The sequence below is a fragment of the Ovis canadensis genome, chromosome 3 (genome assembly GCF_042477335.2).
Source record: "Ovis canadensis isolate MfBH-ARS-UI-01 breed Bighorn chromosome 3, ARS-UI_OviCan_v2, whole genome shotgun sequence".
Lineage (NCBI taxonomy): Eukaryota > Metazoa > Chordata > Mammalia > Artiodactyla > Bovidae > Ovis > Ovis canadensis.
In genome coordinates this window covers 147,857,013-148,865,232 of record NC_091247.1, presented here as the reverse complement: position 1 = coordinate 148,865,232, position 1,008,220 = coordinate 147,857,013, and the positions used below count along the sequence as shown (strand labels likewise).

Sequence of the window (1,008,220 nt, the reverse complement as noted above, 5' to 3'; positions counted from 1 at the left end):
AGCAAGATAAAGTAAACTACAGAGGGAAAATCTTATAGGCAGAGGATGCTACCAATGATGCTTAATGGCCAGGCCTCATTTGCAGGGCCCCTTGTGCACCCGAGGAGTTGTTGAGAGTTTCAGTATTAGAGTGGAAAGCAAAGGTGCAATCAACACACTTCTGGGGAGAATTTCTGACAATCACCTAAAGAAATTCAACAACGACAGAAAAGGATCGCAGTCTCTAAAGTTAGAGTAGTCATCATTTTTTTTTAATTTCAATATTCATTTTTTTGTACCTAATTTTGCATAAAGGGCCTCACCAAATTATGTAAATATTAGCCACCACAAAATTTGGATCTACTCCTGTCTATGGGCCATTGCTTTTATGAGACTTCCTGCGGCTACTTTCACAGTATTCATACGCCCTTTGTTTATAACACCCAAATAGCCCCATGTATTCACAGTTATCTTCCTCAGCATTTATTGTAGCTCTGAACCCAGTTGTGTCATCTTGTGGTTTGTTAAGCTGGATAAAGCTCAGGGGCAGCAAAAAGTGTCATCATTTCAGAACTCCTTTCTCATTACCCAAATCCACCTGTTTAATTTACAGGTTCCATATTGCTCCTCTCAATAACCAATATATTAAAAAAAAAAAAAAGGAAGAGGCAGTGGTCAGATATTCTCCAAATCCAACTAAGGGAGAGAAAAAGTATGAGTATAAAAAATAAAGGAATTAGATGAATAAATCTTCACAAACATAAAGAAATACACTCTCAATTTAGTCCCTGGCTGTCCTTTCTCCTCTGAGCTCTCAACAATGAAAATACTGTTCACTCTGAGTTGACCTCTCATAACAAGCCTCTGTTTCATGCCCTTAGTCCATCTGTTCATCACAAATGTGGAAGTCTTGTCCAAGGAAGATTTTCTTACTTTTGCCAAGGAAATTACCCAGCTTGATAATGGTAATTCTTCCACAATCCATCCCCTTCTCATCTACCCCTTGTTCACAAGTGTCATTTTTATTCATCACAGAATTACAGACTCCTCATGGTGTTTTTCTAAATTAATCCTACTGTTACTCTAAACAAAGCAAAAATGGACTTGACCCACAACTATTTGGTGGTTACCTTCAGTATACTGTAATTTAGAGTCATTCCAATTGCCCTGCAGCTCTGAATGCATCGTTACCTTAGGAGCCATGCCTGTGTGTGCATGCTAAATCACTTCAGTCATATGACTCTGTGCAACCCTATGGACTGTAGCCCACCAGGTTCCTCTGTCCATGGGATTCTCCAAGAAAGAATACTGGAGTGGATTGTCAGGCCCTCTGCCAGGGGTACTATCCAACCCTGGGATCAAACCTGCATCTCTTACATCTCCTGCATTGGCAGGCAGGTTCTTTACCACTAGTGCCACCTGGGAAGCCCAAGTGCCATGCCTACCTTCATACAAATAACAGAAAATAGAACTGCACCTGTTTAACTGACTATGACTGCCGACTGCAGGCAAAATAAATATTTCATTTTCATCACAGAATGTTTGTCATTCAAAGTAGTATTTGCAGTGGAGCATTTGATTTTTTTTTTTTTTTTGATCTGCTGTAACTTTTTGGAAACAATGTCCTAGGAACAGGACTGTTTTTTCTTGTTTTAAAGAAGCAGGAAGATGTATGGGATATGTATTTTATGTCATTATAATCTGCACAGTGTTTAGTAAAGAGCATTATTTCTTTCCTTTTATAAAAGATAAATGTTACACAGTATCTAAGTAACTGACTGGATTTCTAAAAACCCTGACACCAGAATTTTTTCATTATTCCAGACCAGAACTGTTGTGATGAATATCACAACATTTACTTATCTCTCTTTATTATCTTGCATTATCTCTCTTCCTTTTTCCTTCCCTACTGGTGAACATGTCATGAATAAACTAATCTATGCCACCTAAATCAAACATTTCTCCACATGGACAATTATAGCTACCACTTATGGAATTCCTTTGACATACCAAGCACTATACAAGGGACTTTAGAAAGGTTACTTTATTTATTTATGCATTTCCCCCCATGAGACTTAGAGAAATTTGGTAATTCAACCCAGATCACATATCAAATCTCTTTGGTTTCAAAATCCATACTTTTAAAGAGAAGACTATATTCTTCATACTAGCTCAAATCTCATGCAGCACAGTCATAACCAACAACAACTTGGAAAATAAAGCCATAATTATATCAAATGTATTGTTTGATTTATAATGCCAACAATTATTATTATAAGTACAAACTATGTTATGATATTGGCACAGTGTGGAAGAAGTAATTCCAATCTTTCAGAGCAAGGATATATGTGCACTATACTCAAGATAGACCTTGCTTTATCATCTGAATTCGACCACGACCAGCTGTGTAAAGTTCAAGAATGTATTCAAACTCTATAAGCCTACTCTTTATCAACTGTAAAATAGAGGCAATGATATTTATCTCAGGCGATTGTTAAGGTGACTAAGAGAGCTAACATATTTGGCATACTACTGAACAAAATATGTGCTTAATGTTTGTTCGTGCTGACTATGATTTTTATTGTGTTACAAGAGGAGGCTGAGCATTCATACCAAAAGGAACAACTAAGCGAATACAGACTGCTTTTCAAGTATTAGTAGGTAGGGTTTAGGTTTATCATTCTCCACTGTTTACCTAAAACTGGGGGGTTTTCTCAGATGCAAGATTTTCAATGTGAAAACGGGATGTGCTGAGCAAACTGGGATGAATGGTCACTCAGGTGCAAGGTTCTCAACTAAGGCACCATCGACTTTTTGGGCTGAGTGAGTCTTTGTTATAGAGTTGCTCCCCTGTACATTTTAGAATGTTTATCAATATCCTTGCCCTCTATGCATTCAATGCCAGGAGTACCTCACTCCTGTTGTGACAACCCCAAATATTTCTAGACATTGTCAAATGTGCCCCCAGGGAAACAAATTGGCCCCAGTTGAGAACCACTGACCTAACAGGGGGAAAGAGTTGGAAAATGGTAAATGCACAGAAAATGGGTTTGCCAAGAGACCCCCAGAGTTGCTGTTTAATTTTTAATTGTAAATGACCAATTGTTAAGTAGAAACTCTATATGTTGTAGCAGATCTGGAAATTTTTCATTATTATAGTTAAAATAGTACAAGCTGTGGCCATTGGATTAATAACTTTTAAACCATTGCTATTTGCAGTATTCATATACAGGTATACAGAAAAAAACCAAGCTCCACTTCCCAAGGATTTAATAACCTATGTTCTAATTGTCTATTTACTTTTCTGCAAACAAAACTAGATTATAAGCATCACGTGAAGAAGAACTATAAACAGAGTTTGAGGAAGTATCCTCCATCACCAAATGCTGTGTAAGTACCAAAATTTCTATAATCTAGGAGAACTAGGGAAAATTATCAGCCAATCTTACAAAAGACTGGTTCCAAATAGGGAAAGGAGGACATCAGGCTGTATATTGTCACCCTGCTTATTTAACTTATATGCAGAGTATATCATGAGAAACACTGGGCTGGATGAAGCACAAGCTGGAATCAAGATTGCTGGGAGAAATATCAATAACCTCAGATACACAGATGACACCACCCTTATGGCAGAACATGAATAAGAACTAAAGAGTCGCTTGATGAAAGTGAAAAAGGAGAGTGAAAAAGTTGGCTTAAAGCTCAATATTCAGAAAACTGAGATCATGGCATCTGGTCCTGTCACTTCATGGCAAATAGATGGGAAAACAGTGGACACAGTGACAGATTTATTTTGGGGGGCTCCAAAATCACTGCAGATGGTGACTGCAGCCATGAAATTAAAAGACACTTACTCCTTTGAAGAAGTTAGGACCAACCAAGACAGCATATTAAAAAGCTGAGACATTATTTTGCCAACAAAGCCCCATCTAGTCAAGACTATGGTTTGTCCAGTAGTCATGTATGGACGTGAGAGTTGGACTTATAAAGAAAGCTGAGGACTGAAAAATTGATGCTTTTGAAGGCTCTTGAGAGTCCCTTGGACTGCAAGGAGATCCAACAAATTCATCCTAAAGGAAATCAATCCTGAATATTCATTGAAAGGACTGATGCTGAAGCTGAAACCCCAGTACTTTGGCCACCTGATACAAAGATCTGACTCATTTGAAAAGACCCTGATGCTGGGAAAGATTGAAGGTGGGAGGAGAAGGGGATGACAGAGGATGAGATGGTTGGATGGCATCACCAACTCGATGGACATGAGTTTTAGTAAACTCTGGGAGTTGGTGATGGACGGGGAGGCCTGGCGTGCTGCAGTCCATGGGGCAACAAAGCGTCAGACACAACTAAGCAAGTGAACTGAACTGAATTGATCAGCCAATCTTATCATCTCTCTTTTAATTATGATATTTATGCCATTTATACTTAATATAATTATATATTTACATTGTGCTATTTGTTTCCTATTCTCTTCTCTTCTTTTTTTCTGGGAATAGTAGTCTCAGCTGAGGTTTATTTTTTTCTTTCTCTTTCATAATTTAAAGATTTTGATCTACTTTCTTCTTCCTTGAGTGTTTTGCCAATAAAGATATGTCATCCTTATCCTCTGTATATGGGGTATCTTTGTAATGACTGTTTTTATGATTTTTCTCTTTTGATCACTATTGTTGTGTGAATTGTTTATGGTGTACCCTGAGGTAATTTTTTTCATGTGTCTTCCTTTTGGAGTTCATTGAGTTTTGGGGACTGCAAGTTTATCATTTTCATCAAATGTGCTAACTTGGGAGCCATTATTTTTTCAAATGTATTTTTTTTCCTTCTTCTCCTTTAAGGGTTCTAATTATACATATATGAAGTTGAATGAGATTGTCTTACAGCTCTTTAAGGCTCAGTTCTTTAAATACTATTTCTTCCTTTCCGTGTTTCATTTGGTTTATTTATTTATTTATTTTTGCTGTCTTCAAATTCACTTGTCTTTTCTTCTGCAATGTCTAGTTTGACAGTAATCCTATTCAATGTATCTTTTGTCTCACAAGCTATACTTTAGAACTTTAGCTTGGGTCTTTTTAGTAGTTTACATGCCTCTACTCAACTTTTTGAACATATGAAATGCAGTTGCAGTCATCCTTTTGACGTCTGTTTTTAACATATGAAAAAAATTCTTAGTCAAGTTTTGACTAATTGATTTTTTCCCCTCAGTATTGGTCATACTTTCCTGCACCTTTGAGTGCTTGATAATTTTTGATGGATGTGAATATTACACTCGTGAATATTGTGAATATTACATTTTGGTGTGCTACATGTGTTTGTATTCCTATATATCTTCCTGAACTTTGTTCTGGGATGCAGTTAGATCCTTTCTGATTCTACTTTTAAAATGCATTCAACAACAGTGCATTTGGGCTTCCCAACGTAGGGCTAACACCCCAAAAAGATGTCCTGTCCATTATAGGGGACTGGAATGCAAAAGTAGGAAGTCAAGAAACACCTGGAGTAACAGGCAAATTTGGCCTTGGAATGCGGAATGAGCAGGGCAAAGACTAATAGAGTTTTGCCAAGAAAATGCACTGGTCATAGCAAACACCTTCTTCCAACAACACAAGAGAAGACTCTACACATGGACATCACCAGATGGTCAACACCGAAATCAGATTGATTATATTCTTTGCAGCCAAAGATGGAGAAGCTGTATACAGTCAACAAAAACAAGACCAGGAGCTGACTGTAGCTCACATCATGAACTCCTTATTGCCAAATTCAGATTTAAATTGAAGAAAGTAGGGAAAACCACTAGACTATTCAGGTATGACCTAAATCAAATCCCTTATGATTATACAGTGGAAGTGAGAAATAGATTTAAGGGCCTAGCTCTGATAGATAGAGTGCCTGATGAACTATGGAATGAGGTTCGTGACATTGTACAGGAGACAGGGATCAAGACCATCCCCATGGAAAAGAAATGCACAAAAGCAAAATGGCTGTCTGAGGAGGCCTTACAAATAGCTGTGAAAAGAAGAGAAGTGAAAAGCAAAGGAGAAAAGGAAAGATATAAGTATCTGAATGCAGAGTTACAAAGAATAGCAAGAAGAGACAAGAAAGCCTTCCTCAGTGATCAATGCAAAGAAATAGAGGAAAACAACAGAATGGGAGAGACTAGAGATCTGTTCAAGAAAATTAGATATACCAAGGGAACATTTAATGCAAAGATGGGCTCGATAAAGGACAGAAATGGTATGGACCTAACAGAAGCAGAAGATATTAAGAAGAGGTGGCAAGAATACACAGAAGAACTGTACAAAAAAGATCTTCATGACCCGGATAATCACAATGGTGTGATCACTCATCTAGAGCCAGACAGCCTGCAATGTTAAGTCAAGTGGGCCTTAGAAAGCATCACTAAGAACAAAGCTAGTGGAGGTGATGGCATTCCAGTTGAGCTATTTCAAATCCTGAAAGATGATGCTGTCAAAATGCTGCACTCAATATGCCAGCAAATCTGGAAAACTCAGCAGTGGCCACAGGACTGGAAAAGGTCAGTGTTCATTGCAATCTCAAAGAAAGGCAATGCCAAAGAATGCTCAAACTACCGCACAATTGCACTCATCTCACATGCTGGTAAAGTAATGCTCAAAATTCTCCAAGCCAGGCCTCAGCAATACATGAACCATGAACTTCCTGATGTTCAAGCTGGTTTTAGAAAAGGCAGAGGAACCAGAGATCAAATTACCAACATCCGCTGGATCATGGAAAAAGCAAGAGAGTTCCAGAAAAACATCTATTTCTGCTTTATTGACTATGCCAAAACCTTTGACTGTGTGGATCACAAGAAACTGTGGAAAATTCTGAAAGAGATGGGAATACCAGACCACCTGACCTGCCTCTTGAGAAATCTGTATGCAAGTCAGGAAGCAACAGTTAGAACTGGACATGGAACAACAGACTGGTTCCAAATAGGAAAAGGAGTACGTCAAGGCTGTATATTGTCACCCTGCTTATTTAACTTATATGTAGAGTACATCATGAGAAATGCTGGGCTGGTTGAAGCACAAGCTGGAATCAAGATTGCCGGGAGAAATATCAATCACCTCAGATATGCAGATGATACCACCCTTATGGCAGAAACTGAAGAGGAACTAAAAAGCCTCTTGATGGAAGTGAAAGAGGAGAGTGAAAAGTTGGCTTAAAGCTCAACATTCAGAAAACGAAGATCATGGCATCTGGTCCCATCACTCCATGGGAAATAGATGGGGAAACAGTGTCAGACTTTATATTTTGGGGCTCCAAAATCACTGCAGATGGTGATTGCAGCCATGAAATTAAAAGACACTTACTCCTTGGAAGAAAAGTTATGACCAACCTAGATAGCATATTCAAAAGCAGAGATGTCACTTTGCCGACTAAGGTCCATCTAGTCAAGGCTTTGGTTTTTCCAGTGGTCAGGTATGGATGTGAGAGTTGGACTGTGAAGAAGGCTGAGCGCCGAAGAATTGATGCTTTTGAACTGTGGTGTTGGAGAAGACTCTTGAGAGTCCCTTGGGCTGCAAGGAGATCCAACCAGTCCACTCTGAAGGAAATCAGCCCTGGGATTTCTTTGGAAGGAATGATGCTGAAGCTGAAACTCCAGTCCTTTGGCCACCTCATGCAAAGAGTTGACTCATTGGAAAAGACCCTGATTGGGGGCAGGAGGAGAAGGGGACGACAGAGGATGAGATGGCTGGGTGGCATCACTGACTCGATGGACATGAGTCTGAGTGAACTCCGGGAGTTGGTGATGGACAGGGAGGCCTGGTGTGCTGCGATTCATGGGGTTGCAAAGAGTCGAACACGACTGAGCGACTGAACATAGGGCTTCCCTGGTGGCTCAGATGTTAAAGTGTCTGCCTCCAGTTTGGGAAACCTGGGTTCAATCCCTGGGTTGGGAAGACCCCCTGGAGAAGGAAATGGCAACCCACTCCAGTATTCTTATCTGGAGAATCCCATGGACAGAGGAGCCTGATAGGCTACAGTCCATAGGGTCACAATGAGTCAGACATGGCTGAGCGACTTCACAAGCAACAGTGAAGCAGTGCTCAATATAGGGATTATTATTGCCCTTATGTATTATTATTAATAATAATTAATTAGAGGCAAGAGCTGTCTGTGTACATCAATGCTTATGAATGGAAAGGTTTTCCAGTCTGGTTTGGGAACAGACACTGTTTCTAATCCTATAAGAGCCAAGGGCACTATCACTTCTGATTCTTTTGGGTGGTTCTTTCCTTATTCGTGTAGAATGTCTCACATGCATATGCACTGTTTTTAAAGACTGGCATAGTTCATATTGTTCCATTATGATGGAAATGTCGACTTAAAAGATGAACGTTGCTGCATAGATTTGGATAGTTCGCCTTCTTCTGGAAATTTCTTTAAAAAAAATCAAAGGATAATGGTAACTCCAAGCTTATAGAACAGTTACTATAAACAAAGAAATAAAGAAAAGAAATAAAGAAAACATTCACAAAGGAGAAGGAAGGCTTGGCCAGCACAGATATTAAGTAATATGAGTGAAAATTACACTTTCTTAAGATGAATATTCATCCTTTTTTTTTGAAAATTATAGACCCTGTGTGACACATCAAAAGTTGAGTATGTGAGCAGGTTCATTAGCAGGAGTTCACCTAGATGATGTTTTGTCAAGAGAAGCAGAGGAAACAGGCTATGCAAACAATAAAATGAAGCCAGAGCTATAGGAAGCTTTGTGATAAGACAGAAAGAAAGTAGCTGGAAAGCTACTGCACCTCTCAACCCCAACAAGTAGCTGAGCTGGTCCAGAACAATTCAGTTAATTAAAAGACGGCTTTTCTTCCTTAAGGATTGCCCACAATAAATGCAAATATACTCTAAGAAGCAAGCTGGGAAAGAATATCAAAATTTACCTACCACTGGAAAAAAGAATGTCAGAGAAGTCTGGTTATGGAGCAGATAAAAATTGTGACCAAATATTTTAGAATTAATTATAAAACAATGAAGAGATTTCTTTTGAAATTAGACCTCAAATCAGAAATACAAGAAATGAGGGTCAGTATAGAAAGATAAAAGGAAGAAATAAAATATATTCTAGCAAAATTCAGAAAAGAAGTTGGGGGAACATCACAACTAAAACAAAATTGAAAACAGTTTAACAGAAAATTGAAAAATATTAAGAAATAAAGAATTTGGAAAAATGAGGAAAGTGACCATGTTGAAATGGAAATTACGGCAGGAAAGAAAAGAAGGAAAGGAGAATGGATAGATTAGAGAGGAAAAAATAAAAGATAAGTATTAGAAATCAACTGCATGAATTTTGAGTCATCCCTGAAAAAAAAAGAAAAACAGAAGAACAGAAAAAAAAAAATTGTTCAAGTCATGATTCAGGAGAGCTTTTGTTGAAATAGAACACCTGAATCAGTGTATCTAGAAAGACACACTGGCTACAAAAGAACTGACAAAAAAGGTCAACATGCAGACATTTCCTAATAAAGTTATTGGGCTTTAAAACAAATAGAAATGTTTTTACCCAATCAGATAAAATAAATATTGTTTATGAGAATAAAATAAATAAGTTATATTCATATTCTCCACAGTAATATTCAACATCTCAAGACAGTGGAATGATATCCTTAATATACATACTTGTGGAAAGAAAACATGAGACAAGGATTGTACCCACCCAAACTATCCTTTACGTACAGACAATAGACAAACAATTTTCAATATACAAGAACTCAGAGAATATTTTTCTGCCAGCCAAAATGCAAAGAGAGGATAGGTAAATGATGGCAAAATGAATGATAGTTTTGAATAATTTTAAGTTGAAGCTAAGATTGAAACAAATGTTGAGTAACAGAACAAAATGAAAATTATATCGAGTAAGATGGTTTTGAACTGTGGTATTGGAGAAGACTCCTGAGAGTCTCTTGGATTATAAGGAGATCAAACCAGTCAATCCTAAAGGAAATCAACACTGAATATTTATTGGAAGGACTGATGCTGAACCTGAAGCTCCAATACTTGGGCCACCTGATGCGAAGAGCCGACTCATTGGAAAAGACCCTGATGCTGCGAAAGATTGAGGGCAGGAGGAGAAGGGAATGACAGAGGATGAGATGGTTGGATGGCATCACCAACCCAATGGACATGAGTTTGAGCAAGCTTCGGGAGATAGTGAAGGACGGGAAGCCTGACGTGCTGCAGTCCATGGGGTCGCAAACAACTGGACATGACTAAGTGACTGAACAACAAAGATGAAAAATAAAATACAAATACATCACAGTTTTACATATAAAACCATATTGCAGCCGTTAAAAAGAATTCATTTGAATCAGTTCTGATGAGATGGATGAAACTGGAGCCAATTATACAGAGTGAAGTAAGCCAGAAAGAAAAACACCAATACAGTATACTAACACATATATATGGAATTTAGAAAGATGGCAATGACGACCCTGTATACAGGACAGCAAAGGAGACACAGATGTGTATAATGGACTTTTGGACTCAGAGGGAGAGGGAGAGGGTGGGATGATTTGGGAGAATGGCATTGTAACAGGTATACTATCATGTAAGAATCGAATTGCCAGTCTATGTCCGACGCAGGATACAGCATGTTTGGGGCTGGTGCACGGTGATGACCCAGAGAGATGTTATGGGGAGGGAGGTGGGAGGGGGGGTTCAAGTTTGGGAACGCATGTACACCTGTGGTGGATTCATGTCAATGTATGGCAAAACCAATACAGTATTGTAAAGTAAAATAAAGTAAAAATAAAAATTAGAAAAAAAAACCATATTGCATAGAAACAAACACCACATTGTAGAAATTGAATTAAAAAGAGATACAAGAAAGAACAGATTAATTGCAGGAGTTTTTAAAACACATCCATCAGTTTATGACATAGCAGAGGGCAAGAACATATGTGAGAATACAGAAGACCTAAATAACATAAGTAATAAATAGTTGTATCTTGAGATATGACTTTTGTATAAGCATGTAGCATACATAAGTTCCAATAAATAAAAATAGTTCTGACAGTAACAGCATTCTTTGATCACAGTCTAGTAAAATAAAAAAAATAACAAAAGCAGAAAAATTAAAGATGCTTCTAGAGAGAGTTTTAAATAATTCTTAGGTCAAGTAGAAAACATATACTAAAGATTTCTAAAAGATTGTTTTAGAATATCAGCAATAATAAAAAGGTGAACATAGGGGTAAATTAAAATAAGACTCAAAAGAAATTTATTTTATAATTTTAAAATTTCAGATAACTTTAAAAAATGAAGGAAAAATTAACAAGTAATTCAAATATTATTTAAAATTAAAGGAAAACAGAATAAAGAAATTAATAAATATGTAAGCAGAATAAAATACTAGAAAACAAACTATTAGGCTCTTAAATTATACTAAAGATAATGTGTCTAATGACTGGTGGAAGAAAATTGCCACAAACAAAGACAATTGCCACAAAAGGGAAACTCAAAAGTCTCCTTAAGAAGTTAGTCTGTAAATATGTGTAGCTTAAATATGTGTAGTTACATTATCCTAGTGGCAAACTTTTTTTGATTTGTTTTTTGTCATGGGTGATAAGGGAGAGGTTCCAAGGAGAAAAACCAGAAACAAAAAACTAGACATCTTATTTCTGGTTCATAAATGAGAGGAATAAAAAATAATAACTTTTACAACAGTATCACTATGTAATAAAACTAAGAAATGATAGCAAAAGAAGTATGTGGAAAGATACACATTAGTGTCAGTGATGGTATTCTTGGATGGTAGAGCATAATTAATATGTATTCTTAATTTTAGCTACAATGGGCATGTATCCCTTAAATAGTAATAATTAAAAGAGGATTCTCTATCTCAAATAGACCCAAAAATCTATTCCAGATTTACTGCATATTTAAATGTGAAAGATAAAGCAGTAGACTTTTAAAGAAAACAAAATATATATGTGACCTTGGGATCAGCAAAACTTTCTTTAAAAGGATTCCACATATATGTGTTAATATAGAATATTTGTTTTTCTCTTTCTGACTCACTTCACTTTGTATGACAGCCTCTAAGTCCATCCACATCTCTGCAAATGACCCAATTTTGTGTTACCTTTTATGGCTGAATAGTATTCCATTATATGCATATACCACATATTCTTCATTCCTCTCCTGATGAACATTTAGGTTGCTTCCATGTCCTGGTTACTATAGGTGGTGCTGCAAAGAACCCGGGGGTGTATGTGTCTTTCTGAATCATGGCTTTCCCAGGGTATATGCCCAGTAATGAGATTGTTGGGTCCTATGATAGTTTTATTTTTAGTTTTTTAAGGAACCTCCATACTGTCCTCCATAGTGATTGTATCAATTTACATTCCTACTAACAGTGCAGTTTAGTTCAGTTCACTTCAGTTGCTCAGTTGTGTCCGACTCTTTGCGACCCCATGAATCGCAGCACGCCAGGCCTCCCTGTCCATCACCAACTCCCGGAGTTCACTCAGACTCACATCCATCGAGTCGGTGATGCCATCCAGCCATCTCATCCTCTCTCGTCCCCTTCTCCTCCTGCCCTCAATCCCTCCAGCATCAGAGTCTTTTCCAATGAGTCAACTCTTTGCGTGAGGTGGCCAAAGGACTGGAGTTTCAGCTTCAGCATCATTCCTTCCAAAGAAATCCCAGGGCTGATCTCCTTCAAAATGGACTGGTTGGATCTCCTTGCAGCCCAAGGGACTCTCAAGAGTCTTCTCCAACACCACAGTTCAAATGCATCAATTCTTCAGCACTAAGCTTTCTTCACAGTCCAACTCTCACATCCATACATGACCACGGGAAAAACCATAGCCTTGACTAGACAGACTTCGTTGGCAAAGTAATGTCTCTGCTTTTCAACATGCTATCTAGGTTGGTCATAACTCTTCTTCCAAGGAGTAAGTGTCTTTTAATTTCATGGCTGCAATCACCATCTGCCGTGATTTTGGAGCCCCCCAAAATGAAGTCTGACACTGTTTCCACTGTTTCCCCATCTATTTCCCATGAAGTGCTGGGACCGGATGCCATGATCTTCGTTTTCTGAATATTGAGCTTTAAGCCAACTTTTCACTCTCCACTTTCACTTTCATCAAGAGGCTTTTTAGTTCCTCTTCAGTTTCTGCCATAAGGGTGGTGTCATCTGCATATCTGAGGTGATTGATATTTCTCCCGGCAATCTTGATTCCAGCTTGTGCTTCAACCAGCCCAGTGGTTCTCATGATGTACTCTGCATAGAAGTTAAATAAGCAGGGTGACAATATACAGCCTTGACAGACTCCTTTTCCTATTTGGAATGAGTCTGTTGTTCCATGTCCAGTTCTAACTGTTGCTTCCTGACCTGCATACAGGTTTCTCAAGAGGCAGGTCAGGTGGTCTGGTATTCCCATCTCTTTCAGAATTTTCCACAGTTTCTTGTGATCCACACAGTCAAAGGCTTTGGCATAGCCAATAAAGCAGAAATCGATGTTTTTCTGGAACTCTCTTGCTTTTTCCATGATCCAGTGGATGTTGGTAATTTGATCTCTGGTTCCTCTGCCTTTTTGAGAACCAGCCTGAACATCTGGAAGTTCACGGTTCATATATTGCTGAAGCCTGGCTTGGAGAATTTTGAACATTACTTTACTAGCGTGTGAGATGAGTGCAATTGTGCGGTAGTTTGAGCATTCTTTGGCATTGCCTTTCTTAGAGGTTGGAATAAAAACTGACCTTTTCCAGTCCTGTGGCCCCCGCTGCACCTAACAGTGCAGTAGGTGTCCCTTTTCTCCACATCCTCTCCAGCATTTATGGTTTGTAAATTTTTTGATGATGGCCATTCTGACTGTGGTGAGGTGATATCACATTAATTTTTATTTGTATTTCTCTAATAATTAGTGATATTGAACGTCTTTTCAAGTGCCTCTTGGCCATCTGTGTCTTCTCTGGAGAAATGTCTATATAGATCTTCAACCCATTTTTTGATTGTGTGGTTTGTTTTTCAATATTGAACTACATGAGCTGTTTGTATATTTTGGAGCTTAATCCCTTGTCAGTTGCTTCATTTGCAAATGGGCTTCCCTGGTGACTCAGAGGTTAAAGCATTCTCCTACAATGCAGGAGACCTGGGTTCAATCCCTGGGTTGGGAAGATTCCCTGGAGAAGGAAATGGCAACCCACTCCAGTATTCTTGCCTGGAAAATCCCACGGACAGAGGAGCCTGGTGGGTTATACCGCAGGGGGTAGCAAAGAGTCTGACATGACTGAACGACTCTCTTTCTTTTCTTTCTTTCTCATTTGCAAATACTTTCTCCCAGTCTGAGGGTTATCTTTTCATCTTGTTTATTGTTTCCTTTGGTGTGCTAAACCTTTTAAGTTTAATTAGGTCCCATTTGTTTATTTTTTGTTTTTATTTCCACTCTAGAAGGTGGGTCAAAAAATTTTTTGCTGTGATTTATGTCAAATAGTATTCTTCGCATGTGGAATCTAGAAAAATGGTACAGATGAACCTATTTGCAGGCAGGAATAGACATACAGACGTGGAGAACAGACCCGTGGGCCCGACAGAGGAGGTGGGGTGAATTGGGAGACTGGAGTCGACACATATACACTGCCATGTGTAAAATAGATAACTAGTGGGGAGCTGTTACATAGCACAGGGTACTCAGCTTAGTGCTCTGTGATGACCTAAAAGGGTGGGGTTGGGGTGGTGGGTGGGAAGTCCAAGAAGGAGGGGATAGTGGTAATGTTAGTCATTCAGTCATGTCTGACTCTTTGTGACCCCACGTAGTGTAACCCGCCTCTGTGGGCTACAGAATCTTCCATCAATGGCATTCTCCAGGCAAGAATACCAGAGTGGATTGCCACTACCTTCTCCAGGGGATCTTCCCAACCCAGGGACTGAACCCAGGTCTCCTACATTGCTAGCAGATTCTTTACTGTCTGAGCTACAGGGAAGATCCATACTTTGCAGAGTGATATCTAAATCATTTGGAAAGCTAATCTGATTTAAATGTCTCATTATCACCAGACAATTGTCCTGACTTTTGAGGAAAACACATGCTGCTTCCAAGAGTCTCCTCTGTTCTTTTCTTTCTTCATCCTAGTCTGTAGATCTTGTCAAGAAAGATTTACAGTAAGCAGAGTCTGTTGCATAAAACTGTATTGATAATAATAGTCATATTTCAGAAAATACTGTTTCTTTCACTTTGGTTGTTTAAAACTGAGACAGGTCTGAAAAGGTGGTTGAGGTATAGGACAAAGTCAACCTAGGTGTCCATAAGTTTCCCAACTGTTTTCTGAGAATAAGGAAGGGAGTGAAACAAGAAAGGAAGGTGATCATAAAAGAATCACTGAGAGGAAAATGAAGAGTGGGATATATATATATAGCTGATTCACTTTGATGTACAGCAGAAACTAACACAATATTGCAAAGCAACTATACCTCAACTTTTTTTTTTACAAAGGATACAAAAGTGTCAATCAAAACTGACTGTAGTAAAGTTAAGAACTTTCATTAATCAAAAGATACCATTAGAAAAATAAAGAAAGTGGAAGACACACTTTGCAAATCGTGTATGTGACAAAGGACTTGTTCTAAATTATATACAGGTAAAAGTTTTGCTTGGAATTACAATGAAATTAAGAACTTCTGTTGGAGACACTATTAAGAGAATGAAAAGTATGGAAGAAATTATTTATAGTACATTTTATCTGACAAAAATTTGTAACCAGAATATATTAGAAAAAACTTGAAATAAAAAAATAGACAACTAAATATAAAAATAATCAAAATATTTAAAATATATTTGGTTAAACAGTATATCAAAATAGCCAATAAATGTAGGAAAATGTGCTCAACATCATTAGTCAACAAGAAAATACAGATTAAAATAAAAAAACACACAATTTTAAAATTACACATTTTATTACATACCCACAGAATGGACAGATTTAAAAGATGAAAAGTACCAAATGGTGATGATGACTTGATATACTCAGACACTGCTGGGGGTGCAAAGCACTATGACCACTTTAGAAAGTGCTGAACATATGTGTAGTATATAACTCTTGAGTATATTCTCACAAGAAACGCATTAGTGAGTTCAAGAAGAGACATAAGAGACATGTACAAGAATGTTCACAACAGCACTATTTTTGCAATAGCCAAAAATGAGAAAATACCACAAAATCAATCAACAGTGAAATAGATCAACAGACTGTGATATCTGTACATAGTGGCATGCTAGACAGAATGAGGATGTATAATCTACAACTACATGCAACAATAGAAATGAATCTCACTGAAAAAATATTTAGAGAAAGACTTAGAGCCTCCTCCTCCCCAAAAATAGTGCATACAAAGTGATTCAATCTATGTGCAATATACAAAAGCAGGCAAACTAGTCAATTTTATTAGAAGTGGCTAATTTCCAGGATGGGGAGAGTAAAGATGGGTGAGCTTCCAAGATGCCGGTGCTTTTTTATTTCTTGATCTCTGTTCTCATTGTACAGGTAGTTTGTGAAATTTCATATATCTGAAATCTTGTGTATTTTCATATCATAATGATATGTATCATTTTTCTGTGTATATGTGATGCAATACATTCTATAATAGACATTTTTAGAGTAACATGTTACTATAAAGAAACTTCACTATTTTTTTTTTGCTATATGGAAAAAATTTGAAAGAATTTCAGGTAATTAAATATTAAAATAATCTTTTAAGATAAATATTTAATTCCACACACAATTTAATCCAAAACTAGAGTCATAACTAGAAATCTCACAAGCCGAAATTGTGGAAAATTCTGATAAAAATAACTTGTTGGTTGTATAAACATTATAGGATTATTTGATAGAAGTATTTTGGACACAATGGATTCACACTGAATACATCAACTGAGTTTCTATGGAGACAAATAATAATAGTCCATGAAAAATGAAATATAATTGGAAGCATCAACTGCTTAAAAAGGATGTTTTTCAAAACATTTACACAATTATTTCTGTTTAAATGGCCTTTATAATTGGAATTCTGCAAAGTATTATGAATTGATTTGTCTTGCTCCTGAAAGTTGGTCTTTTGGTCAAAAATTATTGAAAGCAAGTTCCTGATTGTTTATAGTATAAAGATACATATAAACAAAATGCTTCCTTCTGGACTTAATTCAGTAATATATGGTTCATTTCATTTTGCTAATAAGACAAAATTCTAGCAATCTATTAGGATAGAAAATGTCAGGAAAAATTATTTTCACTAAGCTTTATTTAAAATCCTACAGTAGAAAGCAAGGATATACTATATTTAGAAAAAGTCAAAATAGCTTTCCTCTAACCATGGGGTCGCTAAGAGTTGGACACGACTGAGCGACTTCACTTTCACTTTTCACTTCCATGCACTGGAGAAGGAAATGGCAATCCACTCCAGTGTTCTTGCCTGGAGAATCCCAGGGACGGGAGAGCCTGGTGGACTGCCGTCTATGGGGTCGCACAGAATCGGACACAACTGAAGTGACTTAATAGCAGCAACGAGGTGTTAAATTGGAAATGAGCACTGTGGCATACAACCAGTAGTTTTTCACCAGGGGGAAAAATGGCAGATCAGAAAACACAGGAGCCATTCTTGAAGTTTACCCCAGTGACATGATTGAATGCCAAATAAGCTGAAATGCCACCAGGATGGAGTGAAAATAAGGCAAGGAGCCTTCAGCAAACCAATGAAGGAAAGGATGTTATCTTCCCAAGGGCAGAAGAAAGAGTGCTCTTACCCAGCCCACCTTGAATTAGAAAACTCTGGAAGCAAAGGGGGAGCTAATAATACAACTCTGTTCTAACTGGGGAGGTGCCTGGAAACCCATGGCAGTAACAAGATTATGCCCGAGTGTTTAAATATAAGATTCTACCAGTGTGTTTGCAAAAAGCCAAGTACATGCCCGCACTCAGGAGAAAATGACACTGAGCAAAAATCCATCCATGCATTTCATTTCGACATACAATGTCACATTTTTCAAAAATTACAACCATTTATTTTATAAAAATGTGGACTAATTAGACAGATACTCTAGGACAATGTCACAAAAAAAGAGCAAACATGTCAAATCTCTTTACTTAGCCTTTTAAAGTCTCAGTGTGTTTTCTTATCAATAAATTATGAAGACAGGACTGGATAATTTTGGTGACCATTTACAAGCCTAACATTTTATGTCTCTGTAATTTTATGACTTGAAATAAAGTATAAAAAACACACAATCACCAGGGAGTGGAAGAGTTTATGGGCTGAAATAGGTCAATATGGATATTAGATCTTCATTTTAAAGGAGAGGTAGCAAAAATGGAGGAGAAGGCAATGGCACGCCACTCCAGTACTCTTGCCTGGAAAATCCCATGGATGGAGGAGCCTGGTAGGCTGCAGTCCATGGGGTCGCTAAGAGTCAGACATGACTGAGAGACTTCACTTTCACTTTGCACTTTCATGCATTGGAGAAGGAAATGGCACCCCACTCCAGTGTTCTTGCCTGGAGAATCCCAGGGACGGGAGGGCCTGGTGGGCTGCCATCTATGGGGTCGCACAGAGTCAGACACGACTGAAGTGACTTAGCAGCAGCAGCAGCAGCAAAAATGGGCAATGCATTTTGGGATATAATCCAGGAACTTGAAGAAATTCTTACTCCTTTATGAAACAAAATATGGTGGGAACCAAAAGCTAAAACCAATATTTTGTCATCCAGTGCAGGTCTGTGCAGCTCAGATGAATTACCTGTAGTCAACCAAGTTTCACAAACACACTGAAGTGAAAAGAATGTATTTCACAACCATTTTTGAGATGTTTTATAGAAATAAGATTTATGCACACTGATTTTTTTTAGTTCCATCCTTTTACACTGCCCACAAATATAAAAAGAACTCCTTTAACTATAAGGGTAATAAAAACTGAAATAGACTCAACAGAAATGTGGGGTCTCCTTTATTTCATGTACTCACCTGTGTAAACTGAGACAGAAAATGTATTTTACATAAAAGCATGATGTTTTTATGGAAAATTTAAGAAAGACATTATGAAGCAAGTATAATTCTATATTATTTTCTGGTTGTTTGCTTTTTCCTAATTTTGTCTGCAAATGCATGAAAAACGCTTGGAAAAGTGTAGGTTTCAGAGCCCAATTATGAGCCATATAAGAAAAATCATTTTACCTGTTTTATTGCTACATACCTTTTATTAACCCATTGTCCAAGTTACATATTTTACCAGACTTACTTTCAGTTGAATAGTGAATGTATTGGAAATTCAAATACATGTTAAGGCTTCCACTGGGGACACTAAAATTTCTTTTGTAGTGGCTCCCTCCAAGAAAAACTCTTTAAAAATTATTTCAGTCTGTTTTAAGAAACATTAATAGTCCCTATCGCCTAGTGCAGTAAAAGCAAATATGTTTTGTTTAATATTTTTAGAATATTTTTAGAACTGTGAGCATAACCTATCTATCTATCTACCACATAATCTGCTTGACCGAAATTATCCAATGTATATAATTAAAAGATAAAGCCATCTTTTGTCATCTACAGCTAAATTAAATGAACTCTTAGGAATTACTTTGAACATATATCTTCCTAAGCAATTCTTTATATAGCTTTTTTTCACCTATGTGGCTTTAGATAAATACAAATAGGTGCTATTGTAACTTCCCATTACCTTTGAGGTAATGCTGAGAACACACAAGGTTTGTAGTATCCAGAACTGAAATGCTGCTGAAACGCAAACCAGATATCATCTCTTACCGTCATTTTCTCCCTTCTTCCAGAAGTAAACAAGAATTCTAACATGCCTGCTGAGCTTGAGCCAAATGAGGTTGGAAATTTGGAAAATACCTAGATACCTGTTTATGAATACAAAGTAAGGAAGGGTAAGCTAAGTTACCTATTTTTGACAGTGGTTTTCCACAGTCTGGATCAGAGCTTAAAGCACTGATATATTTGTTAATTATTCTTGTTAGGGCTTTGTCTCATTTAATGTAAGCCAGAAAGAAGATAGGAAGAGCAGGGTGGTGAGCTCTGCCTATGTGTGAAATCACCATGGAAACCACATCTATGACTAATCAGTAAGAACAGGCAGGCATGATTTTGCACTTATTATTACAAAGCCCCACATGTGAACTTATTTAAATTCCCTCTCACTTTGTCTCTCTTTTGAGTTAAAACAATGCTCAGGGTTTTATTTTTTCCAGAGTAGTGCCTGAGTGCCATGTAACCAGAGATCCCCAGCAACCTCTTCTCTCAAAATCTGGCCCAACGTTTCTCAAAGCAATTGAAAACATCTATCACCTCTCACCCTCTCTCTCTTTTCCTCTCCCAATCTCTTTCTTTCAATCGCTCTGCTCTGCCATCATATCTTTTTTTTAATATGGTAACAAGCGTAAAGATATGCCCACATCTGCACATTTGGTTCATCACAGTTGGAATTGGAATAAAGAGCTGTTGGGATGGTTCAAAATGCTGTCTTAAAATATCAGGACAGAATGTTGAAATAGGATTCAAAATTAGATTGCTTAAGAACCAAAGTATTTCCAGAAGGACAGGTGTAGTCAAGTAAGGTCAAATAAAATGAGGAGTGATAAATATCTATTGGATTTCACAGAAAGGAAGTCATCTATGACCTTCATGGAGCCACTGAGGTAAAACTGGAGTAGGATTAATGCAGAGGAGGGGTGAGGAGGTGCAGACAGTGAGTTTAGAATGAAGTTCACGTAACTTCTTTGCGAAGAGAGAATGGCATCTGAGACATATGCTTGAAAAGGGCTTTGTTTTCTAAACATTTTAAAGGCAGAAGTGTCTTGAGTATGTTCAAACACTGACAGGGTGGAGCTAGTAGAGAGCAAACAGTTGAAGACTGAGGGAAGTCAGAGGCAGGAGGCGATAGTATCCTGGGAAGAAGCATGTGGACTGGCCATGGGCAGAAAGAGATACCCAGCTAGTAAAGGGTAGGTTATAACCCAAATTAACATCTCAGTGTGGCGGCAGGAAGTTAAGAGAATTCTACGTTCAGACTTAGACTTTCACCCTAAGGTAAGTAACCAAGTCACCTTCTGAAAAGGAAGGTCAGGAAGCAGATGAGAGGTGTCAGGTAAGTTGAGAAAGTCTGAAAGGTTTTGTTTCTGATGAGGGCAGAAGGAGATTCTGGGGGAAATATTTAAGGATGGCCAAGAAGCACTGAGAAGCCACCTAAGGCTGGAGAGGAGTCTGTGGTGGCACCAAAGCCATGTTTAGGCCACTTTCTTCAGCAGGACCAAGTCACCTAGTAGAAGAAAATAGTGGGTGGGTGCTAAGTCACTTCAGTCATGTCCAACTCTGTGCAACCCTATGGACTATAGCCCACCAGACTCCTCTCCATGGGATTCTCCAAGCAAGAATACTGGAGTGGGGTTGCCATGCCCTCCTCCAGGGAATCTTCCCAACCCAGGGATTGAACCTGTGTCTGTTATGTCTCTTGCATTGGCAGGTGGGTTCTTAACCACTAGAATCAATTGAGGGAAAATAAAATGGCCTAAAATATTCCTAAGATTATATCACCTATTGAAAATTATTTTTGCCAGCCTTAAAGACCTATTTAAATACATGCATACACAACCTTTTGGAAGGCACACCAAATTTGTCCTATTTCTAGGAATTAATCACTGTAAGTCTGAGGCCAGAGATATGCCTTTCTGACACTGTGCCCCAGGATCTAACAGGGCCAGGCACATAGCAGACAATAAATGTTGATAAATATTTATTTAAATCACTGCTATGGGTTTTGCTATGGAATGGGTTTCTTCAATATACTGTGAAAACAAAACATTGGTCATTTGTCTTCAAGACCAAAAGAAATCAGTATAGAGTATCAGTGTAAAAAGATCAGTATAAAATATCAGTGTAAAGTGGCTTCCCTGGTAGCTCAGACGGTAAAGAATCCACCTGCAATGTGGGAGACCTAGGTTTGATCCCTGGGTTGGGACAATCCCCTGGAGGAGGGCATAACAACCCACTCCAGTATTCTTGCATGGAGAATCCCATGGACAGAGGAGCCTGGCAGGCTACAGTCCATAGGGTTGCAAAGAGTCAGATGCAATTGAACAACTAGGCATGCACACATATCAGTATAAAGTATAAGGGTAGATTACTTACTGGCAAATTGCATGTGGAAAGACATACATGTACTTTTAGTTTATTACTAAAGAATATGATTTAAAAGAGATCCAGGTACACTTACTAAAAGGAGATCATCATGTTTAACTATTGTGTCAGGAGGAAGTAGGAGACAGTAGCCAAAAGACAGAGGGCTGACCTCAGGGAATGCAGTCAGTACAGATACAAATTTCACGTCGTCAGTTGATGATCCAAGGACTTAACCATGAAACCAGAAATAACAGTAGTTAGTCATTATCAAAATAACATTCTGGGGTATGTATTATGTGCCATGTTCTGGGCTCAGCACTTTAGATGAACTCTCTAATCTTTACAACAACCACGGGCGACAGGCACTATTAGCATCCTCTCTTTGTACAAAGGGGACTGTACTTAGAGAGATGAAATAACTTGCTAATGAGTACAGATCTGGTAAGTGTCAGGGTTCACATGGGTTTAGCTCCATCACCAGAGTCTACTCTCTTCCCCATGCTGTCTTCTTGTCTAGTGCAACCCTTCATTTGTCTAATGTGGAAACCAAGGCCTGGGGAGTAAAGTGAGTTGTCTGTATTCACACACTTTGTTAATCATAGACCCATGAATAGAACTCAGGTCTCTTCATCCCTAGCCCAGCAATCTCATATCCATTCTTGAAAGCTATAAACCCTGATACATTAATTCCATATTAATGTAATTTCATTAATTTAAAATACCATAATTTCAAATACCACCTAATTCCAATTCATTGACTCGATGAACAAAATTCACCCTTAGCTAAGTGACTGGATCCATTTTCGATCTTAACAATTTTGACCAAACTGAAATGGATCTATTGTAATTCATAACTTAGGAACATATTTTTAACTCGGATATTTGAGAGAAATTCTGTCATAATAATCTTTGCTATTATTCCATTATTGTAATGTGAGAACAGCAAGAAACAAAGACCACTATAAGAATTTGGGAGAATACCAAAAATAGAAAAAAGTAACAGCAGGTCCTATCACTTCATAGCAAATAGGAGGAAAAGTGGAAGCAGTGACAGATTTCATTTTCTTGGACTCCAAAATCACTGGAGTCTGCTGTCACAGTGCTGTAGCCATGATGCTTGCTCTTTGGAAGGAAAATTATGGCAGTGTATTAAAAAGCAGAGACATCACTTTGCTGACAAAGGTCTATATAGTCAAAGCTATGGCTTTTCCTATAGTCATGTACAGATATGAGTTGAATGATAAAGAAGGCTGAGTGCCAAAGAATTGATGCTATCAAACTGTAGTGCTGGAGAAGACTCTTGAGAGTCCCTTGGACTGCAAGGAGATCCAGCCAGTCCATCCTAAAGGAATTCAACCCTAAATATTCGTTGGAAGGACTGATGCTGAAGCTTAAATACTTTGGCCACTTGATGCAAAGAGCTGACTCATTGGTAAAGACACTTATGCTGGGAAAGATTATAGGCAAAAGGAGAAGGGGGTGGCAGAGAATGAGATGGTTAGATAGCATCACTGACTTCAATGGACATAAATTTGAGCAAACTCTGGGAGATAGTGAAGGACAGGGAAGCCTGGCACAGGCTTTGTGACCTTTATGAGGTCACAAAGAATGGTACACGACTTAGCAACTGAACAACAATAGTAGCTAATATTACTATGGTCAAGCAATAACCCTAAGCTCTTTAAATTTATTATTTATTTATTTATCACAGTATTGTCTCACAGAAGATGGGAAAAAATAGCACTCCATTTTTCAGTTCAAGGAAGTGAAATACTGGGTGTTTTCATCGCGTATCTAAGAAGCAGCACACTCTGAATATGGATCTTGCCTCTCTGGCTCCAGAGCCCACACTCCTACTGGAGAACCCTTCACTCATATTCACATTTAGGCCTGTGCTGATTGTGCTTGTCAGTTTAGTCGTGTCCAGCTCTATGTGACCTCACGGACTGTAGCCTGCCAGGCTCCTCTGTCCATGGGATTCTCTAGGCAAGTTTACTGGAGTGTGTTGCCATTTCCTTCTCCAAAATAATGTTCTTATTTTCATATAAACATAATTTAGGCATATATTTAGTCATATAAAAGAGTAGTAAATAGGACTTCTGTACCATTCTTGAGTCTTCAGTTGAGGTCCCAAATCTGAGGTCAATGGATGAAAAGTACTATGTCGCTGATCTAAAGGACTTACCATAACTATTCTAGAAGTCATCACTTCTAAAAATCTATAGATCAGGATAGAGTTTCATTAGATATTCCCTAGGGGTTTTAGCAAGATGAATTCCTAGTGATGGGAGCAAAGAACAATCTTTGGATAGACTGATGGAGGTGGCATCAGTTCAGTTCAGTCTCTCAGTCGTGTCTAACTCTTTGCAACCCTATGGACTGCAGCACGCCAGGCTTCCCTGTCCATCACCAACTCCTAGAGCTTACCCAACCTCATATTCATCAAGTTAGAAATTCCCTCCAACCATGTCATCCTTTGTCATCCCCTTCTCTTCCTGCCTTCAATGTTTCCCAGCATCAGGGTCTTTTCCAATGAGTCAGTTCTTCACATCAGGTGGCCAAAGCATTGGTGTTTCAGCTTCAACATCAATCCTTCTAATGAATATTCAGGACTGATTTCCTTTAGGATTGACTGGTTGGATCTTCTTGCAGTCCAAGGGATTCTCAAGAGTCTTCCAACACACAGTTCAAAAGCATCAATTCTTCGATTCTCACATCCATACGTGACTACTGGAAAAACCATAGCTTTGAGTAGACAGACCTTTGTTGGCAAAGTGATGTCTCTGCTTTTTAATAAGCTATCTAGGTTGGTCACAGCTTTTCTGCCTAGGAGGAAGTGTCTTTTAATTTCAAGGCTGCAGTCACCATCTGCAGTGATTTTGGAGCCCTAAAAAATAAAGTCTGACACTGTTTCCACTGTTTCTCCATCTATTTGCCATGAAGTGATTGGACCTGATGTCATGATCTTAGTTTTCTGAATGTTGAGTTTTAAACTAACTTTTTCACTCTCCTCTTTGACTTTCATCAAGAAGCTCTCTAGTTCTTCTTCGCTTTTTGCCATAAGGCTTGTGTCATCTGCATATCTGAGATTATTGATATTTCTCCCGACGGCCTTGATTCCAGCTTGTGCTTCATCCAGCCCAGCATTTCACCTGATGTACTCTGAATATAAGTTAAATAAGCAGGGTGACAATATACAGCCTTGACGTACTCCTTTCCCAATTTGGAAACAGTCCATTGTTCCATGTCCAGTTCTAACTGTTGCTTCTTGACCTGCTTACATATTTCTCAGGAGGCAGGTCAGGTGGTCTGGTATTCCCATCTCTTGAAGAATTTTCCACAGCTTGTTGTGAACCACACAGTCAAAGGCTTTGGCATAGTCGATAAAGCAGAAGTAGATGTTTTTTTCTGGAACTCTCTTGCTTTTTCGATGATTCAACCGATGTTGGCAATCTGATCTCTGGTTCCTATGCTTTTTCTAAATCCAGCTTGAACATCTGGATATTCATGATTCACATACTGTTGAAGCCTGGCTTAGAGAATTTTGAGCATTACTTTGCTAGCATGAGATGAATGCAACTGTGTGGTAGGTAGTTTGAGCATTCTTTGGAGGTAGCATACTCCAAAGGAAAGGTAAACAGACATCTCATTCTCCCATTGTATGCCCCTTTCTAAGTGGATAAACCCCTTGATTCATCTTGGTATAATACAAGAGTGAAGTAGAAGAGTCCTTGAGAGAACCTAGTGAATCCCTGGAATTCAGAGGGCAGAGAGCATAGGTATGAGATGCACCCCTGGAGCAGTGTGGCAGTGGTATCTGGCACAGTGGCCTTTGGCAGGTAGGTGAGTAGAGAGAGGAGGGTGGGGTAGTAGGAAAGACCAACTTGTGTTTCTAGAGTTTGGTAGAACCCGGATGCAGAGCCCAGCTCTGGTGGACCAAACAAATATCATTGAATTAAGCCAGATCCTAACCTAAGAGAGTTGTCTGGTTGGGAGGTGGGAATCCAGCAGAGAAAGACTATGATGGTTCTACCTCCAGGACAGAGCTTGAAAAGCTGAACATTGTCCTGAAAGATAAGCTGAAGAAAGTATCACCCATGACAGGGGATGTTACAATATGGAGGTCCTGAGACCATTGGAGGTGAGTCTCAGAGGAGCCACAAAAGAGCCTCCAACAGAGGAAAAGAAGCATTCAGGCATCTCCTACAGGAAGCCCAGGTCTTTTCCCCACTTTTTGATTGGGTTGTTTGTTTTTCTGGCATTGGGTTGTATGAGCTGCTTGTATATTTTGAAAGTCAATCCTTCATCAGGTGTTTCATTTGCTATTATTTTCTCCCATTCTGAGAATTGTCTTTTCATCTTGCTTATAGTTTCCTTTGCTGTGCAAAAGCTTTTAAGTTTAATCAGGTCTGACTTGTTTACTTTTGCTTTTATTTCTGCTACTCTAGGAGGTGGGTTGTAGAGGATCTCGCTTTGATTTATGTCATCAAGTGTTCTGCCTATGTTTTCCTCTAAGAGTTTTATAGTTTCTGGTCTTACATTTAGGTCTTTAATCCATTTTGAGTTTATCTTTGTATATGGTATTAAGAAGTGTTCTAATTCATTTTCTTACACGTAGCTGCCCAGTTTCCTAGCATCATTTATTGAAGAGGCTGTCTTTGCCCCATTGTATAATCTTGCCTGCTTTGTCAAAAATAAGATAACCATAGGTGCATGGGTTTATTTCTGTTCTTTCTGTCTTGTTCCATTGGTCTATAATTCTGTTTTTGTACCAGTCCCATACTGTCTTGATGACCGTAGCTTTGTAGTATAATCTGAAGTCAGGAAGGCTGATTCCTTTAGCTCCATTCTTCTTTCTCAAGACTGCTTTGGCTATTCAGGGTCTTTTGTGTTTCCATACGAATTGTTTAATTTTTTGTTCTAGTTCTGTGAAAAATGCCATTGGTAATTTGATAGGGGTCACACTGAATCTGTAGATTGCATTTGGTAGTATAGTCATTTTCACAATATTGATTCTTCCTACTCAGGAACATGGGATATCTCTCCATCTGTTTATGTTGCCTTTGATTTCTTTCATCAGTGTCTTATAATTTTCTGTGTACAGTTCTTTTGTCTCCTTAGGTAAGTTTATTCCTAGATATTTAATTCTTTTTGTTGCAATGGTAAATAAGATTGACTCCTTAATTTCTCTTTCTGATTTTTCATCTTTAGTACATAGAAATGCAAGTGATTTCTGTGTATTGACTTTGTATCCTGCAACTTTGCTGAATTCACTGATTGGCTCTAGTAATTTTCTGATACAATCTTTAGGGTTTTTTATGTACAGTATCATGTCATCTGCAAACAGTGAGAGCTTTACTTCTTCTTTTCCGATCGGGATTCCTATTGTTTGTCTTCTCAGATTGCTGTAACTAGAACTTCCAGAACTATGTTGAATAATAGTGGTGAAAGTGGACACCCTTGTCTTATTCCTGATCTGAGGGGGGAATGCTTTCAGATTTTCACCATTGAGAATAATGTTTGCTGTAGGCTTCTCATATATGGCCTTTACTATGTTGAGGTAGGTTTCTTCTACACCCATTATTTGAAGAGTTTTAATCATAAATGGGTGCTGAATTTTGTCAAAGGGTTTTTCTGCATATACTGAGATTACCAAATGGTGTTTATCTTTCAGTTTGTTAATATAGTATATTGCATTGATTTTGTGTATATTGAAGAATCCTTGCATTCCTGGAATAAACCCAACTTATGAGCTTTTTGATGTGTTGCTGAATTCTGTTTGCTAAAATTTTGTTGAAGATTTTTGCATCTATCTTCACTGGTGATATTGGCCTGTAGTTTTCTTTTTGTGTGTTGTCTTTGTCTGGTTTTGGTATCAGGGTGATGGTGGCCTCCCAGAATGAGTTTGGAAGTGTTCCTTCCTCTGCAATCTGTTTGAGAGAGTTTTAGAAGGATAGGCATTAGCTCTTCTCTAAATGTTTGATAGAATTCTGTGAAGCCATCTGGTCCTGGGCTTTTGTCTTTTGGGAGATTTTTTATCACAGCTTCAATTTCAGTGCTTATAATTGGGTTGTTCATAATTTATATTTCTTCCTGGTTCAGTCTTAGAAGATTGAACTTTTCTAAGAATCTGTCCATTTCTTCCGGGTTATCCATTTTATTGCCATATAGTTGTTCATAATAGTCTCTTACAATCCTTTGTGTTTTCGCATTGTCTGTTGTAACCTCTCCTTTTTCATTTCTAATTTTGTTGATTTGATTCTTCTCTCTTTTTTTTCTTGATGAGTCTGGCTAAAGACTTATCAATTTTGTTTATCTCCTCAAAGAAACAGCTTTTAGTTTTATTAATCTTTACTATTATTTCTTTCATTTCTTTTTCATTTATTTCTGCTCAGATCTTTATGATTTCTTTCCTTCTACTAATATTGGGGGGTTTTTGTTCTTTTTCCAGTTGTTTTAAGTGTAAAGTTATTTGGTCTGTTTGATTTTTTTTTAATTTCTTGAGATATGATTGTATTGCTATAAACTTCCCTCTTAGAACTGCTTTCTCTACACCCCATAGGTTTTGAGTTGTCATATTTTCATTGTCATTTGTTTCTAGAAATTTTTTTATTTCCCTTTTGATTTCTTCAGTAAACAGTTAATTAGAAACATGTTATTTAATCTCCATGTGTTTGTGTTTCTTGCAGATTTTTTCTTGTAATTGATATCTAGTCCCATAGCATTGTGGTCAGCAAAGATGCTTGATATGATTTCAGTTTTCTTAAATTTACTGAGGTTTGATTTGTGACCCAAGATGTGGTCTATCTTGGAGAATGTTCCACGTGCACTTAAAAAGAAGGTGTACTCTTCTGCATTTGGATGGAATGCCCTGAACATATCAATGGGATCCATCTCATTCTACTGTATCATTTAAGACTTGTGTTTCCATATTAATTTTTTGTTTTGATGGTCTGTCCGTTGGTGTGAATGGGGTGTTAAAGTCTCCTACTATTATTGTGTTATAGTCAATTTCTCCTTTTACGTCTGTTAATGTTTGCCTTATGTATTGAGGTGCTCCTATGTTGAACGCATAGATATTTACAATTGTTATGTCTTCCTCTTGGATTAATCTCTTAATCATTATGTAGTATCCTTCCTTATCTCTTGTTATCTTCTTTATTTTAAGGTCTATTTTGTCTGATATGAGAATTGCTACTCCAGCTTTCTTTTGCTTCCCATTTGCATGGAATATATTTTCTCATCCTCTCACTTTCAGTCTATATGTGTCTTGAGGTCTGAAGTGGGGTTCTTGTAGACCACATATATATGGGTCTTGTTTTTGTATCCATTCAGCCAGTCTGTGTCTTTTGGTTGGAGCATTTAATCCATTTACACTTAAAGTAATTATTGATATATATGTTCCTATTGCCATTTTCTTAATTGTTTGGGGTTGATTTTGTAGATCTTTTCTCTTGTATTTCTTGACCAAATAAGCCCCTTTCACATTTGTTGTAAAGCTGGTTTGGTGGTACTGAATTCTCTTAACTTTTGCTTGTTTGAAAGCTTTATATTTCTCCATCAATTTTGAATGAGATCCTTGTAGGGTACTATAATCTTGCTTGTAGATTTTTCCCTTTCAGTACTTTAAATATACCTTGCCATTCCCTTCTGGCCTGCAGAGTTTCTTTTGAAAGATCAGCTGTTAAGCATATGGGATTTCCCTTGTATGTTACTTGTTGCTTTTCCCTTGCTGTTTTTAGTATTCTTTCTTTGTGTTTAGTCTTTGTTAGTTTGATTAGTATGTGTCTTGATGTGTTTCTCCTTGGGTTTATCCTGTATGGGACTCTTTGTGCCTCTTAGACTTGATTGACTATTTCTTTTTCCATGTTGGGGAAATTTTCAACTATAATCTCTTAAAAAAGTTTCTCATACCCTTTCTTTTTCTCCTCTTCTTCTGGGACCCCTGTAACTTGAACGTTGGTGCATTTGGTATTGTCCCAGAGGTCTCTGAGACTATCATCAATTCTTTTCATTCTTTTTACTTTATTCTGCTCTTCAGAAGTTATTGCCACCATTTTATCTTCCAGCTCACTGATTTATTCTTCTGCTTCAGATATTCTGCTATTGATTCCTTCTAGACTATTTTTAATTTCAGTAATTGTGTTGTTTCTGTGTTTGTTTCTTAATTCTTCTAGGTCTTTGTTAATTGTCCCTTGCATTTTCTCCATTTTGTTTTCAAGGTTTTTGATCATCTTTACTGTTACTATTCTGAATTCTTTTTCAAGTACTTTGCCTATTTCCTCTCCATTTATTTGGACTTCTGTATTTCTAGTTTATTCCTTCATTTGTGTAGTATTTCTCTGCCTTTTCATTATTTTTTTTAACTTATTGTGTTTGAAGTCTCCTTTTCCCAGGCTTCAAGGTTGAATTCTTTCTTCTTTTTGGTTTCTGCCTTCCTAAGGTTGGTCCAGTGGTTTGTGTAAGCTTCATATAGGGTGAGATTTGTGCTGAGTTTTTGTTTGTTTGTTTTTCCTCTGATGGGTAAGGCCGAGTGAGGTGGTAATCCTGTTTGCTGATGATTGGGTTTGTATTTTTGTTTTGTTTGTTGTTTAGATGAGGCGTCCTGCACAGGATGCTACTGGTGGTTGGGTAATGCTGGGTCTTGTATTCAAGTGGTTTCTTTTGTGTGAGTTCTCACTATTTGATACTCCCTAGCATTGGTTCTCTGGTAGTCTAGGATCTTGGAGTCAGTGCTCCCACTCCAAAGGCTCAGGGCTTGATCTCTCTTCAAAGACCAGCTTAGGTCCAATCTACCAAGAGGAATTTCACCTCAAATGAGAGGGCCTTTACTTGAGTTCCAGAAGCCAGTGTACAAGAACACAACAGAGATCTTTGGCTCAGTGGAAACTCAGTATTGCCTGCCACATGGACAGGCCTCCTTGGATTGCAACAGATAACTAGAGGGTCTCCCCTGTAGTTTCTTAACTGGTCACCTTATCTTCAGTCTAGCAGTTCTTTATCCAACATTTACATTGCTTTCAATAATACTTTTCCAAAAGAAATATTACTTCCTTGCTCTGACCTTTTTTTAATGCTTGCTCCCTCCCAGTTAAGATTGAACTCTTTAGTATTCATGGAAGGGATTCAAAAAATCTATTTTCTTATTCATTTTCCAACATATAAGTGTTTTGACTTGTATTTGGACCCACTATGAAGAGGAAAATTTAAATAGATCTCTAAGAATACATTTTGGCCCCACGAAGTTCTGTGGATGTGGACTTTTATTTCCCCAAACTTACTATGAATGTCACAACTCTGTCTCTCAAGCTGAAATGCTTCCATAACCCCAATCAAAATCCAACCACCCTTCAAAGTTCAGCTCAAATATCACCTTTTCTTAAATGTTACCTGATTCCCCCAGTTGGAATCAGTTAGTCCCTGGTCTGTATTCTCCTGACCTTTTCTGTATTCTTTTCATTTTGATCTTGTTTCATTCTGTTTCATATTATAGTTAGCCATGTAGAAAGGGTGCAAGACAAAAGCCCCACATGTACATTCACTCCCAATTTTCAATTTATCAAGAAATAAAAAGATGGATTTATCAGATTCCAGGTACATGAAGATTCAAAGAGTCTGCCTGAACAAGCAGGGACTGAGACCTTTGAACAAGGCCAGGGTCAAGCAAATCTAGTTACCTATGAGGAATGTGGTCTTCAGATGAACCTGAGTGAACAGTGTGGAGATGGTAAGACTCAGTCTTGAGGTACCAGCAGACATGCACCAGGGACAAACCTGAGAGATCCATAATAAGTGGTACCAGTTCCCAACACCTGGATTTAGAAACCTCAGGAGAAGAATTTAAGAAATTGAACTTAAGAAAGGATTTTTATCTCTAAAGCATTGCAATGATGCTATTTGGGAGCCAGTTAAGAGTTTTTTCATAAGGTTTCCACAGTGGGAAGGATGGGGGAAGGGATAGTTAGGGAGTTTGGGATTGACACGTGCACACTTCTGTATTTAAAATGGATAACCAACATGGATCTACTGTAGAGGACATTGAACTCTGCTTAATGTTATGTGGTAGTCTGGATGGGAGGGAAGTTTGGGGGAGAATGAATACATGTATATGTATAGCTGAGGCCCTTTGCTGTCCATCTGAAACTATCACAATTGTTACTTGGCTATACTCCAACATAAAATAAAAAGGTTTTTAAAAATTATTTCATTGGAGGGAAGAAAGTTATTTCTTATGTCAGCTGAAGGTGAGAGTGATCAGGGATAAAAAGAAAGTATTGAAAAGCATGAGGATATGGGCATGATATCCGAGGGAAGATGACAAACCCTGAATTGTGATTTGGTCTGTCCATATGGGTGCTGTAAGAGGCTGAGCAGCAAGTGTGTGGGCTCAGTGTGTGAATAGGCACAGAGGAGAGGAAGTCAACAGCCCACATGTAACTGTGATACTAAGACATATCAGTAGCAGTGGCCTCTGACAAATTACAGAATTACTTTGGAATTAGAGAAACAACCTCTTATGGCTATAGGGGGACACCCTAACGTGCCAAGAAGCTTGAGTAAATCACTCCACCAGGGAAAGGGATTTGCATTTGAGTTTCACCTACTGCTCACTCCTATATTCCAAGACAGGAGAAACTGAATGTCAAGGGTTACAGTTGGAGACACTTAATAAATGTCCATTGAATAAATAATAAGGTTGTTGTCATGTTCTGTGGAAGATCTCATTATCAGTTCTTGCAAAACAGTGTGTCTGGCAATTCTCTCGTGAGTCAGATGGTAAAGAATCCACCCGCAATGCAGGAGACCTGGGTTTGATCCCTGAGTTAGGGAGATCCCCTGGAGAATGGAATGGCAACCCACTGCAGTATTCTTACCCGGAAAATTTCATGGACAGAGGAGCCTGGAGGGTTATAGTCCATGGGGTCGCAAAGAGTCGGGCTTGACTGAATGACTAACACTTTTAAAGACTTCCCTGGTGGTCCAGTGGTTAAGATTCCACGCGTCCACTGCAGGGGAGACAGGTTATATCCCTGGTTGGGGAACAAAGATCCCATATGCCTCATGGTGCAACAAAAAAGAAATTAAATTTGGTATTTTGGGTTTCCCTGGTGGCTCAAATGGTGAAGAATCTGCCTGTAATGTAGGAGACCTGGGTTCAATCCCTCCGTCGGGAAGATCCCCTGGAGAAGGGAATGGCTATCCACTCCAGTATTCTTGCCTGGAGAGTCCCATGGACAGAGGAGCCTGGTGGGCTACAGTCCATGGGGTCTCAAAGAATCAGATATGACTGAGCAACTAACACTTTCACTCTCACTTTCAGCCACCTGTATCTTTACCTGCTGAACATGCCCCTTTCCCCTTCCTCAAGTAAATGCAGCTCTTCTTTGATGGACCTGATCCTCCTTGGCTCTAACTTTTGATATTAAGTGAGGCTGCCAGTCGTGGGCACATGAATCAGGCTTGCCATTCAAATGGTTCAATTGTTTTAGCAACAGGGACTGGTAAGAAGGATTGACACAAGACTCAAACTTTGGTTAATCAGCATTTTTCCATAGAAATGTCATATGCAGAAACATATCTATCTTTCCTCACAGTAACAAACCTACCATGTTAACAACATTAGAGCTGCTGCTCCCAGCCATGTTCACAGTCATGTGGAGCAAAAGCCAGCATGGAGGAGAAGAGAATGAAGGCTAGCAAAGATAAGCTCAGAGGTGTGTGTGTATGTGTGTGTGTGTGTGTGTGTGTGTGTGTGTGTGTGTGTGTCTAAGAGAGAGAGGCAGAGAGAAAATTTTTATTAGGAAAATAGTAATTATGTTTTTCAGTGTACATTTTCTCCATTAAACATTTTCCTGCTGTTTAAACAAAAATTATTCTTTTAAGTCAGAAGAAAACACAAATGTATATAATAAAACACATATTGGGAGGACACATGTGAATGTTTATCATCCTTTAGCTGATCTAGCCTCTCCAGACTTGCCTGTTTTAGGCTGTTTATTTCCATCCTATCACCATGTGTGACAGTAATGAAGATTCTGGCTTCATAGTCCATATGCTAGAAGCTGCATTGTTTTCAGTAACACTCTGGGACCCCACTATAAATATTTAAAGCATGTCAAGCTTGTTATCTACAAAGGAGATTCTGGGTAAGAACTGAGCTCTAAAGCTCTCCTAGAACATTAGCATGGGGTGAGAGAGTCATTATAAATCCATAAAGCTTTGTAAAATTCAGGCTTTTCTTATTTTAGAAGTTGTCTTTGATTTTTCTCATATATCTTTCTTTGTATATCCTGTTTCTGACTCAATAGCCTTGTTTAATATTTCTAAAGGAGATCATCACACTGATTCTTAAAATCAAAGAACTTAAGGAAGAGGAATTTTAAAAAACCAACAACTAGGGGTGAAAACTAAGCAAAGAATAAAATGTTAAGGAAAAGTAAAATCAAAATTGTCATGAACCACCAACAGACTTGAAAGTTGAATTATTCAAAGCAGCACATTTTCTGGATTCCAGCTCAATGCTGCAAGAATTGGAAACAGAAAACAGGGGCATTGTTATATATTTTTCACTGCCAGCCTTCTGCTGCTGCCACAAAGCACCCCAGTTCCTGTCCTGACTGACAGTCAGCAAAACCTTGCATGGAAATTAACAAGCAGAGTCCCTCGTTTTGTTTTTAAGTGATACAGATTCACCTTTAGATTTCTTCGGAAACCCTACTCCATCTAAAATTTTACCCACCAAATTTTTCTAATAATCTATCAGGGAAGACTTGCTTTAATCATTTGCTTTAACATTGGGCACAATTGCAAATATAAAGACTGGATATATTAAGGCAGTTAATTTTCAAAAAGTGGATACAGTTTCTATCATTTCTCTCCAACTTGTGATCTTTAAATCGACATTGCCAGCATTTATCCTAAGATCATATAAGTAATAGACCATCTCCAACTTTATTACAAATATGTTGCCTCCCAACTCCATATATTTTTTGATAATTGAGACTTCAACAAAACACTGCAGTCATTCTTTTTCTTCTTCCCTTCTTTGAAAATAAACTTTAAAAAAAATTTTTTAACCTTCACTTCCATAGGGCTATTCATGGGATTTATTTCTTCATGAAAGGAGAGTAGTCTCTGTGTGGTTTGAAGAGCCTTGCCTACAATACTTTTTTTTTTTTTTCTCTTCTCTTCTCAGACTACTTTATGTTAAGTCCTGCATCTCTGGAAAGCCATGGTAAGGCTGTTGAACAATGCCTGAAAGGAAAAGAGGAAGAGAGAAAGCTGGAGTGGGTTAGTCACTGTCTTGGAAGGGCAGACTCAAAAAGGGAGTGTCATGGCAATGCCCAGCAAAGGAACACCTGAAAAGATGTAGCAAAGGAGAGGTGAATTTTGTTGCAGACTTAGGTGATGTTTTAAGTCAACTTTTTCTCTCTCCTCTTTCACTTTCATCAAGAGGCTCCTAGCTCTTCTTCGCTTTCTGCCATAAGGGTTGTGTCATCTGCATATCTGAGGTTATTGATATTTCTCCCAGCAATCTTGATTCCAGCTTGTGCTTCATCCATCCTGGTATTTCACAAGATGTACTCTGCACAGAAGTTAAATAAGCAGGGTGACAATATACAGTCTTGACGTATTCTTTTCCCAATTTGGAACCAGTCTGTTGTTCCATGTCCAGTTCTAACTTTTGCTTCTTGACCTGCATACAGATTTCTCAGGAAGCAGGTCAGGTGGTCTGGTATTTCCATCTCTTGAAGAATTTTTCATCATTTGTGGTGATCCACACAAAGACTTTGGCATAGTCAATAAAGCAGAAGTAGATTTTTTTGGAACTCTCTTGCTTTTTCAGTGATCCAATGGATGTTGGCAATTTGATCTCTGGTTCCTCTGCCTTTTCTAATCCATCTTGAACATCTGGAAGTTCATGGTTCACGTACTGTTGAAGCCTAGTTTGGAGAATTTTGAGCATTTCTTTGCTAGCGTGTGAGATGAGTGCAATTGTGCGTTAGTTTGAGCATTCTTTGGCATTGCCTTTCTTTGGGATTGAAATGAAAACTGACCTTTTCCAGTCCTGTGGCCACTACTAAGTTTTCCAAATTTGATGCTTTTGAACTGTGGTTTTGAAGAAGACTCTTGAGAGGCACTTGGACTGCAAGGAAATCCAACCAGTCCATCCTAAAGGAAATCAGTCCTGAATATTCATTGGAAGGACTGATGATGAAGCTGAGACTCCAATACTTTGGCTACCTGATGTGAAGAACTGACTCACTGGAAAAATCCCTGATGCTGGGAAAGAATGAAGGCAGTAGGAGAAGGGGATGACAGAGGATGAAATGGTTGGATGGCATCAACAACTCAATGGACATGAGCTTGAGTAAACTCTGGGGGTTGGTGATGGACAGGGAGGCCTGGTGTGCTGCAGCCCATTGGGTCACAAAGAGTCGGACACAACTGAGTGACTGAACTGAACTGAGCTGAAATAGGTGATATAGGGATTCCCTGGTAGTTCAACTGGTAAAGAAAGTAAAAGTCGCTCAGTGGTGTCTGACTCTTTGCAACCCCATGGACTATACAGTCCATTGAATTCTCCAGGCCAGAATACTGGAATGGGTAGCCTATCCCTTCTCCAGGTGATCTTCCCCACCCAGGAGTGGAACAGGGGTTCCTGCATTGCAGGCAGATTCTTTACCAACTGAGCTATGAGGGAAGCCGAAAACTGGTAAAGAATCTGTCTGCAGTGCAGGAGACCCCAGTTTGATTCCTAGGCTGGGAAGATCCCCCAGAGAAGAGCTACCCTCTCCAGTACTCTGGCCTGGAGAATTCCACAGACTGTGTAGTCCATGGGGTCGCAAAGAGTCGTACACGACTGAGCAACTTTCCCTTCACTAGGTGATTTAGCCTAGGAGAAAGCACTACTACACAGCTTGGCAGAAAGAGCTTTTGTATAGTGTCTCCTTTTCTGCCCTTCTTCCTGGTTGTCCATATAACAGAGAACTAGCCCAATGGGGGACATCGCCAGGACCCACCCCCCTCAAAAAGACTAAATGTCCATGTTTCCAGTTTCCAACAGATCAGGCATAAGCCAACTCAGTACTATGCTTGTCCTAAATAATGCATGTCTAATGAAATAAGTTTGGAAGGACTAAAAGTTCCCACTCTATCTCTCAGCTAAAATTGCATACAGATGCTGCTCTGTGCCTGTATTAACTTGTAACTGTGAACAAATTATAAGGTTTTAAGATCACAGAAAAGTTTTTGAAGTTGAAAATAACCACCATTACAGACAAAATAACCTGTCACTTCTTTTAGAGTTCAGGGAAATAAAATGTTGGTAAGAAAATAAAACATTCTGGCTCCATGCCAGAACATAACATTATACTCTCATGCACTTCTAAAGTGCTTAAGTGTCAGCAAGTGGTTGTTTGCTGAAATCCATATTCCTGAAGCATATTTAAGACCTTTTTGATTGACAATACTGAGTGCCTGTTACACATAAGATTATATGTTAACTTTGCTCTAAAGAAATAACATCCAAACCTTTATTTCATCGGATTCAAAGTTACATTTATTTAAAAACCATCCACAAATCAAGGAAAGACAAATATTTAGTATATTTCATGAAAGAAGTGATAACTGTGTTTTAACTCTGTAATGTCATTACCATTTCCTAGTTTTGATTATTTGAAACAAATAATACATACAGTTTAGAATTTGGCTAGGAAAACTTTACACTTCTGTCTGCAGATACTAAATCTAATAATAAGAATAAGGTTTTTAAGACATGTGTAACTTCATAAAAATGAGGCTTAATTATAATTTTATGCTGTGGTTTTGATGGTTTAATCATAATGGCTTAATCATAAAGAATAAATAACCAATATGAAATTTAAAGGGAAGTGGTTTTTACCAACACTCTGGTTAATCAGAAAATGTGCAATGTTAGGTCTCGAAAAGGAGAAAACCTCGTTCTCTCAAGACTTCTCTTCTGCAGCTGTAATATACAGAGGTCTAAAAATGACTGAGATGAATTGCCCCAAGGTTCAACCCAAGCTTTTTGTTTGAAGGGCACACTGAGGGTAAATTTTTGAGCCTAATTATTATGCCACTTCAAATACACTCCTCCAGTGGGATCAGTGGAACAGAGCCATCCACACACAGGTTGAGCATCTCAAACGTCTACCCTTCTGACCCTTTTTAGCTCCTCTTCCTGTAAGCCAAGTTATTCTGGCTTTTATTTTCTTTATTTATCTTTCCTACACTCAAAGAGAAAAAATGAATGTGAAAGAAACAGAGCCACAGTACCAAGTTCTTGGGCATACATACATAAGCAGGTAGATAAACTCTCTCATACTTAGATTTTTAAACTCTGTGCATAGCTTGTTTCAAATCAGGAAAATAATTTTTAATTTTCAGTAGCAATGGCACCCCACTCCAGTACTCTTGCCTACTAGGCTCCTCCGTCCATGGGATCACTAAGGGTCAGACACGACTTAGCGACTTCATTTTCACTTTGCACTTTCATGCATTGGAGAAGGAAATGGCAACCCACTCCAGTGTTCTTGTCTGGAGAATCCCAGGGACGGGGGAGCCTGGTGTGCTGCCGTCTATGGGGTCGCACAGAGTCGGACATGACTGAAGCGACTTAGCAGCAGCAGCAGCAATATAGGGCCTAGTATGACATGTCATACAGGCCAGGGAACTCAGCGTCTGAGAGCACCTTCTGAAGAGTAGAATTGATACATCAGACCAGTTAGCAAACATGTTATAATTTAATTCTGCCTTTATGTTCATAGGTCGAATGTTTTCGGCTAATTTGGTATTAACTGGTCTAAAGGTCAGGAATTCTAGATTCTGCCCTTCCTTTAGAACTCTTCGTTACCTTGAGTAATTCATGTAAATGATCTGTTCTAAATCATTTGTTCCCTCATCTGTGAGGTGAGGAAGTTGGATCAAGTCAGTTTCTAACCTGTGGGTCAAAAACTTGTTAAGGGCAATGAAGTTACTAAAAAGGTTCAGATAAATCAAATGTACAGCTGAATAAACCCTACTATCACACTAACACATGTATTACTAATGTTTCAAATGTATGCATATACTGTTGCTTTTAGTAGACTATAAATTCATTTAAAAGGCTTACTGAATTCAGAAAAGCATTTTGTTATTTTTCATTTTTATTAATCATCTAACAATAAAATTACAACTGAAATTATGTGAGAGGTCCTATTAAAGTATCTGGTGAAGTCTGAGATTATGCCAACTTTGAAATGTTAAAAAATCCTTGAAAAAAACGCCGAGCAAAATTCTTAGGCTGCTCTTTGGAAGGGCTAGGGCTATTGGGCACCTCTTTATCCTGTTTTCTACCTCACTATTAAGGTGACTTTTTCTGTGTCTATGGCTGTGGATTCTAAGCACAGTGCCTTCAGACTGCAGCTTAAACTAGGAATACCAAAGACCAGAAGCATGTCTATTTCTCTTTTTGCCAGGAAGATAATCTAGCCTCTAACAACTGCAACATTCTTCTTGGAACACAAAGCTTAGGCTGTGAAATTCCATATTAGAAAATAGTTTTGAGACTTGACATGAGAAAAATGAAATAATTCCTTCAGAATAAAAAAAGAGTGTTGGAGAGATAATATACTTCCATGAAATTAGTACCACAGAAATAGGAAAAACTGTATACTGTATTCATTGTAATGCTTTGGGCATAATATATGTATTATATAAACATAAGTTTTTTTTCCTTTTCTTTTGTTTTCTTTCATTAGTCTTATAATATATGTATCCAAAACTGAAAGTGAGCTAAAGTTCTCACTGGGGATACCAATTGATCAATTATCAATCAGAGTAAATCTTTCTTTCTTTAGTTGATTCTTCATCTCTGTTGCCCATATACCCTCACAATCCTTTCAATGGTATTTTCTGTTGTTCACATCTCACAAATATCAGAGCACTGGATTCCTCTCAGCATCACTCAGAATGCTGGTGCTTACTTACTATCTATACTCTGATTTTCCACAGGCAGAGTTCACTTTGTCCCAGTGAAACCACAAATTCCTACTCCTGATTGATTCCAGGTCACTTCCTACTCAAATCCATTCTACTCTGCCATCAAAATTGTTTTTCTGAAATAGATTTGCTTACGTTAACAGCTGCACCCAAGTTTTAAAACCCCATTATCATAAAGAGACATTCTGCCCTTCTTAATCTAGCCTACAAAGTTTCACAGCTTGGATGTAAACCTCCTTTTTAGCCACATCTCAAACCAGCTAAATCTTACTATTACACTATGATTTTTTGTAACTCATGGTATTTGCTACTGCTACTTAGTGGGTCTAAATTATTCTCTTTCTAAAGTCTCGCCAATCCTGTGTCCCTACCTGTCAACCTTGTATTCTTCAATATCCAGACTAAACATCCTCTTTTTTGCAGCTTTGTCTTACTCCTTTGTCCTTGGGAGAATGAACTGAACCCTTTGTGCAATAGTAACTAAACATCTATGTGTGATAGCATACTAGATACTTTGGGTACAAATGTTTGTAATGAGACAAATTCTTGCCTTCAGTGAGCTTTCAGACTAGTAAGGGATACAGTTCTGAAAGAAAGAAATGCCACTTAGTGCATCAGTTCTGTGACAAAAATCTGTACTCAGAGTGGTTGACCACAAAGAAGAAGGTGATCAGTTCTAGAAAAGGGCAAAGAGGGCAAGGAGGAATAGGTCCAAAAAAAATCATAGAGAAGATAGTTCCTGAGCTGAATCTTGAAAACATCAATAGGCATACAACGGGGGATAAATAAGAATCAAGAGAAACGAGAGTCTATATATGCAGTCATTCAGTTGTTCATTCAGCCATTTATTGGGTGACCATGATATGTCAAGCACTGCACTAAGGGTTGAGAACATAAAAATAAGTTAAAATACATTCTTATCTTGTAAAAGGCAAACAAGTAAAATAAGCAACTATATGATAACAGATACAGCAGACAGCCTCTAAAATAGCCTCATGGAACAAGGAGTCTGACTTCAGTTGCATTTTGCTCTTTGATTCCTGACACCTCTCATGCCCTATTCTCCCCCTTTCCATTCCACCCATATCAGAGCAAGACAGTGAGAAAGCCTTGGGGCTCCATCCACTGGTTCCGGTGGAAAAGTTTAAACTATCCAACCCCTTTCCCGTGGGAACCCTGACCAAGGCCCCACCTCCTCACTATAATAAAAACTAAAGCTACTGTCTTCTCCCTTCTCTCAAGAAATTCCAGACTGGCTTTTATGCCTGCCCTACTTTCTTCAGAAAGACCCCATTATGTGAGTAATAAACATTTTTGTACCATCTTGGTGCGTGTGTGGTGTCATCAGTCCGGACATGCAAACCAATTATGGGTGGGATTTATTGCTGCCACAGGACAATCACAGAACATTCTCAATGATGCCAGCCTGGGTGTTCCAGGTCTTGTATAATCCCCTCTATTTGAATGTGGGCTGAGCCTAGTGACTTGTTTCTAACAGGTGTATCCTATCACTTTAAAGAAGTTGTATGCCTCTGTGCTAAGCCATGTCTGACTCTCTGACTCTTTGTGACCCCAAGGACAATATCCCACCAGACTCCCCTGTTCATGGGATTTTCCAGGTAAGTTGCTATTTCCTCCTTCAGGGGATATTCCCAACCCGGGGACTGAACCCTCATCTCCTGCGTTGGCAGATGGATTCTTTATCACTGAGCCACTTGAGAAGTCCCTTTAAAGAAGTTAAAATAATCCTCTGTGATTAGAATGCAAAAGACTTGTTTTCCCCTGCTCATTCTCTCCTGCTGTCTTCCTCAGTCTAATGGAAACCAGTTACCAGGCTGTGAGTTACCTATGAAGGCCACATAACAGAGAACTGAAGGAGGCTGGTGTCAAAAGCCAATGAAGGACTGAGGCCCTCAGTCCCTCTGCCTATGTGGAACTGAACTGGCCAAAAGCAAGGTCAGTGAGCTTCAGAGTAGATCTTCCCCTAATTGCACCTTCATATGAGACCACTGCTCTGATTCGCACCTTGATCACAACCTTGTAAGAGACCCTGGATAAAGAACCCAGCCAAGCCACGACCAGATTCCTGACCCACAGAAATTATGGTACAGTAAGTCCTCTACATAGTAGCCTTCAAGTTGTGAACTTTTGAAGATGGAAGCACACTTTCCATCCAAGTCAGGTGTGAGTGAAATTGCAGTTTACCCTCTGTCTTCAATTGCTGACAGTTCTTCAGCCCTACCATCTCCCACCTCCTCTTCCTTCTCCAGTCAGTAACTTTTCTTGCCTTTTCATTTGATGCCAGGTCCTGTGTGCCAGCTGTCATACCATGCTACAGTCCTTTTTAAGGTACTGTGCTGGGAGATTAAAAATATTTTATTTTTTATGTATGTTTGTTTTTTATATATTGATGTTATTTGTGTGAAAAGTATTATAAACCTATTATAGTACAGTACTATATAGTCGATTGTGTTTGTTGGGTACTTAGCTAACTTAGTTGAACTTACAAATGAATTGGACTTAAGAATGCATTCTTGGAGTGGAACTCATTCATATGTAAGGGACTTACTGTATAATAAATATTCATTGTTTTAAGTCACTAGGTTTGGAGACGATTTACTAAACCTCAATAGATAACTAATACAAAAGACTATTACAGTGGTGAAAATACATAAAGAAAATATGCTACTTCTGAACATAACGGGTAAAGCATACCGACATGAGAAGCGTGGCAGATGTATGAAATGTGTTGCTTAAAGTAATTCAGCATCACTAGACTAGAGAGTCAGGGTAGGGTTTGTCTCCAGCTGAGCCCAGATAGATGTATTAAACCACAATAGGAGAGTGCATTGTGAGGTCATGGAAAGTGGAGAGAAAAGAGGCATTGAAGAATTCTAAACAGCAGGACAACATGATCATATTTATGTAACTTGAGCCTGTGCTGTTCTCTCCCTCAGATTCAGACGTGTCTGGACAGGTTTTTGAGGACTAAGTGGTGTAGACCCTCAGCAGTCCGTTTGCACGAGTGATCAAGAAACACCCTGGAGAATAAGTCAATCTGTAAGAAGCAAGAGTTCCTAGGACTCTTAAAGTCAGTGACAGAAGAGCAGTGCTTTAAGCTTAGCAACACAATGTCTGCAGCTCTGATTACCCTTAATTCCTGTCCCTGTAGATTGATGCCTGAGGCCCAAGAAGAAAGAACTGTAATGACAAGCGAGGAATCTACAAGACTATTTCAGAAACTTCCCTGGTGGTCCAGTGGTTAGGACTCCAGGCTTCTATTGCAGAAGGAATGGGTTCCAACCCAGCTTAGGGGGAAGATCCCACATGCTGTGTGGTGTAGGGAAAAAAAAAAACTACAATTAAAAATAAAATAAATGCACTTTACATTTTTTCAAAAAAATAAATAAATAAATAAACAAAAGGACTGTTTCACAAGATTCCCATGAGAATCTCAGATCCCAAGACAATATCATCAAATCAACAGCAGTGGAGTCAGTAGATTTGGCAGGATGAAAGGTACTGGCTGCTTTGCAAGGACATTGGAGCCTTAAACTTTGGACACCGTCATTGGCATCAGCGCCCTGGCGAGGACTCCAGATCTTTCAGCAGAAAACATTATTCTCTTTTTTCTTTAGGAGATAGAACAAGGGAGAAGGAAAATAATGGATGACCAAAAGACTACATACTTCAGAGTATACATGGAATGCCACCAGCCCCCCAGGCTCCCACGTTTGGAGAAGAATTTGAGAGATCTAGAGGTTTCTCAATAGGGAGGGGTCAGTGAAATATAAAGAGGAATACTATTTTTTATTAATAAACTTTATTCTTCATAACAGTCTAGATTTATAGAAAAATTGAGCAGATAATAGAGAGTTTTGACTGCTTTTCCCTATTATTAACATCTTACATCAATATGCTACCTATATTACAATTAACTAACCAATATTGATATATGATTATTAACAAAAACCCATAGTTTATTCAGATTTCCTTAGTAGTTACCGTATGTTCCTTTTTTGCTCCATGATCTTATCCAGGACACCATCTAGAATCACATTTAGTTGTCACATCTCCTTAGGCTCCTCTGAGCTGTGACATTTTGTCAGACTTTCCTTTTTCCAATGACTTTAACAGTTTTGAGGAGGACTAGCCAGGTGGATTGTAGGACTCTCCTCTATTGGAATTTTCCTGATTTTTTCGCATTATTAGACTGAATTTTGGGGAGGAGAAAAACTATTTTGATACTGATGTTGTGCATATACTTATCTCTATACTGCTTTGGCCTGGGAATATAAAATGTATTATGTTTGTATTTCGAAAAATCACTACTATAGAAGAAACATGGAGTAGGGTCAAGAAACTAAACAGTATGACCAATTTGAAGACTATTGCATGATTCAGATAAAATACAATAAGGATCTGGGCCAAGGAAACTTTGCATGAAAAGAGAAGGGAGAGATATGAGATGTGTACAGAATGTTGAAATGGCAAAATTCTCTAGCCAACTGCATATGAATAGGAGGATTCTGCAAAAGTGACTGAGAAGAAATGGTTGAAAATGGGACAAAGAACCAGAAAGAGCAGAGTGCAAAAGTCAAAGAAAGAAAGTTTCAGGAAAGATGTGGTAAGTCAAATTAAAGAGGGCCGAAGTGATCTTTGGACTTGAAAATTAATGGGGTTTTTGAAGTCAAGGTAGCAGCATGGTTGAAAGGGCTCAAAGTAAAACGAAACTGAAAGGGAAAGTCACTCAGTTGTGTCCGGCTCTTTGTGACCCCATGGACTATGGAATTCTCCAGGCCAGAATACCAGAGTGGTTCGCCTAGCGCTTCTCCAGGGGATCTTCCCGACCCAGAAATCAAACCAGGGTCTCCTGAATTGCAGGAGGATTCTTTACCAACTGAGCTATAAGGAAGCCCTGAATTGAATATAAGGAAATTTAAAAATAGTGTCAATATTCTAAGTATTCTGATCCTAAAGGAAAGGAGAATGACTAGTGTAGAAGCTCGAGAGATACATAGAATGGAGGACATTTATTGATAAAGAAGACCAGAGCATTTATTTGTAGACTGTATGGGGTAGAAGGAACAAATAAAAAAGATTGAAAATATAGCAAAATGAAAAACTGGTTGTATAGCAGATGACAAGATGGTGTCATCATGATAATAACAGTATACATACTGAGTGTTTACCTAACTATTCCAGGCACTAGGGTAGGGCTTCAAAGCATTGTTTGTGTTAACCTTAACAATACTCTTAAGAGGTAAATATTGTGATTATCCTCATCTTCTGGATGAAAAGACTTAAGCAGATAGCAGTGTGAGTCAAGATTTGAACTCAGGCAGATTAACTCTACCATGGGGTCACACAGAGTTGGACACGACTGAAGCCACTTAGCAGCAGCAGCAGCCTAATCACTGTTGTATACTGCATCCCCAAAGCCAAGGTGGTAGTCTGAAACAGCAGAAGAGGTATCTGTACCATGGAGGAAAGCAGCATATGTGGGTGGCATATGGTGGTTGCATAATAAATATTTGTAGAATGAATGGAAGAATAACAGAGTGCAAATATAAATACAGAGCTATTGGGGCAGGAAGTTGATGGGGGTCACATTTTACAATGCTGATTACATCAGCATTGATGAATTTGTAACACTTCATACATAAACAGTATAGCACTTGTTTCATTATATTACAAATCTGTATTTCACCTCTGTGTCCTCACTTACCTGAATCATACCTCCTCAGCAAGAGAGGGGGTGGGGCTGATCTATCCCTTGGATTCCCTAGGGCAGAACTGGAAAAGACTTCAGAAGATGTCAGAGGCAAGGCAGAAGCAGAGCACAATGAGAAATTGGAATCCAATGAGTTGAAAACCAGCGGTCTCCAAACAGATGGGAGAAGCAGAAGCAGGCTTGGAATCTAAAACTGTGTCACTAGGGATTTGAAATCCTCGGAGTCAAGAGCCAAAGCAGAGGCCTGGAAAAATGATTTCAAATGATGTGGCTTTCTGAGTCTTACTTTCAGCTCTCAATCACAGTAATGAATGCCCAAACTGTCTAGTTTAGAATGGGAAAGACTACAGATCTCTTCAAGAAAATTAGAGATACCAAGGGAACATTTCATGCAAAGATGGGCTCGATAAAGGACAGAAATGGTCTGGACCTAACAGAAGCAGAAGATATTAAGAAGAGGTGGCAAGAATACACAGAAGAACTGTACAAAAAAGATCTTCACACCCAGATAATCATGATGATGTGATCTAATCTAGAGCCAGACATCTTGGAATGTGAAATCAAGTGGGCCTTAGGAAGCATCACTATGAACAAAGCTAGTGGAGGTGATGGAAATCCAGTTGAGCTGTTTCAAATCCTGAAAGATGATGCTGTGAAAGTGCTGCACTCAATATGCCAGCAAATTTGGAAAACTCAGCAGTGGCCACAGGACTGGAAAAGGCCAGTGTTCATTCCAATCCCAAAGAAAGGCAATGCCAAAGAATGCTCAAACTACCGCACAATTGCACTTATCTCACATGCTAGTAAAGTAATGCTCAAAATTCTCCAAGCCAGGCTTCAGCAATACATGAACCGTGAACTCCCTGACGTTCAAGCTGGTTTTAGAAAAGGCAGAGGAACCAGAGATCAAATTGCCAACATCTGCTGGATCATGGAAAAAGTAAGAGAGTTCCAGAAAACATCTATTTCTGCTTTCTTGACTATGCCAAAGCCTTTGACTGTGTGGATCACAATAAACTGTGGAAAATTCTTCAAGAGATGGGACTACCAGACCACCTGACCTGCCTCTTGAGAAATCTGTATGCAGGTCAAGAAGCAACAGTTAGAACTGGACATGGCAAATAGACTGGTTCCAAATAGGAAAAGGAGTACATCAAGGCTGTCTATTGTCACCCTGCTTATTTAACTTCTATGCAGAGTACATCATGAGAAACGCTGGGCTGGAAGAAGCACAAGCTGGAATCAAGATTGCTGGGAGAAATCTCAGTAACCTCAGATATGCAGATGACACCACCCTTATAACAGAAAGTGAAGAGGAACTAAAAAGCCTCTTGATGAAAGTGAAAATGGAGAGCGAAAAAGTTGGCTTAAAGCTCAACATTCAGAAAACGAAGATCATGGCATCCGGTCCCATCACTTCATGGGAAATAGATGGGGAAACAGTGGAAACAGTGTCAGACTTCATTTTGGGGGGCTCCAAAATCACTGCAGATGGTGATTGCAGCCATGAAATTAAAAGATGCTTACCCCTTGGAAGGAAAGTTATGACCAACCTAGATAGCATATTCAAAAGCAGAGACATTACTTTGCCAACCAAGGTCCGTCTAGTCAAGGCTATGGTTTTTCCAGTAGTCACGTATGGATATGAGAGTTGTACTGTGAAGAAGTCTGAGCGCCGAAGAATTGATGCTTTTGAACTGTGGTGTTGGAGAAGACTTTTGAGAGTCCCTGGGACTACAAGGAGATCCAACCAGTCCATTCTTAAGGAGATCAACCCTGGGATTTCTTTGGAAGGCATGATGCTAAAGCTGAAACTCCAGTACTTTGGCCACCTCATGTGAAGAGTTGACTCACTGGAAAAGACCCTGATGCTGGGAGGGATTGGGGGCAGGAGGAGAAGGGGATGACCGAGGATGAGATGGTGGATGGCATAACAGACTCGATGGACATGAGTCTGAGTGAACTCCGGGAGATGGTGATGAACAGGGAGGCCTGGCGTGCTGCAGTTCATGGGTTCGCAAAGAGTCGGACAGGACTGAGTGACTGAACTGAACTGAACTGATGTCTTTGTTATCATAATTATGTCCCTTGCGTATGGTGCCTGGCATAGTGAATGTGGTTTGAAGCTGATAGGATATATGGAGGGACTGATCAAGAACTAGGAGAACTAGAACTTAATTGATAATTATTGTTGATGCGTGTCAGTATTTCTCAATCTCTTCCTACTTCTGGACATACAGAATGATTATCTCTTGAATGCAATCAAAGTTATCCGACCTGCTTTGATCAGTAAAATAGGAGTTGTAGCACAGAAAAAAAAAACAACTGAATGGGATGGAACACTAATCATCTGTAACTTTAAACTAAAAATTTTAGCAAAGTTCTTAGTGACTATTTAAATGAGCATATTTGAATTTGAACTTGATAATTATGCTGTAATGTCACTTGGATTTTCAGTATGTCCCTGGTTTATACTTGGACATTATTGACATATAATATATAGTCCTATTTAAGATGATAAATGATTACCCTTCAAAGGGAATGATAATAGAACTGTGATTCATAAGTGTATTAATCATTCTCTCTAATTGCAGGTATTCACAGTATTTCCAAACATTTTTATTGAGAACATATGCAATCCAGATGCCTCTCTCTAGTCTTCAGGTTTCCTCAAGTGTATCAGTTAGCATTTGATCGGGAAGTGAAAATGCTGTAACTGACATAGAGTAAGGGATTTTTAAAAAAATAGGGATTGGTCCTTATGAACTTGTGGGAGCTGACGAAGAATTTAATGGAAAATACTTGCACATCTGATGGTGGGTCTGAAGTGCCAGCAGGTCAACAGTGCCCACAGTCTTGTGTGAAATGGGAATCTGTGAGGGCAAAATGGTACTCCAAAGAACAAACTGGAAGCCACAAGTAAAAAGTAGACCCCACATCTGTCTCCCAATATCTCCAAACTTGGGATGTGGATGACCTGAAGAAAGGGCTCATCCCCTTCTCCATGGTGCTGCACACCCACCTGGCCCAGGAAGCTAAGAAGCTAAAGGAAGACTTGGGGGGGAGCTGCAGGGCTGCAGGCCAGTGGTGGCCCAACACCCACACACGAGGCCAGCAGATCAGCAACAATGCACAGCACTGGCGCTCCCCTCGACCTTCAGAGCATGGTCGCCGCTGCCTCATGTGGGCCTTCCAGACTCTCCCTGGCCAATCCTAACCTCAAAACATGCTGAAAAGCAATTCTTGGGAAGGTTATTTTATAGAAGGTGAGTGGATACAACAGAAACCACATTAAGCAATGCTAGTGTGTTCTGCAAATCTGTTTCCCCTCATATAGGACTTCCCTGCTCCAGAGCTTTGCAGGTCGCCTCCTTTTGCCTCCCAAGTATTCTGCCAGGTTGTTCTCTTAATATCCTGTTCCCACTCTCGAGTAGGCACGGCTAAGTCACTACTGAAATTATCGATACCCCAGAGTAATGGAAGTATGTGGGACCCAACACTAGAAGTGGCCGAGGCTACCATACTTCCTTTTATTTCCACCCAGCAATGGGAAACTAGATGTCAACATCACCTCTGGTTCCTAAATCAACCACCCAGAGTACTAGACAAAGGAAGAAGAGTTCAAATTCCAAACTCCATATGGCTCTCAACGCAGCTTCTGTTTCTGCCTCAGCTTCCCCCTCCCTCAAAGCTCCCATGGGAACATGACAGTGAGAACACACACTTCTTCAGGGAGAAAAGCCCCTTCTGCACTCACCAAGTGTGCTTGGGCCCCGTGGCCCGAAGAAGGAAACCACAGTGGGCACCCCAGCATGGTTCTCAAAGACAGCTAAATCAGCCTCAGAGAACACTGTGTGGGATACCAAAGTGAAGTCAAGTTAGTGTCAGGCTTTCCCTGCACAAAGAGGAAGAAATCCGGTCTGTGTTTTCTGCTACAGTCTAGTCTTATGGACCTTGTAACAGCAATGTTTAGGCAAAAACAAAATTCTCTCTCTCTGTCTCACACACACACAGACTCTCTCTCTCTCTCTCTCTCTCTCTCTCTCTCTCTCTCTCTCTCTCTCTCTCTCTCTCTCTCTCTCTCTCTCCGTCTCTCTTCCCCCAAGAATTATCAGTATTTTTAGGCATTTGGAAACTTAAAAGCAGATTTGGTGGGAGATTCTGTCTTCAGTGTGGAATGATCCTACTGAAAGTGTGAAGTGTTTAGTACTGAATAGAAAAAAGCCCTAACATCTCAGTGAATGCATTATCTTTCAAGTTCATGGTTGGGTTCACCATCTCTTCCAGGAACATTAGGGGATTTTTGTCTTACACTTGTGTAAGTTAAGCTTGGCTTCTGGTGGTTCCCATAACCTCCACCACCAAATCAAAATCTCTTCCACTGATGAATTGACAGCTCCACCTTCAGATGGACAAAATTGTGAACAGCTTGTAAAGGATTCTTTCCTAGTTAAAAAATTAGAAGTTCAGACATTCCATTGCCTTTTCAATGCACCTCCCAATGGAGGCAATCTCTGAGCCTCTATTTATGAAATACTTTTCTTGAAAGAGAATTATAAGAAATAAATGAGATGTTGTCTCTTGGCAAAACTTTCCATATAATAAGTACTCAAAGCTATTAGTATTACATATTACTCATAATACTCAATTCATATACATCTATGTGTACAAACATATATGTGTGTATATGAATACACATCCTTATATATCATTGCTTACAAAATCAGGAAGAAATAATTAGTTTCCATATTGAGCACATATGTGAAAAGGAAAGAAATTCATCTCTCCAGAGAGTGGGAAGGAGAATGGAAAAGACAAAGAAGTATTGAGTGAGGAAAATTTCAGTGAAATAAAACAGACACTCTATAAATTAACTGTAGCAAAATCTCATTTATATTCCAATTTTGGATCTACCAACAGACATCCTTGAATAGTCTATATTATCTCAAATAAACTATAATAAACATCCCTTGACTTTTATTCCTACTGTAAAAATTATTAAAACTTTTGAGGACAATGAGTTCTACCAATTTTTCAAGGTTTTTCATAAGAACAGATGGTTGTGTGCTAATTTTTCACCTTATTTTGAGCTGTTAAATCATAGCATGTGTTTATTATGCTTAAACGTGCAAAGTTGAAACAATGTTAATTTTTTCTTGGCATTTTATGTGCTTCAAATGTTTTTATTGTTTTCCTAAAGAAGACTATTTAAGTCATATGGAGGAATCTCTGTATTTACCAGGTTTTTCACATTTAGCAAATTAACACAGATAATAAATCATTTGTTTCATGTCACTAATGAATTCCTTCATGCACCCATGACTCAGTGATTAATTTTTGAGATCTTACCGAGTGCCAGGTACTGTTCTAGACCCTGAAGAAACAGAAACAAGTCTTAGTTTCTGATTCAAACAGATTTATTGAGTCTGTCACCAGCATAGACATTTTTTCAATCACTATACAACGTAATCAGAGGTAAATGTAAAATACTGTGTGGTAAGGAAGGAAGTAACAAATGTTCTGTGGAGAACAGAGAGATGGTAGAAAATAATGGTACGATAGAGGTGATATTTTAACTGGGTGTTAAAAGAGGGGTTTACACAGAAATAGTAGAAGATGGTTTTAAGTAGAGAATAAAACATGATAAGTGTCAGGGAGAGTGGGAAAATCACGTGACCTGCTGGGTTATGGCAAACAAGGCCCAGGGGAGACAATGAGCTGCAGAGGGAAAGCAACCCGGAGGTACCTTTGGAAAGGCATTCTGAAGAATTTTCACTTGGTCCTGTCAGCACAAGGCCCTTTAAGGACTGACATAGTTCAAAGATTCAAAAAGTGAAAATCAAAGAAAATGATATAGACCTGATATTTTCCTTGGTATTTCTTCTTGAATTTTAACCTGGACATCACATTATACTAGGTTTCCAACCAATTTGAAGAAGGTCTGTTAATGAAGTATATGATAAAGTTTCAAAGTCAAGAAAGTTTAACCAATGTGAATCTGGGAGAAAGCTCAGAATAGGATACTAATTCCAGGTGAAAATTCTCTATTTCTGTAGTTACAGTGTGGAAAGTCTTAGTCGTTACACTATAGAAAGATTTTGACCTGAAATATTCCCTTACCTCCTGGAATATTCAGGAGACTTCCTTCCAGCTTATCTATCATCAGTGATCATAAGCTATCTGTAAAAATATATATTTGCAATGACTCATCACTGTAAAAAATGTAAATTAATATTTTTAAAAGTATAAGAGCAATATATTTCTTTGGGGGATTGTATCTGCATGGGAAAGATAGAAGAAATAACAGACAGGATTTTAAGGAGACTAATTTATCAGAAGACATGAGAAGTTTTGTGTGTGGACATTTATATTATGATACAAAGTCTTTGAATAAATAACAAATAATTCCAAAAAATGTTTAAATCAATACCAGAAGCTAACACTATCTAAAAAGAAGCAAGAAGCAGAGTTTCTAAGAGCTAAAATAAGAATGGTCCTTTATTAACTTTAATTTTATAGAAAAAGTCAAATCTATTTCAGCTTATAACCATTTACATCCATTCAGTTCAGTCGCTCAGTCGTGTCCGACTCTTTGCGACCCCATGAATTGCAGCAAGCCAGGCCTTACATCCATTGGCTCTTATTAATTGGCATAGATATGGTGCACATAGTTGTTATTAGACAACAACTAATTGTTATTATTAGACAGTATACTCAAATTTGTATCTTCATTCACCAGTTCTTTGTATACATATATTCATACAAAGTAGTCTAATTACTATAATGTATTATAATTAGGATCTCTACTTGAACCAATTGGAGAAGTAATTTCTACCATTTCTATCTAAAAAGTCACCACCATTCATGATCAAGTTCAACTGCATTTGAAAGTACACTAGACCAGGAATTAAGAGACCATATTTTAGTACCCGCTGTACTATTGATCGGAGAAGGCAATGGCACCCCACTCCAGTACTCTTGCCTGGAAAATCCCATGGACAGAGGAGCCTGGTAGGCTGCAGTCTATGGGGTCGCTACTAGTCAGACACGACTGAGCGACTTCACTTTCACTTTTCACTTGCATGCATTGGAGAAGGAAATGGCAACCCACTCCAGTGTTCTTGCCTGGAGAATCCCAGGGACGGGGGAGCCTGGTGGGCTGCCGTCTATGGGGTCGCACAGAGTCGGACACGACTGAAGCAACTTAACAGCAGCTGCAGTAGCAGTACTATTGATAATCCCAAGTAGATTGCTACAAGCTATTTCATCTCCTTCAAACTCCATTTTTCCAACTATTAAATAAAACAGTTAGAAGGAAGACGTAGGTATCTTCTAGACCCCAGATGCAGATCCTGATATATAGCATTCATTCATTCATTTATTTATCCATTCAACTGATGTTTACTGGGTATCTTATCTGTGTCAGTGCTGGAGATACAGCACCTGGGATACAGCAATGGGAAAGACCATCAGAAGTCCCTGCTCTCCTGGAATTTACATACTCACGATAGGAGATAAATAATAAATCAACAAGTAAATGCAGTAATTTCAGATAGTTATAAATGCTGGTAATACGTTTAAGAATATCTGATGAGGAGCAAGGATTTGGTTTAGTACTGTGTACAAATTGATGTACAATGCATAATGTACCTTACCCCATATGCTTCATATTTGAATAATAATGTTTCTTGCAAATAAATTTTTGTACCCAGTGGTATAAATAGCAAAAATAGCTTATAGACGCCGCATATATTGTTCTTTATAGATTAGCTGCCGAATTTAGTTTTATCCTCAGTTATATTCAACTCTTTGTGATCCCATGGGTAGTAACCCACCAGGCTCCTCTGTCCATGGAATTCTCCAGGCAAGAATACTGGAATGGGTTGCTATTTCCTTTGATCCCTCTTGACACAGGGATCAAAACTGAGTTTCCTGCATCACAGGCAGATTCTTTACCTGCTGAGCCACCAAAAATCTCTTTTAAAATATGATTATAATCTGGAGCATTTAGACAGATATTAACATGGAAGTAAAAAGATGTTAAAGTGAAAAGGATATGAGAAGAAGGTCATTCAGTTGTTCATCCTTGGGGCCCCATGATAGATCAGAAGGTGGTTAATATTTGCCATGTCCAGAAGAGCAGCGCAAAGCTAGAATCAAGACAACTGTGACTATCAGGCTTATTGATATGATTTTGCTTGGATTATGCACACTTATGTTTCCATTTTTCTTTTATTAAATGACAAAAATATTTCCCTTTCTATTTTATATAGGAGACATAAAGACAAATTTATCATTTCCCTTCATTTGAAATGCTGATTGCTACCATGTGCATATTGAGTTCACAAAAAATATGTTCATCACTTAAAGGTATCAGTATGTGCAGTAACAGCCAAGTAGAGCTTTGTTAGGATGGGTTTTGAAAGCATTCATAATGTCACTATACAGTGATTGTTGTGGTGTTTTGTTTTTTTTTTTGAGTTCAAGTCTATGCTTTAGGTCATAAATAATCCTTAAAGTTGTTTTCCTCTTAGCTGATTTGGTGAATACATTCTGCATTTTCCAAACATGTCATCTATAAACTACTTCAAATAGTACTCTGCAAAATGGAACAGAATTGCAAAATAATGGACCAGTAGGTCAAACTATGGATAATGAAAGATACTGATATATTTGTTCACATAAGAGATTTGGAAAATAATGTTAAGTATGCCCCAGAATTCCATAGAGGAGTGGATGAGGATCTTCCCTTTATACAGACATCACATCCAATGTAAAAAAAATTAATAGGTCAAATTGTACCTCATTTAAAACAAAGATGGATAGGACTTAGAATGCTAATCACATCAATTTCTCAGCAGAATATTGCTGCCTCCAGGTGCTCTGGGTGGTGCAGTAAGATGGGTGGAGTAAGCTGCAATTGACCAAAGAACTATAGCAATGTAACTTCAGGAAAAAAAAAAAAAACCGCTTAGTTTCCAAAAGTGACAGAATACTTTGAGAAAGTACCTCAAAGTCAGAGCTGAAGATACTACCCCTACTTATTTAGACCTAAAATTTCTCTTTCACAGTATGAAAATAACATAGCCACATTTAAACCATTTTAGATTAGATTGATTTACTTGCGCAAAGAGTTTTTATCTCAGGATATGTATTTTTCAATCTGTTTGAAACTGTAAATAATGACCCACTTCAGTCCATGGGATCTCAAAGATTCAGACACGACTGAGCAACTGAACTGAACTGCACACAAAAGAAGACTATCAATCTTTGAAACAAATATTTGGTAATTATAAAAGCTATGAAAATAAAAGAAAATGTACTGTAAGGTAAAAGCTTCCAGTTATACTAGGTATCCCAAGATATAACAGGAAAACTTATTCCAACTTTAAAAATATATATATATGTGACACTCAGAAGTGTCACACTGGCTAAGTCATCAGAAACACATTGTTTCTAAGAGCATTGTTCCAGGTGCCATTGTCCACGTAGCCCTGTGACAGGTTTGGTGTAACTGTGTTGTGACCTCCCAGCTTTAAAACAAGACATTTGTGAGCAAGCATTTCTTTTCTTTCAGTCCTTTGCTCTTTGCTTGAGGTACACAAGCACAGCCGTCACAGCACAGACAAAGCTATAGACAAGAAAATGGCCGGGCTAACGTCAAGTGAGCCATGCTACGACCGAAGATGGGGAAGAGCTGTCCAGGCACAGATGCCTTGTGACTTGACTATGATCCTGTTCAGACTGATGCTGAAGCTGAAGCTCCAGTACTTTGGACACCTGATGCAAAGAACTGACTCATTAGAAAAGATTCTGATGCTGGGAAAGATTGAAGGCAGGAGGAGGAGGGGAGAACAGAGGATGAGAAGGTTGGATGGCATCATCGACTTGATGGACATAAGTTTAGCAAGCTCCAGGAAGCTGGTGATGGATAGGGGGGCCTGGCATGCTGCAGTTCATGGGGTCACATAGTCGGACATAACTGTGTGATCAACTGAACTGATGATCCTTTTCCCCCTTGGACCAAGAATCAATTTGTATCTTGTTTTTTAGATTAAGTATGAAGTATGAATTTATTCAGTGGACACACCACTTCTGCTTCCAATCTGAGAGAATACATTTTGCTCTAGTGGTCCTATGAGCCTTCACATTGATGTGAATGGCTATAATTCTGTGCATGGGAGTGATCCTCAGTATATGGCAATAAGAGGCTACAGTGTATTCTTCCCCAAATGTGGATGTAAAATAAACAAATTGTCTTTCTAATCTTAAAATAATATCCTGTTTCACTGGCATGCAATAGCAGGAGATTAGCAGAGACCTGACCTCTAACTACATTAAATCTACAGAGCAAACAGAAAACATAAAATATTTCTAAAATATGAGAGAAATAAAATATGTGTTAAGTCTCAGGGTATAGCCAAATAATACTTGATGGTTGACATAGTGCAACTTTACTTACTCTTTTTTCTTTTAATTTACTTCCACTGTCTTTTCCCTCTTATCTTTTTTAAAGCATTCTAAACAAACCGTTCACAGGGATCTGACAGTGATTCAGTTTATATGCTTCCTTAAACACAGCATAATTGCTTTTAACTCATAGCAACCCTTATTACTTTTAACTCTGTTGCTGCAGGTCAATGAATATCTTATAATTGCTACATGTCCTCGAAATATTTTTGTTAAGTGTTCAAAGACAGAGCACCAATAAAGAATGAAAGAAGGAAGAATGAAGCCATGCGCTTGGGTGAAGAATGCCAGCTGTGTGGAAGTCCAGAATCAGCTTGTCTGATGGCTGCTTTGACACCTGCTGTAGAGACATCACAAGCCTAATGAGATAAGAGCCCACATACATATGTCACCAATTTGGGGTAGGAGGCATATCCGATCCACTCCGTCTAGCCATTAGAGCTTTGACTTTGTTGTTTATGATGATGCTGCTGAATATACTTACAGGATTGGAGTCATTTGATACTTACTGAAATATATATTAGTTTTTAAAGAATCGAAGTATGGGGGACCAAACAGTGTATTGAGCTAATTATACAGTATAGCTACTATTTTGCTATTCAACAGTTAAAAATTTGTCACCATAGGTCTTGCTGATCGCTGAACCCAGGGTAGGCAAGGCTCGACTGGGGAAGCTGGAAAAAATCTGAGGAGCCATAGGAGTCGCAGACATGCTTTGTTCTCTAGTGGCTGCTACTGCTGCCACAGCAAGCGATTTTCAGGTGGTGCTTATAAAGGTGTACAGAACAAAGGGGGCGTGTGGCCAAGCGAGTACTTCATGGCATGGATGCACACTGCTCTGAATGATCTCAGCTGTTACATAACCATGCAAAGTCATTGTTTACAGAATGTGGGGGGACAGCGAGAGGACATGGGGAGAGAACCTGACCACCACCATCTTAGCTAGTTGTTATTCCTCTACATCACAGAAATCAACTGTGCATTTTTTTTCCTGAGGATCTCATTAATGTAGGTGTTCTCCCAATGTCAACCTTTAGTCCTCATTAATTCTCAACTTCATACTCTCCATAGGGAGTAGCTTCTGTTCTCATTGCTTCAGTTGTATCACTAAACTCACAGTCCCCAAATCTTCTATTCAACCCAGTTCTCTCACTTGGACTTCTGACCCATATATGAAACTACCTGCCAGATCTCCCACATTTGCCTTACTTTTTGTCTCCATATCCGAATGAGTTCTTCCTCTGTGCTCCTTTATTCACTGTATTTTGTCCATTGAATGTCATCATCATTCATCCAGTTATCAAGGTCTACACCGGAGACTCTGACTTCATCCCTGCTCCTTCCCTGATATATTACTCCCTGATATAATCAATCCTAGTAGTTCTGTTTCTTTAATATTATATCTATATGAGATGATGGATGTTACTAAACCTATTGTGATAATCCTTTCATAATGTATGTAAACCAAATCACTATACTGTATAACTTAAATAGTGCTGTATGTCAATTATATCTCAATAAAATATATATGTATATCAAAAATTTAAAAACACAAAATCAGCATAACCTACTTTTCCATTATTATACTGTGATTCCAGAAGCTATCACTCTGTTCATCATGGATGACATTTTATCTATACCACGCTGAAGTTTCAAGGACACTAAATTAGGAAATTTATACCTATGGCTGATTCATGTTGATGTCTGGCAGAAACCAACACACTTCTGTAAAGCAATTATCCTTCAATTAAAAATAAATAAGTTTAAAAAAAATTTTTAAGAAAAAAATTGCAAATAAATAGGACTTCCTGGCAGTCTAGTGTTTAAAAATCTACCTGCCAATGCAGGGGACATAGGTTCAATCCCTGGTCTGGGACAATTACATGCAGCAGGGAAACTAAGCCTGTGCAATACAGTTACTGAGCCCTCATGTTCTAGAGCCTGTGAGCTAAAATTTCTGAAGCCTGAGTGCCCCGGAGCCCGTGCTCTGCAACAAGATTAACCACTGCAGTGAGAAGTCCACACACTGCAACTATAGAAAGTAGCTCCCACTCCCCTCAACTAGAGAAAAATGAAGACCCAATATAACCAAAAACAATAAATAAATAAAAATTTTAAAACTACAAATAAATAAATAAAAGGAATTCATGTGTTCCACTCTGCCTATGCTAAAGCAGTAGAGTAACAAGGAAATCCTAAACCCACCTGTGACCAGAAGACACTGATGCACCAGATAGGGAAATGTCATGAGTTAAAGCTCATGAGTTCTCTATTCACTTTATTTGGTTATTATTATCTTAGAAAAACCCTAATTTCAATTTCTTTATTCTTATGGACTCAAGAAAAGCTCATTTAATAATCTAATGAGAATTCATTTTAATGCTGAGTTCCTTTGTTAGTCTGGACAAATTTTGTATGACCCTATCAACTCATATGGCTTTTGGCCATACCCAAGTTAGGAAAAACTCAAGCCAGTAACAGTTAATGGTATTCAGACTTTCTTTTTTCCCATCAGTTTTGTCTTATCTTTTTTCCTTTCTTCTTTCATTCCTTCCTATTTTCCTCTCAATTACTTCTAAACCATTAATACAGTATCTGTTTGTTTAGAACCACTGTGCAATCCACACAGTTAGGAAGTATAGTATCAGAAGTCCCCTTGCACATTCTTCAAGACTGGTGACCAATACCCCAAGAAAAGATGACTCTAATTTTCCTTGTATCTGATGAAATGAGTTGGGGCTAATGAATGTCAAAGGGTAAGGGTCAAGGGACAGAATATCCATTTGCCAGAATCACTGTAGGAGTTTTCAAAGGGCAAATCTTTGTGTTGGACCCAACATTCATTCATAAGAAACAGTAGACATCTTTTTTTGTTCCTGTTGATGATGATCTAATGGTGGAAATTCCCTGCATACTTGCCAGCAGTGAAGAAATGTTGCTTCAAGCAGGACTACTGATGCCTTTCCATTATAACACATAAGGCTGCCAATGTAAAAACTTAGCTCGAGTTTCCTCACCCCCCAAAAAGGAGAGATCATGTGTGTTGAGAGCAAGTAAGAAAAGACAGAAAGAGCATTAACTCCAAACTGGGGACTCAGAAAGCTAGTTCTGGGCTCTGCAACTAGCTTCACGCCCCAAACCCTCATTTCTTCAACTGTGGAGTGAAAATATTGGATGACATGATCCTTAAAGCCCCTTCTGAGGAGGGCATGACAACCCCCTCCAGTATTCTTGCCTGGAGAATCCCATTAACAGAGAAGCCTGCTGCTGCTGCCGCTGCTAAGTCGCTTCAGTCGTGTCCGACTTTTAGCGACCCCATGGACTGCAGCCCACCAGGCTCCTCCATCCATGGGATTTTCTAGGCAAGAGTACTGGAGTGGGATGCCATTGCCTTCTCCAACAGAGAAGCCTAGTGGGCTACAATCCGTGGGGTCACAAATAGTTGGACACTACTGAAGTGACTTAACAAACCCCTCACACCTCTAACACCCTTTGTTCCAGAGTTCATCATGAAAATGATTTCAAAGAAAAAATAACAGTGGAGTTTAAATAAAATAAATGAATAAAACAATGAGGAATATGAAGGATAGAGTGAAGAGCATGATGAAATAGTTCCAAACTCCTTGACTGAATAAATACAATCTTTTAAAAAATGAATAAATGAGATCAGTTTAACTGACAAATTCCTGCCACGCTTGTGATCTACGAATGTTCTAAGTAAGGAAGTATTTTCCCACTGCAGATCAGAACCTCCTCTGGTAATGAGGCTGAATTTCAGCAGTGAACTTGAGATTCCACAGAACATAAAGGATGTGTTTTAGGGAGATAATGTGGACTCCTAGGAGGACTTGCTAGAGAAGCAAATGTTCTCTGTTCTGTTTCACAGAAGCTGCCTGGCACCAAATCCACAGGCACTAAGCTCACTACTTGCTTTTCCTCATACTCTCTCCATAAATGAAGGGAGACAAAGAAATAAAATGTACCAGGGAGAGAGTTCTGTTACTCACCCCAAACTAGATGCTTACAGTTTGATAGAAAAATTTAGTTTTTAATTTTATAATCTCATTCCTTGAGTCTCAGAAAAATGAAAATGAATGGGGTATTTCTTCTCATTTTTTTCTTTCAGTGTAATCATTTTAGGAAAGTTATTTTGCAATGCCAATTTTAAAACTTTCCCAGTTAACTGTTCTTTCATTTCTGCAGTGCCTAAGCAACTCCCAAAGTTCAAAGATCACAGTTCTTTACAAGGCAGCTCAGTATAACGATTATGTTCACACAGAGCAATGAATTGCATGCAATATTTCACGCTCTTTCAGAGTGGTAACTGTTGGCAGGGCAAAACTATTGGTAATCCTTTCCACAGCTGCAAAATAGCCTCTGTGTATCATATCACTAGATCTAATGGCAATCAAAATGCACACTACCTTAACAAATAAATATTAAATTGTATTGAGACTCAAAAATTCAAGATGACCGAAATTTCACATCCTAACATCAAAAGATCTTTATTTATTTATAGTGGGTGTTAAATTTGTTTGCAACCTTGCATGAAATATGCATTAAATTTTACTAATTTCATCTGACAGTAGTTTATTTGGCTAGGATGCACAGTACGATGTATGTGCCAGGAAGATTGCTGTTTAATAAGCAGGAAAAAATGGAGCTCATAAATGTTTGTGGAGGACTGGAATGTTCTACATTAAGACTAAATTTCAGTGATGTATTATTTAAAAATTATAACAGCACTTTGGAATTTGAAGTGTCTGATGTACTGTGTAACATAAAACTGTGTACAAATACCCTCTGTTTTGAGACAAATCCATTCGCTTCAGCCTCTCCACTGCCACCCAGAGGAGTTAAAAATCAACAAACAACAGGGAACATTTCTCTGAGTCAGCGTTAGGAGGAAAAACTGAGTTTCTTTAGGAGTTTGTTTTTGGAGAGCATCAGCCAAAGGATAATAATAACAACAACAAAAATTTGGGTGAAGTTTTCAAGTGACCGAGAGATCATCAACTGGAATTCAAACTTAACAAATGTGCAGGGGCATAGGGTTTCAAGTGACAGCCCAACACAGGTTTGCCTGGTGTAGGGCAGAAAACAGAGCATCTCTAAGCATGGCCCATTACTTAAACGCATAAAAGCACTGACTGAAACAGCTGAGTGTTTTCAAAGCTTTTACCCTTCAGTTAGTCTGGATAAAGTAACTTGTTTTAAAGTTAATTGTAGGTTACTTTTAAATACAGTGTGAGGGGGTCTCCAATTTATGATTCTCCTTTTCATTTATTGCAAAGATAAAAGTGGAGTGTGTGTGTGTGTGTGTTTCAGTTGAAAGGCTTTTATAAATTTATGTCCTGAGAGTACCCTGATGGTCTTCTTAGCAGAGATATGTTTTTGTTTTATTGATATGTTTCTGGGTAATTTTCCATTCTTTTTTCATCTTAATATGTTTTATGCATTTTTGGTCTTTTTGACACTCTTCAGTAGATCTTAAATAGGAAAGGTGGGATAAACTGCCCCAACTCTTTTAGTCTAATAAAAGATGCTTTCATAAAAAGGCATTAAAATTCCATTACTGTCTCTGTTCCAGGTCAATGGAAGACAGATACACAAATGTTATGGTTAATTCTTACCTCCCATGAAGCTTATGATTTAATGTACACAATAAATATTAAATATGTATTAATGTATATACATGCTATATGTATCTAGTATACTTCCTTAAAATTAATATTTTAGCATCAAATTCTAGTTGGTTTTTTTTTTTTTAAGGGATAAACAAGGTTTGTTTTTGCTTGGTATAGAGCTACAAAGAGTGTCCACTGATACTGTTTCATTTTATAATTAAGATATATAAATGAGGTAAATCTTCATATATTTAAAGTCTATAGTTGATTCAGTTTTGGCATATATTGGTTCCATGGTAAAGAATCTGCCTGCCGCTGCAGGAGATGCAGGAGACGCGAGTTTGATCCCTGGGTTGGGAAGATGCCCTGGAGAAGGAAATGGCAACCCGCTCCAATATTCTTGCCTGGCGAATCCTGTGGAGAAAGGAGCCTGGTGGGCTACAGTCCATAGGATCACAAAGAGTCAGACACAACTGAGTGACTGAGCATACACACGGACACCTGTAAACACCACAGCCAAAGAAAAAAAAAAAAAAAAACACTTCCATCATCTCCAAAAGCTATCATGTGACCCTTGGTAATCCATCCCTCCTTCATGCAGTCTCCAAGCAATCATTGATCTTTCTGTCCCTATTAAGGGGTTTGCATTTTCTAGGGTATCATAAAAGTGGAATTATAGACCATGTGCTCTATTTTATCCAGATTTCCTTCACTCAGCATAACCATTTTGTGATTCACTAGAGTATTTATGTGTAGTGATGATATCTTCCCATTTTATAATTTTATTTATTTATTTTTGGTTGTGCTGGGTCTGTCTTTGCTGTGTGCAGGCTTTCTCTAGGTGCTGTGAGTGGGGGTTACTCTTCCTTGCGGTGCATGGACTTCTTGTTGCAGTGGCTTCTCTTGTTGCAGAGCATAGGCTCTAGGCACAAATAGTTGTGACACGGGGGCTCAGCAGTTGTGGTTCCCAGGCTCTAGAGCACAAGCATAGGCTCGGTAGTTGTGGCAGCATGAAGCACAACTTAGTTGCTTTGCAGCATGAGGGATCTTCTTGGACCGGGGACTGAACCAGTGTCCCCTGCATTGGCAGGCAGATTCTTTACCACTGAGCCACCGGGGAAGCCCAAAAATATCTTCCTTTTCACTGATGAATAGTATTCATTGTCTGACTCTACAAAAACTTCTGGATTTACTCTTTTGATGGGTATTTAGGTTGGTTCCAATTTGGGTGAGTTTTTCAAATCTTAGACATTATTTTGTGTGAGTTCTCATTGTGGTTTTAATTTGTATTTATTTCCCTGATGATTAACAACTTTGAGCATATTATCTTCCATTATGTTTGTCTATTGTTTACTTGAAACAGTTTTTTATATATTCTGGATACAGGTTAATGTTTTCATCTATATTTTCTTATAGAAATTTTATCATTTTAGATTAGATCATTTAGATTGTTTTTAAACTAATGTTTATGTATGGTGTATAGTAAGGGTTGATTTTTTTTCCTATTCAAATTCTTGTTTTGTTCTGCTTATGAATGTGTCTATTTTATCATCAATAGGAAACTAACTTTACAATAGGTCTTGAAATTTACTAGGGTAAATTCTCCAACTTTCTTCTTTTTTATGGCTTTGTTTATTCTAGCTCCTTTGCATTTCCATGAAAGTTCTATGAAAATGTTTTTCTATTAAAAAAAACCTGGAATTTTGATGGGGGTTACATCGATTTTATAAATCAGTTTGGGGATCTTAAGAATATTTGCCATCTGAGGATATTTTCTTGAAGATTTTTTGAAGTATTTATCAAAGATATTGGCCTGTCATTTGGGTTTTTTTTTTTTGGTAGTGTCTTTGTCTGGGTTTGGTATCAGGGTAATATGGCCTAATAAAATGAATTTGGGAGTGTTTCAATCTCTGCAATATTTTGGAATTGTTTGAGAAAGATAGGTATTAGTTCTTCTTTATATGTTTGGTAAAATTCCCCTGTGAAGATCCTCTTAACTTTCTCTGCCTCTATGAATTTAGGTGAAATAGTTGCCTATTTCAGTCCTTGAAGGGATGTCTTCCTGTGGGAGTGTTCATCTACAGACTGTGTGTGCTCAATGTCTTTGGTGGGAGGGCTGGATTTGATGTGAACACCACTTATGTCTTTACTCAGTTTGTGCAGGCAGCTACCACCTTGGTAGAGGGTGTGGCTGGGGTAGCGGGGCTAGTCTTGTGCTGGGTGTGAGGCCGGACTTCCTCTCTGCTTAGTGGCCACCACCACTCTGTCAAGGGTGGAGTCTGAAGCCAAGTTGTTGGAGCAGAAGCCCTGAGCATCAGGCTTAAGCTAGCTTTGTTCCCTTTAAGTTTGTGTTTTCCCTCTCCCCATACCAGGACCTTTGCCCCAGGGGAGGGGAGTGCTGAAGAGAGTGCTACCCACCCCTCACAGACAGAGGTCCAGTGTACTTCTTGAGTGGGCTTCTGGAGCTCCATTCACATGCAACCCTGGGTGTAAGCCTCTTTTGTCTCCCATAGGCACTGGTCACTGCCCCTGCCTCTGCCACCTCCACCCTTTTGTGAAAGGGCTGGCAGGGACCCGCGTGAAATCTCAGCATGTGTCAGGAGGTTAGCTGTGGTAGAATGGCTGCCATCAGAGATTTTGGTAGCTTCTGTGGTGCTGCGTAAGCACCAAAAATGGCTGCTGCTCTACCCCAACTGCACCCAGGGCTAGGTCACCTCTGCATCCCACAGTCAAGTCTTTTCCCTGGTTCTAACCCCAGATCTAGTGCCACACTGTGGCTTGGAGAGAGTGAGATTTGCTCAGCTCGAGCTAAGGTGTACAGAGTGGTAGTCACAGGAAACCCAGCAACTGCTGTGGAAGACTTCTCTCCTTATGAGCAGAGTCCAGCTTTCTCCAGCCTTTCTACTGACCCAGCAGCCGTTCAACCAGACAAGGGGACTTGTCCCTCTACACTGGACCCCAGGATTAGGATGCCCAGACTGTGGCTCAACTCAGCCATTTCCCATAATGGATGTCTGCTCATGTAGTCTCCATTTTCCTACCAGGGGCACAGGTCCCTACATGATTACTTTTCTTCCCTTCAGGCACAATTTTGTGAGTATCTTTCTTTCTTTCTTTCTTTTTAGTTTTTACTTATTTATTTATGGATGGCTGTGCTGGGTCTTCGTTGCTGATCGTGGGTTTGTCTAATTCAGGTGAGTGGGGGATACTCTTCATTGTGGTTCAGTGGCTTCTCTTGTTGAGAGCACAGAGAAGGGCTTCAGTAGTTGTAGCTCATGGGCTCTAGAGTGCTAGCTCAATAGTTGTGATGCACAGGTTTAGCAGCTCTGCAACATGTAGGATCCTCCTGGACCAGGGATGGAGCCCATGTCTTCTACATTGCCCAGTGGATTCTTTACCCCTGAGCCACCAGGGAAGCCCAGGTTTATCATTCTTACAGCCTTGGTTGTGTAAGAGTTCTTCTGCCAGTTTTGGGTTGGTTTTCAGTGAGGATTGTTCCACATGGAGATACATTTGTGATATGTTTGCATGGGAAGGTGAACTCTATGTCTTCTTATTCTGCCATCTTGATGTCCACTTTTACATATTTTTAATAACAGTATGTTTAAGCTGGTTTTAGTAAAGGCAGAGGAACCAAAGATCAAATTGCCAACATTCACTGGATGATAGAAAAAGCAAGAGAGTTCAAGAAAAACATCTATTTCTGCTTTATTGACTATGCCAAAGCCTTTGACTGTGTGGATCACAATAAACTGTGGAAAATTCTGAAAGAGATGGGAATACCAGATCACCTGACCTGCCTCTTGAGAAACCTATATGCAGATCAGGAAGCAAGAGTTAGAACTGGACATGGAACAACAGACTGGTTCCAAATAGGAAAAGGAGTACGTCAAGGCTGTATATTGTCACCCTGCTTATTTAACTTATATGCAAAGTACATCATGAGAAACGCTGGACTGGAAGAAGCACAATCTGGAAGCAAGATTGCCGGGAGAAATCTCAATAACCTCAGATATGCAGATGACACCACCCTTGTGGCAGAAAGTGAAGAGGAACTAAAAAGCTTCTTGACGAAAGTGAAAGAGGAGAGGGAAAAAGTTGGCTTAAAGCTCAACATTCAGAAAATGAAGATCATGGCATCTGGTCCCATCACTTCATGGGAAATAGATGGGGAAACAGTGGAAACAGTGTCAGACTTTATTTTGGGGGGCTCCAAAATCACTGCAGATGGTGACTGCAGCCATGAAATTAAAAGACACTTGGAAGAAAAGTTATGATTAACCTAGATAGCATATTCAAAACAGAGACATTACTTTGCCGACTAAGGTCCATCTAGTCAAGGCTATGGTTTTTCCAGTGGTCATGTATGGATGTGAGAGTTGGACTGTGAAGAAGGCTGAGAGCTGAAGAATTGATACTTTTGAACTGTGGTGTTGGAGAAGACTCTTGAGAGTCCCTTGGACTGCAAGGAGATCCAACCAGTCCATTCTTAAGGAGATCAGCCCTGGGATTTCTTTGGAGGGAATGATGCTACAGCTGAAACTCCAGTACTTCGGCCACCTCATGCGAAGAGTTGACTCATTGAAAAAGACTCTGATGCTGGGAGGGATTGGGGGCGGGAGAAGGGGACGACCGAGGATGAGATGGCTGGATGGCATCGCTGACTCGATGGACGTGAGTTTGAGTGAACTCCGGGAGTTGGTGATGGACGGGGAGGCCTGGCGTGTGTGCTGCGATTCATGGGGTCGCGAAGAGTCGGACACGACTGAGTGACTGAACTGAACTGAACTGAATAACAGTATTTTCTTTATCAGATGTTTCTTTTGCAAATAGTTTCTCTCAGTCCCTGGCCTGTCTTCGAATTGTCTTTATATCACTTTATGCAGAGCAGATTTTATTTTCAGTGAGTCCAGTTGATCAATTATTCTTTCATGAATTATGTCTTTGGTATTGTATCATAAAAGATCATCTAGATATTCTCCTATGTTATCTTCTAGAAGTTTTATAGTTTCGCATAGGATGATCCATTTTGAGCTAATTTTTATGAAGTGTGTAATGTTTGTATCTAGATTGACTTTTTGTACGTGGATGTTCAGAAGTTCCAGTCCCATTTGTTAAAAGACTGTTTTTGTTCCTTTTTTTTCAACCTTTGCTCCTTTGTCAGATCTCAGTTGACCGTATTTAAAGGAATCCGTTTCTGTGTTTTCAGTTTTCTTCCATAGATCTATTTGCTTATCCTTTTGCCAACACAATACTGTCCTGATTACTGTAACTTTACTGTAAGTTTTGAAGTTTCATAGTGGCAGATCTCTAACTTTCATCTGCTTCAAAACTGAGTTGACTATCCTGGGTTTTTGCCTCCTCATGGAGACTTACAGAATCAGTATGTAAATATCTACAAAATAACTCACTGGAATTTTGGCTGAGATAACATTGAATTTATAGCTCAACTTAGTAAGAACTGACATCTTGACAATAGTATGTTTTAGTATCCATGACCATGGTATATCTCTCCATTTATTTAAGTTTTTCTTTGATATATTTCATCAGCTTTATAGTCTTCCTCATAGATCTTGTACATATTTTGTTAGGTTTATACCTAAATTATCATTTTGGGGAAAGCTAATGTAAACAGTAATGTGTTTTAAATCCGAAATTCCACTTGTTCATCACTGATATATAGAAAACTGATTGACTTTTGTACATTAACCTTTTATCCACACCTTTGCTATAATCATTTATTTGTTCCAGCATTTGTTTTGCTTTGTTGTTTTTAATCATTTCTTTCGAATTTTCTACATAAACAATCATGTCATCTACAAAGACAGTTTTATTTCTTCCTTCCCATTCTGTATAGCCTTTGTGTTTTTTTTCTTTTTCTGTAACTTATTGCTTTTTTTTTTTTGCTCTTTATTTTTTATTATTATTATTTTTTTACTTTATGATAGGGAACACCCTTGCTTTCCTCTTAATCTTAGCAGGAAAGACTCACATTTCTGCCTATTAAATGTGATGTTAGCTACAGGGGAATTTGTATGTATTCTTTTTTTAATATAAATTTATTCATTTTAATTGGAGGTTAATTACTTTACAATATTGAGGTAAAAGTTTTCATCTATTCCTATTTTGTTGAAAGTTTTTTAATCGTAAATGGTTGTCAGATTTTACCAAAGGCTTTTCTGCATCTATTCCATATAATCAGGTGATTTTTCTATTTTAGTCAGTTATATGATGAATTTCTTTTCAAATGTCAAACTAAACTTGCATACCTGGGATAAATACCCCTTGTTTGTGATGTATAATCCTTGTAATATGTTAGATTAATCTGTTAATGTTCTTGAGGGCTTTGAACTACTATTGGGTTACTGTCAATTTCTTCCTTCATGTTCGTTAATATTTATTTTATGTATTTAGGTGTCTTTATGTTGGTTGCATATATGTTGTAGTCTTTGTTTTCAAGTCTATTTTATCTGATATTAGTAACACTACCTTTGCTTTGTTTTTATTTTCATCTGCATGGAATACCCTTTTTTATTCCTTCACTTTCAGTCTGTATCCATTCAGCTATCTTTTGATTGGAGCACTTAGTCCATTAACATTTAATATAGCTATTGATACATATTCACATATTTCCACTTTGTTAATTATTTGTGGGTTGTTTTTATAGTTCTTTTCTGGTTCATTTCTTCTGTTGCTCTCTTCTTGTGATTTGATGACTCTCTTTATGTTTGGATTGCTTTCTCTTCCTTGTGTGTATATCTGTTACAGATTTTTGGTTTGTGGTTACCATGAAGGGTGTGAGTGTGTGTGTGCATATGTCTTAAGTTTGAAAGTATTCCAACAACCCTCAGTTTTCCTCCCCTTCCATTTACTGTTTTTCACATCATATTTTGCATATTTTCATTTTGTACATTATGCATAGATATGATTTTATTCCTCTTGTTTTTTAACCTTCCTAGTAACTTTACTACTGGTTGATCTATGACTTTTACAATATGTTCACCATTACCAATGAGATTTTTCTTTTGTAATTTTAATATTCCTATGTCTGTGATCTTTTCTGTTTATACAAGTCCTTTCAACATTGTTAGAAAGCAGGTTCTGTGTTATTGAAGTCAGTTAGTTTTTGCTTGTCTGTAAAACTTTTGATCTCTTCTTCAAATCTGAATAGCATTACCAGGTAGAGTATTCTTGGTTGTGAGTTTTTCCCTTTCATTAATTTAAATGTATCATGCCACTACATTCTGACCTGCAGAGTTTCTGCTGAAATGTCAGCTGATAGCATTATGGGGGTGCCCTAGTATATAATTTGTTGTTTTCCCTTTCTATATTTAATCTTGTCATTTTAATTACAATATATCTTGATGTGATACTCTTTCAGTTGTTTCTGTTTGGGACTCTCTGTACTTCTTGAACCAGGATGTCTATTTTCTTCCCCAAGTTAGGGAATTTTTCAGCTATTATGTCTTAAAATATGTTCTCTGTTCCCTTTTCTCTATCTTCTCCTTCTGGGACCCATATAATGTAAATGTTAGTACTCTTGATGCTGTTCCTAAGGTTTCTTAAAGTATCTTCAATTTTTAAAATTCTTTTTTCTATTCAGATGCAGTGATTTCCACTACTCTGTCTTCCAGTTTGCTGATCTGTTCCTCTGTATCATCTAAATCTACTGCTGATTCCTTCTAGTGTATTTTTATTTCAGCTATTATATCTTCAGCTATTTGGTTCCTTATATTTTCTCTTTGTCAAACGTCTCCGTTTTTGTGAGTGGTGGCTCAAATCTTGGTTCAGTGCTAAAAACACATTCTATGTTTGTTTGAGCCTGTTACAGTAGAAAAAAAAAATGAGCCCAAGATATCTGCTAGTTTACACACAGAGTTAAAGTATCTCTTCTCTGGATCTCTCTGCTTTGAGACTATCTCTTCATCCTCCAGTCCCCAGAGCCTCTTTTGCTATTTTTCTGATTATAAGGATGGACTCTCTATTGAATATTTAGCCCCTCATGTATTCAGTCCACTATATGCTGCTCTGTGACCGGGATCTACCCTTGCAGCAAAGCATGAGGAAAAAAAAGTGGGAAACATACCTTGTGCCTTTAGTTTTTAATCCATGCTTCAAAAAATAAACTTTCAGAGTCCTTGGATAGGTTTTTTTTTGTCTGATATTTTAGTTGTAATTAGTAGAAAATATGGCTATAATTGGCTTACCTAACCATGCTGGACACAGAAATCCCATCCTTATTGTTTAAATCAGTGTTTCTCAAATTGTGGATCATGACCACTTGTCGGTCATATACTAAGTTTAGTGGTTGTTGATTCACATTCTAAAAATTAAGTGTGTTAGCAACTTGTCTAGATTATATCAGATTGCATCACATGTAGTAAAACTAAGTTATCTCATAAAATTTTTACTTGCTTTTTATTCAATAAAAATTTATTGAATGCTGGCTAAGTGTTGAAAACTGTTTTTGATCACGGGGAGTATAGTAGTGAACATAATGTACAAATAGGCATTTTAAAAAATTTTACTTATTAGTTTGGGCTGGGTCTTCATTGCTGTGCATTGGCTTTCTCCAGTTGTGGCGACAGGGGGCTGCTCTCTAATTGTGACGCATGGGTTTCTCTTTATGGTGGCTTCTCTTGGTGTGGAGCATGGGCTCTAGAGCATGTGGGCTTTCATAGCTGTGACTCCTGGGCTCAGTAGTTGGGGTGCATAGGCTTAGCTGCCCTGTGGCATGTGGAATCATCCCGAACCAGGGATCAAACCTGTGTCCCCTGCATTTGCAGGTGGATTCTTAGCCACTGAACCACCAGGGAAGTTCCAATGCATACTTATTTTTAAATGGATTTGAAGAAAAAATATTTCTTAAAAGTTAGTTCACTTTATAGTAGTTAGACAAATAAAAGAAAAAGTCCACCTTACCTGTCTAGTCTTGTGTGAAGGAATTCTTTGGGGAAAGTGGAAATTGTACCCTATCACAAGAAACAGAAATCTAAGCTTCCTAGGAAGTGATCTGCAATAATGTGGACCAAATAAGGTCTAAGAGCAATTTTACAATAGCTACAGTATAGGGTTTTATGGGTGTTTTTTTTTAACAGAGCTTACATAAACAAGCGTCTTTTCCTCCAAAATGTTTACACTGATTGTTTTACACTGTTTATGAAGATAAAGAGAGTTTACATGATGTTATAGAATGGAAAGCTAGAACCATTGTTGTTAAAAATTCTACTGCCCCAGAATCAGGAATCCCCTATTGACCACATTTAAGTTGCAGGCCCCCAACGTGGTGCCTGATCTCTCTCTGCTCTCCCATATTATCTTCTCTGCTACTCACCATAATCACATTCCTGCTTATTTCTTATACAGAATGGTGTCAATTTTCCTTTCTTTAACTTGTCTTCAACTTCTTGCCTCAGATCTGATAGTAGGTCAACCTCAGGACCCATTCTACAGCCTCTTTTCACTCTACCCTCCTTAAGCTAGAAAGGCTATTTTTCCTTTGCATTTGGAGTCTTGTTATAGTATTAGGAGTTTTATTTTGGATCTGTACTTGGGAATGGAGCAAAACAAGGACCTATTGTCCTCATATCCAAACAGTCCCCTCAGTGGAAGTAAGAGAATGAAAGTATGCCTTTCCCATTTCAAAAGCCTCTGATAACTTATTGGATAGTCTATATGTAGTCTATATGTTTATATATACATGAGAGTATATATCAATACATAGAGTCATACATACTTTATCCTATTCAAATTTTGTTTGTTACAGACATGTTTGTTTTTAGTAGAAATGTTCTTCATCTCTTTCTGATATGGCATTAATATTGGGATGGGAGGCATATCACCCTTTCCATACGTACAGCAGAGATCTCTAAGGAACAGTTCCCTATATCCTACATCCTTCATTCTTTATTTTTTTCTCAAAACAGCCCTAAGTCAGCCACTGCCAATCAAACCATATTGAAACAGGAGATAGATTATATAGTCCCTCTCTTCTTTTGTTGTTGTTCAGTTGTGTCCGACTCTTTGCAACCTCATGGACCACAGCATGCTGGGCTTCCCTGTCCTTTCCTATCTCCCAGAGTTTGCCTAAACTCATGGTCATAACAACAACAACAACAAAACTTTCCCAGAAAGTTGTGTTTTTCCCAGTTTTCACAAATAAATTTGCATTCCTATAAGGTAATTGCAGAAAGCAATGCCCATTCCAAGTCATTCAAGTTTCTCTAGGCACCATTTTCACCCAAAAGAAAATTAACTGAGCATACATAGCTAAAGAAAATGTACATTTAGACAAACACAGTGATTCTTTTTAAAGAACAAATATTTCTTTCTAGTCTGCTTCTTAAAATAAAAAAGTGCAGATCTGGAAGCAATTTGGTAAATTTACTGCATGTAAATTATAATTAGCTTTAGACAGAAATCATTTGTTTTCTTGAAAAGAGGTAGATAAACTCAAGGACAAGGAGATCAGATTCAAATCTTAATCCCAGAGTTAAGTGAGGCAGAAAGAGACCCAATGTGCAATGTCAACTATAAATATATGCTAGGCTCCTTGAATTACTATGTTACTGTCTACAGTGTTGCATTACTTTTTTGCTATAATGAAATCTTACATATTTATGGCTTTGACTACACAGAGACTTTGTGAATATGATTACTTTAGTTCAATATGCTTGCATATAAAATTGAGATGAACTAGAAGTTATATACCACAAGCACCACGCCTGAAAATGCAATATCAAAGTTGGTTAATATGAGTATTAGTGAATTTCAAAAGAACACTGTTCAAGGAGTAAAATAAATGAGTTGAAGCAGATATTTAAATTCTGCTTTACAAAAACGGTGCTGTGGAATGTCTGTTCTATCAGACTCTCCCCAGAAGGATCTTCTGTCTCACAGCTTTTACCAGGTAAACAATGGACCATATGCTTTTACCTCTTCACACCAAAGATAGCTAGATAGGTGTCAGCAAGTAACACTAAGGTAACCCAACACTAAGTCCACCAGAAGTCTATAACATGCTTTGGTATGAAAGACTACACAGGAAAAGTAGAGCTAAGTCAATCAAATTTACCATGTAAGGCTGAAAATAACAGATATGGAAGAGAATGCCAGTTGGTGGTGAGCTGCGAGGCTGGAAGGTTAAGTAGACTCAAGGTTAGAATGTGCATTTGGACAATGAAAATTAACCAAAGCTAAATTTTGAGAGGAGGAAAGAGAGGGGAAAAAAAAGAAAAGCATAGAGAAAAGCAGAAAATTGAACAACACCTAAAATAGAAAAACTAGTGTCCCTCTGCCCATTAAGGAGTCTGAGATATTGACTTTTCCTGGAGACATCCCTCAAGGATGAGGTTTTGAAAATTGTATCTGCATAAAAACACACCTAAGCTGGGCAGTGGATAAGGTTCAAAGAACTTGTCATCACTGGGGACTACAGTTGGCTATATCAGCCTGGGAGTTAAGTGCTCTGAGAGGTGATCACATTCATGTGATCCAATCATGGATCACATTCATGGAATCATCATCCTGCCCAAGACTTCCATTGTTTCCTTTTCTACCATATTTTCATATATTCACTTCATAAATAGAGCACTTTGCTTGGAGAAGGCCAAAAGTACCTCTTTCCTCCTATTCTGGGACCTACCCCCTCAAGTCCCCTTAGACGTTGCCTTATCAGATATGTATCTCTTCACACTTTTCACTCAGCCTAAATATCAATATATCACCAAATCTCTCTCATCTTAGTTCTGCATCAGCACTGCATCTTCATAAAGCTAAGACTTGTCTTTTCCCTTCCCTTCTCACATATGCATTTTGAAAGCCTACAGATGTATCTATGCTTCACACTTTTCATTAACCCCTTAGCCTACTGTAAGCTGGCTTCTCAAATTGCCAAATATAATAATCTCTTTTAAAACCTGAGAGGGATATTCTTTATCCCAGCAGATTTACTCTCCACTCTTTCCCATTTAGCTTGTTGCTCAAGGAATCTGACCTAGATGAACCGCCTTGACTGCTCTTCCTTTTTCTTCTGGCAACCCACTGAGTTTTGTCAGTGAGTCACTATAGGAGGCCAGAATATGTGCGGAAGGTATACGTCAGGAGGGTCTCTTCTACAGCACAGTCTCTCAATCTCTCTCTCACACACATACACACTTCTTAATTACCCCATTTGAAGGAGCAAGTTGTTTCCTGGTGAAACTGAGTGTTCAAGTCATTAAAGTCTTTATCAAAATTTTCCTACAATGGAATTTAGTACTCTTAAACATCTCTTTCTTCTAGATAATCTCCAATTTTTGAATTCTTAGTTTTTGACAGCTCATTCTCAACCCACTTTATCCATTTCTCTCTCCATGCTACTCTTTTTATATTGGTGTTTCCCAGAGCCCAAGTTATATTTATTTCATGTTTTCACTAGGATAACCCAATCCAGTCTCCTAGCTTTAATACTCACCAAAACACAGTGTTTGGTTTATAGTAGGCACCCAATATATACTTGCTATGTGAGTGAGTGAACATGTACACTGATGACTACCAGATCTTATCTCTACGCCTGATCTCTCCCTTAATCTTAATATGTATTATTAGTCTCTACCAAACGTCTCCATTTGGATGCCTCACAAACATCAAAAACTCAACATGTTCAAAACAGAATTAATTATCTTTACCTTCGAATCTTAGTTCTTGTGTCCCCTATCTTATTTAATGCAAACCTACCCACCCAATTGCTCAATTTATAGATCTAGGTGTTATCTAAATAACCACCTAATTCCACACTTTGCTCCTTAAATCGAGTCAGTTCCACCACATTAAGTCCTCTCTTCCTCATACTTGGTTCTCCATCCGCTACAGTCTTCATCAAGGACCTCATGGTCTCTCATCTGACTAGCGCAATGTTCTTTATTTCTGCTTTACTCCTTTCCAAATTGTTCTGGAAACAGCCTTCCAGGTGATACTTTTATGTTACTTCTCTACTTAGAATGACTCAGTGGTTCTCATTTGCATGACCTTCTTGGTCATGGCAGGCTTCCTACCTAATTTTCAAGCTTTTTGTCTTTTACTTCCAATATGTACTTTAAACAAGTTGACAATACTCAAAATAACTCTTACGGTTCTTTCGGTTAGAATTTTCTCCTCAATTTTATCTTCTATGCATCTTCATATCATCTAAAACCTCAAGTGATCTCCTCACTGATGCCTTTCTTCATTCTTCATTCTTTTTACCTCTCTCTTTTTCTTGTCTTAGCTAATTCTTTGAAAATTATTATTATAGCTCTGAATAAATGGTATTGTCATTACCTATCTGTCTCACCCAAGAGACTGTTAAGACCCTTGAAGATATATCTTTACTTTGTTTGATGTATTGAATATAAGGCCTTCTTAAATAAAAAAAAAAATGCAAAGAGATAAAGGAAAACAATAAAACTGGAAAGACTAGAGATCTTTTCAGAAAAATTGGAGATATCAAGGGAACATTTCATGCAAGGATGACATGATAAAGGACAGAAAAATCAAGGACCAAACAGAAGCAGAAGAGATTAACAAGAGGTGGCAATCACTTATTGGCCTTTTGGCTAAGATCATGTGAAGAAGAGGTGGCGAGAATACACAGAAGAACTACACAAGAAAGGTCTTAATGACCAGGATAACCATGATGGTGTGGTCACTCACCTCAAGCCAGACATCCTGGAGTGTGAAGTCAAGGGAGCCCTAAGAAACATTACTATGAACAAAACTAGTAGAGGTGTTAGAATTCCAGCTGAGCTATTTAAAATCCTAAATGATGATACACTCAATAAGTCAACCAATTTGGGAAACTCAGCAATGGCCACAGGACTGGAAAAGTCTTTTCTTCTAATTGCAAAGAAGAGTAATGTCAAAGAATGTTTAAACTAGTACAATTGCATGCTCATCTCACATGCTAGCAAGGTTATGCTTAAAATCCTTCAAGCTAGCCTTCAGCAGTACATGAACTGAGAACTTCAAGATGTACAAGCTGGGTTTCAAAGAGGCAGAAGAACCAGAGATCAAATTGCCAACACCCGTTGGATCATGGAGAAAGTAAAGGAGCTCCAGAAAAACATCTATTTCTGCTTCATTGACTATGCTAAAGCCTTAGACAGTGTGGATCACAGAAAACTGTGGAAAATATTTAAAGAGATAGGGGTACCAGTCCACCTTACCTGCCTCCTGTGAAACCTGTATACAGGTCAAGAAGCAACAGTTAGAATCATACATGGAACAATGGACAGGTTCAAAATTGGTAACGGAGTATGTCAAGGCTGTATATTGTCACCCTGATTATTTAACATATGCAGAGTATATCGTGGGAAATGGTAGGCTGGATGAATCACAAGCCAGAATCAAGATTGCTGGGAGAAATATTAACAACCTCAGACATGTAGATGATACCACTCTAATGGCAGAAAGTAAAGGGGAACTAAAGAGCCTCTTGATGAGGGTTAAAAAGGAAAATGGAAAAAGCTGGCTTGAACTCAGCATTCAAAACACTAAGATGATAACATCCGGTCCCATCATTCCATGGCAAATAGAAGGGGAAAAAGTGGAAGCAAAGACAGATTTTATTTTCCTAGGCTAAAAAATCACTGCAGATGGTGACTGAAGCTGTGAAATTAAAAGATGCTTTCTCCTTGGAAGGAAAGCGATGACAAAACTAGATAGCATATTAAAAAGCAAAGACATCACTTTGTTGACAAAGTTTCATATTGTCAAAGCTATGTTTTTCCAGTAGTCATGTACAGATGTGAGAGTTGGACCATAAAGAAGGCTGAGTGTTAAACAATTGATGCTTTTTTTAAAATATAAATTTATTTATTTTAATTGGAGGCTAATTACTTTACAATATTGTATTGGTTTTGCCATACGTCAACATGAATCTGCCACGGGTGTACACGCATTGCTAAAGAAAACTCTTGAGAGTTTCTTGGACAGCATGGAGATTAAACAAGTCAATCCTAAAGGAAATCAACCCTGAACATTCATTGGAAGGACTGATGCTGAAGCTGAAGCTCCAATAATTTGGCCTGATTTTAAGAGCCAGCTCATTGGAAAACACCTTGTTGCTGGGAAAGATTGAAGGCAAAAGGAGAAAAGGGTGGCAGATGATGAGAAGGTTAGATAGCATCAACTCAATGGACATGAATTAGAGCAAATTCCAGGAGATAGTGGAGGACAGAGGAGCCTGATGTGCTATAGTCCATGAGGTTGTAGAGGGTGGGACATGACTTAGCAACTGAACAGCAGCAACTGAATTCAGTAAGTAAGTGTTAAATGAATTTCTCTTTCAAATCCTGCTATTCTTATCCAAGATTTACATGGAAATTGTGTTATGGGTTAAATTGTTTCCCCATCAAAATACTGATGTTCTAATCCCCAGAACTTTAGAATGTGACCTTACTGGGAGACTGAGCCTTTACAAAAGTAATCAAGTTAAAACAAGTTTATTAGTATGGGCCCTAGTCCATAAGACTCAGCTCAGTCATGCAGTCATATCTGACTCTTTGTGACCCCATGGACTGCAGCACACCAGGCCTCCCTATCCATCACCAACACCCAGAGTCTACTCAAACTCATGCCCATTCAGTTGGTGATGCCACCCAGTCATCTCACCCTCTGTTGTCCCCTTCCGCTCCCACCTTCAATATTTCCCAGCATCAGGGGCTTTTCCAAAGAGTCAGCTCTTCGCATCAGGTGGCGAAAGTATTGGAGTTTCAGCTTCAGCATCAGTCCTTCCAGTGAATATTCAGGATTGATTTCCTTTAGGATGGACTAGTTGGATCTCCTTGCTGTCCAAGGAAAACTCAAGAGTCTTCTCCAACACCACAGTTCAAAGGCACCAATTCATCGGCGCTCAGCTTTCTTTATAGTCCAACTCTCACATCCATACATGACTACTGGAAAAACCATAGCTTTGACTAGATGGACCTTGAAAGACAAAGTCATGTCTCTGCTTTTTAATACACTGTCTAGGTTGGTCATAACTTTTCTTCCAAGGAGTGAGTGTCTGTTAATTTCATGGCTGCAGTCACCATCTGCAGTGATTTTGGAGCCCCCCAAAATAAAGTCTGCCACTGTTTCCACTTTTTCTCCATTTATTTGCCAAGAACTGATAGGACCGGATGCCATGATCTTAGTTTACTGAATGTTGAGCTTACAGCCAACTTTTCCACTCTCCTCTTTCACTTTCATCAAGAGGCTCTTTAGTTCTTCATCACTTTCTGACAAAAGCTTTACCATAGTCAATAAAGCAAAAGTAGACGTCTTTCTGGAACTCTCTTGCTTTTTCAATGATCCAATGGATATTGGCAATTTGATCTCTGGTTCCTCTGCCTTTTCTAAATCCAACTTGAACTTCACAGTTCACATACTGTTGAAGACTGGCTTGGAGAATTTTGAGCTTTGCTAGTGTGTGAGATGAGTGCAACTGTACACTAGTTTGAACATTCTTTGGCATTGCCTATCTTTGGGATTGGAATGAAAACTGACTTTTTCCAGTCCTGTGGCCTCTGCTGAGTTTTCCAGATTTGCTGGCATATTGAGTGCAGCACATTCACAGCATCATCTTTCAGGATTTGAAATAGCTCAACTGGAATTCCATCACCTCCACTAGCTTTGTTTGTAGTGATGCTTCTTAAGGCTCACTTGACTTTGCATTCCAGGGTGTCTGGCTCTAGGGGTTGTGAAGATCTTTTTTGTACAGTTCTGTGTATTCTTACCACCTCTTCTTAATATCTTCTGTTTCTGTCAGGTCCATACCATTTCTTTCCTTTATTGAGCTCATCTTTGCATGAAATGTTCCCTTGGTATTTCTAATTTTCTTGAAGAGATCTCTAGTCTTTCCCATTTTATTTCTTTCCTCTATTTCTTTGCATTGATTGCTGAGGAAGGCTTTCTTATCTCTCCTTGCTATTCTTTGGAACTCTGCATTCAAGTAAGTATATCTTTCTTTTTCTCCTTTGCCTTTATCTTCTCTTCTTTTCTCAGCTATTTGTAAGACCTCATCAGGCAATCATTTTGCCTTTTTGCATTTCTTTTTCTTGGGGATGCTCTTGATCCCTGCCTCCTGTACAATGTCATGAACCTCTGTCCATAGTTTTTCAGGCTCTCTCTCTATCAGATCTAATCCCTTGAATCTATTTGTCACTTCCACTGTATAGTCATAAGGGATATGATTTAGGTCATATCTGAATGGTCTGGTGGTTTTCCCTACTTTCTTCAATTTAAATCTGAACTTGCCAATAAGGAGTTCATGATCTGAGCCACAGTCAGCTCCTGGTCTTTCTTTTGCTGACTGTATAGAGCTTCTCCATCTTTGGCTGAAAAAAATATAATCAATCTGATTTTGGTATTGACCATCTGGTGATGTCCATGTGTAGAGTCTTCTCTTGTGTTGTTGGAAGAGGGTGTTTGCTATGACCAGTGCATTCTCTTGTCAAAACTCTGTTAGCATTTGACCTGTTTCATTTTGTACCCCAAAGCCAAATTTGCCAGTTACTCCAGGTAGCTATGACTTCCTGCTTTAGCATTCCAGTCCCATAGGGGACTGGAATAGGACATATTTTGGGGGTGTTAGTTCTAGCTAGAAGGTGTTGTAGGTCTTCACAGAACCGTTCAACTTCAGCTTCTTTTGCATTAGTGGTTGGGGCATAGACTTGTATTACTGTGGTATTGAATGGTTTGCCTTACAAACAGAGATCATTCTGTCGTTTTTGAGATTTCATCCAAGTACTGTATTTTGGACTCTTCTGTTGACTATGATGGCTGCTCCATTTCTTTGAAGGGATTCTTGCCCACAGTAGTAAATACAATGGTCATCTGAGTTAAATTTACCCATTCCAGGCCATTTTAGTTCACTGATTCTTAAAATATCAATGTTCACTCTTGCCGTCTCCTGTTTGACCACTTCCAACGTGCCTTGATTCATGGACCTAACCATTTCAGGTTCCTATGCAATATTGCTCTTTTTTTCAGACTTTACTTCCATCACCAGTCACATCCACAACTGTGTGTTGTTTTTTCTTTGGCTCCGTCTCTTCACTCTTTCTGGAATTATTTCTCCACTCTTCTCCAGTAGCATATTGGGCACCTACCAACTTGCAGAGTTCATCTTTCAGTGCCCTATCTTTTTGCCTTTCATACAGTTCATGGGGTTCTCAAGGCAAGAATACCAATAAAACTGTCATAAAAAGAGAAATTTTGGATACAGATACACAAATGGCCAAAAGATGAAGTGAAGAGAAGATGGCTAACTACAAGCCAAGAAGAGAGGCCTGGGCACATCCTTCTCTCACAGCCTTCAGAAGGAACCCACCCTGCCAACACCTAGATTTTGGACACAGTTGTGTGCAGTCTCTGTTGTCTAAGCCACCTAGCCTGTGGTTCTTTGTTATGACACCCATAGCAAACTAATACACATTGCAATTCACAGTTATTTCTATGCAAGTTTGTCTATATGTTTTTAATTTGCCACTTCTATTCAATCTTTAATACCATTCCTGGATGCTGAGCAATTTTCACTGGGCTTGGAGTTGGCAGTGTTTTCATTATTAAATGTGAATGGTGTTCAGTTAACTAAATATCTTTTTAACTTAGTGAGTTAAAATGCAACTACTAATGTACTCTTGTTATGTGGTGGTGGTTTAGTCACTAAGTCATGTCCAACTCTTATGACCCAATGGACTGTAGTTTGCCAGGCTCTTCTGTCCATGGAAGCATACCTCTTGTTATACTTCTCCTATAAAACTTCCAATGGATCTTGAAAATATTTCACTGTATTTAAATTCATAACTATGTTGCCTGAAATTTATTTTGCATTTCTCTGGCTCTACTAGTTTTTTTCACCATATAGTACTTTCCTTCTAGATGTTTCCCCTCAAATTAACCAGTCGATATATACCATATAACCTCCTCTCTCTGAAACCATATTATTGACTCATTTCTCAGACACTGAGTGAGAACTTAAAGGTTTCAACAAATTGTCCAAAGTACTGAAGGTGGTAGAAGAACAGGGCCATCACAAAGGGGGAGAGGAGGTGGGAGAGGGAAGGATTGAGAGTTTGGGGTTAGCAGATACAAACTATTGTATGTAGGATATATAGACAGACAATAAGGTCTTACTGTATAGGACAGAGAACTATGTTCAATATCCTGTGATAAACCATAATGGTAAAGAATATATATATACACACACACACACACACACACACACACATACACACACACACATCATACTACTACAAAATAAATTTTAAATAATAAATAAAATTTAGATAGTAAAACAGAAAAAGAAGAATAGAGCCATCAAATGAAGCCTTGACTACAAAAAGCATGCAAATTAGTATAAAGGACAAAATAAATATAGTAGATCTTGAAATTATTACACATGTGCCCAAAGACATTTGCAATCTCCAAATACCAGCATATAATTTCATTAGTGACTCCTACTAAAATTGATATAATAATATAAGCATTGCAGGGTTGTTTTGACAGTTAAATGAAATAAGATATCACAGACAGCGGTACTGTTACCCTGAAGTCCGCAGATTCTGTATGTCTGTCTAGACTTCCTTACCTGCTCTCTGTGACTCATGCTCACACATCAGCCTTGAAGCACTCACAATTCAAAATGATACCTCAGCAAATATATGCCACAGACTTCTATTTTCTTAAAAATGCTCAGATGCCAAAAGTTTTCCCTATTCAAGCAACAAGGAGGGATTCGGAGGAAGGAGAAATCACACCTGATTGCATTAGAAGATCCTGGGTTAAACAAAATAGCTATTCATACAGGAATTTCATAATTTTTAATGCATGAATGCTAACTATTAATACTTCAGAAGGGTTAAGTATTATAGAATTTTCCCAATGTATTTTATCACTAAAGAGTTGGACATGACTTAGCAACTAAGCAACAAACAACAAACAAAGACATAAAGACATTTTTCATAGAAGAAAATATGGGAAACTATTGCTCATAAAACTCCAGCCTGGCAATTTTGGCTTATAAAATAAATCTGAAATTCTTGAGCATAAAAATATTTTCAGTGTTCCTCAATTCTTTCTTTTTATTATTGTCTCAGTATCTTATTTTGATTATCTTCACTCTAGGTTTGTAATCCTCTCTGCATTTCCACAATTTTTTTTTTTTCCTACATTGTACAGCTCCTGGGATCTTTGTTCTCTGACTAGGGATCAAACCTGGGCCCATGGCAGTGAAAGCATTGAGTCTTGACTACTGGACTACCAAGGGATTCCCTCTATGCTTTATGTTCTTATTCATGAAGTTCAACCTGCCTTTCCTCCTCTCTGCACACCCTCAATCTTTAGAGCACATGAGAAAATATTTCTTATCAGTCAAGATAGGTCAAGATATTGAAAAGAAGTCATACTTCTTTTTTTCTCTGAAAACTTCCTACTTCCTGTACACTCAGGCAGAATTATTTTTGTTCTTTATGTTTTTGTTATTCAGTTGCTAAGTCATGTCCAACTCTGCAACCCCAGTGACTGCAGCGTGCCAGGCTCTCCTGTCCTTCACTGTCTCCTGGAGTTTGCTCAATTCATGTCCACTGAGTCCAGTGTTGCTATCTAACCATCTCATCTTCTGCCCCCCTTCTCCTTTTGCCTTCAATCTTTCCCGGCATCAGGTTCTTTTCAAATGAGTCGGCTCTTCGCATCAGGTGGCCAAAGTATTGGAGCTTTGGCTTCAGCATCAGTCCTTCCAATGAATATTCAGGGTTGATTTCCTGGTTTGATCTTGCAGTCCAAGGAGCTCTCAAGAGTCTTCTCTTGAGAAGACTACTCAACATGTTATGTACTACCACATAACTACTGGAAAAACCATAGCTTTGACTATTGAAATTTCCTACATTCCAGCATATTTCATGGGTATAAAATTATTTGTTTGTGACTATTTTCCTTATTAGGTTGCTACCTCCTTAGAGACAAGAGCTGAATTAAATTCCTCTTTCCATAGCTAGGACTCAGCACAGATGCTGGCCCATGTAGTATCTCCTCAATCCTTACAAATGAAACAATTAGATAATTGAAGCTAAATAATTCAAGTGCATACAAATCATCAGTCAAGTTTTGACTATCAATAATTACTACCCAGCCAGAGGAAACTGAAAAAAAGGAAAGTTAAGATCTGAATGGGAATTGTAGAGAAGTTGTAAAAGTCTGACTGAAATAGCTGATAGGAAGCAGTCTATAAAAAGAAAGATGGAATTAAAGAGATGATGAAATGAGAGAATTAAGCAAAGTCAAAGGATTCAAGAATCAATGGGTACTCAATGCAGGTTCAGTAGGTCCAAAAATTAGAAAGTTAAAGCACTTCAAGTCAGAAATGATATTTTTAGAGCTTAAGATTTAGAAATGAAGAAATGCAACCAAATGCCTGCCTCTTTACAGAATGTATAAAAGTTTGAAGACGCTGCAAAAGTTAGGATTGATCAGTGAAAATTATAGGAGAGGCAATTTCCAACTTCATTGGAAGTTGCCAGAGAAGAATTATTCAAGCAAGAATTATTCAAGCTTTGTGTAGCTAGATGGGGGAAATGGGATGGACGTGTAAAACACTGGAGATGGTGAGATTCCAATGTAATATATATAAAATGGAGATAAGTGCACTGTGATCTAACTACTTATGGAAGAAGAGAGGTTGTCCTAGAAGACAATAGATGGTGTTACTGACAATGTGAACGTGAAAGTGGCTCAGTCCAACTCTTAATGACTCTCATGGACTGTATAGTCCATGGAATTCTCCAGGGCAGAATACATGGAATTCTCCATGTCAGAATACATGGAATTCTCCAAGCCAGAATACTGGAATGGGTAACCTTTCCCTTCTTCAGGGGATCTTCCCACCCCAGGGATCGAAACGAGGTCTCCTGCATTGCGTGTGTGTTCTTTACCTGCTGAGCCATCAGAGAAGCCCAAAATACTGGAGTGGGTAGTCTATCCCTTCTCCAGGGCGTCTTCCCAACCCAGGAATCAAACTAGGGTCTCTTGCATCTCAGGCAGATTCTTTACCAGCTGAGCTACCAGGGAAGCCCATCTATATGAAGACAATAATAAAAGAAAATGGCATAAACCTCAAAAAAAGAGAAAGGTTGTTTATTGATAGTGGCAAAGAGGATGTAGTTTTCTTCCTCAGGCCTGATGAATTACATGGAAGAGGGAAAAAAATCAGTTCAAGGGTCAAGGGCGAAAGAAGCTTACAAACGAGGCTTCTCTGAGGAAGTGAGAACTGTCAGTGGAAAGAACATATGCAAATATACATGGCAAAATATTAGGTTTTTGGTGCATTGACAATGGCAGATTTACTTATGTAAAGCTGGAAATACTTAGTTATTCTATATTTAGACTGAAGAACTTGGAGGTGAATTTTTTGCCTGTAAATGTATAGTGCAGAATATCAGAAAAAGTATTCAAATACTTAATAGTAAACTTTAATAATTTTTATTTATAAGTTATCTTTTGGTGTCTTGTTTTAAAGTCAAAGTACTTAGATTACTTAAAATATCTAAGGTTATCCAAAAATCTATGATAAGAGCATTATCATAAATTTAGAAGGGACACTGACAAACTAGGAAGTGTTCCTGGTAAATGTGACTAGGTTGAAAGGCTCCAGGAATCAATGTTACATGAAAAATGATTTTGAAGTATGAATGCATAATCTAGAAAAGTCTGAAGCAGAGGCATAATATGTCCCTTCACATACTTAAAAAACCTTTCTTGGAGAGAGATTAGACATCTATATAGAAAAAATATGGATCTATGGTAATATCATTCCTATATGTAGATTGGAACTTGAAAAAGAAAACAAATCAATTAAAATTGTTTAAAAATTTTTTTAAAGAAAAACTAAAAAGTAGCCAACAACAAATTGGCTATCTTGTAGGGTAGCTGGCTTACCGAAGGGAGAATTGTCCAACAAAAAACCCAAAATATGAGGATTACATTATTATATGTTATTACATGGTTCTTGCATTGGAAGACAGATTAGGTGATGGTTGGAGGTTCAGGACATTTTACAGGAGACAGGAATCAAGACCATCCCCAAGAAAAAGAAATGCAAAAAAGTAACATGGCTGTCTAAGGAGGCCAGACAAATAGCTGTAAAAAGAAGAGAAGTAAAAAGCAAAGGAGAAAAGGAAAGATATACCCATTTGAATGCAGAGTTCCAAAGAAGAGCAAGGAGAGATAGGAAAGACTTCCTCAGTGATCAATGCAAAGAAATAGAGGAAAACAACAGGATGGGAAAGACTAGAGATCTCTTCAAAAAAAACTAGAGATACCGAGGGAACATTTCATGCAAAGATGGGCTCAATAGACAGAAATGGTATGGATCTAACAGAAGCAGAAGATATTAAGATATGGAAAGAATACACAGAAGAACTGTACAAAAAAGATCTTCACAATGAAGATAATCACCATGGTGTGGTCTCTCACACTCATCTAGAGCCAGACATCCTGGAATGTGAAGTCAAGTGGGCCTTAAGAAGCATCACTATGAACAAAGCTAGTGGAGTTGATGGAATTCCAGTTGAGCTATTTCAAATCCTGAAAGATAATGCTGTGAAAGTGCTGCACTCAATATGCCAGCAAATTTGGAAAACTCAGCAGTGGCCACAGGACTGGAAAAGGTCAGTTTTCATTCCAATAACAAAGAAAGCCAATGCCAAAGAATGCTAAAACTACTGCACAATTGCACTCATCTCACACGCTAGTAAAGTAATGCTCAAAATTCTCCAACCCAGGCTTCAGCAATACGTGAACCATGAACTTCAGGATGTTCCAGCTGGTTTTAGAAAAGACAGAGGAACCAGAGATCAAATTGTCAACATCCACTGGATCATTAAAAAAGCAAGAGAGTTCCAGAAAAACATCTGTTTCTGAGTTATTGTCTATGCCAAAGCCTTTGACTATGTGGATCACAATAAACTGTGGAAAATTCTGAAAGAGATGGGAATACCAGACCACCTGACCTGCCTCTTGAGAAACCTGTATGCAGGTCAGGAAGCAACAGTTAGAACTGGACATGGAACAACAGACTGGTTTCAAATAGGAAAAGGAGTGCATCAAGGCTGTATATTGTCACCCTTTGTTTAACTTATATGCAGAGTACATCATGAGAAATGCTGGGCTAGATGAAGCACAAGCTGGAATCAAGATTGCTGGGAGAAATATCAATAACCTCAGATATGCAGATGACATCACCCTTATGGCAGAAAGTAAAGAAGAACTAAAGAGCCTCTTGATGAAAGTGAAAGAGGAGAGTGGAAAAGTTAGGCTTTAAACTCAACATTCAGAAAACTAAGATCATGGCACCTTGTCCCATCACTTCATGGCAAATAGATGGGGAAATGGTGGCTGACTTTATCTTTTGGGGCTCCAAAATCACTGCAGATGGTGATTGTAGCCATGAAATTAAATGATGCTTACTCTTTGGAAGAAAAATTATGACCAACCTAGACAGCATATTAAAAAGCAGAGACATTACTTTGTCAACAAAGGTCCATCTAGTCAAGGCTAAGATTTCTCCAGTGGTCATGTATGGATGTGAGAGTTGGACTGTGAAGAAAGCTGAGTGCTGAAAAATTGATGCTTTTGAACTGTGGTGTTGGAGAAGACTCTTGAGAGTCCCTTGGACTGCAAGGAGATCCAACCAGTCCGTCCTAAAGATCAGTGCTGGGTGTTCATTGGAAGGATTGATGTTGAAGCTGAAACTCCAATACTTGGCCACCTGATGCAAAGAGTTGACTTATTTGAAAAGACCCTGATGCTGGGAAAGATTGAAGGGGGGAGGAGAAGGTGATGACAGAGGATGAGATGGTTGGATGGCATCACCAACTCAAAGGACATGGGTTTGTTTAGACTCTGGCAGTTGGTGATGGACAGGGAGGCCTGGTGTGTTGCTGTTCATGGGATCTCAAAGAGTCCTACACAACTGAGCAACTGAACTGAACTGAACTGAAAGTTCCTTTTAAACTCAATTTCCCAGGTTAATAGTACTATATGTTTAGAAATCTATTTTACGTTTTAATCAAAATTGAATTAAGTCAAGAGCCTTATGGAACCAAGTACATATTTTACAAGCTCCATTTTTCTTTACTGAAATGTTTAAGCAGGCTTAAACATAAATAAGCTTTTTTAAAACACACTTGGCTTTTAAAAGAATATTTATTCAACCATGACTGTTTCTTAAAAGAAGGAAAAATATTAGTGACTTATGTTTATTAAATGGATTTGAAGGACATTAACTCATGATTCACTTAAATGAATTCAAAGAGGTTGACTAATGGTTTTATACTTTCTGTCTAGACTAGAAGCTTAAAAAGCACACCTGTGACTCCCCAAGCCTCTGCTAAATTATGTCTGGTAAGACAGTTTTGTAAGAAGAAGAAAAACTCATCACCCACAATACCCACAAGTATGAATCTATAGATGGGAAGCCGAGAGTCATCATTGCATGTGACTGCAGCAGAGCTTCCCAAAAGCTTTTGGCCTTTGTGCAAATATGCAGAATGTATATTCCAGCAGAAGCTCAGGGAGGGCTGATCGTGGGACGGAAAAAAAAGTGTGAACCATCTGTTAGTTTCCACTCCATAAATTCTCACCACCCTTCTTCATAAATCAATTCCATGGGCCTTGAGTCTTTCTCTTCCCTGACACTCCCAACGTTTAAGGGTCTATCTTTCTCCCAGTTTAACATTTGAGAAAGACTGGTGTTCAAGCAGTAATGCTGAGTGTGTTCATTGTGTTTTAAGCTAAAATGCAGTAGATTTCTTTTATCTTATCTGATTGGATGACTACTGATTTATTAATTCATTGGAAACTATTCATTCCAAGATTGCCAAATTATAGAAATGAATAAAATAATCCTTTCAGTCATTAAAATATTGGTAGTAGTTTTTCAACTTTGGTCTTCAGAGGCTGAACAGTTATATCCAAGAAATTGTACTGGCTCTTCCCAATTACAACATAAAAGGGGTCTGAAGTCCAATTACACCACTTACCTTTAAATCACCCATTAGTTCCAGAGGCATCTCTGTGACTTAATAGATGAGGCAGACATGCAAATAACTAATACAATAGAAGACAATACAATAAAATCTATTGGGAGCATTTGAACAAATATCACAAAGAATTAGCATTTGCATTGTACATTAAAATCCAAACAGGGTTTTGACAGAAAATGTGAAAGGAAAAAGGGGCAAGAAGGTAAGTGAAGGAAAAGTTGAAAGAAAATTTCACAGAAGCTTAGAAGTAGAAGCATGTTTTAAGAACAAGTCCCAGAATGCAGACTCTTTGTTCTTGGTTTCCTACACGTTTTTTGTTTCTCCCTCCCTCAGGAATTGTTCAGCCAGGATGGACGCAGCATTGGAAAGAATAGGTCTGCAGGATCTAGAAAAGGCTTTTCCTCTGATATAAATACGCTTGTCATCCAAACGGGACCATGAGACAAGGGCATTAAATACCATTAATGTTAATATAGATATCTGAGCACTTACCACTTATTGCAAGAGTCATTCAGAGGTAGCAAGTGTCCTCAGTTTGATTTGCTCATTCTTCTTTTACCATTTCTACTCTCCTAGTCCCTAAAATTTTCTCAAATTGAAAAGTTCAGAGGGAACAAAAGATATAACCAGATCGCAATTCACTGGAGCTTTTTTTGCCTCTCAAATAAAATTAAGCAGTTGGCATAGAAGGTCATGAACATTCTTTCAGGTTGTAATGCTGTTGGATGCTACAAATACAAACGTAGTCAGCATTTAATCCATCTCTCATCTTTCCTCTCTCCTTTCCTCCTTCCTATTCTCTCTTTCTTTCTCAGTCATAGATATTTATTTTATACATAAAAATGACATACATTTTTGACAACAATGATTTTTAAAAACTACTTAATCTTTAGGCTAGTCTAACATTTTTATCCAGAGGCATTTTATCCCTAAGTGAAAATTCTTAGAGTATATTTACATATTTAGCCTACTAACCAATATAAAAATATATGTCATGTATATATGTGTATGTGTACCATGGTACACATATAAATCACTTGTGAAGAGAGTCTAATATAAAAAAGTGAAAATGAAACTCACTCAGTCATGTCCGACTCTTTGCAACCCCATGGACTATACAGTCCATGGAATTCTCCAGTCCAGAATACTCGAGTGGGTTCAGTTCAGTAGCTCAGTTGAATCTGACTCTTTGCAACCCCCATGAAGTGCAGCACGCCAAACCTCCCTGTCCATCACCAACTGCCAGAGTCCACCCAAACCCATGTCCATTGAGTCGGTGATGCCATCCAACTATCTCATCCTCTGTCATCCCCTTCTGCCCTCAATCTTTCCCAGCATCAGGGTCTTTTCAAATGAGTCAGCTCTTCCCATCAGGTGGCCAAGTATTGGAGTTTCAGCTTCAACATCAGTCCTTCCAATGAACACCCAGCACTGATCTCCTTTAGGATGGACTGGTTGGATCTCCTTGCAGTCCAAGGGACTGTCAAGAATTCTCCAACATCACAGTTCAAAAGCATCAATTCTTTGGCACTCAGCTTTCTTTATTGTCCAACTCTCACATCCATACATGACTACTGAAAAAACCTTAGCCTTGACTAGATGGACCTTTGTTAACAAAATAATGTCTCTTCCTTTCAATATGCTGTCTAGGTTGGTCATAATTTTTCTTCCAAGGAGTAAGCATCTTTTAATATCATGGCTGCAGTCACCATCTGCAGTGATTTTGGAGCCCAGAAAAATAAAGTCAGCCACTGTTTCCACTGTTTCCCCTTCTATTTGCCATGAAGTGATGGGACAAGATGCCATGATCTTAGTTTTCTGAATGTTGAGTTTTAAGCCAACTTTTCTGCTCTCCTCTTTCACTTTCATCAAGAGTCTCTTCTTCACTTTCTGCTGTAAGGGTGGTGTCATCTGCATATCTGAGGTTATTGATATTTCTCCCAGCAATCTTGATTCCAGCTTGTGCTTTTTCCAGCCCAGCATTTCTCATGATGTACTCTGCATATAAGTTAAATAAACAGGGTGACAATATACAGCCTTGACGTACTCCTTTTCCTATTTGAAACCAGTCTGTTGTTCCATGTCCAGTTCTAACTGTTGCTTCCTGACCTGCATACAGGTTTCTCAAGAAGAAGGTCAGGTGGTCTGGTATTCCCATCTCTTTCAGAATTTTCCACAGTTTATTGTGATCCACACAGTCAAAGGCTTTGGCATAGACAATAACTCAGAAATAGATGTTTTTTTATGGAACTCTCTTGCTTTTTTGATGATCCAGTGGATGTTGACAATTTGATCTCTGGTTCCTCTGTCTTTTCTAAAACCAGCTTGAACATCTGGAAGTTCACGGTTCATGTATTGCTGAAGCCTGGGTTGGAGAATTTTGAGCATTACTTTACTAGCGTGTGAGATGAGTGCAATTGTGCAGTAGTTTGAGCATTCTTTGACATTACCTTTCTTTGGGATTGGAATGAAAACTGACCATTTCCAGTCCTGTGGCCATTGCTGAGTTTTCCAAATTTGCTGGCATATTGAGTGCAGCACTTTGACAGCATCATCTTTCAGGATTTGAAATAGCTCAACTGGAATTCCATCACCTCCACTAGCTTTGTTTGTAGTGAGCAAAAACAAGACCAGGAGGTGACTATGGCTCAGATCATGAATTCCTTATTGCCAAATTCAAACTGAAATTGAAGAAAGTGGAGAAAACCGCTAGACCACTCAAGTGAAAGTGAAGTCGCTCAGTTGTGTCCGACTCTTTGCGACCCCATGGACTGTAGCTCACCAGGCTCCTCCGTCCATGGGATTCTCCAGGCAAGAATACTGAAGTGGATTGCCATTTTCTTCTCCAGGGAGATCATTCCGGTATGACCTAAATCATGACCTTATGACTATACTCAAATGGGTAGCCTTTCCTTTCTCCAGGGGATGTTCCCAACCCAGGGGTTGAACCCAGGTCTCCCGCATTGCATGTTGATTCTTTACCAGTTGAGCCACCAGTGAAGTCCCTAATACAAAATGGCTAATGTCAAATGTGATCAACATCCCTATTCAACCCAGAAAGAATATGAGAGTTTGCTCTGAGAAAGGAAAGTCCAATAGTTAGTCATTTCAGTAGCATTCCTAAGGCTCATCAGGACTCCTCTTGCCTCCAGGATTGTGATTCAGAGCAGTGGTTAGATCAAGTGTAGGGATTTTACTCTAATGGACACTGATCATTAGACTGACACTGACAGTTAGACTAACACTTTAACATTAACATAACACTTCCTCAGTCCTCATGGAAAAATTAAATAAATTTTTAGCACCCTTGAAGAAGTGGCAATCCTGAATCCAAAGTCGACAAGGGCCCCATGAAACTTTCAGAACTGCTTTCAGCGGGGTTGATAACATGTAAGTATAGTATAAACCCAGGCCCAGGCACTCTACTTCCACTTAGGAGTGCAAATACTCACTGGAAGATTGGTCTCCACACTCTCAAAAAAATTCTGATTTGTGCTGCTTCTTAAATGCTGAATGTGTAGAAGGAAGGTGAGAATTGAACTATGCAAAAGTGAATATGCTGATTTAGCCCATTAAGGAGAAACACCCTGGAAGGTTGGGAAAGCACAGGCAATAATCAGTTAAATGAGTCATACAAAATGAATCTCAAATAATTCTGTATGTCATACAAGTAAGGACATTTCTCTCAAACATATTAAATGTAACTAACTCATTAAACTATTTGGATAATATGGTGAGAATATTTGGATAATACAATGAGAATTAATAGCACTAGACTAGACGGTAACAAAATGAACCCTTATGAAAAGGTACAGGATAATCTGTTTATAGGAAATTTCATAAACTGCAAGAAAGATTTATTTAGTAATGTCTGTACCACTGTAGAAAAAATCATATAGATATCCTCATTCAGCAAATCTCACTAGTCCCAATACTTGTAGATACATTAAATTTTCTGACTCTGAGAGTGTCAACAAACTTTGCCTTACATTCTAGCATCTTGTATGTAGGTTAGTAATATATATTCCTGGGAGACATATTTAATTTCCACTGGAGCAAAGCAAAAAATTATTTTCTAATCAAACAAACCACACTATAAACATACGCTTGAAATTAAACTAAGCAAATTTTATAGACTTGTTGGATTAGACTAGCCTTTAATTATAACAGAACTATTACATCTCTGATGATTAAATTATGAGTTGTCAGCATTTCCTTACATTTAGTAATTAATGACTTGATCATGAAATTTTACTTTCAGCTAAGGCTTGATAAGGAAAGGCCATAATTTAATTATAACAGCAGTCACAACAACCTCATCGAAGATGCAACGAAAATTCCTAAAATTATCCAGGAATTCAGTTTTTATACCTTTTTCAATGTTATCCATTTCAGGTGCATATTGGTTAATTTTAGGTTGTTTGTACTTGATACAGGCTTCCCCAGTGCCTCTGTGGCACTAAAGAACCCAAATTCAACGTTTTAAATACAAGAGACTTCAGTCTGATCCCTAAGTCGAGAAGATTCCCTGGAGGGAGGGCATGGCAACCCATTCCAGTTATTTTTGCCTGGAGAATCCCATGGACAGAGGAGCTTGATGGGCTATAGTCCATAGGATCTCAAAGAGTCAGACACGACTGAGACAACTGAATGTGAGCACACAGAGCATGATATAAGCTGTGCTCGTATGTCACTCATATTAAAAATCAAGTTTAAAATAACTTCAAAAATAAGATTTTTATGTTTCCATTAACATTTTGTGCACAGAAATGGTTAATAGAGACAAAGTAAAACTAGTAAAACTGTATTATACATACAGTGATTTTAGAAAATAATAGATTATCAATTTGGTATTTCGAAGTCACAGCCAATGTACTGTTTCTATCTGCTGCATTGTTTATTTGACAAAACAATTGGCTTTGAAGCTTTTGTTTAAAAAAAAAAAGCATAATCAAATGAAGAAGTCAACATGATATTTGGAACACATTACTGTAATTTTTAAGGCAAGACTAATTTTAAACTTTACAAAATTCTTTCGAACTATTTGAATTTCTAGGAAATATATTTTTTAAATTGCTTGTGAGTACGTGATAAATTACATTTTCTCTCAGGAAGCAATTAAAGTATTAACTACATGTTTTAAACTAGTTTTCCTAAGGATCAGATTAAACATTGAATAAGAGAAGAAGGACTTCCCTGGTAGCTCAGACGATAAAGCATCTGCTACAATGTGGGAGACCTGGGTTCAATCCCTGGGTTGGGAAAGTCTCCTGGTGAAGGAAATGGCAACCCACTTCAGGATTCTTGCCTGGAAAATCCCATGGACAGGGAAGCCTGGTAGGCTACAGTCCATGGGGTTGCAAAGAGTCGGACACGACTGAGCAACTTCACTTTCACTTTCACTAGAAGAATGATACTATGTCCAAAGGTAAGGAAAGTTATTTTTCAACTTCTCTCCTTTAATACCATAGTGAAAGTGAGTGTCTTAAATATTATTAAGTACTGTCTTACAGAAATATCAACTGTCTCATAGTCATATTTATTCTGTCCCACAGTAACTTTAAGAGGGTTTTCCAGGCTGCTCAGTGGTAAAGAATCCACCGCCCAGTGCAGGAGCTGTAGGAGACACCAGTTCGATCCCTGAGTGGGGCTGATCCTCTGGAGGAGGAAGTGGCAACCCACTCCAGCATTCTTGCCTGGAGAATCCTGTGCACAGAGGAGCCTGCAGGGTACAGTCCATAGGGTTACAAAGTGTCGGACACAACTGAGCGACCGAGCACGCACAGATAATGTCTCTAAAATAGTGAATTAAATATCTAAATCTTAAAAGTTTGTGTTTAAATTTTAAATATGGTTGCCCTAAATTCTGAAACTATAGTTATTTCAGACAATTGAGTGAATTGCCCCAAATCAGTCGTTGAATGGTCCCATGTATATGGAAATGAGATACAAAGTTCATGCTCTCTTCCCAAAGTTTGCAAATGTTTCTTGATTACGTAATTCAATTACTTAGCAATTTGGAGGATTAAGATGGTAAAGAGAAAGCCCCAGGAAGATACTTAAAAATATCCCATGCTAAAAAGATTATGTGCTTTAGGCTTGACAAATGTGAAGTGACATCTGCCGACCCTTTTGTAGAAAAAGATAAAGGAACTGGTTCATCAAGGAAGAAAAAGAATTCTTACCAGGAACCAGTGAGAGGAATGACACATCATCAAAAAGAAGCAGGGCTAAGCAAGTGAATCACACGTACTGCGTCAGGAGATGAAAGGCAATGGCTTTTAATGGTTTTTAATTCATCTTATTAATATGTAGACCAAAGATAAAGAATCTTCTAGATCAAAGCCTAGAAGCATAATGGAAACTAGTTGAATACAACTAGATCTAAAAACATCTGTCAAGGGCTTAATGTGCAAAAATGAAATACTATGGTTCTACTAGATGATCTTTAAAAACTCTTTCAGCTCTATTGTCATATAATATTATATTATGAAACAAAACCCAAGAAGACATGTATCCTTTCATGCTAGTACTTTTTAATGTTGAAAAAAGGAAGTGTGCCTTGCCTAGCCATGAAAAACTGGGCTCTGGCAAATGGCTGTAGTATAAGAACTTTAAATCACACAAGATGTTTGGATGCTGTTTCATTTTCAGGCAAGACTGCCTAAGTTTTAACATTCAAATGTGATAATTATCAGAGAAAATGTTCACTACTTTAATATCAATTGAATCATTGAGTCTATTAAAATTTGTCAACTAAATTAAACTAACAGGCTCATATCTCTGTAATACTTTTTTCTCTGTGTTAAAATTGTTTTACATATATAGCAAAGAATCCTATTAGTGGTTGTTACCCACCACAGAATGAATAGGAAACTTTCTTTAGTGAAGACTCACTGAAGTGTGGGGGCCATGAGCCCCATTATTCTATCCAAAGGATAAGTTACTTGAAAGAGATAGATCTTCCTTATTCTGTGGAGAATCACTTACACCATCTCCCTTAGTTATGTAAACGTTTGCCTAGCAGTGCCATGGTCCTGTCAGAAATATATAATAAAAGCATTTTTGGTTCTGAGGCATTTTCTTAAAAGCATGAATGTGTACTAAGTCTCTTCAGTTATGTCCAACTCTTTGTGACTCTATCGACTGTAGCCTGCCCGGCTACTCTGTCCATGGAATTCTCCAGGCAAGAATACTGGAGTAGGTTGCTGTGCCCTCCCTCAGGGGATCTTCCCCACCCAGGGATTGAACCTTTGTCTTTTATATCTCCTGCATTGACAGGCAGGTTCTTTACCACTATTGCCACCTGGGAAAAACTGCCCCACTCACGTGGGAACAAGTTAGTTATTTGGGGAGATCTGGCCTTCAAGGAGGCCCCAGGATACTTCTAGAACCAGAAGACTCCAGAGCTATGCTAAGAAGGAACTGGAGCCTTGGAGAGGGAAAGATTGATCCTTTGCACTTCCTTCTTAAAGGAGTTGACATACTGCAGTCTGGGGACAGGCTGGAGAATGTTCTTTATAGCTCAGGAGGAGCAAGAGTATGTATGACAGGCTCGGAGCCCTAGGGATGCTAGATGTGTATATGACCCGAGTGATGAGCACTGCGCAGCCTACCTATGCAAGGGGGCAGCTGCTTATTTTTGCCAGAGGAAGCGTTTTTACTGAGAATTGTCAGCCTTTCTGATTTTTGTCAGAAAACCCAAGTACATTCATGTGAAAACTCTGTTTTCAAATGAAGCCAATGAATTTATGATTTTATTGAAACATTGTGAAGGGCCGTACAAAGCAAGTCTACAGGTGGATTCAACTCTGAGTAGGGGCATGGTGGGTCTCTAATGAAATCAAGTCAAAACAAGTAAGAACAGAGCCACTGAGACTGTGGCCTGAAAACAGCCACCTTTATGTGGAAAGCTTTAGCTTAAAAAATTTCCTCACCTGAGATCATTTCCACTTCCAAGGTCAGTCCACGTGATCTTAGCCACTGCTGCTGCTGCTAAGTCGCTTCAGTCGTGTCTGACTCTGTGCGACCCCATAGATGGCAACCCACTAGGCTCCTCTGTCTCCGGGATTCTCCAGGCAAGAACACTGGAGTGGGTTGCCAGTTCCTTCTCCGATGCATGAAAGTGAAAAGTGAAAGTGAAGTCACTCAGTCATGCCCGACTCTTAGCAACCCCATAGACTGCAGCCTACCAGGCTCCTCCGTCCATGGGATTTTCCAGGCAAGAGTACTGCAGTGGGGTGCCATTTCTTACTCCAGGGGGTCTTCCCAATCCAGGGATTGAACCTGTGTCTCTTGCATCTCTTCCATTAGTAGACAGATTTTTTTACCACTAGTGCCACTTGGGAAGCTCCATGGTCAGTTCACATCCAATGACTAATCTACAAAGAATATAAAAATCTAGCCTCCTTGTGCCAACTCTGGATAACCTGAAGGACCACTTCAGTTCCAGAGCCACTCCTGAGACTATCACTGGGGCCATAACATAGCTCCACTTGTTTCTCTGCCCACTTCTGTCACCTCCTTTTTTCCTAGAAGAATGCTCCTTAATACTTATCCCATATACTCTCTTTTGAGTTCCTGGGGAACCCATTCTGAGATGTAGATAGAAATAAGAATGATAAATTTTTGTGGATTTCATGGGTTCTTTTCTTTTACATTCCTGAGAAAATACTACTTAGGGAAAATTTTATAATACAAGTTAAGATGACAATTTTAGAATTTTGTTATAGAGTCTGAAGAATATTTGGTTTAGATTTAAATGATTCTAAAAGGAAGTTTGGAAGATGAAAACAATTATATTATTGTTTTCAATAATTCTAGATATAGAATAATGAGTTCGATTCCTGGAACAGGAAGATCTCCTGGAGAAGAGAATGGCTCCCCACTCCAGTATTCTTGTCTGGGTAATCCCAGGGACAGAGGAACCTGCTGGGCTACAGTCCATTGGGTCCCAAAGAATTGGACACAATTTGAGCAGCTACGCATGCACAAAGACATTGGTATAACAGTATAAGCTTGACTTTTCAAAGGATGCATTATAAATTTGAGGTTCTGTCATAGAGTAATTTTGTCTAATGTACCAAGGAAAGGAAGAAATTTCCCTAACCTTTTTATTTCCAATAATCTGTAATTTTACAAATAGACTTAATTGTATAAACTTATAATTGGACACACTTCTTGGATTTATGTTTAATTGGAGTTTTATAGGAAAAATTGATAATTAGACAATTTAAATATAATTTCCTGAAATACTTTAAGGTTGTTTTTGCATCCTGGCAGTTTGAATGACCTTTGGTCAGATGGTATTTTCCTCAGGAACTTCCCAGAAATACTTTCTTTGAAAGAAATTGAATCTATCTACTAATTGCCTCATTTAAATTTATTTCTTGATTTGTGGAAACAATTTTTGAAATTTTATGAAATGATACTCACTTCCATAGCTCCTAGAAATGTACACTTTTTTCTAAAATGTTAAGTTCTGTCTGCAATATACATTTTAAAATGCAAAAAAAAATCATGCCCCTAAAATCATGTCTGCATTATCAGTTAAATGTTGATTTTAATTGTAATGCCTAAATATGCATCCATTCTTCTAATTAAAATAATGATTAAAACATGTTCTGAAAAATATATCTTTATATTTTGGTTTAGAGCGGTAAAGGTATGACTTTCTTAAAATATGGTGATTGAACTCTTGTACCATTTATATATTTGTAACATTTAAGAATAATTAATTCAGATGAGATTGAATAATAAAATGAAATCCACAGTGGAGTTAAATTTTTATTACACCTTAGATATACCTTCCCTTAAAAGAGAGTGAGAATGCTAGTGTGTCATGAAGAACACATGGATTTCACTACTTAATAGCTTTCTGAATGTGGACAGTTTACTTCAATTCTAAATCTCAACTTCTTTACATAGAGATTGTAGCTCACAATGTGATGGTGAGATTAATTGGGATAATATTGATATAAGGAAAATGCTTAGCACATACAAAATACCTGTCCTATAGTCAGGATTTTAAAAATTATAACAATCATTAACATTTGCATCAGAACACCTGGATTCCTGTCTCTATCATTAGCAGCTGCTGCTGCTACTGCTGCTGCTAAATCGCTTCAGTCGTGTCCAACTCTGTGCAACCCCATAGATGGCACCCACCAGGCTACCCCATCCTTGGGATTCTCCAGGCAAGAACACTGGAGTGGGTTGCCATTTCCTTCTCCAATGCAGGAAAGTGAAAAGTCAAAGTGAAGTCGCTCAGTCGTGTCCAACTCTTCGCGACCCCATGGACTGCAGCCTGCCAGGCTCCTCTGTCCATGGGATTTTCCAAGCAAGAGTACTGGAGTGGGTCGCCGTTGCCGTCTCTGTATCATTAGCTATGGGTCCTAAATCCTCTAACTTGGATTTTTGTCATGAGGAATATGAGGAATTAATAATACCTGGCCTTCTGTACAAGGTTGTCTTAAGGATTAAATGAGATAGTAGATATGAGAGTGAAATGTTAATCACAATGATCCTAATTTTTCAGATGAGGAAACTAAAGGCTAATTATTGGAAGCAAACTGTCAAAGGCTGGATTGCTAGCAAGTAGTAGAGCCCAGATTTGAAACCAAACCTTCAGTCCCTGAACACAGGATTTGGTTCAGTTCATTTTATCACACAGCTGCTTCTCATAAAGTTTTTAAGCACTTTCTTCGCATAGGCCAAGATTATTCCCAGTGCCTGGGGTAGGATTAAGCCAAAAAAAGAAGTGAAAGAGCTCAGCTGCTGGGGTGAAAGGGCACAGGAGTGGAGAGTAGGGACAGCTAATATACTAACCATTCTGTTCCTAATAATAGTTCTCCCAGCATCCTGAATTCAAAGCTCTGAAGTCAATCTTTGACTTTCCCTTCATCACCCACAGTGTGTTTCCAATTCTGGCCATTTCTTCTTTTAAAATGATTCTATTATCCCTCTATTTATCCCCATTTCCACTGCTACCATTTCTACATATTGCTTTATGCCTAGATACAGCAAACAGCCAGATAACTTCCTCTGCCAAGTTGTCCTCAGCAATATTGCTAGACAACTCTTACAAAGACTTCACTTTTAAGAACTGTGAGGACTGGGATTATACAGGAGTGGGCTGGAGCTGGCATGTACCAGCTGGCAAGACTAGACTGTGCACATTTCAATTCTGAATTCAGTGTGAGTAGCTTGAAGCTGGCTGTGGTGTGGGTATTTATGCCACAGAAGTCAGTGAATATTACCAATCAGGGCCCATTTCCCCCCAGACAGCAGTTGTTAAGCATTTAGCAGCCCTGAGTACATCTCACATATTCACCCCTTATAGATCCTCTGCAGAGTACTAATAAATACATATACTAAAGAAATCAGGAGAAGGCGATGGCACCCCGAATCCCAGGCGTGGGGGAGCCTGGTGGGCTGCCGTCTACGGGGTCGCACAGAGTCGGACACGACTAAAGCGACTTAGCAAGCAAGCAAGCAAAGAAATTAAGGGCTTCCTTGGTGGCTCAGACGATAAAGAACCTGTCTGCAATGTGGGAGACGCAGGTTTGATCCCTGGGTCAGGAAGATCCCTTGAAGAAGGAAAAGGCTACTCACTCCAATATTTTTGCCTGGAGAAGCCCATGGACAGGGGAACCTGGTGGGCTACAGTCCATGGAGTCACAAAGAGTCAGACCTGACTGAACAACTAACACACACAAAGAAATTAAGTAAAATCACTCAGCTCCTCAAAAACATATACGTGTTCATTCATCACAGTCCATAGTCTAACTCTGCTGCCTAACTTTCTAGACCTGTTTAATTTGGTTCTTTCTTACATAGCTAACCTTATCTATTCTTCTGTAAGACCCATTCCACTTATACTGGTAAGCCCCCACTGGCGTTGGCGTGATCTATGATGAGCCCAACCGTTGTTACCTGTACTCATGCTCTGACTCCCACATAGAGAGATTTCTCTTTCTCCTACTTTTTCAACTTTCTATTATTCTCAAACCTTTTGATCTCTACAGAGTTTGTCCAATTATTTGGCATATATTTCTTTTCTATTCTTTCATTCCTGTAGCTATAGCACAAATGGTTTGCAAGCAGCATCTATGGGGTTGTTTGCATTTCCAGAATCAGGTAATTTGTAGTCAAACTCAAGAAGCTCAGCTAGCCCAGTGGTTTCCAAACACTTTTCTGTGATCTGATATTGTTGTTCTGGTTCAAAACGTTCTTCCAAGATTAATGCTGGGCTGCTCATTTTTGAAGCAGTTAGTGGCCCTATCACACTCACAGTCCTCATGTGGAGAGAACCAGTGAGCCCCATACCTGCAGCTCTCACTGGCCAGTCACCCTAGCTGTAACCAAAGGCATGGCTTGGACTGCCTCCTTTTTTCTAGAATATTCCTAATAAAATTGATTTTTTTTCCTATTTTTGGTCAGCATTCTCATGTAAATTAGTATTTTCTAAGTTTAACTGTGAAAAAAACTACATAATATAGGAAAAAGATTGGAAGAATAAGTTCTACTTCGTAATACGTAATAAAAAAAAGATTCCTAAATTGACAGCTGTTCAAAAAACAAATACATATAGGAATGCCTTAAATATGTTATTGTATTATATATTTATCCATTTTAATAATATTTACCCTTTGTGTGCCACATATACAATGTGAGTGACACCTCCTGGCTCAATTCAGGGCAATATGAGGTTTATAAGAAAGGACTAGTAATTCATCTGCAAATAAGACTCTATTTAGACTGTAAATGGTTGAGTGTTTACAGTGTGGTTTGCTAAAAATTCAAAGGATACAAAGATATTGGTTTGACCAAAAAGCTTGTTTGGGTTTTTCCATACCATCTTACAGAAAAACCCAAATGAACTTTTTGGCTAACCTAACAGATCAGATAATGTTCCTTTTCTCACATGTGTTACCATCTAATGAGGGAGACAGGCCAGGAGGCTATACACTAACTGTAAAGCGAATAAATCACTATAAGGTCAGATTCACCAAGCCATCATTTTTTTCACTTAAAATAATCAATAAACCCATCGTCATTTACTGAGTTGCAGCACAATTAGGCGGTTAGGAACACAGATGGAAGAGCTGGAATTTCAGCTCCGCTGCTAGAAAACTTTGCCGGTTTTCTCAGCCTCTCAAATACCTACATTTCCTCCTGTGGAAACTGTGGGGAATAATGACAGTATCTACCTCGTAGGGGTGTTTGTTGTTGCTATTTAGTCGTAGGAGTGTTAGGAGGTTCTAAATAAGTTACCACTTGGAAATGAACACAGGGTCTGGCACATGGAAAGTGCTAGATAAATGTTGATTAAGTACCTATTGTGGTGCTTAGAGATTTTTTTTTTTCTGTCCTGTTTGATTGATCATTCTTAACATATTTCATCTATTTAGAAGAGTTCAGTCAGTTTATGTTGTTTGGGTTCATTTGGGGATAGGATAAAGGAACATAGAGGAGGGAAAACCATCTATACTTGTGTCATTGCTTTTCTTCACCATCAGTAGAATGAAAGTGACCTCAGGATATAGAGTTTCTGGTGCTGGAAAAAGTGTAACAGACACTGGACGCCCTTCGCTTCCTAGAAACAACCACGTGCAAGCATTTTTTAATTGAAATGAAAATTAAACCATTTCAGTCATGAAATTAAAAACTCTTAACCAACAGGTGAGGAAATCAAAGCCAAATTTAAAGTTGGGTGGGAAAAAGCTTGAATTACGAACCAAATTCCATTTGCTTCTACTGGATTAGATGATTTACAACAAAATCTGGAAATTTCAGTGGCTCATAAACAACATAAAATCAAGGTTTCAGCGTATCTCATAATTATCTTCTGCAGTCCAAACACATTGACAGAATAGATAGGTACAAATACTTTTAGAAATTTTCCCAGGGTCTAATGGGAATATGTATTGGAACAATAACAAAAATAGACTTCAGTGTTTGCTGCATTGTCCTTATACTAAGAGAGAAAACAAGAACCAAGACACAAAATAATTATGTATCCACCTCTGATGTATTTAAAGGAGCAATTGACACTTTATATGTTGAGATAGCTACATGCACATTTTTCCATAATTATTTATTCAGGCATAACATAATAGTTATTTTGACTTCTTTTTTGTTTACTTTTTTATCCTATGGATTTGAGGCAGACTTTTCCTGTAAAAGGAATGCTAATCCTGAGTCACTAGCAACAATCAAGCAGTTATAATCTCCTCTCACTTTCAAGATTAAATCCACATATTTAACTTCTGCCACAATTCCCTACCTGTTGGAAATGATTCTTTTGAAATGTGATCCAAAAAATAACTTTCATTGATTTCATGTGAAGGTACTAGAAAATGCTGAACTATCTAAAATAACTTCTCAGAAACTCTGAGCAAAATAGACAGCTTTATTTTTACAAAAGCCATTTTAAAATGCAGGAAAAAGAAGAAGTGATTCCATGAAAGTACATGAGGTATAAAGTGAGTATATCCCTCATTCTTTTGCTTCTTACCTGCTGAGATTTTTTTTTTTTAAATGAAACAATAGCAATTACATGATTAACCCTAAAGAAAGAAGAAAGGGCTAATAATACACAGGAAAATAAATAAAAATATATTGAAGCTAAAGATACCAATAATTAACAATGCAAAAGAACTAAATACTGTAATTATAACTCAAGGATCACTAGAATGAATTAAATAACAACTAATGGTTCCAGAATTACTGTGGATGGTGACTGCAGCCACGAACTGAAAGATGCTTGCTCCTTGGAAGGAAAGCTATGGCAAACCTGACAATGTATTAGAAAGCAGAGACATCACTTTGCAGTGAACAACATATGCTTACAAGAGAAATATCAAAAAACACATAAACATCCAAAAAAATTTTTTAAGTAGATAATGTTATACCACACAGACATAAACTGTAAGAAGCAATATACTTGCATTGCTATACTTATGTAGCTGAATCAGACAGAATAAACTTTTAGGAAGAACCATTACTAGAAATAAAGACATTTCATTATGGTGGAAGTGTAAGTCCACCAAAAAAAAAAATGTAAAATTCAAATTTGTTATGCACATAGTAACATAGCCTCAAAGCATATACAGCAAAATTTGACAAAAATTAAAAGGACAAACAGACAAATATGTAATCATAAGGGTAGATTTTAATACACTTAGCAACTGATGCAATAAGGATATACACAGTGAAGTCATAGACAATTTGAATAAGACATTTATCAAATTGACCTAATTAGCATAACACCTCACCTCAAACTTCAAAATATACATTATTTTTAAGCATATATAAAACATTTACCAGAACTGACAATATGCTAAATAACAAAGCAAATCGCAACAAATTCAAAATAATTGAGTTCTATAGGACTAAGCTAGAAATCAATACCAAAAATACTATTTTTAAAACCCCAGATACTTTGCAGAATACTTTGGGAATTCACTTCTAACTAGCCCATGAGTTTAACCTGAAATATACAAATCTAAAAAATATTTGGAGCTGAATCATGATGAACATATGATATTTCAAATCTTGTGTTATGCAAGCAGCGCGTGAGTGCTCAGGCGCCCGACTCTGCCCCGCTATGGGCTGCCGCCCGCCAGGCTGCTCTGTCCGTGGGATACTCCAGGCAAGAATGTTGGAGTGGGTCGCCATGCCTTCCTCCAGGGCGTCTTCCCAGCCCAGGGATCAAACGCAGCTCTCTTAGGCCTCCTGCATTGACAGGCAGGTTCTTTACCACTACCTCCACCTGGGAAGCCCCGTTATGCAAGTAGAGCTGTGCTTCGAGGAAAGTTTGTCGTTAAGCACTTACATTAGAAAAAAGACTAAAACAGATTATATAAGTATCCATCTTAGGAACTTAGGAAAAAGAATAACAAATTAAACCCAAAGAAAGTAGAATAAAAGAAATGATAAAAATAAGAGCAGAAATCAGTGAAATATAATAAACAAAGCCAAAAATTTATTCTTTGAAAAGACTAATAAAATTTGTAAATCTCTGAGAAGATTGACCAAGGAAAAAGAGAAAAAAGGTACAAATTGCCAACAAAAGGAATGATTTATATTTCCTACCAATATTTGAAGGCAATAAAAGTCATCAAAATATTTATGTCAATTAACTTAAAATTTTAAATGAAATAGACAAATTTCTAGAAAAACACAACTTATCAACACTGAGAAAGAAGTAGAAACTTAGAGTCCCATATTTCTAAATATACGTATTTCTACATCATTACATGAACTGGATAATAATAAAAATCTTCTCACAAAGAAAAAGGAGGGAGAAGTGAATTGGTGAATTTTACTAAACATTTAAGAAATATTAAACTTATCCAAGGGCTTCCCTGGTGGCGCAGTTGGTAAAGAATCTACCTGCAATGTAGGAGACCCAGGTTCAATCTCTGGGTCGGGAAGATCCCCTGGAGAAGGAAATGGCAACCCACTCTACTATTCCTGCCTGGAAAACCCCATGGACAGAGGAACCTAGTGGGCTATAGTATCGGCGTCACAAGAGTCAGATACAACTTAGCGAATAAACCACCACCAACAAAAACTTTATCCAAACTCTTCTGCAAAATAGGAAATAGGAAACACTTTCCAACTAAGTGAAATTTGATAAGAAAATAGAATAATGAAAAGATTTTTTAAAATAACTTGGGAAAGTAGGCATCTTCAATAAACTTCAGATCTAAATACACTGTTATGATTTTTAGAAATTATTTTTCCTTGTCCTAATTTTGAATTTTAAACAGTTCAAAAAGAAACTGCTTCTTGGTGTAACTCCATTTGTATTAATGGAATAAAGGAATTCGGGTCTTCTAAGTATTTGTTTTTCATTTCAATACTTCAATAATATTTTTTATTATTTATCTCCTTTCTTTTTACCTTCCCCCCTGAAGGTGGGCTTTTTCCTCCTGTGTACAAAACACTCAGTTACCTTCATCCCTAAAATTCCCCCTCAGCCCTATAAATTCCTGGTTCCCTAGCCTGCCTTTAACCAACTAGACTTGAAAAATGAACCTAATCTTCCATCTCTAATTTTTCACATTCCATTTTGTCTTTCAGCCTCAGCAACCTGATTTCCAACTGCACCATTCCACTCAATTTGCTTTCAGAAAAGTCACCAATAAACTCCAAATTCCCAAATGAAATGTAATTCTTTCTGTCTTTATTTTTTTTCTGGATCTTTCTGCTTCATTAACTCTGCTCACTTCCACAGATTCTCCAGACTTTTCTTCTGTGACAATAACCTCTTCTGGCTCTCTAATCACTATATTTTTTTGGCACCTTCTTCCTCTGATAATGTATTTCTAAACAGATGCTCTGTTCCACTTTTTAACATATGCAATATTCTTATTTATCAAAATAATTTGCATATCCACAATTGCTGTGCTAAAGCTTTAAAGAAACATTGTATTTTTAAAATTGGTTTAATACTGCTTACTATTTTTACTGCAAACATTCTTATTACCAAAACTTTAAATAGTCTATAAAGTTAATGCATGTTAGTATGTTATCACAAATTCTAATTCAGTGAATTTACCTGAAAGTGAATTAATTAAAATTGCTGCCAACTCCACCTTTCATTAAGTTGAAACATTCTAAGTGATTTTGATGCATCTTAATTAGTTGTGTTTTGAAAGCAGAAATAGCTACAAATTTGATGCCTGTCTTGCTCATCTTTTAAAAATGTAGGATCACCTTTTTCCTTTCAAGATAAATCAGAATTTTCACATTTTAGAAAATGAGTGACAAGGCTAGTAAACTATCTGTTACTCTCTCTCAAACCCATGAAGAGAAACTTACTAATCACTACAGCTTCAACCTCATATACAACATAGAGACTGGGATAGATTCTTTCTAGAAAAAATTCACAATTAGCCCTTTCTACACCAATAAGAACATGATTGTAATCTTCGCCCAGTAGCCCAAAGCCTTTCCTTTGTAGTCACTTTGGTCTGAATTAAACAACATATGAATATACAAGTCAATAATTGGAGCTTGAATACAATGAGAGTCCTGAAAGATGGTAGAAAATTAGGGATTTTCTACAGGAAAGTGTTTAAATTAACTTGCCCCTTTGGGGCAAAAAGTTGAGGAGCAGTTTTTGCATTTGACAAACACTTGGCTTGGATTACAGTGAGCTACTCACCTCACTGTAAACTGTCAGTACATTTTAAAGTCCAAATGTGTCCTCAGATTAAGAAGAAAATGTAATATGCTAATTACCATGTGTTACCAAACCAAACTTGGGTCTACTTTGCTCAACCTGCAGCAAAGCCAGTTTACTGATCCTAGGTTGTAATGAAGGAAAGTACAACATTTATTGTGAATTCAAGCAAGGAGAACAGGCAGCTAATGCTCAGAATACTCGAACTCCTAGATGGCTTTCAGGGAAAGCTTTATAAAGGCAAGGTGACGAAGTGTATCACAGGGTACCTGATCGGTCATGGACATTCTTCTGATTGGTTGGTAGTGAGGTAACAGGGTGGTATTTTGGGAGTCAATTCTCAACTCCAGTCAGTCTGGTTTTATGTATTCATTGTCATCATGCAGTTAGCTTCTTCCACCTGGTATGATTTAAATATCTGCAAAACAATCCAAGGATCTGGCTCAGGACATTGCCTATAGCCCTTCTTGAGGAGGAACCAAAGATCCTTGATTTTGTTTTATGGCTGAACTATTATTGTTTTGTCTTCCTTGTCTGCTTTCCCTTGTTTCTTCATTTCTCACTTCTGTGATTAAATTTGCTCTTTGGAGCTTGGAGACAGCCTAGGAGTCTAAAGGCTTTCTACAAACAAGATACAGAGGACGCAAAGGTTTGCCCCCAAGAGGGTCCCTTAGAGTCTTGCTCTGGTAAATTCCCTGAAATCATTATTTACAATCACACTGTAGAAATTTATAAAATAGTAATACATATGTTGAATTCACCCAAATAAATCATTTCAATTACTATTTGTCTCTGTCTATGAATTATAATCCCACATAGGCATTCATTGACTCGTCCCATAATTTGCAGCCTACTGGTTAATGATCTAGTCCACAAAATCAGAGAACACCAACCATTAAAATGTAGAATACTTGTTTTAAATTATCAAATCTTTCTAAAAATAGTTTAAAGATGTTGTCTAATGAAAAATTATATTCTTTAATCTTTAGCTGAATTTATCTCTAATTCTTATATAATCTTATCATTCAGTGAATATAAATCATTAAGGAATGGAAATTTTCTAAGTAGGAAAGAACTTATGAATGAAAAGGAATTTGTGTGGAAAAGTTACTCTACTTGCAAAGGTATAGTTAAGCTTTTAAATAAAACTTCATGTTTGAAAGGGCTTGTTATTAAATTGAAATAGAATCTGTAATTCCTTCACTGCATTTCAATTTAGGTAAAATTTCTTCACCAAATATGAGGTCTTTTTATAAAGAATTCTCTCTCCCTATGTAAAATACCCAGCTGCCCCTTAAGCCCTTTAAGTCATTGTAAAAGATTGAATCTGTGAGTTCAAGTTCAATGCATGAAACAGGGCACTCAGAGCAGGTGCACTGGGACAACCCAGAGGGATGGGATGGGGAGGGAGGGGGGAGAGGGGCTCGGAGTGGGGAATCCATGTGCACCTGTGGCTGATTCATGTCCACGTATGGCAAAAAACTACCACAATGTTGTAAAGTATTTAGCCTTCAATTAAAATAAATAAAGTGATTTAAAGGAAAGAAAGGAAAAAACAAACAAAAAAGAATGGGTCTGTGAAAGGCAAATACGTGCAGTGGCGACATAACCAGATCCTAGGAAGGAACTCAGTAATTCCAATTCAGATAAGTCTTAGTAGAATAAAGCATGTTTTAAAAATGCTGTTGCCTTTTGAAAGGTCCACATCTCATAAGACAAAGATAGAATAAAGGATGCCATAACAGTGTTTACAATGCCCGCCTGAGGTAGATTTGAGCCTTTACAAGAGGTTTGCGGACTATCTGCCTCCCATTAGTGATAGAGCAAAGCACAAGAGGCGGCTCCTACCTCTGCCTCCCTCCCCACTTCAGTTCACCCCTGTCAATCTTCACCACAACACATTGCTCTCTTAACTGACATGAACAGGAGGGCTCCACTGTGAAACCTTATCTTTTGACAATGGCTTTCTGAAAATCAAGCAGAACCAGGATAAGATGAATGAGGCAGGAAAGAAAATTGAATCAGAGTATAATTTGGCTAACCCTGGCCTTGCCTTCCTTCCATCCCAGGTTTCTTGTTGGGCCCTGAGCACATAGGAGAAGGGGCTATATGTGTCTAGGGTTTCTTTTCATACCCTTTCAACTCCCACATTCTTCTGTCTCCCCATCTTACTAGTCACCACACCACAACTCCCTTCAAGGCAAATCCCTGTTTCCTATTAAAAAAGACTTTCTCAGGTTTTGACTACCAGCAAACTGAATTCTTCCAAAATGGCTAAATTGAAGTAATAACTGTAATAAATTAATCCATTCTAATGGAAATGGATAGAAAAGCCTGAAATCGCCTTCCTTCCTCTTCAAATAAACACATTTTAGTAATAATTTGGAATAGTAAAAGATACTTCCTGGCCAAATAAAAAAGGAAAAGATCAGGGAATTACACAGAACATAAATATCCTCTCCTCCTCTTTTCTCCTCTTATAACTTACATCTTTTCTGGTAAGGTAGGCATGCTGTTGTAGAGAAGCTAAATACTAGAATTTGAAACCCTCTCTGTAACTCACAAAGTATATTTCCTAGAACAAGTCCTTATTCTTAAAACTTAAGTTCATCAACTATAAATGGAGTTTAAAAATTATCTAATCATAGAATTGTGTGGATCAGGTTGGTTTTATGTAAATCTAACAAATACTATAAAAATAAAAACTTTTCTTTTGTAATTTAAACAGTCTTATCAGAAACCCCACTGGTGCCATTATCTGTGTCTGACTTATGGGACATTAGGATATTTTTGTCTAGCTTTAACCAGTAAGCAATAAGATTCTTCACTGCCACACTTTAAAATTTATTACAATTTTCACTCTTTACAACTGATAACATTTTCCTAATGACTACATGTGATACATGGTTTATAATAAATAACCAGGCAAGAATAACTAAAAGCAAAATCTTGGCATGTGGCCAAGCTGTCATCACTGAAACTGGGTTTAGCTTATGTGAAGAGAAATGGTTAAATTTCCAGACAGTCCAAGAGCAGAAATACATTGTCCATATGCCAGGCAGGCAGCAAAGAAATTAAAGCTTAGTAATAATATACCTGCAACCTCTGGTGCAACTGTGGGAAACATGGAAGAAATAGGGCAGATGCACTAATTTCAGGAAAGCTATTAGAAAAGAAGAGGTTAACACTAAATAAAATGTTGGAAAGTCATAATGTAGAAAGGTAAAATCATGAATAATTAGTGATCAGATCTCTTAGTAGTCATAGTAGTGGCCCATGGTTAACTTGACATGTAGCTATTTTGAAAGGAATACAGGCATAAGTTGACCAATACAGCAACGCTTACTAACAAAGTATAATTACCTATTTTATTTTAAAGTCTCTAGCAATCATTTCTTCTCACTGATTATTAATCTAAATAATTTCTTAGGCAATAAAAAAATACAATGGCTGGTTAGCTCAAGGGCACACAATCCTAAAAAAAAAAAAAAACTAAGAAACCATTTTTGATATTGCTAAAAGAGATAAGGATAATTGTATCCCCTTCAAACATCTTTCTTGTTTGGAACATGTTCTTCACATTAATTTAAACATCTGTAATCATGTTAGATGCTGCCCTCTGACTTAAAAAAAATCTATTATAGAAAAACATGATTTCATTCAAATGTTAAAATAGATGAATATTTATTTTTGAAATAGGATCTCCTTCACTATCCCTTATTTCCATGGTAAAATCACTTATCTTGAAGGGTCATGAACTCTTTTTATAAGAAAAAGAGTTCATGAGGATTCATGTCATCATCTGTGACCCATTATCTTTCCAAAAACATACTGACAACTTTGCTTTGACTATGAGAGATCATTTCAACTATTGTAAAAGGATAAAAACTATAAGGCTAGATTAATGAAAAATGTGTGTGTGAAAAAGTTTCTTATAGCCTTTTTATAAAAATCAGATTATGCTAAGATAATATAAATCTTACTTTTACATCTTATATCCAACGACTCCAATGTTAAAAATTATTGTGGTTTTTCTTTTTCTTCTTTTTTCTTCAGGTGGAACATGCTTTTACCTGAGGCCAAAGGATCTCTTCCATTCTTATTTCTGCTCTTTGAGCTATGAATACTGTCACACTTTTGTGGGAAATGGTCGTGTTCTTCTACTGTGAAATTTTAGTTTAATTACTTGAGTGCATTAAAAAACTAATGATTTACCAAAAATAGTGATTTTTTCCCAAAGGATAAGAAACATCTCTCTTCAAATCTTAAAAATATAAAATAAATTCGCAGATGTCTCAGGGAGAGAGAAAAGCTGGCCTGGTAGATTATAAGGCAGAACATCTATGAGATTTGGATATGATGACAGAGTTTAAAAAAATGGAATTAAGAATCAAGAAAATCAATGCATATCAAGTAAATATGCAATGTTAGAACAGTACAAATGTGGCCAAATAAAAAGCCAGTGGTCATAGCAAACACTCTCTTCCAACAACACAAGAGAGCACTCTACACATGGACATCACCAGATGGTCAATACCAAACTCAGATTGATTATATTCTTTGCAGTCAAAGAAGGAGAGGCTCTATACAGTCAGCAAAAACAAGAATGGAAGCTGACTGTGGCTCAGATCATGAACTTCTTATTGCCCAATTCAGATTTTAATTGAAGACCATCAAACCATTCGGGTATGACCTAAATCAAATCCCTTACGATTATACAGTGGAAGTGACAAACAGATTCAAGGGATTAGATCTGATACACAGAGAGCCTGAAGAACTATGGACGGAGGTTCATGACATTGCACAGGAGGCAGTGATCAAGAACATCCCCAAGAGAAAGAAAGGCAAAATGGTTGTCTGATGAGGCCTTACAAATAGCTGAGAGAAGAAGAGAAGCTAAAGGAAAAGGAGAAAAAGAAAGATATACCCATTTGAATGCAGAGTTCCAAAGAATAGCAAGGAGAAATAAGAAAGCCTTCCTCAGTGCTCAATGCAAAGAAATAGAGGAAAACAATAGAATGGGAAAGACTAGAGATCTCTTCAAGAAAATTAGAGGTACCAAGGGAATATTTCATGCAAAGATTGACTCAATAAAGGACAGAAATGGTATGGACCTAACAGAGCAGAAGATATTAAGAAGAGGTGGCAAGAATACATTGAAGAACCATAAAAAAAATATCTTCATGACCCAGATAACTACAATGGTGTGATCACTCACCTAGAGCCAGACACCCTGGAATGCGAAGTCAAGTGGGCCTTAGGAAGCATCACTAAGAACAAAGCTAGTGGAGGTGATGGAATTCCAATTGAGCTATTTTAAATCCTAAAAGATGATACCATGAAAGTGCTGTACTCAATATGCCAGAAAATCTGGAAAACTCAGCAGTGGCCACAAGACTGGAAAAGATCAGCTTTCATTCCAATCACAAAAAACGGCAATGCAAAAGAATGTTCAAACTACTTCACAACTGGATTCACACACTAGCAAAGAAATGCGCAAAATTCTCCAAGCCAGGCTTCAACAGTATGTGAACAGTGCACTTACAGTGTTCAAGCCTGATTTAGAAAAGGCAGAGGAACCAGAGATCAAATTGCCAACATTCGTTGAATTATTGAAAAGCAAGAGAGTTCCAGAAAAAACATCTACTTCTACTTTATTGACTATGCCAAAGTCTTTGACTGTGTGGATCACAATAAACTGTGGAAATTTCTGAAAGAGATGGGAATACCAGATCACCTTGACTGCCTCCTGAGAAATCTGTATGCAGGTCAAGATGCAACAGTTAGAACCGGACATGGAACAACAGACTGGTTCCAAATTGGGAAACGAATATGTTAAGGCTGTATATTGTCACCCTGCTTATTTAACTTATATGCAGAATACATCATGCAAAATCTGGGGCTGGATGAAGTTCAAGCTGGAATCAAGATTGCTGGGAGAAGTACCAATAACCTCGGATATGCAGATGACACCACCCTTATGACAGAAAGTGAAGAAGAACTAAAGAGCCTCTTCATGAAAGTGAAAGAGGAGAGTGAGAAAGTTGGTTTAAAACTCAACATTCAGAAAAATCAGATCATGGCATCTGGTCCCATTACTTCATAGCAAATAGATGGGGAAATAATGGAAACAGTGAGAGACTTAATTTGGGGGGGCTCCAAAATCACTGCAGATTGTGACTGCAGCCATGAAATTAAAAGATGCTTGCTCCTTGGAAGAAAAACTATGACCAACCTAGGCAGCATATTAAATAGCAGAGACATTACTTTACTAACAAAGATCTGTCTAGTCAAAGCTATGGTTTTTCCAGTAGTCATGTATGGATGTGACAGTTGGACTATAAAGAAAGCTGAGTGCCGAAGAATTGATGCTTTTAAACTGTGGTGTTAGAGAAGACTCTTGAGAGTCCCTTGGACTGCAAGGAGATCCAACCAGTCCATCCTAAAAGAAATCAGCCTTGAATATTCATTGAAAGGACTGATGCTGACGCTGAAACTCCAATACTTGGGCCACCTGATGTGAAGAGCCAACTCATTGGAAAAGCCCCTGATGCTGGGAAAGATTGAAGGAGGGAGGAGAAGGGGACAACAGAGGATGAGATGGTTGGATGGCATTACCGACGCGATGGACATGAGTTTGAGTAGGCTCCGGAAGTTGGTGCTGGATGGGAAGCCCTGGCATACTGCAGCCCATGGGGTTGCAAAGAGTCGGATAGGACTGAGCAATTGAACTGAACTGAACTGAGAATGTAGTAAACATTTTGTCTTTTTAGGAAGGTCAGATTAAAAATATATCTAAGGCCAAAAAAAAAAAATCACAAATTACAATTACACTCCACATTGTTAAGGAAGATTTAGCCTAATATGTCCTTACCTTTGTGACACTGATATAAAAAACTGTCAAGACTATGTGGCAGAGGAGATCTGACACAGAAATTTCTAAATGCATTTTAATGGAAGCTTTTATATCACAATTATGATATTAGAGGTAACTTGTTACAGGTTAATAGAACATTTTTTGGCAGTCAATAGATATATGAGTTTTAAATCTTAAAAGTCTGACAGATATTACAGTCAAGAAGTATGAAACATCCAAGATTTTACCCTACTTGAAGCTAATCAATGGGTCTGTCACAGTTTCCTGGATGCTTGTGGAAGACAAGAGTCTCTGGAGTAAAAGACGAGGTTTGCTGGTCACAGCAATACCAGCGGGCTATATATATCAGCATTTTTCCTGTGTCCCTGAGTCTCATCCACATAGGCTGATGTACAGAGCCCGTGATATCTGCACATGTGGTAGGTTGCATTACAGGACTGAAATCCTGAGCTTAGGGAATTCAAATCTTTCATAATGGGCAGTACGCCTGTGTGAACGTCTACCAAAGAATAACATATTTTTATATTGACAACAAAGAAACCTGCCTTTAATTTGAGGGCGATACTATTTCTATCTCCAAGGCTATTTGCTGTACTAGGTGTCAGCAAATTTTTTTGTAAAGAAAACAGGTAGTAAATATGTTAGGCGTTGCAGGCCATCTGGTCTCTGTTGCAATTACTCTACTGTTGTTATTGTAGTATGAAAGCAGAAATAGACAATATGTTAAGTAAATTGATGTGCTGAGTTATAATAAAACTTTACTTACAACAACAGATGACGAGCCAAATTGATCCATGGGCCACCTCTGGTGTAAAAGCATCCTTCAAAATTAAACAAAGGCCAATCAGTGTCTGCTCATAAGATATACAAAAATATGAAAGCCTCCCAACGTTATGAAGCAGTTCTCTCCTCTAGTTTAAGGCCAGATATTTTAACTATAGGAAGTCCCCTACATACAAACCTTCAAGTTGTGGACTATAAATGATGTGAACATGTATGCCAGCCCTTGCATGCCATGCTGTTGTACTGCACTACTATACTTTTCAAGTAACTGTACCACAAGATTTAAAATGTTTTCTTTATTGTTTGTGATTTCATGTACATATTATTTGTGTGTAACGCATTATAAACCTATTATGGTACCATTAGCTGATTGTGTTAGTTGAGTACCTAGGCTAACTTGTTGGACTTATGAACAAATTGGATTTACAAATGCATTCTCAGAATGGAACTCATTCGTAGGTAGGAGACTTATTGTATTTATATATCTAGTGATACACACACATACAAAGATAATAAGATATCAGAGAAAATATCACTGAAAATGACTGCATTGGCTGACCAGTCAGACAAATGTATTCAATAACCATATACTGAACCTCTACTGTGTGTCAGATTTTATTCTATGTGCTGAGATGCAAATGTGAACAAATCAATAGAATTTCTATTATAATGGCAGGAAAGAGGTTTTGAACAAGTGAGCAAGTTAAGTGTAAACAAGTGCTCTGGAGAAGGCACTTAATGTGTAGAATGACAATATAAAATTTATCTCACTATATAGAATAGACAAAATAAACAGACTTACACGTATAAAATAAACTGCTGCTACATGACAGAAGAAACAAATGGAGAAAATGTAGCAGAGTTAATATGCAGCATTTGAAAATTGGCAAACAAAATGGAAAATAAAACTAATTTTACTTTAATAATATATATGTCTAGATTAATAATCTGAAAAATGTAAGATATTTGAGAACAGGAAGTATATATGTCAGGTTGTAGGGAAAGCTCTTCTTTCATACATTTTCAGTAGTATATGTCCATACAGAAGGATATCTGTATGAGGATATTGTATATAGGAGCAAAAATCAAAAATAAGTTAAACATCCATAAATAATAGGATAGATGAAATGTGGTACATATTAAAGATGAAATGCTGTAATTTAACAAAATAGTGTTTTTAAAATTATGTCAATGTTACTTCATCCCCCAAAATTTTGAGTAAAAATAAGCCAGGTTGCAAAAATGACCAGAATAGCTTTTTAACATTTTGGGGCTTACACACAAAAACGTCCTACATTTTCTATGGATGTATATGTATAGAAAGGTAAAAGGTTCTTAAAAGGATAACAAGCTAAACATGGTTGACTTCTAAGGGAATGTAGAAAGGAATTGGGAGCAAACATCACATGGGATTTTAACTTTATCAGCAACATCCTAAATTTTAACTTAAATGGTAAATATGGGTCATAAACTGAACATGCCCCCCAACCAAAGATATCAGATTTTAATCCCAGAACCTAAAACATTCTCTTATATGAAAAGATTTTGAAGGTGTGAATTAACTAAAAATTTTGAGATGAAGAAATTATCTTGGATTATCTGGATGAGTTCTAAATGCAATCATAAGTGTGTTTACAGGAACTTTCCTGACAGTACAGTAGATAAGAATCCACCTGCCAATTCAGGAGACACAGGTTCAATCCCTGGTCCGGGAAGATTTCACAGCCACAGAACAGCTAAGCCCATGTGCCACAACTACTGAGCCCGCATGCTGCAAATACTGAAGCCTGTGTGCCTATAGCCCATGCTCCTCAGCAAAAGAAGCCATCACAGTTAGAAGTCCACACACCACAACTAGAGAGGAGCCCTCACTCTCCGCAAGCGGAGAAAGCCTGCAGGCAGCAATGACCCAGCACAACCATAAATAAAATTAATTAACTAAGTTTTAAGTGGCTAGACCATTTTATTTTAAAATAGAAAAGCATGTTTATGACAGAGAGGTAGAAGAGATGTGACACAGAGATGAAGGCGATAAGAAGATAGAACAGAGATTTGAAGATGCTGACTTTGAAGACTAGAGAGATACAGCCACAAGCCAAGCAGTAGCAGCCGCCACCAGAAACTAGAAGAGACGAGGAATGGATTGTCTCCAAGAACATCCGAAGGGAGCACAGACCTGAAACTATCTTGTGTTTTTGGCCTGGTGGAACACATTTCAGACATAGATTCTCAAGAACTAAGATAGAATAAATTTCTGTCATTTTAAGTCACCCAGTTTCTGCTGATTTATTACAGCAGCCATGGGAAACTAAACTAAAGAATATACAAAGGGAAAAGACCAAAAATAAATCCCTGAAAGCCAAAATGTTAACAGCTATTAGTTCTGGGTCATAGGTTAAGAGTAATTATTCATTTCTTCCTTCTCTGAATTTTTAAAACTAAAAAAAGACACTGATAAAACTGTCAGAGGATTAGAGCATTTAGAAAATTTTACTTTGGAGCCAGATTTCTCAATTAGGGTATTACCTGTAGACAATCAGTTTAAAGATTACAAAAATGAATTAATGTCACTCAATCTATGGCATAGCCTCTAAATTAATTTAGTTGGTTCACAATTTCAAAGCCTCTGGTATACCTTGAAGAAAATCTAGGTTCTGTGGAATACTCTCCAGGTCTCTTGGTTGTTTCTAGATACCTTCAAGTTAGCATTCTTCAGGCAACAAGCTCAGTCTAGCAGAGAGCCTGAGGCTTGAGCTCAGACAGCCTGAGGCTTGAGCTAAGCGTATAGCTGTGTATGCACTACTATGCTGGTGACTGCTGTCCCTCCTTGGCTCATAACAGAATCACTGCAATCTTCATAGATATTTTTTAAATGATCAGTTATAAAAGGACCCCACAATGTACCAAGACTCTACCTGAGAAACTGCCTTTCACAAAAAGGCAAGTTTTTTCTTGCCCATAGCCCCTTTCATGATAGCCATTTTCCTCTTTAGAAGAGAAAACATAATTCTCATCCATCCTGAATCTTATTATAGAATATTGTTTCAGGAAATACACTTAGCATGGATAATCATCTATGGATACACAAACTAATTAGTAGAGCTAGCAAAATTTCCATCTCATTAAAGAGATGCATTACCAATAAAAGTTTATTTTTGTATTTACCATTATCAAAATATATGTACTTTATCAGTTTTATATTCATAATAATCATAGTGAAAACTTAAGCTATTTTTACTTAAAAGTTGTATGGTCACAGGGCATAAAAATCTAAATTCCAATATAGAAGTATGCATATTTTTATGGCAAATAAGCATGAGAGGGGAGTCTTAGTTTGGGTCTACAAACCAGGAGCTTGAAGAAAGAGCTATGACTTTTATTGCTGTTGAGTCACTCAGTCATGTCCGACTCTTCATGACACCACGGACTGTAGCCCACTATGTCCGTGGAATTTTCCAGGCAAGATTACTGGAGTGGGTTGCCATTTCCTTCCCCAGGGGATCTTTCTGACTGAGGGCTCAAACCTGAGTTTCCATGTCTTCTGCATTTCAGGTGGATTGTTTAACACTGAGCTACTAGGGAAGCTCATAAAACTTGGCATTTATTTATAAAAATAAGTTGCATTCACAGAGAAAAATTCAAACTTTATAAGCTTGATGTAAAATGTTACTAGTTTTTCTTATTTGAGAAAAACAGATCAAATCAAAAAGGTCTCATTTTCATAATACCCCCGTATATAACAAATTATCAGACTCATCTGTACATATGGGTACACTATATTCTTAGAGTATTTTTGCAAATAACTTAAAATCTGATTTGGCAAATCATTCAACTGAAAAATATAGAAGAGCTATAACTCCATATGATTGTAACTATTCTTCATATATTCTAAATATTTACCCCTTCTCTTACATGCTGGTGATTTAGTCACTAAGTCATGTCTGACTCTTGTGACCCCATGGAATGTAACCTGCCAGGCTCCACTGTCCATGGGATTTCCCAGGCAAGAACACTGGAGTGAGTTGCCATTTCCTTCTCCAGGGGATCTTCCCAACCCAAGAATCGAACCTGGATCTCCTGCATTGCAGGCAGACTCCTGTGCCGCAGGCAGACTTTACCAACTGAGCTATAAGAGAAGCCCTTGTCTTACATAGGATTTACAAATATTTTCTATCATTCCATAGGTTGCCTTTCAATCTGTTGATTGTCATTTGATGAACACACATTTTAAAATATTGATGTATTCCCATTTGTCTATTTTTATCAAATAAAATCAGTCATCAGTGTTGAAAATGATTTTTTTTTTAATTTGGCACCAAAAGCAAAAACAACAAAAGTGAAAAAAAAACAAGAGGGACCATTCAAACTAAAAAGCAAAAGATTTTCATACCAAGGAAAATCATCAAACAATGAAAAATCAACCTAGAGAAATGTTTACAAATCTGTTTTCTGATATGGGCTTACTATCCAACATATATCAGCACCTCATGCAACTCAATAGCCAAAACACAAACAATCGGATTAAAAACTGGACAGTGGAACCAAACAGACACTTCCCCAAAGAACACAAATAGCCAACAGGAATATGAAAATGTGCTTTAACAAGGATTAAAAATCCAAATCATTGGGAGGAAAAATAAAGGAGAAAGAGGGAGAGAAGGAGAATGGCAAAGGTGCACAAGGGCTGGATTTGTTGTGCCCAATACCAAGAAGACACAGGATCAGTTCAGTTCAGTTCAATCGCTCAGTCATGTCTGACTCTCTGTGACCCCATAGACTGCAGCACGTCACCCCTCCATTTCCATCACCAACTCCTGGAGCTTGGTCAGACTCATGTCCACTGAGTCGGTGATGCTATCCAACCATCTCATCCTGTTGACCCCTTCTCCTTCTGTCTTCAATCTTTTCAAGCATCAGGGTCTTTTCTAAAGAGTCCGTTTTTTGCATCAGGTGGCCAAAGTTTTGGGGCTTCAGCTTCAATATCAGTCCTTCCAATGAATATTTAGAACTGCTTTTTTGAATTTCAGAACTGGTTTGATCTCCTTGCAGTCCAAGGGACTCTCAAGAGTCTTCTCCAACACCACAGTTCTAAAGCATCAGTTCTTTGGCACTCAGCTTCTTTATGGTACAACTCTCACATCCACACATGACTACTGGAAAAAACATAGCTTTAACTATATTGACCTTTGTCAGCTAAGCAATGTCTCTACATTTTTAATATGCTGTCTAGTTTGTCACAGCTTTTCTCCCAAGGAGTAAACATCTTTTAATTTCTTGGCTACAGTCACCATCTGCAGTGATTTTTGGATCCCCCAAAAGTAGAGTCTCTCACTGTTTCCATTGTTTTCCCTTCTATTTGCCATGAAGTGATGGGACCAGATGCCATGATCTTAGTTTTCTGAATGTTGAGTTTTAAGCCAACTTTTTCACTCTCTCTTTCACTTTCATGAAGAGGTTCTTTAGTTCTTCTTCACTTTCTGCCATAAGGGTGGTGTCATTTGCATATCTGAGGTTATTGATATTTCTCCTGGCAATCTTGATTCCAGCTTGTGCTTCATCCATCCTGGCATTTCGCAAGATGTACTCTGCATATAAGTTAAATAAGCAGGGTGACAATATACAGCCTTGACATACTCCTTTCCCAATTTGGAACCAGTCCTTTGTTCCATGTCCAGTTCTAACTGTTGCTTCTTGACCCACATACAGATTTCTCAGGAGGCAAGTCAGGTGGTCTGGTATTCCCGTCTCTTGAAGAACTTTCCACAGTTTCTTGTGATCCGCACAAAGGCTTTATTATAGTCAATGAAGCAAAAGTAGATGTTTTTCTGGAATTCATTTGCTTTTTCTATGATCCAACGAATGTTGGCTATTTGGTCTCTTTCTGGTTCCTCTGCCTTTTCTAAATCTAGTTTGAACATCTGGAAGTTCTTGGTTCACATACTGCTGAAGCCTGTCTTGGAGAATTTTGAGCATTACTTTGCTAGCGTGTGAGATGAGTAGTAATGTGCAGTAGTTTCAGCATTCTTTGGCATTGCCTTTCTTTGGGATGGGAATGAAAACTGATCTTCTCCAATCCTGTGGCTACTGCTGGTTTTCTAAATTTGCTGGCATATTAATCCAACAACCTTCACTATATGAAAGCAAAATTGTACATGTACTGGCAAAAGGGCTGAATTCTCCTAGCTTCAAGAGACCTGACCTTAGATTTTTTAGCTATTCTCTTCAATTTTCTATTGCTTAAGCACACAGATCTCTCTGTTTGCCTTTCTTATTTGATGTATTTGCTATTCTAAAAAAAGAAAAACTCAGAAAAAAATGTAGATCTAGTTTTAATGTTGCTCTTGAAAACCTGTTCATCCTCCAGACTTTATACTTTGATGCTCTAGTCAAACTTCTCTGTCTTTAGGAGAACAAACAAACCAAATTTATAGCCTTATAGATGTTTAAGGCTTTAGGAATACTGAGTGTTTCATTAATCCTAAACACTGCATTCAAGTATCCAAACATCTTGAATTATAAAAGGCATTTTTAACAGGAAGACAAATAATTACATTACCTTTAGTCTGGGCATTTGATCAAGAAGTTTCCTGTCACATTTAGGCAGGAATTTCTGTTTAGATTACTAGTCAGATAGATGCCCTATCATCTTTTTAATCAAGCTAACAACTCTTCAATCAAGATTACAATGAAATCAAAACACATATAGGAACACACATCTTATAAATAGGAAAAATGCAGGTCATGACACCGTACAATTAACTGTTTGCTCTTAGGGGAAACGTTCTCATTGTTTCTTTAATAAAATTTAAAAAGTAAATTAAAAACCACTATAATTCATTTCAGGTGTATCTTTCAGGCATACAGAAACATGGTACTAGTCTATAATTCACAATCTATACATATTTGATAATAAAGCTTCCTAAGTACTCTTGTGTGTTTTTTTAAATGATACTGTCTCATCTTTCTTTAGGTGCATGGGTTCTCTTTTTTTTCCCCAAAGTGCTCCATCTATGAAATTTTTTACTCAAAGTCACATTACGTAAATCATGTATTTCTAGCAGTAACTAGTCAGAATATAGCTAATCTTTTAGCTCTCCCGCTGCTAGACCATGGCAATAACTGATTTAAAAAATAATATAAAATAAAAGCCTTTCCTTCTTGAAGATTGTCCTTTGCTTCTCAGATGCTGAACTGGGGGTTTGAGGCAGAAGTGCTTGCAGGTGAATAGAAGAGTGAAATGATGCTAATTTTGGTGTTTCTCTAAATGTATCAACACTCTCGCATCAAGAGATAGCCCAGAGTGTGTTTCCCTACCTCTTAACCCTTAACTAATTCTTAGCGCCAAGGATCCTGTGGCCTGGTTTCTATTGAAAAGTTGTTTAAAAATCCAGAGAGATGAAGTGTTTTCTTTTCTGGATAAAATGTTTAAATTTTTATTTTAAAAAATATTATTATTCTCCAACTTAAATAAACATTCAGGTAAATCCTTAACTTTGAAAAGAAATTTAATTATCAAAGACAAAAGCTCCCTCTTTTTGTTGAAAAGCTGAACAAGTTTTCTACTGTTTCTTTTTAAGTGGAGGCCTCTCATAATGTTCTACCCTCAATAAAAAAACTCTGGGGTAGACCCATCAGCTCTGGGGACATCATTATTTTTCAGGATGATTGGTGATTAACAAATGCATTATATCATCAACTTGCATTTATTAAGTGCCCAAATGAACATAATGTTATGCTGCATGCTGTATGAGGCAAGTTAAATACACAGTCTCTACCATCTAGAAAGAAATTATTTATATTTATCAGATAGCAGCATGATGTAATCCGTGGGGCATTGAATGAGAGCAGATTTTATTCATGAGAGTATCACTAACTGAAATATATCCTTTAGCTACTCCTTAGGCAAAAAAATGAAGAACAGGAAGAATTACTCTTGTTTTCTGTCTAGGTGTTCTAATAATGACTCTAAATCTCTGCTTCATGTCACAAAGGGATAACCTAGCTACCTTAAAATAAAGTTTAGGAAAATTTCTATTTTATCCAGTAAATTAAGGTGAAGAGATTATAGAAGAGATTCCCCAAAAGTAGCAAACTTGTCATTGTCTAAAAATAATTTTTGGGAGTACAAAAAAAGAACATTTTAATAATAATAAATTTATAGTAATACATATTAGAAGTGATTTATATAAATGCTCCCTAAATCTTTGATATAAAATTTCCTTTAGATAAATTTATTCAAGTTTAAAAAGTGATTATATTTTTAAAATATATATTAAATACCATGCAGATATGACAAAAGTCATGAAGGCAGAAAGGAACATGATGAAGTTTGGGATACATTGGGTTAAAGTATGAACTTAGCATGTAAGTAGCAAAAGAACAATGCCAAAATAGTCTGGCTGGCCTTTCACATAAAATTTTCTTATTCGAAGTTGTAATGTCATTTTTTTTCATAGGAACATAACAGTTAAAATATCATGCAATACAAACCCATCAAAACTGTTCATCAAATAATTCACATCTAACACACTGAGAACACAGATACCATTCCAACTACAATATTACAAAAATTATAAAATACTTAGGATAAAAAATAACAAAGGAAAAGCAGGAGGTGTTCTGAAAACCAGAAAACACCACTGAGATATATTAAAGACCTAAAAAAATAGAAAGGTACCCATTGTTCATAGATTGGAAGATTGACATTGTCAAGATGCAATATGCCCCAAATTGATCTATAGATTCAATGTAATTTTGGGAAATTCCTCAGTTGGCTCAATGGAATAAGTAGACAAGCTAATTCTACATGGAATCAGAAATTAGAAAATTCACATGGAAATTCTAGAGACCTGGGATAGTCAAAACAATCTTGTAAAAGAAAAAACAAGTTGGAGAACTCACATTTCCTGACTTTAAACTTACGACAAATTTACAATGACCAAGACAATATGGTGCTGGCATAGCTAGATGTATACCATTGGAATAGAATTCAGAGTCCAGAAATAAACCCTTACATGGAAGGATTTTTGGCAAAGGTGCCATGAAAACTCAATGGCGAAAGAGTAGTCTTTTCAAAAAATTTTGCTGGGACAAATGCATATCCATATGTAAAAGAATGAAGTTAGACCCACCTAATGGTGGTGGAGGTGGTTTAGTCAGTAAGTCGTGTCCAACTCTTGCAACCCCACGGACTATAGCCTGCCAGGCTCCTCTGTCCATGGGATTCTCCAGGCAAGAATACTGGAGTAGATTGCCATTTTTGACCCACCTCATATCATATTCAAAAATTAACTCAAAATTCACCAAAGGAAAAAAATGTAAGCACTAAAACAATAAAACTCTTAGAAGAAAACATAAGCACAAATCATTGTGACCTTGATTTAGGCATTGACTTTTTAGATATGACGGGCTTCCCTGGTAGCTCAGCTGGTAAAGAACCCACCTGCAATGCAGGAGACTCCAGTTCAATTCCTGGGTTGGGAAGATCTGCTAGAGAAGTGATAGGCTACCCACTCCAGTATTCTTGGGCTTCCCTAGTGGCTCAGCTGGTAAAGAATCTGCCTGCAATGCGGGAGACCTGGTTTTGATCCCTGGGTTGGGAAAACCTCCTGGAGAAGGGAATGGCTACCCACTCCAATATCCTGGTCTGGAGCATTCCATGGACTATAGAGTCCATGGGGTCACAAAAAGTCAGATACAACTGCAATTTTTACTTTCATTTTTAGATATGACACCAAAAGCACAAGCAATGAAAGAAAAACAAAGCAATATTAGACTTCACAAAGTTAAACACTTCTATACAAAAAAAAAAATAGTTAAAAAATGACCCATATAATGAAAGAAAATATTTGTAAATCTTATATCTGATAAGAGATTTGTATCTAGAGTATAAAGAATACTTACATTTCAAAAATAAAAAGACAAACCACCCAATTAAAAAAAAATGGCTCAGTGATTTGAATAGACATTTCACTAAAGAAAATATATAAATGGCCAACAAGTAGATGGAATACTGGTCAATGTCATTAATCATGAGAGAAATACAAATTGGAACCACAATGAAATGCCACATCATACTATAGAATAGCTATCAAATTGAGAGATAATAAGTATTGGCAAAGATGCAGAGAAATCAAACCCTCATACATTGCTAGTGGAAATATGAAATGATGCAGCTACTTTGGAAAAGTTTGACATTTCTTCAAAAACCTAAATATCAATTTACCATATGCTCCAGCAACTCCAATCTCAAGTATACAACCAAGAGAAATGAAATAATATGTCCACATAAAAACTTACAAATGAATGTTATAGAACCTAATAACCAAATAGTATAACTAATCCAAGTGTTCGTCAGCTGATGAAGGAATAAACAAAATGTGGTATATATATACAATGAAATATTATTCAACCACAAAAAGAAGTGAATTATGAAAAACGGAAATACACTACAACATGTTTAAATACGTTGAAACCTTGAAAACATTATGCTAAGTGAAAGAAGCCAGAAACAAAAATACAAATATTGCTTGGCGCAATATATCAAATATTTGAAAAGGCAAATTCATACAGACAAAAAGTAGACCAGTGATTGCCAGGGGTTGGGATAAATTGATTGGGAGTGATGGCTAATGGGAATATGGTTTGTTTGGGCAAAGATGATGATGATAGCATTCTGGAATTTGATAGTGGTAATGGTTCCATAACTTTATCAATATACTTAACGAAGTATATTTTGTATATTATATTTTAAAAGGGTGAATTTTATGGTATATGAATTATCAGTTCAGTTCAGTTCATTTCAGTCGCTCAGTCATGTCCAACTCTTTGTGACCCCATGGACTGCAGCATGCCTCTTTAAACAGTATATATTATGAAATTAGCAGCATTAGTTCCCATTTTAAAAAATATGCATTAGCTTTGTTTCTTGTTTCCCTAGAACGTTGTTCAAAGAATAAAAATAAGCCAGATTCAAGTATTGTGAATATATAACTAGTACTTATTAGTTTCTTACAGCTGCTATAACAAATTACCAGAAACCCTATGGCTTAAGATAGCCAAAATTTATTCTCTCATAGTTCTGAAGCCTAGGATTTCTAAATGAACATTTCAGGGAGACCGTATTCCCGCAGGAGGCTCTAGGGGAGAATGCTTTCTTTTCCAGTAGCTGGTGACTGACTATGCTCCTTGACTTGCGGCCACATAATTCTAATCTTTGCCTCCAGGCTCACACTATTTTCTCTCTTCTATGTCTAAGTTTCTTCTGCCTCTCTCTTACCAGTCACTGGTGATGACATATAGAGCCTATCAAGATAAAACAGGATAACCTCCCTATCTCCCTTTTTCCATAGGAGGCAGCACTCACAGGTTCCAGGCATTAGCAAATGATATGTTTGGGAGAAATTATTCCACTCATCCTACCTCTAGTACATTGCAGCACTGATAAGTTTTAGTGACTCAGTGTCCATGAATTGAACCAAACTCCAGATGGTCAAGCCCAGGGAAGCCTGGTGTGCTTACATATGGTGCGTTATATAGAAAACCCTAAATATGCCACTAGAAAATTACTAGAGCTAATCAATTAATTTAGTAAATTTGCAGGATATAAAATTAATAATAGAATTATTATGTATTAATAATAATATTAATGGCATTCCTATATACTAACAATGAAAAATCAGAAAGAGAAATTAGGGAAACAATTTTCCTATTTGGAACCAGTCTGTTGTTCCATGTCCAGTTCTAACTGTTGCTTCCTGACCTGAATTTAGAGGGAGGTCAGGTGGTCTGGTATTCCCATCTCTTTCAGAATTTTCCACAGTTTATTGTGATCCACACAGTCAAAGGCTTTGGCATAGTCAAGAAAGCAGAAATAGATGTTTTGCTGGAACTCTCTTGCTTTTTCCATGATCCAGTGGATGTTGGCAATTTGATCTTTGGCTCCTCTGCCTTTTCTAAAACCAGCTTGAACATCTGGAAGTTCATGGTTCATGTATTGCTGAAGCCTAGCTTAGAGAATTTTGAGCATTACTTTACTAGCATGTGAGATGAGGGCAATTGTGCGGTAGTCTGAGCATTCTTGGGCATTGCCTTTCTTTGGAATTGGAATGAACACTGACCTTTTCCAGTCCTGTGGCCATTGCTGAGTTTTCCAAATTTGCTGGCATATTGAGTGCAGCACTTTGACAGCATCATCTTTCAGGATTTGAAATAGCTCAACTGGAATTCCATCACCTCCACTAGCTTTGTTTGTAGTGATGCTTTCTAAGGATCACTTGACTTCACATTCCAGGATGTCTGGCCCTAGGTGAGTGATCACAATCTCATGATTATCTTGGTCATGAAGATCTTTTTTGTACGGTTCTGTGTATTCTTGCCACCTCTTCTTAATATCTTCTGCTTCTGTTAAGTCCATACCATTTCTGTCTTTTATCGAGCCAATCTTTGCATGAAATATTCCCTTGGTATCTCTGATTTTCTTGAACAGATCTCTGGTCTTTCCCATTCTGTTGTTTTTCTCTATTTCTTTGCATTGATCACTGAGGAAGGCTTTCTTATCTCTCCTTGCTATTCTTTGGAACTCTGCATTCAGATGCTTATATCTTTCCTTTTCTCCTTTGCTTTTCACTTCTCTTCTTTCCACAGCTATTTGTAAGGCCTCCCTAGACAGCCATTTTGTTTTTTTGTATTTCTTTTCCATCGGGAAGGACTTGATCCCTGTCTCCTGTACAATGTCACGAAAATCAGTCTATAGATCATCAGGCACTCTATCAGATTTAGTGCCTTAAATCTATTTGTCACTTCCACTGTATAATCATAAGGGATTTGATTTAGGTCATACCTGAATGATCTAGCAGTTTTCCCTACTTTCTTCAGTTTAAGTCTGAATTTGGTAATAAGAGTTCGTGATCTGAGCCACAATCAGCTCCGGGTCTTGCTTTTGCTACCTGTATAGAGCTTCTCCATCTTTGGCCGCCAAGAATATAATCAATCTGATTTCGGTGTTGACCATCTGGTGATGCCCATGTGTAGAGTCTTCTCTTGTGTGGTTGGAAGAATGTGTTTGCTATGACTAGTGCGTTCTATGGCAAAACTCTATTAGCCTTTGCCCTGCTTCATTCTGCATTCCAAGGCCAAATTTGCCTGTTACTCCAGGTGTTTCTTGACTTCCTACTTTTGCATTCCAGTCCCCTATAATGAAAAGGACATCTTTTTTGGGTGTTAGTTCTAAAAGGTCTTGTAGGTCTTCATAGAACTGTTCAACTTCAGCTTCTTCAGCATTACTGGTTGGGACATAGACTTGGATTACTGTGATATTGAATGGTTTGCCTTGGAAATGAATAGAGATCATTCTGTCGTTTTTGAGATTGCATCCAAGTACTGCATTTTGGACTCTTTTGTTGACCATGATGGCTACTCCATTTCTTCTGAGGGATTCCTGCCCACAGTAGTAGATATAATGGTCATCTGAGTTAAATTCACCCATTCCAGTCCATCTTAGTTCGCTGATTCCTAGAATGTCGATGTTCACTCTTGCCATCTCCTGTTTGACCACTTCCAATTTGCCTTGATTCATGGAACTAACATTCCAGGTTCCTATGCAATATTGCTTTTTACAGCATCAGACCTTGCTTCTATCACCAGTCATATCCACGACTGGGTATTGTTTTTGCTTTGGCTCCATCCCTTCATTCTTTCTAGAGTTATTTCTCCACTGATCTCTAGTAGCATATTGGGCACCTACTGACCTGGGGAGTTCCTCTTTCAGTATCCTATCATTTTGCCTTTTCATACTGTTCATGGGGTTCTCAAGGCAAGAATACTGAAGTGGTTTGCCATTCCCTTCTCCAATGGACCACATTCTGTCGACCTCTCCACTGTGACCCACCCATCTTGGGTGAACCCACACGGCATGGCTTAGTTTCACTGAGTTAGACAAGGCTGTGGTCCATGTGATTAGACTGACTAGTTTTCTGTGAGTATGGTTTCAGTGTGTCTGCCCTCTGATGCCCTCTTGCAACCCCTACCATTTTACTTGGTTTCTCTTACCTTGGACATGGTGTATCTCTTCATGGCTGCTCCAGAGCAAAGTGCAGCCGCTGCTCCCTACTTTGGATGAGGGGTATCTCCTCACCGAGGCCCCTCTTGACCTTGAACGTGGAGTAGCTCCTCTCAGGACTCCTGCACTGGCGCAGCCACTGCCACTTCCCAAATGGCCATCTATATTTGTCCCTAAAATATTGAGTGCCAAGCATGTCCCTAGCTCTAGAAATAGTGTTCTAAGAATGCTGGATCATGGAAAAAGCAAGAAAGTACCAGAAAAACATCTACTTCTGCTTTATTGACTATGCCAAAGCCTTTGACTGTGTGGATCACAGATAGAGATGGAAATACCAGACCACCTGACCTGCCTCTTGAGAAATCTGTATGCAGGTCAGGAAGCAACAGTTAGAACTGGACATTTAACAACAGACTGGTTCCAAATAGGAAAAGGAGTACGTCAAGGCTGTATATTGTCACCCTGCTTATTTAACTGCTATGCAGAGTACATCATGAGAAATGCTGGACTGGAAGAAGTACAAGCTGGAATCATGATTGCCAGGAGAAATAACAATCACCTCAGATATGCAGATGACATCACCCTTATGGCAGAAAGTGAAGAGGAACTAAAAACAGTTGATGAAAGTGAAAGAAGAGAGTGAAAAAGTTGGCTTAAAGCTCAACATTCAGAAAACAAAGATCGTGGCAGCCGGTCCCATCACTTCATGGGAAATAGATGGGGAAACAGTGGAAACAGTGTCAGACTTTATTTTTGGGGGGCTCCAAAATCACTGCAGATGGTGACTGCAGCCATGAAATTAAAAGACACTTACTCCTTGGAAGAAAAGTTATGAGCAACCTAGATAGCATATTCAAAAGCAGAGACATTACTTTGCCGACTAAGGTCCATCTAGTCAAGGCTATGGTTTTTCCAGCAGTCATATATGTATGTGAGAGTTGGACTGTGAAGAAGGCTGAGTGCCAAAGAATTGATGCTTTTGAACTGTGGTGTTGGAGAAGACTTGAGAGTCCCTTGGACTGCAAGGAGATCCAACCAGTCCATTCTGAAGGAGATCAGCCCTGGGATTTCTTTGGAAGGAATGATGCTAAAGCTGAAACTCCAGTACTTTGGCCACCTCATGTGAAGAGTTGACTCAATGGAAAAGACTTTGATGTTGGGAGGGATTGGGGACAGGAGGAGAAGGGGACGACAGAGGATGAGATGGCTGGGTGGCATCACTGACTCGATGGACATGAATCTGAGTGAACTCCGGGAGTTGGTGATGGACAGGAGGCCTGGCGTGCTGCGATTCATGGGGTCACAAAGTGTCGGACATGACTGAGCGACTGAACTGAACTGAACAGAATGTTTTGGTTGCCTAGAAAAGGAGGCGCTCACCATCTAGGGTTTCAGGGAATCCCTCACTGAAAGGTGTTTAAATTAAGACCTTAGACAGTAAGGATTATGCAGGAAGATTGGAAATGATACAGTTGATAAAACAGGGGAAAAGTAGGAAATAATCGGATTTCCATTTTGTAGGAAATAAATGGACTTGAATATGACTATTGTGTATATAACAAATAAAGGTTAATATCTTTAATATGGGTAGAATTCTTACAAATAAATAAGCAAAGCTGACCATATCAGGGGCATAAGACAATTTACCAAAAAAGAAACTGAAATGTGAAATATTTTAAAAGTAATCAGTGAATAAAAATTGGAATTTAAAAAGTGAAAAAATCTAAAAAATTATTTTGCATGTTGTACTAGAAATGCTTTAAAATAACTAGCACTTATAATTGGAAAGAGGTACTGTGGGTAATTTGCAACCCACTCCAGTGTTCTTGGCTGGAGAATCTCATGGACAGAGGAGCCTGGCGGGCTACAGACCGCAGGGTCACAAAGGGTTAGACATGACTGAGTGACTGAGAACAGACACACGCACTCACTGTGGGTGATAATGCACGGTGCCTAGAAGCTTGGGTTGGGAGCCATATTGCCTGGGTTCAAAACTCACCTCTCACTTATCACCTGTATGATCTTTGGCAAGTTTAATCTCTCTTAGTTTCAACATCTATAAAATAGTTCCAGTACAAGCTCATAAGGTTATTGTGAGGTGAGGATTAAATATGAAATAATGTGTATCAAGTGATTAAAGCAGCGCCTGGTGCCCAGTAAACTGCTGTTATTATTTTGTGACCCTGCCCAGTGATTTTATGTGGTACTGAATCCAAATACTGAATCATAACAGATACCTGGGCTCATTTCCCATCGGCTTGTCTAGTCTTACACCACACAATAGCATTTAATTTCATAATGCATATTCACATAATACATGTTAATTGCTGAAGACTTATGTTAATATATTAAAATATATGTTAATGACAGGATACGTTCTCTGGTTATCATCCTAATTTTGAAAACTTTCCTGGCTATTTTTGCATGAATTTTTTTCCTAAATGCCCTTTAAAATCTTTTTAAAATTTTCAAATTCCGAAGTAAAATGCTCCAAAAAAAAAAGCATGGAATGCACTTAATTATAGATGAATGTGGAGAGAGAGTCCCCCTATCTATGTATGTGCTATTTTTCTTTGTTTTACCCTTCCATCTTCCCACATGAATACAACCACGATAGTATGATTTTATACATTTTTTCACATAGGTCAAAGAAACAAAACTCTATGTGCATGTATGTGTGTTTGTGCATATATATATTTATACACAAACATAATGTATTTATAAAACAAATTCTATAGGAAATTCCAAAACAAGTATTTCAATAATGTAGGAATAAGCATATCACTTCCAAAAATAACTCCATTAAAGGAGAAAAGTATTTATTTTGAAGATTCTATTTATCTAAAAATTAATCCTATTTCTTTATAATTAAACTGTATTTCAATAACCTATATATATATAAAGTGCTAAGAAATTCTGTTTTGGGGTGAAAACCTTTGCCAGTTAATCTGACAAAATTATCATATACATCCACACACGTCAACACACCCAACTTTGTATTTCTTAATCCAGCTGTGACTGTTCACATGTTGTACATGGTTATAGTCATTACATTTCATGGCATTTGGATTTTTATATGCTTGAAATATTCTGTTTAATCAGTACATACAAAATGAAGGAACACAATTTATCATGGTTCTTTACAATGGGAAAATTATCCATTAATCATTCTCCTTCCAAAAAATCAAAGTTAAAAACACCTTACAATCTCCTATTATAGAGAAAGCAGAAGGGCAGTTTCTAGATTCTAGTACATGGACCAAAACACGCTCTTCAGCAAGAGTCCTAAGCCTGGGCCAGACTGCCGAACTTCTATTCTGTGAAATAACAAATTCAACACTTAGCCCAAAAAGTTCATTAAGTCAAATAGAGGACCAGATGAGGTATAACACAAATCAGTGGCAAAAACAGCACAAAGTATAATACATACTATAAACAGCCCTGTGGACAAGCAGAGGCAAACTTACCACGAAGCTAAAGATACTTCAGGGTTTTGCGCTTGCACTGGACACCTCCAAGACCTCCAGAAGCTGCTGAATCAATGTGGTCATATGTTCACTTGTTTTATTTATATTTTTTACACTTTTTATTTTTATATTTTTAAACTTTAATTATTTAATTTTATTTTTGGCTGTGCTAGGTCTTTGTTGCTGCACATGTGGGCTTTTCTACAGTTGTGGTGTGCAGGCTTCTCATTGCAGTGGCTTCTCTTGTTGCAGAGCATGGGCTCTAGAGTGTGTGGGCATCAGCAGTTGTGGCATGCGGGCCCTAGAGCACGTGGCATGGGCTTAGTTGCCCTGTGGCATCGTGGAATCTTCCCAAAGCAGAAATCAAGCCCATGTGCCCTGCATCGGCAGGCAGATTCTTAACTACTGGACCACCAAGAAAATCCTATTCACTTGTTTTAAACTTATAAAGGTATTTTGCTTTCTGATTCTTAAAGCACCCCCCTTCTTCTCATATTGAATTTCCATTCTAGGGAATCCCCTAGTGGTCCAGTGATTAAGACTCTTTGTAACAACATGAAAACTCCAGTATTCTTGCCTGGAGAATTCAATGGCCAGAGGAGACTGGTGGGCTACAGTCCATGGGGTCGCAAATAGTTGGACATGACTAAGCAGCTAACAGCCTTAACTTAGGGAATTCCCTGGCAGTCCAGTGATTAGGACTCGGTACTTTTTCACTGAGGAGGGCCTGGGGAACTAAGATCCCACAAGTATATGTAAATATTCTTATATATATTCTTTTTATTTATTTATTTATTTTGGAGACTCTTCTTCCCTAAGTGTAGAGGGACTGCCCTCTCTTGGCTTTGTTAACACCTCATCACTCTAGGATACATGCATCCTGTCCCCTCCAACCCTGGTACCCAAACAAAAGGAGAAGGGATGGATAAATTACTTTTAACTCATTTAAACTTCTGCTTAAAAAGGAATAGTTTGGAGAGAAGTGAATTTTATTACACAAAATGTTAGTGACCAACAAATAAAACTTGTGTACTACAAAACACATATCGACTTTAAAAATTCCTAGCAACGGCAGAGGAAGAGACCAAGAAAGCCCTCTTTGTATTATCGTTCCCTTCTTGTTCTAAGACACGGATGCTTCCAGAGGCAGAGAAAGGAAAGGAATGCGCAGTAGATGCTTCAAACTGTCCGTAAAGTTTTATTTTGGTTACATTTTCATTGCAGGACAGATGAGAAAAATGTTAAGATTAATAAGGAAACATAACCATTTAATAAATGACATCTGTTGGAAAATAGCCTTTGAAAATTCAGCCCTTTCAAGTGAAAAAAACATTAAAAATCCTCTAAGCTTCCCTCCCCAAAATGAAATACAAATTGAGCAGAGCGTTTCTAGGGGGGAAAGGTGTAGCATATTTTTCATATTTTGCAACTGCAAGTGTAAAAGAAAAAGAAGACTGCAGAAAACAGAAGACACTAATAATAAAGAGATCACCAAAGTTGAAACAAATTTGAAACACATGGACATCACCAGATTGTCAACATGAAATCAGATTGATTATATTCTTTGCAGCCAAAGATGGAGAAGCTCTATACAGTTAGCAAAAACAAGACAGGGCACTGACTGTGGCTCAGACCATGAACTCATTATTGCCAAATTCAGACTTAAATTGAAGAAAGTAGGGAAAACCACTAGACCATTCAGGTATGACCTAAATCAAATCCCTTATGATTATAAAGTGGAAGTGAGAAATAGATTTAAGGGACTAGATCTGATAGATAGAGTGCCTGATGAACTATGGACGGAGGTTCGTGACATTGTACAGGAGACAGGGATCAAGACCATCCCCAAGAAAAAGAAATGCAGAAAAGCAAAATGGCTGTCTGAGGAGGCCTTACAAATAGCTGTGAAAGGAAGAGAAGTGAAAAGCAAAGGAGAAAAGGAAAGATATACCTATTTGAATGCAGAATTCCAAAGAATAGCAAGGAGAGATAAGAAAGCCTTCCTTATAGATCAATGCAAAGAAATGGAGGAATACCATAGAATGGGAAAGACTAGAGATCTCTTCAAGAAAATTAGAGATACCAAGGGAACATTTCATGCAAAGATTGGCTTGATAAAGGACAGAAATGGTATGGACCTAACAGAAGCAGAAGATATTAAGAGGTGGCAAGAACACACAGAAGAACTATACAAAAAAGATCTTCACGTACAAGATAATCATGATGGTGTGATCACTCACCCAGAGCCAGACATCCTGGAATGTGAAGTCAAGTGGGCCTTAGAAAGCATCACTACTATTACACAGTCTAGGCTTGTCACAGCTTTCCTTCCAAGGAGCAAGTGTCTTTTAATTTCACGGCTGCAGTCACTGTCTGCAGTGATTTTGGAGCCCAAGAAAAGATAATCTATCACTACTTCCACTTTTCCCGCTTCTATTTGCAATGAAGTGATAGAACTAGATTCCATGATCTTAGTTTTTTGAATGTTGAGTTTTATGCCAGCTTTTTCATGTTCCTCTTTCACCTTCATCAAGAAGCTCTTTAGCTCCTCTTCACTTTCTGCCATTAAACTGGTATCAACTGCTTATCTGAGGTTGTTAATATGGCTCATGTCCTGTTGAAGCCTAGCTTGAAGAATTTTGAGCATTACCTTGCTTCTTGTGAAATGAGAGCAATTGTGTGGTAGTTGGAACATTCTTTGGCATTGCCCTTCTTTGGGATTGGAATAAAAACTGACCTTTTCCTATGGCCACTGCTTAGTTTTCCAAATTTGCTTGGATATTGAGTGCAGCACTTTAACAGCATCATCTTTTAAGATTTGAAATAGCTCAGTTGGAATTCCATCATTTCCACTAGCCTACTTGACTTCACACTCCAGAATGTCTGGCTCTATGTGGGTGATCAACCATTGTGGTTATCTGGGTCATTAAGGCCTTTTTTTTTAAGCGATTCTCCTGTGTATTCTTGCCACTTCTTCTTAATCTCTTCTGCTTCTTTTAGGTTCTTGCTGTATCTGTCTTTTAATGTGCCCATCTTTGCATGAAAAATCTCTAATTTTCTTGAAGAGATCTCCAGTCTTTCCCATTCTATCGGTTTCCTCTATTTATTCACTTTGCTCACTTATGAATGCTTTCTTATCCCTCCTTGCTATTGTCTGGAAATCTGCATTCATCTGGGTATATCTTTCCCTTTCTCCCTTGCCTTTTACTTCTCTTCTTTCCTCACCTTTTTGTAAAGCCTCCTCAGACAACCGTTTTGCCTTCCTGCATTTCTTTTTCTTTGGGATGGTTTTGGTCATTGCCTCCTGTTCAATGTTTTGAACCTCCGTCCATAGTTCTTCAGGCACTCTACCTACTATATCTAATCCCTTGAATCTATTCATCACCTCCACTATATAATCATTAAGGATTTGATTTAGGTCATACCTGATTGGCTTAGTGGTTCTCTCTACTTTCTTCAATTTAAACCTGAGTTTTGCAGTTCAAAGCTCATGATCTGAACCACAGTCAGCTCCAGGTCTTGTCTTTGCAGTATATATAGAGCTTCTTCATCTTCGTCTGCAACGAATATAATCAATCTGATTTCAATATTGACCATCTGGTGATGTCCATGTGGAGAGTCATCTCTTATGTTTTTGGAAGAGGATGTTTGGTATGACCGGTGTGTTCTCTTGGCAAAATTCTGTTACCTTTTTCCCTGCTTCATTTTGTACGTCAAGGCCAAATTTTCCTGTTACTCCAGGTATCCTTTGACTTTCTATTTTTGCATCCCAGTCCCCTATGATGAAAAGACATCTTTTTTTGGTGTTGGTTCTAAAACATCTTATGGGTCTTCATAGAACTGTTCAACTTCAGCTTCCACAGCATTAGTCACTGGGGCATAGACTTGGATTACTGTGATATTGAATTGTTTGCCTTGGAAACAAACAGAGATCATTTTGTTGTATTTGAGATTGCACCCAAGTACTAAATTTTGGACTCTTGTTGACTGTGAGGGCTACTCCATTTCTCTGAGGGATTCTTGCCCACAGTAGTAGATATAATGGTCATCTGAATTAAATTCTCCCATTCTTGTCCATTTTAGTTCACTGATTCCAAAAATGTTGATGTTCACTCTTGCCATCTCCTGCTTTACCAGGTACAATTCACCTTGATTCACGAACCTAACATTTCAGGTTCCTATGCAATATTGTTCTTTACAGCATCAGACTTTACTTTCACCACTTTTACAGACACAAGCACAACTGAGCATCATTTCTCCTTTGGCTCAGCCTCTTCATTCTTTCTGGAGCTATTTCTCCACTATTCCCAAGTAGCATATTGGACATACTGACCTGGGGGCTCATCTTTGGTGTCATATCTTTTTGCCTCTTCATACTGTTCATGGAGTCTTCTCCTTCTCAAACAGCTTTTGACATTTTGGTTGGACTTACGGATGTCCAGAAGATGAACCATATTTCCTGGTCTCCTTAGTTGCTCAATGGGCAAGTGACTGAATTCTAGCTAATGACAGGTAAGTTTCTTTAAAAATATTAGGCCCATACCTTTTGATCCTCTCTTGGTCCTTTTTTTCCCTTTCTGCCTTGAAAACATTATAGCAACTAATTTGGATATAAGCAAACCTTGGAATGGAAATCTGTGTATTGCAAAGCGAGATAGAAGACATATGGTTCCCAAACACCTTGCAGGATAAATCTATTCTACAGCATTGCGCTGCCCATTTTAGAATTTTACTTGAGAAGTAAATTAATTACTCTCTTATTTAAACCATTGTTATCTGGGTTTTCTGTTACTGGCAAATGAACATTACTATATCTGACATTGGATATTGCACCAACTAATTTTCTTGGATATTAGTGTCAAGTACTGAGATCTCTCTCTACCATGTATGGGCTATTAAAAATATCAGTGCGAGGTGCTAAGTCATCTTGAGAGGGACAGCATTTTCTCCTCACACATAATGCGCAAGCTGTAGAATGACTAACTGGAGTACTTAGCCACAGTTTAGACAGAAATGAAAAAGGTGGAGTTCACAGAGACAGAAGTAGAAACACGGTCATAACAGTCATCAAGGCCATGACTAAAGAAGATCTAAGCAGGCAAAGATCCAGGTCAACAAAATTAGCAAAGGTAGACTGGAGTTGGCAAGTACTTGGACCCTGATTAGAAATCAGTAGATCAGGAATCTGGAAGTATTTGAAGACACCGTAGAAGAATGAGACCTAAGATTAGAGATTCTGGGCCATAGAAGATCAGAAACTCACGTCAAAGAGCTTAGCACAGAGCTTATTGTTTTTTAGTTGCTAAATCATGTCCAACTCTTTTGCAACCATATGGTCTGTAGCCTACCAGGCTTCTCTGTCCATGGGATTTCCCAGGCAAGAATGCTGGAGGGGGTTGCCATTTCCTTCTCCTTTAAAGGGTTAGGTTCCCACTAGAAGGCTTTAAGCAGTCATGGATAATCAACAGTAAAAATGAGGTCTATTACTGAGCTGAGGAGTCTGTAATTTTAGAGCTCCCCATATGTTTAACACAGGGCTGTTTCAACTGATCTGAAACTTCAGATACCTTTGGCTGGGAAGAAGGAGTAAAAGAATTAAAGAATAAAGAAATTCTTGATACAGGGATCCAAACTCCAAGTATGTTAGACTTTCTTGAGCTAATTTATGAGCATGATAGGATTTTATGAAATACAAGATCACAATAGTTGTCATGAAAATGTAGTCTTTCAGTCATGTCTGACTACTTGTGACACCAGGGTTTATAGCCTTCCAGGCTCCTCTGTCCATGGCACTCTCCAGGCAATACTGGAGTGGGTAGCCATTCTCTTCTCTAGGGGATCTTCCCGACCAATGTATGGAAGTCAGGTCTCCTACACTGCAGGCAGATTCTTTATCATCTGAGCCATCAGGGAATAGGATCCCTTAAAGTCAAGAGATAAACCAATTTAGTGAAGACCATGGTACGACACTCTCATTCTGGTAGAATTAAGTATTACTGACTAGTTTTGCATTTTCTCAAGCATAATGCATAAACTATATATATTCTACATGGAAGCCTGAAATAAGACAATTTGGTTTCATATGTAAGAATACGGAGAAGGCAATGGCACCCCACTCCAGTACTCTTGCCTGGAAAATCCCATGGATGGAGGAGCCTGGTAGGCTGCAGTCCATGGGGTCGCTAAGAGTCGGACACGACTGAGCGACTTCACTTTCACTTTCACTTTCATGCATTGGAGAAGAAAATGGCAACCCACTCCAGTGTTCTTGCCTGGAGAATCCCAGGGACGGGGAAGCCTGGTGGGCTGCCGTCTATGGGGTCTCACAGAGTTGGACATGACTGAAGTGACTTAGCAGCAGCAGCAGCAGCATGTAAGAATATGGAGTTTGTTTGTTTGTTTGTTTTCCTCTAGGAAAATTTTGCCTACTAGGCAATTTTGCCTCTAGGCCTGATAGCTAAACCCCAAAACTGGAATAATCTAAGAAAGAGGTTGAGGCAACTTGGATCATCACATCCACTGTGTTTTCAGGCTGCTATGAGGGAAAAAAGCAATCAACATACAGAGATAGGCAATATCCTGATTTTCCTATTAACAGAGATAAAGAGAGAGACAGAGATAGAGAGAGACCAACAAAGAAAGAGACAGAGGCTCAAATCTTTAACAGATACTGAGCACCACATTTATGCTAAAATCAGCCTATTTATTTTGATGTAATCTATCCAAGTCTTCACAGAAATTTCTACCTTACCCAAATTTTACCTACTCCTGAAATTCTATCATATTTAAAACAGAATAAAATCCTAGTTTTTAAACTTTAGATTGATAAAAAATAAAGAGGCAGAGATAGGTTTTTCTTTTCAGTCCATATAGTTACAGAGTGAATTCTAATTAACAATATGTGTGTGATTAACAGATAAATTTCAACTCATTCTACTATAGTGAGAAGAGAAAAATAGTAAAGTTTGAACAAACAGTAGATATAGAGATAATACTCTAAGAAAATCAATAGAATGAGATTCCTAAAGAGAAAAAAGAGAAAGAGAGAAGAAATCTAAAGTAAAGGGGTAAAATTACAAATGGGCTTTCAGACAAGCTGTAAGTACTCCAGGCAATGAAGGATGATTGAAGACTGGAATTAAAAACAGATTCAAACAACAAGAAACATATTTTGTACAGAGGGACATATGTAATGGCTCAAGGGGAAGAAAGGAAGTAAGCCATGGAGCAGTGAACATGAGAGAGTGATTCACTCTGCAGTCACAGCAAGGTGATCAAGAGATGAGGTTAGAAAGCACAAAATGACTTTTCAAGTTAAGCAGGAAATTTCAAATTAATTTCAGGGTCCGAGTAGACATACTGAAATGGTAGCTGATACAAAATTAATCCTCTCCTGTTCTTGAAAGTCTTGAAGTAGGAAGAGGGAAGTTTGTAGGGAAATGAATAGGGAGAAGTTCAAAGATATTCACAGTTGTTTACATGTAAGAAATGCCCAAGTAGGAAAAGATTTTCAGCAAAAGACAACTCATCAATCACCTAATTTAATACTATCAGTATGCAAAGTACTGTGGTCTAGATGAGTGCCCTAAGGTTCAAGGCTTGGTTCCACCTCTTACATTATCATCTTATGCAACATCCTTGTTTCTTTGACCAAAAGGATCTTTGTCTATAAAATGAGGATAATAATGTATATTTAAAAGAATATTATCAAGATTAAATCCAATAAATTGGGCTCAAATGCTATGTAAATAGTACATATTATTGAAAAATAGAAGTGGACATTTACTTTACAGTGGTTTTAAGCAGCAGAAGAAACAGCTTAGAGAAGCTGTCAGGGAAATAGAGTGCAGGGATTCACTTAAAGCACTGTAACTAAAACGTCTGTGATCCTAAAATACTTAGCTCTACTGCCTCAGTCCCTGATCTCAGGGACTCTGCAATTTAGTTGAAGGGGAAATATGTTAAATAATGAGACAACAGAAAAAAAAACTATCACAAAGAAACACATAATTCACATTAGATGAGTGTTAGAGATACAAAGGTTTATGCTGGAACATTCTTAAAACTTCCTGGAAGAGAAAAGACTTGAGGCATGCTTTTAGAATGATTGGAACTGACTAATCAAATGAGGAATAAGAAAAGAAGAAAATGGCAAAATAATAAGGCTAGAAATATAAAGCATAGATATTCAGATTACTTAGTCCATCTATGTTAGAGAAAGAGATAAAAAGTTTAAATGTAATAGAAATGTTAAATGTTGCTTACATGTCATTGAAACAGGAAAATAACTACAAATAATTAACTCCAATATATACAAATATGTTAGATATAGAACATATAGAGTAATATAAGATAATTTTCTATTTTGCTAATTGAGGGATAAATTAAAATAAATGTCTATGGGAGGAAAAGGGGATGACAGAGGATGAGATGGTTGGATGGCATCACTGACTCAATGGACATGAGTTTGAGTAAGCTCCGGGAGATGGTGAAGGACGGGGCAGCCTGGCATGTTGCAGTCCATGCGGTCGCAGAGTGGGACATGACTGAGCAACTGAACAACAACAATGGGATATACTAACCAGAAACCAAAACACAATAAAAGAAAATGTAAGCCAAAATGAACACAACCATGATCTTTATAAAGACTGTATTTATTTAGACAAAATTTATTTATTTAAGCAAAATAATACTATAACACTTAAAAAAAACCTTATTTTAAATAAGGTAACCTTATTTTAGTTATTCATTTAAAATAACCTTATTTTAAAATATTACTTCTGGATTTTAATGCTTATTTCAGATTTAAGGTTTAATAAAATTATATCCAGTTTCATAAATGCTTGTTATCATTGGCCTTAATAAAAGAGAAGTTAGAAAGAGAAAAATTGAATCTTAGGACTTTTTTATATACTATTAAAAAAAATTGATAAATCTTAACACAACATGGTCTTACAAACTATAAAAACTGCATTGTGTCATCTACTCATTTTGAAAGCACCAAGTCAAAACTCAAAAAGTAGAAACACAAGTATAACATACATAAGAGAGAAGGAAAATGTGCTTAAGTTACAAGGTACTTCTAGGAAACATGGAACTTAGAACAATTCCTGCTGTCTTCATCTCTCTTCATCCCTCTTCTTTGCCCTTTTGGCTTCTGCTGAAACTCTCACGGGGAATGCTGTTGCATTAGAAATGTGAGAAACACCATTCAAGTGGTCCCTGGGCAACTTTGGGGTAAGACCTTACCACATTGTTACCAAAATGTTTTTCCGCTAAAGCATTTCTTATGAAAATGCAAACAGTCTCTGGCAGGAGTAATAAATTCCAAAATTAAAACTGTGATGAGCATTTCATTATCAGCTTTTTATCTATTTTCCTAGTAGGACTTGTAGTCCTAGAGGATTTATTTGCTGGAATGGGAAGTGAGGAAGACCTTGGCATGGCTTGTGTATTATTTAGGATTCTTTTGTAACAAGCAACAGAAACCAAACCTGGCTAAATTAAGTCAAAAGAAAATAATGATATGAGTAGCATACATGCCCTTAGGGAAAGCTAAAGAACAAGGTTGGAAAAGTGGAACCAGACAACGCCAGAAGGCCTTCCCAATCCCATGTGACCATAAATGCTCAAATATAAACAAGTTTCTCTTATCTCTCATTATCTCACTCAAGTATTCTGTCCCTGGACAGCAACTGATTAGTCATATTGAGGTACTTACCTTACTCTTGACACTACTGGGGAGGGTTAGAGGAAGTGTTTGGCAGGAATAGCCAATGAACTTCTTTGTTTTCTGTAGGAACTAATCAAGCACTTGGGTTTCCATCATGGCAACACTTCACACAAAAAAAGGTGGCTAATTGAAAACAGCAAATCAGAGTGCCATTAGGAAAGGGTAGAGGAGTCTGGCAGCCAAAAAAAAAATCAAATACTGAATGGCTACACAGAAAATTTCTGTGGAGGTTTTTCAAGTGAAGCAACCCTGTAAAGCAAATGGTCTAGAAAGAAATAACAGCTTCAAATGCATGTTCACACAATACGTAGAAAATGTTATTAAAACAACTCGATAATTGCTATTTGAGTATTGACAAAAAAGACTGAATATAGAAAACACTTAGAAATCAAAACCCAGTAAAAAATGGAATGCCAAATAAAGAGAAAAGCTAACTAAAAAGAAGTTTAATGGATCAATTCAGTTCAGCCGCTCAGTCATGTCCGACTCTTTGTGACCACGTGAACCACAGCGCACCAGGCCTCCTGGCCATCACCAACTCCTGGAATCCACCCACACCCATGTCCATTGTGTTGGAGATGCCATCCAACCATCTCATCCTCTGTTGTCCCATTCTTCTCCTGCCCTCAATCTTTCCAGCATCAGAGTCTTTTAAATGAGACAGCTCTTTGTATCAGGTGGCCAAAGTATTGGAGTTTCAGCTTCAACATCACGTCCTTCAATGAACACCCAGGACTGATCTCTGATCTCCTTTAGAGAGTTTGACTGGTTGAATCTCCTTGCAGTCCAAGGGACTCTCAAGAGTCTTCTCCAACACCACAGTTCAAAAGCATCAATTCTACTGTACTCAGCCTTCTTTATAGTCCAACTCTCATATCCATACATGACCACTGGAAAAACCATAGCCTTGATTAGATGGACCTTTGTTGGCAAAGTGATGTCTCTACTTTTGAATATGCTATCTAGGTTGGTCATAACTTCCCTTCCAAGGAGCAAGCGTCTTTTAATTTCATGGCTGCAGTCATCATCTGCAGTGATTTTGAAGCCCCAAAAAATAATGTTTGACACTGTTTCCCCATCTATTTGCCATGAAGTGATGGGACCAGATGCCATGATCTTCGTTTTCTGAATGTTGCGCTTTAAGCCAACTCTTTCACTCTCCTCTTTCACTTTTAGTTCTTCTTCACTTTCTGCCATAAGGGTGGTGTCATCTGCATATCTGAGGTGATTGATATTTCTCCCAGCAATCTTGTTTCCAGCTTGTGCTTCCTCCAGCCCAGCGTTTCTCATGATGTACTCTGCATATAAGTTAAATTAACAGAGTGACAATATACAGCCTTGACATACTCCTTTTCCTATTTGGAACCAATCTGTTGTTCCATGTCCAGTTCTAACTGTTGCTTCCTGATCTGCGTATAGGTTTCTCAAGAGGCAGGTCAGGTGGTCTGGTATTCCCATCTCTTTCAGAATTTTCCACAGTTTATTGTGATCCACACAGTCAAAGGCTTTGGCATAGTCAATAAAGCAGAAATTGATGTTTTTCTGGAGCTGTCTTGCTTTTTCGATGATCCAGCAGATGTTGGCATTTGATTTGTGTTTCCTCTGCCTTTCCTAAAACCAGCTTGAACATCGGGAAGTTCACAGTTCATGTATTGCTGAAGCCTGGCTTGGAGAATTTTGAGCATTACTTTACTAGTGTGTTAGATGAGTGCAATTGTGTGGTAGTTTGAACATTCTTTGTCATTGCCTTTCTTTGGGATTGGAGTGAAGACTGACCTTTTCCAGTCCTGTGGCCATTGCTGAGTTTTCCAAATTTGCTGGCATATTGAGTGCAGCACTTTCAAAGCATCATTTTTTAGGATTTGAAATAGCTCAACTGGAATTCCATCACCTCCACTAGCTTTGTTTGTAGTGATGTTTTCTAAGGACCACTTGACTTCACATTCCAGGGTGTCCGGCTCTAGGTGAGTGTGAGTGATCACACCTTTGTGATTATCTGGGTCATGAAGATCTTTCTTGTACAGTTCTTCTGTGTATTCTTGCCACCTCTTCTTAATATCTTCTGCTTCTGTTAGGTCCATACCATTTCTGTCCTTTATTGAGCCAATCTTTGCATGAAATGTTCCCTTGGTATCTCTAATTTTCTTGAAGAGATCTGTAGTCTTTCCCATTCTATGGTATTCCTCCATTTCTTTGCATTTATCTCTGAGGAAGGCTTTCTAATCTCCCCTTGCTATTCTTTGGAATTCTGCATTCAAATAGGTATATCTTTCCTTTTCTCCTTTGCTTTTCACTTCTCTTCCTTTCACAGCTATTTGTAAGGCCTCCTCAGACAGCCATTTCTTTTCTGCATTTCTTTTTCTTGGGGATGGTCTTGCTCCCTGTCTCCTGTACAGTGTTGCAAACCTCCGTCCATAGTTCATCAGGCACTCTGTCCACCAGATCTAGTCCCTTAAATCTATTTCTCATGTCCACTGTATAATCATAAGGAATTTAATTTAGGTCATACCTGAATGGTCTAGTGGTTTTCCCTACTTTCTTCAATTTAAGTCTGAATTTGGCAAGAGGAGTTCATGATCTGAGCCACAGTCCACTCCCGGTCTTGTTTTTGCTGACTGTATAGAGCTTCTCCATCTTTGGCTGCAAAGGATATAATCGTTCTGATTTCAGTGTTGACCGTCTGGTGATGTCCATGTGTAGAGTTTAATACATACTCTATACTTAAAAAAAAATACTACCTCTAAAGATAAACTCTGGAACTAGCTTGATTTTATGACTCTAAAAGAGCTGCTGTATCTCAAATTTTGTATGCCACAAATTGTTTTGATCCCACAGACAAGTCAAAATTCTAGTGGCATATGTAACATTTACCAATTGCCATGTAGTCTTGGGGTACATGCATGTGGTCACTTCTATATTTTTCCAGTTAATTCCTTAGGCCCATATTTGCCTCTTGAGTAGGAAGTGCAGCATCTCTCTTTGGGATCCTCCTTTTCCCTGAACTCTCCAAAACACCCTGGCTTTACCCAGTAGAAAAGGGTATCTTCCACACTGAAGCAGAGAGTCAGTTTTGCTCTTGGTTTTTATGCTACCTGGTGCTACTGTTGAAATCTAGTGCAATAAACAGACTGCGTTCATATGATGTACACCCTTGTTCAGGTAGCCTTAGGTCAGGAAAAAAGTATGAGCTCTTTCACCCAGGGAAAACCCCACAAAGTTTGTCCACACTTGATTCCTGAGTCACACAGGGCTGTTTCCATTCTTTATCACATAAAGGACCAGAATCACTCTCCTTTTTCTTTTCCTTAAGATGTGGGGGTATTTTGCTTTTAAATTCTATAAACTCAAAAGCTCATCCTATTCCTGCTGACAAGAAGTTTTCTCAAAAATTGTCCAAGGAATGACATGCTCAGGTCTCCTGGGCATTTCCAGCCCTTCCCCTAACCCCAACCCCTTGCTTCCCCCCCCACCCCCACACACTTCTGAAAGAGACCACTTTTAATGTCTGCAAGGCAATTCATCAACCTAAGGGAAACTACCCAGCTGATTATAATCACTTTCAGCTTCTCTATTGAGTCTATGTTTTCTTTGAAATCAGGTTTAACCACAATTTCCTTACTTTATATTTGCTAAGAAATCTTCAACTGTGAATACCCATGCTAAGTTCGTTATATGAATTCCCATTAGCTGAGTTATCAATGCATGCAGAATAGATCCATGGTCTGTAGGGACTTATATGACCTGACTCATATCATCCTGAATCTTCAGTCATACCATGTAACCTACAGCCCCAGTAACATTAGTGTTTTCCCCCCTTGAATATGCTAAGCTCATTCATATCCTGCCCAATGCCTTCCACTCTGCCTTCCATATGAAGGTTTTCTTTTTCATGACTCTTCAGATGTCCTATCTAACTCCTACCTTCTTAATTTCAGTGTCACTGCCTCAGAGAGTCCTCTCCGGAATTTCCTCTGTTTACTAATTCCATCGCTTGATCATTTCTTCTGTCATACTAAAGCTATTAAAATTTGCTTTTTTACTTCTTTATTGTTTGCAACCTCCCACTAGAAGTGTCCTTCTCTGTCTTGTGTATTGCATTTCCAGGCCCTGGAAAAGTTCCTGAAATACAGTAAGCATTCAATAAATATTTTTTAAATAACATGAAGTAATTTATGTGAAACATAACTTTTTTATAACTGTTCCTTTATTTGTAAAATGGAGATGACATCTGTGCTTCAAGGATTGAATAAGAAAAGAGCTTATGAATGCTGATATAGCACTACTACAAATACATAATTATAGCGGTACATAAAACATTAGAAAGGGAATTGAGAATTTCTTAAGCAGTTACTTACCAGGTTGTGAGCTCCTCAAGGGCAGGAATTCTATCTATTCCTGCTATCACTGTATATTTCATGCTTCGTATAGTGTTTGCCAACTAAATAAATATTTGTTGAATGAAGAGATGACTCAATTAAGTGAGAACAGCGTCTCTCTGTTTCCAGAAAGACTTCCATCTAGAAGGAAGAAATTTAGCTGTAATCCTTCAGAAGGAATTATGCCAATATTACTGCACACTGTTCTTCATTTACTCATTCATAAGAATCATTGAGGACCTACTACGTGCCACACACTGTATGTAAGATATGAAGGATACAATGATACAAGTAAGACAACCAATCAACCAAAAAATTATGCTCCTGCCCTCATGGATGCCATTATATGATGAGACATTAATCAAATAATCACAGAAATAAATTTATAGTTTCAATGAGAAAAATGCCGGGAGTACACTTGAATTACTTTGGAAATAGGCATAGCTATTTCAAACAGATGTTATAAAAGTTTCTCAGACAGAATATATATTTTGGGTATTAAAGAAGATAACTTTGAAGAGAGAGCTGGATCCAAGAATATACAATATAAATTAAAATTTTGTCTTATCTACAAAGTTTACTAAATTAACTACTGAATGATTTGCATGTTCAAATATTTGTTTAGAAGGGAAATTTCAACCAACTCTCTTTATCCTTAAGTTTGTCGGTTGCCTTTAAAAGTTACCTGCATCCAGAATGTCTCCTCATGCTGTCAAAATGAAAATTTCTTCTTAATGTGTTTTGAATATTAACTTGATATTAAGACTTCTTAACTTGATATTAAGACTATGATTTCAATTTGATATTAAGATCACGACTTCTTTCTCTTGGCATTTGCCTTTGTTCATAACTTTATATTCAACCATTAAAAATATTTGTTTTGGGTGAACCTGTTGCATTTATTGTAAAAGCACAAAGAGTGATATCTTTCCAAAAAAAAGAAAAACTTTTCTGGGATTAAGCTGTTATAAATGTACTGATAAATGTTTTTGGCCTCATTTCTATCCCAGATTACTGTTTAATTGAAAGTTTGTGTCCAAAACCAAAATGGAGTTAGACATGCAAGAGATCACTAAGGATACTGTCTCTGAAAGGCAAGGTGCGAGGAAACAGAAGTAGAATGGAAAAGCTTTTGGACCAAGGTACCGGTCAGAAAATTGAGCAAAGAGAGGAGAAAGGAAGGACAGCTGGTTAGGAAAGAGCTTCAGGCTAACGCAGCTCCCTGAAAACATTATGACCAGGCCAGAGAAGGAGTCTACAGAGAGACTGCCCATCGAGGGGTCTCTACTATCCATGTCATCCAAGCTACTGGCTGCAGTAGCAGACAGAACATGTCAGCTCCAGTGCGTCAGCACTCTGAAGATGCTGCAGCTGGAGCTGATAGGCTAATAGCTTGCCACATGGCAGGGTCACTTTTGAAGGGATAGCTGAGTGAAAGAGTTCAGTGACTGCCATAGACATGCTATTTTACTCAAGTACCATCTACATATAGTGAAATGTACAAATCTTAAATGTATACAGCCTAACAAGTTTTAACAAATTTATAAATCCATTTACCGCATCCCAAATAAGATATAGAAGATTTCATTTACACAAAAATATTCTCTCCTGGCCTTAGATCCAAACTTCTTCCCTTTTGCCCCCCCCACACACACATACACACTGAAACACCAACTGTCCTGATTTTTATTACCACAGTTTATTTTGCACTCTTTGAACTTTATATACATGGAATCACAACACATGTTCTCTTTTGTTCCTGGCTTCCCTCATGCAGTACAATACTTTTGATATTCATTAATGCCTTTGCATGTATCTTAAAGTTTTCCTTTTATTGTCTGAATACACCACCATTTCTTTATCCGTTTTCCTTGTATACATGTTTGGGTTGTTTCCAATTGCTGACTATTACAAACAAAGTCACTGTGAACATTTTTTTACAACATTTTGTAAAATTTTGTGGATGTATATTTTCATTAATCTCTGATAAATACTTAGGAATTGGACTGCTGACTCATATGATATGTTTAAATATATGAAAAATTGCCATGTAGGACTCCAAATTATTTGTACAACTTTTTACACAGTTGGCTGTGTTTCGATTATTATTTCATTAAATGTACATACCAATTTTGGATGATCTGACATCTGAACAAAATTGAGTCTTCCACTCAATGAATATCATATCTATCTTCATTTTCTTAGTTTTTTTCCCTCTCAGAAATACTATCTTGTTAATGATACATAGGACATGGAAATCTTTGTTAAATATATTCCTAAATATTTCGTGTTTTCACGCTACTGTAAATAGTGTTGTTTCTAAAATACCACTGCTCAATTATTCATCACTATTATATGGAAAAAATCTTGACTTTTGTACACTGAGTTTGTGGCTTGTGAACTGGTTAAAATCATTTATTACTTTCAGCTATTTCTTTTGTTCTTGTAGATTCCTTTGTATTTTCTTACATAAAATCATATTGCCTTCCAAAGGTAAAAATTTAATTTTTCCTTTCCATACTTTATGCACTTCTTTTCCTTGCTTTATCCATTGGCTAGGATGTCTAGTATAACAAAAGTGATGAATGCAGATATATTACCTTTTTTTTCTGATCTTAACATAAACTATAACATTTCACTGCTAAGTTTATTCTTAAATATGGATCATATTTTCTGGCTTCATTGACTGTTTTATTTTTTAAAATTTCATCCCCAGTGTTAAGCATAAAGGATCATCAGTATTTTTTAGATTATTTCTCAAACAGTACAAGTTCCTTCCTAACTTGGCTCTTGGAAAGAAAGGCTATTTATTCTGAATCTTCCTGGGACTTGAGTTGTTCTGAGGATAGCCCACAGTTTAATTAGAGTGGGTTTACCTACCCTCAGATATGGAAATAACATGGCTCTCTACTAACTATTAAGAACTCATCTCACCCCAGTACTCAGTCCATCACACTTCCTGGCATACAGCACTCTTTTATAGTTTCCTAGAAAAGCTTGAGAAACCTATATGCAGGCAAAGAAGAAACACAGACCTGGACATGAAACAACAGACTGGTTCCAAATAGGAAAAGGAGTACGTCAAGGCTGTATATTGTCACCCTGCATATTTAACTTATATGCAGAGTACATCATGAGAAATGCTGGGCTGGAAGAAGCACAAGCTGGAATCAAGATTGCCGGGAGAAATATCAATAACTTCAGATATGCAGATGACACCACCCTTATGGCAGAAAGTGAAGAGGAACTAAAAAGCCTCTTGATGAAAGTGAAAGAGGAGAATAAAAATGTTGGCTTAAAGCTCAACATTCAGAAAATGAAGATCATGCCATCTGGTCCCATCACTTCATGGCAAATAGATGGGGAAACAGTGTGAGACTTTATTTTTGGGGGCTTCAAAATCACTGCAGATGGTGACTGCAGCCATGAAATTAAAAGACACTTACTCCTTGGAAGGAAAGTTATGACCAACCTAGATAGCATATTCAAAAGCAGAGATATTAATTTGCCAACCAAGGTCCATCTAGTGAAGGCTATGGTTTTCCCAGTAGTTATGTATGGATGTGAGAGTTGGACTGTGAAGAAAGCTGAGTGCTGAAGAACTGATGCTTTTGAACTGTGGTGTTGGAGAATTCTTGACAGTCCCTTGGACTGCAAGGAGATCCAACCAGTCCATTCTGAAGGAGATCAGCCCTGGGATTTCTTTGGAAGGAATGATGCTAAAGCTGAAACTCCAGTACTTTGGCCACCTCATGTGAAGAGTTGACTCATTGGAAAAGACCCTCATGCTGGGAGGGACTCGGGGCAGGAGGAGAAGGGGATGACAGAGGATGAGATAGCTGGATGGCATCATGGACTTGATGGACATGAGTTTGGGTAAGTTCCAGGAGCTGGTGATGGACAGGGAGGCCTGGTGTGCTGCAATTCATGGGGTCTCAAAGAGTCAGACACGACTGAGTGACTGAACTGAACTGAGAAAAGCATAATTTTTATCTCGTCCCAGATTTTCTTGTCATCACAAACACAAAGGTTTTGGGCATCTTAACCACAATATTTTGTCATTTCTGTGTGTATGTAAGTCTTCAAATATTTAGGAGAGTTCACTTTTGTTCTCCTTACCTTTTTGTCCCTTATATTTTCTACTTGTCTACTGTTTAGTGCTTGCTTCGATTTCATCTTCACTTCTCTGATGGTTTTGTTTTTGTCTTCTGCGCCTTTTTTGAAATCTGCTGTCTCAGGTTTCTTCTCATCCTCCATTTATCATGTATTATATTTCCTATGTTCTTTTCTTTCTTCTTCCATTTCTTTTAATTTTTTGGCCACACCACATGGCATGTGGAATCTTAAGCTTCCCAACTAGGGATTGAACCAGCACCCCCTGCATTGTAAGCATGAAGTCTTAACCACCAACAGGAAAGTGCCTTACGTCTCTTTTTTGTCTTCTTTCATAGAAGTGATTGCTTTACCAAAAAATAAAAGTATGTGTCACAATTTTTATCTTCTTTATGGTCACTCGTTTGCAGGCTGTTAGTAAATTTTGCTTCTCTTTTCCACACGTTTATCTCCCCCCACCCACATATTCATGTTTGTATTGAGACTGTGACAGTTTTCTCTGTTACTCAGTATTGAATGACTTGAATTCTCCTGGGCCAGTTATTTGCAGGAGGTTCTTGGTTAGGAGGGTAATGCCAGGATAATCTTTCATGATTTATGACTCAAAGATTCTCTCTTCTGCTTGCTACAAGTACTGATACAACGTCATTATTTGAGATGATTTTTTTTAGCCTCAAACCAGGTTTGGCAGTATTTTTGCCACCAGCCTACCTACTGAATTTTTCTCTTTAGGGTACACCCCTCATATTTAGAAAAAGCATTTCTTGCTGTTTTTGAGATCTGCTGTTACTGAACTCTCTTGTCACTTTTCCCCCCCACTTCCTACCATGCAAGTTTTTTCAGTAAAAACTGCTCTTGGCAGTATTTACGTGCACTTTCAATTTGCTTATCATATTGTTTGCTGATTTTAAAAAATGCTGTTTTCCTTATTGCATATTGCTATGATTTCCATTCAGGAGAAGGGTAAAAAAAGCCCAGTTACACAACCACATTCATATTACAAGTCACCTGAAGGTGTTTTGGCAGAGACCTAATGACTTATAAGACTTAATGTCTCTTGGATGACATTAAACCCAATTATAAAAACAGTAACTGAGGATTTAACTGTTAAGTTCTCTAATTTGTCTTATTAAACACACGTGAAATATTTCCTAATAGCTCCAACTAGGAGAAATTCTATTCCACGGCAATTACTAGAGCAATTAAGCTGACTGTCAAATTACTTTACTTGATTTGTCACCTAGAAAGTGACTGCATGATAAAAATAAACATTCTAACACTTCAGAAACAGGCAGAGAAAATTCTGAAATAGTCCCCAGCTTTCTTTAGAGCACTAAAACATGGAGAATACTTAGTAGAGTTAGATGAGTGACAAAGGGCTTATAAGTACTAGGATATATTTCACTGTGAAATTAGAGCAGGCATTGAAGTTGAAGGCTGTCTCCTACTGAGTTTTCTTCTGGGAATACTAAGAAACCATCAGTACAAAGGTCACAGAAGTATCTTATGAAGCTAACGACATGACTTTTTGTGGCTATGGAACTGATCAAGTCAGTTGTCAAATGTAGACTGAGAGCATGGGGGCATGAACCAAAGAGAAAGAAAAGTAAAAGGGAAACACAAGGAAATAACTATGAGTAGTCATATTTATATACATATATTTTCTAATACTTTTTGTTTTTAACATAGCCTTTAAAATGCACAATGATCATACGCTCCTCCACTCTCTCTGGCTCTATATAATATAGTGTTCCCAGTCTCTTCTTTCATATGTAGAAAATATTTGTATCACACTGAAGTAGGTTCAGAGAAGGCAATGGCACACCACTCCAGTACTCTTGCTTGGAAAATCCCATGGACGGAGGCTCCTGGAAGGCTGCAGTCCATGGGGTCACTGAGGGTCGGACACAACTGAAGAACTTCACTTTCACTTTTCACTTTCACGCATTGGAGAAGGAAATGGCAACCCATTCCAGTATTCTTGCCTGGAGAATCCCAGGGACGGAGGAGCCTGGTGGGCTGCCGTCTATAGGGTCGCACAGAGTTGGACACGACTGAAGTGACTTAGCAGTAGCAGCAAAGTAGGTTAGAAAGAATTCAAGAGTATGAATTAAGGAAAAAATATTCTCTTTATATAAATATAAGAAAAATAAAGTACACCTACTGTGGAAGACAGTAAGTATTGAAAATATATAAAGGTTAAAAATATTTTTTAAATTTTAATAAAGAATTTGAGCTTGCTTTTCTAATCATGGCTTAGTCATGGGTTTTGTGTGTGAAATAGCAACATCCACACACTTTCTGATTAAACTTATGATTAAGAGAATAATAAGTGATAGATTATAGAAAATAGTAAATACTGCATATATATATATATATACACACATACATACATACATTTTGTGGGAAAATTTTAAATATTTTTAAATCTTTTACAATCATTCAAAGTTTCAGTTCAGTTCAGTCGCTCAGTTGTGTCCAACTCTTTGCGACCCCATGGACTGCAGCATGCCAGGCTTCCTGGTTTATCACCAACTCCCAGAGCTTGCTCAAACTCATGTCCATCGAGTTGGTGATGCCATCCAACCGTCTCATCCTCTGTCATCCCCTTCTTCTCCCTCCTTCAATCTTTCCCAGCATCAGGGTCTTTTCCAATGATTCAGTTCTTCACATCAGGTGCCCAAAGTATTGGAGTTTCAGCTTTAGCATCATCCTTCCAAAGAAATCCCAGGGCTGATCTCCTTCAGAATGGACTTGTTGGATCTCCTTGTAGTCAAAGGGACTCTCAACACCGCAGTTCAAAAGAATCAATTCTTCAATGCTCAGCTTTCTGTATGGCCCAACTCTCACATCCATGCATGACAACTGGATAATCCATAGCTTTGACTAGATGGACCTTTGTCAGCAAAGTAATGTCTCTGCTTTTAAATATGCTGTCTAGGTTGGTCATAGCTTTCTTCCAAGGAGCAAGTGTCTTTTAATTTCATGGCTGCAATCACCATCTGCAGTGATTTTGGAGCCCAAGAAAATAAAATCTCTCGCTGTTTCCATTGTTTCCCCATCTATTTGCCATGAAGTGTTGGAGAAGACTCTTGAGAGTCCCTTGGACTGCAAGGAGATCCAACCAGTCCATTCTGAAGGAGACCAGCCCTGGAATTTCTTTGGAAGGAATGATACTAAAGCTGAAACTCCAATACTTTGGCCACCTCATGCGAAGACCTCACTCATTGGAAAAGACTCTGATGCTGGGAGGGATTGGGAGCAGGAGGAAAAGGGGACAACAGAGGATGAGATGGCATCACTGACTCGATAGATGTGAGTCTGAGTGAACTCTGGGAATTGGTGATGGACAGGAAGGCCTAGCGTGCTGCAGTTAATGGGGTTGCAAAAAGTCGGACATGATTGAGTGACTGAACTGAACTGAACTGAACTGAACTGAACTGATGGGACTGGATGCCATGATCTTAGTTTTCTGAATGTTGAGTTTTAAGCCAATTTTTCCACTCTCCTCTTTCATTTTCATCAAGAGGCTTTTTAGCTCCTCTTCACATTCTGCCATAAGGGTGGTGTCATCCGCATATCTGAGGTTATTGATATTTCTCCCGGCAATCTTGATTCCAGCTTGTGCTTCATCTAGTCCAGCATTTTGCATGATGTACTCTGATATAAGTTAAATAAGCAAGGTGACAATATACAGCCTTGATGTACTCCTTTCCCACTTTGGAACCAGTCCATTGTTCCATCATATATTCAAAGTTTAAAATGCTTTGAAATCATGGTTGAAGGAATTAACTCTTCCTATTTTTCTTGAAAAATTCAAAGTGAAAATTTTTCATGACAATGGAAATGATTCTTGTATCTAATCAAATGTCTCTCATCAACTAATCATACAGCTCTAATTTGAAGAGCACACATTGTTAGAGCAATCCTCCAGCACCTAGTTTGGATGTTATGACTGTTTTTATTCTTTTAGTGATCATCATAGACATTATACCACATCTTTCCAATTTAACAAAAATTAATCAATATATTTATCCATTTTTACAGATAAACTTATATTGTTAATACATTTTAGTTCCCTCCCAGGTGCTATGTTTTAATTTATCATCTATATTAACCTCAAAGGTATTATAGACATCAGCATTTTGTCAAGTCAATGCTTGGTTATATTTAACTACATATTTACTGCATTTTTTGTTCATCACTTGTTCTTCTACCTTAGGCTTTTGACTTGGGATCTTCTGTCTTCTGCTTGAGGATTATGTTTGTTTTAATTTCTTCTGGTGATAAGCTTTCTGAGTTATTTCAATATATTTCATCACTAGTCTGGAATTAGCTATCATACCCAGAGAATAATCTTTACCTGGATGTTTTTAGGCTTTTTAAAAATTATTGATATATTATATGTTAACTATTATATGTCTCAAAGTGGCTTTATTTTTATTTATACTATTTGGGATTGATTGGACTTCTTAAATCTGTATTTTACTGTCTTATTAGCTCCATACAATTCTCAGCCACTATCTGTTGAAGTGTTGTCTTTACCTTATTATTTTTTTTCAGATTCAATTCCTTCAGATTCCAATTAAATGCATTTTGAATTTTCTCACTGTAACCTTCATGTCTCATCTCTGCACTTTTTTGTTCTTGTTGTTAACCTCATTGTTCCATTCTGGATTTCTTTAGGCCTATATTTTAGTTTACTATTTTCTTATTTCACATCCTAAAGATGATGCTGTGAAAGTTGCACTCAATATGCCAGCAAATTTGGAAAACTCAGCAGTGGCTACAAGACTGGAAAAGGTCAGTTTTCATTCCAATCCCAAAGAAAGGCAATGCCAAAGAATGTTCAAACTACCACACATTACACTCATCTTACACGCTAGCAAAGTAATGCTCAAAGTTCTCCAAGTCAGGCTTCAACACTATGTGAACCATGAACTTCCAGATGTTCAAGCTGCATTTAGAAAAGGCAGAGGAATCAGAGATCAAATTGCCAACATCCGTAGGATCATGGAAAAAGAAAGGGAATTCCAGAAAAAAAAACAAACAAAAAACTACTTCTGCTTCATTGACTATGCTAAAGCCTTTGACTGTTGGCAATTTGATCATAACAAATTGTAGAAAATTCTTAGAGATGTGAATACCAGACCACCTTACCTGCCTCCTGAGAAATCTGTATGCGGGTCAAGAAGCAACAGTTAGAACCAGACACAAAACAACAGACTGGTTCCAAATTGGGAAAGGATTACATCAAGGCTGTATATTGTCATCCTGTTTATTTAACTTATGTGCAGAGTACATCTTGCAAAATGCTGGGCTGGATGAGGCACAAGCTGGAATCAAGATTGACGGGAGAAATATCAATAACCTCAGATACGCAGATGACACCACCCTTATGGCAGAAAGTGAAGAAGAACTAAAAAGCCTCTTGATGAAAGTGAAAGAGGAGAGTGAAAAAGTTGGCTTAAAGCTCAACATTCAGAAAACTAAGATCATGGCATCTGGTCCCATCACTTCATGGCAAATAGATGGGGAAACAATGGAAACAGTGACAGACTTTATTTTCTTGGGCTCCAAAATCACTGCAGATGGTGATTGGAGCCATGAGATTAAAAGACGCTTGCTCCTTGGAAGAAAAGCTATGACCAACCTAGAAAGCATATTAAAAAGCAGAGACATTACCTTGCCAACAAATGTTTGTCTAGTCAAAGATATGGTTTTTCCAGTAGTCATGTATGGATGTGAGAGTTGGACTATAAAGAAAGCTAAGCACTGAAGAATTAATGCTTTTAAACTGTGGTGTTGGAGAAGACTCTTGAGAGTCCCTTGGATTGCAAGGAGATCAAACCAGTCAATTCTAAAGGAAATCAGCCCTGAGGATTCATTGGAAGGACTGATGCTAAAGCTGAAACACCAATACTTTGGCCACCTGACATGAACTGACTCATTTGAAAAGACTCTGATGCTGGGAAAGATTGAAGGTGGGAGAAAGGGATAACAGAGGATGAGATAGTTGGATGGCATCACCAACTCGATGGACATGAGTTTGAGTTTGAGCAGCCTCCAGGAGTTGGTGGTGGAGAGGGAATCCTGGCATGCTGCAGTCCATGGGGTCACAAAGTGTTGGACATGACTGAATGAATGAACTGAATTGATTTTGCTTTCAATTTTGGGCACTGTTAATAAACTCATGAGTTATTAAACTCATTTTTATTATTACAATTTTCACTTCTGGAAAGTATATTAGTTCTTTTTCAAATATGCTAGATAGTATTTTAATTTTCTTGTTTCCTGCATATTTTCAAGCTTGTTTCTTACTTCTTTAAAAGTAGTCAACATGAAGCCCATGTCCAGAATTTTGAAGGTCTGTTTATACCATCTTTTGTTTCTGCTGACACTCATACATGATGTATTGCTTCTTCTACTTTTTTTTTTTTCCTGTGCTGCTTAGTGTCTGAACATAAATGGGAAACCTGGGATAAGTTTCCTCAAGAACATTTGTGCTAGCATCTATGACGTGGACTCACTACCACTTAAGTTCAAACCAAGTTCATGGCTTAAGAGTCTTTGGATTCTATAAGAAAAAGCATCTGGGCTTCAGCTTTGGCTCTATGTTTTACCCTTCTCAAGTTTTTTAATTGCACTCTATCTCTGTGCCTTCATCTATAAAATAAAAATAACAGTACTTAACCCACAGATGAATACTTAACTGGTAAGATGTAAAATGTTAAACACATAGTGCTCAATGATTAAAATCCCATTATCATTACGTTCCCCCAACTTGCCTTAATGTCATAAAGTATTAGAAATATGCATGCAAATTCAGAAATGGGAAGAAATTAATCACTAATTAATAAGCAAACTGCACTGCAACACTTTGCATTAGGAACCAGCAGAGCAAAGTATTTATCACCATGGGCTTGAAAACAAGGAGAGCTAGGGTAAATATTCTTTGAAAACTAGGGTAAGTTATTAACCTCTTCAAGCCCTAGAATCTTCACTTGTAAAATGAGAATAGTTACATTCCCTGAGAGCTGGTTCTGAGTTGTAAGTGAAATTCTGCAATGCATTTAATATTTAAATCAAAAGTAGTCATTTTATAGGTAGTGATGACAAAGATGAAGAGATTAAAATTATTTTGGCAATTCATGTAGAAGTAGAAAGGCATTATAAGGAGTTTCGATTCTAATACTCTAAATTTTCTGTGAGGATAAAAGACTATTTTAGAATTTTCCTGAGATACATATACTTACCAAGCAAATTTACCTAGGTGTAAATTATTAAGCCTGCTACATGTGAGGCATGGATGTGTACCTGAGGTATAAAAATGAATACCCTTGAATACTTAGTATAGATGACCAGATATTCACTCAAATAAGTATAACGTGATGTAGGGCTGTTATAAGGACACAGATTTTACAGATGAGACATTTAAGTCTAAACAGAGAGGAATGGAGAGGTTGAGAGAGAAAACATGAGAACACTTGCTATATTTGGAAAGGAACAAACAGAACTGAACAAAAGGTATGTTTTCACAGAACACGAGGCAGACGACACTTGAAAGATAATCTGAAGCCATACTGTGCAGGTCTACATGTGCTGTCTTTAGGAATTTGGATTTTCATTCCATTAATACTGGGAAGCCACAGAAATGTTATATGGTCTCAACACAATGACAGGATCAGATTTCTACTTTCAGGCGGGGCAGGAGGGTAACTGACATTAGTATACAAAGATAGACCAGTTAGAGTGAAGAATGGGGGCAGTCAGTTAGAAAATTATAACAACAATCAAAACGAGAGACAATATGTACATTAAAAACACAAATCATCAAATGCTTCATTTGAAATTAGTTTTCTCTTTCAATGCCTTGGAAGAATGCTCTTAGAATTCAGAATAACTGCATCTCAGTTTGTCCACCGGTTTCTAAATGTAAAACGTGCATTGTTATTATTTACATATCATAAAATCTATTAATTTCTCTTAAAATATTTCATGGAAAAACTAGTTTCCTTTTAAAATCATATGCAAAAAAACCCAGCACATTTTATCATAGCCTAAGGAAATTATAAAGGTTATGTTAATAGAAAGAGTCTAAACCTTCCCTTTTCAGAAACAAACACTAGTCCTTTATGACCAGGGGTGGGGGTGGAAACAATAATTAGCTAAGATTAAAACCCTATTGTAGTGAAAAATTCAGAATTCTGACTTAATGAGTCTAAGAAAATGCCAGTAAGGCTTACCAGAAAAGGGTGACTCGGAATCGAAGCAGAAAGAATTGAGTCCCTAACCCTCTCCACTCCCCACTCATCTTGTTGCTCAAACACCCTCAGCTGAGGAGTGACCAGCTGTTTGTTCTCTTCCCCCTAAAAACAACCAAATAGCTCTTGTTTTGACTTCATGATTAAATTTCCTCTTTGTAACAGAAAATATTAGTAATTGAGTTGAGTATGTAGACAGGAAACTGATAAAGGAAAGGCAATTTAATGTTTCTTATATTTTGCCCTATTTTCCAGTGTCTAAATATAACTAATTTCATGAGTATCGTGAAATTAGCTCCTGCTTCTCAGTTGCTGAAAAAATGAATTGCTTAAGAAGATTAGAGTCATTTTCTTTACTTAAAGGTATTCCTGACAGCCCACACTGAAATTACACAAGATTAACTCCATTAACACCATTTTCCATTCTTTAAACTAGTAGCTTTCTAGAAAGCAGCATCTAGACTGAATAGTTCAAAGCATATTTTAAGAGGAGATCTCACAATGCTTAGAAACACTAATATTAGCATCATTTAAGGATTCAGAATGAGGTGCTGCGTGGTCAAGAAGTCTATTATTGGTCCTATAGTGAGCCGGAAGTGAAATGAAGACACCACTTGTTTTTCTCTTCGCCATCTAGTGGTCTGCATACCCTTTTTGCAGATGGCATTTCAAATCAAATGATATTGTCAAGGATATCCCTCAAAGGCAGGGATATTACTGATTTGTCTTTCCCCATTGCATCGTACAGAGTGCTGTGAATTTAGGGGCATGTTTGGGGGCCTATCAAAAATAGGTAAAAGGAGAGGGGCTTAGGAAAATAAATTAAAACAGTACCATAAGACATCAAGCTATTCTTAAGAATCTTTCTGAGTCTGAAAGCAAAATCTATAGCACAGGTACTACATTTTAAACTATTTATATATGGCAGTTCAGTAGTTAGGATTTCACAGTCTCACTGCTGAGGGCCTGGGCTTGATCTCTGACCCAGGAACTAAGATCCCCCAAGCCATGTGGCATGGTCAAATAAATAATTAAATAGATAAATTAATTAATAAATTATTTGCATTAACCACAATTAGTATTGTGAAAATGTACAATGCATAAATTTTTGTCTCTCTAGTGATATGTTGGCATGAGCAACCAGACCATTCTGAAAAAATGCAATCATGATCCTTCAATTTCCTCACCTTATAGTTGTTAAAATTTCAGTATTCTTTAAGCATTCTTCAGTTTCAGAAGTAAATAAAGAAAAAATATGACAAGTCCTATTTTCCTTCCTCTCCATATCTCCCTCCAACCTCTTCTCCTATTCCAACATTAATGCAAGAAAGTTTTTCATTATTATATGCAGCTTCATTTCTTGTCTCTTAGGGGTAGTTCTCAGGTGGAAAATATTGAAAAACAGTGACCCAGATAGTTCTTAAAGATCTAAATTTGAATGAACTGCTGAATTCCCAGATTTAGAAATGTGTAATTCTACTTATAAAAAATAAATGTAAAAGTGTGTTGAATTATAATCATTTTATGCTAAGACAGAGTCAGATCAGATCTCAAGGGAAATTCATTAGCCATTCAATTATAAAACTTTCAACAGAGAGCCCAGTAATGTAATATTAACTAAAATAACACTAGTTACATTTATTAAGAATTTGCTAGTGCTACACACTAGCACTTTCATAAGATTTTCTAAAAGAAAATCCCTATCAGTACAATTTTAAGATATGACACGTGATCATTAGTACTTGTGCTTATAATATATTGAATTTGTGTACTTTTCATTATTTTGTTTGATGCTATACTGTCCTAGACTGGAAAATGATTACTAACATAACTTCACACTTGACATCACAACAGAGAAATTCAGTGGGTTACTAAAGTGAAAGTGAAGTCGCTCAGTCATGTCCGACTCTTTGCGACCCCGTGGACTGTAGCCCACCAGGCTTCTCTGTCCATGGGATTCTCTAGGCAAGAATACTGGAGTGGGTTACCATTTCCTTCTCCAGGGGATCTTCCCCACCCAGAGATTGAACTCGGGTCTCCCGCATTGCAGGCAGACGCTTTGACCTCTGAGCCACCAGGTACACACTAACACAGTGACAGGCTCTCTCTGAATTCAGGTACTCTCATTATTCCCCAAACTTCAATTGTTCATGTATTGCTGTTTTAATTACTGCTATATCTATACTAGTAGTTGCTTATTACCTTTACATTGATTTCCTCTTTTCAAAATTAAACTTATTTTTCAAAGAAACATCAAAAAAGTGGAAAACCAATATTATTGGCCATAAAAAAAATGTACCTAGAAAAATAAAGTCAATAAAACACAGCAGTATTATGAAATTCTCATTAGATATAATTGCCTGGTGGTACTCCTGAGCCTAGGGCCTCCACTAGCTCTGTTAAAACGGTAAGCCCAGCAAGTGATATGTAAATATGAAATAGTCAGCTTTCTCCTTAACAGAATGGTTCTGTTTCTCTTAAACAGAATGGTTGATGAAAAGGTTGGAAGAGTACTGGGAAAACAAAACAATTTTCTCACTGTACTTTTTCAATGAAACTTAATATTGTACCAGGTATCATCTAAAGAAACCTTCAATAGCCTATAATGGTGTTGCCTATCATTGAGATACAAGTCCCAAAATATTCTAGAAAACACCCCCAAATAATTTGGAAATTCCCTAAATGATCTCCTATTACTTTTATTTTGTTCTCAGAATCTCAAAAGTAATTTTCTTTCTCTCAAGACATGCCCCAATATGTCTATTAATCAATATCAAGAAATATTACGTTGGTAGAAATAGAAATTATTATTAACCAAAAACTTTTCAGAAGGCAAATATTAAGTGGATGAAAGCAATACTGATCTAGAAGCATAATAAAGTTCAATCAAATACCATCTTGCTTGAACTTGAACAGGTCAGTAAACCACTCAAATATTTTCCCATTTGCAAAAACATGGAAAACACTACCCACCTACAGGGTGGAAACATGGATTACAAGAGGAGTGGAAGTGCCTGTCACAACACTCAGCAATTGTTACCTGGATCAAAGTTGCATATGACTTTGTTTATGATAGCTTACAAAAAATCCAAGTGTTTTTATCTTAATAAGACCTAAATTTGTTTTACCTTAGTAACCCTGAGTCACTATTGCTCAGTTTCAAATATTACATTGAAAATTAAAGCTAATCCAAAGACTCTTCTGAGAGCCTAAAATGCTCTAGAAAAACTGCAAAACCCTAGGTGACTACTCGTTTGGTCCAAAGTCTATTCAAGTCCTTACTGGGGAAAAAAAATAGAAATTAACATAGCAAATAGTATTAGTATATTAAATAATTTTCCACATGAACCGTATCTGAATACATTTTATGGTAACGGGAAATAAGTTTAGTGATCCTTTCTTTACACAGGGCCAAAGTGCTAAATAAAGATAGCTAAAATTATAGTGCCACCTAGAGGCAAAGAAAATACTGTCAATGATGGCACACAATACTTCCATATTTTCTAATTGCTACCCAATGTTTAAAAGAAAACTGGGATTTAATTATTGAGTAATTCACTTTCAGATTATATTTACAAGATATAATTTATAATATAAAAGTTAAAACATTACTTTTAATTTTTTTTACTACTTAATACAGCATCATTTCATTTTCAATGACCATTAGGTAATAAAGGTAATTTTGAAAATCCACAGTACAACAATCTGCAATTTTGGTGTCCTGAATTTATTAATCATTAAAATATATAAAGACAAAACAGGAATCTTCTAGTATTAGAAAAATTCCAAACATTCTATGACATTAACAGAATGGCCTTTTCATTTCTTTCTGTTCCCTTCCAAACTTGGATTTGTGGATATTTATTTAACAGTAACTAAGTGCTAGGTACTTTTCTAAGCTGCTTTATATATATTAACTCAAAATCATCACAATAATCCTAAGAGGTATGTTTATTACTATCCCTGTTTTTATAGAAGTTGAAACTGAAACACACAAACTTCTAAGGCCACACTGCTGTAAATGGCAGAGCCAAGCTTCAAACTAGAGGAGTCTGTCTCCAGTATCCACGCTTTTAATCACTATTCTGAAGTGCCCCTCCTGTGTAAAAGCTGCATTTAGTATATACACTCCATTTATGTTTTACACATACTTTTGAGAGGCAATATTTTCTCACATACATAAAACTTTCATTGTTAATACCTACATGTTTTGCCATCAAATTGTTCCATCTCATTTCACTTTAGGTTAGCTAATGCTGGCCTTTCAAACTGATTCTTTCTACATATAAAAATGTTACACTAAGCAAATCTCACATTACATATAGTTTTTTTCTTCTGAATTTTATTTCCTTATGTTAATATATCCAAAATGGTTTGACTGACTTAAATATATAAAAGTACCACATTACTAACATAATACTCTCTACAGTATTTTAAATCATTATGTAATGCTACCAGCAATAAAAGAATGCTCAGATTTTTTCTAATCAGTATATTCCATTTGCTCCCAAATTCAACTGATATAAAGTGGTTAAAGAGATTGTGACATGGAATAGTTAACCTAACAAATATTTAGAATTGAAAAAGACACAAATACCCCAATGTTCATTGCAGCACTATTTACAATAGCTAGGACATGGACTCAACCTAGATGTCTATCAGCAGATGAATGGATAAGGAAGTTGTGGTACACACACATGGAGTATTACTCAGCTATAAAAAAAAGAATGCATTTGAGTCGGTTCTAATGAGGTGGATGAAACTAGAGCCTGTTATAGAGTGAGGTAAGTCAGAAAGAGAAACACAAATACAGTATATTCATGTATATATATGGAATTTAGAAAGATGGTAATGATGACCCTACATGCGAGACAGGGAAAGAGACACAGATGTAAAGAACAGACTTTTGGACTCTATGGGAGAAGGCAAGGGTGGGATGATCTGAGAGAACAGCACTAAAACACGTATATTACCATATGTAAAACAGATGACTAGTGCAAGTTCATTGCATGAAGCAGGGCACTCAAAGCCGGTGCTGTGGGACAACCCAGAGGGATGGAGTGAGGAGGGAGCGGGGAGGGGGTTCAGGATCGGGGGACACATGTACACCCATGGCTGATTTATGACAATGTATGCCAAAAACTATCACAATATTGCAAAGTAATTATCCTCCAATTAAAATAAATAAATAAATACATTTAAGACATATTTAAATGTCAGAATGGGTAAAATGTTTTCTTCCTCTAGAAACATTAAAAAGGTGGAGATAATTCTATTATTTGTTGTTTATGAGGTTGGTGCCACCTTGATTCCTTAAATGAGCCTCAAAAAGAATCAATAATAGTCACTAGTAAGTGTCAGAGCTAGAGTCTGAGCGCAGATCTGACTCTAAAAATTTATGTTCTAGATGACAGAATAAAAATTACAAAAAAGTGGAGGGTCAGTATACGTCAAAATAAAGAAATTGTATAAAAATTTATTTCAATGTTCATCAAAGATCATTTATTTCATAAAGGGGATATCATACTAATACTAACCTGGGATCAGTTCAGTTCAGTCGCTCAGTCGTGCCCGACTCTTTGCGACCCCATGAACCGCAGCACACCAGGCCTCCCTGTCCATCACCAACTCCCAGAGTCCACCCAAACCCATGTCCATTGAGTCGGTGATGCCATCCAACCATCTCATCCTCTGTCGTCCCCTTCTCCTGCTGCCCCCAGTCTTTCCCAGCATCAGGGTCTTTTCCAATGAGTCAGCTCTTCGCATCAGGTGGCCAAAGTATTGGAGTTTCAGCTTCAACATCAGTCCTTCCAATGCACACCCAGGACTGATCTCCTTCAGGATGGACTAGTTGGATCACCTTGCAGATCATGTTAATAGAGGGATAATATTTTCCTGAAGTACTGTTCTGATCAATAATTTCAAAAATAGAAAAGAATGGCACTAATTAACAAAATGCTTCATCTTCCCCTCCAACCATATGTTTTCATTACAACCTAGTTTAATCTACATTTTAAGCAAGGAGCCTGAGGATATAAACACTACTCCAAAAGTTTTTCTTTAATGTTACCTTCTTTAATGTTATCTTGCAGTATGTTCCTAATAGTCCAGAAAGACTTTAACTTTCATAGCACAGAATAAAGGTCATTGAGATATTAGTTAATAGAAAAAAACAAAGGCTTTGGAGTCTTAAGTTCAGATTTTGCCACTTGCTAACTGTACGTCCTCTTCAATGTGAGTATCAAATTCCTACTTCATTGCAATGGTGTGTAATTAAAGAAGATAACAATTACAAAGCTACTAGAACATGGTAGATACTGAAATTTTAGCTCCCTTTTCACTTTCCTTTAAAAAGTGGCACATACTGATTATATCAAGGGTATCAGTTTTAAAAGTCATGCTTCATTATTTCCCTCAGACAAACTGTAGCATAACATGAAGCGTCAAGATCAAAAGAGATCAAAAGGGATAAAGTTGCTTCATCGATGTGGGAACCTTCCTTCTTGACATCAATACCATGGTCTTCCATCAGTTGGTATGAGAGATTACAGGGATGTTTCAAAATCTTTCTATAGCATCCTGGAACATTCAGTTTCAGGGTAGGTATTTTAAATTTACATGTCTGTAGTCCATCTCTGCTGAGTACTTCCTGGTACCACTGCCCTACTTTGTTTTTAGGGTACTGAATATTGTATCCAAGCACTGGAAGAACCACCTATGCAAGGGAAAGGGAAAAAAAAGGTACATGAAACAGCCTTCAGAAAAATACGTGATCATTTCTCTTTTTTTTGGCCACCCTGCATAGCACATGGGATCTTACTTCCTTAACAAAGGACTGAATCCGCACCCCCTGCAGTGGAAGTATGGAGTCTTAATCATTGGCCTGCCAGGGAAGTCCATATGCAATCATATTTTAAATTTACTTTTATGACTGGGAGTTGAATATGTAAAAACACACTCAGAATACAAACACTGCAATCCCTCTAAAACATGCCACTGAATACTACACTATTTTGATTCTTTTTAATGCTGCCAGGCAAAAAGAAGAGCTAACTGAAATCAAGAAGGACTCTTAGTTAACAAGGTAACCAACTCAAGTCAGATATTATTTGACAAATTGCTGTTAACGTAGAAGAAATGGAACAAGAAGTTGAGGTACATCTAATTACCCAACAAACTTAATCTTTATTCAGTCATACAATGCTAAAAGCATATTCTTTCTGGAACAAAAAGAATAATCCCTACTGCTCAATCACAGAAAATTTGACAATTTTCCATTTTCCTTGCTTACTTATTAATAAAAACATGAAAGCACAGAAGAAGCTGCCAAATTAATTTCTATTTTCTCAGCTGCTCATGAGTAAACTACATTTTGTGGAGGTTTCCTCCTTTGCTGATGACTTCTAGATATTTTTCCTTTAACTGGAACCAAAATGTAGGCAGCAAAAGGCACCCGGTAAAAAACTCAAATACACACAACATGAAAATTTCAAATTCATTATGCTCACTGGAAGAAGCCAGACACAAAAAATCACATATACTATATGAATCCATTTCTATGGCATTCTTTCAAAGGCAAAACTGTAGGGCAGGAAGTAGCTGAGTTGGGGCAGGGGCAGGGGTGAGAGGTGACTGCAAAGGGGCACAGGAAGTTTGAGGGAGACGGGAAACTGTTCTTTATCTTGATTCTTGTGGTAGTCATGTGATTGTCTACATTTATCAAAACTCATAGAACTATAAACTAAGAAGTGAATTTTATTGTATATAAAGTATATCTGAATAAAAAGTGGTAGAAAAAAAGGAGGCAGGGAGGAGAAATGGTTAGCACACTGTCTTTTCAGCACAATGTCTATATTTAAGTCTAAATGATACTAATTTTTAAGCAAGTTTACCTGATGTATTGCATATGTGTTAGCTGATTCCTCTTCCTCAGTTACTAGATGAACCTATTTTTTAAAAACATGATGAAAATACAGATGATTCACAAATGTTCCAAATTCCCTCAACTTTTCCTAACTCTGTTACGTATAATACAACTTCTTAACTGAATATACTCATACTCAAATAAGATCTTTTCACAGCTTGTTTCTATAGGAGCAGACTACTTAAAAATTAGAATGATTCTTATTGCTTTAACCCGATAACTGCAGGGCAAACAGAGAATGGGGCAGCTTATCACTCTGAAGCAACACCTTCACCTCAGTTATCAATCATCTTTTTCTAAATAGCAAAGTATTTTTTTATTACACTGAATCAAAAATCTGTTTCCATGAAATCCCTCTCCAACCCCTGACCCCAACAGGTATCATAGTACTCTATGAGAAATAGTGCTTCTCAAAATGTGTTTCACAGACTAGGAAGAATTGTCACACGTACATGGGGAAAAAAAAGTGAGTGATAAGTTTGAGAAATGTTGCTCTAGGACACAGAATAAATAATTCTGATTTCTCTGAGACATGAAAGCTCAAAAGTATAAAGGTAGCTACCATCACTCCATGAGGATTAACACAGTCTCATTTTCCTAAAGCATTCACCATATAATGCCTAGATCGTCTCTAAACTTGCTTGCTTTCCCAATTCTCCCTACTCAGATCAATAATATCCCTCCTTTTTGGTTTTTCATTTTGGGTTTATTTGTTCGTTTACATGTTAATAACCCATTTTAACTGCTGCATTCAGAAATGGACATAATATTCTAGATGTGATCTGACCAAAATACATGGGGCTATGATCTCTCTTGCATCATCAATTCCAGCTCTTTGCCTTTCACAAATTCATAAGCATTCCTAAAATACAATTTAAGCAATCTGTGAAAATACGGAACAAACATTTTGAAGTACAGAACACCGTAGCTCTCTTTAGAGAAGTCCCTCCAAGCGGATATCATCAACTGATGAACTAACCATTCTTTGTCGTATGGCATCTCCACAAAGATGAATTCACGTGAATTTCTCTTTGTCTAATTCACATTTCTCCATCTTACTCACTAAAGAATTATGAAAATCTGCCAAGTCACCTGAAATTAAGCTACATCTGTAGGCCTAGTACTCTTGCCTGGAAAATCCCATGGACAGAGGAGCCTGGTAGGCTGCAGTCCACGGGGTCGCTAAGAGTTGAACACGACTGAGTAACTTCACTTCCACTTTTCACTTTCATGCATTGGAGAAGGAAATGGCAACCCACTCCAGTGCTCTTGCCTGGAGAATCCCAGGGATGGGGAAGCCTGGTGGGCTGCCATCTATGGGGTCGCACAGAGTCGGACACGACTGAAGCAACTTAGCAGCAGCAGCAGTAGGCCTAGTAATTCTATCGAAAAGGGACTCAGATTAGATTCCTATAGTTTCCTACAATTTTTAATGTAGATGCGCAACATGAAATATTCTACAAATATTGTTTTTTCCTTTTCCATATTTTCCATATTTTATGTCCTGAGCCTCCAATTCTTGCCTTTTCTTTTCTCAGTGCTAACTAATAAAGTATAAATAATAAATTTAAAAAATACAGATACTTTTCGCCGCTAATGAAAAGAAACTCTGCAAAATGTGAAAGAGAAAAGTTTTTCTTTTCTCCTATATCTCCTGAGAGAAAAGCAGACAAAATCTTGATCACAAAAATATCCTTGCAAATGTTACTTGGAACAAAGTCTTATGAGACACATGTATTTCAGAGATTATTGCTATATCTTGCCAAAGTGAACTTCTGAAAATTTGAATTAGAAACAGCTGACTTACTAAATAATGTATTGCCAAGAAATATTTAAAAGGACATGTTTTCTGAAAGGTATTAAAAAACTTAATGTTTTTCATTATTTATCAAAATGCAATCAACTGACATAGCCCTTCTTCCATTTATATGAGGTAAAATAAAATCTAAGATGCAGCTAGATTTCTTTTTACACAGTTTCAGAATCTGTGTCTCAGTTAAATGACCATTCTTAATGAAGCTCCTAGTGATCACTTTTTTTTCCCCTTAATGTTTCTTATATTTTATTGTTTGACTATGCCGGGTCTGACTTGCGGCGCGGCAAGATCTTCGATCTTGTTGCAGCTAGCAGGATCTTTACTGTGGCATGTGAACGTTAGTTGAAGCATGAGAACTCTTAGTTGTGGTATGTGGAGTCTAATTCCCTGACCAGGGATGGAACCCAGGCCCCCTGCCTTGGGGGCACAGATTCTTAGACACTGGATCACCAGGGAAGTCCCTCGCTTTCTTATCTAAATATTCACAAGTCATTCATTTAATAGAATAGTAAAGCAGACCTCTTTGTTGTGGCTCACTCATCACTCAGCCTTGACTCCTTTTCTGATAGTGTATCTGCAATTTCCTGGGAGCTTCCCTCCCAGTTCTTGAATGTGGTTTGGGTGGGATGGTTCCAGGAAAGAGTCCTTGGAACATAGGCTTTGCCAATCACATACTGCAGTCCACAGTAACTGGTCTGGGGACATGAACACAAACCAAGCCATTCTGAGACTCAACTCCATGGCTTTGACTGAAACTGTTAGGAAATAAAAGCCTTCTTTGCTGGAGAAGAAACTGAGAATGGATCTAACAGAGAGGAAAGCAGAGCTGAAAGATGAAGAAAATGAGACGGATGATTTAGGACACTGTCTAAGCCCCTTCATAACAGCTGTACCTGAATCAATCATGGACTTCAGTTATGAGGGCCAAGAAATTCTTGTCTGCTTTCCTTAAGTTAGTCTGAGGTGGGCTTCTATCACTTGAAACAAACAAACAAACAAAATCCTAACTTATACATCTAAAACTCTGCCGTTAATTTAGATAAATCATCATTTATGGTAAGGTCGGAGTCTGTTTTTTCTCCACTTTTGAAAAATAGGACCATGCCCTATCTCCGCATGCTGACACTTTTCTATACCCCATGATTTCTCTAGTCGAGACCAAGCTGGGCTAGGAATCAGACAACTAGGTCTTCTGAATTCTGCTACCTACATCACTTAACCTGTCTCCTCTCCAGCCTGGGTCTCAATTTTCATTTCTATGAAATGGGAATTAGAAAAGAAGTCTCTAAAATATTTTTATCCCCTAAAGTTCGATGATTTTATGATGTTATATACAAAAGCACTACTCAAATCCCTTCATTAATTTTTAAAATATAGTTTTGAGATTGAATTAAGATGATGATGAATAGTCTCTTTTTGCATTACAATGCTATGAAATGAATTTACGTGATTTATGGAATTCAATTTCATTATTTAGGTCAAATTCACGGAGATTAAAATACCATAAAAATACTAGCTGGAAATACCAATATCCAAAATATCCAAAATACCATGGAGGAAATGGAAGGATCAATTTTATAAGACAAATTATATTTCATTAATATAAATGTCTCTAAGATCTTGTTAAGAGAGAAAAAAACATGTTGTAAAACCACACTTATATCAAAGAAATGACATTTCATATCCTATAGCATTATTATAGAAATTTTATTCATTTTCCTTTTCATGGTTTGAGTTTCAAGTCTCAAATTTCTGTCTTTTTTTTTTTCTCATTGTTAACTAACAATAAAAATCCACTTTCTGTGGATATTTATGGGAAAGCATAGAAAATGGTCTAGAAGGAAATATGCCAAAAGAGACTGATTTTCTGATAGTGGCAGAGGAAATCACAATAGAGTGGTGGCAGGAATGACATCTCCATCTGTCCTGTTTTGGATTTTCAAGGAGCCTGTCTCATGCATTGGGTGTGTGCTCAGTTGCTCTGTCTTATCTGACTTTTTGCAATCCCACAGACTGCAGCCCACCAGGCTCCTCTCTCCATGGGATTCTCCAGGCAAGAATACTGGAGTGGGCTGCATTGCTTCCTCCAGGGGGTCTTCCCGACCTGGGGATGGAACTGCATCTACTGCATCTCTTGCATTGGCAGGCGGATGCTTTTACCGATGAGCCACTGGGGAAGCCCGATTCATGAACTGCTGTGGAATTTTCTAAAGAACGTGCTCTTTTAAGGAAGGCTTACTATCTTTGTAACTCTCACTTCATACCACTGACCATTTGTATACTTCTATTTAATGGCACGTTAAGTGTCAGCTGACAGCAGAGTAGAAGCAGATGAGCAAATACAAGTTTAAAAAAAAAAAAAGGATGTTTAGTTTTAATTTTTTTCTAAAATAAGAGTTCCTGAAAATAAGTGCTCCTGATACATAACTACTGTTGATGAAATGATACTTACTTTACTACTTGGTAATTGCTCATTGTCAGCATCTTCATCCAAACAGACCAAGTCACCCTCCACAACTCTTGAGCCATAAGTTGCAAGTCTGTAAGATACTGCCTCATTCCAGATTTTGCTGCTGTATGCATGAACGTAGAATATGCGCATAGAATGGGGGAAGGAGAACCACGCCTGGATGCAGCCCTCCTCTGTCATGCCAAAGCGATGCAGTGAGTCTAACAGCGCTCTCTCCCGAACTTTGAATTCGGGCATCAGGGAAAGTGTGCCTTTAGCATCCTCTGAAACAAAGAGATCAGTCAGTTCCTTTTATTCAAAGGCCAGTTATTAAGAGCTTTACCATGCTCTCTAAATGTACTGAGCTATCCTGGGAACCTGAATATGAAGATGAAGCTCAGCACCAACCATAAACCAGAGCTACATTTGAAGAGGTTTTTTGTTAAAAATCATTAATCATATGGTTCATTCACTTTCCCTGCTTTAAAAAGAGGACATTAGTAACTCCAATTTCAGGATGGAGCTTAACTAATTTGCAGTTATTTAGAACACTTTTTTTTTAAAGCATTATACAAGTCCCTGAGCTGAGATTTTAAAGAGCTATTATGGACATTTTAAAGAATTTTTTGAATAAGAAAGGGTTGACATCTGGATCCTTCATGTATACTATTCAATATTCTACTATTCAGCATGCTTTTTAAAATTAGATTACTGGACTCCATGGCAAAGCTGCTTATTCAGGTAGGGCCTTGGAGTAAGCATTTTAACAAATGCACCAGGTTTCTTGCACACACTAAAGTTTAACAGTCACTGCCATAAGGAAATTATTTTCTCAGGACCCTACAATAGATGTAATTTTGAACTGTGTTTAGTGTTACTTAGATTACTCATAACAATGTGAAATGCTCATATGGTTTATAGATTTGGGTGTGGCATAAAAATATTTTTCACCTATTAATCATTATATATGTAATATGTACCTAATTAAAAATAATGGAGATATTAGAAACTGATGTCCTTTATTTGTATGCAAGTGAAATTTAATATGCACATATATGTTGATCATATATTTAATGAATCTAAAATCTTATGGTTGCTGTTACTATTTAAATACATATAACATTTATTCAGTATTCAGAATAAGCCAGGCACTATTTTAAGAGCATTAAGTCTATTATTTCATTTAAATATTAACAGTCTTTTAGGTATCATTATTAGCTTCAATTTGAAGATGAAGAAACTAAAACAATGAGGCTAAATCACTTGCACAAGACCATATGCTGGGAAGTACTAAAGTTGTATTAAACCCATGTAGATGGCACCCCACTCCAGTACTCTTGCCTGGAAAATCCCATGGACGGAGGAGCCCGGTAGGCTGCAGTCCATAGGGTCGCGAAGAGTCGGACACGACTAAGCGACTTCACTTTCACTTTTCCCTTTCATGCATTGGAGAAGGAAATGGCAACCCACTCCAGTGTTCTTGCCTGGAGAATCTCAGGGACGGGGGAGCCTGGTGGGCTGCCGTCTATGGGGTGGCACAGAGTCGGACATGACTGAAGCGACTTAGCAGCAACAGCAGCAGCAGACTGACTCTAGAACCACACTCAACAATTTTTTTTTAGTGCTTCTCATTAAGTATTCTACATATATTTAGCTGAAGTTTTCAAAATTAGCAATCAGGGCTAAATGGAGACTAGATCAAAAACAATGCACAAAGTACCAGATATAACAAATGTACTTTTATTTAGTTTATTTTTCAGTCTCCTGATTGCAGATTATACTTATATCAATGTCAGTTTAGAACTGGGAACTCTTATCTTTTTTGAGGATTTAGGCCAGGAAAAACTCATAAAGCGTCTTTCCCCTCACCCAACCCCAAAGCAAGAGTTATACAAAAGTCCCATAAAAATGGAGTACCTAGGGCACATAATAAAAATGCTTAAATATATATTACAGTCTATTTCTTATCACATTTATGTAGAAATGAATGCTATCCTGATGACATAACACTTGTATATCTACCTAACTATATACGAGGTAAAGAAACTTTTAAAGTACCAGTCTGAAGAAAATATTTCTTTGCTCTGTTTACAGGATCATCCAAATCTTCTGGTGTAAAAAACAATTTTACAGCCTTCACCTTTAAAGACCAAACAAGCAAATGCATATTAGATGAAAATGACAAATTACTTACTTTAAAAAAAAGGTACATCTTGAAGGAATAGGCATTTAACATGATATTTGACATGGCAATTCTATCTTGAAGCATTCATAAGCTAAACAATTTAGAATTAACTTCCAGTGCAAAGCAACCTAATATACAGATTTAAAATCTTATGGACTGGAAAAGTGGTCAATACAACTTCCATACATCTTCTGTCATTTTTTGCCTCTATCATAGAAGTAAGAACACTGTATTAAGTGATGACAGAAAACTCAGGCTTTTCCAACACACACAACAAAAAAGGGGGAGAGAACAAGCATAGGCAAGTGGCAAGCCACTAATTTCATTTGTGTTCTCAAGTTTCAGAACTCTTTGTCTTTGGTCTTCAAGATAATTAAAAAAAAAAAAAGTAAATAAAAGTTTAAAAAATTCCCAACTTTAATATTTTCTTTTAAAACATAAACAGATTAAAAGATGCTCCTTTAAAAAAAAAAACATATCTACTAGTTCCTGTATTTTATCACTGTTTCCAGTACTATAACTTATTTCTAAGTATGCATCTTAGAGTAGGAAAGGATCTTAAAACAGGGCATTCAATCTAGCCTCCAACTCATTCTTCTTTTATACTATTCATTCATTCAAACAAATATTATTCAGCATCTGTTTTGCTGTAAAGTGATATCATGAATATAGTTGCTATTCAATAAACATGATGTACAGTACATATATTTGGGGGTATACATGCATTTATATGCTGGGTTAAGAAAGCAATGAGCTGGCTCATGTAGTAAGTACATCTGACAAAACAGGTAAGTTCATATCTTTTCAGAATCCATACCGTTTCACTCTTCAGCAAAGTCAATCCAATTTGGTCTGTGTGAACTTTCCTTCCCATCCCAAATCTCTGTGGTCCATAGTAATTCACAAACCCTTTATTCTGTAAACACACAAAAAAATCAGTTAATTAAAAATATATTACTATAGACTCATGTCTGTGTCCTCCCAAAAATCACATGTTGAAACCCTAACCTCCAGTGTGATGGTATCTGGAGATAAGGACTTGAAGAGATAATTAGATCATGAGCATATCGGCTTCATGAATAGGATAAGAACTCTTATAAGAAAAGGTGCTGGAGCTAGCTGACTCTCTTTCCACCCCATGTGAATACAATAAGAAGACCAGGCACGTATCCTGATCTCAGGCTTCTATCCTCCAGAACTATAAGTAATTTTCTCTTGTTTAAAAATCACCTTGCCTATGGTTCTTTGTTACAGTCTCAAACTAAGATAAATAATACAATTATTGTGTCAAAATATGTAACCAAGTCTTTCTCTTTGTCTTTATTGTAATAAAAGAATCCTGTAATTGGCAATACACACATGGATACCAAGTGGGCTGAGAAACACTATATGGTTAAAGAATACAAAGGAAAAGAATAAATGATTGAAAATCAGAAAATAAGTGAAAAAGCTTAAAAAATATGTGAGCTTTTCATTCCCATTATTGAGGAGTTTTCTGGCATGTGGGATTCTTGGTGCTAAAATCAAGAAAGCTCTGGGAAAACTGGGATGAACTGGTTACCTAGTACTGCATCTGCTCTGATCCCTGAAGCTCCTCCTGATTTCGAGGATTCGGCTGTCTGCAGATGCTTGAAATACGAAGCAGGTTTATTTTCAAACCCAGCAAGTCCTGGCTTTTTTGTATATAATGGTTGCTTTTTCGATTATCTCAGTTTCTGAAAGTCTGGGCCAAGACAATGGCATAGCATCACTTCAGTAGGAACAGAAAATTGATATTTACTATTGCAACCATTGAGGATACTGGTTGGTGGTTAAACATGTCCTCACAAAGCAAACAGCAGGCCCATATGATTTCCTGAAAAACAAAAGAGCTCTCTACACTTACTCTATGGGGGGAATATATTAATATATTCATTCAATGATGATTATCGAGCACCAATTCCAGGACTGTTCAATAACAGATGCAAATAAAAGATAATCTGTAATCAGCATGCTACACAAGGAACTGCATCCTGATCTCATGCCACAAAGATCAACTGCAGATAGAATAAGTACTCCCTGTATTAAGTCTCACAGTTAAATCTTTTAACTATTTCAAATTTGGAAAAATAACATTAGACAATATCCTAAACACACCAGGAGAGTTTTAAGTACCCCTGCCAAGTTATTCAGGGTTGATTACAATAAAATGTTTATAGCAATCTGAGTTATAACCCTTTAAAACAAAACTCCAAAGATTTCTTATTTTCAGGACTTCTCAGCTCGCTTCCCCTCATCATAAGAACTAAAGGAAAGTTGGCTAAATCTAAGATTATTCCTACAGAGATTTTAAAATGTATATAAATAGGTACCAAATGAAAGACAGGCAATAAATAACATCAGAGTTCAGAAAGCCCCACTCCCTTTTCTAAGAGATATCTTTGTAATAGTTTAACAGGGGGAAAAGAAAAAAAAAAAAAAAGAGTCTTAGGTAAGTCTAGAGAAAAGGAAAAAATAACCATATGAGGATTTTAAATATCTTTAGTGAAGATATTTTCCTGACTGTTAGGAATAATAGTGATTAAAATCTGGTTTCTGTTTGTTTTCCTGTTGGAGAGGCATAAAATTGTATGAAAAGGTCTTTGTGGTCAGAAACTTGCAGCAGTGTTTCTCAATGTTAGCTGTGGAGTAGAATCACTTAGGGAGATTTTTTAAAATGCTAATGCCTAAGCTACATCCCCAAATGTTCTTATTCAATCAGTCTGGGAGAAAAAACAGATTATTGAAATTTTTTTAAAACACCCTAGGTTGAGAATTTCTGGTCCAGATCAGGGGTTGGCAAGCTATTTAACTGGTCCACAAGTCAAATCTGGCCCTGTAACCACTGCTTTTGTATATAAAGTTTTATTGGAATACGGCCATGTTCATTCATTCATGTATGGTTCATGGATGCTCCCACACAAAAGCACTAGAGTAGCTGCAACAGAGACCATATGTCTACAAAACACGAACATTTCTTTCCCAGCCCTTCACAGAGAAAAGTTTGCTGACCCACAGTCTATATGATCAGATTGAAGGCTATGGCTATATGTACACATTTAGATGCCCAGCAAATATCATTTTAAAACTTACAGTAAGTAATTTTTTTACTGTAAGAATAATAAAATGTATATGATTTACCATTTGCATACATTGAAACAAGATTCAAAATTAGATTGAAAAGAAAAAACATTCTGAAAAGTAATATAAAAACTATTTACCAAAGATTTCTGAAAAGAAACGCTGAACAAAGTCTCCCCCCAAATTAATCTCTCTGCCTGTAATATTACTCTAAATGGCAGACGCTAAAAAAAAAAAAAAAAAAAACCTGTCCTTTTAAATAGATAGGTTTTACCCTTCCAACTGGGGGAGTCTACACAATTTTTTAAATTACACTAACATTGTGTTTTTTTCAATACAAAGATATATACCAAGAAGAAAAAATAAAAAATAAGTAAAATGGATCCAATTATCAGTTTTTAAAATAATTATACATGCACACAAAAAGAAAATGTACAAAAGAAAATATTTCCCTTCATATCTCAATGTAAATAAAGATTTTCCCAAAATACTCTACAGTGCAGTTTTCTTACCTTAACATTTTCTATTGCCTCCAAAATTCTCTCTCTCAGGTTTGCAGAATCATTTATTTGATTTTTTAAATTTCTGATGACAATATCAAAGTGATTTCCTTTGAGCTGACCAAGTCTAAGGGAATCCTCTACAGGTCGAATGTTAAACACATTCATTCTTTTCTTTTCAACTTCTTTTTCAATATTTTTCAACCTATAAATGATAAATCATTTATCATTTGGATTCAGTTAACTCTTACATTTAAAAAATAGTTTGTGTTTAAACTAATGTTAAAAATTATTAATATGTTTAAAATATTAAAAATGTCAAAAATTAATTTAAAATAAAGTTTAAATGACAGATGGCAGACAACCACTTATACTAGAATACTGAAAAACTGGAGGGATTATTTCAAAAACACATCTTTAATTTATTTCAACAGATGTGCACTAAAAACCCTTTATCATAGGATTATATTAACAGAGTTATTCTAAGAACTGGAACACATATTCCTAATGCTATCACTCTATGTAGCCTTCTGACTTCTCAGTTCAAGTGACAGAACCTCTTAACTGTTCTTCACTCTTCTGTCCTTAGACTTTGCTCCTTTCCTTCTCAGTTTTTCTCCAATGTTACCAAAAAGCCACTAGCGCCTGAGGACTTTCCTAAAATTCTGCTCTGAACACTTCTTTACTCAAATTTTCAGTTCTTCACCAATATTAGATCCCAATTGTCTTATCCTAACTTCTAAGCTCCTGTTAAGAACTGATGTAAACTTCTTTTTCTATATTTTCTGTAGACCTTAAAGGAACCATCTGCTTTATCAGGCAGACTGTTTTGCTTACAGGCCCTCCAAAATATCTTCAGATTTTCTGCATCTGCTAAAATCTTACTATTGGTTAAAGGGTAATTAAAATTCCATACACATAAGCCAAATCAAACTACTCTTTACTCCTAGAAACTAATAAAATATTTTGTCTTTGGTGGTTAAAAAACGGTTTTTAACATCTAAATACCTTTCAACATCTAAAGTCATTCCTTCTTAGCACAGTGCACTTTTTGACCACAAAGACAAAATCATAAGCATTTTTCTATCCCTCATATAAGAACTTAAAAATATTTAACAGAAAATAGTACTTAAATATCTGATGACTAAAGATTAATATATTTTTAATACATCAAGTTAGGCAGAATTTTAGTCCAATGATCCAACTTTTTTTAACTTTACCTTAAGGAAAGCATCCATAAGGCACAGATTTAAGTGTAATAAAGTTAATCACAGTAGTATTTACAGTGAAAAATTGGAACAAATTTCTATATCCCCAAACAAGGGAAAGTTAAACAAATTAGTCCATATAATAAACATGACTTTGAAATATTTCAGGACATAAATTTTCATTAAAAATACTATTTTACTTTTATTAAGTAAAATACAAATTACATATACAGTACGATTTTCACATATATAAAAAAGGCCTCTGTAGCATCTGCAAATATCTTAGTCTCTGAAAAATGTCTGAAACAGACCAAACTGTTTTTGTGGTTATTTCTGTGTAAGAGAAATTTTAGTGACATTTAATATTCTTTTATATTCTTCTAAATCTTCTACAATAAACATGTATTACTTTTACAATAATAAAAGTCTATTTAGAAGATAATTATACTATTAATGCAGAATATGCTGCTCAGTAAGCCTATAATTACTACTGATAGTGAGGTTAATATGCTCCCAGTATTATTCTCAGTTTTTAATCTAGTATTTATTTATTTGATGCAATAAGAAAATAAAGTTCTATCCTTTAAACATCTTATTACCTCTCTGGTGTCACTTTTCTAACCACCATCGCTTGATAAGTGATGGCTTTCTTGTCTTTAAGTCCTGCATAACTAAAATCCGAAGGAATCACACCAAGTTTGACAGCTAAAAAACCAACTGCTTCAAACATTTCTAGATTTTCTTTTCGTAGTGTAAAAGCTGAAACAAACAAAAAATCCTCAATTACAAAAAAAGGCAGCTAAATACATCATTTACATTCTTAGCAAACTGACAGATCATTATAGTGAATCAAATCATTAATTTAGACGAGTATTTTTAATCAAAATACAATCAGTAAAATACAAACCTCACAGATTTCAGCTCTCATTTTTAAAATGCTAGTTGGTTCACTAAAGGCTTACAGAAAAAAAAAAAATCCACATTCCCTGATTAGGCATTCATATTGGCCCTAATCCACCCCTCCAGTCTGCACTTGGGCTATCTTATATATCCTATAATTGTAACCCAGAGAACTTGTCACAATCCTTGGATGAACTAAAGCCTTTCACTGTTGTGGACTTGTGTGCATTGAGGTCCTTTGTCTAAAACACATGCTCTCTCCACTTATTATTTGCCACACTTTTTTTCATGCTTCAAGATCCAAGGGCCACAGCAGTTTTCCCTCAAGTTCCTTCCAGGTTCTCAAGGCTGAATGCTCCCAAAGTAGGGATCATGTTTGTTTCATTGACCATTATACCCTCAGACTAACACAGTAAGTATTCAAATATTTGTTGAATAGATGAAAAAACAAACGTTACAAGGAGTTGATTACTTAAACCTACATGTCTTTACAAGCTGTCATTATCTACATCATGACACTGAACACCATGCCATATTTTATCTCTTTAAGTTTGTGTGCCCTGTAGATCGGGAGTTCCAGGCCAGGAAATCAGTAAATAAAACAGAGCTTGTTGCCTCATGGTAGAGCCTTCAAATGTCTATTAGATGAGAAGGTGAGAATGAGATCACAAAAGTGGAAGGAGGAACAAGCCCAGTAACAATTACCACCAAGCACCACCCCCGACCCCTGCCAACCTGTTGGCCTATATAACCTACCAACATTGACAGTAAGAAAATATCTCAGTCCTCAGTTCACCATAAACAGATGACACTTCAAAGTACTGTCCTCTTCCCTCATATCATGAAAAGGAAATTCAAAGTATTCTGCAGAATAATTTCTGTTTTGTACAGCTCCTGTAACCATCATCAGGAGCTACAAGAGTCTCTCTGAAGAGCATTCGAAGAAAAATGAACATTTAACATAAGCTTGACTCAGGAAGCAGAAGGATGTGAAATCTATCTATCTCTGAATAAATGAAATAGCTAAACAAAAGCTTATAATATCTATTCTTTAGAAATCATGTTTAAAAGAAAAGAAAAGAAAGATCTGTATGTTCTTTGTATCTCTCTATAAAGAATCTCTAAAAACATGGAAACAGCAAGTTTCAAAAATATGCAGTGTGGATATTATTTATGAAAAGTTTTAAAAATTTGCAATAATGATTCGGTATTTGAACATATTGTACAATGACCACCACAATAAGTCAACATTTATCACCACACATAATTACAATTTTTTTCTTGTGATGACAGCTTTTAAGATCTATGTTCTTAGCAACTTTCAAATATATAATACAATATCGTTGACTATAGTCACCATGCTATACAGGCCTCCTGATGGCTCAGTGGTAAAGAATCCACAGGTTTGATCCCTGGGTCAGGAAGATCCCCTGGGGAAGGAAATGGCAATCCACTCCGGTATTCCTGCCTGGGAAATCCCATGGACAGAGGAGTCTGGCAGGCCATAGCCCATGGGGTCCCAAAGAGTCGGACACAACTTAGGCCACAGCCAGAGGGATGGCAAAGAGTTGGAAAAGACTTAGTGACAAAACAACAACAATCATGTTGTCTGTACACAATATTCCAAGACTTGTTTATTTTGTAACTGGGAATGTATACCTTTTGACCACCTCCATCGATAAACATAAATTCATATTCCTAAAAATTCATTTTAAATTGCCAGTAAGTTAAACATAATTACAACATAAGCAAAACCTGTTTTGAGATCCATAATAATTTACAAGAACTATCCTAGTCCTGGAGCCAAAACTTTGAGTATCAGTTAGTAATAGTGTGAAAAAAAAATAGTATTTTAAATATACCAAATCTATGGAACTGGACAGACATCACTAAAATATCTTAAAAGTATAGGAACAGCCTGGCTAGGAACTGCAAAGTGTGAAAAACAGACCAAGAAAGTGTATTACATAGAGTAAAAATCAGAATCTGATAACAGGGCTCAGAAATCTCTCTCAACAAGCCCTTTTGATGACTGTATGAAAGCAAAATTTCGAGAAACTCTTCTTTAAAAGATGGACAGTGTCAAACGAAGGAACTCCCTATAAGTCTGCAGGATTCTTTCCATAGGTGATGAAGTCCAGCTGTTCCAGATTACAAGTATTCTCTTCACTTCCCCAAGTACCGCAAACATATTTTACTTCTTTCCAAATACTTAAGATAATTTTCAAAATACGAAATCAAGATTCACCCCCGTGAGATTTATTAAACAAAGTAATTCTTTAACTTTATACATTTGTGACTACATTAACTAAAAACATGTGTTAATCACATTTCCATCAATAAGGTTAATATTTTACAACTAGTATATTTTGAAAGGCTTATCTTCTATTTAAAAAAGGACCCATATGTTGTTTTCAATATCCCTCTGGACATGTCAACTTAATTCATTTGAAATTACACAGATTTCACACAATTTTATCTAAGTGTACTTAAGAAAATGGTAATGATGTCTTTTTACCTGTGTATGTATCTTTTCTTCCCTGGCATTCAAGAAGAGACCTCTTCCAGTGCTTGTGTGCTTTGACCCGAAATCTTACAGTTATCACCACATTTGGGTTATCGGCACTGTCACTCAGTTCAGGAAAGGATTTGGTCTCCACAAGATTTCCAAACTTCTTGTTGACAAAATGGTGGACAGCTTTTCTGTGTTCTTTGTTCGTATCAGGTTTAAAGGTAAATTTGGAATTTTCTTTCTTTGCATCCAAATATTTAAAAAAGTCAAATGCTTCCTCTTCAGATACCAAGTGACAAAGTTCCTTATACTCAAGATTTGGCCTTACAACAATTTCACAGTTTTTTCCTACAGTTATTAAAAAAGGAAATTTCTGCCTAATAGCACTATGCAAGGTAGCCCTCTGGTTCTTATCAAGGATTCTGCCTAATGAGAATTCAGGAGATGGTCCAGTTAGCTCAGTTTTGGAGTCCCACTTCTCTTTTATATCACAGGCAAACTGATTCAGTAATTCATTAGTTTTTTCATCCAACAAGGAGCCTAATACGTCAACACTTTCTTCTTCACCTTTGTAAGTTCTATCTTTGATAGTATCTTCCTTTTCTGAACAAGGCACAAAATTGTGGTCATCACTGGAGCTACCAGCCAAAGTACTGACTTCTTGATTGCTTGTCTCTTCAAAAGATAAAATCTGAAGATCTACTTTTGCTTTTTTAGCCAAATTATTTGGCTCAGGTAGTACTTTAGTAACCTTGTAAACAGGTTTGTCACTGGCTTTATTAACTAACTCTCCCTGTTCATCAATCTCAATAACAACAAAGTCACTTGGTGAGCTTTTTATGGTGCCACGAAAACCAACATGATCAGTTATGAAACACAAAGAACTAAATCTGATTCTGAAATCTGTATCCTCTTCCATTCTTGAACAATGCCTACAAAAGAAACAGAGGTGCTCAATTACCAGGAAGAAAAAAAAAATCTGGATAACAAAAAAAGAAATAGGTTTGCAGGATTTATTTAATTCTGCTTCTCTCTCTCCCTTCCAATTCTGAGTCCCCTTAAATGACATTACTAATTTATTTCTATATATCATGTGTATTTTGACTCTCCTATACCAAGATGGCATGTCCGGTCATTTGCATCTTGACTCTTCACCCACTCCACGTTTTCATCTATTAAAATTCCAGGATTAAAATGGGTTAGTTTTAAGCTCACCTTTAAAATATCATTGGTAGATCAACAAAGAAGAGACTGGAACATATACTTTTTTTTACGATGAGTTGTCTGAATTCCATCCCTGAAACCTAAAATTTCTAGTTAATTTCAGAGAATCTGTGACTAGATACTAATATATGGAGGGATAGGGGTAGGGTAAAGGCTGAGGGGAAGACAGGAAAAAAACAGTCCACAATGACATATAATGAAGTACTAAAAACAATTTGCAGGATGTCCATGGTAGTCCAGTGGTTAAGACTCCAAGCTTCCAATGCAGGGGGTGCAGGCTTGAGCCCTGGTCAGGGCACTAAGATCTGCTGGGCATGATTCCAAGGCGCATGGCCAAAGAAATTAATTAAATAAAACCAACATGCAATGTGATTAGGCTTCAAGGAAGGCTTATGTTAACCTTGGACCTTAAACCTTCATGAAAGCTCAGATACAAACTTTTTCAGCTGACCCATAAGAAAAGTACAACCATCTCTCTCTGGCATCAGAGAGAAGACACATTTACAGAGCTTCTTGAAGCAACCTTCACTCACTCTTCACACAACCCATGGCTACCAAGTGGAGTTTTAGGAGAGATAAAATGCCCAAGGAACTGGTACTGCCCAAATCTTTGTGTTCATCATGCTCTCCAGGTAATACATCATCTGGACCTTCATCCCATTTCTACCGTGTATCTATTCATCTGAACCAATTTAGAAAACCACTTCCACTCCATCCTTTCTGTAATGTGGAACTCACAGAAATTTCCTAATATTCTACTGTCCTAGGAAATAAATAGGATATATTTATTTTTCCTCATTCCTTAATTTCCTGCACAGACTCCTCAGTTTCTTGCCTGAACTGAAACCTGGCTATTTCCCTTGGGCTGCTTCTTCTGTAGTCCTCCTATGTGACAGCTATTTTCCTTTCATACCCACCTGGGGACCTGGAGGTTGTAAATATTTTCCGTGTTTGCCACTGCTGCTTCCAAACCACTTCTTCTTCCTCTACCTCCTCAAATCCCATTTCCTTTGAAGTTCATGCCATCAGGCTGTACTATTTGCTGCCACCCTCTCTCTGGTCTCAGGACAATTCTTCTTCACTCACTAATGACTTTAATACCTAGCTTAAAATATACTATCCAGCCTGACCTCCACAACCATCCGTATGGATGATTCATTTAACATCACAGTCCTTCAGTTCCTTAATCTCAACCTCAAACCTTCTACTTTATCTTGGTCTTAGCTTTGATTTTCTCGTCACCAAAAGTTGCATCACCTTTAAGCATCTGGCTCTCTGATTATCCCTAACTTTCATCACCTCTATTTTAATACGTTCATTCCAGAAATTCTTATACACTATGAAGGCCTCTAATCTCTGCTTCTATTACTAATCCACCATAGTCAATTTTCCACATAGTAGCCAGAATGATGATTTAAAAAGGAAAATTAAATCATAGCACAACCCTATTTAAACCCTCTAATCACATTTATAATAAAATCCAAATTACCTACCCTGGCTTCCAAAGACTTCTAAGATTCTGAACTCTGTTCTCCAAATTTGTCCTGTACCCTTTCCCCATTATCCACTATACTTCAGCTACACTGGCCTTCTTCAGTTCCTTTATGCCAGCTGTTCCTGTTGATTAAATCAGCCTCTCTTCAATTATATCCTTAAAGAGATCTTCCTTGACCAATAATCGGAAGAAACCAGCAAGTCACTATTTTTCATAAAATCTTATTTAATTTTCTGCATATTTCTATTTAATCATTTTACTTCACTATTTACTAAATACCTATCTCAACTAGAATGTTTGCTCCATGAAAGAATCTGTCTGCCTTATTCATTGATTATCTCACAATTAGAATAGAATCAAGCACATAGTAGATGCACAATCAATACTGATTATTGAATAAATAAAATGACTAGTACAAAATAAGAGCAGTAAGAGTGAAGAGGAAGAAAGATGGGGGTCACTTTTGCCTAGAATAATCAGTCAAGCATAATGCAAGAAGTGGCCACATTTTCAAAACACTTCAGGAGACAGAAATGAGGCAAAGGCATAAACAAACTATGCAACGTGTTAAGAAAAAACTGAACAGCCCAGATACAGAGCAGTAGGAGAAAGTGTTTTCTAGCACAGTTCTGGAAAATATGGCCGGATTAGTGCCAAACTAGGTAAAACACTTAATGCCCTGTCAGGGGCTTAGAATCCATTGAGTGGTTAATCGATGGCCACTGGAGGTGTCTGAGCAGGAAAATAACACAATCCTAAAAGATGTTTTAGTAAGATGACTGATAGTACTAGGCAGGATGAATCTGTTGAACAGTTAGAGGAGATCAAAAGCAACAAGATGTGATCAAGAGCTCAGCTGTAGGAACAAGATAGGAAAACATTCTAAGCTAGTGGCATAGGAGAACAATTTGAGAATACAACGATGAGGGAATTACGGCCAAGCATCCTAGTAAGAGTGGAACCGTGCTGAAGGGCAGCCAAGGAACCCACACAGAGTCGACTTTCCATGCCACAGATGTGTCGATAAGCCTGTCGGGCGGACATGGAGAGGGCAGTTTGGCTGACCCAAGGCTTGGGAATTTGGATTGTGGCTAAGGGCAGAGTCTAGGAGGATGTTAAAAAAGGACAGTAGCTCCTCCTGTTCCTTCCACCGCCAACGCTCCACCTAATTCACTCTTACTTCCTACTTCTGCCACCAACCAGCAGGACTGACTCCTGCAGCTTAGACTTCAGGCGCTTTCCAAAGCACCCCCGACACAGCCATTGGCTCCACCGGCGTCTTCTCCACCCCCATCCCCGCCTAACTCAAGGCGTGATACTAGCTCACATCGCGCTCCTCTCGGGGACAGAGCGTCAGGGTCTCAATGCCAATACTGTCATCGCCCCCTGCACAAGCCCACGTGGCGCCAAGAAGCTCAGCCCAGTCTACCTCAAGTCCAGCTGAAGGGTTTCCTCCGCACCTCGCCGTGCGCATGCCCGGAAGCCATAAACTAGCTAGTCTCCGACAGAAGAGTATTTAAAGGGACAGGCTCCTACTTAAAGAAACGCCTCTCTGGAATTTTTGACTCAGTGAAGCGGCGAGGGGGAAGCACAAAGAGGAAGGGGGCGGAGAGGGGCGGGGGCGGGACCTGACGGATTGGGCACGCCCCGGCCCTTCGTAGTGCCTGGGTCCTGAGGTCGCTGGCTCAGCCCCACGGCGCCCCGTGCGCCCCTGCGCCCCGCGCCCGGGCAGGTAAGGGGTTCCGGACTTGCGCGCCACCTTCTCCGCGAAGTGTCCGAGGTCTGCGCCCTGGCCTCAGGGTTGTGGAGGGACTGCTCGGAAGGAAAATCCCTTCAGCGCACGTGAGAAAAGTTAGAGGGGAAGTAGGTTGCGTGGGCAGCGCCTGCTCCAGGGTAAAGATTTGGGTGGGTCCCTAGGGATTGGAAAATTGGTGGGTCCTCCACTGGAGGACCGTGGGGCGAAGAGAAGCGTCACTCGGTGGTCGGACCCCGCCTCGAGTTTCTCAACTCCCGAGCTATGTGTTCCGAGAACCCTGTTTACGAAATGAAATCTCTTTTCCTCAGAACCAGGAAGTAGGACCAGCACCCAACAAAGATGCTGACCGCGTGGAAAGCATTCTGAACCCCCCCCCCCCCCACCAAAATTCTAATTAGCTAGTTTCTCAGGCTTCCAGGAAATTAGAAAGTGGAGCGGCATTGTCAGTACGTTATCAGATGGGGAAAGGGTACCGACAGCCTGGAAACGAGAGGGAGCCAAGGGATGAAAAGCAACCTCAGAAAGCATTTTAGCCATTTAGGATGGGATGCTGGGGAAGATTGAAGGCAAAAGAAGGGGTGGCAGAGGAACAGATGATTGGATAGCATCACCGACTCACTGGACATGAATTTGAGCAAATTCCCAGAGATAGTGGAGGATAGAGGAGCCTGGGGGGCTATTTGGGGTCGCAAAGAGTAGGACGGGACTTAGCAACTGAACAAGTGCCTCAAAAACGTCTCTGCCTTAAGAGCTGAGAGCAGAGGATATTCAGATTTGCCTTTTCCCTTTCTGAGGGTAATCCTTGACGAGACCTGTCAGAAAGTTAAGATTTCTTTTTACTTTTGTTTGCGTGCTAAACGTTCATTTGACGTTTGCTTACCCCTGTGCAAACAGAAATCCTGAACTTCCAGGCTAAACATGCTCCTTTCACAGTCTTCTCCATCTTATTGTAAAGGTCAGGAAGGGGGCGGAGAGGGCCGGAACCACGGGCGTCTTCTCCACCCCCATCCCCGCCTAACTCAAGGCGCGATACTAGCTCACATCGCGCTCCTCTTGGGAACAGACGGTCAGGGCCCTTTCACAGTCTTCTCCATCTTATTGTAAAGGTCAGGAAGCTTGTTCAAGCCAGAAACCTTGGTGCCAACTTGTCACTCTTCATAGCAGCATACAGGATTCTGTGTGATTTCTGAGGTTTCTACCTCAGAAAATATCCATCATCTTAGGAATTCTACCTTCTTTACTACCACTCTGATGTAAGCCACAAGCACCTCCCACCTGGATTATTGATGTACTTAATTAATCTCTTCCTGCTTTTCTGCCCTCATTTTAATATACTTTATTCAACAATAATTTAAACAGAGATTAAACAACAATTATTTTCCACAGCAGTCCCCGATGTCCTTTTAAGTATAGAGCACATCTGTCCTCTTCTCAAAATCTCCCCTGTCTTCTCATCTCCCTCAGAAGATGAAAATGAAGTAGGACCTTAGGGGACCTGGCCCCGTTACTGCTCCCTTCTACTCTGCTTTCCTGCTCCCTCTTCTCCAGTCTTACTGTTTTCTTGTGGTTCCTCAGTGAGCCCATTCCAGACCCTTATATTCTCTATTCCTTTTGCCCGGAAACTTACCACAGATATCCCAGTGGCTAGCTTTCTCATTCCCTTAAACCTTTAATCCCATGGCACCTTATTGAGGCCAACTCTGAGTATTCTATTTAAAATTAAAACCCCTTCTCAGTTATTTTTTTTTCCTTTTCATTTGGCATCATATAAAGACTTCCCAGTGGTACGAGTGGTAAAGGACCCACCTGTTAAATGCAGGAGACATAAGAGACTCGGGTTCCGTCCCTGAGTTGGGAAGATCCCCTGGAGAAGGAAGTGGCAATCCACTCCAGTATCCTTGCCTGGAACATCCCATGGACAGAGGAGCCTGGTGGGCTACAGTCCATAGGGTCACAAAAGAGTCGGACATGACTGTAGCAACTTAACACAGCACAGTGTACTGTAGAGTAAATGCTTACTACCCATCTTCATCTGTTAGAATATAAGCACTCTTGCCTGGAAAATCCCATGGACAGAGGAGCATGATAGGCTCCTACAGTCCATGGGTCACAAAGAGTCGGACACAACTGAGTGACTTCACTCACTCCATGAATTCAGTTAATTTTTTTTTCTTATTTTCCTAATGCTTTATCTCCAGGGACCTGGATCAATATCCAGCACAAAATAGAGTCTCAGTAAATATTCATGAATGAATAATATTTTGGTTTTTAAAAAATATATCCAAAATGTTTCAAATTACTTACCATTAAGTTAAATTGATTTTTGAGGATGGTATTAATATATTGTGTTTAATTTATGGCATATTAGCAAACATCCCAGTTTGAGAAGGGCAGTCCTGTATAACCTATTAGGTCTAGAAGGTGTCACAGGCTTTTGTTCATAATGATGGTGTTGGGTTGCCCAAAAACGGACAACCACTTTTGATCTAGGTAAATGGTTATCTACAATACTTTACTGAAGAAAGCATGGGAGTGAATAATGTATTTTAGGAAGATTATAAGCATATTAAGGATACTATGCTTAGTAACATGACTGTCACCATGAAAAGCTTGGCTGTGTTCTCAGACCTCTTATTTCCACTTCCTCTCCTTCAGTTGCCTTTCACTGCTGTTTTGAAATTGAGCTTAAATAAAACTCTGCACATTTCTTTTTTTAAAATGTGACATAAGAATAACTTCTGCCTTGCAATAATCATCACTATATTTTCTCTGATCACTTATTATTGATAGAATTAGGCATCTTTTGATTTTTAATCTATACAGAAACTCTTAGATATGACCGTCTCCGGTTTTCAGATGAAGAAACCGAAGTCCAGAGAAATTGAGTTATTGATGCTAGTCACAGTTGGCTTGTGGAAGAGCTACATTAGAACCCAAAGTCTTCTTGGAAAATGTATTTCTACTATGCACTCATTGCTCCACCACAACTGTTCTTAAGTCACCCAAAGGCCTTTTGATTTCCAAATTGAGCACACCATCAGTATTTATCTGCTCTCTCAGGGACTTTTATAGCAGTCTATACCCCATTCTAGAAATCTCTGGTATGCTACTCTCCTGGTTTTCTTAGCTTCCATGACTTATCAATACTTTTTTTACAGTTTCTTTTTTTGTTTCCCCTTCATTCCTTCATTCCTCTTTATATTCCTAATAGGCAGGCCCATATTTCTTGTTGCCTCAGCCAACTGTTCATATAGGAATATGTGAGAAGGCTCATACTTGAGGATTCATTACCAAAACTTCTATCCTAATCTCCAGACTGTATATTTAACTACTTAGTGCCAGCTTCCCTGATGGTGCTAGAGGTAGATATTTCACATCTAACGTTGACCAAAACTGAACATGGGGCAACCCACTCCAGTATTCTTGCCAGAAAAATCCTGTTGCCAGAGGAGCCTGGCGGGCTATAGTCTGTAGAGCTGCAAACTTCTGAGCGAGCACGCGTGCAGAACTGAACACATTATTTCCTCTATCATCTACGTAATTACCCAAGCCCAAAAAGTTAGGAGTCAGCTTGTTTTCCAAAGTCTCCCATCCTTCTAATGTCTTGATTTTCCTCCCAAATCTTTGAAGCTGTTTCTTCTCCATTCCCTGACTGAATGCTTTCTTAAGACTTTGATTTACAGATTATTGTAAAGTTTTCAAACTGATCTCTTTCCTTAATACGGACGCCTTCACGTTTTATCCGGAGGAATCCAGTTAACCAAATAAGATCACTTACCACCTTTTCTTAAATTGTGCAGTGGCTCCCCTGTACCTTTTCATATGAAGTTTAAATCTCCCATTGTAGTATATGAGGGGCATGATGACTTGGCCCTGCCTACTTCTCCAACTTCCTATTTTACTGCTTAATGATGTGTATCCTAGGTCCAGCCATAGCGAACTCCTGGCCTTAGCCTAACCCGCCCTTTACCATGCTAATCCTGCTGCCTGGAATTCCCTTTGGGGTTTATCCTCATTCCTTACAACTACCCACCCACCCAAATCTGTCTTCAGACTTCAGACTCTTTAGACTTCCTTCCTTGATGCTTCTCCTCTGGGCCCCATTAACACTGCTAACACTTCTTATAACATTTATACTGAGTGTAAGTGGTTGTATCCCCCATTAGACTGAGAAGCTTGAAAACAAAGATTTTCTCTTCTCTGTAGCTCCCGTCACTTAGTGCAAAGCCTGACATATATCTTTATTAAGTGTATGAATGAATGAAAGGAAATGACTGGTCTTTCTAGAAAAAAGAATGACATGAACAATGAATTGAATTAGAGAAACAGGCATATATGACATGAATTTGGAGTCAGACATGGGTTCAAGAACTAACTTTCACTTACTACTTTCATGAAATAGAGATCCCAGCCCTGCCTTAGTCACTGTTATGATCAAGTGAAATATATAAGTCACCTAGCATGGGCAAGAAATTCATTCATTTGTAATACTGAATACCAATTTCTGGGGTATGCTAGTAATTAGTTATATATTAGTGAATAAAATGAACATTACCTCTGAATTCATGGAGCTTATAGTCTAATGACGGAGACCATTATAAACAGCTAAACAAATATATGATTACAAACACATTGTGCAATGATGAAAGATAATTAGGTTGAGAGAGGTGGACCTATCTAGATGTGATCAAAGAAGGCTGCAGAAAAGAAACTGCCAATATAGAGCCTAAGACACAGGAGGACTTCTTTCTTCTTACCGTTTTGTAGCATCTGAATTTCATACCACATGAATCTAGTCTTTACTCCCAAATTAATTGTATTGCCCTTTTAAAATAAAAGTATGTAAGGGAGCAGGAGAGTAATTGATAGAATATTTAAATCTACTTGTTTTGATTAATTAGAAGGAAAGGCTACTAGCCTGCTGAGAATGAGTGAGGTAGAAATCAGATAAATTATGGGGAGAGCTAAAGGTATGAAATAGTCACTCAGGGGGATGAGCAAAGGCAAGTGAAAGGATAAACAGCAGTGTTGAAGGCCCAGTGAAAAGGGGTCCCCTAAATTTGTATTCATACCAGTCTGCTCAGTTACTGGGTTCTCCACAGCTATATTCAGCAGTGCTGGTATATAAGAAAAATTGTGAGGTCCCTAGCTACAGCTCTCCAGGATGGAGTAACAGAAGAATAGGGGAGTGAGCAAATAAAGGTTCTGCCTAAAGAGTAGTTAGGTGGCAAACAACAGGCTTCACCTTAGTAGGGAATGAATTATCATCAGGCAAGTCTGATGGACTCAAAAATTGCGGCAGAATCAAGGAAGAACATGTTACATAAAAAGGTAGTGAATAGACCATCTTTGAATGCTATACAAATTATTTCAGGACATTTTTTTTTTACTTCTACCAAAGAATGTTGCATAAATATTTACTAGTAAAAAATACAGATTGAGAAAAATATTTTAAATTGAAAAATATTTTTCATAATACATTTGATTCCTGAATACGTTTACATGAGTTTTTATGAAAAGTACACTTTTTGCACCTTTTTGTAAATTTCACTTAGAAAATATTAATGTCAGAAAAAAATAATCCTGTAATTTTTAATTAATATTTAGAGGCGGAGAAAGACTAAAATGTCAATGTCTTGACCTTGGAGTTTTCCTTTATTACAGTGTAATAAGTTGCCAGCATTTCCTATGTTAGAGCAAAGTGTGATGTATAAGCTTATAGATGTCATCACTAAAGCTACTGTAAAATTTTAATGAGAATTTTCTGTATTTTAGGAATAAAAGATGAACAAACCCATAACAGCATCAACATACGTGCGCTGCCTCAGTCTTGGACTAATGAGAAAGCTGTCCGATTTTATTGATCCTCAAGAAGGATGGAAGAAGTTAGCAGTCGCTATTAAAAAACCATCTGGTGATGATAGATACAATCAGTTTCACATAAGGTAACATAAAAATCTTTCTCTTTTTAAATTCTTACATCACAATTTAGAATGATTAATAGGCACAAATACTGTCTAATGCTGCAGTTCAGAAAATAAATCTCTCTCTAGGGGAGGTATGGTAATAAATCCCTCTTCTTCTTTTTTTTTTTTTTTGGCGACTTTTGCTTCATTCTCCAATATATCAGCCAGGTCAATACTGTGATCTTGCAAATAAATTTTTATGGTTAAATTCACATATGAGTCTCTAATTCACTTAAGTGGTATAGTTGGGGAATTCTTCAAATTGATGTTGTAAAGTTGCTTGTACATGTATACATCTATAAATCGACTTCTTAGTTCTTACCCTGGATTTTTCAACACTGTCTTCAGAAAAATTCCATTCTATTTGTCTCTACTTGATTCAGTTTGAGATATAAGTACAAATTTTGTTTTTGTCAGTTATTTCAGCCAAAACTCATGTCAAAATATGTCTCTGGAAGCAAAGGGAAATAAATTTATCTGTGACTTTCAGCATTAACCTGAAAAAAATCTGAAACTTTAGTTTTCATATTAGTCCTTCCAGGAAGTGTTTTCTCATGTGAAGGATGAGCATCTTAAATTATTTGGAGGAAGCTTAAGTTTAAACCTCAAAAACCATTCTTATAGACAGTTTGTTGATATTCACTTGAAGACCTTGGGAGACGGGACTTCCGTGGTGGTCCAGTGGTTAAGAATCTGCCTTCCAAAGCAGGGGATGTGGGTTTGATCTCTGGTCGGGGAACTAAGATCACACATGCCAGGCACGGGGTAGTCAAGCACGTGTGCAGCAACTCCTGAGCTCATGTGCTCTAGAGCCTGTTTACTGCAGCTGGAGAAGCCTGAGCCCCGCGATACAGCACAGCCAAAAAACAAAAAAAAAAACGCAGAAAGCATAGTTTAGGGAATGAGGAGAAAAGACTCTTCTTTGCAGAATAATGGCAGCAAATATTGAAAGAATGAGAGAACTAAAAAATTACCGATTTACAACTACCAGTGAGTAATTGATTATGGAGGGCTCATCAGTGAGTGCTGAAACCCCAAGGCAAAAGGGTATTGATGAACAAGATACCCATACGATTTCAAAGTATATTCCACAGATGATTTATGAATTGCAAAGGGGAAAGGTGCTTTTGCAGAGAAAAAATCTGCAGTACACCTCCTTAACCAAGTAATCCAGCTGGTGTCATCAGTATTGGTACAGACTGCCAGTATGTGCCCCTGGATGTGATGCAGTGGAAAGGAGACATTGTCATCTATGTAATGCTCTTACCAGCAGTTTTTCATCTGAATTTAATCGTGAGAGATTCGTCAGACAAATCTAGACTGTGAGAGTTCTACTACACATCTGGTCTAAGTTCTGTAAAGTGAGCACACAGACACAGAGATGAAGAGGGAGACGGCGAAAGCATAAACATGGTTAAACATTACCTGGTCATTCGGTGAATCTAGATGGTTGCTCGTGGTATTTTCCTTTCAACTTTTCTGTAGGTTTGAAGTTTTTTGAAATAAATTTTCAGGAAAAAACAGGGAGAGCTAAGTTGTTTAGGTTTTTAAATATTGCTTTCAAAACTGTTGATAGTTTTTTTCTTTTTTATTTATTTTTTTAAATTTTTACAGTGTTGTATTGGTTTCTGCCATATAACACAAATCAGTCATAATTATACATATATCCCCTCCCTCTTGAGCCTCCCTCCCTTTCCCCCATCCCTCCTATCTAGGTCATCAACTGGGCTCCCTATGTTATACAGCAACTTCTCACCAACTATTTATAAAGAAATTTTTCATGAAAAACTAATCTGTTTTTCCCTCAGTTGAAATGGAATATAGTTAAGATCCAAGGAATAATTCTCCAAGTGTATGTATTTTCTATTTCTTTAAGCAGCCTGATTTATTAAAAATCACAAGGCTAACAGTGTTAATAAGTCATGAAGGGAACTAGAATAGCTTAGTATGTTGAGAGTACACCTGTGTGTTCAGTGAGATATCAGTTTGAATCTCAGTTTGTATACAAGTTTATTGGCTGTGTGACTGTGGACTGCTTACCTCTCACGCTTTCTCTTTAGTACATTAGCATGATATTCGCAGTGTCTTTGAGAATTATATGAGTTCATGTTTTGCATCCTGTAGCCCACTGTAAATACTCAGTGTCTGTCAACTAATCATCACCTTCAGCATCTTTTCTTCCTTCTGCCTGTCTTTCCTATTCTCTGTAATTCTTGCTGACTCTCTTTCTGCCCCTTTCTTTTTTTAATCATAGGAAGTGCTGTGGACAAGAAGGGAATTGAGGGGAATAATACCTACTTACTTGTTAACTCTGCTTACATACTAATCTTATTTCTCTGTTACTTGCTTTAAGGAGATTTGAAGCATTACTGCAAACTGGAAAAAGCCCCACGTGTGAATTACTGTTTGACTGGGGCACCACAAATTGCACAGTTGGTGATCTTGTGGATATTTTGGTCCAAAATGAGTTTTTTGCCCCTGCAAGTCTTTTGCTACCAGGTAAACTGAGCGTGTCTACGATATCAGTGACTAGGATGGAAAGACAAGCGACAGAAATAGGAATATTTCTTCTCTTACTTTTTTCTCAGAGTAGATTAACCTTACCTTTAAGATTCTTCATTCTTTCAACTCTCCCTAACTCTTTAACAAGCACCCCGGACGCTGCAGACTTGCTGCTGAGAAAATCCTGAAACTGGTAAGACTTCAGGATTCAGTCTGAACATGCAGTTAAAGTCAGGTAGCTTTATGCCAATAGGAAGTTTAGAATGATGACAAAAAGCTCTTGCTTTTTTTCATCCTCAACTTCCACCCTGATGGGACTCTGTGATTTCTTACATTGTGTTCCAGTGGGTTAGTGTCTGATTGCCTTCCTTCCCCATCAACTACTTTTTCCCTTTGACTCTATTTACACCAGCAGTTCTTACCCTTCAGAGGGCATAAGAATCACCTGGAGTTCTTGATTAACATGTAACTTCCCAGGCTTTACTCCAGACCTCATTATCAGAATTCTTGAATTAAGTTCAAGGTCAATGTGTTAAAACAGGTACTTCAGTGCTTCTGCTGCAGGTGACTTATAGGCCACTTTTTGGAAACACTGCCTTGCCCATCCTTATCCAAATTTACAAATTCTTACTAGGTAAATTCTCGTGAGTGCTGTGAAAATATGGGGCCAATGGGTAGAAACTGGAATGATGTTAAGTAAATTGAGTTCCTAATTTAACTTTTTCACAAACACTTTTTCTTATGTAACAACAACTTGTATCTTATTTCACTTGTTAGATGCTGTACCCAAAAATGTTAATACACTGCCTTCTAAAGTCACTGTAACAGTTCAGCAGAAACCGAAGCCCCTCTGTGGCAAAGACAGGACATCTGTGATATCTGATGAGAATCTTGAACAAAACTATGTGCTACCTGACTCCTCAAGTCCAGAAAATACAAGTTTAGAATTTAGTGATACGCGTAAGTAATATTTGCCTTGCTTTCTGCTAGTGAGTTTGTCATGAGACCATCACTGCTTTAAAATAAAGCTCTCCTTTTGTTTATTTTCTCTGGCAATAGCTCTTCTGTGGTCTTGTTTTCCTCCTGATTTATTAGGTGTCCTCTTCATTATTTTAGTGTTATAGGTGAGTAGATGTAATAGGACATGAACAACCACAGAAGCTGTGATAAAAAAAGAAGTAAATATTTACATAGTTTGAAAGGGTCATTTTATAAAGAAAATAAGTGACTAGAGTTTAAATATTTACATAGGTATGAAATATCCAAATTGAGAAAATACTGAAATTATGAAAACCAATTTCTTTTTTATTGAAGCACTCTTTTTCTTATTCTATTGACATTACAGGTTTTCACAGTTTTTCATTTTTTGAATTGAAGGATGTCACAAATAACTTTGATGAACGGCCCATTTCTGTCGGTGGTAACAAAATGGGAGAAGGAGGGTTTGGAGTTGTGTATAAAGGCTACGTGAACAACAGGACTGTAGCAGTGAAGAAGCTTGCAGCAGTAAGTTATATTTTCTGGAAGAGAAAAAATTACACTGTTTCCTAGTGTGCGTGAGTGAAAGTTGCTCAGTCGTGTCCGACTCCTTGCGACCCCATGGCCTGTATAGTCCATGGAATTCTCTAGGCCAGAATACTGGAGTGGATAGCCTTTCCCTTCTCCAGGGGATCTTCCCAACCCAGGGATTGAACCCAGGTCTCCCGCATTGCAGGCAAATTCTTTCCCAGTTGAGCCACAACGGAAGCCCAAGAAGACTGGAGTGGGTAGCCTATCCCTTCTCCAGCAGATCTTCCTGACCCAGGAATAGAACTGGGGTTTCCTGCATTACAGCCGGATTCTTTACCAACTGAGCTATTAGGGAATAATAAATATTAAATTAATCTTTAGGAAACATATTATTTCAGTGTGTATTTTCTCTCAGTAAACATCATTCTAAATTGGCAATTCTTAACCTTTAAACCTTTGTTGAAAGCTACAGACACTGTCTCTACAAGAATTTAGTTGTATTCACATACATACAATTATGCACATAATTTGGGGAGATTCATAAAATAGAGAAGCTGAATTCTACACAGTGCTCCATGTAGAATCAATATTAAAACATTAAGATGCTAAGAAAATTTTATAAAAATATCTTCCTTATTTACTTTTCTCATTTAAAAATAAAGTTTAGAAAATATTGCAATAAAAAATTTTAAAAATTCTCATTTGCACCCTTTGCATTTCTATTAGAATATCTTATATTTTAAATCTATTCTCATATTCTAAAATATCAATACAATGCATTTTTTATAATAAAGATCCCTTTGTCATATATGTTGCAAATACTTTTGCACATCTTGTTTTTCTTTTTGCCTTCAAAATTGCTTATGTTTCCTAACACACTGAATTTTTTTCAGAATGTTTACAGTAAAGTCTCTTATTATTTCATTTTGTTCCCACAATGAATCACTGAAGTATATGTAGTTATATGAGTTATATGGTTTTCTTCCTTCCATTTAACCAGCCATGAGACCTTGAGCAAATCACTATTTCTGGTTCTCAGTTGTTTATAAAATGGGGAGAATGATGACTTACATATATTTAAAAAAAAGCAGGATCTGCCAGATGATCTCTAGTACCCCTTCTAGCTTTAGGAGCCTCGGGGTTATTGTATGGTATTACATTGTATATTATTTTATATTTTTAGATGGTTGACATTAGTACTGAAGAACTGAAACAACAATTTGATCAAGAAATAAAAGTAATGGCAAAGTAAGTTAATTTGGCAGTATGGTACCATGGAAGAGAGTAGAACAAGAAAGGACCTATTTCTTACCCAGAGTATGCCAAGAACTGGTGATATTTTTAAATATAGGCTAAAATAGTTTAATGAACTTGACAGAACTTTAACTCTACAATTTTATGGCTACATATACTCACTCATATGTGTGTAGATTAAACAGCAGTCATTCTAAATCATGGCAAAATTATATGGAATTTCAACTATCTGGATAGTTGATAATGGAACTATGATTCCATTATCATGTTTTCTGTTCCCAAAATTTATGAGAGGTAAATTATAGTATATATATGCATGTGTGTATAAATATATATTTATATATTAATATATACATGGCAAATAGTCCATTTGATATGTTAACACCATAAACCAGGGAAGTGTTATATGCAAGAATGTTTAGAAGCCATTGACTCAGTATGTTTGAAAATTATCAGAAAGAGAAGGAAAAACAAATTGGGAAATTTATTCTAATAATTATAGTGATTGATACTTCACTATATGTTGTTGTTCAGTCGCCAAATAGTTTCTGACTCTTTGCCACCACATGAACTGTAGCATACCAGGCTTCCCTGTCCTTCACTATCTCCCTGAATTTGCTCAAACTCATGTACATTGCATCAGTGATGCCATCCAACCATCTCAACCTCTTGCCCTCTTCTCCTCTTGCCCCTGATCTTTCCTAGATCAGGGTCTTTTCCAGTGAGTCAGCTCTTCACATCAGTTGGCCAAATATTGGAGCTTCAGCTTCAGCATCAGTCCTTCCAATGAATATTCAGGGTTCATTTCCTTTAGGATGGACTGGCTTGATCTCCTTGCTTGATCTCCCTCAAGGGACTTTCAAGAGTCTTCTCCAGCACCACAGTTTGAAAGCATCAATTCTTCAGCACTCAGCCTTCTTTATAGTTCAACTCTCACATCCATACACGATTACTGGAAAAACCGTAGCTTTGACTATACAGACCTTTGTCGGCAAAGTGATGTCTCTGCTTTTTAATATGCTGTCTAGGTTTATCATAGCTTTCCTTCCAAGAAGCAAGCATCTTTTAATTTCATGGCTACAGTCACCATCCACATTGATTTTGGAGCCCAAGAAAATGAAGTCTGTTACTGTTTCCATTGTTTCCCCATCTATTTGCCATGAAGTGATGGGACCAGATGCCATAATCTTACATTTTTTAATGCTGAGTTTTAAGCCAGCTTTTTTACTTTCTTCTTTTTCACCTTCTATACCATAGATCAAAAACTGTAATGCATTAACCGATTGTTATAACCACAATTGTTGTAACCACCCCCAATACACACACTTTTTTTTTCCCGCTGAGATACAGAAACATTAAATAACTTTATCCAAGGTCACTTAAACATAAATATGTGGGTTTCAAATCCAGATCTGTCTGACTCCAGAACTTGCGATTTTGAAATAAATCCTAAATAGGATTTACCAATTTATTCTCATTAGACCCATTGCTAGAAATGACCAATTCTAGTTGCTTAATGTCAAGAAAGAAAGAATAGATTGGAATTAATTTTTTCAGTAAAAATAATGTACACTGAAAAAAATAAAAAGACTGTCCAGGATTTGTTCTTTCTACTTCTACTTCCACTCTCCAGTCCTAAAAGTAACTTGTTCAAAATAGATAATCTGGAAAATACAGGAAAATATTCATCCCTGGAATATATCACTCAGAGATAACCACTGCTAGTATTTTGATGTACTTGCTTCATGATGAGTGTGTGGCATTTTTTCCATGTTGAAACATTTAAAATTATTGCATAACATTCTAGCATATATACAAATTATGTTTTATTTAACCATTTCCCTTCCATATTTGTTTCTAATTTTCAGTATTACAAATTAAAGTACCTTTAAATCTCTTACATAAATATTTAAGTGCAAATATGCTTTTTTCATCAGGAGACAGTCCTGGAAGAATTACTGGTTCTGAATGCATGCACTTTTTAAAGACTTTCTGAATATTTGTCTAAATGACTTTGTAGTTGTTATAGTAATTTGGTGGCTCAGATGGTAAAGAATCAGCCTGCAACGCAGGAGACCCAGGTTTAGTCCCAGGGTCCAGAAGATCTCCTGGAGAAGGCCAAGGCAATCCACTCCAGTATTCTTGCCTGGAGAATGAATCCCCATAGACAGAGCAACCTGGCGGACTACAGTCCATGGGGTCACAAAGAGTCAGACATGACTGAGTGACTTTCACTTCACATACTTCTACCAGCAGTTTATTGCAATTTCACAACTGCTACCACAATACCATTAAATATTATTGCTGTTCTTAAAATAAATATCAACCTCTGGCCCTTATTAGCAGAATGACCTCAGCCAAGTTTCTTAATTGTCTGTTTTCTCATTTGTAAAATGGGATAATTATTTTAATAATGAAATGTTTCATTAAGTTATTTTAAGGGTTAATTAAACAAAGCAGGTAAATCAAGTACCACATGCCTTGTTAGTATAAACTCAGCAAATGTTATCTACTCATTTTTAAAGTGTGCCAATTTGGTGGAAAATGGAATACTTGCTGTTTTAATTTGCACGTCATAGAATATATTCTGGGCTCTCATATTTGTTGCTCTTTAGTCACTAAGTCCTGTCTGACTCTTTTGTGACCCCCATAGACTGTAGCCTACCAGGCTCCTTTGTCCATGGGATTCTCCAAGCAAAAATTACTGGAATGGGCTGACGTTTGCTAGTTCAGGGGATCTTCCCAGCCTAGGGATCGAACCTGCATCTCTTGCTTGGCAGGCTGGTTCTTTACCACTGAGCCACCAGAGAAGCCAGAGGGCTGTCATACGTATTTGCTCATTTAATTCTCACAGCATTTATGTTACATAATAGGCATTATTACGCACATTTACCAGGGAAAGTTGCTGAAGCTCAGTGAGGTTGTTAACTTGTGAAAGGTCACATTTCCAGGAGGTAGCAGAGCTGTACTTTTAAACTTAGGACTTTGAGCCCAGATTTCTTTGTACTTACTGTACCATAGATGCCTGCAGTTTTGTTATACTTCAGCTTTATTTAGTCTTATTACTCTCAAGTATATAAAGAAACTCAAGTTAGGTTATAAATAACCAGATACTGTTAAAGATCAAAAATGTATAAATTAGATGTAATTGAAAATCAGATATCTGTAAATCAGTGCTTTGAATGTGTTTGAGAATTCTTGAAAGGATTGTCATACACGTTTCAACACACTTCTTGAACTCTTGTTTACGCTATCATTAAAAATTATGTGAAACAATGGTAAACACCTACCTAGTTCTTAACCAAACTATTATATATGAATTATTGAGCTTTAATTTTAAAATCAAAATTATGTTGATTAATATTGACCAAAAGGGAACTGTTTATAGAACATTATAAACAGTTATACTAAACATATATAAAGATTTAGAAACATACGTATCACATTGCAATAATGTATAGCATATAATTATTTCTTTCTCTGTTTTCTTTTAAAGCTCTAAATTGAATAACGTAATCAGGGAAATATGTGTATATATGGTAATAATTTTGGATGGAAAATTATTTGCCACAGGTGTCAACATGAAAACTTAGTAGAGCTCCTTGGTTTCTCAAGTGATGGCGATGACCTCTGCTTAGTGTATGTTTACATGCCCAATGGTTCATTGCTGGACAGACTGGCTTGCTTGGTAAGATATTTTTTATTAGGTTGTTTGCTTTCCTGTTTCTGTGTTGGAATTCTAATATTTTCTCTATGACAGAATCTTTTAAACTATATTAATATCTTTCCTAGTTTGTAAAAACTATATAGTTGTTATTTAAACAATTGGAATTCCCTTTCTATCAGATGATAATCTAAAATGTAAAATTATCAGTCAAGGCTAGATTTTGAAGATGCTCTCATATATTTTTATTGTTTGATAAGAAACGCTAACTTCCATTTGATCTTATTTAGCTCTTTTTGTTTAACAACTTAAAAAGTGGTAGTTCTAAATTGTTAGCAATGTAATAATATGGTCAGTAGCTGCTTAGAAGAAATGTTCTGTTATATATTTTCTATAGATTTGTTTTATTCTCCTCTTTTATTTTTAATTGGTTTGTTTCTTACTTCGTAAGGATGGTACTCCCCCACTCTCTTGGTACATGAGATGCAAGATTGCCCAGGGTACAGCTAATGGCCTCAGTTATTTACATGAAAACCATCATATTCATAGAGATATTAAAAGGTAAATGCTGCCTTTAAAAAGCTTTTGGAGAATGGTCTTTAAAGAATAATTTTCTCTCACTCTTCCTATTCACTATTGACATGAACTTCTTAACTTGCCATGAAAGGTCGTCTCACTAAGGACGTCTATAATCTCCCTTATTTCAAACCCAGTGACCTATTTCTAGTACTCATCCTAAGTAACCTGTGTCTTTTTGTTTGTTTTTCACAGTATGTTACTCTGTTCTTCTTGTCAGAATTATTTTCTTATTTTCTGGATCATCACTCTTTTTTGAATCACTTTCATTCTTCATGAGTACATTTCAGTTATCTTCCTTGTTATCTATTTATTTAGTTAACAAATATTAATTGAGCATCCATTATACGACAGGTACTGTAGATGGTATAGTTAGCAAAAGTAGCATTTGTAGCATCTGTCAGCAATCAGATAATCACAAAATAATATTAGAACTTTAGTGTATAGTCTATAGGATTAGTATAAAAAAGAGTTCCCTGAGAAAATGAAACTTAAGCAGAGATCCAAAGAATGAACAGGACATGAGTGAGCACAATTTGAGGACAGCTGTAGAATATGGGGGAAAAGTATTCTGGGAATAAGGAAGCACATTTCTGAGACCAGTGTTCAGAGGGAACATGATGGATTACAGGAGGTAAAATAAATGACTGAAGTGCAGAAATTGAAGGAGTGATTGATAGGAAATAAGATAAAATTATAAGGTAGGAAGAGAGCTAAGCCCTGTGTAGGACCTAATAGACCAATATAAGAGCTTTAATTTTATCATAAGTATAATCAAATGCCACTGAATAATTATAAGGAGGAATGTGGCATCATAGTTGAGTTTTGAGAAGATCACTTTGGCTTGAGTATAGAGACTCATTTGTAAGAAAGGGGAGCTTGGAGCCTGTCATAGAAGATTTGGTGATAACAGTTTATATGAAGAAATGTGAACAGATTCTTGCTTACTCTTGCCTGCAGGGTGGGTGGGTAGCATTCAGGGAGAGGAACATGTCAGGAATGACAGGAGGATTTATGGCTTCCAGAACCGCATTCTGGAATGATTGTGGCATGATTCATTTACAGAGAAAGCACTGAAAGAGGACAAGGTTGGGATTGGAAAATGTGAGTTCTCTTTTGTACATGTTGTGTTAAAGGTTCCTTTAAGATACAGAAGTGAGTAGAGATGTTAATCAGCATGACGTACATGGTGGAGCTAAAAGAAGTCTGAGCTAAACATATCAATTTCTGTGTTACTATGTATGGGTTGAAGAGCTAGCATATAGTTACCTTAACTTTAAGAAAGATACAGATTAAGAAAAGGTTACAAGATTTAGCCCTGAGGAACTTTTTAAGACTTAATGGCCAAGTAGAACAAAATGAGTCTAAAAAGGAATCTAAGAAAGGATGCAATGAAGCTGAAAACCAGGAGAGTGTGGTATCCCTGAGAACAAGGAAAGACAGTTGGCTGAGAAGGATTAGTCAAAATTTTCAGTTGCTTTTTGGAAGTCAGAATGAAAACTGAAAAATGACCCATTTTAAAAAACATTTAAATGAAGCATTTGATTAGTGCCATGAAGGTCATTAGTGACTTTCAGGAAATCTATCTCCATGTAGAAATTGGGTCAGAATTCAGGTGGTAGTTTCATGAAAAGATGGGCTCAATAAAGGACAGAAATGGTGTAGACCTAACAGAAGCCGAAGATATTAAGAAGACGTGGCAAGAATACACAGAAGAACTGTACAAAAAAGAGCTTCACGACCCAGATAATCACGATGGTGTGATCACTCACCTAGAGCCAGACATCCTGGAATGTGAAGTCAAGTGGGCCTTAGAAAGCATCACTACGAACAAAGCTAGTGGAGGTGATGGATTCCAGTTGAGCTATTTCAAATCCTGAAAGATGATGCTGTCAAAGTGCTGCACTCAATATGCCAGCAAATTTGGAAAACTCAGCAGTGGCCACAGGCCTGGAAAAGGTCAGTTTTCATTCCAATCCCAAAGGAAGGAAATGTCAAAGAAGGCTCAAACTACCACACAATTGCACTCATCTCACACGCTAGTAAAGTAATGCTCAAAATTCTCCAAGCCAGGATTCAGCAATACATGAACCGTGAACTTCCTGATGTTCAAGCTGGTTTTAGAAAAGGCAGAGGAACCAGAGATCAAATTGCCAACATCTGCTGGATTACGGAAAAAGCAAGAGAGTTCCAGCAAAACATCTATTTCTGCTTTCTTGACTATGCCAAAGCCTTTGACTGTGTGGATCACAATAAACTGTGGAAAATGCTGAAAGAGATGGGAATATCAGACCACCTGACCTGCATCTTGAGAAACCTATATGCAGGTCAGAAAGCAACAGTTAGAACTGGACGTGAAACAACAGACTGGTTCCAAATAAGAAAAGGAGTACGTCAAGGCTGTATATCGTCACCCTGCTTATTTAACTTCTATGCAGAGTACATCATGAGAAACGCTGGGCTGGAAGAAGTACAAGCTAGAATCAAGATTGCCGGGAGAAATATCAATCACCTCAGATATGCAGATGACACCACTCTTATGGCAGACCGTGAAGAGGAACTAAAAAAAGCCTCTTGATGAAAGTGAAAGAGGAGAGTGAAAAGTTGGCTTAAAGCTCAACATTCAGAAAATGAAGATCATGGCATCTGGTCCCATCACTTCATGGGAAATAGATGGGGAAACAGTGCAAACAATGTCAGACTTTTATTTTTGGGGGCTCCAAAATGACTGCAGATGGTGACTGCAGCCATGAAATTAAAAGACGCTTACTCCTTGGAAGAAAAGTTATGACCAACCTAGATAGCATATTCAAAGGCAAAGACATTACTTTGCCAACAGAGGTCTGTCTAGTCCAGTCTATTCTAAAGGAGATCAACCCAGGGATTTCTTTGGAAGGAAAGAGGCTAAAGCTGAAACTCCAGTACTTTGGCCACCTCATGCGAAGAGTTGACTCATTGGAGAAGACTTTGATGCTGGGAGGGATTGGGGGCAGGAGGAGAAGGGGACGACCGAGGATGAGATGGCTAGATGGCATCACTGACTCGATGGATGCAAGTCTGAGTGAACTCCAGGAGTTGCTGATGGACAGGGAGGCCTGGCGTGCTGCGATTCATGGGGTTGCAAAGAATCAGACGTGACTGAGCGACTGAACTGAACTGAACTGAGTCAAGGCTATGGTTTTTCCAGTGGTCATGTGTGGATGTGAGAGTTGGACTGTGAAGAAAGCTGAGCACCGAAGAATTGATGCTTTTGAAGTGTGGTGTTGGAGAAGACATCTTGAGAGTCCCTTGGACTCCAAGGAGGTCCAACCAGTCCATCCTAAAGGAGATCAGTCCTGGGTGTTCATTGGAAGGACTGATGCTAAAGCTGAAACTCCAACACTTTGGCCACCTCATGCAAAGAGTTGATTCATTGGAAAAGATCCTGACACTGGGAGGGATTGAGGGCAGGAGGAGAAGGGGACGACAGAGGATGAGATGATTGGATGGCATCACCGACTCTATGGACATTAGTTTGAGTAGACTCCGGGAGTTGGTGATGGACAGGAAGGCCTGGTGTGCTGCGATTCATGGGGTCACAAAGATCAGCCATGATTGAACTGAACTGAACTGAGGAGAGAGTGAAATATGAGTATAAACAAATCTAATGAGACACTGTTATTTAGCCCATGAAGGGGGATAGCTGGAAATCAATGTGTCATTCAGCAAACTTTTTTTTTTAAGATGGCAGAGACCAAAGCATGCTTTTATGCCTGTGGGAAGAGGGATGTGATAGACAGAAGAGAGAAGTGAGGTAGTTTATAGAATAAGGTTCCTGAGAATGTAGAGAGGAGTCCTGTACAGGGATTAGCCTTAGAAAAGAGAAGAATCACCATCTCCCATCCCTTACTCGGTGTATTTTAATGGTCTGTATTCTAATTGATTGCTACCTCATTGTTTGTTCTGCTAATCCTGCGTATTCTTACTGAGGGATGTGTTGACTTCAACAGCTACCTCCATGTGGGTGAATCAAATCTATATCGTCAGCCTCCAGTCCTGTATTTTCAGTGTCTCCAGACCAAATCACCCTACCACAATGTTCCATAGCAGTTCCTAAGTCAACATGTTAGAAGTCAAATTCATTTCTGTTCCAACCCAAATTCTTCCCTCTGTGTTTTTTTCCTAATCAAGTGAAGTCAGTATTCATCCCATCTTCTAAGCTAAAGACTTCCTCATTCCCCATACCATATAAATTACAAGGTTCTATTGAGTGTACCTCAAAATTTGCACCTCCTTTTCTCCTCAGCCTTTATTTACACTTTCACTATCTCTTATTTGCTTTTTCACAAACTTTCTTGGTCATCCTTTAATTGGTCTGTGCCAGTTCTTATCTGTGCTCTAATATACTGCCAGGTTGTGGTTCTAAAAATCAAGTTTGATAACATCATTCCCCACTATGAAACATTCAGCTGGCATTCTGTTGCTTCCAGGATAAAGTTCAAGTTCTCCTCACATTCCATTGACACTAGTTACTTCAAATTGAGCGTATGTTTTTTGTTTTCATCACTGTGTCCATTCTGTTCCATTTGCCTCAAATGCCTTTCTTTCCCTCAGTAACCTCAACTTCTAATAATCCTTCAAGACTACACACACTTTTCACCTTCTGCTTGAAGTTTTCTGCAGTTCTTCTGCACACACAGTTGTTCTCTCAGCATCACCATTAGGAATTTTTAGAAATTATTTCTATGCCTTTGTCACAGACAAGATTCTAAGATTGTCCCCAGGCCCAGCACTGAGCTTAAATACTGTAACACGTTGTGGGTCTTCAATAAAGTTTTGTTGAATGAAAGTATGATTGTATGAGCAAATGCATAAAATAAATGAATTAAGATCTTTTAGCCATATTATTTCCTCTTCAAAAGATTTCAGAGAGAGTACCCCCTAAGAAATGATACAGTTGAGATACTCTGGTTGGAAGTTTGTTTTTAAATGAATTGAGAAATTTTAGGGGAGGAATTAAGAAGGGTGCTTTCACATACTTTGAGGGAAGTTGCCCTATAATAAATTATTTGTGAAATAATAAAAATATCACTAATGTGAAGAGTTTTACTTCACTTTTTTTTCAAATTTTCCTTATAGAAACAAAAAGGAAGACAGTTTTATGCTGCTTTAGCTATAATCCTTAATCCAGATTTATTTACATAAATTCAACCTTTTATGATGTGTATTATAAAATACTCTGTAAATACATACAGTGTTATACCTTCCTAAGGAACTATTTGATTTGTTTAAAAAGAAAAACTGTTTTTCAGTGCAAATATCTTACTAGATGAAGACTTTACAGCCAAAATATCTGACTTTGGGCTTGCACGGGCTTCTGAGAAGTTTGCCCAGACAGTCATGACTAGCAGAATTGTGGGAACAACAGCTTATATGGCACCTGAAGCTTTGCGAGGAGAAATTACACCCAAATCTGACATCTACAGCTTTGGTGTGGTAAGTTTCATATATGTGTATTTATGTATACATGTAATAGGCTTCCCAGGTGGTGCTAGTGGTAAAGAACCTGCCTACCAATGCAGGAGGTATGAGATACAGGTTTGATCCCTGGGTCAGGAGGATTCCCTGGAGAAGGGCATGGCAACCCACTCCAGTGTTCTAGCCTGGAGAATCCCATGGAGAGAGGAGCCTGGTGGGCTACAGTCCATGGGGTTGCAAAGAGTTGGACACGACTGAAACAACTTAGCATGCATGCACACATACTTGTAATATATTATATTTTACTATACATATAATTAGTAGCAATAATCATTCTGGCTGTACTTGTGAAATTGAAATAGAATATTTTGAATACACCTATGTTGCTTAGCTCTCATATGTAAGGATACAAATTGCTCACTTTAACCTCTAGTTAAATGAGAAAGTAATAAAAACTTCTCTGAATTTGTAAGGCTTTTAAATTGATTTCTGAAATTACTGTAAGAAATAATATTTTTGCCACATGAATTAGCATGAAACTTAGTATATAAATTGTGTCCTACAGTATGCATTTTAGTGTCATATTTTAAAGAGGAAATTTTTTGAAGGAAATATGTTGCGGCATTTTCTGATCTACCAGTTTGATAATAACCTTTTATGATGGTGTAAGGAGTGGGGCAGGAGTGGTTGGAGAATTGGAAAATCCTTTATCTTTTACACTCATATGTGTTTCTATTATGGATGTCTACTGTCATAACACTGTGAAGTTAAGGCACAAGTTTCTAGGATATGCCTGAGGTTTAGAAAATAGTATTCTCCTAAAAGCCAGAGAAAATTATTCTTGTGAAATATCTTCTGCAAGACAGGAAAAAGAGTATCTCCAGAACACATATTTAGGGGGCTGATTGTTTAGTGAGTTGCCAGTATTAAAGAATTGCGTATAGAGATGGATGAGTTCTGAGGTGTCAGGGAAGAAAGGGTGGTAAGAAATGACCACAGCTTGTGTTCTTTCCACTTTCATGCCTAAAAGGCATGCAGTGCGTGGAAATGGTTCATTCAATTTCATAATCAAGAGCCATGTTCCTTCCAGTTTTTATGTGTTGTCTTGAGTCTTATATTTACGGGTTTTACTTTCTTCTTAGGTTTTACTAGAAATAATAACCGGACTTCCAGCTGTGGATGAACACCGTGAACCTCAGTTATTGGTAATCGAAAGATTTCACTTTTCTAGCTCTTTTCTCTTTCATTTATAATCTAAATTTATGTGGGTAAATTTGACATCTGGAAATGTCATTTTCTACTGGCAATCTTTCTGTTGGCAATTACATAGTGGCATATGGAAAAAGCATCAATTATTTTTAATCTCAGCTCTGCCATGAAATATTTGTGAAGCTTAGAGAAGACACTGATATATTCTATGTTCTAGTTTCTTTGAAAATCACAGTGGAGCTGTATGATTTCTGAGATCTCCTCTAGTGTATTTTTATTTTGTTACTTTCATGGTGATTACTAATACCATTTTCAGAGGAGAAATAACATTCTTCCTTAGAAATTTGTGTCAGACTAGAATTGCTAATAAAATTCTTTCTCCATTTCTATTATGGAATATTTTTAATAAAGTTATAGAAAATTTTACCTGTGTATTATATAGGGATTCACTGACAATTATATAAATAGACTAACTGAACACTAAAACTACAGTAAAGTTATGCCAGGCCTTGTTTTCCTGTATACTAAATTTTAAGAACTTACAGGGTCCTATAAAATTAAAAACTTACATAAATACTACCACATATGTTTTTCATAAAATTATTCATATACCTCAGTTTAGCTCGGTTGCCCACTGTTTTCCAAATCCTTGCCATACCATGGACTGCAGCACTCCAGGCTTCCCTGTCAATCACCAACTCCCAGAGCCTACTCAAACTCATGTCCATCCCATCAGTGATGCCATCCAACCATCTCATCCTCTATCGTTCCACTTCTCCTCCTGCCTTCAACCTTTCCCAGCATCAGGTTCTTTTCCAGTGAGTCAGTTTTTCACATCAGGTGGCCAAAATATTGGAGGTAAAGCTTCAGCATCAGTCCTTCCAGTGAATATTCAGGACTGATTTCCTTTAGGATGGACTGGTTGGATCTCCTTGAAGTCCAAGGGACTCTCAAGAGTCTTCTCCAATACCACACTTCAAAAGCATCAATTCTTCGGCACTCAGCCTTCTTTCTAGTGCAACTCTCACATCCATACATGACTACTGGACAAACCATAGCTTTGACTAGATGGACCTTTCTTGGCAAAGCAATGTCTCTGCTTTATAATATGCTGTCTAGGTTGGCCATAGCTTTTCTTCCAAGGAGTAAGCATCTTTTAATTTCATGGCTGCAGTCAACATCTGCAGTGATTTTGGTGCCCAAGAAAATAAAGTCTGTCACTATTTCCACTGTTTCCCCATCTATTTGCTATGAAGTGATGGGACCAGATGCCATGATCTTCGTTTTCTGAATGTTGAGCTTTAAGCCAACTTTTTCACTCTTTTCTTTCACTTTCATCAAGAGGCTCTTTAGTTCTTTGTCACTTTGTGCCAAAAGCTTTCAGTTCAGTTCAGTTCAGTTCAGTCACTCAGTCGTGTCCGACTCTTTACGACCCCATGAATCGCAGCACGCCAGGCCTCCCTGTCCATCACCAACTCCCGAAGTTCACTCAGACTCACGTCCATCGAGTCAATGATGCCATCCAGCCATCTCATCCTCTGTCGTCCCCTTCTCCTCCTGCCCCCAATCCCTCCCAGCATCAGAGTCTTTTCCAATGAGTCAACTCTCCGCATGAGGTGGCCAAAGTAATGGAGTTTCAGCTTTAGCATCATTCCTTCCAAAGAAATCTCAGGGCTGATCTCCTTCAGAATGGACTGGGTGAATCTCCTTTCAGTCCAAGGGACTCTCAAGAGTCTTCTCCAACACCACAGTTCAAAAGCATCAATTCTTCGATGCTCAAAAGCTTTAGTGTAGTCAGTAATGCAAAAGTAGATGTCTTTCTGGAACTCTTGCTTTTTCTGTGATCCAGCGGATGTTGGCAATTTGATCTCTGGTTCCTCTGCCTTTTCTAAATCCAGCTTGAACATCTGGAAGTTCACGGTTCACGTTCTGTTGAAGCCTGGCTTAGAGAATTTTGCGCATTACTTTGCTAGTGTGTGAGATGAGTGCAGTTGTGCAGTATTTTGAACATTCTTTGGCATTGACTGTCTTTGGGATTGGAATGAAAACTGACCTTTTCCAGTCCTGTGGCAATGGCTGGGTTTTCCCGATTTTCTGGCATGTTGAGTGCAGCACTTTCACAGCATCATCTTTCAGGATTTGAAATAGCTCAACTGGAATTCCATCACCTCCACTAACTTTGTTCATAGTGATACTTCCTAAGGCCCACTTGACTTCACATTCCAAGATGTCTGGCTCTAGGTAAGTGATCACACCATCATGGTTATCTGGGTCGTGAAGATCTTTTTTGAATAGTTCTGTGTATTCTTGCCACCTCTTCTTAGTATCTTCTGCTTCTGGTAGCTCCATACCATTTTTGTCCTTTATCGAGCCCATCATTGCATGAAATGTTCCCTTGTTATCTCTGATTTTCTTGAAGAGATCTCTAGTCTTTCCCATTCTGTTGTTTTCCCCTATTTCTTTGCATTGATCGCTGAGGAAGGCTTTCTTATCTCTCCTTTCTATTCTTTGGAACTCTGCATTCAGATGCTTATATCTTTCCTTTTCTCCTTTGCCTTTAGCTTCTCTTCTTTTCTCAGCTATTTGTAAGGCCTACACTGATTTTATTCTAATTTCTGTGTTCTAATGGGACAAACCACTGTGAAAAATTCAGACATGTGTATACCAGATTATTTCCCTAGAACAAAGATTAGAAAGTCAAAAGGTATAATATATTTTCTCAAAGGCTCATGCAATATTTTTAAGAAAAACCGTAAATGTAATATCTCTATATTATAATGTTGCTACAGATGTCCCTTATATAAGTATAAATTATAAAGCTTGCCATGGGTTCTTGGATATGTACAATGAATATTGAAAAGTGAAAGTGAACGTTAGTCATGTCCAACTCTGCAACCCCATGAAGTATACGGTCCATGGAATTCTCTAGGCCAGAACAATGGAGTGGGCAGCCTTTCCTTTCTCCAGGGGATTGTCCCAACCTAGGGATCGAACCCAAGTCTCCCACATTGCAAGCAGATTCTTTACCAGTTGAGCCAAAGGGAAGCCTAAGAATACAGAAGTGGGTAGCCTGTCCCTTCTCCAGTGAATCTTCCCAATTGAAAGGCAATTGGCATTGCCTTTCTTTGGGATTGGAGGGGTCTCCTGCATTGCAGGTGGATTCTTTACCAATTGAATATTACATGGTATCTAATATTTTACAGTAAAGTATAAAGCCTCCAATTATTATGAAAAGTTAATATTTTCATAATATTTCATAATATTTTATACAGGGTGAGTACATGCTTAGTTATATCTAACTCTTTGCAACCCCATGGACTGTAACCCACCAGGCTTCTCTGTAGCACATAGTGAAATTTTGTCTTTATTAAAGAAATAAATCCTGTGTTCCATTGGTTATTGGAGGTCAGGAAAGAAGCCTGGGCTGGAGTTACAGTTTTTGAGCCATTCATGTACAGGCATACATAAAGCTTTGGATGTTGATTGTATTATACAGAGAAAGTGTATAGATTAAAAAATATAAGAGGGAAAAAGATTATTACCACAAAAATAGGACTTGCAGTGACAGAATTACTCTGTCATAGTTCTGGAAACCAGAAGTTGAAATCAAAGTTTTGTCCAGGCACCATTCCCTCTGGATACTTTAGGAGAGAGTCTTCCCTTGCCCCTTCCATCTTCCAGTGGCTGTTGACATTCCTTGACTGGTAGCCACATCCCTCCAGTGTCTGCCCCTGTGAGTGTCTTCCCCTCTGTGTGTATGTGGATGTGTTTCTTTCTTATACAGATGTCTATCATTGGATTTAAGGCCTACCTGGGTAATCCAGGATGATCTTATCTTAAATTGCTTAACATAATTACATGTGCAAACACCTTTTTCTCCAAATACAGTTACAGTCACATGTTCTGAGAATCAGGACTTGGACATTTCTGTTGGGGGACCACTGTTCAACCACTACAACATTCTCGTTCTCCACCTCTCTCTGTATTCGTTACCTTTCTATCATGGCCTTGCCCCCTTTTTTCCTCCTCCCTTTTTCTCTTGATTCAACAGTGTGAGTACCCACAGAGCAGTGTGCTTGTGCAGAGAGGAAGATCTGCATTCAGAGTTGAAGTTGCATCATTGGGGGCACAGCACAGGAGTAGACCTCACTGTGCTGGAAGCCTAGTAAGGGCTGCTAATGAGGACGTAAGAGCAATGGCTAAATGTTTCTAGGAAGGAGATATGTAAGTATGTATTAATATAAGTAAGTAAATAAATAGAGTTTGTCCTAGATGTCCTCAATTCTTAATAAGGTTACAACAGCAGATAGTAAATACGAGTAAATGTTATTATAATATAGATTAAATAATTTAAATTATTATTTTATAACATAGTAATATTAATTTAGTTATAATTTATATTTATTTATAAATACACTTATGAATTTAACTGCTTGTTTCTCTTTTATTTGAAACTTTTAAAGTTTTAACTTTTGCCTTAAAGCTAGATATTAAAGAAGAAATTGAAGATGAAGAAAAGACAATTGAAGATTATGTTGATAAGAAGATGAATGACATTGATCCCACTTCCATTGAAACTATGTACTCTGTTGCCAGTCAGTGTCTGCATGAAAAGAAAAATAAGAGACCAGACATTAAGAAGGTATTCATTTTTATATGTATTTAAAATGTGAAGGAGGTGGGATTTGTCATTTTTTCCCATGTGTACGTTTCCAATCAATTATTTAATGCGTTTGTTTTCTCTTTCTTTATAAAAGGTTCAACAGCTACTGGAAGAAATGACAGTTTCTTAAAACTTTATTGGAATAGACTCTTGGATTTTTCTATACAGCTATCTAAATCATTTTTTAAACTAAAGTGTTTGGTTTTTTTTTTGTAAGTATTTATCTTTTATAAGGCAGCACGGTGAAATGCAGTGGTTATTAAAGCTTATGTAGAACTCACAATATAGAGGATAAACAATAGTCGAACCGCTGTTGCAACACAACCCAACTTTCTTAGAGTCACTCTGAGTTCTTACAGTAATCCCTGAGATATTTCCTCGGAACCTCAGCAAACACAGTTTGAAAACTCAGAATTAGCTAAACAGATGACAGGACTATAGGGTGAAAAGACCCTGTGCTGAAGCCTGACTGTACTACTAATTTTCTGTAAGGATTTGGGAAATGTCTTAGCTGCTTTGAGCCTTGTTTTTTTCACCTGTAGTGTTGGATTAATATCTACTGTGCCTCTCTGACAGGTAGTCATGATGCAGAGTATGTACAAGCACTTTGTAACTTGTAAAGGGATATAAAATTTAATGTTTATATAAATAATTATAAAATCCTATTATAGTTTTCATTTCTTTATAGGGTCATGTTCACAGTGTGCTATTAGCAATCATTCACCATAAGCCAGTGATGCCTTGATGGTACTCCCATGATGATGTGGCCATTAGATTATGTTATTGGCAAATCTGAAGGTGTTTTGAGATGCAGTTAAGGTCCCTCATCTGCTGACTTTGAGTATCAATAATAAGATGCTGTTTTGGGGGCCTGACCTAATAAGGTAAGCTCTTACAAGAAGTCTGAGCGATCCTCCTATGGACCTTGAAGTAAGCTACCATGTTGTAGGAAGGCCACATTGGCTATAATTTACTGATAGCCTCTAGGAGATGAGAGCTACCTTCCAGCTATCAGTCAGCAAGAAAAATCTGGAACCTTGGTTGTGTAACACCAAGAAACTCAATTTTCCAAAAACCTGAATTAGCTTAGAAGAGTACTTCAAATTTCAGATAACACCATAGCCCCTGCTTACACCTAAATTTCAGCCTTGTGAGACCCTCAGTAGCAAACATGGATTTCTATGCCTGGACTTGTGACATAAAAAATTGTGAGATAATGAATGAGTTGCTATAAGCTACTAAGTCTGTGATATTTTTTTATGCAGCAATAGAAATGAATATAGATATTCCCATGGTTCTCCCATGGGAACATTCCGCCATGTTCATAGGTTATATCCACAATACCAGGTATCTGCAATTACTCATTCATTCAATAATCTTGATACCATTAGTTCTTTCATTAACCCCTCTCAAGAATGGGCAGAGTGAGCTATAGTAGAAGGTGATTGTCCTCTATATTATTTAGACTTTCCTAAATGTTTTCTTGGGAAACAAAGATAGTACACTTTTCAAATCACCTTTATAAACTAAGCATTTAAGCAAAAAGAAATGTTTGCTAGTAGAAAAGGAAAATAAGTAAAATCACTTGATAACAATCTCACTAGGAACCCACATAATCTGAGGTACGTTATGGCTTATAACTGAAAATGATGCTGTTTGAAAATATAATGAGAATTTAATTATTTCTTGAAATTAAATGGTAAACGAGGAGCCAGGCTTCAAATCCACTCTCATATGTAAGCCTATGCTCTTAACCCTTCAGCTTTCTCTTTCTCCTCACCCTTGCCTCACCTCTCAACTAACTTACCTCATGGTTATTGGGATCCCAATGGTGCAGTCAGTTTCCTACTAACTATACAGATGCTTTCTCACATTGATTTTTTTCATGATTACTTTTTTACACAATTGAGTCTGTTCTTAGCTGAGTAACTTGGTAACTTAAATTTTTGTTCCTGTCATCATACCAAGCTGGCTTGGCATCATTTTAGATAATATCTTCCCTAACATCAAGCTTCTATGCAACAGTCTCTTTTGGCCTTTGTCTAACCACTTCATCCACTCTTCAATGGATTTTCATCTGTGTTTTTGACAGTTTATGGATAAACAAAGATGTCAAGAGACAGGATATGTCTGAGTTTATTTATCCTGCCTTTGGCAAAGGAGTCTTTGTCTGCAAAATGAAAGTGGTTAGAAAGCAAAAATAGGATTAAAAAAAAAAAAGAGGATGCCCACAGTATAGATGTAGCAAGCTCTCGTGTTGTATGCAGTTGAGATTTCTTGCACCATTGGTACCTTAATGACTGTGAGATGGGTTGTTTGAGAGGTGGGGGAGGCGTGAGAGGGAAAGACAGAAAATGATGCTCTACCCTTCAATTTCACCCTAAAGAAATTGTCCATTAAACCTGGGATCTGGGTTGTTCGCTAACCACCTCTCCAAAGCATGCATTTGCTCAGGAAATGGGCTTTCAGAGAGAAGAGAAGGATGTGGGTTATTAGCTAAGACCCTATCTCTCCACAGGGGAAGAGCCAAAAGGTAGCAGAAGTGATGTTCTTAGTTCCGTAAGATTGCGCAATGTACCTAATCTGCTCCATCAGACTCAATTTCTGTTAAGTTGGCTTCCTCCACTGTGTTCTCTGAGAGCTCTCACGTGACAGGTTACCTTCCCTTTACCCTCTTTATCAGTCAGAAATAATTTCATAAGCATCTGTACTCAGCATTTCCTTTATATACAGGCCAGTTGTCTGATGTGGCTTGGCTGATGTTTCAGGAAGTTTTCTTTGTTGTTGAAACTGTGCTTAATGCTCTCCCTGGATTATCTGCTTCCATATCCAGAACAGTCTTGTAAGAAAGAGTCTATTAACTGTGATTTACAAAAGAAAAAGCAGGCAGAGAGAGGAGAAATGGCTTGTTAAAAACCACACAGCTAATCAAGGGGCAGAGTGTGGATGCTCACCCCACTTCCTCAAATTCTAAAGCCTATACATTTATGACTATCAAATAGCAGAAAAGTGAATAGGAACTCCTCCACCACTGTTCTTCTCATGAACAAAGTGGATTCTGTTGAGGAAACGTAAATAAGAAAATTGCTTGGTCAAATAAAAATGAATGTCATTACTTGGTTAAATAAAAACAAATGTTATTACTAATCAGGTGAGCAGTATCTCCAATGCGCTGGGGAAAAAAAAGTCAGGAAATCACTTATTTTCAGAAAAACACTAATTATACAGATATAAATTCTTCTGAGTAAAAATGCCAAGAACACTAGTGTCATCTTCAGTTTAAATAGGCCTTCTCTAGTTTGGCTGGCATTGAAATATTAGAATTTGATCTTTATTCCTCCAGGAAAAAAAAAAAGTGCATATGTATAAAATAGCATGTATATAGTTGTTATGGACTGTGTCCAAACTCTATTAAAAAAATTCTAAATGAGTAGCCCATTTCACTGATTATGAAAATTTCACAGTATATTTGGTAGATATTTCCATTCCATTAAATGGAATTGATATCAGACTTACCAAAATTAGATATGGCTTCTCTCTCAGGTTAAGACTCTGTCTTAACTATTTTGAAAGCAGCAGTATAGTAAATACAAGATTCCAGAGCAAGAGTCCGCACTGTTTCATGCCCGATGGTTATGTGCTGCATGGTGGGGCCTGAGTTTGTGTGACTCTTAGCTCTGGGAATGAATGACAGAGGGGTTTCCCTCAACTCGCAGCTGAACAGGACTAAAGTTCTGAGAAGAAAAATGTACAATGTACAAGCTTTTTTCACTGTTTCCTCAAGGCAGAATTTAATGGCCTGTAATGACATCTAGTTGAAGCATTTTCTTAACTGCCTTTGGAATATGCTTCCCCCTAATCTTTTATAGAAACAGAAAAAATCAGATTTTTGAAAAAACTGGTGGAGACTTTGATGTGAACTTTTCATGTTGCCTCCAACAACTGATTGTGCAAACCAATAAGTAATGAGAGCAGGGTTGAGAACCAGTGGCCTGCCCCATTACCAGAAAGACCAATTACTTTTTTTCCCTGTATTTTTGACCCATTGAATTTTGCCAACTAGCCAACTAAATTTTTAATTCTAAATTTTCCTAGGTTCTAAGAGGAACAGGCAGATAATAGAAAACAATAGTCAATGTTTTTCTTTACTTTTCCTGACATATAATTAAGACAGATTTAAGACATTCTAAAGTATTTATTGGGCTTCCCTGATGGTTCAGTTGGTAAAGATCTACATGCAATGTGGGAGACCTGGGTTCAGTCCCTGGGTTGGGAAGATCCTCTGGAGGAGGGTATGGCAACCCACACCATGCAGTATTCTTGCCTGGAGAATCCCCATGGACAGAGGAGCCTGGCAGACTAGTTCATTGGGTCCCAAAGAGTCAGACACGACTGAGTGACTAAGCAAACACAAAGCATTTGTTGCTCTGTTCACCTTTTGGTTCTATAGCTATACAAAATGACTATAGTCCCAGCTATCTATAATTCCTTTTTTCATTTTCAAAATAATCATCAGTTCAGTTCAGTCACTCAATCGTGTCTGACTCTTTGCAGCCCCACAGACTGCAGCACGCCAGGCTTCCCTGTCCATCACGAACTCCTGGAGCTTATTCAAACTCATGTCCATTGAGTCAGTGATGCCATCCAGCCATCTCATCCTCTGTCGTCCCCTTCTCCTCCTGCCCTCAATCTTTGCCAGTATCATGGCCTTTTCCAGTGAGTCAGTTCTTCACATCAGGTGGCCAAAGTATTGGAGTTTCAGCTTCAGCATCAGTCCTTCCAATGAATATTCAGGACTGATCTCACTTAGGATGGACTGGTTGGATCTCCTTGCAGTACAAGGGACTCTCAAGAGTCTGCTCCAACACCACAGTTCAAAAGCATCAATCTTCGGCACTCAGCTTTCTTTATAGTCCAACTCTCACATCCATACGTGACTACTGGAAAAATCATAGCCTTGACTAGATGGACCTTTGTTGGTACATTAATGTCTCTGCTTTTTAATATGCTGTCTAGGTTGGTCATAGCTTTTCTTCCAAGGAGCAAGCGTCTTTTAATTTCATGGCTGCAATCACCATCTGCAATGATTTTGAAGCCCAAGAAAATAAAGTCTTTCAATTTGTTTCCTCATCTATTTGCCATGAAGTGATGGGTCTGACGGCATGATCTTAGTTTTCTGAATGTTGAGTTTTATGCCAACTTAAGCAACAAAATAAGCATATATTCTGTTTTTTTGCAACTTTATGGACATATAGTTGAAAAAATTGTGTATACTTAAGGTATTCAGATGACACCACCCTTATGGCAGAAAGTGAAGAGAAACTAAAAAGCCTCTTGATGAAAGTGAAAGTGGAAAGTGAAAAAGTTGGCTTAAAGCTCAACATTCAGAAAACGAAGATCATGGCATCTGGTCCCATCACTTCATGGGAAATAGATGGGGAAACAGTAGAAACAGTGTCAGAGTTTATTTTGGGGGGCTCCAAAATCACTGCAGATGGTGACTGCAACCATGAAATTAAAAGATGCTTACTTCTTGGAAGGAAAGTTATGACCAACCTAGATAGCATATTGAAAAGCAGAGACATTACTTTGCCAACAAAGGTCCGTCTAGTCAAGGCTTTTCCAGTGGTCATGTATGGATGTGAGAGTTGGACTGTGAAGAAAGCTGAACACCAAAGAATTGATGCTTTTAAAGTGTGGTGTTAGAGAAGACTCTTGAGAGTCCCTTGTGCTGCAAGGAGATCCAACCAGTCCATTCTGAAGGAGATCAGCCCTGGGATTTCTTTGGAAGGAATGATGCTAAAGCTGAAACTCCAGTACTTTGGCCACCTCATGCAGAGTTGACTCACTGGAAAAGACTTTGATGCTGGGAGGGATTGGGGGCAGGAGGAGAAGGGGATGACAGAGGATGAGATGGCTGGATGGCATCACGGACTCGATGGACGTGAGTCTGAGTAAACTCTGGGAGTTGGTGATGGACAGGGAGGCCTGGCGTGCTGCAATTCATGGGGTCGCAAGGAGTCGAACACGACTGAGCGACTGAACTGAACTGAAGATGTTCATCATGATGCTTTGATATACAGCTCTCAGTATCCGCAAGGCATTGGTCCCATGGCCCCGTGGATACCAAAATCCATAGATTCCCAAGTCCTTTCTATAAAATGATGTAGTATTTGCATATAACCTATGTACATCCTCCTGTATATAAGTAATCCTGTAGATTACTTATAACATCTAGTACAATGTAAACATGATATAAATAGTTGTAAATACAATGTAAATAGGTAGGTAGTTGCCAATGTGGCAAATTCATTTTGCTTTTTTGACCCTTCTGGAATTTTTTTTTTCCAAAATATTTTCAATTCATAGATGCAGAACCCATGGGTAGAGGGACCCAACTGTTCATTGTGAAATGAATACCACAGTCAAGCTAATTAATACATCCACCACCTCATATGGTAACCTTTTTAGTTATCTTGGTGTGGTGCGAATACTTCAGATCTAATATTTTAGCAAATTTCAAGTATATAATGCAATGTTACTAACTTTGGTCACCATGCTGTACTTTAGAGCCTGCAGACTTACTTATTTTATAACCAAAACTTTAACCCTTTGACCAACCTCTCCCCATACTCCTTCTAAAGTTTGAACTGTCCCACTATAAGAATAGACACAGGTAGGATTGGCTTTTTAATCACTCACATTCTAGTCTCAAAAATAGTATGGAGGCAACCATAGTGAATCTCCAAAATTAATGCTCAGATGAAATAAGGAAAAAATATGAAATATTCTCACCTAAAACAAAAATCATTAAACTCAACAAGCTTTGATTGTTTTCTGTGGTACAGGCACTTAAAAAAGCAATGTATATATGCAAAGTCCTTGTTCTCAAGAGAAACTCTCTGTTCAGATAATGATAACATACAAGTAAATTTATAAAAACAGCATCAGGTAAGGAAAACTGTTAAGAAAACATTAACACTATGTGTTGTCATAGATTCCCTTCACATAGAACATTTAACAACATCCAATGGCACCCCACCTAGAAAATCCCGTGGACGGAGGAGCCTGGAAGGCTGCAGTCCACGGGGTCGCTGAGGGTCGGACACGACTGAGTGACTTCACTTTCATACATTGGAGAAGGAAATGGCAACCCACTCCAGTGTTCTTGCCTGGAGAATCCCAGCGACGGCAGAGCCTGGTGGGCTGCCGTCTATGGGGTCGCACAGAGTCAGACACAACTGAAGTGACTTAGCAGCAGCAAGCTCAAAAAAAAAAAAGAAAGAAAGGAGGCTACCAGTGTAAGTCTCAGAAGTTACTAGAATGTACTGTAACTTTAAAAAAGAAAATAACCTAAACTGAATCAGTTTTTTGTGTGTTACGCTGTGTTATCAGAGACCTCTGGGTCTCAGTGAGCCAAGAAGACTTCATTATAAAGTTTCTACTACTAATACTATCCTGGGAAAAGGAATACTGTTTTTCAGATTATGTCAGATGTTTTCCTCTATTGGCTATTTATGCATCACATAATTTGGAGAAGGTAGTAGTTAAGGTCATCTAATCTGATTGCCTTGCACTATGTGCTCAGTTGTTATGTCCAAGTCTTTGCAATCCCATGGTCTGTAGCCTGCCAGGCTCATCTGTCTATGGGATTTTCTCAGCAAGAAATACTGAGGTGGACTGTCGTTTCCTCCTCCAGGGGACCTTCTTGACCCAGGAATCAAACCCATGTTTCCTGCATCTCTTGCACTGGCAGGCAGATTCTTTACCATTGAGCCACCTGGGAATCCTTTGCTTTGCATTGACTGTGTGGATCACAATAAACTGTGGAAAATGCTGAAAGAGATGGGAATACCAGACCACCTGACCTGCCTCTTGAGAAATCTGTATGCAGGTCAGGAGGCAACAGTTAGAACTGGACATGGAACAACAGACTGGTTCCAAATAGGAAAATGAGTACATCAAGGCTGTATGTTGTCACCCTGCTTATTTAACTTGTATGCGGAGTACATCATGAGAAACACTGGGTGGGAAGAAGGACAAACTGGAATCAAGATTGCTGGGAGAAATATCAATAACCTCAGATATGCAGATGACACCACCCTTATGGCAGAATGTGAAGAGGAACTAAAAAGCCTCTTGATGAAAGTGAAAGAGGAGAGTGAAAAAGTTGGTTTAAAGCTCAACATTCAGAAAATGAAGATCATGGCATCTGGTCCCATCACTTCATGGGAAATAGATGGGGAAACAGTGTCAGAGTTTATTTTGGGGGGCTCCAAAATCACTGCAGATGTTAACTGCAACCATGAAATTAAAAGATGCTTACTTCTTGGAAGGAAAGTTATGACCAACCTAGATAGCATATTGAAAAGCAGAGACATTACTTTGCCAACAAAGGTCCATCTAGTCAAGGCTATGGTTTTTCCAGTGGTCGTGTATGAACGTGAGAGTTGGACTGTGAAGAAAGCTGAGTGCCGAAGAATTGATGCTTTTGAAGTGTGGTGTTGGAGAAGACTCTTGAGAGTCCCTTGGACTTCAAGGACAACCAGTCCGTTCTGGAGGAGATCAGCCCTGGGATTTCTTTGGAAGGAATGATGCTAAAGCTGAAACTCCAGTACTTTGGCCACCTCATATGAAGAGTTGACTCATTGGAAAAGACTCTGATGCTGGGAGGGATTGGGGGCAGGAGGAAAAGGGCACGACAGAGGATGAGATGGCTGAATGGCATCTTCAACTCGATGGGCATGAGTTTGCATGAACTCTGGGAGTTGGTAATGGACAGGGAGGCCTGGCATGCTGCAATTCATGGGGTTGCAAAGAGTCAGACATGACTGAGCGACTGAACTGAACTGAATGCCATGTTTATCTGGCAGTCTTTTTTTTAATTTTGATTTTTTGGTCTGGGTTCACCTTTTGGAAGATAATGTACAGTGACAAAGACTGTTGTAATCTACATATCAGTTTTTACCGTGGAATTTTTTAAAAAATTTCATTTATTTATTTATTTTGGTTGCACTGGGATTTGTTGCTGTGAGCGGCCTTTCTCTAGTTGCAGTGAGCGGGGGCTACTCTTTGTTTTGGTGCGCTGGCTTCTCAATGCGGTGGCCTGTCTTATTGCAGAGCACAGGCTCTAAGCACACGGGCTTCGGTAGTTGCAGCGTGTGGGTTCAAGCTGTAGAATACAGGCTTAGTTGCTCTGCAGCACGTGGAATCTTCCCAGAACTGGGATCAAACCCATGTCCCCTGCATTGACAAATGGATTCCTATCTACTGTGCCCCCAGGGATGTCCAGAATGTATTTTTATGATTAGGAAAAATCACATTCTTGTTTAGAGTGAAGTACCTTGAAAATTTAGGTAGTATGAATTAAATCTTCAGAGACTGATCATCTCAGGCTGTTCCATAATACTGATATCTAAACTCTAGGTTGTGACAGGCCCCTTCTTCTGCTACAGCCAATCTAACAGCCAGATAGTGTCTTTACCTCTTTTAAGAATTAGAAAGGAGCTAACAGTATGGTGATAATCTTTTTGCAATATGTAAGTGTAGCAAGTCACCATGTTATACACCTTAACCTTACACAGTGTTATATGTCAATTTTATCTCAATAAACCTGGAAAATAAAAGAATTGAAAAGTTAAATGGAGACTACATCCTTAGCCCATCCTCTCCTTTATAAAATGTGTAAATAATGATAGAACTTTTACTGTCAAGAAATCATATCCCATTATATATTTTAGACAAAGACTAGCATCCTTTATAACCATAACAGAGTTTGACTATTATAAGTTAATGAATATTGACCTTAAAAATATTGACATGCTGACCAATATCTGTTTAAAAATAATATCACTTCCATTGTTGGCATTCATTGGTCAAATATTCTTAAATCAATTCATAAGTTAGAAGGGAACATGCTATTATTTACTCTGTTAAACATATTAGGAAGCCCTGCCATACCAAGATTATTCTTTTGCCAAGAAAGATTAATAATAGTATCAGCCCTTGAATATTCAGGCCTAGAAAATGGCAAAGGAGCTTTAAAAATTCTTCTCTCCATTAAAAAAAAAAAAAGGCCGGCAATAATTGTCAGAATTGACTTTTTCAGAAGTGGAAATTAATCAAAAGCTTGCAGCAACCCCATGAGCATTTATTCAAGGAAAACAGCTCAATAAAGACAACAACAACAAAAAATAAAGACAACAAACTTTGTGGCATTTTAATTTACCCTACTCCCATCCCCTGCTTCCTAGCTCAGCAGTAACTTAAAAAAAAAAAAAAAAGCCCACATTTTTGGTACCAGACGGAACAGAACAGAACTGGAGTTCTTCACAGCCTGATTCTAAAAGAACTACAGTTATTTAACTTGTCTGGCGGTTCCCTGGAAGACTCTATTCAAAGGTTTATCTCTATTTGATGTGACTAAAGCTAATGTATCACTAAAAGCTTTTATGTAGAGTCATTGTCAAAACCATTTACTGGGAAATTTATATCTCAGTTTAGTATATTTTATTTATTATATTGGAATGTAATTGCTTTATAATGTTGTATTAGTTTCTGCTATACGAAATCGTGAATCAGCAATATCATATGCCCTGTCTGTTAAGCCTCTCTTCTGCCTTCCCATTCTACCCCTCTAAGTCATCACAGAGCATCAAACTGAGCTCCCTGTACTATACAGCAGTTACAGTGGAGGAAGCCGGTGGGGGATGAATGAGGGAGTAGCATTGAGATATATATATATACTGGTTTAGTTGTTAAATCGTGTCTGACTCTTGTGACCCTGTGGACTGTAGCCTGCCAGGCTCCTCTGTCTAAATCGGGTAGCTGGCAAATGTTTTAATCACAGCTGCCTAAAGTGATGAATAGTACAAACAATAGGTTAAAATCCTTGAAAGGAAAAACTGAGGGAGAAGACCTTCATTATGGCTTTGAAAGGTCTTCAATACATTCTTGGGGATGCAGAAAGCCATGCACATGTGTAAAGGCCATGTGCATGCTCAAAAAATCTGTGATGGCCTAAGCTCTAACCTCTGGCTGACCTTCAGGCTCTGGACAGCAGGAAGTGAAAACTAAAGGAGAGTCTAAACTGCCTGGCTGAGTGTGGATGATGTGTCTCACAGAGGTGCACACAGAGCCTGTGGCAAAAACTGGGGGATTTATTGGTGTCAAGCAATCTTTATTGATTCATTAGCTGATGACTAAGCTGAGTTGAGATTTCTGTGGCCACATATCATGAAGAATACAAACTTTGCAAAATTAGCTCATAAAGTCACTACATAAACAACAAATCAAACAATTAACAACAAAAACAAACCTTGAGGAGGAGGCAACCTGATGTCCAGAGTTTCCACATTATATTATATTAAATTCCCAGCTTTCAATAAAAATAGACATGCCAATAAACAGTAAAGTATGATTCATATCTGGGGAAAAAAATTTCACTCAAAACTGTACCTAAGGAAGCCTAGATGTTGTGCTTATGAGACAGACACTTTTAAATCAGTATTTTAAATATGTTCAAGAGCTAAAGGAAACTGTGTATAATGAATTAAAGGAGAACGTGAGAACAATGTCCTAACAAATACATGACATCAGTGAAGAGATATAAATTATGAAAAGAAGGCAAGGAGAAATCCCAAAGTTGCAAAGTACGATAGCTGGAATGACAAATCCATGAGAAGGCCTAACTAGATTTGAGCAGGCAAAAAACAAAGAATCATCAGTCTTGAAGAGAAATCAGTTGAGGAACAGAAAGAAAAAGAATGAAGAAAAATGAGCAGATCCTCAGAAATCTGTGGGGCAGCTTCAAGGTGACCAAAGTATGTATAGCGAGAGTTCCAGAAGGAGAGGTGTGAAAGTGCTAGAAAGAATATTGGAAGAAAGAATGGTTAAAAACTTACTAAACTTGATGAAAAATGTTAGGCCGCTCAACCGAGAAAGTAAACTGCAAGTAGGATCAACTCAAAGAGATCTTACTCCCAGATACATCATAATAAAGACAATCTTGAAAGCAGCCAAAGCAAGAGATTTAGCAGATATAAGGGATCCTCAAAAGGCTCATTATCTAATTCTTCAGCAGGAAACCCAGACATTCAAGGCCTGAAAGAAAGAGTGTCAACCAGTAATTCTAACAAAACAATTCTAAAACATTGAAGAAAATAAGACATCGATAGAGAAACAAATGTTGAGAGAATTTATCAGGAGAAAATCTGCCCTTTGAGAAAGGAAGAAATCCTTCAAGCTGAAATGAGAGAATACTAGAGACTAACTATAATCCACAGGAAATAAATAGAAATAAAAACACCAGGAAAGGTATTATACACATAAATGTAAGAGGCATCACAGATATCTTGTGTGTGTGATTAAACCAAGTGATTATAAATGTCATAAAGCAATAATTATAAATCTGTGTTGGCAGACACACAGTGTTTGTGCATAAAGATGTAATTTATATGACAATAATAGTTCAAAGAAGGGGGCTGGTACAGGTCTACACAGGAACAAAGTTTCTGTATATTATTGAAATCAGGTTTATATTACTTGAAACTAGATTTTTGTGTAAATTAAGATGTTAATTGTAATCCCCAGGATACCACTAAGAGAATAACTTAAAAAATATGCTAAAAGAAATGACAAGGAAATTTAATTATTATCCAGGATATACATAAATATGTGTGTATATGTATATATATAGTCCTTCAGTTCTTCCACTAATGCTTTTGTGTTCAATATATATTTATATATAGGATAATATATATTATATAGTAATGTTAATATTATATTGATATATAATCTTCACAATAAATATATATTATCCCTAATATTATAATACATAATAAGTATATGCTTTCCAGGTGGCTCAGTGGTAAACAATCTGCCTGTCAGTGCAGGAGACTTGGGTTCGATCTCTGGTTGGGAAGTTCCCCTGGAAAAGGAAATGGCAACCCACTCCAGTATCCTTGCCTGGAAAATCTCATGGACAGAGAAGCCTGGTGGGTTACAGTCCATGGGGTCACAAAGAGTCAGACACGACTGAGCAACTTCGCTTTCACTTGAGCAACTAGACAACAACAACAATCCTCATAACAATCCTATGAATTTGATAATACTATCCACATTTTATAAATGAGGGAATTGAAGAAAAGTAACTTGCCCAATATTACACAGCTAGTAAATTGCAGAGCTGGAATTTTAACTCAGACATCTGACATCGGTCTGTGCACTTTACTATGCTGCCTGTCATCATACTGATCATAATCATCTTCCCTGTCATTTGAGGAGAGCTAACTGTTGTGCCAAAATCTGTTGGATCATCAAAAAAGCCAGAGTTCCAGGAAAACATCCATTTCTGAATACCAGACTACCCGACCTGCCTTTTGAGAAATCTGTATTCAGGTCAGAAAGCAACAGTTAGAATTGGACATGGAATAACAGACTGGTTCCAAATAGAGAAAGGAGTATGTCAAAGCTGTATATTGTCACCCTGCTTATTTAACTTATATGCAGAGTACATCATGCTAAATGCTGGGCTGGATGAAGCACAAGCTGGAATCAAGATTGCCAGGAGAAATATCAATAACCTCAGATATGCAGATGATATTACCCTTATGGCAAAAAGTGAAGAACAACTAAAGAGCCTCTTGATGATAGTGAAAGAGGAGTGAAAAAGCTGGCATAAAACTCAACATTCAGAAAACTAAGATCATGGCATCTGGTCCCATCACTTCATGGTAAATAGATGGGGAGACAGTGACAGACTTTATTTCTGGAGGCTCCAAAATCACTGCAGATGGTGAGTGCAGCCATGAAATTAAGACACTTACTCCTGGAAGGAAAGTTATGACCAACCTAGACAGCATATTAAAAAGCAGAGACATTACTTTGGCAACAGACATCCATCTAGTCAAAGCTATGGTTTTTCCAGTAGTCATGTATAGATGTGAGAGTTGGACTATAAAGAAAGCTGAGCACCGAAGATGCTTTTGAATTGTGGTGTTGGAGCAGACTCTTGAGAGCCCCTTGGACTGCAATGAGATCCAGCCAGTCCATCCTAAAGGAAATCAGTCCTGAATATTCATTGGAAGGACTGATGCTGAAGCTGAAACTCCAACATTGTGGCCACCTGATGCGAAGAACTGACTCATTGGAAAAGACCCTTATGCTGGGAAAGATTGAGGGCAGGAGGAGAAGGGGGTGACAGAAGATGAGATCATTGGATGGCATCACCGACTCAATGGACATGAGTTTGAGTTACCTCCAGGAGTTGGTGATGGACAGGGAGGCCTGGCATGCTGCAGTCTATGGGGTTGCAAAGAGTTGGATATGACTGAGTGACTAAACTGAACTGAACTGTTATGCCAAGCGTTAAGTCTACAGCAGGATCACATTTAATAGCTCTGTAATGTAGGTCCTATTTTTTTTTTTTCTTATTGAGAAAATTGATGCCCCCAAGTTTAAGTAATTTCTCACTCATTTTCATTGTGTTAGACAGCAATTCTCCACTGTTCCCTAGACCCACGCCCTTTGCAATATACTTCTGTAATTCTTCCCATCAAGAGGTAAAGTTCATGTTTCTGGTCCTCGGATTCAGAATGGTCTTGTAACTTACTGTGGCCAATAGACTGTAGACAAAGTGATATATCAGTTCCAATCCTGGGTCTCCAGAGCCCCTGTGCACTACTTTTCTCTGTTCTGTCTCTTGAATCATTGTCCACTGCCATGAGAAGAAGCCAGGGCTAACAGGCTGCTGCTGAGACCGTACTGAGCAAAGACATCTCAGATGACATCATTCTAGACCAGCCAACCTGCCAGCAGACCACAGATGTGAGAGAGGTCAGCCAACCAGGAGACTTGTGGAAAATAATTGCTATTTTAAACCACTACATCTAGAGGTAGTTGTAGCTACCATTAGTATGGTAGCAATACATAACTGATGCAGTCATGTAGCCAGGATGTGACAGCATCTCTCTCTCACACAAATACACACACACACACACACACACACACACACAGACATGACCTGTGGGCTCTGATCCATGCAGCTTGATAACAGGAGACTAAGAAATTGATTTAACCCCACCTCCATTCATGAAGCCATGAACGTGGAGGGGGCACAGGAGACCCCTGCCCTAGCACCAGCATTGGTTGAGTAGCAGGGAAGAGGAGGGGAGGGGCCTCCAAGAACTTTCCAGCCTCTTCAAACTAAGAGACATCTCTGTTGCCCCATCTCTGTTCCTTTCTTAAGAGACCCACCCCTCAGCCTGTCCCTCCTTCCTTCCCCTCTCCCTCACCCAGACCTGGTGGATCCTTCAGACCTTTTCCTCTTTCACTCCCTTTGCTGGGGTGGGTGCTGTTTGTATGTGGAGAGTAGATCTTTGAAGTTCCTGTTCTTTTCTGGCCCAAGTCTCTAGAAGTGGAAAGGTGGAAGTGAACAGATTTTTTAAATATAAATAAAGGGTTTATGAGACACTACAGTCTAACTGAATTCTAGCAAACGCAGATGTAATGGATCAGCACTAGCTGTTGAGTAGAAATTTCTTTGGTCTTCGCAGAACAGTCCACTCGGGAATGGGTCAATACTGGAGTTTCCTGGGGTAGACACTATGGTCTTCTGAAGGCAAGAGGCTGGGCAAGTGCTAGTGACATTTGCCCTGCCCAGAAATACAGCAATGGAGGCCAGTGCCACTGTGCCGAACCTATCACTGCTTCAACGTGCTCCTTTCCCCACTGTCCAAGGAAAGGCAAAATCTCATTTTATTTATTCAACAAATGAAGTATCCACTATGCCCTAGACACTGTTGCAGGTGCTGAGGATGTATCAGTGTAAAAGACACCAAACTTGTATGGAGACAAGCAACACAGATACATATTTCTTAAGTGCTTTGAGGAAAAATAAAGCAAGATTAAGGTGTGAGGACAGGAAGTACAATCAGACTTGGGAGGTCAGGGAAGACCTTTCTACGCAGGTGACACTTGAGCAGAGGCTGCATTAAATGAGGACGTAAGGCATGTAGATACTGGGAGAGAGGGTGAGGAATAGCAGTTTTCCTGAGGCAGCAGCCGCGTGCTCGGTCCTTCAGCGGTCCTGCCAGCAGCTGAGCCGATTGGACTGATCAAGGGATGCGGAGAGAGCCATGGGCCAATTATCACCGTTAATCATAACCACTATAGACCAATAGGTAGGAATAGTTTGTGGACTGAATGGAGGGAAACATTCAATTTATATCATTTAAGGCAAACTGTATCCCGGTCATGTCTACCCATGAATCATTTGTGGAACTGTGATTCCTGGGCCCACCTACTCTTTATCAAAATCTCTGGAGATGAAGTCCTAGAATCAGGGATTTTTAAAAACAGAAAGAAAAACTCTCCAATGTTTCTAACGTATGATCATATATGCAAAGAGAACACACGAATAATGTATGTACCAAACTCCAGTATAGGAACCTCAGGCAGAAATGAGCAGAAATGCCTTAAAGAATTTAACTTTTTAAAATAGTTCTCAAAATTAGCCCTTTTAATGAAATTCTGTCTTGGTAAAACTGCTACCAAAGACATCCAGTTTGTAATATAGCCCTAATAAAAAGGATCAATCTGATCCTTTATTGCAAACCAGAATGCACTCAGTATTTGTTGGATGAATGTCTCTTAACAGCTTACTGTCAAGTCTGTTGGTCACCCTACTCTTCTGGGTTGCTGCTATCACAGCAGAAACCAATAATGCCATTTCCATTATTGCTGCAGTAGTGGGAAAGTTCTCATCTATTAAGCACTCTATTGATACAACCTGCTTAGGTTTCAAACTAGTTAAAATCCTTTTCGATGTAGATAGGTTAATTAACAAACAGATGAATGGATTTCTAACCCATCAACAAGTATCGCCTTATTTGAGTGAAAGTTGCTCAGTCATGTCCGACTCTTTGCAACTCCGTGGACTGTACAGTCCATGGAATTCTCCAGGCCAGAATACTGGAGTGGGTAGCCATTCCCTTCTCCAGGGGCTTTTCCCAACCCAGGGATCGAACTCAGGTCTCCCGCATCGCAGGTGTTTTCTTTACCACCTGAGCTACCAGGAAAGCCAATTGCATTATGTAGACTTATCCAAACATTAAAAAAGAAAGGTTATACTAGAAAACCAACTTAGGACACAATTTAAAGAGAAAAATTTTATTGCAATATAAAATGCACTTATAAAATGTCCACAGAAGGCATGTAGTTCTTCACTGCTATATAAATTTACTGGGAATACTTTATTCACTTTCTATTGTTATGACATCACCTAAAACATAAACGATGAGTTATACTCTATAACAAATGCATCATTGATTTTCAACAATCATTGGTTTAATAATTAAAGATTATATAATCACATCTATATTCTGGAATGTTCACTTTCATGTAGTGTAATAGAGTTTAAGAGTATAATTGCACATGGATGGTATAGAAAGAAAAACATTCACTACTAAATTATTTTATACCATTATGACAGGTTAACATTCTTCCTGACTGAAAATAAGAGCTTCAGCAGCTTGGTCTATAGTCAACACAGTTCCAGGAGTCTCAATGCAGTAGTGTGTATGTGTTTGTGTGTGTGTACCCACCGAAAAACGTAACTCTTTTGTAAAAAAGTGCAATATTACTGTAATTATATTGCATGTTTAAATATGCAAATATGATTATTTGTAAACAAACAAACCCCCACACAAATACTAATTCTAGAAAAAAAAAATCTGTCAACTCATAATTATTCTAACATGCTTTAGTTGAACACACATTGGATTTCTGAAAGGTGCATATATTACCTTAGATAATAAAGTGTAAAAATGACTTTCTCATTTCATACTATGAAATGTGCATGTCTGGTATTTGCTTTATGCATCATAAAGTTTAGATCAAGAAATTCTAAATCCTGGATCCCCACGATTCACTTAGAAAAGTCCTCAAAATTATGGCTCTTGCAGCAGGTTTATCAGATTACACACGATGAAGTGTTCTAGCTCCCTCTATTTCAAGTATTGACGAAAATGAGGCTCAAAATCTCTGGAGGTTTTAACTAAAAATGTAAAGCTTTAGAAAACAGTTAAATGTGTTTTGAAATATGATATAAACTGAAACATATTCTTAATCTGTGTTAGGCTGATGAGTACCAGGACTTTAAAATAATTTTATTAAATCTGAACATTCATTCAAAAGTGATAAAGAACAATTTGCCTATTAGTGTATGGTTTTAGACAAATCAATTGTGATGTTTAAAATGTTTTCAATATTGTTGACATCAATTTTGTTTTCTTTTGAATATTAACTTGATGTTCAATTAAACATAAATATTTTGCCTCACAGTACATATAATGAAATGACTTGTTTTTGAAATGGAAAAAATTTTATAGCACTAGAATGAGAATGTACTAAAGTTGTTTAAACATGTCTTTCAACATCATCAGAAGTCCTATAGTATAGAAAATATCTAGTACCTTTAAGATTTCAGAGTGAGCTGATCTTCTGCAATTTTAAAGCCATTTAAAAAACCACAAAGTCAAATAGAAAAGACTGCTGCAATAAAGCACTGTCTAAACATTGCAGATATGATCCCACAGTCTGAGTGAGCACTGCTCTTCAGAGCAAGCAACTTTCCACTTTTTCCTAGGCACATGAAGTTTTCAGCTTAGAAAATAACCTAACCTGGTCCTTAACATATTCATTAAGTGGAATGAATATTTTAAGGTCTTTCTCCCTTAAAAAAAAAAAAAGATGTATCACCAAACAGTAATAAGACTGGTATCTTACTTTTAGACATTAGCCTTTTCTGGAATTGGCCCAACTGTATAAAATTTTAAGAATTATATGAAAAGTGTGGAATAATCACTCTATGAAAACTGTGATGAAATTAAACATCATTATATTGAACTCTTTTCTAGATTTAACTCAGAAATCATAAGTCTTCTTTAACATTAATTTTATAAACAGACAGAAGTGAAAAGTGCTAATTTTCAAAAAGTACAATTTTTCCCTCTACTATATATTAACATGGAATGATTTCAGTTCTCCTGTACTAAAAGCTGGACTTTTAAAAAACTAGTATTATAATACTTTTATTCAGTAGTAGCTTCAGTTTCAGCTGGACCCCTAATTATTCTTCGAATTCCTCTTTTTCCTGAAGGGCCTTTTGGTTTTGCAAAACTTTGTTTATGTGCATGCTGCTTGGGGTGTACTTCTTCATAAAGGAAGTCTGCAGTCAACTCATCCCCATTGTCTATCTCGATCTATAAGAGGTGAAATTAGCAAAGTGTAATGCAGTATGAAAAAACACAACATTCAAAACCTAATACAAACAACGTTTGCAGGTATGAATGCTCACAGATAAATACATAATACCCATTCCAGCAAGAAAGAACCCAAGACCATATGAAAATAGTTCACTTGAATCTTTTTTGGGAGGAGGAGGTGGGAGCTAAATGGAGTTGCTTTAATATATAATCCACTATATTTATTTTCTGTTTGGTTCTTTCTTCTCCAGTTTAACTAATGTTTAAAGGTAGTATAGTAGGAATCATCACTATATTCTTAAGTTGTTCGGCTTTAGTACACTATATTTTCCAGAAACATTACTAATGGAGCCTTCATCACTTGGGTCACTTGAAATCACTCTGTTACACAGGCTGGCAAACTGTGGCCTGCAGGACAAATCTTGTTCAAGTTAAGAGTGTGTTCTACATTTCTAAAGGGTTGTAAAAAACAAAATAATAAAACAAGAATATGTGAAAAAGACCATATGTGGTCTGGCAAAGCCTAAAATACTATCTGGTCTTCTGGTAGAAAAAGTGAGCCTGCTATAGGTGATTCTTAAGAACTTCAAAAGCTCTTAAAATGCTCAGTACCTAAAACACTGGTAATTTGTAAGGACCTGTGTTTTAGGAGTTGAAGAGGTCAAGAATAAACCATATGTTTCCCCATGACTCACCTGCATTTAAGAGAACTTGTAACTTAGTTCCCCAAATTTATGTTATGCTCATACTCTTTCCCAACAACTGGAAAGATTCTCAACACCCCATGACTCAGTTATAAATGAAGACTGTGGTTTCTTACTAATAAAGTCTTGAGAAAATAAGAAATAAGCAGCGTTAGTAGCACTGTCCAACAGAACTTTCTGCAATGTGGACTTACCCTCAAAATTCTGCACCAAATACAGTGCCATTGGTCACATGTAGCTAAAATGAGCATCTGAAAGGTGGCTAGTGCTTTTAAGGAACTGAAATTTAAATTTCATTTAATTTTTATTTATATTTAAATAGCCACATGTACCTTGTGGCTAAACATTAGATCTACAGGGAGGCTGGGATCATAATAGATCATCCCCAAGCACTTAAGAGAATTTCCTAAGGATTCATGATGAGAACAAGGGGAAAAAAAAAACCTTTTCATTTACAAATTACAGTACATCATGAATTACATGAAAAATAAAAATGTAATAAAAATTGAAGAATTTTAAATAGGTATTAAATGTATTAATAAGATAAATTAGGTAAAATAAATTAGATAAACAATTAGGTAATTACCTTTCTAATGACATCCATTTGTAGTTGTCTTTCTACAATCTCTAGCAGAGGGCTCTTGCAGCTAGAATACAGCATTCGTTCTCTTATACTGCATGTGTATCCAGGCATTGAATAAATAAACACTGTAAATTAAAATAATAATAAATCCAATTAGCAGCATATCAATTAAAGCAAATACTAAATCTTGTAAAACTACAATTAAGCCCTCTGGTCAAGACATAAGCAAGAATATAGTGATGAAATGCCAATCAGCAAACAAAAAGCAACATGTTAAAAAAAAAAAAGTACCATATACCTATAGACTCCAAATAGTCTCCTTCATGAGAATGTTTATACAGAAAGAAATGATAACGTGCTGCATCTTTGGGAATCCTCTTTGGCAAATCTTTTAGTTCTGTATTTACTGTGTTGGCCAAAATTATAATTTCATTTTTTATATCTATTTCCTGTCAATAGAAACAAAAAAGTTATTAAAATAGATACACAGAAATTTAAAATTTATAATTAAAAAACAAAGAGATAAGGGGAAAGTTACATAATTTCACTTTTTCCAGTGAATATATTTGCTTTTGTAAGTTTAAAAACAATGAATAAAAAATAAACACTTAAAATCCATTAAAAACAAACCTTATATTAATATAAGCCAAAGGTCCCGAAGAGAGAAGCCACTTCATAAAAATCATATGTCTCTTACCAATTGCACATAGTTCAGCTGTCTGTTATTCAATTTTTCCAAAGCTTGAAAAGCTTCTTGAGAAATAGGAAATGCTACTCCTTGTAGTGTTTGATGCTTAGCGTCCACACTCACGTCAGTTTGTACCTAGTATGACAGATTCAATTTACTGATGAATTTTAGCATTAAGCAGTCTCAGATGGCAAAGAAAACCTAAACTCTACAGAGTGCCATTCCACCCTTTTAATATAATTAATTCTGCCCATTTAAATATAATTAAAAGTAACACTTAAAACACTATGAACTTAAAAGGCAAATTGTTCACATTTGTTTCAGGTTCTGCTAGCACTTTGTCAACATGCAGAGCGTATGCCACATTTTGATGAAAATGCCAAAAGTGAACATCTGAGTGAGTGTGCAACGTTAGCAGGACTTTGTTTATATGTTTGGTTTGGCACAACTGCCATGAGCTATACACAAGCTCTCTGAAGTATCTTCAGATTATACTTTTAATTATGATATTTTACTTGATAAAACTTATGAACACTGTGATATAAATACAATATGTATAGAACTTTGTTCCTCTAGACATAAAGTGCAACACAAACACCATGCAGAGTTGAAAGGAGTACAAACAATATACAAAGACAACATAGCTCGGCAAATTATACTACTGCAGAAGTTCCAGACTTAAGAGCTTTCATTCCTAAGAACACGGGTGTGCACGTTTTGGAAGAAGAGTACTTCAAGAAAGCTTTCAATGCACATATTTAAGACTTTCATACTCAATAAAAGATACTTTAGTATAGGGTCTCATTTGCAGTACTGCAACAAAGTCAAAATTGAAAGTTTACTTAAAAAAAATGAATGGAGATGCTACAGCATAAATGGCATTGGATAATGAAAACATTATAGAACATATGCAAATGCATACCCCAATAAGATCCTCTGGGTTCTGATTGCAAGGAATAAAACAAACTATCAAACTTGTTAAAAAAAAAAATCACGTAAAAATCCATACTCCAATAACTTGAGTTAAAATAATAACGATAGATCCTTGCTATCAGGTCAATATAAATAATATTCATTTTCCAGACTGATTCTTATTAGTCCGTTACTCAGAGAAGTGAACAGTAGTTTCTGCTACTTGTTCTTTTCTGTAAAATTCCAGTAGAAATACAGTACCTATTGCTGCAATGAATACATTAGAAATGATAAACTATAATATGGATGAAATTTATTGACTCATATGCTAAACAAGTACTCATATAACCATCTCCTATATATGTATATATATGTATGTGCACACACCCATCCAGGCAGTGCCCACAGACAACTTACAGAGCCTCTAGAAATCCTAAACACACTATAGCATATACGTTTTACTCTCTTTGCCATTAGTATTCTCTGAAATAACAAAACAAACCTTCCTCAGGTAACCTTATTAGATATCATATCCCTCACACTATGTAAGTAACATATACTTTTCCCATTTATTTAGAATTCAAAGTATAAAATTAAGAACAGCTGTACTTCTAACAGGAGGATTACTAATCTAACCCATATATTATAAAGACAGGAGAAAGCTATTTATGAAATTGACATGAAGTTTAATATTTACTTCCAAGTTTTTCCTAAAAACACATTGAACACGGTCTTGTCTCTAAATGGAACAGAATGTTAGCTATTCAACTTATTTATTCTCCAGTTACCTCTTCATCTATTAATTAAAAATTACAATACTTTTAAGCACTTAAAATCTTGCTCAAAATGGTAACATACCTCATTAATTTTAATTTGTCGTAATTCTTCCTCAGCTGCAGTCAGCGGGGCAGGAGAAGACTGTGACAGCAAATATTTTTTATACCCATGTAATGATACATCTTCCTGTAAGCACAGAAATTGACTTACTAGTTGTCAGGCTACTTTAGGAAAAACAAAATTATTAATTTAACAAAAAAAATATTTTAATTGAAAATAAATGGTAACAAGAATCTTACTACTTCCCTATTTTTAAAAATATTTTATTCTACAGTTTTCAAAAAGTTTTAAGGGGAGTAGCTATGCTTCATTTCCTAAAGCTTTAAAATTACTACTCTTTTGTATGAGGTGGTGGTGGTAATGCCAGACACATGATGAACCTGATCGTGCTTCAAGTCTACAGGACAATTACTACTAACCTTCTGGGGAAGCCTTCCCCACAATTATTTAATAATCAGCATCCTCAGATTATGAATTCTGTACTATAATTAGTTCTTATTTTATATAATTATTTATAGAAAATAATTATAGTTCTTATTTAAAAGAAAAATTACTTCAAATAAATTTACTTCTCATCAACATTTTGTGGTTTGGAAGACTGAAACTAGAATTGAGAAACCAGACCACTTCACAACTAATGTGAATAAGCAAAGCATTTCCATTCTTGTGCTCTACCCATCAGAATGTAATAGTCACTGAATCACAATAAAAGCTCTGAATACAAAACAAAAAATTTGTTCAAAAAATACACTGTAATTTTCTGAATGTGGGGGTATATGTACAAATACATGTATTTACCATACAAATTTTATAATGAAGTAAATTCTTAATCTTAACATACATATTAATCAACAATTACCCCAATCATCAATTTACCTTTCAGTATTCTAGTTTAAATAAAATAGTTATTGCTTCCATATTATGAGTATTAATGTTCAAAATACCTAAAAACCACTGTTTCTTTTAAGTAGTCTCTCATTTTCTGAGCCTATTAACTCATCCTTAAAATGAAAAGGTTGAACTAAATGAGGCGTTGAACTAAATTATCTCTAAGAGAGATTCTAGCATTTGAAGACTGAGATGTCAACATATTTTTAAAGGGTGAGTATTGTATGTTTCAGTTGATATGCATATCATATGAAATGTTTCCTCTTATTCTTATGTTTACAGATTTACCAATCAGAATTCACATTAATTACTCCATTACCTAGAAGTTCTTTAAGTGTTTTAACTGCAACACATAGACTCCATATATAATATAAGTTTTGTACCTTTACTGTTCCAAACACTTCATCTTTAATGTGGCCACCTCCAAACTCCTTTTTCAGAGTTGCTCTTGTTGCTGCATATAACATTTTTTGACGAACCTAGTAATTGTGAAAGTTTACTTGTAAGTTCACAGGTGAAGACTATCATTACAAAAAGAGCATTTAATGAATGTTTTAAAACCGTCAAGCACATTAAAAACAAACTATGACAAAGTCCATCAGGTGTAACATGCTAAAATGTGCATATACAGATAGGCATCATAACATTGGCATCTAAAACATCAATAGCTACTAAGGTAGATCTCAACTTATAAGTCATTTTTCAAAAAGTAGAAAAAGCTAAATTTTAAAAAATTCTTCATTTTTTCAAAGTATAAAATGAGTTCAAGAATTAAAAGAAGCTACTTAAAACACTACTTTAAAGTCATTGAAATAAAGTAATCTTGATAGTGACATTCTACTCAAAGCAAGTCTAGGTGAGATATTACTAATTAAAAATCAAATATTCATGGCATAACTATGGCATAAAACATTCTATGAGGGACAAAGATGAAAAGAATTATAAAATATACTATTATTAAGGAGTCTGATATTTATAGCATCTACGGGAAACTACTAAAGATAACTGCCAACCAGTAGAAATCATTTCATAATTTTGCACTGTCAAATCCAATATTTCTTTCAGACAAGATATATAGAGTTAAATAGGAGGGGATGACTTTTGAGAATGATATCTACAAAACTTTAAAAATTATTATTTTTCTATAAGAAGAAAGAATTAAGTCTTTAAAATATTGGACTGTATCCATATATTAATTTTTTTTGTTCTATCACTTAAGGGCTTCCCTCATAGCTCAGTTGGTAAAGAATCTGCCTGCAATGCAGGAGACCTAGGTTCGATCCCTGGGTCGGGAAGATACCCTGGAGAAGGGAATGGCAAACCACTCCAGTAGTCTTGCCTAGAGAATCCCCATAGACAGAGGAGCCTGGCTGGCTACAGTCAATGGGTCGCAAGAGTCCAAGAGTCGGACGTGACTTAGTGACTAAACCACCATCACTCAACTTTCCTAAAAGAAATACTTATCTGTATGTATGCTCATCACCTGAATGGTAGCTATTAAGAATATTTCATATAATGCTCAGTTCTGTAAAAATTATTTATTATGATCAGAGCAAAATAGTAACCTTTATTCTTCAGAGGTCCAGAAAGTCATTTATAATAGCCACAAATTTTTAAATTTAAAATCAATAATAATTATTCTGATTTCAATCAAGGTCAAGATTTCTGAATCTTGGTAAATTATCCTTGGTTCTACATTACCAATCCGAGGATATTTTTCTATCGTCATTCCCTTCTATGAAAAAGACTATTGCTTCCTAACTTTTGCTTGGCCTAGGAATATTTCAGAAAAAAATTTTTTAGCTTTTAATGTTAAAGTGAAAGTGGAAGTGAAGTCAGTCGTCTCCAACTCTTTGAGACCCCAAGGACTATAGCCGACCAGGCTTCTCAGTCCATGGGATTTTCTAAACAAGAATACTGGAGTGGGTTGCCATTTCCTTCTCCATTTAATGTTAAACAAGTTACCAAAAAATTACTTACATGAGAATGATCAGGAGACCACGCAATGAATATCCATTCATATCCCTGGGCATTCTGAGAATCTAACCTGAATAATACATAGCACGGTTGTTTGTCCTCCAACAGGGGTAAAACAAAAGAATCATAATCCTGATCCCAGGAATCTGAAGGCTTCCTACACGACCCAATCACAAGTTTCTCTGTGAAGAACAATTTTTAAGACACATAAATGGTTTGAAATGCCAAATGGTGGAATAATGAAGAATAGAAGAATAAATTAATATGTAATTATTAATTGCTCTATTCACATCAATATATGAAAAGGACCTTGGCTGTAACAATACAATATATAGGAATATATAATAAAATATTAGTATATACAAAAATATAATATAAAGTAGTATTAAAAAGTAAAAATTATGACCAGGACAGGTAAAATAATGTTATGAAAAACACAAGAAAGGAACATACAAAAATGATTATAAATAGCTGAGTTTGATGGTTGAAGAAACGGTAGTTATAGTCTATTTTCCAAATGTTTGTTATAAAGTATCAACAAAATGTATTTAAGCATCCAACCACTCAAAGGTGGAATTTCTGAAATTAACATTGAATTGCACGGTTAAGAAATACTAAATAAAAACAGGTTTAGCTCCTACTTGGCCATACTATTACAAATTTAAAAATCTGTCCACAAGCATAAATTGGTACAGTCACCTTGAGACATTATTGGGAGAATCAAGACTGTATTCTGCATAGAGAAACTCTTGCACATATATACAAAGGTATTCACTGCAGCACCATAAAATAACAGTGGAAACTGAAAATAGCCCACATGTTCATCAATAAGAGAAGGGACATAAAATACGTGGCAGTCATGATAAAATTCTATTCATATTTAAAAAGAATTAATGAGCCTCTATCAAAGGGGCTTCCCTGGTGGCTCAGAGGTTAAAGCGTCTGGGTTGGGAAGATCCCCTGGAGAAGGAAATGGCAATCCACTCCAGTATTCTTGCCTGGAGAATCCCATGGACGGAGAAGCCTAATACGTTACAGTCCATGGGATCGCAGAGAGTCGGACACGACTGAGCGACTTCACCTCACCTCAGCTCACCTCACCTCACCTCACCTCTATCAAAACTAATTATAAAAATATTTACAGAAAAAGGAATGGTGCAGAAAAAGACATCAGTTCATATGAACTTAAAAACTCAAAAACAGCACTACATGTTATTTAGGGATTGCACATGCAAAAAAAGTTCCTAATATAGTTTCCTCAGGAGAAGGTTGGAAAGTACAGTTGTTTAAACATCAAATTACAAAGGTTTGAAGCAAATTGAAAAAATGTTCGCAGTTATTAATTTAAGAAGGGATGGAAGTATTTGTCATTTATTCTTCATAATTTCCTTATTTAAAATTTTTTCTTAAAACAAAAAACAGGATAAGTGACAGACAAAATAGTGATTTTTCTGTTGTAGAGATGTGAGTTATACCAACTTTTCCCTTTTACTTACCTAAGTCAATTAGAAAGTGATAACACTTAAAATTTTAGTTCAATAGTTCTAAAACAGGCTACTTTACAGTATATGTTTATTCTCATTGAGTGTGTTAACATATGTAGAACTGCATATTTTTCAAATTATTTTAGTATTTTTAACATATAAGAGAAACTGGAAACCAAATTAGATTTACTTCCAGTTTATGAAAGAACAAGATATTTTTCCAAAGCAAAATATTTCAAGGTAATTAAGAAATTAGGCCAATGGGATGTTTTAACATATTCATTTGAGATTAAGTAATTATAATTTAATTATTCACACTCAAACCAGCCAAATTAAAAGACTCTCCCACCCAATTAATTTCCCTGCTTTCAGCTTTATTTTGAAAGGCTCAATTTACAGTTTATTATATTCTCAGAACTGTTTCCCATAACAAGAAAAGGGAATCATTTCTCAGCAAACATTACAATCAAGTTGAGAAAACAGGCAGTTTAAAACCCTTTCCTTCTACTTCAAACTAACTTTATTGAAAAATAATTCACAAATAACTGTTTATTTTTCAGATAATCGCCTGTTACTGATTTTCATTCCAGAGATGCAAGCACTGACATTAGATACAGATTGCATTACAGAAACTGAGACTCAAAAAAGTGAAAGAGAAAGATGTCACACCAAAACCAACATCTTTTTGTTTCCCTGATAGTCAACTACAGAATTCAGAAGGTAAGCAAGGGCCTTTAGGAAATGCCCAAAATATAGAGGATACAGGTTAACTAAAGGCAAGCTTTCAACCCGCTTCATATTTATTAACAGTCCAAATCACTGACAATGACTTAGCTTTACATAACACCCAGTAATTCAAGAACAAAAAATGTTTAACTAACCATTTTCAATAGATATCTTCAGAAGTCTGTATTTTCCATTTCTTGCTCTGGCAAAGATATCTTTAACGTCTTCACTTGCTGTGCAAAAAGATACAGAAAAGTAATATTTATGCATTAATACTTTCTAATGCTACAATAACAATGCAATTGAATAAGGAAAACATGAAATATAATACAAAGAAAAAATCTTGAGTATGCAATATTTTCTTATTAACAGTCATTTAAATTATAAAACTTAAAAGGTATACCAGACACTGAAAACGGCTTTTGCTGTTGTTGTTGTTCAGTTGCTAAGTCATGCATGTTCAACTCTTCTGTGATTCCCTGTACCGTAGCCCGCCAGGCACCATACCAGAGCGGGTTGCCATTCCCTTCTCCAGGGAATCTTTCCCAACCAGGGATCAAACCTGCATCTCCGGCACTGGCAGGTCGGTTCTTTACCACTGAGCCACCAGGGAAGCCCCATACACAGCTAAGAGACATAAGTATGTTTTAAAAGTATATTAATTCTAACCTGTCCTAGCTACATTAGAATTGGGAATGAATATATTAAAGTTTCTCAAACCCAATAATGAACAAATTACACATCTGAGAAATACCTTTACTGATTTTGAAAATGCTGAGAATCTGCTTTCATTCTCTTCTGGTCCAATTTCAAGTTTACGATAAATAAAAACACTCTCTTCATCAATTCATTTTATACATTTTCATATTTAAAGATGACAATAAACGTCAAATGCCCTATCCTGACTGAAGTCAATAAAATTCCTTCAAGTTTATACTTCTGGTCACACTTTTCTGACTAGTATTTCTCAAAAAGCTGGAGTAATCTCACTGAGCAAATGTATACTTAATAACCTACCCCTTGCGCTATGAAAACTTCAATTTCGTTCTGATTTTGTTCTTGGGGTGTATATTGACAGCAAGAACCACTTTTAATAGTGCTTGTTATTAGACTCAAGCATCAAAGTCAATAATTAGATATCCATGCATCAAAACTAACGCAAACAAACGAGTGCTTTCAGATTCGAGACTATTTTGCTTTTCTTTGTGTGTGCAGGAGGAGATATGGGGTGGTGTCAAAGACTTATGAACAAAACACAATTAGATGTTCATCTGGGGAAAAGATTCGTTGTCTATTAATAGGAAGATCTTGTGTTTATACTAGAACTCGTTAAGTGATCGCGAGTAACCCCGGGACATATTATTTGATTCTGATGAGGTGAGAGCTTTCAGACTGCCCATTCGCAAACCAGGAAATAACACAGGTCAATTAAAATTGCACATTCAACTGCCTGAATGGGATAATTATACGATGCCACACAGATCAGACTTTTCAGTTCCCCGAGGAGTACCTAAGAACGACCAAGACGCCTCCTACTTAGGATACATACAACGGTGCTGATGTTCCCATTTTGGAAGAAAGCGCGGAAGAGTTTGGGAAGCATTCTTAGTAGAAATGGAAAAGATTCCGCATCTTTCTTTTTATAATTCAAATAATATAACAACTCTTCTGGACCGTGAAAAAGAAAATTCGCCTGTCTCTTGACACTAAAAGGACCCCGATCGCCTTCACGTCTCCAAGTCTTCCCAACCGGTTAAAGTTGGGTTAAGGTCGGCTGCGGCTGCAGGCACGCCCCCTTCACCCCGGCCGCCGCCGGACCCACTTCCTTCGCTCCGGCGAATTTCGGGTCCGTCCGCAACGTGGCGGCGGCCGGGCCCGGGAAGGGAGGGAGGCAGGCCGAAAGCGCCCGGGACACGGGAGCGCAGAGAGACTCAGAGGCCCGGCTCGCCCCGACACACATTCCCAGTGCTTCGGGCCCGACTCCAGCCCCGCCCGGCCTGCCCGGGGCCTCCGGGGAGCCCCTTCCCCAAGGGCAGCGCCGGCGCGGTTACCTTGGATGCCGGTCTGGTGGGACATGGCGGCAGCCGCGAGCTCCCGGCTCCAGCGCTGAGTGCAGCGAGCGGCCCCGGCGGCTCCAGGAAGTGGCCGCTCCTCCGCCGGCCCCGGCGCGTCATCGGCCTGCGACCCACCGCCGCCCCGCCCCGCTAGGCCCCCGGCGTCCTCGCGCGCCCCCAGCGCTCCCGCCGCCTCCGGTCACCCGGACTGTCTCCCAGCTGCGGGACTGCAGGTCCACACCTTCGGCCCTCAACTCCAGCTACTCCAGCTTTCTGCCTAGGGTCACTGTCCCCGGTGTTTGCCGCCGCTTCTCCGGCTCCACCACCGTGAAGCACCACAGGGCTGGCAAGATAGCTTTCCCTTCTGGGGTCTGCCCTGCCAACGCCTTTCACTGGTTCAGCAAAAGGATGCTCAAAAACGGAAACGAACATTTTACTGAACACAAGTTTTCAGCTTTAAAAAGATGTGCAAGATATCCTTCTTGGTTTACTCTTCTGCTGTGTGTACAATTTAATGTAAAGGGTCCCGCTCCTCCCGATTTTTTAAAAAGGATAGGCAGTTTCCCATCAAAATTTGAAAGGCTTTTAAATTAATTTCAGACTTAAACCTTTTCTTTCTTTAGTTGGGCCCATTTAGAGACAAGGTTTTCCTTTCTCCTCATTCCAAAAAGAAACAGCCACTGAAAGTAAAATTAGCTGATTTGAGTACTCCTCTGTGGTCAGTTCCATCATTCCAAACTAACGCTGCTCTGCTTTCTATTGGTCCTTTAGTCTTCAATCAGGTAATTATTCAAGATTCATTTGTGAGGATAAAGTTGTAGCATATTATTAAAAACTATTTTCCATTCTGTGCTTTTATGAGCATGTGTTTCCATTTCTAAGGATAATTTATTTATTGTCTAAATTTCTGGCTGCACTGGGTCTTTGTTGCTGCCCATGGGCTTTCTCTAACTGTGTGTGTGTGTTGGGGGGGGACCCTACGCGTAGCTTAGTTGGGGTGCACAGCCTTCTCATTGTGGTGGCTTCTCTTGCTGCGAAGCACAGGCTTTAAGGCGCATGGGCTTCAGTAGTTGCAGCATGCGTGCTCTAGGGTGCTCAGGCTCCAGTAGTTGTGGCTCGTGGGCTCTAGAGTGTGAGCTCAGTAGATGTGCTGTGCAGGCTATAGTTGCCCACAGCATGCAGAACCTTCCTGGACAGGGATCGAACCCCTTTCACCAGCATTGGCAGGCAGGTTCTTCTCCATTGAACCACCAGGGAAATCCCTCTAAGGATAATCTTGGTAGTTATTTTTGTACTACTTTTCTAGAACTCCTGGATTATAATTTTCTAGGTAGAAAGCTTGGTGTTTTGTTTTTAGGGCCTTGAACTGACAAGTATAAAAATGTACAATCTGATTATCAACAAATACTTTGTACAGACCAATAATTTAAGGACAAGTTAACAAAAGCACTTTTGAAATGTGACATATTTTTAATTAGCAGGTAGGTAATTGCTTTTCTTAATGGGGTTCACAGCAAAAAAAAAAAAAGATTGCTGTTTTCTGTTCCTTGTTTTTTAGGCTCTATTTCTCAAACACATCTTCATATTTTGGAATAACCAAAATTTAATCTGAGCTTTATAACTTGTTTGGATTTAAGAGACGTAAGGAGGAGTTCCATTCTAACCAAATTCTTCCTGACACGACAGTTCACCCTGATTTACCAGTTTTCACAGCATTGTTGAGCACAGAGAGTGCCTCTGCAATTTGTTGACTGACTCATGTTCTGGTGAGTAGGGAAAATTGCTTAAGGAGGTTGACATTACTCAAATGTACAGATGAGAAAAATTAATTTTCCCATGTTGATCCTTAGAAAAGATCCCTGTATATTCAGCCCTGAAGAGGAGGAAAGTCCAGGTAGGTTGGATAAGACCACCACAGCATCTGCCAGATAATGCTTTTTTTTCTGCCAGTACAGTAGTTTGAGTTAAAACTGCAAGGGACTTGTCTGCATTGTTTATGAAACAACAAAATTCCTCTAGCAAAACAGGAAATCTGAGGAGGGAAGATGTTTGTTAAGATGTGAACAGCGTGGCCAAAATGTTTTGTTTTTTTAACTGTCCATCAGCATTTCTACATGTAGTCAGATAATTTCCTTAGCAAATGGATTCTTGATGCCTTCATTGGATGTTGTTTTATGAAAATGTTTCTGGTCAATATTGACAGTACACTTAAATTTCATAATTTGTTATGTCTGATGTTCATTTCAGGTTAGGTTATTGTACTAACTTTAGAAAAACGGTTTATTGAGTATGTAGAGTGCTAGTGGTTCTTGTATTTTACCTATTTAAGAGACTAGATTATGATAGAAATCTTGTTTGTTTGGTTAATCTCTCTTGCTTGCATCTTTAATGTGATACCAATTACATGACTTCTCACCTTATCTTTTTAAAAAAATCGTGATAAAATACACATAAAATTTACCATCTTAACGATTTTTAAATGTTCGATTCAGTCATGTTAAATACAATCGCCTGTTATGCAACCAATCACCAAAATTCTTTGCCTGTTGCAAAATTAAAACTTAATATCAACATTAAATAACTTTCCATTCCAACTCAACCTCTAGGCCCTGGCTAATATCATTCTATGTCTGTCTCTATGAGTTTGACTATTCTTAGTACCTCATATAATTGGACTCATACAGTAGCTGTCTTTTTGCGATTGGCTTATTTCACTTACCAAACTGTCCTCAAGTTTCATCCACGTGTAGCATGTAGAATTCCTTCCTTTTAAAGGCTAGACAATATTTTAGTGTGTGTATTATACTATGTTTTGTTTATCCATTCATCCATCATGTCTTCCTTCTTGTTAGCAAAACCAATCGTATTATTCTCAGATATTTTTATCAGTTTCCTATAGCTACTAATTAACAAATTAGCACAAAGTAGACAGACTTACACAACAGAAATTTATTCTGTCACAGTTTTAAAGGCCAGAAGTCCAAAATCATAGCTGCTATCCCTCTTGAGACTCTAAGGGAGAATCTTTCCTTACTTTGTCCAGCTTCTGGTGGCTGGTGGCATTTCTTGATTTGTGGCCCCATCACTCTAATCTCTGGAGTAGGAAATGGCAACCCACTCCAGTGTTCTTGCCTGGAGAATCCCGGGGATGGGGGAGCCTGGTGGGCTTCCGTCTATGGGGTCGGACACGACTGAAGCGGCTTAGCAGGAGCAGCAGCAGCACTCTAATATCTGCCTCTGTGGTCACATTGCTTTCCTCCTCCTCTGGGGTATCAAATCTTCCCCTGCTTTACTTTCATAAGGACACCTGCCATTGGATTTAAGACCCACTCAGATAATCCACGGAGAAGGCAATGGCACCCCACTCCAGTACTCTTGCCTGGAAAATCCCATGGATGGAGGAGCCTGGTGGGCTACAGTCCATGGGGTCACTAAGAGTCGGACACAACTGAGCGACTTCACTTTCAATTTCCACTTTCATGCATTGGAGAAGGAAATGGCAACCCACTCCAGTGTTCTTGCCTGGAGAATCCCACGGACAGGGGAGCCTGGTGGGCTGCCGTCTCGGGTCGCACAGAGTCGGACATGACTGAAGCTGCTTAGCAGCAGCAGCAGTAGCAGCAGATAATCCAGGATGATTTCTTCATTTCAGTAAACTTAATTGCATCTGCAAAGATCCCTTTTCCAAATAAAGTAACATTCACAGGTTCCAAAATTAGGATGTAGATATATATTTTGGAGTGTTGTAATTCAGCCATCAGTCCGCTATAGATGCCTGAGGCTTCTGGTACTCTTGATGATTGCTTCTTGATATACTCCTTTTTCTCTTCTTTGACACTGCACTTAACTGATCTTCTTAACTTGACTGGGCCACAGTATCCAGAGTATTATTGTCATACTTAGTCTGGATGTTACTGTGAGGATGTTGTAGGGATGAAATTAACATTTAAGAAGGTAGACTTTGATAAAGCTGATAGTCTTCCATAATGTGAATGGGCCTCATTCAATGAGTTGAAGACCTTATTAGAACAAATACTGAACTCTAGAACAAGAAGAAATTCTGCCAGTCTGATGCCTTTGGACTTATATGGAAACTTCCCCCTGAACCTCCAGTCTGTGGGATTATCTCATCAGAAATTTTTGTACTTGTCAAGTCTCCACCATTGCCTAAGCCATTGGCTTAAAATAAATATCTCCTTTCATGTATACATACATTCTGTTGATTCTGTTTCTCTGGAGAAGCCTAGTACCCTTTAACTCCTCTGTCGTCTTTACCTCATTTGTCAAAATTTGTGAAAAATGAATTAATTATATCTTCATCAAACTAGCCCTACTCTATAGACTTCAGTATTTCTCAGTGTGTTATCATCACTTAAAAGCAGGTCCTTCTAACCTGCCACACAGCTGCCTCCAGACCTAGGAGACCTTGCTTATAATAACCATGTCACAGGTATCACATACAAAATTAACATAGTTGTTATCTAGTGACTAAGTCATATCCAACTCTTGTGACCCCATGGACTGGAGCCTCCAGGCTCCTCTGCCAAGGAATTCCTCAGGCAAGCATACTGGAGTGGGTAACCATTTCCTGCTCCAGGGGATCTTCCTGACTCAGGGACTGAACCCAGGTCTCCTGCATTGTAGGCAGATTCTTTACCAACTGAACCATCAGGGAATCCCTCACTTATATATCTTTCCACTTGTCACATCCAATTATTTTCCAATTCTTACAGATTCAGCTGGTTTTGCTTCTGAAAGCAGAACCCGTTTTTAGGTTCCCTTTGTGTTTGGATTCCTTTTTTGTGTGTCTAGTTGCTCTACTCTTCTTACCTTGCTTTATTTTCTATATCGGCCCTACATGGACAAATCCACGCTCAGTTGTCAGGTTCATTCCCTAAAGTGCTTTTCTGACTGGTCAGTCTCCCACTTGCTGATTTTCATTGCCTCTCACTGCCTACAGAACATGGGCCAGACTCCTCATCTTGGCACCCAAGGCTCTCTGCAGTGTCTTTCCTAACAGTGGCCTATGGCCGTTACATGTTGTCTTCTGCTGTTTTACTAATCTGGAAGACAACCCCTCACTCTCTAGCTATATGCCCAGTTTCCACTGTCTCTACCTTTTAACAGTTAACCCACCCTTTGGAGTCCTATCAACTTCCAAGAAGCCGTTTTTCAATCTCTAATATGTAAGGAGTCTTGGGTCTTCAAATACCTTTAGCATTTCATGTGTCTGTTCTAGCACCTCTCTTACTCTTTCCTGTAGTCACAGATGTATGTGAACTGACCCGTCTTCCTATTAGACCATGTAGTCCAAGGACTTTATCTTGTTGCTTTTTGCATCTCACATTTATCTGTTACTCATTCATTCAATTGTCCTTTCATTCATTACATTGTTTCTGAAATTGGGGATATAATCATGATCACTGTGTTCTGTAAACATTTCTGGAATTTTAAAAAAAATCTTGATGATTTTCATTTTACATGTGGAAATGAATGTTGCTAAGTCACTGATCCTCAGTGGAACTGCAAAATACGAGTGCTGAGCAGTTTCTCAGGGATGTTCTTTTAAGTTATCAAACCGTGTGATTCTTTGGTAATTAAAATGATTGTATATCTACCCAGTAAAACAACTGTTTGGAGACAGTTCCATTTAGTTTATGCAATTTAATGAATTTTCTTTTGAAAAATCTGTATTGTAAGATTCTTCTTTTAAAAAACCTTTATTTTTATGGTAATTATGTTTTCAGCAGTGACTACTCAGACAGTTATAAAAATTGCATACTCTAATGCTACCTCTTTCTTTAGAAACTAACTGATATAAAACAGTGTCACCTTATTGTTGGCCCTGTCAAATTATGTATTCTTATTCTTATTATTTATATATATGAATCCTCTGCTCTAACCATGAATATTTTCCCACCTTTTCTCATCAATTACGTCTCCAGTTGTTTAACATTTATCAGAACTGTCATGATACTAGTCCCTTAGATTTGTATAATGGTTTAAAGTTTTAAGGGGCTTCCCTGGTGACTCAGACAGTAAAGAATCTTCATGCAATGCAGGAGACCCAGGTTCGATCCTGGGGTCGAGAAGGGATCCCTCCACCCCTGAAAAGGGAATGGCAACCCACTCCAGTATTCCTGCCTTAAGAATTCCATGAACAGAGGAGCTTGGTGGGTTACAGTCCATGGGGTTGCAAAGAGTCAGACACGACTGAGCGACTAATGCTTTGACACTTAAGTTTTGAAAGAAAACATATAGCCTTGTTTGAGCACTGAAATAATCCTCTCTGACAGGCTGAATGATGTATTCTCAGGTTTTATTTTTTAACTTTCAGATTGAAAATTGAAGCATAGAGAGAGGAAGTCAGTAGCTTTCAAGACTAGGGCAAATGTTTCTAAGAGACGGAAACCATTTAAGACAATGTATGCAAATAACAAGATTTATTATAAGAATACAGAGCCTGGCTTCATTTCTGCTTCTCTCTTTTTTGCTCTCTTTCCTAATGGGATCTCTCTGTGCACTCAATGATAGAGTATGGCCACCTTACCCTTCCCAATTGACAGTCACAGTTCTAGCCACATGCAGAGATTAAATAGTTGTTTCTAAGTTTCAGATTCCTAGGGGAGCATATGATTGAGCCTGCTTGGCTTAGGTATCAAATAGTCCTGGGCCAAGTTGGCTAGTTTAGCCAATACACACTGTTCTATGAATGAAGTGCAGTTACTATAAGAGGGCAGATGCATCTTGGATTTGACAATCTTAGAATTTCTGCTTTTTAAAATTTGGTGGAGCAGCTGCTTAGAACCTCATTTAGAAGTCACAAACTCATAGCATCCCAAGGACAGTTAAATAACATAAGTGAATAAAACTGACAGATGGAGGCTGCAGGACCCAGATGGAGCACAGGCTCCATCAAAAGGGAGCTACGACTACTCAGTTTCAACTGATTGATGCTCCATGGGAGTCTGGGCCCAGATAACCAATCTTCTGATTTTCAAATAAACTCAGAAATTGGGATTTTATATAAAGTTCCCATCTAAATTTTTTTTAATCCCAAATGAGTGAGAAAACAAAAGCAAACCAAAATCCATGACTGTCTGCCGGTAGTTTAGGACTTCTGACCTAGATCTGTCTGGTCAGTTGTCACAGAATGACATATAAGCTCTTACATCCTCCATGAAGTTTTTATACAATGAAAGAGAAAACAGTGTGTACATCATTAACGTGTGTAGTCCATGAATTTGTATATGCTGGGTATACAAATAAAGCATAAAGCATCATTCATCTACCTTGGCTCTGAATAAGAAACTTGATGAAAGCATATCTTCTTCACTTTGTGAGATAGTTTATTATAAAGAGCTGCACTATTTGCTTTGCTGCTGCTGCTGCTGCTAAGTCGCTTCAGTCGTGTCCGACTCTGTGTGACCCCATAGACGGCAGCCTACCAGGCTGCCCCATCCCTGGGATTCTCCAGGCAAGAACACTGGAGTGGGTTGCCATTTCCTTCTCTAATGCATGAAAGTGAAAAGTGAAAGTGAAGTCTCTCAGTTGTGTCCGACTCTTAGCGACCCCATGGACTGCAGCCTACCAGGCTCCTCTGTCCATGGGATTGTCCAGGCAAGAGTACTGGAATGGGGTGCCATTGCCTTCTCTGGCACCATTTGCTTTAGGCTTTCCTAAAAAAAAAAAAAAAAAGATGATGCTGTGAAAGTGCTGCACTCAATGGGCCAGCAAATTTGGAAAACAGCAATGGCCACAGGACTGGAAAAGGTCAGTTTTCATTCCAATCCCAAAGAAAGGCAATGACAAAGAATGCTCAGACTACCACACAATTGCACTCATCTCACATGTTAGTAAAGTAATGTTCAAAATTCTCCAAGCCAGGCTTCAACAGTATGTAAACTGTTAACTTCCTGATGTTCAAGCTGGTTTTAGAAAAGGCAGAAGAACCAGAGATCAAATTGCCAACATCCTCTGGATCATGGAAAAAGCAAGAGAGTTCCAGAAAAACATCTATTTCTGCTTTATTGACTATGCCAAAGCCTTTGACTGTGTGGATCACAACAAACTGTGGATAATTTTACAAGAGATGGGAATACGAGACCACCTGACCTGCCTCTTGAGAAACCTGTACGCAGGTCAGGAAGCAACAGTTAGAACTGGACATGGAACAACAGACTGGTTCCAAATCAGGAAAGGAGTATGTCAAGGCTGTATATTGTCACCCTGCTTATTTAACTAACATGCAGGATACATCATGAGAAATGCCGTGCTGGATGAAGTGTAAGCTAGAATCAAGATTGGCGGGAGAAATATCAATAACTGCAGATATGCAGATGACATCACCCTTATGGCAGAAAGCAAAGAAGAACTAAAGAGACTCTTGATGAAAATGAAAGAGAAGAGTGAAAAAGTTGGTTTAAAACTCAACATTCAGAAAACGAAGATCATGGCATCTGATCCCATCACTTCATGGCAAACAGATGGGGAAACAATGGAAACAGTGGCTGACTATTTTTTTGGGCTCCAAAATCACTGCAGATGGTGATTGCAGCCATGAAATTAAAAGACGCTTAGTTCTTGGAAGGAAAGTTATGACCAACCTAGACAGCATATTCAAAATCAGAGACATTACTTTGCCAGCCAAGGTACATCTAGTCAAGGCTATGGTTTTTCTAGTAGTCATGTATGGATATGAGAGTTGAACTATTAGGAAAGCTGAGCACCGAAGAATTGATGCTTTTGAAGTGTGTTGTTGGAGAAGATTCTTGAGAGACCCTTGGACTGCATGGAGATCCAACCAGTCCATCCTAAAGGAAATCAGTCCTGAATATTCCTTGGAAGGACTGACATTGAAGCCAAACTCCAGTGTATTGTCCACCTGATGTGAAGAACTGACTCATTGGAAAAGACCCTGATGCTGGGAAAGATTGAAGGTGGGAGGAGAAGGGGACAACAGAGGATGAGATGGTTGCCGGCCTCATCGACTCAATGGACATATGTTTGAATAAACTCTAGGCAATGGACATAAGTTTGAGTAAACTCCAGGTGCTGGTAATGTACAGGGAGGCCTGGCGTGCTGCAGTCCATGGGGTTGCAAAGAGTTGGACACGACTGAGCAACTGAACTGAACTGAACTTCCTAAAGAACAAACCTTGTTTTAGGAGAAAAAAAAGCCATGTAGAATCTATACGTCCCTGAACAAAATTTTTAACTTGAACCTCATTTTTCTCTTATGCCAATATCAATGTCTCATGATTGTCATGGACATATGATTTTATAAAGCTTTTGATGTATATTACGTGCTCAACATATGTTAGGCTTCATATCTGCTAGTTGGAATTAAGTTCAACACAGTACTATAGTTTTAGAGCATACAGTATGAAACATGCAGTATGTTTCAAAATAGTGTGATTAAAAACAGGGCAAGTAAAGTTATACTGAATTTTCAAACATCAAAAGTACTGACCCAGTGTTGGTTTCTTCTGAGTGCTGCTCAGTCATTTCAGTCATGTCTGACTTTTTGTATCCCTGGGGACTGTAGTCTGTCAGGCTTCTCCCACGGCATTCTCCAGGCAGGAATACTGGAGTGGGTTGCCGTGCCCTCCTCCTGGGGATCTCCCGAACACAAGGATTGAACCTGCGTCTCCTGTGTCTCCACATTGCAGGTGGTTTCTTTACCCACTGATCCACCTTGTTTTCTTATATGGGTCCATAAAACCACAGAATCACTAACTGCTTTGTCTTATTTACATTTCCTTAGAGTTATACAGCATCAAATAAGAAAAAGAAAAACTTTGGTCATAAAAAAATAAGGCTTAAGCATTAAACAACTTTTTTATGCATGTAATTATAACCCCCAACAATCTGTAATAAACACCTGGCAAGATTGCTAAAACTTTGAACACAGTAGAGTATATTACAGAAGATTCTTCCATTTCAGTGGGGCTCTGTGTTTGAATGAATCACCAAGGAAACAGAATAGTTTGGGTTAAAGATCAGTTCAAGCAAATAATATCTCTTTGTCAGTCTCCCTGAGTGAAATCTAGGCTGAAGTAATCTTACGCACTTTCTAATGAAAGAAACTGAACACTCAGGTTCAAAAGAGCTGTTTATAATGATAAGGATCCATATTGGAATCAAAGTGCAGGAAAACACAAAGCACCCAGCTTTTTAATGCATTATTTATAGTGGGATTTTCACCCCGGTTTGAAGAAGTGCCTTAGCAACGGGATCGTGAACCTCATTCTCATTATCTCTAATGTCTTTATGTGGGTAGGATGGTTTAAATGGCTAATGGGAATATTTGCAGACTCCTTTGGAAAGAAAGTATTCTCTCTTTCTTTCCCTGTTTCTCTGTCTTTTCTAGTGATTGTAATTAACCCCTAAAAGCTCATCTAACATTTTAGTGGCACACGTGAGAAAGCCTGTCTAATACTAATTCCAAGATGGGGGACAACCATCTATGTCCTTGTAAGTATTTTTGTAGTCATAACACAGGCAACTTCCACATTTCCGTATTAGAGGAATTTAGGGCTGAAATCTGCAGTCTGGCTGGAAAGCCGTGCAAGGGATTTTGAAGTTGAGCTTACCTAGCAGTCGGTTTTGTGCTTGTCTGTGTTTTTCTGTGTGTGAAATAAATTTGAGAAAACTTCATATCAAATAATTGGGAGACAGGTGGAGCTGGAGCTGAGCAAGATTGTGGGAGAATTAAGGCCTCTTCACCCACATCCTTAACTACCCTTTGGAGATGTGTGAAAACCATAGTTTCCTGGTTGGAATCCAAAATGGATTAACCTTTTATTAAGTATACTTCCATAACAAAGACTTTATACTAAAGCTTCAGTGCATCTATTCTGTTTTTTATTGGAAGACTAAGTCCATGTGGTGGCTTTATTTAGGGATGTTAGCGCATTAACTAACATTTTATATGTTAATGATGGGAACAGTCATACAATGAATTCCAGGAAAGGGATTGTTCTAAAGTCATTAATTATATTGGATCATATGTATTTGTAATGCATTAATAATATATTTTGGTGAGACTGATGGGTATTAGACAATATTCTTCCTTAACAAGAAAGTTCAGATTTTATTGACATGGCTAGGTACCCAGATAAAATTTGCATTTCCATCTCCCTTGCAGCTTGATGTGACTTTGTGATTAAATTCTGGCCAATGAGATAGAAAAGCTGTTGGGTGAGTCTTGACAGCCTTCTTAAACCAAAGCTAAATAGCTGGTGAGAACCCTTTTTAATTTCCCACTTCCTCCTGTTTCCTACTAGAATAAGGATATGATAACTGAAGCTTTAGCTGCTGTATTGGACTTGAGGTAACGTTGATTAAAAAAAAAAGCCACAGATTTGGAGAGTTGAAAAGAGAGGAGCCGGAGTTCCCGTTGACTGTGGCTTTCTAGTATCAGACCTAGAATGTCTACCTTCAGACTTCCTTTACATGTAAGAATAACATCTTCCTTCCTTTTTAAGCCACTGTTATCGCCAGTCTTCATTATTAGCAGCCAAATATATTTCATAAGTAAGACACTTCGTTTCACCAAAACTGTTTCGTTTAGTTCACCGAGACCCAGGATAGCAGGTTTGTAAAGTGAGAGGTGTTATCCAAATTCCTTTGGTTCCTGAATTTTGGATAACAGTTAGAATTTGGAAAGCAAGGAATACAGATAGTTTTAAAGTGATATTATCACTAGTTGGTATTCTATATGCTCTGTAACCACAAGATGAGTCTGTGTGTTAATCATTCAGCCTTGTCCAACTCTTGCGACCCCATGAACCAGGCTCCTCTGTCCATTGGACTCTACAGGCAAGAATACCAGAGTGAGTAGCCATTCCCTTCTCCAGCCAGGGGATCTTCCTGACCCAGGGATTGAACCTGGGTCTCCTGCATTGCAGGCAGAATTGAGTGGAATGGGACCAAGGACTCCTCAGAGACGTGAGGATTCATCCTTTTTCTTTCTCTTTACTCACTGCCATGCAGCACATTTTAATACAAGTCATGAGCACTTTGGATTTAATACAGTAAAAGGAAAGTGAAGGGTAGATTGGTATACCAGAGAAAGAAATGGAAAATTCTTACTTTTGTGCTTTGCTATTCAATCATTAGGTTGGCCAAGCTTTCACTGGTTAATGGATCCTTCCATGTACTTCTCATTCCTACCTGCCAGTCTGCCACTAGCCCTTTCACTTTTTTTTGTTTGTTTGTTTGTTTGGCTACACTGTGTGCAGCTTGTGGGATCTTAGTTCCCTGATCAGGGATTGCGCCCTTGGCAGTGAGACCGTGAAGTACTAACCTTTGGACCGCCAGGAGATACCCTGATCAATCTTATTTAAATTGGTTTACTTTGATCCTAGGGCTAGGCTGGTCTGTCGTTAAGAAGAAGCTGACTTTGCCACTTGGTTCCCAGGTCTGGTTTCATTCGGCTTCGTTATAGAACTGTTCTACTTGGAGTCACATGAGTGACTGGCTCAATGTCCATCCCTCTTGCCCTCACAATAATACTTTTACCAGCCTTCCCGATGATGCTGGGTTTCATTCAGGTTTTCTGAACTGGTTTTCCTTTTCACCTTTCATATCATGAACTCTCCTTTTTTTCCCCTGCCTTAGAAATAACATCCCAGCTTATTTCTTTATACTGTAGCCCTTTGCTGTGGCAGCTCACATGAGCCCACATCAGTCCATTTCTTCTGTCAGGGTTCATTAGGCTCCCTCTCATGGAAGCTCATTTCACAGCCCTTATTCACTAGCTGTTATTCTTCCTGAACCATTCTTTCGCAGATGACAGCACAGGTCCAGTTAAGTCACAGTTCACTTTCCCTGGCTCTAGACACAGTAACCTCCAACCCACTTTAACTTTGATCCTGTTCGTTTTAAAAAATTGTTTTTCCTCCCTCCTTCCAGCCTTTCATCCCATCTGCCTTCCTTCCCTTACTTCCTCCTACAGCCATTGTCAGTGCCCTGCTGTTTCCATGTCACTATCCTGGCTTGTTAACAGTGAAGAGAAATAGAGATTCCCCAGTGGATCCTCTAGTAAATTCTTATCATTGCGGCACATCTTAGATGTTTACTAGGGTGCTAGAATAAGCGTTGCACACTGCAAGCCCCGTACTTGCTCAGCCTCAAGACTGAAGGGCTAGACTCAGTGAAAAAGCCAAGTTTCATGAGTAGGGGGAGCTTACGTGTCAGAGGTGAGGTCCTGGAGTAGTATCTACCACAGATAGCAGGCAGGATATGGTGGCAGTCTTTGCTACCAGGGAGGGATGAAGTTATGCGGGAACTGATATCAAGTTGACTCTTCAGTTACCAGGAAAACCAGTAGAGGGGCAGGCCCCTCACCCCTGCCTTTGATAAGCTATCATGGTGGAGATGTTCTTATCTAAGGATTAGAAATACCTCTAGCTGGGGCCAAGAGCAAGTATGTCAGCATGTACTAATTAGGCTTTATGGCTAAAGAGGAAAGGTCATCTCTGTGAGTAGGGTGTAGGTGAGGTAAGGTCTGGTCAAACAGGAGTGTACAAAGAGCAAGAAAACAGCCACCTTGGGTAACCTGATTATATGGTGTTCAAGAGGATATAGATCTTTCTGTTCTACAGTTCAAGTCCAGAGGAGAAATATATTGAGATAATGATAATGAGCATGAGAAAAATACAGCTCAAAGTGAGATAAATTGCATTTTAAGAATTTAAAGTCTGAATGTGCATATGGGAGGCTGTATTATTTCCCAGAGGGGAAAGCTCTGGTTTTAAGCTCACATCCATGACTGCCTCCCTGTGTGATGGCAGTGAGACATTGAAGTTGTTCAAGACATTGAGAAAGTGAGACATTGAAGCAGGCAAGAAAGGGTGATTGCCCTGTAGTAGTCTTTGAGCTACAACAGAGCCCCGAGTTGTTTTGGTACTTTCTTAGTTTTGCTGGTTTTTTTTTTTCTTTCTGTTCTCCTCACTGCCATCCTGTAACATTGCAGTAATTTTGTTTTTGATTCTTCCCTGGTTTCTCTGGAGGGTGTCTCATGTGAGCTGACTGGTGCTGGGCCCTCTGCTCTGGACCGCACCGTTCCTTCGTCCTACCCAGCGAACTTGTCCAGGCTGTCACTTGTTCACAATACTTGCCAGGTAACCAGAAGCCAGTCCGGTAAACTAATTCACAGCAAGGTGCTCATTCACAGGTTCATTAAACATTTACAGAGCAGCCCTGCTCCTGTGCTCAGTGTGAATGACTCACCAGGGCTATTCAGCTGCATTATCAATGTATCCTGTGGCAGCCTTGGGCTTTGGATCAATCAGTCCTGGGTTTGAATCACATCCTGTCACTTGCTAGATATCATCCTGAAAAAATTTACTTAGCCCTTCTGGAAGTCTCACTTTTCTCATCTGTATAATGGATACAAGACAATGATAACTCCTTGCAGGAGTTTTGGGGTTTTAAGAACAACCGTATACATACAGTGGCTAGCTCAGAGTAGATTTTAAAGAAATAATGACTTTTATGATATTATTGGTTATCCTTTCCAGATATCATTTATGAGGACCTCTAACACTTTAAGTTTGGATGTAACTCACCAGTGCCTTAGCAATAATGAGAATTATAAGTCATATGACAGGTTGTGAGAGACATTTAGGGAGTCAGAAGTCTTTCCCTGCCTCCCACCCACACCAGTTGTCTCAGTTCTGACACTAGAATACCCAAGTATCAGCTGTCTGAGGAACTGAAGCAGAGTGGATTGCCGAAGACAGGTGAGGTGTTATAAGGATACACAGAGGTATGTTTTCTAATCAGGCAGCCTGGCTCTAAAATGCCAGGAAACAGCAACAGCAGATCATGAGTGAAGAAAAATAGGTCACTTGTTTGGAGTCAAGGTGTCAGGTAGCATGCAAGGTGAAGAGCCCAAAGCCATAAACAGTAACAGGCTGTGAAGACTGCTACCATAGCTGTAAACCAAATGGCTGCCTTCCCACATACACCCGATGGGTAGAACTGCTAGTCATGCAGTGTCTTTTTGCCACACTTGCACACATGCAAAACAACACCATCAGCCATCCGCAGCATCACTTTGAACAGAGGACAATGCTAAATCAAGAGACCAGACAGCTGGTTATGAAAAAGGGCAGGAGGGCAGTGCAAGAGAAAGTGGGAATAAAGCTCTCCATTTATTTGGTTTGCCACCTTAAAGTGTATTGTACTTTTTAACTGTTTATGGCTTCAAGCTATAGTGTGTCAAATTTCAGAATGCCTAAATGAAACATCTGCTTGTTTGCATATTCTTAATACATTGAGTAAGACCTCTACTATTGTAGGATGCTTCTGTGTTGTGAAAAAAATTTCTAAATACTTATTCTGTATGCTGGTTGTAAAGCATTTTAAACCCGAAGCCGGGGGCTACCACTTCAGATGGCCTTTGAGCAGTCATCTGGGATTGTCAGCTTTCGGGGAAGGGAGGAGGTAAACAAAATGCTGTTTGGATGGTGAGGGATAACAGCGGGCTGTGCGTTCTGCCCCATTACAGGCATTGTCATCCCACAGTTCTCTCTGCTACAGTACTCACCTCCTGCGCGTTACCCGTGACAGCCTAAAACTCTGGGGAGATGACTGAGATAAAAGAGTAGCTGAGGCAACAGCAATTTTGGTGAACCCTGGATTTAGAAGCTAGTTGCAAAGAAAGAAAAGACTTAGCTATCAAATGGCTAGTGTCTTACAAATTCTTCAGATTTCATAAGCTTCTAAAACTAGCTACATTATGATTATTGCTTTTTAAAAGTGACTTACCTATCATGAACTAAAGAGTTATTTAAAGTAACATATTAATATTGTTGAGCTTGTGCCTCAGCCGTGTCCCGACTCTTTGAGACATTTTGGACTGTAGCCCACCAGGCTCGTCTGTCCATGGATTTTTCAGGCAAGAATATTTGGAATATGTTGCCATTTCCTCCTCTAGGGTAATGTTGTTGAAATTACCGAAAATAAATTTTCTGAAACCCAAACTGTGATATGATGTTAGGATTATTTTCTCTGATGTCTGATATATATTTATATTAATTTTATTGCAAAAGGGTATAACTGAAATTTCACAAAACCTAAATTCATGAAGAGTTTAAAATAAATTGAAGTTATCTAGAAGCTAGGAGCTGTGAAAGGATACAGAAATATCCTAGTTTCCCTAACCCTTTCAGTTGTTAAGGAGCACACTGGATTCTGGAGCATTTGAGCAGATAAAGGGCCTTTGAAAAGTCAATAAGTAAATGAATATAAATATTGGTTCAAATATGCTCTTTAAAAATAATACTAATTGATTCAACTGAATACAAATTTATATAATTTTAAGTTGCTGGAAAGATCAGTTTGTGTAGACAGTGTAACTGTTAACCTACTCTCAGAAAGTAATTTTAATGGATCTCTATCAAAGGCATTGGCTTTACCTGAAAGGATAACAAGCTGATAAGGGAAATATATTCCTGTTGTAGTTATGCTTAAAAAGTAATTATTGAATAAAAATTCCTCTTGGAAGAAGAATCGAGAGTGGTTTAGGAGATACTCCTTTTGTTTTATGATAGAGAAGAATATTTATATTTGTTTATTTCCTTTTGAAGTCCTGACTTGACAAGAGCAAAATTTGAGTTTATGGCCTTAAAGGACTGGAATGGGCTTAGGATTTTCATGAATTTAGACAGCAACTAAGGAAGGCTTCCACTCCTCCTGAAAGCAATGGAAACTATTTAAATAATTTAGAGTCAGTGGACAAGGACTACACCATTCTTTTGAGCTTTTTTTAAAAGTTTTATTTTTCAGACTATAAATTATGTTAGTATATGAACACAATTGTCTTGGGGGATTTTGGATGGAACACTCATTAAATTGTTTGATTCCGCTTAGCACCAATGCAGAATTTATAAAAACACAGTTTTTCCTAAACTCAGGCTGAACACTGAATTGTTTATTTCCCATTAGCATAAAATTTACTTATATCAGCTATATTAATGCAAACATAAGAGTTTTATTCTTCAGAGAAGTTAGTTTTGTGATCTAAATTTAGAGCTGCTTCTCAGTTTATCTCATGAGTGATGATGTTATTTTAAAAAAAACATAGAAACAAATGGCCCCTTTGGCTTATCTTCTTAAAGATGTGTACTTAGAGAACAGGTATATGCTTGCATTTAATTAGCAGCTCAAAAATACAGAAGAAGGTCTTGCTTTTCAAAGATGCCTCTCTAATGAATTTGTAGAATCTGAAGTCCACCTTAAGAGTGTACTTAGGACTTAGATTTTTTTCCCTACTTGCATTTTAAAACTTGCAGATAAGGTTATACAAATAGATTCTCACTTCTACCCATTTATGCATGATTAGTTCTAGATATTTGAGTGAATCAACATTCCTATGGGGAACAGGAATTACATAAAAGTATGTGCTGACATTTTTCAACATTACATTTACTGAAAAATAAAATGAACTTTTAAACAAATGTTTTCTAATTTATAAGGCATCTGTGCTCCCTCCTCTCCGCCTTAGCCTTCTCTTTGTTTATCAATTCTCTTAATCTTAAAATTTTAATACCACCTTTGTGGGCTCAGTTCAGATTTTGATTTATTTTTTAATGGAGTGAGAAATAGAGATCAGAGGGATGTGTATGTCCATGATATTTTAAAGAACTACATATCTTCATAACATCTCTCCATTCTTGATTTTTTTCCATCACTTTCCTTTTCCTGCTTGACTTGTCATTTGTCCTTTCAACTTGAAATACCTCTCAGTATGGGGTTTCCTGCATTCCCCATAATGAACCACATACCTTGGGACAGGAGGTTAACATTAAGCCAAAGACAGAATTGTAGAGGGAGGGGCAGCACGAGGTCATGGCTGCTGATTAAGTCACTAAACAAGTTGGGGGAGGAGTCTCTCTTGAGCTAGTCTGTTGACCTAATCATTCACTTTCTATGAAGTGGTGTAGACACAGTCTATGCCATGCTTTTACTTGTTTTTTTTTCTTAACTTTAGTGAAGGAAAAAAAGAATACGGGCTTCTACCTGTCTCTGAGTCTCTACTGCATGCAAGTTTTTCTGATTTTCAATTCTAAAGCTTGGTTGGTGGCAGACTCCCCTGTAAGACGAACTTCCCTATCTTGTTTCTTGGAATACTGTTGCATTTCCCCTTATATTTCAGAAGGCATGTTTAATCCAACAGCATTGATTTTCTCTATTATCCTAGTTGTGACTAGGTGGTTAAATTGAAATATGCATCGTTATAGCACATAACTCTCTAGGCTGTTGGGGACTTCTAGAAAGAGTTGTATTGTCATTCTAATCATTTTGTGATCCTTTTCTATATGGAAGCGATCTAGCTTATATTTCCCAGATAAAGGCAGTTGCATAAATATGGTAAGATAAAATTAGAAAAAGAAGAAAAAGCCTATGTTTATCCATTGCATATTTTTCAGATATTCCAGCTCTCTAGTTCTTATGAGCATGTAATTAAAGGAATCAATGTAGAATCAGTGCATTGCTGTAGAAAAATAAGGAACAAGCATTCTTTATTTTGCAGATGTGCAATTTCATGCATCTTGCCCATGTTATTGTCCTCATAATAAAAAATCATTGGGAGGAAGAGCACTGCTGTCCCATAAATATAAGACAAATTAACCTCAAATACACAGAGACAAATAAATGATTTAAATCTTTACCAAACCTGTCTATCTATGAGATGTTTTAAAAAACAAAATGAATAAAATTTGCATTTATTACCGCTTGGTATAAATTATTTATAACTATAGAATCTTACAGATTAAATAAGCTCAATTGTTTGTGTGTCCAATACCCCTATTGTTCACATGAAGAAATCTTGTGTATGTATGTTAGTAAAAGTACACAGAAGTACATGGAATTCCAAACCTGGGTGCCCTGAGGCCCTAAGGCACAGAGATTTATAAATTTATCCACGGTGATACAGATTGGCAGTATCTGTATTGGCAGAGCTGACTAAACCCACCTTTCTTGGCTCCTTTCCTTTCTTCTTTTTTTTTTTAAAGGGCTGTATCTTAAAACGGTTTTTTTTTTTGTTTATTTTATTTATTTGGCTGCACTGGGTCTTAGTTGCTACATGTGGGATATTTTATTGTGGTATGTGGGATCTAGTTCTCTGATCTGGAATTGAACCCGGACTCCCTTCATCACCAGGGAAGTCCCCTGACTCCCCTTTTAATTCTCCTTTGTCATACTTCAAATGTGATTATTTGCAAGACTACTGAATTATTAAATCACTATGTTTCATTTGTGGGGAAGGACAGGAATTTGGACCTCCAAGGAAGATAAATTTTTCTAGTAATTTATTTTGTGTATTTCTTAAATGTCATCCATGAGGGTATAGAAGACCATGGTGGGTGAACTAGCTCTGGGTGCCCCCGTGTGGGTGTGGCCTTAGCACGATTCTGTTTGTCTCTTTCATGGGGACAACTACAAAGAAATAAAAGATGATGAGCCTCATAAATTTCCATAAACTTTAAGAGAGCTGGGCATTTGTGGATATGGAACTGATACTCAAGAATTCAAGACTTCTCTCTGAGCACACAAGACTCAGCCCACGTGCTTATGTGTATCTCGGTTGTTGTTTAGTCACTAGGTTATGTTCAGCTTTTTTGAGACCCCATAGACTGTAACCCGCTAGCCTCCTCTATCCATGGGATTTCACAGCCAAGAATACTGGAGTGGGTTGCCATTGCTTCCTCCAGGGGATCTTCTCAAGCCAGGGATTGAACCTGTGTCTCCTCCTTTGGTAGATGGATTCTTTTTCACTGAGCCACCAGGGAAGCCCCATGTGTGTCTTTACTAAGGGACAAATGTGAGCTGACTTCTATGAGAGGCCAGCTGTGGAAAGATAGCCACATAGCTATCTGGGTTGTGTGAACCCAGATAATCACCCACACCCACATTAAAACAAGATTTATCTTTTCTTGCTATTAAGTCCTACAGAGAAACTCATATGAAGTAATTAAAAACTTTGGTTTTGTAGATTCAGGTAAATTTATGATTACTGCTTGTTCAGTAGTGATAATATTGTAACATAAGTCAGTTATATGATAAAACTGACTTTAATAATTTTTAAAATGGGTATAATTAATATTTATAAATTCTTAAAGGTCTAAAGAGCACTGTAACATTTTTTATGTTTAACAAATATTTTATGAAAAAGTTATATGGTATATTTTGGAAATAGAATCTTTTTTATAAGTTCCCTGGATTTACCTCTCTTAAATGCAGTAAATCTATTTAGGGACAAGGCATTCATACACAAAGCAACCTGTGGGTTCACAGAAAAGAAAACAAATTAATATAAAATAATGTATAAGTAAAATATTATTAAAATAGTCTCTATTTGTAATGATAAAATTCTTTGCATAGTAATCTTGGAATATCACTTGTTACTACTTCTGTGAGTCCTATGTCTCTAGGCAAAGCTAGTGGCTCATAGACTACTTATTCCTCAGGTTTCTGTTGTAATAGAATGATAATAATACTGGTCTTTTTCTTTAAAAGATGAGCTTCTTATATAATACATCTTATATAAGATAATGCTGTCTTAGTTGTTTCTACAATACACAGTAAATGCTTGCTAGAAGAATTAATTAAAATATTGTTTGAAGTGGTGATCCATTGAAATTTGACAGTCATTTTATGTACAGAGAATTCTATTCAATAGTGGTAATTATAACAATATTAGACCTACTGTACAATTGAACTCATAAAATGTATTAGAGACACTGAGTGAAAGTCATGGACCCAAAGAGGTTGATGAACTTTTCCACTACAATTTCAGTGAGATATTCATATAGGAATTTTATTGTAAAAATGTGAGGCCTTTCATGAGATGTGTTATCCCTGGAAATGAAACTTAAAAAGAAGATAATAGATGTACCAGAATATGCCAGATATTTTACTATTTTGTTTAATTCACTGTGTTCCATAGCTTACATATTATTGGCTAAATATTTTAGACAAGAATATCTGTTTTAGATAGAGTATATTCCAAATAGGAAAAGGAGTACGTCAAGGCTGTATATTGTCACCCTGCTTATTTAACTTATATGCAGAGTACATCATGAGAAACGCTGGACTAGAAGAAACACAAGCTGGAATCAAGATTGCTGGGAGAAATATCAATAACCTCAGAAATGCAGATGACACCACTCTTATGGCAGAAAGTCAAGAGGAACTCAAAAGCCTCTTGATGAAAGTGAAAGAGGAGAGTGAAAAAGTTGGCTTAAAGCTCAACATTCAGAAAACAAAGATCATGGCATCCGGTCCCATCACTCCATGGGAAATAGATGGGGAAACAGTGGAAACAGTGTCAGACTTTATTTTTTGGGGCTCAAAAATCACTGCAGATGAAGATTGCAGCCATGAAATTAAAAGACGCTTACTCCTTGGAAGAAAAGTTATGAGCAACCTAGATAGCATATTCAAAAGCAGAGACATTACTTTGCCAACAAAGGTCCGTCTAGTCAAGGCTATGGTTTTCCCAGTAGTCATGTATGGATGTGAGAGTTGGACTGTGAAGAAGGCTGAGCACCGAAGAATTGATGCTTTTGAACTGTGGTGTTGGAGAAGACTCTTGAGAGTCCCTTGGACTGCAAGGAGATCCAACCAGTCCATTCTAAAGGAGATAAGCTCTGGGATTTCTTTGGAAGGAATGATGCTAAAGCTGAAACTCCAGTACTTTGGCCACCTCATGCAGAGTTGACTCATTAGAAAAGACTTTGATGCTGGGAGGGATTGGGGGCAGGAGGAGAAGGGGACGATAGAAGATGAGATGGCTGGATAACATCACTGACTCGATGGACGCGAGTCTGAGTGAACTCCAGGAGTTGGTGATGGACAGGGAGGCCTGGCGTGCTGCGATTCATGGGGTCGCAAAGAGTCGGACATGACTGAGCGACTGAACTGAGCTGAACTGATAGCAAAAATAAGATTTGAACTCAGGCCTGTGTATCTATTAATAACTCCAAAAACTCTAGTAATCTTTTCTTTATAATGCCTATTTACTCAAGGTAGGAGATTAAATGGTCAAAAGGGCTCTTTTGAGTAAGGCAGAAAACTATCTTAAACAAAACTGTATGAGTAAGTTTTATTTTTAAAAATAAGTATTTGAAACAAAATGTATTTTTTGTGTACTGATGACAAATTAGTTGAAACACTTTGCACATCAGCTTAAATGCTGATTTTCAAGTTTCTCCCTGTTATTGTGGATAGAAAACACTTTGTGCCAGCTTAGCAGTTTTAAGTGACAAATTGCTTATATTAATATATATATCCTCACAGCACTAAAACACTAAAAATTATATGCAGATGTCCAGTATTGCTATTTTCAAAAATAATGACTAATCCATTAGCTAGTACTTGTGGATATAAGGGAAACAAGAGATTTGAGGAAGTTCATTATCACAGAGCAGGCCACGCTTCTCAATTTCTCTTACTGAATCCACCCTTCCAGGGACCTAAAGGAAGCTTTCTGGTTAAACAACAAACAGCGCTGCTCCATCCCAAAGAAGAGTGATTCACTGAGGTGAGGGGTCATTCGGGAACCCAGGTGTCCGTGGCAGCAAGGAGCCTGGCCTTGCCTGTAGAAGGCAGTGGTATCAGTGTCGGTGTCAGACTTCACCTTGGCCTGCGGCGAGTGCTGCTCCCAGCACAGCTGCCCCAGTTCTCTCCATGTGACCTGAGATGCTGGCGACTCCAGCTCCAGGAAGTGGCCTGTGAATCAGAGGACAAACCAGAAGGTGAGGTAGGGCCTGTTTTATGTGATTTTCCTATTTCTGTGCCATGCTCAGGGGGGACTGGGGTCAGTGACAAGAGGTACTTAGAATTCAAGGGGACTGGAATGCAGAGGGTGGGGAAAACTGAGAGGATAAAGCCCCTCGATAGAGTATATTATAGGACTCAAATGCCTTCAGAGGTCAGGGGTCCAGGCAGGTAACTCAAATGACTAGAGAAGGCCATTTTGAAGTAGCTGTTTTGCCATTTAAGAATATAGGCACAGCAAGGCCAGTTCTTTAAGTTTTCTGAGAAACTAGGCATTCATTTTTTTTAATGTGAAATCTATTTGTTTTTAAATATTTGCAACTAAGTTAGAATTTTCTGTTTTGTTTTGTTTTTTTACCTCGTTATGTGGCATGCGGGATCTTAGTTTCCTAACCAGGGATGAACCTGTGTCCTGTGCTGTTGGAAGCACAGGGTCCTAGTTGCTGGACCCCAGGTTAGAGTTTTAGAGTAGTGTGAGGTCAAAGAAAATAATTTAACAGGCCCAATTGTTCACCAGTTTGCAAGCTTTGATATAGGGCAACTATTTGAGACTCTGGAGAGAAAGGACCTGCCACATTCCCTCTGATAGATGGATTTCATTGGTCTGCGATGAGTCCCAAGCATCAGATTACCCTAATGTGAAGTTGAGGTTGAGCCCTACTCACTTAATAGGTGGCATGAGGTGATGGAATTCCAGGAGCTGCAAGGCTGTATCAACAAGGCTTCCCTGGCTGCCTTTTCTCCTGCATTCTCTTATGCGGCTTCACCAACAGAGCCATGACTTCAACGATTCCCTCTACCTATGCTTCCCCAACTTAGACTGTACATAAGAATCACTCAAGAGCCTATTAAGACTACTAAACACACTGCAGGAGATTCTGATTCAGTAGGTGGGTTCTGGAATTTGCTCTTAACACCCACATTATTTTACTGTAACACAGATGGTCTGGAGACCACACTTTAGAAACACTGACTCATAATGGGTACTGTTGGCTGGCACATCTGTTATTTCAGTCTGAGTTTCTTGCCTAAGTTATAGGTCTGCATACACAACTGCCTGCTGGAAATCTCCATCGTGTTTACCTGAATATCTCAAACTTATTGTCTGAATCCAAATGTATTATTTTTCTAAAGCTTGCATGCAGATTTATTTTTTTTATTTCATTAAAATGCATCATCATCAACATAGTTGCCCAAGCTAGATACAGGTACAATCTTCATTTGTACCTTTGGTGGGTAGGGACTAGCATTCAGGATGCAAGGGTATATGGTGGGCAATAGCATGCCCACCAATCAGCTGCTTTCCTATCCAGTTCTTTGTCGTGTCTGCTCAACTATCCTCCTGTGGCTTCCTAAGTGTAACCTAGTTCTTCTGGGACAAGCCAATAATAATAACTTAATTTACTGAGGTTTACTCTGTGCCAAGCACTATTCTAAGTGTTTCATATGTATTAACTCAATCTTTTCTTGAAACGACTGAATTCTCTGTCTAGTTTTTGGCAGCTCCATAACTCCACGAGGCTAAATCTGCTCCCCATCTAACCAGTTGCCAACTGGGACGTCTGTTTCAAAATAGATATTGTCGTCTTCTTCCTACAATCATACCACCCATTTAACTACAGATCCCAGGATCTAGGATCCCTGCTAGGGATTCCCCTAGGATCTAGGATTCCAGGGATATTGATGGCTGCCTGAATTGAAATAATTTTTAACTCAGTTCAGTTCAGTTGCTCAGTCGTGTCTGACTCTTTACAACCCCATGAATCGCAGCACACCAGGCCTCCCTGTCCATCACCAACTCCTGGAGTTCACTCAGACTCGCGTCCATTGTCCATCGAGTCAGTGATGCCATCCAGCCATCTCATCCTTTGTCGTCCCCTTCTCCTCCTGCCCCCAGTCCCTCCCAGCATCAGAGTCTTTTCCAATGAGTCAACTCTTCGCATGAGGTGGCCAAAGTACCGGAGTTTCAGCTTTAGCATCATTCCTTCCAAAGTAATCCTGGGCTGATCTCCTTCAGAATGGGCTGGTTGGATCTCCTTGCAGTCCAAGGGACTCTCAAGAGTCTTCTCCAACACCACAGTTCAAAAGCATCAATTCTTCAGCGCTCAGCTTTCTTCACAGTCCAACTCTTACGTCCATACATGACCACTGGAGAAACCATAGCCTTGACTAGATGGACCTTTGTTGGCAAAGTAATGTCTCTGCTTTTGAATAAGCTATCTAGGTTGGTCATAACTTTTCTTCCAAGGAGCAAGTGTCTTTTAATTTCATGGCTGCAATCACCATCTGCAGTGATTTTGGAGCCCAGAAAAATAAAGTCTGACACTGTTTCCCCACCTATTTCCCATGGAGTGATGGGACCAGATGCCAAGATCTTCGCTTTCTGAATGTTGAGCTTTAAGCCAACTTTTTCACTCTCCTCTTTCACGCTCATCAAGAGGCTTTTTAGTTCCTCTTCACTTTCTGCAATAAGGGTGGTGTCATCTGTATATCTGAGGTGATTGATATTTCTCCCGGCAATCTTGATTCCAGCTTGTGCTTCTTCCAGCCCAGCGTTTCTCACGATGTACTCTGCATATAAGTTAAATAAGCAGGGTGACAACATATAGCCTTGATGTACTCCTTTTCCTATTTGGAACCAGTCTATTGTTCCATGTCCACTTCTAACTGTTGCTTCCTGCATATAGGTTTCTCAAGAGGCAGGTCAGGTGGTCTCGTATTCCCATCTGTCTAGAATTTTCCACAGTTTCTGTGATCCACATAGTCAAAGGCTTTGGCATAGTCAGGAAAGCAGAAATAGATGTTTTTCTGGAACTCTCTTGCTTTGTCCATGATCCAGCGAATGTTGGCAATTTGATCTCTGGTTCCTCTGCCTTTTCTAAAACCAGCTTGAACATCTGGAAGTTCACAGTTCACGTATTGCTGAAGCCTGGCTTGGAGAATTTTGAGCATTACTTAACTCGCGTGTGAGATGAGTGCAATTGTTCAGTAGTTTGAGCATTCTTTGACATTGCCTTTCTTTGGGATTGGAATGAAAACACATTTTCCAGTCCTGTGGCCACTTCTGAGTCTTCCAAATTTGCTGGCATGTTGAGTGCAGCACTTTCACAGCATCATCTTTCAGGATTTGAAATAGCTCAACTGGAATTCCATCACCTCCACTAGCTTTGTTCGTAGTGATGCTTTCCAAGGCCCACTTGACTTCACATTCCAGGATGTCTGGCTCTAGTTGAGTGATCACACATCATGATTATCTTGGTCGTGAACATCCTTTTTGTATAGTTCTTCGGTGTATTCTTGCCACCTCTTCTTAATATCTTCTGCTTCTGTTAGGTCCATACCATTTCTGTCCTTTATCGAGCCCATCTTTGCATGAAATGTTCCCTTGGTATCTCTAATGTTCTTGAAGAGATCTCTAGTCTTTCCCATTCTGTTGTTTTCCTCTATTTCTTTGCATTGATTGCTGAGAAAGGCTTTCTTATCTCTTCTTGCTATTCTTTGGAACTCTGCATTCAGATGCTGATATCTTTCCTTTTCCCTTTTGCTTTTTACTTCTCTTCTTTTCACAGCTATTTGTAAGGCCTCCTCAGACAGCCATTTTGCTTTTGTGCATTTCTTTTCCATGGGGATGGTCTTGATCCCTGTCTCCTGTACAATGTCACGAACCTCCATCCATAGTTCATCAGGCACTCTATCAGATCTAGTTCCTTAAATATATTTCTCACTTTCACTGTATAATCATAAGGGATTTGTTTCAGGTCATACCTGAATGGTTTAGTGGTTTTCCCTACTTTCTTCAATTTAAGTCTTAATTTGGCAATAAGGAATTCATGGTCTGAGCCACAGTCAGCTCCTGGTCTTGTTTTTGTTGACTGTATAGAGCTTCTCCATCTTTTGCTGCAAAGAATATAATCAATCTGATTTTGGTGTTGACCATCTGATGATGTCCATGTGTAGAGTCTTTTCTTGTGTTGTTGGAAGTGGGTGTTTGCTATGACCACTGCATTTTCTTGGCAAAACTCTGTTAGTCTTTGCCCTACTTGATTCTGTATTCCAAGGCCAAATTTTCCTGTTATTCCAAGTGTTTCTTGACTTCCTACTTTTACATTCCAGTCCCCTATAATGAAAAGGACATCTTTTTTGGGTGTTAGTTCTAAAAGGTCTTGTAGCTCTTCATAGAAACGTTCAGCTTCTTCAGTGTTACTTTTGGATTACCATGATATTGAATGATTTGCCTTGGAAACAAATAGAGATCATTGTCATTTTTGAGATTGCATCCACCTACTGCATTTCGGACTCTTTTGTTGACCATGATGGCTACTCCATTTCTTCTAAGGGATTCCTGCCTGCAGTAGTAGATATAATGGTCAGGTTGCCACGTCCCCTAAAACAGTGCAGTGCTAGAGTTGGGAGGGCATTCAGAGATTGTCTGGAGTGATTTCCGTATATTACAGACTTGGAAACTGAGGCTTAGGAGTACATAGTGGCTTTCTAAGGGTAAGAAAGATGTAGGAGAGCTGGAGATCAAACCCCAGGTTTCTGTTTCTGTGTTGAATGCTAGAAGGCAAGTTCCCATCATTCTAGGGGAGTTACATGATACAGGGGAGTTTTGCTGTGTATTTTCTGTATCTGCCTACATGTAGAATAGTGCCTGGAACAGTGCAGTGATTGCAAATGTATACACCACAGATGTATCTATCTGTGCTAGGTTGGCAACACAGAAAACCCCTTTGACATGAAGCACTGTTGCTATGTTGCAGGAACATTATGTTTAATGTAGTATGTGGATTACTTAGCACCTCTAGCAAAAATGCAATGAGGGAAATAGAAGGTTGTGGCAGCAAAGACCTACCTTAATTATTCTGTACAAATATCCCTCAAGAGAAATCTGCCCTGGCCACCCTTTCTAAAATTTCCATCTTTCTCCATGCTCTGATTCTGCCTGTTTTTCTTTTTTCTTTTCTTTTTTTTTCCCGTTGAAATGTAGTAGACTTATAATATTATATTAGTTTCTGATGTACAGCACTGTGATTCAGTATGTTTACGGATTATACTCCGTTAAAAGCTATTACCAAGATAATGGGTATAATTCCCTGTGCTATGCAGTATCTTCTTGTTGCTTATCTATTTTATATATAGTAGTTTATATCTCTTAATCCCATGCCCCTAATTTGGCCCTCCCACCTCTACTTTTCTTAATTGCATTTCTCACTGCCTGAAGTTTTATCATTATGCCTTTTGTGTTTACCACCTAAACAGGCTATATGAGGGCATAAGCTTTGTTTTTTTCACCACTACATCAAGAGAAGTATCTGACACAGTAGAACTTCCTGAAAATGATGGTTTTACATTTTGGAATGGAAACTTAAATAACATTCAGCACTTTGGCATTTAGAGGCATAATATACCTCTCCAAATAGAAGCAAAAAAGACTCAGGGCTGTACAATGCTGGAGTCATAATGTGAGAGATTGGATAACATTATTCAGAGGGGTATTTACAAAAAACACTTTACATTAAGTAAATGACTTCTCCCATGTATTTTTACCCTATATTGGACGAATAACCCAGTACTGCAAGTAAAACCATGACATTTGGACAGGGGATACTTGCTTGTTTGTGAATACAAACATAATAGGTTGAATTCCTCCAAAATTCAGATTCACTTGGTAACTCAGAAGTGATTATATTTGAAACTAAGGTATTTATAGTTTTAATTAGTTAAGGATCTTGAAATGAAATCATGCTGGATTTGGGGCAGGTCCTAAATCCAATGACTGCATCTGATTTATTTATTTATATTTTAAAAAACTTTTCATCTTATATTGGAGTATAGCTGACTAACAGTGTTGTAATAGTTTCAGGTGAATAGCAAAGGGTCTCAGCTATATATATATATATATATACATGTATGCATTCTCCCCCAAACCCTCCTTCCATCCAGGCTGCCACATAACATTGAGTAGAGTTTCATGTGCTATTCAGTAGGACCCCATTGGTTATCTATTTCATGGAAAACATATACACACATTAATCCCCTCTCTCTCCCCACCGGCAACCACAAGTTCATTCTCCAACCCTGTGAATCTGTTTCTGTTTTGTAAATAAGTTCATTTTTTATCATTTCTTTTTAGATTTCACTTATAAGGATCCAATGACTGTATCTTTATAAGAGAAAAGAGAGGAAGATTTGGACACAAAGACACAGCAGAGAAGATGCCATGAAGATCAGAGTAATAGAGCTGACAAGCTGAGGGACACCGGGAACCACTGGATGTTTCAGGTAAGAAAACATTCTCTCCTAGCGTCTTTGGAGAGAGAAGACCCTGATCAAGATGGTACCTTGACTTCAGAGTTCTGGGCCCTAGAAATATGAGAAAATAAATATCTGTTGTTTTAAACCACCATTTGTGGTAATTTGTCACAGCAGCCTAAAAGACAAATACAATGAAGACAGGAGATAATTTGCTTACTTGTAGATAGAAGGATGTGGATTGTACCATATAAATTAGTCTACAATATTTTGAAGTTAAGTATCATAATACCTAATTCACTAAGTGAAGATAATGCTTTGAGACTTATCCTTTTTTAAAAATTAATTATTATTGAAATATAGTTGATTTACAATATTATATTAGTTTAATGTGCACAGCATAGTATTTTTGCAGATTATACTCCATTTAGGTTATTACAAGATAATGATTATAATTCCCTGTGCTATAAACTATGTCCTGTTGCTTACGTTTTATGTACAGTAGTTTGTATGTTAGCCCCATACTCCTAATGCGTCCTTTCTCCTCCCCTCTTCTCTTTGGTAACCACAAGTTTGCCTTCCATGTCTGTGAGTCTGTTCCATTTTGCATATAGATTTATTTGTATTTTTTAATCCACATATGAGTTATATCATACAGTATTTGTCTTTCCCTGTCCAACCTATTTCCCTGAGTATAGTATTATCTTAAAGTCTAACCTCATAAGGCTTCCTCATTCTCTTCTACAGTGTACAGGCCCATGTAAGGGATGTGCGTGCTCAGCCGCTCAGTGGTGTCCACCTCTTTGCAACCATATGGACTATAGCCCACCAGACTCCTCTGTCCATGGGATTTTTCCAGGTAAGAATACTGGAATGTGTTGCCATTTCCTACTCAGGGGATCTTCCTGACCCAGTGATGGAACCTGCATCTCCATCCACATTGCTGCAAATGGCATAATTTTATTCTTTTTATGGCTAAAATTTCATTGTGTATGTATACCGTATATTCTTTTCCATGTGAATTTTAGGATTGTTTATTATAGTTCTGTGAAAGATGTCATGGATATTTTGATACGGATTGCTTTAAATTTCTGGATTGCTTTGGAAAATATGGCCATTTTAGCAATATTAATTCTTCCAATCCAATAGCATAGGTTATCTTCCATTTTGTATATCATTTTCAATATCCTTCATCAGTGTTTTATCATTTTCAGAGTATACATCTTTCACCTCCTTGGTTTATTCCTAGATATTTTATTCTTTTTGATGTGATTAAAAATTTTTTTTTCTCATTTTGATATTACATTATTGGTATAGAGAAATTCGGGCATCCCAGGTAGTGCTAGTGGTGAAGAATCCAGCTGCCAATGCAGGAGACATAAGAGACACAAGTTCAATCCCTGGGTTGGGAAGACTCCCCTGGAGAAGGAAATGGCAACCCACTCCACTATTTCTGCCTGAGAAATCCTATGGACAGAGGAGCATGGTGGGCTACAGTCCAAATGGTCGCAAAGAGTCGGACATGACTGAAGTGACTGAGCACATATGCAGTACATACACATAATCAACAGGTTACTATATATTAATCTTGTATCCGGCAACCTTACTGAATTCATTTACTCTAATACTTTCTGGGTGGAGATTTTAGGGTTCTCTATATGGAATATTATGTCATCCTTAAATAGTAACACTTTTACCTGTCATTGTTTGCACAGACTTAATCTTTTTAATGATATCCTAAAACTCAGAGGAGTGGGCCAGGCAGGCCTCTGGGATGAGCAGCTATGATGGAAGAGAGGACCTAGGCATTGAAAAAAGGCTTGCAAAGCCCCTCCTTATTTTTCCAAAAGTTGAGACAGTTGAGGGTGGGGGGGATGGCTCCCCTTAACCCTTAAAGGAGGCAGGGAGAACAGCCCTTCTAGTCTATGGGCAGAGTTAAGCTACTGTTTTTTCATTTCATGGCTATATGAACACATGGACATTTTATTCAAATACAGAAGCAAATCATTTTCATTTCTTAATTTAAAAAATTCCTGCTGCTAATTATTTTTCTTATCTTTTGTTTTACTCTCCCATATCCTATCTTCCTGCCCTGAGGCTCTTAGTGCTAAAATAACTGGAACTGAAAAGTCCCTTTTCAACCAACTGGCTTTCCCTACTTCTTCAAAGACATTATTCACTATCCCATACAACCTGTTCCTGTGAATGAGCCATAACATTCCTGATTCTTCCAGCTTCTTCTCCATATCCCTTCTTCCCACTTTCTCTCCTACTGGTCTTTTCTCTCTCCCCTGCTTCAGTGTGTGCTGACCAAAAACCTTATGAGTAATGAGCATTGTTTCTGTGTATTCCCCTTTGCCTGGAATTTCTTCTTTCTCCCTTTTCTGCTTATCTAAATTCTTGTTATCCTTCAGTGTTTACTTCAAACATCTTCTTCCATCTGGTGTGATACAGCAATTCGTAAGGATGGCTTTATTCTCCATTGCAAATTTCTATAGACCTTATGTTCAAGTTGAATGCATTTGGCCTTCATCACATGTCACCTTTCATTAGTGTTTATGGTGATTTTAATCCATCTCTTGTCTGCTTATTTACATCATGAGTTTCCTGTGGAGACAGACATGCTATGTTTATCTTTGAAACCTCAGCACCTTGCAGTGCTTTAATGGACTAGTTGCCTTGGATAGGTTTATAGGTTGGGTGGTGTATTTGGTACTTTACATGAAATTAAGAGGGTTTCCCCCTCCCCTCATTTTTTTTCTCTTTCTTTTTTTTTAATTATGATAACACATTTACAGGAGACTTGGAACATACAGAACATAGTCACATATATTCCACTATATGTTACCATTATTTTTAAGTAGATAAATTAAGATTTTTAGTTGGAGTTGCAATATCAAACTCTCAAAAATTAACAGAATGAATATTTGGAAAAGTAGAAGGATATAGTAGATCTGAAAAGCACTATGAACCAATTCGACATAGGTAAGATTTATACAATTTTCACACAAGAGTAGGATACAAATTCTGTTCAATTTCCCACAGACCATAAACCAGGAGACACTGGAACATCTCTAGGGACATAAAACAAGGTACAAAAATCTCATGCTCTAAAGCTATTGAAATCAAACAGAAACTGTTCTCTTATCACTGTGGAATTATGTTAGAAGTCAATATCAAAAGATACCTGAAAATAACCCACATATTTTCAAGTGCAATGTGACACTTACCAAGCGAGATCTTTGACTTAATTATTGAAAGCCTCAATAAAGTTTGAAGGCTGAAAAAACACAGAGGGTGATTGCAGGGAAGAAAGCATTTAAATGAGAAATTAGTATCAAAATGAGAAATTAATATCAAAGATACTTAAAAAAAAACCCATGTATTTGGAAATTAAATATCCACTCTAAAATGATAGGTGTATCTAGAAGCTATAACAAGGAAAATTAGAAAATATTTTATCAGAATAAAAAATAAAAGAGAATTTATCAGAATTTGTTGCATGCAGCTGAAGCTGCTAATCAAGAGTTTTGAAGTCCCTGAATCTAGCCTCTCCCCCTTGGGCTGTCTATGAAACCTGTCTAAGTGGATCTACTGGAAACAGTCTGAAGAAGAAGAAAAAAAAGGCCATTTGTTTTAGGAGAAATGAAGCAGGAAGAAAGTGAAGGTCAGCTCAAAACTTCCCAAAGGCAAATTTGCCATTTAAAACCAGCAGTCACATTCCTGTGGATGAAGTCATCCCCAACCTCAGTCAAGTGCTGCTTCCTGGAAGTGAAGGGCTGGTCAGCTCTTAGGGCCTCTGTATATGTAAGAGTGGGTGTGAGGCAGAAGGGAGAGATCAAGAAGAGGCAGTAGAAACAACTAAAGTGAGTGGGCAGTGAAACAATTGACCCTCCCGGTCATCATAGCAGAAATGGCTCTTTGAAGGAACTGCTGCATTTATGCAGATTCTTCAGGATGGGCATGAGACAGGGCAAATGCTGGCCACCAAGCAGGTGACAGCTCTACTCTCCCTATGACTGCTAGTCTACGCTTTGTTTGCATGACTCTTTTGTTTTACAACCTATACAGAAAAATCCCTCTGCCAAGCCCTTTATAGGCTAAAGTGGGGGCTAGGTGAATCAGTCATTTGGTAAAAGAAACTCCATGGAAATATAAGCAGGGCAGGGAGGAGATAAATAATTATGATAATAAGAAGATCATTTATGGAGAACTTATATGAACCAGGCCAAATGTTAAAATTGTGAGACACATTATTTAATCCCTCTAACAACCTATAAGGCAAGTACTACTAATGTATAGAGGTTCAGTAATTGGCTTAATATCACATTGCCACTATCTGGGCAGAACCAGGATCCCACAGCAAAGGCTCTAATGGTCCAAGCAGTAGACATGTGATGGTCATCTTTCCCCAAGCAAAATTCAGGACCTGCGGACTAACTAAAATATATCAGAGTACACTGCGTCCCATGGGGATACACATTCACAGTTAGGATTGCTGAGAAGAATCCTGGCAATAGAGTCACTGGCCTTTAAATACCAGAAGAAAATTATGGATCAGCTTCAAACGTCTATTCTTGCCTCTTTGGCAACAGGAAATTGTGTTGTTTGTGTTTGGAGTGTGCAATTAATATCAGTCTGACTGACCTATTGGAAGTTAAAAATAGTTTTGCTCGGAGTTCATCAAATCATTGATGGAAGGGTTTCCTGGTACACTTGATATGGATTACAGATGCTTCCTCCTATAGTTTCCTTTTGGTTTCAAAGGTCCATTTAGAGAGGATCATTTGGTCTGATAAAAACTTTTCACCAAATTTTGAAATGTATATTGAGCTTGTCTTTTTCTTTTTTTTTCAAATGGAGTATAGCTCTATTATTAGTCTAATGGGATGAGGTAAACAGTGAAACATAATCTCATGTGGTTACTTCTAATTTCTGCACTCGGTTGGATTTTACAAAGAAATTATATGTAAACAAGACACATTTTAAGCCTGTCTATCGGCAGGGTTGACTCTGCTTGAGGAGGTGGAGTAGGCAGATGACTGGAGAGTTTTCATTTGAGAGTTTCCTACTTCCACTATTCCTATCATTGCCTGGACATTGTCTGAAACTGGGATCAGTTTGCTGCCTAGAAAGAAAAGAAATGGAGTCGTTTGGTTAAAATAAGGATGGGCTAATGGGAGATACATAGCCCTGCCATCTTGGCGTCTTTCTGGGGCTTGTGTCTATACCATTTTCAAACACTGCTGGCCAACATTAGAGAAATGATTAATTTCTATGAGTAAGCAATCATCATCTGTGTACTGGACCAATAGACTTTGACCTGAAAAAAGGTTTTCATAGCACAATAAAGTTTGATGGGAAGGAAGAATGACCTTTATTGAGCACCCATTATGTAACTGGTATTGTATAGGTGTCTTATACATATTAAGGCATTTAAAACTCCCGATAGGTCTGTGTGGTAGGTAGCAACTGGGATGGAAAGAGACTAGAAAATAAGGATAACAGTAACATAATGATGAAGAAAAGAAGCCCTAGGGATTCTTATTGTAGTTTTATAGCAGCAGTTTGCTCAGGGCGTGGCTAGGGTTGTAGTGGAACCAGATTCAACACCAATAGTCCCTATTCCAGATCTCTAACTGTAAAAGCCCACAGCCCTTTTGCGGTACACAGGAGGAAGGATAAGATGAGAGGCTGAAATCTGGGCTGATGAGATCCATTGACTGGTTTCTGATCCTTACTCCACCACTCGGACCAGTCATGAGATCTGTATGAACTGATCGGTCTCTGTGTGTCTCTTTTCTCAAAGGTAAACATGGAAGTGAAACTAACAGCAGCTATCTATCTCACAGGCCTGTTGCAAAGATTTTAACATTTTAATACATGAACTGGGTGTGGTGCACAATAAGCCTTCAATAAATCAGGCTTTTATTGTTGCATTTTATTGTGAGAAAGATCAAATGTAGAGGCTATTGCCCTGTCTGGTTGTTAGGGCTGAACTAGAGATCCTGGGTGGGTAAGACCCTTGTAGGCAGATCCTTTACAATCTGAGCCACCAGGTAAGATCCTGGCTTACCAAAGCAAAGGACACAAGCCTCTTGATCAGTGGTAGAAAGGGAACATTGTTATTGAAGAAAATCCTGCTCATTTCAATATTTTGCCTTGAAGTGGTTCTGGAGAACTATATTCTTTAAAACTTGAGACCTCTCAGTTAAGAACTAGTAAGCTTTGCTGCTGCTGCTAAGTCGCTTCAGTCGTGTCCGACTCCATGCGACCCCATAGATGGCAGCCCACCAGGCTCCCCTGTCCCTGGGATTCTCTCGGCAAGAACACTGGAGTGGGTTGCCATTTCCTTCTCCAAGTAAGCTTTGGTTAAGCTTATTCTTAAAATTATTATTAAAGGAAACCAGACCATGTGTTAAGAAGATAGGGATCTAAAGGTAGGATAACAGCACCATGTAAAAGAGGCCCGATATTTCAGTTCTGATTAACTGAAGTTCATTCTAGTAGATACCTGTGTAATTCAACCAGTCATAGAGTGGAGCAAGTTCTCTCTTTCAAGTAATCTGGAGAGAAGTTACTCAATGATTTTCACCCCATTATCCTTTGAAATACATCGTGCTGTACACACTGTCTTTCAGGGATAGGAAAAGTGCCTTTTGTTTTCATTTGGCTTGTTTTTTGGGAGTGGGGTAGTTAATAAGCCACAGGCTTCAGTTTTATGCTGCACAGTTCTTGAAGTTTTAAGATTTTCCAGTTTTAATTTATTGAAGACTTCTTGCTCTAAATGAAGATGTAAGGAAAACATAACACATGGTGAAGATAAGGAGAAAAGGGAATTCTATTATACCGTGGGTGGGAATGTAAATCAGTGCAGCTACTATAGTAAACAGTTCCTCCAGAAAAAAAAAAAAAAACCCTAAAAAGAAAATTAGCATATGATCCATTAATCCCACTCCTGGGTATATATCTGAAGAAAGCAAAAACATGGATTCAAAAGTTACATATACCTCAGTGTTCATGTGCATGCTTAGTCGCTCAGTCATGTCAGACTCTTTACAATCCCATGGACTGCAGCCTGCCAGGCTCCTCTGTCCTTGGGGATTCTCCAGGCAAGAATCCTGGAGTGAGTTGCCATGCCCTCCTCCAGGGGATCTTCCCAACCCAGGGATCGAACCAAGGTCTCCCACACTGCAGGCAGATCCTTTATAATCTGAGCCACCAGGGAAACCCAATGTTCATAGCAGCATTATTTACAATAGCCAAGACATATATGGAAGCAACCTAAGTGTCCATCAACAGATAAAGAAGATGTGGTATATATTTACAACAGTAAACTGTTGCTGCTGCTGCTGCTAAGTCACTTCAGTCGTGTCAGTAAAATACTCAGCTATGAAAAAAAAAAGAATAAATTTCTGCCATTTGCAACAGCATGGGTGGACCTAGAAGGGTATTATGCTTAGTGAAATAAGTCAAACAAAAACAAATATTGTATGTTGTCACCCCTACGTGGAGTGGAATCTAAAAAATGAAGCAAACGGATGAATGTAACAATGACTCAAAGATATAGAGAAAAAACTAGTGATTACCATTGGGGAGAGGGTTGGAGGGAGGGGCAACATTGGGTAGGGAATTAAGCGGTATAAACTAGTATGTATAAAATAAATAAGCTAAAATATATATTGTACAGCACAGGGAAATACAGGCCTTAGTTTATAACAATTTTAAATAGAGTATAATCTATAAAAACATTGAATCACTATGCTGCACATCTGAAACTAATATAATATTGCAAATCAACTGTAGTTAAAATATGGGACTTTCCTGCTGGTACAGTGGCATATATATATATAGCATATGCTGACTGTGTGCTCAGTTGTTCAGTCATGTCTGACTCTTTGCAGCCCCATGGACTGTAGCCCACCAAGCTCCTCTGTCCATGGAATTTCCCAGGTGAGCATATTGGAGTGGGTTGCCATTTCCTACTTCAGGGGATCTTCCTGCCCCAGGGATCGAACCCATATTTTTTGTGTCTCCTGCATTGGCAGGAGGATTCTTTACCTCTTTGCCACCTGGGAAGCACCAGATGCAGCATATGGAGCTCATGTTAATTAGTTACATGGTTTAACAAGTGTTTTTTTTTTTTTTAATATAAAAAGATGGTAGACTTGAATGGTTAAACTGTGGAATTAATCTGCTATTTATTGAGCCATTACCATAACTCAGTATGTTCAGTATTGAGGATGCAATGGTAAGATTTAGTCTCTGTCCTCAAAAGCATTTATAGCTTAATGGGGGAGGAAAAGACATAAAAAAGTATAGCACATGTAAAAAATGTCATAGTAAAATGTACAAAGTGCAAGCATAGGAAACAGCTATTCCTGGGGAAACTTGTGAAAGCTTCACTATGCTGAGAGTTCAATAAGATGATCACAAACTGCCTACAATGGGGATTTATGTGGTCATTCTTGGAAGCAGAACAAATGTCAAACAGTGAGAAGTATGGTAGAGCATGCCCAGTGGACCTTGTGTACACTGGCTACACTGCAGGACTTGAGAATGGCTCTCTCCACCCCATTTCAAAATCTGCTGACATCTCAGCTCTCCCTCTTGCTGCCCAATCAATTCCTGAATCATGCTGATAGTTCAGGAGAGAGGCTTTTCTCCCAGGTTTGCTACTGGCAGTAGCTATGCTGCTGCTGCTGCTAAGTTGCTTCAGTCGTGTCCAACTCTGTGCAACCCCATAGACGGCAGCCCACCAGGCTCTGTAGTCCCTGGGATTCTCCAGGCAAGAACACTGGAGTGGGTTTGCTTTTCCTTCTCCAATGCATGAAAGTGAAAAGTGAAAGTGAAATTGCTCAGTCCTGTCTGACTCTTCATGACCCCATGGACTACAGCCTACCAGGCTCCTCCGTCCATGGGATTTTCCAGGCAAGAGTACTAGAGTGGGTTGCCATTGCCTTCTCTGGGAAGTAGCTATAAATTGCCCCATCTTCCATTTGACTAGACAAACTAGTGATCACTTCCATTAGCATAGAATATCAGTATCCCTGACAGCAGCTTTTAATACATTATAAGCAACCTGTAAACTGAAGTAGCAGTTGTTATTGGGTAGGGAGAGAAACAAAGGCCACACATACATACAGTAGGAAAGAAAAAAGTGAAAGTGAAGTCGCTCAGTCGTCCGACTCTTTGCGACCCCATGGGCTGTAGCCTACCAGCCTCCTCTGTCCGTGGGATTTTCCAGGCAATAGTCCTGGAGTGGATTGCCATTTCCTTCTCCAGCGGATCTTCCCAACCCAGGGATCGAAGAAAGAAATCGGTCAAATGTGATAAGAGGGTCTTCCTCCTGCATGCTGCAAATGAATCATTTAAGCACCACAGAATGTTAGTTTTCTGAGCTTCAGGCTGCAAAAACGTTAAAAATTGTGCTTGTGTGTGCTTCTGTATACATGCGTGTGTAAATGTGCCTATGCATTTATCTGTGTATATATGAATATATATGTATGCGTGTACATTTATCTGTTCATTTCTATGTATGAATGCATGTGTGCTTATAAACATGTATATACATGTGTGAATATATTAGCGTGTGTGTGTGTAAGAGAGAGAGAGCAAGAGAGAGAAAGCAAACAAGCTGGAAAGTAAGTTTAAGACTTTCTCACATCCTCGCTGTCTCTGTCTCTCCCCATCCCCACTCCTCCACACCAACAGACAAAAGCAGAAAGGATGCCCTGTGACCTGACTGCATTAGAAAGTTTGCAGCTCTTAAGAGGACGTTCCACCTGGGAACCTCATTGGTTCTCCACAGGATGGTGGGTTTTATAAGAAATCTCCGATTTCCCCGGGAAGGGACTGCTGCTGACAGGTTAGGCTGGAGCGCCGCCGCCCCCGGCCGCCACCCCCACTGCTCTGGGTACCAAAGTCGGCCCCCGCGCGCTCTGCAGAGGAGGGCCGGGCCGGGCAGCTGGGCCCCGGAGCTCGGCCCGCGGCGCGGGCGCTAGGGGAGGGAGCGGGAGGGCAGGGCGGGGGCAGGGGCGGCGGGAGGCCATGCCTCCAGCTGCGGAGGCTGCCGCACAGCTGGAGCCGGCGCGGTCATCGGCGCGGCGCCGTCGCCCTCGCGCTCCGGCTCTCGCTGCCCGGCCCGCGGCCGGCGGACTTTGCGGAGGGCGCCTGGCGTAGGCGGCGGCGGGTGTGGGCCGAGCCAGTATTTATAGCTCGGTGACAGCAGCCGCGGCAGCGACGCCGCTGGCCCGTCTCGCCGCGCTTCCCAGAGAGGCCGCGAGCGCGGCAGAGGGCTTCGCTCCCCCGGGTCTCCCGAGTGCGGACGCCCAGAGTCCGCGCGGCCCCCTCGGTGAGTACGCGGCCCGGGCGCCCGGCGCGCCTACCCCGGCTCTCGGTCCCGCCGCGGCGAAGCCCTCCCGGCCCGGCCGCCCGCAGCCGCGCCGCCTCCTCGTCCCTGCGCGCGACTGCGGCCCCGGCCGCGGCCCCCGCGCCCCGCGCCGCCTCTACTTCCTGCCCGGGGCTGGCGCGCCGAGGGGTCGGTGAAGTGGCCGGGAGGGGAGCGCGCACCTGCCCTCCTGAGAAAGGGCGGAGGAGGCTCGGGGGAGGGCAGGGGAGGGGGCACCCTCAAACTCCCGGGCTCCGGGGGGTGAGGGACGTCACCAGGATGCACGGCGAACTTTCCTCGCTTCAGTGATTCCTAGGATGCGAACAGAGCGAAAGCCCCAGTATTGTGCGTTAATTAACAGGTTGTAGTTCAGGACTGTTTTCCTTAAAAACAAACCCCCCCAGACCGCACAGAACTTGAGCACTTTCGAGTGTTTACTACCTTCATCACGATTACTAAAGCTATCTCTCTGTTCCTACTTTTGAAAATGCCGGAGGCCCACAAGTGTGTTTGACCCGTGTGGGTCCACGTTGGCTCCCTTATTCATTCTGCCCGCCGTGGAACAATAGGCGAGTGTGTGTGTATGAGAGATGCTAGTAAACATCACAAGCTTGTTTTCGTATTATGTGTAGATAGAAGTCTCATGATCGACGAAGTGTTGTTTTGAGTTAAAGTACATTGAATAAATGTGTTTTCCCTCTAGTTATAAATGATACGTTGTTTGAAATCCAGAGAACTTCTAGGAAAATTTCAGGGTTTTGTTTTGTCTTCAGAATAAAGTTCTTCCAGTTTATTGAATATAAAGGGTAGTAAGTGTCCCTGTAAGAGCTATTTCTGTTGTAAAACACTGAGTTTTTGTCATGTTTATACTAACTTTATATTCTTCCTTCCCCAGTCTTTGTACTTTAAAGGTAATTATGGATTTTGACATTTTGACTCAGATACTTGTTCTCACCCCACTCCACCTTCATCTGAGCCTTGTACTCAGAAACCAGTACTTGTTTTGTATTTAATTTGCGTCTTCAAATTGTCCCTCAGTTAAAAAGCAATTTCAGATATGAGTAAATTTTATTTTATTCATTAACTCTTACTTTTTTTGATGTTGTGTCTGGAATATGATCATAACAATTCTTCATCAGCACATGTCACTGAAGAGAAAGTCTTAAGTATTTTAGAAGAATTAATTGTTGATTGTTTTTCGACTTAGGACATGAAAAGGCCATTTTGATGGGATAGCTGGCTAATGTCGTGTTTAGAGGGGACCTCAGACCTGCTCTGCTTTCAAGTTTCCTATTTAAAAACTCGCATTGGTTCAGTGCTTTGTTATCCCAAAGACTGGAGGGTATTAACAAGGAAGACAAGTAATTTAAAGATTGGAACAACGTGAAGAGAAAGTCTAGGAAGTGATTTATGGATGTGATCCTCTAAATTAGCTAGGGTACCACAAGTACAGACCTGATATCTGTGCAAAGCCACTTACAGCAGTTTCATTGATTGACTTAAAAGGTTGCTTTTTATTTAAAAGGCTGTGTGGTCTCTTGTATTGGACTAAAAAATGAGAAGCTCCAACTTTACTTCTGTTATTATTGCTATTTGTATTTTTAAAACCTGTATTAAGCACTTGCATTATGTAAAATACTATGTCATTTCCTCGTGCTTGCCTTTTCATCCAACAATTCAAATAGTAAACTAAGACCTATTCTTACCTCAGGACTGGTCCAGGCAAATATATATATTTGGTTTTCTCACCTTCTGCCATTTCTCTTTTTACAGACTTGGATATCCCTTTATCAAGAGTCTGCTCTGTCTGGTATAGAATCTTCAGTGCTTTTTTTTTTTCTTTCTCACACAATTCTGGTCTGTTACCCAACTGTCATCCACACATTACTTTTTCGCTTATTTATCCATCAGCAAAGATTTTTTGAGTGCCCCGTAGGTGTAAGTCACCACCTAGTTCTCACCCTTGCTTCCTGCCCACTGGAAGTTTTTAGGTTATCCTTTTCAGTGTAGGAAATACACAATAAATGAGAGTATTGACTTTGGGGTCATAAAGAGGTGGTTCTGCCTGCTTCCCCCAGTTGGTATCTGTATGACCTTGGGCAGATAACCTTTTAAAACTCTGTTTCTTCACTGGTAAATCCAAAGGTTAGGTCTAAGGGTTGATTGAGATAATGCATGGAAAGTACTTGCCAAGAGCCCCAAATATAAAAAGCACTCCAAAATGTTAGTGCCTATATCTGTTCCAGAGGTATTCTTCTCAGGAAATGCATTCCCCATCTCAGGAAATGGCAAATCCATTCTGGGGTTTGTCAGGCCATGTCCACATCCGGTCCATCAGGACATCTTGTTATCTCTTCTTTTTTAAATGTATCCAGAATCTGGTGCATTTCCAAGTATCAGGCAGAGTGGTCAGATTGCATCACTCTTCTGTCCCCCATTTGCACAGAGTGAAGCCCATGTGGTAGGATGGCCTCAAGGCCTGATCATGATACTGCCTCCCAGATCTCTAGTCCCTTCATAGTCCCCTGGACCCACATGCTGTCCAGTCACACTAGCCTCCTGGCTTTTCCTTAAATGCACTGATCATGTGCAGCTCAGGCCTTTCCCTTTGTCTGGATCATTGTTTCCTCAGATGTCTGCTTGCTTTACTTCCTTCTTTCACATCTGCAATTGTCACCTTATAGTGAGACCTTCTTAACTTCCCTGACACCCCATGTTAACTTTTCATTTTCTGCATCAACTTATAACTTTCTAAAATACTGTCTGTTTCATTTTTTTCTGTTTAATTTCTTTTTCTCTCAATCTAGATCCTAAGGTTCAAGGCAGCAGGGGTGTTGTTTGTTAGTAACCTTCACGTGTAGGCCAGTGCTTGGCACAAATATGCAATAGTGAACATTGAATAGTGAATAGTGAACAAATGAATGATGAAATTATGGAATTAGTATGGAATTAGCAAATCTGGACTTCACCACTCTCTATGTATGATTTTGGACAAGTAGCTTGTGCTTTCTGAGCCTCATTTTCAATATTTGTAAAATAGGATGATATTCATGCTTTGTGTTATAGTAAAATCCTGAGACGCTGAGAATAGTATATACAAACCACTCAGTAAATGTAATATACAGTTGATGTTATTTCCATGCTCATGTTTAATGGGAATGACCAGAAGTCACTTGCGTTTTAATAGTGGTCCTCAGGTAAGGAAGTGTCTGAAAGTGACCAGGCACTTACAAGTGAAATCTCCTTTAGTTTCCACTACCGCCCTGTGAGGAAAGTATTTTCATTAGGATTCTGCTGGTGAAGAAGTGGAATCTCAGAGTGGTTAGGGATTTGCTCAAGGTCATAGAGCTAGTGAGTAGCAGGTCAGGTAGAAATGGACCATATTTCTCCCATCACCATTTGTTTTGCCTTCCTGACGCTTTTGATCATTTGTGTGAAGTCATTCTAATGATGTGATTTCACCCGATAAAAACACTAAGTGGTAAAACGTGATATAAACATAGGCTGTTGTTATTTATCTTTTAAGGAAATAGTATTAAATAATTTAAAGCTCTGTGTGCCCTTTTGATAGGCAATTTTTGAAGTGATTATTTCCCAGGGACTAAATGAAATGATTGTATCAATAAATAGTGTTCTGTCAACTGCAAAGAGCTTTACATACATTAATATAATACTATAGCTAGGTAACTGAAGTAGATAACCTTTAACTTTGTCTTGTACTAAAACAGCCAAGAAGTATCCCACACACAGCTGTCTGCAGCACAAAGTGCATACCACAAAAAACAAAGTACAAGGAATCTTTTTAACAATTATTTTTCAAGACATTAGATTCAAGGTGCTGAAATAAGGTTCACACTTTTGGCAGGGTACAGGCATGGTCATCTTTAATAAGCCCTTTGACAAGAGATAAGAAGGATTTCAGGTGAATTTTCAGGCGTAAATACCAAGGAGCTTCAAAACATTTGGAGAAATTCTTTTTTTTAATCCTAGCACAGTGCTGCTCAGTGCAAATGATGTTCATATTACCTGGTTAGGTATCACTAGATTCTAAGACCTGCATTAGCAGAGCTGGACTTTGGGGGCACTTGGCTAGTAATACTGTCTTTTGTATAGCATAATTTTTTAGTTCATCAAGGACTTTGCCATATGAACTCATACTTTTTTTTTTTTTAATGGAAGTGATACACTCCATCTTGCTCATACTTGTCATTATGCATAAAGCATCACCCGAACGAGGGTTCCTGCTGAGGGAAACATAAAATTTGTACTCTTGAAGTTCCTTGAGATTTTCACTTATTTGGAAAAACCCCAGTAAGTGAGGAAGGCAGGGTGCTTTGGTCCAATCAAGTAAATGATTAAAACAATTATCAGGGCTTTGATGTTCTCCTGGTCCAGTACTTGATTATCTTTAATGTAAACTGTTGGAGCTGCCTCCCAGCTAGGGTTGCCGTTTTCATCATGCCTCTTACCAGTTTGTCATTTTCCAAGTAGGCAGAGAAATCTTTCAAAACCCTGCTGCAAGCAATTGTACTGCTTTGAAATCTTTGATTCTGTGGTCTCTAATCAGTAAAATAAAGAACATTACCTTTGTGTAATCTTCCTTAAAATAGCCCCAGATTATCCTTAACTATCTGAGGGTGCCCCCAAGTGCTCTGTGTTCCAGCCACACAGAACTACTGATACTTCTCTATGTCTGTCCCAGATGTCCTTTCCTGTGCCTTTGCTGAGCTCCTCCTCCCAACTTGCATGTAATCACCTACTTTGCATTTCTCCATTCTTAGCTGTTAGTACCAGGTGAAATGGGGCTTCCCTGGTGGCTCAGATAGTAAAGAATCTGCCTGCAATGCAGGTGACCCAGGTTCAGTCCCTGCGTTGAGAAGATCCCCTGGAGAAGGAAATGGTTACCCACTCCAGGATTCCTGCCTGGAGAATTCCATAGATAGAGAAGCCTAGAGAGTTACAGTTCATGGGATCCAAAGAGTCATACACAACTGAGCAACTAACACTTTCACTTTACTTCACCAGGTAAAATACTGGCTTGTAGTAAAATGCATGACATTTCTGATATCTACACTAAATACCAGTCCCTCTAGAGTATAAACCATGACTGAAGGCCTATGGATTATCAGGCAGGGTATAAAGTTTCCGCCTGTCACTGCTGTTATGTGAAAGCAGCGGCTTCCAAGATACTGATGGTGGCATCTATCTCATGATTTTATTATTATGAGAGGAAATTGAATAGTGTGAATTAGTCTAGTTCTCAGAGGTGCAGTGTTCTGTATAAGTAGAGTTGGAAAATCAGAATGGATGTCAGTGATGCATTGCAAAACGACAATCAGATCAATTCAACTACTTATACTGATGTTCAAAGGAGAAGGAAAAAAATTAGAGCAATCCTGGTCAGTCACATGATTCCAGTTCTTTCCAATCATGGTATCAAGTCAGTTTGAATAGTAATAGTAGATTCATTTATCTTAGAAGTACTATGAATCTTTTATATTAATTGGCTTTATCATTAGGAACTTTCTAAACAACATAAAAAAAGACAAGATTTTGGAATCTATGTCTTTGTGTGGAGAAGATGTAGTATAGAATGTTGAAGGCACGTGGCTTGAATTTGAATCCTGGCTCTGGCATAGGCTTGTTCTGTTCTTTGATGCAAGCTACTCAACTCGGTTTAAACATTGCTTCCAATAGAGTATCTCTTCATTAGGTTGCTATGAAATTTGAATGAGATGTTTGTAAAGCCCTTTAGCATAGTGTCTGCGAAGTGGTTAAGTCTTTAATAAATGTTAGTAATAATGAGAACAGTGCAGAACCTGGTGCTAAAATGGTATGATAGCTGTAGGGATGGGGTTGAGGGTGTATCAGTGCTTGTTACTGGCCTATCATTCTTGAAGTCTTTGGATTCAATGCTCTTCTCTTTCCTTAGTGGAAGGAATGGCAGGTTGCTCTGCCTTCTTCTCATCTCATTTATACAAGGGGGCTTCTCTTTTGTAGTTCCACTCAGTTTATCCAGTTTATTGGTTGCCCACTATGACGCCAGCACTGTGCTATGCCCTGAAAGTAAACAGCCCTTTCCCTGGAGACTTTGTGATCTAGGGAGGGAGACAAATACATAAATAGATAACTTCACTATGATCTGCTAAGAGCTAAGATAAAAGCACATTTACTTAAGATAAAAGCTCAATATGGAAGCAGAATTGAATTTTAAAAAATAAAAAAAATGTTTTTAGACTGTGTATACCCTGTAGCATAGTCAGTTTGAACAGCCTCAATCCTGGGTTAACAGTATAGTCACTGAAAGTTTGTATTAATCATCAGAATGCTTTACGGGAAGTACAGAGGGGAAAGCAGTTTTGGTGGTCTGGACAACAGGCTGAGATCACTAGGCAAACTTTTGTCAACCTCCTCACATAGGGAGTCAGGAAGTGGAGATGAGCGCTCTTGTTGTTCAGGTTATGTAAGTTTTGAAATTTGGGGCCCACTAGGATGCATTGATTCCACTTTGGAGTGTGAGGCAAGAATATATAAACATGTTTACCATAAAAGAATAAGACCAGATGATCCTATTCACTCGGCTAGTGTCTAAGTCACTGAATCTGTTAGAGGAAATGAAGATTAAGCTGTAAACATGATTGGAAATATTATTATTATAATATGAATTTATTAGTGGCTGCACTGGATCTTTGTTGCTGTGCACAGCCTTTCTCTAGTTGCGGTAAGCCGGGCTGCTCTTCATTGCAGTGTGCAGGCTTCTAGTTGTGGGGGCTTCTCTTGTTGCAGAGTGTAGGCTCTAGACACACAGGCTTCAGTAGCTGTGGCTCATGGGCTTAATTGTGGAATCTTCCCAAACTGCGGATCTAACCCACGTCCCCTGCATTGGCTGGTAGACTCTCAACCACTGGAGCCCCAGGAAAGTCCCTTCTTTGTTTTCTTATCATTCATAAGGGAGTAGTAGTAGCATGCATAGCATGGCTGTGGGAGTTAGGACCTGTACTAAAGCAAGATTGTTGTTCAGTGCTATAGTTCTCTCTTGAAACAATATAAATATTGGAGAGGAACAGCTACCTCCAAATTTTTTTGAATGTTGTAACTCAGTTTGGACATGTGGAAATTGCAGAGCCCACAAAGCAAGATTCTGAAGTTAAAAACAACAGCAATAAAATAAATATATGCCTGCTTTCCACAAAACATTTATTTAAAAATGAATCAGAGTTATATGTATTTAGTTGTCTAAATCCGGCTGCCTTGCTTGTGTGTGGGTGGTGAAGGGAGTTGATGGGGGAACCACACCAGAATTCCTCACTGGTAGGAGAAGTTTCAGAGAAACTAACTTCTTAACTGACAGCCCTGTCCAGTTCTGATGGGCATGTAGCAACTATTTCTGCTTCAGGACTCATTGGCCTTGAGGTGTTTCTGTGTATTCTCTTCTAAAAGTGGTCTTTGGACACTTCCAAAGGTTTTGCATGAAATTGAGTTGACAGCTGGCCCCTTCTGGCATTTTTCCATATTGAATACTGTGAAAATGCATGATGTTTGTCTTTGTTCTTAACTACTTTTATCTGCATTCTTTGGTGTGAAAACAATGTAGGTTTGTAACTGGGTGAAGAACCTCATGTGAAAAAAAAAAAAAAAAGCCATCCCTTAGTGATCTGAGCTCCAGCCCCTAAGAACAGATATTTCAGAGTATTTATGAAGAAGGAAATTGGTTGGAAGTTTTATGAATAGAAGGCACAATGACTATCTGTGTTGCTAAATTTTACTGCCAGTCTTTTTGTGTGTTTCCATAACTTTTCTAAATAATTAAGCCAAGTCTTCATTAGCTTAGATTGTGGTCTTAATTGATATTCATCTACCCAGAATGTTGGACTGGAACTTGGGAGGCAGCTTTGGAGGCTATTCTCAGATCTTCCATTGACTTCAAGTTAATTCAGGCTTGTGACTTGATCTTTGTATCTTTTTCTATGTGTAAAATGAGAATTTTATTATTATCGTAAATTTAATCAGCTTTATTGCTGGATAAGAAAAGAGTTACAGCTTAGTCTGAGCACCAAATGGGCTCATCAAGACTGAACCCCAGAATTAGATAAACTAGTCACCCAGTCCCAGCCCTGGAAGACCTATAAAGGCTTTTGTTTCTATGGGCAGACTGGCCCCCAAAGAGGAAAGAGAGAGGAGCTGAGCAAGATTTAGGGGTGGGGCCTGGGTATCAGCATTTTAAGAAAGCTTCTGTACTTGAAGTACACATCTGTGTTAGGGCCTTGCTCTTTAGGCACGTCACATATTTTGCAGTGACTCTGGGCCCTTGCATGCACCTAGGTTAAGCATATGTGCGTTCGTCGCTGGGAAAAAAATTCTATCGATCCTCCAAACTCCAATTTGAGTATGTCCTCCTCTCTGAAATCTTTAACTTTCTTCTCAGTTCACAAAAGCAGTTGCCCAAGTTCTACTTGCAACTACTCTGCCATAGGCTTAGCTATTTCATGAAACTTATTCGGTGCTGAAATTATTTGACAAATAGGACTGAAAATTTTTATAAAAGTCTGTACATGTGCACACATTTTTCAATGTAAAAAAAAAAGATCTGAAAGTATAGGCACAAAATTATTAAGGGATCTTAACTCCAAGGAGAAGGAGTTGGGCAGAAGAGGATATTTATTTTTTGTTAGTTTGTGATCAGTTTACCTCTGTGTTTCTTTAATTTTTAAATGATCTGTTTCAGGATTAAAACATAAAAATGATAATCTAAAATAGGAAGAGTCATCATCCCAATTTCAGACCCCATTGTGCCCTCTCATATCCCTTTCTCTCTCCCTACTCTTTTACTTCCCGAAGTCCTCGTATGATCAGAAGTATGATGAGATAACAGGGAAGGGACAGTATTTACTATTCTCAGTCTCAAACTTGTCTTGGTACCATAACTAGGAATTGGTCTTTTCCAAATCTCTCTCTATTGGGTTGTTGTAAATCTGAACAGGTAGTAGAAAGAGAGGGACTACTTGTTGTTTTGCTCTAACCCTGTGTATCTTTTCTCACACAGGTAAACTGTGGAAGTGAAGTTTTGAAGGATGGGTAAAGACTTTCGTTATTACTTCCAGCACCCCTGGTCTCGCATGATCGTGGCTTACTTGGTGATCTTCTTTAACTTCTTAATATTTGCGGAGGACCCAGTTTCTCATAGCCAAACAGAAGCCAATGTTATTGTTGTTGGAAACTGTTTTTCATTTGTAACAAATAAATATCCTCGAGGAGTTGGCTGGAGGCTTCTGAAGGTGCTTCTATGGCTACTTGCCATTCTCATAGGACTAATAGCTGGCAAATTTCTATTCCATCAGCGTTTGTTTGGTAAGTACCCATGAAATGTAATGTAGGTAATTATTAGATTCTCTTCTCCAAGATAGAGCTTTGTTATTTCTAAATGCCAGTTTAGAATGCATTTCATTTGCCTTCCAGCATTAATTTGCTGTGTCCTGTGGTAGCTCTGGTTCCTCAGGTATTCTCTGTTGAATGGTGTACTTGTCTATGTCCTGAGGGATATTAGCATGAGGTAAAATTAGTTCTAAACTTAATTTTTTTAAAAAAGGTGTTACCTCTAAAATGAATGTGTGCGAAATCTTACTTAAAGAAGACGTGTAAATAGCTCTTTCCCCAGAAGTAGTACCTAAGTGTGATGTCATAAAGGGTTTGTAAATCATAAACAGAATGATTCCATATCATTAAAGTAGGCTAACCATTGCCCATATATTTATACCTATCGTTCATTCAGGGAATTAGAATGGGAACTCTTAACTTGTTACTTTCATTTCTTTCCTTTTTGTCTTTGTAATTTTGAACATTGGTTCTAGATGTTTATTTTAAGCCTCCTGGTCAACCAGAGACCTGTATTATAATAAGGAATCTCTTGGTAGTAAGCAACAGAATAAGAGAGCAAATCAGTTTATGTTTAAAAATAACTTACTGTATGGATTTTGGGATGTTTCACAGAGACCAGGGATAGAACTTGTTTTGATACTTGGGATAAATGGAAACAAGGGCTTGAATTCTATCTGGATGATGAGACAAAGGATGTTCTTTGTCTCAACTTCTCTATCACATATGCTTTATTTTCCTTTCACCCTTAAGGTCAGTTTATATCCACTTAGAATGTTTTGACTCTTGTTCCTGAGTTTAAACTCTTTAGTTCAGTTCAGTCGCTCAGTTGTGTCCAACTCTTTGCAACCCCATGAATCACAGCACGCCAAGCCTCCCTGTCCATCACCAACTCCCAGAGTTTACTCAAACTCATGTCCATCGAGTTGGTGATGCCATCCAGCCATCTCATCCTCTGTTGTCCCCTTCTCCTCCTGCCCCCAATCCCTCCCAGCATCAGGGTCTTTTCCAATGAGTCAACTCTTTGCATGAGATGGCCAAAGTATTGGAGTTTCAGCTTCATCATCAGTCCTTCCAATGAACACCCAGGACTGATCTCCTTCAGAGTGGACTGGTTGGATCTCCTTGCAGTCCAAGGGACTCTCAAGAGTCTTCTCCAACACCACAGTTCAAAAGCATCAATTCTTCGGTGCTCAGCCTTCTTCACAGTCCAACTCTCACATCCAGAGTTGACTCAGTTTGGGTGTGGTTCCTACCTCTGGCCCAAACTATTTTGGCCAGGAGGTGGATACTATTTATTCAACAAATTCATTGGTTACTTATGCCAGGCACTATTCTAGATTCTGAATCAAAAATGCAGATTATCTACCCTCATAAACACATCCTACAGGAGGGAGAAAGGTTCTAATCAAATAAATGTATAAAATGTGAAGAGGTGGTAAGTGCTGTGGGGAAAAAGAAAGTTTTAAATGCTCCTGGTCAATTAAGAAGAGAATTTAGCAATGAAACTTTAAATTTAGCAATTATAAGATCATAGGTCACTTAGTGTGGGTATTTTCAGTCTAGGAGCTTGGTTAGAAACAGATGGCAGTGGTTTAGGAAATAAACAAAAATATATGTACCTACATACACATAATGTTACCGATATATTCTTCTCAATCTCTACTCCTCAAACTGTAGCCATCTGTTTCTATTACGTAAACATAGAAAATGTACATCTTTTATATTTATTATAAAATATGTGGTTTCAAGAAATTTGATGAGGAAATGGGAAGTAGCTAAAACTTAAGGGGCCAAGGGGAGATTTTGTTGTTATTTCAGGTGATGGAGGTTTTATTTAAGAGGTGAGATTAATTGATCTGCTTGTCATTGTGGGGGAAGAAGTTAGATTGAAGCACAGATAAAGGTGTAGAAGGAAGACAGTATCTCTGAAGGTTTCTTTGGTTTGTGACTTAGGACCCAGGCACAAATAGTGGTCTTAGGACAGTAAGAGAGACTTGGTTCCTCAGAGATAGTCATGAGTGAGATCAAGGTTGGTACTCTAGTAGGTATATTTGAGGCAGAGGAGTGGAGAGGTGAGTGTCCTCCCACCTGGAGATTTCTGTTTCACTGTGAGGAAGGAAGAGCTTAAGATGAAGATAGACGGGTTGATGAACAAGGGGCTTACGAAAACGGCCAACATTTTTTTTGTTTGTTTGTTTTAAGAAATCTTATTTATTTGTTTGGCTGCATCAGGTCTTAGTGCGGGGGCTTCTCTCTAGTTGTCGCTCATGGGCTTAGTTACCCAGAGGCATGTAGGGTCGTGGTTGCCTTACCAGGGATCAAACCCATGTCCCATGCATTGGAAGGTGGATTCTTATCCCGGAAAGTGGTCAACATTTGAAAGAGTTACAGGAGGGAATGTAGATGTGAACTGACTAGGACAAGGTTTGCTGATGATTGCCAAGGGCTGTGGTGGTTAGTCACTATAAATTTCAATGACAGCAATCTGAATAGTGGAGCAGCTTTCTCTGTGAGAATTCTGTCACCTGGCACAGAATTTGAGTGATTCATCTGGTTGGGGAATGCTCAGGCTTGCTGTATTAGAAACGAAGGATGGGAAACAAATGGAAAGTTCTAGGGAAAGAGTTATTGATGTGATTAGCAGAGGGTTCTCGCTGGATGTGGAAAGGAGGTGGGGAAGACAATGGTTTGGGAGGAGTGGACAGGGGCCTGAAGATGTGGACGAAACCTAACTGTGAACAGGTAATCCTGTTCAGAGAAGGGGAAGGACTGACGGGTGTGGTTAGATGGCATGTTATAGCAGAAGTACAGCCATTCTTTAGTGGTGATTCCCAACTAGGGTATGTTCTGAAGATAGTGGGTGCTGAAGTTAAATGGAGAGAGGGGTCATTGATACGAAGGATAACTAGGAATTAGATATGAGGTGGGCCATCCACTGAACATTGAACAGGTGTGGTGTTATGATACTAATCACATGGATATAAGAGGTCAAGAGGAAGGGTAAGCAGGAGATGATCAGTTTTCAAAGATGGGTGAAGGGACAAGCAGAACAATAGATATCAGTTACAAGCAATGGCTGGATGTATCTGTAACCCATTCCATAAATTTGCTCAATATAGAAAACTAATGCAAATTCAGATCAGAACATCCGGTTTATCCAGAATATCCAATAACCAGATTATCTGCCTATATTATAAAAGACTGAATGAAAATCATAAGGTGAAAAAAAAAAAAGAAAATTTAGGTGAAGGTAATGGTTTTTAATAACACAGGCAGATAATTTGGCTTTGTAATTATTACATTTTGTTAAGTTACTCTATTGTGGTCTTATCTCTTATACTAAAATTACATTTAGTCATGGCTTTTTAATTTGCTTACTGATATAATTCACCCCTGGGGAGAAAAAAAAATCACTCCAGATTTCATGTAGTTTATTTACTACAAATTATTTTAGCAAAAATGTGTCCTCTTTTTTTTTTTTTTTGCTTACAATAGATAAGATTTTATAGAATAGTCAGCTTTATCTCTTCTATTTGGTAAGTTACTTTTTTCTTTTCTCCCGTTATTAAAAGTCTATGAAATTACATGGGGTATTAGAAAAGGGATAATAATCTTCAGCAACTCTTGGTGATTACTAGGTAAGATAACTGGACTCCTAATTTAATTTTTTAATGAACTACAGACTAGTCTCCTCCTTTCTTTCTCCATGGCTGTTGTTTCTTCCTTCACGCACAAATTCTTATTGGTCATTTGCACCTAATAGTTCTCTCCTCCTCCAACTCATTCTGGATTTTGTTACTAGAATATATATATGTTTTAACATGGGTAAATGGCTCCTATCAGCTACAGAAGAAAATCAAAACTTCAAAGCACATTATTGTCTGCTCCTGCCTGCCTTTTAACCTGGTTTCTTTCCACATGCTACGGAATTGTTTGCTAGCTCTCAAACCTGCTGTCTTCTCAATTCTCTGTCCCTTTGCATGCGTGCTCTCCTGTGCTCATCATGCTTGTCCCCTTCTTGTTAATTTGGCCAATTTCTCTTTTTCCTTCATATCGAAGTTCAAGTATTATGTTCTCTGTGACACTTTCTCTGACTGCCTCCTATCAGATGAAGTTGTTTTCTCTCCAGCTCCCACTGTGTCCACTTGCACCAAAGCACGTACAGGAGGAAACTCTGGAACTGACAGCCATGCGGCCTTGTAGAAAAGAACCCACATTTTAATGCAGGCACACACATTGTCCTCATTAGTTTGGAATGTGATGAATGTTTTCATCTTTGTTCCCCTTTGTACATAATTCATTTTTTTTAAAGGCCATATTAAACCTCTAACAGTTTGTAGATGCAAGCTTGTGGTAGGTGGTGGTAATGGTGATGATGGTTTATGTATCTTAGGAGGTATGGGATTGTTCACTGCAAGCACAGACACTTTTGTTATAGAAATTGGAATGGTTTACAAAATAATCAAAATTATTGTTTGACCAAGTAAACAGTTTCTTTTTTGTAATTCTTTAATGAAATAAAAATATTAAATAGAATGTCACTACCCCTTTCATTTTACTAACTTGTTGAATTTTCCCTCATTTATTTTACTATGAAAAGTCTCCTCTTAGTATATTTCAGAAGGTCAATACAATATTGCCATTTTAAAGTGTGTGTGAGGAAGAGTGAATGATTATATGAGCACACAATTTAATCCAGTTCATTGGTTATAAATCTTATTTTTATGAGACATGAAAACTATAAGCAATTTAGTTCATAACATGAAACCCTGTCACGATTTATAGTTTGTAGTGGGATTTGTCCTAAATAAAACTACCGACGCTTGCAAATTGGAAACTGCTTTTTATCAGAGACAGAAATGATCACGTCCATTTAAAACTATCCCCTTCTCACCTGTGCTGTATGACTGGAATAAAATGAGAGAGTTCGTTTTCCTACATATTAACACTAAACTTGTAAGATTTCAGACTGGTCACAAATCCCAAATTTCCCAAATGTAGAATATAATTTAAGACCACATGTTAAATCAGAATTAATACATTTCAATTAAATTTCTTTAGTTTTAACACTGAATCTTGTTGAAGTATTATATTAGGATTTACAAAATTGGATTTCACTAGACTATCAGTTTGTACTTTTCTAGTGCCTTTGTTTTCCATTTTGTTGGATGATTGCACTGTTTAAAAAACTAAGCATGAATTTAAATAATGCCTTTTATAGGATTGTACGGGACTGGAAAAAGTCAGTTTTCATTCCAATCCCTAAGAAAGGCAATGCCAAAGAATGCTCAAACTACCGCACAATTGCACTCATCTCACACATTAGTAAAGTAATGCTCAAAATTCTCCAAGCCAGGCTTCAGCAATACGTGAACTGTGAACTTCCTGATGTCCAAGCTGGTTTTAGAAAAGGCAGAGGAACCAGAGATCAAATTGCCAACATCCGCTGGATCATGGACAAAGCAAGAGAGTTCCAGAAAAACATCTATTTCTGCTTTCCTGACTATGCCAAAACCTTTGACTGTGTGGATCACAATAAACCGTGGAAAATTCTGAAAGAGATGGGAATACCAGACCACCTGACCTGCCGCTTGAGAAACCTGTGTGCAGGTCAGGAAGCAACAGTTAGAAGTGGACATGGAACAACAGACTGGTTCCAAATAGGAAAAGGAGTATGTCAAGGCTGTATATTGTCACCCTGCATATTTAACTTATATGCAGAGTACATCATGAGACACGCTGGACTGGAAGAAACACAAGCTGGAATCAAGATTGCTGGGAGAAATCTCAATCACCTCAGATATGCAGATGACACCACCCTTATGGCAGAAAGTGAAGAGGAACTAAAAAGCCTCTTGGTGAAAGTAAAAGAGGAGAGTGAAAAAGTTGGCTTAAAGCGCAACATTCAGAAAACGAAGATCATGGCATCCGGTCCCATCACTCCATGGGAAATAGATGGGGAAACAGTGCAAACAGTGTCAGACTTTATTTTTCTGGGCTCCAAAATCACTGCAGATGGTGATTGCAGCCATGAAATTAAAAGACACTTGCTCCTTGGAAGAAAAGTTATGACCAACTTAGATAGCATATTCAAAAGCAGAGACATTACTTGGCCGACTAAGGTCTGTCTAGTCAAGGCTATGGGTTTTCCTGTGGTCGTGTATGGATGTGAGAGTTGGACTGTGAAGAAGGCTGAGCACCGAAGAATTGATGCTTTTGAACTGTGGTGTTGGAGAAGACTTGAGAGTCCCTTGGACTGCAAGGAGATCCAACCAGTCCATTCTGAAGGAGATCAACCCTGGGTGTTCTTTGGAAGGAATGATGCTAAAGCTGAAGCTCCAGTACTTTGGCCACCTCATGTGAAGAGTTGACTCATTGGAAAAGACCCTGATGCTGGGAGGGATTGGGGGCAGGAGGAGAAGGGGACGACAGAGGATGAGATGGCTGGATGGCATCACTGACTCGATGGACGTGGGTCTGAGTGAACTCTGGGAGATGGTGATGGACAAGGAGGCCTGGTGTGCTGCGATTCATGGGGTCGCAAAGAGTTGGACATGACTGAGCGACTGAACTGAACTGAATAGAGAAGCCTAAAATTACTATGCCAATAGACTGATTATGCTCCAAACTCTGGGAGATGTGAAGGACAGGGAAGCCTGGTGTGCTGCAGTCCATGGAGTTGCAAAGAGCAACTGAGCAAGTGAACAACAACAAGACATAAAAAGGGGAACTTGAGTTTTTGAGCTTATCCAAGAAATCATTTTTATTCCAAAAACGAAATTGAAATGATTTACAAAGCATTTATGTTTAGCACGTTTGTTTTTAGAGTAGAAAATGATTCCATAGAATCAAATATGTTTTGATTTCTTGAGTTTTGCTGTAGGTTTTGTGCTTCCTTAGAGGCTGGACAAAAGGGAGTGTGTGACACATCACATAGCTTTGGATATCCGAAATGACAGAAAGGATGCAAATTGCATTCATAGGGGAATTTTTCTGTGCAGTAAATTCTGGAATTTCTTGCCCTAAATTGTAGTAAGGAGATTTTTTTTTTTGTCTTTTTTTTCCCCCCTTATAGAAAACACTGAATGGTGAGATGGCAAGTGCAGAAGTAGATTTCATATTCTTGTGTTTAAAAATGAACTTTCTTAAAAGTTTAGAGTATAACTTTTAAGCATAAAAGCAATTATACGATATTGTATTCCCTGAGAGGAATTCTGTGAAAGGCAAAAGTGATCAGTCTAAGTAATGCCTTCTGATTGAATAGCTTAGTTTAGGGATGGATATTAAAACATCAAGATTGTGACAGACTTATTTCTCAAACAAACTGCTCCTGCTGTTTGTATTTCTCTGTTTCTTTTTGTTTTCTAACATCTGCAGAGCGCCTGTTAGTTGCAATTTTCTTTTTAATTTGGATGAAGGGCAGGCTATGTGGGTAAAAGGCAGGTCAACCAAGAATGAACTGACTAGTATAGTGTATAAAAATGATTCTGGGCCTGTTATATTGTCTAGTTCCTTTTTTCAAACTTACATATACATAATTATTTGTATAAATTATTTATTAATTTTTTATTTCTTAGCCATACCATAAGCCTCACAAGGTCAAGAATAGTGCTTTGTTGCTTATCATTTAATCCTCAGTGCCTAAAACAATGCCTGGAACATAGTATTATTTGATAAGTCTGAATGAATAAATAGATTAAATTTTTTTGTCTTTTACATGTTATCTTTGCCAGTGTTGCCTTTTTATTGTAAGCTATAGAAGAGTATTCATTTGTTCATTTATAAGATATCAGACATGGTCCCTGCTCTCAGGGAATTTAAAATCTGGTTAAAGATAAGACACATATGCATGAAAAATTAATTACTTTGATAATACAGGAAATGCATATCAAGTATCAAATGAATAGAACAGATAGTGAGAGCTGTGGGAATTCAAAAAGGGAGGTCACAGTGGACCAACAAGGGGAAAGAAAATTGCTGCCAGTGTGGGATTTAAGGGAGTCTGAAGCATGAGTGAGTTTAAAATTATCAAATATGAAGCAAAGGATTAATTACAGATTTCAGGTCATGAGGTAGATGGTGTAGGCAAAAGAGACGAGAACAATTTAGCTTTTTTTTAGAGTGGAGGAAAACTGAAGAAGTCATACTCATTTTGACTGGAGTGAACGGTTTGTGTTAGGGAAGAACAGGAGATGCAGTGGAAAGATAGGCTGAGTCTAAATTCTTTGTCTTATGTGGTGGTCTCAGACTTTGGACTTTATCACTGCAATATTTGAATCAAGGGAAGTATCTGAACAGATGGGAGATGATTCAGGATTAATCCTGAAGCAGAATCTACTGGAAATTAGAGAGAGATTAGGGGAGAAGAAAGGAGTAGGAGAAGAATTGATATTTCTGAACTGTGGTGTTGGAGAAGACTCTTGAGAGTCCCTTGGACTGCAAGGAGATCCAGCCAGTCCATTCTAAAGGAGATCAGTCCTGGGTGTTCATGGGAAGGACTGATGCTGAAGCTGAAACTCTAATACTTTGGCCACATGATGCAAAGAGCTGACTCATTGGAAAAGACCCTGATGCTGGGAAAGATTGAGGGCAGGAGGAGAAGGGGATGACAGAGGATGAGATGGTTAGATGGCATCACCAACTTGATGAACATGAGTTTGAGTAAACTCTGGGAGTTGGTGATGGACAGGGAGGTCTGGCGTGCTGCAGTCCGTGGGATTGCAAAGAGTCGGACACAACTGAGCAACTGAACTGAAAGGAATAGGAAAGTATTTTGGGAGCCTTATGCTTGAGACTTCTCACTCAGGCCAGTCTGGCATAGGGGTAAGATAGTGGGCAACAGAGTGGGAGGTACTGGAACCTTTTGCATCTTCCACAGCTAATGAGATGTGAGGAAGTGAGAGTAAGGGTGAGGTAATGGGGATCTAGGAAAGCTGGTATTGTTGACTAATGGAATGATAATCTTATCAAAAAAGAAAGTCATTAGGAGAATCCAATTAGAGATAATGAGTTCAGTAAATGATAGGTTCAGGTAATGAGAACAAAGTGAAAGCCAATTTACCTTGACCTGTACTCAGTAAGCACAGATTGGGTTCACTTATCTTAATCCAGGCCCACCACTGCTTACCCAAACCTAGATGTGTTTAAGATTTCAGTGTTTGTACTTACAGTAATAGACTTCCCTGGTGGCTCAGAGGGTAAAAGCATCTGCCTACAACTCAGGAGACCTGGGTTTGATCCCTGGGTTGGGAAGATCCCTTGGAAGAGGAAATGGCAACCCACTCCAGTACTCTTGCCTTGAAATCCCATGGACGGAGGAGCCTGGTAGGCTACAGTCCATGGGGTTGCAAAGAGTCAGACACAACTGAGCGACTTCACTGCCCTACAGGACTGAAGAAATACTCCATCATCAAATACATCTATATATCTGTAGCTGAATGTATATGTAGTCACATGAAGTGGTACATGAAATCACATGAAGATCAGCTCAGGTTAGGTTTTGCTGCTAAGTGAATTCAATCAAAAGGTTGAAGACAAAAGGAAAAGGAGGCAGCAGGGGATGACATGGTTAATTAGCATCACCAACTCAATGGACATGAATTTGAGCAAACTCTGGGAGATAGTAGAGGACAGAGGAGCCTGGAGTGCTACAATCCATGAGGTGGCTGAGAGTCAGATGCAACTTAGCAACTGAACAACAACAAGAATTCAGATTTGATCAGGTCTTGCCAGTAAATCAGTTGCAAAGATAGAGTCTTTTGGTTTAAAGAATTACAGAAATTGGATAATGGATCTGTACTTGACTATAAGCAAAGTTTCATATAAATCTTTGGTTTCCTCAAGATATCTATCTGCATAGAATTCACAATTCTTTTTTCAAAGGCTGTGATGAAAAAAGTAATGATTTGACTGATTAGAAACAAAATAAAAATACATGTTGAAGGTTTCTTTTCCTTGTGTTTATATTATGTAAAATATTAAGGGTGTGCTGTCTTCTGTGTACCTTGGTCTGTTTTAGTTTTAAACAGGAAGTTCTAGATAAAGCATTCTCAAAACATATAGAAATTTGAGGAGACAAATTCTAGGAATTTTCCTTTCATTTTATTTAAACAAAAGTCTGTCACCTATAAAATACCAAGTAACTCAACAATGTTTTGTCACTTAATGGATTTAATAAAGGTAAAAACTTATTTTTTGTTGTTTTGGCTTTAAGTCTAGTTTGAAATTTTTTCTTTGTATTTGAGTTATGCATATGATTTTATCATTTCAAAATAGAAAATATTCAGACGTTTCAGAAAGTGCGGATAAGATAGTCCTCGGGATATAGGAATGTCAAAACATGAAGGAACAGATTCAATCAGATATCTCGTAAGGAAAAATTATTAATTTAATGCAGTGATGTGAGTATGATCCAATCTCTTTTGTGGTAATTTGAGATCTCAATAGCTGAATAGTACAAATGACCCTAAAAGTTGATAATAACTATCCTGATAGTTTATAGTACATTAAAAATATGTGTATTTATTATTACCCAAAGTGATTTTCCGATTGACTTATTTTTAGTATTGCATTCTCAAGATGCTACGTACTTCATTTTGGAGAACAAATGCCATATATGTAGTCAACATGCATAGAATATCCATAGTTTTAAGCTTTGCCTTCTCAAGATACAAGATCATGTTTGATACTCATGATAGATACTATTTAAATGTTTATCACCATCTGCATTCTCAACCAGTGTATACACAATGCCAGAGTCTTCATTTTTCTAGACACTTGAATTGTCAGCACATAATTCCTTTTTGTAGAGTAAAATAATTTTAGAGTCAGAGTGACCACAGAGTTCATATTGAAGAAAATGTTACACCATTGCATGGAGTGGCATTTAATATAGGAGGAAAAAAAGCAAAGGTTTTTGATATGTAAAGTTAGGAAATGTAAGCTGGGAAAATGATTGACATTTAGCATTAAAATAATCCCCAAGGAACACCCCTCTTCATAGGGGAATTTGATGTCTGAGAGTTATTAAACTTGGCAGTCCTTTCCAAAAAATTTCTCCTGTTACTTTAATGTCCTTCTCTGTCTTTGAGCAAGAAGGGAAGGTGAGGCTGGAAATTTCAAGTCTGCGGCCATTTCTCCCTACACCTGCTTCTTACGTGCCTTCGGTAAGTTTGCTGAGCATCCATTGGCACTAAAGGGCATCAGCCGCAGCTTCCAATGTGTTAGGATCCTCTGACTGCTCTGCTTCCCATAGGACAGAGGATACAAACACTATAAAAGATACCTCAAGGATTTACTAAAACTAATTCAGATTAGGGCATGGTAATTAAGCAATTATTAACCAAGTACCTTTCTAGGTACTTTTTACTGTACTTGGTAGAAATGAGTCATTCAGAGGCCAAGGCACCCTTTCCTTTCCAGAGTCAATAGTGGCCTCCACTTTCTCTTCTCATTTCCTACTTATGGGAGGTAATGGTAGAAATTTCTTATGAAAGCATCTATCAAATGGAATTGATTGCAGCAGAGAGACCCCCCCCACCCCCCACACACATGGTGCTAAGAGAAACTGCTTCCACCGATGAGGGAAATGTAACTAACCAGTTAAACAATACTTAGCAAAATTTGAAGTGAAGAGTGCTTGATCACTTTTCATTTAAAATCACATTGCTGAGGTTTTGTTTTTCAAATAGTAGAATAGTCCTGGGTGAGAGAGGAATGTGATTTGAAAGAGTACTGACAAATAAAAGTTTCCACTCATTTGTTTCTTTTCTCTTTTATTAATACCCATACCTTAGAATCATTTCTTGAAGGTTTTTTACTGGGTCGAAGTTGTATGCTACTTAGGAGGGTGATGAACCAACAGAGAGGTTAACAGTTGACATCCTCGGGAGATCTAGGTTCCAAGGATAAGTGCTGGTGGATGGGAGAATGCTGGAGAATGTTCTGATGTGGTAGCTGGGTTGCTGTGCAGATTTCTAGGTAGAAGGGGAGAAGAAAAACCATCAGAAGGACTGGAGGAACACAGGGAATCAGGCTGGAACACGAGGTGCACAGCCTTGCCAAAGACAAACTCCAGTTGCTTTCAGTGGTAGACTTGAAGCTGCACATTTGATTTTGAATCAGTGGTGGTTGAAGTAGTCCTGCTGTTTTCGGTTTGTATTTTTATCATGGCTGTGACCCAGACTTATTGCTGATGGATAAACAGAAATGTTCAGGGTTGATTAGCTTGGCTCCAAGGTCACAACAATAGCCAGCTGTAAAATTGGAACATAAACTGAAGTCTCCTGGTGCCCGGACAGACGCCTATTCAGGTTCCCAGATGGTGAACTGACAGCCTGCGAGCCTTGCCTGCCTCAGGACTGGTTTTTGCAGGGCCACTCCCCATGGCTTCGCTCCACTTTGCCTGTGTGCAGGGATCTTTTCTGGCATCCCCTCCTGCCTGACCAGCCCTCTCTTTTGGACAGAGAATGTCATTTAGCTGACCCCATGGAATGTTGTGCAGTTTCCCGGGAAGAGCCTGTGGTTGGTGCTGACCCGGAAGATCTGAGCACGATGGTCTCCGCTCATGTAGCTATCAGTAATCTCACAGCCTTGCTGGACTTTACTTCTTCCCCAGATTCCAGAGGAATGTGATTACATGTCAGGATTTCCCTAAGCTTGTCTGTGCTTGTGTGATTCTTTGTGTATTCTTGAGAATATGCCCATCGAAATGAATAGACCCGCTAAGAGTAAGTGCGTGAGCAGACATGTAAACTTGGGATAGTGAGTCAGAACTTCCCTTCCATCAGCCCCAGAGTGTTTGTATTGTAAGTTGGTTGATTGTTTGTAAATTTTAAACTTCACATTCTCCTGCTGCTGCCACATTCCTACAAACACCTGACAGGTGACCAGGGGCACCAGGGTGAGGAGGCTGGCCTCGGCCACAAGTCCCTCTTCTTGAACTCCCTAAACTGTGTCTCCCTAGTGACATTAAATGAACACACAATCAGTTGCTAAATCATGTCTGACTCTTTGCACCCCCAGGACTGTAGCCCACCAGGCTCCTCTGTCCAGGCAAGAATACTGGAGTGGGGTGCCATTTCCTCCTCTAGGGGATCTTCCCAACCCAGGGATCTAATCTGTAACTCCCTTATTGGCAGGTGGATTCTTTACCACTGAGCCACCTGGGAAGCCCTAGTGACGTTCAAACACACCAATAAATCCATCACACGCTTTGTGTGCCTGACTCTGACCCCCGTAAAAGTACTCGCCCATGGGTCCTTACTCTCCGCTCCCTGCCTGGCTGGTTGAGCCTGCTCCCTTGGCCTTCCATGCCCCTGTCCGTGTGTGGCCCCCCTGTGGCATGCAGTGACTGTCCCTCTAGAACATGTGAGTATAGTGTTTTCCTGTGTCTCTCCTTGTGTTTCCTATTGTGACTGCACCTGGCTGACCATCTCATGAGAGAATATGAAATGGTATTTCCTGGAGCTTCTTGATTTATCCACTCTTCCTGTATGAACTGTACCATTTTTCAGCATCATCAGTAGTAAACACTGTCTACCTATCATTTGCAAAGGACAGTGCTAGATGCTATGAGACATTGTCTTTTAGGAGGTTGCAGTGAGCTAAGAGATAACACACACATACGAAAATACAGCTGTACTATAACGGCAGTGCCGGCATGTGATAATTGCCATGTAAGCAAGATGGGCAGTCTGTTTTGAGGGGTTTATTCTAAACAGAAATGGTTATATAAGTCTTTGTAATAGAATTCGGAAATTCACAGGAACCACAGCATCTCAGTGTGAATGGACTTAGCGAGAACATCCTTTTTATATTTTCAGCCAGCATTTGAGCATCTATGATAGTGGCAAACTCACCGTCTCTCAGGAAGTGTGTATCTGACCACATTTGTACAACAGTTCTTGAGTCTGAATCTGAGTTTTCCCTTGCACTTCCGGTAGAATTCTACTGGATAGAGGAGGGCATTCCAAGCTGGAGCAAGCACTACTGGATAGAGGAGGGCATTCTAAGCTGGGCAAGCACAAAGTTGTTGGGGGAGCGGGGGTTAAGGACAAATGGTTTTGAGGTAGAATGAGAATCTGCAGCAGCAGATGTGAGTTGACTGGAGGCAGGAAAGGGAAATTGCAAGGCAAATTGTGGAGAGAATTGAATTTAAAGTTCAGGAACTTAAAATTTATTTTGGAAACATAGTAAGTCATGGAGCATGGCCAGCCTGTTTTAATTTAAATTACAAAAGTAGTATAATATTATAGTGAGGAAAAACCCCAACCCCCCAAATATGTGAAATCAAAGAAGAAAATCAAACATTTTGATGACAAGGTGACAAGATCAAGATACTGTTGTAGGAAGATGAACACAGGATCAGTTGGCCTTGAGGCAGGAGGTGTGCTGCAAGCGCTCGAGTACACCTGACCTCAGATAAGCAAGGCTTGGTTTAGAAGTGGCAGTGAAGATGGAGTATCAGGAAAGGAAGGAAGAAAGGGTGTGAAGGAAGTCCTAGCACGCTCACTCTTCTTTTCCTTTTAAAAATAAAATCTTCATTTTAAGTACTTCTGTTTCCTGAGTCCATGCCCCATCATTTACTGAACATAAAACATATCAATCCATTTCTAAGATTGAAACTTAAATTATTATTAATCATCCTACCTTCTTTTCTCAGTTTGCTGAAAGAAATGAATGTATTTTTCTGGTTATTTGTAACACTAGAAGACCTTTAGGAAAAAGCAGATTTATGCATATATATATTATATATATATATATATATAGTATATATATATATATATATATATATAACTGTGAAGACACTTAAAGCATTGAATTTCTGTTTTGAAGCTTAGTGTTTGTCTGCTGTTGTCTATTTTTTTGAATCATGCTCTTTGATTTGTCTCAATTCACTTGAAAAGTATGGCAGCCTTAATTATTTAGGGCTTGATTTTGTTCGTTCAGTAAATGCTTACTGAACATTGTCTTGGCTCTGGGGATCCAGCATTGAGCAATACAAAGTCCTTGCCCTGAATGAGTTTACATTTTAGGGGGAAAAATGTATAATAAGCAAGTTATTACATGTTATGTCAGAGGGCAATAAATTCTGTGGCAACAAATAAAGCAGGAGAACTTTAGGGAGGGGCCTGGGAAGTTGCTGAAATTCCCTCTCTGTAAAGGTGGCATTTGGGCAAAGGCCTGAAACATGAATGAGAAACCCAAGTAGCTTTCTGGGGAGGCAACTAAAAGAGAAGAGAGCAGAGCAAGCCCCAAGGCAGTATGTTATTTTGAGTGTCTGATGAGCAGCAAAGAGGCTGAGCAGTGTGAGCAGAAAATAGGAGTGGGTTTGACATGTGCTGACAAGATTACAGTCATTTCATTGTAAACAGTCCTTTTCCCTTAAGTAAATGGGAAATGCTAAGCAAATACATCAGTGTAGCTTTAAGAATTTAGTTCCTAATATAGATATACTGTATTTAAAATTGGTATTTTAATGAAACTCTTGAGCCCTGCTGCTTGTTAAATACTGCACAATCAGTGACTTTTATTCTGTCAATTTCTTTACTCTTCTGAACCCCCCATTATGCTCCTTTATGGGGATGCCCACCCTACTCCAGTGGGATATAGAAAGGAAGAAAGCTGCTTTTTTAAAAGGATGGATTAATTTTTAAGTAATTTTAAAGGCACTCTACTCTGCCTGGTGTGCTGCAGTCCATAGGGTTGCAAAGAGTCAGACACGTCTTAGCCATTCAACAACACCAACTCTGCCTGTTTGTATCCCTCTGCCAGCAGTGTTAACTCTGTAGTAGTGTTTTCAGTAGTACGGTGGGGAGGATGTTACTGAAGGCATCAGTTGTGGGGCAGTCCCAATTGTCTGTCCTAACTCTCATATTTCCCCCATAGAGTAAGAAAAAGGATCTTTTTTTTCTCTAGGGATGAATAGATGTTCTGTCCACATTAGGTGGTCGGGGGTTGTAGAGATGGAGGTTCACAGCCCTTCCCAGGTTTTCTCTGCTTTATAACCCCAGCCATAAGTCTGTTGGTTTAGTCACATGAAAAATGACCCTACTCATTTATTCCTAGGTTGTTTTCATGCTTCTATTGAGAGCCTAAACAGATCACTGAATTTTGTAAACATAAGCATTTGTTTAAACCAAGATAGAGAATTTATTTAACAGCCAAATTCTAGATGGTAGGTAGATCAAATTGAAAATGAAAGAAGACTATTTTTGCTCTTTCTCAGAAAACTACCAGCAGTGGGTGGAGGAGGATTTTCAGACCGAATACTTTGAGCAAATCTAGATTTTCTAGCCTTAGATAACCAAGAAAGATTAATGAAAGAGATGTTACACATCCCTTCAAAAGATATTTCTGGTGTGCCTGTTATATGCGAGACCCAATTCTAGGCACTGGGGATACAATGGTGAATGATAATAGGAAAGAAAACAAGATTCTTTTTCTCATATGTCAATGTACTCTGGTGGGGTATAAACAATTGTGGTCATTCATGCAGTTCATCAGATGCTTCTGTCTTACCCTTCTCCTCTGGGATTGTACTTTGTGGTCTTGTGATTAACTCTGTGGTAACTCTTTTGATTAACACTGACTAGAAAGTAAGTAGGCATGATGTGTAGCACTTCTGATCTAGAGCATTTGATTGGACATGCAAGACCCTCCAGCTTTGTTTCCTCATTTCCTGAGCGAGCAGCAGTCTTCCAGGTAGTTGCTGCTCAGAGTCCCAGAGTGAAGGCAGTGTGGAATAGAGCTCTTAGCTTCCCCATAGTGGACATGTAGTATGAGAAAGGAATAAACTTTTGTTGTTTAAAGCCATTGAAATTTTGAAGTTGTTTGTTGTCATTGCATAACCTGACTGATATCATAATTTAAAAATAAACCCAATTTTACAAAGAGAGAATTTCAAATAATGCTAATTCTATAAAGAGAACAAGACAGAGAGCTGATGGAAAATGCCTGGGGTGTGTGTGGAGGCTGCTTTAAATAGAGTGGTCAAATTAGCTCCCTTTGACTAGGTTATATTGGAACTAAGACCTGAATGGTGAGACGGAGCTAGCCAAGGGAAATCTGGAAGCAGTGCACTTCAAATGAAAGGAACAGCAAATAAAAAATCAAAAATTGAAAAAAATCTCTTTTGGTATGCTTGAGAAACATCAAGGATATTCATGGAGGCTGAAGAGGGAGGAGGAAGAAGGTAAGAGCTAATGTTGTAAGACTTGGCAGGTCATGGTAAAGAAATTTTATTTCATTTTAAGACTAAACCAGCATAGGGATTTGAGCAGAGAAATTACATTACTTGATTTAGGTTTTTATAGTGACTATTTGGGTTGCTCTGAAAAGGATGGCTTTATGGGGGAAAGAATGAAAGCAGGGAGACTAACTTCTAACTGGTAGTTAGGTGATTGCTTGCTGTATTGGTCCTCATGAAAGAATATGATGGTTTGATTCAGGGCAGTAGTATGGAGATAGAGAGAAGTGGATGGTGTTAGGATGCATTTTGGAGGTTGATTTTATAGGATTTGATGATAGATTGAATGTGGGTGATACTCATAAGATTTAAAGAGGGATCATGTGTGTGTGTGTGTGTGTGTGTGTGTGTGTGTGTGTGTGTACCTTTTTGAGCAACTGGATAGATTGTGTTGCTACTTAATAAGGTAGGAAGATTGGGGGAATAAGAGATTTGGATATGAAAAATCATGTTTCTGTTTTGGACACACTGAGTTTGAAATGCCTATCTATAATCATATTTATTCCACACACATTGGGTGTGCTTGAGATTCCAGTTCTAGTAATATGCAGTAGCTTATATCAGACTAACTTTCCTGCAGATAGAAATTCTAACTTTTTATGCTTCTTCCTCCCCCAATACTACTATTTTAAGGCACTGGAGAATTACCAAAAGAAGGCAGAAACAGGAGAGGATTTAATCTTGATAAAAGGGAGCCATACTGGTGTGATACATGTATATATAGCTTTAATGCTGAAGATATTTCTTAGTCTGTTAAGTGGAGGAAGAGCTATAACTCCAGTAGAAAGATACAATTCTTTGGATTTGAGGATTCAGAATATGCCATTCAGGGCTGATAGAGCAGTTGCAATGTAATGAGGGAAATCCTGGAAAAGTCATATCCACAGAGTGGCATGCCCTGTATTTTATGTGTAAGCTATGCTTGAATGTACTCTGAACTGTACATTCTTGGAGGAATCTTCAAAAATCCCAATAAAAGCACTATAGCTGGTGGGTTGAAGAGCTGGGTGGAGATTTTACTGGCTGTCCACCGCTGGATAAAAAGTTTGGAATTTGAGTCCTGCTAAGTTAGAAGAATTGGTAAACACCTTGGGCTTTCCACTGAAACTTCAGAAGGGCTGCCACTTAGAAGGCTGTATCCTAGGGCCACGCAATTTGCCCCAGACGTGAGGAGGAAACCAACATAGACCCATACTATCCAAGTATTAAAATCAAAGCTACACAAGTTCAAGATAATTAGTCAACAATTTAAGTGAATGGTTGAATAAGAAATCAACACTCTTTAGAGGAAGATAGCAGAATGCAGAGTCTCTACAATGTATCATGTATAATGTCCAGTATACAATAAAAATTGATTTTATTTACAAAAACAAAACCAAAACCCCAGCACAGTTTTACCCATAGTCCAAAGAAAAAGTAGTTAATAGAAACAGATACCTAGATTACCTAGAACTCAGTTAGCAGACAAGAACTTTAAAGCAGTGTTTATTCATTGTTTGTTGGCAGGTAGGATAATACAATGAAGACCACTAACAAGTTCATAATCAAACTGCTAAAATCAAAGATAAAATGCTAATCTTGAAAGCAGCTGGAGAATACTCATTTTATATAGGGGAATAATGGTATGAATGATAGCTAACTTCTTGTTGCAAACAAGGCCAGAAAATATCTTTACTGAAATAAAAGTTTCAATCCAGAATTCTATATCCAGCCAACATACATTTCCAAAATGAAGGTACGTAAAGACATTTATCTCTAGCAGACCTTCACTATAAGAAATGCTTAAGAAGCTTCTTTAACTTGGAAAGCAGTGGAAGCAGACAGACACTAAAGTCTACAGGAGACTGAAGAGCACTAGAAAGCATAAATATGGGGACAGATTAGAAGACTATATTTTCACTTTTAATTTCTTTAAAACTGGATGTATAAAGGAAAAAATATATTATGAAACTTTATAAAATATATGACAATAATAGCACAGAGAATGGAGGTAAATGAAACTATACTGTAGTGAGATTCTCAGGTTTTACACGAGTTGACACAGTGTTAATCTTAGACTGTGGTAAGTTAAGAAGTCATGTTGCAATCTTTAGAACAATCACTGAAAAATAATACAAAGAGGATAGGCGAGAAATCTAAATAGGAAGTAAATTAAAATTAAAAAATTTTGATTATGCTAGAAGAAGACAGGAAAGAAGTAGCAAAGTATACAGGTGGGGTAAGGATAAATCAAATAGCAGAGTGGTAGACCTAAACCCAATGATATCTATAATTAGATTCTATGCAAAAAGGCTAAACATTCCAATTAAAAGGCAAGATTGTCATGACTGAATTTAAAAAGCTTTATCCAAGCATGTGCTCACTGTTTGTAAGAGATGTACTTTAAGTATGAAGGCATAGAGCAATTGAGGTTGACAGGATAGAAAATGAATATATCATCTAGACAGTATATGAAAACTGGTGTGAATGTCTGACTATCAGGCAGAGTAACCAAGGCATACATTTCAAAGTGATGAATGGGTCAATTCATCCAGAAGATACAGCAAGTATATGTGTACCCAAGTATAGAGATTCAAAAGACCAGAAACAAAAACTAACAGAATTAAAGGGAAGAAAGCAAAGCTATAAATATAGTTGTATGGACTTATTGTTCTTTTCATAATTTATAGAATTAAATTAGACAGAATATTTAATAAAAATATAAGCTATTTTAAAACTAATGTCAAGCATCAAACAAAAACCATCAGAATATACATTCTCTTCAAGTGGAATGGAATATTCCCCAAAGTTTATCCTTCTGTAAGGAAAAGGGAGAATCGAGGATTTTTTATTTATTTATTTACTATTTGGAATGTAAAACAGTTCAAATTAATTTCAGAAGATACCTAATACAGAATATGTTTTCTGATCACAATGGAATTATAATTAGAAATAGACAAAAACACAAAGCACACAGTGCACACACAGGAAATCAGAAAAGATTTGGAAATTTAAAAACATTCTTTAAATACCTATGATCAAGGAAGAATTTAGAAAGGAAGTTAGCAAATATTTCTAACTGAATGATGATGAAAATATAGCATCAAAGTTTATGGGATATAACAAAAGTAATGCTTAGAGGTAAATTTATATTTTAAATGCTTATATTAGAAAATAAAACAGATTTTTAATCATTGCATTAAGTTCCCATCTTCAGAGGTTAGGAAAAGAAAAACAAACAAAAAATAACTAGAAAGGAGAAAATAGAGAAGATAAGAGCAGAAAAGAAAGAGAAAAAGGACAAACGATGGACAAAATGAACAAAGCCAAAGGTTGATTATCTTGAAAAAATAAAATGAAGTTATACTAAGATTGATCAAGAAGCAAAGATAGAAAACAGTTTACCAATATTAAGCGTTAAAGAGGGAATGTCACTACAGTTTCTAAACATGTTAAAACACAGGGAATACCGATTTATTTATGCCAATAAACTTCCCCCAAACCCCACATAAGAAATGGATAAATTTCTTAATAGACTTAGTTTAACAAAACTGAAATAAGAATAAATAATCTGAATAACTTTTATATAGATATAATAAATTGAATTCATTATCAAAAATCTGTCCACAAAGAAATTTCCTGGGTTAAATGTTCCCATTTCTTTTGGCTTTGAGGAGTTGGTGTTATTCTCTACGCAAAAGAGAGATTCAAGGATTTATTCATTCATTTATTTAATACTTGTATAGTAGTTATGTGCCTGGCATTGTTCCAAGCACTTTACAAATGAAAGCAAAATGTCAGATGTTTATTGTGGTAAGGACATGGAGAGACGAAGGAGAATTTCAGGAATGATTACCTCCTACAAATATGCTGTATACCTTAACAGAACCTGGCTGTTTTCTTCCCACAAGTGACAGAAACTTGTGGGCAAACTGAATCATGCTTTCAAATGTGTACTCTGATACTGTGATCAATCAGTCAGTGCCTTATTCTCATTTTCTTTCTGCTTACAGAGTAAAACACAATAGGTTAAAGTCTGAAATATGAGGCCCAGTTATCTTGCTCTCTGTTCCCTGTTCTTGCCTCATCATTTTCTGGCTTTTGAAGTCATGCTGTCTGTTCCCTTACATCTCTACATGTCAAACCTTATCTGTTCATCACAGTTTATTTCAAATGTTGCCTCCTTCCTGATTTGTCTTTGTATAAACCCTTTGCATATTGCACATTGTAGGGATTTAATAAGCATTTCTTGAAGCACATGAATAGATGAGTGAATGAAGGCAGGTATCTTTTATGTTAGATGATTCAAAGAAGCAACCTTCTCATTGCAGCTTCATCCTCATTGGTATCATGCTTTTAAGACTAAAAATTAACTCTGAATAAAATGTCTAGTTTGGCTGCACAACAGTGACTAATGTTTAATACAGCTGTTTAAGCTGTTACAGAGCAATTTTGCAGCACTTGAGAGCAGGTTGACTTGATATTGATTTGATTGGGTAATTGATGTATGTCAACAAGAAATTAATGTTTCATGAAACATTAATTAGAGGTATTTTTCTAAGCATTTATGAGGGATATTTTTTCCCTGTGTTCAGAGTACAGTACTAGGTCTTATTGGATGTTCAACAATTCATTCAGGTGTTGTTCTGATAGAAAAAGGCACCTTATCAGCTTTCTAGGTCTTATCTTAATTCCTTAATTCCTTAGTCAACATATTGGTTTATTATTAAATATGTAATAGGGATTAAATCATAAGTGGTAATTTCTTAAAGACTTGATGTAAATGAGTGTAACAGTCTTTGCTGTTTCATGGGGTGAGTTGTGACTAAGGCTTTTCAAAGTTCCCTATCTTCAGAACCACTTGCTATGTATACAAACCACAGGCTCATCATTTTCCATTTTGGGCTTGTATCCTTTAGTAATCAAAGATTGGCTTGAAAACAGTATTGGCACAGACCATCATTATGAGCACAGATACTATTCTAAAAATAAATGAAAAAATTGTCATAGAAAACCTGTGACTAAGGCATTGTACTTATTTGGCCAATGGAGAACACGGTGACACAGCAGGTATTAAGAAGTAAGAAAATTCTTTTAGGCATATAACTTGCTAATTTTTAGTTGAAAATTCCAAATACTTCTCATTGTCTACCCTGTATGTGTGTTTTAATGTTACCAGAGAACTAGCTTACTCAAGAATGAAAGATTATAAATCATTATATGACCTACTTGAAGGGGTTGAGCATGACAATCCGCCAGTTGCAAAGGTACTTTTGAATCTTTCCATCTTTAAATTATGACATTTAAGATAATAATGAGTTTCCCTACTCTACCATCAAGTGTTACAGTGTTACTTGCTCCATGATGCAAAGAAATCATGTTGAAGTAAAATTTAGCCATCTTTGAATTCTTAATATCCTTGCAAGCATTCTGCAGTTTGTGTAATATCCACAGATTATAGCTTGCTTTTCTTCTTGTGATTCTTTTTTGGCAAAGAGAAGGAAAGAAATGATGATACAAATGAGGTATTTTACTACAATGGAAAATATATTGAAATAGAAGGTCATAAAGTCAGAGTCTAAAATGTAGGGGCAGTAGCTGAAGAGGATGGAGGAAGACCAGTAGAGAATTCTTCAAAAATGCCATGGGAAACAAAAATTTAAGAAGTGGGTGCTCAGTAGAGATGAATGCTTGAAGAAAGACAGAAAGATGTCGCAAATAAAGAGTCATTAAATGTGCTGATAGTTTAAAATAGAGACAGCATTTGTTATCAAAACTGCTTCTATTTTATCCTTTTTATGGAATGATAATGCTTTATAGATTTCAATTCTTAGAGTGTTATCCTTCAGTTTAAAAATGAACGAAAATCTTACATTTCTTTTTAAAGAAGCTTCTTAGTACAGTATAATCTGGCACATTTAGCAAGTGCTGTGCAGCATAGGAATTATTTAGAAAGTTAATTATTTAAGGATCCAACTTTAATCAAAACCTTTTCATATATGAGAGTATATCAACATATATCTGAAATCTATTAACTCTGATGTGTAATATAAAGGAATCAAGCTCATCCAACACATTGAGATGTTCACAGTTTTGATGAAGCTCTAATTTATCAGTTATTTTTCATATCAAATTTAATAAAAAGTTTGAATCTGCTATTGTTTTTGCTTGTCATGGATATTAACTAAAATCAGACTTAAACTAAAGCAGGAAAACATTTTGGTTAGTTTTATGCCATTGAAAAGAAGCTGCTCATTTTAATTTTAATTTTTTAAAGATTTTTTTCTTTCTTTACTTTTCTACTCATTTTTACTGAATTCTTTTTTGGTTAGCTTTTACTTCTTACCTTTTCTTGTCACTTCCTGTTTCATTCTGAAATTTTATCTCTTGCCTTTTACCAAGATCAGTCCTTGAGTTTTTGCTATTTTGTTTTTGTTTCTTGCATATACTTGCTTTCTCCTTTATTTCTCTTTATTCTTTCAATAATTTTTCCTTATTTATCATTACAGCCAGTAATGAGTTATAATTGTTTTTGTAGTAGCTTACTTTTACTCTGAACTGAAAATTCCATACATATCTTTACACACTGTCCTTTCATCTGTTTTGACTTCTTTTCATTTCTTTATTGTACTCTTGTTTTCCTATCCTAGTTTCTCCCACTTTGGTACTTGTTGGTGTTTTTTCCTTTGGACTAATGGACTAAACTTTCTTAGTTCATAATTCTGTAGGAGGGAGTGAAAATACTAAAGATTAGAGAGACTTCAGTTCAGTTCAGTTGCTCAATCGTGTCTGACTTTTTGCAACCCCAGCTGATGTTGGCAATTTGATCTCTGGTTCCTCTGCCTTTTCTAAAACCAGCCTGAACATCTGGAAGTTCACGGTTCACGTATTGCTGAAGCCTGGCTTGGAGAATTTTGAGCATTACTTAATGAAGACTAAAAGAACCTTCTGCTTTTCTGTCACAATAAAAAAGAAGTATTGTGGACTTTGTCTCTTCAGGGGTGAGAGGCCAGAAAGACTTATCAGCAGTATTAAATCCTGGAAGATAGCCTCATCTTGTTTGTTTCTCCAATCCCTATTCCCTCTTCTTATTTTTAATCTAAGCAAGTTTTTGGATAGTTGATCCTGTATTCTTCATGTTCTTTTTAATTTGACTTGTTCTTCAGTTTAAGTCCTTTGTTAGTACTTGGCACACAAATAACACACTGTATGTATCAGTTGAGTTAATTGGAGCTACCGTCTAATGTACTGGCTTTGTCACCATCTAAATACACACTCAAACCTCTAATTTCTAGAAGGGTAATGGTGATACCAAATTGGATCTTGTGGGATGGAGTGATGCCAGGATGGCCTAAACTCTCTGGGGATCCAGGAGGGAATTATGTTTTCTCACTAGTAAATAACATTTGATATTTGATAAGTTTTCTCAAGTAATGAAAGATCCTCAAGGGAACTGGACTGATTAATACCAACTGTATTAATTCTCCTCTGTGAAAAACAAGTTAACCCTCAGTCATTTGTTAGATACAAGTTGTGCCAAGGTATTATATAAATGATGTATTTTTTAAGAAAGAAATACAAATAGTTTATTTGTATCATTTGCTAAACCCCAGGACAAGGGGTTGAAAGGAATCATGGGGAAGAATACGTGTATGTGTATATGTGGAGTGGTAGCATATTCAAAAGCAGAAATATTACTTAGCTGACAAAGGTCCGTCTAGTCAAGGCTATGGTTTTTCCTGTGGTCATGTATGGATGTGAGAGTTGGACTGTGAAGAAGGGTGAGCTCTGAAGAATTGATGCTTTTAAACTGTGTTGTGGGGAAGACTCTTGAGAGTCCCTTGGACTGCAAGGAGTTCTAACCAGTCCATTCTGAAGGAGTTCAGTCCTGGGATTTCTTTGGAATGATGCTAAAGCTGAAACTCCAGTACTTTGGCCACCTCATGTGAAGAGTTGACTCATTGGAAAAGACTCTGATGCTGGGAGGGATTGGGGGCAGGAGGAGAAGGGGACAACAGAGGATGAGATGGCTGGATGGCATCACTGACTCGATGGACGTGAGTCTGAGTAAACTCCGGGAGTTGCTGATGGACAGGGAGGCCTGGCATGCTGCGATTCATGGGGTCACAAAGAGTCAGACACGACTGAGCGACTGAACTGAACTGTGGTATGGTATACAAGGTGTATATAAACAGAGTCAGAGTCTAGTAGGGTAAGAAGATAAGCCGAAAGGGCTAAGCTGAGGTTTCTAGGAGATCCAGTAGCCTGCATGTCTCCTATTAGACATAGTCCTGGGTGCTCAGACCCATGGACCAGATGTAACTGAGTTTTAACTGGAAATCCACATCTTTTCTTCTGAGAAATGTTACTGCTTTATGCTTCAGTAGCTCAGGCAATTCAATTCGAATTCTGTGTTTCTCATTTCCATTCTAAAAGTCATGCTGGATTGTGTCTAATAGAGTTTCTTTCATAAACTCATTTCTCAATCTCTTTATTTCATTTGCTCTTTCTCTTGACTGTGATTTTGGCTGGACTGATCATCTAGCTGCTTAAAATTCAAAGAATCTAATTTGGGACAGAGCCTAGAACAAAAACATGTTGGGCTGCTTTATTTATTGTTGAAAAGAAGAGTGACAAATTATCATACCATTATTGAGTTTGGATGACAATGGGCAAGGGAAAAAAATGTGAGGCCATTTTGCCTTGTCTTTATGTCTCGCTCTTTTTCCTTTCCCTTATGTATTAATTTTTCAGAATGATGTGCATCCACAGACCCAATCCACTGCTGGAACCTCTGCCCTTAGTCTCATTTGGTAAACTTACTCATGTGGAATAATTTGAACAGCTTAAACTTTTAGTCTGTTCAAATTCAAATACCTCATTGGGGTAGTTTTGATTGACTTGGTCCCTTTGGGTAAACTCATTATTTCAGATTTCCTCTCCCTCTCCAAAGTGTCATCTTGAATTATGATAGAAGAATGTGCCTTTCATGATCTGCGTGGTGTCCAGTGGCTCATCCTGTCTCTGTGGCCTTGCCCCTTTCATTCTGGTTATTGTTTGTTTTGTACTTACGGTAAAGATTAGCAGTGATAAAACTCATGATTTGGTTTCTCTTAGATTATTCAAGTGTGGCTGATTGGGCTCTCTGGGTCTTTGACTGGTTCATCTGTTGGCTCCTACCCAAAGTGTTCCACCTCTTCCTCACCATGGCTGGCCTCAGCTAGGCTTGGGCTGTCCACTTGGTTTCCTTCACTGGTATTCTGTCATCTCTAGGGTCATTCAGGAACTTAGGCTGATCTTCAACATATAGGTCTCAAGGGCACTCCTTTCATTTATATCCAGCTGTCAGACAGAGGACAAGAGGATGGAAAAGGCATGCTGTGTTGTGCATATTCACTCTGTCGTGTCTGACTCTTTGTGACCCCATAGACTGTAGCCCGCCAGGCTCCTCTGTCCATGGGGACTCTCCAGGCAAGAATACTGGACTGGGTTGCCATGCTCTCCTCCAGGGGATCTTCCCAACCCATGGATCAAACCCAGGTCTCCTGCGTTGCAGACAGATTATTTACCAGTTGAGCTACCAAGTAAGCCCCTGGAAAAGGTATACTTATTTTCAACTACCTCTGCCTGGAAGTGGCACAGATTATTTCTGGTTATATTCTATTGGTGAGAATATTGGAATCTTAAGATCTGTCCTATTTGTCCTATAAACTTGATTTTCAACTTGAAGTATGTTTATTAAAAAACAGCTGTACTCTTTGACCTATTAATTGGGAGAATCTATTCCCTGATGTCTCAGATGGTAAAGAATCTGCCTGCAATGTAGGTGACCTGGGGTCAGTCCCTGGGTCAGGAAGATCCCCTGGAGAAAGGAGTGGCTACCGGCTCCAGTATTCTTGCCTGGAAAATCCCATGGACAGAGAAACCCGACAGGCTATAGTCCATGGGATCACAAAGATTTGGACATGACTGAATGACTAACACTCACTTTCACACTGTAGAAATAAAACTGGTTTTATGTAAACATATGTTTGCACATTTATGGGACTTGTAGCAGCATATAGCTGAAATCAATATGAATGACAACAAATAAGAAAAAGTTGAATAAAATGTGTGTTGTGGTCCTTTGATGGACCAAAACCTGGTGGTCTGGAGTCGACGATAAGAAAGTGAAAGAAAGAAAGAAGCTAGTATTTCCTGGTTTACGCAGAGAACCAATAAAACCCTATAACAGGGCTTGCACTTCTCACGAAGGCTCAGGGCATCCTCTCGAGGAGGTCTTGAAAGCCCAGGCGGGAGAGTGAGCTCAGTGGGTTTCCACGCTCCAGAGGACTAGCTGGAGGGAAGGGGAGAGACAGAGAGAGAGACACCGGGACCCAAGCCTCTGGTGGAGGAAGGGTGCTTCAATGATCTTTCTGTGAGTATATATAGGCTGTTATACAAGGAATTTCTTTCGACAATGATAAAGGTCAGAAAACCAAACGTACAGCAACTGTTATCAAGGAAACAAAGAATTAGCAATGGTCATAAGGTCAGAAGACAATCCATGTCTCAAGAAAGAGGGTCGTGACTAAGCAGTTTTGTCCTCAGGAGAATGTTTACTGAAGGAAATCCATGCATGTATTTTACCTCATGACCTCAGTCCTGGGGAGCAGCATGCCGCTCGACTTGTTCCGTTAACCAGGAACTGATAAGGAACAGAAGATTTATGAGAGACAGAAAACAGCACACAGGAATCGTCCTGTTAAAAGTTCCCTGACAAATGTGGATTATCCATGTTACATAGTATTATGTAGTCATTAAAATTATATCTCTTAACCCACAGTGATGTCCATTTTGCTAAGGGAGAAATACAAGTTCCAGAATAATGTACCTGTAATTTTGTGTTTATAAAACTAAAAAGCACACACACACACACACACACACACATATACATATAATCACTTTGTGCTGTGCTTAGTTGCTTAATTGTGTCGATTCTTTATGACCCCATGGACTGTAGCCTGCCCGGCTCCTCTGTCCATGGGGATTCTCCAGAAAAGAATACTGGAGTGAGTTGCTGTGCCCTCCTCCAGGAATCACACTTTATATGTATATATATTTAAAATTTGTTTGAACATAGAGTTGTGAAAAGATCTACTCAGCTTTTGAAACATTATCTTTTTGTCACATGTTACAATAAGGAAATTTTACTTTTGTAATAAAAAGTGAAAAATCAGGAAAAACATCACAGCTCTGAGAAGCCACTGTAACTCTTATCCAAACTGCTTTCTAGACTAGAGAGCTTCTTGCAGCCCCCAGGGGGAATTTCAGAGCTTTGAAGAGTGTGCTCTGAAGTCGGGATGACTTTTGTAGTTTAATTAATTGTTATATTATTTTACACAGGAAAACAGCTAAACTATTGGGATTTATCCAGTTATTGATGTTCTCAGAGGCAATCATCCTCAGAAAGACTGCTGAAAAAACCTGCTTACATCCTGGCCTGGTTCATGTCAAGCAACCAGTTTTCCAGAAGTGGATATAGTGAATGAAATAGCAAAAGTGTATCAATTTAGGAAGTTATTAGAACTAATCTATAATTTTTGGTAGATAAGAGGGAGGAACACATTTTGTAGCAGCTAAAAATATGAGAATCAAATAGGGTGGAAACAATAAGATGTAGCTAAATTTGTGCTTTTGGTAACTCACTAGGTTTATGAGATTTTGATTGAAATTTTATTTTTACATAGGAAAACAGTAAACAGTTAAAAGGGAAAATTTTTTGTGTGTTTTAGACATTTTAAAGCATGGTACTGTATAAAAACCATTTTCAAATGAGACATTTTAGTAATTTAAAGAACAAATGTAAAGTACCTACTTTATTTAAAAAATAACATTGATTATTGCTCATGGATAAGAGTTTGATAATTGAAAGCCCCTGAAGATACAGCACAGTGACTTAAATATAATAGATGATCAGTTTAGAAATGTATACCAGTGATACTCTGAAAGTATCTATTGAAATGGGTCCCTGGAAAGCTGTGCTTATTCTTGATTAACCAAAACAAAATATATTTTAGCTTAATTATAAATGATCATAAATGGTAGTCATACATACTGACTCGTGAATAAGTTTGTCAAACATTATTAGATTAGGGATCCAAACATTACCACTACATTAGTTTAATATGGTTGTGTTTCAGCTGCACATATAAATAGATTTATCCAAGGTATATGTTGAAATTATTCCTCTCCTGTAAGAGTTTCAGAATTTAAACCCTGATCAAACCCTGGTCTCCCACATTGCAGGTGGATTCTTTACATTCTGAACCTCCAGGGAAACTCAAGAATACTGGAGTAGGTAGCCTATCCCTTCTCCAGCAGATCTTCCCAACCTAGGAATCGAACCCAGGTCTCCTGAATTGCAGGCGGATTCTTTACCAGCGGAGTTACCAGGGAAGCCCCCTATATGAGTCATAACATAGGTTAAATGAATAAGGAAGATTTTTATCTTATATTTTCTAAAACTTTATAATCAATAAACTTTAAAGCATTTTTATTCAATAATTTTAAGGCATCTGTAAAACTTTATGAACAAAAAATTTAAAGTACTCAATGAAATTGGTGAAATGGAAATGAAAATCTTCCATGGTGGTTATCAGTGACACCATGTATATCAGTATATAATTCTGTCTATAATCCCATTGCCAGCTCCCCCCAGTGGTGAGGTCAGTGAGGGTAACACATCTCTCTGAAGCAAACTTTTACAAGCTGTGCCAGTACAGGACCCCAAGCAGTAAATAAGTTAGTTTTGCTATTCGGTGGGGCAAGTGTATCAGTAGTTAACATGCAGAGAGGGTCAGTTCTTACCTATTCCTCATTACAAGTCTGATGTGGGCTGTGGCTTTTCCATAGAGAGGCTGGATTCTGAATCATCACCTTTCACCCATTTGCTGTATTTTAAGGAGATCCCCGACTCCTCTCTGCAGATTTCATCAATGTATATCTTATCAGTATGCACAGGTTAAAACATTCACTTATTCAAGTTTATCTAGCTCAGTTAACTGATAATTTGTCCCTGCTGCATTTGGGTTAATCTATCCCCAAGCCTTTCTGTGTTATCTTGAATAATTGAGAGCCTGCTGGTCCCAGAGCCACATTGCTATCGAAGCTGCTGCTGGGCCTCCATGGCTCGATTGAGAGTGATTCTGACGGCTGGGAAAAATGTACATGAAGGTTGTAATAGACCTTGAGAAAGGAAATCTGTTTTACCAGGACAGAAGAATAATTCATATATAAGGAAAATAAATGAAAGTTTCCTTCAAGTCACTGGAGTGCCTCCCTCTAGTGTCTAACATTTTTCAAGTAGCATTTTATTTTTTACATTCCTTATTTTATCAGCTTTCAGTAGGAGAGTTTCTGAGTCTTAGTTTTCTCATTTATAAACTGAAGTAATAACTGCCTTCAGTTCTACAGTTTTGTGAAGATTAAGTGGTTAGAGGGATGTAAAAGCTCCTATAAATTTGCATACTACTCTAAGGCATTACTTTCTTTCTCAGTTTTTTTTTCTTTTTATTACTTTGATAACTTCCTGGACTATATATTGATACTGCTACTTGAATATAACATATAACTAACCATGTTACATGGTTAGAGGATTATTAAAAATTTCATTTCTCACTAACTTGAATTTTTATCTTTTATTTTTTCTGTGCATAAAGAAAATCAGCCTGCAGTCACTCATTTCCAATTTCAAAATTGTCTTGTAAAATTAAGTAGCTGAGGCTTTGCAGAAGTTTGGGGAGCATGAGGAACTGCAGATGAGTGCCCACTCATTCTGGATGTTCAGATCCTAAGGAAAAAGTTGTATTGCCCAATTTCAGCTTGTTGTGTCTTGGAACTGGGCTCAGAGGGTCCCTGAAGACTTCCCTGCAGGCCCAGAGGCAGTGCTTTCCTTCAGGCGCTTTTCCATTGAGCCAGAATGTGTGACCTCTTGCTGCTGCAGGTTCACAAAGAGATTGTATTTCACTGTGCTCATAAACCCATCTTGTAAAAGAAACAAGGTTGTCTTTTAAACTTGCGCTCCTGTTGACAAGAAAAATAAAACCCAACCTACTTTCAGGCAGGACTTTAGGTCCTGAAAAGGATTCTTAACAAAAATGAACGGTCAGCTTCTCTTATGTCCTAATGAGAAGTCAATCCTTTTCATTTTTGTTGAGAATACTTTTGTATCAACTTCCCATTCTTCATGTACAAGTGCAGTCTATTATGAAAAAAAAAAAGAATCAGGATTGATAAATAGGCCATTTATGCTTTTTTCTGTCTGGAATTAGAAAGTTCCAACTATCAGGGCTGGTTAAATGGAGAGTTCTACAACCCATAATGAAAAGATGCTTGTTAAATTTTCTTTTTAATCCTTGATCTTTGTTTTTATTATTATTATAGGTATGACATGTAATACCCATCTTATGTATGTGTGAATTTTCAACTATTTGTTCTGTCTTATCTTCTTATATATTTTATACCTGGCTATGTCAGTATTAAATAAGGCTGGAATCTATTTGGGGCTTCCCAGGTGGCCTTAGTGGTGAAGAACATGTCTGCCAATGCAGGAGACATAAGAGATATGAGTTCGATCTGTGGGTCAGGGAGATCCCCTGGAGGAGGGCATGGCAAGCCACTCCAATATTCTTGCCTGGAGAAGCTCACAGACAGAGGAGCCTGGCAGGCCATAGTCCATCGGGCTGCACAGTATCAGACACGACTTAAGCAACTTAGTGTGCACAAGTTAGTCTTCAGTTCAAAGCTTATGGAGATAAGGGAATTTAGATCAATTATTTTTATATCATTTATAAGAAGAAAGCATTTGTGAATTTCTTTGTGTCAGCAGTAAGGGTAAGAAATAATGTGTTTGCATTTTTGTTTATGTATATTATTTGACCCTAAAAAATAGGCTGAATGTTTAACTTTTTAGTTGTAAATTGTTTGGTTAGATTCTCTCTCTCTTTTTTTTAGAGCAGAGAAAAGTTTATTGTAGGGCTACGCGAGGAGAATTGGTGGCTTATGGCTCATGTCAAAAAAGCTGAACTTTCTGATGATTTTCAGGGAATAATTCTTTTGAACAAGACTTGGGATGAGGGCTGCAGGGTATGTGACTTTTTTCTGATTGGTTGGTGGTGAGGTAATAGAGCAGTATTATGGGAATCTTGTGCTCAATCTGTAGTTACAATCCTTCACCTCGGTGGGGGCCTTAGTAGCTGCATGTGACAGTTGAACATGTGAAGTGAGGCTGGTACAAGCTGAGATGTGTTGGATGTTGTAAAGCGCACACAAAAATGAGCACAGAAAAGATATAAAATATTTTACTAATAATTTTTACATTGATTGAATGTTAGAATGGTATTTCAGATAAATTAAGTAAGATATAATATTATAATCAATTTCACTCTTAATTTTTTTGATTGTGATTACTAAAACATTTACAATTGCATATAACATTCTTGAAATGGTGACATTACAGAGATGGATAACAGGCTAGTGGTTGCCAGGGGGTGTGCATTCCCTTGAAAGTAAAAGTTATTTAAAATTTCTCAGGGGACTTAAAGTTGTCTTCTATAGCAAATTAATTTTTTGGTTCAGTAAATGTTTGAGAAAATCTCTTGTTTGCATCACATTATTTTGATACAGGGGATACTCAATCCTTGCTTTGAGAAATTCACTAAAATGCCACATAGGAAGCCTCTCATTATATGGAATTATATGTTAAGCCATTTGGTGGGGAAAATGACCCACCATGTATGAGAGGCTCAAAGAGAGACAGGATATAAAGAAATAAAATAAAATTACACGTGAGACTCTCATACTTCTATTGCACAGTACTGCTCTGAATAGTTTTGGTATAGTTGTATTATGTTTAGCTCCTTCTCTTCACTGAGTTCCCTCATTTTGCCCCTGAATTTGAGAGCAATTTAGGGAGATGTGAAATTTCCAAAGGCAATAATTTTCATTGTTTCACCTCAAGAATTGCATTATTTCAAGGGCTTGCTAATTTCTTAGAGGTTTCATTTGTAGAAAGTCAACTTTAAATTCGCTTTGGGTCAGAGAGCATGAGCGTTCTGTAGTTCAGCTGTGTAGAGAAAGGAGGCTCTTCTTAGGGACAGGGCACCGTCTTGTGGAATGTATTGAGTATAGCAGCTTATTTCAGCCATCAATTGTAGATTTTAAGATCCTAGAATAGTCAATTAATTTATTTCAGACATTTGGAAAAAGAAACTAAGACCAACAATAAAGATGTACACTTCTCTGTAGCATCTTCGTTCATAACTACAGCTTATTTCAGTTCTGGGACTGATTTTTCTTAGTTATGTGATACTGAAGTTGAGACAGGTTAATAGCATTCTGATTTGGTGTGCTTTTAAAAATATAAAGCTCTCATTCAAGTTCTTGAGCTATTTTTTCCTTTCTCAAATTTCCAACTGAGATACTTGTATTTTATTATAAAAAGAGTTCTATATTTTTGCCGTTTTTATTTGAAAAACAAAGAGTGTTTAAATTATTTGATCCAAACAAGTAAGCACTGTTGGGTAACGGAGGGAGAAAAGATTCAAACAATTTATTTTAAATTCTCTGAAACTGATTTTAGTTGTTTGTAGACGTGAATTTTAAAAAGTGAAGCTATTGAAGAGTCTGGTTCATATATTTATTGTTTTTTAATGTTTCTTCTTGATGTATCATGTGTACATATGAAGATAAATTATTCAGTTTATATCTCTTCATCATCCCATTTCATATTCAAAGCCTGTCAAAAATAACTGCCAGATCACTGAGATATTAACACTGAGAACAGAATAGATTTCTCAACCACGTCTGGCAGAACAATTAGTAGATGAGGCAACATCCAGCCATTGAGCTAACCAAAATTTTCCAAAGCATTTATTGCCTTTTTAAGCTGAAGTAAGAGAAACTACATATAAAGAGTGGCTAGGAGGGAATAAGTCAGTTTGATTTTCCTTTCATTTGGAGACCCTAGCAGCCCATTTCTAAAATTTGTTTGTTTTATACATATTACATTTTTTGGAATCCAACAATTATATGAAAAACCATTCCGATTATGAAAACATAACACAGATACCAGGAAAATTCAAAACTGAGGAACTAGCCAACCAAATATGTCATAAGAAGGAAGCATAAGATTGGCCTTGCCACCTTAGAGAATGGAGACAGAGTTACCCATATTGACAACAGAGAGCTGAAATAATTGTTCCATTCTAATGAAAATATTATTGCCATTGATTGCTTTGTTAATCAAAAAGCCTTCATGAATTTCAATGTGGGAACAGACTTTAAAATCACTGTTTAATATTGCATAGTATTTATTTACTAGATGGATCAGTTCTTGATGGAATAAGAATTTTGTTTAAATTCACTTTCCCCCCAAAATCAGCTTTTAAATTAACAATATTAGTTTTAATGATGACCATTATTCAGTTCTGTCTAGCGTTTCCAGAAATCTATGCTTGTTTCGTAGCCTCTAGTAAAGGTTTCTGTTAATGAGAGACCTTGACCCATGTCCTTTCAGGAGAACAATATATATATAAATATTTTTTTTAAATAAAGTATCCAATTCAGTGGAGTCTTCCAAGCAACTGTTTCCACCATCTCCCATGATCTTGCTCCTTTCCTGCTGTTTTAGTTTTTCTATCCCATCCCGTTTGTGAAAGCGAGGCACTGAGCCAACAGACACCTCATGAATTGGTAGCAATCTCAGTCACTTGAGTGCAGGGTGGCTAGCTGGCCTCTTTTGGTGTGAACAATTCAGCTCTGTGTGTATTGGTCCTAGTTAGGGCGGGCTCTGTAAGGACACTCTTTGAGATCAAGGTGCCCCATGCCCAGATAGGCTTGTCAACACGTGAGTGCTTCAAAGAGAACAGGATGCAGCTCCTCCTTACCGTTTTGCTCTTGATAGAGATGGAAGGGACTCACCTATTTTCAATGAGGCATTGAATGATTGCCCCTGCTGTCATTCTCCGGCATGACAGGAAGTCAGGACTGCTGCTTGAAACAAAGCTAGAATCCAGTTCTCAGGAGGAGATTTCCTAGGAGAATATGTTATTTGGTATCTTGTAAATAGCCGTTCTCTGGGGAGAGTGATTAGCGCAGGCTAAGAATAAAGAATGTACTTTTCTGCCTGCTATTTTCTGCAATGTATACAAAACTGATTAAAACAGATTGTTGCAGGTTGCTGTTTCATGATGCACAAAAGCATCATGAAAATTTGAACAGTTGGAAGGCAAACTTTGGTGAAAAATACAGGGGCTTTTGCAAGAAACTAAACTAAATCTGCTCTTTAAAAAGGTGTAACTGGAGTCTGTTTTGTGTTTGGTCTACTTTGTGACCAGGATTTTGGGCCAGTGTAGACATGGGAGCTCAGAACAGGGGCCCCCACAGTTCTGATCCCAGCAGATCTAATGTGCTGCCTCTCACTGCCAGACCTGGAGGACCAGAAGGAGGAGCAGAAATTACACTCATTTGGGGTCAGAGTGAGGGCTGCTGTAGCCTCACTACACTACAATGCCCAGATAAAGGTCAGTCTACTCAAGGATGACAGGGGCGAGAAGACAGATTCCATTGACTGAGCATGGAAGCAGAGGGAATGTGGGATTGAAGAGCAGAGAAGAGCAAATTGGGGATTAAGGATTCCTTCTTTCTGCTCTGCAGGCTGTAGTCTCCAAGATGACTCTTTGTGTCTTTGCATTTCTGGTATGCCAGAGGTTTGTATGGGGCAAATCTGTAGAAGAAGAGTAAAGCAAAAGAGAGCTTATAGACTAATATAAATATCTATATGCAGGAAAACTAAGTTAAATATTGGTTCTACCTCTTAACAGATGGGTAATCTTGAACACTTTACTTACTTACTCTAAGTAGCATCAGTTTTGTATTGCCAAAGCGCATAATACCTACCTCATAGTGTCTTTTTTTTGAAGATTAAATAAAATATAGTATATAAAAACAATCCAAACTGTACCTGCCATATTGTAAATGCTTAGTAAGTGCTAAGTGACTATTATTTATCAGCTTCTATATAGTATGAATACTACTTTCTCATACCTTAATAATCAGCTGTATTATCCATGAACTATACACATGATTCATAGGTGCATGCTCTTAATTATTAGTAGTTTGCATCATCAGTGTAAATGCATGGCTGTTAAGGGAAAGCAACTCTAAACTCCTGCCCCGTTGCTAATGAGCAGAGAGAAGGGAAGGGGTATGTGTCCAGCTCTTACTATGCACTTTTGTGTACATCCCCTGAGTTTACCTGTGCAACATTTTGATGAAATAAGTGCTACTATCTTTTTGTTTATAGTGAAGAAACTGGGATTCAAAGCATTTAAGTTGTCTAAGCTCACATGGATTAATGGTGGAACTGAAGTAGTGGTTTTGAAAGTCAGGTATATGCTTTTGCACTTTAATCATATTCAATTTTTTTAAATAAAAGAAATTTAGGAGGTGGATATACTTTAATAACCACTTTGATAAAATTGTTTTTTAAAAAAGTAATACATAGATTCTATTTCCATTTCATTCTTAGAACAACAGGTAAATCATTCACCTTCCAGGCAATCATTGGATGAGAGTGGGGAAGGGAGCAATTCCCTGGGTAAAGTAGCTCTTCATCAAAGGACCATTCTTCGAGAGGGTTGAGAGTTGGAGCTGGTAGCTGACAGCATTCTCAGCAGCTTGGAAAACAGATCCTTCAGTTTTGAAGGGAGATCTGGAAGGTTTTCCTAGCATCCATGACACTTCCGGTGACATGTAAGTTAGAAAAAGGAGAGTTCAGTTCAGTCACTCAGTTGTGTCTGACTCTTTGTGACCCCACGAATACAGCTTGTCAGGCCTCCCAGTCCATCACCAACTCCTGGAGTTCACCCAAACTCATGTGCATTGAGTCAGTGATGCCATCCAGCCATCTCATCCTCTGTCGTCCCCTTCTCCTCCTGCCCCCAATCCCTCCCAGCATCAGAGTCTTTTGCAATGAGTCAGCTCTTCGCATGAGGTGACCAAAGTATTGGAGTTTCAGCCTCAGCATCAGTCCTTCCAATGAACACCCAAGGCTGGTCTCCTTTAGGATGGACTGGTTGGATCTCCTTGCAGGCCAAGGGACTCTCAAGAGTCTTCTCCAACACCACACTTCAAAAGCATCAATTCTTCAGCACTCAGCTTTCTTCACAGTCCAACTCTCACATCCATACATGACCACAGGAAAAACCATAGCCTTGACTAGACAGACCTTTGTTGGCAAAGTAATATCTCTGCTTTTGAATATGCTATCTAGGTTGGTCATAACTTTCCTTCCAAGGAGTAAGCGTCTTTTAATTTCATGGCTGCAATCACCATCTGCAGTGATTTTGGAGCCCCAAAAAATAAAGTCTGGTACTGTTTCCACTGTTTCCCCATCTATTTGCCATGAAGTGATGGGATCAGATGCCATGATCTTCATTTTCTGAATGTTGAGCTTTAAGCCAGCTTTTTCACTCTCCTCCTTCACTTTCATCAAGAGGCTTTTTAGTTCCTCTTCACTTTCTGCCATAAGGGTGGTATCATCTGCATATCTGAGGTTATTGATATTTCTCCTGGCAGTCTTGATTCCAGCTTGTGCTTCTTCCAGCCCAGCGTTTCTCATGAGGTACTAGAAAAGTAAACATTTAATATGGGTTTCTCTGGTAGCTCAGTGGTAAAGAATGCCTCTGCTAATGCAGAAGACACAAGAGATGTGGTTTTGATCCCTGAGTCAGGAAGATCCCCTAGAGTGGGAAATGACAACCCACTCCAGTATTCTTTCTTGGGAAATCCCACAGACAGAGGGGCCTGGTGGCTACAGTCCATGGACACAAAGAGTCAGACACAACTGAGCGACTGAGAACACACACATGGAATTATTTCCTATGTTCTGTTTTCCTACCAGTTATAAACTGTTTGAAGCTTAATTTTCTTTGTTTCCCTTTCAAATGGTAATAGTTCCCTTTGCAACTTCTATACTAGGTTGACTGTTTCCACACTTTAGTTTTGCTTTGAAGACCACTGTTGAAAATTTGTTAATAAATCTCACACCAAATAGTGTAAAATAGTGTAAAATTATTTTCCTCTCCAGGTTAAATGAAGGTCATTTGTATGTTTAGCCATTCTGGATGCATTTAAGATAAAATTAGTGTCTTTTCTCATCAGGTTTTAGGCCTAGGGATAAGGACTTTAAGGATTATTTTATTATGAATATTATTAAATAAGGCCATGATTCAGTTCAGCCCAATTAGATGTTATGTTACATATATTCTAAGAGTATTTTAGATTCATTGTTTCTTTTTTTATCTGAAGAGGAAATCTGGGTAGAAAGAAAGTACTTTTAGTTACTCTCTTATTGATTTCTAAATGACTTTCCCCGAGAGGTGATCATGGACCTTACCTCTTCTTTTCCTGGGCCATCCTCCTCTAAACCTAGCAGCCTCTTACTATACTGAGAGGTATGAGATAATCTTATTTGATGTCTCTGCATCCTCCCATATTTCAAGCTTTGTGTGTTTCTTGTATGACCTCTCATCTTTCTTGAGTAGAAGAGTACATACCACGTGTTAGGTTCTCTTCTAGGTGCTCAGAATATGCCAAAGAACAAACACTCTGAAGTCCCTGCCCTCATTGACCTCACAGAATAACTTACATTTGTACTAAATAAGTCCTCATTTCCATTCTTAATTCCATCTCTTAAATGTTTTCTTTGGAAAATACCTATTGCATCTTCGAGCTTTCTACATGTATATTGATATTCACTTTAATATACATACGTATATATGTATGTATGTGTGTATATATATATATATATATATATGTATATATATTTATATTACAGTCAGGCTACCCTGGAGAAGGCAATGGCACCCTACTCCAGTACTCTTGCCTGGAAAATCCCATGGACGGAGGAGCTTGGTAGGCTGCAGTCCATGGGGTCGCTAAGAGCTGGACATGACTGAGCGACTTCTCTTTCATGTTTCACGTTCATGCACTGGAGAAGGAAATGGCAACCCACTCCAGTGTTCTTGCCTGGAGAATCCCAGGGACGGGGGAGCCTGGTGGGCTGCCGTCCATGGGGTTGCACAGAGTCAGACACGACTGCAGCGACTTAGCAGCAGCAGCAGCAGCAGGCTACCCTAAAACCACAATACTTTCTTAATTTTTCTCTCCATTGTCTGAGTAGTTTGCATCTAGAATCCCATCTTCCTTAGTTCTCCATTCCCAGTAATCTTGTAATCTAATGTCTTATCTTAAAAGTTTGCTTTTTTTTCCTAGGAAACTAGAAACGGCAATCCACTCCAGTACTATTGCCTGGAAAATCCCATGGACAGAGGAGCCTGGTAGACTACAGTCCATGGGGTTGCAAAGAGTCAGACACGACTGAGTGACTTCATTCACTTCACTTTTCACTTTCATACATTGGAGAAGGAAATGGCAGCCTACTCCAGTGTTCTTGCCTGGAGAATCCCAGGGATGGGGGAGCCTGGTGGGCTGTCGTCTATGGGGTCGCACAGAGTCGGACACGATTGAAGCGACTTAGCAGTAGCAGCATACTCCCATATTAATCTATTTTAGCTTCCACTGCTGCCACCTTGCCTTTTTCTTGGACCACTGAAGCATATTCTTTCCTAACTGGCCTCTTTGCCCATAGTTACTTCAGTGCTCAAGTCCAGTTTATAAGCTGCTGGCAGAATATTCTTTGTTGGGAAGTGCCCCAACACCAGCTCCAGTTTTGATGATTCACTAGGACTCAGAAGCCACAGTATGTACTACTCAATGGCTGTGATTATGTTGAAAGGATACAAAGCAAAATCCAGGAGGGGAAAAGCTACATGAGGCACAAACCTAGGAAACCAGGCACAAGCTTCCTGAGTTCTTTCCCAGTGAAGGCATGCAGAACACACATAATTCTTCCAGAAAAGAGTTGTAACAACTGTGTGAAGTGTTGCCAATCAGGGAAGCACGTTAGAGACTCAGTGCCCTGAGTTTTAATCGAGGGCTGGTCATATAGGCACCCTCTGCCTCTGGCGCATATCCAAATTCCAGACTCCCAAAAGGAAAGCATGCTTTTAGCATAGTCATATTATTTATGCAAACAGTTTATGAAGAGACAGCCTTATTAGTTATAGATGATGGGAACTCTTCCAACATCCAAATTCCCACGTGTCAGCCAAAGGCCAGCTTTGTCAGCTGGCCTTTCTAAAGATTGCTGTTCAGGACTGCTATGTTAACTCTTTTTTGCACATTCCTCCTAAAGAGTAGCTCTGATGTCAATCATTCACTAAAAGCTTAGTAAATATATGAAATGCATTATGTACAGTGTTAGGTATTGGAGATGCAGTGATGAGCAAAATAGATAAAATTCCTATTTTGGGTAGCACAATGTCAGGTGGTAATCAAGGTTATGAAATAAAATAAAGCAGCTTAATTAGATAAAGACCAATGAGATAGAGTGGGTGGTGTTTTAGATGGAGTCACAAGGGAAGGCCTGTCTGAAGAAGTGAAATTTTAGTAGAGACTCAAAAGAACATCTAAGCATTGACAATAGCCGGTGAAATGCCTAGAATGAAACCACAACATTTAATGTAGCTGGAGTGGAATGCGAAAGGTGAGAGAATAGACGGAGATAAGTTTGAAGATATAGAAACTGGATTATATGGGCTGTTTTCAGAGACCATGGTAAGAAGCTTGAATTTTATTCTAACTGTGATGAAAATTTCTTAAAGCTTTTGGAACAGTGAATAATATAATCTAACATAGTTTTAAATGATTGTATTAGTTGCTGTCAAACACTAGGGCAAGAGTGGAAGGACACTCAGTTCTAGAAGTCTTCAGATGTCTTGAAGGGTTGGACTAGAGAGGGAGCTGTGGAGTGATGAGAAGATATTAGGACAGTTTACTTCTTAAGAACTGCAGTCACCCAGTGGCTACAATATGCAGTTCTGATATCTTACTTTGGCCTTCAACACATTTTTGATCTTGAACCAATCTCATTCCCACTAAAAATTTCTCAAAATTTCCTCTTATATATTCCATATTTATTTCAGCGTAAGTCTCTGGCCATTAATTAAATATGTTACATTTCCCCTCACTTTCATGATTTATTTTATACTCATCTTCTTATGAAAAATTACAGTCCCCTTTAACTGTTCTTTTGCATCTAAGTGTTACTTATTCTTCAAAACTACTTTTCTATAAATGCTTCCCTATTTTCCACTTTGGAATTGATTTCTCTCTCTTTTTTTTTTTTCACTGCTTTATTGCTACCTAAAAATCTAACCTAAACTTAAGTAAGTAAGTGTAAGTGTTATTCTCTCAGTCATGCCCGACTCTTTGTGACCCCATGGACTGCAGCCCTCCAGGCTCCTCTGTCCATGAGATTTTCTAGGCAAGGATACTGGAGTGGGTTGCCATTTCCTTCTCCAGGGGATCTTCCCCACCCAGGGATTGAACCCGGGTCTCCTGCACTGCAGGCAGATTCTTTACCAACTGAGCTACAAGGGAATACCAGTTTTACATTGCTCATGATCTGTGGGCCAGAAATGCAGAAAGGGCTCTGCTACATTGTGCACCTGGTGTGCCATGAGCTAGAGTCCCTGGGACTCGAGGATCCATTTTCAAGATGGCTAGTTGACTCCCTCAGTTCTTCTTGGCTCTTTTCTGTCTCCAAATCCTTCATCCTTCAGCAAGGGTATCCATTTACAGGTCTGAGTCTTATAACCGTGTTGGAGGTGTATGGAGAGAATTTGCCATCCTCATATTACAGATGAGGACCAGTCTAGAGAACTTCTGGCAGAAATAGGCCTGTAATTTATCCTGTTTATTTCCAGGACAATGATATACCATATTGAGGTTTAATGCCTAGGCCCTCCGTAGTAGAGTCATAAATCTACCCTTCCATTTATACCTCTCACTACACTTTTAAGTGGAAGGCTTCCCTGGTGGTTCAGATGGTAAAGAATCTGCCCACAATGCGGGAGACCCGAGTTCAATCCCTGGGTTGGGAAGATCCCCTAAAGAAGAGAATGGCAACCCACTCCAGTATTCTTGCCTGGAGAATCCCATGGACAGAGGAGCCTGGTGAGCTACAGTCCATGGAGTCGCAAAGAATTGGACGCAGCCGAGTGACTATGCTTTCACTTTTCACATGTTAAGTACTGGATATTCTTGTCTTATCAACAGACCCAAAAACTTTCTCATAATTTTGCTGATATTTGTCTCTAGTTTCTTTTTTATTTATACTTATTAATATTGAAATACTAATATAGATTGAGATGCTACTTTGTGAGATACAAGGCACTAGAGATATAAAGGTGAGCAGGAAATGTTCTTCACCCTCAAGGGATTCTCATACTAGCATTTAGACATGGTGTCTCCTAGGTGGCGCCTCATCCCTCTTTCACTTCCTTTTCCCACCTCTTGTTAAAATCCTACTCATTTTTCAGATGTCAGAAAAAAAGGTCACCTCCTCCATGAAGCCATTTTTGTTTCTCTGGTCATCTTGTCATTTTTATATTGTAGGTTTTGTATTGTTCACAGTTTGTAATTGTATGGTTGTCTACAACTTCTCTGGGTCTCCTACTCTGTTGATATTCAGCAAGAGGAAAAATTTGGGTTCAGTTTATGATATATGCACCCCCACCTGTTGGAACACTGATGACTTTGTAACAGCTACTTCCAGTTTGCCAGAAACAAACATATCTTTTTTTGGTCCCTGCCTTCTATACAGGAGAATTCTGCCTCAGTCATGGCCTCTGTTGAAGTCCCTGGTGACTGTGATTGTCTCCAGGGCCTGTGATCATTGTCACCTGTGACTGCCCCTTGCTGCAGTTGTTTGGACTAGGAAAAGTGCACAGAACCCAAGGCTGATGAACTCATTAGCTGAACTGCAGCTTATCAGCCTTTCAGATTTTCTAATGAGTTTGCACTTAGACTGGAGAGTTTCAGTTTGTGGTAGATGTTTGCCCTATAATTTAATATGGTTTTGAGTCAAACGACCATATTGGTGTGTGCCCAAAGAGAGAGACAGCAACCGGAGACTCTGAGAGTGTGGCTCTGGTTGTAGTTGTTCCACAGTCCAACTTCCTCTAAGTTTGAACTTCACTTTAGTTTCTTTCTTTATGAGATTGCCTCTCAGATGATCACTGAGATCTTGATCTCATGGTCTTGATTGCATACATTCACTTGAATATGTTTTGCAACCCAAAATGCTTTGACCAAAACGTTGCCAGATTCAATCTTTTTTCAATCCACATTTTTCTGTCTCTCACTACATTTTAAAACTGATGGACCACATTCTGAAAAATGTATGTTTTCCTTGGCTTTTAAAGCATTGATTATTTTGACTCCCCCTTCCCCTGACATCTCCTTCTGTGCTTGCCTTTCTTTTTGTCCTATGAAATACAAGCATTCCCAGTGGTTTTTCTTTTGGGTTTTGTTTTCTTTGTTCCTACTTTTCTCTTGTTCTTGTCTGTTACCATGGTATCAGCTGTCATCTCTATGAAGGTTACTATTAAATATACTTCATACACACATGCACACAGCCTTCATAGTCTTGACTTCTAAATTCCACTGTTTTCTTATTGGCATATGAAACGTAACTAGTCAAAACAGAATTCTTAATCCTTCCCTCCAGATGAGTTCATACAGCTACTGGATAATTTTAAAATTAATCCTATAAATTTGAGTCCTCATGACTTTCTTATTTTCTTTTAATAGTGTTATGTTTCTCTTGGTAACATAACGAGAATTTTATTGATACACTTCTAGGTTTTCAGTGTTAATCTAGACTTTCAGAATACATTATGATTAAGAATGATTAATAAAAGACCTACTTGAGTCATAATTAATAAGAGTTGACCCTACTTGAAGTTCACATTTCTAGACCTGGCCTTTATCTGTCTACTGAGTGGGAGGCTATTTTCATCTCACCTGTAATCCGTTTTAGATGTCTAGGATGTAGGAAAGTAGTGACTGCAGAGTCACAGCAGTGAGTCGATCCTGTTGACCTAATACAGTGTCCCCTCAGCAGTTCTGTATGGGTGAGAGCACCTTGTGATGTTGGTATTGAATAACTTACTTCACAGTGTCCAGCACAGTAGTTATTTGTGCTCTACCAGACTGCTTCTCTTATATAACGCTTCTCTTGAAATTCAACTCCTGAACTGATTTGTTAACCTTTGCAGTAGAACGAGAGAGTCTGAGACGTACAGAAGGTAGGATTGACTTTAAGATGAAAGCGGCTTTACAGGTAGTTGGAAAAGCAACCTATCTGACTAATTCAGGAACTTCCAGATTCTTAGTCCCACCAAAGAAGACAGCAGTCATCTTCCGCTTGGCATGGAGCAGCTGTCAGTGAATGAGTATCTATCAAATACATGTGATAACCAAGCATTATTATATCTATTATCAAAAAGATCTTGAAAATGAAGCCTCTGCCCCCATACATGAACCTTTCAGACTAATGAGAATTCAGTACAAGGCCTAATTCAACCACATGAGAGAGTTGATGATTGTGCTGTTTTTGGAAACTCATATTGCTTGAAGTCTGGTACCGCGTATATTTAATTAAGAAACTGAAAATATTTTTTTAGCTCCAGTTGAAGCCATCCTAATAGTAATGAACTTTGTAACGCATGAAGAGAAAGTTGGATTGTGTAGAGCACGGTTTCTTGAATGTCTTTACTGATGGGTCTTCTGTCTAGACCACAGTGGCAATTTCATGATTTGTAAAAGATTCCAAACTGTCTCCTAGACTATCAAGAGACAAACTTATTTTCAGTGTATGTTAGAGAATTTTATTGTGTAACACATTGGTGGTCTATATTTGCATTTTGAAGTAGCAGTACTAAACAGCCTTATTCCCTGATCATTCTGAATAAACAGAAATTTACCACATAGTGAAATTTGCATATTGGACTCATGTGGAAAACTGTGTTTTGCAATGAATAGAGGCTAATTCAATGAATAGGAGACCTTTGAAATTCATTTTAGGTATATTTTTTACCACATTTTAATTCTTTTTGAAGTGAGAATGTACAAAAATCACTAACTTTCAGCAGCTGTAAGAATGACTATCATTACTGAGCACTTGCCCAGTGCATAGCACGGTTCAAGGTACTTTATACTTGTTCTATCTCAAATTAGTAGACTCATTAGCTAAGTAGTGTATTAGAAAGAAAACGAGCTTTGGGGGCCATCAGAGCTGGATTTACCACTGTATGGATTTGTAACCTTACATAGCTATTTTTCTTGTCTCTGGAGAGGTTTGTCACACCGTTCATGTGTGCTTGTTTTATCCTCATACGTATGTTAATATAAAGCTGGTCAAATCAATAGCACTTAGTGTTTATATTAATCCCTTGGGTGAGAATTGAATGTGAGTTTTTATTTTGAAATTTGGAGCCCACTTTCACTTTTCTCAATCTGTTCTCAAGTTGTCTGATTCTCCTAATAGCAGTAAAAATCTGAAAAATCTATTGGTGGGATTAGACAGCTGGAGCTTGCTACATTGTATTACATTTGAATAAGGTATTTAGATACAGTGTTTATGGTGTATTTGTTTGCTTGCCTGCTTTTTCCTTAAGATCCTTAAGATTTTAGCAAGCCTTAGCCTTCTGAGGATAGGAGCAGGCACCACACAGAGGCAGATTAAGGAGTTACAGCACTGAGTGTGACTGTTTTTGGGAAACCATCCCTGTTAACCAATGAAACACCAATGAAAAAGAGAAATCAATTAGATTCTTTATTATACTTGAAGATACTCTCATGCTTTAAAAATATTTTATATTCTTTATGTTTTTCTAGGTTTAGAACAATACTTACTTAGTATAGAGTTTTTGATATCTATAGAACCAAATGTGCATGCAAGAGAGAGACAAGAAAGAAAATTAAATTCATCTACCATTCCACCCTGTTGCTGGGAAAGATTGAAGACAAAAGGAGACAAGGGTGGCAGAGGATGAGATGGTTAGATATCACCAACTCAATGGACACGAATTTGAACAAATTCCAGGACATAGTGACGGATAGGGAAGCCTGGCATGCTGCAGTCCATGAAGTCGCAAAAAGTTGGACACACAACTTATCAACTGAACAACCATTCCACCAGTCTTGACTAACCAGAATCCAATTTTGATTTTGATTTTTCCATTTTATTAAGTTTTATAAGATAACAATTTAAAAAGACTATATGATTCCCTGTCATATAGCTATCCTGTAATTTATTGAGCCAAATTTCATCGATTACTTAGGTCATTTTTCCTGTTGATATAAATGAAGCATTTCTGTGTATAAATCTTTGCCTGAATGTCTGACATTTTAAGGGAAGACTCTTAGGGAATTATTTGAGTCAAAATAATAGAATTTTAAAAAATTTCTGAAAACAAATCATACAATAGCTTTTTGAAAAGAATGGAACAAGTTGCATTTCCACCAGTAGCATAGAAGAGTTTTGTTTTGTTTTGTTTTCTTCCCAGATGCCTTCCTTTTTAACAGTATGTTGGTGAATTTACAGTTGGTTTTGTGTATCTTGAGACAGAGTCAGGTATGGCAGTGCTCACTCCACTGGACCAGAAGTTTAGAGGATCTGAAAGTTGGAACTAGACCTGCCCTTGAGTGGAAGAGGTTGAGGCTGGGATGGGATATGGGACCAGGATGTAACTACAGACATTGGGAGGAAGTCCATTCAGGAAGGTTCTCTGTTGTATACAGAGCACAGACATAATTGTTTTGTCAGGACCGAGAACCAGGCACAGAGGGATGTGAGCAAGAGACCCAGTTACCGCATCTAAAGGCTCAACTGGGACTAGGCTTCAGGAGCAAGCCGGAAGTCTAATTGTTAAAACTTGGCCAAAGGATCAGTTATCAGAGCCAGACTAAGAGTAAGTTCGACTTGATATCTGGTGCCCTACATTGAGCCAGAGTTTCTGTCTCACAAGGATGCTGTTGGTCCAAAGCCTAAGAGAAGACTGAACATCCAGGAGAGATTAAGTGGCTCCCACTCTACAGAAAGGAGCTATGGAGTTGGAGCATACTGGAAGCAGACAGACCACAGAAATGTCACCAAAGGTGACTATCAGGGTTTTAGAAGAAGTTAGAGAGAGATATGGTGATGTAGAGGAGCCAGGCCTAGATATAGTGCTATTTAACACTTGTGTTAAATTGATAAATTAGGGAACAAGCCATTCACTATTCAAAAGACATTAAATAAAAATAGTAGCTTGTGATTTGGGAAATTAGATCTCAATATTATCTTGAAAAACTGGATAAATGATTAAAACCCAACAGTTGCTTGGCAAGGACAAATGTCCAACAATACCTTTAAATAGAAAAACAATTCCTACCAATAAATTATTTCTACTCAATTACAGACTAAAAGATTGAAGACCTTTATTTTCTAGTTGACCTTTTCTGGAAAACTCATGAGCTGTTAAAGGAATTTTTAAATTGAGACATTAGTAATTTTAGTCTTACCAGTTTTAATATCTCCTGAAATGTACTGGATTTTGTAGTATCTGGTTACATTTATAACAAGAATAAAATATGTATCAGACCTCTCTTTGGTGCCATCTGGCAGGTACTTCTTAGAATAAGTATTGTATTTTTTTTTTTTTTTTTTAGCTCCAAGTCAAAAGGAAATGGATATCATGAAATTATGAAAAGGAAAATCTGGTTTCTCTAGTGCTGGATGGGAAAAGGTCACTAAACACTACTGATTACTGCTTCTGCTGCTGTTTTAATAAAAACTTCTAAGAAATTGAGTGTTGAGGACCTGAGGTCAATTGAGTACAAAAGGGAGTTATTGAATATAGAGCAGAGAAAAATAAAAATTAACTGAGGAGACACTGGAATGAGTCATCCCACTTTTTATAAATGGAAATATCAGTGCAGCAGAAAATTTTATTAGAATGATTTTCATGTGTTGCACTAATAGTGTGCTTTCAGTTTCATTAAAAATTTTTTTAATACTTGAAAGATATCACCCACTGATGTAGATTTTTAGATAAAGATGAAAAGGTTAGTGGTAAGGGAATGAGGGAACACTTATAGCCTGAGATATGGGCCTTTCAGGAGCCCTCACATTACAGAAAATGTAAAAATGTCTGATATAACTGTGCTTTTAAGCCAAGTTTCTGCCAGGTGTTCGAGATGATTTTTTTTGGAGGTGATTCAAGCCGAGCAACCCTCTTTCTGGCAGCTCAGCTCAGTCTGGGCCACTTATATGCCTAGCCATGGGTATCTGGTTGTCTGACCTCTTGAAACAGGAATTCTATCCTTTTTAATCTTCCTACCACCAAGAGTGGTTGAGTGTTAACTTCTGCCTCAATGTCTCCTTTACGTACTCAAGTACCATTCTTTTGTTGTCTTAACTTCTCTTCCACAAAAGCTCAAGTCTTTAATCACTATCATATTTAATTATATGCACTATTTAATGCACTGTCGTTTGCATTTACAGAGTATTGTGTTTTATCTAAGTGAATGCATGATCGTCTTGCCAGGTAGTATAATTTAAGAAAAGAAGCAATTCAGGGTTTCTGAAATCAGTTTACCTGAGCGATTTAGCATCCTCGCAGATTAAAAAGGATGATTTGAAATTGTTTTTTCAAAATCATAGAATAAACCAGATTCTTTAAATTGTTCACCAAAAGGAATTGTATTTCCTTAAAAACAACTTTTTAATTTAAAATCCTTTGTGCTATTAGTGTTTTAAATGATATCTTCATTTTTAAAATGGGAATTTCTCAGTATACCCTGGATTGCTGGCAACTATTTATAATGTGGGCAATTGGTTTTTAAAAGATTGGGACCATGTCCCTTTCATTTGTGAGTGAAAGAAGCATTGAAATTAGTGGGGAAAGTAATGGTTAGACAGAGAAGGCATTATTCTGTTTCTAAATCTAGATGGCAGAGCAGAATGTGTTTGAATCAGAGAGATTTGTTGATGATGTCTTGATTTTAGATCTTCCACTGAATCTCCATGGCCTGAAGAAAAATCTTTACTCAACAGGGAAATGTTTTTCAGTTCCACATGCATATATTAATCTACAGTTAACTTCAGGCCTAAAGATTGCATGAGTGCATTAGATTACCTATAGCATATATTAAAATAGATTTTGATAGTACTAGTCCTAGAGTCCTCACCATGCCCTTGCATAGGAGAGGTCCTGGCCAACTCTTTTCTACCATTTTATTATCCCAGGTGAGTGTCTTAGCTTCCCTCTCTCTGATCATTTACCCATCTGAAGTGGAAAAGCAATCATACAGCTAATACTCTCTGTATCCAACAAAACCACCTTCTTCTTGTCATTATACCAAGCAGGTTAGTCCCTTTATTGTTCTGGTTTCTTCATTCCAAAAATAGCGTTTGCTTCAGTATTTGCATATCAGAATCTGTTTTTTAAGCCTTTGTCTCTGTGTGTGTATGTCCAGTCTCAAGATTTCTAGCTCCCTAAAATTTTAGTGAAAGCTTTGAAATGGTGGTTTCAGTTGATGGGCATCAGATGAGTTTCTTAGTACTCACATTAAGATACTTGTCCTTTTTCTCATTCCCAGTATGTACCCAGTTGAGCTTTTGAGGCATGTGATGGGAGGGTGGGAGGCAGTGCTGATGGGGAGTGGGAAGCAAGATCATCTCCCTTCTCTTCCTCACAGACTCCATGGGTCTAGATTTTTCTCCCATTACAGAACTCTCATTACATCAACTGTTAAATCAATTCACATAAACTTTTAAAACCACTTGTGATTTTTTATTCAAGTGTGTGTAAGAATAATATCAGAAAAATGCCATGTCTCAACCTTTTCTATAGAGTGTGTGTTAGAAATAACCTGAAGTGTTCAAATTAGAGAAGAATGAAGACTAATTCATCCATTTAATTTAGGAAAGTTACTTAGGCTTGGAGCAAGAACTTTCATTTTCCATGAACATTTCCATGAACTCCTGGGTCTAGCTCTAACATCTGATTCTTTATAGAGAAGGGAGTGAACTCTGCCTCCAGCCTATTTTCATTGACAACATTGTTTTTCATTATATGCATATTTTCTTATGATCCTCTGCTCCCAAATCCCTAAAATTTTTCTGTTGCTTTTGTTGGGATCAGATGAGTGAATACAGTTAAGAAAATATATTTTCTTAGCATTATCATGCTCATAATATCATTTATTTCTTTGTTTCCATGTTGTGGTTTCAATGATTCTGTTCATTTTTACCGAATATTTTTACTAGTATGTTAAGCATTACATTGTATTTTGAAACTACCTTTTCTATCTAAACATTATTTTCTTTATATTTCTATTTCACTTTATCTATTTTATTTCTATTAATACTTATTCATAGTTGATCAATACATGCTGTTGTTGTTATTCTGATGCTAAAATCATGTCCTACTCTTTGTGCCCCTGTGAATTGCAGCACGCCAGGCTTCCCTGTCCTTCAGCATCTCCTGGATTGCTCAAACTCATGTCCATTGAGTCAGTGATGCTATCCAACCATCTCATCCTCTGTCATCCCCGTCTCCTCCTGCCTTCAGTTTTTTCCCAGCATCAGGGTCTTTTCCAGTGACTTGGCTCTTTGCGTCAGGTGGTCAAATATTGGAGCTTTATTTTCAGCTTCAGTCCTTCCAATGAATATTCAGGGTTGATTCCCTTTAGGATTGACTGAGTCCAAGGGACTCTCAAAAGTCTTCTCCAGCATCACAGTTTGAAAGCATCAGTTCTTTGGCACTCAGCCTTCTTTATGGTCCAACTCTCACATCCATACATGACTCCTGGAAAAACCATAGCTTTGACTATATAGACCTTTGTTGGCAGAGTGATGTCTCTGCTGATCAGTTCGTGTTAGATGAATTATTAAATAAAGATGGTAGAATGGGAGCTCCATGAAGGCTAGGATTTCTGTCTTTATTTTTTGTCTGTATTTTCAGCATTTACAAGAATGCTCAGCACATGGTAGACACTCAATAAATATTTGTTCAGTGAATGAAAAAATATGATCCCCCCCTCAGTTAATATTATCCTTAAGGTGCTAATGTTTTGGGGGCTTCCCTGGTGGCTCAGCAGTTAATAATCCCAGTGCAGGAAATGCAAGATATGCAGATTCGATTCCTGGGTCTAGAAGATCCCCTGGAGAAGGAAATGGCAACCCACTTCAGTATCCTTGCCTGGACAATTTCATGGACAGTGGAGCCTGGCAGTTTACAGTCCATGGGGGTCACAAAGAGCTGGTGAGACTGAGCACATGCGCTGATGTTTTAAAGGTGCTTTTCCATGTAATTGTCAGTTAACATGTAGCCTTTCATCTCCTATATGTCCTCCAAGGAAATTAGTCTCATTTCTTTATATTTTCATTTCAACCAGAAATAAACTTCACAGTTTAAGTGTTCACCAATCATAGTTTTTCACTATGATTTTGAATAACTTATCCTTTCCTACTCCAAGGAAAACTTGGCATCATTGAAATTATTCACTAAAGATGTCCTAGGCTTTGAAACATTCCAAAAGAAAAGTTCAAAAAATGTTTTGAGCAACTGGAAATGTTTTGAGAGATGGAATTCTTTATATAAGCTTCAAGTTTGTCATTCTTAACCTCACTGGGGCCACCAACCCTTTTGAAAATTTGATATCTATCAAACATCTGACCCTGCCAAATGGACATACCAACATTTAACACACACATAATGTGTTTGCCTTAATAAGCCTCTGAAAGCTTATTCAGGCTTCTCTTGTGGCTCAGATGGTGAAGAATCCACCTGCAGTGCGGGTGACCTGGGTTCAAAAGCTTTTTCATGAACTGTCTATGGGTTCTTGGACTCTGGTTAGATAACCTGACTTCAAGGGCGTAACTATAATACCAGACTTCAAATTTTTTAGCTCAGTGTCTGATTCTGATTCATCTTCCATCATAGAAAAGTGCTTTATGCTTAACAAATATTAAGTGAAATAATGTCTAGTGATAGAAACGCCATAGTTTTATGATAATATTTTAAACTTTTTACTATCAACATGTTTACAAAGGTTAATACAATTTGTCTTGGATATTTGTCCTGTTGTAATATAAAGGACATATATGATGTCCAAGGGGAAGGGAGCTAACAGAAGGACTTTTCTTTATGGAAAGCTGGGACTATCTAAATGGCATTTGCATGGGAACTGGACACAGGGGAGCAGAAGCAGTTAGAGGTATATTTGACCATGTGCAACTGTTACTCTAAATCTAAGACCCAATTGTTCTCTTAAGTTTATGAATCTTTCCCATTTTTGCCACTGTGTGACAAGTTGCCATTATTGCTCGAGTATATTATCTCTGAGAAATCAATATAAATTGAATTTGTGCAAGGCACAGAGTCACGCAATATACTTTGATATGAGAGTAAAGGAAACTCTTGACTTCTGTTTTTCATTAAGCACTTTGTTCACTTCCATCATGGCAAAAAGAAAAATAATTATTTTTGTTTGTTTATAGAAATACAATTGAGAGTAGCAGTATTGCCAAGTAAGAATATTAAATATATCTTGTCAAATAAGATAAAAGGTATCATGAAATCTCCTATTTATACTGATGCATTTCAACAGACTTAATTCTGCCTTGTTTTGGGAATGTTAGGTATAAGTACCCAGATGTGAAAGGCAGAAATGCTCTATCCCTTTCACTGTTTCTCTGGGGCATCCTGGGGTAGACAGAGGAACACAGGAGAAGTTTTGGGCTACATTCAATTAAGTGCAAACCCAGACCCTGCAACCTGTTGTATAATTCATGTGTGGGAGAGTTGGAGCCAGGAGGGAGGGTAAGGAAAGGATAGTTTTGGAGGGCTTGAAGCTAGCCACACTTATCTACAGAGAAGAAATGGAGTTAGTAAACTTGTTCTGACTCTGATTTGGTTTCGCTCCTCTTCTTCTCCATAAGTCTTTTATTCCCCTTCTCCTACCTGCAGGTCTCTTAAGAATCTCAATGAAAATGAACACACTCCTCATTCTTCCTTGAGATTGTGATCACTTCCTATTCTTCCTTGCTGCAAGTATGATATGGTGATTGCATGAACTAACTCATTCATTTCTCAAATCATCCTGGAGCTCCTACTGTGTGTCAAGCACTTTGCTAGGTATTCAGTGGGGAACAGAAGAGACACAGTTCCTGCCATTGGAGCTCTAGGCCTCTGGTTAAATGCATGATAGAGAGAGACATGGGGAACAATGTGTTACTCTTACAGTCTCAAAGTGATAAGTCTCCATGTGAAGGGTGCAAGGAGTGATGAAACTGGGCAGTAGTAGTGGCTCATCTTCATTCTTCTTGCACTCATTCGTGAGATCAACTCGATTTTAAATTGATTGGCTCTGTCTAAAAAAAATTTGGGTATATGGGAATGTTGGGATCAAAAGGAGAAGAAGCTGAAAGCTTCCACTAGTAGGGATTTGATTTTATTGACTTGTTTATAATGTAACAGTTATGGATCACTTGATAATACTCAGTGATATAAATTCACTTCCCCCTCTGAAAATATAAATTAAAACCAATTATACATCTGCATATCAGAAAGTATACAGCATCTCCTTGGGGATTTCCATCTCGTCCTGATTTGCCTAAGAGCCCCAGCAGCTTATACTGTAAAAGGATGGTCTGATTGACTTTCATCCCCAAAGCAAAGCACTGATACTTGAACAGTGTTATTGCCATTTCTTTTTCCGCTTCCATACCCTGTCAGTATTGAATGACAGTCCCTCTCAGGCCCACAGGCAGCCCTGTCCTGCACTGCCCTCAGGGTGCAGGTCCTCCTCATTGTTCTAAGAATGAGGTTTGGCCCACTACTCAGTGACATTTACTGAAGGAACTCCACACTTAGGTTCCCCTTTCAGTTAATTCTCTTGTGACCAGACATTGCCCCCTGGGGTCCGAGCACTGTGACAGGTGGCTGGAAATGGAGGACAGACCAAAATCACTCCTCTTCTGTAGACCCTGGACATCTTATTTTGAGTCTGGTTTATCAGCCCACAGCTCTCTTTGCCTCACCGTAATTTTGTTTCTAGAGCTTTATTGCCCTTTTTTATCCCCTGACCAATTAATCTCCCTAACTTAAAATTCCAGTAGTTTTTTATACTAATTGATGCACATCCCAATCAGTGATAACTTTGCGTAGCCAGCACTCTTGCTTGATCACAAAAGGGTTTATTGCACTTTAGTCCTAGAATACTGGCTGTCTACTAGCCCTAGAATTGCCTAATTAGAGGATTGCTCAGGTAAGGGGGCATAAAGAATTGTTTGCTTTCATTATTAAAAGAAAGAAAAAAGAAGTAGGAAGGGGAAAGAGGGAAGGAGGGAGGAAGAGAGGAAGGAAGGAAGAAAAGAAGGGGACAGTGGGACAGAGGAAGGGAAGAGGGAAGGAGAGAAAAATCCAGTAATGTTTATTGAGTATATATTATCTTCAGATAGAGGGGTAAATGAAGGTAAGGAAAAAGTTTTTTAAATGGGAGGATATGACCACAATTCACTATTGCTACTGCTGACACTGCTACTTTCTGAAGGCGATGGCACCCCACTCCAGTACTCTTGCCTGGAAAATCCCATGGATGGAGGAGCCTGGTGGGCTGCAGTCCATGGCATCTCTGAGGGTCGGACACGACTGAGTGACTTCACTTTCACTTTTCACTTTCATGCATTGGAGAAGGAAATGGCAACCCACTCCAGTGTTCTTGCCTGGAGAATCCCAGGGACGGGGGAGCCTGGTGGGCTGCCGTCTATGGGGTCGCACAGAGTCGGACACGACTGAAGTGACTTAGCAGCAGCAGCAGCAGCAGCCTCCAGCACTAACAATTCTGTTTGATCTAGAGAAAGAACTGCCATGCCCATTATGGTGAATAGAAGTCAGGGAAAGGGTGAGGCTAAATTCATAGCTACTCCTAACTCATTCTTCTCTCCCCAGCTATATTTTGGGGCAGCCTGACTCTACTGATCTCTTTGGCCATCAGAAGAGGGAAAGCTTGGAGGGAGAAAGGTTCAAGGGGAAATGGAGGCGTGAGGGGGGATTTCCTGTCCCAGCTGTTTGCTCTTCACTGCCAAATGTTTTCAGTGACTTAACGCAAACCTTGTTAAATGTTTTATTTCCTTAAAAAAATTGCTAAAATTATTAAGCTAAAGTAAGACTATTGTATAGAATTTAGAAACTGTAGCAAGATTCAGAGAAGAAAATTTCTCTTGTAATCCTTTCATCTAGAGACCACCTCTGTTAATATTTTGACATGTGTTCTCTGAATAAGACGTGCACTTAGAGTGTATATTCAATATTTATCATAGTCCTACCCCTTCCAGGCCATTAAACCTCATTTTTACACCCATGTGCATGATTTTGTCACTTTATTGCACCCTGATATTTGGTTGAGCATTTAGGATGTTCATGAGATGCCACCTTTTAAAACTAGTTACATCACTCCAATGTGAACATTTTTCTACATTGTCCCTACATTTTTCTACATTGTTAGAAAGGCGAACCCAGTGAAGTGTTTTGTATCACTGCTGCTGGAACACGTAACTGCTGGGTCTGGTGGGACTCTCCCTACAGTTCCTGGGACTGAGAAATCAAAGATTATCTGTAGCAATTTTCCTACTCCCTCACAGGACTCATATGTTCCCTAGGGCTGAAGGGGCTAAACCATAAGCCAGGTAGATCTACTGGGCAGAGCCTCTCCTTCCTTCTCACTTCTTGGTGTCCTAAAATAGACATGGCCTTCTTCTGGCTGATACGATTTCAGTGTTACGCCCAATGCTTCTTGCCTGGAGAGTCCCGTGGACAGCGGAGCCTGGTGGGCTGCAATCCATGGGTTGCAAAGAGTCGGACACGACTGAGCTACATAGCATGCAAGCATCCAGTGCTTCCGCTTCCCTCTGCAGCTCCTCCTAGTGGCTCATCCTTCTTTGCTGCTATAATTCGATCCAAGTTAGGGTTGGAGCTTTCCAGAGCATATTCATATTATCTGAAACCACTTTTAAGACCTTTCTATGCCTAGTTGTAAACGTGGTGAGTTGCATGCAGAGATCAAATGCGATTCACTGAGGTAGAGATAAAATAATAACTCACCTTGAGCACATGCCACGTATCAGGTACTAACAGTCCTATGATGCAGTTAATATTATTACCCTCATTTGGCGTTTGAAGACCCACAGGTGGGGTGGGGTTACATAGTGGCTGTAGGTCATCCCAGTGGGCTGTAGTTAACCAGAATTCAAGCCTCTGTTGTCTGTTTCTTGAGCCCTCACCCTTACTCATCAGTTCAGTTCAGTTGCTTAGCCATGTCTGACTCTTTATAGACTGCAGTCCGCCAGGCCTCCCTGTCCATCACCAACTCCCAGAGTTTACTCAAACTCAGGTCCATCAAGTCGGTGATGCCATCCAACCGTCTCATCCTTTGTTGTCCCCTTCTCCTCCTGCCTTCAATCTCTCCCAGCATCAGGGTCTTTTCCAGTGAGTCAGTTCTTTGCATCAGGTGGCCAAAGTGTTGGAGTTTGAGCTTCAACATCAGTCCTTCCAATGAACACCCAGGACTGATTTCTTTTAGGATGGACCAATTGGATCTCCTTAAAGTCCAGGGGACTCTCAAGAGCTTTCTCCAACACCATAGTTCAAAAGCATCAGTTCTTCAGCACTCAGCTTTCTTTACAGTCCACCTCTCACATCCATACATGACTACTGGAAAAACCATAGCCTTGACTAGACAGACCTTTGTTGGCAAAGTAATGTCTCTGGTTTTTAATATGCTGTCTAGATTGGTCATAGCTTTTCTTCCCAGGAGCAAGTGTTTTTAAGTTCATGGCTGCAGTCACCATCTGCAGTGATTTTGGAGCCCCCGAAATAAAGTCTGTCACTGCTTCCACTGTTTCCCCATCTATTTGCCATGAAGTGATGAAACCAGATGCCATGATCTTAGTTTTCTGAATGTTGAGCTTTAAGCCAACTTTTTCACTCTCCTCTTTCACTTTCATCAAGAGGCTCTTTAGTGCTTCTTCGCTTTCTGCCTTAAGGGTGGTGTCATCTGCATATCTGAGGCTATTGATATTCCTTACTCTTCATGATGATATACTCATCATGTATATCATAAATATATGTGCATAATTTTTAGTTTAATTTACTTTTTTAAAAGTTCATGGGCTAAAATAAAACCAGGACAGTACATAATTCTTACCTGAATTTTTAAGCCAATTATTTTACTTGCTTGTAATATTAGGTTTCTTTTAAGACTTATCAGGCAAAAAAGCAAAAAGTTTCATGAAGACTTATAAACTCATAGAATGTTTCAGCTCGAGTGAGGAGTCTCAGCAATGCCCTTGTCCTATTGTCTGGTTGTAGAGACTTAGGTTGTGATTTTAGACCTTGGCTGGTTGAGGTTGATTTAGATTTCTGCTCTGATCTCTATTCCAGTCTCTTGGTCTGTGGCACTGTCATCCTCACTGGTTTGTTAGATATCTTACTCTTCTCTAGTGGGGAGTGGAATCCTTCAGTTTCAATTTCTGCTCCACCAGAATACTCTTACCAAGGACAGAGCCTGTGATAGAACATAACTGCCAGACACACTCACATTGTTTGACAAAATTATGGCCTCCATGGTGCTGTAGGACTCCTGGCAGATCATAGACCTTACCAGAGAAATCATTCTGCCCTTGCCCAAGCATTTCTTTTTTATTTTGATAATAAGTGACTATGCCCTTTTTGTTTATGCAGGCTCCATCTGGTGTAGTCTGATGAAGGTTGATGGTTATTTTTATATCATCAGCAATCATATTTTTTGTTTCATTTTTAGAACATCTCTTGCAGGCATTTTGAAAAAAAAATCTTTTTTTTAACTTGTTGCCAAATTCCTACAAAGGTTAACAGCAAAGTTTTTCAGTGCCAACCTCACTTAAGAATTAATCAGCTGGATGGCATCACTGACTTGATGGACGTGAGTCTGGGTGAACTCTGGGAGTTGGTGATGGACAGGGAAGCCTGGCATCCTGTGATTCATGGGGTCGCAAAGAGTCAGACATGACTGAGTGACTGAACTGAACTGAAACGAAAGGTTATTTCACCATGCTAATCCTTTTGTTTGGCTTTGTATAATTGAGTAGTTAATTAGAAGATGTTTCTGATTCTGTATTTCAAGATAAATGCTTTCTGGACTCTAGACCTGTTCTTTGATTTTCTTTGATTTTTTTCCTTCCCTCTCCCTTTCTCTGTCTCTCTCCCTCTCCTTCTTTCCTCCCCCTCCCCCCATTGTTTCTTCTTTTTTTAAACTAATTTGATACTTGCTTGGTGCAGTTCTTCATGTGGGTTTGATTGCTCTTGATTCTGTGTCAGCCTCCTATATGCATTTTTTTTTTTTCTTTTGGCTGATCCACATGGCTTGAAGAATCTTAGTTCCCAGACCAGGAGTTGAAACCACACCCTCAGCAGTGAAAGTGCAGAATCCTAACCACTGGAAGGCCAGGAATTCCCTCTGTGCCTGCCTCCTTGACACTGGGGATTATTCTGTGTTCTACTGAGTTTGCAACTGTCTGCCTTGGCCAGCACTCAAAGCCACTGTCTCATTCTCACCCTGCTTCTGGAAATGCTGTCTTCAGTCTCAAATGGCTGTCTTCACACAAAATCCTCTTTCTTGTCTTCATTCTTTTTGATTTCTGTAAAATTTGATACCGTTCACCATACTCTCCTTGATATTTCCTTATTTGATTTCCATAGTGAATGTTATCTACTGTATTACTCTGCTTTTTCTTCTTTTTCACTTCCATTTTTGTTTTTTATCTTCCAGTTTCCTGTAAGTACTAAGAGAACTAGATGACATAGCTGCTTCTGTGATTCAAAAATTCAAGCTTCTGTGATTCAGACACTGGAGATCATGCTGTGTCCCTAGCCCTCCTTTCCATTCTTTTCTTCTTTCCTTGGATGCTCTCTCTTTCAGTGACTTGGTTTACTCTGTAGAATTCACTGATTGGCTCTGGCTTGATGAAGTTCAAGTTTATATCTTTAGGTCCAACCTCACTCATTTTATTTCTATCTCTTTTAGGACCTCTCCATTCCAGATTTGTCTCTGACAGCTGTCCATTTCTGCATCTTTCCCTATTCTGCTACTGCCATTACCATTTTCCTGGTTCCTGAGTTTGAAATGCTAAAGCCATTCTCTGATCTCTGTCTCTTTTATACTCAATAGGCTATCAGTTGCCAAATTTTATAGATTTTATCCCTTAAGTGTCCTGTACCCCTTCCTACCCGCTCTTTATTTCTTTTTTTTTTCCCATCATACCAATTCAAACCTGTATTCTTTCAATAGGCATTTTAAAATCTATTCTTTACAATGTGGATAACTTTGTATGAATATATCGTCTGAAGCGTAACTCAGAGAATGCCTCTTCTCTTTTTGGAAACCCAATTATTCACTGTGTTTAAAATGAAACAGATAAAATAATACTTTAAAATGAAACTTAGATAAAATAACGCTTAGATATTTGAAGTCCACAGCCTGACTCCAGTTACCTTTTTGCTTTCCCTCCTGTAGCCTGCTTCCTTTATCTCATACTGCATTTAAACTACTGTTTTGTTAGTCACTGATCTTGCTTTACATATCTTTCACTCATGGTGTCATTCATAACTGGAGTCTTTGACTCTCGTTATAATAAACCTGCCCACTTTTCCATCTTCTATCATGCTTTAGTTGATTCTCTTAAAATAATGTCTCTATCCTTGTTTGAGCCCTGTAGCATTTTATGTTGTGTGTGTGTGTGTGTGTGTGTGTGTGCTTTTCTTACTTAGCTCTGCATTTTTTCCATTTCCTGAGCTGTCAGCCTCTCTCTACTCAACTACCTAGCAATAGCCTAGAAGCTTCAGAAATGTAGCGCATTGTTTTCTTTCCGATCCTTTCCCCACAGCACTTGCATGCACTTCAGCAGAGAAGATAGTTAATAAATATTTGGTGGATGCCTAGATGAATGAATTATATTCTGCTCACTTTCCAGGGCTTGGTTTTCTTTATATACAGTTTATGTTAAAAAAATTACTGTTTTAAAAGAGAAAGAGGTTTGGAATCTGATAGAGCTAGCTTTAGATTATAGACATCTGATTTCTACTTGTATGATCTTGGACAATTTATGTAATTTCTCTGAGCTTTTACTTTCTCGTCTGTTATTGGGGAAGAATCACATGTGGTGCTTACTATGACATTTGAGTGAGATATTATGTGAAAGACCTTGGCAAAGAGAAGAATCAGTAAAAGTTTTGCTTTCCCCGCTGTTTTCCATTCTTTCTTCTTTTTTTCTCTATTATCAGAAATGAAATAACAATACAATTATTATTTACTTTTTGTTACTGTGTGTCTCATCTCCCCAACTAAATGTCAGGTACCTTGAGGGAATGAACTGTTTTTATATTCATATCAGCAGTTAAGATCAGGCTCTACAAAGAGAGTTGTTCAATAAATATTCATTGGATAAATGAGGTTTACCTCTTTACTCAGTTGGCATTCTTTCCATTCAATGACTTTTTTGTATTGGCTGCTTCTCCATCGTTTCTTCTGTTTGGCCTCTTTCCTCTTGTTATTCACACATCTCCCAAATTGCACACTCATGCTTTTAAGGTAGGCTTTCTTCCTGAATTCTACTGTTGTTTTATTTTTCAGTTGCTAAGTTGTATCCGACTGTTTGTGACCCCATGGACTGCAGCTTGCCAGGCCTCCTGTCCCTGACCATTACCTGGAGTTCGCCCAAGTTCATGTACATTGAATCAGTGATGTTATCTAACCATCTCATCCTCTGCCGTTCTCTTCTCCTTTTGCCTTCAGTCTTTCCCAGCATCAGGGTCTTTTACAATGAGTTGGCTGTTTGCATCAGGTGGCCAAAGTATTGGAGCTTCAGCTTCAGCATCATTCCTTCCAATGAGTATTCAGAGTTGATGTCCCTTAGGATTGACTGGTTTGGTCTTCTTGCTGTCCAAGGGACTCTCAAGAGTCTCTACTGTACCTAGTCCTAAATTTTTCTTTCTCCAGATTGCCTACACTAGAACACCTCTTGTGAGCAGGACCAGAGAAAAGCACAATAAGGAGTCTTTTTGTTGGATTTAACACTGAATCAAATATATCTCACAAACTTTGGTTTCTCTCAACATTTACCTAGTTTATTCCTTTCTTTGGTGTTAGACAGCAGTATGCTTGCAATGGATTCTGTTAATAGGAAGGACTGCATAGTTAGAGAATGGAGCAGTAACTTCATTGTCTATAGAGGTTCATTATGAACCTAATTCTTTTGAATTTTTTGTTTGAACTTAAGGACTTTCTTGACGATTTCCTGATAGTGATGGAAAATAGAGAATGCTATAGAAATTAACATGCAGGCAAATCTAGCCTTATTTGTGCCTCTGGCTTAATTATATTTAGTCGTTTAAATGTCTGTGGGATTTTTTTAAGTAAAGGCATTACAGTAAAGTGATGAATTTGGTGAATTTATGTTAGCATGACATCATCTTAATATTATGTTTCAGTTGGTCTAGAAATCAGCTTTGCTTTGAAGTTTTCTTGGTTAAACCATGTTGATTTATTAACGTAAACTTTGCTTAAATTTTCTGAATCTTGTTATCGTAACTCAAACAACTGAGGTAGTTTACATTAGTATAAAAGTTAGAATTCATGAAAATGCTGGTTGGTGTCTTCATGGTTTTATTTTGTCATTTTGTGGGGTATTTAGTTATTCTAATCACTGATGTTTTTAAATTCTTGAGAAGATCCAGGAAGAAACACCCCTCATCTCTGCCCAAGTTCCAAACAAATTAATAAGTGAGACATAAATATTATGGTGATCAAGATAATATCTCTATTCTGGAATACTGTGAGCCGGAGAGTATGTGTAGCTTGTATCTGCAGCCAAGGGGACTTCTCAACACTCAACTCTGTAGAGTTAAGTAGGCTTCCCAGTCCCAGGCAGTACTGCACTGATATACCTCCCCTGGAGGAGCAGAGCAGAATTTGTTGTGCTCTCCAGGAGAAACCAGGTCTCTAGGGAAAAGGCACTAAGCAATATATGCCAATTTTCTTCTTCTGAAATGATCAGTCAGATATGTCACTTCTGCCCTGTAAGTGGAGAGCGGTTAGAAGTGGTATAGCCAGTGGAGCATTCTCCACCTGGAAGGAAACCATCCCCCCAGCAGTGTTAATCATCTTGTGATAAGTTGGTGGTTAGGAAAAATGGTATGGACAATGAAAACATATTTATCTTCGTATGTTTAATAAAAGGAATAGCCAAGAGTTCACGTATTACTTTGCATTTAACAACTACCTAAAAATGTTTTTTTTCATGTATTTGGTGTGAAAATTAGGGTGACATCTGGTCACACATTTGCAATTATACAAATGATTCCTAATATGCTCCTATAATAGGTATCACTGTTTTATCTAAGTCTTAATGATAAACCACAGTAGCATCTAGCCTGTTACAATATCAATATTTATCATCACCAACACATCATAAGTTATTACTTCCCCTAGACATTGAAAAAATAACTATTTTCAAGTCTGTACAAGAGACTAACTCAAAAGAGATATTTGGAAAGATTTTCCTACCAGTATCTCTGAAACTATTGGTTTGCATACTTGATTAAAAACAAAATTTCCTGTCATAATTTCAAGTTGATATGCCACAAAATTAGTCAGTTCATTTTGTATAGTTATGGAACTTCTTTGAGGACAAACAGTTCTTTGAATTGAAAGTATCGAGAAATATACCAGTATTCTAACCACAGATTTTCATGCCTTCACATACAGAAAATTAAATGTCAGTAATATTCTACAGTGATTAAGTCATAGAAACAGTTGTGATGTTCAGGATGGGAAATAAATTTCCATATACAAATTTGCATGCACATTAATATTTGATATATAAATATTAAATGTTAAATTATCTCCATCAAGCCTTATAATAAAGCTACATAAGTAACTCTTTAATAAAAATACCTATAACACAGACTTGAAGTCCATAACACTATGTATGTGTCCACATATTATATAAGAACTAAATAAAAAGTGGGTTGTATGAAAGTAGGACTTCAAACAAGAATGGAAGAGTGGATTCTAATGGTCTGTATACATTTAGCTCTTTTCTGTAAAATGCATTTTGTTGGCTATCCAGACTGTGATGTGGGTCCTTATTTGTTTTGCTTGCTTATTCTTTTTATATCAGAGATAAATTGTAAACATTACTAGATTAAAACTTGAAAGCAATATTGTTGCATACTCAAAAATGAAAAAGTACCCCTAACAGCTAAATTATAATGCATTATTATTCATTCAGTTTGCATGGACACTGAATGAATAGGTCCTTGAAAATAACTAATCCTCTAAAATAATAATAAAGACTAGATCTTCTAAAATATAGACACACATAGATCCTTTAAAATAACTCCTATCTTTTTTATTTTATTGGTAGTATATGAATCAAAAGTCTGACTAAAAGATTATAAAATATGGTGAGAAAATGACACATCATGTGAATTATAGTAGTGATCAAAAGAAAATATCATTAGTGACATTTTCTACACAAAGGTTGCCCTTTAAAATTACTCAATTATTTCAAGACTTTCATGCTGTGAAGGTTCTTTCCACAAAGTTTCTTGTGCCCTGTCACCATAATGTCAAACACTTTATTAGGTAAAGTAAGCATTATTTTCTATTTGTGATATTAGATCTTTCATCATAAAATCATATATCTTACTAGGTTTTGTGATTTCCATGCTTCAGATTCTCAAGTGGCTCCTATTAGCTGCCAGAATAATTACAGAGCTTAGAGTTTTTAGTGCTAGGTAACAAACTATGCCAAAATTCAGAGGCTTAAATCAGTAATAAATATTTCTGATGTCACAATTTCTCTGGGTTAGGAATTTGGGAGGAGTTTGGCTGGTTACACCTTGGGATCTCTCATGAGGTTGTGTGACTATTTCAGCCAGGGCTACAGGCATGTGAAGGCTTGTCTTGAAAGTTCTCTTCCAAGATGACTCTCCAGTGGATGGCGAGTTGGTGCAAGCTATTGGCTGGAGCCCTCGGTTCCTTACCACTTGATTGTCCCCAAGACATGACAGCTGATTTCCCCTAGAGTGAGCAATTCAAGAGAGAGACCAAGGTGGAAACTGCAGTGTCTTTCAAACCTGGTCTTGGAAGTCACTTATTGTCACTTCAGCAATTTATCACCTGTCATACAAGCCAGTCACAGTTCAGTGTGGGAAGATTCTACACCAGGGATAACTAGCAAGAGGTGAGACTCGGTAGGAAATATCTTGGAGTTTGGCTGTCACAATTTACAAACGTTTATTTTAGTTAAAAGTATTAAATTGGGTTAGAGGGTCATATTTATATGCATAAAACAATTTCACTGATTCTTTGAAACTTCTAGTTTCTAAGCTTCTTTTTTATAACTTTTAATTTTGTATTTACAAAATATAATTATTTTTTATTAACAATGCTGACAGTACTGTGGTAGTTTCAGGTGAACAGTGAAGGGACTCAAACTTGCATATACATATATCCATTCTAGCCTTCTTCTAAATCTCAAACATTAATTTCTTGCAGTCCCCAGAAGCATATCATATAGGCTGATGAATCTATATTCTGTTTTATTTATTTTTTATTTATTTATTTATTTATTTTTTTAATTTTAAAATCTTTAATTCTTACATGTATATTCTGTTTTAGTGCCTTCTGTTGATGTCCACTGCCTGGAGGTGGGGTGGGGTTGGGGCTGGTAGAGGCTGGTGCTTCTATAGTTATGGCTTCATGTTTTAACCTACTCAGTTTGAGATCCATGCCTATCCTCTGGTTTCTTAGTGTTCCCAGAATTGTAATCTATCAAACTGCTGAAATAAAGACGAACTCCATGAAATCCTTCCTCTTTTAGATTTGTACCAATTTCCACCCAAGAATGGAAAAAAAAATGTTTCTATTTGCATCTCTGAATTGCATGTTATTTTATTCCTAAGTATCCGAAGAGCATGATCTTCTGGGTCTCACAGGGCTCATACTTGGATTCATGGGCTGAGCTTCATGGTAATGTGTACCATGATGCTTTAGAAGCAGTGTTGTCTTGCCTATTTCTTTTTATACTCAGCTAGAATATTTCAAGAAGATAAAATGATTTGTTATTAGAATTTTTTCCTTTAAATTCATCAGACCTCTCTGAATCCCAGCTGTAGGCTCAAACTAGTCACCTGCCACAATCTGCACAGCATGGTATGTGTTAAACAAATGTATCCCCAGTACTTTTAGGAGCTGCATAAAGAATATTCGTGGAAAAAATATTGAAATTAGAAGACTGTTAACCTATGTGCTATGCTGTGCTAAGTTGCTTCAGTCATGTCCGACTCTTTGCAACCCTACAGACTTTAGCCTGTCAGCCTTCTGTCCATGGGATTCTCCATACACAAATCCTGCAGTGGGTTGCTGTGCCCTCCTCCAGGGGATCTTCCTGACCCAGGGATCGAACTCTCATCTCTTATATCTCCTGCATTAGCAGATGGGTTCTTCACCGTTAGCACCACCTGGGAAGCCCTTGTTGATCTTTGTGCTCATTAAATATACTTTGAGAAAAATGAGATTTGGTTTTGTATGTCTTGGAATTATTCATTGCAAACACCTGTCAAGGTATCTTTGGTACGATAATGAAATATTTCAATTTAAAATGGGCAGCGTGAAACTCTTACCTAAACTCAGGAAAAAGCACCCTGGCATATCCCTCCCAAATATGGATAATAGATTTTTCCTACATTTTATGTAAAGTGCTGTGTAACTATAGATTCAGCCTTCTTTTCCCCTCTTCCAACTGGATGTTTGTACCAAGCTTGTAGCCTATAGGATTTCAGGAACTGCAGTGCTTAAGTTCTGAGAAATTTTTTTCATAAGCTATGGAATATGTCTAAGAAAAAATAACAACATCTGAATTTCCTGTCTAAATTAACATTAGCCATCTTAGTCAATATTTACTCTTTTAAATATATATTTTAATGAACTATAAAGTCCTAGAGGAAAGAGTTTTTGAAAGATTGAAATTAATTGTTACTTGAATGTTTAAAAGCGCTCCTTATCAAACTGTCTGGAAATGATATTCTCTTTATAGAAAGATATTTGAACTACTGAAGAATTTTTTTCATGGTTTTAGAATAAGTCAAGTTTTATGCTTCCTTAATCAGTTTTGGCACAATAAATATTTTTCAAAAAGTTTGTTCATTTTGTATCCTATTTTTTTGGTGTTTGTGACTATGTACCTTTTTCATTTCTAGTACTTTTTTCAGCCATCTCCCTTTTTTATTCATTAATCTGGTAAGAGAGTTGTCTGTTTTATAAAATGTCAACATTTTTAGCTTTGTAGATTCTTTGTATTTTATTTTTACCTTCAATTTAATTATTATTTGTTCTTGTCTTTAATATCACCTTCCAGGTATATTCTCTTTTCTTTAAGTTGAATATTTAGTTTATAGATGTTCAGGCCTCAGTTTAGTTCAGTTGATTTGCTCAGTCCTGTCCGACTCTTTGTGACCCCATGGACTGCAGCATGCCAGGCTTCCCTGCCCATCACCAACTCCTGGAGTTTACCCAGACTCAAGTCCATTGAGTTGGTGATGCCTTCCAACCATCTCATCCTCTGTCGTCCCTTTCTCCTCCTGCCTTCAATCTTTCCCAGCATCGGGGTCTTTCTAAATGAGTCAGTTCTTCACATCAGGTGGCCAAAGTATTGGAGTTTCAGCTTCAATATCAGTCCTTCCAATGAACACTCAAGGCTTATCTCATTTAGGATGAACCTCTTTGTGGTCCAAGGGAATCTCGAGTCTTCTCCAACACGACAGTTCAAAAGCATCAATTCTTCGGCGCTCAGCTTTCTTTATACTCCAACTCTCACATCCATACATGACAACTGGAAAAACCATAGCCTTGACTAGATGGACCTCTCTTGGCAAAGTAATGTCTCTGCTTTTAATATGCTGTCTAGGTGGGTTCAGGCCTTCTTTTGTAATGTAAGCAATTGGTGACTAAATTTCCCATTTTGTAATGCTTTTTTTGGTATTCTACATATTTGATATGGAATTTTTTGGAAAGGAGTCCTAGTGTAGTTTAAATATTTGAAAACTGCCTTTTGATGCAATTGGTTATCTGTTTTTTTCTGGGAAAATGTTTTAATACCAGGGCTGCTGAGTTGTTTTCTCTTGTGGAAATTTTTTTTTTTAATCTAAGTTGTATAAAATTTGTACCACATTTTAGTTTACTGGGTAAGCTTAAAACACAGTATTGTAGAAAGCTTATTCAAAGCTATCCTATGTCTTCAAATATTATAGAAAATGGAAAATGTACAAGTAAATTCTGTTGAAAAAATTGTTCAATTCTAAATATTTCTCTACTTTGGTTAGAATTTTTGTTTTATGAGTGAATTATTTTGAAATATGTTTTAAAATTTTCTGGACCGTGAGATATAAAAATCATTAACTTTTTTATTGATTGTTAATTAATTATATTGTGTTTGGAACTGTGGTCTGTGTGTTATCTAATCGTTGAATTTTGCTAAGATTTCTTTTGTAACATAATACATGATCAATTTGTAAAATTTTCAATGCATGTTAGAAGAGTATGCATTCTGTAATTGCTATATGCAGAGTTCAGTATGTCTATTAAGTCAAGTTTTAATTTTATTATTCAAATATTTTGTTTGTTTGTTAAAGTTTGTTGTCTACACGGTCTATCAATAAATAACAGAGGGATGTTCAGATCTCACACTGTGTAGTAGGTTTCTTAGTTTCTCCGTCTAGTTCTATCAGATTTTGTTTTATATATTTTGATTGTATCTTACATGATGTACTGTGCCGGCTTGAAGATTATTGTATTTACCTGGAGAATTTAATGTTTGTCACTATGTAATTACCCTCTTTAGTCCTAATATTATTTTTTCGCTTAAAATCTATTGGTCTAGAATTCATACCCATTCTAGCTTTCTTTTGGTTAGTTTTGTCTGATATACAATTTTACATCTATTGCTTTCAACTTTTCCATGTTCTCATCTCTTGCAAGCATTCATCTTTGATTTCATTTTTCTGTCAGTTTTCTAACTTCTAACAATTATTATACTATATATGATCAATATATTACTTTTATATTGTGATCTGATTCTCCCACTTTTTTGTGTTTTTCCCATTATGTAGCCTTTCCTTCTTTTTGTCCTTTTTCGGGAAGGGAGGATGAACAAATTTTGTCCATTTCTCTGTTTCTTTCACTTTTCCATCCCTCCTCTACTCCTCCTTTGGTTTATAAATTATACTTTCAATACCTACTCTTTTAGTGTCTACCCTTGAAATATCACTATTTCAAGTAAAATTTAAAAACCTAGCAACTCTACAGCTAATCAATGTTTTAAGCACCTCTCAAATGATACAAATTATTAGACTGTTTTAACTAAAGTCAATTGTTTCTTATATGGGATTGTTGTTGAGTATTCTGGTTCTTTTTTTTTAATTCCACAAAGTAGGCATTAATATTTTTATTATTTTATACAAACATTGTTTAGATTTGATATGTGTTGGTCAGTTTCTTTTCTCACCATTCTTTCTTGTCTCAGATATTTCTTTCTCTGGAAATGAAGTCAATCCCAGAGTCAAGTTCATTTTCCTTGAAGTACAACCTTTAGAAATTTTTTGAAGGTCTATAGAAGATAAATGCTCTCAATATTTATTTTTCCTTTACTTTTTAAATCCTTATGACAGTTGTCTTTTAATTACAATTTTAGTGCATTTGCCCTCATGTAATTACCAATATATGCAAGTTTAAATCTATCATTTTGCTACAAACTAGCTTTTTGTCTAATATTTTTCTAAGTTCTTTTTTTCTCCCTCTTTGCTTTCCTTTAAATAAATAAAACAATTTTTTGTATTTTATTTCTTCTCATTCTATTTCTTTGTTTATCATACATATTTTATTCTTTTAGTGATCACCCTACTGTGTAAATACATAATTGACTTACCAGAGTCTACCTTTGATTAATATTGTCAACCCTTTACAAGACCTTTATAGCTTTTAACTCCATTTATCCCCTCTGCCTTTAGACATATTTTTGTCATAAGTTCCATTATGTATTAGACCTAAATGATAGTATAATTGTTGTTTTATTTAATTAATTAGTTTATTTTGGCCACACCGCATGGCATGTGGCATCTTAATTCCCCAACTTGGGATCAAACCTGTGCCCCCTGCAGTGGAAGCATGGATTCTAAACCAATGAACCTTCAAAAAAGTCACTTGTTGTTTTATTTTAAAACAATATTATCAAGGTATAATTATATAATAAAGTCCATATGTGTAAGTGTACAGTTTGGTAAGTTTTGACATATGTATACATCTGTGAAATGTTTCTTCATGAGCTTTTGTAATTACTTTTTCTGATCCCTCCAAACCTCAAGCAACGACTCTTCTGCCTAGCTTGCATTTTCTAGAAGTGTATATAAATGAGATTATACAATGTGTACATATGTGCCTGCTGTTTAATTGATATATTGGTTTTTAATTTTAGTCATTAATTTTAATTTTTGACTTTTTAATTGATTTCAAAAATAGATGCCAGTTCTGTGATAAAATTCATAATCTTTTGATCTATTTTCTTGAACATATTAATTGATTATTTTGATTTCTTTGTGCATCATTAACCACTTTATATTATCTGTCTTTTCCTATTGGATTTTAAGTAATTTTCTTATCTTATTTTCCTGTGTACCTTTTTTATTTGTTTAAACTTTATTTTACTTTACAATACTATATTGGTTTTGCCATACATTGACATGAATCCACCACGGGTGTACTTGAGTTCCCAATCGTGAACCCCCCTCCCACCCCATATCATCTCTCTGGATCATCCCTGTGCACCAGCCCCAAGCATCTTGTATCCTGTATCGAACATAGACTGGCGATTCGTTTCTTACATGACAGTATACATGTTACAATGCCATTCTCGCAAATCATCCCACCCTCTCCCTCTCCCACAGAGTCCAAAAGTCCGTTCTACACATCTGTGTCTTTTTTGCTGTCTCGCATACAGGATCATCATTACCATCTTTCTAAATTCCATATATATGGGTTAGTATACTGTATTGGTGTTTTTCTTTCTGGCTTACTTCACTCTGTATAATCGGCTTCAGTTTCATCCATCTCATTAGAACTGATTCAAATGTATTCTTTTTAATGGCTGAGTAATACTCCATTGTGTATATATACCACAGCTTTCTTATCCATTCATCTGCTGATGGACATCTAGGTTGCTTCCATGTCCTGGCTATTATAAACAGTGCTGTGATGAACACTGGGGTACACGTGTTTCTTTCAATTCTGGTTTCCTCGGTGTGTATACCCAGCAGTGGGATTGCTGGGTCATAAGGCAGTTCTATTTCCAGTTTTTTAAGGAATCTCCACACTGTTCTCCATAGTGGCTGTACTAGTTTACATTCCCACCACCAGTGTAAGAGGGTTCCCTTTTCTCCACACCCTCTCCAGCATTTATTGCTTGCAGATTTTTGGATCGCAGCCATTCTGACTGGTGTGAAATGGTACCTCATTGTGGTCTTGATTTGCATTTCTCTGATAATGAGTGATGTTGAGCATCTTTTCATGTGTTTGTTAGCCATCTATATGTCTTCTTTGGAGAAATGTCTATTTAGTTCTTTGGCCCATTTTTTGATTGGGTCGTTTATTTTTCTGGGATTGAGCTGCAGGTGTTGCTTGTATATTTTTAGGATTAGTTGTTTATCAGTTGCTTCATTTGCTATTATTTTTTCCCATTCCGAAGGCTGTCTTTTCACCTTGCTTATAGTTTCCTTTGTTGTGCAGAAGTTTTTAATTTTAACTAGATCCCATTTGTTTATTTTTGCTTTTATTTCCAGTATAATTGAATGTCAAAGGTAATATGTGAAAAATTATATAGATTCATGAAGATATAATTCTCCTAGGGAAGATTTAATTTTCTTCTTGAATGCAGATAGAAAATGAGTTTTAGACTTTGGACTGGTCTGTTTCTGGCTTGTCGTCTTGTGTTATAGCCCTTTATGTACCACATCTGATATCCTGGACTGCACTCAGAGTTCCTGGTGTATTCTGATTTGGTGTATCCTGAATTCCAGCTTTTGTTTCATCAGCATTATGAGACTACTAGAACCTATATTTAGGGATTTTCATGTATCTGTTATTCTTCACTTGGTCTTACCTCTGTCTACTTAAAAAAATGCACAGTGTGAAAGTTGAGAGCTAAGTTTTATTTGTGGCAAAATAAGGACTGCAGTCCAGAGGGCAGCACCTCAGAAAGTGCTGAGAAACTGTCCCGATGAGCTATGGGGGAAGGACAGTAGGTATGTGATTTTGGTGAAGGGCGAACACATGCAATCAAGCGTTTATTTTTCCTGAAGTTTTCTACTAGTCTTGTGAAACTTTTACTGGTCATGAGGAACAGTTGTCACCATGAAGGATTTTAGAGCTTTTGTAGATGAGGAGATACAAGTATTGGGCTCATAAAATCAACTCCTGAAAATATCTAACTATCTGAAGACCTGTCTTGCCAGTTTTTCTTTGAGCACAGAATGCCTCATCTCTGTTCTCAACTCTAAACTCCTTTCAAGGGGTGTTGAAAATCCGAAGCTGCAGCACATATGATTTAATCCTTGTAGAGGTAGATGGCAAGTGCCCATGGCAGGTACCCATTTGTAGGTGATACCTCTCGTCTACATAGTTTAGGTGTCAGCAAATACTCTATAGGAAATTGTGCTAGAATGTGGGGCTTACTTTCTGAGTTTTCCTTTTTCTGGTAGTTGGTCCCTTGTGTTCTAGTAGTATTGGTAGCCAGAATTTCAATTTCTGTGTCACCCAGTGATTGCCTCAGATGATAAGCCACAGTATTCCATATGGTCCCTGAAAATCAGAAAATCTCTCAAGAGGAAAAGACAGCGGTAAGAGAGGAGCACAGAGAAATAACTTCAGAGATTTGAAGATCTCTCTTAAGTCTTCAATTGAGTCATAATGAGCACATACCTGTGAGGAAACCACTCAGGGTAGGGAAGGAACCAGTCAAAAGGATCAGGGGTAAAATCCTTGGTTCTCATACAGGGCCAAGAATAGTTTGTGTCCCCACAAGTCAGAGAGGTAGAGTCTTGGAATTTATGGTGCATCAGGTAGAGTGGAGAGGTGATAGTGGGACCAAGTTAGCCCTAAAATAAAGACTTCTTTGATCTAACAACGCTGAAAAACTAGGCTCAATAGGATCAGATGATTTCCAGGTAACTTAAATACATCTCAGAACAAAACCCAAAAGTACTTGATAAGAATACAAACATATCTAGCACTTAATAAGATGAAAATTCATAATGTCCGGATTTCAGTAAAAAAAATTATCAGGCATGCAAAGATGCAAGAATATATGACCCATGATGAGAAGAAAAATTAATTAATAGAACAAAGCCAGAATTGACACTGTCAACATAATTAGTAAACAAAGGCATTAAAAATTATTACTGTAATTCATATGTTTAAGAATGTAGAGGAATGCTAGCATGTGTTGGGACAGCCAATTTTAAATACTTTATGTTTGGTAATTCCAAAATCTGAAGTCCTTGTGTGGTCTAAACATTCTATTTGCTTTTTCTGTCAACTCATGCATGGTAACATTTCTTTTTGTATTTGGTAAATATTAACTCTGAACTCATATTTTAATAATATGATCTATGGGAATTCTGAGGATTTAAATTAGGCTTCTTTTCCTCTAGAATACATTTGGGTTTGCCAAGTTTGGAGTCCAGGAGACACTATTCTTTTAGGACAACTGTGGACTCTTTGGTAGATCCTGATTTACTGTAGAGATGCAAGTTCATTTCCTAATATGTAGTATCTCCAGGCTTAACTTCATTTTCTTAGCCCTCTTATGGGCCATGGCCCTAAAGGAACACCAGATTTTGAATGTGCTCACTTAATTCAGTTCAGTTCAGTTCAGTCGCTCAGTTGTGTCCGACTCTTTGCGACCCCATGAATCGCAGCACGCCAGGCCTCCCTGTCCATCACCAACTCCCGGAGTTCACTCAGACTCACGTCCATTGAGTCCATGATGCCATCCAGCCATCTCATACATGGTCGTCCCTTTCTCCTCCTGCCCCCAATCCCTCCCAGCATCAGAGTCTTTTCCAGTGAGTCAACTCTTCACATGAGGTGGCCAAAGTACTGGAGTTTCAGCTTTAGCATCATTCCTTCCAAAGAAATCCCAGGACTGATCTCCTTCAGAATGGACAGGTTGGATCTCCTTGCAGTCCAAGGGACTCTCAAGACCCTTCTCCAACACCATAGTTCAAAAACATCAATTCTTCGGTGCTCAGCCTTCTTCTCAGTCCAACTCTCACATCCATACATGACTACTGAAAAAACCATAGCCTTGACTAGATGGACCTTTGTTGGCAAAGTAATTTCTCTGCTTCTCAATATGCTATCTAGCTTGGTACACATTTGTACATGTGTTGTGTTTTTACAATTATATTTATATACATTACATTTATAGTACATAACATAGCCAGCCACATAGTAGGTGCTCAACAAATGTGTAAAACAAATATTTTTATTGTGAAAAAGTATTACCAACAAAATGAAGAATTTTCCATGTGAACTACTAACATGAACATCAAAATCTGTTTTTGTCAAAGGAGGCATTTTACAAGGAGGCATTTTTGTAATTAGGTCTCAGTTTTCAGTGAGTCTATGCCTCTGGACTGAACCTCCATGTACTTCTTAGTTATCCCACAGTTCCCTAAGGCGGGAGAGGATAGCTTGAGAGGCCTGGAGTTGGGCATTTCTTTTCCTCCAGATCACTTAGATTCTGATTGAAACTTAGCACGTTAGGTGTGGTGAAGCAGCTGCTTCTGAGGGCAGTCCTTGTTAAGAAGAAGAGTGTTCTGGAGCATTTTAAAAATGAGCCTCCCTCCCACCCCTGCCATGGCTAGGTGTCTGGAGTGTGTAGCTTTCAGTCTTGCACACACTGAGTATTCTTGCCTGGAAAACCCCATGGACAGAGGAGCCTGGTGGGCTATGGTACATAGTATCACAAAGAATCAGACACAACTGAAGCAACTCAGCACAGCACAGAACAGCACTTGTACACAGTGAGCCTGCAGCATTAATTACAGTTCAGGTTTTCCTATGCCAGCACTGCCTGGTTTCCAAGGCAGTTTTTTGTGATTTCTTTTTTTTAATAAGTTTTTGTGTAATCAGCTGTGACTCTTTGTACTCACCTGTCTGCCTCTATAATGGTTTGACCTTGCCTGTGTTACAGGTCTTAGAAAAGTTAGAGTTTTCAGTCTGTTCAGCTTTTTGCTTGTTAAGTGGCTACTTCCAAGATTCTTATATCTGGAATTGATAACCTGTTCATAAATTTTTAACACCATTATTTAATTAATCTGTAAGTGGAATGGGTAGAAAAATAGTAAGTTTGCAAATACAAGGAGCCAGTCTCGATGAGTTAGAGGACTTGTGAATGAAAGAGGAAAGCTGCGAATGAAACCAATTTCAAAATAGAAGGCAAAAGTCATGTATCAGTTCAGTTCAGTTCAGTCACTCAGTCATGTCTGACTCTTCGAGACCCCAAGGACTGCAGCACGCCACGCTTCCCTGTCCATCACCAACTCCCGGAGCACACTCAAACTCATGTCCATTGAGTTGGTGATGCTATCCAACCATCTCATCCTCTGTCATCCCTTCTTCTCCTGCCTTCAATCTTCCCCAGCATTAGGGTCTTTTCCAGTGAGTCAGTTCTTCGTATCAGGTGGCCAAAGTATTGAAGGTGAAGCTTTAGCATCTGTCCTTCCAATGAATATTCAGGACTGATTTCCTTTAGGGTGGACTGATTGGATCTCCTTGCAGTCTAAGGGACTCTCAAGAGTCTTCTCCAACAACACAGTTCAAAAGCATCAATTCTTTGGTGCTCAGCTTTCTTTATAGTCCAATTCTCACATCCATACATGACTACTGGAAAAACCATAGCCTTGACTAGATGGACCTTTGCTGGCAAAGTAATGCCTCTGCTTTTTAATATGTTGTCTAAGTTGGTCATAACTTTTCTTCCAAGAAGCAAGCGTCTTTTAATTTCATGGCTGCACTCACCATCTGCAGTGATTTTGGAGCCTCCCCAAAATAAAATCTATCACTGTTTCCATTGTTTCCCCATCTATTTGCCATGAAGTGAAGGGACCAGATGCCATGATCTTAGTTTTCTGAATGTTGAGCTTTAAGCCAACTTTTTCACTCTCCTCTTTCAGTTTCATCAAGAGGCTCTTTAGCTCTTTTTCACTTTCTGCCATAAAGGTGGTGACATCTGCCTATCTGAGGTGATTGACATTTCTCTGGCAACCTTGATTCCAGCATTGCTTCCTCCATCCCAGCGTTTCTCATGATGTATTCTGTGTATAAGTTAAATAAGCAGGGTGACAATATGCAGCCTTGACATACTCCTTTCCCGATTTGGAACCAGTGTGTTGTTCCATGTCCAGTTCTAACTGTTGCTTCCTGACCTGCATACAGGTTTCTCTAGAGGCAGGTCAGGTGGTCTGGTATTTCCATCTCTTTAAAATTTTCCAATTTGTTGTGATGAAGTCATGTATGCTGCTGCTGCTAAGTCGCTTCAGTCATGTCCAACTCTGTGCGACCCCATAGACGGCAGCCCACCAGGCTCCTCCGTCCCTGGGATTCTCCAGGCAAGAACACTGGAGTGGGTTGCCATTTCCTTCTCCAATGCATGAAAGTGAAAAGTGAAAGTGAAGTCGCTTAGTCGTGTCCGACTCTTAGCGACCCCATGGACTGCAGCCTTCCTGGCTCCTCCGTCCATGGGATTTTCTAGGCAAGAGTACTGGAGTGGCAAGAGTCATGTATACATGGATACAAATCATAGGAAACCTGGAGGACATGGCAGAATTTTGGCTCCTGGCTTTATTTTGGCTTCCCAACCTTCCCAATATGTATGGTTGTGGGAGGGCCAGTCCCTCCTGTCCCATCACCACCTATGATCAGGGAGCCAGTGTCTGAGCCTCGTATTGATCAGGATTGCTTGAAAAAAATGGATCCGCCTTCAAGGAATTAGTCTTGACAGTTTAATTTTTCTTTTTTGTTGGATCAATAGAATGCCCAACACTAAATTAAAACCTAGTTTAAAAGTATAAATATTATTTTTTTTCAAAGCTGGTATCCATATAATAATGATGATGCAAAAAATTTATTAATAGTGATGATGTTGTCATTCCAAAAGGAAATCAGCCCTGAATATTCATGGGAGGGACTGAATCAAAAGCTGAAGCTCCAATGCTTTGGCCACCTGATGCGAAGAGCTGACTCATTGGAAAAGGCTCTGATGTTGGGAAAGACTGAAGGAAAGAGGAGAAGGACTAAGCAGAGGAAGAGATGGTTAGGTAGCATCACTGATTCAATGCACATGAATTTGAGCAAACTCTGGGAGATTGTGGAGGACGTGGTCTGATTCTCCTTTCTTTCTAGAACCTTTTGAAATGTACATTATAATGCATATTATAATATACATGTTATACTTATAATGCATATTATGATTTTTAGTTTCACACACAATTATGTTTCAACTCACCATATTTGATTTTCTGTCAAACTCAATGACACAAATATTTTCTGTGTAAACACCTACTTCTAATAAGGAATGATAGCCATCTGTTCAATGTTTTTAAATTCTCTTGATACACTGAAGTAAGGAGATTTGATCTGAATATTAATGAAATGGTGTCCTTAGGGTAGAAAAGTTTCATCATTTTATACTTATTATATAAAATTGTGTTTGTCTAACTAGAATAGCCTTCTTCCCTAATGATATTCTGGTGTGTTTTATTATATAATTTTCTTTGTTGAGGTCCTATTCGTGGACTAATTCTCTAATTGTTGTTATTTTTATTCTGTTAGCATTTTAAAATTAGTAAATCTTGAAATATCATTTTCTTACAAACTATACGTTTATACAAACCAGTCATGAATTCTTCGTATACTTATTTTAGTCTATTGAAAGTGAAGTCCAATTAATTTTAAGTGCTCTGATCCAATTTCATTTTACACTTTATCCTCTTCTAGACCTAAGAAATTGAACATATTAATTGTCAAGTATGCTGATATTTAAAATGTTAAATATTAATGTTAAAGAATCTTATCAGTGTGTTACTTGGGGTTCATTTTATATATTAGAGAGGCATTCAATGATAGATAAAATATAAGAAGTAATATTTTTTCTCTTAATGAGGAAGACTAATTCCTTTTTTTAACCTAAAGACTTGTGAGTTAGCAGACTTTGAACTAATCTCTCATTAACAAAACAGTCCTCGAGATAAAAGTCATGTAAGCCACCCCTTTTCACTGTGCTTGACTAGTGCCTGTGTCGCCTAGTCTTCACTGGAGGAAAATTACTACCTCCTGTGAGAGTCAATCCTGTAAGCTCTTCCGGTTACTACTCCAACATATGAAGTGTTTGACAACGAGGGAGATTTCCTAGAGGAGATCATGTCTGACCTTAATTTTAAGGCCCACAGGAAATATAGGTCTCAGTCCAGTGATGGAGGAAGAAGAGTACCCCAAGCAGAGTGTTCAGCATGAACACAGGAAACCGATGTCTGTTTAGTGTTGATGGAACTAGAGAGAAAGCTGGTGAGAGAGGAGAGATGAGCCTGGCTCAGGTCAAGCAGTGCCTTCTATACCATGGTAAGGAGCTTGAACTTTATTCTTTAGGTGAGGAGTGATCACTGAAAGATTTAAAATGAAGGGGTAGTATGACCATAGTTATGTTTTAGTTAGCTCTATTGTGGGTGGATTGAGATGGGCAAAGAGGCCGCAGTAAGGAAGATCAGTCAGATTTTTGCCACAGTCCCACTGCAACAAATTATGGGAGAAGAGCATGCATGAAAGCTTATAAAATAATAAGACCATTGATTGAAATGGAAGGTGTGCAGGAATCAAGAATCAAGAATGAATCTAACCTTGTCATTTTGAAAATGATAAGATGGTGGAGTCAGCAGTAGGGGTGGATTTAGGGATGGGAAAGATCAGATTGGAGTCGTAGGTAAACTGTGTGTTGGGACAGGAGGTGGACATTTTGAATTCTTTTATTTTTTAATTAGCTTATTTATCTGTATTTTGTCTGTGCTGGGTCTTTGTTGCTGTGCTCAGACTTTCTCTAGTTGCAGCAAGCGGGGCTACTCTTCCTTGTGGTGTGCAAGCTTTCCAGTTTCAGTGGCTTCTCCTATTGCAGAGCACAGGCTCTAGAGGAGTGAGCTTCAGTGGTGGTGGTGAATGGGCTCAATATTTGTGCATGGGGGCTCAGTAGTGTGGCGCATGGGTTTAGTTGCCCCGTGGCATGTGATATCTTTCCATACTGGGGATTGAAACCATGTCCCCTGCATTGGCAGGCAGATTCTTAGCCACTGGCCCACCGCGGCATCCTGGATTCTTTCTTGTTTGCTGGGTTTTCATTGACAGTAGGACATCCAGGAATATAGCAGGTAGGTTTGTTCTTCCAGTCTGAAGCTCAGGAGGAAAAATCTATGCTGGAGATACTGGATATTAAACCCACAGAGTGAATGAGACTCTATAGGGATATGACAAAGGGAAAGACTGAGGACAGGCCATGGGGAACATTGTTGTTTGTGTGACAAGTGGAGGAGATGCCCCACAAATTGATGAGAATAAATAAGAAAGTAGAAAAAGCACAAGGAATATTTGGTGTCTGGGAAACCAAAGAAGTAGAGTACCAAAAAGGACAGAGTGGATAACTGCTGTGTCAGATACAGCCTGTAAGTTAAAGGCCAGTATATTTCTACTCTATTTGGCAATGGTGGGGACCATTAATATTTGCCAGAACAATTTCAGTAGTGCTTGCATTGTATGTCCCCCTCATGAGGGGGACTGATGAAGATTACTCTCCTGAAGTCTGAATGAGAAGAGAAATTGAATGGATGGTAGTTTAAGGACATGAAGTCAAGAAAGCACTGTTTTTAGGATGGACTTAAGAAGCTTAAAAGGCAGAGGGAAGAGAACCCAGAGAGAGAGATTGGATACAAGGAGAGAAAAGAAGGTTGCTGAAGCAAGGCACCAAAACAGGGGAGCCTATGGTTTTAAAAGCACGTGTGATGTTTTTGCAGGAAGAGCACAGAAAAATATAAAAGAAGATAGTGGGAATAGCAGAGAAAGTAGAAAAGTGGATGGATGTGTATGAGTGGGAAGAAAGTTGAAGGAAGTCATATTTAATGGTAGTGATATTTTCTTGAGGTTGAGACTAAGGCCACATTCTGAGAGTGAAAGAGGCTTAGTAGGAGCTTTGAGGTGGAATTTAAAATGGATGTATTACTGCGCAGTGCTGTGGTAACAGCAGGAGTTGGAGACCTTGATTAGGTAGTAGTACATCAACCCATTTGTGTAGCTCTTCCCCCAGAAGTTTACTGAAATTGGAGAAAGCAAACTGTAGCTCTGAGTCAGAGCTGGGGTTTTGTTGGACAAATATAAAATAAACCTAGGGTGCACACAAAACAAGGGTGCTAGGGAAAAGAAAGTATGATAAGGAAACAGGAGTTTAATGCTGAATAGGAGGAAATGGATCTCAGGACATGTTTAATTGATGGGGAGAAACTGGGGAGGAGGTGAAGCTTAAAGAACTACAGGGCTCTACAGGGCTCAAAAGGTGGGGGTAGTAGACACCAGATTTATAAAGACAGAGGGTTTTCAGTTGTATAGTGGAATGTTGTTTGCTCATTTGTTTGTGTGTTCCTTCCTTTTTTAATCTATTGGACAAATCTTCATGATTTAAAACATGTGTGTGTCAGTGCCATGGAGACACCAGTGGTGAGGAAGACAAGCATGGTCCTCACTGTGTTGCAGCTTACACACAGGTGTGGTGCGTGCACCGCAGACAGGAAGCTGCACAGTCTTGGGCATTAGGTTTTCTGAGGTTGTGTTAGCTAAGAGATGGCTACATCATCACCAACAAGATGTGTTTCCCTGCATATTTTACATGTAGAATTTTTTGGAGGACGTGAGGGCAGGTCTCAATTTTCCTTCCAGAATCTGCCCATCAGTATTTTATCCAAAAAAAAACATTTACCATATGTTCTGCTGAATACTGGGGACATAAAGAAAAAAAAAGAAAGATTCCACAACTTGGACCATTATAAACCCCATTCTTTCTTACCTTCTCAGAGCCTTTGATTCACTCACTGGTCATCTTGTATCTGGTAAGACAACACTAGCTGCAGTAATAAAATCCTACAAAATATAGACTGACTGTATCTCAATTGAATTTCTCACTCCTATAAAGCCCAAAACATGACAGATTCTTCTGTCCGAAGCAGTGATTCAAGGACCCAGGGACTTTGGGTCCCAAGGATGTAGGGCTCCACCTTTTTCAACTTGTTTGCAATACTTGCCTTGGATTGTGGATCAGTGTAATGCTAGGGAACTAACTTTGTCTGGCTCTGGGAGTGAAACATGTGACATAGGCTTAGCTAATCATTGCTTTTCATAATTCTGGTTATGGTGATTGGTTCCGGATCCAAACAAGCCCAGGTAGAGTTAATCATACGACTTTCTTAAGAAATGCTCCTACAAATCATTTCTCCCTAGACAAAATGAAGACACATACCTCAGGATTGCTTCAGTCATTTTAAGATTACAAAAATTATGTGCAGATGTATTGGAGGAGCTGGTGAAGATGGGACTCTACTCTGAAGAAAGAGCTGGGAGACAGAGATAAATCAAGCCTTGGTCCATATTGTTTGAGTGCTGGATCAAGCCTTTCTTGAAGTCATATTATTGTTTAGTTAAACTAAATCTACATTATTTTCTAAACATTTATAGTAAGGAGAAAATTATTTTTTGTTCAAGGAACAAATATCTTCAGAAAATATGAGAAGCCATAAAGATCAACTTATTATAATTTAAGCTGATATTAGTTTTCTGTTTTATTTATTTAAATTTTAGAATGATATCTATTTAACTTATGTTTTATAACACCATTTTTGGAGTACATCAGAAGCCTAAGTATTCCATAGTGATAAAAAGCAAGGGTTTGGAACCATTGTTTTTGTTATTAGCAGCATAAAATACTATTACTGGTATGTAGAATGCCTGCTGTGCTGACTTTGAGTTTTGACTGCAGCAAATTAAATATATTCCTTTAAATAACTGCAAATTTTATTTATGCATATCTGTATACATTAAGTAGTTGCACATATACATTATATATGTAATTGACACATTGTATATAGGAGATTTTGGAGCAGAAGACTTAATGAATAGTAGTGTTAACTTCAGTTTGGCATCTTCTTGAGGAAAGTATCTCCTTTCATATTTCCTGGTCAGGGTAGTATGTGCAATGCCACATTTTTTCCTCTAAATTAAATATCTTACTCAGACTTCCTACCTACTAAGGTGAACAGAGAGTACAAAACTGGTAATTTTTAGAGCATCTTTTTTTATCTCTAAAATTTAAAGCAGTCCCAAGGCTTATTGAGTCCTGGAAATAGATCTTTGAGTCTGCATTAACCTGTCCTTCCCCTCTCCTCTTGCTGCTTCGGTGATGCAACATGATGGCATCTAAGAGAGCGTAGGTTGGAACCTGGGAACTTCCTGGTGAAATCTGAAATTGGCCCTGTGCAAGGAGGGAAGGAGCAGACCAAAGCATGAAGCAGACTCCTCCAGACTGGTAGGCTTAGCAAGCAAAGGAACTTGTGTGAGGCTTGTCTTGAGTGGTCGCAAGACAGTGGATCTCTGCATCTACACGCCAGAATCAGAGGTTTATACAGAGGTATTCAATGGGCTCAGTCATATATTCCATCCTGATGGTCTCAAAAACACATTTCTCTCTTAAGACTGTGTTCTTGGAAATGGTTCTCATTAGGGGGAACAGTGTGGGCTTCCCCGGTGGCTCAACAGTAAGGAGTCTGCTTGCAATGCAGGAGCCGAAGGAGATGCAGGTTCGATCCCTGGGTTGTGAAGACCCTTTGGAGGAGGAAATGGCAACACACTCTGGTATTCCTGCCTGGAGAATCCCATGGACAGAGGAGCCTGACGGGTTACAGTCTGTGGGGTCGCAAAGAGTTGGACACGACTGAAGCAACTTAGATACAAGCATAGGGAACCAGTGGGCAGCGTATATCCCAAGTCCAGGCATGAGGGTGAGGAACCTCTCATTGCCCTGGTTCCGTTCCTGGGTCAGCCAGCTGTCATGCCCTCTTGATGACCTCCACCAGCAGACTGCTGGAATCCTACCCAGGTTGCTGTGTTCCTAATGAGAGTGGGTGACTGCTCTACTGGTTGCTTTTCCCTTGAGGCCAGCTCAGTATCTTTACTTGAATTCCAAGGCCATGACCCCTGATACTTTGGCCTTCACCAGCATCCATGGACTCAAACCCAAGTGAGGTTTTGCCACCTTGGAGACCAGAATCTTTGTGTCCTCTCTGAATCTAGAAGCCCTCCACTCCACCTTGCTGCAACAACTTCCCAGGAGTACCCCCATCTCTTAACTGGAAACACACATGCTTCTAGTCCTCCTCCTCTGAGGTTGTTTAGTTTATTTCTTTGTTCAAGGTCTCCTGCTGAAAACTGTTTCTAAAGAAAAGGGACCCAGAACTTAGCATAAAAATCTGGCTGTGAGGTAAAGAGCAAATGTTCCTTTTTATTCTTTTGCTGTTGAGAACACAACAGCAAAAAAAAAAAAAGCCAAGAAACAAAGTAGTTTCTCCCTAATTCTTTTACACCTATCTACTTCCATCTTCCACAATTCATGTAAGCTCATCATATATTTTAAAATTAGCTTTTAGGTCATTATCCTTGTTAGAATCTTATGATTCTTAGTGGTTCTAAACCTACTGTATCTCCAGGAAAGATTCTGAGATTCTAGGCTATTTTAGCACTTTACACCAACATTTGTAACAATTAATCACTGTGCCCTCCAACCCTCTCTTCTAACGCATGGGCTTGTGTACCACTTTAATGCGGTCGATAGTTTTAAGATTTGTTTTCCAATTACCTTGACCATATCAAAGGTGATGGCCCATACAGTCCAAGACATATTTTATTAGGAACATAAACAAACACTAAGATTTACAAATATACATATGATTAAAATAAAAGTCATTTATCACTTTGTCAGTGATATATCCCTCTTAGTGATGTCTTTTATTTCAGTTGACTGTTTTCACTCAGGTATCTCCCTGAATCGCCTCTAAAGAAGAGTGTTAAAAAATTCTGAATTCTTTTACCTATAAGAAAGGTGGCATATAGCTTATTATCCAAACCAATGCACTTCAGAAAGGAAGGGGACACTCTTAATGATTATGCCAGGGCAACAGTCACAAGCCACCGCTGTCCCAGGGAAAACAAATGTGTGTGTGGTCACACCAGAGGGTGGAGATAGCTCACTTTCATGTGACATCCTTAGGTAACTCTGAGGTTTCTGGCTTGATTAAATTGATGGGGAGGGAGTCAGCTGAGGACAGTGTGTGTATACATATTTCTAGCATTAGGATGGTCACTCAATGAGTTAACCTTGAAGTAGCTTATGGGAAATTTTTTTTAATTTGATTTGACTCAACATTTGGGTCACTCTGGTTCTGGCGTTAATATATTGAAGCTCTTTTATTGTGTGTTTCAAGTGAATTGCAAGTCGTGTTAACTTGCCATTTTGTTATAATGGCTCTAATGGCTGAAATTAGTGCCAGGCAATGAGTTCGGCAATGACAGCATAAATGATCCTGTCACATCTCTCATTTTACTAACTCGTCGTGTACAGTCATCAGTCGTCATGTACAGTTAGCCCACTGTATTTTATTTGCAAAGCACTCTTGAGTCACCAGCATTATGATTTGACTTTTAAAGTATATCCATTAGTGAAATTTTTGACATGTGCATATGTTAAGAAAGAAATTCACATTTTAATTTCAAAGAACTCTAATTTCTGGTCTTAGCAGTTCTTCTAACATATCAACTGCTGAATTGAATACATAGATCAAGGCTGAAGGGCTTGCAGCAAAGGGAACACTGAGCCCATCGGTCTAAAATAAGATTTTCATCAACTACTCAAACGATGGTTGACTTTGAACATCTTCCTGCCTTGCTCACAGCTGTACCTCTAGCACTGGCATGTGAGAAACACACATTCAATACTTGTTGAAAGAATGAATGATATTCTTTGCAGTTTGCTTTAAGATATTTATGGCGTGGATTTTTCACTCTCAAGCATTCTCTGTTTAATATCTATTTATAATATTCCCGACAAGGTGTTGTGTGGAGACTTGCAATTCCCTGGATTTCTATAATTATTGATTCAATTATCACAAGTTGTATAAGGCTGTAATTTGCAGCATCAGTATCCTTTGCTTCAGTAGAACATTTTCCACATTCTTCTCTCAGTTATAATTCACTTTCCCTCTGACTTTCAGATTTGTCCTTTGCTTTTCTTGTACAGGCCAAGAAACCAGAGGAGGTAACCAAATCTCCCATATTTGCTCCATTTAGAGTTTTAGCTGGGGTAATGTTTCTGTTAGCCTGGTTTCCAAATGAAATCTAAAGTGCTATTTTAATAACAGAAAGGGATGAGGGAAAATTAGTTAAATCTTAAAAGACGGTTTCTTCCTATGCTCAGAAGCCTATGTGAGAGCTATTGTCTCTCCCTAGAGAGATATTTTCCAGATGGAAATATACATATTTTCCCCATAGCTTTGACATATCATCAAAAAGAAATATTTTCTCTCGTGAGAAATTTTATTGTAAGATTTCAGACCTACCCTATTTTATTTGTAGTTCCTATATGTGCATCGTCTTCTTTCTCATTATTTGGATAAACTTTCTCTTAGGAGAAACCAGGATGGCCTGTGTTTATTTTTTCTTATTTTGTTGTTGTTGTTTTTTAATCTTCCTCACCTTTCAGGATACTAGTGCTCTCAGTTCTCTTTATCATAAATCAAAATATTTATCTGGCCTATTTATGATACCAGTAATTTTTACTTTAGTATTCATCTTAATACATTTTCCTCCTTAAAGTATTTGCATTTTAACATTTTTGTCTTTTTTTATTGAAGTGTGGTTGATGTAGAGTATTATATGTTATAGGTATAAAATGGAATGTTTCACAATGTTTAAAGGTTATACTCCACTTACGGATGTTATAAAATGTTGGGTATATTCCCTGTGTTGTACAGTATATCCTGTAGCTTATTTTATACATAATAGTTTGTACCTCTTAATCCCTATATTGCCCCTGCCATTTCCTTCTCCTCACTGGTAACTACTGGTTTGTTCTATCTGTGGGTCTGCTTTTTTCATTGTTATTATGTTTACTAGGTTGTTTTTATTTTTTAGACTCTACATATAACTGATATCATATAGTATTTATCTTTTGGTCTAACTTTTATTTAGTGTAATACCCTCCCAGTTCATTCATGTTATTGCAAGTGGCAAAATGTCATTCTTCATTCTAGCCTTATTCCTGTGTGTGTGTGTGTGTGTCTATTCATATGTTGATGGACACTTAGGTTTTATCCATATCTTAACAATTGCAAATAATGTTACTATGAACATTGGGAGTCACATATGTTTTTGAATTAGTGTTTTTTGGCTCATTTGCTTATATACCCAGGAGTGGAATTGGTGAGTCAAATCGTAGTTCTCTTTTTAGTTTTTTGAGAAACCTCCATACTGTTTACCCTAGTGGCTGTACCAGTTTACATTCCCACCAGTAGTGTAAAGGCGTTCCTTTTTCTCCACATCCCTGCCAACATTTGTAATTTGTCTTCTTTTTAATAATAGCCATTGTGATAGATGTGAGATGATATCTCATTTTAGTTTTGACTTGCATTTCCCTGATGATAAGTGATACTGAGCAATTTTTCATGTGTCTGTTGGCTATCTGCATGTCTTCTTTGGAAAAATATCTGTTCAAGTGTTCTGCCTATTTTTTAATCAGGTTATTTATTTATTTATTTTTGATGTCCACTTGTTTGAGCTGTTTATGTATTTTGGATATTAACTCATTGTCAGTCATATCATTTGCAAATGTTTTCTCCCAAGTTGTCATTTTGTTTTGTTGGTGGTGATTCCATCTGTAATACAGGAGATCTGGATTTAATCCCTGGGTCTGGAAGATCCCCTGAAGAAGGAAACAGCAACCCACTCCAGTATTTTGGCCTGGGAAATCCCAGGGACATAGGAGCCTAACAGGCTACAGGGTCACAAGAGTCGGGCATGACATAATGACTGCACCACCACCACCTTTTATCTGTGCAAAAGCTTTTAACTTTAATTAGGTCCCATTTTTTATTTTTGCTTTTATTTCCTTCACTTTAAGAGACAGATCCAAAATTGCTACAATTTTAGTCAAACAGTATTCTGCCTGTGCTTTCCTTTAGGAGTTTTATGGTTTCCAGCTCCATATATTGATCTTTAATCCATTTTGAGTTTATTTTTGTGTATGGTGTTAGGGAGTGTTCTAATTTCATTCTGTTACATGTAGCTATCCAGTTTTCCAAGCACCACCTATTGAAGAGACTGTCTTTTTTCTATTGTGTGTTCTTGCCTCCTTTGCCATAGATTAATACACCATTCTCTCCATTTTTAGTAATTATCTTTGTAAATGAATACTAGGCATGATTAGAAATCATGTTTTGCTGGGAACCACACTGACTCTATAACACATGTACATGCTACCAGACCCCACACACCCCACACACTTGTGCACCAGCCTGTATGTGGAATGGATATTTTAGGTACAAGTAAGGCTATAAGGAAAAGGTAATGGCACCCCACTCCAGTACTCTTGCCTGGAAGTCCCATGGATGGAGGAGCCTCGTAGACTGCAGTCCATGGGATCGCTAAGAGTCGGACGTGACTAAGCGACTTCACTTTCGCTTTTCACTTTCATGCATTGGAGAAGGAAATGGCAACCCACTCCAGTGTTCTTGCCTGGAGAATCCCAGGGATGGGGGAGCCTGGTGGGCTGCCGTCTGTGGGGGTCACACAGAGTCGGACACGACTGAAGTGACTTAGCAGCAGCAGCAGCAGCAGCAGCAAGGCTAATAAGCCTTCTGATTCTTATGATAGAGACTTCATTTTTACTGTTCACATTTTCATGTACTTTATCATAAGTGAAGTTTGCCTATCATCTGACCAGTCTGGGAATGGGCCTGTGGAAACAAAAGGGAATTAAGAATTTATGCAACATCTTTACCATTTGCCTTACTTAAGTAGTTTCAGTAAATGAACCAAAAACATATTTCTGAAATAAAAAATATAAGGTAAGTGTGCTAATTAATCTTATTTTCATGCTAGTATAATAAGTGCTGTCTGTACACTAGATTTTTGTGCTAGTATTTGCTCTAGGATGATGAGGTGGAGATTGTCTTGGACTTCATCATTTATTTACAAAAGAGCAATAAGGACCTTAGGTAGTAGTTTCTCCTGTAAGACAAGTGATAGGGGTAAAGACTTCAGAATATTAGTGAGATAAAAGAAATTAACTAAAATAATGCTGTATGTATTTTGAGTTGTAATGTACACTAATATCCAATAATGATTATATTGCAGGTCAGTTGCTCCGGTTAAAAATGTTTCGTGAGGATCATGGATCATGGATGACAATGTTCTTCAGCACAATTCTCTTTCTCTTCATCTTTTCTCACATATACAACACGATTCTTCTAATGGATGGGACAATGGGGTAGGTTATCTTTCCCCTTTCTCCTGTGGTGAGTGTTATATTTGAAACTTGTAAGAATTCAATAATTTTTTAGTTTGTGGTAGCCTGAATCTTTATTACAAATATTCTATCTTAAAAGACATTTATGAATTTTTCTTATGTAAGACATTTAGAGTCTTTACTCCAAGGAGCTTATAGCATTTTATAATACTTCTATTGTGTTCCTTATTCTTTAGGTCTTCTCTTGAGGTAGGTTGAGGGCAGGCAGTAATCTTAATATAGTGACAGTATGAGAATCAGGAAATCTTGACTTGTTTATATTCACACAATCAGTAGAACTGTGCTGAAATGAAGGTCTCCACGTTTACAATTTCACTGCTCTACAATACATGGCTAAAAAAAAGGTTTTTATACTGGTGGCATTTTTTTTTTTTTTTTACTCTCTGGCAGTTCCAACAGAGAGACCTTTGTTATAAATGGGCCGTTTTAAAAGTGGGCCACCCTGTATTAAGTCCAGAGTTGTAATCTATACTTATCAAATCACTAATCAAATCACCATGGCATGAAGATGTGCTAACAAGTAGATTGTAGATTTTTAAAAACTTCTCCAGTTATTGGTTTGCTCTTTTTAAGTTTTAAGGGCACAATACAAGGAAAATGGCTTAATTTACAGCGTTAAGAATTAGATTAGTGACAATAAGAAACCACCTTAGATATTTGCTGTGCACTGAAACAGTTCCCAAGGAAAGTTTTGATCTATTCCCCTCAATAGATTGGAAAGCCAGCTAATACCCTTTTCTTCTAAATGTAGTAAAAGCACTTCTGTCGACCAGTTCTATAGTGCAATTGTTTTGATGTTATGTATGGATTTTAGCTACCACTCTTCAATGCTGGGAGGGATAGCTCAATTAAAACTTTATTAGTTTTTCCCCTCACCATTAAAGGAGATGAATAGTCAAGGAAAGGCAGGCATTTCACAAGATTTATACTTTAGTCCATACTCACAAGTGGTAAATTCAATAATGTGATTGTTTAATAGATCAAACATTCAGGCTTTAGGAAGCTATTAAAACCCATTGTCTGTTAGTTATTTCTTAGGCTTCAAATGAAGCCTTTCATACTGGGTCTGTTTTTAAATAGTGGAGTTGCAGATTCTAACCCATGGCTAGTCAGAATAAGCCTCAGCTTTAGAGCCAGTACCTGTGTAATGAAACGGGTAATGGTGTTCTTGGAATTACCTAATGCAGTTGAAAGTCTCTGAATGGATACATGTATATGTATGGCTGAGTCCCTTAACTGTTCTCCTGAAACTATCACAATACTGTTAGTTAATTGGCTATACCCCAATACAAAATAAGTTTTAAAAAAAGTCTCAGGAGAGCTGTGTATTCTCACCCCTGGGACCAGAAGTGGAGGGAATCCATGTAAAACTTACTCTTTCTAAGCTGTTGCTGGAAATAAAGTATTAAATACCATTTGTATGTAAAATATATCCGTTGCTTAGAAGTTGACTTTTCCTTTGATTCTACTCTTTTTTTTTAATTTTTTAATTTTAATTTTTACTTTATTTTACTTTACAATACTATATTGGTTTTGCCATACATTGACATGAATCCACCACGGTGTACATGCGTTCCCAAACATATACACAGTGGAGTATTACTCTACTCTTTTTTTTAAAAAATGGAACTAAGTGAGGTCTGTGATAATCACAAGTGCTTATTCTGAAGAAAGAAGCAGATTTAAAAGTAATAAATGCAGCAATGCAGATTCCCTGGCACATTGTAAAGCACTCCATAGCTAATAATAAAGCTAATTTTAGTGAGAGCTAGCAAGAATTGACCACAGTAACAGACCTGAATTGTTTCAGACCTCACAATGTCCCTCTGAAATAGGTATTTTTATTATCTCCATTTTACATATCAAGAAACTGAGGACCAGAGAGGTTTCATCACTCAAGCAATAATAGAGAAGGTGCTGAGCCATTAACTAGTGAATTCTAGTAATATAGCCTGCCCTAAGGTTAGCACACATTGGAGGGATGGTTGATCCTGTTGTTCCAACACCATATGGAACCTTTCTTTGTATTTTTATCATTCAAACTGAATTTGAAAATTGAAAGAAGTAGTAGGTATGTTCAGGAAGAGAATAGTTTAGAATTTTTTATATGTATCTATCCTAAGTAAAATGGAAGGTGATTGTCTTTTATTCTCAGACTAAATATAGTATTTCATATTCTTCTGTAATTCTTGAACTTTTCACCAATAGGCTGCATCTTTGTTGAAAAGAATCTTTTCTTGAGAGGACATTTTTAATGGTATCACTGAAAAAGAAGTCCAACCGCAGGAAAAATGGTTTATTTCTGCAGATTAAAAAATTAAATCTCCATTTATAAGAGATGCATCATTAATTATTAATTATTTTGACACATGTCATTTGAACTAGTGAGTGCTTTAATGTAGGACTGCCAACCTTAAGGAAAATCAGTTCTCAGAGGGGGTGGATACCACTGTGCCTTTGAGGTAGATGCTCCATGTTATCTGAGGCATTGCTTCTGTTGTTTAAGGCATGGAATGATGGAGCCAGAGGGTACAGGAAGGATAGCAGGCTCACAGATATCATGATTGACAGATTTTCTATCAGAGGATTGCTGGTGGTAGAGAGGAATTCAGGATTCTTTACCTTGTATCTGATTTACATTGAGGATTCCTGTGTGTCCTGGTCTTTAGATCTTTCTAGGAATATTGGTTTAGAACCATTCCAAAGAGGACTTTAAGGATTTTCTATGAAGGCTAAACTTTTGTTCATATAGTTTAGAACTCCTTTCTAGAACAGAAGCTGTTAGGCCTACAAAGAGTGAATTTAGGATTTAAGATAGGAAAAAAAGATGTTTCCCTAGAATGATTTGCTTTTTTCCTCTTCCCCCAACCCAAATTTTAGAATTGATTATAAATTTAGGCTTAACCAGAGTCCCTTGATCCCTTTTTACCAAGAACAAAATCCCTAGATTTATCTGGTCAGAACTTCAATAGTTTTAGCAACAGCTTACTTGATAAGAGTCAAGTTGCCTGCTCCTAGAGTTCTCATTGCAATGAATTCCCTGAGGTATATACTCACTCATGGCTTCAGCTGCCTGTGGGGAGCTAAGCTGAGAGGCAATGAGATAAAGGGGATAAGAGGAGAGTTAGAGATGGGCTAAAGGGACCCAGGTCCAGACAATCCCTCTTCCTCTTATCTTTGATTCTGCTTCCACTGCTCCATACCTCCTGCCACCAAAGTGATGCTGTCGTAACCTCTTTATTTTTTAAGTCACCAGGATGAAACTAAGTTCATCTTCCATTAATGTGTGAGACTGTAGGTGTGGGTTCTGCTGCAGAGAAGGCTCTCAGCCTGGGCAGAGTTTTACATCTAGACATTTTATAAACAATTTTGTTTTTACAAGGTGGCCGACTAACTAACCTGAAACCTCTCCTCCTAAAAGACATTTAGAGATGCTTAAAAATACAGTACAGCCTTAGACTTTTTCCCCCTCTCATTTCATATTATTTGTTTATTTTTATTTTTTATATGTGATTAACACTGACTGATTGAAATATAGTTGGTGGGTAATATATCACTTTCAGATGTACTGCCTAAATAATTTGGCATTTGCATACATTATGAAATGATCACCATGATAAGTCTAGTAACATCGGTCCCCATATAGAGTTATTACAGTATTATTGACCATATTCCTTATGCTTTATATTACATACTTGTGAATTATTTGTTTTAGAACTGGAAGTTTGTACCTCTTAATCTCCATCTATTTCAATCCCATCACCTCCCTCCCCTCTGACAAACACCTATTGTTTTCTCTGTATCTGTAACTGTCTTCATTTTATTTTCTTGTGTCTTTGTTTTGTTTTTTAGATTGCACATAAAAGTGAGATCATAGAGTGATTTTCTTTCTCTGACTCGTTTCCCTTAGAGCAGTACCCTCTAGATCCATATATTCTGTTGCAGTGGCAAAGTTCCATTTATTTTATTAAGATTAATATTCCATTATATATGTAATACCACATCTTCTTTATCCATTCATATATGGATGGATATTTAGGTTCTTTCCATATATTGGCTATTATAAATAATGTTGGGCAATGAATATAGGGGTGCATGCTGCTGCTGCTGCTAAGTCATTTCAGTCGTATCCGACTCTGTGTGACCCCATAGACAGCAGCCCACTAGGCTCCCCCATCCCTGGGATTCTCCAGGCAAGAACACTGGAGTGGGTTGCCATTTCCTTCTCCAGTGCATGAAAGAGAAAAGTGAAAGTGAAGTCGCTTAGTCGTTTCTGACTCTTAGCGACCCCATGGACTGCAGCCTTCCGGGCTCCTCCGTCCATGGGATTTTCCAGGCAAGAGTACTGGAGTGGGGTGCCATTGCCTTCTCCGATAGGGGTGCATATGTCTTTTCAAATTAGTGTTTTTATTTTTGGGGTATAGATATCCAGAAGTAAAAATGCTAGATCATATGGTAGTTCTAGTTTTATTTTTTTTGAGGAAACTCCATACTGTTTTCCATGGTGGCACCAACTTATATTCCCACCAACAGTGCACAAGGGTTCCCTTTTCTTCACTTCCTCATCAACACTTGCTATTTATTGTCTTTTTGATGATAGCCATTCTGACAGGTGTGAGATGGTATCTCACTGTGGTTATTATTTGTGTTTCTCTGATGATTAGTGATGTTGAGCATCTTTTCAAGTGCCTATTGGTCATCTGTGTATCTTTAAAGACCAAATGTGTATTCCAGTCCTTTGCCCATTGTTAAATCTTTTTTTTTTTTTAATGTTGAGTTAGATGAGTTCTTTGTGTATTTTGAATATTGACCCTTTATCAAATATATCGTTTGCACATATCTTCTTCTGTTCAGTAGGTGGCCTTTTCATTTTGTTGATAGTTTCCTTCCCTGTACAAAAGTTTTACAGTTTGATGTAGTCCCATTTGTTTATTTTCACTTTTGTTTCCCTTGCCTGAGGAGACAGATCCAAAAAAATATTGCTAAGACTTATATAAAAGAACATACTGCCTATGTTTTCTTCTGGGAGTTTTATGGTCTCAGGTCTTACACTTAAGTCTTTAATCCATTTTGAGTTTTTGGTACGGTTTGGGAAAGTAGTCCCGTTTTATTTTTTTGCTTGTAGCTGTCCAGTTTTCCCCACACCCTGATAGACTCTTTATAAATGCATAGTTGAGCTTATGCAAAGATAAAGAAAAACCCTGAGGCCAATAATGAAGAAGGATCTGAACACCGAGACAGTGAGTCTATGAAGTGACACTGAGGCAGTGACTTAAGGACTTGAGTTTTAACTTTCATGTCAGGATTAGAAACAAGGGACTTGGGTCGTATAAGTGAGAAACTGAAATGGAAGCCTCCACATTAGATGGTCCTGCAAGCTGCCTCTGAGAAAAAGGATGGTCTGGAAACATATAACCGCTGGCACAGGGAGCATCTAGGAAGTTTGATTTAGAGCAGGCCTTGGGTGGAACACAGAAAATCTTCCAAGAACTCATAGCCACAGATGTGATTTATGGTGTTCACATACATTTTCTCTTGGATTTAGAACACCTGCCAAATCTCCCTGGCTGCTCTTTTCTCCCAGTTTGAAGTTTCTGCTTCTCTCTGGAGTACCTTCCCACCCCCAAATAACTTCCAGAATGCTTCTGTTTGCTTATACAGAGCAATTTAGTTCCCGCTCTTCTCAAATTGTGTCCACTTTGATTTACTGGGGCTTTTCGTTTCATAACCAAAATCATACTGCTACGTGTTCCAATCAAGAAAACCGGTACTCTAAGATGAATGCTGTCGTTCCCAGAAATGCAGGGGCTGCGGCCGTGGCATTTCGCCGTGCTCTAAAAATAGCAATTATCCTTTCTCCTTTCATTCAGCTGTGTATTTAATTAACTGTCTCTTGGGAGAGAAACACGAAGATGCTCAAAGAAAAGGGGGCAGAGCAATCAACCAAGTTAAAATTAAGGTTATGTAGTAATCACATTCCACGGTGTGCTGCCTTCTTTACAATATAAGCCTGAAGCCTCAAGGCAGCGAGACACCGATAGGAGAGAAACAGGAAACCATTTTCTCCTGGAGTTAGAGGACTTGATTAAAAATGATTCCAAATAAATCTCTCGCCAATTTTTTAAATTGCTTGTGTTCATTAGGTGTGTCAAAGCCAATCTATTAGAAATTCTCTGTGGGCAGAAATGGAGGGCTCTGCTCCTGGTCCAGATTGAGGGCCTCACTAGTAGAAACTGAGTTATGTGTGGCTGGAAAGGGTTTCGGTGTTTGGACACTTCAAACCCCTTTTAATGTTGTCTTTCTGAAGAGCTTCTTACTCATGTAATTTTTTTAGAATGGAAACTATTAAGCCCTAATTTAGGGAATGATTACCTGGTCTTTTCAGACCCCTCAAAGGCTAAAACGTGTTGTTGTTCAGTCACTCAGTCCAACTCTTTGTGGCCCCGTGGACTGCAGCATGCCAGGCTTCCCTGTCCTTCACTGTCTCCCAGAGTTTGCTCAGACTCATGTCCACTGAGTTGGTGATGCCATCCAACCATCTCATCCTCTGTCGACCCTTTCTCCTCTTGCCTATATGACTATATGAACTCTTGACTATATAAACCTTTGTCTATAAAGTGATGTCTCTGCTTTTTAATACACTCATTAGGTTTGTCATAGCTTTTCTTCCACATGTGTAATATGTGAGAAATGAACTGGTGGGAAAGCAAAGCATTTGCACTGAGATTGAGGCTTACATATTTTGGGGCTCCAAAAATCACTGCAGATGATGACTGCAGCCATGAAATTAAGCAGCCATTTGCTCCTTAGAAGAAAAGCTATGCCCAGCCTAGACAGCATATTAAAAAGCAGAGGCATTACTTTGCCAGCAAAGGTCTGTCTAGTCAAAGCTATGGTTTTTCCAGTAGTCATGTATGGATGTGAGAGTTGGTCTATAAAGTAAGCTGAGCAGCGAAGAACTGATGCTTTTGAACTGTGTTGTTGGAGAAGACTCTTGAGAGTCCCTTGGACTGCAAGGAGATCCAACCAGTCCATCCTAAAGGAAATGAGTTCTGAATATTCATTGTAAGGACTGATGCTGAAGCTGAAATTCCAATACTTTGGCCACCTGATGCAAAGAACTGACTTATTTGAAAAGACCCTGATGCTGGGAAAGATTGAAGGCAGAAGAAGGGGAGGACAGAGGATGAGCTGTGGATGGCATCACTGACTCTATGGACATGAGTTTTGAGTAAGCTCCAGGAGTTGGTGATGGACCAGGAGGCCTGGTAGTCCATGGGGTTGCCAACAGCTGGACATGCCTGAGTAACTGAACTGAGCTGAGACAGTGCACTAAGTCATGTCCAACTCTTGCGACCCCATGGACTGTAGCCTGCCAGGCTCCTCTGTTTATGGGATTCTCCAGGCAAGGATACTGGAGTGGGTTGCCATTTCCTTAAGGCTTATATATAAAAAGATTCCAAAAAGGACCACTTGATGGCAGCAAAGGGCATGTTTTCATCACTCACTGCCTGTTTTCAATGTATCACAAGCAGGATTACTCCTTTGAAAAGAAGTCTCCTCCCCCTTCTGAATTTTTGAAACTTGGTGTTGAAATATTTGCCCTGTCAGTGGTTAACAGCCATTTTAAGAAATCCACATAGTAAGCTCTCTTATAAGTACTTATTTTGTGATGTGTTTGGCCCCTTTTATGTTCTAAAGCAGGTTTAAATATAGTACATATAAACATCTCTATGAACACATACACTTCTATGTTTATGGACTTATTCTAGTGTTACAAGGATAAATATTGTGTTTAGCACTGAAGAGATGAGACACTTGACTCACTGATAAAAAATTCCTACATGAACTAGAATAAGTGTCTGAAGAGTACATAGTATTTAGGGCAGGATATGAAGAAGCTGATGTTTTCTAGTGTTAATCACGAAGAAATGTTTTATTTTTCCTGATAGAGAACCTTTTCCAGGGGAGTTTTACAAATATTAATTAATATGTTAATATGTGTTAAGTATTACAATGACAGAATTTGAGAAATAAGACAAAGTAATTCAGGCAATTTAGAAAATGGAGGTAAGAATTAGGTGGTGGGTGTGATGACAGTGAAAGAGACTTTGTCTCGCTCTTCTGTTTTCTTTCCTTACATTTTAGTAAGAACTTATCTGGAGTACTCACTGAAAGAGCGCAGTGAGCACTGTCCGTGAGGGGGATGTGGTAAGAGCAGTTGGTTGAGGGGAGGCGACAAGAAAGAATATTTAAAATGGACACTATTTTAAAATCTAAGATGAATGGCTTGTATGTATAGAGGGGGCAACAGGAGCAAGCAAGGATGAATCAGAGAAACAAGTGAGGGACTAGCCTAGACTTGTCTGTAGGTTGCATGAAATCATTTAAGGTCTAATAATGCTTTGTATAGTACACGTGTGCAGCTGCCCGAGACTTTTGCCTGTTACTCTCTTATCCTTTTTTTTTTTTTTTTTTTTAAGAATGATCATACTCTGGTCCATCAGGGTGTGCATACATTGCATCAGAAAAGACTCAGCTTCTGTTGCCAGGGATGTAGGTTACAGCCCAATATGAAAAATCAGGGTGAAATTTTTTACTCCAGGCAGTACTTTTTTCTTTCCTAAATTCACTGTTTTTAAAACCTTCACTAAAGCTCTTAGTTTCCTTAATCAGACTTCTTTTCTAGTCACCAGTAGTCTAGAAGTAGGAGCCCTGCTACATGTTTTTATTGTTAAGAACTGTGGTTTTCATTTGCTCTTCAAATACAAAGTTGCAGGACCTACTGGTAGCTGCATGCTATGGAAGGAGTATTTTTGTGAGTTTGTTTATCTGCTTTGAAAGGTGATTAATTTATTTTGATAAAATTACAAGAAAAAATTTAAATAGTCTTTAATAATGTTAAACAATGCAGTTTTCCTATAACCTAAACTGACAAAATTATTAAGTGCAAAGCTATCCTTTTAAACTGCAGAAAATGAAAAAAGGTCTCTGAGACTCCTTTCAGTGGTATGTAATAAAACACTGAATTTAGGGGTGGGTAAAGGATGGAGGCCTGGTGTAAGGTTGAGGAGCTGGGGTGAGGAGAAAGCCTAGTTGTACGAGGCTTTTAAGGAAGCCTGGAAGTGCTTGAATCAATAGCTGAAAAGCCTGATTGGCTACTAATATAAGGCTGAATGCAAATTCTGCTGGAGTGGTGCTTTAGATAATTTGTTGGCTTCATTCTTAATTAGGCTAAACATTGACTTGCTTGTACATTTAATTCACAATAATAGCACAATTAATTACTAAGGCTGGGAGGGAGGTGCAGAGCTGGTTGCCTGGAATGGACTGGTGAGAAGAAAAGCTGCAAATGAAGACTGAGTCTGGTCAAGAGGGCTGACCCAGGGAGGGAGGCTGGTGAGAGAGACAGAAAGGGAGAAAGGGAGGGAGATTGAGAGAGAGAGAGAGACAGATAGACTTATTTAGCCAGAGGCAGTATAGCAACAAGACTCAAGTGGCTGCTTTTAATGCTATTGGTTGCACATTACTTAGTTTTGATAGTATTAATATAAAGGTAAAATAGTGCAGTGTGTCTCAGTTGTCACAGGTTTATTTCTAGTGTTGGTTAAATTGATAAAATTTTAAAACATCAATGAAAACCATACTCAATTTTGCATCCTTTTTCAGTTTAGTTCAGTCACTCAGTTGTGTCTGACACTTTGAGACCCCATGGACTGCAGCATGCCAGGCTTCCCTGTCCATCACCAACTCCTGGAGCTTATTCAGATTCATGTCCATCGGGTTGGTGATGCCATCTAGCCGTCTCATCCTCTGTCATCCCATTCTCCTGTCACTATCAATCTTTCCCAGCATCAGGGACTTTTCCAACGAGTCATTTCTTCGCATCAGGTGGCTAAAGTATTGGAGGTGAAGCTTCAGCATCAGTCCTTCCAGTGAATATTCAGGACTCATTTCCTTTAGGATTGACTGGTTTGATCTCCTTATTATTCTGTAGGATCCTTATTACTCTATGGGAATCATTATCATCTGTCTAGAATTGACATTGATTTGACACACTTGCCAGGTGTTCTGTGATCATTGTTCATAGCTGCTTATTTCAACTCTCTTGTTAGTTTATCAGCTTGTTATTCTTGTTGGTTTTCATTCAGTCATGTCTGACTCTTCATGACCCCATGGACTGCAGCATGCCAGGCCTCCTTGTCCCTCACCATCTCCTGGATTTTGCCCCAGTTCATGTCCATTGCATCAGTAATGCCATTCAGCCATCTCATCCTCAGCTTGTTACTGGGGAAGAATTCTGACCCAGGAATCAGATATCTGGATTGTACCCCAACTTAGCTACTTACTGGCAAAAATAACTCAAAAAAGTTAGTTTCCTTTTTTTCTTTTTAGAAATAGGTTGTTGTGAGAGGATTCTTATTATATTACTGTTATCACCTTCCTCATTATTATTATTAATCTGGGGGAAATGCATGCTTCTATATTGGAGTAACAAGCTAAATTAAACGTAACATTGCCCAAAATCTTGGTTGCCTTTAGTTTTGTTTGGTATAGAAAGCAATGCGGTATAGTAGAAAGAGTATGGACTTTTGTCCTGACACCCTTTAACTGTGTCACCTTAGGTAAACTTTACTTCCTGAGCCTGAGTTCCTCCAACATAAAATGGGGATATGTGTACCTACCTTTGTGTTGCTGTGACAATCAGAGATAACAAAACAATTGATGTAATTCCTGCTATATAATGAGCTCCTGATAAATGCAAGTTGCTGTTATAATAATTGAAAACATAATACTTTATAAAATCTTTAGCTCTCATTAAATATCAGTTGTTATAATAACGGCAAGTACTTTGGTTAATATAATGAAGTGATATACTTTATGACAATGATCTTATTATATTATCATCAATTATAATAATTACTATCAATTTCATAAAAAAATACCTAAATCAATGCTTGTCACCTATAGGTTTTCAATAAATATTAATTTTCTATGTCATAAAACATCATGCATAACCATAAACTTACTTGATTTAGAAGTGAAATCAATGCATGTAATACATAGCACCCGGCTCAAATGCTACTGGAACACATCTTTATAAATGCGATAAGCTATTCTTTTCTTTGTTTTTCATCAGTGATGCTCAAAGACCTTTCCTGATTTAAGCAGCATATTAAATGAATATTGTTACCTAATTAAAAAAATACTGTATTGCATCATTTATAATAAAAGATCAATAAGGTAAAGAAATTTGAAGAAATTAAACGGGTATTAGATTTTAATATTTTATAGCTTAATACTAATATTTTAATTATCTCTCCTTAAAAATACATATTTTAAAAGATTAGGAGGATAGTTCCCAGGTATGTTGAGAAGTGTAAAATATTCAACATCATGTGCAGTTAATAGTAAAAAATATATATCACATATAAAATGTGTGATATATATATAAAATATAAAATATATATCACATATAAAAATTAATAGGTTTGTTTGCTTCATTTCTTCATATACTATTTTTAATGTGTAATATGTTATTGTAATATATTTGAAAACATACATTATATATAATAGATATTATTCAATATACTTACATACATATATGTGTATATATAAATGTTAACTATTAGATAATCAAATCAATTTATTAGTTAAGTCATTTACTTTTATTAGAGAATTTGATGTACAAACTTTTAAAGTTAAGCACCTAAAATAATTCAGTGAAGATAAAGTTATGAGTAACTACCCAGGGAAGAGAAATTGTAGCAGTATGTATATAATGTAATTTGTAAAAGGAATCCAAATTGGAAAAGAAGAAGTAAAATGCCCACTGTTTGCAGATGACATGATCCTCTACACAGAAAACCTTAAAGACTCCACCAGAAAATTACTAGAGCTAATCAGTGAATATAGTAAAGTTGCAGGATATAAAATCAACACACAGAAATCCCTTGCAATCCTATACACTAATAATGAGAAAATAGAAAGAGAAATTAAGGAAATAATTCCATTCACCATTGCAACGAAAAGAATAAAATACTTGGGAATATATCTACCTAAAGAAACTAAAGACCTATATACAGAAAACTATAAAACACTGGTGAAAGAAATCAGAGGACACTAATAGATGGAGAAATATACCATGTTCATGGATTGGAAAAGTCAATATAGTGAAAATGAGTATACTACCCAAAGCAATCTACAGATTCAATGCAATCCCTATCAAGCTACCAACAGTATTTTTCACAGAGCTAGAAAAAATAATTTCACAATTTGTATGGACATATAAAAAACCTCAAATAGCCAAAGCAATCTTGAGAAAGAAGAATGGAACTGGAGGAATCAACCTGCCTGACTTCAGGCTCTACTACAAAGCCACAGTCATCAAGACAGTATGGTACTGGCACAAAGACAGAAATATAGATCAATGGAACAAAATAGAAAGCCCAGAGATAAACCCACACACCTATGGATACCTTATCTTTGACAAAGGAGGCAAGAATATACAATGGAGTAAAGACAATCTCTTTAATAAGTGGTGCTGGGAAAACTGGTCAACCACTTGTAAAAGAAATGAAACTAGAACACTTTCTAACACCATACACAAAAATAAACTCAAAATGGATTAAAGATCTAAATGTAAGACCAGAAACTATAAACCTCTTAGAGGAAAACATAGGCAAAACACTCTCTGACATAAATCACAGCAGGATCCTCTATGACCCACCTCCCAGAATATTGGAAATAAAAGCAAAAATAAACAAATGGGATCTAATTAAAATTAAAAGCTTCTGCACAACAAAAGATACTATAAACAAGGTGAAAAGACAGCCTTCAGAATGGGAAAAAATAATAGCAAATGAAGTAACTGACTAACAGCTAATATCAAAAATATACAAGCAACTTATGCAGCTCAATCCCAGAAAAATAAATGACCCAATCAAAAAATGGGCCAAAGAACTAAATAGACATTTCTCCAAAGAAGACATACAAATGGCTAACAAACACATGAAAAGATGCTCAACATCACTCATTATCAGAGAAATGCAAATCAAGACCACAATGAGGTACCATTTCACACCAGTCAGAATGGCTGCGATCCAAAAATCTGCAAGCAATAAATGCTGGAGAGGGTGTGGAGAAAAGGGAATCCTCTTACACTGGTGGTGGGAATGCAAACTAGTACAGCCACTATGGAGAACAGTGTGGAGATTCCTTAAAAAACTGGAAATAGAACTGCCTTATGACCCAGCAATCCCACTTCTGGGCATACACACCGAGGAAACCAGAATTGAAAGAGACACGTGTACCCCAGTGTTCATCACAGCACTGTTTATAATAGCCAGGACATGGAAGCAACCTAGATGTCCATCAGCAGATGAATGGATAAGAAAGCCGTGGTACATATACACAATGGAGTATTACTCAGCCATTAAAAAGAATATATTTGAGTCAGTTCTAATGAGGTGGATGAAACTGGAGCCTATTATACAGAGTGAAGTAAGCCAGAAAGAAAAATACCATTACAGTATACTTATTGGAAAAGACTCTGATGCTGGGAGGGATTGAGGGCAGGAGGAGAAGGGGATGACCGAGGATGAGATGGCTGGAAGGCATCACTGACTTGATGAACGTGAGTCCGAGTGAACTCCGGGAGATGGTGATGGACAGGGAGGCCTGGCATGCTGCGATTCATGGGGTCGCAAAGAGTTGGACACGACTGAGTGACTGAACTGAACAGAACTGAATGCATATATATGGAATTTAGAAAGATGGTAACAATAACCCTGTATGCGAGACAGCAAAAGAGACACAGATGTATAGAACAGTCTTTTGGACTCTGTGGGAGAGGGAGAGGGTGGGATGATTTGGGAGAATGGCATTGAAATATGTATATCATAGAAGGAATGAGTCACCAGTCAAGATTTGATGCAGGATACAGGATGCTTCCCTGGTGGCTCAGAAGTTAAAGCTTCTGCCTGCAACACGGGAGACCTGGGTTCGATCCCTGGGTTGGGAAGATCCCCTGGAGAAGGAAATTGCAACCCACACCAGTATTCTTGCCTGGAGAATCCCACGGATGGAGAAGCTTGGTGGGCTACAGTCCATGGGATCACAAAGAGTCGGACACAACTGAGTGACTTCACTCACTCACTCACTCACAGGATGCTTGGGGCTGGTGCACTGGGATGACTCAGAGTGATGGTATGGGGAGGGAGGTGGGAGGGGGATTCAGGATTGGGAACATGTGTGCACCTGTGGTGGATTCATGTTGATGTATGGCAAAACCAATACAATATTGTAAAGTTAAGAAAAAAAAAATATATATATATAATGGGGAAAAAAAAGTTATGAGTAACTACCCAGGGAGAAGAAATTGCAGCAGTATGTATAAAAGGAACCTTACAAATTCATCTTAATTGAATATGTGGATGTATATAAAACTGAGGAATAATTAAGATTTTTGTAGGTGTTACGTGAGCAACAGATGTGATATATATGTGGGGATTATGTCAAGTTAATGCACACAGTGGGTTCAGAAGAAAGGAGAAAGCCAAGTCAGCATCTTAAACAATTTAAGTGTCTGGAGAAGATGGTGTTGATTATCATTTCACTACACTATCTATAGGTGAGTCAGTTTAGGGTAAATTTATGAAAATTCAGTAACCTAAACTAGTAAAGAAGCTAAATTTGTGCACCCATTTGCTGAACTGCTTCCAGGTAATTTGCTTATTACTTAGACCCTCAAGTGTGGGACAGTTCTTAATTAAAATTCACAATAGCCATTTCTCTTTATGTTTCTTAGGAACAGGGTCTCAGACAAAACCAGGCTATTGACATTGTTAATTTTCCTGAACTTGGCCTCATTGATTTAAAAATACACTTTTTGAGTACTTCCATAGGGTAACAAAGAGTTGGACGTTACTAAGCGACTATCACTCACTCACTCACTTTGAGTACTAATCACCAGTTGTAGAGATTGATCTCCTTGGGGTCAAAGAAGTTTCTAGAGCTGGTTCAGGAAGCAGGTTACATACAAATTTAATCATGGCCAGACAATGGGTGATGATGGGTTACAAGGATAAGGTAAGAATCTTGGACTAGGAGATCCAAGTCAAGGTCAACAACAAGAGATTACCTGTCATGGTTGTAGACTAAATGTGTAGATTACTTAAGAATCAGCAACAATTAAAAAAAAAAAAACTTCAGCAAGGTAGAGCTGACATCAGGAGTTTTGGAGAATCTAATGATCACTATGGACCCTCTTCCCCAGAGTCTCAAATTTTGTGTACAATATGAGGAAGTTAATGGACTTCATTTTGAAAGCCATTGAAGTATGTGTCTCAGAATTAGGAGGCTCCAAGGAAAAGATCTTAAAGCTAAGATTTATCAGTCAGGATAGATTAGTATCTATATTAGTAACAAATGAATTCTACTTAGTAAAAATATATCATACTTATCCTTCCTATATAAAGTATCTTTAATAGATTTCTCCACCTTCTAACACGGTGTCTTTCTTCCTGTGAAGGGAATAGATATAAAATGATTAAAAAGTCATTATCTTGTAATTTGACATAAAAGGCATAGATGAATTTCTCATCAAACTCTAATACTCATTTGTATATGGTGATAATGTTAGATGGTCAATCAGATAGTTAATGATTGATTGGAAGAGAAATCTATTTGATAGCAGGAAGGAATGGTACCAAGGTTCGTTGGACTGATGGTAGCATGCCCTGGTTCAGTTCTTTTTACAGCTAGTATACATACCAATTTGGTGAATACATCCATTCTGAATGATACTTCTCTTGCTGTGTCTGTCCTAAACACTTTGAATATCATCCCTACTTAATAGAAACAAATGAGGTAAGTTAGTAAATTCAGGAGAAGAGACACAGGTCAGTGAGATCTTAGGAAGATATTGATAAAATGTATAATGAATCAGAGGTATCATGGAATTTTTTTTACATTCTAGGTGTACAAAATTGAGATGAGTCAAGAACACAGCTGGAATTCGATCAGTTAGTATAGAGGAGCCAACTGAGGCTGAACTTAAGCACTCCTGGTTTCCCTGGCAACAGGGCCCCCTTCCCAAGCAAGTAATATTTTAGTGTGAGTGAAGTAATAACTGGAAGTAGAAAAATATGTGTTCACGTCAATGCCTACTTCTGGGAAGGTTTGGGGAGGAGTTTGCTAAAGGCAAAGGATGAGGTCATGAGAGCGGAAGAATTTAAATTAAAAAAGAAAAAAAGAGTTAAATTAAGCTTGAGCTTCAAAGCTTCTGGGCCTAGCACCACGCATAGCAGTGCTGCTTCCCTGACTTTGGGTGAAGCCAGGGTAGATAGTAAATCACGTGGGTGCATATGTGATATATTATCTCTTCCATCTTAGCCCAGAGAAAGTACTGGGCTGGGAAATGGTGACCTGAGTAAATTGGCTTGGATTAGAGCCATCTGCTGTCTGGATTTCTCTGCCTACTTTTATATGTACCTACCCAGGAAGTTCTCATTTGCCCAGAAGGATCAAGAGGCAGTCAAAACAGATTTGCCCATATATTTCTGTGAATTTAGTTTACTTTGTTTTTAATGTTTCCATAAAGTGCTATTTTTTCTTGCCAAATGTATCTTTTCAAATTCTGCTCAATGGTCTGAACCTTTTCTACTTTTGTTAAGTATTGGTTGAATGTGTAGCACTGCTTGGAGAACTGAGAGCCTGGGGAGAGTCCACAATGGGAACCTCACTCTTTCAATTCTATTTCTCCTTCTCTGTTCTAGAGGAAAGTCTTAGCCTTGATGTGTACACTGAGTATCCCTGGTTGGAACTAATTTTCAGTCAAGTTCTTAGGCTTCCCTTGTGGCTCAACTGGTAAAGAATCCATTGCAATGTGGGAGACCTGGGTTTGATCCCTGGGTTGGGAAGATCCCCTGGAGAAGGGAAATGCTGTCCACTTCAGCATTCTGGCCTGGAAAATTCCATGGACTCTATAGTCCATGGGGTCTCGAAGAGTCAGAGAATACTGAGTGACTTTCACTCTCTATTATAATAAGGACCATGAAATTATTTTAAGATTAAAGATCTCATTGCTCTTTTTCAGGAATAAGTGGATATCAGGTTAAAATATAGTAAGAATGAGTTCATAGGCAAAAAATGAAATGATAGGGATCCATATTCACAGTGAAGCCTCAGAAAGGGCCTTAGTGATTGGCCAAAAAAAGGCCAAGGTTAAGGGTTGACAGACAAATTTGATTCCATTTTCTGCACCCATGGCTGTAGTTTAAGGAAGTTAAAATCAGTTCCATTTTGCTTCAGGCAGTATTATGAAGCCCTATTTTTTTTTCTTTTTTGTTTTAAAGATTTTTTGATGTGGACCATTTTTAAAGTTTTTATTAAATTTGTTACAATATTGCTTCTGTTTTATGTCTAGTTTTTTTGGCCACAAGGCATGTGGGATCTTAGCTCCCCAGTCAGTTATTGAACCTGCACCCCCTGCATTGGAAGGCGAAGTTTTAACTATTCAGTGGCCTGCCAGGGAACTCCCAAAGCCCCATTTTCTCCTCTCAGATCCCAATAATAGTAAATAAGTGTCCATGTTATATAAGAATATGATTGTAACTGTGTGTGCAATCAGCAGTGTCTGACATGGTCCCAGTGACCCTACTCCTTGTATTCAAGGCCTTGTGTTCTTCTCTCCTTAAGTGTAGGTTGAATCTAGTGGCTCACTTCTAATGAATTGAGGATGTAAAAATGATGGGTTGTTAATTCCAAGATTAGACTTCGGTCTTCCCTCCCTTCTCCTTCCTGCCCCTCCCCATCTCCTCTTTTCCATCTAGTCCTTACTCTGGGGAACAAACTGCCCCATTGAGAGTTGTCTTATGGAAAAGCCCTCTGGCAAGGAGCTCTGCCAACAGCAGGCAGCAAGGACCTGAGGCCTGCCCATAACTACCTGAGTGAGCTTGCAAACAGATCCTCCCCATATCAAGCCTGGAGAAGATTATAGGCTTAGCCAATGTGGTCATTCTAGCCCATGAGAGACCCTCAGCAAGAAGACCCAGGTAAACTGTGCTCAGATCCCTGATCCCCAGAAATTGTGAGATAATAAATATTTGCTATTTTTAAATTGCCACATTTTGGAATAACTTGCTTTCCTCAGTAGATAATGTACTGTTTAAAACAGAGGGTTATATGTGATGAAAACATTCAATAATAACGCTATATACACCCACAAATGCGTGCTCAGTTGTTCAGTCTTGTCTAACTCTTTGCGATCCCATGGAGTATAGCCCACCAGGTTCCTCTGTCCGTGGAATTTACCAGTCAAGAGTACTGGAGTGGGTTGCTGTTTCCTTCTCCAGGGGATCTTCTCAGCCCAGGAATCAAACCCACATCTCTTATACCTCCTGTATTGGCAGGTGGAGTTTTTACCACACACACATCCAGAAGGGCCACAAAATCCCTGTGAATGTATGGTAGGTATGAGTTTTTTCCTTTGCTTTCCTCCATTTTACCTTTCTCTGCACTAATTTTATTTTCAGCTATGTTTTTCTGACTGTCTTCTTCCATGTTGATGGTAGGAAGACTTTAGAGCAGTCCCAAAGAGATTAGCAAATAATTAATGGATAATATCAGGCATAGTATGAACAGTATGGAAAGGCTAAAAGATAGGACACTGAAAGATGAACTCCCCAGGTTGGTAGGTGCCCAATATGCTACTGGAGATCAGTGGGGAAATAACTCTAGAAAGAATGAAGAGATAGAACCAAACAAAAACAACACCCAGTTGTGGATGTGACTGGTGATGGAAGTAAAGTCTGATACTGTAAAAAGCAATATTGCATAGGAACCTGGAATGGTAGTTCCATGAATCAAGGCAAATTGGAAGTGGTCAAGCAGGAGATGGCAAGAGTGAACATCAACATTTTAGGAATCAGTGAACTAAAATCGACTGAAATGGGTGAATTTAACTCAGATGACCATTATATCTACTACTGTGGGCAAGAATCCCTTAGAAGAAATGGAATAGCTGTCATAGTTAACAAAAGAGTCTGAAATGCCGTACTTGGATGCAATATCAAAAATGACAGAATGATCTCTGTTCATTTCCAAGGCCAGTCATTCAATATTACGGTAATCCAAGCCTATGCCCCAACCAGTAATGCTGAAGAAGCTGAAGTTGAACAGTTCTATGAAGACCTATAAGACCTTCTAAAACCAACACCCAAAAAAGATGTCCTTTTCATTATAGGGGACTGGAATGCAAAAGTAGGAAGGCAAGAGATACCTGGAGTAACAGGCAAGTTTGGCCTTGGAGTACAAAACAAAACAGGTCAAAGGCTAACAGAGTTTTGCCAAGAGAATGCACTGGTCATAGCAAACACCCTCTTCCAAAAACACAAGGGAAGACTACACATGGACATCACCAGATGGTCAGTACTGAAATCAGATTAATTATATTCTTTGAGGCCAAAGATGGAGAAGCTCTATACAGTCAGCAAAAATAAGACCAGGAGCTGATTATGGCTCCGATCATGAACTCCTTATTGCCAAATTCAGACTTAAATTGAAGAAAGTAGGGAAAACCACTAGACCATTCAGGTATGATGTAAATCAAATATACAGTCGAAGTAAAAAATAGATTTAAGGGATTAGTTCTGATAGACAGTATGCCTAAAGAACTATGGACGGAGGTTTGTGACAATGTACAGCAGGCAGTGATCAAGACCATCCCCAAGAAAAAGAAATGCAAAAACGCAACATGGTTGTCTGAGGAGGCCTCACAAATAGCCGAGAAAAGAAGAGAAGCTAAAGGCAAAGGAGAAAAGGAAAGATATATCCATTTGAATGCAGAGTTCTAAAGAATAGCAGGGGGGATAAGAAAGCTTTCCTCAGTGATCAAAGCAAAGAAATAGAGGGAAAAAATAAAATGGGAAAGACTAGAGATTTCTTCAAGAAAATTAGAGATAGCAAGGGAACATTTCATGCAAAAATGGGCACAATTAAGGACAGGAATGGTATGGACCTAACAGAAGCAGAAGATATTAAGAAGAGGTGGCAAGAATACAGAGAACTATACAAAAAAAGATCTTTATGACCCAGATAACCACAATAGTGTGGTCACTCACCCAGAGCCAGACATCCTAATGCGAACAAAGCTAGTGGAGGTGATGGAATTTCAGGTTAGCTATCCTAAAAGATGATGCTGTAAAAGTACTGCACTCAATATGCCAGAAAATCTGGAAAATTCAGCAGTGGCCACAGGACTGGAAAAGGTCAGTTTTCATTCCAATCCCAAAGAAAGGTAGTGCCAAAGGATGCTCAAACTACTGCACAATTGCACTCATCTCACACGCTAGCAAAGTAATGATCAAAATTCTCCAAGCCAGACTTCAGCATTACGTGAATTGTGAACTTCCAGATGTTCAAGCTGGTTTTAGAAAAGGTAGGGGAACAAGAGATCAAATTGCCAACATCTGTTAGATATCAAAAAAGTGAGAGTGTTCCAGAAAGACATCTATTTCTGCTTTATTGACTGCGCCAAAGCCTGTGACTCTGTGGATCACAACAAACTGTGGAAAATTCTTCAAGAGATGGGAATACCAGACTACCTGACCTGCCTCCTGAGAAATCTGTATGCAGGTCAAGAAGCAACAGTTAGAACTGGACATGGAACAACAGACTGGTTCCATATTGGGAAAGGAGTCTGTCAAGGCTGTATATTGTCACCCTGCTTTTTAAATTTATATGCAGAGTACATCAGGCAAAATGCCAGGCTGGATGAAGCACAAGCTGGAATCAAGATTGCTGGGAGAAATACCAATAACCTCAGATATGCAGATGACACCATCCTTATGGAAGAAAGCGAAGAAGAACTAAAAAGCCTCTTGAGGAAAGTGAATGAGTGCAGAAGTTGGCTTAAAACTCAACATTCAGAAAACTAAGATCATGACATCTGGTCCCATTACTTCATGGCAAATAGATGGGGAAACATTGAAACAGTGAGAGACTTTATTTTGGGGGGCTCCAAAATCACTGCAGATGGTGACTGCAGCCATGAGATTAAAAGATGCTTGCTCCTTGGAAGAAAACCTATGACCAACCTAGAAAGCATATTAAAAAGCAGAGACATTACCTTGCTAACAAATGTTTGTCTAGTCAAAGCTATGGTTTTTCCAGTAGTCATGTTTGGACATGAGATCTGGACCAGAAAAGAAGCTGAGCACTGAAGAATTGATGCTTTTGAACTGAGGTGATGGAGAAGACTTTGATAGTCCCTTAGACTGCAAGGAGATCCAACCAGTCCATCCTAAAGGAAGTCAGTTCTGAATATTCATTGGAAGGACTGATGCTGAAGCTTCACCTCCAATACTTTGGCCACCTGATGCGAAGAACTGACTCATTGGAAAAGACCCTGATGCTGGCAAAGTTCGAAGGCAGGAGGAGAAGGGGACGACAGAGGGTAAGATGGTTGGATGGCATCACTGACTTGATGGAGATAAATTTGAGTAAGCTCCGGGAGTTGGTGATGGGCAGGGAAGCTTAGCATGTAGCAGTCCATGGGGTTGCAAAGAGCCAGACACTGAACTGAACTGATCAGGCACAGAGACTGTATAGTGTATCATACAGTGGATTTTAGAGGCACCATTCATCTTCTTATGGAAGTCAGAGATAATTTTTCTATGAATTGTCATAAAGAAGACCCTCAGTGACCTTCTTAGTAATTTTCTTACAGTAACTAGAATAATGAATTTTAGTGAGCTGATTCTTTCCTGGTGTCTCAGTATGGTCTTTATTTCCAGTCTTAAGGACTAACCTCATTGTAGGTGTGGCACCCAAGTGGAAGTCATTAGTTTCTAAGGAGAGCGTATTACCTATTAGGCTTTTACAACAATATCAAGTATCATGGCAAAAGTTTTTGCCAATTTTTTTTTGCAGATGGATGGTTTCTTTTAGATATAAAGTTCTACTTGTGATCAAGGAAAAAACAATTGTCAGGTAATATCTTCAAGTTTTCCAGTTATGTAATTCCATGATTTGTTGTTAGACAACCTACTTTTTTAAGTGTTTCTTACTAAAAAGGTGTATATTTGGCTTGAAAACCTGCTGAAGGAAGGTTAATTCAAGGCAACTTCTCCTCCTGTTCTGACTATAGGGGTAGTTAAAACTCTGCAGGTCTTTTCTATTTCTTTCTTTAGAGCAGTGCAAATTCTTTGAGTCATCAGATTACAGGTGCCATATACCACTTTAATTTAGGAGTAATTGTGTAATGCTCTTTAAGTTAGGCATGAGAAAGTACCTGTATTTAAAACTGTTTCCAGACTTGGCAGTTTTTACTGCAGCCTGCACTTGCTCAAATAATTCTTAGCTAAAATCACCTAACACTTCCTCGTGAGCTTTGTGTGACACATTGATATATATGTATATCCTTTTAGCAGGAAATGAGTTTGAATTTTACTTCAGGAAGTAAGAATTATATTATAAGCAGAAATATAAAAAGATATGATAAAATGCTTTCAGCTAGTAATGTCATAGCATCCCTAACCAGAGAAAGCACAACAGAGACATGGGAATACCCTTTTACTTTGCAGAATGAAGCAGAAAATTCACGTAATGGTTTCAGGTAAAGATGGGAGCAGATACTCTTTGTGATAGATGTCTGTTAGTGGGCTGCAATTTATTATCATGCCTTTAAAAATTAAAGTTATACCCTGCCCTCATATAAAACCCCCACAAGGCTTCTGGCACTCACTTTGTAATTCTTCCAACCTGTCATCTAGCAACTTGCTGATTATTCTCTCTTATCCATGTAAAAGGCTTTAGCACCCATCTCATTGGCTTGCTCTCTGTTGTAAATCTTGCCATTGTTCCGGGTGTGTCTAAAATCCGCACTGTCACCTATCACCTCCTGTCAAAACATCTAATGGTCACTTTTTAGTCTTTATTTGACCTCTCCCTCCAGCGCTTGGCACTTAGGATCATTTCTGCTTTTTTGAGATGCTGTATATTCTTAGTTTATATGTCCATATACTCCCCTCTTCTTTTTATTCTCTCCTCTCAAGTATTGCTTTTTAGTTTTCCTTCAGCTCTCATCAGCCTTCTTGTATGAGACCCATCCTCTTGGCTTGATTGACAGTTCTTACATCAGTAGTTCTAAAATATTTATTGCTAATTTTTCTTCTGGGGTGCATATTATTTTAACTGCCATAAGTATCCATTCAAGCATCTCAACAATATTTACCCTTGATAAATCCCAAATTGAACTCAACTCAAATCCTGCATCGCAGCCCTGCTTTGTTCCATACAGTGAACGGCACTAGTATCTAACCAGTTGCTGAGTCCAGACACTTAGGTACTATTCATTCTTTCTTTTCTTTGCTTATTTTATACATGCAATGTCACAAAGGTTCTTTGATTATACCTGCTAAATACCTCTCAAATGGATCTACTTAGGTCTATCCTACTGCTACTCCCCTATGGTTTTTTCCTTGGATTCTGCAACAGCTACCCCGTCCAATTCATTCTCCACACTATGGTGATTCCTCTTAAAGTGCAGATATCCCTGCTTACAGTTCTTCCATTTTCATTGTCTTCATAATAAAGTCCAACTTCTTCCATGGCTTAAAAGGCTCAAAATAATATGGCCCCAGCTTACCTTGTTATTATGCTCTTTTGTTACTTTTGCCCAAAGACTAAGTTCTATTCAAAGTGAACTTTCAGTTCTATAAATAGAACAATATCTTTCTCACCTCTGGCTGACTCTATATATTCAGGTCTCTGCTTAAACATCACTTCCTCTTAGAAAATGGTCCTAACACTTAAAGGTCAGGTAAAATGTTACTTCTTTATATTTGCATAACTCTGCGCATCAGCCACATCATAACATATTTACCACACTGTGTTTTAATTGCCTTTTTACTTATATATATTTCTCATCAAATTATGAGTTTTATGAGGGTGGTAGTTTTTAAAAAAAATTTTTTTTTAGGTGAAAATGCACTTTATTGACATTTGTATACATTGTGAAATGATCATCATGATAAGTCTAGTAATCATCTGTCCCCATACAATGTTTTTACAGTATTATTGATCATATTGCTTATGCTATACATTGCATCCTTATGACTTTTAAAATTTTATAACCAGGTATTGGTACCTCTTAATCCCCTATACCTATTTGCATCCCCCCTTCTCTGGGAGCGAACTGTTTGATTCTGTTTTAATTTTTTGTTTGTCTGGTTTAGTTTTTAGATTCCGCATGTAAGTAAGGTCATATGACATTTGTCTTTCTTTGTTTAACTTTCTTCACTTACCATGGTACCCTCTAGATCCATTCATGCTATGACAAATGGAAATGTTTTATCTTTTTATGGGTGAATATGGTTTCATTGTATATATAGATATCACATCTTCTTTATTCTTTTATTTATGAACATTTAGGTTGCGTCCCAGAAGTGAAATTGCTGGATCATATGGAAGTTCTATTTTTCAATTTTTGAGAAACCTGCATACTGTTTTCCATAGCAGCTGTAATTTACATTCCCACCAACAGGGGGTAGTTTTTCCTCTATATTTTCACCAAGACTTGTTATTTGTTACCTTTTGGGTAATAGCCATTCTGACAGATGTGAGGTGGTATCTCATTATGATTTTGATTTGAATTTCCCACATGATTGCTGATTACTAAGTGAGCATCTTTTCATGTGACTATTGGCCATCTGTTTGTCTTCTTTGGGAAAAAAGTGTATTCAGGTCCTATGCCCAATTTTTAATCAGGTTTTTTTTTTTTTTTTTTTTAATATTGAGTTGTATGAATTCTTTGAGTGTTTTGGACTTAATTCCTTATTGACCATATCATTTGGAAATACCATCTCCCATTCAGTACATTGTCTTTTGGTCTTGCTGATAGTTTCCCTCACTGTGCAAAAGATTTTTAGTTCAATGTAATCCCATTTGTTTATTTTTGCTTCTGCTTCCCTTGCCTGAGGAGATGGATCACCAAAAATATTACTAAGACTGATGTCAAGAGTTTACTGCCTAGCTTTTTTTCTGGGAGTTTTATGGTTTGCAGTCTTACATTAAAGTGTTTAATCTATTTTGTGTTTATTTTTGTATATGGTATGAGAAAGTAGCCTGGTTTGATTTTTTTGCACAAAGCTATTCACTTTTACCAGCATGTATATTTAAGAGGCTATCTGTTTCCCATTGTACATTCTTGTCTCCTTTGTTGTAAATTAATTGACTGTATAGTTTTGCTTTATTTCTGGGCTCTCTATTCTGTCCTATTGATCTTTTTGTACCAGTACCAGAGAGTACAGGTGATATCAGGGAGCATGGTACCTCTGATTTTTCTTTCTTTAGTTTGCTTTGGCAATTCAAGGTCTTTTGTGGCTCTATTTCCATACAAATTTTAGAATACTTTGTTCTAGTTCTGTGAAAAATGCCTCTGGTATTTTGATAGTGATTGCACTGAATCTGTAACTTGCCTTGGGTAGTATTATCATTTTATCAATATTAATTCTTCCAATCCATGGGTACAGTATATCTTATCATTTGTATGTATTGTGTTCAATTTTTTTCATCAGTGTCATAATTTTCAGAGTACAGGTCTTTAACCTACTTTTTGTTATAGTTGTTCCTAGGTATTTTCCTTTTTGATACAGTTGTAAATGGGTTTCTTTTCTTATTTTTCTCTTTCTGATAGTTTGTTATTAGTGTATAGGAATGCAACTTATTTTTGTATATATTTTGCATTCTGCAAATTTAGTGAATTAATTGATATGTTCTAATAGTTTTTTGGTGATGTCTTTAGGATTTTCTATGTATAGTATCATGTCATCTACGAACAGTGACAATTTTACTTCTTCCTTTTCAATTTGGATTTCTTTTATTTCTTTTTCTTGTCTGATTGTTGTGGCTAGGACTTTCTATACTGTGTTGCATAAAAGTGGCAAGAGTGGGCACCTTTGTCCTGTTACTGATGTTAGAGTACATGCTTCTAGATTGCTTTTTCATAGATAGCCTTTATTACATCATGTTCCCTCTATATCCACTTTATTGAGTGTTTTTACCATAAACGGATGTTGAATTTTGTAACAAGCTCTTTTTCTACATCCATTGAGATGATTGTATGATATTCTTTATTTGTAAATTTGATGTATCAAATTGGTTGATTTGTGGATATTGAACCATCATTGCATCCCTGGGAAAAGTCGAATTTGATTATGGTATATGATCCGTTTAATGTATTGTTGGATTAGATTTGTTAATATTTTGTTGGGGATTTTCGCATATATGTTCATGAATGGTATTGGCCTGTAAGAGTGTGTATGTGCGTATCTTTGTTTTCTTTTAGTATTGGGCTGATGCTTTGAAGGTGACTTCAGTAGCATTCTTTCATCTTTAATTTTTCTGAATTGTTTGGGAAAGATATTAACTCTTCTTTAAATGTTTAGTAGACTTCTTCTCTGTAAAAAAAGTCCTGACCTGTTTGAAAGTTTTTTGATTACTGATTCAATTTCATTACTGGTAAATGGTCTCTTCATATTTTCTGTTTTTTGTTTTTTTTTCTGATTCAGTCTTGGAATGAAGTCCATTTATAGAAACTACTCATTTTTTCTAGATTGTCTATTTTATTGGCATTTATAGCCGTTTGTAGTAATTTCATATGATCCTTTGTATTTTGGGGTTGGTTTTCGTATCTCCTATATCATTTCTGATTTTATTTCTTTGGACTCTCTCTTGCTTTTTCTGTTGGTAAGTTTGGCTAAAGGTTTATCAGTTTTGTCTCTTCAAAGAGCACAGCTGTTAGTCTCATTGAATATTCTACTTTTTAAAAATTCTCTCTTTTATTTCCTCTTTGATCTTTATTATTTCTTTCCTTCTACTAGCTTTGGGTTTTGTTTGTTCTTTTTCCAGTTACTTTAGATGTAAGTTTAGTTCGTTTATTCAAGATTTTTCTTGTTTCAGAGGTAGGCTTATAATGCTAAAACCATCCATAGAACTTCCTTTACTGTGTCCCATAGATTTTAGAATGTTATGCATTCATTTTCATTTGTTTCCAGCTGTTTCTTGGTTTTCTTTCAATTTCTTAAGTGATCCATTGGTTGTTTATTAGCATGTTGTTTAAATTACATGTATTTGAAGTTTTTTTTTTCTAGTTTTTTCATGCAGTTGATTTCTAGTTTTATACCATAGTGGTTAGAAAATCTACTTGATAAGATTTTAATCTTTTTAACTTTATCAAGGCTTTTTTAAAGATTACCATGCTAATTATCATGGGGAATAGTCTATGTACACTTGAAAAGGATGTGTGATCTGTTGTTGTAGAATGGAATGTTCTGTATATACCTATTAATTCAGTCCAGTCTAATGTATCATTAAAGCCAGTGTTCTGCCTATTTTCTTTGCTGTGATATTGACAGCACCTAGTGAGATGTCTCTTCACTTTCATGCATTGGAGGAGGAAATGGCAGCCCTCTCCAGTGTTCTTGCCTGGAGAATCCCGGGGACGGGGGAGCCTGGTGGGCTGCCATCTATAGGGTCACACAGAGTCGGACATGACTGAAGCAACTTGCGGAAATGGCAACCCGCTCCAGTGTTCTTGCCTGGAGAATCCCAGGGACGGGGGAGCCTGGTGGGCTGCCATCTATAGGGTCACACAGAGTCGGACATGACTGAAGCAACTTAGCAGCAGCAGCAGCAGCAGCAGCAGTGAGATTTCTACCTGGCACATAATAAGTACTCAGTGAGCATTTGTTGATTGAATGGATTATTGAATTTTCTTTCTAAAAGATTTATTATTCAACAGGCTATAAAGGTGACAGAATCACAGACAGCTCCCCAGGTGGCACAGTGATAAAGAATCAGCCTGCACTGCAGGAGATATGCATTTAATCCCTGGGTCAGGAAGATCCCTGGAGTAGGAAATGGAACCCACTCCAGTAGGAACACACTCCAGTATTCTTGCGTGGAGAATTCCATGGACAGAGGAGCCCAGCAGGCTACAGTCCATAGGGTAACAAAGAGTCAGAGATGACTGAAGTATGCACAGAGTGTGACATTTTAAATGATACTACAGTGAATGGAAAACATAATTCTCAGTTGCCTAAATTGCTACTAAAGAATGAATGTCCAGCATACAGGAAATCTTATGAAAAGTCAGTGGCATAATACTGTGGCATTAATTTACCCATCACAAAGTAATACGCTGATCATGTTAATGAAATAATGTGTTTTGAATGATTTTTGTAGGAGTTTGATTTTTGTAGGAGTGATGTGTCTACAGAACTTCTGTGTTTACTACTGGCATTTAACTTATTTAGTTCTTTAGCTTTAGTAAACCTTTCAAAACTTTTCAACTCACTTATCATATTTTGTCAACTTTCCTCCATGACTGGGAGTTTGTAGATAGAATGAAAATATGAAGCTGCTTTTCAGCCAGAAGTTTTTATTCCAGGTTAAGTGATGGATGCATACTTTTTCTTTTTACAACATTGTTTTTTTAAATTTCACATCAGTATACCTGATATCTGTCTGAAGGTGCCAGATGCAAACTTGGCTATGTGAAACCAATTTTTAATTTTGATTCCTGTGTGATTTTAGCTTACTTGATCATGGATGGTGTATGCATTAATGTGTGCAGGGAAAAATTTGAAGCCTTGTATAACTACAGTTAGTACACCTCACTGCAGAAGTTTAAAAGAAGGTTTGTTTGTAGCCATTTTGATCACCATGAACACAAATAAGGCATGTGCTCTGCCGGGAGCCAGCACGGGAGATCCCACCCATGACAAGGTCATGCAGAGAGACCTGACAGGCAAGGCAGATCAGGACTCGAGGGATCCCCTGGACCTGCTTGAGCATCTACCCCCAAACCAGAATTTGTCCATTTTTCTATCTTATGCTTTTTGCCAGACTCTTCTGATATTAATGGGGGCTGTCCCCGACCACCTTTCTCTGAAGGAAATAAACTTAGAACTCTAGTTATTAAGTCTCCTGGGCATGATAAGAGTGTTCCAATCCAAACCCCTCTGATGACTTTTTAGCTTGCCTGACAGGTTTGTTCAGACTCCTGCAGTTATGCATGTGATTGTTTACAGCCTCCCAATTGTGAGAGGCACAGGAAGCTTAAAACATTGTAGGAATGTACAGCCTTTGGAGGGGTTAAAAATCATTAGAATAGAACTGGTTAAGGGTTTCATTGTTGAGCCAATGCTTGCTGCCAAGTTTTCATATCTTTCATTGTGTACCTGGGAGTGCATTAATTAATATAGTGATATATAGAAATATAAGTAAGTAGCCTTTATATTTACAACATTAAACCTTGAGTTAATAAATTCCTTCCTTGTTATAGCCCACTGGACCTTTGCCTTATAGGAATGCAGCTTTATCCAGTGCTTTCAGTTTAAACCTTCCTTTAAACTGCTGCAGTGAGGAGTTGTATAACTAGACTTTAGAAGAACCACCTTTAGAGAAAATAAGTTTTCTGGTTAACTAACCTTTATCAGAAAGAAGGGTCATAAAATGTTAGCAGGCCTCCTGGCCAGAAGATGATGTAAATCATGTAAAACTTTTGCATATGGAAAGGTATGCAGAAAGAAAGCCTGATCTCAATAAGGGTCAGGACTGCTGACCCTGCATGACTCTGCATCTTCCATTATTCTCTATGTACAGCTCAAGGTATATAAGCTTCCCTGGAAAACAAAGTTTTGGGCCTCGCCTCATCATCGCTTGGCTCCCCTGTGTCTTTCTTTGTTTCTTTCTTTATCTTATTTTCAGGCTGACTCCCTGGGGCTTAGGAGCCCTCTGAGTTCACTTTCCTGCCTGGGCTTCTAAGATCCACGTGAGAGGGAGCCCAAGGCAGGGCACCTTCCGCTATTCAAGAGGGCGCCTGTGGCCTACATGAACAGAGCAAGTCTCTTATCTGAGGCTTTATTGGCTTTCTGCGTAAACCAAGGAATATCAGCCTCTTTTCTCTCCTCTGTTCTCTTAACTGCAAATTCTTTCCTCATCTCTCTCTATATCTATATGTCTCTCTTGCCTCGCCGTCCATGCTTTGGATACTCTGGATCCCACCAGGGCTGGACCCCGGTAGTGCTCCAGTGTATTTTCTCTGGTGATTCTAGATTTCTGACCACTTCCTTGGGCTTTCTTGTAGTTTTTTTTCCTTCATGGAGAAATATAATTTTTGTTATAGATAAACATGTTTGGAAAGTGTTACATTTTCCTTCGTATATTTCTTGCTCTTTTTAGAAAGTGAAAGCGTGCACAGAGGAACCAAGAAGATAAGACTTTGGAGCTGGAATAATGGACAGTGGTTGCAGGTTTAGGGGATTTGGAGACAAAGTGACTGTAACTGGGCAAATGTAAGTTTTTCAATAAGATGGTGGAGCTTTGAGTCTTGGCTCTGTTTATTAATTATCAGAGCTTATGCAAGTTGTCTAAGTCTTTAAGCCTCAGTGTACATATCTGTAGACTTACCTTTTAGACTTGTTTTGAGAAGGATAAGAGATGATGATGATGGATTTGAAAGTGTTACCATCTGAGCCACCAAGGAAGTCCAGTGCAAAGTGAGGTAGCCCTTTAAATGATGATGTTTTGTTGTTGGCAGGTTGTTTTTCACTATGTTTTGTTGTTGTTGTTTAGTCACTAAGTCATGTCCGACTCTGTGTGACCCCATAGACTTAAGCACACCAGCCTTCCCTGTCCTTCACTATCCCCTGGGGTTTGCTCAGATTTGTGTCCATTGAGTTGATGATGCCATCCAACCATCTCATCCTCTGTTGCTCCCTTCTCCTCTTGCCCTCAATCTTTCCCAGCATTAGAATCTTTTCCAACAAGTCAGCTCTTCGCATCAGGTGGCCAAAGTATTGGAGCTGCAGCTTCAGCATCAGTCCTGCCAGTGAATATTCAGGGTTTATTTCCTTTGGGATCAACTCTTTTGATCTCCTTTCAGCCCATGGGACTCTGAAGAGTCTTTTCCAGCACCGCATTTTGAAATCATTTCTCCACATTATAAAATAGTTGATACTTTGGAGTGTATCAAGAGTAAAACTCTGAAACAAGACCAGCAATGGCATGTACTTTGGGACTGCCATATGCTTACTGCTGCAGAGCTTTTCATTCATGCCTACTCAGGCAACCTTGGGTCGTTGGTTTGGGATTAGTTTCTGGGATGGCATTATTCTTATTGAGATACTTCTTTGGACGCCTAGCATTTAAAGGATACAGCAGGTGAATTTCTTAAGCTATTCCTAAATCAAGATTATGTTCCATTTTTATATGCAGTAATTTAATGAATTCTTATTTTAAAATAGTGATATTTGCTTGAGTACTGAGGCACCCTGTGAAGCCAAAAAAAGATAGTTTTGCATAATTTTGTCAGTTTAGGTATAATTACACAATAATTCTTATGGATTGTAGAAGAATTCTATGTGACCTAGTCTTTTCCACAGAACCATTCTAGTTGTCAGCCAAGAGAAATAAGGGTTTAATAAACAGAATAAAGTAACTTTTTCTATACCCTTCAGTCATTTGAGTTGAAGCCACAACTGGAAGAATTTCCTGCCTTTGTTATACTCTGGAAAGATCTGTCTGTGTCATCCTGTCTGACATCACCTGACACAGAACTGTAGCATTTCACCATCTTTTGTCATTAATCTCAGTGCTTAGAGAAGCCTTGATTGAACATTTCTGGTTGAGCCCCAGAATTAAAGACTTTGAGTAAACTTCAGAATTTTAAAATTTGATTTTATTCAGAAACCTTTTTATTGTATAGGAAAATATTGATATTATTGTTTGTTTAAAATGAAAGAATATGATGCTGGAATTATTCTTTGAAAAGTAAACTTTGTGATGGACTTACTGTATTTCTGAGTTCTTGATTCTTTAACTTATTTCTAAGAGTGCTTAGTGCTTAAATACACATTAGGCTGACCGATACCTGATGGGAGAAGAATGCTTCTTTCTGTTTTCTTGAAAGAACTGAATTTCTGGTAATAATTCTCTTTGTCTTCTTCATCGAGTAACTAAGATAAGCACATTTTTTATCTCTCCCTCTGTCTTACCTTATCTTGTTCCAGATGAACATTTTTGTTGTCTTTTATCCCAGTTATCATGTATTTAATACAGCCTCCTCAACTTTGTTACAACATAGAAATAGATATTTCTTTTACTAGAAAACCATAAAATAAACAACTATGTAATTTTGTATCTTTATATTCTTCCTCCCCAGCTTTATTTAGATATAACTGACAGAAGTTGTATTATATTTAATATGTACAGTGTGATGATTTGATATATATAAACACTGTGGCTGCTGCTGCTGCTAAATCACTTCAGTCATGTCTGACTCTGTGCGACCCCATAGACAGCAGCCCACCAGGCTCCCCCATCCATGGGATTCTCCAGGCAAGAACACTGGAGTGGGTTGCCATTTCTTTTTCCAATGCCTGAAAGTGAAAAGTGAAAGTGAAGTTGCTCAGTTGTGTCCAACTCTTAGCAACCCTATGGACTGCAGCCTGCCAGGCTCCTCCGTCCATGGGATTTTCCAGGCAAGAGTACTGGAGTGGGATAAACACTGTGAAGTAATTACTAAAATCAAGTCAATTAGCATATCCATCATCTTACAGTTACCTTTTTTTTTTTTGTGGTGAGAACTTTTAAGATCTACTCTTTTAGCAAATTTCAAGTATATTATATAGTCTTGTTAATTTTGGAGAAGGAAATGGCAACCCACTTCAGTATCCTTGCCTGGAAAGTCCAACGGACAGAGGAGCCCTGTAGACTACAGTCCATTAGTCACCATGATACATAGTAGATCTCTAGACTTTCTTCATCTTGCATAGCTGAAACTTTGTGCTCTTTCACCAGTGTCTCCCATTCCACATCCTCCACCCCCTGCCTCCAAACCCCTGGTAATCACCGTCCTACTCTCTGCTTGTATGAGTTCAACTTTTTTGATCCACATATTGGTAAGACTGGGATTCCCTGGTGGCTCTGATGGTAAAGAATTTGCCTGAAATACAGGAGATCTGGGTTCGATCCCTGGGTAAGGAAGGTCCCCTGGAGAAGGGAATGACAACCCACTCCAGTATTCTTGTCTGGAGAATTCCATGGACAGAGCAGCCTGGTGGGCTACAGTCCATGGGGTTGCAAAGAGTCAGACAAAACTAAGCGACTAACCCAACAGGTGAGGTTATGCAGTACTTGTTTTTCTGTTAGTGGCTTATTTCACTTAGCCTGTTGTCCTCAAAGTTCACCCCTATTGTTTCATATGACAGAATTTCTATCTTTTTAAAGGCTGAATAATATTCCACTATATGTATGTATGTATATACATATATACACACACATATTTATATGTTCTTCACTCATTCATCATTCTACAGACACAATTTGGTTGCTTCCGTATCTTGGTTACTGTGAATAACACTGAAATGAGCATGGGTATTTCTTTAAGATAATGATTTTCTTTCCTTTAGGTACATACTCAGTCAGTCATGAATCATTAATGGTAGTTCTATTTTTAATTTTTTGAGGAACCTCCGTACTGTTTTCTGCAATGGCTACAATTTACATTCCTAACAACAGTTTAGGAGGGCTCCTTTTCTTCCATATCCTCAAGGACACCCATTCTAAGAGGTGTGAAGTGATGTCTCATTGTGATTTTGATTTGCACTTCCCTGATGATTAGTGATGTTGAATGTTCAAAAATACATATTTGTTGAAGATTTGTGTGTCTCTTTTGAGATTTTTATCGTAATATTGATATGTCTGTTAATATTATGTCATGCTAATGAATAATGAATTTAGTGCATAATACATAATAAATTTATCTTCCTAACCTTTAGATCTCTAGACCTTATTCATCATGCATAACTGAAATTTTGTATCCTTTGACCAATATCTCTCATTTCTCATCCTATAATAACAATAGACTCTCAGTCTAAGGCCCAGGAAGGTTAGAGAAGTCATGAAAATTTATGGTAACCCAAAAAATAAAAATGCCATTCATATTTGCCCTCAAATACTTAATAGCAGAGGAATTTGTTGCTGTCTCATGAATGTCCCGCTTTGAACTACTGCTTGTCTATCTTGTAACTCATCTTGATCTTGTGACCTAGTTCTTCAGTTCAGTTGCTCAGTTGTGTCTGACTCTTTGCAATCCCATGGACTGCAGCACGCCAGCCTCCCTGTCCATCACCAACTCCCGGAGTCCACTCAAACTCATGTCCACTGAGTCAGTGATGCCATCCAACCGTCTCATCCTCTGTTGTCCCCTTCTCCCGCCTTCAATCTTTCCCAGAATCAGTGTCTTTCAAATGAGTCAGTTCTTTGCATCAGGTGGCCAAAGTATTGGAGTTTCAGCTTCAAAATCAGTCCTTCCAATGAATATTCAGGAATGATTTTCTTCAGGATGGACTGGTTTGATCTCCTTGAAGTCCAACAGTCTCTCAAGAGTGTTCTCCAACACCACAGTTCAGAAGCATCAATTCTTTGTTGCTCAGCTTTCTTTATAGTCCAACTCTCACATCCATACATGACAACTGGAAAAACCATAGCCTTAACTAGACGGACCTTTGTTGGCAAAGTAATGGCTGCTTTTTAATATGCTGTCTAAGTTGGTCATAACTTTTCTTCCAAGGAGCAGGCATGTTTTAGTTTTATGGCTGCAGTCACCATCTGCAGTGATTTTGGAGCCCCCCAAAATAAAGTCTGCCACTGTTTTCACTGTTTTCCCATCTGTTTGCCATGAAGTGATGGGACCAGATGCCATGATCTTAGTTTTCTGAATGTTGAGTTTTAAGCCAACTTCTTCACTCTCCTCTTTTACTTTCATCAAGAGGCTCTTTAACTCTTCTTTGCTTTCTGCCACAAGGGTGGTGTCATCTGCATATCTGAGGTTATTGGTATTTCTCCCAGCAATCTTGATTCCAGCTTGTGCTTCATCCAGCCCAGTGTTTCTCTTATACTCTGCATATAAGTTAAATAAGCACAGTGACAATATACAGCCTTGATATACTCCTTTCCTGACTTGGAGCTAGTCTGTTATTCCGTGTCCAGTTCTAACTGTTGCTTCCTGACCTGCATACAGATTTCTCAAGAGGCAGGTCAAGTGGTCATCTCTTTAAGAATTTTCCACAGTTTATTGTGATCCACACAGTCAAAGGCTTTGACATAGTCAATGAAACAGAAGTAGATGTTTTTCTGGAACTCTCTTGTATTTTCAATGATCCAGGAGATATTGGCAGTTTGACCTCTGATTCCTCTGCCTAGACCTTAGCCTGGTTTTTATCCTTAAGTTGTCACTATAAAATCTCTAAGTAGACTATATCATTGGTTCCATTGTTTCTCTTACCAGTCTCAAAATCCTATTTTTTTTTCCTATGAAATCAAATAATAGGATCAGGAAGACTGGTTGTATTTTCTAAGAAGAAAAAAAATTAGTTGTATGTGTCCTTGACTAGGCATATTTGTAGTAGCTTTGAGGTCAAGCTCTGCTTTAAATCCTGCCTCTGATGCTTTTCTAACTCTCTTGTCTTTGGCTATAATAATTATAGATAATGCTTGTTAAGACTTTACTCTTTTCCAGGTGCTGTGTTACGTGATTTCTATGTATCGTTTTATTTAATGCTCATGAAAATCTTAGGTGGAGAGTTGGCTAACAAAGCTTAAGTAGCTAATATTGTGTTGGACACAGTCAGAATTCAAACGCAGGTTTTCTGACTCCAGAGAACTTGCAGTTTTAGCCACACTGAGTTTTCCCAGCTATAAAATAAAAATAATAATACCTGCTTTATATAGGATTTGTCTGGTGATTATTAATATAATGCATGAATATATTTATTTTTTAAAGATTTAAACAGAAAACATTATAGCAGGCTATCATGGTACACTGCATTCTCAACTAAACAAAGATGATTTTTGGCCAAAACCAAGTGCATTTATGATAACAATTCATTATCTTATACTGAAAAAAATACACAGAGTGTTTTGGTTTTAGGATTACAGGGAGAAGCACATGTTAAAAAGACCAATAGCCAGATGACCCTTAGCAATTCTAATGGTTTGCTACAGGGCTCTGGGTCTTCCCCTGGCCTATCAGCCTATCAGTAGTATAGATGATGATAAAGAGGCTGAGGAACTGAACCAAATTAATTAAGAATTCTTGGGCTTCCCATGTGGTGCAAATGGTAAAGAATCCATCTGCCAATGCAGGAGACACAGATTCGCTGGCTTGGGACAATTCCCTGGAGAAAGAAATGGCAACCCACTCCAGTACTTTTTGCCTGGAAAATTCCATGGACAGAAGAGCCTGGCAGACTGCCATCCTTGGGGTTGCAGACTCAGACACCACTGAGCATGCACATACCCTGTATGCATAGACTCGAGTAATGGGCTGAAAGTAACAAGAGGAAAATTAGAGACAACTTTAGATCCTACACTTGGATTCTACCGGAAAAATACAGGCTGTACTTTTTAAAAAATTTTAAATTTATTTATTTTTTAAAAGTGAAGGATATATTGCTTCACAGAATTGTGTTGGTTTCTGCCAAACATCAACATGTATTAGCTATAGGTATACATAGATCCCCTCCCTTTTGAACCTCCCTTGCACCTCCTTCCCATCCTGCCCCTCTAGGTTGTTCCAGAGCCCTGGTTTGAGTTCCCTGAGTCAAACAGCAGATTCCCACTGGCTATGTATTTTGCGTATGGTAGTGTAAGTTTCCATGTTACTCTCTCCGTACATCCCACTCTCTCCTTCCTCCCCCCATCCACTATGTCCATAAGTCTGTTCTCTATATTTGTGTCTCCAGTGATGCCTGCAAATAATTTCATCAGTACCAGGCTGTACTTTTAATGGAAGCTTGTTTAGTAAAGCTCTTAAGGTTTTAGCTGACTGGAGGCTGAATGGGAATCACTAGTGTGAAATGACTATTAGGATAGCTTATGCCGTAATACATAGAGTTGTTTTCCAAAATAAGGAAAAGAATCATACTCAAGCAGTAGCAGACCACATCTCATACATTTTGATCAGGTCTCATTTCATATACTAAAAAGTTAATCAACCATCTGCTTGTACTTGGAGACCAGACCAAACTAATAAAGAATGTTCTGACTATTTGATTTGAGGAACTGTTAAATCTGGATTTTAGTCCTGGGAATGTTATCTCTGTCTTCAAATACTTGAAGAGCTGTCATGTACAATTGGGAGTAGTCTTAATCTTTGAAGTGCCAGAGGGACAGAAAAGAGAAAAGATGAATGAATCACAGTTATAGAGAATCAGTTTGGGTTTAATATAAGAAACAGCTTTTAAACTATTAAAGCCATTTGAAACTAAAGGGACTGTTTTAGTTGGTAGAACAATGAGTTAGTTCCCTGTCAGGGTTCAAACAGCTATTAGCAAACCGCTTGTCAGGGAGAGTACTGAAAAGATTTTTGCTTTGGGTGACTGGCTAAACCTGATGACCTCTAAGGTCTTTTCTAAGTCCAGAATCCTTTATTGTTATGAAAAAAAGGAGACAATGTTTTCAGCAGAGCAACATATTGCCTCATAAAATGACATCTAAATGAGGAGGAATATGAATTCTACTATGGAAATTACCTTTTCAGGAGATATATCTTTTAATTTTTAAAATTTGTACAATTTAAAAATTTATTTCATATGTAGCTTTACTTGTACTAGTTCAGTTCAGTTCAGTTGCTCAGTTGTGTCCGACTCTTTGCGACCCCATGGACTGCAGCATGCCATGCCTCCCTGTTCATCACCAATTCCCAGAGTTTTCTCAAACTCATGTCCATTGAGTCTGTGATGCCATCCAACCATCTCATCCTCTGTCTTCCCCTTTTCCTCCCACCTTCAACCTTTCCCAGCATCACAGTCTTTTCAAATGAGTCAGCTCTTTGCATCAGGTGGCCAAAGTGTTGGAGTTTCAGCTTCAACATAAGTCCTCCCAATGAATATTCAGGAATGATCTCTTTTAAAATGGACTGGTTGGATCTCCTTGCAGTCCAAGGGACTCTCAAGAGCCTTCTCCAAGACCACAGTTCAAAAGCATCAATTCTTTGGTGCTCAGCTTTCTTTATATAAACAGTACTTTAAAAAAATCTACAAGTAGGAATGTGAATTTATTATTTTAGGACAAAACTACAAATGTTAGGAAAATTGGGTCAGCGTAAATAGTTTTCCTGAAGAATACAATATTGAATTCAAATTGTCAGAAGGATCCAGGTGAGTGTGCACCTGAACAAAGGGGAGTAGGTGCACGACTGTTTACTTACATCGGTTCTAATGCCTCCCTCTCCACAAAAGGGAGAGGCCTGCTAGACAGACTCAGAAGCCCGTGAACAGTTCATGAACCCCATGAACAGTATGAAAAGGCGGATTCAGTGGACCCATTGACTTGACAGGAGCCCTCTTTACTAGGTATAGAAAAAGACAGGTCTTACCAAGAAACCCACACTCTCTTGTTTTCTGGCCATTTCCCTTTTAATTAAACACATTAAAAGATGGTACCTTGGATCAAGTTATAGTTAAATCCAATAGGCTTGTAGTTAGTTATTTTAAGATATTTTTATTTTTGCTTGAACCCTATATGTATGTTTTATCGTGCAGATTTCTTTTTTTTTTCAGTGTTTTTCATTTTATTTTTATTTCTCTGAAATTATTTAATCAGAATCAATTCTTTGTTTCGAAGATTTGGTCACATCTTGCCCATATCTAATTTTGCCATTGAAAATTTTGCCACTATAATTTTTTTCTTTTTTTGGCCTTGTGTGGGATGAAGTACATTATTATGACCCATTCTTTAAAATTTTATTTTTTAATTAATTAATTAAAATTACAGTATAATTGATTAACAATGTTGTATTAGTTTCTGGTATATAACAATGTGATGCAGTTATATGTGTGTGTGTGTGTGTGTATATATATATATATATAATTTTTCAGATTCTTTTCCATTATAGCTTATTATAAGATATTATGTATGGTTCCCTGTGCTACGCAGTAGGACCTTGTTTATCTATTTTATATATAGTAGTTTGTATCTGTTAATCTCAGACTCCTAATTTATCCCTCCCCTCACCCCTTTCCCCTTTGGTAACCCTAAATTTGTTTTCTGTGTCTTTGCATCTATTTCTGTTTTGTGAATAAGTTCATTTGTATAATTTTGTTTTAGATTTTACATATAAGTGTGACCCATATTTTAAAATTGCCTATTTTGATCAGGTTTCTATAAAGTATTCAAGAAGCCCAGTGTGAAGTTTCTTTTTAAATTAATGGTGGATTTACACACTTCGAGACTGAGCTTATGGTTGCTGGGAGGCAGAAGGATGGGAGGAAAGGATAGTTAGGGAGTTTGGGGTGGGCATGTGCACACTGTGTTTAAAATCAATAACCAAAAACAAGGACCTACTGTGCAGCACATGGAACTCTGCTCAATGTTATGTGGCAGCTTGGATGGGAAGGTGGTTTGGGAAAGAATGGATACATGTACACATATGACTGAATCCCTTCGCTGTTCACCCAGAACTATCACAACATTGTTAATTGGCTATACCCCAATACAAAATAAAAGGTTTAAAAAATTAATAGTGAACTTATTATGATTTACTTTTTTACATCACTAAATTTTTTCCCTGCATATGCCTGACAAGTTTTTGAAGTGCCTTTGTAACGTTTTCCACTTTGCTTATACTAGGGAAAGGTCTCTATTTTCTTTTAAAAATTACTTTGCCGTGTTTCTTCAGGAAAAATCACACCACAGATTCCTCAGTTGTCGTCTCTCCTGGAAGTAACCTGGGAATAAAATATTCTTTCTTTTACTTCTCTTGTGATATCACTAGTCACAAAATAGAGAGTATTTACATATTATTAATATATATTTTGTTTAGGAGCTCAGCCATCAAAGACTTGAGCTACATGAATTCTTGGGAAAAAAATAACATTCTTTGACTTCATTTCCCCTGGTTAAGGATTTCTTAATGTGTATCTTTTCAAGCAAGTTCTTATTTTTAAAGTCTTACTATAAAAATGAGAACTATGCAGTTGAAAAAGCTGCATAATAAACCACCCCTAACCTGAGTGGCTTAAAGCCAACTTATTTAATAGTTGCTTAAATGAAATAGCCATTTTATTTGTTTGTGTATCTATGGGTCAGCAATTCAGGGTGGATATTCCTTTGCCCATCTCATTCAGCTGTAGTCTGACATGCTTTAGGATGACCTTACTCATATATTTGTTCATTTCTGCTGTTAGCTGGACCACAAGTCCGTAGCCTGCTTGTACAGGCTTGTTCACATGGTGGCAGCATTTCAAAAGTTGCAAGAGAGAGTTCCCAGTAGCAGGAAGAGAAGTCTAATGAAAAAGCAATTTTTAAGCCTCTGTTTGTGTCACATTTGCTTAAATCTCATTGGTCAAAAGAAGGCATTTGTTGGTAAGGAAGTAGATGATGCAGGGTCATGGATGCAAGGAGATGTGATTAAGTTGTTTCTATAGCCAGCTATCATATTTGTGTGTACATTTATTTTAATTTTTGATGCATTTTAATTTTTTTATTTTTGTCAATGTAATATGAGCATAGACTCTAAAGAAAGTAAAAGTGTGGTGTGGACAGGAGGGAATAAAATATTAATACACTGAGAGTTCATGATCCTAAGAACTTCACATACTTTAGCTTATTTAATTTTGTGAGTTGGAGTGGAAACTGAAATTAAGGAAGACAAGATTAAAAGCCTTGTGTAAGGTCACAGTTAACAAGTCTATGGTCTCAAAAAGCATTTTAAAAAAAATAGAAAATATTAGTTATGATACATATTAAGGATAGGCACTCTTTTATAAACTATTTATTCTTATGTGTTGGTTCACAATGCATAATAAAATTCTTGTAATGGATAGGTTTTCAAAATGCTTTTAAGCCACTCTATTAGCCCATATGGCCTCCCTTGAGTGTATGAAACCAGAATTCTCACAACCAGGGGGATTTTAAAATATACTACTATTTCCCATTCCTGCTTTATCTGAAGGGTGTACCTTGACTACTATATTACATTGACATAGTGTTTTAATCAGGTGATGAGCACCCGACCTTTTCCACTGCAGTTAATCTCTTTTTATCAGCAGCTACTAACATTTCTTTGAGACTTAAACAAAATCATGACCTTAGGAAAGATTTTATATTCCAGAGTGGAAAAGATTAGAACATAAATTTTCCTTATTGATAAAACCCTTTTAGAAACCAATAAAGAGCAAAAGAGGCATTGAAATAGTTTGGATGTGATACTGTGGTTTGAACTGAAACATTTGTTACTCAGATTGGGTGTCTGAAAGAGGTACGGGGAGAGCTTCCTATCACAATCTATTACTATTTCTTTGTTAATCTCATTTTTCTTCAGTCATACAAAATGAAATGTTCATTTTAAAATCAGCACACATACCAAAATGTCTTATTTTATTTGCAAAATGGAACCTTTCCATTAAACATGGGAAGAGAAAGAGACTTTTAAGGAAATATCAACAGAATAAGAGCATTTCTATTAGAAGTTTCTTGAACTGAAATAAGTTTCTACTTGATGAGTTTATTTGAAGCTTCTCCCTTTGAGATTATTTTTTTCATACTTACCCAACATGAGTAAAAATTGCAAATTGATAAACTTGAAATCATTTGATAGAAAACAATAGAAAGAAAATGTTCATAAATTCCTACAAATCTCTGCATGCAAAGAATTCAAACAGTAACTTGAAATTCTCAAGAGTGCTTTAGAGATTGATTAGAGATTTTTTACAGCCATCATCTTCTGTGCTCTCCAAGTAAAGTGTGGGCCGGAAAGTTATTTTAAAGTCATTTTATTGCAAGGAAAACAGCAGGATTCTTCCAGAGCCCAAATGCTAGTAAAATTGCAATGAAACATTGAAAATTACAAGGTCAAATCTTTATATTTATGTGAAAGCAATATTCAGACAAAAAAGGTGATATTTTTCTAAAATGTGGCATATTCCAAAGAGATGTGCCATGTGTGTGCTAAGTTGCTGCAGTTGTGTCTGACTGTGACCCTATGGACCATAGCTGTTGACGCTCCTCTGTCCATTGGGTTCTCTGGGCAAGAATACTGGAGTGGGTTGCCATGCCCTGCTCCAAGGGATCTTCCTGACCCAAGGATCGAACCCATGTCTCTCAAGTCTCTTGCATTGACAGGTGGGTTCTTTACCATTGGTGCCACCTGGGAAGCTGCACATTTTGATAATTACCCCCAATTTAGGAAATACTAATGAAGAACATCATTTTAAAGGCATGAAATTTTTTTCATATAAGAAATGAATCGCCAGTCGAAGTTCGATACAGGATGCTTGGGGCTGGAGCACTGGGATGACCCGGAGGGATGGTACTGGGAGGGAGGTAGGAGAGGGTTTCAGGAGGGGGAACACATGTATGCTGGTGGCGGATTCATGTTGATGTCTGGCAGAACCAATACAATATTGTAAAGTAATTAGCCTCCAATTAAAATAAATAAATTTAAATTAATAAAAAAATAAAAGTGCTTATGAAATGTAATTGTGGTATGATTACTAATTATTGAGTTTATTTTCAGATACTGCTTTGTATTTGGAGTATTGTTTTGAAAGGAAAGAGTCAGCAACAACAATCAGCTTGTAATTAGTGCCAGGTATGTCAATTTTTAAAAAAATGATTTTAGCAAACAAATGATAGAAACTGAAAATGAAGGTGATTAAAAGAAGGTAATTTCCCAAACAAAGCTAGATTACCTGAGTATAGAACCCCAGCAGGCCTCCTGTTTTGGCTCCTTGGGCTCCACTTTTGACTGCTGATAAAATAGGCTTGTCCATGTTGGACCCTGGGAAAGGAAATGGCAACTCACTCTAGTATTCTTGCCTGGAGAATCCTATAGACAGAGGAGCTGGCGGGCTGCAGTGCATGGGATTGCAGAAGAGTCAGACATGACTGAAGCAGCTAAACAACAATGTATGCTGGAAAAGGGCTCTGCAGGTGGTTCAGTGGTAAAGAATCTGCCTGCCACTGCACGAGACACAGGAGTCGCTGATTCCTGCCGAGTAATGAAGATCCCCTGGAGGAGGAAATGGCAACCTGCTCCAATATTCTTGCCTGGAAAATCCCATGGACAGAGGAGCCTGGTAGGCTACAGCCCATAACATGGAGTTGCGAAAGAGTCAGACACAACTGAGCAATGAGCACATGCCAGGAGAACAGACCATTAGAAGAGATCCAGTGTGGCCGCTCCAAATTGCAGCTTCTATAATTTGTTAGTTTGGGCTTCCCTGGTGGCTCAGCTGGTAAAGAATCCACCTGCGGTGAGGGAGACCTGGGTTCAATCCCTGGGTTGGGAAGACCCCTGGAGAAGAGAATGGCTACCCAACTCCAGTATTCTGGCCTGGAGAATTCCATGGACTGTATAGTTCATAGTGTCGCAAAGAGTTGGAAATGACTAAGTGACTTTCACTTTCATAATTTATTAGTTTAATAATATTTTGTTATACAACGTTATAAATCCATTACACTTGAATGGCAACTCACTCTCCCACTTGTCTTCAATTGTCATTTTGGGATAACAGATTTCATCAGAAAAGAGTAAGAGCCTTTGGATGAATACTTATATATTTAAGTTCTTTTTCTACTTTGTAAAATTGTGCTTTTGTTATAAGTACCTTTACTGTTTGCAAAGTTATACCAAACAGTAAACAACGCAATACAAAAACCCCCTTGACTGTCCGTTTAAACATAAATGATTCAGTTTTCTATTGATCCATTTAACATTTTCTAACCTGATGTATAGTGAATGTACAATATTATGCTAATTTCAGGTGTACAACATAGTGATTTGACATTTGAATATACTATGATATGATCCCCACAACAAGTCACCACCTACACATCTATTATTATAGTATTGTTTTTTTTTGTGTGTGATCATACAACATTCTATGTTAACAGGGTATCTTTTTTTTTTTTTTAGTTTTTTATTTTTTAAATTTTAATATCTTTAATTCTTACATGCGTTCCCAAACATGAACCCCCCTCCCACTTCCCTCCCCATAACATCTCTCTGGGTCATCCCCATGCACCAGCCCCAAGCATGCTGCATCCTGCGTCAGACATAGACTGGCGATTCAATTCTTACATGATAGTATACATGTTAGAATGTCATTCTCCCAAATCATCCCACCCTCTCCCTCTCCCTTATAGTATTGTTAACTATATTCCTTATGCCCTATATTACATCCCTGTGGCTTATTTATTTTATAACTGGAAGTTTGTACCTCTTAATCCCCTTCACCTATTTCACCCAATCCTCAAACTCCCTCTGCTCTGATGACTACCAGTTAGTTCACCCTATCTATGAGTTTGTTTTGTTTTTTCGTTTGTTTTACTTTTTAGCTTGCACATAAAAGTGAAATCATACAGTAATTTGTCCTTCTTTGTGTGACTTATTTCACTTAGCATAATACCCTATTTCCATCTACTTGGACTGCAAGGAGATCCAACCAGTCCATTCTAAAGGAGATCAGCCCTGGGTGTTCTTTGAAAGGTTGCTAAAGCTGAAACTCCAGTAGTTTGGCCACCTCATGCGAAGAATTAACTCATTGGAAAAGACTCTGATGCTGGGAGGGATTGAGGGCAGGAGGAGAAGGGGACGACAGTGGATGAAATGGCTGGATGGCATCACTGACTCGATGAACGTGAGTTTGAGTGAACTCCGGGAGTTGGTGATGGACAGGGAGGCCTGGCGTGCTGCAATTCATGGGATCACAAAGAGTTGGACACGACTGAGCGACTGAACTGAACTGAACTGAATACTCACATTTTCTTTATCCATTCTTCTATTAATGAACATTTAGGTTGTTTCTATATCTTGGCTGTTGTCAATAATGCTGCAGGAAACAGTGATGCATTTATCTTTTCAAATTACTGTCTTTGTTTTCTTTGGGTAAATATCCAGACATGGAATTGCTGGATCCTATGGCAACTCTTTTTTTAAGTTTTTGAGGAAACTACGATTTTTCAATGTGGTTATACCAGTTTACATTCCCAATAACAGTGCACGAGGTTTCCCTTTTCTCCACATCCTTGCCAACTGTTGTTATTTGTTGTCTTTTTGATGATAGCCACTCTGACAAGTTTGAGGTGATATATCATTATTATTTTGATTTGCATTTCCCTGATAATTAGTGACATTAAGCATTTTGTTTCACATGTCTGGTGACCATCTATATGTTTTTTTATTGAAGAAATGTCTATTCAGGTCCTGTGCCCATTTTTAAGTCAGATTATCTCTTTGATATGGGGTTTTGTGTGTTCTTTGTATTAATATATTTTAGATATTAACCTCTCAGCATATACATCTTACAGATATCCTCTCCCATTAAGTAGGTGGCCTTTTCATTTTTTAATGGTTTCCTTCCATATGCAAAAGGTTTTTAATTTGATAAAGTCCTATTTATTTTCGCATTTGTTTCCCTTGCCTGAGGAGACAGATCACCTGAAACTATTACTGAGATTGATATCAAAGAACTTACTGCCTGTGGTTTCCTCTAAGAATTATATGGCTTTAGGTCTTACCTTTAAGTCTTTAATTCATTTTTAAAATTTACTTACTTGCTATTATTTTTATTTTAAGCTGTGTTGGATCTTTGGTGCTGCGCATGGGCTTTCTCTAGTTGCAGTGAGCAGCGGCTGCTACTGTTCGTTGCAGTGTGGGGGCTTCTCACTGCAGTAACTTCTTTTGTTGTGGAGAATAGCCTTTAGCCCCGTGGGCTTCAGGAGTTGCAACACGGGGACTCAGTAGTTGCAGAGTGCAGGCTGTCGTGCGTGGGCTCCATAGTGCGTGGGCTCCACAGGGGCTTAGTTACTCTGTGGCGTGTGAAGTCCTTCCAGACCAGAGATCAAACCTGTGTCCCATCAGTCGGCTAACAGACTCTCATCCACTGTGCCATCAGGGAAGTCTGTCTTTAATCCAGTAAGTTTACTTTTGTAGTAAAGTAAGAAAGTATAAGAAAGTGATCTAGTTTAATTCTTTTGCATGTACCTTTACAGTGTTCCCCAGCACCATTTACTGAAGAGGCTGTCTTTCTCTCCACTGTATATTCTCACCTTCTTTGCTGTAGGTTTAGTGACCATATGAATGTGGGTTTACTTGTGGGTTCTTTATTCTGTTGCATTGATCTTTGTGACTGCTTTTGTGCCAGTACCATATTGTTTTCACTACTAAAGCTTTGCACTATAGTTTGAAATCAGAGAGTATGACCCTTCCAGCGTTGTTCCTCTTTTTCAAGATTGCCTTTTCTATTCAGGGTGTTTTGTTGTTCTATACACATTTTTGAATTATTCATTCTAGTTCTGTGACAGTTGCCATTGATATTTTGATAGGACTACATTGAATCTTCCTTGGTTAGCTGGCCATTTAACAGTGTTAATTCTTCAAAACCATGAGCATGGAATATATTTCCATTTATTTGTGTTGTCTTCATTTCCTGTCATCATTATCTGATAGTTTTCAGAGTACAGGTCTTTCACTTTGTGGATTACTTGTATTCCTAGATATTTTATTTTTTTGATGCAACTGTAAATTGTTTTGTTAATTTCTCTTCCTGATAGATTGTTATTAGTATGTGGAAATACAATGGTTTCTGCACGTTTTTATCCTGCAACTTTGCTGAATTCATTAATGAATCTAGTAGTCTTTTGGAGGCATCTTTAGGATTTTCTATGTATAGTATCATGTCATCTACAAGTAGTGACTGTTTTACTCCTTCCTCTCCAATTTTGATACTTTTTCTTGTCTGATTGTTGTGGATAGGGCCTTCAATACTATGTTGAATAAAAGTGGCAAGAGAGGGCATCCTTGTCTTGTTTCTTATGTTAGAGAAAACACTTTCAGCTTTTTACTGTTGAGTGTTATTTCAGCCTTAAGTTTGTGAAAATGACCTTTATTATGTTGAGCTATGCTCCCTCTATACCCATTTGTAGAGAGTTTTTAGTATAAATAGATATTTAATTTTTTTAAAGGTATTTCTACATTTGCTGAGAGGAAAGATGCTTTTTATTCTTCATTTTGTTAGTGTGGCATATCACATTGATTGATTGGCAGATATTGAACCGTCCTTGCATCTGGGGTAAATCCCACTTGATCACGATACATGATCCTTTTAATGTATTGTTGAATTTGGCTTGCTAATATTAATGTTTTGTTGAAGATTTTTTCATCTCTGTTATTCAGTGATATTGGCCTATAATTTTCTTTCTTTCTTTTTATTTTTTCTTCTTTTTTTTTGATGATGTGTTTGGTTTTGTTATCAGACTGACGCCGAACTTTTACGATGAGTTTGAAGGCATTTCTTCCTCATGAGTTTTTTCTAATCTGAGAAGAATGATTTTTAACTCTTATTAAAATGTTTCATAGATGGCATCTGTGAATCTGTGTGGTTCTGGGTTTCTTGAGAGTTTTTGAATACTGATTCAACTTATTAGTAATTAGTCTGTTCACATTTTCTATTTCTTCCTGATTCAGTCTTAGAAGATTGTATGCTTTTCAGAATTTATCCATTTCTTCTAGTTTGTCCATTTTGTTGGCATATAATTGTTCATAGTAATCTCTTATGATCCTTTGTATTTCTGTGGTGTCATTTGTAACGTATCTTTCATTTCTGATTTTATTTTGGGGGCCTTTTTTAATAAGTGTGGCTAAAAGTTTATCAATTTTGTTTATATGCAAAGAACCAGCTCTTAGTTTCATTGATCGTTTCTCCTGTTTTTTAGTCTTCATGTATTTCTGTTCTGATCGTTACTTTTTTGTTCTTTCTACTAACTTTGCATTTTGTTTGTTCTTCTTTTTCTAGCTCTGTTTGATGTAAGCTTAGATTGTTTATTTGAGGGAGGTTTATTGTCCTGAGGGAGGTTTTTCTGCCTGTAAACATTCCTCTTAGAACTGCCTTTGCTGTATCCAGTAGATTTTGTAACTTTTTCTTTTATTTCTTCAGTGATCCATAGCTTGTTTAGTATTATATTGTTTATATTCCACATTTCTGTATTTTTTTGCCATTTTTTCTTGTAGTTGATTTCAAGTTTTATAGCATAGTGTTTGGAAAGCCACTTGATATAATTTCAGTCTTAAGTTCTTAAATCTTAAGGCAGGAGGAGAAGGGAGCAACAGAATGGTGAGATGGTTGTATGGCATCACTGAATCAACGGGCATGAATCTGAACAAACTCAGAAAGATAGTGAAGGACAGGGAAGCCTGACATGCTGCAGTTCATGGGTAACAATTAGTCAGACAATGACTTAGTGACTGAAGAACAACAAATAATATTCATCCTGGGGAATGTTCCATGTGCCCCTGAAAAGAACGTTTATTCTGCTTTTGGTTGTAATATTCTGTATATATCTAATAAGTTGACCAATATGTCATTTAAGCTTAATGTTTTAGTTTTGATTTTCTGTCTGAATGATCTGTCCATTGATTTAGGTAGGTGTTAAAGTCCCCTGCTACTATTGTGTTATTATCAAGTTTTCCATTTATGTCAGTAAATAATTGCATTACATGGTTAGGTGCTCATTTTTCTTTCTCTTCTCCTGGGATCCCTATAATGTGAGTATTAGCATATCTGATATTGTCCCAGAGATCTCTTATACTGTCCTCATCTCTTTTCATTATTTTTTCCTTTTTTTCTGTTAAGCTATAGTGACTTCCACTATTCTGTCTTCTCACTGATCTGCTCTTGTGCCTCATTTAGCCTAGTACTGATTCCATCTGGTCTATTTTTCATTTCCATTATCATATTCTTCTTCTGTTTGGTTGTCTTTTATGTTTTCTAATTCTTTGTTAAAAACTTCTAATTTCTCACTCGGTGTATTTGTTCTCTTCCTAAGTCCATGACCATCTTCATGATCATTAATCTGAACTGCTTCTTGGGTAGATTGCTATCTGTATGTCACTTAGTTTTTCTTCTGGGGTTTTATCTTACTCCTTCATCTGAAGCGTATTCCTCTGTTGCCTCATTTTCTGTGAATTGCTGTTTGTATTTTTACACATGTGGTAGATGAGTTACATTTCTTGACCTTTGAGAAGCGGCCCTCAATGGGTGATATCCTTTATACCTAGCAATGCAGCCCCTTCTCGTCACCCAAAGACAAGCTGGTTGCCAGGAACCATCTGGCCTTTGTTTGTGGATATGGTGTAGTCCTGTAGGCTATAGGACTCTAGTTTTCTTGCTTCTGGTATATGCCCTCTGGTGGGTGAGGCTGGGTCTTGGCCTTTTGGTGGGTAGCATTTTGTCTAGAAGTAGCTGTGGACTCAAAGTCTTTAGGCAGTCTGTCTGCTGATGAGTAGGGCTGTGTCCCCACCCAGTTTGTTGTTTAGCCTGAGGCATCCAAGCAAAGGAGGTTATAGGCTATTGAATGTGGCCAGGTCTTAGTGCCAAGATATCAGCCTCTAGGAAAGCTCATGCAGATGAGTACTCCCTGATATGTTTCCCACCAGCATCTCTATCCCCAGAGTGAATCATAGCTGCCTCCACAGCCCCTCGCTCTGCCTCCCCAAGAGACCCTCTAAGACTAGCAGGTAGGTCTGGCCCAGGCTCCTATCAAATTATTGCTTTTTTTTGGGGGGGGGGTGGTCCTGGTGCATGTGAAATTTCTCTTAACACTTTTAGAGAGAAGTCTCTATTCCCCGCCCCCCACCCCCACCCCCTTGTGTGGAACTCCTGCAATTAAGACCCATTGGCCTTCAAGGCCAAATGCTCTGCGGGAATCCTCTTCTTGGTACCGGACCCCTGGGCTGGGGAACCTAATATGGGGTTCAGAGTTCTCACTCCTGTGTGAGAACCTCTGTAATATAATTATTCTCCAGTTTGTGGGTCTCCTACCCAGGATGTGTGGGATTTAATTGTATCTCGTATCCACTTTCTTAACCATCTTGTAGTTCCTTCTTTATGTTTTTAGTTGTAGAAGATATTTTTGGGTAAGTTTCAGTCTTTTACATTAGTAATTCTGCAGTTAGTTGCTTGTGAGAGGAGGTGACCTCTAGGGTCCTTCTACTCTGCCATCTTGGCTGCTTCTGTTTGATGGTAATTGTTAATGTTAAAATATTAGATGTTAAAAGCACCATTAGATCACTGTAGAAATTTTTTTAAACACAAAAAGTATAAGGAAGGAACAAAAATCACCTGCAATTAATGTGCTTAGAGGTAATTGAAATAAACTTTTTGTTATAAATACATTTTTTAAAAAAAAATTTGCCTTCTTTTCTTGAATGAAGGTGTAGCTAGATATGGAGTTAGAAATGACTATTATTTTCCTTTGGCACTTTGAAGATATTATTCTGTTGTCCTTTTATATCTATTATTACTAATATCTGTGTAATTTTTATTCTTTTTTAGATAATAATTGTTCTGTGTCCTTCATTGCTTTTATAATCTGTTTGTGTTTGAAGTTTTCTGCATTTCACTATAATATATCTAAATGTGATTTATTTTCATTTATCTTGCTTAGAATTTTTTGCAATTCCCAAATTTTAGAATTAACATATTTGTGATTTTTGGAAAATTCTCAACTATTATCCCAGTATATATTGTCTCTCTCTCATTTCTGTAATATCCTTTCTTGTATTTCTATAAGACATATATTATACCATTTTATCTTATTTTCTTTCCCTCTTAATTATTTAATTTTAAGAATAAGAAAATCTTATTCTTCTGTCTTTGTGGCTTTCTGTGGTGTACTGTATATTATCCACAGATGTTTTCTAGGTTACTAATTACCTCTCAAAACTTTGAATGAAACTTCTATTCTTTAACCTATCAATTTTAAATTTCAGATTGTGTTGTTCACTTCCATAAGTTTTATTTTATTTTAAAATCAGCCTTTTCCTGGGACTTACCTGCTGGTCCAGTGGTTAAGACTGCTTCCACTGCAGGGGTGCAGGTTCTCTCCCTTTAGTTCCCCGATCCCACATGCCATGCAGCATGGCCAAAAAATAAAATAAAATAATATTAGTCTTTTTCCTCCTTACATAGTGTTATGGGCTTCATTGTCTGCTCCACTCCCCCCACCCCAAAATATTTTTATCATTAATTTTGTTAGATGCTTTTCCTCATGTGTTGAGACAATCATGTGATTTTTATTTTTTACATTCATTGATGGCAGTTTTTCTTTCAGCACTTTGAATATATCATCTCACTACTGACATGCAATGTTTCTGCTGAAAAATGCACTTACAGTGTTATGGTGGTTGCCTTGTATGTGACAAAGTCACTTTCCTGTTGCTGCTTTCAAAATGGTCTCTTTGTGTTTTAACTTTTGACAAGTTGATTATAGTATCTTAGTGTGGATTTCTTTTTTATTCCTAGAGTTGGCATATGTTCAGCCATTGTTACTTTGAGTATGTTTTCCTTTCTCTCTTCACATTCTGGGACTCTAATAATCTAATATAACAGTTCACTTGTTGGTGTCCCATAGATCCCTTAAGCTTTCTTCACTCTTTTTCATTTTTTTTATCCTTGACTTAATTATTTTCAGTGATACTTCTTTGAGTTCATGAATTCTTTCTTCTGTTTAGTCTGCTGTTGGAACTTCTGGTGAGTTTTTTATTTCAATTAGTGCCTTCTTCCAGCTCTATGATTTCTGTTCGGTTATTTTAAAACATAGTTTTCATCTCTTTGTTAAAATTCTCCCTTTGTTCATGCATTGTTCTCTTGACCTCTCTTATGACAATTGTTTTGAATTATCTGTAAAATAAATCATACAAGTTTTTTTTTTTTATGGTCAGATTCTAAAGCTGTATCTTATTCCTTGCTTGTGATATCTTTGTCTGATTCCTCATTATTATTATTATTTTTTTTGACCCTGTGTGTTGGTTGTCTATGCAGTGGACAAACCAGACACCTATCTCAGTCTTCACAGAGCAGCCTTGTACAGAAAAATACCCCATCAAGCATCCTTGCCAGGGATTCTGGAGGCCTCTATGAACTGTTTCCTTCATGAGGTTGAAGTAGGTAGGCAGCTTTTGTTTTAGCCCCCTTGTCCTGTGGTGAACTAGGGAATGTGGGAGGAGGAGCTATAGCACCTACCAGTGCAAACTGCTGTCTCTATTCTCCCCCAAACTGTGCTAGACTGTGCTTGACCCGTCAGAGCTTCAAAACTGGTAAGTCAGATGCTAATTATTTAGGCATCCCTTGAAAAGTTAGGGCCTTGGATGTGGATCAACTTTCTCTCCCGGGGGGAATCTAAGAGTTAGGCTTCTTCATCCGCTCATGATATGCTGAGCAAAGAGGAGGATCTGTGGTATCTATCAATCCAGGATGTCACCTTCATTCTCCCCTGGGCTGCTGGAATGTCAGAGCTCATTGGAGCTCCAAGATTGGCAAGACAGATGATAATTCTTTGGGTGGTTCCAAAGAAGTTGGATCATTGGACACAGGGATCAACACTTTCCTTCCCCAGGGGGAAACGGAGATAGAATATTTTTTTTAATCCACTCATTTGTGTTCAGCAGGGACAAGATCTATGGTGTTGACCAGCCCAAAACACCATCTCCGTTTCCCCCTGGTGGCTAGTTTGTGCTGAACACATCAAAGTCTGACAGTCAAGATAGAAGTCATTTTTCTGGGAAGGCCCTGCTGGACAAATGAAAAAGTCCCTTTTCCTTCTTGAGTGAAGCTGGGGGTTAGAGGTCTCTTCCTGACCATATGGCACTGTACCAGGGACAGAACTCTGACAAGAGATTATCCAGAATCTCTCAGCTGGCTTCATTAAGTCTGGGTTTGCATTCTCTGATGTATAGAGGCCTTTCAAATAGTTTCTGAATTTCTCACAAAAGTAATTTTTCTGAAAATTGTTGCTGAATTAGTGTGTTTGGTGGTGGTTGGAGGTAGGATGAACCAGCTTACAGTTTTTAATTAGTTTCTTGGGAGTCTTGTGTGCTCAGGTCAGTTTAAAGAATAATAATCCAATAGACAAAACTTGAATCTCATTTTAATTTGTTTTACTTTAGGTACTAATGAGTTAGAACTTTTAATACAGTTAGTGACAAGTGGTGCTAGTGGTAAAGAACCTGATTCAGTCCCTGGGTGGGGAAGATCCTCTGGAGAAGGAAATGGCAACCCACTCCAGTATTCTTGCCTGGAGAATTCCATGGACAGAGGAGCCTGGCAGGCTACACTCCATTGGGTCGCAGATCTCAGACACGACTGAAGTGACTTAGCGTACATAACATTGGCTACATGCATTTCTTCTTTTGTAAAGTTAGGGTGAATATACATATTATCTTTTGAAAGCAAAGTGAGTTCATTTATCAGCCTACATTCTCTGATGATTCAGTGTTAGCCACTTCTGAGTACTGTCATATCTGCAAGTTACGTCTTTCTTGGCCTCCTCCAGAAAGTTGAAAATTAAATTTCATTTCTATATTTGGCAGGAAAACACATGCATGTTTGAAAATGAGGCAGAATCTTGCTTTCAACTGTATTTAATACCTGCAGTTAATCATAAAAAAACACCAATTTCAATCTCTCAGGATACTGTACCATATTCTAATTTTGTAACAACTAAAATAATATACTCCTTTTCCATTAAAACTTCTTTAGAATCTTAGTCTTACGTAATAGAAAAAGTTTCAGTTAAATATCTTCTTATAAATGAATAAAATAAAATACTCTGTGGTGTACCCACAGAGTAGGGCACATAAGACTCACTTGTTGATTAAAAAATATAGAAGATGCCTGACAGCATTTGCAAAAGTGAGATATAGGTTTATATGCTTGTGTTGTTTAACCCTTGGTTTAGAATTACTTTTCACAAGAGATAAAAGAGCATGAGTTACAAGGTTTAGCATATATAAATTCCAAATATATCATATATTTTTCAAGTTTTAATGACTGAAACTCGTCAGTGTCATAATTTATGATTATGCTACACTAATACATTAGTGTTTAATTTGTTGTTGTTTTTAGGAAAGCTATTGCTAAACTGCTGTAGATTTGACTGAAAACCTTAAGATTTGAGGAAGTATGATACATTATAATGCCTTTAGAAATTCTATAAAGCACTAACTAAATATTTAACAATAGCTACCAGTAGAATTACATGGGACAGAGGTTGGGAGGTCAATTAGAAGCTGCTCAGAATCATAACTGGCATTTTTCCAAACTGTTGTATGTCTTTTAGTGTTTGTTAAGTGTGATACATAAATGAAAAAGCATTCCTTTTTTTTCCTTATAAGCAACTTTTTTTCCATTGAATTTCGAAGTTGGGCATGGGAAATAGATGTCACCTCAAAACCAATGTCACTTGATAGGTAGTAACTACGTGAGGGTGATATTTTCGAGAGGATTCAAATACCCTCTCTAAGCAAAGATGCTCAGTGGAAAGTATCATTTTCCAATAGTGTGGGTGTTTACTGACCCTTTACAAGTGCTAATAAGATAGCAAATGTTACATCTAATTTTTCATTATTTGGTCCTTGTAAAATATTTTGAAAATAGAATTACAGATGGCACAATTTATTTGTGCCAACTTTATTTTCATATTTCTGGGATGGGTTTTCAGAATTTGTTATTCTTGGGCATATGATTATTTTGTTCATTGCTTTCCAGTCACTGCTCTGATTCAGACCTTACTGGAATTGGAATTGGTCCGATGGCAGTTTTGCAGTTATGCTTTCCTAATGACTCATTTGTACTTGAAATTTAGTTTTGGGTTCACAAGTGTAAGGTCTAGAATCTCTCTACTGCTGTATTTTATTTAACTGTAATTTTATTCAATATTCTTCAGTGTATTCTACCGATGGCTGGTTTGTCTATCCTTTTCCGAAACCTGGTTGATAATCTGTGATTGTAGCTTAACATTTGGGTATGGGAGATTTCAGCTCTCACTTAGAAGATTCCAGTCAGATTGATGACCTCCTTTAATTTGAATATATGTATTTTCTGGACAATTGTCCTCTCTGTTAAGGGATTCTGCATTTAGCTGCTTGAATATTCTAAAATGTCAAACTCTTTTTAGCAAATGCCAGCTCCATAGAATGTGTTCCTCTATTTATCAAGTAGTAATAGTAATAATAATAACAATTATTATAATCATTTTGGTTTCCACCTAAGATTTTATTCTTAAAAGTCAACATGGAATGATTTACCTACATTTATGAGCTTAGATATTAAAATCTCTTTTATCTTCACCATCAGTAGCATTTCCCGACTCTCAAAGAAAGAGATTTTTATTTCTGTATTATATCTGAACACCTTAAAGGCAATATGTTTGAATGAGATAATGACTATATTATATACTTGCTCTCAGATAGCATTTTAGGCTGTATCTCCAAAATGAGAAACATGCCCTCCGATAAGATTTAACCTAGTATATAAATCAAGGCCAATATTTCCTAATGTAGAAGCTGATCTGCCTAAGGAAATGTTAATTGTAAGAAAAACAATTAAAAACAAAAACTCAAAACAGCCTCTTAAAGGCAATGCTTGGAATGACGGGTGTTAGAGCAATGGATCATCACCCCCTCAGTCTACAACTCTAGCTTTCCTGGGAGCTGTTAACCCTTTGCCCACTTTAAAGCCACATGACATAGGCAGAGAAATGTAGGTATTGAGGGTCAAGCAAATGTGAGGTCTTTTCTTGTGCAGTTTCAGAAATTAGATTTGTAAACCATTTTATTATACAAAAGTGACTTCAAGGTAACTCCTTATTTCCTTTTAAAATACTATCATGAGACATTTCACTATCTTCTGGAGTTTTAGAAGATGAAATTTAGATGAGTGCTTTTCATTTAAAAGGTGAGAACATTTAGAAAATGATTTTCTATTTAAATGTTTTTATACCTCACACCGTAAAAGTTTTGTATAATGCTGTATATTATATTAATTCATTTGTATGCATCTTTAATTCATTTAAATTAGTTAGAATTTAATCTGCTGGATCTTTGATTCAAAAATCTCAAAGTATCTTGCCTGACTGTATGAGCTTATTATTTTTTCAGTATATCCTGGTGAGGTAGTGGTTAAGCATTAGTCCTTATTTTACAAATGAAGTACAAATGAAGCTGAGAGAGGCTTAAGGGACTTGCTTAAAATCCCAGAGCAAGTTAATAGCAGAAAAGCAATAAAGGCATAGTTCCCTGACTTGAGAAATTTCCAATCTTTCCTCAAAATATATTCCTAATTCCACTCTAAAATGCTATTAGCATATTATTATATGCCCAGCGCTTTAGGAAATTAAAATGTACCTAAGAGGAATTTAATACTGATAAAATATCTCTTTCTCTCTATTACACTTTGAGAGGATTTCCAAAGAAATATGTGTGATGTAAGTATCCTTATGTATACTGGTACAGTAAGATATTTTCTTTCATCCAGTCGTATAAGGAGCACTGACAAAAGGCATCAGAAATAGTAAACAGAGAAGAAAATGGTGACTATAAGTGTGTTTGAGATTAATGGTAATTTTTCTTACTAATAGAGAGTCTTACAAGCTCAGGTATTTTTCTGTTAACTAGCAGGTGTTTGTCCTTCGAACTCAATGAATCATACAGTCATTGAAATGTTAGTACTATTGGGGGCTTTAGAATTTTCTGGAAGCTTACATAGAAAGCAGGATTTTGTTCTAAAACACGCTTGACAAGTCATCACACAGTCTCTGCTTGAGCACTTTGGGAGATGAAAACTTATCTCTTTTCAAAAAACATTGTTCCACTAGTGAATAATTGTAATACCCAATGTACAAATATTTCTTGGGCACCAATAATATAGAGGTATATATTAACCTGTATGCAAATTTATTTTATATATGTTATATAATGAAAGAAATAGAAGATAATGTCTAATTTTGAGGACCTTGTCCAGGTTAATTCCTGAACCTCATTTTCCTTATCTGAACCTCAGATTCCTCATCTGAACCTCAAATTCCTCATGATGGGGAATTGTTCTGAAGACAAAATGAGTCAAACATAAAACATGTAGGAGAGCGCCTGCTACATATAGTAAGTGCTCAATAAATCTCAGTTCTTATTGTTCTCTGAAGAGAAACCAGAGTATCTGGATATCGTATTAGAAAGCAGAGACATCATTTTGCCAACAAAAATCCTTATTGTCAAAGATATGGTTTCTCCAGTAGTCATGCATGGGTGTGAGAGTTGGACCACATGTTGATATATGGCAGAAACCATCACAATATTGTAAAGTAATTATCCACCAATTAAAATAAATTAATATTTTAAAAAGTAAGGCTGAGTACTGAAGAATTAATGCTTTCAAACTGTGGTACTAGAGAAGACTCTTGAAAATCACTTGGATAGCAAGGAGATCAAATCAGATGGTGATTGCAGCCATGAAATTAAAAGACGCTTACTCCTTGGAAGGAAAGTTATGACCAACCTAGATAGCATATTCAAAAGCAGAGACATTACTTTGCCAACAAAAGTCCATCTAGTCAAAGCTATGGTTTTTCCAGTGGTCATGTATTGATGTGAGAGTTGGACTATAAAGAAAGCTGAGTGCCAAAGAATTGCTGCTTTTGAACTGTGGTGTTGGAGAAGACTCTTGAGAGTCCCTTGGACTGCAAGGAGATCCAACCAGTCCATCCTAAAGGAGATCAGTCCTGGGTGTTCATTGGAAGGACTGATGCTGAAGCTGAAACTCCAATATTTTGGCTACCTGATGTGCAGAGCTGACTCATTTGAAAAGACCCTGATGCTAGGAAAGATTGAGGACAGGAGGAAAGGGGGACGACAGAGGATGAGATGGTTAGGTGGCATCACTGACTCAATGGATATGGGTTTGGGTAGACTCTGGCAGTTGATGGTGGACAGGGAGGCCTAGTGTGCTGTGGTTTATGGGGTCACAAAGAGTAGGACATGACTGAGCAACTGAACTGAACTGAAAGGAAATCAGTCCTGAGTATTCATTGGAAAGACTGATGCTGAAGCTGAAGCTCCAATACTTTGGCCATTTGATGTGAAGAGCTGACTCATTGGAATACACCCTGATGCTGGGAAAGACTGAGGGCAGAATGAGAAGGGGAAGATAGAGGATGAGAAGGTTGGAGAGTTTCACTGACTCAATGGACATGAGTCTGAGCAACCTCTGGGAAACAGTGAAGGACAGGGAAGCCTGGCATGCTATAGTCCATAGAGTCACAAAGAGTCGGACATGACTTATGGACTGGATGACAATTGTTTTCTATGTATAAGATGACAGAAAGGAGAGAGAGAGAGTTATTTATTTGTTCTCCACCCCATTGCCTTAAGTTAGCCCCTCATCACTTCTCACTGGAACGACTGAAGTAGCCTCCATGCTGATCTGTTTCTAGCCTCTACCTTTGCAGTCCATTTTCCCACAAAGAAACAAAAGAGAAATTAAAGTGCAAATGGAGCATGTTAATCACCATCTTAATAGCCACTGCTATGCATATACTTCAGTATGAACTGGTTCATATGACTGGCAGTGTCCTTGATCCAGCCCCAACTGCTTCTTCAGACTTATCTATACTGCATCTGTCCTCTAACATAGTCCACATTCTCAAATTTAGACAATATGTCGGTTCTCCATGCTTTCTCAGGTCTTCAGTTCTCCAGGTCTGGCCTGGGCCTCCATTCCACCCCTTGTCTGAGCTGTAGTATCCTTCTCATCACCTGACCCTGTTTACTTCCTTCCCTAAGGTGGTGTTCCTACTCTCCTGTCAAGGTTCAATTTATTCACCTCCACCAATAAGTAATTTGATCTGTAAAGTGCTCTCAAAGACTTTTATTCCTACATTCCTGCCCACTTACCACATAGGGCTACAGTAACCTTTTTGTCACTTCCCACCTCTAAACTCAAGAGCCTGGAGATGAGGGACCATGTTTTATTTACTTGTCTTTCCCTAGGGTCCTTTTCTTGGCACATGGTAGATTCTCAGTAAGTGTATGTTGAATGAATAACGATAGACAACAGAGTGAAACTGTTGCTTCAAAAAGAGTGTGATAAAAGTTACAGAAAGGGAAGACTGTGCCCTGACTTGTAGGCAGAGAAAGGAGCACAGAGATGAAAGTACTTGAGCTAGAAGATTTTTCTTTCTGGAGTGAAAGGTATTCAAATAAAACTGCAGGGCATCAGTCAAACTGTAGTCCTTGTGCCAGAATGTAATCCCTACTCAGCTACTTCCTACCCACTTCCTGTAAGACATTATACATCTATACAGTGGATGTTATAATGATAAGACTTCCCTGGTGGCTCAGATGGTAAAGCGGCTGTCTACGATGTGGAAGACCCGGGTTTGATCCCTGGGTTGGGAAGATCCCTTGGAGAAGGAAATGGCAATCCACTCCAGTACTATTGCCTGGAAAATCCCATGGACAGAGGAGCTTGGTAGGCTACAGTCCATGGGGACTCACAAAGAGTTGGACATGACTGAGCGACTTCACGTTCACATTCACGTTATATCCCTCAGCTCAGTTAAATATGTTTTAACTCTTTTGAGAGCTAGATTGAGGAGATGCAAGTTGTCTTCCTAAGCCTGATGATTGGGAACTCATGTAAGTTTTGTATATCATTGAGTTCTGTTGTTTTTGAGGACCAGAGATTGGAAAGCAAGCAAACAGGCTTACACATAAGCAACAACTTGTAAAGTCCAGGATTTTGGAAATCAGCAATAGCTACATGGTCCTGCCATCTCATATTTTTCTTTCTTTTTTTCTAGTAGTACATTCCAATGCTCCTTTTCCTGTTCAGTGAATTGAAAGGCTTCTATTTCCCTTTGTCAGCATGAATATATGTGTTCAAAGGAAATCACATTTTGTATTTACTTATCTGACATATGATTGTTAGGAAGTGGCCTTTGTTAGGACTGGGAGAGAAGAGAAGGAAGGGGGTTGGGATGGGGCTTGAAGGAGGAAAATGGAGTTTTGATTCGTGCCTGGTGTGTCCTAGTCCATCATATGTATATTGCAGGTTTTAGCTCATTTAGTTCATATAGCAGTCCTGTTGTGTATTAGGAGCAGCATCTTTGTTATAGGTGAGATAACTGAGGCTTCAGAAATTAGGGAATTTGCCGAAGGTCACACGGCTTGCAAAACTGGCCTTTAACCTCATCTTTGACTCTGAAGCCTCTAGGGCTTTTGTTTAACCCCCATGAGATAACCATTTTCGAAAACTGGTGTCTTCCAAAGGTTTTTTTAGATGCCTTAGTGGTTTTATAGAAACTGACAGTACCATTACCAGATAAACTGAAACTATTTTCCCACACTCTTTGGAGAGCTGGACTAGCCTTCAAAGAGGAAAGCAGCCCCAGTAGTTAGTTGTCTTCTCATTAGCTAGTCTAGCTGGTACTCTGGACTGTAGAATACTGAATGATCATAAGTCCCAGGCTGTTAACTCAAAAATCACTGAAGCAATAATGGTAACAATACACAGCCAGATTATGAAATTAGCCCTGGGTTGGGAAGTTCCCCTGGAGAAGGAAATGGCAACCCACTCCAATATTCTTGCCATGGATGGAGGAGCCTGATGGGCTACAGTCCATGGGGTCGCAAAGAGTTGGACACAACTGAGCGAGCTCACTTCACTTCACTTCATGGGATTTTAATGGGTCATCTCTGAAAACTTCATCTTGTAGGTCTCTCTTTAAATAAGTACATGTTCTCCAGATAATTTCACAAATCCTATAGAAGGCACAAGACAGTTTATAAAACTTGTGTCTCAGGCTCTAGGGTTGTTACTAAGGTGGTAAACTAACTGGATATGAACTTGTCTTAGATACAGCAGAATTTAATCTGAACCATGTATGGAATAGATGATATTAAAACAGCAATAATCATAACAGAAATCTTTTATTATTTGCCCTCTGATTGTATAAATAATAATAAGTCCTGTTTAAGAAAAAATATAGTACAGTAAAACATTTTTATGAAAATGAAAATTATTGATGATTCTGTTATCTATGAAAAACACTGTTAATATTTTAGTGCATTTTCTTACAGTGATTTTAGTATATATTGTTTTCTAAAATTTAGATTGTACTCTATATTCAATTTTATAACCATTTTTTACTTAAATTTAATGTATCCCTTTTCACTGAAATGTATCATTAAAATTTTAAAATCACTATTTTATAAGTATTATTTTTATATTTAAGGGGTTTAGAAATACAAATCTAGGGGATTTCCCTGGAGGTCCAGTGAATAAGACTCTGTGCTCTCAATGCAGGGGGCCTAAGTTTGATCCTTGTTCTGGGAATTAGATCCTACATGCCACAACTTTAACAAAAAATTTCCACGTGGTGCAATAAAGTTTGAAGATCCTGCATGTGGCCACTAAGACTTGATTCAGGCAAAAAAAAATATATATATATATATATATATATATATATATATATATATATATATATATAAATTTAGTGGATATCTGTGAGATTTTCTTCCTAGCATCATCTTGTCTCCTATTCCCAGTCCCCCACTGCTGTAGGAGAAACCACATTCTTATTTAACCATATCCCATTGGCTTATTTGGTTCAATTGGAGGTGTGCACTGGCTAAACTCAGCTAATTGGGGTGCTTCCAAGAAATTTTTAAACTTGGAATTGCTCTGGTAGCTGAAACCCTGGCAGCTTTCACTGGCTTTGTTTGTTGGGTCCTGTGTGCACTGGGAGTACACAGTCGCTTAGTTGTGTCTGACTCTTTCTGACCCCATGAACTATAGCCCACCAGGCTCCTCTGTCCATGGGATTCTCCAGGCAATAATACTGGAGTGGGCTGCCATTTCCTACTCCAGGGGATCTTCCTGACCCATGCATCAAACTCTGCATTGGCAGGAAGATTCTTTACCTCTGTACCTTGTTGGTCTTTGTAAGAAAAAATTAAATTGACAATACAGAGAGAAGATACAAGAGTCAGAAAAAAGGACCCCACCAGTATCTCTAGTTTCACTTGTTCTTGAAACTCATTTTTATTTCTGGCTTCCCATGACTCATATGTTCTAACTTTCTATTGATACCCTGAGCTCATTTAAGCTGGGTTTCTGTTGCTTTCTACAAAATATTTTGACTAGCGCATTAACCTTGGAGGTTATAGATGAGAAAACTGAGGCTGAGAAAGCTTAGGGAAGCTGGAAAATGGTAGAATCGTGATAGCACTCAGATATATTTGACTCCAAGATCTGCACACTCAACAATTAACATTCATTTTCCTGGAGCAGAGATTTTCTGGAACTTCTATTTCCATGTGTTTCTCTCCAACAAAAATAGCAGCAAGAACAGGAGAAATGATACATAGGCACCTGTTAATTTTAGTTTTAATTTTTTATTTTTTTCTTTTCTGGTATAGGGACAGAGAACTGAATATGAAACAGTGAAGAAAAAGTGCCTTTGTGTTTCTGTGTTTCCCACCTACTACTGTTAATGTGGGCTTGCTTCCCAGTTGGCTTTAGTGGTGAAGAACCTGCTTGACAATGCAGGAGACATAAGAGACATGGATTCTATCCCTGGGTTGGAAAGATGCCCTGGAGGAGGGCATGGGCAACCCACTCCAAAATTCTTGCCTGGAGAATCCCATGGACAGAGGCACCTGGTGGACCATGGTCCATAGGGTCACGAAGAGTCAGACATGACTGAGTGATTCAGCATAGCACCGCACGGCACTGTCAATAAATGCCCTGCCAGTAATGACCAGGCTACTTCTCACACAGCTGGGACTAGTTATCAACTGCTTTATTAAAGATACTGGGCTTCTTGTTTCTTCCTTTGCCCTTCCCATTTCCCCATAACTCTGAGGTTTTAGAAATAAGGTCACCTACATGGAACCTGTGATATTTCATCATCATCATCACTACATCATCACTGGTGTTAATATTTGCTGAGTGATTGTCACAGGCCTGGAGTAATTTAGGCACTTGATGTTTGTGTTCATATTTGCTGAGTGATTGTCCCAGGCCTGGAGTAATTTAGGCACTTGATGTTATTTTCTAATTTAATTTTTACTAATGAGACTTTTTAGGTATTTCTACCATTACTGTTTCAATTGATGCCATTGCTATTGTTTTCTCCGTTTTACATATGAGGACTGTCTCAAAAGATACCTTTTTGAAGGTCACATACATAATTGATGGAGTCCAGATCTGAATTCGACTCTGTCTTCTCTGGAAGTCCATGCTTCTAACCGCTCTAATACTACTGCTTACAACATATTCAGTGGTAGGCATGGTTCCCTCAACCTGCACTGGGAAAGAGAGGGTGATAAGCAGACTGTATCCTTTTTAGTAATGGCTTCCCTGGTGGCTCACTGGTAAATAATCCACCTGCAATACAGGAAATATGAGTTTGATCCTTAGGTTGAGAAGATCTCCTGGAGAAGGCAATGGCTACCCACTCTAGTATTCTTGCCTGGGAAATCCCATGGACAGAGGAGCCTGGCAGGCTGCAGTTCATGGGGTCGCAAAGAGTTGGGCATGACTTATCAACTAAACAACATTCTTTTTAGTAGTGGGGCTCACTGCTGGGGCAAAGGGGTCAGTGTTTAAAAGGGTTGTGGAATCCAGTAGTCAAGATAAGATCAAAGATAAAAATCCGTCTCAACTGGTACAATAGATCACTTTGCAAGGAGCATAGTGGTTCTGCTCTAATATAGGATGTAAATTACTGCTTGACAATTACAGAGACAAGGTTATCCAGACATTGGAAGAGAGAAAGGGAAGGACTGGAAAAGTTGTCAGAGCTCCAGCCGAGTATAGCTGTCACTGCAAATCTCTGGGCTTCCCAGTTGGTGCAGTGGTAAAGAATCCACCTGCCAGTGCAGGAGACTCATGTGATGCTTGTTAGATCCCTGGGCCAGGAAGATCCTTTGGGGGTAGGAAATAGCAACCCATTCCAGTATTCTTGCATGGAAAATCCCATGGACAGAGAAGTCTGGCAGGCTACAGTCCATGGGGTCGCAAAGAGTCAGATATGACTAAGTGACTGACCACACATGCACACAGATCCCTAGATTCAGTCAAAGAATTGAAATGCATTAGAAAACAAAGTGTGGCTGTAGAAACTGACTGATCCCAAGCAGGCTTGAATGGGAAAGTTGGAGAAGTGTGTCTGTGGGAGCTGTGGTGTCACTGCAGATGTGTTAGCATGTAGGTATGCTGTCTTAGCCAGGGTTCTTCAAAGAAGCAGAACCAATAGGAAACACATGTATATACATATGAGAAAATGTAAAAACTATGTGTAATATATGTGATAATATATATATATGTAAAAATGAGATTCATTCTAAGGAATTGGCTCATGTGATTATGAGGCTAGGACGTTTTATGATCTACTCTGTATAAGCTGGAAAGCCTTCTGTGTAAATTCCAGTCCTGGTCCAAAGGCCTGAGAACCAGGAGGGCTGATGGTGCATGTCTCAGTCCAAGAGTAGCAGCCTGATGCCCTGGCTGAAGCAGTCAGGCTGGGAGAACAGATTCTCCCTTCCTCTGCTGTTTTTGTTCTATTCAGACCTTCGACAGATTGGATGGTGTCCATCCGCATAGGGGAGGGCCATCTGCTTTACTGAGGCCACTAGTTTTAATGCTAGTCTTATCAGGAAACAACCATACATACATATTCAGAAATAAGGTTTAATCTGAGCACCCCATGATATAGTCAAGTTGATACATAAAATTATGCCAAACAATAGCCACTAGAAAGACTAATTTTAGAGTATATCAGCCAATGGGCAAGACCAACGATTTGGAGATCAGCCAACACTTGCTTGCTGCTTGCTGACTGACCTTTAGCAAATCATTTCACCTCTCTAAGCTTGAATTCCCTTATCTGCAAAGTGAGGATAAAAGTATTTATCATATACAGTAGCTAGAATGCCTGATCGACTTATAATTTACATGGAATAGATGCTATTTTCAAATATTAAAATAAAAATTCTTTGGTTTAAAGAAGTGAGAGTAGGAGGAGAAATATATTAGTTAGGGTTCTTCATAGAAACAGAACCAGATCAAGTGAATGCACACACATACACACACATATACCACACATGCATACCGCAAACGTATGCACATACACACACCGCATACACACACATACACATACCACACGCATATACATCACACATACCACAAACATACCACACACACACACCATAAACACATATACACACTGCAAACATACACACACACCACATGCATATACGCCATACACACACCACAAACATACCACACACACACACACATATATGCCATTAACATGTACACACGCACCACAGACATACACCCCCCCCCCCCCCCCCCCCCCCGCACACTACACACCACACCACACATACTCAACCAAATCTGTAGAGTAGGCTGGTAGGCTGGAAAGTCTTAGGCAAGAGCGGATGCGGCTGTCAGTTCAGTTCAGTTCAGTCGCTCAGTCGTGTCCGACTCTTTGAGACCCCATGAATCGCAGCACGCCAGGCCTCCCTGTCCATCACCAACTCCCGGAGTTCACTCAGACTCATGTCCATCGAGTCCGTGATGCCATCCAGCCATCTCATCCTCTGTCGTCCCCTTCTTCTCCTGCCCTCAATCCCTCCCAGCATCAGAGTCTTTTCCAATGAGTCAGCTCTTCACATGAGGTGACCAAAGTACTGGCGTTTCAGCTTTAGCATCATTCCTTCCAAAGAAATCCCAGGGCTGATCTCCTTCAGAATGGACTGGTTGGATCTCCTTGCAGTCCAAGGGACTCTTAAGAGTCTTCTCCAACACCGCAGTTCAAAAGCATCAATTCTTTGGCACTCAGCCTTCTTCACAGTCCAACTCTCATATCCATACGTGACCACAGGAAAAACCATAACCTTGACTAGAAGGACCTTAGTCGGCAAAGTAATGTCTCTGCTTTTGAATATGCTATCTAGGTTGGTCATAACTTTTCTTCCAAGTCAGGAAGTAGAATTTATTCTTCTTTAGCAAAACCTCTATTTTGCATTTAAGGCCTTAAGGAAGAATGCGTTAGATGAAGCCCTCATACAATATTGAGACTAAGACAACCGATTTTAGGATGCTATGTCTACATCTACAAAATACCTTCATAGCAACACCTAGAATAGTGTATGAAAAACTGGGTTATTCATATTGACTCACAGAACTAACCATCGCTGGAAGTAAGACACCTGTGGATGATGGCCACTGAGAATACCCAGGAGGCTTTGAAGGGGAGTAGACGGGAAGACATGTCTCCTCAAACACACTTGGGGACCTTGAAGAAGGGGAGCCCTATGTTTTAATCATTGTGTACAGCCTGGGAGGTGGAAATCCATGCTCATTAGCCTCTTCATTCCTAGAACATAGTGGTCACAGAACAGAAATTGTTGCAGGTAGATGGGTCAAGGCAAGTGAATGGGCAGGCAACCTTATAGAGTTCCAGTGGGAACTGATGCAGAGAATAACAAATTCCTTTCTGCCCTTGCCTCTGACAGTGATATGGACATGTTCCCTCCACAGGTCAGGTGAGATGGGGAGGATGAGAAGATAAGAAAGATGAGCAGAAGGCCTTAGACCTGGGCCATTGAGGAACTGCATTTATCAGGACTAATATGAAGTTTCTGCTTCCAGGCAGAATATGAGTTAGAGGTGGGAATTTCTATCACAGCAAAAATAAAGTGATATTTTTGCACACACGGAACTATAGACTAAAACATTGTAAGCACGATACTTGGCATAGTGCCTGTCATATACTGAGCACTCAATCAAGCAATGCTAACCGTAGGAGTAATAGTATAGCAGTGAGCAGTGGTAATAGAGGAGTAGGCTGCTGGAGATGGTGATGGTACTAGTAACGTTGGTACATGGATTACCAGTCTCAGGGTGGGCTCAGAGACTAGATGGACCAGAAGGGGGTGGTGGTGTTGAAAAATAACAGTGACATTACAGCTTATCTTGGTCTCAGATATGTCAAAGTTTTATGTGGAATTTTTCAGAAAACTCTTCTACCCTTAACCTCCACCTGCGGCCTCATACAATGTTCTAGTGAACCTCTGATACTGATGGAAGTGTGTGCTTTCTTTCAGGTGTGTAGATGTCAGCTGGAAGTCTGAGAGCTGCAGATTCCCCCTTATTTATTTACCTTATTTAAGGTTGAGGCAACTGACCCTAAGGGCTCAGGGTAAATTAATTGCGGGGACTGAACCCAGGCCCTCTGCTACCCAGTAGTATTTCTACCATACCCCCTCTCTTCTTCTCAAGAGAAACACACAGCCACTTATGTAAAGAGCACATCTATAAATGCATTGTAGGAAATCAAAATAATGAAAAAATATGTAGAAATATACTATTGGAAGAATATGAGGTTCAGTTTCTAAAGCTCAGCTCCATGAAACTTAAGTATAAAATATGAACTTTTCATAATGATGTCTACATTTGGTGAACAGTATCCTTCAGGAAATCTTGAATATTTAGAAAGGGAAACTTCATAGGAAATTCTGTTTTTAGGAAAGGTAGGTAATGTGGTGGTGACGATAAGCTGCATTCCAGGGAATCAGATTAATAACTAGCAAAGTAGTCACGGTGAAGCAGACTCTAACATTACTTTTTGGTTTCACAGAAGATGATATTTTGATGTCCTGGGGAAATATATGTTGGGTTTAGTGATCCTTGTTTCTCAGACTTTTAGACAGTTGGTAGAAGTGACTTTCGGCAAAAATCTCCAAATTTTCTTGAAACAGGAGCCTGAGAAAAAATAGTCAGGAGCACTGTTCTCTGGTAATTGAGGCCAATCGCCTGTGTAGATTCACTTTGCACAGCACACAGCAAAGAGCTGGATAAGACAAAGGGTAATGATGAATCAGACACCGAGTGGACATAGAAACCCATCTGTTAATGCTTGGGTCTCTTCTCTGACATCTCTACTAAGCCTTCTTCATGTCTTTGCTCAAATATCACCTAACCACTGAGGCCTGTTTTGACCTTATTTAAATTCTATCCTGACTCAACTCCTGTGCTCCCGAACCCAAATATCCTGCTTGATTTTTTTCTTTAGCATGCTTTATCATCTAACTTACTGAGAATTCCTTCATTTAGTGCATGTTATGGGTTAGATTGTATCTTCTTCATAAAAGATATGGTGGAGTCCTAATCCCCAGAAGGATTAAGACCTCAGAAGGTAACCACTTGGAGAGGGGGTCTTTATAGAGGTAGTTGAGTTAAATGAGGTCAGTGGGCAGGCAAAATTCAGTACAACTGGTATCCGTGTCACAAAAAGGGGAAAAAGAGACACAGAGATAGACACACGTGGAAGGAAGATGATCAAGAGACACAGGGAAGAGACAGCTGTCTATAAACCAAGGAGAGAGGCTGGGAACTGACTCCTGCCTCACGGTTCTCAGAAGGAGCCGACCCTGCTGACAGCTAGGTTTCAGACCTCTATAACTGGACAATCATGTCTGTCCTATAACCCATGCAGTTTGTGGTACTTTGTGATGGCAGTCCTAGGAAACTGATATGTTTACTATTTAAGGTGTGCGTTATTCCACTGGAATTATAAACTCTAGGAAAGCAGTGATTTTTCACTCTTTTGTTCACTGATAGATCCCAAGCATCTATAGAGAACAGTTCTTGGAATGTTGTAGATGCTCAATCAGTATTTAAAAATATGAATGAATGGGTGATTAGGCTTAAGCACGAGTAGTCTTAAGGAGCTTGCTACCTGTATCATCAGGTGGATAATACTGTCTTCTTTACAAAGATGAGGAAACTGATGCCTAAGATCAGGCTGCTCAGAATCATCACAAAACTTAGTACAGGTTTTCCGAATTCCGCTTCCAATTAAGGTCAGTATTTGATCTACTGTCACAGTGGATCTCAGCTGTAGTTTGCATCAGAGTCACCTGCAAGGTTTGTGAAGACCTAGATATTCAGATTGAGACAGTGTGGGGAGTGGGCCCTGAGAATTTCTAACGAGTTCCCAGATGATGGTGGTGTTGCTGGTTCTGGAGGAGCACTCTGGAAACCGAAGTACTATGTAATAGCCAACTTCCTAACCTTATGACTTGGTAAGTATAAGTAGCTCAATACATAATCAAAGGCTGTGATACATTACCCATTACCATGGGTTGTGTATCTTTTGAAACTTGATTAATCACCTAGATGTTGCAAGGAAAATAAACACTCGTATTTCCATTCTTGGTTATTACTGTTTTTTCTTTCTTTAATGTTGTGCTTTCATGTTGGCTCTCTTCTTTTTTCCCTCATTTTCTTTGTTCTCTTTACTGTGATCTTTCTTTAGAAACCCTGTTTGTTGTATCCTGTGAAATACAGTGATAAGTATGTGAAAATAATATAACTTAATTAAGCTTAAGATAAATTATCTTGCATTTAGCCTGAGGACAGCACAAAGCCTGCCATAATTTCTGTTGTTAACTTCACTTCGGAGGTTTTATTTGTTGAGGGGTATCTGAAAAACCATGGAGATTCAGTTCAGAAAAAAGCAAATTGGGCGACTGCAGTAATAATGTTTAAATCAGAGAGCTGAGGTTTTAGACACAGGTGATGAAGTTATCATGGAAAACATTTTTCCCCTTTGGCTGTTATTACTCTGTAACTAGCTTTAACATTTGTATGGGAATAGTGCATCATCCGGAAGAAAGGAAACTGGACTTCAGAAAAACAAAAAGAAAATAGAAAATTCGAATCAGAGAAAAAACATCTGTCTTAAATTGCTTGTTGTGTCCATATTGATGTTCTTAATTAAATAGAACAAAACCAAGGGAGACCTAGATTAATTCCTCAAATAACATATTTTTGTGTCATGATCAAGTGAACAGTGATCAAATTTTGACTGGATAATAAATGATATATGCTAGTATTTCTCAGATATGAAATTCTTAGATTGTATGGTTCTGAGACTTCTGAATACGTATAGCCATTTCAAATATGGGAAAGGATTTGCTCAGAGAACTTTTTCATTTTTTTTGATGTGTGTTGAAATGGTAATTAAAACCACTAGAGGGCACTGTGGATAAACACTTGTACCAAAGACATCTATTCAGAAGATGCAACTTGTCTGAATTTAGTTGTACAGGAAGTCTTCAATTACCCACATGTACTGTTCCAAGATTCTGTTTTTAAATTACTACTTTGGAACTCGGAATGCATTTTTCTCATAGAATCAATAAAAAGAGTAGTGATATGTTCCTAAGTTAACCCCTAATAGTCCATTGAATGTACATTGTAACTGAGATTTATTGGCTGTATAAAAGTAAAAATAACAAAACAACAGAAGAGCCCCAGTAGAATATACAACTCATTTATATGTAATGGGGTTAAGAAAAACTGAATGTAGAGGTTTTTGAGGGGCGAGGGGTCAGTTTAATTACAGAAGCCCACTGGCTTAGAAATATTACAAAGCTGCAATCTGCTCCTTCAGAAATGATAGAACAGAAATCGTCAGCAATGAGCTGCTAATCTGCGGGTGCCCCCACTAGCTAGACTGCTGGCACTAGCCCCCTCCTCCCTTCCGCTGTGGCTGAGGGTGGGGTTGACTGTGTTCTGCTTCACTGGGAGCCAGGTTAGTACTTTGCTTTCTGATGACCACTGCTTATGGGCCCTCTGCTTCTCCACCTGGTATTATTCAGGAGCATTTCTTCCTTTTTTTCCTTCATGTTAAGAGGCAGCCATCTGTCCAGCCAGCTGTATGCGTGCAGCTATTTCCTCCTGGCCTCAAGCTTGCAGGGGTGATTTCTTTTAGTAACTGTCCTGGATCTAGTTTCAGGAATTCATTCAGCTCACTTCCAAGGAGGGCACGGGACCACCCCCTTGGCCGCAGCAGTCACCCCTCTGTCCCTCTGTCCTCCTGCACTGGGAATGGTGTCTGCTGCCACTTTTGTCCTTCTAACTTAATGACTATTTCTGGAATATCCAGTTTTCTTTTCTCTAGGGCTTTCACTCCATTTGTCTACATTTCAATCAGTGAATATTCTAACCTAGATGGGAAACAGCACCATTTATTTCTCTCCTCAGAGTTGAAAGTCAGTTTTCTTTATTCTCTTCAGAGCTCATGGGGATGAAGATGGAGGAAAAGGGTGAGCAAAATGTCTGAAGATGTGTGAGTGAAAGGCTCTTCCTCTCTGGATGGTAAATACCATAACTGCCTAGGTTGTATCAGTATCACCTGGGAGTGCTCATCAAAAATGCAAGTTCCCAGAGGTGTGGAGTGAGAGCCAGGAAGCATCCTCAGTGATTCTGTGTGATTCTGAGGAGGGTGGGATTCAGGCCACACACTGATAAATTATGCAGTAGGCCCTGCATCCGCAAGCCTCTTTCAGGCGAATGTGTTGTGATTTTAGAGTGCAATCTTTTGTTTATGGGTTTTTGTTTTAAGGCAGCACATGTGTCACTATCACCAAGGAGACAGGAAAGGTATTTAGTTGGTTTGTTTGGTTGAGGTTATGAAAAAATAATGTTTAGTGAAGATGGGCATTGATCTGATCTGCCCATTTAGGAGTATGCATGTAGCGTTTCCACTTCATTTTCTACAAAAGGGGAAAGCATTATTCATGAAACCTTCTCCATGTATGTTCTTTTTAGATGATAAATAATTGAAAGTAAAGGTTGGCATCAGTATGCCATCTCAGGCTTTTCTTTTCCTTCTTTTTTTTTTAAGGGTAATGAGGAGACAGATGGTGTTTTTTTCTATAAAAGCCAAAAAAAAAAAAAAAAAAAACAGAAAAAAAAAAACACCCCTCCCAAATCCCACAGTTGTGGAAGCAAGTCTTACACAGTTTCCAAAAGCAGATCTCAGATCCTGCAGGCCCTACCACCTTAGCCTCCAAGGACAGTGAATTTCATGAATAGTAGATTTACATATTCTGAATATATGTTACTGGATCGGCTAAATAGAGGGGATTTTGGTTGAAACCAGGTCTTTCTAAGTACACAGAAAATAAATATCTAAGAAGGGAGAACCAGCTGTGTCCAGGTGAATAGTAGTGGCTACGTTTCAAATATGCTGGCATTTAAATGAGTAATAGAAATTACACTACCCCCCATACAAACATCAAAATACTGTTTCATTTCAGTGCTTATAGCCTTTCATCAAAAGTAACATTATTACTTAAATGGAAGGAAGAAATCCGTTTTAGAAAGATAAAACAAGTTTCCAGTATGTGTTTTGACTAGACAGATGATGGCAAAAAAATTCCAGCTCTGCTGCCTCATTTTTAAATAGATCATTGAAATGACAGCACTTTGATTTTTTCAGTGTTCTTTTTAACATTTGACAAGTCTAAGTGCTTCTATCTACATAAGTCACATACTAATTAGCAATTAACCACTGTTATTTAATTAGACTATCTAGTTGGTGGATCACGCATTAATCACTCCCAATTTGTTGTGTGCTGGCTGTTTGTGGTGATGAGACCATTCTGCTGGGCTTCGTTTCATGCTGTGAGATGCAGCTGTGCCCAGACACGGCCTCTTTCTGCCTTTGTCTTGAATTTACAGAAGCAACATAAAAATGTGTGGAATTGTGCTAACCCTAGCTAGTCAAGTAGACTTCCAGAAATGGTTACAAAAGACAAAAAAGAGTATTTGCTGATTGAGTAAAGGAAGAACCCTTTCACTGAAGAGATTCATTATGTTTTCTTCGTTCCTAAGCTTTGGATTTTCTCTCAGATCATTTGAAAATGACATGTACGCTTTAAGGAAAGGTCAAAATTGTATCTTACACCTACTGAATTTGCGGAACTATAACTGTACAATAAAAACTCAAATATTCAACACTTTTCTAAAGCTTTTGGTGAATAGGGTATATTGCATGAAATGCATTTGGAAGAATTTTAATTAGAAATGACCAGAGTAATTTAGAGACACTTATTTTAAGAAAAATGTTATGATTAGAGTAACTCTTTGTATGTTTTATTCTGTTGGTTGTTATATAAATGGGGACTTCTATTATGAATTCTTTCAACAGCATATAATATGTCTTGAAAAATAGCTCCTAGGGCCTTATCAATTATTTTATCCAGAAAATACTCTTGATAATTAACTCTCCCCTCTTGTAGCTGCACTGAACCGGGAGTAGACTTCATCTAAGTCAGTGGTTCCCAGCTCTGGGCAAAGGTCAAGGAAGCAGGTGATTTATGTATCCTAATTACCTGTGGAGTTTTTTGCCTGTTTACTTGTGTTTCTGTATGAAAGACTGTTGTTTCTTGTGGGGCTTTGTCATGAAAGGCAGCCATTTTTCCCCCCGATCGTGGGACAAGCTCATCTGGTGTGACGAGACTCATTGTTCCCCCAGAATGTGAAACATGCCAAAGCCTAAGGCAGTGATCACTTCAGGCAAGTCTGACAGCAGTCTGACTTCCCTGAGTGACTGCATACTGGCAGTTCTCTGCTGGAAGATCCATTATATTTCCCAAGCATGCTCACCTACAGCCGCCCTGAGAGAGAGGCAGCATAGAGACCAAGGCTTTGAGAAGGTGTTGACGCATTCATATGTGCACAGTTCAAAAGCCCTGGAATCAGGACCAGGACCCAGTTTTTTCCTACTGGTCTGGAAGTCTCTCCACTGTACATTTCTCTGCCTTCTCATCTTCCTTTTCTTCCTCTTATCTTCTTCTGGATAAAGGCATTTAAACAAAGAAATTCAAGTTTAGTGGGCCATTGTTTTAAGTTGTATGTAATGATTTAGTTCATAAACATAACTTTGTGTTAACTTTTACTTCTTTAAAATGACAGGTTCATCAATCAGCTCAAATATGTATAGATTATCAACTAGTCAAATGTTACCTTTTATGCTGCATGCATTCCTAATTATTGAAAAATGGAATTATATCTCTGGAAGTATTTTAATAAAGGTTCTATAATCATGAATAATGAATCCTCCTAGCTGCTTTGACTTTTCTCTTTCCATGTATAACCCCCAACTTCAGAAAAAAAACAAAACAAGACACAGAATGAAGCCTGTCTTCTGTAAACAGAATGATTGCTGTCTCATTGTGATAGAAGCTGATTGCTGATAATACTCAGCAAATAGAAATCCGTCCTCCTCTACCACTCTGCAGCACAGGAAATATTTTAGTTGATAATAGAATTTCCTTATAAATTTGCAGTTATTAATTCTACTAATTAAAAATAAATTTAGAATTAAGAACAAACTGGGATTAAAGAATTCCAGATCTTTTGGACAAATCCAATGATGATATATTTGGTAAGAGAAACAGCTTAACTCTTTTAAAAAAAGATTTAATGCAACTCTTAAAGGTTGCTTTCTATTTACAGTTATTACAAAACATTGATTATAGTCTCCACGTTGTAGGTATAGTACATCCTTGAGCTTATTTTACGTCTATTTGTATCTATCACTCTCCTACCCCTATATGGCCCTTCTCCCCCATTGGTAACCACTAATTTATTCTCTGTGGGTCTGCAGCTTAACTCTTTCAGTGAACATGGTAAGTTTCTGTGTTAGCAGTATTCAGGTATCATGATCAATGAATCAGTTACTTCATGTCTTTAATTTACACGGAGCCCAGTCTGACAAGAATCAATGTTCTCAAAAGAACACATGGTGCTATGCTTCATATTACTTTTGGTATATTCTTCCTCTGGTCAAAGACCAGCTGTGCGATTTATAAAGTGGTAGCATGGCATAGTAGAACTCAATAACTCATTTTGAATTCAAGATTCCTGACTTCTAGTCTATCATTGGTTACCATCTAGTGTTGTGATTTGGGGACATCATTAACTCCCATCTGTAAATGGAAGGAAATAGCCTAACATTATCATTTATGCCTCTTAATCCTAAAGTTTTATGTGAATATTTAAGCAAATATGCTTCAAACTCTGGGTAAACTCCCAGGCTATGAATGCTGATTGAAATCTGGGACTAGGGAGTTTCCATTTAAACTCTAATGATTTTAAAAACATTCTTGAGTTTTCAATAGTCAGGGTATTTTATGGACATTTTTAAGGAGTTGGCAGTTTGCTAAAATTAGGTAGCAGCTAGAACTCAGCCTACAATCTCTGCTCTGTTTAGGAGAATGCTGAAAACAGCACAGAGGCTACGATACACAGAAATTACAAAATCCGAAATTTTTCTTCAGTTTACTCCTCAGTTTGTTAAACCAAAAATGTATGCCATGATTTTTAGTGATACTGAGGTTGGTGATAGAAATTACAAAGCTTGTAAAACCTAGACGTTTCTTTTTTTCTACTCAGAGTCTAAAATCAGAGCAAAACTTATCAGCTCGTTTGTTAAAAATATAAACAGGAGGAGAATTCACGTATTTAATTATTCTTTTCCACTGCACAAAGTAACTGACATTTAGTCTTTCAAGTGGAGATTTGTATATTATTGTATAAATGACCCAAAGATGGCATCTGTGTACATATTGGCCCAACAAGGCCTCTATGTTCACATCATAGCAGGCTTAGATAGTTAGCTGGCATCAAACTCAAATTCACATCTGTTTGGTTGCTTTACTCTGTGTCCTGTGTGTTGCTCCTTGGGTTTATACTGCCTAGGACTCTGCACTTCCTGGGCTTGGGTGACTGTTTCAGTTCAGTTCGGTTCAGTCGCTCAGTCGTGTCCGACTCTTTGCGACCCCATGAATTGCAGCACGCCAGGCCTCCCTGTCCATCACCATCTCCCGGAGTTCACTCAGACTCACGTCCATTGAGTCAGTGATGCCATCCAGCCATCTCATCCTCGGTTGTCCCCTTCTTCTCCTGCCCCCAATCCCTCCCAGCATCAGTCTTTTCCAATGAGTCAACTCTTCGCATGAGGTGGCCAAAGTACTGGAGCTTCAGCTTTAGCATCATTCGTTCCAAAGAAATCCCAGGGCTGATCTCCTTCAGAATGGACTGGTTGGATCTCCTTGCAGTCCAAGGGACTCTTAAGAGTCTTCTCCAAAACCACAGTTCAAAAGCATCACTTCTTCAGCGCTCAGCCTTCTTCACAGTGCAACTCTCACATCCATACATGACCACTGGAAAAACCATAGCCTTGACTAGACGGACCTTAGTCAGCAAAGTAATGTCTCTGCTTTTGAATATACTATCTAGGTTGGTCATAATTTTTCTTCCAAGGAGTAAGCGTCTTTTAACTTCATGGCTGCAGTCACCATCTGCAGTGATTTTGGAGCCTGCAGTCTGCCACTGTTTCCACTGTTTCCCCATCTATTTCCCATGAAGTGATGGGACTGGATGCCATGATCTTCATTTTCTGAATGTTGAGCTTTAAGCCAACTTTTTCATTCTCCTCTTTCACTTTCATCAAGAGGCTTTTTTCCCCACATTAAGGAAGTTTTCAGCTATTATCTCTTTAAATATTTTCTTAGGTACTTTCTTTCTTTGTCCTTCTGGGACTCCTATAATGCAAATGTTGGTGCATTTAATATCCCAGAGGTCTGTTAGACTGTCTTCATTTCTTTTTATTCTTTTTTCTTTATTCTGTTCTGGGACAGTGGTTTTCACCATTCTGCCTTCCGGCTCACTTATTTATTCTTCTGCCTCAGTTTTTCTGCTATTGATTCCTTCTAGTGTATTTTTCATTTCAATTATTGTATTGTTAATCTCGGTTTGTTTTTTCTTTAGTTCTTCTAGGTCTTTGTTAAATAGTTTTTGCATCTTCTTAACCCTTGTCTCTGTTTTTTTTTTTTCTGATATCTTGGATCATCTTTAATATTATTAGTTTGAATTCTTTTTTTGGCTATCTCTAATTCACTTAGTTGTTCTGGGGTTTCATCTTGGTCCTTCCTGTGAGATATATTCCTCTGCAGTTTCATTTTGCCTAACTTTCTGTGATTGTGGTTTCAGTTTCAAAGGCTGCAGGGTTATAGTTCTTGCTTCTGCTGTCTACCCTCTGGTAGATGAGGCTGTCTAAGAGGCTTGTGGCAGGGTTCCTGATGGGAGGGACTCTACTGTTGGGTGTAGCTGTGTCTTATCTCTTTGATGGACATGACCATCCTCTGGAAGACTTTAAGCAGCCCTCTGCTGGTGGGTGGGGCTCTGGTCCCTCCCTGTTAGTTGTTTGAGCTGATTCATCCCCTCACTGGAGCTACAGGCTGTGAGATGGGGCTAATGGCAGCCTCTAGGAGCGCTCATGCCCCAGAATTGCTGCTGCCACCGTCTTTGTCCCTGCAATGAATCACAGTCACCCTCTGCCTCTACATGAGACCCTCAATAGGCCTGGCCAAGTCTCTTATGAGGTCACTGCTTTTACCCCCCTGGATTTTGCTATGTGCCTTCCAGGAGTGGAATCTCTGTTTCTCCCAGTCCCATGGATTTCCTATGATAAAAGCTCCCTAGCTTTCAAAGCCAGTTTCTTTTTATTGCTCTCATGCCAATACAGAAGTGACAAAAAAGGGCATAAAGTAAGTTGTTAAACTCTAAACTGAACTGAAGTCACTTAAGTTGTGTCCAACTCTTTGTGACCCCATGGACTGTAGCCTACAAGGCTCCTCTGTGCATGGGATTTCCCAGACAAGAGTACTGGAGTGGGTTGCCATTTCCTTCTCCAGGGGATGTTCCCAACCCAGGGATCGAACTCAGGTCTCCTGCATTGCAGGCACATGCTTTACTGTCTGAGCCACCAGGGAAGTGAAGTCTTAACCGCTGGACCATGAAGGAAGTCCCACTAAACTCTAAAACACTCTGAAATTAAGAGTATAGACTCTGTATTCAGAACTTGGCCATACAGCTTAGGTGACCTAGGGGAACTTCCTTGAACCTTATTTTTTAAATTGCCAAATGAAGGTAACGATACTACTTCCTTCATAAGGTTGCTCTGAGGATTGAAAGAATTCTCCTTCAAATATTTCTAGAGCACAGACATAAATGTGTATTACGTATATGTTTCCCTGGTAAAATGAAGTGAAATACAAGTATCATATAAGTTATCTACAAGTGTTATGAGGAATGTGAGCATGTTATAGAAGCAAAATGTTTCAGAGTAGATGTCTCAGAGTAGATGATACTCAGTTCTAAAAAGCCATTAGGACTTTGGGAATAATTTTGCATTTATGTGAAAGACAACTCTGAAAGTTAATAGTGTGAAATATTAAAAAATATAATATTCAAAGATAAAAATCCCTCTAATGATCAAAATAATTCTCATATGTCCATTTTTTATGGTTCATGTGCATGTAGTCTTCACATATATTATACTCATACCACAAAAATATTACCCAAGTACAGAGATGAATTTATAAAAACCAAGGAGGCTTCTTGTTTTAATTTAATTTCCAGACAATGATTTGCATCAATGAGTTGTAGTACCTAGTAAAAACTACAAAAGAAGAAATAGATTAATTATAAGACTACAGTTCACTGGCTCAAACATGATGCTGATTTTCATGCTTTAATTCACCTTGGTTTGACAAACTCAATCCTCCTAACAGAAAAAACAGACTGTGCTTGAACACCAACAGTAAGGTGACTTAGTGTTTCAAAAGCTGTCCTCATGAGGACAGGACGCCCTTTCCAGAAGATTAGCATGGTAAAGTGGGTTCAGAAAACACAATGAGCTATTGACATTTACTCTTTGTGAACCAATGCACGATACTGCTAAGTGCAGTTATCAGGAGATGTGTGCAGTTGGTCTAGTGCATGGCATTAAGGGGGTTACAACAAAGAGCAACTAAAATAAAGTCAATTTGTACATCTACTTAGACTATATGCTGAGCAACAGAAATGCCAGTAATAGAAAATGAAGTCAAATAAAATAGGATGACCTGGAAAATGTATACAATAAAAATATTATTGCTGAATAGGCAGATGTGAAAGAGAGCACTCCTCCACCTTACAGTGTTGCTTTCTGTGATGGATGATTTAGAGAGCATGGATTGACCGTGCTGCCGCTAAGTTGCTTCAGTCGTCTCTGGCTCTGTGCGACCCCAGAGACGGCAGCCCACCAGGCTCCCCCGTCCCTGGGATTCTCCAGGAAAGAACACTGGAGTGGGTTGTCATTTCCTTCTCCAATGCATGAAAGTGCAAAATGAAAGTGAAGTTGCTCAGTCGTGCCCAACTCTTGGTGGCCCCAGGGACTGCAGCCTACCAGGCTCCTCCGTCCATGGAATTTTCCAGGCAAGAGTACTGGAGTGGCGTGCCATTGCCTTCTCTGGGATTGACCATATGCACTGATAAAAACAAATTATTAAGAAAAAAGTAAGGAGATTATTTAATGTCTATTATATGACGCACGTAGTTATGCTATAAGTCTTTTGGGGAAGAAAGCAGGAAACAGCTGAACAAATGCAAGGAAGGAAAGGAGGGAGAGAAGGATAGAAGGAGAGAGGGAGGAAGAAAGCAAAGGGGGGACAACAAATAACAAATGAAAAGAAGTCAAGGTATTATGGTGATTGAGAGGCAAATTTACCCAAACATTTCTTACTAGACTTTTATTAACATATGGAAAATTAACCATTAGTCATTGTAGGTATAAAATATATACATACGCACTTATGTATATCTTTGGAGATATATATATATCTTTGGATATATATATATATATATAATGTATATGTATATATATATGGCTTTCCTGGTGGCTCAATTGGTAAAGAACCTGCCTGCAATGCAGGAGACATGGGTTTGATCCCTGGGTCAGAAAGATCCCCTGGAGAAGAAAATGACACCCCACTCCAGTATTCTTACCTGGGAATTTCCATGAATAGAGGAGCCTGGTGGGGTACAGTTCACGGAGTTGCAGACATGACTTAGCAACTAAACCACGTCTCTCTCTCTCTCTCTCTCTCTCTCTATATATATATATATATATATATATATGAATTTATAAAAACCAGGAGGCTATATATATATATATATACATATATATATATATATATATATGTACACAGATTAAATTTCTGTTATAGCTAAAAGATGAATAGGTTGCTCCACCATTTATATGATAGGCCTCTTAGATAGTAGTGAAAAGAGTGAATGGCCTTAGATAAATAAGGTGATTTTGCTAGGCTCTACTTTCCTCTTATATAGAATGGGGATTATAACTCTTAAATGGTTGTAAGGAGTAGATGAAAAAATGCCTGTAAATTTTGACATACATTAAAGATTTCATTTTTCATCAACATTAGCACACAATGAGGGAGAAGGCAGGTTGAGCAGATACAATTTAGGAGCATTTGATCATCATAAGCAAGGAATATACAACTGTGTAGATTCATGCAATGCTGGTTTTCATTTAGGAAGGAACTAGAAAAGTTGAGATTTGTTTAACTTTTCATAAATATTCATGCTAGTTAGGCTTCTCCTTCTGAGAAGAAGGAGGCCTAACAAAAATAGGCAGAGTTGAGACTTTAACACATATATAAATTTAGGAAAACAAACTATGTGGGTAAATGAAAGATACGGAGAAATGAGTAAATGTTAAAACTGAATTCACTTATTTAAAGGTAGAAAACAAGGATGAAGAGAGAAATTCCTCTTTTTTTCATTTCTCTATTGATATGTGTTGAAAGGACTTTTCATGAGTTTAGGAACGTTTAGTAATGAAATACTAGTACAATTTGTGAATTCAGATGTTGTATTTTAGGAAAAAAAATGATGCTGGCAGCCTCAATGATGCTGGAACATCTCATTTTTTATTCTACAAAATTTGTATTAAAGAATCTTCTTTCTTTGAGAAAGGAACATTTCTAGAAGATTTCTGAAGTTTAAATATGGTAACAGATGGTACTTCAAATCTTCTGTCAATTATGTATGTGATATAATTCCAAAATTTAGATTCATTACACAGCTGCAATTCTGACTGAAATATTATAAAATCCAGGTACAGTCAGAGGGATATCCATTCCTACGTGGACCACTTATATGTATATTTGGAGGAAATTTCAGATTGCTCAGGTCACCTGTCCTTCTCTTTCAAGGATGACTCCCAGAGTGGTTACTCTTTAGTTGTCAACACAAATCAGTGTGAGACCAAAAACCTTGTCCATCCTTTGCATGATAAAACATATTGACTAGTGTGAGGCTGTAGGTCATCCTGTTAGTCTATGACTTATCACTTCTTGGCTTGTGATTTTTCTGACTCTTGCGCTTGAATGAGAAGCACTGGCTTTTTCCTTACTCTGGCTGTTTTCTAGATGTCTATGACGGCATTCCTTTGTTTGAAGCATGCCCATGTGTCCAAAATGATACCATAGGATATTCTGATTTTATACTTCTGCTTCTTTGGTTCCCTGCTGCCATATTTTTCTTTTTGTCTTTCCTTATAAATTTAGACTGTAATCAAAAACCTGAGACCACTTCATGACCTTAGCACATGCTGTCCCATATGCCTTTGGTGCTTTTTCTGAGGTTTCCATGTGTCTCTACTTATATGTCCCATTCTCAGAAAGACATTCCCTGTCCTTTATATCATTAGTTCCCACTGATGGTCCCCACTTGTTCCCACTTCCTACTTGCTTCTGTTATTTTTTTTTTTTTTTGCTTCTGTTTTTTTTTATTTCGGTACTGTGTTTTTTTGTAGCACTTATCACAGTTTATAATTGTTGCTGTTTAGTCGCTCTTTGTGACCCTATGAACTGTAGCATGCTAGGCTCCTCTGTCCTCCACTATCTCCCAGAGTCTGCTCAAATTCATGCCTATTCAGTCAGTGATGCTGTCCAACCAACTCATCCTCTGCTGCCCCCTTCTCCTTTTGCCCTCAATCTTTCCCAGCATCAGGGTCTTTACAATGAGTCAGCCCTTCGTATCAGGTGGCCAAAGTATTGGAGCTTCAGCTTTAGCACCAGTCCTTCCAATGAATATTCAACATTGATTTCCTTTAGGATGGACTGGTTGGATCTCCTTACTGTCCAAGGGACAATCAAGAGTCTTCTCTAACACCACAGTTCAAAAGCATCAATTCTTTGTCTCTCAGTCTTCTTTATGGTCCAACTCTCACATCCAAACATGACTACTGGAAAAACTATAGCTTTGACATAATTTATAATCATTCATTATATATGTTACTTAAAAAAATCTTTCTTTCTCCTCTGCACCATGTCTATCTGGAACATTTTTTATTCTCAGATCCTTGATTAAGATATCCAGTTATTTTCTTTTCCATTTATTTGACATGTTTTAAAACTTATAAAGAAATTATAATACTTCAACTTACTTTCTAAAAATGTCTCCTTTAAACACTTTTTTGTTGTTTATAAACATAAGACAATTGTGAAAATCAGGGCACTTGGCACTGATATGATATTAATGGTTAATCTACAGTTCACATCCAAATTTTGACATCTGTTCCATTAACATCTATCCTGGCAATTGTTTTATGAGCCCAGGATGCAAGTCTTGATCACACATTGCATTTAGACACCACATCTCTTTATTCTCCTTTCATATGAAGTCAGCTTTATAAAACCTTGGCATTTCAAGAAAGGATAGTTTAGTAGTGTTGTCGAGTATCTGTACATTTGGTTTATCTGATGGTTCCTCATGATTGGATTCATTTTTGTCAGGAATGTTACCTGAGAGGTGTTTCTGGCTCACTGCATCATATGGTGAGGCACATGATGTCAAACTCTATGTTTCACTCAAATTTCTTTTTTTTGAAAACAGTTAAGTCTTAGTCTCTTAGCAAATTTCAACTATACCACCAATGTTATCAACTATAATCACCAAAATTATATATTAGATCCTCAGATCGTATTCATCTTATAGTTGAACGTTGCATCCTTTTACCAACCTATTTCCTCACTCTCTGGCCCTTGGGAACCTCTTTCCTACTTTTTGTTTGCGTTCGTTTGACTTTTCTTTCTTTTTTAAGATAATAAATATTACCATGCAGTAATTTTAATCACTCTGGCTTGTCACATGCATGTATGCATGCTAAGTCACTTTAGTCATGTCTGACTCTTCACAGCCCTATGGACTGTAGCCCTCCAGGCTCCCCTGTCCATGGTATTCTCCGGGCAAGAATACTAGAGTGAGTTGCCATGCCCTTCTCCAAGGGATCTTCCCGACCCAGGGATTGAACCTGTGTCTCCCGTTACTCCTTCATTGTGGGCGAATTCTTTACCTCTGAGCCACCAGTGAAGCACCTTGGCTTATTATACTTCCATCAGATTTCTTAACAATGACTGAGTGAATAGTAGAGGGTTATATTCTAGAACTCCAGACATACTGTTTGTCATATGCCTTACAAGTGGTATTCATGAAACTGTTCAAAACTAGAGATGACTGATGTGTGAATCCAGGCCTCTGGGCCCTCTGTCAGGTCTAGACTTAGATGTTATACACTATTAGCTTTTCTTTTTGTATTTGAAGTGTACACTTGTTATTTACTGTCAGTAAGCTGTATGATGAGGTATGCTGCTGTGAAGTCACTCAGTCGTGTCCAACTCTTTGTTACTCCCATGGACTGTAGCCTGCCAGACTCCTCCTTCCATGGGATTCTCCAGGCAAGAATACTGGAGTGGGTTGCCATTTCCTTCTCCAGTGATGAGGTATCAGTCAGTTCAGTTCAGTCACTCAGTCGTGTCTGACTCTTTGCGACCCCATGAATCGCAGCATGCCAGGCCTCCCTGTCCATCACCAACTCCCGGAGTTCACTCAGACTCACGTCCATCGAGTCGGTGATGCCATCCAGCCATCTCATCCTCTGTTGTCCCCTTCTCCTCCTGCCCCCAATCCCTCCCAGCATCAGAGTCTTTTTCAGTGAGTCAACTCTTCACATGAGGTGGCTAAAGTACTGGAGTTTCAGCTTCAGCATCAGTCCCTCCAAAGAAATCCCAGGGCTGATCTTCAGAATGGACTGGTTGGATCTCCTTGCAGTCCAAGGGACTCTCAAGAGTCTTCTCCAACACCACAGTTCAAAATCATCAATTCTTTCGCACTCAGCTTTCTTCACAGTCCAACTCTCACATCCATACATGACCACTGGAAAAACCATAGCCTTGACTATAGATGGATCTTTGTTGGCAAAGTAATGTCTCTGCTTTTCAATATGCTATCTAGGTTGATCATAACTTTTCTTCCAAGGAGTAAGTGTCTTTTAATTTCATGGCTGCAGTCACCATCTGCAGTGATTTTGGAGCCTAATCATACTAGGACCACAGCCTTGTCTAACTCAATGAAACTAAGCCATATCCTGTGGGGCCACCCAAGACGGGCGGGCATGGTGGAGAGGTCTGACACAATGTGGTCCACTGGAGAAAGGAATGGCAAACCACTTCAGTATTCTTGCCTTGAGAACCCCATTAACAGTATAAAAAGGCAAAATGATAAGATACTGAAAGAGGAACACCCCAGGTCAGTAGATGCCCAATATGCTACTGGAGATCAGTGGAGAAATAACTCCAGAAAGAATGAAGGGATGAAGCCAAAGCAAAAACAATACCCAGCTGTGGATGTGACTGGTGATAGAAGCAAGGTCTGATTCTGTAAAGAGCAATATTGCATAGGAACCTGGAATGTCAGGTCCATGAATGATGAGGTATAGGTTATTGTTATTTTAAAAAATACATATTTCCATGCGTGTGCCTGTGTCTAGAACATAGGCATGAGGTAAATTAATCAATGAACCAGTGAATCAGTGTTCAGGATTAGATTTATGCCATGATATTGTGCCAGTTCTGAAAATCGATCCTCTGATCCTCATAATATGTCCTTGGTAGAACCATACCATGTCGTACCATTAGGGCATTTCCTGATTTTCCTCACACATTTTTCAGTAGCAGGTGAAATAGCTGAGTTCTTAAAACTATGGAGTGGTTTGCCCAAGGTCATGCACTGTGATTGGGATTTGAACATTTCTTTAAAAATAACTTCCATATTTGGGGGTAATCCTCTTAATCTCTTCAACAGAAAGGATTTTCTAAGTGTAGAAACATATTTTGACATCAGTTTCTAGGTTTCTTCTTTCTCCTTCAAGGATGACTGAATAGAATCTAATAAAAATGCTTTTAATGTAACTCTTCTTGATTGGAGATGGGTAATGGACTAAATGGGGTTCTGCCAAATAGATGTACTCAACTTGCCTTCAGCTTAAGGATGCTTGTGATTTTCTCAGGATGGAATCAAAGACCATTAATAGAACTTGATGTTTTCTTCAGTTCAGTGGAGAAAGAGATGTACTGATTTTGCTTTTTATTCTCATCTACCTTGTCAACAGCAAAAATCATTTGTGTCATTATTGTATTATTCATTCTCTGGTGCTGTTAATCTTAGAGCACTGTGTACATTTTAAAATCCCTCAACCAAAGAAAGATGAGAAAAATAAGGAGATGGAAAATTCATTCTTTCTTAGGAAAGGGGTTATACAGCTATTTTTTGCTTTTCTGAAGTTTGCTTTACACCACTTCACTTTAATGAAAGACCGACATCAGTACTTGTTTTCAGTAACCAAAAGAAATTTTGCTTTTGTAAGGAAGGTGAAAGTGAAAATAGGGTTTAGGATTTGTTCTGTTGCACTGAGTCATTATGGAGGCAGCACGCTCTGCATTATCACGAGAGCCACTGCCAAACTCCTTTCCTGGGAACTACAGGCAGCATCTCAGCATCAAGCTGCCATAGCTTTGAAATGTGTTTCTGGGCATTAGTGCTTTTTTTTTTTTTAATTATTTTGTCCATCCATTAGCAAAATATGTCCTAAGGTAATTGCTCCTTCACTTTGCATTTTTTTAGCTTTTGAAAGGTTTCATAGGAACTCTACTTTTAGACAGTGGGAGAAACCTGTTCTTGCACTTATTATATTATGATAGATTTTATATCAGAGAAACCCTCCTGTTACAAATGTCTAGAAATGCTGGATAAGAAACAGCCAGCAACGTTACTAATGTAATTAGTAGCTGTGACCATGAGAAAGTAAAGGAAATTCTCAGGGACCAAACATTGAGAGTGATGAAAATAGGGGCTCTGTCCTTGCTTTTAGTGGTCTCGTGGGTAAATCAGTAACATTTGGCTTTGCATATTATAGTATTGGTGTTAGATTTGAATATTGATAGATATTAATAATAAAACGATGATTTAATCAACATAAATAATAATTGTTAAATTAGTCCAAATAAATTAAAATATATGTGTGACTTTTCGTGCAATTAGTTTATGATGACTGCTCTTAAAGTCATGCAGATGTAGAATTTTAAGTTTTTGGTAGCTATGGTAGATTGTAGTCTTGGACTGCAGAACGTCTAAGAAAGAGGGCTCGCATCATATTTTAGTGATTGAAAACCTACCAGAGCTATTGACTCCACAAATCACACTCAAGTAAAATTAAAATTAAAAAATAAAAATGAATGATTATTTTGCATTTTGAAAAACCTAAAAAATCAAGAGAATTCCAGAAAAAAATCTACTTCTGCTTCATAATAATTTGCTTTTCTCATATATTATCACATATAAATCCTTTTTGATGACTATATTATTTATGTTTGCATTTCTGGAATTTAATATGGATAATGTATGTTTTAAGACTTGCTTTATTTCACTGAACTGTTGGTCTGAGATGTATCTATATTGTTGTTCATGACTAAGTTCTATTCATTTTCACTGCTGTATTACATTGAGAAAAATACCACACATAATTTGTCCTTTCTGTTCTTAGTAGAAATTTTGGTTGCTTGTAGTCCTTTTGCCATTTCAAACATTGTTGATAAGAATATTTTTGTACATGTCTGTTTGTGTACATATATACAGCTAGAAAATACTGTTGCTATTGTTCAGTTGCAAAGTCATGTCCGACTCTATGTGACTCCCATCAACTGTAGCACACCGGCTTCTCTGTCCTCCACTATCTCCTGGAGTTTGCCCAATTTCATGTCCATTGAGTTAGTGATGCTATCTAACCATCTCATCATCTGCCACCCTCTTCCCCTTTTGCTTTCAATCTTTCCCAGCATCAGGGACTTTCCCAAAGAGCCAGCTCTTCACATCAGGTGGCCAAATTATTGGAGCTGCAGCATCAGTCCCTCCAGAATATTCAGAGTTGATCTCCTTAGGAATGATTGGTTTCACCTCCTTGCAGTCCAAGAGGCTCCGAACAATCTTCTTTAGCACCACAATTCAAAAATATCAATTCTTCTGTGCTCAGTCTTCTTTATGGACCAACTCTCAACATCTGTACTTGACTACTGGAAAAATCATAGCTTTGACTCTATGGACCTTTGTCAGCAAAGTGACGTATCTGCCTTTTAATATGCTGTTTAGGTTTATCATAACTTTTCTTCCAAGGAGGAAATGTCTTTTAATTTCATGGCTGCAGTCACCATCTGCAGTGATTTTGGAGCCCAAGAAAATAAAACCAGTCACTGTTTCTACTTTTTCCCCTTCTATTTGCCATAAAGTAATACGAATGTATGCCGTGATCTTAGTTTTTTGAGTGTTGAATATCAAATCAGCTTTTTCACTCTCCTCTCATCATAAGGCTCTTAAGTAGGAATCAAATTGTATGTTGTAGGTTATGTGTATCTCCACTTTGTCAGATACCACCAAATTATTCTCTAAATTGCCTGTTCCAATTCACACGTCTATCAGCTGTGGATCAACTTTTATTTATTCACCTTCTCATCAAACTTTTAAACTTTTTCCTATCTAGTAGATGTGATATGATATCTCCTTAGGGTTTTAATTTTCATTCCCGTAACTATAGGTGGAGTTGAGTGTCTTTTTATGCTTAGTGATGTTTCATATTCTTCTGTGGAAAATATATTTGTTGCCCCTACTCCACATTTTTGCCATTCAGTTCTTTATCTTATTAAATTTTTTATGAGTTCAAGTCCTTTGGAGGTTAATCTTTTTTCTAGGTATATGTGTCATTAATAATTTCTTTAAATTTATAGTCTTTTAGATCTTTTATTATGAGACATTTCAAACATAACAGAACTAGAGAATAGTGCCCTGAGCATGGGTACCATTGCTTTGCTACAATAGTATCAATTTTCTCTCAGTATATGGTTACTCTTGCTTCAATTATATCTCTCTCCATAATCCACTCTTCCACCCTAAAAGCAAATCCCAGTTGTCATATAATTTTTATAGGGCCTTTATAAGAAAACTTTTTATTTTTTTTTTAGTATAGCCAATTAAAATGTTGTGATAGTTTCAAGTGAACAGTGAAGGGATTCAGACATACGCATACATTCTTCCCCCAACTCCCCTCCCATCCAGACTGACACATAACATTGAGCAGATTTCCATGTACTATACAGTAGGTCATTATTCAGTTCAGTTCAGTCACTCAGTCATGTCTGTCTCTTTGCAACCCCATGGACTGCAGCATGCCAGGCCTCCCTGTACATCACCAACTCCTGAAGTTTACTCAAACTCATGCCCATTCAGTCGGTGATGCAATCCAACAATCTCATCCTCTGTCATCCCCTTCTCCTGCCTTCAATCTTTCCCAACATCAGGGTCTTTTCCAATGAGTTCGTTCTTTGTATCAGTTGGCCAAGTTATTGGAGTTTCTGCTTCAACATCAGTCCTTCCAATGAATATTAAGGACTGATTTCCTTTAGGATTAACTGGTTGGACCTCCTTTCAGTCCAAGGGACTCTCAAAAGTCTTCTCCAACACCACAGTTCAAAAGAATAAATTCTTTGGTGCTCAGCTTTCTTTAATAGCCCAACTCTCACATCCATACATGACTACTGGAAAAACCATAGCCTTGAATAGATGGAACTTTGTTGGTAAATTAAATTATTTGCTTTTTAATATGCTGTCTAGGTTGATCATAATTTTCTTCCAAGGAGTAAGTGTCTTTTAATTTCATGGCTGCAATCACCATCTGCAGTGATTTTGGAGCCCAAAAATATAAAGTCTGACATTGTTTCCACAGTTTCCGCATCTATTTCCCATGAAGTGATGGGATTGGATGCCATGATCTTTGTTTTCTGAAAGTTGAGCTTTAAGCCAACTTTTTCACTCTCCTCTTTCACATTCATCAAGAGGCTTTTTAGTTCCTCTTCACTTTCTGCCATAAGGGTGGTGTCATCTGCATATCTGAGGTTATTGATATTTCTCCCAGCAGTCTTGATTCCAGATTGTGCTTCTTCCAGCCCAGTGTTTCTCATGATGTACTCTGCATGTAAGTTAAATAAGCAGGGTGACAATATACAGCCTTGATGTACTCCTTTTCCTGTTTGGAACCAGTCTGTTGTTCCATGTCCAGTTCTAACTGTTGCCTCCTGACCTGCATACAGATTTCTCAGGAGGCAGGTCAGGTGGTCTCGTATTCCCATCTCTTTCAGAATTTTCCACGGTTTATTGTGATCCACACAGTCAAAGGCTTTGGTGTAGTCAATAAAGCAGAAATCGATGTTTTTCTGGAACTCTCTTGCTTTTTCAATGATCCAGCAGATGTTGGCAACTTGATCTCTGGTTCCTCTGCCTTTTCTAAAACCAGCTTGATTATCTGCAAGTTCACAGTTTACGTACTGTTGAAGCCTGGCTTGGAGAATTTTGAGGATTACTTTACTAGCGTGTGAGATGAGTGCAATTGTGTCATATCCATTGTTGGCTATCCATTTTAAACATAGTGTGTATATGCCCATCCCAAACTCCCTAACTATCCTTTCCTTTCATCCTTCACCCAGGCAACTATAAGCACCTGCTTAAAGTCAGTGAGTCTGTTTCTGTGTTGTAAATTCATTTCTATCATTTCTTTTTAGATTCTGTTGTAGTTTGTTTTTCACTTTTTTACTTGTTCTGTTGATAAATAAAAGTTTTTAATTTAATGTAGTTGAGTTTATTAGCTATTTTTCTCCACAAATTAATGTGATTATAGTTCTTGTTTAAGAAATCCTGTGTAGCTGAGATCATGAAGACATTCTATCTTCTAAATATTTTAAAGCTTTCTTTTTCACATTTAAGTTCTTACTCAATTTGAATTAAATATTTATGTATGCTATGAGATATAGGCCCAGTTTTCTTTGTTCATTCATTTTGTTTTTCAAGAATGCCTGTTTGTCTAGGCACTAGTAATACTAGGTCCCCTATACCCTTCCCATCCAGTCTTTCATGCTGTCTCTAGTATATATCAGTCCTCCAAATTTGTGAAGATTTATTTGTAGATTCTTTATTCTAACATGGCCATGTTATCTTAATTACTATAACTTTATAATAAATTGGCATTAGTAAAGCAAAAGCTCTCAACCTTGCCCTCCTTCAAAATCTTGAATATTCTTGGAGCTTTGCTGTGTCTTATAAATTTTAGAATTAGATTATTAAGTTCTACCAAAAGCTTTTGACATATTTATTCGGCATCACAATCCATGTATAGAAAGATTGGTGGTAAAATTATATATTTCACATTTGGAGGTTGAAAACGTGAATGCGTTATATTTTTCCATTTGTTTAGTTTTTTTCTTCTCTTTATTCTTTTCTTTAGTTTTCTCCTTCACAATGAGGTTTGACCTACTTAAAATTGTAATCCTCTTTTACTCACATAGTGTTTAACCCCATATTACAAATTGTTAGAAGTGAGAGCAGACTTTTATCTGTTTGGTTATTTCCTAAAGATACACATTAAGTACTCAATAAATTAATTTTTATAATAGCCACCATAAATATCATTTATATCTTTTGATAGATTCATTCCTTTGTTCAGTGATATCCTGGTAAATGTTTCACAGTAGGTTTTCTGAGCTTAAGGGAGAAGAGGAATGGTTTTTAGCGTTGCTGATTTTCATGGTATATATTACCCTACCATGGCCAATTTCAGGCTATTGGGTTGGGTACAAAAAGTTCCTTCAGTTTTTAAGTAAAAATAAAAGACACATTTTTCACTTTCACTCAGAAGTTTATTGAACAATGTATTCACCATTTTCTCCCCTTACTTCTGCTATTTCCAGACAATTTCATAATTGTATGTCCTCAAAACTTTTTCACTCTCTGAACAAAGAATGTGCCTGGGAGCTTTTTACAGTCTTCCAGGGAGTTGAATATTTTTCCATTAAGAAACTTTTATAAAGACTGAAATAAATGGAAATCCATAGGTAAAATGTCTGGTGAACATGGTGAATGAATCAGAAGTTCCCAGCCTAGTTATAGCAGTTTTTGCCTGGTCATATAAGAAACATGTGGTCTTGTGTTATCCTGATGGAAGATTATGTGTTTTCTGTTGACTAATTCTGGACACTTTTCATCAAGTGCTGTTTTCAGTTCTAATGGGGAGCAGTGCTTGTTGGAATTAATTGGTTGTTTTTCTGGAAGGAGCTCGTAATAGAGGATTCCTTTTCAGTCCTGTTGGGCTTCCCAGATGGTGCAGTGATAAAGAATCTGCCTGCAATGCTGGAGACCCATGTTCACCCTCTTGGTAGAGAAGATCCTCTGGAGAAGGGAATGTTTACCCACTCCAGTATTCTTGGCTAGAGAAGTCCATGGACAGAGAAGCCTGTCGAGGCTACAGTCCATGGGGTTGCGAAGAGTCGGATGCGACTGAGTGACTGACACCACTACCCTTCCAGTCCTACCATGTACACTACATCACCTTCTTTGGATGAAGACCAGACTTTACTGTGGTTGAAGTGAAGTGTTAGTTGGTCAGTCATGTCAGACTCTTTGCCACTCTGCGGACTGTAGCCTGCCACAAGCTCCTCTCTCATGGAATTTTCAAGGCAAGAATAGTGGAGTGGGTAGCTATTCCCTTCTCCAGGGGATCTTCACAACTCTGGGTCTCCTAAATTGCAGGCAGATTCTTTACCATCTGAGCCATTCATGGTTGGTGGTGGTTTATTTCATTTCTCTTCTCCCTACAATCTCTTCCATTACACATTATTGTATAATATCCACTTGACATCACCCAGCACAGTTTGTTTTTAAAACAAAACGTTTTTGTTATGTTTAAGTAGAGAACTGCATGCAGAAATATGGTCAAGAAGGTTTTTTTGCTTAACTTATGTAGAACTCAAACATCAAAGCAATGAACATAACCAAGCTGGTGAAAATGAGTTTTGAAACTTGATTTGGATATTTTGAATATGTCAGCTATCTCCTGCCTGGTATAATGTTGATTGCTCTGAATTAATGTCTCAGTTTGTTAGCGATCAACTTCAACTGATCTGCCTGACTGTGGAGCATCATCCAGTTAGAAATCTCCAGGACAAAACTTTGCAAACTACTTCTGACATGTTTAATCAGTCACAACACCTTCTCCATACACTGGACAAATGTGTTTTTGCATTTCAGTTGCATTTTAACCTCTCTTGAAATAATAAAGCATAATATGCTAAAATGTTGCTTCTTTTCTTCCATCTTCAATGTTAAAATGGCTACACAAAGATTCACCAATTTTGAGAATTTCTTTAATGCATGCTGATATGACAGCTGTCACAATACAATCTAATAAAATTATTTCAAATGAAGTTAAAGGCATCTAAGCTCTACTAGAGCCAGGTTATGGAAAAATCTGAATGAACTTTTTGTCCGGCCCAATATTAATGTGAATGTAGATCTAGAAAGAGATATGAAGCAGCACACTATTGTATAGTATTCCATCAAACAGAAATAGTAGGTGTAAATAAACTCACGGTCACAAATAATCGCAAAATGTAATGATGCAGCTAGGTATTTAATTGTATGTTTATATATTATTTTTAACAATGGCTTTAATTAACAGTTGACTTGCACAATTCTTGAAAATTTAGCAATGACTTTTTGCAAGCTGTACATAGTGACTGCAGAATACCACTGTCTAGATTCTTTATGTTTCGTGTGACTGTTCTAGATATCTTTTCTCACTTTGTAAAATTAAGTTTTCTAATACTTTTTTGTTGGTGTATGGGAATGCAATTAAGTTTTATGTAATGTCCTTATATTTGGCAAACTGGTTATAATCTGTTCTTAACTGGAATAATTTATATGTACATTCTTCTAGGCTTCTTTGTAGACAGTCTTATCATCTATAAATAATGACAGCTTTATTTCTTCATTTCCAGTCCTTATACATTTTATACCTTGTTGTTCTATTATTGCATTGATGTGAACCTTCAGTACATTTTAGTGGTAATGGGAAGTCTCTTCCTTTTGATTTTCAATGAGTGCTATAAGATTTTCTTTCTTTTTGATATATTCTTAGACAAAAAGCTTTGTATTATTCATAGTTAGATGAGAATTTATTTCCTTTTTTCATTAGTCATATTAAATTTTATGTGCTTATTCTGTATCTATTGAGATGATCATTATATCAATACTAGGTAACATAAAATATTTAACTTGCTAGTAGTATTTTGTCACATACTTAGTAATACAGTATCACAATACAGAGAACCGTTGTTGACAGAAAGAAAAGGAGACATGGAAAAATAAGTACACAGATAAAATAAATGTATGTGAACATAAATACATACTTGATCTACTGGAAGAAAATAGAGTACTCCATTGAATAATATAAAAATACAGAATATTCTCAAACCACATGGAATGTTTATAAAATTGGCCATTTAATAGGTCAGCTATAAAGCAAGTCTCAGAAAACTTCACAGAATCTGTATCATGCAAGCAATTTTCTCTGAACATGCTAAGCTTCTTAACTACCTTTAAGTAACATCTTCTTATTTAAATTCAATTTCACTCATTCTCCTTTCAGCTACATGTAACTTGACTTTTAGTTTATTCATTTTTTTTTTGCATTTATCATTGTAGTTTTTTTTAAACTTTTTATTTTTACTTTATTTTACTTTATAATACTGTATTGGGTTTTGCCATACATTGACATGAATCCACCACGGGTGTATATGCAATCCCAAACATGAACCCCCCTCCCACCTCCCTCCCCACAACATCCCTCTGGGTCATCCCCATGCACCAGCCCCAAGCATGCTGTATTCTGCATTGGACATAGACTGGTGATTCGATTCTTACATGATAGTATACATGTTTCAATGCCATTCTCCCAAATCATCCCACCCTCTCCCTCTGAGTCCAAAAGTCCGCTATACACATCTGTGTCTTTTTTGCTGTCTTGCATACAGGGTCATCATTGCCATCTTTCTAAATTCCATATATATGGGTTAGTATACTGTATTGGTGTTTTTCTTCCTGGCTTACTTCACTCTGTATAATCGGCTCCAGTTTCATCCATCTCATCAGAACTGATTCAAATGTATTCTTTTTAATGGCTGAGTAATACTCCATTGTGTATATGTACCACAGCTTTCTTATCCATTCATCTGCTGATGGACATCTAGGTTGTTTCCATGTCCTGGCTATTATAAACAGTGCTGCGATGAACATTGGGGTACATGTGTCTCTTTCAATTCTGGTTTCCTCGGTGTGTATGCCCAGAAGTGGGATTGCTGGGTCATAAGGCAGTTCTATTTGCAATTTTTTAAGGAATCTCCACACTGTTTTCCATAGTGGTTGTACTAGTTTGCATTCCCACCAACAGTGTAGGAGGGTTCCCTTTTCTCCACACCCTCTCCAGCATTTATTGCTTGTAGATTTTTGGATCACAGACATTCTGACTGGTGTGAAGTGGTACCTCATTGTGGTTTTGATTTGCATTTCTCTAATAATGAGTGATGTTGAGCATATTTTCATGTGTTTGTTAGCCATCTGTATGTCTTCTTTGGAGAAATGTCTGTTTAGTTCTTAGTCCCAAAGTTCTGTTAGATTTTTCAGGAAATCTGCCAAAGTTTGTATACTTGTTTTTAATGATCTCTTAAAATCTTGGGAAAAAAAATTCTTCAAATATCATTAAACATAGTTATTTTATATTAGATTACATGCTGAATATAATTTCAACATTTTTTGTATGATTTTATTGTTGTTTTCTTCTATTTCTATATTCTGGTTGCTTATTTCCTCATGTTAGTATAATATAGACTCTTGAATTTAGAATCGATAGAATTTTTTGAGTTTTGCATTTAAAGTGCTTTACTGCAGAGAGAAGGTGAGTTTGCTTCACACATAACTATAGCCCCTAGCAACCTTGTATTACTTGATATTTATATCTTGGCTTGCGATTTTTTGACCACATAAATATTGTGAGTTCAGTCTCCAAATCCCTTACCTTTGTCTGTATTCAAGACAATTTTTTTTCTCTCATTCCCCTCTGTAGCGTGTATTTTATTTTCTAATTCATTATTTTGTAGAGGGTACTGTTGTTGTTCAGCTGCTCAGTCATGTCTGACTGTTTGTGACCCCATGGACTGCAGCACGCCAGGCTTCCCTGTCCTTTACCATCTCCCAGAGTTTGCTCAAATTCATGTCCATTGAGTCAGTGATGGCATCCAACCATCTCATTCTCTGTCATCCCCTTCTCCTCTTGCCTTCAGTCTTTCCTAGCATTAGGGTCTTTTCCAACAAGTCAGATCTTCGTATCCGGTGGCCTAAGTATTGGAGCTTCTGCCTCAGCATTGGTCCTTCCAATGATTATTCAGGATTGATTTCCTTTAAGATTGACTGGTTTGATCTCCTTGCTGTCCAAGGGACTCTGAAGAGTCTTCAGTCTTTCCCAGCATCAGGATCTTTTCTGATGAGTAGGCTCTTCACATCAGGTCCCCAAGACATTGGAGCGTCAGCTCCAGCATCAGTTCTTCCAATGAATTTTCAGGGTCGACTTCTTTTAGGACTGACTGATTTGATCTCCTTGCTGTTCAAAGGACTCTCAAGAGAGTGTTACTTTTTCAAAATTTTTGCTTTGTTCAGGAGTCTGTAGTTTTACTGGCTAATTTTCATACTCTATAGGCTTTGTCTGCAATTCCTTACATGATTATACACTGTAAAACACAAAGTGCTAGGCTTTCAGGGAAAAATTCTAAATTGATCAAAGTGTACCATTATTGGGTATAGTTGACTGATATTTTGTTTAGAATATTTGCATTTTAGTCCAAAGGTGAAACTGACTTCTGATTTTCCTTTTGCATCAATTTCTTATCAGAATTTAATATCAGCATTATGCTCACCTAAAATAAGTTGAGAAAGGTTCCCTTTTCACCTATTCTCTGGAAGAGTTTGTATAAAGATTTTTTTTTCTCTTAGTGTTAGTGGTATTCCTCTTTCTCTTTTGTATTCTGCTTTCTCTTTTGTATACATTAAAGGCTATACATATTACAATAGCTATAGAAGAATCTGAAAAATTTTGGTGTATATTGTCACTTGCAAATTTTTTTTTCCTGCTGTTACAGATTAAAACTGTTTTCATAGCATAAAATACAGTGTGAAAATAGAGGGCACAGTTAAATGAACAATAAGGGTTTCAAAGTATCTTCTACTCCTGGCAAGGCAGTGTGCTCATTGGTTGAGAAAATTTTTAACATGGTAAAATAATACCAGTTGGCCAAAACCATGCAAAGTGTATTTGTCCACACTAGCTGTTAATGGCTGTGAGCATATTAACATTCAAACCATAGGAAATATAAATACACACCATTTGGGGTGTTTTTTTTTTTCTGAAAAAAGTAACGCTTGCTAAAATAAATAGTATTATAAGAAATCAGAATTTCATAGGAGATGTTTAATGATGTAATGATGTTTACTTTTATATTCTTTATAGCTCTTGGCACAGTACTGATATTTGAATGGACAGTATTAGAAAATGTATATTAAACAGTGGGTGTATATTAAATGTATATTAAACCCTAATTTTAATGGTAGTTGGAGCATCCCCATGTTAGGCCCTATCCATGTCTTTATTTCTTTGCTTGTGAGAAGTTATGTGTGAGTACCAATAGACAAGTGTATATGTATTCATGCATAAAATAATGGCCTTAAAAATTACTTTACAAAATTATTCATCAAAAATTTCACATTGCTTGTAAAAATAATGTTTACCCACAACACGCACTCAGGTATAATTTGAAGAATTAAATAATAAATAAATGATTACAGTTTTGCAAAGTATTATTGTGGGATTCAGATTAGAAAGAGTATAAATACTTGACATTTTTATATTTTTAAGGATTAATCAAAACATTTTCAAGAATTATCTATTATAAATCACAATTAAAACTATGGGAACCATAAAGAAAACTGAAACAAATTTTATTTTAAATATACCATTTAAGAAATGTAAGAGTATAATCATTTGTACCCTCATATCAAATGAAAGGCAAAAAAATTAACTTTTGATTTTTGTCACCTTGTAAATAAAAAACATTCCAGAGCAAATGATGATCAATGCACAGTGAATAATAAAGCTTTATTTGGCAGGTTTTACAAACAAGTTAACTGGAGTCAATATTTGATCAGCTAGAGGGATAGAGGGACAGGTAGGTCAAAGCAATCATTAATTCACAGTTTTACTGCAGAATGAAGAGAGGTAAGCTGTGGAGTTGGAGTGAAGTGTTGTGGAGGTGGGGGTGGGGCACTGGAAAGCTAGGAACCCAGCAGGGGACAGAGCTGCTGGGGAGTTGGGGGAAACAGACCACAGCCTTTGTTTGCTGGATGGGGCTTTCCAAAGGGCAGCTAAAGCAGTGAGAGCTTGAAGCAGGTCAGTCTACTTTGCTGGCTCTAGGTACTGAAAAGTTGATACGTAGATAAACCTCTTTCCTGACACTCTACCAGCACTTTGTCCCCATCTCTCTGGATTGTTTCTGCCTCTCCTTTAAAAATCTTTTAAAAATCTAATATTGATGGCACAAGCGTATTTTGAGGCATTGTGCTTGCTAGGTACATTATCTCAAGGAACTTTGAGTCTGGTAAGAGAACCCTTCAGAGATCTGCTGCTTAATAATATAGTTCTAAAGAGTAATTTCTTAAACCATTTTTATCTGTCACCTTTTGTTTCACAAAGGATGTCTTATATTCCTTTGAGTTAAGAATTTACATCAGTAAAGAGTGAAGATTTAATCTTACTGACAGCCCTGAGGACATTCAAGGGCAATATCACCCACGTTCTGGGAAGTTTAGGAGTGAGAGTGATGGCATGTATTAAAGATATTCAGATTGCTACTTCTTCTAAGTGAAAATTTATTATTTCATTATTCCTGAGCTTTTATTTATTACAATCCTTGGGATTTGAGATAATTGAAGATAACAATAATAATCCCTTTATGTGTTATATACTGTGGAGTCGAAGGATTCCCAAGTGTGCCGCAGACTGCAGATAGAGTTCAGGGTGGGGAGATCCGAAATGGTGAAGGAAATGCACACACACACACACACACACACACACACACACACACACACACACACAGATGCCCTTGATGTCCTGAGGGAAACTTGCAGTTTTAAAATATGATGAACCCTGTGGAATGTCAGAGGTATTGCAAACCCTCCCCCCAGCTAACAGTAGCTATAGCAATTTGATGCTAGAGGGAGGATAATAACAATGATGATGATAATAACAGGTAATATCCACATTTGTTCTAATGGACAACAGTAGCAAAAGCTATGCTCTCTCTCTCTCTCTCTCTCTATATATATATATATATATATATATACACACACACATATATATACATATATATACATATATATATATACACACATATATATATATATGCAAGGAATGTCAGACCTCTTTTCATTTCTCAGGAATAAATGAATAATAAAGTAAAGTGGAAGCCTGGAGATACAATAATTAAAAATTATTGTAAAACTGGACCCTGGGAGAACTAATGTTGAAAGAGGAAATTTGAATATTATGTGTTCTTTCGCTGCATATTTCCCTTCCTGTCAAGTGGAAAATCAGGTAGCCACTTAGGAACATCTATGATGTTTAGATTCTCTATAATCAAGTTACTTGACAATAGAAGTAATATCATCTTGATAAAGAAGCTAAAATCCTTAAAACGGTAACTAATGACTGGGTGAATGGGAGCCCTGGTGAGTTGGGGGATAATGTGGGGGCATTAGTCCCTGAATGGCCATGTCCCACATGCTCACCACTTATTATTCAAGTTAATAGAGAAGCAACTAACCTGAATATGTAGTAGCAACTTTAAAAGAGATCATATGGACTTAATCATCATTATCTGCTTCATCAATATGCTTTTAAAAATTGACATTCAGTTGGCAAGCTAATGGGATACATTAATGAATGGCAGCATCACTGCAGCCAAAATGATCTGGATTCAGATACCAGCTCTACCCCTAAGTAGATATGGAATACTGGTAAGTTATTTCATTTTCCCAAGTTTCAGTTTCCTTATCAAATATAAAGATGAAAATAATAGTACCCATAGTTCATAGAGTTATCGTGTAGATAAAATGTGTGTGGCACGTAATAAAACAGTGCACATTAGCAATGCTGGTAAAGTTATAGGAAGACATTTATATCACTGAGTGATTCATTTCCTTCAATATGTTTGAGGCATTTTGGGGGCAAGGTTCTATGGGATTTGTTCACCCTTTCCAATCCTTTGTGATGAAACTGAGCCCATATCGCATGACTTTTCTGGCATCTTTTAAAAAATAATTTCATTTGGCTTCTTCTAGCCCTCCTTGAAGCAGGCTCATTGGGTCAGGGGTGATAATCAGACCTCCCAGAGTGCTCAGTGAAAGCCTCTTTCCTTTTGGCTTGGGTTGCTTCAGGCTGACTGTGGGAAATAGGCAGTGGTTTGCCTCTTTATCTCATCACCTAGCACTCTGATTTCTCTTCCCAATTTTCTCGGCTGCCTCTGGCTCCACAACAAAGGAAGGGCAGAGAAGTAGGGAAGTCACGCTCGACTCTGACTGTCCTGGCAAGCTCTGTTGGCACCCTCCGGGCGGTCGTGGGGGCTCTGTGGTTCCCTGAAGACCCTGATGCAGCATTGTTGGGAATTTCTCCCTTATAGTTCCCTTGATGTGGCTTTCTCTTTCTATCAATTCTGGTTCCACCCTCATTTCCCAGACATTTCTGGTCTCTCCATTCTGTCCCAGGGACCTTCTTGGCTAGAATCTAAGACAACTCTTGTCGGTCCTCTGAAGCACATCCTTTATCTGACCAAAGCAAAGAGTTACAAACCCTTTAGCTTAGCTCGTTCTGCAGCTGCGGTCTATCCTCAGTGCAAGGAGAACTCTCAGCGAGGCTGTTGGGTCAGGTAGCCAGAGTCTCTTCCTTGTTAGATTTCTCAGGTTGTAGACTGTGTGTATTGTCTTAGTTCTGGAAGACAGGTATGAATCTCTCTGATTCTGTTTTCCCAGGGCTTAACATCCAAGAACATCACTCCCCGATCCCAAGGAATACAAAGAGCTCTTGTAATTTGCAGCCTCTCATCTCTGTCTCTCTTGCCTTAGATGTAGGTATCCAGTTCTGGATTGTTGAAGAGGTTTTTGATCACCTCCTTTGTAAGGTTTCTTTAGTGGTCTCTAACACTAAATGGGCATCCTACAATTTAATTCAATTCAATTACTAACTATCCTAGTTAGCACAGGCCTGACAACTTAAGGGTCTGAGTTCCACATGACTGTTTTCATTTAAAATGCTAACTGCAAGTCCTCCATTCCAATGCTGTCTGCACTTCTGTCCAATTTGGTTACAAATTCAGGAATTTCAACACTCCGCCTTCAGGTTTGAAAATCCATTAGAATGACCCAGAACTCAGGAAGGTGCTATACTTACAGAGACTCTTTTATTATAAAGGAGGATACAAATGAGCAGTCAGATAACTGGATACTTAGAGCAGCAAGTTCTAGAAGGCTCCTGAGCACAGAGCTTCCAGGCCCTCTGCAGGCACATACCTACAGAACACACCAGTATGTTCACCAAGATCTCCAATCCTCAGTGTCGAGAGCTGTAATCTAGGTTTTATTTCATTGATGTGATTAATTCATTGGCAATGTTATTGAACTAAATTTCTAGTCTCCTTCCCCTCCCTGGAGGTTGTGGGGTATGGTTGAAAGTTCTAACCCTCTAATCCTGTGGTTGGTTTCTCTGGCCACTAGCCTTTCCATCCAGAAGCTACCTGGCCATACCCCTTCTCCCCCACCACCATGGGTCACTTTGCTAGCGTAAACTTCATATGGTCCAGAGTGGCTTGTATGAGAAACAAGAGACTTAGGAAACCCAAAGATTTTTGAAGCTTTGTGTCTAGAGCTTGGGACAAAGATCAATTATTATTTTTTTAATTATACCATTACCTTGAAATTTGGGAGTGATTGGTGCCTGTTGTTTAAAGCCCCAACCAAAAGTGAGACAGGAAGAATCCCATTTTACGTTCTGTTGACAGTGAAAGCGCAGCGGAACTATGCTGATGTGAATGTTAGTTCATGTAGAAGTGTGACCTTTACGTTTGGGTGAGAACACTTTAAATGTTTTTGGAATTTTGTAATCATGAGTGAAAGAAATGATTCAGATCAAAGCACTTGCTGAAAAATGACATCCTTGATAACTAGTGACGTTTTTAATGTTTGCTGTAAACACCATGAAGGTTCTACCTTTGGTGAACGAATTTGGATAGAGATTCCCTGGGTACGAAAGCATATATTGAGAAGAATATTTTATTATTTTGAAAGATTTGTATTTAGAAAGAATGTATGTGCCTGTAAATCTTAATCAAGGATTAGAAAGGAATAATTTTATCTAGTAATTTGTAAATTTTCAAACATGTCTGAGGGAACTAAACTGCTTTGACTCTGAAGAATGCCTTGGGGTCATATTGAGACTTCTCAAAAGGCTGCCCTTTTCCATAATCTGAAAATTGATTTTCTTGCAAATCTCCCTGAATATATGAACAATCAGTTTTGAAATTTAACTGAACTGTATCAAAGGGTTGGTTATAATAATTGTGAAAGCTGCATGGAGAGATTATCTTAAAAACCATATGTCATCTTTCAAAAAAGATGTCATAATATAATTTAGAAACTGGAATTCTTTGCAAGAAATGTTTAAAGATCAGAAGTATCTGTTATCACTTGGAGTACAAAGTTATGTTAGTTTTTAGGCTTATGAGTTAGGCTGTGTGATGAATGATATTTTAGATAACAATAAGATTGTTGAGTTAGACCTGTCCTATTCTGTATGCCCCCAAATACCAGCATAGTCTGTACACCAGCCACACCATAAGCTAACCTGTGTGAACCCTACTTAGATATATAGCAGAGAGCCACATGTAAAACTGATAGTGATCATTAATCAAATCCATTTCATCTGCCTTCACTAATCAATGTTGTTTTAATTGTTGCTACAAAAGACTTGCATGTCCTCAAAATGACATGTCACCTACATAATAAGGTGTTTACCTGAATTGTTTTCAAGCAACTTGGAGTCAGCTGTGTCTGGTTTGAACTGGGCTGGTAAAGACTGGATAGGATCTTTGACCCTCCAGATGGGCATGAGTGAGTGTCTGCTCAGTAACCTTTAGAAGTCAGGGGGTTGAAAACTCCACCGTCAGACCTTCCTAGTAAGCACCTCCTTTTTTGAACATGTAGAGACCTGTCACTTAGCTACACCCACACAGAATGACAATTATTACACCCGTTTCCAGTTGCTTTTCCCCACACTTCCCACATTCCCCACACTTTAGACCTATTTCTTTATTCTTTATCCCATAAATACCCTGAGCCCCTTGCATTAAGGGAGGCAGATCTGAGGCTTGTTCTCCTATCTCTTGGCTTGACTGTCTTGTGAATAAACCCTCTCTTTGCTGCAAACCTTGGCATCTCAGCCATTTGGCCTGCTGCATATCAGGAAAATCAAACCTGGTTCGGTAACGTATTTATTACTCTGTTTATAATAGGTAGACAATGGTGTGGTTTAAATTCATACAGTTAACATGGAAAACAACTTAGATGAAGGTAAGTATAAACCTATGATACAGACTAATTTACAAAGTTAGCAGGAAGCTTATTTTGTTAAGTAAAGACAGAAAGATTAAAATTAGACACGATTAAAAAATAAAAACTTTTTAAATCTCTGCTGATTATTTACATCTATGACATCTTTTTTCATGAAAATGAATGCACACTTTGGGAAAGATTAAACATTTAGCTGTTGAGAACAGTTTTTCTGCAAATAACAGAAATTCACTGTAGAAAAATTTAAAATATGGATAGTCAAAAATCAGTCCTAGGAAAAACGTTTAGTGAAAAGAGCATGGACACTGGAGCAGAACCCTTGAGTTTAAATAGTGGCATATCCACTTACTAACTGTGTGATGCCAGGGGACTTGCTAACCTCTCGGTGCTTGATATTCCTCATTTGTAAAGTGGTAACAATAATGACAACATTCTTATAGGGTAGATATGAATAGTAAGTTAGTTAATATCTGTAAAGTGTTTAGAACAGTGTCTGAAATAAATTGTGTATGTATGGGCTATGTTGCTTCGGTCGTGTCCAATTCTTTGTGACCCTATGGACTGTAGTCTGCCAGGTTCCTCTGTTCATGGGATTCTCTAGGCAAGAATACTGGAGTGGGTTGCAACCCCCTCCTCCAGGGGATCTTTCTGACTCAGGGATTGAAACCATGTCTCTATGTTTCCTGCATTGGCAGATGGATTCTTTACTACTAGAACCACCTGGATATTGAGTGCTTATATAAATGTATTTTAAATAAGTTATATATTAATACACATGCTCTTTGAACAAAAATTTTGCCCTACTATATATCTTGATCCTGTTTTTTTCATGTATGTTACCATTTTCACATTTTAAATATTTTATGCAATTCAGTTATTAAACAATGATTTATCACACATTTAATCCAAAAAGTATATAACCTATTATTATACTTTTAGCTTTGTTGACTGAAAGAAAACAAACAGTGTAAAAGCTGTGAGTGAAGTCTATTCAGTGTCTTAGTGAGGACTGTAGCCCAGCAGACAGCCTCTCAGAGAGCACTGAGAAATTGTTCAGAAGTAAGGGGTGTGCCTGCGATTTTGGTGAAGGGGGTATGTGCAACCATAATGCATGCCAGCGGAAGATGGCTGCTAGTTATGAGTAATAGATACCTTAGTTAATGATTTTAGTGCTTCTCTAAGTATGGGAAGGTGCAAGTATCAGGCTCCTAAAAATTTTATCCTGAAAACTATCTGAAGACCTGTTTTGCCAGTTTTCCCAGAGCACAAAATGCCTTATTCCTGATCACTACCCTGAAACCGCTTTCAGTGTGTGTTGAAGGTCAGCAACTACAGTAGCTAATGACTTGCTTTGTTTAGAACCACATGACAAGTGACATTCTTTTGTTGGCAGCTTGTTTTCAGCTTTTTATTTTTTAAAACAAAATCATAATCTAAATTAGTAGCAGTCATGATTTACAGGTGGCATGGTTGGTAAAGAATCTGTCTGTCAATTCAGGAGATGCCAGAGATGCGGGTTCCATCCCTGGGTTGGTAAAATCCTTTGGGAGAGGAAATGGTAACCCACTGCAGTATTCTTGCCTGGAAATTCCATGGACAGAGGAGCCTGGCTGGCTATAGTCCATGGAGTTGCAAATAATTGGACACAACTGAGCAAGCATGCACTGATTTTAGGATAAGTTGTAAGAAATGGAATTATAGATGCATACATGAAAACACATATGTGAGCATTTTAAAATACATTAAAAAATATTTTTTAAATATCCTACTAATTTTCTTCCCAGAATCAGGGAATGAGGTTATTGCTACCCCCTTTTAAACTTCAGTTCTCAAACTACCTGTTTATACCATGTTGAGAAAGGTGTTTCCAACACAAAGTTTATCATTTGTCAAACTAACATTTTACCTTAAATTTTGATCTCTTTTCCTTCTAGAGATTAAATTTTTAAAGTTTTAATTATGCTTACTTGAACAGAGAATTGGAAATATTTTGGAATTTTAAGCAGTTGTGGGTGTTAGAATATAGCTTTTAAAATGCGTATGTGTGGCAACTTTAGCAGATAGCAGAGACTTGAGCTTGATTGTCTCTTTTGTATTTTAACATAAATTTATACTTAAAAGACATCTGGAGAAAAGTGTATGACACAGGAGAAAAAAATGAACAAATATGTTGTCCATTCAACCTAATAACAGCAACCAACACTTGAGGCAGGCACTAAGTGATGTATATGTATGAATAAGTATAACTATAAATATACATAGCACATGTATTTTACATAATCTCACATCTTCATAATAACTTTCTGGGACAAGCTGTATTATTATCCTAGTTTTGAAAACCAAGAAACTGAGCTACCAAGAGGTTTTGTAACCTGCTCACGTTTCCATAGCTATACGTGATGGAGTCTCACGATTTAAACCAGGGAGTCTGGTTCAGACTCTATGCTCAACACATATTACCTTTCCAAATTCCTTAAACCAGGAATCAAAGACAAGAAGGAAGCCACAAATTTGAAGTTTGGGGAAAATTGCCTTCAGAAAGTGAAGCTATAAATGGAGCCTATGTTGTGATTTCAAGGATTGAGAAATAGCAGCCTTGTTTGGGTCACCTAAGGCTTAATGAGTCAAGCATGGAATAAAGCTTGGACTTCCCTTGTGGCTAAGCTGGTAAAGAATCTGCCCGCAATGCAGGAGACCTGAGTTCAATCCCTGAGTTGGGAAGATCCCCTGGAGAAGGGAAAAGCTACCCACTACAGTATTCTGGCTTGGAGAATTCCATGGACTGTATAGTCCTTGGGGTGTCGCAAAGAGTCAGACACGACTGAGCAACTTTCACTTTCACTTCTCTTTCATGGAGTGAGGCTTGGATTCCTCTCAAGGTTGGCATGAGCTGTTACACAGAGCAGACACGAGCAGGTGCCTTGTGTAGGGTGGAGGAATGGATGCCACAGCTTGATCGAAGCAAGTCTCATGACTATGAGACTCTCCAAGGGAAAGCCAGAGACAGCCTGTGCCAAGAATATAGAAAGAAATTGCTTTAAATAATGATTCTTTCATATATTACTTTGAAGTGTTAAATCAAATGTGGTTGCTGTATTATGTGACCCCTGACTCCATTAGAAATGTAAGCTACATGTCTAAATTACCAAGTTGGTTAAGGGTGTTTTCTGAATGAATCACTTATTCAACAAAAAGTATCTCTATGTGCCAGTTACAGTCCTGCTGCAGTTCTGGAGATTCATGCCTAAATAAGACAAATATAAACCTTTCTCTTAAGGAACTCCTAGTGGGAGGCAAATAATATGCAAATACACAAGATAATGACAGACCAGACAGGGAATAAGTCATTTCAGGAGTTAACAAGGGGCTATCGAAGAATGCTGTGTGAACTCCCTGGACACAAATTACTTGTGTGTACAACACTCATATCTTGAAAGAAAGTAAAAGATGTTCTCCTCTAAATCAGCATATGATGTCAGATAATGTCACAGAGGTTCTAAGAGAGAATTTTCCATAAAGTCAATGCTAGGACTTCCCTAGTGGTCCAGTGGTTAAGACTTCACCTTCCAGTGCAGGGGTGCAGGTTCAGTCCCAGGTTGGAAGGAGATCCCACATGCCTCATGACCAAGAAACCAAAATACAAAATAGAAACAATATTGTAACAAATTCAATAAAGACTTTAAAGATGATCCACATATGTGCCACAACTTCTTATCCATTCATCTGTCGATGGACATCTAGGTTGCTTGATGTCCTTGCTATCGTAAATAGTGCTGCAATGAATGTTGGGGTATGTGCGTCTCTTTCAATTATGGTTTTCTCAGGGAATATACCCAGTAGTGGGATTGTGGGTCATATGGTAGCTCTATTCATAGCTTTTTAAGGAATCTCCATACAGTTGTCCATAGTGGCTGGATCAATTTACATTTCCACCAGCAGTGCAAGAGGGTTCCTTGTCTCCACACCTTTCCCAGTGTTTATTGTTTATCGATTTTTTTTGATGATAGTCATTCTGATCCGTGTAAGATGATACCTCAGTGTAGTTTTGATTTCATGTCTTGGAGAATGGGGATGATAGAGGATGAGATGGCTGGATGGCATCACCGACTCGATGGATGTGAGTCTGAGTGAACTCAGGAGTTGGTGATGGACAGGGAGGCCTGGTGTGCTGCATTTCATGGGGTCGCAAAGAGTCGGACATGACTGAGTGACTGAACTGAACTGAATTGAATAATGAATGATGTTGAGTATCTTTTCATGTGTTTATTAGCCATCTGGATGATTTATGGCAGAAACCAACACAAATATGTAAGGCGATTATCCACCATTCAAAATAAATTTTTTAAAAATGATCCACATAAAAAAATCTTAAAAAAAGTCTATTTAAAAAGTCAATGCTATGATTATGTGTTTTGGGTAAAAAGATAAAATATATATGGGCCAGCTAATAGATTAGAAAACTGAATATTTGTCAAAAAATACAACAATTGCAATTTAAATTACTGAGGGCAACCTGTAGAACACTCTTCAGAGTGTTTAGAGATCTAGACTCTGGGCCAAAGTCTGCCATTGATGAGCTGTGTGACTGCAGGGGAATCCATAAACTTCTCTATATTTCTTGGTTTGTTTATCTAGAAATAAAATTATAAAATATATATCAAGATAAAATGAATAACAAAGCTTGCATGAAGCTGATTTGTTTTACATTAAATGGTGTCAGTGTTTTAAGCAGTAGTGACTGAATCTGATCTATCTAATGCTTTTATAGGCTTCAATTCATAATGTCAGGCTTTCACCAGTTTTTCCAATTTTGTTTAACCAAGGTTGTTCTATATAAAAATGAATCATTGCTGAAACATTTATTTTATTCCAGTTGTGTTGATAATAAGCTGTTTGAGAGCAGCTGTGTTTCATTGTTTATTTTGATTCAATATTTAATTTGGAGAAAACCAACAATATAAAGATGTAGGAAATAGAGGTGCTATTTTCTAGAACAGTCATCATACTTGTTGACATCATTTACTGGACAATTTTAACTTGCTCAAAATAATATATTCACTAAGAATCTCAGCAGCCTCTAGTCAAAAATGAAAGCTCACTTATGCAATAAGAGATAGTCAAATCAGTATGACAAAATCTGAAACCTATATTTTTCTCACTGAACATGATCTATAATCACAACAGAAAGCTATTTCACCAGGTGTTACCCAGGAAGGCACTGGTAGGTAATCTTACCTGAATCAGTTTTTCTATGCTGTGAATACTAATGTAATCACTTTCTTGGGTTTTCATATTTTTCTCCACTATCCATTTAAAGATGAACCAATAACTGGTTCTTATTTTCAGGATACTTCTTCCTTTACATTGTTTCAAGCGGTTGGCAAATTCATATACTGAAGGAGTAAAAGTTGTCATGGTGATTTAAAAAAAAAAATCCACATAGCTACATTCATTCTAAAAAGTGTTCCTTGTTTGGCAGGGGATTGGTTTCTGTAATGTACAAACAGTTATTGCAGGCCGCAAACTGCAGTGGTGGATGTGAAGCTGTGTAGGTTCATATGCATTCAGCTTTTAGATCTTTCCTTCACCTTTTCTTGGTTCACTGTGTTGTCAATGTATTTTGTACGTTCTCCTTTGTCAGTTTTGCAGATCAGAGAAATCATTGTATGAACTAAAGAAGGAAATAATGTGTTTCAGTTTATTCAGAGCATCTATAGTTTAGAAGGAAATTAGAATAACAGATACATTTATAAGGAAATGGCTTATTGATACCCACCTTCTTATCACTTTATCAAAATCTCTTTAAGGTAAAGATAAAACATACAAATAGCTGTGGAAGAGTTATGTATCACCTTTTTTTCCAGAGTCCCCATTATTCTGAGAAGAGAACTCATCATTTGCGACAATTCTGCCAATCTTTGTGCTAGCAAATGTATTTCAGTAGTTCAGAAACACGTGATAACCTTGCTCTTTCCATTTGGGGAGGTCCTTATTTAAAAAAAAAAAGTTTAAATGAGTCATGGCAGCATTTTGTAAGTCATTTACAAAAGTTTGCACCATTTTGTCTCTTGTCACATTGAAGAAATAAGGCATATTTTTCGTGTTGTCAGCAAATCACTCTGTGACAGGCAAGTACCTACATAGTGTGTACAGCAACCTTCTCTAATGGATTGCATGCCCCACATAAGAACTTGCAGTGTGCTCATTAAAATTACAGCAACAGGAAAAGCAGAATAAATTGCCACCAAGCATTTGACTATGACATTTATGTGTATTTCTTCTTGACATGCCTATGGGCATGTCACTGTAAATTGTCCATGAGGATCGTAGTGACAGCTTTATGGACTAAAGTTACAGACCCATCCTCTCACTCGGCTAAATGGTGACAGCCTAAATAAGAAGAACATAGTGAGAATAGCTTATATGTTGCTATATAATTCTGTTGTGACACATTTTAGCAAGGACTATCCCAAGTAACTTGGGGATTTGAAACACGAGAAAGTAAGTATCATCCAATGATTTTCAATTATGACAAATATGAAGGCTCCTAGCCCTGGAACAATTACACATACAACAATGGTATCTACTTTTTAGGATTATCGAGAGGATTAGTGAAAACTCCTAGCCCAGTGATTAAGATATAAGAGAGATTTCATAAATATTTCATTTTTTCTTGTTTGCTAGCATTGTCTCTCTTTTCCTTTACTAAACTATGTAAAGAAACTCAGATGAGGTGCAAAAGGGTGGTATCAACAATGTTCAGTGCAGTCATTGCGGGGGAAAGTTGGAGCAACTGGAGAAGAATCCAGGGAGAGGTAGTCTAGTATTTGAAGGGGCTTGGTACATAAGTTAAAGCTGGGGGGAATGCAGAGATTATTCTGACAAGAGGCCCCGCAAAAGCAAAAGCTGTGCAGCAGGGGTTCACTTGATGTTTCTGACAGTCAGTGGAAGAACAGCTGAGATTGGCTAAAGGCAGAGGGCTTCAGCCTGATATACCCAGAAAACTATGGACTTCATCTTCTAGTAGTTGAATAATTTTACTTGCTAGAACAGTGGTGACATTTATAGAGAAAAGTTTGTCTGAAGAGGAGCTGTTTTCAAAGGTGAGAAGATAATTCAGTTTTAGACATAGAAGATTTTAAGAGAAGAAGCAGTCACAGTAGAAAGTGTAGGGCTGTATATATGAAAGCCATTTAGCTGGTGAGTTTTTACAGACATACACAGCAGTAGAGAGAGACAAGTGCATAAAGAAAGATGGAGAGACGTACAGAAAGGGAGGGAGGGATGGTCAAAGGGAGAGAGAGACAGAGGCTAACAGACAGAAGAAGAAGAGGAGGACAGAACAAAGAGGGGGAAGTACAAGGTCTTAACTAACTTTGGCATATGCTCACATTTAGCAGATGGGAGGAGGCAACACCAGTGAAAGAGAGTGAAAGAATGGTCATTGAGGGAAAAAGAGAAAGAAAAATAGAAAATTGTCTACTGTGCTGGGAGGCATGACTCTTTTTACTCGGTTCAGTCACTGTATGGGTGACTTTAACTCACTTTATTTTTTATAACAACCCAATGAAACACTATCACCAAGTTCCAGAACAGAAAAAGAGGCTTTTATAATAAGGAGGTTGTTAAATAAGGCCATCCATGCACTTTTAACTGGCAAAGTTGGATTTGCACCAGGGATTATTTGACTGTGAGCTCTGCTTTTATGATCACATCCCCAAGGCAAGAGTTCAAAGAGGAAGGTTTTTAGCAGTTCTGAAAAGATACACAAAGAAAGAAAATTAGACAAACCCATTGGCTTTGGTTGTTAAGAGATCTTTGATGAAGGTCAAGAAAATAGTTTCAATTGAGAGCTGAAAAGATTCATTGCATGGGAAATGAGGAGTTCATGGTTAAAAATCAGAGGCTGAGGTCCCCTATTCTCTGGGGAAACTGCGCAGTGCAGGAGAGAAATATGATAGTAGGTCTTTGGTGTCTGGAGTCAGAGGAAGGTTTTGGGTAGTGACATGAGAGCATGTTATCATCTTAGCAGCTCATATAAGACCATCTTTGTAAGATAGGAAAAACTTCTCTGAGAAGAAGATTGAGAGAAAGCTGCTGGGGCTTGGCTGGGTTATGTTTTATATTGAATAAAAAAAATTACTCTGCAAGATAAATTAGGGAGAAAGAGGAAAGGCTTAGTCTCTGCTCTTTCTAGTTGGTGGATTTCCTGGCAAGGTGTAGTGGCCAGGGTCAAGAAAAGATACTGAGAAAAAATCGTGTTTAATGAGATTTTGTGTGTGTGTGTGTGTGTGTATGTGTGTGTGTGAAAAATCTATGCTTCGTATGACATGACACCTTCTGTTATCCTTACACATGTCAGTAAAACTGCAGAATTCAAAATATACTTGGTACTATTAGTTGGTTTTGTTTTCTTGTAAGATTTACATCACTGTTTGTGAAGTATTAAAGTAGTCATTTCATAAGGAGGAGAGCCCATATTTCCTGAGCATTTAATTTGTTATGGTGGTTTCATATTGCTTTAAGATTAGAATAGTCGAACTAATAAACTTCTAGGGTAGAAGGAAGTGGTAGAGAGAAGAGATCGAAGATGCAGTGTGAGATTAGATGGACTCAAACAGTAGGTGTGAGGAAGCAGTTGAATGTTGGACTTTGAGGAAGGCAAAAGTTTTGGCCCATATGAGTAAACAAGTGAATAAAATGATTGCCAAGGAACAGAGAAAGATAGTTTCCAATGCTATTGCATTAGTTTCATAAATTTTTCTAGCAATGTTGCCATTTGAAATAGAAATGGATAAAGTCCAGGGGTATATTTAGGTAAGGACTGTATGTTTCCTTCAAATGTATCAGGAAAGTATATGACAGTTTTATTAAAAAAGAAATTTCCACTAACTAAATGTAAGTGTCTTAGGACACCTAATAATTTAAGTATCTAGGTAGGCATCCATATCATTTATGAAATAACTCCATTTTTGCTTCTGAGATTCTACCCTTGGTGGAATAATCCAAATGTCATCCACCCTCCGTATTGACTACTTCACAATTTTGCTCTTATGGGCTGTATTACATATGTTTCTTGTCATTTTCTCTACCCATTGCTGCTGAGAAGGTGAACTTTCATGTTTAAAGTTCCACTGAAGGGATAGACCTGGGAGCCATGGTTTTAACCAGATTGTCTGTGAGTCTTCTCTGGACTTCAGCTGATGGGAACATGGGAGTCCCCTGACAATGCAACAGCTAAGCTGTACTTACTTAGTGACTTATGATCCATGGCCTAACAAGAAAAGATGAGCTGGGCTGATATGTTTCTCTCTCTCTAGAGAGTATTATTTGATAAATGCTGTGACAAAAAGCTTCAACAGTTTACTGAAATGGAAAGAATGTCCTGAAGTTTACTTGTGGCCATAAGGGTGGGATAATCGTGATTTTAGGTCCAGTTTCTAAAAGGTCTTTAAGATGAGATCCTAAAATATAATTTTAATTCTTTGTTTTTAAAAAGCATTAACTCTCCAACTAATGGATCAAAGGGTGCAGTGCATCTTGCTCTCTGAGCTCTGATGTCTTCTCCCTTGAACAGTTGTAACATTTAGCTGAAACTGAAATAGTATGGTCCCACCTGCGGCAGAAGTGACTGTTCTCAGAACTAGCGAAGAGACTCAGGCTGCAAATACTGTCTCCAAGAATCTTTGATCATTTTATTCACTAAAATATGAGGACTGTATATTAGTATTTCTTCAGTATAGATGTTTTTCTATTTTGAAGCAAGAAGAGATTTTTAAGAATATGAAAGAATGCTGAAGATCCATTAAATCCCTCATTGGCAGTTTGTAGTCTCTGCATAACCTTGAATATTTTATTAGCAGGGCCATTTTGCTTTCAAAATGCAGTCTTACTGCTCAAAGTAATCTCTCATAGACTAGCCTCTTTAAAAAACTAGTTTCTATGTGGTTAAAGAGGACAAAAAATTGTCACTCCTGGTTTTATTTCTTCTCTCTGTATATTGTTCTTACTTCATTTCATTTTGGGGAAATATAATAAGGCCAATTAAAATTCTGTGCAATTTTCTGATGTTGTAAAGGATGCATGACTCTAAGGGAAGAAAGTGGCTAAAGGTGGTTGCTAGGAGCAACCAAAGAAGAGGCTGTAAATTAATAGGCTTGTTCCTTTCAAATATGGCATTAATCAGAAGGAAGGAGGGAAATTTAAAATAATTTTTTAAAGGAAGAACTGTGTGGTAGGGAGATTAGTAATATATTTGTATGCCAAGATGAATTTATGGGCCTCTTGGGGGTCTCTTTGAAGGGATTGTTGAGCGACAATTCTAAAGGGAGACCTATGACTGACTTACTGGATCAAAAAGGAAAACCACAGAGCATGAGGTGATTCTCTAAACAGAGAGATGATGATAAACTTCTGGAGTGAAGCCAAAATTAAATAGGTCGGGTGAAGGTTTTTCCCTAAAGCCATGGAGACAATGTCAATCAGTTGGCATTATTTCTGTTTTGCTTTGGAAAAGGTTTAAAGAGTTTCTGCTTAAATTTGATGCTGATTTTAAGTTAATTTAAACATTGGCTATTTGCATAACATGTATGTTTTTCACTGGAGAAGTATTTAGAAGCTCATGCTAATTTGTGATTTCAGTAAAGTTTAGGACTTGTGATTTAAGTCAAAAACAAATCCATGATTCTGCTACTAACTGGTGCTAAAGTTACTTAATTGCAAGAGTATTTTGTCAGATGGCTCTTTGAAAAAGGTGTGGACATGTTCTGCAAGTCTATTGGTGAAGATTTCTATGAAATGTGTTGCAATTCATATGTATAATGACTCAGGTGATGAATCCATTTTTAAAACAGTGTTTTCTCTCCTGAATGGTATGATTTCCAATGTAATATAACAAACTACTTGTTCTCTCTTCAGTTTTAAGCAGTAGTAGGCTTATGCTTAATTGAGTGCACAACTACAAAATCCCTGTTATCTTAGTTTTAGTAATGGTGCTGCTGCTGCTGCTAAGTCGCTTCAGTCGTGTCCGACTCTGTGCGACCCCATAGACGGCAGCCCACCAGGCTCCCATCCCTGGGATTCTCTAGGCAAGAACACTGGAGTGGGTTGCCATTTCCTTCTCCAGTGCATGAAGGTGAAAAGTGAAAGTGAAGTCACTCAGTCGTGTCCGACTCTTAGCGACGCCATGGACTGCAGCCCACCAGGCTCCTCTGTCCATGGGATTTTCTAGGCAAGAGTACTGGAGTGGGGTGCCATTGCCTTCTCTGTAGAGGTATATAAATCTTTTCAAATCAGTGTTTGTGTCTTAAAAAAATGTCCAGAAGTGGAGCTAATTTTAGTGAAACTCTGTGCTGGTTTTCATTGTGGCTGTACAGTTTACAATCCCAGATGCAGTGCAAGTGTTCACTTTCTCCGTACCCTTACCAACACTTATTATTTGTTGTCTTTTGCTAATAGCTATTCTTATGGGTGTGAAGTGGTATCTCAATGTGATTTTGATTATATTCACCTGATGATTAGTGATTTGCACATGTTTTCATGTATCTGCAGGCAATCTGTGTGTCTTTGAGAAAATGTCCATTCAGGTCCTCTTTTAATCTGGTAGTTTTTTTTCTTTCAAGTTGAGTTTTATGAGTTCTATATAAATATAAAATATTATATTTTAAATATTAACCCCTTATCATACAAATTGTTTGCAAATATCTTCTTTTGTTTAGCAGGCTGCCTTTTCATTTTGTTGGTGGTTTCATTCATTGTGTACAAGCTTTTTAAGGTAGTCCCGTTTGTTTATTTTCGGTTTTGTTTCTCTTGCCTGAGCAGACAGATCCACAAAAATATTGCTAAGACTAGTACCAAAGTGTATGCCTATGTTTTCTTATAGGAGTTATATGATCTCAGGATTTACATTTAGGTCTTTAATCCATTTTGTGTTTATTTTTGTATATGCTGTGAGAAAGTGGTCCAGTTTTGTTCTTTCGCATGTTAAGCTGCCCAGTTTTCCCAACACCATTTATTGAAGAGATTGTCTTATTATCATTGTATATTCTTGGCTCTTGGTCAGTTGACCATATAACTGTAGGTTTACTTCTGAAATTTCTATTCTGTTTCATTGGTCCACCTGGCTGTTTTTGTGCCTGTACTATACTTTTTTTTTGATTATTTTAACTTTGTAGTATACTTTGAAGTTAGGGATCAGGATACCTCCCACTTTGTTTTTCTTCCTAAATGTTTTCATTATTTGGGGTCTTTTGTGGTGCTGTACCCATTTTAGAATCATTTGTTGAGTTTGGTTTCTTAATATTTTGTTGAGGATTTTTGCATCTGTGTTCATCAGTGTGATTGATCTATGAGTTTTCTTTTTATTGGTATATTTGCCTGATGTTGGTGTCAGGATGAAACTGGCCACATAAAGTGAATATGGAAGCATTCCTTCCTCTTCAGTAGTTTTGAAATAGTTTGAAAAGTATGGGTGTTAACTCTTCCTTAAATATTTAGTAAAATTCACCTGTGAAGTTGTCTCATTCTGGACTTCCGTTTTTGGCAAGATTTTGATTATTGATTCGCTTTCATTACTCGTAATTTGTTTGTTGTTTTTCTCCTATTTCTTCATGCTTCAGTCTTAGAAATTGTAAATTTCTAGGACTTCATAGTTTCTCTAAGGTTGTCCATTTTATTGACATAATTTTTCATAGTAGTCTCTAGTGATCCTTTGTATTTCTGTGGTGTCAGTTGTAACTTCTCTTTCATTTCTAATTTTGTTTACTTCTGGCTAAAAGTTTATCAGATTTGTTTATCTTTTCAAAGAAGCAGATCTTTGTTTCGTTGATAGTTCCTTTTTAAAGTGTCTATTTTATCATTCCCATTCTGATCTTTATTACTTATTTCCTCCTCCTAACTTTCAGCCAGTTTTGTAATGTTTGGCATCATAGGTTACGTCTTTTTGTCTTGTGTATCCCTTAAATACTTATTGTGGATATAGATGATTTTACTACATTTGTCTTTTAACATTCTTTCTAGCTTTGTATGTGGTTGATCTGCTACCTTCCTGTATGTTTGTCTTTATCAGTGAGATGTTTCCTTTCACAGTTTTCATATTTCTAGTGGTTTTCTTTTCTGATTAGAGAATTTACTTGTAAAGCTGATTTAGTAGTGCTAAACTTGTTTGACTTTTCCTTCTCTGTAAAACTCTGTATCTCTCCTCCAGCTCTGAATGATAGCCTTACCTGGTATAGTGTTCTTGATTGTAGATTTTTTTTCCCTTTCATCATTTAAACTGTATCGTGCCATTTCCTTCTAGCCTGCAGAATTTCTGCTGAAAAGTCAACTGGTGGTCTTAGGGGAATTCCTTTGTGGATAACTAACTACTTTTCTGTTAGTTCCTTCAAGTTTCTCTCTTTGTCTTTAATATTTTCCATTTTAATCACAGTGAGTCTTGGTGTGAATCTCTGTGTTTCCTGCATCTGGATATCTGTCTCCTTTCTCAAGTTAGAGAAGTTTTCAGAGAATGTCAAAAATTCTCTTCTCTTTTCTCTCTTTTTTCTTCTCCTTCTGGGATCCCTATAATGCAAAAATATTTTTATGCTTGATGTTGTGCTGAAAATCCCTAAAAATTTCCTCATTTTAAAGAACTTTGTTTTGTTGTTCAACTTGGGTGACTTCCACTACTCTATTTTCCAAATTGCTTATTTGTTTCTCCATATTATCTAATCTTCTATTGATTCCTTCTAGTGTTTTTTGGGTTTTTTTTTTTTTTGGCTATTGTATTCTTCAGCTCTGTTTGGTTCTTTACATTTTTTGTCTGTTGAACTTCTCACCATATTCATTCATTTTCTCCTAAGTTTGTCGAACATTTTGTTATCATTACTTTGAAGTTTTTAACAGCTTATTTTCATTTAACTTTGTTCTGTTGGGATTTTAGCTTGTTTCTTTGTTTGGAATATATTCTTCTGTCACCTCGTTTTGTCAAAATTCTGTGTTTAATTCTATATATTATGTAGATTGGTCCCATTTTCTGATCCTATAGAGGTTGCCTCACGTAGCAGACGGCCTCTGGGGCTCAGGAGTACATTCACTCTGGTCACCAGGGCTCTGGGGTGCCCCCTATGTGGATTGTGTGGGCTTTCTGTTGTGGCGGGGCTGACTACTGTGGGCACACTGGTTAGTGAGACTGGGCTCCTGCCTGGTTGGCTGTCAGACCCTATCTCATGTGGTAGTTCCTGTCCCTCTGGTGGGCAAGGCTCGGTCCCAGTACATCTGGCTGCAAAACCTGGAAGGCTCAGGGCTGGGAGTCAGCCAGCTGCTGAGCAGATCTGAGTCCTAGTTTGATGGCGACATGGGCTAGGATATCCTGGGACTGGTGCTGGCTCAGTGCTGGGTGAACCAGCTCCTACAGCAGCTGCTAGCAGTTCCCAGGGGGCTCAGAGATGTTGCCAGCTTGCTAATGAGCAGAGCTGAGTCCCAGCAAGACTGGCTGCTCAGCCCTGGGGAGTCCCAAAACTGGTGCCAGCTGGCTGGTGGGTGGGTAAGCCCCTGCACTGATAGACTAGAGGGAAGACTCCTAAATGTCACTTCCAGCAGCAGTGTTCTTATGGTAGAAGGAGTTCCCCCAAATGGCTGTTTCCAGGTCTGTGTCCCTGTGGGGAGTCCCAGTTTCCTTCTACATCTCCAGGAGGCTCTCTAAGATCAGCAGGTGGGTCTAACCCAAGTTCCTTATGAATTACTGCATATGTACTGGGTCTCAGGCTTTGTGAGATTTCCTATTCAGTCTTTAATGACAGAGCCTCTGTTTCTTATAGCCTCCTGGCTCTCCTGTACAAAACTTCCTACTGGCTTTCAAAGCCAGGTGTCTTTCCTGTTTAACATCACCAGGCTGGTGAGCCCAGTATGGGCTCCTGGCACCTTGAGGAGAACCTCTGCAATTGTGCTTATCCTCCTGTTCATGTGTTGCCTGTTTTACTGGGCCTCGATTATATTAGGGTGCAGGTCTTAATTATACCGGATCTTTGTCCCTCCTACCATCTTATTGTGCTTCTTTTTTGAATCTTTGGTTGTAGAAAGTCTTTTCTAATATTCTCATTCTCATCAATAGTTGTTCTGTAAATATTGTTAATTTTGGTGTGCTTGTGAGAGGAAGTTAACTTAGGGTCTTATTACTATACTATCTTGGTCACCCAGTAATTATTTCTTAAAAAAATGAATAGATAGTTCATAGAGAAATGTATATATAAGGTTATATTTTTATTTAGATTAAATATAAAACTGCAAACAATTATAAATCTTATTTTGTAAAAAATCTGTGTAAATCATTCAGGGTATGGGACTTCATAAAGACTTTTGAACTGAAATTTTCCTTAAAACCAGGAAAGAGTTTATGTGGTAAGCAGCAGAAATGAGATAAAGAAGAAATCCCACTCTTGCACAGATAAACAATTATAGCTGAAATTCAATAAAGTTGTTACTGAGTCCAAGTTCATAGTGCTCACCTTCTGATAGGCCAGTAAAGTGAGAAACAAGTTGTTAGGGCAAAGAATAGTGACTTTATGTGGAAAGCCAGCGCACTGGGAAGGTGGCGGACTAATGTCCCAAAGAACCATCTTCAGTTCAGTTCAGTTCAGTTCAGTCGCTCAGTAGTGTCCGACTCTTTGCGACCCCATGAATCACAGCATGCCAGGCCTCCCTGTCCATCACCATCTCCCAGGGTTCACTCAGACTCATGTCCATTGAGTCCGTGATGCCATCCAGCCATCTCATCCTCGGTCGTCCCCTTCTCCTCCTGCCCCCAGTCCCTCCCAGCATCAGGGTCCTTTCCAATGAGTCAGCTCTTCGCATGAGATGGCCAAAGTACTGGAGCTTCAGCTTTAGCATCATTCGTTCCAAAGAAATCCCAGGGCTGATCTCCTTCAGAACGGACTGGTTGGATCTCCTTGCAGTCCAAGGGACTCTCAAGAGTCTTCTCCAACACCACAGTTCAAAAGCATAAATTCTTTGGCGCTCAGCCTTCTTCACAGTCCAACTCTCACATCCATACATGACCACAGGGAAAACCATAGCCTTGACCAGACAGGCCTTAGTCGGCAAAGTAATGTCTGCTTTTGAATATACTATCTAGGTTGAAAGAGTCCAAAATGCAGTACTTGGATGCAGTCTCAAAAATGACAGAATGATCTCTGTTGGTCTCCAAGGCAAACCATTCAATATCCCAGTTATCCAAGTCTATGCTCCAACCAGTAACACTGAAGATACTGAAGTTGAACGGTTTTATGAAGACCTACAAGACCTTTTAGAACTAACACCCAAAAAAGATGTCCTTTTCATTATAGGGACTGGAATGCAAAAGTAGGAAGTCAAGAAACACCTGGAATAACAGGCAAATTTGGCCTTGGAATGTGGAATGAAGTAGGGCAAAGACTAATAGGGTTTCGCCAAGAAAATGCACTGCTAATAGCAAACACCCTCTTCCAACAACACAAGAGAAGACTCTACACATGGACATCACCAGATGGTCAATACCAAAATCAGATTGATTATATTCTTTGCAGCCAAAGATGGAGAAGCTCTATACAGTCAACAAAAACAAGACCAGGAGCTGACTGTGGCTCAGATCATAAATTCTTTATTACCAAGAACCATCTTACCTAGTTAGAATTCAGGCTTCTTTTATACTAAAAGGGGAGGCAGGTAGTTGGTTGTTGCAAACTTCTTGGTATCAGAATCCTTTGTTCTTGCATCTGTCTAGACTCATAAGGTCATGATGTTCCTGTAAACCTCTGAGATGACAAATACTATTCTCTGTTCTGAAACTCTGTGTTGTTTGGTTGCTCAGTCTTGTCTGGCTCTTTGTGACCCCATGGGCTGCAGCACACCAGACTTCTCTGTCCTTCACCATCTCCTTGAGCTTGCTCAAACTCATGTCCATTGAATCAGTGATGCCATACAACCATCACATCCTGTTGTCCCCTTCTCCTCCTGCCTTCGATCTTTCCCAGCATCAGGGTCTTTTCTAACGAGTCAGCTCTTTGCATCAGGTGGCCAAAGTATTGAAGCTTCTGCTTCAGCATCAGCCTTCCAATGAATATTCAGGATTGATTTCCTTTAGGATTGACTGGTTTGATTTCCTTACAGTTCAAGGGATTCTCAACAGTCTTCTCCAACACCACAGTTCAACAGTATCAATTCTTGAGCATTCAGCCTTCTTTATGGTCCATGTCTCTCATCCATACATGACTACTGCAACTGTTTATATAAATGGAAAAGTGTTACTCCTTTAAAGGTCAGAGCCTTGAGAATGATCTATCCTTTATACTTTCAGACTATAGGCAATATTCTTAACTTGTAGCAATAGTGATAGTAAGCGAAGGTTAAAATCAAAGAAATGGACCCAATACAGACAGATATATTCATCCCTATTACAAGGTGGGGCAGCAATTTACTTTGTTACCCTTGTTATATGGGCCCTCTCTCCATGTTAATGAGGCTATAAAGAAAACATCACATGCAAATGAAGTAAACAGTAAATAAGTTTTGAGATCCAGTTAGTATCTTTGAGAATGATGGGGGTAGAGTCTGGCAAGGGTTTGTGGGGTAAGTAAATGAGATTATGGGAATGGGCTTTAACTTTAGAAGCAAAAGATGGTTTTCTAAGCATTCTCTGGAATTGTTGATCTTCCTACTCACTTGGTGAATCAGCATAAACAAGCTAACTATTTTGAGTTACTTGTGTCACCCATTCTGATTTGCCATTGCTTAGTTGAAGGCAATCCCAAGCCTTGAAGAGTATGGACTGTAAATATTTAGTGCAAACAGTTTTGTAAATTGACATGAGTATCTAAAATGTAAATTGGCATGACAGCCAATTGTCACAGTTGTTTTTCTTGATTCTTGCCAAGGAGTTTGAGCCCACCCACAGGGTTTAAAATAAGTAAAATGGGGAATCACCATTTAAATCTCTTCTCCTTATAACTTTTAATAATGCTTATTTATGTAATGGTTTACTATGTATGTGGCTTGTTTTCTGAAGTACCTCAATTTTTTTTTGGATGTTGTTATGGCATAAACAATAATTTTTTAAAATGTTGTTAATCTTTCTACAGTTCAGAAAAGAATAAACCCTCAAGTATTAAATCAACTTTTTGAGTGAAATCTATAGATTTTTGGAAATATATGAATATGTATTAATTTTAAACATTACATGATGAAGTGAAACTAGGCTAGGCAGTGGAATTTTTTGCAATTTGGGTAGTAGAAAGGCCTCACTGAAAGGTAATAACATTTTAACAGAGACTTGGCAGAAGAAAGGGAATGAGCCTTGCAGATATCGATGGGAGGAACATTCAGGCTGAGAAAAAAGTTTAAAAAAAAAAGTCGTGAGGTAATAAAAATGTACCTGCTGTGTTGAGTCAATACCAAGGAGTAGAACAACTCAGGGGAAGACGGCCAGCAATGAGTTCCATGAGTTCAAAGGGCAGGGTGTGTTTGGCCTTTTTGGGCCTTGAGTGACATCCTTTTGGGCCTTTGGTGACAAATTATGGCTTCCCTGATAGCTCAGTTGGTAAAGAATCCACCTGCAGTGCAGGAGACCCCAGTTTGTTCCTGGATCAGGAAGATCCACTGGAGAAGGGATAGGCTACCCACTCCAGTATTCCTGGGCTTCCCTCGTGGCTCAGCTGGTAAAGAACCCACCTGCAATACAGGAGACCCGGGTTTGATCCCTGGGTTGGGAAGATCCCTTGGAGAAGGGAAAGGCTACTCACTCCAGAATTCTGACCTGGAGAATTCCATGGACGGTATAGTCCATGGGGATCACAAAGAGTCCAACATGACTGAGCGACTTTCGCTTTCACTATGGACAAGAATCGAGTAGGAGATGGTAACCCATTCCAGTATTCTTGTCTAGAAAATCCTGGGGACAGAGGAGCCTGGCAGGCTACAGTCCATGGGGTCCAAAGAGTCAGACATGACTGAATGACTGAGCACACACATACGGACAACAAAACATGTCGCTGACTCATTCATTATTTCTGGCACCTCACTTTAGAATTGTTATGAGAAGCCTGGCTTCTCTTCCCTGGCTGATGCTCTATGCATCCAGCCTTTTCCAGTGAGAGACCACTGAAGGGTACCTGCTCCCTATGAAGGGTTGTGGACTGTAATCACTCTGTAGCTTTTTTCCCCTTGGTTACACAAGGTCTGAGCCCCTTGGGGCAATGCAGAAAGTTAAGGAGTATGGAAAAACATTCTATAGAGAGAAGAGGCAGAATCAATCTCCTGGTCTGTGACACAGTAGAAGAGTTGCTGAAAATTCACGGATAGAATATTTTTTTGGAAGAAACGTTTAACATGCACCAGGAGAACTTTTTGTAAAGGCAGAGTCTTTTTATTAATTTTGTGAGTTACATGATTATTTTATGAAGATAACAATTGCCCTTCGTCTTTTGACTAAATCTGTGGTTTTCTGTTGCTATAAGATGTGCTTGATGCTGGGTTTCCGAGTGGCTCTGAGAAGCAGAGCAGCTGCTCTCTGTGTCAGAAAAACATTTTTCCTCCTGTCTCAGAGTGGACATAGTTGGCAGGGGCTCATGTAGCTCTTCAGCCTTAGATCCATCTTCTGTCCAGGTGTGCATTCACCCTTCCTTTCACAAGACTGATGCTTTATCTGAGAGACCTTGGGACTGAAATAATTAATGACCCAAGGCTCCAGCTTGGCTAAGAAAGAACAGCAAGGCCCTCATATTAGATAGAAGGAATACAAATGTAAAAAACTATAAGGAATGGAATTTTTAACTTATTTATGACATTGAGAAAACAAACTGCATTTAATTCTTTCAACAATGTGTGAGATGTTACTATGTTTTACTACTATTTGTGTTTTACAGGTAAAGAAACTAAACCATATAGATGAGTAAATAGCTTAAAGTTACAACCAATAAACAACCAAAAACTGAGTTTTGGATACAAGCATATTTTACTCATTCAAATACTAACAGTTTTCTGTGTCGTAAACACTCTGGCAAAAACAAACAAACAAAATGACTCTAGAGAAATATTAGCAAAGGTGGTAAAAAATTCAAGGAAGTCTCAGGGACCGAATTCAGAAATAGGTATTCCTATAATTATCCTATAAATGAGATTTGTCATGGCCTGGTTTAAGGTCAGTGTGGTTGTGTCTCAAATATCTATGTGCTTAAAAATCATTTAGGGAGTTTCTTTTAAAATACAGATTTCTGAACTCTAACCCAGAGGCTCTGGTTAAATGGGGGTAAGGCAGAGTCTGGAAATCCCCACTTGGTAAGTATCCAGATAATGTTGATGCAGATTCTCTGCAAAAACATTCTGAGAAATATTGCTCAAAGTGGAAATTCACTCGTCAGAACAGTACCAAGAAACAGGAGGCTTCCAGTTTCACATCCAGGAATTGAGAGAAAACAGACCAGTGCACTGCTCACAGATGTAGATAAACAGGGTTTCTCCAGTAGAGGCTTTTCCCATTTATTCCAGTCTGACTTTGAGAATAAGAGAAGGTGTGAAGTGAAGTGAAGTCACTCAGTCGTGTCCGACTCTTTGCGACCCCATGGACTGTAGCCTACCAGGCTTCTCCATCCATCAGATTTTCCAGGCAAGGGTACTGGAGTGGGTTGCCATTTCCTTCTCCAAGAGAAGGCATAGAAGAAGTAAAGTAACTCCCCTTTTAGGTAAGACTACAGAAATTTGAAACAAACGCAGAAGAGGAAAATGTAAAACATATTTATTATTTCCCTCCTTATTTTCATTCTGTACTTTGTTATTTCACTCACACAGCCAGATACACTAGAAGAGATTCTCAGAGAAAGCTAAAAATACTGCTCTTGTCACTAACAGACTTCACATCCCCATTGCTTCTTTTTTTTTTTTCTGAATCCTTAGTAGAGAAGGGTATCTTTTTGTCTCTTGCCTTTTTCTGACAAAAATTAGGTTCCTGGGCTCTGAGTTACTTTTGTGATAGATTCTTGTCTCTCTGAGTAAATTCACTAGGTCTGCATTGAGGCCAATAGTTCAGGTCCCCAGGATGTCACTCAGGCCTGACATTGGGCTCAGGTTGAGCATGGGCTTTGTTTTAAATAGGGAGCTCAACCTAGCAACACAAAGAATAAAACAGAACAAAAGTCCCAAGGCTGCAGTCTTGAACATAAGTTTGTTCTGTCATTCAACAAATGTTTATTGAGTGTTTATTGTTTGTCGGATATGTGCTGGGTGTTAAGCTGAGGAATAATTCATGGTTAAAAGAACTGATTTAGAAAACCTCATTGTCTTTGGTTTCCTGTTGAAAACCTTTTAAATTTGTTTATCTATTCTGTACTGTAAGCTTATTTAAACCTATGATTAAATAAATTACTTTTGAGCATTTATGATGCCTGTTACCTGGAGAATTCTATTTTCTGTGCCTGGAGAACTCTGTGTATTTTGGGGTCATGTAAAGAAGAACAGTACTAAGACCATAGACTTAAAAGAGTCAAACCAACTCTGGGTCATACTTGCTTTTGATTCCTGTTAGCAGGGTGAACCCAGCTGAGTTATTTCTTTCCTCTGGGCCTCATTTTTGAAAAATAATCTGTAAAACTCTAGAGGCTTTCTGAAGAGCAAATGAAGAATATAAAGGATTTGGCACATATTTAGTAGTTAATAAATTTCAGTTACTATTATTATGGTGGCTTCCCTTGGGGTTCAGATGGTAAAGAATCTGCCTACAATGCAGGAGACCCGGGTTCTATCGTTGGGTTGGGAAGATCCCTTGGAGGAGGGAATGGCGACCCACTCCAGTATTCTTGCCTAGAGAATCCCATGGACAGAGGAACCTGGTGGGCTACAGTCCATGGGGTTGCAAAGAGTCAGACACGACTGAGCAACTAACACTATTATTTTTGTGATTTTCCTAAAACCCATGAGGAGCCTACAGTATAGATAGGGACACAGATATGTCTTTAAAGGTGAAAAGCAAGGCACGGCAATGAGCACCAGGTGGGTCAGGGCAGCACCATGTGCTGTGGAGATAGTAGCGAGGAGAGGTGTTGGAAGCAGCCTCCGAAAGCCAGTCTCCACTGTGTGGTATAGACACAGCATGATGCCACCCTCTGACTCTATATTCAAATCGATCTTTAGTGTGCAGTTCTTTATTTTGAGCTACACAAATCGAGAAATACTTAAAAAGTAAGTAATAGAAGAAAAAGAACAGTTATTTTTGTAAGGGAAAATTAAAGGATGTGTGATTATTTAAATCTAGCAACATGGTTCTTAATAAAGTTTCTAGTACATGAACTCTTTTGGAAAGGCAAGAAAAAATACAAGACAAGAAGAAATCTAATGATAGAGCTTTTGTTTTAAATTTTTATTGCCTTATGCCTCACGAAGGGATTACAGGAAGCAGGTGCCAATTAAGCATGTGCTGATGAATGACTGCTATTTCCCTCTTTTCTGACTGATGTTTGCATCTAAAGCCATTAAACAAGAACAATTTTTGTTAAAAACAGCTTATCTGGAATGAGAGGACTGTTAACTTTTGAAGTTATACTAGTTGCATTATAGCCAGGGTGATCAAAACATCTGTCATTCAGAAGGGGATACTTTTGAGAATAAAAAGGGATTCTTTATTAATAACTAAGCTGAGATGCATGTCAACTGGGCTTATCCTGGATAAACTGAATATGTAGGCAGCATAATGATAGTTTTTATTCATTAAATACTCATCATTAGTTGTTTCCTGATTAATATCAGAAATAAATTCAAAGAGCCTATAAAACTAAGCTAACAAAAACTCAGTCATGCAAATGCTATGAGAAAAGTTAAATGTTTAACATAAAGGAAAGAAATAAAGATGAATAGTTATTGAATGATTATTTTTTAGGCATCATCTCACTCAATCATAGATAAAATGCCCAGAGAGATATGTAAATTCCTCATGGTTTCACTGCTAGTAAGTAAAATAGATACAGTGGAAACAGTGTCAGACTTTATTTTTCTGGGCTCCAAAATCACTGCAGATGGTGATTGCAGCCATGAAATTAAAAGACACTTACTCCTTGGAAGGAAAGTTATGACCAACCTAGATAGCATATTCAAAAGCAGAGACATTGCTTTGCCAACAAAGGTCCGTCTAGTCAAGGCAATGGTTTTTCCAATAGTCATGTATGGATGTGAGAGTTGGACTGTGGAGAAAGCTGAGTGCCGAAGAATTGATGCTTTTGAACTGTGGTGTTGGAGAAGACTTTGTGAGTCCCTTGGACTGCAAGGAGATCCAACCAGTCCATTCTAAAGGAGATGAGTCCTGGGATTTCTTTGGAAGGAATGATGCTAAAGCTGAAACTCCAATACTTTGGCCATCTCATGCAAAGAGTTGACTCATTGCGAAAGACTCTGATGCTGGGAGGGATTGGGGGCAGGAGGAAAAGGGGACGACAGAGGATGAGATGGCTGGATGGCATCACTGACTTGATGGACGTGAGTCTGAGTGAACTCTGGGAGTTGGTGATGGACAGGGAGGCCTGGCGTGCTGCAATTCATGGGGTCGCAAAGAGTCAGACATGACTGAGTGACTGAACTGAACTGAATAGATATAAATGAGGCTTTAATTTCAGATCTGTCTTACCTGGGATTTTATCAAAAACTATATCAACAGTTTTTGTCTTAAAGCAGAAAAATGTTTAATAGCTGCATTTAAGTAAAAATTGTGATTCTTAAAATAATTCACAGTGTCTCAGCAATATAATTTCAGAGAAAGAGGTAAATTGAATCTTTCTATGAAGGTTTGTCTCTTTTCCTGGAATCCTTCAGAACATGGGAGCATCCCTACTTTTGAGGTAATTTAAAACAAAAAATAGAAAGGGATGCAAGCTATTTTCCATGTACACTATGCATTATTTTTTCCTAGTCCATTTCTTCTCTACTCCAAATGTCCATGCAATTTTCCCAGAAACTGAGTATTTTAAATTTACCCTTTCCTTGTGCTTTTTCCTTGGTGCTGAGTGCTGATTTCTTATACTGGCTCACTGGTAAACTTGTTTCTATGTAATAAAGTAGACCAAGGTTACTTTGTGACTCCCATCCTGAACCTGAGTTGTGCTCTCACGTCTAAAGGATAACGGTGATACTGCAAAAGGAATAGAGATCCTGGTGACCTTGAATCCAGGCACATAATGCTGGCTATAGTCAGACCTCTGTTTTCAAATCTTTGTGTTTAGGCATACAGTAGCTGTGTGGGTTTGTGTAAGTTACTTCACTTCTCTGTGCAGAGCTGGCTTCAAGGATGTGTAGTCTGCAGTTACCCAGGGCCTGGTACTCGGGAGGACTCCTTTGTTCTTGTTCAGTTGCTACATCATGTCCCACTCTTCATGACTGCATGGACTGCAGCACGCCAAGCCCCTCTGTCCTCCACTATCTGCTGGTTGCTCAAATTCCAGTCCATTGAGTTGGTGATGCTATCTAACCATCCCATTCTCTGCCACCCTCTTCTCCTTTTACCTTCAGTCTTTCCCAACATCAGGGTTTTTTTTTTTTTATTTTTTTTATTTTTTACAATGAATCAGCTCTTCTCATCAAATGGCCAAAGTATTGGAGCTTCAGCTTCAGCATCAGTTCTTCCAATGAATATTCATGGTTGACTTCCTCTAGAATTGACCAGTTTGATCTCCTTGCAGTCCAAGGGACTCTCAAGAGTCTTCTCCAGTACCACAATTTAAAAGCATCAGTTCTTTGGTGCTCAGCCTTCTTTAAAGAGGACTCTGCCCTTGGTTTAATTCTCTGATGTCTCTATCTTGAAATTTGTAGTATTTTTCGAACACAGAGCTTTTGCATTTTCATTTGGCACCAGGTCTCACAAATTATATAGCAGATCTTGTTTCTAATCCTTATTTTATTATTTTTTAAATTTATAAAAATTTTTAAAATAATTTATAAAATGGGGATAGTTTTCTTCATCTTAGGGTGCATGGGTTCCTCCTAGGAAAGAGCACGCCAATGGGAAGGTAGAGTCAGGCAGTGAGCTTAGTCCAAACTGTTTAATTTATTAAGGAGGAAAGTTGAACTTGGCCATCACATGATGTTCACTCTTCTTAGTGTTTTTGGTTTAGCCAGCTGTTGGCATATGCCATGGGTGGGGGCAAATAAAAGTGCTCTTTTAAATGAGAGTATCTAGGAGATATTTGAAGCATAAGGCAAAGCTGCATGGAACCATGGTCAGTTATAATGGCATGATAATGAGGGAGAGTGTTTCTCTTTATGTCAGCAAAATTGGGCTGTGGTCCCACCATGTCGGTGCTGGCATCATGGCATCAGGGTCATAGCTTAGGGGACTGGCATTGGCCAAGCGCCAGGGGCAGTGTTGACAGTGGTGATAAAGTTCCCTTTGAGGTTTTAAAGCAGCAGATACACTCATAGCCACTACCACCATGAAAATGAACTGACATTATCCTGGGAGGAAGTGGAGGAGAATGGCAGATGTCCGGTGCTTCCTTAGGCACTGTATGAAAAACACAGGTGAGAAATATTCTGCACACTCTAAGAAATAATTGGAATGGATTTTGTAAGGGGCTAGAGGTTCTTTAAAAGCTAATGAGGAAATGGCATCAGAGAAAGGTGGGTTGTTGAGAAAATTAAGACCCTATTCTGAGTTATTGTGGTCTGTGACATATAGGTTACTTTGACAAATGAGCCTCCTTTATTTTGTTAATTAATGTTGGGAATAATTGTATTTCGATTATATATTTAAGGCAATGTAAATGAAAGTGTTAGTCATTCAGTTATGTCTGACTCTTTGCAACTCCATGGACTGTAGCCCACCAGGCTCCTCTGTCCGTGGAATTCTCCAGGCAAGAATCCTGGAGTGGGTAGCCATTCTCTTCTCCAGGGAATCTTTCCAACACAGGGATCAAACCCAGGTCACCTGCATTGCAGACAGATTCTTTACTATCTGAGCCACTAGGGAAGTCCAATAAGGCCATGTAACATTCTAGCAAGTCATAATCTGAACACCAAAAGCAAGGGGAAATAAACCTCAGTAGAAATGTTACTAATGCATCCCTTCTATGCAGCTCAATTCCAGAAAAATAAACGACCCAATCAAAAAATGGGCCAAAGAACTAAATAGACATTTCTCCAAAGAAGACATACGGATGGCTAACAAACACATGAAAAGATGCTCAACATCACTCATTATTAGAGAAATGCAAATCAAAACCACAATGAGGTACCACTTCACACCAGTCAGAATGGCTGCGATCCAAAAATCTGCAAGCAATAAATGCTGGAGAGGCTGTGGAGAAAAGGGAACCCTCCTACACTGTTGGTGGGAATGCAAACTAGTACAGCCACTATGGAGAACAGTGTGGAGATTCCTTAAAAAATTGCAAATAGAACTACCTTATGACCCAGCAATCCCACTGCTGGGCATACACACCGAGGAAACCAGAATTGAAAGAGACACATGTACCCCAATGTTCATCGCAGCACTGTTTATAATAGCCAGGACATGGAAACAACCTAGATGTCCATCAGCAGAGGAATGGATAAGAAAGGTGTGGTACATATACACAATGGAGTATTACTCAGCCGTTAAAAAGAATTCATTTGAATCAGTTCTGATGAGATGGATGAAACTGGAGCCGATTATACAGAGTGAAGTAAGCCAGAAAGAAAAACACCAATACAGTATACTAACACATATATATGGAATTTAGGAAGATGGCAATGACGACCCTGTATGCAAGACAGGGAAAGCGACACAGATGTGTATAACGGACTTTTGGACTCAGAGGGAGAGGGAGAGGGTGGGATGATTTGGGAGAATGACATTCTAACATGTATACTATCATGTGAATTGAATCTCCAGTCTATGTCTGACGCAGGATGCAGCATGCTTGAGGCTGGTGCATGGGGATGACCCAGAAAGATGTTATGGGGAGGGAGGTGGGAGGGGGGTTCATGTTTGGGAATGCATGTAAGAATTAAAGATTTTAAAATTTAAAAAATAAAAAAAAAAGAAACTCAAAAAAAATGGATTGTTACTGTGGTGTTTAGAAAGGTTGTTATTTCTTGTTAACACCTCACAGCTCATGAAGTTGAAGGCCATTTAGTATGAAAGTGGTGGCTCAGATGGTAAAGAATCTGCCTGCAATGCAGGAGACCCTGGTTTGATTGTCCTAAATCAGGAAAATCCCCTGGAGAAGGGAATGGCAACCCACCCTAGTATTTCTGCCTGGAGAATTTTACCGAGAGGAGCTTGGTGGGCTTTAGTCCATGGGGTCGCAGTCAGACATGACTGGGTAACTAATATACAGTATGCAAGTGAAGGATTCTGTTCATGTTCCTACATTTATACTGTGGAATTAAATATGGATAACAAAGTGGCACATATTCCCAGTTAGCCCATACTGCTATATAGTTGAGTAATAAGTGTCCACAAAAATATCTTAATTTCTGGTAATGCATAGATTAAAATAGTTGCCTTCTTAGTAGATGAACTTTGTTGTTGAGAGCAGTGGGTATAAAGAGCTGTTCATGGAAGACAGTACTTTCAGAGATTATTTCTATAGTTCATTAATGTGTCAACATTTGAATTATAGGGGTCCCAGAAGAAGAAGAAAGAGGGAAAGGGCCCGAGAAAATATTTGAAGAGGCCATAGTTGAAAACGTCCCCAACTTGGGAAAGAAAATCCTCAGGAAGTGCAAAGAGTCACATACAGGATATATCCAAGGAGGAATAAATACACCAAGACACATATTAATCAAACTAACAAAAATTATTTAGTAATTACAAGGAAAGAGCTGACCGTGGATTCACTAGCCCAACGGAAGAGACAAAAACAACAGACACAGAAGCCACCACCCATTTCTAGGAAGGAAAGTAAAGACAGGACATAAACTATTGGTTTGACACTTGGTACAGTGTATTTAAAAAAATGTAACACTGAGAAGCAGATTTCTCAGCCTGCAGTGCCTGCCATGGAGAAGAAATATGCCATTTAGCAAGTACCTTGCCCAGGTGTTTTTGCTCCTACCAGCTGGCAACTACAGAATATAACACCATCTTATACTCACCAGGAGACATTACAACAAGTTCCTGGGGCGTTAACAAATAGAAAATATCCAGGCATGCTCAGCAGGAATGAAGCTTTAATATTCTTAACCTGCTGAAGGCAGTGGAAAGTGTTCATTAGAACAGTTGCTTAAATAAGTCACATTTATATCGTCCTCTAACCTATTTCTTTACTGAACTACTCTGAAGCTGGCATTTCCACAGGTATAACAACTTGCTGCAAACAGGTCAAGAACTCTGCTCTGACTTTTGCCAAATTTGCAGAGTTTTGTTTTCATTTGTGTTTGAACCATTTTGGTTGATAGCCTATATGAGAGTATTTGCCTGAAGACTTTTGGGGGGCTTACTTTGGAATGATCAATCCCGTGGACAGAGGAGCCTGGAGGGCTGCAGTCCATGGGGTCGCTAGGAGTTGGATACGACTGAGAGGCTTCACTTTCACTTTTCACTTTCATGCATTGGAGAAGGAAATGGCAACCCACTCTAGTATTCTTGCCTGGAGAATCCCAGAACGAGGGAGCCTGGTGGGCTGCCGTCTATGGGGTCCCACAGAGTCGGACACGATTGAAGTGACTTAGCAGCAGCAGCAGCAGCAGCAGAGCTAAATTTATCACTTAGAAACATTAAACAATAGCTTGAATGATACACCTTCTAGCCCCCAAAGTGACCAGATACAGTGTCACGCCTTAGTCCTGAGCTTTATTAACTCACTGAGTCTTTATGTTGATTTGAAGAGAATGACTCCTGGAAGATTTTATTCTCATTTTGAAATATCATCTGCTAAATTGCCATACTATTCTACAAACATTTTTTTTAATGAAGATTACCTTCTAAGAATAATTTAGAAACATTAAGATAATTTCACTTGTAGTTGTGACCCTGAAAAAGTTGCAAAATGTTACCGCTTCATGATTTTGGCAGAGTACTACAAACCAAACTAACGATTCCGGCAGCACTATTTTATTATTCAATTTGCTAACAATTCCAGGTTCCTGCTACATATCTTAAATTTTCTTATTTATAGAAAGTGTTTTCTTCTCATAGACATAGCTTTAGAAATTTTCTGATACTGAAATATGTTGTTATAATACACAAACTCAAAAGAAGTTTGAGGGACAAAGCTAGTAATTCAAAAGAAATGTAAAGTCAAGAGACAAAATTCAGAAAGGAAAAGTGTAGGAATTAAATCACCGTAACTTCTGTGTTGATAAAAACTCAGAAAAAAGAAACGTTGTAATTACTTGAAATGTTTAATTTTAATAAATGGAACACCATTTGTTTAAAAGACATTTTCATACTATTAGCCCCCATTTTTTCCTTCAAGGAATGTTTTGCTGGAGCATTCCTTTGGAGTGTAGAGATGCCCCAACTATCCATAAATATTTAAGATCCCACAGAATTATTTGATTTCTTGTAGCAGTTAATAAAACTGTATCAAATAATTTAGAGTAGATGAGCTGGCTGAGAATAGATGTCATGCAACACATATGAAAGAACTATTTAACATTCTAGGAAAGTGACTCTCCTCAGCTGGATATTCCATTTTGACACTGTTTATCACACACAGCTGGTTCATCCATGGTGGGTCATTCGTGGCAGAGGATGTACTCAGTGGGCAACTCAAGAATGTATGCATGATTGGATGAACCACAGGGAAGGCACTTTGACTCAATTTACAATATATTTGCTTCAACATGTTTCATTTCTAGTGTTTAAAGATATATCAAGATATTTTGGATAAGGCAGATCTGATGAACTCAACATCAGATTTTATAAGACCAAAGGGAGACATTACAGTATTCATCATCCTCAGAGATGTACTTTTAAAAATGAATTCCAATTAAATGCAATAAAGGAGTTTTTCCTGGAAGAATATTGAGGTTTGCTAATTCTATCCAAAGTACCATTTTAGAAATCTTAAAGCCATATGAGAAGGACAGTTTTTTCTCAGTGTCATGCAAAAAGCTGGTAACTTTAGGAAAAAGACTTTTCTAAAAGAATAATTTTATATCTAAGCCAGGTTTGGTAAACTATGGCTCATTGATCAAATCCCACCTAGTTTGGTATGACCCATGAGCTAAGAATGGTTTTTACATTTATTTTAAAGTTAACATTTATTGAATAGGTATTCCATACGAGGTGCTACATGTCTTAACTCTTTTAATCTTCCCTATCCTTTAATGAGTTTAGCATTATCATAGTCCACACTTGTCAATGCGGAAAGTAGAACAGAGCGAGCCAGAGTCACCCAGCTAATAAGGGTCAGAGCCAGGAGACAGCAGTTTGACTCCAGAATCTGTGCTTTCAACCTTTCATTGTCCTTTCAATGCTACAACACCTCTGAAACTCAAACTCCCTGATCTGCTTTCTGTGCCCTCTCACCACTTGCCTTGTCCTTACTCTTCCGTAGTTCGCTCCAGACATCTTTGACTCTGCTGCTGCTGCTGCTAAGTCGCTTCAGTCGTGTTCGACTCTGTGCGACCCCATAGATGGCAGCCACCAGGCTCTGCTGTCCCTGGGATTCTCCAGGCAAGAACACTGGAGTGGGTTGCCATTTCCTTCTCTAGGGCATGAAAGTGAAAAGTGAAAGTGAAGTCACCAAGTCATGTCCTAATGTGTCTTCTAATCCATGCAGGCTGTGGATTGTCACTGAAGTTTGCCTTCTTCACTGAAATACTCTTAACCCATCTCTGTCTTTCCAAGTCCTGCCTGCCCTTTAAGAACTGTCACTAGTAATAAGCAACTGGAAGATGCTCTTTTTATTAACCCCAAAACTTTTAGCAACCAACTATACAGAGGAGATATTTACAGAATTATAGGAGAAAATTTGAATAATTTGAATGGTATTCACATATTTAAATGGTTGAAAAATGAGAAAAATAATATTTCATGACATGTAGAGATTATGAAAATGCAACTTCAATGCCCATAAATAGTGTTACTGCACTATAGCTATGCTCATTCATTTGTGTATTGTCCATTATCTATTTTTTGTTGTATATGGTTGCTTTTATGCTGAAATAGTGGAGTAGGGCTTCCCAGGTGGCCTAGTGGTAAAGAACCCACCTGACAATGGAGAAAGGAGATGGAAGAGATGTGAGTTCAGTCCCTGGGTTGGGAAGATCCTCCGGAGGAGGGCATAGCAACCCACTCCAGTGTTCTTGCCTGGAGAATTCTATAGACAGAGGAGCCTGGTGGGCTACAGTCCATGGGGTTGCAAAGAATCAGACACGACTAAAGTGCCTTAGCACCCACTCATGCACAGTTGTTGCCACAGGGACAATCTGTACAAAGCCTAAAATCTTTACTATTTGGCTCTTTACAGAAGAATTTGCCAACTCCTGTTCTAAATTAGTTTCTGATTTTGATCTACAATGAAAGAGTACATAGTTTTTAATACATTTGACTTTATGGCATAATTATATCATAATTATTTATGAGCTAACATTGTGAATGGATAATCATAACATGTTTGATTGCACTAACATTTGCATGACATGTAGTAGGTTCCCAGTAAATACATAGTTTTGAAGACATGTTTTATTTAGTCATGTTTGTCATCTCCCTGAAGCAATTAATTGCCATAAATTTGAAAACAATACATTTGTGAAATCACAAACCATATTTGTGTCTGATTTAACTCAGCTAAATGTAATCTTAATTAGATGCATGGTGTTCTAGCATTTCTTGTTTCCAATTCATTTTTTATGGTTCCTCTGTGCCATGCAGTATTAAAAATATATGCAAATCTCTGTGACTGTTCTCACTGAGAGACAGAATTTTCTGTGATCTGTAATCATCTATTTATACATAAAGAAATTGATTTATAAAGAATAATTAGATGGCCTTGGAATATAAATCTTAGCTTTCTGCTATAGAATGACTTTCTTCTGGTTAACACTTTTCTAGGTTCTGAATCTGATGCTTCCACAATTATTGATTATAATTATTTTTAAAGTTAATGACTCTCTTGTGACTTCCTTCAAGGCTGGAGTAAGTCCAAAATGCAAAACTTCTGACGGAGGTAGTAAACAAATAAATCTCTAATCCTATCAAGCAGGTGCTTTACTGGAAGTTGTGCTTATTAGAAACAATGTCTCACAATTCCATTAATAAAATCACATCAGCATAATGTAATAAGTCACATGTACAACAGTGAGGTTTTGGAACCAGAGCCAACATCACCATGAGAGAGAGTGAATTGTATAAATCTTAATCTGAGAAACTATTAAAACCTTTTAGAACAAACAGGAATATGAGAATAAGTTTCCTAGGTAAAGGCTAACTTCTCTTTATGAAATAGTAAGCTATATATTTGAAATATAAGGTTGTTTGGACAAAAAATGACTATTTGCATATATGTAAAATAAGTAGAATAATTCTTTTAGAATGACATTGAACCATATTAATCTTTATTTCCACTGATACAAAATAAAAGCTGTATTCATGCTATTTATTTTGTCTCTGATAGCATAGAAAATTTGAGTAAGAGTTAGAAAAGAACTCAGCAGTTAGCATTTTTAAGAGTCGCTTAGTCTAAATTCAGTTTTTTCACTAGGAAAATTTGAAATATAATTGATACTTCTGATCACTTTACATGATCTCTAAGTGTGTATGAAGGAAATATTTTTTATATGTTCTATAGCTACTATTTTCTATAGGATTTCTTTTTTAAAGTTAATCTATCACTGACTCAATGGACATGAATTTGAGCAAGCTCCGGGAGATGGTAAAGGACAGGGAAGCCTGGCGTGCTTCCTGGCATGCAGTACATGGGGTCACAAAGAGGTGGACAATACTGAGTGACCGAACAACAATGAAATGATAATTATGTAACATGGTGTTACATGTAAGTCTTTAAAGAGTTTTAAATATACCAATTTACAAATACAAAATAATGCATGTAACATGCAGGTATGTTATATGGCACAATGATATAATGAACACCACTGCCCACATCAAGAATCAGAACACTAGTATCCTGGATCCCTTTAGACATTATTTTGAATTTTGTGTTTGTTATTCCCATGCTTTTATTTTAAAATAGTTTTATGGGGAATTGCCTGGCTATCCAGTGGTTAGGACTTAACACTTATTCTTCTGAGGGCTTGGGTTCTATCTCTGGCTGGGGAACTAAGATTCCACAAACCATGGCTCAACCAACAACAAAAACCAGTTTCATGTATCATAACTCCCCCCACAACTGTTGTCAATATTGCTTATCTTTGAACTTTTTAATTAATCTTGTTTCTATCTTTGATACTGTATCTGGCACTTTCATTTATTTTCTCTGCAGTAAAATATTCCTCTATGTTAATATACCACAAGCTATTTATTCATTTTCCTACCTTTGGGCATTTGGGCAAGTGTGTATACTGCCTTATTTTTCACTATGCTGCTATTCACATTCGTGTAAGTGTCTCCTGACATTTGCAGAATTTCTTTGTGGCATATAATGAAGAGTAGTTTAAGCATGGAAGAACATAGTTTATCCAAATAATGACTTTACTACATAGTGCCTAACTGGTTTTACCATACGGCACATTGTTTTAAAAATGCATATGCACATTTGTTACCAGCAACATTTGATTGAATCTGTATCCTCCCTAGCACTTGGTATTGTCAGAATTCTTAATTTGTGCCAATCTGTTGTGTGTAAAATGATATCACTATAGTCTTGATTTTCATTTCTTTAATTACTGATAAGAATGAATACCTTTATATTTTTATTACTTTTACATATTTCTTCTTTTGTGAAATATCTTGTGTCTTGTCATGTCTTTTGTCCATTTTCCCCCTCTTTATTGGGTCATTTATCTTTTTCTTATTGATTTTTATTAAAATCCAATTTAAAATTGTGATCTCCACCAAAAGAATGCTCATTTCTGATTAAATATTCTGTTGAAGGTAGATACCAGACTAAACCATATATATATTCTATTATATAGATAGTAGTCTATATTAGCTGGAAATATGTTTATGTTTTTTAAACCCAGAGCTAAGAGTGATCTTTCATCCTAAAGCCTTTTAATTCTAATATGTCTATTATTGGGACAAGTTGAGTACTAAACTTGGCTTGACACATTTATTTTATGCTAATTAATTATCATTTGTATTATACTTGGTACTTTGAAAAGTCTTCCAATATTCATTGAATTTAAAAGTTCATCATGATAATTATTTAGGTCATTGCTATCATATCTGTAGGTCATTTTTATTTTTAAAGCCCTTCCTAGTAGTATGTCATTATGCCATTGTCAATGATAACATTGTATCAGTATAAAAGCTACTTAAACATCATTATGTTAATTATTATAGCTATTTAAAATGCAACTTTAAAGCCAAATTGTGCTTTAAAGTGATATTTCAAATATAAGAGGAGAATCTACTCCTTGAAGTATGAGCTTTCCCTGATAGGGGTTTTTCATTCTTTTCTTCATCCTTATCAGAAAAGGTCACTATCTGAAGATAATTATTCACTTCATCTTTCCTACTTAATGTGATGACTTGAATTCCCAAATGCCTTTTCTTTTCAGAGCTCCTCACTGTACCTCAGGCCCCCATGCTAAATCTAATTTGCTCATTGACATCGTATGTTTACAGTAGCATAACAATGACTGTGTTGAATTACATGCTAAATATATTCTCCATGCTGTTGCTTTCTATATAAAAGAGAGCTCTACTTTGCTGGTATCATCAGACGTTTTAACCAATGTTCCCAGGTGGAATGAGAGTTCATCTTAAATCCAGTTTCTGAGAAGTAAGGATAAGCTGGAATCAAGATTGCCAGGAGAAATAACAACAACCTTAGATATGCAGATGATATCACTCTAATGACAGAAAGTGAAGAGGAATTCAAGAGTGTCTTGATGGGAGTGAAAGAGGAAGGTGAAAAAGCTGGCTTAAAACTCAACATTTAAAAAACTAAGATCATGGCATCTGGTACCATCACTTCATGGCAAATAGAAGGGGAAAAAGTGGAAGAAGTGACAGATTTTATTTTCTTGGACTCCAAAATCACTGCAGACTATTACTGCAGCCATGAAATTGAAAGATGCATACTCCTTGGAAGGAAAGCTATGACAAACCTAAATAGCATATTAAGAAACAGAGACGTCACTTTGCTGACAAAAGTCCCTAGAGTCAAAGCTATGGTTTTTCCAGTAGTCATGTATAGAAGTGAGAATTGAACCATAAAGAAGGCTGAGCACCAAAGATTTGGTGCCTTTGAATTGTGGTGCTGGAGAAGACTCCTGAGAGTCCCCTGGACAGCAAGGAGATCAAACCAGTCAATCCTAAAGGAAATCAACCCTGAAACATTCACTGGAAGAACTGATGCTGAAGCTGAAGCTCCAATACTATGGCCACATGATGTGAAGAACCAACTCATTGAAAAAGACCCTGATGCTGAGAAGGACTGAAGGCAAAAGGAGAAGAGGGCAGCAGAGGATGAGGTGGTTAGATAGCATCACCAACTCAATGGACATGAGTTTGAGCAAACTCCGGGAGATAGTGGAGGATAGGGAAGCCTGGCATACTGCAGTCTATGGGGTTGGAAAGAGTCAGACATGACTTAGAAACTGAACAACCACAAGAAAGGAAACCTTATATGGGATAACTTCTCTAAGACATTTGCTTCTCTGTTACCATCTAATGTTAGCAGAACTTCTGAAAATTACATTCAGTAGTTGCTGTCTGTGGGATGAATACATGCAATGTTTAAGGTATCAGGAAAGATATATGGAATACAAAGAATGATAAGGGGCCCCCTGGACACTACTTTAGAAACTGCTTGTATAAATGTGAAGTGGTAGTAAATATTTATAAATTATTAAACTTCATAAATTATTATGAAGTTTGCATTGCAGTTTAACAAATATTTTCCATTTGACTCCCCCCTCCCCCCCCCCCCGCCGCCAATAATATTGTGAGATGTCATTGTGCAGATAGGAAAAAAAAAATTACTTTAAGGAAAATTAAGTGATTGGCTCAAGGGAGCTCAATGAGTAAAATTAAATACAGTTCTTCCAATTGCAGAGCTTGTGCGTTTTTCATTATAACATATTTCCTTTCATACTTGTGTAACCTGAAAGTTCTCCATGAAACTAGGTTAGTTGAGTTCAATCAGGTTCTAGCACACTCTCTAGAGCATCATTCGATTGGAAGCAGACCTGAATTTTCCATGTAACTTTAGAGATAGCCTGGAATGTCTGATTTAGCTATTGCTGGGTGACATTTGAGAGGTGGATTTTGTTCATGGGTAACCCACAGATTTGGAGGTCTTTCTTATTTGGATCCTGGGATTGCATCCATCATGAGTTTTTAACCTCTGAATGTACATGTACGTGTACATTTCAGAGAGGCCTGATAGCCATAAATAGTAATTGGCCACCACTCAAGAGTCAGTAGATACTTCAACAGACTTGTTAAACTTTCCCTAGGCTGACCTGTAGCCCCGGCACTAGACTCAAATGGCAGATGGCCAGGGGCAAAAGTATCAAATACCATTTCCCTGAGAGCTGGCCCTGGTGTCCTCTTTGGAGGACTACACTTTCTGTCCTCTTTGGAGGACTGCACTTTCTGTACTGTCTTTAAGCTTTAACCTTTGGGCAAATCAAAATGACAACACCATACACCCTGTAAATCAAAAAGGATGGGGCCAAAGACCATTCTTTATCTCTGTTGCCGCTCAGGGCTTTTATTCTTCAAGTAATAAACATGAAGGAAATATGGATCACAGGTGTAAGGAACACAAGTATGTTCTGGGTAAGAAACTATAAATAACAATGTTAAATTTTCTTTGAAATGAATGAAAAGGAAGGATAGATTTATAGAAATGGTGTAAAAAGCTGATGGTTTTCCTTTCTCCACAGTGAACTTATCTAGTTATATGAAATAAAATGACTGCTTTACTGAGATAAAAAGAATGGTAATATATTCTTGACTCTGTCTTTCATTTGATTTACTTATCTGCTAAAGCAAAACGCATGACAATAGCTATCATAATAAAGCTCCTTTCTACTGACTATGAAGAGAAAGTCCTCATTTCTTCACTTGGCATTTAGGTGCTTTGTTATTCTTGTACCCAACTCAAAACCACCACTTCCGCACGGCCACCACTTCTTCAAACAATCACCTGCTGCCAGGTGGGTCTCTCTATCACTGCAACCCATAGATGCCCACCTCTGTACTTTTGTTTGTTTGGTTCCCTCAGCTCAGAGTATTCCTCCCTCATTCCTTCCTTCACTGGCTTCTACCCATACTTTGAACCCTTCTTTACCCGCCCAGAGCAAAGTAGTCTAGAAGAGTAGGGGCTGACAGGCTTGTTCAGTAAAGACAATAAATGTGGTAGGTTTGGTGGGCCATAACACCTCTGTTGCAACTACTCAATTCTGCTATTGTAGCACAAAAGCAGTTTTAGATAGTATTTTTAAAAGTGAGCATGGCTATGTTCCAATAAAATCACATACAAATAATTTATAAGGATTATTTATATAAAGGAGCCATAGTTTGCAAACTCTTGTCCTAAACATCTATCGTGATTAGCAGTCATTTGTCCTGTACTTTCTTTTTTTCTTACTGTTTCATGTGTTTATCCGATACTTATCCAGCTAGACCATAAGCTCTATGAAGACAGCCTTATCATTCTTTGTATTCCATACATCTTTCCTGGTACCTTAAATATGGCATATATTCAGATATTTGTGATTTATTTAAATATCCTTTTTAATAGAGTAAAATGCCTGATTCCGTCTTACTTCCATCCTGTTGCCTTTTTGTGTGTGTGTACTCTTGGCTCCAAAGTAAATAATTCACCTGCAAAGCAGGAGACCCAGGTTCAGTCCCTGGGTCAGGAAGATCCCCTGGTAGAGGAAATAGCAACCCACTCCAGTATTCTTGCCTGGAAAATCCCATGGACTTAGGAGCCTGGTAGGCTACAGTCTATGGGGTCACAAGAGTCAGACACGACTTAGAGACTAAACTACCACCATCATCACCACTGATTTTTGATACTGCAATTATATGTTGATTCTTTGCTGTGTGCAGGCACCAACCCATGCTGAGATATAGTGTATTGCCTCTCTATGGTACAACATGTATTAAAGATCAGGATAAATGCTTTGACATGTATTCTAAGAAAAGATTTTTATGACTTATTTGCTGACAGAATGGTTACGATGAGACCTTTTGCCTAGCCTGACAACAGCCCTCGTTTCTTAGGAGAACAGAGTATCACAGGTTGGCCTCCTCATAGAAAGCCTGCTGAGTTTCACCATTTAATAAAATAGAGTACACAGTGCAATTTGTACAATGTCAAACTTCAAAGAACAATTTATAACAATAATGTTTCTATTTACAGCATGCCACTAAGGAAGGGACAATAAAATGTCAAGTTTGACAATGTCCACTGATTGATATTAAGGTCAGAAAGGAAAAAGATTTCTGTTCTCAGCATTGCAGAGTCAGTTGGCACAAAAGAGGGAAGAATACAATCAACTTTGTATTCTTTTCAAAATTCAAGGCTTTGGGAAGGACAGCAGTCAAGATGTTATATTTACCCAAGAGAAGCTTGAGTAGAAAAACCGGAAACAATCGAACATTGCATAGTACCCGGTTTTTCCCCCTCTCTGCTAGCCTGTGAAAAGTTCTGATAAGTGCAGTCCGGTCATCAGTTTCTACTCATGCTATGCTGTAACCATCTACTTGGATATGTTAGCTGAGCCTTGCAAATGCTACGCCCACATTTTCTGGCAACAAAGATGGGGTCTGAGAAGATTCGTTATAAGCCATGAGATTTGTAGAACTGATGAGGGGGCAAGTATAACTGCCCCAAGTGACAGGAAATACTGATCTGAGATGACTCATCTTGGAATATGAATTAGCATGATTCACTAGTAGCAAATAATGGTTGGGCTGATCACAGTGAAGTATCTGATACATGTCAGCTACCTCTCTTTATAATAAAACGCCCCAAAGCTAAGTATAGTAATAAGTCATTCTCATACCACAGTGTGTGGGATTAAGTGCTCAACTTTGTGTAGGCTGTTACTGCATTCTGGACTCTTCACATACTGATAAAATCATAGAATTTCTGAAAGTATATTTCTCAATCACACCTTCTATCAAAATATTGCTGTTTCAACCTACTGTACAGCTCAGGGAACTCTAATCAGTGCTGTGTGGTGACCTAAATGGGGAGGAAATCCAAAAAAGAGGGGATATATGTATACGTAAAGCTGATTCACTTTGCTGTATAGTAGAAACTAACACAGCATTGTAGAGCAACTATACTCCAATGAAAATTAATTTTAAAAATGATGTTGACTGTCTCAGAGTGAACCAGTGAGCAACTGAGCTCAGCACTGTGGCCCAAGTACCGGGCAGGGCATGAAACCTAGAACTGGAGGTTTTCCTGAGTGACTTGTGATGAAATCAACTCATCTAGGAGATGGAAGAGGATGTACTTTAATGCTGGCTTATGTAAATGATATTACTTTATCAGCACCTAGGGAACACCCAAAGGCATTGAAATTGCATCACCTTTCACCCCACACTTAAGAGTGTGGTATTGTCAAAGGAATAGCCATTGTGGAGGCCAGCTCATAGGAACAAAAAATACTGAAATCATTAAAAAATATGCAGACAAAATAGAGAACCAGAGAACTCAAGCTGTATGGAAGAACTTCAGCACTATCCACATAGAGATTGAGAGACTGAGTATTAGTTACTAATTTTTTTTTCTATTAATAGTTGCTGAGCTTGAATGCTGTGCCAGGGGACAGACATGAACAGAATAAGACAGATATTACCTCTGTGTGCTTCCCAGGTGGCTTAGTGGTAAAGAATTCACCTGCCAGTGTAGGAGGCTCAGGTTCGATCCCCAGGTTGGAGAGATCCCCTGGACAAAAAAATGGCAACCCATTCCAGTAGTCTTGCTTGGAAATTTCCACGGACAGAGGAGGCTTGAGGGGTACTGCCCAAGGGGTCACAAAAGAGTTGGAATGACTGAGCAACTAAAACAACAAAATCCTGTGCACATGGAGCATATATTACAACCAAGTAACTTTATGATTATGATATTTTCAGGTGCTGCAAAAGAAGAATAAGGGTGCTTTGAAGGTCTGTGATAAAAAATTGACCTGACCTAGTGTGAAGAAGGGTTGGGGGCAGGAAAGTTCCACTGAAGCAATGACATTTACAAGTTGTAATCTGAAAGATGATTAAAAGTTAGACTGTAATGGGGGTAAGAAGAGAGGACAAGTGTTCCAGAGAGAGGGAGAGCCTATGAAAGTTCAAGGTGAGCATGATAAAGTTTTGGATCTACAAAAATGCTGGTATGGCTTCGAGCTGGATTAGGCTAAATTGCTTTTTCTGAAGAAAGAATAACAACAGATTTTCTCATATTATTCAAATTAAATTAATTATCCCCAACACCCTAAAGTATCAAGCCAGGAAATTCTTTTATCATTTTAGTATTCTAATTGTTACCACTTTCATCAATCCCATTTTTATCATAAATCCTATAATTGTATAGTTTTTTATAAAGTTTATCAAGTGTTTTTACATGTAACACTCAGTTCTCACAATATGAGTCATAGAGACCAGGATACTTTTCTCTTTTTTAAATTAATTAATTAATTTTAATTGGAGGCTAATTACTTTACAATATTATAGTGGTTTTTGGAGAAGGCAATGGCACCCCACTCCAGTACTCTTTTGCCTAGAAAATCCCATGGATGGAGGAGCCTGGTGGGCTGCAGTCCATGGGGTCGCTAAGAGTCCAGCACGGCTGAGCGACTTCACTTTCACTTTTCGCTTTCGGTGCATTGGAGAAGGAAATGGCAACCCACTCCAGTGTTCTTGCCTGGAGAATCCCAGAGACGGGGGAGCCTGGTGCGCTGCCGTCTCTGGGGTCACACAGAGTCGGACACGACTGAAGCAACTTAGCAGCAGCAGCAATGGTTTTTGCCAAACATTGACATGAATCAGCCACGGGCGCACATGTGTTCCCCATCCAGAACCCCCCCCACCTCCCTCCCCATCCCATCCCCCAGGGTCATCCCAGTGCACCAGCCCTGATCACCCTGTCTCATGCATCTAACCTGCACTGGCGATCTGCTTCACATATGATAATATATAAGTTTCAATGCTATTCTCTCAAATCATCCCACCCTCGCCTTCTCCCACAGAGTCCAAAAGACTGTTCTTTTCATCTGTGTCTCTTTTGCTGTCTCACATATAGGGTCATCGTTACCATCTTTCTAAATTCCACATATATGTGTTAGTATATTGTATTGGTGTTTTTCTTTCTGACTTACTTCACTTTGTATAATAGGCTCCAGTTTCATCCACCTCATTAGAACTGATTCAAATGCATTCTTTTTCAGTTCAGTTCAGTTGCTCAGTTGTGTCCGACTCTTTGCGACCCCATGAATTGCAGCACGCCAGGCCTCCCTGTTCATCACCATCTCCCGGAGTTCACTCAGACTCACGTCCATCGAGTCCGTGATGCCATCCAGCCATCTCATCCTCGGTCGTCCCCTTCTCCTCCTGCCCCCAATCCCTCCCAGCATCAGAGTCTTTTCCAATGAGTCAACTCTTCTCATGAGGTGGCATTCTTTTTAATGGCTGAGTAATATTCCATTGTGTATATGTACCACAGCTTTCTTATCCATTCGTCTGCTGGTGGACATCTAGATTGCTTCCATGTCCTGGCTATTGAAATCAGTGCTGCGATGAACAATGGGGTACACGTGTCTCTTTCAATTCTGAGACCAGGATGCTTTTCAAGGGAAATAGAGGGTATCAGCATAGACCTTACAGTTTCATTTTAGGCCAATTCTGATATTTACAGTGAAAGTCAGACAGATATTTACAAAAATCATTTTTGATTTTTCAGCTCAACTATAGGAAGTTCCTTTTTTTCTGGGGAGTTGTAAATCAACCCCATCATCATTTTTTTCATTGAAGATGATTTTTTAAACATGTCACTTTTTTGATGATTAGTGAACTGAATATTTGTTTTCATTTACTAGTGACTATTTTAATTTCTTTTTCAGAGAAACATATGTTCATGTCTTTTGCTCATTTTTTTTCCTCCAGCTTTATTGAGATATAGTTGATAAATAATATTAAATAAGTTTAAGGTATACAAAATACTGATGTGATGCACTTTATATGTTAATAAATGATTAGCATCATAGTGTTTGCCGTTTTTAAATTAAGTTTTATTCTGTTTTACTGTAAAAGTTGCTTATGTGTTTTGGATATTAGCTTCTCATCAGATATATGGTTTCTGAATTTTTAAAAAATGTATTCATTTTTAATTGAAGGATAATTGCTTTACAATATTGTGTTGGTTTCTGCCACACATCAGCATGAGTCAGCCATAGGTATACATATGTCCCCTTCCTCTTGAACTTTCTTCCCACCTCCTACCCCATGCCACCCCTCTTGCTTGTCACAGAGCCCTGGTTTAAGCTTTCTGAGTTGTACAGCAAATTCCCACCGCCTTGGTTTGTCAAATTTTTCCCCATTCCTTAGATGCCTTTTCACTCTGTTGATTGTTTCCTTTATTGTGCACAAGCTTTTTAGTTTGATGTAGTCTCACTTGTCTATTTTTGCTTTTGTTGCCTGTGCTTGTGGTATCATATCCAAGATACTATTGCCAAGATCTATGTCATGAAGAATTTTGCCTCTGTTTTCTTCTAGGAATTTTACAGTTTCAGGTGTTAAGTTTCAGTTTTAGTCTCTTTTGAGTTGATTTTTGTACATGATGTGTATTTTTCTTTCTTTCTTTTCTTTTTTTTTTTTTGCATGTAGAAATCCAGTTTTACCTGCACCACCTGTTGAAGAGACTCTCCTTTCCCCTTTGTGACCTTACTGAAGATCAGTTGACCATATATGTGTAGATTTATTACTGGGCTTTCATTTATTTTCATTTCTCTAGATGTTTCATTTGGTCTCTATATATGTTTTTATGACAATTCTATTCTGTAAGACCATAGTGAGATGTCACCTCATAGTGAGATGTCACCTCATCACAGTGAGGACAACCATTATCAAAAAGTAAGAAAAAACAAGTGTTGGTGAGGATGTAAAGAAAATGGAAAACTGTGCAAGCCTGTGGAATGTGAAATGCTTGAGCCACTATGAAAACAGTGTGGAGGCTTCTCAAAAAAACTAAAAATACAACTTATCATATGTTTCAATAATTCTGCTTCTGGATGTATATCCAAAAGAATCGAAATCAGGATCTGGAAGAGATTTGTTTTCTCATATTCATTGTAGCATTTTTCACAGTAGCTAAAATGTGAACATAATATTAATGTCCATTGATAGATGCATGGGTAAAGAAAATGTGAGATACACACACATACATTCACCACCCCCCCCCCCACACACACACACTGTGCTTTTCTGGTGGCTCAGTGGTAAAAGAATCCGCCTGCCAAGCAGGAGATTCAGATTCAGTCCCTGGGTTGGGAAAATCCCCTGCAGAAGGATATGACAACCCACTCCAGTATTCTTGCCTGGGAAATCGCATGGAGGGAGGAGGCTGGCAGACTTCAGTCCATGGGGTCTCAGAGAGTTTGACATTGACATGTACACACACAAACACACACACATATACACACACTGGAATACTATTTAGCCTTAAAAAATGAAATCCTAATATATACAGCAGTATGGATGAATCTTGAAGGAATTATGCCACGTGGAATAAGCTAGTCACAGAAGGAAAATATACTATATGACTCCAACTATATGAGATATATAAAGTAGTCAAAGCAGAAAGTAAAATGGTGATTACTAGAGACTAGGGGTAGGTAGAGGGGGAATAGTAATTGGTGTTCAATGAGTGTAAAGTTTCAGTTATGCAAGATGAAAATATTCTAGAGATCTGTACAACATTGTGCTTATAGTTAAGAATACTGTATTATACAGTGAACAATTTGTTAAGAGGGTAGATCTCATACTATATGGGTTGTTTTTTTTTTTTTACTCAAATGTTTGAAAAAAGAAATATAATTAACTCATTACTTTATATTGGATGCTCTGTGTATGTGTGTGTGTGTGTGTGTGTGTGTGTGTGTGCGTGTGTGTTAGTCACTCAGTAGTGTCCAACTCTTTGCAACCCCATGGACTGTAGCCCACCAGGCTCCTCTGTCCATGGAATTCTCTAGGCAAGAATACTGGACTGGGTATCCATTCCTTTCTCCAGGGAATCTTCCTGACCCAGGGTTGAACCCAGGTTTCCTGAATTACAGGTGGATTATTTACCATCCACACCACCAGGGAAGCCAATATTGGATGCCACTAAGAGACAAAACCATCTAAGGGACAGAGATGTGGAATACATGTGAGAAAATGAATTCTTCTTGAAAGAGGGCTTATAGACTGGATGACCACCTAAGATTCCTTTAGCTATGGGTTTCTATGATATCTGTTTGAAGACATGTGAAGCAGTTTGCATATCATTAAGAATGCTGTCTCTAGTATAGGAATAATTTAGTAATGCTAATTTACTAATTAATATACTAATGGTGGTATTTCAAGTGCTGTGGATTAAAAAAAATAAGGAGAATGAAAAGCAAAACGCAAAAGGATCTGCTTTAGCTCTATGGCATTTGTGATGTATCATGGTCCTTGTTTGATACATGACTGTAATAAAGCATTGCCATTCAATTAGAGTAAGTTAAGTTTAAAATTAATATTGTGCCTGTGTTTGATTCCATTTAAAGGGCTGGAGAAAGGAAAAAGGGTTTTGAACCATTCACTGTGCATTAGCTCCAATGACAGACTATAAATCATATTAAGTCATGGGCCTCTGCCCAGTTGTGATCGCTGTGTGGCCCATGTCAATGTCAAACTTTAAAAATGTGCACCTCAGTTAGAACGGCATGCATTTAGTAATTGGACAGAAGTAAGTGGAATGAATAGGAGGTTAAAATCTGGCCCTTTGGAAATGCTTTGACACTTTACCCAGGAGCCTGCATTTATTAATACTAATGGTTTCTAAATTTTTATTTTGGCCAGCTTGCTGATCATATAGAAAGCCCTAGAAGAGTGATGAAGGAAATACATTAGTAGAAAGTATTAAAAATTATCTTTAACATCTCTTGCACAAGGAGCAAGATCAGATGGTTGATGAAAGAGCATAATTCAATCAGTAGGAACATCCATTTTAGATTTTTTCTTTCTTGTTTGATATTTAATTCTTCCCATTTGTGTTGTGAAGATACATCAAGAATTCCATTATTACTAAGAAAATTCATCCTGGGCATATATTTTGAGCTTTGAATTTTGAACTTTCTCAAAATTCACTTATTAGCAACTAATGAACAGAAGAAATTAAAGAAATAAAATACACACATGTGTAAGTTTAGGTATATAGTATATACTCAATTGAAAAGAAAAGCTTTGAGAAGGAATTAAAATTTCAAAATTCTCACTGTGTCAGAGATTCCTTTAGACAGTAACTAATTTGTAAACAACTAACAAGTATTATTTGCTTGAGAATATATGACATTGTTTAATATTTATATACCATCACATTTTTATATTAGTTGTATGATATAATCAAGATTAGTTAATTAACTAGTTATGTTATTGTCATGATGATCAGCTCTTTCTTGGTGGAGGATGATAAGAAAAAAATACATTATTCAGGCATTGACATCAGGCATTGGATTCACTACCTCACTATAGCTTGTTTTTTCTGCATCTGCAATATGGTAAGCAGTGAAAAGGAACAGCATTTGCCTATTATATACATACCTATCACACTAAAACAAATATTACACAATCATATACCAACCTTTTAATGAGAATCTGATCCTGAAGCATCAATATATTTATTTGCTTTATTCAGTTTAATATTTTTCTGGCATTTTGTGTATGGAATCTTCAAGTCAGACAATTCCTTGGCAACAATGTTGAGAAAAAATAAGCAAACTCATCCAATGATGAGGACTGGGAAGTCATCTTGCATAAAATTTGCATCAAAGATGCTTTTGAATGAGGGGATGAGTGATTTACAGATAGAAATTTGATGGGACAACATGGAAACAAGTAGAAACATGAGACGAGAGATAGAAATTATTTACTAGAAATAGAGAGGAATGGAGGTTGGATAGTGAATATATGTCAGTACAGGAGTGGAAATGAGAATTTAAAATGGGCTCTTAGATTCAAAGGAAAGTTGAAGAAAAGCAGCACTGGGGATGACGAGGAAAGAGGGAAGAAAAGACTCAATCCCACAGTTCCCACTTAATTCCAGTGTAAGTGTTAATTCCCATGACTCAAAGATGGCTTCTAGATCTTCACTAGCAGCCATACTGGAATTATGTAAACCAGAAATAATCTGGAATAGGTCAAAGTGAGTTTTTATGATGCTTGGGGACAGTTCAGATATGCATCCATAATGAATTTTGAAATAAAGAATATAAGCTAGCCCTCCTGAGAGTTCATATTTAATAGATCAGAGCAGATAGGGGTAAAATCATCTTTAGAATAAAATTTCCATAGGTCAGCAAGTTCTACAATAACCTGATTGGATATTAATGTATTTGAAAATATAATGTTTATTGGCTAGCCTTGCAAACATAGAAAAAGGTGAGTTGAGTTCATTCAGCCCACAAATCTAGACTGAATGCCTACCAGACACCAGACACAGGACATAGTGATGGACAAGGAGACAGTGACCCTACCCCCACATAGCACTTATAATCATTGAAGTCACTGTTGGAATGATGTGGCTGACCTTGTCCAGGAGAGAGGGTGTCAGTGATAACCCTTTTCCATTGCCCAGAGCATGTCTCCTTTGAAGACAGAAGGAGCAGGTACTTTTGTTTTTTATTACTAAAGAACTGAATTATCTGACTGATGTTGCTTGAGTTTATATTAACCATACAGGTTTCTGGTCATAATTTTGTTTTGCAGATGTGTCTGCTAATTGGGAAAGAATACACTAGTTGAACAAATACGAGGACTTTGGTCCTTGTGACATTTATATTTCCTTTTTGAGATATGGACATTAGCATTCTCTCTATTATTAATATATTATAATATATAATAACCCCTTTGGGATGGTGCCCTTCTTAGACTGCTGCCAAAATCAGGTTGTTGAGTCTTAGAGGCTGGGGGCTAGACCGTATACTATCATCAGTCTCTCGGTCTCTTGAGAAATAGCCAGATTGGCTATTTGGTGACATCCAATATTTCTGGTTAGCTATTCTTGTTCGCTCTTAACATTTCTGGAAGGAATTGGTCTTGTTCAGTTTCTTCAAATAATATAGAGCATGGGTTTGAGAAATATTACTTTTAAATTAGCCATGGAATAGATAAGCTCTTCTTTTCTTGCTTCTTCTTAGTGATTCCCTGTGTCATTCCTTGATCTCATCTTATCCCAGGCATTTCCTGCCTCAGGTGTGGCTGGCAAAGGGCCATCCCATCATCTTATGTGTGTTTCTACTGTTGAGGGATCAGAGTGGTCTCATGATGTGTTAATTTGCTTTATTATGTTTCCAGTCCATTTGCCTAGAAATCTGCTGCTATTTGGTTATAGGCAAAGCCAACTTCAGGCTATATATTTAAAAAAGACAGAAAAGAAAACCTGAAATTACCTGCCGTTTTTTAAGGAGATTGTAAGTAGAGCAGCAACTAATTATCCTTTAACAAAATGTCTTGTCTTGGTATCAGCATTTTTCTTTCCTTCTTATTTTTTAGAACTTTCCAGCACAAAATACTTAAATAGATTTGTGCCTGATGACTATATCTATTTTTACCATTGTCCTGTGCAGATCTCAGTGGTATTTTGCTTTTATTAACCCAAATGTTACTATAGTTCACATTGGACTTGGTTGAAGAGATTACTATTAGCACTGTACTTTTTTCATCCAAATTTGAAATGGGAACATGAATACTTTTCTTTTATGGTATACGTACTGGGGTATTTGTTTAATTATTTGTCATTACTTAGGTTTGTGAAGAACAGTGACATAACAGGATGTTTAAAAATTTTAAAAACATTTGATTTTGATTTTTTTTCACTATAAAATATGGTGAACCTGATAAACATAGAGAGACTCTAGCTGAAGCTTGGAAGGACAGATGAGTTTGGTGGAATCCTGGCTTAGAACTCCATACAACACAGTTTTGAAATCTAGAGGTCAGAATTTCAGGGTCAGATGCTATTGGTGGAGACCAAGAAACTGAATATGAGTTTGCCATATGTATATGGAACAGAACTTCGAAAAAGTCCACCAAGAAAAACTGGTATCAGTAGAAAGGCTAAAATGAACCTAGAAATGGTTGCTAATTGGGAGCAAAGGAAGTATGTGGCCATGAGATGAGGGCCGTGAGATGAGATGACACTGCATTAAGAGGAATGCAAGTTACAGATTGTAGGAGAACATTGGAATGCAGACTGCAGAAGCTTTCAGGAAGTGTTTAATACTATATTAAAATTTGAAAGGTTCTTCTTGAGCACAGCAGTCAGGCATACGCAGGACTCCAAAATTAGTGACAGAGTTTAGCTCAATACATTTATCCCCTATAATGGGCCAGACACAGTGCTGAGTGTACTGAAAATAATGCTGAAGCTAAAAACTTAAAACATGGGATATTTCATACCTCATAAACATGCCAGATGGGAATCACTAGCATTCTATTACCTGCTAATATATGGAGTAATGATATATAGTGACCAGTAAAACAAAGATCATGGCATCCGGTCCCATCACTTCATGGGAAGTAGATGGGGAAACAGTGGAAACAATGTCAGACTTTATTTTGGGGGGCTCCAAAATCACTGCAGATGGTGGCTGCAGCCATGAAATTAAAAGACGCTTACTCCTTGGAAGAAAAGTTATGACCAACCTAGATAGCATATTCAAAAGCAGAGACATTACTTTGCCGACTAAGGTCCGTCTAGTTAAGGCTATGGTTTTTCCTGTGGTCATGTATGGATGTGAGAGTTGGACTGTGAAGAAGGCTGAGTGCCAAAGAATTGATGCTTTTGAACTGTGGTGTTGGAGAAGACTCTTGAGAGTCCCTTGGACTGCAAGGAGATCCAACCAGTCCATTCTGAAGGAGATGAGTCCTGGGATTTCTTTGGAAGGAATGATGCTAAAGCTGAAACTCCAGTACTTTGGCCACCTCATGTGAAGAGCTGACTCATTGGAAAAGACTCTGATGCTGGGAGGGATTGGGGGCAGGAGGAGAAGGGGACGACAGAGGATGAGATGCCTGGATGGCATCACTGACTCGATGGACATGAGTCTGACTGAACTCCGGGAGTTGGTGATGGACAGGGAGGCCTGGTGTGCTGCGATGCATAGGGTCGCAAAGAGTTGGACACGACTGAGAGACTGAACTGAACTGAGTGTCGGACTGCAAGGAGATCCAACCAGTCCATCCTAAAAGAGACCAGTCCTGGGTGTTCATTGGAAGGACTGATGCTGAGGCTGAAACTCAAATACTTTGGCCACCTCATGCGAAAAGTTGACTCATTGGAAAAGACCCTGATGCTGGGAGGGATTGGGGACAGGAGGAGAAGGGGACGACAGAGGATGCGATGGCTGGATGGCATCACTGACTTGATGCACATGAGTTTGTGTGAACTCTGGGAGCTGGTGATGAACAGGGAGGCCTGGCGTGCTGTGACTTACGGGGTCGCAAACTGTTGGACACAACTGAGCGACTGAACTGAACTGAGTGTTAGAACTGAGATTTATTCTTTGTATTTGTAGCACTGGTCATTCTTTTCTGCATGGGTAGTGCTAGTTAGAGTTTGGAATATATAAAAATATCTAAACATGCCAAGACAAATAAATTCCATTTAAATATCCTAATCATCTCAGATTTATTGCACATATTAATGCTTAGATACAGCATATTGTAGCAGTGTTTAGTGCCAATTCATTCTATTTTTAGTTAAGGCTCACTCATTGCCAAGTTCTGATGTGTTTTCATCCATAAAAATGTAATGCTTGATGATACTTTGCTCATGTTTTGCTTCTTCTCTTCAACCTGTAACTTTTCCCAGAGCAACACTCATCTGACCCTTCAGTTTCCCTCAGATTTCCTCACTATCATCGTAAGACTCCCAGATTGGATAGTTTTATCTCTATGTCCTTCTGACTCAGCCCACTGCAGTTTGTTTGCTGCTCCCACCGCTCAGAACAAGCAGCCCCTAGGGTCACCAGAGCAACCCGCCAAGTGCAGGTCCTGGAGCTTCTTGGCAGCCTCTGTGCCTCTCTTCCCATTCTTTTCCAGCTTCTTTGACTGCTTGCTCTCAGTCTCTTTCATGGGTTCTCCTCCCTCTATCCGTTAATGGCCCTTGAATGTGGATTCACATCTTCCATTTCTGTAGCATTTGCCTTGATCTGGGACTCATCACCTCTCACCTAGTGTGTTTCAAGAAACACTGAAAGTCCTAATCACTGGGCACAAACCTCTCCCACCAACTCCAGATCAGACTATAACGGTGTCCAGAATAGTCACCCCTTAAGACAAGCCTAATCCTCCACTCTATCGAAATATACATTGCCCAATGAATAGAACTAAAGTCCTTACCAAGGCACACATAAGCCCTCTTGGGGGGAGGATAGGCACTCTGTCTATCAGATCTAATCCCTTGACTCTATTTGTCACTTCCACTGTATAGTTGTAAGGGATTTTGTTTAGGTCATACCTGAAAGGTCTAGTGGTTTTCCCTACTTCAGTTTAAGTCTGAATTTTACAATGAATTCACGATCTGAGCCACAGTCAGCTCCCAGTCTTGTTTTTGCTGACTGTATAGAGATTCTCCATCCTTGGCTGCAATAGGTCTGTCTAGTTAAAGCTATGGTTTTTTCAGTAGTCATGTATGGATGTAAGAATTGGACTATAAAGAAAGCTGAGTGCTAAAGAATTGATGCTTTTGAACTGTGGTTTTAGAGAAGATGCTTGAGAGTCCCTTGAATTGCAAGGAGATCAAACCTGTCAATCCTGATGCTGGGAAAGATTGAAGGCAGGAGGATAAGGGGACGACAGAGGATGAGATGGTTGGTTGGCATCACCCACTCAATGGACATGAGTTTAAGCAGGCTCTGGGAGTTGGTGATGGACAGGGAAGCCTGGCATGCTACAGTCCATGGGATTGCAAAGCGTTAGACAGGACTGAGCAACTTTATTGAGCTGAACTAAAGGCACACAAGCCTCCTGAGTCAGGCCTCCCTTCTCCATCCCTGCCTCATGTCCCTTCTCTCTCCTCTCTGACAGAGGCTGACACCTCTGAACTCCTGATCCTGCCCATGTATCTGTCCACTTACCAGCCTGAGTCTCCAGTAACTTTAATCTTTTTATGCCCTATTCCCCATTGATAACAGTAAGAGTAACTGCAATGTCTGTAGTAAGAGGAGATTGTGATGGCCCAAGGGAATGTGGCCTGTGTAGCTGGTGAATTTCCTCCAGGCACAGTACAATGATCTGTACATGTTCATTGTGGCTCCTGTTTTTAGATCACTCTGAGGTGGGCTTGAAGGGATTGGCAGAGGATGCTCAGGAAACCAATAAAGATAATTAAAAGCTTAGAAAATTAGAACCATGGAAAATAGGTAGAAGAATAATTATTCAGCCAAGAGAAGAAAAAGCCTAAGGGGAGATATAAGAGTGAAAAATTATTTCCTAGAGGATAAACTGAGACCATCCTCCATTAATATTGAGAAGAAAACACAGCAAAACATGTAGGATTTATATTTGCCATAGGAAATTTATATTTCCCAGATAAGGGATTGGCTATGTAGAATTGTTTATTCATGAAACTCTCTAAATTTGTCTATAGATCTAAAAAGATATATTTACTTCCATCTAACCAGTTTAGGTGTAATGTGGCCTGCCTGCAAAGAAGTAACTTAGGGATCTTGTGCAGTCCCTTTTCTCTCAGTAAGTCTGTCTCCTTTTGCCCCTATTCATCTCTCTGAATGTCTCTCTCTGGCTTTCTGTCTCTCTACCTCTCTATTTCTATTTCTTGTCTGTTTTTCTATCTCTTTGTTCTCTCCTCATTTTCTCCCTACCTGACAATATCTCTGTCCCATCCTCCAACCCCAATATGCAGTATAAGCAAATGTTTTTCAGAAATAGTCCAAACACTACTCTTCTACTCTTCTTATCTCACATTCATTGTGTTTTTTTGGTTGGCATTACAGTATTTGGGGTTAGAGGAAAATTTCTATTTCTGTAATGAGTTGAGGGGTAAAGAATCTGCCTGCAAAGCAGGTGATGAGGGTCTGATTCCTGGGTCAGGAAGATCCCCTGAAGAAGGAAATAGCAAGTGACTCCAGTATTCTTGCCTGGAGAATCCCATGGACAGAGGAGCCTGGCAGGCTACAGTCCACAGAGTCGCAAAAGAGTCATAAACAACTTAGCAACTCAACAATAGCAGCAGTGAGTTGAGGACAGAAAGGCTTTATGACCACTTTCTTTGAAACTTTCTGTTGCCACTTTTTTTGATAAAAGTTTTATGATTACTTTCTCTGAGATCTTCTTTTTCCTGCCATATAGTTACTTGTTTTAGCAAACTTCATATGTTTTCCTTTTGAGAAGATTTTTTTCTACGAGTTTTGAACAGAGCATTTGACCAGAGAAGTTCCTGTATTGCCTGATATTGAAAGTCCAAAGGAAGGTGTATTAATTATAGAACTGATCTGAGAAACACAGATCCCTGCTCACCTTTGACCAAGGGTTTTGCAGGTCCCGTTTCTAACCTCTAGGATTTCATAGATTGTAGCTGTTACAGTATCTTTCTACGTATGTGTGGATGTCCCTTCTTTCTTTTATTTTGCTTTATTGATGCTTGTGGCATTCTTCTTTGTCTTTCAGTAATGTCACCTCATATTTATTCCCTATGATTTTTTCTATTCTTCTCTTTCCTTTTTTAGTTTTCAGGCTTTGGGACAGATTTCCCCTTATCTTTTTATGAGATTGACTCTTCATGGATGCAGCCTCCACTAGAATCCTATCACTTGGCAGACCAATGGATCTCAGCACCTACTACTAGAATCCACATGGCAATGAGGTGACAGATATTAATGCTCATGTTATTTGTGAGCGTCACATGGCTGAACTGATATAATCATTTTTCTTTTGTCCTGAGCCGAGACAGTATTTCATCCTTGACTTTTTTTTTTTAAATCTGGTGTTTACCAGATTTTAGAAGTTAAAAGGTAATTTAATTTTATTCCTTTTTCCCCCCCCAAACTAATTCATGTCATAGTTGAAGAGAACAATCTAGTGTCCAACATCACGGGTACATTGTGACCCAGCAAACCCCAGAACTTAAGCTTTGTAATATAAACTATAGGAAGAAGAGTGAAATTGACACTGCTCGTGACGTGTAGAAGAGAAGAAATTAAGACAAGAGAAGGGATTGGTGGTCACTGTATGCCAGATGTGGAGTTGCCAATGTATGAATAACCACTCTGGACTACTATTTCAACAGGTGCTACCAAATGTTAGCTGCCCTAGAATGGTTATTGGGAACTGAGTGTGAATAATGTTGCTGTAAGGTAGAATTATTAGTTAGTAATATTACCTGTAACTACAAGTCAAGTCACTTAAATTATAGCTTTGGGTTCCTGGCCTCCATTTCTCTCTTCCTTTACTTTTGAAAATTATTTTGAGCACACATAATCAGTTTAATCAAAATTATATTATTTAAATGTTTTCAATTAAGTAGTGTTTAGGTTGCATTTTTCATGTGTGTGTCACAAACATTTACTGAGCCAGTATCATTTGCTAGACGTTACTAAAGCACCTTATTTATTTATTCATTTAAACCCCACAAAGGCCCTATGATTTGTATTATCTTCATTTTAAATGTATGAAAGCAGACACAATTTTCTAAGAGGGTGCTTTAGGTCAGACATGACTGTTATTGACAGAGACTAAGATTTTTGGAAACTGGACTCCAGTTTTCTTTCTGTTATACCTTCAGTTCAGTTCAGTTGCTCATTCGTGTTCAACTCTTTGTGACCCCATGGACTGCAACACGCCATGCCTCCCTGTCCATCACCAACTCCCAGAGTTTACTCAAACTCATGTCCATTGAGTTGGTGATGCCATCCAGCCATCTCATCCTCTGTTGTCCCCTTTTCCTCCTGCCCCTAATCCCTCCCAGCATTAGGATCTTTTCCAATGAGTCAGTTCTTCACATCAGGTGGCCAAAGTTTTGGAGTTTCAGCTTCAGCATCAGTCCTTCCAGCGAATATTCAGGACTGATTTCCTTTAGAATGGACTGGTTGGATCTCCTTCCCATCCAAGGGACTCTCAAGAGTCTTCTCCAACACCACAGTTCAAAAGCATCAATTCTTTGGCACTCAGCTTTCTTTATAGTCCAACTCTCACATCTATACATGACTACTGGAAAAACTGTAGCTTTGACTAGATGGACCTTGGTTGGCAAAGTTATGTCTCTGCTTTTTAATATGCTGTCTAGGTTTGTCATAACTTTTCTTCCAAGGAGCAAGTGTCTTTTAATTTCATGGCTGCAGTCACCATCTGCAGTATTTTGGAGCCCCCCAAAATAAAGTCTGTCACTGTTTCCCCATCTATTTGCCAGGGAGTAATAGGACTGGATGCCATGGTCTTCATTTTCTGGATGTTGAGTTTTAAGCCAACTTTTTCACTCTCCTCTTTCACTTTTATCAAGAGGCTCTTTGGTCCTTTTTTGCTTTCTGCCATAAGTGGGTTAGCTGTTCCAATTTGTCTGTTGTATTGAATGACAATTATATATTGTTATAATATTGAGTAACAATTATAGAATATATATCTGGAAAATACAATGAAAATAAGGAAAATTTCTTCTCTTATTTGTATAATCCAAATTAATACTTGACATCAAATTAATAATTGACAGAGTGATAGTGAGTATTTTGTTTGAGGAATAGAAGATGAGTTCCAATTATAGATAGTATATTTCCTTTATCAGATTTTGAGACTATTTAGTCCCATTCATAGAAAAGTAGACTTTCTTTTGTAAAACAGAGCTTATACAGTATTTTACTTATGCTATATCCCTTTTCTCTTTTTTTAAGCTATGATACTACTAGCATTGCACTGATAAGTTATCTTCCTGAGATGGCAGTCAGAATGAATGATTACTTGTCTACCTCTCAATAAAGTATAATAAATTTATGATGGTATAATAAAACACTAACAACAGCAGACAAACCACATTTAATGAATACATTTTAGGAGTCAGATAAGAAAGAAACTTTCCCCTGTTCCTCAGGGATAGTAAGATGTAGGGTGAGAATTTGAATCTAGGTTTGCATGCCTCCAGAGCTCAGAATATTAACAGCTACCAAAAAACTAAGGAAAAAAATAATTTTAGGAAATAATGATTTTTTTAAAATTTTTAATTCAAAAAATACTAGAAATTCAAGAACTCTTTGGACATCTGCTCAATCCACATATTTTCTTTGAAAAAACATTAATATTAAAATGAACTTTTATAGAACAGTCTTATTTTCTTTGTGAACAGATGGCCAGAATTATATCTATGAAACATTTTTTTTTCATATTCTGGAGATACGATATGCAGTGGTTGTAGCATAGAGCTTATAAGAGTTCTCATTTCCTACACTGAACCAGTTTAATAACATGACAAGAAATAGTGTCTGACCTGACTTCTAGGGGCCAAATAGGCCTTTCAGTATTTGTTTATTTGAGTCTATAAGTTTATTTATTTTTCATTCTGACACTTCATAGTAAAATAAGTAAGATCTTCTCAACAGTTTAAAATGGACAAAAATCTTCATTCACAGATGGGTTTGTTGAACTGTGATCAGTGCATTCACCAGATAGAATTTAAAAGGAATAGTTGATCCTTTCTCTTTATTTGTTTCACTAATCACTTTTGCCAAAGGGGACATATTATTCAGTTGTTTCTATTTTAAAGAAAAATGGCAGCTTCCTCTTCCATATTTCCTTCTTCTTTCTCTGCATAAAGGCAGTCAGGGATGAAGCCATTGCTAGTGCTTGCAGATGAGCCTCTGTACAAATTGCAGTACTTTGTGGCAAGATAAAACTCATAGAGGTCTCATCGCTGCATGTAGGACTGTTTTTTTAGCAATGTATTAGATGCATGCAATAACTCACAGGTACTAAGTCCAGTACAACTCTTGAATAGTTGAGCATATACCTAAATCAGGTCTTGAATCTGCTTGACCAAAGAAACCATTCTCACATCCACTTCTGGTTCACTCAGTAGCCTCTGAAAGTAATTTATTCTGAGCTTTGTTTCCCCTCTAGTCAGTAAGGCTAATCATACTTACCACACGCCTCCATCACAGCAGTCTTCTGAGATTAATAAAAAAGTTTCCACTGAGCATCATGGATGCTGAAAAGTCACTGCCTGAGTAGTACTAGTAGATGGTGTAAAGGGTAGAGGTGGGAACACATTCAGTTCTTCTAAGTTTTATGCAATAAGGCAAACACTATCATTTGCTATTAAATGCTGCTTCTCCCAGATTCCTTCATGGAGACTTGTGGCCACGCTAGTTTTGGTTTTTATAAAAAAAGATTCTGAAACAAGCCATGCATAAAACATCTCTCTAGCCTTCAGCTCACTGTAGGATTTTCTTTTTAAAACTTTGTTCTGGATGAACTTTCAGAAAAATAAAATGAATCACATATTTTCTTACCTTTCGGAGCTGGGTGTGTGAACTGTTTCATTGGGGTTCATGAGTAATGTTGCACGTGTGCCACCCACTCCTCTTTTTGCACACATAGCAGACATGGCAAATCTCGTAAAATCCACCACTACCTGAGTGAAGCAGAACCTTAGACTTCTGCATAACTCTGTGCTATGATGAGTCTGTCAGACTGGGGGGTGAATCAGAACCTTTGTTATTCCTCATCATATTATTGGAATTTTTTAAACTAAAGTCGTGCAACTTTTTTTTTGGTGTCAGATGAACTAAATCTCAGATGTACATGTCCCCCCTTCCAGTTTTATTCTGTGACATTGGGTTGTTTCTATAATTTTTAAGTCTGGGTGTACTTCTAATACAATATTTTTTATATTCCTCACATTCTTTCTGATTGATTGCCTCATCCATTTACTCATTAAGTAACATTTGTTGACCCACTGCCACATCTGAGTTAGTGCCTTTGCAGTAAAGCAACTTAGAGAAAAAATGTCATGTACAAAAACAGCCGTGATACAGGATAATGTGAATTCTGATTCACTTCCCTCCATTAGAAACACAGTTGTGTATCTCTTCTTAAGTCTATGAGGCCTAATTATCAGTGTGTCATTCTGTCCCTTTATAGCCAGGCTTTTGGAATTAAAGTGAATGCCTATACTCATGGTCTCCTTTTAATTTCTTCCTAAATGTGATCAAACTCACTATATTCTATTATTTTCCTCTACTCAACCAATGGTATATTTCTGTTGAGGTCAACAATGATCTGAATGTTAAATGTTGCAGCTATATTTCAACTCTCAATTTTTCACCTCACTTAAGTATTTCATACTGTCAATTATTTTCTCTTTTTAAAATTTCTTATTTTGTTCCATTTTCTTGAATTTCTTGTTGTATTTCATTGTACTTAGTCAGTCACTCAGTCATGTCTGACTCTTTGTGACCCCATTGACTGTAGCCTGCCAGGCTCCCCTGTCCATGGGGATTCTCCAGGCAAGAATACTGGAGTGGGTTGCCATGCCCTCCTCCAAGGGATCTTCTCAACCCAGGGATCAAACCCGGGTCTCCCACATTGCAGGCAGATTCTCTACCATCTGAGGCACTAGGGAAGCCCAGGAATAGTGGAGTGGGTAGCCTCTCTCTCTTCCGGGGGAACTTCCTGACCCAGGAATTTAACTGGGGTCTTCTGCATTGCAGGCAGATTCTTTACCAGCTGAGCTACCCAGGAAACCCTATATTTCATTAATATACTCCAAAGCTTTTCTGTCTCTGGACAGATTCTGCCTCTGCGTCAGTCATCTCTTTAGGCAGCCTGGATTATTTTTCCCTTTCCAATTGTTTTGAGGTTGATATTCTTAGGATTCTCACCTCAGTTCCTCTTCCTTTTCTTTATGGAATTTTACCCACTTTTATAACTGTAAAGAACAAACTGTACCTCTAACCTAAGTGCTCTTACATCCTTCTCTGCATTCCAGTACAGACTCATATATTCAGCTACCTATTTTGCATGTCTCCAGTGTTCCGCAGGAAGATAAATCTCAGCTTTTCCAATACTGAGTGTATCTCCTTTTTCACATGTGCTTCTCTTCCTGTATTTTCTAATTTGATGAATGGCACCACTGCCTACTCAGTTGCTGAAGCCGAAATACAAAAGTTTCTCTTAAGTCCATCCTTTCTCTTAGCATCCTCATCCTGCAAATGAGGAAATTAGCTTTGACTGTGTCTCTACCTCCTCCTCTCTGCTGCTGGTTCCTTAGTCAGGCCTGTCTTTCAAGTAACTCGTTTTGGCAGTCTCCTGACTAGTCAAATTTCACCTCATTGCAGCCTTATCAATCAACTCTCCATGCTGCTGCCAGCTTAGTATCAATAGAATACAAATTAACACCTGATATACAAGCCTTGGATCAGTGAAAGCCCCCTTTACATTCAGGATTAAATGTAAACAATTCTTTCTTCAGGATCTAGTTGCTACCTGCATTTCCATCTTCATCTGTCATCACTCTGATCCTCTCTATGTAGTAGCCCTTGGTTTGGGCTTCAGTTTCCCAGCACTTTGAATTTCTTGAATACATCATGATCTTTCTTGCCTAGTTATTCTTGCACCTGAAATTCCCCCTGTTCCTCTTGGCTTCCTTAAATTGACTCATACATTAAATTTCAATGCTGATGCCATTTCTACATTAAAGCCTTCCTTGAGTTATAGCTTTTTTTTTTTTAAAAATTATAGCACTTTCTGCTTAGCATTGCTGGAGAAGGAAATGGCAACCCACTTCAGTATTCTTGCCTGGAGAATCTCAGGGATGGGGGAGCCTGGTGGGCTGCCGTCTATGAGGTCGCACAGAGTCGGACATGACTGAAGCGACTTAGCAGCAGCAGCAGCAGCTTAGCATTGCGGTTGTCCTCTCTAATCTTTAGCTGTCTATCTCAGTGCCTTTTACTATTCATAACACATGAGTTGAATCAATTGCCCCATAATTGGTTCTGTCCCCAATATCTATCCACTCTGTCCCAGGGCTTCTGGACATACCCTTGACAGAGTTCCCCTGCCTAGGTTTGCTGGTGCATTGGCTAGTGGCAAACAATATGCAATATCGGATCCTGAAGTCACTAGGAGTTTGAGACAAAACCAGGCTGTTTTGCTTTTGATTAGTGAGGGAGAGAAAGATAAAAGAACTATGAAATGACTTCCCACCTAATTTAAAGCATCATTTTAATGTCATCTATATTGGGGATGCAAATCTTTTATCTTTGTGGTCTGTCATTACTATTCACTTTACCATGAAAAATGTCAGAATGATACTGTTTGACTTGTTTAAGTACTTCCTGCTTCTTCAAGTCAAGAGATCGTATAAGTAAAATGTCTTACTATATCTTTGCATTATACATTTATTGGGGTGTATTGATTATCAGTTGTCTTCTTTGTAATCATTGTGTTATTTATTTTTATAAATTATTGTCTATCTAGTTCCCTATCATCTCTCTAATCTTCTGCCACATCTTAATATTTTTTATTTAGGAAATATGTAGAAAATATATTGGAAGGAAATTGTAATAGTTGTGAATAATGCAATGTCAGATCATATCTTCCTTCCAATCTTTAATGCTTTTTTGTTTTAATAGTGAACCTTTTTTTACCTTTATGATTAAAAAACAGGAAGAAAATTAACAAAATAAAGGGAATGTATATATATGAAAAGTAATAACCTTTTATATTCAGGCCAGTCCCTTTCTCAGAGAATAATGACCCACATTCCTTTTTAATACTTACTTAACCAACAAAAGTTTATGAAGTGCCTTAACCAAAGGGAAAAGTGCTGTGGGAGGTAGAAGAGGACAGGAAGACAAACTGATACTGGAGCTTTATTTCAAGAGATAGGCAAGAGTTGACTGCTGAAAAGATAAAGGAAGCTATTTCAGGCATAGGGAACAGCCTTGTGCAAAATCTCACAGAACTAGAAAAGCAAGGGGGAGTCAGTTTGGCTGAAGAGTACTATGCATATAAGCCGGAGAAAACTAGAAAGATTGTTTGCCACATAATTTTGTTATTTCATAAATTTTGGTAAGTATTGATGAAAGGAAAATACTTTTTCTTTTTTTGGAATTTAATTTTTTAATTTGAAGGATAATTTCTTTACAGAATTTTGTGGTTTTTCTGTCATACATCAAAATCAGCTATAGGTACACCCATGTCCCCTCCCTCCTGAACCTTCCTCCCATCTCCCTTCCCATCCCACCCTTCTAGATTGTCACAGAGCCCCTGTTTGAGTTCCATGAGTCATACAGCAAATTCCCATTGGCTATCTGTTTTACATATAGTATTATAAATTTCCATCTTACTCTCTCCATACATCTCACCGTCTCCCTCCTCCCCTCCCCCCATGTCCATAAGTCTCTTCTTTATGTCTGTCTCTCCATTGCTGCCCTGAAAATAAAGTCATCAGTACCATCTTTCTAGATTCCATATGTATGCATCAGTGTACGATATTTATATTACTCTTTCTGACTTCACTCTGTATAACAGGCTCTAGGTTTGTCCACCTCATTAGAACCAACTCAAATGTGTTCCTTTTAATGGATGAGTAGTATTTCATTGGGAAAAGGCAATGGCAACCCACTCCAGTACTCTTGCCTGGAAAATCCCATGGATGGAGAAGCCTTCCCAGTCCATGGGGCAGGGAAGAGTCAGACACGACTGAGCGACTTCAATTTCACTTTTCACTTTCGTGCATTGGAGAAGGAAATGGCAACCCCCTCCAGTGTTCTTGCCTGGAGAAACCCAGGAACAGTGGAGCCTGGTGGGCTGCCGTCTATGGGGTTGCACAGAGTCGGACACGACTGGAGAAACTTAGCAGCAACAGCAGTGTTTCGTTGCGTATATGTATTGCAGCTTCTTCATCCATTCATCTGTTCATGGATATATAGGTTGCTTCCATGTTTTCAGTTCAGTTCAGTCACTCAGTCGTGTCCAACTTTTGCGACCCCATGTTTTTTTTGCAGCATGCCAGGCCTCCCTGTCCAACTCACGGAGTTCACTCAAACTCACATCCATCAAGTTGGTGATGCTATCCAGCAATCTCATCCTCTGTCGTCCCCTTCTCCTCCTGCCCCCAATCCCTCCCAGCATCAGAGTCTTTTCCAATGAGTCAACTCTTCACATGAGGTAGCCAAAGTACTGGAGTTTCAGCTTTAGCATCATTCCTTCCAAAGAAATCCCAGGACTGATCTCCTTCAGAATGGACAGGTTGGATCTCCTTGCAGTCCAAGGGACTCTCAAGAGTCTTCTTCAACACCACAGTTCAAAAGCATCAATTCTTTAGCACTCAGCTTTCTTCACAGTCCAACTCTCACATCCATACATGACCACTGGAAAAACCATAGCCTTGATTAGACAGACCTTTGTTGACAAAGTAATGTCTGCTTTTGAATATGCTATCAAGGTTGGTCATAACTTTCCTTCCAAGGAGTAAACGTCTTTTAATTTCATGGCTGCAATCACCATCTGCAGTGATTTTGGAGCCCAAAAAAATAAAGTCTGACACTGTTTCCCCATCTATTTCCCATGAAGTGATGGGACTGGATGCCATGATCTTCATTTTCTGAATGTTGAGCTTTAAACCAACCTTTTCACTCTCCTCCTTCACTTTCATCAAGAGGCTTTTTAGTTCCTCTTCACTTTCTGCCATAAGGGTGGTGTCATCTGCATATCTGAGGTTATTGATATTTCTCCCAGCAGTCTTGATTCCAGCTTGTGCTAATTCCAGTCCAGCGTTTCTCATGATGTACTTTGCACAGAAGTTAAATAAGCAAGGTGACAATATACAGCCTTGATGTACTCCTTTTCCTATTTGGAACCAGTCTGTTGTTCCATGTCCAGTTCTAACTGTTGCTTCCTGACCTGCATACAGATTTCTCAAGAGGCAGGTCAGGTGGTCTGGTATTCCCATCTCTTTCAGAATTTTCCACAGTTTATTGTGATCCACACAGTCAAAGGCTTTGGCATAGTCAATAAAGCAGAAATAGATATTTTTTGGGAACTCTCTTGCTTTTTCCATGATCCAGCTGATGTTGGCAATTTGATCTCTGGTTCCTCTGCCTTTTCTAAAACCAGCTTGAACATCTGAAGTTCCTTGTTTTAGCTATTGTATAAAGTGCTATAATGAATTTTGGGGTACATGTGTCTTTTTCAGTTTTGGTTGCCTCAGTGTATATGGTAATTTTGTTCCTGATTTTTTAAGAAATCTATGTGCTGTCTTCCATAGTGGCTGTATCAGTTTACATTCCCACTAGCACTGAAAGAGGGTTCGCTTTTCTCCACACTCTCTCCAGCATTTACTATTTGTAGACTTTTTGATGATGGCTAGCCATTCTGACTGGTGTGAGGTGGTAGTCATTGTAATTGTGATTTCATTTCTCTAATAATGAGCAATGTTGAGCATCTTTCCATGTGTTTTTTAGCCATCTGTATGTCTTCTTTGGAGAAATGTCTGTTTAGGTCTTTTTCCCACTTTTTGATTGGGTTGTTTGTTTTTCTGGTATTGAGTTCTATGAGCTGCTTGTATATTTTGGAAATTAATTCTTTGTCAGTTGTTTCCTTTGCTATTATTTTCTCCAATTATGAGGGTTGTATTTTCACCATTTGTAGTTTACTTTGCTTTTTAAAAGCTTTTAAGTTTAAACAGGTCCCACTTGTTTATTTTTGTTTTATTTCAATTACTCTAGGAGGTGGGTCATAGGAGATCTTGCTTTGATTTATGTCATCGAGTGTTCTGCCTGTGTTTTCCTCTGCTGCTGTTACATTTAGGTCTTTAATCCATTTTTGAGTTTATCTTTGTGTATGGCATTAGGAGGTGTTCTAATTTCATTCTTTTGCACATAACTGTCCAGTTTTCCCAGCACCACTTATTGAAGAATCTGTCTTTGCCCCATTGTATATTCTTCCCTCCTTTGTCAAAAAACCCACAGGTGCATGGGTTTATCTCTGGACTTTCTATCTTGTTCCATTGATCTATATATCTGTCTTTGTGCCAGTACCATATTGTCTTTTGACTGTAGCTTTGTAATATAGTCTGAAGTCAAGAAGGTTGATTCCTCCAGCTCCATTCTTCTCTCTCAAGACTTTTTTGGCTATTTGGGGTCTTTTGTATTTCCAGATGAATTGTGAATTTTTTTGTTCTAGTTCTATGAAAAATGCCATTGGTAATTTGATAGGGATTGCACTGAATCTGTAGACTGCATTTGGTAGTATAGTCATTTTCACAATATTGATTCTTCCTACTCAGGCACATGGAATATCTCTCCGTCTGCTTATGTCATCTTTGATTTCTTTCATCAGTATCTTATAATTTTCTGTATACAGTTCTTTAGTCTTCTTTTTGCTGCTGCTGCTACATTACTTCAGTCGTGTCCGACTCTGTGCGACCCCAGAGACAGCAGCCCTCCAGGCTCTCCCGTCCCTGGGATTCTCCAGGCAAGAACACTGGAGTGGGTTGCCATTTCCTTCTCCAATGCATGAAAGTGAAAAGTGAAAGAGAAGTCACTCAGTTGTGTCCGACTCTTAGCAACCCCATGGACTGCAGCTTACCAGGCTCCTCTGTCCATGGGATTTTCCAGGCAAGAGTACTGGAGTGGGGTGCCATCGCCTTAGGTAGGCTTATTCCTAGAAATTTTATTATTTTCATTACAAAGGTGAATGGGATTGATTCCTTAATTTTCTTCTTTTTCATTATTAGTGTATAGGTATGCATGTGATTTCTGTGTATTTCTGTATCTTATGACTGCTGAATTCAATGATTAGCTGTTAGTAATTTTCTGATAGTATCTTTAGGGTTTTCTATGTATACTATCATGAGATGGTTGGATGGTATCACCGACTCAATGGACATGAGTTTGAGCAAGATCTGAGTGTTGGTGATAGACAGGGAAGCCTGGTGTGCTGCAGTCTAGGGGATTGCAAAGAGTCAGACACAACTGAGTGACTGAACTGAACTGATCATGTCATCTGCAGACAGTGAGAGTTTTACTTCTTCTTTTCCAATCTGGATTCCTTTTATTTCTTTTTATTTTTTTCTGTCTCTAATTGCTATAGATAGGACCTTTAAAAATATGTTGAATAATAGTGGTGAAGAGTAGACATCCTTGTCTTGATCCTGATCTTAGATTGAATGCTTTTAGTTTTTAACCATTGAGAATAATGTTTGCTGTGGCCTTGTCATACATGGCCTTTACCAGGTTGAGATAGATTCCTTCTATGCTCATTTTTTGAAGCATTTTTAATCATAAATTGTGCTGAATTTTGTCAAAGGCTTTTTATGCTTCTATTGAGATGATCATATGGTTTTTATCTTTCAAGTTATTAGTATGGTGTATCACATTGATTGATTTGTGGGTATTGAAGAATCCTTGCATCCCTGGAATAAACCCTACTTGATCGTGGTGTATGAGCTTTCTAATGTGCTGTTGAATTCTGTTTGGTAGAATTTTGTTGAGGATTTTTGCATTTATGTTCATCAGTGATGCTGCTGCTGCTAAGTCACTTCAGTCGTGTCTGACTCTGTGCGACCCCATAGATGGCAGCCCACCAGGCCCTCCCGTCCCTGGGATTCTCCAGGCAAGAACACTGGAGTGGGTTGCAATTTCCTTCTCCAATGCATGAAAGTGAAAAGTGAAAGTGAAATCGCTCAGTCGCGTCTGACTCTTCGAGACTCCCATGGACTGCAGCCTACCAGCCTCCTCCATCCATGGGATTTTCCAGGCAAGAGTACTGGAGTGGGGTGCCATTGCCTTCTCTGTGATATTGGCCAGTATTTTTCTTTCTTGTGTTTTGTTTTTGTCTGGTTTTGGTGTCAGGGTGATTGTGGTCTTGTAGAAGTTTAGAAGTGTTTCTTCTGCAATTTTCTGGAAGAGTTTCAGAAAAATAGGCATTAGCTCTTCTCTAAATGTTTGATAGAATTCTCTGAAGCTCTCTGGGGTTTTGTTTTTCGGGAGGCTTTTGATCACAGTTTCAATTTCAGTGTTTGTAATTGGGTTGTTCATAATTTCTATTTCTTCCAGGTTCAGTCTTGGGAGGTTGAACTTTTCTAAGAATCTGTCCATTTTCACTAGGTTATCCATTTTATTAGCATTTAGTTGCTCATAATATTATCTTATGATCTTTGGTATTTTTGTGTTGTCTGTTATAACCTCTCCTTTTTTTATTTCTAATTTTGTTGATTTGATTTTTCTCCCTTTTTTTCTTGATGAGTCTGGCTAAAGGAAAGGGGAGGGAAAAGTATAAAGGAAGGGGCGGAAAAGAGGGTGACAAAAAAGAGAGAAAGAGTAAAGGACAAATAGAAAAGCAAAGATAAATAGACATATGTGAAAAAGATTTATATATATTCAGGAACAGCTACAGCGAGTAAAGAACTAGAAGAAAAGCAGTTGAATATTTCAAAACACAGAAAAATTAGCAAAAAAAGGGTGAAAAAGAAATCTTAAAATGAAATTTTTTTTAAACAAGAAAAAACAAAAAGGAAAACTCTATAGCATCACAAAAGGCTAATATGAAGGTAGAAATATATAAGGGGAATAAGCAGTATGATTTATAAGAAAGAAAAAAAAGGTTCTCAAGGTCTTAGCTCTTCTTGCTTGTGGAGTCTGCCCCCGGGGATGGGGGTGGGTTAGTGTTCTGGCTAATATGAAGGTAGAAATATATAGGGGGAATAAGCAGTGTGATTTACAAGAAAGAAAACAAAAGACTCTCAAGGTCTTAGCTCTTCTTGCCTGTGGAGTCTGCCCCCGGGGATGGGGTGGGTTAGGGTTCTGTGGTGTTTTCCTGGTTGGGCGAGCTTGTGCCTATGTTCTGGGTGATGGAGCTGGATCTCGCCTCTGTGAGTGCAGTGCAGTGTCCAGTGATAGGTTTTGGGGTGTCTGTGGGTTCAGTGTGCCTCTGGGCAGTCCTTCTGGCTTTGGCAGTGTTAGACGCATCTATTTCTGCAGCTGCTTCAAAGTGGCCCTCTCAGCATGTCTTCACTGCTGCCAGCCCCCTACTTATCCCTGGAATCATTGCCAGAGCTTCTGTTCCCTGATCCTGCGCTTTGCTGCTGGCCGGAGCTTGCTAGGTAGGGTCTTGTGTGGCTCTTTTCTTGTCTCCCCGACCATGCCCTCTGCATCGTGGAGACTTGTGTGGGCTTCCCTCAGCCCCTGAGCTCACCCTCTGGATCGCAGGTCTTGTGTGCACTTGCCTCGGCCCCCTGAGCCCTCCATCTGTGTTGCGAGGCTAATGTGCACTTGTCTTGGGATCACCGGACTGCCCTCTGCACCTCACAATTTGTGTGCACTGCAGAGGTTTGTATGCCACCCCTCTCTCGGTATGCCGGCCTGCCCTCTGTGCTGCGAGGGTTGCGTGTGCTGGAGAAGTTTATATGCCTCCCCACTCTTGGCACCACAGGCTGCAGGGCTTCTATGGGCTTCCCCTCACTCCCCGAGCCTACCGTCTGGTTGGGTCCACAGTCTGTGAGCTGTTCATGGGCTGAAAAGTACAGCTTTTCTTTTTTTTCTGCCCTCTAAGTCCCTACTTTGCCTGGTTTTCCAAGACTCCACAGTTCCCCCTTGGGTCCACCTGCAAGGGAGCTTCCCAGTGCTTAGGAACTCCTCCAGCTTCAGGACTGTCTCCTTCCCTTGAGGCACAAGGTCCCATCCAGGATTTCTCCACCTTTTCCCTTTATGTGTCTCCATGCTCTTGCCTACCTCATTTCGGGGAGCTTAACCCGCCCCCGTGGGAGGCCGGGGGTCTTCTGCTGTCGCCTAGAAGTTGCTTTGTAGTAGTTGTTTGATATCTTGATGAGTGCTTGGTGTATTTGAGGGGAGGCTGGTGATCTCCCTGTGTTACTCCTTGGCCGTCTTCTTCTGTCTTCTACTTTTTCTTTCTTAGTTAGCTCTAAGTAAGTATATCATATGCAGTATGTCATTTTATGCAATATATCATTTTGTTAAAATTAATATGCATTGAATTTTTTCTTCAGCCTTTATTTTCCAGGTATTAGTACTATTTTTTAAATTAATTTTTATTGGAGTAAGTATTTTTGTCTGGAAAAATCTCATGGACAGAGCAGCCTGGCAGTCTGCAGTCTATGGGGTTGGAAAGATTCAGACATGACTTAGCAACCGAGCATGCATCCGTAGTTGCTTTAAGTATAAAATGGATAATTAATAAGAACCTTTCCACTTCTTTAAACTTATCACAGTTTATTTGTATAATCCCCTTTGGATAAATCTCGTTATATTTTTGTTTTATCACAAGTAGTTTCATTTTTGTCTGGGTTTTAAAGCACAATTCTTGAATTTTATTTTTCCCATTTTCAGGCATCATTGGGGGATATAAAGCAGCCATTAGTAGAATGACTGTCACATTTCTAAAGAACCTAAAATAGTATTAAACTTCTCATCTTAACCCATAATTCATGTTTGTCGCATAGTTAATCTTATTGGAAAACTAGCTACAAAGTGAGTGAGAGCAGTTATGCAGCTATATTATATATATATATGAGAGGGTGTGGCTATATTAATTTCTTTTACTCTACTTTGAATGTAGTGGTACCAGGCACATCCCCTCATGATCATAGCTTATTTCAACCAGAAGGTTTCTAATTTAAATAAATTCTGGTTTTGTTAATCATCAAAGGTAAAATCATGTCATCATATGCTGTGTGCTTTTAAATCAGTGATTCTGAAGCAGATTGTTCTTTGATATTTCCATCATTTTTTCATGAGCTGGCATCAGGAACTTTGGCAGCTAAAAGAATTCAAGCACTCTGAGCAGAGTTTAGATGTCTCCTGATGGTGGGATGGTCACGGTTATTCTGAATGAGATGAACTATTATTCTGAATGAAATTGATGAGCACTCAATTCAATGAATAAATGAGGACCTTGTTTGAAGTCAGGAGGCTGTAAATGTTTCCTTTTCATAAGCTCCAGCTCTGATCATTTTTCATCTGTCCAAGTGTACTTAAATGTGTCATTTGGTGCTTATAACTCTTAGGGAGCTTACAACTTTTAGAATATAATCTGCTTTACAGGGTCCTTTGTAGTGACCCCCAAGAACCTTTGTAGATCAATGTGGTCTTGATGCTTGCCCGAAATTGCCTTCCAGACCACCAGGAGTAGTGTAAAGAGGCCTTAGCTACAGTGGTGGTTTCCAGGTCTGGCTGAATGTTAGCATTTCCAGGAAATTTTAAAAAATGCTGATGTCTGCAGCCCACACTAGCTTAAGTCAGACTCTGTCGGAAAGGGGTCCAGTCAGTGATGTTTTCTAAAAGCTCCTGGGGTGAGTCTAGATGTCACAGAGACTGAGGATGAGCTGAGCATGGTCAAAACTAAAGGATGGAATGAGCATGCCCACCTGTTAGCCTTGGTGAAGGACCTGGGAACCAATGTCAGTCTGGGCAGAGAGGAAGACTCAGGCATAACGTCAATATACTGATGACTAGAGGGCTTGAAGAGGGAAAGGTTAAAGCAGATGGTAGGAGAGGGGTTTCGTGCATTAGCTGGTGCCCTTGATGGTGTGTTCGCAGATCAGGTAAAACTGTATTGCAAAGAAACAAGTTCAGGGGAAAAGGGACAATTAGTTTAAAAGACGACAAATACTTGAAATTAGTAGAAATAATAGTTTTCCTCTTTGCTGTCTTCTGTTCTCAATTTTGAGGGCAGCTGATCTGCATGTGTATTGTTAGACTAACTAAAGCCCGTGACATCTTTATCAATGCAATGTTAAGTAAAAGGTGCCATGTGCTTGGCTTTCCTTATATGTGTGCACTTAATGCATTGTCTATTAAAATCAGGTAAGGTTCACCAGGCTCCAACACTGATGTCTATTTGGAGACCTCCCTGGGGCCTATTCTTCTGTTCATTTGAAGCACTCCTAGCATGCCCTCACTCTAGCTCCAGGAGCTAGATGAAAAGCTAACCGTATGTGTAACCAGAGGGTCTACTTTTTACCTCAGGCGTTGCTCCCAGCTGCCCTTGTGCCTGCCTACGGACATGGTCTGGTTTTGTACTTTGGTGACCATGTTTCTATTAAATCTCCTCCCTGGAGCTGCTGATTTGATTTTTTTCAATTGGCTGAGCAACTTTAAATAGACCTTAGTTATCTGTTAATCCTTGATTTAGAATCCCAGTTCAGACTCTGACTGCTCAGCTCGCTTCCTGGTTTCTGGTTGTTGGGACACATACATGGCAACCACTATTAAGAGGCTGAGAGGTGTATCCCATGCCCTCTTCTGCCCTGTAACCAACCAGTTCACAAGGACTCTATAAAGATGTCTAGAAGCATATTTGTGAGCATGAATGATACTCAAATGGAACTCATTATAGATCAAGGTACAGGTCTGAGATCTTGGAAATGGAATTAAAATGTCAGAACTGCTATACTGTTTCAGTATTTATTCAATATTTTTGAATGATAAAATATTAAAGTTTAGCTAAATCAGTATGGACTTCTCAGAGTATTGATGAGAAGTATCATCTATATTTCATGAGATTCTATTTATATTTTTGTGTGTATGTGTGCTAGGGAAAATAGAGGCAATGCTACAAGGATTCTGTGTTATATTCTAAATTTACAATCATAGAGATTTTAAAATGTTGTATCAGATGTTGATGGGAGTTATATTTTTGAACATGAAAAGAAATCCATCTTTAATTGTAAATTGGGAATAACTTCTGTGCTGGTTTGTTTTATGTGTAAACTCAGGTAAACTCTAGTACCCAGCTTTTGAATCCACACAAAACATCTGGAAGTTCATGGTTCATATATTGCTGAAGCCTGGCTTGGAGAATTTTCAGCATTACTTTACTAGTGTAGTGTGAGATGAGTGCAATTGTGCGGTAGTTTGAGCATTCTTTGGCATTGCCTTTCTTTGGAATTGGAATGAAAATGGACCTTTTCCAGTCCTGTGGCCACTGCTGAGTTTTTCAGATTTGCTGACATATTGAGTGCAGCACTTTCACAGCATCATCTTTCAGGATTTGAAATTGCTCAACTGGAATTCCATCACCTCCACTAGCTTTGTTCATAGTGATGCTTCCTAAGGCCTACTTGACTTTACATTCCAGGCTGTCTGGCTCTAGGTGAGTGATCACAACATCGTGATTATATGGGTCATGAGGATCTTTTTTGTACAGTTCTTCCATGTATTCTTGCCACCTCTTAATATCTTTTGCTTCTGTTACTGCTAAGTCACTTCCGTTGTGTCCGACTCTGTATGACCCCATAGACAGCAGCCCACCAGGCTCCCCCGTCCCTGGGATCCTCCAGGCAAGAACACTGGAGTGGGTTGCCATTTCCTTCTCCAGTGCATGAAAGTGAAAAGTGAAAGTGATGTCGCTCAGTCGTGTCCGACTCTTAGTGAACCCATGGACTGCAGCCTACCAGGCTCCTTCGTCCATGGGATTTTCTAGGCAAGAGTACTGGAGTGGGTTGCCCTTGCTTCTGTTAAGTCCATACAATTTCTGTGCTTTATTGAGCCCATCTTTGCATGAAATGTTCCCTTGTATCTCTAATTTTCTTGAAGAGATCTCTAGTCTTTCCCATTCTATTCTTTTCCACTATTTCTTTGCATTGATCTCTGAGGAAGACTTTCTTATCTCTACTTGCTGTTCTTTGGAACTCTGCATTATCTTTCCTTTTCTCCTTTGCTTTTCGTTTCTCTTCTTTTCATAGCTATTTGTAGGGCCTCCTCAGACAGCCATTTTGCTTTTTTGCATTTCTTTTTCTTGGGGATGATGTTGATCACTGCCTCCTGTACAATGTCACGAACCTCTGTCCATAGTTCATCAGGCACTCTGTCTATTTGATCTAGTCCCTTAAATCTATTTCTCACTTTCACTGTATAATCATAAGGGATTTGATTTAGGTCATACCTGAATGGTCTAGTGGTTTTCCCCCACTTTCTTCAATTTAAGTCTGAATTTGGCAATAAGGAGTTCATGATCTGAGCTGTAGTCATCTCCTGGTCTTGTTTTTGCTGATTGTATAGAGCTTCTTCATCTTTGGCTGCAAAGAATATAATCAGTCTGATTTCGGTGTTGACCATCTGGTGATGTCCATGTGTAGACTCTTCTCTTGTGTTGCTGGAAGAGGGTGTTTGCTATGACTGGTGCATTCTCTTGGCAAAAATCTATTAGCCTTTGCTCTGCTTCATTCTGTACTCCAAGGCCAAATTTTCCTGTTACTCCAGGTGTTTCTTGACTTCCTACCTTAGCATTCCAGTCCCTGCTAATGAAAAGGACATCTTTTTGGGGTGTTAGTTCTAAAAGGTCTTGTAGGTCTTCACAGAACTGTTCAACTTCAGCTTCTTCAGCGTTACTGGTCAGGGCACAGGCTAGGATTACCACGATATTGAATGGTTTGCCTTGGAAACGAACAGAGATCATCCTGTCGTTTGAGAGATTGCCTCCAAGTACTGCATTTCAGACTCTTTTGTTGACTGTGGTGGCTACTCCATTTCTTCTAAGGGATTCCTGGCCACAGTAGTAGATATAATGGTTACCTGAGTTAAATTCACCAGTCCATTTTAGTTCACTCATTCCTAGAATGTCGACTTTCACTCTTGCCATTTCCTGTTTGACCGCTTCCAATTTGCCTTGATTCATGGACCTAAATTTCCAGGTTCCTACGCAATATTGCTCTTTACAGCATCTGACCTTGCTTCTATTACCAGACACATCCACAACTGGGTGTTGATTTTCGCTTTGGCTCCATCCCTTCATTCTTTCTGGAGTTATTTCTCCACTGATTTCCAGTAGCGTATTGGGCACCTACCAACCTCGTAAGTTCATCTTTCAGTGTCCTATCTTTTTGCCTTTTCCTACTGTTCATGGGGTTCTCAAGGCAAGAATACTGAAGTGGCTTGCCATTCCCTTCTCCAGTGGACCACATTCTGTCAGACATCTCCACCATGACCCGTCCATCCTGGGTGGCCCCACATGGCATGGATTAGTTTTCTTGAATTAGACAAGGCTGTGGTCCATGTGATCAGATTGGCTAGTTTTCTGTGATTGTGGTTTCAGTCTGTCTGCCCTCTGATGCCCTCTCTTAGTGCCTACCATCTTGCTGGGGTTTCTCTTACCTTGGACTTGGGGTATCTCTTCACGGCTGCTCCAGCAAAGCACAGTCATGGCTTTTTACCTTGGATGTGTGGTATCTCCTCACAGCCGCTGCTTCTGACCTTGGATGTGTGGTATATCCTCTCAGCTGTTGCTCCTGACCTTGGGTGTCAAGTTCACAATTTTTAATTAAAATGGAAATAAGCAGCAGCTTCTAATTTGCATCCACTGGATCATCGAAAAAGCAAGAGAGTTCCAGAAAAACATCTATTTCTGCTTTATTGACTATGCCAAAGCCTTTGACTGTGTGGATCACAATAAACTGTGGAAAATTCTGAAAGACATGGGAATACCAGACCACCTGATCTGCCTCTTGAGAAACCTATATGCAGGTCAGGAAGCAACAGTTAGAACTGGACATGGAACAGCAGACTGGATCCAAATAGGAAAAGGAGTATGTCAAGGCTATATATTGTCACCCTGCTTATTTAACTTCTATGCAGAGTACATCATGAGAAATGCTGGACTGGAAGAAGCACAAGCTGGAATCAAGATTGCTGGGAGAAATATCAGTAACTTCAGATATGCAGATGATACCACCCTTATGGCAGAAAGTGAAGAGGAACTAAAAAGCCTCTTGATGAAAGTAAAAGAGGAGAGTGAAAAAGTTGGCTTGAAACTCAACATTCAGAAAGCTAAGATCATGGCATCCGGTCCCGTCACTTTATGACAAACAGATTGGGAAACAGTGGAACAGTGTCAGACTTTATTTTTTGGGGCTCCAAAATCATTGCAGACGGTGACTGCAGCCATGAAATTAAAAGACACTTACTCCTTGGAAGGACAGTTATTACCAACATAGACAGCATATTGAAAAGCAGAGACATTACTTTGTCAACAAAGGTCCATCTAGTCAAGGCTATGGTTTTTCCAGTAGTCATGTATGGATGTGAGTTGGACTATAAAGAAGGCTGAGTGCCGAAGAACTGATGCTTTGAACTGTGGTGTTGGAGAAGACTCTTGAGAGTCCCTTGGACTGCAAAGAGATCCAGTCAGTTCATCCTAAAGGAGATCAGCCCTGGGATTTCTTTGGAAGGAATGATGCTGAGGCTGAAACTCCAGTACTTTGGCCACCTGATGCGCAGAGCTGACTCATTTGAAAAGACCCTGATGCTGGGAAAGATTGAGGGCAGGAGGAGAAGGGAACGACATAGCATGAGATGGTTGGATGGCATCACCGACTCAGTGGACGTGAGTTTGGGTAAACTCCGGGAGTCAGTGTTTGACAGGGAGGCCTGGTTTGCTGCAGTTCATGGGGTTGCAAAGAGTCAGAGACAAATGAGTGACTGAACTGACTGAAGAGCAAAAATGGATTTCCCAAAGAAATGAGAAATTCTTCCTGATGATTGCAGCATCAGTTCCTTCCCAAGAAGTTCCAACCTACTGGCCTGCCCTGCAGACCTCAGGCTTGCCAGTCCCACAGTTGTATAAGCCAGTTCCTTGAAAGAAATCTTTTTGTTTATGTATATTTTTCTGTGCGTGTGTATGTAAGCGTGTCTGTCTTTTCTAAGTCTATCTGTCTGCTGTCTGTCTATCTATCTGTTTTATCTATGTATCATCTCCTACTGATCTCTTTCTCTGGAGAACCCTTACTTATAACAGTTTCCTAAATGGAAAGCATTTTAAAGACATGAAGTAGATAACATCCAGGTAAATGCTAGGATACGGGAGTTGGAATTCTTTGTTCTGATGCTCCCATTTTAGTAAACTATTTTAAGAAGCAGATTGTGAAGGCTGTGCAAAGCCTTCCGTGATAAGCCCTGGCTTCCTGGCCCCTTTTCCTGTCTCACTGTGCATCTGGCAGCAGCTCTGAGTGGCCCTTGCTGCTCCCTTTAACATTTTTTGTTGCTTTCAATTCTCTCTGACTTTGTACACCGGCTTCCTTATACTTCAAATACATCTTCCCTCCTCTGTCCGTCTTCTGTGAAGCCTGCTCTTCCCTGGCCCCTCTCTTTCACACCAGAAGAATTGGGAGTCTTTCATCTCTGCCTCTCCTCTGGTGTACAGCATTGTCCACATAGGACTCTGTTGACTTATTTGCATGTCTTTTTTCATTTGCTAAATGGTAATGACCACATCTTGTTCATCTTTGTATTCCCAACACCTCACACAGTTCCAGGCATACGGGAGGTATTCAGTCAGTATTGCCAGAAGAATGAATAAGTAGCTGACCCTCTCTTTCAAGTTAAATTGCAGCCTGGGAGGCATTTTTAGTGGCTGTTTTTTTTAGGGTTGGATATGCTTTTTTTTTTATCTGAAGTGGCTGAAGAGAAGTCTCTAGGCAGATAGACTTTAATTCCTACCCAAAGCCTATGCTTTTAGTATTTGTGGAGGGTGATATATACTCCCAGCAGATTTAAGCTGATTGGGCAGAAATCTATGGCATTGTATATTGGTGGCATGAATGCTTCATAAACTCAGAGTACAACTTTGGTCCTAATTAATTTTAACTTTTCAAATTAATGACTTGAGACTCTTTCTGCATTCATTAGCAAGGAGTCCAGTCTCCCTTTTTAAATTTAACCTACCCAGTTCAGTTCAGTCACTCAGTCACGTCTGACTCTTTTTGACCCCATGGACTGCAGTATACCAGGCCTCCCTGTCCATCACCAACTCCTGGAGCTTGCTCAAAGTCATGTCCATTGAGTCAGTGATGCCATGCACCCACCTCATCCTCTGTTGTCCCCTTCTCCTCCAGCCTTCAGTGTTTCCCAGCATCAGGGTCTTTTCCAGTGAGTCAGTTCTTTGCATCAGGTAGTCAAATTATTGGAGCTTTTGCATCAGTCCTTCCAGTGAATATTCAGGATTTATTTCCCTTAGGATTGACTGGTCTAATCTCCTTGTAGTCCAATGGACTCTCAAGAGTCTTCTCCAGTACCACAGTTCGAAAGGAGCAATTCTTTGGTGCTCAGCTTTCTTTCCGTACCCAGTTGACCTTAAATTTTGTGCCTTACCTGACCCAATGTGGGGTCCCTGGGGTCTTTTTCAAATGTGAGCCATCAAGGAAGCTATTGATTATTCTTCTACTGTTCTTGGGTCTAGCTGCCATGTAGTATGTCATTTGAAGCTTGCACCCACATCATTACACACACTCCTGTCCACTATGCCTTGGAGCCCTCCCTGGCCCAGACCCGACCTGGGCCATGAGCATATCCCCCTTCAGAATGTTTAGAAGTTTAGAAGAGCTCCCATCAGTAAAACTTTGCTGGCAGGTTTGGTTTGGGGAGGCCTCAGGATTCTGTCCTACCCCTGCGCTACAGTCACATCCTTCACAAGCCTGTGTACCTCCTCTCTTGAAGAGTAGATGGACCCATTTCCTCCCCCGTGACCAGCTCTGCATGTCAGGGATCTTAAAGAATTTTTGCAAGAGTCTCAGAGATTTAATACACTCTTTCCTATTCCCCTTCCCCAGTAAGTTTCTTATCCTAATACGTGGAACTTCTGGAAAATTACCAGCATGATTCTTCCTGGAATCGAGGGAACATGTGCTTTGAGGTGACTTTCTGCTTCATCCCTTGAAATTAGTGAAGCAGATCCCCTAGTTTATGAGTCTTTCAAATGGCACTTGATTTAATCTCTACCTTATCAGGCATTATGGATGGCAAAATGGTAGTCCTTGCATTTGATAAGGCTATATCACCACTTTTCCATTAAGAGATACCAAGAAACATGGTTAGTTAAAAAGCAGAAAGCTGTTTAAAATGCAATGCCTTGTGGAAGAAACTCAAAACAGTCTAAATTCCAAATGTGAATTGTCCACAGGCTCTGAAACAGGGACTAAATTACCTTGTGGGTACTCAGTGCCCTTTCCCACACCATTAATTTTCAGCTTCATCTTTTATGATTCCTTTATGTTGTGCTTGCTCTAGCCAAGAAAGTTTTCTACTTGCACTGCTCCAATACACGCAGACTTGCTCACATTTCAGGAATTTTCTCTTGTTCTTCCTCTTCGCTTTGTGGGACCTTCCAATTCAACCTAAAGATAATTTTTCTCCCAAAAGCTGGGTTTATCTTTTGCTAGCCCAGTGTTTCATCTATGACAGTAATAGCTACCATTTCTTAGTCTTTTCTATAATAACAAGTACTTTCTTCTTGGTGATTTTTTTAAAATATGGAAATAACATACCTACATAAAAGCATATTGAACATGCACATATGTAACTTAATTTTTACCTGCATGCATGCTAATTCGCTTCAGTCATGTCTGACTGTGCGACCCTATGGACTGTAGGTCGCCAGGCTCCTCTGTCCATGGGATTCTCCAGGCAATAATCCTGGAGTGGGTTGCCACGCCCTTCTCCAGGAGATCTTCCCAACCCATGTATGGAATCTGTATCTCCTGCATTGCAGACAGATTCTTTACCACTGAGTCACCTAGAACCCCAACTTTTATAACTCTTGAGAGTCCCGTGGACTGCAAGAAGATCCAACCAGTCCATTCTAAAGGAAATCAGTCCTGGGTGTTCATTGGAAGGACTGATGTTGAAGCTGAAACTCCAGTACTTTGGCCACCTGATGCGAAGAGCTGACTCATTTGAAAAGACCCTGATGCTGGGAAGGATTGAGGGCAGGAGGAGAAGCAGATGACAGAGGATGAGATGGTTGAATGGTATCATCGACTCGGTGGACATGGGTTTGGGTGAACTCCGGGAGTTGGTGATGGACAGAGAGGCCTGGCATGCTGCAGTTCATGGGGTTGCAAAGAGTTGGACATGACTGAGCGACTGAACTGAACTGACTGAAATATTTTTAAGTGACACCCATGTTACCGATGTTATTACCATTTGTGTTAAACAGCAACAACAACACAATTGCCAGCACCCGGGAAACCCTCTGACTGTCTTTCCTAATAATAAACCTCTGTTTCTCCAAAGTAACCCATATCTCACTTGTATGCTCTTCGCTTTCTTGCTTTTCTTTGTAGTTTTACCACTTAGAATACTCCCCTAATCACTGTAGTTTCATTTTTCCTGTGTTTTGAGCTTTATATACTTATAATCATACAGCATGTTCTCTTTTATTTTTGTCTGGCTACATTTATATAAGTTTCTGAGCTCCATCCAGGCTTTGTATAGTAGTAATTTGTTCATTTTCGTTGTTGAATAGTCTCCATTGTATGACTGTGCTGTAATATGTTTATCCATTCTTTTGCTGATAGACATTCACGCTGTTTCCAGTTTCAGGCTATTATAAATAATGATACTATAAACATTACTGCTTATTTCTCTTGGTGACCATGTACACATCTGGGCCTGGAATTTTCCTGTGGAAACTTTCTAAATTCAATTTTGTGAATAGATCTGTTTTTTAAAATTTCTTTTTTTGTTCCTATGTACATTTTGGGCATTTGTTTTTCTACTGTGTTGATTTCCTCTAAATTTCATAAAATGTCCTCTTATTGTTTGTTTAATATCTGCAGGATCTGTAGCAATGCCCCTTTTTCATTTGTCACATATTTACTTTTCAGAAATCTTTAGTTGTACCTTCTCTCTTTGTATTTGACTCATCTTGCTAGAGAGTTATCAATTTTATGTCTTTTCATAGGACCAAATACCCTCACCTTATCTATTGTATATTTCCATTTTTCCTTCCACTTATATTCTATTTTTAGAATTTGAAAATTATTTTTATCTTGTGGGGGTTTATTTTACTACTTCTTTAATTTCTTGAGAAATATTTTTAATTCATTAATTTTTAGCATTTTTTCTTTTTTAATATATTTATTTAAAATTGAAAGTTTAAGCATGGCTTTAGGTGTATCTCATGATATTTTTTATTACTTTCCAGTCCAAGATGTTTTCTCTGTCCCACTGAGATTTTGATTTTGACTTATATATTACTTGGATGTGTATTTCTTAGTTTCCAAAGATCTGGGGATTGTCAAGTTAGTTTTTTATTGTTGATTTATGGTCTAGTTACATTATAGTCAAAGAATATCCTCTATGTGATTCAGTCATTTAAGAATTTTGAGATTTGCTTTGTAGTCTTGTTCATTTTCTTTCATTTTCTTTTTGAAAATGTTTGCCTTGTTTATTTCCAATATGTCTGATATTCTTTGTTGCATTAGAAGAATGTATATTTTGGACTTATGTGGGTATATTTTTATGTGTGCGTGTGTGTGTGAATGTGTCTGTTTTTTCTTGCTGTCTTATTAATTTACTTTAATTCCTAAATTTTGATGGCATGTTGTATCTTCCTGATGGGTTTAAATTTTGTTTAATTTACAATAATATTTTTGCCTTAATTGATGTTACTATAGCTATACCAGATTTCTTTTTGTTATTGTTTGCATGGTACTTTTTAAACACTTTTTACTGTTTTTCTTTGAACACTTATGTAGTCTTAGTTATATTTTTTGTTTGTTTGGTTGAGTTCTTTTTGGCATCTGAGACCTTAGTTCCTTACATATGTGTGTGTGCGTGCTAAGTTGCTTCCGTTGTGTCTGACTTTTTGTGACCCCACTGACTGCAACCCACCAGGCTCCTCTGTCCATGAGATTCTCCAGGCAAGGACACTGGGGTGGATTGCCATGCCCTCTTTCAGGGGATCTTCCAGACCCAGAGGTTGAACCCACGTTTCTTATGGCTCCTGCATTGCAGGTAGATTCTTTACTGCTGAGTCACAGAGGAAGCCCCTAGTTCCCTGACCAGGGATCACATTGTGCCCCCTGCATTCAAAGTGTGGAGTCTTAATCACTGGACCACTAGGGAAGTCCTGTTATATTTTTCATGTGCTGTGCTTAGTTGTTCAGTCATGTCCAACTCTTTGCAACCCCAGGGACTATAGTTCACCAGGCTCCTCCTCTGTCCATGGGATCCTGCAGAGAAGAATACTGGATTAGGTTGCCATTCGTAGATAGCATATAACTGAATTTTTACACTGCATATCAGGAAAGTATTTTTATTCTATCTGTACACTTTTTCTCTGCTTTTTGTATTGTCTATTTCCTCTAAGTACCTCATTTTTATTTAGTTTTGAGCTTTTTTGTTGTTAAAAATTTACCTCAAATACATGGTAATGTGTGAAGTGTGTTCATTCTCAGTAGTGGGCAATAAAAGATGATTGGAAAGTCTCTGTGCATAGACAGGCTTGTGACCAGTAAGACTCGAGTAGAAGGGGGTTGTGGTCTATGGGAATTGGCTTATCTCACTGGGTGATCCTCAACTGTTAATGACTTTTGGGGGAAGGTCAGAACTGGTCAATTTTTTTGAAATGGAACTTTATCTTTAACCCATATAAGTAGTATTTTAGGTAATGCGGCTCACTGTTTAATATTTAAAAAAATATAAATTTTTGGCTTCTGTTTTCATTAAGGGGTCTAAGTCTGCTTGAATTTCTCCAAATATTGCTAGCAAATGTCCTTCTTAGCTAGATGAGACACAAGTCATTTTCTGTGTTTATTGACTGGAAGAAAGTACATAAACTACTTATGCAGGATTTCCAATCCTATTTTAAGTTCCATCCTTTCTGTCTCTCACATCTAGAAATACTGAACCTCCTCCAGTCCCTGAGTATTGTCAAGGTTCAGAAACAGAATTAGGTCCTTCCTTAATATCCCCAAAGAATTTCATACTACAGGGTGAGTTGAAATCATCATCATCTCTCAATCTGCTTTGTAAAAACTTTATTAATATTTCTCATTTTCTGTTATCTCTTCTCCTACTTTGCAAGTTTATTCCTCTCTTCCTATACTGTCATATTCTTCTCACTCCACCAAGTTCACATGCAATCCTGCCTCTGAAGTACTGTTATGTATGGCACCAAAGAGCCTCCTGGAAAATAACACTGAAAAGGAAGTTAAAACAAAGCTATCTTGCTTAAGGACAGTGGGCAAGTGTTGAAATGGAAGGAATTATATGAATAAATCATAACATATTTTATTCCTGTCCCCATGGATTTACACATGAATCCTAAGGTGAGAGAACATAACTGCAAATCATTGATACAGTAATTTCTCTGATGATTAGTGATGGTGAGCATTTTTCATGTACCTATTAAGCAGTTGTATATCTTGTTTGGAAAAATGTCTATTTTAGTTTTCTGCCTATTTTTAGTTGGTTGTTTGCTTTTTTGATATTGAGTTGGGTGAGCTATTTATATACTTTGGCTATTAGCCTCTTAATAGATGTATTATTTGCAAATATTTTATCCAATTTAATAGGTTATCTTTTCACTTTATCAGTGGTTTACTTTTCTGTGCAAAAACTTTAATTAGGTCTCATTTGTTTATTTTGCTTTTGTTTCTTTTGCTTTAGGAAATGAACTTGAAAAAATATTGCTGCAATATACGTCAGAAAGTGTGCTCCCTGCATTCTCTGCTAGGAATTTAATGGCTTCTGTTCTGATATTTAGGTCTTTAATCCATTTTGAGTCCATTTTTGTGTATGGTGTGAGAAAAACGTTCTAATTTCATTATTCTACTTATTAAAGAGACTGGCTTTTCTTCATTGTATATTCCTGCTTCCTTTGTCATAGATTAACTGACCATAAGTGTGCATGGGTACTGTGAGTGCTAAGTTGCTCAGCTGTGTCCAACTCTTTGCAACCCCATGGACTGTAGCCTGCCAGGCTCCTCTGTCTATGGGATTCTCCAGGCATGAATACTGGAGTGGGTTGCCATTTCTTTCTCCAGGGGATCTTCCTGACCCAGGGATCAAACCAGCATCTCCGGTATCTCCTGCATTGGCAGGCAGGTTCTTTACCACTGGTGTCATCTAGGAAGCCCATTAATCATGTGTTGGGTTTATTTATTTATTTATTTTTTTAATTTTAAGTTTTTTTATTTTTAAAATTTTAAAATCTTTAATTCTTACATGCATTCCCAAACATGAAGCTCCTTTTATGTTGCTGTTGATCTGTCAATCTGTGTGTCAGTTTTTATGCCAGTACTCTGTTGTTTTGATTACTGTCATTCTTGTTCTTGTTGTTTAGTCACTAAGTTGTGTCCAACTCTTTTATGACTCCCTGGCCTGTAGCCTACCAGGCTACTTTGTCAAGGGGATTTCCCAGGCAAGGCTACTGGAGTGGGCTGCCATTTCCCTTTCCAGGGATATTCCTGACCCAGGGATAGAACCTGTGTCTCCTGTAGTGGCAGGAGGATTCTTTACCACTGAGCCACCAGGGATAGCTTTGCAGTATTGTCTGAAGTTAGGAAACATGATATCTCCAACTTTGTTCTTTCTTTCTCAGTATAGTTTTGGCAATTTGGGGCACAATTTGTGGTTCCACATAAATTTTAGGATTACTTGTTTTTGTTTTGTGAAAAATGTCATGGGTATTTTTATAGGGATTGCATTAAATCTGTAGATTGCTCTGGATAGTATGGACATTTTAACAATATTAATTCTTCCAACCCAAGAGCATGAGATAGCTTTCTGTTTCTTTTTATCATATTTTTATTCCCTTCATCAAAGTTTTTATAATTTTCAGAGTATAGGTCTTTCACCTCATTTATTACTGGGTATATTATTCACTTTGATGTGATATAAAATGGGATTGTTTTCTTCCTTTCTATTTCTGATAGTTCCTTATTAGTGTATAGAAAAGCAACAGATTTCTATATATTAATCTTGTATCCCACAACTTTTCTGAATTCCTTTATTAGAACTAATAGTCTTTTTAGTGGCGTTTTTCAGGTCTTCTTGGAGAAGGAAATGGCAACCCACTCCAATATTCTTGCCTGGAGAATCCCATGGATGAAGGGGCCTGGTGGCTGCAGTCCATGGGGTCACAGCGAGTCAGACACGACTGAGCGACTTCACTTTCACTCTTCACTTTCAGGTCTTCTATGTATATAGCATCATGTCATCTTCAAATAGTGATAGTTTTACTTCTTCCCTTCCAATCTGGAGACCTTTTATTTCTTTTTCCTGTCTTATTGCTGTGGCCAAAAAAGTCAATACTATGTTAAATAGAAGTGGTGAGAGTAGACCTCTTTGTCTTTTTCCTGATTTTAGAGGGTAGATTTGAGTGAACTCTGGAAGTTGGTGATGGACAGGGAGACCTAGGGTGCTGCAGTTCATAGGGTCGCAAAGAGTTGGACACGACTGAGTGGCTGAACTGAACTTTCAGGTTTTCACCATTGAGTATGATGTTAGCTGTGGATTTGTCTTAAATAGATTTTGTTATGTTGAGATATGTTCCCTCTACCTCTACTTTGATGAGGATTTTTATCACAAATGTTGAATTTTGCCAAATGGTTTTTCTACATCTAGGTATATGGTCATTTAATTTATATCCTTTCTTTTGTTAATGTGATGCATGCATGCTCAGTTGCTTCAGTCATGTCCGATTCTTTGCGACCCTATGGACTGTAGTGCACTAGGCTCCTCTGTCCACGGGACTCTTCAGGCAAGAATACTGGAGTGGGTTGCCATGCCCTCCTCCAGGAGATCTTCCCAACCCAGAGATTGAACCCTTGTCTCCTGTATCTCCTACATTGCAGGCAGATTCTTTACCACCAAGCCACCAGGCAAGTCCTGTAAATGTGGTATATCACAGTATTTGATTTATGTTTATTGGACCACTCCTGCATCTCTGGAATAAGTTGCACTTGATCATGGTGTATGAACCTTCTTACATATTTTTGAATTTGATTGCCAATATTTTGTTAACGATTTTTATCTATATTCATCAGATTTATTGGCTGGTAATTTTCTTATCTTTATTTTTTTATTTTTGGTAGTGCCTCCGTCTGGTTTTGGTATTAGGCCTTCTAGAATGAATTTGGAAATATTTCATGCTTTTCTGTTTTGGGGAATAGTTTGGGACGAATTGGTACTAGCTCTTTATATGTTTGGCAGAATTCTCCAGAAACTAAAATTTTGGTGGTGAGCATGCTGTAGTGTATACAGAAATTGAAATATAAAGTTGTACTCATGAAACTTATATAATGTTATGAGCCAATGTTAATTAAAATAATAAATACTAAGCATTTTCCCATATTCTCTGTGGGTGTTTGACGCTTTAGGGTATCAGCAGCACTGTTGATATTAGGACGTGTTGGGATAGAACTAAGGTAATAATGTGGGTACATTGATGACTGATCTCAGAATTGGGGAAGGTGGCATAGGGCACAATGACAGAATTACAGTGTACTTTTGGGGCTTGACACATACACTAACAATATAAATAGTTGCAATAACAACTTTAGTGGACATCAGTACAAGAGAGGATATCTTTGGTACCATTTTTGACATCTGTATCAACTGGAATAAAGTTGCTAAGAGTACTAGTTCTAAAAGCACAAATGAAACTCTATGAAATATCTTTGAATTCTTTGGGAGAAAATTGGATGGACTTGAAATGTTCACAAGTGGGTGAAAGTGTGGCCTTATTTCCTTTTCTTGTTACCATAGGCTGGGGTGGTATAACCTGTGAAGCAAACACTGTAAAAATCAGAGAATGAAATTCTTTATTATTAAATCAAAAGAAGCTATATAATTAGTGAAATTGCAGAGCAAATTTATAGAGCAATAAGATTGATCTCACTTTTAATTTGAAGCACATTTGATAATAATTGGGCATTCATAATTAGCTGAAGAGATGCCCCATGGGTGAGCCTGACTCTTAGACAGAGGGTCCAGGCCCAGAGATGTTTGAGGGCAGAAGTGTGTGCTAGTTGACACATCAGTAGGGTTTAACATCTGGAAAATATTTAAGAGTCCTATATTTGCTACCCTTAATCACCCATACTATTGGCAAACTCAGTTCTAGACTCCTCTCCCAAGCTTCTGTGAAGCTTTCTCAGCTCTGTAGTCTTTACTATGATGTCTACTTAAGCCTATCTTTTCCTTACCTTCTCCTGACACTTTGTAGGAGACTTGTGAAAGTCTTTGATCTGTCAGAGATTCAGCCTCTACTCTAAACTACACTTAATCTTTGTTTAGTCTTTTGTCAACATGTTTTATTTAAAAATCAAGCTCCCTTTACATTAGCAGTCTAAGATGTAACCTCTTATCTACTTCTTATCTGTTAAATGCACAGATACTCCCTGTCACTCAGTTGACACCCTCTCATTGTGTGTCCTGCATCTCAATGAGACACATTCAACATATTGGTTTTAACTAAAATATGTATATACATTATTTTTAACTGTGGAGAAGAATCTTATTTTAAACTTTAGCACATTTAGAAAATGTGTATATGTAAATAGTACATTGACATTTAAACAAAGCTCCCTTCATTGTCTGAAGCAGCATCGTAAAGAGTGCGCACAATATATTTATCCTTGTTCTTTTTAGGAGGAGTCTGAAAACTAACCTAAGTCTATCAGCCAAACTGACGATCCTTTTCCTGCAGCACATTTAGTGGCATTCCTTTCTAGAAGAAAAAAAAAAAAAAAAAAAAGTAATGTTAAAACTGAACAAAGTATTCAAAACCGCATTTTTAAGCTCTAAATTTTTTACTTGGAGAATAGTTAAGGGCTTCCAGGTGGCGCAGCGGTGAAAAATTCACCTGTCAGTGCAGGAGATGCAGGAATCGTGAGTTTGATCCCTGGGTCAAGAAGGTCCCCTGGAGTAGGAAATGGCAACCCACTCCAGTATTCTAGCTTGGGAAACCCCATGAACAGTATGGAAAAGCAAAAAATATGACAGCAGTATATGAGCCGACCAGGTCAGAAGGTATCTAATATGCTACTGGAGAATAGTGGAGGGCAATTACTAACAGTTCCAGAAAGAATGAAACTGCTGGGTCAAGCAGAAATAATGTGCAAGTGCCTGGTGGTGAAAGTAAAGTCCGATGATAAAAGAACAATGTTGCATAGGAGCCTGGAATCTTAGGTACATGAATCAAGGTAAATTGCACATGGTCAAGCAGGAGACATTAAGACTGAACATCAGCATTTTAGGAATCAGTGAAATAAAATAGATAGGAATGGGTGAATTTAATTCAGATGACCATTATATCTACTACTGTGGACAAGAATCCCTTAAAGGAGATGGAGTAGCCCTCTTCTACAAAGCAGAAAGAGTAGAAAGCTTAGTGCCGAAGAATTAATGCTTCTGAAATGTGGAGTTGGAGAAGACTCTTGAGAGTCCCTTGGACTGCACGGAGATCAAATCAGTCAATTGTAAAGGAAATCAGTCGTGAGTATTCATTAGAAGGACTGATGCTGAAGCTGAAACTTCAGTACTTTGGCCACCTGATGCAAAGAACTGACTTACTGGAAAAGACCCTGATACTGGGAAAGATTGAAGGCAGGAGGAGAAGAGAATGACAGAGAATGTGATGGTTGGATGGCATCACCAACTTGATGGAAATGAGTTTGAGCAAAGAATAGCAAGAAGAGATAAGAAAGCCTTCTTCAGCGATCAATGCAAAGAAATAGAGGAAAAAAACAGAATGGGAAAGACTAGAGATCTCTTCAAGAAAATTAGAGATATCAAGGGAACATTTCATGCAAAGATGGGCTCAATAAAGGACAGAAATGGTATGGACCTAACAGAAGCAGAAGATATTAAGAAGAGATGGCAAGAATACACAGAAGAACTGTACAAAAAGGATCTTCACGACCCGGATAATCACGATGGTGTGATCACTCATCTAGAACCAGACACCTTGGAATGTGAAGTCAAGTGGGCCATAGAAAGCATCACTACGAACAAAGCTAGTGGAGGTGATGGAATTCCAGTTGAGCTATTTCAAATCCTCAAAGATGATGCTGTGAAAGTGCTGCATTCAGTATGCCAGCAAATTTGGAAAACTCAGCAATGGCCACAGGACTGGAAAAGGTCAGTTTTCATTCCAATCCCAAAGAGAGGCAATGCCAAAGAATGTTCAAACTACTGCACAATTGCACTCATCTCACATGCTAGTAAAGTAATGCTCAAAATTCTCCAAGCCAGGCCTCAGCAATACGTGAACCGTGAACTCCCTGATGTTCAAGCTGGTTTTAGAAAAGGCAGAGGAACCAGAGATCAAATTGCCAATATCTGCTGGATCATCGAAAAAGCAAGAGAGTTCCATAAAAACATCTATTTCTGCTTTATTGACTATGCCAAAGCCTTTGACTGTGTGGATCACAATAAACTATGGAAAATTCTGAAAGAGATGGGAAGACCAGACCACCTAACCTGCCTCTTGAGAAATCTGTATGCAGGCCAGGAAGCAACAGTTAGAACTGGACATGGAACAACAGATTGGTTCCAAATAGGAAAAGGAGTACATCAAGGCTGTATATTGTCACCCTGCTTATTCAACTTCTATGCAGAGTACATCATGAGAAATGCTGGGCTGGAAGAAGCACAAGCTGGAATCAAGATTGCCAGGAGAAATATCAATAACCTCAGATATGTGGATGACACCACCCTTATGGCAGAAAGTGAAGAGGAATTAAAAAGCCTCTTGAAGAAAGTAAAAGAGGAGAGTGAAAAAGTTGGCTTAAAGCTCAACGTTCAGAAAATGAAGATCATGGCATCCAGTCCCATCACTCCATGGGAAACAGATGGAGAAACAGTGGAAACAGTGTCAGACTGTATTTTTGGGCTCCGAAGTCACTGCAGATGGTGATTTCAGCCATAAAATTAAAAGACACTTACTCCTTGGAAGAAAAGTTATGACCAACCTAGATAGCATATTCAAAAGCAGAGACATTACTTTGCCGACTAAGGTCCGTCTAGTCAAGGCTATGGTTTTCCCTGTGGTCTTGAATGGATGTGAGAGTTGGACTGTGAAGAAGGCTGAGCACCAAAGAATTGATCCTTTTGAAGTGTGGTGTTGGAGAAGACTCTTGAGAGTCCCTTGGACTGCAAGGAGATCCAACCAGTCCATTCTGAAGGAGATCAACCCTGGGATTTCTTTGGAAGGAATGATGCTAAAGCTGAAACTCCAGTACTTTGGCCACCTCATGCAAAGAGTTGACTCATTGGAAAAGACTTTGATGCTGGGAGGGATTAGGGGCAGGAGGAGAAGGGGACAACAGAGGATGAGATGGCTGGATGGCATCACTGACTCAGTCGATGTGAGTCTGAGTGAACTCCGGGAGTTGGTGATGGACAGGGTGGCCTGGCATGCTGCGATTCATGGGGTTGCAAAGAGTCGGACACGACTGAGTGACTGAACTGAACTGAACTGAAGCTCTAGGAGTTGGTGATAGACAGGGAAGCCTTGCGGACTGCTGTCCATGGGGTTTCAAAGGGTCGGACTCGACTGAGTGACTGAACTGAACTGAACTGAGCCCTCATAGTCAACAGAAGAGTCTAAAATGCAGTATTTGGGTACAGTTTCAAAAACAACAGAATGATCTTGGTTAATTTCCTAGGCAAACCATTGAACATCCTAGTAATACAAGTCTATGCCCCAACCATTGAAGCCAAAGAATCTGAAGTTGACTGGTTCTATGAAGACCTTCAAGACCTTCTAGAACTAACACCAGAAAAAAAAGATGTCATTTTCATCATAGTGAATTGGAATGCAAAAGTAGGAAATCAGGATATGCAGAATAACAATGGAGGTGACGAATAGATTCAAGTTTGGCCTTGAATTACAAAATGAAGCAGGGTAAAGGCTAACAGAATTTTGTCAAGAGAATAGGCTTGTCATAGAAAACATCCTCTTCCAATAACACAAGAGATGACTCTACACATGGACATTACCAGACAGTCAATTCCAAAATCAGATTGATTATGTTCTTTGCAGCTGAAGATGGAGAAGCTCTATACAGTCAGCAAAAACAAGACTGGAAGCTGACTGTGGCTCATAACATGAGCTCTGAGCAAAACTCAGGCTTCATTTGAAAGTAGAGAAAACCACTAGGCCATTCAGGTATGACCTAAATCAAGTCCCTTATGATTATACAGTTGAGGTTGTTAGTTGCTCAGTTGTGTCCTACTCTTTGAGACCCCATGGACTATAGCCTACCAGGCTCCTCTGTCTGTGGAATTCTCCAGGGAAGAATAGTGGAGTGGGCTGCCATTTCCTTCTTCAGGGGATCTTCCTGACTCCGAGATTGAGCCCATGTCTCCTGCCTTGCAGGCAGATTATACAGTGGAGGTGATTAATAGATTCAAGTGATTAGATCTTATAGACAGAATTCCTAAAGAACTATGGTTGGAAGTTCATAACATTGCACAGGAGATGCTGACCAAAACCATCCCCAAGAATAAGAAATCCAAGAAAGCAAAGTAGTTGCCTGAGGAGGCTTTACAAATAGCTGAGGAAAGAAGAGAATCAAAAGGTAAGGGAGAAAAAGAACAATATCCTAACTGAATACAGAGTTCTATAGAATAGCAGAGAGAGAGAAAATGGCCTTCTTAAATGAACAATGCAAAGAAATAGAGAAAATAGGCAATGCTATGGTTTTTCTAATAGTCACATATGGCTGTGAGAGTTAGAGGCTAGGTGCCAAAGAATTGATGCTTTTGAACTGTGCCAGAGAAGACTCTTGAGAATCTCTTAGACTTCAAGGAGATCAAATCAGTCAATCCTAAAGAAAATCAACCCTGAATATTCATTGGCAGAACTGATGCTAAAGGTGAAACTCACTGGAAAAGACCCTGATGCTGGGAAAGATTGAAGTCGAAAGTAGAAGGGAGCAGCAGAGAATGAATTGATTGGATAGCATCACCAACTTAATCGACATGAATTTGAGCAAACTCTGAGAGGACAGAGGAGCCTGGCATGCTGCAGTCCATGGCGTCACAAGGAGCAACTGAACAATAAGAACAACTCTCAGAGGATAAAACATTGTCACCAGTAATTACTAGGCTTTTCTTCATTCAACCTCCTGGAAAGAGATTTCCTCTTTCTCTCTTTGAGTCTTGATTCTAAATTACCAGGAAAGGGAAAAAATAGGATATCAGCAAATTTGGTTATGCCAGTATGTGGGTGCCTGCTAGGTCGCTTCAGTCATGTCTGACTCTGTGTGACCCTGTGCACTGCAGCCTGACAGGCTTCTCTTCCATGGAATTCACAAGGCAAGGATACTGGAGTGAATTGCCATGCTTCACTCTTAGTACAGGATGTCTATGTTCCAAGCCTGCCCCTGTGACTCTGTGGACTGGGGAAATGTGATAATGGGTTGAAGAAATTATTAGACAAGAGGTGCTGGATGATAATCCAGGAAGTGATACCTAACTTTGGGATGCTTTCTTCCCTCTTGGAAACTTTTGAGTTTACAAATATTGGGTCCATGATCTAGCAAATAGGAAGACTATAGAGATTTAGTGAGTAATGAACTATGTCAGTTTACTTAGTGAATATGAACTATGCTTATGTAACATAAATTCACGTGCTACAGGAAGGGCTTCTCTGGTGTCTCAGATGTCAAAGAATCTGACTGCAATGCAGGAGACCTGGGTTCAATCCCTGGGTCAGCAAGATCCCCTGAGAAGGGAATGGCTACCCATTCCAGTATTCTTGCCTGGAGAATTCCATGGACTGAGAAGCCAGGTGGGCTACAGACCATGGGGTCACAAAGAGTTGGACATGACGGGATGACTAAGCGCACACACAGTGCAAACATAACTGTTTCATAATAGATATGCAAATAAAGGATAGGTCTCTGACCTACTAGCTCCCATTTCCAAAATAATATAGTGGTCCAGAAAAGCAAAAAAATGGGGAGGTCACACAAGATGGCAGAGAAGTAGGAAGTAGAATTTGCCTCCGTTCACAGAAACAACGAAAATATATATACAAGTGGCATGAATCACACAGAATATCTACTAAGCACCAACATAAAGCCTCGGATGCCCAAGAAGACAAGAAAATCCTCACATAACAACTGAGTAGGACAAAAAAGAAAAAGAAAAAGAAGGAATCAGAGTGGGGCCTGTACCCTAGGGGGAAGCTTTATATTCCTTATTTCATGTAATCCTCAAGAAATCCTTGTGAGGGAAAGATATTCTTATTCCCATTCTACAGATAAGGGAATGGATTATTATCAAGCTTATCATTTATCCCAGGTCATAGAGTGGGAAGGTGGTTTGTCAACCCAATACTTTCTGGTTCTAGGACTCCTGCTCTTCTGGTACACCATTTTAATTTCCCAGAATTTACCATAGTGCAGAAATAATCTATAATAAGTTGAGGATAATCACAGGGAAACAGGAGGCTATTGTGTAATTCAGATTAGAGATTGTTATGAACAGAGATAAGATATTGGTAGCAATAATGACAGAAAAACAACATAGTTTGAAGACCTATCAGAAGTAACCTTATGAAAGGTTACATTTGATTAACCAAATGTTGAGGGTAAAAGAGAGGGAGGAATTGATGTTATTCTAAGGTTTCGGTATCTACTACAGATGAACTTCACTGAGTAGGTTTAAGCAAGACAAGGAATGAAAGGAAGAATTGACGTAATGTGCGTGTGTTAGCAGTCAGGGTGGGTTTGTCCAATAAATACACCATCTGTGGTCTTATATGTCTTCTGTAGAGAAATTAGAGAGAATGAATAGCTAAAGACGGGGAATTTGAGTTGGAACTTTACTTATAAACATTTTTAGGTTCAGATGCAGTTTTAGTCACTCTAGACTCTTCTCTGGTGGCTCAGCTGGTAAAGAATCCACCTGCAATACAGGAGACCTGGGTTCGATCATTGGGTTGGCATGGCAACCCACTCCAATATTCTTGCCTGGAGAATCCCATGGACAGCAGAGCCTGGTGAGCTGCAGTCCATGGGGTCGCAAAGAATTGGACACATGGCTGAGTGACTAAGCACACACACAGTCTCCTTCTAACAATTGTCTGCAACAGTTTTCACCTTCCAGTGAATTTTGCTCTGTAGCTTCATACCCTAGGTCTTTCCTGGAAAGTTCATACACATGTATTGATCTCCTAAGTTTTTCAATAGTCAAGAAGTAGACATTTTGAGAAGAAATACTAAAATGTGGTTATTTGGATAATAGTTGAACAAGTGACTGAATTAAAGACTTTTAATCATTTCATTACAAAAAATTAAGAAAGGCTAATCTCATAATATGTTTAATTTCTGGCATTTTATGTCAACAGATTTTCACCCCAAGCCTTAAGACCACTTAGAGTTTTTGCTTGAGGTTCATTGTGTTTAATACAGGTCTGTACTCATGTTAAGTCAACTCCTTATCCATGATTTACTTGTTTGTGACGCCCCCAATCTTGTTTATGTTGCCCAAACGTGGCTGAAAAAGACAGCTGTGACATTATGAATCCAGCTGGCCACAGATGGATCTTCAGTGAAGCATGAATCCATTTTGTGTTGGTGATCTATGTTTACTGCCTCTGGTTAAACTTTCAGAGATTCAGCTCCTAAATCACCTGGCATGACTGAATCCACTTATGTGTAAGTAATAGGCTGAAGTAAGCTGGAACCTTTGTTGCTTGTGCTCAAGACTCTCACCTCTAGGTGTTATGCACTGAGCCCGTATCTCCGAACCGACCAAGAGAGCAAGTCCACCACAGTACTGCAAAGGCAAGAAGGGAGTTTATTTCTAGCGCACTAGGGCCCAAGTCTCTTCCAGCACAATGGAATCCGACACGAGCCCCGAACAAAGGAGTATGGCGGCTTATATACAGGCAGTTCTTTGTCTCAGTTATAGGAGTAGCTGGCGTTACATGATTGGCCAGGCAGGATGAGCGCATATCCTGTATGATGTATGAATAGTTGAAATAATTAGCTAAAACTGAACAAAACTGAAACTTAACAATGGTTCCTAGCAAATAAAATTTAATTTTGAATCAGTATCCAAAAACTCTTGAGTGTATAAGCTCCATAACTTCACTTTTTCAGAGTCCAATGTGATATTCAAACTGGCCAGAATTGCTAATATAAATATATGCACACTGTGTCCTTTACAACCTGAGGAGGAAATAGTGCTAAATGTTAATAGATATGCAAATGAGTGAACTCATGGTTGAAAGTTTTTATGGCAGGTCTGCCTATTTGTAATTCTTCTTTACATTTGTCCAGAGCAGCAAAATTTAGAATAACTGCTAAATTTTTTTGATACAATAAGCTCTTTTTAAAAAAGAAGCTTCTCTCATGGCTCAGTGGTGAAGAAGCTGCCTGCAATGCAGGAGACACAGGAGATGCAGGTTCTGTCCCTGGCCAGGAAGATCCCCTGGAGAAGGAAGTGGCAATTCACTCCAGTATTCTTGCCTAGGAAATCCCATGGACAGAGGAACCTGGAGATTTTTAAAATTTTGTATCAGGCATTAGCTGATTTATAATACTGTTCCAGGAGTACAACAAAGTGATTCAGTTATACATACATCATTTCCTTTTCAAATTATTTTTCCATTTAGGTTATTACAGATTTTTGAGCAGAATTCCCTGTGCTGTACAGTAGGTCCTTGTTGTTTATCTGGTTTAGATATAGTAGTGTGTATATGTCAATTCTAGATTCCCGATTTATCCCTCCTTCTCTGCCTTTTATCCTTGGTAACCATAAATTTGTTTTTACATGTGTGACTCTACTTCTGTTTTGTAAATAAGTTCATTTGTATCAGTTTTTCTTTTAGATTCTGTATATAAGCCATATCCTATGATATTTTTCTTTGTCTGACTTTACTTAATGCAATAACCTCCAGGTCCTTCCATGTTGCTGCAAATGACATTATTTCATTCTTTTTAATGACTGAGCAGTATTCTGCTGTATAATATGTACCACATCGTTTTTATCCATTCATTTGTCAATGGACATTTAGGTTGCTTCCGTATCTTGGCTATTGTCAACAGCACTGCGATGCATATTGGGGTGCATATATCCTTTCAAACCATGTTTTTCTCCATATATATATGCCTAGGAGTGGGATTGCTGCATTATATGGTAACTATATTTTTAGCCTTTTAAGGAAACTCCATATCGTTCTCCATAGTGGCTGTACCAATTTACACTCCCACTGAAGTGTAGGAAGATTTTTTTCCCATACTCTCTTTATCATTTATTGTTTGTAAACTTTTTGATGATGGCTGGTGTGAGATGATATCTCTAGGTAGTTTTGAGTTTCATTTCTCTGATATTATGATTAGTGATGATGAGCACCTTTTCTTGTGCCTGTTTGTCATCTGTATGTCTTCTTTGGAGAAATGTCTAGAATAAGTAATAAATTTTAAATATCACTCTTTACTTTTAAATATACTAACTAATTTATTCTTAAATAAATTCTCTCTGCTATGTCCTCTGATTTATCATGGCATTCAGTACTCACCATGTGCCCACAGCCACAGAGGAGGGACATTCTCCTGTTTTGTGCTGATGTATCTTTCTACATGAATATAGGATAGTTATTCTGCCATCAAGGAGATATAAATGTAGTTGGAGAAGTGAAGTAAACACAGAAAACAATTTGAAAACATGTAAAAATTTTTCATGTCAATCTTATTTTATTGCTATTTCTAGGGTTTAATATATATTGGTTTACCTGTGTAGTGAAAGTGAAGTCGCTCAGTCGTGTCCAACTCTTTGCGACCCCATGGATAGTAGCTTACCAGGCTCCGTGATCCATGAGATTTTCCAGGCAAGAATACTGGAGTGGGCTGCATCAATAAATATGAATAACTTGGGTCACTTTGTTAATTCATAAATTAAGCAGATGTTTACTGATTACTTACCACTTGTAGGCAGTGTTCTAGGTTCTGGGGTATCAACAGTGGAAAGAATAGATAAAAATGACTTGCAGTCGTCCTGGAACTTATGGAATAGTTTTAGCTATTGTTTACTCTCTTGGTTTTCAGGATCTTGATAGGGTCTTGTTTCTTGACATCCTAGTAACTTTTGATTGAATGATGGATTTTATAAATAAAAATAGATGCTATTTTATTCTTCCTGAAAAGGTTCACTTTTTCCTCTGTTAAGTGTGAAGAATAGAAGCTGATCACCTTAATTCAGTCATGAAATGGACTAGAAACGGGGTTGATTTACAGTTTCAACAAGGACCCATACATCACAGGTTTTCTTTAGTCTTCATTACCCTAGTATACCCTGGGCCATACTCTCAGAATTTTCTGAACTATAATAGTTTCCTCAGCGTGAAGTAGCCAGACCTCTGCTATACTTTACAGAGACTTCCTCCCATCCAAGTCCTAACGAGGCCCAACCCTGCTTAGCTTCTGAGATCAGACAAGATGGGGTGCGTTCAGGATGGTGTGGCTGTAGACTGTAAAGACTTTCTGCTTAGTCTCTCAGCTTTCCTTGTGCACAAGTTCATAATTTGGCAAAAGTCTTGAAAGGAAAACTGGCTGTGTCTCTTACTCTCTTCTGAGCATCTCCTTTCTCACAAGAATCTTGATTCCTTAAATTTCAAACATTGCCTCTTTAACCTACTGAGACTGTTCTCTGCCAGGGCAAAATCCAGGTTCTCGTCTTCTTGCCTTGCACGTGGAATCAGCTAATGTCCCCAGAGAAAATACAGTTAACTTTCCCATAAAGCTCACCAATCTGGTATCTTGGTTTTTCTTCTCTTCATTGCTTCATCAGCTCTTAGATGACTTTAAGCATATTTGAAGAGTTATTTTTATATTTTGTTTTTTTAGGGTTTTTCTGCTGGATCATTGGTCGGTTGCATGCTTACTATCTCATCGTTGTTTTCAGATACTGAAATAGAAGAATCATGCCTTCTCTTATATACATCTATACAACCACAAAGAATGTAGCCAGGAATTTCTATCCTAGCCCAATATATTCTGGAATTAATTGGCAGAGTGAACAGGTAGAGATGTAACATTGAACAAAATCTTCAAAGTAGGTGTCATTGAAAAAGCTGGACAATTAAAAGAGCTACTATGCTATAGTACCCTGAATCCAGTGACCAAGAGCTGCTTAGATGCGTGAACTCAGTATAAGTGGGAATCCAAGACCTGATGGTAGCTCTAGGGAGCTGTAGCTTCTGGATGCTTCTCTTGACTTCTTATTATGAATTATCCCCACAGGAAGTAATCCTTCATTGTCATTGTCTTATTAAAATACTTGGGAACAGAGATATTCTTTGTGCTTTTTATATCTCTACTAACAGTTGTAGGAAGAAGGCATAGCACAGTAGTTAAGTGCATGGATTTGGGAGTCAATCAAATTTATATTCAAATCTTGTCTATTTATTGGATGCTTAAACTTGAGAAAGTTGCAAAAACTCTCTAAAGCCTTAATTCCACATCTGTGAAATGGGAATAGAAATACATTTCATTGTTCTGATATGAAAATTGATGAGGACTGTGTTTTTAAAATGCTAATAACAATCTCTAGCACATTGCTAGCATGCAGTTTTTGGTAGCTAAATTTTTTTTGGGGGGGGGGAGCTATTATGGAAACACGTGGAATAAGACCCAGAATTTTGAGATGAGACCTTAAGATATTTACATAGCCCCTCCAAAGTAAGTAGATGAGGCAAATGGAAAAAGTTGTTAAAAATTATGTTTGTTTTTGTTGTTAAAAAACTATTTAAATATCTGTGTAAATATCTGTGTGTTTAAATATCAGATAAAAAAACTATCTGAAATAACTCTAGAAAAAATAACTGAATTGGAAGCAGTTTAACTCTCAATGACTTCAAAAATGTGCTTCTTCATAGTTTCAATAGATAACTAACAAACATTTATCTACTGCATATTGTTTTAAAGTTAATCTAATGGGTACTCTAAGTTGTATAGGTATTATCATGTTTAAGAAAAGGAACAAAATTTAAAGTAAAAGAATACTGAGTAACAAAAATACTTAGAATTAAAAAATATGTACAGAGAAATTTGGTTCCTAGGTACCATTCATTAGTTAGGTGATATTGATTGGGCAGGGTAAGTAATATTTTTGAATCTCAGTTTTCTTAGTGAAATTACAAATGGGAAAAATGATAGTTCGATTTTCTTGACTATCAAATGAGAAAATGAAAATGCTTAATAAGCAATAAGCATGATCTTATTACTTGTTTTTAGTAGTCGGGTGTACCTTTGAACCTTTCTTTGAGCTCTGAGGAATATAAACTTGTGTTTAATAGCAAGCAAACAATAACTAGCTACGCCAAGTGATGAAGTGGAATCTGGCCATTGCTATTAAATAATAATTTAAGTCACATGTATTTGAGTAAAATTTTACATTGCTTCCCTATGTGGAAATTTTTCCCAAGTCTTGACTTTCTTCTGAACATTATTCAGATATGACATTATACTTAAAACTTACTCCCAGCATCTTTTCAATAGTTCTGACTTTGAGAAGACAGAACTGGAAGAAAGTGAGCTCTTCTCTTCCTTTCTGGTTACTCTAATTCAGGAATTGTTTCTGCTATCCTCATACTTAAGTGAGCATGGAATGATGCCTTTGCTGAGTATTTCTGTTTGATTTTCCAAAAGCTGTTGTCAGTCCTGCAGCTCAAAAATGAAAGGCACATGGTAATTGGTGTAGCCACAGTCAGTTTTCAAATCTAATTGGAACTGACCCAGACACCCTCAGAGCTCCTCCTAGCCTTTCAGATTTATAAGCGCATCTGGTGAGAAAAAGCAAGAAAGTTTGTTAAAAGGGGGAAAATTCCCTTTTGAGTGTTGCTGAACCAGAAGGCTTTGACTGTATGGTTCTCTGAGTCTGGACAATGTCTTGTGTGTTTGTTTCCACAGAGCATATATCATTACAGACTATATGGGCATCCGAAATGAAAGTTTCATGAAATTAGCTGCAGTAGGGACCTGGATGGGGGACTTTGTCACAGCTTGGATGGTAAGAAATTTTAACTTCACCCATTTCAAATGTCAGATGGAAGACATGCTCATAATGTTATACACACTATTTTTCTTTTTAAATCAATCGCCTCATGAATTATTTTATTTCATGTTATATTTCAGATAACATTCCAAAGTGAAAAAAGAAGGATCTTGTTTTCATGGTTAGCATTATTGCACTTGTGCAAAGCCCTCAAACATGAGAAAGTCTCATTTGTTTCACCAAATTAAAACAGTCATTTCAGTAACAGGCTTGTTAGATAATCCAAGTCCAGTTATCCCTAAATTTCCAAGCAGTAAGTCACTGGAAATGCTGAGCTCTGATTGTTGGTCTTCCTGTCAGCCCAGCTCCTTTTTGACATAGCAGTGCTGTTTATTTTGTTACATCATTCCTCTGTCCTCCCAAGGGTTAAAGATACAGTTTTATTTTTCTCAACCAATGTGAATTGGATTTTATGCAGTACACACTATTTTTCATGGTTTAGGACAGAAGTTACTTCTCTTGCAAGGGGAACAAATTCATGAGAAAGACAAATCTAGAGATTATATGCAATATCTGTTTACCTCAGGAAAAAGCATCAATACAATTATAATACTAATGATGACTGTCTACTGAGATATATTTGTATATGTAAAGTACATTTATGTGTGTATATATGTATATGTATAGATATGTATGTGTGTTGGACATACACATTCATCAAATTAATGGAAAACTCTTCTGGGAAATTTTAAATAATTTTATAAGGATTGTTTGCTTGTTTTTGACATGTACACTTTTAAGGTAAGAAATACTGTTTGGGCTGTCTGATAAGACACATGAAGTATCTTTAAGGACTTTAAAAATGGTTTTCTGCATTTCTTTTCCTCGTTGAACCTACTAACTGAATGGTAACTAAGGAGGTCTGAGAGTTACCTGTTTTAGTCTCTATCGTGCCTTATCAGTCTTTGTGTCTGCAGCAATTAGACAAACCATGTTTCATGCTGGGCTCATCTGCCAGGAGAGTAATTTCTGTATGTAAACACTGAGTTAATTAAAGACACTATGTAGCTTAAAGGCTCTGGGTCCTATAAGTTTATGAGAGTCTCAGAATGCAAAGAGCGTTGTTGTTATTGTTTAGTTGCTAAGTCTTATCTTTGCGACTCCATGGACTAGAGCCCACCAGGCTCCTCTGTCCATGGAATTCTCCAGGTAGGAATACTGGAATGGGTTGCCATTTCCTTCTCTAGAGATCTTCTTGATCCAAGGGTCGAACCTGTGTCTCTTGCTTGACAGGTGGACTCTTTACCACTGAGCCACCTGGGCTTATAAAAATGGAACACTTTAGCATTCACTGACACCTTTCATAAGTGTAGTTAATCCTAATTAGCTTTATTCAAATTCATTCACTTAAAAATGAGAGGACCTACCAAAAGAAAGATGATGCCCAAATTAAACACAACTTGGCAGGGACATGCCCTATAGACGTGTTCCTGACACTGCAGGGCGATTGTCACAACTGTTACTGCCATTTCTGTTAATAGCTTTGTTTCTTACCTGAAACAGGTGTTTTCAGGGTACAGGAAGCAGTTATTTCTTAATAGCTACTACTGTCATCATTTTGCAAGTGACCATAAAAGAGTTTGCCTAGCCTGTGTTTGAAACTCCTCCCTCCTCTATTTAATTTTAGAATGTTATCAGAACCCATTACCAGATGCTTTCCATTTTATTATTTTTAAAATTGAAATTTGAAAATGTTATTTGTTTGTAATCACTAGAAATAGCAATGAGAATAAGCTAGACATTAAGACCAGGCAGCCTCATCTGTTTCCACTGGGAAAACCGTTTAAAAGGAAAGATCAACTTTAAACTCCTAATTTCCTTAAATTCTGAGCTGATGCCTTCTGGAAATTTTTGCATTTATTGCGAACTATGATTTTGACTCATTTTATGATGGCTACTTAATAAAATGCAAAAGAGAACTGGATCAATTCAGAAATTTGGATTCTCTAATCTTGCCACCTATGGTTTGACCTTCCACAAATAATATACAATCCTTTGAGCCTTAGTTTGCACGTGTCTTAAAAAGGATTAATAGTTCCGATTGGTGCTCCTGGGTTTTTGTGAAGATTAAATGTGTGGTCCTGGGACCAGACTTAAAATCCTGATGTGTAAGGGGGATATAAGTGCTTTATTGTTATTGGTCATGTTTCTGAACCCCCATTGTCTTGACTGGTCCCAGTCCCTTGAAGTAATGCAAAGGAAGGTCATCGATCCAAACTCTAGGCTTTGGAGACTTTATATCCCTCCTCTGAAGCTCCAGGAGCACAAGAATCCCACCTTATCTCAGACCTGGGGTCCAGGCACTTGAGATTTTCTACCTATTGCCCACGGTACATTTCCTTTTCACGGAAGTGTACACTGACCCTTACCAAAGGCAGGGGGAAGCAACAGAGTAACGAAACATAAAGTTTGCAGGCTCAAGTCAGCCACTTGATACAGAAACCGCTTCCTTTTCCGTGATGACACCGTTATTTATTTGTGACCCAATTCCACCCAACTTCTCCTCAGACTTTCCCACAAAATAGTGTTTCCTAGGCCATATAGGGGTTTCCCAGGTGGTACAGTGGTAAAGAACCTACCAGCAATGCAGGAGACGTAGGTTTGATCTCTGGGTCAGGGAGATCCCCTGGAGAAGGAAATGGCTACCTGCTCCAGTATTTTTGCCTGGAAAATCCCATGGACAGAGGAATCTGGCAGTCTGCAGTCCATGGGGCCACAAAGAGTTGGACACAACTGAGCAACTGAGCGCACACACACATACACAGGCTGTATATATAGCTCTGCTTGTATTGACTGGTTATGTTATTTTTATAATTAAGCTGTTTTTCTTTTGAACCATAACGTTGGGTGCAATGTCTGGGCAGCACTGAGAGGCAAATGCAGGGTATGACTTTGTCCTTTAACCCTTCCTGATTGGATTTTTACCATGCCGTCTTCTGCCCTACTCTTGTGGTTTAAGGGAATACCAATAATTCCACAGTTCAATCTGTAGTCTTTCTCTCCATCATCCAGATTATCTTCAGAGTTTCTCTTAGATTTAGTACTTTAATTTCTTCTATTTCTACCAGCTAACCTTATGACTTTTTACCTTTTCCTATACTGTAGATTAAGACTGGATTGGGAGTCAAGAAAACTGTGCTACAGGTTTAAGCCAGCAAACCTTCTGAAGTCTCTCATCTCTTCCTTTCTGTAAAATGAGGAAGAATCAAAATCCCTTTCTGCTTATGTTATCGGAAAAACTGACCTTTTCCCATTAGTCACAGGGACAGAGATGGGGAAAAAAAAGTTTTCTTCTGATTTGAAAGTTCAGTCACACAGAGAGGATTCCCAGAGCACATCATTTCTATTCCCATTTCTATTCACTGACTAGGCAGTACGTTTCCATATAAATATTTATATGTCTACATATGTGTGCATTGATAACATTTAAAAAAATAATAGTTTTCCTCTTGAGAGGAGCCTAGGGAAGCTTTGACCTTCATTTGTCCAAAGAATTCTCATCATGAAATGAATATCAATGATGAAGGTGACTTGTGGAAAAGCAAGTGATTATTTACATTTCCGATAAAAATATGCCTTTCAATATATTTTAAAAATAGAGAGTTTTTCTCTGGTGGAAATAATTCAGAAGTTTCCCTTGGTTTTAAAAGGCACATCAGAACTGATGTAATCCACAGGTGAGGCCAGTATGAACCAATCCGGCAAAAATCTTTGGCCCTCACTCTACTAAGTGTCAGGCTCTGCTCGGTTCAGTTTCCTGGCAGTCCTGGCTATTCCGGACTCTGTTGTATGCCTTGGGCAGAGGGCGATGTGTCAGGGTTAAAGTCGCTATTTTTTAAAAATAGATTAAAAAAATTAGGATAAAAGAAATATATAAAATGACCAGTTATTTAATTCAACATTGAGCTGGCCCTTTTACTGTGTTGCAGAGACACAAAAGCAAAAACATGGGTGTCTTCTGTGACACCATGGCCATGTATCCCCATATTTGCCCACACTCTGTGCCATTAAGCAAGGAGTTGAGGAGGGTCAGAACAGTCCCACTGCACATGGCTTCAGCTTGACTACCCCTCCCTTTGAAAGACAGAGGTCACAGCTCTGCTGAGCTATAAAGTGACAGGGGATTTTTGAAGACATGGTGATGACACCTGCTTCTGTCCCTCACCAGAAGAAAAATTACTTGCTGTCTATCTATCCCTATCCTATCCCTATCCTCATCCTTTTCCTCAGCCCCTGGTTCCTCCTGCTCTGGTGACTTTGTTTTACAGCAGTAGGTGGTACATGGCTCACAATAGTGATAGGGACATCACATTCTAGGTTTGAAGCCCATGGCTGTGGGGAGGTGCTTGCGTGTGTGCTAAGTCGCTTCAGTCATGTCTGACTCTTTGTGACCATGTGGACTATGGACTATAGCCCTCCAGGTGCCTCTGTCTATGGGATTTCCCAGACAAGAATACTGGAGTGGATTGCTATTTCTTTCTCCAGGGGATCTTCCTGACCTAGGGATCGAACCCAAGTTTCTTTCGTCCCCTACATTGGCAGATAGGGTCTTACCACTAGTAGAGAGGTGAAGAAGGATAAAAATAAGTGAAGGCAGTTCTGATGGTAAACACTAATGTCATGATAAAGCATCCTACATCATAAAACCACATACTGTGTATACAGGCATTAAAAAAGTGCTCAAGAAATATTTATTGTGGGAATAAATAGATACATTGTAAGAACACATAGCAGTAACTTCTTTATCTTCTGTTCTTGTTCAGTTTTGTCACTTTGTGTTATAAAATGGGCATTCTAAAGTATTGTCAAGGTTGGAGGGATGGGAGCTGTACTGTTTGGGACACTTTCATATACCAGCTCCCTTCCCGCCTTCCGACAATAAGGCTGTGCACTTCCTCCTGCTGAGCCTGTGTCTATAATCAGGAGGACATGAGCTAGGAGACACCCTTGAATGGAAGTAATCAATTGTTTTTAAAATTCCTATTAGAGCATAGTTGATTTACAAGATTGTGGTAGCTATAGGTGTACAGCAAAGTGCATGTTATACATATATCACTCATTTTTAAAATTCTATTTCCATATAGGCTGTCATCTATTTTATATATAGTGGTCTGTATATGTCAACCCCAATCTCCTAATTTCCACCCCCCACCCCGCCCCTTACCCCCTTGGTTTGTTTTCTACGTCTGTAGCTCTATCTCTGTTTTATAGATAAGTTCATTTGTATCTTTTTTTAGATTCCACATGTAAGCGATGTCATCAAATTTGTCTTTCTGTAACTCACTTCACTCAGTATGACATATATATATATTCTTTTAAAGATTATTTTGTGTTATCTTGCATTATAAGTTATTACAAGATATTGATTGTAGCTGATTGTGCTATATAGTAGGGCCTTGTTAGCTATCTCTTTTATAGAGTATGTGCTTAGTTGATCAGTTGTGTCTGACTCTTTTGCAGCCCTATGAGGATCCTCTATCTGTGAAATTTTCCAGGCAAGAATCCTGGAGTGGGTTGCCATTTCCTCCTCCAGCAGATCTTACCAACCCAGGGATTGAACCAGCATCACTTAGGTTTCCTGTATTAGCAAATGGGTTCTTTTCCACTAGCACCACCTGGGAAGCCCCCAGTAGGAGTATGTTAATCCCAGACTCTTCATTTATCCCTCACCCTTTGCCCCTTTGGTAACTATAGGTTTGTTTTCAGTGTCTTTGAGTCTCTCTGTTTTGTAAATAAGTTCAAGTGTATCATTCTCCTGAATGGTGATGTACCTTTCATACAATACACAGTCTTTGGCAATATAAAGACTGAGCTTCTCAGATCCCACCAGAAGGTTTCTTGAGTGGTCATTATTGCTTTCAGGGGCATAGTTCTGCTCCTGGGGGCAATGAAAGAAAACTAGGTGGAGATAAATCCCTTCAACCACTTAAGCAGAGAGTTTTTACTGTACTATATAAGACAGAAAATTGGTTAAACTTCAGTGGACAGAGGCAGAAATAATTAAAGAATGGTATATACTTGAAAATAATTTATACTTTTGGGTTAGCATTTATTTACAAATCTAGAACAGGATAGAGATGAGAAATACCTTTGCAGCATTCAAGAGTAAACTATTCTTTATAGCTTATTATTTTTTAATATAAATTTATTTATTTTAATTGGAGGCTAATTACTTTACAATATTGTATTGGTTTTGACATACATTGACATGAATCCACCATGGGTGTACACGTGTTCTCCATCCTGAACCCACCTCCCTCCCCATACCATCCCTTCTTTCTAGCTTAAACATAGAAAATATGAAATAAATTTTATAATTATGAATACATACCTGAAACTTGGTGAGTTTTTCTATTGTCCCATGTTTATTGCATGCTTAATAAGGAAAGGGTGTGATTATTTATACTCTTTTCATTTCACCAAATTAGTCATAGTTTATTTAGTTCAAATTTTTCTGTTACATACACATCATTATTTTAAGGACTGTTCTGCAAATGCTAAGTTTGTGTGTGAATACTAACCTAGAATATAGCCAACATCACATCTAGCTAGTTATCTTTTTGAAATTGAGTTTATTAATTCATATCATGATCAATGCCAGTTTTCTAATTATTTCTTTACACTGATATTTCAAAATGACAGAATAAAGAGTATAATTGAATTGATTTAATATCTAAAATTAAGTAGCATTAATAGCTTTACTGAACTATCATAATAAAAGAATTTAAACCGTGAAACACTGAATAGAGGGACCATAGTCAGCAAACTCATTGAACAACTATATATGAAAACTGAAGGAAAAATCAGAAACCTGCATGCAGATTTAGAAGCAGCAGAACTGGACATGGAAAAACAGACTGGTTCAAGATTGGGAAAGGAGTATGTCAAGGCTGTATATTGTCACCTTGGTTATTTAACTTATATGCAAAATGCTGTGCTGGATGAATCACAAGCTGGAATCAAGATTGTGGAGAGAAATATAAACAACCTCAGATATGCAAATGATACCACTCTAATGATAGAAAGTGAAGAGGAACCAAAGAGCCTCTTGATGAGGGCTAAAGAGTAAAAAAGCTGGCTTAAAATTCAGCATCCAAGAACTAAGATCATGGCATCCAGTCCCATCACTTCATAGCAAATGTATGGGGAAAAATGTAAACAGTGGCAGATTTTATTTTCTTGGGCTCCAAAATCACTGTGGATGATAACTGCAGCCATGAAATTAAAAGATACTTGCTCCTTGGGAGAAAAGCTATGACAAACCTCAGTTCAGTTCAGTTTAGTCACTCAGTCGTGTCCGACTCTTTGCAACCGCATGAATTGCAGCACGCCAGGCCTCCCTGTCCATCACCAACTCCCGGAGTTCACTCAGACTCACATCCATCAAGTCAGTGATGCCATCCAGCCATCTCATCCTCCGTTGTCCCCTTCTCCTCCTGCCCCCAATCCCTCCCAGCATCAGAGTCTTTTCCAATGAGTCAGCTCTTCACATGAGGTGGCCAAAGTACTGGAGTTTCAGCTTTAGCATCGTTCCTTCCAAAGAACACCCAGGACTGATCTTTAGAATGGAGTGATTGGATCTCCTTGCAGTCCAAGGGACTCTCAAGAGTCTTCTCCAACACCACAGTTCAAAAGCATCAGTTCTTCAGCACTCAGCCTTCTTCACAGTCCAACTCTCACATCCATACATGACCACTGGAAAAACCATAGCCTTGACTAGATGGACCTGTTGGCAAAGTAATGTCTCTGCTTTTGAATATGCTATCTAGGTTGGTCATAACTTTCCTTCCAAGGAGCATGTGTCTTTAATTTCATGGCTCCACTCACCATCTTCAGTGATTTTGGAGCCCAAAAAAATAAAGTCTGATACTGTGTCCACTGTTTCCCCATGTATTTGCCATGAAGTGATGGGACCAGATGCCATGATCTTAGTTTTCTGAATGTTGAGCTTTCAGCCAACTTTTTCACTCTCCTCTTTCACTTTCATCAAGAGGCTTTTTAGCTCCTCTTCACTTTCTGCCATAAGGGTGGTATCATCTGCATATCTGAGGTTATTGATATTTCTCCCAGCAATCTTGATTCCAGCTTGTGCTTCTTCCAGCCCAGTGTTTCTCATGATGTACTCTGCAGAGAAGTTAAATAAGCAGGGTGACAATATATAGCCTTGACGTACTCCTTTTCCTATTTGGAACCAGTCTATTGTTCCATGTCCAGTTCTAACTGTTGCTTCCTGACCTAGACAGTGTATTAAAAAGTAGAGACATCACATTTTTGACAAAGATCTGTATAGTCAAAGCTCTGGTTTTTCCAGTAGACATGTACAAATTTGAGAGTTGAACCATAAAGAAGGCTGAGTACCAAAGAATTGATGCTTTGAATTGTAGTGTTGCAGAAGACTCTTGAGAGTCCCTTGGGCAGCAAGGAGATCAAACCAGTCAACCCTAAAGGAAATCAGTCCTGAATATTCATTGGAAGGACTGATGCTGAACCTGAAACTCCAGTACTCTGGCCACCTCATGGGAAGAACTGACTCACTGGAAAGGACCTTGATACTGTGGAAGATTGAGGGCAGGAGAAGGGTGTGACAGAGGACAAGATGGTTGAATGGCATAACTGACTCAATGGAGACTTATAGCAGAGACAATGGATATGAATTTGAGCAAACTCCCAGAGATAGTGAAGGGCAGTGAAGCCTGGTGTGCTGCAGTCCATGGGGTTGCAGAAAGTCAGACATGGCTTAGTGACTGAACAACTGTTGGAGCTGGACCCAAGAGCCCAGTGTTACTCTGATATTTTTCTCTTTTGCTCTCTTTGCCTGTTCACTGAAGCTATTTCATGACTATAGTCTACTCCATGCTTGGTAAATTTACATTGCTTTTCATTATTTTATACAGTGAAATAGGAAACTGGATCAATCCTTTAAATAAGTAATATGCTCTCTTTCTATGAAGATTCTCTCTTAAGTGAGATACCGCAGTGAAGTGTATGCCAGTGGATTTGGAAGCACATTGAGGAGATGCTCTTCAGGGAAATCTGTAAGGAGATGAGAGGAGCAAGGGACAGATGGGGAAGGAGGTGAGCAAAGATGTGGTCATAGTGTCAGGTAGTCTGTCCTTGACTTGAACCACTGGGCAGGTTCTGTGTTCCTGGGGATTGGAGTATACCAGTAGGTGACGGGGACGTGGGTGTGACACACCATTGACTATAACACAGAAAACCCAAGAACGTTATACTGAATGGCACCCACAACTGTCAAAAAACATTGTCAGTTCATTTGATTATTTGATTGAAATGAGAAATCTAAGGGAGGAAATATTTTTTACATTTCCGTTTTATTCTCTGGAAAATTTAGAGGGAACCAAATATGGTCATTTTGACTTTGCATGTATAAATATTTTAATGTATCTATAAATATTTTAGCATTGTGTTTCATGTTCCTTCAAAATAATAAGTTCTTACTAAAAAATTAATAAGACTGGAGAGTCTAACCTCCTATTTTCTGATAGCATCACACATGGTGATCAAGCGTCTTTTGCTTTTTAGGGTTCTTGGATTTTTAAAGTACTAACAGAATATGATGTAAAAAAAAAAAGGATTTCTGAGTAAAATAGATTGTAGTATAGAATATAGATATTTAAGAATAGAGACACAAAGTCCGTCTCTGCTGTAACTCTCCTAACCTCAATATCTATCAGAAATTCCATAGTATGCTATACTATGTATGTACTTTATATTTATTTATTAAAAATGTGTGGAATATATTATTCTAAGCATATAAAGGGTACCAGGAAAGAGCATTGGATTGAGCTACATTAAGATGTGAAAGGCACTACGGACATCTCTAATAGAGAGACACTCCCACTAGAGGCAGGAGATACTCACATTCATCTTTTCCATCCCTAGCTTAGTTGCAGCATCTTTTCATGATACTATATTTCTATTACTTGGTTTGTACTTCCACAAGGCAGGTGTCCTTTTTGTCTACACATTTGTTGTGATTTTTCTAACTCAATATTCCACACTTTTTAGAGCACCATTTATCAATCATTTGCCTGAGGTTTAAATAAAAGCTAGGAGACATTGATATTTTTGCCTCTGAAAGTCCATTATATAGTGAAATGAATGCTGGTTATTAATATTAGCTCAGAACCCTCAAAAAAGAAGCTATGTGCTTCTTTATGTAGTAATTTTGAAAGTAGTTGAATTATTTATCTTTTACATTTTTTAGTAAAAAATGTAATCTTTTACATTTTTAGTTTAGTGCCTTTCCTGTGGGTCAAGCACTATTTTGTGTATGTGTGTGTAAAATTTCAGTTAGTTTTCAATGCTTTCAATTACTATACTATCCTGTCAAGTGAAATATTTTCTTGAGGGTATTTAATCATAAACATTAACAAGACATGGAATATAGCTTTTGTTGGTTTGATACTTTTTTCTGCCAGTGTATGAATAAAATTTGTTTAATTTAGTCATTAGTTGGAAGGGGAGTTTGTATCTTTTTAGGTACTAAGTGATAGTACATCACATCTTAGCCAAGCTAATCCTTTTATTTTTTTTTAATTTTTATTTTTACTTTATTTTACTTCACAATACTGTATTGGTTTTGCCATACATTGACATGAATCCACCACGAGTGTACAAGCTAATCCTTTTAAACTTTAGAAAACTCAGACATTTTTCCTGTTCCCTTTGAACAAATATAGGTGTTTGAAAGCATGTTATTTCTGAGGCTGGAAGAAAGTAGAATAATAGTTTTATGTGATATTTTTAAGATAGATAATTCAGTTCCTGATTTTTTAAGTCCCAAGTGTTTTGTTTACATAAAATTGTTTTCCTTTAAGCAGTTGTTTGCCTCAAGGATTTTTTGAGCAGTAAAGATTTTTTATATTCACAGTGTATGTTGCATTTGTAGTTAAATGTTCTATAAACATCAAAATGAAATTTATAGCAATGAAGTACTAGTACTTATGTCTCATTGCTGTTGTTTATAAAAGCTCGTACATCATATTTCAAGAGACTGAAGTAGTTGAGTGAGCAGAGGGAATATTTTGATAACGAATGATGAAGTAAAACCATGTTTGCCATATATTCTTCTCTGTTCTTATATATCTGAAATCTGGCTGGGAAATAAAGAACTTCATTTTGCTCTTTATGCCAGACCTAAGCTTGACTCCAGTATCCTTCACTAGACTACCAGTCGCTCCATGAGTAGCTTCCTGAACATGCTGCTGCACAAGGAAAGGACTAAACTGAGCATACAATACTAATGGGACTTATCAGTTACGTAGAATATAAAATAAGTGACCTTTGACATTTATGAAGACATTAAATAGAACAGAAGAGTAAGTTCACATCAGCTGTTCCTTTAATGCTAGATGCCAGGGATCACAGAAAGAAAGTCAGGACACCACTCATACCAACTTAAAAATTCCAAATTATTCTTGACTACTTTGCTGAGAATATATTTGAGAAGTATTATCTAAATGAGTCAAGTGGTTGAGATAAAACAGGAAACCTGGAGAGTAGCCTTCCATTTTCATTGAAAAGAATAGCATCTCTCATAAAGGTTTTAAAATACATCATGAAAAAGATACTGTGAACCTGTAGCAATGGAAGAAAAATGAAAGCTAATACTTTTCAAGATCTGAGTACTTTTTCCCTTGACTTATCATATAATTATCCTAATTTCTATTTGACATTTTCAATTTCAACTAGAGGTGACAAAATCAATGGATGAGTTTTTAAAAATCCAAGTGCAGATTCAAAAAACCATAATGCATCTTATTTTGCTTCAGTAAAGATTAGCAGAATGAATCAACTTTCTGTCTAACCATATGCTAGATATCTAAACTCATTTATTCATTAAATGCATATTTATATAGTGACTTACTAGTTTACTATGACTGCATGTTCAGTCGCTTCAGTCGTGTTTGACTCTTTGAGACTCCATGGACTGTAGGCCACCAGGCTCCTCTGTTTATGGAATTCTCCAGGCAAGAATACTGGAGAGGGTTGCCATGCCTTCCTCCAGGGGATCTTCCTGACCCAGGGACTGAACCCAAATCTCCTGTATCTTCTGCATTGCAGGTTTATTATTTACCCCCTGAGCCACCTGGGGAGCCCATACTTTACAACCTTATTATATAATGCTTTTGAGTATTAAAAAGGGACTAAGGATAATAAAAATTATTAAATTATTAAAACATTTTGTTTTAAATAAAAATTAAAAAAAAAGAGAAATATTTCTTTTACCAACAAATTGGATTTACTGTTTTGGTAGAGATATAAAATGTCTTTTCAAAGACCATTTAAAAAAATAATTTTTTCTAAAATACAAAAATAACATATTCATGTATAATAAAGCAAATATATATTTTACAAATCTTATTTTGATTATATGAACACTTAAAATATAAGCAGAATTATTATTCTTGGTTCCTATTCACATATTTTACTTTCTTAATCTTGAAAGTCTCTAAACTCTCTGTCCTGTGGACAGTCTGGCGGGTTACAGTCCATAGGATCGCAGAGACGTGGATGCAACTAAAGTGACTTAGCACACATGTGCATAGATCATAATATTTTTGAGAAAATATGTTCTCTAATGTCAAAAGCCCTGTGAAGCTAACAATGTATTCTACTCAACAGAGGATTGTACAATTTTATTTTTAGCACAATTTTAGCCCAAACATTTCCACAGATACCATATTTTTGCTACATTCCCACTATCTTTTTATTTTTACTAATATTTTTACATGATAAAACTCATGAACTAAGTTGTCTCTAAGTGTAATTTAAAAATATTTTCCCCAATTTTGATGCTGCAAAGAAACCTAAGACACTTCATCCCTTATTCATTAATCTCACCTATTAAATACATATTAATAGTAAGCAATTACAGGGGCTTCCCTGGTGGCTCAGTGGTAAGGAATCCACCTGCTAATGCAGGAGATGTGGATTCAATCCCTGATCTAGAAAGATCCCTTGGAGAAGAAAATGACAAGACAACCCACTTCAGTATACTTGCCTGGAAAATCACCATGGGCAGAGAAACCTGAGGGTTACAGTCCATGGGGTTACAAAGGGTCAGAACTTACTTAGCAATTGAACAACAAAATCACCTACAGAGTAATAACAAATGAGTGATGAAGTAAACATTAGAATATATTAAATATTGTAAAATGGAATTCAAAGATCATTGCATTTAGTGTTAACCTCCTCTTATTAAAGGAATCTCCTCAGTGCCTTGCCCCAGCCAGCCCTTCGCAAGACTTGCTGAGTTGGTGGGTATTCATGCTGTGTAGGAATTGTTGTCCTGCACCATCTTTTAGTCTATTCAGATCTTCCCCACCTTCTTTCAATATCCTAAGTCATCAGTTTGTGGTGAAGTTTCAATGAGTGACAGTGGCTTTCTGTGTTAAACTTGCATAAATAATAAATACTGGAGTTTCAACTTCAAGTGCTCCGAGGGCCAGGCGACTCTAGTACAGTGTGAAATATCTGGTATGAGATAAAAGAGTATGCAGTAGCAGGGTGGAGGAGAAGAGGTGTTGAACCAGAGAGCGTATTTCCGCAAAGAGACAAAAAATTTCAGTCTAGTGCAAAAATACCAGGAATGAGAAGGAGGCTGTAACTTCAGCACGGATGCTACCCACTTGCCACCTGCTTCTTGCTTTCGTGAAGCTGCAGACTGACTGACACATGACATGAACACGGAGAGATGGGGATGAGAAGTGAGCTTCGGGCAGGTGCCATTTTGGAACGTCTCAAGCATACCTCCTAAACTGATCCATTTTCTAAGGGCTGGTTCTCCCTGTTTGGTGATGGACATGTAGGGGAGTCAGGAAGTACCTAGGCTCTAATCACAGCTGATGAGAGCAACCCCAGTCCTTGTACCACTTAGTGCTCATCTCACCCAAACAGTGAAGGCTCAAGTAGGCAGAAACATTTTCCCAGGAGCACTTTCTCAAGTGTTAATGAAACACTTGTTATTGAGGTCAGGCTCACCATTACCAGCATGGGTACCAAGAGACCTGGCATGCACGCTGGATTTGTTGGCTGACTGCACTGTGCAGATCTCACTAGGGTGTCAATATCCGTAGCACTCTGAGGCAGTTTCTAAATATGTACAGTGAACCAAGCTTATTGTTTAACTGGTAGCCCCAATCAGGTTTTTTTTTTTTTTAATCTGCATTTCACAAGGCAGTGGTTCCCAAATTTGTCTTTACTTTGGAATCTCCTGGAGTGCTTCAAAGATCACTGATGCCTGAGACAACAGGGAGGGGACTTAAATTGTCTGGATTGTAATCTGGGTGTGGAATTCCTCGAGCTCTAATGTGCAGGCAAGTTTGGGACCATTTCTCTTAGGTGATTCCAGTAAGTTTGATGTGGGAGTATTTTGGCATATTCTTTGGGGTCATAACCAGCTGATATTAAGTAAGGCTGAAGGGAATCAAAGGAAGGAATCTTGTGTTGCTGCTGGGAGACTGTCCAAGACAGAGATGAAGCGGGGAATGAAGAGGCAGAATGGGTGAGAAGAGGGCTGGTCTTCTCACTGAGTTGCAGCACCCCAGAGGCACACACATTGCCACAAGGCGATGTGAGTGCTCTATACATTTCCCCTCGCCTCCAGTGGTGTATGTCTAGATCTTGATTTGGGTTTCTTACAGAGCAACTTTGACTTCCTTCTGATATGCACAGCAGACTGTCCTGAATATACACCAGCTTTGCTAAAAAGCTAACCAGTAGCATCTGCCTTGGCTTTGGCACAAATTATTCAAGAAGTCTGCCTCTCCAGAGAGGACAGGCATCCCCCACCTTCTCCCAGTTCATAAGATGGAGAAGGATAGTCATGTCATCATTTTGCCTATTCTTATAGAGTATCTTCTACATAAAGTTCCTTTTAGCCCACCCTCCCACCAGCAAATGACCCACTCCCCCAGTTCTCTACATGCTTTAATTTGATTCTTTACTTGCATTAAATGTTACTAAATATTGTTACACTAAGCATTGTTGCCATTTGCTCAGAGGGTGGGTTACTTTTAATAATTATTGCTTAGAGAATATGACTGTGAACTGCTGTGAGATAAAAATGAAGCATGTGGAATTATGACTGTTCATATTGTTAGTGTTACTTAATTTAAAAATTATAGTGTTTCATAAATGAGAACATCTTAAAATATAGTCCACAATTTGCATTTTCTGAATGAAGACTTTTTTTTTTTTTACTAATTTTAACATCTTTTTATTTTTACTATACTGTACTATTATTCCCACAACTAAGCTAAACTGAAGTAACATCAAGATTGTATAGTCACCATTTTATAAGTTTTTTTAAAAATGAGGTCAACCTTAAGTAACTCACTCTAATTATAAATATGCATGATGCTAATGTTATATCATTTGCTAGAGTCTCCTTTGCTTATAGGAATTAAGATATGAACTGCATGAAATATGTTTAATGATGAAAACTCCCACTGAAAGGCTTATATTCTTTAACAAATACTTGTCTGTCAGTTAAACTTTCCAAATGATGATAGGACTATCTCGGGTAAATAAGAATTCATATTTACTGAAATAAGTGGTTAAAAAGTAGTGTTGAAGAATGCTGAATCTTAAAGTATAATCTTGATGCAAAGTAGATAATTTAAAACTTTAACTGCCATCAAACTTTATCTTATAATTTTTCTCTCCTGATGGGCTCTTAATTCCAATAGTCCTGGAATTCCTCTATCAAGATGAGAGGCAAAAATACGCTCATTTTTTAAAAGATTTCTTGCCATATATTTTTAGTCCTGTTTATTTTAGTAGGGTCCAGGTTGCAGATTTTATGAAAATACTAATTTTATAGTCTCTAAAACGGATTATATGTAAAAAAAATATGAAGGGAGGAAGTTTAGGCTAAATATGCCATTCAAGAAGCAAACTTGAGAAGCAGATGCATAAAGATGACATTTTCCTAGTCAATGACAATTATCAAGAGCCTCTCATCTGGTTTTCCTGCCACATTATGTTTCCACAACAGTTCATTGACTTATCTATAAAAGTAAAGCTTGGAGTCAATTAAGGTGTGACAACAAAGGAATTCAATAGAAAACCCAGGGGAATCAAAAGATAAGGTAAGTGTAGATTTTAATTCGGAAGATTTGAGAAAACAGCTGCACAAGAACAACAGCTTTTGATGCGAAGTGGATCTTGACAGAAGCCCAGATCCCTGATATTTCAGTCCTGTTCATTTGTCAACATAAAGGCGAGAAAGAGTCTTATGGGATTAAGCAAACTCCATGGCTAAAAATATGGTTTGACATTTCTTGAATGCACTTGACAAGACTCCACATAAAATTATATCAGCATTCTTTCCAGCTAAGAGAAGATTTTTAAGGGAGGCCAACTTCTTTTATTCAAATTCAAATTTCATCTTTGGTTGCCATGACATCTTAAGAAATTTAATCCTGTATTGTTCAGTATTAAATGTTTCGTCTAGGGTATTTGAGTATAGATGGAAAATAAACTTTTAAAATGTTATTGTAAAAATTAAATTTCATTTGGACACTTTTAAAAGAATGAGCAAAGCCTGTAAAAGTCAATTACAGAGATTCTATACAATAGGAAAAGTGATTATTGACCATATTGTCAATAGCTGTCTGTGACTGCCCTGCTCTCTGGTTTCCTTGCTGCTGCATAGCTGGCTGACAGATTGTGGCTAATGTGCAAGCAGAGAAGGTGAGGAGGAGCTAGGGTCGCAGGATACAGGATGGATGCCAGCAGCCTGAGCGACTGGGCCGATGCCTGTGGTGAAATTCTATCATGATTGGGGTGATTGGAAGTCAGGGGTGAATGAAAAATATATAATGGAAAGCAGGTACCCATAGAGCCTCAAAATGCTAAGAGCTCCTCTTCATATATAATTGCGGTCTTATGTTACCGCCTTAAAATATCTGCCTTCTTCAATTGTCCATCCCTTCAGAAAATATTATTTGCCAGCTTGTTAGACTTGAGGTCTTGTTCTCTTTTCCTGCAGGAACAACATGCTGCAGTGTCCAATCACATTATTTACTTTTTAAAAACCTTTCTCTCTCTCTTTTTAAATTATTTTAAGAAACAAAAGCAAAGTCAGATGGTTTAGTTTTCTAAAATGAATGCAAAGGTGTGAATGGTTAATCAGGCTGAAACAATTGCAGAGCTGTGCTTTTGAAAGCTTACCAAATGTTAGCCCCACTTTCAATGTGAGCATTTTTTTTCCTAAACAGTGGGTCCATAATTTTTAATGAAGGCTTTACCCATTCATCCTTGAAATTCATAAGTATAATGTACACCAGATAATCACAAGATTTGGTATCAAACTGTGAGTCATGTAATTTCTGCATGCCTATGAATTAGCACTCGATACCCTCAAATTTCACTCTATTTCCTGTTTTCCCTTAACATACCATTAAAAGTAAAAATGCTGACAAAATTGTTATTAATTACTTGTAAATCTGTTGCAGTCATCAAAAGAATGAACTTAATTGGGCTGGTTCTTGAGATACTAAAAGTGACTTGAAAAAAAGAATCCAAGCTACCAGATTGCCTGGTGAGAGACAAAGTGCTAATGTGGAAATGACAGAGAAGGTACAGAAACAAATGTAGGCAATTTAGCATAATGGGCATCTCCACCCAGGTTCCTAGTTTCAAATCAGAGAGCGGATGAAAGCACAAAAACCCTGGCCAATGGAAGACTGCGAGAGAAGCGGCAGATTGTAAATTAGCAGGACCCTGCCGCTAACCTGAAAAACAACATGACATTTCCTGAAGGTGTTCCAAAGATAAAAATAAAGACTGAGCATGTGTAAATATCCAAGCTACTCCCTGGAATAAGGCTCATGCATTTGCAAACAGCATCAACTCTTTTAAATCACCGAATCAGTCATTACCTTAGCATCTAAGTTATTTTGGTCACGTACTTCTCCATATATATATATATATATATATAGTGAAAAGGAAAATATTAGTCATTCAGTCATTTCCGACTCTTTGCAATCCCATGTACTGCAGCTCACCAGGCTCCTCTGTCCATGGGATTTTCCTGGCAAGAATACTGGAGTGGGTAGCCATTCCCTTTTTCAGGGGCTCTCCTGCCTTGCAGCCAGATTCTTTACTGTCTGAGACTCCAGGGAAGCCTCCAAATGAGTGATAAATATATTGGGCTTCATCTGAAATTCCTGGGTAAATTTGAATTAATCCCAAGCTGGAGCACTGGAAACTGTTATTTGCAAATATTACAGTTACCATTTAGAAATATGCATAGGATCTAAGCTTTCTTTTGAGAAAAACTACCCACCTATATTAAAAAAAAATGCCTTGACAAAAACAGTCCTTGTTTGACTAATCATTTTGTTTCTTTAAGTAACAAACGTATGCAACGTTGGGTCCTTGATGAATCAACATTTCTCTGTGGATACACATCTATGTTTAGTGCTGTTAGAACAGAAGTCACTGCATATAGGAATGTTGCTTTGAAGAAATATTTGCAAAACATGCAAACTTCTGTATCTGTATTTGGGAAAAAAAAACAGGTTTTTGTTGCTAATATGTGCATACTATATATACATATATATATATATATATATATATATATATACACACACACACACATACACATAGGCTTCCCAGGTGGCTCAATGGTAAAGATTGAGCCTGGCAATGCAGAAGATCCAGGAGATGCAGATTCAGTTCCTGGGTCAGGAAGATCCCGTGGAGGAAGTCATGGCAACCCACTCCAGTATTCTTTCCTGGAGAATCCCATGGACAGAGGAGCCTGGTAGGCTGTAATCTGTGAGGCCACACAAAGAATTGGACACAACTTAGTGACTAAATAACAACAACAATGTGTGTGTGTGTGTGTGTGTGTGTGTGTATACGTAATTCATTTTGGAGGAAAGATAATATATAAAAATCCAAGTTTTCTCCCTTACTTTAAAATCTTTTCATTTTGGAAAATAAATTATAAAAGGAAATGATTGGTTAAAGTGCAAAATAATCCATCAATGTGTATTATTTTAATGAAAACTGTTACTTATATTTTAAAATTTTGAGTTGTACATAATTTTCTACAAATACAACCACTGAATAATATTGGATTTTATTGTACTGTTTATGAAGCTCTTCTGTCAGCACTCTGATTCTAATTGGTGATTCCAAAGAAATTATTGTAGTTGCCATAGTAACAACAATCACATGTAAAACTTATTGCACTCATGTGCCAGAGCCCCTTCTAAATGCAGTGAAAGTCTCTCAGTCATGTCTGACTACACTGTTTATGGATGTCTCCAGGCCAGAATACTGAAGTGGGTAACCTTGCCCTTCTCCAGGGGAATCTTCCCAACCCAAGGATTGAACCCAGGTCTCCCGCATTGCAGGCAGATTCTTTACCAGCTGAGCCACCAAGGAAGCCCAAGAATATTGGAGTGGGTAGCTTATCCCTCCTCCAGTGGACTTTCCTGACTGAGCAATGGAACTGGGTTCTCCTGCATTGCAGGTGGATTCTTTACCAGCTGAGCTACCAGGGAAGCCCAGAGAATCTTGTTTGAGAGTGAGAATTACATATCCCCTTTCATCAACCTGATCATCTCCCCATTGTTGGTAAATTAAGGTAACTTAAAGTGAAAGTCACTCAGTTGTGTCAGATTCTTTGCAACTCCATTGACTCTACCGTCCATGAAATTTTCCAGGTCAGAATATTGGAGTAGGCAACTGTTTCCTTCTCCAGGGCATCTTCCCAACCCAGGGATCAACTAAGTCTCCCACATTGCAGGGGGATTCTTTACCAGCTGAGCCAGCAGGGAGGCCCATGGATACTGGTGTGGGTAGTATCCCTTCTTCAGCAGATCTTCCTGACCCAGGAATCAAACTGAGATCTCCTGCGTTACAGGTGGATTCTTTACCAGCTGAGCTACCAGAGAAGCCCAAAATGTTTTAAATCTATTGGTGTATTTAAACCCAGTGCTAAAATGTATATGTATTATTACTCCCATTTTGTTGAAGAAATGGAGGCATTGTATGCCAAAGGTTACAGTTATTAAGTGATTACAACCAAGAAGTTTCATGAGCCTTGGGCAATGGGATAATTATGGATATTGAGTAACATCTCATTTACTTGACACCAAAAATAGAGTTTTCTCCCATTTAATATTTAATGCAAGTAAAAGTTAATTCCTGGAGGTTAGTGATTGTAATGGTGCTTTGATGAAAATGTTTCTGAATGTCTCTGTCTTAATAAACAAAAAATGATAGAGACAAGTTAAGCCTTTTTATTCATAGTGAAAATGTTGAGTTTGTCTAGGGCTGGGTTCAGATCTCAGTCCTATTACTTAGGTGTTACATGATCTGAGCTTCAGTTTCTGTGTTAGTGAAATGAACTGATACCTACATCCTTGTAAAACAATTAGTGTAGAACTTGGGCCATCATAAATGCTAGCTGTTATTATTTTTATTGACTTAAAAATTTCATTTCCATAAAAGGAACATGAGTGTAATGTCTACTTTGTACGGGTTTTGTGAATTAAATCAGTAGAGTTGTATATGCTATCATTTCTAAATGCATATGTGTGTGATATACTCTAGTACAGGGCTTCACAGTTAAAATTCAATAAGCATATAGATTAAATGGGTTAATGCAGACAAAGCACTTAGAAAAATGCCTAGCACATATGGCACATAGAAAGTATTTATTGCCTATTAGTTATCGTTATTGCTATGGTATCATTTAGTTTCCATCCTTCAGTTTGTGCTCCTGTTATATTTATTCCCTATTCCCTGTTGATCTATGGTTAGGATAGATTAATTCATTCATTAAATTTTTTTATTTCTTTTCTTTTGCTAAGTCATATCCTACTCTTTGTGACCGCATGGACTACATCATGCCAGGCTTTCCTGTCCTTCACTATCTCCTGGAGTTTGCTCAAATTCATTTCCATTGAATTGGTGATGCTATCTAACCATCTCATCCTCTGCTGCCCCCTTCTCCTTTGCATTCAATCTTTCCCAGCATTAGGGTCTTTTCCAATGAGTCAGCTCTTCACATCAGGTGGCCAAAGTATTGGAGCTTCAGTACCAGTCCTTCCAATGAATATTCAGCGTTGATTTCCTTTAGGATTGACTGGTTTGATTCTCTTTGCAGTCCAAGAAACTCTCAAGAGTCTTCTCTAGCACCACGATTCAAAGGCATCAATTCTTCAGGCCTCAGCCTTCTCTGTGGTCCAACTCTCACATTTGTACATGACTACTGGAAAAACCATAGCTTTGACTATAGGGATCTTTGTTGGCAAAGTGGTCTCTGCTTTTTAACATGCTCTCTAAGTTTATCATAGCTTTCCTTCCAAGGAGCAAGCATCTTTTAATTTCATGGCCTCAGTCACTATCCACAGTGCTTTTGGAGCTCAAGAAAATAAAATCTGTCACTTCTTTCACTTTTTCCCCTTCTATTAGCCATGAAGTGATGGGACAATATGCCATGATCTTAATTTTTTGAATGTTGACTTTTAAGCCAGCTTTTTTCACTCTCCTCTTTCAGTCTCATCAAGAGACTCTTTAGTTCCTCTTCAGTTTCTGTCCTTAGAATGGTGTCATCTGCATATCTGAGCTGTTGATATTTCTCCTGGAAATCTTGATTTCAGCCTGTGATTCATCCAGCCTGGCATTTTGCATGATGTGCTACTCTACATGGAAGTTAAAAAAGCAGGTGACAATATACAGCCTTGTCATACCCTTTCCCAATTTTGAACCAGTCAGTTGTTCTGTATCCAGTTCTAATCTGTTGTTTCTTGACTGGCACATAGTTTTCTTAGGAGGCAGTTAGGGTGGTCTGATAGTCCCATCTCTTTAGGAATTTTCCACAGTTTGTTGTGATTCATACTTGTTCCAGGTAATATCACTAAGATCCATAATTCAAGAAGGTGAGAAATAAATGGTAAGGAATGTATTGAGATCAGCTGTTAGTTTGAGGTGTCTATGGGACATCCAGGTACAGGAGTGAGTCAGCAGTTGAATACAGATATTGAATTGGGCTCTAAATAGCTCTTTGGGAGTCATCAGAATTTGCCTATTATTTGAAGCCATGAAAGAGAATTTAAAGAATAAGAAAAGGAGTATGCTGTATTTGAGCTCCAGAAAATAAACTTTTGTCTTCCAGTTGTTATTTGTAGCATTTCTATTTGTAGCATTCACTCCATAAAATGGAGTGAATGAATGCACAGATGATGTTATGAGAGTTCTCAGATGGAATAAATACTGATCACTCAGAGACCTGAGGACCTGTTCCATTTAAAACATCTCTGATGTTATCTTGCCTCTGTTTCATAAATGTAGACTAATGTTCACCTAGTTGTGCAGTCATCTCCATGGGTATTATAGACTTGCCTTTCTCAAAATTGAGTAGTGAATCATAGATTAAAAACAAACAGCCTTTTGCAAGTTATTTTGGTACCCTAGGGAAATCTCCACTGATGCTATCTGTATATTTGACTGGTCAGCAGCACTGGATAAATACATGTAGTTAATTTCTGTTTTGCCATTTCATGGATTAAAGACACTTGCTGACCAGCCTCAGTCCTCTTTTCTGGCTCACTTACATTCTTACAGAAGGGATTTGCCAGTTGAAGAAATAAGCTAGAAAACTTTAGAGATGGCTTGCTACAAAGTTTACATGTTCCTCTTGGGAAGAAAAGAGAGCAATTTAGCAAATTCCTAAGGTTTGCATTTAAACAGAAGTCTAGATACCAGCACATTTAAGAAATGAGATTAAAATTCTTCAGCAGTATGAGCATCATTTTTGAATTGCTCACCAAGGCTTTTCAAACATCCTTAATACCTATGTCTACAAGATGATTCCATGACATAACATCTAGGGATATGGAGAGCTTAAAAGAATGCTCTAAGACCTTTTTTTTTTTTTTAAGAAATAGCTCTACATTTATCTAGTAATAGAATAGAATTTCTGTCTTTATTGGACTCTGCATTTCTGAAATGATCTTTCATGGAAATTTCAAGAAGGTAATAGAATCAGTCTATAAATAAGCTCTTATATTTGCATGCTTTGCTTTAGAAGCAATAGGTAAATGTGTTACACCTTTGAAAGTACAGTGATAAAGATTTTTGATAGTCATCAATTTTGTGAGCATTTATAGCATTGAGCATGAAAAGAGAAAAGCTTTCTTTATTTTTAACTAGAATGATGATTAGAAAAACTATTTCATGACTTCACCCAGAAGGAAATGATGAGCATCATTAAGCTATATTAATTTTAAACTTTGTTGGATTGCCATTGATTAGCTAGTATTCAGAAATGGGAGCTCTAAAAGGTAACATTCTAGGTAGAATTGTGAGTACTTTTATGTTTTAAGACAAGCATATCTAATCTTCTAATGGTATTTAGCATCATTGAAGCCACTCATCATAATTCACCAAGTCACCTGGATTTGTTTCTGAAGCATTTTCTTATTTTCACTTAGCACTGAGCCCCTAGATTGGAACAGCCTCTTGTTTTTCTCCCTTCCCAAATGAGAAGAATCCCAAGTTAACTGAATTGGCTCCTAAGACTCCTGGGGGCATAGACAGGAGCTAGGGTGGGTTTGGGCATAATGTCTCCTCCATCATCCATTGAATCCACAATGGAATGAGGGAGACTAGAGCGATCTCAGCACCAAGGGGTCAAAATGTAAACCAAAGTCACAGAATCATGCCATTCTGAGCAAATGGGCAAAAGCCCTGGTCAGAAACAATAGGATGGAAATGTAGAATAATAGTTTTGACATGGAAAGAATAACCTAAGAAAATGCCTTAATAAAGAGATTTCTGAATTAAGAGACTGGCAATTTTAGCTGTGGTTGAGTGGGTAGTCAGAGCAGCAGAAATGAATACAGTGACACTGTCTATATTCTGAGAATTGCTTAAGCATTTCTGGATGTTACATTAAACCACCTTTATGGTTAGTAGCACTAAGAACTTCAGCTGAGCTTTTCATTTTTAAGAGAATCTATAAGAATGAATATATATATATATATATATATATATATATATATATATATATACACACACAGATGTGTATAACGGACTTTTGGACTCAGAGGGAGAGGGAGAGGGTGGGATGATTTGGGAGAATGGCATTCTAACATGTATACTATCATGTAAGAATTGAATCGCTAGTCTATGTCTAACGCAGGGTGCAGCATGCTTGGGGCTGGTGCATGGGGATGACCCAGAGAGATGTTGTGGGGAGGGAGGTGGGAGGGGGGTTCATGTTTGGGAACGCATGTAAGAATTAAAGATTTTAAAATTTAAAAAATAAAAAACTAAAAAAAAAAAGAAGTAAAAAAAAAAGAATGAATATTTAGGGGAGGTATATCAGTAAATTTTGTGGAAGAAGTGAAGCTTCACATTGTCTTTGGATCAGAGTCAACTTGAATCTCCTTACTAAGAATAGTCCCCCGGGGAAAACCAGCCTAAACATTGAAAATGCTTGCATTTGGGCAAGTTGTCTGTATGGGGTGAATTACACGAGACCCACTGGTTTCTAGATGGACAAATCAAATTATCTGAAATAAACATGTTATACTACTTAAGTGGTCATGCTGCTATAAGCCTTGCAGTTAAAAAACGATTAGCCCTCTAGTCAGACTATGTTCACACAGATTTAAGCATTCTTCAAAGTCTTCTTCATTGAATGGTTAAGAGCAGTTTCTACACAGAATTCTCCAAGTTGTCTGTCTTTGAAATTAGCCTTCTTAGCCAAATTTACAAGGCTTCTTATGAACCATAGAAATAGCTTAAAATATACCCTCAGTCTGTCAAAACTTAAAGCTATAATTTTTCATTCCATAGTAGGATTGCATCTAGCCCACTGTAGTTCACTGATAAATGCTTGTTGAAGGAACACTGTTCTTATAAAAATTGCCACATCTCTTATAGGATTTTTACACCTTTCTTCTACTTGAATTTCCCAGAAATTTGGGATCTGTACAATAGGATAGTTCCTAGAGGATTTTTTTGAATGGATTTTTATCTCAATTCATGTGCAGTAAAATGTACTTTGTTATACTAACCATGAATTTGTTGTACACCATAGGAAATATCTCCATGGATGATTCTGCTGTCAAATCCTCCAGCATAACAATGCTTAATGCACTGTAGTCCTTCTGGATTGTAAAACTTATTAAATTTTCCTCCCCCTAGAGACTAATACACTTTTTTGATGTCTGGGTATACTCTTCTTGCCCCTATTGGATTTGATATTACAGTGTAGAAAATTATAGACTCTGAAATCAGATATTTAGGGTTCTTGCTTCAACTCTGTCACTTCCAGTTTGTGGCATACTGAGTAAGTTACATAGTCTTGTTGAATCCTAGTTTCTTTCCCAGTGGGGTAAAGAAAGTGATGTATACAGATACACATATCTGATGTTGCATTGCATAATACAGTTCATAGTATGCATAGTTGGAGAAGGCAAAGGCACCCCACTCCAGTACTCTTGCCTGGAGAATCCCAGGGATGGCGGAGCCTAGTGGGCTGCCGTCTAAGGGGTTGCACAGAGTCGGACATGACTGAAGCGACTTAGTAGTAGTAGTAGTAGTAGTAGTAGTAGTACAGTGTTCTTGCCTTGAGAATCCCAGGGACGGGGGAGCCTGGTGGGCTGCCATCTATGGAGTCGCACAGAGTTGGACACGACTGAAGCAACTTAGCAGCAGCAGCAGCAGCAGTGTGCATAATACAGGTGTGTAGTTCAGAGCCCTACATGGTTGGAGATAAAAGATAAATTGTTTAATATCCTCTTGAAAATTCCAAACTGTCCTTTTATTTCCTAAGTTCCTATACTGTTAGGCCAGATTTAAAAAATCTCGGATCTGCAGCATTAATGGACCACCCTATTTGCTGTAACAATTAACCACCTAAAACATTTTATTTGTACAAGAAATATGTGGGTGTTACTGACACAGTGGAAAATAAAAAAGAGGAAAAAATTCACTCATATTCTTACTACCTGAGAAAACCATGGTTAATATTTTATTTTAAATTTTTATGCCATTTTACATTATTATAATTACATTTCAGTGTTAATCACTTAGCACACTAACAATGAGCATTTATTCAGTGTTATCAAAATCTTTTCAATGACTGCAGCATAACTCTGTGTGGTTGTAACCTAGTTTAAGGAGTCTTTCATTGTTGTTTAGATTCTTTCTAGTGTTGTGCTATTCTAAATAATGATGCATGTTTTGCATGAAGCTTTTTCAATTTTTTCATGTTATTTTATTAATTGAGATTCCCCATATTAGAACTTTTGAATCCCCTACATATGTACTTAACATTTTTATTGTAGTAATATATACATAACATAACATAAAATTTACCATTTGAACCATTTTTTTTTAGTGGCATACCATCAGATTGCCAAAGCAGGGGCAAAGAGTCATAAAATCTAGTGTTGGCAAAGATATGTAGAAATGATAATTTTCATACATTATTAGGGGAAGTGTCCATTTTTATAAACTTTTAAGAAAGCAACTGAGCCACATATCAAAATATTAAGTGCACTATTTTTTGATTCAGCAATTTCAATCCTAGAACTCTAGCCAACAAAGATACTTGCACATTGCAAAAAAGTATATATGCTAAGAATTTCACTGCTATGTTGAGTATAAGGGCCAAAAATTGAAAATAACTCGTGTATATCAGTAGAAAAAGAGTTAAATTATGATGTGTTCAGATTTTATAATATAACGCAACCATTAAAAAGAATAAATTAGGGATACATATGCCTTCATGGTGGAGAAGGCAATGGCAACCCACTTCAGTACTCTTGCCCAGAAAATACCATGGATGGAGGAGCCTGGTAGGCTGCCATCCATCGGGTCGCTAAGAGTCAGATACAACTGGGTGCCTTTAGTTTCACTTTTCACTTTCATACATTAGAGAAGGAAATGGCAACCCACTCCAGTATTCTCGCCTGGAGAATCCCAGGAACCGGGGAGCCTGGTGGGATGTCGTCTGTGGGGTTGCACAGAGTGGGACATGACTGAAGCGACTTAGCAGCAGCAGCAGCAGCAGCTTGCCTTCATGGAAACTCTTACATGATGGAGAATGTTGAAGCATATGTGCTAAAATATTAAAAGTTAACATTTTTTAGTTATACACTTCAGTGGCATTAACTCACATTTTTGTGGAACCATCACTACCCATTAATCTCTCCCACTTTTTCATTTTTCCAAACTGAAACTCTATATCCATTAAATAATAACTTCTGTTCTTTCTCTCACCCAGGCCCTGGCAAAACTGTTCTACTGCTGTCTCTATGAATTTGACTATTCTAGGTTCCTCTTATAAGTAGGATCATATAATATTTGTCTTTTGTGACTAGTTTATTTTACCTAGCACAATGTCCTCAAGATTCATACATGTTGTAAGCATCCACTGGAGTTTCTTTCCTTTTTAAAGCTGAATAATATGTCACTGCATGTATGTACTATCTTTTGTATGTCTGTCCACCCATTGATGGATATATGGGTTCCTTCCACCTTTTGGCTAATCTGTGGCTGTGAATGTTGGTGTACAATACCTCTTCAAATCCCTTCTTTCAGATATTTCTCCAGAAGTTGAATGTCTATATCATATCATAATTCTGTGTTTCATTTCTTAAGAACCACCTTGCTGTTTTCTAAAGCAGGAATATTATTTTGCATTCCCACCAGCAATGCAGAAGGGTTCCATTATCACCAACAACTGTTATTTTCTGGGTTTCTGTTTGTTTGTTTTCTTTTTGTTTTTTACTTTTTTTAGTAATAGTTATCCTATTGAATGTGAAGTATTTCATTGTGGTTTTAATTTACATTTCCCTAATGATTAGTGATGTTGAGACGCTTTTCCTATGCTTATTGGCTATCTGACGTCTTCTTTGGAGAAACGTCTGCTTATGTCCTTTAACCATATTTAATCAGATCGTCCCTGGTGGCTCAGACGGTAAAGAATCTGCCTTGCAATGCAGGAGTCATGGGATTGATCCCTGGGTCAGGAAGTTCTTCTGGAGAATACTCCAGTATTCTTGCCTGAACCCCGTAGACAAAGGAGCCTGATGGGCTCTAGTCCATGGGGTCACAAAGAGTCGGACAGGACTGAGTGACTTTCACATTCACTTTCCTGTTACTAAGTTGTAGAAGTTCTTGATGTATTTTGGATAGGAAACCATTCTAGATATATGTTGTGAAAATATTTTCTCCCACTCCATGAGTTTCCTTTTCACTGTTGATATTGTCCTTTTATACACAAAAGTTTTTAATTAAGATGAAGGACAATTTATCAGTTTTGTTTCGTTGTCTGTGCTTCAAGTGTCATAACCAAGAAATCATTGTCAAATCCAATATCATGAAGCTTTTCTCCTGTTTTTTCCTCTAAAATTTTAATGTTTTAGCTCTTATATGTTTAGGTTTTTTATTTATTTGAGTTAATTTTTGTATGAGATAGAAGGAAAGGGTCTGACTTCACTCTACTACATATGATGTCTAGTTTTATCAACACTGTTGAAAAGACTGTCCTTTCACTGTTGATGGTCTTGGCATCTTTTTAAAAAATCACTTGACCATGTATGTGAGAGTTTATTTCTGAACTCTCTAGTCTATTCCATTGGTCTATATCTGTCTGTGTGCCATTATTATATTATTTTAATTGCTATAGTTTTGTAGTAGTTTTTGAAATCAGAAAATATGACTTCAGAAAAAATATTCAATTTTTAATTGAATTTTTATATAGAAATATGCACATTCATTTTATAGACCAACAAGTTCTAAAAGAACCAAGTAAGATTCTTTCTACTTTCTGGGGGAAAACCAGTAAAATTTATATCCTGAGGGATCAATGCACTCTTTTCCCTGTGAGTTAATTTTTTGTTTGTTTGTTTTAAACTGTTTTTTTTTGAAATAATTTTAAGCTGACTAAACAGTTTCAAAAATAATACAGAGAGTACCTTTCTATCCTCCAATCTACTTCCCCTAATATTAATGTCTTATATAACCATAATTCACTTATATGAAAGAGAAAATTAACGTTAGTATAATGTTATTAACTAAACATAGATCTTATTTGAATTTAATCAGTTTTTCTGCCAGTGCCTCTTTCTGTTCCAAGATTTGATCCAGAATCTCACGTTTTCTCTTTGTAATTGACAAAAAAGAAAAAAACTTTGAGGATATAACTTTGTTGTTGTTGTTGTTGTTCAGTCACTAAGTCATGTCTGATTCTGCAACACACATGGCTTCCCTGTCCTTCACTATCTCTCAGAATTTGCTCAAACTCATGTTTGTTGAGTTAGTGATGCCATCTAACCATCTCATCCTCTATCACCCTCTTCAACTCTCACCCTCAATCTTTCCCAGCTTTGGGGGCTTTTTCCAATGAGTCTGCTCTTTGCATCAGGTGGCCAACGTATTGGAGCTTCAGCTTCAGCATCAGTCCTTCCAATGAATATTCAGTGTTGATTTCCTTTAGGACTGACTGGTTTGATTTCTTTGCCGTCCAAGGGACTCTTGAGAATCTTCTCCAGCACCACAATTCTAAAGCAACAATTCTTAAGGACTCAGCCTTCTTTATGGTTGAACTTTCACATCCGTACATGACTACTGGAGAAACCATAGCTTTGACTATTTAGACCTTTGTCAACAAAGTGATATTTTTGCTTTTTAATCCACTATTGAGGTTTGTCATAGCTTTCCTTCCAGCGAACAAGCTTCTTTTAATTTCGTGGCTCCAAATATAACTTTAAGACAACACAAATATTTCTATTTCTCTTCAAACTTTTGCCCAGTCTTTTTAGCATCCATTAGTGGATTTTGCCTGAAGCAATTATTACTGTGGTATTTGCCTAGTGGTAATTTTATACTTCCCTCATTTCCTTTTACATTCATTGATTGGACTTCTTTTGAAAGGAAGAACTATCCCTTCTTCCCCCATTTATTTATTTAGATCACATTTTTTAAGCCTCTTAATACAGGTAGCCAACTTGATTCCTAAGAGATTTCACTCAAGTTATGCTTATTAGCAATAGTATTTAATATGTAATAAAAATGTTTTGCTCCTTCAGTGGGCTAACATGTCCCCTTCTTGAGAGGCTCTCTCTGAATACCACATCTATGCAGACTCCCCAGCTCTAATATTCTCTGTTTTAAAAGCTGAGCACCATGAAAGAGAATATCAGGGGATGGTAACTTAGAGGTGTTGGTCAGAGATAGTGAAATATTTGCTCAGACCAGAAGTTTGAGGAAGAATCAGGCAGAGAGAAAGTGGAGGGAAGAGTATTCCAAGCAGAGGAAACAATGTGCGCAAAGACCTGAAGCAGCCAAGTCACTGGTGGATTCTGCAAACTCAAGGGAGGCCAGTGTGGTTGGAGCAGAGTAGGCCAGGCAGAGGTGCTTAGGAGCTGAAGTTGGGTGGTAAGCAGTGGCCACATCAGGCAGTCCTGAAGACTGTTTGAAAGGATGGCATTTGCACAAGGAGCAGTGGAAAACCACTTGAGGGACAGTTTTCAGAGGTTGTTTCAGCATTGTCATTTCTGTTACTAATTACGTTTATTTCCTAGAGCTGCAATAACAAAGAATTAGGGTTTAAAAATAATTACTCTCCCACAATTTTGGATGCTAGAAAACTGAAATCAAGGTGTTAGCAGCACCATGTTCCCTTTGAAGAACCTAGGATAGGATCTTGCCTTTTCCTAGTTTCTGGGAACTCTAGGCATTCTTTGGCTTGTGGCATAATACTTTCTCATTTCTGCCTCCACCTTCATGTGAGTGACTTTTCCCCTTGTATCTTTATATCTTTATATAGTAGGCCTTCTCCATCACCCTGTGTCTCTTTCTGCTTCCTATAAGGATGCCAGTCATAATGGGTTAAGGGCTAACCAACCCTATTCCAGTGGAACATCTTAACTAACTACATCTGTGAAGACCCTATTTTCAAGTAAGATGACATTCTAAATAAGGTACTGTGGGGAACGATTTCAACGTATCTTCTAGTTCAGTTCAGTTCAGTCACTCAGTTGTGTCCGACTCTTTGTGACCCCATGAATTGCAGCACGCCAGGCCTCCCTGTCCATCACCAACCCCCTGAGTTCACCTAAACTCATGTCCATCGAGTTGGTGATGCCATCCAGCCATCTCATCCTCTGTCGACCCCTTCTCCTCCCTCCAATCCCTTCCAGCATCAGAGTGTTTTCCAATGAGTCAACTCTTCGCATGAGGTGGCCAAAGTATTGGAGTTTCAGCTTCAGCATCAGTCCTTCCAATGAACACCCAGGACTGATCTCCTTTAGGATGGACTGGTTGGATCTCCTTGCAGTCCAAGGGACTCTCAAGAGTCTTCTCCAACACCATAGTTCAAAAGCATCAATTCTTTGGCACTCAGCTTTCTTCACAGTCCAACTCTCTTTTAGGGTGACATAATTCAACACATTACAATAATCTGTGGAAAATTCTGAAAGAGATGGGAATACCAGACCACCTAACCTGCCTCTTGAGAAACCTATATGCAGGTCAGGAAGCAACAGTTAGAACTGGACATGGAACAACAGCCTGGATCCAAATAGGTAAAGAAGTACGTCAAGGCTGTATATTGTCACCCTGCTTATTTAACTTATATGCAGAGTATGTCATGAGAAATGCTGAGCTGGAAGAAGCACAAGCTGGATTCAAGATTGCTGGATCAATAACCTCAGATATGCGTATGACACCACCCTTATGGCAGAAAGTGAAGAGGAACTAAAAAGCCTCTTGATGAAAGTGAAAGAGGAGAGTGAAAAAGTTGGCTTAAAGCTCAATATTCAGAAAACTAAGGTCTTGGCATCTGGTCCCATCACTTCATGGGAAATAGATGGGGAAACAGTGTCAGACTTTATATTTTTGGGGCTCCAAAATCACTGCAGATGGTGATTGCAGCCATGAAATTAAAAGATGCTTACTCCTTGGAAGAAAACTTATGACCAACCTAAACAGCATATTGAAAAGCAGAGATATTACTTTGCCAGCAAAGGTCCATTTAGTCAAGGCTATGGTTTTTCCAGTAGTCATGTATGGATGTGAGAGTTGGACTGTGAAGAAAGCTGAGCACCGAAGAATTGATGCTTTCGAACTGTGGTGTTGGAGAAGACTCTTGAGAGTCTCTTGGACTACAAGGAGATCCAACCAGTCCATTCTAAAGGAGATCAGTCCTGGGTGTTCTTTGGAAGGAATGATGGTGAAGCTGAAACTCCAGTACTTTGGCCACCTCATGCGAAGAGTTGACTCACTGGAAAAGACTCTGATGCTGGGAGGGATTGAGGGCAGGAGGAGAAGGGGACGACAGAGGATGAGATGGCTGGATGGCATCATTGACCCGATGGACGTGGGTTTGGGTGAACTCTGGAGGTTTGTGATGGACAGGGAGGCCTGGAGTGCTGCAGTCCATGGGGTGGCAAAGAGTTGGACATGACTGAGCGACTGAACTGAACTGAACTGAATTCAACACATAATACTGCCAGTATTTCTTTTTCACTTTTGCATACCCACCTATATGGCAAATTTTTGTAATTTCAAAATATCTTTTGATCTTATATTATTATTGTAATAACTTCATGTATTTTGTTCAGGATACCAATTCAAAGTATTTTTGCAATGAAATTTTATAGTTGGGAACCATTTACCCTGATGTTTAGTTTAATGGCCTTCTTTTGAGTAACAATGTGCATTTTTCCATACATTTGTGAGATATATGTAACTTCATGAATTGTCTGTTTTGACACTTATTCTTTGACCGCTTAGAAGACAAGAATTTTTCCTGTTATTATCTATAATTACTTAATATGGAAATTATATTAATGTTTCATCTGTTGTATTTTCGGCACAAAACATGCCAATTTGTTTTTGGTACTTTAAATGATTTTTTTTTTTATAAAATGTTTTGTTTGTTTCAGTGCTTTTCTTTGAAATTTATTTTCAAAATGCATAGACAAGAGCATAGAAAATCCTCCTTTATCAAGAGGTCAGATTAAATAAGCTCCCTGTATTTTCTTCTAGTTTTCTATGGGTGAATTTTCTTTACAGTTAAAGATCTTTAATGTTTATTTTTCCTAATTACTAAAATGATGCATTCCATATCTATATATAAACATAAAATAAGTGGTTAGTGTTTGGGAAAATTTAGAAAAGTTTGAAGGGAAAACATTTTCCCATACCTTTATGACTTGCTGGTAACTGCTTTTACCATTCAATTTGTTTATTTTCAGGCTTTTTTCCACGCCTATATTTTTGACCATATTGAATAAATCTCTGTGTACAATTTGCAGAGTCTCACTTTTCTAAAAATTATGATCACAGCATGTTATTGAACATGCTTTGTAAGTATTTTTCAATCAGTTGATTCATTGGCTCAGTATTTGTGACCCCATGGACTTCAGCACACCAGGCTTCTCTGTCTATCACCAACTCCCGGAGCTTGCTCAAACTTATGTTCATTAATTCAGTGACACCATCCAACCATCTTATCCTCTGTCATCCCCTTCTCCTCCTGCCTTCAATCTTTCCCAGCATCAGGGTCTTTCCCAATGAGTCAGTTCTTCCCATCAGGTGACCAAAGTATTGGAGTTTCAGCTTCAGCATCAGCTTTATCAATGAATATTCAGGACTGATTTCCTTTAGGATTGACTGGTTTGACCTCCTTGCAGTCCAAGGGACTCTCAAGAGTCTTCTCCAATACCACAGTTCAAAAGCATCAATTATTCAGTGCCCAGCTTTCTTTATAGTCCAACTCTCACATCCATACGTGACTACAGAAAAAACCATAGATTTGACTAGATGGACCTTTGTTGGCAAAGTAATGTCTCTGCTTTTTAATATGCTATCTAGGTTTGTCATAGCTTTTCTTTCAAGGAGCAAGCATCTTTTAATTTCATGACTGCAGTCATCAGCATCTGCACTGATTAGGGAGCCCCAACCCCCCAAAAAAGTGTCTCACTGTTCCATTTTTTCCCCATCTATTTGCCATGAAGGGATGGGGTCGGATGCCATGATCTTCATTTTTTGAATGTTGAGTTTTAAGCTAAATTTATCACTCTTCTCTTTCACTTTCATCAAGAGGCTCTTTAGTTCTTCTTCACTCTCTGCCATAATGGTGGTGTCATCTGTGTTTCTGAGGTTATTAGTATTTCTCCCGGCAATCTTGATTCCAGCTTGTATTTCATACAGTCCAGCATTTCTCATGATGTACTCTGCATATAAGTGAAATAACCAGAGTGACAATATACAGCCTTTCCAAATTTGGAACCAGGTCATTGTTCCATGTCTGATTCTAATTGTTGCTTCTTACCTGCATACAGGTTTTTCAAGAGTCAGGCAAGGTGGTCTGGTATTCATATCTCTTGAAGAATTTTCCACAATTTATTGTGATGCACACAGTCAAAGGCTTTGACATAGTCAATAAAGCAGAAGTAGATGTTTTTCTGGAACTCTCTTGCTCTTTTGATGATCCAGCAGATGTTGGCAATTTGATCTCTGATTCCTCTGCCTTTTCTAAATCCAGTTTGAACATCTGGAAGTTCATGATTGATGTATTGTTGAAGCTTGGCTTGAAGAATTTTGAGCATTACTTTGCTAGTATGTGAGATGAGTGTAGTTGTGTGGTAGTTTGAGCATTCTTTGGCATTGGACTTTCTTTGGGATTGGAATGAAAATGGACCTTTAAAGTCCTGTGGCCACTGCTGAGTTTTCCAAATATACTGGCATATTGAGTGCAGCACTTTCACAACATCATCTTTTAGGGTTTAAAACCGTTCAACTGGAATTCCATCACCTCTACTAGCTTTTTCACAGTAATGCTTCCTAAGGCCCACTTGACTTCACATTCCAGGATCTGGCTCTATGTGAGTGATCACACCATCATGATTATCTTGGTCATAAAGATCTTTTTTGTACAGTTCTTCTGTGTATTCTTGCCACCTCTTCTTAATATCTTCTGCTTCTGTTAGGTCCATACCATTTCTGTCCTTTATTGTGCCCATCTTTGCATGAAATATTCCCTTGGTATCTCTGTTTTTCTTGAAGCTATCTCTAGTCTTTCCCATTCTAATGCTTTCCTCTATTTCTCTGAGGAAGGCTTTCCTATCTCTCCTTGCTATTCTTTGGAACTCTGCATTCAGATGCTTATATCTTTCGTTTTCTCCTTAGCCTTTTACTTCTCTTCTTTCTTCAACTATTTGTAAGGCCTCCTCAGATGACCATTTTCCCTTTTTGCATTTCTTTTTCTTGGGCATGGTCTTGATCACTGCCTCCTGTATACAATGTCACAAACCTCCATTCATAGTTCTTCAGGCACTCTATCAGATCTAATCCCTTGAATCTATTTGTCAGTTTCACTGTATAATAGTAAGGGATTTGATTTAGATCATACCTGAATGGTCTAGTGGTTTTCCCTACTTTCTTCAATTTGAGTCTGAATTTGGCAATAAGGAGTTCATGATCTGAGCCACATTCAGCTCCTGGTCTTGTTTTTGCTTATTGTGTAGAGTTTCTCCATCTTCGGCTGCAAATAATATAATCAAACTGAAATTGCTATTGACCACCTGGTAATGTCCATGTGTAGAGTCTTCTCTTGTGTTGTTAGAAGAGGATGTTTGCTATGACCAGTTTGTTCTCTCAGCAAAACTCTATTAGCCTTTGCCCTACTTCATTTTGCACACCAAGGCCAAATTTTCCTGTTGCTCCAGGTACCTCTTGACTTCCTACTTTGGCATTCCAGTCCTCTATGATGAAAAGGCCACCTTTTTTAGGTGTTAGTTCTAGAAGCTGTTGTAGGTCTTCACAGAACTATTCATCTTCAGCTTCTTCAGCATTACTGATTAGGGCATAGACTTGGATTACTATGATATTGAATGGTTTGCCTTGGAAATGAACAGTGTTCATTCTGTTATTTTTGAGATTGCACCCAAGTACTGCATTTTGGACTCTTTTGTTGACTATGAGGGCTGCTCTATTTCTTCTAAGTGATTCTTTCCCACAGCAGTAGATAAAATGGTCATCTAAAATAAATTCTCCCATTCCTTAAAGATTGCCGAATATACTGTTGTACAGATACTTTACTAAAGGAGTCAGAGAACCCTGGCCCATTGGCAAAATCCAACCTACTGTTCGTTTTTGTAAATAAAGTTTTAATGGAATGCAGGCACACTCATTTTTTTCCATATTGTGTATGACTTTTTGTGGTACATTGAGAAGTTATGACAGAAGTTATAAACACCAAAAATCTTAAGTGATTACTATCCCTTTCACAGAAAATATTTCTAAACTCTGCTCTAATATACTTTATTATTCTTTGAGTTTTGTAACCTAAATTGTTTACTTCTTTTGACTTAATATATAACATGGCAGTGAAATTTTGCCTATTACATTTTTATTTATATTTAGTTTTTTAGGCCAGAATATGAATAACTTTAACATAATCATTTCAACAAAGATATATTAAATGTATATTTTATAACTAATGCTATATTAGTTTCTGGGGATACACTTACAACCTTTTCCAGTCCTGTGGCAACTGCTGAGTTTTCCAAATTTGCTGGCATATTGAGTGCAGCACTTTCATAGCATCATCTTTCAGGATTTGAAATAGCTCAACTGGAATTCCATCACCTCCACTAGCTTTGTTCGTAGTGATGCTTTCTAAGGCCCACTTGACTTCACATTCCAGGATGTCTGGCTCTAGATGAGTGATCACACCATCATGATTATCTTGGTCATGAAGATCTTTTTGTACAGTTCTTCTGTGTATTCTTGCCACCTCTTCTTAATATCTTCTGCTTCTGATAGGTCCATACCATTTCTGTCCTTTATCGAGCCAATCTTTGCATAAAATGTTCCCTTGGTATCTCTAATTTTCTTGAAGAGATCTCTAGTCTTTCCCATTCTGTTGTTTTCCTCTATTTCTTTGCATTTGCTGAGGAAGGCTTTCGTATCTCTTGCTATTCTTTGGAACTCTGCATTCAGATGGGTGTATCTTTCCTTTTCTCCTTTGCTTTTCACTTCTCTTCTTTTCACAGCTATTTATAAGGCCTCCCCAGACAGCCATTTTGCTTTTTTGCCTTTCTTTTCCATGGGGATGGTCTTGATCCCTGTCTCCTGTACAGTGTCATGAACCTCCATCCATAGTTCATCAGGCACTCTATCTATCAGATCTAGTCCCTTAAAAGTAGTAGAATTTAAGCTCTGCTAGAGCATGGACTTTAAAAAAAATCTTTTTGTTCTTTGCTATACATGTAACACCTAGAATGTAATGTTTGGCGCATGGTAGGTGTTCAATAAATTCATCTGTGAAATGACTGAGTGAGTGAATCATACATTGTTGTTAAACTGAGATGTGTAATTGGTATCTCATTAGTGCTTAAGTATGGAAGTCTGTTAGCTAGTGATCACATGCATAGAGATCCCTACTAAACTGTGTTCTCCTCAGTGGATCTATGGTTTGTTAATCTATGGATCCCCATCATCTTGTATGTAGTTTATCACCTGTTGTTGTTGCTCAGTCTCTAAGTCATATCTGACTCTTTGTGACCTCATGGACTGTAGCACGCCAGGCTTCTCCATCCTCCATTATCTCCCAGAATTTGCTTTAATTCATGTTTATTGAGTCAGTGATACTATCTAACCATTTAAAAGTTTATCACCCAGTAGGCCTCAAACATGTTAGTTGAAGTTCAGAATGACTAAATTTCTGCCTTATGTTTGTTGGGTGGGAGGTGTACGGAAGAGAGTTCAGTGAACAACCTAGACTCCAAGGGACACTGAACAGAGAGCTTGTTTTCAGCATTTTAACCTTGGTTTACTAAACTAAAAGGAAGTGTTTTTTTCCTTTAAAAAGTAATTCTGTTGGAAGACAAAAATTGATTGGTCTTCACTTGACTTTGCCAACAAAGGTCCATCTAGTCAAAGCTATGGTTTTTCCAGTGAACATTTATGGATGTGAGAGGTGAACTATAAAGAAAGCTAAGAGCTGAAGGTCTGTATAGTCAAGGCTATGGTTTTTCCAGTGGTCATGTATGGATGTCAGAGTTGGACTGTGAAGAAGGCTGAGCTCCAAAGAATTGATGCTTTTGCACTGTGGTGTTGGAGAAGACTCTTGAGAGTCCCTTGGACTGCAAGGAGATCCAGCCAGTCCATTCTCAAGGAGATTGGTCCTGCGTGTTCTTTGGAAGGAATGATGCTAAAGCTCAAACTCCAGTACTTTGGCCATCTCATGTGAAGAGTTGACTCATTGGAAAAGATTCTGATGCTGGGAGGGATTGAGGGCAGGAGGAGAAGGGGACAACAGAGGATGAGATGGCTGGATGGCATCACTGACTCGATGGACGGGAGTCTGAGTGAACTCTGGGAGTTGGTGATGGACAGGGAGGCCTGGTGTGCTGCGATTCATGGGGTCGCAAAGAGTCAGACACGACTGAGCGACTGAAGTGAACTGAACTGAAGAGCTGAAGAATTGATGCCTTTGATCTGTGGTGTTGGAAAAGACTCTTGAGAGTCCCTTGGACTGCAAGATCAAATGAGTCCATTCTAAAGGAAATCAGTCTTGACTTCATTGGAAGCACCAGTGCTGAAACTGAAACCAATACTTTGGCTACCTGATGTGAAAAACTGACTGATTGGAAAACACCTTGGTGCTGAGAAAGATTGAAGACAGGAGGAGAAGGGCACGGCAGAGGATGAGATGGTTGGATGGTATCACCAACTCAATGGACATGAGTTTGAGCATGCTCCAGGAGTTGGTGATAGACAGGGAAGCCTGGTGTGCTGCAGTCAATAGGGTCACAAAGAGTCAGACATAACTGAGTGACTGAACTGAGCTGACATTTGACTCCTTAGTCATTTCACTTTCTGCCTTGCTCCAGTACTGAAATTCTAGCTGGTGATGGAAAGAATGTTATATAATGGTCTCAACATAATTAAAACGCTGCCCTCAAAGAATTTTATAAAACAACATAGGAAGAGAGTGACCAAGTTAAGAAGAGAAAAAAAGGCTACCGTGAACTGTGGTACAGTGTAATGGAGCACCAGCTCAGAAAGAAAGGGATTAAGTGTGACTTGTAAAACACCTAAGACCCATCACATAACTCATGTTGACACACTTGTTATCCCAGTTGCATTTCTCAGACTTAAAAGATTGAGTTATAAACCATTAAAGAGATGCAAGTAGCATTTCCAGTAAGAAAAGCCCATTCCTCACTGGTTTCTTGTAGAAGCATTGTTTATAATGCAGTGCAGACCATGTTAGGAAGGAGACAATGCTTTAGAACACAAAGATACCCAACTCTTTGTGGGCAAAATGGTCAGTTATCTAAATCTGCAAACTTTGCTGGATGAACAAAAATATACTGGGCAAATATTGAACATCTGTCTTCCTTTTCTTCTTTACACCAAAGATTTACTGTTATAGATCAGTTAAGGCTTAATACCACATGAATAATCGCTTGGCAGTCCCATCACCTAAATCTTAAAGCAATCTACCCTTTCCACATGTATAATCACAAACCTTGAGTGTAACAGAAATGTTTATATACTTATAACTTATTTGTGTTCTACATTTGCCTGTGGCTGTGATTCTGCAGGTAATGTGAAAGGGACGGTTGCAAATTTAATTAATGATTGCAAGCTGGGTATACTCAGTCAGAAACCCTCACTTATTTTTCTTAGATCTTTGCATTCTCTGATTCACCATGCCTCAGGAAAGTTATTAATAATTCAAAATTTATACCTTATAAAGTGAAGACTGATTGAGCTATGAGTTGATTAAAATTTACACTTATCCATTTAGTTGTGGTTTCTCAATTTTGAAAGAGAATGTCATGATAATGTTATTGATCTTGATTTTCACTGGATTGTTGCCTACAACTTTGCCAATGAATTGTCTAGGATAGGCTTGGATGCCTCCAGTGATGGAGTACTCATTACCTCGTGGGGAAACCCTTTCTATGTCTTGATAAGTCTGACTATTTGAAAACTTCTCCTTTCAGTGACCTGAAATCACTTCTCTTAAGCTTATATTTTTGGATTATTGCTCCAACTGTTGTGGACATACCAAAACTTCGTATTATATATTTAAAGGTACATGACATAATTCACCTAAATATTTTCTTCTCAGGGCAAACAGCTACAGCTCAAGTCATTTCTGAGTTGACTTGACTTCAAGATAGCTTGATACTACAGTCAATATTTTGGCAATATTTGTCTTGAAATGTGGATTTTGCACTATAAATCATTACTCCAGCTATGACTATACCCAGAAAATGACTATACTATCAGCTTTCATGTTTTAGGTACACTAGTAATTTAGGCCAAGATTACATTTTTTTTAATAATCACATCAACTTATTCATTCATATTGAATGTACTGAAAACTATGTTTTGTTACATAGGCTACTGTTAAGCCATGCCGCCTCTCCCATTCTGATTTGTTTATTGCCTATGATGATAAAAATTATATCTAACCTTATTTTAACTTGTAAAATCCAGGACGTGTCTGCATTTTTAAAAATACATGCTTTGATCATTTTTTCTAATCTAGTCTATTTATTCTGCCAGTGCCCTGTCACCCGCTGGTTTGAATCATAGAACTGTATGTCATCCAATTCCTTGACTGGTATATTAAACTTCAGCATTCCCTCTAGGTGATTCATTAACCAATCTCTTTGGATAAGGTCATTCAACCAATTTCAAGCCTGTAAATACACATTGTTATGAGCATGTGTAGAAAATTCAGAAATCCTAAATAAGATTCTCAAACCTCCCATATAAAAGATACAATATTTTAATTATCCTTGATAAATTATGCGGTTCTTCTATTTTTTTTTTTTACCCTTAAAAGAAGATGACATAGCTACATCTCAAAATCTGAGAAACACTTTAAATGGAACAGAGTATGTAAATTGCTTGGCAAAATGCCTGGCACATAGTAAGTAGTCAGTTAAGACTGAATAGCTTCATCATTGTGTTACTTAGGGGGACATGTGCAGCAATAACAAGTAACTCCAAGATTTTAGTACCATATAACAGTCAATGTGGGTCACGTTGGTTGGCAGGTCACTTTCTTCAATGTTGTGATTTAGGGACTTGGACTCTTTCCATTTGGGAAAAGATGCCATTCCTTAAAAATCTCATTGTCTTCTTTATCTAGGTAGAATATAAAAAGGAGGTGGAGAAAGCATACCCACTCATAACTACTATCACCTAGAAGTGAAATAAATCACTTCAACTCACATTCCATTGAGAACTAATCAGATACCTCACCCAGCTGCAGGAAGGGCTCGGGAAACGTGGCCTCCAGGTGAGTGACCACTTCCTGGTATTAACTTAGCCCTGGGTAATATGCACGAGCACACATTTTTGGTGAACAGGTTCCCATCACTGCCTCCTTATTATCATCACCTTATTATCATCAATATTCCCTCATCAAACCACAGGCATCTCACGTCCCTCTATCTTGTCTAGTAAGATCTGTCAGCAACAATGACAGAAAGAACTACCTGACGTTCCACCATGTCCTCTCTACATACTAAAAGGTTTTGAGGAGTGATAACATTATTACAAACCCAGAAAAGAGCCTGATAGATAATTCAAGCACACACACCTAGAAATGCAGCTGTTTGAAGGTATCTCATAGCCTGGTTGCAGTGATTGGCAAAGGCTTGATGAGCTGGCCAGTGACACCTCAGTCTTACACATAGAAAGAATTTCTTCTGATGTCTAATTAAACAAAAAAATCCTCTTTCTCCAAATCTTTAAGTTAAAATAACTTTCTAGATCTATTAGTTGCCTGAAGGTGAAGGTGAAGTCGCTCAGTCGAGTAACCCCTGGTGCTCCTCAGTCCATGGAATTTTTCAGGCAGGAGTACTGGAGTGGGTTGCCATTTCCTTCTCCAGTGGATCTTCCCAACCCAGGGATTGAACCCGGGTCTTCCGCACTGCAGGCAGACGCTTTACCATCTGAGCCACCAGGGAAGCCCATTAGTTGCCTACCCTATCTTATTATATATGCTTACTTTTTTCATATTTAGGGTATTAAAAGACTCCCGTGGACATCATTATAGCCATTTGTAATCAATTATTGTGTTGTATGTGTTTTCATATGTAGGAGTGTATGATTTATTATACTTAGAAATATACAAATGAAAAAACAAAGCATTGCCAATAATCCTCAGGTAGAGAGAGTAACAGTTTAAATTCTGGTGTAGTTATAATATTCTTCTCATTCGTATGAGAGAATTATTATTAATGACTATGTTGCATTACTTGGTAAGGATAAATATGCAATTGTTCATCCAAGCATTCCCTATTGTTAGATGCATGTCCGCATGGTTGTTGTTGCCTGTGCCATAGCATTGTAGTCTGTTTCCTGAAACAGGTAGAGGGTCTCTGCTCTGTGATATCATGACTTTGGGGTCATTTATTTATTGCCCACTTCTGTGTAACATGGTGCACAGGAGAAAAGAATCTGATTGATGTCTGAGATTAATCAGTTTGTAGGATCTCTTGTTCATTCTCAGACCTACCCTAATATATACAGATAAGCTCCTGTGTTCTTACAGTGTTATTATTAGTGTCTTTTCTCACTTGCCACCTATCAACCATTCTACCAGACAGCAGAAATTTAAAAACAGGTCACCAGAAGGTTCTGCAGCAATATAAGCCAGATAATGATATGTATCCAGTAAGAACTCCAAAGGGCATTTATGCAGGAAGAATAAGAATGATCGGCAGATGATTTGCCTAGAATCTCTGCCAAGACCTCCACTTGGTGAAAAGGGCATGTTGGGAGTTGTGATAAGGAGATATGGTTAGGATTTTGATGTCTGCTCTTATAATTATCATGGGAAGTCCTAGTCCTTACAACACCAATACTGACAGCTGAGTCAAGCAACCATTGTTGACTTGCCTTCCCACTGAACCTTATGCCTCAATGAGGGTAATCAGAATATTTTCTCCTTCAGAGATGTAGGGTCGGCAAACAAAGAAAAGTTAAATGAGAGCAGTGTTCTTCACTATATAACTTGTCTCTTTAATTGATAGCTAACTTAGCAGATTCTCTCTGAGCTGTTAAATGTACATGAAAAGATACAAAGAGAGAGACATGCATGTGTAAATTGCTTACCTTCAAACCTCCCCATATGTTGTGTCACACTTAACACTTAATAATTCCATGTAATAGGATAGGTGAAATGAGAATGATTCACTATCAGAATAACCTATTTTTATAAGAAATATAGTTTTAAAATCTAGTAATTTTCAAAACTATTCAGTTTAACATAATTTTGAGTAGCCACCTTGTATATCTAGGAAGACCAATTTTACTGTCCCTAATAGAAGGATTACCTTAGCATCCTTCATTTTATAAAAACTCTGTGGTAGAAAACCAAAAGGAAGAAAGTTATGAATTTGTAAAAGATATAAATAAATAATAATTACACTAGAAAAGCAGAAGTAATTTCATCTCCAATCTCCCAAATCATTACTACTCTGTAGTGCTTCAGAAACGGGTTAAATTTCAGTTCATGTGAGTAAGAATCAGTAGTGGTTCTCTGGTGGAATGAAGGAATTACCATTTCTTTAAGCATGCCTGACATTCGTTTCAGGAGTGATTTGAAGTAAGAGAACCTGGGAGTATATAGAAAGTAACCTTATATTAAACCAGCAGTAATTTTATATTTAAGCATCCTCATTTAATTCTGAAGGCAGTCAAGCTTTCTAGTACCTATTAGTTTCTTGCACAGATGGACTCTCACTGGGGAGGCTTCTTAAAACTCTTTAATGTATATGTGCTTTTTAATTGTATCCAGATTTTTATATTTACATATTTATATTCCCCATATAAAGCTAATCTAGATGGTCAGAAGTAAATAGGAAAAAATATAAAGGTCATTATGATCTTTATATTTTCTCTGGTTCCTTTAATCTACATGTTTGTTAAAGCAAAATTCTCATTTTTTTCTATTTTTCAAAAATACTTTATTTTGTGTTATATGCTAAAAGAGGGAATTTTGACTATATATACTTTCTCATATTATGCCCTTTAGAGCTAATGTTGTTAGCCTAATATTTATATTTTCGTTTAATCATTTATCAAGTATTTGAAAATCTATAAAAGGCAAGGGCCATATAGTTATAATGTTTGGTCCTCAGTAATTTTTTTAAACTTTATATTTTATATTAGTGTATAGCCACTTGAGAAGGGAATGATAAACCACTTCAGTACTCTTGCCTTGAGAACCCCATGAAAAGTTTGAAAAGGCAAAAATATATGATACTGAAAGATGACCTTCCCAGGTCAGTAGTTACCCAACATGCTACTGGAGAAGAGTGGAGAAATTACTCTAGAAAGAATGAAGAAATGGGTCCAAAGTGAAAAAAATACCCAACTGTAGATGTGATTGGTGATAGAAGTAAAGTATGATGCTGTAAAGAACAGTAACACATAGGAACCTGGACTTTTCAGTCCATGAATCAAGGTAACTTGCAAGAGGTCAAATAGGAGATGGCAAGAGTGAACATTGACATTTTAGGAATCAATGAACTAAAATGGACCAGAACGGGCAATTTTAATTCAGATGACTTTTATATCTGCTACTGTGGGGAATAATCCCTTAGAAGAAATGGAGTAGCCCTCATAGTCAATGAAAGAGTCCAAATGCAGTATTTGGGTGCAGTCTCAGAAATGACAGAATGATCTCTGTTCATTTCCAAGGCAAACCATTCAATATCACAGTAATTGAAGTCTACGCCCCAACCAGTAATGCAAAAGAAGCTGAAGCTGAATGGTTCTGTGATGACCTACAGGACCTTCTAGAACTAATACCAAAAAAAAAAAAAAAAGATGTTCTTTTCATCATAGGAGACTTGAATGCAAAAGTAGGAAGTCAAGAGATACCTGAGTAACAAGCAAATCTGTCCTTGGAGTACAAAATGAAGCAGGGCAAAGGCTAGCAGAATTCTCATTTGCCGAGAATGAACTGGTCATAGCAAACACCATCTTCCAACAACACAAGTGATGACCCTACACATGAACTTCACCAGATAGTCAACATGGACTTGAGACTGATTATATTCTTTGTAGCCAAAGATGGAGAAGCTCTATACAGCCAGCAAAAACAAGACCAGGAGCTGAATGTGGATCAGGTCATGAACTCCCTATAGCCAAATTTGTACTTAAATTGAAGAAAGCAGGAAAAACCACTAGACCATTCAGGTATGACCTAAATCAAATTCCTTATGATACAGTGGAAGTGACAAATAGAATCAAGGGATTAGATCTGATAGAGTGTCTGAAGAACTATAAACAGAGGTTCGTGACATTACACAGGAGGCGGTGATCAAAACCATCTCCAAGAAAAGAAATGCAAAAAAGCAAAATGGTTGTCTGAGGAGACCTTACAAATAGCTGTGAAAAGAGAAGTGAAAAGCAAAGGAGAAAAGGAAAGATATACCCTGAATGCAGAGTTCCAAAGAATAGCAAGGAGAAATAGGAAAGCCTTCCTCAGTGATCAGTGCAAAGAAATAGAGGAAAACAATAGAATGGGAAAGACTAGAGATAGCTTCAAGAAAATCAGAGATACCAAGGGAATATTTCATGCAAAGATGGGCTCAATAAAGGACAGAAATGGTATGAACCTATCAGAAGCAGAAGATATTAAGAAGGGGTAGCAAGAATACACAGAAGAACTATACAAAAAGATTTTCATGACCTAGATAACCACAATGGTGTGATCACTCACCTAAAGCCAGATATCCTGGAATGTGAAGTCAAGTGAGCTTTAGGAGATAACCACAATGGTGTGATCACTCACCTAAAGCCAGATATCCTGGAATGTGAAGTCAAGTGAGCTTTAGGAAGCATCACTACGAACAAAGCTAGTAGAGGTGATGGAATTCCAGCTGAGCTATTTCAAACCCTAAAAGACTTTGCTGTGAAAGTGCTGCACTCAATATGCCAGCAAATTTGGACAACACAGCAGTGGCCACAGGACTGGAAAAGGTCAGTTTCCATTCCAATCCCAAAGAAAGGCAATGCCAAAGAACGTTCAAACTATCGCACAAATGCACTCATCTCACACGCTAGCAGAATAATGCTCAATATTCTCCAAACTAGGAGACCTAAGAACTTTCAGATGTTCAAGCTGGATTTAGAAAAGGCAGAGGAATCAGGGTTGAAATATGCAACATCCATTGGATCATCGAAAAAGCAAAAGAGTTCTAGAAAAACATCTACTTCTGCTTTATTGACTACACCAAAACCTTTGACTGTGTGGATCACAACAAACTGTGGAAAAGTCTTAAAGAGACAGGAATAGCAGACCACCTTACCTGCCTCCTGAGAAGTCTGTATGCAGGTCAAGAAGCAACAGTTAGAACTGGACATGAAACAAGGGACTGGTTCCAAATTGGGAAATGAGTATGATGAGACTGTATATTGTCACCTTGCTTATTTAACTTATATGCAGACTTATATACATCATGCAAAATGCCAGGCTGAATGAAGCACAAGCTGGAATCAAAAGTCCTGGGAGAAATATCAATAACCTCAGATATGCAGATGGCACCACCCTTATGGCAGAAAGTGAAGAGGAACTAAAAAGCCTCTTGAAAGTGAAAGAGAAGAGTGAGAAAGCTGGCTTAAAACTCAACATTCCAAAAATGAAGATCATGGCATCTGGTCCCATCACTTCATGGCAAATAGATGGGAAACAATGGAAACAGTGAGAGACTATTTTTTTGGTCTCCAAAATCACTGCAGATGGTGACTGCAGCCATGAAATTAAAAGACGCTTGCTCCTTGGAAGAAAAGCTATGACCAACCTAGACAACATGTTAAGAAGCAAAGACAGTGCTTTGCTGACAAAAGTCCATCTAGTCAAAGCTATGGTTTCTCCAGTAGTCATGTATGGGTATGAGATTTGGACTATAAAGAAACATGAGCACTGAAGAATTGATGCTTTTGAACTGTGGTGTTGGAGAAGAGTCTTTAGAGTCCCTTAGGCTGCAGGAAGATCAAACCAGTCAATCGTAAAGGAAATCAGTCCTGAATATTCATTGGAAGTACTGATGCTGTAGCTGAAGTTCCAATACTTTGGCCACCTAATGCGAAGAGCTGACTCATTGGAATAGACTGTGATGCTGGGAAAGATTGAACACATGAGGAAAAGGGGATGACAGGGGACAAGATATTTGGATGGCATCACCGACTCGATGGCCTTGAGTTTGAGCAAGCTCCGAGAGTTTTTGATTGACAGAGAAGCCTGGTGAACTGCTGTCATTGGGATCTCAAAGAGTTGGGACACAACTGAGCAATTGAACTAAACTGAACTGAATAGCCAGTTAACAATATTGTGATAGTTTCGGGTGGACAGCAAAGGGGCTCATCTACTATATACATATATATATATATACTATATACATATATATATATACACAGACATATATCTCCTATGTGCATATATACAACTCATATTAGTTTTGTTTCTCTGGTGAGTCCTGACTAATACAGGCTTGGAGGAAAAGATACTATTAAGTGATCTAATATGTAATGTAATTATTGAACAAAATAAGCATATCAGAGTCCCTGCCCTCAAGGAGATTAGAACTGGGAAGTAGAACATACTCAAATTGATTCACTGCAGGACAGAACAAAATGTCAGCTGAGGCCCTTACAAGTCTATCATCTCTTATCTAAAATTTATTGGGGCCAGATATATTGCAGAATTTATTTTTTTTAAGTTTTATTTTTACTTTATTTCACTTTACAATACTGTATTGGTTTTTACATGAATCCAAATTCTTCAGATTCTAGAAGGGAAATGTGGTAGACATACAGTCTATCAGGTATCACTTCCACAATAAAACGCACTGTGTTTCTGTAACAAAACACATGAGTCTTCACAACTGTTGGTGTAAATAAAGGGCACAAAGAGCCTCATGTCAGTTCAGATGTGGTTTTGCCAAAAAATGAAGGCTATGTAGATTTTTCCATGAAGTAAGTTATAAAATATTTTTTTCTTTTTTAGCTTTCAAAACTTTTGAGATTTTGGAATTGTGGATAAAGAGTTATAAATCTCAGGAGTGTGTAACTGAAACATATTTCTCATCCATTTCTTACTCAATTTATTCCTTTCATTTCTCCACAGATTTATGTAGACAAATGGGTTCTCCTCCTGGCAAAAGCCAACAACAGGCATTAGAATCGCCTAAGCAGTGTTCCTGTCACAGGGTTGCTGAGTCTTACCCCAGGACATTCAGATTCTATTTGTTTGAAGTAGTATCCAGGGCTGAGTATCTTTTCCAAAGTCTATAAATGATTTTCTATACACACTTGTTATGAGAGCCGTGATTTCAAATATTTTTGAAGACAATATCTTTGCTCTTTTGTTGTTCAGTCACTAAATTGTGTCCGACTCTTTGCAACCTCGTGGACTGAAGCACTTCCCAGCACCCCAGGCTTCCCTGTCCTTCATTATCTCCTGGAGTTTGCTCAAACTCACATCCATTGAGTTGGTGATGCCATCTAACCATCTCATCATCTGTCACCCCCTTCTCCTCCTGCCCTCAATGTGTGCTAGTATCAGGGTCTTTTCCAATGAGTCAGCCCTTCGCATCAGGTGGCCATAGTATTGGATCATTAGCATCTTCCCTTCTAATCAATATTCAGGTCTGATTTCACTAGGATTGATTGGCTTGAGCTCACTGCTGTCTAAGAGACTCTCAAGGGTCTTCTCCAGGACCACAATTCAAAAGAAACAATTCTTCAGCAATCGACTTCTTTACGGTCAGTTCTCACATTCATACATGACTATTCCAAAAACCATTGCTTTGACTATATGGGCCTTTGAAACCAAAGTGACGTCTTTCTATCTGACTTAATTAGGGCTTCCCAGGTGGCACTAGTTGTAAAGAATTTGCCTGCCAATGCAGGAGATATAAGAGAAACATGTTCGATCCCTGGATCAGAAAGACCTCCTGGAGTATGGAACAGCAACCCACTCCAGTATACTTGCCTGTAAAATTCCATGGACAGAGGAGCTTTACAGCTTATAGTCCATGAGGTCATGACTGAGCATACTTAATAGCTTAAGAAAATCAACAAAAAAGAATGCTTAACATTAAGTTAACCACTCCTCAAATCCAAAATTGAAAATTGAAACTTAAGCATTTTGGATGTTAGATTTCACTCTCCGACATAAACCACAGTAGGATCCTCTATGACCCACCTCCCAGAATATTGGAAATAAAAGCAAAAATAAACAAATGGGACCTAATTAAAATTAAAACCTTCTGCACAACAAAGGAAACTATAAGCAAGGTGAAAAGACAGCCTTCAGAATGGGAGACAATCATAGCAAATGAAGGAACTGACAAAGAATTAATCTCAAAAATATACAAGCAACTCCTGCAGCTCAATTCCACAAAAATAAACAACCCAATCAAAACATGGGCTAAAGAACTAAATAGATTTTTCTCCAAAGAAGACATACGGATGGCTAACAAACACATGAAAAGATGCTCAACATCACTCATTATCAGAGAAATGCAAATCAAGACCACAATGAGGTACCATTTCACGCCAGTCAGAATGGCTGCAATCCAAAAGTCTACAAGCAATAAATGCTGGAGAGGATGTGGAGAAAAGGGGACCCTCTTACACTGGTGGTGGGAATGCAAACTAGTACAGCCACTATGGAGAACAGTGTGGAGATTCCTTAAAAAACTGGAAATAGAACTGTCATATGACCCAGCAATCCCACTACTGGGCATACACACCGAGGAAACCAGAATCAAAAGAGACACATGTACCCCAATGTTCATTGCAGCACTGTTTATAATTGCCAGGACATGGAAGCAACCTAGAAGTCCACTGGCAGACGAATGGATAAGAAAGCTGTGGTACATATACGCAATGGAGTATTACTCAGCCATTAAAAAGAATACATTTGAATCAGTTCTAATGAGGTGGATGAAACTGGAGCCTATTATACAGAGTGAAGTAAGCTAGAAAGAAAAACACCAATACAGTATACTAACACATATATATGGAATTTAGAAAGAAGGTAATGATAACCCTGTATGCGAGATAGCAAAAGAGACACAGATATTTAGAATGGACTTTTGGACTCTGTGGGAGAGGGAGAGGGTGGGATGATTTGGGAGAATGGCACTGAAACATGTATATTATCATATAAGAAACAAATCGCCAGTCCAGGTTTGATGTATGATACAGGGTGCTTGGGGCTGGCGCACTGGGATGACCCAGAGGGATGGGATGTGGAGGAAGGTGGGAGGGGGGTTCAGGATGTGGAACACGTGTGCACCATGGCAGATTCATGTTGATATATGGCAAAAGCAGTACAATATTGTAAAGTTAGATAAATAAATAAAAACAGAAAAAGAGAATATCATGAAAGTGGGTTGTCTATTTCATTAAATTGTGTATTTCGAGTGGCCATCTTGTCTGTTATTACTTTCCCTAGCTCGACACTTCTGTAGCTCACACTGTACACAGCTGATGTGGACTAATGCTTGGTCTACAGCTGGCCCTGTTTGTCATCTCTGTTCCTTTAACTGAGCAATTTAATCAGTTCTTGGCATAATTCTATGAAGCTCTGTCAAAAAGTCATGCTAGGTTGCTTTTCATTTTAGAACAGGTAACCCCAGAATTTCACACATTTTCAGTCATCTTATCTAGTATGTCACATTTTTCTTTCAGGAGAAATTATTTAAACTCTGGATAAAAACTGATTTTTCTAAAGTTACTTCTATATCATCTTATAGTGATACAGAGAAGTTAATTTTGATAGTATTTCTAAGTTCTTTCTTTGTGTTGAGGAATAGCAGCATATTATTGCTTTTCTTTGCCTATTTAAGGTTTCTGAACCTTTTTCCCTTTCCCTTTTACAAAAGAGGTGTTTAAGCATTGCAGGTGGCTGAGATTTCTTTTGTTGTTCTAAGGAGTAATAAGATGATATTTTAACTTTTATTTCAGGTATAGCATGTTGTCATATCCCTTTGTATGTTACAAACAACTTAATAAAATTCATGCTCATGATAACATGAGCCTAAGGTAAATACCTTTATGTCCAAGAGTATACTGTTCTATAGAAATCTAACATTCTTTTAGTATCTCCAGCTTATCAAAACCATTCTCACAAATCCTTACATATTTTTCACAGTGATAGCAAATCTTTTCATACAATACAGAGGAAAACTATTTTCTGTAGCAGCACTTGACTGAAAGGAAGATTCCCAGCAAGTAGCTATTTGAAATGAGTACTGAGAATATAAAATAAATCCATTCCTAATTGCAGCAATGAATTGGAAATGAGAATCGCTCACTCATCTATTCTATAAACATGAATTAAGAATTATCAATGTGCTAATGCACTATTCTAGATTCTTGGGCTACATCAATGAAACAAACAAAAATTATGGTATTAACATTCTGTTGGTGTTTCATCGCTAGGTCCTGTTTGACTCTTTTGTGACTCCGTGGACTGTAGCCCTGAGGTTCCTCTGTCCTTGGAATTTTTCTAGTGAGAGAAGCATTTAAACAATAAACGTAAAGAAGTTACATATTATAAAGTGATAAGAGACATGGAAAAAATAAAAACTAAGCATGGTAAGACAGATGGGTGGGCAGAGGCAAGTAGCAGCCAAGATGGGGATGATTGCAATTGTACTTGGAGGGGGAAAGGACAGGCTTCATTGAGATGGTGGCATTTGAGCAAAACGGACAGAAGTTGCATGATGCTAAACACAGAGCAGCAGGAGCAGGGAGGCTTGTCAGTAAGGTCTGCTGGTCTCCTTAGTTAGAAATGCCACAAGTAGGGCTGAGTTGCTCTAGAAACCATGATAACATCTATAACTCTCAGTTTCTCTTTACTGAGTTAAGGGGCCCTTGAATGAGTTAAGCATTGAGATGCAGTAAGATGGAAAACCAGTATCAGAAAAACAAGAAGGAAAAATGAATCAGGATTAGCAGCAAACGGTCAGCAGAAAAGCAAAGTCAAAGTCGCTTATTAGATGCGAAGATAACTAAAGTTACTGAGAGAGAAAACAGAACCACAGGCCTAAAAGAGGAGCCCAAATCGGGAAGAAATAAAATCAGATACAGAGATGTAAGTAGCTCACATTGTCCCAGTAATTTAATGTGATCTCCAAGGCCTGAGTGTAAGCCTTCCTGACTCATAAGGTATCTCGTAACTATTTTACTGTACAATATACCTTTCAAATTTGTCCTGAAAGAGGTACTATGTACAAGTTCTTTCCCCAAACACTAGGTTAGATTATTTTTACTTCATTTCTTAAGCAATTCTCAGATCTACCTAAAAAAAGGATTTAATGTTATTAGCTACCTCTTGAAATAGAAAGTTAGCATATTGATTTTTCCTTAGACCTCATGGACAGACAGATCAATGCTAAGTAAATCACTGGTTAGAGCTTCATAATGAGTCAGTGAGGATCTTACAAAGCGTCTCTCTGTTCAATACATTCATATTTACACCCTTACATGAAGCAGCCTTCTCAAAAATCATATACTAATGGTCCAGTGTCGTTTCTTAAGAGCAGCAGATAACTGATTTTCAAACACTGGGACATAGTGTTTTGCCTTAGAAGCTGCCTACTGCTTTGTTTGGTTTAATTCTATTTATGACCCAAGATCCAGCACAAGTACAATATGCCCATTTCCCCCATTAGACTATAAGCTCCTCTAGGTTACAGATCACAATGCATTCAACCTGAACCCCCTCACACTTTCCTTGGCACACAGCATTATTTTGAAAAACATTTCTGGGTCTGTTTCTGCTTTGTAAATAAGTTCCTTTGTATCAATTCTTTTCAGATCCCACATATAAGTGTTATCATATGATACTTCTCTTTCTCTGCCTGACTTACTTCACACAGTATGACAATTTCCAGGTGCACACATGTTACTGCAAATGGCATTCTTTCTTTCTTTCCAATGGCTGAGTAATATTCCATTGTATATCTGCACCACATCTTCTGTATTCATTCCTCTGCTGACGGACCTCTAGGTTGTTTCCATATCTTGGCTACTGTAAACAGAGCTGCAATGAACATTAGGGCGCACGTATCCTTTCAGACCATGTTCTTCTCCAGATATATGCCCAGGAGTAAGGTTGCGGTGTCATAAGATAGCTCTGTTTTTAGCTCCATACTGTTTTCCACAGTGGCTGTACCAATTTACATTTCCACCACAGTGTAGGAGGGTTCTTTTTTCACCACATCCTCTCCAACATTCATTGTTTGTGGATTTTGTTTTTTTTTTTTTTTTGATGATGATAGCCATTCTGACTGGTGTAAGGTGATACTTCATTGTAGTTCTGACTTGCATTTCTCTAATAATTAGTGATGTTCAACATCATTTCGTGTATTTTTTGGCCAAGAATGATATTATGGTTACCAGAGGAGAAGGGTGGGAGGAAGGGATAGTTAGGGAGTTAAGGATGGACAGGTACACACTACTATATTTAAAGTGGATAACGAACAAAGACCTCCTATATAGTACAGGGAACTCTACTCAGTGTTATGTGGTAGCATGGATGTGAGTGGGAATGGGAGGAATATGGATAAATGAATATATATATAAGATCGTGGCATCTGGTCCCATCACTTCATGGCAAATAGATGGGGAAACAATGAGTGAGAGACTTTATTTTTGGGGGCTCCAAAATCACTGCAGATGGTGACTGCAGCCATGAAATTAAATGACGCTTGCTCCTTGGAAGGAAGGCTATGACCAACCTAGACAGCATATTAAAAAGCAGAGACACTACTTTGTCAACAAAGGTTTGTCTAGTCAAAGCTATGCTTTTTCTTGTCATGTGTGGATGTCATAGTTGGACTATAACAAAAGCTGAGTGCTGAAGAACTGAATCTTTTGAACTGTGGTGTTGGAGAAGATTCTTGGGAGTTCCTTGGACTGCAAGGAGATCAAACCAGTCAATCTTAAAGGAAATCAGTCCTGAATATTCATGGGAAGGACTGATGCTGAAGCTGAAGTTCCAATAATTTGGCTACCTGATGCGAAGAACTGTGTGATTGGAAAAGATCCTGATGCTGGGAAAGATTGAAGGCAGGAGGAGAAGGGGACAACAGAGGATTAGATGTTTGGATGCCACTGACTGGATGGACATGAGTTTGAACAAGCTCCAGGAGTTCGTGATGGACAAGGAAGCCTGGTGTGCTGCAGTCCATGGGGTTGCAGAGTCAGATATGACTGAGTGACTCAACTGAACTGAACTGATAGGAGATATATATATATATATATATATATATCATATATATATATGATATATATAATATAGGTTATATATATATACGCACACATATATATATATACACACACATATAGGATATATGCATAGGATATAGGATATATATATACACACACACATAAGAGATATATATATATATACATATGTGTGAGAATATTTATTATAGAAATTGGTTCCTGAGATTTTGGAGGCAAGAAAATCCTATGCCATCTGTGAGCTGAAGAGCCAGGAAAGCCAGTGGTATAATTCAATCTGAATCTGAATACCAGGGAGTCAGAATCTGAAAGCCAGGGGTTCACTGATATAAGTTGAAAGGCCTGAGAACAGGGGCCATGGTATAAGTCCCAGTCCAAGTCCTGGTCCAAGAACCAGGAGCACCAATGTCCAAAAACAGAGGTAGATAAATGTCCCAACAGGAGTAAAAAAAAAAGAAAATCACCTTTCTTCCACCTGATGGTCTATTCAAAGTTTCCATGGATAGGATGATGCCTATCAATAGAAGGGTTATCTTCTTTACTCAGTCTATCAATTCAAATACTAATCTCTTTTGGAAGCACACTCACAGACACACTCATAAATAATGTTTCATCACGTACCTGTATTCCTTAGCCCAGTCAAGTTAGCACATAAAATTAGTCACCGCAAAGCTCACAACAATCTTGTGAGGGACACAGGGCTTATTATTCTCATTATTAGAATGAACAACTTGAAACAAGTCAGTGAACTATCATAACACTTAGTGGAAGCCACAGAGTTAATGATCAGTGAGTATTTAGTAAACTGAACATTGCTTTACATTGAGTTGAAAAAGCAGCTGAGTTGTTTTCCCATATGTAAAGAAGTACATCAGTGTGTGGTTATCAAAACTTTAAAAAGGAAACATTTAACAAATACTTGTAAAATATATAAACATTTTCCAGATCTTGTGATGAAAAATAAATGAGTCAGTGGACACACATTTTATTTTATTTATGATCAGAGTTAGCTTTCACATAAATAGGGATGTATAAGGGTAAGTGAAAGTGAAAGTGAAGTCGTGCCCGACTCTTTGCGACCCCATGGATGGTAGCCTGCACCAAGCTCCTCCATCCATGGGATTTTCAAGGCAAGAGTACTGGAGTGGGTTGCCATTTCTTTCTCCAGGGAATCTTCCCAACCCAGGGATCAAACCCAGGTCTCTCTCATTGTAGACAGACGCTTTACCATCTGAGACGCCAGGGAAGGGTATAAGATTGACACTAAATTGTGGCTCTAAAATGTTTCTTCCTAATTTTCAGATTTAATACATTAATCACCCCTCTTGTATACAATTTCCTCAATATTTTCAATTTTAGTGGACTAGACCAGTGAAAGTGTTAGTCACTCAGTCGTGTCCAACTCTATGTGACCGTGGACTGTAGCCCACCAGAATCCTCTGTCCATGGAATTCTCAAGGCAAGGAGTGGGTTGCCGTTCCCTTCTCCAGGGATCTTCCTGACCCAGGGATCGAACCAGGGTCTCCTGCATGGTAGGCAGATTCTTTACCATCTGAGCCACCAGGGAATGGTTTAAAGGGAACAGGATTTTCATGTGTCAACATCATTCTCTCTCCAGCAGCAGAGTCTCCAGTTTCAGAATCAGGGGCCACATATTGCATCCAAGATCCTTCGCACTGAAGCTTGGGCCTGGGTTTCCTGCTCCAACTCTTTGTCTCTCAAGGATATGGTGGATGTTCAGTATTTTCAGTCTTTTCTAGAGGGGATTGTCATTTTCCAAATGTAAGTGTCAGGGAAGGGAGAGGATTAAGAATAAAACGGCTTACTTTGACTGTCATACTAAATTGTTCTGTGCATGTCGTGAATCTTCTCTGTGTCTGCTTCCCCATTGTTAAATGAAGAGTGCAAACTATTGAATGGCTATGGACACATGTGAACTGATGTTAATAAGAGTGCTCTGCAAATTATTGTATATTTAATGTAGGTGAAGTATTGGTTGCATGCATTGACTAAATAAAATATCCTTCTACAAAAAATTCTAAAAATAGATGGTAAATTGTTTGTTGAAATAAACCATCGTTAATATTAATGAAGTAGACACAGGGCACACTGGCTAACAGCTTGGACTTTAGAATCGGACATCCTGACATTTAGTCTGCATCTCAGCTCTGCCACAGTGTGACACTGGATCAGTTATCAAGCACCTTCTGCTCCCCATTCTGGGAATATAGTAATGCCAAGATCATGGAGAAAATGCATGTTAATTGACTATCAGAAAACATATATTAAACTCCCAAAGATATAAAGTGAAAACTTGATTAGCATTTTCTCTGCTTTATATCAGTTAAGATAGAAATAAGGTATGTGTGGGAAGGGGAGGCATTTCTTCAGTGTATCCAGCTTTGTACTTATAGACTTGAAAACAAAACAGAGAACCTATGAATTTATTTGTCTATGCACCTTTGAACATTATTAAATATCTTTATTCATTCTAGAATTAATTATTTCAAAATCTTAGTCATGCCTCTCTAGGATTAAAGATGAAAACTTGGAATCTTTTAAAATGTCATGTTCTATGTGAGGGTGATTGAAAGGGTGTGGAAAAATTAAATCGTTACTAGGAATATGGTGAGGCAGCTGAAAAAAGCAGGGAAAAGGCTGATAGAGTTTTGCCAAGAGAATGCACTGGTCATAGCAAACACCCTCTTCCAACAACATAAAAGAAGACTGGTCGAGAAACTCTATACACTCAGCAAAAACAAGACTGGGAGCTGAATGTGATTCAGACCATGAACTCCTTACTGCAAAATTCATACTTAAATTGAAGAAAGTAGGGAAAGCCACTAGACCATTCAGATATGACCTAAATCAAATCCCTTACGATTATACAGTGGAAGTGACAAATAGATTTAAGGGACTAGATCTGATGGAAAGAGTGCCTGAAGAACTATGGACGGACCATCCCCAAGAAAAAGAAATGCAAAAAAGTAAAATGGCTGTCTGAGGAGGCCTTACAAACAGCTGAGAAAAGAAAAGTGAAAGGCAAAGGAGGAAAGGACAGATATACCCATCTGAATACAGAGTTCAAAAAAATAGCAAGGAGAGATAAGAAAGCCTTCCTCAGTGATCAGTGCAAAGAAATAGAGGAAAACAATAGAATGGGAAAGACTAAGAAAATTCGAGATACCAAGGGAATATTTCATGCAAAAATGGGCTCAATAAAGGACAGAAATGGTATGGACCTATCAGAAGCAGAAGATATTAAGAAGGGGTAGCAAGAATACACAGAAGAACTGTACAAAAAAGATCTTCATGACCCAGATAATCACGATGGTGTGATCATTCATCTAAAGCCAGACATCCTGGAATGCAAAGTCAAGTAGGCCTTAGGAAGCATCACTATGAACAAAGCTAGTGGATTTGATGGAATCCCAGATGAGCTATTTTAAATCCTAAAAGATGATGCTGTGAAATTGCTGCACTCAATATACCAGCAAATTTGGAAAAACTCAGCAGTGGCCACAGGACTGGAAAACGTCAGTTTTCATTCCAATCCCCAAAAAGGCAATGCCGAAGAATGCTCAAACTACCACACAATTGTACTCATCTCACACACTAATAAAATAATGCTCAAAATTCTCCAAGCAAGGCTTCAACAATACATGAACCATGAACTTCCAGATGTTCAAGCTGGTTTTAGAAAAGGCAGAGGAACCAGAGATCAAATTGCCAACATCTGTTGGATCATTGAAAAAGCAAGAGAGTTCCAGAAAAACATCTACTTCTGCTTTATTGACTACACAAAAGCCTTTGACTGTGTGGATCACCACAAACTGTGGAAAATTCTTCAAGTGATGGGAATACCAGACCACCTGACCTGCCTCTTGAGAAATCTGTATGCAGGTCAAGAAGCAACAGTTAGAACTGGACATAGAACAACAGATTGGTTCCAAATAGGAAAAGGAGTACATCAAGGCTGTGTATTGTCACCCTGCTTATTTAACTTGTATGCAGAGTACACCATGAGAAATGATGGGCTGGATGAAACACAAGCTGGAATCAAGATTTCTGGGAGAAATATCAATAACCTCAGATATGGAGATGACACCACAATTATGGCAGAAAGCAAAGAAGAACTGAAGAGACTCTTGATGAAAGTGGAAAAGGAGATTAAAAAGTTTGGCTTAAAGCTCAACATTCAAAAAAACTAAGATCATGGCATCTGGTCCCATTACCTCAAGGCAAACCGATGGGGAAACAATGGAAACAGTGAGAGACTTTATTTTGGGGGGCTCCAAAATCACTGCAGGTGGTGACTGCAGACACGAAATTAAAAGACACTTGCTCGTTGGAAGAAAAGTTATGAACAACCTGCTGCTGCTAAGTCGCTTCAGTCGTGTCTGACTCTGTGCGACCCCATAGACGGCAGCCCACCAGGCTCCGCCGTCCCTGGGATCCTCCAGGCAAGAACACAGGAGTGGGTTGCCATCTCCTTCTCCAATGCATGAAAGTGAAAAGTGAAAGTGAAGTCACTCAGTTGTGTCCAACTCTAGCGACCCCATGGACTGCAGCCTACCAGTCTCCTCCATCCATGGGATTTTCCAGGCAAAAGTACTAGAGTGGGGTACCATTGCCTTCTCCGTATGAACAACTTAGACAGCTTATTAAATTTGCATCTCCAACATCTCCTGCATTACAGGTAGATTCTTTACCTCTGAGTCACTGGGAGGACCCAGACTCTACCATGCAGTCAAAAATTACAAAAGACACAAAAAAACAAGTAACAGCAATAAATACAACTAGCAGAAACAGACCCACTGAAAGTTTAGTTTTTAGAATCTTCCATGTAGAACATAAAAAGATATTTTCAAATAATGCATTCAAATAAATAAAGAAGAAATTGAAAATATAACTAAGGAACGAAAGAGTTCAGTTCAGTTCAGTTCAGTCGCTCAGTCGTGTCCGACTCTTTGCGACCCCATGAATCGCAGCACGCCAGGCCTCCCTGTCCATCACCATCTCCCGGATTTCACTCTGACTCACATCCATCGAGTCCGTGATGCCATCCAGCCATCTCATCCTCGGTTGTCCCCTTCTCCTCCTGCCCCCAATCCCTCCCAGCATCAGAGTCTTTTCCAATGAGTCAACTCTTTGCATGAGGTGGCCAAAGTACTGGAGCTTCAGCTTTAGCATCATTCCTTCCAAAGAAATTCCAGGGTTGATCTCCTTCAGAATGGGCTGGTTGGATCTCCTTGCAGTCTAAGGGACTCTCAAGAGTCTTCTCCAATACCACAGTTCAAAAGCATCAATTCTTTGGTGCTCAGCCTTCTTCACAGTTCAACTCTCACATCCATACATGACCACAGGAAAAACCATAGCCTTGACTAGACGGACCTTAGTCGGCAAAGTAACGTCTCTGCTTTTGAATATATTATCTAGGTTGGTCGTAACTTTTCTTCCAAGGAGTAAGCGTCTTTTAATTTCATGGCTGCAGTCACCATCTGCAGTGATTTTGGAGCCCCAAAAAAATAAAGTCTGACACTGTTTCCACTGTTTTCCCATCTATTTCCCATGAAGTGATGGGACCGGATGCCCTGATCTTCGTTATCTCAATGTTGAGCTTTCAGCCAACTTTTTCGCTCTCCTCTTTTACTTTCATCAAGAGGCTTTTTAGCTCCTCTTCACTTTCTGCCATAAGGGTGGTGTCATCTGCATATCTGAGGTTATTGATATTTTTCCCAGCAATCTTGATTCCAGCTTGTGTTTCTTCCAGTCCAGTGTTTCTCATGATGTACTCTGCATGTAAGTTAAATAAGCAGGGTGACAATAGACAGCCTTGATGTACTCCTTTTCCTATTTGGAACCAGTCTGCTGTTCCAAGTCCAGTTCTAACTGTTGCTTCCTGACCGGCATACAGATTTCTCACAAGAGGCAGGTTAGGTGGTCTGGTATTCCCATCTCTTTCAGAATTTTCCACAGTTTATTGTGATCCACACAGTCAAAGCCTTTGGCATAGTCAATAAAGCAGAAATAGATGTTTTTCTGGAACTCTTGCTTTTTCCATGATCCAGCGAATGTTGGCAATTTGATCTCTGGTTCCTCTGCCTTTTCTAAAACCAGCTTGAACATCAGGTGTTTCACGGTTCACATATTGCTGAAGCCTGGCTTGGAGAATTTTGAGCGTTACTTTACTAGCATGTTTAAAAATGACCCAAACAGAACTTTTCGGAATAAAAATATATAATGATTGAAATGAAAATTTTAGTTGTTGAATTAAAGAGCATATTAAAAATAGATAATTATATTATTAAATTATAAAATACATCTAAATATATTTTCCATAATGATGTACAGAGAAATAGAAAATATTCAAAGAAGGTAAAAGACATGAGGTAACAAGCTTTTATGTGCCTCTTATCAAAATTCTGGAAGTTGAAGTAGGATGGATGAAATAATATTTGAAGGAAAAAAAGGTTTCAATTTTCCCTAATGTTAAAATTATGAATTTTCAGCTTCCAAAGTCACAACAAATTCAAAATTTCCATCCCTAGACAAGTGAGAGTGAACATACATATTATCAAAGGAAAAAATATCCTTAGAAGTAACAAGAGAACAAAACAAGTTATCTGAAATGACAGATTGATGATTTCTAACCAGCAACAAAGGAGTCCGGGAGAATATCTTCAATGTGCTAAAAGAAAATTAGAACAGCATGCATTGCAAAAATTGTTTTGTAATGAAAGAACCAAGTAGAAACTTTCTGAAGAAGTAAAGCAAACTTTATCTTTACAAACTCCTACTAAAGAAACTTCTCAAGGCACCATTATAATTAAGATGCATGAAAAATGATTTTTTATTAAGCAAACAGATGCTAGAAGGGATATATGAACCAAAAAATGTTTAATATGCTTTTAAATATAAGCAAAAATGATTGTGAAACAGTACCATAATGACTTATTTGTTAAAAAAATAGGCAGGTCATAAAAGCCAAATGAAACTAAGATTCTGAACAAATTAACATCTAAGTGGGAAGGGGTGATCAGAGTTCAGTCCCTATAAGTTCATTGAATTGTTTGGGAGTAGAGTGGTGATATTGATTAACTAGGTTTTACTTTTTTTCTAACTTTATTTTTTAATTTATTTTTAATTGGAAGATAATTGCTTTGTAATGTTATGTTGCTTTCTGCTGTACAACCGTGTGAATCAGCTATAAGTATACATATATCCCCTCCCTCTTGAGCCTCCCTTCCCCCACCCCATCCCACCTTTGAGTCATCACAGAGCACAGAGCATGAAGCTGAATTTCCTATACAGCCCCTCCCTCTACCTACTTATTTTACACATGATGGTGTATATATGTCAATGCAACTCTCAGTCCATCTCACCCTTTCCTTCTTCCACTGTGTCCACATGTACATTTTCTACATTTGTGTCTCTATCCCTGCCCTGCAAGTAGGCTTATCGGTGCCATTCTTCTAGATTCCATATACATGCATTAATATACAGTATTTGGTTTTCTTTTTCACTTACTTCTCTCTGTATATCAGGCTCTAGGTTCATCCCCTTCAATATAACTGACTCAAATTCATTCCTTTTTGTGACCGAGTATTTTTGCATACAGGATAAACTTTCTAGGGCAAATTCTTAGTAAACAAAAATAAATACTATAGCATCCAAATCAATGGAGAAGAAAGAAATGAAATACGAATAAAAACTCAAACAATCTGAAAGATGCTTTCAAATTATGGTGCTAGAAAAGACTCCTGAGAATCGCTTGGACTGCAAGGAGATCAAACAAGTCAAGCCTAAAGGAAATCAATCCTGAGTATTCATTGGAAGGACTGATTCTGAAACTAAAGATCCAATACTTTGGCCACTTGATGTGAAAAGTTGACTCATTGGAAAAGACCCTGATGGTGGGAAAGATTGAAGGCAGAAGGAGAAGGGGGTGGCAGAGGATGACATGGTTACATAATATCACAAACTGAATGGACATGAATTTCTGCAAACTCCAGGAGATGGCAGAGGATAGAGGCGCCTGGTGTACTACAGTCCGCAGGGTCAGAAAGAGTTGCACATGACTTAATGACTAAACAACAATAACAATCTGAAAAAAAGGCAAACTGAGGGAAAAAAAGAAAAGTTGAAGCAATAAGGATAAAAAAATGAAGTGGTAGAAATAAATTATATTAGTAAGGACAATTAGTTTTTAAAGGGCAAGATTGACAGATTAGGTTAAAGCAATTTTAAGCTATGTGCTGTGTATTAGTTTTCTGTTTCCACACAAGTTATCACAAACTTCGCAGCTTAACCCAAAGTCATATTGCAGATTTCTGAAGGTAGACATCTACATGAGCTATACTGGGTTCTCTGGTTCAGATCTCACAAGTCTGAAATCAAAGCATTGACCATCCTAAGCTCTTACCTGGAGGAGGTGGGGAAGAATCCACTTCCCAGCTCATTGAATTTGTTGGCAGAATTCTTTGGATCCAACAGGCAAGGATCATTGGGAATCATTCTTCGAATTCTACCTTGTTATTCAGTCACTCGGTTGTGTCCAACTTTTGCGACCCCATGGACAGCAACACACCAGGCTTCCCTATCCTTCATCATCTCTCAGAGCTTGCTCGACTCATGTCCCTTGAGTCAGTGATGCCATCGAACCATCTTGTCCTCTGTCATTCTCTTCTCCTCCTGCCTTCAATCTTTCCCAGCATCATGATCTTTTCTAATGAGTCGGTTCTTTGCATCAGGTGGCCAAAGTATTGGAGCTTCAGCTTCAGCATCAGTCCTTCCCATGAATATTCAGGACTGATTTCCTTTAGGATTGACTGGATTGATCTCCTTGAAGTCCAAGGGACTCTCAGTTCAAAAGCTCAATTCATTTCAAAAGCATCAATTCTTTGATGTCAGCCTTCTTTATGGTCCAACTCTTACATCCATACATGACTACTGGAAAAACCATAGCTTTGACTAGATGGACCTTTGTTGGCAAAGTAATATCTTTGCTTTTTAATATACTGTCTAGGTTGGTCAAATCTTTTCTTCCAGGGAGCAAGTGTCTTTTAATTTCATGGCTGCAGTGATTTTGGAGCCCAAGAAAATAAAGTCTGTCCCTGTTTCCCCATCTATTTCCCATGAAGTGATGGGACCAGATGCCATGATCTTCATTTTTGGAATTTTGTGTTTTAAGCCAGTTTTTTCACTCTTTTCTTTCACTTTCATCAAGAGGCTCTTTAGTTCTTCTTCACTTTCTGCCATAAGGATGGTGTCATCTGCATATCTGAGGTTATTGTTATTTCTCCCAGAAATCTTGATCCCAGCTTGTGCTTCATCCAGCCTAGCATTTCACATGATGTATTCTGCATATAAATTAAATTAGGAGGGGGGCAATATACAGCCTTCACATACTCTTTTCCAAATTTGGAACCAGTCTGTTGTTCCATGTCTGGTTCTAACTGTTCCTTCCTGACCTGCGTACAGGTTTCTCAGCACGCAGGTAAGGTGGCCTGGTGTTCCTATCTCTTTAAGAATTCTGTCTTCCACATGCTGTTTTCAAAACTCATGCCTCAAATATAAAGATGGAGAAATTTTGAAAATAAAAGAATGGAAAATATGTACTAGGTAAACATTATCCAAAATAAAATTGATATAATTGCATCATATCAAGCTAAATGGATGTTTAGAAGGGAAAATAAGGCATTTTAGGGTTGAGAAAAGTTACCACATTGTGATGAATAAAATGAATTCACCAGGAACGTGTAACAATTTTAAACTAATAGGTACCCTATAACATACCTTCAAAATTTATAAAGGAGAAATTGACAGAATTTAGTAACTGATACATCTACCATCATAATATCAATACATATATTTTAAAAAGAGATACTGAAAATGAATAAGTATTCAGTGTTAAGAACTTATAGTGATTAAAAGCAGGAGAATCAGTTTTAAAAGATAAGGAAGAAATATATGAGCAGAGATTCATATAATAAAGACTAAGGTACTATAAGAGAAATTAAAGTAACCAAGAAAATTTTGAAAACCTAATACAATTAAACAATTTTAATGAGATTAATAAAAATTAAATGGAAAAAGCACAAATAAGCCATATGAAAAATGAAAATAAATGAGCAATAGAGATACAGTGAATATTGAAGTATAACTATATGCTCTATTCTAGATAAATATCAGCAAATTGAATTTAAAAAGCCAGATACAAGAAAAGCACATTATATTATTCTGTTTATAAATGTACAATATAAATAACTAAACAAAATTCTATTATATTTATGTTTATAACCAGATGATGTAAAACCACAAAGAAAAACAGGAAAATGGGAATTACAAAATACAAAGTTTAGAACTGTGGTAACCCTAGGGGAATTTGACTAGGGATGAGTACACAGAGGGCTTAAAAGTCTTTGTTTTTATTCTGTTTTTTCCAAGGTAAGTAGTGGGAACATGCCATACTATTTATTTGTATTCCTAATGCCTTAATATACATAATATGCTCTTTGATATAAATACAACTTTTAATAATTTTAATTAAAACATCTTAAATATGTAGCTGCATGTGATATATTAACAACAGAAAACAGCTTGGTTAAAGGATACTTCCTGAGTTTAATTTTAAAATATGCCCTAAAACCAATATTTTACTTTTATTAGAAATGAAAATACTTAGTTTTACTTTTAGACAATGAATGTTGAAATAATAATCCTATTGCAAAGATACATATTTAGGTCGCTGCTTTTGAATTCTGAGCTTGCTGTTATATCACCCATTTAGTCCATCTGTGTTCAGGCAACAATGCAATGGAGCATGGAAATAATGCTTGCTTAAACTTATAAGGTATGTTACTTGGTGGCTGCCTTACTTGATAATCTCTCAAATTTATGGAAAATATGGGCAACCAATGACAACCTATGTCAGATGGTTGATATAAGTTCATTTTCTTGGACTTACTATTTACTAACAATAGGAATGTTAAATCAACTGAGGTCTGGAGATTTGTCACCTATCAGAGTTGACTGAAATATTTTGATAAATTTTGTGCAAGTAATATGGCAGGCTATATAATGGTCCTGGGTTTGGGAGACTGAGCCAGCTCCATTGGTTCTCTCATTAGAACTAGCTTGTTGTAGACATTTCATTCAGAAACTAGGATCCTGAGGTCCTTAACATAACTTTTATTTTCCCTTTGGGGAGATATTTGCTCTTTCTATGATATAAGGACTGTTGATGAATAATGATTCTTATAATCACATTTCTGAAAGCATCTTTTCTTTGTCTTTCTATTGGCCATCCATTCATATGTACAATTACAAAGCTATTGTAACACGCCCTATTTTGTATAATTAATTTCTCTAGTAACAATAATATCTATATTAAAAAATAAGGAAAGTCTGGAAACTGAAAGCTACTTATTCCTTCAAGTCACAAAACAAAAATAAATTCTTAACCATGTAATATTCAGCTACTATCATTTAATAATTTAGCCACTCATAAGGAATAGCGTGTCAGAAGATAATGTAAATATTTTTCTGTTGGCTCCTTGCTTAGAAAAACCAGTAGTAATTTTCATTCTTCCCATTTTTTCTAAGTTATAATTCAGTGTGGTATACAGCAAATTGTACTAGGGCACATCATATTTATTTTGCATCTGTTAACACATTGTTGGGAACGCTGCAGACCTTGCCTGGGAAGGTACTTTTAGATTGTGTCTATTTCTGTATTCAGGTTATTCAGGTATCTTTTTCTAAATGCTTCTATATTCTGAGACATGCCTAATTTCCTTACTTAATAATAAAACAGCCTGTGACTCATTGTAAATCAGTAGGGATCCAGCAATAAGGTGCAATACATCACAAAAGCAGTGCAGCTATCATTGGAGATAATAAGCAGGTGCATTAATATTCATGCTATATGAAATCCTGGTTGTGCTTCTAAAAAGCTATAGAATACATTCCAGGTTTAATGTTCACCAATAGATGTTTGCCAGTGATTTTCAGATATTTCTTGTAGCAATTCATTCAAGGCATCACTAGGTAATTTAGAAAACTTTCATCCTTGGTTTCCATTTACTTAATTGTATACTCAGCTCATGTACCTCAGTGAGCATGCATAATCCTTCCTGGTTAGACTTTGGCTCTTTCTTTTTCTCAACTGGAAGTGCTGTTGTATAAGGCAGATTGTATGTGTGCATCTGTGTATGTGGTATGGTGTGTGCAATGAGGGTCAGATGGCAATGAAAGGGAGAAAACTACATACATTATCCTATATGGTACAGTATTTCCCTAGTGTCAAAGAAACACATTTGGACTTTGTTTCCGTATGGAATGACCTATGAGGGAGGATAAGAAAATAATACTTTGCTATAAGTGATACAGAGATACCAATAAAACAGGAATACCACATAAAAATACACAGGCTGGCCACTGTCCACGTCCAGAGGCTACCACACACCACCCCCCAGAATTACACAATGTAGCAACACCACAGATAAGGCACATGAAAGTGTACTCCTGTTCACTCTTTAAGGTAGATGATTAATACATGTCTTTATTTAATTTACCTATAAATAAATTTATAATAAACCAAACATATTATGCACATGGGTAGTTTTTAGTAGCATGCATCTTAGACTAAATATCCTTCTTGTTTGAAATTGTTTTTGATTTTTTTTATTTTTCCAGGCATTGATAAAGGCCTTTTCCACCTCTTTTGGAATCTTGACTATATATCTTCTGTGTCTTCCTAGCTTCCCAAGCAGTAAAGGGACAGGGTTGGGAAGAAAAGGAATATTCTACCATCCAGAGAAGAGTGGATGGTAAGGCTTAAAAGTAGTCAGTAGTCAAACATCAAGCAAAAAAAAAAAAAAGAGTCCGACTCCTTACTCCAATTCTGATGATGGTGGGAGAAATTTGGGGATATATGGCTGCAGTGTGAACAAGGACTTCCCATCAGTCTTCTTAGAAACATAGAAGTAAAATGGACATTTTCAAGAAATACTGGAGCCTTGCTCACCATCTTTTCCTCCTGTCCAATTTAAGTGCTGACACTTCCTGGTTTCTGACCAATGACTTTTTACTCACTGTCATGTTCATGTTATTCGTAATGATGAGCAGTCTTTCTTCTTGGCCTCGGTATGTGAAGATGCACTCATTTTGATGTTGGCTTTAGCTATTGGTAAATCAATGTGTCTTGAACCATAATTCTCTGGGCAACTAAAGCCCTCAAAAATAGTTCCTTCAATATTACAAATTGAAGAAACTTTGTAACTTCTCATCCTGTCCCTGAATGAACCACTGTAGGGAATTTCAAAGCACATGCCAAAATGTGGATTTGCTTGGTATTGAATTATTTGGCATTAATTGACTATTCTTGCTTAGTAAGTTCCAAATACTGGCTCATAATTCCACCTAAAGAATTTTGTACAATTAATATGTACAAATTAATATGTGTGATATACCTCAATCTAAATAAAAGTAGCTTCAGTAAAGTCAGGGAAAGAATATTGCAGCTCTAGTGGATAATTATTACATTACTGATCATCTCAATTTACTTTCTTACTTGGATGAGGAAGTTAAAAAATGAACAAACAAAAGACAAATCTTGGTCATAATAACAATCATACAAGGATATTTATTCAAGTGTTTAAGCAATAATTGGAGAAATCCATGAAGACCACCATATGCCATGCCATATGCTGACAACATATGTGCTGCTCGGTCACTTCAGTCGTGTCCAACTCTTTGTGACCCCGTGGGCTGTAGCCCGCCAGGCTCCTCTGTCTATGGGATTCTCTAGGCAAGAATACTGGAGTGGGTTGCCCTGTAGTCTTCTAGAGGATCATCCCAACCCAGGGATCAAACCTGCATCTCCTGCATCTCCCACATTGCAGGAGGATTCCTTACCCAGTGAGCCACTTTGGAAGTCCCTGCTGGTAGCATATTTTGCCTTAATTTCATGACATGGGAAAACTACTGGAAAATGATTAGCATTATTACCTTTAAGAGATGAAAATTATTAATGCTCTTACAGAATGCTTATCATTCCATCAACTAAACACTTTTTCAAATTTCACTTATCTGATAAATATAGGTAGCCACATAACCTAATTAAAATTTTGTTACATATATATACTATACTGAATATAAAGCAAAGCTTTTCTTCAAAATAATCTCTCAGAAATTATTAACCTGCTTTATGTTCACATAACTATAAAATCGCATATTATGTTTAATTATTTTGAATAAAGTTGTATTTGGGGAAGGCATTAATCTAAAACAATGTTAAATAAAAGTGAACTTTGAATGTTATTTAGGTCATCTGATAGATACTATTCAAAAAGGAGACAAGTATATCACAGATGTAGTAATTATTTTTGATGGTCTCAAAATTGCCAAAAATACATATCATTGTAAAGAAGCCTCTTAATAATCACTTTAAATAATAATATAGAATTTTTATTTTAAGATAACTGAGGAAACCAGAATTGAAAGAGACACTTGTACCCCAATGTTCATTGCAGCACTGTTTATAATAGTCAGGACATGGAAGCAACCTAGATGTCCATCAGCAGATGAATGGATAAGAAAGCTGTGGTACATATACACAATGGAGTATTACTCAGCCATTAAAAAGAATACATTTGAATCAGTTCTAATGAGATGGATGAAACTGGAGCCTATTATACAGAGTGAAGTAAGCCAGAAAGAAAAACACCAATACAGTATACTAACACATATATATGGAATTTAGAAAGATGGTAATGATAACCCTGTATGTGAGATAGCAAAAGAGACACAGATGTTTAGAATGGACTTTTGGACTCTGAGGGAGAAGGATAGGGTGGGATGATTTGGGAGAATGGCATTGAAACATGTATACTATCATGTAAGAAACGAATCACCAGTCTATGTTCGATACAGGATACAGGATGCTTGGGGCTGGTGCACGGGGATGATCCAGAGAGATGATATGGGGTGGGAGGTGGGAGGGGGGTTCAGGACTGGGAACTCATTTACACCCGTGGCTGATTCATGTCAATGTATGGCAAAACCAATACAGTATTGTAAAGCAAAATAAAGTAAAAATAAAAATTAAAAAAACAAACAACAAAAAAAAGAAGCCTCTTAATAATAACTTTAAATAGTAACATAGAATTTTTATTTTAAGATAGGAGATATAGGCAATGAACTCAAAGTGTAGAGTGTAAGTATCAAAGATTCTAACTTTATCTTAAAAGAGGAGTAAATCAGATGCTTGATCTGTGATGGAGGGTTGCCAAATGTAGTGACAGTCAGCTGTTTCAAGACAGTGCTAAGTGGAGATATAATGGCTACTGCTCTCAGGCTCAGATGGCAAAGGACAATTCTCCAAGGTGAGTGGTACTCCCTGAAAGGCCTGGAATAATGGTGATAGCTTACTTTGAACGGTGTCGCTGGATTTGTGGTCTCCGAAGAAGATTTAACAGTGGGACCAAAGACAGGTCTCAGTCACTCAGAGCTTGGTGCAGCAAAATTTTATCTCAAGTGATAGGACAGAGACAGCTTCTGACATAGACACCAGAAGGGCGTAGAAAGAGTACCCACCCTCATTAGTTTAAGCAGGACCTTTATACTTCTCAACTGGCTGCTAAGAACAGATAAAAAGAATACCTCAAGGTTTGTAAAAATTCTACCAGATCCTTTCCCAGGGCGTACATCCGCAATAATTTTGGCACAAGATTAGCCAGGGAGAATGGGTTCTGGGTGAAAATCTCTGGGTGAGATATACTGTTGCTATGTAATCAGAGGGACGAGTCTTGAGAAATACGTTCCCAGGCGAGATTTGTTACAATTAAAATCATTAGCATAGAGTCTAAGAAAGGCATTTCTATGAGTAAAACATTGTGTTGTGTAGTCATTAGTTCTGGACCTGAAGCAAGGCCAGTTCTTGGGCAAGATACATTGTGCACAAGGCTTAAGGAAAGCATAAGTGAGAATGTTCACTTCCTCCTTAAAGGCCTTGGACCGCCTGCCTAAGCTTTAACTCTCACCATGGGGACAGGTGTTTTAATTGGGAGAGGACTCTGCCACCCACAACATGAGCCTCTTGCAGAATGCTAGTCTAGGAGCAACTCACATCATTCAGATGGCAATCCATTCCAAATGAGCCAGTATGAGAGTTTTGTTATTCAGACTAAAAAGGGAAAAAATAACAAGAAAGTCCAATAATAGTTGAATCCTCCACCAGAAAAATGATACCACAAACCAGAGGAAAATTTTGATAAAAACATCTCAGTGAACTAATAAAACTAGAAGAATCATTTTCTTTATAAAATAAGATTTCAGAGCAAGACTTTAGAGGAAAAAAAGAATTTAGAGAGGATGGTGTAAGACAGTAGAAGAAATGAGAGACGAAAGGCTCAAGGAGAGATGCAGAAGAGAAAAAGTAGAGGAATAAAAGTCAAATTGGAATCTCCAGAAACATTCATCAACACACCCAAAATCAAAGTATAGGATATGACTGAGGGAGTAAAATTAAAAAGAGGTGTAGACATCGAAGACAGAAAAAGTAAAAGTATGCCCCAAAGACTTAATAGACTAAAGAAAGACTTGAATCTTTAGACTTAAAAGGCAAGTTGTGTCTAGAAAAGAGACAGACAACAAAAAACTTAGCAAAATTATTACACTTAAAAAAAAGATACCGTGGGCTTCCAAGCAATAAAAAAATCAAATTCACTTGTAAAAAAAAAAAGGAAAAAAAAATTCAGGCTCCAGCTTTCTGATATTTCTCCTTGGCATCACTCAATAGTGTTATGGTTGCAGAGTCAGACATGACTGAGCGACTGAACTGAGGGCTGGCTGATTCACATTGTTATATGGCAGAAATCAACACAATATTGTAAACAGTTTTCCTCCAGTGAAAAATAAATACAAATTGGTACTTCCATTGTGGCAGTAGATAAGAATCCACCTGTCAGTGCAGGGGCCATGGGTTTGATTGCAGTTCCGGGAAGATTCTGTATGGCGCAGAGCAACTAAACACATTCACCGCAGCTACTCAGCCCATGTTGTAGAGCCCACGAGCCGCAACTGCTGAGCCCGTGTGCCCCAGCTACTGAAGCCTGCGGGCCCTGGAACCTGTGCTCCGCAACAAGAGAAGCCACCGCAATGAGAAGCCCAAGCACCTCAACAAAGAGTAGGCCCTCTCACTGCAAGTAGAGAACGCCTGTGCAGAGCAATGAAGACCTGGCACAGCCTAATAAAATAAAATTGAACACATATGAGTATTAAAAATAAGGAAACAATGCCCTCAGTTCTAAGGAAAACAATTGTGATTCAGTAACTTCATATTCCGCCTAATTACTGTGTGTGTTAGTAGCTCAGACATGTGCACTCTTTGTGACCCCACGGACTGTAGCCTCCTAGACTGTTTAAGATCATGGCATGTGGTTCCAACACGCCATGGCAAATATGGGGAAACAATGGAAACAGTAATAGACTTTATTTCCTTGGGCTCCAGAATCACTGTGGATGGTGACTGCAGCCATGAAATTAAAAGATGCTCCTTGGAAGAAAAGATTTGACCAACCTAGACAGTGTATTAAAAAGCAGAGGCATTACTTTGCCGACAATTGTCCGTTGTCAAAGCTATGGGTTTTCCAGTTGTCATGTATTGATCTGAGAGTTGGACCATAAAGAAAGGTGAGTGCCAAAGAGTTGATGCTTTTGAACTGTGGTGTTGGAAAAGACTCTTGAGAGTCCCTTGGACTGCAAGAAAATCCAACCAGTCCATCCTAAAAGAGATCAGTCCTGAATATTCATTGGAAGGACTGATACTGAAGCTGAAACTCCAATACTTTGGCCACCTGAAACGAAGAACTCAGTCATTGGAAAAGACCCTGTTGCTGGAAAAGATTGAAGGCAGGAGAATAAGGGGATGACAGAGGATGAGATGGTTGGATGGCGCCACTAACTTGATGTACATGAGTTTGAACAAGCTCCGGGGGTTGGTGATGGACAGAAAGGCCTGGCATGCTGCAGTCAGTGGGGTCGCAGAGTCAGGCACAACTGCGCAACTGAACTGAATTGGAGTGTAAAGAAAGAATTTGCGTGTAGGCTGCATTGTTATCATGAACCTCCCCAAAGAATGTATCGTAGAAAAAAGTTCAGGCATTTGACGTAGTGGAAAAACTCTAGCTATAGTGCTAGAAAAGATCACTGAGGCAATTTGTTTCCAGGACTAAGGTCCAAAAACTGCATGACTTCTAGTAGATGTATTCCAAAACCATAGCAACATAGAAATGATATATGATGTAAGAAAGTATAATATTCTGATGTTCTCATCTATTTTAGATGAGGGGGAAAGATATCATTTAAAGATGATTTAAAAAATAGGTATTTAAGATATTTTGCAAATCAAAAAGTTAGTAGGAAAAATAAGATAATAAGTACAATAAGGTGATGGAGGGGGAGAAGGCAGAGGGAGAATAATCAGCAAAAATATTTTATCAATGCTGTACTAAGGAGTAAATAACATTGAAAGAAATAATAAAATACATCTATTTAAATGAAGTTTTGTTTGTTTGTTTGTTTTACTTTACAATATTGTATTGGTTTTGCCATACATCATCATTATTATTATGTTTTGATATTGTATCCTTAATAAATCAGTATTTTCAGTAATATCACATGCTGAACATAAAACTGTATGTAGTACCTACATTTGGAGAAGGAAATGGCAACCCACTCCAGTATTCTTGCCTGGAAAACCCCATGGACAGAGGAGTCTGATGGGCTACAGTCTGTAGTATCGCAAGAGTCGGACATGACTTGACAACTAAACCACCACCACCACATACATTTGAGTACCTGCATGTATAATTGGGCTAAGAAAATGAGACTGGAAAAGGTGGGGAATGTTAAAATGCAAATGAATGCTCAGTTACATTACATAAATCTTCTAGGAAACCATCTTAGATTGTTGCAGCCTTTGGTTGCTGACCTCCATTGCCTTACTTTTTAACAGCAATTTTAAACTATATTTTTAACATTATAGGATATTTTCATCATTTTCTAACACTTCAGTATATGATAGTCTTGTCTTTATGGAAGTGATGATTTGATTGTCAATCCCTTTGATTCCAAATCCAGTTATTCAACATAGTCACAGGAAGCAGAATGATTGGGTAGCAGTTCCAAATATCAACCACGAAACATCAATTATTACTGTTGTAACACCTGTTAATATGTATTATGTGCCCTTAGATGAAGAACAGTGGCTCAGATGGTAAAGAATCTAATCTGCCTACCATGCAGGAGATCTGAGTTCAACCCCTGGGTCAGAAAGATCCCCTGGAGAAGGAAATGGCAACCCACTTCTGTCTTCTTGTCTGGAAAATCCTATGGACAGAGGAGCCTGGCAGGTTACAGTCCATGGACTAAGCAACTAACACAGAGAGATGATGAATAAGAAACTGAGACACAGAGGGGTTGATTATTTTGCACCAAATCTAAAGCTAGTTAGAGGTAAAATATGGAGAAGGAGGGCAGGCTAACTGCTGAACAAAATATTAATAGGATGGAATAGGACTGTTAGGCTGCAGTCCATGGGGTCGCTAAGAGGCAGACACGACTGAGCGACTTCACTTTCATTTTCACTTTTCACTTTCATGCATTGGAGAAGGAAATGGCAACCCACTCCAGTGTTCTTGCCTGGAGAATCCCAGGGACAGGGGAGCCTGGTGGGCTGCCGTCTATGGGGTCGCACAGAGTCGGACACCACTGAAGCGACTTAGCAGCAGCAGCATCTGTGTAACCCTGCTCATTAATTTTTCTTTATGAACAAAAGATGGGATATAACAGCATAAAATTGAAAAATTGTTAAGAAAAGTACATCTAAGGGTTTGTAATCCATTAAGTTCACTAGGAAATGTAAGGTATTACTGACATCATTGTTATTTTCCTGCTGCCCTATTACTCTCCACATCACATACACTCAACTCACACGAGAGCAAAGTTTTCACTTAGATTCCTGTAAAGATTACTTTCTTTCATATTCAGTGGATCAGATGGTAAAGAACCTGTCTACAATGCAGGAAACCCTGGTTCAATTCCTGGGTTGGGAAGATCCCCTGGAGAACGGAATAGCTACCCACTCCAGTATTTTTGCTGTATTTTTACTGTATTCTCCAGTATTTTGTCCATGGAGAAGTCCATGGACAGAGGAACTTGGTGGGCTATAGTCTATGGGGTCGCAAAGAGTTGGACATGATTGAGCGACTAACACTTAACACTGACTTTTAAAACTCGATATTCATCTACCTCTCTACAAAAGTAGAAATACTATATAGAAATTCATGAAACCAGAAGTTTTTTCTTAGAAAAAATCAATAAATATAATGAAATTTTAGCCTGTACAGACTAAGATAAGAGAGAAAATTCAAATTACTAAAATCTAAATAAAAGTGGGGACATTACTATTGATTCAGGAAATAAAAAGGATTATAAGAGATTATTATGAACAATACACCAAAAAGTGGGGTAAATCTAGATGAAATGGAGAAATTCCTAGAAACACAAAACCTACCAAAACTACATTATAGAGAAATAGATCTATAACTAGTGAGAAAACTGAATCAGTAATCAAAAATATCCTAATAAAAGCCCCTGGACATAATGGTTTCACTGGTGGAATCTACCAAACATTTAAAGAACTTAAAAAAAAAAAAACTCTATATTCATGTACACATGAAATTTTCACATGAAATTTTACCCATGAAATTTTCAATTGCACAATGAAAGTAAAAGTGAAAGTGTTATCGCTCAGTAATGTCTGACTCTTTGCAACCCTGCACTGTAGCCTGCCAGGCTCCTCTGTCCATGGAATTCTAAGGGAAGCATTACTGGAGTGGGTTGTCATTTATCAAACCTTACAATAAGCTTGTATTCTACTGAGTAAAACTACCTTCAAGGCATAATGCAATAAGGAACATAATGAAGTTCTAAATTTTATGCAAAGACCTAGTAAAGAGGAAAGGATAAGGGAACAATTGTGAAACTCAAAGAGTTAAACAAATATCTCTCAGCTGAGAAAGTCCCACAATTTCAAATTCTAATAATCTTCCTTAGAGAGAAGCATCAGCAAGTTTTGCATTGTATTTATGTTACACAGCAACCTTTTTTTGCATTGTCCTCAGCAACCCCTTTCCTGCAACTTTTCCCACAAAGACTGTCCTTGACCAACATAAGAAATGCATTTGATTTCTCTAATGCAGAAGGTAATTGGATTTTTCTTTATTGAATGCATCCCTTTAATGACTGTCTCTGCTCCTGCCAATTTAGCTGCAAGTGACCTGACATTGATCTGATGATATGACTTAAAAAAGAGTTGGAGCTGGGGGTGAAAAAGACCAGCTGTCTAGCGTCAGAAAAATGTTCTCTGCCTCATCTTGCCATTTTCCTGAAAAAAGCCTTTATCCTTGAATGTCATTTTTACAAAACATGCTGCTGTAATAATTGGTATATAGCAGCAGATTGCCTCCTTCTAGAAAATATAATAAGTATTTCCCAGAAAGTGCCCTGGAGAAAACATTGAAAATTGAATAAAATCCACCCAGTAATCATTCTGTACCTTGAAAATATTTATTACCATGAAGCCACTTTCTGAAACAGGATAAATATTGCTGAACAGAATTAATTAAATCTGTTACAAAACTGGTGAAACATGAAATATTTATTTAAGTATTTATTTACTTAACCTTGAGGTTTTGTAAAAAATACAATTTGACAAGAGAATTGTTATTCAAGACGGTTATGAAGGAATAGTGGATGAAGTCATTATATTCGGAAGAATAGCAATTCTTTCCTCAAGGGGAGTTATGATATAAAACTTTTTATGCCCAAGAATATATAGAATTTAAGTATCTCTGCTTTTGTTTTTACTCGTTTTCTCGTAAGCATGTAACTCACTTGATTCATGGTTCGCTTTTATTCTATCATCTTCCCTTTGTTCATTCTGTTAAATATCATGAATCTTTTTTTGATTGAAGATACAATCTATAGGCAGTAGTCTGAGTGAGAAAATAAAATCTTTTAATTGTAAAGTGTCATGAAGAAAATAAATAATAAAGTCATTAATAAATACGTTTCCTTTAAAAGTAGATGAAACCAATGTTTTTCCTTTTGAATTCATAATATTACTTGCATTCACAATTACCAAAGTCATTAACAATTTAAAGAAATAAACTGAAAGTTTATATTAAGACTACTTATACTTGAATCTTCAGATTCCGTAGTAAAACCATATCACACACAAAGTTGGTGTAAGCCAAGTTAAGACAAAGGTATAATAAATTCACGGTGTTACTCAGTGACGGTCCATGAACTTGCTTTGGTTCTCATCAACCATGAGAAGCTTGGGAGTTCTATCCAAGAAGTGATGTTGAAAAGAGAGTATAAAGAAGAAATGAGTGAATATTTCCTGGAGACTGGGCTCTTCACCCTCTTTTCTGATTTCATCTTAATCACTAGCATGCCAGTGAGTGTTTTTAGAGACCATTTCTTAGATGTTGAATAGCACATCAAAAGAGCTTGCCTGAGAATTGGTGTGCCTTCCACAGAAATTCCAGTAGTATTGAAGGGGTCACTGATCCAGAAGACATCCCCCCTCTACCCAGTCAAAATCTTTCATCATAAATGATTAAATCTCACTCATTCCATTCCAGTCAGATCATTGTTGGAAGTCACACTTAAGTGTAATGTTAACACTTTAAAAGAGCATGAAGAAGTATATTTTAATGGATGATGAAAATGTTTCCTTACTCAATTCAGTATATCTCATCCTATATAGTTTCTTAATTTTGAATTTGTTTTGTTTGAATTTGAACTCTTATCAATTAAATATATAATTAATGAAATATTATTCTCTTAAAAGGGAATTTTTTGTGAAAAAAAGGAACATGTGTGTGTACATACACAAATACATTTTCTTTTATTAGAAAAAGTATATTCCCCATCTCTATCAGCTTTTTAAAAATACTTTTGTAATAGGGTATTTACTTATGATTATTTTTAATATTGGCTGAAACTATTAATATGAGATGTGGCCAGTGAGCAGTTTACTTTGTTAATGCATTTTTGTGCTTTTTAAAATTGAAGTATAATTGATTTACAGTATTATATTAGTTTCAGGTGTACAACATAATTCAATATTTTGTAGATTATACTCTATTTAAAGTTATTATTAAATATTGACTATATTCCCCGTGTTGTACAATATATCATTTTAGCTTATTTATTTTATATATAGGAATTTGTACCTCTTACCCCTATCTTGCTGTTAATGCATTTGTAAAAACAAGCATGCATTTGTATCAATTCATTTCCTTGTATCTTCTTTGAGCAAATATTTTGAAGTCTTTTATGTAAAAGATTCTTAGACATTAAAAGGGAAACAAAGACAAATCTTCACCTTCAAGAATTTTAAAATGCAGAGAAGAGAGGGGAAATAGTACATAAATGAGGAAAATAGAAGGTGGAAAGTGATATGAGACATAAGAAGGATGACTCAGGACCACAGGTGGAAGGAGCAGGGAAAAACATCGCAGCGGTGATGTGACTTTACCCAAGTTGTCAGGATCTGTGGGTGTGAGAAAAAGAGGTAGAACATTTTTGAGAAAATGCTGGATAATTATAATAAATGTGCCATAAAAGGGTTCAAGTCATGGGACTTCCCTGGTGGTCCATTTTTTAAAAATCCACCTCCCAAAGCAGGACATATGGGTTTGGTCCCTGATCTGGGAACTAAGATCCTACATGCCTTGGGGCAACTAGCCCATGTGCCACAACGAAAGATCACACGTGCTGCTACTAAGACCTGATGCAGCGAAATAGATAAATAAATATATTTTTTAAAGGATTCGTACCATTGAAAGGGAAAAGGGAGAAAAAAGAAGTCACTATTTTGACTAGTAGTATAGGTAAAAATCTCAACACATCAGGAAATATTTGAATTTTGGGGTTTCTGATTTAGAAACACTTTAAAAGAATATGGCATTTAATTTAAATATTATGTTTTTGTTTCTATGGAGAAGTTAACAGTATCTTAAGATGCTTTCTTATATAAGATCATCTTGATGGATGTTTTTATTTATTTATTTTATTTATTTTTTACTTTACAATATTGTATTGGTTTTGCCATACATCAACATGAATCTGCCATGGGTATACACGTGTTCCCAATCCTGAACCCCCCTCCCACCTCCCACCCCATACCATCCCTCTGGGTCATCCCAGTGCACCAGCCCCAAGCATCCTGTATCCTGCATCGAACCTAGACTGGCAATTCGTTTCTTATATGATATTATACACATTTCAATGCCATTCTCCCAAATCATCCCACCCTCTCCCCCTCCCGAATTTAGAAAGATGGTAACGATAACCCTGTATGCGAGACAATAAAAGAGACACAGATGTATAGAACAGTCTTTTGGACTCTTGATGGATGTTTTTTTTTTTTTTGAATTTTCTCAGTTTTTATTTATCTAATGTAAAAGAATATCACTATTTGATATGTTGAATGACCTTGAATATGCTCATTCATTATGTAAAGTCAAATGAACTGTGAAAACTTTTAACTGAAGGAAATATATCCTTATAATTTTTATCTCTGCATGTGTTCTAATGTTAAAATACATATTTTATTCTTAGCAAAATATAGATTTTATATATATAATTTCTGTATATATATATTTATGTGTATATATATATGTTTGTGTATATATATGTATATATGTATGTATATTTATGTGTGTGTGTGTGTATATATATATATATATATATATATATATATATAAAGCTGAATGGAAGATTTATGAAAGTGCCTAATAAGTTTCTTTCATTGTTGCAGGTCACTGATATGATGCTTCAGGACAAACCCTATCCTGATTGGGGAAAATCTGCAAGAGCTTTCTGGAAGAAAGGAAATGTTAGGATCATTTTATTCTGGTAAGAGACTGTTTCATTTATTGACTGTGTCTTGCCTTATTCACAAAGGACTTGAGTTGGACTTAGTTTTCTTTAAATATATAGAATTCTATCTAGAGAGGCATTTCTAGTGGACACTATGCTCCATCATTAAAATGATGAAAACCATTATCCTAACTAATCACTTTTTGCCTACACATTGTTGCATATACCCATTTACAAGAGATACATTTACTAATACAGTAAAGCAAATGAGATTTTATCAGAGGTAAGTAGGTTTTTGACTCAGTAAAAATAAGCTAGAATTTTCAATGAAATCTGATATAATCCAGCATATTTGACAGGATGTAATTTTGCTTTAAAGAAATCATGCAGGGAGGGAAATTCGCTACAGACCACATCTGGCTCATTGGCACTTCTTTATGTAATTTCCTTTAGTTGTCCAGCCCAATTATTGCAATGAGAAAACAATCCATGTCTTATAGAACTTTGTTTTCTGGCGGAGTCAATGTTATTTATATATATTTGAACAAGCTTAGACAGAAATGGTAGGAATATAGAAACAGCAAGAAGGGCATTTCACCAGGCTGTGTGACACTGTGCAAGCACGGGGATTCAACCTGGTGTGTGAAAAGTTATCTACTCTGACACTCAGAAGGCTTGTAATTCATGATAATTTTAACTTCATAAATTGCATAAAGTGCATATTGTTTACCTGCATTTCAAAAAGAAAAAATCTCTTTACTCTTGGATTTAATTCAGAGATTTTATTTTATTTTTTCATGTACAGTCTCCAAAAACCATGGTTACTAAGTACTTGGAAGAAAGTATACACTCTAAGCTATCTTTATGCTTCAGCAATATTACTAAATATTTCTTTAGATATATAGTATTTTTAATTCAATTATTAAGACTCTTGAGAGTCCCTTGGACTGCAAGGAGATCCAACCAGTCCATTCTGAAGGAGATCAGCCCTGGGATTTCTTTGGAAGGAATGATGCTAAAGCTGAAACTCCAGTACTTTGGCCACCTCATGTGAAGAGTTGACTCATTGGAAAAGACTCTGATGCTGGGAGAGATTGGGGGCAGGAGGAGAAGGGGATGACCGAGGATGAGATGGCTGGATGGCATCACCAACTCGATGGAAGTGAGTCTGAGTGAACTCCAGGAGTTGGTGATGGACAGGGAGGCCTGGTGTGCTGCAGTTCATGGGGTCGCAAAGAGTCAGACACGACTGAGTGACTGAATTGAACTGAACTGAATTAGAAAGTAAACAAAAAAAGATTTTTTACTACTATAAAAATGAATATGATTTTGTAGATGTTTATTCACAGCTTGTCTCTGAGTCAAGTGTGGCCTATTTTTATGATACATTTAACTTTATATCTTTTCCTATTTGTAAGCCCCCCATGTAGCTTGACCAGATAATATATACTATAATAATTATAGCATGTTTTACTGAAGGTATGTTTTGCTCCAGTCTCTGTCCTGAGTATTTACTCATTTCATCCTGATAACCCTATAAGTAAGTGTTACTAGTGTAAGTATAAGTCTATGACTTTAAGGCTCCAATTCTTAATCTTTACACTAGACTATTTCCAGAAAAACCAAGGATACATTGGTGTACAAATTCCAAATGACTATCCTTAATCATTATTTAGGTAATGGTGCTAAATAAGAGTGTGAAATTCTGGAAGATCATTCTACCCTATAGAATTCTGTACAGGGGTTTAAAGAATCATGATTTAAAAGGAGATAAACTCTAATATTGAAAGTGTTTATGGGCTATGTATCTTTTAAAATATCCATTTACTGTGGAGGATTTCCCTGGCAGTCCAGTGGTCAAGACTTGGTGCTCCCATTGTAGGGCACAGGGGTTCAATCCCTGGTCAAGGAACTAAGATCCCACATGCCCCCTGGAGTGGCCAAAAATAAATAACTAAGATAGTCATTTTTTAAAATCCATTTACTATGTTTACAGATTTTTTGTATTATTAAATGTATCTTCAAAGGCAGCCCGTTGATTATTGCAGGCTGCAGTCGCAAAGAGTCGGACACAACTAAGCAACTAACACACACTTTGTTTATTAGATAATATATTTGAGAGATGATTTTTCATTGTTATATTTCAGAGCATGGAGAGCATAAAACAATTGGAGGAAAATTTAAATACCACTTTGAACATATTTTTTCCTATTTTATCCATTACATATAGTCAGATTATGTTAACAGTATTCATGGTTTTAGAAAAAGGAAAATCTGATGTAAAAAGGTGAATAAGGAAATGATGTGGGAAGCAAAGAAATCTCCTTTTTTGTTTCTACTTTTCAGATAAAAGGGATTTAGCAAGTATAAAGAACATTTGTTTTTTTAGCTCTAGGAGATAAAAATATAGAAATCATTGGCAAGGTTTTAAATGAAATAAAAGATAGTATTTACATACTCTGTGTTACCCATTTCAAAAAGAGGGTTTGTTTTTTTTTTTTGCTTTTTCCCTAGTTAAGGAGAGATGAATTTATGTAAAGAAAAGAAATCTGTAGTAAAGAAATTTTGCAAAGGAAAGCCTTTATAAGTTGCAGTGTGATTGTGTGCCAGAGTTTAAACATTACAACATGCAATTATGCTGTTGTAAACTTACCTTTTACCTATATGTAGCTGCTTACCTCACATCTCTGAGTCTGTCAGAAAGTATTTCATTTGCAACTATGTGGCTAAGTTCTTCCTTAATTCTTAGTAATAGATGTTTCTACACCAGAGGAAATGGTTCTTCTTTCTTTCAGTAAATGTGCAAAGGTACATTTCATGGGCCTTTAAGCCTTGGAGGAGACTCAACTGTGGTAGGTTTGAAAATACTAAATGCAAAAGGACAGACTATAGAACTACCCTTCCAAAGCCCCATTCCCAGGCCTTTTGTTAACTACAAAGAATAAAAATTTAAAATCTAAGTCCTAAATTAATGCTGTAATGTGTGTGTGATCAGTTGTGTCTGATCTTTGCAACCTCATGGACTGTAGTCTTCCAGGCTTCTCTGTCCATGGAATTCTCCAGGCAAGAATACTGCGGTGGATAGCCATTCCCTGATCCAGGGGATCTTCCTGATCCAGAATCGAACCCAAGTCTCCTGCATTGCAGGATAATTCTTTATGTCTCAGCCACCAGGGAAGCCCCAAGTTAATGCCACATACTGTTCTATTTTCCAGAGGGATGCACAAAGCCTATTTTCACTCACCTGTATCTGAAGTGAATGTGTGCATAAACATGGACATAAAATAACAAGTAGTATAATATTTATGTTAGCATCTATCTCCCTGCTTTATTTACTCTCTGGAGATACAATTTATATGCTTTTGAGTGAAAACATGTCACAAAGATATTTCCCAAAGTTTTATATTAAAAAATAAGGGAAGACACTCTTCTGTAATTAGTAGGAGAATCAGTGGAAGAAGAAATTGGGAGAGCTGGTGGGTCATTCGGGCTTCACAGATACTTCAGTTCCTTGCCCTGGAGACACATTAAGAGGATTGCATTTTTCTGCACCCTCTGATCACATGACTTGTTTTGACCAATTAAAATGTGAGTGGAAGAGACATGGGTTACCTGTAAGTAGAAGCATTTAATTGCCAATGAGAAGCATTGAAAATGGCTCCTTTCTTGGTAGCCACTGTTGGAGTTTGTGTCTAGCTGAAGCCCTTGTCATTCAGGCTCCATGAAAGACCAGAATAGAGCCAGCATCCTTAACAACACATGTAGTATAAGCAAGGAATCAGTTCAGTTCAGTTCAGTTCAGTCGCTCAGTCGTGTCTGACTCTTTGTGACCCCATGAATCGCAGTGAGGAATAAATCTTTGTAAATGTTAAGCCACTGAGATCTGGGGATGTTTGATAGGGCAACAAAAACCACCCTGTCCTGATGTACCCTAAAAAGTGTAGTGCTGTCACAGCAGAAAGTGAAAATTTTTGTCTTTTAAGAGCTAGACAGAAAATGGCAAGGAAACCGATGATGGAGGCTAGAAAGATGGCAGTGCAGATGTTATAGTGCCAAAGCATTTGGTAAAAACTGTGGCCTGTGATTAATTAGATGCTTAGACTTGGAAAGCATAGTGTATGGCTGTGTGTGTCTGGATATAAACAACCTCTTCCATTCTACTCTGTTGCATAGAAGAGATTGCATTTCATTTGTTCTGTATTTGATGATTCAGTTTAGTTCAGTCACTCAGTCATGTCCAGCTCTTTCAACTCCATGGACTGCAGCATGCCAGGCTTCCCTATCACCAACTCCTGGAGTTTGCTCAAACTCATATCCATCCAGTTGGTGATGTCATGCAACCATCTCATCCTCTGTCATCCCCTTCTCCTGCCTTCAATCTTTCCCAGCACTAGGATCTTTTCCAGTGAGTCAGTTCTTTGCATCAGGTGGCCAAAGTTTTGGAGTTTCAGCTTCAGCATCAGTCTTTCCAATGAATATTCAGGACTGATTTCCTTTAGGATTGATTGGTTGGATCTCCTTACAGTCCAAGGGACTCTCAAGAGTCTTCTTCAACACCATAGTTCAAAAGCATCAATTCTCTGGTGCTCATCTTTCTTTGTAGTCCTATTCTCACATCCCTACATGACTACTGGAAAAAACATAGCTTTGACTAAATGGACCTTTGTTGGCAAAATAACATCTCTGCTTTTTAATATGCTATCTAGGTTGGTCAAAGCTTTTCTTCCAAGGAGCAAGTGTCTTTTAATTTCATGGCTGCAGTCACCAATTCAGTGATTTTGGAGCCCCCCAAAATAAAGTATCTTCCTGTTTCCATCATTTCCCATTTATTTGCCATGAATTGATAGGACTGGATGCCATGATCTTAGCTTTTTGAAGGTTGAGTTTTAAACTAACTTTTTCACTTTGTATATTTTTTAAAGGTACTTTGTCTAGTGCCCTTATGGTTTGGGCTGGCAACTTTTGATCATGATTATTTTTATTCTTGACTGAGAAACAAATGAGCTGATGCTGGTTTTTCTACTTTGAGTATTATGGTTATTACTCAAGTCTAACAAGGTTATTAGGAGAAGGCAATGGCACCCCACTCCAGTACTCTTGCCTGGAAAATCCCATGGATGGAGGAGCCTGGAAGGCTGCAGTCCTTGGGGTCACTGAGGGTCAGACATGACTGAGCGACTTCACTTTCACTTTTCACTTTCCTGCATTGGAGAAGGAAATGGCAACCCACTCCAGTGTTCTTGCCTGGAGAATCCCAGGGACGGGGGAGCCTCGTGGGCTGCCATCTATGGGGTTGCACAGACTCGAACATGACTGAAGCGACTTAGCAGCAGCAGCAACAAGTTTATTTGACCAGACAAGAGCTAATCAGGAAATGATTATTGTCTTAATATATATGTGTGAGAGAGTAACAGGATAACAATAACAATAAATGAAATAAAGTAGTAAAAGGACTGGAGAATTGGGGAAATATCAGTCAGAAGGGTTTTAGTAATAGCTTTACTAATGTCCAGATGTATGTCCTATATTTCTACTTTGAGTTTCCATTTTCTTTTCTGTAAAAGGGATGTTTGTTATTTTGTGCAGTCCTTTTCAGCTCTGCAATGCTATTTTCTATTGTAAGATTAAGGTGTTAGAGAGTAATTCTGTCTGCTTTACTCCAGAGAGCAGAATATGGACTGCTATAGTCTGAATGTTTGCGTCCCTCCAAAATTCCTATGTTGAACTCTTGATGCCCTGTGTGATGGTGGGACCTTTGGGAGGTGCTTAGGTGGTGATGATGGTGCCTATAGAAATGGGACTAGTGCATTTATAACAAAAAGGCCATAGCCCGTTCTACCATGTAAGAGCACATTGAGAAGGCACCAGTTATATATTAGGAAGGAGGGTCTCACCAAACTCGACCGTGCTAATACCTTCGTCTTGGACTTCAGGCCTCCAAAATTGTGAGAAATAAATGTCTGGTGTATATGTGTCACCCAGTGTGTGATATTTTGCCATTACAGCCCAAATGGACTAAGATATGAGTCAATGAGTGTAAGTCCCACGAAACAGATTTAGGTCCAAGTATGAAAGAATGCCCTAATAACATGAGTCTCTGAGTGCTGAATGAGCCTGCCTGATGTACTGCTAAATTTCCCATCAGTGGAAGTATTCCTGCTAAGACTACTACATAATCCTTCAGGGATGCTATACAGGATTTTCACATTGAATAAGAAAAAAGGTAAGTCACTTAAAATTTTCATCAAACTTCAAGATTCTCTGACTCTACATTTTTAACTAGAAAAGTACTGCATATTGATTTTTAATAGAGAGGATACTAATTATAATTTAATATGTTCTGTATAATTACATCATCATTATAGCAAAATTTTTGCAGTAGACAATAATTCATGAAAGGTTCCAGGGGCAATTAGAGTATGCACAGATTTTTTGCCTCACTTCCCAAGTAATAAATGAGCCCATATCTTCTCTCTGGATGGATTTTGTCTTTTTGCCTTCATCCTTCCTTCCACCTCAACATGCCTCTTTATGCAGTTGTCTATCTTTAATTAAAAGCTGCCTCTGTGAGGAAAAGCAGAACATTTTTAGCCCAGGTCATGTAAGTGTATCTATTGAATCAATAACCTTCACTTTTTACACCACACTAAGTTAACAGACTCCATTTAAATCCGGCTACTTCACAGTGGATGGATTCAAGGATATGCTTCACCTGGTTTTCTTGCTAAATGTTGAGTTTCCTACTGCTGAATAAATAGATGATTGATGTTGCATTACTATTTTGTCGGACTGATGTGTTATATCACTTGGTAATTTTCATGTAAAAAGTTAATTTTATATTTATGCCTTAGGGATTTAACTCTCAATCATATATTTATGCCTGGGCATTAATACCCATGCCCTTCAAGACATAATTTTGCTGAATTAAGAAAAAGTCTTCTTTTCATTAACTTATTTAAGTAAATGCTTAAGCACTGGGTACAATATGGTTAGAAGTGGGTAGAAGCACAACTGGAGCAGGTTGCCTGACTTCCCATCCTGGCTTTATTACTTACCATTGCATGTCAGTTGTTACTGTTTTACTTTACCTGGTATTATGGTATGTTATGGAAACAATGGCAGCTTTTATTTTCTTGGGCTCCAAAATCACTGAGGATGCTGACTGCAGCCATGAAATTAAAAGACGCTTGCTCTTTGGAAGAAAAGTTATGACACACCTATGTATGCTCAGTTGCTCAGTCATGTCTGACTCTTTGAGATCCCATGGACTGTAGTCCACAGGCTCCTCTGTCCATGGAATTTTCCAGGCAAGAATACTGGAGTGGGTTGCCATTTATTTCTCCAAAGAAAAACCTAGACAGCGTATTAAAAAGCAGAGACATCGTGTTGCTGAAGGTTGCTAAAGGTCCCTATAGTCAAAGCTATGTTTTTTCCGGTAGTCATGTATGGATGTGAGAGTTGGACCATAAAGAAGGCTGAGTGCCCAAAACTGATGCTTTCAAATTGTGAGCTGGAGAAGACTCTTGAGAGTCCTTTGGAAAGCAATGAGATGAAACCAGTCTATCCTGAAAAAAATCAACCCTGAATATTCATTGGAAGGACTGATGCTGAAACTGAAGCTACGATACTTTGGCCACCTAATGCAAACGGTGACTCACTGGAAAAGACCTTCATGCTGGGAAGGATTGAGAGCAGGAGGAGAAGGGGATGACAGAGGATGAGATGATTGGATGGCATCACTGACTCAACGGACATGAGTTTGAGCAAACTCAGGGAGATAGTGAAGGACAGGGAAGCCTGATGTGCTGCAGTCCATGGGCTTGAAAAGAGTTGGGCGCAACTGAGCAACTGAACAACAGCAAAGGTTACAACTGGTATTATGAGCACCAGGTGCTCTCTATGATGCTGAGAATGCAACTTTGAAAGCGAAAATAAGGACTCTGACAGCATAATGTTCTGTCCTGTGAGAAATATGGTGAAAGTGAAGTCACTCAGTCCTGTCCAACTCTTTGCGACCCCGTGGACTGTAGCCCTCCAGGCTCCTCCACCCATGGGATTCTCCAGGCAAGAGTACTGGAGTGGGTTGCCATTTCCTTCTCCAGGAGAAATATGGTAGTAGGAGGAAATACCTACCAAGGTGTAAGTGCTGTGATATAGTTTGAGGTGAGCTATAGGGATGGTTTACCTAGGGGTGAGATGTCATCCAGGATAAGGAGTAGCCAGAAACATGATGATTGGTTAGGTATGTAGATTGAGGTCAGGCAGAGGAAGTTCAGGGTACTGTTGAGTGGTTAGGCTTGAGCCACTGAAAAGGTGATTATGGTACTCACTGAGATAGGAGAGCCTGGTGGAGGACCAAGTCTTAAGAAGAGGTGTAGTGAATCCAGACTTGAGCATGTTGAACTTGTACTAATTGAGGTGCCTACTCTGCAGTTCTCTATGTGGACGTGAAGCTAAGGAGTGATGTCTGAGACAAGAATACAACCAACATTTATATTTTGATTCACATTTTTATACTTTTGTAGCTGTCATTATCTATATATATACAGTGTTTGAGTGGGTGTAGAATAAAAAGAGGGCTTCCCAGGTGACGATAGAAGTAAAGAACTGCCTGCCAATGCAGGACTCATAATTCCTGAGTCAGGAAAATACCCTGGAGGAGGGCATGGTAACCCACTCCAGTATTCTTACCTGGAGAATCCCATGGTTAGAGGAGCCTGGCAGGCTGTGGTCCATAGGGTTGCAAAGAGTATGGCACGACTGAAGCGATTTAGTGCACACACACACACACACACACACACACAGAGTGAAAAGATCTGCTAGAATAAACCTGCAGAGCTCTTTTATTTAGGAGCAGTCAGAAGAGGCATCTTCAAAGAAGACAGAAAAAGAGGGGACAAAAAGAATGACAATTCCCAAACAGGTGTGTCATGGATTCCAAGAAAAGAGAGAATGTCAAGAGACAGTCATGTCAACAGTGAAATGCTGCTGATATATCAAATAAGATCAAAATGCAAAGTGTCAATGAGACTTCACTCTAAAATTACCATCAGTGATGAGCTTGACAAGAATGGTTTTCTGGAATGTTGCTGATAGATTCCAGACTTGTACCTCTCTTGTATCAAGGGTAAACCCATGTTTAGGAGAGGAGGAAAGAGGAACAGTGAGGGAATTTAGAAGGTAGGAGAGAAAACTAAAGGAATATTTACATTTAAAAATTAGTATTTCCCAGAAGAATTTAAATATAGTTTACTGATTTGGTTATTAATGTATTTGTTTCATCCAGAGCATATTCATTTCCCCCCCAAGAGATAGAGCTCATTTCAAATTATTTGCTGCCCAGATATTGAATGAAAAGCTCTTAAATTCTGTAGTGACAATTTACTGTTTGTTATTCTCATGTTTTAGTAGGAAGATAGAGAATAAATAGTTAATAGAGTTTTAAATTAAAAATCTTTAAAAGTTTAAAGAAATGTATTAAAGTCAAATGGTGACTCAGTTCTCTCCATATTTCTGCTCAGATTACATTACTTGAGAGCATGACTGCATCTTACCGTGTCCCTAGGACTGTGTTCCTGGTACACAGTAAACATTAAATATACCCTTGTCATGTTGACTACTTTGGTGAGAACTGTCAAATCTAAGATACTCTATGACATTACTGAAAATTTCTTCAGATAGAAGACTTCATTGAAAATGATGAGGATAATTAAAAGTATTTGACTTTTTGATTAACTGATATGTTTATTTAAAAACTGATAGTGCTTAGGAGTTTTTTTCTGAAAAATGTTTAGAAATTTTTTTTTCAGTTAAAAAAAAATCATCTTGGTTACAAATTATGTGCTTTACCTACACTAAAAAGTCAATTAAAATAGCATGGGATATGTTTCTACAGAGACTTAACATTAGCCACACACTGACCCTGAAAAATTTAAGTTTAGGATCTTTCCCTCATCTCTTAAAGGTGAGTTAAGTTTAAGGAAAAGGAATTCAACAAATTGGTGTTATCTTACTTACTAGTACTTCCCTCTTATGGGGCTTCCTAGGTGGCACTATGGTGAAGAACCTGCTCACCAGTGCAGGACAAGTAGGGGATGTGGGTTGTATCACTGGGTTGGGAAGATCCCTTGGAGGAGGGCATGGAAACCCACTCCAGTATTCTTGCCTGGAGAATCCCATGGGTGGAGGAGCATGACAGGCTACAGTTCATAGGGTCACAGAGTCAGACACAACTGAAGCAACTTAGCACACATGAACCTCCTTGTTACAGGCTTTTAATTGCTAAGCCCTGGAATAGCAACCCTGAGCCCAGGAACAATCCTTTGATTTATAAATCTTTGAAAGAAAATGCCCTTTAATAATGGGTTGGAAATACTGCATAGTTTTTCTGTGTAACAGTTATTGGTAGAACAGAATTATTCCTCTTCAGTTTTAAATTTACTGGTCATATGGAGTACTCCCCTGCACTGGGAGGCCTAAGTCATACTTATTACTTTTCTAAAGTATAGGTCATGTTTTCTAAAGTCCCTGAGTTCACATATAATAGTATAAATGCACAAAATTAAAATAGAAACAATAAATTCTAGAAAAAAAAAAGCAGCATTTAACCAAGTTTAGTGTCCCAATTCATCTCAGCAGTGTAGGAACCCTTGCCTGTCTTTTCCTTCTTTCTCATGAATGTGCCTCATCCCACTTTCTCTAATAGAATAAAAGTGCAAGTCTTTCATATTAACAAAGCTCCAAGTATTTCTATGACTCTACCTATTAGAAAGCCCAAATATTATCTTCACTCTTGCTATTTCCCTAGTAACTATTAGTGGAATATTTTGAGGTATTTATCTTCATCCTGTATATATATTTATATACAAAGTACCACAGTATAAGTGTCTTAAACTGTCTTTGCTAGCATAAAAAAGTCCTCCTTAAAAAAAAGTGTTTGTTTTTGTGGGCTTTGGTCAAAATCTGCCAGTTAGAATTAAAGTTTCCTATTCAGGAGATAATTAGTATTTCAGAAGAGCTGTCAATCTTTGTTTAAATCATAACTGTCCATCAGCGCTTCGCAGACTGAATGAGACAACAACAAAGTCTCAGTGTCACCAAGTACAGCTGGTTGTTTAGTGCCCATGATTCATTTTGGTTCACATTCAGTGCTGAGATGGGCAAGCCACCAACTCAGTTTCTGTGGCGCATCATTCACTGTTGAAAACTCACAATTGATTGGTTTTCAAACCAGGATGGCTGGTAAATAATACTTCAACTTTCTCTGCAAGGCAAATCTTTTACTGTTATCAACTGGAAATGAATCATTGTTTATTTCATGGGCCACTGATCAAAACTAAGGCAGTTAAAGAATACAGGGCAAGGTTCATCCAAGACAAGCTGAGGCCTGTGACAGTCCCCACCCATGTGCAGTTTCTTTTCTGAATTCCCCCCAGCAGTTCTGGTTCCTTAATGCCAGCTCTTGTTTTCAGAATATCCTATTCCTACATTTTCCCCTGCTGGGCAGATCTCCCTGTACCTTCTCTCTTTAGAAGAAGGGATGGATTCATTAACCATGTTAAAGACTGAACTGCTTTGATGCTTGTTGTTGCACCTGGGAAGCTTTCTGATGAAATAGAGATAGAATGTATAGGCAAGTGTCAGATCAGATGAGACTGTTTGTTCTCACATGTGTATTTTTAGCCTAAGGTGAAACTGAAAGTTGCTCAGTCATGTCTGACTCTTTGCAATCCCATGGATTTCTCCAGGCCATGGAATTCTCCAGGCCAGAATACAGTAGTGGGTAGCCTTTCCCTTCTCCAGGGAATCTTCCCAACCCAGGGATCAAACCCAGGTCTTCTGTATTGCAGGCAGATTCTTTAACAGCTGAACCATACAGGAAGCCCAAGAATACTGGAGTGGTCGAGTGGGTAGCCTATCCCTTCTCCAGCGGATATTCCCGACCCAGGAATAGAACCAGGGTCTCCTGCATTGCAGGCAGATTCATTACCAACTAAACTATCAGGGAAGCCCTTTATTTAGCCTAAAGTTTAAACAAAATCTGATTATAATGCTGGGCATATGAGTGACTCACATTTCAGAAACCAAACAAGAACCAGTGTCTCCATGTGTAAGCTGGACAAAGCTTTGCTCCAGAGTGATCAACGAAACATGCAAGCTTGTCTCACTCATTTATTCATCAGATGGTAAAGAATCTGCCTGCAATGCAGTTGACCAAACCTGGGTTGGGAATAGAAGGGAATAGCAACCTACTCCAGGATTCTTGCCTGGATAATTCCATGGACAGAGGAGCCTGGTGGTCTACAGTCCATGGAGTCACAAAGAGCTGGACATGACTGAGTGAATAACACACTATTGACTGTGTTAGGAGTTCTGTTGGGAATGCAACAGTGAACAGGAAACATACATAGCTCTTGTGTCACATGATTTGCTGTCTTTCTTACCAACTAGATTATTGATTGACTAGGAAAAATAAGCAAATAAAATTATAATGATAAGTTCTAAGAAGAAAACAAATACCAGGTATTGTAACCTTTGCCAATTCTCTCCCTCTTCAGCTCACATTTCTTGAAAGGATTGCCCACATTTACTCTCCACCTGGGGCTTCCCTGATGGCTCAGTGGTAAAGAATCTGCCTGCAGTGCAGGAGATTTGGTTCCCATCCCTGGATTAGGAAGAACCAGTGGAGGAGGAAATGGCAGCCCACACCAGTATTCTTGCCTGGGAAACCCCATGGATAGAGGAGTCTGGTGGGTATAGTCCATAGGGTCAAAAAGAGTCAGACACGACTGAAGTAACTTAGCATGCATACACTCTCTACCTTGCCATTTGCCAATTACACTGTCATCTCTACTCTTCTTCTACTCCATAGTGGTTTCTTTTTTTTTTTTTAATTTTAGTTTTTTATTTTTTAAATTTTAAAATCTTTAATTCTTACATGCATTCCCAAACATGAACCCCCCTCCCACCTCCCTCCCCATAACATCTTTCTGGGTCATCCCCATGCACCAGCCCCATAGTGGTTTCTTGTCATCAGTTCTCCTGAATTTAAGCTTTTCTCAGATTTATACTGCACAAACCATCACTATTTTGGAGGTTAACCAAGCATTTCTGACTTTGGTGGGCCATGTTTTATTGTAAGGTGGTCAATTATGGAAGGACATAGTTGGGAAGTAATATCTTGACTCTTTTAATGTTCTTTGGTTCAAATAAGAAAGGGGAACTTTTGCATATGGGTATTAGACATTATGTTATTTTCCTAAATATAAAATGTCATTGAAAAAAACTTTATACCAGTGTTGTTGTTGTTGTTCAGCTGCTAAGTTGTGCCCATCTCTTTGTGATTCCATGTACTGCATCATGCCAGACTTCCCTGTTCTTCATTATCTTTCAGAGTGCTCAAACTCATGTCTATTGAGTCAGTGATGTGATCTAACCATTCCATATTCTGTTGCCCCCTTCTCCTCCCACCCTCAATCTTTCCCAGAATCAGGATCTTTTCCAATGAGTCGGTTCTTCACATCAGGTGGCCAAAGTGATCTTCAGCATCCAATGAATATTCAGGGTTGATTCCCTTTAGGATTAACTAATTTGATCTCCTTGCTGTCCAGGGGACTTTCAAGAGTCTTATCCAACACAACAATCTGAAAGCATCAAAGCATCTTTGGGGCTCAGCCTTCTTTATAGTCCAGCTCTCATATCCATATGTGACTACTGGAAAAACCATATATTTGACTATCCTTTTCATTATTATTTAGAATAAGAATGAAACTCCAGAAAAGCACATTCTCTTCATTTTTAAAATTAGTACATATATGTTGCATGGTCTCTCACTTTGTACAGGGCCTTGTATTTTAGTATTTACAAACTTCTGAGTTTTATTTCTTTTTTTTGTTTGTTTCATTTTTCTAATAGGCAAATAGTCTTTTTGCTCTTGGTTTTTTATTTCTTTATTATTTATTTTATTTTTTAATATAAATTTCTTTATTTTAATTGGAGACTAACTACTTTACAATATTGTATTGATTTTGCCATACATTGACATGAATCTGCCATGGGTGTACATGTGTTCCCCATCCTGAACCCCCTCCCATCTCCTTCCCCAATGCCTCCCTCTGGGTCATCCCAGTGCACCAGTCCCAAGCATCCTGTATCATGCATCAAACCTGGAATGGCAATTCATTTCACATATGATAATATAAATGTTTCAATGCTATTCTTCCAAATCATCCCGCCCTCGCCCTCTCCCATAGAGCCCAAAATACTGTTCTATACATCTGTGTCTCTTTTGCTGTCTCGCATACAGGGTTATCATTACCATCTTTCTAAATTCCATACATATTATATGCATTAGTATACTGTATTGGTGTTTTTCTTTCTGGCTTACTTCACTCTGTATAATAGGCTCCAGTTTCATCCACCTCATTAGAACTGATTCAAATGTATTCTTTTTAATGGCTGAGTAATATTCCATTGTGTATATGTACCACAGCTTTCTTATCCGTTCATCTGCTGATGGACATCTAGGTTGCTTCCATATCCTGGTGATTATAAACAGTGCTGCAATGAACATTGGGATAGATGTGTCTCCTTCAGTTCTGGCTTCCTCAGTGTGTATGCCCAGCAGTGGGATTGCTGGGTCATATGGCAGTTCTATTTCCAGTTTTTTAAGGAATCTCCATACTGTTCTCCATAGTGGCTGTACTATTTTACATTCCCACCAACAGCGTAAGAGGGTTCCCTTTTCTCCACAGCCTCTCCAGCATTTATTGCTTGTAGACTTTTGGACTGCAGCCATTCTGACTGGCATGAAATGATACCTCATTGTGGCTTTGATTTGCATTTCTCTGATAATGAGTGATGTTGAGCATCTTTTCATGTGTTTGTTAGCCATCTGTATGTCTTTTTTGGAGAAATGTCTGTTTAGTTCTTTAGCCCATTTTTTGATTGGGTCGTTTATTTTTGTGGAATTGAGCTGCAGGAGTTGCTTGTATATTTTTGAGATTAATTCTTTGTCAGTTGCTTCATTTGCTATGATTTTCTCCCATTCTGAAGGCTGTCTTTTCACCTTGCTTATAGTTTCCTTTGTTGTGCAGAAGGTTTTAATTTTAATTAGGTCCCATTTGTTTATTTTTGCTTTTATTTCCAATATTCTGGGAGGTGGGTCATAGAGGATCCTGCTGTGATTTATGTCGGAGAGTGTTTTACCTATGTTCTCCTCTAGGAGTTTTATAGTTTCTGATCTTACATTTAGATCTTTAATCCATTTTGAGTTTATTTTTGTGTATGGTATTAGAAAGTGTTCTAGTTTCATTCTTTTACAAGTGGTTGACCAGTTATCCCAGCATCACTTGTTAAAGAGATTGTCTTTTCTCCATTGTATATTTTTGCCTCATTTGTCAAAGATGAGGTGCCCATAGGTGTGTGGGTTTATCTCTGGGCTTTCTATTTTGTTCTATTGATCTATATGTCTGTCTTTGTGCCAGTACCATACTGTCTTGATGACTGTGGCTTTGTAGTAGAGCCCGAAGTCAGGCAGATTGATTCCTCCAGTTCCATTCTTCTTTCTCAAGATTGCTTTGGCTATTCAATGTTTTTGTATTTCCATACAAATTGTGAAAGTATTTGTTCTGCTGCTGCTACTGCTGCTAAGTTGCTTCAGTCATGTCTGGCTCTGTGTGACCCCAGAGATGGCAGCCCACCAGGCTCCCCTGTCCCTGGGATTCTCCAGGAAAGAACACTGGAGTGGGTTGCCATTTCCTTCTCCAGTGTATGAAAGTGAAAAGTGAAAGTGAAGTCGCTCAGTCGTGTCTGACTCTTAGCCACCCCAAGAACTGCAGCGCCCCAGGCTCCTCCAACCATGGGATTTTTCAGGCAAGAGTACTGGAGTGGGATGACATTGCCAGCTCTGTGAAAAATCCCGTTGGTGCCTTGATAGGGATTGCATTGAGAGATTGCTTTGGGTAGTACACTCATTTTCACTATATTGATTCTTCCAATCCATGAACATGGTATATTTCTCTATCTATTTGTGTTCTCTTTGATTTCTTTCACCAGTATTTTATAGTTTTCTATACATAGGTCTTTTGTTTCTTTAGGTAGATATATTCCTAAGTATTTTATTCTTTTCATTGCAGTGGTGAATGGAATTGTTTCCTTAATTTCTCTTTCTATTTTCTCATTATTAGTGTATAGGAATGCAAGGGATTTCTGTGTGTTGATTTTATATCCTGCAACTTTACTATATTCATTGATTAGCTCTAGTAATTTTCTGGTGGAGTCTTTAGGGTTTTCTATGTAGAGGATCATATCATCTGCAAACAGTGAGAGTTTTATTTCTTTTCCAATCTGGATTCCTTTTATTTCTTTTTCTGCTCTGATTGCTGTGGCCAAAACTTCCAAAACTATGTTGAGTAATAGTGGTGAGAGTGGGCACCCTTGTCATGTTCCTGATTTTAGGGGAAATGCTTTCAATTTTTCACCATTGAGGATAATGTTTGATTTGGGTTTGTCATATATAGCTTTTATTATGTTCAGGTATGTTCCTTCTATTTCTGCTTTCTGAGAGGTTTTATCATAAATGGATGTGAATTTTGTCAAAGGCTTTCTCTGCATCTATTGAGATAATCATATGGCTTGTATTTTTCACTTTGTTAATGTGGTATATTACATTGATTGATTTGCAGATATTGAAGAATCCTTGCATCCCTGGGATAAAGCCCACTTGGTCATGATGTATGATCTTTTTAATATGTTATTGGATTCTGTTTGCTAGAATTTTGTTAAGGGTTTTTGCATCTATGTTCATCAGTGATATTGGCCTGTAGTTTTCTTTTATTTGTGGCATCTTTGTCAGATTTTGGTATTAGGGTGATGGTGGCCTTGTAGAATGAGTTTGGAAGTTTAGCTTCCTCTGCGAATTTCTGGAAGAGTTTGAGTAGGATAGGTGTTAGCTCTTCTCTAAATTTTTGGTAGAATTCAGCTGTGAAGCCATCTTGTCCTGAGCTTTTGTTTGTTGGAAGATTTCTGATTACAGTTTCAGTTTCCTTGCTTGTGATGGGTCTCTTAAGATTTTTATTTCTTCCTGGTTCAGTTTTGGAAAGTTGTACTTTTCTAAGAATTTGTCCATTTCTTCCACATTGTCCCTTTTATTGGCATAGAGTTGCTGATAGTAGTCTCTTATGATCCTTTGTATTTCTGTGTTGTCTGTTGTGATATATCCATTTTCATTTCTAATTTTATTGATTTGATTTTTCTCTTTTTGTTTCTTGATGAGTCTGGCTAATGGTTTGTCAATTTTATTTATCTTCTCAAATAACCAGCTTTTGGTTTTGTTGATTTTTTCTCTAGTCTCTTTTGCATTTCTTTTGCATTTATTTCTGCCCTAATTTTTAAGATTTCTTTCCTTCTACTAACCCTGGAGTTCTTCATTTCTTCCTTTTCTAGTTGCTTTAAATGTAGAGTTAGGTTATTTATTTGACCTTTTTCTTGTTTCTTGAGGTATGCCTGTATTGCTATGAACCTTCCCCTTAGCACTGCTTTTACAGTGTCCCACAGGTTTTGGGTTGTTGTGTTTTCATTTTCATTCATTTCTATGCATATTTTGATTTCTTCCATGATTTGTTGGTTATTCAGCAGCGTGTTGTTCAACCTCCATATGTTGGAATTTTTAATAGTTTTTCTCCTGTAACTGAGATCTAATCTTACTGCATTGTGGTCAAAAAAGATGCTTGGAATGATTTCAGTTTTTTTGAATTTACCAAGGCTAGATTTATGGCCCAGGATGTTATCTATCCTGGAGAAGTTCCATGTGTGCTTAAGAAAAAGGTGAAATTCATTGTTTTGGGGTGAAATGTCCTATAGGTATCAATTAGGTCTAACTGGTCTATTGTCTCATTTAAAGTTTGTGTTTCCTTGTTTTCTGTTTAGTTGATCTATCCATAGGTGTGAGTGGGGTATTAAAGTCTCCCACTATTATTGTGTTATTGTTAATTTCCCCTTTCATACTTGTTAGCATTTGTCTTACATGTTGTGGTGCTCCCATGTTGGGTGCATATATATTTATAATTGTTAAATCTTCTTCTTGGATTGATCCTTTGATCATTACGTAGTGTCCTTCTTTGTCTCTTTTCACAGTCTTTGTTTAAAAGTCTATTTTATCGGATATAAGTATTGCTACTTCTGCTTTCTTTTGGTCTCTATTTGCACGGAATATCTTTTCCCAGACCTTCACTTTCAGTCTGTATGTATACCTTGTTTCAAGGTGGATCTCTTTTAGACAACATATATAAGGGTCTTGTTTTTGTATCCATTCAGCCAGGTTTTGTCTTTTGGTTGGGGCATTCAGCCCATTTACATTTGAGGTAATTATTGATAAGTATGATCCTGTTGCCATTTACTTTATTGTTTTGGGTTTGCATTCATACACCCTTTCTGTGTTTCCTGTCTAGAGAAGATCCTTTAGCATTTGTTGGAGAGCTGGTTTCGTGGAGCTGAACTCTCTCAACTGTTGCTTGTCTGTAAAGCTTTTGATTTCTCCTTCATACTTGAATGAGATCCTTGCTGGGTACAGTAATCTGAGTTGTGGCTAATTTTCTTTCATCACATTAAATACATTGCCATTCCCTTCTGGCCTGAAGAGTTTCTAATGAAAGATCAGCTGTTATCCTTACGGGAATCCTCTTGTGTGTTATTTGTTGTTTTTCCCTTACTGCATTTAATATTTGTTCTTTGTGTTTCATCTTTGTTAATTTGATTAATATGTGTCTTGGGTGTAATACCTTGGGTTTCTCTTGTTTGGGACTATCTGGGTTTCTTGGACTTGGGTGATTATTTCCTTCCCCATTCTAGGGAACCTCTCAACTGTTATCTCCTCAAGCATTTCCTATGGTCTTGCTTTTTCTCTTCCTATGATTTGAATGTTGGGGCGTTTAACATTGTCCCAGAGGTCTCTGAAGTTGGCCTCATTTCTTTTAATTCATTTTCCCTTTTTCAACTCTGTTTCATTTTTTCTATCATTCTATCTTCTACCTCACTTTTCCTAACTTCTGCCTCTGTTATTCTACTGTTGGTTCCCTCCAGGGTGTTTTTTTTTAATCTCATTTATTGCATTATTCATTATATATTGACTCTTTTTTTATTTCTTCCCAGTTCACTCAGTCGTGTCCAACTCTTTGTGACCTCATGAATTGCAGCACGCCAGGCCTCCCTGTCCATCACCATCTTCCAGAGTTCACTCAAACTCAAGTCCATCGAGTTGATGATGCCATCCAGCCATCTCATCCTCTGTTGTCCCCTTCTCCTCCTGCCCCCAATCCCTCCCAGCATCAGAGTCTTTTACAATGAGTCCACTCGTCACATGAGGTGGCCAAAGTATTGGAGTTTCAGCTTTAGCATCAGTCCTTCCAAAGAACACCCAGGACTGATCTTCTTTAGAATGGACTGTTTGGATCTCCTTGCAGTCCAAGGGACTCTCAAGAGTCTTCTCCAGTACCACAGTTCAAAAGCATCAATTCCTCGGTGCTCAGCTTCTTCACAGTCCAAGTCTCACATCCATACATGACCACTGGAGAAAACATAGTCTTGACTAGTTGGAACTTTATTGGCAAAGTAATGTCTTTGCTTTTGAATATGCTATCTAGGTTGGTCATAACTTTCCTTCAAAGCAGTAAGCATCTTTTAATTTCATGGCTGCAATCACCATCTACAGTGATTTCAGAGTCCCCAAAAATAAAGTCTGACACCGTTTCCACTGTTTCCCCATCTATTTCCCATGAAGTGATGGGACCAGATGCCATATCTTCGTTTTCTGATGTTGAGCTTTAAGCCAACTTTTTCACTCTCCACTTTCACTTTCATCAAGAGGTTTTTTTAGTTCCTCCTCACTTTCTGCCATAAGGGTGGTATCATCTGCATATCTGAGGTTATTGATATTTCTCCTGGCAATCATGATTCCAGCTTGTGCTTCTTCCAGCCCCACATTTCTCATGATGTACTCTGCATGTAAGTTAAATAAGCAGGGTGACAATATACAGCCTTGATGTACTCCTTTTCTTATTTGGAACCAGTCTGTTGTTCCCTGTCTTGTTCTAACTGTTGCTTCCTGGCCTGCATAGAGGTTTCTCAAGAAGCAGGTCAGGTGGTCTTGTATTCCCATCTCTTTCAGTATTTTCCACAGTTTATTGTGATCCACGTAGTCAAAGGCTTTGGCACAGTCAATAAAGCAGAAATAGAAGTTTTTCTGGAACTCTCTTGCTTTTTCGATGATCCAGTGGATGTTGGCCACTTGATCTCCGGTTCCTCTACCTTTTCTAAATCCAGCTTGAATGTCTGGAAGTTCACGGTTCACATATTGCTGAAGACTCTCCTGGAGAATTTTGACCATTACTTTACCAGCATGTGAGATGAATGCAATTGTGCAGTAGTTTGAGCATTCTTTAGCATTGCCTTTCTTTAAGATTGGAATGAAAACTGACCTTTTCCAGTCCTGTGGCCACTGCTGAGTTTTCCAAATTTGCTGGCATATTGAGTGCAACACTTTCACAGCATCATCTTTCAGGATTTGAAATAGCTCAACTGGAAGTCCATCACCACCACTACCTTTGTTCGTAGTGATGCTTTCTAAGGCCGACTTGACTTCACATTCCAAGATCTGGCTCTAGGTGAGTGATCACACCATCATGATTATCTGGGTCATGAAGATCTTTTTTGCACAGTTCTTCTGTGTATTCTTGCCACCTCTGCTTAATATCTTCTGCGTCTGTTAATTCCATACCATTTCTGTCCTTATCGAGCCCATCTTTGCATGAAATGTTCCCTTGGTATCTCTAATTATCTTGAAGAGATCTCTAATCTTTCCCATTCTGTTATTTTCTTCTATTTCTTCTTTTTTTTTTTTTGGATTTTTTTTCAGATTTTATTTTATTTATTTATTTATTTTACTTTACAATATTGTATTGGTTTGCCATACATCAACATGAATCTGCCACGGGTGTACATGTGTTCCCAATCCTGAACCCCCCTCCTACCTCCCTCCCCATATCATCCCTCTGGGTCATCCCAGTCCGCCGGCATTGAAACATATATAATATCACATAAGAAACAAATCACCAGTCTAGTTTTGATGCAGGATACAATGAATTTTCATGGATTTTAAAGTCCTACTGAGAATAATTTCTTGTATTTTTCCATTCTTAATCTATCAAACCATGTTATAATAACAGTTTAGATACATAAGTGTTTAAAAACCGTATATCTGATGCTCAGAAAAAATTATACCTCTAACAGTCAAGTATTTAGTAGTGATTCTTTTTGTATTTGTTTTTATTTTTTTAATTTTTTTATTTTATTTTATTTTTTTAAAATTTTAAAATCTTTAATTCTTACATGCATTCCCAAACATGAACCCCCCTCCCACCTCCCTCCCCATAACATCTCTCTGGGTCATCCCCATGCACCAGCCCCAAGCATGCTACATCCTGCGTCAGACATAGACTGGCGATTCAATTCACATGATAGTATACATGTTAGAATGTCATTCTCCCAAATCATCCCACCCTCTCCCTCTCCCTCTGAGTCCAAAAGTCCGTTATACACATCTGTGTCTCTTTCCCTGTCTTGCATACAGGGTCGTCATTGCCATCTTCCTAAATTCCATATATATGTGTTATACTGTATACAGTATACTGTACAGTATACTGTATTGGTGTTTTTCTTTCTGGCTTACTTCACTCTGTATAATCGGCTCCAGTTTCATCCATCTCATCAGAACTGATTCAAATGAATTCTTTTTAACGGCTGAGTAATACTGCATTGTGTATATGTACCACAGCTTTCTTATCCATTCATCTGCTGATGGACATCTAGGTTGTTTCCATGTCCTGGCTATTATAAACAGTGCTGCGATGAACATTGGGGTACATGTGTCTCTTTCAATTCTGGTTTCCTCGGTGTGTATGCCCAGCAGTGGGATTGCTGGGTCATAAGGTAGTTCTATTTGCAATTTTTTAAGGAATCTCCACACTGTTCTCCATAGTGGCTGTACTAGTTTGCATTCCCACCAACAGTGTAGGAGGGTTCCCTTTTCTCCACAGCCTCTCCAGCATTTATTGCTTGCAGATTTTTGGATCGCAGCCATTCTGACTGGTGTGAAGTGGTACCTCATTGTGGTTTTGATTTGCATTTCTCTAATAATGAGTGATGTTGAGCATCTTTTCATGTGTTTGTTAGCCATCCGTATGTCTTCTTTGGAGAAATGTCTATTTAGTTCTTTGACCCATTTTTTGATTGGGTCGTTTATTTTTCTGGAATTGAGCTGCATAAGTTGCTTGTATATTTTTGAGATTAGTTGTTTGTCAGTTGCTTCATTTGCTATTATTTTCTCCCATTCCGAAGGCTGTCTTTTCACCTTGCTTATAGTTTCCTTTGTTGTGCAGAAGCTTTTAATTTTAATTAGATCCCATTTGTTTATTTTTGCTTTTATTTCCAGAATTCTGGGAGGTGGATCATAGAGGATCCTGCTGTGATTTATGTCTGAGAGTGTTTTGCCTATGTTCTCCTCTAGGAGTTTTATAGTTTCTGATCTTACATTAAGATCTTTAATCCATTTTGAGTTTATTTTTGTGTGCGGTGTTAGGAAGTGATCTAGTTTCATTCTTTTACAAGTGGTTGACCAGTTTTCCCAGCACCACTTGTTAAAGAGATTGTCTTTACTCCATTGTCTATTCTTGCCTCCTTTGTCAAAGATAAGGTGTCCATATGTGTGTGGATTTATCTCTGGGCTTTCTATTTTGTTCCATTGATCTATATGTCTGTCTTTGTGCCAGTACCATACTGTCTTGATGACTGTGGCTTTGTAGTAGAGCCTGAAGTCAGGCAAGTTGATTCCTCCAGTTCCATTCTTCTTTCTCAAGATTGCGTTGGCTATTCGAGGTTTTTTGTATTTCCATACAAATCTTGAAATTATTTGTTCTAGTTCTGTGAAAAATGTGGCTGATAGCTTGATAGGGATTGCATTGAAGTTGTAAATTGCTTTGGGTAGTATACTCATTTTCACTATATTGATTCTTCCGATCCATGAACATGGTATATTTCTCCATCTATTAGTGTCCTCTTTGATTTCTTTCATCAGTGTTTTATAGTTTTCTATATATAGGTCTTTAGTTTCTTTAGGTAGATATATGCCTAAGTATTTTATTCTTTTCGTTGCAATGGTGAATGGAATTGTTTCCTTAATTTCTTTTTCTACTTTCTCATTATTCGTGTATAGGAATGCAAGGGATTTCTGTGTGTTGATTTTATATCCTGCAGCTTTACTATATTCACTGATTAGCTCTAGTAATTTTCTGGTGGAGTCTTTAGGGTTTTCTATGTAGAGGATCATGCCATCTGTAAACAGTGAGAGTTTTACGTCTTCTTTTCCCATTTGGATTCCTTTTCTTTTTCTGATCTGATTGCTGTGGCCAAAATTTCCAAAACTATGTTGAATAGTAGTGGTGAAAGTGGGCAGCCTTGTCTTGTTCCTGACTTTAGGGGAAATGCTTTCAATTTTTCACCATTGAGGATAATGTTTGCTGTGGGTTTGTCATAGATAGCTTTTATTATGTTGAGGTATGTTCCTTCTATTCCTGCTTTCTGGAGAGTTTTTATCATAAATGGATGTTGAATTTTGTCAAAGGCCTTCTCTGCATCTATTGAGATAATCATATGGCTTGTATTTTTCACTTTGTTAATGTGGTGTATTACATTGATTGATTTGCAGATATTGAAGAATCCTTGCATCCCTGGGATAAAGCCCACTTGGTCATGGTGTATGATCTTTTTAATGTGTTGTTGGATTCTGATTGCTAGAATTTTGTTGAGGATTTTTGCATCTATGTTCATCAGTGGTATTGGCCTGTAGTTTTCTTTTTTTGTAGCATCTTTGTCAGGTTTTGGTATTAGGGTGATGGTGGCCTCATAGAATGAGTTTGGAAGTTTACCTTCCTCTGAAATTTTCTGGAAGAGTTTGAGGAGGATAGGTGTTAGCTCTTCTCGAAATTTTTGGTAGAATTCAGCTGTGAAGCCGTCTGGACCTGGGCTTTTGTTTGCTGGAAGATTTCTGATTACCGTTTCAATTTCCGTGCTTGTGATTGGTCTGTTAAGATTTTCTATTTCTTCCTGGTTCAGTTTTGGAAAATTGTACTTTTCTAAGAATTTGTCCATTTCTTCCACGTTGGCCATTTTATTGGCATACAACTGCGGATAGTAGTCTCTTATGATCCTTTGTATTTCTGTGTTGTCTGTTGTGATCTCTCCATTTTCATTTCTAATTTTATTGATTTGATTTTTCTCTCTTTGCTTCTTGATGAGTCTGGCTAATGGTTTGTCAATTTTATTTATCCTTTCAAAGAACCAGCTTTTGGCTTTGTTGATTTTTGCTATGGTCTCTTTTGTTTCTTTTGCATTTATTTCTGCCCTAATTTTTAAGATTTCTTTCCTTCTACTAACTCTGGGGTTCTCCAACTCTTCCTTTTCTAGTTGCTTTAGTTGTAGAGTTAGGTTATTTATTTGACTTTTTTCTTGTTTCTTGAGGTATGCCTGTATTGCTATGAACTTTCCTCTTAGCACTGCTTTTATAGTGTCCCACAGGTTTTGGGTTGTTGTGCTTTCATTTTCATTAGTTTCTATGCATATTTTGATTTCTTTTTTGATTTCTTCTGTGATTTGTTGGTTATTCAGAAGTGTGTTGTTCATCCTCCATATGTTGGAATTTTTAATAGTTTTTCTCCTGTAATTGAGATCTAATCTTAATGCATTATGGTCAGAAAAGATGCTTGGAATGATTTCAGTTTTTTTGAATTTATCAAGTTTAGATTTATGGCCCAGGATGTGATCTATCCTGGAGAAGGTTCCATGAGCACTTGGAAAAAAGGTGAAATTCATTGTTTTGGGGTGAAATGTCCTATAGATATCAATTAGGTCTAACTGATCTAATGTATCATTTAAAGTTTGTGTTTCTTTGTTAATTTTCTGTTTAGTTGATCTGTCCATAGGTGTGAGTGGGGTATTAAAGTCTCCCACTATTATTGTGTTATTGTTGATTTCCCCTTTCATACTTGTTAGCATTTGTCTTACATATTGCGGTGCTCCTATATTGGGTGCATATATATTTATAATTGTTATATCTTCTTCTTGGATTGTTCCTTTGATCATTATGTAGTGGCCTTCTTTGTCTCTTTTCACAGCCTTTGTTTTAAAGTCTATTTTATCGGATATGAGTATTGCCACTCCTGCTTTCTTTTGGTCTCTATTTGCGTGGTATATCTTTTTCCAGCCCTTCACTTTCAGTCTGTATGTGTCCCTTGTTTTGAGGTGGGTCTCTTGTAAGCAGCATATAGAGGGGTCTTGTTTTTGTATCCATTCGGCCAGTCTTTGTCTTTTGGTTGGGGCATTCAACCCATTTACATTTAAGGTAATTATTGATAAGTATGATCCCGTTACCATTTACTTTATTGTTTTGGGTTTGGGTTTATACACCCTTTTCGTGTTTCCTGTCTAGAGGATATCCTTTAGAATTCGTTGGAGAGCTGGTTTGGTGGTGCTGAATTCTCTCAGCTTTTGCTTGTCTGTAAAGCTTTTGATTTCTCCTTCGTATTTGAATGAGATCCTTGCTGGGTACAGTAATCTGGGCTGTAGGTTATTGTCTTTCATCACTTTAAGTATGTCTTGCCATTCCCTCCTGGCCTGAAGAGTTTCTATTGAAAGATCAGCTGTTATCCTTATGGGAATCCCCTTGTGTGTTATTTGTTGTTTTTCCCTTGCTGCTTTTAATATTTGTTCTTTGTGTTTGATCTTTGTTAATTTGATTAATATGTGTCTTGGGGTGTTTCGCCTTGGGTTTATCCTATTTGGAACTCTCTGTGTTTCTTGGACTTGGGTGATTATTTCCTTCCCCATTTTAGGGAAGTTTTCAACTATTATCTCCTCAAGGATTTTCTCATGATCTTTCTTTCTGTCTTCTTCTTCTGGGGCTCCTATAATTCGAATGTTGGAGCGTTTCATATTGTCCTGGAGGTCTCTGAGATTGTCCTCGTTTCTTTTAATTCATTTTTCTTGTTTCCTCTCTGATTTATTTATTTCTACCATTCTATCTTCTATTTCACTAATCCTATCCTCTGCCTCCGTTATTCTACTATTTGTTGCCTCCAGAGTGTTTCTGATCTCATTTATTGCGTTATTCATTATATTTTGACTCTTTTTTATTTCTTCTAGGTCCTTGTTAAACCTTTCTTGCATCTTCTCAATCCTTGTCTCTAGGCTATTTATCTGTGTTTCCATTTTGATTTCAAGATTTTGGATCATTTTCACTATCAATATTCGGAATTCCTTCTCTGGTAGATTCCCTACTTCTTCCTCTTTTGTTTGGTTTGGTGGGCAACTTTCCTGTTCCTTTACCTGCTGAGTATTCCTCTGTCTCTTCATCTTGGTTATATTGCTGCGTTTGGGGTGGCCTTTTTATATTCTGGTAATTTGTGGAGTTCTCTTATTATGGAGCTTCCTCACTTTGGGTGGGGTTCTATCAGTGGCTTGTCAAGGTTTCCTGTTTAGGGAGGCTTGTGTTGGAGTTTTGGTGGGTGGAGCTGGGTTTCTTCTCTCTGGAGTGCAGTGGAGTGACCCGTAATGGGTTATGAGACATCAAAGGTTTTGGGATAATTTTGAGCTGCCTGTATATTGAGGCTCAGGGGAGTGTTCCTGTGTTGCTGGAGAATTTGCGTGGTACATCTTGTTTTCGAACTTGTTGGCCCTTGGGTGGAGCTTGGTTTCGGTGTAGGTATGAAGGCATTTGATGAGCTCCTATTGCTTAATGTTCCCTGAATTCAGGAGTTCTCTAATGTTTTCAGGCTTTGGATTTAAGCTTCCTGCTTCTGGTTTTCAGTTTTATTTTTACAGTAGCCTCTAGACTTCTCCATCTATACAGCACCGATGATAAAACATCTAGGTTAAAGATGAAAAGTTTCTCCACATTGAGGGACACTCAGAGAGGTTCACTGAGTTACAAGGAGAAGAGAAGATGGAGGGGGTAGTTAGAGGTAACTGGAATGAGATGCGGTGAGATCAAGAGAGGAGAGAGCAAGCTAGCCAGTAGTCACTTCCTTATGTGCGCTCTATAGTCTGAACCGCTCAGAGATATTTACAGAGTTATATGGGGAAGAGGAGAGGGAGGAAGTAGACAGAGGTGACCAGGAGGATAAGAGAGAGGAATGAGTAGGAGAGAGAAAAATCCTGCCAGTAACCAGTTCCTTAGGTGTTTTCTACCGCCTGGAACACAGAGATTCACAGAGTTGGATAGAGAAGAGATGGGGGAGAAAAGAGACAGAGGCCACCTGGCGGAGAAAAAGGAGAGTCCAGAGGAGGAGAGAGTGGTGAAGCCAGTAATCTCGCTCTCAGGTAAACTTGGGTAGTGAAGTTTGGGTTTTTAAATGTACAAAATTGACAACAAAAACCTAAGAGCAAAGATTAAAAATCTGGAGTAGAGGTTGGATTTTCAAAGATACAATATTAAAGAAAAGCAGAAGGAAAAAGGAAGAAAGAAAAAAAAGAATTATTTAAAAAACAAACAAAACAAAACAAAACACCAACAACCATCAAAAGAGTATATATGGTGTTTGCCTTAAAAAAAAAAAAGTCTTTTTTTTAAAAATAGTAATACTAGGTTATAGAAATAAAAATTAGAGGAGAAACAGAAGACTTAACAATTAAAAAAAAAGCTAGGAAAAAAAAGCAGAAAGCAAAAAAAAAAAGGAATTATTTTAAAAATATTACAAATATATCTGGCTTTTCTCTGATGTTATGGGCCGTGTGGGCTCACTTCCAAGGTGGTTCTCTCTTTTTAACTTCTTCTGTTTGCTGGTTTTTTAGGCTCACTAGTTCAGTTGCGCTGTGGGGAGGGGGGATGCTGCAAACAAATAGCACTGTCGTGTGCACACAGTATCTCTGCCCCGCTTGACCTGTCCTTTCTCGTGGCGCACAAACCGCTCCGGCTCTAGGATGCTCAGCCGGGAACCGTCTGGGGCCGGCCCTAGGCTGCGTGCACTTCCCCGGTCCAAGCCGCTCAGGTTCGGTGCTCAGGCAGCCCTCAGAGGCACAAATGCGGCTGGGACTGCGCTTTGTGCCCTTCCCAGGTCTGAGTAGCTCAGGAGTTTGGCGAGCGCGATCGCCGGGGCTTGTCACCTTTTCCGCCGCTGCCGCTCAGCCCTCTGGGTGGACCGCTGGCGCCTCCCGTGAGGCAGACTGTGACTGTCCAGCACCCCCAGAAGTCTTAGCAAAGGAGCCTGCTTGCAGTTAGGTAAGTAAAGTCTCTCCGGGTCTGCAATTGCCCCTTTCCAGCCCTTACGGCTCTGGCTGCCTGTCCCCGGCGGGGGATGGTCTGCAGCCGGCTTTTTCCGTTCCGTCCTTTGTTCTGTGCTCGGTCCTGGCGGTGTCTTATGTTCGAGCTTTTCGCGTGGTAGCTATCCCACAGTCTGGTTTGCTAGCCCAAGTTAGATCGTTCTGGTTGCGCGTGGGGCGTTCCTGCCCGATTCTTACAAAGCTCTGCAGCCCGCGCCTCCCGCGCGTCCCTGCCCTGCCCCCACTTCCCAATGGCGGATGCAGGCGTCTGTGCTGCTTTTCCGCTGGGGGAGTTACTGGTGGGCTTGTAATCTGTTGGTTTTAATTATTTATCTATTTTTCCTTCCTGTTATGTTGCCCTCTGTGTTTCCAAGGCTCGCCACAGACTCGGCAGGGAGAGTGTTTCCTGGTGTTTGGAAACCTCTCTTCTTAAAATTCCCTTCCCGGGATGGGCTTCCCTTCCCACCTCCTTTGTCTCCTTTTTCGTCTTTTATATTTTTCCTACCTGTTTTTGAAGACAATGGTCTGCTTTTCTGGTTGCCTGATGTCCTCTGCCAGCCTACAGAAGTTGTTTTGTGGAGTTTGCTCGGCCTTGAAATGTTCTTTTGAGGAATTTGTGAGGGAGAAAGTGATCTTCCCGTCCTATTCCTCCGCCATCTTTCCCTCCCCCCTCCTATTTCTTCTGTTTCTTCTATTTTCTTCTATTTCTTCTGTTATTTTCTTCAATGCAAAGGCATTGATCACTGAGGAAGGCTTTCTTATCTCTCCTGGCTCTTCTTTGGAACTCTGCATTCAGATGTATATATCTTTCCATTTCTGCTTTGTTTTTTCACTTCTCTTCTTTTCACAGCTATTTGTAAGGCCTCCTCAGACAGCCATTTTGCTTTTTTGCATTTTTTTTTTTCCCCATGGGATGGTCTTGATCCCTGTCTCCTGTGCAATGTCATGAACCTCTGTCCATAGTTCATCAGGCACTGTATCTATCAGATCTAGTGCCTTAAATGTATTTCTCACTTCCACTGTATAATCATAAGGTGTTTGATTTAGGTCATAGCTAATGGTCTAGTGGTTTTCCCTACTTTCTTCAGTTTAAGTCTGAATTTGGCATTAAGGAGTTCATGATCTGAGTCACAGTTAGCTCCTGGTCTTGTTTTTGCTGACTGTATAGAGCTTCTCTATCTTTGGCTGCAAAGAATATAATCAGTCTGATTTCGGTGTTGACCATCTGGTGATGTCCATGTGTAGAGTCTTCTCTTGTGTTGTTGGAAGAGGGTGTTTGCTATGACCAGTGTGTTCTCTTGGCAAAACTCTATTAGCCTTTGCCCTGCTTCATTCTGCATTCCAAGGCCAAATTTGCCTGTTACTCCATGTGTTTCTTGACTTCCTACTTTTGCATTCCAGTACCCTATAATGAAAAGGACATCTTTCTTGGGTGTTAGTTCTAAAAGGTCTTGTAGGTCTTCTTGAACCGTTCAACTTCAGCTTCTTCAGCATTACTGGTTGGGACATAGACTTCGATAACTGTGATATTGAATGGCTTGCCTTGGAAACGAACAGAGATTATTCTGTCATTTTTGAGATTGCATCCAAGTATTGCATTTCGGACTCTTTTGTTGACCATGATGGCTACTCCATTTCTTCTAAGGGATTCCTGTCCACAGTAGTAGATATAATGGTCATCTGAGTTAAATTCACCCATTCCAGTCCATTTTAGTTCACTGATTCCTAGAATGTCAACATTCACTCTTGCCATCACCTGTTTGACCAGTTCCAATTTGCTTTGATTCAGGGACCTAACATTCCAGGTTCCTATGCAATATTACTCTTGACAGCACTGGACCTTGCTTCTATCACCAGTCACATCCACAGCTGGGTATTGTTTTTGCTTTGGCTCCATCCCTTCATTCTTTCTGGAGTTATTTCTCCACTGATCTCCAGTAGCATATTGGGCACCTACTGACCTGGGGAGTTCCTCTTTGAGGATCCTATCATTTTGCCTTTTCATACTGTTCATGGCGTTCTCAAGGCAAGAATACTAAGTGGTTTGCCATTCCCTTCTTCAGTGGACCACAATCTGTCAGACCTCTCCACCATGACCCACCCGTCTTGAGTGGCCCCACATGGCATGGCTTAGTTTTATTGAGTTAGACAAGGCTGTGGTCCGTGTGATTAGATTGGCTAGTAAGGTGGTAGGTGTTGTGAGAGGGCATGAGAGGGAAGACACCCTGAAACCAAATCACAGACATCTATTCAATCTAATCGCATGGACCACAGCCTGGTCTAACTCAATTTATTTCTTCTGTGTCCTTGTTAAACCTTTCTTGCGTCTTCTCACTTCTTGTCTCCAGGCTATTTTTCTGTAATTCCATTTTGTTCTCAAGATTTTGGATCATTTTCACTATCATTATTCAGAATTCTTTGTCAGGTAGATTTCCTGTCTCTTCCTCTTTTGTTTGGTTTGGTGGGCATTTATCCTGTTCCTTTACCTGGTGGGTATTCCTCTGTCTCTTCATCTTGTTTATATTGCTGAGTTTGGGGTGGCCTTTCTGTATCCTGGCAGTTTGTGGTTCCTCTTTATTGTGGAGTCTTCTTGCTGTGGGGGGTGGGGGGGAGGTGGGGTTGGACAGGTGGCTTGTCAAGGTTTCCTGGTTAGGGAAGTTTGTGTCAGTGTTCTGGTGGGTGGAGCTGGATTTCTTCTCTCTGGAGTGCAATGAAGTGTCCTGTAATGAGTTCTGAGATGTCAGTGGATTTGGTGTGACTTTGGGCAGACTGTCTATTGAAGCTCAGGGCTATGTTACTGTGTTGCTGGAGAATTTGCATGGGATGTCTTGCTCTGGAACTTGTTGGCCCTTGAGTGGTACTTGGTTTCAGTGTAGGTATAGAGGCGTTTAATGAGCTCCTATTGAGTAATGTTCCCTGGATTCAGGAGTTCTCTGGTGTTCTCAAAATTTGGACTTTAGCCTCCTGCCTCTGGTTTTCAGTCTTATTCTTACAGTAGCCTCAAGACTTCTCCATCTCCTTTCGAAGATAATGGGCTGCCTTTCTGGGTGCCTGATGTCCTCTGCCAGCATTCAGAAGTTGTTTTGTGGAATTTACTCAGCTTTCAAATGTTCTTTTGATGAATTTGTGGGGGAGAAAGTGATCTGCCAGCTCAGGACTGCCTCCACTTCTGAGTTTTATAAATGGAATGAGGGGCTTTCATTTTCAGAGGATGTGTGGTTGGGGAGGAAAGATTTAGGATGCCTGAAAATTTGGAACAAAATATACTTCAAGAGATAAAATAAGAATGTTAAGAGACTTTAGAGGTAGGAGATAGATGTTACATAGGCATGTACTATAAACCAAATGCCTGTGTCTCTCCATAATTTATATGTTGAAACATAATCACCAGTGTGATGGCATTTGGAGGTGAGATCTTTCAGAGGGGATTAGGTCATGAGAATGGAGGCCTCATGAATGGGGTTAGTGCTCTTAATAAAGAGGCTTCAGATTGCTCCCTCACCTCTTCCACTAAGTAAGGACACTGCAAGAAGCTGACTGGCATTGAGCCAGGAAGCAGGCTCTTCCCAGACTCTGAATCTGTGGGCATCTTGATCTTGGATTCTCCAGACTCCAGAACTGTTAGAAATACATTTCTGTTGTTTATAAGCCAGTCTATGGTATTTTGTGATAGCAAACCCACTAAGACAGTATGTCCAACATAAATAATACTTTAAATATTTTGCTGATTTGTATTACAAATCTTATGTTTGTATTTTGAAATATTTATCGCTTACAAAATTGTGAGAATAGTAAAAAGAATTCCTGCATACCTTTCATCCATGTTCCTCAGCTGACAAATTTTAAAATCATTTGCTTTATCATTCTTTCTCACTTGCTATATAATTAGGTAAGGGTAATATATTGAGATCAGTCCTGGGTATTCATTGGAAGGACTGATGCTGAGGCTGAAACTCCAATACTTTGGCCACCTCATACGAAGAGTTGACTCATTGGAAAAGACCCTGATGCTGGGAGGGATTGGGGGCAGGAGGAGAAGGGGATGACAGAGGATGAGATGGCTGGATGACATCACTGACTCGATGGACATGAGTTTGGGTAAATTCTGGGAGTTTGTGATGGACAGGGAAGCCTTGCGTGCTGCGATTCATGGGGTCGCAAAGAGTCAGACATGACTGTACGACTGAACTGAATGTATTGATATTAATTTACTGATTTCGACAGTTAGACAATATTTATGTTAGAGAATGTCCTTCTTTCAGGAAAGGACAAGTACTCTATTGTATTTCCTAAAACTATTTTCTTTTAAGAAAGAGTGATATTTTATTTCCTAAAACAAGGATATTTTCTCACACAGTTCAAGTGTCAAAATCAGAAAACTAACATTGATACAATATTTTATTTATAGACCTTATTCCAAATTCACCAATAGTCTCAATAATGTCCTTTATATGAAGAGAGAGAATGAGAGATAAAAAAAATTAAAAGATTGTTTTGTTTTCATCTGTTTTCTAGTTTAGTACTCATTACAGAAATATGCAATATATTTATTTGTCAAACCTCTTTAGAATTCTTTAGATGCATGTTCTTTTATGAGTGCTGAAATAAAATATTTTCATTAATCTTTAAAGATTTATTAGAACTTTTTCAAGATTTGATGAGCTTTAGATAGCACATCACATTATGAATATTTTCTTATAATATGTACATTTAAAAATTGAATGTGTTCTTAGTATAACACATTTTCAGTTTGGCTCAGTGAACTTTTGAGAAGTAAATGCTGCTATCTGCCAATCTTCTTTAAACCTGTCCATATATTTGTTTTATGTAATTCAGAATCAGCAGTACTTTAAGCAAGCATTCAATAAGCTGCTAAAATAGATTCCATGTTAGGCTCAAATTGTAGAAGAGAGAGAAAACTTATATTGGATTTCAGCTCCCAAGATCCATGCAGTTGATTTGGACAAATCAAAACGCAAATACAGTGATTGCAGGTCACATGATATGGTTCATCAATAGAAATTATCTCATGCTGACCATGAGTTCCATTTGGAAATAGAACATTACAAAAGAGGATTAAGGTTGTCATGGAAATAGTCCCAGAGGAAATTGAATCTAATTAGGCCCTTGAAGAAAGCAGAAGTCAAGAAGAAGCACAGAGAACTAGAACCTTCAGATCATGGAAGATTCAGCAAAAAGAAAAAAAAAAAAGAGTACTTGTGAGAAAATTGGAATAGTTAGCATTCTCATGTCCAAATGGATATCTGGCAAAAAGAAACATTTTTTATATATGAATAATCTTGTCATAGGGCTGGGGTTTCAGAGCAGGAACTGTCCATAGTTGTTAGAGGCACTGGGGTGAGCTAAACATAGTGACTGAGCCCATGAGCTGCACACACACGTGGATTTACCTGAAAGGGCAAGATTGCCTCTCAGGAACTGCCAGAGGCCTATTGACCATACTAGGCTCAAAACTCAGAGCCAGACAAGCAACAGTGTTGGCCTGATGCTGAGTGCCCGGTGGTTGAGTGAAGATAATTAGAGACCTCTAATCTCTAATGAGAAGCAGGGATTTATAATTTAGGCTTTTATTCCCAATTATGTTAAGAAAGTTGGCATTTTTTTTGTGGTTTTCTTACCGTGTTCCTCCAACTAGGAGTTCAAGGAAGGGATCATGTTTTGTTTTGCTCAGTATTCCCAGGGCCTTCTGACTGTTTAATAAACATGTGTTCAGTATCTGATGCCAGAATACATGAGTACAATCTTCTTTTATAAACAAAACTAGGGCCTTCTTATATTTTTTTAGTAGAGAATTGCCCTGGAATGAGGACATTCTGATGTGTGTGGGGGGGTGGGGTGGGGCAGGGAGCTCATCTGTACGAGTAGCCCTATGTCCCTTGAGGTATTGCCCTTCCCTTGGGGTTCTATCATTTATATTCCTGCCACCATCACCACAACTTTGGCCAAACGTGATAAGAAACACATTTTTCATTTCTCTTTGTCATGGTTAATGAGTCCAAAATGTTCCAGAAGACCAGTACAAAACATTAAAACAGAAAGTATTTTAAGAATGTGAAGATGTCATAAACACAGTCTGGTATCCTACATACAGGTCTGTGATCCTATACCATCTCCTCTGGTTAGTTCAATTCAGTCACTCAGTCATGTCTGACTCTTTGAGATCCCATGGATTGCAGTGTGCCGGGCATCCCTGTCCATCCCCTGACAGGGGAGTTTACTCAACTCTCGGAGTTTACTCAAACTCATGTCCACTGAGTCGGTGATGTCATCCAACCATCTCATCCTCTGTCATCCCCTTCTCCCTTCTTCAATCTTTCCCAGCATCAGGACCTTTTCCAGTGAGTCAGTTCTTAGCATGAGGTGGCCAAAGTATTGGAGTTTCAGCTTCAGCATCAGTCCTTCCAATGAATATTCAGGACCAATTTCCTTTAGGATGGACTGGTTGGATTTCCTCTCTGTCCAAAGAACTCTCGAAAGTCTTCTCCAACACCACCAGTTCAAAAGCATCAATTCTGCAGTGCTCACCTTTCTTTATAGTCCAACTCTAACATCCATACATGACTACTGGAAAAACCACAGCTTTGACTAGACAGACCTTTGTTGACAAAATAATGCCTCTGCTTTTTAATATGCTGTCTAGGTTGGTCTGGAGAAGGCAAAGGCACCCCACTGCAATAGTCTTGCCTGGAAAATCCCATGGATGGAGGAGACTGGTAGGCTGCAGTCCATGGGGTCACTAAGAGTTGGACACGACTGAGTGACTTCACTTTCACTTTTCACTTTCATGCATTGGAGAAGGAAATGGCAACTCACTCCAGTGTTCTTGCCTGGAGAATCCCCCGGACAGGGGAGCCTGGTGGGCTGCCGTCTTTGGGGTCACACAGAGTGGGACATGACTGAAGTGACTTAGCAGCAGCAGCAGCTAGGTTGGTCATAACTTTTCTTCCAAGGAGCAAGTGTCTTTTACTTTCATGGCTGCAGTCACCATCTGCAGTGATTTTGGAGCCCCCAAAATAAAGTCTCTCACTGTTTCCATTGTTTCCCGTCTATTTGCCATGAATTGATGGTACCAGATGCCATGATCTTAGTTTTCTGAATGTTGAGTTTTAAGGAACTTTTTCACTCTCCTCTTGCACTTTCATCAAGAGGCTCTTTAGTTCTTCTTTGCTTTCTGCCATAAGTGTAGTGTCATTTGTATATCTGAGGTTATTGATATTTCTCTCAGCAATCTTGATTCTAGCTGTGCTTCATCCAATCTAGCATTTCTGATGATGTACTCTGCATAAAAGTTAAATAAGTAGGGTGACAATACACAGCCTTGATATACTCCTTTAATTATTTGGAACCAGTCTGTTGTTCCATGTCCAGTTCTAACTGTTGCTTCTTGATCTATATACAGATTTCTCAAGAGGCAGGTCAGGTGGTCTGGTATTCCCATCTCTTGAAGAATTTTCCACAGTTTGTTGTGATCCACACAAAGTCTTTGGCATATTCAATAAAGCAGAAGTAGATGTTTATCTGGAACTCTCTTGCTTTTTCAGTGATCCAACAGATGCTGGCAATTTGATCTCTGGTTCCTGTGCCTTTTCTAAATCCAGCTTGAACATCTGAAAGTTCATGGTTCACATACTGTTGGAGCCTGGCTTGGAGAATTGTGAGCATTACTTTGCTAGTGTGTGCAATTGTCAGACATTTGTACAATTCAAGGACCTTTTACTTTTTACATTTGCTATTCTGCCTGATTCTTTGTGGTTCAGGCCACCGTATTTCTCGCTGGAGTCTTCTGAATGAGTCTGGCACAGGATTATAGTTACTTTTCCAGTTATGAGTCTGAGTTATTGCCAGACTGCGGTGATTAATCCAGGACTGGTCTTGACCTCTACGTAGCTATTACCCTACCCAGAGTATTATATATGAGCCACGACAGTGGTGATTTTGTTGCTAAGCCATGTCCAGCTCTTGTGACTCCATGGACTGTAGCCTGCCAGGCTCTGTTATCCTTGGGATTTCCCAGGCAGGAATACTGGAATAGAGTTGTCATTTCCTCCTCCAGGAGATCTTCCTGACCCAAGGATTGAACCTGGGTCTCCTGTATTGCAGGCAGATTCTTTACCATTGAGCCACCAGGGAAGCCTGTATATGAACCATACAGGAGCCCAAACCTCCATAGGAAAATTAGCTCCAGCCATAGGGTCGCAGAGAGTCAGACACAACTAAGCTACTTTCACTTTCACTTTTTCAAGTCCTTTTTATATGACTTTCAACCATATTAACTTTTCTGTTATTACCTCACTATTGAAATATCCTTAGAAATCTATTCCAAAATTGGTATCATTTATTGAGTGTTTCCTATGTGGCCAGCATTGGGCGTTCACTGTCATCATTTCATTTAATCCACACCACCACTCTGAAAGGTAATAATCATCATTATCTGCCCTTTAAAGAAAATCTCTGTCTTACGGAAGTTGTCTAGGGTTCGAGTGCAGGCTGGCTGATTTCAGAACTTACACAAAATCTCACTGGTGAGCCTCACTTAATCCAAGACTTTAAGACATTAAGCACAGTTAATAATTATTAGTCACATTTTCACAAATAAGTTGTTGTAACCTTTTCTTTCTTCTTGCAAATGAATTTGGGTTGATAAAAAAAAGAGACAAGTCCAAGAATCCTTTGACTTTATCTGCTTTTGTTCTAATACCCTCATATTATTGACAAAGAAATCAAAACAAAAATCAGTTCAGTGACCTGTCAAGGTAACAAAATTATTATCTCTGTGCCAATGAACACTCAGGACTATTGGTTCCTTGTTTAATATACTTTTGTTTCCTATATCACATTGCTTCTCTATATTATTTTTTAATCGATATAATTTAGACTAAAAGAACTTGCTGATGATTGGATATGTTAAGGTAACAGGTCATATAAGCCAATAGTAATAATCAGAACATTCTGTGTAGTTTAAATTAGTGTAATTGTATATCATTTTTTCTCAATTATAGGAATTAGGCAAGAAGAAGATATACAATATGTAGTTTAATATGCCAATAAAGCATGATGTATTAACAGAATCTTCACTGAAGTGTTTATATGAAAAAGCAATTGCTGTTTTTCTTATTTTATCTTCAGGAATTTCAAGGACTTCATTTCTTTGAAACATATTTGCAAGGTTGAAAATAAAGATTACAGTTGATGTCCTAAAAGCTGGCACTAACAACTACAATAAAAATGCAGCATTTTACTAGGGGATGCTAGAAGTGTGAAGATATTAAATATTACAGCTAGTCAAAGGACCTTCTCCTTGGAAAATAGTGAATTTAATATTCCTGCAGAAAATATGCCAGAAAGAGAGAATAATTCAGCACTGATTGCAGGAATAAACTAGATGACATCCAAAGTTCTTGAGATTCTAAAACTCTATCATTCTATGTAGATGATTTTCTTATCTAAGCTTATCTATGTGTTTGGACAGACATGAAGAGTTTAGAATATTGATTAAAGCAACTCCAAGTAATATTGTAAGGAAATGTTCATTTTAGCATGGTTATTTTATGGAAAACTATCCAGCCATTAAAAGCTGTGCTTTGGAAGGATTTTTAATGACATGAAAGGTGGAGATGAATAAAAAAGATGCTGATCTAAGTAAATGTGGGAAACTGTTTTGATTGGAAACTGAAAAACCAAGGAAAAGGGAGCTAGAGATAAATAACTATTTATTTGGTAAATTTATTTCTCTGGGGATATGGGTTAGTAATTCTGAGCCTGCTTCACATGTATACTGAGGTTGATCAATGAATAAATAAATGGTGCATGGTTTTCAGTGGATTTCTAACTGTGGAACTGGAAAGTTAGAAATAAGTAAGGTGAGTGGGTGGGTGAGGTTACAATGAGCAATGTGGTACTAGATTAGAGTCAGAAATATCAGTATAAATTCATGTTTAGTTTAATATAAAGATAGATGTATACTTACAGAAAGAATTTTAGGTACATTTGTATATATGGGTTGGAATATATACATATATTTCTTGTTCTGTACACTGAGAGGGCTTAAGCAGAATGACACTCTGGTAGCAAAAAAAGCACACCTAGCGACCAAATCTTGTTTTTTGGGTTTTTTTTTTTGCTTTTTATTTTATTATTATTATTATTTTAAGTTTTTTACTTTTTTAATTTTAAAATCTTTAATTCTTACATGCGTTCCCAAACATGAACGCCCCTCCCACCTCCCTCCCCATAACATCTCTCTGGGTCATCCCCATGCACCAGCCCCAAGCATGCTGTATCCTGCGTCAGACATAGACTGGCGATTCAATTCTTACATGATAGTATACATGTTAGAATGCCATTCTCCCAAATCATCCCACCCTCTCCCTCTCCCTCTGAGTCCAAAAGTCCGTTATACACATCTGTGTCTTTTTTCCTGACTTGCATACAGGGTCGTCATTGCCATCTTTCTAAATTCCATATATATGTGTTAGTATACTGTATTGGTGTTTTTCTTTCTGGCTTACTTCACTCTGTATAATCGGCTCCAGTTTCATCCATCTCATCAGAACTGATTCAAATGAATTCTTTTTAACGGCTGAGTAATACTCCATTGTGTATATGTACCACAGCTTTCTTATCCATTCATCTGCTGATGGACATCTAGGTTGTTTCCATGTCCTGGCTATTATAAACAGTGCTGCGATGAACATTGGGGTACATGCGTCTCTTTCCATTCTGGTTTCCTCGGTGTGTATGCCCAGCAGTGGGATTGCTGGGTCATAAGGTAGTTCTTTGCAATTTTTTTAAGGAATCTCCATACTGTTCTCGATAGTGGCTGTACTAGTTTGCATTCCCACCAACAGTGTAGGAGGGTTCCATTTTCTCCACACCCTCTCCAGCATTTATTGCTTGCAGATTTTTGGATCGCAGCCATTCTGACTGGTGTGAAGTGGTACCTCATTGTGGTTTTGATTTGCGTTTCTCTAATAATGAGTGATGTTGAGCATCTTTTCTTGCCTGGAAAATTCCATGGATGGAGGAGCCTGGTAGGCTACAATCCATGGGGTTGCAAAGAGTAGGACACTACTGAGCAACTCCACTTTCACTTTAACTTCTGGTATACTTCAAGATACTCTAGGATCACTTTATATATTATCTGACCCAGATCTAGAGTTGAACACTTCTCCCAGGTACCCTGATTTCTTTCACTGAAGAACAACATTAGAAACCAAGATTTTTTGAAGGGGAAGCCTACCAGGCTCCTCCATCCATGGAATTTTCCAGGCAAGAATACTGGAGTGGGTTGCCATTCCCTTTTCCAGGGGATCTTCCCAACCCAGGGATCGAACCTGGGTCTCCCATATTGCTGGCAGACCCTTGTAGCATCTGAGCCACCTGGGAAGCCTTGGGAACCAGAAGTTAAGGAAGTGTTTAAAAACAAAATAAGAGGCATGTCAAAGGGACTCATGAGTCAATTTCAAAGAGCTTCTAATGACCAAAGTTAGAATAATTTGATCAGCAAAATAAATGAAATAGTACTGGGTTATGCTTCAAAGTATCAAATAGGTATTCATGAGTTTATATCAATATTGAACAGACAAAAATGATTGAATGGGCTTCCCCAGTGACTCAGTGGGTAAAGAGTCTGCCTGCAATCCAGGAGAAACTGGAATTATGAGTTCAATCCCTGAGTTGGGAAGATCCCCTCGAGGAGAGCGTGGCAACCCACTCCAGTATTCCTGCCTGAAAAATCCCATGGAGAGAGGAGCCTGGTAGGCTACAGTTCGTAGGGTCACAAAGAGTCAGACACGACTGAGCAACTAGGCAAGCAAGCACGTGATTGAATAAATAAATGAAGAAGAAGATAGAAGTCTCCCATGTTGAAGAATTCTAAATAATTTATGGAGAAACTCCTTCCTTCAAAATAGTGAAGCTCAACTGCTCACTCGTTGAATGCAGGCCAAAGTTTTGTCTTAGTTCCAAAGGGTAAAGTAAGGAAAGGGTGAAAAAAGTCACCTGCCAGTGGTAAACTCTGGCAAACATAACCCCAGCTCTATGTTCAAGCTTAACATCATCAGTGATGAGCCATGTTAGTAGCATATAGATTGACCCCATCTCTAAAATGCTGTCCTGTTAAAAACATTTTATATTTACTTGGGCTTAGTTTTTAAATACTGTGTCATCATAAGATCGGAAAGAAGAAAAGGCCATTTATCTCCTTTTCTAATATTTTGAGGGGCCTTCTGCCGAATTGTTAAGTAAACTCAGTTTATGGGAGAAGACGCCTATTCTGGATGACCTCCTGGCTAGTGGGAGAAGATGCCTATTCTGGAGGACCTCCTGGCTAGCAGCCACAGGCTTCATATGGCCAGTGTTCTAGCCTTACAGTAAGATTCTAATTATGGGCTTTCTGTTTTATTTACTGATCTCATTCCCATCTCAATGTAGAGATATCTCAAACATATATATGTTATAGGTAGGTAAAGAAGTTAGAATATATTGTGATCTCTATCATGCCTTCCTTATAAGCCTGCTTGCAGTTACTAGAATTTGTAGGTTTGAGAGATCATCAAAAAAATTTAAATTACTAGTTAATGATACTTCTGAGGTTTTGGATCTAAATGGTCACTTTTAGAGGACTCATTCTTACTTAAAGTCTGTCTGTTTGGGGTTAATGTTCAATTTTTTCAGATCTCCTTTCCACTTTAGACTTCCTTGCCTTACTTGATGATAGAGGAGAGGAAAAGCTCTGTATCTTTGCTGATCTCTGCAGTAGAGTTGCTGATTTAGCTTTATCTGTGGACAGAGATGACTGACACACGATTAATTCTGTCTGATCTTTTAAGTCTTTTTCTACTTAGGGATTCCATGTGCTTTTTCCCACTCAAGTCTCAACAACCCCTTTGTCTTGATTGCAGGCCTGTGCTGTCCTCTCCAGGAGGTATTTGAGCAGGTTTAATCTCTTGTACATAGCCCTACCCCTCTACAGTGTCTTAAAGCTGTAATAGCATCCTTTTGTGAGAAAAACCTGCTGCTTTCCTTGGACTACGGCCAGGGAAACCCTGATATGCTGGAGTACTTTTTTTTTTTTTTTAGTTTTTTATTTTTTAAATTTTAAAATCTTTAATTCTTACATGCTTTCCCAAACATGAACCCCCCTCCCACCTCCCTCCCCATAACATCTCTCTGGGTCATCCCCATGCACCAGCCCCAAGCATGCTACATCCTGCGTCAGACATAGACTGGCGATTCAATTCACATGATAGTATACATGTTAGAATGTCATTCTCCCAAATCATCCCACCCTCTCCCTCTCCCTCTGAGTCCAAAAGTCCGTTATACACATCTGTGTCTCTTTCCCTGTCTTGCATACAGGGTCGTCATTGCCATCTTCCTAAATTCCATATATATGTGTTATACTGTATACAGTATACTGTACAGTATACTGTATTGGTGTTTTTCTTTCTGGCTTACTTCACTCTGTATAATCGGCTCCAGTTTCATCCATCTCATCAGAACTGATTCAAATGAATTCTTTTTAACGGCTGAGTAATACTCCATTGTGTATATGTACCACAGCTTTCTTATCCATTCATCTGCTGATGGACATCTAGGTTGTTTCCATGTCCTGGCTATTATAAACAGTGCTGTGATGAACATTGGGGTACATGTGTCTCTTTCAATTCTGGTTTCCTCGGTGTGTATGCCCAGCAGTGGGATTGCTGGGTCATAAGGTAGTTCTATTTGCAATTTTTTAAGGAATCTCCACACTGTTCTCCAAAGTGGCTGTACTAGTTTGCATTCTTTTTTTTTTAATGTGGTCATTTCTAAACATCACTACTTCCTCCTTAAAGTGGACCCTGGTTGTATAGCAGGGTTAGATACTTGCTGTCTGGTCTCTTCATCTGTCTTCTATCTTTCTTTTACTTCTAATACTCATGGCTGGAAAAGCCAATTTCTCCTATTTCCATTCATATTGTATCCATCCTGTATTATTTCTACTCCTCTGTTCAAGACAGCAAGGGCTGTTTACAGAGGAGCCCTGAGATAATAGAAACTAGGAATTGCCAAGGATTAAAGTATATTGGCTTCGTCAGTCAGTCGGTGTTAGTCGTTCAGTCATGTCTGACTCTTTGCAACCCCATGGACTGTAGCCCTCTAGGCTCCTCTGTCCATGGAATTCCCCAGGCAAGAATACTGGAGTGGGTTGCCATTCCCTTCCCCAGGGCATCTTCCCTGACCCAGGGATAGAACCCAGATCTCCCACATTCCAGATCTCCAAGGAAGCCTCCATAGTTCCAGAATATAATCCTCACTGCATCTCCGCCCCGACCTTGCATTCAAGCAGCACTATAATGCCCTATGCTACACTTCCTAGGAATTTAAATCTTTTCAGAATAGTTTATTCTGTAAATCACATGTGGTGGTTGTGTATACAAGAAGGTGCTGAAACTATGAACTTTGGGGAAAAGTCATGAACTGAGAATTTGACAATTCTCCTTGAACTTTCATTTAGTTCCCAGTCCCTGGGCCACTCCCTAGAAATTTCCTTATACTGAGTTCTTCTTATTCCAGCATTATAATGCCAGCATTCCAATAGATGACTTGGGCCCTTTAGCTGTGTTAAAGAACCTTCAGTCTCCACCCTAGACCTTCTCTCCTCATGTGGGGAGGGGGGTCTAACTTGACCATCATTTGGAACTTGCTGCTTCAGTTTTTATGCATTTTTTTAAAAACACATATTTCAGTGTATCTTTCTTACCACCAAAATGAATATTTACCTATGTTTTTTTTACATGGTTCCAAACAAGGGCCATTAAAATATTCTATTTTTCTCCAACTTGGCACCTCCTTGGCTGTTAAGATATGCCACTCTTAAAATGTTTTTAATTAGAAGATAATCACTTTACAATATTGTGATGCTTTTTGCCATATATCACCATGAATCAGCATTAGGTATCCAAAGTGTTCCCTTCCTCATAAACCATGAGTTTCCTACAAGTTTTAGGGCTGTGCTTCCTACCATTCACACGAGTTTCACCTTAATTAACTAGCTCAGAAAGAAATACCGAGAAGCTTCTGAAAAGTATGATTGGCTCCCTCACCCTGCTGGTTGGTTGGGCCTTTTCAGAAGATGAGGACTTCCTGGGATGTGATCCATCACCCTGGTTGTCAGCACACCTCCCCTGCATCTTACTAACTTTGCACTGTTTACAAAGCTTAGTGTTCCTTTATCTTTTTTTGAAAAATATTCCTCTCTGCATGACCTACCCCTTTTGCTTCCCTTCTTGTGCAACACCTGCAACTTCATTCTGAAATCTATTACTGGCCTTTGCCTTAACTCCCTTATACGTTACACACACAAGTACAACACCCCAGGATGTGCACACACATACACACACACTGGGTCCACACACATTCTGTACACACACAGATGCACATAAACCCACACATATGTATACTCACATGCGGACACATATGAGAATATATTGAATTGATCATAATCCTTGGTCTATGAAAGTTTTATTATTGATTCATGCAATATCATCTTTATTCTACTCAACTAGATAAAGTCAGGCTTAGACTTTATGGATTTCAATCATTGTCAGTCTGCTTGTGCTATGCTGTGCTTAGTCGCTCAGTTGTGTCTGACTCTTTGTGATCCCATGGACTGTAGCCTGCCAGTCTCCTCTGTCCACAGGGATTCTCCAGGCAAGAATACTGGAGAGGGTTGCCATGCCCTCCTCCCAGGGGATCTTCCCAACCCAGGAATCGAACCCAGGTCTCCGCATTGCAGACAGTCAATCTACCTAAGAACCCACAAAGTACAATACTTTAAATTGGACTCTTTTTCCAACTACCTCAAATCTACATACTCTTTGATCACCTTTCTCTATCCTGCTTCATCTGTGCCAGGTCCAGAACAAGGGGCAACCAAGAATCAGTAATTATTTTTCCAAAGGAAATTTCCTTTTAGCTTAAGACTGTCAAAAACCCAAATATTTCTAAAATAATTACTTATTGTTTTTAATATACTTATAATATTAATAATTACTTATTATTTTTAGAAATATTTGTTTTTTTGACAAAGTCTTAGGCTATAAGGAAATTTCCTTTGGAAAAATTTCAAGTATTAGAAAGCATGTGAAGTAGGATTTGGAAGTCACTGGGAGCTTCATTTTTGCCTCTGAAACCCTACTGTGTAAGTGTGATCCCCCAGTCCCTTTGTGAAGCTGGCCTTTCTTCTGAATATTCTTTTAGTAACCAAACCATGCCAGAGGCTATGTGATTCCCTATGATAAATCAATGAGTGCAGCTGTCATTGTAGGAAAAGTGAAGAATTTAAAAAACATCACCATAGCTTTGTTCTCCACAGGCTCACTGCATTTCAGTCTTCCTCAGCTCTCCCAGGTCATGTGTCCCCAACATTGTCTTCTAGAAGCTTAGGGCAGAGCAGCCACCTGTACCACCAGGCTTCCACTCTTCCCTCCATCTATAAGGGATGGGAATGCTGAGCTCAGTGCCCCAGGATATGCATGTTTTATTCACATCTGCAGCTCTGATAAAGTAAAATTACTACATGCTGCACTCTCTCAGCGCAGCATTTTCATGTATCTTGGTGTGGAGTGCTAAATGTGCAGTAGGGAAGGGAACAAAAACTATATGTTCAAATAAAAATACTTTACTCAAATGAGAAAGAGCAGACCACTTTTAGGTTTCCCCTCACACTTCTAAAATGCTGGCTGAGATTCCTTTGTAATGTATTGTGAAGCAACTTAGTACTTAATGAAATGAAATTTGAGTATCAGAGAAAGAAAATGACAGGCCAAAAAACTGCCATGAAACCACATTAAAATGTACTTGGCGTACATTTGAATTACCCCAGTTGCATTGCAAAAATAGTGCAGCAATAGAGTTACTGGAATTAAAAGAACAGAACGTTGCCAAGGTTGAAACTATCAACAGCAATTTAGTGTGTGTGTGTGTGTGTGTGTGTGTGTGTGTTTATCCTCATGAATAAATGAGTTTATATTTTCTTTTGTATAAGGTATGTATGTGTGTATGTCTGTGTGTGTGTATAGTCCTATAATCTTCAACTGGATTCTAATTTCTCACAAATGTTACATGAAGACAGTTTATTATTTGTTACCATTAAAGCAATTTTAGTATATAAATATCTTCACCAGTGATTTTACCATGGTGTAATTTTTTATGCAAAATATTGTGGTGCCAACTGAAGGTCTCTGAGGTTAATGAATTGCTCACTTAGCATCATTGCTTATAGTAAATCTGTCCTTGCTGTAGAAGACTCCAGTTAAGTGATCCCTGATTATTTATCTGCACTGCAGCAATAGTCTTTAACAAAATTGTGTCCACAGTGGATTGAATTTACTGGACTGGATTGGGAGAAGGAGAAAGGATACTAATATCTCTGAGACTGTACTGCAGTTGCTGTTTTAAATATATTATCACACTTAAGTTTTGTGAAACCCAAGGAGCTAGATGTTATTATCCTTGTTATACACAAAAAGAAACTCAGGTTTCTAACTAATGTCATAAAACAGTTTTAAAAACACATACTTATGTTTGTTTCACCTTATCATGGTGCTTTGAGAGTTCCCTGGATGGCAAGGAGATCAAACTAGTCAATGCTAAAGGAAATCAACCCTGAATATTCCATGGAAGGACTGATGTGGAAGCTGAAGCTGAATACTTTGGCACTTAATAAAAAGAACTGATGCATTAGAAAAGACCCTGATGCTGGGAAAGATTGAGGGCAGGAGGAGAAGGAGATGACAGAAGATGAGATGGCTGGATGGTATCATTGACTCAATGGATGTGAGTCTGAGCAAACTCCGGGAGATAGTGAAGGACAGGGAAGCCTGGTGTCCTGCAGTCCATGCGGGTTGCAAAGAGTCGGACACAACTAAGTGACTGAACGACAATCATGGTACATGTAGATTCTATGTCTAAACAGTGCTCTACATGTTTAATGAAAGAAATAGAAGAATATGATGTAGCCACCTTCAAGAAGTCCTTTTGTCCTTTGGGGGAGCCTCCACATTTTCCCAGAGTCACATAGAACCACTGCCAGTGTTGGCTCAGAACTTGCCCTTATACACTTACTGTAGTTTGTTAAGATACTATGGCCATCTCCTCCATGTTGGTGGGCACTGGGCTAAGATATGGGCTCTGTTTCTGGGTAAGAGCAGGATGGAGGGCAGAGATAAAGGTCACTGGAAATGCCCTTAAAATAGCATAAATAGGATGAATTATTTCTTTCTAAACAAGTTATAAATGCAACCAACAGACCCCCTGGGTTTAGTATCATCAGTTCAGTTCAGAGCTCAGTCATGTCTGATTAATACTTTAGTATCGTACTAATAGTATGATACTAATACTTTAGTATCATAGATTTTTCTTCTGCCCTGAAGTGTGGAGAGTTTGCCTCACTTTTAAACTCCAGTGAAATTAGTATATATACTGAGCTCAAAACATAGATATATAATATAGATAGATAATATCTATATAATATAGATAATATATTATCTATAGATAATATAGATAATATAGATACATCTGTAACATGTATATCTATACAAATATCATATATATACAAATATCATATACATGTTTATGGCCTGAATATATCTCCTCAAATTCATATTAGAAGTACTAACCCCCAATACCTCAAAATTTGACTGTAAGTAATTAATAGTATTTAAGTTTAAATAGTTATCAAGTTTAAATTAAGTCATTAAGATGGACCATATTCCAATATGATGTATGTCCCTATTAGAAGAGGAAATTAAGTCAGAGATACACATAGGGTAGATCATGTGAAGACACAGGGAGAAGATAAAGGAGAGAGGCCTTAGAAGAAGCCATCCAACAACTTGATCTTGGGCTTCAGACTCCAGACTTGAGAGAAAATAAATTTCTGGTTTTCATGCCAGCTGGTCTGTTGTCCTTTGGCATGGCAGCCCTAGCACATGCATAATATAAATATAATAAAAAATTAGCCCAACTGATCCCAATCCCCAAACAATGAATTTTATTAAAAAATAATAATAAAGTTATATAATACAAAAATAATCTAATGTCATAGATTTTTGCAAATGCAGTTTCTAAGGTCTGGATGCCATTGGCTAATTCCATGTCATGTCTAATCTCCCGCATGTTCAGTATTTGCATTACAGAGCCACAGCCATGGTTGATTTGCAGAAACATGACCCTAGGGCACTTTATTATTTGCAGCCATGGAAAAAAGATTCAATCATGTTTAGTCTATTATACTTATAAAAGAAAGAAATGGATTATTAGATTTTTGAAATATTCACAAGTTGGAACAAAATGGCTTTGCAAGTTAGCTAGAAATTCAGTTTATCAGACAGCTTTTTCTGCCTAATCATGTGTTCAGTTCAGTTTGGTTCAGTCGCTCAGTCATGTCTGAATCTTTGTGACCCCATGAATCGCAGCACACCAGGCCTCCCTGTCCATCACCAGCTCCCAGAGTTTACCCAAATTCATGTCCGTTGGGAGAAGATAATGGCAACCCACTCCAGTACTCTTGCCTGGAAAATCCCAGGGATGGAGGAGACTGTAGTCCATGGGGTTGTGAAGAGTCGGACACGACTGAGCGACTTCACTTTCACTTTTCACTTTCATGCATTGAAGAAGGAAATGGCAACCCCCTCCCGTGTTCTTGCCTGGAGAATCCCAGGGCCAGCAGAGCCTGGTGGGCTGCCATCTATGGGGTTGCACAGAGTCGGACATGACTGAAGTGACTTAGCAGCAGCAGCGGCATGTCCATTGAGTTAGTGATACCATCCAACCATCTCATCCTCTGTCATACACTTCTCTTGTCCTCAATCTTTCCCAGCATCAGAGTCTTCAAATGAGTCAGCTCTTTGCAACAGGTGACCAAAGTATTGGAGTTTCAGTTTCAACATCAGTCCTTCCAGTGAGCACCCAGGACTGATCTCCTTTAGGATGGACTGGTTAGATCTCCTTGCAGTCCAAGGGACTCTCAAAAGTCTTCTCCAACACCACAGTTCAAAAAGCATCAATTCTTGGGCGCTCAGCTTTCTTTATAGTCCAACTCTCACATCCATACATGACCACTGGAAAAATCATGTGTTAAGGAAGAGCAAACTTTCCTGAAAACAAACCTTATACTTACTTCTATATTTGAACAATAATGCTAACTTACATACGTTGTGTCTCTAGTGTACTTTACAACCTATAAAGGACCTTTCAAGGATTGTCTCCTCTTTGGCAAACCCTTCCAGGGCTCTGTTTGATCTCATGTCACCCAGATTTCCCTCTGTTACAGCTTTAATTGCACCATCATGTGGTCTGTTTACTTACATGTTGATCTCCAAAGCAGCAACTGAGCCTGTTCACATTTCCATTCCCAGGACCCAGCAAGGTTCTGACATATGGCAGGTGTCCAGTAAATATCTGTGAAGTTTTGTGAAGCTTCATATGCCTTTTCAGAAACACCGATTTTACAGCTGAAGAACCTGACATTCAGAAAGTTTTGTTGACTAGTCAGGTTAAGGAGAGACAAAAACCAGACATTGGGATGGGTAAGGTAGTAATATGGGAGTCCTAGTGGGCAGTCAGAGCCTGGATCAGTTTAGGTGTTATGATTTTGTTCCAAGGGAGATGGAAAATCACTAGATATTTTTAAACAGATGTACAATATGATTTCATTTATATTTGTAAAGATTGCCTTAGCTGCTAAAGGAAAGAAAGAGACCAATTTAAAGGACATTCCAGGCATCCTTGAGAGAGACAGTGGTGGTTTCTTAGGAAGCAGCTGAGATGAAAAGATATAGCTTGATTTGAGATGTATTTTGGAAGGAAAACTGTAAGGATTTGCAAACATATCAGACATGGGGGGTTATTTATTAATTTGATAAATATTTATTACCTGTTGTGTGTCAGTAACTGTTTTAGAAACTGAACAGATACGAGAAAAATCAGATAAGGTACCTGGTAAACCTGCAGTTTACATTCTGGTGAAGTTATACAGGTTAAACTGAACGAGCAAGCAAGTAACTAAAAAACCCATAATGGTTTTTGCCATAAACAAGACAAAACAGGTTGATGACCGAAAGAGGCCACTTTACACTGTATCATTAGGGAAATTCCCATGGATCCTTAATTAGAGAACTTAATGACAAGAAGGAACCAGCCATGTGAAGATCAGGAGAAGGTATTCCACGCAGAGGAAATGGGTCACTCAGAAGCCCTGCGATAGGAACCAAGCATGCCCTGTTCTAAAAATAGAAGAAACCCAGTGAGGCTCACAGGGAGTGAAAAAATTGTGGAGAGTCCTTCAAAATTAGGTCACTCCAAGAGGCAGTAGTGGGAAAGATGTGGTTTGGAGTCTGAGGGTCACTCTGAAGAGTAGAGCAGAAAGCCACTGTGAAATTTCAGTCAATATTTAAAAACAGTCATTCTAATTACTCTGTAGACAATGAATTATAGGAAGGTAATATGAAAAACAGTGACCTGGGCAAGACATGATACTGACTTGCACCAAAAAAGGTGGTGGTAGAGATAGAGAGGTGTTCATAGATTCAGAATATGTCTTGGAGGAAAAATAGACATGAGGAGGCACAGAGAGAGAAGATCCAAAGATGACTTGTAACTTGTGACCTTCAGCACCTGGGCAGATACTGATGCCATTTAGAGATGGGAAATTGGCAGAGAAGCAATTTGGAGAGGAGAATCAAGATATCTCTTTGCATAGGTGTCTGTTAAACACCCAAGTTATGTCAAATAAGCTGAGGATCAGAGAAAGAAAAAGAAATGTTACTTCCAGAGTTTTTCGAAGTGAGCAATACAATATTAAATGTCAAGTTGAGATGCCCATTGAACATCATGTTGGAGATATCAATACCAAATAAAAGAAATAACCCAAACTCTGTATTTATGAGTGAGTGGAGCCACACCACCCTGACCTCTCATTGGTTGAGACAAGGTCATTTTTCCTAGTACATAGTTGTGAGAGAGGGCCGTGTACTTACTGAGCTCAGATGAATGTACTGTGCTAGAGGAAGGGCACATCACACAGCTCATGCGCAGTGCACAGGGATTCTAGAGTGGCTCACTTCCAGATTACTTCCATTACTTCCCCCATTTTTCACTTTTTAGACACCATCTTTTGACTCCTTCTGATCCCTGGGAGCCTTTCCCACACTTTTGCCTCCTGCCTTGTAAAGCTGGTAGAGACCATAGATATGCTTCTATTTCCAGCAACTGCACTGTTCATAAGATTTCTTTTGGGAACTACAATTAGTGTTTCAACACCTAACAAATGTTCACTATATTGAAAAAAGGTTGTTGTAATTATATGTGTCAGCATTGGGGGAAATGTTGCTCTTTATTTCAATGCTTTTAATATGGAGCCACATTCAACACACAATAATTTCATAAATTAGTGGAAATGTTTACTTCTAAGATTAACATAAACCAGACTGATTTTACATTTTAAAAATCCTCCTTTGTTCAATATTGTGAGCTCTTAACTCTGCAGTTACATGCGTGTGCCAGTGATATGCTTTTCCATGCATCATCTAAAAGCACCCTATAATTGTCATTCCAGATTTAGATTCAGTGCCAAGCCACTCTTCTGACCCGAGCAAGGTGTTTTTATGCTACCCAATTGAATCAACACATCAACTCTGTGGAGTAGTAATATTATCCCAGTTTCGTAAACAAGGGCATTCCTGGTGGCTTATGTGGTAAAGAATCTGCCTGCAATGCGGGACACCTGGGTTCAATCCCTGGGTCAGGAAGATAACCTGGAGTAGGAAATGGCAACCCACTCAAATGTTCTTCCCTGGGGAATCCCATGGACAGAGGAGCCTGGCAGGCTACAGTCTATGGAATTGCAAAGAGTCAAACTTGACTGAAAAATAACACTTTCAACACTTGTAAATGAGTAAACAAGAGTGGTCTGGTCCATGAATTGCTTGATATCATATAGTGAGTAAGTAGAGGAGCTGACACTCATTTCCGTGCTTTTGAATAACAATCAGGTTAAATTAGTTTCAAATTAATTATGCCCTCTTGTCCTATTATAATTAGTCTTTCAGTTTGCTGTTTGTCCAGCTTACTGAATCACATGGTATGGTTTTCTAGAAATATTTACTTTCACTCACTATTAATTCTTTATTCCCAAAATGCGAAGTATAAATGATGGCTCCAGTTTCTCCCTCCACCTGGGTTTTACCTAAGTTTCAGATTTATGAAAGTTTCATAAGAGCAGAGCCTCTATTGTTTCACTTTTATATTCTCAGTGCCTGGAACAGCAGACATCCAATAAATATGTACCAAATGGGTGATTAATGAGTATCTCGTTTTGAATGTCCCAGAGTCTCCCAAAGGGAACTTTCTGTTCTATTCTGCTCTTTTCTCCTCTGGTCCAGCCCACCTTCTGTCTCTCTGTCTCCCCAGTTCTCTCTCTTTCTGTATCAGAATGGCACTATCATCGATTTATACCACCATATCCAATAATTCATCAAGTCCTATAAATTCTTCCTTCTTGTAGGAAGAATTGTGGAATTTATGGAATCTGCCCAGTATTTGCTATCCTTTTTGCCATTTCCCTAGTTCAGATTGTCACCCCTTTTCTTCTGAAATACCATAATAGCTACCTAATTCGCTTTCCTACCAATATCCTTGCTCACTCTTAATCCATTCCTCACTCAGAAGCCAGAATAAAGTGTCTATTTTGTTTAAAGCCTTTCAATGGCTTCTACTTAAGATGGCACTTATGATAACTTCCAAAAATTTTAATAGGATTTCAAACTGAATCCAATAATATACTGAAATGATCATCCACCATGATCAAGAGGGATTTATCCCAAGGATGTAAGAATTCTTCAGTATCCACAAATCAATGGGATACACCATGGTAACAAACTGAAGAATAAAAACCATATGACCATTTCAATAGATGCAAAAAAGCTTTTGACAAAATTCAACACCCATCTATAGTAAAAAGCTCTCCATAAAGTGGGAAAGAGTTGACTCATTGGAAAAGACTCTGATGCTGGGAGGGACTGGGGACAGGAGGAGAAAGGGACAACAGAGGATGAGATGGCTGGATGGCATCACTGACTCGATGGATGTGAGTCTGAGTGAGCTCCGGGAGTTGGTGATGGACAGGGAGGCCTGGCGTGCTGCGATTCATGGGGTCACAATGAGTCAGACACAACTGAGTGACTGAACTGAACTGAACATAATAAAGGCCATATATGACAAACCACAGTTAACAAACATCATTCTTAGCAATGAAAAGCTGAGAGCACATTCCCTCTAAGATAAGGAACAAGGCAAGGATGTCCATTTTCACCGCATTTATTCAACATAGTTTTGGAATGGCAATCAGAAGAGAAAGAAATAAAAGGAATACAAATCGATAAAGAAAAGTAAACTGTTTGCAGATGACATGATACTATTCATAGAAAATCCTAAAGACACCACCAAAAAACTATTTGAACTAATAAATGAATTCAGTAAGGTTGCAGAATACAAAGTCAATATATAGAAGTCTGTTGCATTTTGATATACTGATAGCAAAATATCAGAGAAATCAAGGAAACAATCCCGTTTACATGGGTACCCAAGCATCCAAAAGAATAAAATACCTTGGAATAAACCTACCTAAGGAGACAAAAAACGTTTACACTGAAAACTGTAAGAAACTGGAGATGACACAAACAGATGGAAAGATACACCATATTTTTGTATTGGAATAATTAATATTGTAAATATGAATATACTTCCATGGCAATCTATAGATTGCATGCAATCCTTATCAAATCACCAATGGCATTTTTCACATAACTAAGACAAAAAATTTCACAATTTGTATGGAAACACAAAAGACCCCAAGTAACCAAAGCAGTGGTAATAAAATGGAGCTGGAGGTTTCTTGACTTCAGACTGTACCAGGATTTCAAAGTCAATTTTATGAAGCTTATGTTTGACTCTAACTTCATCCCTTGTCACTTCCCACCTGCAACTCCCTTGACACGCTTCCCTCTAGCCATAATGAATGTCTTTGATTTCCACATGACTTGATACTATCACTTGCCTTTGTATCTTTATACATTTTATCCCCTTTGCCTGGAGCACTTAAAACCTTTTTTTCTTTAAAACTATGAAATAAAACACACACAGAGAAAAAGACTTAAATATAACATACTATATAATGAGTAATTATAAAGTGAACACCTGTGTATCCTCTACTAAGTCAAGAAAAAAAAAAAATCAACTTCCCAGAGGCCCGCCAATGATTGTTTCATGTTAAAGCCTGTTTATCTTCTTCCCTCCACAACCAAGTTAACCATTATTTGAATTTTATTTCCTTGCTTAAAAAAAAAGTAGTTTACCAATCACACATGAGTTTCTAAACAGTTTGATTTAGTCCTTTCCCATTTTAAGATTTATATAATCATGCTCTATATTTTCCTTCTTTCACTCATAATTATGTTTGTAAGACTTAAACATGCCTTGGTGAGTGTCTCTAGTTACATTCATGTGTCAGTTCCCTGAAGTGAAGTGAAGTGAAGTCGCTCAGTTGTGTCTAACTCTTTGCGACCCCATGGACAGTAGCCTACTAGGCTCCACCATCCGTGGGATTTTCCAGGCAAGAATACTGGAGTGTGCTGCCATTTCCTTCTCCAGGGGATCTTCCCAACCCAGGGATCGAACCCAGGTCTCCTGCATTGCAGACAGGTGCTTTACCATCTGAGCCACCTTGCTCCCCACCAAAATTGAGATTTGTGGCTTAGATGAATCTTAGGAGTCCATCCTAAAGTATTAGAGTTTCAGCTTCAGCATCAGTCCTTCCAATTTCCTTTAAGATTGACTGGTTGGATCTCTTGCAGTCCAGGTGACTCTCAAGAGTCTTCTCCAACACCGCAGTTCAAAAGCATCAATTCTTTGGCACTCAGCTTTCATTATGGTCCAACTCTCACATCCATACATGACTACTGGAAAAACCATAGCTTTGACTAGATGGACCTTTGTTGGCAAAGTAGTGTCTTTGGTTTTTAATATGCTAAGTTGGCCATAACTTTTCTTCCAAGGAGCACGCATCTTTTAATTTCATGGCTGCTGTCACCATCTGTAGTGATTTTGGAACCCAAGAAAATAGTCTCTCATTGTTTCCATTGTTTCCCCATCTATTTTCCATGAAGTGATGGGACCGGATGCCATGATCTTAGTTTCCTGAGTGTTGAGTTTTAAGCCAGCTTTTTCACTCTCCTCTTTCACTTTCATCAAGAGACTCTTCAGTTCCTCTTTTCTTTCTGCCATAGGGTGGTGTCATCTATATATCTGAGGTTATTGATATTTTTCCCAGCAATCTTGATTCCAACTTATATATTAGTTAGGATCATGTAAACTCAGATTTACAGAAACCTAAGATCAACAGTGGCTTGAAAGACTCCAGAAGTGAGCAATCCAGGGTCAGTACAATGATGCATGGTTTGCAGATTTCCAACCTTTTCACATTTTGCTGCACTGCTCTTTAGCATTGTAACTCATAAGCCAAGGTACATACTGGAAATCCAGTTGAATCTTCACATTTCAGTCTGTGGGTAGGGGGAGGGACTAAGTAAGCGCACGCATATCTCTCTTCTTTTAATGGCACCTCCCCAAAATTGCACATATGACTAATATTTACATCCAAAATGCCTAACTCTAATTACATGCCCACTCTTGGTTTGGCTGCCAAGCACATATGGAATAATCACATGTTTATCCCTTTGGAAAAGGAGGGAACAGACTGCAACAACTTGTGACCTTTTCATCCTCTCCAGTCTCATCTCCCAGTCACTCAGTTCTCCTGGAATCTATTGCTAATTACATTTTGTATCATTTTAGAAATGATGTAAGTACATTTATATTTTATACACATATACATGTATATATTTAATTGCTTTGTTTATTGTATACTAGTGTTATGAGAGTGTATTATAGACATTTGTTCATCACATGCTTTTGTTTCATAATATATTTTTTATATATTTCCACATAGCATAGATGAACCATAATTTACTTAACCACTCCCCTATTCATATACATTTATATGTTTTCAAATGTTTTTCAGTGATTATTTTCTTAACATATAGTATTTCATATTTGTATGAAACAGTGTATGTCACTACAAATGTAATTATTGAGCTAAATGGCATATACACTTTTAATTTTAATAGGTATAATGAATTTATTTTCTTGGAAGTTGTACCAAATTGCACTATCACTGGGAATGCATGAGATTATTTGATAATTTGTATTTTATTAGACATTTTTACCAACACAGCATATTATCAGAATTTTTAATCCATGCCTTTGTTAGATTAAAAATGGTGATTCCTTTTAGTTTTGACTTTTATTCCTCTTTATTTGATGGTATTGATAATTTCCTTTTTATTTGGTAATGGTGAGCTTTTTTGGGGTTTTGTGGCAGGTATTTTGCCTTGCAGAAATATTTTATTTTTATGTAGTTTAACTTAGAGATCTACCATTATTTTTTAGACTGAAAATTTTGTAGTCCTACCACTATCCATTGACCAAGCCTTCTTTTCCCTCACAGATTTGAAATACTGCAATACTTATAGTCTAATCTCTGAACTCTTAAATTTTCTTTAGTGATGCACATTTTTCATCCTTCTATTAGTACTAAATTGCTCAGGTTGTCTATTTTATGTACATATGGTTGCTTATAGTAGTCTCTTACGGTCCTTCGTATTTCTGTGGTGTCCATTATAACTTCTCTTTTTTCATTTCTCACTTTATTGGTTTGGGCCCTCTCCTATTTTTCGTTGATGAGTCTGGCTAAAGGTTTATCAATTTTGCTTATTTTTTCAAAGAACTGGATTTTAGTTTCATTTATGTTTTCCATTGTTTTAGTCTATATTTCATTTATTTATACTCTGAAGAAATAAACTGTATTAATTTGTGGAACTTTGTACTTTATATAGGAGTGGTCCACATTTGTTTTTCATTTTCCAAATTTTCTTGATTGTTCTAACTATTTTAGATAAAATTAAAACAGGTATTTTATTTTAGAGTGAGTTTATGATACTTAAAAATCCTATTGACATCTTTATTAAGAAACTGTTCTCTTTTTACCAGTGACTCTCTCCCTTCCTTGCTTTTTTTGTTCTGCATATAGTACAGAAATTCCTTTGTTGATATCTTTAACATTCCCCTGAAGTCATCTAGTCACGGTTTCTCAATCAATAGTAGATAATTGTAGAAATTAAAAGTCCTTAATATTCTTGTGTCAATCTTTGATTTTTAATTCATCTTGTGTCTTTTTGTTCATTGTCTTTTCAATACTGGCATTATCAGATTTAGGTCATATTAGAAGTAATGTCTTCATGGAATATGCAAAAATAGCCTCTAGGTTACTTTCTTGTATAATTTAAAGCCATGATCAATTAATTAGAAGGCCTAGCCTGAGAAACCCTGGAGAAGATTCTATTTGTCATTACTATCTAAGAGTTTACCTATTACATTCTCAGGTTAAAAATCAAATTAAAAACTAAATATGAATGAATTCAAACCATTTATCCTTTAATTTTAATTATTTAGGGGAAAATTGGGGGGGGGAAACTAAGAAAGTACTACTGAGAACTCTGGACATGATTATTAGGGGAAAATGGTAGGAGGAACAGGAAAATGGGACTTTCTATAATCTCAATTTAGCTTACATTCTTTGATGGAAATGACCATGTAAAAGAAATGTCTTATATGTACACTACATAGCATTTCTATAACTCCATATGTGCTGGGTCAAAACAATCATTAATGCATCATTTTGTAGAAAATGCTTTCATTCATTCTATATTAGTCTAGAGGTTTAAGAATTTTAATTTGACCACAGTCTGTAGGATAGCAAAGAGGTGAATAAATATGAAAGTTATAAGATCAGTTTCTCAAGTTGAATCACATAAAGTTAAAATTCATTAGTTCTATTTTATCTTAACAACATATATATGAAGGTATAAATTTTACTTTGCTCGGGGGGTAATGTACCGTCCATTGGAAATACCTCACCATTTTCAAGTATGTTTATCAAAGAATGTTAAGAAACATTTAGCTTCTTCCTTGAGTAGAACTAAATAATATTGATAAGATATTCTGTTTCAGCTTTCTGTTTCTGAATACAAGAAATTTATGTTTTCCTTCTATAAATATATTTACCACATGAAGGAGAGCTAGAAACTGGCAGAATAAGATATTAATATAGCCACAGTGTTTATTCCCCTTTTAAAGAAGACTGTGCTTTCGCATTGAAAAATCTATTTCAGCTTCTTTTTTTCTAGCCCCTGTAACTTTGTTTGCTGCACATCGTGTTTTAAAAAGTCAATTCAGACAAGATGTTTAGTGTCACCATTTTGACATGCCATTTTCTCCTGCTACAAGGAATTTAAATGACAGTCATATATTTTGAACAATTTCTGAAAACACACTTTTTCTTTTAATCTATATGCAAACTCAATTAGCGTGCAGGTCAGTAAGTGGGAAGGCATTTGTAGACTCAATCATTTTGGGTTAAGGAGTAGACACTCTGAAAGCTTACTAATTAATGGAATGGAAATAATGCTTGGAACCTCTCCAAACAGTAACAGTCTCAATGGAGCGATTAAATATGTATGAAGAATGTTTGCTGAGAAGTTCAAAGACATCAACTGAGGGTTTATATTTTTGGTTTAATTTATTCAGCACCTTCCAGTGAGCTGATGCTTGATGGTCTAAAGACGTTTCTGGGCCCTGTATACACTGTATCCTGCACGGAGCTTTGACTGACAATCAGTCAGAAACAGTGTTTATTTTAATCATTTAAAGAAGTGCAAGAGAAGAGGGAAAATAGGAGTTTGGAATTAGCATTCAGGTACCTAGAACTGCCTCGTGAATGAATTGGGCGCTATTAAGAGTATGCCAGACAATCTTCAGCCCATTTAATTGAAAGTATTGGCATTAGCAAAACTCCCATTTCTGCTCACAGCAGTGGCATTTAGGCCTTCAAATTATAGCTCACTTATGTTATCGCTGTAATCTGTATCTTCAGATTATTACTCTTCCCTCTCACAAAGAGAAGTCGATGTGGTAGTGACTAGCTGCACTTTATGTCCTTAGCGAGTAATGCAGCTATTGTAATATTACTGATTAAATCAACTAATAAAAGATTTTTTGCAAAACAAAAAAGGCAACAGAATGAGAAGGCAATATTTCATTTTGTGCTCTAGTCTTTTTTTAATTGCAAAGAACATAAACATATTTAATAGAGAAAGGTTGTTTTGTTTGTTTTTCTGGGGATTTCTATTCAAATGTATGTGGGGCTATACTCATAATCTCTCATTGGGCATTGTTGCTCATTATTCTAGGCTGCAGGAATTGAAATTATCAAACAACTACAATCCATATAATGGGCAAAATATGCAAAGAAGGTCAAGGTTTCGAGGGGGTTCTCAGTGGCATGATTGCTCTGCTGGATGCCCCTACCATTTCCCCTTTACATATAGTCTCATCCTGGGAAAATGGCTTTACAGGAACCAAAGCCATCTCCAGAGTGAGTGACAACTCTGAGGAGGAGCCACAAAGCCAAGGTATTCGTCTTTGAAATAGATTTACAACATTATTAAAGGAAAAAGCTGAAGCATCACCATAATTTAACTGGATATAAAATGAAAACAGACCTTCCAAAATGAAAGCCTGAAATCCCAGGGAGGCATTTAAAAGGTGGTTACTGACAGTTCTGTCGTGGCCAATTTATAAGCCGTGAAAATGCCCTGCTTTCAAAACTTCTTTTAGGACCCTGGCATTTGGGGCCTATCAGCCATCAGTTGGATGTTTTTCTTATACTGAGGAAATCCTAAAGGTACTTATAAGGTGACGGATTCAGCTCCCCTGAGACCTGGCACTTAATGGTCTGTAATGGCAACCTGAAACCAAGCCTAGTCTGACCATTGTCGCAGATCACCGAGCAAACAGTTCAGAGCTCTGTCATGTATATGTAAAACTGTAATTAACTTATTGAATAATTATAAATATTGAATAATCTTATTAGTTGACACTGAATCTACCAACACTCCTAACTAATCTTTTAGTTAGTGACTCTGTACTCTAGATGGTTAAAGAAAATGGTGTTAAAAGATATTCACCTGTAGGTAAGTCAAGCATGTATTTCTGAGGTCACAGACAAGTAAATAACAAAGTAAAGCATCTAGCACTAGCTTCTTAAAATGCTGACTGGACCAGATCACTCTCAGAAACCTTTATTCTCAAAATAGTAATATGCCACCCAGAGATCATCTCCACCCCAGCCTTACCACCCCCTGCCTTCTACTTCATTACCAACAGCAACAAAAAAGTGCAGATTCTTAGCATAGTGTTCAAGGCTTTACGGGCATCAGGTCCACCTCCATTTACTGTTTGCATCTTTGAACATCTGTAACTGCAAGGAGATCCAACCAGTCCATTCTGAGGGAGATCAGCCCTGGGATTTCTTTGGAAGGAATGATGCTAAAGCTGAAACTCCAGTACTTTGGCCACCTCATGCGAAGAGTTGACTCATTGGAAAAGACTCTAATGCTGGGAGGGATTGGGGGCAGGAGGAGAAGGGGACTACAGAGGATGAGATGGCTGGATGGCATCACTGACTCAATGGACATGAATCTGAGTGAACTCCCTGATGGACAGGGAGGCCTTGCGTGCTGCGATTCATGGGGTCGCAAAGATTCGGACACGACTGAGCGACTGAACTGAACTGAACTGAAACCAGCTTACCTGCCACCTGCTCACAAGAACACAAGCTCTCCATGCTTTCCTGGGAAGTGGGGGATGTGGACCATGTTCCACTCTCCCTAGAGGGCCTTCCTCCCTTTTCCAGTTATTCACCTTCATACATCTCCAAAAATTCATCTTAAGTGCCATTTTTTTATGGAGTCTGGCTCCATCTCTATTATTTAGGACTTCTTTTCATTTTCACATCTCTTGATTCATCTTTACATTATAGTACTGCTTCCTCGTCTTTGAGTTGGGTGTTGATGGGGGCTTGATTTACACTGAGATGAAATACCTTTCTCAGTTGAAAGACTTAGAACACTTTGTTTAACCTTCTGAGCCTCACTTTTTCCACAGGGTTGTAGAAAGCATCTAAGGGTATTTGACACTGGGTAGGCATTAAAGACATTTAAGGAAATGTCAGACTCACCTAACTCTGTCCAAGAAAAAAATATTTATTGTTCTCTAGCAAAATGAGAGCAATAAAGATTATTGACTAGAATTTTATGGTTGTTGCTGTTGATAGTTGTTACTTAGCAAAAAGAAGACAATTAAGAGAGAGGAGAAAGAGAGGGAGAAGAAGGTGAAGGAGAAAGATGAGAAGAAGGTGAAGGAGAAAGGTAAGAAGAATGCAGTCCTCTATTTAGCCTCTAATTAAAAAAAAAAAAAATCAGTGCTTGTAACATAAATGTCAAGAGCCAATGCATTTTTAAAATGTTTTTTATTGTGGAAAAATACAATATAAAATATAATGTAAAACACACTGTTTTCATCATATTTAACTGTACAGTTCAGTGGCACTAAATACCTTCACATTGTTGTGCAGCTCTCACCGTCATCTATCTCCCAAAGTGTTTACTTTCCTAAACTGAAGTTCTCCTGCCATTAAACACTAACTCCCCATTCCTCCTCGTACCCACCCCCTGGCTCCTGGCATTTACCAATATACCTTCTGACTCTTTGAATTTGACTATTCTAGCTACCTGATATAAGTGGAATCAAATAATATTTGTCTGCACCTAATGCATTTTTGAACAGTGGTTTTAATTGGTGTGTCTAATATTACATTTATATCTTTAAAAAATTACCTATCAAAATACAGGAAAGAAATAAATGACTGAGAATTTTTAAAACTTATTTTTATTGAGAAAATTATGGCATGTCATATTGTGTAAGTCTGAAGTATGCAATGTATTGATGTGATGCATTTGTTTATTGAAGTATGGTTACTTTTTCACATTGGTAATGAAACATTAATGAATCAGGTGAGTATCTGTGCATTAGAGAGGTCATATTATCTTTTTTCAATTATACAGTTAAAACATTCTCATATTAGCCCCAGAATAAAAAAAAAAAAAACAGCTGCAAATATTAGCATACACATTGCTGAAATTTTCACCATATTTGGAAAGGATGTTCAGGGTGATCAACTTAAAATGTGGGCTCCTATGGTTTATTCACAATTCATTCTGCCCTAGGGAGGCACCTTAAGGCAAGAAGCAGCCATCCACTCAACATATTGAAGCTAGAAAACTGGAGCATAACCATGTTAAAGAATGGAAAAAGTTTGGAAATAGGGAATGAACCAGTTGCTGTTAAACACTATGCTAAGAAGCCTGCAATTATTTTTCCTATAAATAATTAGGCAGTGGGTGGTGAAGGTGGGAAGGCAGTAGACTTAGATGAGCCTCCCCACATTCTAAGCCACAAGAGCAGAATTGCTGAATTTCAAGTGTTGGTTGTAAGGAGCTCCTTTTCCTAAAGACAAATCTACATAATGGGCTCAAGGAGATTAGAAACTGCGATTATTTGAGTGACTCCATTAATTCAGCAGGAAGTTCGTATTCTCTAGGCACTTTATATGTTGACTCCATATCATTCTCATGGCATCTGTGTGAGGCTGACATTGTTACTCACATGTAGGCCGTGTGAGCAGACAGATTAGGTAATTTGTTTAAGGTCACACACTAGTAAGTGTAAGAGCCACAGTATCCACTGTGACTTCAGGATGCATAAAAGCCGTTATGCTATGCTGACCCCTTCTACATGAACCCTTACAAATACACAGACACAATCAAAGAGAAACATTACAAAAACATGAATAAAGGTCTTGTCAGTAGAGAATCTTGGAAAATGATCTTGGGAAAAAAATTGTTTGATCCTCCTTTCTTTCCCTTCACCCCATTAGACCAAAAAGAAAAAAGAGAGGCAACAATTCAAGTAAGGTAATAGTAACCATTATGAAACAAAAAATTTAAAGACATAGATTAGAATGGCTTATGAATAGTTAAGTAAACTCAACAAATTTCTCATCATCAAAAGAAAAAATCACAAGTCAAAAGACTGACATATTGACTATATAATATATATCTGTGTATATTTGTTTATATATACATTTTCAATAGAAAATAATTTTAAAACATTTTAAATGATTGATACACTGGGAACATATTTTCAACGGAGATGATTAATATTCTTACTAAAGAATCAATTTGAAAAACACTATGAAAATAAAGTTTATAGAAAATACATAAAAATAACAACATGTAAAATTAACAACTTGATTATTGAACACAGACATTCTAATGAAAACTGCAGGATACCATCTTTACCTATCAAGTTGGCCTAGATATTTTTTTAAGTTTCCACTGTATAAGATAAAAATAGACATTTATACACTGCTGGTGGGGAGTGTAATTTGAATCAACTTTCTAAGAAACAACTTTTAAAATACAGAAATTACCCTTAAATAATCATAACTTTTGATTCAGTAATTATTCTGCTTGCAAAAGTATAAGTTAAGAAAGTGCTAGATATTGACTAGGGTCTATAATACGTATGAGAAAAAGATAGCAAGTGTAAATAAGCTAAATAACTTTTGTCATGGAATATTATTTAACATTAGCTGTTTAGCTAAAATAATATTTTTGAAGAACATTAATATTTTCTGATAAAATACCCACAATGTAACAAGTTTAGTGTAAAATCAGGATGCAAACTTGGAAATGGCATAATAATAGTTTTGTAGCACACACGTGGGTACATGCATTGCACATGCACAGGTATGCACATATAGCTACAGAAAAAATACCGAAATGAAATACAGTCAAAGAATTACAAAGCGCTAGCAGGAAATCATCCATCAAATTATTATTATTTGAGTAATTTTATTTTCTATTATGTGCTTTTCTATAACTATGAGCATTAAAACATAATTTTAAAATGGAAAATAAGTTTTGAAAAAAACCCTTTCATATTTCAAAATGAGGATACATCACTGGATACTGATGATCACTACAGGATTGTTATTAAGTGAAGTGTGCTATTGATCAACTGACTTAGGGAGCCAATCCAGATAATACCTTAGATCCCCAAGGGCATTTGATATTACATTATTCATATCAGTCATTTATAACTCCAATTACATTGCTGGAAACACTACTTAGGGGCATCATTTGTGGTCAGCAGTTTTGAAAAAACTTTGTTTTCAAATTTATACATCGCTTTGCTGGCGAAGGTCCATATAGTCAATGCTATGGTTTTTCAGTAGTTGTGTGTGGATGTGAGAGTTGGACCATAAAGAATGCTGAGCACCGAAGAACTGACTCTCTTGAACTGTGGTGCTTGAGAAGACTCTTGAGAGTCCCTTGGACAGCAAGGAGATCAAACCAGTCAATCCTAAATGAAATTAACCCTGAATATTCATTGAAAGGACAGGTGCTAAAGCTTAAGCTCCAATACTTCAGCCACCTGATGTGAAGAGCTGACTCACTGGAAAAGACCCTGATGCTGGGGAAAATTGAGGGCAAGGGAGAAGGGGGCTACAGAGGATGAAATGATTGGATGGCATCAACAACTCAATGGACACAAGTTTGAGCAAACTCAGGACAGGAAACCTTGGCATGTTGCAGTCCATGGGGTCACAAAGAATCAGACATGACTAAGCAACTCAACAACAATATACCCACATACTATGTATACAACTATATGCACATATAAAGATAAGATACTATATATATATATATATATCGAAGTTTATATAAAAATTTAATATATATTTGTATGTTCATATATAATAAGCAACATATATGTTTTGAAGAAATAGCATACCTTTTCTGTGTTTTTATTGCATTTCTGCACTTTTAAAAATTGCAGCCACATGCAGCTACATTTAAAGCTCTGTTGGTCAGTTATATAGAATCTCATTATTATACTTAAAAGAAGTTAGTATTGAATGTGGACCCAAAATGTCATGTTTTAACCTTTTAAATATGAAAAAGGGAAGAAATATGCAATCACATGTTTCAATAAAGCTAAATTTCATTTTCAGCCTCATCTCATTATTTATGATTTGATCAGAATCACAAGATGAAATTACTCTTATAAATAATACATGGGTATTTCATGTGGATTTTGATGTAGATTTATTCAGTGTAGAATTTTAGTGCCTTATATTACCATACATTCTTGCATTTTATACCAAAAGTTATGGCCAGTAGTAATATAATGCATTAGAATTTAGTATGATGTCACAAACCCCAAAAAGAATTTACAGATACAATTAAAAAGTATAAAATAGCATAGGCTTTTATTTTACTTGATTTCTGCTTCTGAAAATAGCATTATTTGGATTAATAAAATATCAATGCTTTAAAAGCATTTTCATTATCTTTAAAAATGCACAAATTTTTTTCTACAGGTTATTGAGTGTTATCAGTCCCAGCATGTGATGATAATTTGTTTGGTATTGTCTTTCTCAAAAGGGTTTATAACTTGGACATTATTTGGATAAACAGCCCAGTTTTATGCATAGGTTTTTCCTATTTCCAGGTCTGTGGCTGGCTCATGTTGCCCCTGACAGATGGCCCCTATCCATCCTAGTTAACCCTTCCTCACATAAAAGAAAAGGCTTCCCAGATAGTGCTAGTGGTAAAGAACACGCCTGCCATTGCAGGAGGTACGAGAGACTCAGGTTAGATCCCTGGGTCAGGAAGATTCCCTGGAGGAGGGCACATTCCAGTCCCCTCAAAGAGCCCATGTACTAGGTCACTGGAAGAGAGGGGAAGGGAATGTTGGACACCCATGAGACACTTCTCTTTCTCAAGCGCCACTCCAATCTGGACACCACTCAACTCTCAGTACGTTGGTTCTACTCAGTGAAACAGAACACATCATTCAGGAGAGAATTTTTGTTTTGCATGTTCTTCTCAGAACAAAGAGTTATAATATGCAATAGGGAGGAAATCCATGAGAAAATGTGGTGTTTGTATTTTCAATAAAGTATATATTGTGCACATAGGTTTTTCAGTTGAGACAAAATTCTTTCTGCTATAACATTTCTTAACTCATTATTGTTCAGTCATAAATTTGTTAGTTTTCATACTTTTCTTTAGTATAATTTGTATCCCATATCTTTAAAATAAGCAGATTCAGAAAACCTAGAGGTTATTAATGCTTCTTGTTGTTCAGTTACCCAGTCATGTCTGACTCTTCATGACCTCATGGACTGCAGCACACCAGGCCTTCCTGTTCCTCACCATCTCCTTGAGTTTGCCCAGGTTTATGTCCATTGCATGCTTATTACCTTTAAATAAAGAGAAAACATATGGAGAGGCATTGGTCAAAGGGCACCATGTTTCAGTTATGCAAAATAAAAATGTTCTGGAACTCTAATGTACAGCATGGTGACTATAATTAATTCATTATTTTGAAATTTACTGAAACTAGGTCTTAAATTTATTCATCATACACTAAGAAGACAACTATATGAGGTCAAGGATTTGTTAAATAGCTCGATTGTGGTAATCAGTTCATAATACATATGTTTATCAAAATATTATATTGCACACCATAAATATATGCAATTTTTGTCAAGGTGTTGTTTAGTCGCTAAGTCATGTCTGACTCTTTTTGACCCCATGGAGTATAACTCCCCAGGTTCCTCTGTCTGTGGGGTTTCCCAGGCAAGAATACTGGAGTGGGCTGCCACTTCTTTCTCCAGAAGATTTTCCCCACCCAGGGATGGAACATCTGTCTCCTCCTTTGGCAAGTGGATTCTTTACCTCTGAGTCACCACGGGAGCCCTTTTGTCAATTATATCTCAGTATAATAAAAAAAATGAATCGTACTATGTATTAAAAATGGTTCAAATGTTACTTTTTTCATGATGGAGACTTAACTACCTTTTTACTAAGAATTTCTTTGTTTAGCTTAGCTTTGATTTCAACTCAGTAGGTACTAAAGCATAAGGTAGACATTTGTGAACAAAATGAATCTGTGGCATCATGTTTGATGTTAGACAGTAGTTCAGACCCTTCCAAGGCTTAAAAGAAGTTCCGTATTCATTCCATTAAATTTTTAAAAATACATGTTTATATTTTTCCTCTGGCATTAGCTCTTGTTATGTTAGGCAGTTACTGTCTATAATAATATGGATAGACATGGCCTCATTGAATAATGGTTGTCCTATTTCTTTCAATAGTTTGAAAGACTTGTGGCTCATATGGCTGATTATGAAGTTTCATTCACTTATGAAAAAAAATGTTCTTTCCTGATGACATATGGTGTATATTCTAGGGAAATATTTTTAACATTAAGGCATCACCAGGGAAAAAAATTAGACTGTTTTGACATTTCTTTTATTTAAACTCTTAGAGGAGAAAAATCAACCTTGTTAGATGAAAGAATCAATATTTATTCAAAACCTTTTGAAGAAACATTAAAGATGGGTTCAAAACATTTGTAATTACATTTTACCTTGGAAAGCTTTTTACAATTCAATAGTCAATGTTTCTTTTAAGGCATCTCAGTGGAGAAGATAGATTTCCTCGAAAATCACATATAAAAGAATTAACAAACACACAGTAGTGGCTGTGCTCACAGGCTACTGGAATGTTGAGATGAGTATTGATCAGTTAAGTCTCTCATCCGAGTGTTTCATTAGTCTGCATTTTCCAGCATGGGGCCATCGGGAAGAAGTGGCTATTGAGTTTGTGAAATATGGCAGTCTGAACAGAGATGTGCAGTAAGTGTAAAGTATGCCATGGATATAAAGGCTTTAGTAAGAAAACAAAATGTAAAATATCAACTCCCTAAGTTTGTCTTGATTACAGGTTGTAATGATAATGTTTAGATACGTTGGACTAAATGTATCATTAAAATAAATGTCACCAGACTTCTCCGGTGGCACAGTGTATAAGAATCTGCTTGCCAATGCAGGGGATACAGGTTTGATCCCTGGTCCCGGAAAATTCCAAATGCTGCGAAGCAATGTGCTTGGTTGAGCTTGTCTTCTGGACCTATGAGCCACAGCTACTGAGGCCACAAGCGGTTAACTGCTGAAGGGTCTGCACCTAGAGCCTGTGCTCCACGGCAAGGAGGCGTGCACACCGCAGGGAGGAGCAGTGCTGCGACTAGAGAAAGCCTGTGCGAAGCAACAAAGACCCAGTGCAGCCAAAAGTGAGCCAATAAATAAATAAAATTTAAAAACCAAAGAAGCCTTAAGAGTCACCTTCTCACTTTTTTATTTTTTAACTGGAAGAGAATTGCTTTACAATATTGTATTGGTTTCTGCCATGTATGAACGTGAATCAGCCATACGTATACATAGGGTCGCAAAGAGTCAGACATGACTGAAGCAGCTTAGCACACACACAGGGGCTAGTGGTACCTGATGTGTTTTTCCAAGGCACATAGTGCTGTCCAGAAGACTGGACTTGGCCACCAAAATAATCCCACAGTTATCTATGGCTAGAGAAAGGTAAGAAAGCACATTGTTAAGTAATTTGTAGTCACTGCTGTGTTTACAATGAAAATTTCTGTGAAATTGTGCCTTATAAATTCACTTGTGATTTTCTGACTTTCTCTTCTGGCCAGGAGAGGTCTAAACTTTTCCTCAGATCCTGCCTTGATCATCAGGTGCATAGATGTAAAAACTCCTTTAATATTAGATGAGAAGCTATGTGACATCAAAAGAAATTGTACCTAAAACATGCTATAATTGTTACTTATCAAAAAGAGGTCCTTAGTAAGAAAAAAATTCCACTTTGTAGGCACTATCTAATACTCTCTATTTTCAAACCATTGGTCATATCATCTATTATTATCTCCTATAATAAATACCCAAAAAAAACCTGTGCATTATTTATTATGTGGTGTTTGGGGAAAATACTGTTCAGAGTGAATTCACTTTAAAGCTGCCTATATCAGTGACCATTATTTGCCATGACAACATGTACTTCAGTTCAGTTCAGTTCAGTCACACAGTAGTGTCTGACTATTTGCAACCCCATGGACTGCAGCACACCAAGCTTCCCTGTCCATGACCAACTCCCAGAGCTTACTCAAACTCATGTCCATTGAGTCAGTGATGCTATCCAACCATCTCATCCGGTGCTGTCCCCTTCTCCTCCTGCCCTCAATCTTTCCCAGCATTAGGGTCTTTTCAAATGAGTGAGTTCTTCATATCAGTTGGCCAAAGTACAGGAGTTTCAGCTTCAGCATGAGTACTTCCAGTGAATATTCAGAACTGATTTCCTTTAGGATAGACTTGTTTGATCTCGTTGCAGTCCAAGGGACTCTCAAGAGTCTTCTCCAACACCACAGTTCAAAAGCATCAATTCTTCGGCACTCAGCTTTCTTTATAGTCCAACCCTCACATCCATACATGACTACTGGAAAAACCATAGCTTTGGCTAGACAGACCGTTGTCAGCAAAACAATGTCTCTGTTTTTAATATGCTGTCTGCTTGGTCATAACTTTTCTTCCAAAGAGCAAGTGTCTTTTAATTTCATGGCTGCAGTTACCATCTGCAGCGATTTTGGAGCCCCCCAAAATAAAGTCTCTCACTCTTTCCATTGTTTCCCCATCTGTTTGCCATGAAGTGATGGGAAGGAAAGTTATGACGTGACTGAGCAACTGAACTGAACTGAACTGATGGGACCAGATGCCATGATCTTAGTTTTCTGAATGTGGAGCTTTAAGCCAGCTTTTTCACTCTACTCTTTCACTTTCATCAAGAGGTTCTTTAGTTCTTTACTTTCTGCCCCAAGTGTGGTGTCACCTGCATATCTGAGGTTATTGATGTTTCTCCTGGCAATCTTGATTCCAGCTTGTGCTTCATCCAGTGCAGCATTTCTGATTATGTACTCTGCATAGAAGTTAAATAAGCAGGGTGACGTACTTCTTTTCCTATTTGGAACCAGTCTGTTGTTCCATGTCTAGTTCTAACTGTTGCTTCTTGACCTGCATACAGATTTCTCAAGAGGCATGTAAGGTGGTCTGGTATTCCCATCTCTTGAACAATTTCCCACAGTCTGTTGTGATCCACACAGTCAAAGGCTTCGGCATAGTCAACAAAGCAGAAATAGATGTTTTTCTGAAACTCTCTTGCTTTTTTAATGATTCAACAGATGGTGGCAATTTGATCTCTGGTTCCTCTGCTTTTTTTCTAAAACAAGCTTGAACATCTGGAAGTTCATGGTTCATGTACTGTTGAAGCCTGGCTTGATGAATATTGAGATTACTTTATTAGCGTGTGAGATGAGTGCAACTGTGGTAGTCTGAACATTCTTTGGCATTGCCTTTCTTTGGGATTGGAATGAAAACTGACCTTTTCCAGTCCTGTGGCCACTGCTGAGTTTTCCAAATTTGCTGGCATATTGAGTGCAGCACTTTCACAGCATCATCTTTTAGGATTTGAAAGAGCTCAACTGGAATTCCATCACCTCCACTAGCTTTGTTCATAGTGATGCTTCCTAAGGCCCACTTGACTTCACATTCCAGGATGTCTGGTTCTAGGTGAGTGATCACACCATCATGGTTATCTGTATCATGATCTTTTTTGATGGTTCTTCTATGTATTCTTGCCACCTCTTCTTAATATCTTCTGCTTCTGTTAGGTACTTCAGGCTGCACTAATTTAGAAGGAAAAAAAAAAGGACAAATATCACTTCATGGATAGAGTTTAGTTTAGTTTTTTTAAAACTATCTTCCATACTTCCTGACTTCCCACTAGTTTTACCGTGAGAAACCATATGGTAATTATAGCTCCATCTGCTGGAAGAGAAGCAGATGGGCCAAATCTTGAGGTTAAGAATCTTGATCAGAATCCACAAGTAAAAAGAAGAAAAGATTTTAACAAGTTGCTTTAAATATATTTTGGTTTGTTTTTGTGAGTTGCATATTAGATTTTATATAGCATATACTTCAATATACTAGTACCTCTGTTAATCACATAAATTGAGTTCTTCACAGCTTGTCATGGAATTTTCCTTTATTTTTGGGTAATAGTTATATACAGATTACAAAATTACACTGTTTAGTGTCCTTAAGATATAAATTTTAAAAATATAAAAGTACAAAAACTTATAAGTAAAACACATTGATATTATTTAGTAAAGTTGATCCACAGCCTTTACTATATATTTCCCTTTACTAGTGAGATTTTTTCTTCCCTATAGATAATTGATTTCTTACTGAAAAGCCTTTAACATTTCTTTTAAGGTGGGTTTAATAGAGGTGAACTCTTTTTACATTTCCTTTATGAAAAAAGTTCTTTATCTCTCCTTCAGTTCTAAGTAATAAACTTGCTGAGTAGAGTATCCTAGGTTGCAGGCCTTCCCTTTAAGTGATTTAATATAACATACACCTCCTAGGGGTGCAGCTCCCAACCTGATTGTTCCTCATGCCTTTCTGCCGGATTCTGTGTGTTTTTTGTTTTTTGTTTAACAAGAGTATTTTTTGTGTTTTTGATGTGTGTGTTTTGTTTTTTAACAAGAGTTTTTCTACCCAGTCTAAAGTCAATTTTCAGTGAGAATTGCTTCACATGTAGATATATTTTTGATGTGTTCTTGGGGGCAGGTGGACTCCATGTCCTTTTAATCCACCATCTTGTTCTCCACCAACCATCCCCTGGGGAAATCAGGGTAGATATTATCATTTTCTTACAGATGAAGACACTGGGGCTCGAAGAGCATAAACTTGCTGATTATCACATAATTAGTAAGCAGCAGAGTTGTAATTAAATATAGGTTTGCCTAACTCAGAAACTAATTTTCCATACCCACACCACTGATCAAAATATCAAAATATAATATGGAAAGTGCATAAAATCTGAAGTTTTTGGCTCCTATAGAATCAAAATTCTGGAGTTTTGGTATCTTAGTTAGAAAGTCTTTAGATATCATTGAAGATTTGGCCGTTTGGTACCACATTTTCTGAAGGTGTATATTTGAAAAACTTAATGCTGCAAATGTTTGTATCATTGTTATGCAAAAAAGTCATATGAAAAAGTAAAGCTTAAGGAAGCAGCCCAATTTAATCATAGGACATAGACAGAAGATACTGCGGTGTTCAGTAACTCCTGCTGTTGATATTGAGCCATTTAACTGGTAAAGAAAACCACTGTAATTTTCCCAGTTGAGTAGTAAATTGAAAAGTAAGAGTGAAAAACCTTTACATGTGCCAGATTTTGAATGGAATTTGGAACAAAGCCTTATTGTAAAGCTCAATTAAAAGCAAGTCCCTCTGAATGAAGTTCTGGAATAGTGTTTTTGGTTTTTTTTTTCACTTTGCACCCCATGAAATTCACCTTATTGTAATTCTTTATTGATTTGAGTATAAATTACAAGATAATGACTTTTATTCAAAGTTGGAAAATTACCTTGTTTAATGAACTGGAATGTAAACAGCCAATGTTTTGCTATTAAAAAGAAAATCCAAAAGGGCTTTATGTAAAAGAGAAACCCTTAAAGATTAATATAAGTGTGAGCCAACTTCTTCAGGCCTTTTCCCAAACATTTTTTATACTAAAGACAAGTTCTGTCTTAAAAATAAAAAAAAAAAGTATTATACAAACTATATTCAATATTCTAAGATTTGAATGTATCACAACTTTTTCAGTTTATCACACATGCACATATTATGTAATATGTATGTATGTGTGTTCCAATTTCTATAAATTTGAAAATAAACATTATTTATTTTTTGTAACAGGTAACTGTAATAGTAAAGAAGTAAAAACTCAGTTTTCCTTTGGAAGTAGATGACAGGAATTGAACCCAGGTCTCCCACATTACAGGCAAGATATTTTACCAGCTGAGCCACAAGGGAAGCCCAGGAACACTGGTGTGGGTAGCCTATCCCTACTCCAGAGGATCTGCCTGACCTAGGAATTAAACCGGGGTCTCCTGCATTACAGGTGGATTCTTTACCAACTGAGCTATCAGGGAAGCCCAAAGAGAAAGTGTTAGTCACTCAGTTATGTCTGACTCTTTGTGACCACATGGACCATAACCCACCAGGCTCCTCTATCCTTGGAATTCTCCAGGCAGGAATACTGGAGTGGGTTCCCACTCCCTTCTCCAGGGGACTTCCCAACCCAGAGATTGACCCTGGGTCACCCACACTGGAATTAGATGCTTTGCCATCTGAGCCCCTAGGGAAGCCCTTTGTTCACTCAATGAAACTAAAAGAATAGAGAATTCTGTTCATTCCCGTTGCTTCCACAAATGCATATGCTTGAGGAAGATGAAGGAGCTAGCTTGTCTGAGGTACAAAGGATATAGTTATGAATACTTTATAGCTCCCAGAATAAAGTTTCATGTGGTTTGTGTTCCCTTTTGTACAGTTTTATAGCAATTAATATGATATACCACTATTTTCATGAAATGAGATTCATTTTTAATATTGCTCTCTTACTAAATGAAGCAGTTAACTTCAAGAGTGGAAGCCAGGAAAAATCTCGTGACCAGAATTTGTATTAATCCCTGCTCTATTTTTTAGGTAGTATTTTTTATTGAAATTGTGCTTTGTAGAAAGCTATGATTTTTGCTCTTTCACCGAGAGGTAGTGGCATTTATAAGTTAACACTTTAAATAGGCTGGTGTTTGAAATAGATAAAATACTTTCAATTTGGGAAGTTAATGATATGGTAAAATAAATTCAGAATTGCTTTTATGTATAACATAAAGTTTTTTTAGAAATGTAATATTTCTCTCTATGTTTGTTTAGTATGATTTCTTATGCCATTTAGAAAAGCATGAGATAAGTTCTACATTTATTATTTTAAGCATTTCTTGAATGACATGCCACCTTTAAGGCAAGATATTGCCATCTAGATAAGATGGCTAACCCTGGAGATAATTGGCCATTTCACTGAGCTGCCATCACTGGTGAGATAGTTTTTTTGGACTTAATTGTCATTATGCCTCTAGTAAGGAAAAAATGGAAAAACATGTTACTGTACATGAAAACATAAATGGAAAATGCAACCTTCACTGGCTAAAACAAAATAGAGTAATCAGGACATATTCTTATAGTTCATAATTTATTTCATTGAAGGTTCATTTTATATCCTGGAGGATCACATTAACATTTTCAAAGTAATTGAATTGTTTAATGTTTTACAGCATTTCAATTTTATAATTAGAATCCCTTTTTTAGTCTCTAAAATGTTACTTATTCAATTTCATGGCTTTCTAAAGAATTTTCAGTATACCTACAAACAAGCTAACACTGACTATGTATATAATGTACAGTTCATATGACAGAACTATTAGTTTAATGGGTGATTGAAAGTGAAAATATTAATTGCTTAGTCATGTCCAACTCTTTGCAACCCCATGGATCATAGCCTTCCAGGCTCCTCTGTCCATGAAATTCTCCAGACAAGAATACTGGAGTGGGTTGCCATTCCCTTCTCCAAGGGATCTTCCCTGACCCAAGGATCGAACCTCAGTCATCCACATTGAGAACAGATTCTTTACCATCTGAGCAACCAGAGAATTATGAGGTAGCATATTTTTCTTTCTGAATACGTTATTTTTCATCTGTTTCTCATTCATTGTTTCTGTCTCTTTTGTCTACCTAAAACGTCGACCACTAGCTGGAAATTCAGAATCCATTTTCGATGTGTTCTCTCACCACCTTGATTTTGTAACTATTAATTAAGCGTCACCCTTTGGCATTTGTTTTCTCCACAAATCACAAATGTGAACATTGAACCATTTGCTTCAGAATGACCCACTGCTGCCGCTGCTGCTAAGTTGCTTCAGTCGTGTCCCACTCTGTGCGACCCCATAGATGGCAGCCCACCAGGCTCCCCCGTCCCTGGGATTCTCCAGGCAAGAACACTGGAGTGGGTAAATGACCCACTAGCAGTGCTATTCCCTGAATATCTGTTACCTTAACTCTGAGGCTTGGGGAACATGGGGCAGTGTTTCTGAGAGGAAGGTTTGTGTGTGTGTGTGTTGGTGGGGCTGGAGTGAGAAGCCTGCTCAGAGATCCCTCAGATGAGAATAACATTGATGAGAAGATATAAGGGAAGGCATAGAGGAGAAGAGAATTCTCACCTCACTGTTGCAGAGGAAGTGAATGACAGCATGGGCAACCTTGATTATTCAGTGTATATGTGTATGGGCATTACTCAGAGAACAACAAACAGGTGATTTTCTAGCTAATATAAAACCAACAAAAGGAGAACATATAAAGCTGTGCTTTGACTACATATTGTCTATTATATTTACATATTTGTAATACTGAATTTCATCATGTGTATGGATATTCACTGAAAGAACCTAAATAAATATTAGTAATAGTAGTAACTGCTGCTGCTGCTGCGTCACTTCAGTCGTGTCCGACTCTGTGCGACCCCATAGACGGCAGCCCACCAGGCTCCCCCATCCCTGGGATTCTCCAGGCAAGAACACTGGAGTGGGTTGCCATTTCCTTCTCCAATGCATGAAAGTGAAAAGTGAAAGTGAAGTCACTCAGTCATGTCCGACTCTTAGCGACCCCATGGACTGCAGCCTACCAGGCTCCTCTGTCCATGGGATAACTAGCATATATTAAAACTAGCAATATTTTTAGCATTGTATAAACATTACCTTGTTAAATCCTCACAACAACCTTACGAGTTATGTACAGATAATGTAAGTTGTTCCCAAAGTGACAGAGCTGGAGTTAGAAGCCAGGCAGTATAATTGCAGAAAATGTGAGATAGGGGTAGTGAATGATGAACACACAGATGCAAAACAAGCAACAGAAAAAATAACAGCTTTGCAAAGATGTTTTCTTGAGAAGTAAAATAAGATGACATGAAAAAAACACTTGGGTGACTGTTTTTGATTGGGAGTTCAGGGAACACTTATCTGAGGTTTAAGCTGAATACTGTATGATAAGAAACCAGAAAAGCAAAGATGAGAACAGGGATTCAAAGGCCGCAAAGCAGGAAGGAACTTGGTGTGTCTAGGAACACGGAATAGGCCAGAGTGAAAATGGTACCAGATGATATTGGAGATAGGAAAAGGTGAGATCATGTAAATAGTAGGTATGGTTTTGGATTTCATTCCAAGTATAATGAGATACCATTGGAGAAGTGAGTAATACAACTTGGATTATGTTAAACAGGCCATTTTGGAGCTCTGTGCAACATATCATAGAGTCAAAAACTACAAGCAGTAACTAAGCGTATCTGTATAGTCCAAATGAAAGAGGACAGTTCTTTAGAGTGTAAGTAATGGACATGGAGACAAGTGAACAAATTCAGGACATGTTTTTGTCTTTTTTCAACCTTTATTATTATTTTATTACTGAAGTGAAATTGACATAAAAATTTAATAATTTTACAGTATACAACCAGTAACATTTGGTATATTCAAAATGTACAGTTATCACCTCTATTCAGTTCCAAAACATTTGCATCACCCCAAAAGAAAATCCTGTACTCATTAAGCAGTTGCTCCTCATTTTTTCCTCCCTTAGATACTCACCAATCTGTGTTCTGTCTGTATTTATTTACCTAGTCTGGATATTTCATATAAATGGAACCATATATGTAGTCTTTTATGGATGATTTCTTTCACATAATATTTAGGTTTGTTTATGATGTATCATTTATTAATAATTTGTTACATTGTATTACTAAAGAACATTCCGTGTATGGATAAAACACTTTTTATGGGGACTTCTCTGGCAGTCTAGTGGTTAAGACCTTGCCTCCCAATGCATGGAGCACAGGTTTGATCCCTGGTCAGAGAGCTAAGAACCCAAGATCCCACATGCCTCACGGCCAGAAAACCAAAATGTAAGACAGAAGCAGTATTGCAACAAATGCAATAAAGACGTTAAACACACACACAGACACACACATTAATCATCAGTTGACTACCTTTCTCAACAATTTCCTTCATTCTGTGCTTTGATTTTAGTGTTCTTCATTTTCTAATTTCTTAACATGCAAAGTTAACTTACTTATTGGAGATCTTTTTAAACATAGGCATTTACAGCTCTTTGTCTGTAAACAGCACATCTGATAAGATTTTTTTGTTGTATCTTTGGTTCATTCATTTAAAAATATTTTGCGGTTTCCCCTGCAATTTTTACTTGATCCACTAGCTATTTAGGAGTGTGTTGTTTACTTTCTACATATTTTAAATTTTGAATTTTAAGTGATTTGTATATATACTTTTGCATCTTGCTTTTTTTGGTCAACGTTACATCTCTGAGTTCCCTCTGTGTTGTTGGTGTGCTCTGTGCCCCGTGCTCAGTCACTCAGTCATGTCCTGCTCTTTGTGACCCCATGGACTGTAGTCCTTCAGAATCCTCTGTCCATAGAATTTTCCAGGCAACAATATTGAAGTGGGTTGCCATTTCCTACTCCAAGGAATCTTCCTAATCCAGGGATCAAACTTGCATTTCTTGCGTCTCCTGCATTGCCAGGTGGATTCTTTACCACTGAGCCATCTGGGAAGCCTGTGTTGTTGGTGTGAGTTATTTATTTTCATCACTGTAAATATTTATTTGCATTAATACAAGGTAGTTTACATATCCACAGAATTAGTGCTGCCTCTAATTATCTTTTTGTTAGTCTTTATGATCAATTATGCTAGAAATATTCTAGTGTCATTGCAAGAACTGTGGCTTGTATACTATGGGCATTTTCAATTTTATTATACAGCAGTAAATGGTTTTCGAAAGTGGTATAATAGTTTAAACAACATAATTCAGTTCACACTGCTCCATATCCTCATTGATAACTTGGTATTGTCAGACTTACATTTTTGTCAAACTAGTAGGTGTGTGGAAGTATTTCTTTGTGGTTTAAATTTTAATTTCCTTGAACTTTAATTAATAAGAGTACAATTTCATATTAAGATTGACCCACAGTTTTCCTTTTGTTTCTATCTTTGTCAGACATTAAATGAATTGGGAAACTTTCTCCTGTTATATAATAATATTAACTTTACAGAAGTCTGATGCCTAAGACATGATTTCTTCTGCTCTATTGTCTGGCATTTAAACTAGAATGATTTTGCAGTTTGTTATGTGATGTTTTATTGCCCTATAACTGATACATGCATTATGATAAAAACAAAAATTGAAGTGGCACCAAAATACATAAAATAAAAAGCAAACCATTACCACCTCTAGTTCCACTCCCCACAGTGGCTATTTAAAACTCTTCCTGTATTTAGTTCTGTTTTTTCTAATCCTAAACAATTGTATTGAAAGTGAAATGGCTAATCTCTCAGTCCTGTCAGACTCTTTGCATCCCCTCAACCTGTACCCCGCCAGGCTTCTCTGTCCATGGGATTCTCCAGTCAAGAACACTGGAGTGGGTTGCCATTTCCTCCTTCAGGGAATCTTCCGGACCCAAGGATTAAACCCTGGTCTCCTGCACTGCAGGCAGATTCTTTACCATCTGACCCACTTTTTAATTGTATCAACTAAACAATAATAACAACAAACTATCAAAACATAGCAAATTTACTCTCCTATACTTCCCTAGTGGCTCAGATGGTAAAAGCATCTGCCTATAATGCGGAAGACTCAGGTTCTATCCCTGAGTCGAGAAGATACCCTGGAGAAGAAAATGGCAACCCACTCTAGTATCTAGTACTCTTATCTGGAAAATCCCATGGGTGGAGGAGCCTGGTGGGCTACAGTCCGTGGGGTCACAAAGGGTCGGACATGACCAAACAACTTCACTTTCACTTTTTCACTGCCTTCTAATACCCCTCCAGCCCACTCTGCAGTGCTTCGTATTTATTTTCTTAGTATTGGTTCTTCTATTTCTTTCCTTTAAATAATGGCTCCATGTTTCTCTACCTTTTTGCCCTTCCACATTCTTCAAACTTCTATCAGCTACATTATTTTTTTTTTACACTCTAGAGGTTAATTACACACTTGTCATTGGAACTGTAATTGCCTTCCATGTTTCGTCTATTGATTCAGATCAACATTTGTAAACCCACTAATGATTTTTAAATTATATGTTATATTTTAAATTTGATCCACTGAAGAATCAAATAAAATGACTGATCATGCAATTAAGGCAATGACATTAAATCTGACATTCAGTGAAGACCATGTAACCAGTACCAATGTCAGACAGATTCTCTCTTTTATACTCAAATAGCTGCCCAAAACCATGGATAGGAGAAGAGAATAAAGAGAATTCTATCAGGCTCATTCCCACTGCACCTCGCTTCCTGTTTTTCACACCTGCTGTCTCCTTGCTTTGAGCTCCCTGGAATCTTACTGAAACGAAGGCCTACTAAGCCTTTGTTCCTCTGCTCCTGTGGCCTTCATTCTGAATCACACATATCCAAATCCCATTGTCTTCTTCTGAAAATTTATCAGAATCTTTCTCCCTCATGTTCTCCTTGCTATTATGGATTTTCTTTCTTTTATGCTGCTGCTGCTGCTGCTAAGTCACTTCAGTCGTGTCCAACTCTGCGACCACATAGACAGCAGCCCACCAGGCTCCGCTTTCCCTGGGATTCTCCAGGCAAGAACACTGGAGTGGGTAGATCATCACTAAAACATCAATGGGATTTGAAGTGGTTAACAAAAGAACGCAATTTATCATTTTGATATAAAAGATGTTTATCTTTGGATATCCAAGAGTGAGTGAGTGAAGTTGCTCAGTTGTGTCTGACTCTTTGCGACCCCATGGACTGTAACCTACAAGGCTCCTCTGTTCATGGAATTTTCCAGGCAAGAGTACTGGAGTGGGTTACCATTTCCTTCTCCAGGGGATCTTCCCGACCCAGGGATTGAACCTGGGTCTCCCACATTGCAGGCTGATGCTTTACCATCTGAGCCACCAAGGAAGCCAATAGATTTCTAAATTTTCAGCTGTTGGGGTTTAATATTTGCTAAAATTCCCTAACTGCACCACTACAAAAAAGGCTATTGGTAGAAAAGGTAAAAATTAAATGTATCACTTTTGATCCTAAAATAGCTTTCCAAACCTATGCTTGTTTTTATGTGTGTTTTTTTTTTAAATTTTAAAATCTTTAATTCTTACATGCGTTCCCAAACATGAACCCCCCTCCCCACCTCCCTCCCCATAACATCTCTCTGGGTCAACCCCATGCACCAGCCCCAAGCATGCTGCATCCTGCGTCAGACATAGACTGGCGATTAAATTCTTACATGATAGTATACATGTTAGAATGCCATTCTCCCAAATCATCCCACCCTCTCCCTCTCCCTCTGAGTCCAAAAGTCCGTTATACACATCTGTGTCTCTTTCCCTGTCTTGCATACAGGGTCGTCATTGCCATCTTCCTAAATTCCATATATATGTGTTAGTATACTGTATTGGTGTTTTTCTTTCTGGCTTACTTCACTCTGTATAATCGGCTCCAGTTTCATCCATCTCATCAGAACTGATTCAAATGAATTCTTTTTAATGGCTGAGTAATACTCCATTGTGTATATGTACCACAGCTTTCTTATCCATTCATCTGCTGATGGACATCTAGGTTGTTTCCATGTCCTGGCTATTATAAACAGTGCTGCGATGAACATTGGGGTACATGTGTCTCTTTCAATTCTGGTTTCCTCGGTGTGTATGCCCAGAAGTGGGATTGCTGGGTCATAAGGTAGTTCTATTTGCAATTTTTAAAGGAATCTCCACACTGTTCTCCATAGTGGCTGTACTAGTTTGCATTCCCACCAACAGTGTAGGAGGGTTCCCTTTTCTGCACACCCTCTCCAGCATTTATTGCTTGCAGATTTTTGGATCGCAGCCACTCTGACTGGTGTGAAGTGGTACCTCATTGTGGTTTTGATTTGCATTTCTCTAATAATGAGTGATGTTGAGCATCTTTTCATGTGTTTGTTAGCCATCCGTATGTCTTCTTTGGAGAAATGTCTATTTAGTTCTTTGGCCCATATTTGGATTGGGTCGTTTATTTTTCTGGAATTGAGCTGCAGGAGTTGCTGGTATATTTTTGAGATTAGTTGTTTGTCAGTTGCTTCATTTGTTTTTATGTTTTAAAGGCAATAATCCAATCATTCTTTAGTCTTATTTCTCTAAATTATCCAACAGATATTTAAGGATAAAGCTGATATATATATATACACACATATTTTTTCAAGTTCTTTGCCATTATGGTTTATTTATTAGATGAGCCAGCAAACTTAGTTGCTTCAGTCATGTCCAACTATTGGCAACCCCATGGACTATAGCCCATTAGGCTCCTCTGTCCGTGGCAAGAAAACTGGAGTGCATTGCTATTTCCTCCTCCAGGGGACCTTCTTGATCCAGGGATCAAAGCCTAGTCCCAGTCATTGCAGGCAGATTCTTTACCACTGAGCCGCCAGGGAAGCCCTATGTATAACATATAGAATGTCTTTCCTTGTACTATATAGCAGGACCTTGTTTATCTAATTTAACATACATCTATATCTATATCTATATGTTAGCTTGTATCTGCTAATCTCAAACTCCTAATTTATCCCTCCCCACTCCCTTTCCCCTTTGGAAACCATGAATTTGTTTTCTATGTCTGTGAGTCTGTTTCTGTTTTGTAAATAAATTCATTTGTATCAAACTTTAGATTCCATGTATAAATGATATCATATGGTAGTTGTCTTTTTCTAACTTACTGCATTTAGTATGATAATCTCTAGGTCCATCCATGTTGCTGCAGTGGCATTATTTCCTTCTTTTCTATGGCTGAGTTTTTTGTCTCTATGTATTGTACTGTGCAGAGACATTACTTTGCCAACACGTTCCATCTAGTCAAGGCTATGGTTTTCCCAGTATGTATGGATGTGAGAGTTGGACTATAAATAAAGCTGAGTGCTGAAGAAGTGATGCTTTTGAACTGTGGTGTTGGAGAAGACTTTTGAGAGTCCCTTGGATTGCAAGGAGATCCAACCAGTCTATCCTAAAGATCAGTCCTGGGTGTTCATCGGAAGAACTGTTGTTGAAGCTGAAACTCCAGTACTTTGGCCACTGGATGCAAAGAGCTGACTCATTTGAAAAGACCCTGATGCTGGGAAAGATTGAGGGCATGAGGAGAAGGGGACAAAAAAGCATGAGATGGTTGGATGGCATCACCGACTCAGTGGACATGAGTTTGGGTGGGCTCCGGGAGTTGGTGATAGACAGGGAGGCCTGGCATGCTGCAGTTCATGGGGTCTCAAAGAGTCCGACATGACTGAGAGACTGAACTGAACTGAACTGATTGTACTGTTCTGTATTTGAGCTTCTGCTCTATGGCAGCATTCCCCAATCCCACCTCCTCTGTACATCTCACCTCTTTTCAAAGTAACCCATCTGGGGTCTGGAAGCGGGAAGAATGTAGGAAGAAAGAGTCCCCACTAGCTAGTACCAACATTTTAGCCTCCTATATCCCACAGTGAACAGTTTGAACTATTATCACAAACATAAGAAAAATAGAGGTTTGACATTTCTTTTGAAGGTTCCCATCCATTGTGCTAAAATAATGCTTATTGGACTCACACAGTCCCATCATCTTGTTATCAAACACGCAGTTAAATTCATGTGACATCATCAGTCTTGAATGATCTAGGCATGAGAAAAGACTGTAACATCTAACAGTGGAAATGAAGGAAAAGGGATGACCTTCTAAAATCTCTAAACTGAAAAGGAAGTCAGAATGGCACTAGAGCCTTTTGTTCTTAGATGAGGAATGGATGGTATTAGAGAGCTAAGTACCTAAACTGTAGCTTTAAGGAATGAGGACAGTAGACTGGGTGAAATGTATAAGTTTGAACTGGATTAATTCAGTTCATCCAAATTTTATTTATTAAAAAAAAAAAACACAGAAAAATACCTACCTTTGAAAACTACCTACCAAGACTCATGCACCTCAGATCCTTTCAATGTTCTTCAAATTATCATATGATGATAAGTTTTGAAAATCACCCAATTTCATTAGGTTAATGGGTGATACCTTCAAAGTTTCCATTGGGCCAAATCAGATATTTCTGTGCCTGTACAAGCATACCACCAACTCCAGAGTGGATGGCCCTTTTATCTCATAATGCCACCAAAGCACAGAAAATTATTACCAATGAGAAATATGGGTTTGTGTATTAAATACATCATCTCTAATTTTTTAAAAAATTTAAGTATTATAATTCAAAAGACAATTACCTTACCTATTTGAGAATGAGATAATATATAGTAGCTTTATGCTTGAATACCTGTTGAATAATTTAGAGAAATAAGACTGAAGAATGATTGGATTATTGCCTTTAAAATATAAAAACAATATTTAAAATGTTCATTTACTGTATATATATCCCTCACAACATCATAAATAGGTAAGCCAAAATAGCAAAGTGGCTGAGAGCTTGGCATTGAAATCAGAGATGTACCTGTATGCATACTCAGTTGCTTTAGTCGTGTCCAACTCTTTGGAGACCGTGTAGCTCGCCAGGCTCCTCTGTCCACGGGATTCTCCAGGCAAGAATGCTGGAGTGTGTGGCCATGCCCTCCTCCAGGGGACCTTCCCAACCCAGGAATCAAACCTGTGTCTCTTACATCTCCTGCATTGGCAGACGGGTTCTTTACCACCAGCACCACTTGGGAAGCCCCTAAGTCAGAGATACCCCGATTTAAATCTAAGCTCCCTATTTGATTAAAATCTAAGCTTTGTGATCTTGGGCAGGTTATTTAATTTCTGAAAGTCTAGTGTTCCTTATGCAAAATGAGGTGATTAATAGTACTTACCTCATAGGATTGGTTATATGAGAATTGAGTGCAATAATATACTATCTACTACATTATAACTGCTATCATTATCATTTACTTCTTCTTCTTCATCATCATAAACATTGTCACCATTTCAGAGATAAGAAATTAAGCCTTAATCTTCTGAGTACACATAAATAAGTACTCTAAGCTATGACCATTTTTTGTCTTCTTTTGACAAGGTTTCTTTTTAATATATATATGAAGAGCTTTTCTCATAGAGTGGATCCAGACTAATAACCTTTTAGAGCAAAGATAGTTAAATTTAACTAAGACAAATTGCTTTTAGGTATTAGATGGCATTTTAACATGCTTGAATGCACTTTGAAAGCATCTTTCTTTCTTGTTACATTTTAAGAAAAGACATTGAAAGAACCTTCCCTCTACAATTATTTGTGCATTTGAAGACAAGTAGTGGGCCAAGTTTTCTTCTAAGGCTAATTTTTTTTTTTTAATTTAAGTGAGCATTTTCCTGTGAATAGATGTTCCATGGAAGCCTGAGTTTATTTTCCAGGTAATGATTTTGACTGATCTCAATTATGTCAGATTTCAAGAGCTAAGCATTTCTATTCTATATCTGGCCTGGAAATATTTCCAGTAAGCAATTATTTTAGGATTCCAAGAATCCTAAATTTCTAGAGCCGTATTTTCTATTGCTTCATAACACATCACCACAAACTTAGTGTCTAAAAAAAACAACACTTTTTTTTCTTATAGTCTGTAGGTCACATCTGGTATTATGTGGCTGGATTCTCTGCTCAGGCTTTAGACAGGTTGTCAGCTGGCTTCTTATCTGGAGACGTGGTCCTCTCCAAGCTCATTTCTGTTGTGGGCATCTTTCACTTCCTTGTGATTATAGGACTAGCATCCCCATTTTTGTGCTGCCTGCCAGGGCTGCTTCCTGCTCCTAGATGAGAATGACCCCCTCCATTTCAACAACAGAGAAGCCTCCCTCTCACACTGCAGAGCTCTCCATTTCCCTTTACTGCTACCAGTCTCTGCTCTGAAAGAGCTCATGTGGTTGGGTTAGGAGCACCCAGATAATCTCCCATTTGGTTAACCAAAGGCCAAGTCATCACTAGTCTTCATTAAATATGCAAGAATCCCCTCTGATATGTAAAGTAATATAATCACAAGAATGATATCTCACAATATTCATAGGTTCTGCCCAGACTCAAAGGGAGGAGATTGTACAAGGACAAGGATCACTGAAGGTCCTCTTAGACTTTGCCTGCTCCCAGCACCCAGTGAAATACCGAGGGTATATAGGTTTCTGTGGCTCTCTAAAGAAAGACAGCTCATAATCTGTTCTCACACCAACTTTGTTTCCAGCTTCCCTATTTCAATAACTATCATCCAGTTTAGCATGAGTTCTATTAATTGTCCTTTGAAGTTTATATGCATATATATTTTATCCTCTGTATCATTATAACCATACCATTCATGCTTTACTGCAATGGTCTATGTTCTATTCTTTCTCAGTCTGTGCTTCAACTTCTCTCCAGGACTGAAGCTGTTCAGCAAAATGATGATTTTGCTGGAGATATTTGAGTAAATGCCAATAAAATTGTCAATTACTGGTTAATTGCAACCAAATAGTCTTAAATTGATTTTCCAGATAATTTCCTCAATTGTCTCTTCCTCTTTGCTAGTAGAGATCCTGGGAGCAGAACACAAATTAGGCCCATGTCTGAGTTTACATCCAATTTTGCAATTTTCAAAGGAGTCTATATGTTAAAGAAAAAAGTGTCCTCAGCAGTGGTTCATCTTCAGTCTTTATCCTGTAAAACCTCTGCCTAGTATTTGGCTGTTTTGACCACATATTCATTCTTGAAATTATCTTTCTGGCTTCTATAAAGTTGTTTCTTTGGCTGCCCTGGGTCTTCATAGTGGCCCTCTGCTTCTTCATTACGACTCTCTGGCTTTTCTTGTTGGGCTTAGCTGCCCTCTGTCTTGTGGAATCTGAACATATGTTCTCTGCACTGGAAGGTGGATATTTAGCCACTGGACCACCAAGGAAATCCCCTAACGTATTGTTTTATTTTGGATTTCTTAGTATATCCTGTCATATGTCTCTGGCCTTCTCATCCACCAACCTTCTCTGGATATACCATAAAAAGAGATGATCCTCAAGATTCTGTCATTGACTTTCTGTTTTTTTTTTTTCCTTTTTTTATCTGAAAAATCTTATTAAGCTTCATGTCTTTAACAATTATGGGTTCTTTCGTTGGCTCAACAATAAAGAATCCACCTGCAATGCAGGAGAGGTGTCAGGAGCCATGGATCCAATCCCTGGGTGGGGAAAATCCCCTGGAAAAGGAAATGGCAACCCATTCTAGTATCCTTAGCTGGAAGCTCTCACTGGACAGAGGAGTCTGACAGGCTGCTGTACATGGAGTCACAAAAGAGTCAGACATGACTCAGCAACTAAACACACATTTTAACAATTACTTGTATTTGAGTGAACCAAAACCCAGGGCCTGATCTATCCTTGGCCAAATTCCTATCACCAGCTGACTATTGATCATTCCTATAGGGATGCCCTACCAGCCCCTTAAACTCAGCAAGGTGTTCAAAACAGGATTCAAACTATTTCATTCCTGCTTTATTTCATATTTCTCACTTCAGTGAATGACTTCACAATCTTTTCAGTCACACAGTCTAGAAACTTCGGAAATATGTCACTCTTCCTAAAATTCCACTACTACCCACTACTACTATTTCCATATTTTCTTTCAGATTTGCTTTTTATCTGCAATATCCATTCCACTATTGCAATCTACTCATTTTTCTGTCTAATTTCATTAAATGTCCTAGATACTTTCCATACCTGAATAAAAATAAATCAGATATTCCTGAAAACTTCTGTAGCAGCATGGTTTTTGCTTAACTTTGGATTTGTTTGTATATGTTGCCTTCCTTTAGCTGGTGATAAGTTCCTTAAAGGCAGAGATCATTCCTATGTCCCTTCAATTTATGTCTATGCCTTACATGCTCAAATATTGCTTGAATTTTCTGTGTCCATGCATGTGTTACAATATGACTTTCTTATTCAAAAAGCAATACTATTTGTCAATCTTGTACATTACCTGAAATAGCATTATTTTCTCAAGGAGCTATCTAAATTCTTGATAAAATTGCACTTTTACACAGCTTCAAAATTTTCCACTGATTGACCAGATAAGATGGATGACCTACTTTTCAAATGTCAGCAATCTACTATTAATTAAATCAAATTTATAAGTTGGTTCTCTGACTAATGCTGACATACTCCTTTCCTCTTTTTTAGTGAAGTAGTTTTTTTTTTTCTTTCTAGTTTGTCCTGAATTATTTATAAACAAATCAAAGATTCTTCACAGGTTCCCAAGAGAAAATAAATATATATCTGCAGTAATAAAGCTTTAGATGTTTTAAAAAATCTTTTCCGTTAGAATTCAAGAATGGAGCATGTCTCTTATGAATCCTAATATTAATTTTTTGATCTTCCATTGTGACATGACATTTCTTTTACATATTTTTGTAAGACTGTTGGGAATTTTTCTATTTCTGTGGTCTATTTTGTCATCTTCTTTCATAGAAGTATTTTGTGTTTGTAATATCTGCTTTCCTAGCTATTATATTATGTCCCCAGTGTCTTTGAAAAGATTCTTTCTTCCAGGGGTACTTAAGTTCTGAAAGCATTCTTCTCAGTGGACAGTCTCCTGATGATACATCTTCTTCAAGAGATATTAAGATACTGAAAATATACTTTCGGCCTTGGCTTGACTTATTAAACATCTTGGCTTCAACGAAGTCACATAATTTTACCTGAACCTCCATTTTTAACTCAGTATATAAATTCATCCCAGTTTTTAAAACAAATAAATCATAGTTGGGTTCTGCTTACCCCATAAGATCCTAGTTTCTCTTCTTTTTTTAAAAATAAATTTAACAGGAAAACATAAAACACGGTATGTTTAACTCAAAATTTCTGCTTGGCATTTTTAAAAGTCAAAAATATATTTGGAATATCATAGCTCTCATTTTATTTTCATTAAATAAACAAACAGGTGTATAGTTCTTGCTGGCATTATCTGTAGTTAATAGGCATTTATGTATAGCTTTATCTTTATTACCACTTTCATTACTGATTTGTGGTAACATTTTATACCTGAGGTAACAATTAGTAGAGTATGTTTCACATGCTTTCTTCTATTGAATTGGTGAATTATTTAGTATGTACATGGTAATTCACTAGGAAGAAAAATTGGGTTGGTGAGTTTGCTAAGAGACAGAGAATTAGCATGCCCCTTAGGTCTATGAAGCCTAATTTTGCATTGCACAGGCCTCTTCCTTTGCTCTGTAAATACTGAAGGGAATACCATCAGTCGCAGAAGTATCTGAGCTTGGGGGCAGGTGAGGAATAAATACTATTTCCTCCACTCAGTTCAGTTCAGTCGCTCAGTCGTGTCCAAATCTTTGCAACCCCATGAACCACAGCACACCAGGCCTCCCTGTCCATCACCAACTCCCAGAGTTTACACAAACTCATGTCTGTTGAGTCGGTGATGCCATCTAACCATCTCATCATCTGTCGTCTCCTTCTCCTCCAGCCTTCAATCTTTCCCAACATCAGGGTCTTTTCAAATGGGTCAGCTCTTCGCATCAGGTGGCCAGAGTATTGGAGTTTCAGCTTCAACATCAGTCCTTCCAATGAACACTCAGGACTGATCTCCTTTAGGATGGACTGGTTGGATCTCCTTGCAGTCCAAGGAACTCTCAAGAGTCTTCTCCAACACCACAGTTCAAAAGCATCAATTCTTCGGCGCTCAGCTTTCTTTATAGTCCAGCTCTCACATCCATACATGACCACTGGAAAAACCATAGCCTTGACTAGACGGAACTTTGTTGACAAAATAATGTCTCTGCTTTTTAACATGCTGTCTAGGTTGGTCATAACTTTCCTTCCAAGAAGTATGCATCTTTTAATTCATGGCTGCAGTCACCATCTGGAGAAGGAAATGGCAACCTCCTCCAGTATTCTTGCCTGGAAAATCCCATGGACGGAAGAGCCTGGTAGGCTACAGTCCATGGGGTCACAAAGAGTTGGACACGACTGAGAGACTTTAGTTCATTTCAATCACCATCTGCAGTGATTTTGGAGCCCCCCAAAAATAAAGTCAGCCACTGTTTCCACTGTTTCCTCATCTATTTGCCAATAAGTGATGGAACCAGATGCCATGATCTTAGTTTTCTGAATGTTGAGCTTTACTAGATTAAATCAATTGATTTATTCTTACTGTTTTTAAAATATCAGTAATGTGCCAGTCATTCGGAGAAGGCAATGGCACCCCACTCCAGTACTCTTGCCTGGAAAATCCCATGGATGGAGGAGCCTGGTAGGCTGCAGTTCATGGGGTCGCTAGGAATCGGACACGACTAAGTGACTTCACTTTCACTTTTCACTTTCATGCATTGGAGAAGGAAATGGCAACCCACTCCAGTGTTCTTGCCTGGAGAATCCCAGGGACGGGGAAGCCTGGTGGGCTGCCATCTCTGGGGTCGCACAGAGTCGGACACGACTGAAACGACTTAGCAGCAGTAGCCAGTCATTGATAATTAGTAATGGATGACACAGCTCAAATCCAAAGAACTTTGCAGCGCACTAAGTAATTTTTTCCTAAAACATGTGTTTTGTTCCACATCTAGAATTATGAAACATAAAGAAACTAAATTGATTTCTTGAGACCAAAACTAACTATGCTCTGTATCAATAAGCTACTTTTAAGTACCTCTGAGTAAACTGACATCATTCAGACACAACTAGAGAAATTCAGGCCACTGAAAGGAATGTGGCCATTTCATTTGTCACCTTTTATGTCAAAATTGCCAATGGCTAGGATTCCACATTAAGTTGCAATGGTTGGACACCGAAGAACTCCAAGGGGGCATTGTTTATGTAGATCAGCATGCCAGGACCCTGTCCACATAAATTAAAATCTGCATGGCCAGATGACCCAACCCAGAGGTGCCTTTTTTAGCCACCTCTTTCATGCCCTTTCAGAAACAAGAGTTGCTAAATATCTTCTTCATTTCAACTTGTTCACTGCATTTTGAGCTCCTGCTGTATTCAGGACACTTTTCTTCATGGAATAATAGAGAGATATAAAGATAAATAAAACATAAACATATAGTTTAATGGACAACATTAAAGTCTAATAATTTCCTTTACCATCTCCAAATCCCCATAGAGCCACAAACAAGATAAGTTTAATAACTGCATCTTGTTTCACAGGATCCTATCTTAACACATCTGTTCAGGTTGGCCAAGAACTGACTGTAGCATTAAAGAAAGCCACATGAGAAGCTGTGCCCTTTCCCTAGGTCACTAAGCGAGCGTCACCTTTGTGTTCCCTTGGTGCTTCTTGCTCGTAAGAGTGGGAAACAGGAAGGACACTAAAACCGTTTCTTTATGGACTTCTAAGAAGCAATCTTGACTTCATTAGCTAGGTGATGGTGCTGAGTAAACCCATGAATTTCAGGGTGAGCTGGCTTGAGGATCTAGGTGGTGGTTGTTTTACTCACAGTGTTGCAGTGGTAACATTGGTCATTAAAACAAGCAAAATGAAAAGTGTCAGGATTATCTCATGGCCATCTCTCAGGTCACAACTTCTGTGTGCTGGTAGTTGGTGTTCCAAATGGAACTGGATGTTCGAACTGGCTCTCAGTTTTACAATGGAAAGTGAAGAAGAATATTCTTCTGTTTATGCCTGCTTGTTTTATTTTCCCCTCTAAACAACATGGTGAGAAATAATGATATTAAATCATTTTAAATTCTATTGGCATGTCACATTTCATTTTATGTGTTTAGTACTTTAACATATGAAACTATAACTAACTTAATTGTAAGATTAAATTTGCCATCTTGATCCATGCATTCATTCTTTTTTATAGTGATAACATTAGAATTTTCATTTTTAATAAGATTCACAGAATTTTATTTTCTTATGAGAAATTATAAAATACTATCTGACTTGTTTTGATTGAGCTTCAACATTTTAACACAAGTACTATAGAAAGAAATTAAAGTGACTTTTACTTCTTTTAGCAGTTACAGTAATTGTGCCACATAATCAGAAAAAAATATGATACTCATGACTGGAATAAAAGATTATAAACATTTTAGAACATGAGTAATGGCTAATCTATTAAAACATATGAAAACATTTATTATGTTGAATCACATGAAACTGCTATTTTTAGTAGTATAAAACGTGATCAAATTTTGATGATTTTGTTTTATTCAACATATAATATATGAGTTAGGAGATTCTCTACATCCCTGCTGCCTGGTTTAGTCAAAATGAAATTGTGTGATGATTAACACTGAGTTAGCCCTCTGTGGATAATCCAAGCTCAATACCAGTTCTTCTCTCTCTTGATTTAATCTCTGATTTCAGGCTATTTAATTGTGCAATAAGTCTGTCTTACAGTGGTTATAATGGAAGAGGGAAAGCAACATTAACTAATTTAGTTACTTAAAATAGAAGTTCAGTATTTTTTCAAAAATCAAGAAATTAGAGTGAAAGAATGGTTAAGACTATGAATTAAACCACTATTGGGGAATTATCTTGATTCATTTACATGCACTACTCTGTTTCCAATCAACATACGTAATAGATATTTGAGTAGATTATAAAGTATGTTTCCAGATGAGATCCAGATGATATTAAATTTTTTAGCATATCTGCTGATTTTTAGCTACAGAGAGAAAGTAGTTTACTACAGGGCAAGTCCTGTCCCTGGCAATCCACGTGACATGAGCAAGTTCCCTAACCTCTCTGGAAGCATTTAATTTTCTCGTTTAACTGACAACTAATAGTGCACATATAAATTCACAATTCCATAGCAACCCTGTGGTTCCCAGGAGCCAAGCCCAAAGATTGGGCAGTGAATTAGAAAAGCTCTTTTAACCCTTCTTGGTCTCACATTCTAATTCCTATTAATTTAAGAGGAGTTAGCAGCAATTGAGGGAAAGCAAACACACTGGAAATTTGAAAACACGGACATGAGACTAACCACTTCAGCTGATAATTATGTGTGAGTTCTTTCTGTTTGACTGGTGGCCAGAAACCAGAGGCAGTAGAATTGATGAGCCAGGACGTCCTGCTGCTGCTGGCTACAGCTTGAAAAGAAATAATCCAGATAATTGTTTAATTGGATGCTATTTAAAAAGAGAAGTTGGAACTCCCAAGAATCATGATCCAGAGTAAACATCTTTTCAACCATATTGGTTAAATAAAAACCAAAGGATGCTGCAATGATGGCTAGCATCCATGAGGATCCATTTTCACTATCCTTTTTAATCATTTCCTGTCAGTTCTTGTTAGAGGCTCTGTCACTTTTACTTTTCAATGTTAAGCATTCCTGGATCATAACTTTCCAACATTATACTTACATTAATAATAAAAATGGAAAATGAGTGAGATCTTAGCTATGGATCTAGTAATGAGAAAGTAAAATCAAGTGCTTCAAATGAGAGGCAGTGTGTATAGCAGTTATTACACAGATTTTCATGAGTCAGCCTGGATTTGAGTCATCTTATATCTTTTATTTTATATAATTGATAAAATCCATAGCACAGGTTCAGTTAACTGAACTTTCACTCACTCAGTTTCTGCATTTGCAATTTGGAGTTAGTTGATATTGGATTGTAGTAAGAATTATACACACACACAAGAATTATACTAGTTAATTTGTGTAAAGCTCTTATACCAGTCTGTGACATATTGCAGGTGGCATGCCTGTAAATTTTTGTTGTTGTTTAGTCGCTAAGTTGTGTCTGACTCTTTTGCAACCTCATGGACTGTAACGCACCAGGCTCCTCTGTCTGTCGAATTTTCCAGGCAAGAATACTGGAGTGGGTTACCATTACCTTCTCCTGAGGATCTTCTTAACCCAGGGATCGAACCCATGTCTCCTGCACTGCAGGCAGATTCTTCGCCACTGAGCCACCTGGGAAGCCCATGACTAGTAATTTGTTATTGTTACTGTTTCCTTCATAGAAGTTTCCCATAAAAGTGACTATTTTTGTATAACCTAATAGAGTCATGGCTCTTTGAAACTGGTGCTTTAACTGAATTATCATAGCATGGTACAATCTATCAGTTTTATAAGAGGTGGTTCAGAAAAACAAATCACAAGCAATAGTTTTGCTTCCACAAACTGTCTACATCTTATCTATATCTAGATAAGGCATTGAATGTAACTTTGGAGGTGGAATAACCAATTAATGGATTTTGATCCCCTTTTCCTTTTCTTTATTCCATCCTCTTGACTTTATTTTTAGAGCTCCTTCTCTGAGCTGTGCATTCATATTTAATGATTGCCATTTTTATTCTTTTTATAGTATTAAATATTAAATATCAGGCAGAATACTTCCTTTAATTTCTCTTTGGAGTAATAAGATATTTTATAAGTAACTTTCTCTTGAGATCTGTAGCAATACTCTTTGTCAAAACAGAAGTAATTAATAAAGCCAAGAAAGCACCTAGGAAAAGTGCTTAGGAAGAGTATTATTATTTATTGGGTAAATAAAATATATCAAATAAACTAAACATCTAAGACATGAATTGGTATAGATTTGGTCTCAGGAAGCTCTGAGACATTCTGGTCTCAGGAAGTTCTGTAGAGCGCTGAAGCTCTACAACAGATATTATGATAAATTCTAATTACCAAAGAGTTTTAATGATTACTTTTAATGACTTTATTCACAGTACAGTGAGATTATTAGCATGAGTAAGAATGACTCCTTTGAACAGACTGTGGTTGACAAGGAAAAGGGGTATAGGGGAGGGATGAACTGGGAGTTCAGAATTAGCAGATGCAACAATTTTGTATAGAGTGGATAAACAACAAGGTCCTATTGTATAGCATAGGGAACTGTAGTCAGTACCCTGTGATAAACCATAATGGAAAATATGAAAAAGAATATATATATATATGTGTGTGTGTGTGGGTGTGTGTGGGTGTGGCTGCATCACTTGGCTGTACAACTGAAATTGACACAACATTGTAAATCAACAATTCTTCAATAAAATAAATTTTAAAAACAAAATAACTCCTTTGTGAATTTTGTAATAGGTGAGACTTGTGATTATTCATCAAACAATCATTTCAAAATCTCATATTTTGTCACCTAAAAATATGCCTCTGCATTAATATTTAATTTTACAGTATCAGTTAACATACTTAGACCATTGAAGTAATATTAAATATGAATTCTTATGTAATCAACTGTCTTCACAAAAATAAGATTTCAGCTGTCTCTTGGGGAAAGTGCAGCAATGACATTAAAAATACTAACCTATCAACCACAGGCTCAGACCAATAGGATGGATGCTAGCCTTGGAGCTGTAACCCTGTTTCACCAAGACTTCACCCTCTCGTACTGGATAACAGGAAGGTGGGGGAGCCTTGTGAAATAGGCAGAAAGGGACAAGCTTGAGAGAATTGGGATCCCAACCATTTACCAACCTGTACCAGACAGGGAAGCCTGGCATGCTGCAGTCTATGGGATCGCAAAGAGCTGGACAAAACTGAGTGACTGAACAAGTTATACAGTGTATACTAAGAAGTATATATATTCATAGCATCCTTGTGAAGCACACATATGAAAAGCCAAGAGTGAAGAGGAAATACCTTTATTATCAAAAAAGAGCTTCAGAAAATAGTTAATATCCATCTATTCTTCGTGAAAGTTGTTATATTTTTGTTGACAAAAGAAATTGTAATTTAATTCAAACTTGCTTAAAGTTTCTCAAAACTCAAGAAGACAAAAACAAATTGACTTAAAAATTTTTTTTAATTCCATTGTTCTTATGTTTCACTGTATAATATTTGCAATTTCTTTCTGTTGTAGTTAACAGTTATTTAGGATTTCTCTCATGCTCATTTAATCCATTTGGATTTCAGGAAATGCTCAAAGATGTTCTAAACAGTAGCATAGATAATTTTTAATTTATACTTTGGAGATAATGAGTCAAGTTCTTTAGAATCTGCAATTTTAATAAATTTTAAGATATTTTTATTTTCTAAAATAAAAAAAATGTATCTTTCTATTCATAGGGTAAAAATCTAAAGAAGAGTTCATTATATTCATTTTATCAAAATATAACTTGTTCCAAATAGAAAGTTGTAAAAAGGAAACTTCAAGTTTTAGTTTAGAAATTTGTAGTTTGTTCAGTTGTTAAGAGAATTCTAGGATGATTCATATTATTCCATTTTTCTTTTCTCTATTTTATTTATTCCTTTACATTAAAATTATTTTCAGAATATTTTTTCTTTTTAATTTTTCTTCATATAATTCAAAACAATATCTTTGTATAAAGATCACTCTAAAAGCAGAGGCTCTACTACATGATGGACATTCTCTGGCAGATTGCATTTTCACCGCCCACATTTCAGATTCACTTTGAATATCAGTATTAAAGACCAATTTAAGTATTTTCTTTAAGATTTTATTTCATAATTGTTACAGTTTCAACCAATGTTCTTTGAACTCCATCTGCATATAATTGTATATGATTTTATGGAGGCTACAAAAATAAATAAAAGAAAAATCTCAGGCCCCTAATATCTTCTGGGCTTCCCTAGTAGCTCAGATGGTACCAAATCCACCTGCAGTGTGGGAGGCCTGGGTTCGATCTCTGGGTTGGGAAGCCGTTCCTGGAGAAGGGAATAGCTACCCACTCCAGTATTCTTGCTTGGAGAATTCCGTGGACAGAAGAGCCTGGTGGGCTACAGTTCGTGCATTCACAAAGTCGGACATAACTGAGTAACTAACACACACGGTATCTTATAACTAGGGATGGGGGAATCAGACGTTGTGTGACCTGGATAGGTCACTAGGCCCGAAGTGATCTATGATATGAGTCCCATGAGAAGAGGCTATTCATTCGGCATGTAGAAGTGGCTTCTCTACAGAGCTTGTCAGGCTATGGGGATGATGAAGGAGACCCATCTATCTATATTCTCTCTTTTTAGAATGATCATGGAATTCAAGGACTTTCTTACCCATCTGCTTTATGTATGTCTGCCACCTTCAGTAAAATAATGTATATATAATGAGAGTTACAACCAATGCTCTCTTTGGAATATATGGTATACTAAGTAAGGTTATTTATAATATTTTGTTGTAATTATTTTTTCTATAGTCAGTGCCTTATTTTTCTTTGGGAACATTCTTGAAAGAGATACTATCATACCTTTTTCTAATTGCTTTTGAAAGAAAGCTCAAGTTGCTTCTCTTTTCATCTTCCTTTCGGGGATTATGCCTTAGGATAAGTACTTGGCAAAGGGTAGATGTTTAATACAGCAGCTCATGTGCACTCGCCACTGTTTGTATTATTACTCTAATGTTCTTTACTGTCATGTTCCTTGCAGGACAGTTCTTTTTACTCTGACGTCTGTGGTTGTACTTGTCATCACAACTGACTGGATCAGCTGGGACAAGCTGAATCGGGGATTTTTGCCCAGTGATGAAGTTTCCAGAGCCTTCCTGGCTTCTTTCATCTTGGTCTTTGACCTTCTTATTGTAATGCAGGTAAATGTCTTTGTATTTTCTTCCTCTACTGAAGCCACCCCAAGCTTTGTTCTCTATATTGTAAACATCATTCAGTGAAAGGCTCCATAAAGCTAGAGAAATGCATAGTTTACAGTTGCTATTAATGGAGCCTTCTCTAATCATATTTTCAGCCCTTTTACTGGGAGTATAAGCCAAATGGGCTTTTATGAGAAGGGCACCAAGAAGTCATTGTATGACCATTGCAAGGTGACCCTGGAAACCATACAGAATGGTTTTGTTTTTTGCCAAAGCTTCAGGGGAAAAAAAAATCACTGTCATTTAGTAAATGGAAAGCTGCAGAGATGAGGATGATATAAAACCAATGAAGCCAAGATAAGCAATTGCCAAAGCAACTCAGGGTTTTAAAGCAGTTGAAATGGAATAATATAAAAATGCTTTTTCTGGTTATGGAAATTATCACTTTCTTTCAGTATTCACAAGAGATCATTCCATTTTTATGTAAACAATATTTCTGCCCTGCTTAGCAACAGATTGTTTGTACAGTGGCTTTGTGCTAACCAGTGCTACTCATGTAATCTTCTGGTGTGAATGCTTTGGGTCTTAGGGATGTTCCTTTGAGTTAAGCAGAAAGAGACATTAACTGTTACTTGGCACTTTGGCGCTTTGTCTTGTTCATTAGATGTCCATCCATTTGCTAGACATTCTCTTACTGCTTTCATAAGGCAGTTTTGTGTTTTCCTCTCCAGAGGCATCGTAAGTCACCAGAGCAAAGGCTCCATTGCTGAAGGGAAAATAAACTTCATTATCTTCAGAATTTATGTGAGATTTCACAGAATACTAGACTGGTTTTCTCATTTCTAGAGGCAAAGAGATGCCTTTATAAAAGATATTCTTTAGTGTTTTGAAAGAGAATAACAATCTGTTTTCCTTTGTGGTTATTGTTGTTATTTTTGAGGGGGGTTATGTTTTTGTTTCTTTGTTTTGGTATATAACAGTGCCCAGGCATGAGACTCAAGATCGTTCCTAGGATATATTCTTTTGTGCTGTGCTTAGTCACTCAGTTGTGTCCAACTCTTTGCAACCCCATGGTCTGTACCTCACCAGCCTCCTACATCTGTGGTGATACTCCAGGCAAGAATACTGGAGTGGGTTGCCATGCCCTCCTCCAGGGATCATCCCAACCCAAGGATCAAACCTAGGTCTCCTTCATTGCAGGAGGATTATTCACTGTCTGGGCCACCAGGAAATGGTATTATTTTAATGGATGACAATTTAAAATACATTGTTATTTTTAAGAATTAAATAAAATTGAATTATTGTCTCATCTAAAACTTGACATACATCTTTTTTATTTCCTGTGTGATAGTTTAGCATAGTGAAGAAAGCCCTAGGGAAGCCCTGGCAAGGTTCCTTGTCTCTCACTTGCTGTAGGATCTCCTCTGGATATTTGTAAAATTAAGTTTATAGCACTTACACAATAATGTGTCATGCATTAGTTGTTTAAAGACTATTTTTATTTTCTTTCATCTAACACTCCTCTTAATGAATATACTATCATTTGTAAAATATCTACTTTGCCCAAGTGGCCTACTGGTACCTCTTGAACCCATCTTAGTGTCAGAAGTATCCATAGTCAAGTAGACCATTATCTTTTCATTTGTATATGTGAGAGCATAAATGTCTTGATTTCCTACTACCATCCACCACCTTTTACCCTCTTTATATAGTTTTAATTATTCTTCCAATAGGTTCACTAAAATCAGGGATTGAAGTGGGAAAATGTAATGTTACATTTTGCCAATGTTATGGGTCACTCAAAGAGTATTTAATAAAAGAGAGATGGAAGGAAGAATAATCAGGATTTATGCATGCAGAGTCAGCAGGATTCGGAAGGAAAAGGCATTCTAGATGCAGGAAATGGCATGAAAGTGTGGAGTCAATAAATACTGAAGTGTTCAGAGCGTGCCCAGAACACCTTGACTGAAGATGGAGAGTTTCTGCTGAGGAATATATCCGTTTGGACTGTTTTGGCTACAAGTAACAGTAACCCTGCCAAGCCAACATAGTCAAAGGGGAAAGGGGGAAATGTATGGCTGCATGATGAGGCTGTCCTGCAGAATTAAAGAGGAGGTATGCAGTAGCGTTTTAGTGGCACACGAAAGCAGAGACTAAAGTGTAACAGGAAGCCCAGACCAAGCTCTTATTCTCCAGCTCTCATCTTTTTTTCTTCGCTGCTACTTTCTTATTCTCTTTTGCTGTAAAGCAGCTTTTTCAGCTTTCCAGTTCACATGGAAGAAGATGGCCACAGTCAGCACCTGAAAGAGAGACTGCTCTCTGGCTGTTGGGTCTGCCTCTGGATTCCAGGGAAGGAGTAGCAGGGACCAGATTGTCCTACATCTGTCTGTGTCCTGCTTGGAGTGAAGCAGTCCTAAAGATAAATGGGGGAGAAGTTGGGCCTCAAAAACCAGATTAATAGGTGTCTAATACAAGGAGGAGTCGAAGATGAGGCCCCCCCCAGAGGAGGTCTGATTAACTTCTTTGCTCTCTCTCTCAACCCTTAGTAAGCCAGCCAGGCATACTGATTCATCATTTGCTATGTCTCTTGTGGGGCTTCCCAGGTGGTTAAAGAATCTGCCTGCAGTGCAAGAGACACAGGAGCTGAGGGTTCAATCCCTGGGGCCAGTAAGATCCCCTGGAGAAGGGCATGGCAACCCACTCCAGTATCCTTGCCTGGAGAACCCCATGGACAGAGGAGCCTGGCAGGCTGCAGTCCATGGGGTCACAAAGAGCCAAACATGACTGAAGTGGCTGAGCATGCATGCCTCTTGTAACCTCATCTTTCCTTCTCAGTCCTCTGCCACCATTCCAGTCCTGACTCTCCTCTGTACTATTGTAAACTAATCTCCAGTTGAACCTTCTGCCTCCAGATGTCCCTTTGGCCCATATGCCCTATACAACTCACCCTCCTAAGTTTCCAATCTGAAACATCATGATGTGTATGTCACTTTTCAACCAAAAATATTGTCAGTGACTCCCATTGTCAAAGAATGAAGTCCAGACCCCAGGAGCTCTCTGTTAGTGCCCTGTGTGGTCTGACCTTATCTATGTATTCTCTCACATCTTCTATGATCTGGCTCTGCCCCAGCCCCGAGGACTATTACTTGACCCCAGCAGCTTTATTCCAGGATGTCTGTGATCCTCTGTTTCTTTCCCAGATCACGTCTCTCAGTCCTGTTCTGCTTGTTTTGACTTGACCACTGAATACCATTCCAATGCCCCCTCATTAAAGCCATGGGATGACTTCCTCCTTGCAACTCCTGAGGCACATTTTACCCAACCTGCAAATCAGCATTTCACCTTTTCCTGCTTGGTAGAGCATAAGCCATTGCTTATAACTATCTGTCCCTGGAGCCTCTCTAGCACAGAGCCTTACATGTGCAGCAATAGACTCAGAGTAATAACTGCTTGATGAGGATAAAGTAGTGGCATTTTGGCACCGAGTTTCATGCAAACTTGGTCCCCTTCTGGGAGCATCATGTTGAAGTTCAAGGAACTAGTTCATGTGGTGAGAGAGTGGATTTAAGGAATCAGAGCCTCAGAAGGCATATATATTCAAGCTTTTAAAAATATCTAACACAAACGTCCTAACAAGTCCATAACCAACTAAGCTCTGATCTAATCCACTTCATATCCACATATTTCTAACAAAAGAGAAATAGAAAAGTAGAGAAATTGGTGGAAATGGAGAAGTAGTTTCACTAAAAGGTTTTGCCTCATTAGAATTATTTAAGTGATTTAAAAGTAATCGATTCTAGGCTTTTATAATGGTAGGAAAATTCAACTTATACGACTGAAAGATATTTAAATGCTTGGTTAAAGAAAAACCATTAGAATCTTATAGTATGGCTATAAAGATTTTATATTAACAGGACTAGTAGGCCCATTCTGAATATTTTCAGAGAAAGTGCAATTATTTATTTTTATGACTTTTAACTAGAATTTTTCTACATTTTTGTGAATACTATTTGTTGTATCACATTTTTCTGAGTTTTAGTAAATTCGCTAGAACTAAGGCATAAACAGATGCCAATAAACTATAACATGACTCATATAAATCACACATTACTGTAGAACACAAGAAGTAAATTGTAAAGAACATTCCCTCTGAGGAAATCTTGTCTCAAATTTGTTTATGTCATTTAACTTTTATATACTCCTTGAATTCCTTCCTTAAGTATTTAATCTGCCGTTATATTCCATCTGGGATTCCCTGATAACTCAGGTGGTTAAAAAAAAAAAAAATCCACCTGCACTGCAGGAGACCTGGGTTCAATCCCTGGGTTGGGAAGATCCCCTGGAGGGAAGGGCATGGCAACCCACTCCAGTATTCTTGCCTGGAAAATCCCCCATGGACAAAGGAGCCTGACAGGCTACAGTCCATGGTGTCACAAAGAACTGGATACAACTGAGTGACTAAGCACATATATCCCACCTACTCATCTTTTCTGCTATATTGAAGCAAAGATATACCTAAGACATATAAGAATTAAAAATATATGTTGTCCAGGAAGCAAGGGCTTCCCAGGTGGTGCTAGTGGTAATGAACCCATTTGTCAATGCAAGAAACATAAGAGATGTTGGTTTGATCCCTGTGTGAAGAAGATCCCCTGGAGGAGGGCATGGCAACCCACTCCAGTGTTCTTGCCTGGAGATCCCATGGACAGAGGAGCGTGCTGGGCTATGGTCCATAGAGTTTCAAAGAGTCAGACACAACTGAAATAACTTAGCGCACACACACAGAGTAAGCAAAGAAGAAAATGTGTCTTAGGGGTTCACAAAAAAAAAATAAACAAAAGAGAGATAGCAGTGTAGACAGACCAGTAGGGAGGAGCTTCAGAAAAGAAATTAAATTAAGACAAGCATCTTGAATTTTAGAAGACAGAACAAGGAACAAGAAAAAATTTTTCCAACTAGGAGTAGTATCATAGTCATCAATGTGAAAACTCAGTTTTGTTCCATTAAGATAAGAAAACATTTAAAAATTCATTTCTAGTGTTCATCTTAGCAGGTGCTGGAGACAGAGGATAGGGGAAAGGAGATCAAAGATCAGTAACACAGTGCACAGGAGTCTGTAGCTGCAGAGAGGAATTCACAATTTAATGGAATAGATATGAGTAGAAAAAATAGAGATATTTGAAAAAGACTATATTTAGATGAATTATTCAGGTTGGAAGTAAAAATTCCTGCCTTGACACTTTTAAATTCAGCTAACCCACCCTCCCAAAATATGAAGGCTTTAGAAGAAGGAAATTCCTCTTCATAAGTTAGAGAACGTTCTGGGGTTTTTACTAGACAAGAAGAGAGACAGAGTGAAAGACGGAAGAGAAAGGAAGAGAAGGAGGAGGAGAGGTGAAAGGCTAGAAATATAGATATAGGCAGGAGTGAGTGGAGGAGCCAGTAAAATTTTCCAGTGTGTGTGAGTGGGTGGAGGTGGGCAGGACTAGGCAGTGGTGATGACCACAGAGGCCAGTGATGCTGTCAGTTCAGTTCAGTTGCTCAGTTCTGTCCAACTCTTGGCGACTCCATGTACTGCAGCATGCCAGGCTTCCCTGTCCATCACCAACTCCCAGAGCTTGCTCAAACTCATGTCCATCAAGTCAGTGATGCCATCCAACCATTTCATCCTCTGTTGACCCCTTCTCATCCTGCCTTCAATCTTTCTCAGCATCAGGGTCTTTTCAAATGAGTCAATTCTTTGCATCAGGTGGCCAAAGTATTGGAGTTTCAGCTGCAGCATCAGTCCTTCCAATGAATATTCAGGACTGATTTCCTTTAGGATTGGCTGGTTGGATCTCCTTGTAGTCCAAAGGCCTCTCAAGAGTCTTCTCCAACACCACAGTTCAAAAGCATCAATTCTTCAGTGCTCAGCTTTTTTATAGTTCACCTCTTACATCCATACATGACTACTGGAATAAACCATAGCTTTGACTAGATGGACCTTTGATGGCAGAGTAATGTCTCTGCTTTTTAATATGCTCTCCCGGTGGGTCATAGCTTTTCTTCCAAAGAGCAAGTGTCTTTTAATTTCATGGCTGCAATCACCATGTGCAGTGATTTTGGAGCCCCAAAATATAAAGTTTGCCACTGTTTCCACTGTTTCCCCATCTATTTGCCATGAAGTGATGGGACCGGATGCCATGATCTTAGCTTTCTGAATGTTGAGCTTTAAGCCAACTTTTTCACTCTCCTCTTTCACTTTCATCAAGAGGCTCTTTAGTTCTTCTTCACTTTCTGCCATAAGGGTGGTGTCATCTGCATATCTGAGGTTATTGATATTTCACCTGGCAATCTTGATTCCAGCTTGTGCTTCCTCCAGCCCAGTGTTTCTATAGGTTAAATAAGCATGGTGACAATATACAGCCTTGTTGTACTCCTTTTCCTATTTGGAACCAGTCTGTTTTTTCATGTCCAGTTCTAACTGTTGCTTCCTGACCTGCATGCAGGTTTCTCAAGAGGCAGGTCAGGTGGTCTGGTATTCCCATCTCTTTCAGAATTTTCCACAGTTTGTGGTGATCTACACAGTAAAAATATTAGGTATAGTTGATAAACCAGAAATAGATGTTTTTCTGGAACTCTCTTGCTTTTTCAATGATTCAACAGATGTTGGCAATTTGATTTCTGGTTCCTCTGCCTTTTCTAAAACCAGCTCGAACATCTGGAAATTCACAGTTCACATATTGTTGAAGCCTGGCTTGGAGAATTTTGAGTCATTACTTTGCTAGTGTGTGAGGCGATATATCTATTGTTAAATTTTCATTTTTTCTTCATTTATCAAAAATGCTTTGCATAACAACTCTGATGGATTGGTGTGGGAAGGTTAAAAAACTGTTGCGCTTCATACCTGGATTGGTATAACTTAACATCAAGATAACATCTGTTGAACAAAGTGCCCAGGCGGTGGAGAAAGTCATGAGTTAAACTGCTAGAATTTACAGGTAAATACAGGGAAGTTTTGAACACATATGTGTTTCCTTGAACTTTTCTTCTCTTTAACAGCTTGTCCTCTAGAAATCTTCTCTCAATACCTTGTGTGTTTCTTAGATATATATAGATATATATAATATACATATAGATAGATAATATGGATTAAATATTCATTGTATATGTAATAGCTTTATGTATTTCAAGGTGATGGGAGAAATCTTTTAAAAAAGAGACTTTTAAAGGGAAAATAGATTTAAGGATTATATTTTGGTGAATATGTGTGAAAACACTGTTGATGTATCTTTTCAATGCTTCTCTTTCTTGTAATTTATCTATGCACTTGCCTATTACTTTCATACCTACATACCTACTTTCCTCCTGTAACATGTGAGCTCAAGGAGAAGAAATGTATTTTTTCATTTTCACAGCTAATTTATGTTCAGTATGTTGCAGCCTTACCATAAATATTTTGCTGAATGAAAGAATAAATAAAGGGATGAACATAACATTATTTCAGGAAAGCCAAAGAATATGAGATTTTTCAAGAAGTGAAATGTTTACGAACAGCAGGAGAATGAACCATCAATACTATCAGATTAGGTCATTTCCACTGAAGTATAATCCTACAGTAATTAAATATCCAAATAAAAATCTGAATAAAATGCTCAGTTAAATATTAAAAAGGACTCTTTGGTCTAGTTGGAAAGCACTTAAAGAGAAGTAACGTTTTCTGAAAAGTAATTATTAATGCACTGAAAAAATAATTATGAAGATTACATTCAACAGTCATTTCACTAAATTACATTTACAAATCTAAATTGTATTTCTTTTCTGTTCCATGCATCATTGACTATTTAAAAAAATAGACATTGTATCTCTTGATAGACTTTATTTAAAAACTCCATTCACCTGACTTTAGTAGGGCACTTGTTTTGAGAGCGGAATCAGTTCCTTTAGAACATGGGGCAGAGCAACAAGCATGAAGCTATTTTAATTAAATAGCCATAGTGTTTTGACAAGTTGGCATATATTTGTAGGATGAGTTATTTCAACTGTTTTGTTTACAGCTTACTTAGAAAGGGTTGTTTAAATGTCTGTCCTCCAGTTTTAGCATCTTCTTCAGCTTTGGGAATACTTTATATAACTTTCTTCAAAGTATTTAAAACTCCTCTTCACATTTATTTTATATCTTTATTTTCCTTATGCCATTTCTACACTCCTGTTTGAAAACACAGTAAAGGTGATTTCTGTCATAGGTCGACATGATGATATGAAATAAGGATTTATCCTTTAAATAATACCTGGATTAACCATAAATGCTGGTTCTCTTCATGATATGTGTCTAGGAGATCGAATCGCAGCTTTATTGTCACCATTTTGTGCTTCTGACATCATTGTTGGTCCAAGTGGATAATAGAGACATTCAAATTGTAGCCCTATTTAAATGCTTCAGACCCTGAGGTATTTTGTTTAAAAAGAAAATTTAGAGGATAATCACAGAGGGGAACCTCAAATATTAATTAGTAGTCCCAGAAACTGGTCTCCAAATAGCAGACAGACTTACCATAAGTCATGTCTATGCAGCGTGATGGAGGCCAACCAAGCAGGCAGGAGGTGCCAGAGAACAGATTTTGGCAGAAGGTGATAGGTAAACTGGAAGCACTAGGGTTATCAGGCAAAATAAAATTTAGAATTCAATTGCAGTATATGACAAACACACTCACTCGAAAATGAAGCTAAGAGTCTGGATAGCGTATGAAATAGATCCCAGTTTTAAAACAAGTGGGAAGGTCTATGAGGGATTATTGTGAGCAGGAAAGATCACTCAAGTCTTTATGGATGATGTGGGGGAGAATGTAGCTTGAAGGAATGATAAGATTTGTTTAAGCAAGTGGAAAATAGAGACATTCAAGTGGTAGCCCCTTTAAATGCTTCAGACCCCGAGGTATTTTGTTTTTTAAAAAAGAGCTGGAATATGATTTTTTTAAACTAGGAAGATATAAATTCTACACTATTGCACATGAGCAGTAATTTTTTCAAAGCCACACTGAGGCAGCAAAACAGAACTCCCTTAAATTAGTATTTTTCCAATGGATGCATTGTTTGCAGGTGCTGTGGCATGATCAGTTCTTGATCATCACCCCTAAAGAGTGTTCCAGCCCTGGCTGCTACCCTATCTTTGTGCATATGTATCATGGTTCTCCCTGGATCAAATGTATTGTGTTGCCATTTGTCATTGCATCAATTATACATGATAAAACAAAAGTATGATGTTGAAGACTAACACATTCAGTCATTTCATCAGGCCCTCGGCTTCACTGGGGCAAGTTTCAAACTGGAAGTATTATACTACAGGTCAGAGTTTTATAGGTTTGTTGTAGAACAAAAAGCCGATAAGGCATCCTCATGAAGAGGACGTGACCCCACCAGTTGACCCACAAGTGGGATCTAGCACTTGAAAGGCTCCTCTCTGCTCCTCTGCATTTGTATATCTCCTGTCCGCATCATTCCCAGAGTGCAAGCCATTTTCAAAGGAGCAGTCTTGAGAGAGCAAAGTGTAGTTGAGACCATGTGATAGGTAGTTTCTGAGTCAAAGTTCCATTAACTCTGGAGTTGGACATGCAAGATGAGCCTTGAGGAATACCGGGTAGAAACTAATGTAAAAGGCTAGCATTCACTGAGCAATTACTATATTCTGGGCAAAGACCTGGATGCTTAGGCACACAATATCTTATTTAATCTTCTCAACCCCTCCTAAAGGATTGATAGTGTTATTGTATATAATTTAACAAATGAGCAAAGTGGGAACTGCCCAAGGTACACAGAGTCTGACCTCAGCAGAATTGGGATTAAAAAAAAGAAAAAACACAGCTATTATGATTCCAAAGCCCATAGTTTTTTCAGATCTTGTAGTATTGTACATATCAAATGAATTAATCTATGCAAATATACTCAAGTAATGTCCAAAGCAAAGCACTTGACATATAGCAGAAAGCTTCGTGAATGAAGGGAACACTCCTGCAACAGACTAGAGGCAGGATCTAAAGTGTGATCTTGGTTAAGTCACTTCATTTTTTCTCATCTACAGTGTGACGTTTCCTGACCCATGTTATTTTTATGATAGTCTTAAAAAGGCACTTGAAGTGTGATATTTTTACATATTGAAATTATATAATCTGGTTAGAGGAAAATAATTTGGTTAAGAAGTATTTCAAACTTATGCTGTGAATTACAATTAGTCATTTAGGCTTCTTTTGATCTTAGCTATGTGGCTCAAGGGTAAAGAATGTGCCTGCAATGCAGGAGAGTCAGGAGACGTAGGTTTGATCCCTGGGTTGGGAAGATCCCCTGGAGGAGGAAATGACAGCCCACACTAGTATAATTTTTTTTAATATTTATTTGTTGATTGATTGATTTTTTAAATTGTTTTATACATTGTGTTGGTCTCTGCCAAATATTAACATGAATCAGCCATAGGTATACATATGTTCTCTCTCTCTCTTGAACCTCCCTTCCATCTCCCTCCCTATTCTACCCATCTCAGTTGTTACAGAGCCCTAGTTTGTGTTCGCTGAGTCATATGACAAATTCTGGTTGGTTATCTATTTTATATACGGCAACATATGTTTCCATGTTACTCTCTACATATATCCCACCTACTCCTTCCTCCTCCTGCAGCTGTAGTTTCTGAGTCAAATGTCCATTCACTTTGGAGTTGAACATGCAAGATGAGCCTTGAGGAATATTGAGTAGATAGTGGCTCAAAGTCCAGTCTAGTCTAGTGATCCTAGAGATGGGGTCCATTACCTGGTGCCCATAGTAAGAACCTTTCTTAGTGGAAATGGCAAACAAGCTATGAAGAAGGGTAGAATTTGCAGTGTAAACAGAACTGTGCTAAAAAGAAAACAAGGATGAAGAGAGAAAAGGAAGCAGGGAAGCAGAAAGTGTCAATAAGTCTGTTCTCTATGTCTGTGTCTCCATTCAGTTCAGTTCAGTTCATTTCTTAGTCGTGTCCAACTCTTTGCAACCCCATGAACCACAGCATGCAAGGCCATGCTGTCCATCACCAACTCCTGGAGTTCACCCAAACCCATGTTCATCGAGTCAGTGATTCCATCCAACCATCTAATCCTCTGTCATCCCCTTATCCTCCTGGCCCCAATCTTTCCCAGCATCAGGGTCTTTTCAAATGAGTCAGCTTTTCACATGAGGTGGCCAAAGTACTGGAGTTTCAGCTTTAAGCATCAGTCCTAACAATGAACACCCAGGACTGATCTCCTTTAGGATGGACTGGTTGGATCTCCTTGCAGTCCAAGGGACTCTCAAGAGTCTTCTTCAACACCACAATTCAAAAGCATCAATTCTTTAGTGTTCAGCTTTCTTCACTGTCCAACTCTCACATCCATACATGACCACTGGAAAAACTAGATGGATCTTTGTTGACAAAGTAATATCTCTGCTTTTTAATATGCTGTCTAGGTTGGTCATAAATTTCCTTCCAAGAAGTAAGCATCTTTTAATTTCATAGCTGCAATCACCATCTGCAGTGATTTTGGAGTCTAAGAAAATAAAGTCTGTCACTGTTTCTGTTGTTTCCCCATCTTGTGCCATGAAGTGATGGGACCAGAAGCCATGATCTTTGTTTTCTGAATGTTGAGCTTTAAGCCAACTTTTTCACTCTCCTCTTTCACTTTCATCAAGAGGCTCTTTAGTTCTTCTTCACTTTCTGCCATAAGGGTGGTGTCATCTGCATATCTGAGGTTATTGATATTTCTCCCGGCAATCTTGATTCCAGCTTGTGCTTCCTCTATCCCAGCATTTCTCATGATGTACTCTGCATGTAAGTTAAATAAGCATGGTGACAATATACAGCCTTGACATACTCCTTTTCCTATTTGGAATCAGTCTATTGTTCCATGTCCAGTTCTAACTGTTGCTTCCTCACCTGCATATTAGTCAGGTGGTCTGTTATTCGCATCTCTTTCAGAATTTTCCACAGTTTGTTGTGATCCACACAGTCAAATGCTTTGGCATAGTCAATAAAGCAGAAATAGATGTTTTCTGGAACTCTTGCTTTTTCGATGACCCAGTGGATGTTGGCAATTTGACCTCTTGTTCCTCTGCCTTTTCTAAAACCAGCTTGAACATCTGGAAGTTTATAGTTCACATATTGCTGAAGCCTGGCTTGGAGAATTGTGAGCATTACTTTGCTAGTGTTTGAGATGAGTGCAATTGTGTGGTAGTTTGAGTATTCTTTGACATTGCCTTTCTTTGGGATTGGAATGAAAACTGACCTTTTCCAGTCCTGTGGCCACTGCTGAGTTTTCCAGATTTGCTGGCATATTGAATGCAGCAGTTTGACAGCATCATCTTCCAGGATTTGAAATAGCTCAACTGGAATTACATCACCTGTACTAGCTTTGTTCATAGTGATGCTACCTCAGGCCCACTTGGCTTTGCATTCCAGGATGTCTGGCTCTAGGTGAGTGATCACACCATTGTGATTATCTGGGTAGTGAAGATCTTTTTTGTACAGTTCTTCTGTGTATTCTTGCCACCTCTTCTTACTATCTTCTGCTTCTGTTAGGTCCATACCATTTCTGTCCTTTATTGAGCCCATGTTTGCATGAAATGTTCCCTTGTTATTTCTAATTTTCTTGAAGAGATCTCTAGTCTTTCTCATTCTGTTGTTTTCCTCTATTTCTTTGCGTTGATCACTGAAGAAGGCTTTCTTATCTCTCCTTGCTATTCTTTGGAACTCTGCATTCAGATGCTTATATCTTTCCTTTTCTCCTTTGCTTTTCACTTCCTTTCTTTTCACAGCTATTTGTAAGACCTCCTCAGACAGCCATTTTGCTTTTTTCCATTTCTTTTTCTTGGGGATGATCTTGATTCCTACCTCCTGTACAATGTCATGAACCTCCATCCATAGTTCATCAGGCACTCTGTCTCTCAGATCTAGTCCCTTAAAGTCTACAGCTGTACTTTGCTGGAGCAGCCGTGAAGAGATGCCCCATGTCCAAGGTAAGAGAAATCCAAGTAAGACTGTAGGCACTGAGAGAGGGCATCAGAGGGCAGACACACTGAAACCATAATCACAGAAAACTAGTCAATCTGATCACACAGACCACAGCCTTGTCTAACTCAATGAAACTAAGCCGTGCCGTGTGGGGCCACCCAAGACGGATGGGTCATGGTGGAGAGATCTGACAGAATGTGGTCCAGTGGAGAAGGGAATGCCAGACCACTTCAGTATTCTTGCCTTGAGAACCCCATGAACAGTATGAAAAGGCAAAAAGATAGGATACTGAAAGAGGAACTGCCCAGGTCGGTAGGTGCCCAATATGCTCCTGGTGTCTCCATTGCTGCCCTGCAAATAATTTCATCAATGCCATATAGAGTCCAAATATATGTGTTCGTATACATATTTTTCTTTTTCTGACTCATTCCACTCTGTGTAATAGGCTCTAGGTTCATCCACAGCACTAGAGCTGACTCAGATATGTTCCTTTTTATACTGAGTAATATCTCATTGCATATCTGTACTGCAGCTTTTTTAAGATTCATCTGTCAGTGGACATCTAGGTTGTTTCCATGGTCCAGCTATTGTAAATAGTGCTGTAATGAACATCGAGGCACATGTGTCTTTTTCAATTTTGGTTTCCTCAGGGTATATGCCTAGTAGTAGGATTTCAGGGTCATGTGTTGGTTTTATTTGTAGTTTTTTAAGGAATCACCATACTGTCTTCCATAGTGGCTGTATCAGTTTACATTCCCACCAACAGTGCAAGAGCATTCCCTTTTCTCCACACTCTCTCCAGCATTCACTGTTTGTAGACTTTTTGATAATGGCCATTCTGACTGGTGTCAGGTGATATCTCAATGTAGTTTTGATTTGCATTTTTCTCATAATCAGCAATGTTGAGAATCTTTTCATATGTTTGTTAGTCATTTGTATGTCTTCTTTGGAGAAATGTCTCTTTAGGTCTTTTTCCCACATTTTGATTGGATTGTTTGTTTTTCTGGTATTGACTTGTATGAGCTGCTTGTATGTTTTGGAAATTAATCCGTTGTCAGTTGTTTCATTTGCTATTATTTTCTCCCAATTTGAGGATTCTTTTCACCTCATTTATAGTTTCCTTTGCAGTGCAGAAGCTTTTAAGTTTAATTAGGTCCCACTTGCTTATTTTTGTTTTCGTTTCCATTAATCTAGGAGGTGGATCATAGAGGATCTTGCTGGGATTTATATCATAAGAGTGTTCTGCCTGTGTTTTCCTCTAAGAGTTTTATAGTTTCTAGTCTTACGTTTAGGTCTTTAATCCATTTTGAATATATCTTTGCCACACTAATATTCTTTCCAGGAAAATCCCGTGGACAGAAGAGCCTGACAAGCTATAGTCCATAGGGTTGCAAAGAGTTGGACAGGACTGAACTACTGAGCACACATACACAGATAACTATAGTAATGTGATGATATATAAAGAGGCTGAAGTCTCAGTGCATTGCATCCATAATCTGCTAGTAGAGATGTACACTAAGGGGATGATTTAAACCCTTACCGGTTTGGAAGAATCACCAAAACTTACAAAAATGTGAATTCTCTGACTATAGGGAGATTGCTAGAAGTTTCTCATTTAGAAATATACAGTGGGGCTGAGGGATTACTAGGCATTACAGATGATTCTTGTGACTCCAGTCACCTGGGAGCCACTTAAAAATGCAGATTTTCTGGTCTTCTTTATAGCTAGAGGATTTGGCCTGTGAATATGAGTTTTTATTTGCTCAAATGGATTTCTCTGAAACTGATTGCTCTAAGGTAATGTCCTAGTTATAAGTGAATGTTTGTAGTTACTACAATTCAGATGGCTATACATAAAATTACACAAAAGAACCCTAAGAAAATTCACATTGCCAGATGGTACTCAGAATTTATCACATTTGATGAAGTTTGGGGAATTATTCTGAATTTTACATTTCCCCTATAAAAATACATCATTCTTGTAGTGCATATTGTGAAAAGTTGAACAGTTAGCATCAAATATGTATGTGTTGCATTTTTCTCTAATTTTTGATGAAAATATATTTTTTTTTATTTTTTTTTCCATTTTTTATTTTTATTTTATTTTTTTTTTTAATTTTAAAATCTTTAATTCTTACATGCATTCCCAAACATGAACCCCCCTCCCACCTCCCTCCCCAGAACATCTTTCTGGGTCATCCCCATGCACCAGCCCCAAGCATGCTGCATCCTGCGTCAGACATAGACTGGCGATTCAATTCACATGATAGTATACATGTTAGAATGTCATTCTCCCAAATCATCCCACCCTCTCCCTCTCCCTCTGAGTCCAAAAGTCCGTTATACACATCTGTGTCTCTTTCCCTGTCTTGCATACAGGGTCGTCATTGCCATCTTCCTAAATTCCATATATATGTGTTAGTATACTGTATTGGTGTTTTTCTTTCTGGCTTACTTCACTCTGTATAATCGGCTCCAGTTTCATCCATCTCATCAGAACTGATTCAAATGAATTCTTTTTAACGGCTGAGTAATACTCCATTGTGTATATGTACCACAGCTTTCTTATCCATTCATCTGCTGATGGACATCTAGGTTGTTTCCATGTCCTGGCTATTATAAACAGTGCTGCGATGAACATTGGGGTACATGTGTCTCTTTCAATTTGAAAATATATTTTTAAATATCCCTTTGCTAAAAAATGTATTTCTGAGATGCTTACCATTTATTTGTTTAATATTTGTTTGATAGCTGAGTACATTTAATTGGCAAGTTGAGAAGAACAGAATAGCATGAAACCAAAGAAGTATCAATTTCTGTTTTATAACAAATTTCTACATAAAAGTATGCCTGGGGAAAGCAATGAAAATTGGTTGTTTATAATTATTTTCATTCCTTCTAAAGTGACTAGGTGCCAAGATATCTTTTGTTTTAATGAATAGGATGATAGTATGGATGCAAAATTAGGAAACTCAGGGACATAGAGGGGCTTCCGGCACATGCAGTAGGATGGTAGGAGCCAGAGGGTTAGAAGGAGTTGTTGAGGGAAAAGAAAAAGAGAAGATATAGAGATGGCAGCTGCTACAGCTAACAGAACTTAGGAGAGGGAGAGGATTTTCTGGAAAGTTGGGTTCCATCAAATGCAGTGTTATATCCAGCTTCTCAATGAAATTTCAAAATATATATAATATTCTCTAATCCTTTTGGCATTATTTTCCCTCAGTCCCATCCTCCTATTTTCAGTTCAGGATGGGCTTCTGCACAAGGTTCAGGGGGAGGACAAGGTCATGGAGGCCAAGGTATATTCTGATTATACATATATGAAAATAAGTGGGTCCTTACATGTAATGAGTAAGTGCAGAAATAAGATCTGATGGGGGCATTCACTTTGTCTTATGACTGCCTCTTAATTATTGAATATCTGAACTTCTTTCCTGTTTGATTTCCATGGGACTACCTGTTAGTGCAAAGACAAATTATATGTTTGTTTCCTCTCATGGCCTTGATATATCAGTATACCCTGAGGTTCTTCCCTAGCCTCTTTGTCTTTTTTCCCCAGCTATTTTTCCAAGACAGTTCCTCCGCATCATGGCATCAAGTCCTCCATTTAAGCTGGTCTTTCTCTAATCTTTCTCAAATCCAGATACCTCTGCTGAATGTCAGGCTTGGATATCTAACTGCTCACTACCTGTATACTCCTAGATGTTCCATGAACTTCTCTGGGTTATCATTTTTTAAATGAACCAATCATGAATCCCTCAGACTACTATCAACTTAGTCACTCAAGTGGAAAAAAAAAAAACAAAACTGGGAAATATAAATGATGTTTCTTTCTCACCTACCTTCTAGCCAACAGTCAAGCTTAGGCCTTCTTTTTGCTAAACATCTCTTGAATTTGTTTCTCCTGTACACCCTTATACAAACCTCTGCTTCAGTGTGTGTGCTCAGTCACTTCAGTCATGCCCAACTCTGTGACCCTATGGACTGTACCCTGCCAGGCTCCTCAGTCCACGGAGAATCTCCAGGCAAGAATACTAGAGTGGGTTGCCGTGCTCTCCTCCAGGGGATATTCCCAACCCAGGGATCAGACCCACGTCCCTTATGTCTTCTGCACTGGTAGGCAGGTCCTTTACCACTAGTACCACCTGGGAAGCTCCTGCTTCACTTTGGGTTACCATCAACTTTCACTTATATGAGTACAATACTGTTTCTCTTTTTTTAGGCTTATCCCATTTCTCCAAAATAATCTTTTTTACATAAAAATTTGATCCTCAAAATTCTTAAAATAGAAATTGATTTGCACACTCTACTGGGCTTTTTATCATCTAATCCATGCTTTGCTGCTGGCTTCTTCCTGGCCTTCATCTTCCCTTCCCTCCCATCCCCCACCTTTTACAGCTTATATTCCTTTAATTCTTAAATATCTATTGGTTACCAAAACCATGATGTCTTTGTTCATGGTGCAGGTCTTTGCACATGCAATGCAAAGGCCTCTCCTCAGCGTGCATGTTTGGTTGCCCTTAGCCATCTTTCAGTCCTCAGCTTAAATGCAGTCTTCTCTGTGAAGCCTCATCTGCCTCTCTCAGATAAACCTAAGTGCTGCTTTTTTTATATGTCCAAGGCAATTTTTATAAATTTCAATTAGAGGTACTCCCCTATTGCATTGTGTTTATTCATTTATGTGTATATAACTATCTCACTATTTCAAAAGTTGTGAGAATTACATGCCATAGGTAAGTCAAATATAGAGAATATTCAAGAGGTGTTGGTTAAACTCAGACCAGCACCTAGATCAGTACCTGAAAAGTCACTGGGACTCATTAATCATGTTTTAAATGAAAAGTTTTACAGTATGGAAGTGATTACAAATGGAAGTGATTTACAAATGGAAGTGATTTTATTATCTTTTTAGCCTTTGGGGCCAGTGTACTTTTATGAGCTTCTTATAAGTTTTCTACATGAGAATTGTATTTCTATTGATCAAAAATCAAAATGTTTGTTTTTACAGGGTTCCTTTAAGGTCCTGTTGACATTAGACAGCTTATACATTAAATGTGGTGTGGGTTCTAGAAATATTTATCATCTGATATTTTGCAGGGCACAATCCAAATCCAGAGTAGAGTCTTTGTTTTAACTTTACTGCTTCTCCCTGAGCCCATTTTTTGCTCAGGTAAACTCTTCTAGCTGAAACTGGTGTCCTCCATGACCACCATTAATATACCCCTTGTAGACAGCTGGAAAAGAGGCTGAAAGAGTGGAAAAATGTGTTGCTGTGATTGTTCCTCCCTGTATATGAAACAGGTTAAAAAAATTCTGATTTAAAAGTCATCAGAGAGATATTCTGAACATGACAAACCTTTTTTATTTTTTATAATTCCTGGAAGAAGGAAAAGAGATAAGAATATTATGACTGAGCCTTGACTTAGCAGAGGGGCTTCCATGAGAATGGAGTGATAGATAAATAACAACTTGCTTTAACATTAGGTAAAAATGTCTGTTATTGTGGGTGGAAAGACTATACAAAATGAATTAATACTTAAAACTTTAAAAGCTCGTAATCCTAAATATAGTCATAGAGACTCCATGATAATTTATTAATTTATAAAAATAACAGTCATCTATTTTTAAGTCCTTACTACATAATGTTAATAATGATATAAGTCTGCTTGGTATTTAATATAGAATCACTCAAAGGTTCAAACTTAGAAACAAACATACCTTTAAATATATGTGTATTATATTTTATAATAAAATTATGCTATATTTATTTAAAATAAAATTATATTATAATTGAAAAGTTATGGTTTATTTTAATGAAGAGAGGGACAAATTGTAGATTTTAACAATGTAAGTGGGAGAACTTGGAAAAGGAATTCTAATAAAATGAGATGTTCTAACTGGAAATATATATAGCTGTGTGAGATAGAGTATAATGAAATAGAAAAGGATAATAATTTCATTAGAATAAAATTACTTGAACTTTATGAGACAAGCCTTGTCATGGAGAAGACACTAAACTTATCATCTTCAGCATGGTCCAGGTGTTAATTCTGTCTGCATTTGTAGGATTAGCAGCTCAGAAACATGTTCTGTTTGACTGCTAGAGTTCGCTTGTTAATACAATATGTGTTTTCTGAGATGGTCCCCCAAAAGATAAATACCTAAATGAATAATGAAACTTCTCTAAAATTATTGACTCCCAGAGATCTAGAGTATTGAAGCACTCTCACCTTTTCTGTTCAAATTCATTTGGACACTTTATCTCAACACTAAAATGGCTTTCTGATGCCCTTATCCCTCAGTAAGAATAAGTCTGATGTGTTTTTGAATGTTTTAGAAAATATTCCCTTATCTGAATGATTGTAATTTGCTTGTGAATCAGAAGAGTAGATCATCAGCCCCCAAACTAGGTGGAGGAGGGCCAGTGTAAATATTTTTGACAGTTCTTTTGAGATCTGTTTTAAAGCTGTGCTTTAAAGGGAACTTGCAAATCTAATTAATATACAACTGTAGTCCCATGATGCACAGTAACCTACAGGGATATTTTAAAGTCAGTCTGCCAGAAAGATTGTGATCATTTATACACCCCCAACAGTGACTGAAGATACTCGGTGTGGTAGGCAGAATAACGCCCCCCAGCACGCACGCACACGAACACACACACACACACACACACACACACACACACGCAAAGATATCCACATCTTAATCCCTGGAACCTCCAAATATGTTAAGGTATACAGTAAAATGAAATTAAGTTTGCACTGGAATTAAGGTTTCTAATCAGCCGACCTTAAAATAGGGAGATTTTCCTATGATACCCAGGAGGGCCCAATGTTATTACAAAGGTCTTTAAAAGAGGAAGAGGGAGGCAGAACCAGAAAGATAGCAGCTTGAAAAAGAGTTGGCCCAGTATTGCTGGCTTTGCACATAAAGGAAGGGAGCCAATAAGCTAAGGAATGCAGACAGATTCTAGGATCAGAAAACAAGGAAGTGGATTTTTCCTAGAGCCTCCAGAACAAAGACAACACCTTCATTTTAGCTCCATGAGAACCATTTGAACTTTTGACTTCCAGAACTATAAGGTAATAAATTTGTATTGTTTTAAGGCATGAAGTTTGTAGTAGTTTTTAAATAAGTAGTGCTAGAAAATTAACATCTTTTTCCAATCTTTGCTAGTATGGGATATTATTGCTCTTTTAAATCTTTTTGCTAGTCCATAGGTCAAAAATACCTTATTGTGTTTCAGTTTTTTAAACTGTTAGTTAGATTGAGTTTATTTCCTTCTGCTAGATATTTGATCGATACTAAAATTGTTTTATGAACATCAAGCACATGAGTTGATACTATTCATTACTGAGGTTCTAGTTTTGTTTTTTTTTCTTACCGGTTTGTTTGATCATTGTTTCATTTTTGCTGTTGGTGTCTAACACATTAAGAAAAGCATTTGCTAAGTTTTTAATCAGGAATTTGTGTGTGTGTGTGTGCTAAATTGCTTCAGTCATGTCTGACTCTGTGACCCTATGGACTGTCACCCGCCAGACTCCTCTGTCCATGGGATTCTCCAGGCAAGAATGCCAGAGTGGGTTCCCATACTCTCCTCCAGGGGATCTTCCCAACCCAGGGATCGAACCCAGGCCTCTTATATCTCCTGCATTGGTAGGCAGGTTCTTTACCACTGTGCCACCTGGGAAGCCCAGGAATTTATGGTGAACGTTTTATAAAATAAAGCAACTTTTCAACATCATAGAGGTGCTGTTTCTTAGTATGTTTTTTAGTTTGCGCTCTTCATGTAGTAAACCATGAAAACAGATTTCTTACTTTGACCCATCCTTACACCACTAGAGTTATTGCTCTTTGTGATAGTGCATTATTTATAGTATACTGCTGCAGTCAATTTTGCAAGTATATTTGTAAGTGAGATGTGTGTATCCTTTCCTTCCCGGTCATGTTAGTCCTATAAATAAATTAAAAGTCCCTGACTTTTGTTGTGCTCTGGAATGATAAAGGAGCTATTTGCATTACACTCTATTGTTCCATGCCTTGTTACTCCTCTTTCTGTACATGATTTTTACATAAGGTAAATAATCTCTATGTTTAGAGAGTAAATGAATATATTCATATTATCAAACTACTATTTTGAGGTAGAACTTCTCTACCCCCATCTTTTAAAATTAGAGTGTTTTATTTTTGTTTTCCCACATCTTTAAGCCATTCCTGTCATTATGGGAGGAAAAGGAGGTGAGACATGAGAAACACTTCTCCCTGGAGAAGTGTTGTTGGCAGCATAGCTTCTGGTTGCCTGTAATTTCATTAGATTTATTTTCCTATGATGTTTTATTGTTATTACTCTGACTATCATTATCATGTGTGCATAGTTGCTCAGTCTTATCCAGCTCTTTGCAACCCCATGGACTATAGCCTGCAAGGCTCCTCGGTTCATAGGGATTCTCCAGGCAAGAATACTGAAATGGGTTGCCACGCCATCCTCTAGAGGATTTTCCCAACCCAGGGATCGAACCCATGCCTCCTGCATTGCAAACAGATTCTTTACTGTCTGAGCCACCAAGGAAGCCCAAGAATAGTAGAGTGGGTAGCTGAGCTACCAGAGAAGCCCATCATTATCATTATTATGCTTTATATGAAATCCTGTGTGTAGTATACCAAATTGTAAATATATTGTTAATTCATCTTTTATTATGTTGACTTAGACTGTACTAATAGAAGCATACAGGATACAACATTTTCTAATGGTCAGTATATTTCAGCAGAATTGTTTTAAATTTGGGGTACTATATTAAAAATGTATTGACTTGAGAACAAGGTGGCAGGGGAGTAGGTGGACAGGGAGCACATCTCTCTCCACAGAAGCATCAGGAGTACACCTTCCGACAGAGAGGTGCATGCAGAACACCAGCTGAGAGCAGACAGGAGCACCTGACCAGCAGAAAAGTGTGTATAGACCCCCGCAAAACTCGGTAGGACAAAGGAACTGGGGGGAAAACAGGAGTGTTAGCAGAACTGGACCTGCCCGCGGTGGGTGGGGGTACTGAAGCAGGGGTCCAGTCACCACATTGGGGCAACTGTCTGAGTCAGACTGATAATGAAACAGCTGATCTGTAGCAGCCTAAATGGAATGAGAATCAGACTGTCCTTGCCACAGCCATACATACCCCAGACAGGGACATAGATCCCCTGGAAGGTACAGTGGCTAGGAGCTGGAGTTTGGGGATTGTGAAGAGATGTGACGAGATGGATCCAGGGGATGTGAGGAGGAGACTGTGGTGGGAACTCCCAGTGGAGGAAAGTCGGGCAGCCATGGAAGCAAGGGGATACTGCTGAGTCACACGTAGGGGATGGAGCCATCACCATAGACTCTCTCCCCCAACAAGCCAGCATTGGTAGATGAACAACAGAGAGGCTCGCCCATCAAACACCTGAGCACTGAACTTCAGAGTAGGATCCCACCCAGGGTGCCCTTTTAAGTGCCTGATGTGCCGATCTACAGAATAGGACCCCAGCCAAAGGGGCCCCTCTATGTGCCTGATGCGCCAAACAACAGAGAAGGACCCCAGGCAAGGAAGCCCTCTAAGTGCCTGCATGGGCAGAGCTAAGGAGAAACACTGGCCAAAAGGGCCTTCTGATCACCAGCTACAGGAGGCTCAAAAAAAGACTGATAGGGCCATAACTCCTGTGGTGGAGGCAGTCCCTATCCCTGCACACTTGGCACCACCAGGGTCCCCACAATCCAAGCAGCTGCACCACCTTCACACTCAGCTCTCTCTGGGACAGAGCTGCCACAGGCAAAGAGAGTCTTACATCTGCATGCAGGGTCGCTTCAGTTGTGTCTGACTCTTTGCGACACTGTAGACTATGGCCTGCCAGGCTTCTCTGTCAGGGAGGGTGGTTCTCCAGGCAAGAATACTAGAGCATATTGGCCAATACTGGTTACTAGAAGGGAATCCTTCTAGAGCACTTTATTTCCTGCTGCCCTAGCCAACAACTACCCAGAGTACCTGATGCTGCCAGAACCCCTGCGGCCCAAGCAGCTGCACCACCTCCACACCTGGCCCTCACAGGGGCAAACCCAAGTCCTCCAGGGCAGCCTCAGGAGCAAACCCCAGTGAACAACTCACGTGCAGAGATGGAAATAAAACCACAATTGAAACCCAGGGGCAGTGTGACTAAGGAAGAAGGCCCAAAACCTTTCTACCAGCTGTACAAGCTAGTTAAATTCATATGATCAACTACGCAGACTCTGTGTCTGTGGAATATATAAAAGGTCATTGAGAGCTCCTACAAAAGATGCACTAGTTCTGATAGCTGTGGACTATGGAGGCAAGAACACACAAGAGTAGGACCAGATCAGAATCTGAGCTGCCCCCACAGCAGGTCCAGAGATCAGCACAGTGTTGGAGGGCATCTTAGGGAGGTGAGGTGGACTGTGACTCCCAGAAAAGGAAAGGACTCTGACAGCAGTGACTCAAGAAAAACATTTATTATTCTTGTGTTTTGACTTGTTCTATAGATTCTTTTGGATTTTTTTTTTCTTTTTTTCCCTCAAACCACCCTCCCCACCCCCACCCTGCTGCTGTTGGAGTTGTCGATTTTATTGGCACTATGAAATCTAATTAAGCTTTTGAACTTTTTTTTTCTTTTTTTTCTCAGTCACATTTTTTATTGTTGTTATAAACCTCTACCTTTCTACATTGGGCTTTTGCAGTTCTGGGGAGTTTTCCTTTTTTTCCTTGTTTTTCTTTCTTCTGTTTTTTTTTTTTTTCCTCTCTTTTTTGTAATTTTAATTTTAACTTTTTTAAACCTCGTATATTTTCTCTACATTTATTCTTTTGTTTGCCTTTCCTACTGTTCTTTTCCACTTTAGGTTAATCTTTAATGTATATAAATCCTCATCTACCTCTATTTAACTTTGCATATCTATTCTTTCTTTCTTTTTTTCTTTCCTGTCCTCTCAACATATTTGTTAATTTTGTTTTCATTGCTTTATTCCCCACTTGGCACCTTGCTGTAGTTTTGTTTTCCAGTTTGTGCTTTAGTTACTTTTGTTCTTAACTGGTAAATATAATTTTTTATTACCTTTGTTTGCTGGATCAATCTCCTGTACTTTATTTTTGTTGGACTGTTTTGACTTTGCTCATGGGTGTATATGGGTACGTGTATATCCCACTATTTTAATTATCATTTGCCTGATTTTGTGACTGCCATTTGTCTGGGGTTCATCTTTGGTTTCTCATTTTTGGATATTTGTTTTAATCTCACTTAATGCCATAACAAACCACTTGTGTAGTCTTCTTTACTGACTGGAGATCAAGCCCTGAGCCTTTGGAATGGGAGCACTGATTCCAAGACCCTAGACTACCAGAGAACTAACCATAGGGAGTATCACACAAAGGAGCCACCTGAATATAAGACCCAGCATCACCCAACCACCAGTAGCATCCTGTGCAGGACAGGGTGCTAAATAACAGACAAAACAAAAATACAGACCCAATCATCAGCAGACAGGATTACCACTTCACTCAGACTTGCCCATCAGAGGAAAAACAAACAAACAAAAACTCACCATAAATCTCACCCTACAGGACGCTTACACAAACCACTAGACCAACCTTAGGAGAGCAGAAACCAAAAGGAAGAAAGAATTCAAACTTGAAGCCTGGGAAAAGGAGACCTCAAACGCAATAAGTTTACAAAAATAATGAAAAGGCAGAGAAATACTACAGAAATGAAGGAACAGATAGAAACACGGAAGTCCAAATAAATGAAGAGAAAATAGGCAAACTAAGTGAAAAAGAATTCAGAATAATGATAGTAAAGTTGATCAAAAACCTTGAAAACAAAATGGAGAAAATGCAAGAATTAACAAAAACCTAAAAGAATTAAAGAATAAACATGCAAAGACAAGCAACACAATTATTGAAATTAAAAATACTCTAGAAGGAATCAATAGCAGACTATCTAAGGCAGAAGACTGAATTAGTGAACTGGAAGATAAAATGGTAGAAATAACTTCTGAAGAGCAAAATACATTAAAAAGAATGAAAAGAACTGAGGATAGTCTCAAGAGACCTCTGGAACAATATCAAACACATCAACATTCAAATTACAGGGGTCCCAGAAGAAGAAAAGAAAAAGAAAGGATTTGAGAAAAATTTTGAAGAGATTATAGTTGAAAATTTCCCCAGTATGGAAGAGGAAATAGTCAATCAAGTCCAAGAGACACAAATAGTCCCATACAGGATAAACCCAAGGAGAAACATGCCAAGACACATATTAATCAAACTGCTGCTGCTGTTAAGTGGCTTCAGTCGTGTCCAACCCTGTGCAGCCCCATGGATGGCAGCCCACCAGGCTCCCTCGTCCCTTCTAACAAAGACTAAACACAAAGAAAGGATATTAAAAGCAGGAAGGGAGAAGCAACAAGTAACATACAAGGGAAAGCCCATGCGCTTAACAGCTGATCTTTCAGCAGAAACTCTGCAGGACAGAAGGGAATGGCAGGATATATTTAAAGTACTGAAATGGAAAAATCTACAACCAAGATTACTGCACCTGAAAGGGATTTCATTCAAAATTGATGAAGAAATAAAAAGCTTTTCCGACAAGCAGAAGTTTAGAGAATTCAGTACTACCAAACCAGCCTTAAAACAAATGTTAAAGGGACTTATATAGTCAAGAAATACAAGAGAAGGAAAAAGATCTACAAAATCAACCCCAAACAATTAAGTTTTCTCAATTTTTGCCATTTTTGGCAACAGGAACGTATATATCAATGATTACTTTAAATGTAAATGGATTAAATGCTCCAATTAAAAGACACAGACTGGCTGAATGGATACAAAAACAAGATACATATATATGCTGTCTACAAGAAACCCACTTCAGACCTAAAGACACATATAGTCTGAAAGCGAGAAGATGGAAAAATATATCCCATGCAAATGGGAAGCAAAAGAAAGCTGGAGTAGCAATCCTCATATCAGACAAAGTAGACCTTAAAATAAAGAAGATTATAAGAGATAAGGAAGCACACTATGTAACGATCAAGGAATCAATCCAAGAGGAAGACATAAGAATTATAAATATCTATGCACCCAACATAGAAGCACCTCAATACATAAGACAAACACTAACGGACATAAAAGGAGAAATTGACAGTAACATAATAATAGTAGAAGACTAACACGTCACTCACACCAATGGACAGATCATCAAAAGAGAAAATTCGTAAGGAAACACAGTTTTAAATGATATATTAGATGAGATGGATCTCACTGATATCTTCCGAACAGTCCATCCAAATGCAGAAGAATACACCTTCTTCTCAAGTGCACATGAAACATTCTCCAGGACAAACCACATCTTGTGTCACAAATCAAACCTCATGAAATTTAAGAAAATTGAAATTATATCAAGCATCTTCTCTGACGACAACACTATGAGGCTAGATATTGATTACAAAAAATAAAGCTGTAAGAAACACAAACATGTGGAGATTAAACAACACGCTTCTAAATAACCAACAGGTTACTGAAGAAATCAAAAGGGAAATAAAAAAATTTTTCTAGAAACAAATGACAGTGAAAACATGACAAGTCAAAACCTATAAAGTGAAGTTGCTCAGTCGTGTCCGACTCTTTGCGATCCCACGGACTGTAGTCTACCAGGCTTCTCTGTCCATGGGATTTTCCAGTCAAGAGTACTGGAGAGGGTTGTCATTTCCTTCTCCAGGGGATCTTCCTGACCCAGGGATCAAACCCAGGTCTCCTGCACTGCAGGCAGACGCTTTACCCTCTGAGCCACCAGGGAAGCCAAAACCTATGGGATGCAGCAAAAGCAATTCTAAGAGGAGAGTTTATAGCAATACAATCCTACCTCAAGAAACAAGAAAATCATTAGCCAACCTAACTTTATACTGAAAACAACTGGAAAAAGAAGAAGAAGAAAACCCCAAAATTAGTAGAAGGAAAGAAATCATAAGATCTGAGCAGAAATAAATGAAAAAGAAATGAAAGAAACAATAGTAAAGATTAATAAAACTAAAAGCTGGTTCTTTGAGAAGATAAACAAAATTGACAAACCTTTAGCCAGACTCATCAAGAAAAAAAGAGAGAAGCATCAAATCAACAAAATTAGAAATGAAAAAGGAGAGGTTACAACAGACAATACAGAAATAGAAAGGGTTATAAGAGACTATTATGAACAACTCTATGACAATAAAATATCCTTCCAGGAACGGACAGATTCTTAGAAAAGTTCAATCTTCCAAGCCTGAACCAGAAAGAAATAGAGATTATGAACAACGTAATTACAAGCACTGAAATTGAAGCTGTGACCAAAAATCTCCCAAAAACCAAAAGCCCAGGACCAGATGCCTTCACAGGAGAATTCTATCAAACATTTAGAGAAGAGCTAATGCCTCTCCTTCTAAAACTCTCAAAAAATTGTGGAGGAAGGAACACTTCCAAATTCATTCTATGAGGCCACCATCACCCTGATACCAAAACCAGTCAAAGACAACACACAAAAAAGAAAACTACAGACCAATATCACTGATGAATATAGGTGCAAAAATCCTCAACAAACTTTTAGCAAACAGAATTCAGCAACATGTCAAAAAGCTCATACACCATGATCAAGTTGGGTTTGTTTCAGGAATGCAAGGATTCTTCAATATATGCAAATAAAACAATGCAATACATCATATTAACAAACTGAAAAACTATATGATAATTTCAGTAGATGCAGAAAAAGTCTTTGACAAAATTCAGTACCAGTTTATGATTAAAGCTCTTCAAATAATGGGTATAGAAGGAACCTACCTCAACATAGTAAAGATCATATATGATAAGCCTACAGCAAACATTATTCTCAATGGTGAAAAACCGAAAGCATTCCCCCTGAGATCAGGAATAAGACAAGGGTGTCCACTATCACCACTATTATTCAAAATAGTTCTGGAAGTCTCAGTTACAGCAATAAGAGAAGACAAAGAAATAAAAGGAATCCCGGTTGGAAAAGAAGAAATAAAGCTCTCACTGTTTGCAGATGACATGATATTGTACATAGAAAACCCTAAAGACAGTATCAGAAAATTACCAGAGCTCATCAGTGAATAGCAAAGTTGCAGGATACAAAATCAGTGCACAGAAATCACTTGCATTTCTATATACTAACAATGAAAAATCAGAAAGAGAAATTAAGGAATCAATCCCATTCACCACTGCAACAAAAAGAATTAAATATCTAGAAATAAATTTACCTAAGGTGACGAACTGTACACAGAAAAGTATAAGACACCGATGAAAGAAATCAAAGATGACATAAACAGGTGGAGAGATATTCCATGTTCCTGGGTAGGAAGAATCAATATTATGAAAATGACTATACTACCAAATGGAATCTACAGATTCAGTGCTATCCTTATCAAATTATCAATGACATTTTTCACAAAACTAGAACAAAAAATCTGTGATTCATATGGAAACACAAAAGACCCCAAATAGCCAAAGCAGTCTTGAGAAAGAAGAATGGAGCTGGAGGAATCAGCCTTCCTGACTTCAGATTGTGCTACAAAGCTACGGTCATCAAGACAGTATGGTACAGGCACAAAAACAGAAATATAGACCAATGGAACAAGATAGAAAACCCAGAAATAAACCCATGCACCTATGGGTATCTTATTTTTGACAAAGGAGGCAATAATATACAATGGGGGCAAAGACAGCCTTTTCATTAAATAGTGCTGGGAAAACTGGACAGCTACCTGTGAAAGAGTGAAATTAGAACACGTCCTAACACCATACACAAAGATAAACTCAAAATGGATTTAAGACCTAAATGTAAGACCAGAAACTATAAAACTCTTAGAGGATAACATAGGCACAACACTCGATGACATAAAGCAAGATCCTCTGTGACCTCCTAGAGTAATGGAAATAAAAACAAAAGTAAACAAGTGGGACCTGATTAAACTTAAAAGCTTTTGCATAGCAAAGGAAATTATAAGCAAGGTGAAAAGACAACACTCAGAATGGGAGGAAATATTAGCAAATGAAACAACTGACAAAGGATTAATTTCCAAAATATACAGGCAGCTCATACAACTCAATGCCAGAAAAACAAACAACCCAATCAAAAAGTGGGGAAAAGACCTAAACAGACATTTCTCCAAAGAAGACATACAGATGACTAACAAACACATGAAAAGATGCTCAACATTGCTCGTTATTAGAGAAATGCAAATCAAAACCACAATGAGATCTCACCTCACACCGGTCAGAATGACCATCATCAAAATGTTTACAAACAGTAAATGCTGGAAAGAGTGTGGAGAAAAGGGAACACTCTTGCACTGTTGGTGGGAATGTAAATTGATACAGCCACTATGGAAGATGATATGGAGATTCCTTAAAAAACTAGGAATAAAACCACCATATGACCCAGCAATCCCGCACCTATGTGTATACCCGAGGAAACCAAAATTGAAAAAGACACATGTAGCCCACTGTTCACTGCAGCACTATTTACAATAGCTAGAACTTGGGAAAAACCTAGATGTCCATCAACAGATGAATGGATAAAGAAGTTGTGGTACATATACACAATGGAATATTACTCAGCCATGAAAAGGAACACATTTGAGTCAGTTCTGATGAGGTGGATGGACCTAGAACCTATTATACAAAATGAAGTGAGTCAGAAAGAGAAACATAAATGTTACATTCTAACACACATATACGGAATCTTAAAAAATGGTACTAAAGAATTTGTTTACAGAGCAGCAATGGAGAAACAGACATGGAGAATAGACTTATGGACATGGGGAGAGAGGAGGAGAGGGTGAGATGTATGGAAAGAGTAACTTGGAAACTTACAATCAGTTCAGTTCAGTTCAGTCACTCATTCATGTCCAACTCTTTGTGACCCCATGAATCGCAGCACACCAAGCCTCCCTGTCCATGACCAACTCCCGGAGTTCACTCAAACTCATGTCCGTTGAGTCAGTGATGCCATCCAGCCATCTCATCCTCTGTCGTCCCCTTCTCCTCCTGCCCCCAATCCCTCCCAGCATCAGACTCTTTTCCAATGAGTCAACTCTTCACATGAGGTAGCCAAAGTATTGGAGTTTCAGCTTCAAAATCATTCCTTCCAAGGAACACCCAGGACTGATCTCCTTCAGAATGGACTGGTTGGATATCCTTGCAGTCCAAGGGACTCTCAAGAGTCTTCTCCAACACCACAGTTCAAAAGCATCAATTTTTCGGCGCTCAGCTTTCTTCACAGTCCAGCTCTCACATCCATACATGACCACTGGAAAAACCATAGCCTTGACTAGACGGACCTTTGTTGGCAAAGTAATGTCTCTGCTTTTCAATATGCTATCTAGGTTGGTCATACTTTTCTTCCAAGGAGTAAGTGTCTTTTAATTTCATGCCTGCAGTCACCATCTGCAGTGATTTTGGATCCCAAAAAGATGAAGTCTGCCACTGTTTCTACTGTTTCCTCATCTATTTCCCATGAAGTGATGGGACCAGATGCCATGATCTTCGTTTTCTGAATGTTGAGCTTTAAGCCAACTTTTTCACTCTCCTCTTTTACTTTTATCAAGAGGCTTTTTAGTTCCTCTTCACTTTCTGCCATAAGAGTGGTGTCATCTGCATATCTGAGGTTATTAATATTTTTCCTGGCAATCACGATTCCAGCTTGTGCTTCTTCCAGCCCAGCGTTTCTCATGATGCACTCTGCATAGAAGTTAAATAAGCATGGTGACAATATACAGCCTTGACATACTCCTTTTCCTATTTGGAACCAGTCTGTTGTTCCATGTCCAGTTCTAACTGTTGCTTCCTGACCTGCATATAGGTTTCTCAAGAGGCAGGTCAGATGGTTACATTACCATATGTAAAATAGATAGCCAACAGGAATTTGCTGTATGGCTCAGGAAACTCAAACCGGGGCTCTGTATCAACCTAGAGGGGTTGGGATGGGGAGGGAGATGGGAGGGAAATTCAAAGGGAGGGGATATATGTGTACCTAATGGCTGATTCATGTTAAGGTTTGACAGAAAACAGCAAAATTCTGTAAAGTAATTATCCTTCAATAAAAAAATTAATTTTAAAAAATGTATTGACTTTATTCCATTGAAATACAATTGATTTACAGTATTGGGTTAGTGGCAAAAGGGCTTTCAACGTTTCATTTTTCAGTGTTATGCTGACTGTGGGTTTGTCATTAAGGGCTTTGTGTTGAGATATGTTCCCACTATACCCACTGGGGAGAGTTTTTATCACGAATCACTGTTGAATTTTTTTCAAATGCTTGCTTTTTCTGCATCTATTGAGATGATGTGGTGTTTGTCTTTTCTTTTGTTAATGTGCTATATCAAGTTGGTTGATCTGGATATGTTGAATCGTTCTTGCACTTCTGGAATGAATCCCACTTGATCATGGTGTATGATCCTTTTAATGTATTGTTGAATTCAGTTTGCTAATATTTTGTTGAAGATTTTGGCATCTATATTCACCAAATATATTGGCCTGCGATTTTCCTTTTTGCAGTGGGTTTGTTTGGTTTTGATATCAGGGTGATGATAGATTCGTAGAATTATTTAGGGAGTGTTCTCTCCTCTTCAGTCTTTTCGGGTAGGTTGAGAAAGATAGATATGTGTTCTTCTTTGTATATTTGGTAGAATTTCCCAGTGAAGCCATATGGTTCTGGAGGAGCTTTTCTTTACTATAGATTCTAGTTCACTTCTAGCTATTAATATCTTCAAATTATCTGTTTCTTCTTGACTCAGTCTTGGCAGAGAGTTTGTTTCTAGAAACTTGACCTTTTCTTTTACATTGTCCAATTTGTTGGCATATAGCGGTTCATAGTATTCTCTTAAAATTTCTTTATATTTCTGTGGTTGTTGTTGTTGCTCAGTCACTGTCATGTCTGACTATTTGTAACCCCATTGACTGCAGTATACCAAGCTCATCTATCCCTCACTGTCACCTGGAGTTTGCTCAGATTCATGTCCATAAATCAGTGATGCTATCTAACCATCTCGTCCTTTGATACCCCTTTCTCCTTTTGCTTTCAATATGTGCTAGCATCAGGGTCTTTGCATTAGGTGGCCAAAGTCTTAAAGCTTCAGCTTCAACATCAGTCCTTCCAATGAATACTCAGGGTTAATTGCCTTTAGGATTGACTGGTTTGATCTTCTTGCTGTCCAAGGGACTCTCAAGAGTATTCTCCAGCACCACAATACAAAAGCATCAGTTCTTCAGTACTCAGCCTTCTTTATGTCCAACTCTCACGTCACTACATGGCTACTGGAAAAACCATAGCTCTAACTATATATACCTTTGTTGGCCAAGTGATATCTCTGCTTTTTAATATGCTGTTGAGGTTTGTAATAGCTTTCTTTCCAAGAAGCAAGCTCCTCTTAATTCCATGGCCACAGTCACAGTCTTCAGTGATCCTGGAGCCCAAGAAAAGAAAATCTATCACTGTTTCCATTTCCCCCCCTGTATTTGCCATGAAGCAATGAGAATGGATATCATGATCTTAGGGTTTTTAATGTTGAGTTTTAAGCCAGCTCTTTCATGCTCTTCTTTCACTCTCATCAAGAGGTTCTTTAGTTCCTCTTCACTTTATGCCATTAGAGTGGTATTATCTGCATATCTGAGGTTATTGATATTTTTCCTGACGGTCTTGATTCCAGCCTGTGACTCATCCAGCCCAACATTTTACATGATGCACTCTGCATATAAGTTAAGTAAACAGAATGACAACATACAGCTTATTGTATCCCTTTCCCAATTTTAAATCAGTCCATTGTTCCATGTCTGGTTTTAACTGTTGCATCTTGACCTGCATACAGGTTCTCAGGAGATAGGAAAAATATTCTAGTATTCCCATCTCTTTAAGGATTTTCCTTAGTTTATTGTGATCCATAAAGTCAAAGGCTTTAGCATAGCCAATAAAGCAGATGTTTTTTCTTTGAATTCCCTTGCTTTTCTATGATCCAAATAATGTTGGCAATTTGATCTCTGGTTCCTCTTTCTTTTCTAAATCCAACTTGTATATCTGGATGTTCTTGGTTCATGTACTGCTGAAGCCTAGCTTGAAGGATTTTGAGCATAACCTGCTGGCATGTAAACTGAGTGCAAGTGCATGGTAGTTTGAACATTCTTTGGCATTGCCCTTCTCTGGGATTGGGATGAAAACTGACCTTTTCCAGTCCTGTGGCCACTTCTGAGTTTTCCAAATTTGCTTACATATTGCATGCAGCCCTTTAGCAGCAGCATCTTTTAGGATTTTAAATAGCTCAGCTGGAGTTCCATCACCTCCATTAGCTTTGTTTGTTATAATGCTTCCTACAAGGAAGTCAAGACCCATTTGACTTCACACTCCAGGATGTCTGATTCTAGGTGTGTGACCACACCATTATGGTTATCCTAGTCATTAAGACCTTTCTTATATAAATTTGTGTATTCTTGCCACTTCTTAATTTCTTCTAGTTCTGTTAGATCTTTAATGTTTCTGTCCTTTATCATACCCATCCTTGCATGAAATGTTCCCTTGATATCTCCAATTTTCTTAAAGAGATCTCTAGGCTTTCCCATTCTATTATTTTCCTCTATTTCTTTGCATTGTTCATTTAAGAAGGCCTTCTAATCTCTCCTTGCTATTCTCTGGAACTCTGCATTCAGTTGAGTATATCTTTCCCTTTCTCCCTTGCCTTTCACTTCTCTTCTTTCCTCAGCTATTTGTAAAGCCTTCTCAGACAGTCATTTTACCTTCTTGCATTTCCTTTTCATGGAGATGCTTTTGGTGACTGCCTCCTGTACTGTGTTATCAACCTCCATCCATAGTTTTCAGGCACTGTGTCTATGAGATCAAATCCCTTTGATCTAGTCATCACCTCCACTCTATACCCATAAGGGATTTGTTATAGGTCATACCTGAATGATCTAGTGGTTTTCCCTACTTTCTTCAACTTAAGCCTGAATTTTGCAATAAGGAGCTCATGATTTGAGTCACTGTCAATTCCAGGTCTTGTTTGTGCTGACTGTATAGATCTTCTCCATCTTCAGCTCCTAAGAATGTAATCAACTTGATTTCAGTATTAACCATCAGTGGTGTCCATGTGTACAGTCATCTCTTGTGTTATTGGGAAGAGGTTATTTGCTATGACCAGTGTGTTCTCTTAACAAAACTCAGCGTTTTCCCTGCTTCATTTTGTACTCCAAGGCCCAACTTGCCTGTTATTCCAGATATCTCTTGACTTCCTGCTTTTGCATTCCAATCCCTTATGATGTAAAGGATATCTTTTTGGTGTTAGTTCTGGAAGGCCTTGTAGGTCTTCACAGAATTAGTCAACTTCAGCTTCTTTAGCATCAGTGATTGGGGCCTAGACTTGAATTACTGTGATTTGGAATGATTTGCCTTGGAAATGAACTGAAATAATTCTGTTGTTTTTGAGATTGCACCCCATTACTGCATTTTGGATTCCTTTGTTGACAATGAGGGCTACTCCATTTCTTCTAAGGCATTCTTGCCCATAGTAGTAGATATAATTGTCATCTGAATGAAATTTGCCCATTCCTGTCCATTTTAGTTCACTGACTCCTAAAATGTCAATATTCACTCTTGGCGTCTCCTGCTTGACCATGTCCAATTTACCTTGATTCATGGACCTAACATTCCAGATTCCTATGCAATATTATCCTTACAGCAGCAGACTTTACTTTCACCACCAGGCATATCCACAACTGTGTGTCATTTCTTTTTTGGCCCAGCTGCTTCATTCTTTCTGAAATTATTAGTAATTGCCCTCTGCTCTTCCTCAGTAGCATATTGGACACCTTCCAACCTGGGGGGCTCATTTTCTGGTGTCTTTTTTTCCCATCTTTTCATACTGTTCATGGGGTTCCCATGGCAAGAATACAGGAGCAGTTTGTAATTGCTTCTTCCCATTGACCACATTTTGTCAGAACTCCTCACTATGACCAGTCCATCTTGGGTGGCTCTGCATGACATGGTTCATAGCTTCATTGAGTTACACAAGTCCCTGTGCCATAACAAGGCTGTGAGACAGGAAGAGGATTTCTGTAGTATTTATTATTTCCCCTCTTTCATTTTTCACTTTGTCTATTTTGAGTCCTCTCTGTATTATTCTTGGTTAGCCTGACTAGACATTTGTCAATTTTACTTTTCTTTTCAAAAAATCAGCTCATGGTTTTGTTGATCTTTTCTATTGTTTTGTGTTCTCTGTTTATCACTTCTCTGATCTTTATTAAATCCATCCTTTGCTGATTTGGGACTCTGTTTGTTCCTCTTTTTCTAATTATTCTTGGTGGCAGATTAGGTTGTTTTTTGAAATTTTTCTTCTTTTTTAAGGAAATCCTTTTGTTGCTACAAACTTCCCTCTTCAAACTGCTTTTGCTGGATGCCACAGATTTCATATCGTTGTGTTTTCATGGTCATTGTCTCAAGGTATTTTCTGATTTCCTCTTTGTTTTCATCATTGAAGCATTGATTTTTAGTAGAATGTTGTGTTATCTCCATGTAATCATTTTTTTCTTGTTTTTCTTTCTTCAGTTGATGTCCTTTCACATCATTGTGATCAACAAAGATACTTGAAATAATTTCTATCCACTTAAATTTGATTTCCATTTGCATGAAATACCTTTTCCCTCACTTTCAGTCTATATGTATCTTTCTCTCCAAAGTGAGTCTCTTGTAGGCAGCATATTACAGGTTCTTTTTTTTTTTTTTTTAATCCAATCTGCCACTCTGTGTCTTTTGATTGGATCATTTTGTTCATTGGCATTTAAAGTAAATTTTAATAAGCATGTATTTCTTGTGATGTTAAACATTGTTTTCCAGGTGATTTTGTGGTTATTCTTGCTTTTTTTTGCTTTTTTTTTTCTTTTTGTGATTTGATTATTTGTATTATGCTAAAGTTCCTTTTAGGGTTTTGTGAATCCATTGTATCTTTATGATTTGTGGTTACCCTGATTTTAAAATTTAACCCATAACTATATCTACTTGCTTTAGGCTAATAGTCATATAAGTTGAAACACATTCTAAAAGATCTACATTTTTACTCCTTACTTCCATATATTGTGATTTTTTTGATGCCCTATTTTATATCTTTATGTTTATCATTTTGATGTTAATTATGGTTATAATTACATTAAAATTCTTGATTGTCTCTCAATCTTTGCCTTGAAATTTAAGTGATCTTCGTTAGGTAAAAGACGACCAGCACACCAAAAGAGTGTCTAACAGGCTTTAATGGTGAAGTGCTCCTGGGTGGGGTTCCCAGACCCTAAGGGGGCAGGTCGAGGAAGTCCATGCACCCGGACTGTGTTAGAAGTTTGTTTATATATGCACGCTGTGAGGGATGGCCAGGTTAACGGATGAGGGGTTTGGATAGGTTGCCAGGCCGAGGTGTCGCGGGCCGATAAGTCCTTCTGCGTGGCAGAGGTGGGGCAGCTTTAGCTGGCGAACTGTGCTGTCACTGGTCCCTGGGATCTGGGAGGCCCCTTCCTTAGGGACTTCCCCTGCCAGCAGGGGAGGGAAGGGGTGGCCCATCATAGCCCCCAGGGTCTGACCTTACAATCTTCAGTCCTTTTATATATTTGCCTTTCATATTGTCTAATGTGAGATATTTCCTATAGATTCTTGCTTATTTTCTATTCAAGAAGACCTTTCAATATTTCTTTTAGAGTAGGTTTAGCATTGCTCTATTTGTTTTTGTTTGAGAAATTTCTAGTTTCTCTTTTTATTCTAAACAATATTACTGCTGGGTAGAGTATCTTAGGTGGCAGAATTTTCCCTTTCAGGACTTTGAGTACATCCTGCTACTTCCTTCTGGCCTGCAAAGTTTCTGTAGTGAAATAAGCACATAGCCTCATGGGAGTTCCCTTGTAACTGACTTTTTGTTTTCTCTTCCTACCTTTAGAATCTTTTCTCTCTTTTGTTTTTATTTTTTAATTTTCTATTTTATTTTGGAGTATGGTTAATTTACAATGTTGTGTTAGTTCCAGGTGTACAGCAAAGTGATTCAGTTACACATATACATATATCTGTTCTTTTTCAGATTCGTTTTCCATATAGGTTATTATAAAGCATTCAGTAGAGCTCCCTGTGCCATGGAGTAGGTGTAGTATGTCCTTGTTGTAGAATCCTCTTTATCTTTTACTTTTGCCATTTTAATTATGATATGTTTTGGTGTGGGTCTATTTGAGTTCATCTTATTTGGGACACTATGTGCTTTCTGTAGGGCTTCCCAGGTGGCTCAGTGGGTAAAGAATCCACCTGCAATGCAGGAGACGCTATTTGATCCCTGGGTCAGGAAGATCCCCTGGAGAAGGGCCTGGGAACTCACTCCAGTATTCATACCTGGAGAATCCCATGGACAAAGGAGCCTGGCGACCTACAGTCCATAGGGTCTCAAAGAATCAAACACAAATGAAATGACTGAGCATGTCCACACATGCTTCCAATACCTGGATATCAATTTCCTTCTTTGTGTTTGGTAAGTTTTCAGCCATAATTTCCTCAGATACATTTTTGATCCCCTTTTCTCTTTCTTCACCTCCTGGAGCCCCTATCACACATAGGTTGGCACACCTTATGTTGTCGTCTAGATCTCATATGTTACTTTTTTTTTTTTTTAATTTGTCTTCTTGTCTGCTGCTGATTGGGTGGTTTCCATTATTCCATGTTCCCGATGACTTATTCATTCTTTTGCATTATTTAGTCTGCTATTCATTGCTTTAAGCTCACATTTCATCTTGGCAATTGAGTTGTCTAATTTTGATTGGTTTCTCTTTATAGTCTCTAGTTCCTTGTTACAGTGATCGGCATTTATATCAAGAATCTTCCTTTACAAAAATTTTTTTCCTTAATTCCTTTAGCATTTTTATTACCTCCTCTTTAAATTTGGCATCTGGTAGACTGATGAGACCTATTTTACTCTGTTCTCTCAGGGAATTTCTCTTTTTGATTGGGAGTAGTTTCTCTGCTTTTTTTCATTTTACTTAAGTTTCTATGTCTCTATGAGTTTAGGAGAAACAATGATCTAATGTGGTCTTAAGGACTCTTTTTTATGTGGCAGCATCCCTCTGTAGGGGTTTCCCAGGTGGTGCTAGTGGTAAAGAACCTGACTGCCAGTGCAGGAGATGTAAGAAGTGTAGGTTCAATCCCTGAGTCAGGAGGATCCCCTGGAGGAGGGTACAGCAACCCATTCCAGTATTCTTGCCTGGAGAATCCCATGGACAGAGGAGCCTGATGAGCTAGGATCTCAAAGAGTTGGACACAACAGAAGCCACTTAGCATACATGCACACACCCCTGCATAGACTATGTGAGTCCAATATTTTTGACGTGAGGGTTGTTTTTGGTGTGGATGCCTGCTGTGTCTTTCCTCAGTGTGCTGGTTGTTATCCCCTTGATAGGGGCTGTGATTGATTAGTGTTATGGTGACTAGAACCTGAACTGGATATTGGGCAAGATCTCCTCTTCATTCTGTGGCTGTCACAGATCTGTTGAGGTTAGGGTTGGCCCCCCAGTTGGATTAGAAGCCCCCAGATCTAACTCCAAGCTGCAGTGTGGGATCAGTGGAACTGGAATACCCCTATAGGGAAAGGAATGGCTGAGTACACCTCTACAGGATCTGTCTCTAGGATGTGAAATTCTGTGATGCTGCCCACCACTTAGTGTGTACACCAACAATGTCTGCCACTGCTGGACCTGCCCTTGGACCTGTTCCCCCTAGCAGAGATGATGATCGGCTCAGATGTCAGCCCCCTTCCATCCCATGTGAGCTCACAAAGCTTCCTGCTACTGGAGCCAGGCCTGGTGAGCATGCTGACAAAGGGATTCTTATGGTAGACCCATGCCCTGTCCTGTGCCCCGTGATATTGGAGCTCCTATGGTGGTACTGCATCCCACTCTGCACACGTGATGGCCCAGGACCACACTCTAAGCCCTTCTGGCTGTCTCTGTGCAGTTAGACTGAGTCTTCTCCCAGGGACTATCCACCGAAGCCTGAGTCTCAGCGCCTAGTACCTGTGCATATCAGCAGTCCTGCCCATCTTTGATTTCCAACTTGAAAGTAAAGTGACTGGCAGCCTATCCCTCTGGGCAAGCCAGCACTTGCACACTCTGTGTGAGCAGATTCAGTCCCCACCAGGTCACTACCTGTCCTTGGAGGCCTCTCACCTGACAGTGGGGGTTCCCTGAGCAAGGGAACCTTTCCTCTTTCACAGATCTCTTCCACAGGCACAGGTCTTATCATGATACCTTTCTCTTGGAGGTGGGAGGAATCCTACCCAATTACAGTGACTCTTTCTTGGCTGTGTAAGAGATCTTTTGCCAGGTTTCAGCTGGTTTTCTGTGAGAATGTTCCTTATGTAGACATATTTTTGATGTATTTGTGGCAGAAGGTGAGCTCCATGTCCTTCTACTCCACTTTCTTAATCTCCACTCCTCAAGTATAGACTCCTAAGTTACAAAAAGGTTACAAGTTTTTGGGAAAAAAAGACTGGAAAGCACAGAACAGAATAAATATAAAATCATTTATAATATAATCTTCCAGATTAATTCATCATTATTTGTAGACTTTAACTTATATATATACATATTTTCCCCCAAACAGAATCATCCTCTGCATTATTATTGTTTGGTAAAATGCTTTTTCACTTCACAATATTATTAAAATTTTCCATATCATTACATGTTCTTTCAAAAAATTATTTTAATTAATGTATTATAATTTTATCAGTGATGGTATTAACAGATTCCCTATTGTTAAACATTTGTTTCCATTTTATTATTATTTGTGATGCTTCAATGAACATGACACTGATTATTTCCTTGAGATAAGTTCTCAGAAATTGAATTTCTAGGTAAAAAGTGTTACATGTTATAATGACTTCTAATATACTCAGTTAAATTCCCCTCTAGAAGTTATTTTCTTTATAATCCCATAATAAGCACCAGAAGGTGACCACTCACCTCAACAGCAAAGAATATTGGATCTGTATTAATAGTTTCCAATTTGATTGGCAAAAAAGAGTATTTTATTTTTATATACATTGCTTTAATTACATATGTCCATGATCATTAATTCAACTCTTAAAACTTGGATTTCTTTTTTACTTTCAGCAAGATAATATAGAACTGTAGATTCTCCAACCACTTTTAGGGGCCTTAGGTAGCATAGTCAACTAAAAACAAAAACATCCTTCTGCATCTCTCTGCAGTGAAACATGAGTATCCACAATGAGTACAACATACAGAGCCCATCAATACCCTCTCTTCTTGACAGGTTTTACCACCAAATGAGCTCAAGTCAGATTAAATTTTACTGCTGTATCAATGCTGGAAAAAATATTTTCAGAGCTTTTCTACTTCCTTATTGAATATAAGGGATGGTAGACATGTAGTAAGGATGGTCATTTTTTCCTTCTCAATTGGCTATTTATATTCATTCTTTATATAAGTTTGTTGTTCACTTTTTATTAAGATGCTTACTATTTTCTTCATTGGCTGCAATTGCTGTCTGCACATTGTCGATATTACCTCTTTTCTTGTAATATGTATCATAAATATTTGTCCTGAGTTTTATTATTAAGATTATTTGCAGGTGTTGTCATCCTTGAGTCTGCTCAAGAATCACCTAGTGTTATCTGCATGTGGTAAGGAGTGGCTGTGTATGTGTGCATGCATATGTGTGTGTCTGTGTCTGTGTGTGTGTGCACATGCATGTTTGATGAAAGTTCCTGAGCACTGCTCATAGAAAATACTATATAAAAGGTAAAGATAAGATTCTGGAGTCTGAATCTTAGAAGGCCCAAATATGATTCCGATGCAGGTAATCAGAGACTGACATTTTTGTTTGTTGCTGAGTTTGTTCAATTTGCAGCTATTTTCACTTTCAGTTCAGTTCAGTTCAGTTGCTCAGTCGTGTCCGACTCTTTGCGACCCCATGAACTACAGCACGCCAGGCCTCCCTGTCCATCACCAACTCCCGGGGTTCACCCAGATTCACGTCCATCAAGTCAGTGATGCCATCCAGCCATCTCATCCTCGGTCGTCACCTTCTTCTCCTGCCCCCAATCCCTCCCAGCATCAGAGTCTTTTCCAATGAGTCAACTCTTTGCATGAGGTGGCCAAAGTACTGGAGTTTCAGCCTCAGCATCATTCCTTCCAAAGAAATCCCAGGGCTGATCTCCTTCAGAATGGACTGGTTGGATCTCCTTGCAGTCCAAGGGACTCTCAAGAGTCTTCTGCAACACCACAGTTCAAAAGCATCAATTCTTCAGCGCTCAGACTTCTTCACAGTACAACTCTCACATCCATACATGACCACTGGAAAAACCATAGCCTTGACTAGATGGACCTTAGTCAGCAAAGTAATGTCTCTGCTTTAGAATATACTATCTAGGTTGGTCATAACTTTTCTTCCAAGGAACAAGTTTCTTTTAATTTCATGTCTGCAGTCACAATCTGCAGTGATTTTGGAGCCCAAAAAAATAAAGGCTGACACTGTTTCCACTGTTTCCCCATCTATTTGCCATGAAGTGATGGGACCAGATGCCATGATCTTCGTTTTCTGAATGTTGAGCTTTAAGCCAACTTTTTCACTCTCCTCTTTCACTTTCATCAGGAGGCTTTTTAGTTCCTCTTCACTTTCTGCCATAAGGGTGGTGTCATCTGCATATCTGAGGTTATTGATATTTCTCCTGGCAATCTTGATTCCAGCTTGTGTTTCTTCCAGTCCAGCGTTTCTCATGATGTATTCTGCATAGAAGTTAAATAAGCAAGGTGACAATATACAGCCTTGATGCACTCCTTTTCCTATTTGGAACCAGTCTGTTGTTCCATGTCCAGTTTTAACGGTTGCTTCCTGACCTGCATACAGATTTCTCAAGAGGCAGGTCAGATGGTCTGGTATTCCCATCTCTTGAATAATTTTCCACAGTTTTCACTTTAGGTCTGATGAAATCTATCAATCTTTTCCTTTGTGGGTTCTGCTTGATGCTAAACTGTGGGCACTGTGTTTCAAGAGACATTGACAAACCAGAGAACTTCCCCAAAGGTCAACAACCGGGATATTGCGAGAACCAGAATGACAAAGGAATGATAGGATGTTTGGCTTAGCACATAGACTTTAGGAAGGAACATGCTGGTTATCTTCCACTGTCAAGTGGAACAAAGCATGTAACCATTCTCTACTGTACCAGAAGGCTGTACTAAGAACAGTGTGTTGAAATTTAGAGCATCAGATCCATCTCCCACCTTGAATTTCCTTTTACACAGCATCTCTCATCATGGCACTTCTCTGGAATCTCTTATGGCGCTGGTTTTCTTTAGGAGAATCCTGTGTCCTATGAGAGCCCTCCCAACCCCAGCCTCATCTGGCAGCCTCACACTTCCTCCTATGAGCCCTTTCCACAGTCATCAATGTTGCCCAAATGAGGGCTTGAATTTTCCCAAAAATCTAGACAAGTTCATGAGTCTTCTCCTTCTCAAACTTGAGTTTCATAAGTTATCTGATCTCTAACAGATAGATCTTCCCTTCCCTCTGCCCTGAGCCAAATGGCCCAGAATCCTTGGGAGTCCATTTCTCACATGACCTTTTTTCTGAAGTTTCACCACTGTGACCTTACTCAGAAAAAAGTCATTGAAACACTCAAAGATGTGTTTATCTGCTCTTGCATATATTAATATGTAGTTAATATTTATTAGGTATAGGCTAGGTACTGGTGATATAAAGATGAATAAAATACATATCATTTATTCTAAGATTCTCAGCATCTCTGAAAATAAGAATTAATGAAAATTAAATGAAAAATTTTAGTGAATATTTAAAAATTTCGGAGAAAAGATCACCTACATAATTCACATTTCCACAGTTACCAAAATTAAAGTGAATATATAATGCATTCAGATATAAAACTATGTTTAAGAGGATAAGTATAAAGGAAAATAATTAAATTTGCCTGACTTATATAGAAGAGTAGCAGCATTGTGTTCTGAATCAAATGCATAATTTTTGCTGAGATGATTAAGTGGAAGATGTTATGCTTCCATTGGAAATTTGATTGGTGTTATACAGCATGTTAACTGAAAGACATGCTCATTTTTACTTGCTTAGGAATCCTTATAATGTTCAATAAAGCGCCTGCATGTTTTTGCATAACAAAAGAAAATGTGCATCGTTAATCACTGAATGTCTTGGGATAATGAGCATGTTACGTATTTTAGCATCTGTTATATTTATATTTCATTGTGGCCATTAATGGACAATTTTCCTTTCCACTGTATAGAAGAAAATTTTTTCTTATTGTTGCACAGCAGTTTGAAGTAGGAGTTGTAGTTTTTCTAGAAGCAAATTACTCAAGCGTATTATTGTATTTGGAGTCAATCCTTTCAGATATCAGTGTGCTGTGCAGCTGAAGTTCCGAGTCAGTAAGAAACCCACAATTGGGGGTCAGAAGCTCTCAATATTTTAATCCCATATCTCTACACTTTCAGAGTTGGCTAGAGAGCTGTCATGAAATGCCCATTAAGAAAAATGTATTCCTCAATATTATACACATGACTTAATTAGCCAGACCCAAGCCTGAACTTCTGTGAAAAGTTCTGTAAACTTCTGTGGAAAAAAAAAAATGTGTTTTTCTCTGTAAAGCAGTGAGCCAGCTAAATAATTTCTAAATAGTAGACTTGTCATCCTAATGCAGTTTGACATTATCTCTAGTTGATCAAAAACCCAAGCTTTTTCTCAAGGTGATTAAGAACCCTTTTATGCTTTGACTATAGAATATTTTGAAAGTTGATACTAATTGTATTAGCTAAGGCTGATTTCCTTTGCAAGTTCCAAAGCAGTGCAGGGTGCACTGGAAGGCAGAAGCTATCATACTTATCTTAGAATCACCACCGTTTGGCCAATGTGATGCAGTAAGAGTTCCCATAAATATATATTGAGTTGAATTAACTTCATTTGCCATGGATTATGGAAACTACCAAGAATTTCAGCAAAACTAACACTGTCAGTTCTACATAGAGTTTGAAGCTTTAAGGAACAGTGCATTTTATTCAGCCAGTAAGTAAATTTAGCTATGAGAAAACTATTAGATCTTATAGTTCATTCATTTAGCTACTTTTGGAAAACTATTATCTCAGACTAGACATTCTAATTCTAGCCAGGCAAATTCTAGCCAGGCAAAGCAAATGTCATAATCAGTGTTACAATCCATAACTAAAAGCTGTCTTTGCTTGAGATATGGAACATTTTTCCCTACTGTGCATCTTGAATTTTTGCTACCATTTCAGCTTATTTGTTTTCAGTGAATTCTAGAATCTTCCTTTCACAGAAAGATATTCTCATTACTAGGGAGTTCAGAGACCATTAAAAAGCCCAGTGTTATGAGGTAAAGGGAAAGTCAGAAATAGTTTTTAAAAGAGAGATTATAAACAAAGTCTGTTGTATCCATGATGCCTTACCTCAATGACTCTTGAAATCAGAGTGAATCCCTTAAGGAATTTAGGGAAATGGTATGATGGCAGAAGTAAGAAAATATGTCTTAGTATATATAGACACAATTGCATTTCCAAAACTCTAGCTTCTGCAGATATGTCACAGAGGCCACTGAGGGGGAGACCAAGACCTCAAAACTGGTGGTAAATGGAAGTGGGACTATCTACCTCAATCAGAACACCTTCTATTTTGTGGCAGATTCCTATACAGTATCTCTCAGAGTTTCACTGTTCAAAATATTTGAACACCACACCTCTAGAACAGTAGAAAAATGTAACTTTAAATTATTTATTAAGAAGTGTAAGGGTTTTGAAAAATCAAGCTGCAAACATACAGAATAGAGACTTAGTAACAACAGGCATGAAAACATCTTATTGCTGAATATGAACCATCACCATGCTATGGCTGCCAATAAACAAACAAACCAAAAAACTTAATAGGAGCTAGGGCTATACTAAAAGAAATATCAATTCAAATTTGACATGATAAATTCAGTTCTAGTCTGAACTGCTCAGCTGACTTATCCAGTATTGTGTTCAGAAAAATTCCTGTAAAACTGGAACATTTTCAGAAAACTTGTCCAGGATAGTGAAGATTAATACAAAACCTGGAAGAGAAAGTTTTCAACCAAATTAATTTTCTTAAAATACTGAGACACTGATATAAGACAGATATTTTGTCTTAAAGACAAAGTCCTTAGCCTTATTAAGAGATGGAATTAAGTTTTTAAAATTCAGACTATAAGAAAAAGAAAAGAGGAGTCCATGATGGGTATGAGTCATAGCTTGTTTTTTGGGGGTAATTTTTTTTATTGTGGCAAAATAATGATAACATAAAACTGACCAGTTCTGTGGCTTTAACTATATTCACATTATTGTGCAATTGACAAAGACTCTCTCCCTGACCGGGCACCCCATGACTCAGCGGTAAAGAATCTGCCTATAATTCAGGAGTCACAGGAGATGCAGTTTCCATCCCTGGGTTGGGAAGATCCCTGGAGCGGCAAATGGCAACCCACTCCAGTCTTCTTGCCTCGAGAATTCCACGGATAGAGGAGCCTGGTGGGCTACAGTCCATAGGGTCACAAAGAGTCAGACACAACTGAGGTGACTTAGCATACACATAGCACCCACTGTCCTTGACCAGAGCCTAGTCAGGCTTCTCTAAGAGCTCTCCTCTGCTAGACTTCCTGCCTTGGCCATATGCTCAAGCCTGCCTAGCCCTTTGTAGCAAAAATCCTACTACGTCAGCTTAGAGTGACTTCTCGACCTTTATCTAATCACCCCTGGCTGCCTTCTTCAAGAATCCTGTTAAGTTGGTTTAGTAAGAATTCCATATCCTTGATGTGTCCTATTAGTAATTTTCCATCGACTGACACCACCTCCCACCCTCTTCCCCAACCACTCTGCTCCTTAGATATGAATTCTCATTTTTCTCTACCGTGTTTAGAGTTGAGCCCAATATCTCTCCCCTACTATGGTGGTCTTGGCACCTACTGCAATAGTTCTGAATAAAGCCACCCTTTTAATAGCATCAGAATAATTTTTTGCTAACACAATCATCACCATGATCCATCTCCATAATTTTTCATGTGAAAACCTGAAACTCTATGTTCATTAAACTATAACTCTTCATTCTCTCCTCACCTCAGTTTCTGGCAACCACTATGCTAAATTCTGTCTGTATGAACTTCACTACATATTTCATAAAAGTAAAATCATATGATATTTTGCATTTTTGACTGGTTATTTCACTTAGTACAATATCTTTAAGGTTCATCCATGTTGCACCACATGTCAGAATTCCCTTCTTTTTTAAGACTGAATAATAATCCATTGAGAAGACTCAACTCATTGGAAAATACCCTGATGCTGGGAAAGATTGAGGGCAGGAGAAGCAGGTGCCAGAAGTTGAGATAATTGGATGTCATCACTGACTCAGTGGACATGAGGTTAAACAAACTCTAGGAGATAGTGAAGGTCTGGGAAGCCTGGTGTGCTGCAGTCCATGGGGTCACAAAGAGTTGGACAGAGTTAGCGATTGAACTACAACAGTATTCCATTGTTTGGATATGCCACTTTTGTTCATCTATTCATCCATCATAGAAACTTGAATTGCTTCTACTTTTTGGTTAGTGTGAATAGTACTGTTGTGAACATGGGTGTACAGATATCTACATGAGTCCTTTCAGTTATCTTGTATATATAATACAAGTGGAATTGCCATATCATATAGTAATTCTAATTTAAGTTTTTGAGGAACTACCATGTCAGTTTCCGTGGTGACTGTACCATTTTCAGTTCCGATCAATGATGCCCAAGGGTTCCAGTTTCCCAAATCTTCTCCAACACTTGCTATTTTCTGGGGGTTTTGATAATACTCCTTGTAATAGGTGTAAAGTAGTTTTCATTTGCATTCCCTAATGATGAGCCATTCTTGTTTTTCTTTAAAGTTATAAACATTTTTTGTATCAGTTAAAAGAAAAGCTTTATATCTGAGTTATTTGGAGTTCTGCCTCCTAATAACCTTAGGATCCCTCTAGCCTCTTAAGTTCCTATACTGTAAGACACCTCTGTCCAATAGAAATACAGTGTGAATGATCTATATAATTTTGTTTTGTAGTAGCCATATTTTTAAAAAGAAATATATAAATTAATTTTAATAATATATTTGAAAACAATATATCTAGAAAACTATCATTTTAACTTATAATCCATATAAAACTTAAGGTGTTTTATATTCCTTTTTCATGCTAAGTCACTAGTGTGTAGTTTCTACTAATTTGTTGTTGCTGTTCAGTTGCTCAGTCATGTTCAACTCTTTGCTACCCCATGGGCTGCAGCATGCCAAGCTTCCTTGTCTTTCACCATCTCCTTGCTCAAACTCATGTCCATTGAGTCAATGATGCCATCCAACCATCTATTCTTCTGTCATCCCCTTCTCCTCCTGCCTTCAATCTTTCCCAGCATCAGTGTCTTTTCTAATGAGTCAGCCCCCTGAATCAAGCAGTCAAAGTATTGGAGCTTCAGCTTCAGCATCAGTCCTTCCAATGAATAATCAGGACTGATTTCCTTTAGGATTGACTGGTTTGTTCTCTTTGCAATCCAAGGGACTCTCAAGAGTCTTCTGCAACACCACAATTCAAAAGCGTCAATTCTTTGGTGCTCAACCTTCTTTCTTAGTTCTACTAATAGCACATCCCAATTCTTACTGTCCCCATTTCAAATACTCAATAGGCCCATGACTATTTGGGGCTATTAGCCCCCAGTAGCTAGTGGCTACATATTGCACAGGTCTAAGCTCTTGATTCTAATTAAATACTCACTGAAGTTATGAAAAATTCAAAGACAAGAGCAACCAGTTAATAATACATGGAAACAGTTAGAGACTTTATTTTGGGGTTTCCAAACTCACTGCAGATGCTGACCGCAGTCATGAATTTAAAGGATGCTTGCCCCTTGGAAAAAAAGCTATGACCAACTTAGACAGTATATTAAAAAGCAGAGACATTACTTTGCCAACCAAGGTCCATCTGGTCAAAGCTATGGTTTTTCCTATAGTCCTGTATGGATGTGAGAATTGGACTATAAAGAGAGCTGAGCACCAAAGAATTGGTGTTTTTGAACTGTGGTGTTGGAGAAGACTCTTGAGAGTCCCTTGGACTGTAAGGAGATCCAACCAGCCCATCCTAAAGGAAATCAGTCCTGAATATTGGAAGGACTGATGCTGAAGCTGAAACTCCAATACTTTGGCCACATGATGCAAAGAAACTGACTCATTGAAAAAGACCCTGATGCTGGGAAAGATTGAGGGCAGGAAAAGAAGGGGATGACAGAGGATGAGATGGTTGGGTGGCATCATGGACTCAATGGACATGAGTTTGAGTAAACTCCAGGAGTTGGTGATGGACAAGAAAGCCTGGCATGCTGCAGTCTGTGGGGTCACAAAGAGTCAGACACAACTGAGCAACTGAACTGAACTGAACTAATATACAGAAATCCCATACACATGGGTAGCTCGTGGGTAGATGAGGACATATTGCCACCTCGCCACCATCCACATGTTGACCACACATATTTCTGCCTGCTGCCGTACTCACAGGTGGAAGGAAACCTCTTTCTGGACAATGGCAGCCAGAGGGTCTCCATTTTGTTATGTTACTGTAAGGTGACAGTACTATTTTATACTATTTTATATTTCTTTAAAACTCACACCATCTCAACTAAGCTAAATTGTAAAATGTGGTTCAGCTAGTATGAACCATAAATGCTTTGATTGACCAGGAACCAATATACAAACAAAGTTTGGAATCATGTCATTTGTGAATTGGTCAGTTTCTGTATAGAGGTGACTTCTTTAATATTTGATTTGTAGATCAAATAAAGGTTAATTTTTCCCCTATTGGCATGCTTTTTAATATTTCTTTTTTCTTTGGACAAATTTTAAAGTCTTTGTTGAATTTGCTACATTATTGCTTGTTTTATGTTTTGTTTTTCTGGCCATGAGGCATGTGGAATCTTAGCTCCACAACCAGGAATTTAACTGGCACCCCCTGTATTAGAAGGAGAAGTCTTAACCACTGGACTACCAGGAAGTCCTGGCATGCATATTTTAAGTTTATCCTTTCCTTTTTCTTTTTTTCCAGTAGCCAGCAAGTCACAGAAGTCGTGCCATTCAAATTTCTTTTTTTAATATAAATTTATTTATTTTAATCGGAGGTTAATTACTTTACACTATTGTATTGATTTTGCCATACATCAACATGAATCCGCCACAGGAATACACGTGTTCACCATCCTGAACCCCCTTCCCTCCTCCCCCCCAACTCCCTGTACCATCCCTCTGGGTCGTCCCAGTGCACCAGCTCCAAGCATCCAGTATCATGCATCGAACCTGGACTGGCAATTCGTTTCATATATATTATACATGTTTCAATGCCATTCTCCCAAATCATCCCACCCTCTCCCTCTCCCACAGAGTCCAAAAGACTATTCTATACATCTGTGTCTCTTTTGCTGTCTCACATACAGGGTTATTGTTACCATCTTCCTAAATTCCATATATATGTGTTAGTATACTGTAATGGTATTTTTCTTTCTGCCTTACTTCACTCTGTATAATCGGCTCCAGTTTCATCCACCCCATTAGAACTCATTCAAATGTATTCTTTTTAATGGCTGAGTAATACTCCATTGTGTATATGTTCCACAGCTTTCTTATCCGTTCATCTGCTGATGGACATCTAGGTTGCTTCCATGTCCTGGCTATTATAAACAGTGCTGCGATGAACGTTGGGGTACACATGTCTCTTTCAATTCTGGTTTCCTCGGTGTGTATGCCCAGCAGTGGGATTGCTGGGTCATATGGCAGTTCTATTTCCAGTTTTTCAAGGAATCTCCACAGTGTTCTCCATAGTGGCAGTACTAGTTTGCATTCCCACCAACAGTGTAAGAGGGTTCCCTTTTCTCCACACCCTCTCCAGCATTTATGGCTTGTAGCCTTTTGGATCGCAGCCATTCTGACTGGCGTGAAATGGTACCTCATTGTGGTTTTGATTTGCATTTCTCTGATAATGAGTGATGTTGAGAACTTTTCATGTGTTTGTTAGCCATCTGTATGTCTTTTTTGGAGAAATGTCTGTTTAGATCTTTGGCCCATTGATTGGGTTGTTTATTTTTCTGGAATTGAGCTGTAGGAGTTGCTTGTATATTTTTGAGATCAGTTGTTTGTCAATTGCTTCACTTGCTACTATTTTCTCCTATTCTGAAGGCTGTCTTTTCACCTTGCTTATAGTTTCCTTTGTTGTGCAGAAGCTTTTAATTTTAATTAGGTCCCATTTGTTTATTTTTGCTTTTATTTCCAATATTCTAGGCGGTGGGTCATAGAGGATCTTGCTGTGATTTATGTCTGAGAGTGTTTTGCCTATGTTCTCCTCTAGGAGTTTTATAGTTTCTGGTCTTACATTTAGATCTCTAATCTATTTTGAGTTTATTTTTGTGTATGGTGTTAGAAAGTGTTCTAGTTTCATTCTTTTACAAGTGGTTGACCAGTTATCCCAGCACCACTTGTTAAAGAGATTGTCTTTAATCCATTGTATATTCTTGCCTCCTTTGTTGAAGATAAGGTATCCATAGGTGTGTGGATTTATCTCTGGGCTTTCTATTTTGTTCCATTGATCTATATTTCTGTCTTTGTGCCAGTACCATACTGTCTTGATAACTGTGCCTTTGTAGTAGAGCCTAAAGTCAGGTAGGTTGATTCCTCCAGTTCCATTCTTCTTTCTCAAGATTGCTTTCACTACTCGAGTTTTTTTGTATTTCCATACAAACTGTAAAATAATTTTTGTAGCTCTGTGAAAAATGCCGTTGGTAGCTTGATAGGGATTGCATTGAATCTGTAGATTGCTTTGGGTAGTATACTCACTTTCACTATACTGCTTCTTCCAATCCATGAACATGGTATATTTCTCCATCTATTAGTGTCCTCTTTGATTTCTTTCATCAGTGTTTTATAGTTTTCTGTATATAGGTCTTTAGTTTCTTTAGGTAGATATATTCCTAAGTATTTTATTCTTTTTGTTGCAATGGTGAATGGAATTGTTTCCTTAATTTCTCTTTCTATTTTCTCATTATTAGTGTATAGGAATGCAAGGGATTTCTGTGTATTGATTTTATATCCTGCAAATTTACTATATTCATTGATTAGCTCTAGTAATTTTCTGGTGGAGTCTTTAGGGTTTTCTATGTAGAGGATCATGCCATCTGTAAACAGTGAGAGTTTTACGTCTTCTTTTCCCATTTGGATTCCTTTTCTTTTTCTGCTCTGATTGCTGTGGCCAAAATTTCCAAAACTATGTTGAATGGTAGTGGTGAAAGTGGGCAGCCTTGTCTTGTTCCTGACTTTAGGGGAAATGCTTTCAACTTTTCACCATTGAGGATAATGTTTGCTGTGGGTTTGTCATATATAGCTTTTATTATGTTGAGGTATGTTCCTTCTATTCCTGCTTTCTGGAGAGTTTTTATCATAAATGGATGTTGAATTTTGTCAAAGGCCTTCTCTGCATCTATTGAGATAATCATATGGCTTGTATTTTTCACTTTGTTAATGTGGTGTGTTACATTGATTGATTTGCAGATATTGAAGAATCCTTGCATCCCTGGGATAAAGCCCACTTGGTCATGGTGTATGATCTTTTTAATGTGTTGTTGGATTCTGATTGCTAGAATTTTGTTGAGGATTTTTGCATCTATGTTCATCAGTGATATTGGCCTGTAGTTTTCTTTTTTTGTAGCATCTTTGTCAGGTTTTGGTATTAGGGTGATGGTGGCCTCATAGAATGAGTTTGGAAGTTTACCTTCCTCTGCGATTTTACGGAAGAGTTTGAGTAGGATAGGTGTTAGCTCTTCTCTAAATTTTTGGTAGAATTCAGCTGTGAAGCCATCTTGTCCTGAGCTTTTGTTTGTTGGAAGATTTCTGATTATAGTTTCAATTTCCGTGCTTGTGATTGGTCTGTTAAGATTTTCTATTTCTTCCTGGTTCAGTTTTGGAAAGTTGTACTTTTCTAAGAATTTGTCCATTTCTTCCACATTGTCCATTTTATTGGTATATAATTGCTGATAGTAGTCTCTTATGATCCTTTGTATTTCTGTGTTGTCTGTTGTGATCTCTCCATTTTCATTTCTAATTTTATTGATTTGATTTTTCTCCCTTTGTTTCTTGATGAGTCTGGCTAATGGTTTGTCAATTTTATTTATCCTTTCAAAGAACCAGCTTTTGGCTTTGTTGATTTTTGCTATGGTCCCTTTTGTTTCTTTTGCATTTATTTCTGCCCTAATTTTTAAGATTTCTTTCCTTCTACTAACCCTGGGGTTCTCCATTTCTTCCTTTTCTAGTTGCTTTAGGTGTAGAGTTAGGTTATTTATTAGACTTTTTTTTCTTGTTTCTTGAGGTATGCCTGTATTGCTATGAACTTTCCCCTTAGCACTGCTTTTACAGTGTCCCACAGGTTTTGGGTTGTTGTGTTTTCATTTTCATTCGTTTCTATGCATATTTTGATTTCTTTTTTGATTTCTTCTGTGCTTTGTTGGTTATTCAGCAGCGTGTTGTTCAGACTCCATATGTTGTAATTTTTAAGTTTTTCTCCTGTAACTGAGATCTAATCTTACTGCATTGTGATCAGAAAAGATGCTTGGAATGATTTCAGTTCTTTTTTAATTTACCAAGGCTAGATTTATGGTCCAGGATGTGATCTATCCTGGAGAAGGTTCTGTGTGCGCTTGAGAAAAAGGTGAAATTCATTGTTTTGGGGTGAAATGTCCTATAGATATCAATTAGGTCTAACTAGTCTATTGTATCAATTAAAGTGTGTGTTTCCTTGTTAATTTTCTCTTTAGTTGATCTATCCATAGGTGTGAGTGGGGTATTAAAGTCTCCCACTATTATTGCATTATTGTTAATTTCCCCTTTCATACTTGTTAGCATTTGTCTTATATATTGCGGTGCTCCTATGTTGGGTGCATGTATATTTATAATTGTTATATCTTCTTCTTGGATTGATCCTTTGATCATTATGTAGTGTCCTTCTTTGTCTCTTTTCACAGCCTTTGTTTTAAAGTCTATTTTATCTGATATGAGTATTGCTACTCCTGCTTTCTTTTGGTCTCTATTTGCATGGAATATCTTTTTTCCAGCCCTTCACTTTCAGTCTGTATGTGTCCCCTGTTTTGAGGTGGGTCTCTTTTAGACAACATATATAAGGGTCTTGTTTTTGTATCCATTCAGCCAGTCTTTGTCTTTTGATTGTGGCATTCTACCGATTTACACTTAAAGTAACTAATGATAAGTATCATCCCATTGCCATTTACTTTATTGTTCTGGGTTCGAGTTTCTACACCCTTTTTGTGTTTCCTGTCTAGAGAAGATCCTTTAGCATTTGTTGGAGAGCTGGTTTGGTGGTGCAGAATTTTCTCAGCTTTTGCTTGTCTGTAAAGCTTTTGATTTCTCCTTCATATTTGAATGAGATCCTTGCTGGATACAGTAATCTGGGCTGTAGGTTATTTTCTTTCATCAGTTTAAATATATCTTGCCATTCCCTTCTGGCCTGAAGAGTTTCTATTGAAAGATCAGCTATTATCCTTATGGGAATCCCCTTGTGTGTTATTTGTTGTTTTTCCCTTGCTGCTTTTAATATTTGTTCTTTGTGTTTGATCTTTAATTTGATTAATATGTGTCTTGGGGTGTTTTGCCTTGGGTTTATCCTGTTTGGGACTCTCTGGGTTTCTTGGACTTGGGTGATTATTTCCTTCCCCGTGTTAGGGAAGTTTTCAACTATCATCTCCTCAAGTATTTTCTCATGGTCTTTCTTTTTGTCTTCTTCTGGGACTCCTACGATTCGAATGTTGGGGCATTTAACACTGTCCTGCAGGTCTCTGAGATTGTCCTCATTTCTTTTAATTCATTTTTCTTTTTTACTCTCTGATTCATTTATTTCTACCATTCTATCTTCTACTTCACTAATCCTATCTTCTACCTCTGTTATTCTACTATTTGTTGCCTCCAGAGTGTCTTTGATCTCATTTATTGCATTATTCATTATATATTAAATCTTTTTTATTTCTTCTAGGTCCTTGTTAAACCTTTCTTGTATCTTCTCAATCCTTGTCTCCAGGCTATTTATCTGTGATTCCATTTTGATTTCAAGATTTTGGATCATTTTCACTATCCTTATTCAGTATTCTTTATCAGGTAGATTCCCTGTCTCTTCCTCTTTTGTTTGGTTTGGTGGGCATTTATCCTGTTCCTTTACCTGCTGGGTATTCCTCTGTCTCTTCATCTTGTTTATATTTCTGAGTTTGGGATGGCCTTTCTGTATTCTGGCAGTCTGTGGAGTTCTCTTTATTATGGAGTTTCCTCACTGTGGGTGGGGTTGTATAGGTGACTTTTCAAGGTTTCTTGGTTAGGGAAGCTTGTGTCGATGTTCTGGTGGGTGGAGCTGGATTTCTTCTCTCTGGAGTGCAATGAAGTGTCCAGTAATGAGTTATGAGATGTCAATGGTTTTAGAGTAACTTCAGGCAGCCTGTATATTGAAGCTCAGGGCTGTGTTCCTGTGTTGCTGGAGAATTTGCGTGGTATGTCTTGCTCTGGAATTTGTTGGCCCTTGGGTGGTACTTGGTTTCAGTGTAGGTATAGAGGCGTTTGATGAGTTCCTGTCAATTAATGTTCCCTGGAGTCAGGAGTTTTCTGGTGTTCTCAGGATTTGGAGTTAAGCCTCCTATTCTGGCTTTCAGTCTTATTTTTACAGTAGTCTCAAGACTTCTCCTTCTATACAGCACTGTTGATAAAACATATAGGTTAAAGATGAAAAGTTTCTCCACAGTGAGGGACACCCAGAGAGGTTCACAGAGTTACATGGAGAAGAGAAGAGGGAGGAGGGAGTTAGAGGTGACCCGAATGAGATGAGGTGGAATCAACAGAGGAGAGAGCAAGCTAGCCAGTAATCACTTCCTTATGTGCACTCCACAACTGGACCACTCAGAGATGTTCACAGAGTTATACAGAGAAGAGAAGAGGGAGGAGGGAGACAGAGGTGGCCAGGAGGATAAAAGGGGGGAATCAAAAGGAGAGAGACAGATCCAGCCAGTAATCAGTTCCCTAAGTGTTCTCCACCATCTGGAACACACAGAAATTCACAGAGTTGGGTAGAGAATAAGGGGGGTGGGGTGGAGACAGAGGCGACCTGGTGGAGAAAAAGGAGAGTCCAAAGGGGGAGAGACCAGTCAAGCCAGTAATCTCGCTCCCAAGTAAAAATGGGTACTGAAGATTGGGTTCTTAAAGGTACAAAATTGATAAAATTACCAAAAAGCAAAGATTAAAAATCTAGAGTAGAGTTTGGAATTTCAAAAATACAATATTAAAGAAAAGAAGAAAAAAAAAGTCACAAAAATTATAAAATATATATATATATGAAATTTGCTTTAAAAAATAGGGTCTTTTTTTGCAAAGTAATAGTAAGTTATGAAAGTAAAAACTAAAGGAGTAATAGAGGACTTAAAAATAAAAAAATTTTCTTTTAAAAAGAATGATCATAAACAGTAAAAATATATCTAGGACTTTCTTTGGTGTTGTTGTGAGTATTGTGGGGTCAGTTCATTTTTGGATAATTCCTTGGTCCGGCTTCCCTGGTGGCTCAGACTGTAAAGTGTCTGTCTACAACGGGGGAGACCTGAGTTCAATCCCTAGGTCGGGAAGATCTGCTGGAGAAGGAAATGGCAATCCACTCCAGTACTGTTGCCTGGAAAATTCCATGGACAGAGGAGCTTGGTAGGCTACAGTCAATGGGGTCGCAAAGAGTCGGACACAACTGAGTGACTTCACTTTGGTCTGGCTTATATTTCTCAAGATCTATAGGCCCCTTCCTATGTAGTTGGTACTAATGACAGGGTTTTAGTCTATTGTACCTGTCACTTCCAAGGCGGTTCCATCTGTTTTAGCTTCTTCCGTTTGCTGGTCTCTTCAGTGTCTGATTTCTGCCCTGACACAAAGGGAGTGGTGGTTGACACTTTTTTTAGGCTCACTTGTTTAGTCGCGCTGTGGGGAGGGAGGGATGCTGCAAACAAATAACACTGGCGTGTGCTCGCAGTGCCTCAGCCACACTGGGCCTGCCCCCCTCACGTCACATGTGCTCTCCCTGCCCACACTGCTCAGGCTCTAGGTTGCTCCACCAGGAACCATCCAAGGCCAGCCCTGGGCTGCATGCACCTCCCAGGTCTAAGCCGCTCAGGTTCAGGCACTCGGGTAGTCCTCAGAGGCGCAGACTCGGTTGGGCCTGCGTTTTGTGCCCTTCCCTGGTCCGAGCAGTGATGAGGTGTTTGGTGAGCACAGTTGCTGTGACTTATCGCCTCCCCCGTCCCTACTGCTCAGTTTTCTGGATGTACAACCGGCACACCTTCTCAGGCGGATGTTGACTGTCCAGAACCCCAAGAAGTCTTAGTTAGCAAAGAAGCCTTCTTGCAGTTTGGTAGATAATGTCTCCTGGGGCTGCAATTGCCCCCTTCCGGCTCTGGCTGCCTGTCACCAGAGAGGGATGGTCTGCAGCAGGCTAGTTCTATTCAGTCCTTTGTTCTGTGCACGGGACTGGTGGTGTCTTAGGGCTTTTCACGTGGTAGCTATCCCACAGTCTGGTTTGCTAGCCCAAGTTACTTCACTCAGATTGCCCTCGGGGCATTCAGGCCAGATCCTTACTCTAAGCAATACAGCCCGCGCCTCCTCCCTGCCCAGCCCCCACTTGCTAGTGCCGGGTGCAGGTGTCTGCCGGGTGCAGGTGTCTGCGCTGCTTCTCCACTGGAGGAGTTACCATTCAGCTCATAATCTGTGGGGTTTAATTATTTATTTATTTTTCCTCCCTGTTATGTTGCCCTCTGTGCTTCCAAAGCTCGCCACAGACTCGGCAGTGAGAGTGTTTCCTGGTGTTTGGAAACTTCTCTCTTTTAAGACTCCCTTCCCAGGATGGAGTTCCATCCCTACCTCTTTTGCCTCTTTTTTTGTCTTTTATATTTTTTCCTACCTCCTTTCGAAGACAATGGGCTGCTTTTCTGGGTGCTTGATGTCCTCTGCCAGCATTCAGAAGTTGTTTTGTGGAATTTATTCAGTGTTTAAATGTTCTTTTGATGAATTTGCGGGAGAGAAAGTGGTCTCCCCGTTCTATTCCTCCAACATCTTAGGACCGCCCCCCTCAGATTTCTTGATTGTCTAAGTGTCTTTTTAATCTCTATAGAAGCAAAGGCACTATACTGTAAATACAGCACCATGGGTGCCAAATCAGAAACTGTCACATGAAATATTAGATCCTCCGAGATCCTTGTCAACTTTAATAATAGCAATATTTCATGAGCCAAGAGTCCCCTCTGGGGCCAGCCTAACACTAATAGCTGTTAAGTTCTAGCCCATTTCAGTGTTCCTCAGGGTTTTATATTTGTTTCTTCTTTGTTCAGCCTGCATGCCAAACAGAGAGCTTTTAAGCAATTAAGAAGGAACCTCTTGTCAATTTAAGCTTAACTGTTGACAGTTTGGATCACAGGGTAATTGTTCATGAATTAATGATGCAGTGAGGTTCATTGAAATTGAACAGACAGTATTGACTACCTTTCTATGCTTCCTATAGAAGTCAACATTTTTTACTACCCACAGTGTTGGATACCCTTTCTTGTACACTGGATTTCTCCCTCCCATCCAGAGGGAAGCTGTCTGGGGACTAGATCTGCTGCCACTCTTCTGTCCCTCAGGGCATCCAGCTCCACCACAAAGCTCCATGACACTTACCCATGGACTGACAAGGAAATTTTTCATTCTTATCACCTTGGGCACATGCATTTTACCTATGCTTCCCCAAATAGATTTAGCTCATTAAAGTAATATTAATTCAATAATTATATGAATGCCTACCAAGTATCAACTCTGTGCTGGAGGCATCACACTTACTAACTTATCACATGAATCAGGCACTGATTATTCTTCTGTTACATGTATGTAAACTGAGGCCCAGTGAAGGCACACCCTGCATGGGTCAATTACCACCCCTGGTGCAGTGGATACATATGGAACATCTCTGGGCTCTGGCTTCCCTTATTTAAATGATGGGATCAGCAACACTGCTACCAAGTGTTGCTGTAAGAAATAAATTATGTAATGTTTTATTTTAATCCCTTTTCTTCTTCTCTTCACTTTGCAGAAATGGAATAAGTTTTTGCAGAGCATTGTACTTCTTAATAGAAAGAGGAAAGAAAACCTCCTCATTTAGACTAATGAGCCAGTCTTTCACTGTGTTATACCAGATTATTCTGTATCAAAGAACTGGGCCAAATGAAACTAAAACTAAATGTGCTTTTTTAAGGCTCTCTTTAAATATTTTTTAATAATATGACCACTAATGAAATTGTTCTATAGAACCCTATTGTAGTCTAAGTTAAAATTTATGACCCCAGCATGATTAATATATAGGATCTCATGCACTAACATGATCCAATGAAATTTCTTTTAGGCAGAATCAATTTATAGCTAAAGTCTTATAAAAATGATATTAAACTACATATACATAAATGTGTGTACTTGGGCTTCCCTCGTAGCTCACTTAGTAAAGAATCTACCTGCAATGCAGGAGACTGGGGTTTGATCCCTCTGTCTGGAAGATCCCCTGGAGGAGGAAATGGCAACCTACTCCAGTAGTCTTATCTGGAGAATCCCATGGACAGAGGAGCCTGGCAGGCTACAGTTCATGGGGTTGCAAGAGTCAAACACAGCTTAGTGACTACACCACTACCAGACATAAATGTATGAAAATATTGATATTCCATTTATACTGAATACTATTTATTTCTAGTCAGGCATTTGAGTGTGTGTATACTGTTTTGAACTATGGTGTTGGAGAAGACTCTTTTGAGAGTCCCTTGGAGTACAAGGAGTTTCAACCAGTTCATCCTAAAGGAAATCAGTCCTGGGTGTTCATTGGAAGGACTGATGCTGAAGCTGAAACTCCAATACTTTGGCCACCTCATGCAAAGAGTTGACTCATTTGGAAAGACTCTGATGCCGGGAAGGATTGGGGGCAGGAGAAGAAGGGTACAACAGAGGATGAGATGGCTGGATGGCATCACCGACTCAATGGACATGAGTTTGTGTGAACTCCAGGAGTTGGTAATGGATAGGCAGGGCTGGTGTGCTGTGATTCATGGGGTCACAAAGAGTCAGACATGACTGAGCGACTGAACTGAACTGAACTGAATACATAGTTTTAACTAATACCAGAGGATTTTAAATATCTGTAACTTTAAATTATCTTAAAAATAATTTTGTGTAAAGCTATACCTTTTCAGTTGCAACTAATACTAGCAAATTTAAAATAGGTATTTGTGTATTGAGTTTTTTTATCATGTTATATTTATTTTTATTACAATTGATAAGTGTGATAGATTACTAGAGAGTGTTGCTTAATATTTTCAAACCAGCAAACAGCAATTGTGTTGTCAAAAACAGCTCAAGCAACTTGCACATCTCTCACCTCTCTGAGACTGTATTGTTCTTACTGGAAGTGTCTTTGATCAACCACTCCCAAATTTCTTGCTTCAGACCACAGGGTATCAATGTCACTTATTTGATAAGTACCTATTAAATGCCAACAACATGCCAGGCCTGGGGTATTAAATGTGGTGGATAAAAATGGCATTGCCAAAAAAAAAAAAATGGCATTGCCCATTTGGAGCCTGGAATCTAGTGGCAGAACTAGGTATTAATCAATGAAGTATAGAAATATATACAAAAGAACAAACTATGGTGATTTTTCTTATGGAAAAGTACAAGAAGATATGAGAATATTAAAAGGGGGGACCTGGTATTGTCTGCAGAGCTTGATTACAGATTACCTCTCTGACCAATCAACTAGGTGAAGAAGGTGCTATAGGGAAAGACATTAGACTTTGCATGGATATAAGCTTGCTTTTCAAATATGTCTTCCTTGTCCTGAGGTATGTTGCTTAAATTATCTGAAAATCTCAATTTTCTCATTTATTAAAAAGCAGAGACATTACTTTGCCAACAAAGATCTGTCTAGTCAAGGCTATGGTTTTTCCAGTAGTCATGTATGGATGTGAGAGTTGGACTGTGAAGAAAGCTGAGTGCCGAAGAACTGATGCTTTTAAACTGTGGTGTTGGAGAAGACTCTTGAGAGTCCCCTGGACTGCAGGGAGATCCAACCAGTCCATTCTAAAGGAGATCAGTCCTGGGTGTTCTTTGGAAGGAATGATGCTAAAGCTGAAGCTCCAGTACTTTGGCCACCTCATGCAAAGAGTTAACTCATTGGAAAAGACTTTGATGCTGGGAGGGATTGTGGGCAGGAGGAGAAGGGGACGACCAAGGATGAGATGGCTGGAGGGCATCACAGACTCGATGGACGTGAGTCTGAGTGAACTCCGGGAGTTGGTGATGGACAGGGAGGCCTGGCGTGCTGTAGTTCATGGGGTTGCAAAGAGTCGGACACGACTGAGTGACTGAACTGAACTGAACCAAACTGATAAAAGGACTTTGTTGTATTTACCAACACAGTTCTTTAAGACTGTGAACTGGATTTGTTAGTGCCTGGCATATAACAAAGCACTTAGTAAATAATAGTGTCCTTTCTCTCCATTGCTCCTTTGATGACAAACTTTTTCTTAAAGCCTAAAAAAATTGCATTCTTCTTCTTAAATATTCTTACAAATTCTATCCAAATCAAAGACAGGTAATTACAATATAGAATTTTACCTGTGGTAGAAATACTGATGTTCAATTTACCACATTTTATTTCAAGCCAAGTGTTTGACCAGGAGTGTAATTAAGGGCATGGATTCATTGACTTCAGGAAAATAGCATTATACATATCATTAGCTTGCCTGAGTAAAGTCATGTGTCTTAATGGAAAACCCACCAAACTAAGAGCTAGGAGAATGCGATTGCAAGTGAGATGCTTGAAAAGTCGGGGTGCAGCTCTGGGCCTCAGGCCAATTCCAAATCCCTTTTAGCTCAATCATCATAGGAAGCTGAAAAATTAAATTAGGGCCTATTTCACATGGTTGACTCTTATTCTTTCTGGGATTCTTAGCTTAAGGGTCACCTCCTCTGAGAAACCTGCTTTAACTGCCTAAGGTTTGGTCTATTGTCAGTCCCCTAGGCTCCCTAAATAGAAAAGGCCACTGTTTACTGAATATGTGTGCACAGGACTGAACCTTCCCCACACTATGTTCTCTGTGAGCGGGTGAATAGTGCCCACCTCACATCTGAACCCACCTCACATCTGAGCTTGACACAGTGCTCGACATTTAATAGGCACCATGCTGCTGAGAGAGTATTTGGTGTATCACCTAAGACAGAAAAAAGATCACCAGTTATGTGCTTAGCACCATAAAAGTGTTCTCAAAAACCATATAGACTGAACTTTCACCTTAAGGAAGTTATAGTTAAGTGAAGAGAGCAAGACTAAAACACAAACAAAAATCAGACACTATAAGGAGGGCATCATAAAATGAGGTATGAAGACTGGAAGAGAGTTGACTGAGTAGAAAAAGGAATAGACAGAACACATGGGAAGATAATAAGGATGTCCAGCAGGATGCATGGTAGTTAGTGGTGGGAACTGAAGCCTGAAGTCAAGTTATGAAGGGTCTTGAAAATCAAGAGGAGCCATTTACAATTTTTAGAAATTTCATACATATGATTTCATATGATCCCATAATAATCCTTTTTAAAAATCCTCTACTAATATCCCCACCCCCTTCCTCTCCCCTCAGGGAACCACTAGTTTGTTCTCTGCATCTGTGAAGTCTGCTTCTTTTTTGTTTTATTCACTATTTTTTAGGTTCCATATATCATAAAGTGATATCAAGTGGTATTATAAAGTGTCTGATTTATTTTACTTATCATGAAAGTGAAAGAAAAAGTGTTAGTCGCTCAGTCACATCTGACTCTGCAACCCCATGAACTGTAACCCACCGGGCTCCTCTGTGCCATCCAAATCCATATATGTTGCTGCAAATGGCAAAATATCATTCTTTTTTATGGATGAGTAGCATTCCATTGTGTGTACATGTGTGCGTGTATATGGATATATACCACATCTTTGTGCATTTATCTGTTGATGGGCACGTAAAGTGCTTAAATACTTTGGCAATTGTAAATAACACTGCTATGAATACTGAGGCACATGTAACTTTTTCTGGAGTTCTTTGGCTATAAACCCAGGAGTAGAATTGCTAGGTCATATGGAAATTCTGTTTTTATATTTTGGAGAAATGTCCATAAAGTTTTCCACAGTGTCTGAACCAATTTATGTTTTCACCAGCATAGTAGGAGGGTTCCCTTTTCTCCACATCCTTGCCAATGTTCATTATTTGTATTCTTTTTGATGATAGCCATTCTGACAGGTGTGAGTTAACATCTCATTGTGGTTTTGATAAGCATTTCCCTGCTGATTAGTGATGTTCAACATCTTTTCAAGTGCCTAGAATTTAAAGAATCTTTCGTTCAAGAAAAAGAAAGTTCACAAAAACCGTAATAAGGCAAGATAGGAGAAGGTTTAGAAGGAAGGTGATCACAATAAATAATGAGTCAGTTGAGTGGCCTTATCTTGTACCTAGGAAAAACTTTTGACAGCAGATTATATAGGTGAACATTACCTCACTCAGCCATGTCTGACTCTTTGTGACACTATGGACTGTAGCCCCACCAAGCTCATTTGTCCATGGAATTCTCCAAGAAAAAGTCCTTGTGGGTAGCCATTCCCTTCTTCAGTGGATCTTCCTTACCCAAGGATTGAACCCAGGTCTCCTGCACTTCAGACAGATTCTTTACCATCTGAGCCATGAGGAAAGCCCCTTTGAGTACAGCATGGGAACAAAAGAAAGTTGTTATTGTTCAATTGCTCAGTCATATCCAACTCTTCGAGACTCCATGGACTGCAGGCTAGCCTGTCCTTCACCATCTCCTGGAGTTTGCTCAAACTCTTATACATTGAGTCAGTGATGCCATCCACCCATCTCATCCTCTGTCATCCCCTTCTCCTGCCTCCAATCTTTCCCAGCATCAGGGTCTTTTCCAATGAGTCAGCTCTTCACATCAGGTGGCCAAAGTATTGGAGCTTCAGCTTCAGCATCAATCCTTCCAGTGAATATTCAGGACTGATTTCCTTTAGGATTGACTGGTTTGATCTTGCATCCCAAGGGACTCTCAGGAGTCTTCTCCAACACCACAGTTCAAAACCATCAACTTTTCAGTGCCCAGTCTTCTTTATGGTCTAACTCTCACATCCATACATGACTACTGGAAAAACTATAGTTTTGACTATATGGACCTTTGTTGGCAAAGTAATGTGTCTGATTTTTAATATGCTGTCTAAGTTTGCCATTCCAGAGAAGACAATGGCACCCTGCTCTAGTACTCTTGCCTGGAAAATCCCATGGACATAGGAGCCTGGAAGGCTGCAGTCCATGGGGTCACTGAGGGTCGGACACGACTGAGCGACTTCACTTTCACTTTTCACTTTCATGCATTGGAGAAGGAAATGGCAACCCACTCCAGTGTTCTTGCCTGGAGAATCCCAGGGACAGGGGAGCCTGGTGGGCTGCCATCTATGGGGTCGCACAGAGTCGGACAGGACTGAAGTGACTTAGCAGCAGCAGCAGCAGGTTTGCCATAGCTTTTCTTCCAAGGAGCAAGCATCTTTTAATTTCATGGCTGCAGTCACCATCTGTAGTGATTTTGGAGCCTAAAAAACTAGTCTGTCACTGTTTCCTTTGTTTCCCCACCTATTTGCCATGAAGTATTGGGACAAGATCCCTTGATTGGTTTTTTTAATGTTGAGTTCTAAGCCAGCTTTTTCACTCTCCTTTCACCTTCATCAAAAGACTCTTTAGTACCTCTTCACTTTCTGCCATAAGGGCAGTGTCATCTGCGTATCTGAGGTTATTGATATTTCTCCCAGCAATCTTGATTACAGCTTGTGCTTCATCCAGCCTGGGATTTCACAAAATGTACTCTGCATATAAGTTAAATATGCTGCTGCTAAGTCACTTCAGTCGTGCCTGACTCTGTGCGACCCCATAGATGGCAGCCCACCAGGCTCCCTGTCGCTGGGATTCTCCAGGCAAGAACACTGGAGTGGGTTTCCATTTCCTTCTCCAATGCATGAAAGTGAAGTGAAGGTGAAGTCGCTCAGTCGTGTCCAACTCTTAGTAAACCATGGACTGCAGCCTACCAGGCTCCTCCATTAAATATGCAAGGTGACAATATACAGGCTTGACATACTCCTTTCCCAAGTTTGAACCAGTCCGTTGTTCCATGTCTGATTCTAGCTGTTACTTCTTGATCTCCTTACACGTTTCTCAGGAGGCAGGTAAGGTGTTCTGGGATTCCCATCTCTTTAAGAATTTCCTACCATTTGTTGTGATCCACACAGTTAAAGGCTTTAGGGTAGTCAATGAAGCAGAAGTAGATGTTTTTCTGTGATCCAGAGGATGTTGACAATTTGATCTCTGGTTCCTCTGCCTTTTCTAAATCCAGCTTGTACATCTGGGAGATCTTGGTTCACACACTAGCTTGGAGGATTTTGAGCATTACCTTGCCAGCATGTGAAATGAGGGCAATTGTGTAGCAGTTTGAGCATTGGCATTGCCCTTCTTTGGGATTGGAATGAAAACTGACTTTTCCAGTCCTGTGGCCACGGCTGAGTTTTCCAAATTTGCTGGCATATTGAGTGCAGCACTTTCACAGCATCATCTTTTAAGATTTGAAATAGCTCAGCTGGAATTCTGTCACCTCCACTAGCTTTGTTCGTAGTGGTTCTTCCTAAGACCCGCTTGACTTCACACTCCAGGATGTCTGGCACTAGGTGAGGGATCACACCATCGTGGTTATCTGGGTCATGAAGATCTTTTGTACAGTTCTTCCACGTATTCTTGCCACCTCTTCTTAATATCTTCTGCGTCTGTTAGGTGTATATTGTTTCTGTCCTTTGTGATGTTTTTTGCATGAAATATTCCCTTGGTATCCTAATTTTCTTGGAGAGATTTCTAGTCTAGGTTACTCTAATCCCTAAAAGAAAGTAGGATTAGAAATACAAAGAGTTAAGGGATAGAGAAGGGGAAAAAACCCGCTCAATTGATTCAGAATTTATACCAGCTTTGACTCAGACTTTTTTTTTTTTACTTTACATCAGTTGTGTTTAAATATTTTAATAAAGAAAAAACCTAGAGGCACATACACTTGACGGATTTAGTAATGTGGGCCGCTGGTGACATTGAACATGAAACTAACATGCTCATAATAAATTTTCTAGAAGTTTAGGGTAGATTCTTAGGATAGTACATACATGGTAATTTAGTAGTGTCCAGTTATTTGCAATGCTATGGAGTGTAGCCTGCCATACTCCTCTGTCCATGAGGATTCTCCAGGCAAGAATTCTAGAGAGGGTTGCCTTACTCTCCTCCAGAGGATCTTCCAAACCTAGAGTTGAACCCATGTCTCTGAAGCCTCCTGCATTGGCGGGCAAGTTCTTCACCACTAGTGCCTCCTGGGAAGCCCTCTTAAGAGAATAAAGTCTAAAAGAAGTAAGACAATGAACAAAGTCATTTTAGAATAATACTTTTTATTTAAATCATGTTCTTATTATCTAACTCATGCCCTCTTCTTTTAGCTCATTAATCATCATAGCAGTTCAATCAGGTGGAGTACCAGTTATAGAAGAACAGATACTCAGAGAGATTAGTTGTCATATTCAGGGTCATCTAGTTAATACAGAGTCAGGATTAAAAGGAAGAATTTCTGGATTTCAAATCTGTATCATTAAAGTTGAAACTAAAATTTATTAAATAGTAGGAGTGTTACGCACGCATGTTCAGTCACTAGGTCATGTCCCGCTCTTTTGTGACCTCACGAGGAGCCTGCCAGGTTCCTCTACCCATGGAATTTTCCAGACATGAATACTGGAATGGCTGCCATTTCCCCTTCCAGAGGATCTTCCCAACCCAGGGATTGAACCTGCATCTCTTGCATCAGCAGGCAGATTCTTTACCACTGCACCACCTGGGGATATGTTTTCTATAAATAGAGTGAATTTAAGACATGACAGTCAACATGTTTAACTTAATTTCTTGAGTTCTGTTAGATGATTCATAATTTTTGTCCAGAGAACAATGCAGATAATGATTTCTTGCCAAATACTTTAGGGTAGTCCATGTAGTATTTATGCTGAAGAGGATAGATCCTGGGCTCAGATTTGCTGGGATAAACCCTGATCCCCATTTACTAATTTGTTATCTTATGCAAGTTTCTTAACCTCTTAAGTCCTATTGTCTTTGTCTATAAAAAGTGGATAATAATAATAAACATTATGATTCTTTTAAAATAGGAGAGGAATAAATAAATGAATTGATGTAAAGAATAAAAAGTTCTCATGCAAGCTAAACCACTGTTGTACATATATTTTATACATAGATACAGACATACATGTAGTTCCTATTTGCCATGAACTACTAATTTGTATTTTAGGACATGTCTAATCCATTTCATTTTCTAACCATTCACTAGAGAAATGACACAGTTAGTTTTTCAGGAAAATAGAATGCAAGCTTTTATGACATTTTACCGATTTTTAGTGATCTGTGTTGATTCAGTCAGTTCAGTTCGGTTCAGTCGCTCAGTCGTGTCCGACTCTTTGCGACCCCATGAACTGCAGCAAGCCAGGCCTCCCTGTCCATCACCATCTCCCGGAGTTCACTCAGACTTGCGTCCATCGAGTCAGTGATGCCATCCAGCCCTCTCATCCTCGGTCGTCCCCTTCTTCTCCTGCCCCCAATCCCTCCCAGCATCAAAGTCTTTTCCAATGAGTCAACTCTTCGCATGAGGTGGCCAAAGTACTGGAGTTTCAGCTTTAGCATCATTCCGTCCAAAGAAACCCCAGGGTTGATCTCCTTTAGAATGGACTGGTTGGATCTCCTTGCAGTCCAAGGGACTCTCAAGAGTCTTCTCCAACACCACAGTTCAAAAGCATCAATTCTTTGGCACTCAGCCTTCTTCACAGTCCAACTCTCACAAACCTTTATTGGAAACCAGAAGCAAATAATTCCTAGAGTCCTGGTTTTAGGTTTTAAAGCACTCCATCAGGCATTGGAAAAAGTGCCTGAAAGTTACATTTTAAAGGCTTTTCTTTTTATACCAAAGCCTTTTCATTTTCCCAATAAGGTCTATATGTAAAACATGATATCACTCATGAGTAAGTACATGTTAGTAAGTACATGAGTAAGAGCACTTTATGACTATACTTTATAAATGTTTACATTTAGATATTTCTTCCTTGCCCTTCCTCCCCTCTCACGCTGTACTCCAAAGCTGTTACAAAATTATTTATTCAAAACAATATGAGTAAACTTCAGCAAAACCCACTGTTGGCTAGAGCAGTTTTTGCATTCCCAGAAATTGAAGCTGCTGACAGAAGTAGTGCTATGAATTTAAGCATGTGAGAAGCAAGATTGAGCTTTTAAATTATTATTTGAAACTCAATCCCTTCAGTAACTTCTACTCCTTTCTGCTGTGTATAATATTCCTTTGTGGTTTTGGAAACTTGTAGAAAATACCTTGTGGCATCCAGTAAAATAAGAATGTAACAGAGCTGCTGGGAGAGGCTGAAAGAGGCACAAGGAGGTGGAGGGGGTGATCCCAGTTCTTGTCAATCATAGCCTCCATCCTTGAGAAACACCCTCTGCTATAGACTGGAAACCTAACTCCATATTTCAAAAGGACCAAATCACACATTTGTCTGAAAAGGACATCTCTTCTGATGGAGATGAGGACAACCAGCCTTGCAAGAGATCCTTGGGAGTCAGAGTCACAGCATGTATACCGTTCTAACACCCACATTTTCACATCTAACTGCATCTCAAAAGCCAGTGGACACACTTAATACTTTATTCCTATATTCTTTTCATCATAAAAATGATTATTAAGTTGTTAGTACATCTTATAATTGAGTTTATGTACTTACTTTATGTGTAAATATATATATATTATTTGTTAGATATAAGCTTTTTATAGACACATAGACATTAAAAATATTTTGGCATTGAGAAGTGCAAAATAGTTTGGACAAAACTGTATGAATTAAGTGTTTATAAATATATGTGCAGTCTAACAATATTTCATTCCTTTGCAATTGACAGAATAGAGAAGGCAGCAATGAATGATTAAGAACCACTGATCTATGATGGGGAAATACTGGAAATATTTAAAGTAGATAATTTTTTTATTTTAAAGGATACTATAGGTGTTACATTAGAACTGAGGTTTGTAGAAATTTGTTTTCTTTTCCAAAGATGAGAAATTTATTTTTTTAAATATAAATTTATTTATTTTAATTGGAGGTTACTTACTTTACAGTATTGTATTGGTTTTGCCATACATCAACATGAATCCACCACAGGTATACACGTGTTCCTCATCCTGACCCCCTTCCCTCCACCCTCTCCGTACCATCCCTCTGGGTCGTCTCAGTGCACCAGCCCCAAGCATCCAGTATCATGCATCGAACCTGGACCAACGATTCATTTCATGCATGATATTATACATGTTTCAATGCCATTCTCCCAAATCATCCCACCCTCTCCCTCTCCCACAGAGTCCAAAAGACTGTTCTATACATCTGTGTCTCTTTTGCTGTCTCAAGTATTTTTAAAAATTTATTGAAACAATTATTTTGTAAAATGTGTCTTGACCTCCTAGGAAATTATCAATTATTTGAGAAATTTAACACAACATCTTGATCTAAATTAAGGTGAAGAAATGTGGGATGTGTTAACATAGCTTAGTGGGTTCAGAACTGACTGAAGATTGGACTAATATGTTAATTTAAAAAATTAATATCAGTCTTCAATGTGATTTCTAAAGGTTTGCAGCAGGCTTTTATTTTTAATCCTCTCCTATTTAACTTCTTTCTAAGTAAATTGCATTCTGGTCAGATTTGCAGATGAAACTAACTTGAAAGGTATAGATAATATATTGGATTATAAAACTTTAGGCCAAATCTAATAAGATGAAATTTAACAGAAGTAAAAGGTGGCTTCTACTCTTTAAAAACACACACGTGTGTGTGCACACATGTGCACACAGAGACACACATGAAAAAGATGGTGGAAACAGGTTTTAAAGTAACATGTATCAATATAGAATATTTTTTAAAAACAGTGGATGGATAATGGATATTTATTTACTATAAATTGGCTTTCAAAGCAGGAAGCTAAAGAAACTAAGGAGGAAAAAAATAGACCATAAAATTATAAATGAGAAGAGTAAATAACCATGAATATAGAGGAAATTAAAGGAATAATTTCAAAAGTATTTCAAAGGCATTATGCAAATATATTTGTATATGTGCACATAGGCATCCCATTTTCAAAAGCCAACAACATACTTAATGGCTAAATATTAGAATTCTAAATGCATTTCCTTTCAATTTAGGAACAAGTTAAGGGTCTACTATCATTAGAGTTGGTTGGCAGATAACAGAAGCCATTCTAACTAATATTAGTATTTTAGATATGGTCATGTGGCAGAAGTGATTATGAAATGGTTTGAAGACTGTGGAGCAAGATCTAGGCTTAGCTTCCAAGTCCGTCACCCAGAATTCCAGTCTAAAACTGGCCTGCCAGGAGAGATGCTGCCACCATTGGGATTACAAAGTAGGGGAAACCCAGCAATCCCAACAGTTAGCTCCATGACCACACCATCTCAGGTATGACCTACAGCAGCAAAACAAATGCTCTGCCCACTACCTCTCAATACCTGCAAAAGAAGGCATTAGACACAGGGTCTCTGTATGATTGAGAAAACCTCAGAATGTCTATGAGGGTGCTCCTGGTTTAGAGTATCAACAGACCAGAAGCACGGTACAATTTGCCTCACTTCCACCCTCCAAATCTCATGAGGAGACATTTTCTTCTTCTCAGTGTGAGCTAGATTATAGGTTGGATCTAAGCTTGAAGTGACCCTAGGAACTAAGGTAGAGGCTTAGTTTCCTAGCCTCTAGCAAGCAATAAGTAATTTTAAAAAGGAAATGAAATGACCGTGACTGAAACAATCTAAAACGCCTGCCATACTATAATCCCATTGCTCAGGAAATGGTAGCCAATGAAATTAACCAAGAGAAAGGAATCAGAAGTATAAAGAAAGAAGCAGAATTATCGTGTTTTCAGTTAATAGGGTCATATGCTCAGAAAACCAAGAGAATCAGCACGAACAATACTAGAAACAGTTAGAAATATATTTGGTTTTAATATATAGAAATTGAATAGCTTTTTTATAATCAGTAACCACTTAGACAATATAATGTTATCCCATTTACAAGTGCAACCACCACAACAAAAGATATACCAGCTCCCATAAAATTAATAAAAATGTTTATGTGAAGAAGGTCTTGAAAATTCCTGCTAGAAATATATATAAATATATACAAGAAATATTAAAATTCTGGTGATATTGAACCTTGCCATTCAAAGCAAGCTTCCTGGGTGGCGCAGTGGTAAAGAATCTGCCTGCCAATGCAGGCGAGGCAAGAGACACTTGTTCAATCCCTGGGTCTGGACGATCCCCTGGAGAAGGAAATGGCCACCCACTCCAGTATTCTTGCCTGGAGAATCCCATGGACAGAGAAGCCTGGTGGGCTACAGTCCATGGGGTCGCAAAGAGTCAAACACGACTGTGCAACTGAGCACACATTCAAAGAAAAACATGTTTTACATTGCTTTTTCTTATATATATTTATAAATTATACATAATATGAATATATACTTATTCATATATTCATATAATTAATAAATATACAACATATAATTTTATATAATTAATAATTCTATATTTTTCTATAATATATTGATGTTTATATATTGTAAATATGTTGTTTTTATAATAATAAAATATAATATGTTTATATGTTGTAAATATATTTTAATAACAATATATGAATAAATATATTGTTAATATTAATAAAACAAATATTAGTGTTTATATATTATATGTTTATATCATATATAATAAGAAATTATATATGATATATAATAAACATAAATATATAACATGATTTATATAAATATATATTTATTAATATGTATTAATAAATATGTATAAGAAAAAACATGTTCTCTTTTAAATAGCAAGGTTCAATATCACCAGTATTTTAATGTTTTTTAATCATATGTAAAATATATAAATATATATACATGTGTTACAATATATATATTTTTTCCCAAATCAACAAGACTTTTTTGGACCTGACAATTCTACATTTAAAATTGAAAAATACATGTGCAAAATTAGCTGTGAATATCTGAGCCAGATATTAAAATATATCATGAAATCATAACTAAAATAGTTTCTGCATTAAGAAGTAATAGAAATTCACTGGATTAAGGTAGAGATTTAGAACACATCTAAAAGATATATAGAAATAATCTAAAGTAAAATGAAGTTGACATTTCACATCAGTGGGAAAAAAATAAATTATTCAATAACTACTGAGATAACAGGCTAGGTGTTTGCAAAAAAACAAAATAGAATTCGATCTCAACCTAAATATTTAACACCAGAATCACTTCTAGGTGAAATAAATATATTAAGGAGAAAAATGAGTAAAAGACATAGTTGATAAATATAAATAGTTAATAAACATTAAAGGAGATTCAACTTCACTCATAACTTAGAAAAAAACCAATCAAAGTAAAGATCATTCATTTTTTGCCTATCAGATAGAAAGGCCATAGGACCTCATTTATGAACACTGTAATCTGGCTATAATTTCTGCTTTTCTGGAAAGGTTAGCCAGTATCACCATAACTCTATTTTAGCACATTTGCCTACTCACTTTTTAGCCAATTTCCAGCTATGGAAGGCCTTTCCTGTTAAAATATATGAGACTTGAGGAAGAAACAGCTCAACCCTATCATCTCTAGCCATTTAATTACTTAGCTGTGCATGTAAAGAATTTGTTTTCTTAAGAGATACCATGTAGTTGTCTTTGTAGTGGTGGGTGGGGAGGGGAGAGCGGTGCTGGGGAGATGTGGGCTAGAGGCTTTGAAGGAGGGGAGGGAGTGTTTTTAAATCAGAGGCATCTATATGCCTGTAGGCTTCCCTGGTGGCTCATAGGTAGAGAATCCACCTACCAATGCAGGAGATGCAGGTTCAGTCCCACATCTGGGAAGATCCCCTAGAGAAGGAAATGGCAACCCACTCCAGTGTTCTTGCTGGGATAATCCCATGAACAGAGGAGCCTGGTGGGCTACAGTCCATGGGGTTGCAAAAGTCAGACACAACTTCGCAACTAAACAGCCACCACCACATATGTCTATAGGCATGTTTGAATTTTTGACCATATGCACATTTTCATATTTTAAAAGTAGCATAGCATCTAGAACAGGGTTGGTGTTTGTCACACTCTTTCCTGAGGAGATGAACTGGGTTGTCATTGGGTTCAGATATAGGCATTACTTTCTAAGATTGGTCTGTGAGCTAGCCAGAACATGTTAGAAAAAGTAACCACGTCACAAAGGAATTTGCAGTCTTGCCAGAACAGGCATCCGGATATGTTATATAGTTAGTTGAATGAGGAACTGGGGTAGAAATTACAGCAGTGCTCATGAAAGAGAGTCTGGAAAAGGAATGAAAATGTGTTGGCTGCGGGCTCAAGGGATAGGATGGCGTCGGGGAGGATATTAAAGGAAACAGCTTTGGACTGATGGAAGAAAAAAATGCTAAGCAGCAAGGCTCTCTGAGGAGGCTGCTGTGGTCAGTAGTGAATTCTGTCATTCAGAAAGCTGTTCAGGACTAAGCCTCCTGTCATTCAGGTAAGGGGAGCAAAGGGGTAGAGATCAAGCTTGGGATTCTACAGGCTCACAGACATAGAGAACAGACTTGTGTTTGCCAAGGGGGTTGGGAGGTGCAGAATGGGGGTATTGGGAGTTTGGGATAAGCAGATACACGCTGTTATACGCCAGAGAAGGCAATGGCACCCTACTCCAGTACTCTTGCCTGGAAAATCCCATGGACGGAGGAGCCTAGTAGGCTGCAGTCCATGGGGTCACTAGGAGTCAGACACGACTGGGCGACTTCCCTTTCACTTTCCACTTTCATGCCTTGGAGAAGGAAATGGTAACCCACTCCAGTATTCTTGCCTGGAGAATCCCAGGGACGGAGGAGCCTGGTGGGCTGCCGTCTATGGGGTCACACAGAGTCAGACATGACTGACATGACTTAGTAGTTAGCACTGTGATACACAGAATGGATAAACAACAAGGTCCTACTCCAAAGCCCGGGGAACCATTTCAATATCCTGAAATAAACCTTAATGAAAAATAATATGAAAAAGAATGTGTGTATGTATATATATATACACACACACATATATATATCTGAATCACTATGCTGTACAGCAGAAATTAACACTACATTGTAAATCAACTATATTTCAGTAAAATAAATTTTAACAAACTCAGGATTCTTAGAGGTTATCCTAATCCTTCTGGTATTCATTGTTGGTAAGAGCCCTTAGATATTTTAAAAGATAAAAAAGAAATAGTTCTATATAAGAAAACAAACTTAAAATAGGTTGTAAAGCTATCAGTCAGCCGACTAGTCTCTCAAGAACTCTTCTGGGGAACCAGCTCTTTAAAGCAGAACCACAGCAGATTGCTAGTCATGTCTAAAGGCCACAGGACCACTTTTATCACTTTTTCCATTTGGCTTTGCGATTTTTCTAAAGGTTAGCCAGCTTTACCACATCTTAGCATCTTGGGAAATCCAGGGAATACTCCTTTCTTTTCAGCTTGCTTCCAGCTGATCGATTCAAGACAGCTGCTTGTAAGCAGCAAGAAGAGATATGACCTTGGAGCAAAGGTGGTAAAGCAACTTGGTCTCACCTTCCCTTCCTCAGACCACCAAGTCCAGAAAGTGAATGTTTAATACCCTTGGGAAGATTTCTGGCCTCTGTTCCAAACAATTACTGAACTAATCTAAATTACACAAACACAGACCATTTATCAAGGTCAGCCTGCAACGATTTGCATATCTAGGCAAAATGTTCCTAGTACAAAGGGTGAGCAGAGGATAAATAAAGCAGAAATAAGGTGCTGATTCAGTTCAGTCGCTCAGTCATGTGTAGCTCTTTGCAACCCCATGGACTGCAGCATGCCAGGCTTCCTTGTCCAACTCTGGAGCCTGCTCAAACTCATGTCCAACAAGTTGGTGATGCCATCTAACCATCTCATCTTCTGTCGTCCCCTTCTCCTTCTGCTGATTAGTCAAAGAAAAAAAAAAAGGTGCTGCCTAGTCAAAAAAAAAAATCATTAAATACAATGGAAGAGTTAGCTGGTTACATGAATGATATTTTGTTTTATTAGTATGAGACCAAAATGTGCTTTTCTTCTTTTATAATAATCTAAGAAACAAAACCCTTTGCAATTTAGATGGAGACACTAAGACTTTGAAGGATGTTAACATTGTTGACAAATAAGGGAGAAGTGAAGAAAAAGAGACAGCCAACTCGAAGGAAGTGGTAAAGGAGACAATATTTGCAACCCAGAAATCAGCTCCAACTCTCCTTTTCAGGCCTTATTTCCTACAATGATAAGCAAATTCTCTAAAACTAAGTGGTTGTCTATTAATAGCCCATAATTAGAACTGTGATTCTCCTCCAGTTTTACACATTCTCCTAAAAAAATTGTTGGTGGTGGTGAATTTGAGGTTCTTTCTTCGTCACAAAATAATTGGGAGATGAAGCAGAGAGGTAAAGGGAAAATTTATTTAACCAAGGATACACTATTAGAGGGAAAGCGGGCAGGCAGGTGAGGAGCTGCCACACTGAGTTTCTTTGGCAAGCTAGTTATGAGGGGCATACAATGAAAGGGTGGAATAGTCACTGGTGAAGAGGAGTTTGGGGGTCGACTTCCCTGATTTTCACCCCAGCTCCATTTTCCTGATGGGAGGAGGGATTTCTGCCCCCCATTAGCTTAAATCAGAAATGTCCTGGGCCTCCCTGTGACTGACGGTAAAGAATCGGTCTGCAATGTGGGAGACCTGGGTTCAATCCCTGGTTTGGGTAGATCCCCTGGAGAATGGAATGGCCACCCTCTCCAGTATTCTAGCCTGGAAAATTGCATGGATAGAGGAGCCTGTAGGGCAACAGTCCATGGCATCCCAGACCATGGGATCACAAAGAGTGGGATCGCAAAGACTTGGACACAACTGAGCGACTAAAACACACAGAAGTGTCATGGTGTTGGTGCATTATGAGAAAGGTAAGGAGAGCAAAGTGAGCAAAAGGTTACTTTTGGACTTGAGAGATTCCCACCTTTCCCCGCCTTTCTTTGCTACTCAAACACTTATCATCCAATTTCCTATCATTTCCTGCTTTCCTTTGTCTGCCTATGGGCCCCCACTGTGTGACTTCCTGCCGCCTGGCTCCTGCCCCCATTTCTCTGCTGATATGTAGCTATCTGCCTGCTGTAACTATAAGCTCATCCCCCAAAGACAAGTATTGTATTATTTGTTTCACTTATGTGAGATACCTAGAATAGTCAAATTCATAGATGCAGAAAGTAGAATGGTGGTTGCCAAGGGCTGAGGGGGCAGGGCATAGAATAGAGAGTTTTATTTTATTAAATACAAGAGTTTCAGTTTGGGCAGATAAAGTTCTGGAGATGGATGCTAATGAGGCTATACACCAGTGTAAATGTACTTAAAACTACTGAACTTTAAAATGTATTAGATGGTCAATTTTATATTATTTTACCACAATTTAAAAGAAACAAAAAAAGTTAAAATCAGTAAATGATAATCAGTAAGGTACTCTTATAGTGACTGGCTTTAAATGTCCACAGTCTTACATGTGCTGTGTCACCATCTCTCTGAAATAATATTTTTGGTGGGAAGAGCTTGGCACTAAGCTGATCATCCTTGAGTGTGTTTGGTAGACCGTGAGTCAGAACCATGTCCATGGCCTTGACAGGGAGTTTGAAAGCCTGATGGAGTCACACAGGGAGGGCAACCTGGATTGGGAGGTTGCCTGGCTTGGTCAGTGCTGAGCTCAAGGGTAATGAGGGGAAAAGCGAAGGGCTGAAGACAGATCAGACAGACTAGTACAAAAGTCTTTAAGGATTAAGGTGAACAGAGAGCTAATTGTGATTCATTTACACAGTCAACATATCATGATTATTACTTTATTTTCTGACTGTTAATGTTATTTTTCAATAAGGATATAATTAATTCTACATTTTAAAATTCAAAGTATACTGAATAGTGAGCCTGGTACTATTAATTGTCTCTTTTTTTATGGTCTGCAAATAAAATGACAGTTAGGGACAATATAGCTTCTTATCCTCTACTAGATAATTTATCTCACTTGTAGAAGAACAGAATATTTTAAAGGTAAAAGGGACCTCACAGATCATCTGCTAGCTAAGGTTTCATTTTTTAACAAATGAAGAAATTGAGATCTGTGAAACTGTGTCCTTTATAGCATCGAATTACTTTCTCCTAAAATTCTGTCCATTCCATAAAAATAAAATCATTTTGTTTGTTTAATTTGATTACCTTTAAATAAGTTAACTTACATCATTTCAATCTAGGTCTTAGCTGGAAAGCCAGACTTTTATTATTTGTTCCCATGCTCTCCTTTTATTATGCTCTAGAAAAGATTATTTTGGACAAATGTTTGGCAGTGTATTTAAGTTATAAGTGACATATTGCTTTAGTAATGGTGTATGCCACTTGCAGTGTTCCATGAGGGTGGATCTAAATCAACTTTCAGTTCCTACATAATGATGCCTGTACCATGTCCTTCACTCTTTAAATGGATTAATAGGGTTTTGGTCATCCTGCTTCAAAATGCAGAGTGTGGTTGTCCATAATCTCTTGTTCAAAATACACAGGCAGTGTGCAGCACACAAGACGCATGACAGAGCCTCTTCTTCTCCTCTCTCTCCCTCTTTTTCCTTTTCTCAGCAGTGAAAGGACTCAGGAGTCTGTCTTCTCTTAGACTTTTGCACACACTGCATGGTAGTTGAAGCTGGAGCAGCAGGACGTGCTTGGTTCCGTTTTCCAGGCCGTGTCACTTCTGCATATGTTGCTGAGTTGCTCTTCATTGTGTCAAATGTAGCTTGACCAATTTCCTCCAGAACACAATTTGAGTCAGCAGAGTGATTTCAGAGTTGAGTGCCTACTCTAGCTGACAGTCTGTGTGAATTTTAACTGAGGTTTCCAACACAAGGGGAAAGACGCATTAGGCCAAATGTAAGTAAAATCTTCAGCTCACTGAAGTGGGTTGTCCCTTTGCAAATAGTTGTATTAAGCAAGCATATCATTGAAAATAATGTTCCTCCAAGGGATGCCATGTGAGAAGAGATCATTTTAGAAGCCAATGAATTAATTTTAATTGCTTTTTCTCTGATAAGGACATTGATTTGCCATTTCTTTAGACAACTGAATATAATTTGTTAATTTTCTCCATCAAGATTTTTATTCAGTCTGTCTTTACATATACACACAGACACACACACACACCAAAACACACACACACAGTATGTATATGTATAGTCTTGCAATTAAATCACTTTTACCTATCCTTTAATATTTTATTCCATGGTGAATAGTTTTCTAAATTAAAAGTTTGAAATTTTCCCCATAGGTAACAGATTTTGGAAGGATTTCAAAGCCATGCATGTTAAACCTCAGATGTAGAAATAAATTTGAACTCCAAAAAACTCACAAATGTGATAGAATCATAAAAATCTCTGATGTGGACCTGAGAATACTCTTGGGCTCAAAGGCACTTAAGTTTTAAGTATTCACAGAGGAAAAAGGTATTAGTTTCTCTGAATGATTCCTATCTTGCTGCATAACCTCACAGTTCTGGTAGCACGCTTAAGTATGTATTTAGTTGCAAAGGAAACTCTCAACATAAACTCCAAACCCTCCATGCATGAGCACAGGAGAGTTCTGAAGAGACAATCATCAAGGTAATTAATTAATTTTCTTATATCTGGCTCTGTTCCCAAAATAATTTAGGGTCATAGCATTCTTCAAGTAAACTGTCACTTCCCTCTTAGGGAACTTTGTGTTTTGCTTAATAATAGAGATGATTTTTCTTACAAGAGTTACCAATCATTGGATCAAAGTGACAGGACAACATTTTTTAAAACTCAAAGAAATAGTAAAAAAAAAAATAATAATAATAAGTACAAAAACAGTAGCTGTCCCTATCGTTAGAATTTTTCCATAAAATGTTTCTATAGTCAGGTCTAGGAACAACAATTTCAAATAAGCTGCATATTAGAATTTCCTGAGCTTTTAAAAAAATACCTATATTTGAATCTCACTGTAGAGTAATTGAGGTGCTAGTGGTAGAACCCTGGTCGTGCTAGTGGTAAGGAACTCATCTGCCAAGGCAGGGGATATGAGACACAGATTCAATCCCTGAGTGGGGAAGATCCCCCAAAGGAGGAAATGGCAACTGACTCCAGTATTCTTGCCAGGAACCTAGGAGCCTGGCAGGCTACAGTCCCTGGGGTCACATAGAATTGTACACAACTGAAGCAACTTAGCACACAAGCACATAGAGCAACTGAAGTGACTCTGTAAGAGTAGTATCCAGTGAGTCAAGCCTGAGCATCGTGGCCTCAGAGGGATATGTTTATGATTTAGTAAGAGGGCTAATCACAAACAGGGACCAACAGAGTAATAGAAAGTACTTGACTCAGCTTCTAGTTAGAATCTTATATGGGCATTGTGTTTGAAAAACAAAAATAGAGGGACCTTTGGGAGTTGTGTTTGGGAGGCTATAAAAAGTGTTTTTGTGGAGATTTTCTTAAAAGAACAACAATGTTTAACACTAAGGACATCTCAGAAATTACCAAAGCATAGTTTAAGATAGAACACATAGGATAAAAAGTCGTAGAGCCTAGTAGGTGATGGTATTAATTATTAATTACCACATATAGAAGTATATGCATTATATCTAACTTCGTATTTATTGAATTCATATCTCAATTACTTTCTTAAATTTTCTTTGGACTGTTAATGCTAAGACCTAATTATATGAAAAAGAACAAAGGGGAAAGCAATTTATTTCAACTGTAGTTTTTGTTTTTATATTAAGAAAAGGAGAGTTTTGAATCTTTGGGGCAATTTGTGCTGATAACAGCAAGAACCAAACTAAAACACACACACACACACACACACACACACACACACACAAGACACAGAAGGAAGCTTGAAGTAAAGCATTAGGATTATTACAATAGACTAGACCTCTTTTCCCATCAGAGTTCATGTTTCTCTACAAGGCTCACTTTCCTCATCCTTAAAGGGTGCTGCTTTTGCTAAAGAGCTGATTCCTTTACATCTTAGCCTGTATCTCTAGGTTTAAAGTCTTGTGCCAGTGAGATAATAAAAATTGGGGGTTGAAAGCCTTTCTTAATCACAGTGAGTACTGAAACTATATTATTATTATTAGTCAAGTATACATTGGTAACAGAGATTCACTTGTATAAGAATTCAAACAAACTGCATTTTTGTCCCTCTTAAAAGACCATAGACTGATATCAATGATACATCTCCTTACCACTTTCAAAGGCTTAGATCCTAAAGTGTGATGGAATATCTTCAGACTTTTGCAAATCTATGTTTAATTTTTTTCCATGAAAGTTAGTAGATGATAGATCAGTTTAACTCATTCTTCAGGCCCTCTATTACACAAATTTTCTATTGTTTGTTTAAACAAACAATAAGTAAATTTATTTATTACAAAACATGCTAAAAAAAGTTACCCATTCAGTAAAATATAAATAATGTAGTTATTTTAACAACTATGAAAACTAGAATCAGGTTGTCTGGGTGTTCTAGCAGAATTCATAATGTAGAAAATTAAGCTCGTTTAGAATATGTTGGTTTAAGCAGTACAAGTTGTTTCTTTCCAAGTGCTTGTAGCATCCCTCTATTATTAACCACAGCCTGGCAATTGACATTCCTGCCAGATCAGAGTGCTGTTCTATGTCTCATTATGTGAGAATACATTCTAAAATCTACTCTTTAGGTTCCCAGAGAAGTGCTGAGCACTCTTTTGGAAGTAGCATCCTTCTCCCCCTGAGGACTTAATCTGTCATTTTTTTCCTAACTTAGTAAAATGCAGCTGCCTTATGGAATAGATTCAGTTACTCTCTCACTCATTCTTTCAATTGATTTTTTTATCCTCTTACTCTGTTCTCAAAACTATATCAGGCATTAAGAACATATAAGATGAATAAGACATAGTTCTTGCCTTCAAGTTGTTACAATGTAGCATAGGAGAATGACCAAATCAGCCAACTTGACATAGGCAGGGTGCTCCTAGTGGGCAGGGTGCTCCAAAGAAGACCATAATGGTCTTGGCTTCAAATGTCAATTTAAGGAAATGAAAGACAAGAAAGATAAAGTAGCCAATCAATAGGTTATGTTTCCAACTGACCCGGTTTTTATCCAGAGTATATGCCCATATCATTGATACTTTCTTAAAAACTCTCACTATCATTTTCTCTTTTTTCTAAAAATAGTTCATTTCTGGGAATAGCCTGTCTTCTTTAGGAAAGTCTTGCCTGCCATACTTTTTTAAATCATTCAAGGCATACAAATAAATTCGGATTCTGATACAGAAATCTGATATGAGTCACCCAGGGAAAAAATAATTATCTTTTGATTGTGGATTTTTAATAAAAATTAAAAATTAAAATCAAGCTATTGCTTTTGTCAAAATTCAGGTGAGTTTACAGCAATTAGAACATACTTTGGAGTATTTTCTGACAGTTCATCCCAAGTGATTTCTAAAATCAGCTGCTTTTAGAATGACGTTCCTATTCTCTACACAGCACTGAAATTGGTAGATATATCACCAATGGCATAAAAAAAAAAAAAACCACACACACACACAAAAACACTGAAATTGCATTTCCCAAGCAATCGCCCTCAGTAAAGCCTTTTCTGCATTGGGGTCATTTAGGAGACTGGTGAACAGATTTATCTTCTTTTCATTTTTATTTACTTTACTTGCCTTTTCCCCTTCTGTTTCTTAAGACAGATATATATGCTTGATAACTAAAAGCTGAAAAAAAGAACATTTTACTGAAAAGAAAGTTAAGTGCTTTTAATTTGGGGAATAATTTTTAGTAGTATTAATCTATAAAGAAAATTAGTCATAGGAAGAAATTTTATGTCATCTCAGTTCTTTTGAAAATTCTATGCAGAACCATAATCACTGGGAAAAGCATGAAATTAGAATTAATCTGACCAGCATACTTATATAACTTTTTATTAGTATTGAGAATAATAAAATCAGCAGACCCAAAGTCAATGGATATACAGTGCTGTTTTTTATTAATATTTCCAAAGGCCGAGGAAACTAAAATTTCATGCATGGTACTGTAAAACTTAAATGATGCACAGTAGTTTGAAACATGAGTTTTTCTTATATAACTTGGCCTTTTCAGGTCTATATATTTGTTTAGAAATCTGTATCTTTTGGTTTATATTGCTTTACAATGATCAAGTTTGTGTTTGAATTTAGTAATGAGACAGTCTTTTGAATTTGTCAAAATGAACGTCTAAAACAAAAAGAGATTTAGTTCTGTTTTATATGAAATTTCCTTTCCACTGGCTATTTGGAAATTACATAAACTCCACCTAGTTATTCTGTTTGAGGCATGTGGCATTACCCATGATCACCCAATCTGTATTTCCCTTGAATCAGATATGATCAGATATGTATGGAGAGGTCTTAGGTACTGGCTTGTGAGGAGTTCATTTGTATGATGGATTGGGGAGAACTGGGGGAAATAATCCATCCTATGGGAGGAATAGAGTGACTTGATAGAGTAAGCTATATATAGCACCACAAGAAGGGAGTGCATAGGAACAGAAAGAATGCCTGAAGCAGGAGGCTGGATCAGCCTGAGAAGCAGCAGAATTGAAAACATTTTTTTTTAATTTTTTTTTAATTTTTTTTAATTTTAAAATCTTTAATTCTTACATGCGTTCCCAAACATGACCCCCCCTCCCACCTCCCTCCCCACAACATCTCTCTGGGTCATCCCCATGCACCAGCCCCAAGCATGCTGCACCCTACGTCAGACATGGACTGGCGATTCAATTCTTACATGATAGTATACATGTTAGAATTCCCATTCTCCCAAATCATCCCACCCTCTCCCTCTCCCTCTGAGTCCAAAAGTCCGTTATACACATCTGTGTCTTTTTTCCTGTCTTGCATACAGGGTCGTCATTGCCATCTTCCTAAATTCCATATATATGTGTTAGTATACTGTATTGGTGTTTTTCTTTCTGGCTTACTTCACTCTGTATAATTGGCTCCAGTTTCATCCATCTCATCAGAACTGATTCAAATGAATTCTTTTTAACGGCTGAGTAATACTCCATTGTGTATATGTACCACAGCTTGCTTATCCATTCATCTGCTGATGGACATCTAGGTTGTTTCCATGTCCTGGCTATTATAAACAGTGCTGCGATGAACATTGGGGTACATGTGTCTCTTTCAATTCTGGTTTCCTCGGTGTGTATGCCCAGCAGTGGGATTGCTGGGTCATAAGGTAGTTCTATTTGCAATTTTTTAAGGAATCTCCACACTGTTCTCCATAGTGGCTGTACTAGTTTGCATTCCCACCAACAGTGTAGGAGGGTTCCCTTTTCTCCACACCCTCTCCAGCATTTATTGCTTGCAGATTTTTGGATCGCAGCCATTCTGACTGGTGTGAAGTGGTACCTCATTGTGGTTTTGATTTGCATTTCTCTAATAATGAGTGATGTTGAGCATCTTTTCATGTGTTTGTTAGCCATCCATATGTCTTCTTTGGAGATATGTCTATTTAGTTCTTTGGCCCATTTCAAGCTACCAGCCACATTTTTCACAGAACTAGAACAAATAATTTCAAGATTTGTATGGAAATACAAAAAACCTCGAATAGCCAAAGCAATCTTGAGAAAGAAGAATGGAATGGGAGGAATCAACTTGCCTGACTTCAGGCTCTACTACAAAGCCACAGTCATCAAGACAGTATGGTACTGGCACAAAGACAGACATATAGATCAATGGAACAAAATAGAAAGCCCAGAGATAAATCCACACACATATGGACACCTTATCTTTGACAAAGGAGGCAAGAATATACAATGGAGTAAAGACAATCTCTTTAACAAGTGGTGCTGGGAAAACTGGTCAACCACTTGTAAAAGAATGAAACTAGATCACTTTCTAACACCGCACACAAAAATAAACTCAAAATGGATTAAAGATCTAAATGTAAGACCAGAAACTATAAAGCTCCTAGAGGAGAATATAGGCAAAACACTCTCAGACATAAATCACAGCAGGATCCTCTATGATCCACCTCCCAGAATTCTGGAAATAAAAGCAAAAATAAACAAATGGGATCTAATTAAAATTAAAAGCTTCTGCACAACAAAGGAAAATATAAGCAAAGTGAAAAGACAGCCTTCTGAATGGGAGAAAATAATAGCAAATGAAGCAACTGACAAACAACTAATCTCAAAAATATACAAGCAACTTATGCAGCTCAACTCCAGAAAAATAAACGACCCAATCAAAAAATGGGCCAAAGAACTAAATAGACATATCTCCAAAGAAGACATACGGATGGCTAACAAACACATGAAAACATTTTAAACAGTCATTAGCAGGAGGCAAAACCAGCGGTTCTAGAAATTCTAGGCTAATGAAAATCCTCAGTGTCTTTCCAGTATTTTCCTAGCAGGTTCATGAACATTATCTTCTATAGTCGATGTCTGTTGAAAGTCAGGGGAAGAAAAGAAAGAAATGGAAAAGGCAGATGCCACTTGGTAAGAGAGAGAACCAAGTTCATGTGCAATTGTGAGCCTCATTGGTCAACTTCCCAATAACAGTGTATGTGTGGTAGAAGATGGGGGATAATAAGGCAATTTTTTAAGAATAAGAAGTCTTGAAATGCCTCAACATCCTTTTCTTCTGGAGATGCCTTGGGGAAGACAGATGAGTAAGAAAAGAATGATAGTGACAAGATTACATGTAAAACAGATACAGGAAAAGAACCACACTCAACAACAACAAAACTAAACCCAAATGTAAATTATAAAGGAGGAAAGTGTAGTTAAATTAAGCTCCTTTCATTCATTTCTCATTTATAGTATTTATAGTATTGTCTTTTGAATGAGTTCATGGAGTCGGAAGAATTAACAGGATAAGGGGTATCATCTCAGTGCCTCACTAGGTATTCAACTGAGTTCCTCTAGATAATTTTCTTTTGTTTATTTTATTTGGAATATCTTTTTCTAATTTCTTTTCAGCTTTGACCTCTTCCCCAAGCTGTAGACGGATAGACCACTTGACTTCTGGACACTGCCACTGAGTATCCTATAGGAGTCTCATACTTGACATCAGAACTTGTTTTATGACCTTTCTGCTGCTGCTAAGTCGCTTTAGTCGTGTCCAACTCTGTGCGACCCCATAGATGGCCTCCTACCAGGCTCCTCTGTCCCTGGGATTCTCCAGGCAAGAACACTGGAGTGGGTTGTCATTTCCTTCTCCAATGCATGAAAATGAAAAGTGAAAGGGAAGTCGCTCAGTCGTGTCTGACTCTTAGCAACCTCATGGACTGCAGCCTACCAGGCTCCTCCATCCGTGGGATTTTCCAGGCAAGAGTACTGGAGTGGGGTGTCATTGCCTTCTCCAAGGCATCTCCAGAAGAAAAGGAATTTGAGGCATTTCAAGACTTTACTATTGTGGCCCAAATTGCTCTGTCTCCTATATTTTGTGGTTGTTGTTAATGATGTCACCATCTGTTCAGATTCGATTTTTGTTTCTTCCATACCTTTGGTTCTTATATCCGATATATTGACATCAATACCAACATTAATTTTTCAAATCTCACTCCCAAATTCCTATCATTGGCCTCATCATGCCTTGCATAGACTTTTACAGTAACTTTTTAATATAAGACTCTCCCCACTCTAATCATTAATCTTCTTATATTATTGCTACAGTCATCTTCTTAAGGACTGATTTGATCTCATCATTCACCAGCTCCAGAATCTCTGTTGGCCCCATTGCATGTTGCATAAAGTCCAATCTTGGAAGTGTTGGAAATAAAGCCGTCAGCAGGTCCCTCAGCCCCATCCCTGCCACTCAGTTTCAACCACACTGAATTTCTCACCCTTCCCTGCACAAGCCTGGACCATTCACACCTATTTTTATGTTCTTTGACAATCGCTTCAGTTGACAGAATATTAACCCTCTTAGTCGTCTTTTCAACAGAGGACAAAGATCACCTCCTCTGGGAAGCCTTTGTAAATGCTCTCAGGCAGGATACTCTGTCCTTTGGCATTTTACTTCCTACCTGCAACATAGCACTTACCATATTTGATGATTTTTCTATCCTGGTGTCTGTGTCCCATTAGACTGTGAGATCCTGTAGGAGAGCGAAGTATCAAACCTGTGTGTTCCCAGAGCCTCACAGGGAGCCTACACAATATCTGCAAAGTAAATGTCGGCTAAACAAATGAACAAAGAAGCAAAGCATAGTGAAATGACTTAAGTCAGAGGAAGGACACTTGGAGAGATTTCAGAAAGCAGGACAGTGGAGGGCAGGATCTAGTTAAATGCAAAGTAGAACATGCTAAGTGTCAGAGCTGTTTTTAGAAAGTAAAAGTGTCACTTTCCTACAAATGCTCAGAAAGTGATTGAGCACTTATGAGGAGCTGGCTAAGGGATTTGTACATGAGATAAGGGGTGGCTATATTAAATGACCTCTAATTCAATTCAGAAGTTGTGTTAGTCCTCCTTAGTAACAATGCCTCCGATCATCTGATGATTTCTAGTAATGAGTAATAGCTGAATTTTAACCCTGGTTCTGGAAGCTTTTTTCTCATAAATAATTGAGGATATACTCAGTTAGAACTCAGCAGAGCCAGGGAGAACAGTATATTAAGCAAACACAAATGACAAACTGTAATTTTTAGAAGATTGTACATAAAAACCAAAGTATCACGTTTTTAACATTGCAGGAGTGGGGTTTGCCTTTAGTGCTCTCAGAGCAGGGAGCAACTTCCTCCCTCTCCTGCCTTGTAGGGATTGGCATTAAGGGACATTGTCTGGCCTACATTTGGATTGAGTCCAGCCCTGTCTGCTTGTGGTAAATTGTAGCTCTAATATCTCTGTGGGTTTTATAAAACATAAATAATTATAATGCATTGTTTTTATATAGCATCTTTCTCTATGGAGTCTAAAGTGCTGCACGGATGTGTTATCTCATTAAATCTCACAGCACACTGGGGACATTGGGAGAATGCAGGTGATATTATATCCCCTTTGAACCCAGAGCTGAAAAGGAATTACTTCAACCAAAAGTAAATAAAAGCATGATTGAATAAAAGCAAGATTTATAAGACAATATAAGGTTAGAGTTTAAAGAAAGAAATTGACTATTAGAATTAAAGTTTTTTTTTTTTAAAAAAGGAATTGCTCTGAAAAATGTGTGTCTAGAGTGTGCTTATAAATATTTTAGCTATGAAATTAAAATAAAATGTGATAACTTTAGAAATTTTAAAAATGAGGGCTTTTTAAACCATCTGTAATTTTACCACAATAACAGAACAAATTTGGTATATTATCTCCCTATTGCTAGTTTTTAATTTGGATTTTTATTTACTGTATATAGGCAAGATTATACTTATAGTATATATTCAATTTTATAAATTATGTATTTTTAACTTAACAATATGTCATAAACTTTGCATAATTATAATTCTGAGAAGCTTATACAATTTTCCATGGAATGATATGCCATAATTAGTTTTACTCTTCTATCTAAGTTTGTTTCTATTTTTTTCATTAGATTGAGTAATAACAAATTGAAACTATGCACAAGGTTTTTTTTATTTTAAGTTATTTCCTTAGTTGAAAGATTTCCACATGCAGAATTATCAGATTAATATGGATGTATAAGTAGGTTATAACAAGTCTATATAAACATACTTCAAAATTAGCATGTAAGTCAGAAAAAGAAATAGTGAGAAAATAAATCTGTCTAAAGACTTACTATGTTTATAGGTTGGCAAAGCAGCCACTTTAAAAGCGAAAAATCAATTTTTTGTCAACGCTCAAACAAGTCGTTTGATTTTATTTTCCATCATGTCTCTATTTAATTTAATTACTTTGATAGTGTGAAACCAGATATAAAAGAGAAAGTTGACTCATAGAAAACACAAATTTGTACCAGATGGAGGAAAATAGATTTACTTGGATAGAACAGATAATTTTTCTGCCCTTTTAATTTACATGGCCAAATGTTCTCTGAAAATAATTAGATGTGTACGTGAATATCAATACCTAACGTCCCATTTCAGGGAGGTAAATAAGATTGTGGTTTTCTTATTAATTATAGAGGTGTTGGGGGAAATGATAAGCATATAACTGTTTTTAGTGGTGAGTTTTTATATGGTTATCTGATTTATGACATAGTCATTTACCAAAGTCATTACTTCCACTCAAGGATAAAAAATATTGGCTTTGGTTAAGGTAAACATTAATAAGTGTTGAAATGTGATGTAAATACTGGCCAAGGAAACTGCCAGGCTGATGTTACTCTAAATGACCATCAGTCTAAATGATAACTTGAGTATGAAGTCAATACTAGCTTCAATATGGGTAAGGCATAATAGTGTTAAGCATGGACTTGGGAATCCTGAGGTTTTAATCACTTTTCTCAATATTCTTATGGCTCTTAACTCATATGCCCATGTTTAACTATTCCATAGTTGAAAGCAATGTTGCAAACTGACTTAGGTTTATGTAGGACACCAAAAACATTTCTACTAGCTCACAGAAATTTTACAGATCATTCATATTTTTACAGCTTTAGCAATAGTGTTCAAATAATATGCTTTGAACATTGTGGCAGCTCTATAGGTTGCATTTTTTATTTTACCACATATTCTAGTAAGAGGATCTATCTTGAGGAAAAAGAGAACTTAAGTCAAAATTTTATAAGAAAAGAGGATCTGGTGACGTAACCAGGATGGCAGGGTAGGAAGACCCTGAGCTCACTTCCTGCCCTGGACACACCAAAATTCACAACTGTTCAAAGAGCAGCTATCTATGAGAGTGACCTGGAGAGAAGGAGGAAAGAACTTCTGCAGCTAAAGATAGAAAGAAGGAACCACAGTGAGATAGGAGGCATGAAAACACAATATAGTCAAGATCCATCCCCCCCCCACCCCCAGTTAGGTAACACATAAATGAACATTATTACAATTGCAGAGGTTCTTCCTAAGAACTGAGGGGTCCAAGATCCGCATCAGGTTCCCAATCCCATGGGTCCTACACGGGGAAGGCTGAACCCCTAGAATGTTTGGCTCTAAAGACTAGTGGGGCTTACTTTCAGGAGAACCAGGGGGCTATGAAAAATACAGACTGTATTCTTAAAGGGCTCACACAAAATCTCAATGCTCTATGACCCCAGGTAGATGCAGTGATTTGAAAGCAAGCTGGGGAATACACACTCATGGATCTTGGAAAGCCTTTTGGATAAGGAGGAAGCAATTCAAACACCCTGGGACATGGAAACTCACAGGAGCCATTTTTGGGAGCTCATCCTACTACAAGGACACCGGTGCCATTAAGCAGCATTTCGGAATCTGCCTTCTAGCTTACTAGCTCCAGGAGCTGGCTCTGCCTACCAGTACCAGTCCTAGGACACTTCAGGTCTAACAGCTAGCTGGGCAGGGACATAGCCCCACCCATCAGCAAGCCAGCTGTCTTAAGACTCCCCAAGCCTCCAGTTGTTATAAGACCAGGTCTTACCCACCAGAGAGCCCAGCCCCAGCCCTATCCACCTGCCAGCCAACAGTCACTCCAGGAGCCCCAGGATCCTGCAATCAGAGACCCTGGAACACAGCTCTGCCCACCAGTCAGCTGGCACTAACCATAGTACTCCCTGGGCCCTAAAACTACTTACCAGCAGGCTTAAGCCACCTCTGAAACCTCTGGGCCCTATAGCCAGAGACCCTAGGACCCAGATCTGCCCACCAGTGGGCCAGTATTAGCTCCAGGAGTAAGCCTCAGCCACCAGCCCCAGGACTAGTGAAGCCCTACAGCCAGCCATGTCAACACGTAGCCCATCCTCCAGCAGGCTGGTGCTACCAGGGATGCTGGTGCTACCAGGGCCTCAGCCCCACCCACTAGCAGGTTAACACCAATTCTGGAACATCCTGGATCTCTTAGAAAGTCGTGTCAAGATCTGGCTTCACCAGAAGATCATCAACAGCTCTGTCATGTTGGACCCCTCCCCTTTCCCCACCAACCCTCCCATCCAATAGCAGGCAGACACTAACCATGCAACCCTTCTCCAACCATGATCTCAGGACCTCACAGCTAGCAGCAATTCTAGGACCCACCTCCACCCATGAGTGGGTCAGCACTTGCCTTAGGACCCCCCAGCACTCCATAACCAGTTGCCTCTGGGCCAGCCCTGGGACCAGGTTGCCCTTGACAGTGCAGCCAGCTGCACCAGAACATATTCCTGCCCACCAGCAGCTGGCAGCCTCCACACAAGGCAAGGTCAGATAGTTAACAGACCAGTGGCCAGTTTTCCTACCACACTGCCCACAGTAGTCAACCCACCACAACAGAAGGACCCATATAACCCACATAGGAGGATCCCTAAAACATATAGCTCTGATGACAGAGAGGAGTGCCCTGCTGGGCCCCATAGGACATTTCCTACATAAGGTCATTTCTTCAGATCAGGATATGAAACTAACCTAGCAAATACAAAGAAATAAAAGCAGTGAATTAAGTAAAATGAGGTGACAGAGAAAAGTATGTTCCAAGTGAAGGAGTAAGATAAAACCCCAGAAGAAGAATTAAGCAAAATGGAGATAAGCAAAATACTTGAAAGATAGTTTAAGGTTATGATCATAAAGGTGCTCAAAGAATTCAAAGAAGGATGGATGAACAGAGTAAGAAGTTAGAAGTTTTTAACAGAATTAGAAAGATGTGAAAAAGAATCAAACAGAGCTGAAGAATAATATAACTAAGAAAAAAAAAGAAGAAATCAATAGTAGATTAAATGATACAGAGGAACAGATCAGTGAACAGAAAAAGTAGTGGAAATTACTCAAGCAGAATAACAAAAAAAGAGAGAGAGAGAAGACATCAACTACAAGAAAAGAATTGCAAAAATACACACATGGAGGCTAAACAATGTGCTCTAAACAACGAATGGTCACTGAAGAAATCAATGAGGAAATTTTTAAATACCTGGAAACAAATGACATGAAAACAAAATGATCCAAAATCTCTGGGATACATCAAAATCAGTTCTAAGAGGGAAGACTATAGTGATATAAACCTACCTCAGGAAAAAAGAAAAATCTCAAATAACTAAACCAAACCTAATGAACTAGAAAAAAAAGAACAAATACAACCCAAAGTTAGTAGATGGAATGGAAATCATAAAGATCAAAGGAGAAATGAATGAAATGGCTACAAAAAAGCCATACATGATTAATGAAACTAAAAGATGGTTCTTTGAAAAGATATACAAAAATGTATTTAGCCAGACTCATCAAGTAAAAAAGAGAAAGTGCCTAAAATCAGTAATGTCAGGAATGAAAGGGAAGTTACAACTGAAACCACAGAAATACAAAGGATAGCAAGAGATTATTATAAACAATTATACATCAATAAAATGAACAACCTAGAAGAATTGGACAAATACCTAGAAATGTACACTCTCCCAAGACTAGAGAAAGAAAGAAATCAAAAGTATGAACAGACTAATTGCCAATAACGAAACTGAATCATTCATTTAAAAAAAAAAAAAAACCCTCCCAACAAACATAAGTCCAGGATCAGCCATTAACAGGTTAATTCCAGCAAACATTTAGAGAAGAATCAACATCTGTCCTTCTCAAACTATTCCAGAAAATTGTAGAGGAAGGAGTACATCCAAACTCATTCTACAAAACCAGCATCACCCTAATAGTAAAACCAGACAAAGATATCACAAAAAAAGAAAACTATGGACCAGTAACACTGATGAACATAGGGGCAAAAATTCTCAACAAAATATTAGCAAACCAAATCTAACAATTAAGAGGTTCATACACTGTGATCAAGTGGGATCACAGAGATGCAAGGATTTTTCAATATCAACAAATCAATGTGATACACTACATTAACAAATTAAAGAGTAAATGTCATATGATCATTTCAATAGATGCAGAAAAACATCTGAAAATTTTTAATGTTTATTTATGATAACACCTCTCACAAAGTGAGTATAAAGGGAACATACCTTAACATAATAAAATCCATATATGACTAGCTAACATCATAGTCAATGGCAAAAAGCTAAAAGCAGTTTTTCAAGGGAAAGAACAGGCTAAAAATGCCCATTATTGCCAGTTTTTATCTAACATAGTATTGGAAGTCCTAGCCACAAAAAATGAGACAAGAAAAATATATATAAGTAATCAAAATTGGAAAAGAAATAAAAGTGTCACTGTTTGCAGATAGCATACTATATAAATAGAAAATCCTAAAGACACCAGTAAAAAACTACTAGAACTCACCAATGAATTTAATAAAATTGTAGAATATAAAATTAATATACAGAAATATGTGGTATTTCTATATGCTAAATTATCAGAAAGAAAAATCTAGAAAGTCCCACTCACAATTGCATCAAAAAATAATAAAATACCTGGGAATAAAACTAAGGAAGGAAGTAAAAGACCTGTACTTGGAAAACTGTAAGATAACTGATGAAAGGTATTGAAGGTAACACGAACAGATGGAAAGATACACTGTACTTCTAGACTGCGAGAACTGATATTGTTAAAATTATCATAATACCCAAGACAATCTCTGATCCAATGCAATCCCTATCAAAATACCAAGGAATTTTTCACAAAACCAGAACAAATAATTTTAAGACAAAACAGTCTTGAGAAAGAAGAACAGGCTGAAAGAAGAGCAATTTCAAACTATAGGGCAAGTTGATTTCAAACTATAGGACAAAACTATGGTAATGAAAACAGTATGGTACTGGCAGGAAAACAGACATACAGAGCAGTGGAGTAGAATGGACAGCCCAGAAATTAATTCACACTTCAGTCAGTTCAGTTCAGTTGCTCAGTCGTGTCTGACTCTGCAACCCTGTGAATCGCAGCATGCCAGGGCTCCCTGTCCATCACCAACTCCCAGAGTTTACACAGACTCATGTCCATCGAGTCAGTGATACCGTCCAGCCATCTCATCCTTGGTTGTCCCCTTCTCCTCCTGCCCCCAATCCCTCCCAGCATCAGAGTCTTTTCCAATGAGTCAACTCTTTGCATGAGGTGGCCAAAGGATTGGAGTTTCCGCTTTAGCATCAGTCCTTCCAATGAACACCCAGGACTGATCTTCTTTAGAATGGACTGGTTGGATCTCCTTGCAGTCCAAGGGACTCTCAAGAGTCTTCTCCAACACCACAGTTCAAAAGCATCAATTCTTCAGCACTCAGTTTTCTTTACAGTCCAACTCTCACATCCATACATGACCACTGGAAAAACCATAGCCTTGACTAGATAGACCTTTGTTGGCAAAGTAATGTCTTTGCTTTTGAATATGCTATCTAGGTTGGTCATAACTTTCCTTCCAAGCAGTAAGCGTCTTTTAATTTCATGGCTGTAGTCAACATCTGCAGTGATTTTGGAGCCCCCAAAAATAAAGTCTGACACTGTTTCCACTGTTTCCCCATCTATTTCCCATGAAGTGATGGGAACTTGCCATGAAGATGCCATGATCTTCATTTTATGAATGTTGACTTATATAGGCAATTAGTCTATGGCAAAGTAAACAAGAATATACAAAGGCAAAAAGACTCTTCAGCAAATAGTCTTGGGAAAACTGGACAGTTACATGCAAGACTTACACTGACCTACTTTTTCATACCATATTCAAAGTAAATTCAAAACCAATTAAAGACTTAAATGTAAGACATGAAACTATAAATCTTCTAGAAGACATGCCAAGTATCTCTTTGACTTCAGTCTAAGCAATAATTTTTTGTATATTTCTCCTCAAGCAAGGGAAACAGCAGCAAAAATAAACAAATGGGACTGTAACAAACTAAAAATCTTCTTCACAGAGAAGGAAACTATCAACAAAATTAAAGGGCCACCTACAGAATGAGAAAAGATATCTGCAAACAATATATTAAACAAGGGGTTCTATTTCCATCATTATTTGATTCACCTCCAACTTGTTCACAAGCAGCAATGAATTATAGTGTCCATAGGCTTTTTTTCACCATTGTGTCCCAAGGACCAAGCAGAATGCCCTGATAAAGTAGAGAACTGAGCACTTGCTTTGCCCAATATTCTCTTCTCTTTGTGTGGTTGGATCAATCCCATCCTCAGTTCTCAGGTCAGGTATCACCTCTTCCAGGATGCCTCCTGAGCGGCCTCTTTGTTATTATCTTTCTGTCTTCACTTTATTTCCTTCACAGCACTTACTAATTTTGCCTCATTTCATCTAGTTGGCTCGACTTCTTTCATCTTTTGTTTTCTCTGTATGTGCTATCGTGCTTGGTCATGTCTGACTCTGCAACCCCATGATCCCCCCAGGCTCCTCTTCCATGGGATTTTCAAGGCAAGAATACTGGAGTGGGTTGCCATTTCCTACTCCAGGGCATCTTCCCGACCCATGGATAGAGCCCACATCTTACCGCTGTGCCACCTGGGAAGCCCTCTTGACCTAAGTTATTATACTTGAGAGTGGGGTCTCTGTTGGTCTGTTTTGTTCCCTGTTGCATCCATAGCATACATCACCTTACCTGGTACCTTTCCCTCGAGAGATTTAATCTACCTAGAGACCTTCTCTAGCCCTACTTAAAGTAACTTCTCCTAGCCAGTCATCCTAGCCTATTTTCTCTTTGGCACTAATCATTTTCTGAAATTATTCTGTTTGTGTGTTTGTGCTACATTCAAACTGTAAACTTCATGAAGGTAGAGCCTAGAACTAGATCAACTTGGAGATACTACTGAATGGCCAATGTGGAAAAAAGGGGCTGACATGACAAATTGCCGTGTGTACAAACATTTAGCCAATAAAAGATGATGTCATGAAAGGAAAAGACAAGTTACATAAAAAAAAAAAAGCAGTAGTTAAGACTGAGATGCCTGGGGCTTGGCAGCTACTTTCCCACTTATATATTATAGTAAGTAAGTCAAATACCTTTTCTGAACCTCAGTTTCCATACTGCAAAATGGGAAAAGGAAAACTCACCTTGTATCAGTATTTTAAAGATAAAACAAGGAAACATACGTAAATAACTAGGCTGCTGCAGAGCCTGTTTCATTAGCTCATTGAATAGTGGCTGTTTGTCATAACAGTTCATGCTTCAGTGCCTGGCTGGAGGGATGGCAAGCAGAATGTTTAATAATATTAGTAAAAGGAAATCCATTTCCTTACATTTAAATAACTTTAGAGGGCATATCTTTATTTTGGATCATAGAATGTGTAATCGATAGATCATACTATATACTTGTCAGTGAGGGCATACTAAATCATAATCGTTGACTTGAAAAAGAAAAGTAGAAAAATTGTTAATTATGATCATATATATTCTTTCTCATTGTATGTAATTGAGCCTCAGGAAGTACAATTGAAATATTTCACTGATTCTGGGTTAATTAGTATCTCCTGTAGTTGCTTACATTATAACACACAAGCATTCTTGGTCTGTATTTTTTCCAGAAAAGAAATATGAAGAAATCTGCATTTCTGGCTGAGGCAATTGTATATCTATATTTAGAAGCAAATGATACCTGATTCTTTGAAGTTTTTAGTATGGGTATTTAGTTGTTAAAGAGTGGATTTATTATTTAAAAGAGAAATACAATTAATAAAAACCCAGTGTCTCTGAATTGAGAGTGGGAGTGGGGATCTATCAGAGAGCTATAACTTTGTAAAACAATTTGGAACCTTTATAAAACTAATTTCTGAAGACAGTCTATTGCCTGAACAGTTTCATAATGATGTGGATTGGCCAACTTCTCCTCTAGTGAGAAGTAATAAATCAAGTGCACCTGAATTTATATAGGAAAAATAACATATTAATTGATTTATGTATATGTGTTACAGATATCCATAAAACAAAGCTTTTGGCAACTGCAAATGTAATCATTTCAAATTTACCTATGACTCACCAAGTACAATTGAATGCTTGAAGGCAAAATTTTATGTTTTATGTTTAGTTTTTATGATTGCTTTCATGTAGCTTTTCTGTACATTAAAAGTCAATTTTCAGAACCATAAGCTTACCAATTTTTACAAAGAAAAATTTTATGAGATATTATCCTGAGGTAATATAAAATTATTTTCTGATAATTTTTACCACCTTCCCAAAGTTCGCTGTTACTTTGTTCCCACAGGATATTGTTTGTAATATTTCTAAATATGACACTTTTCATTAAAATCTAATATACTGAACAGAGATATTATATGGGGCTTCAATCCCATAATATTAGTGATGACTTTTCAATGTTGCTTACACTGATAATTCTGTTTAAAATCAAATAGCAAGACAGGCTTTAAATGGATTATTAATAACATATTTATAAAAATTGTGTCATCTTCTACCTATCATAATTATGAACAAGAAGAATTAATCCTTGGAGAGGTTCCCAGAAACACAGTAACTTCAATGACATATAGAACAAGGAAGACTTGAGATAAAATAAAATAGATTTTTTAGAGAGCTGTGCAGAATGTATGTCTTATTGTATTGTTGTTCAGTTTCTAAATCATGTCTGACCCTTTGCAACCCCATGGACTGTAGCACACCAGGCTTCCCGGTCCATCACTATCTCCTGGAGTTAGCATGAACTCTGGTCCATTGAGTCAGTGATGCCCTCCAACCATCTCATCCTCTGTTGTCCCCTTCTTCTCCTGCCCTCAGTCTTTCCCAGCATCAGGGTCTTTTCCAATGAGTTGGCTCTTTACATCATGTAATCAAAGTATTGGAGTTTCAGCTTTAGCATCAGTCCTTCCCATGAATATTCAAGGTTGATTTCCTTTAGGATTGACTGGTTGGATCTCCTTGCTGTCCAAGGGACTCTCACGAGTCTTCTCCAACAGCACAATTTGAAAGGATTAGTTCTTTGGCACTGCCTTCTTTACACACATTACATTAAATTATAATATATATGACCATATTTATATATATACACAAGGAAGAAAGCTATAAAGACAATATATGTTAAATGTGTTATATTGTTCTTATAGTTCTCTTTCTCGTGTTTTTGTGCTACCTTGAGTTACCTACATAATATAAAATTTTATCACTTAATGATATATCAAGCCACAATGCATTAGTAATGCAAATCTCACTGTTATTCAACTTCCAAAGAAACATAAAAGTTGTGTCTTTTTAGGAAGTTGCAAGGTTTAAAAGCCAACACTGAAGTGAAAGTGTTTGTCGCTCATCATCATCCGACTTTTGTGACCTCGTAGCCTGCCAAGTGGACTGTAGCCTGCCAAGTTCCTCTGTCCATGGAATTCTCCAGGCAAAATACTGGAGTGGGTAACCATTCCCTTCTCCAGAGGATCTTCCCAACCCAGGGAATAAACCTGGGTCTCCCACCTTGTAGGCAGATTCTTTACCATCTGAGCCACTAGGGAAAAGTCAACACTAGTGGGCACCAAATCACCCCCAAATTAATCCTGTTTTCTAGTGCAGTGATACAGGAGTCTGCCATCAGAGTATGATGAAAATATTCTCAGGTAAGAAAACTGAAGTGCAAAGAAGTTGGGGAGAGAGTATTCATTACTACAAGTATTCTAAGTTTAGAGCCAAATCTATGAATTGGCAGTAAAAATTCTAAGATGGCCATAAACCATCTAGGGGCTTCCCAGGTGGCTCAGGGGGTAAAGAACCTGCTTGCAATGCAGGAGACACCAGAGATATGGGTTCGATACCTGGGTTGGGAAGATCCCCCTAGAGGAGGGCATGGCAACCCACTCCAGAATTCTTGCCTGAAGAATCCCATGGACAGAGGAGCCTAGCGGGCTACAGTCCATAGGTGGCGAAGAGTTATACATGACCAAAGTGACTGAGAACAGCACAGCATAAACCATCTAGAGTTAAACATGCACTGCAGCCTGGGTATTTTGCGGCTTTGTCAATGACTTGCAGGATAAACACAGACCCACTGCCATTCTTTGACTTTACAATGGAAATGAGGCAGGATTCCTTCCTCGTGTGCTGCAGGTACCAAGATAATTCTAAGAAAATATTATTTCAAGATGAGCTACAACATACCACTAAGAGGAAAGTTTTAATTACAGACGTAAGTTAGCATCCAAGGGAAATACACATTGACATGACAATTGACTTTTAGGTGGGAAGATAGTTGGAATGTTAGTGCATAATGAAAAAATTAATGAACAAGCTTGATACGGTATAAAAAAAAATCTCGAGTCAGACTGGGAACCAACCCTTTTGATAGTCACTGTGCAGGACTGGGCAAGCTACTTGACTGTTCTCTGAGCCTCAGTTTATTCCCTTATAAAATGAGAAAAATTTTCCTTGCCACATGTATTTGCATGTGGTTTATTGTCGATCAAGTGCTTGATACACTTTATGATACATGTTTATGATAAATGTTGCTTGTTTTGTCTGAATATAGTATGAAATGTTGCAAGTTTATGATAAATGTTGGTTTGTTTTGTCTGACTATAGTATGAAAATACAATCTTCTTAACAGGATTTTTTTTTCTGTTAAATAGAATTCTTAATAAGGGGGGGATGTAGTGAAACACAGTGATACTGATTTAATTTCATCTAATCTTTTCTCTACCAGTTGTCTGTTAGGTTATAATATGGGAGGAGTCTTGTGACATCACTGACCCTCATTGTCTATATCTGCAGAAGGAAGAGCCTAGTTTCTTTATTTATTAATGCCATTTGGTATTCTTTGAGAATAAATGCATTGCATATAGTTGGTATTTAATATGTGTTGAATTAATTGAATTGTATGGTACAATTCAATTAACAGATACAAATTCTATGTGCAAGTAGCATGAGTTAGTAGGAACTTCTTATATAGACTTCACATTCAGTCTAAAAGTGCTGAGTGGATTCTATAAACCAAGCCGACAATAGTCACCTCGGGCTTTTCTGAATGGAACGTGTCAATATAAAGACAGGCAACTGCTAAGATGCATACAAGGCTTCTTTACCCCAGCTTGGAGACTTGTTTTTCAAAAGGACCCTGAGGGTGGTAGAATCACTCTCCTAGGTTTCCAACAAGTAAAACAATGTATTTTCGGTTTTTCTTGGCCAATGATCTCTGAACTAAGAATAGGTTCAGAAAAGTTTTAGATTCACTGAGGTATAATTCCCCAGCAACAAAATGTATTTTGTTCTTTTCATTCCTCCAACCTGCCTCTATATATCTTGTTTTTCTAGTCTTTACTCTCTTACTTGAGGGTTGATAATTTTTCTCTAGTGCTCAGAGGATGAACTCTCTTGACCTAAAACTCACTGAAGAAAGGCCTGGGATTTCTGGTAGTTCAAATCCATTGCTCTAAAGGTTTTACTTTCTGTTCATGTTATCACCAGACAGTGATAACTGGGGGTCAGAGGCAGACACTCTGTGATTGTCTTCTCTGAGAAAGATGAAGACAGAAGGAAATCATGTTAGTAGAGCAGCAAGGATCCAGCCTACTGTTTCTAAAACTCCGTTGCACTCTGGATACAGTGAACTTAGCCTAGCGTTGTTTTGTTTTGTTTCAGAAAAGCAGCCCTCTTGACTTCACAAAGAGTGATGGTCAGAATATTTAACTACTGATACAGTGAAGGTATTGATCAACCAGAGTAGACAGCAGCTGTAAACAATCAGTGCATCCATGCTGGTGCACACATTAGCCATTGCAGGAGCTGTTGAAAATATAAAAAGGAAATTTCAGGTCTCAGAGTCCCCTACTCAGTCAACATTGACTTTATTTTATACTGACAATAATTTATTTGAAATTAAAAGACTTGTAGTCTCTCTCCAGCCTCTCTCCTGCCTCTTTACTCTGTTCCTACTAAGAGCAAACCTCTTCATAAGAGATCTACAGTTATTGTCTCTACTTCTCACTTGCCATTTTCTCTTGAACCAGGCAGTCAGGCTTTTGTCTCCAATTTTAGCTTCCTCCAGAGCTTGGGGATCTTATCCAGAGCAACAGTCCTGACACTGCTGAATCCTATGGTTAACTTTCAGTCTTCTCACTCAGACTTTCAGCTGCATTCAGTGAAGTTGACCACTTCTTTCTTCTTGAAACACTTTTTTCACCTGGCTTCTAAGCTGAACTTTCTTTTGTTCTTCTTATAATATATGTCATTCTTATTCTGTTTTCCTTACTGGCTTCTCCTCTTCCAAATTCTAAATGTCAGTGTGCCTCAGTGTTCAGTCCCTGGTTATCTTCTCTTGGCTTTCTATGCTCCTTTTCCAGATGATTTTATCCAGCTCTGTGGCTTTATATCATTGTGACTCCTACACCTACATCTCCAGTATTTTTTTTTTTTTTTTTTTGGCCATGCCACATGGCATATGGGATCTTAGTTCACTAACCAGGGATAGGACTCAGGGCTCTGCAGTGGAAGCTTGGAGTCTTAACCCCTGGACTGCCAGGGAAGTACCTACATCTCCAGTCTTGGTTCCTCCCCTAAGTTTGCCAACTGCCTACACAATACGTCTACTCAATGTTTAATAGCATATTCTAAATAGATCTCTAGATTTCTTATCTACCTCCCTATCTTCTACAAGTTGATTGGTTCCCCAAATTGTACCTTCTCAGTAAATGATACTGTCATTTACCAGTTGCTGGAACAAATGGTAAATTCAGAAGCTCAGTTGGTGCTACTTCAAAATACTTCTTGATCTGAACACCTGATCAGCATTGTTGAGCCACCATCATCTCACACCTAAATTACGACAGTCATCTTGTGTGTTGTCCTTAGTTGCTCAGTTATGTCCAACTTTGCAACCCCATGGGTTGACGTCTGCCGAGCTCCTCTGTCCGTGGGGATTCTCCAAGCAAGAATACTGGAATGGGTAGCCTTTCCCTTCTCCAGGGGATCTTCCCAACCCAGGGACTGAACCCCGGTCTCCCGCGTTGCAACTGGCCTTTATTCCTCCTGCAGCCAACCTACCACTCTGCACATCATTCACCCTCCTATATGCCCCTTATGTTCCTGCTGCTTCTTGAACATTTCTGGTTCATTTCCTCCTCAGAGCCATTGCATTAGCTCTTCCTTCTAGCTGATGTCCTCCTCCAGAGGTGTGCAGAGCTTGTTCTTTCATATGAGTCAGTAGTCCATACAAAGGTCACTCTCTAAGAAGCTTTCTTTTGACTAACTAAACTAGTACCCGCCCCTAACTCACTGTGCTCCATCCCCTTACCCTGCTTTATTTTCTTTAGAGCATTTATCTCTATTTGACATCATACTGTATTTCTATTTGCTGATTGACTGGTCTCTCTTCTATTAGAATATATGCTCCATGAGACATTGTTGACAAATAAATTATGAAAAAGGAACCTATTGCAAGAAACACTAGAACCCTTTACCTCAACCACACATCTGATCAACCTTATATCCTGTCTATGGTTTGTGAATATTTTTATATTGAATTACATTTATCCACTGATCTCCACTATTATTATTTTTTCACAGAGAAAAATGACTTCAATATTAAATTAAAATTTTACCAAGGACAATATCTACTGTTTTGACAGTATGCAATGAATTTTCCTATATAGCTTATAGAAGAAACTAGTCATTCAGACAATTGTATGTGACCATTCCTGGCAGCATGCATAGAGCCAGAACAGATAACTGGAGCAGTGACATTTTATACCAAATGTGCAAATACAATAAAGCACAAAATAAGCAAGGGCTGTTACTATTGAACTGCAGCCAGTGTCTGAAAAATAACATGAAAATGTGATGTTCAAAAACTCTTCCACCAGACTTCACATTTTCCTCTTTAGGAAAAGAGTTATTAGGTGGTCTCAATTTTTAAAATATCAACTTATTATATAGCTAATATTCATTCATCTTAAGTGCAAAATAAGTCAAGTTGTTGTTTGATGATGGATGGAAGATTTTATCCAAAAGGATCTATCATTGAGTTATAACACCATGTTTCTTTAGTCTTTGTATTAGCTTTCATTTTCAGCAACTTGTCCTAGTCAATGGTTTGCCTGCACCCTACCCCCTCACCCCCACATACACATAGGAGTCCGTAAAATGTCAAGCACTCTTTCAGTGCGTATTGGTGAACTGTACTGCCCTGGTGAGGGATATTGATTTCCCATTATTCCTAGAGGCCACATGATGCATTTCTGTTAACTGTAAACACTTAAAGAATGACTTTTATTTTGTCCTTTACTGCATATGTCTGCCCAGGCAGGACATCTGTAAATGAGGCCTCGTGCTTTTCATCAGACATTCTTCCACCTTTGTGCTTAAAGGAATGATGCCTTCAAGCTGTCTAGATATAATAAAACTTACCTTAAAAAACCCACTGCTGTGGTACCAGAAACTCATAGTAGTCTCTTAAAAGTAACAAACTACACTCACTTCTCAAATCTACTTTGGGCTTGACTTATTTGCTTTCTCTAAGGGCACTAAACTTACTCAAGTCTCATTGAGGTACACGGGCTTCAAAATTAGCCAGGGAAATTCCTATTGGCCTTTGCAAGTGAAAAGGATTACTGATGAAGCAAATACGTTAAACCACACTACAAAATATGCCTTCAGGATGAATTAGATTGTTTGAACAACAATTCTGAGAGTTCATCCATATCTTAGAATGTGTAAAAATCTTGAGTCAACTTCTTTCAACATTTTATGTAAGGATTTACAGTTTGACTTGGATTTGTCTTAGTGTTGGATTAGATCTGCTATCTCTTCTACTCATTGAAGAAAGCGTACTTCAATCAGAAAGACAAGATTTTTCTCCAAAGCTTTTAAATCTTTTAAATACCATAAGTGACTCCTGAAAGAGAACTCCAAAAGAGTATGGAATTCATTTGCCCAGAGCGGGAAAAAGCAATAATGAGTATTAGGAGAAAATGAGAGTATAACTTATAAGAATAATTGTCAAAAGATACCTATAAGAATTAACCTGCTGATCGTTCTTTTTTGTACATCCTTCATGTTTATTGCATCTCTGATATTCGTTGTTGCCTTGATCACCTTCCTAGTGTCACCCACTGTGGGAAATGATCTAAAATTTTTTAATCACATGTTGTTTTACATTCTCTTTTCTTGTTCTCTAACTTGGTTGAGCGTGTCTCATGAGCTCCTTTACACTTATATGGGAATTAAAAGGGTATGTTGGATCATCACAAGGAGCATTTTTACTAATTCCCCAAATATTAACTGCCTCATCTAACGGTATTTAAATTTGACTGCTTTCTTCCTCCCATTATATACTGTTTCCTTTCCTCTGTGATCTTTGGCAAATGACTTAATCTTTGGGCTAAAGGAATGATCTTTCAAGCTGTCTAGATGTAATAAAACTTATCTTAAAAAACCCACTGCTATCATGCCAGAGCCTGATGGTAGAATTTCTTAAAAGTAATTACTGTCTGTGTAATTGCAATACACCTTGTTATAGGGGATAAAACATTTTTTTCATTATAATGATTCTCAGTTTGATGTGTAATATTATTTACAAAACCACATATTTATTGCTCTGTTTGACTAAATTCCATTTACATGAAACCCAAAAGTAATTGTATATCTTTAACTTTCAAAGAGCACCATTCATCAATTCATCAAGTATATGAGTTCTTAGTATATACTACAGGAATGGAGAAATGTAACAGTGAACAAAACAGGAGAAAATTCCTTATGTTGCTTGGTGCTAACTTTCCAATCGGAGAGGCAGGTAATAAACAAATAAGCAACATCTACTGTACATCAAGGTTTCCAAGGATTTATTCAGCTAAGTGATACCATGGCAGTTTTGCCAATTAGGAGAAGTGTACTGTTGCTGAAAGAAATCAGGCACTTGAGATTCTTAATAAGAAGCAAAAATATCTTCCAAAGCATGAGTACAATTCTTTAGACCACCACTGTTCACTGTCATCTAAAATCTTGTTGCTAGGACACAGTAAGCATGGAAAAACCAAGGATACTTTACAAGCTGGGGACATTTTGGGTAGAATAATGTTCTGATATTCGTGGACTTCTATTCAGTTCTGAAATAGGAAGAATGGAGATTAACAAAGGGAAAGAAGCAAATCTGTAAAGTTGAACTTTGAAATCATTTAAATCCTTATAATCTAAGTGCCTATAAAGAGGAGATATTTAACCAGTATTTAGGAATCTGTTGTCAATTCTATTCTAAATTGTTATCTATACTTTTGCAAACTATTATCTAAATCGTGTCTTAAATTTCTCAAAAACCAAGTGGCCAGTCTTTAGCTCCTAAAATATGATTTTTGTTCTGAAACCATGGTTTCATTTTTGCAGGGTAAAGTATTCACTGTTATTACATTTTTATCCCCTAATACTTCTCTAAATAGAAATGGGGGCCCCTTCATTTGATTTGGGAAATTGAATGCTAGTTGGGGAATTCAAAACCATGTTGGTTTCAAGCTTGAGTTCCTCTGCACAGTACCGAGCGCTTTTCCTGAACCCCAAGGCATGTATCTCAATGAGAAAATGTGAGGAAATGATGAATCCAGGATATCTTGAGACTGTATATTCAACACCATCCTGCAAGTCTATCCGGATGTGATCCATGAATAATAGAGCCACACTTGGATGGAATCATATTTGGACACATCAGTCCCAAATTACTCGTCCAAATGCAATTTGGACATCAGTGTTCAAATGTGATTTTTATAGCTATAAGCAAAAGTAAACCCTTGTATGTAAGAAATCTGAGTAGATATATACCATGACATTTCTCATTTATTTTTCTATGGGAAATATACCCAACTGAATAAAAATTAGCTGTTTCTCATATATGAAGCAAGATACAAAGTCGGAAGTCTGTTCATTACCGTAAGCTGATCATAACTAGCGTAGGGTAAGTGACACAATGTACTTAAATCATTCTCACATCACTGAGCCACAAATGGGACAGACGGCTGAAGGCGTTGTTGGATTTGAGAGGAGACCATAGTAAGGAAGCTTTGAATTACTGAATACTGATAGCATTCCTTAAAGAACAGAGTAAATGAACATATTATAATGTAAAATCACAGGACCCACCTGTCTCTACCCCAGTCTAGGTAGCTGAATACATCTTGCTTCGTCAACGTTTTCATCTGATGTTTAAAATATAATTTTTAAATGTATGCAGAAGGGAAGAACACCATGGCTCTCATAACATGTACATACAATCTGTGCATGAAACTGCTATACATCCATAGTTTCGATGCCAAGAGAATCTCAGTACCTGCTAGTAATCTCCTATTGGTCAAAGCTCCCTACTCAACAGTCTAATTGCAAATCAACAACCTCTGGGACAGTTGATTAATGGAGAAAAAGTTACAGTTGATCTTGGTCAAATTAGGCTTGGATAAAATACGAGAAACTTCTGGGGTTGGGGTGGGGAAATCATTTAAAGCCACTCATGGAACTGACTTTTGGTGAGAGATGAACATGCAATGACTGTTATCAGTGGTTCTCAGTAAGAACAGGTATAGTGTACATGCCCACTCAATTGCTCAGTCGTGTCTGACTCTTTGTGACCCCATGGCCTGTAGCCCACCAGGCTCCTCTGTCCATGAGATGATCCAGGCAAGAATACTGGAGCAAATTGTCATTTTCTCCTCCAGGGGATCTTCCCAACCCAGGGATAGAACCCATGTCTCCTGTGTCTCCTGCATTAGCAGATGGATTCTTTACCACTCTACCACCTGGGAAGCCCCCAGAATAGGTATAGCAGGTATAGATAATTCTAGTAATGAGTCAAAAGCAGGTAAGGGTCATCAGTTTTCATAGTCAGAGGCAGCATGGCCCAGCAGAAAATATGTATTCTTTCACCTGTGCTCTGCCATATGACAGCTACCTCATTTTGTCACAATTTAACCTCTCTGAGGCAAATTTTTCTTTTCTGTAAAATGAGTTAATAATAGCAAGATTTGGGGGGTTATTTTGTATGTAATTATAAGTGTGTAGCTTAGGATGCTAGAACATTGCCAGTGCTTGAAAATGTATGATCCAAGTATCCTTGGGTTTCTTTGGCCTTTAGTTTCACATGTTGCTAGGTTACCAGCTCCTGCTGCATGGTAGCAATGCCTCCCCCATCACAGTGAAAGTCCACCAGTTATCCTGGAGGTCACTACAGTGTGAGATACACATTGCACAAGAAATTAGTCTGCTCCTGTTCTTCTGTCCACCACTGAGGTCACTCACATGTCCCTTTGAGAGAAATGACCTTCCCTATGGTCCTGCTCCTGGTGCCCTCTGGGAGGACTCTGCTCTGACCAAAGTCCCATCAGAGACTTCAGGAGGCCAGCACTATGCAGTGGATGAGGGCAGGAGAAGATGACCTTCGTCCTTTTCCACTTGGACCCTGAAGCAGCTTTGTGTGATTCTCCTGAAAACAGATCTGTCTGCTTCCTCTGCTTCACTCTCGGGAACACTCTGACCTTGGAATGATGCTGGGAAATCAGCCATGCTCGTTGACTATTTCTCTGTCTCTTCCCTCTGTTTCCAGCAATGTGCTAGTTGCTGTTCAGGCATTATCTCACCTTCCCAAGAAGCCTGTGGGATTTGGAGATGAAGGTGGGGATTGAGAATATCATTCTTCTTCCTCTTTTATCTCCTATATTTAAAAAAAAAAACATACTTAAGGTATCACTACCCTCTGATACCTCCATTAAGATGAGCCCAAAATGTATTGAAAGTGGTAGCAATGCTTATTATTACCATTCCATTCTAAGTCAAGGTCAAAATTTACACTGATTCAACAATGCATCTGCAGAAATATACAGAGTAGGAATTGAACTAGGGGCTTCCCTGGTGAATCAGATATTTAAGAATCTGCCTGCAATAAAGGAGACCCAGGTTTGATCCCTGTATTTGGAAGATGCTCTGGAGAAGGGAATGGCAACCAACTCCAGAATTCTTGCCTGGAGAATCCCATGGAGAGAGGAGCCTGGCGGGCTACAGTCCATGGGGTTGCAAAGAGTCAGGACACGACTGAGGAACTAAACTACAAAAATAAGAGTAGCAGGGAAAGGGTGGAGGCAGGGAGTTAAAAGACTAAGGAAAACAGCTTTTAAAACCCATATCTGGTCATTTTGTTTATTTATTGTTTGGCTGTGCTGGCCTTCCTTGCTGCACGGGCTTTTCTCTAGCTGTGGCAACCAGGGGCTGCTCTGTAATTGTGGTGTGTGGGCTTCTCACTGCAGTGACTTCTCTTGTGGAGCAGGACTGTGGGTATACAGGCTTCAGAAGTTGTGGCTCCTGGGCTCAATAGCTATGGTGCACAGGCATGGTTGCTCTGAGGCATGTGGGATCTTCCCAGACCAGGGAGCGAACCCATGTCTCCTGTAGTGGCAAGCAGATTCTTTACCACTGAGCTACCAGGGATGCCCCTGGACATTATAAAGGAGAAATCTGAGAGACTTTATGTATCATCTCTTTTATTAGTTCTTTCTTTGTTTTTAATTTCTCAGATGGTGTAAGATACTCCTCTCACATTTTCCCCCAAACTCTCTGCCTTCATCTCTTTAAAAAAAGAAAGAAAGAAAAGAATGCCACCATCTAGATGAAGAGGAAGACTTTCTCCCATCCTCTAGTCTACATTTCCTGAATTCCTCTTTCTATCTCCAAGTACACTTGGGATATAATTAAGGAACTATTTGGGGGGTGGTGAGGATTTGATCCCAGTATACAAGAAATCTCTAGAGATTACTTTCAAACTAAAATCAATTTCATACCCAGTAGAAAGCTTTCATTTCATGAAATGAAAAGCTAAACAATAACAGTCCAAGAACATCTTTTCAAAAGAAAGTACACTAAGTACACTTGCCCAGTTACTACCAAGAAGTATTCACTCCCTTTTTTTTTTTAATTGAAGTGTAGTTGATTTACAGTGTTGTGCCAGTTTAAGGTATACAGCAAAGTGATTCAGTGATTCTTTTCAGATTTTTTCCATTAACAAGGAATTAAATATAATTCCCTGTGCTATACATACAATAAGTCCTTATTGTGTGACTATTTTATATAGATAGTAGTGTGTATCTGTTAATCCTAAATTCTTCCTTAAACCAAGAAGTAAGAAAGGGAATTGCTCTATTGATAATGTTTTATGTTTCTTATCCTGGACTAGTGAAAGATTCTCTGGTTATCATTGCCAAGCATAATTTTTTATGGCAAATGTCAGTTATATTTTAGCAAAGGACTAAATTCAATTTTAATTCTTTGCAAGTGTCTTCTGAGTAACATAGAGCAAGATGATATCAATGGAAAAAAAAGTGCACTTTAATAAAATACAATAGTTCACAAGTATTATTCCAATCCATTTTACACTAATATTTTAGATCAAAATATTCCAAATTAATCCAGCATCAGTGCTTTAGGTTTTCTGAATTTCCAAAATTACATGTCTATTTGCTGGTGATGAAAAACCAGGAAAAGCAAGACCAACAAGATACTGGCATACGCACCAGTAGTAAGGGATGATATTGCATCATTTTATTTTTATACTTATATATTCATTTTTTATAACTGGCTTAAAGTTATCCATAGATCAAAAATTAATAAACATTGAAAACTTTCCTGATTACCACCACTCACATATTCTTCTTTCCTTTAAGGTTTGTTCTCCCTTAATCAGAATTTTCTGCAAAGAGGGAAATGGAATGAAACGTTCATGCACACTATTATCAGCACACCTCAGTTAGCTTCATATAGAGAAATCTCAGAAAAATTTAACTTTTTATGTCAAAATAATGGATTAAAATTTTAAAGTAATATTTTCTTTATTATTTTTTCATCTCCAAGTTCTTTAGAAAATATTCACTAAATATAGAACTGTTTGTTAATTTAGGGATAATTTTACTACTGGAAATAAAAACATGGATTCAGCTTAAGGTTTCTTCATTATTTAGTGTATTTCTTCTTCACATGCTAGTTATGAACTTTAATTTGGTGCTTCTATCCAAAAACCAAGAGCAGATGAGTCACCTAAAAATATCCTCATTTGCATCTTTTTTCCTTCCTTGTGAGAAGGAGGGTCATCCCACATGATTTTGCCTTGACAACAAGGAAATAACTAATGACAGTTTTGGAATTAATTCACTGTGCATCTCTCAGGCTAGCATGTCAGGCCTTCCATCATTTGGTTCAAACTGATGCTAAATTGCAAGAGAACAGGACAGAAGATTTTGGCATTTTTCCATTCCATATAGTTGCTAGCATAGATGATTAATAAAACTCCCTTGATGTGAATTGAGGAACTTGGTTAAATGAATTAGATCCTCTTTGTCTTCTTACAGAAAATACGCTGGTATAAATTTCTTATTTTTAAAAAATAGTGGAACAAAAAATAACTAAATTACCCCATATTTATAAAATATGGATCACTTCCTTCCTATAAAAATTTAAGATCAGACCTCCATAATGAAAGAAAGAAACATATATTAATGCACATCAATTCTGCATTGGTTTCTTATTATCACATTAAAGGGAAAATCTGAGAATATAAGTTATGACTTAATTTTAATTTTGATTGCATACTGCTACCTAATGTACAGAAAACAACCATCACAGAACAAAACAGATACAACCAACAGCTGGCTGCATTTAAATGATTTTAAAATAAGTGCTTATAAAAAGTCAATTTTTGGTGTTTTGCTGCTTAGGAACGAAACAAATCACAGATATGTTGTCATGTTGGTTTTCTCTGACAGGACTGGGAATTTCCGCATTTCATGGGAGACGTTGATGTAAATCTTCCCGGTTTGCATACTCCTCACATGCAGTTCAAGATTCCTTTCTTCCAGAAGATCTTCAAGGAGGAATATCATATTCACATAACAGGTAAAATTTCGAACATGATTTGATTGTCTTCTGGTTAAAATCATGCTGGCTGCTTTAAAAATGAAAATGGTAACAGTTTAGAAGCATCTGGCAATATAGTTTAGTTTTACTCACTTAGCAGTGCAAGGTGGTTCCAGATCACTGAGGGCCTCTGGACCATCATTCTGGACTTAAGTTGCTGGTGCTTCAACAATTTCAGCTTCAGCATCCAGTGGGCCAATGGGAATAAAGAGAATGGGGGAAATGACTGAGAGTGTTTGTCTGTTTCTTAGCCACCTGGCCTGGAAATAGAACGTGTCACCTCCACTCATATTCCATGAGGAGTACCCGGTGAGATAGCCCCACACAGAGTCAAGGAGAACAGAGAGACGTGATCTGCCACCGAGCACCCATGTGGTATCAGGTCTTGTATTCTAGCCTAGGAATATCACTAGCTGTCTCTGCCACACTCCTTAGGCCACTCTGCCTGGGTTTTGTTCATTAGGTAGGCTTCTTTTTCACAACATACAGCTCAGTATATTTTTTCAACATGAATACTTTTTGTGCTTTCTACTTCATTTGCTGCTGAGATCAAAACAATGGTATCCTACAGCTCCAGTCAGACCACATTCCTTTAGGGAGTTCAGGCCACTTCTCATTTGATTGAGTGAAACTTACTGCTGTGGCAAGGCTCCATGTTTGCTTCAAGTCATTCTCTTGTGGATCCTTAGATTATTCCACTTACAAATGTGTCCTGCTCTTGAAATGGCTTGAATATGATTTATTATAATATTCTTTCATGACATCTCAGTCATTCTCATCTAAACAAGTTATGTTCTTGGAGTTATGTTTTATAATTTTTTTTTCTTTTAGCAAGAATCAGTAAGCTACATAATCAAATAAAGAATGGCATTAGTTCTCAAGCTGTTCAAATGCAGGTAGTGAACGTGTGTGTTTTAAGGACAATGGCCTAGGATCCTACACCTGCTATAATAAAAACTGCCAAAGAAATCTGTGCTTACACGACCGTCTGTGCTGCCGAATAAAAATAGCCTGAGCGCAGAGAACGTGAACATCTGAGTGCTGCAAAAAAAACCTTTACTTCCCAACTTGAAGGCTGTTTTTTGCTTTGAGCATGAGGCGACCTTCCTAAATTGGAGAATGAGCTCATGAATAGGGAAGATATAGCAGGTTTCTTTTCCTATTCAAAATGAATGAGGCCCATCTATTAAATTTGCTGGGTAAATCAATCAATTTGAGTTCAGGTCACATAGTGTGGTTTCAGAGTCCCCACTTAATCTCTGCAGCACACTGCCTCTCAGACTTCTAAAACAGCTATCACACACATGGTATCATCATATCCCTTTGGGTGGGCTTTTGCCAGAACCATCTGTTCTTACTATCAGCTCTTGTCTCAGACCATCATGGCACTAATATTGTCGCTGACTATCAGAAGGCTTTTCAAAAATATCCTATTTGAGTGCAGAACAACAAGTTTAAAAAAAGGAGAGGAGAGGTGGGGAGGGAGGCTCAGAGAGTCCATTGGCCGGAAAGGAAAATAAAACTGTTAAAAATATTTAATTCAGGGCTCTTATGCATAGCTTTGTCATATATGCTGTCATGTATAGACAGGGGTAGGGGCAGGTTTTGTGATGCCCAAAGCTTACATAATTTGGAATGTTCTACTTAAGAATGCATGTGTGTGTGCCAAGTCACGTCAGTCGGGTCTGACTCTTTGCATGGACTGTAGCTCACCAGGCTCCTCTGTCCATGGAATTCTCCAGGCTGGAATACTGGAGTGAGTTGCCATGCCCTCCTCCAGGGGATCTTCCCGACCCAGGGAAACTGAAGAAAATCAGAACGTTCCCCCTTTTGTTTTGTCGCTGTTGTTCTCTTTGTTCTGTGAATTGACGGAAGAGGTTGCTGAAGCCATTCTGGAGTACCACCCATCTGCCCTGAAAGGCCTTTGACTTTACTTGATATTGTAAAATAGTTGTTTCTGGGCAAACCCAGGTAAAATATCTAAAACATAGTGCACTGTGTTGTATTTTAACATACTCAATAGTAGCCCACAAACTTCCAAGAGAACCACAAATGCTAGCTTGATGGTTTCCTCCAAGCTCTGCTTTTTGTAGGTAGACCTTAATGCTTTCCGGGTCAGTAAATATAGAATCACCCCTGGGATCATTAAGCATGAAACACTCTCTGTCAATAGTTCTGAAGTTTGTATGGGAATCACCTGGAAAGCTTGTGTAAACGATCCATCAGCCACACACCCAGAGTCAGATGCCTCAGGTATGAGGTGGAGCCTGGAATCTGCCATTCTCTGGAGCACCACCAGTGATGCTTCTGCAGGTAGCCAGAGGGTCACACTTTGAAAAATACAGCTACTGAGAAACATTTCCTGTAATCAGAACTCCTCTCATCTCAGCATTTATGTGCTTTCTATAAGTCTTATCAAATGAAACCCAAGGGGCTGAATACACATTCAATAGAAATGGGGTAGGGACATCCCTTGTGGTCCAGTTGTTAAGAATCTGCCTTGCAATGCAGAGGATCTGGGTTCGATCCCTGGTGGGAGAACTAGGATCCCGCATGGAGTGCAACTCAGCCCATGTGCCACAACTACTGGGTCTATGAGCTCCAGAGCCCATGTACCACAACTTGAGACTCTGTGCGGGGCAACGAAAGATCCTGCCAGACACAGCGAAGATCCTGCATGCCCCAACTAAGGCCTGATGCAGCCAAATAAACAAATAAAAATTTTAAATGGGGTAGTCAGTGAGAAAGGCATATCTGAGAGGAGTTAGAAAGTTCAGAGCTGGGGCCAAAACAGAGGAGGTCCCAAAGCAGAGCATGACTGGAGAAAGGTCCAGAAGAAGCTGGAGACAGAGCTAGAAAAGGATCCTACAGACTGCCAGACAGCTGTGTCTAATGCTTTCTGTGTTCTGTACCAGAAGAGCCTAGACAGGGATGGCTGGGATTCTTTCAGGGTCAAGGATGGCTTGATGGTCTCAATTATCATTTCTCTGTGATCTGGAAAAGACGTTCAGTGCATGCTGAGGCAATGGAATGTAAAGATTTGGTGTGTAGATTCCAGCTCTGCTACTAACTGGTGGCAGGGCCCTTGTCAAGCTCTTTAACCTCTTAGAGGTTCAGTATTTTCATCTGTTAAATGGGGACAGTGATGGTACTTATCCCATAGGATTGCAGTGAGGATGAAATTAATTAATATGTACAAGGCACTTAAAGCATTGCCTGCCGTGAAGCAAGCACTCACTAAGTTCTCACTGTTTTTACCTAAAGCTTTTCCTTTTATCCATTCAGAAGCTGCTTTCCCTATAATTCAAAAAATACTAGGTAGCCTGAGAGAGGGCTCTCTGATTATTTATCAACTATTCTGAGTTCTTTGCTGTTATGTAAATAGCAGTTATGTTCTGAGTCCTCGAGAAAGACAAAGCTAGGAATGAAAAAAAAAATCTCTCTCCCAATGAAATGCTCTATATGTAGAGGGTTATCTGACACTGATGAGTTCCCATTGACATTTTAAAAGCCTTTAGGATTTGAGTATTTTTTAATCCTGATTCCTAGCTAGTTTTATTTATTCATGTCAGAAATAACTTGAATTGTTGCATCTGTTTAGCTCATCTGGATCCCCCCCGACAGATGGTTTGCTGCAGTATGTATGAGCTTTCATTTTATAAGCTGAGCTACAGCTTATAAAAATAAATCATCTCTTTTCCAAGGGTGTGTTAAAATATTTTTTTCTGGGAATTTTGACTTTAGTAATAAAGGGGATAAATGGTTAGTGATTTGGTCACACTGGTGCTTTTAGCTCAAGTCCACTGTTCATTCTCCTAAAAGTAAATGCTAAATACAACCATATAATTATTTCTTTCACCCTCTCCCCTTTTAGCTATAAGATGAGTGCAAAGATGGATTCAAAATATGATGTACCAAGTCTCCGGAGGCCAGAGAGGAATGGCCTCTCAATTCAGACTCTGAAGCTCCCCAAGTCCTATTAATGCCAGTCCCATTGGAAGCTCTGCCATCTGTCATCCCAGTCAGACAAAAGAAGTGTCCCATTGGTGGCCATCATCTGGGTAAATTAGGAGAGGGTTGGGGGAAAGGCCAGAAGGAAGGCCTGTGCATCTGTGAGGAGAGAATTCACACTACTGGCACGACGAGGCCCATGGGAACCTTTCGGCAAAAATGGAAAATGTAGCAGTAAACAAGCCTCCCTAGGTCTGTGTTCTATTTCAGTTTCCTGAGCAGTGCGAGGGCAGAGGTGCTTCACAATGGCGAGAATGTGGAAAATAATGCATAAAAATAATGTCCTTCATTTTATTTCCATAGGTGCATGATTTCTGGCAAATTAGTTCCCAAGGATTGTTTTTTAAGGAGCTCTCCTGTGTCAATCAGATCTTGGAAAGTGCTGGCAAGGGCAGGCCAGTGGTCCGTCCAGCAGAATATTCTGTCTGGCAAAATTAGCAAGGGACTTGTTATAGGGAAATGCAATGCATCTTCTTCACCATGACAGTCCCCAATGATCATGAATTTATCCAAAGCATACAAGGATCTCTTACTATTCTCTTAGTTATGAATTTTTCTGAACCTTTCCTGCAGCAATTTCCATTTCCAACACACTTGTGAAGCTTTAGCATTAACTGTTTACTTCTACCTAAAGCAGAAATTCCTTTTATTTGTCCCAAATTCATCTTCTTCAAGGCCATGGTTGTTCTGCCCATAGCCTGTCAGCCCTTGCTGCCCCTAAGCTGGTCTGTCCTGTCCAGACTAAGGTGTCCTGGGTTCATTTATGCATAGATGAGGGTTTTTATAGTAAAACTCACATGCTTTTCAGATATTTCTCTTTATAGCCAGAAGAAAGACTTGAGATATATAACTAATCATATTCTTTAAGACATAAATAGTTTGTTTTTCCCAATTTTCCAGACTTTATCTGATTTTGGCAGTATCTTAGAATTCACCAGATCATTGTGACAATGCATTTGATTTGAAAGACTAGAACTTCACTCCTTGAAATTTTTCTGGACATAGTATTTCAGACTTTACTTATTGATTAATGGACACTTTCTGACTTAACATGTGTCTAAAACTAAACAAGGATCTAGGGAATACAGAAATGAGCAGAGCACAGTTCCCAGTCTCAAGAAAGTCAGAGTGTGATGGTAATTGAATTCAGTACAACTTCACATCCTTTTCTTTTGCTTTTCATCATCACAAATTTCTACCTCTATTCATCATATTGGATTATGTCCTAAAGGAGTAGTCTCCTACTTAAGAAAGTAACAATGACAAGAGGCATTTTGAGAAGCTATTCATTTGCTTTTAAGTCTTGAGATAATTTACTAACTCAGTGCTTATTAGTTCATGAACTTTTTAGTAAGTATCTCCAATTTGCTCAACCATCTCCTCATGACCCAAGCATTTAATGTGGTTTCTGGATATTCTTAAATTACCTGGTTGCAAGGGGGATGGGGGGGTGGGGTGGGGCCAGTGCTTAAAGAGCGGCTAACTCAGAGTGCCCTGTTTATACTGATCAGGTCTGGAAATAGAGGATATTGAACATGGCCAGGAAACCTATTACAGCACACTGTTACTTATTTAATTATACAAACTTCATCTTCTTCAAGGTCAGGGTTTCCTATGATCACATAATGGATGCTGGTGACTTTGTGGAGCATGACCACTGGGCATAGAGTCCGCCCAAATGGTGACACCTCTTGCTAGAGAGGTGCTAACAACACAGCTCAACCTCAATGCTAACTGGCAACCCTACTGAGTAAAAGATCTTTTTTAAATATTATAATTGCATATTTGAATCATGAAAGGTTCATTATAGGTAGAAATATCAGCACATATAGTATTTTTCCTTAGTTGAAAAAAATAACACTTTTCCCCAAACTCTTGTCATTTCCTATGCTAAAATGAGGCTGATATTTAATGAAGAATTCTTTTAAAATTAACTAGCCCAGGATTCTCTAAGCTCCCACAAAGTAAAATGATAAAATTACCATCATAATATCATTTTTGCCAATCAGTAAGATTCATTACAAGCACACAACACAGGAAAGAAGCAATCCCACAACACCATGCAGGTATTTCTCATTAAAGGAGACAGTGAGGTATTTCTAGAAGGAGATAAATAGAAATAATGTATGGATTCTTACCCTTCCTCCTTGCGGATTTACATTATGCTATGTAGTTGAAACAACAGGGGGAAATGCAAAAACTTTCATGCAATTAATGCCAAAATACCAAACCTCTTGTTGTGGTTGCTTGACTGTACATTCACAACAATACACATGAAAAAATGGCAATAGAAGCACTGTTAGTCTTTTTCTTTTTCTGTGTCTTACACCTTTTCATGTGAGTCATTTCAGAGACTCAAATTTATTTTTTATGGTAAACAGGATTTCTGAGAATATACATCTTTTTTTTTAAGGAAAGCTTTCTCCACTGAAAAATGTGTATTGCATCTTTTTTGTTCTAATGGTGAGATTTTCTGCTCCATCATAAAACATTAAGGTTTAGGCTGTGTTTATTTCGTAGACTCATCAAGAAGACTTTTAGAACTAGGAAGAAATCTTAAGGGTTATATAACTCAACTCCTTCACTTCATGGACAAGTACACTAAGTTGAGTTGTCCCACTTGATTTTGCTTTCCAGTTTGCTGCATCTCATAATTGTAATTTTTTAAAGAGGAGAGAATATTGCGAAGGTAACAAAACACTGTGTAGGAAAATGGGAAAAAGGACTGTAGAGAAAGATGGACATCCTTCCTCTGTACCGATGGATAAATGGAGCAGGAGTTATGTCAGGTGGGCAGGACGCAAAAAGTAAGAAGAGCTGTTTCTTCTCTATTTTCAGCAGTTGCATTTTCAACTGAGCAACTACAGCAGTGGGGGAAGGGCAAGGCTACCTTCGCAGAAGCAGAACAGGAAATAAATCAATAGGAATCCTGCCTCATCTAATTCTCTCCCCTCCACACTTCCCCACCCCGACGTGGTCTCTCGGCTATGGAAACTGAGTGGGGGTATGGGGAGAATCTATCCCCTGTTATTTAGCTTCACATTTTGTGTGCGTTTCTCTGGACTGCAAGCTGTAGACAAATTATCAATTGCTAGGGATTTTTAACATGTTGAATATACTGATTCACAATGCATATTTGCATTTAGATACACACTGGGGCCTCTTAGGTAATTAGTTCAGTGAAAGTAAAAGTGTTAGTCGCTCAATCCTGTCTGACTGTAGCCCACTAGGCTCCTCTGTCCATTGAATTCTCCAGGCAAGAATACTGTAGTGGGTTGCCATTTCCTCCTCCAGGGGATCTTCCCACCCATGGATTGGACCCAGGCCTTCCACATTGCAGGTAGATTCTTTACCATCTGAGCCAGCAGGGAAGCCCAATTGGTCCAGTGATATCTACCTGTTAATGTCACTGCTCAGTAATTCATTCTGTTTTATCCAAACTGAAACACTGAGGGTATATCTTTGTTAGAAACCATTAACATGCTGTTCTCTCTACTTATATGGTATATTAACTGGATTGAAGAAACAGAAAGAAGAAATTGTAGAAATAATACTACCCTACATTTTGGGCAAACAATATATTTCAGAAAACTCTCAAATACCACTTCTCATTGTGCTTGCATGCATGCTAAGTCACTTCAGTCGTGTCCGACTCTGTGCGACCCAATGGACTGTAGCCTACCAGGCTCCTCTGTCCATGGTCTTCTCCAAGCAGAAATACTGGAGTGGGTTTCCATGCCCTCCTCCAGGGGATATTCCTGATCCAGGGTTTGAACTGGCGTCTCTTACATCTCTTGAATGGGCAGGCAGGTTCGTCACCATTAGCATTACCTTGCAGGTCCACAACTTTCCATTATAACCTGTGAAATGAAAATATCTCCTGCCATATTAATTAACAAGAAATGTCACAGTCATCACCAATATCTAGCCTCCAAATGTGAAAGAGGACTCCCAAAACTGAGATCCAGCAGATGCTGCCACCCCCACAGAGATTGCTTAGGGGCTGGGGGAATGCAAGGAGCAAGGTGAACAAGGAAACAAGATTGGCCCCAGACAGCTGAGGTGCTTGTGAAAGGAATGAATTTAGTGAGCCCAGAGGCTTGCATCTTCCAGTACATACAATGCTAAATTCCTTAACTTGACACCTGATCTTCCATGTTTAAACTGCCTGCTCCCTTTATTGCAAATTTCCTGACTTCCCTCCTGCCTCCTTAGAGCAGTTTTGTCAGAACTAATTCCTAGATTTGGCGTCTTTAACCTTCCCTTCAAATAAAATAGCTCTCTACTTTCAGGTTGTGACAATATTTTTTAGTCAACAATCATGATAATCCTTTGAAGTGGTTTGAGGGGTGTCTGAGTAACCTGTATGCAGGTCAAGAAGTAAAAGTTTAAATCGGACATGGAACAAGAGATGGATTCAAAATTGTGAAAGGAGTATGTCAAGGCTGTATGTTGTCACCCTGCTTATTTAACTTATATGCAGAGTACATCATGAGATATGCTGGACTGGAAGAAACACAAGCTGGAATCAAGATTGCTGGGAAAAATATCAATAACCTCAGATATGCAGATGACACCACCCTTACGGCAGAAAGTGAAGCGGAGCTAAAAAGCCTCTTGATGAAAGTGAAAGAGGAGAGTGAAAAAGTTGGCTTAAAGCTCAACATTCAGAAAACGAAGATCATGGCATCCGGTCCCATCACTTCATGGGAAATAGATGAGGAAACAGTAGAAACAGTGTCAGACTTAATTTGGGGGGGCTCCAAAATCACTGCAGATGGTGACTGCAGCCATGAAATTAAGAGACGCTTACTCCTTGGAAGAAAAGTTATGACCAACCTAGATAGCATATTCAAAAGCAGAGACATTACTTTGCCGACTAAGGTCCGTCTAGTCAAGGCTATGGTTTTTCCAGTGGTCATGTATGGATGTGAGAGTTGGACTGTGAAGAAGGCTGAGCGCTGAAGAATTAATGCTTTTGAACTGTGGTGTTGGAGAAAACTCTTGAGAGTCCCTTGGACTGTAAGGAGATCCAACCAGTCCACTCTGAAGGAGAGCAACCCTGGGATTTCTTTGGAAGGAATGATGATGAAGCGGAAACTCCAATCCTTTGGCCACCTCATGTGAAGAGTTGACTCACTGGAAAAGACTCTGATGCTGGGAGGGATTAGGGGCAGGAGGAGAAGGGGACGACCGAGGATGAGATGGCTGGATGGCATCACTGACTCAATGGACGTGAGTCTGAGTGAACTCCGGGAGTTGGTGATGGACAGGGAGCCCTGGCATGCTGCGATTCATGGGGTCGCAAAGAGTCGGACACGACTGAGCCACTGAACTGAACTGAACTGAATGGCAGAAAGTGAAGAGGAACTAAAGAGCCTCTTGATGAAGGTGAAAGAAGAGAGTGAGAAAGCTGGCTTAAAACTCAGCATTCAAAAAACTAAGATCATGGTATCCAGTCCCATCACTTCATGGCAAATAGATGGGGAAACAATGGAAACAGTGAGAGATTTTATTTTCTTGGGCTCCAAAATCACTGCAGATGGTGACTGCAGCCATGAAATTAAAAGACACTTGCTCCTTGGAAAAAAAGCTATGATCAACCTAGACAGCATTTTAAAAAGCAGAGACATCACTTTGCCAACAAAGGTCCAGATAGTTGAAGCTATGGTTTTTCCAGCAGTCATGTATGGATGTGAGAGTTGGACCATAAAGAAGGCTGAGCACCGAAGAATTGATGCTTTTGAACTGTGGTACTGGAGAAGACTCTTGAGAGTCCCTTGGACAGTAAGGAGATCCAACCAGTCAATCCTAAAGGAAATCAACTCTGAATATTCATTGGAAAGACTGATGTTGAAGCTGAAGCTCCAATATTTTGGCCACCTGATATGAAGAGTTGATTTATTGGAAAATACCCTGATGCTGGGAAAGATTGAGGGCAGGAAGAGAAGGGGATGACAGAGGAGGGGATGGTTGGGTGGCATCACTGACTCAATGGACATGAATTTGAGCAAACTTAGGGAGAAGGAAATGGCAACCCACTCCAGTATTCTTGCCTGGAGAATCCCAGAGACAGAGGAGCCTAATGGGCTGCTGTCTATGGGGTTGCACAGAGTCGGACACGACTGAAGCGACTTAGCAGCAGCAGCAGCAGCAGCAGGGAGATAGTAAAGGACAGGAAAGCCTGGCATGCCACAGTACATGGGGTCACAAAGAGTCGGACATAACCGAGTAACTGAATAACAACACCGGTGTTATTCTCCATTTCACAGCACAAAAAATTGAATTTACATAGTTAACAAATAGAAGGGTTTGGAGGGAGAGGACAGAATCATAGAATTGGAAGGCATCTATTTCTGTTAACTCAATTTGAAACTAAAATCGTTGAGATCTGGAGAGGTTAAACACATTACCCACATTGTACTACTTGATCTCCGTCTGCTGGTGTCCAGGCTGCAGTTTTTGTCACTAGGATTCCCTTCTCACAAATCAGTAAAGATGTGTTAGAGCAGAGTGATGGTATCCATGTCAGGCAACACATTCTTAACTGGTGTCTCCTTCCTCTTGTCTTAATATATGGACACCAGGTCACTTGAGAAGTGACATAACATGATTCTTTAATGTGAATATTTAGTGGTCAGGCTGACCCAGCACCATTCAACTTGGGTAGAGAAAATAATTTGAAAGTATGAAAAAAAGCTCTTTCTATCTGCAGAGTTCCTTCAGTTTGATCACTGTACATTCACTACCACTTTTTTCCCTGATTTTTTTTTTCCTTTTACTGTTATTCACTGAGCATCTTCTAGCCACCAGAAAAGCACCCTTCTCTAAGCTCCATGAGCATTCCTCTTTTTCCTTTCTGATTCTGTGGTGCTGCTTATGTACAATTTCTGACATCATTACCCTAGAAACAGAAGCCCCATATGGGAGACTGCTCTATTCATGAGTTGATAAATGTGATCTAAGCAGGGTTTTTCCAAGGGGTCTTTGTGAGCTCAGATGGTAAAGAATCTACCTGCAGTGTAGGAGACCCAGGGTTTCCTCCATTGGTCAGGGGGGAATACCTCCTCCAGTATTCTTGCCAGGAGAATTCCATGGGTAGAGGAGCCTGTTGAGCTACAATCAGGCATGACTGAGAAATTAGCACTTTTTTCACTTCGTAAGTCAAAAAGTTGATGGTCAGTCATACAGTTTCAAGGACCTCTTCCCCTCCCCATAGCTTCATAACTGATGTCGTTTACAAAAGGAGAATAAGTATGGATCTCCTACAACAGAGAAGGACCCAAAACTCCTCTCCTAACTGCTCCAATCCAGAGAAGGCGATGGCACCCCACTCCAGTACTCTTGCCTGGAAAATCCCATGGATGGAGGAACCTGGTAGGCTGCAGTCCATGGGCTCGCGAAGAGTTGGACATGACTGAGTGACTTCACTTTCACTTATCACTTTCCTGCATTGGAGAAGGAAATGGCAACCCACTCCAGTGTTCTTGCCTGGAGAATCCCAGAGACGGGGGAGCCTGGTGGGCTGCCATCTAATGGGGTCACACAGAGTCGGACATGACTGAAGTGACTTAGCAGCAGCAGCAGCAGCAGCAGCAACTGCTTCAATCACGAAAGCTACAAACTTAGTGCCTCTATGACACTGAATGAGAATCCCTGAACTTTTCATATCACCAGTCCCTCATTTTGCTATGCCTTCTTTTCCTATGATAGTCTCCAGCCTTTCCCTTCTCTCTGCCCCCTCTCTTCCACATTAGCTGATCTTTTTCTGTACATTGTTCTATCTGCAGCATAATCAAAACACATACTAAAAGAAGCATAACATTCTCCAAACTGTTCCCTGTCCTTCTTTTCTTTCGCTACCTCATGAATTGCTACTTCCTTCAAAATTCTTTCTGCAGAAGTTAGCACTCAGTTTTTAGTCCATTTTCTCAATGTCTTCAGCTTTATGGTTTGTATTACTCCTTTGACACCTCTTAGATGTGGCCTCTTATTATTATTATTTATCTGTTGATGTCTCTGTTCTGTTTTCTCCCATAAGATGTAAGTTCCTTCCTTGAAGGCAGTGACATATGCCCTCAGGATCTACTAAGGTATCCTCCACAGAGTCTATTATGAATACAATAAATATCTGGCAATGATGCCTGCCTTTGTATTTGGTGGAATTTCTCTGGCTTGAGCTTTCTTGATTTATTTTACGGTTGATTCTGTTTTCATTTTGAAGATACAAGAGGGCAGGAGTGGCTTGAACTTAACAGTACGAGGTGTTATAAGCATCTTTTCATATCTGGAGATGTCTCCAGTGTCCCCACTTTAATTTATAGTTTGGGTGTGCCAAATTAATCATTCAGGCAAGAATTCTCATTACAAATATTATAAACCCTGTATAGTTGAATGATTTTAGGACAGGCAGTTATAATTTCTGTTCCTGTGGTTTAAAAAAATTCTCTTCATACAGAAGTTGTACCTTTCCATGCAAATGAAGACATTATCATGACTTAGGCAAGGCTTTGATGATAATAATAGTGACAATTACTGAGTTCCTGTTATATAGCAAACATTGTGCTTAGTATATAATAATCTCATGAAATGTTAACCGCTTTAATAAGTACTGTTATTTTCTGCTTGTAAAGAAATTGGAGTTTGGAGAATTTAAGCAACTAACTCAAGTTAATGTAGCTAGTAGGTTTTGGGATCCAGACAAGGGTTTGGGAAAGCCTTCATATTTGCACATTATAGGAGCTTGAAAATGTGTAATGATGATGATAAAATATTTTCCTAACCTCCTTTCCTCCACCGAAGGTCATATTTAAGCTATGTGTTCTATTGAAGTATGTATTACAAAATACGTGTTTACCAGTTTTAGTTTAAGACATTTTCCCAAGATCCTAGCTGTCATGTGAGGCTGTAATTTAATAATGTTCAATATAATTATTTTTAAATACAAAATAATTTTGACATTATATATAATAATTATAACTAAAGCTTTTAGAATCTGTAAATATATCACATTATTTGCTATAGCAAAACTATGAGGTGTTACTAAGCTAACACTTCATACTGTAAAATTTGGAATGAATTATAATAAAAATTATAATGGAATATAGTATCCCTTCAAAGTTTTTCCACATTATTTCCATTTAAAGATGCAAAGATTTCACTAGATAATATGTCTCTAAATAATATCTTATTTATATAGGGCTTTTAAATCCTACAAAGAAGTCATAGTGGTTATAGTCTCTCCAAATCATATCTTCTAAAGCTTTGGTTATATTTATATGTCTGATGAATGAATTCTGTTCAATGAGAATTTGATGCAAGTATTTTTAAAGTCTTGAAATGAATGCTCAAGGATTATTGATCTAAACCACATTGACTAATAGTTTAATCAACAGGTCACCAACAAACAGCAATGTGAATTCAATTGATGCACTTTTGTGCTTACATTGCAAAATGATTTATTTCTTTTCCAGACATAATTATAAAACCATAAGAGATATTCTATCATATGTTGGACTTTTCTATTTTATTAGAACTTGTTTTTAAACCTTAATTGAAATGTTCTAGAGAATAACCTACATGAAACCCAATTAGAGTATAGTGGTGGTGCCTTAAAAGCCAGGAGACTTTGTCTAGTTAAGTGTAAATACCATAAATTACTGGCTCTGGGATCAAGAGTTACATTTTCACATGCTTAACATCCATTTAGTAAATTCCCTTTGCCAATTTACTTAATGGCATCATAGTACTCTCAAAAAATTGTTGACATGTCTAAAACATTAACAGTTTATGCTATAATACCATTATCTCCATTTTATAGGAGAAAACCCTATTGCAGTTTTATCAGTCTTTGACTAATACACAGTATTTCTTTTTTAATGCAGGCAAATGGTTTAACTATGGAATTATCTTTCTTGTCTTGATTTTGGATCTTAATATGTGGAAGAATCAGATATTTTATAAGCCTCATGAATATGGACAGTATATTGGCCCAGGACAGAAGATATATACAGTCAAAGACTCCGAGAGCCTAAAGGATTTGAACAGAACCAAGCTATCCTGGGAATGGCGGTCCAACCACACTAACCCTCGGACTAATAAAACTTATGTTGAGGGAGACATGTTCCTCCACAGCAGGTTCATAGGGGCAAGCCTCGATGTCAAGTGTCTGGCTTTTGTTCCAAGTTTAATAGCTTTTGTGTGGTTTGGATTCTTCATTTGGTTCTTTGGACGGTTTTTGAAAAATGAGCAAGGCATGGAGAATCAAGACAAAACTTACACTCGCATGAGAAGGAAATCCCCCTCAGAACACAGCAAGGACATGGGGATCACAAGAGAAAACACCCAGGCCTCGGTGGAAGACCCACTGAATGACCCCGCCTTGGTGTGCATCAGGTCTGACTTCAATGAGATCGTCTACAAGTCTTCCCACTTAACATCGGAGAACTTGAGCTCGCACTTGAATGAATCAGCCAGCACCACTGAGGGTGACGGGGATCCAACGACTTCTAAAAGTACACCGACGAACTAGATCCACTTTTGGGGAAAGCACAAAGAGCAGCCTTGAGTGCAACTTTCAGAAGTTAGTCTTTCCTTTCGTAAATGTGAGGTTTACATAGCGTTAGGCAAAGAAATACAAATGATGCCACAACGGTGCTCAACATGCTTTTTCTAGGACTCATTGTTTTCTATTTGTATTATTATGATACCTGTGCCTACAGTATATCTAACAGTCCTCTAGAGATTGCTTTTCACAGTTGCACAAGCTATTTACTGACTTTACAGCCTACTAGATTAGCTGGTTACCCGCGTATCCAATGTTCAACCATAGTGGTGCCTTGAGACATTAAACTTTTTAAATGTACCAGAAATGAAGCGTGGAACAGTTCTCTAACCTACTTCACATGGGGTTTTTTTTTGTATACAATTGTTTTCATCTCCACTTGATGTCTGAGCAGGAAACAGATATAGCCAAGATTTGGTTCAGAAAGTATGTCTCGCTTTCTTATTCAGCAGTGGAGTTGGTGACTTTGACAGCTGGACTGCAGAGAAGCATAGTGATTACCTTTGAATTTTTATTGGCTTCCTGCCAAATACAAATACAGATGCAGAATTCAGTAATAGGAGAACACTAATCCAGCATGGGTCACTACTTGTGAAATGTGACTTTCTCCAACCAGTAATTGCAATTAGATGATAATACATAATTATGTTTTCCTAACTACAGATAAATTGCTACCTGATTAAAAATCCTGCCCTTCACCTTTGGGACCAAAGGTTGAGAGGCACAGTTAGGTAAACTCTGAAGTTTATTGGCATTTACACAAAGCCCTAGAAAACCAAGGAACTGAAGTCTTAATCATGTGAGGGTTGTGCAGCCTACCATCTACAATATTTGTACATCTTTCTGTAAATATGGCTCTGGACAGTGAAAACTGAAAAACATATGCCAACTCTGAGCCGGGGAACACCTCTAAAAATCATGCCATGGAACTTTGTGAGGCAGAAAAGAAGATGTGCATGAAAAAGTCTGTTTATTGGCTTCTTTTGTGTGTGTGTTTTTGTGTTGTTTTCTTTTTTTTAAGAACTAAACATCGCACATTAATAAATCAGAATTATACATCAGTAATTATGTGATCTAGTTTTTTGTTTATAATAGAAGGATCAATTGTATCTTAATTTAACAACAGCACCCCCCGCCTTTTTTTTAACTCAAAGCCAAGCAAGCTAAGAAATGGGACAATCCCAGCTTGCTTTTAATTTTATTCCATAAATTGTGGTTACATGTTTCTTGAGAGGGTTGGGGAAGATTCACTTTTAAGGCAAAATTATTTTCTTGTCACATACCAACATAGCTCTATTTTGTCTTTATGATTTTTTAAAACCTCTCTTGTTTTGATCTCTCTGCTTTTAAGCTTGCTGCATGTTGAAATTAGCATGCATAATAGAACTATGCATTTATCTGTCACTTGAGAGTCAGCTTTAATAAACATCTTTCTACCATTGTTTGCTCAGCAATTGGAACCATGCCCCTGCTGTTTCTTTTACCTTTAATAGCATGCATGGGGTACTTAGGAACATAAATATCTCTGACACTAAAATTGCAGAGATCAAGCTCACTATGGTAACCCATTGCCCCTTCTGTGCAAAGGAACTTACCACATTATCCCTGATATGTAGGAACATTGGCCATTACCAAATCTCCATAGCATGGAGCATTCAACTTTTGGCTCTGGGACAAGTAGATAATGCCATTTAAGACTATATTTTTATTTTTTCTGAAAGTCATTGTCTTGTAGAATGAGGAAGGAATTGATTTAGAAAGTGGGTGTTATTATCCGTATGTAGTCCTTATTAAAATATTATTTGAGGATCTTTACATGGCTCTTAAAGAAGAAGTACTTCATGAAGGAATCTTGTCAGCAGAGATAAGATAAAAAACAAACCAATCCATCAACCTTAGAGCACTATGCTTAGATGATTTAGGGGGTTTCCTGGAGAAACTGGCTAAAAGCTGATATGAAAATATGTCTTTAAAGTTTCCATGAATTTTAGTATCAAATGGAATAATTTCCAAGGATGACATTTTAATAGTCAAACCAGATTCAAGCCTTCAAAGGCTTCCAGTATTCAGTTGTATAGACCACTCTGGACCTTGTCATCTGCACATGGGTCTCCTTCCTTCTGCTACCCCTTTTGTTGTATTGTACATTCCATTTGTACCTATTCCAACTAAAGATTAGGAAATGAAATAAAATCGAAGTCAAAATGATACCCATCCATGCTTAGTCTCAGATCTGGACTTATATGTCACTGGGTTTTGACTCCACAGAGCTTTATGAATACCAAAATTTTGGACTATCAAGGACACTTAAAAAATGTGTAGTAAATTCAGAAAATGGAGAGTTAAAAGAAGAGGATTAAAAATTACTAACCAAAATTCTAAAGAAAGCATAACAAATGTGATGACTTAATTGCTGTGATGCTTAAGGACTATAAACAATTATATTTCTACTGTTCAGTAATTATAGTATTTTCTTCTGTGCAGTGTAGAAATTGTACTAATTTGACATGATTTTAGTATCCTGTATCATAGAGTACTTCCTTAGCAGCTTAAATGGAAAATTAAATAAACACTTGTATTTATGCCTTATAATATATTCCTAGACATAAATCTTATCATCACATACCCATTTAAATCATATAACCACAGTCAGTTGTCTCATCTCCCCATGGTGGCTCCTTATTGTGTTCACTTATCTTCTTGCACATATCTAAGATCATCAGCGAATCCTATTAGAAATGTTAAGAATTATTTCTTCATTTATTCTGAGTCCTCAGACACAAAATCCCCTGTCACCTTGATAGCATCAGATTTCACATGTAGTGTCCAGTGGCACTGCCTCTGACAAGACAACAGAAAGTTGTTCAACACAGACACTCATGTCTGAAAGTAAGAGTCGATAGCACTGTCATTCCTCATGACCGGGCTCTACAAGCAATTCTGTTACACTCTTTGGCTGTCTTATGCGTCCCATGCATTCACGCTAAGTCGCTTCAGTCACGTCTGACTCTCTGCAACGCTATTGACTACAGCCCATCAGGCTCCTCTGTCCATGTGGATTCTCCAGGCAAGAACACTGGAGTGGGTTTCCTTGTCCTCCTCCAGGGGATCTTGCCAATCCAAGGACTGAACCCGCATCCCCTGTGTATCCTGCTTTGCAAGTGAATTCTTTACTGTTGAGCGACTGGGGAAGATAGTTTGTGATGCCAACTGTATTACCTGACACTCAGCCAGAATCTCAGCACCCTACCATATCTTAACACTTAGTTGTCCTCACTGCAAACTGACAGCTCACTCTTGCGTTATTGTTGTTGTTCAGTCACTAAGTTGTTTCCGACTCTTTGCGACTCTGTGGACTGTAGCCTGCCAGTCTCCTCTGTCCATGGGATTTCCCAGTCAAGAATACTGGTGTGGGTAGCCTATTTCCTTCTCCAGGGAAAGCATCCTGACCCAGAGATCAAACCCACATCTCCTGCACTGGCAGGCAGATTATTTACCTCTGAGCCACCAGAGAAGCCCTCATTCTTGGGTGCTGCTGCTGTTAAGTCGCTTCAGTCGTGTCCAACTCTGTGTGACCCCGTAGACGGCAGCCCACCAGGCTCCTCCACCCCTGGGATTCTCCAGGCAAAAACACTGGAGTGGGTTGCCATTTCCTTCTCCAATGCATGAAAGTGAAAAGTGAAAAGTGAAAGTGAAGTCGCTCAGCCATGTCCAACTCTTCGCAACCCCACGGACTGCAGCCGACCAGGCCCCTCCATCCATGGGATTTTCCAGGCAAGAGTACAGGAGTGGGGTGCCATTGCCTTCTCCCATTCTCAGGTATGCAACCCCAATCTGGGTATTGTGCTTTTATTGACTTTTCTCTCTCAGGTGGTGATGTGACTTCCTACACTATCTGGCCTGATTTCCCCCAGCTTTGTTCTGCAGAACTAAACTCCATCCACGCTCTACCATCTGCCTAACCTTCTCTTTCTGCTATAAATATCCATCTCATTTTCCAATTATCTTCAACAAGAGTGACTTGTAAGCCACAAATGCTACATCTCAACTTCTCTAATTGTTCAGTTATAGTACAGCCTGGTCCAGCCTGAATAGTCAGACACGAGCCGAAGAGTCAGACACGACTGAGCAACTTCACTTTCACTCTATCTGGCCTGATTTCCCCCAGCTTTGTTCTGCAGAGCCAAACTCTATGATCTATTAACCACTCTGCCCTTAGGAAGGAGAGAGCAACTGAATTAGTTCTGCAACAGATAAACTGGCACTTTTCTTCTTTATCCCTATTTTTATTTTTAAACATGTTTGTGTACATGCAGTTGTGATTAACGAGAACAAACATAGATAAGAGACCCAAGGTCAGGCACCTTGCACGTTCAGGCTGGACCAGGCTATACTATAATTGAACAATTAGAGAAGTTGAGATGTAGCATTTGTGGCTTACAAGTCACTCTTGTTGAAGATAATTGGAAAATGACATGGATATTTATAACAGAAAGAGAAGGTTAGGCAGATGGTAGAGCGTGGATGGAAACGTAGCAAAGAAGTCTTGGAAACGAAAAATGGCAGATTTAGTGCAAATGGGCCTTGAAGCTTCAGGGAATGGAGGATGGTTGTTGTTAAAGGAACTTCAATATGAAGTTATCGTGAGGGCACTACTCCTGCCTGTTAGGCAGGAGACTCAAAAAGATATTGAATACAACTGAGGGGGTGACACAAAAGGTTGGATGGTTTCCTAAGCATCCTTACACTCAAGTGATGCCGCATCTGCCCCAGGGAGTGTGGTGAGACCCAAAAGTGGGGGTATGAGACCTTGGAAACAAACTACAGACATAGGTGTTGGTGGAGGGGACAACACGAGACGAGAAGGACGAGATCAACATGTAACAGTTGAAAGGCTGCAGCTTCCTTGATGAGAGATCAGACACAGGGGCAATGTCTGTAGTGTATTATTAGCATATAAAAGCTGACATCTAGTGAACAAAAATATCGTGCGGATCCTTTGGGATAGACATTCTGAAAATTTTTAGTGAGAAACACTAAAAATTTAGTGAGAAACACTAAAAAAAAGTTAGGTAGTATTATTACTATTTTAACATATGTAAAATACCACTGATTTTGAGCGTAAAATACCACTGATTTTGAGTGTGAAGTATCAGTTACTTTATTTCAGAGAATATGAAACACATCTAATATATTTCATAGGCTTATTTCTAAGCTCTGTCTTCTAACATAATTTTTCATAAGGTTTCAAGTTTTTTAACACAACATAATTTTACTACTAGCTTTTTTAAGGGCTTAACCTGCATGATTGAGAAAGACCACTATAATTTATAGTGGAGAACTACAGTAATAAAACAGATTTATAGATGTTCCTTATCTTAAATATTTTGTTCTATCTAGATCTTTGTTCATTCTTCATATCAATATTAAACCATTTTGATTATTTTCTATGTGCAAACTATTGCATTTAATCCTCCCATTAACCATTAAGAGTAAGTATGGACTCCATAGCCTGTAGCCCTCCAGGCTCTTCTGTCCATGGATTCTCCAGAGAAGAATACTCTAGTGGGTTGCCACTTCCTCCTCTAGGGGATCTTCCCGACCCAGGGATTGAAGCTGTACCTCCTACATTGGAAGGCGGATTCTTTACCACTGAACCACCTGGGAAGCCCTAATTAATCTCATAGATGATGAAATAGGTTCAGAGAGGTTTATTAACTGGGCCAAGATAATAAAGCTAGCAAATACAGAGTTAAGATTTGAACCCAAATTTGCCTGAATCCAAAGCCCCATTATTTTCCATTACAATCCTTCATAAAGATCCATCGAAACTAGAGTATCTTTCAAACAGGATCTTTGGTGAGGATGACCTGAGAAGCAGTTGTAAGACCATAATATGCATGCTTTCTAGCAATTCTTATCTCTCAAGAATCTAAATTAAATAATTTCAAACAGCTGTCTGGAAGCAATTTGCAAGTTAAATCATATGATTGAAACAGGTAAGTTTGAATGAAATGGCATTTATTGCCAGGTGTTCTGATTTAAGCTACATTTATAGAACCACAACACAGATTTGTCCTAATACAATCTCCAGCATTGGAACTGGTTTCTTGCATGGTTTCCTTTCCTGGTTTGAAAGGAAAGAATGGACCTCTGCATGTTTTAAATGAACCCTCAGGCAGATGCCAGAGTAATAATATATAGTTATGAATATTTAAACTATAAAAAGTGCTTAGTGATTGGCCAGTTTTAAAAAGCATAATTTGAACATGGACTCTGGAAACAACCATATTTTGAAGTAATCATCCATAATTTATCATTTAAAGTCTTTACCAAGGTAAGTAAGCTATATTGTGATAAATAAGCACTGATCTTGAAAATATGACCCTTGAACAACTATGAACTTTAGTTTCTAATCCATAAAATGGGAATAGCTCACAGAGTTTTTGAAAAGAATAAGCTTAGACTGCACGTGAACACATCCTGTGAACAGCAACAAGCCATGCAGGTGGCAGGTAATGTCCCAGGCCTGAGGTTCAGGTCCCTCCAGTGCTCGTCTTTGAAGGGAGCTCGGGGGCTTGCCTTCACCAGCAGCTCCACACAGTGTTGAATGTGGTTAGCCTGTTTGTTCCAAGTTTTCTGTCTCTCTGTAATGGTTTTGAACTCTGCAAACTGCAATGTAATCCTTTTCCACTTTTAACAGAAGTTCAGATTCCTTAGTTTGGAGCAAGTGGCTAAATTGTCTGAAATCAATGACCATAATCCCTTGGAGCTGCTGAGCCAAACTTATTCCTCAAGGTTTCCTCTGCTCTAGAGTTCTTCAATTATTTCCTTCCTTTTATGATTGCTTTACTAGCTTCTCCTATCAGGACTTTCTCATCGTGCCAGTAATCCACCACCTTTCATAAATCCTGAAGTGAAAGGGCTTGTGTCCTCACATTTAGACAAGAGACAACACACGCACACCTGAGCCCCTGCCCTTCAGCATCTTCCAAGTGTATTAGGATGCAGTCGAGGTAGCCATTTCTGAATCAGGGTGTTGCTCCAGCCTTGCCTTTCAGAAAAAGCCCCAACTGCATAGCCCATGGCATTAAGGCGATGCTTCGGCCAAGCCGTGGTGCTTCAAAGAATGATATTTAAAAACAGGATTGTGGTTTTCCATTCAGCTTAGAGACATTTGCCTTGAATACATTATTTTATCTGGATAGTTCAGTTGACTTCAATCTAACCAACATGAGAAAAGATTTGTACTTAAAAATCACTCTTGAATGAAACAAAATGTGTAAGATGGGAGAAAAAGCAATGGCCAAATCAAGAAAGACAACTCTAACAATTACTATTGACAATGATGAAATTACTATAAAACTATCTTTGAACAAATCATAATGTTCCTGAATTTTTTGAGCAATATTTAGAGTTTCAAAGATGCCAGAAAGCAGGCAGATTCTGCCATTTACGTATCCAAATGGTCTCCAGTGGGAATAGATTGCATTCACTTTGTATCTCACAGGCTTTGTCTCCTACTGTCTGTCATTATCACGGACTGCCACACAGAGATCTCATCGCCTCTCCCCAGGATAGCTGCAGTGTTCTTCCCAATGCTTGCCTTTATCCAGTGTAATCATTTTCCACACATTAATGAAACAATCTTTCTAAATCTGGTCATATTACTTTACCTTTTCAGTGACCACTTATTGCTCAGTTAATAGTTTTTAATATTATTGTGCACAAATGCAAATTCCCTATGCCTACACATAATAGGATTTCATTTCTTCCTCATGTTACAACTGAGTCAGATGTCCACTGAGTGGCCTTCCATTCAGCCATTTGGGGATCCAGACATATTCCAACAATGGTTCCTTGACTCTAGAGTTTTCTGTGTATTTAAAAAATGACGTCTGGTGAGAAAAGAGAGGTGAGGAAAATCTCACAGTAGGCTGTAGGAACAGACCTAGAAGTGCCCTACATCACATCACTTTCAGCATGCGTGTGCTCAGTCACTCTATGTGTCCAACTCTTTGTGACCCTGTAGACTATAACCCACCAGGCTCCTCCATCCATGGGATTTCCCAGCCAACAGTACTGCAGGGGGTTGCCAATTCCTCCTCCTGGGGATCTTGCTGACTTAGGGATTGAACCCACATCTTCTGCCTGCATCTCCTGAATTGGCAGGCAAATTCTTTACCACTTGAGCCACCTGAGAAGTGCGTGCCCTTGGCCAAAATTCTGTTTCAGGGTCTGCCTAACCACAAGGGATTCTAGGAAACACCTTTAGCTCCCTGCTTACAAAGGACAGGGACAATTTTTATAATTTCTAGTTGGAGAAGCATTTACAAAATGTAAACCCAGTCATGTCTCACATCTAGGAGTTCAAACTCAGTGGCTTTAGGATAGAACTGCCACTGAGCTGAGTTTTTAAAGTTTCATAGGTGACTGTCTCACAAACATCAATTCAGGGATCATTGCAGAATTCGCTCTGGCACTAAAGACTGTCTCTGACTTCCATGCCCACAGGGTTCTGATCATCCATCCATGTTCAACTACTTACTACTCCCCTAGTGAGCCTCCATATCACTTAACCCTGCTATTGTCAGTGTCTCCTGTTTGAAATACCCTTTTCCACCATGCCCCTAGGATTAACTCAAGTATCATCTCTTTAAGGCTTTCTTCACCTTCCAAACTGAAAATGACTACCCATACATGACCCACTTTCATCTAGCAAAGCGTCTTTAACATTCTCTTTCTTTATAGGTTTGCATATCTGAATCTACTATTCAATTATAAAGTCCTTGATCTTGCATATAGCAATGACTTGAGGTAAAATTTGACTGAATAGCTATATAGTGAAGCAGTGTACTTGTACTTAGAACTGTCTCATTTGAGTAGCGTAATATTCTCAAATTCTCTGACCCGCTTGATGTTAAATGTTGTAAGGGAATGGACTCAGCCAAACAATTTATTTAAGTTAGGTGGGAAATAGGATAAATTTTTGCATTTGATCTGGGGAGTGAGGGGTATACTAGCCAGGGCTCTCTAGAGAAACAACCAATAGAACATAGATTTAGAAGATGTACAGATATGTGCATATAGATATGAAGATTTATTACAAGGAATTACCTCAAAAGATGGTGGAGGCAAGGAAGGTCCACAGCTGCTCTCTGCAAGCTGGAGACCCAGAAAAGTGGTGATGTAATTCAGAGCTCTAAGGTATGAGAACCAGTGGAACTGATGCCACAAATCTCAGTATGAGGGCAGGAGAAGATGAGATGAGACGTTCAATCTCAATCAGCAAAGCAGGAAAGGAGAAGCGGACTGCTCCTTCCTCTGACTTTCCATTCTCTTCAAGCCCTAAATAGATTGCATGGTAGCAAACCCTAGGCAACCATGGCTCTGGGTTTCCCTATTGGCTCAGTGTTAAAGAATCCACCTGCCAATTCAGGAGACACAGGTTTGACCCCTGGGGTGGAAAGATCTCTGAGAGAGGGAAATGGCAACCCACTCCAGGGTCCTGTCTGGAAAATCCCATAGGAGCCTAGTGGGCTCCAGAGGAGCCATGGGCTACTGTCCATGGGATCGTAAAAAACGATTAAACTTAGTGACTGAACAATAGCAACAATGCATGGCCCCTCAAATTGACACATAAAATTAACCAAAATCTCATTGAAATGGAGTGTCACAATTGAGCCAGAAAATGTGTACAAATTCTTCCTTAGGTAAAGAAGGCTCAAGATAGGTGCTGAGAACTAAACCAGGACAAGGCATGAGAGGCAATTAAAACAAAGAGCAGCCAATCAGCGTGGCAACTGGAAGTCCATGTTCCAGGCCATGAGACGGAGGTTCTATATCCCCACCTGAATAGTCAGTTGCTTCTGCTACAGACTAGATGGGTGAGTTTACTGTGATTGATTGCATAGGCTGTGACATGATGACTGACCATGTATTCTGAGATGCTGGTTTTCGAAGAAAGGAAGTATACTACCTCATTCTATGTAGCACTGTGAGTAGTTCACAGCTCTCTGCAGACCCAAAGCACTCAGGGCATCCACGGGAAGGAACCACAGAGTGAAGAGAGATGATGAAACAGATTTGCAAGATCTTACATGTTGTTCTCTGGAAGCCAAAATTAGAAAACAAACATGAAGCTAGGAGCTCTAGGACTCAAATGAACAATGCTTATACCGGTACTCTTATAACTTGTGTCTCAGAATTCCTTAGAAGACATTTACATATTGAAAACATCAATTATTCTTCCCATTTGAAAAATGTAGATCTCATAATCAATTGCTTCGAGTCAATGTTTAGAATTATTCATGAAAGAGTTATATTGTAATGGCATTTGATGAGAACCAGCAGCAGCATCCATTAATTTGATTAGTTTTGTAGGGGCTGGAAGAAAAAACTGGCACACAGCCCTAACTGAATCAATTGTATGGGGTCTAAGTGTAAATATCTAAGCCAGTCTCACCAGCCTGAGATCCAGAGGAATGACAGCTGTGTGGGGAGAAAATCGTCAGGGAGGAGATGTCTCATGTCTTCTCATTCTGCTGCCTTGGCATTTTATCCTCAGTCACCTGTTAGTGAAAACAGTGACAGATTTTATTTTCTTGGACTTCAAAATCACTGTTGATGGTGACTGCAGCCATGAAATTAAAAGATGCTTACACCTGGGAAGAAAAGCTATGGCAAACCTCAGTTCAGTTCAGTCACTCAGTCGTGTCTGACTTTTTGCAACCCCATGAATCGCAGCACACCAGGCCTCCCTGTCCATCACTAACTCCCGGAGTTCACTCAAACTCACATCCATCGAGTGAGTGATGCCATCCAGCCATGTCATCCTCGGTCGTCCCCTTCTCCTCCTGCCCTCAATCCATCCCAGCATCAGGGTCTTTACCAAAGAGTCAACTCTTCGCATGAGGTGGCCAAAGTACTGGAGTTTCAGCTTTAGGATCAGTCTTTCCAATGAACACCCAGGACTGATCTCCTTTAGGATAGACCAGTTTGATCTTCTTGCAGTCCAAGGGACTCTCAAGAGTCTTAACACCACAGTTCAAGCAACAATTCTGTGGCACTCAGCTTTCTTCACAGCCCAGCTCTCACATCCATACATGACCACAGGAAAAACCATAGCCTTGACTAGATGGACCTTTGTTGGCAAAGTAATGTCTCTGCTTTTGAATATTATATTTAGGTTGGTCATAACTATTCTTCCAAGGAGTAAGCGTCTTTTAATTTCATGGCTGCAATCACCATCTGCAGTGATTTTGGAGACCAAAAAGAATAAAGTCTGACACTGTTTCCACTGTTTCCGCATCTATTTCCCATGAAGTGATGGGACCGGATGCCATGATCTTCATTTTCTGAATGTTGAGCTTTAAGCCAACTTTTTCACTCTCTTTCACTTTCTGTCATTAGTGTGGTGTCATCTGCATATCTGAGGTTATTGATATTTCTCCCAGCAATCTTGACTCCAGCTTGTGATTCTTCCAGCCCAGCGTTTCTCATGATGTACTCTGCGTAGAAGTTGAATAAGCAGAGTGACAATATACAGCCTTGGCATGCTCTTTTTCCTGTTTGGAACCAGTCTGTTGTTCCATGTCCAGTTCTAACTGACCTGCATACAGGTTTCTCAAGAGGCAGGACAGGTGGTCTTGTATTCCCATCTCTTTCAGAATTTTCCACAGTTTATGTATCCACACAGTCAAAGGCTTTGGCATAGTCAATAAACCAGAAATAGATGTTTTTCTGGAACTCTCTTGCTTTTTCAATGATCCAGCAGATGTTGGCAATTTGATCTCTGGTTCCTCTGCCTTTTCTAAAACCAGCTTGAACATCTGGAAGTTCACGGTTCAGGTATTGCTGAAGCCTGGCTTAGAGAATTTTGAGCATTACTTTACTAGCATGTGAGATGAGTACAATTGTGCAGTAGTTTGAGCATTCGTTGGCATTGCCTTTCTTTGGGATTGGAGTGAAAACTGACCTTTCCCAGTCCTGTGACCACTGCTGAGTTTTCCAGATTTGCTGGCATATTGAGTACAGCACTTTCACAGCATCATCTTTCAGGATTTGAAAGAGCTCAACTGGAATTTCATCACCTCCACTAGCTTTGTTCCTAGTGCTGCTTTCTAAGGCCCACTTGACTTCACATTCCAGGATGTCTGGCTCTAGGTGAGTGATCACACCATCGTGATTATCTGGGTTGTGAAGATCTTGTACAGTTCTTCTGTGTATTCTTGCCACTTCTTCTGAATATCTTCTGCTTCTGTTAGGTCCATACCATTTCTGTCCTTTATCGAGCCATCTTTGCATGAAATGTTCCCTTGGTATCTCTAATTATCTTGAAGAGATCTCTAGTCTTTCCCATTCTGTTGTTTTCCTCTATTTCTTTGCATTGATCACTGAGGAAAGCGTTCTTATCTCTTCTTGCTATTATTTGGAACTCTGCATTCAGATGCTTATATCTTTCCTTTTCTCCTTTGCTTTTCACCTCTCTTCTTTTCACAGCTATTTGTAAGGCTTCCCCAGACAGCCATTTTGCTTTTTTGCATTTCTTTTCCATGGGGATTGTCTTGATCCCTATCTCCTGTACAATGTCATGAACCTCATTCCATAGTTCGTCAGGCACTCTGTCTATCAGATCTAGTCCCTTAACTCTATTTCTTACTTCCACTGTATAATCACAAGGGATTTGATTTACATCATACCTGAATGGCCTAGTGATTTTCCCTACTTTTTTCAATTTAAGTCTGAATTTGGCAAAAAGGAATTCATGATGTGAGTCACAGTCAGCTCCTGGTCTTGTTTTTGCTGACTGTATAGAGCTTCTCCATCTTTGGCTGCAAAGAATATAATCAATCTGATTTCGGTGTTGACCATCTGGTGATGTCCATGTGTAGAGTCTTCTCTTGTGTTGTTGGAAGTGTGTTTGCTATGACCAGTGCATTCTCTTGGCAAAACTCTATTAGCCTTTGCCCTGCTTCATTGGGTATTCCACGGCCAAATTTGCCTGTTACTCCAGGTGTTTCTTGACTTCCTACTTTTGCATTCCAATCCCCTATAATGCAAAGGACATCTTTTTTGGGTATTAGTTCTAAAAGGTATTGTAGGTCTTCATAGAACTGCTCAACTTCAGCTTCTTCAGCTTTACTTGTTGGGGCATAAGCTTGGATCACCATGATACTGAGTGATTTGCCTTGGAAACAAACAGAGTTCATTCTGTCGTTTTTGAGATTGCATCCAAGTACTGCATTTTCTTGACTCTTTTCTTGACCATGATGGTTACTCCATTTCTTCTAAGGGATTCCTACCTGCAGTAGTAGATATAATGGTCATATGAGTTAAATTCACCCATTCCAGTCCATTTTAGTTCAGTGATTCCTAGAATGTCGACGTTGACTCTTGCCATCTCCTGTTTGACCACTTCCAATTTGTCTTGATTCATGGACCTGACGTTCCAGGTTCCTATGCAATATTGCTCTTTACAGCATTGGACCTTGCTTCTATCACCAGTCACACCCACAACTGGGTATTGTTTTTGCTTTGACTCCATCCCTTCATTCTTTCTGGAGTTATGTCTCCACTGATCTCCAGTAGCATATTGGGCACCTACTAACCTGGGGAATTCCTCTTTCAGTATCCTATCATTTTACCTTTTCATACTGTTCATGGGGTTCTCAAGGCAAGAATATTGAAGTGGTTTGCCATTCTCTTCTCCAGTGGACCACATTCTGTCAGACCTCTCCACCATGACCCATCCATCTTGGGTGGCCCCACACGGAATGGCTTAGTTTCATTGAGTTAGACAAGGCTGTGGTCTGTGTGATCAGATTGGCTAGTTTTCTGTGATTATGGTTTCAGTGTGTCTGCCTTCTGATGTGGAGAAGGCAATGGCAACCCACTCCAGTACTCTTGCCTGGAAAATCCCAAGGATGGAGAAGCCTGATGGGCTGCAGTCCATGGGGTCCCGAAGAGTCGGACACGACTGAGGGACTTCACTTTCATTCTTCACTTTCATGCATTGGAGAAGGAAATGACAACCCACTCCAGTGTTCTTGCCTGGAGAATTCCAGGGATGGGGGAGCCTGGCGGGCTGCCATCTATGGGGTCGCATAGAGTCGGACACGACTGAAGTGACTTTGTAGCAGCAGCAGCAGCAGCAGCAGCCCTCTGATGCACTCTTGTACCACCTACAGTCTCACCTGGGTTTCTCTTACCTTGCACGTAGGATATCTCTTCATGACTGCTCCAGCAAAGTGCAGCCGCTGCTCCTTACCTTGGACCAGGGGTATCTCCTCACAGCCACCTACAGCCACCTCTCCTGACCTTGAACGTGGAGTAGCTCTTCTTGGCCCTCCTGTGCCTGTGCAGCCGCTGCTCCTTGGATGTGGGGTTGCTTCTCTTGGCCACCATCCCTGACCTCGGGTGTGGGGTAGCTCCTCTCAGCCGCCGCAGCCCGGTGACTGAGACGTACTACCCCATACCCGAGGTCAGGGGCCGTGGCCAAGAGGAGCTACCCCATGCCCGAAGATGGCAAACCTAGACAGTGTATTAAAAAGCAGATATGTCACGGACAAAGGTCCACATAGTCAAAGCTACGGTTTTTCCAGTAGTCATGTATGATTTTGAGAGTTGGACCATAAAGAAAGTAGGATGCTGAAGAAGTGATGCTTTCAAACTGTGGTGCTGAAGAAGACTCTTGAGAGTCCCTTGGAAAGCAAGGAGATCAAACTAGTCAATCCTACAGGAAATCAACCCTGAATATTCATTGGAAGGACTGATGTTGAAGCTGAAGCTCCAATACCTTGACCACATGATGTGAAAAGCCAATTCGTTGGAAAAGACCCTGTTGCTGGGAAAGATTAAGGGCAGGAGGAGAAAGGGGCAACAGAGGATGAGATGGTTGTATGGCATCACCGACTCAATGGACATGAGTTTGGGTAAACTCTGGGAGTTGGTGATGGACAAGGAAGCCTGGTGTGCTGCAGTCCATGGGTTGCAAAGAGTCGGACATGACTTAGCAACTGAACAACAACCACCTCATAATTCCAGGCAGTGATATATGCTGTATCATGCTCCATCCCACCATGACCCCACTCCCTGTTGTCTTTTCTAAAGGACAGAGCAGAGGAGTCTTTTTTTGAAACCCAAGGGCTCAAGTATGTGTCAGAACCCAAACCTGAAAAGCAAGGTAATGAATCGACATTGAGGAAAATGAGAGTCAGATCTGAGGGTTTCATTTCCCTGTGCAGTTCATCCATTTGAAAGGGCTAAGGAATGATCATTCAGGAAGGCAGAAAATGCTTTGTATCCAAGGGATCTGATGGGAGGAGTGGCAGCGGAATCTGCCAAAGTTGTCACAGTGTTGTCATGGTTCCAGAGCAATCTATCCAGCTTGAAGCAGGAAGCTTTCCTGGGGGAGGCCCAAGCAGGGTTACAGGGATGACTCAGGGCTTGGAAATTGACCAGTTTGTGTTTCCTGGGGCATGCGGCCTCCATGCAGTGGTGTGGGATTTAAGGAAGGTTACCAGTAGAGCTGGACAGCAGGTGAGAGACCAGGCTGTGTTCTGTCCCTGCCAACTGGACACAACAAATAAGAAGGGGAAAATATCTTAATGCCCACCCCACCCCAAACAGGAGCTGGCTTATGAGAACACATCACAACTGCTGAGGATGGCTCTCCTGGGACACTGATAAATTTGGATAGGGGTCACTCAGTAACTGAACAAGGCTGAATCAACAGATGTGTAGGGGTTAGTTGTTTAGTTGCTAAATTTTGTCGGACTCTTTGCGACCCCATGGACTGCAGCACACCAGACTTCCCTGTCCACTATCTCCCGGAGTTTGCTCAAACTCATGTCCATTGAGTCAGGGATGCCATCCAAACATCTCACCCTCTGTCGTCCCCTTCTCCTCCTGCCTTCAATCGTTCCCAGCATCAGGGTCTTTTCAAATGAGTCAGTTCTTCTCATCAGTTGGCCAAAGTATTGCAATTTCAGCTTCAGCATCAGTCCTTTCAATGAGTATTCAGGACGGATTTCCTTTAGGATGGACTGGTTGGATCTCCTTGGAGTCCAAGGGACTCTCAAGAGTCTTCTCCAAAACCACAGTTCAAAAGCATCAGTTCTTCGGCGCTCAGCTTTCTTTATGTCCAACTCTCACATCCATACATGACAACTGGAGAAACCAAAGCTTTGATTAGACAGACCTTTGTTGGCAAAATAATGTCTCTGCTTTTTAATATGCTGCCTAGGTTGGTCATAACTTTTCTTCCAAGGAGCAAGTGTCTTTTAATTTCATGGCTGCAGTCCTCATCTGCAGTGATTTTGGAGCCTCCAAAATAGTCTTCTCCAGCAGCACAGTTGAATGCATTGTCTGGGTTTACATACATAGATAACTTGCAAGTCAAAAGGTAATAATGTATCTTAGTTATAGCTCTTGTCCACTTCTTAAAAACAAAATAAAACAAAGAAACCTTGTTTCTGCAAATAGTTGTCTCCAAACACCAACAATACCAATAACATCCTCTTAATGACTTCTGGCAAACTTGGAGATAAGCTGCCCAGATCAGCAGACACCTCCAACTATCAGCTCCTCAGGCCAATCTCTGCTGCAGAGACACTTTGCCTACGGACTCAGCCTTCCTGTAGCAAATCGAGTGCATTATTTTCTAAGTTAACTAAAAAGGAGTATCACAGGCTGGATGGGAGAGGAGTTTGGGGGAGAATGGATACGTGTATAAGTATGGCTGAATCCCTTTGTTGTCCACAGGAAACTATCACAACTTTGTTAATCAGCTATCAGTTCAGTTCAGTTCAGTTCAGTTGCTCAGTCATGTCCGACTCTTTGCAACCCCATGAGTGGCAGCACGCCAGGCCTCCCTGTCCATCACCAACTCCCAGAGTTCACTCAGACTCACGTCCATCAAGTCAGTGATGCCATCCAGCCATCTCATCCTCAGTTGTCCCTTTCTCCTCCTGCCCCCAAATCCCTCCCAGCATCAAAGTCTTTTCCAATGAGTCAACTCTTCGCATGAGGTGGCCAAAGTACTGGAGTTTCAGCTTTAGCATCATTCCTTCCAAAGAAATCCCAGGGCTGATCTCCTTCAGAATGGACTGGTTGGATCTCCTTGCAGTCCAAGGGACTCTCAAGAGTCTTCTCCAACACCACAGTTCAAAAGCATCAATTCTTCGGTGCTCAGCCTTCTTCACAGTGCAACTCTCACATCCATACATGACCACAGGAAAAACCATAGCCTTGACTAGACGGACCTTAGTTGGCAAAGTAATGTCTCTGCTTTTGAATATGCTATCTAGGTTGGTCATAACTTTTCTTATACGCCAATACAAAATTTTAAAAAATTAAAAAGGAGTATCAGATTGCATTCACATGAATCCAACGGAAGTGTTTATTTATAGTGTTGTTGAAGGAAAACTCTCTTGTTGCTAAGTCACTTCAGTCGTGTCCGACTGTGCGACCCCATAGATGGCAGCCTACCAAGCTTCCCCGTCCCTGATATTCTCCAGGCAAGAACTCTGGAGTGGGTTGCCATTTCCTATCAAAACCTGGTCCAAAGAAATCTGGATCCTCTAGACATCCTACAGAACTTCACACTGACTCATTTTATCAATGCTATTCTATTTGCAGGGCCAAATGAGCAAAAGATGGTTAACATACAGAAGGTCTTGGTAAGAGGTATGTGTCCTATAGGATATGGGCCCTCAGAAAATGCAAGTACCTGATTCATTTGTAAAATTTTCAGGGCCCAGTGGTTGAGAACATACTAACACATCCCCTTCAAAATTAGTGGATCTGCCACCAAAAAGAAAAGAAGTAGCACAATGCCTAATGTGATTTCACGTATAGTAACATAGCCCTAGTCCATATAGCAGGCAACATGAAAGGCTTCCAGGTTTAAGTGGATTTAAGCTTTGATTAAGAAAAGACTGCAACAGTTTTTAGGTGAGGAACAAAAAATTCTGCCACCACTTGGACCATAAGATCAACAAGCCCTACAGAGCTGGAGGCATCAGTGATGTGAAAAGAGGCTGAGTGGCGTTTGTGCCATGTCCCACTGAGAAAATCACAACAGTTTTCCTGGGTTTCTGGAGCAAGTCCATGCCATCTGCAGCAGAGCGTAAAACATGTGTAAAACAACTCTTGACGTGGGACTAGGCCCTGGTAGAGATGGAACATCACTTAACCATATAACTCAATTGCTTATAAGCCAAATATAGGTTGGGTACACCCAGGAAATGTTCACTGTAAGATGAGTGATACATCTGGCTTCAGGCATAGGCAGGACCAGAGAGCACATTGAAGGGTGAAGGAGGGTAAGCCAGACCCCATCCCACCACCATGGCGTCTGCTGTGAAATGAAGGTTTGTATCTTCCCCAAATTCATATATGGAAGCTTAATCCCCAGTGTGATGGCAGTAGGAGGTGGGGACTTGGGAGGCAACCAGGTTTGGATGAGGTTTTGGGAGTAGGGACCCCATGATGGGATATGTGCCCCTCAGTTCAGTTCAGTTCAGTTCAGTCACTCAGTCATATCTGACTCCTTGTGACCCCATGAATTGTAGCACGCCAGGCCTCCCTGTCCATCACCAACTCCTGGAGTTCACTCAGACTCAAGTCCATCGAGTCAGTATGTTCCCTTAAAAGGAGATAAATATCCCAGAATGGAATCTCTTTGTCATGTGAGGATGTTGCAAGATGGCAGCTGTCTCTGAACCTGGAGGCTGGCCCTCACCAGACACCAAGTTTGTTGGTACCTTGATCTTGAATTTCTCAACCTCCAGAAATGTAAGAAATAAATGTCTGTTGTTTAAGGCACTCCATCTATGAAATTTTGTTATAGCAGCCTGAACTAAGACAGCATCCACATTTATTATGATAGTATCCTTTCCTCATCTGTTTTTCAGATATGTGACAGATCCCAAATCACCAACTAAAAGGAAAAAAAAAAATCTCAGGCTTGGTTTATGGATGGCTTGGCTTGGAATATGACACAGCTGAACACCAAATCTAATACGGCTCATTAAGGGATGGCCTTGAAAAACACTGGAGAGAGAAATTCTTCCCAATGGGCAGTGCTGTGGTTTGTTCACCTGGTCATATATTCTGTGTAGAAAGAAAAAGTAACCCATGTTTGGAATGTATGTGGACTTATAGGTTGTGGCAAGTGGCCTGGCAAGCCGGTCAAGGGTTGTGGAGGCATATGCATAGACATAGGAGTGATAAAGTGTTAAGGTCTTTGTACCAAATGCTAATGCTTACAGAAAACATTCACCCTGAGAGAGAAATTAAACAACCAAATAGAAAAAATAACTCAGCAGTTGATGTCAGCCTCTATCACTGGACATCCCAGGTTAAGAAAAAAAAAAGGACATATATACACATACATATGTGTGAGTGTGTGTGTGCGCACGCACATATATTCTGCTTTCTAACCATGTGTTTGTGTATTTGGGAAATTGCTGAGGCTGAGTCATCATGGCAAAATATTGATAAGAAATAAACTAGAACAAGTAAGCTGGATTGGCAGCTTCCACAGGAAGAAACCCGAACTGCCCACTGAAAACATATCATGTTATGAAAGATGTTTTGTCCGTCATAATCCAGAGAGGTTTTTCAGCAAAATCAGTTAGTTTGTGCTCGTTAAGACAGCAAAAACAATCTGTCAGCCTGACCCTTCTCCACCATCTTTCTGTGAGCCTTGGGCTGTCCAGAAGCTTTGGGGAGACCTGCCTGCCTGACAGCTGATTAGAATACTTCAGCGAGATGCTGCTATGAATAAGAATTCTTAAATAAGGCAGTGAGCTCCTTCCTCATTCTGCCTGAGTGCTCAAAGACTTTCTAAGGATATTGGGACGCTTTTTAAGAGTCTATTAATTAGGGAATATTGGGTTAGATGTCTTCTTCCCTCCGAAGAACATGTTTATTCCAGTATCATGAGCTCAAAAAAATATATACATATATATACATATATATATATAGAAGATTAGCAAAGAAACAGACACATAGATGCAGCCTTATTTTTACTGCACTATTAATAATATTCCCTTTACTGAACAGATGCAGAAATATTTGATAATCCATGAAAAGTGAAAGTCGCTCAGTCGTCTCCAACTCTCTGGGACCCAGTGGACTGTAGCCTGCCAGGCTCCTCTGTCCATGGAATTCTCCAGGCCAGAATACTGGAGTGGGTTGCTGTTCCCTTCTCGAGGGGATCTTCCTGACCCAGGTACTGTGAACACAGGTCTCCTGCATTGCAGGCAGATTCCTTACCATCTGAGCCACCAAGGAAGCTGGGTGGGAATTCATTTATTCTAGAACCACAAAAGCTGATGTGTTAGGGTATGGATATTCATGAATACGAGATGATTAGGCAAGCTGTCTTCATCATTACCTCTTCAGTGTGGGCATCAGAAGAAAAGACAAGCAATGCTTCCTTAGGAGCCAATTATCTCCATAGACAGATGAGGAAGATCCCACCCAGGGCATGCTTTCTAAGGCTTTCTTTTCCATGTAGTACATTATAGAGCTTTTATTTTTTATTTTGTTTTGCAAAACAAACTTATACACCAAAATAGCAGTCACTACACTAAAACCAAGTGGACCAGCCTAAGTATTCTGTCCTCCCCTTAATCTATAAACACAAAACTTGCCAATCATGTGTGCACACACACATGTACATACACACACAAAGTGAAATAATTTAGCACAAAGTAATGACTTGGATTTTAAGATTATACAATATTTCATTAGCAAGAGAGTAACAAATTGAATGTAATCATATATTTTTATGAGCTACTCTATGAAATCTGTCTGGTTGATTGGATTATTGACCCATCATAGCAAAAAAAATATATCTTACAAAGCTGTCTATCTTAAAAAGTATCTTCAATAAATACATATTGATTGGATAAAGGAATTAATGAATGAATAAGTGGATAGATGAATGGAAGGATTAATGAATGCAATGTAAGTGGTATGAGAGCTTTACATAATATATGATCAGATCATTTTCATTTTCCTAACTAAAAGCTTGCTTGCCCAAATTATCCAGAATCCAGTAACATCTCTCTAAAGTGTTCTCACTTCAATTGTTAACCCAGGTCACTCAGTCCTGTGAGTGAGAGAAATGCATTTGAGAGAAATGCCAAGTCCATTTTCATTATTGATTCCTCATTGCCATATGGAGTTGCTGTTGGAAATTGGTCCCTTTTAGTCACAGGGGTTGATTCACACTGCTAAGATGACACCCTTAGGAATTTATAGCCTTTAAAAAGAACAGGCTCAAGAGAATCCCCTGCTCCTGTCTTTGAGTTCCCAAAGTAGAGCTCTTTCGTTTATTTATCCTCAGTGTAAGGACATTTCTTATACAAAGCAAAATGCAGTGGACAGGATGCTGGGTTCTGAGACTCCATCGGCCTTGGAATCATGATGGACTGAAAGCAGTTCTGCCTCCAAAGCATTTTTAAACTTGATATTGAACCTAGACTCTCCCTTTCCATCGGACACACACCCCGTTAGGGCCCATGTTGTTCCTTTTTGCCAGATAACTAACTAAAAGCATGGGGTAATATTGAATCTCAAAGAGGTGATGTAGATCTTTCTCCCTCCCAGGAGGTTTCTGGGCCCCATATTTTTACTCTCCTTTACATATCAAGGGGAATTGAGAGGGAATTCCCTTGTCCATGACCAAATGGCCTGCTCCTTCTTCCTCAAGGGAAATCAGCCTATACATAACTAAGAGGAACTACTCATCAGACTCTTACATAAACACAAGAGAGTCGCCATAGCAAAGGACCACAGCTGCTGCAAAAGTTTCGAGCTCAGTCTCACCCAGCACTGCACAGCAGTGCACAGTGACATGTGCTGAATCCTTTACTGTCAACCAGGCTCTCTTTAAAGCATGTCACAATCATTAGCTCATTTGATCCCCAGGTAATCTCTGTGATAGACATAATCATTGTCTCCTTTTTACAGATTTAGAAACTGAGGCTGAGGGAAGTTCAGAAAGGTGGCGGGCAATGTTGCAGAACTAGAAAGGAGTATAACCAGATTCAAGTTTATAGGCATATGAATTATCTATAGATACACAGGTATCATAGGCGAGCAAAGCTTGCTACCACAACATCTCTTTGGCTTGTGGATTATTTTGAGATGAAAATACTCTAGGTTCAAAAGACTTGGAGAAGAAACTTTGACTTTATCCAGTTAACTGCCTAAAAGAATTCAGGTAGAGGGTCTGTTGCCAGAATAAAGCTATCACAAGTGGTTGTTGTTCAGTTGCTAAGTCACGTCCGACTCTTTGTAACCCCATGAACCGCAAAACACCATGCTTCCCTCTCCTTCAGTATTTCCCGGAGTTTGCTCAAATTCACACCCATCGAGTTGGTGATGCCATCCAACCATCTCACCCTCTGTTGTCCCCTTATTTTCCTGCCTTCAGTCTTTCCCAGCATCAGAGTATTTTCAGTATGTCAGTTCTTCACATCATCTGGCCAAAGTATTGGAGCTTCAGCTTCAGCATCAGTCCTTCCAATGCATATTCAGAGTTGATTTCCTTTAGAATCAACTGGTTTGATCTTCTTGCTGTCCATGGGACTCTCAAGAGTCTTCTCCAGCACCACAATTTGAAAGCATCAATTCATTGGCACTCAGCCTTCTTTATGGTCCAACTTTCTCATCTATACGTGACTACTGGAAAAATCATAGCTTTGACTATAGAGACCTTTTTCAGCAAAGTGATATCTCTGTTTTTTAATACTCTGTCTAGGTTTGTCATAGCTTTTCTTCCAAGGAGCAAGTATCTTTTAATTTCATGGCTGCAGAATACCACCAGAAATGTTTGCAAAGAATATGGGCTGGCTGCAGTGGAGGAAACTCCAGGCAGCACCTAGAGACCAGAGTCCGCTCTATGTCCTGTTGTCTCTGCCTGCCACAGCAAACATTTGCTTTTCCATCTCCCTGTGAATTGTCATCTTCCACTTGGAGATCTCAAACCACTACCCCTAACATCTTCTTTTGTTTTTCACTGAACATGGTATTTAAGGTGAGGGCTTTGGCCATTTTGGGCAAGTTTCTTAGTTTTCCTGAGTCTCTACCACGTATATGTGTCATCAAACTTTTGCTTGATTTTCTCCTGTTAACCTATCTCATGTCAATTTAATTCTATGATCAGCCAAAGAACCTAGAAAAATAGGTAACTTCTTCCTCCCTGACAATATGTGTAGCCTGCTCTGTGCTGTGCACTGACTTCATACCAGTAGCGTGATGGGAAGACAGCAGGAGGCCTGGGAGGCAGAAATCAGAGATCCCAGCAGAGTTTGACCCATTCTTTTTGCCTATGCTATTGTGTTCCTTTACCATGGCCCTACAAACAGAATTTATTTTTCACACTTTCCCTGCAACATACAGAATTTAAAGTTGGGGAAGCCTCAGTACCATTGAATCAAATTTGATTACAGATATATTGTATGCTTCATTTTCTGCAACACTTAGAGAATTAACACACTTAAAATTCCTACATGTGGAAATGTGTCATTTCTTTGGCTAGTTTTGCTCTGATAGGATTTTTCTTTTTCATTTCTTTGGAAAACCAGTTTACTCAAATGCAGATCCCTGTGGAGGGAAAAAAATGGAAAACCGCTAGTGGAGAACCGCTTTTGGCTTTTGCTATATGCTTCTATTGGCAGAGGATTTTACATGATACCAAGGAAAAGCGAAGAATAAGTAAATTTGAAAAGAGATTGTTTCAATGATCAAAATCCTCCTATTATGCATAGCTATATATTTTTGTAAAATGTCAGGATTTACATAAGCAAATTATTTTTCCTTTCTCAAAACCATCCCTTTTCTTGTATTACAGATCTTGCTGTTATGTAAAAATTAGTTTAAAATTCTTCAACACACGGTAATACAAAATGTGCATATTTGTTTAAAATATATTCTAGGCAGTAAGTGGTCCTGATAGGAAATCTCATTTCTAGGGGGGTCAGCTAACATTAGATCAGAAAGGTTGCACTTCAAAGTGCTTTCAACAGCGTTCCAGTTATGTTGGTCTCAGAACTGATCTTACTACACAGTATGAGGAATGCCAGAAATCATCTCTCATTGGTGAAATTAGTAATAAGGTATTTTAATAATATTTAAGTGATGAAGATATTTTAATGATACTTCTCATTTTTGGATGAATGCAGAATAAAAACCTCACAAATCTGGTGAAAGACACTCAGAGAAGGCACTCAAGACTTAATCCCTTCAGGACCATTGAGATCCAGCCACCAAACCAGAGAATCCTTGTTTCCTGATGGTTACTAGAAAAGTGACCACATTCTGCCTCTAAAATATTGTTCAGTCTGTCTCAGGTGAATCTTTCATGCAAGGTGTTTTAAGTCACTTAAGAGAACAGAGAAATGGGATGTTATGATTACAAGGCAGATTGCATGCACTCTTTCATGCCTATTTAGAAAATATCTAATAAATGTTGATGTGGGATGCAGAATTTTGTCTAAGATCTGCTTTCATTATGATATGCTACCCTTAATGCATAATACATAATCTTCATTATCTCAAATTTTTAGAGACTACATCTATCTATAGAAGCATCTAGAGAGGTGCATCATTCAATTAATAAGTCTGCATTTGGTTATTGTTAACCACTCATCTACTTACGGAGAAGGCAATGGCACCCCACTCCAGTACTCTTGCCTGGAAAATCCCATGGGTGGAGGAGCCTGGTAGGCTGCAGTCCATGGGGTCGCTAAGAGTCGGATACGACCGAGCGACTTCACTTTCACTTTTCACTTTCATGCACTGGAGAAGGAAATGGCAACCCGTGCCAGTGTTCTTGCCTAGAGAATCCCAGGGACGGGGGAGCCTGGTGGGCTGCCGTCTATGGGGTCGCACAGAGTCAGACACGACTGAAGTGACTTAGCAGCAGCAGCGGCAGCAGCAGCATCTACTTACAGAAGCCAGAAACCTCAGCATCAACTTTTATATTATTCAATTTTTAAACAATACATTGAAACTGGCAGCAAATCTAAATCTTTCTAATACATAGTTCAGATACCTTCTTCTCCACCTCCGCTACTACCCACCCAGACTAACTTTTTATTATCTATCACATGGATTGTTGCCACAACCTCCCACCTGTCTTTCATTGTGATCTTGGCTTTCACATTTCTGGCATAATATTTCACAGTGTCACCCACTGTTTAGAAACCTTCAATAACCACCCCCCCCTCCATCCTTCTTTTCCTTTTATCAGAATAAAACAGGATTCCTTACATTAGAATCCAAGGGCTGTCACCAGTTGACTGTCTGGTTTCACGTCATTCTCCAGTTCTCCCACAGTTGCACACGCCTGTCAGTCACTGCCAAGATCCTTGCTATTGCTCCTGGGGTTCCCTCTGCATAGAACACATGCTTTTCCTTCTTTACCTTTCAAAGCTTAAATGTAAATGTCACCCCCTCCACTAATCTTTCTTAATCCCCTTACTCAGAAATAGTCTTTCCTGCTTCTGTTACCACATGTATCTAAGTTTAATAAGCACCATAATTCTTCATTTTATTCTGCCTCCTCTACTAAATTTGAGTGTTTGAAGGCATGAATCACATCTTCATTTGATGTTCTTTATAGCACAATGGTAGTATATATCTACCTAATACCTTTGAATTGCCTGCTGTACATTCAGGGATTCTCTGATAGCTCAATTGGTAAAGAATCCTCCTGCAATGCAGGAGACCCTGGTTCAATTCCTGGTTCGGGAAGATCCCCTGAAGAAGGGGATCCACTGGAGAAAGGATAGGCTACCCATTGCAGTATTCTTGGGCTTCCCTTGTGGCTCAACTGGTAAAGAATCTGCCTGCAATGCGGGAGACCTGGATTCAATCCCTGGATTGGGAAGATCCCTTCAAACTTAGTTAAACTTAGTGGTTTCTTAAATGCTTAATGTAAGAGCAGTGGCATAAAGAATTTTTTTAATTAATAAACTTATTTTAATTGGATGATAATTACTTTACAATACTGTGATTATTTTTGCCATACAACAACATGAACTGGCCACAGGTACACATGTGTGCCCCCCCACCCTGAACCACCCTCCCTCTTCCCCTCCCTAACCCCATCTCTCCAGGTTGCCTCAGAGCACAGACTCTGGGCGCCCTGCCTCATGCATCGACCTTGCACTGGTCATCTCTATTACATATGGCAATGTACATGTTTCAGTGCTGTTCTCTCAAATCAGCCCACCCTCGCCTTCTCCCACTGAGTTCAAAGTCTGTTCTTTATGTCAGTGTCTCCTTTGCTGCCCTGCATGTAGGATCATGAGTGTCATCTTTCTAAATTCCATACATTTGTGTTAATATACAGTATTTGTCCTTCTGGCTTACTTCACTCTGTATAATAGGCTTCAGGTTTATCCACCTCATTGGAACTGACTCAAATGTGCTAAGTGAGTGTAGAAACCATTCTACAGGTGGCGGTAGGTCAGGAATAAGAAGGAGCTGATTTTCCAGATTCTACACCTCAACCCCCAAGGTCCTAACCCAGGACCTAGAGCAAGCACTTTAAAACACACAACCCAGATTAATTCTGAAGCAGATGGTTTCAGGATCACATCCTGATATGTGAGTGGGTGGCAGGGCATGAACAAGGAAATGTTAAAGTGAGTCCAAGAGAAGAACTCACTGGTGCTGAGAAAGGAAACCTGGAGAGCTATCGGGCAGAAGGTCATTCTCTTTGAGTTCTCTGTCTCCACAGTTCAGCAATGAAACCAAATGGATGTTGTAGGTTTTCACTAAAGAAAAACGTCATCTATGACCATATTCTTTCTTTTGAATTACTCTTAAAGGCCACCTGCAGGAATACATCAGTGTTGAAGTGTTGATTATTTCTTTATTTTGAACAGAACATGCCAGAAAGTAACAGACCTTGGTATTTAAGCTGGCAAGTTGGTGGGTGGTTGGTAGAAGGAAAGTCTAATAAAAGCCCATCACTGAAGGTTGAAATGGTTTTCAACCAACCAGTGGTTGTTCTTCTGCAATCATTAATTCAAGTGCTTAAGCCCAATTGTAGTATAATAAGCAAGTGAAACAAATAAGCAATTGATCATTTAAATTGATGAATTTCTTGCCCCAGCTACAACATGTAAAGAACTTGGAGGCTCCCATATTTACACCATGAAAAAGCTGAACTAACTGAAAATCAACAACTTTTCTGAGATATGTCAGAGAAATAGAGGCAACAGGGGCAAACTGTTACCCTGAGACTGGGAAAAATAGGTGAATACAGAGGATCATAGCCAAACACAGAGAATCACAGGTGACATCCGCTTATCTGAATTTGGAGCTACTGAAGGCAAAAACTGGTAGGAGCACTTAAATGATAACTTTGGTGCATTGGTAGAGTTTGAGTGTAAACTAGCTTTACAGTGAGAACTCTTGAAGGTCCAGTCTTTAGGGCCCTCCACTCTTTCCAGGGTTTACCTTGTAGAATCGCCAAGTTCTCATGCTGAGCAGCTAAGAAAAAATTCCTATATTTCTTGCAGGGAAAGTGAGAAAGAAATCATTCTGAGAAAAATCCATTCTTTATAATAAAAATCTAACCTCTAAGTAAAACAGCTTTACCAGATCCTTATCCACCTGAGGGAAGAGTAATTATTCAACTCCAGGTCCTTCTAGCCCTTCTGTCTCACCTACAGAGAGAAAAAAAAGTAACTTTAGAACATCTGTAAAAGTCATAGGTCAGGGACACAGACCCACTAAAAGATTGAGATTCAATCATAAAATTGTAGAATGTTTCTGGTCCCCCAAACCTCAGGACTGTATCAGTAGGGCTTCAATATCATTATAATGGATTACAGCTAAAAGAGCTGCAATATACAAATTCTATTTAAGAAGCAGCTCTTTGGTAAACCCAATACAAGAGAAGAAATATAAACAACGACATTAAAGGAAACTGAAAACTGAAGCCTCTGCCACCCATAGCTACAATAAACACTAAACATGACCCAAGTCCCAGTTAGATTAGCATAAAACTTCACACTAGCTGCTGTATACCTCAACTCCCTTTATCCTATGCATATTCAGCTTTCAACAAAATATTACAAGTCATGTTAAGAGGCAAGAATAAAACACAGTCTAAGAAGGAAAAAAACAAGTATAATAACCATACTCAGAGATGGCATAGATTTTAGAATTATCGGTTAAGGAATAAAAATACTGTGAGTAATATATCAAGGTCTCTAATGAAAAAGTGCACAACATAGAACAGATGGGTACTATAAACAGGGATAAAACTCTACAGGGATAAAACTCTACAACGATAAACAGGAAATGCTAAAAATTAAAACCTATAAATAAAATGAAGAATGCCTTGATGGGCTCATCAATAAACTAAACACAGCCAAGGAAAGAATAAGTAAACTTGAAGATATGTCATTAGAGACTTTCTAAGTAAAATGTAAAATAATAATAATAATAATAATTTAAAAAGCTGAACATCCAGAATTGTGGGACAAGTGCAAAAGATTTATGTATTTTTACGCTTATGTAATTGGAATACAAGAAAGAGAAAATAAAGCAGAAAAAATTTTAAAACTTATAATATTTGAGAATTTTCCAATATCAACGACTGTGGGAAAACTAACAAGATGGCGCCAGTAGGGCTCCCTCTCCCCACTGTCTCCCACTCTTGCCGCATGTTTTGTAGATGATTGTGTGACAGCTGAGCTCACATGTAGCACTGTGCATGCACGTCACGAGGTACTCGCTTGGCCATGTGCTGCTTTGTGCAGTACGCCTGTGTGAGCTTCACCGTGAAAGCCCTGGCTGTTGCTGCGCTGGGGCTACACTGGAGCCACAGCATGTTTTATGTTACATGAGGTTACATTCTGGCTGTGCTTTGGCTGCATTATGGTTACATTGTGGCTGCTGCTACAGCTCTTGTTTCCGCCAGGATGGAGACTGTGTTATGGCTGCCATGCCACCCAGGAGAGAATGAACATGTCTGCAGTTCCTGTTGTTCCTTGAGTCTCCTTGCAGCCTCTTAGCTAGTTCCTTGCCTATCCTGGGTTCAGCAAACAGTGCACACAGTGTGAACAGCAAGACAGTTGGTGTCACAAACAGGATCAGCAGTGCAAGTGGCATAGTCAGCAGGATGAGAAGCAACACAATGATAGACATCAAACCACAGGTAAAGGAAGCTAAGAGATCACCAAGTACGATCAATAACACATAATCAATACATAGACATGTCATACTCAAACTGCAGAAAAATCAAAGAAAAAGAGAAAACTGTAAAAGAAGACAGAAAAAATATGCCTAACGCCAAAAGGAATGAGAATAAAAGTTACATTGGACTCCTTGTCAGAAAACCATGCAGGCAATAAGAGAGTAAAATATTTAAAGAGTTGACAAAAAAATCAGCTTAGAATTACGTACTGAGTAAAATTATCATTCAAAAAAGGAAATATAGAGTCTTTTAAAAACAAAAACCAAAGGAATTCATTTCGGTAGACCTGTTCTATAAATGTTAGAAGTTCTTCAGAGAGCAGAAAAATTATATAGGTGAGAATTTTAATCTATATAAAGAAATGGATAGAGTTGGATAAAGAACAAAAAAGATAAAATATTTTACTCTTCTTAAACAATGTCAGCAATACAATCATACTAAACAAGATTTGGGGTGATTATGGCTTACGAATGAGTGAAGTGGATGGTTTTAAAGGATGGGAGGGTGGTGATAATACTTGGCTATAAGGTGACTGCACAACGTATAAAGCAGTACGCAATATATGAGAGTAGACTTCGTTGGTAGATACACGGCACACATGACAGCAACCACTAAAAAGAACCCTAAAAGTATAATTCATATGCTAAGAGAGGAGAGAAAATAGAATCATATTAAATGTTCATTTCAAACCGGTCAGAGAAGGCAGAAACAGAGGGTATGTTCGTTTTTAAAAGAAAAAAAAAAAAGGAAATAATAGAATGAGTGCAACAAACAGAGAACTGTAACAAACATGGTTAGATAATACATCAACTGTAACACTGTATTAATTGGCTCAGACTGCCATAACAACATACCCTAGACTTGGAGGCTTAAACAAGGAAGTTAATTTTCTCCCAGTTCTGGAAGTTAGACATTCAAGATGGAGGTTCTGCCTGATTCAGCTTCTCTTGAAGATTCTTTTCAGTATTTGCAGACACTTTCTTACTATGTGTGTGTACGGTCTTCCCTCGGTGCATGCTGAGGTGAGCGACACGGAGAGAGAGAGAGAGAATGAGGAAAGGAGGGAGAGGGAGAGATGGTGGGCTCTCTGGGGTCTCTTCTTGTCAGCGCAGTAATCCTGTTAGATCAGGCTCCCACCCTTATTACTTCCTTTAACCTTAATTGTTCCCTGTGAGGAGAAGGAAATGGCAACCCGCTCCAGTGTTCATACATGGAGAATTCCATGGACAGAGGAGCCTGGCAGGCTACAGTCCATGGGGTCACAAAGAGTCTGTCGACATCATCAAATATGGTCATTCTGAGGTTTATGTCCAAAAAGTTAGTCTTATTTCTTTAGAAAAATTCTTTAAATAGAAAAATATATAAAACATGTTGCAGTGTAGTTGTCTTATTTATCAGCCATGTTGACTCGACAAAGATGAAACAAACCAGGAGGCACTGGCTGTTCCTGGCCGAGAAAGGGTCCCCAGTCAAGGACTGAGGCTTTGGAAAGGAAGGGAAAACTTGAAGTATTACCTTTTTCAATGGGTCACCGCAGAGATTGAGGAGAGCAGACACTGGGCTCCAACTTAGGCCTACACAGAAGCGCGCCGGTGGCAATGGACTGTGCAGAAGTGTGGCGGAGAGACCCACCCCTTGCCCGAGGTCCTGGGCAGTGGCCAAGAGAAGCAGTCCCACATCCAAGGAGTGGCGGCTGCGCGGGCGCAGGAGGGCCTCCACGTACAAGGTCAGGAGGGGCGGTCGTGAAGAGATACACCTTGTCCAAGGTAAGGAGCAGCAGCTGCGCTGTGCTAGAGCAGCCATGAAGAGATACCCCACGTCCAAGGTAAGAGAAACCCAAGAAAGACAATAGGTGTGGCGAGAGGGCATCAGAGGGCAGACACACTGAAACCATAACCACAGAATGCTAGTCAATCTCATCACAGGGACCACAGCCTTGTCTAACTCAATGAAACTAAGCCATGTCATGTGGAGCCACCCAAGACAGACGCGTCATGGTGGAGAGGTCTGACAGAATGTGGTCCACTGGAGAAGGGAATGGCAAACCACTTCAGTATTCTTGCCTTGAGAACCCCATGAACAGTATGAAAAGGCAAAATGATAGGATACTGAAAGAGGAACTCCCCAGGTCGGTGGGTGCACAATATGCTACTGGAGATCAGTGGAGAAATAACTCCAGAAAGAATGAAGGGATGGAGCTAAAGCAAAAAAAAATACCCAGTTGTGGCTGTGACTGGTGATAGAAGCAAGGTCTGATGCTGTCAAGAGCAATATTGCATAAGGAACCTGGAATGCTAGGTCCATGAATCAAGGCAAATTGGAAGTGATTAAACAGGAGATGGCAAGAGTCAACGTCTACATTCTAGGAATCACTGAACTAAATTGGACTGGGATGGGTGAATTTAACTCAGATGACCATTATATCTACTACTGCAGGCAGGAATCCCTCAGAAGAAATGGAGTAGCCATCATGGTCAACAAAAGAGTCTGAAATGCAGTACTTGGATGCAGTCTCAAAAACGACAAAATGATTTCTGTTCATTTCCAAGGCAAACCATTCAATATCATGGTAATTCAAGTCTATGCCCCAACCAGTAATGCTGAAGAAGCTGAAGTTGAACGGTTCTATGAAGACTTACAAGACCTTTTAGAACTAACACCCCAAAAAGATGTTCTTTGCATTATAGGGGATTGGAATGCAAAAGTAGGAAGTCAAGAAACACTTGGGGTAACAGCCAAATTTGTCCTTGGTATACGGAATGAAGCAGGGCAAAGGCTAATAAAGTTTTGCCAAGAGAATGCACTGGTCATAGCAAACACCCTCTTACAACAACACAAGGGAAGGCTCTACACATGGACATCACCAGATGGTCAACACCGAAATCAGACTGACTATATTCTTTGCAGCCAAAGATGGAGAAGCTCTATACAGTCAGCAAAAACAGGACCGGGAGCTGACTGTGGCTCACACCATGAACACCTTATTGCAAAATTCAGACTTAAATTGAAGAAAGTAGGGAAAATCACTATACCATTCAGGTATGACCTAAATCAAATCTCTTATGATTATACAGTGGAAGTGAGAAATAGATTTAAGGGACAAGATCTGATAGACAGAGTGCCTGATGAACTATGGAGGGAGGTTCGTGACATTGTACAGGAGACAGGGATCAAGACCATCCCCATGGAAAAGAAATGCAAAAAAGCAAAATGACTGTCTGGGGAGGCCTTACAAATAGCTGTGAAAAGAAGAGAAGCGAAAAGCAAAGGAGAAAAGGAAAGATATAAGCATCTGAATGCAGAGTTCCAAAGAATAGCAAGAAGAGATAAGAAAGCCTTCCTCAGTGATCAATGCAGAGAAATAGAGGAAAATAACAGAATGGGAAAGACTAGAGATCTCTTCAAGAAAACTAGAGATACCAAGGGAACATTTCATGCAAAGATGGGCTCGATAAAGGGCAGAAATGGTATGGACCTAACAGAAGCAGAAGATATTCAGAAGAGGTGACAAGAATACATAGAACTGTACAAAAAAGATCTTCATGACCCAGATAATAACGATGGTGTGATCACTCACCTAGAGCCAGACATCCTGGAATCTGAAGTCAAGTGGGCCTTAGAAAGCATCATTATGAACAATGCTAGTGGAGGTGATGGAATTCCAGTTGAGCTCTTTCAAATCCTGAAAGATGATGCTATGAAAATGCTGCACTCAATATGACAGCAAATTTGGAAACTCAGCTGTGGCCACAGGACTGGAAAAGGTCAGTTTTCATTCCAATCCCAAAGAAAGGCAATGCCAAAGAATGCTCAAACTACCACACAATTACACTCATTTCACATGCTAGTAAAGTAATGCTCAAAATTCTCCAAGCCAGGCTTCAGCAATATGTGGACTGTGAACTTCTAGATGTTCAAACTGGTTTTAGAAAAGGCAGAGGAATCAGAGACCAAATTGCCAACATCTGCTGGATCATTGAAAAAGCAAGAGAGTTCCAGAAAAACATCTATTTCTGGTTTATTGACTATGCCAAAGCCTTTGTGTGGATACATAAACTGTGGAAAATTCTGAAAGAGATGGGAATACAAGACCACCTGACCTGCCTCTTGAGAAATCTGTATGCAGGTCAGGAAGCAACAGTTAGAACTGGACATGGAACAACAGATTGGTTCTACATAGGAAAAGGAGTACGTCAAGGCTGTATATTGTCACTCTGCTTAGTTAACTTATATGCAGTGTACATCATGAGAAATGCTGGGCTGGAAGAAGCACAAGCTGGAATCAAGATTGTCAGGAGAAATATCAATAACCTCAGATATGCAGATGACATCACCCTTATGGCAGAAAGTGAAGAGGAACTAAAAAGCCTCTTGATGAAAGTGAAAGAGGAGAGCGAAAAAGTTGGCTTAAAGCTCAACATTCAGAAAACAAAGATCATGGCATCTGGTCCCATCACTTCATGGCAAATAGATGGGGAAACAATGGAAACGGTGTCAGACTTTATTTTTGGGGGCTCCAAAATCACTGCAGATGGTGATTGCAGCCATGAAATTAAAAGACGCTTACTCCTTGGAAGGAAAGTTATGACCAACCTAGATAACATATTCAAAAGCAGAGACATTATTTTGCCAACAAAGGTCCATCTAGTCAAGGCTATGGTTTTTCCAGTAGTCATGTATGGATGTGAGAGTTGGACTGTGAAGAAAGCTGAGCGCCAAAGAATTGATGCTTTTGAACTATAGTGTTGGAGAAGACTCTTGAGAGTCCCTTGGACTGCAAGGATATCCAACCAGCCCATTCTAAAGGAGCTCAGTCCTGGGTGTTCTTTGGAAGGATTGATGCTGAAGCTGAAGCTCCAATACTTTGGCCACCTCATGCAAAGAGCTGACTCATCGGAAAAGACTCTGATGCTGGGAGGGATTGGGGGCAGGAGGAGAAGGGGACGACAGAGGATGAGATGCCTGGATGGCATCACTGAGTTGATTTACATGAGTTTGTGTGAACTCTGGGAGTTGGTGATGGACAGGGAGGCCTGGCGTTCTGCGATTCATGAGGTTGCAAAGAGTCGGACATGACTGAGTGACTGAACTGAACTGAACTGAATGGAATTTCTGAAAGATATTAATTCATAGTGTATTACAGACAGGTGAGTCCCAGATAGAGTTATATAAAGGATGTCTTAGCCAAGTCTTCCCACTTTCACTCTCTGTCTGCATATAATCATTACAGTGGTGTTACAGGAAGGGGAACCCCTTCCAGGGCCTGAGAATGGACTCATCTAACACTGGGAAATGAATTTCCAAGGAGACATATACACTGACAAAGCAAGACACTTTGTTGGGAAGGAGCACTAGTGGAGAAAGGAGGGTAAAGGAACCCAGGAGACCTGCTTGGCCCTGTGGCTCACAGTCTCTGGTTTTATGGTAATCTGGTTAGTTTCTGGGTTGTCTCTGCCAATTATTTTGACTCAGGGTCCTTCCTAGTGGTGCATGCATCACTCAGCCAAGGTGATTCCAGCAAGAAGGATGTTGGGAGATTGGTAGGACATGTGAACTGGAGTCTCCTCTCTCCTTTTGACCTTTCCCAAACTCTTGCTGTCAGTTGATAGTAGCTTGTTAGTTCTGTGTTGTTTACCAGGAGTCCCTGTTATAAAATGACTCATGCAAGTGGTTACTATGGTGCCTGGCCAGGGTGGCGGTTTCAGTTAGTGGTTCCCATTTAACAATAGCAGCTGACACTTACCATGTTCTGTCATGGGACTATTAAAATTTCAGTAGCTATGGAGTAGACAGTATGATAATCTTTAATTTGTTGTTGTTTAGTCACTAAGTCACGTCTGACTCTTTGAGACTCCATGGACTGTAGCCCACCAGGCTTCTCTGTCCATGGGAATTTCCAGGCAAGAATACTAGAGTGGTTGCCATTGCCTTCTCCAGGGGATCTTCCTGACCCAAGGATTGAACCCGAGTCTCTTGCATTGCAGGCGGATTCTTTACCACTGCACCACCAAGGAAGCCCTAATCTTCCTTTTATAGGTGAGGAAATTAAGGCAGGGAAGGATGACACAATGGCCCCAATGTCACAGCTGGCAAGGGTGAACCTGGCACCTGAACCCTGCTGGCCTCTTTATACATCCCACATTCCACAGCCTCTGCCTCTATGCAGGTCCATGAAGTCATCTTGGAAAAAAAAAAAAGAAAAATGTTAAAATTAAGGTTTCTTGTGAATGTGATATACTAACCCCTACCCTCGCAGGCACTAGCACAGCCACTAGAGGGGTCCCGGCCCATGCGACCACCTCAAGGAGAAGAAAGGCTACATCAAGCTGGCAGCCAGATCTGTCTCCAGAGGAAAAGCCATTGGGATGTGCTTTCACGGACCACACAAAGAATTCATAGCTGTGACCCAGGGCTGCCCTGTGACCTGAGACCCAGAACTATTTCTCTCTACCTGGTGGACCCAGGAGAGCTGTAAATTCAGTGCAAGACCTCGTGTGGCAGAGAGAAGAGGACACACAGCCATCCAGAGAGACGCAATCAGTAAGGACAGTCTGGGGAGAGTTATTGTTCCTCAGAAGTACCTGACCTCCTGATGAGCCAAACTAATTCCCTTCCCTCATGGAGAGAATCGGACATCACTATTTCCAGAGAGTCCCAAGTTGGATTACTCTTGCTGTCTGCCCTCTCCTTCAGCCTGCCACTTAGAAATGCTTCTTCCTAGTGATCACATTGTTTAATTAAGAAGGTTCATTAAGCTCTGAGACAAGGCTGGGCCTTCCAGAAGGAGAGCATTTAGTTTTTGTTTAGAGTAATTTGATTTTCTGTTTTAGAAATAAAAGAAAGAAAATATATATGTTTACTTGTTTAACTCACCTAGTAAAGCCACCTCCCTTGTCTCCATTGCTAACAGAACTTTAATTTTTTACTTTAATGCAAAGGGCACAAGCACCATATTGCTTTTTTTTTTTTTTTTTGGACTTATGCAATATTGGGGAAGTTACTTATTTGTGATTTGGTTCCTTCATCTACAATAAGTAGAATAAGATTACTGGGAGAACTATAAATAACCTCAGTTAAACAGATGAAACCACCCTTGTGGCAGAAAGCAAAGAGGAACTAAAGAGACTCTTGATGAAGGTGAAAGACGAAAGTGAAAAAGCTGGCTTAAAACTCAGTATTCAAAAAACTAAGATCATGATATCTGGTCCCATCACTTCATAGCAAACAGATGGGGAAACAATGGGAAAAGTGAGAGACTTTATTTGCTTAGGCTCCAAAATTGCTGTAGATGGTGACTGCAGCCATGAAATTAAAAGACACTTGTTCCTTGGTAGAAAAGCTATGATAAACCCAGACAGCATATTAAAAAGCAGACATGTTAATTTGCTGACAAAGGTCTGTATAGTCAAAGCATGGTTTTTCATGTGTGGATGTGAGAGTTGGACAATAAAGAAGGCTGAGCACCAATGAACTGATGCTTTTGAACTGTGGTGTTGGAGAAGACTCTTGAGAGTCCCTTGGACTTCAAGGAGATCCAACCAGTCCATCCTAAAGGAAATCAATCCTGAATATTCACTGGAAGGACTGATGCTGAAAACTTTGGCCACCTGATGTGAAGAGCCGACTCACTGGAAAAGACCCTGATGCTGAGAGGGATTGAAGGCAGGAGTAGAAGAGGGTGACAAAGGATAAGATGGTTGGATGGCATCACCCATTTAATGGACATGAGTTTGAGCAAGCTCTGGGAGATGGTGAAGGATAGGGAAGCCTGGCGTGCTGCAGTCCATGGGTCACAAAGAGTCAAACAAAACTGAGTGACAGAACAGCAACCTCACAGGGTTATTTGAGATTTATAAGTTAATACAAGCAATTAGTTCAGTCATTCTGATTATTACCCATGAGGAATGGAAATCAAGAAATCCACACAGGGTTGATTATGCAAACAAATTTGTAGCTGATCTGTATACTGCTCCAGTTCAGTAAAGTTCAGTCGCTCAGTCATATCCAACTCTTTGCGACCCCATGGACTGCAGCACACCAGGCCTCCCTGTTCATCATCAACTCCCGGAGCTTACTCAAACTCATGTCCATTGAGTCAATGATGCCATTCAACCATCTCATCCTCTGTTGTCCCCTTCTCCTGCCTTCAATCTTTCCCAGCATCAGGGTCTTTTCAAATGAGTCTGCTCTTCGCATCAGGTGGCCAAAGTATTGGAGTTTCAGTTTCAGCGTCAGTCCTTCCATGAATATTCAGGACTGATTTCCTTTAGGATGGACTGGTTGGATCTCCTTGAAGTCCAAGGGACTCTCAAGAGTCTTCTCCAACACCACAGTTCAAAAGCATCAATTCTTTGGCACTCAGCTTTCTTTATAGTCCAACTCTCACATCCATACATAACCACTGGAAAAACCATAGCTTTGGCTAGATGGACCTTTGTTGGCAAAGTAATGTCTCTGCTTTTTAATATGCTGTCTAGATTGGTCTTAACTTTTCTTCCAAGGAGCAAGCATCTTTTAGTTTCACTCAGGCCTGTTCATTTCATCCCTCCTTTTCATCTATATGCTTTGTATTGATGACAGCTAATTCTACATTTCTAAGACCTTGCTCTTGAGCTTTAGATTTAAAATGTACCTGCCAAATGTATATACTTGAACATCAGAAGCATTGAATTAATATGTTAGTGTGTCTAACACTTTCCCACCATCATCACCCACTCAATAGACATTAGTTTGAGCCAACTCATGGGAGATACTGAAGGACAAGGAAGCCTGGTGTGCTGCAGTTTATGGAGTTGCAAAGAGTCAGACACGACTTAGCAACTGAGCAAAGACAAAGACTTTCCCACAGGCCTTCCTATTTTATTGATAATTTACTTTAACCACTTACATTAAAATTTTACTAAATAAACAGTGTGAAGTAGTTTTAAGTTTTAAACAGTTATACAAGTTAATTTCATCCTATGCCCTAAGGGGATTTATTGTGTTAAAAGTATCTCATCAGAAATCAGGCTTCAATCATTGTTACTATACATTTGAATTACCATTATAAAAATCTAAAACCTTAAATTAAGTAGTCTAAGGTATATTAAAATTTTTAAAAAATAACAATTGAAGATATGAATGTGTTCAGGAAAAATGACTGGCTAGGAATGTTCTACAGTCTTCACTTGCAATAACAGGGAATAAGAACCCAGCAAGAGTAATGGACAGGGAGGCCTGGCATGCTGCAGTCCATGGGGTCACAAAGAGTCAGACACAACTGAGCGACCAAATTGAACTGAAGAGCCTCTGGCTAACATGCCAACAGGGGGCATCTCCCCCTCCACACAGAACTCTATAACCTAACCAAGCTAGAGAGTTGTCTGCCCCTTTTCTCAGAAAGTTCTGGAATCATTTATCCTAAGCCTTTTCTGCAAGGTGCTAGTCAGGTGGCCAGTGCAGAGTGTGGCACTGTTCTTGTGTTATTGTTCAGTTGCCAATCATGTCCAACTCTTCACAACCCTGTGGACTGCAGCACAACAGGCTACTCTGTCCCTCACCATCTCCCAGAGTTTGCCCAAGTCCATGTCCATTGAATCGGTGATACCATCTCACCCTCTGTCACCTTCTTCTCCTTCTTCCTTCACTCTTTTCCAACATGAGGGTCTTTTTTTTTTTTTACCCTAATGTTCATCGCAGCACTGTTTATAATAGCCAGGACATGGAAACAACCTAGATGTCCATCAGCAGATGAATGGATAAGAAAGCTGTGGTACATATACACAATGGAGTATTACTCAGCCATTAAAAAGAATTCATTTGAATCAGTTCTGATGAGATGGGTGAAACTGGAGCCAATTATACAGAGTGAAGTAAGCCAGAAAGAAAAACACCAATACAGTATACTAACACATATATATGGAATTTAGGAAGATGGCAATGACGACCGTGTATGCAAGACAGGAAAAAAGACACAGATGTGTATAACGGACTTTTGGACTCAGAGGGAGAGGGAGAGGGTGGGATGATTTGGGAGAATGGGAATTCTAACATGTATACTATCATGTAAGAATTGAATCGCCAGTCCATGTCTGACGTAGGGTGCAGCATGCTTGGGGCTGGTGCATGGGGATGACCCAGAGAGATGTTGTGGGGAGGGAGGTGGGAGGGGGGGTCATGTTTGGGAATGCATGTAAGAATTAAAGATTTTAAAATTAAAAAAAAAAACAAACAAAAAAAAACATGAGGGTCTTTTGCAGTGAGTCAGCTGTTCATGTCAGCAGTCCTTGTGCCTTTTGGCTAGTTATGTTTGAGTTTTTAGTAGAATTTAGCCTGACTGGTTTTCACAGTGGCACACCATCCAGTAGCAAATTTGTGGATAAGAGCAAGCATAGACCCCCCATCTACCTCTTCTCTGCCAGAAGATACCATATTTACCAAATAAGCTATTGTCTTCTGCCCTGCCAAACTGGCTTTAAAACAGTTTATATCTGTTTCCTATTTGATGACTGGCCCTATAGTTCCCAGATACTCAAGTAATGAGAGAAGTCATCCTAGATGATTTGCTTTCTCTGACTTTAGTTATTTAATCATTCCACATACCTAGTCTCTACATCCAATATGTCACTTCAGCTATATCCTTACCAAGTGTGCCATAATTCAGAAGCTCCCTCTTTTTCCTGGAACTCTAGAAACACTTAACTTTCCCTCCCCCTCATCTTGCCATAACTTCTAACACATTCCACATGGCAGCCACTCCAATGTACTCACAAGTCTAACCATATTCTTTATTCCACTGTCTTACACCACCAGCTTTCCTGGTTCTCCAGCTTGCAGACAGCATATTATAGAACTTCTTGTCCTCTATTATCACCTGAGCCAATCCTGGTAACAAATATATATTGCAATATATTGCAACAACTTTGTTATATGGTCTTCTGTCTCCTAGACTGAGGGTTTTAGGGTTTGGTTTGGGGAGTTTTTTGTAGGTAGGGACAGCATCATCCTTGTATGTCAAGCCCTAAACACAGTCTCCACCGTGCTCTACTTGCTCTTTGAAGTGTTATTTTCATCTACCAACCCCCTCTGCCTCCCCTCTAAATCACATCTTTCCTTTTCAAAGAGCATTCAGAGAAGAAAAAAGTGAAGATATTTATCAGCCTGAACATTTTCTGACCTCAAACTGACACCACTTTAACCAAAAACAACTAGACATTTGTCACTTTTTCTAGCTGCCTTGATGATGCTGGGGTGAAAGAGGCACAGCCTCTTAGACCTTGCCCTGGACAGCTGGCAGGAGGAAATTGCTTACCAAGGCACAACAGTTCAAGCTTATGCTAAAATCTTCAGCTAATGTCGTTCAGGAAGAAAAGGTTTCTGATGAATTTCTGCTGCCCAATTCATGCATAGAAAAATAAAGAACAGTAGCCAGTGTAATTAGCAAGCAGATCTTCCAGCAACAGAATTTACACCTGGACATAAACATGTTCACTCTGGTTGGGATGAGCATTTGCTAAGGTAAATGCTTTTTGCAAAATTGTAAAGCTAATGATCTTGCACTGACAGCATAACCTTGAGCTTACTGCCAAATAGAATGCCAAGTGTAAACACTTAATGGAAGAAAACAAGCAATGATAATGGTCCTTCTTGTGACCCCCGGATTAGTGACACTTTGAGTGTTTCTGAGGTCAGTGGAAACACTTTCCTACTTGCTTGTAATTTTTTTATGCAGTTTTATGTATTTTATGATCTGACTTGATATGGATGAGAAGCACTTCATCAGTCAGTGCAAGATGCAATAACTGCTTCTCTTCCTCTGATTTCTTATCCCCAGAAGTGGAAATGATCAGCCCTGAACTGCAGTAGGGGCCAGTTATTATTTTTAAATATCAATGAAGTCTATAGGTAAAATCATTAACACTTATTCTGTTGGATTAGGGACATTTGTGGAATTTATCATGTGTCAGGGCAGGGAACAGGAACCATGTGAAGGAAGCTGAACACACAAGAAACTTCCTTTCACTCAAAATTCCAGTAGCCAGTCCTCACTGTTAAATAAATGAATGGCATAGTGAAAGAAACACAGGATATAGAATGAAAGGACTTGGGGATGAATCCTATTGTCCAACCTCAGATAAGTTCAATCATTCTCACCTCCCAGTTGCCTTACCTCAAGAAAAAGTGGATAGTAATTTAGGGGTTATAGGATTGTTACTAGAACAAAATGAAATAATAATACATATGAAAGTTATTTGTATAGTACCTGGAATAAAGAGTTCAATAAATACTACTGGGAATATGTGAATAATAAGCATTCATCCATGCTTTAAATTAAATGATATCCATATTATAATACTTTTCTTTCTTTTTGCCTCCCCAACATCTCATTGGGTGATTATCACATACATTTATATGTGATAAAGTGCCCACTTGATTATTATAGGAGTCAAAATAGGAGATACACTCTCTACTTACTTCCAGAAAACCAGTAACAGGCACATCACCCTATTACATATTTTGCTTATTTATCAAATTTATCATTATTTTTTGCACTTTCTTCAATACCTTAAGCTTCATAAGACAGAGCATTTTTATATATTTTGTTTGTGAGGAGATCCTCAGCACCTAGAATGCAGCTTGATACACACAAAAAACTCAATGGACTTGATATTTCTGCCCATATTTCTGCCCATTTCTGCATGTGTGCATGCTAAGTTGCTTCAGTAATGTCCAACTCTTTGTAACCCCATGGACTGTAGCCCACCAGATGCCTCTGTCCATGGGATTCTCCAGGCAAGAATACTGGAGTGGGTTGCCATTTCCTATGCCAGGGGATCTTTCCAACCCGAGGATCAAACACGCATCTCTTATGTCTCCTGCATTGGAAGGCAGGTTCTTTGCCACTAGTGTGAGCTGAGAATCCCCATAATATTGATTTATGAACAAATAATGCAGAAATTAAGGGACAGTTAAAATTCACTCCAGTTGGTGGAACATAGATGTCAAGGTGTTCAGAGGAGGTACTCACCAGAGATGTTGTCCACAAAAACCACCGCACAAGCAGAGGAAGCATCATGCTAGAATCTTCGGTTTCCAGAGCCTTCTACATTCCTGCCTATTTACAAAGCCTGCTTTAGTAGATTGCCTTAAATCTTGTGAGCTACTCAATACCCTTTCTGTTATTTATTTTACTATTATTTTCTCAATTATTATCATCTTTTTTTGGCCAAACACTGCACAGCATGCAGCATGGGGAAATTTTATTTCCCTGACCAGTGATTGATCACACACCCACCACCAGGGAAGTATCAATAGCCTCTCTGCAAATCCAGTTTTTCATAAAAAAGATCTGATTCCTATTGGTTCCAGGTATGTGACTGATACTGAATTTATGCTTCTTTGGTGCCTATAGAAGAGTGATTGCTAAGATCACAGTTAGTAGGAACATTATGACAGAAGCAATCCCATTTTGGTAGTGTCACATATGACTTGAGCTGACCACTCACATGTTTAATCATTAGCTAAACAACTGGGGTGACAATTAGCTACATTAGAGCCATGCTCGGCCAGCTTTAATAATTTTAAATTCAACAGTCATACAATCATCACTGAATACCTGCAAAAATTGCCTAGAATTAGAAATAATTCTTGACTATAAAATGGTGACATTAAGGTAAGCAAAGATTTTTTTAGACCATAAATAGTACTTACAAAAAAGACATTTAAATTTTTGCTCTTTAAAATATGATTTTAAGAAAATAAAAAGGCAAGCAACAATGGGGAAAATATTTGCAATTTCTAATAAATTATTTGTATTCAGAATATATAAGTACATATGAAAATATATTGATGTTAGTATAAATAATATATAAAACACTCTTACAACTCAACAATAAGAAAAGTCAGTTTTTAAAATAATTAAAACCTTAAATAGATATTTTATAAAAGAAGATATAAGAATGCCAGTAAGCTCATGAAAAGATGCTCAACATCTTTAGTCATCAGGGAAATGCAAAATAAACTCTCATACATTGCTGATGGGAGTATAAATTATATAATCACTTTCAGAAACATGTAATTAATTTTTATACAGATAAACAATGCTTATAAAATCCACCTCTTTGACCCTGAGGTATTTACACAAAATAAATAAAATCTTATGTCCACAAAAGGCACCCACACAAATGCTCACTGGGCCTGTATTCAAAATAGCCCAAACTGGAAATGACTAAATGGTCTATCAATGGGTGAATGGATAAAGAAATTATGGTATATCTATATAATTGAACACTGCTCAGCAATAAAAAAGAAGAAACTACTGATACACATAATAACATGGGTAAATTTCAAATAGTATACTGGGCAAAAGCAATATGTACTATACGATTTATTCTAGCCCTATAATTGGCAAAGTAAACTCTAATGATACAAATTTGATTAGTCATTACCTGATACAGGAATCAGTGGGGCAAGGGGGACTGACTGCTAAAGGGATGACAGATGTCCCTGTGGTAATGGAAATAATCTATATCTTGATTGAGTAAGTGGTTGGATGGGGTACACATCTGTCAACTCCTCAAACTACACAGTTACAATGTGTGTATTTTACATGTGTATTACATGTAAATTTTTATCTTGATAAAATTGAGCTAAAAAGATCATTGATAATTTGAATACACAAAGCATGAGGCAGGATGTGGTAGGCGCTGCCATAACAATACAAGGTTAAATATGAAAGGAGAAAAGAAAAATTATTTTCACCTGGAGAAGTTAGGCAAGGCCTAACAGAAGACACAGTGTTTGAGTGAAGGTTTTGGGTCTGGCTGCCATTTCAATAGAAGACAATGGGGGAAGACGCATGGATAGAGTATGCACGGGAAATGGCAAAGAATCAGGTGCAGCTGAGGTGCCCATTGCATTTATTCATTAACTCAGCAAATATTTTATTGATGGCCTGCTAGAACCAGAGACTCCCATCGTAGATGATAGAAAGTTCCTGCTTTCATAGATCTTACATTTTAACATGGAGACATATATAAAAAGCAAATAAATTTATAATATACCAACTGTGCAAAATATAGCTGGGAAAAGGAGAAAGAGAATGTAGAGGTGGGGATTTGGTTGCTCTGTTAGATGAAGTAGTCAGCAAAGATCTCTCTGAAAGGGTGACTTTTGAGGAGAGTCATGAGTAAAGAACACTGCAAATATCTGGGCTTCCCAGGTGGCACTAGTGATAAAGAACCTGTCTGCCAATGCAGGCAATATAAGACATGCGGGTTTGATTCCTGGATTGAGAAGATCCCCTGGAGGAGGAAATGGCAACCACTCAAGTATTCTTGCCTGGAAAGTTCCATGAACAGAGGAGCCTGGCAGACTACAGTCCATGGAGTTGAAAAGAGTCAGACACAACTGAAGCGACTTAGCACAGCAGGTATCTGGAGGAAGTACATTTCAGACCGAAGGAACAGTTAATGCAAAGACCTTGAAGATGAAGCCTGACAGATGCACTCAGAGAACAACAATGAGCAAAGAAGGATGTAGTGATTCCAGGGCAGGATCAATGCGGAGCATGGCAAGAAGTGATGGGGAGTGTGGGAGAGGGACAGAACTCAGAGGGCCTTTCTTCTCATCAGTGTGCAATATGAACAACCTGAAGATCTCATTAAATCTCTAAATTTGGATTCAGTTGGTGTGGGGATACGGCCTGAGATTTTGCATTTCAAATAAGCTCGTAGATGATGCAATGATTATTGGTCCACAGATCACTTTTAAAAAGAAAATATTAGGACTTTGGAGAATATTTTAAGGAGTAGCATTATCTGCTATTTACATATAGGGGGTCAAAAGCAGAGTCAGGAAAAAAAGGAGACTACTGAAATACATTTGGGGGATAATGGTGATTTGGACTAAAATAGCTATGGAAGAGTGACAAGAAAGGGTTGAATTTTTGATGTAGTTTTCAAATAACTCTGAAAAGACTATGACAAATTAAAATTTTTATGCAATGTAAGAGAGAGGTCAAAGATGACTCCAAGGATTTGGTCCTAGCAAATGAAGTATTATATGAATCTGTTGTTCAGGGGAAAGACAGACATAAACTTTGAAGCAGTGAGGACAGAGATGATACTTCTTGCCATGAGATGAGATGAGATCACCACGTGAAGGTAGAGAGATATTCTAACATTGAGCCTGGGCATCCTCTGAAATTTAGAAGTCAGGAGATTAGGTAGAACCAGTAAAGGAGATTAAGTATAAATGGCCAGTGAGGTATGAGAATCAAGAGGATGATGTCTCAGAAACCAAATCAAGAGGATTTTTTCAAGAAAAGAGTGATCTTGACTTTCCTGGTGGTCTAGTGTTAAGAACCTGCCTTGCAATACAGGGGACACCAGTTTGATCCCTAGTTCAGGAAGATCCCACATGCTGCTAAGCAACTGAGCCTCTAAAGTCCTTGCGCTGCAACTACCGAGCCCACACACTGCAACTACTGAAGCCCACACACCTTGAACCTGTGTTCCACAGTAAGAGAAGCCACCACATGTATAGCCCTTACACCACAATAAAGAATAGCACCTGCTCACGGCAACTAGAGAAAGCCTGCACAGCAACAAAGACCCACCACAGTCAAAAATGTAAAAATTAATCAGTCAGTCAATCAACCTTTTCTTTTTTAAAGAGCGATTCATGTGTTGAATCTGCCAATTAGTTGAGTAAGATGGAGACTGAGAATGGTCATTGGGTTTAGCAAGGTAGGGGCCACAGGTGACCTTGATGAGAGCTATTTTATTGGAATGGTGAATTATAAAATCTGATTAAGGGGGGGTTTAGAAAGAATGAGAAAGGAGGAAGTGAAAACATTGAGTTTCTATGGTTCTATGGTGATCCCTTGGTAAAAGGAAGAACAGCAAAATGAGACATAGCTGGAAGAGAGAAAGCACCATGAGAAGAACTGTTACGAAGAAAATTATTACTTTATGCTCTATGTTGCCAGGCATGACTCAGGAAGGAGAGAGAGAAAGATAAGGGATAATAAGGGATAATTGCTAGATGTTCTCAGAGATGAGAGACTGAAGCAGTTAGAGCACAGGTGGAAAGAGTAACTCAGAGCCATGGAAACAGGTGGGAGGGCAGAGCATAAGTGTTTAGATCTAGAGAGTAGGGAGCTACAGTGTGAGCTTGTAGGTCTCCAGGGAGTGGGAGGTCTTACTGGTTTAGGTTTTGGCGTTTTTTTTCCTCAATGAAAGAGAAAACATCATTAGATAAGAGGGGATGAAAGGTGCTAGAATTCTGAAGGGAGAGGATAAGTTGTGACATACTTGTCTGAGAGGATGAGAGAAATGCTAGGGAAACACTATCAGACTGGCAGACAACACAATGGTTAGTTTTGAACTGAAGAAGAAAACGTCAACATAGTTTTCCAACCGCAACATAAACTGTATAGACGTTGAATAGGCAGAGAGTTGGCATTAACAGACTGCTGTCAAACAAATAGGCTGCAGGAAGAAAAAGGCGTGAGAGGAAAGAGTACCCAAAAAGAAAAAATAGACGGAATATGGGATGTAGCCATATAAGGAAAGAGAGTACATAAAAAGATAAGAAATACTGTGAAGGTGACCATTTGATTATATGCCTCTGTAATAGAGTCACAGAATTTTGAAATGTAGATAACAGAGAGAGTAAACTAATTAATAGATTAATCACTTCCCTGGTGGCTCAGATGGTAAAGAATCTGCCTGCAATGTGGGAGACCTGGGTTTGATCCCTGGGTTGGGAAAATCCCCTGGATGAGGGCATGGCAGCCCACTCCAGTATTCTTGCTTGGAGAATCCCCATGGACAGAGGAGCCTGGTGGGCTACAGTCCATGGGGTTGCAAAGAGTCAGGCATGACTGAGCAACTAAGCACAGCACAGGTTATAATCAGAGAGGAGTGTTGAAATCCATATTACCAAGGTCGTGCAGGCTTCCCGGGTGGCGCTAGTGCTAAAGAACCCACTTGCCAATACAGCAGATGTAAGAGACTCGGGTTCCATCCCTGGGCGGAGAAGATCCCCTGGAGGGCACAGCAGTCCCCTCCAGAATTCTCGCCTGGAGAATTCCACGGACAGAGTATCCTGATGGGCTACGGTCCATAAGATCACAGAGAGTCGGACATGACTGAAGTGACGTAGTGGGCACACACATGTGCACGGAAGGTTGTGTAGTTGTCAGCAGTAACGTGTCCTAGGATTTTCCATGAGAGAGATGTGGCACAAGCACAGATAAAGATGAGAATATTGCAGAAGACATTAAGGAGCCTAGGGCCCGCAGCATTGTAAAGGGCATCTAGAGGACACTTAAATCCCCAAGATTCAGGACTAGATGGGAGAAACTCTCCCCAGTTTCAACAGTTGGTCATATATTTATGGCAAAGATACCCTTTGCAAGAACAGGGGGCCAAATACTAAGATAGTCATGAAATAATGATGGTGTATAGAGGAGTCAAAAAAAAAAAAAACATTGCAGAATATCACCTGGGATTTCTACAGATGTACAGAAGAAGGGGAAATGGTCTAGAGATAACAGTGAAGAGTAAGAAGGACACAGCATTTCTCTTGTCTGAAAGAGCTTCAAGGGAAGTGATGATTTAAGAGGAAGCCTAAATTCAATCAGAGCATGAAGGCTAAGAGAACACTCAAAGAAAAGGATGACATGGAAGGGATTGGTAATTTGCTGAGGATTGGCCAGAAGTATGAAGCGGATTAATGCAAGGTGGAACTGAAAATGTAGAGTAAAGACCAATCATGGAGAACTGAAAATAAGAGAGAGTTTCAAATAACGATCAGGGAATACTAAGAAAAATTCAGATACAATTATAGAAAACTACCCTGGTGAAATCATCCTCCTGCAATGCAGGAGACCCTGGTTCAATTCCTTGAGCTTCCCTGGTGGCTAGGTCTGTAAAGACTCCGCCTGCAGTGTGGGAGACCTGGGTTTGAACCCTGGATTGGGAAGATCCCCTGGAGGAGGGCATGGCAACCCACTCCAGTACTTTTGCCTGGAGAATCCCCATGGACAAAGGAACCTGGTGGGCTACAGTCTATGGAGTTGCAAAGAGTTGGATGGGACTAAGCAACTAAGCCCAGCACAGCATCCTGGTAAAATACAAATTTTCAAAGTTAATCCCTTAAAAGAGTAAAGTAAATGATCAATTGCTCTGGAAGATTCTGGGGAATCATTAAAGAGGTACCATTAAAAATTTACCAGAGACAAGAGGTTATTCAAACTGGAGTTCTTTCTTAAAGAAAGCAATATTTTTCCTAAGCTATTATAAGATTTAGGGGAAAAAATAGAAAGCTCTCTAATTTCCTTTACTAAAATTGATTTTTTTTAAAGTCCAAAAAGTTTAAACAAATATTAAGACTACATTTTAAAATATTATGACTACATTTTAAAATCATATTTTCTTTGCATTTCCAATAAGGGTTTTAAAAATATATGTTTGTAAAACCATTACAAAACTCAGGTTTCACTGCTCACTGTTCAAAAACAAATACTCTAGAGACAAGTGTAGGAAAGGAAAACGTTGCTTTTCTTTTTTTTGAACTTGTGTCCTGAAACAACTCTGAAGACTCCACTCAGCCATGAAAGATTTTAAAGGGAAAAAAGGAAAATGATCTCAGTTGATTCTTGAGGTAGGAGGTCAGATTCTTTACCAGTGCGTGCAGGCTTGTTAACTGCATGCGATCTTTTTTAGATGCTATCTGTTCACACTATCTGCTCACAAGATTACTGAAGGGGAAGTTGGGGAAGTTATCTAGTCATCCATTAATTACTTATTTTTTATTTCTGCTTCTTTAATGTAAGAAAAGAATCAATAGGTTGAGTCATCATGTGATCAAAAGATTTGAAATGTGTGCTTTGTTCAGAGGTTAGTTAGGGGTTTATACAGGGTGACCTGATATAAAGGTTAGTTAAAATATAGCTTTGCCAAAGTGACAAGACAAAGGGACTTCTGCAAAGAGCGGCTTAGGTTGTCGTACATGGTGCCTTGTTGTCTTCATAATGAGTACTTTAATATTTTGCAATATCTTTGCTCTTTAGAGCTTTTAGCCTTAAATTCTCTCTTACCTGATACGATATTGCCACTGTAACTTTATTAGAGTCCTTTCATTTTCAATATATTACTTTGTTTTAAGGGTATTTCCTATAAGTAACAATGCCTAAGTGTATTTTTTAACCGAAGTGACCATTCCTGTCTTTATTTTTTGCTTTATTAGCTAATGAATTAATTTGGCTGTGTCGGGTCTTAGTTGCATCACGCGGCTATTTCGCTGTGGTGCACAAATTCTCCAATGATAGTACGCAGGCCCAATAGTTGTGGTGCTCAGGCTTAGCGCTCAGCAGCATGTGGGATCTTAGTTCCCCAGCCAGGGACTGGACTCATGTCCCCTGCATTGCAAGGCACATTCTTAGCCACTGGACCACTAGGGAAGTCCCCGTTCCTGTTTCTAATAGAATTTATCGGGCTAGTCCCATATAGTGCTGTCAGTAACAGTGTGGTCTTCTTTTAAGGGCAGCTGACTTGAGTGGACACTACCATGTTTTGGTTTCCTATTGCTGCTATAACAAATTGCCACAAGCCTGGTGACTTAAAACAGCACATAATTATTATCTGACAGTTCTATTGGTTAGAAGTCTAACATGGATTTCAAAGGGTTAAAAGCAAGGTATCAGCAGGACTGTGTTTCTTTCTTGAGACTGATGGCTCAGACGGTAAAGCGTCTGCCTATAATGCAGGAGACCCGGGTTCAATCCCTGGGTCAGGAAGATTTCTTGGAGAAGGAAATGGCAACCCACTCCAGTATTCTTGCCTGGAAAATCCCACGGACGGTGGAGCCTGGTAGGTTATAGTCCATGGGGTCATGACTGGGTGACTTCACTTCACTTCACTTCTAGGGAAGGATACATACTTTTTCCAGTTTCTGGAAGACTCCCAAATCCCTTGGCTTATGGACTTTACTCCTTCTTGAAAGTCAGTGATGTGGCATGTGTTTGGCCATTCATCTGTAGTAAAACTTTCCACTGTCCATATCTTGGGAAGTTTCTATGGAAATGACTCATATGCTTAGACTGACAATCTAGAATAATTTTCCTGTCTCAAGGTTCATCACTTAATCACATTTGCAAAGTCTCCATTGCCATGAAACATAGCACATTCATGGGGATCAGAACATGAACATCTTTGGGAGGCAATTATTCTCCTCATCACACATCGTTGAGTTGCTCTGGGCCACCCAACCTCTTAGGGATTGTCCCGATCACAGGGTGTTCCTTCTTTTTAACTATTATTATCTAGTATTCCTTTTGTGTGTCTCCAATCACTCTATTGTTAACTATTTAGATTTAACTGTGCAAGTGCAGAACCAGTTGCTCAAAACGAATGCCTCTCCTCTTACACACCTCCTATTATGAAGTTTCTGTTTGGATCCATTTAAATCTATTCCTGAGTGATTTTTCTCTGACAGGGTGGTAGCAGGCCATATTCTTAGGATTTGTATATCCTCAAATTTCTCATCCTAACTAGTGGAGAATTGGAGAAGGAAATGGCAACCCACTCCAGTATTCTTGGAGAATCCCAGGGGCAGAGGAGTCTGGTGGGCTGCCATCTATGGGGTCGCACAGAGTTGGGCACAACTGAAGCGACTTAGCAGCAGCAGCAGCAACAGTGGAGAATATCATGCTCAGAGATTCCTAGGTTGGACTCATGTCTTCTCACCAGTCCTAAGGTTTTTTTTCCACTGGTTTCTAGCTTTTATTGCTGCTACTGAGAAGCCTGATACAAAATTGTTTTTCCTTTTGAAGAGTTTTCATTGTTATTGGAAACTTGAGTATGTTTTCCTCTTCTTTTTAGAGTTCAAAAATTTTACCAGGATATCCCTAGGTACATGTGATTATTATTTTTTTTAAATCCTTCCTTCCTGGATCTCAGTAAGCCCTTCTAATCTATTGATTCAAGTAATTCTTTAGCTCGGTTGAAATTTCTTCTCACTCCTCTTCCTTTTCTTATTTAAATTATAGCCTTTCTTCCATATACTCATTTATCTTTTCTGGAATTCCCGTTAAATCTATGCTCTGTTTATTAAATCTGTCTTCCAAGTCTTTTACGTATTCCCTGATGGTTTGCATACCTCTGTGTGTTTCCCCTGTATTTTGAGAAACTAAGTTCTCTCAAGCATTTTGGTTCTCAAAATTTCAATTCTTTTTTAATATTCATTTATTAAACATTTAAGTTTAAAATCAGTCCTTTGAGAGGCTATAATTGAATGTCTTTAAGGACACTTAATTTTCCTTACAGAAGTTTATATATTTTGTTGCCATACATAGATATGTTTACCACAGAGTCTTAAAAAAACTTCCAGTTACTTCTTGAGCAGCAGTATTCCCTTGTGTGCTAGTGAGAGGATAGCAGTTTCTGTTGCTGTGGGCTAATCTGGAAGGTTGTCAGTCCTTTATTTGGGTCCAAGAAAGACCCTGTGCTCTATTCTTCCTCAAGCTATGAAGCCTCCTAGTTTCCAATTTCAGGAGCAGAGAGGGTTCAGCCCACTGTGAAACTCCCCTGGCTTAGAAGGTGAGGCTAATAGCACATCCTTAGAAGAACAATCAAGAAAAATGGTATTACTGTTGTTTTGTTAATTTTTTTTGAAAATCTGTGAATCTCTATGCACCAAGATCATCCCAGGATCAAGAACCTCTTTTCTTTCTCTAAAATGTGAATAATATTTCTGAAAGAAAATTATACATGTAAAATGCAAAAAATAAAGTTAAATGCTCTGTGAAAAATATATGCAGTTGATAGATGAATATGTTCCCATATCTTCCTCTTCCTCCCAGGTCAAGTTTAAAAAAGATTTATCTTCTAGTTTAAGCCAGGCAAATATATACACTTTCATATATATGAATTTATTTTATTTCTGCAAAAAGACTTATGAACAAGCAGTATTCTTTAGAGATAAAAATGTTAACAGAGTTTCTATAAAGGGTTTACAAAATTCAGATTCAGATCTTTGATTGCAAGTCCAGTGTGTTTTCGACTATTCTACAGAATTGCCCTTACAGTGTAACACCATGCCCTCTAGCTTCAAAGAACATCGATTTAAGGGCTGTCCATTCTGAAAGCATTTATTAATATACATCTTTTGCAAGTCATATCATCTCTTACTTGATGACATGCAATAAATTTATGCTTGACTTTAGTTTATGAAAAAAATTTCTGTTGACTAGTTTAAATATTTTCTTCTGCCAGAATATCAGTGCTACATAATCTCCCATCTTCTTTTTTTTCTCTAATGCCAGAAAATTTAATTCAGTAAAATTAAGGTCTAATTATGGCAATCAAATCATCTTGAGTAACTAATAACACTGGATCCCTTTACTTCCTAAATTTAAGGAATCTTCTCTTTCTCATATTTTTTTCGTGAAAGCATCATCAAATAATTTTGAATAAATAAATAATAAATAAAATAATAATACATAAAAATGAGTTGTAACTTTCTGTAATTTTGACAGATATTTTAACTGGCTCTGGGTCCAAAACGTACACACCAGCCAGGTTAGCTATATAACTTGGGGGGCAATTTGGGTCATAGATGAGGAGTAAGACAAACAGATAACTAAGCTGATCTCCTTAAGAAATTAAGGAAAATTTGCTAGGGTTGGAGAAAAGTGATTTGGGGAGGAGAGACAAGGGAGAGGAGGTTGAATCAGAGGGGGAAAAATATAATAAACACTGGAAGCATAGAGCTCAGATAGAAGAGATGAACAGTGAAGATCCCTCAGGAGATCTCATGCACACATTTAGTCCAATAACCCTTGATACAGAGTTCAGAGACTGACATGGGCATACACTCATCAGCCAGCATCCTTTAACTCTCCTTCTGCTCCTGTCCCTAGACTTATTAATATATCCCTTGGCTCTTCATTACTGAAGTCACATCAGCACTCTCTAGCACAGTCACTAGGCACAGCATCCCTCTGGAATATGGAAACTCCTGTCTCCTTGCCACTGTCATCTATTACTTCTATTTTCTTGTTGCAAATATAAGTTGTTATAACTTTCTATCTGTTTTGTGCTGGTCTCAGCCTATCAGTAACCAATGATGTGACTAGACCATCCTTAGGTTCTTATTCTGATGGCAACAAAATTTACCCAATGTACAGGGAGCTCTAGAGCTGGGAGAGCCCTTTAGGGTTGCCCAAGGTCGGAACAAGGACTTAAACCCTGCACAAAGGGGTCATATCTTTAGGGGAATCAGATCAGTTCATTCACTCAGTCATCTCCAACTCTTTGTGACTCCATGGACTGCAGCACGCCAGGCTTCCCTGTTCATCACCAACTCCCAGAGCTTAATCAAACTCATGCCCATCAAGTCGGTGATGCCATCCAATATCTCATCCTCTGCCGTCCCCTTCTCCTCCCACCTTCAATCTTTCCCAGCATCAGGGTCTTTTCAAATGAATCAGTTCTTTGCATCAGTTGGCCAAAGTATTGGAGTTTCAGCTTCAGCATCTGTCCTTCCATGAATATTCAGGACTGATTGATTTCCTTTAGGATAGACTGGTTTGATCTCCTTGCAGTACAAGGGACTCTCAAGAGACTTCTCCAACACCACAGTTCGAAAGCATCAATTCTTCGGTGCTCAGATTTCTTTACAGTCCAGCTCTCACGTCCATACATGACAACTGGAAAAACCATAGCTTTGACTAGATGGACCTTTGTTGGCAAAGTAATGTCTCTTCTTTTTAATGTACTGTCTAGGTTGGTCATAGCTTTTCTCCCAAGGACCAAGCATCTTTTAATTTCATGGCTGCAGTCAACCATCTGCAGTGATTTTGGAGTCCCCCAAAATAAAGTCAGCCACTGTTTCCACTGTTTCCCCATCTATTTCCCATGAAGTGATAAGACCAGTTGCCGTGATCTTAGGTTTCTGAATGTTGAGTCTTAAACCAACTTTTTCACTCTCCTCTTTCACTTTCATTAAGAGGCCCTTTAGTTCTTCATTTTCTGTCATAAGGGTGGTGTCATCTGCACATCTGAGGTTTCTGATATTTCTCCTAACAATCTTGATTCCAGTTTGTGCTTCATCCAGCCCAGCATTTCTGTATATAAGTTAAATAAGCAGGGTGGCAATACACAGCCTTGATGTACTCCTTTCCCAATTTGGAACCAGTCTGTTGTTCCATGTCCTGTTCTAACTGTTGCTTCTTGACCTACATAAAGATTTCTCAGGAGGCAGGTCAGGTGGTCTGGTATTCCCATCTCTTGAAGAATTTTCCACAGTTTGTTGTGATCCACACAATCAAAGGCTTTGGCACAGTCAATAAAGCAGAAGTAGATGTTTTTTCTGGAATTTTCTTGCTTTTTCAATGATCCAACGGATGTTGGCAATTTGATCTCTGGTTTCTCTGCCTTTTCTAAATCCAGCTTGAACATCTGGAAGTTCATGGTTCACATATAGTTGAAGCCTGGCTTGGAGAATTTTGAGGATTACTTTGCTAGTGTGTGAGATGAGTGCAGTTATGCGGTAGTTTGAGCATTCCTTGGCATTGCTTTTCTTTGGGACTGGAATGAAAGCTGACCTTTTCCAGTCCTGGGGCCCTGCTGAGTTTTCCAAATTTACAATGCCAAAGAATGTTCAAACTACCATAAATTGCACTCATCTTTGGGAGATGGAGGAGGAGAAAGTGATGGAAAAATGAGTTACAATCAATTCAATACAGAACATCAACAATCTTTTTGTTCTTTTATCTGTGACTTGCCTTATGGCAATTTCCATGTCATTTCCCCAAAATTTTAATGGCAAAAAATAAAATATGCCATCCTAGGTAAATGCCAAACTGATTTTCTTCCACAGTGCCACAAATAGGAAAGTACTCAAAAGGGACAACAAAGTCAGAAAAGATCATTAGTCAATGATGATGTCTTCCATATTGTATTCATTTTAATAGTCACTATCAAAGGGTACACATCCCCACTGACCCATAGCAGAGGCTTTGAATTTATCACCTCCTCTTTCTTGAATTAGACCTTTGGAGACCTAAACAAATAATATAACAAAATGGAACTTAGTATAGAAAGTCACTCTCAGAGAGCAGTATTGCATTCTCTGTCAAGATTTGCTCATTACTCCTAATTTAGAAATATACACTCCATCTTCAAAGTCTGCATAGACACAGACTACACCACAGAAAAGAGCATTACTAAAACAATATTTTCCTCCATAGCAAATAGAGCATAGGTTCACAGTAAAAGGCAGTCTTACTCAAATGATTTCTGGTAATGGCACTTTAAATTGCATGAATGCTTTTAAATCTGGGACAAGCTATGTGACTTTGGGCAAATCACTTTCCCCCTGTCTCAGTTTATCAATCTTAAAAGACACTGGGGGAAAGGGAGAAGCAGAAAGTTAATACCTGTTCTGTACAACAACCAGGTTTGTTCTAACAATGAACTGTGTTAAAGTAAACAAACATAAAACCAAAATCTTATGTACGTGATTTGCTCAATGGTACTATAGTATGATAGAGGGATTCTTAAACTGAGTATGCATTGGAATTACTTGTAGTACTTCAAATGAGATTTATAGGCTGTATTGCAAGAGATTCTGATTCAGTAATTCTGGGATGGAGCCCAGAAATCACCATTTGTAAAAACAACTCAGACAATTCAGATAGAAGTAGTTCAGACCCACATGTGCAGAAATATTCAGAGCAGCATAATTGGGGCACCCATGTTGCCTTCCCCACTCTGTTGGTTATTGGCACATGGCCATGGAAGATGGTCCTCATTGGTCCTGAGCCTCAGTTTCATCACATGAACATCTGGAATTAAATGGTTCTTACTTGAAAGAACTGCACTAAGAAATGAAATGGATATTCCTTTTGAGATGCAAACCATTCTGTAAATGATTGTTAGTGGAAACTTATGTCATTGTACCTGCAAAAAGGGAGTTTAGCAGGAATAGGTGGATATATGGTTAAAGTAATACAGCTCTGGAAAGGTGAGTGAGAAAAAGGCAGAAAAAGAACATAGGTGACATTCTTCTTGGGAAGGTAAGAATAAGTAGTGACACAATGAACTAAAGTCTGGTTCTCCTCAAATCTGTTTACTTCCAACAGTGTTCATTTTAATAACATTCCAGGACTATTCCTATTTCTGTATAGGAGTCATGACCTAACAGCGATGCATCTTTCATGATAAGCAGCATAAAAAGTGCAGTTTTTGCTCCACTGTAAGTTTCCACTAGTATATTCTGCCTTAAGTTTAAGACTAACAGTAGCCATATACTCACCAGGATGAATCAGTTATGATCAAGTACAAAAAATGGCTTCCAGCTCTGATAAAATCAACCCTCCATTATTCCTATCTCTGAAGTGAAGTGAAGTGAAATTCTCTCAGTCATTCCTGACTCTTTGTGACCCCATGGACTATACAGTCCATGGAATTCTCTAGGCCAGAATACTGGAGTGGGTAGCCTTTCACTTCTCCAGGGGATCTTCCCAACCCAGGGATCGAACCCAGGTCTCCCACATTGCAGGAGGATTCTTTACTAGCTGAGCCACAAGAGAAGTCCATCCCTATCTCTAACAATCACCAAGATTAAGTAAGTTAAAATTCATAATACATTTGGCATGTATTTAAAATCAAAAACACAATCACTCTAATCTTGTACATTTTGCCATGTGGAGACTGTTCAGATTTCTCTGTTAAATCACTACCACCCAGCTTTGCAGGTGATGAAAGCTTTCTTCCAATTACTTAGCTAGCCTTAACATTTATTGAGCACATTCAAGGATAGAAAGCTCTATGGAATTGAACTTGGCAGGATAGGGTGGTTATAGATATACTCAGCACCCTCAGTAAGGCCTTATAGAACCACAAGATCTAATCTTGGGAAGTTCTGCAAAACTGTCCACTATGGCTTGTAAACTGTGCATCTAAATAAGAAAAACGTATTTCACTGTCAGGAGGATGCAAAACTTGACTGAGTCTCTTCCTGGACTTGTTCATCGCACTGAGGTTATTAACGGGCTGTTGATTTTTCTCCCTCCACACAGCCTGTTGAGAAAAACTAGCAGAGATACCTCCTGCTCAGTAAGAATCAAGCTAAGGTTATTATCTATAAAAATGAGATGCTGGGAAAGTTTTGACAACATGTAGCACTAACTAGCAGAGAAGGCAATGGCACCCCACTCCATTACTCTTGCCTGGAAAATCCCAGGGATGGGGGGAGCCTGGTGGGCTGCTGTCTTTGGGGTTGCACAGAGTCAGACACGACTGAAGCGACTTAGCAGTAGCAGTACAGCAGCATTAACTAGTGAGCACCACTCAGAACACAAAGCAAGTTACAATTATATGAAACATTTAAAAGTTTGTGTCCCAAATCTCATCTCAGGTTACTCTGTCATTAAGTGCAGTGCTGGACTAGCATACCAACTATTAACAGTACTTCCTTCTCTGCCAATAATGACACCTTGAAAAACATTCTTTTAGAAAATCACTGAAGAAAGTTGGATCATTTTTTAGGGGCACTCATGTATAACTCATTAGAAGAAAACAATATCATGATGCAGAGAAAAAATGAATTGTGTATAAAGCCACTGTTGGTTCTAAAATTGTCATATTAAAAATTCAGTCATTTTCTTTCTCTATACCAAAATCAGGAAACCAGGTCTTGTGTTTGAAAGTGAATGTTAGTCAGTCAATCGTGTCCTACTCTTTTTGACCCCATGGACTGTAGCCCACCAGGCTGCTCAGTCCATGGGACTCTACAGCCAAGAATACTGGAGTGGGTTGCCATTTCCTTTCCCAGGGGATCTTCCCAAACCAAGGATCAAACCTACATCTGTGTCTTCTGAGTTGGCAGGCAGATTCTTTACTGTCTGAGCCACTAGAGAAGCACTTGTGCTTACTGAGGAGTAATTAAAACTGTGAAAGGACCCAGTGATTGGTAATTGGCGCATGGTAGGAAATCAATCAATAGTTCTGCACTCTAGAAATAAATTATTTGTTGCCTTTGATTTCTCAAACTGCCATATTTATAGTAATAGATCTGTTGACAGCTTGCACAAACAGGTAAATGTTATTAATTGGAATTAATTTAACAGGTCAAGGTCAGTTGAATAGATCAAACAACTTCTCAAGGATGATGATGACCAGTGTTCAAACTCCAGGAGAGAAATCACAAAGTGGACTCAGTTTCTCTCAAGACCAAGTCATTGGATTGCCCTGAAAAAGTCCTTATTGTGTTATAAATTGGAAATTGTGCTTTATAAGAGCCTACACAATATATAAAAGTGTTTTTACAGATGATTTTTACAAACATTTACAATTTTTTCAAGAACCATTAGTTTGCAAATAAGTGTATTTAACCCATTAATTGCCCAAGCTTCTTTAGCCTTCTTAATCAAGAATGAGACATTAGAGTGAGGTGAGGTCTGGTTTCAGATTGCTGTGCTTAATCCTGATTCTGCTCACTTACTAGCTGTAACACTTTATAATGTTCATTTCTGCTAACTATGCCTCAGTTTCACCATTTGTAAAGTGCACCTAATGAGAACACTGTTGAAAGGATCAATTATTTGCACTAGTTCATTAACTTAATTAATAACATGGACTTCCCAGGTGGCGTTAGTGGTAAAGAACCCACCTGCCGATGCAGGAGACATGAGAGATGTGGGTTTGATCCCTCAGTCAGGAAGATTCCCTGGAGAAAGAAATGGCAACTCACTCCATCATTCTTGCCTAGAGAATCCCACGGACAGAGGGGCCTGGTAGGCTACAGTCCATAGGGTCACAGAGTCAGACATGACTGAAGCTGCTTAGCACAATCACATTCATGCTCAAAGTCTCTAAAAAGGAGAACAAAGCATTTATAAATGTTAGTTATTATGGTTATTCATGGTGATGGTGGTTTAGTTGCTAAGTCCTGTCTGAGTCTTGTGATCCCATGCATTGTAGCCCACTAAGCTCCTTTGCCCATGGAATTCTCCAGGCAAGAATACTGGAGTGGGTAGCCCTTCTCTTCTCCAGTGGATCTTCCAGACCCAAGAATCAAACTCGAGTCTCCTGCATTATGGATAATCTTCTGCATTTCAGGTGAGTGTTTTACCGCTAAGATAGTTATTCGTGATTTATTTTAATACAGAAATAACTTGTTTCTCACACGAGCATATATATAATTGAAATAAATTGAGGGAAGGCAAGTCAAATATATATATGAATTCATGATCCATAACTTGATTTTGATCAGTTCCATCTTTTGGTTTTCACTTTACTAGAATTGAAGTCTCAGAGATGCATTTGGGGGAAAAAAAAACAACAACAACGTATTTTGAAGATACCTTTATTATATTTCAGAATGATCAACCCATAGCTATATAGGAATTTTTGTGGGATCATTTGGGTAAACTGTTTGTCAATTTTCTCAGTTTATAAAGAGTGGCTTTTGCTTTCCTGGGTCATAAGTTCCCAATTCCCTTGAGAGTTAATGGTGCATCCAAGTGCTCAGTTAGTCACCTTGATTCCTCCTCTTCCTCATATTCCACCTCTAATCCATTAACCTTGATACTTTTGTATTTCTGCTTCATCTGTTAACACTTCCTTCTCTCTCCAGAGCTACCATCTTACTCAAGCTGATAATATCTTTCTCCTTTATCTCCAGTCATATTCACCTTCTATATTCTTTAGATATTCAGGGCTTTTGTATTTGCTCTTCCTATGCCTGGAATAATTCCTATTTGAACATCTCACAGAGTTGTCACTTTCTCAGCTATGCTAGGGGCTGAATTGCACCTCTCTAAAATTCATATGTTGAAGCCCTAGTTCCGAGTGTGATGGATGGATTTGGACACAAGGCCTTTAAAAGGCAATTAGATTTAAATAAGATCAGGAGAGTGGTGCCCTCATTATTGGTTTAGTGCCCTTATTTTAAAAAGCTACTCTCTCTTTTCCCACCATGTGTTGCTATTTGTTGTTTCTGTTAAGTCATGTCTGACTTTTTTGCAACCTCATGGACTGTAGCCTGCCAGGCCAGGCTCCTCTATCTATAGGATTTCCCAGAGAAGAATACTGGAGTGTGTTGCCATTTCCTACTCTAGGGATCTTCCTGACCCACAAATTGATCCTGTGTTTCCTGCATTGGCAGGCAGATTCTTTACCACTGAGCTGCCTGGGAAGCCCCTCCCCACTATGTGAGGTCATAGCCAAAAAGCAACCATCTGCAAGCCAGGAGCTCTCATGTGAAACTGACCATGCTGAGCACTCTGATCTCAGATCTCCTGCCTCCAGAATCACGAAGAAATGAATTCCTCTTAAGTCATCCAGTCCATGGTATTTTGTTATGATAGCTCAAGATGACTAAAACAATTTCCTATACAGCATATATCACAATCCAGACTTATCATGTTTATTTGTTCAGCAGATCAACCCTGAATATTCATTGGGGGACTGATGTTGAAGCTCCAATAATTTGGCCACATGATGTGAAGAGCCAACTCATTGGAAAAGACCCTGATGCTGGGAAAGATTGAGGGCAGGAGGAGAAGGGGGTGACAGAGAATGAGATGGTTGGATGTCATCATTGACTCAATGGACATGAATTTGAGCAAACTCTGGGAGATAGCAAAGGACAGAGAAGCCTAGAGTGCTACAGTCTCTATGGTAACAAAGAGTTGGACACAACTTGGCAACTGAAAAACATAAAGCCCAGAGCTTTGTCATCTTGTTCACTGCTCTACCCAGCAACTAGAACATTGATGGACATGCACACAGTAGATACTAAAGAACAGTCTTTGAATAAATGAGCAAACATGTGCAGATGAGACACTTTTCCAGATGTGACATCTTTCCTTCAAGGAACATTACTTGTGGGGTGAAATACCAAAGTTTCAGTGAAAATTTAGTTTATAACCAACTGAGTTACAGATTGTACCCCATTCCATTTCTAGGCAAAGAGAAACACACCTCAGACAACTAGTTGCATACTAAAACTGTCCTAAAGTGTAGAATCTACACGTGAGTCTCAATACTCTGTGGTTGGATATTATTCTTAGAGCAGGGAGGCCCAATTTGGAATTCCCCTCTGGAATCCAGACTTGGCTAAATACTTCTGGAAGACTAATGAAAATAGGTATAACATCAGTTTACTTGCTTTGGGAACTGAGGGTTCCCCCAGTAAAGTCCTTGGGGGAAAATGTTAACCCAAGGGAAGAAGACTGAGGTTCATAGTTTAGACAAAGGAAAAGCTAATGACAAAAGAGAAGAGCCACTTGGGGTTGAATATAAAGTTTCTAACCCCCTCCTAAGGAAAAAGGAAAGGAGAACATGTCAAAAATCCAAAGGCACCTTGAAGAGCTCTTTCATTAATATACAGTGGAACATCTGTATCTGACTGATAGCTGTTTCTTAGTGAAATACAGGAGAGACAGTGGGAGCAAAAGGCAGCCCTTCTCTGTAGCCTGTGATGAGTGTGGTTTGCAGAACCATGAAAGATGGATTTCCCATTTGTAATTCTTGCTGGAGCACAGTGCAAACCCAGCAGTTCCACTGACCGAAGAGCAAACATCCAAAGTGGAGACACCACAGAGGAGGACATCCTGTCTTGGTGACTTTACTCATCTTTGGCCTCAGTGGCAGCAATCATTTCGTCAGTGCAGATCAGGGCATGGCAGCTGAGAAACAATGCCCAAAGACTTGGATCATTGCAGGTTTAATTAAGGGAACCTGTTAAGAATGGAGAATTGATTCTATTGTTGTAATTCTAATTTTTAGCTCCAGGCTATTGTAGTAGATATTGCATTTCTGGCACATAACATCAATCTTCACTGGGACTTTGGTCCTAAATCTTGGCAATACATGGCTGCTTAATAAATCAGCTCTGATATTCTATCTTACATGTTGACTACCCTAAAAAATTCATATAGTGCTTTAGAGTGTACAAAGTCAATCCACCCAGCAACTCGGTAATAGGGGTAAACTTTGGGGTTTAGGGAAAGAATTCAGTAAGCTCAAAGGGAAGAGCCATTAACTTCATTTTAATTCCTAGCTCTTTTTAATCAGACCTGAGAAATTAAGTGCTTAAAAGCAAAATTTCTCATGGTGCTCAGAAAATGCAAAAGATCTCTCACTTGTCTCCCCCAGTGTCCTAGAGTACCATTCAAGACCTCAAGAGAAGACAGAGAATTCAGTGAGATACACCAGCATCAATGGGATGCTCTCCTCTCTTCCTGCCCCGCCCCCCACCTCCATTTTATTCAGGCCTGGCCCTTGAGCAACCTTCAACAGGTCATTCTGAAGAACAAACAGAAGAAAGCTGCAGTTAGGCACAGAGGCCTTCTGTCAAAAAGAAACTATATTCAAGCTCAGGCTATCTTATCTTGACTTTGTAAAAGTGATATAAATGTAAAATGTTAAACCAACCTGACCCTTGATGTTCACATGTTACAGAGAGTATTATACAAAATATTGTTTTCATTCTGACACTAAAAATTTTTTTAAATGCACATGTTTTCACTAATTGAAAGGAGGGACTTAAAAATTATTATATATGTAATTTTGCCCAAAGAGGAGAAGTGTAGCATCTAAGTCCATGGTTTTCTCCAATTTTATTAGGATCTTCCATTGTACAGATGAGAAAATTAAAGATAAAAGAGATTTTATACTCAAGAAGTCACAAAACCAGGCCTCTATATCCAGAATTATTTTCCTCATTTTAGGAGGGAGTCAATTTAGAACTCCAAGCTAGCTCACAATTATGTAGTTTTTCCCTCTGACTCTTTTCCCCAAAGGAATATGACATTAGGCATTGAGTTGCTCTCTTCTCAAATTGTCATTATTATTATTATTTTGCCTAAGCATCAGAGCATCAGCTGGCTTTTCAGTTCTACTAGTCCATCAGTGTGTTCTTATTTCTATAGCAAGGGTTTCATCTTTAGTCCAATCTACGTCTAGTGCTGACATTCTGATAAGTTGGAATACTTGGGCATGGCACTAACGGAAGTCTCTTCACAGGGTCTGAGAAGCCTCCTGGAAACATATTCATAAAAAGGGAAAAAGGAAACAGGCATGACACACCTCAATAAAGCCTTTGTCTTTGAAAGAGAATGAGCATTTTGAGTACATAGTGGCTATCACTCAAATACATCTCCAGCCTGGATGCATGTCTAGAGAGAGAGAAAATGATAACTCAAAATTGAAGGAGCAGTTTTACATACAAATTCTGGAAGTGTTGTGTACAGGCAGCGCTGCTTGGGGACCCCTCTGACAAATTCTAACACAAGGGAAGAGGCGTTCCAGCCCCTGCACTTTTATCTACTGTGGAGCAGAGTGCACTGGCAATGATGCCTGGGGGAGCAATGGAAGAGTTTACTGGAAGATTATTGTGCCCAAAGGGATCTTTGGAACCTAATGGAGAAATAGCAAAGTCCCAAGGGGGCTTAATTATCTGTGAGAACACATACAGCAGTCCTTTGGGTTTCTTAGAACTACTTGAGGGTGAATATTGCAGGAGTTGAATCTACAAGTGGGTAAAAGAGCCAATGAAATTCATTTATAATAGTTACATTTTAAAATTATAAACAAGGAAGTGTGTGTGTGCTCAGTTGCCCCAGTCGTGTCTGACTTTTTTTGACCCCAAGGACTGTAGCCTACCAGGCTCCTCTGCCCATGAGATTCTCCAGGCAAGAATAATGGAGTGGATTGCCATGTCCTCCTCCAGGGAATCTTCCCAACCCAGAGATGGAACTTCTGTCTCCTGCATTGACAGGAGGGTTCTTTACCGCTAGTGCCACCTGGGAACATCTTTCCTTACTTTAACTTCCATCTTCTGAGTATTTAGATGAAGGCAGAATGGGGGAAGGATAGAGATCAGAGTAGAGATCAGAAATGAGGCACTCTGTACTCTGGAAAAGCTGGTAGAACAGGCCTTCGGATACATATTTTCAGAGGAAATTTTTTTATGAACCTAGTTTCTTGCATCTTCCCATTCTGAGAAAAACACTAAAACCATTAACTAAGATTCCTGTTCCTCATAACCAGCAGCAACCTTCTCCTGAGATGTGAGCTTGGTTGCAGGTACCCTTTTTGCCAAAATCACATATATACTGACCATCCCCCTTACCTCTTCTGAAGTTTTTCAGAGCTTTGTAAAAGGTTGTCTCTCAGGCTATAGTAGTCAGTAATCACTGAATAAACTTGACTCAGTTTTTATGTTGTGGGTTGTTTTGTTCAACAGCCTTTAAGGAGCTAGCACACCCCCAAGCCACTGTGGGTTCAAAACGTCAGAACCTTCCCAGATAAAATCTGAAACTGGTCCTCATACATGGCATGCAAAGAGAGTCCCAAGAAAGAGACAGACCATTCCAGATTGGGAGTTGGCAGGTTTGATAAGTAAGGTAGCTTACATATGAGACTGGCCCTGGGCAGCCATGAGATGAATAGATTTCCACCCAGGTAGCTGCCAGAATTTTAAAGGTTTATATAGAAGCCTTGATGGGATTCAGTCACATGCACAATCGGGATAGTTTCAACAAAGTGTTACTCCCTAAAGTCTGCATCCTTGAAAATAGCTTCCACTGTGGGAACGGTGGGCAGAATATATCCTTTAACACCAGGTGACGAGGTGAGGAGCCCCTGATTGCCCAGCTAGGTCCAGCTCTTCAGTCAACTGGTGGTCATGTCCTCTTGATGACCTCCTTCTGCAGCCACAGTCTTCTAAGATTTTTAATAAGAATATACTTTGGCCATCTGATACGAAGAGCTGACTCATTAGAAAAAACCCTGATGCTGGGAAAGACTGAAGGCAGGAGGAAAAGGGGACAACAGAGGACGAGATGCCTGGATATCACTGACTCAATGGACATGAGTTTGAGCAATCTCCAGGAGATGGTGAAGGACAGGAAAGCCTGGCAAACTGAAGTCCATGGGGTCGCAAAGAGTCAGGCATGACTGAGCAACTGACCAACAATTGTAATATATGCAGTTGCCTATATCCACTGCATGTCTGTGCAATTTCAGGGTTCTGTGACACCTGCTAGTTCCCGAGCCCATTTCTTCTATTAGGGTTTTAGCCAATTGTAGAAACAAAAATTAAATGTAAGTATAATAATAAAGTAATAGGTAGGAACCTAATTCAAAACATTCCATCTGATTCTAATCTCAGTTCAGTTCAGTCAGTCAGTCATGTCCGAATGCCTCAGCCACTGCAGAAGCCCTCCTCTAATCTATTACCAAGTAAATCAGCCAACATATTCCCCCTACCTAATGGGAAATGATGGAATCTTAGAGTATTCTTGGCATCTTTATGTGTATTATGTCAATGTGTAGTGAAGTGAAAGTTGCTCAGTTTTGTCCGACTCTTTGCGACCTCATGGACTATAGAGTCCATGGAACTCTCCAGGTCAGAATACTGGAGTGGGTAGCCTTTCCCTTTTCCAAGGGATCTTCCCAACCCAGGGATTGAACCCAGGTCATCTGTGTTCCAGGCAGATTCTTTTCCAGCTGAGCTACAGGGAAGCCCCAAATTCAACATTCAAAAAATGAAGATCATGGCATCCACTCCCATCACTTTATGGCAAATAGATGAGGAAACAATGACAGACTTTATTTTGGAGGGCCCCAAAATCACTGTAGATGATGACTGCAGCCATGAAATTAAAAGACACTTGCCCCTTTGAAGAAAAACTGTGACTAACCTAAACAGCATATTAAAAAGCAGAGACATTATTTTGCCGACAAAGGTCTTTCTAATCAAAGCTATAGCTTTTCCAGTAGTTATGTATGGATGTAAGAGTTGGTCTATAAACAATGCTGATTACCAAAGAATTGATACTTTTGAACTGTGGTATTGGAGAAGACTCTTGAGAGTCCCTTGGGCTACAAGGAGATTAAACCAGTCAATCGTGAAGGAAATGAGTCCTGGGTATTCATTGGAAGGACTGATGCTGAAGCTAAAGCTCCAATACTTTGGCCACCTGATGCAAAGGACTGACTCATTGGAAAAGACCCTGATGCTGGGAAAGATTGAAGGCAGAATGAGAAGGGGACAACAGAGGATGAGATGGTTGGATGGCATCACCAGCTTGATAGACATGAGTTTGAGCAAGCTTTGGATGTTGGTGAAGGACAGGGAAGCCTGGCGTGCTGCAGTCCGTGGGATCACAAAGAGTCGAACATGACTGAGCAACTGAACTGAACTGATGTTAATGTATATATATATATATATATATATCTTCATGTATATATGCAAAGTTATATATTTTTTCATTAATATATATGCATATGTATTTTAATGTATTTTAAAAGTCATATCTCCATTTTCTTTATCAGCTCTTTCAACAGTGACCATATTTGACTCTTCAGAACTCTTTTCGTGGAATATTATTACCAAGTTTGGGGGGTTTTGTTTTAGGATTTAACCTGGCCCAGGTTAATAGAGGACATGCTGTCCCACTGATTATTTTTTAAATTCACAAATTTATCAAGTTAGGAAATTTTAACATTGTCAGAAAGAGGGAGAAGAATAGAGATCATGTGCTTGTTTAAAAAATAGCTTAGTTTTTTAAATAGCTTAGATTTAGATTTTAAATTTTAGACTTTGCTTTTTAAAATGAAAAAATGCTTAAGTCTGGGCATTTATACAAGTACAAATGTGAAATTATAATGGGCAAGTTGAAGTGGTTCAACATGGATGCATTAACAAAATCACAAGTCAAAATTACCTTTAGATTGTGTGATCCTTTTGTCTACTTTCATGGAAGAAGCATTAGATAAGGACCTGCATCTTATAGGAGACATAAAAAACTTGACCTTTGGGTTGAAAATCTACATTAGAACAAAAATGTTCTAATTTTGCAGGGAAAATTAGAGAGTTGGAAGACCATTTAAAATATTTTGAATTTTTCTGATTGGGTTTCAGAGAATTCTCTGTTTGAGATTGTAGTTGGTGGAGTCTTTAAGCTCATGTAACATGGAGAGATTCTGGTATTCTCTTAGCCACTTAAGATAGAGAAGTGAACAATGAGCTGAGAGGGAAAGAATATTTGCAGGCCAGACTCTGCCATCTGCTCAGGTAGCATAATCATGAAACATCTAATAGGCATTTTACTCTGTAATTTCATGGCATGTAAAGTTGGTGAATACTGGTAAGGGTGTTAGACATTCAATTACTTAGTAACAGTTGACCTTGAGTTGGATACTTTGCTTTTCTGAGACTTAGTTTCTCATCAGTAAAGTGGGGGGGAAAATGTTATCTCTGCTGCTGCCGCTGCTAAGTCCCATCAGTCATGTCTGACTCTGTGGGACCCCATAAACAGAAGCCCACCAGGCTCCTCTGTTCCTGGGATTCTCCAGGCAAAAACACTGGAGTGGGTTTCCATTTCCTTCTCCAATGCATTAAAGTGAAAAGTGAAAGTGAAGTCGCTCAGTCGTGTCCGACTCTTAGCGGCCCCAGGGACTGTAGCCTACCAGGCTCCTCCGACCACGGGATTTCCCAGGCAAGAGTACTGGAGTGGGGTGCCATTGCCTTCTCCCTAAGTATCATTAAATTGTGAGGATTAAAGGAGACAATGTTCATGCAAGTTCTCCTTTACACTCATGAAAGTTCAAGAGTATAAAATATCTTTGATGAAAGGTACATTCAACAAACAATCAGTGTATCCCCACACACAGACAAACAGAAAGGCTCAGAACCTTCCAACAAAGTAGCAGTGAGGAAGGAAACAATGGAGGGATGGGAGTAGCAAGAAAGAAAATAAGACAGGAAAGAAGAAAGAGCTCAGAAACAGTGACAGATACATCAGTAGTACATTAGATAGGGTATTTTACACACTGGGAGAAAAAGAATCCTGGAGAAACACCCCATCATGGATGGCAGAGGGCAGGCAAGACATGGCAGCCATCTGCTATCAGGGGAAGAAGAAGGTTATCAGTTATAAGGGAAACTGATGTCTGGTTGTCTCAGTGTTTACCAGCAAAACCAGTAGAGGAGCATGTACCTTACTACCTCTTTGTAAAACTATCACTGTGAAGATATTCTGATCTGAAAATTAGAACAGTCACTAAATGTGCAGAAGGCAAGAAGGCAAGGAGGAAGTTCAGACATGTGAGTAGGATGTCAGTGAGGCAGGGGCTGGTTGAGCAGGGGATGTACAGAGAGCAAGAGAACAGCCATCTTTGGTGGCCTGATCATAGCAGAAGGAAGGAGGGCAGGAAAGACCAATAAAAAAAGGAGGGAAGGGAAGGAGCAAATCAGCCAGTCTAGTTGATGACACATTTGTGCATGCTTGAGCATGCTCAGTCACTGTCATGCCTAACTCTTTGTGACCCTAGGGAATGCAGCCCACCAGGCTCCTCTGTCCATGGGCTTCTCCAGGCGAGAACACTGGAGTGGGTTGCCATTTCCTTCTCCACAGGATCTTCCTGACCCAGGAATCGAACCCAGGTCTCCTGCATTGCCAGCAAATTATTTACCAACTGAGCTATGAGGGAAGCCCTAAATAAGAACATTCTATTAATTCCCTTGCCATGAGTTTAGAATTTTTTAAAACAAGCAAAGATCTAGTTTGTTCTCTGTGGAGGTATCTTTCTAAGAAAATTAATAATAAATATAAATGAAAAGGAGTGAAAAGGAGTTTATGCCTCTTCAGAATAAACTTCAGGATGTCCTCGGGCTCTTCAGCAGTGTAAATAATTGACATCTAATTATAAATCATTTTGATCTGTTCAAAAGCAGGTCCCAAAGGGCTGCTGCTAAGCAATGTTTTTTTTTGACTGCTTCCAATTATTGTATTAATTAAAATTTAATTGGACAACCAAGCTCACTTCAATTACTTAATTAATTAATCAGCTACCTAATATAATAGCAAACCAACAGCAAAACAGTACAATTTTGCAATTAAAACAGACAATATCAGATTAGCTTCCTTGGGACTACAGTGGTGTTAAGGCAGTTGCATTTACTTCCATATTTTAGCCCTTTAATTCTGAAATCTTTCGCGTTTGTAATCCTCCCACTTCTTATTTTCTGCTGTTGCTGCTGCTTAGTCTCTCAGTCCTGTCCGACTCTTTGCAACCCCATGGACTATAGCCCGCCAGGCCTCTCTGTCCATGGGATTTTTCAGGCAAGAATCCTGGCGTGGGCCACCATTTCCTTCTCCAGGGCATCTTCCTGACCCAGGGATAGAACTTGCATCTCCCACACTGTGGGCAGATTCTTTATCCGTTGAGCCAACAGGGAAGATTGCCTCTGTCAAATCACAACATTTATATTTGTCTAAGGCAATGGCACCCCACTCCAGTACTCTGGTCTGGAAAATCCCATGGACGCAGGAGCCTGGTGAGCTGCAGTCCATGGGGTCGCTAAGAGTCGGACATGACTGAAGCGACTTAGCAGCAGCAGTTTCCACATCCAAGTTCAAGGCATGTTTGTTCAATCAGCTTATTCATAAACGTTTGAACTTCACCAAGACATGTCATTTTGGTTGAATTATTTACAGTAGAGAGAAAAGCAAGAGACATTGTGACTTCCAGGCCTTATCCCTGGTTTTAAGACACAAGAAGAACTAATATGAGGAGCCTGATTAATTTCCACAGGACTTGGCTAGTCTGTTTAACTTTCTAATTCTCTTTCAAACTTAGTAAATGTGCTTGGCCCATCAGTTGCTTTCTTTCCAGGAATCCTTTGAAAAAATCTAAGGTGTAAGCAAAATTAGTGAGTTTGAAGAATTTCCGTTCTTTCTGGCTTTTCATGAAAGCTTCTGATCAATTAAAATGTGAGGAACAGTGCTGTGTCTCATCCAGATCTCATTACAGATGCGCCCATCTGAGCATAAGTCTCACCGTGATGTTTTGCTTTGGACCCAGTGAGAGGGTTACTAAATCCAAGCTAAGTCTGCTCACCAAATAACAGACCAATAGTTGGGGGACAAGGTGTTGAGCAAGGAATAGTGACTTTATTCTGAAAGCCAAGCATCTGAGAAGATGGTGGACTAGAGTCCTAGAATATCATCTTATCAGGGTCTGGATGCCAGTTTTTATAGAACAGAGAAGGGGAAGAGAAGGGGAAATAAAGTAAAAAGGCAATAAGTCTTGCAAACTATCTCCTGGTTTGACTAGCCTGGGGGAGTGGGTGTGTTAATTTCTTCTTTCCTGCAGCCATTCACAAGTGGGCAGGGTCAGGGTATTTCCCCCTGAGCTGAACAGAGGCACTTTAGTTTAACATTCAAGCAGGGGGGCAGGGTTCCCCAAGGCAGGCCATTATGTATGCTTACAGCTATAGAGAATATCTTTTTTGTGGTTATAGTAACAAAAACAACAAAAAGCAAAGGTTAAAGAAACAGATAAAGCATAGAGTCAGATTTTGTTCTTCCCTGTTACAAGAGGAGAAATGAAGTAGGAGAAAGGGATTCTCATCCAGGGAATAGTCCTTCAATACAATGGGAAAGCAGTGAAGTGGGAGCCAGGGCTTGGGATGACCTTGCAGAACGAGTTCTTTGCCCATCCCAACCCAAACAGCACAGCAGCAAACTCTCCTCCCGATTTACCGATTCTTTCTTATTTCCTTCCCCTGTGTGGTGTCCCAAGGAGGAAAGAACAGGAAAAAAAAAAACAAAAAACAAAACAAAAAACAAAAAACAAAGAGGGCCTTGGAATGGAGGAACAGAAAAAAAAATAGATCCTTATCATCCTTCCCTCTCCTGTTATAACTATTAATAGATTTCAGGTCCTCCTGAGCAGTTTAACCTGTCTTCCCTCCTACCCCATAGGCAGAAAGTATTGGCCTTACTCTTGGATGGGGTGTTGGCAAATGAGCCACAAAGACTCAAAGACTATCCCAATCAGCAAATGAGCCGCAAAGACTATCCCACTCCTTGTACCCTGGGTATAAAAATGGACTAAGGACCCCTGTTCAATGTCGGTTCTCCCTTGAGCTTGGCCCTCTGTTCTAACTGCGTCTCGCAGTCTAATAAACTTCATTCTCCTTTCATTTTGCCTCATGTCTGGAAATTCTTTTCCAACTTGTGTGTGGACCAGGACACCCCGGTCACTGCTCTCAGCAAATGGTCATCTCTTGTTGCCATGAAGTGCTAATTTTGGGACCCACTCCAAATGTGTTTTGGCAGTAGAACAAATAAAACATTCTTGAATGAGTGTCAGAAAGTTTTGGAATATTCTTAGAGTAATTGTACACTAAGCTGTTGCTGAGAGGACAGGAACCATGGCTTTCTTTTCAATTTTCCTTCCCATTTCCAGCATCCTTTATCATACCTGACACAATTTGGAGTTCTAATAAATGCTGGATGGATAAATAAGCTTAAAGTCACCACAGAAAGCTTTGTCCACAGAGTCTGGCCATCACTCTTCCATTTCTTTTTTCCTGTTCACATATCCTACTGTTTCAATAAATGGAGTCAATGTGGAAACTATGTAAATTACCAGTGTTAATTCTTACTCACGTTTTATCATAACCAAGATGAAAATAGATTCATAGGGAATTAAGACTGACTTGCATAGAAATTTAAATCTATTCTGAAGCTAAATCTATTCAATTTAATTCTGAAGTTCAGGAGGCACTTGGCTGAACTCTGAAATCTGATATTTTTATTAACATTTCCTGGTAGCTTTCAAAATGTTACCCAGTAGTCAGGCAAGAATCCAAGATTCCTACTATGGCTAATTGAAAATCTGCCAAAGCCAGTGGTCACTCTTTTAAAGTTGCAAAATTCATTATCAGTTCAACATTATGGTTTTCAAAATTTAGCAACCAGTAATGATAGACTCGAGAAGGCAGTTGGATCAGCTCTGAAGACTGTCACTGAGACCAGTTAGGAAAGATGGACACAAGATTAAAGAAAAGAGAGAGAGAGCTGTTACGTGTTCAGAGAGGTAACAGAGTGAGGAATATCAGGCCAACACTGGCAAGAGAAAGAGACCCCTAATGGCTGGTCTGCCCTGGGAACATTTGTTGATCCTGGTGAGATGGCTGAAGACTAAACAAAATTTTCACTGCCTTAAATGTCCACAGAGCTATGACAAAACTAGACAGCATATTAAATAGCAGAGACATCACTTTGCCAACAAAGGTTTGTATAGTCAAATCTATGGTTTTTCCAGTAGTCATGTGTGAATATGAGAGTTGGACCATAAAGAAAGCTGAGTACTGAAAAACAGATGCTTTTGTACTGTGGTACTGGAGACTCTTGAGAGTCCCTTGGATGGCAAAGAGATCAAACCAGTCAATCCTAAAGGAAATCAACCTTGAATATTCATTGAAAGCACTGATGCTAAAGCTGAAGCTCCAATACTTTGGCCACCTGATGCAAAGAGCTGACTCATTGGAAAAGACCCTAATGTTGGGAAGGAGGGGAAGCAGGCGACAGAGAATGAGATGGTTAGATGACATCACCGACTCAATGGACATGAGTTTGAGCAAGCTCTGGGAGATAATGAAGGACAGGGAAGCTTGGTTCTGCAGTCCATGGTGTTGGATACAACTTAGTGACTGAACAAAAGAAGTCAGAAGAAAGCCACACACCGTACAGCCCTTATCCCAAATTTTGCCTATAAAAACTCCTTCTCCCAAACCACCAGGGAGTTCAGGGTTTTGAACACAGCATGAACTACGTGTTCTCCTTGATTGGGGCTTCAAGAAACTGTTCTGTTCTCTGAAGTCCAATATTTCAGTTTATTTGGATTCACTGCAAGTTAGGAACATGATCTTTTGTTTGGTAACAAAAACATCTATATCACTGAGAAAATCTAATTCTGAAATTGCAATAAAATGATCCCTGAATATTAATGCCTCCAGGTACCTGTAAAGCAAATAAAACATTTCCTGAAGAAATACATTGTTTCATACCTCGAATTTTTTTTACAAGTAGCTTTCCAAATCAAAGTCACACACGGAGTCAAAGACATAACAAAACCGTGACGAGATAAGACAACATGACTGAGGCCAGCAGAACAGAATAGACAGGGGAACATCCTAAGACTCCAAAGAATATGTAGGAATTATCAGCTCCCTTGGATTTCAAAATCACTAAAGGTAATTTATTAATAAAATTAATCCAATTTCAACAAAGAGTTGTGCAATAATCTTCTAGATAATTTTAGTAACATAAATGCCAATAGTGCATAGTTCCCACTTTCAGAGAATTTACAGCTTAGTCATAGCAAATATGTGCAGGCAGACTTGGAGATACTGCAGGTTACGTTACAGACCACTGCAACAAAGCAAATATCTAAATAAAGCCAGCCACATGGACTTTTGGTCTGCCCGTGCATACAAAAGATCCCCTGGAGAAGGGTATAGCAACCCACTCCAGTATTCTTGCCTGGAGAATCCTATGGACAGAGGAGCCTGTTGGGCTACAGTATATAGGGTCAGAAAGAGTCAGACATGACTGAAGCGACTAGCATGCATATATGCATGCCTGTAGCCTATTAAGTGTGCAATATAATTATGCCTTTAAAATTCCATACTTTAATTTTAAAATATTTTATTGTTTAAAATGGCTAATTAGCATCTGAAGATGCAAGATTTTCACAGACCTACAATTTGTAAAAAGTTCAATATCTGTGAAGCAGGCAATAGACAAAGCACAATAAAACAAGGTATTTTTTCTTTTTATTTATTATTTTCATGGAAGGAATGCTAGGCCCTAAAAATAAAATAGCACAAAAGAAAAGATGCAGGCAGTTTCCATCCTCATTAGCCATCCATACACGTGTGGGAGAGCACATTTATCAAAGAATGTCGATAATAAGCGCAAAACCAGCCCATGCCTCTCTGAAAAAGAGACAGATACTGCTATGTGGGTAAACGTTAGAAGCAGGAGAATTGACTGAGGTGAGGGAAGAGAAGGCTAACCTGACAAAGTAATGACTGGGCTGTGGAAAAACAGTAGAATTTTACTGGTGTTATCTTCTCCAATGACGGCTTGAGTACACATCTCCTTGACCGAAAACCTTTGGCAACTCTGCATCCACTGTAAGATAAGCTATGTGTAGCAGGTTTATCCAGTGGACTGAATAAGATGATACATCCAATTTGCAGTTCAGATGGAAAAACACCTACCCAGTCTGAATTAAAATTTGAGTTAAGAGGTCCTGTAGCAGGAAAGGGATGGAGGAGCATGGTCTGTCTTTTATTTTTCTCAGATCCCTCCTCTCATTCTCTTGCTTCTAGCTCTAGGCTATGGACTGGAGAAAAGAGACTGAGAAAAACAAGAGGTCAGAGTTATTTAATCACATAAGGAAGCATGTCTTTCTCTCCTCACCAGTGGTGCCCTCCAGCAGCAGCAGCCAGATGCTGGCTTTCCTGTGGAGCATTTTTGTGGGCTCCTCAGAGAGGTCTCCATAGTGTACAATCCTCGTAGTGGGTGAAGCACTCTCTCGGGAACCTATTTTGGACTCTTCCATGCCCCTCACCCACCTGCTTGGCAACAGTTGCCCAGCAACTCAACACCCTGTGTCTTATCCCTGAGGCACCCTCACCCTTTCCTGGGTGAACATCTGTGAGGCACCTTTGACCACCCTGAGGCTGAGTGAGAAACCAGTCCTGATGTTCTCCTTGCTCCCAGCTTTGCTGCCTGAATGTGGAGCTCTGCCCGTCTTCTCATCTCCAGGGTTCTCTGGTCAGGAAATGTCAATATATGCAGCCTGTAGGTCCACGTATGTTTCCCAAGAATTCTTTCCCCTCCACTGGGAAGAGCCTAAGAATTTCTGTAGTTGAACAAGCATCAGCATAGGAGTAAAATGCTGGCTTCTTGTGGTTTTTGTTTTTGTTTTACTTTTATTTTTAATTAGAAGATTAACTACTTTACAATATTATGATGGTTTCTGCCATACACCAACATGAATCAGCCATAGATATACATATGTCCCCCTCCGTTGAACCTCCCTCCCACCTTTCTCCCATTCTCACCCCTCTTGGTTACCACAGAGTGCTGGGTTTGTGTTCCCTGCATCATACAGCAAATTCCCACTGGCTATCTACTTTCCATAGGGCAATATATATGTTTCAGTGCTATTCCTTCAAATCATCCCAACTTCTTTCTCCCCAACTATGTCCAAAAGTCTGTTCTCTATGTCTGGATCTCCTTGGCTGTTTCTTTTTGCTGGCACTCCCAGCCCCTCTTAATGTCTCTTGCTCATTTATGCTGTCTCTCTCCACCTGTCTTGCTTTTTTTCCTGTATGAGAAGATGAAGAGAAAAAAGAAATGCAGCCCACTATTCCTCTAAGCACACGATTTCCTGCCTTTATCTCTTATACAATCTGGAAGGAGTGGGGTGGGGAGAAAGAGTGCTTTGGACTCATTTTAATAAGATCTCACAAGATGTCTGAACTGAGCTTTTATAACTGAACTCTTATACAATCTGGAAGGAGTGGGGTGGGGAGAAAGATTGCTTTGGACTCATCTTAATAAGGTCTCACAAGATGTCTGTTGGTCCTCTTAATAACTGCCCTCAATTTTGAGACTTTTGACAAAATTGTAGAGAACAAGAATTATAGTCAACATTCTGATTTCCTAATTATGACTCAGAAGAACTCAGTCTGATTCTCTGATGACCCCTCCCACCTTTCCCCATGCTCCACACTACCAACCTCCTTGACTTCTTGCAACATCCCAAGCATGGCTTGTTCTTTCATGCCTGCCCCAAACTACTGCCACCTCTGCTTGAAATCTGTTGTTTCCCATCTGGTCAGCCAAATTTCTATTGATCTTTCCAGAGAAAAGTGGGGGTCTCTTCTGTTGAAACAGTCTTTTTTGCTATCCCATTGCTTCTCTATATGTATCTATCATGGCAATATTAAATTAAAGAGTAAATATTGAAATCAACCAAATTTTACCAAGGGATTAAAATCTCTGTCTTTCTAGAGTTTAGACTCTCATTCCCATTAGTCTAGGAGCTTCAAGAGGGCAGAAGGCATATCTTAATTGATGCATGTTCCCAGAGACAAGCTAAAAACCCTAAAGGATTTAATGGTAAGTGAATGAGTTAGTGAAATAGGTGTTGTCAAAGGAAGAATACAGACATAAAGAAAACATAACGGGAACACAGAAGGGAGAGGGACTCTCACTAAAAGAATCAGGAAGCATTTTGGAGAAAGTGATATTTGTTCTAGGCTTTGAAGGAAGGTGCTATGGATTGAACTGTATCCCCTAAAAATACATACGCTAAAGTCTTAACTCCCAGTACTTCAGAATGCATCCTTATTTAGATATAAGTCGTTGCAGATGTAATTAGTTAAGATGAGGTCATACTGGAGTAGGATGGATGCATGCTGTGCTGTGCTTAGTTGCTCAGTTCTGTCCAACTCTTTGTGACCTCATGGACTGTAGCCCACCAGGATTCTCTGTCCATGGGGATTCGACAGGTAAGAATACTGGAGTGGGCTGCCATTCCCCTCTACAGGGGATCTTCCCAACCCAGGGATCAAACCCAGATCTTCCACATTTCAGGAGAATTCTTTACCATCTGAGCCACCAGGGAAGGATGGCTGGGTCCCACCTAATGCATACGACTGTGTGTGTGCTCATTCTTGTCCGACTCTTTGCAACCCAGTGGAATGTAGCCCACCAGACTTCTCTGTCTATGGGATCTCAAGGCAAGAAAATGGAGCACATTGCCATTACTTCCTCTGGGGGATCTTTCTGACCCAGGAATCAAACCCCAGTCTTCTGTGTCTCCTGCACTGGCAGGTGGATTCTTTTACTATTGAGCCACCAAGGAAGCCCTGATATATATGCCTGATGTCCTTACAAAAAGAGGAAATTTGGACACTGACACACATCAGGGAGAACACCAGAGGAGATAAAGGCAGAGATCAGAGCAGTGTAGCAGAGGCCAAGGAATACCAAAGGCTGACAATAAACCACCAGAAACTAAGAAAGAAGAGCCTTGAACAGATCCTTCCTGGTAGCCTTCAGAAGAAGCTGATCCTGTGGACACCTGATTTCAGACATGCAGTCTCCATAACTGTGAGAAAGCCAAGTTCTGTTGTTTGAGCCACTGAGTTTGTGATACTTGGTTATAGCAGTCTTAGCAAACGAATGCAGAAAGTGAAGATTTAATCAGGTAAATAAAGAAATGCATACTGCCCCTGGAACAAAACCTAGAGTGAGAGTAAACACACCCAGGATGCTGGGTGTATCCTCAGGAGTGGAGCTGATATTGCATGAGCCAGAGGCAAATATACCGTGAAAGTTAAGATTATATCAGGAGATGGGAGCCCAACTGCTGGAGGCCTGGAATGTTACGCTGAAAAGTTGTGGGGCTTGAAGGCTTGAGTGGGAGGTGTTGTGGGATTTTTGTTCTGTTCTTGTTTTTGTTTTGTTGGGTTATTTTATTTTGTTTTTTTGTTGTTGATGTTTTGTTTTTTTTAAGTAATAGGGACATTATTAAGTTAAAGAGAATTTTATCAACCATAATTCAATCACTCATTTAATCAATAAGTACTTGTTGAATGACTGTCACATTGTTCTAGGCACTGAGAATACAACAGAAGGAGAGAGATAAAAAACATACAAAACAAAGAGTTTTCTGAGGAACCTCCATACTGTTTTCCACAATGGCTGTGCCAACTTATCTCTGAGAGAAAAACAAGTACCATATGATATCACTTACACGTGGAATCAAAAATATAACACAAATGAACCTCACTATGAAACAGAACAGAGTCTGACTAGTGGCTGCCAGGGGATGGGGTCTGAGGGAGGGGTGGAGGTTGGTGTTAGCAAAGGTAAGCTTTTATGTATAGAATGGATAAACAGCAAGATCCTCTTGTATAGCACAGAGAAGCATATTCAATATCCTATGATAAACCATAATGGGAAAGAATATATAAAAAAATGTCTATATATGTACAACTGAATCACTTTGCTATACAGAAGTAATTAACACAACATTGTAAATCAACTTTACTCCAAAAATAAAAAATGTCAGTTTGAGATAACGGTTGTGTGTAATAAGTTAGGGAAGATAGATAAATATATCTCAAATAATAACAATTGAAGAAAATAAACCAGCTTGGAGAGATAGAGTTTGATAATGAGGAAGGAGTCCAGGAAAGGGGATGATTGAGGCCTGTGCACGGGGAAGATGTCTCTAATAAGATGGCATTTGAGATCTGCAGAAAGTGGGAGCAAGCTGGGCAGCATTTGGAAGGTTAGCAGCCCTGCCCCTGGGGCAGGGGTGGGAGTGGCTGGCCTGTGCCTTATGGTGTCTGGGAAAACAAGAAAGCCACCATAGCTGCCACACAGCAAACAGAGAAGAGAGTTTTAAGAGATGCAAGTCAGAAATTTCGGGAAGAAGTGAACAATAACAGGGTATAATGGTAAGAAATAACTAGAGCTTGCTAATACTTGGTTTTTGCTCTTGGAATTGCACATGAAAAGTTGTGGCCATTCCCTAAAGAAATTCTTAATCTTTGTTTAAGGCAATGGCATCCCACTCCAGTACTCTTGCCTGGAAAATCCCATGGACGAAGGAGCCTGGGCTGCAGTCCATGGGTCGCTAAGAGTCGGACACGACTGAGCGACTTTACTTTCACTTTTCACTTTCATGCATTGGAGAAGGAAATGGCAACCCACTCCAGTGTTCTTGCCTGGAGCATCCCAGAGACGGCAGAGCCTGGTGGGCTGCTGTCTATGGGGTCGCACAGAGTTGGACACAACTGAAGCGACTTAGCAGCAGCAGCATGCCTTATTTGCGATAGTTATTTCAATAACTTTAAAGATATACTATTAAAAAAAAAGGAAAATGTGCTCAAAATCATTAGAAAAATGCAAATTTTAGGCCCAGTGAGATCATAACACACCTTAAATACATAAAATTTTTATTTAAAAAAAAAAAAAACAATGAGAACTAAGGCAGGAAGCACAAGTCAGTGCCAACTTGTACAGGATCTTAATTGTCACATGGAGAAGTTTGAACTTTATCCTTTAAGAAAATGTTCCATATTTTTTAGAAGGGTAATGACTTGATTTCAAAAAACAAAATTTTATGCACAGAATGATTAATTTAATAAAAATGATAAAATACAAAAATTTAATTAAAATCATGTTTGTTTGTTTTTTTACTAGAATCATTTCTTCTTTTACTAGAGTGGAAGTTTTAAAGTCATTAAAAATATTGAAGTAGGATAAATAAGCAAATCTAATTGCCCAACTGACATTTTTAAAAGCTGGACCAAATTTATCTTGCAGAAACTCCAGGAGTTTGTTCTATAGTTTGAATAATTCTACAGGACTTTCCCCTCAGTAACATTTTTACTTTGTATGCAACAAAGATTGGTGACAATTAGCTCCAGTATTAACACACAATAAAAGACAATAATTTTAGAAATTAAAAAGTATGGCCATTCCAAACTTATGACTGAATTCAGTCAACACCCAGTGTTCACTTCCTGCCCTGGAATGGCTGCCACCCTACATGCTACTGCATGCAAAGACACTGAGGGTTTGATGACCCATTCTGCTCTTCCAAGTGAACAAAAGCATTTTCAACATCACTGGATGTATAGTTAGCACTTCAAAATGTAACTGCTGGATTTTCACTCCAAAAGAATGCTGAATTATTAAAAAAAGCGCTCAACTTGATTCTTTTTTCCCTGCAACACATCTTTTCTCATAGCTTTTAATGCATAGGAGCCTGGAAACTTTGCCAAATGTTATGTATAGGAAATGTTCTCAACATCTTAAGAGTCAAGTCAGCAATAAGGGTGACTGGATATTTACATAATTAGAAAACATGGTCAGAATTTAAATAAATCATTATAGGCACTGTCTCCACCGAAAGCCCTAAAGCTCCCACTCAGCTTCTAATTAATGCAAAGGGAAGAATGACATCAAATTACACACCAAACTCCAACTGTGATCAGTACTCAGAAATGTGCAAGATAGTGAAGTTTCTCAGCCATGTCTGACTCTTTGCAACCCCATGGACTGTAGCCTGCCAGGCTCCTCTGTCTGTGGGAAATCAGTACTCAGATGTCAGTCAATAACCTGGCCAATTTCAAATTAGAGAGAAACTATACTTTGCAGGTATCCATACCTATTATTTGTTGACATTTACGAATAAGAATGAGTTCATACAGTTCTCTGGTGCAGCATGAAATATTTTATTTTTCTCTCTTCAGAGGCAGAAAAATTTGTAAGAGGCACTTTAGTATTTTTTCTTTCATGATTGCCCCCAAATCTTGGCTAAAGCAGGGAAAATTAAACTTGGTCTTATGCTCTAGTTGAAAGGACAATAATCATTTCCAACTTCCTGGAGGTCTGAAATCTAGCCACGGTGGGAAGATTGACAAAATTTATCTAAACTGCCATTTTTCAAAAGCTTTCTATAAATGTGGTAGGGGAAAGCTGCCCTGCTCCCAATTCTCACCTGTATATAAATAGAACATACTCTAATTAGGATTTCATTTTAAATTCATTGGAAAAGACTTAAGTTTCACTTTTGAAGTTTCTATCTAACCAGGTATAAAGATTATCCACGGGGAGTTGGAAAATATTTTTGTAAAAAAAATGAAACTAAATACTGCTTCAGGCTACGTTTCATTAATATCAGCTTTTTCTTTTCATGTATTCTCTTGAATAGGGAAAGCAAATGATTTAAAACTCTTTATGACCATCATTCTCTCTTCTATGTATTAGAAGGCAGAATTCATCTGTTTGAGTTAAAAAGGTGGCACTACTGGGGAGGATCTTAGAGTTTATCTAGTTTAACCCCTTTGAAGAAGGAATTCATGGGGCCTGGACTCCATCTTAGGCCTGTTCATGCTGAGCATGCTCGGCCACCTTTCCAATGGACTCGGAACTCTGTGTTTATTGCCTATGAAAGCAACAACAGAAGGATAAGACCCCCTCCAGACAAGGGAACCTTGAAGATCGTATCTAGGTTACTCATTGCCTAAGAGAAAACATACACTATCACCCCTTCCTCCAGACAGGCCATAAATGTTTCTGTATCTATCGGAGTGTAACCTCGGGTTTATTGATTATTGGCTAATTGTTTGACTGTTTGAGCACATAGCATGTGAACGATGGGGTTATCAGGACTGTATTTTCCTTGGTTTATGTAAGTCTCAAGGAATTTGGAGTGGTGGGTTCAGACACACACACATGGGGTATAAAAGGTTTTCACAAATGCTGGTCGGGGTCCCTGGCTAAGAGGGGACTCTGCCTTGGGCCCTCCAGTGTAATAAACTGCACTCCACCATCTGCATTGTCCTTCTGAGTGAGTTTGTTTCCCGGAACGTGTGGCTACAACATTTGGTGCATTGGCTGGGAAACTCCTCACTTTGAGGAGACAGGTCTCATTTGAGGCCATCCGGAGGCTTTGTGGCTTGAATCTCCTAGAGCAGGGAAGGCGCCTCGCCCCTCTGGAAGAATTCAGCCTTTCAATGCCCGGTTTCTTCGCTTTGGCAGGTACTGAACAACAGCAAGGGAACTGAGCGCTCAGGTGAGGAGGAACCCACCCGGCAGGGTGGAAGAGGGGGCCTGATCACCCCGCCTGGGAGGGACTAGAAAGGGCACAGACCCACAAGGGCCTGGAATAGGCTGGCAGCAGCAATTGCTTAGTACACAGGTCGACAAATGTGCTATTGTTTAGAAAGGAAATTTGTGAAGGTCATTTAGGAGATGTGTCCACGCCGTCTCAGGGAAAATTATTACCAGCGATTGCCAGGGGATTTTTAGGATAGGAAACTGGTCCTTGTATGCTCGTATTCTGCCCTCCCCCAGGAGGTGTCCCATCTGCTGTGAAATTCTTGACCCCCTTGGAATTGTTAGGCTAGAAGGAAAGGGATATATAAGTGAGTATGAATTGGCTTTTCCAGAGATGGCCAGAGACATGGTATATTTAACCCATCTGTATTTTCATCCACACCCGATCAAGCCCACCAAGGCATAACAGACTTTAAGGGAGAAACAGTCTTGGACCACATGGTTTCTGGTTTGGCTGTGCTGACCGGCAGGTGAAGGCATGCCAATCCCCTTTCTCCCTCTGGGATCTGGCAGGTAAGGCTCTTCTCACCCCAGTTAGGAAGGAGGCAGAATGGCAATTCAAGTGTCATTGAGTGGAAATATCAGAAGTACATAGGGTACTGAGAACTTCGTAGACAGAACAAAAAGGAAAAGTAGAAGGTCCGAGAAGGTAAGCAAGATGGGAGGAAGTGAATCTAAGGCAACTGTATTGGAGCGCATGATTAAAAATTTTAAGAAGGGATTAGGTGGAGACTATGGGGTGAAGATGAAGCCGAACCACCTCCACATACTCTGTGAGGTCGAATGGCCCCTTGCGGGAGTAGGATGGCCACCAGAGAACACCATGAACTTAAGAATACTGGAAGCAGTCTATTCAGAGGAGAGCTGGACACCTGGATCAATATCCATATATTGACTCATGGCTTGGGTTAGCTCAAGACCCTCCTGCTTGTACAAGGTTCTGTATCCAGAAGGGAAAGGGAAAAACACTAATGGCACAAAAATTGACTGATGATAAAAAAGGAAATTCTACAGGATTTGGACGGGTCGACCTAACCCCTCCCCCATACTGGATAGTGAGACTCCTGCCTCAGTGCTCCACCAGGACCGGAGGCCGCCTTAATGCCCGATCCAGGGTCAGGTGAAGTCCTGCAGCAGCTGCTGCTCCTCTGCCAGCTCTTCCCGAGGTCGTAGAGCCGCCACCTCGGCAGGCTCCGATCCTGGTGACAGAGGCCTCTCCAAGATCCGGCTCCAGCTGAACCATCCAAGCTATACCCATCTCTCCTGGTGAGTACTGCCAAGAAGGGGAGGGAGACGTTGGAATTAAGCAGAGACTGCGCTCTGCCAGAGAGCCAGACGGAATGAAAGAGAACAGATGAGATTTGCAATGCTAGCTGCTGCTCTGGAAAAGTCTATCTCAGGCCATCCGGAAAACCTCCTCTGCCCCAGGGACAAGACAGTCCTTCAACTGGTCCCAACGGAGGCCCTGGGCCCCATTATAGCCAAACCAGTGTGCCCGGTGCTGAGCTTTTGCCACTGGAAGAATGAATGCCCTAAGGCAAGGAAGGAAGAGGAAGCTCCTGCAGTTGTGGGGCTTGCTGACTTGGAAATTAAATAGGGCTGCTGGGGCTCAGAGGTATCAGGTCCCCGAGAGCCCATGGTAATCTTAAAAGTGGAGGACCAAAACATTGACTTTATGGTGGATACAGGAGCTGAACTGTTGCTAGTAACAAAACCTGTGGCCCCACTCTCCAAAAAGACTACCAAAGAAGACATGATTAAATCATTTTGCCAGCCCAGAAAAGGTCCGATGGCAGGGGGGCACCAAGTGATTCATGAATTCCTCTACATTCCTGAGTGCCCAGTACCCCTGTTGGGAAGAGACTTGCTCTCCAAACTAGGAGCACAAGTGATTACTCCCCTGAGGAGAGGCCCAGCTTCCAGATGGACACTATGACTTATTAGCTCTCTCTCTCAATACCACCCCAAGATGAGTGGAGGTTGCATGAGCCTCCGAAGGAAGAACCAGGTGGGCTGGAAGAGCATGAGAGAGAGCTAACTCAATTATTCCCTGAGGTCTGGGTGAAAGACAAAGCCCCCTCCCCGCCAGGCTGGCTAGACATCAAGCCCCAGTGATAATAGAACTCAAACCAGGCACCATCCCAGTTAGAAGGCTTCAGTACCCACTACTGATAGAGGCTGGGCTGGCATACTGCCCCACATCAATAGATTGAAACAAGCGGGCATTCTAGTAGAGTGCCAGTTGGCTTATAATACGCCAATCCTGCCAGTCAAAAAGGAAGGAGGACAGGACTATAGGCCTGTACAGGATCTCAGGCTAGTCAACCAGGCTACTGTGACTTTACACCCCACTGTTCCAAACCCCTATACCTTACTTAGCCTCCTCCCACCAAGGACTAAAGTTTATACTCGCCTAGATATCAAGGATGCCTTCTTCTGCGTACGCCTCGCCCCAGCATCACAGCCCATCTTTGACTTTGAATGGGAAGATCCAGTCGGGGGCACCAAGCAACAGCTCATCTGGACTCCCCTACAAGGGTTTAAGAACTCCCCAGCCATCTTTGGGGAAGCCCTGGCTTCTGACCTGAACTCATTCCATCCGGAAGAGTATGGATGTTGGCTCCTACAATATGGGGATGACCTGCTGCTGGCCCCCGAGACCAAGGAAAAATGCTGGGAAGGGAGAAAAGCACTGCTCCAGCTGCTGAAGGAAGCAGGTTACCGGGTGTCGAAGAAGAAGGCACAGATCTGCAAGGAGGAGGCAAGGTAGCTGGGGTTTGTTTTAAAGAAGGACACAAGGTCCAGACCCTAGTTGGGTCCTGTATACTGATGGCACTAGCCTGATAAAACAAGGACAACGGCTGTCAGGTTGGCCAAAGCAGAAGGGGCCATCAAGACTGAAAAGGGATGGTGGGAATTGCCAAGTGGCAAATTATTGGTACCAGAGGAGCTGGCACACAATCTGGTAAGCCAAACACACCAAGCGACCCACCTAGGCCATGCTGCCTGCTCACAGGTTAATGCTGCCTCTCGGGTATTCAGACAAAAACCTCTGGGTATTTAGCGGAAAGGCACGCTGCCCTTTGAACACCTGGGAGTGGACTTCACTGAAATGAAGCCTCACGGACACTACCATTACCTGCTGGTCATGGTATGTACATTCTCGGGATGGGTAGAAGCTTTTCCTACCTGGACTGAAACAGCATCAAAAGCAGCCCAGTGCCTGCTTAGGGAAATAGTTCCCAGATTTGGACTTCTACCAGCATTGGTTCAGACAATGACCCGGCTTTTGTAGCTGATTTAGTACAACAAGTAAGCAAAACTCTAAACATCAAACGGAAACTGCACACTGCATATAGGCCCAGAGTTCTGAGATGGTGGAATGAACCAACTGGACATTAAGGAGACTCTCCAAGTGGATCATAGAGACTGACTGCTCCTGGGTGGACTTGCTTCCGACGGCTCTGCTCAGACTCAGGATGACCCCACAGTCCCAGGGCTATTCTCCATGTGAAATTGTGAATGGGAGGCCCCCCTCCCATAATAAAACAGGTGTCAGCAAATTTGCCTCAGGTAAGGGGGAATAGGGCTTCACAGCAGATGGAACTGGGTAAGGTAATAAATCGGGTAACTAAGTTTGTACAAGAAAAGGGTGCCATTCCCCCTTGGGGAACAGATTTATGAGTTTACTCTTGGTGACCAGGTATGGTCAAAGATTGGAAGCATGATTCGCTAGCCCTTTGGTGAAAGGGCCCTTATGTTATTCTAACTACCCCTACTGCAGTTAAAGTTGCAGGTATTGTCCCTTGGATCCATCATACGAGGGTGAAGAGAACATACCATGCAGACCCAAAAAATGCTGAGTGGACAGCACCGAGGGACCCTGCTGACCCTCGAGGGACTAAGACCATCCTTAAGAAGAAGGAAAAGAAGATCCTGGACGAGCCCCTTCAGGATGAAGCCGCACAATCAACTCCTGCTGCTTGGCCTCATCAACATGATTTTGAATTTAACTTCTGTTTCAACTCAGGACAATGTTTTCATCTCATGGGCACATTCCTACGCAGACTTCCACAACACTTCCAACTGCTGGGTATGTAGGGCTATGCCTCTCTCAGTCATGGATGGACTTCCTTGGTGGGTGTCACCGCTCTGACAAGGAGATTTTAAACCACTCTGCTCTTTCTGGGATGACAAGAATAGACTTTCCTCTCTTGTCAATCATAACCTCTCCTTGCTCTCTTGGTGTAAGACCTATAGTCAATAGACTCGGGTCATGGGGTTACATTTGATATAAATGCCAGTGTAAAAAAAAGCCTAACCTAGTTGTTGTAAATCTACCCCAGTAGCCCCAGTAAATCTACTTTATTTACATGCTAGGTGGACAAGATCCGTGTTTCAATGATATGAGTATCAGATCAGTTCAGTCACTCAGTCATGTCCGACTCTTTGCGACCCCATGAATCGCAGCACACCAGGCCTCCCTGTCCATCACCAACTCCCGAAGTTCACTCATACTCATGTCCATCAAGTCAGTGATGCCATCTAGCCATCTCATCCTCTGTCATCCCCTTCTCCTCCTGCTCCCAATCCCTCCCAGCATCAGAGTCTTTTCCAATGAGTCAACTCTTTGCATGAGGTGGCCAAAGTACTGGAGCTTCAGCTTTAGCATCATTCCTTCCAAAGAAATCCCAGGGCTGATCTCCTTCAGAATGGACTGGTTGGATCTCCTTGCAGTCCAAGGGACTCTCAAGAGTCTTCTCCAACACCACAGTTCAAAAGCATCAATTATTCAGTGCTCAGCTTTCCTCACAGTCCAACTCTCACATCCATACATGACTACTGGAAAAACCATAGCCTTGACTAGACCGACCTTAGTCAGCAAAGTAACGTCTCTGCTTTTGAATATGCTATCTAGATTGGTCAAAACTTTCCTTCCAAGGAGTAAGCGTCTTTTAATTTCATGGCTGCAGTCACCATCTGCAGTGATTTTGGAGCCCCCCAAAATAAAGTGTGACACTGTTTCCACAGTTTCCCCATCTATTTCCCATGAAGTGATGGGACCGGATGCCATGATCTTCATTTTCTGAATGTTGAGATTTAAGCCAACTTTTTCACTCTCCTCTTTCACTTTCATCAAGAGACCCTTTAGTTCTTCTTCACTTTCTGCTGTAAGGGTGGTGTCATCTGCATATCTGAGGTTATTGATATTTCTCCTGGCAATCTTAATTCCAGCTTGTGTTTCTTCCAGTCCAGCGTTTCTCATGATGTACTCTGCATAGAAGTTAAATAAGCAGGGTGACAATATACAGCCTTGACGTACTCCTTGATAGGAGTATATTGCTGCCTTATTTGTATCCTCTATAAGGACAACAGATATCACGATTAAAGTAGAAGCCTTGACTAATTTCACAAAACAGGCCCTTCTGGATAGAACAAAAGCGATCCAAGCCTTAAATGAAGAGCAAATCCAAATGAGAAAAGTGGTAATTCATAATAGAATGGCTTTGGACATACTCACAGCTGCTCAAAGAGGGACCTGTGCTATAATTAAGGTTGAATGTTGTGTATACATTCCTGACTTATCTGGCAATGTATCAGCTGCTTTAGATGACATGAAAAACCAGATAAAAGCAATGTCAAATTCCTTTCTGGACTTTGGTCCTATCTTGGGTGAAGGGCGATTGGTGGAAAACTATATTTACCACTGTTATAGTTGCCTTGATAGTTCTGCTTTGTGGACCCTGAATTTTACAATGTATTATGAACTTTGTAACCTGAAGATTGATGTCATTCTCCCAAATTGGCAGTCGGAGAGCCAGGGTGCAATATATCCCTATGAATGATGCTCATAATATGAGTTAAGAGCATCAAGAGGGGGGAATGAAGAAGGAATTCATAGGGCCTGGACTCCATCTTAGGCCTGTTCATGCTGAGCATGCTCGGCCACCTTTCCAATGGGCTCTGAACTCTGTGTTTAGTGCCTATGAAAACAACAACAGAAGGGTAAGACCCCCTCCAGACTGGGCAACCTTGAAGATAGTATCTAGGTTACTCATTGCCTAAGAGAAAACATACGCTATCACCCCTTCCTCCAGACAGGCCATAAATTTTTCTGTATCTATCAGAGTGTAACCTCAGGTTTATTGATTATTGGCTAATTGTTTGACTGTTTGAGCACATGAGCACATAGCACGTGAATGATGGGGTTATTGGGATTGTATTTTCCTTGGTTTCTGTAAGTCTCAAGGAATTTGGAGTGGTGGGTTCAGACACGTACATGTAGGATATAAAAGGTTTTCACAAATGCTGGTCGGGGTCCTTGGCTAAGAGGAGACTCTGCTTTGGGCCCGCTGGTGTAATAAACTGCACTCCACTATCTGCATTGCCCTTCTGAATGAGTTTGTTTCCTGGAATGCGTGGCTACAACACCTTCACTTTAAGAACCATTGCCCAAGGGGCTAAATAACTTGCCTTAGGTGACATAGTAAAAAGAATTGCCCTGATAGTAATACAATTTTGAGATCCTGATTTAAAGTTTTCTGTTCAAAGTGAAATATTTAAGCTCCTATGGACTGAATTGGGGCTTCCTCGGTGGCTCAAGTGGTAAAGAATCTGCCCTGTGTCAGGAAAGAATTTCCCCTGGAGAAGAAAATGGCAACCCACTCCAATATTCTTGTCTGGAGAATTCCATGGACAGAGGAGCCTGGTGGGCTATAGTCCATGGGAGTCACAAACAGCCAGACATGACTAAGCAACTAACACTTTCACTTTAGGAACTGAACTAAATTTCAAAACTCCCACAGCATCATGGTCTCAATGAAGTAAGATAATAATGCCTCCAAGACATCAGATCTGAAATCTTTTAGCATGTAAATGTTTCATAAAAGTTTAGCTATTATTGTCAAGAAATAATTTTGGGGTGCTCACACATATTAGCACTTATATGTCTCTATACTTGTGATACAAAGATTCTTCAAAGCTCAGTGCTAGGACAAGAACAATTCCTTAGCTATAAAGCCACGTGGAAATTTAAGAACACAGAAAATATAATGTAACAACACAACCTCATCATCCTCACTGCCATTAAAACCAGAGCATCTGCCATCTCAGACATCATTTGCTGGCCTATTTTAAGGATACCTGAGATTCTGGCTCAGACTGTGTTGCCAGGAGCTTCCCTGGGGACTGAGGCAACCCAAAGTAGCCAACCATGTGTACACTCCCTAAGGACTCTGGGAGGAACTCCTTTCAAGGCTTTGGTCTGAGCCTGAGCTGAAGGCAAGGCACAACCTGATTCATACAAACACACAGTACTACACACTGGGCTTCCCCAGTGGCTCAACAGTAAAGAACCTACCTGTCAATGCAGGAGACCCAGGACATGCGGATTTGATCTCTGGGTCAGGAAGATCCCTTAAAGGGAGAAATGACAATTCACTTCAGTATTCTTGCCTGGAAAACCTCATGACCAGAGGAGCCTGGTGGGCTATAGGGTCTCAAAGAGTTGGACACAACTCAGCTAACATACACAATGACAGCACTATATTCTTCTCTGTGGGTGCTTAGTTGCTCAGTCGTGTCCAACTCTTTGAAACCCTACGGACTGTAACCCTCCAGGCTCCTGTGTCCATGGGGATTCTCCAGGCAAGAATACTGGAGTGGAATGCCATGCCCTTCTCCAGGGGACCTTCCTAACCCAAGGATCAAACCTGTATCTCTTATGTCTTTAACACTAGTGCCACCTGGGAAGCCTTCTATTCTATTCTTGCCTAATTATATCAGATGTGGGATCCATAGCTAAAGAAGAAGGAGGAAAGACGGAAGGGAGACTATTTCTAGATCTGGACACCCTTCCTTTCCACTCCTTGGATTCTATGTCTTCATAGCACACATCATGACAGCTGTTAAGCAATCACTGATTTAAAGTCCAGGACTTGGACATGAAAATGCAGACCAGCTACTCGTTTAACTAACAGTCACATGCATTTCACTTCATTAAGTCCATTAAAAGTGTTTCCTGCTTACTTTTTCTACTGTTCATCTGGGATGCAAAGAGTTGACTCATTTGAAAAGACCCTGACGATGTGAAAGATTGAAGGAGGAGAAGGAGACAACAGAGGATGAGATGGTTGGATGGCATCACCGACTCAATGGGCATGAGTTTGAGTAAACTCCGGGAGTTGCTGATGGACAGGGAGGCCTGGAATGCTGCAATCCATGGTGTCCCAAAGAGTCGGACACGACTGAGCAACTGAATGGAACTGAATTGATTTAAAGTCTATGGCTGTGCAAGGCTATGAGTTCCATAAGAACAAGAACCATGTCTGTTTGGTTTATTGCTTTTCCTCGGTGTTGAGCATAGTCTCTGATATATAGCAGTTCTCCAGGAATTGCTGTTGAGTGACCAGAGGCATGCACAAATTCTCTCTGCTGATAACACATGGAGTAGCCTCAGATCCTCTCCTTGCAAACATGGGATGAAGGGGTAAATTGGGTTGGAGGAGGAAAGTGAATGAATATTTATTGAGTATCCCTTTTGCTCTATGCATTTTCATATATTACTTCAGGAAAACCTTACCTTGTAAAGGGTGGAGAAGAAAATGAAGACCAGCTTCTTGTTTGACTAATAGTCACATGCATTTCACTTCATTAAGTGCATTAGATGTGTTTCCTGCTTACTTTTCCTACTGTTCATCTGGCAGTGCTCAAATTTGGAGTTATTTTAGTGAAGCATTAAATTAACCAATTAGCAATTGTCAACTTTCTCTCTCTCTCTTTCTCTCTTTTTTTTAAAGCTCTCCAGGTTTCATGGATTCTTTTCTGTGTCAAGTTTCTGTCTAGGAATTGGTTTATGTATGTGGACATCCTAGCTCTCTAAATCCAAGTGGAAAATTCCATTTCCTCCTGTTCCTTGAAACAGCAATCCCAACTGTGTCCCAAAGCCTTTTGTTCTCTTGTAGATGATAGTATGGGGCTTTCCCGATGGCATTAGTGGTAAAGAACCTGCTGGTCAATGCAGGAGATGCTGGTTCGATCCCTGGGTCAGGAAGATCCCCTGGAAGAGGGCATAACAAGCCACGTCAGCAATCCCACGGAAAGAGGAGCCTGGTGGGCTACAGTTCATAGGGTCGCAAAGAATAGGACACGACTGAAGTGACTTAGTACATACACAGCACAAATGATAGTATTTGCTCCCCTCAAAACCCTCCCCACCCCACCAGGAGAAAAAAAAGAAAGATACAGATAGACTGTATAAGAAAACAGACTCAGAGAGAGAGGCAGAAACAACTTCTGGTTTCTGTTCTGTTCTATCCTATGATACATTTATATTGATGATAATAATAAAACTGAGCCCAAAGATGGTTGAGCTTCCCTGGTGGTCCAGTGGTTAAGACTCCGAGCTTCCACTGCAGGGGGACAGGTTCCGTCACTGATCAGGGAAGCAAGTTACCACATACCACGTGGCACGGCCAAAATAAAATGTCAGTAGTCATTTCTTGGGAGCTCAGAGCAGAGCACACATTGAGGAAGTATCTCATTACCCAGCTTACTCTAGACAGACTAGGGTTCTGAGGACTCTGCCACATATTAGGGGTGCAACACTGAAGAAGTTACTTAACCTCATTACGCTTGATGCCTCATTTGTAAAATAAGGATAATAATAGTAGCAATTAAATTAGATAATGCATACAAATTACTTTTCACAGTGCCTGGTATGAAGCTAAGTGCCAAATAAAAAGTAGCTCTTATGAGTATATACTCAAAAAACATTTCTTGGGCTTTGTTATATAGGAGGCATAAAATTCAAAGTTGGGGGTGTAAACACTTATTTTTCTTCTAGACTTTAAGGCCACTTAGGCATAGAACTATTTTGAGAAGGAAGTACTCTAATCATTGCTCTGATGTCTCATATGTGTATGTCCCATAGGAAGGGCCTCTATCCCCACTTAGCCAGGGTTCATAGACACATAGACACATCAGACTGCTATCATTTATCCAGTTAATCTAGGAGTGTAGAAATCTGATGGATTCATCAAGATAGTGTGAAATTAAGCTGGAATAATTATCTAAATGAACTGGGAAATTGTTGACTATCCAAAGTGGATTTTTTGGTTACCAACCATTTGAATACCCTTCTGACCATGGGGATGGCCCCTCTGTGCGTTAAGTGCAGGATCTCCTGACTAGGGAAGAGCAAGGAGTCAGAAACTACCTCTTCTCACACTCCAGCAACAAACAGGTGACTTGAACAGTCAAATGCTCTCACCTTGGACTTTGAATCTTGAGACAACTGGGCAAAAACACAGGGATAATTGATATCATATTTCCAGAAGGAAGGTTGTAAGTCTAAAGGATCCAGTAGTGGTGGTGGCTGCACAAAATCTTTAACTGGACTCACCTATCAGTTTGTGTTCCTTGATGCCAAGTCTTCTTGATTCTCATGTATTGTTCAAGCCTGATTCTCCATTTTTTCCAAGGATTCTGTGAGCTCCCCAATCCTTCCAGTAACTTTCCTTTGTTTAAGTTAGCTGAAGTTGATTTCTGTTGCTTGCAACCAAAAGTCTAACAGAAATACTCTTCTTTGACGAATAGTTCATGGTGCTCTGCTCCAATCAGAAGCTAGGGAAAATCACCTTTTCTCCTGTCTTGGGAGTATCTACATATGCCTGGAGGGGAGACACTCGACAGGTTGCAGAAGATGCTTCTGATGAATGCAGGAAAAAAGGGGGAAAAAGATAGACTAGGGATATAAGATATTTTTTAAGAAAACCAATAGTGATTTCTTTCAGGGCTTGAGTCCAAAGCAGTAATTTTATTTTCACGTCAGCACTGATGACTTTGGGGCATAAACATGAATCTGCTTAAAAATACATACTCACACACCAGGAAAAGCCTCCAGGAAAAATTCTAGTTACTTGCTAAGACATTTAAATTTTAAAGTACAAATGAGTAGTTAAAGATGAAAATATAATTACATCAACTGATAGCCAGTAACAGCTGTTAGTAGACCTGCAGATACCACATTTAATTTTTACAGCCTTCATCTTTGCTGTGTCTATTCTACCCTATATAATGGAGACATACCAGAATATGAGTTTCATTTCCTCAAGGCACAGATTAGACCCTTTTAAGAGTGATAGGATGGCCAATTGTCAGCCTGCTATTTATCTGGTCATCCATCTTCAGGGATTTTCCTTAAGTACCTCTGAGAGAGAACATACCTTAAGCCCTATGAGCTACCCCATCTAGTCTTAACAAGGTAGTATGTTGTGTGGGGGAGCAGAGCTATGAGCAGAACCTCACTCCAGTCAGCCCCATTGCCTCTCAAGGCCTCAGTTACTGCCCCAACTTCTGCTGGATGAAAAGGTTTCCTCAGTTATCTGGAAAGTCTCCTGAAGCTTTAGTTTTGCTAGCGATCACATGCTACTTTAGCAGCTGAAATTAAGAATAGGGCTTAGAATTGGAGCAGGGAAACAAAGAAAGAAAAAGAGGGACACTGACAAACAGGAAAATAGCGTTAGCATTGCACATGGCATGGCAGACAGACACAGGAAGTGCTAACGCAGAGAACGAAGTCCAGAGAAATTGAGAAAGTCTTCCATTCCAGTTCTCATCTACTTCCCATCCTCACTCTGAGAACTCTCTGAGCTGTATTGGTGGGATCACGGATGGTGCCGTAACTACACTACTTCAGTCCTCCCCTCCCCTAAGGCGGCTCTGCATAAACCAACAGCTTGCCTGAGCCCAGCTTGAGCACCTGAGATGCAGTGGAAGGAAGGACAGGCAAACCAAGGTGGTCAGCACCCAGGCTCTTCCACTGAACATCTAAAAGAATTTGAGCAAATCATTTAAACTCTCTGAAGCCCTCATTTCCTCATCTGTAGTAAGAGGATAATTACACTGCCCTGTAAAGTTGCAAAGATTAGCAATGTATTTAAGTTGCCTAGTGTTGTAAAGTGAGCAATCAGTAATCAGTAACCAAAATTATTGTAATGATTGCTTGTAACTACAATAGTTATCACTTTATATCTGTCCTGCACAACCATGGCAGTCCTTGGAATGGGAAGTCTCTGGAACTGATTTGTGGATGTGAACCTAGGTAACACAGAGAGATTACACACAAAGTACTCCCAGCTAATCCAATCTGAGTATTAATTGGAATAGAGACAGTTCCAGAGAGGAATGAATAGGCTCCAAATTGTTCCCAAGGAGGGCATCCTGAAAAAGTAGTATGAAATCAATCGCTCAGCTGCAAAGACAGATGTGCGCCACTCTGTGGTGAAGCAAGGCTTATCTCTCCTAATGCAGTCATCATGGAAACGAATATTCTGTGAAGATGTTCTGTGGGAGCATCAAATGAGGTAGTATATGAGAGGCACTTGAGATTCTAGAAACAGGGTTACCTGAATACAGCCTCCTTCCTCTTCTGAACGACTCTGAGCTGTTTAGTTCCGAATTCAAGCAGCTGCCCTAAGTTACTGGCAAGTAGGAATGAAGGGAGTCTTGAATTCTGTTGTGGTCCTGGGAGAAAAAACCCAAAGGGCTTCCTCTCCTGTGATCTAGGTAAGCAATTGCTTAATGGCATGGAGCCAAAGAATTAGTACTTCAGCCGATGAATACAGGTTAAGATCTGTGTATGGATCGCTAGGGTAAGGTCAGTGCCGATCCTACCTTACTGAAAAAGAACAATGGAACTTCCAAATAAACAGGGAGCAAAAGATGGAATGAATAGCAAACTAAATAAAACAGCAATAGTTTTTTAAAAGGAAAAAGTAAATTGTGAGAAAAAGAAACAATAAATTAAAAGGAAGAAATAAAATCAGGTATATCAGTTATTACACTACATGCCAGTGAAAGGTTTGAAGACAGGAATTGTTAGACATATATTTTATATATTATATTACTTACTGTTTATAAGTAACGTGTGTGTGTGGTGTGTGCGGGCTTCCCTGGTGGCTCAGATGTTAAAGAAACTGCCTGCAATGCAGGAGATTTGGGTTTGATTCCTGAGTCCGGAAGATCCCCAGGAGAAGAGAATGGAAACCCACTCCAGTATTCTTGCCTGGAGAATCCCATGGTCAGAGGAGCCTGGCAGGCTACGGTCCATGGAGTCACAAAGAGCTGAACACAACTTGACACTTAACACTTTGACTTTTCATTGTTTATAAGTAACGTGCGTGTGTCTGCGCGCTCACTTAGTTGCTTCAGTTGGGTCTGACTCTTTAAGACCCCGTGGACTGTAGTCTGCCATGAGGTTTTGTCTGTCCCATGTCTCCCCTGTCCATGGGATTTTCCAGGCAAGCACACTGGAGTGGGTTGCCATGCCCTCCTACAAGGGATCTTCCTGACCCAAGGATTGAACCCATGTCTCTTAAGTCTCCTGAAAGGGCAGGCAGGTTCTTTACCACTAGTACCACTTGGGAAGCTCTATGAGTAACCCACATAAAATAAAAGAATCATGCAATTCTTTTATTCAAAAGGGACACAGATGGATAAAGAAATACCAGTCAATTGCAAACAAAAAGAAAGCAGGAGCAGCAATATTAATGTCACTCAAAATGGAATTTAGGGTTAAAGGTGCTATGCAGATTAAAGAAAAAAATTATTTTACAGAATTTCAATAGGAAAGGACTAAGGGAATGGACAAGATGAAATATTTGAACAGATGATAGACAAGGATTTTCCAAAATTGATGAAAGATATTGAGCCACTCATTCAAGAACCCCTATCAGAATAACTAGGAAACTACATAAAAGTATATCTCAATAAAACAATTTAAAAACAAAGACAAGAGAACAGCATTTAGATAGCCAGGGATGTATTTTGACTGCTTTAATATGGCAGAGAAATGATAGAAGCCAGAAGATCATGAAGTGATATTTTTTCACATAAAAAGAGTAACACACACACACACACACACACACACACAAACGTGAAGGGAGTGAAACAGATTAAAAGTTCTAAACTTGTAACATTACAGCTAGCTAGGGAAATGGGGAAAAGTAATCATTTTTATTATATGGTAATAAGTCAAGTTTTCTCGCTGGTTATAAAAGGAAAAAGCAAGTGTATGCTGTTTACTATATATATACTTTAGACATAAGATTGAAGACAAAGGTAGGAAAACAGTCTATAATACAGACACTTAAACAAGTCACCATCGATGATGTTAAGACTGTAAAAATAAACAGAGCATTATTAGAGATGAAGAGAGACAGTCCGTAAAAAGAAAATAATAATTCACGAGAACGTATGAATCTAATAACATGGTGAGAACAGCCACTGACCCTCCTGATGGAGAACTTGGCTTCACCCCACTAACTAAGAACAGCTGATGGAACCAGGGTTAAGTATGAGGTATGGAATCTTACTGCCAGAGGTATTGTCCTCTCTGTCCCTAATATGAGTTACTTTGACATCTGGGGGTTGACTAAAGATTATTATTGTGTTTATAGTGACTATTTCTCAATAGAGAGAAAGTTGGGATGGAGGCTAAGAAACCCTGGGTGCTGACTTACACCATGTAGAGAAATTTTCGATTGGTGAAGGATATAGCCCACTGTTAAGAAGATGACACAAAAATATCTTCCTTGTCTTCAAGCAGCTTACAGTCTGGGGAAGACTAGCTTGCAATACCAGACATAGCATGATAAAAAACGGTAGGTGTAAAAGTATAAAGACATAGGATGCTAAGTGTCACAAAGAGAGTTACAAATAAAGTCAGATGTAAAGTACGAGAAATTGAATTAAAAGTCACTAATTCAAATGCAAGGTGATAGAAAGCCATGTTTTTTTTTCACATCCAGTGTCAGGATTGCACAAGTTTAAAGTGTAATAATACCATATCTCCATGGGGGCTATTAGTCAGCACATCACACATACTTGAGTCTTGCATTTAAAAATGATTTGAAACCTATTTCTTAAATTATGATTTAACAAAAAGGAATATGTGGAAGATTAAACTGTAAAAACTTGAAGTTCCTGTGAGACACTTGCTTCATGCAGTTTTCTGTGGAAACCATCCTGCTTGGAGGAAGAGTCAATGCATACCCTTTCCCATGAGCTTTCAGTAAGACTGCATCTCTTTGGAAGGGATGCAAACACAGGGCTCCCACTAGCTTTAAAGGACTGACATGGGGAGTCAACTCAATAGGACAAAAAGAAAACAGTGGAGACAACCTGCAGCTTCCCAAATAGCATCCTGCAGGCCCCTCCATGTGAAAATTGCAGGGCAGAAATCTAAAGAAAGTATAGGAGCATTCAGAAAACAACTGGTAGAATAATCATTCTATTTAATTACCACAGTGCCTGATGTAAAATAGGACCAACTGATCCCAGCCATTCTCCTTTCCCATCTGCTGAATGTAAACACAGTTCATGGCTCTCAGTTGAAGATTATAGCTTTACATTCCTTGCAGAGGTGGCAGGCCAATTGAAATTCTTGCATAGCAAAAATTATGCTCAGAATAAGACCAGGAACTTCCAGATGTTGAAGTTGGATTTAGAAAAGGCAGAGGAACCAGAGTGCAATTGTGAGGTGGTTTGAACATTCTTTGCACTCATCTCAAACACTAGCAAAGTAACACTCAAAATTCTCCAAGCCAGGCTTCAACTATATGCGAACTGTGAACTTTCAGATGTTCAAGCTGGATTTTAAAAAGGCAGAGGAACAAGAGATCAAACTGCCAACATCCACTAGATCAACAAAAAAGCAAGAGACTTCCAGAAAAACATCTCCTTTTGCTTTATTGACTATGCCAAAGCCTTTGACTGTGTTGATCACAACTGCGGAAAATTTTTCAAGAAATGGGAGTAACAGACCACCTTACTTGCCTCCTAAGAAATCTGTATTCATGTCAAGAAGCAACAGTTAGAACTGGACATGGAACAATGGACTGATTCCAAATTGGGAAAGGAGTATATCAAGGCTGTATATTGTCACCCTGCTAATTTAACTTATATTCAGATTACATCATGCAAAATGCCTGGCTGGATGAAGTACAAGTTGGAATCAAGATTGCTGGGAGAAATGTCAATAACCTCAGATATTCAGATGACATCACCCTTATGACAGAAAGTGAAGAAGAACTAAAGAGCCTCTTGATGAAAGTGAAAGAGGAGAGTGAAAAAGTTAGCTTAAAACTCAACATTCAAAAAACTAAGATCATGGCATCCAGCCTCATCATTTCATGGCAAATAAATGGGGAAACAATGGAAATAGTGAGAGACTTTTTTTTTTTTTTTGGTGTCCAAAATCACTGCAGATGGTGATTGCAGCCATGAAATTAAAAGATGCTTGCTCCTGGAACAAAAGGTATGAGCAACCTAGACAGCATATTAAAAAGCAGAGACATTACTTTACCAACAAAGGTCCATCTAGTCAAAGCTACAGTTTTTCCAGTAGTCATGTATGGATGTGAGAGCTGGACTATAAAGAAAGCTGAGCACTGAAGAATTGATGCTTTTGAACTGTGGTGTTGGAGAAAACTCTTGAGAGTCCCTTGGACTGCAAGGAGATCCAACCAGTCCATCCTAAAGGAAATCAGTCCTGAATATTCATTGAAAGTACTAATGCTGGAGCTGAAACTCCAATACTTTGGCCACCTGATGCAAAGAGCTGACTCATTGGGAAAGACCCTGATGCTGGGCAAGACTGAAGGCAGGAGGAGAAGGGGACAACAGAGGATGAGATGGTGGATGGCATCACCAACTTGATGGGCATTAGTTTGAGCAAGCTGTGGGAGCTGGTGATGCACAGGGAAGCTCCATGTTCTGCAGTCCATGGGGTCGCAAAGAGTCAGACACGACTGAGCAACTGAACTGAACTGAACTGAACTGAACTGAGAATAGTGGAGTGGGTTGCCATACCCTCCCCCAGGGTATCTTCCCAATCCAGGGATTAAACTGGGGTCTCCTGTTGTTGAAGGCAGATTCTTTACCGTCTGAGCCACCAGAGAAGCCCATTACCTTGGTTACCCTATGAAAAATAGACAAAAATTGGATAAGAGCTGAGGTTGGGAGGCCAATAATATAGGTTATTGCAATACTTGGGGCAAGAGGCAGTGGTAGCTTAAACAAGGGTTATAACGTGTTGTGGTCACTCCTTTGGATGTACCTCTGTTGAAAACTGATTTCAGATGTCAGCCATGATTATCAGCTCACCCCTTCACCCCACCATCACACATTAAGAGGGGGCATGGAAACGTGTATTACTTATATAACAAGGTTTGTGGAGAGAACCGAGTAGGTGTCCCAAGATGGTCCAAAAATGTCTTAGAGCAGGAAAAGGACATTGCTTTAGGCTAGTCAGAGGGGGACTGAACTGCAGGCTCCCGCACCTGGTTTGTCTCTCCCCTGGTGCCAAAGGAGGGAGAGCACTGGGGAAGAAGGGTGAGAGGGAAGGGTAAATAGTCAAACATCCAAAAATGGAGTCCAGATCTTTAAACTGATGCCTAATGGGAGAGGTAGTAAGAGGAGATCAGACTCTGGAACTGTTTTTAAGACTGAGGTATATTATTTATACTTGGAATGGAACCTGGGATGCAAGGAAAAGAGAGAAGTTAGGGAGTTATTTGTCTCTCACTATATCTTAGCAAATAACAATTTTTTTTTAAATTAGCAAAAAAGTTAGTTTATTTGTTCATGGGGCTCCCCCCACCCCACTGCTATATTGAAGGTTTTATTTAAATAAAAACATGATGTCCTTTACTTTCATTTAATCCTCTCCAACTCCCCCAACCATTTCCTCTGTAAAGTAAGACAGTGCTCTGCAAGCAGGAATGTTTAAAACATATTTATGTCCTGTATTAGAAGAATAAATTTTGTGAAATGACTATATTACTTTAAACAACTCAATGCAAGTCCTATCAAATTACCAAGGGCATTTTTCACAGAATTAGAACAAAAAGTTTTGATATTTGTTTGGAAACACAAAAGACCCTGAAGAGCTAAAGATATCTTGAGAAAGAAAAATGGAGCTGGAAGAATCATGCTCCCTGGCATCACACTATACTACAAAGTTACGATTATTAACACAGTATGGTGCTGGTGCAAAGGACAGAAATAAACAGGGTGGAAAGCCCAGACATAAACCCACACACTTATGTCTGGGTTTATGTCATAGGTTAAGTATGACAAAGGAGGCAAGATATACAATGGAGAAAAGGCAGCCTCTTCAATACGTGGTGCTGGGAAAACCAGAGAGCTACATGTGAAAGAATGAAATTAGAATACTCCCTGATACCATACACAAAAATAAACTCAAAATGGATTGAAGACTTAAATGTAAGGCTAGATACTATAAAACTTAGAAGAAAACATAGGCAGAACACTCTTTGACATACATCACAGCAAGATCTATTTTGACCCACCTCCTAAAGTGATGAAATTGAAAATGAAATAAGCAAATGAGACCTAGAGAAACTTAGGAGCTATTGCACAGCAAAGGTAATTATAAACTAGATGAAAGACAACCCTCGCAATGAGAGAAAATATTTGCAAATGAAGCAACTGACAAGGGATTAATCTCCAAAATATACAAATGGCTCATGAAGCTCAATAGCAAAACAACAAACAACCCAATCAAAAAATGAGTGGAAGACCTAAACAGACATTTCTCCAAAGAAGACATACAGATGGCTAATGAACACACGAAAAGATGCTTAACATCCTTAATTATTAGAGAAGTGTCAATCAAAACTGCAATCACCCCAGACCAGTCAGAATGGCCATCATCAAAAAATCTACAAACAATAAATTCTGGAGAGGGTGTAAAGAAGACAGAACCCTCTTACCATATCAGTGGGAATGTAAATTGATAGAGCCACTATGGAGAACATTATGGAGGTTCTTCAAAACACTGAAAATATAACTACCATATGATCCAGCAATCTCACTATTAGGCATATACCTTGAGAATACCATAATTCAAAAAGACATATGTACCCCTAGTGTTCATCACAGCACCATTTAAAATAGCCAAACCTGGAAACAACTTAAATGCCCATCAAGGGAAGAATGGATAAAGATGTGGTACAGTTCAGTTCAGTTCAGTCTCTCAGATGTGTCCCACTCTTTGCAACCCCATGGACTCTAGCACACTAGGATTCCCTGTCCATCACCAGCTCCTGGTGATGCCATCCAACCATCTCATCCTCTGTTGTCCCCTTCTCATTCTGCCTTCAATCTTTCCCAGCATCAAGGTCTTTTCCAATGAGTTGGTTCTTTGCATCAGTCAGTCAAAGTACTGGAGTTTTAGCTTCAGCATGAGTACTTCCAATGAATATTCAGGACTGATCTCCTTTAGGATGGACTGGTTGGATCTCCTTGCAGTCCAAGGGACTCTCAAGAGTCTTCTCCAACACCACAGTTCAAAAGCATCAATTCTTCAGTGCTCAGCTTTCTTTATAGTCCAGCTCTCACATCCATACATGACTACTGGAAAAACTGTAGCTTTGACTAGATGGACCTTTGTTGGTAAAGTAATGTCTCTGCTTATTAATATACTGTCTAGTTTGGTCATTGCTTTTCTCCCAAGGACGAAGCATCTTTTAATTTCATGGCTGCAGTCACCATCTGCAGTGATTTTGGAGCCCCTCAAAATAAAGTCTGTCACTGTTTCCACTGTTTCCCCATCTATTTGCCATGAAGTGATGGGACCAGATGCCATGATCTTACTTTTCTGAATGTTGAGTTTTAAGCCAACTTTTTGACATTTCTCTTTCACTTTCATCAAGAGGCTCTTTAGTTCTTCTTCACTTTCTGCCATAAGGGTGGTGTCATCTGTGTATCTGAGATTATTGACATTTCTCCCAGCAATCTTGATTCTAACTTGTGCTTCATCTAGTCCAGCATTTTGCATGATGTACTCTGCATATAAGTTAAATAAGCAGGGTGACAATACACAGCCTTGATGTACTCCTTTCCCGATTTGGAACCAGTCTGTTGTTCCACATCCAGTTCTAACTGTTGCTTCTTGACCTGCATACAGATTTCTCAGGAGGCAGGTCAGGTGGCATTCCCCTCTCTTTAAGAATTTCCCACTGTTTGTTGTGATCCACACAGTCAAAGGCTTTGTCATAGTCAATAAAGCAAAAGGAGACATTTTTCTCAATGATCCAATGGATGTTGGCAATTTGATCTCTGGTTTGTCTGCCTATTCTAAATTCAGCTTGAACATCTGGAAGTTCACAGCTCATGTACTGTTGAAGCCTGGCTTGGAGAATTTTAAGCATTACCTTACTTGCATGTGAGATGAGTGTAATTGTGCAGTATTTGTAGCATTCTTTGGCATTGCCTTTCTTTGATATTGGAATGAAAATGGACCTGTTCCAGTCCTGTGGCCACTGCTGAATTTTCCAGATTTGCTGGCATATTGAGTCCAGCACTTTCACAGCATCATCTTTTAGGATTTGAAATAGCTCAACTGGAATTCCATCACCTCCACTAGCTTTGTCTGTAGTTATGCTTCCTAAGGCCCACTTGACTTCAGACTCTAGGATGCCTGGCTGTAGGTGAGTGATCACACCATCGTGGTTATCTGGGTCAGGAAGACCTTTTTTGTATAGTTCTTCTGTGTATTCTTGCCACCTCTTCTTAATATCTTCTGCTTCTGTTATGTCCATACCATTTTTGTCCTTTATTGAGTCCATCTTTGCAGAAATGTTCCCTTGGTATCTCTGATGTTCTTGAAGAGATCTCTAGTCTTTCCTATTCTACTGTTTTCCTCTATTTCTTTACAGTGATCCCTGAGGAAGGCTTTCTTATCTCTCCTTGCTATTCTTTGGAAATCTGCATTCAGGTGCTTATATCTTTCCTTTTCTCCTTTGCCTTTAGCTTCTCTTCTTTTCTCAGCTATTTGTAAGGCCTCCTCAGGTAACCATTTTGCCTTTTTGCATTTCTTTTTCTTGGGGATGGTCTTGATCACTGCCTCCTGTACAATGTCAGGAACCTCTCTCCATAGTTCTTCAGGCACTCTGTCTATCAGATCTAATCCTTGAATCTATTTGTCACTTTCACTGTATAATTATAAAGAATTTGATTTGGGTCATAGCTGAATGGTCTAGTGTTTTTCCCTACTTTCTTCAATTTAAGCCTGAATTTTGCAATAAGGAGTTCATGATGTAAGCCACAGTCAGCTCCCAGTCTTGTTTTTGCTGATATAAACCATAATAAGGAATAAAATAGAAGAATTTGCAGAAATGTGAATGGATCTAGTGACTGTCATATAGAGTGAAGTAACTCAGAAAATGAAAAACAAATATCATATTATATTGCTTATATGTAGAATCTAGAAAATAAATACAGATGAACTTATTTGCAAAGCAGAAATAAAGACACAGACGCAGAGAATGGATGAGTGGATACCAGGATGGGGGAGGGGGTGGGATAAACTGGGAGATTGGGATTGACATTTACAAAACAGGTGAAAAAGTGAGAACCTACTGTATAGCATAGGGAACCCTACTCAGTGCTCTTTGGTGACCTAAATGGGGAGGGCATCCAAAAAAGAGGGGCATGTATAGCTGATTCACTTTGCTGCACAGTGGAAACTAACATAACTTTGTAAAGAAACTATACTTAAATAAAAATTAATTTTAAATGCTCATGGATTGAAAAAACTGTAATATGTTATTCAGGTATTATGTTGACTTAAGATTAGATGCTACCTTGTTTATCACTCAAGTCAAACACTGATGTTAAACAAAATTTTCTTAGTATATCCTAAATTAGAACACTGAGATTTTATATCACTTTTTATCATGGATCTATTTACACTTGTGGGATATAAAGAATTTTTTACTTACAACTTTTGTTTCAAAAGATACCTGTCATTATTTCATAACTAATTAAAGAGACAGCTGTGTTATAATAAAAGTGTCTTAAAATTCTGGGTTATATCCCCATCGTTGTCATAAACTAAGGAAGCACGTGGTCCTATGTACATCAGTTCTCTTTTCTGAATCTCATAAGGAAAATGAAGAAACAGGATTCAAAATTTCCCAGGATTATTCACTGATGCCATGTAAGTATTGACAGAAAGTTTAAAAGTTTCAAAAACATTTAAACAGTTGTGTGCATTCTCACAATGATTTTTAACAAAACTCTTCATCTTTGTCTTTCTAAATACAAGTGAAATGGTTTCATGGTTAGAGAAACTGAGAGGAAATATTTAGCTCCCAAGTGAGGAAAGTTTGTAAGAATTATTTTTAAATAAACTTTTTAATGAAATGAAAATATATGTAATATATGAAAAAACATATTTAATGAAAATATGTCTATTGTTGAAAATAAGAAAAACACTAAACAGTACAGAGAATATTTAATAAAAATGTGCAAATTGACTGCATTTTTCATTCCTGATCTCTAGAGATTTAGAAAGAATAAGGTCAGCAGAACCTATTTGTTATTAAAATTTAACTTTCAAATATTTGCATACCTATAGTCCAGTGTTTTATTGATAGGTGACTCATTTGAAATCAAAGAGATAATAAAATACTTAACTGCAAATTATCTAAAGTCAGTGACCCTGGATTATTAACATTGCGTTTAAAAATATTGATATAACACTGTCAAAGTTATGACTATATGTTAATTATCCCTTGTCCAAAGAAAAGAAATTTTTGTATGTAATTTAAAATAAAACAATAGAAAGATGGCCAAAGTCATATAAACCTTTAAATCAACTTTGTTTTTTGACAACCAAAAACCCACTTTCTTTCTTTTTTTTTAGTCTTGATAGGTTGTTAATTTTTTAAAAAAATTTTTTAGTTTTACTTTATTTTACTTTACAATACTGTATTGGTTTTGCCATACATTGACATGAATCCACTACGGGTGTACATGCGATCTCAAACATCAACCCCCCTCCCACCTCCCTCCCCACAACATCCCTCTGGGTCATCCCCATGCACCAGCCCCAAGCATGCTGCATCCTGCATCGGACATAGACTGGCGATTCGATTCTTACATGATAGTATACATGTTTCAATGCCATTCTCCCAAATCATCCCACCCTCTCCCTCTCCCTCTGAGTCCAAAAGTCCGCTATACACATCTGTGTCTTTTTTGCTGTCTTGCATACAGGGTCGTCATTGCCATCTTTCTAAATTCCATATATATGTGTTAGTATACTGTATTGGTGTTTTTCTTTCTGGCTTACTTCACTCTGTATAATAGGCTCCAGTTTCATCCATCTCAACAGAACTGATTCAAATGTATTCTTTTTAACGGCTGAGTAATACTCCATTGTGTATATGTACCACAGCTTTCCTATCCATTCATCTGCTGATGACATCTAGGTTGCTTCCATGTCCTGGCTATTATAAACAGAGCTGTGATGAACATTGGGGTACATGTGTCTCTTTCTATTCTGGTTTCCTTGGTGTGTATACCCAGCAGTGGGATTGCTGGGTCATATGGCAGTTCTATCTGCAATTTTTTAAGGAATCTCCACACTGTTTTCCATAGTGGCTGTACTAGTTTGCATTCCTACCAACAGTGTAGGAGGGTTCCCTTTTCTCCACACCCTCTCCAGCATTTATTGCTTGCAAATTTTTGGATTGCAGCCATTCTGACTGGTGTGAAGTGGTACCTCATTGTGGTTTTGATTTGTATTTCTCTAATAATAAGTGATGTTGAGCATCTTCTCATGTGTTTGTTAGCCATCCATTTGTCTTCTTTGGAGAAATGTCTATTTAGTTCTTTGGCCCATTTTTTGATTGGGTCGTTTATTTTTATGGAATTGAGCTGCATAAGTTGCTTGTATATTTTTGAGATTAGTTGTTTGTCAGTTGTTTCATTTGCTATTATTTTCTCCCATTCAGAAGGCTGTCTTTTCACCTTGCTTATATTTTCCTTTGTTGTGCAGAAGCTTTTAATTTTAATTAGATCCCATTTGTTTATTTTTGCTTTTATTTCCAGCATTCTGGGAGGTGGATCATAGAGGATCCTGCTGTGATTTATGTCTGAGAGTGTTTTGCCTATGTTCTCCTCTAGGAGTTTGATAGTTTCTGGTCTTACATTTAGATCTTTAATCCATTTTGAGTTTATTTTCTTGTGTGATGTTAGAAAGTGATCTAGTTTCATTCTTTCACAAGTGGTTGACCAGTTTTCCCAGCACCACTTGTTAAAGAGATTGTCTTTACTCCATTGTATATTCTTGCCTCCTTTGTCAAAGATAAGGTGTCCATAGGTGTGTGGATTTATCTCTGGGCTTTCTATTTTGTTCCATTGATCTATATTTCTGTCTTTGTGCCGTACCATACTGTCTTGATGACTGTGGCTTTGTAGTAGTGCCTGAAGTCGGGCAAGTTGATTCCTCCAGTTCCATTCTTCTTTCTCAAGATTGCTTTGGCTATTCGAGGAAAAAAACACTTTCAAAATTGATGTAATCTGATTTAGAAAACAGCTCTATCTCAGATATTACAGTCCAGCCTTGCTGCAATTTAAATGTCACCAGTGGCTGTTTGCTATATCCAACGCTCTGTTCCATGAGAAGAATCTCAACCTTCATTTTAAAAAAACTTTTAAATTTTGTACTGGAGTATAATTAATTAACAACGTTGTGATAATTTCAGGTGGACAGCAAAAGGACTCAGCCGTACATGTACAAGTATCAATTATCTCCCAAACTCTCTCCCATCCAAGCTTCTATATAACACTGAGCAGAATTCCTGTACTATACTGTAGGTCATTGTTGGTTATTCTTTTTAAATATAGCAGTGTATACCTGTCCATCCCAAACTCCCTGGCTACCCCTTCCCCAAATCCTTCCTTCTGGCAACTGTAAGTTCATGCTCTAATTCTTTACTTCTGATCTTAAACCTTAATTTTTTCAAAACCTACCATATTTGGTAATTATTTTGATAATTCAGTTCCAATATATCATGCCTTGCCTTTTAGTTGATTTAGTGATTCTGTCCATGGTACCACAGACAGCTTTTTGATGGGAAAGGCAGTGACCTCTCACGACTGTATGCTTAGAACCTTACATAAAGCTTGATAACTATAAGGGTTCCAACAAATGTTTGCTATTCAAACAGTGATTGCTAAGTTCCAACAGTGGTTGGAAATTGAATCACAAAAATTAAGTCTAGTCTTTTGTTCTGATGTGTGCTAAGCAGTTTAGAACAAAGCTACTAGAGGTGATGGAGCCAAAGCAAAAACAATACCCAGCTGTGGATGTGACTGGTGATAGAAGCAAGGTCCAATGCTATAAAGAGCAATATTGCATAGGAACCTGGAATATCAGATCCATGAATCAAGGCAAATAGGAGTGGTCAAACAAGAGATGGCAAGAGTGAACATCGACATTCTTGGAATCAGCAAACTAAAATGGACTGGAATGGGTGAATTTAACTCAGATGGCCATTATATCTACTACTGCAGGCAGGAATCCCTTAGAAGAAATGGACTAGCCATCATAGTAAACAAAAGAACCTGAAATGCAGTACTTGGATCCAATCTCAAAAACGACAGAATGATCTCTGTTCGTTTCCAAGGCAAACCATTCAATATCACAGTAATCCAAGTCTATGCCCCAACCAGTAATGCTGAAGAAGCTGAAGTTGAACGGTTCTATGAAGACCTTCAAGACCTTTTAGAACTAACACCAAAAAAAGATGTCCTTTTCATTATGGGGGACTGGAATGCAAAAGTAGAAAGTCAAGAAACACCTGGAGTAACAGGCAAATTTGGCCTTGGAATGAGGAATGAAGCAGGGCAAAGACTAATAGAGTTTTGCCAAGAAAATGCACTGCTCATAAACACCCTCTTCCAACAACACAAGAGAAGACTCTACACATGGACATCACCAGATGGTCAACACCAAAATCAGATTGATTATATTCTTTGCAGCCAAAGATGGAGAAGCTCTATACAGTCAGCAAAAACAAGACTGGGAGCTGACTGTGGCTCAGATCATGAACTCCTTATTACCAAATTCAGACTTAAATTGAAGAAAGTAGGGAAAACCACTAGACCATTCAGGTATGACCTAAATCAAATCCTTTATGATTATACAGTGGAAGTGAGAAATAGATTTCAGGGCCTAGATCTGATAGATAGAGTGCTTGATGAACTATGGACTGAGGTTCGTGACATTGTACAGGAGACAGGGATCAAGACCATCCCCATGGAAAAGAAATGCAAAAAAGCAAAATGGCTGTCTGGGGAGGCCTTACAAATAGCTGTGAAAAGAAGAGAGGTGAAAAGCAAAAGAGAAAAGGAAAGATACACCCACCTCAATGCAGAGTTCCAGAGACTAGCAAGAAGAGTATACCAGACCACCTAACCTGCCTCTTGAGAAATCTGTATGCAGGTCAGGAGCAACAGTTAGAACTGGACATGGAACAACAGACTGGTTCCAAATAGGAGAAGGAGTATGTCAAGGCTGTCTATTGTCACCCTTCTTATTTAACTTCTATGCAGAGTACATCATGAGAAATGCTGGACTGGAAGAAACACAGGCTGGAATCAAGATTGCCAGGAGAAATATCAATAACCTCAGATATGCATATGACACCACCTTTATGGCAGAAAGTGAAAAGGAGCTAAAAAGCCTCTTGATGAAAGTGAAAGAGGAGAGCAAAAAAGTTGGCTTAAAGCTCAACATTCAGAAAACGAAGATCATGGCATCCAGTCCCATCACTTCATGGGAAATAGATGAGAAAACAGTAGAAACAGTGTCAGACTTTATTTTTTGGGCTCCAAAATCACTGCAGATGGTGACTGCAGCCATGAAATTAAAAGATGCTTACTCCTTGGAAGAAAAGTTACTACCAGTTTAGATAGCCTATTCAAAAGCAGAGACATTACTTTGCCGACTAAGGTCCATCTAGTCAAGGTTATGGTTTTCCCTTTGGTCATGTATGGATGTGAGAGTTGGACTGTGAAGAAGGCTGAGTGCCGAAGAATTGATGCTTTTGAACTGTGGTGTTGGAGAAGACTCTTGAGAGTCCCTTGGACTGCAAAGAGATCCAACCAGTCCATTCTGAAGGAGATCAGCCCTGGGATTTCTTTGGAAGGAATGATGCTAAAGCTGAAGCTCCAGTACTTTGGCCACCTCATGCGAAGAGTTGACTCATTGGAAAAGACTCTGATGCTGGGAGGGATTGGGGGCAGGAGGAGAAGGGGACGACAGAGGATGAGATGGCTGGATGGCATCACTGACTCGATGGAAGTGAGTCTGAGTGAACTCCGGGAGTTGGTGGTGGACAGGGAGGCCTGGCGTGCTGTGATTCATGGGGTCGCAAAGAGTCGGACGCAACTGAAATGAACGGAAGCAGTTTAGAAAGACTGTCATGCATTGAGCATATTCGCTCAATTGTGTCCAACTCTTTATCACCCTTAGGACTGTAGCCTGCTGGGTTCCTCAGTTCATGGGTTTTTCCAAGCAAGAATACTGTAGTGGGTTGCTATGCCCTTCTCCAGGGGATCTTCCCAACCAGGGGTCAAACCCACATCTCTTGTGTCTCCTGCATAACTTTAGAATTTTTTATCCACCAAGCCATCAGGGAAGCCAAACCTTAGAAAGACTAACTGAGTTGTATAAGAGCAACTTCAATATTCACCAGAATAGAAGATTTGTTGCCAAAGTAAGAAGATGGGGAAATTTATCAGCATATCTGAGGATAGATGCATTCTGTTTCATGGAAATAAGAATGAATCAAAGAGAGCTGGAAGCCAAGTTAGGTGACAATATATCAGGTTTTTATGAAGGCTACAAGGGAGCTTTTTTCTAGGGAAGTGTATAGTTTATATGTGGTTTATATTTTCTTTGAGCTTAATTTTATCTATCTTACAATATAGGTCATTTTTTTTTAATGCCAATACAGCTCAGCTGTGCTGAAGGATTTTTTTTTTTCCTCATTGGGCCATGGTTTTAAAGATGGCAATGATAATGGAAGTGAGGGAATCCTAACAGAAAAATTCAATTCATTTGGCAAGACAAAATATTGCTTGGGTATTCTTGTCTCAGAAGTGAAGTGAAGTGAAATGAAAATCACTCAATCGTGTCCAACTCTTGTCTCAGAGCTCCCCTCTATTCAAACCTGGGAATTCATGTTTGATGATAAAGGTCAGCAAATGGGACTGATATAAATGAATAAAAAATAAAATTTTCTGCAGCAGAGTTTATATCAACTTGTATAACCTACTTCTTATCTTAGCTCTTATATTTCAATGTCCACCATCAATCCTCAGCCATATGAATGTTTCTTGGGATAATCTTAATCTTAGCCAAAAGGGATTTATGCATTAGCCTAGTGTTCTGGGCCTTAATTTTAAGTTACCTTATAGTCACTTGACACTAACTGTGCATACTGATTTTGATAATTTAGATTTAGTTCCTGTTACTAAGAACAGCTTTCACTTCAACACCCACTTTACTTACTTAGTTGTAAGGGGCTTAGAAAATTAAAATCATGCAAAACTAGGCTTGGTTCCAACAGAAGGTACCAGAGTCATTTCTAGGACATAACTTGAGGGACTGTCTGTGACCAATACTAACTCAGAGCAGCTTTGAAACACAACATAGAATCAGAGAGTGGCCAGCCCAGTGGGCAAGGGAAAGAGGTGAAAATCATAGTATTCAGAGATTTAGGTTGGTAAATAAAATTCCAGGCTACTTATAGCCAATGTTTGTTTCTATACCCTGAATGTTCCTTTTTTTTTTTTTTAAGTCCTAATATACCGTCCAAGCCTTGAAGAAAGACAAGGCTCTGGAATTTTTACCTTGATAAGAAGTAGTAACACCTTTTAGTGCTATACTAATAATTCACTGGGCTTCCCTGGTAAAGAATCCAAATCAGGAGTTCCTGGTTTGATTGCTGCGTTGAGAAGATTCCCTGGAGGGGGAATAGGCTACCCATTCCTGTATTCTTGTGATTCTCTGGTGGCTGGAGACTCCCCATGGACAGAGGTGCCTGGTGGGCTATGGTCCATGGGGTGGCAAAGAGCTGGACATGAGCGACTACACGAGGCATAGCATACTAACTCATTGTTCAACAAATCTTCACTGACAGTTCATCAGTTCATTAAATGCTTTATGTAATTATAATTGACTATCAGGCACTGTTCTAGGTGTGATGATTGTAACATTTAAAAAGCAGTCAAAATTATCTGCCCTTAAGAAATTTATACTTGGATGGCCTTCCCATATCTATTAAATTTTCATTTCTTCTAATAAGGGTCTGTGGTTTCTGCCTAATGGTGTTCTCTCCACCTGGAAGCAATGGTAAAAAGGTTTGCTATGATCCTTGATCCTCTGATGTGTGTGCTGGGAAGGGAGGTGGTGTAGGGAATCAACAGGCTAGCCTACTTGCTGCCCAAATGTCAACCCAGGATCTCAAGGTCATCTTGATGCCATTAATAAATCTTCTCAGAAACACATCCCTATACAGTGAGGAAAGAATGTTTTTAAGAGAGAGAAACAATTGTACTGCTCTAGAACCCACTGCTGTATGGTGTTAACATTGATGTCATATTCTTTATTAGTCACAGTTGAGTTTAAGAAACAAAAACAACTCAGGGTATTTTAAGCAGGAACTGACATGAGGCAGAGAATTAGATGCCTACAAAATAGTTAGATGTTATACAGATACTTTCCTGTTTGGGCCTCCAGTAACATTCCAAAACTGTAAGTCAACACTGGAACTGTGCCAGAAAAAAAGGGACCCCACTATTACCTCAGAAACTGCCACTGTTTAACACACAGAAAACTGGGTAACAGAAAATGAAATATTACCTGAGAAAACTCATGACCATAACCATGCTGGAGAGCAGAAATAGCCGAAAAAGGGTAGAAAAATGTCTTCCACTTTGCTTTCACCTTCCAAATTTTTGGCAAGTTCATTTTAAATAGTGGGATAGTTTGCAGCCAGAACTCTAGTTGTAAGAGTTGAAGAAGGCAAAATGCAGGCTGAGTGAACCCAATTCATATTATGCAACAGCCACTTCAACCTCCCAGACTCTCAGACTTTCACTTGACCTAATGAATCCGTTTCTGGGTACCAAAACAGACATACTAAAAATCACTTGCCCAATGGATTCTCATACTTAGGAACATTTGGGGGAAAATTAATTAAAATTATCAGGATGAGACCTAGGATACATAGTCATATTAAACCCATCTAGAAAATAGTTTTAAAATATGTGATTTTAAAAGAAACATTGAGATTTGCTTATATGATTTAATTTTATGGATCTGATTCTATTCTGAATCAGAAAGTGAAATACTTATTACCTCAGGTAATTGTTCACTTCACAATGCCAAATGGAAAAAAAAAAATTCTTTCCTCAGTGATTTGCTTTTCCTAGTTCTCCATACAATTGGACAAAATATTGAAAATTTGGTGGCTGCATTTCATTACAGAAGTTTGCCCAGTGCTGTCTCTGGGGGTATTTCAAAGTAATGTCCTATTCAGACCTCAAAATGTATTCTTGTCTAGTTTGCAAGCAAGGAAAAATTTAGCATCATTCCAAGAGATGAGATATTCCTCATTTAGAAGAGCAAAAAAGCATGTTCTTTCTTCATCTAAGAGAAGATTTCCATTGAACAAATGATAACATTTGACTTCTAATGATCGGCTGATTTAAATGCATTAGATTACTCAGTTCAAAAATAAGTGGTAATTTATAATTCACAGAGAAATATCAAATCAACCTTGCATATAACCTTCCTCACAGTGCCTTGAACAATGTCGGCTGACTTAATGGAAGATGAATTCCCTGTGCTGATTTAATACTTTGCTAAGATAATGCATCTGTAGCTTTTTCCCAGAGCGACTTAGTATTTCCTGGAAATTCTCATGGTTTCTGAGGTTTCCTTAAATGTGAATTTCAATCATAATGAAAAGGTTGTTTTAGTCATGGTAAGTAGCACTGGTTGTTGAAACAACCCACAAACCTTGGTGGCTTACCACAATGAAAGTTAATTTCTAATTCAGCAGTCCAACCGAGTCTTGAGTGATCAACTCACCATCTAGCAATTAGCACTCTAGTCTCCAGGTATCTGATAGCTCAACCTCTTCTATATTAAAGTAAAAAACATTTTCTTTGAAGGGCCAGACAGTAAATATTTTAAGCCTTGCCAGTCAAGAGGAAAAATCAAAGATATTATATAGGTATTTACCGAACAAGAGAGAAAATAAGTTTCAGCAAATACTGTTCTGATAAAATTCAAAAACATAATAACTAAGTATAGTTCTTTGTAATATAAGCCTCTCAGTGAGAAAAACTGGATTATTTTGTTGAGGGATATAATTTTGCTTAATTGAGGCTTAAAATTGCTTTCTCTATAATCAAAATGGTTGCAGAGTAGAGTAATGCTACTCTGTATTAAGATATTTTTTCATATTTCATCTTTTCATATGATATGATCTGCCAATACTGATATCAGTCCATGAGTGTATGATTTTAATTGGCCATATTCATATCTTAAAAGATAGGTTTACGATTCTATTAGATTCTTCTCTTGCCTTTTAACTTGTCATTGCATTGCAAACTAATCACTTCTGATGAAGATTAGAAGGAAGCTCCTTAACTGATCAACTGTATTGATTTTGAAATAAGGATTTGAACTTGCATTGCTATGTCCAAAGTATTGCTGTTATAGGAGTCTGAGCTGGAAAAGTATATCACTGCAAATTTATGTGGGAATGGAGATTTGTTTTCTTGTTTTAAATTTACAGTACAGAAAGTGTATAAAGCAGCTTGACATTACTTGTGGCTCAAACATCAGGGTGTTACAGAAATGACTTCTCAGTGTACATGTCTCATACTTAAGTGGTATTTTGCCTTCAAATTCTAGGTTGAATTCAGTAAACAGTATCAATTCTGTGGAAAAAGTGGATTTCCAAAGTAATTTAGTTTTTGACAATAGTGGCTGAGCACTGCTTTTGTTATTCAGGAAAATTTCAATTTTGAATCTGTTTAATTTGACAGTAAGATATTAAAACTGCTAAACCATCCATCCAATACTCAACTACCACGTAGGAGGGAAATGTAAGAAATCCAGTTTCTATTCTTGACAAAAGTTTATGGAAGTGATAATGGATAGATCCATGAAAGCAAATGGGATATGTTGTTGATACTTCTGTTTCAACAACACATAATAGATTCAAATACTTTCTGCAAAGACTTTGCTCATAAATAAGACAATTAACAACCATAGGCTTTAAATATTTTTTCACTATTTTTGTTCATTTGTCCACAGAACCTTTTTCTGATCCACACATATTTTTACCATCATCAGTTGTAATACATCTTTGAAGATTCCACTCCATGTTGTATTTAATTAATATTTTCTAAACTTCTCTGGACAGATACTTACTCTACTCAGATGATTCAGTAGCTTAAAACTCGACATCCAATGAGCAACTGGTAGTACAGGTAGTATTTACTTATCAAGGATCAAGAACAAACCACACAAAATCATCTACGTTGTTGTTGATGTTTTTGTCAACTCTTGATGTTGCTTCTGTAGGGCAAGGGAGTTAGAGAAGACAAGGTTAGGAAAAACAAGGAGACCGGCACTTTACAGGAACAGATCACCTTTAATGAGGCGGGAAGGGGCAGCAGTCAGATTAGTGAGCTGCAGCACTAACCCAAGAAAAGAGTAGGTATACATAGGCATATATGTAGAAACCTACTGTCTTAAGGGGGTCTGTTCTTCTCCAGGGTTGTTTGGGTTCAGTTCAGTTCAATCGCTCAGTCGTGTCTGACTCTTTGTGACCCCATGAATCGCAGCACGCCAGGCCTCCCTGTTCATCACCATCTCCCGGATTTCACTCAGACTCACGTCCATCAAGTCCGTGATGCCATCCAGCCATCTCATCCTCTGTCGTCCCCTTCTCCTCCTGCCCCCAATCCCTCCCAGCATCAGAGTCTTTTCCAATGAGTCAACTCTTCACATGAGGTGGCCAAAATACTGGAGTTTCAGCTTTAGCATCATTCCTCCAAAGAACACCCAGGACTGATCTCCTTTAGAATGGATTGGTTGGATCTCCTTGCAGTCCATGGGACTCTCAAGAGTCTTCTCCAACACCACAGTTCAAAAGCATCAATTCTTCAACACTCAGCCTTCTTCACAGTCCAACTCTCACATCCATACATGACCACTGGAAAAACCATAGCTTTGGCAAAGTAATGTCTCTGCTTTTTAATATGCTATCTAGGTTGGTCATAACTTTCCTTCCAAGGACTAAGTGTCTTTTAATTTCATGGCAGCAGTCACCATCTGCAGTGATTTTGGAGCTCCCCAAAATAAAGTCTGACACTGTTTCCACTGTTTCCCCATCTATTTCCCATGAAGTGATGGGACCAGATGCCATGATCTTGTTAGGGTTAGTTATCTCTTAAACAGCTGGGACAAGGAATTCTGGAGATAGGCCTGAGGCTGGGACCTGCTGGGAGTTGGATGTAATCAACCTTAATGTCCATTTTTTCTCTCCTTTGGGTGAGAGAGTTCTTTGTTTTGTATAGAATAGTGGGGAAGACCCAGAGGGGAGTTTTAACTCCGGGCTATTTAGAGCCCTGTAACTTTCCTTCAGTTTCCATCATCCTTAACTTTTTGAGCAACTATACTCATCAAAGGGTAATAGGTTTGAATTATTTTTTTCTGGATGCATTTTTTTTTTTCAGCCACAGTCAAACACAATTTAATTAACTCAACATAAGTAAACAGCTTTCTTGCTTGGCTAACAAATGAGCCATTGGAAAATTTATTTAGGTTGCAACCTAATTATTTTTTCTTTACTTTTGTGAAGGAACTCTACTATGTTAAGGTATTTTGTTTTTAAACTTTCTAATTTTTCTGGACAATATTTTCCTGTCAGTTGGGAATATTTCAGTGTGTACTCTGTTTGGTAATATTAAGACATACAATATCAGCTCCCTATTGCTGCTGTAACACCGCAAACTTAGTGACTTAACACAACACAATTTATTATTTTACAGTTCTAGAGATTAAAAGTTCAAAGTGAGTCGAACTGGCTAATATCAAAGTCTATGTTCCTTCCAGAGGTTCTATGGGACAATCCAGTTCTCTGCCTTTTGCAGCCTCTGTATGCATGCGTGCTAAATTGCTTCCATCATGTCCAAATCTTTGCAACCCCATAGACTGTAGCTCACCAGGCTCCTCTGTTCGTGGGATTCTCCAGGCAAGAATACTGGAGTGGGTTGCCATTCCCTTCTCCAGGGGATCTTCCTGATCCAGGGATTGAACCTGCATTGCAGGATTGCAGAAGACCCTAGACCTGCAATCCAGGGTCTCCTGCATTGCAGGCAGACCTTCACAGCCTCTAGAGGAGTCCTGGCTCGTGGCCTCAGCCAGTAATTACATTACTCTAACATTTACTTCCATCATTCCATTTCCTCCTCTGACTGACTGTCTTGCCTTCCCTTTAATAAGGGCCTTGTGATTACCTTAGAACCACTAGGATAATAATGGTCTCAGTGTCTTTTTAGAATAATGTGATTCAGAACCAGACAGCCAGAACTACTGCAGGTCTTCCATTAAGGGATTTTAAACTGTGAGTTTTTAACACTACAGGGAAATAATTTAAGATACTTTTAGTGTTCTTAGTATGAGAGGCTATTTTACATCATAAAGTTGGCATAAATTGTTTCTTAAAAAGGAAAGTGTTTCTAACGGCGTTTCAGTGTTTGTATTGATATAAAGTAAGTTATCACTTTGTAGTAGGTGATTTGGCCACTGAGAGAATACTGTATGGCAAAGGAAGCAATCTTATTTCTTAAGACAATAAACTTATATTTTAACAAGTTCTCCGCTTCTGTTCACTGATTTCTAATTGACTTCAGGCTGGGAATTGAGAAGTTGTTTGAAGTAGGACAGGTAAACCTCAGCATATAATGCACTCAGCTCAGCTGCAGTGTTTAAATTCTACATTTAAAGTCCCTTTTTACAGACACCAAAGCAAAAAGTATATCTTTCTGGGTTGCAAGCATGCATATAGTAATAGGGTGATATTGTAGATTTAATGTTAAATAAAACCCAAATGTGGGATGTGTGGAAAATAAGATTTGATCAAATTTCTATCTTTGCCTTTAGCTTTCTCAAAAAAAAAATTTATTGAAGGATAATTGTTTTACAGAATTTTATTATTTTCTGTCAAACCTCAACATGAATCAGCCATAGGTATACATATATCCACTCCCTTTTGAACCTCCCTCCCATCTGCCTTCCCATCCCACCAGTCTAGGTTGATATAGACCCCTGTTTGAGTTTCCTGAGCCATACAGCAAATTCCCATTGGCTATCTATTTTACATATGGTAATGTAAGTTTCCATGTTACTCTTTCCATACATCTCACCCTCTCCTCCCCTCTCCCCATGTCCATAAGTCTATTCTCTATGTCTGTTTCTCCATTGCTGCCCTGTAAATAAATTCTTCAGTACCATTTTTCTAGATTCCATATACATGTGTTAGAATACATATTTATCTTTCACTTTCTGACTTACTTCTCTCTGTATAATAGATTCTAGGTTCATCCACCTCATTAGAACTGACTCAAATGCATTCTATTTTATGGCTGAGTAATATTCCATTGTGTATGTGTACCACAGCTTCTTTATCCATTCATCTGTCAATGGACATCTAGGTTGCTTCCATGTTCTAGCTATCATAAACAGTGTTGCAATGAACAATGGGATACATGTGACTTTTTCAATTTTTGTTTTCTCAGGGTATATGCCTAGGATGGGATTGCTGGGTCATATGGTGATTTCATTCCTAGTTTTTTAAGGAATCTCCATACCATCTTCCATAGTGGCTGTATCAATTTACATTCCTACAAACAGTGCAAGAGTGTTCCCTTTTCTCCACACTCTTCCCAGCATTTAAATTGTTTGTAGACTTTTTGATGATGGCCATTCTGACCAGTGTGAGGTGATAATATCATGTGGTTTTGATTTGCATTTCTCTAATAATGAGCGATGTTGAACATCTTTTCATGTGTTTGTTAGCCATCTGTATGTCTTCTTTGGAGAAATGTCTGTTTAGGTCTTTTCCCCACTTTTTGGTTGAGTTTGTTTTTTGGCATTGAGTTGTATGAGCTGTTTGTATATTTTGGAAATTAATCCTTGGTCAGTTGTTTTATTTGCTATTATTTTCTCCCATTCTGAGGATTGTCTTTTCACCTTGTTTATAGTTTCCTTTGCTGTGCAAAAGCTTTTAAGTTTAGTCAGGTCCCACTTGTTTACTTTTGTTTTTATTTCCATTACTCTAGAAGGTGGGTCACAGAGGATCTAGCTTTGATTTATGTCATCGAGTGTTGTGCCTATGTTATCCTCTAAGAGTTTTATAGTTTCTGGTCTTACATTTAGGTCTTTAATCCATTTTGTGTTTATCTTTGTGTATGGTGTTAGGAAGTGTTCTAATTTAATTCTTTTACCCATAGCTGTCCAATTTTCCCAGCACCCTTTATTGAAAAGGCTATCTTTGCCCCATTGTATATATTCTTGCCCCCTTTGTCAAAAATAAGGTATCCATAGGTGCATGGGTTTATTCATGGGTTTTCTGTCTTGTTCCATTGGTCTATATTTCTGGTTTTGTGTGCCAGTACATTACTGTCTTGATTACTATAGCTTTGTAGTATAATCTGAAATCAGAAAGGTTGATTTCTCTTTCTCCATTCTTCTTTCTCAAAATTTCTTGGCTATTCTGGGTCTTTTGTGTGTCCATATGAATTGTGAAACCTTTTGTTCTAGTTCTGTGAAAAATGCCATTGGTAATTTGATAGGGATTGCGTTGAATCTGTAGATTGCATTTGGTAGTATAGTCATTTTCACAATATTGACTCTTCCTACCCAGGAACATAGAATATCTCTCCATCTGTTTATGTCAATTTTGATTTCTTTCATTAGTGTCTTATAATTTTCTGTGTACAGTTTTTTGTTTCCTTAGGTAAGTTTATTCCTAGATATTTAATTCTTTTTGTTGCAATGGTGAATGGGATTGATTCCTTAATTTCTCTTTTTGACTTTTCATTGTTAGAAAAATAGAATTGCAACAATTTCATTGTTATATAGAAATGCAAGTGATTTCTGTTTTTTAAAATGCGAATCCTAGAGCAGTTTGGTGCATTCTGTTAACGCGTTAACAGCAATCTATTTTGCTTACACTGTTGCATCCCAAGGGACTCCCCCAGGGACCCTGACTTGCTGATGTGTGTATATATTTGCAAAAACAAAAGAAAAAAGTTACCCATTGTGATACAAGGTATCAGTCATGCAACTCAAAACGGGCTTATAAACACACAGTTCCCTTATTTACAAAGAGTCTTATTTTTCTGACAGGATTTATTCACACTGCTGTGTCCTTGATTTGATGTACAAAATGCTGTTAATCTGAACATTTATAAATAAAGTCTTGAATAGAGATTAAATTTTAAATTGCCTATTGCAAGACACTCAAATTAGTTGCATCTGCACAGTCCTTTTTTTTCTTAATATTTTTACTTTATGTACACAAAGTTCCTTTTGACATGTAAATAACAAATTCACTCATTCCAGGGATTAGGGTATGGATATCCAGGGTTTGACTTCCCTGGCAGCTCAGTTGGTAAAGATTTTGCCTGCAAAGCAGGATACCCTGGTTTGATTCCTGGGTCAAGAAGATCCACTGGAGAAGGGATAGGCTACCCACTCCAGTATTCTGGCCTGGAGAATACCATGGGCTTTATAGTTCATGGGGTCACAAAGAGTCGGACACGACTGAATGACTTTCACTTCACAACTGGGGTTTGGGGGTGGGGATTACTTTGCCTACCCAACTAAAAGGTCATTGGGAAAATACACAATGCTTTGGCACCTAATTTGAAAACAAAATAATCCACACTCCACTATGCCTTAAACATGTACCATATGAAGTCCATCAGTTTTGACCTGATGAATATGCACTGTTAGTAAAAAAAAAAAAAAAGTTACAGTAGAGTGATATAGACCGCTGTCAAATGGTGTTGTTATAACTGCATCGTTGCAATGTAGACTGCATTGAGACAGCCAACGGGTTTGAACTGAGGGCACCACGCATGAGATTCACCTCTGCTATAACATAAAAGCGGGCATTAAACAAGACAGAAATGAATGTGAACGTGTTCTGCTAAAACTCTGCTTATGACCATTGCCATGTGTGCGCTCAGTGCTGTCTGACTCTTTGTGATCCCATGGACTCTAGCCCACCAGGCTTCTCTGTGAATGGATTTTTCCAGGCAAGAATACTGGAGTGGGTTGCCATTCCCTTCTCCAGGGTATCTTCCCAACCCAAGAACTGAACTCATGTCTCTTGTGCCCCCTGCATTGGTAGGCGGATTCTTTTACCACTGCACCACCTGCACACTGGAATTTAAATTTCATATAATTTTGAACATTGTGGAATATTATCATTCTTATTTTCAAAAATAATTTAAAAATGTAAAGCCATTTCAGCTCATTTGTTGTTCACTCGCTAAGCTGTGTCTGACTCTCTGCAACCACATGAACTGCAGCACACCAGGCTTTCTTGACCTTCACTGTTTCACTGACTTTGCTCAAACACATGTCCATTGAGTCAGTGGTGCTATCCAACCATCTCATCCTTTGCTGCCTCCTTCTCCTCCTGCCCTCAATCTTTCCTAGCGTCAGGGTCTTTGAGCTGGCTCTTCTCATCAGATGACCATGATATTGGAGTTTCTGTCTCAGCATCAGTCCTTCCAATAAATATTCAGTGTTGATTTCCTTTAGGATTGACTGGGGTTTTATATCCTTGCTGTCCAAAGTATTTTCAAGATCTTTTCCCGCACCACAGTTAGAAAGCACCATTTTTTCAGCACTCAGCCTTCTTTATTGACCAACTCTCAACATCCATACATGACTACTTGACTATACAGACTTTTGTCAGCAAGGTGATGTCTCTGCTTTTTAATATGCTGTCTAGGTTTGTCATAGCTTTTCTTCCAAGGTGCAAGCATCTTTTAATTTTGTGGCTGTAGTCACCATCCACAGTGATTATGGAGCCCAAGAAAATTAAATCTTTCCCCCATCTATTTGCCATGAAGTGATGGGACTGGATGCCATGATTTGTTTTTTGAATGTTGAGTTTTAACCCAGCTTTTCATTCTCCTCTTTCACCTTCATCAATAGGCTCTTTCATTACTCTTCACTTTCTGCCATTAAAGTTGTATCAGCTACATATCTGAGGTTGTTGATATTTCTCACAGCAATCCTGATTCCAGCTTGTGCTTCATGCATCCTGGCATTTCACATGATGTACTCTGCATATAAGTTAAATAAGCAGGGTGACAACATACAGCCTTGATGTACTCCTTTCCCAATTTTGAGCCAGTCCATTGTTCCATGTCTGATTCTACGTGTTGCTTCTTGACCTGCATACAGATTTCTCAGGAAGCAAGTAAGGTGGTCTGGTAGTCCCATCTCTTTAAGAATTTTCCACAGTTTGTTGTGATCCACACAGTCAAAGGCTTTGGTGTAGTCAATGAAGCAGGTTGTTTTTTTTTTTTTTTTAATTCCCTTCATGGTTGAACAAAAAAAGGCAGTGAGGACCACAGAGGGCATGGTTCCAATATGGCAGCAGTGATGGATGTGGACACCCCAAGTGGCACCACGGACAACATGGGCAAGAAGAGCTTTGAAGTGAAACAAGTGGAATGCAGTAGCTTTTGGGGCCTGGAATATTGTGGCTGATGACCATGCCGTCTGTGGGAACCACATTATGATTGTTCCATAAAATGTTGAGCTAACCAGGTATCTGCAACTTCTGAAGAGTGCACTGTTGCATCGGGAATCTGGGACCATGACTTCATTTCCACTGCTTCTCCTGCTGTCTCAAAACATGGTAGGTGTGTCCACTGGATGGCAGAGAGTGGGAATTCCGAAAATATGGGCACTAGAAAAGAATTCTTGCAAGTTCAATTGTTTCATTATTCATTTAATGATTCATCCTGTGCATGCTGTCACTTCAGTCATGTCTAATTCTTTGAGACCCTATTGACCGTAGCCTGTGAGGCTTTTCTGTTCATTGGATTCGCCAGGCAAGAATACTGGAGTGAGTGGCCATGCCCTCCTCCAGGGCAGCTTCCCAACCCAGGGATGGAACCTGAGTCTCCTAAGTCTCCTGCCTTGGTTGGCGGGTTCTTTACTACTAGCACTACCTGGACTGTTCCTTAATTATAAAACAGATAGAATTCTGTGTTTGTGTTTGTCTTTTCAGTCTGCTCTTCCTGCAGCCATATTATATGCTGTGTCAAATGAAATTCAGTTCATATCTATTTGCTATATCTTGTATTTGGAAAAGTGAATATAAATAAAAAGTCCCCTGTTCCTAGGTTGGAAAGCCAGCTTTTGAAAGAGAGATGTTTTTTCATTAGAGCCAGAGCAGAATTGTCCTATGAGCACATTGCTTGTTACAAGGAAGCCTGGTTACTGATGGCAGTCTTGGCAAGTCCCCTCTCTGCTCCAAGGTTTCCTCCTATAAAAAGCAGCTTCTAAGAGCTAAATGACATCAGGTGGATGCAGAAAGAGGTTTTATAAACTATAAAGCCACCGTAAAATGTGAACATTTGTATGACGTGTTGCTTTCTCTTCTTAGTTTGAAAAAGTAAATTTGGAAAAAAAAATAATATGTAATCTTGGCTAGCTAAGAGCAATTCATGAACTTAAGTTGAGAATTTATATCATTTAAAGTGAATTAATGGGAGAATACAAGTTTCCTTCCCCACTGCCACTCTTTGCAATTTCTTTAAAATGTCTTGCCCATAGCAGGAATCACTCTTTCTAAAACTGATTCACTATAGTCATTAACTGAGAAAGTACAGATTATTGTACTGTCTCTCAAAGTATTGGGGCTTCCTGCTTAGCTCAGTTGGTAAAGAATCTTCCTGCAATGCTGGAGACCTGGGCTCGATTCCTGGGTCAGGAAGATCCTCTGGAGAAGGAAATGGCTACCCACTCCAGTATTCACGCCTGGAGAATCTCGTGCCTGGCAGAGAAGCCTGACAGGCTACAGTCCATAAGGTCACAAGGGTCAGACACGACTTAGCACTCTTTCTTTCTTTCTCAAAGCATGGTCTGAGGACTCTTCGGTACCTGAAACCCTTTCAGAAGGTTCATGAAATTTCTTTTCCAACTGCCTGGCTGTGTGAGGTCCACTTTTCCTTATATTTCTACCAAAACATGTTCAAATGAAGCTGACAAGACAGCCCATCTGTCTTCTATTAAGTCAGATAAAAAAGGCAAAAATGCCACTCTTCTAATGATTTATTTTTTGTTTTTAAAAAGTTACTTTTAATAAAAATATGTTGAAAAAACCCCAGCAATATTTGGCCTGTGGCCTGTTGTTTTCTACTTTTATTCTAGGCCTTTGCAGGCCTCCACTGCAGGATGCTATGTGGACTATGCCTAGAATTAGACTACCTCACTTCTGCTCACATTCCATTAGCTAGATCTCAATTATCTGAGCATACCTAACTGTAAGGGACACTCGGAAATGTAGAAAGGGAATGTGCATTTTGCTGAACATTAGTATTTTCACCTTTGCTTGCTTTTTCTGGTAACCAAATTTTCATCCTCTCCCAGTTTCCCACATACAGATAATGTATGTGGGATCTAGATAAGGTATGTCCTCTATAACTTGTCAGGTGCAGTTTGTCATAGACTTGTCACTATGTACTTAGTGTCCATCCTTAGTGTTCACCAAAAAGAGTAGTTCCATTTGGAAAGGTGAAACAAGGAGACACAGCCATTACCCAGCAGGGGTGGTCCAGATGGGCAAGTGTTGTGAAGGCTCCTAATCCAGAGAGCAGGGGAAGATCTTTGATTCTTCTCCAGTCAGCTGTCTGGAAGGAATTCTTTTGTGCATTGTGCTCTGTGCCCCCTGACTCTATCCTGGGGAATTTTCTTCCTCATTTCTTCTCCTCATTGTCACATCTGAAGTGGGCTGTGCCTTCCTTGGGGGTGCAGAGTTTTGTCAGCCCACTGTCTGTTGTTCAGTTGCCCAGTCATGTCTGACTCTTTGTGATCCCATGGACTACAGCATGGCAGGCCTCCCTGTCCCCCACCATCGCCCAAAGTTTGCCCAAGTTCATGTCCATTGCATTGGTGATGCCATCCAGACTTCTCATCCTCTGATGCCCTCTTCTCCTCCTGCCCTCAATCTTTCCCAGCATCAGGGACTTTTCCAATGAGTCAGCTGTTTTCTTCAGATGACCAAAATACTGGAGCTTCAGCTCAAGCGTCAGTCTTCCAATGAACATTCAGAATTGACTTCCCTTAACACTGACTGGTTTGATCTCCTTGCTGTCCAAGGGACTCTCAGGAGTTTCTCCAGCACCACAGTTTGAAGACATAATTCTCTGGTGCTCCACCTTCTTTATGGTTCAGCTCTCACAAATGTACGTGACCACTGTGAAGACAATAGCCTTGACTATATGGACCTTCATTGGCAAAGTCTCTGCTTTTCAACACACTGTCTAGGTTTGTCATCACTTTCCTGCCAAGAAACAATCATCTTCTAATTTCATGGCTTCAGTCACCATCTGCAGGGATTTTACAGCCCAAGAAGAGGAAATCTGTCACTACTTCCACCTTTTCCTTTTCTATTTGTCATGAAGTAAAGGGGCTGGTGGAGAAGAAAATGGCAACCCACTCCAGTATTCTTGCCTGGAGAATCCCAGGGACGGGGGAGCCTGGTGGGCTGCCATCTATGGGGTCACACAGAGTCAGACACGACTGAAGCGACTTAGCAACAGCAGCAGCAGCAGTAAAGGGGCTGGATGTCACGATCTTAGTTTTTGGTTTTTTTTTTTTTTTGAATATTTAGCTTTGAGCTGGCTTTTTTACTCTTCTCCTACACCCTCATCAAGAGGTTCTTTAATTCTTCTTTGCTTTCTGCCATTAGAGTGGTATCATCTACATATCTGAGGTTGTTGATGTTTCTCCCAGCTATCTTGATTCCAGCTTGTAGCTCAAACAGCCCAGCATTTCTCATGATGTACTCATCATATAGGTTAAACAGGGTGACAGCAGACAGCCCTGTCATTCTCCTTTCTCAATCTTGAACCAATCAGTTGTTCCACACAGGGTTCTAACTGTTGCTTCTTGACCCGTATATAGGTTTCTCAGGAGACAGGTAAGATGTTCTGGTATTCCCATCTCTTTAAGAGCTTTCCAAAGTTTGTTATGATCCACACAGTCAAAGGCTTTAGCGTAGTTCTTAAAACAGAGGTAGATGTTTTTCTGGAATTCCTTAGATTTCTCTATGATCCAGCGAACATTGGCAATTTGATCTCTAGTTCTTCCTTTTCTAAACCCAGCTTGGACATCTGGAAATTCTTGGTTCACCTAATGTTGAAGACTAGCATGCAAGATTTTAAGCAAGACCTTATTAGCATGGGAGATGAGTACCATCGTCCTATGGTTGGCATGTTCTTTAGCACTACCCTTCTTGGGAACTGGGATGAGAATTGATCTTTTCCAGTGTCCTGTGGCTACTGCTGGGTTTTCCAGATTTGCTGACATATTGAATGGCATATGCATCATCCTTTAGGGTTTTAAATAGTTCTGCTGGAATTCCATCACATCGACTAGCTTTATTAACAGCAGCACTTTCTAAGGCCCACTTGACTTCACTCTCCAGAATGTCTGGCTCTGAGTGACTGACCACACCATCACAGCCATCTGATCCATTAAGATCTTTCTGTACAGTTCTTCCATGTATTCTTTCCATCTCTTCTTGATCTCTTCAGCGTCTACTAGATCTCTACTGCTTCTGTCTTTTATTGTGCCCATCTTTGGGTGTAATGTTCCCTTAACAGTTCCAATTTTCCTGAAGAGACCTCTAGTCATTCCTCTGCTGTTGTTTTCTTCTAGTTTTATATACTGTTCATTGAAGAAAGCCTTCTTGTCTCTCTGTGTTGTTCTTTGAAACTTTGTGTTTAGTTGGATATATCTTTCCATTTCTTCCTTGCTTTTCCCTTCTCGTCTCTCTCCAGCTATTTGTAAAACCTCCCCAGATAACCTCTTTGCCTTCTTGCTTTTCTTTTTCTTTGGGATGGTTTTGTTTGCTGTCTCCTGCACAGTATTTTGGACCTCTCTCCATAGTTCTTCAGGCACACGGTTAACTAGATCTAACCCCTTGAATCTATTTGCTACCTCCACTGCATATTCATAGGGGATTTGATTTAATTTGTACAATGCTGATAAAGAATCTGCTTGCAATGTGGGAGACCTCAGTTCGATCCCTGGATTGAGAAGATCCCTTGGAGAAGGGAAAGGCTACCCATTGGCCTGGAGAATTCCATGAACTGTGTAGTCCATGGGGTCGCAAATAGTTGGACGCAACTGAGTGACTTTCACTTTGCTGGCCTAGTGGTTTTCCTTGCTTTCTTTAGTTTAAGCCTGAATTTTTATATGAGAAACTGATGATCTGAGCCACAGTCACCTCCTGGTCTTGTTTTTGCTGACTGTACACAGCTTCTCCATCTCCGGCTACAAAGAATGTAATCAATTTGATTTCAGTATTGACCATTTGGTGACGTACGTGTATAAAGTTGTTTCTTGTGTTGTGGGAAAAGTGTATGTTGTATGACCAGTGCATTCTCTTGGCAGAATACAGTTAGAGTCTATCCTGTGGGAGATTCTTCCTTATCTCCTCTTCATTGGCACTTCTGAAATGGGCTATTTCAGCCCCCCTTCCTTGGGGCTGCAGAGTTTTGTCAGCCCACTGTCTATCAAATGATTGTTTTATGTTGTTTAATTACAAGCTCCCTTTGACCACCCATGTGGTTTCATGTGCCATGCAATTTCCTCATGACCAAAGTTTCAGGTCTATTTGCTAGCAATCAGTACCATGTGCCTGCTACCATACCCAAAGATGCTTTCCAGATATTGATCTCTAATCAGCTTGATTTTATTGCTTGTTCTCTCAAATTATTTTTTCTTAATTTAATGGTGGGCTAAAAATCATTATTAATATGTATGGTCTCTGGTGCAAGACTTAAGTCACTTTGATCAGTAGAAGTTTGGTTACTCAAAGCCTTTCTCAGTCACATCACTTAGTCTTTGGGCTCTAGAAACAAAGATATTCCCAACCCTTTGATGGCCCATATTTTTAGACTTTTTATAGTGCCTCTCATTTCCACTTATAATGTGGCCAGTTTTTCTTTTTTTCCTGAGCTCGTTTCTTTCTTGTAAAGTGAAAGTGAAGTCACTCAGTCGTGTCCAACTCTTTGTGACCCCATGGACTGTAGCCTACCAGGCTCCTCCATCCATGGGATTCCACAGGCAAGAGTAGTGGAGGGGGTGGCCATTTCCTTCCCCAAGGGATCTTCCCAACCCAGGGATTGAACCCAGGTCTCCAGCATTGGAGGCAGACGCTTTAACCTCTGAGCCACCAGGGAAGCTCCCTTCTTTCTTGTAGTTCAGTTCAGCCCAGTTCAGTTCAGTCGTTCAGTCGTGTCATGGACTCTTTGCGACCCCATGAATTGCAGCATGCCAGGCTTCCCTGTCCATCACCATCTCCCGGATTTCACTCAAACTCAGGTCCATCGAGTTGTTGATGCCATCCAGCCATCTCATCCTCTGTTGTCTCCTTCTTCTCCTGCCCCCAATCCCTCCCAGCATAGGGCCTTTTCCAATGAGTCAACTCTTCGCATGACGTGGCCAAAGTACTGGAGTTTCAGCTTTAGCGTCATTCCTTGCGAAGAACATCCAGGGCTGATCTCCTTTAGAATGGGCTGGTTAGATCTCCTTACAGTCCAAGGGACTCTCAAGAGTCTTCTCCAACACCACAGTTCAAAAGCATCAATTCTTCGGCGCTCAGCTTTCTTCACAGTCCAACACTCACATCCACACATGACCACTGGAAAAACCATAGCCTTGACTAAATGCACCTTGTTGGCAAAGTAATGTCTCTGCTTTTGAATATGCTATCTAGGTTGGTCACAACTTTTCTTCCAAGGAGTAAGCGTCTTTTAATTTCATGCCTGCAGTCACCATCTGCAGTGATTTTGGAGCCCCCCAAAATAAAGTCTGACACTGTTTCCACTGTTTCCCCATCTATTTCCCATGAAGTGATGGGATCAGATGCCATGATCTTCATTTTCTGAATGTTGAGCTTTAAGCCAACTTTTTCACCCTCCTTTTTTACTTTCATCAAGAGGCTTTTGAGTTCCTCTTCACTTTCTGCCATAAGGGTGGTGTTATCTGCATATCTGAGGTTATTGATATTTCTCCCAGCAATCTTGATTCCAGCTTGTGTTTCTTTCAGTCCAGCATTTCTCATGATGTACTCTGCATATAAGTTAAATAAGCAGGGTGACAATAGACAGCCTTGATGTACTCCTTTTCCTATTTGGAACCAGTCTGTTGTTCCATGTCCAGTACTAACTGTTGCTTCCTGACCTGCATACAGATTTCTCAAGAGGCAGGTCAGGTGGTCTTGTATTCCCATCTCTTTCAGAATTTTCCACAGTTTATTATGATCCACTCAGTCAAAGGCTTTGGCATAGTCAATAAAGCAGAAATAGATGTTTTTCTGGAACTCTTGCTTTTTCAATGATCCAGTGGATGTTGGTAATTTGATCTCTGGTTCCTCTGCTTTTTCTAAAACCAGCTTGAACACCTTGTAGTTCATGGTTCACGTATTGCTGAAGCCTGGCTTGGAGAATTTTGAGCATTACTTTACTAGCGTGTGAGATGAGTGCAATTGTGCGGTAGTTTGAGCATTCTTTTGCATAGCCTTTCTTTGGGATTGGAATGAAAACTGACCTTTTCCAGTCCTGTGGCCACTGCTGAGTTTTCCAGATTTGCTGGCATAATGAGTGCAGCACTTTCACAGCATCATCTTTCTGTGTTTGAAACAGCTCAACTGGAATTTCATCACCTCCACTAGCTTTGTTCATAGTGATGCTTTCTAAGGCCCACTTGACTTCACATTCTAAGATGTCTGGCTCTAGGTGAGTGATCACACCATCATGATTTTCTGGGTCATGAAGATCTTTTTTGTATAGTTCTTCTGTGTATTCTTGCCACCTCTTCTTAATACCTTCTGCTTCTGTTAGTTCCATACTATTTCTGTCCTTTATTGAGCCCATCTTTGCATGAAACATTCCTTTGGTATCTCTAATTTTCTTGAAGAGATCTCTAATCTTTCCCATTCTGTTGTTTTCCTCTATTTCTTTGCATTGATCGTTGAGGAAGGCTTTCTTATCTCTTCTTGCTATTCTTTGGAACTCTGTATTCAATGCTTATATCTTTCCATTTCTCCTTTGCTTTTCGCTTCTCTTCTTTTCACAGCTATTTGTAAGACCTTCCCAGTTAGCCATTTTGCTTTTTTGCATTTCTTTTCCATGGGGATGATCTTTATCCTTGTCTCCTGTACAATGTCACAAACCTCATTCCATAGTTCATCAGGCACTCTATCTATCAGATCTAGGCCCTTAAATCTATTTCTCACTTTTACTGTATAATCATAAGGGATTTGATTTAGGTCATACCTGAATGGTCTAGTGGTTTTCCCTACTTTCTTCAATTTAAATCTGAATTTAGCAATAAGGAATTCATGATCTGAGCCACAGTCAGCTCCCGGTCTCGTTTTTGCTGACTGTATAGAGCTTGTCCACATTTGGCTGCAAAGAATATAATCAATCTGACTTCAGTGTTGACCATCTCGATATCCATGTGTAGAGTCTTCTCTTGTGTTTTTGGAAGAGGGTGTTTGCTATGACCAGTGCATTCTCTTGGCAAAATTCTATTAGCCTTTTCCCTGCTTCATTCCGTACTACAAGGCCATATTTGCCTGTTACTCCCAGCGTTTCTTGACTTCCTATGTTTGCATTCCAGTCCCCTATAATGAAAAGGACATCTTTTTGGGGTGTTAATTCTAAAAGGTCTTGAAGGTCTTCATAGAACCGTTCAACTTCAGCTTCTTCAGTGTTACTGGTTGGGGCATAGACTTGGATAACTGTGATATTGAATGGTTTGCCTTGGAAACAAACAGAGATCATTCTGTCGTTTTTGAGCTTGCATCTAAGTACTGCATTTCAGACTCTTTTGTTGACCACGATGGCTACTCCATTTCTTCTAAGGGATTCCTGCCCGCAGTAGTAGATATAATCGTCATCTGAGTTAAATTCACCCATTCCAGTCCATTCTAGTTCGCTGATTCCTAGAATGTCGATGTTCACTCTTGCCATCTCCTGTTTGACCACTTCCAATAACCTGCCAAATGTGGACAACACTAGTTTGTATCTACTAACATTGTTTTCTAACCTCTTTTCCTAGAGTTACAATTCAGTAAGCACAAGGTGTTCCTACCAAATTATTTTTGGTAACAGATTTTTGCAAATGTCTTTCCCATACCACAGTACTTTCCTGATTTTCAAACTGCTGACCACTTTCCTTCTATTTCCACCTGAAAATTTAAGTATTAGGCTAAGTGCAGTAGCAAACAGCATTAAAATCTCAATAGCTTAACAATTCAATATTTTTCTCATTCATATCAAAAGACAGTTTGGTGTTCCATTCAAGCAGTTTTCTGTGCAGTCATTCAGACTCTAGTCCTTGGGAGGGGATTTGAAAACTATGAAAAATTTTAAACTTAAAGATTCTGAGACGCTCCTACAAGGAATGAAACAGGAATTTAGGTACAAAAGAGGAACTTGTACATCTCAAGAAAACGTAAACCAAAACTTAGACCTAGATGAAAAGCAAGACTCACTAGATGCCACCTCCCAGAGAACTGGGCTAAAGGTCTTCAAATATCTCAGTTCTCCTAGGATGGATCAAGAAATTATAGTCAGCAGGGAGGCATACACAGGCCTCAGCTGTAGGATCTAGAAGGCAACAGAGAAGGGAAACCAAAGAGATGTTACATCTCACTCCAAAGAATATCCCAGTGAGAGGGTAACAGGCAGAAAGGCCAGAGGTCCCCAAGTGGCAGGAGGAAATAAACTGCAAGTGGCAGATGTTGTGTTTTTTTTTTTTCCCCCACTCTCACAAAACTAAAAGAGGCTTTTTAAAATTCTGTGTTGAGGACACCTGGTTCTGCCTTGAGTAAACCAAATGTTTTTTTCTTATGTTAATGAAACTATGTATTTACTTTGGAATTTGCCTGTCTTCAAATGGTTCTGCCTAAGACTAACTTCTTTTCTTTTCTCAAACTTTGGG

General features: G+C 38.5%; 4 protein-coding genes and 2 pseudogenes across 35 annotated transcripts; 4 read left to right on the top strand and 2 right to left on the bottom strand.

Moving 5' to 3' along the window:
• Positions 1-163,350: 163,350 nt before the first annotated feature.
• On the bottom strand, positions 163,351-185,082 carry PUS7L (pseudouridine synthase 7 like). 5 transcript variants are annotated; one of them, XM_069584526.1, is made up of 10 exons: positions 184,617-185,082; positions 181,684-181,772; positions 180,475-181,400; positions 177,656-177,815; positions 175,861-176,053; positions 173,067-173,165; positions 172,123-172,204; positions 170,068-170,348; positions 165,768-165,821; positions 163,351-164,590 (listed from the first exon to the last, which is right to left on the bottom strand). In XM_069584526.1, the coding sequence occupies exons 3-10, from the start codon at positions 181,385-181,387 to the stop codon at positions 164,264-164,266; spliced, it is 2,109 nt and encodes a 702-aa protein (XP_069440627.1). In that variant the 5' UTR covers positions 181,388-181,400; positions 181,684-181,772; positions 184,617-185,082; the 3' UTR covers positions 163,351-164,263. The 5 variants fall into 5 exon arrangements, with proteins under 5 accessions (XP_069440627.1, XP_069440628.1, XP_069440630.1 ...); XM_069584527.1 differs by having other exon boundaries at positions 182,610-185,005; XM_069584529.1 differs by lacking the exon at positions 184,617-185,082 and adding an exon at positions 184,178-184,381.
• Positions 184,405-221,790, top strand: IRAK4 (interleukin 1 receptor associated kinase 4). 5 transcript variants are annotated; one of them, XR_011255895.1, is made up of 12 exons: positions 184,405-184,919; positions 190,719-190,888; positions 193,263-193,408; positions 194,189-194,371; positions 194,757-194,917; positions 196,104-196,168; positions 199,748-199,862; positions 200,290-200,399; positions 205,706-205,889; positions 207,014-207,076; positions 211,568-211,722; positions 219,443-221,385. XR_011255895.1 is itself a non-coding variant. In XM_069584537.1 (12 exons), exons 2-12 carry the CDS (start codon positions 190,728-190,730, stop codon positions 219,581-219,583), a joined length of 1,488 nt encoding a protein of 495 aa, XP_069440638.1. In that variant the 5' UTR covers positions 184,405-184,919; positions 190,719-190,727; the 3' UTR covers positions 219,584-221,790. The 5 variants fall into 5 exon arrangements, 2 of the variants coding, with proteins under 2 accessions (XP_069440638.1, XP_069440639.1); XR_011255894.1 differs by lacking the exon at positions 219,443-221,385 and adding an exon at positions 211,838-212,408; XM_069584537.1 differs by having other exon boundaries at positions 211,564-211,722; positions 219,443-221,790.
• TWF1 (twinfilin actin binding protein 1) lies at positions 191,027-242,239 on the bottom strand. 16 transcript variants are annotated; one of them, XR_011255902.1, is made up of 11 exons: positions 241,859-242,239; positions 239,963-240,040; positions 237,601-237,779; positions 236,004-236,099; positions 234,754-234,858; positions 232,993-233,118; positions 232,594-232,744; positions 232,299-232,420; positions 227,061-227,152; positions 226,355-226,550; positions 191,027-192,388 (listed from the first exon to the last, which is right to left on the bottom strand). XR_011255902.1 is itself a non-coding variant. In XM_069584541.1 (10 exons), the coding sequence occupies exons 1-9, from the start codon at positions 241,881-241,883 to the stop codon at positions 227,072-227,074; spliced, it is 963 nt and encodes a 320-aa protein (XP_069440642.1). In that variant the 5' UTR covers positions 241,884-242,239; the 3' UTR covers positions 226,199-226,550; positions 227,037-227,071. The 16 variants fall into 16 exon arrangements, 5 of the variants coding, with proteins under 5 accessions (XP_069440642.1, XP_069440643.1, XP_069440641.1 ...); XR_011255899.1 differs by lacking the exon at positions 191,027-192,388 and adding an exon at positions 192,479-194,572 and having other exon boundaries at positions 227,037-227,152; XR_011255903.1 differs by lacking the exon at positions 191,027-192,388 and adding an exon at positions 194,435-194,572.
• TMEM117 (transmembrane protein 117) lies at positions 230,903-878,338 on the top strand. Of its 9 annotated transcripts, XM_069584531.1 has the most exons (13): positions 230,903-231,086; positions 233,308-233,380; positions 239,642-239,801; positions 264,351-264,636; positions 270,792-270,940; positions 271,658-271,769; positions 290,344-290,648; positions 378,541-378,673; positions 578,184-578,283; positions 657,563-657,660; positions 753,264-753,423; positions 862,548-862,677; positions 876,594-878,338. In XM_069584531.1, the coding sequence occupies exons 7-13, from the start codon at positions 290,372-290,374 to the stop codon at positions 877,238-877,240; spliced, it is 1,545 nt and encodes a 514-aa protein (XP_069440632.1). In that variant the 5' UTR covers positions 230,903-231,086; positions 233,308-233,380; positions 239,642-239,801; positions 264,351-264,636; positions 270,792-270,940; positions 271,658-271,769; positions 290,344-290,371; the 3' UTR covers positions 877,241-878,338. The 9 variants fall into 9 exon arrangements, 7 of the variants coding, with proteins under 7 accessions (XP_069440632.1, XP_069440635.1, XP_069440636.1 ...); XM_069584534.1 differs by lacking the exons at positions 230,903-231,086; positions 233,308-233,380; positions 239,642-239,801; positions 264,351-264,636 and adding exons at positions 243,420-243,627; positions 408,962-409,074; XM_069584535.1 differs by lacking the exons at positions 230,903-231,086; positions 233,308-233,380; positions 239,642-239,801; ... (1 more) ...; positions 270,792-270,940; positions 271,658-271,769 and adding exons at positions 280,654-280,778; positions 408,962-409,074.
• An 84,537-nt stretch (positions 878,339-962,875) lies between these two features.
• LOC138436348 (endogenous retrovirus group PABLB member 1 Env polyprotein-like) lies at positions 962,876-965,006 on the top strand (annotated as a pseudogene).
• Positions 965,007-998,620: 33,614 nt separating this feature from the next.
• LOC138438217 (E3 ubiquitin-protein ligase RBX1 pseudogene) lies at positions 998,621-998,946 on the top strand (annotated as a pseudogene).
• Positions 998,947-1,008,220: the final 9,274 nt, after the last annotated feature.

Coding starts and splice junctions, on each gene's coding strand:
- IRAK4 (XM_069584537.1), top strand. CDS start 190,728: ATGAACAAACCCATAACAGCATCAACATACGTGCGCTGCCTCAGTCTT. Junction 196,169..199,747: donor GAAATAAAAGTAATGGCAAA/GTAAGTTAATTT, acceptor TATTTGCCACAG/GTGTCAACATGAAAACTTAG. Junction 211,723..219,442: donor AGAGACCAGACATTAAGAAG/GTATTCATTTTT, acceptor TTCCTCCTCCAG/GGGACCTTCTTGACCCAGGA.
- PUS7L (XM_069584526.1), bottom strand. CDS start 181,387: ATGGAAGAGGATACAGATTTCAGAATCAGATTTAGTTCTTTGTGTTTC. Junction 177,816..180,474: donor AAGAAAAGATACATACACAG/GTAAAAAGACAT, acceptor TGTTTGTTTCAG/CTTTTACACTACGAAAAGAA. Junction 173,166..175,860: donor AGGCAATAGAAAATGTTAAG/GTAAGAAAACTG, acceptor GTGTGTTTACAG/AATAAAGGGTTTGTGAATTA.
- TMEM117 (XM_069584531.1), top strand. CDS start 290,372: ATGGGTAAAGACTTTCGTTATTACTTCCAGCACCCCTGGTCTCGCATG. Junction 378,674..578,183: donor CTAATGGATGGGACAATGGG/GTAGGTTATCTT, acceptor TTGTTTCCACAG/AGCATATATCATTACAGACT. Junction 753,424..862,547: donor ACCTTCTTATTGTAATGCAG/GTAAATGTCTTT, acceptor TTTCTCTGACAG/GACTGGGAATTTCCGCATTT.
- TWF1 (XM_069584539.1), bottom strand. CDS start 241,883: ATGTCCCACCAGACCGGCATCCAAG. Junction 232,421..232,593: donor AGACTATTTGGAGTCTATAG/GTATATGGTACT, acceptor TTTAATTTACAG/TGTTTATTTATTCAATGCCT. Junction 231,006..232,298: donor AAATGGATGTCATTAGAAAG/GTAATTACCTAA, acceptor CACCTCTTATAG/ATCGAGATAGACAATGGGGA.